Below are 1,153,433 nucleotides of genomic sequence, written 5' to 3' on the forward strand. Positions count from 1 at the left end.
CTTCGCTTCTGGGAGCCATTGTCCCCTTGTTGGCGCCACAACCCTCCAGAGAGGAGTATGTAGTGACCATTTCCTGATGCACTGGGGTCCTGAAAGAAGCCCCCACGAGATGCAAGGGCGAATGGACCACCACCTCAAGAATTTCCTAAACGCTTGCTTGAGGAATATCCTGTGGTTCCATGAGCCTGTGATCTGATTATGAGGTGCCAGATGGATGCAGGAAGACATCATCCCTAACAGGAATTTGATGGACTGGGCTATCGCCACCTTTAGACCTTTCCTAGGATATGTATTGTGAGGAACTCATGGTGACAACCAGCAAGACAGACACAAGTGATCACAGTTCAAGGGTGTTTATTGAACAATGAATGATGTATGCAGGTTGGAAAAATGCCTAATCTATTCCTAAATCTAAGGTGGGAGCAAGCGTTAACCATCAAATGAAAAATAAAGCAGTCCTAGTGACGTTGTGTCAAAATAAAAAGGCCTAAACATATTGCCAATCCTCACAACTAATACAAAAAAAGGGATGTGGGATAGTTCTCAAGAAAGGAAAGAAGTGTTCTCAAATAATATGTCAGGATGCGGTAGCCTGGGTCGACCTTCCCCACATTTTGGACACGGGTGAGATGGGAGCTTGGAGCACAGTACAATCTCGGGCTGCTCCAGCACAAGATGACAGTTTCAATGGCAGTTCTCAGGATCGTCGATGGCCAAGTCTTGTTTCCTTAGAAAGTCTCTTGCCTTCAGGCCTGATGTGCTGAAATAACAAAAACTAAAGTTCCTTTAACAAATGAAAATTCGTTCCAATGTTCACTGGGTGATGGGTTCACCCCTGTGTCCCCCCTCTTTTGGCAGTCAACCCTTCTCAATTGCTTATCACAGTTTCACATAGGGTGACAATTTCCCCCCTAGGTCCCCCTCTTCTGGGCGCTGACCCTTTTTGTATCATATTCCAAAATATACCACAATTTCTTTATCAAACAACATTTGCTGATAGCTTCACCCCTGGTACTCCCTCGGTCGGGTTCGAACCCTGCTTTTCTTTATATTCTTGGGTGATGTCTTTGCCTCTGCATCGCCCTCAGTCGGGCTCGGACCCCTCTTTACTTCAAACATTCTCCTTTACACAGTTTACTGTTTGTGGGATTCACTTCCCTTTCTTTCACAGCGCTTGTAGATCAAAGTCTTTCGATTGTACGGGGATTTAGCTTGACTCTCTGTATGAGCACTTTGACCTATTTTGCTGGCCCTCCTACGGCCTTATGGTACTTGTAGTTTCTCGCATATGGGGCTGGACCAGTGTGTCTTGAATTAGCACCCATGTGGTGTCGTTTTTCCACCTGCAGCTGGTCTCCCCTTCACACTTCTAACAGTTCATTCAAAGTTCATCAGCTTTGGTTCAAAACTTGCCACTTTGCGATTCTCACTCAACACAGCCCGGCTCTTATTGGTTCCCCCCTCAACTCACCGGCTGTGATGAACCGCTCGGTTGTGGCCTCTCTGGAGTCAATATATACTAAGGACTTCGGTATGCCCAGGGTGACTAGTAGCAGACTCGGGCATGAGAAATACAGAACCAAAAAATGGAGGTAGAACTGCTACTGCCAAGGTTTAACACCAATTTATGTCACTGAATGAAGTAAAATATATAATTTGAATTGGGGAACCTGGTGTGTTAGTACTAATGGATTAAATCCCTAAATTCATAACCCATAAAATTGTCCAGAAGGGAAAAAGAAACTCACACACATCAAAGACTGTTGATATACATAGTTTGTATTAAAACAAAAACATCAAAAAGCAATTGTGACAAAAACATCAAAAAGCAATTGTGACAAAAACATATATCAAGCAGAATTCAATGTTTCTAAACACAAATAAATGGTGAAATCAAAATTTCAAATCGTCTTCCATACATAATTTGTTTGAAATGTACGGCATAACCCGTGAGGGAAAGGTACATAATTCACTTGAAATGCAAAACATAACCCATGAATGAAACATGTGGACATCATAAGCGCCAGTAACTTGGCGTTCTAGTGGGCCTGTGGTCATCCGGGTCCTAAAGTGGCTTATCTACAGAAAGAATCTAATCTTGCAGGTGCCAATGTGGCAGGGGTAATGTGGCCAGGATTAGATGTTGAGTTCTAGCCAGCAAACCATGGTTTAAAATTATATAAACAATATATAATCATGAGACCCCAAAGATATAGGTTTATATAGCCCCCTTGCACATAGTACACGTTTTGGCGGTAAAATCATCCAACTTGAGAATACATCAGAGGAATGTGTATTATTATACGAAAACCGCCTTCATCAGGGCAGATAGGTGGCCCCTGTAGCAAGAAAACCAAGAAAGAAAAGAAAAAAGAAGACAAGGAAAAATAAGTATGGAATTCTTATTGGTCAGAAACGTAATCCTTTCTGGACATAATTGGGTTAATTAGTAACAACAAACATATTGTTCAAAAGATACAATGTTATCAAAGTGTCTAAACTTGACTTAGTTAAGTAAGGGGCTGGAAAAAGGGAAAACAAGGGGGGTGGAACTAAATGCACCTATAGATTGGGCGTGGTGGGGGTAGAGAATGCCTAACTCACCACTGTAGCCTTGTAATGAATCTCACTATGGGGCAGGCTCCCCGAACGGGTCCAACCAGTCAACCTGCACGATTGTTGCAGGCCAGGAGAATGTGCGGCACGGTCCAAACGCGGGCAGCTCAGGAACAGCGTGCTCTGAAAGAAAGTTGAAGAGGTTTGTATTTAAGAAAATTCTAGTGAGACTGCCTGCTGCGCACATGAAAAATTGGTGCAAGTTAAACGCAGGGAACATTTTCAATTTGTTTAAAAGTATGCGCCCACCTGGACTGTGTGGGAAGCTGTGGGGGGTTGTCTGGAGTATCCATGCATGATGTACAAATTGAGTAGGCAAACAGCGAGGTACCTGAGCTTTTGCTTGGGTGGCTCCCTGAGTTTAGTGGTAGGAGAAACGTTTGAGAAGTCCGAGCATGTCTTGGCTGATGGCGTCGCCGTAATAGGTGAAACTCTGGTGGCTGGAGGACTAGTACATGGATGTTCCTATACGTACGGGAGACAGTAAAGGAGACAGGACCTTCGTTGAAGGAAATGAAGAGGCTAATGGTGAACGTGTCACCAAGCGCAGGCTGAGAGCATTACCTGGGGAGTTAATGTTGCTCCTGTGTTCTCATGAGCACACGTTTGTGAGTAAAACCGGGCTCCCATGTAGAGTCCCAGACAGACGCGCTGCTGCGGGCTGAGTGAAACCGGGCTCCGGTGTGGAGTACCAATCTGACGTGCTGCTGCAGGCTGAGAGCGTCTGCAAATCTAGCGTCTGTGGATAAGGAGGGTGTGTGCTTCTAGGGCCAATAGAAACGCGCAAAGTGTAATGGCCTGATTGGTTCTCGCCTTAGGAATGCGGAACCGACTCAATGTAACCAGGGAAAGCCTCGGGGGCGGAGTCGACACTTCAAACGACACCAGCCGAACCCGTAGAGAAAGTCAGGGAAGTGAAAAGGGTCGCTGCGTTGCACAAAGATGAGGAAAGTGTGCCATGGGAAGAGCGCCCTGGAAAAGTGAGTCTGCTCCAATGGAGGCGACTGTGTGTGCGGGCGTGAGCCCATCTCAGGTCCGAACGAATGGGTGTGTGGTTGCTATCCAATCAGGGCAGAGCAGGAGCTGTGCTCTAATTGGAAGCAGTGCCACAAGCCCAAAATCGAGTGCTGCATCTGTCAGCCCTGCGTTTGTAGATGACAGGTAAAAAATGCCTAGGGTGCAATGTACAAAGACGTACCAATGTTGAGTTCTGGCTCGCCCATGAGTGTTAAAAAAAAAGTTGAATGGGCTTCTTGCTCTAAGAGAGCCGCGTTTCAGTTGAAATTGCGGTTAGGAAAAGTCTCCTGAATCGAGGTACCTCACATGTGGGCTGAGACACATTTAAAGCAGAATGGAAGCCCACTGACTGACTCTGGAGTCAAGGCAGGTACCACGGGCGTGGGAGCTTTCCCTTACTCGGCACGGCACCATGCAGGATTTGGTATAGTTTATGGAGAATTCCAGAGAGGTTAGCGTCTGGACCATATCCGCTCTATGTTGCGCCCCCTCGGTGTGAGAACGAGACCGGACCAGCCAATCGTCCAGGTAGGGGTGGACTTACACTTCTTTGAGAACTCTGAGGGCATCCTCACTTCTTTCCCGAATATATCCTCTTCCCAGGTGGCCAGGGAAAGGCCGTTGCGGTCAGATCCTAACCCTGGGGATGGATATGCGAGGGAGGATCATCTGGGTGGAGGAGACTTGGGGAGTGGGGATGAGGCACCCTTATGTGATACATTGGTATCCCCCATTTCCCTTTCACCATGAGCCCAATATCCCCAGATGCTTTATAGGCTGCTGTCAATCCCTTCCCTCCTTTTTCTGTAAATCTAACACTAAAACACACCAGTTATATACTGGGATGAGGAAGAGACCAACTAGAAACACATAGCCTCTCTTTATTGATACACATGCATACAAACACCAGTTATGTACTGGGATGCGAAGGAGGCAACTTAAGAGTACTATCGAGCTCCCAAACCAGCAATTAGCGGTCTAGTCTTTACTTGACCAATCAGACTGGCGGGTGGTTTAAAAGCAGGAAGATCGAAGAACACGGAGGCAGCTGTGGAAGCAGCTATCCAGACTGCGGGAGGAGAGCAGACCTCTCAAGGAAGGCGTTATGGCAGACAGAGTGCTCGAGGAACCAGAGAAGTTGCAGAGTGTTTGCAGCGGGAAGTGCGGCGAAAGGAAGCTGGAGGCCGGTGGCAGAGTGCGAGAAAAAGAACCGGCGTGAGCAGGAGAATCTGCCGAGTGAGGCCCGAGCTGCAAGGGATGCATCATTGGTGGGAACGAAGCCACAGAGAGCCGCTGCAAGGATAGCCAGGAGCCTTATTGGAACGCTATGAAAACCAACCAGTGGGTCAGCCTAGAGAAGGGCACCTCCAGCCGACAAGCGAGCATGTAAGACTGATTAGAAAGCTATTGAATGCAGATTTAAATGAAAGTAAGCACTTTGATGAAATCAAGTATCTTGAATGCCAAGTTAAATGAAAGTGAAAGCTTTGATCAAAATAAGTATCTTGAATACCGATTAAAGTGAAAGAAGGACTTTGATGAAAATAACAATTTTTAAGAATGATTTACATGAAAGGAACTTTGAAAGCAAACACGGTTGAATACTGTGATGAATGAAAGTTGTTTTGCAGAATCACACGAGTTAAAGGAACTGTGCAAACATTGGCAAGACCCACAAGGATATCATTGTGAACTGTGCAGATTAAGAGAACAAGCATTGACAAAAGCCATAAAAGGAATTTTGTAAATTGAGAGGAAAAGCATTGGCAATGGCCATGAGAGTAGGTGAAAGTGCAGCAAGCGAATGGTGGCAAAACAAGAAATGGCAAAGCATTATAAGGATGTGGAATGAGAAAGAGCCCAAGCACCCCTGTAGAGATAAGACAGTGGCAAAGTGCATATGAAGGAGCAAGTAAGGTGTGTCGGTTGCTTGACCTGTAATGGATGGACCCTGTGGTCCGACAACTGTGCCTAGACCAAGTACATCCCTTCATGAAAAGCCACTTAAAGCACTATAAAGACACTTGTGATTGACCCTAATAGGAAATCTTGTATGAATTGAAAGTAAGGCATTGAATTCTATGAAATTGGTTAAGAATAACCAAGACAGAAGAGCTGGGAAGGATCTCAAAGAATTGGGTTGTGTTGGAACTGTTGAAAGACTTGGAAGATTGGGGAAGGGAAGCCCTTTTTGCTACTGTGAACTTTTTGAACCTTGGGGAAGGGAAACCTTTTGATCAAGAGCTGGACGAAGCTCTGAACCTTTATTCTCTCCACATATCTATGCACTCTCCTTGCTTTGTATTTCGGGATAACTAGTTCCCTCTACACACTGCAGCTCAATATCTATTAAGTTCTGTGTATGTCTATCCTTTAGATATCTCTATTTCCAGTTCTTTTAAATTCACCTCTTTTTGTTTTAAACTTTTAGTGCAACTGGGAGAGGTTTGCAGAGCCGGACACCTTTTTTTCTCTCCATTTCAAGTGATTTGTTTTTCTCTTTTTCTTTTCACTGTTTCCTTGCATCGCTCTTACATATCTGACCTCAGGTCCTGAGGAAGGCGGTCTTCTTTAGATCAACACGCCGAAACGTATTTCACCATGCCATTTTCTGACTTTTCCAGCGGGTGTGTGTGATGAGCCTGTTCATGGGTAGACCTATAGCAGAACTGTAAGGAAGTGAGGGATAGTGTTCATATATGAACACATCTCTACTAGTTAGAAACCCAAGTTCTACAATTAAAACAATTTAATCACTTTTTTTGATACTGTGGGACATTTTCTTGACTCTTAAAATTGTAGTGGAGTTGAAATATAGTTATTTTACAGCATTTTGTACTGTTGGACATTAATCCAATTTTTTGTGTCATTTAGTGAAATTTCTTGCTCACTGGAAAGCTCCTTGTGTCTTTTACTTTTTTCCTTTTCTGCTTTGTTTGTTGATATCCATTTATTATTGACATTTCTATTTTTATTTAATCCTGATGATTTGTTTCTATTTACATTTTGTAATATGTTTTAAATTGAGTTTGTTTTAAAACAATATTGTTACATGTTTTGTAATATGTTTGTGTGTTTTTTTTATGAAGAATTAATACATGTTTGGCAATAAATGATGAAAAATATTTTTGAGTATTTTGTTAGATCTCATGTTCAGTGTAGTGATTAAACTGGTCAAAATGGTTCAGATAATTGCTTTAATTTTGGGCCTCTGCATATATGTGATGGCAGCTTGAACATATAGAGATTATTTGGGACACTTTCTGGCAATATTGATTAGTACACCCAGAGAGGAGTGATCCTTGTTTTTTCATGTTTTCATTTTTGTGCGTTTTCCGTTCAGACAAAATGTTGGGGGTGCAGGTAATTTATACACCACATCACCCTTTGATCAGCACCTGTGGGGACAAAGTTTGCTGGTTTTCTGAACCTTTATTTGAACACTTATCATTTTGAGGCTCACATGCCTACACATTGTATACAAATAGATGTGAAGGCAAGTATAGGTTTTGGACACAGACAGCCATTTGCTTTGGACTTCCTGACAGACTATCCTTAGCTTTATTTAGGTAGGGAATTCCCACCTAAGCATAGGGCAAATTGGGCCTTTTCCCAACCTTCTTTATTTCAATAAAGGTTTGTAGCCCAAACTTTCAGTGCGTTGTCTGTGTCTCATTCATGATGCCTTCAGACTTCCGATGAAGAAATGCTGCCACTGGGTATGGCACTTGTTGAACAACCTGGGGCTCATTGGAGGCCGAAAGGCAACGCCTTGAACTGGTAATGTAAAACTGAAAAATATGAGGCAATTGTGGTCTCTCCTAAACAAAATCTCTAAAAGATTGATTATGATCCAAGAAGTAGAAGCTCAAGCCTGGACTGATCACTTCACTCATCTGTATAGCAAAAAAATCAGATATCCCTGCGGTGCAAGAAGAGTTAAAAAAACATTTGTGGGACCTAAAATGGGAAAGAGAAGATCTCATAAAAACCATCAGCTCCTTGAACCCATACCAAGCACCTGGGCTGGATGGCCTTTCCAACGCCAATTTAAAATTAGCACCTGAAGAATGGCCCACTTTTTTTTCTCATCTACTCATTCTAATTGAAAAAACTCAAGAAATTCTGCGAAGTTGCACCTTGGCAATCTTGATCCTGATTTACAAAACTGGTGACCGGGAAAACCAGAAAACTATCGACCCATAGCTTTATTAGATCCACTTGGAAAGTTGTTTGCAGGTTTTCTACTGAAAAAACTCAATAAATTGGCAGAGGCAAATGGCAAACATGAAAAAAGACAAACTGGGTTCGTAAACAAAATGGGAACAAACGTTAACCTATTGATGTTGAGCATGATAAAATATGAAGCAACCCTCAAGAAGCAGCAGGTTTATGCTTTTTTCATAGATTTAAAAATGGCATTCGATTCTGTCAATAGATTAAATCTATGGAAGAAACTAACATCTTGGGGCTACCCACAATCCATTCTAAATCCAATTATGCAATTATATTCCAACACTTCCATCCAAGTTAGACTAACCAAGGATGGTGTAGTAACTAAACCAATTACTACTTGGAATGGACTGAAGCCAGGGTGCCCCCTGGCTGCCTGCTTATACAAATTATATACATTTGATTTTGCCAAAGCAATTCAAGAGCCACTCTCGAACCCTCCAAAGATCCACAATGAAACAGTACAAACTTTAATATACGCTGATGACATCATAGTCATGGATAAAACAGTGTCAGGCCTACAAAAGACTCTCGATAAAGTGGCAATCTTTATGAAAAAAAATGAGTTGCACATCAATACCAACAAAACTAAACTAATGATGCTATCAGCTCAAGAAAATAAGATCTGGCCAACCCGGAAATTAAATTTTGAAGGCAAAGAGATTGAAGTAATAAACACAATCAAATATTTAGGTGCCATGATAAATTCATCTCCAACTGAACAAGAATGGAAAGATCATATCGAGAGGAAAGCAACATCTTTAGCCCGCCAAGGTCGCTTTTTTCATTGCAAATATGGGACTAACTCTATAAAATCCACAATTGCACTATACAAACAGAAAGTGGTCCCAATCTTGACTTACGCCGGTGAAACATTGATTAACCAACAATCAATGAAATGGCATATCTACAAGGCCATTTTTTGGAGAAAAACTTTGGCTTCACCCAAAACTTTTCCGATGCCGAGAATTCGATTTGAATTGGCTCTTCAATCACTAGAATCATTAATTGCCTGGAAGCAAAGGGATCTTTTTAGAAAAATTATTAGTCAAGACCGAATTCCATCCTTAGAAATCTTAAAGGAAAAAAACAACGCTTTACATGTGACAGCTCTCCATCATTGGTCCAGCGAAATAAAGAAAAGAATGAAAGACGAAGAAATCACCGAAGACATGCTAATAAACAGACCACAATATGCCAAACAAAAAATTCAGAGAAACGATTGGATAAAAACAAATACAGAACAAACAAAATACAAAAGTTTCCTGAAATGCGCCATCGAAACAAGGGCTCTTCATGAACTTCCAACTTATTTAGCATGCTTCCCAGATCGACTTACTCGCGATCTCTTTTTACGTTTTCGATTAAACATTTTACCGACTCGCAAATATCTAAGCATGATAAAACATCCAAACATAACGTCTTCTGATTGTCAATTCTGCAAGATCGTGAATACTAAAGAAACTATTTTCCATGTAATCATGATATGCCCTGCCTTGATGGAGAAAAGAAACCTGTTAAAAAAATGTTTCAGAATATCACAGAAACAGATGACCACTCAAGAGCGATGGGATCACCTTCTAAAAGGCCACAACAAATATTTAATTTTAACAGTAATTAAATTTTTATACTTCGATCTACAAAGACAATAATTTGCACAAGTCCGAAACACAAACTTCAAGTTTTGCTTTTTCTTTTTTTTTTTTAAACAAAACGAAATGCTAATGAAATGCTATAATGAAAAGTTTGTATCACCAAACATATCATTTAATTAAAAAAAAAAAGTAATGTATTCCTTGGACGACGAACCTTGGGTGAATGGAGATGTGGAAATATGCATCCTCCAGATCCAGCATCGCCAGGAAATCTCCCTCTACTTGTTGGCTGGGCACGTGCTGTAACGTGATCCTCCTGAATTTCTGGGACTTTAAGAATTTGTTGAGATAACGAAGGTCCAGAAGGGGCCTCGACCTGCCTGACCTCTTGCAAACCAGAAAGTATCTGGAGTCTGCAGAGGGACATGTTTGATAGCCCCTTTTCGCAACATGGCCTGAAGTTCCTTGACCAGTTGGGCTCCATGCTGCTCCAGTCTTATCACGGGAGGAATGCAGGGGTACTTGTCTTGGTACTCTAGAGAGTGTCCTTGCTCGATGACGTCGAGCACCAATTTGTCTGTGGGTATGTTGCTCCACATGTTGACAACCTGCGATAGCCGGTCTCCCACTGGGGTGAAGTGGGGGCTTCGTACCTGTGCCTGGTTAGGCTTTCTACTGCGTCTGCATCCTGGTGGTTTGTGGGCGACAACCCTGGGTATTATAATATTATAGTTGTTCATTTATAACACGCTTAATTCCAGGAGTGGTTTCTAAGCACGGGATCGGGATTCAAACCTGTGTTGGGCTGCTTTGTCTTCCTGCCAAGACAAACGCGCTGCCCCCAAGCTATCTTTGCTCCTACTTCCTATGTACCACCCCTATAGGCCTGGGAACGGCCTCTATACACCTATTGTGCAGTGGAGTTAGAAGATTGGCGGCAGGAAGGGCTGAGCACCTTAGCAGTTTGGGAGATCTTACCTTTCTGGGAGTGAAATGTCTGCTTCCTTTGTTGTAGCATGCTGTCTCAGTCTTGATGGTGAGAAGAGATTCATCCACCGCCTTGCCGAAAAGGTTATCCCGTTGAAAGGCAACGTCAACCACCTTGGCTTGGACATCCTGCTTGAAGTTTGTGGGCCTCAGCCAACCTTGACGGTGTTGCCCATCTGCCAGAAACCAGAGTTAGCAATGTCCAGGGCGACCGTGATCGCATGGTCAGATGCCACTTCCCCCTCATGAAAGATGGCTATGGCCTCCGCTTGTTTGTCCTCTGGCAGGAAATCGAGGAAGGGTCCCAAACTTGTACCAGAGTTTTCTGTCGTAGCGAGCAAGGATGGCTAGGGCATTGGCAGCGTTGACTGTAGATACCGCAGTAGTAGTTATGTGCTTTCCAGCCGCATTCAGCTTCTTTCCCTCCTGGTCAGGCGGGACTGAGCAAGAGGATGATGGATTAGATGACCTCTTCCACGCAGCAGCCAGGATTATGTTCTTGATGGAGTGTTCGGCAATGATCTAGAAGATGGTCTTGTGGTCGTTGACGATGAGGCTGCCCGCGACGATGACCGATGCTGTGTTGACAGGGTGTAGTTGGTTGATGGAGTGAACGATCTCCGACCCTCCGAAGATGGGGTGCTAATCGACAAGGAAGTCAGAGCGTGCAACTACTTTGCCTTTTTAGGTATGTTCCCCTTTGAAGCGTCCTCAAAGGATATCAACCTCTTTGCCAGAGGGAGTATGCTCCTTGAGCAAGCTAGCCCTGGCAGAGGCCTGACTGTGCACACACATCGAGCCAGTGGCCTTACCTTCATCCAGCCATGACACTAACCTCAGATGGTGATCTTTCCTCGTCTTAGTGGAGAAAGACTGGCAGGTATGGCATCCCTCCAGATTGTGGTCTGGGTGCAGGCAATAAATACACTTTTGGTGGCGGCCTTCGAGGAAGACATTCTTCAGACCGCATCTTGAGTAGGCCTTGAAGAGGCTCTCCTTCTCGGCCACAGACATGGTGACGTGCACTAGGCCCAAATCTTAGCTCGTGGCCTAACATGACGTAGCGATCCGAAGGAATGTGGAATCGAGACCGGCAATGAATTCCCACTGCCCATGAACTTGCCCCTTTCATCACTGCCTTTATCAACTCCTCATTCCATTCGGGCATTGTTCCCGATAACCTCAAGGACGCTTGGGTCATCCCACTGCTGAAAAAACCCTCACTGGACCCGAGTATCCCCACTAACTATAGGCCGATCACCACAGTCCCTTTCTTATTGAAAATTCTGGACAAGGCATCGTATTTACAGATTCAGAAAAACCTAGATAACAACAACTTGCTTGGCACAAGACAATCTGGCTTCCGTCCCAAACATGGGATGGAAACAGCCCTACTAGATATGAAAACCCAAATTGAGTACCTAAAAGATAACGGCAAATTGGCCCTACTACTACTCCTCGATCTATCGGCAGCTTTTGATCTTGTCAACCATCAAATCCTATGTCGCCACTTGAAATCTCCTGTCCACTTTTCCGCAAAAGCTACCAAATGGATCAGCTCCTTCTTGGACAACAGGCAGATGAGGGTATTCTCACCCATCGCTTCTGCAGAACCTACTCCGGTGCCTTGTGGGGTACCTCAGGGCTCATGCACCTCACCAACGCTCTATAACGTCTTCACTAAACCACTGTTTGATGTACTTGATTATCTGGGTGTCACCTACACTAACTATGCTGATGACACCCAGATACTCATCCCAACCACAGGCGACAACCTAGTGGACACAAAAGCCTTGAATGACATCTATCAAGTCATCCAAGCTTGGATGGCCCAGCATGAGCTCTGTCTTAACGATAAGACAGAGATCCTCATCCTGGGCTCCCAACAATGACTGAACAGACTCGACCCTACCTTCAAAACCTTCAACATTGATGGTAACGCTGTCTCTTCCGATACCAAAACATTAGGAATCTACCTCGATTCCACTCTATCACTTAATAGACAAACTAACGCAGTAGTCTCGACATCCGCCTACACATGTAAGCTTATTACAGCATGTCGTCCCTTCCTCACCACACAGAACTGTACTATCCTGGCCAGGACATTGGTTATGTCCAAATTAGACTATTGCAATGCCTTATATCTTGGGACTAGCCAGCGTAACCTGAACAAACTACAGGTTACGCAAAATAATGCCATTTGAGCTGCCCTCAACATCTCCAGATCCTCACACATCTCCGAGACAAGGAGAAGCTTACACTGGCTATCAGTAACACAAAGAGTTTCTCTGAAATCTCTTACCCTCACACATAAATGTTTGAACAATCAGGTCCCCACCTATCTCTCCTCTCGCTTCTCTCACTACACGCCTACCCGACTACTTAGATCGGCCCAAGCACGCTGTCTGACCATCCCCAGATACAAACTGCAGGAAGCCGGGGAATCAGCTTCCCTGTCCTTGCCTCCAAACTATGGAACTCGATTCCTCTGCCTATTAGATTTGAACATTCTCCTACCCTCTTCAAACAAAGAACCAAATAGCTACCACTGTTGCCTAAATGACCAAACTTACCTCAGGACTCTCTCTCGGCTCCTCAATTGCCTTCGCCTGTATGTATTCTTGCTAATTGTAGATATTGTGCACAGCACACTGTAAACTATGTACAGCTATTCTGCACATTATATTGTATACTATGTATAACTTTATTTTATGTATATGTTGCACTAACTTTCTATTCTAAAATGTAACCAGTACCGTATTATGCTACCTTGTCAAGCTATGCGCCCGGGTGCCCTTGGGCCTGGCTGCGCTATATAAATAAATAAAATACAAAATACAAATACAACCGTGATGGAGTGAATAAAAAATCTGAAGAAATATCAAACATAAGCAATAAATAATCTAGAAAGTCAAAGAGCGAAACTCGAGGAGTCCCAATACGAAAACGTGCAGTAAAAATCTGAAGAAGGCCGCAAGTGGTGGAGCGAAGGAGGACGAATGTCATTGGTTGAGGCATTAGGACCCATAGTGACAGCAATAGGCTATACAAGCGACAATGCATTCTAGTCTCAAAATTGTAGAGGTGTCACACGCACCAGTAGAAGCCTTACATAATTCTACATATTCTTTTATGAAGGCCAGCAAGGACTGGCTAATCTTCAGAGGGAAGGAGACATCATCTGCTACACTGTGTAAAGTAGCTCCAACATTCTCAGTGGCTCTGGGTTGGCCAGCCTGCTGCTCACTGCCACAGGTGGCATGCACCCATCGTTCTTTCCACCATTTTGCACAATGTGGGGAACTGCATGGTGACTAGTCTGCCATTTTATAGTCCCTACACCTGTGTGTCATCACTCATTGTGTCTGTTACCTGCTGTTGCATTCTTCTGGGTATGAACATGCGAGTTCCCCTAGCTGAACTCTCGCTGTACCTGCCGGGAATGCTAGCAGATATCCCGCGCCAACCTCCTTATGGAATACGCTGGTGGCTGGAACAAGGCTCCACTGGTGGGCTCATACACGTTCAGTCCCTTTGTGTTGGAGCTGCCTTGGCATCTTCAAGCATTTGTCATGTTAATAGTGTAGTCTGCAAGGCATTGCTTTGGTAGGAATGTTGGCACATGCTTCAGCCAATGAGTCTTGTTTTGTTTTTGGTTGTACAGGATGTCTGAACAATAAATCGGCTCGATTTCTTTTCCTGGTTTATGAATTATTTTTAATTCTTGTTGCCAGAAACCCAATTTTTGGGAACCTCTTGGTTTGCCATTTATTGTTTTGAAGCCGGATACAATAGTGAAACGTTTCCCATAAATTAGCATGTGCTCCTAACCTACGGCCGCCATACTGCCAGTCTCTCCTGCTCTGGCTAGGAATATGCTGTCCTTGCAATAGACAGGCTGACTGCTGTATGCTACTGCATGTCTCACAGAGTCTATTCTGGGTTTCTACAGAGCTAGTATCACCAAGGAGAGCCAAGCACATGGTACGAGCTTGGCTCTTCCGTGAGGTCAAACCTTTCCATCCATGCCCAGAGTTTCAGATGTTTCAGACAAATCCTGAAATCGTGCCGGGCACGGTCTTCCTTCTCATTTTTCACCCCCCCAGTTCGTCCCCTTTCCTCCCTGGCCTCTATTTATTTTAGTTATTGGTTTCTTATCATGTGCTTAAAACCAATAAGCGGTGATGGTGGTCTTGCTTCCAAGACCAGTGCGTTGCCCCTGTGCTATCCATCAATGAGAGTTCTGGGCCTACAACACGCCCCATACTTTGCTCTGGTACAGACAACTGTTAGAAATAACAATTTAGATTTCTTAAGTACAAAGTCAATAATGAATGTTTTTTTTTTCTCGCAATGACAATTTATCACCATCACTAAGAAACGTTTATGTGATTGAAAAGCCTATGCTATGGTTATGGTGTTAAGGGTCATGATTTACCCTTTGGAGAGATGTTGAACAACACATTAGATACCCTGCAATTGGCGGTGGGCCATTGTCTTGCTCAGTTTGTGTAATGTTGTGGCCCACTGTTATGTGTTCCATCCCGGCCATGACACACGTGTTGTAGTTCATGGTCGCGGTGCAGGGTATTCCTGTTAATGTGTACTAATCAAATAGTCTTGGAGATATTTGAAGCCAGGTGAGAATTTTAAATTTCCACCATAGCCACAAAGAAAAATGTGGCGGTATGTATACTCTTTTTTGAGGTATATGTTATATGCGTACGCTCTAATGTGAGATGCTTAAGTGGCCAACCGACTGCATAAGGGTTGCGTCATGAAAGAGTTTGGCCAACTGACTGAACAAGGGTTGTGCCTAAAAAAAAAAAAAAGAAAAATCTTCTTTTATTGCCGGCAAACGTACATTCTGTATATATATAGTGCGCACTTTTGCATTAGTTACTGTTAAGCATTCACCATTGTTCCTTTAGTAATAGTTTTAAGCTTAAGACCTCCGGTGCTGCCAGGAGCACCTCATCTGTTACATGTAGTTCATCTGTGTGAGATTCTGGTTGTGGTTAGATTCATGAGTGGGCGAGTGATGTGTATTTGGCTGACCTCCCTCCACCCCGAATGAAAGGATGATGTTTGTGTGTATGAACCTGATATGAAAGGGAGATGTCACGCGTGGGTACATCCGGTATGAAAGGGAGATGTTATGTTATGGTTGAATCTGGTATGAAAGGGAGATGTTATATATAGTCTTGTACATTGTCACTGGCCTGGTGTGATTGCCAATAGAATGTGATGTATGATGCAGCCAGGAGAATGTTGAGTGCATCAGTTTATGAATGTTCTGAGTGAGTCAGTTGGGGGCCTGAGCTGGAGTGAGTGGATGGCCGGTGGGTCTTCTCCTTCATGTGTACTGTACTACCTATCCATGTCCTTGTCCTGTCATCCAGACTACTGTAAATACCTGAGAGTAACTGGAACTGTACATATTGTACCATTGTACCAATAAAGCATACCTGGAACAACATCAGTCTCCACAGCTGGTCTGTGTGTCCCTTGTGACTAATAAGAGACTTTATTACAACAACCAACATAGAAGTAGGACTACTGTTTTATTGCAGTCCTATTCGTGTTTATGTCCACCAAAACTGTAGTCCTACTTCTATGTCCATCACTTGCCCCGTTTTTTTATTTTGAAAATCAGTCACCCTATCCCAGCATGCTGCAGCACACCTCATCAAAATACTAATAAAATCTCCAGGAGATGCCCCGTTGATCCCTCCTGGCACACATGTTCAAGGCTGCCTGCATCACCCATTAAGATGTCACAACTAAATAAAAACACTTCACTTGGCAGAGAAATTCACCATCTCTGGAGGCCAGCACACCAATAGACACCACAACATTGCCAGGCTGGCTACAAAAAACCGCAAGGGGGGAACAGTTAATGACTGTGGCAACCACTGTAATCCTAGTCCATAGTCCTCTCTTCCATAGTGATGGGATTCTGGCGCACGGGGACGGGACCAGAGCCTTTTTGCACCACAAAATTAACTTCTCCTTTCAATTTGAAGCATGCAATGGTGCGTCTGCCAAAGCCGACTCCTCCCACCTGCCTCGCCAGTCAGTCCATTGTCTGCTCATTGGCTACTAACCAATTCAGGGGGACAGAGGATGGGCCGTATGGATGAAAGTTGATTATGGACTAGAAGTATAGATGTCGCTACTGTGAGTAACTGTTCCTTGATCCTACATTCCTTCCACTTTCATTCAAACTAATGGGAGATTTCATAACAGGGAAAGCTTCAGGGAGGTGGAGTATGACTGATGATTTGCAGAGAGGTTCTGCAGAACTGCTTGGCCAAAAGCATTGTCTGCTCTGGAGCTAGTATCTAAGCAATATTGGATGCAGAAGGCTGAGTGAGTGGACCATGCGGCAGCCTTGCAGATCACATCCCAGGGAACATTACACTGGAAAGCCATACCATGGCTTTAACTCTGATAGTGTGAGCCTCAGGCCTTTTGGAGGACATGGCAGTAGTTTATACCTGAAACCAGCCACCTGGCTATGGAGGCCTTTGGAGACTGAGTGCTAGGGCGATGTCCTCAGAAGGTAAAATAAGGCATCACATTCCTATTCCCTTTAGTTCTGTGAATATAGATCTTAAGAGCTCTCCAGACATCATGAGAACTATGTCTACAGGAGATTGTGGGTTACGAAAAAAGAGGGAAAGGGAAAATAACCTTAGGAAGAAATGCTGTGTGGATTCTTAGAACCACTTTGTCCTTGTAAAAGATTATGGCTCAGAAGCAGAAAAATGTTTCAAATGGATTGTGTCCTCCCACGTATTCCTCATCTTATGATATTACCATATCTAGCTTCAGCTGCTTTGTAATTTCTATCCAGTAGAGGGTACTGCGCGTCGATGCCTGTCGACTCGATGCCCCCAGAGGCCTCTGTCTCAATGTCAACGTCATTGAATAGTACAAAGCGCACACAGCAACCGTTCGCTTCAGTTTCTCTTTTCTGCGAAAGCTAACCCTTCGGATACGGTGCGCTTCGGTTCCCTACAAGAATCTTCAAGTAAAAATCATTAGAATGGCATCATTATCGGCGTCTTTGACTCCGAGATCAGGGTTTAAGAAGTGCCAGGACTGTGGGGAAAAGATGTACCTTACGGACCCCCATTGGGTGTGTCTGTGGTGCCTCGGTTCGTCTCACGCTACCTTCGACTGTAAGGTCTGCCTATTGATGACTGGGAAAGCCCCAGAAGAACGAAGAGGAAAATTAGCAGAAGCTAGGTCTAAATACCCATCGACTACACCGTCAAAAAGTCTTCAGACAAGTCAAGAAATATTTCTCCTCATCAAAAGAAGACAAAAATATTGAGGTCACGCAGTGGTTCTCACTACTCATCATCTTCACGGCATTCAAAGAAAAGGCACCATAGGTCGCCATCTTCGTCGAGTTCCTCCCCAGAACGGGTTAAATGCCCAACAAGATCAGCCTCCCTATCTGAGTGGGAGAATTTCAGAGTAAAAGTTATGAAAGTATTCGAGAATGTGGCCTTGAACCCCTCGAAGACTTATGAAAGCCATGCCCAGGGCGAAAAACCCGACAAGGAAAAATATGAGGGCAAATACCGTGCGCCCTCGGGCCCGGGAGGTAAGGAAAAATCTCCTTGAGAGCGGTCGAAGGATCCCTCGAGTCGAGACTAATCGTCCTCGAGGAAGAAGTCATTGACGCCATCAGCACCGAAAGACTCTTCGTCAGACCCTAACAAGTCCTCAACGCCGAAAGCATCAAATCCCTTAACATTGACAATGTCGGATGTTTCGGCGCCACCATCAAGGATTACAGAGAAATTATATACACCACTACCAAGAAAGGAGTTTTGAATCGCATTCTTTTATTTATGAGGCAGTAGAACATTCATCTGATGATTCACATACCTTTGGCCTACAATATGGAACTCCTGGGGTCCCTGAACCCTTCATCTCAGAGGAATTGAGGTTGAAAAGGGTACACTTCCCTGCAAAATGCAAATGGACTAGATACGTCCCCAGAATTAGAATTTGAGAGACCCGATACTACTGATCATGTCCAGGGTGGTGGAATACATAGGGTGGAAAAGACCCACACCAGTACATGACCAGGATGATCTTACTGACATCCTAGATAAAGGACCCCAGGAGGATCCTACTCTTCCTTTTCATTTGGCTCTGCAAAGGCGAGTAAATACACATTGGGAGACACCAGAATTAATTCTGGCAGTAAATAAAAAACTGAGATCCAAATACAGGGTGTCCAGTAGTGACCTTAGTTATCTGACGAAGCATCCCACTTCTGAAAGTTTGGTGATACAGGCTACCACCTCCGCCTCAAAACAAAACGCACACCAGACTATTCCTCCAGACAGAAATGACAAGCGTTTCAACGCTTTGGCCAAGTACGTTTTCTTTGAAGGAGTATGGCCCTAAGGTCAGTGAATGCTACATGCACGTTGGCCAGGTTCACTTGCACTATTTGGGAATTTGTAGCAATGTCGGCTGAGCATATCCCTGAAGGGGATGAAAGAGACAGATTTTTAAATCTAGTCAAGGATGGGAAGAACGCGATGTGGAATCCCTCCAACAGGTCTCGACACTGCTGACAATATCAGCAGGCCAATGGCGTCTAGTACAGTAATCTGCAGATTTGCCTGGTTAAAAAAATGCTGGTCTTGCTCCAGATGTGCAATCCAAACTTCTTAACATGCCTTTTAATGGCAAACATTTATTTGTTAGCAACGCTGACAAGTGCCTGGAGAAACTGCAGACCTCCAAAGCAGTAGCAAAGTCCTTGGTGCTGCTATTAGACAGCCACAAAACCACCCCACCAGCACACCTTGGAGGGGTATGTCCTTTCGCTTTTACTCCTCAGTTGGTATTGGGAGAGAACTGTCCAATCAAAGAGGTCAAAAAAGATTCCTGTGTGGTGGACAGGGAAGAGGTACCAAGACCGTCCAGGCAGCGGCTACTTTACCATCAGCCACTGCTCCAGCCGCCTCAAAACCTCTCTGAGGCCTTTGTTCACGAGACCCCAGTAGGAGGCAGACTCTCACTGCATCTGAAAGAATAGTGAGGCATTACTTCACATGCATAGGCATTGGAAACAGTTACCCAGGGAAACTGCCTTCGCTTTCTAAAAAAGCCTACATCATTCACCGGGGAACAGCTCTTTCAAAGTTCCAGATCCGCTCCTTATGCATGAAATCTTGAAGTTGCTATAGAATCAGTACCTGTAGTGGAGAGGAACATGGGTTGGTACGCCACATACTTTCTAATTCCCAATAAGGACGGAGGATTAAGAGACTTGAACAAATTCCTCAGGAAGGACAAGTTCAAGATGGTTACCCTTTCTCAGATCCGTCAGCTTCAGGACTGGATGGTATCATTGGACCTTAAGGATGCTCACTTTCATGTGACAATCCATCACAAGCACAGACAGGTTCACCGTAGTCAGTTCTCATTATTAGTTTCGAGTTCTGCCATTTGGGCTGACCTCCGCCTGAGGGTTTTCACTAAATTGATGGCGGTGGTGACAGCGAGTCTCCGTGGAGAGGGGAGGGGAGATTCAAGTCTACCTATACCTGGTAGATTGGCTGATCAGGGACAGTTCCCCCAAACAGGCCCTGGATGATCTCAGCTACACCTGTCACTCCCTTCACAGACTGGGCTTCTCCCTCAACATCAAGAAGTCCCACATGATACCATCTCAAATGCTATAATTCATTGGAGCAGTAGTCCTAGATGCGACCCTGGGAAATGAGGGCTTAAGACAATCTGCAGATGGTCACCAAATTCCAAAGTGCCTAGCGTCTCCCGGCCTTTGACTTTCTGAGGTTGCTCAGCCTCATGGCATCCTGCATTTGTCTGGTGCCCCAGGCGTGCCTGAGAATGAGATCTCTCCAGTGGGCTCTCAGGACTCAATGGTCTCAATTCTTAGGCAGAATGTCAGCTCTCCTTCAGGTTCAAAGCAGGCCCGCACAGAATCTCCTGTTGCAGGCCTGTGTGGACAACATTCCGAAGGGAGAACATTTCTTTTGGCATCCATGCCCGGAGATAAAGGTAGTAACGGACGCTTCACTCACAGGGTGGGGAGCACAGATCAACGATCTGAAAATCAGTGGTCGTTGGTCCATCAGAATCCAAACAACATATTAACGATTTGGAGCTCAGGGCAATCAGACTAGCACTGAAGGCCTTTCTGCCCTCTGTGCAGTGAAAGAATGTCCGGATAATAACGGATAACACAGTGGCCATGTACTACCTCAACAAGAGAGGAGGTGTAAGGCCCCTACCACTGTGCAGAGAAGCAACACAGCTCTGGTACTGGGCAATTCAAGAAGGAATCTCCCTATCGGCAGTTCACCCAGCCGGAGTGGAGACTACTGCAGTGGCCCCTCTGAGCAGGCAGAGCACAGTCGACCACGAGTGAGAACTAGCTCAGGAAGTCCTTCAATGGATCTTCACCCTTTGGGGAACCCCTAAAGTGGATCTGTTCACGACCAGTGTCAACCGGAAGGGTGAGCTGTACTGCTCAAGGGAATTTCCCATAAGAGGAGTTCTAGGGGACGCGTTCATAGTGGACTGTGAGTTTCCTCCAGTCCCCGTCATTCCTCAAGCCATCAGGAGGTTGAGGTGGTTCAGGATTGGTCCAGGAAGACGTGGTACCTGGACCTGCTGGACATGTCCATCTGCCCTCCAATAAGTCTTCCACAAAGAGAGGACCTTCTCTCTCAAGCTCTCAAGAGAGGATGGTTGGGTTCTCCATCCAGCGGTCAAGACACTCAACCTTCACACATGGTTTCTGAGAGGTTGAGATACAAGGATTAGGACCTCCCGGACAACGTAGTGGAGATTTTGTTTTAGGCCAGAAGGCCAACAACAACATCCTTGAACCGCTGCCATTGGAACACATTTTGCAGCTGGTGCAGGGATAAGAATTAGTATCCTTTTACATGCAGTACACCTTTGTTATCATTCTTATTAAACCTGGCCAATCTTGGGCTCCAGGTTGGTACAATTAAGGGGTATCTAGCAGCACTCTCTATTTTTAAGCGCTCCTCAGAAGAGGTATCTTTCTTCAAGATCCCACTTGTGATTCAATTCTTAAAGGGAATGACCAATACAGTTCCTCCTATCCCATTTCAAGTACCAATTTGGGTTCTCAACTTGTTGTTGACATTTCTGATATGTGCTCCTTTTGAGTCTATCCATTCCTGTCCTTTAAGGTTATTAACTTTAAAGACCATCCTTTAAGTGGCCTTCACATCAGCCCGAAGGATGAGTGAACTTCAGGCCTTGTCCTGCAAGCCTCCTTATACAATCTTCTATAAGGACAAGGTGGTCCTTAAGGTCAAGCCTATGTTCTTACCTAAGATTGTGTCTGAGTTCCATTTAAATCAGAAAATAATGTTACCTTTATGTTATCCTCCTCCTCATTCTGGAAAGGAAGAGAAGAGGTTACACAGGCGTGCAGTGAGTTGCTATATCTCCAGGATGTCTACAATAAGACACGCTGACCAACGTTTTGTAGGCTCCACGGCCACAAGTTCGGTATGGCAAACCTTATCAAGATGGATCATTTTAGGAATATCTGAATGCTACAGATTAGCGGCAAAGGATCCTCCTGAGGGTCTTAGAGCTCATTCGACCAAGGGCATGGCTACCTCCTCTACCTTACAGAGGGGTGTCCCAGTGAAAGATATTTGTGCGGCTGCCACATGGCCATCCATACACACTCTTACCAAACACTATAATTTGGACTCTACCTCAAGGTGGGAAGGTTTATTTTTATTTATTTATTTTTTTTTATTGTTGTATGATTAGTTTACATAAAACCCTATACAACATAAAGTGCATTACAAACAAATAGAAAAATACATTTCATTTTATGAAAATGATATACAAATACAAATATCTATATATATAAAAAAAATTTCAACACATTTATCAGCCTTTAAAATCGTTCCCAGACATAAAATCAAATTCCATACGTATTATATACAGTTTATTTCATATACCGTAGATCATTTCATATACCATAGGTCCACTCTAGTCTCTACTCATTGAATTCCTTATTTTCTGCTTCCAGTTCCTCCTGAATATTAAGTAGGAGTGAATTCAATGCGAGGATTAGGGAGATATTTGCACCCCACATGCAGCGACTCCAGAACAGATTCTTCGACATTTCCCAATCCCCATCAAATCTATCTGTAAAGTAGAGAGATCTTTTATTCCCAAAATGGGTGCATGTCAGGAGAAGGTGCCTAAGTGTTTCTGTCATGTCAGTCACTCCACAAAATCGACATGAGAGATTTTTAGAATTATCCTTCGACCCTTTTTCTGTATGGGTCCAATGGTAAATTCTTTCTAGGGTGGGCATCTGGTTTAGTTTGAAACGCATAAATGTGGTTCTCGCCCTCTGGCAAGGAAATCTTTGAATATATAGAGGAATCGATTCCCTTGCATGCTAAAACTTAGCATACTCCTTGTAGGTAGCATGGGACTCAATATCATTTACTGTGTCTACCCAATCTGACCTAAATAAAGATTTTTGACTAATCCCGGTCGTTGAATCAGATCGTCTAAACAAAGTCCCAGCGATTCCAACAGAGAGAACATTCTATCGCTAAAACTCTTGATAGATAGTACCGTCCCCGTTTTGACTACCTTATTCAACAACTCATATAAGGTGTTTATCGGAGGATCATGTATTTTTCTAAAAGAGGAGAGTTGCCTCCACAAGTATCTGGCTTTAAGTGATATGAGACATAACTCGTGCCGAATAATGGAATTGGGGGCTGCCCTAGAAAGGCCCATTGCTTCCTTCCACAGTTTCCCCTGGATCACATTTAGGTATGAACTCAAGTCCTTTGTACAAATGTCCAAACCGTACAAAAGAACCGGTTCACATTTTGCAAGATAGAAGCGTCTAATAGGCAGAAGCGAAAATTTACAGACCTTTCCACTCAGAAATTTCATCTGATTCTTTAATTTAGCTGTTTTCTCCCCAAGATTCCATTTCCACATCTTTAGGCTTGATTGGTTGGAAAAATTATAACCTAGTTATGGCCTGAACCTGTTCCACCGAGTTATCTCCCATCTTCCAGATACATGGTTTGACAACTCTCTTCCTAGATCGTTTGGGATTTCAAAGCGTTGGGGGAAAGATTATTCGCCAGTGCATATTGGTAAAAAATATCCATCCTTCTGCGAAGGCCTCTCGAGGTACGATCAAAAACGATAAAGTCGTCTGCAAAGGCCATCCACTCGATAGCCAAGCTACCCAACCGGACTAATGGAAGGGCCCTGCCACATGTCCTCCACATCGCTAACGTACAGGTTAGAGAGCGTGGGTGCAAGGGAGCAGCCCTGCTTGACCCCAACCTCAGTATCAACAGCATCGGATAGGGAACCTTCTTGTGATAAACGTACCCTAACGGAGGTATTCCTATGTAAAAGAGCCAAGATTTGGACAATCTTGCATGGAACATTCATAGCTAACAATTTTGTCCACAATCTTGCTCTAATAACCCCATCAAAGGCATTAGAGAGGTCCAGGGAAGCCATGTATACATCTCCCATTTTAGTTTGATGAACTGTATCTCTTAGATGAGCCAAAATCATCCCATTCAGGTCGGTTCCCAAGCCCTCTCTGAAACCAACCTGGAATTTACTATAGCAGGCCTTCCCTCTAATAACCTTGTTAAGGTCCCTCAAAAGCAAAATACCAAAGACTTTGCTCGCTGCATCTAACAGTGCTATAGGCCTGTAGTTCTGTGGATTAAGGACGTCCCCTTTTTTGTGGATAGCAATTATAATGCTCTGCGACCAGGTTTTAGGGATGGAATGCTATTTAAATACATCATCAAATATGGGTTTGAGTAACTTAGCCCACATTTCCGGGGCCGACTTTATAACAAAAGGGGGAATACCATCAGGGCCCGGTGCTCTAGAAGGTTTAAGCTTATTGATGACCCATTTGATATCCTCTATATCCCACAAACACTCACTTACAACCGGAGGGCCTAAGTTCACATCCTGTTCCCTAGAGAGATTAGAGGGTAGAGCAAACTTTGCCTTATAGAAGAAAGTCCACACATCCGCCTGAATGGGGCAGTCTAATTTATCTTTAGCAGGCGTGAGTATGGAGTTGATGGTAGACCAAAATTTAACCTCTCTGCCCTTGCATAGATTATACATCATCAGTTGATGTGTTTCGTGATAGTGATCCATTCTAAGAGACTTGATAAAGTTTTTGTATTTCTGAATTATTTTTTTCTTTCTCAGCCTAAATTCCGCGAAAGGAATAGACGCTTTTTTCAAGACTTTGATTTCCCTATATTTAGTATGCTTGGCTTTTTGAATTCTGGGATCAGCCGCCCGCACCCTCGGTTTCGGCACCCCCAGATCTCTGGCCATACTAATTTAAATAATATTATAGTACGAACCTCCCAACTCAATGTCATCCCCCTTGATACTTTGAAGCTGCACCTTTGACAAATTTTCCAACACCAAGGTATTAAATTTCTTAATTATTTTCTTATTCCAAGTAATCCTTCTCCCATAGTTTCCCACCTCTAAACCCTGCAACATGGGATTGATATAAATACCCTTGTCGGGGATGGAGAGAGAAAAACATAAGGGAACGTGATCACTGAACTCGACCTCCATATGTGACAATTTTCCACAAGCTTGCTTCCAGCCATTAGATACATAAAAGAAATCAATTCTAGAGCTATTACTTCCTCTTTTCCAAGTATGTTTAGGAAGATTCCAATCTAAGGCATGGTATAAAAGACCCAAATCCCAGTTATCTAAATAATTATCCCACCTTATACCTCTTTTTGTAGTGGTACTAAGAAGTCTAGGTAATACCCCTCTTTCATTGAGCACCAAACCATCGGCACAAGCTGAATTAAAATCCCCTCCCAAAATAATGCGATTTCCAAACCCTTTCTCAAACCAATTTCCCAAGATTATATCTAGAGAGTCCTCCACTTCCTCAATGTCTACTTTTAGCGGATTCCAATAGAGGTTCAAGAGGAGTGTCGGCTCTAAATTATTCTCCCTAGAAAGCATAATAGCCAGAAGCCAGTTACTCCTGAATATCACCTCACCTACGAACCCCAAGTTACGATCGATGGCAATAATCAGGCCTCCGCTGGGTCTGCCCAGCTGACCCCTGGTAGCTACTGAAGAAAAAGTATAGAAACCTTCTATGTGCATATCTGAAAGCATCATAGTTTCCTGTAAGAAATAGATACGGGGCGTACATAATTTTCCCTTTTATTCAGAAACGTGTTGAGATTGATTCCCCCACAAGAATTCCAAGAGATCACCTCAATCTCTATATAGTTAGGAACACCCCTTATCTTGTCTAAATGTTTCCAAGGTTTTGAGTGCCGGTTGTAGCCATGACCAATCCTGATTATTATTCAGGAGGCTTGAAATCAGTGCCAACCCTGGGCCCAGATTTTCTAATTTATTATTATCAAGTTGAATAATTTGTTTGTTTTGACTGTTATTCGGTTCCTGATATTCAAGAAAGTTATTGGCCTCTTTCTTATCTGCTAATGAGAGTAGATCATAGCCCAAAGAATTAAGGTTTTTTTCTTGGGCACGCACTATATCTGCTATCATTTCCGAATGAAAACAACTTACCATTCTGTGATTGTTGCAGTTAGGAAGAGATATGGCATCTATATCATCTGTTGTTATAGCTCGTAGCACTGGGATCTTTTTAAACAGATTTAAAAGATGAGTTCTGTTCAAGTTAACCTGTGAGTCTGTTATATTATTGTTAATCCAACCCACTATTTTCCCAGTACAGAGCTTAGTAGGGGCCTGAATCACAGTAGATTGCTTGTTTGTGTGATCTACTCCAGAAGGGATCATAGCATCGCCTTCCGGATCTTGTAGTTTTGGGGGTTGTATATTTTGGGGGTTTCTTCCCATAATATTAGTGGTAGAACCACTATCCCTCCCAAACAATTTGGTCGACCCCTTAACGGGATGGGTAGTATTACTTATAGCTGGCAGTGTTTCTTGGGAAATCTTAGGGAATTTGACTTGTTGTGTGCCTACGGATGTTCTGGCGTGTTTGGTGCTAATTATTGTGCCAAAAGCTGTCATCTTTGTTTGTTTGGTTTGAATGAGCTCAAAGCCACGTTTCAGCAAGTTATTCTTTTCCTTATTAGCGTCTATAATAGTTTCCCCACTAGCCACCAGGCCTTTATTATTCTCGCCCTGAACTGGACTCTCTTCCTTATGAGCATCCTTGGGACCCCCCCTAACTTCCGTCTCTTCCTGGAGCGGGATGTTTCTAATTCCTTTAAGGTTGGCATTTCTACCTTTAATTTTTGTATTGGGCATGTTTTTGCTTTTTTTAAGTGTCCTCCCCTGCTTTTTAGATTTTTTACGCCTACCCACTGGGGATTGGGGCACCTCATTTATATTATAGTCGGAAATATTCACAGGCACTCTTCCATCATTGTTACTCTTTGCCTCCAATTCCAGCTCTTGATTTGATGATTTTTTCTCTCTATGTTTGGTCTTATGTTTGCTTTTTAGCCCTTTTACTGGTGTGGTGTATTGAGGGGATCTTGTATCTTCACTACTGATGTTCAAGGGTTCTATGTCATTAAGAGATACTCTCATATGCATCTGTGCACTGTGGTTATCCAACTCCTGATCTTCGGAGCACCCTTCAGTTGCCATCATTATGACATCTACGAGGGTTGAAGGACTATCGGGAGAAACCATTTTCTTTCCGTAATTATTATTGTTGTCCTCATTATCTCTTTGGTCCTGGGAATCACGTTCCCCTAGCTCTCTCTTAGCTGAAGTAGGGCGGTCTCCTGTGAGCATAACTTCCAACAGAGTGGTCATTTTTGCATCCATGGTAGTTAATCTTATGTCCTGATCCTTTCTAAATGTGTCACATCGACTCTGTTCTTTAATAATATGTTCATTCATGGTCTTACCCTCTACTATTCCCTCCAAAAATGCCAGACGAGACAACAGCTGATTGAAAGCCACTTGTTGCCCTATCATAGAGCCCGCCATAGTCTCTTGAGACTCCCCCAGCGTTTTCAAGGCCAGATTTAGACTAATGTGTAGGTTCGATAGGAGTGGTAACAAATAATCACCTCTCTCCTTCCTACTTAAACCAGATGTTTCTTGTTTATCTTCCTCTACTACATGGTTTTCTCGTAGAAATTGCTGAGGATCCGTTGCTTTGTCTTCCATTTGCACTATAGTTTCCTCCCATTTGTCAGTTTGAGTAGTGGCTATTTTATTGTGTGTAGACGACTTGTCTGTTTCTATGGTCGATTTAACCAGAGATTGTTGGGTACCCACTAGTTGATTCCCAGTTATGTAGTTGTTTTCATCACATGGGTATGAGTTAGAAGGCGCACCCTCTGATAAACTCCTTGCCCCCTTTCCATTATGCGCAGATCTACCTGCTGGTATCTCTAAATCCACAATTTCTTTAAGCAAAACACCCGTAGCATCTGCCATAGTAAAAAAAGAGTCATCTAAATCGCTTTCCCCAATAGGTTGATTGGGGTTATACTTAGGGCGACTAGAAGTCCCTTTAGAATGAACCCCCCCATCATTTAGTTTAAGGGTTTCTAACCTTGGAGAATTTAGGGAAGACTGCACCTTATCCTTATTTTCCTTTCCAAAAATGAATGTAGCTGGCGAAATATGCGAAAATTGCATGAATCCGGATGGGTTTATACCCTTCCAAGGTAACGATTCTAAACCTTCTCCAGCTTGTATTTTACTATTCAAAATCCTCCTCTGAAGGGGGGTAGAAGCGTGATAGCGAACTACCCTTTTAGTACCAATAAAACTTTGTTGGAGGCATTCTTCATCTGTAAGGTCCTGTCTAAATTCTGGTATGTCCCTATGAACCACATTAAATTCGGAATCTGCTAACTCCATATCCCCATTGCTAGGAGCTACGACATCGGACACTACGAGGTCGGTAGAAGAGGAGCCCCTCTGACCCCCTTCAGCACTTAAAATAGAATTTTCTTTAGTCTTACCCACAGCTAAAATAGGGTTAGGCATATTTCCCGTAGAATTTATGTGCGCAGGTGCCTCACTCAGCCTCCCGGAGCCAGGTTGAACCTCTACTATTATAGGTGCTTGGTTCTCAACAGTTTCAAACCCACTTCTAAGTGCGGGCATGTTAGAAGTAAAAGCACAGATACTATGTTACTTACAGAGGGGAGCACAGCTCGCAGCCTCTAGGTATTAATGATAATATCTCCGAAATGGCTATGCGTAAAATCAATGAAAACAATAGCTGGGAACAAAAGATATGCGGTTAAAAGAGTATATAATGCTTGTCAATTACTTTTAATATCAGTGTCACATATATATAATAGCATCACCTTGGGAACGCCCGATGGCTTGAGGAGCAGCCAGAGTCCGTCTCTCCTCCCCAGTGTCCAGGTAAGAGCAACAGTTGACCCCTGTTGATTCTTCTTAGTGAGTAAGACCCAGCCGGACTTCCTGCGCCACCCCGAGCCAAACAGCAGCAAAACAGTCCAGCTAAAGATAGACTGCACCGCCCTTTACTCCGCGGACGGGCTTAACGCCGCAAGGGTGGTTTGGGCTGGTCTATGAGGCTGCACAAAGTCACGTGATTGCCCACGTGATCGCCGGTTGGCTCCGCCTCCTCCCGGAAGCGAGCGTGCCTCAGCAAGAGCCCTCCGTGGCTTGCAGTGCCAAGGATAATGTTTCCCCAGATGAACGTTCTTTCTGGTATAGCAGCTCTCTCCTCCAACAACAGGTGGGAAGGTTTATTTGGAAAGGCAGTGCTACATTCTGTGCACACAGACCTATAAAGGAACTCCTAAATTATCATGAGACTGAAAATTCTGACTCCCTCCTCCAGGAATACATACACTGCTTTGGGAGTTTCTCATAAAATGAGGAATACGTGGGAGGACACAATCCATTCGAAGAACAAGTTACTTAACTATGGTAACGTTCTTTCGACTGGATGTTCCTCCCACGTGTTCCTCATCGCCCCTCCCAACCTGCAGTGCAGTAGAATTTTCCATGTGAATAAAGCCTTCGCTCTTTCAGGAGGAGTAACCGTCGGCTGAGGGATATCCTAAACACGTTAAAAACAGAACTGATGGCAACAGTCGTGGGCTCTTTATACCATCGATGACGACATCGAGTCGACAAGCATCGATACGACGTAGCACCCTGTGCTGGAAAAAGTTTCCGAAGCAGATGAACCCTGATATGGAAATATAAGATGAGCAATACATGGGAGGAACATCCAGTCGAAGGAATGTTACCATGGGTAAGTAACTTGTTCATCTCGCTAACTTTCTAGGCAGATGAAAGGGCAACCTTTCAGGGAGGAAACTATCTCCGTAGGAGCCAATGGCTCAAAGCATTTACAGGACAGGCAGCTAACACAATATTAAGGCCCCATACAGGGTGAGGCCTTTTAACAGACGGGTAAAGCCTTTTCCGTCCTTCCAAGGGTCTATGAATAAATGGGTACAAGGAGGAAACGAGGTGTCTTGTTTGTTGCAGTGTGCACCAATAGTTGCTAAATATGAGCGTCAGGATTCCACAGAGATGCGTGAGGATTCCAAATGGGACGCAAGACAAAACGTCATTGAGTGAGCATTCCAGAAGGTTGAGGCGGTTGTCCAGGAACCACTGATCAATCAGACACATGTTCTCCTGTACTGGGATGGAGTAGGAGCTTTTCTAACCACAGGCAGATATACCCACATGTCCTCAAATCAGCTGCTCAGGAAACAAGCTGCTAAATTCAACAATCAAGGGGTGGGATGGAGAACACTGTTCTGTTGCTGATGAAGAAGGTCCCAATGAACTAGGTTCTTGTTGCAGGCTCCAATGAGGTCAGAAGACTAAAAGCGTGCTGGCCACTGGACCCTGGGAAGTAGAGGAACCAGAGGAAATGCATAGACGGACATTGAGTCCCAAGGGAATTCTGACCAATGTCACAGAGAGGCAAACATAGGATGCTTGCTGTTGCTCAGGGTTGCAAGTAGGTCCACGTGAATCTCAAGATTGGAAATTGCCTAGCTCACACCACAGATTGGCATCGGCCAAGAAAGCATCTGCGTTGGCTGCCTGAAGGGCAATGAAGGATTAGTGTAGACCTTACTTGGCTTAGTAACAAAGGTAAGGAGGGGAACTAGAACCAGCTGGCTTTGAATCGAGCATTTTGTACTCCTGTAGCAGTTCCACCAGAGTGGGAACTCCCAAGAACTTTCCAGGACCATGCATTCTGTCATGCAAGGCATTTGCAGAGTGTGTATGTCATCTTCTGTTTCACTTAAAACATCTTTGCTCTAACGGTCAAGACGTGTATGATCCTGCGGGCTGGATAGAACCAACTCCAGGATAGGAGCAGATGGGTCAGGGGGGCATACTTTAAGGAGCCAGCAGGGACTCAATCAGCTGTGGAGGCTGAAATGGAGCCAGCCGAGGGGCACAAGGAGGATTAAGGCCCACAGATGTGGTAGAAGGTGTTGCAGATACTGGACTGTACGTGGGACTGGAGGTGAAGGCGGAGCTGCAGGAGAAGAAACCTGTTGCATGAGCATCTGGCTAAGGCCCTTGAAGGAATTAATCATGGACTTCAATGTCTTAAGTGCTTGAAATCTGAACAAAAGGAAATGGCCTTCCCGAGCTGCTTGAGACTGACAGGTGGAAATGGATGCTGTAGGGGTCCACATTGCTGTAGCTGGCATAGTGATCACAGTTCAAGGGTGTTTATTCAACACTGAATCTTGTGTGCAGGTGGCAAAAACACCTAATCTAAACCTATGTCTGAGATGGGAGCAAGTGTTGCCATCACATGAAAAATAAGGCAGTCCTAGTGGCGTTGTGTCAAAATAAAAAGGGCCTATACTAAGAAACCTATTGCCAAACCTAACAACTAATACAAAGAGGGGTGTTGGATAGTTATCAAGAAAAGACAAAAGTGTCTCAAATAATGTGTTAGGATGCGGTAGCCTGGGTCTCCCTGCCCCACGTTTTGGACACGTGGTAAGATGGGAGCTTGTAGCACAGTACAGTCTCGGGCTTCTCCAGCACAAGACGACAGTTTAAATGGCAGCTCCCAGGACACACTCTCAAGCTTTCAGCTATCAGGGCCGTTGATGGCCAAGTCTCGTTTCACTTGAAAGTCTCTTGCCTTGGAGGACCAGACGTGTTCAAATAACAAAACAAAAGTTGCTTCAACAAATTAAGTTTGTTTCCAATGTTCGCTGGGTGATGAGTTCACCGCTGGGCGCTGACCCTTCTCAATTGTTTATCAAAGTTTCACGCAGGGTGATGGCTTCACCCCTCGGTCCCCTCTTCTGGGTGCTGACCCTTCTTGTATCATTTTCCACAAATCTTAATGCCTTTTTAAACAGTTCCAAACACACTGTTTCTTGGTACTTTAGACTTTGCCCCTCTCACTGCGGGATTCACTTCCCTTTCTTTCACTTAGTTTGCAGATCAAAGTCTTTCTTTTATTTTTTTACCTTATTTATTCAATGGTTATGTATTCAGCACATATGATTAACAAATACATACATTTGGTGCATAGTGAAATATCAACAACATAAACAGCAGCTGTTTAATTTACTGGGGTGCCACCTCGGTAGCTCCAGTACTTTCGGTTTCTGAGTTCATTGCATTCAAATATAGTCTAAGGGGGTAATTCATAGAAATCAGCACACAAGTGGCGCACGTGGCTGGCGCACAGTGTGCGCGTGCGACTTTCTGCGCCAGCCGTGTGTGCTAAAATCCATTTCCGCGCACAGCGTATTCATGGATTTAAGCATCCAAAACCAGCCGTGACGCAGAATGGCGCAGCGACACTGCAGCAGCGCCAATTATGCCCCCAACCCCTCCCCGTGCGCAATGCACAGCGCACAAATCCCGTACATGGCGCACGGGCCCCCAACCACGAAAACGCCTGTAAAACTCCCCGCGCACCCCTCCGAATACATGTACAACCAGGCGCGGGGAGTTTCACATGCGATTGGCCCTGTGCGAGCGGGCTACGTGTATTACTGGGGTGCACGGGAATTTTCACACGCGATTGGCCCTGTGCGAGTGGGGTACATGTATTACTGGGGTGCGTGGGAAGTTTAACACGCAATTGGCCCTGTGCTAGCGGAGTACGTGTATTACTGGGGTGTGTGGGAAGTTTCACACGCGTTTGGCCCTGTGCAAGGGGGGTACGTGTATTACTGGGGTACGTGGGAAGTTTCACATGCGATTTTGCTTTCAGAGCGGGGTACGTGTATTTTGTGGGTGCGCGTGAAGTTTCACACGCGATTTTGCTGTCAGAGCGGGGTTCGTGTATTTCGTGGGTGCGCGTGATGTTTCACACGCGATTTCACTGTCAGAGCGGGGTATGTGTATCCAGTGTGGTGAGCGGGGAGTCCTACACATGAATTGGCAGTGTGGGTCCTCCCAGGTGTCCCCTCTACCCCCTCCACGGCCCCTGCAGGCAGCCCACACTACAGGGGACTAACCTGCACCCCTGGTCATGTCCTGCAGGCAGCCCGACCACCATGGCCATGCCCTCCAGCCAGGCCACATGTCACGTTGCACTAGAGATCACCAACTCATGTCCCCCAGCAGTGAGGAACACCTGCCAGCAGGAACCCACTCATGTCCCACACATGTCCCCCAGCAGTGAGGGGCACCTGCCAGCAGGCCCCCACTCATGTCCCCCTGCACCCCCAACCCCTAGCATTGAGGGGCACCTGCCAGCAGGCCCCCACTCATGTCCCCTTGCACCCCCACCCCCCAACAGTGAGGGGCACCTACCAGCAGGCCCCCACTCATGTCCCACACATGTCCACCAGCACCCCCACCCCCGACAGTGAGGGGCACCTGCCAGCAGGCCCCCACTCATGTCCCACACAAGTCCCCCAGCACCCCCACCCCCCAGCAGTGAGGGGCACCTGCCAGCAGGCCCCCACTCATGTCCCCCCCTACATGAAATAAAGATGCACAATCATGGCCCACTTCTACACCAAAATACCACAGCACGCCACCCCATTCCTGAGACGCAATGATTTCCCAATCCAACCCACACTGACATGCCTATCTCAAGACACAAACCAAAAGTCAACTATGTACATCAACACATGTCTGTCACACACACACACACACACACACACACACTGGTTGGCATTGATTGTGTAAACCCACATTTTCACATGCATTAACCCAATGAGCGAATCCCACACATGGAACTAAAATATGAAAATGTATTATGTACAAAAATAAAGCAATGAAATGAAAGCATAACAAAATAGGAAACATGAAATGAAAAGCATGTGCAAAAGAAGTGTAAATGAAAAGTATAACCAAACTAAAGAAATCCAAAAGAAAAATAGTCCAAACTCTCCCTCCACCAACGCAAATCCAAAGGAAACGTAAAAAAAAAACACATTGCTCCATGGTGAAATCAAAATAAAAATTTCAAAATAATCCATTGTCCAACTATGTACAATCCATTGTTCAAAAGAAAAATCCTTTAATCTATGTTCAAAATCAAATAAAAAGTTCAAATCAATCCAACGTCCAACTATGTACAATCAAATTTGCACGGGTCCATGAGCCCAACGAAAGAAACGAAACCTATCTAATAACCTACCTAACCAAAAAACTATATACAAAAGTGTGGGGCATGGTCGAAAAGCCCCAAAATGAAAACAAAAAGGAAAGGAAACCTAACACTATAAACTATTTACAATGGCGGCAGGCAAATCCTGCAGCTCACTCAGTGATGTTGTCGGCCAGGGCATCATCGAACTCCATGTCAATTTGCTGGAGGCGGGCCTCTGTCCTGTCCCCGAGGTCTCGCAGGGAGGCACTCATGGCCTGTTCCAACTCCCTGCGAGTCGCCTCGAGGCACTCTACCCGCCTCAACGCCCGACGAATGGAGAACTCCGCCCTGACCATGGTGAGCCGCGCCTCTTCCGCCCGCCGCTGCTCCGCACTTATACGCTGGCCCAACCGCAGCCACACGGAAGAAGCATACATTCCAGGGTCCTCCTGCCCTCTGGCCGATGCCTGCCCCCCCTGATGTTGATGGCCACGAGCCATCATTGCTAACATCTAGAGCCTGCTCCTGCTGCTGCTGTCCATGTGTCCTGTCCGATGATGCCTGCACATCCTCCAGCAGATGGTCTCCAGTTGTGGTGTCCACCCCTGCTAGACCGCCAACTCCCGACTGTGGCAGGGATGGGATCTCCACCAAGCTGGCTGTGTTGGTCAGGCCAGGTCCACAGGGGGCCCTGGTGGAATCTGGGGCAGAAGACAGCAGGGAGAACGACTGGCGCATAGTCTCCACAGAGGAGGAGAGGTCCGCCACAGTGCGCGACACATGTAGGAACCCACCTACCAGGGCCCCTCCCAACAGTGCCACATCGCGGCGCTGCTGTTCGTGATAGCGTGCATTCTCCGCCCAGGAAGAACGCACGTCATCACGAATGTCACGCGTTCGCAATGCGACACCAATCAGGACGGAGCCCAAACGTTCATGGGACCCCTCGTCCGCAGGTAGTGGAGAGGCAGAAGACATGGCACTCTCCCCTACCTGCGGACGGGCCTGGGATAGGGCATCCCTGCTGGTGCATGGTGGTGCAGTCACAGGGTCAAGGACAGGGACATGCATAGGCCCCTCCGCGGTGACCTGTGCTGCCTCCTGACCCAGGCCCTGGACAGCACCACTTGCACCAGTGGTACTACCCCCACCAGGCCCCATGTGCAGCTCACTAGTGGGCTCCTCCTCCTCTCTGGAGACCACCAACCTGGATGTCTCCGTACCGTCTTCCGCCATTGCAAGCCCCTGTGGGGGCTCACCCGACCCTTCCGCCACAGCCGTACCTTGCAGCTGCGGGGTGAGCACTTGTATTAGCTGCCATACACATCGTCCGACCTCCCGGTTCCCATAGGGACGCGGGACGCGTGACGACGTAACACAGAAGAGAGGTCATGTGAACACACATACTGAACGTGATTACCTTAGTAACCACTCAGAAGCTCATCTACCGTTCTCCCAGAGAATGTGGTTTTTCTGGACCAGCTCACACGTTACACAGGCAGAGCACGACAAAAACTTTCATCAGGAGACAATCCAGACGAAAGCATATTACAACGGGCGAGTCCGAACCTTACACTCAAGAGGAACGTAGCATGGTGTATGAATGCACGTATAGCGATGGGTGAAATACACATTATCGTTATTGTTATATTTTTTGTATTTAGAATACAGACAGCTGAAGTGTTGCACGTAGAGAGTTGTTCATTCCAGAGAGGTGCTAGGCACCACAGGAAAATACAAAGGTAATTTGAACACATTTCAGATATGTAGGGGATTTTTTGAATTTGGAAGTAAATGTGCGCAAACATATAATTATATTTACCTAACAAGGGTTCCATGTTGTTGTTTCCCCTCCACAACCCAATCTTCTGCCTTTTACGAATTACCTTTATTGGGTATGTATGCTTTTTATTTACATATTATATATATGTTGATTTATGAACTGAATTATGGTGAACCGTGTTAATGTTTGTTATTCACTCTACAATTGTTGATTTGAATTGTGATTTCGTTCTAATATGAAACCTACACATGGTATGTGTTGAAACATTTTTGATCTATTTGTGTATTATAACAATTGAAGAATCTATATTAAGCAGTGTGGTTAACGCCCTGAAGAAAGAGATTTGCTCTGAAATGCATTGGCATTAAAATAACCATACACAAAACAAAACAAGTCTGCTCCTTGTCCAACACAATACCTAGCTGTTGATGTTCCCGAGATTCAGTATTATATAAATATTTTTTTTGAAAATCCATTTCAAGCTGTTTCAAATACCATCTTGGACATAGTGAAATAAACCTCGATTATGCTTTATATTCAAACACAGATGACCTAATGAAAGAGCACCAAAAGAGCTCCTACGGAGAGCGCCGGACTTAGCTGGATAAGTTCATCCAACTTCTTTTTACAAAGTGGAGAGGCAGATGACATGGCACTCTCCCCTACCTGCGGACGGGCCTGGGATGGGGCATCCCTGCTGGTGCATGGTGGTGCAGTCACAGGGTCAAGGACATGGACATGCATAGGCCCCTCCGCGGTGACCTGTGCTGCCTCCTGACCCTGGCCCTGGACAGCACCACTTGCACCAGTGGTACTACCCCCACCAGGCCCCATGTGCGGCTCACTAGTGGGCTCCTCCTCCTCTGTGGAGACCACCAACCTGGATGTCTCTGTACCGTCTTCCGCCATTGCAAGCCCCTGTGGGGGCTCACCCGGCCCTTCCGCCACAGCCGTAGTGGCAGACGCGGCACCAGCCCCCTCGCTCCCGGATGATGGCAAGTTCTGGGAGGGTGGCTGGGCCTTGCGTCGCCGCCCGGTGGAGGCATCCCCCGCCGCTTGGCTCCACAGTGCCGTCTCCGCCATCTTCTTCCCTTGACGCTGCGTAGAGGGAGACATAGAACACAAGCATCAGGGTACAGTACAATATTCCCCTAGAGAGGAAGCAATAACACATGAGTGGCAGTGTCTAACGTCACTTCCATCCTGTCCCTCCACAGCACATGGGTGAATGCACGCAACACACATGCATAAACAGGCACAGCGCCTGCAATCAACATCAGCATCCATGCACAAGGGCCTCTATTAACCAAAATGTTGCCTTCAAACTCACATGCATCATGGCTCACACTGATCCCATGCACACACATCACTGGAGGGAAGGTCATGCATCATGCCTTGTACACCACAGACACAGTGGATAGACACAGTGCATACAACGGTGACCGCACTGCATGAGTGAATGTACACATCGTCACGGACATGTGTCATGAATCCATGGCGTATCGAAGTCACACACATACTTCACACACACACACATGTGCACCATACGTGTACATGACAGCAGCACCCATCCCTCATACCCCTACCATGTGCAAGAACAGACACTGGCATGCTTTCATGTGTGCATTTGCCATACAGCTCCCCATGTTGCATTATAACTCATGCAGCAACCATGTGGTTCACACATTAATAGTCTCACATGCATGACCATGATGTCCCTGCACACACATATCCATACAGGGCCTATGTCACACATACAGGCAAGTATCAGACTACCAGCACACTGCAACATGCCCTGTCTCTCACACCAATGCTTGGCCACTTACCGCTCAACTCCTGACGGGTCTTCCTCCGAAGGATCTGGGTGTGGAGCGCTGGACATACGCATTTCCAGGACCCTCATCTGGATGTCACTCATGCTGACCCGGCCCCCCTCCGCGAGGCGCCGGGCGTTGTAGAGGGTCCTGGACCTTAAGTCCTCCCAGCGCTTCTTGGCGTGCTTCATGTCGCGGGTTGCCACCCCCTCCACATTGATGGCAACCACTACGTCGTCCCAGATCCTCTCCCATCCTTCCTTGTTGGTGCGTGATGTTCCAAAGAGGGCATCAAAGTGCCCCAGGACATGCTCCACCAGGGCACCAACTTCCTTCACACTGAAGCTGGTGGCCCTCTGCCTCTCTGGCTGGGGGTCGCCAGTGGTCTCAGATGGTCTTTGCCCAGACATGGCGACCCCCGAGGTAGGCGTGGGTGGGCAACTGGGTCCTGGGGCTGGGCTGTGGAGCGATGGTATCCTAGTCGGGAGTCTTCTGTTCCAGCAGGGGCGGACACAGCAACTGGAACCCTGGCTGACATGCAGGCACCAAATAGCAGGGCATGTGGGCAACAAACAGGCAGCAGCAGATGGCAGGTGGTGGCGTGCTCGGGGCTCTGGGGGGCAGTAATTCAGCCTTCTGGACAGGAGCATGGTCTTCCGTGTGTTTTCGTGTGGCCAGCTTGATACGGAGTGATTTGGCACGTGAAAAAATTGCACGTCAGTGTGTAATTCGAGGAAAGGCCCTTAGCGCGTAAGCGCGTCAGCACACGTATGCAGTTTCATTGGACCAAAGGCCCTTAGGGCGTAAGTACGTCTGTGACATGACGCGCAAAGGCGTTTCCCCCTTGACGTGGGCATAGTGGTTCAGGGCGCGTGAAAAAACTGCACGTCCACGTGTGAATGCGTGTAATCCGAGGAAAGGGCCCACGTGTCTGTGACGTGACAGGGCGTTTCCCTCAACACGGGTGCATGTTCATCGTACACATGCAAAAACTGCACGTCCGAGTGTCAGCTCATGTAATTGGAGGAAAGGGCCTTAGCGCGTATGCGTAAGTGACGTTGTACGTGTGGGCCGGTTTAAAAGGTACGTGTAGGACGCCATTTCCTTGTACATGCTTTTCGTGGAGAGCGAGTGGGTGAATTCTGTACTTCTTGTCGGTTCACACGTAATTACTTCACAGCGTTTCAAGTTCATACTCCCGGTTACCTCTGACAGCGTTAATTTTTTTTTGTTGGGCCTGTTTCCTCAAACAGCGTTCACTCCTTCTTTTGTTCTGTCTCCTCAGACAGCGTACAATTCTTCTTTTGGCGGGGGTGTTGCCAACATGCACACATGCGTCTTTTTCACATTCTTTTTCCAGGCAGACGGTGAGTCGCGCATGTATTTACCTACTGTGCTTGCCCAGTGTGTCGTGTACCCCTTCAGAGGTCATTGTAGGCTGCGTGTAACACCCGTACGCTTATTTTTGTGTCTCTGGGTGCCACAGTGTAATGTGGTTTCATTTTCCCACGCACGTGGTCTACGAGGGGTTGCATGCACGCTATTTTTTGTTTTTGGGGTGCCTGTGCATTGCGTGACCTGTCATCTTCCCGCAGGGGTCACAGACATCCTTGCTAGAGCACTAGGGTACGAATTCCATCTAGTACCCTACCCCTTTAACCCCAATTGCCCAAGACAATCATTTACTGCAACTCCCATACGCACAACAACATCAGTGCCATGGTTGGGAGGCGACCAAGCGGTAAGGGAGGCAAAGGTGGCCGACCTCTAAAAGGTGGGTGTGGTGGGCGCGGTAGGGGATGTGGCCAGGATTTGCAGGGTGCCCCTAGACCCCCATGTGTGGAGGACCAATCAGGGACACCCATGCCCCCCCCATGGTTGTGGGAAATGTATACCAGCTCAGCCCTTGTTGGACCAGCCCATTGTGGCACCTGACCCGGCACAGGATGACTCCCAGGCTGACTTCCAGGTCAGCAAGTCTAAGCAACGTGTGGCGGTGCAAGTTGGTGTCACCAGGCCACGTGGATCTGGGGCAGCAATGTCATCTGCTGCCCCAAGTAGGCAGGGTGGGGAGGCTGCAGGGGCAGCTGCAACGCTATCCACCCCAGCTCTGAGTCTCCCAGCCGGGACAGTGTTGGTCCAGGGCCATCAAACCGACGTTGCCCCTGCCAACATCACACTTCAGCCAATGCCTGCACCAAGACCTATGGTCATTGTGCATTCGCACACTCCTGGTACCCAGTCCACTGGCGCTTCTGCCCCTACTGACCAGAGCGGCCTAAGCCACTCAGGATCCCCTCTACCTTTGAAAAAGAGGAAGAAGGGTGCTCTGGCACAACAGGCTGAGACCCCAGACACAGCTACACACTCCGGCACATCAAGGAAGCCTAGATTTAATGATGCCGAACTTGATCCACTTGTGGCCTATGTGTCGGCACATAGCCGCGAAATGGTGGTGACTTCAGGGTGCAAGACCACACCTGGTCAACGTAGGGCACACTGGCAGACCATCGCGGACCGCATAAGTGCCTTTGAATTTGTGAGGCGCACAGCTGAGGATTGCTACAAGCGGTGGAATGACCTGAAACGCAGAGCAAAGAACAAGCTGGCCTCAAATCATGCCGCTACTCTGGTGAATGGCGGTGGGTCTCCACCAGAGGACAACAAACTCACTGAACATGAGTCTGTTGCTGGGACCTTCGTCACAGAGGAACAGATCCAAGGCGTAGGAGACCTACCTGATTACGACGCATTGTCCGTTGAGTGCCCATGCATGTGTGTGTAATCCATATGTATGTTGTTTTGGTGACGGGTTCTGATTGAGTGCCAGGTGAGGGTGTGTACTCCTGAGTGTTATGGGTCACCAATATGCTTCCTCCAATACATTCACATGCCTTGGATTTGTGTATGACAGTATCCCTTCTGCCCACAGTAGCCAATAAGACCAAGGTCAACTGCAGTAATGTCGAACTGTCATCTTGCAACAACATTGTTCAGATTTTTTAAGTGTTCATTCAGGTTGATTGTTTCCACTCTCCCATTTTTGCTACGTATTTTTCAGCCCTAATGCCACATATGTGACATGCTTCGGTCATTGTTTCCAGCCCACATTAGGCCACTATTCTCACCTGGTTATGTGAATGATTAGACCATTCAGGGCGATAGAGTATTGGCCTGCTGAAATTTATTTTAGGGCCTGTTTGCATGTGGAACATGACAGTTGTTTCCTGTCATGTTAAAGTTACCAACCATTGAGGTGTACATCGGCCTGCAATCACTGTATTATTGGACACTGGATGTGTTGCAGTGTGTGGCACATGCATATTTTGCCACACTATTCTGCATTAATCATCTCATCATGTCCATCTCACATGGATGTGAGACAGTAATCATTCACTGACATATCGCTGTAGTTGTCTAATTTACCATGGCTATGCTACATGACATCTGTGTGCTGGCATGTGTCATGTATGTGTATTGGACATGCCACTCACAGCCTGATGTGCTACACAACATGCTGCAAATGTGTTGCTTTTCCATCTTGGTCTCCTCAGTGTCTGCCTTTTTGACTCCCCTTCCAACTCATTGACAGTGCATGCATGGCAGGCTTATAGTCACGTGGGACATGTGTAAACCATGTACAGGATCTCTGTCTTGTCAGGCCTATGTGTGTGCTATGGTGTTCATGCCTGTTTCCATTTGTTGTATTTCATGTTTTTGCAGGAGACAACGCACTTGATGCTGGTGAGGTTCAGGAAATCGTGGAGACCCAGGAGGATTCTCAGCCACGACCAGGTACAAGTGGGGGGCGTGGTGTGGTGGTGGGTGAAAACACTTTGGTACTGCAGACCATACTGTCGAGGGGTGTCTCTGAGTGCAGCTCCCCAGACCTCTATTCAGGTGCTGAGTCGGATGATGAGACTTATGTGCTGTTGCAGGTGAGTGCTTCTGGCAGGGATTTTGTTCTGTCCAACCCACCTGCACCAGGGGTAAAACCCTCTATGGGGATGTCAGTGTTGGTAGGTCCGCCTTTGGCGGTTACGGATGCAGGGTCACACTCCACAGCATCTGATCCTGTTCCTGGGCCAGCAGATCAGAGGGGGAATGCAGTCCTGCAGCCTCAAGCAGTGCCAGCACAGCAAGGTGCAGATCGCCTTGCCCCAAACAGGTGTGGTGCCCGCCAACGCGGTGGCCGTGCGCCACCAGGCAATACTGTAGGGGAAAACTCCATGTACGGTATGGCAACCCAACAGGCAACATCAGTAGAAATGATGGCTCAGGCAATGGAGAGGGTGGCCAATTCCATTATCCCCCCTGAAAGGCAGATGGAGCAACAACAGCAGGCAACAGACTCCATTTGCCAATCAAACAGGGAAGAAATGTTGGCGTCCAACAGGGACCGACGGGCGGCACTGGAGACTCTGTGCAAATCCATATCAATAGAGTCCCAGGGCCACAGTGAAGCCCTGAGGGTAGAACTCCATAATCTTAGGGAGACACTGCTTGAACTTGAGGCTTCCCGAAATGTTAGGGCAGAACAGCAGCTGCAGAATCTCACACGTTCGCTCTCAGCTGAACTGCAGGCAACACATGAGGAGATCCGGGCATCACGCAAGGCCATGCGTGCAGAAATGCAGGCAACCCGTGAGGTGCTGCATGGGGATCTCCGCACTATAATCCTCCAGAATCAGACCTTCCAGACCCGCATGCTTGCTGCCATGGAGGACCATACCAGGGCTTTGCAAGGGCTGCCTCCCATAGTGCCACCACCTCCTGATGCAGCAGCAGAGGGTGAAGAGAGCGACAGCAGTTCTCCCACAATGGCATAGCCGTGCAGGCCATGAGCCCATGGAGGTATTTTTTTTTCGCAACATCCACGCAGGTGGGTTTTGGTGTGCACCCTGTCCTCGAACCTCCTGGGTGGCCTCCCCCTGCCCCCACATGGGCATTTTTGATTTAAATTATTTTTTTTTTACAGTGTGTTGCCTTGTGTGGCTCCCGTGGGCATCCACTGTATTCTGGCTGGGCACATGCAGGCTTGTCCTGAGTTTGGGTTAGATGCTTGGGTTCATGACACACACACCCCTCCTGCTTCCCGTTTCCATGGGCTTGCAAATGGTGTGACCAAGTGACAGTGACTTACACAGTGACATTGGGCTCCCATGAGCTGTGTGGGCAGTCTGTAGTCAATACTGTGTAGACATCCCTAGTGGGTATTGTTGTTGTATTGTACACTGCATGCTGTATTGATATGTGCTTGTGCATCCAGGTCTTCCTCCTAATTTGCAGGTTCCTTCCTCATGTCTTCACAAGGCCGTCTCCTTTGCAGATGGAGTTCATGTTGTATGCAGTACACTGACACATTTGCGTGGCAGCAACACTCCACAGTTGGAAGGGGTCGATGTGCTGGCTTATTCAGGTTGTAAGACTACCACTACTTTCACTTGGTACTGTCATGTTTTTGCAATGTTTCATGGTGTGTTGCTGCATTGTGTTGGCGGTAAGTATTTGGTCATGTGTGCTGTTTGTTATATATTACTGGGAGCATATTGTCTGTGGGCAGTTTCCATTTGGGACAGTGTACTTTGTGACACTTGTGTCAGGTCTTGTGCATTGTTTTGTTTGTTTTCACATTGCATGACATGCCATGGTGTGTTGGGTGGCAGAGCTGGGGGGGGTAACATGGCACTGTTTTCATGTTGTATTTTGCAAGGGGGTAATCAATTTAGCAGCATAGATGTAGGTCTTTTAATGACACAGCATTGGTGGTGTTTCGGTAGGTAGGGATGCACACAATGTAACACTTCCAGGTGACCACTCTCAGGCTGGTAGGGTTGTGACACGTTGACTGTCCCTTATGTCATCATCATTGATTGTCAGCTGGTATGTGCCAGGGCTGTGTGCACTCCACAGGGGTGTGATTTTAGGTGAAGTAATTAGCCACCAGCTGCGTATGGGCTGCCTCACCACATGCCCTTTCCCCTCCCATGCGCAGTGGCCGTGCATGTGGTTGGGGATGTGGGGGCACCACCATGTCCACCGGCAGGCTCCGGCATGTTGCAACGTTGTGCTGGACACATGCTGCCACTATGATCCTGCACACTACTGGGGGAGCGTATAGCAGCTGCCCACCAGAGCGGTCAAGGGAGCACTCCGAATGTGCGCTCCACTATGCCCCGGGTTGCAATATGGGCTGTGTTGTATCTTACCTCGGGTGGTGTGGTGGGGTTCCGAATTGGCGTCATCATGTGGGTGCTCAGAGGGTAGGCACTGTCCCCTGGGGAGGTGGTGATGGGTATCATTAGTGGGGTTGTGACATTACTCAGTATCTGACATGCATGCATGTGCAGTGGCATTTATACTCACCAAGCAGCCATGTATCTCCATGCCGCCCAGCTTCTAGGTCCCGGTTTAGGTTTGACATTCTGTAAATGACACTCTCATGGGTGGACCCTGGATAGTTGGCATATACTGAGGTGATGATTCCCTTGGCATCACATACTACCTGCACGTTGATGGAATGCCAGTGCTTGCGGTTTCTATAGATGTGCTCAGATGCCCTGGGGGGACGTAGAGCCACACGGGTGCAATGAATGGCACCTAGCACTTTGGGGAATTGTGCCACCCCGTAAAAATCCTGGATGGCAGCCTGCCTTTCTGCAGGTGTTCTACACCCCCCCCCCCCCCAACTATAGCACTTGTCCACTGAAATGATCCAGTGGCCAAGAAGTGCAGTACATTAAGCACCTTTTCCAGGGGGCTCAGTGTTTGGGAGCACAGGGTGGGTGATGTGAGGTCATCCTCCCACTCACTCACCAGGTCCAGTATTATGTGAGGTCGAAACCTGTACCTCCCATACACCTGGTCATCAGGCATCCCAAAAAGGCTGGTTCTGGGTGTAAAGATTCTGGGCCAGACTATTCTCCTCCTCCTGCGGTATCCCACGACCACTGCTGCTAGGAACGGTATATTCATCTTGGCGTCTGAGCTTGTTTATTGTTTGCGTGCAATTTTATGCTGCGCGGGTCCACGTACGCCTGCTTCCTGCTGGCGTACATGCTTCCGGATTAGCGCGTCTTTTTTGGCGCACACCTTAACCCCGTTCCATTCCATGAATACGTGTTGTAGGCGCGCGTGTGGCCATTCCGCGCATTTGCCTCCAGTACTTCCTCCGTGACGCCCACATTTTCACGCGTTGTTCCCCATTCCACGTGTTATGCCCCCTGTTACGCCTACTTTTGTTTTCGCTGTGCATGTAGCGCACGCTGTTTGAAGACGTGTGCGCCAGCGTGCACCACGCAGGATTTTAACGCACATCCATGAATTTAAACGCGCACGGACTTCCATGAATCGCTGTGCGCGGGTTTTACTGCGATTTTCGCACTTGCGCTGCGATTCGCACACTTGCGCGGACATTTTCAGCGCACATTAATTCCATGAATTGCCCTGTAAATGGAGCCCAGATATCTTTAGGGCAGGAAGTTGTGGACATAGCATTTCTCTTCACATTCGTTTACGTATGCTAGCTCACGCAGCCAGGCTTCCAAACTCGGAGCATTTTTGGACTTCCAACACTTTAATATACATTTTTTCGCCACTGCACACGCAACATTGAACATTCTCCTCAAAGTTTCTGATACTTTGCCAATATCTCTGAACAGGTATTTAAGTGGAGGGAGTAAAGAAGGTATTTCCACTATCTCTTCTATGGACTCGGCTACTCTACCCCAGAATGTCGGGATAGGGGGGGCATAGCCAGTACATGTGAAAGGCGTCAGCCATGTGGCTTCCGCACTTCAGGCATTCGCCCATGCATCCCGGAGTAACCTTAACCATTCTAGCAGCAGTGTAATGCAATTGGTTTAGCGTTTATGGACACCGACCTGGTGAGTTGACAATATTTACTCCATTTCCCATCCTCTATGGTTAGTCCCACTTGTTTTTCCCACAGTTTCTTGCCAGCATTTTGGATAGGCAGATGTTCTTACACCAATTTATATAACCTAGACACTCTGCATTTCATTTTGATTTTCATTTCAACATTTGATACCAAAGCATTGATATAGCTGTGCGTCTCCGGCTCTATCGGAAAGGATGGCCCCCCTCTTCCGTAAGACGACTCGCATTCGATGATATTGAAATACCCTAGGGCTTCACTACATGCGGTTTGTGATATGAATCTTACCTTTTGGCACACATCACCTATCTTCATTTTCCCTAAGGGGTCCCATGTTCTCTGTAGCGTTTTATCAAGTGTGGGGGGGAAGCCCAGGTATGCCCACAGCGGACTTTCTCTGCTGTAGGGATCCACTAACCCAATTTTCTTAAAAATCCTCGACCAGGCCTCAACTGTTGTTTTCACTGGGTCAAAGGCTCAGCAGTCTTTATATCTGTCACTAAATATAATCGAACAAATCTCAGTTGGGGGCGTTTCATATTTTTCAAGGGGTATATGTACAGCTTTATCTTCATCATTATACCAGTGTCTTGCGAATTGGGCCTGCAAAGTCAGATAATATAGTTCGAAATAGGGTGTCGCTAAGCCACCCTTTTCGTATGGTTCAGAACGTTTTTGCCAGCTTATTCTAGCCACCCCGGTACCCCAGACAAACACGGAAGCCAAGGATTGCAGTTTAGTGAAAAATGCTTGCCCCGGCCACAGAGGGCATTACAGAAAAAGTATAGCAGCCTTGGGGGAACCACCATCTTTAAAAAGCGCCACACGGCCGTATAATGCGATCGGGAGCTTAGCCCACAACTTTAACTTATTGGTCAACTGTTGTAGATAGGGGTCATGATTGTCCAGATAGAGCGAGTGCCAGGCAGCCGATACCATGATGCCCAGATACCTGAAGCACACTGGAGCCCACCTGAACCCTCCAGCAAGTGGAGGCTGGGTGGTGGCTGGCGTAATGGGGAACAGTTCTGATTTAGAATCATTAATTTTATACCCAGAGTATCAGGAGAACACATGGGTATCTTCCATTATTTGGGCCAGGTTCACTTCAGGGTTGCACACATAAAGGAGATTATCGTCTGCGTACAGAGAAATGATCTGTGGGGGCCTTTGGCTTCTTATTCCCCTAAAGCCATGTTTTTGTCTGACCATGGCCGCCATTGATTCAGTTGTGAGGGCAAACAAGAAGGGTGAGAACGGGCAGCCCTGTCTGGTGCCTCTTCCCAAAGCGAATAGTGCCGACATAGTTTGATTAGTTAGGACTCTAGCCTCAGGATTGGAATACAATAGTCGGACAGATAAAAACAAAATATGGGCCCACTCCGAAGCATCGAAGCACCAAGAATAGATATGTCCACGAGACGTAGTCAAATGCCTTTTAAGCATCTAATGCGGCCACCACTGCCCTCGCCTGGGGTCTCACCTGAGTCATAACACGGAACATTTGATGCAAATTCAGAGCTGTGGACCTCAAGGGTATGAAGCCTGACTGGTCAGGATGTTCCAGCTGGGCCATGAATGGGAGAGTCTAATGGCAAGGAGCTTTACGAATATCTTGGCATCTGTATTAATCAAAGATAGTGGTCTATATGAGGACACATCATGGGGAGGTCTATGCCGTTTGAGCAGTACGGTGATAATGGCCTCACGCATGGATTGCGGGAGATCTCCTTGTTCCATAGCTCCCTCCCACACTTTCAACAGTATGGGAGCGAGCTTGTTGCCAAACTTCTCATAAAGTTCATCGCATGCCCATCCGATCCGGGAGCCATACCAGTTGTCAGAGACTTAATTGCTGACTTTAAATCTTCTATTGTCACAGGTTGTTCCAGGTGGGCCGAGCCTCTGGCGGAAGTGTTGGTAGTTTTTATCTCTGTTACGTATTGGGATAGTTCCTCCACCGTGACTGCTTGAATACAGTTTGGAGTAGAAGTCAACAAATGAATCATTTATGCCTTTTTCGCTTGTTTGAATGGAGTTATTAGAGGCCTCTACACTGAGGGGGGCGCTAAAGAGCCGCATCCAAGAAGGACGCACTTCTCTAGTCTCCGTGCAGGACCTGCCGTGAGGGGAGATCGTACACATACCCATCAGGCATAAATCTGCATCGCGACTGCAGGAGACTCATCTAAAGGGTGTTGGCGTCCGGTGGCCCAAGTTTGGCTGCTTGCAGGGCTCTGAAAGTGCTGGGCGACGTCCTCGAGGCTGAGTGGTGTAAACAACCTAGAGGCTCATCCCGGATTCAGAAGCAGTGCACTGGTGGAGGTGGGCGACCTGCAACAAGAGACTCAGCGAGCCTAACTGCAACAGGAACTGGGGAAACTGCTGGCGGCCAGCTGCAGCGGAGCCGGGAGGGTGAAGACACCCCCCTCCCAGGAAGATGGAGCGGCCCCACACCAGCCAAACTGGCAGAGCGTTGAGCAGAGGAACACGGGCGGCAGCCCGGGGGCGTTCTGCGCCACTGAAGAGAGAGTGCGGCTAAGACTAGCGGCAGGGTGGAGAAACCAAGATGGAGCTGGCCATAGGAGGCAACCCTGAGGGAGGAAATCAGGTGCCGTAGTCGGTGGGACGCCTGGGCGGAATACACCAGGAGTGCAGACACAGCGAGGCAATCCCCGCCACTGTGCAGCAGTGTCAGGCACTGGGCGGGACGAGTGCTGGGGAAAGCAGACAGTGCCATCACTGTTGGGCCGGCCGCACATCCTGACTTGGCAACAGCTGAAGCAAAAAGGCTCCGACAGGCGTGGAGACCAACACGGCCCCGGGTGGAGCAGTCCTGTGCAAAGAGTGAAATCGCCTAGCCCGTTGGGACTCCATAAAAAGTAAGGTGAGGCCATCGTACTCTGCGGCAGTGCAACTTGGAAACCGCTGCCTACTCCCAGGTCCTGCCCGAGGGGGTCTTGCAAGGTGGCACAGAGCAGCAGAAGGGGAAGACAGATGCGAGACGGATCCTTCCTCCCTGCCGGTGTGGCGCTCCTTTTGTGTCGTGCTGGAGGGGACTCTGAGGTGCCCTAAATAACTGGGAGAGCAAAGCGAGGCTACCAAACCCATCAGTAGTTTTCCTGGAAAGACAGAGGGTATTGAGGCAGCAGAAAACTCCTTTGGTTTGGCTTGGTGCGGCGAACCCTTCCCCCCTCTCCCCTAGACCAGTAACATCAGAAGAGATTTGTAGTTTGGGAGGGACCCTGTCTCAATGTGAGAAGTGCGAAGTGGTCACCACCTCAATATAAGGCCTGTGCAGTAGAGAATCCAGGGCCCGCCTGGGGAGGTCCCACGGTGAAGCTTGCTGGGAGGAGTGAAAGAAGAGCCCTCCGGGCTACTACAGCAGACTTTGAGAAGCACTGTAGTGTGTAGGGCAGGGAGGTACACGGCTAAAGGAAACAAAAGGCAGTCCCGACTGACTTTCTCAAAAGCAAGGGCTGAACAAGGGACGTAAGAAGATGTTGACGCCTTGGGACAGTGCTGACAAGACACCCTTCATGGGGGTGGAGGAGCCGCCCACCAGCTCCAGTGGAGGGGTGCCACAGTCGGAATTTAGCTCCAGTGGAGGGGTGCCACAGTCGGAACTTGGCCAGGTGCTGGCAGAGATGAGGACGGAATTTTTTTATCCATCCATACGAAGCTAGATGTGATGGCCTACAAGATCGACAGGATGCAAGAGCGCATTAAGAAAGAGAGCGGGAGGATATCCTAAGTTGAGAACCGCGTGGGAACGCTGGAAGACACAGGCGGTGAAGTAATGACGGCAATCCAGGAGCTGCGGAGGGAAGTCAGACAGATCAAGGAAAAGAATGAAAACCTAGAGGCGAGATCACAGAGAAACAACATATGAGTGGTGGGGGTGCCTGAATCGGTCCCGCAACAGAATATGGAGGTCTTTATGGAGAAGTCAATCAAGGAGGTACTAAAGGAACCCCTGCGGTCTAGTCAATTCTGGATAGAAAGATCACATCGGGTGTCACAGACGGTCCCCCAGACCGGGTGAGAGCCCTCGTCCGATCATTGCACGCATAATAAATTACAGTGACCGGCATGCAGTACTTCAAAGGGCCAGGGAACTTGGGGACCTCACGTATGAGAATGCCAGTCTCCTTTTATCCGGACTTCAACCCTGCAGTCCACAAGGCCCACCTCCTCTTCGCGAACGAGGTATGCAGTACACTATGCTATACCCATCCAGACTACGGGTCCGGCATGGGGGCCAGGCTAATTCTTTCACTGACCCGAGTGCAGTACAGGACTCCCTTGAGATGATTCCAAAACAGCCAAATGGCACTTAATGCAAGGGCAGCAGGCTGAGGGCGGTGGATGGCGGAGCCTGTATAAGGTCTACGCACTGCACCGAGTCCACCCCTGGCTGAAAGGGATTAAAGGCTTTTTAAAAAACCATCATCACCCGATGGGTATCGAACATGTAGTTGATGGAAATGTAATGAATCAGTCTGGCGGCGTGTTGAGGTTAAGCTTTGCGATCTCCCCCAGAGGTTCAGGGGGGTGAGAGGTCACTTGAGAGGCAGTCTGGCACCCCCGGCTGTGTCCCATGGTAATTCAGATGTTGTGGGTAATCGGGGTGGGGGGGTGGGCATGTCTCATTGCGAGTTGCGGTTGGGCAGCGTGGGTGGGGCCGGGCTGGTTGGGGAAGGGGTGGTCAGGTGGGTTTTGTGGGGGTAAGTTGGGCATCAGTTGATAAAAATGATTCACGTCTCGCAGGTTTGGTATCCAGCCGAGGTACGGCTTCTATGGGCATGGGGGCAAAACCGGCATACCCGAATGCTATACAAGCACACAAATATGGCCAGTGCGATTAGCTGGAATGTACGGGGACTCAACATGCGAAAGGCCCGCAAAGTAGTTCAGTATTGTGACAACACAGGGCCAAGGTGATCCTACTAAAGGAAACACACCTGGTGGGTAGGGGGAACAAAGGCGTCGCTAGATCCTGGGGTGATTGTAGGCACTACACATCATAGTCATCATATTCAGCAGGAGTGATGACACTAGTGCTCAAGTCACTGGGCTTCCGTACAACGGAGGCAGTTGTGGAACCAAATGGGAGATACGTGATTGTGTCTGCTTGTTGGAGCACCACACTGATCACGTTCACCAATATTTATGGCCCCAAAGTGGATGATCCGTGTTTCTTTGAGTCAGTGATGAATATGTGCCAAAATTTCCTGAACACTTGTTTGGTTTGGACCAAGGACCATAATATTGTGCTTGACCCGCAGAAGGATAGATGTCCGTTGGGGGGGAGGGGGCTCATCCTAAGGCAGTGGAAGTAGTTCTGAAGGGTATGCAGGAACTAGAACAAATCAGCAGCGTTATCGGATATTGTGTTCAAAAGTGAAGTGCACGACCGGATTAAGTCATACTTCCGGGAGAACCTGGGCTCAGTGCCTGAGGTGGGGACTATACGGGAAGCATTTAAAGTTGTGCTTTGGGGTGGGTGCCTGTCCCTAGAGCTGAGGGTATTAAAAACGTTATGCAGACAGCTAAATGAGACAGATGCAGAAATCAAGGTACAAGAGGGGCTAGTGGACGAGGGAGGTGGGGCTGAGTCTATGGCCAATCTAAGGGAAGGGCAAGACCGATTTAACGATTTGGTGGAGCGGGAGGTTAAATACCTGGCATGCCCAGCAATGGCCAGCAGGTATGGGGAGGAAGGTAGGCCGGGCAAACTCCTAGCAGCGATGATTAGACACGAGAAAGGGAGCACAGACATAGCTGAGGCGAGGACGCTGGAGGGGGAGGTGGTGGTAAAACAAGAGGGCATAGCTGACACCATTCGTCGATATTATGAGAATCTGTATGCGTCTAAGGGCTCGCTGCCTATGGAGGAGCTGGAAGGATACAAAAAGGAGGCAGCCCTTCCGGCACTTAGTGAGGAGGCAGTGGAAGCACTGGCTGCTCCCACCACTACAGATGAGGTCCTCCTCGCAATCCATGCCCTGCCCCCTCCAAGGCGCCCGGCACGGATGGGATTACAGCAGAGTTTTATAAGGAGTGGAGGCCCAAGGTGGCGCAGCACATACTTTCTGTGTGGGAAGAAGGCATGAGGGTAGGGCATCTCCCCCCAACAAAGCGTGAAGCAGTAATCACACTCATTTTAAACCAGATAAGGACCCCTTGGAATGTTCTTCATGCCGCCCAATTTCATTGTTGAACCTTGATACAAAAATCTTCACCAAGATCCTGGCAGACTGGCTTCTCCCACACATATTCCATATTATTCATGTAGACCAGTCGAGGTTTATACCAGGAAGATCGACCTCTTCCAAGCTGCGGAGGCCATTTGCGATTTTAGCTCAGATTGATCCAGATGTGCATGCGGGGGGATTTGAGGCATGCGTTCTGGGGCCTTCGCATTGGGACAGGGGACCAGACAAGGCTGCTCGCTCTCACCCCTGCTCTTTGCTGCAGCGATTGAGATACTGGCGGCTAGACTGCAGAAATATCACGGAGCCAGAGAACTGGCTTTGGGTGGAACCAGGAGTTGGTGTTGCTATATGCGGATGACGTGATTCTATATTTTAAAGACCCAGCGACAAACCTGGGCCCACTATCACAAGAAGTAGGAAAATTCGGGGAGGCCTCAGGCCTGAGGTTAAAGAAGGGCAAATCCACTCAGTTTCTGTTGAACGAGGCCATGGTTAGACCACCAAACACTGAGGGATAAGGATGGGAGCAACAGCTGTTGCTTACTTGGGGTTGAGGGTCAGCAGATCTGCCCAGACACTACTGGCAGGCAACCACGTAAAGTACTTACACACCCTGAAGGCGAAAGTGGAGAGGTGGCGTAGGCTCCCACTCTCATTGTTGGGTACAGTAGCGGTAGCCAAGATGGTGGTGATCCCCAAGATGCTGTATATTTTTCAGAACATTCCGAAATGGCCGGGTGTAGGATACTTCGCTGAGGTGAAGGCCCAGCTGACTAAGCTGGCTTGGCATCCACTGAACCCACGTATTAGTTGGGACACATTAACCTTACCGTGGGACAGAGGGGGCGTTTTCATCCCCCATGTGGAATTATACTTCTTGGCGTCCCAGTTGTATTTTGCCTCCAAGTGGGCGCAGGGGGCCACGGCCTTTACCCATGTTTACATAGAAAAATGCTTGGTATGCCTGTTCTCTCTACAGGGGGTCTTGTTCTCCAAGAAGGTGGCAGACAAATGTAAACTCGACCCGGTGGCATGCACGATTCATGCATGGAAATGAGTCGAGGCTGAGGGTTCATGTCCCATTTGACCCAGGCATTCCACTGTGGAATATAGAGAGTCTGGCACCAACGTGCGATGAAGCCATCATTCAGGATTGGCTGAAGGCGGTGATCACCCATATGGGGGACATGTATCCAAATGGGTCCTTTGTCGCCCAGGAACTGTTTACCAAAAGGATTGGGAAGGGCCTCCAACGTAGGTTGCAGTACTTCAGAATGAGAGCGACTTTCATGGAGTGGTCCACCACGTTTCCGGAGATGCCTCTCACCACCCCGCTCTTGAAGCTCATTTTATGTTCGCCGGGTAGCAGAGGGGTGGTCTCTGCACTATACAAATTGATTCAACAAGGCTCCCCTCAGGGGCTCCTGAAATGTAAGCAGAAATGGGAAGAGGATGCAGGGACTCCTTTTACAGATCAACAGTGAGTGAGGCTTTGCGATACCACCCATAGCGGGGCATTTAACACACGGCTACAGTTGATCCAACTAAAGACACTGCACAGAGTGTACATGTCCCCGGCCTGCATTCACCAGTTTGATAACTCTAGGTTGGCTTGCTGTCCGAGATGTAACTGAACAAGCTGACTTTCTGCACATGATATAGGCTTGTCCGAGGCTGAGGTTGTTATGGGAGAAGGTAGTGGAAAGTATGTCTGCAATGTTGGGGCATGCCATTCCTTGTGAACTTTTGTGTTGCATGTTCGGGTGGGCCCCGGGTCTTACCAAACTGTATCAGAAACTACTTACGACTAGCATGATAATCGCTAGGCAGTGTATATTAATGCAATGGACCAGCCCGTCTCCTCCTGGGAAACAGTTGTGGCTAAAAGACCTACTGTGGCATAGTGACACGGACAAAGAATATGGGGGCCTATCAGGTCGTTGAATAGGCCCAGGAACATTGGGGGACCCCTCGTGGCCTGTTTACTGGCTCAAAACTCTGAATCGGATGGATAGGGAGTCTGGACCGAGAGGTGGTCTGGGCTTGGTGTGGCCCCTGGGGCTCAACCTGGCCGCTATTGCAAGGGGGGGTGGGGGAAGCTGGCTGCAGAGACATTGTATCCCCACCCTAACGGAGCGAGGCTTTAAGTGCATAGTGGACTGGGTCAGCCGATTAATGTCCCATGGAATGTTGTATGAAACCTTTTGAATGGCTATTGTACCTCAATTTCAAATTGTATGGTTAATATGTTATGTGACGTGAATCACCAATAAAGTAAAAAAAATAAAAAGTCTGAGTTTTGCTAGATGTATACCTGCCTTATCGCCCTCCCCATATTACCTTGCTCGAGCGGGAGCGGCCATATACAATATCCCCCTGTCCGCCAATGTATGAAAATCACCTAGCAACATTTGTATCTGCGCCAGAGTCTCCTCCTTATGCTCTTTACTGTATGTGTTTCCTAGATCCCTGAGACGATTTTCCAACTTGCCTGGTTCGGATCTGATACTCTTGAGGGACCCAGCTGTGTTGGCCATAATAATGCCCCTAACCCACACCTTGAATGTATCCCAAAGTACTGAGTGGGTACTGACTGAGCCCATATTAATATTGAAAAATTAAGCGATGTTGATTTGTAAGGTCTCGACCGCAACCGGGTCTTTGAGTAGGGAAGAGGGCATTCTCCACCTGAGGGTCCGCCCCGAGCAGTCGAAAATGTCCAGGGTCAAGGAGACTGGAGAGTGATCAGACATAGTACGTGGGAGGATGCTACATTCCTTAGCCATTCTGGACAAGTGTGAGGAGACAATCCAAATATCAATACGGGATTCTGAATCGTGGACGGTGGAATAATAAGTCAATTCATTGCATCGTGGATGCAGGGCCCGCCAGATATCCGTGAGAGAAAGATCTAGCATTATCTGGTGTAGTGCTTGTGCAGCTTTAGAGGGTTCGCGTGGAGCGCATGAGGATCTAAGGTAGTGTCCATGATGGCGTTAAAATCACCCAGCCATATCACCCAGGTGCCATCCAGGGGAAGCAATAGAGCGGCTACTGTGTGATAGAATTCGTGGTCATCCTGATTAGGCCCACATGTGTCGACCAGCATGACCAAGTGGCCGGACATTTCTCCCCATACAATTACATAATGCCCCTGTGGGTCGATGCTGTTTCTTGTGAACCGAAAGACCAATGTGGGATGAATAAGGGTGAGGACCCAACGAGTATTTCATATAATAGCTCAACTGGCCCAATTTTGTGCAAAGGTTTTATTCACCATTTCCAAAGCATGTGTCTCCTACAACGTTAATACCTTGGGACTCTTGATACATATGAATTAATTTACTTGCTTTAGCCTGGTTCTCAAGTCCTCTTACATTCCAAGTCAACAATTTAATATGTACACCCCTGACCCTAGTGTCCTCGGCTGCCATACCCAGTAAACCATATATTTGGGAGTGCTGTGTATGCACCCATTAAATGCATTATAGCTTCCAACATGACCATTGCATTTCCAAATTTAACTTTAACAACAAACACTTCCTCCCCACCCCCAGCCCCCATCTCCCTCACCTCCCTCAACCATGTGTTACCATTGTACGGGGCATTCCCATCACGTTGCCCTGCCCTCTCCCAACAAGATTTACCAAGTCTATCACCCAGCGGTCATGTTAAATCGGCGACCTCCCTTTCCCTCCTGCCACCCACACCATCTGCCCAACTGGATGATGAACCCCATTGTAACTTGTGGAACTTCCCGAGGCACGTTGGCTGCAGCTGCCCTATACAGGCCGCCCACCACATGCTACCGCCCGGGATATTTCGTAATTTCTATACTTGTGCCCATCTGTATCTTCATCTCCCGCAGCAGAACCTGCCAGACAGATCTCAACCCATGTTTTCATTCTCCAGGGTACACTCCTTCGTTCCTGGGTCAGGGATGTCTGTTCAGCTCTGTGTCACAGATTCGGGGAGGCATTGGGATGGAGGACTCCACAGAGCTCATGGCCTCAGTGGGATTTTCAAGAAGTGTGCTCTTCCAGCATGGTGAATCCGGAGTTTCGCCGGGAATATCAGTGCGTATGGTATCCACCTCAGTCTCAACTGTCTCTTCACCAAGTCATATGTCCGTCTCTGCACTTGGATCCCTGCAGCAAAATAGGGGTAGTTATGGATATCGCTTGCCTCGAACCTTAGCGTTCCCTGCTCTCTGGAAAGTCCCAGCATAAGGTCCATGTCCCTGTAGTTTAATAGTCTTGCAATGATAGCACAGAGAGGAGCGCCAGGCCTAGAAAAAGGTGTGAGGGCTCGATGGGTCCTCTCTACCAGGAATTGTCCAGAGAAAGTGGCTGTAAGGAACAGGGACTTGAATAGTGATTCCACAAATGTCTGCATTTGACCTGTGCAGGCTGATTCCGGGATCCCAACTATACGCACATTGTTCCTCCTGGATCTGGAATCCAAGTCATCGCATTTGCCCCTTATCTTGGAGAGTTCTGATTTCAGATGTGTTATATCTTGGTCATGTTGGTTCACTTTTTACTGTGTGACACAGATCCGGGCCTCAGCCTCATTTATTTGTCCACTCTCCTGCTCCAGTTTCGACTTGAGTGACCCCATGGTCGCTACTATGTCATCCAGCTGGACATTTATGGACATGAAGCTGGCCTGCACTGTCAACAGCTGATCTCTGGCGCTATTCGATGGTACGGCTGCGCTTCAGTGTCCAATTGTGGTGCAGGGCTGGTTTCTGGCATTTAAGAGCTCGTGAAAGAGTCCATTGGCCCATTCTTCCTGCCCCCTGCGCCTTTCATCATTTTCGCACTTTCTTAGCAGGAGAAAAATTCTACTCAAGGCGGGTCGATGTACGTTGTTGTGGCCCTTCACGCGGGTGGATGTGTCCTGGGGAAGGGTCATCTTACTATGACACTTGGACTTGTGTTATGGCCTGAGGGTAACTCTCTTGCTGATATAAACGTTAGACGAGACTGGGAAACTCCACCCGCAACACGCCAGTGCAGGGCAGCGGCAGAAGGTGGGACGCGGTTATTTGTGTCTCACCCCCCCTCTGCAAAAGGCCGACATGGCAAGCCGCTACTGCAAAAAAGGAGTGCAACCGTTTATTTCCCCCTCAAATATTGATCCTCAGCCCACCATGATCTCTCCGCAACAACACTATGGGTGCACCTCCATCTGCCAGCAGTGCTCCCAAGGATCTGTTAAGTACGGGCTGTGGATCCAGTGCAGCCGTGGCTTAGGTGTATAAAGGGGGGGAGGGGGCGCCAGGGCCGGCAGCCGCAGGGTCGCTGTCTCACGACATCCCACTTCTCAATGGTGTCGGCCAGGACCGGCTGCATTATAGGACTGATGTGCAGAGCCACGGAGGGGGCCCTAGGAGAGTGCACCTACTGATGTGCACAGTTGTAACATTAGCAGGATTGAGCACGCTGGTGGAGTTATACAGTGACAGCCTGCTGTAGCCCCTTAATCCGAGGCAAATGCACTTCACCGTTCCAACTCAGGTGTTGCCATGGCCTGGCCCTGTGAGGTTCAACAGTCTCTTAGTGCCAATGGCTGGTGTCGTAGACGAACAACAAGCAGGGCCCAGTCCTCCCCGTGTAACCAGATGCACTGAAGCTGTGCCGGCCCACCTTGTCAGAGTGCAGTCTGGATGGGTTTTAATAATAGGAACGCAGAGAAACAGGCCGACAGATGAGACCTTCCTGAATCCCAAGTCACGTCTCTCCAGTCCGATCCACAGTTAGAATACCCACATTCAGGCAGCCCCAGCAACACAGGGGAAGGGCAGTCACGTCCCAGAGGAGGCCGGGAAGAGCAGAGACAACCACAGCCATGTGCACACGTTCCGGAATGGATATATGGGTACCTTTCAGCTTTATCAGATGTTGCCGGCGCTCTGTATCCTCTCCCCTCCGTTCCTCCAAGCCAGCACGCCGGCCGGCACCAAGTTTTTGCAAGCTGTTCCCCAGCTCTTCCTGGCAGAACACCCAAAGCGGATCAAGGACGGCGGGTCACAGTCACAGTGCATATACTGCACCGGCTGCTTCGACAGTGCGACAGCTGGCAAGCCACCTTGGGCAGCCAGTGCCACGATCCTTCAAGCATGGTCACTGAGCAGGTATCATCGCCAGCCGTCCCTGGCACAGCCCGCACATGGTCTGAGCTGCGTATCACTCAGCTCTGCCCCCAGCAGGCCGCACAAGCCACGGCTCAGAGTCTCATATCTCCACACTTGACTGGAGGACGAATACGGGTTACGGTCTCCCATCGCACCGGTCTATGCGCTCCAGGCAATTCCTTCGCCGCAGCTGCATCAGAGGGGCTCAGAGCTCGCCAGGTGCCTCCAGAGCTCCTCCTCTTGGTCCACTAGTGTTTTTAGTCAAGTTTGATAGGCACAGCCAGGATTTATTACTAGCAGGATTTCTCCCAGGCCAGAGCTTAGTGACTAGGCAGCCATTCTTGCTGCTGCTCAACAGCGCCTCCACAAATCAAAGTCTTTCGATTGTACAGAATTTTGCTTGACCCTCAGTATGACCACTTTGACATATTCCACTGGCTCTCCCATGGCCTCCTGGTAACTGTAGTTTCTCTCATATGGGGCTTGACCAGAGTGTCTTTCCTCAGCACCCATATGGTGCCGGTTTCCCCAGCAACTGGTTTCCCCTTTTATACTTGTTACAGTTCAGACATGTTCTGGATGAGTTGCAGAGGGCGGAGAGTAGAAGCAGGCAGATTTAGAAAGAGGCTATTGCAGTAGTGCAGCCTAGAGAGAACCAGAGCTCTGGAGACAGTGATCTTCTGGGGCAAGGAGAGTAAAGTAAGAATACCTCTGAGGAGGTGCAGTTGGTAGTTTGACTTCTTAGAGGAGAAAAGGAGAGTGTGGAGTCGAAGATGACCCAGAGGTTTTTAGCCTTGCAGGTGGGAGCAGGAAGAGGGCCAAGGGACGCCAGCCAGAGAGTGACAGGAAAGGAGAGTGCAGGTGTGCCGATGAGGAGAATCCGTTTTACTGGAATTAAGGCAGAGATCGTTGACGGCACACCACTCCTGACAGACAGTCAGAGATGAGAGAAGGAGAAGAGGTGGCAGAGGGGAGCCTGAAAACTGTGCTCTGACTCCACCTTTTATCCCTGTGGGGAAGGGAAAGGGCCATCAGGTGTGTGCGATTCTGATCAATTGCCTGACCCTTGTATTGGGACATGTCAGGTAAACGGCTCCGGTGTTAGTCCGTTGTCCATTGTGTTGTGCCAAAGTGTTTGTGTTGGAAAAGGGGGGGTGGGAGGGTTTCAGAATGCCCTACGTGAGAAAAGGGGGAAAAGGTGTCAAAGGAAGGGGGCTTCCCTCCAACATCCCCTTCCCGACTAGTTAATCCCTAACCTCCTACCCCTTTTATCCCCTTATCTACCCCTCTCTTTATTTTTTGATGGGTTTTGTCGATTAATATTTAGTTAAACTCAGAAAAAAACCTGGTGGCGAAACAACTGTATACCCCTACAACAGGTGCTGATCATTGCAAAGTCCTTTATCATTTGCACGAGCTGGTCATGCCCATGAAAGAGCAAATGTCATGGATAGCACACAGGAAGTGGCTGGATAAGGTTGCAGCCCTTTGCTTGGGAAGATGCGCCCAAATAATGCCAGCTCTATATCACACTTGTTCTATTTAATATCAGACCAGCCTCCTTAAGCGCCTCACACACCTCCTTTAGGGCCCTGCCATGCAGTGGCAGTTTCTCCGAAGACTAAAATGTCATTGCAATAAGTGAAGCAATACGTGTATGCCAGAACACTTTTCTATTGCTTTTCTGGAATATTTCTGCAGCCGATGACATTCCAGCAAGCCCATGTGACTGGAAAGCATTCTAATGTGCCTGCATGGTGGGTCCATTTCTATTTAGAGGAATCCTTAATTTAGTTCCAACTTAGGAAACAGCTGGGCATCCTTAGGTGCCTTCTTTCTATGGTTTGATTGGTGTGCCGAATGTTAAATATCCAGGTCTCACCGTTTTTATTTTTAGGCACAATCACTGCATGAGAGGCATGGCATAGGGCCAACTACTCGCCCGACCCTTGAGGACACATTCCATCTACTCCATCTACATTTGCAAATGTACTGGGACTCCGATGAAGCCTACCAACTGGTCTCATGGAGTCATCAATATGCAATGTGACCAGCAGTTCCTTGCAGCTTGCCAAGCTCCCGCAATAGTGAGGGGTGTCATCCCATGGTTAAGCGTGCTTGAGCGATGGAACCATTGAATGCAGATGGCTCCATGGCCCTTGCTGTAGCTTGAGCAGGCGCATTGTTTAAAGTTACTTCACTTGGCAACGCATTTACTACACTGGAGACTGCTTGCTATTTATACTTCAGCATGGCTGTGAACTTGCCATGGTTTCTTACAGGTCCATATGGAGAAGATCTTATCCGTCAAGCTCCCGTCATAGGACTTCCAGTTGTTGATGTCCATTGTAATTCTGTTGGTGTTATTGGATCTCTCAGCGACCTTCGACACTGCGGAACCTGGGCACTGCTTCCCATTCTTGCGGCATGCATGTTGATAGGAGGTAGGGGTTCTGGAACGCTCCCAATTCTATCTGGTAGATCGCAATATATTCAGGTTGGTTCACCTGGGTAGTCCCACCCCCATTCTTGGTAGAGTGTGGCATTCCTAAGGGGTCCATTCTTTCGCCGGTTTCCTTTGTATGGAGCTGCTGAGAGATCTAATCGGCAACATTGGAATCTGTACATCAGAAGGCCAACAGTAATCAGTTGTATGTTGCCGTGTGTGAGAAACCTGAAGGTGTCTTAGCCGCTAGTCCCCGGGGCTCTGTCATCCAGGTGGCCAGGACACGGTCATCGCTTTTGGATCCAGTTCCTGGGGGTAAATCAGTGTGGGAGGTTCACCTGGATGAGGTGTCTCCAGGGAGTATAAGTGGGGCACGGGAGGGTGAGACACGGAAATCCCTTCCCAATAACACCTTTTCCCCATCCTACCAGGTAGTATACCTAGAAACTCAACCTCCCCCGCCCCTTACCTGACACTAACACTTTTTCAAAGGCAGCTCACTGAGAGAAAATGGACTAACACCTGAGCTGTATATCTGTCATGTCCCAACACAAGGGTCAGGCAATTACTGATGATTACACACACGTGACTTCCATCACACTTCCCCACACAGATAAAAGACGGAAAGCACGAAAGCACACTATGAGCAAGGCAAAACATACGCAGAAGCAGCAGTACCAAGATGTCAGTTTAATATGAGGAGAAAGACGGCAAGACCAGAAAGGGAGGGAATTGCCCATGGCCTTTTCAAAGGAAGGGAAGAAAACCACTACTTTTCAGAGCCTTCAAGAATAAGGAACAAAAGACCAGGAATTAAAGCTGAAGAAAGGTGCATTGTGTGACGGAGGTGCCCGGGGCTTTCCTGCATCGATAGCTGAGGCGGGGAGGAGCGACTGCTGTCTTTGTACTACTGTCCTTGGCTCCTACAACAAAGCCGCTCCAGTAAAGTCAGCACAGCCAGTGAGTCGGGGAGACAGATAGCAGACCAGTCTGTGTTGGAACCAAGTTTGCAAGCAGCAACATTGTATGAAGAAATCTGCAAAGAACAGTTTGAGAGGAGTATGTGTTGAGCGACGCAAATATAACTGAATATCCGATGAGTGACCAACGCAGAGGCCATATACAGACTGGTCTGGCACCACCTGGGTGCTCATTCGAAGGTCTCCAACTGAGTGCAAAATTGTGAACTGTGAAATCGAAGTCCTGCAACGGGTCAAGCCAAACCCTGTACACATTTGAAAGTCTTTAATAGCTAATACGAACTGTAACTAGTCCTAGCCCGGCTGAGGGGGACTTATAGTGTGAAAGGGATCGGATCCCGACTGAGAGGGTCCGGGGTGAATCATGAGTCACCCAAAAAAGGATATTCTACAAGCATTGGAAAAGAGGATCTGAGCCCGGAAGAGGGGGATCCAAACTAAAGATTGTAGTAGAAAAGGGATCTGATCTCAGCTGAGGGTGATCCAGGGTGAAGAGTGAATCGCCCGACTTGAAGATTTGTAATGGAACTTTTTGTTTGTTTGATACATCAGGCCCTCTGAATCAAGAGACTTGATAACTTAAGAGACCTGGGCATAGAAGGCCCTGATGCTTGTAATTGAGCTGTCCTCATGCTCTAGAAGCCCAAGAGTGTGCTCTGCTCAAGTGACCCGCTTTGCCCCGTGATGAAAACGTGGGGAAGGAAGGCCAATGGCCTGAACATCCTGACTTATCATTTTGTGAACACTTCTTTCTTTTTCATGAACATTTTCCCACACTATTTGTAAATTAGCGGTAAGGATTGGCAATAGTTTGTTTTTAGTATATGCCCTTTTATTTTGACTCCACTCCACTAGTACTGTGTTATTATTTGATGGTAGTAGCTTTCTCCCATTTTTAGATTTAGGTGTAGATAGGCGTTTGTCACACCCTTGATAAAGTTCTATAAACACCATTGAACTGTGGTCACTTTTGTCTGTCTTAGTTTGATACCCTGCCTTCCTTACACATGGTGTCAGTCATGGGATGTGACTCAATTGGAACAAATTGGTGAACCCTAGTCATAGAGCCTCCAACCCCCCTGTTGCCACGAAAGAATCAACAGGCTTCGATATCTGTAGCAGTAGAGAGGCTACTATCCCTCCTGGGAAAAGAGGAATGATTCCCACAGACTTCATTTTGATATCCCCTCCTGGTTGTTATACAAGATTGGCCCCAAAATCTGGCCTGGCAGTTCAGTATTAACGTTCTAGCAGGCGTCATCGATATCGACTTCTGGGGAGACAAAGGTTCTCTTACAGAACCATGGTGAGATCCCATTTGAAGTACACCATGGAGACAAAATTGCCCAAGAGATTCTTGTAAAAGATTTATTTCCCCATTTTAGAGAAAGTTAACCAGTAGAAACTGAGAGGTACCTTAGGCTTTGGGGATGCTGATGAACCATCGAGCACTGAAGCGAAAAAAGCCGTAGAGCCTACCATGTAGCCCGATGTAGCCTTCAACCAGCAAAATGACACAGCCATTGCGGAGGCCTTTTTACAAGCAATTCCCAAAGGAGTGTATGTAGAGAAAATAAGCTCTTCTTCTTAAAGCAAGGATTGCTATATAGAAAAGAAACTTCCACAGAAGGCTGAGTAAAATCCCACCGAAAGATTGTGCTTGACATTGCGCATTCCCATCTGACAGGGGAACACTTAGGACCATCCAAAACCCAGGCTCACATCAGTGGGAAATTTTACTGCCCAGGTATCCATGCTGATATGAAGACCTTTATTCAGACGTGTGAAATATGTCAGAAAACCCGTACTCACATCCCACTGCCTGCACTTTTGTATCCTTTCTCAATCATAGAAGTCCCTTTTTCAAGAATTGGGATGGACATCATTGGACCTTTAGAAACATCTAGACTGGGCAACAAATATGTCCTCGTAATGTTCGACTTCGCGACCAGATACCCTGAGGCATTCCCTATGCGGAACAACACTACTCATCAAATTCTAAAGCACCTACTACCGTATTTTTCCAGGGTTGGCTTTCCTAAGGGAATTGTAACGGATCAGGGCTCAAATTCTATGAACAAGCTCATGGGGGAAGTCAAGGAACTTGTCCATATTCCTACCTTACGAACTTCAGTGTACCATCCCCAAACAGACCCTTTGGTAGAGAGATTCAATAAAATGCTTTAAATGATCCTAAGAAAGTTGGTAAATAAGGATGTGAAGGACTGGTACCATATGATTCCCCTGGGCACTGTTTACAGTGAGAAAACCCCTTCAGGCATCTACTGGGTTCTCTCCTTTTAAGCTACTCTTATGGTAGAGAACCTAGAGATGTACTAGTTATGCTCCAGGCGCCCAGGGTAGATCGAGAAGAGGCACCAATTTCCCTTTCGCAGACGGCTACCAAACTGCAAGAGACTTGTTCGCAATCTAGTTTATGCACATATAGAAAAGGCCCAAATCCAGCAAAAATCTTCCTATGCCACAAAGGTAATCTTAAGATAGTTTTCCGCAGGGACGTCATTTAGGGGTCGCCAGAGGTCACAAATGCGACCTCTGTGGTCTCCCTTGCGACCTCTAAAAAAATATTTTTGTAATACAAGCTCCTGGGCTGTGGCCAGCACCATGTGGCTCTTTACTTCTGGAGTGGCTAGGGTTCTTGTTTCTGGAATTCTATACAATAATTGCTAGATTCATTAAAGGTTGATTTCAGGCACACTTCAGGGGGCGAGTCACTGATTTAGTCTGTTCTTAAACTCCTCAACTCAGCCTTTCATCCTTCTGAAGTCGATAGATGAATACCAACACAGGATGGGTGATATTGGGTGTATATTTTTATATATAAAGCCTTAAGCTTAAGTGCTATATAATAACACATCATTATCATTTGGTAATGGAAGTCTGCTTGCATTCACAGTAATTTGGTGATATGGGCCTATACACACTGATCTTAACGATACATATTGCAATCCATTCCTGTATGAAATGTACATCACATTATAGTGATATCTTAATCATATTTTTCATAGTGTACAATGCTATGTGATGCCACGTCCTGTTTTGTCAACGGGTGAAAGGTCGTGTTCCATCGCTTTCCGCGATATCACTCCGGGGTGGGGTCAAATGACATCACTTCCTGTGATGTCATCAAGGATCGTGTGATAGCACTTCCGCTACCCCTGGCATTTTGGTGAAATGACGTCCCTGGTTTTCCGTAGGACAAAAAGTATTGGCCCTCTTGCCTACCTCGGAAAATAAACTTGTCTCCAAGTAGCATGGGCCATAATACCGGAACGAACAGGTACTTGCACTTATACGGTAGCACAACCTGATAGGAAGCAGAAGGTCCATCTATATCATGTAAATCTCTTAATAGAGTGGACGGAAAATCTGTCTGCCACCAATGCCACAATACTATCCTGTTTGCTGCCAGAAGAGGTAGAAAACGTTTAATTAATTCCTCAAGAGCTATCTAGTCAAAAACAAGATTTGAAAGATTTAATGATCTCATTCCCCGATGTATTCTTGGAGAAACCACGAAGAGGGAAAAGCATCTATCACTACATTAGAACACCTAAATGAAAAGTGGTTCATCTGAAACCATACAGATTCCCGGGAGCCCGCAAGCAGAAAATGGTTGAGGAAGTGAATAAAATGTTAAGGGAGAACATTATCGAACCGTCTTCAAGTCCATGGTCCTCCCCTAGTGTATTGGCCTCCAACCAGACCATTCCTGGACGTTTTGCATAGATTTCCACCAAGTTAATGCTATTTCCAATGCTTATCCCATGCCACGCATGGATGACCGAATTGATAAACTCAAACAAACATAGATTTAACCAAAGGGTGCTGGCAGGTACCAGTGTATGGACCCGATGAGGAAAAGACAGCTTTCTCGACACCCCTCAGACTGTTGTAGTTCAAAGTCCTTCCTTTTGGCTTACACAGGGCTCCAGCCACTTTCTAACGGCTTATGGACCAAATATTACAGCCCTACTCTGATTTCTGTGGTGCCTATATTGACGATATCGTCATTTATTGTAAAACGTGGGAATAACACCTTTTCGCTCATTTTTACCATTATGGGAGCTCTCAGAGAAGCTGGTCTAACTGCCAATCTATCCAAATACAACTGGCTCAATCAGCCGTGAAATACCTCAGCTTTTTTGTAAGGAATAGTAGTGTGCAACCTCAACACGAGAAAGTGAAAGCTCTGTGCCAAAACCTGATCCTAGGTAGCAGATTTCTCAAAAGAATGTGTACTGCAGACAGACGCCTCCCTTACAGGGATAGGAGCAGTCTTATCACAAATTTGCAACAGATTGGAACATCCCATCTTGTTCACAAATCGCAAAACCTTCCACTTGAAAGAAATTACTCTGTGCTGGAATTAGAGGCCCTTGCCATTAAGTGGTCCATTATCCATCTTAGATACTAACTCATAGGAAGAAAGTGCACACTTGGCACTGACCATTCTCCACTGGTTTGGATTAGCCAACAAAAAGACTAACCCTCGAGTCATATAATGGTTCTTAGACCTGCAACCCTACTGTTTCACTGTGGAGCATGGAAGAGGTAAAGACCAAGGAAACGCTGATTTCCTCTCTCGGTTTTCATGTGAAACAGATGCGGCTACATCACATAGGGTAATGGTATGTGAGAAACCTGAAAATGTCTCGCCCACTAGACCCCGGGGATCTGTCATCCTGGTGGTCAGGGCACAGCCACCGCTTTTGGAACCAGTTCCTGGGGGTGTACCCGTGCGCGAGGATCACCTAATGAGTGGGCCTCGGGGAGTGCAAGTGGGACACTGGAGGGTGAGACGCGGTACGCCCTTCCCAATAACAGCTTTTACCCATCCTATCAGGTAGGATACATAGAACCTCAAACCCCCTGCCCCTCCCTTTCACGAATGAACACTTTCACAGACAGTTTAGTGTGAGAGAAAACAGACCAACACCAAAACAAGGGACAGACAGAGTGAGGCCATTACTGATAATTACACAAACCTGACTTCCATCACACTTCCCCACATGCATAAAAGGCGGAGTACGAAAGCACACTGAGCAAGGCAAAACCCATGCGGAAGCGGCAGTTCCGAGATGGCAGTTTAATACGAAGAGAAAGACGGCAAGACAGAAAGGGTGGTAAGGAGGGAATTGCCCTTGGCCTTTTGAAAGGGAGAAAACCACTACTTTTTCAAGCCCTTGAGAATAAGAAACATAAGACCGGGAATTAAAGCTGAAGAAAGGTGCACTGTGTGTCCAAGGTACCCGGGGCTTTCCTGCATCGATAGCCAAGGCAGGGAGGAGCGATTGCCAATGTGGTACTGTCCTTGGCGTCTGCAACAAAGCACACGCCAGTAAAGTCAGCACAGCCAGTGAGTCGGGGAGAATGATAGCAGACCAGTCTGTTTTAGAACCTTGGTTACAAGCAGCAACATTGTATGAAGAAAGGGTGAGAGTATGTGTTGAGTGATGTGAATATTATTGAATATCCAAGGAGTGACTGAATTTTTGAAACCAAGGCAGATGCCATGTACAGAGTGGTCCGTCACTGTGTGGGTGCTCATTCAAAGGTCTCCGTTAGGTATCCAACCGAGAGTGTAAAATTGTGAACTGTGGAATCGAAGTGGTCTTGCAACGGGTCAAGCCAAACCCTGCGCACATTCGAAAGTCTTCGATAGCTTATACGAACTGCAATTGATCCGAGCCTGGCTGAGGGAGACTAATCATGTGAAAGGGATCTGAGCTTGGCTGAGGGTGATCTAAACTAAAGATTGTGGTAGAAAAGGTATCTGATCCCGGCTGAGGGGGATCCAGGGTGAAGAGTGAATTGCCCGACTTGAAGATTTGTAAAGGAACTTTTGTTTTGTTTGATACACCAGTCCCTCTGAATCAAGAGACTTTTGATAAATGAAGAGACTTGGGCATAGAAGGCCCTGATGCTTGTAATTGAACTGTGTCCTCGTGCCGAAAAAGCCCAAGAGTGTGCTATGCTCAAGTGAACTGCCTTGTCCCGTGCTGAAAATGTGGGGAAGGGAGGCCAATGGCGTGAACATGCTGACCTATAATTTTGTGAACACTTCTTTTTCATGAACGTTTCCCACACTATTTGTAAATTAGGGGGAAGGATTGGCAATATTTTTTTCTTGGTATAGCCCTTTTTATTTTGATGAGACTCCACTAGTACTGCGTTATTAGTTGATGGTCGTAGCTTGCTCCCATCTTTAGATTTATATAGGCTTTTATCACACCCTTGATAAAGTTTAATAAACACCCTCGAACTGTGGTCACTTGTGCCTGTCTTACTTTGATACCATGCCTTCCTTGCAAGCATCTTCAGCTGAGGACATAATCCTCGGAAGGAACTCCTGGTGGCGGCCTGTCTTGCCAAAACTATGCAGACATTCAACTCGGCAAGGATTGTTTCTTGTGTTTGGTTCTGATAAGGCTTCCACTCCTTTGTCCCAGGGGCTTTACCCCTTCTGCTGTGATCTCTACTAGATGTTCAGGTATCATACTCCAAACTCTTCCTAAAGTATCACAAGTGGAAAAAGACCCAGTTGGCTCAATACCTAATACACCAATACCTGCAGACATAGAAAATGCTTTTACCCAGCCATGTATTTCTTGCAACAGTTCAGGCCCTCGTACATTCACACAGACTGAGGTTAGCTTGTTCACCCGATACCCGGCTGGTTAGACAACACCATCTCAGTAATGGCCACTTTTCGTTGGGTACCTCTTAATTCTTTTGAAGTTGTCAGATTTAGAAATCATTGGGACTGGACAATCCAAGCTATCTTGCAACTTCTTGATGAGGCCCGGGCTTTGCCAAGAAGGGAGCTGCTCCACATTCAAACATTGCTCAAGCCCAGATCGCGTGGCAGGCTTTCTCGGTGGCCATGTCTCGATGCTGGAATGCTCTCCAATATGTCCCCTTGCTACTGGAATTCCCCCGTCCAGAATATAGCAATCAACCCCTCCTTTTAGAACAGGCAGGTAACAGCCCGCCAGCCCCAGCTCAGGCTGGCTGGAGCAAAGGTAGGATTGAACTCAGGGAAGACGTGTTAATCCTTCATAATTAAACACCCAGAATATAAATGAGATAAGCATTGCTCTACATGAAACAAGAAGGACACGTCATGGTACGTACATTCATTTTTATTGAAATATCTTAAATAAGCTTTATATATTACTAGCAATATTCTTCTTCTTGTATCATTTTTTAAAAAAATGTTTGCTTTCACCAGTGCATTGTATACGTTTTTACATGTTCTTTTTTAAAAGAAATTTTATTTACAACTTTGAGAAGTACAGAAAAAATAGAAGCCATATTGGAAGGGGGAGGGTTGGGGACAAAACCTTAATGTTCTGGTGTGCTTCTTATGTTAACCATGACCGGCCTCAAACAAGATTGGTTTCCACTCTTCCAACAGGAAGCGCTCCTATTTCACACTGGTAATAATGTATTGTGGTGCATTTATCAAGCAGTTTCTTAGCGTAAGCATTTCACTTTGCCATGGTCATCCTTCTAGAGCCCAGAAGATGACAATCTTGCTGTATGTTCATGTGTATAATATTCAGCTGTGCTAGCCTAAATTACCTTAGTATTAACATTATTTCCAAGGTGTGGGTTTTCATTATACAACTAAAGACAAAAGCTCAAATTAAACATTCATCCATTTTCAAGGGCACATGTTACGTTCACTTTAGACGGGACCTGGATTTTCTACATTTAAAATAAAAAGTAAACCAATACATTTAAAAAAATTAAAAAGTGGGTAAGTTGATCAGTCCGAAAAGTGAATCGGCAAGAACAATTCGAAACGAAAGCTCTGTGTCGCTGTCTGACCCAAACCTGATGTGGCCAGGGATTCTACTGCAGCAGCAACTCAAGTTTCTAGTGCATGTCCTCCCGAGAGCTGCTGTTATACATTCAGATCTTTTCCAGAGTGTGTCAAAAGAGTTTCATGTTGCGCTTTTGGGACAATTGTTCTAATGAGCTTACCATTTATATAACATTTTTATAAGATTACTGAAGTGCCCATTTTTACGTTACCCCCACAACTCTGAGTATTCCATACTTTGGACATCCATGATGAATGCCTATGTATCAGGACTGAAAGACACTTGACTGGCATGTGGGGAACGGGATGAATGCGGCCATTAGAGACAATTACTCTACATTATTGCATGCCAGAGAGAAGCACTGACACATATGGGTTCAAGCAGAAGATATTGCATTGTAGGTACTTAAACCACTCCATTTTGTACCCACCAATCTCAGCCAGTTACTCCAAATGACTATGCGTCAATGGGAACACCCAACCGGGCATCATACTTTGGAGTATTTGCTGAAGTCAGATTAACTCTGTTTGCCAAATTGAACTGCCTAACCTAAAGCTGCATTCAATATGTAAAGTGGCAGAATAGAATATGTGGCTGATTGACTTCCACACACAGGAACCTTGTGTCTCCCGTACATAAGCACACTTTCAGTCGTCTAGGGACTTTTCATCATCATCGCATCCAACCTAAGTCCAATCTCAGACAGCCAAGCACTTCCATAGCTGGTATTTACAGGAACACTAATCATACTCCATGTATGCCCATGTCATGTGTTTAGGTGTGCAGAGGTCTCCCTTGTGAGAAAGTAGTGCCCATTGTAATGTGTGTGTTTACAGAGAACTTCACTGTCCCTGCACTAGAACAGGTTTGTGGCACCACACAATCATTGCAGAACACAGTTATTCCTCTACTGTACACAAAATCTAGCCTTGTGACACACTGTTCCACACCTAACATCTCAAGGGTCCTCTTATACTTCACCATGAATACACATTCATGTACCAGGTTTGTGGCACTACATAATCCTTCCTGGGAGAACACAATCATTCCTTTACTGCACCCCAAAGTCTGGTATGGTGATACACTGTTCCATACCTAGCAGTCCAGGTGCCCACAAACACTTCTCCATGAATACATCTCCCTGCAGCAGGTCAGGCTCGTGGCTCCACGCAATCCTTTCTGGGAGTAGAGCACCCAACTGTTCCTCTACTGCACCCCCAAGTCTGATGAGACACTGCTCCACATTTAGATAGTGTAGAGGCCACATGCACATGCCCATGCAGACCCCAAGCCTCTCAACCCCTCCATTAGTGTCAATAAGCAGAAGGGGGCATCCCCACTGGGTCAGTGGAAGCCACCACTGCTAGTTAGGAAGGAATTCAACGTAAATTGAACATGTGATCAGAGTCGGTGCAACTGTAGAAAATCCTGACTTTACCAGTTGGATGAAGATCACTTTGTGGTGAGACAATATTGCGGTGGGTTCAATAACAGAACACCATTCCAGGTGACCAAGAGGAACCTGGTGCATGGCAGCCCATACCTGGCACTAGATAACATGATTTTGTAACATCAGCCTGCCTGCCTCTGAGGAGCGGAATAAATACTTGCAAACAAGCTTTCGTGTGGAATTTGCAGTACTTCAAAGAATCAATTCTAGCTTTAATTTCTAGGAAGTGTAGGTTTTATGGGATTTGGGAACTGAAGCAAGACCTGGAACTACTGCAGGTTACTGCAGCCCTTGTCCTAGAAGATGTTCCTTAGCTGTGTACCAGAGCAGCTTGCATGTCTTCCCCCGGTTTCATCTAGAAGCCGATTCCTGGTGGATTATAGGAATCTGTTGGTGTCACCAGATCCACTAAGGTCTCGTGCGGCGTGCTTGTTCATGGGCTTGTGATGAACTGTGGGTGTCTTTGTGGGTCTGTGTGCGTCATGTTTAGTGCTTAACACCCCACTCAGTGTAGACAAATAATTCCTTTCGTTTTTCACATTGTGGCTTGCTTTATTCTCCAGTGCGCCTAATGAGCTACAAAAATAAAATCTTTCAAACTAGAAAAACAAATTGCTGCAAAGGAAATTCACACAGATTAGAGCTATGAAAACATATGAAGAGATATATTTAGGAGTCTTCTCTCTCCCCCTCACTCTTCCCGATTGCATGCATTCTCCTTCGGTACTTTTGGGAAGGGGCGCATGCACCTTGAGGACCACACCAATATTGTGTGACAGTGCAGTCACAACGGTGATCTTCATTGCTTCCTTTACGCCACACAACGATGCCATCTACACGACGACTGTGTGCCAGGGGTGCCAGATCTGGGGGCCGGTGATCGACCTGGATTCTATTAAAGAAGAAACGTATTTCACAAGCTTTTCCTAGGAAGGAGTCAAATGAATACTTTGCAGAAAAGGAAAGCCTGGCATTATCTTTTCATGGGAGGATAGGCACCAATAGGGATTCTGCCTCAATAAAGACCCCTTGGGCAGAACTGCTTCTCCCTCCATCTCTGCCCTCAGGGGCCAGGGAAGCACTCTACTCACACCAGAATAATTTCTAACAAGGCTGCCACTTCCTTCTGTGCCATTTCATTAAAGCAAAATAAATCTCAAGCATGGGGTAGTCTGTGCGCTGCCTCCTTCTAGGACTGAGCCTCTGGGAGCTTTAGGCTAGGCGCTGCAAGAGTCCTTGTGGCTTTGGAGTCCAGGCTCTTGTCTGTGCAAATCAAGCTCTTTGACTCACAGTTCAGGTTTTGGTACCGGGGTGGGTTGGGGGAGGGCCGATGACATGCAGACATGAAGCTGAAGCTTCCCAGACAGCACCCTGGGCATGTGATGACCTCGTCTTGGTCCAACACTGAGGTGGAGGAGTTGAGGGGAACTGTGCTGGAGTTCTCTGTCCGCTCAAATGCTACTGAATTGGGGATACTGATTTCTGAAAAGCTACAGTCCAGCCCACCGGTGCCCGGCCTTGGATAGGGGAACCCACTCCATTTGTGTGGTTTGCTGACAATGACGTTGTTGTTGTACATCAGTCCGTTTGGAGGAACAACCTCTGGCTGCCAGCGGTTTGTGGCAGAAGTGGTGATAAACGTTCCATTGGTCAATGGCTGCAATGGTCCTTCCAAGAAAACATTCCCTTCCACACTGTCAGGGCTGCTGGAGCAGTCCATAGGCTCCACATCTGCGAGTCCTTTGGGTGTCATTGACTCCTCGGCTGTCCCCAGGGAACTGGAATCTAAGAAGCTGCCCGTTTCAGAATTAATACCATCGTCATCCTGATGCCCACTCCCTGGAGGGAAGCTTGGTCTCCAGTCATTGCCGGGAGTAAATCCAGAATTCACTAGTACATGTGCCTTTCGGGGAAGCTCTGGGGATGCTGGCAGGGAACGGCACCTTCGTGGAAGGATGCTCTGCTGGGAGAAGTCGCACTGCGTTTCCATCATTGGCTCGGGTGTCACTGGGCTGCTGATCTGGTAGGAGGGGGGCTGCGGTAGGTCAAATGTCAGAGAAATGACTGACTTGCTAGGGGTATCAAAGAGTTTAATCCTGCCTCCTTTCAAGTCTTCGCGCTGCGAGAAAGGGTTGAACCGTGCTGGGGTATCCATGTTTACGCCAAGTGTACGGTAAGGATCTCCCATCCGCAGTAGTGCTGGAGACTTGGGGGGGAACATATCGGACTGGCTCCGGGAGAGGCGCTGGTCAGGCTGCAGGTGAGGTGAGCTAAGATCACTTTTCCTCTTCTGGCCAACTGGTGTGCCCTCATTGCTGGCTTCACCTGTTAAATAAAAAAAAATGCATTAAGTTTACAAAGCCTTTTAACAAAGTGTATATCTACATTATAGCAAAGCTGGCCTTATGTGCACAAACATTAAACCCTGACTTAGATCAGTGGTAATGTAACTGTGCTGTAGTCCCTAAGCCCTCAAGTACAGGGTGGATTAGTCACTAGTCCAACAGCACATACTAAAAAGAAGTGAAAGGCTGCAGTCTGTTTTCTATGACTAATAAAAAGCGAAACAAGATTTCTGTGTACCACACAGCGTTCTAATAAAGAACCAGAGGGCCAACATTCCACCAGAAACTGTCATCCCTGGACACCAAGATGGTGGAAAGGAAACAGCCTAGGGCTCCTTATCCACCAGCTTCGCGTCCCATGGCTGCCAACTATTCTATTTCATTTTTGTAAAGCGCTAACCCGCCCGCAGGCCTCAAACTGAATGGCAACCAGCTGTCTTTGTTCATTAAGTATGGAATGTTAGCCATCTAGTTATTTATGAGGACGCTGTGATGTCTCATCACTGAATTTCTGAAACTTAATTACTTACACGCAGGGGGTGGTGGGTCTCCTTTATATGGCTTGTATTGTAGAAAAGATCCTTCATCCCATTTGTTTATGTTCTATGTTCAATGCCGCTTGTGCAGTTGTGTAGAGGAGCCACCAAGTACGATTCACACTCCAACCGCCCATTCTGAAGTACCAGGAACATTCACGCCGAAATATGTGACGTATGATGAGCAAATAAATCAGCAGAGAGCCGCAGAGAGCCGCAGACTGACAGCGCCTATTGAACTACCGACACCTAAGAAAACCTGGACAGTGAGGTACCCAGTGACAAAACCATACCGACAAGTAAGACAGAATGACGATTGTCAGAATGCAATACCAGAAGAAGCTAAGAAGATACTGAAGGAAGACGAATGGTGACATCACAAGAACCCGAACTGACTCACGTATAGAAGATATGACGACCCGAGAATGATGACAAACGAGAAGAAACACCATGGATAAGTGAAATCCTGAGTCTAAAGTGAAATAATTGATGTTAAATGTCGGAAACTTATGCCATGAGCATGATGAAGATAGTCAGCCAGTTTAAACGTGTACATACCGCAGTAATCACAAGAAGCACAGAAAATCGTGAAGCTTGCTTATGCTTAGTAGTAAGATAGATTGCGGCAAGCGCCACCTATACACATCTACCTCAAAAGGAGCACTTTATACAAGTATACTTCCACTATGCACAAGAGCAGAATCAACCAAAGGTTATTAAATGTCAAGAGGAGAGCTTCACAGCAAGCAAATTGAGAATTAAAAGACAGAGAGAAACTCAGACGAAGGCAACCATGCCAAGAAGCCAAGGTCGTATTGGCTGAAATAGACCCACAGTGGATACAATTAATGAGAAGAACAACAGAGTATCCTATTCAGAAAGGTCAAGATAAGCCACAGATGGCTGACAGAATTAAATCAAATACACGAAATTGCATGGAAGATAAAAAGATTTCACAGTGTCGAAATCACATAACCGAGCAAGCAGAAGGGATGAAACTTTCCCACCTACGCATGGACTCTTGCCATGCCCAGACACCTTAACTTTCCCAGACCAAGAAGCACACTCGAGGCCAAAATACAAAGAAATAATTGACACATGACCACTGAAGTGATGATTGATTGTTGCAATAATTGGAGGGAGGCTGGGAGTGCAGACGAGCTACCTGCACATGGCCGGCTATTCTGCACGCTGCTAAGCAAGTGGAAAAGTATGAGTGGGGTTGATGCCAACCCAATCATGGTGGACCATGTAATCTAGGGTCCTATAGTTAGTAGAACCAATGAGAAATCGTACTTTTAGTGATGTCTACAGTAGCCATTTTGAAGGAAGGGCTTAGATGACCCACCCGACATTGTTTATCCAATCCCCTCACTTCGTTACCATATCCAGATGTAGTACCTATATTAAAGTTACCTTCCTAGATCCAATCAAGTTGCATGCTAAGTTTTGAGATATTACACGTCAGTGATGACGAGTCTTCGGTATAAATGTGTTTTTTCTGAAATTAATTGGAGTTGAAGGAAGAAGGAAGATCAATATTCATAAACTCCCCGTTTTTTGTACTTGTCATTAAACAGACTCCCTTTGGCAAACTATCGAGTTGTCAATCATTTTATGCGAGAGTATTAATCTGCATCCCCATCCATCTCGAGGGTGCTGCTACTCATTTTAAAGTGCTGTTTGGGAAACCCCCAGTCCTATGGGCCGGCTGGGGTCCCCACTGCACAGTTGTTATTAACGTTTTCCATTTCAGGAGCAATTAAATTGAGAAAACCACAGGCCAGTCAGTTCCAACACCCAAGTCACTGACTTCACTTCCTGGTTCTCCCGAGGGCACACCTCCCTCCCAGAGGTTTGTACTCACAGGAACTACCGCAGCCCCTAAACAGTTGGCAGAGACAGCACAGGGAGCACACTTACTAGGCGCTCTTAAAGCATATTGAAACCTTTATTTCCTGAATCTGGAACAATGAACACACCTTCACATATGCACATGTGAGAACATTGCGTTATACTAACTTCCTCGCACACATTCTGGAGCATCTGGGAGGGAGATTTTGTCATCAAATGAGGAGGAACTGAATTTCCCCATTCGATTGAATTGGGGTTGTAATTATTTTAGCAGCGAGAAAGTTAATAACAGCAATATTTTTAATTCAGAAATCGGGTGTATCCCACCTAAATCGGGAGAGTTGGCATCTATGTACGAATACATTTTTGTATTCGAATGACCCTCTCTAGGAGAAGTGGGGGGACTGGGTGGGACAGTGCTCTGTGATGGACAGAAGAATGAGGGGCTCTCATTGAATTGCGGTGGGTGCAGGAGTGATGGACATTGGGGCTCAGGAATGTGCTAATTCAGGGAAGGGTGTCTGGGATGGGAGAGTTGCCAAGGAGTGCCTTTGAGGTGGGAGGCGTCCACTGTGAAGATGGCTACTGCAATGCAAGTGAGTGGGGTTGGTGAACCCCTTCCCCTTAATTATTACTGTCGCAAAAGTCGAGGGGGGGGGATATAGGTTGTCAACATATATCTAAATATAGGGGTTCAAGGTGTAAAAATCGCGGCAATAACAGCAGTGAACACAAAATAACTCGGCAAAAAGGCCGTGCTTTTGCCACTGCAATCCATGGCAAGGATGCGGGGGACACCCCCGCAACCCCGGACCCATTATATTATTTAAGGGGAGCGGGGACATCCCCCGCTACCCAGGACCCATTATACCATTTAAGGGGAGAGGGGGACACCCCTGCAACACTTAAATGGTGTAATGGGGTACACCTTAAACGCGGCAAACCACAGCATTTTTGCCGCAATTTTATCACTGCATACCAATCTAGGAGCTTAAGGCCAGCAAAATAACATTGGTTTGATTTAAGAATAAGTCAGGTCTAAAAAGTGACAGTACTGTTGCGCTCTTTTAAATGATAGTTCAGAGAAAGTTCATAGGAACAGATTTATCTGTGTGTGTCAGACACAAGGAGACCCAGTCATTACCACAGATACAAAAAACATTGAAAAACCACACAGCAGACTAGCACTGTGTGTGTGTTTCATTGCCTGATCCACTATCTGGGTCAGACAGACTCTCTCTCATCGCTTTAAAGGTTTTGGCTAAAAGATGGAGTAGCCAAAGTGGGCAAAATATTATTCTTGTGCAGAGGGGGCTTTTGGATTCTTGTAAGGCTGCACGATACTTGGGGTGGTGGTTTCCGTGCTGTAAAGCAGTTCTCCAATGAGGTTTTGCCTTATGTGACAATGTCAGGCAGACCCTGATGGCATGGCCACTCCCATCGCTCCATTCATCACATTACCTTTGGTCCCCCACCAGCCACACACAGTGATACACTACCCCCTCCACCCCCCCCCCCCCAGACAGGTATCCACGCCCATTCTGGGCTCCTTTTCACCTTGCATCAATGAGTAGAGAATATTCCCTATTAAGCTTGCTGTGGAGGTGGTGAGAAGGGTAAAGGCGTGCAGTGGGGGTGTAGGACAGGGGTAAGGTTCAGTGGGTAGGAAGAGGAGTGGGCTGACCTACATCCTCGAAGCTACGGGGACTCGCCTCCTCCTGCCTTAGGGCCACGTTGCTGCATGGGATATTTACCTCAAGGTTTCAGGGGTCGTACTTGCGACTGCAAAGGGATTCACAGTGAGGGGTGTGCATATATATATATATATATATATATATATATATATATATATATATATATATATATATATATATATATATATATATATATAAATATAATCAGGGGTTTATCCTGGATACCTTGCTTGCATATATATATATATATATATATATATATATATATATATATATATATATATATATATATATATATATATATATATATAGTCACACACACAAATACCCCCCACCCCCCCCAAACTCTTCAATGGCTATGATCAAACCAAGACTTCCTACATCATAAGGTAATGCAGCCACTGCCAACCAGCAAGTACACTATGATCTGGCAAGGTTGCCTTAGTAATGGTTCCAAGCTTCAACTGGAACCAGCACGTTTCATTTCCCTTACTGGCAGCCAAACTCTGAAATTCTCTTCCCAAATGCTTCTACATAGACGATCAGCTGAACTTCAGAAAACAGCTTAATCCTAGCAATTCAATTAACACCAGCATGAGACCAGCACCAAAACTTCTGATCCGCCAAGTAATAAATTCTGCCCAATGGAAGCTTTGCCTCCTAAAGCAGGTGAGCACACTACAAACTCAGTCGTAACTCGCTGACAAAGGACTACTGGAGAAAAGACTTACTTGGGCTGGGCACCATGCCATCTTAACCAAACTGTCCCAACACGCTATACATACCTTCAAAGTACCGTAAGGAACTCATGGTGGCAACAGTAAGACAACAGACACAAGCGATCACAGTTCAAGGGTGTTTATTAAAACAATATGCAGGTTGAAAAAACGCCTAAGCTAAACCTAAATCTAAGATAGGAGCAAGTGTCGACGATCAACTGATAAATAAGGCAGTCCTTCTGGCGTCTTTTCGAAATAAAGGACCTATACTAAGAAATATCTATTGCCAATCCTTACAACTAAATACAGAAAGAGTGAGGGATAGCGTTTTCAAAAATAAAAAAAAAGTGTTCTCAAATAATATGTCAGGATAGGCATTAGCCAGGGGTCTCCCTTCCCCATGTTTTGAGCACAGGGTAAGGTAGTAGTCCTGTGCACAGCACAGGCTTGAGCTTTCCCAGCACAAGTTGACAGTTCCTTGGCAAGTATCAGGTTCTTGCTTGGGTCAGTCTCTTTCAACAAAAGTCTCCTGCCTCCAGAGACCTGATGGGTTTCAAAAATAACAAAACAAAAAGTTCCTCTCAAATGTTCGTTGGGTGATGCCTTCACCCCCGTCTCCCCCTCTTCCAGGCACAAAACCACAATGGGTTTCTATCAGTATCAGGACCTTCAAGGCCCTTCTGTATTCCACAAACAGTTCTGTTCCACATTTACGTTGGGTGATGGCTTCACCCATGGGTCCCCATCTTCCAGGCGTAAACCCCTTACGAATTGAATTCAACAAAACAAGTACAAAGTTCCTTTCCAATGAACTTCGGGAGATTACTTTTCACCCCTGGATCTCCCTTGGCTGGGCTTGGATCCTTATGGACAAGGAGAACACTTCCCTTCCCCTGGTCTTGCAGTTCTCCTTGTTTCACAAATCTTTATATCCTTTTAAACAGTATCACCGGCTTCAGCCCTGTATGTCGGCCTCTCTGGCCACCTTTTCAAAACACTTCACTGCGGACACCCTCACTAGGGTTCCCTTCTTCCTACACACTGTTCATAGGGCCTTCAGGCTTCGTCCATTTTAGTCAGCGTGCTGGGTTCTGTCCTTTCAACCTTTATGAAACAGTTCAGTATGGGGCTTTAGACTTTGCCCCTTCTCGTTAGTATCCCTCCACCGGGTTCACTGTTGCCAACTTCATCAATCATGCCTTTCTCAATCACCTGTCAGTCAAAGACTTTCGACGGTACAGAGGATTTTGCAAGACCCCTGTATGACCACTTTGACCGTTTCTTCGCGGCTTTCCCGAAGGCCTTCTGGTGTTAGCAGTTTTCAACAAACACGGGTTGGACCAGAGTCTCTCGAGTAAGCACCCACGTGGTGCCGTATCCCTCTGCAGTTGGTCTCTCCTTTAGCTCTCGCACGGCCTTCTGCTCCTTGTAGTTTCCAAGCAAAAGAAAGGGGCATCAGCCAGAGCCTTTCAAACGGGCACTCTGCAGCTGGTCTTGACGTTTTTGCTTGCGTCTTGTAATTTCACCACTGGGACTCCCTCCGTTGGGCTCGGAACCTTCTTCCAGTTCTTCAAGGTTCTCCCTCTGCTGGGCTTGGACTCCTTTTCAAAAAGTCATAATTTTTAACACAAACAAGGTTTTGGGACTTCTAGTCCCAGAACGCAATTGGGTCGATTTTGCTCCCACTTCGTTGCTCCGCTAAATGGCACTCAGTCTTTGGGAACTCCAGGAGCCAAAAGGAGATATATGTAAGTGGTCCGGGTCTTTCCCTCTGCCCCTCAGAGATCTGGGTTCGCCTGCCTGGCCCAGGGGAGGAGTTTAACTGTTTAACTGTCTGTACCACCAAGCAACCACAGCTGCCCCTGGTGTTGCCTTCTGGAGGGACAGTTTCCTCGTCCACACCGCAATCTCCTCTCTGGCAGTAGGGCCATTGTTTGTGCAGTTTTCGTCTCCTCCTCCAGGCCTCCCAGGGTGTCTCCAGCTCACATGGGTGCTCTCCTGCTCTCGGATACCTTCCAGCATCCCTTACTCGCTCCCAATGCTGTTCCTAGCTGCTGCTTTTATACTCCCAGCTAGAGTTAATTGGAGTCAGGTGTGAATAATTGTCCCTCCCTGCCTGACCTCGTTATCGGGACAACATCGAGACTGCCCATAGGAATCCATTGCCCATTGATTCCTATAGGTAATCCTCATGACTCCCATCTTTTTCATCACAGTCCTTGTGGATTTCAATGGGGGAATGGGATTATGGGAGTTGTAGTGTTGTGGAGAGGTAAAATTCGTTTTGGATTTTAGATGTAATTTGGAGTTGCCCTGTTTTCTCTGTCTTTTCCGTAAGGTAAAGTGATGGGGGGCGGGGGGGAATTAGGATTTTGGTAACATCCCATAAAGACTGCCGAGATATCGGATAGGTATGCATTGGAAAAAATGGAATATCGCATCTCGCCCAAGGGGGCTCCTCTCGCTGTCGCCAAGGACCCCCTGTCCAAGTGATACTCACTCGCGCGTCTGCTCCCAGGGTTGGGATCCAAGAGCGATGGCCCTCCCCAGGCCACCTGAACAAAGGACCCCATGGAATAACCTGGGAGAAACGCCTCAGGTTTCTCACAGTACCCACATGCAACAAGTTAACCAAGGACTACTGGAAAATGGACACACTCGTGCGTTCTGCAGAAGTGAAGTATAAGTGAAAGTAACTGCGGTCCGGCGCTTGATGGCTGATACCCGTACTTGCGGACATAGAGGTACTGGTCTAAACTATCCCCAAAGCCACTTATTAACAGCACTAATAGGGGGTAGCATTAACACTTAATGTGAATGAAAGTTGGTGGGCCCACAGTAAAGTGATGGAGCCCTGCATGCCCTACACCAGTAATATGGCTAATACTAAAGCGCCCAATAACTTGCTACTGTATGTAGAGTAGTATGTGCACACAAAGAAACATACTCCGAATCGACCAGCATTTTCCAATGACAGAACTATGGCACAGGTTGCGGCACGAATTGGAGGGAGCAATGAGTAATCAGATACTGCCCTCTGTACCCTTACAGGGGGTACAGAGCATGTCAATGGTTTTCCAGGGTGGTCCTCTCAATACCAACAACGAAGGGGACGGTGAGGTCTCAGGTGCTGCATGCTCACTGGAGTATATAGACGCAGAGGATCTACTAACTTGCCATAATACTGACAAGATTTCGGATTTCTGGATTCTGGCACCTGTTGTGTCAGAGAAGCTTGCTAAGCGGGTTTGCCTGTCCTCGGGCTCATGTGTATCCCGTAGCTCAGTATGGGGCAGGAGGGAGGAAGTCACCTAAAATATCTGAGCAGTCATCACCAATTCCATTAAAAAAATTACTGCAGAGAATGGACCCCATCACCTAGAGTGGAGTCCTCACCCGCCCACCACCGCCTGGGGGAGTCCTTTGGAGAAGCACATGGGAACTTTGTACAAAACCAGCCTGATCCAATACGAGGGGAACATATTTATAGATGCTTTCTTTTTTCCAGTACTATCAAGGATTTTCATTTCTAGGCACAAAGGTCATGACCTAGTTCAGTGTGAACTAAGGGAAATTCGATCTGGGATCTATACCCCAAAATGAATGTTGTAAAGGAATACATTATGGCAAGTGGCAGATTATTAAACAAGCAGGACAGTGAATACTTATCTGGGCCTACGGGTCCTTGTTGAAGTCACCCAAGTAAAGTTACGGTGGCGGTTATTGATAGAGGATGCCAGAGCAGGTTTTAGACTATCTACCCAATCAGTCCTTTGGACGTAATCAAATATAACTCTCGCACCATCCAGCTCCAAGAACCATATGGGATATTGGTTGACCAGTGTGCTACAGGTTTAATGATCCCTGCTGTTCCTGAGATTGGTATTGCTGAAGTGAAGTTGCATTCAGTGTTTTACCCTAGAACACAACAACAGAGGAAGAAACAGAAATCGAAGAATGTCAAAAACGTTGCAAAACAAGGAGGCAAAGGCTCGCAGAAATTCTGTCGCTCATTAAATTCCATAGTAGACTCTCCAAAGGAGGACAATGAAGATGGGGACTTGGCAATGGCCATTTTAAATGCCAAGATTGAAAAAGTAAAGCCTAAAGGCAGAAAAGAGAAGACTCTCCCTTCAGCACAGACACAGGTGTTGCTAATAGGGAAGCTACCTGCACCCAAGAGTATAAATACAAGTATAAATGTTGGATATTGATTAATTACATTTTTTTAAAACCTCTTCCAGAGGCAGGCTAAAAGAGTCCTATGAATTCTAGTCTTTGCTCCACTCATTCTAATGGAGAAGAGGAGGATATGGATCGCCCATTAAAGCACCACAAGGTTTTAATAGGAGATGCCCATGAGGACCACCGGGCATCCAAGCTTGCTAATGTTCCGAGAGTAGTAACGCGAAGGCGTCTGCCTAGAAGTTCATCACCTTTGTCATCAAGTGCCAGTCGCCCAACAATCCTGCACACAAGACAATGTTTTCTCTCATTGGAGCAAAGGAGGAAGAAATTAATGGGCCACCCATGTCCACCAGCTAAAGATGCCACGAAGGTGCCTCTGCAACAAGATATTAATATGAAGAATCAATTGAAACTTCGAAGGATTGGCAACATGTCTTTCGAGACACCAAGGCCCGGCGTCCAACCTGTTGAGGGCAGTGGGGAATGCTTTGGCCTATGCCCATTTGGAACGTGGGTTTGCTGTAAGAGGTGCCTTTCTCTAAAAAGGCAATACATGTTTACTTTGTTTGGGGAATTGCTCAGGCTAAAATGTCTAACATCTAAGGATCTAGCTCAAGTTGAATGTATTGACCATACAAGAGTATATATGGTGAGACTAGGATTTTAATCTGAGCTGCTAAAGAACATAGTCTACAGTGATGTTTGAGCCTGAAACAGGTAGGCTATTCAATCAAAGACTCTCCGCCTTCCCGGCTTCCAGGTCTACAATAGTCTCTCTGACAAGCAAACATTTGACTATTCCACGTGACCCCTTAGTTATTGTAAAATCAGTAATGTCTGGAGGCCAGGATGGGGTAACAGGACCACTGCACAATCGAACAGTGTCCTATGATTGGGCATTTATCCTTAAATCACTACACGAACAAGGGAATGTAAGACAAGCTAATAAGTGAAATCAACTAACAAATGTGGCATCGTGAATATGCATGGCTTTCAGCATCTTGCTTCTAATTATGATCAGTGGTCAAAGTCTGATTTAATATGTCTAAAAGAGACATGGTTGACCGATATTCCACTGTTGGATGGGTTTGAGATCTGCTGAGAGCCGGCATGTAGGGGTCTGAGAGGGCGGACTTATGGGGGCTGCTATGTGCGGTACTCTTAACTAGTGATATTCTCATGACAAATCTGGACCTACGCAGAAGTCATGTCTTGGGTGTAAAAGTAGAGTGGTGCAATGCTAATCGGTGTGCGCATAGGGCATGCATCATCTTGAATGTTTACCACAATCCCTTGTACACCAATGTGTAGGACTTTTTGGAATTTATTTTGGATACCCTTGGGAAATATGACCTGGAAACAGGTCTTTGTGTAATAATTTTGGGAGATCTTAACAGAAGATATGCCCCATAAGTGTACTTGGTTCAGTTTGGTTGCTCAGTCCACTTTAGATTACATGTTCGTCTGAAGTGAGCTTGGTCCTATGTGTAAAAAGCTTGTACAAATGTAGCTGCGACTCTCGAGTGGGTACCTTCTGCAAGGAAGGCATGGTATCAAACAGTGAGACAGACACAAGAGATCACAGTTTAAAGGGGTTTATTGAACTTCGGTTGGGTTTGAAAAATGCCTATCTAATCCTAAATTTAAAGACGGGAGAAAGCTACGGACATCAAAAAATATAAAAGGTAGTCCTAGTGGAGTCTGTTAAAAAAAAAAAAAAAAAAAAAGGTCTATATTAATAAACCTATTGCCAATCCTCATTTTGAAATACAAATAGTGTGGGAAACAATGTTATGCAGAAGAAAAGTGTTCAAGAAATGATCTGAGGATATGCAAGACGTTGGCTTCCCTTCCCCACATTTTCAGCACGGGACAAGGTGGCAAGCTCGAGCTTAGCACAGTTGCTGTCTCTAGCACGAGAGTCCAGTTCAAAACTTCAACATCATGGCCTTCTGTGCCAAAGTCTCTTTGCCATTCAAAAGTCTCTTAATTCAGAGGGCCTGATGCAACCCGACAAACATGAAAGTTCCTTTCTTCTTAGAATTTCACATGCACAAATTCTCGGGTGATTTTCTGTTCACCCTGGAACTCGTCGCAGGTCCACTTCGATTCACAATTCTTTCACCTTTGCCACCTCTCAGCTGGATACCTTACGGAGACCTTTGATTGAGCACACACGCTGTGCCAGACTACTCTGTCAAAAGTTATCGATCTTGGTTTCAAATTTCAATCACTCATCAGTAGTTCAACTTTACTTGTGTCTGTTATCACATGCATTTCAAACAACGTTCATTCCAGCCCTCGCTATACAATGTTGCTGCTTGCAACCTTGGCTTCAACACATTGATTGATACTTCATTTGTATCGCATTCGTACACAAGTGTTTCAGAGTGCAACGAGGCAAGTTAGTGGAATAAGGGAGAAAACAAAACAACAATGTTACTAGGGCCAGTGACATTGAAAACGTGCAAGTGCAGGGGAGAGGAAGGGGGAAAGTGCATCGGAGAGGGGGAGAAGTGGTAAGTGCTGAGAAAAGGAATAAATAAATAAAAAACATAAAAAAAAATAGTGCAGCCAGCAAATGGCAAGTGCAAGGTTTAAGGCAACAGACAGGGTGTGTTTGATAAGTGCAGAAAAGGGGGGGATGCACGGTTACAGAAACAGACCCCAGTGCAAGGGATTGCCACAAGGCACTGCAGGTGGGTGGCAGGGTGGGCAGGTACCTGGGCCCAAAAGTCAGCGGGTGACCAGATGCACGTTGCTGAGACAGATCAGGAGAGGAGGAGCAAAGGCAGAAGCATAGAGGAAGGTCTTGAGGTGCTTCCAGAACCGGAGATGGTTCTCCTCAAGTTTCTGAGTGGCAGGGAGGCTGTTCCAGAGGTGGGCCCCAGCTGAAGACAGATCTAGCCCCAGCTTGTTTCTTAGAAAAACGACTGACCCTAATCAAGTTTGAGGTGGAGGAGCAAAGAGCTCGGGAGTGAAGGTATTCACGGAGGGACAGCTGAAGGTATTTTGGCCCCAGGCCCCAGAAAGCCATGTGGACAATGCAAAGGGTCTTGAATTTAATCCTTGCAGCCAGTGGAGAGATTTCAGGGCTGGAGAGATACGATCCCAGGGCTTGAGGCGAAGGACAAGTCTCACAGTCCTGTTCTGGATACAAAAGGGCGGACAGTAGAAGCAGGTAGTTTTCAAAAGAGGCTGTTGCAATAATCCAACCTAGAGAGAACCAGGGCTCGAGAGACAGTGAGCTTCTGGGTGAAACAGAGGAAAGACAGAACACCTCTGAGGAGGTGCAGTAGGATGTTTGACTTTTTAGAGACATCAGAGATGTGGGCAGAGAAGGAAAGCGCGGAGTCAAAGATGACCCCGAGGTTCTTAGCCTCGCAGGTGGGGGTAGGAGGAGGGCCAAGGAAGGCAGGCTAGAGAGTGATAGGAAAGGAGGGTGGAGGTGTGCCGATGAGGAGAATCTTTATTTTGCTGCCTTTAGGCAGAGATTGTTGGCGGCACACCAATCCTGAGTGGCAGCTAAGCAATCAAAGATGAGAGAAGGAGAGGAGGTGGCTGAGGGAAGCCTGTAAATGAGTCAAGTGCCATCGGCATAGCACTGGAAATTGGAGCAGAAAATGGCAATGCAGTGGGTGAGAGTTGCCAGGTATTGGTTGAAAAGCCAGGGTGAGAGGTTAGACCCCAGGGGAACACCACAGGTAGAGAGGAAGAGAGATGATAGGAAGGACCCAAGATGGATCTGGGAGGGCCGATCAGAGAGGAAAGAAGTCAGCCAGGACAGAGCCTGATCAGTGATACCCAGGTTGTCACGGAAACGGTTGAGCAGGATGGCATGGTTGACCGTGTCAAAGGCAGAAGAGGGATTGAGTAGGATGAGGACAGAGGGGATGTTAGAATCAAGGTTGGAGAATAGATCTTCACTGATGTGCAGGGGAGCAGTTTCTGTGCTTCTGGCAGCTCTAAATCCAACTAATGGTCGTGGAGACATCCAGCAGAATCAGAGTGAAGGTTAAGCTGCGAGATGGCCAATTGCTATAGGAGTTTGTCCAGAAAAGGAGTGATGGAGATTGGGCAATAGTTAGCCGGGCAAGAACGGTCAGCTGTGGGTTTCTTGACAAGAAGGTGCACAAGCGAGTGCTTCAGAGGGGAGGGGAAGGCTCCAGAGGAAAAGGAGAGGTTGCAGAAATCAGCCAGGGCAGGAGCTAAAGTGTCAATGTGGTCCTTGATGGTTTTGTAAGAACAGGGAAGAACCTGTTTTAACAAGACTTTCATAGATTGGACTTGTCTAGAGACCTTGTCAGGGGAGAAAAGAGGAAATGGCGAGAAAGAGGGTGAAAGGTGGCTGTAGGAGTGACAGAGTTGACAGAAGGAGTGGGGAGAAGAGGGAGAGGGGACGTAAGGGTGGACAGGATATTCTGGGTTTTTGGGGTGAAGTGAACACAGACTGGTCTTGAATCAGTCTCCCCAACACACAGGCTGTGCGGATTTCACCAACGCTGCTTTGTTCTTGGAGCCACGGGCGCGGGAGGGCCCTGGTTACATCCGACACACAATGCAGGATTCTTCAGCCTGGTTTCCTTGTCTTATGCTTTCTATTCTCGAGGTTTCAGGAAAGTAGCGGTTCCTTGTCGAAAAACCTGCTTGTCCCTCCTTGCGGCACCCTTCTGTCTTGCCGTCTTCCTTCTCTCGTTAAACTGCCACCTAGGAACTGCTGTTTCCTCATGTGTCTTGCCTCGCCCAGAGGGTGCTCTGCCTTTTATTCGTGTGGTGAAGCTTAATGGAAGTCAGGTGTGTGTGATGGTCAGTAATTGTCTGTCCTCGATTTACCATAATATTGGGACACGTCAGGTACACGGCTCGGGTGTAGTCCATTTTCTCTCATAGCAGGCTGTCTGTGAGAAAGTGTTTGTGTTGTAAAGGGAGGGGGGTAGGTACATTTCCTAAATATCCTACCAGATAGGATGGGGTAAAGGTGTTAAAGGGAAGGGGATACCGGGCCACACCATCTGGTGTCCAACTCCCACAAGACCCTTCACCCAGGTGATCCTCCTGCACTGGTCCACCCCCAGGAACTGGATCCAAAAGCGATGGATGTGTCCTGGCCACCTGGAAGACGGATCCTCGGGCACTATATGTGTGAGACAGACTTTGTGTGAAACAGGAGATAGAGGGATTACTTGGGTTGTCAGGGGCAGCCAGGATTACAAGCAAAAGCATCTGCATGTGATCACTGGGCCACGATTAGGAGATGACGCCAGGTCAGGATTTCTTAAATTAGCCCTTCCAAACACAAGGTCCCTTGTCAAACATACCACTGATGTGTATGACTACATTGTAGAAAATAATGTTGACATTGTGTGTCCCACGGAAACCTGGCTTTTGGACTCACACGGTCCCATAATACAGCAGGTGACCCCTCCGGGTTAGGTCCTTTTTTTGGTAAGAACTGGGTATTTGGACATGTAAGACTCACCTTGGCATGTATGAGGCCAAGGGGGATTGTGATAGATGTGAAAACCTACACACGAAAAATTATAATAACAGTGTCAATTTTATCCTGTTTTACAGACCCCTTGGTGAAATGCCCCGTTCAATGAAAATATCCATTTGTTATCTCCCTTGCAGAAAACTAATTGTTCTACAATTGTTTTAGGTGACTTAAATTTATGGAAAGGGGACCTGAGAGATAAGAGTTCTATGGACTTGGAACAAACATTAAATAATATGAGTATATTTGTACATAACTCTGATCCCGCACATATAAAGGGCAACATTTTAGATTGGCATGCCAGTGGAACTATCCAATTGACAGATGTGGCCACGACTCCCTGTGTGTGGTTGGATCACTCCTTCCTCACATGTTTTGTAGAACTTCCGGGAAGCCCCCACCCCATCATTAACATGAGGTATCTCGTAAAGTTCTTGGAAGGAACTACCGAACAGTCAAGACGGTTGACTTAGCTCGATGTAGGAGTAATTTGATGTCCAACACTACGGACCAAGACTCTCCTAATTCTTGAGTTCTAACATGTACATTGAATTATTGCTGAATAGGATCGCCCCGATCAAACCTAGAAGCGTTATGGAATGTCCTAACCACTACAAGTGGTTTACCACAGAAGAACAAGTTACTCTCTTACCTGGTAACGTTCTTTCGATGGGATGGTCCGACGACGTATTCCATATCTATGACAGTAATCACCACAGCTGTGCTGCTTCGGAAAATCTTCGGCGTCTGCGTCGATGACGTTGATACGCCGCCCTCGAGGACCTCCTCCGACGGCCGACGTCACTGGATGTTATAAGTAGGACGCACGACACCCGTAGCCTCAGTTGTAGTTTTTTCCCAGAACGTGTGCCACCAGTCTTCTGCCAGTCTGACACACACAGCCTTGCGGAAACGTAAGCTGCAATCGCATAAGAAATTCTGTAGTGGGGAAGGCAGGGAGGGAGCGATATGGAATACGTCGTCGGACCATCCCATCGAAAGAACGTTACCAGGTAAGAGAGTAACTTGTTCTTCGAGGGGATTGGATCCTCCGACGTATTCCATGTCTATGGCAGACTCCCAAAGCAGTACCAATGCAAGGAGGTGGGAAAAGAATTTAGAAAACAGAAATTTAGCATGCCCAATCAAATTGCGGAGTAAAGGACCGCCTTGTCAAAGGCCAGATCCTGCCCCCGGATGGAATCAAGGGATAGTGACGTACAAAAGTATGTACCGAAGCCCAGGTGGCTGCATCACAGATGTTTCGAATAGGAACACCCCTCTGCAAGGCAGTAGAGGCAGCCATACCCCTGGTAGAATGGGCCCTTAAGCCGACCGGTGGGTCCTTACCCGCCAAGCGGTAACGCTCAGAGATAGCCAAAATAATCCAGCAAGACAAAGTCCGATTCGTCACAGCCTGTCCCAAACGCTTTCCAGCATAACCAATGAAGAGTGGATCGTCCACTCTGACCCGGGACATGCTTGAAATATAAAAGCTTAACGCTCTCCTAGGATCAAGCCTAGCCTATGGAACCTCTCCTCTTCCTGACCAGGATGTGGAGGAGGATAAAATGCCGGAAGAACAACCTTCTGGCCTAAATGAAATTCCGATACCACCTTCAGAAGAAAAGAAGGACGAACTCTAAGGACAACCCAGTCCTTATGAAACACAGTGAAGGGTGGCTTAACTGAAAGTGCCTGCAACTCACTCACTCTGCAAGCGGAAGTGACCGCAACTAAAAATACAGTTTTAAGAGTTAACAGTCTCAAAGGGCATGTATGCAAAGGCTCAAACGGAGCACCCATCAGAAACTTGAGAACAAGGTTCAAATCCCAACCGGGCACCTGGAAAGGCGACGGAGGGAACACATTAGTGAGCCCTTTCAGAAACTGACAAATTAAAGGAATTTTAAAATAGGAACACTCTTCAGACGAGCACTTAATTATGGACAGCGCCGACAGGTAACCTTTAATGGTACACACTTGAAGTCCCCTGTTTGTCTGGGCCAAAGAAAGCAAAAAAGACAGCACGATTGGGATTTCACATGCAAAAGGATCCACATTCTTAACCCTGCACCAGTCGCAGAACATTCTCCAACGGCACAGAGACTTTGTTTCGGGCCTTCTGGCAGAAAGCAACACCTCCATCACGTCTTCAGGGAGGTCCCAATCCTTATACCTCAACCTTTCAGAAACCAAGCGTGAAGGTTGAGGGACCCGACCTCTGGATGGAGAACCTGACCCCCTCCCGTGAGAGCAGATCGTCTCGGTAGGGAAGACGATGTGGAGGGCAGATGGACAAGTCAAGAAGGTCCAGGTACCACATCCTCCGGGCCCACGCCGGAGCAATGAGGATCATCCGGGACCCAAACCTCTGTAACCTCCGCAGTACTTGCGGGATGACGGGGACTGGAGGATACGCGTACAGCAGTGGGAATGACCACTCCACCACGAACGCGACTCCTAAGGCTCCGTTTGGAGGAAATTCTCGCGAGCAGAACCTCTCGCACTTCCGGTTGACACTGGAGGCGAAGAGATCCACTTGAGGGGTCCCCCAAAGGGAGAAGATCTCCAGGAGAATCTCCTGAGCCAACTCCCACTCGCAAGAGATCACGCTCTGCCTGCTCAGAGTGTCCGCCGTTTCGTTTTCGTCTCCTGCGAGATGAACTGCTGAGATTGAAACTTCCTGCTGGATAGCCCAGAACTAGAGCTGCATCACCTCCCTGCACAGAGGAAGTGACCCTGCCCCCCCCCCCCTTTTTGTTGAGGTAGTGCATGGCCACCGTGTAGTCCATCAGGATCAGGACATTCTTTCCTCGCACAGTCGGCAGAAAAGCCTTCAGGGCTAGCCTGATGGCCCTCAGCTCCAACAGATTGATATGGATTCTGGACTCCAATGGAGACCAACGACTGCTGACTCAACTCGTTGGCATGAGCTCCCCATCCCGTGAGGGATGCGTCCGTCACGATAGTCGCCTCCGGCCAGGGCAGCCAAAATTGAGCCCCCCTCATCAAATTGCCTTTGTCGGCCCACCACAGAAGGTCCCGGGCGACCGAAGACGGCACCTGAACAGGGTCCGACATCCTTTCGGAGGACTGAGACCACTGGAGCTTGAGTGCCCATTGCAAAGATCGCATCTGCAACCTGGCCTCTGGCACCAGAAGAAAGCACGATGCCATGAGGCCGAGCAGTCTCAAGAACTGGAACGCTGGGAGAGTCTGGGCAAGTTGAAACTTGTGCACCATCTGCTGAATGTGATGAGCCCTCACCTGGGGAGGAAAACACTGCCCCAGGGACGTGTCGAGCACTGCTCCGATGTACTGAAGCCTCTGAGTTGGTGTCAAATGGGACTTTTTTAAGTTGAGGGAGAAGCCCTGCTTGTGGAGGGAGTGGCAGGTGACTGACAGAGGATCCAGGACTTGCTCGGGAGAAGACGCCCTGATCAACCAATCGTCCAGGTAGGGGTAGACGTGAATCCCTCCTTTCCTGAGGTGCGCTGCCACCACTACCATGAGTTTGGTGAAGACCCTCGGGGCGGAGGTCAATCCGAACGGCAGGACCCGAAACTGAAAGTGCGAGTCGCCAACCGAAAACCTCAGGTACTTCTTAAATCTGAGGATGGCTGCCAGAGGCGGGGCTTGGGGAGAGGGCAGTCATTGGCTGGGGGCAGTATGACCCAGAGATCAGTGATTGGTTACTACTAAGAAAGACAGATCACAAACGAAACTGATACTGACTTTTTCTTTACCGAGGATTCCCAGCCTGACGACGGGGAATATTCATGAGCATGTGAATCCATGCCAGACCCCATGCTGGAGAAGGGTCGGCACATGAAAATAAGCGTCCTTGAGGTCGAGAGACACCAATCAGTCCTGAAGTTGAAGGGCCTGGAGGACTTGAGAGAGAGTAACCATCTTGAACTTGTCCTTCCTGAGGAGTTTGTTTAAACCACGCAAGTCCATGATGGGTCTCAATTCCCGGTCTTTCTTGGAAATAAGAAAATAAGGGGAATACCATCCCTTGTTCCTCTCCGCTACAGGCACCAGTTCTATGGCGCCTTTCTCCAGCAGGGATGGAATTTCCTGCGCAAGGAGCGGATCCGGCCTCTTCAAAGAGAGATTCCCCGGTGGATTGTCGTGAGGCCTCTGCCGGAAAGGAAGACAGTAGCCATGGGTTATGATCTCCAGAACCCACACATCTGAAGTAATGGCGTGCCACTCTGCAAGATGCTGCGCCAGCCTTCCCCCAACCGGCAAACCATGGGACATGGCCTCATGACTGAGCTGAAGCGGCTGCGGCGTTGCCTGAGGGCAAAGAGGCAACAGCCCGAGCGGCACTGGCACCTTGAGTACCTTGCTTTCCACCTCTGGCACTCCTACGGTGGACCCTTTGACTGGTAGATCCTCTTGCTTTACCAAAGGATGAGTAATAACGAAAGGAACCTCCCCTCCATTGCTGTCCCCTAGGACGAAAAGGCAGAGTTTGTCGAACTGCAGCACCCAACGACTTCGCTGCAGCTTTTGAGGTGTGCAACCTCTCAAGGCTCTCTTCAGCCTTGCTGCCAAAAAGATGTTCCCGTCAAAAGGCATATTGAGGAGCCGGGCCTGCACATCAGGAGCAAACCCCGACTTCCGCAACCATACACACCTGTGTATCACGGTGCTCGCCGCCATGGACCAGCTGACGCAATCTGCCATGTCCAAACCCGACTGAGCGGCCTCACACATGGCATCCTTGCCATCCTGAAGCATGGCAAGGAAACCATCCCATTCGGCCCCTTCGGGAATATGTTCAGCCGCCAAGGAAACAGTTCCACAGAGTGTGCGTGAAACGAGACAAGGCACATATGGAGTTGGCCGCCTGAAGCGCCATACCCCCTGCAGAAAACACTTTCTTTGCCCAGCCGTCAAAATGCTTGTCGTTCCTATGAGGAGGGATGGTAGGGTACGATGCTTGCTTTGCCAGGGCCGTAGCTGCCTGCACCACCAAACTCTCTGGAGTAGGGTGCTTGGACAAGTAGCAGGGGTAAGTACTGGCTGGGCGGTATTTTCGCGGCAAAGACTTGCTCACTGCCGGGAGACTCTCCGAAGCAGTCCAAGCCGCTGCCACCCTCCCCTGTAGAGCCATATGAAATGGCAGTACTGGGTCAGTTGGTGGACCAATGTCGAGGATATCCGTAAGGTCATCCTGAACAAACTCCCCTGGGGGAGAAGACCATCCTAAGTACTCGGTGACCCTTGACATAAGGCGCCGGTTTGAAGAATCGGCATGAGAGCCAGGCTCAGGCCTACAAAACTCCACCTCTGGAGAGGTGTCCAGCCCACTAGCATCATGCAGGGACTGCCTCAGGTCCTCAAACTGGCTATGGCCCGAGAGAATCTCGTCTGGCACCGTGTCAGGCACCATGCCATCATCAGAGCCCTCATCCACCTCTGAAATAAATTCCAGATGGCGGTAAGAAGGCACAGAACTTGAACCAAAGGCATGCTTGACCTTGGCCAGAGCCATTCTAGGTGGTTCCCCCAAGTCACGGGGTACCCCCGTCGACACAGCCTCGATCGGTGTCGACGACAGTCGCGGCGCCGACAGCATCGGCACAGGCCTCGAAGGCGGAGCCCCGAGCGTGTCCTACGACATCCTGGGCGCTGATGGCGTCAACGACTTCTTCGGAGGCGGAGCCTCGAGAGAGTCCGTCTACGACCTCGGCGCCAAGGCATCGATGTCTTCCTCGAACACTTCACAGGTTCACACGGTCTCGAGAACGTCGAGGACCTGGACCGGGCATGCCGAGAACGATTCCCGAGCGGGACCTTTCCCGCGAATCGTGACGACCACCCGAGCCCGAAGGCGTGCGAGCGGTGTCTCTCGGCTGATCACCATCGACCCCACTCGGAGGCGCGGACGGACCAGTGCCCTGCGATTCGAGAATCGCCTACATTTTCTTCCCGAAGGAAGCCCATTCCTCCGGTGACGCATGCTTGGTGGGGTAAGCGACCCGCCGACGGGGGGAGTCCTCGGATGAGGACGGGGAAGGCGACCGATGACGGCGCTTTCGGGGATTACCTCGAAGAGGCAGAGGAGTGACGAGACCGACTCCGGGACCGAGACCCACTGGACTTCTGACGACAACGACGCGGAGAGGCGCCCCTCGAGTCGTCCGTCGAAAGCCCTGCAGACCTCGACTTCCGGGGCTTGGACACCTTACCTACCGATAACTTCTTCTTGCGCTCCCGCAAGGCTTTTGACGTGAGCGACTGGCAGTCGACACAGTCATCTGTGTCATGGGTCTCCCGAGGCACCAGAGGCAGGCGTCGTGCGAGTCCGTGACTGACATCTTGGACCCACAGTCCCCGCACTTCTTAAAGGCCGGTCGCGGTGTGGAAGACGAGGTAGACATCTTCACGAAGAAATATTTCACAAACACCAAACAGGTTCGAAGAACCGAGAAAACAGAAACTCCAAAGAGTCGAGGCGCACCAAGATTCCCGAAGCGAACGCGGAAAAAACGGAACTGAGGCTACAGACGTCGTGCATCCTACTTATAACATCCAGTGATGTTGGCCGTCGGAGGAGGTCCTTGAGGGTGGCGTATCGACGTCATCGACGCAGGACGCAGACGCCGAGGATTTTCCAAAGCAGCACAGCTGTGGTGATTACTGTCATAGATATGGAATACGTCGGAGGACCCAATCCCCTCAAACCTACCTTGCTTTAACAAAGGAAAAGGCAGGCTGAACATGACTGGCTTAAAGATAACGTACAGAAGAATAGAGAGGATTGGAAACGTAGGGAGAGAGAATACAAACTTAAGATATGGAGGATAAACAAATTTACTATAATGAACAAATTACAAAAGCGGGTAAAGAAATCAAAGAGATTTTTAAAATTGTTCAAGACTTGGGGAAAACCCAATGCCTTTGAATCAGACCATTAATCTGGATAAAGACAAATATATTAGGGTTCAAAAAGCATTCACAGACAAAATCGTATCAGCTTGTGCTAGAATATGTAAGGACCTGGACCAATTAAACTCTCCGGACATTCCTGATAACCTCGGAGGAAAGGTACAAAAAACTGGGTGCAGTAAAAGAGAAGAGCACAGCAGGAACACTGGGTGCAGTAAAAGAGAAGAGCACAGCAGAAACGTGCAGTAAAAGAGAGCACAGCAGGAATGCTGGGTGCAGTGAAAAAAAGAGCACAGCAGGAACGTGAGTGCAGTGAAAAAAAGAGCACAGCGGGAACGCTGGGTGCAGTAAAGGAGAAGAGCACAGCAGGAACGCTGGGTGCAGTAAAGGAGAAGAGCACAGCAGGAATGCTGGGTAGAGTAAAAGAGAAGAGCACAGCAGGAAAAAGGGGTGCAGTAAAGGAGAAGAGCACAGCAGGAACGCTTGGTGCAGTAAAGGAGAAGAGCACAGCAGGAATGCTGGGTAGAGTAAAAGAGAAGAGCACAGCAGGAACGCTGGGCATGGAATGTCATAAGCGGATATGATATTTTGATATGATATTTTATTTGTATTGCGCTCATAAACAAGTGTTTCAGAGCGCAACTAGGCAAGGGTGGGGGACAGGGGAGAACAAAACAACGATCTTTCTATGCCCAGTGACATTGAGAACGTGCAAGTGCATGGGAAACGGAAAGGGAAAAAGTGCAAGGAAGGGTGAGAGTGGAAGTGCGGAGCAGAGGAGAAACAGATAAATAATAATAAATACAAATAAATAGATAATAGAGCAACGGGGTAGTGCAGACAGCAAGTGGCACATGCTGTGTTTACGGCAGCAGAACTGGGTAAGTCTGATAAGTGCATAAAAGGAAGAAAATGGGGGGCTGTATGGGTACAGATACAGTCCCCAGTGCAAGGGGGGGCCGGGAGGCAGTGCAGGAGGGTGGGGGGGTGCGCAGGTACCTGGGCCCAGCGGACAGAGGGTGGCCAGGTGCACAGTGCCAAGAGAGCAGATCGGCAGGGGAAAGGGGGAGCAAAGGCAGATGTAAAGAGGAAGGTCTTGAGGTGCTTCCGGAACCGGAGATAGTTCTCCTCATGTTTTAGAGTGGGAGGGAGGCTGTTCCAGAGGGAGGCCCCAGCCGAAGACAGATCTACCCCTAGCTTGGTTCTTTGAAAAACTTCTGACTCTCAGGGAGGTAGAGGAGCGAAGAGCTCAAGAGGGGAGGTATTTGCGGAGGAATAGCTGAAGTTATTTGGGACCCAGGCCCCAGCAAGCCTTGTGCACAATGCAGAGGGTTTTAAAGGTAATCCTTGCATCCACTGGAGAGATACGATCCCAGGGCTTGAGACCAAAGACAAGTCTTGCAGTTCTGTTCTGAATTAGTTGCAGAGGGCAGAGAGTAGAGGCAGGTACATACAGAAAGAGGCTGTTACAATAGTCCAACCTAGAGAGAACCAGAGCTTGGTAGACAGTGAGCTTCAGGGGAAAGCAGAGGAAAGGCAGAGTACCTCTGAGGAAGTGCAGTAGAAAGTCAGTTTTTATTTTTTTTTAGAGACCTCAGAGATGTGGGCGGAGAAGGAAAATGTGGAGTCAAAGATGACCCCGAGGTTCTTAACATCGCAGGTGGGGATAGGAGGAGGGCCAAGAGAGGCCGGCCAGAGAGAGAGGGGAAAGGATGGAGCTGCAAAAGGGCGGAAGGGATCAGCCTCAAATTGGCCCTACGATGGCACAGGGCCCCCTGTCATCTGAACCCCCAAAACATTTCTGTTTTTGTTATGAATCATAGTTTATGGTGTGTGATAAAGCTTACCGCCTGATCTTTTCCACCTTACCTGGTATCCTTGTTGCGAATATTTAATGCATGTCCAATGCATGAGTGGGATGGATGGGCCTCTATTTACGCCTACCAGCTCATTCTATAGTTTCCCGCACTATGCCACTTTCAAGCTTACGGTAAAGCAAGGAGGGAAACTGCGGAAGTGTTGGTGAGGGTGAACCCCCTTGCAGGACCTAAAGGCAAGACTGGCCAACCCCTGGAAGCTTGCCCCATTCCCCTTGGATTTAGCAGCCTGGCCGGGACCCCACACATGCATTCACTGGAGCAGCTGCAAAGTACATGCTCCCAAGTCATGAGAACGTGTGGTCTGTTAGATGACTAGCCTAATCCCCAACACAATGAAGGAAAATATGGAACACTAAGGCAAATGGACATTTCCACATTTGAAAAAAATAAAACCCCTAATGTTCTTCAGTTGCTAGCGATATAGATAACGCGTGCTGCATATTTACCCTTCGAGACCGTGGCGCGGACCTCCATCTCCTTGCCTAGGTCATCGATTCCGAGGTCCAAGTGTTCACCTTCCGTGTAGTGCTCCAGAATCACTTCTAGGCGCTGGGCAACTTCACAGAAGGAGGCTCTTGCTTTCTGGTCCATCTAGGGAAAAGACATGAACATATTGCTGAACGTGCTGAACCTGAGAGGTGCGAGAGATGGGGTGCAGGCCCCATAACCCCTCTGCTTCCTCTTACAGCCGCTGATGTTGATCAAGCAATCCAGCCTGCCCCTCTGCCCCCCCACGACTACCCCCTGCAGATGGCACTTGCGGGCCCAACACGCATGGCCAAGGTTACTCAGCGGAGGGCCTTCTATATTCACACTGTAATATCGCTCTCAGGATAGACCCAGGGGGGGCCATAGCACTCTGGGCAGTCCACTATTTAGAGTAATTAGCTGGGGGACAGCCTCCAGCACGCACCCCCACCACCAGTCCCCACCCTGAGGCATGAATGAAATTTCTTGAATATGGATGGATGAATGAATGAATCTTAAAAAAGGTAGCAATGTTTATGGAACTCGATACCAGAGCACATGTGGGGTGCGCTGTGGGGGTTGCAGGGGGATAATGAAGAGTGGAGAGAAGAGATGAGTGCACCAGGATGACAGTGAGAAGAAGAGAGCAGGAGAGAGATGGGGAGAGAGCGGGCAAGCAAGTGCCAAAGCCAAACTAACAAGGTGCCTTTCATCAAGTGAGGCAAGACCACCCACTCCCACTGCTCTCTCTGCACCCAAGGATAATCATAGAGTAAGCACTGCAAGTCCCACAATGCAAAGCAAAACCCCAGGGCATCCATCTGACATGGAGCAGTGGAAGAACACTGCGCCTTCTGAATGGTCTCTGAAAGTGAGAATTCACGGCAAGAAGTGCGCATGCTCCAGCAACAGCAGCACTAAGAGACTGACCGACGGTCGCCCTTCTGGGGTGCGTCGGCACTCATGACCATGGATAAAAAGAGGAATCAATGGGCAATAATATACACTGTGCTCTGATCTACACAAGCCCTTTGAGCAGAGATCCATTACCTCCACGCCCACTCTTCCTTGTCCCAGCACTACATGAGGCACATGCATCAGACAGGAACTTTTTCTATTTTGTATAACTCCTCCCCTTAAACCACAGCATCCAGTTTTAATTTTCCTGCCTCCAGCAGGTTGGACTGTTCTCAGCGTGGGGCTCTGGGGAGCTATTGTTGCTGCCCGCCTGGTGGGGCTGTGTGGCAGGGCCTCAGTTCCCTACAGGTGAAGCATGCTCCCGGTTTCCCTGCTGGGCTTGTGCTCCGGTTGAGCTGGAACTGGAGCCTCTCCCGGTTCGTTTGCGTGGCATCAGGGCCAGAGTTCGGGCATCAACGCCCGACGTCCTACAGGGCCCGGGCTCAGTAAAGAGGCTCTGCCTCTGTTTTATTAAGGTGGGGGTTCTGTGAATACCCCGGGAGCTGACCAGAATGTTTACGTTCCCGGGCTTCCTTTTTCTCATCAGAGGATTGCACGAGCAGCTGAACCAGCAGTCTGATGTGCCTTCCGGGGGCGGGTTGGCCACGCCTCCAGGGGGGGAGGGGTTTGTTAGTGTTTCTCCAGATGAGCCTGTAGTGAAACACTGCCATAACGACCTGTTGCCGTTGACTAAGTGTTTGTGCTCCCTCATTGGTGGTTTCTCTCCCGGTCCTGCAGTTAAATATAGTGGATCGACAGTGGTTTTTGCATTCCTATTTTGACTGCGTGTGCTTCTGCCTGCACTACGGGAAAACGCTCTGCTAAACTCGGGCACCTTGCCCTTTCCTCTCCCTCTTCACCTGAGCTTCACAGGAAGAAGAAGAAAATATCTAGGCATTTTTCCCAGTCTAGGGAGGACATTAAGAAGCTGCTTCTTCAGCATCGTGGCCATACGCATGGGCACAAGCGCCGGGATTGGTCGCCTTCATCATCCTCCTCTGCCGCTTCCTGTTCATCATCAGCTGATGCAGAAAGGAAATATCTGGACAGGGATGACGTGGAGGAAGTGCTTGCTCAAGTTTGGGACTGCATGGTTTTTTCGGAGCCCTTGCTACCAGTGGAAGGGGCTGACCCCGATATTCGCCAGTATAAGCATACCCTGAGGATGGGGTTGCCTTTGGTTTCTGATATCCGGGCTAAGATCCTTCGCGAATGGCGTGACCCGGAGAAGACTGCCATGCCCCGGTTTATGGCCAAACTCTACCCGTTGAAAGGGGGTGAGACGTTTTTCTCGGACTCAGTGGCAGTTGATGATATCCTCGCCATTCTGGTCGATTTCTCCTCTATTTAGGCCGAGGCAGCAGCTGTCCGGGACGGTAGGGTGACTTCCAGCCTCAAGAAGATTCATGCTGCGGCACATCTGGCCCTCAGGATGAACATCTACAGCTCCCACATTGCAGAGACTGTGCCGAGTGGTTTCAAGAAGTTGAAGAAGGTTGTGGATGGTGGTCCTGAGTGTGACCTTCTGCTGGCGGAGATACAGCGACAGGTTGAACTTTAGTAGAATCTGGCGTTTGATGGAGTGCGTGGCTCGGCCATAGGTGATGGTGTGTCGGCCAGGAGGCATGTGCATCTGTGGGATTGGAAAACTGAATGTTCTCAGAAGGCTGCTGCCCTTAAACTTCCTTTTGACGGTTCAAAACTTTTTGGTGATTTACTTGAGGAAAAAGTGCATAAGGTGTTTTGTGCTGACAAATTATGACGGAAGTCTACATTGAAGGTCAAGAAATCTTTTGGTGCGGGGAAACAGACAGTCATTCCCTGGTTCCTCCTCCCGCTCCTTTTGTAGAACCAGGGGTTTAGGGGGCATGGTCCTCTGTACTCTTCTCATCCGGGCCCAGCCCAGAAGTCCTGATGGTTTGGACAGGCCGGTGGGCAGACGTCTCTCACTGTTTTTCCCCATATGGGACCGGCGGTGCTCTGATTTGCTCTGGACACCGTTTGGAGGGGTTATCGAGTGAACTTCCTGTCTCCCCGGTCCAGGGTTGCATGTTTCGAACTGCTGTTCCCCGATCGCTGACCAAGAGGTAAACTGCCCTTTCCGAGTTGTTGCTGAAGGCGGCTATCATGCCTGTTGCCTTCCCGCACCGGGGTCTGGGTTTCTACCCACGGGTATTTCTGGACCCCAAACCTTCAGGGAAGTCTCGCCTCATCTTGGACCTCAAGAATCTCCAGGATGCACATTACCATGTGTGTCTCTGCCTCTGCCACATGAAGTTCTGTTTTGCAGTGGGATCCCAGCATTTTCAGTTCTGAGTGCTCCCGTTCTGGTTGTGCTCAGCCCCCAGGGTGTTCACCAAGCTGGTGGCTCCCCTGGTGGCGCATATGCCCCTGAGGGGTATTCAGATTTTCCCATACCTGGACGACTGGTTGGTCAAGGCGGCCCTCCGGCAGACAGTCCCGACTCATCTCCAGCTGGTCTGCCAGGCATGACTGCGGGTTTCTGGTGAAGCCTCATATGAAGCCCACTCAGGATCTGGTTTTCATCGGGGCTCAAATTTGCACCAGGAAGGGGAGGGTTTTTCTGTCTCAGGAGAGGGTCCATTGCCTGCTGTCTGTTCTGGGCAGGGTTCTCAGGAGGCCGTGTGTCACGGCTCGCTTGTTGCTCATGCTTCAGGGACACATGGCGTCTTGCGTTTTTCTGGTTCTGTGGGCTTGTCTTCATCTGTGTCCTCTGGTGTCTTTACCTACTCTCCCACTGACTCCCGGCTTCTCAGGCTTACGAGGCCTTGATCCCATTCCCCACCCATGCCACACTCACGGTTTTTGTTGGTGTTTGTTGGCTTCCTTGGCGTCCCTTGCGGACACCTGCTGACACATCCTGGAGCCGCCTCTGTAGGAGCCGCCCTTTGCCTTGGGGCCCTTCGCCACAGGGGCTGCCGGGCAGAGGGCTGCCCTGCTTCCCGATGGTAAAGGCACAATCTCAGTTGATATTCCAGGGGTTTTCGGGTCCTGTGGTCGAGTCTAGCATTAATGCTCATACACCTTTTAATCTGAAGGTGTATGACAGGCACTGGGGCCACTTCCAGGATTGGTGTGGGCGGTCTGGGATCCCCCTGCATTCGGGTCTGCCCGCTGTTCTCCAGTTCCCCCAGGAGGGTTTTGATAAGGGCCGAGCGATCTCCACGCTTCGCTCCCAATGGGCCTCCATTAAATTCCTTTTGGGGGATCTGATGGCCACCTGGATGGGGAGGTTGCTTCAGGTCGCTCTTCTTCCCGTCCTTGTATTTATAAAGTTCTTCCCCCTTGGGATCTCCCTCTTGTCTTGCGGTTCCTTCAAGGGCCACCTTTTGAGCCCCTTTCTGCAATTGTCATCAAGCACCTTACGCTGAAGGCTGCTTTCCTTATCGCTATCACGTCTGCCCGTAGGATGGGGGAGATTGGGGCTCTATTGTGCCATCCCCCTTTCTTGAGGGTTCTACCAGACTCTCTGGTTTTGCAGTGTGATCCGAATTCCTACTTAAAGTTGTGTCTCGGTTTCACACCTCTCAGGATATGGTTCTCCCTGCATTTTTTTCAGGATCCACAAACGCCAGAAGAGGTGGTTCTGGAATATTTGGCTCGGACTGATAGTCTCTTGGTTACTTTTGGCCCTGGGACGGAAGGTTTCCATTAGCCAGTGGATCCATGCTGTTGTCTCCATGGCCTATGTGGCTTCTGGCCTGCCTGTGCCTGACTGCGCTCAGGGTCGCTCTACCAGGGGTTTGGCTGCTTACTGGGCGGATGCTCGAGGGGTCTCTCTACAGGAGATTTGTAGGGCTGCCACCTGGGCAGATCAGAGCACCTTTGCCAACCACTATCGGTTGAATGTCTCCCGCTCTGGGAATGGTTCCTTCAGGGTTGAGGTTTTGTCGGTTAGGATGCGAGTTTGGAGTTATTAAAAAGGTGCGTTTTTGTTCTGTTCTCTCTCTCATTGGGACCGCTACCCGTTGTGCTATGGTATGCCTCATGAGGTAAGTACTGGGACTAGGAAGAGTGGATGTGAAGGTAATGCTCTGATTACTTACCGGTAATCTTCATTAATCTGAGTCCTACTCCTCCTCGTCACAGTACTGGCAGCCCTCCTCCCCCTCCCTACGGGGAAGGTCCAGGCTCTGGTTTGGAATGTTAAACCGGATGCTGTGGTTTGAGCGGAGGAGTATACAACATAAAAGAAAGAGAAGGTCCTGTGTCAGAGGCAAAGACCTCATGCAAGTACTGTGACGAGGAAGAGCAGGACTAGGACTAAAAGTAATGAAGATTACCGGTAAGTAATCAGAGCAATCGCATGTAAAGTGTTTTTTATACTCCCAGGTATTGGTTTATTGGGCTGCTATGGAGGCCTGTTTGATAATCTGTCAAAATGTGCTGGGGGAGGACACCAACCAAGCTCCCCCCTCTCAAAATGATATTTAAATCCAACATTCCAGGATTGGCCAGTGAAGGGGTCAGGGCAGGGGAAACTTAACTACTTTTCGCCCCCTTAGGCCCTTGCACAGGAGTTGAATTTCCCATATTGCGAGACGTCCGTCTTCTGCACGTGCCCACACAGCGTGTGTAATACTTACATTGCAACAGTGGAAGGCCATGTGCAGGAAGGAGGCTGGGCAGTCTGCTGTCACCATGTTCCTGAAGGTCTGCACATCCAGACCAAAGTCCTGTGGAAACAGAGGCACATTAATCCCAGCATGCACCATATTACGAGAAGCTGGGCACCGAGTGCAAGCATGGAGACACACGGGATACATACACACAGCATTGCTCCGCCACCCTTCTGACATGCCATCTCGCGAGCAGGCATGTGCTGCTGCTTCTGTCCACCACTAGATGGCGCGCGAGGACTAAGATCAGGGTCCTCGCTGTGCGCCATAGGGCAGCCTTAGCTTGCCCCTTTCACCACGCATGACGCTCCGGGTACTGAGGGACAGGGTATTGTACTGACGGGTTAGGACGATGGGAGCCCGGACTCCGGCCATGCGCGTCATAATCCCGCAGAACTAGACTAATCCATCTAGAAGGTTCACAAGTCTGGCAAAGTCAATTGTTTCGGAGAATGTGGCAACACTGCCAAGGATCACGCCCAGAAACCTGCCCCCTTTAACTTAGATCAACAGCATCTGCTTAAGGACCCTCCCCCATTGTGAGGATATTGTTATAGTTAATACATGCCTATAGAGTTATGCCTATAGAGTTTCTGTTTGTGATTAGAATCTGCAATGTAACTATGACAACATCTTCGTGCATCGTTCCAGAATGTTGATGGGACCATACACGAAGATGTTGCTGTAAAGACGCTGGCCTCCTGGGGGCTCCTATGATTAAACCCAAGTTATACATCCCAAGGTATCAGCGTGATGTATTTATAATGAAAGGGAAACACAACAATTGGCGACGAGGAGTTGGTTACGTGGATGGAGCTCCCAGGCGCAGTGATGAGCGATTGAAGTAAACGCTCCGTTATAGTATACGGTTCGTGGATGAAAAGGAAAACGAACAACGCGCTACGAAGGAAAGATATAACCATACAAAATAGGTGAGCAGCGCAGTGAGCGAAGGAAGTTTCGCTATTTATAGACTATAACAGAGCTTACTGTTCGGCATGATACGGCGAGTCCGTGTGAGCAGGGCCAACCGCCGTTGGCGTTAGAGGAAATGACCCTCGTACGTGCTGTGCGTGCCGCCATCTTGGGTGCCACACGGAAAATACGACGGATAAGTGATATTACGTGTCGGGAAGGCAGCAACAGTGTTGTGTAAGTCCTCGCATAAAGGGGAAGTGCGCTGACATCAAAGGGACACAAACCGATGCGCACGGAAGATAATACAAATGTGTTGAGTGATGTAGGCGCATAAATAAATTTTAAAAAATAAATTAAAAAAAATTCACGTGCATTGAGAGTGAAGTGTAAAACATATTGGATACAGTTAAGTGCAATAATAGTACTCAGTTGTCAATGATATGGACATTAAGTACTAGAACAAAAAGAGGAGTGGATAGAAGTTGGACAATATTACATAAGCAATATACAGACACAAGAACTTTCTTTGCTATACGACTAGAGAGTCATGCAGACTCTCATAGCTGCCCCGGTGAAGTTTTTTCCATTACCTGGGAATCCGACATGCCCCTGGGAGCAATGGCAGGATAATTTCCAAGTGTACCTGAGGGCCGTCGGGGGCTCAAAATTCAATGATGATCAAAAAGAGGCTACACTGTTAAATTGTATAAGGGCAGAGGCACTAAGAATTTTCAGGACATTGCCTGAGTTGGAACATGATGAGGAGAGCTGGGGTGAATCTTTGAGTGCAGCTAGGAAATTTGACACAGCGATTGCCAAACTTAATAAACATTTCGGAAATAAAACTAATATTGTATTGGAAAGATACAGATTTTTTACAAGGAAACAAAGTAAAGAAGAAGACATAGACTCCTATTTGGCTGCACTTAGAGGATTGATGGCCACGTGTGCTTTTACAGGCGTGGCAGACGAATATTTGAGAGATCAGGTAGTTTTACACGTGGCAGATCCACGCATTCAACAACGTTTGTGGCAAGCGAAAAACCCTACACTGGAAAAAACTATTGCAATCGCGAGAGCGATGGAACTGGGTGAGAAAAGGTCCAAAGCAAAGTGGAGAACGCAGAGATTAAATCAGTTCAAGATATGGATGACGAAAAACATAGCACTCAGGAAGAAGAATTAATTGCTATGGTCAGGAGGTTGGTCAGGTCAGACACAAATAGTGGACCCAGACAGGAAAGAGGAGGCACGTTAAGACAAAATAACAAGTGTTCAAGTTGTGGATGGTATAAGCATGTGAATGCAGAAAGAGATTGTCCAGCTGTGTCAGCAGAATGTTACAGATGTGGACAGATAGGACATTTTGGAAAAATGTGTCGCACCAGTAGAGGAAGAGGCAGATTCAATAGCCGTTATGGGAGAAATCCTGGTCGATACAATAGAGGCAGAGGTGCGGCAAGGACGAGTATAAAGGCATTGGAGGAAGTTGGTGGTCCAAACAGCTTGTTGGCGATCAATGATCGACTGGAAGACGGAGTTCAAATACTTGCTGTCACACCAACTGAAAAAGGAGCGGGACCTTGAGTTCCCATGGAGATAAATGGCATAACCTTACAAGTTATGGTAGACACTGGGTCTCCATATACGATGGTCGATGTAGAGACATATGTGAATACATTGAACAGAAAGATGGAAGAGCTACAGATGACAAAAATCAATGCAGCAGGTTATGGGAAAACACCCATTAACATTATTGGTTTTGTTTGGGTACATCTAAAATTTGAAGGGAGGAAGACATACTGCAGACTGTATGTGGCTGAAAATGGGTTTTCGATTGTAGGATGGTGGGAGCAGGCATCTTTGAAAATCAGAATTCATCCAGGTGAAAATGTGCCCATATTAGGCATCACTGAGAACAGTTGTGACACTGCAGAAAACTTGGCAAAGGCTTTTCCCAAAGTATTCAATGAAAATATCGGTTTACTTAAGGGATTCGAACATCGTATTATACTCAGAAGAGGGGCAAAGCCAGTGGTACACAAAGTGAGGAATATACCCATTTGTACCAGAGAGGCATTGAAGAATGAATTAGAAAGGTTATGCATGCAGGACATCATTGAACCCATTGAAAGTTCAGAGTGGTTATCCCCAATTGTAATTGTAAAAAAACCAGATGGATGCATCAGGATGTGCGTAGATTTAAGAGACTTGAACGCCAATGTTTGGATAGATCGTCATCCTCTGCCGAACATTGGGGAAATGTTGACCACCATGAAGCCAGCAAGGTATTTTTCGACGTTCGATCTATCGTCAGCGTATCACCAAGTTGTGCTGGAGGAAGAGTCTAGACATTTGACATCTTTTGTAACACCGTTGGGAGCTTTTAGATACAAAAGAATGCCTTTTGGATTGGCTTCAGCAGCTGCTGTGTTCCAAAGGTTAATGCACCATTTATTTGAAGGTTTACAAGGAGTACAGTATTTCCAAGATGACATCTTGGTGTCAGGGATGTCTCAAGAGGATCATGATGCGAAGTTATTAGGGGTACTACAAGTTCTACAACAGAAAGGAATGACTAAAGATTGAAAAGTGCAAAATAAAAAAAAGTGAGGTAACGTAGCTGGGTCACAGAATAAATGCTGATGGAATAATGCCGAAAGAATCATTGGTAGACACCATTCTTAAAATTTCTGATCCAAAGAACAAGGATCAACTCAAGAGTTTCATGGGATTAACAGAATACTACTCTAAGTTCATTGATCATTATTCGGATAGAACTGAGAGAATGAGAAGTTTAATGGGCAAAGGCGTGAAGTTCAATTGGTCTGAAGAATGCAAAAGAGAATTTGAACAAGTCAAAATATTGATCAATAAAGCACCGGCATTAAAGATGTTTGACTCTAATGCCAAGACAAGAATATCAGTTGATGCAAGTAATATAGGACTTGGAGGTGTACTAGAACAAGTACAAGCAGGTGAAATTGTTCCCATTGCTTTTGCTTCGAGGACATTAAGAGGTGCTGAGAGAAACTACTCGACAATAGAAAAGGAAGCTTTAGGTGTCAAGTGGATATTGGAGCATTTCAAAGGTCTGATTTGGGGCATTCCAGTAGATATTATAACAGATCATAAACCGCTTGTTCATGTTTTGAACTCGAAAAACCCTCACATGACATCTCCACGCATAAGAAGATGGACACTGATCATAATGCAATTTAATGTTAACATAAAATATACTCCAGGAAGAAACAATTTGGTAGCAGATTGTTTTTCTCGTTTACCGTGCAAAGGGTCCACGGGTGATGGTGAGGACAAAGAAGAACTTACGGAAGAACAAAACATGGATTGTATCATAGCTCAGGTGCATCCTAGTTTCTCAAAGGAGGAATGGATAGAAGCCAGAGAGTGTGACTCTGAACAAAAAATGTTGAGAAGATCCATTGAGAGTGGTTGGAAATATAATGATGATAATCTAAAGTCTTGGGAAAGATTCAAAGACGAGATGTCTAGTGATAAAATTTGTGTTTATCGGGGGGGATCGCATAATACCTCCGGCAAACTTGAGGAAGAGGATTATGGACATTGCCCATGAAGGCCATGTGGGTAGAATGTTGACAAAGAGGAGAGTAAGGGAAACTTATTGGTGGCCCAACATGTGGAGTGAAATGGAAAATCTGGTCAGAGATTGTACTGCATGTGCAGTGAGTGACGAGAGTAAATCAGTACGTGTAACTCCATTGCAGCCAGTAAACATTCCCAGTACGGTGTGGACAAAATTGGCTATTGATATGGCTGGGCCGTATGAGACATTGGGATTACAAAAAGTTTACTTCATAGTGTTGGTGGATTACACCTCCAAGTGGGTGGAATGTGGTATAGTTGAGAACTCTATATCGGCTATCAAAGTCATGATGTTTTTGGAAGAAATATTTAATAGAGAAGGAGAACCGCAAGAGCTTGTGTCAGATAATGGAGCCCAATTCATGTCTGTGGAAATTCAAAGGTTTTTGAAGGATAGAGCCATTAAACACAGCACTACGGCCTTGTACCATCCAATGGGGAACTGTTTAGTGGAGCGGATGAACCGTTTCATAAAAGGCATTATTCAATTGGCCAATGTGAATGGCCTACCATGGAAAAAGACTCTCAAGGAAGCGCTCAACACGTACAAAGTTACACCACATTCGGTGACTGAGGAAGTTCCATTCACATTGATGAGGGGAAGGATATCCACAAATAGGCTTCAGCCTGCTTGGATGATGAACAAGAGAAATAAAGAGATACATTTAGAAGACATTGTCAATAAAGTAAAGAAAAACAAGAAGAGTATAAAAAATACTATGACATGCAAAAGAATGTTCAGGAGAGTCGGATTGCGAAGGGTGATTGGGTGAGAGAGAGAGCCAAGATGTGTAATGAAAGGAGAGTCAAGATTTCGTCCTCCTCAAAGAGTGATAGAATGTTCTAAGAAATCAGTGATTTTAGAAGACGGCAAGAAATGGTCATGTGATGATGTAGTCTTGGCAAAGGAGGAGGAAGTAATGAGAAATGAAAGGGAACAAAATAGATATGGTGAAACTTTCATAGACAAGACATTCAAGGATAAGTTTGATGTGCCAAGTACACAGGAAACGAAAACACAAGATAATCTATGTGAAGAAAGGAATGACAATGGTCAGCCTATATTAAAACACAGGAAAAGAATGATGAACTTTGAACAAGACTATGTGTATTATTGAGTATTCGAGGTCTGCCAACATGATCCAGGGCTTTGTTGCACATCCGTGCAACATGAAGATCTTGTATCCTTTATATTGTGTAGAAGTTTAAATTAAAAAGAAAATTGTTTGTTATACATTATCACAACCTACCCCTTTGCCACAGATCGCCAGCATCTGCTTAAGGACCTTCCACATTGCCGAGGATTGCCATCAATTGCCCAGAAAACGGCCCTATTGCCACAGATCGCCAGCATCTGCCTAAGGACCTTTCCCATTACCGAGGATTGCCAATAATTGGCCAGAAACCTGCCCCATTGCCACAGATCGCCGGCATCTGCTTAAGAACCTTCCCCATTACCGAGGATTGCCATTAATTGGCCAGACACTTGTCCCATTGCCACAGATCGCCAGCATCTGCTTAAGAACCTTCCCCAATGCTGAGGATTGCCATTAATTGGCCAGACACTTGTCCCATTGCCACAGATCGCCAGCATCTGCTTAAGGACCTTCCCCATTGCCGAGAATTGCCATTAATGGCCCAGAAACCGGCCCCATTTCCACAGATTGCCAGCATCTAAGAACCTTCCCCATTGCAGAGGATTGCCATTAATTGGCCAGACACTTGTCCCATTGCCACAGATCACCAGCATCTGCTTAAGAACCTTCCCCATTGCCGAGGATTGCCATTAATTAGCCAGACACTTGCCCCATTGCCACAGATCGCCAGCATCTGCCCAAGGACCTTCTCCATTGCTGAGGATTGCCATTAATTGGCCAGACACTTGTCCCATTGCCACAGATCGCCAGCATCTGCTTAAGGACCTTCCCCATTGCCGAGAATTGCCATTAATGGCCCAAAACCCTGCCCCATTGCCACAGATCGCCAGCATCTGCTTAAGGACCTTCCCCATTGCAGAGGATTGCCATTAATTGGCCAGACACTTGTCCCATTGCCACAGATCGCCAGCATCTGCTTAAGGACCTTCCCCATTGCCGAGGATTGCCATTAATTGGCCAGCCACTTGTCCCATTGCCACAGATCGCCAGCATCTGCTTAAGGACCTTCCCCATTGCCGAGGATTGCCATTAATTGGCCAGCCACTTGTCCCATTGCCACAGATCACCAGCATCTGCCTAAGGACCTTCCCCATTGCAGAGGATTGCCATTAATTGGCCAGACACTTGTCCCATTGCCACAGATCGCCAGCATCTGCCTAAGGACCTTCCCCATTGCAGAGGATTGCCATTAATTGGCCAGACACTTGTCCCATTGCCACAGATCGCCAGCATCTGCCTAAGGACCTTCCCCATTGCAGAGGATTGCCATTAATTGGCCAGACACTTGTCCCATTGCCACAGATCGCCAGCATCTGCTTAAGGACCTTCCCCATTGCCGAGAATTGAAATTAATGGCCCAAAAACCTGCCCCATTGCCACAGATCGCCAGCATCTGCTTAAGGACCTTCCCCATTGCAGAGGATTGCCATTAATTGGCCAGACACTTGTCCCATTGCCACAGATCGCCAGCATCTGCTTAAGAACCTTCCCCATTGCCGAGGATTGCCATTAATTAGCCAGACACTTGCCCCATTGCCACAGATCGCCAGCATCTGCCCAAGGACCTTCTCCATTGCTGAGGATTGCCATTAATTGGCCAGACACTTGCCCCATTGCCACAGATCGCCAGCATCTGCTTAAGAACCTTCTCCATTGCCGAGGATTGCCATTAATTGGCCAGACACTTGTCCCATTGCCACAGATCGCCAGCATCTGCTTAAGGACCTTCCCCATTGCCGAGAATTGCCATTAATTGGCCAGACACTTGTCCCATTGCCACAGATCGCCAGCATCTGCCTAAGGACCTTCCCCATTGCAGAGGTTTGCCATTAATTGGCCAGACACTTGTCCCATTGCCACAGATTGCCGAGGATTGCCATTAATTGGCCAGACACTTGTCCCATTGCCATAGATCGCCAGCATCTGCCTAAGGACCTTCCCCATTGCAGAGGATTGCCATTAATTGGCCAGACACTTGTCCCATTGCCACTGATCGCCAGCATCTGCTTAAGGACCTTCCCCATTGCAGAGGATTGCCATTAATTGGCCAGACACTTGTCCCATTGCCACAGATCGCCAGCATCTGCTTAAGGACCTTCCCCATTGCCGAGAATTGCCATTAATGGCCCAAAAACCTGCCCCATTGCCACAGATCGCCAGCATCTGCTTAAGGACCTTCCCCATTGCAGAGGATTGCCATTAATTGGCCAGACACTTGTCCCATTGCCACAGATCGCCAGCATCTGCTTAAGGACCTTCCCCATTGCCGAGGATTGCCATTAATTGGCCAGCCACTTGTCCCATTGCCACAGATCGCCAGCATCTGCTTAAGGACCTTCCCCATTGCCGAGGATTGCCATTAATTGGCCAGCCACTTGTCCCATTGCCACAGATCGCCAGCATCTGCCTAAGGACCTTCCCCATTGCAGAGGATTGCCATTAATTGGCCAGACACTTGTCCCATTGCCACAGATCGCCAGCATCTGCCTAAGGACCTTCCCCATTGCAGAGGATTGCCATTAATTGGCCAGACACTTGTCCCATTGCCACAGATCGCCAGCATCTGCTTTAGAACCTTCCTGACCGCTGAGGATCGTCATCAAACGCAAAGGCACCTGCATATTCCAGGCTTTTAAGATGGAGTGGCACAGGCCCCACTACACCACCTTCCATGTATCCCCACATGGTAAGGTTTCCAGGTTGAAAGTATTCAGAAAGGCGAGACACTTTAGTCGATCCCGCTTCCTTCTGCGATACTGGAATAGGTTTAAGAGAAGAAACATTGGCAAGCCCCAGACAGACGGACCCTGCGCTTTCTACCCCATACTAAACTAACTGGTTTCTATACGTTTATTAGTTGGGAGTGTGTTTTATGGGTTTGTGTGGGTTCAACTATCACACTATTAGGGAATCCGGTACACAGTCGAACAGCCAGGCAACCTTATTGCATACTACAACAATAGTGTCAAGAACTGACAAAACACACTCCTTTCTTTCCGTATTAGTCCACACTATTAGACTTACATTGCTTTCTAAAGAAATGTCAACACAATGCCATAGTTGGGAGGTGCATGTGAACACTGTAGACAATCTTACAATGTGGTAATCACTTCAAAAATGTTTTACTGTAACTAAATGTTGAAAAGATTGAAAACGCAACCTAACAGAAACATGGGGCCGGTATATGTTAGCAGAAGACAAGCAGAATCGACGCGTGTCTCCATGGTGCTGGTCCCATAATCATTCCTGTGGTAATCACTCGATGCACTCAGTGGTGAGGAACCGCCAAGGGCGGTGCCTTGGCCTCTGGTGCTTTCTATTCTGCACAGCTGATGGTCACAGGCCCATCCCCACTTCCCGTTGCCATTGCTTACCTTCGGATTGCTTCCATGTCCAGCGCCCTGGAGGACCTCCAGCCTTCATGGGGTGTCCCAGTGCTTCTCCACATGTGTGTCCATGTGAACTCCACTGCCCCCTCCTCCACTTCTCACCACAGACCATCACCTGGCCTTACCCTGGCAAGGGCACAATATGCCTCCAACGTAGCACTCCAGCAAGAAGGCCACGAGCCAGTAAGGAGACTTTAGGAAGAGTGCCAAGTTTCAATTGGAAACACTATTTTCCCATCAACCAAGCCCTAGAACTCTATCCATAAACGTCTGGGCACAGAAGAAAAACCACCTACCCATCAAAAAAGAATGCAAAACCGGTAAAAACCTACTTATTCAATTGACACTAGCATGGCTTCTGAAAAGATAGAACCAATCGCAGTGACCCCCCCCCCAGATGGAACCTTCGCTGTGTACATTCACCAAACAAAATGCCTGCGTGCAATTCCCTCGCCCAGGAATTCGGGTGCCTGCATGCAATGCACTGGCCCAGGTCTTCGGGTGCCTGCATGCAATGCACTGGCCCCAGGATTCGGATCCCTGCCTGCAATGCCCTGGCCTAGGAACTCTGGTTCATGCATGCAATGCACTGGCCGAGAAATTCGGGTGCATGCATGCAATGCACCGCCACTGCAATTGGGGTGCATGCATGCAATGCACTGGCTGAGGAATTCTGGTGCATGCACGCATGCGATGGACTGGCCGAGGAATTAAGGTGCATGCAATGCAATTCGGATGCCTGCATGCAAAGCACTGGCCCCGCAATTCGGGTGCCTGCATGCAATGCACTTGTCCCACAATTCGCATGCAATGCACCGGCCCCGCAATTGGGGTGCATGCATGCAATGCACTGACACCGGAATTCGGGTGCCTACATACAATGAACTGGTTGAGCAATTCCGGTGCCTGCATGCACTGCACTGGCCCTGGAATTCGGATGCCTGCATGCAATGCACAGGCCCTGGAATTCGGGTGCCTGCATGCAATGCACTGGTCAAGGAATTCGGGTGCCTGCATGCAATGCCCTGGCCCCAGGAATTCGGGCGCCTGCATGCAATGCACTGGCCGAGGAATTTGGGCGCCTGCATGCAATGCCCTGGCCCCAGGATTCAGGCGCCTGCATGCAATGCCCTGGCCCCAGGATTCAGGCGCCTGCATGCAATGCCCTGGCCCCAGGATTCGGGCGCCTGCATGCAATGCCCCGGCCCCAGGATTCGGGTGCCTGCATGCAATGCACTGGCTGAGGAATTCGGATGCCTGCATGCAATGCCCTGGCCCCAGGATTCGGATTCCTGCCTGCAATGCCCTGGCCTAGGAACTCTGGTTCATGCATGCAATTCACTGGCCGAGGAATTCGGGGGCATGCATGCAATGCACCGCCCCCACAATTGGGGTGCATGCATGCAATGCACTGGCCGGGGAATTCTGGTGCATGCATGCAATGAACTGGTTGAGCAATTCGGGTGCCTGCATGCACTGCACTGGCCCTGTAATTCGGATGCCTGCATGCAATGCACAGGCCCTGGAATTCGGGTGCCTGCATGCAATGCACTGGTCGAGGAATTAGGGTGCCTGCATGCAATGCCCTGGCCCCAGGATTCGGATTCCTGCCTGCAATGCCCTGGCCTAGGAACTCTGGTTCATGCATGCAATTCACTGGCCGAGGAATTCGGGGGCATGCATGCAATGCACCGCCCCCACAATTGGGGTGCATGCATGCAATGCACTGGCCGGGGAATTCTGGTGCATGCATGCATGCAATGGACTGGCCGAAGAATTAAGGTGCATGCACGCAGGCATGTATGCAATGCAGTGCAATTCGGATGCCTGCATGCAATGCACTGGCCCCGCAATTCGGATGCCTGCATGCAATGCACTGGCCCCGCAATTTGGATGCCTGCATGCAATACACTGGTCCCGCAATTCGGGTGCCTGCATGCAAAGCACTGGCCCCGGAATTCGGGTGCCTGCATGCAATGCACTGGCCCCGCAATTCGTGTGCCTGCATGCAATGCACTGGCCCCGCAATTCGGGTGCCTGCATGCAATGAACTGGTTGAGCAATTCGGGTGCCTGCATGCACTGCACTGGCCCTGGAATTCGGATGCCTGCATGCAATGCACTGGCGCTGGAATTCGGGTGCTTGCATGCAATGCACTGGTCGAGGAATTTGGGTGCCTGCATGCAATGCCCTGGCCCCAGGATTCGGGCGCCTGCATGCAATGCCCTGGCCCCAGGATTCAGGTGCCTGCATGCAATGCACTGGCCGAGGAATTCGGGTGCCTGCATGCAATGCCCTGGCCCCAGGATTCAGGCGCCTGCATGCAATGCCCTGGCCCCAGGATTCAGGCGCCTGCATGCAATGCCCTGGCCCCAGGATTCGGGCGCCTGCATGCACTGCACTGGCCGAGGAATTCGGGCGCCTGCATGCAATGCCCTGGCCCCAGGAATTCGGGCGCCTGCATGCAATGCACTGGCCCAGGTCTTCGGGTGCCTGCATGCAATGCACTGGCCCCAGGATTCGGATTCCTGCCTGCAATGCCCTGGCCTAGGAACTCTGGTTCATGCATGCAATGCACTGGCCGAGGAATTCTGGTGCATGCATGCAATGCACCGGCCCCGCAATTGGGGTGCATGCATGCAATGCACTGGCTGAGGAATTCTGGTGCATGCACGCATGCAATGGACTGGCCGACGAATTAAGGTGCATGCATGGAGGCATGCATGCAATGCAGTGCAATTCGGATGCCTGCATGCAAAGCACTGGCCCCGCAATTCGGATGCCTGCATGCAAAGCACTGGCCCCGCAATTCGGATGCCTGCATGCAAAGCACTGGCCCCACAATTCGGGTGCCTGCATGCAAAGCACTGGCCCCACAATTCGGGTGCCTGCATGCAATGCACCGGCTCCGCAATTGGGGTGCATGCATGCAATGCACTGACCCCAGAATTCGAGTGCCTACATGCAATGAACTGGTTGAGCAATTCGGGTGCCTGCATGCACTGCACTGGCCCTGGAATTCGGATGCCTGCATGCAATGCACTGGCCCTGGAATTCGGGTGCCTGCATGCAATGCACTGGCCGTGGAATTCGGGTGCATGCATGCAATGCCCTGGCCCCAGGATTCGGGTGCCTGCATGTAATGCCCTGGCCCAGGAATTCGGTTTTGTCTATGTGACCCTTTTGAGTGGAATGAAAACTAGGAAGAACTCTGTTAGGAAAGATTTCATTTTATATGGAATTTTCCCTCCAGTTGTGTAACCCCCCCAACTTTCTGCTGCTGTTTAAACACCTTAGTCTGACTTTGCCTTCTGCTGCACTCCTGGGATTTCGCTCACTTTTTATGGGGAAACTGACATGCCCTTAAGACATGGAGACTTTATTTAACTTAGTCCTTTTCCAATGTTGCAACTTTTCTGCAACATGTAACAAGTGTGCAATGTATCTTCCAATACAGCACACCTGGAACGCAAGTCATTTCTAAAGACTCTAGATACTTCCGAAGGATTTTTGTTAGGAGATGTACAGATGTGTCATGACAGGACTGGTGGCAGCTATCGTTTTGCATATTTTTTAACCCTTTCCTGCCAGGTAAACCGGGATTACCGCGTTTGGCACAAATAGGTGGCCTGGCTCCAAAATGGTCATGCCACGAGGTTCTTTGTCCTGTCCTTTGGTCATCTTGCCCCTTCACATTCCCCAGGTCGAGACGACCCAGGGCAGTCCTTATTTGGTCATGCATTTTCCGACAAAACGCCAAGCTTTCGCGGGCTTCTGCATGCCTTGTGTGTGTGTGCCTCCAGGATGTGGCATGGGGTGTCTGTCCCCAATACACATCCCGGGTACCTGAGGATCTGGAGTGCTGTGAATGCCTGGGACCACTGTGGTCCATGATTGGTCCACATATGGTATGACTGTATGTGAGCAGATCTCCAATTGGGTCCTTTTAATTTTGGCGTGAAGGAGACTCTGGATAAGAGGAGGCCCCAAACACCCATGACTTGTCAATCTCTGGAGTTTTCACTGAATGAAGGATAGGCTCCAAGTATCCTGAAACCAAGAAGCCGAGTCGAGGAACCGCTGGTGACCTGCTGGAAGGTTTGGCACCCTGAGCCCGCTGTCGTCCGGTGGGACCCCTCTGCATCTGGTCGTCCTAGAAAGTCTGCGAAGACGGTTCGACCCATTAGAATAGTGGGACCAACTATTCTCGGCCCCTTCAACAAAACCTGCAAGTAAGCCTTCTCTAAGTGTCCCTGGACCAACCAGTGGGCTGACCAGGTTACACAGGACTTTTGCTCTGTCTCTGCCACTGTTTCGAGGAGACCCTCGAAACTTAGTAAACTGCTAGCTCTGTGTCCGCAGCAACCTCACACCGAATTTCGAACACTTGGCATTCTCAGGTCTAAAGTGAGACGAGTGCGCAAGGACTGGAGGCGATGTGGTTACCATGTTGCCCAGCAGCAGCAACAATCTTTGCAGGTGCGCTGCATTTGTGCCCCTCTTGCCCCAGAAGCCTGCTGCAGTGAAACGGGCCTCATCCATCTATCCATCCATCCATCCATCCATCCATCCATCCATAGCGAAGCAATCGCCACTGTCCCTTTTGGGAATCATCACTGTATCTTCGGAACTGAAAGCCGCAGAGCCGTCATATTGCCACATTTGAACCTGCAACCAAAGTGGACTCGACTGGCGAAGTTTGGTCGGAGTGCGCCAGGGGTCGGTGAGTAATTGCATCCCCAACCGGTGGCCCCTAGGGCCTCCATCCATTTTTATGCACGAGTGACCCTTGGGGGTCGCTCTCCTTTCCACTGCTAGTGCGAACTAGTGAACTATTCCTGAACCTTGGAATCACCTCTGCCTTCAAGTGGAGGCCCTCTTCGAATAGTGGGAATCTATTCTTCAACGCCTCACCCACCTTCCTGAGCTGCTCGAGAGCCCTGAAGAGACCCCGTTTTGCCCATTGGAACAACTGCGTGCACCTGCATTACATGTACTATTGAGCATAAGGCTCCTCTCTTCTGAGGGCTTCGGCTGCCTCTTAATTAGGTGTGTGTTTGATGTCGAAGAAGACGAAAGACTATCTGCACTGCCTATTTTCCTTCCCCTCTAGGTTGTGAACATATTTCGTGCCTTTAACCCTTTAGACCCCGATGGTCTGTTCATATCTTGTATTGATTGTGTTGCATTGGTTTGATAGTATTGGTGTGATTCTTCTACTGTGTATTGAGTTACAAAGTCCTTGTAATAAATGGGTTTATATTTTTTATATATACACCTGTCTGGGAGCAATTTGTAAGTGTCCTTGCTCTTTGTGCTCATTGAGGTCCTTCAGTCACGCTCACCCCTCCTGAGACCTAGTCTTGACCGCAGAACCTAGCTACCTTGATTGGTCTGGCTTTTCCATAGGTTACCCTGTTCCAAGAAACTAGGCTGGCCTTCTGAACCTCTGCCCACAGATCAGAGTTCAGAAATCCGTCTTAACACTCTCCATCCTGAAAAGCAACTCAAATGTCCATGCCATTTGAATGTAGTCTTGACCTAAAGGGTTAAATCTCACTTACCCAATTGCCTCCATTTTACGCAGGCCCGTTTCCTGGCCCGGGTGAGGCGGGCAGCTGTATCCGGCAAACACTGCATAAATAAACAAATAATCCGGGTCCATGTATCCTCATAACAATTCAACAGTCAGACTTTTCTATATCAAATCATACACTTGATTCCCATTCAAATAATTTTAAAGTGATTGTTTATTGGGTTCAGGCGTCTCCTTGTCATTGCCCTTTTGGCTTAGGTTGCCTCCAAAACCCCTTCAGCATCTTGTGTTCGTTGTTGGTTTTATATACTGCATCCTATGCCATATTCATGGTCTCTTGGTGTGCCCAGTCCTCCTCATCTGCAACCTAAGAGAGACTGGGGCATACAATTGTCTTGGGCACCAATGAAAATAGCCAGGTTACTGACCCTAGTGACCACCTTACTCCTAGTCCATAGTCCCCTTTCCTCCATACTTATGGGACATCCCTCCGTCCTGTGTGACGGGACCGGAGCACTTTGTAAAAGCATCAACATTTTGCAAAAATGTTAGTCCTTCCTCTCTTTTACGCGGGGTACTGCACGGGCCGTAACCCCTCCCATCTTAGCTCCGCCCCGCGCATGGCCCATCAGTCCTTTTCTATCACCAGGTCAGAGACCTTTAAGTAATAATAGAGGAACCTTATTAGAGGGGACGGCAGGCGGGCGTATGGAGGAAAGGGGACTATGGACTAGGAGTAAGGTGGTCACTAAGGTGAGTAACCTGGTTATACTCCTACGTCCCGTCCCCTTTTCTCCATACTTCTGGGAGATTCCCAAGCACTCCTCACAGGAACTACGGGTGGATGGAAGATCCCTTATTGAAAAAGGTTCTTCAGCACAGCCTGGCCAAACTGAGCATCAGATCTGGAGCACAGGTCTAGACAATGTTTAGAAAAAGCCGATGGGGAGGCCCATGTAGCCGCCTTTGCGATGTCCCCCAGGGGACATATTTCTGAAAGGCAACTGCAGCTGCCTTGCCCCGCACCAGGTGCGAATGAATTCCTTTAGGAGGCTGCAGACCTTGGACAGTGTAAGACTCCGTAATGCAGGCCGCGATCCATCTGGAGATAGTCGCCTTAGAGAAGAGCTCCTAAATTCAGATGTTCTGTCCGGATAGAACTTAAGAAACCTTCTAACACCTAAGCAATGTAGAACCCTTTCCGCTTCTGAAGCTGGGTTTGGAAAGAAGACCGGTAGGGAGATTGACTGATTCAGATGGAAATTAGAGACCACCTTTGGCAGGAAAGAAGGATTCATCCGTAGGACCACCTTATCCTTGTGGAAATCCAAAAAGGGATGCTCCACCGACAGAGCTTGGAGCTCACTCACACGTCTTGCTGAAGTAATGGCAACCAAAAAAGACACCTTCCACGAAAGGTGCTTAAGGTCCACCGTGGCCATACGTTCAAACTGTTCATGGCACAACGCCGTAAGGATCACATTCAGATCCCACGTCGGGTGCGGCTTGCGAACCGGGGGATAAAGACGCATCAAACCCGCCAAGTGCCTCTTAACCACCAGATTTGGCAGTGAATAGAGCACTGGTCCGTGGACAGGTAGACACCTTCCACCGAAAGATAAGTTCTGCATGACAGAACATGAATGCCCAATTCTGCTAGGTGAGACACGAAGGACAGCACAGTGTCAATCGTAGCCACCCTGGGGTCCAGCTGTTTGGCTAAGCACCAGTGACAGAACCAAAGCTACTTGTTCTTATACAGAGACCTCGTTGAGGGCTTCCTGGCTGCCTGAATTATTTGCATGTTATCAGCAGACAGGTTGAGATGCTCTAAAGACCTGAACTCAGGCACCATGCCGCCAAACTGAATGATTGTGGGGAGGGGTGCCACAGCTGTTGATCCCTCTGGTAAAGCAGATCGGGACTCATCGGTAGGCTGATCGGTGCACACACGGACAGATGCTGAAGTTCTGAGAACCAGAACCTGGCCGGCCACCACAGGGCTATGAGCAGAAGAGAACAGTTCACCGTGTTCCTCAGCTGGCAAATCGTCTGATGAATCAGAGGCAGAGGCGGGAACGCATAGGCCCTCATGTTGTGCCAAGGAATTTCGAGAGCATCCCCCAGAGAGGAGGCTCTCAGACCATTTTTTGAGGCATACAGAGGAAGTTTCTTGTTTGCCGATGTTGCGAAGAGGTCCACTTCCGGAGTGCCCCAACACAGGAATATCTTAGAGAGGATCTCCGCTTTCAATTCCCACTCGTAGCGGACCATTGTCCGTCGACTGAGGGCATCCGCCGTGACGTTCAGCTGGCCCAGGATGTGTACTGCTACCAGCCAGACACTGTGACGAACCGCCCACTTCCAAATCTGGATGGACAGGTCCACAAGAGGAAGAGACTTGGTGCCCCCCTGCTTGTTGATGTAAAACATTGACACATTGTCTGTGCGGATACAGACCACCTTGTTGGCAATGACCGGCCTGAACGCCTTGAGAGCTAGCAAAATCGCCAGAAGCTCCAGATGATTTATGTAAAGGAGCTTGTCCTGGGGCGACTAAAGGCCCGAGACCTGAAGAACATCCAACGTCGCACCCCAACCCAGAAGAGAGGAGTCCGTCGTGATAGTTACCATCGGGGCAGGGTCTTGAAACCCTGCCCCCACTGACAGGTTGCTGAGACGCGACCACCACACCAGGTCCGCCCTCATGGAAGCCGGAATCAAAATCATCTTGGTGTCCGGATCCACCGCCTGACACCAAGAGCTCCGAAGAGCCATTTGAGTCTGCCTCATCTTGAGTCGAGCAAGAGGAAAAGCCAATACGCACAAGGCCATGAGGTCCAGAACCCTCTGGAACCACCAGGCCGACATGCTCTCCGACTGCACAAACATCTGACACATGACCAACAGATCCGCCATTCTGTCCCCGGTCAGGTAAACTTTGCAGTCTAGCGTGCTCCAGCGAAAACCCAGGAAGATCGAGTCCTGAGAGACCGTCATGGAAGATTTCCGACAGTTCAACGACAGCCCCAGGTGGAACAGGAGCTGGAGGAGAGACTGAAGATTGCACGTGGCTTTCAGCGGGCAAGGGCTGCGCAACAGCCAATCGTCCAAATAAGGATACACATGGATACCCAGCAGACGAAGATAAGCTGCAATCACTGACATCTTCGTAAAGACACGCGGTGCCCAGCTGAAGCCAAAGGGAAGCACTCGGAACTGGAAATGCTCCTCTCCCACAGAGAAACGCAGGTATCTCCGGTGTGGATTCCAGATCAGAATATGCATGTACGTATCCTGAAGGTTCACCACGCTGAGCCAATCGCCCATCTGTAAAGAGGACTTTATCTGACCAGGCGTGATCATCTTGAATTTCTCTTGGGGTAGGAAAAGATTGAACTGGGAAAGGTCTAGAATGGTGGAAGGCCAGAATGGTTGGATTTGGGCACTGTAAACAGTCGGGAGTAGAAGCCCTCCCCTTGTTTCCCTAGGGGAACAGGTTCCACTGCTCTGAGATCCAGTAACTTCTGGATCTCGGCCCTGAGGGAGGGCGACCCCGACTGCTGGAAAGGAGGATTGATGGGTTGGGTACAGGGAAGGGGTAAGCGGAAGCCCGCCCGAACGACTGACAAGACCCACCGGTCCTCGGTAATAGTCTGCCACGCCTCCCAATGAGACGCAATGCGTCCTCCCACCAGGGTGTTGTGCGAGCACAGAGAACCCCCATTTTGCTGGTTTTTTGGAGGCTGCACCACCGGAACCTGAGGAGGAGGCTGAGTGGGAGAAATATCGACTCCATTGTTGCCTCCAGCAGGAATTTCCTGAAGGGGTATCGACTCTGCAGGATTTTCGGCGCAGAAAACCCCTAAAGCCAGAGGAGGGCCTGGGCTGTGACAACGGCCTCTGTGTCCTAAAAGGTGGTTTCACCAGGAAAGACAAGGACTTGGCGGTCTGGGTGTTATCCTTCATTTTGGTCAGCTCCACATCCGTTGTGGAGTGAAAAAGCTCCTTGCCGTCAAACGGCAGGTCCAAAACCTTATCCTGCACCTCCTTAGAGAACTTGGTGGAGTGCAGCCAAGCCTGACGAGAAGTATCCACTCCGAGCATAAGGCCTCTGCCCGAAGTGTCGACGTGATGAGCCGCCACCTCCAGCAAATCCTGAGCCAGGACCCTGGCATCCGACAAACCCGCCTTGAAGTCCTCAAGCTTTTCAGCGGGGATAAATTCCTCAAACTCCGACGGACCTTTCCAGATTTTCATATTTGCCCCCGCTAACACCAGTTCTGCATTGGCCTGTCGCAATTGCAGAGCCGAGTTATAGAAAAAATCTTCCTCCCAAGGGAGTCAGGAAGCTTATCCTCTTTGCCCAGGACCTGTGTAGTCTTCGTAATGGAGGGTGCCGCAGGTCTGGACTGCAAAGTGGCCGCAGCCACGACTGTGGAGGAGGGGGGGGTGGACATGACGCTAAGGCCCCCTCTTCCAAAGAATGAGGCCTGCAGCGCGCGTCAATTTTCTTATTGAAAAACAGTCCAGAGTGTGGTTTCTCCCATACACTGCAGACTTCGGCCAAACGTCCTTCTGCAAGAACAAGCCGGTACGCTCCGAAGGAGACAAGGTGAACGCCCCCGAAAGCATGCCCTTCTGCGGAGCGGGTGCCTCGGGTACTGGAACATCCAACAGACACATCATGTTCAGCACCCGGTCGTGAAAGGCTCCGAGAGCAGGGCTGGTCTTCGCTGTCCTGATCGCCCTGTACATCATACGATAGATCCAGATCAGGTTGAGTCACATCCGGCACCACAATGGCCTTGTCCACTGGAGACAATGAGGCGGGGGTGGAAGAGTTGGGGGAGGCCCAGCCGGTAAAGGTGGTGCCGGCGGAGGCACCGGCAGCGTAGCTGGGACCGTTGGCGCAGGCGGGCATATCTCCTAAAACACGCCCTTAAAGTAGTCCTTCATGGGGTCGGAAAGCATACGTTTCTGAAACTTGCCAAAAAAGACGTCCTCCGACGATGACTTAGGTGCAACAGGAGGAGGCCTCTCAGGAGAAGGGTAATTCCAAGGGCACAGGGGAGAGGGTTGGCAAGAGGTCCCTTCCCCACTGTTGTCTACATAAATCAAGGGCGCCGATACCGCCGGCAGCGAGACATTGTGCGGTAGAGGCATCCGAGCGTTCCAGTCATAAAATGGATGAAACGGATGTGCACAAGGAAACAGATGTTCACCTGAAAGAGCATCCCCTACACCCAAGGCCCATAGCGTAGTTGTAAGGGTTGTATCCAAAATGGCCGCCGTGGTCTTGGTGGGAACGGCCGCCATTTTGTCGCCACCTGAGGAGAACTGCGACACGTGTGGAAGTGAGGCAGGGGTCCCCACACGTGGGGAAGCTGTCTTCATTTTGACATGCTAATAGCCAAACTAGCCTTCATAGGAAGGACCTCGGCACTGCCGGTAAAGGAGGAATTACGGTTCGAAACCTCACTCCATGCCCCCTCAACAGTTCTGGGGTGGCCGCAAGAGCGGGAACGATGAGGAACACCTTTCACTGCTGGTCGCCTTAGCCTCTAAACGAGAGGCCTCGGACCAGAGTCCGGTAGAAGCCTCTTCACGCCGGGCCTCGAACTTCTGTTCAGTACCAACAAGCCCAATCGAGACCTTGGGGCACACCCCGGTAACCCACGACTCAGTAGAACTAGGTCTACAAACAGCCCCCACAGGAGGGGCCTCGGATTGTGATCCGGTGTCAACAGGCCCCTTACAGAGACCCTCGGAGAAAACTCTGGTACACTTTTTAGGCCTAGACGGCACCTCAGGGAAAGCCCCGGTAACAGAGCCCTTGACGCTCCTCCCAGACCGGGAAGACCCCGGAAAGGAGCCCCCAGCCAGGGCGCCCTAAAAAGTAAAGAGTTTACCAGGCATTTCTTCTTCTCGTCGATGAAGGATTGGAAATGCGTAGGAGGACTGCGCCGAAACACCTCCTCCCACCGCTCTAACCGACGTTGAAGCGCCCAGACCGAAAGTGAATCGCAATAAAAACACGAGTCCCACCGATGGTCAGGACCCAAACACTACCCAAAAAAAAAAAAAAAAAAAAGAGGATGGGGATCCACCCGAGCGAAGCGTCGCCGACAGGAAGAACAATTCAGGAAGTCTAGCTGAAAAGGGATAGACAGACTATCACGCGATCGCAAGCAAGAGCCAGAGAGGAGGAAATTGGCAGAAAAAACCTTCCATAGATACAAGTGCGTCCAGTCTTGAACAAGCGGAGAAAAGGACAGATGGGTGATGCGCGGGGCGGAGCTAAAATGGGTGGGGTTACGGCCGCGTGCAGTACCCGGCATAAAAGAGAGGAAGGACTAAAAAAATGTGCAAAATGTTGATGCTTTTACAAAGTGCTCCGGTCCAGTCACACAGGACGGAGGAATGTCCCATAAGTATGGAGGAAAGGGGACGGGACGTAGGAGTAAGTGGCCGCTGTTACAAATGGCAATTCATTCCTTGTGTGACGGACTGTTTGACTTTGGGTAGGAGTCCCTTAACAGTGTAGTTTGGGAGTGGTGTGTGGGGTGCGGTGTGAGTGGCGCGCGTGATGGGGTTTGTTCGGGGGGATGCATTCCTAGTGTTTTGCCCTGGGCATCAAATGGACTAGAAACTGCCCTGGTCTTAGATCTCCATCTCTTATCACTTTACTCTACTCACACAATCAGCCCTCGCACACGTCAGTGAGCACGTTAACGGACCACATCTCCAGTCCTTTACACACACCCCACAGCACTGATGATCAATGGATTGATCTTGGGATCTCGCACAAGATAAAACACACCAAAGCGTCTCTGCCACTAACCCCTTGGAATCACAAAGACAGTCGGGAAGTGAGCGCTTTCGGCACTCGGTAGCTTTCGGCACCCGGGTAGTGGGCGCTTTTGGCACTGAGGAATTGGGTACTGTTACCCTGCACCTGCCAGCAATTTGCACTGGTGGTGTTGTCTATCCCACCAACAAACCCCTGTTTATTGATGTACCACGTTCAAGGAAGCCACCAATTTAGCAGAGGTGTGCTGTTCAAGAGCACTCTGCACTAACACACACAAGCTAAAGCAGAAGCTTCACTCCCACAAACAGAACAGGCACAGCCCTAACAGCTGCAGGCTTGTCTCATTTACACGGGTCAAGTGCAGTACAAGCACCAGCACCGCACGCTTTGCTCTCACGCATCCCATAAATTCTGCACCCATGGGCGACACATATTGTCGCATCAGGCGGCAGTGGCTCGTGGCGAGGGCTCACTGTGAGGGATGCCCATGGCAGTGCTGTGCAGTCACGGGACTTCTCCCTTCCTCGCGCCTTCGCCTTCCAGAGTGTACCCCCTAACAAGGGACCCAGATCACCTGTGCCCGCTGCCTCGCATCCCATTCATTCTGAGAACAGAGTTGGGAAAATGCAGGCCATTTCGAATACTTTTTGCAGCTCACCAATTGGGAGCTGAATCTTACTTGAACCATGTGAGCTAAAATTAGATTGCTTTGGACAGCAGCCTCCGCTGAGCAATCCAAATGTACCTTGTTTGTCAGTAAGTGTAAGGTTTATTATAATTGGCACAGCTTTCAGATTGTGCTCTAAGAAGGCGGGGGCAGACAGGGATTAATAGCAGCCTCAAAGTAAACAACCAATGAAACTGCCCAACCTACAATATTATTGGGAATTGCAGCACCTTCGGCAGCCATCGTGGGACTGCTCTTTGGCCCTCCACAGCCTCATTCTCATGGGAGTTTTGTATTAATTTTAGGTAACACAGTATTTCAACATATTAAAAAGGGGGGGGGTCTAAATCACAACCCCTCTTCTAATTTGTGAATACATACAATGCAAATACTTCAGAAGCAGAAAGAGGATAACATATCAGAAATATATATTATCCCACATTATTTATAAGCAACTTTGGGCGCGGGCAAAGAACCTGAATGAATGGAAGTCCTGGCAGGAGAGTATACCAGTCAATTGAAAAGGATTGTGTTAAACAAGAAAGAAGAAACCACACCACCTGATAGAGAGAAGAACAAGTTACTCTCTTACCTGGTAACGTTCTTTCGATGGGATGGTCCGATGACATATTCGATATCGATGACAGTAATCACCACAGATGTGCTGCTTCGGAAAATGTTCAGCGTCTGCGTCCTGCGTCGATGACGTCGATACGCTGTCCTCGAGGGCCTCCGTCGAGCCGACGTCACCGGATGTTATAAGTAGGACGCACGCCGCCCGTAGCCTCAGTTGTAGTTTTTCCCCCCAGAACGTGTGGCACCAATGTTCTGCCAGTATGACCACAGAAAGCCTTGCGGAAACGTAAGCTGCAATCGCATAAGATATTCTGTAGCGGGGCAGGTAGGGAGGGAGCGATATAGAATACGTCGTCGGACCATCCCATCGAAAGAACGTTACCAGGTAAGAGAGTAACTTGTTCTTCGAGGGGATTGGGTCCTCCGACGTATTCCAGATCAATGACAGACTCCCAAAGCAGTAAGAACGTATGGAGGAGGGAAAAAGAATTTAGAATATAGAATATAGAAATTTTGAATGCCCAATCAAATTGCAGAGTAAAGGACCGCCTTGCCAAAGGCCAGATCCTGCCCATCGATAGAATCTAGGAAGTAGTGTCATACAAAAGTATGGACCGAAACCCAAGTGGCTGCTTCACAGATGTTATGAATAGGAACGCCCCTCTGCAGGGCAGTAGAGCCAGCCATACCCCTAGTAGAATGGGCCTGTAAGCCAACCGGAGGATCCTTATCCGCCAAGCGGTAACATTCAGAAATTGCCAAGATAATCCATCTAGACAAAGTCTGCTTAGTAACAGCTTGTCCCAAACGCCTTCCAGTGTAACCAATAAAGAGCTGATCGTCCACTCTGACCCGGGACATGCGAGAAATGTAAAACTTAAAGCTCTCCTAGGATCCAACCTATGGAGCCTCTCCTCCTCCTTACCAGGATGTGGAGGAGGATAAAATGCCGGAAGAACAAACTTCTGGCTTAAATGAAATTCTGACACCACCTTCGGAAGAAAGGAAGGACGAACTCTGTCCTTATGAAACACAGTGAAGGGTGGCTTAACTGAAAGTGCCTGCAACTCACTCACTCTGCGAGCGGAAGGGACTGCAAATAAAAACACAGTTTTAAGGGTTAACAGCCTCAAAGGACAAGAATGTAAAGGCTCAAACGGAACACCCATAAGGAATTTCAGAACAAGGTTCAAATCCCAACCAGGCACCTGGAAAGGTGATGGCGGAAACACATTAGTAAGTCCTTTGAGAAACTGAGAAATTAACAGAATTTTGAAATAAGAACACTCCTCAGACAAGAGCTTAAATATAGACAGCGCCACCAGGTAACGTTTAATGGTACCCACTTGCAGGCCCTTGAGGGCCAATGAAAGCAAAAAAGACAGAACCACAGGAATGTCACATGAAAAAGGATCCTCATTCTTAACCCTGCACCAGTCGCAGAACTTTCTCCAACGGCAACGGTACAGGGACTTTGTTGCCGGCCATCTGGCCGAAAGCAACACCTCCATCACGTCTTCAGGGAGGTCCCAATCCTTATACCTCAACCTTTCAGAAGTCAAGCGTGAAGATTGAGGGATCTGACCTCTGGATGGAGAACCTGACCCCCTCCCGTGAGAGCAGATCGTCTCGGTAGGGAAGACGACGTGGAGGGCAGATGGACAAGTCGAGAAGGTCCGGGTACCGCGTCCTCCGGGCCTATGCCGGAGCAACGAGGAACATCCGGGAACCGAACCTCTGTAACCTCTGCAGCACTTGCGGGATGACGGGGACTGGAGGAAATGCGTACAGCAGTGGGAAGGACCACTTCACCGCGAACGCGTCTCCTAATGCTCCTCTTGGAGGAAATTCCTGCGAGCAGAATCTTTCGCACTTCCGGTTGACACTGGAGGCGAAGAGATCCACTTGAGGGATCCCTGAAAGGGCGAAGATCTCCAGGAGAATCTCCTGAGCCAACTCCCACTCGTGAGAGATCACGCTCTGCCTGCTCAGGGCGTCCGCCGTCTCGTTTTCGTCTCCGCCCAGATGCACTGCCGAGATCGAAATTTCCTGCTGGATGGCCCAAAGCCAGAGCTGCATCGCCTCCCTGCACAGAGGAAGTGACCTTGCTGCCCCCCCTTTTTGTTGAGGTAGTGCATGGCCACTGTGTTGTCCGTCAGAATCAGGACAGTCTTGCCTCGTACAGTCGGCAGAAAAGCCTTCCGGGCAAGCCTGACAGCCCTCAGCTCCAACAGATTGATATGGAGTCTGGACTCCGGCGGAGACCAACGACCGCGGACTGTCAACTCGTTGGCATGTGCTCCCCATCCCGTGAGGGATGTGTCCGTCACGATCGCCACCTACGGCCAGGGTAGCCAAAATGGAGCCCCCCTCATCAGATTGCCTTTGACGGCGCACCACAGAAGGTCCTGGGCGACCGAGGGAGGCACCCGAACGTGGTCCGACATCCTGCAGGAGGACTGTGAACACTGCATCTTGGGAGCCATGAGGCCGAGCAACCTCACGAACTCGAACGCTGGGAGACTCTGGGCATGCTGAAACTTGTGCACCATCTGCTGAATGTGATGAGCCATCACATGGGAGGAAAACACTGCTCCAGGGATGTATCGAGCACTGCTCCGATGTACTGGAGCCGCTGAGGTGCCGTCAAGTGGGACTTCTTAAAGTTGAGGGAGAAACCCTGCTTGTGAAGGGAGTGGCAGGTGACGGACAGATGATCCAGGACTTGCTTGCGAGAGTGCGCCCTGATCAACCAATCGTCCAGGTAGGGATAGACGTGAATCCCCCCTTTCCTGAGATACGCTGCCACCACCACCATGAGCTTGGTGAAGACCCTCCGGGCGGAGGTCAATCCGAACAGCAGGACCCGAAACTGAAAGTGCGAGTCGCCAACCGCGAACCTCAGGTACTACTTGTGCTTGGGATGGATCGGCACATGAAAATAAGCGTCCTTGAGGTCTAGAGACACCAACCAGTCCTGAAGTTGAAGGGCCTGGAGGACTTGAGAAAGAGTAACCATCTTGAACTTGTCCTTCCTGAGGAGCTTGTTCAAACCGCGCAAGTCCATGATGGGTCTCAATCCCCAGTCTTTCTTTGAAATAAAAAAATAAGGGGAATACCATCCCTTGTTCCTCTCCGCTACAGGCACCAGTTCTATGGCGCTTTTCTCCTGCAGGGATTGAATTTCCTGTGCAAGGAGCGGATCCGGACTCTTCAAAGAGAGATTCCCTGGTGGATTGTCACGAGGCCTCTGCCGGAAAGGAAGATAGTAGCCGTGGGCCTATGATCTCCAGAACCCACACATCTGAAGTAATGGCACGCCACTCTACAAGATGCTGTGCCAGCCTTCCCCCAACCAGCGAACCATGGGACCTGGCCTCATGACTGAGCTGAAGCGGCTGTGGCAGTGCCTGAGGGCAAAGAGACAACTGCCCGAGCAGCCTTGGCACCTCGAGTACCCCGTTTTCCACCTCTGGCACTCCTACGGTGGCCCCTTTGACTTGCAGCTCCTTTCGATTTACTAAAGGATGAGTAATATTGAAAGGAACCTCCCCTCCACTGCTGTCCCCTAGGACGAAAAGGCAGAGGTTGGCGAACTGCAGCGCTCAACGACTTTGCTGCATCTTTGGAGGTCTGCAACCTCTCAAGGCTCTCGTCAGCCTTGCTGCCAAAAAGATGTTCACCGTCAAACGGCATGTTGAGGAGCCGGGCTTACACATCAGGAGCAAACACGGACTTCCGCAACCACGCAAACCTGCGTATTACGGTGCACGCCACCATGGACCGGCTGACGCAATCAACCATGTCCAGACTCGACTGAACGGATTCACACTTGGCATCCTTGCCATCCTGCATGATAGCAAGAAAACCATCCCGTTCCTCCCCTTCAGGAATATGATCACCCGCTAAGGAGATACAGTTCCATAGAGTGTGCGTAAAACGAGACAAGGCACAAACGGAGTTGGCAGCCTCAAGCGCCATACTCCCAGAAGAAAACACCTTCTTCGCCCAGCCGTCAAAACGTTTGTCATCCCTATCAGGAGGGAAGGTAGGGTACGATGACTGCTTTACGGGGGCCGTAGCCGCCTGCACCACCAAACTCTCCGGAGTAGGGCGAGTGGTCCAGTAGCAGGGGTCGCCACTGGCTGGGCGATATTTCTTCGGCAAGGACTTGCTCACTGCCGAGAGACTCTCCGGAGAAGTTCAAGCAGCAGCCACCCTTCTCTACAAGGCCATATGGAATGGCAGCATGGTCAGTCGGTGGACCTTGGTTGAGGATATCAGTCAGGTCATCCTGCTGAAAATCCCCAGGGGGGGCAGACCACCCCAGGTAATCCGTGACCCTTGACATCAGGCGCCGGTATGAGGACTGGGCATGCGTGCCAGGCTCAGGCCTATCAAACTCCACCTCCGGAGAGGTGTCTAGACCACTGGCGTTGTGCAACGACTGACGCAGGTCCTCAAGTTGGCTATGACCAGGAAGGAGGTCATCAGGAACCTCACCTTCCCCAGACCCCTCATCCACCTCAGAAATATGATCCAGAGGCCGGAGGAGGGTACAGAAAAAGGAACAAAGACATGTTTAGCCTTGGCCAGAACGTTTCTGGGGGGTTCCACCGTGCCATGGGGAACCTCTGACAAAGCCGCCTCGAAAGGCATTGAGGGCGTCGATGGAATCGGCGTCGACGTCGAGCGTGGCGCAGACAGCTTCGACGGCGTCGACACAGGCCTCGAGGGCGGAGCCCCCAGCGTGTCTCTCGACAGCCTGGGTGCCGATGGAGTCGATGACTTCCTCGGAGGCGGAGCCTCGAGAGAGAGTCCGTCGACTACCTCGGCGCTGCAGGCGTCGATGTCTTCTTCGAAGACTTCACAGGTTCACGCGGTCTCGAGGGCGTTGAGGACCGGGACCTGGAACGGGCATGTCTATAGCGACCACCCTTGTCCGACCGGGACCTTGAAGGCGCCCGGTGGTCGCGACGACCGCTCGAGCCCGAAGGCGCTCGAGCAGCGTCTCTAGAACGGTCACGGCCGGCGTCTTTCGACGGCGTGGACGGACCAGAGCCCTGCGATTGAAAAATCGCCAACATCTCATTTCGGAAGGAATCCCATTGCTCAGGAATGGAATGCTTGCTGGGACAAGCAACCCACTGACGGGAGGAGTCCTCAGACGAGGACGGGGAAGGCGACCTGTGATGGCGCTTCCTGGAGTGCCTCAAAGAGGCAGAGGAATGGCGGGACCGACTCCCAGACCGAGAACCCCCGGACTCACGATGATGATGCAGAGAGTCGCCCCTCGAATCATCCGTCGAAAGACCAGTGGAACGCGACTTCCGGGGCTTGGCCACCTTACCGACCGACAGCTTCTTCTAACGTTCCCGCAAGGCCTTTGATGTGAGCGATTGGCAGTCGACACAGTCATCCGTATCGTGGTCCTCCCGAGGCACCAGAGGCAAGCGTTGTGCGTGTCCGTCAGCGACATCTTGGACCCGTACACCCGTCACTTCTTAAAACCGGACCGCGGGGTGGAAGAAGCCGAAGACATCATACAATATCGCAAGGAAGAAACAGGTTCGAAGAACCGAAAGAACAGGATTCAGTATAACTGAGGCGCGCCGAGATCTCCGAAGTGAACACGTTTGCGGAAAAAACAGAACTGAGGCTACGGGTGTCGTGCGTCCTACTTATAACATCCGGTGACGTCGGCTCAACGGAGGCCCTCAAGGACAGCGTATCGACGTCATCAACGCAGACGCCGGAATTTTTCCGAAGCAGCACAGCTATGGTTTTTACTGTCATTGATATGGAATACGTCGGAGGACCCAATCCCCTCGAAATACCAGGTGTTCTGAAAGAAACCAAAATTGTAAAGCACATAGTTTGTGTGTGCAAGTGTAGGTCCTGCATACATTCCTCATGAAGATCAAAGACTAAGCCCATTTTAAGTTTACCAACTTTTACATCCTTACTCAGTAAATGATAGATGGAACCGTAAGAGTCATCTTACAATTTCTGCATCAGGTTTAATATCTTCCATACTACTATACCCTGTATAGATTGCAGACCTTGTTCGCAATGCAGAACAGCAAACGTGATACATTTAGTAATATGGTACATGATTGGTCGTCGTATCAATGCCTCATAATACTCCAGCTCGTTCAATATCCAAGAAGGAAATAGCTCAAGACCATAGCATAGCTTTGGCAAAATCGTGGCGATCTAGTACTTTACTGCCGGTGCGACAGAGAACTTGCCATACTCAATATCGATCTATCTAAGCTGCATAGCAAGTTTAGTTGCTTTTTCCTTCAGGTAGTTCTTATAAAAGGATTTCAGGGGATTAGCAATTATTGGGTATCCTAGATAAACCATGTTTGAATGCGTTTCTAGTTTAGTCAAACCAAGGAACCATTTTGTTTCCATTTTTTTTAAGGTGCCTAGTTTTGTACAACTGGTGGATGAAAGTTTTAGATGGATTTATTTTTCAGTTTGCTGATATCAAAATCAAATGCATCCAATATTTGCAGACCAATAGTGTGATCCATTAAAACAAAACCATCTGCATAGGCTATCTAAGCAATTTTGGGAGCAACAAAGGATGCTTCCAAGAGACATCGCCCCACGTCCGCCTCATACACATGAAATAATGTGGGTGCAAAACTACATCCCTGTCTTAGCCCACTGGCCTTACCAATAGGTCTCGTAAGAAGGCCTTCAGTATTGAGCCTGACCTGCATCTTCGAGTCAGCGTGTAGGTGGATCAAAATACTTAGGAGTCCCCGGGTCATACCAAACGTGTCCAGTTTAAACCATAGCCTTTTGCAGTCTACACAGTGAAGGCCAACAATAAATCCATGGCGGACACATAAATGGGAATGGAGTTTTCTTCCCATGCCAAATTTGCAAACTACACATCAGAAGCCCTCCACTGTCCGTACCCATAGATCGCCTAAAATCAATTTAATGGATATCAAAGATGTTATTCTCAGCACACCAGACTACAATGTGCTCAAATACAACAGATGCAAAAATCTTACAGTCAGCATCCATGATTGCAATTGATCTATAGTTAACAGGGTTACCTCAGTCCTTTTTTATAAATTGGGATTACATATGACAGATCCCAACTTTCCGATGTATTCACGGATATCACAATTTCTGTAAATAGTATATAGAAAATGTTGGACTAGAGGTCTAAGTTTCTTTTAACAGGGCATTTGACAGATGGTTGGGTCCCCTTGCTCTTGAGACTCCAGAAGTCGATAGTAAATGCCCAATTTTGTATTTTCAGAGCTAACTGTCTGATTGGCAATGGGCAGCTACCTTGTAACTGCCCTGGGAGTCTGAAACAAGTTATTCGGTGGATTATGGCCTTTTCGTTTCATGTCAACAATTGTATGTGGTGTATTTTTAGGGATATAATTTAGTATGGACTTTTAGGCTGGTCCGATAGCACAGAGAGGAGAGCACTCGCTTTGACATCTGTGCAGAGCCTGCCGACGCAGGTGCGAATCCCAGCAGGGCCAAACTCAGCCGCTCATCCTTCCGAGGTTGATAAATGAGCGCCAAACACTGTGGGTAATAATAAGCAGTGCTCAGACACCTGAGGGTTTGTAGCGCTATATAAATGCTAAATTATTATCATTATTATTTTTATGTTGAACACCTTTATGGAAATTGTTCTGAAATAAAGCTTTGTTTGTTTGAGTTGATGCTGGCTGGATTTGAACCTGTGACTACAGCTTACAGAAGAAAGTACTCTACTGGCTATCACACTACTATCTGCATGAGTCTCCATCCCAGCGCCAGCTCTTTGGGTCACCTCTGGCCTTATCTCAGAACTAGTGCGTCTGTCCGCCTTTTAACCCACTTCCGATTCTACCATTTGATTAGTCTTTTCATTGTCATACCTCCAACTGTGTTGTACTTTCCTCCTTTCCCATTGTGACCTTCCCCTGTCTGGGTTTTATTTCCATAGGGTTGTTCATAGCATGGATTCTTTTTCAGATGTCTTAATTTTTTCTCTATCTTTTGCTTATGCTCATTATCTCGTATGTTCTCTATTACGCTGTTCCCGCAACCGCCTGTCAGTCTAATTCTGTATTTCTTTCTCCTTTGCACCATATCCTCTTCCTACCAACTCATTGTATGCCGCTTAATCACCCCCTAAGCCCACTCAGCAGCTTGCCAGTCTTGTTCCTACTCTTATTCAGGACAGTGTCCAGGGGGTCTGTAAGACAGATCTCACCAAAGTTGTGTGATAGATTATGGAAGAATTGAAGCCCACGCCTTAATCCTTTGAGGCCTTATTTCCCTTATGTGTACAGCCTGCTCTTACGGCCAGTGGAGACACCCCCGCTCTTACGGCCAGTGGAGACACCCCCGCTCTTATGGCCAGTGGAGACACCCCCGCTCTTATGGCCAGTGGAGACACCCCCGCTCTTATGGCCAGTGGAGACACCCCCGCTCTTATGGCCAGTGGAGACACCCCCGCTCTTATGGCCAGTGGAGACACCCCGCTCTTATGGCCAGTGGGGACACCCCGCTCTTATGGCCAGTGGGGACACCCCGCTCTTATGGCCAGTGGAGACACCCCCGCTCTTCTGGCCAGTGGGGACACCCCGCTCTTATGGCCAGTGGAGACACCCCCGCTCTTCTGGCCAGTGGGGACACCCTGCTCTTATGGCCAGTGGGGACACCCCGCTCTTATGGCCAGTGGAGACACCCTGCTCTTATGGCCAGTGGGGACACCCCGCTCTTATGGCCAGTGGGGACACCCCGCTCTTATGGCCAGTGGAGACAGCTGGAGACACAGTGCTCTCTTGGTCCGTGGAGACACTCTGCTCTCATGGTCCGTGGAGACACCCTGCTCTCATGGTCCGTGGAGACACCCAGCTCTCATGGTCAGTGGAGACGCCCAGCTCTTATGGCCAGTGGAGACACCCAGCTCTTATGGCCAGTGGAGACACCCTGCTCTTATGGCCAGTGGAGACATCATGCTCCTATGGTCCCTGGAGACACCCTGTTCTTATGGCCAGTGGAGACAATCTGTTCTTATGGCCAGTGGAGACACAGTGCTCTCATGGTCAGTGGATAATACACCCTGCTCTTTTGGTCCGTGGAGACACCCTGCTCTCATGGTCCGTGGAGACATACCAGCGAGTGGGCCTTGCCCCAGACAGGAGAAGTTGGTGTACGCACCTTGCAGAGTAGCTCCAGCCTGCAGAAGGGAACGTGCAGACAGTCTCCCATGAGAAGAGTCTCATAGTGCACCTTTATTCCACCAAAATACAACCACTTTTTAATTATATATATATATGTATATATGTCATTGATTCAAATAGATCAAAAGTGCACAACCAAAATGAAGACTTAAAAAAAAAAAAAGAAAAGTATTTTAAATGACAGGATACCATTGCGTGTATAGAAACATGAAGCTCTGGGGACTCAATGCTGGTGGCCCACCTGAATAACCATGAGGAATACCTGCGAAAGGATGCTGGAAGCCAAACACAATCAGGGCTCCTTTATATCTAGGCGCTCTCCCTTGGATACAGTTGTTGCCGGAAGGCTGTCGTTGCAATTGCAATTAACATTAAGTTCTGGAATTGTTCCCTAGAGTTAACCGCACTATTGATTATTCATCTTGGACAAGGATCATCGCCTTTGAAGAAGAGCTCTGCTCGAAACACGTGTCAGGCTGTGGAATGGAATTAAAAATATAACTCAACTGTTTGATGTATTATTTGCAAATTGGCGCAGTTCACTGATCACATTTACCTTGTTTCTTACTGAGGGCTCTTGGTCTAGGTACCCTCAAAAATTTCAAGTTGAACGCTGCCTTTTTTATTCATAACAATTGGTATTAGCGCTGGTCGTTCATAGTGGCTTTCTGGACCACTTTGCTCGACTCCTTTATATTTACACGGCCAGCCCAATCAATGACTCCTCAGGGCTGTTAGTCCCAGCCAATCAATGACAGGACAGCTCATGCCAACTAGGCCCATCTTCATAGCCAATGTCTTCTGTCTTTATTACTAGGAAACCATCATGACCCAAATGGGGTGGGAGACCAGTACATAAGCATCGTACCTCTGTTCGGGGAAGGTAATCCGGATCAGCTGGTATCCTCGCAATCATTTCGCACAGGATGATCCCGTAGGCAAATACATCGGCCTGGTGATTGGAGAATGAATAAGGTTGTGGTCAGTAGGACATGGAAAGCAAAAGAAAAAGAAGGGGTAAAACAGTACAGCCCAATACTTAGCTAACCGTTCTTCACAGAAGCCAAATTAGAAACTCAATTCTTCCATCTCTATTAACTGAGGGGCGAGAACATGAATGCACCTGGGACTGCAATCTTGACAATGAAGCATATACTGCAGGACTAGTCTCACACTGCATCTAGCTTCATCCTACTTGGGAGGTCATCTGCAATTATTCTGTGTATTCCCCTAAGTCTCTGCTCCTCAAACTCTTATTTGGCTCCACTTATGTACATGTTTCAAATGTTTTTAAATGAATTCTGTTAAAAGATCCATATGTAACATTCCCCAACCCCCAAGGGGGTTACATGTGCGTTATGTGGAACGCAGTACATGGCAAGTTACTTTCAGAATTCTTACACATTGAAACCATGGGGGCGGCGACAGGTGGAGAAGTAAATAGAGTGAGAAAGAAGGGGTGAAAGGGTTAAATGGAGCAAGAGTTGGGGGTGAAAAATGGAGGAATAAACAAACCTAGGAGAGGGGGAGAAAAAGGAGTAAGCAGAGCGAGAGAGGGGGCTAAAGGGGAGTAAACAGTGCAAGAGAGATGAGGGACACAGAGGGAGCAAGGGGAGAGAGCAATGGGGCGAGAGCGACAGGAGAAGTGGGGGTTGTAGAGAGCGACCAAGGAGGGAAGAGAGACAAAGGGGGGGGGAAAGAGTAACAGGGGGTTGGGTGGAGATAGAGCAACAGAGGGGGGAGAGCAACAGAGGGGGTAGAATGACAGGGGGTAGCGTGATGGGGGAGCAATGGAGGGGGGGGAGCAACGGAGAGGAGAGCAACAAGGGTGGACAAGCGAGGGGATACAGCGGCAGATGGGGATGCAGAGGGAGTGATGAACAGAGGGTGAGCGAGAACACAGAGGGAACAACAGATGCAGAGAGAGAAATGATAAGTTACTCTTATCACACTTAGTCCTCTTAGTCTTTTGTCCCCTATCCTCCATACTGCATGGGCGTCCCCTTCCAAGGGACTGGAGACGGAAACTTTTTCACCAGAAAAACCTTTCTTCTCCTTTAAATTTAGAGGCTTGTGGGGGTGCGGCCCAGGGAGCATGCGCTGCCCTGACTCTGCCGCCACAACTCAGTCCCCATTGACGCGTGGATAATAGATTTAACATTGCCTAATGACACCAGTATTATTAGGAGGGAGGATGGTGGGACGTATGGAGGAAAGGGGACTAAGGACGAATAGTATGTTAGTCACTACGGTGAGTAACTTATAATTACTCTTACGTCCCTTCCCCTTTCCTCCATACTGCATGGGCGATTACAACTGAATGTAGCCTCAGGGTGGAGAGGAGATCCTCCTTAAGCAAATAGGTTATTGAGAACCGCCTGTCCGAAAGCCACATCAGATCTAGAGCCGGCATCCAAACAGAAATGCTTGCAGAAAGCTGAGTGAGTGGCCCAAGCGGCCACATATCTTATGACTTGCCAAAGGACCTGGCGCTGGAATGTGATGGCCATTGCCTTGGCCCTGACTGCGTGGGTGGCATGTTGGCCGGAAGCGGCTTGTGCTGGCCTTCGTATGCTTCCTTGATGGCCAAGACCATCCAGCGGGATAGGGAGGTCTTGGAGCTCTGATAGCCTGGGCTTGCGCCTCCGAAAGTGTCAAACATGGCGTCCAATTTGCGTAAGCCCTTGGCCCTGTCCCTGTAGAATTTCAGGGCACACCTGACATCCAGGGAGTGCAGCACTCTCTATGCTTCGTCCCTAGGATCGGCAAATAATGTAGGAAGGACTATTTTCTTATTCAAGTGGAGAGCAGACGGCACCGTGGGCAGAAATGCTGGGTGTGTCCGCAGGACTACTTTGTCCCTGTGAAAGTTAGTATATGGTTCCGAGGCGACAAGCGCCTGGATTTCACTGACTCTACGAGCCGAAGTGAGGCCGACTAGTAAGGCCGTCTTGATGGTGACCAGCCTGATGACTGCGGATGCCATTGGCTCAAACGGTTTGTGCGCCAGAGCACCCAAGACAATGTTGAGGTCCCACACGTCTGCAGCCTCTTGACGGGCAGGTAGAGCCTTGCGAGCGCCGTCAAAAGTTTCTTGACGATAGGATTGGAGGAGAAGGTCCCCTCCTCCGAGTTCCTGTAAGCTCTGATGGCTGCGAGGTATGTACGGCAGGTGTCCACCAGCACACCAGAGTGGGCGAGGGGCACCGAGAAGGAGAGCACGTCGTCCAAGGTACATGCCAGGGGGTCGATTTCCCTGGAGTCTGCCCAGTGGCAGAATCTGGTCCATTTACTTATATATTGGGCCATGGTAGCCTTGCACCTTGCGCCCTGTAGGATTTCCAGACTAGCCTGGGAGAGGCTGAGGTGCCGCAGCGTTACCTGCTCAGGTACCACGCTGTGAGGGATAGTTTCTCTGGTGCGGGGTGGATGACCCTGCCCCCCTACTGCGCTAGAAGATGTGTTGGGCCCGTCGTGAGGTGAATCAGAGGCATCTCCGAGAGGCTAAGCAGCTCCGAAAACCATGGCCTGGCCAGCCACAATGGAGCTATCAGAATGATGTTGAGTTGGCGAGACTCCTTGATCTTGCAAATCACTCTGTGAATTAGCTGTGTGGGCGGAAAGGCGTAAGCCATCATTCTGTTCCACTAAAGCCAAAATGAGTCATCTCGCCCAGGGAGGCGGGGCCCTGTCCCTGTCAGGAGGCAACCTGAGGACACTTCTTGTTGTGCCAGGTGACAAAGAGATCCACCTGGGGATGACCCCACCTGTTGAAGATCTCCTGAATAACAAGGTTGTTTAGCTGCCACTCGTAATTGTCCGCTCCCAACCTGCTGAGTCTGTCCGCCTCCAGGTTGGATTCCCCCGGGAGGTGAACTGCAGTGAGGTAGATGTCGTTTTCCAGGGCCCACTCCCACATGCTGATCGCCAGTCTGCACAGAGGAGGGGATCTGGTGCGGCTTGTTGACTTAATACATGCTGGTCGAGTTGTCTGTCTGGATGAGGACAACCTTGCCCCTGAGAAGTGGTAGGAATGCTCTGAGCGCTAGCCAGATGGCGTTCAGCTCTAACCAATTGATGTGGTATTCCTGCTCCTGTCGGGTCCAGGTGCCGTGGACCGAGCGATCGTCCAGGGTGGCTCCCCAGCCCTCAAGTGAGGAGTCTGTGGTGATGGTGGCCAGCGAGGTGGGCAGCCGAAAGGGCTTGCCCCTTCATAGGTTGCAGTCCCTTGACCACCATGTTAGGTCCGGGTGGAGAGATGGAGGAACGTTGATCATCTCGGATTGAGAGCCCCGCTCCTGGTTCCATGAGGCCCCGAAGTGCAGCTGAATCCTCCTCATCCTCAATCTCGTGTGTGGGACGGCTAATAGGACCACTGCCAAGAGAGAGAGGAGATGCTGGTACCACTATGCCGAGGTCACCTCTCTGCTGAGGAAGTGGGTGGGGGCCCTCTTGATGGCTGAGATCTTGTCCTCCGACGGAAATACCTTCTGGGAGCACGTGTCCCAGATGAGGCCCAAGAATGTCAGTCTGCGTGGGCTGCAGCTGCGACTTCTTGAGAATGAGCGAGAATTCCAGATCATGCAGTGTGTTCATAAGGGCCCGGGAAGAGTGGTGAACCGCTTCCGGAGATGTAGCCCTGACAAGCCAGTCGTCGAGGTATGGGTAGATGTGGAGACCCTGCGCTCTGAAGAGGGCAGCCACAGTATTCATGAGCCTGGTAAAGACCCTGGGGGCCGAATTGAGGCCAAAAGGAAGGACCTTGTATTAAAATGATAGCCCGTGATCCTGAACCGTAGGAAAGAACGATGGGGCTGCCAGATCAGGACGTGTAGGTACGCATCCTTCAGATCCAGGGAGCACATCTAGTCTCCCTTGCACAATGTCTCCGCTATAAAAGCTGGCGTAAGCATCTTGAATTTCTGAAGCGGTAAGGAGAGGTTGAGAGTGGAAAGGTCCAGCACAACTCTCAGGCCCGCCTAGTTCTTCTTCTGAATGGCTAAAATCCTGAAGTAAAAGCCCAAGCCTTGCTGGGAGGCTGGGACTTCCTCCACTGCCTGGCTCTCTACGAGCGACCGGATCTCCGCCAGAAGAGTTGCTGTCCCAACCTGAGGGAGTGGAGGCAGGAGAGGCTGGGATAGGTAGGCGGAACCCCATGGTACTACGGAGAGGATCCAGTTGTCCGCGAAAATCTGACGCGAGAAATGTGCATGGAGAGCAAGCCAGCCCTCCACTGGAGACACCTGGACTCGAAGGGGCGCGTCATGTCTTCTTTCCCTCGAAGGCTGTCCTGGAGGAGGGGGACTGGGAAAAGCCCTTACTCCCCCACACCCCCTTTGTTGCTTCTGCCGATTCTGCGACAGCGAGCGGTCCCGCTACCTGGATCTCCGTTCCTGGAAGACACGGAACCCTCCATACGTACGCCTCTTGTTGGAGCGCTGCTGTGACTGGGTGTATGACTTGGGCATGGTCTTTGTCAAAATGGATAAAGACTTGGCCGTTTGTGAGCTGTTTTTCTTCTTGTCCAGCTCTTCGTCCGTGGTGTGGAAGAGCCCCCGCACCCTTCAAATGGTAGATCTAATATGCGTTCCTGGACGTCAGTGTTGAATTTCGTGGCCTGGAGCCAGGCTGTCCTTCTCATGTCCGTGGCGATACAGATGGCACGGCCAGAGGTGTCGATATGGGCCACAGCTGATTCCATGAGGTCATGCGCCAACAGCTTGGCCTCTGCCAGCCCTGCCTTAAAACGTGATTGGCTCTGCATAGGGAGTTCCGGGAGGAAGTCCTCAATTTCCCGCCATAAACTCTGGTTAGTGGCATGCCTGCATGGCCTCAGCGTTGGCCTGACGAAGATGCAGGGATGCGTTGAAATTGAGTTTCTTGCCATACGCTTCCAAAATCTTCTCCTCCTTGCCTAGTAGAGCCACAGAGGAGGAGGCTGAGGACGACTGAGGCTTGGAGTATAGTGATGCCGCAGCGATCACCGAGGAGTGTGGTTGATGATGGGCCGAGAGCAAGAGTGTATCCCCCTCCATCCACCTGTACTTGGCATCCAGGCGTTGATTGACAGGCTGGGTGGAGTGGGGCTTAAGCCAACCCTTCTTGGCCAGGGAGACATCGTCCTGCAAAGGAATCCCTGTTTTGGCAGTGGGGCGTCGTGTGAGGACTTCAGCCAGAATCCCCTCTGCCGGCTGCTCGACCTCACGCTGAGTGAGGCCCAGGTATTCTGCCAGACAAGCAAGACGTTCGTGGAAGGCCCTGGCTGAGGGCGTGTCCGGATCCTCTTCATCGTCCGTGTCCTGTGGATCAGGAGGATCCTGCAGATCAGGAGGATCCTGCGAAGGTGGAGGAGTAGCTGGAACCAGAGGCTGGGAAGCTGGGACCAGTGGCTGCACCGGGGCCGGGGGCGCCGGTGGAGGTGCTTGTGGTGCCGCTAGCATAGTCTGGAGGACTTCCCTGATGGTGTCCTTGAGGATAACCCCCATACGAGGTGACTTCATGAGGCCGAGGAACCTCTCGAAGAACCCCTCTTCACAGTTTGCAGAGGTGGCAGGGGGTACTGACAGGGTAGATGGGAGCTGCTGGAGCCGCTGCATACCCTGCCCATATGGACGCAGTGGGAAGCTGCCCTGCTCATAAGGATAGACTGTAGGCCACGTACCTGGTTGAGGCCAGTCCCACCTTGACACTAGTTCTTCGCCGAATTCCTGGGATGGCGTCAGACGTGTGCCTCTGTCTAGTGCGGCGGCCATCTTGTCGAGCTGACTGCCACGTGCCTGCGACGTGTTGCTCGACTCGCTGGACCCAGCCTCCTCCAAGACTCTTGCATGTGGATCACAAGGCCTACCATGCTCCTCGGGCCTAGACCCAGTAGGTGTGACACCCTCGACCAAGGGGTCGGTAAAGCTGCGTTTAAGCGCCCCCTCAGACGTACTGCAGGTACTAGGGCATAGCCCCTCGGCCATATTGCTGGTACAAGGGCGGAGCCCCTCGGATGACAATCCGGTACGAGAACCTTCGGGTCCCTCAACACTACCACCGGGAGTATCTCAGGATCCCTCTGCCCGAAGTTCGGTAGCTGCAGCAGCCTCGGTGCACATGCTTGTATAAGGACCTGACCGGTCCCTCCCACCCGGGAGAGTCCTTGGGGAGGAGTCTCCTTTGCGGGGTGCGATGGAGAAAAGCAGCCCTACCTTGGGCTTGGCTAGATGTTTCACAAAGTTCTTGAGATCCTCTGGAGGTGACTTCTGGAAGAGCTCCCTCAACTGGCCAGTCTGTTCTTCAGCACTTTCGAGGACAGAGAGCCACACGCTGTACAAGCTTGCCAACTGTGGTCTGGGCCAAGGTAATGCCCGGATGCCAATGTGCCTGGCGCGCGCTACAAATAAATAAAATACAAAACGCAGGCAGAGGGCGTGGGGGACTGAAGTTGGGAAGAGCCTGTTGCAGGATGGACACCTGCTGAACCCTGTGGAAGTCGACATGCACCGGGGAGGAGCGTGACGCCCGAGGACCAAGTACCTGAATGATAAAAAGACAAAAAATGACAAGGAGAAGAAGTATCCGCGCGTGGAATTACATGGCCGAAGCCAAACCTAGGAGCGCTGGGTAATTCGGCACGTTCCAGTTGATGCGGAAAAGGGGACCGAGGTGTGGCGCCGGAGGGCAGAGACAGGGCAGCACATGCTCCCTGGGGCGCACCCCCGCACGCCTCTAAATTTAAAGGTGAAGAAGGTTTTTTTCTGGTGAAAAAGGTTCCGTCTACTGTCCCTTGGAAGGGACGTCCATGCAGTATGGAGGAAAGGGGACAGGGCGTAAGGGTATGACAGATGGAGAGTAAGACGGACACAAAAAGCAAATACAGAAAGACAGGAAGACAGGACATCACAGAGGCAGAAAGTCAGAGGGGGGGAGACCGGTTAGATTGTCTGGAAGAATGAAGGTGGTGTGGGGATTCAGGTACTGTAAGATACTCATGGTATCAAAATTATGACAGACACAAGGGCTACAAGTTTTCAAAACCTTAATTTGAAACTTTGAATGGGTTGGAAAACTCCTATCTAGCCCTATATCTAAGATAGGAGTAATCTCGAACATCAGATAATAAATAAAACAGTCCTAGTTGTGTCATTCAAAAACATACATTTTAAAGTAGAAAACCTAATGCATGCCCTCACTATTACAATAAATGTGCACAGGGATAACCCAAAATGAAAAGATTGTTTCAAAAAGAAAATGTCATAAATGGCTTTCAGAAAATGGTTTAACACTCCCTTGCCCACGTTTGAAGCACTTTTTACATCAAAGACTTGACTGGGCCAAAGGGTTTCACTCACAACTCTGCCTGACCACTTCCATGCACGCTTTCACAACCTCTCATCAATGTCTTTTGGTATTTGTAGTTCTCTTGCTCCTAGCTTTTTGTAGTGTCCCATTACGTTCACTCCTTTGCACTCATATCCTTCTTAATGAGCTTTTATTCAAGACTGCGTTACTTTCTTACTTTGTTTTCCTACAACACAAACTTCAAAGCGATTTTACAGAGTCTTTCGATTATGCGACTTCCTATCGCAGGACCACTTTGTAATGGGCGCAGTAAACTTCATAACACGCCTTCCACTTGTCAGCGTACGCGGTTTCCCCAATAATATAGTTTCACTCGTAGTTGCTATTTCACTTCTTCTGACATCAACCAGACTTTTGTTCAGGTCATTAACTCACCCGATGATGTCTTTCTCGCTTTCGAGTTTGTGCCCTGCATATAGCGTTCATGGCTCCTTGCACAGCATTCCTTTCCTCACCAACTCAGCCATTATCCGTGAGGGGAACAGGGCAACCTTGGGCTTCCAACAGCAGCTTGTTTATCTTTCACACGCCTTTCTCCTTTGAACTCTTACGGCTTTGTAATCAAAAGGAACTCCCGCCTGGCCGCCTCTCGAGTTTCTGCTTTCTCAAACGGCCCCTTGGCCTCTCCCTTTGTGTTGCCTGGTTCACCTCGGTCGTGGAAGAAACGTTCTCTCTGGAACCCAGCCTTGCTCAGTGTGTCTGTGTTCCACCTTTTATACAGACAGGAAGTGCTAATTGAAGTCAGGTGTGATCGATTTCCTAGCCCTGCCTGACTCTGCCTGTCCTCATTAGTGTGACAATATGGTGGATTCCCATGGGAAATCATGTTCTTGTTATTCCAATGGGAAATCTTTATCCTTCTTTCGACTCAGTATTTAGACCAGGAAATGAGAAATAGGGATTGTGGGAGTTGTAGTGTCCGATAGGAATGAGAGGCAAGTCTGTCATATTACTGTCAGGAAGAGAAGGCTGGTGTTCTGCAAAGGCTGTGGGAGAGTAGAGAGATGGATATCAGGAAAGAGGAAGATAATATCGCGTCTCACCCTTGGGCATCCTTTTTCTACCCAAGGATCACCTACTCAGGTGATCCTCCCGCACTTGTCCACCCCCAAGGTCTGGATCAAAGGCGACAGCCGTGCCCTGGCCACCTGCGCCGAGGATCCGAGTGAAGAAAGTGAGAGGTTGTCCTTGGGTTTCTCACAGTACCCACACAGGACTGGGGCAAGTTCCATGGGATTAAGCAAATACAGAATCTATACCCCTTCTCCACCAAGAGAAGTGCCATAATCCTTTGAGACCTTATTTTCCTTATCAAAGGCGATGGCCGTGCCCTGGCCACCTGAGCCGAGGATCCAAGGGAAGAAAATGTGAGGTTGTCCTTGGGTTTCTCACAGTACCCACACAGGACTGAGGATAGTTCCATGGGATTAAGAAAATACAGAATCTATATCCCTTCTCCTCCAAGAGAAGTGCCGTAATCCATTGAGACCTTATTCCCCTTATGCGTGCACCCTACTCTTATGGTCCGTGGAGACATCCTGCTCTTATGGTCCGTGGAGACACCCTGCTCTTACGGTTCATCTGTAGAGACAGCCTGCTCTTACGGTCCGTCCGCAGAGACAGCCTGCTCTTACGGTCCGTCCGCAGAGACAGCCTGCTCTTACGGTCCGTCCGCAGAGACAGCCTGCTCTTACGGTCCATCCACAGAGACAGCCTGCTCTTACGGTCCGTCCGCAGAGACAGCCTGCTCTTACGGTCCGTCCGCAGAGACAGCCTGCTCTCACGGTCCGCGGAGACACCCTGCTCCTATGGTCCGTGGAGACACCCTGCTCTTATGGTCCGTGGAGACACCCTGCTCTTATGGTCCTTGGAGACATGTCAGTGAATAAATTCACAAGATACATTCGGAAATAAAGTGAAACGCATACAATGAGCATTTAGTATTGTGAATACAACATACAAGATCACAGAAAATGCTGAGAAACGTTGCTAAAACAAATATTCAATAACTGTTGAACTACTTGTATAAGGAAAAAGCAGCACATGTCAAAATAACCCTGTGACTGTATGTTGTATATCCAGGTTAGAGATGGCTATTTGTACCTGCCAGGGATATTGCCCATCTGACTGCACTGGCCCGTCTCAGGAATCTAGCGCTCCACTCCTAATGCCTTAGGGCTATATCACACTGTCTCCTCAGCACCCAGCCAGTCCTCCCCTCCAGCTCTCTTAGGGCTATAGCACAGTGTCTCCTCAACACCTGGCTCGTCATCCCCTCCAGCACTCTTAGGGCTATAGTACACTTTCTCCTCAACAACTGGCCAGTCATCCCCTCCAGCTCCCTCAGGGCTATAGCACAGCGTCTCCTCAACACCTGGCCAGTCATCCCCTCCAGCTCTCTTAGGGCTATAGTACACTTTCTCAACACCTGGCTCGTCATCCACTCCAGCACTCTTAAGGCTATAGTACACTTTCTCAACACCTGGCCAGTCAACCCCTCCAGCTCTCTTAGGGCTATAATACACTTTCTCAACACCTGGCTCGTCATCCCCTCCAGCACTCTTAGGGCTATAATACACTTTCTCAACACCTGGCCAGTCATCCCCTCCAGCTCTCTTAGGGCTATAGTACACTTTCTCAACACCTGGCCAGTCAACCCCTCCAGCTCTCTTAGGGCTATAATACACTTTCTCAACACCTGGCTCGTCATCCCCTCCAGCACTCTTAGGGCTATAATACACTTTCTCAACACCTGGCCAGTCATCCCCTCCAGCTCTCTTAGGGCTATAGTACACTTTCTCAACACCTGGCCAGTCAACCCCTCCAGCTCTTTTAGGGCTATAGTACACTTTCTCAACACCTGGCCAGTCATCCCCTCCAGCTCTCTTATGGCTATAATACACTTTCTCAACACCTGGCCAGTCATCCCCTCCAGCTCTCTTAGGGCTATAGTACACTTTCTCAACACCTGGCCAGTCATACCCCCCTCCAGCTCTCTCTGGGCTCATCGGGTCCGGACTCTCTCGTGCTTCTCCGGCCTCTCAGCTCTCCCAGGTCTCTCCGCTCCTCTGGATCATTCCTAATTTCTGTAGATTTATTTTAAGTGCTACGATGTGTCTGATTTCTCTTCACTCCCAAAAGGGATTTTGCATTGGCTTACCCCATGGAACGACTGTTAAGTCTCTCTGATTGCCATGCATGTCATGCATGTTCAAATAGGCAGTTTGGCACACCAGTACGCCGCCTTCATGTAACAACGGGGGTTCAACTGGCCAGATGAGTATTTTGGGGATAGCTGGAAGCCCCAGAACCCAGTACATGGCTCTGCATCTGTAGTTACTTCTCCACCTCACTGACACCTAGGAGCATGGCAGTGAAGAAGTACCAGACCAAGGCAGTGAGAGTTCCACTGCTGTCACTGTTGACACCAATGCAGACACCTGACAGAATGCAAAGGCAGGGACTGGTTTCTCCTTCTCTCCTTATGTGTGTTTCCAATTATGCACTGCAGCAATGTCTTCTTCCCCAGGGAAGTCCAGGGCCGGCCTTATTCTCAAATGAACGAGTATGTTAAGAAGAGGGCAGCATTAATAAAAGGAGCCCAACACATTGGACTTTGTCACATATGCCACCTAGAATTCAGACCCCCAGACAGGAGGACTTGCATTTTGAACAACTGTATTGTCGAAATACCAACACCCATGAGCTCTAGGTTCACCTGCAAATAGTGGGGCGGGCCAAAGCATTATCAGCACCGGTATAGCATCAAAGCCCATGCCTCTAAGCAGTTTGTCTAGGAGTGCAAATAAAGATTAAAAAGGAGAGCCCAGAGTCATATCGGAAGCCAGGCTTTTAGCCGGCGACCTGTATGGAGGAGGCAGGACCGCTTGCTTTCCCTCCATCTGGAATGATTTGGTCAATTGGCGGGGAGCAATTTTTGAAGGTGGCCTAAGTGAGCTTCTGATAGTGCTCCTCCAAGAGAACATCAATGACCCTGTGCAACAGCCGTACAGGACACCAGCCTGGAGGTGGCCTAAGAGCATGCTGCAGGTGTAGCTGGCATAAAGGGTCTGCCCCATGTGTACCAGTTGCTCCTGGTTTTTCTTTGTTGGGATCCTTGCCCTGATTTAATGGTATATGCCTTATCTGGATCTTTGACTGAAACCGCCCCACTTTGTAGGCATTAATTACCTACTCTCCCCAGGACACAGGCATCAAAATCTGCTTCACTGTTTGACTAGCTGAGCCATGTTGGGTGCTTCAGAGAACCCGTTGGACGTGATCTCACTGAAGGTTTCATGAGATTTTGATCAGATAGTCTTAGTTTCTAAGGAGAGGTTATGGTCTACATTCTTTAATGCAGTGGTCTCAGGAGCGGAATCCTGCATAGGAGGCTTGGCCCCCCAGCCCAATTCTACTACAGGCAACAGCAAAGGAGAGAAAACAAAAGCAAGGCATGGAGTGGATTCCACATCCCTCAGGAGGATGCAAGAAGTTTGGTAATAGCACAATTATCTATAAGATAAATAGAGGCTGTACACAGGACTAGGCACATATTAAAGAAGGCCAGACAGAGCCCCAGAACACTGACCAAAAAGGTTACTATTTTAAGAAAGATCCCTCCCTCATGTGAAAACAATACCTTTTCATCGTAGAGCTCCCCCCGCAGGACTTCAGGAGCCATCCAGTACGGTGAACCCACCACCGATAAAGGTTCTTTCTCACTGCCATCACTGAAAAAAAGGAGGCATTACAGCTATAGTCATGAAAACATGGACAAGCGAACCAATCGCCACAGGCTTTGTTAATAGGTAAATTTTACACCATTATATAAAAATATATTTGTATGCCGTTTATTACATAAAGCGCATTTTCAAAAGCAATAATTAAGGCAAGCAGTCTGGTATAGTAACTAAGTAACTAATTGTGCAGTGTTGGGGTCATAGATTTCTTTATGCATCAAATTACAAGAGATTTCCATTAGATTTACATACTTCCCTGCCTGGGTTGCCAGATCTATTTGTAATATTGCAGGACAGTGATCAGAGATTCCCCCAACTCCCCCGACCCCCGGTAGGATCACAAATCCCAAAACCCTCCAAGGCTGCCAGCAATCAGGGCCATTTAACGGAGTCAAACGCCTTCACAGCCTCGAGTGATACCACAGCTACTTCTTGTGTCTATTTGTATGGTCTATTATATGATGCAACCTTTTCAGATTGTTTGTAATGTTCCTGTGTGGGACGTTTCCTGTCTGATCTGCGTGGATGAGTTTACCTATCACGGGCCTCAACAGCAGTGCCATCACTGCAGTGAGGATCTTTCCATCTTGGTTCAGCAAGAATAGGGGTCTATATGACCCACATTCCGTGTCTGGTTTGTTAGGTTTGAGGAGGGGGATGATTATGAACTCCTGCAGCGACCCCTGTAACCAGACATTTTCTATATCTTCATTTAGCATCGCTAGCAGTGGGGGAAGGAAATCCGCTTCGCAGTGGGGGAAGGATATCCGCTCTGTATTCTTTGTAGAATTCACTGGGGAGTCCGTCTGACCCAGGGACCAAGTCTCTAATCACATTCTCAAGTTCCTCAATCGTGACCAGCCCCTCCAACATATCCCTCTCCTCCACACTTAGTCTGGGGACGTTGATCTCCGTGAATGTTTCACGTATAGCTACCATCTTCTCATCCGTAGTTTCCATATAAAGATTCTGATAATACTCCTAAAAACACTTGTTCAACTCCTCCTGGGTTTCCTGAAATCTCCCATCCGTCCCTCGCACGACCCGGATTTGTTGACGTGCATTGTACATTTTAACTAGGTTACTCACCGTAGTGACCACCTTACTTCTAGTCCATAGTCCCCTTTCCTCCATACTTATGGGAGATTACCAAGCACTCCTTACAGGAACTATGGGTGGATGGAAAAAAACCCTTACTGAAACAGGTTCTTCAGCACAGCCTGACCAAACTGATCATCAGATCTTGGGCTCAGGTCTAGACAATAATGCTTACAAAAAACCGATGGGGAGGCCCAAGTAGCCGCCTTTGCGATGGTCTCCCAGGGAACATATTTCTGAAAGGCAACTGTGGCTGCCTTGCCCCGCACCACGTGTGCATGAATAACTTTAGGAGGCGTCAGCCCTTGGATGGTGTAAGACTCCGTAATGCAGGCAGCGATCCATCGGGAGATAGTCACCTTAGAGGCCTGCTTACCTTGTGGATTACCAAAGGTCACGAACAGTTGAGAAGAGCTCCTACATTCGGATGTTCTGTCCAGATAGAAGTTAAGAGCCCTTCTAACATCCAGACAGTGCAGAACCCTTTCCGCCTCTGAAGCGGGGTTCGGAAAAAAGACCGACAGGGAGATCGACTGGTTTAGATGGAAATCAGAAACCACCTTCGGCAAGAAAGCAGGATTTGTCCGTAAGACCACCTTATCCTTATGAAAAGCCAAGAAGGGATGCTCCACCGACAAAGCCTGGAGCTCACTCACTCGCCTTGCTGAAGTGACGGCAACCAAAAAGGACACCTTCCATGACAGTTGCTCAAGGTCCACCATGGCCATTGGTTCGAAAGGTTTATGGCACTACGCCGTCAGGACCACATTTAGATCCCACGCCGGGTGCGGGCTACGAATCGGAGGATAAAGGCGCGTCAAGCCTGCAAAATGTCTCTTAACCACTGGATTAGACAGAAAGTAAGATAGGAAAACCACGAAAGATAAGTTCTACATGACAGAACGTGACACCCGACTCTGCTAAGTAGGATACAAAGGACAGTACCGTGTCAATTGCAGCCCCACTTGGGTCCAGCTGCTTGTTTAAACACCAATGACAGAACCTGAGCTATTTGCTTTTGTACTGGGACCTAGTCGAGGGTTTTCTGGCTGCCTGGATAACGCGCATGTTATCCGCAGACAGGCTAAGATGTTCTAAAGACCTGAACTCAGGCACCATGCCGCCAAGCTGAGCGATTGTGGGGAGGGGTGCCACAGTTGTTGTTCCCCCTGGTCAAGAAGATCGGGGGTCGCCGGTAACCTGTTCGGCGGATACACCGACAGGTGTTGAAGTTCTGAGAACCAAAACCTGGCCGGCCACCAGGGGGCTATGAGTAGAAGAGAAACTGTTGAGGGGGCAAGGAGTGAAAGTTCTTCCTTTACCGGCAGCACCGAGGTCCTTCCTGTGAAGGCTTGTTTGGCTATTGGTATGTCTCAAACACATTCCAGGCCTCATAGTACCGGCACTGCCGAGGTTCCTTATGTTAAGGCTAAAATTAAGATCCCTGATCCATCGAGGCGGACCCCTACTTCACTTCCTCACGTGCTGCAATTCCCCTCAGATGATGGCAAAATGGCGCCTGTTCCCGCCACGACCACAACGGCCATTTTGGGTGCTACCCCTACAACTACGCCATCAGCCTCAGGTGTAGGGGTTGGTTCTGTGGGTGAACATAAAATTCCATGTGCGCATCATTTTCGCCCGGTTTACGACTGGAACGCTTGGATGCCCCTTCCGCACAACATCTCGCTGCCTGTGGGTTCTGCACCCTTGATTTATGCGAATGCATCAGGAGATGGGCCTGTGTGGCAACCCTCTCCTCTGCGTCCCTGGAATTATCCTCCTCATGAGAGGCCTCCTCCGGTAGCTCCAAAACCGTCTCCAGAAAACACCTTTTTTTCGGCAAATTTCAGACGCTCATGCATACTGACCCCATGAGGGAGTATTTCAAGGGTCTTTTTAGGGCGATTTACCCGCCTGTGCCTCCGGCTTCACCCGTTCCCCCGGTGGCTCTGCCGGCGCCGCCCTTGCCTGCGGTACCTCCCCCGACCCTTCCGCCCTTGCCTCCACTGTCCCCTGTGGACAAGGCAGTGCCTGACACGGTTCAGCAGGATCCGGACTTGTCAGATGACGCGCAGGACGATCAAGACAACGAGGACCTGCCCCGCTCTATTAGAGATTTTCATGACCGGGTACGGGACATGATGTGCTTCTTGGATGTTCCGGGGTCCGAGGCAACCGCTCCGCAGGAGGGTGTGCTTTCGGGGGTGTTCACCCTGTCTCCTTTGGAGTGCACCGGCCTATTCTTGCAGAAGGACATTCTGGCCGAGGTCCGTAGGGTCTGGGAAAACCCACACTCTGGACTTTGTCAATAAGAAAATTGACGCACGATACAGGCTGCATTCTCTTGAAGAGGTGGCCCTGTCGTCTTGTCCACCCCCCTCCTCCACGGTGGTGGCTGCGGCTACCTTACAGTCCAGGCCTGCAGCAACCTCTTCTACGACGGCTACTCAGGTTCTGGGGAAGGAGGACAAGCTCCTCAACTCCCTTGGGAGGAGGATTTTCGGTAACTCGGCCTTGCAGCTCCGGCAGGCTAATGCGGAACTGGTGTTAGCAGGGGCGAATATGAAGATGTTGAAAGGTCTGTCGGAGTTCTAGGAGTACATTCCGGTCGAGAAGTTGGAATACTTTAAGCCGGGTTTATCCGATGCCAGAGTCTGGCCCAGGATCTGCTTGAGGCTGCGGCTCACCACGTAGACACTTCAGCTCGGGGCCTCATGCTAGGGGTTGATACCTCCCGACAGGCGTGGCTGCATGCCACCAAATTTTCAAAGGAAGTGCAGGACAAGGTGTTGGACCTTCCTTTTGACGGTAAGGAGCTGTTCCACTCTACAACGGATGTAGAGCTCACCAAAACGAAGGACAGCACCCAGACAGCTAAATCCTTGTCTGTCCTGGTTAAGACCCCTTTTAGAACCCAGAGACAAAGCCGGACCTCCTCGGTTTCAGGGGCTTTCTAGACCGGAAATCCCGCAGAGTGGATACTCCTTCGGGTAATAACTGCCGGAGGCAACAACCGACTCGGTTTTCTCCCAAGTCCTCAGCCTCCTCCTCAGGTTCAGGTGGCAACACCACTGAAAAACCTACAAAATGAGGGTTCTCCGCGCTTGCACGAGACCCCGGTGGGAGGACGCATCGCGTCTCATTGGGAGGCGTGGCAGACCATCACCGAAGACAGATGGGTCTTGTCAGATGCTCGGGCGGGCTTCCGCTTACCCCTACCCCCTAACCCCTATCCCACCCTTCAACCCTCCTTTCCAGCTGCCGGGATCGCCCTCCCTGTATGCCGAGGTGCAGAAGCTTCTGGACCTCAGAGCGGTGGAACCTGTTCCTCTTGGGGAACGAGGGGAGGGCTTCTACTCCCAGCTGTTTACGGTGCCCAAACCCAACCAGGCTGACCTGTGCACCATCCTAGACCTTTCCCAGTTCAATCTTTTCCTACCCCAAGAGAAATTCAAAATGATCATGCCCAGCCAGATACAATCTTCCTTGCAGATGGCCGATTGGCTCAGCGTAGTGGATCTTCAGAATGCGTACATGCATATTCTGATTTGGAATCCACACAGGAGATATCTCCGTTTCTCTTTGGGAGAGGAGCACTTCCAGTTTCGAGTGCGTCCTTTTGGCCTCAGCTCAGCACCGCGTGTCTTCACAAAGATAATGTCGGTGATTGCGGCCCATCTTCGTCTGCAGGGTATCCATGTGTATCCGTATTTGGACGACTGGCTCTTACGCAGTCCTTGCCCGTTGAAAGCCGCGTGCAATCTTCAGTCTCTCCTTCAGCTCCTGTTCCATTTTGGGCTGTCAGTGAACTGGCGGAAATCTTCCATGACGGTCTCACAGGACTTGATTTTCCTGGGCTTTCGCTGGAACACAATTGACTGCAGAGTGTACCTGACCGGGGACAGAATGGTGGATCTGCTAGCCACGTGTCAGATGTTTGCACAGTCGGAGAGCATGTCGGCCTGGTGGTTCCAGAGGCTTCTATGCCTCATGGCCTTGTGCGTGTTGGCTCTTCCTCTTGCTCGTCTCAAGATGAGGCGGACTCAAATGGCTCTTCGGAGTTCTTGGCGTCAGGCTGTGGATCCGGACTCCAAGTTGATAATGATTCCGGCTTCCATGAGATTGGACCTGGAGTGGTGGTCATCTCAGCAACCTGTCGGTGGGTGCGGGGTTTCAGGACCCAGCCCCTACGGTGGCAGTCACGACGGACTCCTCCCTTCTGGGGTGGGGTGCGACGTTAGATCGTCTTCAGGTCTCGGATCTTTGGTCGCCTCAGGACAAGCTCCTTCACATAAATCATCTGGAGCTTCTGGCGATCTTCCTAGCGCTCAGGGTGTTCAGACCGATCATTGCCAACAGGGTGGTCCGTATACGCACGGACAATGTGGTGTCAATGTATTACATCAACAAGCAAGGGGGAACCAAGTCTCCCCCTCTCGTGGACCTGTCCATCCAGATTTGGGAATGGGCAGTTCGTCATGGTGTCTGGCTACTTGCAGTACACATTCTGGGCCAGCTGAATGTCACAGCAGATGCCCTCAGCCGGTGGACAATGGTCAGCTACGAGTGGGAATTGAAGGCGGAGGTCCTCTCATGGATTTTCCTGCGTTGGGGCACGCCGGAAGTGAACCTCTTCGACACGTCAGGCAAAAAAGAAGCTTCCTCAGTATACCTCCAGAGGGGGGCTGGGAGCCTCCTCTCTGGGGGTTGCTCTTGAGATTCCATGGCACAACATGAGGGCTTACGCTTTCCCGCCTCTGGTTCACAGAGCGATTTGCAAATTGAAGAACTCCGTGAACTACTCATAGCCCCGTGGTGGCCGGCCAGATTTTGGTTCTCAGAACTTCAACACCTGTCGGTGTATCCACCGACCAGGTTACCGGTGACCCCCTGATCTTCATCAATGGGAGCAGCAGCTGTGGCACCCCTCCCCACAATCGCTCAGCTTGGCGGCATGGTGCCGGAGTTCAGGTCTATAGAACATCTTAACTTGTCTGAGGATAACATGTGTATTATCCAGGCAGCCAGGAAATCCTCGACTAGGTCCCAGTACAGAAGCAAATGGCTCAGGTTCTGTCATTGGTGTTTAAGCAAGCAGTTGGACCCAAGGGAGGCTACAATTGACCCAGTACTGTCGTTTCTATCCTTCTTAGCAGAGTCGGGTGTCCACGTTCTGTCATGCAGAACTTACCTTTCAGCGGTTTCCACTTACCTTTCTACGGACCAATGCTCTTACTCTCTGTGTAACCCAGTGTTTAAGAGGCATTTTGCAGGCTTGACATGCCTCTATCCTCCAGTTCGTAATCCGCACCCGACGTGGAATCTAAATGTGGTCCTGACAGCGTTGTGCCATAAACCTTTCGAACCAATGGCCACGGTGGATCTCAAGTACCTATCCTGGAAGGTGTCCTTTTTGGTCGCCGTTACATTAGCAAGGCGGGTGAGTGAGCTCCAGGCCTTTCCGGTGGAGCATCCCTTCTTGGTCTTTCACAAGGATAAGGTCATCCTACGGACAAATCCTGCTTTCCTGCCGAAGGTGGTATCTGAGTTCCATCTGAATCAGTCGATCTCCCTGCCATTCTTTTTTCCGAACCCTGCCTCAGAGGCAGAAAGGGTTCTGCATTGTCTCGATGTCAGAAGGGCTCTTAAGTTCTATCTGGACAGAACATCCGAGTTTAGGACTTCTTCTCAACTGTTTGTGACCTTTGGTAACCCACAAGGTAAGCAGGCCTCTAAGGCGACTATTTCTCGGTGGATCGCCGCCTGCATTACGGAGTCTTTCACCGTCCAAGGGCTGAAGCCTCCTAAAGGCATTCATGCACACCTGGTGCGGGGCAAGGCAGCCGTGGTTGCCTTTCAGAAATATGTCCCCTGGGAGACCATGGCTAGGGCAGCTACTTGGGCCTCCCCATCTGCTTTCTGTAAGCATTGTCTAGACATGAGCTCAAGAGCTGATGCTCAGTTTGGTCAGGCTGTGCTGAAGAACCTTTTTCAGTAAGGGGTATTTCCATCCACCCATAGTTCCTGTAAGGAGTGCTTGGGAATCTCCCATAAGTATGGAGGAAAGGGGATGACACGTAGGAGTATAACCAGGTTACTCACCGTAGTGACCACCTTACTCTTAGTCCATAGTCCCCTTTCCTCCATACGCCCGCCCGCCGTCCCCGCTAATAAGGTTCCTCTGTTATTGCTAATAGGTCTAGGACCTGGCGATAGAAAAGGACTGATGGGCGATACCTGCGGCGGAGCGAGGTGGGCGGGGTTACGGCTGCGTGCCGGGCTCCGTGCAAGAAAGAGAGGAAGGACACATTTTTTGGATGCTTTTTACAAAGTGCTCCGGTCCCGTCCCACAGGACGGAGAGATGTCCCATAAGTATGGAGGAAAGGGGACTATGGACTAGGAGTTAGGTGGTCACTACAGTGAGTAACCTGGTTAAAACTAAGTATTACAGAACTGCACCCGCTTTGTCCAAAAGTTTATAATGGAGGAAATATGGGTTCACTTATCCTTTCCGCTCTCCATCTGGTCATCTGCTCCAGCCGGGCAGGTCTTCGAGTCCAACCATACTGTCACATCCTCATGCGTCTCGAAGAAAAGTGCTTTGCTCTTGTGAATGACCTTTAGTTTCACCGGGTACAGCAACATATATTTGAAGCCAGCCTTGCGTAACCTTTTCACCGATATGTTGTTTAGACGCTGCTTCTGCACCAGGAAGGTGTAATCCAGGTACGCCGCGATAGTCGCCGTGGCCCTGCTGTTCGTTCCCCTTTTTCGAAAGTGCTCCAGGATCTTCTCCCTATCCTTATAGTTCAATATCTTGGCGATGATCGGCCGAGGAGGGGCTCCCATTGGTGGCCTCCTGGTCTGAGCCCTATGTGCCCTCCCCACTATGAACCCTTGAGTGAGCGACCCTCCGCCTATCTCCTGCAGCAGCATATTTCCAATATAATTTGTTGGGTCTAAACTTTCCTCTCCTTCCGGGAGCCCCACAATACATATATTATTCCTTTGCGCACGTCCTTCCGTCTCCTCCGACCTACTCTCCAGGTTACGCACTCGTCGTTGCAGCATGGCTACTTCCTTGGCGTTGGTGGCGGAGGCACTCATGTTGTCTTTCACCTCTTCTTCTAGCCCTTCAGTGCGTTCAGCCAGCGCCCTAACATGTTGCCTTAGGAGGTTAACGACCACAATGGCAGCGTTGATCTTAAATTCTAAAGAGGACTTCAATTCTGAGATGGCAACGTTGATCTTGCACTCCCATGACGACTTCAGCTCTACGATTGCTTCCAGGATCTGTTGATCTTTGCGCGTCTGTGTCTTTTCTCCTTCACGCCTTGCTCTGCAGTCTTAGCAGCTTACATTGCTTGAGTTGATTTGGTAAAACTGCCCATTGTCGGCTGTTTCCCTTTGGTTTTGCCCGGTTTAGCTGCCATTCCTGTTTCTATGTATGGCACTGTTATGAGTGACGTCTTCAACAATGCAATCTCACAGGTTCAAGTGTGCTACTGCAGTGCCAAACCGCAATTGTCCTCTGGGGTCTCCCAATCTCTGTACTTAGCAGCCTGGTCCAGAAATAGTGCTTGTGTGGCAGGGTAGCTCCGTGTTTCTGTGAAAGTCTGCTGTTCCACCACAGTCTCTATCTTCATCCTTGCATACTGCCGTCAATTGTGGGGCTGTATCTTTGTTTCTCGCCTGTTCCGACGGTACAGGCAGGCCTCTAGGTTCTTCTTCACTATGAGAGCCAGAAGCGTCTCAAGGAGGTCACCATGGCCCAGGTGTCATGAGGCAATAGCTGTGCGCCACTGGTCTGCCCGCGCCTTGCTGTGTTGCTGGGGTTCACTATCGGCACCGTCTGCACTGCAGTGCCCAGTGTTGCTGTAATATGTTGCAACTTTGCACCCGTGAGCCACCCTTTCTGTCGTAGCGTCTCATCCGCTTCAGTTGTCTGATGTAATTGTAATGACTCCAAATCGGATTTCTTGCCTTATGTCTGTGTGTCAGTCACACGTGTGTCTCAATGTGTGTTACCAAACTTGCTCACTGCTTTTCCAGTAGGAGCGCATTCAGTGGCAAGTAGCTCTCTTGCAGCCAACATCCACAGGTCTGTTGTGTACATTCTGTATTTCAGCCCATGTTGTACACCCTCAAGTGCCTGCGCACCATGAAATACCTTCAAGCCGAGGCCTTGTCAGTAGTTCGTACTGCCTGGGGCCTCGGTTTTATCCTTTACCATGTACTATGCCACAGTATGCAGCAACTTTGTGTCTTATCGTGCTGCAGCCGTTTGACGCTGGCACAACTTATTCCTCCCAGGGGCGCAGGCTGTGCTTACTGGGCTTGGTAACTGTTATTGTACGGAGGGGCTCGTATGACCCAGCTCCTCCTCTAGAGGTCCGCGGGTTCCTTGCTGTCTCGGGACTCAGCTGCCTTTTCGCTTCTTGTAGCTGGCACAATACGGCCCCCCGCATTTTACAGCCTCAAACCTCCACTGTCGTCCCCATTACCTCCGACAGGCAGCGTTAACGCTACGTGTCCCTCCATGTCCTTTTGCGCCGGAGTGTGTCCGGGCCTTCCACCGGGGGGTTGCTTGTCTAGTAGTTGCGGGTACCGGGCTCCCCCATCCTCCAATTGGGGCAGAACACCACTACAGTGGTGTGTGTCCTTCGCTGCAGGGGCGCACTTCGCCGTGCTGTTTAGTGCCATACGGCGGTGCATATATTCATCCGATCAGTGGGATACAGCGTGCCTGCCCTTTCAAGTTGCTACGTTTCACTTCCAGCCAGCTTCATTTGTAACCGTTACCTTTTGGGTTGCGGTCACTGTCCATCGGCTGTATGTTTCGCATACATATTCCTTTCCCTAAAAGGGGACCGCCATCTTATTTGGAACACTGCAGGACCGTACAGCTTTTCTTTGCTCCGTAACTTCTGTTCGCCACATCCGTTATGCCTGAAAATGCAGTCACAACATGCCGCTCATATTCACACAGCAGTGGGTCTGTTGATATATCAGGCACATTATACTGGTAATGTGCGCACTTCAGGATCTTCTAGCATCAGCAGGAGACTCTCTGCAACACGACTTATCCCATGGCTTGTTAAGCCACGCAACCCAAGCAGGAAACAAGTTAGCCATGTTTTTGGGATAAAGACTTTTAATGAAAAATAAAGGGGTGGAAAAATGCCTCTCTGACCCTGCTCTATGGGGAATTTCCCTACCTAAACAAAAACTATGGCTCTGTCTGTGTCAGGATGTCAAAAATAAAACGGTCCTGTGTCCAAAGTTCTATTCCGACTCTCACACTAAAACTTAACTCTAAAGTGAAAAGGAAATTGTCTTTAACATTGAGTGTACCAGAAAGTGTTCATAAAGGAAAAATGACAAACAAAAAGGTTTCTTCAAGGATAAAAGGCCTGGTTCCAAAGGGTGGTTCCCTTCCGCTGGATTCTTCTTTACTCCTTGAGGTTCTCATACACCACAGTTCTTTGGGCTTCTTTTGGCCAAGTGCAACACTTGCACAAGTGTTTCACTCTTCTTTCTTGTATAACACAATCCTTTTCAATTGTCAGATATACTCTCCTGCCAGAACTTTGGCTTCACACACTTGAGATTGCCTTGTGTACTCTCCTGCCAGGACGTTGGCTTCACACACTTGAGATTGCCTGGTGTACTCTCCTGCCAGGACTTTTGATTTACAAACTTGGGATTTTTACCCACTCCCAAAATTCCTTTTATACAGTACTGGATAATGTATCCTCCTGATATATTATCTTCTCTGATCTTTTTTCATATTGGCACTGTGTACATTTAGAAAAGGGTTTGTTTGCGACTTAAGTTACCTTTTTTTCAATATGTCCATTTCTCTTTCTGGGGATGCAATTCTTTTCTTCGGTTATCTTATGTCATCAGCATTGTGCCACAGGAAGAGAAAACCATACCTCATGTCCCATTTGCGAAGTTGTGAGCACACTGAGAAAAATATTTTCCAATTTCCGTTGCATTGAGAAATCATTTGTGCTGAATATTTTTGATCTTTTCCGACGACAGGACTCTACATTTTATGAATTTATGTCATTACTTGCCTAAACTGCTTGTGCCCTAAGAAGCGAGCTATGATAGGTCCTGGAGTTTTGACTTTAATACCTTCATGGCTAACACTATTTGTATTTGCAGTGGTGGGTCAAATTATACCTGACGGCAAGAAGGAATTCATCTGAAAAAGTGGTCCTCAATGAGGTTATGTGCAGCTTTAGCTCTTTCACTTGTGGGTTCGATCCGCAGCTTCCTACAACTTTCAAACTCTTCAGTGAGTCGATCTATAAACCTACAACTTATTGATTTTAGAACCACAATTTTACAATGATTAATTCCTGCAAGCTTCCAAATGTTTTATAATGATATTCAACAGTGAAAGTTGCTGTAATAACAGTTGCATTGTGGTAGAGTATGACTGTACAATTCCGACTGAATCCATACCCTCTCACTGGAGTCCATTATTTAAGGGTCACTGGGAGTCATGCAGTCTCGTAGTTAAGTTATAAGTAAACTGAAATCCATATTAATACTGCAACATTGTTACACGAGTTTCACATCATGAAGAAGAATTGCAGCATTGGTCTGGAGTGTCGCTGAAAGGGGATATGCCTACAACAGATCTCGAGCTATGCAAGATGGAGACAAATCGAGTAGGTGGTCATGTCTGGTGGCATATGGCTGTGTGACTCGTCCTCTAATCTCATAACATTCCAAATCCACTTTAGGGATTGCATCTATCTTCCATGACAAAAATCAGAATTTCAATTTAAACAAGCATTGGCAAAGCCAACAGTATATTATGAACAATGGAGCAAGGTATGCTGGCATAAAGTAAACTCTTAACCGAATGTTTTCATACAGAGCGAAAGAGACATGACCCGAAGGAGTTTGCTTTCTGTTGGATTGCTCATTTTTCTCGCCATCATGTTTAAAGAAAATGCCCTGAAAAAGTTAAAATAAATGTGCATGCGCCTGAGAACATTTTGTTCAATAAAGCAACAGAACATTGTCAGCTGTGACCATTTCAAAGATTCTATTCAATACAGTTTATTGTAGATATTAAAGACAAAAGAAAGGATTAAACAACATTCCAGGGAATACAGCAGGTCACAGAATGTGTACTGAAACATCCATATTTTAATTTTCTAAGACACAAGCACCTCTGACATGTTATCACTATAAGAGCGTAGCCCGGTTCACAAACCCTTATCCTTGCAACTCTGAAACTTAAAGAGAAGTGGATTTTCTGTTTGTGTTCAATGACTTTATTTACTATGCCTTATGGGGAGTATCACTGTGCATAATTTCAGTTACTAGATTTGCATGAGTTTCATTTTACCCAGGATAATGTGAGATGTAGAGTCCTATAGGAACTAACATTGAAAGTTCCATGTACTCTGCCATGCATGTAGTTCATTTTAAACTACACAGAACAAATGCACTGTGAATTTAGGCCTAGACACATTTCCATTGCTAAAGGGGAGTTTGAAACAGTTAAACTGGGGAACTTGAAACCCTGCAGATTTAACTTCCCAGGCCTAATCTTGCTCAGGAATTCACAATAAAAAAAAATGAATATCACACAAAAAAGGCCTTAGGTCAAGTACAGCACAGTTCCGAAGGCCAGCTTTGCAAAAATAGATGGCTGGTAATGGACTCTCAGCTTCAAATGGCTCTCATAATTCATCAAGCTTCAGGCCTCTCATAAAAAACCTATTAACCCAGGTCAAGGGAAAGGTTATTGAATTCTATACACAGAAAGAAGACATCTTGCCCTATACACATTGATAGCATGCAAAAGGAGTATATAGTGGATGCACCGTGCCAGTGCCACCTGCAGGAAGTAGTAAGTAACATGAATAGAAAGTATCATGAGGAAAATATTCAATCAAATTTGAAATCATTGCAGCATCGCCATACAAGCTGAGATCAACACAATATTTGCATTTTGTGGCTAGGAGCAATATCTATCAAATTATGTTACAAAAATATATTGAAACACACCCAGAATAGGACAAAAATGAACAACTTCCTAAATTGTATCACAGCATGATCATTAAATTGTCTAAATGTGTGCACTGCCATCTAGATTATAGTGATACCATTTTTTTTTTAAAGCTAGCATACTTTAATAAAAGAAAATCAAGGCCCAAAAACGAAATTGGCATTTCTTCAAAAGTAGTTGTTTTGACCCCAACCTTTGCTGGATCATGGGACATGGAAAACCACACCACTATCAAGATCGGGAGGAGATAATATATATTTGCTTGGTCATAATATATTTATTATTATTATAGGGAATATGGGGAGATGAACATTGTGGATTTTTTTAAACTAATTTGAGATGAGAAAGCATAGCTGATATTATTTGAAGGACTGCCCCCTTGCAGATTGGCTATCAGCCCAATGAGATAAGGATAACCTATCTGATTTGCGCTGCATATGTAACTTACCTGGATCACCTGATAACATCCTGCCATACCATATTCACAGTAACTAGCGCCTAGATGCCCCAGGGCTTTGTGAACTGCTATAAATGCAACAAAATAAAAAATAGTCTATGTTTGGAAATTGATTTTCCAGATAGCCACCTGAAAAGAGGGTTTGCTGATGGTAGGATCCCAGACTGACTAGGTGCACAGTTGATTCTGCAAAATTAGCAGCCGCATTTTAAACGGTAAAGTAAACCCTAATAAACCCCAAACTGTCCATATAGGTTGACTACAGTAAATCTAGGGAAATAAGGTGGAGGGAGAATCCCGGGGACTGCAATTTGAGAACAGGAACATAAGTGCTGGTATTTAAATACTCTGTTCTCTTCTAGTTACACTGAGCACAGCGAGATTGGATCTCTTTAAGAACCCAACATACTTTGTATTAAGAAATGAAATGTAAAACAGAATGCATTTTGATGCAACTTTAATGCAGAATTGCTTTTGTAAATTTAAGTACTATTCAAAATACAATTAGTGGCTTAAGCTGGTAGAGAGGCATTTGGAGCCAATAATGTCATCACAAAGCATGATTGCATAATAGGATTTTGTGCTTTAATGCAGCCGTGGGAGGTCATAGTTATAGATTAGATGTTTGCACAACAAAAATGAGTATAGGGAATTAATTCCATTCAATAAAAACTGAGAGGAGCATTAAACCTCGGCAGTTCCTTATCTTTGCATGCACAGGCAAACTCATGTTTAATGTGGAAGGACAGGGCGGGTTGTACATGTTACTAGGGAATAGTAGAACTCCAGCTAAAAAAAAACACAAGTTCATTAGAAGCTATGCAGGCATACATAGATTGGAAGTTGATTTGCAAATAGATTAAAAACAGCGCATAGTGAATAAAAAGCTACACACTTAGCTGCATTCGAAGTCACACACAAACTGAAAGACAAAGTAACACTCACATTCTGAGAAGACTACACATTTAGTATTTAGAAGAGTAAAAAAATCTGTGAGTATTTGTGAATTCAAACATGCAGGAGGCAAATTAAGTTGACAATAGTCTACATTAAATGGCCTGTACGTAGCCAATACATTCACTACCTCACACCTGCACAGGGGAGTCGGTTGACTGTAAAAGTACACTAAATGTTAATTGTTGAAGCAACTTTCACTGATACTATACTTGTCTAAATGCACACTGCCTAATCTTGTAGCTGGTGCTTAAGGGTACGGGCTGGCTAAGCTCCACAAAATAGCAACTATACGTATAAACCTGGTGTCCAGAAAATTAACAAGACACACAAGGGAAATACTAAAAAAGCCCAAGCACTCAAGACCTTGCTAGGTTTGTAAAAACTGCTTTGTCCATACCAACACGCAAAGACAATGGTTTTCCAATATAGGCAGACCAGATTGCCAACACACTCACCCACCGGGGTGGAAAACACCACACGTTCCGCTCGAACCTCGAGCTTCTTCAGGCAAGTAGAAACCATTATTGTAAAAGAATTGTAATTCCGTCCATGTGTTTTAAAGGAACTGGTTCGAGTGGCAGGCTCTGCCCAGAATGTCCCGTGGGTCAGGTGATAGCGTGACTCTCTCAGATGCTTAGTTGCATCTCTGTAAAATGACAATCCAATTACACTATGAAGTCTATAGTAAACCAATGTTCGTATCCACTCATTTATGGGTAAACGCCCACCACGGGATTAAGAAGGACTTCACTTGCCACTCTCCCCACAGTAACAATAATATACGCCAAGTACCGGAGGTTATCAGCGCGAGTTCGCTACTATTGCATAAAAGCCATTGTGATCAGGAAACTTTTCTGTCACAACAGCAATACACCCAAATACTGTGATTAGTGCGAAAAGGCGAGAGCAGCAATTTCCGTCAACATAAAAACACAGTCTTAAAGCTGACTGCAGCACAATGTCACCCTGTAGTGCTCAGACGGCCAAATGGCTAACGCAATGGAGATAATACCAGGTTACTCACCCTAGTGACCACCTTGCTCCTAATCCATAGTCCCCTTTCCTCCATACTTATGGGGACATCTCTCCGTCCTGTGGGACGGGACCGGAGCACTTTGTAAAAAGCATCCAAATTTTTCCAAAAATGTGTCCTTCCTCTCTTTTCTTGCGTGGGGCCCGGCACGTGGCCGTAACCCCGCCCACCTTGGCTCTGCCCCGCGCATTGCCCATCAGTCCTTTTCTATCGCCAGGTCAGAGACCTATTAGCAATAACAGAGGAACCTTATTAGAGGGGACGGCGGGCGGGCGTATGGAGGAAAGGGGACTATGGACTAGGAGTAAGGTGGTCACTACGGTGACTAACCTGGTTATACTCCTACGTCCCATCCCCTTTCCTCAATACTTATGGGAGATTCCCAAGCACTCCTAACAGGAACTTCGGGTGGATGGAAACACCCCTTACGGAAACAGGTTCTTCAGCACAGCCTGACCAAACTGAGCATCAGCTCCTGAGCTCATGTCGAAACAATAATGCTTACAAAAAGCAGATGGGGAGGCTCAAGTAGCTGCCCTAGCGATGGACTCCCAGGGGACATATTTCTGAAAAGCAACCGCGGCTGCCTTGCCCCCCACCAGGTGTGCATGAATACCCTTAGGAGGTTTCAGCCCTTGGACGGTGAAAGACTCAGTGATGCAGGCGGCGATCCACCGAGAAATAGTCGCCTTAGACGCCTGCTTACCCTGAGGATTACTGAAGGTCACAAAAACTTGAGAAGAACTCCTAAGCTCGGAAGTCCTGTCCAGGTAGAACTTAAGAGCTCTTCTGATATCAAGGCAGTGCAGAACCCTTTCAGCCTCTGAGGCAGGGTTCGAAAAAAAGACTGGTAGGGAGATCGACTGATTCAGATGGAATTCAGTTACCACCTTCGGTAGAAAGGCCGGGTTTGTCCGCAGGACTACCTAGTCCTTGTGAAAGACCAAGAAAGGATGCTCCACTGACAAGGCCTGGAGCTCACTCACTCTCCTCGCTGACGTAACGGCGACCAGAAAGGACACTTTCCAGGATAAGTAATTGAGGTCCACCGTGGCCATTGGTTCAAAAGGTTTATGGAACAGCGCCGTCAGGACTACATTAAGGTCCCACGGCGGATACGGACTATGAACCGGAGGGTAGAGGTGCGTCAAGCCTGCAAAATGCCTCTTAACCACTGGGTTACTCAGAGAATAAGAACATTGGTCTGTAGAAAGATAAGCGGAAACCGCTGAAAGGTAAGTTCTGCATGACAGAACGTGAACACCCGACTCTGCTAGGGAGGACACGAAGGACAGTACCGTGTCAATCATAGCCACCCTTGGATCCAATTGCTTCTCCAAACACCAATGACAGAACCTTAGCCATTTACTCCTGTATTGGGATCTGGTCGAGGGTTTCCTGGCTGCCTGGATAACACGCATGTTATCCGTAGACAAGTTAAGATGCTCTAAAGACTTGAACTCAGGCACCATGCTGAGTGATTGTGGGGAGGGGTGCCACATCTGCTGTTCCGCCTGATGAAGATCGGGAGTTACTGGTAACCTGATCGGTGGATTCACCGACAGGTGTTGAAGTTCTGAGAACCAAAACCTGGCCGGCCACCACGGGGCTATGAGTAGAATAGAACAGTTCACAGAGTTCTTCAGCTTCCAAATTGCCCGATGGACTAGAGGCAGAGGCGGGAAGGCGTAAGCTCTCATGTTGTGCCATGGAATCTCGAGAGCATCCCCCAGGCTCCCAGCCCCCCTCTGGAGGCATATTGAGGAAGCTTCTTGTTTACCACCGTAGCGAAAAGGTCCACCTCCGGTGTGCCCCAACGCGAGAAAATCCAAGAGAGGACCTCCGCCTTCAACTCCCGCTCGTAGCTGACCACTGTCCGCCGGCTGAAGGCATCCGCTGTGACATTCAGCTGGCCCGGAATGTGTACTGCAAGCAGCCAGACACCATGAAGCACGGCCCACTCCCATATGTGGATAGACAGGTCCACGAGGGGGGGAGACTTCGTTCCCCCTTGCTTGTTGATGTAATACATTGACACCACATTGTCTGTGCGTATGCGGACCACCTTGTTGGCAATGAGTGGTCTAAACGCCTTGAGCGCCAGAAAGGTCGCCAGAAGCTCCAAATGATTTATGTGCAGGAGCTTGTCCCCAGAGGTCCGAGACCTGAAGAAGATCTAACGTCGCACCCCACCCCATAAGGGAGGAGTCCGTCGTGATCGTCACCGTGGGGGCTGGGTCCTGAAACCCCGCACCCACCGACAGGTTGATGAGAGATGACCACCAATCCAGGTCCACTCTCATGGAATCCAGAATCATTATCCACTTGGAATCCGGGTCCACAGCCTGACGCCAGGAACTCCGAAGAGCCATCTGGGTATGTCTCATCTTGAGGCGAGCAAGAGCCAGCACACACGAGGCCATGAGGCCCAGAAGCCTCTGGAACCACCAGGCCGACATGCTCTCCGACTGCACAAACATCTGACACGTGGCTAACAGATCTGCCATTCTGTCCCCGGTCAGGTACACTCTGCAGTCGATCGTGTTCCAGCGAAAATCCAGGAAAATCAGGTCCTGCAAGACCGTCATGGAAGATTTCTGCCAGTTCACCGACAGCCCAAGATGGAACAGGAGCTGAAGGAGAGACTGGAGATTGCCCGCTGCTGCCAGCGGACAAGGGCTGCGTAAGAGCCCGTCGTTCAAATATGGATACACATGGATACCCTGGAGACGAAGATAGGCCGCAATCACCGACATAATCTTCGTGAAGACACGCAGCGCCGAGCTGAGGCCAAAAGGAAGCACTCGAAACTGGAAGTGCTGCTCTCCCAAAGAGAAGCAGAGATATCTCCTGTGTGGGTTCCAAATCAGGATATGCATGTTCGCGTCCTGAAGATCCACAACGCTGAGCCAATCGCCCATCTGCAAGGAGGAGCGTATCTGGCTGGGCGTGATCATCGTGAATTTCTCTTGGGGTAGTAAAAAATTGAACTGGGAAAGGTCTAGGATGGTGCGCAGGCCAGCCTGGTTGGGTTTGGGCACCGTATACAGCCGGAGTAGAAGCCCTCCCCTCGCTCCCCAAGGGGAACGGGTTCCACAGCTCTGAGGTCCAGAAGTTTCAGAACTTCGGCTTTGAGGGAGGGCGAGCCCGACAGCTGAAAAGGAGGGTTGAGGGGTGGGGTAGGGGGTAGAGGTAAGCGGAAGCCCATCCGAGCGACTGACACGACCCATCTGTCTTCTCTGATGGTCTGCCACGCCTCCCAATGAGACGCAATGCGTCCTCCCACCAGGGTCTCGTGCGAGCGTGGAAAACCCTCATTTAGTAGGTTTTTCGGTGGCGGTGCCACCTGAACCTGAGGAGGAGGCTGAAGAACGGGAGAAAAACTACGTCCGTTGTTGCCTACGGCGGTTATTCCCCGCAGGGGTATCCACTGTGTGAGATTTGCGGTCGAGGAAGCCCCTAAAGCCAGAGGAAGGTTGACTTTGTGACAACGGTCTCTGGGTTTTGAAAAGAGCCTTAACCAGGACAGACAATGACTTGGCTGTCTGAGTGCTATTCTTCGTCTTGGTGAGCTCTACATCGGTTGTAGAATGAAAGAGCGCCTTACCATCGAACGGAAGGTCCAACACCTTGTCCTGCACTTCTTTAGAAAATTTTGTGGCATGCAGCTACGCCTGCCGTGAGGTATGAACCCCTAGCATAAGGCCCCGAGCCGAGGTGTCTACGTGATGAGCCGCAGCCTCCAGGAGATCCTGGGCCAAGACCCTGGCGTCGGATAGGCCACCTTTGAAGTCTTCCAGCTTCTCGACCGGGATAAACTCCTCAAACTCCGCCAGACCTTTCCACATCCGCATGTTAGCTCCCGCTAAAATCAATTCAGCGTTGGCTTGCCTGAGCTGCAAGGCCGAGTTGGCGAAGACTTTCCTCCCGAGGAGTCTAGGAGCTTGTCCTCCTTTCCCAGAACCTGAGTAGCCGTCGTGGAAGAGGATGCTGCAGGCCTGGACTGCAAAGTGGCCGCAGCCACCACTGTGGAGGAGGGAGGCGGACAAGACGACAGGGCCACCTCTTCTGAAGAATGCAGCCTGTATCTCGCGTCAATTTTCTTATTGACAAAAGGTCCAGAGTGTGGCTTTTCTCAGACTCTGAGGACCTCGGCCAGAATGTCCTTCTGCAAGAACAGTACGCTCCAAGGGAGACAGGGTGAACGCCCCAGAGAGCACGCCCTCCTGCGGAGCGGGTGCCTCGGGCACCCGGGACATCTAAGAAACTCATCATGTCCAGTACCCGATCATGAAAAGCTCTAATAGAGGGGGAAGGTCCTTGTTGTCCTGATCGCCTTGGGCGTCATCTGACAGGTCAGGATCCTGCTGAGCCTTGTCAGGCACTGCCTTGTCCACCGGGGACAATGGAGGCAAAGGCGGAAGAGTCGGGGAAGGCACCGTAGGCAAGGGAGGCGCCGGTGGAACCACCGGTGGAACCTCCGGAGGAACGGGTGGAGCCGGAGGTGCAGGTGGACATATCTCCCTGAAAAGCCCTTTGAAATATTCCCTCATGGGGTCGGTACGCATAAGCGTTTGAAATTTACTGAAAAAGGCGTCCTCCGGGGACTGTTTCGGAACCTGAGGAGGCCTCTCATGAGGTGGACAAATCCAGGGACGTAACGGAGAAGGGTGCCACATAGGCCCCTCCACCGACTTTTCCACATAAATCAAAGGTGCCGACCCCGCAGGCAACGAAACATTGTGCGGAAGAGGCATCCGGGCGTTCCAATCGTAAACTGGCCGATAAGGATGCGCACAAGGGACTCTATGTTCACCCAAGGGGCCAAGCCCTACACCTGAGGCCGATGGCGTAGTTGTAGGGGTAGCACCTAAAATGGCCACCGTGGTCGTGGAGGGAACGGGCGCCATTTTGTTCTCATCTGAGGGGAACTGCGGAACGTGAGGAAATGAGGCAGAGGTCCCCGTCAATGGATCAGGGGTCTTAACTTTAGCCTTAACATAAGGAACCTCGGCATAGCCGGTACTGTGAGGCCTGGAATGTTTTTGTGACATACCAACCAACCGCCAACTCAGCCTTCGAAGGAAGGACCTCGGCACTGCCGGTAAAAGAAGAACTTTGCTTCTTTGCCCCCTCAACAGGTCTGGTATCACCGCAGGAGCGGGAACGGTGAGAAACAGCTTTCACCGACAAGGCCTTGTCAGGCCTCTCAGAACTGTTGGTAGCTTTAGCCTCTGAACGAGGGACCTCAGACACAGGTCCGGTAACAGCCTTATCTACACGGGCCTCGAACATCCGATCAGTAACGACAAGCCCACCCAAGGCCACGGGGCACACCCCGGTCTTATTTTTGAGGGAAGCCGACAGAGCATCCTCAGAGCGAGCTCCGGTACCGCACGACTCAGTAGAACTGGGTCTACAAACAGCCCCCACAGGAGGGGCCTCTGAGCGTACTCCGGTAGCCACAGGCCCCTTAAGTAGACCCTCGGAGAAAACTCCGGTAGAATTATTAGGCCCAACGGGCACCTCATGGCGAAGCCCGGTGACAGAGCGATCAACGCCCCTCCCGGCCTGAGAGGAACCCGGAAAGGTATCCCCCGGCCGGGGTGCTCTGAAAAGTAAAGAACTTACCAGGTGTTTTTTCTTCTCGTCGATGAACCCCTGAAAATGTGAAGGAGGAGTTCATCGGAACACCTCCTCCCACCGCTCCAACCGACGTTGAAGTGCCCGGACCGAAAGGGAGTTGCAGTAAAAACAGGAGTCCTAACGGTGATCCGGACCCAAACACTCTAAGCAAAGAGGATGGGGATCTGCTCTCGCGAAACGACAGTGACACGATGAACAGTCTAGTTTGAACGACATAGACAAACTTGTAAACGATCGCTAGCGAGAGCCAGAGAGGAAAAAGGGAAGAAACTCTTTCGAGGATGCAAGTGCGTCCAGTTCCGAATGAGCGGAGAAAAGGACTGATGGGCGATGCGTGGGGTGGAGCCAAGGTGGGCGGGGTTATGGCCGCGTGCCGGGCCCCACGCAAGAAAGAGAGGAAGGACACATTTTTGGAAAAATGTGGATGCTTTTTACAAAGTGCTCTGGTCCCGTCCCACAGGACGGAGAGATGTCCCCATAAGTATGGAGGAAAGGGGACGGGACGTAGGAGTACACAGGTAATGTTCATGCTTTACTTGGCAGCTTATAAAAACAATAAATCTGGCAAGATGTAAGGTAGACAATTGAATAAGCTGCTCATTACCAGATAAAATGTCTGGTATCTAGTGTAGTGCAAGGATGCACAAGAAAACAAAACCTGTAAATGCCTAGTTGTAGTGCACGTGCATTAATCATTGAAATAGAATGTTAACCAGATGCGTAGACATGGTATCATTGTTTAAATGTCTAGAACCTGAATAGAAAAGTACATATTGCCTTATTTAAAATAATAGAGTGCAAGTGCTGATTCTATTCAGCGCAAACGCTGTGCAAATAGGCAACATTAGCTATCATGTAGATATTAATCATGAATATACAGCGCAAGTGCACATGTCACTTGATTACATTTACAGTATTGCATACCAGTCCACATAAGACATATAGGTCTCGTAGGTGACTTGATTAAAGTGCAAGTCTTCTGTATGGATGTTGTGCAAATGAGCAGCCACAGTAATAGTACAGATCAAATACATTAAATCCTGAGTGGACAAAGAGTCAGTCTCTGAAACTCATACATTGCAAATGCATATTCCATTCGGGAAAGCTACTGTGCAAACAGATGCTGTGCAAACATGCAAAACTAGAAAACATCTGGACAATCCTAAAATATCTCAAGTGCATGTTCATATATATCGCTCAATAATGCAAGCGACACTTATGTACATATACCACCAAATTGCTAATGTGCATGTGGACTCGCTGCTAGAATCTAAAGTGAGATCAAGTGCAATTTCTCCACTGTGCATCCAGCAACAGTGGCTCTCTCAGAGGGACATAAAAACAATACATTGTTGAAACCTATGCAAAAAACACAATTTCTTCATCAATCTAAAATATTTCACAAGAGTACAAGGGAGAAAAGGCAACAAGAAAGAGAAAGAAATGAAAAGAAATGAATAAAAAACAAAGGGCTAAGGGAATGAGCCAAGTCTATTGGTCTAGTAGAGCAACAAGAGGACCTACTACCCATCATCTCATCAAACGTGGTATGCACAACCGAAATGCTCAGTCTATGGGTCAGTGGCCAACTCATGGGCATAGGATCATGGATTCAATAATACATACATTTCACAATCTATATTCAAACCCTGAGGCTTCAAGATATCAAATTTGCAAATTAATTTAGCCTCTAATTGGCACAACCTTAGTTCTGTATTGCCCAGCCTTTTATGTTGCGGTATATGGGCCAGGCCTAGAAAGGACATTTCTTTAATGTTTCCATTGTGTTTTTTCAAGAAGTGTGCCGTCAGGGGCTATGTCGGATCTCCATTCATTATGGCTCTAGAAGTGTGCCGTCAGGGGCTATGTCGGATCTCCATTCATTATGGCTCTAGAAGTGTGCCGTCAGGGGCTATGTCGGATCTCCATTCATTATGGCTCCATAATGTTGCAAAATCTGCAACTTTAATGGTCCTATATTAGAGCCTACGTAGTGTAAGCCACAACCACATGTGATAACATACACTACAAATTTGGTCAGAATGTTTATATGTACACGTCACTCCATTTGAACTGACATTAAACCCTTAGTAAGGACTTCGGTCCCCTGCCCAATGTTACCCATCGGAAAGCTACCACTGTAAAGAATATTATATCTCCCATTATGGTTGTAGCAGATAATGACACACAGAATATGTTTAAGGTTAATAGTCAAAATGGTGGGTTTAAGAAATGTTTCAGTTGTAAAATGTGTGATTTTATCTCTAAAAAAACGTTTCAGTTCAAATGGAATGACGTGGACATATAAACACAAAATCACATGTCTGTAGATGGTAGCGAGAGTAAGAGAGAAAGTAGGCGAGACAGACAGCCTGCAGACCAGGCTTTCAAAGGATGAGTATGTTTGGGTGGGGATGGTGGTGGCAGGAACCCACTCAGGGAAGATCGGAGCTACTCCACCACCAGACTGAGAGGGTCTGGGATTGGTCAGGATCTTGTAGCCCTCCGGGAGAAGAGAGTCAAAAGCAGTGACAGAGCTGGCCTTGTACCCCGTCTAAGTGAGAGCAAGGACATCGAAGTCAAGGTCTTCACGGAGGTGACAGATGCCAGAGGAGAGTTGAGGTTGGCTAAGTGCAGTTGATTGCCACCTTTCAAAGATTTGCGAGGGGGGAGATGGAAGGATGAGGAGGGAAGAGGGCGGAATTATTATGATTGGTTATTTATAACGCGCTTAATCCTGAAGAGGTTTCTAAGCACGGATCTGGGATTTGAACCGGTGTTGCTTCCAAGACAAGCGCTTTACCACTGAGCTATACTACCCATACTAAGGAGAGGGAGGGAAGTTGAAGAGAGAAGGAAGACACCCGTTAAGAAGACAGAGGTTGGTCGGACAGCCCTGGGCCATGATAGTGCCTTCATGAAAGATATTAATGGTACATTTGGAAGATGCGAAGTGCGCCAAGAGCTTTTCCCATCTGGTGCCGCCAGTAATGGGAGAGGAGGAGAAAGGGGAGAGGACAGACACCATATGGGGGGGGGTCCATATAGGGGTCTCTCCAATGGCTCCCTGTGGCAGCAAGGATCAAGTTCAAGACCCTCTGTATAGTCCACAAGGCTTTCTGGGGCCCTCACTATTTACAACGCTCTCTTCCCAGATACTCTCCTTCTAGAGCCCTCCGCTCGGCCTCCAACCCTGGGTGAGCAGTTTCTCTGAACAGAGATTTGGCGGTATATCTCTATCCTCTGCAGGTGCCTCCCTCTGGAACAGCATGCCTACCTCTCTCCATCTTGAGCTAGACCTCCTCAAGTTCTGGAAACTCCTCAAGACCCTCCTCTTCTCTCTTCCTCTCCCTCTCCCCTGCTAACCTCCTTCTCTTCGTTCGCTTTCCTCCATCCCTCCTTCTCTTCCCAAATCTGCTCCGTTAGCTGACTGGTTACCTGGTGCACCTCCAGAACCTTACATGTCCCAGGTCCCCCCGCCAGTCCTTCACTTGCCTGCGGACTCTGCACTCTTCCTGGGGCTACTGCAATATTCTCCATAATGGGGGCAACCACTCTACACTCAACCCTGGCCCCAAATGGACTGGGTGCACTTGTTCCCCTCCCTCCCTCGCAGGCCCTGTTCTGTTCTACGCACCTAAACGTCCTTGAATGTTCTAGGCCTAGCAAGTCAGTCTGTCTGTCTGTCTGTCAAGTCCTCCCTCTGACTCCCCTCCCTAGCCTGGTCGTGCTTGAAATACTCATGCACAGGTGCACTGGGTGACCAAGCCACCAAGCAAACTGAAATCTTCACCAGACCAGTACTGTTTATTGATCTGGATGTTCCTTTCCCTCTTCTCTTTCTCCCCGCACCATTTGTCTACCACTTCACTAGTAGATAATTCTCTGGCCTAGTATGCTAGTTGTTAGGCCCAAGAATGACAACTGTATTCCCTTGTTCCCTTCCCACCTTGAAGCGCTTTGAAGCACCTCACCTGTATATAAGCGCTCTACAAATAACAATTACAATTACATAGGTTTGAAGAAGGAACGGCAAAACGAATGTCAGTAATAGTCTGTCTAGAGGAGACACTGATGTAAGTGTGCTATGGGCAGGCAAGCGTTGGAAATCAGGAATGCCTTCTTTAGTTTCTTCCGACCAGACTTGGTGAGAGAGGGGGGTTTGAGATGGAGAAGCAGCAAGAAAAGATAGGGGAGACAGAAAGAGTCATGGGTTGAGAGGAGGAGGGGTGGGGAAAAAGCCAGAGGATACCAGTGGAGAGGGTTAAGCATTATGCAACAGTTGAATCACACCTGGCGGCCAAGCAGACAGAGATCTTGGAGTACGTTGGAAACGCCCAGAAATACAGACAAGTTAACATATTGGTAGCACACCTAGAAATTTGATTTAGCCAAGAGCACTAGAAACAGTATAAAAGGGGGGTGGACACACACCCAAGTTCGATATTAGCCAACTATAACAACAGAATGTTTATAGCCCAGCTGCCATCTGCTGCTTCAAGTTATAAGTTAGGTTTCTTTACTCTTGATCCAAAAGCATATACTATGCCATTGTAGTAACTCAAATAATATCACAATACAAAACCTAAAACCTGCAAAAACAATGTTTAGTAAACTCCACTGCACGGCGCCTGGCGCTCAAGATGATCTCATGCGTGCAGTGCCCACAAGGCATGGTCCGTGCAGTGCCCACAAGGCATGCCCTGTGAACAGGCCTGAGCACGGCGACTGGCGTTGAAGATGATCTCATGGGTGCAGTGCCCACAAGGCGTGGCCTGTGAATAGGCCTGAGCAAAGCACCTGGAGCTGAAGATGATCTCATGCGTGCAGTACCCACAAGGCATGGCCTGTGAACAAGCCTGAGCACGGCGCCTGGCGCTGAAGATGATCTCATGCGCGCAGTGCCGACAAGGCATGGCCTGGCCAGAACACGGCGCCTGGAGCTGAAGATGATCTCATGCGTGCAGTGCCCACAAGGCATGGCCTGCCGGAGCACGGCGCTGAAGATTATTTCATGGATGCAGTGCCCACAAGGCATGGCCTGGCTGGAGCAGAGCACTTGGAGCTGCGGATAGCATAAAGGAGACGCCAGCGCCCAGAGCTGGTTCAAGGGATTATAATGGAATATTTTGGGCCGTTACTTGCTCTCTGATCCAGAAGAAGCAGTTGCCTCCCTATTCCAGGGGCCCATAGTGCCAGGTTAGTGTATAGTCCTGCCTTCTTGTGGAGGACTAAAAGGCGATTGCCTTATCTCTCTAAGCCCCCTCATGGATTTTCTACACTGTCGCAGGTTAGTTCGAAGAGGTTAATGTATTTCCTTCCAGCTTCTCTCGTTCCTTCCCTCTTTCTGACCCTCCGATGTCCGTCTCTCCCTCCACCCTCGGTTGATACTCTCTCCTACTCTGCTCGCTCTAGTCTACTACGAGTCTACTACTACTACTCTTCCACTTCACTCAACTACTACACTCCACCCTCCTCCTGCTCTTCAGACACTCTCCTTTCACGCCCTCAATCACCCTCTAACACTTTTCACCAAGCAATGCCTCGCCTCTTCTGCTAAACGAACACCCAGGACTCCGGGGTCCCCGTAACCCCTTGACAAGGTCAGATGGCTCAAGATGCCTTTTCTCATGAAGTAGTGTTCTCACAAGGGGGGTGGCTACATGGCAGCGGTGTAAGGTGAGTTCCTGGAGGGCTCCTGCTGATCCGCAATTGATCCGGGGAAAAAATGCACTAAAAGTTGGCTGAGGGATGCCATTTTGGGGGCTACCGGCGTGTGAATATGGAGAGGATGCAGCGGTCCAGGAACGGAATGTAACCGCATGCGGATCGCTGAAATAGGAGCTGCAGAGGGTAACTGGCGAAAACAAAGGATGACACAAAATGGCGCCCACGGTGGAAACAAAGGACTGTCCTCTGTGTGACCGTGCCGAGACCCTGATTGAAAGTGCTTCGATGCACTGAGCAGGTCTCGCTCGTGGAAGTAAGAGTAGCCCATTAAGAAAGAATAACAGTGTAGCACGGAGGGGCCGGCGAGAAACGTGTATTGGAGGCACGGATCACAATTCTGCCTGGTGGGCGTGGAGACGCGGTCTGCGGGACCGGAACGCAGCCCCGACACCTAGGATTAGGCGGATGCCGGACGAAGGAGCGGATGGGCTCAGATTGTGCACTCTAGACACTGCTGGGAGTGCTACTGCAGCCTGGCGATGGACCCGAGTGCTGGCCTGGAGCGGGCGCAGTGCCAAGAGCATACAGGATGAGAGCAGCGGTCCGAGAGGGGCAGGGCACGTAACCCTAACGCGGACAGGAGCTATATGTTGAGGGAAGCAAGCAAAGAGACGCACGTTGGCGGGTGCTTATAAGGCCCGAACTCACACTGCGGCGGATCATAATTGCAATAGTAACAAGATATTACTGCGGCATCAGACTACACGGAAACCAAGCGTGATACATTATAGCAGCCAAATGGAACTGGCGCACAGCTGCATTAGGCAGGCATCCTTATAACAACTAGAGGAGGATCTCTAGTACATGTAAGCTGGGCCCTGTGTTGCAGTGTGGGGACAAAATAAGAGACGCAAATATGAGGGCAAACTGTTCAACACGCCATAGCAGGCAGGATGACATAGCAGGCAGACTGAGATACCGGCGGTGCATCACAGGGCACAGTGTGGCTGGAAAGTAAAGCAGCGCCACTAAAAGCGAGTGCAGGCCAGCGAAGTGGAAGGGGCAGTGAGAAGACGTTGCTGGCACGAGACAACGTGCCATTGAAATGGATGTCCAACAGAGGGGGACCACAAACTATTCGAACCCAGACCCCTGAGGAAATGAGCACAATATGGCGCACAGAAAGCCAATGACAACAGAATGCAGGGCCGCTGCCACGAGCGCTGCTATGTAGGAGGGCTGGTGGAGCAAGAGCATACTGAGGGTGAGGCCATGCTGCAAGTGAAACTGCAGACCATCCAATATAAGGCGCCCCAACATTCTGGTGAAAATTGGGCAAAGCACACAGGAATGACACCTCACGGGATGGAACGACCCGCCTGGTGAACTGTACTGTTGTGCGCAGGAGCGCGCCAAAGTGCCAGAGGCCAAGCATGTAAGGCTGGTGAGGAGAGTGAGAACCTCAGCACTACCAAGGACGAGCAATTTAGAGGAGAAAAGCGAGCAGAATAATGTCGGTGAGAGGGGATAAAGTGAAGGCCAAACAACCAACGATGGACATATTTGCCAAGACACAGCAGACCCCAACCACCCTGGCACATGCCCCGACGAGCACGCCAGCAGAAGTTGCCCCCCCAAGGGATGACCATGCGATCCTTGCGGCTATCACGGAACTAAAAACCTCATGGGGGATCAGCGATGGCGGACCTGAAAGTGGCAATGGTGGTCTAAAATAGACGCAGTGGGAATAGAGGTCAACCTATTGCAACAGGACATGAGAGTGACATGAGAGCACTCACAGAGAGGACGACTTGTCTCGAAAGTGCTGTGAAATCTAATACAGAAACCAGCGCCAACAATGCTAAGGAGGTCCACATACTAAAACAACAAGTATCCAACTTGGAGAATCGAGCGGAGGAGGCCGAAGGGAGAGCGAGACGTAATAACACACGCGTGGTCGGCGTTTCGTAGGGAGAAGAGGGCTAAGATCCAACGGACTACGTGGAGAACATGATTATACAGAAAATAGGAGCCGGCAAGCTCTCCCAGGGGTTTGCGATTGAACGTGCACTTAGAGCCCTGATGCGAAGGCCGCAGCTCCGCCCCGAGTGATCATAGCGAAAATCCTGAATTACAGGGACCGGGAGAAGATCCTGGCATTTTTTAGGAAAGGAGGAACAATAAAAAGAGCATTGGCGACCATTACAGCATACCCCGACTACACCATGCAGGTGCAGAGACAACGCTACGGATATGTAGTGATAAAAAGGAGACTACGTACAGCCGGATTTAAATATATGCTCCTGTACCCTGCAAAACTCAAGATAAAACATAAGAGAAAACATACTTTTTCAACACCCTGGAAGAAGTGACGAATTGGCTGGACGCCCAGGGCTGCCCGGATGGCGATGAGGAACAAAGGCAAGATGAGCAAGATAAGTGTCACGAAGTAATGCTACGGGTAGTCGTGTAGGGGAGAACTGGGGGGGGAAGGGGGACACTCGATAATAAAAATAATGGGTGCCGCCTTACAGCATTGTATTGATCGCTCAGGATGAGTAAAACTGGACATACTGGACTGGAATATAGACGGCACAGTTAAAAGTTGTCAATGGTGCACCTAATGCGATGGCTAATGCAGGAGGCACAAGAGGGACACGACCTACCCCTAGTAGATAGAGTGAGGAGAAGAGCCACTAGGGCGAAATCACCCCGCTGAGCCCCGAGCGCGGGGAACTGCCATGTAAAGGGCTAGATGCGGGGGTGCCTGAGATCCAGGGATGGAGCTGGGCAACAGTTGGGAGGGTTGGGGAGTAGTAGCGGGGTAGATATTGAGTTGGGGCAAGTTGGGAAGGGGGACGGGGAAGGGGAGAGGGTTGAGTGCGATATTAACAGTTGGGGATCGAGCCTATATGAGCCTACACGCGGAAATAAATATTTTGGACAGAGACTGTGCTTGTAGGAGGGGGAGCGACATTAACAGATAATGGGAGACCTCAGAATTATCTCGTGGAATGTTAGAGAGCTCAATAGCTACTTGAAGAGGAATAAGGTTATGATGCATTTGCACAGACAGAAAATAGACATAGCCTTGATACAAGAGACTCACCTCACGCGAGAAAAGTTAGAGGTGATACAGAAAAAATGAAAAGGGACTGTCGTGGGCGCCACATATTCGGCTTATGCTAGAGGGGTGATTACATGGGTCGCACTGCATGCCCCATTCCAGCTGCTACAATCCACGGTGGAAGCGGACGGGAGGATGGTAATGATAAGAGGGCTGGTGGAAAACAAAGAAATAAGCGTTATCAATACATATGCCCCGAACTAGGACACAGCGGCATTCTTTAGGTGCCTGTATAGTAAAGTTGGCAGGTGTTTGGGGGGGCGGGGGTGGTGATCTGGGAGGAGACTTTAATTGCGCGCTAAACCGAAGAACCGATAGATCAGACAACAAAATAGATAGACCCACTCCAGCGGCTACAGCGTTGCAGTCACCGTTGACGGACCTTGAGTTTGACGACGCGTGGAGAGTGCGTCATATGCAAGAGAGACAATATTCCCATTTCTCAGCCCCACAAAATTTTCATACTAGACTGGATTATATGTTTGTCACACAAGAGCTGATGGAGGAGATAGCACAAACGGAATATAAAGCGAGGGTCCTATCGGACCACTCACCGCTGGTACTGGAATGGCAATACCAACCCCCAAGAGCAAGGATATCGACTTGGCACCTCCGTGCTGAGGCGTCGAAAGACACTATGTTTAGGGAAGGTCTTAGAGACGAAATAGTAAGCTTATTTGAGATCAACACTGGCAGTGTTGAGACAGCTCGCATGTTACGGGAAGCCTTTAAAGTGGTAGTAAGGGGGATAGCCATAGCTAAGCCCAAAGGATTACAAGGAGGGATAGTGATTGAATTACAAGAAGCTGAAAAAGAACTAGAAAAAGTGTTGGAAAGGGGAGGCACCACCAAGTAAGAGAATGAAATGATACTCAGATTACAGCAAAAATGCGTTGGATGTTGGGAGAGATTGTGTAATCGGAACTATAAGAAGTATGTAGAGAGGCAGCATGCTGGAGGGTATAAACCAGGAAGAATGTTGGCATGGCTATATAAAAATGAACACCCTAGAGCCACAATCATAACAATCACGAAGGATGACGGGTGTACGGTGGACACCCAAGAAGGCGTTAATCGAGAGTTCGTAGACTATTATCAAACCCTATATGGCGATAAAGAAGGAAGCGATCGTAGGAAAATAAGTGAAACGTAAGAAGATATAGGCCTGCCACAAATTAGCGCAGAAGAACGGGAAGAGCTAGATTCCCCGATTACCCTAGAAGAACTGGAGGAGGAAGTAGTGCAATTACCCACTAGCAAGACCCCGGGAGCTGATGGACTCCCGAGTGAATTTTACAAAAAGGTATAAAAATGAGGGTCTCCCCCCGCTTTTAGCAATGCTAAATGAGGCATGTGAAAAGGGAAGGCTCCCGGAGACCCTACGAGAGGCAATAATTATACCACTCCCGAAACCCAATAAGCCTGCCAAGGATTGTGGATCATACAGGCCACTTTCAATGCTAAATCAAGATAGCAAAATACTCACTTAGCAAACAGGATGAGGAATGTTATCACTAAATTAATACACCCTGACCAGACCGGGTATGTCCAAAACAGGAACATCACCAACAATCACAGAATCCTCCATCGAGTCATTGAGCATGCGAATGGGGAAGCGGAAGAGATGGCAATTTTATCACTGGTCGCAATAAAAGCCTTTGACTCAGTCAAATGGCCTTGGCTGATTGCTGCCCTGACCAATTATGGGATAGGGCCTGGGTATCTTAAATGGGTTCAATTATTATATAGCGTGCCTCTAGCCAGGGTAAAACCGGAGCAATAGTATCGGAGAGATGGCAATTTAGCAGGGGCACTAGTCAGGGTTGCCTGTGGTCCCCAATGCTATATATCTTCGCTCTAGAGCCCCTGGCGATATACCTAAGGCAACAGTACAATGTGATAGGTATCACCAAAAAGCAGAGCCACATTTAATCACCCTGTATGTAGACGATATACTGTTGTACTTACGATACCCTGAGGAAAACCTCCAATACGTGCTGGAGGTGATGGAGCAATTTGCGTTACTGTTTGGTATAGCAGTGAATCCCAAAAAATCATGCATATTTCCGCTGGGCAGATACAGGGGGATCCAGTTAGAGCAATTACCTGTTTTACAAATACCATGGGAGGTGGACACGTTTAGGTATCTTGGGATAGATATTTACCATACGGTGGAGGCAGAGCACCTGCATAATACTGAGAGGGTGGTCAAGAGCATTGAAAGTAGCATGAAGTTCTGGGCGAAGCTTCCCTTGGCGATGATGGGAGAGGGGCAATGTTGAATTCCATTATCTGGCAAGCCAACTACAATACATAGCAAAATGGCTATCAGAAGACTCAACCTCGGAATCTAGGCTGTTTAGACTAGAATGTGCACCGTTCTTCTTACAAGAAATTATGTGGCTGCCCAGAACAGATATGAAAGAGCGCCCGAAAATGATGTTACTGGGATGGGAAGTATGGCACAGGGTCTGTCAGGTAATGGAGAACTCATCCCTGTGTTCCCCGCAAGTGCCACTAGTAACGCTCGTGGGAAAAGACGGCCAACTAATGAAGATGATCAGGAAGCATTGGGAACCAGTTGGGATAGTAACTGTGGGTGACGTATGGCAAGAGGAGAGGGATTTTGAGATGCTGGTGGAGGAAACGGGGCTACATATGGGACAATACATCACATACCATAGGGTGGTGCGGCGGATCAAAGAAGCATGGTCCGAGATAATATTAGAAGGCCAACCGGACACCGCCTTAGATGTAATATATGACATAGCAGAAGGAGGACATGAGATATCTAGAATATATGAGAGGGTGATTTCCAAAGTGGGGAAAGAACTAGCACAACTAAGACAGGATTGGGAGGAAGAGGTGGGTACCCCTATGACTGATGAGATGTGGGAGAGAGCCCAAGGATACCATAAGAAGGTGTCAAGGAATGCAAGGTTGCAGCAGATACAGCTATATGTCACCCATGGAGCGTATATGACACCCAGAGGATAGCTAAATTTGCAAATGCAGGACAATCATGCCCTAAATGTGACGAGGAGGATGCACATGTTTTGGCCGTGCCCTGAAGTAGCACATAGGCTGGAGGTAAAGGGGGTCAAGTTAATGGTAGAATCTGTGTGGGCGTGCTTGATAGGAGGGTTTCCCAGACAGAGTAAACTTAAGCATGTGAGCAAACTAAAAGACCTGGAATACATACTTGCGAAGCGCAGAGTTGCTATGAGCTGGAAGGCATGCCACGGTCCGAGAGTAGAAGTGTAGTTGAAAGACCTACAGAAATGGGCAGAAGCTGAAACTGCAGTATGGCAAGAGGCAAGCAACTCTGGTGGGGAGGAGGAAGCAGAAACCTCGACAGCTTGGAGACAATTAGTAGCTACGCTATTTGGGCCCACGCACGATTGGTTGAGCGACCGGGACTCAGTAGAGAATACGGGGGAAGGACCCCAACTGCAAGGCGAAGAAATAGAATGTGTAGAAGAATAGGATAGGTGGGTGGGGAGGGGTTGGGAGAGCAGTATATATTCTTGGAGTTATGCAAATCCAGAATGATATAAAATGTACTGCAAGTTTGATTTGTATTGTTGCTTAAAACTAATAAAAATAGTTTTTAAAAAAAGGTAGAGTTCTCATAACTGCACATGCACACATCTACATACAGCACACACTGTGCTGGGCTGCACTACGCATCTCTAGGACTGGCTTTAGGAAGCTGTGGTTTCACATTTAGAGAGCACAACATATTGGCCTGTTTTAAATTTGCAAAGACATGACTATGAAGAGATATGAACTAACCTCCCAATACTACCTGACAATGCAAGTCTCCCTACTCGAGGTTCCTCTCACTTCTGTGCAGTGTCATCAATATCGTACCTGACAATGCAAGTCTCCCTACTCGAGGTTCCTCTCACTTCTGTGCAGTGTCATCAATAGAGACTTTTCAATGGTCATCTGTGTGTTCCCCCCGGTTGTATTGACTACAGTTCATGTTAGCGATTTTATGAGCCTCACAAGCCGCTCTCTTATCCATGAAGTTCATTTTTACTACGCTGTCCCAACATTGATGGACTCCAGACTCAGTTTACCAGCATGCAATGCTTCTTGATGGAAATGCTCCCTCTGCACGCTAGAGGTCTTTGGACTTCATTTCCCAAAGTGCAGCTTTTCTTCAGACCTGCTTTATCATGCTATTACCGTGCCTGGCCGTATTTTTCAGCACAGGGCACAGTGTCAGTAATTGATTGGATGTTGATTAAAACCTAACTACTCTTGGACTGAACACCAAGAAACTTTGCAAATAAATTCAAGGCCAGAAGAAGACTGTTTTAAAAGGATTTCAAACATTTGTTGAACCGGGTAGTCATTTACCAACCAACGTGCCCTTTCAATAAAAACCCCCATCTTTCCCCTAACTTTGAGTCTGGGTATTGCCTCCTGCGTTGTCTTCAAACCTCCAGCGATTAGTGTGACAGGGAAGAACTATACACACAAACATGAAGAGGTCCTTCCTGTAGTGTTAAATCAAGGGCGGTGTCTGTGCTGTAGGCACATATGGCACCTTTGGGTTGGGACGTTCGGGCACAGCACTGTTTATGCCTCCACTTCCTTCTGCAGACCTCATGCAGGCGGGCCTCTCCATACATGGCATTCCCTCTCCTTCCAAGCCTTGGGGATGCCAAGGAAGGGCTGGCAATGCTTTACGTCAAGCACAGCCAAAGCCCAGGCAGGCGCATTTCATCACCTGCTTTGCAACATTGGCACTTTCCCTGCAATGCTTCGAAGCAGGAGGACATATGTCGGTACACTAGAGGTGTTAGCGGCTAATAGCATGAAAGCATGCAAGGGCTGTTTAAGCACCGGGCAAGCTAGGCCAGCGCCTAGGGTTCAGCAGGCGTCTGGGGCTAAGGTGAATGTTAATGCAGCTCCATGAAGCCTGCCCACCCTGAAGCATTTGTGTTGTGCTAGGCTTTAAGGTTCAGTTGCTCGGGACAGCACGAGGGCTGAGAATGTGGAATGGGGGAGGCGGAACTTGGAGAGCTGGGAAAGCTGGGAAAGAAGGGACAGCAAGTTGCTGTGCCGGTTTGCTGGAGAATAATTCTACTCACCGGCTTTGTGTAGTAGTTGATCACTTCAACTTTACTTGCAATGTTTAGGGCTCAGCCTTTGGTTCATAAATGAACCCCCTCAACATTGGAAATATGATAAGAAATGGAAATGTGTAAAGCTTGAGAGACATTGCATGAATGTGTTCCCTGTGGGATGTCTTGACCCACTTTTGCTCTGCCATGCGGCATCACTGTGTTCTGATGATGCCAGAAACATCAAAATGGCCGCAAAACCCTGGTTCACGCCAAAACCTCTGAAAATTGCCCTTTGCAAAACACAAAAAGATGGCTGCCCAATCTACCAGGCATGTTGTCAGTGGTGGAACAGAGATCTCACTCCTGAAATATGTCACTGGGCAATTTTGAAAATGGAGCACAGAGGGAAAAGCAGTGCTCTGCTAAAGGAAATCCAAAAATTTTGCTTCAAATCCTTTTTCTTTGTTGCTGAAACTGCAGAATGTCAGTACAAAACACCCTCAAACATCCAGAATTCTTGCTGGGTGCTACAATTCACTTAGTTCAAGAAATCATTGTGAACTTACAATATCCGGAAAAGCTGAAAGTATCAAAGAAAGATCCAGAGCAAACGTTGCCTGCCTGTGGAATCTGTCAAAATCTAGGTGGAGTACCCTCAGCCGCCTGAATGACAGCTATCAGAAGCCTGCATGATCAACTTTAAAAACTTGTATAAACTGAAATCAAATGTTTGAAATCTAAGTGGCCTGTTCCTGAGAGTAATCTATGTTGTAATTGTTAATCCCATGGTTTACAATCTGAAATAAGTGTTCTAGCTGCTAGTTTGAAATCACAAGTTTGTTTTTAAGCTAAGGAAAAATGAATTAACAGTAAATTTAAGCCTGGCCAAAAGCCACCCAAACTGGAATAACATCTCTCCTTCCAGCTTCTCTCCAGCAGGAAATCACACCCAAGTAATAATTATAGGGTGTGGGAAGAATTTGGGCTACAGAGGCAAAAGGAGACACTGGACATGCGCCAGCTAAAGGAAAGGCTAAGTGTGAAGGGTCGTAAATGGCCTCTGCCCAGGAGAAACAGGGAGGAGACTGCTTCTGAACTGCATGGAGTCAGAAGGAGGCGGAGAAAAACAGCCATCTGTGGCTGAACATTCACAAAGAACATTTTGTTAAAGTACATATAACTTACTATGTAAAACTGTGCAAAATATAGAAATAACAGCATTGCTCATGTAATTTCTGGATGCACGGGTGAAAAGGCGCCAGAACTCTGACATGTTCTGGGAAGAAACTTCGGAAAATGTGATATTACACAAAATGTATTTCTGATAGAAGTTTGAAACTTTATACACAAATGCCCATGTTCAACGCGCACATTTGTACAAATTTGCTTCTAAACTGGACATTGTGTTCCTGATAAAAAGGGCGAAATTTGGTGGAAAGAAGACACAAGATCCTACAGCGATGGGGCTTGGAGGAGTATCTGCTACACAAAATATGTAATCTGTATATATGACTGTTATAGATGTCGCACATGGGGAAATATGTATTGTACCAAAAGTAGATTTTGTGTTCAAGAGGCTAGGGGTGGACTCTAGGCCTCATAAACACACACCATTAAGGCGACACCCTGGTTTTCTCCTCCTATCAAGGAAGAGAGGAGACCTTGACCAATCCCTGTCAAAGGGGCAAGCTTAGGATAAGCCAGCACACACACCCCTTTATCATAAGCATAAACAGAGACAGCTCAGCACTCAAAAGGACAGACAGATTCACCCACTATCCTGATTCTGAAGGAGCACCTTGCTGCAGAACTTTCCATCTTCCTTGCTACAGACTTCAGAAACTTGGCAAAGCAGAGAGGCCCATTACATAGCTGAACCATCCTCAGTTAGGCCTCAATTTCCACAATCAATCCCACCACCCAAGCGGAGCATCATTTACAGCGAGGCTTTGCTGTACTGCTTATCTGCTAAATAATTATCTCCAGAACCAAGAAGGGAGGTTCAATCCCATCCTGTGCCGTGCTGTGACCAAAGCCATTGTAGATCAGATCCAGTCCAGTTGTGGCGTGCGGTGTCCAGAGTGCCTTGACGCTGCCCAAATCCGATGTGCTCAGCAGTTTGTCCTGACCAGAATCCTGACGGTTCAGTTTGAAACATATCTAGTGAGTATCTATAGATAGAACTGTCACTAGCATATATACATTGCTTAGTCCAATGTAGTCCAAGAGGTGGAAACAGGAGAAAAGCAGGAGATCCTGCAGACAGCAGCAGAGCTGGAAATAGGAGAAAAGCAGGAGATCCTGCAGACACCAGCAGAGGTGGAAACAGGAGAAAAGCAGGAGATCCTGCAGACAGCAGCAGAGCTGGAAACAGGAGAAAAGCAGGAGAACCTGCAGACGCTAGCAGAGGTGGAAACAGGAGAAAAGTAGGAGACCCTGCAGACACCAACAGAGCTGGAAATAGGAGAAAAGCAGGTGATCCTGCAGAAGACCCTAGCAGAGGTGGAAATGGGAGAAAAGCAGGAGATCCTGCAGACACCAACAGTGGTGGACACAGGAGAAAAGCAGGAGATCCTGCAGACCAGACAGCAGCAGAGCTGGAAACAGGAGAAAATCAGGAGATCCTGCAGACAGCAGCAGAGCTGGAAACAGGAGAAAATCAGGAGATCCTGCAGACGCTAGCAGAGGTGGAAACAGGAGAAAAGTAGGAGACCCTGCAGAAGACCCTAGCAGAGGTGGAAATGGGAGAAAAGCAGGAGATCCTGCAGACACCAATGGAGGTAGAAACATGAGAAAAGCAGGCGATCTTGCAGACACTAGCAAAGCTGGAAACGGGAGAAAAGCAGGAGATCCTGCAGACACCAGCAGACCTGGAAATGGGAGAAAAACAGGAGATCCTGCAGACGCTAGCAGAGGGGGGGACCAGGAGAAAGGCAGGACACCCTGCAGAGACTAGCAAAGGAGGAAACAGGAGAAAAGCAGGAGACCCTGCAGAGACTAGCAGAGGGAGAAACAGGAGAAAAACAGGAGATCCTGCAGAGACTAGCAGAGGGGAAACGGGTGAAAGGAAAGAGACCCTGCAGAGACTAGCAGAGGTGAAAACAGGAGAAAGGCAGGACACCCTGCAGAGACTAGCAGAGGTGGACACAGGAGAAAAGCAGGAGATCCTGCAGACAGCAGCAGAGCTGGAAACAGGAGAAAAGCAGGAGAACCTGCAGACGCTCGCAAAGGTGGAAACAGGAGAAAAGTAGGAGACCCTGCAGACACCAACAGAGCTGGAAATGGGAGAAAGGCAGGAGATCCTGCAGACACTAGCAGAGCTGGAAACAGGAGAAAAGCAGGAGATACTGCAGAGGACCCTAGCAGAGGTGGAAATGGGAGAAAAGCAGGAGATCCTGCAGACACCAGCAGAGCTGAAAATAGGAGAAAAGCAGGTGATCCTGCAGAAGACCCTAGCAGAGGTGGAAATGGGAGAAAAGCAGGAGATCCTGCAGACACCAACAGTGGTCGACACAGCAGAAAAGCAGGAGATCCTGCAGACACCAATGGAGGTAGAAACTGGAGAAAAACAGGAGATCCGACAGACACTAGCCGAGGTAGAAATAGGAGAAAAGTAGGCGACCCTAAAATACAGATACTAGCAAAGCTGGAAACAGGAAAAAAGCAGGAGATCCTGCAGAAGACACTAGCAGAGGGGGAAACAGGAGAAAGGCAGGAGATCCTGCAGAGACTAGCAGAGGGGGGGGGGCAGGAGAAAGGCAGGAGACCCTGCAGAGACTAGCAGAGGGAGAAACAGTAGAAAAGAAGGAGATCATGCAGACACCAACAGAGCTGGAAATAGGAGAAAAGCAGGTGATCCTGCAGAAGACCCTAGCAGAGGTGGAAATGGGAGAAAAGCAGGAGATCCTGCAGACACCAACAGTGGTGGACACAGGAGAAAAGCAGGAGATCCTGCAGACACCAATGGAGGTAGAAACTGGAGAAAAGCAGGAGATCCGACAGACACTAGCAGAGGTAGAAATAGGAGAAAAGTAGGCGACCCTGCATATACTAGCAAAGCTGCAACAGGAGAAAAGCAGGAGATCCTGCAGACAGCAGCAGAGCTGGAAACAGGAGAAAAGCAGGAGATCCTGCAGACAGCAGCAGAGCTGGACACAGGAGAAAAGCAGGAGAACCTGCAGACGCTAGCAGAGGTGGAAACAGGAGAAAAGTAGGAGACCCTGCAGACACCAACAGAGCTGGAAATAGGAGAAAAGCAGGAGATCCTGCAGACACTAGCAGAGCTGGAAACAGGAGAAAAGCAGGAGATCCTGCAGAAGACCCTAGCAGAGGTGGAAATGGGAGAAAAGCAGGAGATCCTGCAGACACCAACAGTGGTGGACACAGGAGATCCTGCAGACACCAATGGAGGTAGAAACTGGAGAAAAGCAGGAGATCCGACAGACACTAGCAGAGGTAGAAATAGGAGAAAAGTAGGCGACCCTGCAGATACTAGCAAAGCTGGAAACAGGAGAAAAGCAGGAGATCCTGCAGAAGACACTAGCAGAGGGGGAAACAGGAGAAAGGCAGGAGATCCTGGAGAGACTAGCAGAGGGGGGGGACATGAGAAAGGCAGGACACCCTACAGAGACTAGCAGAGCGGGAAACAGGAGAAAAGCAGGAGACCCTGCAGAGACTAGCAGAGGGAGAAACAGGAGAAAAGCAGGAGATCATGCAGACACCAACAGACGTGGAAACAGAAGAAAAGCAGGCGATCTTGCAGACACTAGCCGAGGTAGAAATAGGAGAAACGTAGGGGACCCTGCAGATACTAGCAAAGCTGGAAACAGGAGAAAAGCAGGAGATCCTGCAGAAGACACTAGCAGAGATGGAAACAGGAGAAAAGCAGGAGATTCTGCAGATGCTAGCAAAGGTGGAAAGGGGAGAAAAGTAGGAGACCCTGCAGACACCAGCAGAGCTGGAAATAGAAGAAAAGCAGGAGATCCTGCAGACACCAGCAGAGCTGGAAACAGGAGAAAAGCAGGAGATCCTGCAGACAGCAGCAGAGCTGGAAACAGGAGAAAATCAGGAGATCCTGCAGACGCTAGCAGAGGTGGAAACAGGAGAAAAGTAGGAGACCCTGCAGAAGACCCTAGCAGAGGTGGAAATGGGAGAAAAGCAGGAGATCCTGCAGACACCAATGGAGGTAGAAACAGGAGAAAAGCAGGAGATCCTGCAGACACCAACATAGGTCGAAACATGAGAAAAGCAGGCGATCTTGCAGACACTAGCAAAGCTGGAAACGGGAGAAAAGCAGGAGATCCTGCAGATGACACTAGCAGAGGTGGAAATGGGAGAAAAGCTGGAGATCCTGCAGACACCAGCAGACCTGGAAATGGGAGAAAAACAGGAGATCCTGCAGACGCTAGCAGAGGGGGGGGGCCAGGAGAAAGGCAGGACACCCTGCAGAGACTAGCAAAGGAGGAAACAGGAGAAAAGCAGGAGACCCTGCAGAGACTAGCAGAGGGAGAAACAGGAGAAAAACAGGAGATCCTGCAGAGACTAGCAGAGGGGAAACAGGAGAAAGGCAAGAGACCCTGCAGAGACTAGCAGAGGTGAAAACAGGAGAAAGGCAGGAGATCCTGCAGACAGCAGCAGAGCTGGAAACAGGAGAAAAGCAGGAGAACCTGCAGACGCTCGCAAAGGTGGAAACAGGAGAAAAGTAGGAGACCCTGCAGACAACAACAGAGCTGGAAATGGGAGAAAAGCAGGAGATCCTGCAGACACTAGCAGAGCTGGAAACAGGAGAAAAGCAGGAGATACTGCAGAGGACCCTAGCAGAGGTGGAAATGGGAGAAAAGCAGGAGATCCTGCAGACACCAGCATAGATGAAAATAGGAGAAAAGCAGGTGATCCTGCAGAAGACCCTAGCAGAGGTGGAAATGGGAGAAAAGCAGGAGATCCTGCAGACACCAACAGTGGTGGACACAGCAGAAAAGCAGGAGATCCTGCAGACACCAATGGAGGTAGAAACTGGAGAAAAACAGGAGATCCGACAGACACTAGCCGAGGTAGAAATAGGAGAAAAGTAGGCGACCCTGCAGATACTAGCAAAGCTGGAAACAGGAAAAAAGCAGGAGATCCTGCAGAAGACACTAGCAGAGGGGGAAACAGGAGAAAGGCAGGAGATCCTGCAGAGACTAGCAGAGGGGGGGGGGGACAGGAGAAAGGCAGGAGACCCTGCAGAGACTAGCAGAGGGAGAAACAGGAGAAAAGCAGGAGATCATGCAGACACCAACAGAGGTGGAAACAGGAGAAAAGCAGGTGATCTTGCAGACACTAGCAGAGGTGGAAAGGGGAGAAAAGTAGGAGACCCTGCAGACACCAGCAGAGCTGGAAATAGAAGAAAAGCAGGAGATTCTGCAGACACCAGCAGAGCTGGAAACAGGAGAAAAGCAGGAGATCCTGCAGACAGCCGCAGTGCTGGAAACAGGAGAAAAGCAGGAGATCCTGCAGACAGCAGCAGCGCTGGAAACAGAAGAAAATCAGGAGATCCTGCAGACGCTAGCAGAGGTGGAAACAGGAGAAAAGTAGGAGACCCTGCAGAAGACCCTAGCAGAGATGGAAATGGGAGAAAAGCAGGAGATCCTGCAGACACCAGCAGAGATGGACGCAGGGGAAAAGCAGGAGATCCTGCAGACACCAATGGAGGTAGAAACAGGAGAAAAGCAGGAGATCCGACAGACACTAGCAGAGGTAGAAATAGGAGAAAAGTAGGCGACCCTGCAGATACCAACAGAGGTGGACACAGGAGAAAAGCAGGAGATCCTGCAGACACCAACAGAGCTGGAAACGGGAGAAAAGCAGGAGATCCTGCAGATGACACTAGCAGAGGTGGAAATGGGGGAAAAGCTGGAGATCCTGCAGACACCAGCAGACCTGGAAATGGGAGAAAAACAGGAGACCCTGCAGACGCTAGCAGAGGGGGGGAACAGGAGAAAGGCAGGACACCCTGCAGAGACTAGCAGAGGGGGAAAAAGGAGAAAAGCAGGAGACCCTGCAGAGACTAGCAGAGGGAGAAACAGGAGAAAAACAGGAGATCCTGAGGAGGGGAAACAGGAGAAAGGCAAGAGACCCTGCAGAGACTAGCAGAGGTGGAAACATGAGAAAAGTAGGAGACCCTGCAGGCACTAGCAGAGGTGGAAATGGGAGAAATGCAGGAGATCCTGCAGACACGAACAGAGGTGGACACAGGAGAAAAGGAGGAGATCCAGCAGACACTAGCAGTGGTTGACACAGGAGAAAAGCAGGAGATCCTGCAGAGACTAGCAGAGGTGGACACAGGAGAAAAGCAGGTGATCCTGCGGACACTAGCAGTGGTGGACACAGGAGAAAAGCAGGAGATCCTGCAGACACTAGCAGTGGTGGACACAGGAGAAAAGCAGGTGATCCTGCAGACACCAGCAGGTGTGGACACAGGAGAAAAGCAGGAGATCCTGCAGAGACTTGCGAAGCTTGCCTGTATCCCGGAGAGGAATATGCTGGCCTACCGAAGGGTCGGTCCCTCGATGCTGAAAATCTGGAATTCCCTGATGCAAAGACCGGACACTCCGACCACTCTGGAGGGCCCCCAAGGAACGCACCATGTCCGAGTCCTCCTTCATGCCCTTCAGGGCTTCGTCGACCTTCTCGTCGAAGAGGAGGTCTCCTTCAAAAGGCATATCCAGTACCTTGTACTGCACCTCCGGTCGGAAGTTGGTGCATTTTAGCCATGCCCGTCGTCGGAGAACTACGCCGTTTTTCACCTGCTTAAACCCCGACTCCGCAAGGTCTACTGTGATGTTTATGGCATGATTTGAAGCCTCCTCACCTTCCTTGACCAGCAACATAGCTGCTTTTCGATGTTCATCCGGAAGGTGTTCGAGTATAGGCGCCAACCAATGCCACGTCTCCCTGCCGTATCTAGCAACTATGGCGAGAGAATTGGCCGCCTTCACTGTGGTAGCACCTACTGACAGGACTTTTTTGCCGAAATCATCCCGTCGTCGAGAATCATTTTCTGGTGGGGGGGGGGGGGTCGTACACTTGTGTTGAGCCCTTGCCTTTCTCGCCGCCGCCGATACCACAGAGTCAGGTGTTGGTTGTGAGGAAAGGCACTTGGGAGGGAGTAGAGTCCAGGGCTTTGAATTTTTTCTCTAGGCGACCCTTCATTGCTGGCTCTGAGAAAGGGTGACGCATGGTTTGAAGACCTTCTTTCCACACATGATCCAGGATGGGCACTGAAAACACCGACCTTCTCCGTTTTCCCATGTGGTCGAAAAGAAAACAGTCCTTCTTTTCTTCTTCTTGGGCCAACCCGAATTCCGTGCAAGCCCTGACCATCATGTTGTGAAATGAGCCGATATTGTCTGGGGGAGACGGCTGAGCCGGGCTCCTCGGGGTTTACAATTCTGCATCGGACTCCCAGGTCGGATCCCTGGAGGGGGGAAAGGGAGACCACCGACGAAGCTCTGCTGCCTGATTCCGAATCCAACAGTTCCCCTTCCTCGTGGCGTGGGGCCGAGAGATTTGCTTCCGGAGGCCCTGCCGCGGGGGTTGAAGGTGGTGGGTGGCGAGACAGGCCTGGGTCGTCGATGACCGACCTGGCCGGAGCTGTTCGAGGCAGTCTGTCATCCAGTGTCCTCAGCAGCGTTTGCAGCATGGACAAGACCTCCAATGATAAAATTGATTGCGGATTGAGCAGGGGGGCAGAACCCGGAATGCTCCCCGAGAAAGGTGTGCTAACTTGTAACCCCAGGTCTGCAGCGGCAGCTATCCTTTCACCCTCGTCTCCCGAGGACACCGACAAGGCCTCTTGCTGTATAAGTGTGTCCGGCAAAATTGGGTCGTAGACCTCTGGACGCCAGGCCTCTTGCGGGATATCCGTCGACGAAGCAATAGTCGGCCCCGTCATCGAAGTCGTCGTCGCCTGCAATCCAGGAACGGTTGATGTCAACTGCGTCAGCGGCAAAGAAGTAGCTGACGACTGCCCAACCGTCGACGACGATGGTGGCGGTGGTCGCGCAGACTTATGCGTTGCTCCCGCCTTTTCTGAACTCAACCTGCGTTTCTCTGTCTCTCGACTCACGGTCGATCTATGACGATCACTCGAGGAGGATTTAGATTTTTGTCTTTCCTCGCTGAAGATGAGGATGAAGAGGCCTTCTTCGAAGAAGAGTCCCTGGAATGGCCTACCGACGATTCCTTGTCCACCGGTCGCAATTTCTTTACCGGGGGTTCCGATGACGATGAGCGGTGCGGGGCCCCTGAAGGTTTTGACACTGAGGCCACGCTGCGTGTGGAGCCCACTTCCGTAGGCGGGTATGCCCCCGCTCCGTCGTTCAACCATGCGACAAGTCTGCGACTCCGATCCTTAAGAGTCTTCTGGGAGAAGCCCTTACATATGTCGCACTTGTCAGCCGAGTGATGAGGGTGCAGACAGTAAATGCAGTCCATATGTCCGTCCCCCTCATACACCTTCTTTAGTCCGCACGTAGCGCATGGGCTGAACAGTGCTTTTCCCGACATTAGGAGAAAAACCGCAACAGCACAACCTAACCAAGTAGAAAATACACAAGGTGTTCCCACTTTGGAGACGGTTGAAATCTGAAGGGAGCCTCTGGGGTGGGGCATTTAGACCACTAGATCCTAGTGGGGCGTGCGTGCGCGGCCCAAAATGACGTAGATAGGACACAAAAGTGCCGAACGTTTTCCTACGGGAAAAGGCTTTATAAGCTTACCGAGGGTTCCCAGTCTGTCGACGGGGGATATTCTAAGCATGTTAATCCATGAAAGATCCAATGCTGGAGAAAAGCAGGAGATCCTGCAGAAGAAACTAGCAGAGGTGGAAATGTAAAAGCAGGAGACCCTGCAGACACCAACAGTGGTGGACACAGGAGAAAAGCAGGAGACCCTGCAGAGACTAGCAGAGGTGGACACAGGAGAAAAGCAAGAAATCCAGCAGTCCTAGCAGAGGTGGAAACAGGAGAAAAGCAGGAGACCCTGCAGAGACTAGCAGAGGGGGACACAGGAGAAAAGCAAGAAATCCAGCAGTCCTAGCAGAGGTGGAAACAGGAGAAAAGCAGGAGATCCTGCAGATACTAGCAGAGGTGGACACAGGAGAAAAGCAGGAGACCCTGCAGAGACTAGCAGAGGTGGAAATGAGAGAAAAGCAGGAGACCCTGCAGAGACTAGCAGAGATGGAAACAGGAGAAAAGCAGAAGATCCTGCAGATACTAGCAGAGGTGGACACAGGAGAAAAGCAGCAGACCCTGCAGAGACTAGCAGAGGTGGAAATGGGAGAAAAGCAGGAGACCCTGCAGAGACTAGCAGAGGGGGGAAACAGGAGAAAAGCAGGAGACTGCAGAGACTAGCAGAGGCGGACACAGGAGAAAAGCAAGAAATCCAGCAGTCCTAGCAGAGGTGGAAACAGGAGAAAAGCAGGAGATCCTGCAGATAGTAGCAGAGGTGGACACAGGAGAAAAGCAGGAGACCCTGCAGAGACTAGCTGAGGGGGAAACAGGAGAAAAGCAGGAGACCCTGCAGAGACTAGCGGAGGGGGAAACAGGAGAAAAGGCGAAGACCCTGCAGAGACTAGCAGAAGGAGAAACAGGAGAAAAAGCAGGAGACCCTGCAGAGACTAGCAGAGGGAGAAACAGGAGAAAAACAGGAGACCCTGCAGACACTAGCAGAGGGAGAAACAGGAGAAAAGCAGGAGACTAGCAGAGGAGGAATTGGGAGAAAAGCAGGAGATCCTGCAGACACTAGCCGAGCTGGAAACAGGAGAAAAGCAGGAGATCCTGCAGACACTAGCAGAGGAGGAATTGGGAGAAAAGCAGGAGATCCTGCAGACACTAGCCGAGCTGGAAACAGGAGAAAAGCAGGAGATCCTGCAGACACCAGCAGAGGTGGACACAGGAGAAAAGCAGGAGATCCTGCAGACACTAGCAGAGGAGGAATTGGGAGAAAAGCAGGAGATCCTGCAGACACTAGCAGAGGTGGACACAGGAGAAAAGCAGGAGACCCTGCAGAGACTAGCAGAGGTGGAAATGAGAGAAAAGCAGGAGATCCTGCAGAGACTAGCAGAGGGGGAAACGGGAGAAAAGCAGGAGACTGCAGAGACTAGCAGAGATGGAAAGAGGAGAAAAGCAGAAGATCCTGCAGATACTAGCAGAGGTGGACACAGGAGAAAAGCAGCAGACCCTGCAGAGACTAGCAGAGGTGGAAATGGGAGAAAAGCAGGAGACCCTGCAGAGACTAGCAGAGGGGGAAACAGGAGAAAAGCAGGAGACTGCAGAGACTAGCAGAGGCAGACACAGGAGAAAAGCAAGAAATCCAGCAGTCCTAGCAGAGGTGGACACAGGAGAAAAGCAGGAGACCCTGCAGAGACTAGCTGAGGGGGAAACAGGAGAAAAGCAGGAGACCCTGCAGAGACTAGCAGAGGTGGAAACAGGAGAAAAGCAGGAGATCCTGCAGATACTAGCAGAGGGAGAAACAGGAGAAAAGCAGGAGATCCTGCAGAGACTAGCAGAGGTGGAAACAGGAGAAAAGCAGGAGATCCTGCAGATACTAGCAGAGGTGGAAACAGGAGAAAAGCAGGAGATCCTGCAGATACTAGCAGAGGTGGACACAGGAGAAAAGCAGGAGACCCTGCAGAGACTAGCTGAGGGGGAAACAGGAGAAAAGCAGGAGACCCTGCAGAGACTAGCGGAGGGGGAAACAGGAGAAAAGGCGAAGACCCTGCAGAGACTAGCAGAAGGAGAAACAGGAGAACAGGAGAAAAACAGGAGACCCTGCAGACACTAGCAGAGGGTGAAACAGGAGAAAAGCAGGAGATCCTGCAGAGACTAGCAGAGGAGGAATTGGGATAAAAGCAGGAGATCCTGCAGACACTAGCCGGGCTGGAAACAGGAGAAAAGCAGGAGATCCTGCAGACACTAGCAGAGGAGGAATTGGGAGAAAAGCAGGAGATCCTGCAGACACTAGCCGAGCTGGAAACAGGAGAAAAGCAGGAGATCCTGCAGACACCAGCAGAGGTGGACACAGGAGAAAAGCAGGAGATCCTGCAGACACTAGCAGAGGAGGAATTGGGAGAAAAGCAGGAGATCCTGCAGACACTAGCAGAGGAGGAATTGGGAGAAAAGCAGGAGATCCTGCAGACACTAGCAGAGGAGGAATTGGGAGAAAAACTGGAGATCCTGCAGACACCAGCAGAGCTGGAAACAGGAGAAAAGCAGGAGATCCTGCAGACACTAGCAGAGCTGGAAACAGGAGAAAAGCAGGAGATCCTGCAGACACTAGCAGAGGAGGAATTGGGAGAAAAGCAGGAGATCCTGCAGAAGACACTAGCATTGGTGGAAATGGAGAAAAGCTGGAGATCCTGCAGACACCAGCAGAGCTGGAAACAGGAGAAAAGCAGGAGATCCTGCAGAAGACACTAGCAGAGATGGACACAGGAGAAAAGTAGGAGACCCTGCAGAGACTAGCAGAGGGAGAAACAGGAGAAAAGCAGGAGACCCTGCAGAGATGGAAGCTCTACTCTAGCAGCCATCCAGGGAGGGAACTGCTCTTCCGGGAGAGAAGAGGGGCCGCGAGGGGAATAAACAGGCAGGCGGTGGGCTCCAGCTGAACAAACAATTGATGTTATGAATCAATGTGGCAGACTGGGGCAGAGGGCAATAAAGCGAGGCCAGCTCTGCGCTGAACCCCAATCTCAGCCCATCGAGCAGCTGCATCCGGGAAGCAATCCAGAAAGGGTTATTGGCATCTCTCATCCGCTTCCTTCCAGGCAATAAAGCTGCCCCCCGCTTAATAAGCTCCCTCCCCGAGGAGACAGTTTAACTGGGGCCATAAAACGCAGTGTCCTTTCGCGAGGAGAGCCCGAGGGCGGGAGATGGGCAGAAGTGGAGGAGGGAGGGGTCCATACCAGAGGGGGGCAGTCAATCACAGAGAAAGAGGAAAGAGAGCTTCGAAGAGGGAGAACAATAACGCAGGAACGCCGGGTCACCGTGGGAGCAGTGACTGGGGTCATGGGGGGCCACTCTGGATGTCCTGCATCGAGTGAAGCGAGCGAGTATCCGAGCAGCATCCATCCCCAGGTCCAAACACATTTGACAGCACATTTAGCAGCAGTAATTGGGGAAAAAAGCCATAGCATTTACAGACACCAAGACACAACATTGCAGCAACAGTTGCCCAACCTCCTGAGCTGCCTTTCCAGCATTCTGCTTTAAGATTGAACCGGCCCGCATCTACCCACCGTTCGTCCTGACCTGACACATGGTGTCACTGTAGGATCCGCCCACCATTCGTCCTGACCTGGCATATGGTAGGCTCCTCCCACCATTCGTCCAGACCTGGCATGTGGTAGGCTCCTCCCACCATTCGTCCAGACCTGGCATATGGAGCCACTGTAGGCTCTGCCCACTTTTCGTCCAGACCTGGCATATGGAGTCACTGTATGCTCCGCCCATCATTCGTCCAGACCTGGCATATGGAGTCACTGTAGGCTCTGCCCACTGTTCGTCCAGACCTGGCATATGGAGTCACTGTAGGCTCCGCCCACTGTTCGTCCAGACCTGGCACATGGAGTCACTGTAGGCTCTGCCCACTGTTCATCCTGGCTTGGCATATGGAGTCACTGTAGGCTCCGCCCATCATTCGTCCAGACCTGGCATATGGAGACACTGTAGGCTCCGCCCATCATTCGTCCAGACCTGGCATATGGAGTCACTGTAGGCTCTGCCCACTGTTCATCCTGACCTGGCACATGGAATCACTGTAGGCTCTGCCCACTGTTCATCCTGGCTTGGCATACGGAGCCACTGTAGGCTCCGCCCACTGTTCATCCTGACCTGGCACATGGAGTCACTGTAGGCTCTGCCCACTGTTCATCCTGTCTTGGCATATGGAGTCACTGTAGGCTCCGCCCATCATTCGTCCACACCTGGTATATGGAGTCACTGTAGGCTCCACCCACTGTTCATCCTGGCTTGGCATATGGAGTCACTCTAGGCTCGGCCCACTGTTCCTGACCTGGCACATGGAATCACTGTAGGCTCTGCCCACTGTTCATCCTGGCTTGGCATATGGAGTCACTCTAGGCTCGGCCCACTGTTCCTGACCTGGCACATGGAATCACTGTAGGCTCTGCCCACTGTTCATCCTGGCTTGGCATATGGAGCCACTGTAGGCTCTGCCCACTCTTCGTCCTGACCTGGCATATGGAGCCACTGTAGGCTCTGCCCACTCTTCGTCCTGACCTGGCACATGGAGTCACTGTAGGCTCTGCCCACTGTTCATCCTGTCTTGGCATATGGAGTCACTGTAGGCTCCGCCCATCATTCGTCCACACCTGGCATATGGAGACACTGTAGGCTCCGCCCATCATTCGTCCAGACCTGACATATGGAGTCACTGTAGGCTCTGCCCACTGTTCATCCTGACTTTGGCATATGGAGTCACTGTAGGCTCCGCCCATCATTCGTCCAGACCTGGTATATGGAGTCACTCTAGGCTCGGCCCACTGTTCCTGACCTGGCACATGGAATCACTGTAGGCTCTGCCCACTGTTCATCCTGGCTTAGCACATGGAGCCACTGTAGGCTCCGCCCATCATTCGTCCAGACCTGGCATATGGAGTCACTGTAGGCTCCGCCCATCATTCGTCCAGACCTGGCATATGGAGTCACTGTAGGCTCCGCCCACTCTTCGTCCTGACCTGGCATATGGAGTCACTCTAGGCTCTGCCCACTGTTCATCCTGGCTTGGCATATGGAGCCACTGTAGGCTCCGCCCATCATTCGTCCAGACCTGGCATATGGAGTCACTGTAGGCTCTGCCCACTGTTCGTCCAGACCTGGCATATGGAGTCACTGTAGGCTCTGCCCACTGTTCATCCTGACTTTGGCATATGGAGTCACTGTAGGCTCCGCCCATCATTCGTCCAGACCTGGTATATGGAGTCACTGTAGGCTCCACCCACTGTTCATCCTGGCTTGGCATATGGAGTCACTCTAGGCTCGGCCCACTGTTCCTGACCTGGCACATGGAATCACTGTAGGCTCTGCCCACTGTTCATCCTGGCTTGGCATATGGAGTCACTCTAGGCTCGGCCCACTGTTCCTGACCTGGCACATGGAATCACTGTAGGCTCTGCCCACTGTTCATCCTGGCTTGGCATATGGAGCCACTGTAGGCTCTGCCCACTCTTCGTCCTGACCTGGCATATGGAGCCACTGTAGGCTCTGCCCACTCTTCGTCCTGACCTGGCATATGGCGTCACTGTAGGCTCTGCCCACTGTTCAACCTGGCTTAGCACATGGAGCCACTGTAGGCTCCGCCCATCATTCGTCCAGACCTGGCATATGGAGTCACTGTAGGCTCCGCCCACTGTTCCTGACCTGGCACATGGAATCACTGTAGGCTCTGCCCACTGTTCATCCTGGCTTGGCATATGGAGCCACTGTAGGCTCTGCCCACTCTTCGTCCTGACCTGGCATATGGAGTCACTCTAGGCTCTGCCCACTGTTCATCCTGGCTTGGCATATGGAGTCACTGTAGGCTCGGCCCACTGTTCGTCCAGACCTGGCATATGGAGTCACTGTAGGCTCTGCCCACTGTTCATCCTGGCTTGGCATATGGAGCCACTGTAGGCTCCGCCCATCATTCGTCCAGACCTGGCATATGGCGTCACTGTAGGCTCTGCCCACTGTTCATCCTGGCTTAGCACATGGAGCCACTGTAGGCTCCCCCCATCATTCGTCCAGACCTGGCATAGGGAGTCACTGTAGGCTCCGCCCACTCTTCGTCCTGACCTGGCATATGGAGTCACTCTAGGCTCTGCCCACTGTTCATCCTGGCTTGGCATACGGAGCCACTGTAGGCTCCGCCCATCATTCGTCCAGACCTGGCATATGGAGTCACTGTAGGCTCGGCCCACTGTTCGTCAAGACCTGGCATATGGAGTCACTGTAGGCTCTGCCCACTGTTCATCCTGGCTTGGCATATGGAGTCACTGTAGGCTCCGCCCATCATTCGTCCAGACCTGGCATATGGAGCCACTGTAGGCTCTGCTCACTGTTCATCCTGGCTTGGCATATGGAGTCACTGTAGGCTCCGCCCACTGTTCATCCTGACTTTGGCATATGGAGCCACTGTAGGCTCCGCCCATCATTCGTCCAGACCTGGCATATGGAGTCACTGTAGGCTCCGCCCATCATTCGTCCAGACCTGGCATATGGAGTCACTGTAGGCTCCGCCCACTGTTCATCCTGACTTTGGCATATGGAGCCACTGCCGCAGTTAAGTGGTTTGCCCTGTAAAGTAAGCTGGGGCAGAAGGCCGCTGCATGCCCTGCGCCTGCTAAACCTGACCTGACCGCCCTTCATACAGCCCCTGTCTCATTGCTCCAAGATTTCACTGTAAGGAAGCTGGAGGATCTACTTACCCAGATCCTGCGGCCACCCTTCAGAACAACCTCCCGCGCTTCACCTTTGCTCCAATTCCTCTGACCCATTGTTCAGGAAAAATGTCAAAACACACCTGTTGTACTAATCTCACTGTACTCCATTGAACAACTGTACTTTCTGTAGCTAGCGTCTAGATGTCTGCAGGCTTTGTGCGCTGCTATAAATGCAAAAATAAATATATAAATGCACCCTAGTCTTTCTTGGGGCACAGTAGCGTTAAGACAGGCTTCTAGGTGTGTTCAGAGGTGGCGATTCAGCGTGAGTTGGGCGATGGTGTCCAACGCGTGGTGTGATTCAGTAGTGGCATGAAGAAGCTTGGGACAGGCAGGTGAAGTCTGGGTCGGGTGGCTCACAAGTGGTTCAAGGCAGGAACCAGGGACCATAGATATGCCTATGACTTTGTGGTTGCTGGGAGGCCCTGGCCACCAGTCCAGTATATCCAGGGGCAAAGCCAAGTCCTTTCTCCTGCCCTTCCCAGCCATGAGAGGACTTGTAGGGTTCCGTCATCTCCAGTACCAACAGCTTCCTGGGTACCAGTGGTCTCGGCTGCAGTATGTCCCCCACAGCTCCCCCTGGATGGTTAGCGGAAAAGACTTGACCTTTTCTTGATGCTCTCCGTTTTCACCTCTTTGGAAGAGGATTTTGGAACAGACCAACTCCAACTGAGTTCCAGGTGTCTTCTCCTTGAAGCGCCCAAAGATAAATTAACCAAGGAGAACACCTCCCCTTTATTTAGACTTAAGGCCACAGTGGAATGGATCCCTTCTAGGCTTCCATAAGGGGTCCAAATCTTCTGCCTGGTGACGTTATACCCAGAGTGCTATGTCAGCAAACCCTTTCCTGATCTACTCTACTACAGCCTCCTGCCTCTGAATGCCTGCATCAAACAGTCTTGATGTGAATTCCTTTGGCCTGCAGCACTGGACCTCTCCATGCTCCCCGGGGGCAGTTCCTGTCTTCCTGCAGAGGTAACAGCCCTTTGCCAACAATGGGGCAGGATTGTGCTAGGGGTGGACCCTTATGGCTTGTTTCGTATGCAACTCTGCCATAGGCAGTCAATACAGAGGAACCCCTGACCAGGAAGCTCAAGTAACCAAAGCCCACACGAAATTATTTCAATAGGATTCCAACAATCCCCCACCCTAGTGTCCTGGCATACTGCCCTGACAAAGCCTGGTCTTTGAAGCACTGGTCCCTGCTTGCTCTTGGGGGTGGGGTGGTGCGATTTCCTGTCCTCTGAGAAAGGAGCTCAGCCCTTTCTAAGCGACTTCAAAAGCGACCTCGGGGCTACACGGAAAGGACTGTTTTCAGTGAAACTAATACAATACAAATACTGTGAAGGTGGCAGATAGGAGGCTTCAGGAGAAATCTGGGGACGACGGTGAATGGCTTTTTGCTGAAATGTACACAAGATCAGGTACAGCAAGGCGCATCTGCAGCCATCCATCCATCTGGCATCCATTGATCTCAGTATGGCTTTCCACCGGTGGAAGCTGGAAAAGTGGGGGATACCCCCTGGATTATTAAAACTTCATACAACTCTACCAAACCACCATAATGAGGGTTCGTTTAGATGCAGAAGGCACCTTATCAGCAGAAATTCGAGTAAATAATGGCGTGAGGCAAGGCTGTATACTGGCTTCCACAAGTTCAATTTATATGCATCAGCTGTGAGGGAACAGTTGGAGACCGTAGTGCTTGCACCGCCGAAAATAGGGCACTTGAGACCATCATTTATTTATTTTATTCATTTATGGGATTTACATAACGCCCAAACCCAGGGGTATCACAGCGTTTGTTACAGACAGTAAATGAATCGGTGACAGTGATACAGTAATTGATATTTATCAAAAAGCCAGGTGTGGACTCATTTTTTAAATTTGTTGTAGGATTGTTCATTTCTGATGGAAGATGGTAGGGAGTTCTAAAGGGTGGGAGTGGAAATCACAAAGCTGAAACCCCCTGCCCTTTTACTTTTGTAGTGGGGAGTGACAGGGGAGAGGCCGGCAGTGGATCTTAGGGTGCAACTAGGTATATTCCGAGTGATGCAGTCATTAAGATAAGGTGGAGCTTCTTCGTAGATGCATTTGTGAGCCAGGGTGTTTAAAAGACAATCCAAGCTTTGATGGGCAGCCAGTGGGCATTGCGTCAGGTGGCAGAGATGTGGTCACTACGTTTTAGCCCAAAGACAGCTCATAGGGCTTTGTTCTGTAGAAGCTGCAGTTTGGATAAGGAACAACTTACTTACCTGTTACTGTTGTTCTCCAGCATGGGTCTGGCATGGATTCACATGCTCATGAATATTCCCCGTCGTCAGGCCGGGAATCCTCGGTATAGAAAGAAAATCAGTATCAGTTTCGTTTCTGATCTGTCTTTCTTAGTATTAACCAATCACTGGTCTCTGGGTCATACTGCGCCCAGCCAATGACTGCCCTCTCCCTAAGCCCCGCCTCCGGCAGCCATCCTCAGATTTGGTAGCACGTAAAGTGGCAGTATGACCAAGTGAAGAGCCGCAGAGGGGTAGGCGGGAGGGTTTGCATGTGAATCCATGCCAGACCCATGCTGGAGAACAACAGTTACAGGTAAGTAACTTGTTCCTTCTCCAGCATGGGGTCTGGCATGGATTCACAAGCTCATGAATAAGAGAATACATAGCAGTACACACATGCACAACCACGGGAGGTGGCAACAGGCTCAACATTAAGCAATACAACAACTCAACATTAAACAACTCTTACCTCCTCACCAGGCTCACCTTAGGCGAACAGGTTGCGCAGCACTGCTTGGCCAACCCTGTACTCCTCCCTGGAGTCCCGATCGACGCAGCAGAATCTTGTGAATGTGTGCGTCGACCTCCACGTCGCAGCCCTGCAGATGTCCAGCAGGGGCACACCAGACAGGAACGCCGTGGTAGCAGCGATGGCTCTGGTCGAATGGGCTCTCGGACGGCCGGGCAGCTGTCGGTTTGCCAACCGTTGACAGTGCATAATGCAGCCGGAGAGCCATCTGGAAATGGAAGTCTTCGAGAGAGCCTTCCCTTGATTCACAGTCCCAAAGTTCACAAACAGCTGTGACGTCTTCCGAAAACTCTTCGTGCGGTCCACGTAGAACTTCAGCGCTCTAGCTACATACAGCGGGTGCAAAGTCCTCTCGGCCGGCGACGAAGGCGACGGGAAGAAAACTGGCAACACCAAGGGCTCGTTGAGGTGGATGTCCGACGGCACCTTGGGCATAAAGGATGGGTGTGTCCTCAGCACCACCCTCGTGTCATGAAAAGTCAAGTATGGAGGCTTGCAAGATAGGGCCTGGATCTCTCCCACTCGTCGTGCAGAGGTGATGGCCACGAGGAAAGCTGTCTTCCATGACAGGAACTTCAAAGGCGCCGAATGCATAGGCTCGAATTGGGCCCCCATGAGCTTGGTCAGCACCACATTAAGCTCCCACGCCGGGGCAGGAGCCTTCACGGGCGGGAATGATCGGAATAGTCCCTTCATGAATTCTTTCACCAGGCGATGAGACCACAAGGACGCCCGTCCCGTCGTCGTGGTATATCGGGAGATTACAGCCAGATGTATTTTGATGGAGGCGTGTGCCAGTCCAGCTTTGGCCAGCGACAGTAGATACGGCAGTACTTGAGGGGCCGTAATCCACAGAGGGTTAATCTTCTGTGCACGGCACCAGACAGAGAACCTCTTCCATTTATGTCCGTAGCACTTGAGAGTTGAGGACGCCCTGGCCTTTGCAAGAACCTCTCTGCAGTCGGCCGGGATGTCGTACCCTCCAAACTCTAGTGCTGCAGGAGCCAGGCCTGAAAGTTCAGCGACTCCGGGTTGTGGTGAAGAATGGTGCCTCCTTCTCTGGAGAGGTGGTCTGCGTCCGTCAGCAGCTTGACTGGTGGGGACGTTGACAAGTCCAGAAGGTCCGGGAACCAGATCTGTCTCGGCCACGCCGGTGCGACGAGGATCACCCTGCACCGGGACCGCTTGAGCTGGTTGATGAGCCGGAGCAGCAACGGCAGCGGAATGAACGCATAAAGAAATAGGCCGTCACAGGGGAACGAGAAAGCATCGCCCATGCTCCTCGGCTGGGGGAGCCTACTTGTCGCTGTCGCGAAGAGATCGATTTGGGGTTCGCCCCATCGTCGGAAGAGTCGATCCACTTGATCCTGGCGTAGTTCCCACTCGTGGCACGAGCGCAGCTCCCTGCTGAGTGAGTCGGCGATCGTGTTTTTTATTCCTGCCAGATGAAGAGGCACCAGAAACATCCCTTGGGCGACGGCCCAATGCTACAGATCTTGGGCTTCCTTGGATAGGGCCGGGGACCTGGTTCCGCCCTGCTTCCGGATGTAGAACATCGTGGTGGTGTTGTCGGTGAAGATCCTCACCACCTTGCCCTTGAGGGACGGAAGAAAAGACCTGAGGGCCCAGAAAACCGCGCGGAGCTCCAAGATGTTGATGTGGAGAGATTTCTCCTCCGGGAGCCAAAGGCCTCTCGCGTGAAGATCTCCGGAGTGTGCTCCCCAACCTTCCAGGGAGGCGTCCGTCGTCACCGTCACCTGGTGAGCTGGGGTCTGGAAGTCCGTGCCCGCCGACAGATGGGAGCGGGTACCCCACCACCGGATAACCTGACGGAACTTCTCGTTGAGAGGGATCCTGTCCTCGAAGCTGCCCATCGACTGGATCCAGCGGGCGTCGAGGAACTCCTGTAAGGGTCTCATCCAAAGCCTGCAAAGGCGCACCAGATAAATGCAGGAGGACATCATCCCGAGGAGGGACTTGATAGATCTTACCCTGGCCATGTCCGTGGCCAGCAGACGCTGCACCTTGCCCAGAATGGTCCTGGTCTTTTCCTCCGACGGCGAGGCCAGCCACGCCACTGTGTCGAGCTTGGCTCCCAGAAACAGGGCGACTTGCGACAGAACCAGGTGAGATTTTGGAAAGTTGATGGAGAATCCCAGGTCCGTGAGCAGCTGGACGGTCTTCGCAGTGTGCTCCACGGCGAGCTCCCTTGTCCTTGCTCGGATGAGCCAGTCGTCCAGGTAGGGGTAGACGTGGATCCCCTGTAAGCGCAGCCGCGCCGCCACCGGTGCAAGGCACTTGGTGAACACCCTGGGTGCCGACTTCAATCCGAACGGGAGGGCCTTGAACTGCTAGTGCCGCCCTTGGACCACGAACCTGAGGAACTTTCGGTGTCTTTTTAGAATGGGGATGTGGAAGTAGGCATCCTCCAAGTCCAACGACGACAGGAAATCGCCCTTCTCCAGCTGTCCCAGCACATGCTGGAGGGTGACCATACGGAACTTCTGTGCCTTGATGTACTTGTTCAGTCGTCGTAGGTCCAGGATGGGGCGCCATCCTCCCGTCTTCTTTTTTACGAGGAAGTACCTTGAGTAAACTCCGGAGCCCCGAAGCCTCTTTGGGACGAGCTCGATGGCACCCTTCTTGAGCATCGCCCTTACTTCCAACAGTAGTCAAGGGACGTGATTTTCCTTCCTGGCCAAGGGTGGAACGCAAGGGCACTTCTTCTGAAACTCGAGGGCGTGCTCTTAGGCCAGGGCGTCCAGCACCCAACGGTCGGTGGAGATGGACTCCCACACGCTGACGAATCTCGCCAGCCGGCCTCCCACCGGGGTGCTTTGGCGGGGGCCCGACCCCGCGGTCGGTTTAATCTTGTTTGGAGGCTGCCTTGCATCCTTGACCACCTTGTCGACGACAACGGGCACCACCTGACTTGCCGCGTCTCCTGTAGGCTTCCTGGGACGAAGATCTTGCCGCTTGGCGGTAAGTGGAGGAGCCACTGCCGGATCCCTTGGAGGCACCTTGTCTGCCTCCGGATCTCCGAAAGGACGGCCATCGTTGTTGGAGCACTCCCAGTGCCCACGCAGTCTCTGTGTCTGTCTTGATGGCCTGAAGGGACTCATCAACCGCCTTCCCAAACAGGTTGTTCCCGTCGAAAGGCATGTCCAAAACCTTGGTTTGTACGTCCTGGCGGAAATCCGTGGCCTTGAGCCATCCTCGTCGTCTCAAGCAAACGCCGCTGCCCAACTGACGGAAACCGGTGTCGGCGATGTCCGTTGCCACCGTGATGGCGTGGTCCGAAGCAATCTCCCCCTCCTGTAGGATTTCAAGGGCCTCAGCCCTTTTGGCGTCCGGAAGGAAGTCTAACAGAGGGGCGATTTTGAACCACAACTCCCTGTCGTAGCGGGCTAAGATAGCCAGGGCGTTGGCCGCCTTGATAGTCGTCGCTGCGGATGAGATGATCTGTCGTCCCATCGTGTCCAACTTCCTGCCCTCGCCGTCCGGCGGGGAAGTTGATGTCGAGGCCGATGCCCCCCCAGCTTTCTTCTTTGCTGCCGCCGTGACGACCGAATCCGGGGTAGCGTCGGGGACCCGGTACTTCTTCTCGTACCGGTCCCTCTTTGCCGGCGCCGTGGTAGGGTTCTTGAGGAGGGCGAGCCCCTCATCCCAGATGTCATCAAGAAGCGGTACGGCGAGAACCGTCTTCCTTTCAGCCTCGCGCCGTTGGTAAAGGAACCCTTCTTCTTTTCTTCTGGGCAGAGCTGAAAAAGCTCGGATGCCCTGGAAATCATGGCATGAAAGGATCCAATCTCGTCGGGCGGGGACGCCAGAGGAGGGGTTGACGGGGGACACGTTCCGTCGTCGCCCCCGTCGTCATCTGTACCTGTCGTAGCCGTGTCTGTGCCTGTATCATCCCCGTGGGTAGTAGACCGGGGGGAAGGCAGAGCTGGCCGCAGAGGAGGGAGAGGTGGCGTAGGATACGTCCTCCTCCTCTTATGCGGTGGACTCTCTGAAGGTCCTGGCTCCGGTTCCCCCGTCGGGTCTGGCTCAGGTACCTCCGTCGGGGGAAGGGGCAACCTTGTCCTTATCTCCTAGCATAAGGACTGAATCGCTGACAAAATGGATGCCGAGGTGTCCTGCGGCGCCGGAAACGACAGGCGCGAGGGCTCTTGAGGAGCCTTGTCGGCGACACGTCGCTCTCGTCGTCGCCCTCGTCGGGATCCCTCCCGATGGGCTGGGCCTCTTCCACGACTTCGATGAGCTCTTCTTCAGAGGTCGTGTCCGTATCCATGATGGCCACCAGCCCCTCCCCCACCTTTTCCAATGGGCCTGAAAGACGACTCCCCCCGCCGTGGCAGGGAGACTCTGGGTCCTGAGGGCACCTCCACTGGTGTAGCCTCCACAGGCTGAGCCAGGGCCGCGGCGACATCCTCAATCGAGGTCTTAGCAGGGTGAATTAAGGCCATCGTCACCTTCTGGACACCTGGGGCCTTCACCTTGGGGGGGAGGGGGGTCCGAGCCTCGCTCCCCCTCTGCCGGAATCTTCGAGATCGACCGGGGCCTCTCCAGAAGCTTCGCCGGATTCTCGGACTTCCCCTTACCCGAGCCAGAGCGTTGGCTCGTGGTTGATGGCGCCGGGGAGGATGCGCCCTGCCTGGCAGCCAAGGAGCCCGACCGTTCGGCGCTCCCGGTGCCCGCGGACTCGCGGTGCTTAGCCTTTTGTTGGGCCCCCGTCGCCAGGGCGCCCTCGCAGGACTAAGAAGACCGGTCGGACTTTTTTCTTCTTCTCGCCTGACGGGCTCTTCCCTTCCAGCCAGTTGGCGAGACAGAGGTGGCGATCCTTCATGGTCCGCTCCGACATGTTCCCACAAAACGCACAGTCCTTCTCCTTGTGCGTCTTGTCCTCATGGAGACAGTAGAGGCATAACGAATGCTCATCCTCCTTGAAAACATTCTGAAGCTGGCATCCAGGGCAGGTCCCGAACAGTTTCCCGGGCGTCGAGCTTCCTTTCTCCTGGGCCATGTCCGGGGTAGGCCTCGGAACTTCTGGAATCCTCCAAAAGCGTAACTCGAAGAAATCTTCACCCTTGAGGGGCGTAGAAAACTCCGAAACGGGTCCCCGTTGATCGGATGTAGAACGGTGGAGTTTGAGGCTCTATTTAACCGAAAAATTAGAAAAATCTCCTGAAAAAGCGCGAAAACGCAGCAAAAGCTCGAGAGCTACAGCATGAGGACTCCCAACACTTGAACGTGCGGTAAAAATCTGAGGATGGCTGCCGGAGGCGGGGCTTAGGGAGAGGGCAGTCATTGGCTGGGGGCAGTATGACCCAGAGACCAGTGATTGGTTACTACTAAGAAAGACAGATCAGAAACGAAACTGATACTGATTTTTTTCTATACCGAGGATTCCTGGCCTGACGACGGGGAATATTCATGAGCTTGTGAATCCATGCCAGACCCCATGCTGGAGAAGTTTGAGGCTGATGTGCCCAGGAGGAGCCATTGCAATAGTCCAGTCTGGAAAGGATTAACGCAAGTGATAATCATAAGATGATAGGAATGGTCTACTTAGGGATATGAGTCTGAAAGTGTAAGTTGTGGAGGAAGATAGCGCGTTGATCTGTCTGGACATAGTTCGGCATCCAGATAAACTCTGTGCTTTCACTTGTTTAAGGACTGGGATGGCTGTGTCCTCAATGCAGATGGAAGAGTAGTTGCTGTGAAGTGATTTTAGTCGAGAGTGAGAGCCCACGATGAGGAGCTCCGTTTTGTCATCATGTAGACAGAGGCTATGTGTGGCCATCCAGTTTTGAATGGTGCTGAAGACTGTCGATTGTGGTGGTGTCCTTTGCGTACTGGCCCGTGATGGGGATGAGGACTTGGGTATCATCAGCAACGTTTGCATAAGTTATACCCATTGCGTCTAAGAGGTCAAATAGGGGTGTAGTGTAGGTATTGTACAGTGTGTGAGAGAGGCAGGCACCTTGGGGGACTCCGAGTTGCATAGGGATGGGGTCCACTGCCTCTTCTCCAATGAAGACTCTGGTGGTGCGATCAGAACGGAAAGATTGAATCCAGGAGTTGGCTTCTGGTGAGAAGTGAAAGTTGTGACCAAGTTCAGCACAGTTTGTCGTAGTCAACTAAGTCGAATTCTGCAGACAAATCTAGAAGCAATACAATGCTTAGATTTCCGAGTCACGTATGCTGTTCATCGGGATTTTTAGGTCCAGGAGGACTGTTTGTGTGCTGTGTTTGGGGCGGAAACCCGATTGTCTAGAGCCAAGGAGGTGGTTAAGCTCAAGGAAGGATTGGATTTGTGAGTACGTAACACAATCAATTGTCTTCCAAAGGAAGGGGACTGTGGTAATAGGTCGATAGTTGGTAGGCATAAATGGGTTGAGTGTGGGTTTCTTGAGGAGGGGGGTGATCCACGCCGCTTTGAAGTTTGCTGGAACAAGGTTGGTGGAGAAGGAGGTGCTGATGAAGACTCTGATAATGGGGTAAGAGTGTGGGTGCCTAGTTTAACTAAGTGTGTGGGACAGGTGTCACCTTTACAATTAGAGGGTTTTAGGGTGAGGACGGTGGACAGCACCTGTTCTTGAGATACTTTAAAACTTGTAATGGGAGACCGTCAGGGGAGCCGACAGGTTTGCTGTGGTCGTGATCGCTAGCTCTGGGCAGTTTGGTTGCAAGGGAGTCTTGTTTGCTTTAATCTTGTTAAGGAGAGAGTCAATTTAATGAGTTAGTGCATTTTGAATGACTGCTCACCATTCTTTGTCAGCTTGGGTAGTTGGAACATTCCAGATGGGTGACTCCAGTTCCCCAAGTATCGAGAAAAGCTCTTTGGTATTAGAGCTAGCACTGGAGATGCGTACATTTTAGGAATTTGTTTTGTGCTCCACGACTGTTGCTTAGTAGGTTTTGGAGGCTGTGGCTAAGGCTTTGTCATTGGGAGGGGTTATTTTTGTACAAGTGCTTGAGGGCTCTTTTTGAACAACGTAAGTTAATGAGTTCTTCATCAAACCAAATGTTTGCAGGTTTGTCGTTTTTTTCTTCTTCATTAAGTGGATCATGGGAGTCTAGTGTAAGTTGCAGGCAAGTGTGGTAGAAGCTGGAAATGTCATGTGGACTGGTGTTGGGTTGGTTGCACTTTGAGAGTGAGGCAAGTAGTGTAGGATTGAGGCAATCTAGTGTGAGGTTATGTGTATTTTGAACCGGATGGGCTTGGGAGTGGGCGGCCGTGCAATGAGCAGGTTGGTGATACATAACTCAAAGTTGATGAGGAAGTGATCTGACCAGGGGATTTCTTCGATAGCAGGGATAGTGATGCTGGTGTTGGAGGTGAGAATCCAGCCTAAGATTCGGCCTTTGTTATGTGTGGGCTTAATGACTAGATGGTTGAAGTTCAAATCCTCCAGGGCTGCGGAGAAGGCACAGGCTTTAGGGTTGAACTTGGTTGAGGGCTTCAGAAGTGGGGTGATAAGGAGCGGGATGACTTAAGTTGCAGGGTTGTTGGTCGTTTTGGGGTCCGTGGGTAGCTTCAGGAGCAGTCACTCCTAATCGATGATGGCTGCTCTGGGCGTGGGTCTGATTTGTAAAGAGGCTTTTGCAATAAGTGCAACTCCCCCACCTGTGGCGCCAGGACGGTCGACCCTGAGGTTGGTGTATTCAGGAGGAAGTGCTAGTGCAAAGATTCTGTAATGGCGAATATATCCAATTGGTGATCTAGTGGTAGGTCATGGATATCTATAGCGTGTGCTCCTTATGGAGCGGGCATGAACGAGGGCACATGTCAGGGTTTTATGTTGTTTAGGAGTAGACAGGGAGCTCTCCAAAGGGCACGAGGGAGATGTGGTGTTTGATGAAGGTGGATGTGTGATCAGCAATGCCTGATGTTCATAGGTATTACATAGTGGTGAGGGTTCAGGAGTGTTAGGTTACTATGGCCGATGTGGGACCCGACAGGTTGTGAGGAGCAAGGCAACGGTGCCAGTGCCTATTAAGTCTGAGGGTGACTAGAGAGGGTACTGTGACGGGGAGTAAGTGACCATTGACGTGAGAGGTTATGGTTCGAAGTCGTGTGGAGCGTGCGAGACCTACGCAGGCTTTGGTAGAGGAAGTGTCACGACTGTGAGAAGTGGTTGAGAAAGCCTCCTGGTGATGCCTGGGCTGTTAAGTATTCTTCAAGGAATTCCTGAGCGTTGTGTGAGAGTGGGCAGATGTGATGCTGGTGTAGTGCTATTGGTTTTATTTGCTTAGAGTTATGGTGTGTCTCTCAGGTCTAACTGAGACAGGTTGGCGGCAAGAGTAGTTAGTGTAGGATAGACTGTTTCCAAGTATGTGTGTTGAGTCATCTCGTGAAAAGTTATGGGGGCTGATTTAGAGGTTTAGTGATGGAACAGCAGAGCAGTGCTAGGCGGGCACTTTCGTGAAGGAGGGCTGGGTAGGCACTCTAGTAAAGGTGGTTGGGCCGGCACTCTGGGAAAGGTGGTTGGGCAGGTGCAACGTGGAAAGTGGGCTGGGTAGGCCCTCTGGAGAAGGTGGGCTGGGCGGGTATTTTCATGGAGGTGGGCTGGGCGGGTGCAGCGGGGAAAGTGGGCTGTGCAGGCTTTTTCGTAGAGGTGAGCTAGGCTGGAATTCTGGTGAAGGTCGGCTGACCAGGTGCAACAGCAGGTGCAGCAGGGAAACTGGGCTGGGCAGGCAATTTTTCGTGGCGGTGAGCTGGGCTAGCACTCTGGTGGAGTTGGGCTTGGCCGGTGCAACAGGGAAAATGGGCTGGGCGGGTTTAGCGGGGAAAGTGGGCTGTGCAGGCATTTTTGTAGAGGTGAGCTGGGCTGGCACTCTGGTGGAGTTGGGCTTGGCGGGTGAAACGGGCAAAGTGGGCTGGGTGGGCGTTAGGGGTTGGAATGGCAAGGAGCAACAGAAGCCGCTGGCGAGAAGGCTTGGAGGAAGAGGGAGGGGGTCGGTAGGTCTGAAGAGAACAGGCAATATGCGCTCTTCTTACCTTGCTGATCGTTTCTCAAGTTGATGATTGCATGTGGGGGCCCGGAGAGTGATGTCCTGACTGTCCATGCCTGACAGGCCACACAGGGGAGGTCTCAGGCCTTACCAGTTGACCTTTGCAGGGGGGCAGTGTCGCTAGCCGGTTCCCATTGGTCCTGGGAATATGCTCAGGAAAGGGCTAATTGGTATCCATAGGAGGCGGGCTATGGACCTGCAACACAACAGCAGGGCAACTTGCAGAAAAGACAGCGGCCATTTTAACAGGGCCAAATTCAAGTGAGGTCAAATTCGAATCTTGATAGATTTCACCGGTGGTCTGCATAACATTAAGAGGCAATTTCTTCAAATTTAGAACATCTGGGTCACCTATGCAGACGATTTTGTGCATGTAGATACCACGGCTGTGAGGCTACAGTGACTATTGACAGCATTTGATGGATATGCGACAGAGAATAATTTGAAGGTAAACGCATAAAAAAAACAAGATTTTGACAGCCCAAAAGAAAGGAACCATTGGAAAAGGGAGGTGGCATTTGGGCGTTTCTAGATTGGCGCAAGTACAAGAGATGATTTATCTTGGGCTCTCTCAAGTCTATCGAGGCCGGTGCACTTGATCAATTACCTCTTAGAAAAGGGACACAAAATCATAAACCAAATGAAGCACATTAAAAAGAAGTTCTGTAAATACACACACTCACACCATTGGTAACTTACTTTATTACTGTAGTAATTCCCAAAATAACCTATGGCGTAGAGAGTATCCAAGTTGGATACTTTCCATTTTGTTGAAAGTGGAAGGAAGGATTTGGCGTCAGGTAATGGGAATATCCACGACAGTACCCAGGTCAGCTTTGTTATACGTGCTGGGTATCTGCGGTGTAAGGGACATGATGAGATGGAAGTGGCTGGCCATGTATTACAAAACACTGTGCACCCATACGTGGATTGGAATAGAATACTCTTGTATAATAAGACGCAAACAATAAATGAGTTGAGGGAGACCTGCAGGGAACTGCTACTGGAGTTGGGAGGAAATGTGGAAACACTGAAATCTAACCCAACGGGCATTTAGTGCCAACTAATGAAGTATGAATGCTCTTGTATAATAAATGAATTTCTTCACCAAAAAAGTATGAGGCACTTAAAACATGAGCACAATATTGCAGGATTCTTGACAGCCCATTTGAGGCTTTTTCCTTGTCCTACCACAGGGGTGATTTCACTAGAATAATTTGTTTAAAACAAGGGAAATCTTGAAGTGGTATAGAATGATTGAGGATGAGAAGGCTTTTTGCCGATATTGTAATAACGAAGAAGCAATAGAGACTTTGGAACTCATCTATTGACCAAAATTGGGCAACAATCGGCAGAAGTGATTTTCTAAATTCCATGAAAGAACAAAACATGAACACGGACGATCTGTGGAAGTGGTGTATAAGTGGAGAGAATGTGGCCCTGTCAATTGCTTTAGTGGGGTTTGTTCAGAATTTGAAGTTAGATGAAATTGAACAATTAATTGTATGGTAATTCTTTTAAATTATCGGAACTTCTTTCCAATGTTGTGTATTGTCCTGGATTTGTGTTTTAGTAAGAAACAAATAACTTACCTGTAACTGTTCTCCAGCATGGGGCTGGTATGGATTCACATGCTCATGAATATTCCCCGTTGTCAGGCTGGGAATCCTCGGTAAATGAAAAAACAGTTTCACTTTCACTTACAAACTGTCTTTCTCCTACAAACCAATCACTAAGCTCTGGGTCATACTGGCCAGGCAATGACTGCTCTCTTCTTAAGCCCCTCCTCTGGCAGCCATCTTCAGATTTGGTAGCACGTAAAGTGGCAGTATGACCAAGAAGAGGGGCAGGAGGGAGGGTTTGCATGTGAAACCATGCCAGACCCATGAGAACAACAGTTACAGGTAAGTAACTTGTTCCTTCTCCAGCATGCGGTCTGGCATTGATTCACACGATCATGAATAAAGAATATACAGAAGTACAACATACACAAACACAGGGAATGGCAAGGCTCAACTGAAGCAAATACTCTTACCTCCGGAACAGGCACACCTTCAAGCGAACTGGTTGTGTAGCACTGCTTGGCCGACCCTGCACTCCTCTTTGGAATCCCTGTCGACGCAGCAGAATCTCGTAAAAGTGTGAGATGTCCAGCAGGGGCACACCAGACAAGAACGCCATTGTCGCAGCGATTGCTCTGGTAGAATGGGCGCTTGGACGGCCGGGCAGCGGTCGGTTTGCCAACCAGTGACAATGAGTGATGCAGCCGGAGAGCCGCCTGGAGATGGAAGCCTTGGACAAGTTCTTCCCATGGTTCACAGGACCAAAGTTCACAAAAAGTTGAGACGTCTTCCGGAAATACTTCGAGCGAGCCACGTAGAACTTCAGGTCACGCACCAGATCCAGCGAGTGCAAAGTCCTTTCAGCCGGCGACGAAGGTGTTGGAAAAAAAAACAGTCAACACCAAAGGCTCATTGAGATGGAATTCCAACGGAACCTTTGGCATAAAGGAGGGGTGCGTCTGCAGCACTACCCTTGTGTTGTGGAAAGTAAGATAAGGCTGCTTGCAAAACAGGGTCTGGATCTCACTTACTCTCCTGGCAGAGGTGATGGCCCTGAGAAAAGCATTCTTCCATGAAAGGTACTTGAGTGGAGCTTGATGCATAGGCTCGAATGGGACCCCTATGAGCCTCGTCAAAAACCATGTTGAGTTCCCATGCCGGGGTGGGCGACTTCACCGGCGGAAACGATCAAACAGTCCTTTGAGGAACTCCTTGACTAGACGGTGTGAAGGCTGAGAAGACCCGGGTACCAAAATTGCCTCGGCCACGCCGGGGCGACGAGGATCATCTTGCACCACCACTGCTTGAGTCGATTGATAGCTCACAGTAGGAGGGGCAGTGGAGGGAACATGTACAGGAACAGGCCTTCCCACGGGAAGGAGAATGTGTACCCCATGCTGTTCGGCTGGTGGTACCTGCTGGCGAACCTCTGGCATTTGGAGTTAGTCGCCATGGCAAACAGGTCGACCTGGGGCCTGCCCCACCCGAGGAAGAGACTGTCCACCTGATCCTGCCAAGGTTCCCACTTGTGGAAGGAGCGAAGTTCCCTGCTGAGGGAGTCAGCGATGGTGTTCTTGACTCCCGCCAGGTGAAAAGGAATGAGGAACATATTTTGGGCGATGGCCCAGTGCCACAAGTCCTGTGCCTCCCTGGAGAGCACTGGGAATCTGCTGCCCCCTTGCTTCCTGATGTAGAACATCATGGTGGTATTGTCCGTGAAGACCCTCACCATCTTGCCCTTGAGGGATGGAAGGAACGACTTGAGGGCCCAGAACTCCTCTCACAGTTCCAGGACATTGACGTGGCGATCTTTCTCCTCCGGTAGCCACAGGCCTCTGGCGAGTAGACATCCGGTGTGTGCTCCCCAGCCCTCCAGGGAAGCGTTCCAGCTGACAGTCTCCTGGTATGGGGGGCTTTGGAAATCCACGCCTCCCGAGATGTTTGAGAGCAAGCCCCAACATCTTACCGCTCAACGGAACTCCTCTTCGAGAACAATCATGTCTATGAAACTTAAAGTCACCTGGATCCTCCGAACATCCAGGAATTCCTCAAGGGGTCGCATCGGCAACCTGCAGAGCCTGATCAGGTAGAGACAGCGACTTGATGGCCCTCATCGTTGCGGTCTTCAGTGCTAACAGCTGTTGCACCTTGCCAAGGATGGATGCTATACTGTCTTCCGTGGGAGCTGCCAGGCAGGAGACAGTGGTGAGCCTGGACCCCAGAACAGCATGTTCTCCGATGGAATCAAGCAGCAAGCAGGAATTTGGATACTTTATTGAGAACCCCAGTTCCGTCAGCTGCCGTACGGTCCTTGCCGTGTGTTCGACGGCGATCTCCCTTGACTTGGCACGGATGAGCCACTAGTCGAGGTATGGGTACACATGTACACATGTAACCCTTGTAGTAGCAGATGGGCCGCCACCGGTGCCAGGCACTTCGTAAATACCCTGGTCGCCGACTTCAGTGCGAAGGGAAGGGCCTTGAACTGGTAGTGCTTTCCCTGTACGACAAAGCATAGGAACTTTCAATGTTTCTCGTGAATGGGGACATGGAAGGAAGTGTCCTCCAGGTCCAGCAACGACAGGAAGTAGCACGTGCTGCAACATGACCATCCTGAATTTTTGCGACTTGATGTACTGGTTAAGTCGTCGCAGGTCGAGTATAGGCCTCCAGCACCCGGTCTTCTTTTTTACTAAGAAGTATCTGGAGTGGACTCCGGAGCCCTGGAGTGGACTCCGGAGCCCCGGAGTCGCTTCGGGACCAGCTCTATCGCCCCTTCTCTCAACATGGCCATACTTCCTGTCGAAGCTGAGGGAAGTGCTGCTCCTGCCGAGCCACCTGGGTTATCCGTGGACACTTCCGCTGGAATTCTAAAGTGTGTCGGTTGTTGTGCCCGTTTTAACACAGGAAAGACATGTGTGCCTTGGGAAATGTGATAGATTGACACAGGGGAATGATGCAGAGGGTTTCTGGGTAAAAGCCCTTAACGGAATTCTGTTATTACGTTGGACTAAAATTAGCAGCTGCAGTGTAATGTGTGCACAATTCATGTACAAGAAACGAACACACTTGCTACAGTATAATATAAAAGTTTCATTTTGTGATCCATACTATGCAATAAAAAATGCCCTCCAAAGAATGCTCAGGAGGCCAGAATGAGGGTGTGCATAGGGCACAAACTGTAGAAATAGAAAGGGGGATGCACATCTAGTAATGCTGAAAAAATAAGAGCAGCGGAAAGAGGACTAAGCCAGCAATGCAAACATGTTCTACTTGCCAATTCTAAGGTTTCCGCCTTGGCTTTGGAGTCAATCAATTACCGCCTTTCACTTGTGTTCATGCAAAGGTTAGTAGAAACACCCTGGAGTAAACAACCAAAGCCACATAAGGCATTAATAGTCGAGTCTCACAGTGTGCACGAGTAAGAAATCGTGTGCCTTGTGTATGTGGACTTTTTCATGCCTGGCTAATAGTGTGCAACTTCAAATGTTCAACCCCTGTTGACAAGTGTAGCTCGGAGGGGGTGGGGTCATCTACAGTTCAACCTCTTCCAAGCTGTAGTCTCTTCCCTCGACCTATAGAATTAAGGTCACGCTATTGACCCTCCCCCTTACCTCCTCCGCCCCCCCCCCCCCCATGCCCTGAAACCTCCAACCAGACGTATGGCATAGATTGACGCTAATAAAGCTACATGTAATGCAAGCACACATTCTCCTCTGATTCACCATTGCGGGTCTTCTGCATGCTTGTGATGGTGTATGTCGCCCCCCAAATGTAGCAAAGTATACGCCATCTTAACACTGCGCCAATCGGAATCCTTTTCAGAGCCTGCCCGCCCTTCCAGAATAAAACAGAAGCAAAGTATTCTAGTAGCCGCACCAGTTACCTGTAATCTGGAATCTTCTCTGCCAGTCCAAAATCACCAACAACTGCAGTGTAGCCGTTCTCCTCACACTTCACCAGACAGTTCTGCAGAGGAAGAAAGCAAACAGGCCACAATTCAGTCACTAAGATCTACTCACGGTTCCTGACCACGAGCTGGTCACCAGAGCGACCGCTACTCTGGACATGTGTAGGGAAAAGGCAGGACTAGGAGTATGCAGGAAGATGAACCTTACTTCATGTGGGATGGTCAGGTGACAGCGGGGTGGGGGGCACAATACATTGATATGGCGGTTCGAGATCTGTTGAGTTGCAGGGACTATGAGAGTTGGGAGGGCAACTAGAGTAATAGGGGCAGAGCTGCAGAGATGCACCCATGAGGACAGGAGACGCTGGGGAGTGGTGAAAGAGCAGGAGGGCTGGCAATGAGGGCAAAAAGATGCATGCAGGACGTGTGAGGAGTAGGATCAGAGGGTAGCCATACCTACATGACGAGCATGCTTAAGGAAGTTGCTCTGCCTACCTTGGAGGTGAGATCTCGGTGGAAGACGCCTTTGGAGTGCAAATATCTTAAGCCCTTGGCAATATCCAACGCCAGCTTGATGCGCACAGACCAGGAGAGCGGCTCCGCACTGTCCAAAAGCTGCTCCAGGTTCCCTCCATTGATGTACTGTGAAAAGAAACAGTGTGAGAGGGGGCCTCTCAGGCGCACCATGCCTTGCCCTCCAACATAGATGTGTATGGATGAAGGGTAGTGTGGCATCAAGGGCCCTCAATGCGGCCCATTACCAGACTGGTCCCCTATCTGGTACCGCTGAGCTCAGGGGCAGGGGTGGGGGTTAGTAATAATGAGATTCCTAAAGGTGACGACCCCCCAGCCTTCCCTACTCCTAGGTCTGCTCCGCCGTCACGATCTGAACCTTCTAGGGAGCGGACCATAGAGAGGTGAGGGTACACCACATATGACCCGTCAGCTTGGTTATGTGCCCCTCTGAGCACATGTGCCTCTAAGGACATTCAGGATTGAGAGGGCCCGAATGCCAGTACTTAGGCGTGGAATTCTAAGGATTGCATGTGGACAGTCAGGAATGGAATGACCTGCATTGTGAGAGGACGCGTATGCCAGTACTTGGGAGTGGAATTCTAAGGATTGCACGTGGACTGTCGGGATTGGAATGACCTGCATTGTGAGGGGACGCGTATGCGAGCTCTTAGGCGTGGAATTCTAAGCATTGCATGGGGACTGTCAGGATTGGAATGACCTGCATTGTGAGAGGACACTTATGCCAGTACTTGGGCGTGGAATTCTAAGGATTGCATGTGGACAGTCAGGATTGGAATGATCTGCATTGTGAGAGGACACTTATGCCAGTACTTGGGAGTGGAATTCTAAGGATTGCACGTGGACTGTCGGGATTGGAATGACCTGCATTGCGAGAGGACGCTTATGCCAGTACTTGGGAGTGGAATTCTAAGGATTGCACGTGGACTGTCGGGATTGGAATGACCTGCATTGTGAGGGGACGCGTATGCGAGCTCTTAGGCGTGGAATTCTAAGCCCCTCTGGTTATGTGCCCCTCTGAGCACATGTGCCTCTAAGGACAGTCAGGATTGAGAGGGCCCGAATGCCAGTACTTAGGCGTGGAATTCTAAGGATTGCATGTGGACAGTCAGGATTGGAATGACCTGCATTGTGAGAGGACGCGTATGCCAGTACTTGGGAGTGGAATTCTAAGGATTGCACGTGGACTGTCAGGATTGGAATGACCTGCATTGTGAGAGGACACTTATGCCAGTACTTGGGAGTGGAATTCTAAGGATTGCACGTGGACTGTCGGGATTGGAATGACCTGCATTGTGAGGGGACGCGTATGCGAGCTCTTAGGCGTGGAATTCTAAGCATTGCATGGGGACTGTCAGGATTGGAATGACCTGCATTGTGAGAGGACACTTATGCCAGTACTTGGGCGTGGAATTCTAAGGATTGCATGTGGACAGTCAGGATTGGAATGACCTGCATTGTGAGAGGACACTTATGCCAGTACTTGGGCGTGGAATTCTAGGGATTGCACGTGGACTGTCGGGATTGGAATGACCTGCATTGTGAGAGGACGCTTATGCCAGTACTTGGGCGTGGAATTCTAAGGATTGCATGTGGACCGTCGGAATTGGAATGACACTTATGCCAGCACTTAGGCGTGGAATTCTAGGGATTGCACGTGGACTGTCAGGATTGGAATTACCTGCATTGTGTGAGGACGCTTATGCCAGTACTTGGGCGTGGAATTCTAGGGATTGCACGTGGACTGTCGGGATTGGAATGACCTGCATTGTGAGAGGACGCTTATGCCAGTACTTGGGCGTGGAATTCTAGGGATTGCATGTGGACTGTCGGGATTGGAATGACCTGCATTGTGAGAGGACGCTTATGCCAGTACTTGGGCGTGGAATTCTAGGGATTGCATGTGGACTGTCGGGATTGGAATGACCTGCATTGTGAGAGGACGCTTATGCCAGTACTTGGGCGTGGAATTCTAGGGATTGCATGTGGACTGTCGGGATTGGAATGACCTGCATTGTGAGAGGACGCTTATGCCAGTACTTGGGCGTGGAATTCTAGGGATTGCATGTGGACTGTCGGGATTGGAATGACCTGCATTGTGAGAGGACACTTATGCCAGTATTTGGGCATGGAATTCTAGGGATTGCATGTGGACTGTCGGAATTGGAATGACCTGCATTGTGAGAGGACGCTTATGCCAGTACTTGGGCGTGGAATTCTAGGGATTGCATGTGGACTGTCAGGATTGGAATGACCTGCATTGTGAGAGGACGCTTATGCCAGTACTTGGGCGTGGAATTCTAGGGATTGCATGTGGACTGTCAGGATTGGAATGACCTGTATTGTGAGAGGATGCTTATGCCAGTACTTATGGGTGTGGAATTCTAAGGATTGCACGTGGACTGTCAGGATTGGAATGACCTGTATTGTGAGAGGACACTTATGCCAGTACTTATGCGTGGAATTCTAGGGATTGCATGTGGATTGTTGGGATTAGAATGACCTGCATTGTGAGAGGACGCGTATGCTAGCACTCATGGAATTGAATGAGTGCATGGAACGAACTGGAGCACATAGAATTGTGTGACGTACATAGTATGGTTTGGAATGCAGGGAACGTTTGAAGAGCATATAACCCATTATATCACACCACACGCTTACTCTCTTCTTTACACCACCACTCAATTAGAACACAGAGATACTATGACACCATTCGGTATGACTGTTCTCATACCAACATCCGCCGCTCACTCCCCATTATTCTAAGTAAACACTGCTGGTTACACCCCCCAGCCAGGCGTTCTCCTCAGGCCACACTCGGTCTGGATAAATCCTGCCAGAGCGAACACATACTACTGATCTCTCAACCACCACACCTACCGCTAAAAGCAACTATTACACGAATACCACACCAGCTGCACACATACCCGGTGCTCACATGCACCTTTGACTCTCTACTCTCTCTATTGACCTGAACTTCGGTTCCCAAGGACGTTCAACCTACCAGCGCCTTCAGACCATACCAATGGTATATAAGGCGCTATATAAATGCAAAATAACATAACATAACTTATGCATGGAATTCTAAGGATTGCATGTGGACTGTCAGGATTGGAATGACCTGCATTGCGAGAGGACGCTTATGCCAGTACTTATGCGTGGAATTCTAAGGATTGCCAGGATTGGAATGACCTGCATTGTGAGGGGACGCGTATGCGAGCTCTTAGGCGTGGAATTCTAAGGATTGCATGGGGACTGTCAGGATTGGAATGACCTGCATTGTGAGAGGACGCGTATGCAAGCTCTTAGGCGTGGAATTCTAAGGATTGCATGTGGACTGTCAGGATTGGAATGACCTGCATTGCGAGAGGACGCTTATGCCAGTACTTATGCGTGGAATTCTAAGGATTGCCGGGATTGGAATGACCTGCATTGTGAGAGGACACTTATGCCAGTACTTGGGCGTGGAATTCTAAGGATTGCATGTGGACTCTCGGGATCGGAATGACCTGCATTGTGAGAGGACGCTTATGCATGTACTTAGGAGTGGAATTCTAAGGATTGCATGTGGACTGTCAGGATTGGAATGACCTGCATTGTGAGAGGACGCTTATGCCAGTACTTGGGCGTGGAATTCTAAGGATTGCACGTGGACTGTCAGGATTGGAATGACCTGCATTGCGAGAGGACGCTTATGCCAGTATTTAGGAGTGGAATTCTAAGGATTGCATGTGGACTCTCGGGATTGGAATGACCTGCATTGCGAGAGGACGCTTATGCCAGTACTTAGTAGTGGAATTCTAAGGATTGCATGTAGAGTGTCGGGATTGGAATGACCTGCATTGCGAGAGGATGCTTATGCCAGTACTTAGGAGTGGAATTCTAAGGATTGCACGTGGACTGTCCGGATTGGAATGACCTGCATTGCGAGAGGACGCTTATGCCAGTACTTAGGTGTGGAATTCTAAGGATTGCACGTGGACTGTCGGGATTGGAATGACCTGCATTGTGATGCCAGTACTTAGGTGTGGAATTCTAAGTATTGCACGTGGACTGTCCGGATTGGAATGACCTGCATTGCGAGAGGACGCTTATGCCAGTACTTAGGTGTGGAATTCGAAGGATTGCACGTGGACTGTCGGGATTGGAATGACCTGCATTGCGATGCCAGTACTTAGGCGTGGAATTCTAAGGATTGCATGTGGACTGTCGGGATTGGAATGACCTGCATTGCGATGCCAGTACTTAGGCGTGGAATTCTAAGGATTGCACGTGGACTGTCAGGATTGTAATGACCTGCATTGGGAGAGGACGGTTATGCCAGTACTTAGGTGTGGAATTCTAAGGATTGCATGGGGACTGTCGGGATTGGCATGACCTGCATTGTGAGAGGACGCTTATGCCAGTACTTGGGCGTGGAATTCTAAGGATTGCATGTGGACTGTCGGGATTAGAATGACCTGCATTGCGAGAGGACGCTTATGCCAGTACTTGGGTGTGGAATTCTAAGGATTGCACGTGGACTGTCGGGATTGGAATGACCTGCATTGTGAGAGGACGCTTATGCCAGTACTTAGGGGTGGAATTCTAAGGATTGCACGTGGACTCTCGGGATTGGAATGACCTGCATTGGGAGAGGACGCTCATGCCAGTACTTGGGCGTGGAATTCTAAGGATTGCACGTGGACTGTCGGGATTGGAATGACCTGCATTGCGATGCCAGTACTTAGGCGTGGAATTCTAAGGATTGCATGTGGACTGTCGGGATTGGAATAACCTGCATTGCGATGCCAGTACTTAGGCGTGGAATTCTAAGGATTGCACGTGGACTGTCAGGATTGGAATGACCTGCATTGCGAGAGGACACTTATGCCAGTACTTAGGTGTGGAATTCTAAGGATTGCACGTGGACTGTCGGGATTGGAATGACCTGCATTGCGAGAGGACACTTATGCCAGTACTTAGGTGTGGAATTCTAAGGATTGCACGTGGACTGTCCGGATTGGAATGACCTGCATTGCGAGAGGACACTTATGCCAGTACTTAGGTGTGGAATTCTAAGGATTGGACGTGGACTGTCCGGATTGGAATGACCTGCATTGCGATGCCATTACTTAGGAGTGGAATTCTAAGGATTGCATGTGGACAGTCGGGATTGGAATGACCTGCATTGCGAGAGGACGCTTATGCCAGTACTTGGGCGTGGAATTCTAAGGATTGCACGTGGACTGTCAGGATTGGAATGACCTGCATTGCGAGAGGACACTTATGCCAGTACTTAGGTGTGGAATTCTAAGGATTGCACATGGACTGTCCGGATTGGAATGACCTGCATTGCGAGAGGACACTTATGCCAGTACTTAGGTGTGGAATTCTAAGGATTGCACGTGGACTGTCCGGATTGGAATGACCTGCATTGCGATGCCATTACTTAGGAGTGGAATTCTAAGGATTGCATGTGGACAGTCGGGATTGGAATGACCTGCATTGCGAGAGGACGCTTATGCCAGCACTTGGGAGTGGAATTCTAAGGATTGCATGTGGACTGTCGGGATTGGAATAACCTGCATTGCGAGAGGACACTTATGCGAGCTCTTAGGCGTGGAATTCTAAGGATTGCATGTGGACAGTCGGGATTGGAATGACCTGCATTGCGAGAGGACGCTTATGCCAGCACTTGGGTGTGGAATTCTAAGGATTGCACGTGGACTGTCGGGATTGGAATGACCTGCATTGCGATGCCAGTACTTAAGCGTGGAATTCTAAGGATTGCATGTGGACTGTCGGGATTGGAATAACCTGCATTGCGAGAGGACACTTATGCGAGCTCTTAGGCGTGGAATTCTAAGGATTGCATGGGGACTGTCAGGATTGGAATAACCTGCATTGTGAGAGGACACTTATGCCAGTACTTAGGCGTGGAATTCTAAGGATTGCATGTGGACAGTCGGGATTGGAATGACCTGCATTGCGATGCCAGTACTTAGGCGTGGAATTCTAAGGATTGCATGTGGACAGTCGGGATTGGAATGACCTGCATTGCGAGAGGACGCTTATGCCAGTACTTGGGAGTGGAATTCTAAGGATTGCACGTGGGAAGCAGAGTGTCAAACGAAACATGCATTCCTCTAAGGAAACACTGACGAAGCACGGCAGAGCAGAGCAGCAGGAGAGTGATGGCAGCCTGGGAGAGCCAGACCACCCATAAACACATCCCAGCCACATGCAGAGGCCTGCGATGGCAGTGTCCCAATACCAGCTGCCAGCCAACAGCGACTCACCTCTGTCAGAGCGTGCAGTTGGCCTTGGTGGACACAGACCCCCATGAACCTGCAAAGATACAAACAGCAAAATGCTCAAAATATCGCAAATCCAACACATGCAAAACCCAGCCAAAATACTATGGGGGCCCACCGTTTCACAGCTATATGTGGGGGGTCAGAGCCCCCTTGTCAATCACCTCAACAATCAGGCAAACAGGTGTACAGCAATGGCCATTTAGCAGCTAAGGAAAACCCCTCGTGGCATTGTCAGAATGAAACTCCCTTTAAACACATGGGGCCAGACCGTATCCACAAGTCCCCACTACACCCCCAGACAAGCATCCCCCGCCCTCCCATTGTATCGCAAAGCTCCCTCTGGAGCCATTTTAGAATCGCAGGCTCTTCTGACGCTCTCGCTTCCAGATTAGAATGAGAAATCTGCAGTCTGTCCAGCAGCGCCTGCAAGTTCGCTGGAACCACAGAGTGGCCTCCAAGCCCAGCGCCATCTTTAAGTGGGCCACTGCCTGCTGTCTCCTCAGAGTCTGCCTCGGAAGCAGACCCCCTAAGAGACACCTTTTTTTATTTTTGCATCCCCTCTCGGAGAGCCAATTCTAACACAAGGCAGTAATGCCAGTCTCCTAAGAATGTGTCAATCAGGGCAGTTTCTAAACAATGGCAAACAGCTAAAACTTGCCCGCACCCTCCCAACATATGCATGTTTCTCTCCATTCCCCCCATCCGCTGGGCAGGTCTAATGGTCACAACTTGTCCAAGGCTGGCTGTCCCAGGAAAATGTAAGGCATTTAGGGCGTGAAAATGGGCCGTAAGGGGACACTGCAGGCCAAAGCAGGCTTCTGTCCTTTGCCCGCCGGCGCAGGTCAATTAGCTGGAGCAGCCGCTGGTCTCTATCTGAAAAGAGCGCTGGCACAAAGGTTAAGATACCCGGGGGACTCGGGCTTGAAACCTGCATTAAATAATAATGCCCACATTAAAGACTCCTTCAAGGTGCATAGTTTCCAACCACACTTATGCCACCCGCGTCTCTCGAGTGGTCTCTGAGCAGTAACACCTAGGAAGAGGGATGCAGGGGTCAACAGCGGGGGTGGCACAGAAGGAAACGAATGAGTTGTTTTCTACCTGATGCAGGGGATTGATTCACACCTGGCTCTGCAATGGCCCCAACCCCACCTTCAGCCCCGACAATCCACCCGCCTGCCCCTCGAAACAAATCTACAGCCAAGGCAGGGACACCCTCTTCAACTGTGTCCCTCATACAGGAAGGATAGCTGTGACGAACTGGATTCTGCTCTGCAGGAGAACAAGGATGAGTAGAGGCTAAAATGCCCACCCAGCTCTAACAATGCTACAAGCAAAGAGCCAACACAATCATAAAGGCAGAGCAGGCCCAGGGAAGAAATAAACCTCCTTTGCCTTTCGTGCTAGCGTGGAGCGAGGGAAGGCTATGCTCCTAAGAGGGATGTGAATCTGCAAAATAACTGAAGACACAAACACTACACAAAATCCACCTCTGAGGAAAGAACAGAGAATAAGCACAGGCAGCACAATGCAGCACTCTAGGTAATGAGAAGTGAAAATGACAATCTTCTTGTAAAAGGAGATGTATTATTATTTTGCATTAATGCTTATGGCTAATTCAAGCCTTTTGCATACAAAGTTTAAAAGTGCAATTTGATACAATTGTAAATACAGACATTTCTTCAACATCATAAATTGGACAAAAAAACTAAAGATAACATTCAATTCATCCTTAAATAAAAACATAATAAAATGACACTTTCAAATTCACACCCCAGGAGAAAAAAGATAGACTATAGGCAGCCCTCCAGATAAACTGCATATAGGGCCATTTTACGCATGTAATTATGGCCATTGCGGAGCATTTAATGTTCTTCTGCGTACCACTTACGCTTGATTTATTTTCATTAAAAAGCCTACTTTCCTCCACTAGATGGCAATAGAGTGCAAAGGGTGTCTTGGATCTGCACCAGCAAACATTTCTTTTATCAGTGGCAGAGCCTTTCATGTGCATGATAGTTAAAGTGAGCAACACAAAGCGCCCGCTTAATTATGTGTTTATATTAACACATCATTAAATGGGCGCTTTATATCTCTATGATGTCTGCTAGATTGACACGCAAAAAAAATAAAGTTGCTCTAAGTCACTAATCAAATGTTTTCAACATCATGAATAACAATGAGCTGGAGTTTTGATGCAAAGAATCTCCATATCTGACTTTATTATACAACATTTTATATTACATGTCTTGAATCACTGAAAGTACTGTGGGGTTAACTAGATCTTTCAGGTTGACATTATCTTGCATTCAGGGACTTATAGTTTACCATTCAGGACGTGAACATTAAAGCCACAATGATATTCTTTTGGTTTAACGCGTAGCTGTAAGGATTTACATGTTGTCATGTGGCGTTATTATGCAATTTGTGTTTTTTTGTAAGTAAACTCTATAAGACATCATTACTGTTGGCCTTGAAATCCAAACTATTTGTACCAAGTAAACCTTGGAAGCTATGTGGTCAAATATTGCAGAGTGGATTAAAATCCCTGCTTCACAGTTCAGGCAAGGTTTGTGATCCTGGTCCCGTCCCATACTCCCCGCTTGCCTACCCGCCCCATCTGTCTGGCCACCCCACTCCCTCCTTTTTGGATGCAGGCAGAGTACCAGTAGTTCCTTTTGTTCCACTTCCACCACTCTTTAATCCCCTTGATGTGATTAGCGATTACGGGCTAAATTGGCTGTGATGCGTCTCATGCCAGAGATGCAGATGCTTGACTATCTTGGAAGAAACCTATCAATCAATCAAGGGAATGTACAGGCGAGTTATTAATACTCGAGGAGTTCATGTGAATTTATATTAAAGAAGCAGCAAGGAGTAAGCCACGAGACATATACACTTTGGGCCTAATTCACAGAAACTATTTATTATGGCAACACCGCATTGGAAAACGCTCAATGAATTAGGCCCTTTGTCATATGCATTATATAAATGGTCACTACTATTAATGGTATAGTTCAAACAGTGGAAAAGGGGTCAGTCAGGCTTTTTTGAGTGGTAACAAGTTGGCAATAAATCACTTGTTATAGACATTTCTGTTTTGCTAAAAGGTACATTGGCAAAATAAGTTGCCCGGGATCACACAGGATGCAGTCTGCAAATTATGTACGTGTCTGCATTTCTTCCAAACTGTAATTGCCAGAATCATGTTTTTGGTTTTGTACACAATGTGGGGATCCACATTAATTTCCTGCAGCAGACAGCAGGGAAGGTAGCTTAGCCGGTTGTGACTGTTGCTGAGATTATGTGTGCAAGTTCCTGTAAGAAATCATATGCTAACACTTGCTTACTCACACTCCCTCTGCAAACAATACATTAGTCTCTATCTATAGTAGTTCTTAACATAGTTTCTAGGGTCCAGAATTTTGAAAATGAAGCTGTGTATGTAGGCCATACTTGCAAGTTATTTTATGGCAGAATATTTTCCAAAAGTGTAATAAAATGGTAAAAGGCAAACCAGACAACTTTGATCTACAACTCTTTTGGTCTACTGGTCCGATTTTACGGGTCTGATTTTACATATGCATTGGGTGTATGTTGGATACATTTTACTCTCTTGCAGAGGAGAAAACTCATTTTTACTCTCTTGAAATTGCATTTACTCTCTAATTTGAAAAATCATGCGTAAAATACTCCCACCTCAAAATCTTATCTGGAGCACTGACTATAGATAAATACATCAAGGGTGTAAGGGAAGTGAAAACGGCAATATTCTTGTAAAAGGATATGTTTCTTGAAGATAAGAAGGGATGTAGTGACCTAGCCAGTCTTTAGGGCCCAAACTGGATCAGGGGGCATTTACGAAACAATAGTACCTTCTTAGGTTGCTTGGCGGTTTGACAGCCTCGAACCAGGCTTTGGGGCGCTATCCCAGCAGTTCGAACCAGTTTTGGCTGGGTCAGCAGAGTTGTTCCAGACGGGGCGCAGGTGTTGAGTCAGGGTCAAGCTGAAGCTTGTGTGGTTTGAACAAGTGCGGATCGTCGGTGGCAGCAGCTAAATGGTTTATGTCCTTCCTTGGGCCAAGGATGGCAAGAGTGGCTAAGGATAACCACCAAGCACAGCAGGTGCTCCTGGACTCTGGTGTTCCGTAGGGCTCATGTTTGTCCCCGCTTATGCTCGACCCCGCTTTTATTTAATATTTACTCAAGACCATTATGTAATCTCCTGGATGACCTTGGTGTGCAATTTGCAAATTATGCGGATGACATCCAGATCATACTGGAGTTGTCAGGATTGTACGCAAAGAATCTGGCAAGGGTAAATGAGGTCCTTGGTCAGTGCCATCTTAACCACTTTTTGGTCCCTGGGCATGGACATCTTTTGGGCCCCCCCGCCACCAAACCAAAGGAATTAAGTGATCAAGAATATCTGGTCGCACACCTACCCGCTGTTCCTGAAGTTAAAATGTTCTAAAGACTTGAACTCAGGCACCATGCCGCCAAGCTGAGCGATTGTGGAGATGGGTGCCACATCTGCTGTTCCCCTTGATGAAGAAGATCTGGGGTTACTGGTAACCTGATCTGCGGAAACACCGACAGGTGTTGAAGTTCTGAGAACCAAAACTGGCCGGCCACCACGGGGCCATGAGCAGAAGGGAACAGTTCACAGAGTTCTTCCGCTTCCCAATTGCTCGATGAACTAGAGGCAGAGGCGGGAAGGCGTAAACTCTCATGTTGTGCCATGGAATCTCGAGAGCATCCCCCAGAGAGGAGGCTCTCAGCCCCCCTCTGGAGGCATACCGAGGAAGCTTCTTGTTTACCACCGCAGCGAAGAGGTCCATCTCCGGTGTGCCCCAACGCAAGAAAGTCCATGAGAGGACCTCCGCCTTCAACTCCCACTCGTAGCTGACCAGTGTCCGCCGGCTGAGGGCATCCGCTGTGACATTCAGCTGGCCCGGGATGTGCACCGCAAGCAACCAGATGCCATGAAGCATGGCCCACTCCTATATCTGGATGGACAGATCAACCAAAGGGCCCACCCGGCTCGCCGGCCCCGTGCTGCTCATGGCGCTGCCGGAGCTGCACGTTGCAGGGGGGGAAGGCCCAGCATCAGGATGCGTCCCTACGCGTCGCGGCCACAACCGCATGGCCAACACCACCCCCCTCCACCACCAGGGGAACGGGGCCAACACCACCGCCCTCCACCACCAGGGGATCGGGAAGAGCGACACACTGGGATGGCAACCCTTAAGAGAGGTGGGACCATGTCCCAGGAACCAATGAGAAGGGGGTTAACCCAACCCCTCAGTGATTGGTGGGGGCTTGATACCTCCAGCTGTGATAAAAGAGCGCCCAGGGAGACTAATGGGTTGTTCTCATTACACAGGACACGGGGAGGAGAGAGGAGAGTGAACCAGAGTGGTGGGCCTATCCGGACAGCGGCTCGAGATAGGACCAAGCCAGGCCTAACGCCGTTGTACTACAGGAGGACAAGACACCGGTGAAGCTAACCGGGAGGACTTAATAGTTATTCTTTCAGCATCTGCTGCCTTAAACCAGAATAAATATTGTTTTAGCACTTGCCTGTCTCCGACTATAATTCCACCCTTCACAGTAACCCAGAATAGAGAGAACTCACATTAGCTGTCTCACAGAATGCAAAAGTGCTCAAGCATGGATAGAGGAGACCAATTGGAAGGAAGGAGAAAGCTACACATACAATAGCATGGATAGTGGATGCAGATTAGAAGCTACCAGGAAGGTCTCTGTATCCAGACAGACTGAGATAAGAGGTGGGACATGGTTTTCAAATAGCGTTGCCATTAGATATCAAAGGCACAAGTGCTGTGGTATGCAATATATCAGTGCTCACTATTATAGTAGAAGCAACACTATAGCCAGTGAGGCTTTTATGAAGATCATACCCTGCAAAGGAAATGTCTCTGAAGGACTGACAATTTTGAAAGGTTTGGGGACTGGCAATTTTGAGAGGTTAGGCAATACAAGATTAAATGAGATGCCAAGCATCCCACATTGGTTACGGAGTGGATGTGTGCCAACTCTGCAATTTCTGCATTTTAACACTTTTTCCAGTTCTTATCATGAACCAAAATCAATCTCATTTTGTAAATCTGACTTGGAAAGTACACAAATCACATTACCAAACATGACCATTTATAAAAACAAAATATTATAGAAGCGTGTTACGCAAAATGGGAATGATTCTAGCTTTATTCTCTCCTTCATCAAGTGAAGTATATAAGTACCAGCATACCAATCGATGTGATTTAACAGATTAAATCTGGGTTTTTCTTTCGTATTTTAAAGCTTTAAATACTAACAAAACAATGGCTTGTGACGTCGTCATATATAAACGTACATAAAAACCTTTGACTTTTACAAAAAAGCAAACTGTTTTTTGTGTCAAGCGAGCAGAACTTAAAATATGCTTGCCCGAGGCCTGCAACATCTGGTCTGCTCTCTTCTGTCTACCACCCCTTCCAGTCAAATGGCCTACATAAGAAGAAAGATCAAGTAATGGGCTAAACAATGACACTGCATACAAGAAGGCAAACCTCACATAAGACAGCGCAGTAATGTAAAAGATATTAGATGATTTGACCAGGATCATTTTATCGCCTGCTGACAAAGCCAGGATACAAGCATGAATGCTTTTGTTCCACAGTCTTGAATCTGGATACTTATTCACCTCTTGGACTAACAGTTTATGCTCATCGTTGGAGGTGATTTCCTAGGTTTTACATCACCCCATCGGAACAAACCAATTTCTAGACCTTCACCATATAGACGGTATGCTCATTTTTTTTAGCAACCCCTATCTGGTGCAGGTACATTGCTGATAATAGCACCTGTTGTGCCATAAATACGAAGTACATATGCAGGTAGGTTTATAAACTTCAAACATAGGAAAGGCTCAGCGAGCTTTGCTGGAATGTGCTATTCTAATCTTCCATATGAACACATCAATGCAATGAGTGCTTGACACACTGAGCTAACTTCTAAACGATTATGGCACTCAATCAATATGCATTTTAACTTTAGCTATTGCACATGATCAACAGAATTCCCACAGGAAGGAAAGAATACCACAGAGTTGTGCCGTTAGGAACACACAAACTATGTATACCACAGAAGCCATTACATGAAGAATTGATCAAGGCAGAATGTACTTGTCAAAACAGACAGGCAATGGGCTTAGAACTTTAGCAGCATGCCATAAAATATCCTGACATGTGCTATTTAGGTCTGGTGAACAAAGGAATCGTACTTCTTTAGATCAGGCAACCTTGTGCCCTCCCATACAAACATCTCTGTCTTTGGTGTCATAGAGACATGGATGGCCAGGAACTCACTGGCTCCAAGCAACAGAAACATTGAGATCTTGATTCTTGGTACAGGTGCCAAGTTGAAAAAAATGGACCCTCAATATAATGGCTTCATGGTTGGGGGCAATATGATTTGGGCCTCATATTATGTAAAATTTTTGGGGGTCTTTTTTGATTACCAATTGGCTTTTAAGAAGCATGTTTCACATTTAAGCTCTTCCTGTGTGTACATGACGCACTTACTTTGGCAGATTCGCCCATACCTTTCAGAAAAGAATAGAGCCTTGATCGCAGCAGCAACAATTAACACAAAGCTAGACTACTGCAATAGCCTATTGGTGGGGACTACCCAGAGTAATATTGGAAGATTTCAAGTATTCAAGCAAGCATTGTTGCCTGCGCGTCGTGGAGAAGGTTGCGGCTCTCGTTGGGAGTGCTTGTGTGCCTCCCACATTAATTTTTGGGCTGCCCGTTCACGCAGGGGGTGACATTCTGTTGCTGGGTAACCGGATTTGAGGTGTTTTTGAACATTTTCTCTGCAATTTCGTGGTGAGGAGAGGGCTGAGGCCCAGGGAATTCTTTTTTTTCTTCTTTTCCTTTCCCCCATCCAGCTCAATCTTTGGAAGCTTTGGCCTGTGCGCTGGGGAGGATATGCCTGGCTGTTTGGACACAAGTAGAGGGGCAATCACTAAGGTAAGCCCCAGGGTGGAGTGTTGGCTACATTTTGCGCGCTCAATTTTATTCGGTGCATTCTGCCTGGAGGGGGGCCATTGTGAGTTGCAACCCCAGTTTCCATGTGGGGTGCTTGTTGCGCTCACCACTATGGGTGACCAGGACGATGGTGCAGGAGTCCTGGCGCCGGCAGGACCAGCAACCCCAGTGGATGCGCATGCGCCAAGAGAGCAACGGGCGCTTACACTGATGCCTGAATTTGATGTTTGAGGCCCCGTCGAGCCTTGGACCAAGGTGGAGGCTCTGGATAGACCATCTGGACATGTACTTCTGAGCCACGGGTGAGGCATACAAAGATAGCAAAGTGGCCACGCTCCTGTACTCGGCAGGCCCAGCAGTGCACACAATCTTTCAATCATTGCAGCCAGTGAATGCATCATACGCAGCAACCAAGAACGCGTTGTGCAAGAACTTCATGCCATTGGCCAACGCGGACTATGAGCGTTCCATCATGTGTAGCGCCAGACAAAAAGAGGAGTCTCTGGACACGTTCTATGGCTGTCTGTGCCAGATGCCGATGTCGTGTGCCTGGCAGAACGCACAGACCATGATCAGAAACCAGCTTATTCAGGGCTGTTCATCTGGCAAGTTGGGAAGGCAGGTGCTGAGGGAACCAGGACTCACACTGCCCTGCATACTGCAACTGGGCCGGTCCCATGAGGTGTCCGAGGTGAGAGCGTCGAAAATGGACGTGGCCATTTGGCCAATGAAGACGGAGGTGGTGTGTGCCGAGGCCAAAGACGGTGAGGTGCCCGACGACAGAGTGGTGGCCAGCGTGACAGAGGAGGCAGGCCGCTGGAGTCATGTCCCAAGTGCGGTTATGATCTCCCGTACCCGGTGGAATGCCCTGCGCACAGGAAGGCGTGTTGACGCTGTGGGACATTCAATCACTATGCCCGGATGTGCAGGGCACCAGTAGCAGTGGTGGTGCCGAGGGGGCTGGTACAGGAAGTTTTTTCTGGAGACAACTGCACCCGCCCAATGTCTCTCGGGTAGATCAAGGGGAAGATGGCCTGACTCAGGAAGTGGAGGAAGGAGGAGGAAAATATCTTCATCTCCAGTGTCAGTGCACTGCGTGCCACCACCAGAAGACAACCACAGTGCCTGCTACAGGTCAACGGTACCTGTATTGGCATATAAGGGGCCATCAGTGAACGTGATGGCAAGAGTGCATTACCATGCCATGCTGGTGCCACACACGTTGCAGAAGCAGAGGGCGTGGATATTCACGTTTGGCAGTGAGCAGCCCATTACATAGGAGTGTTTGTGGTGAAAATCGAACATGGAGGAACACCCAGCAAAGCTCGATTCTACCTGACCAGTGTTAGCAGCAATACTCTGAGCTGTGCAGCGGCTGAAGCATTGGTCATCGTAAGCTTTGCATATGTGGTGTACATGGAGGGCTACAGAGACTTCTCACAAAATACAGCCAGCTATCTGAGGGGATAGGCTGCATGACTGGTGAACCTGTGAGGCTGCATATTGAGGAGTCCATACAGCCAATTGCACTCGAGCACTGCAAAGTCCCATTCCATCTGATGAACCTGGTGGATAAAGAACTAGATAATCTGGTGGTGCTGGACATCATAGAAAACGTGTTTGGACCTTACCTGTGGGTGTTGCCTATAGTCATTGCCCGTAAGCCGAAGCAGCCTAACATCAGTGAGGACATGTGTTAATATGAGGCTCCCGAACAAAGCCTTCAAGCGAGAGAGACCTCAGGCCTACGACCGACATCGCAGCACTTCAAGGGGCTTGGTTCTTTTCGGAACTTGACCTGCCTGTTGGATATCATTAGGAGGCTGAGATACATCACCACTTTTACCACACACCGGGGCCTGTACCGGTACAAACGCATAAGCGTTGGTGTGTCATCAGCGGCAGAAGTGTTCCAGAACATCATCCGACGGGTGGATCTGGACGGTGTTCTCAATATCAGCAATGATATTCTGGTGTTTGCGAAGACGGAGGCTGAACACATGGGACGGTTGGTAAAGACTCTGGAGCGGCTGCAAGCGCTGGGGCTGACTTTGCACAAAGAGAAATGCAAATTCCTGAAGGGAACAATTCAGTTTTTCTGATTCATCTTCAAGGAGGGGGGTGTGTCCCCTGACCCCCGGAAGGTCAAGGACATTGTGGAGGCAAGGCCCCCAGAGAACGTAACCGAAGCTTCATGGCTGTGGCCATTTCATCCAGAACCTAGCCTCTAGATCAGAGCCCCTGAGAAGCCTCACCAGGAAAGATGCGACGTGGAAGTGGGGCCTGCTAGAGCAAGCTGCTTTTGAGGATGTGAAAGGGACGATAATGGCAGAAGACACCTGGCGTTTTTCGATCCGTCATCTGAGGTAGTGCTTGACGCCAGCCTGTTTGGTCTGGGTGTGGTTCTTACCCAAACAGACGCACAAGAAGAGATCAGATCGTTCAGGCTATGAGAGCAGGGCACTGTCTGAAACATAGCAGCACCATTCACAGATCGAGCAAGAGGCCCTGGCGGTCTTGTGGGTGTGTCAGCACTTTCAACTGTACGTGCTCGGCCGGCGACAGTGGTAACTGACCACAAGCCTCTGCTGCCGATCATGGCCGGCTCTTCATCAAAGACCCCAACCTGGATTGAACGGTGGATGCTAGCACTCCTGGAGTATGGGGTCTCGCTGGTGTATCAACCCGGCAACAATAACGCACGGGTTATCTGTCGAGGCAACCAAAAGGCGGGGTAAAAGAACGTGAAGACATCAGTGTTGAGGAGGCCGACATGCATGTGCAGATAATTGTGGAATCGGCAACCCTGAACTCCGTGCCGCTCCAAGTGCTCGAAAAGGCAGCGGCAGAGGATGAGTGCTTCCGGATACTCAAGGAGGCCTTTCAGCAGGGGTCTTGGAAGTCGGTGGTGGACATCCTGGCACAAAGGACCCAAGAGGCACGGCTGGCGCTAGAACAGTTGTGGAGGGTGAAGGAAGAGCTGACATTTTTCGAGTCAAGGCTCCTACTCTGGGAGACCGCATCGTGGTGCTGATGTGAAAGAGCCCGCAAGTCATCGTGCCGGCGCACCAGGGTCATCAAAGGACAGTGAAAATGAAAGCAAGATTATGCCAGAAAGTGTGGTTCCCTGACTTTGACAAACGGGTGGAAGAGTTTGTGTCAGGCCTGTGTGTAGTGTCAGACGGCTTCCCCCGGCACAGAGAGCCCCTCATTGGAACGATGCCCCGTGTAACAAGGCCCTGGGAAAATGTGCATGCAGACTTTGGGTTCACCGGCAGAGACACTCACTTCCTTGTGGTGGTGGACGAGGGGTCACAGGACCCCGAATTCATTGAGTCAGTGTCGTTTGACAAGGTGGCAGTTGCCCTGGAAAAGATCTTTGCCACGCATGGGTCGCCTCAGACCTTATGCTCTGATAATGGACCGTCATTCCAAGGCGACAGCTTCGCTCAGTTGATGGAAGAGTATGGCATACAACACAGAAAGATTACACCAGTCTGGCCCTGTGCAAACGGCAAGGCCGAGCCATTCATGCGGACCCTCAACAAGATATTCTGGATTGTTCATGGAGAGGCCCAATGCCTACAACAAGCGCTGTACCAGTTTCTGAGGGAGTACAGGGCTACCCCTCATGCTTTGACTAGAGTGGCACCAGCGGAAGTAATGTTTCGACAGTGTCTGAGGGGGTTAATACCGGAAGTGAGAGAACGAGAGCCAGCAGGGATTGATGACGCTCATGTGGAGCGATAAAGGAGACAGAGGACAGAAGGAGAGAACGTCAGGAGAGGACTCCGACCCCATCAGCTGATCCCTGATTAAGTGTTAATGAAGAACCGGCACCCGCAAGGCAAACTGTCCCTAACAGCCTAGTCCCATGGACGTGGTAGCTGTGCGTGGCTCTATGGTGACTCAGTCGGCTGGAACTGCCATTGTCATACCGAAATACCAGTTTCTTTAAGAAGGTGGGGGGAGACCAGGCCGGAGGCAACACTGCAAAGTGACTGTGACGAGGTTCTGGACGAGGGCGGTGGATTGGCCCATTCGCCGAGTCCCCTGGGTTAAGGGGACGCTGGTGAAGAGGGTTTGATCCAAGTGGCTGGCAGGAGGCATCCCCAGAGGGCAGGGAGGGGGAAGCCTGCCCATCTCAGTGACTATCTGTTGGACCCCTGAATTGGTGTGCCTGGTCCTTGAGCTGCAGATAGACTTATGGGCCTGGGAGGGACGTAAATAAAGGGGTGTTGTTAAGGTTGCAGTGAAATGTTGAAACTTATATGTGTGCCTCCTATTGTATTTGTTTGTTATGAAAAAGGAGGAGTGTGGTGGCTGTACCTTTAAAGGCACACACGCAGTGGAGTGAAGCAACTCTGCTGCGTGTCCACGTAATAAACGAGGTGTGCCACGGATCGCCAGTGCAACCGTGGAGCTTGCACAGCAAACACTTTCACGTGTGTTCCATATGCTGGGGGGGCTCACGGGGCCAGAGGGGCACACCGGCGCCTATCTACAGTGGCGTCTGGAGGGGAGACACTTCATGCACACGTGCAAGGCCAATCTAATGTGAGTGAATAGTCCTGTGCCTGCGGTGTGGAACTCCCAGAAGTATGGAGGAAGGGAGATGGGATGAAGGAATACTTGCAAAGCCATGAGGCGTTATGCTTGTGAACATTACACTGCAGTTCTCAAGAGCTCTCTGGGCCCAAGCACATGTAGCGTGTCACAAGCTCTATTGCCATGAGTAAGGATTATTAGTTTTGTCAAACTTGCAACTTCCTCAAATGTTGATTTGCAACGGGTTTCCTTCCATATATATGAAATGTCTCGTCCGAATCCACCCATTTAGCTGGACTGACTTTGGGTGATTGGCTTTCTCTGTTGGGGTGAATTCTCTGCTACCCCCCTTGATGTGACCCACGTTTTATAGCCCCTTTTATTTGGGGCACGGGCTGGTTATTTTTCTCGACATCACAATTCAAGTCAAACTGTGGTAGGCGCAGGTGCATAATTTGGAAACAGGGGCGGAATTGCGCACATCAGGAACGTTGTGTGATCTGAGGCAAATCGTCATCTATTTGTATCTCAGTCCCGTACCTGTCGATAGTGCATCAAACAGCGCCCACCTTAAGAAGCGCTTTATAAACACCCAACAGCTTGGCAAAGGCACCCGGGTTTGGCTTAGCTATAGGCACTGCAGAGAGGGTCCCTGAGGAGTGAGGCAATGAGTGGCAGTGAGGAGTGAGGGTTAAGAGTGCACGAGGCAAAGAAGGGGGGTGATGAGTGGGGATTAGTGAGGAAAAGACGGGAGCTTTCAAGGTGCTGGCTTCCGATGTACAGCGATTAAGAAAACCACTACAATTTCTTCAAAGCAGTTCAGGAGATGTAGAAAGACCCATGTCAACAACTGGATCCAGTCGAAAGGATATGGAAACAGTCCACTGGAATCTAGGTCCAAGCGAGGTCTATGCCTCCGCTCAGGAAAGCATTAGGAGGAGCAGAGCACTTGCATAGAGAAAGGGAAGGCGTGGCAAGGGTGCATGCCCAATATGCAGTGAGGGTGCCGGCCATGGCACTGAAATGAACGCTAATCAAAGCGCCTGGTCATCCTATTACCCACCGTGCGGATTCCAACCAACGTTCTGCACAAGGGAGAGACCGAATGGAAGTAGCTACTGGCGCTTCATGTGTTACTTCATTGGCTTTTCTATGTACATAGTAGCCTGTACCTCGAGTATTGGCTTGGAGGTGGCGTGATTTCTAGGTTATGTTACCTTGCATTTGTATAGCGACTCCGGCCAGAGTTTACGGCTTGGAAGCACTTTGCCTGTCAGAAAGGCAAAGGAGGCGTGTGATAGAGCATTCAGTAGTGGTGGGGGGGGCGCCAAGAGGAGAAAGCCGGAGAAGAGGTGTCCTCTGCACAAGGGGGTTACGTCTGGAAATGACTCACTGCATGGTGAACCTGGGCATGTTGAAGATATACCCAAGAAATAACAGATGGCAAAGGCCTCAGACTTACTTCCCTAGGCCCCCAACAACATATGGGAGTGGTTCTACATCAGAAGTCGAATTTTCCAACTTTGCAAAAGCTCCCTGAAAAGTGAGCAAAAAATCCCTCGCATTTCCGGTTCCCTCATTTATGTCATGGTTCTCACAACCCTTGGCTTGTGCACAAAGTGCTTATGAGCAGACTTTGCGCCTTTCACGGTGTCATGGTAAGGCATGTAGAAAAACCCTGCCTGAAGCCCCTCTAGTTATTTCCCTGTGCCCCAAGTGGCCACAAAGGGCCAGATTCTATAGATGGGAAAGCTGGAAGTAAGATATGGGCACATTTAACTGACCACAGCTTTCTTGGGAGCAGAAACCCAGTCCGGCTTCCCTGAAGGTTCCCGAGTCCTGGGACCTATAAGGCAATGATTATATTTGGGTGTGAGGCAGGAATCTTCTTAATAATAATAATAATAATTTGGCATTTATATAGCGCTACGAACCCTCAGGTATCTGAGCGCTGCTTATTATTACCCACGGTTTGTGGTGCTCATTTATCGACCTCGGAAGGATGAAAGGCCGAGTTTGGCACTGCCAGGATTCGAACCTGCGTCAGCAGGCTCTGCCTGGATGTCAAAGCGCTGTGCCACTTGACCAGCTAGTCAAGGCTGGGTCCTTATGGGAGTTTGACTAGCCTTACATTGGACTGCAGTTACTGTGAGGAATTCAACCATCCACACAGTGGGTATTTTCTTGCCTGGGATTTTTGCAATTTTTAATGAAATTGAATAATGGTCCATCAATCTTTGGAAAATGTGTGAGGCTCATTCGCACATAATTTCCTATGCTCACAGCATGACATACACAGACAGTGTACTCTGGGGGGACATAGCTTACAGTCCTTTTGTTTACCTCTGTTGCTGGTGGCAGCTTGGCATACTAATCAGAGTTTAATTCAAACAGGCCAACACGGGGCCTGCCTGCAGAGGCTAACAAAGGAGACAGGAAACCCCCAACTCCCTTTCATATGCACTTTGCCAGCCTGATGCCGGATCCTGCATTCAGTATCGACAGGGACATGTCATGTCTGGGGTAGCATGTTTACTGTAGTCATCCCTGGAGGGGGACCCTATTCAGAAGGTACAAGTATGTGGATTGACAGAGACAAATTCTGTTCTCGCCGCAGCTTTAAGGGAGACCTGCCGATTTAATCAGGAACCACAGAGAGCTCATTAACTAGAGACCCCCTTTGATCCACAACACACAGGAATATGGGTGGGACTTAGTAATACATATTTTCACCACTTTACCTTTTCTGATGCAAAGCACTCTGCTTATGAACTCATGCCTACAGGAGATTGTTGGCGAGGACCCAGGATGGATTCATTAAGGCAGACTTAGCCTACACCAATCCCTCTGGACCATTTGGCTTTAAAAGAGGGCTGAGCTCCTCTTTTGGGCAGATCATCTGAAGACTTTGCAGGGAGTAACAAGAAGAACTCTGCATGGGACCCTGGTTGAAGGTCAGTCTGCCTTACATCTTCCGACAGTGAAGGAAGGCCAAGACCTTCAAAGAGGGACGCAAGAGCCTCCTCCCCCAAACATCTCCCAGGGAACAGAGGGAGACACTGAATCTAGTGGACCCTCCATCAGCTCCAAAACCGGTACCTAGTCAGCACCCAGCATGCCCTGCTAGGCTCTGCAGCAAGCTTCCTAGGTGGGAAGTGCCAGAAGGTCTGTGAACCCTAAACCTAAGACAAGGCAGCTGCCTGCAACACCCTCCTCAGCTTTGGGTCGTCCGCCTTCAAGGACGACACAAGCCCATTGAAGAAGCTAGGAGGAGTGCATTGATAAGCATCTACTGACATCCGTCTTATAGGACATTTTAGTGCAAGTCGAGCCCCTCAAGCTGCAACCGACAGCACCGCTGACTGTTACGTGGCAGTCGCTAAAGCTGTATGACACTCCGCAATCAGTGCTTCAGAACCGCTGCCTAGCACAGACAATTACTGACCCTGTTCCGCCATGTAGGCTAGCTTGCAGCCGTACGTACAGTCGCACTTGCCGAACTGCCTGCTGCCGATACCCGCAGCTGTCTCCAGTCTTGAACTGTGTCGCAGAAGCTGCAAACCGCCCTGAAACCGACTCTACACTGTCAAGCACCAAGTCCATCTACAAACACAAGGTGCATTGTGGTTCTGTACCCATGGTCCTTCTCTGAAGGCGCCTAGTGAGACGTACGACCCATTGCTCCCTTTGTGTTGAAACCAAGTATCCTTGAACTATTGTGATCAATTACTATACCGACAACCCTTCTTTCAGTGTCAAGAGTGCATCCCTTTTCCTTCTTGAAACAGTCTGCCTTCTACAGGGTGGGTTGTATTTCGCAGTGTACTAGAACTGTCTGTTGTGATAATAATAAAGTAGATATTTGTATACAACCTTGACTGGACGGGCTCTTTTATAATTGACTTAGGTTTCTGATCTGTTCGGATTCCTTCTGGTGTACTTGAGGTGTGGGTCTGAGTGATGTTTAAGAAACAGATGTTCATCCCTGGACCACTGGTGCCCCAGAGGTTGATTCATCAAAGTTACTGTTATTAGAGCGCATCATGCAAATGTTGGGTCAAAACAGGGGTGTATGGTCTAGTTAACCGATTAGATTTCCAGGTCTAGGATTCCCTCAAAAAGAATGCGCAAAAGCCGAGCCCATAGTTTTAGATGGAGTTTAAGAACCTTATTAGAGAGGCCATCAGGGCCAGGGGGCTCAGGAGTTTTTACTTTGCACAATAATGAGCTCAATGTCGTTCTCATTGAAGTCCAATTGATGTCCCCTAGATTGACGTCACTAAAAGCCTCTCTACAGACTTCAGAAAAGTGGGCCACCCAGCCTAGCTCACTTATGGGATTAATTAAGGCACATGAAGCAGGGATGGCCACACCATTCATTGCCTGCCAGAATGCACAAAGGTTTCTTTTACTCTCAATGAAATGTAACATCCTGGCCGAATCCTTCAACCCCATCTCATACTTATGTAATCGCAGCCAGCGCTTATATGCAACCTTCAAGGATTTCCGGTCTTGGCAAGCGAGTGTCCACCCCCACTCCATTTCTGAGTGACCTCCTTAGGACCCGTTTTGTCTGTTGGACAGCTTGATCAAGTAATGGTTCCTGATCAGCTGTACCCTGCGCTTGGGGCGTGGCATTTCAGCGTATATTCTAGCCACTACATCTTGGTATTGGGTCATAAGGAGCTGCGACTCAAGCTCCCCCTGCTAGTGTGGAATAAAACCTCTGCATATTCTTAACATTCCAAGCACTTCTGTTCTTCCCACCAGCGACATTCAGAGCCGGGCTATAAGAGCCTGCAGGAGTTACCCGCCTTTCCACACTAGGGGATTATGATCACTCAGATCAGAGCGAGTTCTTCCCACCAGTGACATTCAGAGCCGGGCTATAAGAGCCGCAGGAGATACCCGCCTTTCCACACTAGGGGATTACGATCACTCAGATCAGAGCGAGTTCTTCCCACCAGTGACATTCAGAGCCGGGCTATAAGAGCCTGCAGGAGTTACCCGCCTTTCCACACTAGGGGATTATGATCACTCAGATCAGAGCGAGTTCTTCCCACCAGTGACATTCAGAGCCGGGCTATAAGAGCCGCAGGAGATACCCGCCTTTCCACACTAGGGGATTATGATCACTCAGATCAGAGTGAGTTCTTCCCACCAGTGACATTCAGAGCCGGGCTATAAGAGCCCGCAGGAGATACCCGACTTTCCACACTAGGGGATTATGATCACTCCGATCAGAGTGAGTTCTTCCCACCAGTGACATTCAGAGCCGGGTTATAAGAGCCTGCAGGAGTTACCCGACTTTCCACACTAGGGGATTATGATCACTCAGATCAGAGTGAGTTCTTCCCACCAGTGACATTCAGAGCCGGGCTATAAGAGCCCGCAGGAGTTACCCGACTTTCCACACTAGGGGATTATGATCACTCCGATCAGAGTGAGTTCTTCCCACCAGTGACATTCAGAGCCGGGCTATAAGAGCCGCAGGAGTTACCCGACTTTCCACACTAGGGGATTATGATCACTCAGATCAGAGCGAGTTCTTCCCACCAGTGACATTCAGAGCCGGGCTATAAGAGCCCGCAGGAGATACCTGCCTTTCCCCACTAGGGGATTATGATGACTCAGATCAGAGTGAGTTCTTCCCACCAGTGACATTCAGGGCCGGGCTATAAGAGCCGCAGGAGAACACCCCCCTTTCGACACTTGGGGATTATGATCACTCAGAGCAGAGTGAGTTCTTCCCACCAGTGACATTCAGAGCCGGGCTATAAGAGTCTGCAGGAGTTACCCGACTTTCCACACTAGGGGATTATGATCGCTCAGATCAGAGTGAGTTCTTCCCACCAGTGACATTCAGAGCCGCGCTATAAGAGCCCGCAGGAGTTACCCGACTTTCCACACTAGGGGATTATGATCACTCAGATCAGAGGGAGTTCTTCCCACTAGTGACATTCAGAGCCGGGCTATAAGAGCCGCAGGAGATACCCGCCTTTCCCCACTAGGAGATTATGATCACTCAGATCAGAGCGAGTTCTTCCCACCAGTGACATTCAGAGCCGGGCTATAAGAGCCTGCAGGAGTTACCCGACTTTCCACACTAGGGGATTATGATCACTCAGATCAGAGTGAGTTCTTCCCACCAGTGACATTCAGAGCCGGGCTATAAGAGCCCGCAGGAGTTACCCGACTTTCCACACTAGGGGATTATGATCACTCCGATCAGAGTGAGTTCTTCCCACCAGTGACATTCAGAGCCGGGCTATAAGAGCCGCAGGAGTTACCCGAATTTCCACACTAGGGGATTATGATCACTCAGATCAGAGCGAGTTCTTCCCACCAGTGACATTCAGAGCCGGGCTATAAGAGCCCGCAGGAGATACCCGACTTTCCCCACTAGGGGATTATGATCACTCAGATCAGAGTGAGTTCTTCCCACCAGTGACATTCAGAGCCGGGCTATAAGAGCCCGCAGGAGATACCTGCCTTTCCCCACTAGGGGATTATGATGACTCAGATCAGAGTGAGTTCTTCCCACCAGTGACATTCAGGGCCGGGCTATAAGAGCCGCAGGAGAACACCCCCCTTTCGACACTTGGGGATTATGATCACTCAGAGCAGAGTGAGTTCTTCCCACCAGTGACATTCAGAGCCGGGCTATAAGAGTCTGCAGGAGTTACCCGACTTTCCACACTAGGGGATTATGATCGCTCAGATCAGAGTGAGTTCTTCCCACCAGTGACATTCAGAGCCGCGCTATAAGAGCCCGCAGGAGTTACCCGACTTTCCACACTAGGGGATTATGATCACTCAGATCAGAGGGAGTTCTTCCCACCAGTGACATTCAGAGCCGGGCTATAAGAGCCGCAGGAGATACCCGCCTTTCCCCACTAGGAGATTATGATCACTCAGATCAGAGCGAGTTCTTCCCACCAGTGACATTCAGAGCCGGGCTATAAGAGCCTGCAGGAGTTACCCGACTTTCCACACTAGGGGATTATGATCACTCAGATCAGAGTGAGTTCTTCCCACCAGTGACATTCAGAGCCGGGCTATAAGAGCCCGCAGGAGTTACCCGACTTTCCACACTAGGGGATTATGATCACTCCGATCAGAGTGAGTTCTTCCCACCAGTGACATTCAGAGCCGGGCTATAAGAGCCGCAGGAGTTACCCGACTTTCCACACTAGGGGATTATGATCACTCAGATCAGAGCGAGTTCTTCCCACCAGTGACATTCAGAGCCGGGCTATAAGAGCCCGCAGGAGATACCCGACTTTCCCCACTAGGGGATTATGATCACTCAGATCAGAGTGAGTTCTTCCCACCAGTGACATTCAGAGCCGGGCTATAAGAGCCCGCAGGAGATACCTGCCTTTCCCCACTAGGGGATTATGATGACTCAGATCAGAGTGAGTTCTTCCCACCAGTGACATTCAGGGCCGGGCTATAAGAGCCGCAGGAGAACACCCCCCTTTCGACACTAGGGGATTATGATCACTCAGAGCAGAGTGAGTTCTTCCCACCAGTGACATTCAGAGCCGGGCTATAAGAGCCTGCAGGAGTTACCCGACTTTCCACACTAGGGGATTATGATCGCTCAGATCAGAGTGAGTTCTTCCCACCAGTGACATTCAGAGCCGCGCTATAAGAGCCCGCAGGAGTTACCCGACTTTCCACACTAGGGGATTATGATCACTCAGATCAGAGGGAGTTCTTCCCACCAGTGACATTCAGAGCCGGGCTATAAGAGCCGCAGGAGATACCCGCCTTTCCCCACTAGGAGATTATGATCACTCAGATCAGAGCGAGTTCTTCCCACCAGTGACATTCAGAGCCGGGCTATAAGAGCCCGCAGGAGTTACCCGACTTTCCACACTAGGGGATTATGATCACTCAGATTAGAGTGAGTTCTTCCCACCAGTGACATTCAGAGCCGGGCTATAAGAGCCTGCAGGAGATACCTGCCTTTCCCCACTAGGGGATTATGATCACTCAGATCAGAGTGAGCAACTCATAAAGGATACATTTTGCAAGAGGTCAGCCGGGACAATAAAATAGCCTATTGTGCTCCTGGCTGTTCCCCAGTGTCAGGTATAGATAGGCGGGACGTCTCCCGTGACATTGTCATTCAACCTGCACAAGCCCCCAAGTATCCACAAGCGCCATCCATGCTACACCTCGAGCGTTCCAAGGCGGTGTTTTGCGTGTTACTTTCCCGTAATTCAGGTCGAGTTATACAAGATGCGTTTAAGTCCCCCCAGACAATAAAGAAATTAGAGTTCCTTTTATCCTGCCAAGAGTATATAGTCACTTCGATGGAGTCAAAAAAGGCTTCCTGTTGCATTGCTCTCGAGTGCCAGTACACATTAAGGACTAGGGAGCAACCCCTACCCGGATGGAGAGAACTGCCCCATTCCAATTCCACAGCTTGAACAAAGGAACTAGGCATTGCTAAATTGGACGCTGAGATTTTCAGATCATTACGAATCCTAAAAAGCAGGCCAGAGCCCGGTCTCCCTTTCTCTCCTCTATAGACGGGAATAAGCAAACCTTCATAGCCGTCAACTGAGCAAGGAGTTCTCAGCCTTGGGTCCTGAATGCAAAACCTATCCGCCTCAAATATAACTGATCCTGAGGAGGCAAAGAATGGGCAAAGCCCAGGGAGTGCCAAGACACACACATTAGTCTGCGAAGAGAGTCCCCGTGTAGCACAGGAGCCAGTTACACTTTACATGCATTTAAGCAAGTAGCCACCCAACTCCAGTCAGAGCCATTAGTTGATTCTGCATCTTCAAATAAATGATTAAGAACCAATCTGCGCCAGTCCCTGTCAGTTGGGCATTTTCCTGTTAACATTGGGGACGGGGTAGAATTACTCACCATACTTAGGGGAACGTTACACTTTGGTAGATTTACAGATGAATTGGGTGTAAACTGACATCAAATTCAAACCCTCCCCAAAAAGGAGTGAATGAGTAGCACTTGGGTAGATTCTAGTTAACGTGCATTTAGGTTGGGAAATTAACTCCTTGATCCCAGGCGAGCAGGACATTAGCAACATGTTTCTACAGCTTAAGACATTAAAGGGCGTTCTCTCGCTCTGCCTCTCAGCCCCACTCCCACGCTCAGCCCCACTCGCCCAATAACCCTCTCGCCCCTACTCCCCCCCCCCCCCCTTCTCGGCCCCTCTTCTTCATTCTCGCTCTCGTCCGTCACTCTGCCCTGAGGCAAATGGCTCTTTCCTCTCATTGAGAGGTGCCATTCCTCCGTTGATTAAGCAGTGTTATGTCTCTTGGCCAGAGTGATGAATATTTGGGTGCTTTTTGTTGGGAGAGTGATGATTCATCCTTTGAAAGGACTGGTCACCTCTGTAAGTTGAGTTTAAAAATGATTTAAATGTATTTTTCTTGACCAAACCCTAGACTTGTGCTTCTGGGCCAAGTGTCCCAAATGATGTAATTAGTTCCCTATTGGTCAGACTATTGCGTCTTCGACAAGGTGTCATGTTGAGCATGACCATGTAGAAGCCCTAGCAAGAAAGCACAGATGGCAAAGCCCTTCTGCTTAATTCGATGGGACTACCATCAATGTTTGGCAAGGAGTGCATGTCAGAAGTCTCAAGTTGCCATTTTGTTTTTGCACCATCTCCCTGAAATGCTAGCTAAAACAACTAATTTATTTGCGGGGTTTCCTCAATGTCATGGATACCAAATGTGGGCGTGTGCTTCTGGGAAGGGTGCTTAAGGACCCAAGCCATGCTATGGCCTCCACGTTGGACAGACGCTTCAGTTTCCCACAGTGTCATGGTCGGTTATGGTAGCTTGCATTTGTATAGAGCCTCCTGCCATAGTTTATGGTTTTGAAGCGCTTTGCTTGTCAGAGAGGCAAAGGAGGAGTATGATGGAACAAATCAGTCGTAGGGGAAGCAAAGTATGGAAGATGGGTGGGATGAGAGCGAGGGATAGATGAGATGCTCAGGGAGGCATGAGAAGGAAAAGGTGGAGGAGCTCTGTGTACATTCGACTGAATGTATTGTGGGACTCAACTGTATTCTATGGGGCGCACGTAGCGCCAAGAGTAGAGATAGCTGGAGAGGAGGTGACCTCTGTGCAAGGGGGTCTGTCTGGAAGTTACTGACTGCATGGTGAGCCTGGGCATGTTTCTATTATCTGTCAATACCAAAACCAATATTGGGGTTGCGCCACCATTACACTCGAAGGAGAGTTATTGCCCTGTGATGTACTGCACACAGGCGCCATAACAGCTGCAGCACAAACTCTTGCAGCTGTGATGCGCTGGGCGTGGGGGCCGTGAACAGCAGCTGCAGATTAAGGTACCATCTGTGAGGGGACTGGGATCTCTGGTGCACATGGCAGGCCATGGCAGAAGTGTGCACAGGTGAAGTAAGCGCTGGACCCCCAAGTCAGCAAAGCAGGGGATTTACCATCACTATAGCGCCCTAGAGAGGGTCAGCCATTCACTGTGGGAACATCCATACAGCAGGCGTGGGTACTGCCCTGCACAGGCTGGGCTCCCGGGCTCCAGCAGGGAACGGCATAACATGTCCACAGATGTACACAGGTCCAGTAAACCCTGGACCCCCAGGTCAGCAAAGCAGGGGATAGTGCCCCAGAGAGGGTCAGCCATTCACTGTGGGGACATCCATACAGCAGGCATGGGTACTGCCCTGCACAGGTTGGGCACCAGCAGGGAACGGCATAACATGTACACAGATGTACACAGGTCCAGTAAACCCTGGACCCCCAGGTCAGCAAAGCAGGGGATAGTGCCCCAGAGAGGGTCAGCCATTCACTGTGGGGACATCCATACAGCAGGCATGGGTACTGCCCTGCACAGGTTGGGCACCAGCAGGGAACGGCATAACATGTACACAGATGTACACAGGTCCAGTAAGCGCTGGACCTCCAAGTCAGCAAAGCAGGGGATAGCACCCTAGAGAGGTTCAGCCATTCACTGTGGGGACGTCCATACAGCAGGCGTGGGTACTGCCCTGCACAGGCTGGGCTCTGGGCTCCAGCGGGGAACAGCATAACATGTCCACAGATTTACACAGGTCCAGTAAGCGCTGGACCTCCAGGTCAGCAAAGCAGGGGATAGCGCCCCAGAGAGGGTCAGCCATTCACTGTGGGGACGTCCATACAACAGGCATGGGTACTGCCCTGCACAGGCTGGGCTCTGGGCTCCAGCGGGGAACAGCATAACATGTCCACAGATGTACACAGGTCCAGTAAACGGTGGACCCCCAGGTCAGCAAAGCAGGGTATTCACCATCTATATAGCACCCTAGAGAGGTTCAGCCGTTCACTGTGATGACATCCATACAGCAGGCGTGGGTACTGCCCTGCACAGGCTGGGCTCCCGGGCTCCAGCAGGGAACCGCATAACATGTCCACAGATGTACACAGGTCCAGTAAGCGCTGGACCTCCAGGTCAGCAAAGCAGGGGATAGCGCCCTAGAGAGGGTCAGCCATTCACTGTGGGGACGTCCATACAGCAGGCATGGGTACTGCCCTGCACAGGCTGGGCTCTGGGCTCCAGCGGGGAACAGCATAACATGTCCACAGATTTACACAGGTCCAGTAAGCGCTGGACCTCCAGGTCAACAAAGCAGGGGATAGCGCCCCAGAGAGGGTCAGCCATTCACTGTGATGACATCCATACAACAGGCCTGGGTACTGCCCTGCACAGGCTGGGCTCTGGGCTCCAGCGGGGAACAGCATAACATGTCCACAGATTTGCACAGGTCCAGTAAGCGCTGGACCCCAGGTCAGCAAAGCAGGGCATTCACCATCTCTATAGCGCCCCAGAGAGGTTCAGCCATTCACTGTGATGACATCCATACAGCAGGCGTGGGTACTGCCCTGCACAGGCGGGGCTCCCGGGCTCCACCAGGGAACGGCATAGCATGTCAGATTTGCACAGGTTAAAACCGCGAAACAACAAAATAATAACAACCTGCCTCCTCCCTCATTACCAGGTTACCAACCTGGTATTTAAAGACACTCCACGTATAATTTAGTGTGGGCAGAACATGAGAAGAATAAACACATGCCAGAGTTGCAGATAACAACATGTGGGGTCTCGGAGGCCCAAGAGAGGCAGCGGCCAGCATTACTGTGAAGATGTTGAAGGGGTGGGGGTGCGGGGTAGTGGGCATAAGTACAGCCAAACCCCGAGAGGGGATACCACTGAGGGCGAGGCATGAAAGGACACCAAAGCAGCGCCAAGAAGGAAACGCCATAACCCCTGCATTTGTCCATATGCCTTTCCTGCCAACTAGTCATTTGCGCAAGTTCTTTCGCTGCGCATTGATTCCTTCCGGACAAGAATTGGCGTGACACAGTATTTTCAAATGGCAAACTTGGCCGCAGTTTTATTTCCATAACAGAATTCATTGTACACATTTGTGAACTTCAGTCTGCAAGGGTGGCGCTTGCTCCGTGTCGGATCTCACCTGCTTCCCCCTATACATTTGTATAGTTTCCATCGTAGGCCCCCAACTCCCCCGACCCTTTGTACCTGAGCCTATCCTGCCCATGCAGGTGCAGTTTCTTTTTTGGGGGGAAGCTGAGCCTTAGTTTGTTACCACCAGTCGCCCCCGCCCTTAGGCCCCCAAGAGGCGCTGGTCCGGAAGAGCGACTAACCATTCCGGTTTCCTTCTGGCTCATCCGGAGTCTATCATTTGTGCTTGGTCGCTCAAACACTGCCACGCCACTAGGGGGGTTCCTGTCCACCGTGGCTCCCCTTCTCCCCGTTTCCTTATCACAACTCCAGCAACTTGGTACAAATGTTCCAGAAAAAGAGCTCCATCCCCATTGCAGATAGGTGCACCCCATCCTTCAAGAAGTATTCAGAGGTTTTTTCGTTGATCAGGCCATTCCTGATTTGATGGAAGCCTCTGCTTCTGCAGAATTTTGCCACGGCCCCATTTAGTTTTCGCCTCGATTTTTAAACTGCTGAATGGTTCTCGGCCCCTCTCCATTCAGCCCTGGGAATTACCTCTGACCATACGATCTCCGTTTCGCCAAACTGTGCCGAGATCTCCTGCAATGAGCTTGTGATGTCCATCAACAAAAACCCCTTCCCAGGCTGGTCAGGTCGTTCCCTCCCAAGTGTATCACCAGCACCTCAGGCTTCTGCTGCCTACCCAGCAATTTCCCCAACAGCCCTTTTAGCTGTGCCCACTTCATCCCTGGCACCCCGTGCCACTCGATCCTGAACTCGCCGGCTGTCAGCTCCTCCTGCCGCCGAGTCCAGCTCGCCTTGGCCCTTGAGATGAACGAGTGCCCCACTACCCACACGGTGCGCTTCCTCCTTCCTTGTACTGCTGGGAAATGGCAAGTGGAGGGAACGGCATGGTTAACTCACATCTTTTCCGGCCTGATGTATCTTCTGTAGCACCCTGAAGACCATCTCCCCAACCTCATGATGTCTTCCACCCCAAATCCCCCGGCTGCTGCAGAGGTGGCGGCCCCTATTCGAAATGAGTGTGTCCCAAACCGTCCCTCCATCAAACCTATCTTTGCCAGGCCCTGGCCCATCACTTTCTTAAACTGGAAATGGCTTAGTGCGGACCCGTCCCTGTGCAAGAGCCACGGTGCCTCTGCCCCTGATGGCTGCCTCTGCTGGAGGAAGTTGGCCACCGCCGCCACTGGGCATACTCTGTTTGGGTGGCCTGCAGTGTTAATGTCGCCCCTTTCCCTTTCTGGTCAGTCTTTGACCTTCTCAAATAGATGACCACCGGGGAGCTGTTCACTTGAACGTCCCTTAACTGTAAAAACCCTCTCCCCATGCCATCTTTATTCTCTGGCACCCGCTCGCTGACCCTGAGAGCCCCAAAGAGTGCCACCGTAAAGGCCGCCGTGAACAGTACCATCTCGGCCTCGCCGTTACATACCGTGTCCAGACATTTAATTAACCCATGTGGTTTTAAAATATCAATTGGCCGTCTCTCATCTGGTTTTGTTACTGTTTGCTTTGCCTAGCCTCTCATGGCCAGCGTGACGTAATGTTCCTTGGTGGGGTCCTTCTCCCCTTTAAGCTTGGCGTAATGCGCTATGGCCACCAATTGGTACAATACCCATGCCCGGGTCTACCCAGTCTTCCAGCACCAGCCCACAAAGGCCCGTACCGGGTTCTCCCCCTGAACTCTTGGCAGCACCTCTTCTCGAAATTGCGTAAAACGTTCCCAACACGCCCTGTACCTCTTAGCTGTACCTGACGCCAGTGCTATCTCTACCAAGGTGCTCAGATCACCCCAATCATACCCCATCACTGATCCTTGAACGGGGCCATTTCCTTCCTTGCTTCGGGGCAGCTTTCCCGGAACCTGTCCCACTGTAAACGAGACAGAGAATCAGCGGCCGTATTTTTTGTACCGGGAATGTGCCGTGCCCTGACTTCCATGTTCAAACTTAAGACTTTTGGTGAGTTCCCCGAGTAGCCTTAGCACCCTCAGATTGCTAGATGACCCTGTGTAGATAATCTGGACCACAGCCAAATTGTCCGACCATAAGGCAACTTTTTTGTTCTCTAGGTGTTCCCCCCACAACTTGAATGCCACCACTATGGGGAATAGCTTCAACAGCGTAATGTCCTTTGTGATACCTTCCCTGTGCCACTCCAGTGGCCATGTCTTGCCGCACCACCTGTCCCCCAGGATTGCACCAAAACCCAGGGACCCAGAGGAATCGGTAAAGAGTTTGAGCCTCTGACTGCTAGCCCAGTCTGCCCTCCAGATGGCCACCCCGTTGGACTCTGTTAGGAAGGTGTCCCACATCCTGAGATCCACCTTCACCTCAGTTCCCAACCGGACGTGCTGAGAGGCGTGTGGCAGACCTACTGTTTTCAGTTCCACCCTTCTGGCAAACGCCTTGCGCAATGGTATTACTCTCCCCGCAAAATTGAGGTTTCCCGCCAGCGACTGTAACTCCCGCAGGGTTGCCTTGCTTTTTCCCAACATGCCTCGTATCATGCCCTGTAATTTCTGTACCTTGTCCTGCGGGAGCCTACACTCGCCCTTTATTGAATCAATCTCAATCCCCAGGAATGTCAATGTAGTGGCTGGACCCAGGTCTTCCCTGGCACCAAAGGCACCCCCAACTGTCCCATCACCCCCTGAAATTCCTCCATCAGGGCCCTGCATTCCCCCGTCCACCTTCTACCAATGAAGAGGAAATCATCCAGGTAATGCAAAATTCCTGCTTCCGTCGTTTTTTGCCTTACTGTAAATTCCAAGAAGGTGCTGAACGCCTCAAAATAAGCGCATGAAATAGCGCAGCCCAATGGCAGACACCTATCGTAATAGTAGTCGTTGCCCATCTTGAAACCCAGCAAATGGTAACTGTCTTTGTGGATTGGTAACAATCGAAATGCTGACTCTATGTCTGCTTTCCCCAACAGAGCCCCCTCCCCAGCTGCTTTCACCATTTGCACTGCATCCTCCAGTGAGGCGTACCGCACCCTGCACCATTCTTCTGGTATGCCATCATTCACTGACTGACCCTCGGGGAAGGACAGATGGTGGATCAGGCGGAACTGGCCCTCTTCCTTCTTTGGTACCAACCCTAGTGGTGATACCACCAAGTTGTCCATGGGTGGAGCAGGGAATGGGCCTGCCACTCTTCCTAGACTCACTTCCTTTTCCACCTTCCTCTGCACCACCTCTGGTTTCTCCAATGCTGACCGTAGGTTGGCCGTCTCTTCCCCCCCCCCCCCGGCTACCTGCCCCAGAAATCTGAAAACCCCACCTGAACCCTTGCCACAACAACTTTGCATCCACCTTATTGCGATATATATTCAGAAAAGGAGTCATGGCAAGGAGGTTAACCGGCGTGGGTAAGTTCTATTTAATCACACTTTTGTCATTTACAGTTTCCCCCAAATTGCCTTGCTTAGCCGGTACTTCAATCACTACTTGCTTTCTCTTTTGGTTTGCTACTGTCTTTGTGTTTGGCCTCGCCTGGGGTGGATCTGCGAGGACCAGCGCTGCCTCCCCTTTGGTGCTTGTACCTGCTTGTTTTACCATATGAACAGTACCCTTCTGCAAACCTCCAGCAGTTCTCTTGCTCCCCCTGATGTGGTTCCTTCCCCAGCTACGTCCACCGTTCTGGTTGCAGAAGTGCTGGGTGGACTCACATGGTTCCCTGGAGCCTCAGCAGCTGTAGGAGCCGTTAAGGCCACATCCTCCTGCGCCCTCCCTTTCTGTCGCGGTCTCTTGGTGCTGCCGGCCTGTTCTTTGCTTGCCTTGGCCTTCGTCATCAATGTCCTCTTTCTTTTCTTCACTTGCACCTCTTCCTCGTCGTCTCCCATGCTGTGAATCTCTGCTTCCACCACAGTTGCCTCACTGACGCTGTCCTGAAACATGAGTGGTGAGTTATCTATCACCTGGCTGTGTCCAAGCTGTTCCTGGCCTCGTTGTGCCACCATTGTCGTCATCCAGTCTGGCTCATGAGTAGATGCTGCCACCCTGGCCATCTCCAAAAATGCTGCTAGATCCATCACTCGTGGAGACGCTGCTGGGCCAACTGCCCGTTCCTTTCCACCTTTGGGACACCTGCTGCTGTTCCCCGTGGCTCACTGGCTACTCTTTGCCCCTTGGTGTCCTTCCGCTGATTGCCTGCACGCCCCCGGCCTTATCGTGCACTTTGCGCCTCTACCTGCTCTTTCGGAAAGCCGGCTCTGTTCCTACGTGTCTCGGCGTCCAGCAAGTAGTGAGCGGTATGCTGGTGCCCGCTGCTCCCTCCTCCTGCTACTGCCTCTGTGGCCCGGCGTGCAGCGAGCTGATGCGCGGCCTGATCTCTGTGAGCCCGCTTCTGGCACCCGGCACCTTCGAGGGAGGGGGCCGCAGTTACTCTTATCAGCTCCAAGTGCGTGCGGTGCGAGCCCAGGCTGTCCTGCGTGGCCGCCCGCTCGGTGCGTCCGTCTACTTCGGGCGGGACCTTGGCAGCAGACAAGTGCGCTGGCACTTTCAGTCTGGGTTCCCCCACCGCCCCGCCTGCTGCTGTCCCCTCGGGCGGCCTGGGCCTCTGTTCGGGGCTACGGCTCCACGACCGTACCTGCCCTCCCTTCTTTGCTGGCGTTCCCCTTCAGTTGGCTTCCGGGTAGCCTTCGGGATGCTTCTGGTCACGTGACGCGGCTCCCGGCACCCGATGCCTTGTTGCCGGAGCTCGTTGCTCGCGCTGGTCCTCCGATGGTGTGCCCTGCTCCCGACGCGCTCTGCCCAAGTTGATCGTACTCCGTCCAGCGAGGACCCTCCACCGCAATCACGAAAACCTCACGACGTCCTGCAAACGAAATTCTTCCTTCCTACGGCGAGTCAGCAGGGTCCTACTGCCAGAGCGAGATGTTTCTGCAGTCGGACCCTGCTGCTTATAAAGCGGCGTGCCCCTTTCCTTTCCTTTGTTTTGCCCTTCGCAGGCTTCAGGGTGTTTTGGCGCCATTCCACCCCCACATCCTCCCCTTTCCCAGGGGGGGGGGGGAAGATGTCCTGAGGACTCTGCAGCGGTTAAAGTGCTGCCTCCTTCATTTTCTTCGGGTCTTTCCTGTCATCAGCGGCAGCAAATGAGGAGCCATGCGGTATCCTCAAGGGACATCGAACCAGCGCCAAGAAGGAAACACCAGCAAATGAAGAGCCATGAGGTATCCCGAAGGGACCTTCAGGATACCTTACACCAATTTCCATTTGTCTGTTTCACCAGAGAGATGGAAATTGGCGGATTTAAGAATAAAAGGTCTCTTATTTGGCCTCGAGGACTACAAGAGCATTAATTTATTTGGCTACTATTGCTGAATATACGATCAGGAGATGTGGAGCACCGCATATGATGGATGGCCGCATACAGATCCGGCCGCAAACCAAGCAAGCTAAGGCGAGGCATAGCTTCCAGACACGCCATCAACTCATGCCTGCCATTCAACTATCCTTTGTGCGAATGAGACACTGAGTTTATCATGAGAGGAGTTTGGGCCTAGCACATTAAGACCTTTGCGCCACCTCACATACCTTTGGCCAGTATGAGCCAACCCATCAAAGCACATGAGGATAGATGAGAAGAATCAAAACAGGTGGATTTACAAAGCTTAACCTGTCATTGCCCTTAGAAGCAGGGGACCTTGACAGAGATGTTAGCCCTTTTCTGACATCACTACAGTGAATATCATTTTTAGGTGGCATCACACATTGTTGATTGGTTGGAGGTTGCCTTAAATTTCTAGAAGCAAATAGGGGAAGAGTAGGGTGCTAGGGCTACACTCAACTACATGCTTGCTAATATTGGGAACTGCATACTGCTTGACAGAGGAGACTACATGTACATACATGCTAAATAAGAAGAGTGTGGGGCATTCTTGGCATGTTTCTATTTAGGAGCATATAAAAGAACTATATATTGCAAGTGTAGCAATACAACTATGCAGTGAAGAGATTGATAACATCAAATGTTAATCATGCAAACAAGGGCCTTAGACCCACAACACTATTGCTGTCCAAAGAAAGCCTGCCAGGTGCGCCTGGACTACACCCACAACATTATTGCTGTCCAACAATAAGCCTGCCAGATGCTCCAGAGCCAGACCCACAACAGTAGTGCTGTCCAACAGTAAGCCTGCCAGGTGCTCCAGAGCTAGACCCACAACGGTATTGCTGTCCAACAGTAAGCCTGCCACGTGCTCCAGAGCTATGTTTATGTTTAGCATTTATATAGCGCACCATGTACCCTAAGGCTTAAGGGCGCTTAAAAACGACAACACACAAACAATACAGAAAACTGCAAAGATGGGACCAAATCCAAGACAGGCTCATATTCAATAATCATGCACGGATCATCAGGCCTACAGGAGAGAGAATTTATGTAAAAAGTGCGGTTTTCAGCCCCTTTTTAAAAATGTCCACGGACGAAGTGGTCCTCGATGTGGCTGCAAGCGCGTTCCATTTAGGGAGAGCTGCCGAGCTGAAAGCTGAGTCTCTGGATTTTTTAGTTTTCAAGCGTGGCAGAGCCAAAGTATTTGTTTCATCCGATCGAAGAGATCAGATTTTATTTTATACTGAGACTAGTTCTTTCAAGTAAAGTGGCATAACTCCATGTATGCATTTGTGCGTGATAAGGAGAAGCCTGAACACAATCCTAGCCTACACCGGTAGCCAGTGTAGGCTGCGCCGAGCTTCCAACACATGGTCTCTTCTAGGTAGACGTTTCACAACCCTGACTGCGCCATTCTGAATGACCTGAAGCCGATGAACATCCGATAGTGGCAACCCTACCAGTAGACTACAACAATAGTCAATCTTGGAGCTAATTATGGCTCTTGCCAGGGTTTCGGCATTGGATTCCGATATAAAAGGTCTAAGGCAGCGAAACAATTTGAGAAAATATGAAGCCAATGAGACCAGATTATTTACTTGTGCATTCATATTCAGATTTTTAGCGAGGAAAATGCCGAGTGTTTTCACCTTACTCATGATTTATAGCTGGGTCCTAGCTTATCTAATTTGGCCTCTGAACCGGTGAGTAAGAGCTCCGTTTCGGAACTATTGATGGCTAGGCCATTCACTACCATCCAATCCTGAATTCTTTTGTATATTTCATTAATTCTTAATTCGTCTTCCGCATGGGATCCAGAAATGGGGATGACACGCTGAGTGTCATCCGCATAATTTGCAAATGTGATCCCCTCTTCCTCAAGCATCTGGAAAAAGGGAATCATGAAAATATTATAAAAACACGGCGACACGCAGGCTCCTTGAGGGACCCGATACCTAAGAACGGTCGGTTCTGCTTCGGCAATGTCGCTGGCCACTCTGTTTTGTCTATTCTTCAAAAAGGAGATGACCCAATTTGTTGCTTCATCCGAGAAATTGGCATACTTCTTTAGCCTGGTGGACAGTATGGTATGGTCCACCAGGTCAAAGGCAGCCGACAAATCTAAAATCATGAGGAGACCCAGAAGCTAGACCCAGAAGAGTATTGCTGTCCAACAGTAAGCCTGACAGGTGTTTAGGGGGGAGTGGTTTCTCTTTAACTAAGTGCAGAGACCCAACTATCTCCTGAACTTTAGGTCTAGTAAAGCTCAGCGCAGCCCCCGGTGGGCACTTCAACTGCCGTTGTGCTGTAGGCCAGATTCTGGTAATCAGGATATGATGAAAAGCATGACAAAGGGTGGAAGGGAGGTGTAGCATAACATTTCTGTACCATGGGAGAAAATGTGAATAACTGTTTGCACCATATTGCAGAATATATGTTTGTTGTTCGAGAATTAACACGTTGCTCGTTTTGTTTTAGTTTCAGCGTGCCTCGCATACCTCCGACGCTCCACCTGTGTTCTAAAACAAACACGTTAGGTATGTTGTTTCATCAGTTTGCATCCCAGACCTCTGGAACTCCACCGGACCATCTAAACAAGTGCACATGTCTTTAGATGGGGCCTGATATTGAACGCACTTGTTCTACTCAAACAGCTGATAAATACTGGTATTCCTCAATATATATTTTGGAACAAAGTTCAATAAAAGTTCACAATCCAAAGGAAAATTAGAACAAGGCCGCCATCTTAGTCAGTCCTGTTCGGGGAGAGAATTCAGAAGTATTATGGTGGACTAGCTTTGAAAGCAGTAATACAATCAACCATCAGAAGAAATGTGCTTTTAAAATCAAATCTTGGTGAAATAATCCTCCACACGCTGGTAAGGTTTATGGCGTGTTTACTGTGATAAGGCTGGATCACATGAACGCCCCACCAGTCTGGTCACAGGCTCTTTCTAACTGACCTGGAGCTCTGCCCACATTCTCATTCTACATTGTACCTTCTGTATTCCATATATGCCTTCCATATAAGCAGAATGCTACAGTCACCCAGAATCTGCAAATGGGTAGCCAGTTTATAAGATTACAAATGGGAAATTGAATATCTACTAGGGATTAAGAATAAGGCAGCGGACTGTTTATCCAGACTAACCAATGTAGTGGAAGATGACAATGATGAGGACAAGGATGAACAAATCCTGCGTATAGATCAAGCAGTGGTGACACAGAATGAATGGCGTGAAGCCATGTTGGTAGACTCGTTCTCATTGATGTCGAAGAAAGATTGGAGTGTGGTATGAAGGGCTCTGAAATTAGGAAAGGGATCATACCTGATCCCATTAGGAATGTTTTGATGAACGTTTGAAGAGAGATTACATAATTTAGCGGGGTGATAAAATACTTCCTACAACAGGAGTACAGAGAATGATTCTCGAAGTTGCACATGAAGGTCACCAGGGAATGGCCGAAACAAAGCAATTGGTTAGGCAAGATTATTGGTGGCCAGGAAGGGACTTGCAAATAGAAAGAATCATGAGCAAATGTGCCATATGTGAGGGTACCGCCAAAGGATGCGTCACCAGAATAGAGCTGTCTATTCCATCTGTCCCTTGGGAACGAGTAGACCTGGACATAATAGGAACAGTGAGGTATCAAGGGATAAGTAGATAAGGTATTGTTTTGGTTGACATGCTCGTGGGTTCAAAATGTGTGTGCCAGGTATGTAATCAAATTATTTGATAGAGGTTTTAAGAGGGAGAGATATCCCACCTCCATCATAACTGATAATGGAGTACAATTTGTAGCAGATGAAATGAAAGAATATCTGAAGATGAATGAGATTGCACCAAAGACCAGTGCCATTTATCACCCAGAAACCACTGGGATAGTTGAAAGATTTAATAGTGTAATCAAGGACAGTATAAGAGTTGCCATTTCAGAAGGAGGTTATTGGAAAAAGGCTGCAGAGGATACTGTAGTAGTGTATACATTCACCCCTTATGTGACAAGGGGTATATCTCCATTCAAAATGTTAAGGGGAAGGAAACCCAACACAAGGGTTTGCCCAAGGTGGTTGGGTAGAACATGTCAGAAAAATATTGATATGGATACTGTCCAAGAGAGAATAAGTAATAGACAAATGAGCAACAAATCCAATTTTGACATATGGAAGGAGACCAAACAATGCATAGTTAAGGAAGGAGATTGGGTGCGTATAAAATGTCCCAACAATAGGGTAGAAGGAGGTTTGAAGTGGTCAGAACCCATGAGGATAATTAAGAGATTACATAGTGCTATGAAAGTGTCAGATGGGCGAGTGTGGAACGTTAATAGAGTGTGCAGATTCATAAGGTAGTCTAGAGAATTGCAGTGGAGAGGAGAAGTGAATGATCGAGTCATGACCAAGAGAAATTGTAAGATTCATAAAAGGGAACCTCCCATTAGAAGGGAACTTTCCATTAGGAACTGTGGGAGACCATCCATTTCAAAAGATTATGTTGAATAATCCTGCTGTAAACTGGTGTAGGTTTACTTTACATTCAAATCTCATGCTTACATGTTCATGTCTTATTTTCAGATTTCACTTTTGGTGCAGTAAATCTCATGCTTACATGTTCATGTCTTATTTTCAGATTTCACTTTTGCTGCAGTAAATCTCATGCTTACATGTTCATGTCTTATTTTCAGATTTCACTTTTGCTGCGGTAGATCTCATGCTTACATGTTCATGTCTTATTTTCAGATTTCACTTTTGGTGCGGTAGATCTCATGCTTACATGTTCATGTCTTATTTTCAGATTTCACTTTCGGTGCAGTAAATCTCATGCTTACATGTTCATGTCTTATTTTCAGATTTCACTTTTGCTGCAGTAAATCTCATGCTTACATGTTCACGTCTTATTTTCAGATTTCACTTTCGGTGCAGTAAATCTCATGCTTACATGTTCACGTCTTATTTTCAGATTTCACTTTTGCTGCAGTAAATCTCATGCTTACATGTTCATGTCTTATTTTCAGATTTCACTTTTGGTGTAGTAATGCTGCATTATATTTTCCAAATTAGTTTACATTCATCCTCTGATAATTTTCAATTGCTGCATTTACTTCAATTGTTACTTTAAGTTTCTTAGAGAATGTGTACGACTAAGATGTTTTGGGTTACTCGTTATACATGGTCCCCTCAAGTCATCCAGATCTTGTAACCTATATAATTGTGTTGCTTTATGGAGAAAAGGGAGATGTGTAGCATTCTGCGTATGTGTAAGGCATGTATGGAATATAAAAGGTACAATGGAAGACGAGAATGTGTGTAGAGCTTCAGGTCACTTAGGTCAGTTAGAAGGAGCCTGTGACCAGACGGGTGGGTCGTTCATATGATCCAGCCTTATCACAATAAACAAGTCATAAACCTTACCAGTGTGTGGAGGATCATTTCAATGACACTTCATCTAGTCCTTTTGTTGTGAGAATCTCTCAAGGGTTTATTGTCAGATCTATAGTAAACCTTACGCCCCAAAGAAAAGGGCAACATTTCTCTATTGCCCATTTGATAGCTAGTAATTCTTTCTCCATCGTGGAGTAATTCTTCTCTGCAGTTCTCAAAACCCTAGAAGCGAATGCAATCGTGTATTCCTCTCGCTCAAGCTTTTGTGATAAAAGTGCACCCAACCCATGGTTGCTGGCATCATGGTAATTATTGTGCTTCTTCTAGGGTCAAAATGTGTTAATGTGGGAGTCTTTGTCAAAGCTCATTTAATATCTTGGAATTCCTCCTCACACTGTTCACTACAATGGAATCTCACACCTTTCTTGACCAGGTTTCTCATGTGTAAGGATTTACTTGCTAATCCTGGCACAAATTTGCAATAGTATTCTGACCGCCTAGGAATGATACTATTTCCTCTTCGTCAGATGGACTGGAAAATATATTAACTAAATCAGCTTTAGGTTCAACACCACTTTCAGATATAGTGTGTCCCAAATATTAGATCGAGGTTTTACGAAATTTACATTGGTCTTTGATCAAAGTTAAGCCTGCTTCCATAAAAATACTCAATACTTCCCTCAATCTCTCATGTTCTTCATGATCCTTTCCATATACTAATACAGCATAATGGAAGCACAAGGTAATACATATGCATTGGAAAACTGCAGCAGCTGAAATTAGACCAAACGGCATGCATTTGCATTGGAACAAACCTTCTGGCGTAATAAACGCTGTTACATTCTTCGAAGACAGGTGAAGCACAATCTGGCTATAAGCAGATGTTAAACCTAAAGTGCTCATAACTTCAGTTCCCTTAATGGTGCCTAACATTTCAGTAATATTGGGTAAGGGATGTCTGTCCTGTATAACACATCGATTTACAGACCTTAAGTTAATACAAAACCTGAGTTTACCATTGGGCTTACGTACCACAACTAAAGGGGAGAACCATTCAGCTGCTTCTATTCTTTCATTAACATCATGATTTCCCATGGCCAACAGTAGTTCTTTTACTGCATCCCTGATGGCTAATGGCACACCTCTAAGTTTTTGTACACCTGGAATGGATTCTGGTTGAATTTTAATTTTGTGCATAAAACCTTTGAGACTGCCTAATTAATCTCGAAATACAGCATGATGTGAAAATCCATTACTACCATCTATGGCATAAACAGTTTCCACAGCATTGGGATCTAGCTTTATCTTAAACCTTCTTTGATGTGACCAACTTAGTAATGGATTGCTCCCTTTTTTAGAGACATATACTTTGCCTTTAGCCGACACGTCCTTGAATTTCAAAATGGCCCAGAACCATCCTTCTAAATCAATTCTCTTTCCTCCTATTGGTAAGGTGTATGGCTTGTTTATTGTGATAAGGTTGGATCACATGAACGCCCCACCGGTCTTGTCTCAGGCTCCTAAGTGACCTGGAGCTCTGCCCACATTCTCATTCTACAGTGTATCTTCTATATTCCATACATCCATTCCACATTAGCAGAATGCTACACTTGGTCAATTGGTTGCGCACTAAAACATCAAAAAGATGCCCTTACCACTTGCAGCAATCACCACGGACGAGTGGAGCACTGTGACCCACCAGTACTGCTGTGCCGGGGTAGCCATGGCACTAGTAGAGCAGACCTTTATCATCACCCTTTCTACCTTACACCAGCCACATAGGGGCCAACACCCAGGAAGGTGTGCCCACGCCACAATAGAGTCCACTCTGTACAGCCTTAGGCCATTTAAGCTCGCAGGATTACAACACCAGTATTTTCCCTATGGCAACACAGGCTTAATGTGCCAGAGCTCAACTCACTTAAAAACGTACTAGCACACAGAACAGGGACTTACAAGAGGGGCATGGATAGACGCATACTACAAACCCAGAAGACATCCGACACAGGAGCCAGAGTGGAGGGAAGCAGACCCATCACCACGCGTGGAGTCAACAAAACCCCAGGCAGAACATCCACACAATTAAATGAGGTGGACATCTGTAGATGAAATTATATACAGTGGAGCGAACCAAAGAGACTGGCACAACCAGAAAAGGCCAATCGAGGGTTAAAGAGAGCCAGACTCCTAGGCCATGCCAACCAAAGGTCTCAGAAATTGGAAAGGGCGAGGAGGGCAGTGGAAACATTAAGACTGCACGGCTGGGTTCATGTTCTGAGTGGGCCTCGCATATGGCCTGTGGCCGTGGACCCCATGCCCGTTACCTGAGGATGTTGGGGTGCGAGAGGCGGTTCATGAGCTGCACCTCCCGCAGCATGTTGGCGCGGTTACTCATCAGCTTGTTCATCTTCAGCACCATAATCTGCCCAGACTGCCGGTGCCGCACCTGCGGGGTCAGAAGGAGAGAGAGAAGGGTGAGCCAAGAACACCCTTATATCACACCTGAGCAATACACATCAGAGCACTTTACTCGTTATGCTTTCTATTGCGCCCACATGGCACTTCACAGGCACTTCACAGCGCAAATGGCAATCCAAGAGAGACTGTTCTAAGTGCAGCAAACCTTAGCGGATGATAGTGGTCAAGGGGCTGGATTCAATGTGTAGGCAGGCACAGGGCTTCCCAAGAGCTGCAGAACTAGAGTTCTATAGATGGCCACAGCTTAATACGTGCCCTAAAGACACGATAGCAACTAGAATGAAAACTCCTGCCAGCAAGCACAGGAGCCAGGTGGGAGGACTGGGGTATTCCACCATAAAGAGTGGCGCTTAGAGACAGGGTGTTGGGCAGGAGAGTAGAATCTTGAACGATTGAGACATGCATCACCACAGCAGCCCTTGGGATGGAGACACCCCAAACCTGAAAGAGGATGCTATGGGAAAGGAGCGTGCATGGGCCTGCAGCCACCTGGACTTGGCGTGAAGAGTTGCTGCAGTTCGCAAGAAACGATCATATGGCCCATTTTAGACATTTCAATAGCAATATGCCTACACGTGCAAGAATGGAAGTCTATTATGAAGGTATAGTGGAGCCTTGAGCAAGTCGATTGGTAAACCAGTGCATTCCGAGAACACACACAGGGGCAACATACCAACAAGGAAGAGGACGGATCTGAGGTGCGGCCGGCAGAGGCCATGCCTTCTAGTCAAGTTTACCTGAAGTCTTCGCCACTTGTGGAAATGTCTGAAGTAGCGGGGGTTGGCAGAAGCCATGCAAACCTTTGCAGCGAGCAGATAACAATGGCAAGACACCAGCGCACCGAGCATTTTAAGGACTGCTGCATGGCTGCTCTGGGTATGTTAAGGTTAAGACACCAGCGCACTGAGCATCTTAAGGACAGCTGCATGGCTGCTCTGGGTATCTTAAGGTTAAGACACCAGCGCACTGAGCATCTTAAGGACAGCTGCATGGCTGCTCTGGGTATCTTAAGGTTAAGACACCAGCGCACTGAGCATCTTAAGGACAGCTGCATGGCTGCTCTGGGTATCTTAAGGTTAAGACACCAGCGCACTGAGCATCTTAAGGACAGCTGCATCGCTGCTCTGGGTATCTTAAGGTTAAGACACCAGCGCACTGAGCATCTTAAGGACAGCTGCATCGCTGCTCTGGGTATCTTAAGGTTATGACACCAGCGCACCGAGCATCTTATGTACTTCTGCTCACTGCTGCATACTTGCATTGAGCATCTTATGGCAACATCGCAGCAAGAATATTAAGGGCCCGATTCATGGAATATTTTTCTCGGTCAAAGTGCTTTGCCCTGCTGAAAAGTAACTTTGCATTGCCGACACAAACTCTGATTCATGGAACTGTCCCAAGTGTTTTTTTTTGCAGTTCAAAGCCAGTGCAAAGTCATTTTGTACTGCAAAAATGACTATGCACTGACTTTGCATGGCAAAAATACACTTTGCACAGATCCATGAATCAGAGTTTGTGTTGGCAGTGCAAAGTTACTTTTCAGCAGTGCAAAGTCACTTTGAACCATGCAAAAATTACATGAATCGGGCCACAAGTACTTATGCTCACTGCTGCATCGTTGCTCTGGGTATCTTAAGGTTATGACTCCAGCGCACCAACCATAGCAAGTGCTTCTGCTCACTGCTGCATCGTTGCTCTGGGTAATTTAGCGCACCAAGTATTTTATGTGCTTCTGCATCGGTGCTCTGAGTAACTTACAGATATGACAACAGCGCACCAAGCATATGATGTACTGCTGCATAGTTGCTCTGGGTAACTTACAGATATGACAACAGCGCACCAAGCATATGAAGTACTGCTGCATAGTTGCTCTGAGTAACTTACAGATATGACAACAGCGCACCAAGCATATGAAGTACTGCTGCATAGTTGCTCTGGGTAACTTACAGATATGACAACAGCGCACCAAGCATATGAAGTACTGCTGCATAGTTGCTCTGGGTAACTTACAGATATGACAACAGTACACCAAGCATATGAAGTACTGCTGAATAGTTGCTCTGATTAACTTACAGATATGACAACAGCGCACCAAGCATATGAAGTACTGCTGCATAGTTGCTCTGAGTAACTTACAGATATGACAACAGCGCACCAAGCATATGAAGTACTGCTGCATAGTTGCTCTGAGTAACTTACAGATATGACAACAGCGCACCAAGCATATGAAGTACTGCTGCATAGTTGCTCTGAGTAACTTACAGATATGACAACAGCGCACCAAGCATATGAAGTACTGCTGCATAGTTGCTCTGAGTAACTTACAGATATGACAACAGCGCACCAAGCATATGAAGTACTGCTGCATAGTTGCTCTGAGTAACTTACAGATATGACAACAGCGCACCAAGCATATGAAGTACTGCTGCATAGTTGCTCTGAGTAACTTACAGATATGACAACAGCGCACCAAGCATATGAAGTACTGCTGCATAAGTTGCTCTGAGTAACTTACAGATATGACAACAGCGCACCAAGCATATGAAGTACTGCTGCATAGTTGCTCTGAGTAACTTACAGATATGACAACAGCGCACCAAGCATATGAAGTACTGCTGCATAGTTGCTTTGGGTATCCTAAAGGTTACAAAGAGACCCTTTCAATCAAATTCAAGAAACCTGGGGTTGCAATTCCCAATAAACATGGGATTTATAAAGCACAGAACTCGCTGGGAAGTGGGGTTCACGGGTAGCAGTGCAGCCGAGATGAGGAGGGGGAACGTGCCGAATAAGGCCGCTAGGAACATGAATGGACCCACCCAACCAGACAGGTGAGTGTATCCTGCCGGAAACCGATGCTGGTCTTCAGAGGGCCAGACACACGCCTCATTCAGCAGTAGAGGTGTCTCCTGCCTGAAACAGATGCTGGTCTTCAGAGGGCCAGACACACGCCTCATTCAGCAGTAGAGGTGTCTCCTGCCTGAAACCGATGCTGGTCTTCAGAGGGCCAGACACACGCCTCATTCAGCAGTAGAGGTGTCTCCTGCCTGAAACCGATGCTGGTCCTGCCTGAAACCAATGCTGGTCTTCAGATGGCCAGACACACGCCTCATTCAGCAGTAGAGGTGTCTCCTGCCTGAAACAGATGCTGGTCTTCAGAGGGCCAGACACACGCCTCATTCAGCAGTAGAGGTGTCTCCTGCCTGAAACCGATGCTGGTCTTCAGAGGGCCAGACACACGCCTCATTCAGCAGTAGAGGTGTCTCCTGCCTGAAACCGATGCTGGTCCTGCCTGAAACCAATGCTGGTCTTCAGATGGCCAGACACACGCCTCATTCAGCAGTAGAGGTGTCTCCTGCCTGAAACAGATGCTGGTCTTCAGAGGGCCAGACACACGCCTCATTCAGCAGGAGACACCTCTACCTTTCAGAGGTGTCTCCTGCCTGAAACCGATGCTGGTCTTCAGATGGCCAGACACACACCTCATTCAGCAGTAGAGGTGTCTCCTGCCTGAAACAGATGCTGGTCTTCAGAGGGCAGTAGAGGTGTCTCCTGCCTGAAACAGATGCTGGTCTTCAGAGGGCCAGACACACGCCTCATTCAGCAGTAGAGGGGGAATCCACTATAACAGGACCCGAAGGCCCTGTAAGTCTATGAACGCATGGGCTCCTTAACAGTTTTTAAGGGAGCTCCGTTTTGTTGGTAGCACCACGGATAGCGATAGAGCCCATCGGGCAAATGAGGCCCCAGCTCAGGCGGATTGTAGAGCCACATCAGTGGAGGCAGACACTGGGGTTCGTGTGCACCAAGAACGTACAAAGATACATCGCCGATAGATTACGCTGCAGTTCACGGGAAAAGTCCCCAGCACACTACTGCGCGGCAAACCGGTCCTACGAAACAGCAGACGGCCATGATTTCCGAAACACATTGTAATGTAGTTGCTTCTATAACCCTAACCTTAGCCCTTTGGGTCAAAGTGCTATATAAATAAACACATCGTTATCCTCATGACATCATTATAACAAAAATGCCACCAATGATTATTCTCAAAAGTATATTTTGATGACCTTATTTCTTCAATCAGTTTTACATTTGTCCTCGTTATCTCTAGGAAGAGTTCCAAGCACTAAGAGCAGCCATTGCCATCAGCCTACACCAGGACAATATAAGCCAGCACTCTCCGAGCCAAGAGTGCCAGCTTTGCAAAGGTATCTCTGGAAGACGTAACGCCTCCTTCAAGGGCGCATAAACAGTGGAATGGAAAATGCTCTCAAGTCCTAGGGGGCTGGCTTAGTCCCCTACCTGCTGCCAATGCAGCTAGCAATATCCTTGCTGCTCCTCGCCGGTGCCAAGGCAGCAGCCACCAACCAGGACTATTGGCTATGTGGAACCATATATTGAGACCACCCTTAACATGGGTGGAGGTTCCCCCCTCCCCCAATTAAGGCACCACACAATAAATCATGCATCTATTTCAAGCGAGCCTCATCTATGATTCCTATAGATCCCTCCCACTGTGCCAACAATGAAACAAGAACCAGGCCGGGGGAAAAGAAAGAATGTATATTTAACTGATGGGCTCCATGAATATTTGCACTAAATGATACACACGCCACCTTCTCTGTGGCACAAAACATCAATACAAATATTCACTTTGGGGATGTTCCTTTTAAATTTCGCTTTTGTCCGTTACGCAGAATACTGTGCAGTGCCCTTATGGACCGCTACAGACAATTAAGACTACAGGTGGCAATACAAGTTTTACCTTTGGTACAAGCCTGTACTACTATGTCAGAGTGGTAGCAGTAGCAGAGCAGCCAGGCTTATCTCAAGAGTATATGAGCAGTAGCAGAGATTACACAAAGGGACCACAATTACTGTGACTCAACGAAACACTGACTCAAGGTTTCAGGTAAAAAATATAAGTACATTTATTTTTAAACCATCAGTTATAAACACAACACCTCTATTAAACATTAAACAAAACCACACTTTAAATATACTACAACTAACCAATTCACTTTGTACAGTAAGTTTCAAGGTATGTACCCTGTGTTTGAATGAACCGGTGTTATGAACAAAACTCGATACCGCGGATACGGTTGCGATCACTTTTTGACAGTTCGGTCTACTAAATAAACGCGTATCCGTGACATGAAATTCTACCGGGGCAAAAACACACTTAGCACGAGATACCCAGAGGGAGATGGAGGCAAAAATCAGAGGCAATATTTAGGTTAGGCAGACAGTATCGAGAAACACTCAGAAACAGGAGTTCAAAAGTCAAAGGGTTGGAGCCAGGTGTAGATGACACGGGAGGCCTGTGCCGAAGATCACACTGTTAGACAGTTCACAATACCGTATAGCCCAAGAGTACTTGAATATTGTCAATGCTCAGAAGCAAAAGTTATAAGAAGGAGGGAAGACAAGGACGAGCCTTGAGGATGAAGAAAAGGGATTCACCCAGTTTCCTCGAGTAGAACACAGTATCTTATTCCCACGATGCAGCTGGTGCCCTGGCAGTTGTTCCTGTTGGTTTCCCGCAGACCCACGATTCCTGGAGCTTCGTTGTGAAGGAGGACGTCTGAAGGGGCTCTGCACCACACAGGGCTGAAGCCGGCAGCAGCAACAACGAAAAGGTGTGCTCCTTAAAAACAGAAGAGGCTCAGCAGGTGGCTATCCGGACCACTACAGCAGTGTACAGCGATTTCGACCACAGCGGAGATCTCTGGCTGAAGAAGGTGAACTGGTTATCCCCACCAGGCTCAAGGGAAGAAGACTCCGGACTGGATCTCCTCTTAGTCGTTGAAGGGAAGATAGCTCAGGACTGCAGCAGGGCTTCACCGGGACGGGGTAGTTGCAGCAGCCGTCGTTCTTTCCGCTTCTCTTCGGTTCCTTGTAGTTCCAAAGGCGACTGACTTCTAGCCCAAGAGACCTGCCTTTTATGCGCAAAACCCCCATTCACACAGTCTGGCTGTCAATCACGCAGCAGGGGGGTTGTCCAGCCGGGACAACCACCTCAGCCAATCATGGCAAAGTACGACTTGCGTTTCCTAGGATACCCTGTGCGGGGGGGGGGACTACACCCCTTCCCCACATTCAGTCTACCTAAACACCCAGGCGCCAAGAGAAGGGCTTCTCTGCAGAAGCCAGCCAAAAGACGGTGAACAAAGAAGGCGAACCTAGTTTGCAGCGCAAAGTAAAACACAAGAAGGACTTTAACAAAAAGAAATGGCTAATAAACCCAACCGGAGCCAAAAGAAAGACGAATTGGTCAAGCAGGTTTATGTTCGAGGATAATATAATAGCAAAGAACAGTACCACGTTTATCTAATATATTCGCGGTAGAAAAGTCAGGGTAGATACCACTGCCACCAGCGAAGTCTGAATTTTAAAAGAGCAAAACAATGCTCAGGGAGGTACAGACAGAAAAGGGGTACCGATTAGCCCTTTCCAGTACTCCATGTAAGATGGGGTGTACAGGGTCTGTGGTAAAAATGACTATGTAAAGTAAATGCCAACTTTACCTTTCTCTGGGTGTCAGTAGTCAGCCCCAGCGAAATGGAGTCAGAGGGAAGTCCAAAAGACAACCCTGGGTTACTACACTGAGGGTGCGGTATAACCCATACAAGTACAGGGGCACCTGGAGTGGTGTGCTCCAGTGCCCAAGATCACACAATGAGTAAAAACACATTGGCCAAAACACATGTAAGAGTGGAAAAAGAGGTACACTCTTACCAGGTGGAAAACAAACTCCAGAAATCCAGCAAAGCTGCTGGGGGACTCACTAGGTGAGGGAAATTAGCCCTAGAAGGAGAATTCTCCCTAACATTGTCCATGGAAGGCAGGGTAAAAAACAGTTCCACTCTTGTCAGAAAAACTGCTTTTATATCAAAATTAAATAATCCCTTGCAACATTACTAGATCATGAGCATGAACGTTCCTTGATCAGGTTTAGATTCTCACGTGCAGCACTTGGAATGCTGAATTCCCTGGGCACTTGAACATGCAGGCAGTTTGGAAATCACACAGACTTGAGAATACGTTGGTTTGAAAGGACCCCCCTTCCTACTTCACCCCAAAGCAATATAAAATCTTTCTGCGATCAGGGTCCCTTTCTCACGCTCAGGAAAGAGTGCGCATTTTCCAAAGGAGAATCATACTCGGTTTCACTTGGCAACACAGCTGAACCCAATACCACAAGCCCAGGCTTCAGTTCCATTCAGCACACCTCTGCTTAAAGGTCAGTTCTGGGGAGTGGGGACAGGAATTTCATTTTTGAACAAGGACACCCCTTTCCTTTAGGGAAGTCTGGGGTTGATAAGAAAAACAGGTGTACCGAATTACTTTAAAGGACTATAACTGAATTACCGTTAGGAAAACGGGCAGAGGTCTTGGGGGGCAGAGGTCTGGAACTCCCCCCGAACCGCCCCACGCCACTGTGGTCCAGGATTAGTATTAGCTGCCAGGTAGGTGATCATTGCAGGATCACAAGGGCGCTACAAGCAGATGCATGGTCGCTAATCTCTCTCCCACGTCCCCCATCAACTATTCTGCTTTCCTCCCACACACCCAAGTCTCTGGCTTAGACCCCAGAAGCCTGGGGGCCCTCCAGCGGCACAGGCAGGGCTCCAAACTGCACACAAAGACTCAAAGGCCAGGCGCAGAGCCATGGACCGACCACAGAGGCTGAACTATGCAAACATGCAGGTGCCAAACCATGACATGCACCTTTCAAGTGGCATTGCCCGGGCATCGGGACTCGGGTGCGTATGCAGGTTGCGAGCAGAGAGAAGATCCGCCAGGGGGCCGCTTGCAGCACAGGGACTTCCTTCCCTAGATTCCGCCCCATTCTGGGGCTTGTGGCGGCTGCACAGCTGAGTGACTGGGTCCCTGGGATGCAGGTTTGGGTCGGCATGAGTCGCGACCCTCATCGCTACAGGAATCTCCTCCAGCTGTGGTGTGAGGTAGGACTGAGGGGAGGGCACACACAGAAAGGCAAGGAGGAACATTTCAGAAGCAGGTCTGTTAGGGCCTCGGCAGTGGGGATCGCATTAGTCAAAACACCGCGACCTGAGGGCATCGGTTGGAACTTATTGCACCTTCAACAGTCGTGGAAGAGTGAGCAAAGGCATGTCAAAGAGCTTGCAATGCACAAAGGCAGTGAGGAGACTAGTCAGGGTAGAGGTGAAGTCTACACAGAGGCTGCACACGCGGGCAGTGAGGCTGGAGGAGACTAGTCAGGGTAGAAGTGACCAGTGAAGTCTACACAGAGGCTGCACACACGGGCAGTGAGGCTGGAGGAAACTAGTCAGGGTAGAAGTGACATGTGAAGACTACACAGAGGTTGCACGTGCACAAAGGCAGTGAGGCCGGAGGAGACTAGTCAGGGTAGAAGTGACCAGTGAAGTCTACACAGAGGCTGCACGTGCACAAAGGCAGTGAGGCTGGAGGAGACTAGTCAGGGTAGAGGTGAAGTCTACACAGAGGCTGCACAAACAGCAGGGAGGCTGGAGGAGACTAGTCAGGGTAGAGGTGAAGTCTACACAGAGGCTGCACAAACAGCAGGGAGGCTGGAGGAGACTAGTCAGGGTAGAGGTGAAGTCTACACAGAGGCTGCACAAACAGCAGGGAGGCTGGAGGAGACTAGTCAGGGTAGAAGTGACCAGTGAAGTCTACACAGAAGCTGCACCTGCACAAAGGCAGTGAGGCTGGAGGCGACTAGTCAGGGTAGAGGTGAAGTCTACACAGAGGCTGCACAAACAGCAGGGAGGCTGGAGGAGACTAGTCAGGGTAGAGGTGAAGTCTACACAGAGGCTGCACAAACAGCAGGGAGACTAGTCAGGGTAGAAGTGACCAGTGAAGTCTACACAGAGGCTGCACGTGCACAAAGGCAGTGAGGCTGGAGGAGACTAGTCAGGGTAGAAGTGACCAGTGAAGTCTACACAGAGGCTGCACGTGCACAAAGGCAGTGAGGCTGGAGGAGACTAGTCAGGGTAGAGGTGAAGTCTACACAGAGGCTGCACAAACAGCAGGGAGGCTGGAGGAGACTAGTCAGGGTAGAAGTGACCAGTGAAGTCTACACAGAGGCTGCACGTGCACAAAGGCAGTGAGGCTGGAGGAGACTAGTCAGGGTAGAAGTGACCAGTGAAGTCTACATAGCGGCTGCACACACGGGCAGTGAGGCTGGAGGAGACTAGTCAGGGTAGAAGTGAAGTCTACACAGAGGCTGCACGTGCACAAAGGCAGTGAGGCTGGAGGAGACTAGTCAGGGTAGAAGTGACCAGTGAAGTCTACACAGAGGCTGCACGTGCACAAAGGCAGTGAGGCTGGAGGAGACTAGTCAGGGTAGAAGTGAAGTCTACACAGAGGCTGCACGTGCACAAAGGCAGTGAGGCTGGAGGAGACTAGTCAGGGTAGAAGTGACCAGTGAAGTCTACACAGAGGCTTCACGTGCACAAAGGCAGTGAGGCTGGAGGAGACTAGTCAGGGTAGAAGTGAAGTCTACACAGAGGCTGCACGTGCACAAAGGCAGTGAGGCTGGAGGAGACTAGTCAGGGTAGAAGTGACCAGTGAAGTCTACACAGAGGCTGCACGTGCACAAAGGCAGAGAGGCTGGAGGAGACTAGTCAGGGTAGAAGTGACCAGTGAAGCCTACACAGAGGCTGCACGTGCACAAAGGCAGTGAGGCTGGAGGAGACTAGTCAGGGTAGAGGTGAAGTCTACACAGAGGCTGCACGTGCACAAAGGCAGTGAGGCTGGAGGAGACTAGTCAGGGTAGAAGTGACCAGTGAAGTCTACACAGAGGCTGCACGTGCACAAAGGCAGTGAGGCTGGAGGAGACTAGTCAGGGTAGAGGTGAAGTCTACACAGAGGCTGCACGTGCACAAAGGCAGTGAGGCTGGAGGAGACTAGTCAGGGTAGAAGTGACCAGTGAAGTCTACACAGAGGCTGCACGTGCACAAAGGCAGTGAGGCTGGAGGAGACTAGTCAGGGTAGAAGTGACCAGTGAAGTCTACACAGAGGCTGCACGTGCACAAAGGCAGTGAGGCTGGAGGAGACTAGTCAGGGTAGAAGTGACCAGTGAAGTCTACACAGAGGCTGCACGTGCACAAAGGCAGTGAGGCTGGAGGAGACTAGTCAGGGTAGAGGTGACCAGTGAAGTCTACACAGAGGCTGCACGTGCACAAAGGCAGTGAGGCTGGAGGAGACTACTCAGGGTAGAAGTGACATGTGAAGTCTACACAGAGGCTGCACATGCACAAAGGGCAGTGAGGCTGGAGGAGACTAGTCAGGGTAGAGGTGAAGTCTACACAGAGGCTGCACATACGGGCAGTGAGGCTGGAGGAGACTAGTCAGGGTAGAGGTGAAGTCTACACAGAGGCTGCACATACGGGCAGTGAGGCTGGAGGAGACTAATCAGGGTAGAAGTGAAGTCTACACAGAGGCTGCACATGCACAAAGGGCAGTGAGGCTGGAGGAGACTAGTCAGGGTAGAGGTGAAGTCTACACAGAGGCTGCACATACGGGCAGTGAGGCTGGAGGAGACTAGTCAGGGTAGAGGTGAAGTCTACACAGAGGCTGCACATGCACAAAGGGCAGTGAGGCTGGAGGAGACTAGTCAGGGTAGAGGTGAAGTCTACATAGCGGCTGCACACACGGGCAGTGAGGCTGGAGGAGACTAGTCAGGGTAGAGGTGACCAGTCAAGTCTATACAGAGGCTGCACATGCACAAAGGCAGGGAGGCTGGAGGAGACTAGTCAGGGTAGAGGTGAAGTCTACACAGAGGCTGCACACACGGGCAGTGAGGCTGGAGGAGACTAGTCAGGGTAGAGGTGACCAGTGAAGTCTACACAGAGGCTGCACACACGGGCAGTGAGGCTGGAGGAGACTAGTCAGGGTAGAGGTGAAGTCTACACAGAGGCTGCACAAACAGCAGGGAGGCTGGAGGAGACTAGTCAGGGTAGAAGTGACCAGTGAAGTCTACACAGAGGCTGCACATGCGGGCAGTGAGGCTGGAGGAGACTAGTCAGGGTAGAAGTGACCAGTGAAGTCTACACAGAGGCTGCACGTGCACAAAGGCAGTGAGGCTGGAGGAGACTAGTCAGGGTAGAAGTGACCAGTGAAGTCTACACAGAGGCTGCACGTGCACAAAGGCAGTGAGGCTGGAGGAGACTAGTCAGGGTAGAAGTGACCAGTGAAGTCTACACAGAGGCTGCACGTGCACAAAGGCAGTGAGGCTGGAGGAGACTAGTCAGGGTAGAGGTGACCAGTGAAGTCTACACAGAGGCTGCACGTGCACAAAGGCAGTGAGGCTGGAGGAGACTAGTCAGGGTAGAGGTGACCAGTGAAGTCTACACAGAGGCTGCACGTGCACAAAGGGCAGTGAGGCTGGAGGAGACTAGTCAGGGTAGAAGTGAAGTCTACACAGAGGCTGCACATGCACAAAGGGCAGTGAGGCTGGAGGAGACTAGTCAGGGTAGAGGTGAAGTCTACACAGAGGCTGCACAAACAGCAGGGAGGCTGGAGGAGACTAGTCAGGGTAGAGGTGAAGTCTACACAGAGGCTGCACAAACAGCAGGGAGGCTGGAGGAGACTAGTCAGGGTAGAGGTGACCAGTGAAGTCTACACAGAGGCTGCACACACGGGCAGTGAGGCTGGAGGAGACTAGTCAGGGTAGAGGTGAAGTCTACACAGAGGCTGCACAAACAGCAGGGAGGCTGGAGGAGACTAGTCAGGGTAGAAGTGACCAGTGAAGTCTACACAGAGGCTGCACATGCGGGCAGTGAGGCTGGAGGAAACTAGTCAGGGTAGAGGTGAAGTCTACACAGAGGCTGCACATGCACAAAGGCAGTGAGGCTGGAGGAGACTAGTCAGGGTAGACGTGACCAGTGAAGTCTACACAGAGGCTGCACGTGCACAAAGGCAGTGAGGCTGGAGGAGACTAGTGAGGGTAGAAGTGACCAGTGAAGTCTACACAGAGGCTGCACGTGCACAAAGGCAGTGAGGCTGGAGGAGACTAGTCAGGGTAGAAGTGACCAGTGAAGTCTACACAGAGGCTGCACGTGCACAAAAGGCAGCGAGGCTGGAGGAGACTAGTCAGGGTAGAAGTGACATGTGAAGTCTACACAGAGGCTGCACGTGCACAAAGGCAGTGAGGCTGGAGGAGACTAGTCAGGGTAGAAGTGAAATCTACACAGAGGCTGCACATGCGGGCAGTGAGGCTGGAGTAGACTACTCAGGGTAGAAGTAAAGTCTACACAGAGGCTGCACATGCACAAAGGGCAGTGAGGCTGGAGGAGACTAGTGAGGGTAGAAGTGAAGTCTACACAGAGGCTGCACATGCACAAAGGGGAGTGAGGCTGGAGGAGACTAGTCAGGGTAGAGGTGAAGTCTACATAGCGGCTGCACACACGGGCAGTGAGGCTGGAGGAGACTTGTCAGGGTAGAGGTGACCAGTGAAGTCTATACAGAGGCTGCACATGCACAAAGGCAGGGAGGCTGGAGGAGACTAGTCAGGGTAGAGGTGAAGTCTACACAGAGGCTGCACAAACAGCAGGGAGGCTGGAGGAGACTAGTCAGGGTAGAGGTGACCAGTGAAGTCTACACAGAGGCTGCACGTGCACAAAGGCAGTGAGGCTGGAGGAGACTAGTCAGGGTAGAAGTGACCAGTGAAGTCTACACAGAGGCTGCACATGCACAAAAGGCAGCGAGGCTGGAGGAGACTAGTCAGGGTAGAAGTGACCAGTGAAGTCTACACAGAGGCTGCACGTTCACAAAGGCAGTGAGGCTGGAGGAGACTAGTCAGGGTAGAAGTGACCAGTGAAGTCTACACAGAGGCTGCACGTGCACAAAGGCAGTGAGGCTGGAGGAGACTAGTCAGGGTAGAAGTGAAGTCTACACAGAGGCTGCACATGCGGGCAGTGAGGCTGGAGTAGACTACTCAGGGTAGAAGTAAAGTCTACACAGAGGCTGCACATGCAGAAAGGGCAGTGAGGCTGGAGGAGACTAGTGAGGGTAGAAGTGAAGTCTACACAGAGGCTGCACACGCGGGCAGTGAGGCTGGAGGAGACTAGTCAGGGTAGAGGTGAAGTCTACACAGAGGCTGCACATGCGGGCAGTGAGGCTGGAGAAGACTAGTCAGGGTAGAGGTGAAGTCTACACAGAGGCTGCACATGCGGGCAGTGAGGCTGGAAGAGACTAGTCAGGGTAGAGGTGAAATCTACACAGAGGCTGCACATGCGGGCAGTGAGGCTGGAGGAGACTAGTCAGGGTAGAAGTGAAGTCTATACAGAGGCTGCACGTGCACAAAGGGCAGTGAGGCTGGAGGAGACTAGTCAGGGTAGAGGTGAAGTCTACACAGAGGCTGCACGTGCACAAAGGGCAGTGAGGCTGGAGGAGACTAGTCAGGGTAGAGGTGAAGTCTACACAGAGGCTGCACATACGGGCAGTGAGGCTGGAGGAGACTAGTCAGGGTAGAGATGAAGTCTACACAGAGGCTGCACAAACAGCAGGGAGGCTGGAGGAGACTAGTCAGGGTAGAGGTGAAGTCTACACAGAGGCTGCACATGCACAAACAGCAGGGAGGCTGGAGGAGACTAGTCAGGGTAGATGTGAAGTCTACACAGAGGCTGCACGTGCACAAAGGGCAGTGAGGCTGGAGGAGACTAGTCAGGGTAGAGGTGAAGTCTACACAGAGGCTGCATGTGCACAAAGGCAGTGAGGCTGGAGGAGACTAGTCAGGGTAGAAGTGACCAGTGAAGTCTACACAGAGGCTGCACGTGCACAAAGGCAGTGAGGCTGGAGGAGACTAGTCAGGGTAGAAGTGACCAGTGAAGTCTACACAGAGGCTGCACGTGCACAAAGGCAGTGAGGCTGGAGGAGACTAGTCAGGGTAGAAGTGAAGTCTACACAGAGGCTGCACGTGCACAAAGGCAGTGAGGCTGGAGGAGACTAGTCAGGGTAGAAGTGACCAGTAAAGTCTACACAGAGGCTGCACGTGCACAAATGCAGTGAGGCTGGAGGAGACTAGTCAGGGTAGAAGTGAAGTCTACACAGAGGCTGCACATGCACAAAGGCAGTGAGGCTGGAGGAGACTAGTCAGGGTAGAGGTGAAGTCTACACAGAGGCTGCACAAACAGCAGGGAGGCTGGAGGAGACTAGTCAGGGTAGAGGTGAAGTCTACACAGAGGCTGCACATGCACAAACAGCAGGGAGGCTGGAGGAGACTAGTCAGGGTAGAGGTGAAGTCTACACAGAGGCTGCACGTGCACAAAGGGCAGTGAGGCTGGAAGAGACTAGTCAGGGTAGAGGTGAAGTCTACACAGAGGCTGCACATACGGGCAGTGAGGCTGGAGGAGACTAGTCAGGGTAGAGATGAAGTCTACACAGAGGCTGCACAAACAGCAGGGAGGCTGGAGGAGACTAGTCAGGGTAGAGGTGAAGTCTACACAGAGGCTGCACGTGCACAAAGGCAGTGAGGCTGGAGGAGACTAGTCAGGGTAGAAGTGACCAGTGAAGTCTACACAGAGGCTGCACGTGCACAAAGGCAGTGAGGCTGGAGGAGACTAGTCAGGGTAGAAGTGACCAGTGAAGTCTACACAGAGGCTGCACGTGCACAAAGGCAGTGAGGCTGGAGGGGACTAGTCAGGGTAGAAGTGAAGTCTACACAGAGGCTGCACGTGCACAAAGGCAGTGAGGCTGGAGGAGACTAGTCAGGGTAGAAGTGACCAGTGAAGTCTACACAGAGGCTGCACGTGCACAAAGGCAGTGAGGCTGAGGAGACTAGTCAGAGTAGAAGTGACCAGTGAAGTCTACATAGCGGCTGCACACACGGGCAGTGAGGCTGGAGGAGACTAGTCAGGGTAGAAGTGAAGTCTACACAGAGGCTGCACGTGCACAAAGGCAGTGAGGCTGGAGGAGATTAGTCAGGGTAGAAGTGACCAGTGAAGTCTACACAGAGGCTGCACGTGCACAAAGGCAGTGAGGCTGGAGGAGACTAGTCAGGGTAGAAGTGACCAGTGAAGTCTACACAGAGGCTGCACGTGCACAAAGGCAGTGAGGCTGGAGGAGACTAGTCAGGGTAGAAGTGACCAGTGAAGTCTACACAGAGGCTGCACGTGCACAAAGGCAGTGAGGCTGGAGGAGACTAGTCAGGGTAGAAGTGACCAGTGAAGTCTACACAGAGGCTGCACACACGGGCAGTGAGGCTGGAGGAGACTAGTCAGGATAGAAGTGAAGTCTACACAGAGGCTGCACGTGCACAAAGGGCAGCGAGGCTGGAGGAGACTAGTCAGGGTAGAAGTGACATGTGAAGTCTACATAGAGGCTGCACATACGGGCAGTGAGGCTGGAGGAGACTAGTCAGGGTAGAAGTGACCAGTGAAGTCTACACAGAGGCTGCACGTGCACAAAGGCAGTGAGGCTGGAGGAGACTAGTCAGGGTAGAAGTGACCAGTGAAATTTACACAGAGGCTGCACGTGCACAAAGGCAGTGAGGCTGGAGGAGACTAGTCAGGGTAGAAGTGACCAGTGAAGTCTACACAGAGGCTGCACACACGGGCAGTGAGGCTGGAGGAGACTAGTCAGGGTAGAAGTGAAGTCTACACAGAGGCTGCACGTGCACAAAGGGCAGTGAGGCTGGAGGAGACTAGTCAGGGTAGAAGTGACATGTGAAGTCTACATAGAGGCTGCACATACGGGCAGTGAGGCTGGAGGAGACTAGTCAGGGTAGAAGTGAAGTCTACACAGAGGCTGCACATGCACAAAGGGCAGCGAGGCTGGAGGAGACTAGTCAGGGTAGAAGTGACCAGTGAAGTCTACACAGAGGCTGCACATGTACAAAGGCAGTGAGGCTGGAGGAGACTAGTCAGGGTAGAAGTGACCAGTGAAGTCTACACAGAGGCTGCACATGCACAAAGGGCAGCGAGGCTGGAGGAGACTAGTCAGGGTAGAAGTGACCAGTGAAATCTACATAGAGGCTGCACATACGGGCAGTGAGGCTGGAGGAGACTAGTCAGGGTAGAAGTGACATGTGAAGTCTACATAGAGGCATCTTAGATAATAGTGTGGGAAATATTGGAGATCGACCAAATAATGTGGCCATTCAGAGGGAAATTGGACCATAAGAATCAACATGGTTGATCAACGAATTGTCTCCGATATCCATACGTCAATCTCGATAAGAGAAAGAAGACAGAGCAAAAAAATGCACTAGCGTTCAAGTGGTAGCTAATAAAGAAATAAAGTGCAGTGTTAGAATGGAGGAGGAAATAATATCCTTTGGCACTCACAAGTGGATAGTACCATCAAAAAAAGCAAAGAGAAAGGCAGCCCAACGTGCGCGTAGGTTGACCAATAAAGGAGGGAACCATACGTGTGGCTATTAACTAAAAGGAATTTAAAACAGACAGCACACATGGATATATCCGAGACAAATAACAAAAGTGTTGCTAATAGGTCGGATATTGAGGACACTATGGAAGTATCTACTGCTTCTGTTACTCTGGGCTCACCTGAAGGGGCAACGGTGGTTGAGAGGAATGGCCCTAAAGGTCTGCCAATAGCAGGAGCTACGAGGAGGGCTTGGGGACATACAGGTTGTGGTATAAATTATGTGGTAAAAACGAATTCATTTTGACCATCAACAAGTTTCTTAATTTTGCGATTATTTGAAGATCGCACAATAAATAAGAGTACGCTACTAACTTTATTTGACCACATACCTGTATTGAGAATCTTAAAAAGCTTGCAAATGATTTGGTTACAGATACAGTAAATAGGTAAATACAGTTACAATATGAATAGCGAAAATGTACAGGAGCCATTTAGTAAATTACATTAAAGATGCAAGTTGTGGAATATACCGTAACAGTTTACAATTTACAGTACATAGGTAAATATAGTTACAGTATGAATGGCAGAATGTACAGGAACAATTTACCAGGAAATAGAAAACAATTTACAAATATGCGTGCATGTGTGGGTGTACTTGGTGGAAGTGAGAATGTACAATGAGGAAGTTCGATGGACAGGATTAGTAATCGCTGGCGTGTAGCCAGAGTTTGACATTGGTCGTGAAAGATGGGAGGGAGGATGCTGCTCTTAAGGAATCGGGTACTGAGTTCCAAAGTTTTGCTGCCATGGTTGGAAAGCTAGATCCTCCTGTTTTTTTTAGTCTGTAGTTTGGGACCCTGATACTATTGGATTGTGCTTTTCTAAAAGGTCGATCTGATGTTTGGTGGTGAATCTCTCCATCAGGGATGTGGGTGCCTTGTTAGTGAGGCATTTGTATGTCAAGTTTAGTGTTTTGAGCTTGATTCTGTCTTTGATGGCTAACCAATTGATGGAACGTCTGTCATTCGAGATATGCTGACCTTAAGGGATGCCTAAGGCAGTTCTTACAGCATTGGTGTGGGGGGTTTGCGATTTTTTTGTATTGTGATTACTTGTGCTCAGATAGAGTGCATTACATTAATCCAATTTCGATACAATTAGCGCCCGTGCAATTGTGATGCAACCGTCAGTAGTCAAGAATGGTTTACAAGTGTGGATCAGTTTGCACGTGTAACTAGTTGCTGAGGCTGTAGCGTTAACTTGCTTATTAAGGGTGAGTGCTGAATCCACGTAGAAACCCAAGGTTTTTACTTCCTTAGCGACTTTGATCATGTTGTTGTCTATGGTGATGGAATTATACTAGTGAGGGAGTTTCCTCAGTTTTTTATTGGAGGCTATGATTAGTAGTTCAGTCTTATGATCTTTAAGACATAGGCCGTGTGTGGCCATTCAGGTTTGTACGATTTGGTAGATTTTGTTGATCAGTTCTACATCTTTAACATAGTCACCCTGAATAGGGATGAGAATCTGGGTGTCATCTGCATAGTTAGTGTATGAGACACCCAGATTGTCAAGTATGTCAAAGAGGGGCTTTGTAAAGATGTTGTACAAAGTGGGGGAGACACATGACCCCTGCAGTACTCCACAGATGAAAGGTACAGGCTCAGCTGAAGAGGTTGGGTAGAAGACTAATAGTTATGTGGTCTAGAAAAGAGTTCATCTAAGTGGTAGCCTCATTTGAGAAGGTTTGGATTAGAGCGAACGCCCCCTCGCTATTGAAATGGGGTTATCATCTTGACCAGAAAGGAAAGTTGATAAATGGGGTGAATGAATATTGATAAATCCACGTAAGCCCAGAATAAAGGTCAGACAAAGTTACAGATAAAAACTGACCAAGTGGCAAAGTCACAGTGGGATTGGTCATTGTCTTTACTCTGGATTCCTGCAAATAATTCCTAATAAAGATGTGTTACTAGATGGAATTCAAGGGGCCATATACACTCATTTATAGAAAAAGGCAGCAATCGGATATGGTTGCTGAATAAAGTGCATTGTGATGGGTTCCAATTACGATAACCCAGCAGGAGGAGGGGATAAAGGTTGCCCCCCCTTTGGTGGGCTATTGAGGTCAAAGTGAAAGATAAATGCCCCTATGTATACCTTCAATAACAGAGAAACTGAAAATAGTAACGCCTGGGAGAAATGTATCTTAGAGAAATGTAAGGCAAGTGATGAGCCTGGGATACTAGGAGAGGGCAAGCTTTACATAGTTATTACGTACGAGGACATTTGGTTTCTAATTAGGAAACTGAAGAGGTCCCGTGTGCCTGGACCAGATAGTTTATGTAATTTGTTGACTCGGGCCAACACAGAGTTATGGGCCTGTATTTTGAAAACATTATTTGATAGAGTAATAACTACGGGCCAATTACCTACATCTTGGACTTTGTCTTATCTTATACCGGTGTATAAACACTGGCGAAGAGACAGTCCTGGTAACTATCGTCTCTTATCCCTTCTAGGCGGGTCAGGGAAGATATTTGCTGGCTGTGTCTTAAGGGACATTGAAAAATTGATTGATAAAGAGAAGATCCTGAGTAAGTTTCAGGCAGGATTCCAAAGGGGTTTGTCATGTTTAAATAATATCTGTGCTGTTAGTAGTCTAATACATGTGTTGCCCTTCGACATACTCTGCATAGATTTTGTTAGCGCTTTTGACATCATAAATCAAGGAAAGTTATGGACAAAGTTTAGGAAGATGGGTATGCCAGAAAGTGTCCTTTATGCATGCCAAATACTACATGAGGAGACCAGGGCCCAGGTGAGGCTGAACAGTTGGGGTGACATGACTGCTCCTGTGGGCATTGAGAGAGGGGTGTGTCCTGTTGTCGATCTTGTGGTGGATTTGGATGAACATTGTACTGGCGATGATACCTGTGCCCCCAAGCTGGGCAGATGATTTAACTATTTTTGATAATACATATGTCTGTTTAAGAAGAAGTCTAAGGAAAATGAAGGTGTATGTGAAGGCAAATGATTTAAAAAAAACTTAAAAGGATGAGTTTTGGAAAAATAAGTTGCCAAAAGAAATATGGTAGTGTTTGGACAAAGAATTGAAAATGTGGAATCCTACAAATACTTGGGTTATGAAATTCATATAAAACAAAATGAACAGTTACTATTGGGACATCGGGCTAAAGCGAGATCATTGATGCTAAAGTTAAAGAGCTTTGTATCTAGTAATCTGGGATATAATCTAATAGGTGTTGTAACTTTATATATATCGCCAAATGTTGGCTGCAGTAGTTTACTCCGCAATGGAATGTTCATTCCTAAATTTGGATAACTGGCAGATGGCCTGGAGGGGTTGATATGATGAAAAATTCTGGGCCTATATTTGGCCACCCCCAGGCAGGCAATATATATATAGAACTTGGCATGACATCATTAAGTACAAGTGAAAAGGGGTGTATTAGAGAAACGGTATAAAAACAGGTCGGAATTTAAGTTTAGAAATGATTATTTTGAAGAAATTGCATGGTCTCCAAACTGGGAAATCGGCTTAGGGGTTCTTGGAGCATCCGTAAAGAAGCATTCCATTGCACGTGACTTGGCTCGCAACCACGACTACATAGGTGAAATTAAATCGCTTTGTGATCATTGCAAATTATGCCTCAGCTACATGTGCCCACAAAAATATATTTACCAATTTCCAGATCCAAGATTTTGCAGAGTATGTGTGATGATTCAACCAGTAAGTCTCCTGTTTTAGTAAATACAGAGATTTGGTTGGGAATTGAAAAAGAAAAGAACATGCCAATTATGTAAGGTTATAAGTGAAATGGAAACTATAAGGCATGAGAAAGTATTATTATAGATTTTATAAACACTTTGATGACGGCTTTGAAGAGATATTAAAATAATTGTTTTGGTTAAATTGAATGGGAGGGTGTAGCCTTACACGGGCAATTGCTTTGATTCAAATGTGGTTTGCTTTTGAAAAAGATTCTGGATAGGGAATGACATGAAGAAGGGATTTTAAGGTTTAATGAAATGTCATCTATGGTAAGATTATATGTGTTAAATGTATTGGTAAGTTATGAATTTTGGAATTAATAAAGTTGTGAAAGTTCAATGAACTAAAACCACAAACATGTATTTTTTAAATTGCTAAAAATCACAAATCTGAATTGTACTTTGCATGTGAACTACGAGTGCACACTTCTTAGCATCATTCGCCATTCTCGGTCATCACGCAAGTTATCTGGCTGTAGGTACAAGCTCAGTGGTCACATACTGCAAGGGTGCAGAAGTAGACGTGGGATACAAAGGGTGGTATGTTTGTGGGTATACACTTTTATTTAAATGAAAGTTAGGAAAAAAAAACATCAGTCTTTCTTAGGCTATTTCAACATTCTTAATGAGGTCTGGTTTTGCCAGAGGATATAACCTTCGTTCCGTAGGTCTTCTCTTGACTTTTGCTAATGGATATCTCACTCTCCCCCTGGTCTTCTCTTCCAGTTGTGTGGGTCCCAGACCCCTTTCTCAAGTTGATAATGTCTCACTCCGGCCCGGGTCAATAGCCTGCCAGGCACTATTTTGCATATGGTTTTCTTTGGTTTCTTCAACATATGGGTCCCAGGCCCTTCTTTCTGGTTTTCAATATCTCTTAACCAAGGCCGGTTCACTATCCCGTTAGGCACTGTTTCCCATATAATGTTCTCTGGGATTCTTCCAAGTACTGTAACGAGAAAGATGATTCTTGCACTCCGACTTTTCTCATAACTGGTTTTGCCACGTGTCAGGAATCAGGGGTTGAGGTGCAGGAGAAGACGTGTATTGCCTAGATAGGGGAAAACACTACAATTCACGGCAGGCATGGGGAATGGGTGTAGTTTTCTGAAGCGCGCCGGTAACCAGCTGCAGGCACTTGGCATTAGGAGAATGTGCTCTTAACGGCTGCCCGCCCATGCTCAGGGGCTGCTGATTGATGTTGGAGAGCACGGGCCGCGGCAGCAGCAGCGGAGCAGCAAAGCGAGAGGCGGAGGGGGGCAATTCGAGGCAGCTGAAGGACTATCGCTGACCATGTGTGGCGGCATTCGCATCTCCCGAGCCGCGGTGGTGAAAGCTGGCTAATGTGTGATCCGCTCTCTTCTGTCAGGTCTGGGGCAGCCGCAGGAGGCGCCCGGACTCTCAGTTAAGTGTTTATGTGTGTTCTGTGTCCTCCTGGTCAGCGGCGGTGACATGTATTGAGCAACGCCTCAACTCGTTGTTGTCTGGGCGTTATGAGGAAACTTCCAGACCATTAGTTAAGTGTGCTTTCTTGAAGTGTGCCCTCTTAAGAGTATATTTTGTGCTACTTGCTACTATGAACCATATGTTTGGATGCTACGGTCTGAAGTACGGCATGGATATGATTGCTAACCAGAAACGACCAAAAGTCTGCTAAGTCTGCATTCCTCAGTCACATTGTTTTCTCCACAAGGGGAAAGCGTTGTTCTATGTACAGGGGTTTGTGTCAACCCATAACTGGGGCAAGTTGTTGTCTCAGTGTCATTGCTTGCTATATGTTTGATGTAGCTTTAAGTCATGCTTTGTAAGTCATGGTCACTAACAGTCGAAAGGTCAAGTATACTGCTCCATGTGTTTTGTGAAACTTATGTAATGTCCTACTAGTTGATGAAGGGAGAGTCGGGTTAGGTTTCCAGGGTATTACAGTATCAAGTCAGGAATTGTATGTGATTTTGCTTTTTATGTCTAGTTGTCTACCCTTCCTTACCTTTATTAGTCCATCCCTTTTCCCCAACTCCTTCTTCCCCCCATTGGCTGCCACGTGGCTACCTGTACTTCAAAAATCCAGGCGCCCGTGCCAACCACGGTGGGAGGGTCGATCCATTCGGCTTCTGTGGTTCGGGAGAGGGGATTGATATCCTCCTCCCTTAGTTCTATTGTGACACCACAGGATTTCTCTTTTTCCCATACTTGGTTCAACTCTGCCCCTCGGGGTCTCAAGAGGGTGTGTGCTCTGCCTCCTGCTTCGTGGAGTAATTCCCAGTTTATTAACAGTTCTCTTTAGGGTGGTTCCCTCAACCCCAGGGGCATGCTCCTTATCCCTGATCCGCAGATTGCTCCTCTCTCCGGCTCCCAGCTTCTCCAGGCTTATCACACCTCTGTAATTCATGTGGCAGTTCCCCAGCACGGGGTCCCTCACAGGCACAGCGTTTCCTCTTTCCGCTCTCTAGCTCACTAGAGATACCCGTTTCTCCCACTGTGGTCCTTGTTTCTCAGCAGCGTACTCCGCAGGGACACGTCTGCAGTCTGACCAGCGTCCAGGTCTCCTTTACTCTCCGTTCTCTGAACGGCAGCTCCCTACAGGTTGCGATCCCTCCAGGGAGGATCAGACAACAAGAGCAGTCCTTCCTCTATTTCTATCTTTGGCCGGCTCGTGTGTGGTTGAGAGGAATATGTTCGTGTTGGTTCTACGACGGGTTCTTCAATCCTCTTCTTATTCTTCCTCCTCCTCCTCATGTCAGTAACCATAGCTTTCCTTGCTCTTCCTCGTCACAGTATGGTTTTTCTCATACTCCTATACAGGTCTACTCTGCATAAATCAACTATGAGTAGAAAGAGGAGTTAAAGAGGATGGGTGTGTTTTGGCCCAACAGTGTGGGGGGATGTGTTTTTGGAGTTAGAGTGGTAGTTGTTATAACCCATTCTCCCTTGACAGTCATCCCATCCTCCACAGAGGGGTTCCCTCCCATGGGATTCTCCCGCTGAGTATCACCCCCAAGGGGATTATTTTACTTCAAACTTAAAAAAATAGGGAGTTAAATAGAGGGTTACGATGATGGGGGGGCAAGAAGATTAGGTGGGCGGAGGTAGGTATGTGAGAGACGAGGGGTGGGTCAAGGTGGGTTGGGATGGTGGTGAATGGATCATTTGGAGTGTGAGGGTTTAAGCCAGTTGATTTTGTAATGTGTCTGGAGGGCGCTGGGGGTTTAGGTGTACAGGGTGAGAAGTGGAGAGAAAGGGGGTGTAAAGTGGGAGAGGGGAGAAGGGAGAGGGGAATGTATTGGGGTAGCGGAGGGAGTAGCGGAGGGAGAGGCAGGGAGGTTGGGCTGAAGCAGAAGTGGTGAGCAGTGGAGGGTCGAGGTAGAGGACCAGTCACGTTTTCTGCATTTTGTGGGTTTTGGTGTCATAGGGGTGTGGGAGAGGGTTGGGGTTGTGAAGTCAGAGGGGGAGGGAGACGAGGCTACCGTTCTAGCAAGGGTGAGAAGCTACTTTCAGAGAAAGGAAGGGATATGAAGGGGTGTTTGTTGGCGGGGGGTCAAGTATGGGTTAAGGGGGAGGAGAGGGTGGCATGGAAGTTGGTAGAGGGTTGTGAGTTCCCCAAGGGGCTAAGGGGGAGGGAGAGGGTGGCATGGGAGAACGGATGAGTGGGAGGGGGAGTTTCTCAGAGGGACCAAGGGTGGTGTGGAAGTGGAGGTGGATTCGCACTGTTTGGAGTGCCAGAGGGCTCCCCTGGCTTGGCAGTTCGATAATGGGCGTGGTGTATGGGCGGGGGGTATCAGGATGTTCTCAATAGATGTCAGAGGGAGAGTGGAAGTCGATGTGTTAGGGTGGGATGGGGAATGGGGGATGAGCGCTAGAGGAGGCAGGTGTTTGGCACGCCAGATTGCTCCTCTACTATAAGAGTTGGACGAGGGATGATGGGAGCAGAGTGGGAGGGCGGCGTCCGGATGTATTGATGTACGGAAGGAGGGGTCATGGTTTGTGATCAGGTGTGGGATAAAGGGGGGCGTTGTGAAGTTGGGTGCTAGAGCGCAGGCCATGCGCCACAAGGGGTGAGCCATGGGGGATGGAGAGAATGGTGCAGGGAGGCTAGGGATCAGGGCGGGTCGGAGAGGGGGTATATGATGAGCTGGGATCTCCATCCCGGGGGGAGGTCAAGGGCAGCACCTAGAGATTGATGCACTAGTAACAGTAGATGTAGTGGCCCTAGATGTGTCTAGATTCTGAACACCAGGGCAGTGGCAGAGGGCCAAAGAGTGTAACAGTAGGATGGAAGTCTAGATGCAGTAGCGGCATCTAAAACATAGACAAGTAAATCGCAGTACTATCTCAGATGGCACGTTCTAGTTGTGAATCGAACCAGCAAGAACTCTAATTGTGCAGCGCAGGCAAGTAAATCACAGTGCCAAATCAGGGGGCACTTTTCAAGATGTGAATCAATGTAGCTTACTAGATGTGAATCAATCTAACAAGAAAAATTCCTAAGAGTGTGGGACAGGCAAATAAATCACAGTACCATCCCATCACAGCGGACACCTTCTAGATTTGAATCAATGTAACAATACAAATTCTAAGTGGGCGGTACAGGCAGGTAAATCACAGTACTATCAGAGTGGGCACCCTCTAGATGTGAATCAATATAACAATAACAATTACTAGGTGTGCGGCACAAATAAATCACAGTATTATCTCAGTGGGCACTTTCTAGGTGAGAATCAATGTAAAATTGAAGAGTGCAATGGTCAAACAACAAAAAATAGCCTAAAACCAATATGGAAATCGAAATCAACAAGTGTCACGTGATCGTCATTTTTTCAAAATAGTAATCACAAGGTGTCATGTAACATTCAGAATAGTCGACTATCAGAATACAAGAGTGTACAAGAATGAATAATGTAAACAGCGAAAGATAGAAACTGCGGAAAACAATGATAAAATAATCAGCCCAAACTAAAATGGCGACCGCAACATGACGAATGTAACGTGATCGCAAACTTCACAATCACGTGACAAGCATCTACGTCAATAAAACAAAACCAACTTAGGAGCGAGTACGAACGAGGAAGACAGAACAAGAAGGCGGAACAGGCACATGAGAAGCACGGAGATCACGGAAATCAACTTAAAAACGGTAAGACAGAGGGCCATGTGTGTCTTAAGATTATAAGACTATGTATTCATGCAAATCAGATGGTAGACATTTTGGACAGAGAAGGTCACACTTCAAATAGTAAAAGTAAGGCATTTTCCATGTTCCCCATTTAGAAATTCATTACAAACATTTGAAAGCAACGATAAAAATACAACAAATGGAAACCTGCAAAACGGACGTTTTCGAAAGAAAGTAAAATAAGGTAAAACTATGTGTGAATTCAACCATTAACATCAAAAAATGTAATTGTGGATACCAAAGATATAGGAAACTTTTCAACAGTAAACTAGTGCTATGCAACTAGTGACGCAGGGATTTTTTTCTTACAGGCAATTCCAGGCAATTTCATAACAAGAAAATGCATCTAGCAGTCATAGTGATTTCCAATCTAAAGAAGAACAATATCAAAACAACTTTTTGATAAGGACATACGGTCAACATAAAGATAACGAAACCCGAACAGACCAATTGGGGAAAGAAATAAACATACAAAGATCCTCCCAAGTATCAACTAAATAAAGATCCTCCTGAAGAACCGTCAGATATAAAGACGGGGAAACACGTGTCGAGGACAATAGAGGACAACAAGGACACAACCAAATCGTGAGGACCACAAAGGACAACAGGGACACAACCAAATTATAAGGACACAACCTAATCAAGGATATTTAGGCAACTTATAAATTCTAAAGAGGAGATTTAGGATACAACAAACCCAAACAAAAGGGTAAAAATGGACATCAGAAGTGGACATTAAGGACACAATGACAACTGAAACTTTCAAGATCCTAAAGAGAGTATTTAGGTTATAATCAATTTAGACCAAAGTGGAAATTAACTGCAAGACATTTTTATTGCAGTGAACAATAATATGAATGTTTAATAAAGGCGCCATACCAAACAATACAGTATTTTTGTATTATTTAGAGAATCAATTTAACTTTCTAGATGTAAATCAAGCGAACAAGAAAAAATTTCTAAGTGTGCAGGACATGCAAATAAATTACAGGACTGTCTCAGTGGGCACTTTTTAGATGTGAATCGGTGCAGCAAGAACAGTTTCTACGTGTGTGGCACACGCAAATAAATTACATTATTACCACAGTGTGCACTTTCTAGGTGTGAATTAATGCAACAAGAACAATTTTCTAAGTGTGCAGCACAAATACATCACAGTATTACCTCAGTGGGCACTTTCTTGATGCGAATTATTGTAGCAACAATAGATGTGATTCAAGTCAATATGAACAGCTCCCTTACGTGTGATGCAGGCTAACATTTACAGTCCTAGGATAGTTTGCAACGTAGCAGTGCTGCCATGGTAGAGTGATTGTTCTACTCCCAACCCAGCCACACCTACCTTAGCTGTAGCTGCTGGTTGACGGATGGCCAGTGGCTTCTCCTGCGGACACCTGCAGAAATGATATGGAGCTGCCTAAGTAGGAGCCGCCCTTTGCTTCAGGGCCTTTAGCCGCAGGGGCTGCACAGGCAGAGGGCTGCCCTGGGAAGGTCAGTTAAGACCATCAATTGAGTCAATCGGGGGACGTGGTGGGCTGGGAGGCAGGAGGAAGGAGGAGTGATGCGGAAACTGGGATCGGGACGGGAGAAACGAGGATGCCTGAACGGGGCTGGGGGCTCAAACAAGTAACAAAAAGCAATTAAACAAGGCCCAGGAGGGTCCTTAAATGGATGCATTCAACCGGGTCACCAGAGCTAAAAGCGGTGAGCAGAGTCGGCCTGTAGGCCAAGGACAATGTTGAATCAGGCGACTGGGGAGGGCTGAGAGGATGGAGAATGGAGGAGGGATGGTAAAGAAAGAGCAGGCCTCTGGGAGGAGTGACCGTAAGCCACCCGGGGAGAAGCACTAAAACAGACCCTATACTGCAACCCCTCACCCATTATTAAACTAGTGCAGAAGAAGCAAAAATTTGATTTATTCTTCAGGTAGATCTGCGGAGCGTGCCTGCTGCGGAAACTGGAATCTCCAGGATGCAAAAACACCCATTATTATTACTGCTCACTCGTAATTAACAATAAAAGGCAGAGCCAACAAAGAGGAAATATTGCAAGAATGAGCTTTCATTGTGTTACATACAAGTGCATTGTCTATAGCATAATAACGCACGTTAGATAGCCATAAAGATGTTTTATAATAATTAATGTTCTGAAACCCCTGGCAACATTCAGTGACAGCGCCTGTGGTCATGATGCAACAATAACCAGGAAACGGTGAAGACATGGCAAGAAGGACAAGTTACTTCTTACCTGGTAACGTTCTTTCGATGGGATGTTCCTCCGACGTATTCCTTATCTTGATAGATCATCTCTAGCTTGCTGGCCTCGGAATGTTTTTTTCAGTAGAGGGCGCTGCGCGTCGATGTCCCTGGAGCCGATGTCCCTCGACAGCCTCCGTTCGGCGCCGACGTCATCATGCGTATAAATAGACTCGCGCAGCGTCCGTTGCTCAGTTCCGTTTTGACGTTAACAGTAGTTTTACATGAATTGGTTAGTGACACAGAAGGAGCGTAAGCTGTAACCACAAGGGAAGTTTTACTGAGGGGATGGATGGGAGGGGCGATAAGGAATAGGTCGGAGGAACATCCCATCGAAAGAACATTACCAGGTAAGAAGTAACTTGTTCTTCGAAAGGGATTGTGTCCTCCGACGTATTCCTTATCTTGATAGACTCCCACTGCAGTGGTGTGTAACTGGAGGTGGGAGTAAAATTGCCATGTTTCCCTTCAAGAGTGAACAGAGTGCAACACAGCTTTGCCAAATCTAGTCTCTTGGCTAGAGGAGGAATCCAGGTTGTAAAATGTTGTGAAGGTATGTGCAGACGACCATGTGGCAGCCGCACATATGTCTCGAATCGGTACCCCTCTTTGGAGGGCCGAAGAGGCTGCGATACCCCTGGTTGAATGAGTCCTAAGATTTTGAGGAGGCTCTTTCCCTGCCAGTGTGTAACATTCCAGAATGGCTAAAATAATCCATCTGGAAATGGTCTGTTTTGTTATCGGTAATCCCAATTTGTGCCCCGAGTAACCTACGAACAGTTGGTCTGCTTGCCTAATCCTAGCAAGTCTGCTGATGTAAAAGCTCAAAGCCCGCTTTGGGTCCAGCCTATGCAGCCTTTCTTCCTCTTTCCCCGGATGGGGAGGGGGATAAAATGAAGGCAAGGTAATCTGAGTGATGTGGAATTCAGAAACCACCTTTGGGAGAAAATTAGGCTTCACTTGTAGGACAACTTTATCTTTATGAAAAATTGTATGAGGGGGTTTACAAGATAGAGCCTGTAATTCGCTCACCCTCCTAGCAGATGTCAATGCCACTAATAAGACAGTTTTAAGGGTGAGAAACCTTAGTGAACAAGAGTGGAGTGGTTCAAAAGGAGTACCCATCAGGAAATGTAAGACTAAATTTAAGTCCCATAAGGCAACTTGGAATGGTCTTGGAGGATAGACATTGGTTAATCCCTTCAGAAATTGTATTACTAAGGGTAACTTGAAATACAATGGTTCCTCTGCAGTGCGATTGAAGATCGATAGCGCTGCGAGATAGCCCTTGATAGTGCCATCCTGAAGGCCCGAATTTGCCAAATAGAGTAGAAAAGATAACACTGTTGGTGTACCACATGAAAAGGGGTCGAAATTCTTTTCTCTACACCAGCTGCAAAATGTGTTCCAACGGCAGCGGTATAAAGTCTTTGTTGCTGGCCTTCTTGCCGAAAGCAACACCTCCATGACGTCATCTGGGAGGTCCCAATCCTTGTATCTTAACCTTTCAGATACCAAGCGTGAAGGTTGAGGGTTCTGATGTCTGGATGGAGAACCTGACCTCCCTTCTGCGAGAAAAGATTCTCCTTGAGTGGAAGACGAATTGGAGGGCAGATGGACATGTCCAGAAGGTCTGGGTACCACGTTCTCCTGTCCCAGTCCGGGGCAATTAGGATCATGGTTTTCCAGAACCTTCTCAACCTCCTGATCATTTGAGGAATGACAGGGACTGGAGGAAACGCGTATAGAAGTGGAAACTCCCAGTCCACTACGAACGCGTCCCCTAGAGCTCCTCACGGGGGAAATTCCCTTGAACAAAACTGATCGCACTTCCTGTTGATGCTGGTGGCGAACAGATCCACTTGAGGGGTTCCCCAAAGGATGAAGATCTGTTGAAGGACTTCCTGAGCTAGTTCCCACTCGTGGGAGACTGTACTCTGCCTGCTTAGAGCGTCCGCTGTCAAGTTTTTCTCTCCGGCTAAGTGAACTGCCGATAGAGAGATTCCTTCTTGGATTGCCCAAAACCAGAGCTGCATCGCCTCTCTGCACAGATGCAGTGATCCTACGCCTCCTCTTTTGTTGAGGTAGTGCATGGACACTGTGTTGTCCGTCATTATCAGGACATTTTTCCCCTGTACAGATGGCAGAAAAGCCTTCAGCGCTAGTCTGATTGGTCTCAGCTCTAAGAGGTGGATATGTAGTCTGGACTCCGATGGAGACCAACGACCGCTGACGGTCAAGTCGTTGGTATGGGCTCCCCACCCCGTGAGTGAGGCATCTGTGACTACTGTTATCTCCAGCCATGGTTGCCAAAACAGTTTTCCTTTCAAGACGTTCTCCTGGCAGGCCCAACTCTGAAGGTCTCAAGACACATTGTCCGGAACCTGAAGGAGGTCTGTCATTCTCCCTGAGAATTGCGATCACCGAGTTCTCAGTGCCCACTGAAGAGATCTCATTCTCAGGCGAGCCTCTGGCACAAGGGAGATGCAGGATGCCATGAGGCCTAGCAACCTCAAAAAGTAAAAAGCTGGGAGATGTTGGGCATTTTGAAACTTGGTGACCATCTGCAGAATATCTTGAGCCCTCACCTCTGGTAGCGAGGCTTTTCCCAGGGAAGTGTCCAGAACCGCTCCAATGAACTGGACTCTCTGTGATGGTATCATCTGTGACTTCTTTAAATTGAGGGAAAAGCCCAGTTTGTGAAGGAAGTGGCAGACATAATCTAGCTGGATCTGAGCTTGTTCCAGAGATACAGCTCTGATCAGCCAATCGTCCAGGTAGAGGTAGACGTGAATCCCTTCCCTCCTTAGACTTGCAGCCACTACCGACATTAGCTTGGTGAAGACCCTCGGGGCGGAGGTCAGCCCAAATGGCAGAATTCGAAATTGACAATGAGAGCCGCCAATTGCGAACCTCCGGTATTTCCTGTGTTTGAGATGGATTGGCACATGTAAATAAGCATCCTGAAGGTCCAGAGATACCAGCCAGTCCTGGAGCTGGAGGGCCTGAAGGATCTGGGAAAGAGTTACCATCTTGAACCTGTCCTTCCTGAGGAACTTGTTCAATTCTCGTAAGTCCAAGATAGGTCTCAGTCCTCTGACCTTCTTCGGTATTTGGAAGTAGGGGTCGGGTGGGGTGTGGGGGGGGGTTACCAGCCCTTGTTCCTCTCCGCTACAGGTACCGGTTCTATCGCACCTTTCTCCAGCAGGTCTATAATTTCCTGCAAAAGGAGCGGATCTGGAACTTTCCGAGGGCTGTTCCCCGGTGGATGACTGAGGAATGCGTAGAAAAGGCAGGCAGTAACCTTGGGCAACTGTCTCCAATGCCCAAGCATCTGACGTAATAGCCTGCCATTCCGTCAGATGTTGAGTTAGCCTGCCCCCTACTGGTGTCTTGTGAGGAGAGTCCTCAGAGTGATTTAGAGGCAGCTGATGCAGGTGCTGAGGGTAAAGAGGTACCTGCTGCTGCGGCTTTTGTATTTCTACCCATTCCACCTCGGGTGAATCTTTTTTTACCTCTTTGAACCGACTGCCCTCTGCCTTTTCTGAATGCGGAATAAAAGCGAAAGGACTTACCTCTCCATGAGGTGCCTGAGGGGCCGATATGGCATTTGGCGGATTGCAGCACCAAGGGATTTTGCTGCTGCTTTGGATGTCTAACTTTTCTAGGCTGTCATCCACCTTCTTACCAAACAAAGAAGAGCCGTCAAAGGGCATATTTAAAAGTCTGGCTTGTACATCTGGAGCAAACCGACTTTCGCAACCACGCAAATCTGCGGTTTGTAGTACTTGCCGCCATGGCCCTACTGATGCTGTCTGCAGAATCAATGCCAGTTTGAAGGGATTTGCACATTGCTTCTTTACCATCCTTAATGATGTTTAGAAATGCTTCCCTTTCTTCTCCCCCCCCAGCCGCTGATGAAGCACACTCCCAAAGTGTATGGCTGAACCTTGCGAGCGTACAAGTAGCGTTAATAGATTTCAACACCATGCTACATGCAGAAAAAACTTTCTTAGCCATAGAGTCGTATCTTTTGTCATCCCTGTCCTGTGGAGCAGTAGGGTATGCCGATCTACTGCCTGATGAAGTTGCTGCTTGGACAACCAGACTCTGGAGTTGGATGTTTAGACAAAAATTCAGGGTCAGTAGTAGATACCCTATATTTGGCTGATAACTTCTTGTTAACTGCCGGGATAACCACAGGAGTTTCCCAGTTAGCCAATATTTTTCTTTGTAATGCAGCGTGAAATGGAACCACAGGATCCTCCTGTGGGCCTTCAACTAAGATGTCTGTAAGGTCATCCTGTTGGAATGCAGGTGAAGGTGTAGACCAACCTATGAATTCTTGAATTCTTGCTATTAAAATTCTGTAAGGTGTCACAGCATGTTCCCCTGGGTCTGGTTTGGCAAATTCTATTTCTGGGGAAGTATCTAACCCACTTGCCTCATGTAAGGATTCTCTAAGGTCCTTCAACCTAATTTCCACAGAGGTAAATTCCTCTGGTTCTGGTGTTGCAGATCTCTGCAACCCAAAGGGTCTTTCTTGATCTCTTCCCGTTCTTCATAGATTGAAGACAAAGGTCTGTCATAATTGGTTGGGAAAATGTCGACGTCGTCGACGTGGGCGTTAAAGGCTTCGAAAACACCGAAAAAGGCGTTGAGAAGATTGGAAGTGGCCTCCAAGAACTCAAGAGGATCGGGATCCTACTTGAGGTTGTCGATAACCTCGAAGTCATGTTAGAGGCTCTGGGTATGACCACTGGCTGTGAGGTAGTGACGGCCGTGGGTTTGCTCTTTTTCGGCGTCGAAGACTGCGTCGATTCGATCGACCTATGCGTCGATGGCACAGTGCCTTTTCTCGAGGGTTTGTGACGCTCTCGAGTAGTTTCTTTCGCCGGGTAAAACGACTTGCATAGTTTAGATTTTTCGGGTCTTTCACCCAAGGTATCACCCTCAGCTGTCTTCGAGGGGGTCGAGGCTGCTTTCTCGAAGACGCTAAGCATCCTTTTATGGAATTCCTCCCACTCAGCCTGAGAGCTATGTTTTGTGGGGCATGTGTCTCTTTCCGGAGAAACAGAAGAAGACGAGGAAGGGGATCTTCAAAGTCTCTTACTTGAATGCTTGGATTTCGAAGAGTGGTGGGAACTGCTTCGCGACCTAAACCGAGAAGGTTTCCTGTGTCGGCGAAGAGACGAATGTCTCGACTCTGCCGAGGAAACTTGAAGGTGTTTTAACCGTCTTACCTCTGTCAAGCTTCCCCTACGCTCCTTCAAGGCTTTTGCCATCATGGACATGCAGTCCTCGCACTCCCAACATTGGTTCTCCGATCCCAGGCACCACAAACAGATCCTGTGAGGATCTGTCAACGACATTTTCTTTCCACAGTCTCGACATTTTTTGAAGCCGGACCGTGGAGTCGTCGGTTCGGATGAGGAAGCCATCGAGTAAGAATTGGTTTATTCTCGAGAAATAATGAAGAATATATTCTCTGACTAACGAACTGAGCAACGCGATTCCGAGGCCCACGAAGCGCGGAAAAACAGAACTGAGCAACGGACGCTGCGCAAGTCTATTTATACGCATGATGACGTCGGCGCCGATACGGAGGCTGTCGAGGGACATCGGCTCGAGGGCCATCGACGCGCAGCGCCCTCTACTGAAAAAAGAATTCCGAGGCCAGCAAGCTGGAGATGATCTATCAAGATAAGGAATACGTCGGAGGACACAATCCCTTCGAAAGAGAACATTGTCACGGCCACAGCGCATACTTGCAGTATAGCACACCACTGGTGAGGCTGTTCTTGATTAGCAAGTATTTATTACTCCGGACGCATAAGTGAATTGAGGTTACATGATTTGGCCAGAATCACACACTTTGGTTAAGTGGTGATGTCAAGACTTGAGGCACTTAATCGCATATCTTCCCAGCACAGACAGGAGCCAAGGGAGACTACACCAGTATCTTCTCTGGGTTTCACTGCTGTATTATGAAGACTACAATGCATTCTACGGTCACCTGCGTCCCCAACCGCCCAATACTGGGACTTCTACAATAGTGACAGTCAATTATCCATTCACAGCTGTGTCTACAGTCATCGATTACTAATCCCTTCCTGCTGGCAATAGACATCAAAAGATGCTTTTGGCAAGCCACTGCCATCTTGCTTCCTTGTGAGTCCCGTATTGCTGGCTGGGCACAGCTGTTCATGTGCCATCCAAGTACCTGCTGGCTGGACAGCCACTTGGTGACAGCAATGCTCAGGAGCAGTACTGTCCTGAAAGCGTCCTTCATCCAGGCAATGCAGCGTCCTAGTGCTATTACTGGGCTGTGGGTTCAAACTGGCCGTGTCCGCTCCCGGGGGCGCACCTCGTGCAGTTAGGACCAGGGCATGCGGGAGAAATCCATAGAGTTGGCGCAGAGGTAACCCCATTCATTACACGGCACAGGAGCCGATATCCTAGTATCGCCCCCCCGACTTGCACTTCTAGCCCCCAGCTAGCTCACTATTACAATGTGTGTGAAGTTTGCAAACGTACCCCAAAACCCATTCCCATACTCCACGTCAGCCCTTTGGCCTTGATGGGGGTGACATTGTATGCAATTCGCCTCGCGTGAACTGGTCAGACAAGCTTTCAGTAGCATAGAACTACATGATAAAGACCCCCCTCCTCCACATTCTCCACCTATGTGAGGATTGTGGCTCATCAGCAGCCCCCATGCACCTGAGCCCGGAAGCAGGATGGCTGCTGATCGACACGTGACCAGTACTGTAACGTACGATAGAGACCATTTTGAAAGCACCAAGACTCCATTTTAGATGGGCAGACTAAACCCCAAGCGAAAAAAGCCTGCACGCGAAAGCTGTAGCTGTGCCTCTACCCACCGCGCACAGGGAGCTATCCACATCTCCCGCGCCTCCACCTCATGGCAGATCCGCTAAAGGCCCGTTCTCACAAGCAACCAGACACGAACAAGTATCAGAACAAACACTATAATTTACCTTTCGCAGTACATCAATGTCCCGCCAGTGACCTGACTTGTGGCTTGAGTTTGGAAAACAACAAGTACAATCCCAATCGAACAGGCCTCGACCCGGCATTTAACCCCTAACATTTAAAATATATGGTGGCAATAACTTCTGAATCCCTGCCCACATTCCCCAAATGAAGTGTTAACCGCATACCGAAGCCCAACGATTCACAGGGTGGTTTGTGAACTATAACATGGTTTTGGAAAGAGGCAAAAGCTCATAACGTCAATAAAGCAAGGATGACCCCCGCCCACTGCAAGATAACATGTGCCTTAAAGACTTAATGAAAGGGCATGATGGAGCCCACCCAATGCTAACAAATGACTGTTGCTAATGTACAAAGGAAGGCGGAAAAGCATTACTAAGAATATTTGTATATAATACAGTGAAACACATTTAAGTTGTTATAACCGAGAATGCAAATGCACAATTATATATGAACGTATTGCTCCTATGCTCCTGAGTACACAACCCAACCTAATGCTACCTCACGTTGTTATTCATTTGTCGCCTTATGAATTACCAGTTTGTGTTCAAATAATGTTATGTAATGCTTGTGCCACTGCCAGACCCTCATAACTATGTATGAAGAAGTAAATTAATTTATAAACAGTAGAAATGTGTAATCATCCTAATCCTACAAACTTTACTAACGGTTCCCTTGTATGATATATTGTGCAGCCGAGGCACAGAGAATCGCGCAGAGCCACAAGGCCATCTCCCTCTCCTCCCGCCAAGGCCCGCCAGCACTTGCTGGTGCTCGAACAGCACAGCCTCACCTACCCTCATTCTGCTGGACCCGCTTCAAGTATTCACCTCCCCCATGTCCGAGGCCGCCATAGTCGGCCAAATGAATTATATTTACAACCTGGTTCCAAAACCCACCGCCTTGAGGGGCCAGAAGTGTGCCCTCATTGATCCAGTAGTACTCCAGTTCACCCCAAGTTAACGGACCTTGGAGATAGGTATTCAATCCTGTACTAACATATCATAAAGTAATTCCTCACCACATCTAACACAATAGAATGACAAGGCAGCTCACCTCGTGCCCTCTGACAAAGACACCCAGACTTGCGACACCTGGTCAATAGGTCAAATCTAATCGTGTTATGATGTATTGGTGAAGTTTCACATTGCATATTGTTTCTCCTGTCTCCTAAATATTCCTAGAATAACATATTGTAGGGTTTGCAGGACAACAGGAGTCGTTTAAGGAATGAGTGTTTGTGCGTGTGGCCACAAGGGCAACGTGTTAGCGCAGTCACCAATCATCGACACAGACCGTGCCTGGCATGGCAGCTCCACCCCGACGAGCCCAGCTGACCCATCCACCCCACGTTGGCACCACGCGGATGACCACCAATCCTGGAGCGGCTTATCATTGTACAACCTACAGTTTAGCCGACGCCACCCAATCCCCGAGACAATGTGCCCCCTATAGCTTACAGGATTTATGATGTGGTTTTGTAATAAATATGACTGTCTTTGCCATTGTCAGACAGAGCACTCTTGGAGCTTGCAGAGTTCTTTGCATGCCCTATTTTGATCACCCGCACTTGGTCTTGGTCTCATTCCCTCCTGGGGTGTGTCCTTATTGCCTCTCATTGTGGGGAGGGTACTGCCTTCTGGGGACGCTTGCTTTCAGGTGTGTGACCTGCGGATTATATTTGCAATCCCCAGACAGCTCAGCTGACTAATGAATTTGCTGCAGAGATGCTCCTATCTGCCCCTAGCCCCAAATGATTGAACACTGGACCAACCAGAATGTTAATTTAGCCCTGTCCATAAATACTACAGAAATGGTATTTCAAGCTATAGGACGATAGTTCAGAAAGAGGAAGCACTGCAAGAGTAGTTGCCTAGGGTCAGCTTGGAAAACAAGCCGCTAAGCATTACAGGCAGCGTAGGGAAGAGATGTGCATCGCAGGCAGCGTAGGGAAGAGAAGCGTAGCTGCACCAAGAAGGGGAATGAGTTACCTACAGACAAGCAGCTTAAACATAGCAGGCAGTGTAGGGAAGACATGAGCATTGCAGGCAGTGTAGGGAAGAGACGTGTAGCAGGTAGAAGGGGCATGTGTTACCTACAGGCAAGCAGCTTAAAGGGGTAGTTCGGTCAGAAATGTGATTGGCTCAATGGAACAGGCATGTATGTTAGAGCATACATCGATCGAACATAAAAAAAATTCCAATGTAACTTAAACAAGTTCTTCTCACCAACACATGCGAAAATGACATGCAGGTACTGCCATTGTGTGCTAATCTTATGCGTTCATCCATTGCCTTAAGTTCAAGTACCCATGCAGCACTAATTGAAATCACTCGCCCCCAACGCTGACATCACTAGACACAATGAGCACCACAAATTTTAAATGATGTTAGAGGGCAGCATAGCCAAACGTACCGTGTCATCACTAAAGTCATAACGTTATCTAACGCAGAACCAGGAACATAAACAGAAACATCCACAACAGATGCAAAACAATACAAACTGTTTATTTCAAAGGAAACAGGAATATTCGGGATCGTAACAAGTACTTTTAGTTTTCACATAATGCTGAAAAGAGGTAATTAAGTTCACGAAAACATGGATAACTTTTTCCAATAGTGGTTACAGCGAGTGAACATTGCATGGTTCTCATTTTTTGTATAACTGTGAACAGTGATCCTATAATGCCATTTCCGTTCATCGATCGATTAATCAGTCTTTGCATTCTTCACAGAAATTTACTATCTTCCATCACAGATTTCTCATGGAGGAACATGGCGTCCCTTTACAGAGAAGAAAGGAGTAGTTTACATTTCTTTTTTTTAAAAACTTTATTTATTGATAGTGGTACACGTCGCCTCATCAACACAACATTCCATACATTTCAGTAACTTAGTTGTCAAGTACAGAAACACAGTAAGAAATAATGTTTACATAGCCGGTTCATTTCCAGGCCCTGTCGGGCTTATACCAGTTGATTCCAATTCGCCACAGATATACTCTGAACGGAGCCAAATGTCTTTAGGTTTACTTGTCCTCGGGAGTGATAACACATACTGTTCCTCACACTCATTGACATACGGCAGTTCTTTGAGAAAATGATTAATGCGTGGCATGTGTGCACTCTTCCATTTCTTTAATATACATTTTTTAGCCACTATGCATGCAACTTTAAATAGTCTTCTAGTAACTTCTGAGCTCTTCCCAATGTCCCTGAATAGGTATCTTGGGGGTGTTAGGTCTGCTGGTACATGTGTCATTTCTACTAGAATGGTTGCCGATTCTCCCCAGAATCTGTTTATGGGTGGGCAACTCCAGTACATGTGGAATGAATCAGCATGGTCGCTCCCGCATTTCTGGCAGCTGTCAGGGCCATTCCGTGTGAATTTAGCGATTTTCCCAGGTGTGTAGTGGGATTTATTTAATACCTTAAATTGGATCAGGCGGAGGCCTGCATTGATGGATACCTTCTTGGTTAGTTCACAGTGTCTTTCCCATGCCTTGTCCGATATGGTGGTTCCCAGGTCAGCTTCCCAGGAGGCTTTAATCTTGTTTACCGTCTGCATGTTTGCCTGCACAACCGCGTAGAGCCCCGAGACACTGACTCCCGCCTGGGTGGATAAAGCCAGGAGGCATGGGTGTGGAGGAGGCTTGTCTGGGAATATAGGCCATCTAGCCTTAAAGGCCATTCGCACCCTGTGATATTGTAGTATTTTCAACTGGTCCCTCCCCATCCCAACCTTGAATTCCTCGAGTGTTATGAATTTACCATTGGGGAAGATGTCTTTAATTTTGAATTCTCCCTCTGGGTCCCATGTTTTCTGGACTTCAGGGTGGTAAGTTGGTGCGATACCAGGGAAGTTCCAGGAGGGGGCTTCCGAGTAATAAGGAGTCTCTAATTGGAGCCTACGATAGATCTTAGACGATGCATGCACTGTTGTGCTGACTGGGTCGAATGGGCAGTCATCTTTATGCTTAACTTTAAATATGATGGAGCGTAAGTCGGTTGGGCGTGCTGCGGGTTTCTCTATACAGATGGGAGGTGAGGTGTTCAGGTCATCATACCATGATCTGGCAAACTGGGCCTGTGCAACCAGGTAATATAATTCAAAGTCCGGGGCTGCTATGCCCCCTTTGTTATATGGCTCCACCATTTTTTCCCCATTTCATTCTGGCCGCCCCCCCCCGCGCCACACAAACTCTACAGCTAGGGATCGGAGGGTTGTGAAAAACTGTCCACCAGGCCATCTCAGGATGTTAGTAAAGACATGATAGCTTCGGTAGAATTACCATTTTTCATATGGCCACTCGACCAATTAGTGAGATAGGGAGTTTTTCCCACAAGCGTAGTTTGGTGGATATAGTACTCAATAGGTGTTCATGATTGTCGGAGTAAAGGGAGGCTTTTTCCCCGGACACGATCATTCCCAGATATCTAATTTTAGTGGGGGACCATTGCAGGCCATGTGTGTTGTTCGGGCACTGCGTAGCAGGGGTCAGGGGAAAGATCTCAGATTTAGATCTGTTGGTCTTATAACCCGAGTATTCGGCAAACTGGTGTATGGTTTCCATCGCCGGACCTAGATGTATGTCGGGTTCCCGGAGATACAGTAAAGTGTCATCCGCATATAAGGATATCGATTGGGTTAGGCCAGCCATCCTTATGCCCCTCTGTCCCTGAAGTTCCCCGATAGCTGATGCGACTGGTTCCATTGTGAGGGCGAATAGTATGGGGGAAAATGGGCATCCCTGTTGCGTGCCCCTATCCAACCTAAACCAGTCGGACAGTGTGCGGTTAGTCAGCACTCTAGCTCTGAGGTCAGAGTACAGTAGCCCGACACATCTCAGGAAGTACGGGCCAATCCCAAATTTCTCAAGCACTGTGAACAAGTACATCCATGACACTGAATCAAATGCTTTTTCAGCGTCGAGTGATACAGCTACCGCCTGGGCTTCCGGTTTTATCTGGGCCATGATTCCAAACAGTCTCCAGAGGTTTAGAGCCGTAGACCTGGTGGGAATGAAGCCACAATGATCTGGGTGTACCAATGTGGGCATATGTAGTATGAGTCTCGTGGCCAGGACTTTAGCAAAGGTTTTGGCATTGCAATTTATCAGGGACAGGGGTCGGTAAGGTGACATTTCGTTGGGTGGTCGCCTAGGTTTCAAGAGCACTGTTATTATAGCCTCTCTCATTGATGGTGGAAGGGTTCATAGTTCTATAGCTTCCTCCCACACCGACAGCAGCACCGGGGCCAGTTCCTCGTTTAGTTCCTTGTACAATTCTGCTCCTAATCCGTCTGAGCCCGGTGCTTTGACGGTGGCCAATGACTTGATTGCCTCTGTGATCTCATCAGTAGTTAAGGGTTGGTCAAGTGCGTGTTTGTATTCTATGGGTAGCGTCGGGAGAGTGATATTGTCGAGGTACTCTCTTACATCATTGGCTGATTTCGAATCATGATTGGAGTATAGTTCTGAATAAAACCGGGTAAACTCTCTATTTATCCCCTCTCCGCTAGTGACCACTGTGCCGTCCCATGTTAGTATGCTGGAGATTGGTGTGTGCTGTCTCTCAGCTTTTAACAGGTTGGCTAAGGTACGACCTGCTCTATTCCCTTCGCCATATCTGCGTACTCTAAACGGAGTTGACATGTAGAACAGTTCCCTAGTTGCTAGTTTATTGAATTCCAGTAGGCTGCTGTTGATGTCTGAGAGGGTTTTGTCTTCATGTGTAGTTGTGTATCGCGCTTCCAGTTCTCCCAGGAATATCTCTTTCTCTGCCAGTTCTACCCTGACTGACTTCAACATACCCGTGGACTTACGAGATCAGTATACCCCTCACCCATACCTTAAAGGTTTCCCAGAGGGTTGAGTTCTTGTCCACTGAGCCCCTGTTGGTATCGAGGAAGTGTCCACCTCTATAAGCAGTGCGTCGGCCACTGCTGGGTCTTTGAGAATGTCTGGTGGCATCCTCCATCTTCTAGTCGGCGGTTTTACGTTTTCTAGCGTCATTTCCATTGTGATGGGGGAGTGGACCGACAGGGTGCGGGGAAGTATCTCACAGTTATCGATCTGGTGCATGAGTGATGTGGAGACCAGCCAGTTATCTATTCTAGACTCAGTGTCGTGCACCGAAGAGTAAAATGTGGATTGTCTTTTATGTGGATGTAACGACCTCCAGGCATCAACCATTGTCAATTGTGATAGGATTTGTTGTAACATTGCTGCAGTCTTGGAGGGAGTCCGGTGTTTGGTAGTGGAACGGTCTAGCATGATATCCAGGATTGTGTTGAAGTCGCCTCCCCATAGGATCTGTTCACACCCCGTGTAGCCTATTTCATGTACCACGTCTATGTAAAACTCAGGGTCATCCAAATTCGGGCCATAGGTATTTACTAACACCATCTCCCTCCCCGCAACGCTACCCCATACTATGACATAGCGACCCCAAGTGTCTATTTTGCTTGTATCAAATCAAAAGCCTACAGAAGGATGAATCAGAGTGAGAACACCTCTTGCTTGTGTGGAATATTTAGTGTAATATCTATGTTGCCCCCAGTTCTTCAAGAATTCTGTGTTTACCTTTCGGAGTGCATGAGTTTCTTGCAGCATTATCACCTGAGGATGATGCCTAGTGACGTAGGCTCCCACCTTGCTCGATTTAGTTTGGTTGTTCAACCCTCGAACAATCCATGTAAGAAGTTTTAGCTTGGGCCCCTGGTTCATCGCTCTAGTGTGGGCCATGACTGTGTGTCATTACCGTGCTCCTTGTCCCAGTATTTCTTGGAAGCAGGTCATGTACAGCGGCCCGACCATCAATTTTAACTTGCAGGACCCCTCCAACTGGGTCCCTGAACAGTATCCCCCCAACTAGAGTCCCGTGCAACTCAACATAGCGAAGTCTCATATGGCAATTTGACCCCCCACCCGCATCATCTCCCCCAATATGATGATGCTGCCCGATAACTCTCGGAACTTTCCCCAAGGGCATTCCCCAACACTGTTGGAGCTTTCCTGAGGGCAGCCTGCTGCAGCCATCCAGCTTACCCTATCGGGGGCTCACGGCTCAAAGCTACCATAAATCCGTGTCCAGGCCGTTCCATGACAGTGTTCCTGTCTTCCTGTGAGGGGGATTAGATAGTTTACTCCGGTCAGTCTGCTGCGTCTCACCTCTCCTCTCCGGGCAGTAGTCCGGCGTTTTGATCGATTGCCCTGTCTCTAGGAGGCAACGGGATAGAAGCTTCCACATCGGTCATGGCTTCCGTGGGGTTTTCAAAAAAGTGGGCTCTACCACCATGTTGGATTCTGATCTTCGTAGGGAAGATGAGGGCATAAGGTACATTGCGCATCCGCAGTTGCTTTTTCACTGATTCGTAGGATCGTCGCTGCGCCTGTACACCAGCAGAGAAATCTGGGTATATATGAATTCTGTTATGTTCAAAATGTAGAGTGCCTTTCTCTCTGGACAGTCTGAGTATAGCATCCCTGTCCCTGTAGTTGAGGAGACGTGCTATTATGGTGCGAGGTGGTGCCCCTGGTTTCGGCCACGGAGCCAGAGTGCGGTGGGCCCTCTCCACAAGGAAATGTTCCGAAAAGGATTCTGCTCCCAGGATATCCTTCAAAAGGTTTTTCACTTGTCGCTCCATGTCGCCCTTGCCAAAAGTTTCCGCAACTCCAACAATCCGGATGTTATTCCTTCGAGATCTCGATTTTAAATCTTCACACTTGCTTTGGGTTTTGCGTAGTCCTGTTTGGAGTTGGGCTATGTCACGGCCATGTTGTGAAATTGTGTCCGCGTTCGTGCTAATTCTATTCTCCGCTTCTGTAATACGCGCGCTCTCCTTCTCCACTCTAGCTTTCAGGGATCCAATCGTTGCCACTATGTCATCCAGTTTGACATTGACTGCCATAAAACCGTTCTGTACCAGTGTTGCTAGGCGCTCCAAGGGGTCTTCTCCCTGTCTGTCGGGTGCCTGTTGCAACTCGTCGGCCGCCCTGCATGGTTGGGCGCTGGCGAAGGAGTCCATTGGGCTGGTCTTTTTCCCTCCTGTGCCCTTCCTCTCGGTGCGGCCCATGTGTCGTAGTGTATGGCCTTAGAGTGGACTGTGCTCTCCCACATATTAAAATCAGCCTCGTATTGTTCCGTGGAAAGGGAGCGGATAGTGTGAAAGCGCTTCCTCCTCTACACCACATACTTGCACCACGTATTTGCACCCTTGCTTTGTTTCTACTATTGGAGCGGAGACCTCTGCCAGCCGGGTCCCCACAGTCTGATCAGGATGGTTGTCTCAATGCGGTTCTTAGCGGGGCTCCCCTGCACCACCCCGGGGGTGAATGGAGTTTAGCCCAGTCCCTGCAGTTCAGAATGTCCTTAGGGCATGGATGGCCACACCACGCAACAGCAGGGCTTGCTATTGCCCACTTAATGTTGTTTCATCATCTGCCGAGGGGTGCAGCCCTTGGCGCCCCCTTCGTAGTGCCAACGCGGGCCCACAATGGTCACTCAGGGGCATTCCCAGTGATCCCCCCCCCCATGTTTCGTATGTTGTACACCCAGGGCCTTGTGATTGTCCTGTCATTGTTTCAGCCCCGGCCCATGGCGAACAGTGAGGAGCGTCCTCCATGGTCACCCAGTCGGGTACAGTTCCCACCTTGGTGTTTATTGCTGTGGCGGGGGTGGTTCCTTCCACATCTCGCCCCACTTACTTGTTGTGAGGCACAGGCGTATGCCCCTCCGCGTGTCTCCGCTTCGCTCCCGAGTGTTTCCGTCGGAGCGCCTCCGCGGGGAAGCATGGCCCGGTCCTCCGGCGGCGGTTGCAGCTTCCCATGTCGCGCGCCAGCCAGAGCCGTACACAGCTTCACCGGCGGGATCGTCAGATTCCGCTTCTTCCCCTCTCTGCTTAATCAGCTTCGGTCTCTCATGTTGTCCTCCAGCGGCGGCACCACACACCAGTCTGGGGGGCTAGCGCCCTACGGTTCCTCCCGGGGCTCTGCGATACTGCGTTCACCGCAATGCCCCGCCCCCACTGCGGCCTGTTCTTCCCCACCACACCTCCGGCACACAGTGCATGTCCTGCTGAACTGCGGGGCGGCTACGCCGATTCCTCGCGGCCGCCAAGGCTCTTCAGGCAGGATATCACAGCAATCCCACCACTTACACGGCCAGCTTTTTCAGGGTTTGTCTGGGAGACCTTCCGACACAGGAATCTTCCTTCATTCAGAATCTAGAACAGCGTTGGAAGGATATATTTAAACAGCATTTTCGTTCGAGCCGGACTTTCAGGCAGCCATACTTGATGCGCGCAACAGCGCCCCCCAGTAGTTTACATTTCAAACGCAACACTTTCAAACTTGCACGATTTCAGAACCTATAGGCTGCCATGTTGCTCCTTATTACTGCAAATGCAAAAGGACAGATTGGTGTCTGGCAATCGTCCCAGATATTGGTCATCACAGATGCATTGTTGATTGTTGTCCAATTGCGGTGAAAGAAGCCGCTGACTAGTAACCTGTACCCATGACAGGAGCACATCGGTATAATATAAATACGGAAAAATCGAGAATGCTAAAATATATTCCAGTACCCAATTTATAATTGTATATAAACAGTACATATTTATGTTAACTATCAATTTAAGTTACAGTTAACAAGTACAATGTCTATTTGCGTCAAATCAAACTGAACATTCATCCGTTACAACGTAAATCATGTAGCATACAGCACACTTGGCATCCTCACTTGGCATAATATTTAAACCTGTGCTTACAATGTGTCTTGTGTATCCATTCTCCCTTTGTGACAGATGACGAACCGCTTCAAAAGACAGATCTCAGTAATAGAAACTTAACATTCCTACGTAAGATTTCAATATAGTGAATCTTATCACTTCTTTATGCATAATGAAAAAGACACTCCACGCTGCGCCTGTCTCACAGCCCCTACTTGCAGTCACTTGTTTACAAGGAAAGCAGCTGGATGTTATGCATAATGAAAGACAGTCCACACTGCGCTGGTGTCATAGCCCCTGCATGCAGTCATTCTTTTGAAAGAGACAGTCCACACTGCGCCTGTGTCATCGCCCCTGCTTGCAGTCACTCGTTTACAAGGAAAGCAGCTGGATGTTATGCGTAATGAAAGACACTCCACGTTGCGCCTGTCTCACAGCCCCTGCTTGCAGTCACTCTTTTGAAAGAGACAGTCCACACTGCACCTGTGTAATAGCCCCTGCTTGCAGTCACTCTTTTGAAAGACAGTCCACACTGCACCTGTGTAATCGCCCCTGCTTGCAGTCACTCTTTTGAAAGACAGTCCACACTGCACCTATGTAACAGCCCCTGCTTGCAGTCACTTATTTAATAGGAAAGCAGCTGGATTATGCATAATGGGATTACATGTCAAAGAAGCCACCGCCGTGCAAATAGAACAGGCAGCTTTCAGCAGTTTATGCACATTTGCGCAGTGCTTCCTTGAATGCAAGTAATAATGAGACAATTGGAAGCAAGAGGGGGGAGATGAAGTCGAGCCCGTTTCTTGTCCTGGGCGGAGGGGTAGAGGCCTGGGGCGCAGAGCTAAATGGGCCAGGAGGAGGGTGCAGGAAGGGGCCCTCCCAGAAAGCTGCCTCTGAGCTAGCAGGAGAACAGATTAAGCAGCCTGCTGTGCCGGTCTCCTCCAAGATGTTCTGCCCTCTACCAACTTGTGGATGACTCACACCCTGTTCCTCTCATTCTCTGTGTTGACACCCTTTCAAGTGGGGCAATTTATAAGTGATGGCTCATTTAACAAGCCATTGTTTTTACATAGATGCTCTTAGCATTTCAGTGTTAAGAAATGAACATGGGGCATTTTTATTCACCAGACCAGCAAAAGTATCAGCTGACCAAATCTATGCAAAAGAGAATTTAAGTGCCACACAGAAAACGTTTTCAATTATTTACAGGTCTCTTTCTTTGACGCCCCAAAACGTTTTTTTGGTTTAATGTAACTTTTTAGTTACATATGGCTCATCTCTGGGAAGGTTAACTGTCATTTTATTGCTTACGTATTCTAGTGCCTGCTTTGGGACATGGACTAAAATTCATCCACTCGGCATCAACGATCTTTTGATTGTCTAAACAAGTCAGCCACTGCCCAGCGCGCACACCACATGGCAACTCAATGTCTCTTGGCATTTTGATTAGGAAATAGAGTTCATTGTGTGTCACCATGCAGACAGTAGTCCACGGCAAATCAATGCAGTGATGTGTGCAGCAATGTTTTGTGCGCTGCACAAGCCACCACCACCCTGTCGGTTAATGGCGTTTATGTGCCGCTCCTGTATGTAACAGCACATATGCCGGTTTTTGTCTGATGTGTCCAAAGTCCATACAATAGCATCTTGGAACGTTTTGTGTATGTGGCTCTGACGAGCGTGCCACACTGTGCCCATTCTTAAGCACAAAGAAATCAAAGCGGTTGCCTCAAATTGTACACCCACTAGGCCAAGCGCCCTTTCACTAGCTGCAGGCCAGCACTAATAAGATATGCTAATGCCAGCTCTAGGAGATAAAGCAAGGGCCTGCTAGATTTGGCAGAAATATCCCCTTAGGACTGCCTAAAAGTGAGGAGGTAGTGGCTGAGGAACTGTGGACCTTTTACCATGCATTAGAAGCCGGTTTTGTTTAAAACGCTTCATTGTCTTATTAATGGTATGGCTAATGTTTGTGTAGCCTTTCTGTACATTGATTTTTGGGCGTCTCTTGTACGGTATCAGGCCTATAAATATCATTCCCAAAAGAGGTTTCTGTATTGGGGTTGGGCATGCTCACAGTGAGACTCAGGCGCTCCTCATCTAAAATTCTTCAGAAGCAAGAAGAAAAAGAGCCCATTTACCCCATTGGAGTGGCTGATGCTGCAGCCATGTTAAACTCTCATCCAAAAACGTAAGCAGTTCGAATGAGTATGTATGGTTCATGGTTACAAGCATGCGAGTGTTGTGAACATCAAACCATGTGTCTGTTATACATGTAGATATTCACACACACAGTCCTTTCATCACAGACTTGTTGATCAAATGTAGAGATCGCTGATCACTGTTCTAGTCCTGAAATGCTCTGTGTTTTGATGCAAAGAATACAGGAATCCTCATTGGTGCCATGTGTCCCCTGTCCCACTCTCATAGCGGTCTTTTGAAAGAGAACAATAAGGGTGTACCAAACTGTCCATCTTGGAATGATAACCCTCCATCAGAAGATAATGTATATGGTTAAATCTAGTATTGTCCTTTGTGAAGTACAAGTGAGGTGGTGCACACAGAACACCTGCAACACAGGGCCGGTGGGCCCTCAGACCCAGACAGGCTCATCACACCGCAGTGTGCCAGTATGGACCGTTTCAAACTGCATTCAGGCAAGGCCTTCCCTAAGAGCAGGTGACAGAAAAAACATTTATTTGGACAGCAACAGCTGTTTTAACATTAGATTTCTTCTACAAAAAAAGTACTTGCATTAGAATGTAATGAAACCAGCTTCATTCATATAGCAATCATTTAATGATATTAAGAAGGGCTTTTTGTGACCAGACACAGCAGTGTAGTTTGGGAGTGACAAATGCCAGTCGGGGGTGGGGCGTGGAGGGCTGGTTGGAGGAGGGCGATGTAATGGGCACCAAGTTGGCTAGAATCTGCCTTGGATGCAATTGTGCTGATAAAAGCTACTGAATGCACGCAGTGACAGCATACCAATAACTTGACTGATTGCAGCCCAGCCTGAGGCACAGCTGGGTTACACCCCTCCACGGGGATACCCCCCCCCCGACCCCCGCCTTTCTGTGGCCGCCTAGGGAGGGCTGTGTAGAGTGGGGGAGGCGGGGGGGTTGTCCAGTACCCTGAGCTCGAAGCTCAGTATGTCTCACACGCAGCAGGGCTGGTTCTGCGAGTCTGCGTGCTGCCACCCTGCCCTGGTGAGGGTGTGGGGGGAGGTTCCCGGGGGCGGCAGCAGGGCTGGCACCTCCAGCCCACGGTGGCACACAGGCCTCCCTCCCTCTCTCTCCCGCTCTCGGAATTCTCGCTCCTTGCCTTTTTAGTCCAAGTGCAGGCACGGTGTCCTGGCTGTACCTTGGGCGGCTCCCAGCTCAGCCTGGCCCGCTCCCAGGCACACACCCCAGTGCTGTGTGTTTACGCAGCAGTGGAGCGAGAGAAGGGGGCGGGGAGGGCAGAGTCCTGCCACAAACAGCCATACTCGTCTCAGCGCAACCGGGGCTGGGCTAGGGGAATCCATAATGCTGGGGGAGCATGGGTGCTGCTATTGCGTTGAAATGTCACAAAGGGACAATTTGAAATGTGACATTTCGGTCCGGCTTTTAGTGGCATAGACCCGCTCACAGCAACTGCAAGACGCGGGAAAAGCGAGAACTGGGGCTCGGGTGGGTCTCTGAATAACCTAATGAGCATCCAATGGTACCACCACGAGTTCCTCGCACCTTGGCATCACAGCTCATGAGATGCTCCAGTCCTACTGAAGGTGGTGTGCACAAGGGAGGCGACCACCAGACGTGGGGGGACAATGGGGGCACTGATGGATCAACGTCCTCACACTGGCAAGGTGCAGCCCTTCTACTTCCCCACGCGATGCCTTGTGGGCACCAAAGCAATGCCCCATGTGTACCAATGGACATGATGTACCCCCCGATGAAGCTTTAGTGGGGTGGATGCAGGCACGAGGCGAACACTTGAGACCAACCTCTAGGAGGGGGGAGGCGCATAGAACAGTTGACATTTGAAGACATTCGGATTAGTTAGGAATCAGAGCTACAGTCAAACAACCCAAAAAGGTAAGCTAGCTCCCAGAGTTGGAAGTGGGTGTGCAGCCGATCTGTGGGGGATGATGGTGAGTAATCTCCCTCGGAAAAGCGCTGGGGTGAAGGAAGCCCTGAACTGAAACAATCTAGGCATTTGGGGTGTCTGATAGCCGGTGGACCTGTGTGGCCAAAGTCCCACGCAGCTCCCACCCTAACGAAAGACCTACTGCTCTGCAGGAGTAACAGGGATGAGTAGTGAACGTAACTCCAGCGCAGCCCCACACTAGTGAAAGACCTACTGCCCTGCCGCGCAGCCCCACGCTAACGAAGACCTACTGCCCTGCAGGAGTAAGAGTGATGAGCAGTGACCACAACTACCACACAGCCCCACCCTGGCGAAAGACCTACTGCTCTGCAGGAGTAACAGGGATGAGCAGTGACCAAAACTCCTGCGCAGCCGCACCCTAGCGAAAGACCTACTGCCCTGTCGCGCAGCCCCGCGCTAACGAAAGACCTACTGCTCTGCAGGAGTACAGGGATGAGTAGTGAACGTAACTCCGGCGCAGCCCCACACTAGTGAAAGACCCACTCCCTGCAGGAGTACAGGGATGAGTAGTGAACAACTCCAGCGCAGCCCCACCCTAGTAAAAGACCCACTCCCTGCAGGAGTATAGGGATGAGTAGTGAACAACTCCAGCACAGCCCCACCCTAGTAAAAGACCCATTCCCTGCAGGAGTACAGGGATGAGTAGTGAACACAACTCCCACACAGCCCCCCACACTAGCGAAAGATCTACTGCCCTGCGGGAGTACACAGACGAGTAGTGAACACAACTCCCGCGCAGCCCCACACTAGCGAAAGATCTACTGCCCTGCAGGAGTACACAGACGAGTAGTGAACACAACTCCCGCGCAGCCCCACACTAGCGAAAGATCTACTGCCCTGTGGGAGTACAGGGACGAGTAGTGAACACAACTCCCGCGCAGCCCCACGCTAGTGTGCTCCGAGAACCCCAACCAGCCCATAGAGTCGGGGCTTGCTCAGAAGCACTTTAAGACAAGATAGCAGCACCCGCGAGATAGATGGGGGCACAGATATATACTTCAACACCAATCAATAAGGACAACTCAACGGTTTGACAAAGGGAGTCCGTTTAATGACAAGTACAAAAAACTGGGAGTTTCATGAATATCAGCGGATGCGTGATCTTCCTTCTCGCTTCACAACTTTTCATAAAAATCATAACTTTTATACTGAAAACTCGTCATCATTGACGTGTAACACTCAAAAGTTGACATGCAATTCTATTGGTTCAGAAAAGGTAACTTTAATATAGGTACTATATCTGTATATGGTAACGGAGTGAGAGGATTGGGTAAACACTGTCAGGTGGGCATCTAAGCCCTTCCATCAAAAATGGCTACTGCAGACGTCACTAAAAGTATGACGTTCTATTGGTTCTACTAACTATATGACCCTAGATTCTTTGGTCCATTGTGATTGGGTTGGCACCGACCCCATCCATACTTTTCCACTTTGCTTAGCAGCAGGCAGAATGGTCGGCCAGGTGATTACAATCAATCACTTTAGTAGCCATGTATCAATTATTTCACTGTGGTTGGCCTCGAGACTGCATCTTCTGTCTGGAAAAGTTCTGATATCTTCGCCTGGCCAAGTGCCATGCGTAGGTGTGAACTCACTTCTTCTTGCTCGGCTGCTCACGAGAATCAGACCCGTGAATTTGCCTCTTTTCCACATAATTTGTGTATTTGATGATCGTTTCACCCACCACCTGTCTTCGTCTTCTTATCTTAACCTTTCAGAAGCAGGATATTCTGTTCTTAGTTTCAATTAAATGTAACTACTTTTCGTCTCTTCCACTGATACGACCTTGGCTTTCCTGGCACGAGTTGCCTCTGCTGAGTTTCGTTTCAGCAGTTTTTTCTCGATTTTACTAAATATGAAGCTTTTTCTCGTGTGGCCTTTAGTAACCTGGGTTGATTCTGTTTCTTGTACAAAGTGGAAATACACTTATATAATGTGCTTCGTTTGAGGTAGATGATGTATAGTGGCGCTTGCCACACTATCTTTCTACTAAGCATAGCAAGCCGCACAATTTTCTTAGCTTTCTTGCTGTTCAAAGCATATGTACAGGTGTAAACTGTTCGAAAATCTGCATCTTGCTTACAGATTAAGCTTCTTACATTTGACATCGTCCTTTCACTTTAGGTTCACAATATCCTTGTTCATGGCGTTTCGTCTCTTTGCGTCATTCTCTGGTCGTCATTTCTTCTATATGTGAGTCAGTCCGGGTTCTCATGACGTCACCATTCGTCTTCCATTAAGACCTTTTTGGTTTCTTCAGGGACTGTACTTAGACCATCTTCATTTCGTTTCATTTGTTGATAGGGTTTACTCAATGGACACCTTACTGTCCATGGTTTCCTTGGTACTGGTACTTCAATAGGCATTGTTCTTCTGATGGGTACTGGACAGAGCCCCACTGCGGCTCTCTGCTGGTTTATTTGCTCATCATACGTCACATTTTTCGGTGTGAACGTTCCTGGTACTTCAAAATAGACAGTTGGAGTGCGGGCTGTATTTGGGGCCTCCTTTACCCTAGCAACAGACCTACTGCCCTGTGGGAGTACAGGGGTGAGCAGTGAGTAGTAAACACAACTACGCCTGAACCAGCAGTGATCCCAAACAAAGGAGAAACCAGCACAGGCTGATGGGTATACTCTCGTTAGCCTCTTAGGGCAGTGCAGACTGAGGACTGGCTATACTCAGGAGAGGTGCGACAGAGCACAGAAGCAAAACAAAAGTACTGTGGTACCAAAATAAATGAAGGCTCTATACAAAAAAATAGATCTTTAAAGGATAACACAGAGAAATCAAACATTAGAATAAAGGGGTGCTCTGGTTTGGTAGTAGGGGGTGCTCAGGCAATAATTCCATCAGCAATTACAAAGTAATTGAAGTCCTAAGGGTGGTAGATGTGATGCTGGAAATGCATTGGAGGGACAGGGCCTCCAGGTCCCTGTCCTGTACTCCTTTTTCATGTGTGTTCTGTGTTTTCTGCACAGGAGTCCACGTGGTACTCCTGGCAGTGCAGCTCTTCCTCTTTTTGGTTGTGGTGAACAGAGACCCTTGGGATACCATTATGGCACACATGGGTGGGGGTACAACCCTGTACGCCTAGTGTATGTGTATGGGCACCTGTGTGTGGCCCACAGAGCAGGGTATGGGCTGGTGGTAGCTCCATGCTGAATTTTGGGATACCCAGGCCCTGCTATAGTAATCAGTGGATTCCTGATAGGAGGCAAGATGGCCCGTGTGGCCCCTTGGTTTCCATTACCCGTTACCTTGTTTTCCCAAAGTCCTGGGAAGCCCTGACTCTGTCCCTTCCCCTGACTGCCTGTTGGGTGGAAGAACCATATATGGTATTGTGGGGGAAGTCCAGGCCAGACTGGCTGGAGCCTTCCCAATGACTGTATGTTGTGGGCACACCCTTGGGGTGGGAGCTGGGCGAGTGTGAGGCCAATATGCACTTCATGTTATGGGTGTCTGGTATCTGTGTGTGCGACACAAAGAATGAGACAGCCCTGCCCAAAACTGACATGAATGCAGTGTGGTGTGCTGAAAGGCTCGGTGCTTGCCCCAATCCACATTCCTTGTTATGGGTGTCTGGATGGAATTGGATGGCCTGAATGCACCGTGACCCAGATTGGCTGCCTGCCTGCATGAATGACCGTCTGAATGATTGGCTGCCTGAGCTTGGCTCAACAATGTGAATGAGTGACAGAACAGTGTATCTGGGGACCTCTCACTTACCAGTATTGTTCCAAAGCTGAAGTTCGAAGCTACTTATCCTTGAAGCCCGCTGGAAGAAGACGAATTGCTGCGGCTTTCCTTCGCCAATCTGAAAGCTGCTGTGTCTGTCAAGGACTGATCCAAGAGAGGACCTGTTTAGAAGACCACTCCCCGAGCTACGAGGGAACATTGTGCAGAAGCTGATCTTCATCAAGACGCCCTGGAAGTCAGTCCCAAACAGCTTTCGACCGGAGACGGGATCTGCCGAGAAACGCTGAAATAAAAAACCAGGATGTCGAGGCCTTTGACGACCATTACCATTTGGCGAGGTTCAGAGGACCGCTGTAACATAGTCGACCGGAGCCGCAAGGCTTCATTGCCTAAGAACATTTTAAAGAAGGACTCTTGCCATCACTATCGACCGCTTTGTCCTGGCGGAGAAAGTCATTGTCGTCGACGACCAAGGAGAATCTGCCGGTGGGTTTCCCGCCAACCAAAGTCCACAAAGACGCTGACGAAGATCCAAAAGCCAGCCGTGGTTGAGTCCCCAGCATCGACGCCAACGCGGACGACCCGGCACTGTTAAACGGGAAATCGTATTGCGTCTCCTTCCTTGTATATATTGGTCTAAGCCCAGTCGTTCTGCGAAGAAAACCGCATTGCAAAGTTCTGATTTCGATCGACTTTGCCACCATATTGGGATCATCCGCCATTTTGATTTCTGTTCAAATGTAACTCTGTTTTAAAATGGTGGACAGTGTTTCCCGCTTGTAACCGAGCCTTCCTGAACCTTGCACTATAGTTAATGTTTAGGCTGTCCGTTGGCCGAATGTTTAGGCTGAGTAAAGAGACCTTGTCCCATGCCTGACTTGCAGTCTAAGGATTGTCTGCACCAATTAGTCTGATCCACGGACATACATCAAACACAATGTTAAGCAAACATCGAACTTGGACATTGGCTGAACTGCATTGTGAGGGACATGTGCTAAGGCTTACTGCTAAATCTGAGAATACAGTGTTGCCATTGTGACTTATTTGTATGTAAACTAAATGTAATCCGTGTGCATATTGTCGAACCAGCCATAAATGAACTCGGCACAGACGTCGACGAGCAGCACGATGGTCGAAGCTGCTCCCCCGACAACAGTGTTCACATTTCTTCGTAGGGATCTCGACGACCATGGCTCCTGCTTTAAAGGGAGTGCACCCACGAAGGACCAGTCGACGAACCATCAAAATAACTCTGCTAAACTCAGGTACATTGGGGTAGTAGAACATTTTAGCAGGAAACAAGACTAGCTTAAAAATTAATGGACTGGGCTTGCTAAAACTCTTTATTTACAGGTTGCCCAGGTGGGGGATCCTCGCACAGAACTGAGTCTTAGTAGCAAGAGAAGTATTCTGTCATTAACCTATCTTGTCTTCCTTCCAATGTCCGATGCTGATACACATTACTGTTCGATTTGCATGCCATTTAAACTGTCAGCAGTTGGTGCATTTAAAACAAATCAAGAGTGAACTGTGGTACCACATAGACATTGTATATATTTACTATATCAGATTTGCCAGAGTACAAAGTGTGTTATTGATTGTGCATATATCTTGAATCTTATTTATATAAAGAACTGTGTTATCACATAACAGTGTGTGGACATTCCTTTGTGGGGGTTTGGGGACTACACTGTGCTTAAGAACCAGCCAGCATCCCCTCCTGAGAGCTAAGCCTTGATTGCTCATCCATTGCTACAAACAATAGAACATCTTGGCTGGGGTGCTCTGTGCTTCTACACTGCCATATAGAGGGCAGGAGTACAGATAACCCCCCTCCAGTCTTTACAGTATGTGTGTTAGGCAGAATCCTGGTGGAAGTACAATTTCACCTTTGGTACAAGCCTGTACTACACAGAGTGGTAGCAGTAGCGGAGCAGCCAGACATATCTCAAGAGCAAATGGGCAGTAGTAGACATTACACAAAGGACTACAATTACTGTGACTCAAGCAAACACTGACTCAAGGTTTTTGGTTAAAAAGTAAAAGTACATTTATTTTAAACCATCTGTTCACAAAACACTTCACTTCTATTAAATTAAAAGCACATTTCAAATACACTACACACAACCAATGCCCCCTGTGCAGCACAATTCAAGGTAAGTACCTTTGGATTTGACAGACCGGTGTTGTGAAACAAAGACGTTACTGGGGATTATTACGCAATCACTTTTTGACAGTAATGATAGTTCGGTCTTACGAAAGGGAAGCGTACCCGCGAGCAGAAATGTTACCGTAGTCAAACACACTTAGTACATGAATTAACACAAGAGATTAGGGGATACAAATCATAGGCAATACTTTTGTCAAGGCAGATAGAATCAAGAGACACTTTCTAAAACGTAGATAAAAGTCAATAGGCCTGCGACTGCGTCAATGGGACAGGGGTCCTGTTGTCGAGGATCACAAGCAGCTCTACAGATAAGGGGTGTATCTTGGCTTTATACACATGTAATTAAAGCCATTACGGAGCATTTAATTTTCTTCTGCGTACCGTTTACGCTGTATTCTTTTTCTTTAAAAGGCATTCTTTCCTCCACTAGATGGCAGTAGAGGCCAATAATCTCCATATCTGAGTGTATTACACAACCTGTTTTATTAAATCACTGAAAGTACAGTGGGATTAACTAGATTTTCTGGGACTTCTAGTTTACCATTCAGGCTTAACATGTTGATGTAAGGATTTACATGTTGCCATGTGGTGTTATTATGCAATTTGTGTTTTTGGAAGTAAACTCTTTAAGACATCATTACTGTAGGCCTTGAAATCCAAACTATTTGTACTGAGTAACAATTGGAAGGTATGTGGTCAAATTTGCAGAGTGGATTAAAATCCCTGCTTCACTGTTCAGCCAAGGTTTGTGATCCTGGTCCCCTGTACCCATACTCCACCCTGGCTCCCACCCCATCTGTCCGGCCATCCTACTCCCTCCTTTTTGGATGCAACCAGAGGACCACTAGTTCCTTTTTTCCATTTCCACCACTGATGTGATTAGCGGTCATGGGCTGAATTTGCCGTGATGCGTGTTATGTCCGAGGTGCAGATTCTTGGCTATCTAGAAGGAAACCTATCAGGCAATCAAGACGGCTCTCCTAGGATGGAAGTAGAAGACAGGGAAAGGTACAGACAAGTATTTAATACTCAAGGAGTTCATGTGAAGTTATATTAAACAAGCAGCAAGGAGTAAGCCAAGAGACAAACTTTGTCATGTGCATTATATAAATGGTCACTACTATTAATGCTACAGGTCAAACAGTGGAACAGAGGCCAGTCAGGCTTTTTTAGTACTAACTAGTTGGAAATAAATCACTTGTAGTAGCAATTTCTATTTTTGCTAAAAAGGCACAGTGGCAAAAGTATTTGTCCAGGATCAGACACTTTAGTGTTGAAGTAGGGCTTTGGGACCAGTCTTCAATTTATGCACTTGCCTGCATTTCTTCCTAACTGTAATTGCCAGAATTATGTTTTTTGGCTTTGTACACAAACAATAAACCAGTAAAACTATAAATATGTCGACCATAATGCAATTCAGCTTGCATGCACTTTTTGGTTATTTGAAGTGATATTGCTAACTAGCGTCTGGCGATCCACATTAATTTCCTGCAGCAGATAGCGGGAAAGGTAGATTAGTAGTCTGTAACTTTTGTTAAGATTATGTGTGCAAGTTCCTGTAAATAAACCATATGCCAACAATTGCTTATTAACACTCCCTCTGCAGGCAATACATCAGTCTCAATCTATAGTAGTTCTTAACAGAGTTTCTAGCCTCTAGAATTTTGAAAATGAAGCTGTATAAGTACCAGGTACTTTTAAGTTATTTTATGGCAGAATATTTTCCACAAGTGTAATAAAATGGTTACAGCCAAGCCAGACAACTTTGATCTACAACTGTTTTGGGCTACGTGTCTGATTTTACGTATGCATTGGGTGTATGTTGGATACATTTTACTCTCTTACAGAGGAGAAAAATAATCTTTACTCTCTTGAAATTGCATTTACGCTCGAATTTGAAAAATCATGCGTAAAATACTCCCACTTCAAAATCTTATCTGGAGCACTAATCACAAGGTTAGAACAGTTCACGATTCGAGATTGCCAGGAGTACTTGGCTATTGTCAAAAGGGAAGCAAAAGTTATAAGAGGGAAGGAAGATAAGGACAAGCCTTTGGTGAGGAGAAAAGGGATTCAACCTAGTTCCTCGAAGTCAGACACAGTACCTTATTCGTATGAAGAAGAGCTGGTGCCACAGCAGCTGTTCCTGGTAGTTACTGCAGACTCACGGTTCCTGAAGCTTCAGTCGGGGGGACAAGGAGGACGACGTCTGGAGCGATCTATACCACCCAGAGATAAAGCCAGCAGCAGCAAAAGCAACAGTGAATAAAAGGTGCGCTCCTTTAAAACAGGCGAGGCTCTTCAGGTGGCTATCCAGACCACTACAGCGGTGTGCAGCGATTTCGACCAAGAAGAGGATCCTCTGCCTGTGGAAGGTGAGCTGGTTGATCCTACCAGGCTCAAGGGAAGACGACTCCGGACTGGATCTTCTCTTGTCGTTGAAAGGTAAATAGCTCAGGACTGCAGCAGAGCTTCACCGGGACAGGGTAGTTGCAGCAGCCGTCTTCTCCACTTCTCTTCGGTTTCTTGCAGTTCCAGTGGCAACTATGACTTCCAGCTCAAGAGACCTACCTTTTATGCCAAAATCCCCCATTCACACAGCCTGGCTGTCAATCACTCAGCAGGGGGGTTGTCCGGCCCGGACAACCACCTCAGCCAATCAATACAAAGTGCGACAAGGAGACCCTGTGCATGGGGTGACTACACCCCTCCCACACATTCAGCCCAACTAGACACCCAGATGCCAAAGGAGAGCTTCTGGACAGAAGCCCGCCAAAGGTCGGCGAAAAAGGAGGCAAACCTGGTTTGCCACGCAAAGTAAAACACAAGAAGGACTTTAACAAAAAGAAATGGCGATAAAACCCAACCAGAGCCGAAATAAAAAGTATTTGGTGAAGCAGGTTTAAGTTCAAGGCTAATATAATAGCCTAAAACAGTACCACGTTTATATGTATAATCGCAGTAGAAAAGTTAGAGTAGATACCACTGCCAACATCCAAGTCTTAGTGTTAAGAGAGCAGAATAAAGCTCAGAAAGGCACAGACAAAATGCAATAGGAATTAACCCCTTCCAGTACTCCATGTAAGATGGGGTGTACTGGGTCTGTAGTTTGAAGTGACTATATAAAGTTAATGGCAACTTTACCTGTTTCTGGGGGACTTTAGTCAGTCCCAGAAAAATGGAGTCAGTGGGAAGTCTCAAAGACGAGCCTGTGTCACTGCACTGAAGGTGCTGTGTAACACACACAAAAAGGGGCTCATGGAGTGGTGTAGCTCCAGAGACCAAGATCACACAAACCGTAGAAATACACAAGGCAAAACACATGTAAGAGTGGGAAAAAGGCTCACACTCTTAACAGGTGGAAACAATAAACCCCAGAAATCCAGCAAGGCTGCTGAGGGACTCACTAGGTGAGGGAAAATAGCCCTAGAAGGAGAATTCTCCCTAACACCAGGCAGGGGATTACAAGGCCCCAATGCAGATTATTGTGGGCTACAGGTACAGAGCCACTTCAATCTCTTGTCTGAGTCTCAACTGCGTCACACCAGGCTTCAGGGCGCTTTACTGCAGTCAAGATAGTGTCGAGAGTGTAGCAGGCCTTGCTAATTTGTAAAAATCCCACTAGACCTGCAGGGCGTTTTCCTTAGTTTACATACTTGACCCAAGAGAAATCCACTTGCCCATGGTAATGGGTGACAAAATATTTACCAGTGATTTCTGTAAAATGGAGCAGGGCACCATAAGCACACATCAGATTTGGTGCAATGGGTTCCATGTGATATTTTCGCTGCAAAAATATTGCGATGCAAAAATATCGCCATATTTTTGCGGCGAAAATAACACATGGACCCTGCGGGGGACACCCCGCAACCCCCGCATCATTTGTTTATGTGCGGGGGACACCCCCGCACCTAATATTTTCGCCATAAAAAATATCGCCTATGGCCGTTCCCGATGACCATATGTTCGGCGATATTTTTGCTGGCGAAAATATTACCCGATACCGTGCAATGCTGCTACCCAAAAGGCCAGTCATGCACAGTGAATATTTTATTTGCTACCTACTGCAAACAAAGTTGGCTTGCAGTAAATGTCAAGTAAAAGTTTCAAACATCACAATACTAGTCAGCACGGTTAAGCACCATGCACATGGTACTCGCCCTTCATAAACTCTACTCGCCAATGTGAGTGGGCTAGTAGATTCTGCATGCCCTGTGTAGGGTCATGCTTCCAGTGGCGAGCTGGGATCGAGACGATTTGAGGTGAACGTCTCCCCCGCCACTCCCCCCATGGATTGAGTCAGTGTTCTAGACAGGTTGAATCAATGATTTCCAGCTTGTAGGGTCGAGATGATCGGTCTGCTGGTTCAAGTCTGTGGTTAAGATGCCACGAGCCAGCTTCTCCGACAGAGCCGATCCACAGCCGTGTCAAGGCACGACAATTAGCTTCAAAGGGTTGAAGGCTCATCCTAATGCAGCCAGGGATATAGTGCCCTGTTCACAAGCCTGCAACTAGGGATATAGTGCCCAGATCACCATCTCGCTCTTCGATGTATTACACCCCTATTGGGTTCACAGACTTCTTCTGCTACAGATCCCCTCTTCTGCTACTATAGTCACTCCCTCTCTCTACTTCTCGGACTTCCTTCCTGTGGGTCTGGGGTCACTTTCTTTTGCTCTCAAGGGACTCTTCTCACAGGAACCCACTCTACTTCTGGGGTCCCAATGGGTTACCTCTTCCTCACAGCAGCATAGCTCTCTTCAGGAGTTCCATGAGGCTTCTCTCCCTTTTACTGGAGCAAATCCTGCTATTCGGTGTTCTTTGGCTTCCTCAGCTACCAGCAAAGACGTAGTTTGTGTTTCTTAGCCTCCGCTAAAAGCCCTCGCCATTCTCCCACTGGCCGAGGCAAATGTTTGAGGTGATTGGAGAATTACCTTCTGTGGTGTGTCAGTCAGAAGAAGGATGCGGATACGCTGAGGGCATTTCAAAGACGGGTTTATTAAAGAGTAAGGCCTAACTTTCCCTATTCATATGGGGTGTTCCCTACCTAATCAAACTAACTAATGTGCTCGTCAGTGGTCTGTGAATGTCCCAAAGAATCAGTCCACAGTACAAAAACGAACCGTAACCGACCCTACCACCATTCTAACAAATTCTATTCTCCTGGGGTTTGCTTCTTGAAATGCTCTTCTTGGTTCTCCTTAATAGGTGATTTTTAAATAGTGTTTCGTGACTTCCTTAACCAGTTTGTGTAACTCAAGATTTTATATTATACTTTCGTTCTCTCTCAAATAGTGGTTTCTTTGACCTTGGACAAAGACTTTGATTTGTATTAATGGGCTTTGCGCAACGTTGGTTCCCAGTTTGGGATTTGCATTCCGGGTGATTATAGTTCACTTGTTTTCTAGATAGTCCTACTCGTCTTGTACAAACTCTAGAGGTTTCTTTGTATCTGAACTCATTGCATTCTCTTTCATTTAGGTTCCATGCTTTCCTTCTCCAATAAAGGGGCACTCCTCCGCCCCCTCTTCCCAGGGTTGAGATATCCAGACTCCTATTCTCCCCCTTCAGGTTTTTTTGTCTTCTTCTTAATTCAAAGTATTCCTTCTGTTCATAGGATTCTCCTTCTAGGTTGTAGTCTGTCTTTTGATATACATACAACTCTGCCATTCTCCACAGGCTTTGGTCTCTTAGTTTTAGTTTCGCTCTAAATATTTATTGTATTCAGGTTCCTCTCCTCATCATTCCACTGTCTTAATTTCCATGTTATACTCTTGTTGATTCGACTGGCACTAGTAGGAGCAGTCCCGTATTACCTGGCTGCTTCCCGGATTCCAGTTCTCCCAGTTACCTTGGATTCTCCGGGACATCTCCAGGACCTTCATTCACTATGGGTTCATTCTGTTCTTTGGTTTCTTGGCTTCTCCACTGACTCTGGTGTCCCGCGTTCCATGCTCACCTTTTGGACGCCTTGGTCATCCGGATGATGTGGTTCTAACCACCTAGTGGTTTCGACATTGTTTTGTGGACTACTGGTCCACGACAAAGTCACTGTGGTCATGCCATCACCATCAGTTTCTCGCTCTCTCCTTCTCAAAGGACGCTGCGTGTCCAGCGTTTTGCTATCGGCTCCAGATCAGTTTCCAAACTCCTCCTCTCTCAGCTGTTAAGTGCCCTGTTCCCTGGCTGATGTTTGCGTCTCTTCCTCCGCTTGTTATAGCATCTCTCCCTCCATTTCAGTCTCCTCATCCCAATTAAATGGGTATTTCTGCTTAGTGATATGATCTCTTTCTTGCTGACGATACCATATGTTAGCTCTCTTTTCATACAAGCCTCTGTATTGTATATTCTTTTGTAGGTCGGATAGTGCCACTTCAGGGTATCCTTGAGGGAGTTCCGCACAAAAATGGGAGCCCTTGTCCCCAGAGGGGGAGTCTCTCCCAGTGAGGTCCCATATGTCTCGCCACCTGGGGAGGCTATTGAGGAGCAGGCTCATCTCCCTAGCCTCACAATGGGAGACTCCCCCATGGGGAGAAGGACATAATTTCCCTCAATTCATCTCACTTTCAATTGCAAGCCAGGGACGGCCTGTCTTTAAAAGGCTTTCCACCATCTTGGATTTCTTTGAGATGGCTTCCAAGTGCTGGAGCTGGTGCTTGTAGCCAATTGTCTCCTGCACAAAAGTTAGTTTACACCTGAGCAAAAATCATTTTTCCTTTAGGGAGGGGAAGAAGTATTTCTCTTTTTAAATGCTTCATGGGAGGGAGAAAACAATTCACTACATGTGCTGCTGCTGGAGGTGAGAGGCGGCATCATTGAGGTTTATGTCTACGAGGATCTGTACCGGTTGACTATGCAGTCTATGAATAGCTAGTGTTTCCGCGTAGCCTATTTTACCTGAACGAGACTCGGAATCCACTTGGGGTACTGGATCTCTAAACCTGAAACATCTTGGGAGACATAGACCTTAATACCCTGTTTCTCTCCGCCTTTGTAGCTTCTAAATAGTTGCTTTCTCAGGGGCTTTGGAAATAGTTCAGGACTGGTCCTGTGAGTCCTACTCTCAGGCGGACCGGGAACTGGATGCAATGTTTGGACTGTGACTGTTACACTTTGAACAACCCAGAACCACAAGCGAGTGCTACTGTTCCATGAAAAATTTCAGAAGCCTCATCAGGATGATCGACTTGACATGGTTGTCCTGTGTAGAGCCAGACCAGACAGTTTAATACACACGAGTCGGTGTCATGAATTAGTCACTATTCACCAGGCTGGTGACAAAAGACATCAATTGCTTGTTGCTGTATTACTGAAATCCAAGTAGCCACCATGTTAAAACCATACATTGCTTCTATTCAGTTTTTAAGAACTGCCACCAAGCTTCGAGAGCAACAAAGTAGAGTTTCTAACCAGTTAAAAAGACAAGCCTGACTGGCCACCAGGGGGCGCACGGATGAAATCCGACTCCGTGTGAGCTCTGACACCCATGGTCCCTGAGGCGACTTGAGCCCCCACCTCACGACCCCCCCACCAGACGAAAAGTGCTGAAAAGTTGTATGAGGAACCCCCCCCCCCACCCAGCGCCTAGAAGCAAACGCGGTTGAAATCGGGCCGGGGAAAGTGGAGATATCACCGTGTGCGAAACGGAGCCCTGAGGCGGCCTGCTAGCGAAAGTGAAACCTCGCCTTGGCATTACGGCAACCCGGCCGCAGACTCCACGAGACAGCAAAGGGCCCCTCTGCTCCTCTCCTCTGGCCCTGCAATCTCGGCCCGAGTGTGAGTGGAGGCACGGGCGGGACTAGGAGAGCCTGCGTCGGGACGTCCGGGCCCTGCTCCCCTTACGATCCAAAGGAGCCTGCAGGGACACCCAGGTGAGAAGCCTTCCCCTGCGGTGGCGAAGCGGAGGAACCCGCAAGTGATTCCCACCACCCGCTCCTTGGAGGCAGGGCTCCCGACGTGCGGGGCTCCCCAGTCCCTCCCTTCCATCCCGCAAGAGATTCCGGACTGCGGCTTCCCCCGCCCGCTGCCGGTGGGCGAGGCACTCGGCGGGGAATTTCGAGCTACAGCCTCCTCTGCCCGCTGCCTGTGGTCCCTCCCTTTGCACACAGCTGTGCGGCTGCCTCCCCCGCCCGCAATTAAGGAAGGTAGTGCCCAGCGGGCTTCCTTCATCCGCGACACGCGCACAAAGCGCCAAATCTCCAGCCCCGCTGCTCGGGGCCTACCTTGCGGGAGGGTCGCTCCCCCCCCAGACACAGAGTTTGTTGTAAGAGGAGCACCCAGCCGCCACTGTACCCCAGGATCACTGCACCGCCATATGCCCCATCAGAGGTGCGCCCTAGGCACCCACATAAAGAAAATGTCTCCTGCCGGGCACCGACAGTGGCCCCGAAGCTCGGGCTGCATTGTGAGGGTCTGGGAGGGTTACTGGCACCCTACCCAGCCACCTTGTTGCCCGAAGCGGCTATCCTGGACCTGACCCCCACGCCCACCAACCCCCAGACCCAGGTGCCACATACTGGCCAATGCTGACACCTGGCTAGCCAGTGAATTGAATTCAGACCCTGTGGGCGTCCGCAGAGGTGACGCCCGAGAGTACACTCTCCCACTGGCACTGTAGACTGTCCGCCTACCACCCTGCCTACCTGGCATTGAACTGCGCATCGGTGACATCGTATGAGCATCTACGGAACTTACTTGCTCTAGAGAGGGTAAGGCCCCCGATCCAGGGGCGTGTGCCTCCTCTCACTCGGCTCTCTGATCATTAAACAGGAAGACCTACGACCCTCACCTGACATTCTGCCCTGAACCCCAAAACCCATTAGAGCCCCTATTGAGTGTCCGCTCTGAGCGCCCCCACACTTGAGTCTCCAGCCTCAGGCTAACCAAGAGGGTCCGCAGCCTTGGGACACGCACAACCCAGCCTCGCAAAGACCAACTCAGCCTCGATGTGCCCAACTGGCTACCCCTCGGCTCTTCTGAATCTTTATTGAAGACCGCACTGACCCCACGTTGAGCCGAGTCTCCAGCAGAGCACTTGCGTTTGCCCTCTTCCTACAGCTCCACGCGACTCTGCAGAGGGTAGAGCCCCCGATCTAGGGGCGTGTGCCTCCTCTGGCCTTGGGACCGTTTTTATGAACGTGCGACACAGACTTGCCAGATTTGCCTACACTCCACCCTCCCCGAGTGCTTGTCACACTCCCACCATGTTGCTGGAGGCCTCGGACGCTGGTGCCGCTGCTACTAAGGGGGACATCGCCACATTGTTGAGTGAGATAAAAAACATGGGCTCCAACCTCGGTTGCAAAATCGATAAAATCACCCAGAGAATGGACAGCTTTGAGGAAAGACTGGAGGGTGTTGAAAACAACCAGGCTTCGATTGACTCTCTTGAGACCCAAATAGACATGAGAATACGAAACATTGAGAAAAAGGAGGAGGAGATGCGCCTCAAAATGATTTAGAAAATAGGGAAAGAAAGAATAACCTTCGCATTTTTGGAATCCCGGAACGTGAAGGTGAAACCGAGAAGGACCTCAAAGATACAATCCACGATATCATAAAAATCCTAACGGCCGACGAAGAAATTGATGAACCCAAAACTGAAAGGATACACAGGGCTGGTGGTCCTCGCTTGGTTCTGGCCAAATTCCATCGATACCAGTACAGAACCAGGATTCTGGAGAAGGCCAGATCCGAAGGGCCCGCTCACGATGGGAGGGGCCCAAATTACGATTTTCCAGGACCTATCCTTGCTCACGCTAGCGCTAAGACGCCTCTGCAGCCCTCTGACAAAATGGCTCATGGACCAGGGCACAAGATACAGATGGGGATACCCGTTCTCGCTCACCTTTGAGCATGGGAGTAGGAAAATCGTCCTTCGATCAGAGGAAGACATTAGGGAATGCATTGCCAACCTTCTGGGCACAGGCCCGAAAGACAATGAAAATGACGACAACGAGCGCGGTGGATTGCAACGGGAACACCAGGGCCCTAGGCGCAAGAGAGTGAAAGGATCCAGAAAATACAGGCGCCCCAACAACACACCTGATAATGGAAAATGAGGACGTGCCTCCTGGTTGCTACGACTGGAAGCACTGGTACCTAGGGATGAAACACAGGACACTGAATCTAAGGAGACTGGATCTTTGGAGATCAAGTGCCCTGGGGACGACAGATGATGAGCACCTTTCTGATGCAAGAGGAGGCACAAACTCATGCGGGATGACCCTGGGAGCACACGTAATTTTTTTTTGTATGATTATTGTTGTAATATACGATGTGGGGGGGGGGGGTGAAGTGGGATAGGGGCTCACCCTTATGTTGAGATGGAATACTTGACAGGGACCGTGAGGTAACTGTACCCGTTGATGGTCCGACAATGGACGGAACACTGCCACCAAGTCCGTTCTAAACGCCGTCGAAAGCTGCCAATGCAGCACCCTCGGTTTCTGGGCTTTCTTGAGCCTCAGCAACTCGAGGGAAAGGGTTTTTGGTATAATGATAGCATCATTTGAATTTGTTTGCAACACCAACGTTGATGTGGGACTTGAGGACCGAACAGCTGTCTGGTCGCCAGTAGTGAAACGCATTACAGAGGTACCCGAAGATGGCATCTCCTGATAACCAAAAAAAGAGAGATTTACTCAGAGTAGCGTCCATCAATGTGAAAGGGCTGAATTCCCCAACTAAGAGGTCGTTAGTGCTAAGGGAATTCCGCAGATCCAACATGGACATAATGCTCATTCAAGAGACTAAGTTCGCCAAAGGGGAAGAAAGAAGCATCGTCGCAAAGCGGGGAGGACTGGAGTTCTGGGGCTCGGGCTCGTTGAGAAAGGGAGGAGTTGGTATCTTGCTCAAGCAGGGCATCCAATTTGAGGTGGAAAAGACATGGTCTGATGTGGCAGGACGGACCCTCCTGATCACAGGGAAAACAGCCAGAGTGAAAGTGACTATCGCCACAGTATATGCACCTAACACTGGACAGACTGCATTCCTCCAGAAAGTGATCCCAAAAATAATGTTGGAGGCCACGGGGCACGTCATTCTGGGGGGTGATTTCAACCAATGGGCTGATCCAGATATCGATTCGAAACCGGGAAACCGAGAAACAAGAGATCAGACTAAAGGGGGACGAACCGACCTTGCCGAGATATGGATCTGTACAACATGAACGATATATGGAGAATTATGGATCCCGGTGCAGCTGGATACACCTTTTATTCGAATCCCCACTACACGTTTACACGCATTGACTATATCTACCTAACAAATGACCTCATAACCACTGCACAACACTCGGACATCATTCCGATAACATGGTCGGACCATGACATGGTTTTGGCAGACATTTCCTGGGCTGATCTACCCATCGTGGGAGGGAAGTGGCGATGCAATGAGACCCTTTGGAAAGACCCTGTCTTCAAGAAGAATATGGAGACCGAGATCGAAAAAAGTACTTTAAATAAACAACAATGAGGAGGTTTACAAACATGTAGTCTGGGAGGATGGGAAGGCCACATGGCGAGGGGTCTTAATACGGGAAGCGTCTGCTAAGAAGAGAGATCGGAGGATCATAGTGCAAAGGCTAAGGGCTGAAATAGGTCAATTAGAGGGGGAGATGAGAAAAGAACCTAAAGTGGACCCTGGAAAAGTAAAAAACAGCTCAGCTAAAAAGGTAAGAACTGCGGCTCTTAGAACACATCCAAATGGTGCACAAACTGCAGTTCCTAAAACAGAAATTTTATGAGAAAGGAGATAAAGCCGACGCTTTACTGGCGGCTAGACTTAGGGAGCAAAGAGCTGACCGTAGGGTAAACAAAATCATTGAGGATGCCGTCCCCCCTCCCCATACCCCCTGTAATATCCCAGAATCCTTTGCCAATTTTTATGAGACGCTTTACACCTCTGAAATAACCCCCGACCAACCGGACCAATCAGCCTACCTATCAACAATCACTGTGCCCACAATAACGAACGCAGAAACTGAGTTTCTGGACTCCTCAATTACTGAACAGGAAGTTCATGAGGCGATTAAACGGCTAACACTAGGTAAGTCCCAGGGAGAAGATGGCTACACTGCTGGTTTCTATAAGACGTTTGCCAATCAACTAGCCCCTTTCCTCTTGGATCTATTTAACGAAATACTAGAGACAGGACAGGCCCCAGACTCCTTTAAAAAAGCTTTGATAACGGTGATTCCCAAAGAAGGTAAGGACCCCAAAAATTGTGGATCTTATCGTCCGATCTCCCTTATCAACCGTGATGCAAAAATGTATTACAGGGTACTACCTGCTAGATTAGAAACGCTAATGCCCAGTCTGGTTCATCCGGACCAAGTTGGGTTTACTCGGGAGACAGGGGGCTGACTCCATGCGCAAAACATTGCACCTCATCCATGTGGCCCGGGATCTCCCCGGGGACCCGTCCTGTTGTCAATCGATGCGGAAAAGGCCTTTGATAGAGTGGAGTGGGAATTTTTGGGTGCTGTCCTGCAGAAGGTTGGAATAGGTCCTAAAACTAGGAGGGGTATACAGGCAATATATACATCTCCCACAGCTTCGATAGCCGTGAACGGAGAATATTCCCGTTGGTTTGAATTGCAACGAGGGACTACACAAGGGTGCCCCTTCTCTGCAATCCTTTTTGCCCTTTCACTGGAACCCCTTGCACAAAGGATAAGAGCCGACCCCGTGATAGAAGAGATCCGATTAGGCCAGACAGAATATAAAATAGCACTCTACGCGGATGACATTCTCCTCCACATAACCAATCCCGCATACTCCATTCCCCGTGCCCTTAGACTAATGGACGAATATGGTCAATTCTCCGGCTTTAAAGTAAATAAGGCTAAATCCATCCTATTCCCCCTTCAGGGAACCACGACAGAAAACGATCTCAAGTTTCTCCCACTAGGCCTTAAGCTGGAACACCTCACGTTACAGTACCTGGGCATACAGACTACTAGAACCCTGAATGACTTATTCAAAGCCAACTTTCCTCAGCTCCTCCAGCGGTTCACTGCAGACCTTAGGAAATGGGGTAAACTTACGATCTCCTGGCTTGGCCGCATTAATGCAGTTAAGATGACGTGCCTCCCCCGCTTCCTGTACCCCTTCCAAATGCTGCCAATCGAAATACCTAAAGGGTTCTTTAGTGAAGCCAAAAAAATCATGATGAGATTCATATGGCAGGGAAAGAAACCAAGAATTGCATACACCACGCTGATACTGCCTAAGGACAGGGGAGGGGTTGGGCTCCCGGACTTGAGATCATATTACATTGCTTCCTAGTTACGAGTCATGATCCCCCACCTCAGAGAGCATCATGACCTTCAATGGGTCCAAATGGATAACCACTACTTTGCCCCGGCCACAGTTTCAGAATGGCTGTGGACCCCGCACAAAAGGGTACTACCGAAAATCAAAGGCCACCCTATATTGAGCACGATATGGAGTGTATGGCGTGCAAACAAGGAGATGCGCAAGATCACCACCTGGCCATCTCCGCTCAGCCATCTATGGTCCCCCGGCATAAACAATCACATACCAGATGTGGGCAGATACCAATCCTGGTACGAGGCGGGCCTGAAGAGAGTGGGCCAGCTCCAGAGAAAGGACTCCTATATCACTCTACCGGAATTGATGGAAGCATTGGGCATAGGCACCCTTTCCACATTCCAGTACATCCAACTGAAAGGGGTCCTGACGAAGGCAGAATGGAAGGACAAACTGAACAGAGACTTGACCCCATTCGAGAAGATATTGGACTCTAGAGTGCAGAGGAAAGGTCTCATATCAATAATGTATCAGGAACTAATAGCAGCGGGAGACGGATCTACGGAGCCCTTGAGGTCCAGGTGGGAAAAGGACTTTGGGGAAGAAATATGCCCTGAGCAATGGGAATTAATGTGCAGAGCTGCCTCCAGAACATCATTATCTTGTCAGTATAAATTACATGCCATCAAACTCCTGCACAGGTGGCAATATGACCCCCTCAGACTATCCAAAATGTCTCAGACAATGAGCCCGACATGCTGGAGGAAATGTGGCCAAACGGCTAATTACTGGCACATGTGGTGGGATTGCCCGCGCATCAAAGTATTCTGGAACGAAGTCCTGGGGTGGATCAAGGAAATCGATGGCATTCAAAGAGACGCTGACCCCTACATGGTGCTTTTTGCCTTAGAAAGGGACACAGACGACTGGACCAGAGTGAAAGGCGTAGCCCCCCACCTACTCCTTGCCGCCAGGGCCCTTCTGGCGATTAAATGGAAATCCGGAGAGGTGCCTGTAAAGGATGAATGGATTGCTCTAGCCACGAATATCTACGTGATGGAAACCATAACGGCCGCCCTACACGGAAGAGCTGCCCAATGTGAAACTCTATGGATGGACTTTTAAAGTCAACACTTAACAACGGATGATGAGTCCTAATGGAAAACCAATGCCCAGGCGACAGTAACTGAATAAATCTTGAAACAAGTGATCACTGCGCGACCAGACTTCGGAGTATTGATTATTGCCCTATCAACGTTTTCTGCGCTTCCGTAACGATCAATGGATTGGAGCTAAATCAAGGGAGCGGGGTGAGGGGGGAGGGGGACAGTTTTTCTTTTGAGTTTCTTGAAATGCACCTCACCTGAGAACTGAGATAATTGTTTAACACTGTGAGCTAACATTGAGACTTTCGTTTTTCTTTATGTGATTGAAGGTTATGAATGGAGCATCACTTGACACGTGCCTTGGTTTTTTGTCTCGTTTCTTTTTTGTTTATGATGAAACCAATAAAAACAAATAAAAAAAAAAAGACAAGCCTGACAAAGATCACACAAATGTGGTCATTACCATCCGATATAATTGCTTAATGTTGACCTGAAGCTCTTCACAAAGGTTTTGACGAACAGACTGGAAAAGTGTATGGGGGAAGATCATTCATCGGACACAGTCTGGATTTATGTGGCAGAGATTTGGTTATGATAACGTTAGGACACATCTCAATGTTTTTGGGGGCTTATCAGGGAGTGCTACCATGGGTACTGCAATGGTCTTTTTGGATGCTGAGAAAGCTTGTGACAGGGTGATCTGGGATTTTGTGGAGCGCACAATGAGGGAGATGGGGTTTGGAGATTTGTTTGGGGTCGAGAAGTTGTTTGCATGACAGGGCAAAGGCTAAGGTTTGGTTGAATGAGTCCTCTAGAGGGACATTTTCTGATGAGGGGTACAAGGCAGAGTTGTCTACTTTCTCCGTTTTTATTCAATATTGCGTTGGAGCCACTTGCGGCTTGCATTAGACAGGAGGTTGATATACGTAGAATATGTGTGGAGAATCATGATTTTAAAGTTTTGTCCTAACGTGGACGACATGGTTGTGATTTTATAAAACCCATGGGAGGGCAGCGTTTTATTGAAGAGGATTTTTGAAGAGGTTGGATACTTGTCTGGACAGAAGATAAACTGGGACAAAACTGAGGTCTTCCCTTTGTCTCCATTGTGTCGTCAGGATTGTTTAGAGTCCTGAGATTGTAAGTGGTTGGATCAACAGGTGAGATACCTATGAATTTATATTTTGAGTAATCTGAATAAGATTGTGGGTTACAATGTGGACACGCTCGTTGAGGTTATCTCAAAGGATGCAAGGAAATTGGAGGGATTACAGTTAGGTGTTTGGGCTAAATTAAATGCTATAAAGATGACACTTCACCTGGAAGTGCGATGTATTAAGCAGTCGCTTCCGTTGAGATTCACAAAGAGGAACTTGCAGAAGGTGGACAAGATTTTCCAGGGGTTTGTGTGGGGTTGCGGGAAGCGACCCCCAATTCCTCAGTTTGTATTGGTGCATAGCATTGTTGAGGGTGGGTTTGGTTATCCTGATCTGGTGAAATATCAAAAGGGACTCATGCTAAATAAGCAACTTATTATTTTATGCCAGGTGGGAGCATGGTGCCGGGCTGGGTGTTGATGGAGAAGAGAGGTTGTGCCTCCATATTCTTTAGACAACTTGTATTCTTTGAAGAAGAGGCTGTCTGTGTGCAATAGCTTGTCCTCTATTGAGGCTACTCGTGCTGTACTTGTTGCCTGGTTTGAGGACAATGGGCAAAATTTGTAGTTGAATTATGAGGTTTCACTGTGGCACAATCCAGTATTACAGATTGACGATAGATCTTTGAATTGGCAGAGTTGGATCTTGAAGGGGTGGGGGGTGATATTTGCTGAGTTTTGCTGTATTGCGACTCAGATTCCACTTGGGGAAAAGGAAACGGGACCGGTATGGAGCACTTAAGAGATTGCTGATGCATAGGTTGGGGCCGCTGCAATCCCCATTTGAGAACAGGACGGGACTTGGATGTATTCAACTCTGTGGCAACACGTATAGACTAGTGCTTAAGAACAGTATCTGGTGCACCAATCTCGCTTTCAAATAACTTTAATTATTTCCCTGTCCCCAGCATCTACCCCCACTCCCTGTACTACTCTGCACCCACCCCCCGGGTCTCTTCTGAAACCGATCCCCAGACACTCTTTGCTATGCCTTGGCTTCATTTTTCTCTGGTCCTCAGTGTGAGATGGAAAGATTTTCCATGCTTTTCTCAGCACTTTGAAGTGTGATTTTGCATTTGTGAGGAAGAATGAATGGAGTGTGGTGATAGGCATACCTCTACATGGTGCCACGGAGATCAACATATTAATATGCTGTCCAAAGTTGTGTGTGTGCATTTATATAGATCATGCATTACTCACCGTAATAGCATTTCTGATGATTGTATCTGCTTAAATTCACATGCTGTGCATATAGTCCGACAACTAGTGGAAATCGAAGAGTATTGCATCTTTCGAAGATCGAAAGGCGACAGCGACATGGGCGTGATTTACACCATCCCTAATGTGACGTGTAGTGTACTGCAACAGGTTATATTGCACAGAATATTCCAGCCAGGGACTCCTTCCACGACAAAGAATGTGGCACACAATAAAGTGCTTTTTATTTTTAATAAACCACAGGTTCTTGTATTTGAGTAGGCCTCCAACCAATCACACACCCAACCTCCACAACCACTCTGTGTCACAATGGACCAGGAATCAGACCGGTGTGTATCAATAAGATATTTATTATTTATTTAATGAAAAATGAAAGCAAACAATTTTACAGCCACTAATGTTGTGGTACACAATTGCACTAATCTGTACAAAACCATTTGGTTAGGATATACAGTTGCACTTCTCAATCTTTAATCGCAGCACAGAAAAAGGAACAAGCAATTTTAGAAATAGATAGCATCAATGGTTTAGCACTCCCCCCTGCACTGGCCCCCTCCCCACATTAGGTAACTTGATTCCTTTGAATGGAAGGCAGTGGCAAGGAGTAGAGATAGAAAGAGAAAATAGGATTTTGAATAAAGTCCACCACCCCTAGATGGGAAGTCAGCAAAGAAAGTGAAAATCTGTTTTTGAAGCAAAACGGCAGAATCTGATTTTGATTTTTCTCACACGGCTATGGACAGAATAAAAGGAAATGTGTATTGCTACACTTGAGGAGATAGGGAAACTTCGAGACTACAATTCAGCACACCAGAGCAACGCAGGAATAAAGTAGGAAAATCAGTTTTGGGGAAGAAAGCAAATGCAAAAGGAAAAATACAAAAAGGCAAGTGGAAATTCGTTTTACACTGGCTTTACAATGGCAGGCAGACAGGAAAGGGGTATAGCTCAGAATAAGAAAATCTGTTTTCATTTACACAGCCCGAGACACATGACAGATAGACTTGTAGGCAAAAGGGAATGCTCTCAATGGGGTTACGGTTTGGGATTTCAATGGGACAGATGCAAATAGGAATTCATGTGGTAATGCACACGATACACAGGTAAATTCGTTTTTCAGTTACAATGAGACTAATTCTTTTGAAGCAATACTTAAATTACTATAATTATTAAAGAAAGGCACACCTAACAACAGGGTTAATTTCGAATTTTAACCAACCCGTACTGTGAATTTCAAAGGGGAATTAATTGATTTACTTGAGAAAATGCTACAGATTTACACAGATACTGAGATTTTTTTAATCAAAGGAATACGCTAACATATACAGGCTAATACAGATTTTCTATGTGAAGGTGAATGAATTACACTGGCAATTTGCGACTTTCAATGGGATTTTCAAGGGGGTTTTCTGTGAGTTAGAATGGGTTTCAATTGGTGCAATAATGCAAAAGGAAGGGTTTATGCAATTTAGGGCTGGGTTTTTTGCTACTTACAAAGTAAGCCTTGGTTTGGGATTCTGGAAAGTCAGCTGGATGCCAGGACCATCTGGACAGCTAGGCTTGGTCTGGTCACTGCACTCTCTTTGGTATGGTTTACCTAGGCAAGGGGTCTAGTCACTGCTCTCTACTTGGTATGGTTCAGCTAGCTCCTCTCCGTCCTTCTCCTGTCTCCCCAGATTTCTTTGTGTGTCCCTTGACTTCGTACAGTCCCCCTTATATAGCACACATTACACCACACACTTTACAATCTAGGGGGAGTGTTCTATAATGACCCATACCCCTCGGATAGGACAGTTTATCATTCCTCTCTCCACCCCCTGGCATGACTGGTCCAAGGGAAGAGAGCACCATCTGTCTATTGGCATTTGATTGCCCTTCTTTGTTCTCTAGGCCACTTGACAAAAACCCAGTTATGTCTTATAAGTTAATATTTATACTAGCCACCGCCATAAGAAACAGATAGACGGTTTACGTTAGTCATAGGGAATTAGGTAGGCCGATCGCCAACTCTGTACAAGGTAGTATGGCTCTTTGGCGCATTTTTTGTCCTTTTCACAAAATACACAACAGTTAGGAATTTGCAAATGATCCAGCATGTTCATTATTTCAATCTCCATCTTTCCACCAACTGCCATACTTGTCACATCTTCCGAACAGCCAGAAACCCAGCCTTAACTGGCCATTTCAGTCCCCAAAGTCCAAGAAACATGCACTATAGCTCTTAACCACCTGAAAATTACCTAAAACATCATAAAAATGAAATTATTTCTTATTCTAATTGTTACAATAAAGCCTAAAAATGTACTCAGTCCTTTAATGTCAATGTGGAGCATCTGTCTCCCTTTTGTGGGAGGGGCGCAGTATCCCCCACAGCCAGTGAACTGAGAATTTTACTACCCCCTTTGAAGTTGTCAGTTTGTCCTTGGGAGTGCGTGCAGGAGGAACTCACACCTTACAGTCAAGTTTTTAGCCACAGCGACTTTCCTTGAAATCTCAAGCCCCTGCCTTTAAGTCTGGCAGATCAGGGAATTTTAAAGCCCTCAGAGCGTCACATGTAAATGCAGGCTGATTCACTTGTAGGTGCAACTTTCAGTGGGAGGCTGGGCTGTCACTTCAGAAGTTTGCTGCTTGAGCACACAAATCTTTTTTCCAGTATCGTGAGCCTCCTCCCAGGTGATTGAAGTCTTGTGGGTGAAACATAATGTACCTTGCTTAATCAATCCCCCCCACAGCATATTTCACTGAAATTTGTGTGCGAGCAAAATCCTTTCACATTGGCTTTTTAAAGTCATTTCTTTATTATTTTTTTACATGTGTGCACACCGTTTGCTTAGAATGTTTAAACTGCTGTTTTGCAGGCCACAGTCCTCTAATTTCTCCTTTTGGAGTAATTTGGCATTTACTGTTGGTCCACTGATGAGGGGTAGGCACCCTTCCACAGGGTTCTTTGATTTGACACGGAATAAAAGAAAAAGCCAAGCCGTTTTTCATTTGCAAGGTTTTGAAGGGCTGATGTTCAAATGAAAGGGAAAACCAAGCTGTTTCTGGTTGGATTGTTGAAATTCTTGCCCCTTATGTTAAATCAAAAGTAAAGGCAGGCCATTTGGATAACTTCTTGTTACTCAGATGAAATAATAAGCAAAGCAGGGCCGTTTTGGTGCAATGTTTAGATGGGATAAAAGTAGAGCAGAGCCGAGCCGTTTTTGGGGTTGCAGTGTCCATATGTTTGCCACTCATGTGACAGGGAAAGCAAAGCATGTTTTTCATGGCAGTGTTTAAATGCGGTTTCAGGTAGATGGGATTTCTGTTTCAGGGCCTTAAATGCACCCAAAATCACCCATGCATTGAGGTCCCTCTGGTTGTGTATTTTCTGCCGTGAGGGAGCCTTACAGTCAGCATGAACGAGTACAGAAGAGAGAAGGTGTAAGAGGTCTATGTTCCTTCTACTCCACGAGGGGAAGAAGGGTGGGCGCATGTGAATCTAAGTAGATACAATCATCAGAAATGCTATTACAATGCTTGTGAATCTGCTTAGAATCACATGCTGTGCATAGACTAGCGAGCAGTACCCAGAGATGGTGGTGGGAAGGAACAGTATCAAAGAGATGTCTTAGCACTGCTTGTTGCACCTGAGAATCAGACCTAGAGTGTGTATCAAGTCAGTAGTGCTGTGTAAAGGTGTGTACAGAACTCTAGGTTGCCGCTTTGCAAATGTAATCAAGAGGAACGTTTGCAATGAATGCTATGGTAGCCCCTGTGCCCCGACGAGAGAGGATGCCCTTGTGCTCTGTAGCTGCCGAAATGATAGCATCAAGGCTTTTGTGGATTTTCGGCAGTTGAATCGAAGGTCTCGACACACCAGACAGTGGCGTCGGCAACTCCACCGAGGCCTTAGATGCTGATCGCCCTTGGACGGTGCGTTTATGACTGTTTTTTTGGGTGAACCCCCTTTCCAGAGGAAAGCACAGTCACATGCCGCCATGCAGTTGCATGGAGGGCACTGATCCACGAGGTTCGGAGGCGCCACCGAAGTTTGACAGCCCTGTTGCTGTTGTGTGCTTCATCGATGACTACATCGAAGAGGCCTTAGGGGTTGTGTGCTTTTGTATTTGTGGTGCGTGGGTCCCCTTGTTGCCAGGGTGTGAACTCCCCATAACAAAGCTTGTGGCCTGTTTGTCGGGAACAGGCATTTGGGAGCCTGAAAACTCAGCTGAAAGGTCGATGGCTTCCAATTCGGAGACATGGCTGCCGATGGATTCCTCGTCGTCCGAAGCGACTGCGCCTACGGGGGAATGGCTTTCAGCCTGCATAGCATAGGCCACCCACTATTTAATCCACCTGTCTTTCAACGTTTTCGGTAAAAAATAGTGTACAGGACGTGCACAAGCGCTCGTTGTGGTTTCAAGGAAGACACAGATGGCAACGGTGATGGGAGTCCTTACAAGGAAACTTCCCGTTACACAACAGGCAAAATGTAAAGGGTGTCCTCTCCATAGCAGAGGTTAACGGCAGCCAGACCAAGAAGAAAAGAGGGGGAAAAGGAAATCAATTCTTAGCTTAGAATAAACCTAGGGCCCCACTCTCCCTACTGTAAAGGCCTGGCCGGAGGGCCGAGGCCATGCGGTTGACAGTCGCCAAGCAGTTGAGGATGTCTTCAATGGCAGTAAGCACACGAGGCAGTCGTCGAGAAGAATAGTCGACTGACTAGGTAGGCGGAAAAAAACAATCTGAGGGACCTCCACGCGTGAGGGATTTTGGGTACACTACACGTCATGTAAGGATAGTGTTACAGTCACACCCATGTCTACGTCCCCTTTCGATCTTCGAAAGAAAGATACAATACTCCGCAATTTCCACTAGATGTCCGACTATATACACAGCATGTGATTCCAAGCAGATTGACAAGCATCAGAAATATATATACACAAACACACACAATTACATATACCATCTACTAAACTATGCAATGACCTTGCAGACCACTTCAAAAACAAAATCACCACCATCCAACAAACCATACAAAGCAGACCACGCGGTCTGACTACGACCCCCACCTACACTCAGGAGGAACACCAGAACAAACTACAAAGCTTTCCAGGAATATCAGTGGAGACATTTGTCAAACTGGTGAATGAAAGCAATAACTCAGGGTCTGCAGAAGACCCTTGCCCCGCCAGACATATACAAATTGATTCTTAAACAAGGAGCGCCCATTGAATATCACAGGAACGTCCTCAAACTTTCAATCGCAACAGAAAAAGTGCCACAAGCCTTCAAATCTGCATACATCAGGCCACTACTCAAAGATACAGCGGGAACTGTAGAGGACCTTTTCAACTACAGACCCATCTCCAACATCCCGTACACAGCCAAGCTGCTCGAAAAGCACATACAAAACGACCCCCAAGAATTCATAGAAGAGCACAGCCTAGTAGACCAGGCACAAGTTGGCTTCAGACCATTGAGAAGAACGGAATCAGCCCTCCTCTCAATTTGAGACGACCTAAACATGAACGCAGACTGACAACAGCTCTGCCTTGATACTCTTAGACCCATCAGCAGCATTCGACACAGTTAATCGCAACACGATCATAACGAGATTAGAAGAACTTGGAATAACAGACTCCCTACTATGGAGCAAATCTTTCCTAACAAACAGAATGGAAACCGTGTGGATGAAACCCTTCAAATCCAGCCCGAGAGATTCCACCTGTGGAGTACCACAAGGATCATCCTTCTCCCCTCTACTATTCAACATCTACCTATATCTACTTGTCAGAATCATCAAAAGTCACGGCCTCACCTGCTACAACTACGCCGACGATACACAAATTATCTTCAAAATACAAGACAACCTGGTAATAAACTCAACGCTAGAAAACTGCCTCTGCAATGTATTCATCTGGATGAACTCCAACTGCCTCAAAATCAACCCAGGCAAAACAGAAATAATGATCGTCGCAAACAATTGAAGAGAAAACCACTTTATCCCTTGGCCAAGGGAACTCGGGACAATACCAGCACCCTGCCCGATTGTAAAAAAACCTGGGGGTTCTTGGACAATAATCTGACGCTAGAGCCGCAAGTAAACACTTCAAGAAAGGCTTCTTCCTCATGCGAGCGGCAAAGAGGATCCTACCGTCCTATCATTCGCCAATAAAACAACCACCACCATCATCACCCTCGTCATGTCCAGAGAAGACTATGCCAACAGCCTATATTAGGTATGCCTTTACGACTTAAAAAAAAAACTCCAACGCATACAAAATGCAGCAGCCAGACTGCTTCTGAAACTACCCCGAAGAGAAAACACCACGCCAGCACTGAAAACACTACATTGGTTACGAATAAAATTCAAAGCAATGTGCATCACGCATAGAGCAGTAGACAACTAAGGCGCCGAGATCCTGAGAGAAAAACTGCGTCTACATCAACCAACAAGAACGCTCAGATCAAGCATGGACATCTGCCTGGAACCGAAACCCTCCAACAAAAAGAAAACTTGGGAGGGTCTTCCTTCTCTCACCAAGCGCCGAAAACATTGAACGACCTTCCAAAGTGCATACGTAACACAAGAAACACTTACAATTCAGGAAATTACTAAAAACGTGGCTTTTCATGTCATAACTAGAAAGACAGGCCACAGGGGCACAGCATGGGCTGTAGCTCAACTCAGCCCAGCCCAGCCCAGCACGGGCTGCATCTCAGGGCAGCTGAGCCCAGCTGAGCCCAGCCCAGCTAGGCTGCAGCGCAGCTCAGGCGGAGCATGGGATGCAATGCAGCTCAGGCCCACCTCAGCACAAGCTGTAGGGCAGCTCAGGCCCAGCCCAGCCCAGCAAGGGCTTGCAGGGCAGCTCAGCCCAACCCAGCACAGCACGGGCTGCAGGCCATCTCGGACCAGCTCAGCACAGGCTGCAGGCCCATCTCGGCCCAGCTCAGCACAGCACAGGCTGCAGGCCCATCTCAGCCCAGCTCAGCACAGGCTGCAGGCCCATCTCAGCCCAGCTCAGCACGGGCTGCAGGCCCATCTCAGCCCAGCTCAGCATGGGCTGCAGGCCCGTCTCAGCCCAGCTCAGCATGGGCTACAGGGCAGCTCAGGCCCAGCCCAGCATGGGCTTCCGGGCAGCTCAGGCCCAGCCCAGCATGGGCTTCCGGGCAACTCAGGCCCAGCCCAGCATGGGCTTCCGGGCAACTCAGGCCCAGCCCAGCATGGGCTTCCGGGCAGCTCAGGCCCAGCCCAGCATGGGCTGTAGCTCAGGGCAGCTTAGCCCAGCTGAGCCCAGCTGAGCCCAGCCCAGCACTGGCTGTAGCTCAGGGCAGCTTAGCCCAGCTGAACCCAGCCCAGCACAGGCTGTAGCTCAGGGCAGCTGAGCCCAGCCCAGCACAGGCTGTAGCTCAGGGCAGCTGAGCCCAGCATGGGCTGCAGGGCAGCTCAGGCCGAGCACGGGCTGCAGTGCAGCTCAGGCCCAGTCCAGCACAGGCTGCAGGGCAGCTCAAGCCCAGCTCAGCACAGGCTGCTGGGCAGCTCAGGCCCAGCCCAGCAAGGGCTTGCAGGGCAGCTCAGGCCAAGCCCAGCACGGATTGCAGCCCCATCTCAGCCCAGCTCTGCACGGGCTGCAGGCCCGTCTCAGCCCAGCTCCACATGGGCTGCGGGCCCGCTCAGCCCAGCTCAGCGCGGGCTGCAAGCCTGTCTCAACCCAGCTCAGCATGGGCTGCAAACCGTCTCAGCCCAGCACAGCACGGGCTGCAGGCCCGCTCAGCCCAGCCCAGCCTGGGCTGCAGGGCAGCTCAGCCGTGCTTTGGAACTTTTAGCTCTTACCACCTCTCCTGGGGTATTCAGGCCTGAGTGAGCTAGTGGCTTTCTCTGCCTTTCTTCTCTTGGTTTCTTCACCCCTTCCTGGGGTATGCTCTCACATAGCCCAGCTGGGCGTGTGGTTTTCTCAGTCTTCCTTTTCTCTGTTTTCTCTCCCCTTCTTGGGGCATTTTGTCTCACAGCCCTGTGTGGGCTTGTGGCTTTTTCGGCTTGTTCACCTCCTCGCTGGGTATATAGATTCTTGGCTCAGTGCAGGCTTTGCTCCTACCTCTGCTCGCTCCTGGTATGAGGTCTCTTCCATTCGGGCTTTGGTGTATCTGGAACGCACAGGTCTGCATCTTAGACCTGGCGACAGTCTGCGCAGCCTTGTTTCTCTTGGCGGTTTCTCCATTTCAGGATGGGTGGGCTCTTGACGTAGCTTCAGTGAGATGTCACACTGCTGCTCCTGCTTTGGCTTTGCTTCTTCCCGCTTCTGCCATCCCGGGCTCTCTGGGATCTCCATATAACACAAAGCAGCTGTCTTCCACGGTCTTCCAAACTCTCTGCCGTCCACATTAAAGATGTGGTTCTTCGTTCTGCCCCTTCCTGTGTGGGAGGGATTACCATCTATGTGCAGTCGCACAGGCTGGTGTTTTTCACAATCCAGTTGACTCTCTTGTGCTGCAGGTGTCCAGGTGCATTTTAGTTCCCATCCTGGAAGGAAAGGGAAGATGTCAAATGTTCTGATCTTCACAAGAAAGCAGAAACAAATGCGGTCAGAAACCAAGCTATCCACTTTAGAGGGGGCCTGAATAGGATAACACTGTTCAACTCCCATGTAACCAACAAACTGAGAATTTAGAAGTAAATCGAAGTGGGATGGAATCCTTACTTGGACGTTCCTTGTCCACAGAGGGAAGGCTGGGGGTGGAGGCAATCAGCTCCAGTGGGGTCCTGCTTGCCCAGTCACCTAGGGGGGATATTCCGTGGCAAGCTCACCTCTCTAGCTCCAAAGGCACAATGTCCACGAGAAATTTTCATCAAATGTTTCCCACTGCTTTCTTCCAGGAGTGTTCACTGCCAAAGCAAGCTTGGTGTGGCTGACCCTAACTAGCAGGCTGCAAAGCTTGCGGCTGCCATGCTGCAGAGTTCCACACAGCACCCTCTGGGGTTTAATCACAGCCCAAACAAATTTAATTGAAAGGAAAAAATAACTGGAAAAATAACCTGACGGCCTTCAAAAACATTCACAATGAAAATGGGCCTAGTAATGCAGACTCTGTGTTTCTGAAAGTAACACAAGGAAGAGTTGTGATATAATGGAAAGGATATGTGAACGGGCAAGCATTGGAAATCAAAAGCCCCATCTCATTACAAAGGGAAAGGACGAACTGAAAAGCAGCCTTTACTTCGCATTTGCAAGAGAAAATTCAAAGGCCCCTTCTACATGAAAAGAAGGTTTTCAAACCCTGAAAATAAAATGGCTGGGCATGTGCGTTTTGCAGTGTTAAATCAAGAAATTAGAACAAAGTTCCCCTGCTAAAATAAAGATAACAGGAAAAAGACTGCATGTATGGGGGAAAGAGGAAATATTTAAAATATATGAAACGCTTTGCATGAAAAATACCAGCAACAATTGAAAAGGCTACTTTTTTCCATGTGTCACATGTAAATCTCATTTAGGCCTGGGACAGACCCCGTTGCTTGTTGTTGGGCAGATTTTTCAAGGCCCACCTGGCTCCTTATCTGGAAGGGGAATGTCTGTGAAGCTAATGTACACTCCATTTACAACAGGGCCATATCAACACAGTTTGAACCCTGGATGGGGAAAAATACTTAGGAATATAAGGTTTTGAGATCAAAATTGTTGTCCACCTCAAATAACAGAATAAATTGCCAGATGTCAGCATGACCTCATGGCCTCACAGGGCAGAGGTGAAGTGCCTGCTGCATGATAAGGATCTCCTCAGCCCATCAACTTTCAAAGAACCAAGAGGCTAATGGCTTTTATCCTGGCCTTTGTGGGCTACATTGACCCATTGAACAAAATTTCTCCAAAACCAGGATGCGCTTCAGCAGAAACAGCAAAATGGTTGCCTTTGCTCCTGGGAGCACCATGGCCTCAAAACTGTTTGTTGCAGCAACAAAGAGATGCCTGCACCATCTTGCCAGGCACATATTGGTCAGGATGGAACAAGGGGGCACACTGAGTGAGCTTGCCAGTGTGTGCTTACATATACAAATGGAATAAAGTGAAAAAGTAGCGTTGCCTTGCTGCCAGCCCATAATCCTCATTAAAAAGGAAACTTTTTCGCCTTTAAAATAATGTTTCTGACGCTATTAATTAGGCCCCAACCATGCCCATTCATATCCCCATTGTGCGTCAGCAAAATCAAGCATGACCCCTGAATGACAGGCTCTGTTAAGCAAATCTGAAAAAAAAGGCCCAAGAAACTTCACTTTCTGCCGTGCACATTCATTTTCTTTACAAAGTATCAAAGCTCAGTAGTTCAAAGAAACTCCAGCCACCTGAGCCATGTCAATTTCAAGGCATCTGTGCTTCAAACAAACCTCCTGCATACAAGAAATAACTATAGCTGCAAGACAGTGTGGAATCCAGAGGGAGATGCAAAACCGAATTTAAAACGAAATACCAGCTTTTCACCACACATGTAAAATGGGCTTGGCAAACTCAAGGAGAGAAAGGCCCATTTTAAAAGTCAACTCAACTGTTAAATGAAACCCTGCCCTTATCTAGCAATGCAAAGGGGATTGTGATGTGAAAATTCAAGGAAGGAAATGGTTCTATTTAACAGATTTTCTTACAATTTAGAGCCAAAATAAATACAATTAATGCAAACTTCAGTGGTTGCTGGGGGGATGTCAGCTCAAAATTAAATAGGTTTCTGCTGAGAGGATGACAGAAACAAAAGGGCCTCTCAGTAGATACTAACACCTCTGTGATAATTACTACGTTGGACAGAATCTAGTCTATGCTGAACCCGCTGACAATGGAATTTTCAGGACAAGGATACGTGAAAATAAAGTCACACGTCTTTGTGATTTCTACAGGAGACGTCAGAGGAGATCTCCACGACGGCCCTGCCCTTCAGGGGGGTAGCTTGGAAGCTATTCCCAAGTATGGGGGACAAAGGACTGCCATTTGTTTCCAAAGATTATTTATAAATAAAAATGTAAAGACTTTTATCTCTGCAGCAGGACTTTGTAAAAATGCAAACATTTTGCAGCTGAAAAGTGATTTTGTGGTTTATATTTTGAGACATTGTAGAATTCATTGACCCCTTGGGAATATAAATGGTAAAGAATCAGTGATTACAAGGAAGGTATCCATGATGCCATTGCAAATTTTCATATTTACATCCCTTATGATGATCCACACATATGTATAAAGTTATGGAATTTTAGGCCGAACATTTCACACTGAAAAACGTGAAAAACTGGTAGAAGGGCGAAACAATGTCTCACAAATTGGAGGATTGGACTGCTGTGTGCTGCATAAAATATGAAACCTGTTTAGGTAATTTGTTTAGATGTTTCCACTGTATAAGTGTGCCATGTAGGGCAAAACTGGATTTTAGTTAAAGTAATTGTGTGAGGTTTTGGACATTGTAAAACTCACATCATAAATCTGACATCATTCTCTTCAAATCCAACCAGCTGAGAGCGAGCCGGAGACTAGCACCCCTGACCAATCCAGTAGTTTAGAAGCGGGCTTAGCTAAACCTGCCCAGCCATATAATTTGATGATGTCACTATGCATTATAAATAAGAGTCACTGACAAGCCTCCAGACACACACTCTTCCTGAAGTTCCTGCGCTGCGTTCTTGATCTGCTCCATCTAGATTCCAGACCCCACTGCAAAATCCAAGAATAGCTAATTCCTACTCTAGCAAGATTATTGATCCAGAAAAATCCACTAAAATCCCAAATAACCAAAGGGGAAAGCTGTGGTACCTTTTGCATCCTGAAATCAAACTGGCTTGCTGCCCACTAACTGCATGCCCGCTGCAATCCTACCATCCTGCTGACCTTTAGTATCCAGTGACCAGAATTGCCATTCTGCTGTCCTTGCCATCCAGTGACCAGAATTACCATCAGGTGACCAGAATGGCCCAGCTGTTTTCCTTTGCCAGGCGCGCAGCCGTTTGGTGACCAGAAGTAAAAGTGGACTGCGAGTATAATCCCTACCCCATAGAAACCCATAACCTATCTTGTCTTGCCTTTGCCCTTATCCAACACTCTAAGCCATCCTAGCCTTATTCTGATAACTGGTAAAACTGTTAGAATTATCTGTGCACCCTGCCCGTGACTTCCTAAAGTGCTATCGCCATCTCTTTTCAATTTTGTCTTGTGTAATCTTAAGCCATTAGTCTATTTAGAGTGACTGGACTGGTTTCCGCTAGGGTTGGGCGCTGGGGTGACAGAGTTGAAATCGCGAATCAACCTTGGATCTTACTGTGTCCATCTTTGGTGGTCTAGTCTGAATACTCTAGTTTAGAGTAAAACTGTTCTTGTCACAACTGATTTCCTTTCCTATTTCACGGCTTCATTTTGCTCAAAGTGCACCTTTTTATATCTTGCATAACTCATCCAGTTTCATAGCTAGAGACCTATTTTCAACTCTAGAATGTCCCTGTGATATATATCTATCCCTCAACCCACAAACTCCAAATCAGAGTATTTCCCCGTTTTTATTATAAACCGTTTGGGTAATTTAAAGCAGGAATTGAAAAGAAATGCAACTTTTACACAAGTCATTTGGCTGCAATCTGTTATAAATTTCCACTCATTTTCGAATTGTATGCCTTTGCTGATCCATTGCCTTGTGATTGCCAGTGATATAACCTACATGCAATACCTTTATTGTGATAAAACATATGTATATTATAATTTAACCACACATTAGTCCATTATTTGCCATTTCCGATTGCTATTTTAGACCTTTAAGGGTTTAAAGTCGTGTATTCTCTCTTCTGCCTATTATTCCTGATTACCTGCTGCTTCTTTCTATCCACTCAGAATTCGATTATTTGTGGGTTGAGGGAACATTGCAGGGGGAAACCTTAACTTGGGTGCCATCTTTCCTAAATCAAAAAGTGCTCCTATTCCATTGTGCTATATATATATGTTCTTGGGGAAGGTTAACCAAATGCATTGCTCACTATTCTTTTGCATTCTTTGTAATTATCACCCCATTGGTGATTGCTGCCCCATATTAAAAATGGTAGGATTTCTTTTGAATTTTAAAATAAATAAATAAATATTGCATTTCACCAACCAGCCTGGTCCATTGTGACCCGGGGTATTTGAAAAGGGGGTGTGATGCGAGTTGTGTACCATCTCAAATTGAATCTGCATAAAATAAGGAGAAAAGCATCTCAGTTGTGCGCTACATACTTGTGACAAACCCCAGGACAAACCTCAGCCACCTTGATTGTAATTTGAAGCCCGTTGGGAGTTTTGCCCTCTGAAACGGTGAGTTAGAGCTTTCTCTTTGCCCAAACGGTTTATTGGTGAGCTGCCCTAGGGATTTGAGGGGGTCTTATTCCTCTTTTGAGCGCATCCTCCACCGCTTTGCCAAACAAAGTGTTGGGTTCAATGGGCATGTTTAGGAGGGTTGACTGGGTTTCTAGTTTGAAGCCTGATTGGCATAGCCATGCATGACATTTAAACAGTGTGACTTCTGCCACGATTCTCCCTGCATTGTCCGCTGCATCCAAGTTGTTTTTGAGGATGCAGTTGGCTACTTGTTTCCCCTCTGCGATGGGGAGTGTGAGTTGTGTTTTGAGGGGCTCTGAGACAGTCCATCTGTTGAGCGATTTCATCCCACTTGTGACAATTATAACTGGCTAATAATGTAGTGTTATTAGCTATCCTTGTTTGGTAGGCTGCCGAGGAAGCTACCTTCCTGCCCAGGGTGTAGATTTGTTTACTCTCATCGTCAGAAGGGGCTTTGTCAGAGGCTAGAGGGATTCCCACCGTCTTTCTAAACAGTTGGGCTTTAACTGCCTCATAATGTTTAAGGGGTCTGGTCTGAACATCTTCTCTATGCGCGGGTTGTCTGCCCGTGTTAAATTGGGTGTAAGCAAAGAGGGTTGGATGAGTCTCTATACAAAATTGTAACAGGAAAATCAGCAACCCAATTTATCCCATATCACCAAGGATGTTCTCCACAAAGTCTTTGTTGACTTGGGCTTCTTGTGTTTGTCTATTTTGAAGTGCTCTGCCTCCTTTAGGAGTTGGTCATTATATTATAACTTGTTATCTACCGGGGAGTCAGCCACTGGTGAGTCGGCGTGATCTGGGGACTGGATGACATATACGTCCTCATCGTCATCATCATAATAATATTGTTCCAGGTCCACTGTGTCCCCTTCGTTCCCTGGGTCTGCGTATGGGCCAGGGTCTTGTGTGCCTTGAGTATTATGGCAAGAAGTATCTTGCCCTCGGTCCTAATGCGAGGTGGTAGCCTGCATGGTGTCCAGGCGGCTCTTTTGTGACGGACTGAATAACTGCTGCCCCGCTCTGTGGGGTTCCCTGAACATTTGAGAGGACTTCGGGTGGTCAAAGAAATTAATGAAAGAGGACATCCTCCTCATAACTTTATCAAATTGCTCTGTGGTCCACTTTGAGGAGCTTGGTCCTACAGGTGGGAGCAAGAGTAGAAGTAGCAGGTGTATGTAAAATCAGATTATTTCGCATTATAATGTTGACCGTACACATTGAACCTCGCCATCGCAGTTGCCATAAAGCCATCTGTGCTGCTTTGCTCTCATTTCGGAGTTTTCATTCTGAACGCGGTGAGAACTCACAAAGTCACCGCTTTGGAAGTTTCCCTAAACCATGCCCCTGCACAAGAATGTTGAAACCACTGAGCACATTGTTTCTCTGCAACGGAGAGCCTTGAAGCACTGGCACGAACGTAGCTAATCTGTAAATTAGGTCCCATCTTCCCTGACTCTCTTGTTTTCCACAGCTAACATATATATTCTCTTACTGAGACTAGAAAATGAACCTCCCCCTGCTCTTCCTACTGTGTAGGGCTGAGGCCCGGTGGGGCCTTCAGAGGCCGTAGACAAAGGATCGTTGAGACAGATGTTGCTGTCGTCGACGGTTGAAACTTGTCCTTGAAGCCATCATCAAAGATCTTGAAGTAAACGGACATCGAAAAGACAGAAAGAAATACTAGAATTAAACATTTTTCCTAAATAATGGCATCAGCCGAGAAGGAACTCTGCGATATGCGTCCGATTATGATTGCTGAAAAAAACAATCTGAAGGACATTGAAGCGTGAAGGGACACGGGTACAGTAAACGTCACACTAGGGATAGTATTACTGGCACGTCTGGTCGACATCGCTTTGAGTGTCGGAAACAAAACTGCAGTACTCCACAGGTACCTCTAGATGTCGGCCTATGCATAGCATGTGATCTAAGTAGACTTCAGAAGTCTCATAAATATATATCATGGCATGTATTGGTAATTTATAAACTTTTGCCATGTGGGTACATTTTGGCTCAAATTGTACATGAAAAAAATAATGTGAATACCAAAAGGGTGCTGTAATATTTCTGTTCTAGACTCCTGAACCAATCCTTATAGAGGGGCTGGACTTGTAGGGTGGAGAGAAATGTAAAGGTCCATTCCTAGTTGCAAGATCATAAGTAGGCACTGCCTAATGGTCGCTTTCAATGGGATGGGCTTAGAGAGAACGGTATTGCACTTTGGAAGAGGGGACAGCTGACAAAATTCACCAAAGGAGATCTGCTGAAATTTCATCTGGGTGGAAATATTGGAAGAGGACTGGAGATTTCTACTGCTGGGGGAGACTAGAATACAGAGACTGTAAGACGTCCTTGGAGCCATTGAGAGAGAACTGCTGTGGAATCCCACTGACCAGAATCCTGTTTCTCCCTAAGAGCAAAGCCCTGTTCAGTCTCCATGAGTGCCAAGCCCAGAGATTTCCTAACGTAAGTAGATTGTGCAACAAAATGTCAGTGTGGGGAATTATTTAATTTACCCATTCCCTTTCATTAGTGGGATCCCTTCAATTAGTGGGTGGGGGGAAATTTTGTAGACCCTTAGCAGGTGAGACTGTATATTAATTTAACTCCCAGGGGGGAGCTTGGACGAATTCAGAACTTTCACCCACTCTCCTAACGAGAAGATACAAGATAGTTATTTAAAGTAATTGGGGTGCTTTGGTTTTTCTGTTCAGCCCCGACTTCTTTAATGAAAAGGGGCGTCTTTCTAAAATGACATTTCCAACTGAACCCCTCTCAAAACTTGTTTTAAACAAAAGATATACTTGCCACCAAAACGAAATAGATAATTTTCACCTCCCCAAACCTTGCCTTTCAACCCAAAAGATAGTTGTCCAAAAAACATGCTTTTAAATAAAAAGGTATTCTCATCTACAAATAGAATTCCCCATTGCCACCACTCTTTCAACATTGTATTTAATAAAGGAGTGCCTTGGCCCCACAAACGAAAATTCTAAACTGTCCAACTTTGTACTATTCAGTAGACACATCATGGGTGGAATGTTAGAGGTGTAATGGAAGCTAGTTATTGGGCAGGGTTCCACCAGGGACAGTTGAAGGGACTTGCAGGATGGGAGCCAACTAAAACAGATATCAACCCACCGCTCTCCAGTTTCCCTCTTTATACTTAACTTTAACTTAATAAAAGAAGAACAAGTTACTTACCACTGGTAACGTTCTTTCTACTGGATGTTCCTCCCACATATTCCTCATCTTTGATATACGTATATCAACAGCTTTGCTGCTTCGGAAAAAACATTTTCACACCAGATGGCGCTGTGCTCAATGTCGTGGCGTCGATGTCCCTCGAGGGCTGCCGTTGTGCGTCAGTGTCATCAGCAGTACTAATAGCTTGAGCCGTGCCCGTTGGCTTAAGTTCTGTTTTTTAATTCCCATCAATCGAGAAATTGACCAGGCATACACCAAGACCGCAAGCTCTCAGAAAGCACAGTCTGAAAAACATGCAAATTGTACAATGGGGTAGGATTGGGAGGGGCGAGGAATACATGGGAGGAACATCCAGTCGAAATAATGTTACCACGGGTAAGTAACTTTCTTCGAATTGATTGTGTCCTCCCACGTTTTCCTCATCTTTAATAGACTCCCAAAGCCGTGATAATTCGGAGGAGGGAGTACTAATTTAGTCATGAACCGTATGAAGAACGGCCTTTGCAAAAGGACCTCCTTGAGACGAGGTTGAGTCTAAACAGTAATGCTTTACGAATGTGTGCATAGACGACCAGGTGGCTGCTGCACAGATATCATGTACCAGGACAACCCTTTGGAGAGCCTCAGAGGTTGCCATGCCCCTAGTGGAATTAGCTCTTAGCCCATCTGGAGGTTCTTTACCTGCCAGTCTAACATTCTCCAATTGCTAAAATTATCCATCTGGATATAGTCTGTTTGGTTAGTGCCAGGCCCAATTTGTGGTTGGCAGGCCCAATGAAGAGTTGATCATCTTGTCAAAATGTGTAATTCTTGAACTATAAAAGCTTAGAGCCCTTTTTGGGTCTAGCCTGTGAAGCCTTTCTTCCTCCTTAGCTGCATGAGGGAGAGGATAAAAGTTTGGTAGTGTTACCTTATGCGACAAAGGGAAGTCAGACTGCCTTAGGCAGGAGTGATTGGTTGGCTCGGAGATGGAAAACGGTGTAAGGAGGCTTACAAGAAAGAGCCTGTAACTAACTCATCCTGCAGGCTGATGTTAAAGCCACTAGTAGGACTGCCTTTAATGTAAGGAGCCTTAGAGGACATGAATGTAATGGCTCGAATGGAATGCATGTGAGAAATTGTAATACCAAATTTAAATTCCACACAGGCACATGAAATGGGACTGGAGGGTACAAGTTAGTGAGACCCTTTAGAAATTGCACAATCAAGGGTATCTTGAAATAAGAAACCTCTTCAGATGAGTGCTTAAAAATGGATAGCGCAGCCACGTATACTTTAATCGTTCTAATCTGGAGCCCCAGATTGGCTAAATGCAACAGGAAAGAAAGCTCCATAGGTGTGCCACATATATTGACCCACATTCTTATCCTTGCACCGATTACTGATCTTCCAACGACATCGGTACAAGGATTTGGTTGCTGGCCTTCTGGCCGAAAGCAAAATCTCCATTACGTTGTCCCGGAGGACCCAATCCTTATATCGCAGCCTCTCAGAAACCATGAGTGAAGGCCGAGTTTGTTGACCTCTAGATGGAGAACCCAAATTCCCTCTTGCGAGAGAAGATCCTCTCTTTGTGGAAGACGTATTGGAGGGCAGATGGACATGTCCAGAACGTCTGGTGTACCACGTACTACTGGCCCAATCCAGAGCAATTGGGTTCATGGATTTCCCGAGGTTTCTCAACCTCCTGATCATGTGAGGAATGACGGGGACTGGAGGAAACACGTACAGAAGCAGAAATTCCCAGTCCACTACGAACGCATCCCCTAGAGTTCCTCTTGGATGAAATTTTCCCTTGAGCAATACTGTTCGTACGTCCGATTGACTTCGGTCGCGCACATATCCACTTGAGGGGTTCCCCAAAGGGTGAGGATCTCTTGAAGGACTTCCTGAGCTAGTTCCCACTCGTGGGAGACTGCTCTGCCTGCTCAGAGCATCTGTTGCTGTGTTCTGCTCTCCAGCTAGGTGAACTGCTGATAGAGATTCCTTCTTGTATCGGCCAGAACCAGAGCTGCATTGCCACACTGCACGGTGTTAGTGACCGTACACCACCTCTCTTCTTAAGGTAGTACATGGCCACTGGGTTGTCCGTCATTATCAGGGCATTCTTTCCCTGTACAGAGGGTAGGAAGGCCTTCAGCGCTAGTCTGATTGCCCTCAGCTCCAAAAGGTTGATGTGTATTTTGGACTCTGATGGAGACCAACGACTGCTGATTGTCAGTTAGTTGGTGTGAGTTAGTTGGTGTGGGCTCCCCACCCAGTGAGTGAGGCATCCGTCACAACCGCCATCTCCGGCCATGGTTGCCAAAAAGATTCTCCCTTGAGAATATTGTCCTTGCAAGCCCATCATAAAAAGGTCCTGAGCAACTCTGCTCGGAACTTGAAGTAGATCTGACATATTCCTGGAGAATTGGGACCACTGAGACTTGAGGGCCCATTGAAGGGATCACATTCTCAATCAGGCTTCTGGCACCAGACAAATGCAGGATGCCATTAGGCCGAGCGACCACATAAAATCAAAAGCCGGCAGATGCTGGGCATTCTGGAACTTTATTACCATCTGCAGAATGTGCTGAGCTCTCACCTCGGGAGACCATTCCCCAGGGAAGTATCCAGGACTGCTCCGATGAATTGGAGTCTTTGGAATGGTATCATATGGGACTTCCTGTAATTGATGAAGAAGCTCAGTCTGTGTAGCGAGTGGCAGGTGATTCTGAGATGTTCCTGGGCCTGTTCGGGTGAAAGAGCCCTGATCAATCATCCAGGTAGGGATAGACGTGAATCCCCTCTCTCCTGAGACTCGCTGCCACTACCGCCATCAGTTTGGTCAAAACCCTCGGGGCAGAGGTCAGCCCGAATGGCAGAACTCGAAACTGCTAAGGAGAACCGCCAACCTCAGGTACTTTCTGTGCTTGAGATGGATTGGCACATGAAAGTAAGCATCCTGAAGGTCCAGAGATACCAACCAGTCTTGGAGTTGGAGAGTCTGAAAGATCTGAGAATGGGTTACCATATTGTCCTTCCTGCGGAACTTGTTCAAGTTTAAGTCCAAGATGGGTCTCAATCCTCCGTCCTTTTTGGGAATCAGAAAATAAGGGGAATACCAACCCTTGTTCCTTTCCGCTACAGGTACATTTTCTATTACACCTTTCTCTAGCAGGGTTAAAATTTCCTGCACAAGAAGCGGATCTGGAATTTTGGCAGAGTTGTATCCCGGTGGATGATCTTAAGGCCTTTTTTTAAAAGGAAGGCAGTCACCCTGGGCTACTGCTAAGCATCTGAAGTAATGCCCCATCATTTGTTCAGATGCGCAGAGATTCGCCCTCCCACCGGGGTCCTGTGGGTCAAGGCCTCAGAGTGGTTTAGAAGTGGCTGAGAGTAAAGAGGCCGCTGCTGGGGCTGATTTAGCACCCCTTCCTCATCCACCACAAGGGAATCTTTTTTGTCCCCTTTGTCCAGCCTGTCCTCTTCCCTTTCCAAATGAGGTATAGAAATGAAAAGGACGACCCCTTCTGGAAGATGAGCCTAAAGAGGGTTGAGGTTGAAGTATGGAGGCGCTGAGTGATTTAGCCGCCGCCTTGGAGGTCTGCAGCTTCTCCAGACTCTCATCCGCCTTGCTGCCGAACAACCTCAAGCCGTCAATGGGCATATCGAGTAGTCTGGCCTGCCCATCCAGTTCAAAGTCAGACTTTCTCAACCACGCAAACCTGCGTAGTATGCAAGAAGCCATGGACCCGCTGATACTGTCAGCAGTATCCAATCCTGACTGGAGACACTCTCCATTTGCCTCCTTTCCATCCTTCAATATAGCAAGGAAGCCGTCTCTTTCCTCGCCTTCCGGAATGTGCTCAGCCGCCATGCTAACAAAGTCCCACAGGGTGCAAGTACATCTTGAAAGGGTACAAGTAACATCAGCAGACTTCAAGGCCATACTGCCCGATGTGAAGATTTTACGAGCCCAGGCATCAACCCTCTTGTCTCTATCCGGAGGAATAGAGGGATAAGCAGACTGCCTAGTCGATGTGGCTGCCTGAAGCACCACGCTTTCAGGTGTAGAGCGCTTGGTCAAATAGTCCAGATCTATACTAGAAGACCTCTATTTTCTGGCAAAGTTCCTGTTTACAGCAGGTCCAGATTCTGAAGTTTCCCAGTTTGCCATGACCCTTCTCTAAAGGGCTGCATGAAAAGGTAATACTGGGTCCTTCTGAGGGCCTTGATTCAGGATATCAGTCATATCTTCTTGTTCATTGGTGGGATAATACCTGCTCCAGCCCATGTACTCAATAACCCTATTTATGAGGTTCCTGTATGCAGAATCTGCATGCACAGCTGCATCAGGCCTGCCAAATTCCATCTGTGCCGAAGTGTCTATACCACTAGCCGATAGCAGGCAATCAAAGATCCGTTATCCTGGATTCCTGATTAATAAGCTCCTCAGGAACATTTTGCGTGTTATAACGCAAACCAAAGGAAGGAGAATCCTCTTCAGAGGCTTGCTCTAACTCATAAATTGAGGTCGTAGACTTTAAATAGGTGTAGGTTTATAAACCTTTTTTCCGGAAAGGGCAGAAGCCTCGAAATGGTCGAAGTGACCGTCAATGGCCTTGACTCTGGCTTCTACAATGGTGTCGACGAAGGTTTTGACAATGGCGCCGTTTTGCTCAGCATTGCCTTCAACTTATGCATCGACAGGCTCGACTCTGATGGAGTTTATACATTTGCCGAATGTGTCTACGATTTTCTCTTCTGAGGTATCGGAGAAGGACTACATTCTCAAGACGATACCCTTGACGATTTCTCGCCGGACCGAGAGCAAATCGCCGGTTTGTCACTCGGCTTTGCCATGGTATGCTTTGACCTCCTTAAGTCGTCTGAAGGAGCGACCGGGGCATGGGCTTTGCGTGATTCCTTCGAGGGGGTCAAGGCCGCATTCTCGAATATACCTAACATTTCATTCTTTAAAGCATCCGATATTCTGGGGGAATCAGATTTGGTTGGGCACCTGATAACCTCGGTCGAAGAATCAGAAGAAACAGAGGGAGACCTATGGCGTTTCCTCTTCGGCGAAGGAGACGAAGATTGTTGCGACCGACTCCTCAACCGAGACTTTGACTTTTTGCAAGTCAGTGTCAGATCACTTACGGCACACGCCCTAGAAGTGGCTGACATTATCCTAACTCTCAACCTCGACTTCATGGCGATCACCGAAACTTGGCTCCACGCAGCCTCTGGCGCTCTACTCTCCCTTGTCATCCCTCCAGGTTACAAATTTATCAGACACGATCGTAACTCTAACTAGTCCAAAGGTGGTGGCATTGCCATTATCCACAAAAATGCTCTAAATTTCCACCTCTCCTCTGTGCATCACTTTTCCTCTATGGAAGCACTGACTGCCAAACTAGCCATCACCCCTAACCACTCCATCACCTTCCATCTACTTTACCGGCCACCTGGGCCGCTATCCACCTTTGCTGAGGATCTCTCTAACATCATCACTCATAACACCAAAACCAAATCCCAAGCCTCGATATTAGGGGACTTTAACCTTGGCCTCACTGATCCCAATGACACTGCTGCCACTACCATTGATAATATGCTTATGAATGCAGGATTCATACATCTTTATCAACCAACCTACTCACGCCAAGGGCAGAACCCTTGACTGGCTAGCCTCCCACAATTGTCCCATCCATATCATCTCTAACCAACAGTATGCTTGGACCGACCACAATTTAATTGCGTTTAACATTCAGTCCAAACCTGCCATCCCCTCTCCCATCATTGCACCAGGTACTGCCACTCGCAATAAACGTGACATTACCTGCGACAGACTCCTCCCCCTCCTCCTTCCTGCTCTCAATGTCCAGGCTAGTTCATGCTCCGACCCCACGGCTATGGTCGACACCTTCAACCTCGCTATGCAAAAAGCCTTAGACATTATCGCCCCACTGAGAAAACCCAAACCTCCAGCTCACTTGAACTCTTGGTTCACTCCCCAGCTCAGAAACCTGCGCAAAGAAAAACGAATTGCGGAATGACACTGGAAAAGCAACCAGTCCGCAGCCAACAAATCGTGTCTCTTCCTGGCCACCCTCAACTACAAGGAAGCCATATTCCAGGCAAAAAGACACCTACAATAAACGTATCGAGCAAGCCAAATCTAACACCAAAAAATTGTTTAGAATTCTAAAAGAACTTGAAACTCCTGTCACTGCACCAGATACTTGCATCAAAGATAGCACTTGGTGCACCAAAATCCAAGAGGCTCTCCTTGGCAAGATTGCCTCTCTCCAAATCAAAATCAACAACAAACAAACGAGCCTACAATCCAACTGACAACCCAACGCTATCCCCACCTTAAACCACTCCATCCCTGGTTCTCTGACTCCTTTTAGCTTCTATCCACTTTCCATTTCCGAAGTAGAAAAGATCATCGCCAGCCTTAAACCGTCCAATTGCCAAGGTGACCTCTGCCCGGCGCCCATTATTAAGGAAGCAGCTCACGACCTAGCGCCATCACTTCGTTCATCAACTCTTCCTTTAGCTCGGGGATTGTACCAGACAATCTAAAGGATGCATGGGTCATCCCCCTATTGAAAAAACCTACCCTGGACGCTAGCATACCCACAAATTACAGGCCAATCACCACAGTCCCGTTTTTACTAAAAGTCCTCGACCGTGCAGCACATCTACAAATCCAAGATTACCTTGAATCTAACAAACTTTTGGGATTTAGGCAATCTGGGTTTCGGCCACGTCACGGCACCGAAACTTCCCTCATAGATTTAAAAACACAGATTGAAGATCTAAATGACAAAGGCAAACTTACTCTCTTACTCCTCTTGGACCTCTCGGCGACTTTTGATCTCGTCAATCACGAAATTCTTTGCCACCACCTTAAATCAGCTGCACACTTCTCCGATAAAGCTACAACCTGGATTCGCTCTTTCTTAGACAATAGATCAATGCGCTTGTTCTCCCCACTAGCAGCTGCCCCACCTTCACCTGTCTCCTGTGGCGTACCACAAGGATCTTGTGTGTCACCCACGTTGTATAATGTGTTCACCAAAACCCTTTTCGATATTTTGGACTATCTGGGTGTCACTTACACCAACTACGCCGACGACACCCAGATACTAATCCCCATCTCAGGCGACTACTCTGCTGACTCCCTCGCTATCAATGTCATCTACCAGGTCATCCAAGCGTGGATGGCACAACACGGACTCTGCCTTAATGATGAAAAGACAGAGCTCCTTATCCTTGGTTCACCACAAACACTCTCCAAACTCGACCCTGCGTTTAAGTCCTTCACCATCGATGGGAATACTATCCCAACCACCAAGGACACAGAAACCTTAGGGATTTACATTGACTCGACTCTATCCCTGACCAGACAAACTAACTCAGTCTCTTCCGCAGCAGCATATACCTGCAAGCTTATTACAACCTGTCACACTTTTCTCTCTGCAACCAACTGTGTTACCCTGGCGAGGACCCTTGTATTATCGAAGATTGATTACTGCAATGCACTGTACCTAGGCACCAATCGTTGCAACCTAAACAAGCTACAAACTGTCCAAAACAATGCAATTAGAGCTGCCCTCAACATTCCCAGGCGCCAACACATATCGGACACTAGACGCAACATTCACTGGCTCTCCATCCCACACCGAATCTCCCTGAAAACCATGGCTCTTACCCACAAATGCCTTCATAACCAAGCTCCTTCTTACCTGGCCAACCGATTTGCCCTCCATAACTCCATTAGACCCCGCAGTATGGCTCATTCAAACTGCCTTGTCGTTCCACGTTTCAATCTCCAAAGATCAGGTGGAGCCAGCTTCCCTATTATGGCAGCTAAATTATGGAACACGCTTCCCAACGAGCTTAGAGCAGAACCCTCCTTCTTGAGATTCAAACACCTCACTAAAACTTGGCTTGCCGCCCAAGATATCTAGCTCCAGGTTCTTTGCTCAATTTGTACATAGCCGTACCCTTGTATATACAATCTGCTTGTCCTATCATTGCTATTTTTATACCTGTATATTTTGTATTATTCCCTGTAAACTCTTGTAATTACTGCTCTGTCTGTTTTTCTTATGCTGTAACCAAGTAATGCCCGGTAGTCCCTGGGCCTGGTGCGCTATACAAATAAATAAAATACAAATACTTATGTCTGACTTACTTGATAAAAGAGGTCACTTCAAACTTCCCCAACACAGGCCTTTAAGTGAAAGGGGGTCTGAAAAACAAAATTCATAATCATCCCCATTTTTACTGTCCAACTTTCCTCATGAGATGGCAGCCAGTACGATCACGGGACATTTAAGGAAAGAGGATAACCTAAGCCAATACTAGAGAAGGCAAAGGAGACCAGTAAATAGAAAAGCCCAACTAGAACCCAAAATGGGTAAACACAAAATGCACTTGATACACACTATGAAATACTCGAGATCGAGTGTGCAAATTAATAGAATGCTGAAGAAAAACTGGCAAATTACTAGCCTGGACCCACAACTAGCCAAACTGTTCCTTAAGGCATCTAAAATGGCCACAGAAGAGGCAGACACCTAAGAGACAATCTAGTGAAATCTGAGGGACCAGAAAAAAACAGGACAAACACAAATGAGCAAACCTGGTACATTCCCATGTCTTCACTGTAGCCAATGTAACAATGTTCAATAGGGTGACAACATCAGACACCCATGTACAGGACAGAAAGTCGCTACATGCAACTCCAAACATGGCATCCATGGCTTAATTTGCCCATGTTGAAAATTCTACATGGACCAAACCATCAGTGAAATAAAAAAAGAATAACTGAGCATACGTCTTATATCAGAAATAACAACCAAAAGTCACCAGTGGCTAGACATTTTGCCACAATGAGACCTACTGAGATAAGATATGTAGTGTTCGATTTGTTCCAACCCCTGCAAGAGGAGGTCATCCTAGCACTCTATTGGCCAAGAAAGAATGTGTTGGATACATAAATTGGATTTCATGGATCCCATGGGGTTGAACCGAGAATTTTCTTTCGTTCCATTTTCATAAACTATGAGAATCTCTGAAATTGGTAGTTGCATGTACAGAATTCACGAGTATATTACTTGTGCAAAACACCACGCAGACATAATGACAGTGAAAGTATGGGAATCTCTGAAACGTGTATGAAGGTTAGCTTCATGTACGGAACCTACGATTACATCACTTGTGCAGAACACTATGCAGGCACAATGACGGAATATATATTTTGAAGATAAACATAGAATTGTATGAGATGGCGTGGAGACTAAAGGAAGGAACACAGATGAAGATATGTAACACAGAATTCTACTATTGCAGACAATATCTGTAATTACAACAGAATTCCATACTGGTGTGTTATAAATAACAACATTGCTCATCTATGCAGTCAACGTAGTGGGATCTCGATGGAACATTGAATTTGGACACAAGATTGATGATGCAGTTGACTTGTAACACAGTAAGAAAGAGTTATGAATTGCCATGCAAATGAGCCGACTGAGAGCTCCTGGCTGATCGTTTAGAAGATTGATCCAAGAGATCCAGTAACACGAACATCTAGACACATGGTATGAATGGGGGGTTCAAAGGGGAATCCCTTATTAGCCATCGAGACCATGGCTAGTTGTACAGATTGACAGTGACCGACTTACAAAGGGAAATATTGCCACATAATGCCTTGATATCATAAAAGACATAAGCGCGAGCGCCGTGCCAAAGGTCAATATTTACATTGCCAGAATGACGTCATGATGTAGTATTTTGAGCAGCTCGCGAGATGCGAGGATGCTGGAAATGGGACCGCGTCCCCCAAAAGCCTTGCATTTAACAAGGTAAGCTCCTTAATAATCATATTTTTCAAACTGGAGCCCAAGCTTTCATTGAATGAATATCACGTGATCCGTGATTGTTACATCCTGATCTCTTTTATATTAATGTGGACACGGGTCATATTCTATTCTGAATGGAGGCAGACTAGCACCTATTACTGAACGCCAACCCTTTACAAATCTGAGTAGTTGGAGAGTAAAGCATGTCTATTGACAGCCTCTATTATTTGACTGGAGAGGTGGCACTTGCAGATAAGGCGCCTCTTCTCAGCAGTCTTCAATGTACTGACAGAAGGCAAGCGCATGCCAGCCTACATACATTTAAGGTATGCCACAAAAGATACAGATACTGTGTTGACAACTTTACTGATATTTTCTATCGCTTACGAGATCATAGCTACTCGCTATTTATTTTACAGCATTAGAGTCTGGACACTTGACTTCCTCAACATTTGCCGCTACTTGGCCTAATTAATATTAGGGTATTGTAATCAAGCTACTTTCATCCAAGAACACATTCTCACTATATATGTATGACTCGGGCAACTCATATTAACAGATAACTCATCTGTGGTCATTTTTGATAGGTACAAGCTGCATTCCCTACTTAGTTCTGTGGATTTAATGACTTGGACATATAATAAGGAACCACAAAAACTACTTTTAATACGGAAGTCAACCAGGTGATTAAACAACTTGTCCTCAATGAGGAGTGTGTGCTATTGAATTGAATGTTGCTAACTGAAATATTTATTTATTTTGCATTTTTAAAGCGCTCACACAGCCTGGGGGCATCGAGGCGCTGTTACAGGAATATGTCTCGTAGTTGCGTATTTATGATCCGCTTAAACCCAGAGGTTTCTAAGCGCAGACCCGGGGATCAAACCTGTGTTGCTTCGTGTTTTGTTTCCAAGGCATGCACGTTGCCGCTGAGCTATCCTCCCGGGACAACATGGTTTTACAACAGGTTTATTATGTACTTACTCTCCAGATAGATCACACGTAGAAATTCACCAACAATATTTGTTCCAGAAGAGCGCAGCCGGAAATGCATAGAGCTCATTATTTTAACTTGTTTTGATTCAAAATGTATGCATATTGTAACAGTTGTGTTTCTGTAAATTTAATGTTGACAAAGTAGAACATTACGAAGAATTGATGCATTATCAGATATATACCAGTAAGAATAATATATCTACAAAACTAAATCTTGACTGACTAGTTCAGCTAGGAAGGTGTGCAGGGGAGGGGAAGTGTCCACTACCTAAGGACACTTAATATAGTAATGTTCCTGATTAAAGCAGCAGGCCTCCCTTGAAGCTGCGGTGAGATCAGACATGCAGACTCAGTCAAACCACATACTCCTACCTGCTTATTTATTTATTTATTTATTGGGATATAGTTTAGATTATAAACTTTACACAAAACAAAAAATAAACATCATATTAATGAAACATAATCCAATCTCATAGTATAAAAATAAAACATTAAAAAAAAGCAAACGAAGAGAAAAAAAAAGTAAAAATATGAAATAGAAGTAAAAAACGATCATCTTCATAAAAACGGATATACACCACACCGATTATCTATAGAATAACTATTATGATACAATTATTCGATCAATACAGTTGCTTAAAGTATTATATCCAGTCTAACTTCAATCCTCAGCCAGATAGTATACAAAGCTGTCAACAGACGCATACTGTTGGAATTAATGCAGTGATTCCAGAAAAGGTCATCCTTGATATACTCATTGTGAACATAACAACCCAGAAGGGGATTAAATGTACTAGCCATCTCGGGGCATTCAGTCAAGAGATGCTTTGCCGTTTCCAACTGATCTTGAACTTTGCATAGGCGGCATAGTCGCAATGTAACAGCCATCTTAGCTTTTCTTCCCGTAACCATCATCTTAGGGAGTTGCTCCAATCTAAGTAACAGGATAAACCATCTAAGTCTAACTGATGGACAATTATTCAGATATCTCTCTGGTTTCTTGAAATCATAGAGTCTATGTTGGACAAATTTATAGCTACTCAGACTCCTCAGATGTTCAAAATTCTCAGTCCAATCCCAGAGGTCTATGCATGTACAAAGAGCCCTTTGAGCTTTTTCTGAGTAACCCCCCTTCTTATTTTGCCACCCAATTTCAAGGTACAATTTGGTCATCTGAGCAATAGTTGTAATGCTCAAATTCTCCCTGGCCATTTCTTGATGGACTGCTGTTAGTAAGCCATTACTAGTGTCACGAGACATTTTTAGATATAATGATGCACGCTTCTTCAGTACTAGCGCCTTAAGAGAGATCAAGCTCAATTCTAGTCTTATTATGGCCATTGGTATACAGGGGGCTAGGCCAAGAATACTGCGCCAAAATTTCCCTTCAATTGTGAAGCAAGGCTGTGTTACAGCTCCCCTAATCTACAATCTATATGTGTATGATATTCCCGAAGCAATAGCTGCCGTAAACAACTGCCCTCCTAAAATTGGCAAAGCCTTCTGCCCTGTCTTAGCGTATGCTGACGATCTGGTGATCTTCGACTATACCATTAGTGGAATACGCAGATCTGCGGCGGCAGTCTGGGAGTATGCTGAGGTGAATGGCCTAGTATTAATCTAGGGAAAACAAAGGTTATGAGATATACTAAAAAGAGAGTATCCCGTGTATCACTTAAGGTAGGTTTGGTGAATATAACCTATGTTCCTCAATATCGGTACTTGGGTATAGATTTCGAAATCACTGGCGATTATGTGGCCTGTAAACAAGTGCGTACAATTAGAGCAGCGCAATTGACTGCCTTGTTCTATAAGTTTACTGTAAAGCAGAGTGGTTTTACGCTGTGGGGCATTCGGCAGCTGTACATACAGGCCTTTTCCCCGGCCATAATATATGGTCAGGAAGCCTTACTGGAGATGGATCTAGGTTGGTTACAGGTGACCCCTATTTTGTGTGATATTAGCAGTAGTGTGACCTCCTTGATCTAATTTCAGTTTTACTGTATTATTTTGATGTAGAAGTCTTAGGTAAGTCTTACCTTCTGAATGTGGTCTCCCTTCGGGGGCGACTACTGTAAACACGCAGTCACAGACATGACATTTCCCTATCAATCGAAACTGAAAGTGGAAGCTGGCATCAGGTTAGCACAGTGCATATGAAAGGATGTTGTGGGTTTCCCGTCTCCTTTGTTAGGCTCTGCAGCCAGGCGCCATGTGGACCTGTTTGAATTAAACTCTGATTAGTATGTGAATGCTGCCACTAGCTACAGGGAACAACAAACTGACAGGATGGATCCATGGAGCATTTGTTAGTTTCCTCGTCAGAGTTCTGTGCGGTCTCTCCACCGCAAACCCCTGGGTGAGTGCCTCACCCTCCATTTCTTGGAGTAGCATGGTCTCAATGTAGTCGGTGGGGGTTAGATCCTTCTTCTCCTTCAGTGAGCCCCACAATGCGTATATTATCCCTTCGTGCCCTTCCTTCTGCTTCCTCTGCTCTGTTTTCCAGGTTACTCACTTGCAGTCGCAATATGTGGATCTCCGAGGCATGTGACGTGCAGGCGGCTGTGTTTGAGTTTGCTTCCTTCTGCAGTTCGCCTGTTCGTTCCGCTATTTTCTTCGCGTCTCGTCTCAGTAGATTGACATCCTCTTGTAGCGCTCCTATTTTAAGGTCCAATGATGCTTTGATTTCACCCATAGCTGCCTCCAGTTTAGTTTCCCATGCAATTTTCAGGTCCCCATTCGCATCCAGGATTTGCTGACCATTTTGCGCTGGTGCTCCATCCATGTGCGGGTTCTTGTCCTTGTTTCTGGCTCCATCAGATGATTGAGGTGTTCTTGCGAATTCATCCATTGTCGGTGGTTTCCGTTTTGTTTTGGGTAACTTGGTCGCCATCCTACCACCTCCCAGTGTCTGCTCACCGTTTTTGGGGTTAGTCTTGCGGGCCCTCTTTCCAGTCTATGCCCGTTTGGTGCTCGGGTCTATTGGAGGGTACCCCCCAGGACCTGCCGGATGCAGTATGCGTATCCTAGTATTAGCGCAGCGACAGATGCTCTGCTGTGGGTGTATTGACCAAGGATCTGCAGTCTCTAGCTGTGCCTCCCAGGCATGTTTTTGGCCTTTGCCCTTCCTTAATCAGGGTCCCACAGGCCTCCCACGCTCGATCCTCCGTTCCGTGGACGATTGCTTCAGTTTTCTCACAGTATTTCACCAGATGACTGTAGGATCAGCAGGAACTCAATGGAGCTCACGTCCTCCTACATGGCTCCTTAGCCTCGCCCCCCGGTGCAACAGTGTTCATGGGAATAATCCTATTCCGTCCTGCTGACATACATTGCCACCCTCACATGTTCCTGGGGTAGTAGGCTGCATCAGGAGGTGCCACAGCGCGTATCTGTCCCCAAATATAGGAGGACTTCAGCATTCTCCACACTCAGGCGGGGTTCCTGCCCTTATCTGCCACTATGAACCACCTCTCGCTGCCAGGGGGCCCCTCAGTGCTCAATCCGCACATACCAGACAGTGAGAGACAGCTGGCAGTGTCGTTTTCAAAACGTCCTCACATCAACATGGGGTGCCCCCATAAACAGGGCTTCCCCGTTCCTTCTCGTGTCTCACTCCATGCAGCCAACGTTATTTTCTTTGTTAGACTGGGCACCCCCCAGGTTGTGCTCCCGTACTGGGCAGTGTCTCTCATGCAGTATGTGCTCACAACGCTCCTTCTAGCCCTCTTGCTCCTGTTATTTAGGGCAACCAGTATATAATGCAGGCACATTGCCTCCTTTGGATCAGGCCACCTCTCCGCACCATACGTTTATTGTTGAATAGTCATACCAACAGCATTGGCACTCTGTCTCACAGCAAGTTGAACCTGATGCTGCCGCCCTATTTGGGATACGTTCCTCCGATACAAATGTATCGCCAGTGGCGCAATTGCAATGTCAGTTGCTGAGGCGTAGAGTGCCCTGTGGCCGGTCCGCCCGCTCCGACACACAATGCCTGCGTCACAATGTTGCACAGTTCGGGCCTGGCCCCATCGGCACGTCCGCCGTATCACCGCTGCAGCTCGCTCCTGAGACTGTACAGGAGCTCACACTGCTGCCCATGCAGCAGATGTCAGTGCTGGCCGTGTTCCTTGCTCGATTCAATCAGGATGTCAGGAGCAGTCCGATGCTCTTAACAAACTCAGCCGATTCTTAACTTCTTTCCGGTCACCTCCACTGTAATTTCAGGAATCTCTGTGATCCGCCCGAGCCTGTCGTTTCCTTTGGTCACCAGGCAGCCGCCATCTTCCCCACCGCCGCAGTGGATTCTTCAGAGCCTTCTTTGATTCCTAACAATGCGGCCACGCCATTCTGCAGTGCCACAATGTGTCCTCCTGTGCTCTGAGCCTTTACACGCACGTTCTTCAATTCTGAACCAATTATTTCCATTTTCACGCAGTTTCTGTTAGGATAATGTGCGGATCTGCAGGAGCCCCAGTGAAGACCAGTCTGCCTACATGGCTCCTTAGCCACCTCACCACCCCCCCGCATTTGTTAGTTATTAGGCTGGCCATGGCAGGGGGATGGTTTGGCCCTCCCCTTCTGGAGAAGCATCGTGTACTCCTCCTGTCATATCTCAACTAAATAGGACGGGGGGCGGAGGCTGCAGCTGTGTCCACCCAGAGTGCACGGGTCTATGTAGTCTACGAGACATACCGAAACCGTATTACGCATGATCAAGCACATACCGAAACCACTGTATTACGCATGATCCGACACATACCAAAACCATATTACGCATTATCCGACACATACCGAAACCACCATGTTACGCATGATCCGACACATACCGAAACTGTATTCGCATGATCCGACACATACCGAAACTGTATTCGCATGATCCGACACATACCAAAACCATATTACGGATGATCCGACACATACCGAAACTGTATTCGCATGATCCGACACATACTGAAACCATATTTCGCATATTTGTTTATTTTATTTGTATAGCGCTCCAGACCCAGGGGTATATGGGTGCTCAAGGATATGGTTACAGGACACAGGTTTGAACAATTGTGCAGAATTTATACAATTTACAAAATACAGTTATTGCAGATAACAATTAGACAATATAAGTCGTTATAATATGTACACAGGTATGATACAGAAGTTGTTGGTTTTTATTCAGTAGCCAGGTGATAACCTGGGTTCTGAATGGTTGAAAGGTTTAAATGGATTTGATGTCCAGTGGAAGTGTATTCCAGAGTTGGGCAGCTAGAACCGGGAAACCAGCATGATCCGACACATTCTGACACTGTATTACGCATAATTCGACATACTGAAACCGTATTACGCATGATCCGACACATTCTGAAACCGTATTACGCATGATCCGACACATACCCAAACCGTATTACGCATGATCCGACACATACCCAAACCGTATTACGCATGATCTGACACATACCCAAACCGTATTACGCATGATCCGACACATACACAAACCGTATTACGCATGATCCGACACATACCCAAACCGTATTACACTTGATATAAAGAAAATCTGAAGTTCCCAAAAAAGCTAATCATTTTTGCCCATGTCAAGCAATAGCATTGTGGGATGACGATTCTTTGTGACAGAGAAGGCACACATTGGAGTAGTTAAGTGGAACTTTGCAGGCGCCAGCAGAGGCAAGCATGCCCAATAGCTCGTATCCACACTTGTTCCCACGCACTGGCCCAGGCGGTGTCCAATCCACTGAAGTGCGTCAGACGCCGTTTACAACTAATAAAGGGCTTCTTATTCAAAAGTCCTATTTAAATCAGGATAGGTTTCTTTAAGGACTCCCTGAGCGCCATGCCCAGTGCCACCACTCGGGTGGCCCTCATGGCAGCAGCAAAAGGTTATGCAAGTGTATGTCACATGACGTGCTACTAGCCAGGCATAAGACATGTGTCATCTGGCACGAACGCCAGGTGACAAAAGACCATTGTTGCCCATCCAGAGCAAATAGCTAGTGGAGAAGGCAAATGCTGTGGCCTGAGGGAGATGGCCCTGCAATACACAGATCTATACAGAGGCCCAGGCAGTCCCAGAGATGAGCAGTTTACAATGCAATATGGATTAGTCTATATGGAGGAGCTGCCTGCAGATGGAGACGGAGAGCCGAGGGGTCTACAGGGAGATGCCAGCATATTCCTAGGGAAGGTCAGAGAGAGGAGGGTCATACTGGGACAAGGTGGAAGGAGCGGAAGGCTAGAGGGATTATACGCAGGAGTCAGAGTGGGGTACGCTTTTATAAAGGGTCACCGGGCAGCAGGCGGCCTGGTGGGAAAGGGGACATCTTGTGATGGGAAAGTTGACTATTCTGTGAAATGGAGCAAGTGATTAGAGAGGGAGGCCATGAGTGGTCAAGGCGATGGAGTAACAGCGACACTAAGTGTTTTAGTAGCATAGTAGGTGGGGCGTAAGGGGAGATCAACCGGATAAACATCACAAAGATCACTCTGGCAGTGGCGGGGATGAAATGATGGTGCTTCAGCTCGCTGGTGAAAAAGCTCCTCCCCCACCCCCCAGGTGAAATGCGGGGTACCTCAGGAATCCACAATGTCCCCTATATTTATACCTCCGACCTTGGATGAACATGTTAAACCAATCAGGGATCAGACACCCTTTTTTTTTTTGTAAATGTCTTTTGTATCTCTGCAGACGATACCCGGCATGTGGCTGACCTAAAGTAAGATTTTAACCTATCACGCACAATTTGAAATGGTCTTTGCATTATAGAAAAAACGGATGGATCAACACTTTGCACAGATTAACCAGACAAGAGAGCGAATGTAATGAAAACCCCAATATCTGGCCCCCACAAAGCTGGCATGAGTTTTGGCAATTACCCCACAAAGTCATGGGTGAAACCCCGAGGTCTTATTCTAGAAAAGCAGAACTGGATGCTTTTTTTCTCTCATCAGGAAGTTGAGGCCTACATTACCCCACCTGAGTCTCGCACATCCAGTACTGGTATCCGCACCGGTCGACTTTAATAATACTATTTACCAGGGACTTCCTACATCAGCAATTCAATGGTCGCAGAGAGTTCAGACAGTGAAGAAACACCATCACATCTCCCTATATTGGCCACCAACACACAAAGGCATTGAATTGAACCCCCCCTCCCCCTCTCTCTCGGTCTCCAGCAAAGTGATAGCATACAGAGCTGCGAGCCCACTGCGATTAAGGCAGGACAGAGGAAGAATCGCCCTAGAACGAGTCGCTGGGTGCGATGCATGGCAGCTTTCCTTTCTAGGATAATGGCAATCATCTTCCAAGGGTGGAGCCCCAATCTCAAGAGGAGGAAGGATGCGAAGCTGGGAGCTAGGTAGCAGAGGGGGGGGGGGGGGGGCTCGAATGTCCCTCTGTGCTTTGGTCTGGCCATTCAAGCAGTGGTGGAAATGGGCGAAATGTGGTGGGGGATCGCACAACACAAGGACTGGGGTGGGGGAGGAGTTGTCCGAGGGGGCGTGGTCTAGAGGGGGCGGGGCAAGTAGTGGACATCCAGCAATGCTGGAATACTTAAACAAAACAACAAAAAAAAAACAAAGCGCATGCGACGGAGCATTGCCTTTTACCGCGGCTTTGGCACTGGCGTGTAATGCACAATGCTCGCTACATGTATGTATCTCTCTCTCTCTCTCTTTTGTTTGGTGGTCTTCAAGTTCCTCCTTGTAACAGAAAAAGAAACTTCATTGGTGCTGGCTTCCACACAAATGTAACTAATACAGGGTCACAAACTGAACCTTCAAAATTAATGAGGCCCTGCACATAAAGTGGGGTGTTCTTTTTTCTTTGGGCATTCATTGTCCCCAGAGGGGTGCCATCCCCAGTGGGAACCCGTTTAGCCTGCCCCCTAGAGAGGGTGTTGCGTAGCAGGCTCAGCGCCCTAGTGCCAAAGGGGGTGGCTCACCCTTGAGGGGAAGGGACAAATTATTTTGTTTTGTCACACCTTCGACTCAAAGCCGGGCATACCTTCATGAAAAGTAAAGATGACACTGCCAAACTCAATTCTTCTAAAAATGTCAGCACAGTGCACATCATAGCAGCAATTACAGTTTCCCTATTCCATTCGCAGAAGCAACTATTGCTCTGGTAAGCTTTCAATCCACAGCCATCTCCCGTTAGCATACCAGGGGGTGGGCAGAACTACTCATCTCCCAAACATCCACAGACAGTAAAGTCCGACATTGCCATCATCACTTAGTTCTCCAGAGACTCATCGATTTTGTTTAAACTGGCTTCCAAACATTGGCATCTCTTACATTTGGATCCAGACTTTGCATCATATATAGCTGAGAAGCCCAAATTCACTTTCACTAGAGCCAACACTCTTCGGAACAGATTAAGCCCTTCCTCGTTTGATCCTCCCAATGCTAAGTCTTCTTCTGTTTGGTTGAAACAACCGGTGGGTTTTTTCAAATGAGGCAATTGCAATTTGTGCCAATGTGCCTACCAGAATGACCATGAATTTGTTGATAACATTTGGACCAAAATAATAATCAAGGATTTCCTAATTTGCAAAAGTAAATTTGTGGTCTATGCTCCAATATGTGTTTGCAACAATCCATACATAGGGAGCACCATTAGACAGCTACGAGTCCACATTAGGGAACATCTTTCCAGTCTGAACAAAACAGACTCAAACTTACCTCTGGCGATTCATTGGCAAACAGAACATAAAACTGATTCTATTTATAGGTCTGACCAAAGCCGAAAGTAAACGCGGTGGCAACCTCCTGTTGAAACTGAGAAAACTTGAATCTAAGCTCATTTGCCTTTTATGATGTACTACCATTGGCCTGAATACAGACCGTGAAATGCATGTGTTTCTATGAATATAATGATATTGTTTCCCTCTTCCAACATGATTGTATACCAGTATCAATGATTTGTTATATATTAGCAATGTGCTATTTACCCTGATCAGAAGAAACATTTTGCCATGTGTTCACTCAGAGCTTCTTATCAGACCTTATATTCAGATAATTGTAACAGTTTTCATTCTATTTCTCCTTACAATTTTTTCTTGCCCAGTAAAAGATTTGCTCAATATGAGCACTATACTACTTTGATACGAAATTTTAACTTTGCAAATTGTGCAGTCGGAGCACCTCTTCTCGCCTTATATTTAGTTAAGCATGATAGTTGATTTCTCTTTTGCATCCTATTCTTTCGCTGACATTCACTTGCACAGGTATTTTCTATTATATCAGATTGTACTTTTACAATGATGTATTTCCTTAGGAACCCTGGCTTGTACCACATTATTAATACAGTTATCACACGCATTTCACACATCCTTTCTCTTACCACTTGTTTATTTACAAACACGTGCCGCGCGTTGCGTTGAACGCATGACGTCATCCACACAGCGTGCGCGCAAAGTCACTCGCGCAACATACGTGTGACATCACAACGCCGTGACGGAGCGTTTTACTTAGCGCATCCAACACCATCTACCTTGTTAGACTTGGCTCTCCTTTCACTTGTAGATGGGATTGGGGCCCTATACTTTGTTCCTTAGAAGCTACGTTCCACAGGCAAACTGACTTCACCATATTCATTACGACAAATACAGAACCCCTAGATCATTTGTAGATACTCTTCTGATGCCTTTTCATTGGCAGCTATTTGACTCGTTGATTCTTTCCACATATACCATCACGGTTATTTGAAACAAGTTCTAGGGTAAGTCACTTGGCATTTAGACAACCAGGATGCAAACATTAACATTTATTATAACCATAACGCCATCTGTATTTCCCGAGGTGGTACCCTGTATGTGCTACATAGGCCATATCACTTCAGAAGCCAATGCGCTTACTACATGCGTGCACTTTGACATCCGGCCGCTGATTACCTTTTGATTTGGACACGATTCTAACTTCATCCAGACGGAACTTCCTAACACTTGCTTCGGTGGCCATATGCACATTTCACCAATTCTTCTCTCCAATTGCTAGCGGTCACATACCCAGTGTTTTAGCGCTCACCATCACACAGGTGTACACACTTCTATAGGTGCACTGGCACTGGTCCTAAGCATGATCCATTCCCTCCTCTCTTAGGCTTTCCCTGCCCATGAGCTGTTCCCACTTGTGCAATTTGGTGCCTTCCTCCCCGCCTCACCCTTGTTTTGTTTACCTCTTTTTGACACCCACTTCGGTTATGTTGAGAATTGTCTTATGAGAACATGGCACTTATTATTTTTGTATCCTTTTCCCCATTCCTTCTCATAATCCATGCCATCCAATTAACACTGAATCATGGTATGCAATTAACTTTATTTTCTATGTGGCTTTATACTGTGACTATACTATGAATCACCTCTCAATGACTCTTTTGAACATTTTCAATCTATTTTGTGTTAACATTTTTATGTTAATTTTTTCATATGGATTTGACTACTGTACAGCCTTGATCACGACCTGGAGGGTCGAAACACGTGTCGGCTGTTCCTGTTCCAATACGTTTTGGATTAATACAAGCATAAAGACTGTTATATCACTAAACTTGATGTGGAATCTTTTCAAGCTAATATTGACCAACGACAATTACAATTCCTAGGATCTGCGCGTTGGACTTAACTTCGATTTCACTATTCCCCTTACCAATGTGTATACATGGGTCTGGCAAGCCTCACCAGTAGGGAACTCTGTCACGCCACTACTACCTAAAACGTGAAAGCAGGTGTCTTCAGTCAGAACAGGCACGTTTTGCGTTCCAATTATCCATGTTTTCACCTGCATTCGCAAATCTGGCAAAGCCTCTGCACAAAGCTTCACAGCATACCGATTGAGAAACGTCACATGTCGCTGTACATAAGGCTCTCTAAATACCAGTATGCCCCATGACAGGATTGTATTCCTCGGTAAGGGATCTCTAAACCCCTGTATATCTCGGCACATGATCCCTAAATCCCGGTATGCAAGGCACAAGATTTCTAAATCCCTGTATGCCTCGGCATGGGATCTCTGAATCCCTGTATACCCAGACACAAGATCTCTGGATCCTTGTATGCCCAGACACGAGATCTCAATCACTATGCTTAGGCAGGGGATTTCTGAATCCTTGTATGTCCATGAGTGGGATCTCTAAATCTCTTCATGCCCTGGCGCGGGGTCTCTGAATCCCTCAGAAAATGTGTAGGGCTAAACCGCACACATTTTCCTATGCTCACTGCAAAAAAAAACACAGATCTGTGTACTCTAGGGGGACACAGCCTACAGGAGCAGTCCTCCCTACCACATTTAGTTGGAATGCAACAGCCAGGTGTACATGAAAGCATCAAAAGGAGGAGGGCAAAGCCTTCCTCCTGCCACGGCCACCCTAATTACATATCAAAGGCTCCATGGATCCACCCTGCCCATTGTCAGTCTGCTGATGGCAGCACATACTGATGAGTTAACTGAAGCAGGCCTACAAGAGGCCTGGTCGCCGAGCTGACAAAAGAGGACAGGAAACCCAACAGCTTTTTGATATGCATCTGTGTCAACCTGAAGTCTGCTCCCACACCTAAGTATGAAGAGCAATGAATGTCATGTCTGGGACAACTGTTTACAGTAGGCAACCCCTGCAGGGGGACCTACTTTCAAAGAGAAGAAGTATGTGATTTGATGGAGACAGAAAGTCTGTTCTCGCGGTAACTTCAAGGAAGACCTGCACTTTGATCAGGAGCCACAGAGAGCTTAATTAACCAGAGAGACCCTTTGATCCTCAACAGACAGAAATATGAGTGGGACTTAGTAGTACATATTTTCACCCCTTTACCTTTCCTGTTGCAAAGCACCCTTCCTTTGACTTGGTGGATCACCAGCTCCTTCAGGAGGCACTGGCTAAAATCGCAAGTTGTTCTCCCAAGGCGCTGGCCTGGTTGTCATCCTTTCTGAAATATTGGAGGGCTAAAGTACATTGGGGTGATCATTTCTCTAAGGCCGCTCCCATTTTATATGGAGTCCCACAGGGAGCTAGCCTGTCACCTTTACTGTTCAATCTATATTTGAGAAGCCTCTGAACTCCTGGAACACATCGGCGTATTCTTCACGAATTACGCTGATGACACGCAGCTCATTTTCGAACTCAAGGGCGATTACCGACAAATTACAGAGGTATATCAGGTTATAAATCATTGGATGCAACATCATTGGATGTGCTTAAACAATAACAAAACCGAATTGATGATCTTCGGAACGCGACAGGCCAGATCAAAGTTGGGGATGGAATATAAGACCTTTATCATCAAAGAGGCCATCATCCCGGTGATGCCGCATGTCAAAACTCTCGGGATGATGGTGGAAGCTTCGGTGGGATCGGAGGTACAGGTAAGCTACCCGCAGAAAAACAACGCCTACTATTTGCACCTCTTGAGAGCGATAAGACCCTTCATTAAGGAAGTTAACTCCGCGACAATTGCTAGAGCTATCATTTTGTCGCGTCTTGACTACGGCAATGCTTTACTGCTGGGAGCTACAAAGAGGGAAATCCAAAAGTGCCAAGTCATGGAAAATTATGCAGTTCACATAGTTAAGAATATTAAAAACAGAGAACATGTATAAATAGGGAGAAGAGCACTCCATTGGTTAAGAGTGGAGGACAGAGTTAACTTTAAGGCCATGACAATAATCCATACATGCCTATACAGAGAGGCCCTGAGCTATTTTAAAAAACATTTCTCCTTTTATACACCCGGAAGATGCTTAAGATCAGCCGACAGGGGCACCTTGAATATACCCTGTGGCAAGCGTGCACTCGGGCAAGGTAAATCCTTCCCGGTGAAAGCAGTAAACTACTGGAACAAAATGCTGATGGTATTACGGCAAGAAGTGAACTACCAGAGGTTCAGGAAACTGCTTAAAACCTTCTTGTTCCAATGAGTAGAGCAGACTTCTCTCCAGTATCCAACCTTAGTTCGGAGAAGAGAACTATGTGTATTTGATCTTTCTTGGTTCCCGCGCCCTGATGCATGCAGGCTTTCGGGGCATTACAATCAGGTACATAACATAACTCTGGTTATGACCTTACACAGAAGATTGTTGGTGGGGACCCATGATTGGTTCATAGACTGCAGAAATCACTGCTGCCCATTTGGCTTTAAAAGAGGGGTGAACCCCTCTCTCCAAGATCATCTTAAGACTTCACCAGAAGCAGGAAAGAAGAACTCATTTGGACCCTGGCTGAAAGTACAGTCTGCCTTAGAGCTTCCGCCATTGAAGGAAGGCCATGTTTTCCAAGAGGGAAGCAAGATCCCTACCCTAAACATCTCCCAGGGAAAAGCAGGAGATACTGAATCCAGAGGACCCTTACAGCAACCCCAGAACTGGTTCCCAGGCAGCACACAGAGTGCCCTGCTAAGCTCTGCAAGCAAGTTTCCTAGTAGGGAAGTGCCAGAGAGCCGCTGAACTGAAAGGAGAAGGGCATTGCCTGCAACACTCTCCTCAGCTTTGGGCCGTCCGTCTTAAAGTATGACACGAGCTCAAAGAAGCTAGGAGGAGTGCCCCAAAAAGCATCAACCAGCGTCCACTTAAGAACATTTGAGGCAGTCGAGCCCCTCGAGCTGCAACTGACTGCACTCTGACAGTTGTCACGCCACAGTCGCTCACACCATTCGAGACGCCTTGACCAGTGCTTCAGACCCACCAACCAGCGCTGACAACGAATCCTGCCCCCGAGCTGCCATGTAGGCCAGCCAGCAGCCATCCGTCCAGCCTCGCTCCCTAAACTGCCTGCCGCAAGTGTTTCGCGTGTTCATTGTACTCTGGAGCCTTGCTGGAAGGACGTGATTTTGCTTCCCCCTTGCTGGAGGCGTTGCTGTGCTGTGCCTTTAAGAGGGCAGACTATTTAAACTACTGGCTGGGCAAAGTGAGGCGCAAGTGTTTGCATGTTCTGCGGTGGACTCGGAGGATGCCGTTTTTATTTTACAAGCAGTACGTGTTTTGCAACCTTTTCGCGCTACTCGTTCAATTACAATTTACTACGACAACACGAGGAGTGCTTGGTTGCTTAAGGGAATTAATGGAGTGAATGTTGGCAACTGTAGCCTGTGAGCTCCAACGTTCTTTGCTCTGTTTGAACAATTAAGATGGAAGAAAAAGACTTTATTTGGAGATAGTGTGCTCCGCAGAACGCCATTACAAGAGCCCTCTAACGACCTGTTGTAGTGACTGTTGGCAATTATAGCCTTTGAGCTGCACCACTATTCTTATCTGAATAATAAACTGTGCCTGACTGGGATATCTCTTGTGTATAGCAACTTCTGTGGTGGTACAAACTGTAAACTGTAAATTAGAGGGCCAAAGTTTAATTTAGGAGCTTGGTCTAAATTGGGGCGCTTCTTTGTATAATTTAAGGAGTGGTGTTTACCGAATGGCTTTTGAGGTGGACTGTGAGGAACCGACAGCTGATTTGCTGGTGGTTGAACCCGCATGCACACTAAGAAATCCCCAAGTGTCTACAGTGTCGCCTATGAATTCTCCCCCAACTCCTTTCAAATTTCAAGGACTACACCCTCTCCTCCTCATCAATAAAGCGAAAGATAAATGGCTGCCTTCCGTTAGGCCACAATAGTAGCCTGACTGATGAGGATGTCTTGGAAGGGGCTAGGGTAATACATCTGAGTGGTGTAGCTATTTCAGGCCCCGGCTTGATCACTTCAACAGTGCGAAAGCCCCAGGAAATGCCGTTTACCAGCCTGGATGTCAGCAGAAATTTGGGAAATCTCTCTTTTGGTATGAGTGAAGTCCCGCAAATGAGCCAGATTTTCTTATCAAGCAATGTGGCTTAGGGGGACTTAGCCAAGGTGTCGGTAAAGAATGCTCACCAAGCTGCAGATTCTTCGGACAATATAGAGGCGTCCTTTCTACCTTTGGATCCCATTAATCCTCCCCAATCAGTGCTTGTGGCATTTAACTTTGTCCTGACCTCTATGGTAAAGGTTTTTGAATTACTGACGGGAGAGGTTCATGTGCAGTCTGGTATTCTATTGGAACTCACAAAGGAAGTGGGGGTGTGCGAATCGACCCTGATCGGGATGCAGACAGCTCTGAACACGGTTTTTCTAGAGAACCTCACTGGCATTAAGAGGAATGTTTGTGCGCAAACCCTAACCTTTGATACTTTACGGGGGGATGCAGCCTCGCTGAACCAGCAAATCTTGGGAATAAATGTTAAAATACAGAATATGATTGATACAGTGACTACCTTGAAGCCTGGGGAGTTCTGCACCCCCCAGGAGGCACTACCAGATGACCTGAATGATTCTTCTCCGTCTCTTTCAACAATGGAAGAGTTTATCAGGCTCGCTCAAATTCCACCTGAATTATATCTACCCAGCGTTGGATTGAATTTGGTGGCTGTCGCCTGTGAGAAGGGAGAGTTGAAGGTAGTGTGGACACAGGCCCCAGAAGGCCTTGTTGACAATGCAGAGGTTCTTGAGCTTAACCCTTGCAGCCACTGGGAGCCAGTGAAGGGATTTCCAGGCAAGAGAGACACGATCCCTGGTCTTGAGGCCAAGGACAAGTCTTGCGGTCCTGTTATGGATGAGTTGGAGAGGGCGGAGAGTAGAAGCACACAGATTTAAGAAGAGGCTGTTGCAGTAGTCAAGCCTAGAGAACCAGAGCTCTGGAGGCAGTGAGCTTCTGGGGAAAGGAAAGGAACAATACCTCTGAGGAGGTGCAGTTTGTAGTTTGACTTCTTAGAGAAGTCAGAGATGTGTGGAGATAAGGAAAGCGTGGAGTCGTAGATGACCCAAAGGTTCTTACCCTCACAAGTGGGAGCAGGAAGAGGGCCAAAGGAGGCCGGCCAGAGAGTGACAGGAAAGTAAGGTGCAGGAGTGCCGATGAGGAGGATCTCTGTCTTACTGGCATTAAGGCAGAGGTCACTGGCATCACACCACTCCAGGATTGCAGACAGTCAGAGATGAGAAAGTAAGAAGGTGGCAGAAGGGAGCCTGAAAACAAGTTGCGTGTCATCCGCATAGCACTGAAAGTTGGAGCAGAGAGCAGCAATGCGGTGAGCAAGGTGCACCAGGCATTGGTTGAAGAACCAGGGAGAGAGGTTGGACCCCTGGGGAACACCACAAGTAGAGAGATACAGGAAAGGAATGACTCAAGTTGGACCTGGGAGGGTCAATCAGAGAGAAAAGAGGTCAGCCAGGCCAGGGTCTGGTCAGTGATACCCAGGTTATCACGGAGTCGGTTGAGCAGGATGGCATGGTTGACCGTATCAAAAGGCAGAAAAGATCGAGTAGGATGAGGACAGAGGGGAGATTAGAATCAATGTTAGAGCGCAAGTCATCATGGATGTTCAGGCGAGCAGTTTCCGTGCTTCTGGCAGCTCTGAAGCCAGACTGATGGTCTTGGAGGCAACCAACAGAGTAATGGTGGAGATTAAGCTGGGAGATGGCCAGCTTTTCCAGGAGTTTGCCCAGGAAAGGAGTTGTAGAGATTGGGCGCTGGTTAGCCTGGCAGGAGTAGTCGGCTGTGGGTTGAGAAGAGGGTGCTTCGGGGGAGAGGCTTCAGTGGCGAAGGAGTGGTTGCAGAAGTTGGCCAGGAGCAAGGGTGTCAATATGGTCTGTGATTGTTTTGGACTAACGGGGAAGAACCTTTTTTGACAAGACTTGCATAGATCAGACTTGTCTAGTAATCTTGTCAGGGGAAAACAGAGGAAAGGAAGAAAAAGGGAGAGGAGAGGCGGCTGCAGGGGGGCCGTAGGTGGCGGAGATGCTGGAAGAGGAGAGGAGGAAGAGAGGGTGGACAAGATATCATGGGTTTTAGAGATTAAATGAGAAGCAAGGGCTGTGCTGAGGGCCTGAGAAGGGACAGGAGAAGTGGAGACTGCAGCAGGATTGGCCAGCTCCTTGAAGATTTTAAATAGTTCGGTTGAGCAGGCTTGGATGTGAGATCTCTTCATAGTGTGGACAGAGAGCCGGTATTGCCTTTGAAGCAGGCGGCAGGCCAGTTTGTCCAAGGATGCACAAGAAGCCCGCCATTTCCTCTCAGCCACCCTACACTTGCGTTTAAGGGTGATGGGGTCAGAGTCGTACCAAGAGCTGCACTTGATTTTGGGCTTCAAGCAGATCCTCATTACAGGTGCAAGAACATCAAGAGTATCAGAGATAGAAGAGTGGAGCATGGAAAGAGCAGTGTCAGGATGGGAGTCAGCAAGAGGTGGACGAGGGGGAGACAAGGTGGCAGCGAAAGCCTCAACTGACACATGCTTCATGAGCCGGATGACCGAGAAGGTAGGTGGCAGTTCTGTAATTGGCTTGGCCTGAGGGGTAGAGATTAGGTTCCTATGGAAGCCGCCAGCATCTGCTCCGGATGATGGTAGATATGCCCTAGATTTCTATGGAAGCTGCCAGCATCTGTGTTGGATGATGGCAGATATGCATTACATTTCAAGGGCATCCACTAACATCTGCTTCTGATAGTGGTATATTTGCCTTAGATTCCTATGGCAGCCGCCAATATCTGATCTGATGTTGGCAGATATGCATTCCAACCCTGTTGCCTCTCCCAGCATCTGCTTGGGAGAGGCAACAGTCCATATGCATTATATTCCTATGGACTCTGCCAGCATCTACTTCGGATGATGGTGGATATGCATTGGATTCCTGTGGAAGCTGCCAGCATCCGCTTTGGATGATGGCGGATATGTATTAGATTCCTATAGAAGCCACCAGCATCTGCTTCCGATGATGGCGGATATGTATTAGATTCCTATGGACTCGGCCAGCATCTCCTTCGGATGATAGTGGATATGCATTAGATTCCTATGGATGTGGAAGATGCACACTATATTCCTTTGGAATTCACCAGCTTTTAGCAACTGATTCCATAAGAATTCATGTAAATACCTCCTGCTATGCACATACATAGCAGGAGGCATTTACGACTGCACTGCGAAGTTCAAAGAAAGCACAGAAGAACAAGTTACTCTCTTAGCTGGTAGCGTTCTTTCGATGGGATGGTCCGACGACGTATTCCATATCTATGAGAGTAATCACCACAGTTGTGCTGCTTCGGAAAATTTTCGGCGTCTGCGCCCTGCGTCGATGATGTCGATACGCTGTCCTCGAGGGCCTCCGTCGAGCAGACGTTACCGGATGTTAAAAGTAGGACGCACGACGCCTGTAGCCTCAGTTGTAGTTTTTTCCCCCAGAACTTGTGGAACCAAACTACTGCCAGTATGACCACAGAAAGCCTTGCGGAAACGTAAGCTGCAATCGCATAAGAAATTCTGTAGCGGGGCAGGTAGGGAGGGAGCGATATGGAATACGTCGTCGGACCAGCCCATCGAAAGAGCGTTACCAGGTAAGAGAGTAACTTGTTCTTCGAGGGGATTGGGTCCTCCGACATATTCCATATCTATGACAGACTCCCAAAGTATGGAGGAGGGAAAAGAAATTTAGAATATAGAAATTTAGAATGTCCAATCAAATTGCAGAGTAAAGGACCGCCTTGCCAATGGCCAGATTCTGCCCATGGATGGAATCTAGGGTGTAGTGTCGTACAAAAGTATGGACCCAAGCCCAAGTGGCTGCTCCACAGATGTTTCGAATAGGAATGCCACTCTGCAGGGCAGTAGAGGCAGCCATACCCCTAGTAGAATAGGACCGTAAGCCAACCGGAGGGTCCTTACACACCAAGCGGTAACTTTCAGAAATTTCCAAGATAATCCATCTAGACAAAATCTGCTTAGTAACAGCTTGTCCCAAACGCCTTCCATCGTAACCTATAAAGAGCTGATCGTCCACTCCGACCCGGGACATGCGTGAAATGTAGAAACTTAAAGCTCTCCTAGGGTCCAACCTATGGAAACTCTCCTCTTCCTTACCAGGATGCGGAGGAGGATAAAATGCCGGAAGAATGACCTTCTGGCTCAAATGAAATTCCGAGACAACTTTCGGAAGAAAGGAAGGATGAACTGTAAGGACAACCCTGTCCTTATGAAACACAGTGAAGGGTGGCTTAAGTGAAAGTGCATGCAACTCACTCACTCTGCGAGCCGAAGTGACCGCAACTAAAAATACAGTTTTAAGGGTTAACAGTCGCAGAAGACAAGAATGTAAAGGCTCAAATGGAGCCCCCATTAGGAGTTTTAGAACAAGGTTCAAATCCCAACCAGACACCTGGAAAGGTGATGGCGGAAACACATTAGTGAGCCCTTTGAGAAACTGAGAAATGAAAGTAATTTTGAAATAAGAACACTCCTCCGACGAGCGCTTAAATATGGACAGCGCCGCCAGGTAACCTTTAATGGTACCCACTTGCAGGCCCTTGTGGGCTAACGAAAGCAAAAAAGACAGAACCACAGGAATGTCACATGAAAAAGGATCCACATTCTTAACCCTGCACCAGTCTCAGAACTTTCTCCAACGGCAACGGTACAGGGACTTGGTTGCAGGCCGTCTGGCCGAAGGCAACACCTCCATCACGTCTTCAGGGAGGTCCCAATCCTTACACCTCAACCTTTCAGAAGCCAAGCATGAAGGTTGAGGGATCTGACCTCTGGATGGAGAATCTGACCCCCCTCCCGTGAGAGCAGATCGTCTTGGTAGGGAAGACGACGTGGCGTCGAGAAGGTCCGGGTACCACGTTCTCTGGGCCCATGCCGGAGCAATGAGGATCATCCGGGAACCAAACCTCCATAACCTCCGCAGCAATTGAGAGATGACGGGGACTAGAGGAAACACGTACAGCAGTGGGAAGGACCACTCCACCACAAACGTGTCTCCTAAGGCTCCTCTTGGAGGAAATTCCTGCGAGCAGAACCTTTTGCACTTCCGGTTGACACTGGAGGCAAAGAGATCCACTTGATGGGTCCCCCTAAAGGGCGAAGATCTCCAGGAGAATCTCCTGAGCCAGCTCCCACTCGTGAGAGATCGCGCTCTGCCTGCTCAGAGCATCCGCCGTCTCGTTTCCGTCTCCGGCCAGATGAACCGCCAAGATCGAAATTTCCTGCTGGATGGCCCAGAACCAGAGCTGCATCGCCTCCTTGCACAGACGAAGTGACCCTGCCCCTCCCACCCCCTTTTTGTTGAGGTAGTGCATGGCCACTGTGTTGTCCGTCAGAATCAGGACATTCTTTCCTCGCACAGTCGGCAAAAAAGCCTTCAGGGCGAGCCTCACGGCCCTCAGCTCCAACAGATTGATATGGAGTCTGGACTCCGACGGAGACCAACGACCACTGACTGTCAACTCGTTGGCATGAGCTCCCCATCCCGTGAGGGATGCGTCCAGCACGATCGTCACCTCCGGCCAGGGTAGCCAAAATGGAGCCCCCCGCATCAGATTGCCATCAACGGCCCACCACAGAAGGTCCTGGGCGACCAAGGGCAGCACGTGAACGGGTCCGACATCCTGCCGGAGGCCTGTGACCACTGCATCTTGAGAGCCAATTGCAGAGATCTCATCAGCAACCTGGCCTCTGGCACCAGAAGAATGCAGGATGCCATGAGGCCGAGCAACCTCAAGAGCTCGAACGCCAAGAGACTCTGGGCATGCTGAAACTTGTGCACCATCTGCTGAATATGATGAGCCCTCACCTGGGGAGGAAAACACTGCCCCAGGGACGTGTCAAGCACTGCTCCGATGTACTGGAGCCGCTGAGTTGATGTCAAGTCGGACTTCTTTAAGTTGAGGGAGAAGCCCAGCTTGTGAAGGGAGTGGCAAGTGATGGACAGATGATCCAGGACTTGCTCGGGAGAGCGCGCCTGATCAACCATTCGTCCAGGAAGGGGTAGACGTGAATCCCCCCTTTCCTGAGATACACTGCCACCACCACCATGAGCTTGGTGAAGACCGTCGGGTGGAGGTCAATCCGAACGGCAGGACCCGAAACTGAAAGTGAGAGTCGCCCACCGTGAACCTCAGGTACTTCTTGGGATGGATCGGCACATGAAAGTAAGCGTCCTTGAGGTCGAGAGACACCAACAAGTCCTGAAGTTGAAGGGCCTGGAGGACTTGAGAAAGAGTAACCATCTTGAACTTGTTCTTCCCGAGGGGCATGTTGAAACCGTGCAAGTCCATGATGGGTCTCAATCCCCAGTCTTTCTTCGAAATCAAAAAATAAGGGGAATACCAGCCCTTGTTCCTCTCCGCTACAGGCACCAGTTCTATGGCACCTTTCTCCAGCAGGGATTGTATTTCCTGCGCAAGGAGGGGATTCCGACTCTTCAAAGAAAGATTCCCTGGTGGATTGTCGTGAGGCCTCTGCCGGAAAGGAAGACAGTAGCCGTGGGCTATGATCTCCAGAACACACACATCTGAAGTAATGGCACGCCACTCTACAAGATGCTGCACCAGCCTTCCCCCAACCGGCGAACCATGGGACCTGGCCTCATGACTGAGCTGAAGCGGCTGGGGCAGTGCCTGAGGGCAAAGAGACAACTGCCCGAGCGGCTTTGGCACCTCGAGTACCCCGTTTTCCACCTCTGGTACTCCTACGGTGGCCCCTTTGACTTGCAGCTCCTCTCGATTTACAAAAGGATGAGTACTATCAAAAGGAACCTCCCCTCCATTGCTGTCCCCTAGGACAAAATGGCAGAGGTTGGCGAACTGCAGCGCTCAACGACTTTGCTGCAGCTTTGGAGGTCTGAAACCTCTCAAGGCTCTCGTCAGCCTTGCTGCCAAAAAGATGTTCACCATCAAAGGGCATGTTGAGGAGCCGGGCTTCCGGAGCAAAACCCGATTTCCACAACTACACAAACCTGCGTATTACAGTGCTCGCCGCCATGGACCGGCTGCCATGTCCAGACCCGACTGAACGGACTCACACATGGCATCCTTGCCATCCTGCACAATAGCAAGAAAACTATCCTGTTCCTCCCCTTCAGGAATATGTTCAGCCGCTAACGAAATACAATTCCACAGAGTGTGCGTGAAACGTGACAAGGAACACACAGAGTTGGCTGCCTGTAAAGCCATACCCCCTGAAGAAAACACTTTCTTCGTCCAGCTATCAAAATGCTTGTCGTCCCCATCAGGAGGGATGGTAGGGTACGACGCGTGCTTCGCTGGGGCCGTATCATCCTGCACCAACAAACTCTCCGGAGTGGGGTGCGTGGTCAAGTAGCAAGAGTTGCTACTGGCTGGGCAGTATTTTCACAGCAAAGACTTGCTCACTCCCGGGGGCCTCTCCGGAGCAGTCCAAGCTGCTGCCACCCTTCTCTGCAAGGCCATATGGAATGGCAGTACCGGGTCAGTTGGGGACCTTGGTCGAGGATATCCGTCAGGTCATCCTGCAGAAAATCCACTGGTGGCGCCGACCACCCAAGTATTCGATGACATTCAACATAAAGCGCTGGTACGAGGACTCGGCATGGGTGCCAGGCTCAGGCCTCGGAACTCCACCTCCGGAGAGGTGTCCAGACCACTGGCGTCGTGCAACGACTGACGCAGGTCTTCAATCTGGCTATGACCAGACAAAATCTAGTCAGGTGCCTCCTCAGGAACCATACCTTCCTCAGACCCTTCATCCACCTCAGAAATATAATCCAGAGGCTGGAATGAGGGCACAGAAAAAGGACATTCTTAGCCTTGGCCAGAGCCTTTCTAGGGGGTTCCACGTGCCACGGGGTACCTCTGACAAAACAGCATCGAAAGCTGTCGAGGGCGTCGATGGAATCGGCTTCGACAGTCCTCGAGACCGGAGCCCCGAGCATGTTCTTCGACAGCCTGAGCGCCGATGGCGTCAACAGCTTCCTGGGAGGCGGAGCCTCGAGAGAGTCCCTTGACGACCTCGGCGCCGAAGGCATCAATGTCTTCTTCGAAGACCTCACAGGCTCAGACGGTCTCGAGGGTGTCGAGGACCGGGACCTGGAACGGGCATGTCTAGAGCGACCATCCTTGTCCGACCGTGACCTCAAAAGGTGCCCAGTGATCGCGACGACCGCTCGAGCCCAAAGGCGTGCGAGTGGCGTCTCTAGCACAGTCCCGGCTGGCGTCTTGCGATGGCATGGACAGACCCGAGCCCTGCGACTGAAAAATCACCAACATCTCCTGGCGAAATGAATCCCATTCCGCAGGAGTGGAATGCTTGTTGGGACAAGCAACTCGCCGACGGGTGGAGTCCTCGGACGAGGACAGGGAAGGTGACCGATGCCAGCGCTTCCGTGAGTGCCTAGAAGAGGCAGAGGAATGGCGGGACCTACTCCTGGACGAGACCCCCCTGGACTTATGCCGACTATGCGGAGAGTCGCCCCTCGAATGGTCAGTCGAAAGCCCAATGGATCTCGACTTCTGGAGCTTGGCCACCTTATCTACAGAAAGCTTCTTCTTACGCTCCCTCAAGGCCTTCGATGTAAGCGACTGGCAGTCTACACAGTCATCCGTGTCGTGGTCCTCCCCGAGGCACCAGAGACAGGCGTCGTGCAAATCCGTCAACGGCATCCTGGACCCGCAGTCCCGACACTTCTTAAAACCCGGCTGCGGGGTGGAAGAAGACGAAGACATCATGGAAATATGCACAACTAACAGGTTCGAAGAACCCAAAGAACAGAAGAACCGAGGCATGCCGAGATCTCCGAAGCGAACAAGTTCGCGGAAAAAACGGAACTGAGGCTACGGGTGTCGTGTGTCCTACTTATAACATCCGGTGACGTCGGCTCGACGGAGGCCCTCGAGGACAGCGTATCAACGTCATCAACGCAGGAGCCGAAAATTTTCCAAAGCAGCACAGCTGTGCTGATTACTGCCATAGATCTGGAATACGTCGGAGGACCCAATCTCCTCGAAACTATGTTTCTGCCTTTGTTCTTTATGGTTCAATCAAAATTGCATGGGGGGGGGAACGCTAACATGCCAGGGTTAGGGAAAGCAGTCATCTCTTTGCAGTCAGCAGATGGGAGAAGAGAACCCCTTTCCAACCAATGATCCAGCGTAAGAGGTCGCCCTCTGTAAAATCTGCGGAACTCATTTTGGATGATCAGGTTTGAAACCAAGTTGCACCCACGTATCTGCTCATTGGCTTATTTATGCAGATACCCTGTCTCCCTCGGCAGGTTTCAATGAGGATTGCGAGAATTCATCAGCCAAGCTGATCCTAGCTATTTGTATAGTGTTAGTAGTTTTCGATCCTCCTTTCCTTCAAAGACTGACAACTTTTAGACAAGACAGTATTGGTGCTGACAGAGAGCCAATCAGTCTGTGATAAATAGACGTCTTTGAGAAATCTGTCTCAGACAAATGACTTTCAAGGACGCCAGGATACTGAGCTTTTGGTTGCAATCACGGATTGTAATGTGTCAGTGTGCAGCGGTCCCAAGGACCAAGCTCAGAAAGATGGCGACTTACACAGAGAAAATGAGCCAGATACTAGAACTGGAGCGGGGGAAGCAGAAAAGGAAGCAAGTAGAACATGAGGCCCAAATAGCAAGAGAATAGATTACTAAACCCGGCAGGTCTCACCTTAGCAGGTCTGAGCCCCGGGCCACTTAAATACTATACTGGCAGGAACCTTCTTCTCTCCCCCCCCCCCCCCAGTGGGGTCAGGATTGTACGTGTAGGGAACCGATGCCACTCGACGCATCACTCGGCTGCGCACTGAATTATGCATGCGGGAGCTGCCGACAGCCATCTTCTGTTTCAGGCTGGGGTGGCCCTCTGACACACCGGTGGCGAGGACTGCCCGTCATCACGTTGCTCTGTGGAAGGTGCTGCTTACTGCTCCTTCAGTACTACACCTAGCATACCTGCCTACATTTGAAAATCAAAAATCCTGTGATTCAAGCCCCGCCCATAGCCACACAAGACTCTGCCTAATTGTGCAAGGCTCCGCCCACATGTCAAAAAGGTAAACTCAGTGATTGGAGCTGCCATAAAAACATGTTTGCGGTATTAGAAACCCTATTTCTATTATAATCTATGCACCACACAGCTGCTTCTACAAAAGAAAGTTATTTGACTATGTTGCACTAAATTCTTAAAGTTCCTTAAGCTATATTGATTGCGTCATCGGCTATGTGCACAGAAATGCACCAAATGAAACTGTGCCCTCAAAAAAAAAAAAAAAAGAACACACACACACACACACACACACACTTTGCTATCCAAAGCATATCTACCTATTGTAAAGGTCCAGCCGTAGTTGGTTACATTTTTGGAAACACTGACTGCTGAGGCAAAAATAGAAGCTTCAAAAGGCATGCCTGGATTCCTGCATCTTAATTGTGTCTCCCTGAAGTGAATTAAATGTGTATATTAGTTAGGCACGTTAAAAGACACCTTTTTTTATTTTTTTTAATGGTATGCGCCGATGTGGTTCAAGCTGGATAGATTAGTTAACTGTTAACTGCATGCGGTCACGTCTCAGTCTCTTTGCTGTGTCCCTCCCACCGGCCCCCCCTCTCCAGGAGCCATGATCTGGCCAGAGCACAGACTCCATTCTGCAGTGTAAAGATCAGAAGGTCCACCTTTCACTTCGGAGGCATCAGGTTCATTCGTGTAAAAGGGATCTAGGGAATAAAGGAACGCCCAACTTCTCACAGTCTGTCCAGGTAAAACGAAATGAACGTTTTACTAACGTCCAGATTACTAACCACCCGTCATCTTCATTACTCCTAGTCCTACACTCCCTCGTCCCAGCTCTTCCACATGAAGTTTCTCCACCTTCTTGAGACTCTACTTATTTGCTCCACCCTTGATTTCTTGCCGGGTCACCCCTTATAGAGAGGGTACTCAACCAGTAAACTCCTAGTCACGGCACCAGCGGTGAAAGTGATCCAGTCCTAAGGCGAAAGGTTTTCCGAAGGGACTGGTACGGGGAAGAGGAGGAGTAATGAGATTGCTGGTATGCAACTAGGCATTAGCTCCAAGTCCCACTATCTTGCCTCAGTCCCCATTTGGAGGACAATGAACCCCGAATAAGGCCAGAGACAAGGAAATCCTGCACACCAAGTGAACTTTAAACTACCCAGGGCGGTAGCTGATGCGAAGCGTAGGCAAGGCTCAGTCCTATTACCCAGGGAGATGCAGTCAGCGGAAGGCCTCATGGCTGCCTGGCCGATCTCCTTCATTGAGGTATCCAGAGGGTCTCCACCAAAGCAGCAGCCAGGCCTGGGCAGAAGAGAGCGCCCCACTGACAGGCATGGGTCCACATCTGGCACCCCAAGAGTTCTGTGACGAGGTGAAACTATACCAGGCGCCGCTCGCTGGGGAGAGGCTGGAAGCTAGCGCCTCGAGCCGTTGGTCAAGGAGTTCTCTAGCCTCCGTCCCCGAGTGACCAACAGTCCAGGACCAGCACGTTGTCCGTCCTTGCAGTAGCAGTATGCCCGTGGATCTAGAGAGCCAAGAACCCGAATGTTCAGATAATGGGCTCTCGCTCCACTAAGCTGGAAGCCCTCACCATCCCCAGCTTAGAGCTGTCACCCATCATGCTCACGACCTTTCCACCCCTGCAACAATCATGGGACTCACCCGTCTACTTCCAAGGAGCGTGCATGCGGGCAGCAGCAGAGGAGCTCTGGGTCGGAGGAATGACCCCCTCTTGGGCAAGATCGTCTACCATCAGGGCATGGGTGTCAGGATCCGTCTGGAGAGGAGATACACATCTACATAGACTCTCCAGCGGGCGATTCCCCCAGCCACCCAGTGTGGAACAGCAGGGCAGCTCTCCAGAGGTCTTTCTCTATACTGGCCGCACAGTACAGAATGCCATGCATGATCACAGAGTACCAGCAGCCATGATGCGTGCGGTTCAGATCATGCACGCCAATGCCCACTACTCGCCCCCTCAGAGCTGCCTGTAATCCAGACCTTCAAAGGGATCCCCACAAGCTGCCCGGTACTCAATACTCATGCCGTGTGAGCAGCTCACAGATGGAACTAAGACGGATGGAGCGGAAACCTCATCATGCCTCTGAGCAACCCACAAACAGCTGGAGCTCTGAAGGGACCCACAGACCCAACTCTTTCCTCAACACCAAACCACTGTTAGAAGGGCACCTCTGCACAATGGGCAGACTGAACCGCTACCAGAAGACGCTTCCAGGGAACAAAAGCCCACCGGCCCCCTGCTCAGCCACTCCCATCCCAAAGGCAAACAGCTCATTCTAGACAGGGCCTACCACTGAGACCTGATCTAAAGCCCGCCAGGCCCCCTGCTCAGCCTCACTCACCTCAAAGGCAAACAGCTCATTCTAGACAGGGCCTACCACTGAGACGTGATCTAAAGCCCACCAGGCCCCCTGCTCAGCCTCACTCACCCTAAAGGCAAGCAGCCCGGGCTACATAGGGCCCCCCACTGAGACCTGATCTAAATACCACCAGGCCCCGGCTCAGCCACACTCACCTCAAAGGCAAAAAGCCTGGGCTACACAGGGCCTCCCACTGAGACCTGACCTAAAGCCCACCAGGTCCCCTGCTCAGCCTCACTCACCTCAAAGGCAAACGTCCCGGACTAAACAGGGCCTCCCAATGAGACCTGATCTAAAGCCCACAGGGCCTCCTGCTCAGCCATCCTCATCCCAAAGGCAAACAGCCCGGGCTACACAGGGCCTGCCAATGAGACCGGACCTAAAGCCCACCAGGTCCCCTGCTCAGCCTCACTCACCTCAAAGGCAAACGTCCCGGACTAAACAGGGCCTCCCAATGAGACCTGATCTAAAGCCCACAGGGCCTCCTGCTCAGCCATCCTCATCCCAAAGGCAAACAGCCCGGGCTACACAGGGCCTGCCAATGAGACCGGACCTAAAGCCCACCGGCCCCCTGCTCAGCCTCACTCACCTCAAAGGAAAACAGCCCGGGCTACACAGGGCCTCTCAATGAGACTGGACCTAAAGCCCAGCGGGCCCCCTGCTCAGCCTCACTCACTCACCTCAAAGGCAAACAGCCCGGGCTACATAGGGCCCCCCACTGAGACCTGATCTAAATACCACCAGGCCCCTGGCTCAGCCACACTCACCTCAAAGGCAAACAGCCTGGGCTACACAGGGCCTCCCACTGAGACGGGACCTAAAGCCCACAAGGCCCCCTGCTCAGCCTCACTCACTCACCTCAAAGGCAAACAACCCGGGCTACATAGGGCCTCCCAATGAGACCTGATCTAAAGCCCACCGGGCCCCCTGCTCAGCCTCACTCACCTCAAAGGCAAACAGCCCGGGCTACACAGGGCTTCCCAATGAGACCTGATCTACCGACCACCAGGCCCCCTGCTCAGCCTCACTCACCTCAAAGGCAAACAGCCCGGGCTACACAGGGCCTCCCAATGAGACCTGATCTAAAGCCTACCAGGCCCCCTGCTCAGCCTCACTCACCTCAAAGGCAAACAGCCTGGGCTACACAGAGCCCCCCACTGAGACCTGATCTAAAGCCTACCAGGCCCCCTGCTCAGCCTCACTCACCTCAAAGGCAAATGGCCCGTTCTAGACAGAGCCTCCCACTGAGACCTGATCTACCGACCACCAGGCCCCCTGCTCAGCCTCACTCACTTCGAAGGCAAACTGCCCGGGCTACACAGGGCCTGCCACTGAGATCTCATCTACCGACCGCCAGGCCCCCTGCTCAGCCTCACACCCACCTCAAAGGCAAACAGCCGGGGCTACACAGGGCCCCCCCACTGAGACCTGATCTAAAGCCCACCGGGCCCCCTGCTCAGCCTCACTCGCCTCAAAGGCAAATGGCCCGTTCTAGACAGAGCCTCCCACTGAGACCTGATCTACCGACCACCAGGCCCCCTGCTCAGCCTCACTCACCTCAAAGGCAAACAGCCCGGGCTACATAGGGCCCCCCACTGAGACCTGATCTAAATACCACCAGGCCCCGGCTCAGCCACACTCACCTCAATGGCAAACAGCCTGGGCTATACAGGGCCTGCCACTGAGACCTGATCTACCGACCGCCAGGCCCCCTGCTCAGCCTCACTCACCTCAAAGGCAAACAGCCTGGGCTAAACAGCCCCCCCCACTGAGACCTGATCTAAAGCCCACCGGCCCCCTGCTCAGCCTCACTCACCTCAAAGGCAAACAGCCGGGGCTACACAGGGCCTGCCACTGAGACCTGATCTACCGACCGCCAGGCCCCCTGCTCAGCCTCACCCACCTCAAAGGCAAACAGCCTGGGCTAAACAGGCCCCCCCCCACTGAGACCTGACCTAAAGCCCACCGGGCCCCCTGCTCAGCCTCACTCACCTCAAAGGCAAACAGCTGGGGCTACACAGGGCCCCCCACTGAGACCTGATCTAAAGCCCACCGGGCCCCCTGCTCAGCCTCACTCACCTCAAAGGCAAACGGCCCGGGCTACACAGGTCCTGCCAATGAGATTGGACCTAAAGCCCACCGGGCCCCCTGCTCAGCCTCACTCACCTCAAAGGCAAACAGCCCGGGCTACACAGGGCCACCCACTGAGACCTGATCTGAAGGCCACCGGGCCCCCTGCTCAGCCTCACTCGCCTCAAAGGCAAATGGCCCTTTCTAGACAGAGCCTCCCACTGAGACCTGATCTACCGACCACCAGGCCCCCTGCTCAGCCTCACTCACCTCAAAGGCAAACAGCCCGGGCTACATAGGGCTCCCCACTGAGACCTGATCTAAATACCACCAGGCCCCGGCTCAGCCACACTCACCTCAATGGCAAACAGCCTGGGCTATACAGGGCCTGCCACTGAGACCTGATCTACCGACCGCCAGGCCCCCTGCTCAGCCTCACTCACCTCAAAGGCAAACAGCCTGGGCTAAACAGCCCCCCCCCCCACTGAGACCTGATCTAAAGCCCACCGGGCCCCCTGCTCAGCCTCACTCACCTCAAAGGCAAACAGCCGGGGCTACACAGGGCCTCCCACTGAGACCTGACCTAAAGCCCACCGGTCTCCCTGTTCAGCCTCACTCACCTCAAAGGCAATGGCCCGGGCTACAAAGGGCCCCCCACTGAGACCTGATCTAAAGCCCACCGGGCCCCCTGCTCAGCCTCACTCACCACAAAGGCAAACGGCCCATTGTAGACAGGGCCTTCCACGGACAGTGGAGGAAATGGAAAAATATGGTGGGGATCCCCCTCCAAGGGCTGGGCTGGGGGGAAGAGTTAGGGGGTGGGGGTAGTGTCTGAGGAGGCAGGGTTTAGAGGGGGCAGAGCTTGCAGTTGACCTCTGATCAAAGGACATTCCCAAAATAATAGTTTCAAACGGCACAATTCCTTTCATGCTGCTTCTTTTACAAACTATGCATCAATTCTACTTTGAACTACTTCCATGGCACTGGTGCACCCAAAATATGATATCATTACCACATGAAAACCGCTTGGGCCCCCATCACCTGATGAGGTGTGAAGGCAAGCAGCAAGTGCTGGGGTAGGGCTTGCAATCGGGATTAAGGACAGAGCCACACAATTTCTTTTTTAGTGTTTGCACAGCACTACTGTGTACTTTCATTTACATTCTTTACATAATATACTTCAGTCTTCAAACCCAAAAACCTGGCAGACGTGATGTGTTGCTCAGATATAATTTATTGGTCAAAATAGACTACATTTTAAATACTCAGTGTCCACACTGTACATTGTCTTTTGGGGCAACAGCACAAATATTGCACTAGCCAGCATGAAGATGCTGTGGTTACCTCTGACCAAACTGCAGCAATAGTTTACAGCAGAGACCAAACTCTTTTTTCCATTGTCATCCTGTGTGTTCTCCCGTGCCAGGCAAGCTGTGTGGGGGGATGCAAACAGCGGAGGGCAAGAAACCACAACAGAAAACAAAAGACAGACGAGGGCCAGCTCGAAGGAAGCCAACAAAAACAAATAAATAAGGATTTGGTACTGAATCTTTCAACAAGACCTATCTCTGAGGATGAGAGGAAGTTACTCAATAAAGGACTGTCCTTTGCACCAGTTAGAAAGCTTAATGATATTGACATACATATAGACCTGTTTAAATTCATACGCAAATTAAGGTTAAAGAAATTCTTTGCGACCAAAGCACCTGGGAATCACCAAGTTAAAGAAATATTGACACCTATTAGTGAGCTAACAATACAGGACATAGAAGACACCTTCACACTAAGATCCTTGATTGAAGATGAGAATTTTGAGATGCATAATTTACTTTATGAATTAAGAATCAAACCAGATCTCCCAAGTACCAAAGAATTGAAGACGAAATCAAAATTTAACCCACAATTGTCATCTGATATTATCATTGATACATTCCATAGAGTGGTTACACAAGACCTATACAATCTATCCGAACGTATGGATCATGACCACAGTCAAATGCAACTTGACCAAGACAACCTAACTAAGGGGGAAAGAAAAGCCCTCAAGACCCTATCCAAGGATACATCAATAGTTGTAAAGGAGGCTGATAAAGGAGGTAATATCGTGATAATGGATAGAGATGACTATTTACGCATGGCTGCCAATAATTTATCAACACCTGGATGCTACAGAAAATTGAATTTAACAGATCGTCAAGTAATTCTTAGCCAAATTGAGCAATCAATAATGAGTTGGCAAAGAAAGGGCCTCATCACAGATGAAGAACGTTCCTATTTTATCACGCCAACAATGTACTTCCTACCGAAGATTCATAAATATTACCAAAATATACCTGAGGGCCGCCCAATATTAAGCGGTATCGGTTGGGTCTCAGAAAATGTATCTGAATACCTGGATGGAATTTTGAAACCACGTGCTACCCTAGTTAAATCCTATTTACGGGACTCCTCCAGCCTTATTCGTATACTCCAAACATTTGTGTGGCAGGATTCCTTTATACTGGCCACTCTGGACGTCAAGGTGCTTTACACGTCTATAGAACACAAATGGGCAATAGCCTCTATTGATCAAACCTTCAAAGAAGATTCCGCACCCTATTACCTTCAAATTGAAATGCTGAACGAAATGCTGCAGTTACCTTTGGATTCAAACCTATTTATCTTAAATAACTGTCTATCAACAACTAAAAGGAGTGGCATGGCGACCAAATATGCTCCATCACTAGTTTACATTTTTATGGGGGATGTTGGAAGAACACACAGTGTATCCGGACCCAGCATTCCAGGACAAAGTCCAACTTTGGATAAGATACATAGACTATATCTTTTTGCTTTGGGAAGGATCTGACATCAAACTTCAAGTATTTATAGAAAGACTGAATCATAACAAATTTGAGATACAATTCACAGGAGAAAACCATGCTACATTAATACACTTCCTAGATCTCACTATCCATATACGGGATGGTCATATTGAAACTTGGACCTTTCGTAAGCCAACCGAAGTGAACTCAATTTTAAACGCGGACAGTTGTCATCAACACACCACCATTCATAACATTCCCTTCAGTGAATATATCCGAGCAAGGCGCAACTGCAAAGATGACCACAAATTTATACAAGAATGTAAATTCCTGAGGAACTGCTTTAAACAAAGAGGTTATCCTAACAAATGTCTGCAAAAAGCATTTGAGAAAACCAAAAACCTACAAGAGGAGACATTAACCCCTAAGAATTCATCAGAAGAAAAAGAGATGAAACTTATGTTCATAACTCAATTCAATAAAGACCACTAACTAATTAGAAGAACTTTACAAAAACATTGGTATTTGTTAAAGTTGGATGAACATCTGTGCAAATTAATTGATGATAGACCAACAATTATTTTCAAGAAAGCTAACACCCTCAAAACAATTATCTGTCCATCCTTGTTACCGTATCCAGCGAAAGACCGAGAAGCCATCTGGCTCACCAATACAGAACCAGGTTTTAGGAAATGTGGTTTCTGCACGATGTGCAAATTTGCGGGTGATAAAATCAAAAAACTAGAGGGTAAAAATGGAACAGTCTTCATGATTAAACATGTGATTAACTGCAGAACAAAGTATGTTGTCTATGCTTTCAGATGCACCTGTACAAAACTTTATATAGGTAGCACAAAAAGAGAACTCAGGATAAAAATGCGTGAGCATCGGGCTAAAATTGGCAGTCAAGACCTGACCCTGCCTCTAGCAGCGCATTGGCAAAAGAATCAGATGGATGATAAAGCTAACATCCAGTTTATTGATCTACAACATATCACAATGACCAAAAGGGGTGGAGACAGAGTCCAAGCACTACGTCAGGCAGAAGCGAGATTGATTTGCTTTTTCAATACAACTGTGCTCGGTTTAAATTTGGACACTGAAATGCCATCATTTTTATAGTAATAAAGACACAAAGAATCCTATCAATGTATTAGACTAGTGCCATACCTGGTATATTACTTTAGATGTATGCATTTACAGGATATAGGTATAGTGTCAATGATGTATTAATTATTTGGTATTCGTTTCATGTGACTTAATAATTTTTGAAGCACACTATTGTGAACCCTAGTTGTTATATCTGGTATATTTCCCTATAACACTCCCTAAAAGGTTTTTGATGAGACACATTACGTTAATTACATGATACTATGTGAATGTTTTTGCTTACTGATTTGATGTCCACTGACAGGACTGGTAAAATTATACATATGAGATGAGTAGGTATACAACTTTAACCAACTTTTTTGGTGCGGTCGAGTTGCCATGACAACCGATACGACTTATTTCACGAAAATAAATTACAAACTTGGTTTTTGTAATCTGTTAACCCAAACCACATTCTAGGCAACAGTTTGTCGCAGGTAGACCTGCAACCAACTAATATTAGCTCCAAGTAATCCGCGTGCTAGTTGCTTAGCAACCAGGCCCGGCGGAACATTTGACGCGTCACCATGGGAACTAAATAAATAGTCCCAAGATGGCACCCGCCCTTTCAATACGAAGCCAACACGAGAGACTGCAGGTTTCCTTTGAAGTAAGTGTTGTAACACGTTCTTGCGCATCACGCTTTACTTTAGTCACATATTTACATAGAAGTCATACTAACGGAGTGATACAAGGTTATAAGATTCAAAATACTATCGTAACAAGAGGAAGCATCAGACGCGGGACTTTGGATATTATAGATGTCATCTCATATTAGACTTGGATGACACGTAGACTTTTGCTTAATGTTTCTGTTAAATGAGTGGGATACGCGCCTAAAGCTCTTACATACATGATTTTAATTAATATGCGAATTACCACAGTGGCATTTGAGTATTGCTTCTAAATTTAAATTAATGTGGACTACTCTTTTGGGACTAAAATAATTCTCTTGTATCTATCTTGGCATCAGATCATATGTAAAAGGGATTTAACCCAATACACACAACTAACAAAAGAGGAGTCAATGACCCCCGGAGTTGGTAAGTCATGATGCCTAAAAGCTATGGCTCTAATTGTATATTTAGGTGTGATACAAACCGTGACTAATTTAATATCCGTTTCTTGTCTCTGTATGTACATTCCCTTCTCTCCCTCACCCTTCCCTACAATTTAAATTGTATGACATGTTTTATTTACCTTATGGTTAATTATCTTCATGTTATTCATTATGCTTTATTTGTTGCGATGCCAAATTTTCTCTCTCACTTTGTTTATGATGTCGTTTGATTAAATAAGAATATGGTGGAATTTATTTTTGACATTTGTATGATGTTATACCTGATTTTGTTCAACGGTCTTGTTGATTTGGCATTGGACACATGGATTTACCCTTATTTCTGTATTATTATTACTTTTGATTATTTTACACAATAATAGCATGAATATACAAATACTAAGCCCAGCCCTGATTCCTGATTCCTGAAAGGCCAGTAAGGGCTGACACACGTGTCATCAATAAAGGGCGAATTTGAGGATTGGATGAGAATAATAAAACATTTTGTTCAACCGGAATGGGCGCAATGTCCTGGATTTCTTTGTGTGCGTTTGCATACTTGTACTAAAGCTGTGTGGTCTGCTACACGGCGACCCTGAAGTAGCCATTTTTAAACATACTTTTCTGGAATTAAGTCAACCAGGGGCGGCCCATTGCGGTGCACAAACAAATTGCTAACTCTTTCAATGCCTAGTGAGTTTCTAAGGGGTGCGAGTGTATTGTTCATCTGACTGAACGCACGTTCACATTCTGCAGTGGATAAGGCTATGGTGTCCAGTGTTATCATAAGTGGAAGCATTTCCTCTGGCACACGCTTTCCTCCATTTTCCTTATATTCCCAAAAGCCACTCACTATTTCTCTAGCTGGTAGCTGAAACCTTTTGCAAAGTGCCTGCACCTCATCTTCCCCATACAATATATCATAATCATGTGGCTAGTACCGAAGGTAAACGACTTGGCATGCCGATATCAATTTTTGAAACTCTGAAGGCATTGCTTCCCCTGAGGTGCCTGGAACACACAAGGAGTTTGTAGTTAGGAGTCTATTTTGCATGGTATTTGCCAGACTTCCGAAAAATTTCTGTCTATTGATTTCGACATCAACTTTTCTCCCCTCCATGCAAAGTAACCCCTTGAAACATTAGGAGTGTTGGCATATTCTGTGGCAAGTTTGGTGAATTCTGCTTACCTGCCTCCTGCCAGCACCTAAAAAAAATTTAATTTGGCAGAAAATTTAAATATGGGCCCCTGGGAGAGTGACAAAGTTTGCTTGCAATTTTAGAGACAGCTCAGACAGTTCACAGCGCATCCCTCATCAGGCCCAGGTAGTTTGCACAGCAGTCAGCCTTTCCAGTAGTCCTCTATATGTTGCCCTTTCAGGACCTCCACGGTTTGCGTCTACAGCTGCTGACTGGAAGTGAACTGCAAGAGCTGGAGAGAGGTCTCGAAGACCTTTTACAGCACGGCAACTAGATGCCAGTCATCCATTATCAAGAACCCTAGCTATTGCATGGGAAATCAGTGGCAAGTGATCCGCACACGTGTGCAATTCACTTTGATTTATGGGTGAGCCGTGGTAAAGAGCATAAAGAGCATCCAGAAAAGTCTTAGTGGTTTGTGCCACATACTTCTTTTAAGGCACCCCCACAGCCAGCTCTTGCAGCAATGCCAGAGACTTAGACCTGGATAGCGATCGGGCTTCCTCAGTTGTGCTGCAACCCCTAACACATGTCCCATCATTGCAGATGCATCATCGGCAGTGAATGAGACTAGTATTTTTTGAATGAACTCTTGTGGGAAATACTTTAGGAGGCAAGACTGTAGTCCTCTTGTGATGGCTTCAGCATTTGTTTTTTCCAATTCCAGCAACTCCCAAAAATGGATGTGGGTTTACCTCCAAATGCTGTTCTAATACAAACTGGTAGCACTGAGAGGTGACTCACAGTTGTGCATTCGTCGATCAGAATGGCAAAGGTCAGTTCTTCCTCAACAATGTACTTGGTAAGTTTCATTTTTATTTAATTGCCAAGGAAGTCACATATATCTGCACAACTTATCCTGGTCTGCAAAACTCTACCCATTGATAGCTCATTTGAAATCTGCAAATCCACAAGAACAGGCATATCCATGAATCGCTGGTCTTGTTTAGTTAACATATATGCAGTCTGGAAAATGCGATTGGCTACTTCCTCTTGGAATGCATTTTGTTTCTATATGTTTTTTTCAACCTCTCCATCTCTTGCAGGTAGAATAATTGTTTCTGCTTCCTGGTGGCTATGGCTATGTTTGAGCTCATACATCTTCTCTTGAGGGGCAGTTTGCTGGTCTTTTTTTGTTGTGGAGGCCGTGCAAACAAGGGACTGAATCCATTCCTTGAATACTGTTATTACTCCAGTGTGTTATAAACCATGGTGGCTAACTTTAGCACACATACTGCATCCCAGCTTTCCCTTCTTAATTACAAGCCACTAATTCTGGGCCTTAAAATATGCAGCTTGCTCTTCTGTCCAGCCAATTGGGAGCTTGGATTCAAGTTCAAAGGTACAGGTGGCAATGGTACCATCACTGCCTCTGGAGGAATCATCCTCCCCACCATAGGGGAGGACAGTGACAATGGGGTTCTTCACTGTCTTCAAATAGCTTTGAATCTGTCAAAGGAGCTTGACGGGCAGCAGCTAGGCCAAGACAGAAATTATTGTTGGACGCCGATCCTGAAGCTGCATTTTCTGATGCACAATTTGACACTTTGCGTTTCCGTTTAGGGAAAAATGCAAAGAGAGATGGTTGCTTTTGCATCCCTGTGGGGTACTTAGTATGGCTTTCCAGGCTCTAAGGCTGCTCCACCCTACTGTACGGTTCTGGCCCCCTAACTGCACTGTCTATACATCACAGAACTGTTGGACCTGATGAACGGGACAAAGTATAGAAATATTTTACTACATCTACTGCAGTACTGCATGTTTCACTTCTGGACGACAGGAGAGGGCATGCAAGTACACACCACACATCACAATTTCAAATGCCAAATAAATATGCTTATCAACAGTGAAGCCCCGGCCCCGTTTAATGTCTGTCCTGCCATGAATCTGTGGGTCAGCCAGGCGAGCCAACATAGTCCAAAATTTCAGGTGGGTGGGGGGGGGGGGCTAGAGAACAATAAGCTCAGTGGCGTTTCATCACTGTTGAGCGCCACAGAGAGGAAAGGAAGGCACAGATAAGGATTATTTTGACTCTCGTAAGAAATAGCCTTTAGGCAAGTACTGCTCATCACAAAACTCAACAAACTTTTTTTAAATTGTTGTTTTATATAGTACTGGTCATCATCTTTTTTAATGTTCTTGGTGTCGTTTTGCCATAATGTGTGCATGGGTTTAATACATGGAAGGGAGCACTAATGCATGTGCCCTCCGGACTCTGGCCACACCACAACTCCAGGGGGAACCGAAGGCAAAATGTTTCCCTGGCACCCTGATCCACCAGAGTGTGGTTGTGCCTGCGTGGCAGAGAGGGGGTCAGGCTTATGATTTGAGTACTTTGCATAACATACACTGTCCATATCTCATGTGCTGTGAGCACCTGGGTATTTGATGACAATACCTGCGAAGACCGAAAACAAGTTCTCTATGCATACATCTAAATTGATTACTGAAAGTTTTGCAGAAGTTAATAAAAACGGAACTACTCAATAGTGCTACTTTTATTGCATCCAGGTGAACTGCTTGGCTAACATTATTCGCATTGTCAGAACTTATAACATCCAACAATCAGTGGTAGAAGTGTATCAAAAGAAATAGTGGAACTATGTTCCCTACTGGCCTGCACCACTAGCCACAAACCCCATCACCAACCCCGCCCCTCCCACGCACAATACAAACCCCAAAACACATGTGCCTGCTGTTTAGGGAAATATTCAGTGCAGTGCACAGTGTGCAAGTTTGAACTTCTTCCTACACTTTTATTTTAAAACGAAACCATTCCAGAGCAGTTTCTTTTTAAAATCAAAGCATAGGAACAGCAAAACTGAATTAAAAGAAGTAGAGGAGCACTGCTCCCTCCCTATTCGACCACTGCCAGCAACCCTTAACTGATGCACTCCGCATGTTTTAAAACAACGTTATTGTACTCGCATCATGCAACGCCACTGGCAAATTGGCATAGGTGCACCCTTGCCCTAGTACACCCTCTCCAAAAGAAAGAATAACTGTGGGCAGCTTTATATCAACATAAACCTCCACAAAAAATGCCTATTATACATACCGAAGGCGGTTTTTTAGGTTTATCTTATGAATGCGCTGGATGAGAGCAATTTCTTAACTACACTAGATAAATAGAAATAAATTAGCCAGTAATTGCCTGTACATGTTTGCCGTAAAGTTAAGCAGTACGTTTTGTTCTATTACGGTGTTAAGAGGAAGTACACATCTCTGAACTGTGCGAGCACTGTGCACAAAGAGTAATCTGCTCTGTGTGCAGTGCACTTACACAGGGCAGATTAGATCACCAAGCCCCCACCTTTGCGGGCCCGGCTGTGTAATCTGTGTGGGTTCAGGGCAGGCATGAGGCATCTGCCCCAGGCCTCGTGTGGCACAAAGTGCAGCACGATAAAGGGCCTGGGGGGTTAGGCGCAGGGTGGGGGGAACCCAGACGGCGCGAATAAGAACGGGAGGGGCAGCCAGGCGGCGCCCCCACCCGCAGCGTAGCCTAGGCGACCCAGGATCTTAGGGTAAAGGTGTGAGAATTAGCAGCATGGGGGCAGGAGGAAGTCCTGCCCCCAGCTAGCAACAATGGGCCAAGGGGGAATAAATACCCCAGAAGAAGAAGGAGAGCCACATTCAGGTAGGGAGCTCACCTAACACGGGTAGGCTCCCAGGGCCTGGATCAAGGGGAGAGAAGAACGTTTTGCCTCTGCGGGCTTTTCGTGTTTTTTCCCCGTTTCTTCCCACAGCTGAGAGGATTGCAGCGACGTAGAGAGTAACGGTCGGAGGGTCTGGAAGTAGGAGCGGCGGGCGTTTCGGGTCTTTTCTCTTGCGTTGCCCACTACAGCGGAGAGGACTGCAGCGACGTCTGCAGCAACGGGCGGAGGGTCTGGAAGGTGGGAGTTGCAAGCGGCACCAACGGAGCAGCCCGTACGAGGACCAAAGAAGGCAGGACCTAGGAGCCCGAGGAAGACTGCAGAGAGCGGCTGCACACGGACCTCGCACATCGGAGAAAGCGGGTCCCGAGCACGACACCAGGGAATGAGCGGGGCTGCAAACGCAGAGCCTTCTTAACACTGCAAGCAGCGCGTCAGTCTCATAAGCAGGAGCCCGAGGAAGTCTGCAGCGAGCAGCTGCATACGGGCCTCGCACATCGGAGAAGGCGGGTCCCAAGCACGACACCAGGGAATGAGCGGGGCTGCAAACGCAGAGCCTTCTTAACACTGCAAGCAGCGCGTCAGTCTTATAAGCCAAAGGGCATAGGTTCGAGCCTCGGAGAGGGCGCAAGGATTAAATTGGGCGCAAAGATTTAATTTTTCACTGACACGGCTCAGCACAAGCAAAAGACAGGAGGCGGGGCTCAGGGAGGACACACACGGCTAACAGTGAAAGGGGAAGGTCGCAGGCGCCGTGGCGCAATCAGTTCATTCCCGTGGCCGCTAAGGGGAAGGGTTGCGGTTTGAACCCAGCAATGGTCTGTGATTCGGTGAAATAACCGAAAACATAACACTTGAATACAGAGGCAACATTTTTGCATAAGAGTGCTGCAGATTTGGCACTCACGGTTTTTAGCGGCAACATACTGAGTTGCGGTGGGAGAGCTCAGTTGCAACAGCCCTCAGAAGAGCTGAGCTCGTGGCGCACCGGTACTGAGTCTAATTACAGATCAGAAGATTGCGAGTTCAAATCACCTGCTCGTGGAAAAAGTTTTGACAACGAGATTCAAGAGCCTAGTGTGAAGCAATGGCTGAAGCAAGGGCAAAAAGAGCGCAGGAATTTAGCGCATGGGCAAAAAAGGCAGAAAAGGAATATGGAGCACAATGGGTACTGGAGCTAATGCAGAAAGAGGAGAAGGCAAGGGCAATGTCGCCTTTGCTACTGGAGGAGTCCAGCAGCAGTGAAGATGAGGCAATAATACCGCAAGGCCAGAAAAGGGCAAGGGAAGTAGCAGAGGGAACACAGGAACAGCCGGAGGAGCCCAAGAAGAAGCAAAAGAAGACCAACAAAAAAGGTAAAGAAAAGATTGATAACAACATTGGGGAAAAAATTGTCAAAATGTTAAAAGAATGCATCACGGTTCAGGGTAAGTCGCCCAGAGCTCAAGAGGGTAAAGAGAAAAAGCGAAAAACCACAGGTCTGAGCAAACAGCAGTAACATCCGAAGAGGAGGAGAGTAGCGAGGATGAGGAAAGAGCATTTAAAGGCTTGGGTGAGATGGAAGGGGGTGATACGAAAGGATAGGCAGAAGAACAGGGCAGATGGGGCAGGAGGTGGTCAGGGAGCTGATGGTTTAGGCACGACAGGCAGCGAGGTACCCACCACGCAGGGGGATGGGCAAAGGGGACTACCAGGTGCTACCCCTCAAGGGGCAAACACCGGCATACCGGTGGCACCGACCGGGCTCACGAGCATAACAGTACAGTAGCCTGCCACAGTAATGACGAAATATGGCAGGGCCACGGTTGGGAAGGACGTACAGGGACGTTCAATGAAGGCCCAAGCATGGTACATTAACGAGAAAGTGAAGGAGAAGATATGGAGGAAAGAATTCATAGATATCTTTTCATTGCTAGATGTACAGAAGAGAGGCCAAAATGTAGCACTAGAAGACATAAAAGAGGATGAGAAGGGATTACTGAAGAGGGCACCGGTAATTGGACAGCGGCTTTCCAAATTATGTCCACCATTATCCTGCAGAAATATCCAGAGGATGAGCCGTCACTGGTAACATACCAGCAGAGGGTGTTAAAGGTCTACAAAGCATTTGGGGGGGAGGCATGGAAAGAATATGACCATGAATTTAGAAAAGAAATGGATTGCTTCCCAGACATAGGTTGGGACGAAGAGAATTTCGACCTATACATATTCAATGTGCTAAAAGAAAAATGGGACGCTAGGGAACAGAGCAGCTTGGGGGGCTTTCAAAGGAAGCAATATTGGCAGTACGATTCCAGAAGCGATTATAGATATGGGAACAGAAGATACGAGAGCAATTATGACAAGTCGAGAGAGCAGAGTTTTCGGAGCAGGCAATACAACACACAGAGAAGTTGGCAGAACAATATATTGCCAACAGCACAAGGGGGGGGGGGGAGAAGTGCCAATGGATCAACTAGGACAGAGGCAGCACAATGCAGAAACTTTGAAAACGGGGTACCATGCAGCTAGGGCAAAAAATGCAAGTTTAGCCACAGGTGCGAGAATTGTAAGGGCGAACACAGTACAGCAAAATGTACCAGAACATCAGCTAGCACACACAGGGCTCTGGAGAAACGGAATTGAAAAAAGCATGGAAAAGGGGGCCACACCCGTTAAAAATGAAAAAATGGAAAAGTAGCTAAGGGTATTCCCAGACAATGAAATCGCAGAGACAATCAGAAGAGGCTTCCAGGAGGGCTTCAAGATACCTTTTGAGGGTCAGGGGTCCCAGGATATCCCAAAAAACTTGAAATCTGCCTTAGAAAACAGGGTGTTGGTGGGCCGAAAGATCAGGAAAGAGGTAGAACTGGGAAGGATAGGGGGACCATACAGGTCTCCTCCATTTGAAGTATATATATGCTCACCATTGGTCTGGTCCCAAAGAAGGAACCGGGCGAGTTCAGGCTAATACATCACTTATCATACCCCCCTGGGGCATCGGTAAACGATGGCATAGCACAAGAAGCAGCATCAGTGACATATGCAGATTTTCAGGATGCAGTGCAGGTGGTCAGGAAAGCGGGGAGAGGGGCATGGATGGCGAAGGTAGATATAAAATCAGCTTTTCGCTTGCTATCAGTCAACGGAGATTCCCAAAGGTGGCTATGCATGCACTGGGAGGGTGAATATTACATTGATAAATGCCTGCCAATGGGTTGTGCTATCTCATGTGCATACTTTGAGAAAGTGAGTTCGTTCTTGCAATGGTCACTCACAAAAGAGATAGAGGAGGCACAAGTGGTCCACTACTTAGACGATTTTCTATTCGTGGGGCCACAGGGTTCCGAGTTATGTGGGGCAACTTTAAATACATTCATGTCATTAATGGAGGAGTGGGGTTTTCCGCTGGCAGAAGAAAAAACAATGGGCCCTACGCAGAGAATACAATTTCTGGGTATAGAAATAGATTCACGAAAGGGAGTGTGCAGGATCCCAGAGGAAAAAGTAACAGACCTCTTGAGAAGCCTAAGAAGCCTAAGGGGGAAAAAACAAGGCCAAGGTTAAGGAACTACAAAAGCATTCAAAGGAGCGGTAATCTGGCGCTCACCACTGAACGAAGAAAGCAATAGGGTACCATTTACAGATGCAGCCGGGGGTTTTGGTTTTGGGGCGATCCTGGGCACAAACTGGTGTGCAGAGGAATGGCCAAATGCATGGCGGGAGGCATCTTGGACGAGTAATATCACATTATTGGAGCTGAACCCTATCTGGGTAGCTCTATGTGCTTGGGAGGCAGAGCTGAATAGCAAGGAACTGAATGTGTGGTCAGACAATATGGCGGTAGTGCATGTGGTAAACAATGGAAGCGCATCATGCCCGCTAGTATTGGAATGGATGAGGGCAATTAAACTGGAATGTCTGAATAATAATGTGGCACTAAAGGCGAGGCATATCGCCGGGGAACCAAATGTGGTCGCGGACGCCTTGTCTCGTTTCCAGTGGGGCAAATTTCGGGAGCTATGGCCGGACGCAAACAGGAAAAAAAACGCCCACGCCGCTAAAGGCGAAAGAATGGTCAGCTACCAGGTTGACTCAGAATAGGAGGTACAAGGCCAGGTGATAGAAAGATTGGCCAGGAACGCCATAATATACAAGACTGGTAAGCAATACAAGAAAAATGTAAATAATGTGTTAAAAGAAACTGGTTTACAAAATGTGGGGGAGATCACAATCTCCAAAATGTGTACATTCCTGGAGAAAGCATTTGCGCAAGGGAAAAGAAAAAGCTGGGCGGCAGCTCATTTGGCCGCCGTCGCATACAGCTAAGGTGGCAGGGGTGACAGACCCAACTTGCAGCCCTCGAATAAAATATGCAATGAAGGGCTCGGCAAAATTGGAAGGAAAGAAGCCGGATGGGAGGAGACCCCTTAATTTTTGCAAAATGATAAAACTCTTGCAGCTGTTAGAGAGCACGTGCAGCGATAGTTACGAGAAAGCTGTTCAGGGCAGCATTTGCGCTAGCGTATTACGGGGCGTTCAGGATTGGGGAACTAGTAGCACGCAACACGGTGGTAGGGGACGGCTTGGCAAGGGGAGACATCAGTGTGGGGTCCAAGGGCACGTCAATTCTACTTAGGAAATCAAAAACAGACCAAATGGGAAAAGGTAGAACAATAGATCTGAATTGTATTAAGGATAGGGGGCACTGCCCCAGGTGCATAACACAAGAATTCATCAAAGTACGGCCCTACGTAGAGGGCCAGCTGCTAATCCATAGGGACGGCAGGGCTCTCAGCAGATACCAATTCCAGGCAGTGCTAAAGAAAACCATAGCCACAGCAGGATGGGATGCGGCGGAATTTGGGACCCATTCCTTTAGAATAGGGGCAGCCACATCAGCATGGGCAGGAGGTTTGGGGGAGAAGGGAGTGAAAAGAAATCGGTGGGGGGGGGGTGGAGGTCTCAATGCTTTAAAAGATATGTAAGAGAACATTTGATATGATTTCTTTCCTATCCAACCCCACGCAGATACGAGCCCATACAAGTCGGCATGGATAGTCGGCCATTCATTCGTATCCCGGGCAGGCAGGTGGATCAAAGATTTCAGAGAGGGTCTACATTTCAAAAAGACAATAACTTCCTGGTGGGGCCTTCCTGGGATGCATTGGGAGGACGTCCACGACCGGTTGTCAGATTTGATCGGTTTCAGGGATCCACCCGAATACCTGGTAATCCACCTGGGCGGGAATGATCTAGTCAAAACAAATAAAGGGGAACTGCTGCGCAACATGTGTGAGTCCCTAACGGCGATGGCGCATTGCTGGTGGAAAACAGACATTTTCATGTTGGAGATTATCACACACAGAATTTGGTATGGCGCGCACAGGAGGCATGCAATCGAGGTGGCAAGGAAAAAGCTCAACAAAGCTGTAGAAAAGTACTGCAAAAGCATGGGGCTACAGTTCATAAAGCATGGGTTGTCGCAGAACAATCCCGACCTTTTCCACCGGGATGGGATACATTTATCCAACAAAGGGATGGGAATTTTTACGGATAACATTTTTAGAGCTTTAGCGGAACGAGGTTGTAAGTAGGGACGCTTTTTGGGGGGGTCCTGAGCGGCCAAAGCTTCACCCACACAGGTGTGGCGGCACATGTCCAGGATCGGATGCCCAGGGGAAAAAAGACCAGCCAAGATGTGGGAGGGGCATCTGCACATCCGGGACACGATGGGCCCAAAAGCGAGTGGTGTCATTTATTACTTGTCATGGTATTATTGGTACTATTGTTTTGTAGAAAATAAAATAAGCCTACGGCCATAATTTTTCCAACAACAACAAACTGTCTGTTTTATTACTGCTGTTTCTTGGGGACCAGGTTTAGGGGATCTGAGCGAAGGGGAACCCACACTACTCAGCCTATGCACCAGGCCTTGTGTGGCACAAAGTGCAGCACGATAAAGGGCCTGGGGGGTTAGGCGCAGGGTGGGGGGAACCCAGATGGCGCGAATAAGAACGGGAGGGGCAGCCAGGCGGCGCCCCCACCCGCAGCGTAGCCTAGGCGACCCAGGATCTTAGGGGAAAGGTGTGAGAATTAGCAGCATGGGGGCAGGAGGAAGTCCTGCCCCCAGCTAGCAACAATGGGCCAAGGGGGAATAAATACCCCAGAAGAAGAAGGAGAGCCACATTCAGGTAGGGAGCTAACCTAACACGGGTAGGCTCCCAGGGCCTGGATCAAGAGGAGAGAAGAACGTTTTTGCCACCCAACCCACCCAGCAAATGGGCAAGGGGAAAAGAACATGGAACAGGAACACCGAGTACTTCCTACGGTACACGGTCACAGAATGTCGTAGGCGGCGGCACATGTCCAGGATCGGATGCCCTGGGGGAAAAAAGACCAGCCAAGATGTGGGAGGGGCATCTGCACATCCGGGACACGATGGGCCCAAAAGCGAGTGGTGTCATTTATTACTTGTCATGGTATTATTGGTACTATTGTTTTGTAGAAAATAAAATAAGCCTACGGCCATAATTTTTCCAACAACAACAAACTGTCTGTTTTATTACTGCTGTTTCTTGGGGACCAGGTTTAGGGGATCTGAGCAAAGGGGAACCCACACTACTCAGCCTAATAGAAAGTGCTTACCACTTACCAGTAGTGACGGCGTCTGCGAGGTCGGCGCTCCAGAATCCAGACAATGGCAGCTCCAGCAGCAGGCGGATGACGACGTGGCGGCACCAGCTCCTCAGATGGCATGGGCCAAATACAGGCCAGCCATCCTTAAGAAGGCCTCCTGTCCTGGTGTCCTGTTGTGTATATGTAGGGGGTGCGGAGCCAGACGAGCGCTCAGCACTCATGGCGGCAAAGAGCAGCTCCGCCCTCCTACTCCATGCCGTTGCAGGTGCTTTTTTTTTCTTCTCTCTCAAAGTAACCCAGCGCAGAGCATGAGTCTGGTGTTTGGGTTGGCTGACTCTGGTCGGATCCTGAGATCCGGCTTCACATCTGGTGCAGGATCCCAGATCCGGCGAGAACCGGCCCAATCACCAGCGCTGCCCACTTAGTCCTGATCTAAAGCCCATGAGGCCCCCCTGCTCAGTCTCACTCAACTCAAAGGCAAATGGCCCGTTCTATACAGGGCCTCTCACTGAGATATCATCTAAAGCACTCAGGGCCTCTCTGCTCAGCCTCACTGACCTCAAAGGCAAATGGCCCGTTCTATACAGGTCCTCTCACTGAGACCTGATCTAAAGCCCACCGGGCCCCCTGCTCAGCCTACTCACCTCAAAGGCAAATAGCCCGGGCTACACAGGGCCTCCCACTGAGATATCATCTAAAGCACTCAGGGCCTCTCTGCTCAGCCTCACTGACCTCAAAGGCAAATGGCCCGTTCTATACAGGGCCTCTCACCGAGACCTGATCTAAAGCCCACCGGGCCCCCTGCTCAGCCTACTCACCTCAAAGGCAAATAGCCCGGGCTACACAGGGCCTCCCACTGAGATATCATCTAAAGCACTCAGGGCCTCTCTGCTCAGCCTCACTTACCTCAAAGGCAAATGGCCCGTTCTATACAGGGCCTCTCACTGAGACCTGATCTAAAGCCCACCGGGCCCCCTGCTCAGCCTCACTCACCTCGAAGGCAAATGGCCCGTTCTATACAGGTCCTCTCACTGAGACCTGATCTAAAGCCCACCGGGCCCCCTGCTCAGCCTACTCACCTCAAAGGCAAGCAGCCCGGGCTACACAGGGCCTCCCACTGAGATATCATCTAAAGCACTCAGGTCCTCTCTGCTCAGCCTCACTGACCTCAAAGGCAAATGGCCCGTTCTATACAGGGCCTCTCACTGAGACCTGATCTAAAGCCCACCGGGCCCCCTGCTCAGCCTACTCACCTCAAAGGCAAATAGCCCGGGCTACACAGGGCCTCCCACTGAGATATCATCTAAAGCACTCAGGGCCTCTCTGCTCAGCCTCACTGACCTCAAAGGCAAATGGCCCGTTCTATACAGGGCCTCTCACTGAGACCTGATCTAAAGCCCACCGGGCCCCCTGCTCAGCCTACTCACCTCAAAGGCAAATAGCCCGGGCTACACAGGGCCTCCCACTGAGATATCATCTAAAGCACTCAGGGCCTCTCTGCTCAGTCTCTCTCACCTCAAAGGCAAACCGCCCACACTACACTAGGCAGTGATTAATGATGTTAATGGGTAAATGGCAGTGACCATTACGGAGACCGTTTTTTGTTCTTTCAATTCTATAAAGGTTTTAATATGCTACAATTGCTGATGGTTTTAGAGATTGGGGGCACAGCTTACCAAACCTGCTGCAAGCAATGTGTAACAATGACCCGGTGATGCACTTTAATTCACCTTGTGTCTTAGAGAGATTATTTTTCGTAGCTTCTTATTGAATTGCCTGCTGGAATGTGTATTCTTCAATTCAGGTTGAGGAAAATAAAAAAGGGACAATCATGGGAGGTCCTTTTCCATGTCTCGAGGAGTGTTAAATGTGGTGGTAAAAGCATTTACAACCACTTTTTACACTGCACAGGATTTTGTATAATTTGGCAGGCAACGTTTGAGAGCAGAGCGGACTTAAAATGTTTGTGCACTTTCGGATCCGCCCACCAAATCTGATTGGTTTTCCACCAGCATATATATTTATGCTGCTGGAAAACTAACAGATTCCTGTGGAATCCATCTGACTTCTACACCTGCTAAAAGGAGCCAGACCCCAAAAGGAATCAATTGCAGGTGGCTCTCACAATCTTTAATTGGAGGTAGCAATTACACTTTTTTTTAGACAGAGTGGAGAAGTGAAGAATAAAGGTGATTTTAACTGCGTTTTACCGTTTACTTTTTTTAAAAGTGCAAACAGAAATGTTACTTTCTGTGGGTACAAAATAAAACGACTCAATACAGTTTTTGATCAACATGTTTGTACCATCGTCTATACCCTGTCAGATTGGGTCATCGTATGACTTGGAAACATTTGAAGCCATCTGTATAAACTATAATTTTAGTCTTCAAACCAAAACTTGAATACATATGTATACCAACTAGAGCGAGGAAATTACCTGTTCTAAGTACCTATATTTCACTCTAGACTCGAATTACGGCTTCACCTTTTAACCAAAGAGTGAACTGTGCATCACACCTTACCTGCCAGAATGAGGTGCCCTTGAGAAATGTTTCAGCTCCCAGGGTACACTATTCCAAACGAAGCCTCACTCAAGATTGAATTGACTAGTTTTGCTCCATATTTAACAATTATCATTCATATTAACTATGGCAATTAACAGATGTGGTTTCCAAACGTGTATGTCGCCCTGAGGACACGGGTTACATTTACAAATGCTGTTGCAAGATGCCTCCCTCTCCAGCATAGTGTTGGTATTTTATTTTTATTGTGCGTTATAGTTCATAAACTGGACTTTTCACACATTACATACTGTCACATATCTTCATGCACACACTTAACACAAAAATAAAACCATTCTATTCCAACACATTTTAAATATCTAAAGCCACTTATTTAAAATCCTAACTTGAGAGGTCCTCATCCGAAGCACGAACACTAGTTGCAATGTTCTCCTTCCGAAGGGAACTCAATGCTGGGCAAGATGTACATAAATGTCTTAAGGACTCGTCCTCCTTCTTAGAGCAATACAGACATAATCTCGTGCTCCTTGGAACCTTCCACCTAATCCCCACCACCTCACGGTTGGATACCCATTAACTTCAGTCTCAAAATTTTAAAATCGAAAATCTCTTGAGGGGTGTTTCCTTAGAAATGGAGCCAACACGATAAATATTTTTACTGACCAATTAAAATGGGTCATTAAAACAACGATAAACTAAAAGATCTGGCCTAGACTGGATCCATACAGGTCTACACAACTTCAGTTTCATCATGTTGAGATAACTACAAAACTCCTCAGTTGAAGACTCTATGTTTACAAGCAGCTCTGTACAAAATTGAACCCAATTATCAAAGGCCCTTCAAGTCCCCTTACCTATCATTGAATTCAAATACCCAAAGAAAGAGCAGGTGGAGGAGAAATTATGTTGACATAGGTTAGAAAAGGCCCCCAGTCGATAAATGTCTGTAGTGGTAGTTGACCCAGTTCATACAAGATACCCACCAATGGGACCGACTTAAGGAGGTACTACACCTTCCAAACATTATTGCCTCCAGCTTTGCCCAAGGGGAACCATCATAGCATTGAGCCCCAAAAATCAACCGGGGGAGAACTTGGTACATTAATGGAAGTGCTGAGAATCTACCAAACTTAAAACCAAATTGGGTCAGTTGACAAGCCGCCACCAAAATGTTTACTTTTAGATCTCAGTTGCCTAGCAAGAAGGCCAATACAAAACTATTTAGACCTGTCCCTGGCAAATGTCCAGACAATCAACCCAGTTTTGGAGCTCTTTCAGAAGTATTTTTGCAACAATTTTGTAAGAAGCATCCAATAACGAAAGAGGGGAGAATCTGTGTCCTCCCTTAAAGATCAATACAATTAGGGCTGCACCCCACGACCATGGAAACTCCCGATTTAACAAGATACTTTCAATCAAATGGGACAATAGATGAGATCATAATGTGGCATCGGATTTTTTGGTTATCCTAATTGGTTATAACGAGCTTAATTCCATGGGGTTTCTAAGCACGGAACCAGGGATCGAACGCTGTGTTGCTGGCACCGTCTTGCTTCCAAGGCAAGCACGTTGCCCGGAGCCAAGTTGGTTACACCATCTGGACCCGGGGCATTTGATTTTTTTACTAATCTTAATTAGATAGACAATGTCATCCACGCTCCAAGAAAGTACTTCACCAACACGTCTTCTGGAAGGGCTTGCTGGTGCTATTTCCCACAATGCAACCCAACATCTATTCCGCATCATTGATCCCCAATACATAGTTATGTCCCCTAAGCAACGCTTTACAATTATTTTTCAAGATTGCATTTTCTTGGTTCCCACACCAATATTTCCACTTATGCATAGCTTTAATTTGGGCACACAACTGTCTTTTACGCAGCCGCACCAGCATCAAAGGCATGGTTGTACCCTAATCATTTTGGCCTTTTGACCAACTCTTTTGCAGGCAACACTTCCCCAAGGGCTGATCGGATACTTGGGCCAAAACCACTTGGAGAATGTATACCCTTATCATTCATCTGGAGTAAACCAGAAATCCGATAATCAAGGCCAAAGATTTTCTACGTCCACATCACAGCATGACTTTGTGGGTTAATCTCAAGATTTATAACAGAATCTGTGGCAACAGTATGTCCGAAGAATTGGCAGTTCACAGATCACCATGCAATGGTCACTTAAGTCCGTCTGCATTATCTCCAGGTTTGCGCCCCCCTGGATTAAGTCAGCAGACAAAAAAAAAATCCAAGGTGGAGCACCAAGAGCTGTTGTGTCAAGTAAATCGAGGGGGCATATCGCCTGTGACATTGCCGTTTAATAGTAACAAATCCCAAGACTTGAGCTCCTGTCTAACCAAGAAACCCTGTTCTCGAACTCCACTAGACATTTTTTTGCCCATTTGGAGATTGGTACCAGCAACCTTCCAAGCACTCCGAATTGAAATCTCCCAGAATAATTATGGAAGCACCTTCCTCTGGGATTTCACCCAGAAGAAGGAAAGAAAGAGCCAGACAACGCTTCTTCCATACGCGTGTTCTCTGGATTAAGATAAATATTAACCAATATACACCTCTGGGTCACAATAAAGCCCTGATCTGTCCACTCTCGAAGGACTGCAAGCACATCCCTTCTACTGGATTAAATTTCACGCACTCTAAAGTCTACATTACACTTAATTGCCATTAGGATTCCCCCGTACGGAAGTCCCCTAGTTCCTCGTTGGGCTTTACTGAACACCACATCAAACCCATCTGTGGGGTATCCATTAAGAGGTTTTCCTGTAAGCACACAATGTTGTATAATGCGAACAAATCTTGATTCTCCAAAATGACTGCAAAACCTCTAGAGTTCCCAGATGCAATCACGACCTTCAACTTTCACTCTTCCCCAATCTTTTCTTTTTCCACCCTTATGAAAAGAGTTTGCAATTGGGACCCATTAATAAGTAACATGTCTATACTCTCTCAAAACACCTTACCCCTGGGGATTATACGACTCAATCAACAAGTCCTTCTCCCCTCTCCCTTGAGTCAATTGAGTTTGAAGTAACAGGAGTCCCCAATTCTGTCACCTCCAAAACCAGAGAGGAACACTCCTCTTTCTGCTAGAATTGCTTTCTTAATAATTTGTGACCACAAGTGGACTTCAACAATGTCAAGAGAGTCATCCTGTACATATTCAACACGTTTAATGTCCTCAGTTGTTACCAACCGAAGGCTTGGAATTTCAAAGAATAGTGAAAGCATGTAATGTCCATTTAAGGGTATACTATGTGAGCTTTCCAACAGCCGACTCAAAAATAGACAATTTACATCATTTTCCAACTTATTTACTGCACTGGCCACGGTTTTTGACTTGACCCCCCTTGTGCATTTTGCATTCCCCACCTTTAAAATGCACCTGCAGTTGATTTCCCTCTGGGAGTTTCTTACCTTTTGCTAAACCAGATCTCTTCTCTATTGTACGGAATCAAGGAAAAACCTTTTGTGATGTTACCGCCATCTCCTTTTCCACTTTCACTGGCGCTTTGATGACCTTGGGTCTCCAAAATATTGCATAAAGTTTCTGCTCATTACACGGTTCTTGCACACCCCTACTGTTGGTATTTGCCACCAAGAAAGGGATTACCTTGTTCCCCTTCAAAGTGTTCAGGTTTGACTCCCTCATAACACAGCATTTCCCAATACCCGACACTGTTACAGAGTCCACTGTGTGTTGATTGTCTTGTGACCAATGGCAGTTTCATCAATTATTTAATCACCTCCGTAAATACCTCCCCTCTCGAGCCCTTCGCTCCTCTACTTCAAACTCCCTCAGGGTTAGTCGTTTTGCAAAAAAACGAGCTGGGGGTAGATCTTGTCTTCGGCTGGTGCCTCCCTTTGGAACAGCCTCCCGGCCACCTTGAAACTTGAGGAAAAACATCTTTGGTTCCGGAAACTTCTCAAGACCTTCCTCTTTGCCTCTGCCTTTGCCCCCCTTCACCCCTGTTGATCTGTTTCCTCTCATGGCATTGTGCACCTGGCCACCCTCTGTTCTTTCGGGCCCAGGTATCTGCTCACCCTGCCACCCTCCTGCACTGCCTCCAGGCCACCATCTGCACTAGAGTTCTGTATCTGTACCCATTCAGTCCCCCCTCCCACGTTTCTTCTGCACTTATCAGATTTACCTTTCTGACTAACTTTCACCAGCCACTTGCTGGCTGCACTACCATGGTTTAAAGCCCTTATTTATTATTTATTATATTTAATATTTATTTATGTTTCCTCTCCCCTGCTTCAAACTTTCCACTCCCCCCAACCCCTGCACTTCTCCCCCATTTTCCTTTCCCATGCACTTACGCTTTCTTAAATGTCACTGGTCCTTGGAAGATCGCTGTTTTCTGTTTTTTCTTTGTTCCCTTCCCTTTCTGCCTGGTCGCGCTCTGAAACACTTGTGTACGAGCGCGATATAAATAAAATATCATTTCATTTCATTTCACTGCACAAGAATGGACAGATATATTATTTGGATCAAAAGAGGGACACTCTTCAACAGCTACACTCCAGTGATGGGCACTTGTTTCCCTCCACTGCAGGGGCCCTTGAAAGGGAGATTAAACACTGCCACACCTGGCCCCCTGTGTTAGTTTTACTTCCACCTTCTAAGCACTAATTCCATGTGAGTAGAAGCCGAACCATTATCAATCTGCAGCCTTAGTTGCTTTAAGAATTTCCATGAACCCCTATTTTTCGGTTTACTTGGCATCTTGCAATTTTTTGACTTCTTTAGGTTTACACCCTTCTCAACTTTCAGGTTTGCTCTTTTTACTGGGGGTTGCTGCTCTCTATGGCTACTACTCAAAATGTTCTAAGCCACCTCACCCTCCAAGCCCAAAACAGATACAGAAGGGAAGAAATCTTCAGGACACAAGGCTCTGTGACAATCTGCCCAAGTGAACCCTTGTCTCCGGTTCTTTTTGATTCGGGGCAAGACTCTCACAAAACACCTAGTGACACTAACGCTTCCAAGACGTTCACCTGTGATCCCTCTTACCTCTCGCAATTCAAAATGAAGAGAGTCATACTCCCTATCCATGGAGTCTAGTAACCAAGCAAGAACTGGGAATGACAGTTCCGCCCCTACATTTAGATCCAACCCGTGCCAAGCTAGATTCTCTCCCTTTGCGGGTAAATTAGCAGCAAGGGACCCATCACATTCAACCTCTACGGCCTCGGCCACATCAGAGTTGTCGAAAAGTAGCAAACCAACCAGTTTCCTCCCCCATCCCTCAACCAGGGCATAACTTTAACATAGGGGAGCAAAATGCATCAGATTTCCCTGAGGGTTGAAATTCGCGCTGGGTGAAGCAGAATTTCGTTATGAACCTGAGGATTCGAAGGAGACTCGGGAATCCATTGATTCGAATTAAAGTCTAAAGAGAGTCTAATGAGTTTCTCCATCTCATGGGAAATAACATGGGCCAGCATTGATGCATCAGACACCAAAACCACTCCCGGCCCATTATCCCCAAAAACCATGTCTTGGATGTTTTCCTCTATTCTTGTTAACGCTTGGTCAAGTTTGCCAGTAAATACCATAAAGGAGTTTGCCGATTCATGAGTAGAAACAATTGAGGAACTTGGGAGAGCCACGTCCTCATGAACTTACGCTACAATCACCACTCCAAACGGAGTCCACGTGCCAGAAGGCACCCCATCAGATTCAAGTGACGAGTCCACAAGGTCAACTGAGCAAGAGGGATATTGTAGCTTGGGAATGGGTGAGTCATTATTCCCTTCTTGCATTTCCTAAGTAGAAATGTAATTTGGTATTTTGGAAGTAGAGGCTCCAGCAAGCAGAGGCGAGTGCACATTAAGCACAGGCTTAATGGGTTCCACCACGGCCCCATACTTCTTATAGTGGCCACCATCATTCAGTAAGACCAAAATGCACCAAGATGCAGAAAAACAAGGCTAGGCTTCCTCCTAGCCCTCAACAAAGCACACCAGGAGAGCACAGCACCACCCTGACCCCACTCTTGATTATAGACGGCTCAGAAAGAAAAAGGTTCAAACAAAGATCCCGCCTCCTTACAGGAGAAACTGCAGCCGCGGCTCAAAGGGTAACACCCCACAGGCACCGGGCCCGCAATAAGTCTGTGAGAAGATGACAAACAGTTGTTCAAGTGTCCAAGTTTTGCAACAAGTAGCAGGAGCGCGGGCAATCAAAGATAGAAGGAGTTGCTAGCTGGAGAGATTTAAAAAAATTTCAAGACAGAGTGGATAGCAAACTGACCAACACCTCCTGCCGAGACTGCAGTCACCTCTGCACAGCTCCGCAAAGCAGCACTCCTCCACGCCCCATTACATGCTGCAGTATTTTGGATGGGTCCGTCTTTCACAACAAGCTTCCCGGACCCGAAGACCCTCCTCCGTGGCCTGCTGAAAGCAGCCACAGTGTTCAGGGGCATATTGTCGGAGCGCGCTGAAGCGGAGATGGAACATGGCCTGGGGCCTTCAATTCTCAGTCCTCGCAGAGGATGGGAGGGGAACCATCATCCTGAATTCTCTCCAGTCAGGCCATGAAGACATGGGTGTGAGGGGAGAAACAGAAAGTGGAGAGCAGATGGGAAGATTTAGGTTTCGAAATTGCCCGTCTTCTGTTGTGCTCTAGGTTTGTAGTAATAAAGTCGCCTGGGAACATTTTTTACCAGGTAGCCGACTTTTTCCTGCACCCATAAAAACTTTGCCCACATATTCAAGGAAGAGTATTATTTACTATTATATACTCTATTTGTAGAATATTTGGTCAAAGTGATTGATTTCCTATGATTTCCTTCCTAACTGAATGTTCCTCCAAAACCATTCTGGGCCCCTTCTCCTCCCCTACTTCCTCCTCCACATGTGGCGTCCCCCAAGGCTCCATTCCTTCGCCCTGGCTCTTTAATACATACCTCTCCCTACTGGCTCGGCTAATTTTCTCTTTCTCCCCCAACTTCCAGTGCTACGTCGACGACACACAACTCTTCCTCAAACTTCCCACTGACGCCCTTGCAGCCTCCATCCCCGACTGCCTCTCTGCCATCCAGGCCTGGTGCACTGCTAATGACTTCTGCCTCAATCCCAGAAAAACAGAGATTCTCCCCCTTTGGTCCCCTGCACCTTACTTCTTCCCTGCACTTCGACCTTCCTGCATGGGATCCCTTTCTGCCCCCACCCCCACTGAAGCTAGGAATCTCAGTCATCTTCGACTCCTCCCTTTACTTCATCCCTCATACTCAGGACATTGTCAAGAAGTCCCACTTTCAGCTCTTCCATCTCAAATGAACTGTACACTTCCTCACCTTCCCCCAGAGACAAAGGGCCTCATTACACGGTAGGCAGTAAGGGTTTACCGGTACCGGTATTTTACCGGTACCAGTAAATCCTTACCGCCTTACTACGAGGTCCCTTTGCGGGTTGGGGTATTTAACCCCTGCTTTTTGCAGGCGTTAAAAACCATCCCGCAAAGGGACCCAGGGAGCTAAATTACGGTATCGCAATTTGCAGTGCCGTAATTAGCGCCTTCCCCATTCCCATTATGCCCTATGGTGCAAAAATGGGAATGGGGAAGGGCAATGGTGGAAGGGGGATTTACCGCCCCGCCAACCTTGGAATGGGGCGGTAATTCCCCTTTCCACCAAGGCGGTGCCGGTATAGCACCATGGTTCTCCGCCTACCGTGTAATGAGGCCCAAAATGTTACCCGTGCTCTGGTTCTCTCCAGGCTAGACTACTGCAATAGCCCCCTCCTTAATTTTCCTTCGTCCCCTCTACGATCCCTCCAGTTTACCCAGAATAGGGCAGCAAGACTTCTCCTTGGCCTCCAGCCCATTGACCGCATTTCTCCTGCCCAACAAAGCCTTCACTGACTCCCCGTCCCAGCACGGATTAAACTGAAATCCCTTTGTATCATCCACAAGGTTCTCCGGGGCCACGGACGCCTCCATCTTCAACGCTTCCTGACCAAATACACCCCTTCTAGACTCCTGTGTTCCTCTGGAACCGTCTCTCTGCGTGTTAAGCGGTTTGCAAAACGGAGGGCTGGGGGCCATTCACTTTCCTCGGCGGGCTCCCTCCTGTGGAATAGCCTGCCTCTCCCCTCTGCATCTTGAGCATGACCTAGGTTCCTAAAAAAGCCTCAAGACCTCCCATTCTTTTTATTCTCATTATTTGTTGTACTATTAATTCAATTATTTATCATTGTTGTAAATAACTGGTTACCTTCCCCTGTCCCCACCCTGTTGCCCTGTGGGCACTTTGAAACAGTTTTTGCTAATTGTATCAGCGCCTAACAAATGAACAATAAATAAATAAATAAATGAGTGCTAATTTGGGGAACATCACCCCCTGGCAATCATTTCCTAGGTGACTATCACTGAATAACTTTTTCCTAGGTCAGTTTATGATTTACTCGAATACTTTAAGAAGTTAAAAAGGGGCTACACCACTATGGACAGACATTCAAGGTATACTCTATCATGCAACTACACTAAGGCTAAGTGTAACTAATTGACAAATACACTAACATTTTTCAGTAAATCTGCAAGGTGAGATTCTAGGGAATGTGCCACTGCATAGGGTCAGGAATTGAGAGGAGAATCTTTGTCTTCTTTTTTCAACCTCTCTGGAGGGAAGGCGCTTCGATACAAAGGCCAACTCTGCATCAACAAGGATTAGCTCAATTGCTCTGGGGGCGGAGCTTCAATCGCCCTCCAGGGATAACCTATCCAAGTGCTTTTTCAAGACACTGCTGCGGCAGAATGTATAGCTACTGTAGGGGATTTAGGGGCACATAAGTAATGTGTATAATGAACGAAGTACTGCAGTGAATCTAATCTGCATGGAAGAAAAGAAAATACCCACGGCCAATACCCAGTGGGGGCTGCGACGAATCAACTTCCAAGCACCAGTGGTCCGGGACGAATATCGGTTTCTAAACCATCGATCTGACTCACACAGCTAGTACACCAGAAAGGAACCCAACAGGTTGAAACACAACAAAATTATAAACCTCCATGTTCAATTTTGGTTACGTAGATGGAAGGCAGGCTTCGCAGGGTCGTGGATCGTTGAGGAGTTGCAACACAGCGAAAATACAATAACCAAATGATATAAAGGGGCTGTCCAGTCAAGGTTGTATAAAAATGTCTACTTTATTATTATTCAACAGGCAGTTCTAGCACTCTACAAAATACAATCCACCCTGTAAAGGAATGCATAGGACAGACAGTATGAAGCAGGAAAAGGGATGCACTCTGTATACAGACAAGAGGGCAGTCAGTAAAGTAACTAATTTCAATAGATCAAGGATACCCGGTTTCAGCACAAAGGCAGCAATGGGTCATAAAATGTCTCTAGGGGCCTTCGGACAAGTACCAGGGGGGACCGAACCACAATGTACCTTGTGCTTGTAGATGTTCCTGGTGCTCGACAGTGTAGATTGTGTTTCAGGGCACTTTGCAGCTCCTGTGATAGAGTTCAAGACGGGGGACAGATGCGGTTATCAGGAGGCATGCAGTTTGGCGAGTGAGGCTGGACAGATGGCTGCAGGCTGGCCTGCACAGAGTTTTGGGGTCAGGATTCGAATCAGTGCTGGTTGGTGGGTCTGAAGCACTGGATGAGGCGTCTCGGATGGCGTGAGCAATGCAGCATGACAAGAGTCAGCAGCGCAGTCGGTTGCAGCTCAAGGGGCTCGACTACCTCAAAAATGTCCTTTAAGGTGGACGCTGGTTGATGCTCGTCGGTGCACTCCTCCTAGCTTCTTTGCTGGGCTCGTGTCCTTTAAGGCAGACGGCCCAAAGCTGAGAGAGTTGCAGGCAACGGCCTTGTCCTTGATTTGGTTCAGAGACTTTCTGGCACTTCCCACCTAGGAAACTTCCTTGCAGAGCCTAGCAGGGCATGCTGTGTGCTTCCCTTTTGGAGTTCCTGGCCTTCCTTCACTGGTGGAAGATGTAAGGCAGACTGTACCTTCAGCCAGGGTCCCAATGAGTTCTTCTTGCTACTCTTTGTGAAGTCTTCAGATGGAATCTATGTGATCACTGTGCCGTTATAATGTTGACAATTAAATTGCAGACTCCCATTATGGCACAGCCATCACATAGATCACTGTGCCCTGCATCCCCATAACCGCCTCCCCCCGACCCACTCACCTTTTCAGCAGCACACCATGAAATGTGCCGCCGTCTCTCCTCTGACCCTGCAGGGTGAGTTCTCGCCCACTAACGTGGGTCTCAACGGGTGTTGCAGGGTCCTTTCTTTAAAAAAAAACAAACGTCTCTTTATTATCCTCCGCTGCCACCTAATTGAAGCAGGAGACACCCCTGGAACTTCGACTACACTGACAAAGGGGAGCGATGGACACCCCCACAACCCCAGCTCCCATTAGCCGGTGTAGTGAGGGTCTGCATTTTATTACCGCGCAAAGGGTGACATTTTAGTATTATTCCTTCAGATTATCTGCCAAAAGAAGGACTCAACCATCTTTTGAAAGTCAAATGGCCCCATTGATTGGTGTAGGCTAAGCGTACTTTTGTGAACCAATCCTGGGTCCCTACCAACAATCTTCTGTTATGCGTGAAGTTATAACCAGAGTGCTTTGCAACAGGAAAGGTAAAGGGGGTGAACCATGTACTAAGTCCAACCCATCTTCCTGTCTGTTGTGGATCAAAGGGTCTCTCTGGTTAATTGAGCTCTCTGTGGTTCTGCCTTTAATAAGGCAGGTCTCCCTTGAAGTTGTGGCGAGAACAGACTTTCTGTCTCCATCAAATCACATACTCCGCTGAATGGGGTGCCCCTGCGGGGGTTGCCTACTGTAAACATGTATCAGACATGACACTTCACTGCCCTTGATGCGGGAGCTGGTTTAAGGTTGACACAGTGCATATCATAGGTGTTGGGATTTCCTGTCTTTTGTTAGCCTCTGCTGGCCCCATGTCGGTCTGTTTGAAGAATACTCTATCAGTATTCTAATTATATTTAATTGCTGCCACCATTCTGCCGGGCCAACAAAGTGTAGGGCGGGTCCATGGAGCCTTTGTTATTAAATTAGGCTGGCCATGGCAGGGGGAAGGTTTTGCCCTCCCCCTTTTTAGATGTCTATGTACTCCTGGGTGTCACATTCCAACAAAATGTGACAGGTAGGACTGCACATGTAGGCTGTGTCCACCCAGAGTGGACAGGTCTATGTGTATATCGTTCGGTGAGCATAGGAGAATGTGTGCAGGTTAGCCCCAGACATTTTTGAGAGGCTGACCTACTCTCATTCAATTTCATATAACAGTTTTTTTAAAGGCTGAGGGGGGCGCACACCCACCATGCGGATGATCTAATTCCTCAAGTGGGCTCACCAGGAAGGGACGCTCGTTCTACAGGTCGCCTGACGACACCCAGACAATAACACAAAGTGTATTTGCAATTTGGAGCGAGTATTTTAAATTGCTCCATAATAATGCAAATGTTGCATTTGCAAAGAATCTAAACACGTTTAAATTCTCTGCATATACAAAGACTGGTGGTGTCCCTTGTGCCCTATGCAGCACTTGACATGGGTGAAGGCCAGAGAATAACATCCCTGTGTCAGCACACAGATAAAGCTCTGTGGAAGGCATTAGGGAGACCACGGGTGACGTCGCAAAGAAAATACTATACAAATATGGCCGCCTTGTAAAAGGAAGGCAGGGCTCTGTACGGAGCACGTCTTCGATTTCCAAGGCGGGCAGAGCAGAAGGAGCGGCAGCAACAGTGCTGCAATGAGGAAAGTGGGGATGGGGAGATTGAAAGGAAAAGGGCAACAGGGGGGGGGGGGGAGATGGCTGATGGGCAAACGAGCCATCAGGCGGCTTTGAACGCAGACTTAATTGGCAGGATCAGCCCATGTTCCTAGCCTCCTGATTTGTTGGCTCCCCCTCGCATGGTGCTAACAAGTGTTATGTGCCTAGAGTGGCTAACATTGGTGACGCCAGTGGAATTTATTTTGTTATTTTGGCATGGCATATCCAACAAGCGGATGTTCTTAGGGGATACTGGCATATATTGATGTAGCCTACATGGAAATGTAATGGCTTAGCCAGGGGGAACAGGATTTTTTTTTTATTTTTTATACTGGCATACCTAGTGGAGATGGTATCATGAAAATGCACTGGGGAATGCTCCCGCACACCTCTCCCTGTTGGTGATTTGCATATATTGGATTCTTCCATTAGTTACCCTACTCTGCGCATTCTGGTGCTTGTCCACTTACATTTATAATATTAAACAGGAATGTAAAATGACATGTGCTATCAATGACAGGACTTAAGAACACGATTTGAGAGTTCTGTTTCAGCATATGTTTTACTTAACAATAGTATGAATTAAGCAATTAGGTGAGAAAAGTGATCAGTGATATATTATATCCATCGGACACCTACGTAACAGAGTACAAAACAGAGTGGCGAATACCGGGAGAGAACAATGAGGCGAGCCATGATATGATATGTCCTTTATAAACGCGCCTATACACAAGAGTTTCAAGGCGCAACGAGGCAAGGGAGGGGGAACAGAGGGAAGACAGAGACAACGATCTTACTAGGCCAGGTGACATTGAGATCGAACAAGTGCAGGGGAAGGGGGATAGGGGAAAAGTGCAGGGGAGAGGGGGCAGTGCAGTACATGGGATTAACAGTAAAACATAAATAGAATAAATACAAGCAATGAGTAAAAAGTGCAGACATCAGGTGTCAAGTTCTGGTAGGGCAATGTAGGGATACAGAATACAGTCTCAAGTGCGGGGGTTGCCAGGAAGGCAATGCAGGGGTGCAAATGGCGGGGGGGACCTGGGACAGAGATCAGGGGGTGGCCAGGTGACCAGTGCAGTTTCAATTTCAGCCAGGAGTTCAGCAGGGGAAGAGAAAGAGAGAAAGCAGAAGCAAAGAGGAAGGTTTTGAGGTGCTTCCGAAACTGGAGATGGTTCTCAAGTTTTAGGGAGGCAGGGAGGTTGTTCCAGAGGGAGGCCCCAGTCGGGGAAAGATCTTAAACCAACACGTTGCTTGGAGAAGCGACTGAACCTCAGGGAGTTGGAGGCAGATGAGCGAAGAGCTCTAGAAGGAAGATATATATGAAGAGAGAGTTGAAGGTATTGAGGCCCCAGGCCCCACAAGGCCTCGTGGACAGTGCAAAGGGTCTTGAACTAAATATTTTCAGCCAATGAAGAGATTTCATGGCTGGAGAGATATGATCCCAGGGCTTGTGGCCAAGGACAAGTCTTGCAGTCCTGTTCTGGATGCATTGTAGAGGGTGGAGAGTAGTAGCAGGAAGATTTAGAAAGAGGCTGTTGCAGTAGTCCAGCCTAGAGAGAACAAGAGCTCTTGCTTCTGGGGAAAGGAGAGGAAAGGAATAGTGCATATGATATGATATGGCATTTGTAACGCGCCTATACACAAGTGTTTCAAGGCGCATCTGAGGAGGTGCAGCTGGTAGTGTGACTTCTTAGAGACGTCGATGTGAGGAGAGAAGGAGAGTGTGGAGTTGAAGATGACCCAGAGGTTTTTAGCCTCACAGGTGGGAGCAGCAAGAGGGCCAAGAGAGGCCAGTCAGAGTGACAGGAAAGGACGGAGCAGGTGTGCCAATGAGGAGAATCTCGGTCTTACTGGCATTAAGGCAGAGATTATTGGCGGCACACCATTCCTGGATAGCCAACAGTCGGGGATGAGAGAAGGAGGAAGTAGCAGAAAGGAGCCTGAAAATGAGTTGAGTGCCATCCGCGTAGCACTGAAAGTTGGGGAAGAGAGCGGCAATGCTATGGGCAATAAGTTCTAGGTATTGGTTGAACAGCCAGGGAAAGAGATTAGACCCCTGGAGAACACCACAGGTAGAGATAGAGATAGTGGAGAGAAAGGACCCAAGTTGGAACTGGGAGGGTCGATCGGAGAGGAAAGAGGTGAGCCAGGCCAGGGACTGATCGGTGATACCCAGGTTATCACGGAGACGGTTGAGCAGGATGACATGGCTGACCATGTCCAAAACAGACAAGAGATCAAGTAGGATGAGGACACAGGAGGAGTTGGAGTCGAGGTTGGAGAGCAGGTCTTCACAGATGTCCACCATGGGTGGGAGGACAATTAATAGGCTTGATCCCCCCCCACCCTTTGGCTATTTACACAAACCGGGAGATCAACAAAGATCTGTGGGGAACCTGTATGATTATGTATGTATTTCAACTTATATAGCGTCGGCAGCACGCAGGCATCAGGGCGCTTTAACAAACAACACAGAATATGCTAAGGTAATGCTTCCCTATTCATTGTATGTTCTTAATCTCCAAGTTGCCGCTAAGGAATGAGACGCTGATCACCTAAACAGGTGGGTCTTCAGATTTTTTCTGAAGATCAAGTGGTTGTCTTCAGATCTAAGCTCAAGCGGGAGTCTATTCCACTGCTGTGCTGCAATTACTGCAAATGATCTGCCCAAACCTGTCTTTAACTTATATTTTGGCACTGTAAGCAAGCCTTTACCCACCGAGCGCAACTGTCTCTGTGGGATGTAAGCTTCAAATTGATTTTTCAGATAAATGGGGGCTTTTCCAAACAGGCACTTGTGTGCAAGTGTCATGGCTTTAAACTTCGTCCTCTCTTCTACTCTAAGCCAATGCAGCGATCTTCTAGCCAAAGTTACATGATCACTACTCCTTAGTTTCTTCACAATCCTCACTGCATCATTTTTTTATAACTTGGCATCTGGCCACATATTTTGATGTAGCAGCTATTAACAGGGCATTGCCGTAATCCAACCTCGACAGAACAATAGCCCTTGCAATTGTTGCTGTGCTGGTTTCGTTTAGATAAGGTCTGATGGCCCTAGTGAGGCGCAGGTGATATGCTGTATTTTTATGCAGATAATTCACCTGCACTTCTGAGTTGACAGAGGAATTGACCATCATCCCCAACGTTTTAACCTGGTTGGATACTTGTATTTTAGCTTCATTTATAAGGAAGGTCTCAATCATTCCCTAGCTTGGCTATTGTTCGACTGGACCCAAATAAAATAAGTTCAATCTTTGTGTCATTGAGACACATCCAATTTTGCTGCATCCATTCATTGATTTTACTGTACACTTTAGCTATCTTCTCGCTGCTATCCTTGAAATATGTTCCCTCTATTTCTATGATCAGCTGCGTGTCATCCGCATAGTTGGTGAAAAACACACCAGCCAATATGTCCAATTCTGGCAGGGGATAAGTGGTGCAATTTATGAACATTTTTTGTGAAATGTTGGGCAAAAAACCATACAATTTACAGGTAATTCTCTAACACACAGAAAATTCCGATAGATGCCTTGTGCGCAGATGCAACAGCACTGTGCCAGCAATGCCACTGTAAAACACATGCTGATGTCACTGTAAACAATATGCCATAATTGTAATTTTAAACCATTTTCTGTGATACAGGGGCACTCAATAGATCAGAGAGATGTACATGCAAGCCAGGTATGGTCCATTGGTAGTGAACCAGAAGGGCCTGTATGAGTCCTGCAGGGAGAGGCAGTGCTACTATGAGCTGTTCTCTGATCCTGCCTCCTTCATACAGGGCAGACAATTCGCCACCCCTTATGAATAAGTTACCCGTCACCACAACCATATTCCCTTTGCTCAAAATGTTAATATAACGATTCATATATTGTCTGGATGAGTGGTTATGTGATTTGTGCATGTTTCAAGTCATCGCTAAAAGAACTGAATGTTATTCTAGCCCTGTGATTTACACTTTTTTTTTAATATAACTTTATCACATTGTTTCCACGTGTTCAGTTTTGCTACTTTGCCTATTATTTTGAAACAAAAACATTTATGGGTAGTCAACAAGTGGGCTTTGGTTTACTTTCCTTGGCTGAAATCTGTGACCTGGCGTGTTGTCACAGTTTATTGTATGGTCAGGGAGGCTCCTTCCCCTACAATGAATGTGGCGCACAACAAATCACAATTTGTTTTTAGTTGGTTCACTATAGTGAGGCCTCCAAGTCATCTAGCACACAACCTCAACAAACATCCCGTGCCACAATGGACTAGGAACCAGGCTGATGTGTATTAAGATATGTATTTAAAAGATGTACTCAAGCAAACTAAAGCCAACAGATTACAGCAGCCACCAATGTTGTGGCATCACAAAGACAAAATATCCTTTTTAGTAAATTACAACCACAGAGCTGACACCAGACTAGGCGGTTACAACAGCTACCTTTCATGTGCCACCCCTCCCCCCACCCAATGCAAACAGAACAGTTCAAAGCACACCAGGAAAATTAATGCAAATAGACAAGAAAGTGATACTTTTGTCCCAGCAACCCTCACCCTTCAAACATGAATTTGACTTGATTTCTTTGAATGGAAGGCAGCGGTAGAGAATTTAGAGCACAAGGGAAAAATCGGATTTCGGAATTGTGGGTCACAAAACCAATAGGGAAGATAGGAATGCAATGGGGCAAATTCCTTTTGCTACACCTGATAATAATAAACAGGGCTTTAGGATTAAGGTCAGAACAGAATAGGAAAATCTGTTTTCAGTTGCCTAACACAGTTTTAATAGGAAAGCATGGGAAGAAATGGGATATTTGCAGGACAGGCAGGGCTTTGGGGAATATTAGTCAGCACACAATGGAAAAAATCGGTTTTGGGTTGGGATTACAGATGCAATGGGAAAAGGAAATGCAAATGGAAATTCGTTTTGCTGAACACAATTGAACCACAGGGACAAATGCATTTTGCAGATCACAATGGGATTCATTCTTTTGGGCAACTCTTTATGACTATACTGGCTCACAATACACTAGGAAAAGATGGCTGTTTTCAAATGTCAACTGCACTGATCCTGTGAAATTAAATGGGGAAATTGATTTACTTTGATAAATATGCTAAGGATCTCCACGAGCCAACAGGGGATTTTTCAATGGGGAAATATCTAAGGCATTGCTGTAAGAATACAGGGCTTACACAATCTATGGCTTGGGGTATTTCTACTTACAGGAGAGGCAAGGATTGGACATCGGAAAGCGGCAGAGCACCACTGCTGGGAGAGCCAAAGGGGATCAGTCAAAGGCCTCCTCTCCCGGATCCAAGGGTCCCAATCAGTCTCTATGTCTCCTGGCTACACTGCAAGCTAGGTCTCTCTCTGCTGGGATGCTCACGCCAGATTTTGACAGCAGGTCACCTCATGGGATTTGTGGCAAGAGTCCTGCCCTGAGGCAAGTTGGCTTAGTTATAGGGCAGATGACATCACTAATATGGCATTCTCACAAAAGGGATTGGCTAGCCCCCAATGGCCCCATCCCCCTGTGTGCTGATAGGACAAGGGAATAGAGTAGTGTTTTGGGACACCAGGGGAGGAGAGCACATCAACTCCCTTCGATAGGTGGGCTTGGTCATGTTTTTTAACTCAATATCTCACCACATGACAAGTGCCCTTCATTCATTTTAACATCTTGACATATATTCATATATTTTTGACAACTACATTTGACAGCAAATAACATAAAACTAGTCAGAAGTCTGTAGGTGATTCCTGTGCTAAGATACAGTTGTTCTCCATTTACTCTGGAATCATATCATTGAAAAACATGGCCTTTTTCGGGCGTCATAGGAATTGTGAAAATTTGATAAAACATTCCAATCATGTGCCTGGAATTCACAAGGAGGGCCACATCACATTTTGATGAATAACTTTAGTTGTGTTAATCCCGACAAAATCGTGTTGGCATGGTTAGAAGGAGTTTACTGCAATCTTTCCAAAAATCCTACAATGACTGCGGTGCGATTAATATTGTCAATTTTAGACGATAAAATACATTTCTCCCATTGTAGTCAATTTTCAATCTCACTCCTCATCTGGCTAGGGCCCAACCCTCCTGGAGCACATGCCGTCAGCAGAGGATCTGTGTTTAGATTAGCCTATCCACTCCAAGGGCTAATAACTAAGCTAATACATTATTTTTAGACTTGTGATCTGGGATCACAAAAGACCTGAGAACAGACCCACTCTTATCTGGTCCACATCAGGTTTCCCCATCTTAAAAGTAATTATGTCCTCGTATTTTTATGGAAGGACCCTAGAATGCAGTTTCACATCTTGAAGAAATGGCAAGCAGCACGCCTTTCAAACTCAGCCTCAAATTGCTTTTTAACTGGTATTTCACTTTTAAATAAACTCTCAGAAGGCACACAGTTTCAGCATACATAAGTGTCACTAAAAAGTTATGGCTTGCATAAATAAGATGCTGGGCACTGCCATTTCTTAGAATGTCAATGCAGCTCTTCGTATGTTTTTTTAACACGTTGAGCCCACGTGTTTTGCTTCCTTCGTGCAAGGCAGTTTGCATCTTTTATCATGTGGAAGTTTTTAGGCCCAATATCTCTCCTTATTACTTTGGTGCCATAGGCCTTATGTCGGACATCATCTTTGTACAGACAGGACTGGGAATTTGGTGAACCGTCACAAATTACTCTGGCCTCTTTACTTCTCGCATCAGGGACCATTTCACCCCCACAGTGTTAGCAATTTGCATCAATTGGGGATATGCTAAACTAGCAGTGCATTTATCAAAACAATATATGCTGAAAACTGTATAACACAACTATTGAAATACTCCTCAGATTGCTTTTGCACATGCAGCCCTGAAAAAATAAAAGCACCCTTCGGGATATCCTGGATTTAAATGCACCATCAAACCAAAGTCAAAAGAGGATTCCATCCATTTCTTCCAGGCACCAAGTTACAGCGGGACAAAGAGTAAGTTTGAGGCATTTTGCAATACTACACGCAAATGATGAAAATACATTTTGCAAAGAATCAGTCTGATCCAAAAATAAAGTAGGAATGCAAATGCAAATGCTGTTGCAGAGGAATCCTTCAAAGTAACTCATTATTTGATGGCAAACAAATGTACTTTTACTGATGGTTCAATTGTGAAGGGCGCAGTGACTGCCGTCCCGTGGCTGAGTGTTGAGAGATTCTAAAAACTGACCTGAATATATGTCTGTCTGTCTGTCCCTGGCAGGTGTGCAGTTGGGTGCAAACACTATAGCAAGGAGGGCATCAGCCAACGGGACTGCCAACCTCTGTCAATCTGCCTTTTTCTGGCATGAACTTCCTGAAAACAGAACTTTGCTCCCGTCTGGCAGCATCTGAGAGCTGCTGCTGTTTCAAGGCACAACACTTTACTGAGTGTAGTGTCCGGCCTCCGATTAAATGTTCCCGCCTGATTACCATCATTTGGATGTATATTTAGGAGACCGCTAATAATAAAAAAAATGAAATTAAAATATTTTTGAACTGTTAATATCATGATTAATGCATGTGTTATTCTTTTTTCACATAAATTGGTACACATTCTCGTACTCATGGACATCACCACCCAGGCTATTGGCCACAGACAACACGTAGCTCTTGTTAGCATAAAGGTTGGAGACCCCTGCTAAACCACCTGCCCCCCATTAAGCCATGCCCCCTTCCAATAATTACACACACCACTTAAAGCACTGTTTCTCCCTCATAGGCACCGAGTGCATGGGGGGGGGCGGAAGAGGGTCAGTGGAGTCCCGTCGCCAGGCTGAGGGCACAGGCTTGGTGAAATGCTTGTATGGAAATTGCCAAATGAGACCCCCACCCCCTCCACAGAAGGCTGCAAAGACAGCTCGGCTGGTCAGGCGAGTAAAGCCTATGGCTCATTTCCGAGTCCTGCTCTGTACAGACGAGCATGGCTTCGCTCGGCTAGCAGGCAAGACAGCTCAGCTGGTCAGGCGAGTAAAGCCTATGGCTCATTTCCGAGTCCTGCTCTGTACAGACGAGCATGGCTTCGCTCGGCTAGCAGGCAAGACAGCTCAGCTGGTCAGGCGAGTAAAGCCTATGGCTCATTTCCTAGTCCTGCTCTGTACAGACGAGCATGGCTTCGCTCGGCTAGCAGGCAAGACAGCTCAGCTGGTCAGGCGAGTAACGCATGGCTTCGCTCGGCTAGCAGGCATGCTAGGCTGCAAAGACAGCTTGGCTGGTCAGGCGAGTAAGGCCTATGGCTCATTTCCGAGTCCTGCTCTGTACAGACGAGCATGGCTTCGCTCGGCTAGCAGGCAAGACAGCTCGGCTGGTCAGGCGAGTAAAGCCTATGGCTCATTTCCTAGTCCTGCTCTGTACAGACGAGCATGGCTTCGCTCGGCTAGCAGGCAAGACAGCTGGGCTGGTCAGGCGAGTAACGCATGGCTTCGCTCGGCTAGCAGGCATGCTAGGCTGCAAAGACAGCTCGGCTGGTCAGGCGAGTAAGGCCTATGGCTCATTTCCGAGTCCTGCTCTGGATAGATGAGCGCATGCTAGGCTGCAAAGACAGCTCGGCTGGTCAGGCGAGTAAGGCCTATGGCTCATTTCCGAGTCCTGCTCTGGATAGATGAGCGCATGCTAGGCTGCAAAGACAGCTCGGCTGGTCAGGCGAGTAAAGCCTATGGCTCATTTCCGAGTCCTGCTGTGTACAGACGAGCATGGCTTCGCTCGGCTAGCAGGCAAGACAGCTCTGCTGGTCAGGCGAGTAACGCATGGCTTCGCTCGGCTAGCAGGCATGCGAGGCTGCAAAGACAGCTCGGCTGGTCAGGCGAGTAAAGCCTATGTATGGCTCATTTCCAAGTCCTGCTCGGGATAGATGAGCATGGCTTCGCTCGGCTAGCAGGCATGCTGCCAGTCACACGCCACCCTTGTTCAGCTGTGCGGGCAGCTGGGGCCACAGAGCCCCTCCCTGCTCACTGTGAACAGTGCCTTCCAGAGACTAAACCCACAGTGCCGTGCGCACATCCATTAAACGCTCGCACTGTCGCACAGGTGCCGGGGCCTAGACGCCAATGCCAAGGTTTGCTTTGAAGGATAGGCAACTACGCATGGAATGCAGGGAGCCGCCACACTTGCATTTCAGGGCAGGCAGGGAGCAAAAACCGTCCGTGCAGGTAAATGAACCCCCTGGGAATCTCAACGGGTGGCAGGTCTAACCGCAGGCCACCGATAGGCGGCGCCCGCGCACAACCAGAGAACCAGAGGGGCATCTTAACGGATGTCGGTCACCCCACTGAATGGCACTCCTTGGTTCTGGCTATTAGGTGGCGCTAGGCCAGAGCTTTTGCTTTAGTGTACAGCTAGGGAGAGATGGCATATGCGGAGGGACTCACAGCTTGTAGGGCTTTTGGTTATTTGGCCACCCATTGACTGCCCATGGCCATGCTAATCCCTATGGCCAGTCCCTGCCAGGAATGGACAGGTTCTGCCCCTCCCCACCCAGAGCGCCTCCTCATGGGATCTCTTTCAGCTCGCTTTAATGAAGCCCTACCATCAGACTTTGCTCCAGTGCTTTAAATGGAGGAAAAGAAGAGCAGGTACTCACCCCACTAGGCTTTAAGTGGGCTGGGGCTCAACCTGAAAGGGTCTTAATATCACTCTAACGGCAGAGCGCGGCTGAGGCTCACTGACTCATATTTCAATTAATCTTCTCCATTGTCTCCCTTTCTATGTGCGTCGATTCCTATATGCCTCACTCCCCACCGTCCCACTGCAGCTATGTTGTGTCACCCTCTTTCACTCCGTGTGGAGTTTGGCCTTGTGAGACTGCTCTGCTGAACATCTCGGTGTGTTCAAACACAATATGGTTTACTGTCAAGTCATTTCCTCAGATTGGACCATGTTAGCCTAATGCAAAACTCTCTCAAAGACGCTCGTCAGTGACAGACTGATTTGGATCAGTATTGTTATGTATAAAACATGGCAGGCTTCGAGAGCTCTGGATGTATGTAGGCAATGCACAATGAGATGTAACTGCTTGCCAAGGATCACACACGTTGGTTAAGCAGTGCATCCGGGATTCTTTCACACCAGCAGATGCTTGACCAGGATCACACACGTTGGTTAAGCAGTGCATCTTGGATTCTTTCACACCAGCAGATACTTGCCAAGGATCACACATTTTGGTTAAGCAGTGCATCTTGGATTCTTTCACACCAGCAGATACTTGCCAAGGATCACACACTTTGGTTAAGCAGTGCATCCTGGATTCTTTCACACCAGCAGATGCTTGACCAGGATCAAACACTTTGGTTAAGCAGTGCATCTTGGATTCTTTCACACCAGCAGATGCTTGACCAGGATCACACGCGTTGGTTAAGCAGTGCGCATCTTGGATTCTTTCACACCAGCAGATGCTTGACCAGGATCACACACTTTGGTTAAGCAGTGCACCTTGGATTCTTTCACACCAGCAGATGCTTGACCAGGATCACACGCGTTGGTTAAGCAGTGCACCTTGGATTCTTTCACACCAGCAGATACTTGACCAGGATCACACGCTTTGGTTAAGCAGTGCACCTTGGATTCTTTCACACCAGCAGATACTTGCCAAGGATCACACATTTTGGTTAAGCAGTGCATCTTGGATTCTTTCACACCAGCAGATACTTGCCAAGGATCACACATTTTGGTTAAGCAGTGCATCTTGGATTCTTTCACACCAGCAGATACTTGCCAAGGATCACACACTTTGGTTAAGCAGTGCATCTTGGATTCTTTCACACCAGCAGATACTTGCCAAGGATCACACATGTTGGTTAAGCAGTGCATCTTGGATTCTTTCACACCAGCAGATACTTGCCAAGGATCACACACTTTGGTTAAGCAGTGCATCTTGGATTCTTTCACACCAGCAGATACTTGCCAAGGATCACACATTTTGGTTAAGCAGTGCATCTTGGATTCTTTCACACCAGCAGATACTTGCCAAGGATCACACATTTTGGTTAAGCAGTGCATCTTGGATTCTTTCACACCAGCAGATACTTGCCAAGGATCACACACTTTGGTTAAGCAGTGCATCTTGGATTCTTTCACACCAGCAGATACTTGCCAAGGATCACACATTTTGGTTAAGCAGTGCATCTTGGATTCTTTCACACCAGCAGATACTTGCCAAGGATCACACATTTTGGTTAAGCAGTGCATCTTGGATTCTTTCACACCAGCAGATACTTGCCAAGGATCACACATTTTGGTTAAGCAGTGCATCTTGAATTCTTTCACACCAGCAGATACTTGCCAAGGATCACACACGTTGGTTAAGCAGTGCATCTTGGATTCTTTCACACCAGCAGATGATGAAGCCCTAAAGAAGGCTGTAGCCTGGAGCTGTGTTATTGCCCGCGTTAATGGTCCGTTAATAAAGTCTTTGGTGAGTAACTGGGGCTGTGTGCAAGTTTACAGTCCAAAATGTTCTAACAGAGGAGTATGTTAATAAAGCCATTTCACTGGCTTTCCAAAGCAATCCGTGCTCAGTCTGAAACTCTAAAGGGACCCCCTGCTTACCAGGGCAGCCCACTTGGTGAGGCGCTGATCCGCGCCTAGTGTACGGCCAGCACAGGAGCTGGGCAATGCGGGGTGTGGGGGGGGGGGCTTAGGGGGCGCAGGTGGCCTCGTGTTCCCAGCAAAGGCTGCAGGAGCCTAGTCATTCATTTTGATAAAGTGTAATGAAATGCTTTCATGGTCACCTCGCCACGTAGTTGAGTCCCAGTACTGTCTTCCAGGCTTTGAGAAGAGCAGGTACTCAAATGCGCAAAAATAAAAGGGGGAGGAACTGAGGGCCAGGTAGGACCCGCACATTTAAAGCACTCAACTGAGAGCGAATACTAATTATTAAAGTAGTAAAGCCGCTACGGGTGTAATAGACATGTGTTACCAGGCCTGCCTTGAGCCGCTCCATACGCAGTATGCATGTCCTTCACACAACACGCAATGGCAAAGCCAACCGTTCTGGCAGGAATCCAAGTATAAGGCATTTGCCAGGCACTGCTATTATACTCGCACCCGTTTGCAGCTGCTGCCACCAATGGCCAGTTAATAGCACTAAGGCAGTGCCTGGCAAGTGCCTTCCCCATGCCTGCACAAAAGCCCAAACTGTTGGCATTGGCAATGCTGACTTTATAGCGCTTGGTAGGATGAAGGGCTGACTGAACCTGCAGGGAGTGCAGCCTATAACAGACATAGGGTGACCAGATTACAAGACAAAAAACAAACAGGACCCCAAGAACATAAAAGAAGGATTAACCCAGTCACCCCCACGCCTGCCTACACTCCTACCCAGCCCACTGATCCCACAGCACCCCCAGCACTGCTCCTTCATGTCAATTGTGCGGTTTGTACTGTGGCTAGCAGTAGTTTAAGAAAGGAGCGTTTGCTCGGATTCATAGGACAGGCCTTGCAGCCTATAACAGACATAGGGTGACCAGATTACAAGACAAAAAACAAACAGGACCCCAAGAACATAAAAGAAGGATTAACCCAGTCACCCCCACGCCTGCCTACACTCCTACCCAGCCCACTGATCCCACAGCACCCCCAGCACTGCTCCTTCATGTCAATTGTGCGGTTTGTACTGTGGCTAGCAGTAGTTTAAGAAAGGAGCGTTTGCTCGGATTCATAGGACAGGCCTTGCAGCCTATAACAGACATAGGGTGACCAGATTACAAGACAAAAAACAAACAGGACCCCAAGAACATAAAAGAAGGATTAACCCAGTCACCCCCACGCCTGCCTACACTCCTACCCAGCCCACTGATCCCACAGCACCCCCAGCACTGCTCCTTCATGTCAATTGTGCGGTTTGTACTCTGGCTAGCAGTAGTTTAAGAAAGGAGCGTTTGCTCGGATTCATAGGACAGGCCTTGCTATCCGTTTCCCCGCCCATCTCTGTGGCACAGTCAGGCCATGCATTTAGCTGCTACCTGAACAATTGTGGGTTCGAGCCCATCCAGCATTGGCAAAATTGCACTAATGGTATGAGGTTTATACAAGTTTAGAATTGTTGCCGAGTAAGTTCTCCTACCCTTCCCCAAAACAGGGACATATTTAAGTAAAAAAACTAATCTCGAGGGAGGGGAGGTTGGTGGGGCTGGGGGTTGAGAGGCAGCAGAGTGCCCAATTCGTGGACTATCCAGCCAAAACCCGACCGTCCAACACGTAAGGGTGAGACAGGATACTCAGGATCATCAGGAAACCAGGTTTCCCACAAGGGACTTGGGGAAGTGGCCCCCTCGTAAAGGCTGTGGGTTAGGTCACGTGTTGGGCGGTGCAAGCCAATGCACTACTGCCTGCAGAGAGCAAAAACACTAGGCGTGTCCGGGAAGGAAGCTACCATTGCATGTTCTAGATGAGATGGGGGAAGGATACCTTCATTGCAGGTTCTAGATGGGTTCGGGAAGGACGCCCTCATTGCAGGTTCTAGATGAGATGGGAGAAGGATACCTTCATTGCAGGTTCTAGATGGGTTCGGGAAGGACGCCCTCATTGCAGGTTCTAGATGAGATGGGGGAAGGATACCTTCATTGCAGGTTCTAGATGGGTTCGGGAAGGACGCCCTCATTGCAGGTTCTAGATGGGTTCGGGAAGGACACCCTCGTTGCAGGTTCTAGATAGGTTCGGGAAGGATGCCCTTGTTGCAGGTTCTAGATGGGTTCGGGAAGGACGCCCTCGTTGCAGGTTCTAGATGGGTTCGGGAAGGACGCCCTCGTTGCAGGTTCTAGATGGGTTCGGGAAGGACGCCCTCGTTGCAGGTTCTAGATGGGTTCGGGAAGGACGCCCTCGTTGCAGGTTCTAGATGGGTTCGGGAAGGACGCCCTCGTTGCAGGTTCTAGATGGGTTCGGGAAGGACGCCCTCATTGCAGGTTCTAGATGTGTTCGGGAAGGACGCCCTCGTTGCAGGTTCTAGATGGGTTTGGGAAGGACGCCCTCATTGCAGGTTCAGGAAGGACGCCCTCATTGCAGGCTCTAGATGGGTTCAGGAAGGACGCCCTCATTGCAGGCTCTAGATGGGTTCGGGAAGGACGCCCTCGTTGCAGGTTCTAGATGGGTTCGGGAAGGACGCCCTCGTTGCAGGTTCTAGATGGGTTCAGGAAGGACGCCCTCATTGCAGGTTCGGGAAGGACGCCCTCATTGCAGGCTCTAGATGGGTTCAGGAAGGACGCCCTCATTGCAGGCTCTAGATGGGTCCGGGAAGGACGCCCTCGTTGCAGGCTCTAGATGGGTCCGGGAAGGACACCCGCATTGCAGGTTCTAGATGGGTTCGGGAAGGACCCCCTCGTTGCAGGTTCTAGATGGGTTCGGGAAGGACGCCCGCATTACAGGTTCTAGATGGGTTTGGGAAGGACACCCTCGTTGCAGGATCTAGATAGGTTCAGGAAGGACACATTGCATGTTCTAGATGGGTTAGGGATGGACATACGTTGCAGGTTCTAGAGGTGTCCGGGAAGGATGCCATGTGTCCAAGAAGGACGCCCTCGTTGCAGGTTCTAGATGTGTCCAGGAAGGTAGCTCTCATTGTAGGTTGTAGATGTGTCTGAGAAGGACGCTGTAATTGCAGGTTCTAGATGATCAATATTCCTTTTATTGTTGATGTTAGGAAAGATTTCCATTAATGGGAAATTTCCTCCAGTTGAGAATCCCCCAACTTTTTGCTGTCGTCTGACCATCTTAGCCTGACTTTTGCCTGTGGAGCCCAGCCCTGGGAAATACCTTATTTGGTCATGCAGACCCCTGCGCAAACCAAAGCTTTCACAGGCTTCTGTTTGCCTTGTGTGTGCGCGCCCAGGATGTGGGCTGGAGTTGTCTAGTTACAATACACATCCTGGGTGCCAGCATGTTTCGTGTGCTGGGATAACTGGGAGCACCCTGTCATTCCAGGTCGATCTTCTGAGTTCACACCGAAATTAGTAAAGGAGCCACGTATCCTGAATCAACTAAGCAGATCTGAGGAACCGCTAGTGACCCTGCTATTGTTCCATTGGACCCCCTGTCTCTTATCAAACCTAGAAGGCCTGCAAGGGCGTTTCGACCCACTGGAATAGTGGAACCAACTATTGTCAGCACCTCTTGCTTAACCTGTAAGCAAGCCTTTTCGGAAGTGTTCCTGGAGCGTCCAGTCAACTGACCAGCTCATACGGGACCTTGGCCCTATAACCGCTGCCTCAAGTTTCGACTTGAGCCTTTGGAGACTCAAAGCTCTAGGTATAAGGCACTCTCCCACCGAGTATCATAAACCTACCATTCCTAGGACTGGAATTATGAGAGTATGCCGACTGCGAGCACATGCAGTCACCGTGTTGGCCTACTGTGGTGACAAACTTTGTGGGTGTCTTGTTGATGTGCGCCCCTGTTCCCCCAGACTGCATTGGAACTGGCCTGATCCCTTCACCGGGGGGGGGGGTGGGGGGTGTGGGAGTGGAGAAATCGCCACTGTCCCGCTACAGAATCGATTCCGGAATGCAGCCCCTGAAAGCCGCAGAGCCGCACATCTGGAGGATTTGAACCTGCGACCGATCTGGACTGGACAGGTGAAGTTTGGTCCAGAGTGCACCAAGGGTCGATAAGTACTTGCATCCACTTACTGGTGGCCCCAGGAGCATTCATAGACTTTTATGTACGAGTTTCCCCTGTGGGACACTCTTCTTTATTGAGGTAGCCTGCTCTACCAAGCTATTCGCAATTCTTAGATCTTGTTCTGCCCTCTTGGGGAGACCCTCCTTGAATAGTGGGAACTTATTCTTCACTGCCTCACCCACCTTCCTAAAGTCGCTACAGCCCCTTGTAGAGTCCCGTTTTGAACTTAACCGCACGACTGTGTACGCCAGCACCAAATTTAGATTTGAGCTCAAGGCTCCACTCATCTTTGGGACTGGATTGCTAGGGTTCCAATTGTGAAGGACGTCATACAAAATATTCGGACTGTGTGACCACTTTCTTTGCAGGCTGTGGATCTGTACTGTGTAATATCCATTAGGCCATTGGTTACCGCATATGTTTCATAGTTAGTGTTGTGTTGGTTTTATTAATACTGCAGAATATTTACTTTGTGTTTGATTTAAAAGGCCTTTAATAAATGTATATGTATTTTAAAAATATACACCTGACAGAGTCATTTGTGATGTCATTTGCGGTGTGTGCTCATTGTGGGTTTTCGATCACCCTCACCTGTCCCGAGACCTACTCTTGACCGCCGTCAATGCTACCTTGATCGGCCAGCTCAGAAAGGCTTTCCTGAACTGGCAACACACTATTTCGGTGAAAATCTCCCCAGTCCAATGTCAACGTGCCTGGGAGTGGAACACTTTTCACTTGAATAGGGTACTGCCACAGACGCCAGGCTAGCACCGGAGAGCCTTTCAAAAGCTCCCATGAGCTGGCGTAGTGGTGGTGCCCTATTGGAGGGAAAAGCTAAACTTTCCTGTGCTGGTGATTTGGCGGCACTGGCACGGTAATTAATCTCAACAGTTCAAGAATACTTGTCGTAGAATGCCACTAGGGGCCTTCGGAGAAGGGCCAGAGGGACAGAACAACAATGTACCTTGTGCTTGTAGCAGTTCTTGGTGCTCAACAGCATCAACAGTCCGTTTCAGGGCACTTTGCAGCTTCTACGATAGAGTTCAAGATGGGAGACAGCTGCGGGTATCAGGCGGCAGGCAGTTCAGCGAGCGAGGCAGGACAGATGGCTGCAGGCTGGCCTACATAGCAGCTTGGGGTCAGGAATCGTTGCTTAATGCAGGTTGGCAGGTCAGAAGCACTGGTCGAGTCATCTCAGATTACTTTAGTGACTGCAGAGTGACAACAGTCAGTGGTGCAGTCGGGAGGCTCCACTGGCTCTAAAATTTCCTTTAAGGCAATGGCTGGTTGATGCTGGTTGATGCACTCCTCCTAGCTTCTTCACTGGGCTTGTGTCGTCCTTTAAGACTGATGGCCCAAAGCCGAGGAGAGTGTTGCAGGCAATGGTGTTGTCCTTGGTTTGTTTCAGAGACTCTCTGGCACGTCCAACCTAGGAAGTTTACTTGCACAGCCTAGCAGAGCACGCTGTGTGTTGGCTGGGTACCGGTTCTGGAGCTGCTGGAGGGTCCTCTGGATTCAGCTCCCTCTGTTCCCTGGGAGATGTTTTTGGGAGGCATCTTCCTTCCCTCTTGGAAATCCTGGCATTCCAGATCTGGCGGAAGCTGTAAGGCAGACTGTACCTTCAGCCAGGGTTCTTCTTGTTAATCCTTGCAAAGTCTTCAGATCTGCCCAAAAGAGGGGCCCAGTCACCTTTTAAAGCCAAATGGGCCACAGTGATTGGTGTAGGCTAAGCCTACCTTAATGAACCAATCCTGGGTCCCCACCAACCATCTCCTGTAGGCCTGGGTCATAACCAGAGTGTTTTGCAAGGGGTGAAAACATGTAATGCTAAGTCCCCACCCATCTTCCTGTCTGTTGTGGATCAAAGGGTCTCTCTGGTTAATTGAGCCCTCTGTGGTTCCTGATTAAAACGTCAGGTCTACCTTGAAGCTGCAGTGAGAACAGACGGCCTCCATCAATCCACATACTCGTACCTTCTGAATGGGGTTCCCCTGCAGGGATGACTACTGTAAACAGTTGTCCCTGACATGATAGTTCACTGTCCTTGTTACGAAGAGGCGGGAGCTGGTTTCAGGTTGACATAGATGCATATCAAAGGTTGTTGGAGATTTCCCTTCTCCTTTGTTAGTCCTGCAGCAAGTCCCCACATGGGCATGTTTGAAATATATTCTATTAGTCTGTTAATTGCTGACACCATCTGCAGAAGGTACACAAACGGGCAGGACGGATCCATGGATCCTTTGATAACTAATTAGGCTGGCCATGGCAGGAGGAAGGTTTTGCCCTCCCCTTCTGAAATGTCTTGATGTACTCTTGGCTGTCATAGCCCAACTAAATGTGACCGGGAGGACTGCACCTGTAGGCTGTGCCCACTCAGAAGACACAGGTCTATGTGTAGGCCGTGAAGTGAGCATAGGAAAATGTATGTGTTAATCCCCACACATTTTCGGGATGCTCATATACCATCACTCAATTGCTTTACAAATTTAAAAAAACCCAGTCGAGTGCACACTCTCAGTGCGGATGGTCTAATTCCACAGTTATGATTTCGGGAGGGGGGTGAGAGAGTGTGAAGGACAAAATAAGTGGTGCAGGAGCATGCACATAGAAGGGGTAGTGGGAGGAGAAGGTTTATAAATTACGAAAACAGAGAAGAGACTAAAACTAAAGAGAAAGGCGCAGAGAAATGGTATGGCTTGTGGTTGGAGGAGTATTCTCAGGCTGGCCTTGCTGCTGCTTTGGTTATTTCTGATATTATGGAAATGCAGCTCCTCTTTCACCTTCTCCTTCCCAGGGCGCTGGGACCAGAGGGCTGTTCATTACTTTATTACTTAATACATACATTAGTAATTGGAAATTTGTATGGAGCCCCATACAAATGTTTCCAGGTGTCACAAGACAAGAAGGCGCTAGGAGGGGAGACATGGGAATCACAAAAGTAGAACAACAAAAACGGTTATATTGGCCTTGTGACAATCCTACCGTGCAAGTGAATAACAAGGAGGTAAGTGCAAGGGGTGGGGGGGTGGAGGGAGAAATGCAGGAGTGGGGTGCCCGTAGGGGCGGGCAAGCGCCGAGTGGGCCAACGTGGCAATTGCCAAGGGAAGAGGGGGGAAGGGATGATGAGTGCGGTTGGCAGGGAGGAGCAGGTTGGGCTAGTCCGAGAAAGGTAGCCAGAGGGCAAGTGGCGGCAAGGGATGATGGGGGGGACTGGTAGGGGGTGGTCTGGCCCCTGTATGACTAAGAGGCGACCAGGCTGCAGCAGCAGCAGCAGAGGAATATTGATATTGATATTTTATTTTTAATCGCCCTCATACACATGTGTTTCAGAGCACGACAAGGCAAGGGAGGGAAGCAAGGGAGAACAAAACAACGATCTTATTAGGCCCAGTGGCATTGAGAAAGCGCAAGTGCATGAGAGATGGGAACAGCACAAGTGCATGGAGGGGGGTGGAAAGTGCGGCGCGTTAGCACAGGAGGGGTGGAGAGAAGGAAGAGGAAAGAATGAAAGTCTTGAGAAGTTTCCGGAATTTAAGAAGATCTGGCTCAAGTCTGAGGGTGGAGGGAGGCCATTCCAGAGGGAAGAGTCCACAGAGGAAAGGGATCTACCACCCATTCCCTGCTTGGAGTAACATTTGACCTGCAGAGAGCCAAAGGACTCTGGTCGGGAGGTATTTAGGGAGGAAAAGGTGGCTGTAGAGAGGTCCCAGGTCCCAGGCCCCAGACAACCTTGTGGATGATGCAAAGGGTCTTGAATTTGATCCTTGTGGTCACCAGGAGCCAGTGGAGAGATTTAAGGGCTGGAGAGATGTTGCCCCTGGGCTTGAGGCCAAGGATAAGTCTTGCAGTCCTATTCTTGATTAGTTGAAGGGGGAGAAGCAAGGAAAGAGGCAGGTTCAGGAAGAGGGTGTTGCAGTAGTCAAGCCTATAGAGAAACAGGGCTCTGGAGCCATTAAGCTTCTGGGGGAAGGAGAGGAAAGGCAGAATGCCACTGAGGAGGTGCAGCTGAAAGTTGTACTTCTTGGCAAGGTCCGTGATGTGAGGGTGGGGGCAGGGGGGAAGAGAGGGAAAGAGTAAGAAAGAGGGAGGCAGAGGAAGGGAGGTCAAAGCTGATCATGATCACAAGGTTTTTTGCCTCGCTAGTGGGTGAGGGGACTCAGAGTCAGACCAGAGAGAGGAGGGAAAACAAGGAGCCGGCATCCCAATGAGATGGATCTCGGTCTTACTGGCATTAAGGGAGAGATCATTGGCAGAGCACCATGCCTGGATAGCAGTCAGGCAGTCAATTACTGGCCCTACAGTCGCCACTGGAAGAAGAGTTTGGTTGTTGTACGATCATATCATTTACAGCTTCTTTTTAGTTCATTTAGGGATACATCGCAAAAATATGTACTTAAAAACACACAGACATTGAGCTTTTAGGATTGGAGCCCATGGCATAACGCGCAGTCTCACTTCCTTTGGGTGCGATGCGGGAGGAGGGCACAGTGTCTCATCACCTCCAGGCAAGGTGAATAGTGGGTGCATGGTAGCATCCCGACCTGAGATCTACATCATCTCTGCTGACACATCACTGGCGGAACATAAGGCTGGGAAATTGGGTAACAGGAGGATTTAGCAGTAGTAGGACACATTTCATGGCCTGGTTGTGTGGACTGTACCATTTTGACCAGCATAGTCAAGGTATCCAGCTCCGCTCCAGCATTGGATCGCTTAAGGGGGACGAGTTGAATCCACCGGTTGAGATGGAGCCTTGATACCGGAAGCACAGCTCCCTCTCAACAGATTGATCTTCACAAGGGCACAGCGCCAGCTGCTTCAGGGTTCAGGGCAGGAGCGGATCCGCAGGCTACTCCCATCGGGAGGCACCCACCCATGCCCCAATTACCGTGTAAAGCCTAATCCGCTAACCCTATTAGAAGCACGCCATTTTCCCAATAATTCCTCTCTTTCATGGAGTCTGGCACAGAGCCAGCTTTCGGGGACCTTACCAGAAAGTCCCTTTAATACTGAGAGCAACGTTAGAATAAAAACTGCATTCACCTCGCAAGATCTAGCACATGAGAATGGATCACCGCTTTCTCTTTAATGGAGCAATTCCAAGTAAAGCCACAGATTAAATCAGGACACTCCTAATCGTATTAAGGGAAGAGTCACAAAGCCAAACGTCTGACACAGGCAGTTCAGGCACACACGAGCCCCTGCAAACACTAGCCATGAAAAGGAGGAGGTGGTAGCATAGGGAGAGTGGCCCACGTCTCCAGGTACTCACCTGCCCCCGGAAACACCTGCCATGGAAAGGAAGAGGTGGTGGCATAGGGAGAGTGGCCACGTCTCCAGGCACTCACCTGCCCCCGGAAACACCTGCCATGGAAAGGATGAGTTGGTGGCATAGGGAGAGTGGCAGGCACCCAGGCACTCACCTGCTCCCGGAAACACTAGCCATGGAAAGGAAGAGGTGGCGGCATAGGGAGAGTGCCAAGTCTCCAGGCACTCGCCTGCTCCCAGAAACGCTAGCCATCGAAAGGAAGAGGTGGTGGCATAAGGAGAGTGGCGGGCTCCCCAGGCACTCGCCTACTCCCAGAAACGCTAGCCATGGAAATGATGAGGTGGTGGCATAGGGAGAGTGGCCCAGGTCTCCAGGCACTCGCCTGCCCCTGTAAAAAACAACCCTGGAAAGGAGGGGCTGATGGCACAGGGAGAGTGGCGGCCTTCCCAGGCACTTAACTACCCCCAGAAACACCAGCCATGGAAAGGAGGAGGTGGTGGCATAGGGAGAGGGACCCATCTCTTCAGGCTCTCACCTGCACCAGGAAACACCAGCCTTGGAAAGGAGGAGGTGGTGGCATAGGGAGGGTGGCCTACTACTGCAGGCACTCGCCTACCCAGGGAAACACTAGCAATAGAAAGGAGGAGGTGGTGGTCAGCCCTGTTTCTTAGCCCAGGCAGAGAGGGCCAGTGCCCGGGGCGCTGAGCTAAAAAACTCAAGAGGGAGGCGCAGTAAGGGGCCCACCCAGAAACCTGCATCCGAGCTTGCCGGGCAAATGATTAAGCAGCCTGCTGTGCCGTGGATGCTCCTCTGCGATAATTGGCTGACTGCTCTCTGACGACTTGGAGGACTGTGATGCGTTGGAATATACAAACAAAGGAATGTATATTCCAAATACGGAGTGTGAGATGCTATGGAGTAACATCCTGTGCCCCTCATTCTTTGTTTTGACAGCCTTTCAAGTGGGGCAATTTATAGGTGATGGCTCATTTAACAACCCATTGTTTTTACACAGTATGTGCTTAACATTTCAGTGTTAAGAACTGAACATGGGGCATTTTTATTCACGAGGCCAGCACAAGTATCAGTTAGCTGACCAAATCTATGCATTATTAAAAGAGTATTAAAATGCCACACAGAACATTTGTAAACAATTTTCTTTATTTTCAGGTCTCCATTTGACACACCAAAACGTTTTTTTTTGTATATTACTTTTTAGTTCCATATGGCACATCCCTGGGAAGGTTAACTGTAATTTTCTTGCTCAAGTATTCTAGTGGCTGCTTTGGGAAATGGACTAAATGCATGCACTTAGCATCAAAGGTCTTTCCATTTTCCAAACAAGCAAGCAAAGGCAGTAGCGCCCACACCAGATGGCAAATCAATGCCACTTGGCACCTTGATTAGGAAAGTAAAGTTCATTGTGTGTCACCGTACAGACAGTAGTCCATGGCAAATCAATGCAGTGATGTGTGCAGCAATGTTTTGTGCGCTGCACGAGCCACCACCGTGTTGGTTAATAGCGGCTATGTGGCACTCCGTATGCAACAGCACATATGCTTGTGTTTGTCTGATGTGTCTAATGTTCACACAATGTTATGTTAACAATACTAGTAAAGCGCACGGTCTCCCAAGGGCATCATGGCGCTAAGAGGGGGAGAGAATGATGAATCAGAGAGCCGAAACCTAGAAAAGATGAGTCTTTATAGCTTTCCTAAAAGCTAGGGAATTAGGGATTTTCCCGATAGCAGGCGGGAGATGGTTCCATAAAGTAGCCGCAGCAGTAGAAAAAGCCTGGCCACCAACCTGAACCCATTTGAAGGTCGGACCACCACGCTGGAGCAGTTGCCCCCTTCCTCCATTGTATCCGGAGCCCCTTGCCATAAGGTAGGCCTTTGGGGAATTCTGAGCCCACGTGCTGCGAACGGCAGCCCCCTCGAAGAGTGAGCCGAGAGCTCACTGGAGCTGACTAAATCAGTGCAATGAATGCACTGCCCTACCCATCTGGGCAAAATTGGCATATTCGCCGCAATTTGTAGGCATCTGCCTACTACCAGCACACCTGCACAGGAGGAAGCTGTTTCCAAGATGGCTGACGGCTTCCCCGGTGCCTTTGCCTGACTTGCCTGCCTGGCCCAAGCGCCCCTCGCTCCCGATTGGTGCACAACGCTCTCTTATCACCCAATCCCTCGCCGGTAGGCGATCGCCGGTCCCACCCACCCGTACACCAAGGACTGCTTCCTGTCCTACTCCTGTCCACATGCCTGTCCCTGCCACCTGCCAGCCACTCTGCCCGGCGACGACGCTTCTGCCAGCCTAAGGTACTGCTATCTACTGACAGTCAATACAATAACGCTCTCCCAGGCACTCTAACTCTACCCGAGCGCCGCCTACCCCAGGCAACCACTGCTACCTGCCACCTAATGCCCAGTGAGACACACGCTCATGTTTTTTTCTCAGAAGGCCTCACCTGTAAAACTGTGATGCCAACATCGGCACTCCAAATGGACCACTAATGAAATCCTATTTGATTATATAGCCTTTGATACATTGTAAACTTGCATACTAATTTCGGTGCCATACTTACATTGCAAACTGGCTACCTCCCTCATCCTGTCCTGTCTGCTTCATTATGCCTCAACAATAGACATACTACTGTCCTCGCATATTACACCATTGTATGTTAGCTAATTGCATTATTCTGAACGTAGATGCTGCCGCACTGCTTTTTACCTTAAGTGTTCTACCCGAATCTAGGTGTTGCCCCACTGTATTCTAGCCATATGTATTACTCTGAACTTAGATGTTGCCTCTTGGCATTCTAGTATAAGTGTTCTACCTGAACCTAGGTGTTGCCCCACTGTATTCTAGCTATATGTATTACTCTGAATGTAGGTGTTGCCCCATTACATTTTAGCCATATGTATTACTTGAACCTAGATGTTGCCCCCAGGAATTCTAGCTTAAGTGTTCTACCTGAATCTAAGTATTGCCCCACGGCATTTTAAATTCTTTTACTAATTTATGATTGTCAAACATAGATACTCCTTACTATCATGGCCCTTGCATCTGCTGCCACATACCCACCTAAAGATAGAAACATGAGACTAAGGGCTAGACTGTCCCATCTACATGAACCATCATTTTACCGCACATTTAGGGGCTATACTAACCTAACGAACCCTATGAACAAACGCTCACTACACCCCAAGCCCGCTCCTACACCCCCAGACACCCCATCCTCCAAGCGGCGAACATTTACCTCACCTAAAAAGATGCAACCCCCCATCACCTTACCAACTAGATCCCTCTCGCTAACTGGATCCCTCATCAATGCTAGATCTATGGTAGCCCACGCCACCAAGATCTCAGATACCCTAACTAATGAGAACCTAGACCTATTATTCAATATGGAAACCTGGCTCCATGAGGCTGCTGGCCCTGCTAAGCTAACCTACCTAGCAGACTAGTCACTACTACGCCATTTCAGTCCTGTGAACTTCTCACTGCTAAACTCCAACTTTCATGCAACTGTACCCTCACCATCTATGTGATCTACAGACCACATGGACCACTAGGAACTTTCGAGGATGATTTAACTAGCATCCTGACTAACAATACAAAAGATCACGCGCAAACCTTACTACAAGGAGACCTCAACCTTGGCTTTTTTAACTGCAATGACAAACATGCCACATCTATTGCCACACTACTGCTTGATTTCGGATTAACGCAAGAAGTCACTAGCCCCACACACTCTAAAGGCAGTACTCTAGATTGGGTTGCTGACTTGAATTGCAACATCAGCATCACCAGTATAACTCCTCAAATTTGAACAGACCACCACTTAATCTCATTCTCTGCCTCACTTGACCTCACACACCCCCAAACCCATAATTATGGCCCTGCCTCTCCCCACCAGAAGTAAAAAAGACATCACAGCTGAACTCCTTCCACACCTCCTCCCTACCCTCAACAATATAGACAATATCACAGACTCAACCTTACTTGTGGAAACCTATACCAGCACTATGACTAAGGCACTAGATCTGATCTCCCCCACCAAAATCCGTAAAGGCAAACAACTATCTCATTTGAATAACTCACACCTCAACTGAAAGACCTTAGAATTCAAAAAAGAAAATTGCAATCAATCTGGCGACATTCGCCTACTGAGGAGAACAAAATTAAGTTAGCTACCCATGCTAAACAGTACAAAAAGGAAATTATTAGTACTAAAAAGAATACCTATAACCATAGAAAAGCCAAAGCCAAATCTGACACCAAGGAACTATTCTCTATCTTCCGGGAAATGGAATCACCCATTCCGCAAATTGATAATACCCCTAAAAATAAGCTCTGGTGCACTAATATTCAAAATGCCCTTGCAGGAAAAATTAGCTCTCTTCAAACCAAAATTGCAACGAAAAAAGCTGCATTGCTACTGCCAGTGGAGCCCACTCCCTTGGCACAGCCCTCCATAAACCAGCCTAATAACACTCCCTCCTCACCCTTTAAGCTTCAAACAAATATCTATACTAGAGACAGAAAAAATTATACTCTCTCTAAAGCCCTCAAACTGTAAAGGAGATAACTGCCCCGTCCAAATTATAAAAGATGCTTCGAGAGACCTAGCTCCCTTCATCTCCAAACTGATTAACGCCTCCTTTAAGACTAACTTAGTGCCTAACAACCTCCAACAGTCGTGGGTCCTACCTTTGCTAAAAAAACAAACCCTCGACCCCTCCATCCCGACTAACTTCAGACCCATCACCACTGTCCCATTCCTACTTAAAATTAATCGACAGGGTAGCTTACCTGCAAATTCAGGACTACCTTGAAACTAACAACCTTCTAGGCTCACGAAAATCCAGATTCCGCCCCTTCACGGCACTGAAACAGCCTTGATTGACCTTAAGACTCAAATTGACGAGTTGAAGGATAATGGAAAATCAGCTATGCTACTCCTCCTTGACCTCTCCGCAGCATTCGACCTGGTAGATCACGCAGTATTATGCAATCACCTCGGCTCCGCTGCCCACTTTTCAAGTGATGCCATAATCTGGGTACAATCCTTCCTTGCTAACCGGACAATGATAGTGGTCTCCCCCCTAGCAGCTGCCGATCCCATACAAGCCTCCTGCGGTGTCCCCCAGGGATCATGTGTGTCTCCCACTATGTACAACATCTTTATCAAACCCTTGTTTGACAAGTTGGACAGTCTGGGCGTCATATACACTAACTATGCAGATGACACTCCGATCCTCATCCCACTTTCGGGTAACTTCCTGGAAGACTCAGCTTTGGTAAACAAGATATGTCTCCTCATTCAGGCTTGGATGGCATCCCATGGCCTCTGCCTGAATGACGACAAAACGGAGATCCTGATCCTCGGCAAAGAGACAGCAATCAAAAAACTTGACCCGAATTACGCCTCGTTTAAATTTGACAACAATGTAATTAAAGTGATGCCTGCAGTCAAAACCCTGGGGGTTTATCTGGACTTAGCACTCACTTTTAAAAAACAAATTAATTCCCTAGCCTCCTCCACAGCCTATACTTGTAAACTGATCCAAGCATGTAGACCACTCCCAACAGAGGCTAGCTGTATCACCTTAGCTAATGCACTTATCATATCCAGATTGGACTACTGCAACGCACTATATGCGGGATCTAACAAGTATATCCTCAAACTCCAAACACTCCAAAACATCGCTCTTAGAGTAGCCTTAAACATTCCTAATAGAGCCCATGTCTCCACCTCCAGAAGGAACATCCACTGGCAAAAAATTAAAGACAGCATAACCCTCAAAATCCTTTCGCTCACATCCGAAGGCCTCAACAATATAGCTCCTCCCTACCTATCTAATAGAATTAACAAGAGAATCTCAAACCGCCCCAATAGAATGACCAACGCTTATACCCTGATGGTGCCTAGATACAAAAAGATCACAGCCGGAGGTACTAGCTTTCCAGTCATAGCAGCCCAAACATGGAATAAACTCCCCTTAGAGCTTAGAAAAGACCAACCTTATTTTAGCTTCAGGCGTAAGGTTCTCTCATGGATACGTTCGAATGACATCCAACACAACCACCTTCTCCCATTTGAACTACTCGTCTTGTGAGTTACCCCCTGACTATGCACGCTGCTAAACCTGACACCCCACAGGGACTCCCTTTCTACTACTGCTATTATTCAGGAATCTCACTGGATCTTTCTGGGACTACAACACTGGTTGTTTGCTACCTAGTACTCTATGCTTCTGACACTTAGCATTAATTGTATAAGCATATTCAGACTGTAACCTTGTTGAACTGTCCCACTGCATATTCTGTTTTCCATTGTAACTAAGTACTCAAGTATCCTTGTAATGTTTGCGCCCAGTTACCTGCGGGTTTGGTTCTGGGCTATATCAAATAAACAAACAAACAAACCAACCGCGATTTGACAAAATGGAGCGCAAGTTATGACTGGGCAGATAGCGGGTGAACTTAGCTTGGAGGTATTCATCGCCCTGATCGTGGAGGGCACGATGGACTATACACAGAGCTTTGAAAGAGACCCGCTGGGCAACCGGGAGCCAATGAAGGGCTCGAAGCACAGGAGAGATATGTATCCCGTAGGGTGTGCCAGTAGCGACACAGGCAGCTAGATTCAGTAAGCGTTGCAGCCGCCGAATCAGACCCTTGGGTTGAGCCAGGTACAGGGAGTTTGAGTAGTAGCCGAGATAACACCATGGCAGCCACCACTGGAGGACGAAGTGGGGCAGGAATCCTAGGTAACGCCTTCCTTAAGATCTTAAACGAACTGGAAGTGACCGGCTTGACATACCGCAGTGACTTGGTTGTCCATAGAGTGTCGCAGACAAGGTAACACCCAAGTTTTAAACCTTGTCGACCGACACAGGAAGAGAGCCCAGGGACGACTGCCAGAACGAGGACACCCAGAGATTGGGGTCAGGAGAGTGACCAACCACCATCACCTCAGTTTTGACACCATTCAATTTGAGCCAGTTGAAGTTCATCCACTCTCCCACGGCCGTCAGACACTCCCGTAAGCACGACGACACCTCGGCAGGAACGAGATATAACTGGATAAGAATTTGGGTGTCGTCAGTGAAAGAGTAGCATCTGACGCCAAAGGAGCGGAACAAACGAGAGCATACAGGAACGTTTTGTATATGTGGCTCTAACGAGTATGCTGTACTGTGCCACAGTTAAACGCATAAAACAATCAAAGAAGTTGTCTCAAATTGTACATCCACTAGGCCAAACGCCCTTTCTACGTTGCCATACACCATGATTTTCACTAGCTGCAGGCCAGCACTAATGAGAGATGCTAAGGCCAGCTCCGTTAGATAAAGCATGGGCCTGCTAGTTTTTGCAAAAATAACCCCATAGGCCTATGGAATGTTGAGGAGGTAGCGGCTCGGGAACTGTGGGCCCTATACCATGCATCAGAAGCTCATTTTGTTTAAAACGATTCATCAGTTTACTATGGTCAGGCTAAAGTTTGAAAGAGGTACAATCATTTCTGTGTAGCCTTTCTGTGCATCATTTATTAGGTCTCTCTTGTGTGGTATCATGCTCTGTCTGTAAATATAATTCCCTAAAGAATTTTCTGTATTGGGGTTGGGCATGCCCTCGCTGGGACCCAGCCCTTCCTTCCCCAAAAATTCTTCAGAAAGGGGCGCTGTTGAGCAGCCGACAAGATGTCCGCCTAGCCATGGAGCTCCGAGACCCACTGTTTTGCATCGGCGGACAACGGCGGAATCCGCACATCTCCTACCCAGACAATCGCTCCAAACACTTCCCCTAGCCTTGGTGCACACACTGTGTAAAATCCGTGGCCTGGGACTCGACCGCGGCTGAGATACTGCCGATTGCACCGGCCTACCCTGGGCAGATATTGGGCCTGCCCCCTGATACCTCGAGGGGCGAGGCGCTGTGGCGTTTGGGTGCCCGCCGCCGGGCCGAGGGCTGAGATCTACTTGGGGGGCCCCCTGGCTTGCCGCCGCTGCAGACGGAGACCGCGCTGACGCCCTGGAACGGCGCCGGGTACCTCCATTGGTTTGCCGCTGCCGGGACCGCCGACCGTGGGCGGAGGAGGTGTGTGCATTGGGGCAGTCCAACACTGCTAGCCATCCGTTGCTACTTCGGAGCTCCTGCGGGCCCGACCCATCGCTGAGGCGGCTGCGGCTGGCTCCCGTCTGCCCCCTGCGCCCCGTCATCACCTGTTGTCCCCCCTCTGGGTGCGCCCACGACCGATCTTCTGGGGTGCTGTCCGCGGCCCGCCGCTCCCTTGGCAGCGTTTGCCATTCACTGAGCCTGCGGCCCGCGGCTTTGATTTCCCCTGGGCCCTAGTGCCGTCAGGACTGCGAGGATCGTCACTACTGCACGGAGTCTCCCCCAGCCCTTCATCACTTGCGCGTTGGGAGCTCCACTTCACAATCCAGGCGAGACACTGCTGTGCTCCGCGCGGCTTCCCCTTAAGCCGTGAAACCCCCTCAATCCACCTGTAGGTCACATGCAGCCAGGAGGCTGCAATAACTCTGTAAATCAAGAGGGGAGAGGGCACCCTTCCCTATTAGTGCCTACAACTGGTAGCGGGGGCTGCACTACAGGAGGACCCCACACCCACCCCATTCATTGCTCTTACACAAGTGTGCCCCAACACCACCGAACACAGTCCTGGCTGCTTTGGAGCCCGTCACACCTTTCTCCAGCTATCTCCGCCGACTATACCTGCGGCGACTGCGGTGTTCCTGTTAACTGCCATACTGCTACCCTCTGGCCTACCCCGCTCCACTGCGCACACGCCACCACTGGCCACCGCTGCGCGGGCCATCGTCTGCGTGTTGTGGCAATCTACACGCCAAAACTACTGCCGCCCCCACTACTGCACTCCCGAACTGAGTTTGGTACCAATCGGCCCATCTGAGGCAGCAATGTCGAACAGAGCACGTGGAGCGAATAAGGTGGGCGCCATGGACAAATTCACCAAAGCAGCGCCCAGGTCTGACCAGGCGTCGTCCTCCATGGGGCAGGAAGACGGCGATGCCCTGCCGGATCCTCAGCCTGACTTAACTGCAATGATGGAGTCTATGGCCAAAAACTTTGCAGCCTTCCATGAAAAGCTAGACAACATCAATGCAAACGTAGCCTCCCTTAGAGCCAAACTGGACCACCACGGTGCAAAAATCATAGAGGCGGAGCAAAGAATAGGAACCAACGAGGATAATGTTCACACCCTACAGGGCACCGTCGCAGAGCTCGTCCGAGATATGAAACAGGTCAAAGCCAAGTGTGATGACCTCGAATCGAGGTCATGAAGAAATAATATACGCATAGTAGGGGTTCCCGAAACTGCTCTAAAAGGGCGCATGGAACTAGCGGTCGAACAACTCCTTAAAAACCTACTTGGCGACCCAGAGCTATCGCCTTTCTTCACTGTGGAAAGAGCACATCGCTCCCTGGCACCCCGACCCAAACCTGGCGACTTTCCCAGACCCATAATTGCAAAACTGCTGAGCTACAAGGACAGAGACCATATACTCCGCTTGGCCAGAGAGAAAGGGGAACTCAGGCTAGACTCACAAACAATTAGAATTTTCCCTGACTTTTCTGTGGGAGTGCAGATGGAGCGTCGTCAGTTTGTATGAGTCAAAAAGATGCTGAGAGAGAGGAAAATAGAGTATGCAATGCTCTTCCCGGCTCGCCTAAAATGTACCCATCGTAACAAGATATACTTTTTTACTGTCCCAGGCGAAGCAGTTAAATTCAATGAGGCGCAAATCCCGCTGGCTGACCAAATAGAGGAACCTATGAATGATGACTGAAACCCAGGTCTTCATGGCCTTGCTATGCACTTTGTTAGTCATGCCTCTTCCAATTGGTCCTGAACCTCTTCATCTCGATCTACTAGTTACACACCATACCTCTCCAACGATGGCTTGGCTCTCATGACCTAAGCACATACTTGCCTTCCTTGTAACCCTATGTTTCATCAGCCGTGTAAAATATTTATGATGTATCATCATGACATGTGTTAACAATTGTGGGTCGTCGGCAGCGGTAGCCCCCACTGCAGTTGCAATGCCTTTTGAGGCGGAATGTTTAAAGTTGTGCCCCTGTTGGGCTGTTGGTCAAGCGTTGCCAAATTGGAAATGGCACGCGGTTGGTTGTATTGGGGGTGGGTGGCATCACACTGCTGATCTCTTTCGGGCGGTGAGGGTGGGAGGCGGGAAAGTTGTGGGAAGTTTTAAGAAAACCGGCACAAAGGTAATGACTAGGTTTGAAACGAGGCACAATAACGTCACAGTTGCACACCTCCTGGTGAACAGACACGGACCCTTAAGCTCTTACAGCTGGGATGTCCCATAAATTGTCACCATGGCTATTAACATGGAAGTCCCATAGGATTACAGCATATGCACAAAGACTGGATTAAGGTACTCCTGTTGCAGGAGACACACGCCCAGAAACCCCTATCATCCAATCTCGCACAGTCCTGGGGCCCCAATAGATTTTACACCCAATTCTCCACTCAATCGAGAGGGGTCCTAACACTCATTCACAAATCGGTGAAATTTAAACTCCATGCATCCCACATTGACACAGAGGGCAGGTATGTCATCCTTCATTGCACCATGCCTACTCATGAACTCATATGGCCCTAACACCGATTCCCCCGAATTTATAGAGGCTGTGGCTGCCATCATCATGACATATGTGGAAGTTCCTATTATATGGGGTGGAGATATGAATCTCATTCTCAATAACGACATGGACAGGACAACCTTGACCCGTAGGTCACACGACTCCTTAAACATATGAATTCCTTGAACTTACATGATGTGTGGAGAACGCTTCATCCCCAGGACCGAGATTACACCTTCCATTCCACAGTGCATGATAGCTCTTCCCGAATAGAAATGTTCTTGCTGTCAGGGTGCCAAATGGGTAGGGTATCAGATGTTAAGATACTCCCCCACACAATCTCAGATCACTCCCCCGTGTTGCTGCAGATCCAACTAGGTGACACTCTACCCGCCCGATCAGCCTAGCGTTTTAAGTCGGAGGCCTTATCTGACATCGTCTTCAAAGCTGAGATATTATCAGACAAACACCTTTTTCGAAAATAACAATATGCAAGACACATCTGAGGGTACCCACTGGGAAGCATTTAAAGTCTACATCAGATGGATGTGTATCTCGCGGGAGGCCGGGGTTCTTAAAGCCATTAGGCAGGCCCTACACTGCTCCGAAACGAAACTCAAAATTCTTGAACAACATGCCTCCGCCCCATCCCCGGCCATCCTTGCTAAAATCAGAACAGAACTAGAAATGTTTGAATCCCACGCCCTGAGCGAGGTGCGCTATTTTGCTCGCCCAGTGGCCGCCCGACGGTATGGCGAGGGCGACAGACCAGGCCGAACCCTGGCTAAACTGGTACGTGCAGAGGGTGGCAGATCCCGAATAGATAGTATTTTAGACGAACAGGGAAAACGACATTGGTCCGACCAGGCCATAATGGACATCTTTGCTGGCTTCTACGGCAGGCTCTATGGCCCCCAACCAGAACACAACGCAGAAGATCTAGACGATATGCTGGAACGCATCCCCATGACCCTTATCTCCCAAAGTACCAGGGAGCAACTCGATATCCCGTTCACCCTGGAGGAGATAGTCCAGGTGATCTCTGACCTTCCAAGGAATAAGGCTCCTGGTCCCGATGGGCTCACGTCTGAGTTCTACCGTGAACACGTCGCCATCCTAGAATCCATATTGCACGGGGTCTGGACCGAATCCCTTCGACTGGCCTCTCTCACCCCCTCCTTAAGGGAAGCCCTGATCCCCGTTCTCCCCAAACCAGGGAAACCCCCAGACGAATGTGGATCCTACAGGCCCCTATCACTTATCAACATGGCCAAGAACATTTTTGCCAAAATAATTGCAGTAGGTTTCTCCCATTCATGCCCCATCTGGTCCATGCAGACCAAAGCGGATTTGTCCCTGGCCGCTCCACTGCTCTTAACATCCGCCGATTATTCAATATAATGTCCAGGATTGACCCAAAGGCGGACGCAGTGGCGGTCACACTAGACGCCCAAAAGGCATTTGACATGGTCTCCTGGAAATACCTATGGGCTGTATTGGACAAAATGGGTATAGGCCCGAACATGCTTTCCTATATAAAATTGTTATACGCTAACCCAAGGGCCAAAGTGCTTGTGAACTCTATCGTCTCCCCCCCCTTTGTATTACACAGAGGCACCCGCCAGGGATGTCCGTTCTCCCCCATCGTCTTCGCGGTCGCCATCGAACCCATGGCAGATCACGTTAGGGACAGACATACTGGCAAGGGTATCCGCCTACAGGGCACGCCGGAAATGATCTCACTATATGCCGATGACGTGCTCCTATATATCAGGGGCCCCTCCACACATCTCGACCCGATTATCCGTCGCCCTCTGGAACACTGCCCCTGGGAGGAAGAAAAGGCATGGTGCAGAGAGTGGCACATCCCCGGCCTCGGGAACACTGCCCCAAGCCAACTTGGTGCCCAGGGTGAAACATCAGAATGCGCCGCGTGCCGACTGGCGCACGTCATTCCCAAACTACACCTATGTGTCATGCGACAAAACCCCTCCTCAATATGAATAAATGATTGCTATAATGAATCTGGTTTCATTACATTGTAATGCAAGTACTTTATAGAAGAATTCTAATGTGGAAACACAGCTGTTGCTGTCCAAGTAAATGGTTTTTACTGTCACCTGCTCTTAGGAAGGCCTTGCCTGAATACAGTTTCAAACTGTCCATAATGGCACACTGTGGTGGGACCAGCCTACCGGGGACTGAGGGCTCTCTGACCACTGGTCCTGTGTTGCACGTGTTCTGTTTGTACCGCCCCACTTGTTTTTCGCAAGGGGCAATACTAGACTAATCATATGAATTATTTTCTGATGGAAGGTTTTCTTTCCAAGATGGATAGTCTGGTGCATTCTTATTGTACTCATTCAAAATACCTCTGAGAGTGGGAAAGAGGGCAAATAGCACAAATGATGGTTTCTGGATGCTTTGTATTTAAGCAGAGAGCATTTCAGGACTAGAACAGTGATCAGAGATCTCTATATTGGATAAACAAGTCTATGCCCCTGGGAGGAAGAAGAGATATGGTGCAGAGAGTGGCACATCCCCGGCCTCGGGAACACTGCCCCTGGGAGGAAAAAGGGGCATGATGCAGAGAGTGGTACCTCCCCAGCCCTCAAGAACTCTGCCCCGGGGAGGAAGAAGAGGCATGGTGCAGAGAGTGGCACATCCCGTCCCTCGGGATCACTGCCCCTGGGAGGAAGAAGAGGCATGGTGCATAGAGTGGCACATCCCCGCCCTCGGGAACACTGCCCCTGGGAGGAAGAATAGGTGTGGTGCAGAGAGTGGCACGTCCCCCGCCCTCTGGAACACTACCCCTGGGAGGAAGAAGAGGTATGGTGCAGAGTGGCACGTCCCCCGCCCTCAGGAACACTACCCCTGGGAGGAAGAAGAGGTATGGTGCAGAGTGGCACGTCCCCCGCCCTCAGGAACACCGCCCCTGGGAGGAAGAAGAGGTATGGTGCAGAGAGTGGCACGTCCCCCGCCCTCAGGAACACCGCCCCTGGGAGGAAGAAGAGGTATGGTGCAGAGAGTGGCACGTCCCTCGCCCTCAGGAACACTGCCCCTGGGAGGAAGAAGAGGTATGGTGCAGAGAGTGGCACGTCCCCCGCCCTCAGGAACACTGCCCCAGGGAGGAAGAAGAGATATGGTGTAGAGAGTGGCAACATCCCCCTCCCTCATGAACACTCCCCCGGGGAGGAAGAAGAGGTATGGTGCAGAGAGTGGCACACCCCCAGCCCTCAGGAATACTGCCCTGGGAGGAAGAAGAGGTATGGTGCAGAGTGTGGCACACCCCCAGCCCTCGGGAACACTGCCCCTGGGACAAAGAAGAGGTATGGTGCAGAGAGTGGCACATCCCCCGCCCTCGGGAACACTGCCCCCTGGGAGGAAAAAGAGGTATGGTAAAGAGACTGGCACACCCCCAGCACTCAGGAACACTGCCCCAGGGAGGAAGGACTGGGATACAGAATGTTGGACAGGTGCCTCCTGGGAGGAAGAAGAGGCATGGTGCAGAGAGTGGCACGTCCCCCGCCCTCAGGAACACTGCCCCTGGGAGGAAGAAGAGGCATGGTGCAGCGAGTGGCACATACCCCGCCCCAGGGAACACTGCCCGCACTCTCCTTACCGGTTCCTCGCCATGCTGCCCGTTGAACACTGGCCATTGGGCTGTCCAGAGTGTGGCCTGCTTTCTAGGGGTCCGTGGGATTCAACAGAGGTGGATTTGCCCAGAAATACCTGGACACCATATACTCTGCTCAACGGGTAGGAAAGAGGGGATGAGTGCAACGAGCAAAGACAGGACCCCACCTGATAGCGCGCCCTTACAGTGATGCATGGGTAGAGAGGACCTCAAAGCTAGGCGGATGAACACATCACCCATGGAAGGAACTATCCCCACGGCTGCCCAGCCCGCAAGCACTGAAGAGATTTACTAAAGACGTACCGCGGTCAAAAATCCAAACTGTAACCATCAGAAGAAGCAGGCCCACGAGCAGACACTCGTGCTAGGACTATGAGACTGCCGTCCAAAACCCAAACCCCTGTCACCACCATCACAGCACCAGACAGACAATGAAAGGTGCTCTGCAATGACTACGGCACTGGCCTTCGAAAACCCACACCCCTGTTATCCCATCACAGCACTACCCAAGCAATGAAAGGTGCTCTGCAGCGACTATATAGGACTGGCCTTCGAAAACCCACACCCCTGTGATCCCATCACAGCACTACTACCCAAGCAATGAAAGGTGCTCTGCAATGACTACGGGACTGGCCTTCGAAAACCCACACCCCTGTGATCCTATCACAGCACCACCCAGGCAATGAAAGGTGCTCTGCAGGGACTATATAGGACTGGCCTTCGAAAACTCACACTCCTGTGATCCCATCACAGCACTACCCGAGCAATGAAAGGTGCTCTGCAGGGACTATATATAGGACTGGCCTTCGAAAACCCACACCCCTGTGATCCCATCACAGCACTACCCAAGCAATGAAAGGTACTCTGCAGAGACTATGGTGTTGCCCAACGAAACCCTACACACCCGTGATGCAATTAAAGCACTTCAACACTGGAATGGTATGCTGGTGAGGGAGTAATTCTTTTCCATGATTGGCGCAAGAGAGCAAGCCCACATTAAAGGGATGGTCTAGTAAAAATTTTTATTTAAAAAATAGATAGGCTTTTGAAGCGACCGCAAACATAAATACAACGTTATTGTGTTGGAAAACGCTGCGGTTTTAAAACCGCAGCGTTTTCCAACAGAGCCCGAAAGCCCCAAATGAAAAAGCAGATTCAGGCAGACAACGCGGCGTTGCGGAAAACAACCGCGTTGTGTCTGCCTGAATCTGCTTTTCCAAATGGAAAAGCAGATTTAGGCGGACAACGCAGCATTTAGCATTTCCCATTTGGGGCTCTCGGGCTCCCTATGGGGAGCCCGAGAGCCCCAAATGGGAAATCAGCTGCAGGTAGAAACACTACGCGGCATGTAAACATAACCGTGTGTGTTTCTGCCTGCTGTGGCTTTCACTTTGGGTCTCCGGTGCTCCCCTGGGAGCACCGGAGACCCAAAGTGATAGCCACAGCAGGCAGAAACACACGCGGTTGTGTTGGAAAACGCTGCGGTTTTAAAACCGCAGCGTTTTCCAACACAATAACGTTGTATTTATGTTTGCGGTCGCTTCAAAAGCGACCGCAAACATAAATACAACGTTTTTAAAGCTGCGGTTTTATTTCTAAGTTTTCCGGGCTCCTCCAGCCCGGAAAACTTAGAAAAAAAAACGCAGCTAGTGCTTATTTTTTGTAAAAAAAATAAATAGCACTTACCGAGATTCAGCTGCAGCTTTCCTGCACTGGTCTCCGGTCCGTGTCCTCCGAGTCCCGGCACTAATGAAGGGAAAGCCACCCAGCGGTAGACTTTGTTTACTACAGCTGGCTGGCTTTTCCTTCATTAGTGCCGCAAAAGCAAAAGCCAGCACAGGAGGGCCTCCATTTCCCAAAATGGCGGCGCCCCTGTGCTTGCTTTTTCGAATTTTGAGCTTGAATAGCTCAAAATTTTACATAGGAAGTTTTAAAACGGAGGATGCTAGTATTTTTTTTTTAATGTGGCCTATCTATTTTTTAAATACAAATTTTTACTAGACCATCCCTTTAACCAGAGGAGGTTTGGAGAGGCACTCCTATTTTACAGCACATCTGTTAGGGAGAATTCTCTTATAAGGCTAATTTCCCAAACCTAGTGAGTCCCCCAGCAGCTTTCCTGGATTTTTGGGGTTTGTTTTTTCTCCTGCTAAGAGTGAGACTCTTTTTCTCCCACTCTTAGGCATGATTTGAGGTATGTCTTTGACTTATTGTGTGCTTATGGGCTATGGCGTTTTTTTACTCCATAGGGTATAATGTTTTTATGTATGTGTTACACAGCACCCTCAGTGCAGTAACACAGGGGTGTCATAGTGACCCCCAAACATAAGACTCCATACCCTGGGACTGACTACTGTCTCCCAGGGCATGTAAAGTCACCATTGGCTTTACTAGTCCAAAATTGTGAACAGAAACAGCACAAACCATCATATTGTGGAAGTACTGGAAGGGGTTAATTCGATTGTCCCTGGGTCTGTTTCTAAGGGGGCACTGTCCAGGCCCCCCTTGTCGAGTTTCAGGCTGGTGGCAGTGGTTACCACGCAAAATATTCCACCGGAATATTTCCCATGGGATTTTCCCATTGATTTTAAACGCACCACTTTTTGGTGCAATGTTAAAGATACTGCCGGTTTATTTATTGAATATAAAATCACTGGTTGGGTCTTTTCGCCAGAACTCTTTTCTAAAATGGCGTTTGTGTCCGTCTCTGTAACTCCAACCAAGGTCGGGTCCTTTGTTCCACTTTTTGGCGGCCTTCTCCCCAGAAGCCCTCCAACTGGTGCCACTCTGTCTGGGTTCCACAGGATGTGTGGGTGGGGGAATTGGCACCCTGGACTGCGTTGCCTTAGCAACTCAAGTCGCACTCTGTTCTGATTGGCCCAGTGGTGAGCCGCCCGGCTCACCACTTAGCATGTATGAGTGACAACTAGGCTGTTGAATGGGTGTTTTTCTGCATAAAAGCAGGGCTTTTGGGACTGGAACTTCAGAAGTCGCCACAGGACCTAAGAAATCCGAAGAGGGGAGAAGCTGAGCCATCTGCAACGACAACACCACCGGTGGAGCCCTGCTGCAACGACCTCACCACTTTCCCGACGACAAGAAAAAGATCTTCTGCTGAAAGAGTCTTCTTCCTTTGAGCTGGTGGGATCAACCAGTTTGCCGTTCGCCTTCTAGGATGTCTCTTGGTCGAATCGCCAGTGCCAAGCACCCCGGCGGCTGGATAGCCAAGCTTCACCACTGTGACCGCGAATAACAGGAACGCACCTTTTTCACCGAACAAACTCCGCGGCTGGTCACTTCCGTGGGCAGTGCAACGACTCCAAGTTTCCTCCTCAACGAGATCTTCTCTTCCCCTGGTCGAAACCACGAACTGCACCCGCTGCCAGGAACAACTGCCTCCGCTGGAGCTTCCTCAACTTTAAAGGTACTGTGTTCCACCTGGCCTCCCTTTCTACGGTTTGCTAAAGGTGACCCTTAAATCCTTGGCTTTCCAACTGGGTTGGCCCCCAGACCTTCTAACTTTACCTTCTGAATCAACCCTACCTCTTTTGAACATTTTTACAAAGACTTGAATGCATTTCTAAATTGTGTGATCTTGGGCACATTTCACATTGCTCCATTTAAAGTGGGCCTGGCCTATGAACTTTGGCTCTAAAGTAGACTCTGCCTTCACTAACTTGTTTTGGTTTTAGAAAAGTGTTGGGAACTGTTTTATTTTCATGACCTGCCTTTTTCTCTCCCTTTAACTTAATTATTGGAGTGCCATCTAAGTTACGCGCTCGCATCTGTTTTTACAAATAGTGGTGTTTTGACTTAGACTTGTCTAATAATTCTTAAGGAAGGTGTTTATACTTTTCTGATTGTGTTTGAACTTGATTTGATTTATAGTGCTAGTTTATTTCCTTAAGTGTGTGTTAAATAAATATATACTTTTGATACCAAGCTCTGGACAGTGTTTGCTTGCTCTACTGTGTTTTTAACCCTATTGTGTATCCTCTGTATACTGCCCTACTCTTCTTGAGAGAAGTCTGACTGCTCAGCCACAGCTACCAGGTAAATCTGGTTGGTGCAGACAGCTACCAATTGGGGTTACTGCTTACTCCTGTAGTCTTAATCTTCTTGCAGTGGTCCCCAAGGGAACTGCACAGGATTCTGCCTAACAACGAGCTTTCAGAAAAAGGGGTTAAAAGCCATTAAATGCACAATAGGTTCAGCCAAGTTACAGTAGAAATCCAAAGATGCCAGGAGAGTTACAACACACCAGGACACCAACAGTACACCAGAAACAGTTACAACGCGCCAGGTCACAAACAGTACACCAGGAACAGTTACAACACGCCAGGACACCAACAGTACCCAGGAACAGTTACAACACGTCAGGACACCAACAGTACACCAGGAACAGTTACAACACGCCAGGACACCAACAGTACACCAGGAACAGTTACAACACGCCAGGACACCAACAGTGGTACCCCAAGAACAGTTACAACACGCCAGGACACCAACAGTACACCAGGAACAGTTACAAGATATGTTCTTGTCACACAATATAGGGCAGCATTACCAATGAAAAGGTTTCACGATATACGTCAACATTGCTCCATAGCACAAGTGTTCTTACTGAAGTGCCACAATAGGTCTGCCTTCCAGGAGGCACGTGCGTACGCCCACATGCCATTGCTTGCGCTTTTTACTCCACCCTGCAGCCTCCATCTACCTTTGGATACCACGTGCACCAGGAAGCAGAAGCATAGGGAGCCTCAAGCTTTCATTCACCCAGCCGCCCTCCTTCCAGACAGACTGACGAATCAACTTCCAGGGCACCAGTGGTCCAGGGATGAATATCGATTTCTAAACCATCGATCTGCCCCACACCTCTAGTATACCAGACGGCATCCAAACAGATTGGAAACACAAGCCAATTATAAACCTCTGTGTCCAATTTTGGTAACGTGGACGGAATGGCAGGCTTATCTCCATAAGGTCGTGGATCGTTGGTTAGTTGCAACACAGTGAAAATACAATTATTACCCAATGCTAAAAGGAACTGTCCAGTTGTATACAAATATCTACTTTTATTATTCTTCAATAGATAGTTCTAGCACATTACAAAATACAACCCACCCTGTAAAGGAATGCAGCGGACTGACAGTTCAAGAAGGAAAATGGATGCACTCTGGATACTGATAGGAGGGTAGTCAGTATAGTAATTAATCTCAATAGTTCAAGGATACTTGGTTTTAACACAATGGGAGCAATGGGTCATAGGTCACTAGGGGTCTTCGGAGAAGGACCAGGGGGACAGAACCACAATGCACCTAGTGCTTGTAGAAGGTCTTGGTGCTCGACAGTGTGAAGCAGAGTTCAAGACAGGAGACAGCTGCGAGTATCAGGCGGCAGGCAGTTCGGCAAGTGAGGCTGGACGGACGGTTGCAGGCTGGCCACACACCCACTCGGGGTCAGGAATAATTGTCTCAGTGGTGGTTGGTGGGTCTGAAGCACTGGTCGAGGCGTCTCGGGCAGCATGAACAACTGCGGCGTGACAACAGTCAGCAGTGCAGTCGGTTACAGCTCAAATTGTTTTTTTTAAGGTGGACGCTGGTTGATGCTTGCCGGTGCACTCCTCCTTGCTTCTTCACTGGGCTTGTGTCGTCATTTAAGACGGATGGCCCAAAGCGGAGGAGAGTGTTGCAGGCAACGCCCTGGTCCTTGGTTTGGTTCAGAGACTCTCTAGCACTTAGCACCTAGAAAGCTTGTTTGCAGAGCCTAGCAGGGCACGCTGTGTGCTGGCTGGGTACTGGTTCTGGAGCTGCTGGCTGGGTCCTCTGGATTCAGTATCTCCCTCGGTTTCCTGGGAGATGATGCTTAGGGGAGGGATGTTTCTTCCCTCTTTGGTAATCCTGGCCTTCCTTAACTGGCGAAAGCAGTAAGGCAGACGGTACCATCAGCCATGGTCCAAATTAGTCCTCGTTACTCCTTGCAAAGTCTTCAGAGGATCTGCCAAAAGAGGAGCTCAACCCTCTTTTAAAGCCAAATGGGCCCCAATGATGGGTGAAGGCTAAGCGTACCTTAATGAACCAATCCTGGGTCCCCACCAACAGTCTTCTGTTATGCGTGAGGTCATAACCAGAGTGCTTTGCAACAGGAAAAGTAAAGGGTGAATACATGTACCACCATTATGTCCGTTTTGTGGATCAAAGGGTCTCTCTAGTTAATTGAGCTCTATGTGGTTCCTGATTAAAGGCAGGTCTCCCTTAAAGTGGTGGTGAGAACATACTTTCTCTCTCTGTCAAATCACACACTCCTACCCTGTGAATGGGGTCCCCCTGCAGGGGTTGGCAACTGTAAACACATGTAGCAGACATGACACTTCACTGCCCTTGATACCGAGGGGTGGGAGCTGGCTTCAGGTTGACACAGTGCATATCATAGGGGTTGGGGTTTCCTGTCTTTTGTTAGCTTCTGCAGCCAGGCCCCTTGAGGGTCTGTTTGAAGTATACTTCAAGAATTCCCTCACACGGTTTAGTTGGAAGAAAAGGTTTAATCAGGATTCAAGGTTAAACCCACTGGTTACATCGGGGTACGGGAAAGAACTGAAACCTAAAGTGCATCATTTCCCTAAGCATTCCTATTTTACATTCCATGTCCTACTGCATACAATTCCAGGTTCCATATTCCAACAACATGACTGAAAGTATATATACAATGACACTAAGTAATGAGAGATCAAATACAGTGTAATGCGAATCTAAAGTGCTACTCCAATTAAATACTACAATACTCTATTAGTATGCTAATTATTTTAATTGCTGCTACCATTTTGCAGGTTCATCCAAGGATAGGGCAGATCCATGGACTCGTTATTTAATTAGGCTGGCCATGGGAAGGAAAAAGTTTTGCCCTCCCCCTTTTGAGATGCCTTGATGTACTCCTGGGTGTCACATTTCAACTAAATGTTAAATTAATGTGAGGTCTGCGCCTGTAGCATGTGTCCACCCAGAGTACAGAGTTCTGTGAATGTCGTGCGGTGAGCATAGGAAAATGTGTGGAGATAAAAACCACACATTTTCCAGGGGTTGACCTACCCTCATTCAATTTCATATAAAATTTCAAAACAGTCCAGGTGAGCGCACACCCACCGTGCGGAAGGTCGAATTCCTCCCACAGACACCCATCTCTGGCACATGGTCTCACTTCTTCAGCCCGCTGCCCATTACTCCTGGGTGAGAAATGCCATCAGCGCGGGTGTTGAACTGTAGGGATCTACACATCATCTGTTTCTGGGCTTCCCTCATGTTTCAGATTGTCCCTTGTTAAAGAGCACAGCGTTTGCCTCACATCGAACGAACGCCAAGTCGCCCCTGCGCAAAGCACACAGAAGCCAGTCTGGAAGCGGTCGAGACCCCAAACGAGGATTTGAAGGGATACCATGATTGGTCACGCATTCTGTCCTCTTGACCGGTTTATAAAAGCTCTAGTAATAATTCAGAAAGCAGTCAATATCAATAGCTATTCAGCGTGCCCTGAACATTTTCATAGGCAGAGAGGAGGTCAATGACTGCTTTCATCGTCAGAATGTTCAGGATGCAGACACGGAAACAACAATGCAATTGGCAGGCACCGTTTCTTTCTGCTACATCCTATGTAGCTCACGGGAGAGCCAGCTAAATATGGCCATAAGCTTCCAGTTGCCTACATGCCCACAGTGCCCTTGCACCCCAAGGTCTGCATTACCCTGGGAAATCCTGGACTGGGGAGTGCAGGTGGCAGTGTTTAGTTTAGGGAGTCCTATGGGTCACAGACTTTATATCCTGCCCTCAGCCCATGTTACCTTCATGCTGCGCCTGTGGGAGATCGAAGTCTGCGGCTTGGTAAGAGGTTAGAAAGCACCCAGAACTCTAAGGTGCTGAATTAGTAATAAGAGACGTCAAGGCGCCTGAGCTGCTCTGTGTTGCCAGGGAGACGCCTTCCATCCGCAGAAGCCCCATTGAATTATGCAGAACCAAGTCTAAGGGGGTAAAACAGCCTTCACATCAGGAAAACGTCTTCTCTTGTAACCCCTAATTGAGTCGCTGACCCAATTACCACGAGCAACAGCAATTCAAAGGGCCGGCCCTAGGCGGCCAAAGGGTTGCACTGCCCCACTTTATCTGCATAGTGACCTCATATGCATTACAGAAAATGATATCACAGAAGGAGTCTTCCATATACAACGGTGTCATGGGAAGTTACATTAAACACACACTGGCATGAGTAAGGCAGGGGAGAAATCAACTGAGCCCTCCAGTTTATGAATTGTCACTATTAATATTTACCTAGGAGGAAATATCAGTTTTTTAAAAATTGTTTTTAAATCTTTAATTTTTTTATCAGCAGTGTGAGCTGAATACCTTAAACTTAATTTTGGCAGATAAGGCATAGTGGATAAAAGGATTTGCCCGGGAGCGCACACTTTCGTTAAGTGGGGAAAGCCGGGATTTGAGACCAGTTTGCAATTCAGGAACCTGAAAACATCTCTTCCCAGATGTAATTGGTAGAAATATTGTTTAATAAGGTATTTTTGAAACGTTTGCTTGAAGACACCATCTGACTGTGGAAGGCACTGCAGAAACATGGAGATTGTATTTTGCTAAGGGAAGTTAGCGGCTGTCTTTGCAGGCGTTTCCCAATTGCTTTTACTTTTATGGTGTATAGATTTGGCCAAACTAGCAATATGCTTATAGTTCAGAAGCTACACAAGGATTATTTTGGCTGTCAAAAGAAATAACCTCCACGCAGGTTCCAAGGGTGCCATGTCAGCGCAGGGACTGGCCCTCGGCCAGACAGGTCAGGTTGCATTTACTGCAGGATTGCCTTATTGCCCAGTAACCTGGGCGGTGTTACAGCAGGGAATAAGCACCTTTTCAGGTCTTCAAATGGAAATTAACAGGGCCCAAATCCTTTAAAAAGTAAATAAATAAATAAGTAAATCAATCAATAAAAGTGGAGGCATGGGGGCTCAATAATATATTCATAGGCCCCGAGCACATGGGGTCAGAGTGCGTAGTTGCAGCTTTTCTCCTTTCCATGCTCATCTAAATCACTTGTTCTGGCAGGGTTTCGTTCTCCTCTCCTGCTGGGTTCAGGCCTGATGACATGTTGGCATGCTTCTTGAAAAACTTAGCAAGTGCTGCTCACTTCAAAATGGGAAGGGAGCCTCATTAATGGCCCACATAATCTTTGATTGGAGGAGGTGGGCGGGTGGGAGAAATCTGCATTACGGGTGCGGTAGTAGCAAGGGGCCCTGTTGCAGAATGTTGCAAAGACAACTGAGCAGGTAAGGTGACTGCTGCGGTTTCGATCTTCCTGTAAATCATATGGCTGCTTTCCAATTCCCGCTACAAAATGTGCTGTAAGATGGGTTGGTCCAACTTGGGATGGATACAGCTCCCTCGCGTCACTGTGGGACTCTCTGCCCCGGAGCAAAAATCAAAAGCTACCATCCATTAATATGTGCACAGCAGGTGAACTTGTCTTAAAGTGAAATTTACATATTTATTTCAATTGACCTTTCCCTTTCTTCTAAAGTGAAAAAGACAAATGAGTTTTGGCTTAAAAAAAATAATACTAATCAAGCAGGAAAAAGAATCAGAGAGAAACCAATAACTATGCTGGCAAAATATAAAAAGGAGCCTACCTTTTAAACCCAACAATTTCTAACGAACGGTTCCAGGGAAAACAGAGTCCAAACAGGAGACGTCTGCTTTAATGACACTTAGCTCGTCTTGTGGGTAAGTGTCTGCACTGGAAACACAATAACCTGGGGTGAAATCCTAGGTAGCCGAGCACTTGAGCAAGCTTTTTTGAATGCTGTCCTGTGAGAAACCTGAAGGTGTCTCACCCGCTAGTCCCCGGGGATCTGTCATCTAGGTGGCAAGGACACAGCCATCGCTTTAGGAACCAGTTCCTGGGGGTGGACCAGTGTGGGAGGAACACCTGGATGAGGGGTCTTCAGGGAGTGGAAGTGGGACACCGAAGGGTGAGACGCGGTATCCCCTTCCTTGTAACACCTTTTCCCCATCCTACCAGGTAGGATACCTAGAAACTCAACCCCACCCTTTCCCGACACAAACACTTGCTCACAGACAGTTCACTATGAACGACCACGGACTAACACCAGAGCCGAATGCCTGACATGTCCCATCACCATGGTCAGTCAAAGTCATGCAATTACGGATTACACACACCACTTCCATCACACTTCCCTACACGGATAAAAGGCGGAGTACGAAAGCACACTCTGAGCGAGGCAAAATACACGAGGAGTCTGCGGTTCCAAGATGTCAGTTTTATACAAGGAGAAAGACGGTGAGACCAGAGGGTTAAGGGGGGGATGCACCCTTGACCTATAAAGACCGTTACTTTCGTGAACCTTGGAAAGTAAGAAACCGAAGACCAGAAACAAAGGCTGATCAAACCTACACATTGTGTCAGAGGTACCCGGGGCTCTCCCGTGTCGATAACCAAGGTGGGGAGGAGAGATTGCCGCTGTGGTACTGGCCTTGGCTCCTACAACAAAGCGGCATCTGAAAAGAAAGCACAGCCGGTGAATCGAAGAGACCAATACCAAACCAGCTTGTGTTTTGAACCAAGGTTGCAAGCTGCAACATTGTACAAAGAGAACAGTGTGTGAAGCGTTTGGGATAAGCGACACAAATACAATTGTCAGCCAAAATAAATAACAGAACTTTCGGAAAGCAAGAAAAGATACCATACGCAGAGTGGTCCGGCACCACGTGGGTGCTAATCCGAAAGTCTCTATTAGATATCCAACTGATGCTGAGTAGGATAGAGATCGTAGTGGTCCTGCAAAGGGTTATGCTAAATCCTGTGCACATTCGAAAGTCTTTAATACTTTTAAGTAAATGCAAATTGGTCCGAGCCCGGCTGAGGGGGATCCACAAGGTCCTGAACTGGGAAAATGGAACTGTAATCTCGTGCTGCAGAAGTGTTTGCTTTGCTCGAGTGACCCACTTTGCTCTATGCTGAAAATGTGGGTAAGGGAGGCCAACGGCCCGAACCCCCTGACATTTTGTGAACACTACTTTCCTTTTCATGAACATTACCTCACACTATTTTGTAACTTAGTGGTAAGGCTTGGAAATCGTTATTTTTAGTATAGGCCCTTTTATTTAGACTGGACTACACTAGGACTGCATTATTATTATTTGATGGTGGTAGCTTGTTCCCATCTGTAGATTTAGGATTAGATAGGCGTTTAACACACCCTTGCAGAAGGGCAATAAACACCCTTGAACTGTGGTCACTTGTCTGTCTTACTATTGCCACCATGCGTTCCTTACAGGCCTCAAGAGAATCCCTGAAAAAAGTGGGGGACACTGTCCACTCACACGGACCCTCGGCTTGTGCTCTGAAAATCAGCATGGGCCAGAAGCAGAGAAAATAATCCCCTACAGTCTTCTGGACTGCAATCTCTCTTGCCATATTCAGGGCAAACAGTCATGACTCACTTGCCCTCTCATCCTTTCCCCTCTCACCGCACCTCAGGCTTCAACAATACTCTGTTTTATAAAGATACATTGAAAAGTACCCACACAAACATATAAAGCCTTTTAGAAATATGCTAGGCAAAGTGTTTAAAATTGTAGCATTATGTATTCCCCACATTCAATGGAACACTACCAATACCAGAATGCATTTCAGCAGAAGTCAAACAAATGGCCTGTGGATTTTAAAAATGTACTTTCAAGACTTAAAAAGACAGATAAAGGGTAATGTGTGAAAAGGTGACCTCATTGTGTTTTAATGTTTGACAAAGGCCTGTAATGCAAGTAGAATATTACATTCTACCTCAAATAAACGCTTTTTGGTACATATGAATTAACATGTGAAAATAAGCAGATAGTTTTAAAATATTGTGTGTGATATGTTTAATTGTACTGAAGGAGGACACAGATGTTAGGCAACTAAATGGTGCTTTGTGTGTGCTTTCAAAATAAAGATGTCCCTTTGTAGTTCTTAACCCGGAAACGTTAAGAACGTCTTGTCCAAAACGATGGGTTCTTAAATAAGCCATCACTAGTAAATCACTCCCACTTTAAATGCTCTGGTCTTGAGAAAGACAATGATCAGCAGTGCTTACTCGGCCTGCAGCGACTAGTGGTCCGTGCGAGGGGGTATTTGTCTCGAGAGCATTGCAGCAGGAGGTTGGCAAGTTGCTGCGAGCCTCGTACATGCCAGCCCTCGTCGGCCGGACATTAGCAGCTAAGAAAACGAGGAAAACCAAATGGGCGAGCACTAGGCGCAGGGGAGAAGTTCATGGCCAAGAAGGGAAATATTAACAAGGGCATTTTGCAGACACTTTGGAGGAGATACAAGTTAGAAAAAAACAAGCACACTAATTCAGAAAAAAAAACTGCTTGCTTGCGTTCTCAGCTAGGTTCAAGTCGGATCACAGTGCACTCCTAGTCACAGAAAATGAAAAGCATGCGCCCGCTCACTCACAACTTAGAGCAAGTGAATGCTACCTTACAGCAAGGATGCCCTGCGCTCCCATTCATAGAAAAGAGAAAGCGTGCACTCGCTCACTCACAGCGAAGAGCAAGTGAATGCTCCCTTACAGCAAGGATGCCCTGCGCTCCCATTTAGAGAAGAGAGAAATCTTACACAGTCACTCACAGCGAAGAGCAAGTGAATGTTCCCTTACAGCAAGGATGCCCTGCGCTCCCATTCATAGAAAAGAGAAAGCGTGCGCACGCTCACTCACAGCGAAGAGCAAGCAAATGCTCCCTTACAGCAAGGACGCCGTGCGCTCCCATTCATAGAAAAGAGAAAGCGTGCGCACGCTCACTCACAGCAAAGAGCAAGTGAATGCTCCCTTACAGCAAGGACGCCTTGCACTCCGCACTCCCATTCATAGAAAAGAGAAAGCGTGCACTCGCTCACTCACAGCGAAGAGCAAGTGAATGCTCCCTTACAGCAAGGATGCCCTGCGCTCCCATTCATAGAAAAGAGAAAGCGTGCGCACGCTCACTCACTCACAGCGAAGAGCAAGTGAATGCTCCCTTACAGCAAGGACGCCCTGCGCTCCCATTCATAGAAAAGAGAAAGCGTGCACTCGCTCACTCACAGCGAAGAGCAAGTGAATGCTCCCTTACAGCAAGGATGCCCTGCACTCCCATTTAGAGAAGAGAGAAAGCTTACACAGTCACTCACAGCGAAGAGCAAGTGAATGTTCCCTTACAGCAAGGATGCCCTGCGCTCCCATTCATAGAAAAGAGAAAGCGTGCACTCGCTCACTCACAGCGAAGAGCAAGTGAATGCTCCCTTACAGCAAGGATGCCCTGCGCTCCCATTCATAGAAAAGAGAAAGCGTGCACTCGCTCACTCACAGCGAAGAGCAAGTGAATGCTACCTTACAGCAAGGATGCCCTGCGCTCCCATTCATAGAAAAGAGAAAGCGTGCACTCGCTCACTCACAGCGAAGAGCAAGTGAATGCTCCCTTACAGCAAGGATGCCCTGCACTCCCATTTAGAGAAGAGAGAAAGCTTACACAGTCACTCACAGCGAAGAGCAAGTGAATGTTCCCTTACAGCAAGGATGCCCTGCGCTCCCATTCATAGAAAAGAGAAAGCGTGCACTCGCTCACTCACAGCGAAGAGCAAGTGAATGCTCCCTTACAGCAAGGATGCCCTGCGCTCCCATTCATAGAAAAGAGAAAGCGTGCGCACGCTCACACACAGCGAAGAGCAAGTGAATGCTCCCTTACAGCAAGGATGCCCTGCGCTCCCATTCATAGAAAAGAGAAAGCGTGCGCACGCTCACACACAGCGAAGAGCAAGTGAATGCTCCCTTACAGCAAGGATGCCCTGCGCTCCCATTCATAGAAAAGAGAAAGCGTCGCACGCTCACTCACTCACAGCGACGAGCAAGTGAATGCTCCCTTACAGCAAGGACGCCCTGCGCTCCCATTCATAGAAAAGAGAAAGCGTGCGCACGCTCACTCACTCACTCACAGCGAAGAGCAAGCAATGCTCTTACAGCAATGATGGGCTGCCCATTGCACATTGGTGAGGCCCTCGAGAGTTGTGCGGGGGCGTCCTCCAGTTTAGGTGGGGTGGCTTGCTTACGTGCACGGTGTTCTTCTGGTTTACCACACACTGATGGGTATCCAGATACTGGCGAGGGGAGGGGTGTGTGCCAGTTCCAATGACAAGCATCAAGAAAAGTAAAACAAAAAACTTTTAAGGTTAAGTCGCTCTAAAAACGTGGTAAAGTTTAACAACTGGTAACTCAAGCACACTAAGCAGAACTAAGCAGATAAAGTATAACATTTCATATCTAGGAATGCCTACATTTTATTAACCTAACAAAAAATATCTGGTTACATTTGTTAGAGCAAAGATCGAATCTATGATATCCACAATGCAAAGGATTCTTGGAAAATATGGTGTATTCGGAGTAGTAAAAAACTACATTGCCAAGGCTTTACCTAATGGAAGCAATACTGGGATAAGAGTGGAATGAGGCGGAGGCCGTAGAAGTGGAGGCTGCAGAGGCGGTGGAGGCTGCAGAGGCTGGAGGTTAGAGGCGGATGCTGTGGAGGCCGCCTTACGGAGCAAAGCCCAGATTTGACCGCATTGAGTTCCAGATTAATATGGAGTTCCCCGCTCCTATATGGGATACATTACTCACCGTAATCGTATTTCTGATGCTTGTATCTGCTTGAATTCACATGCTGTGCATAGGCCAACATCTAGTGGAAGCTGCAGAGTATTACAGTTTGTTTTTCGAAACTCGAAAATGGGCGTCGACACAGGGCGTGCCAGTAATACTATCCCTAGTGTGACGTCCACTGTACCCAAGATCCCTCACGCGTCTCGGATCCTCAGATTGTATTTTTTCTGACATGAGGTGGCATGAGGAGTAGCGCGAGTACAGATCATCCAAGCAGATAGATAGAAAGGTAAGACTGCAAGCAACCATGCGCCTTCTCTCAGAGGGGAGGAAGGGTGGGTCGCATGTGAATCTAAGCAGATACAAGCATCAGAAATACGATTACGGTGAGTAATGTATCCCTTCTGAGGCTTGTGGAATCTGCTTAGATCACATGCTGTGCATAGATTAGCGAGCAGTACCTGAAGAAGGAGGTGGGATGTGAGAAGGGTCATGAGCAAATAATTGTCTTAGAACCGCTTGTCCCACTTGTGTATCTGCCTTGGAATGGGTGTCAATGCAGTAATGCTGAGTAAAAGTGTGAATAGAGCTCCAGGTAGCTGCTTTGCAAATGGTGTCAAGGGGTACATTTGCAATGAAAGCCAGAGTGGCCCCAATGCCTCTAGTAGAGTGGGCTCTTGGCGTGAAAGGCAGAGTTCCTTCAGAGAGTGAGTAACACAGCTGGATACAGTTAATAATCCACTTTGAGATGGCACCTTTAGAGACGCGATCCCCCTCTCTGCCTGTAGCTACGGAGACAAACAGTTGATCTGTTTTTCTTAGCGGTCTGGTCTTATTTACATAGTAGAGGACCGCCCTACGCACATCTAGGGTGTGTAGTTTCACCTCAGCTGAGCTTTGAGGGTCCTGGAAGAAAGCCGGAAGCTCGATGGACTGGTTTACATGGAATTCTGATATAAAATTAGGTGAGAACCTAGGGTGTGTGCGTAAAACCAGTTTGTCTTTATGGACAGTAAAGAAGGGATCCTGCACTGACAGAGCCTGAATTTCACTGACCCTTCTTATAGAAGTAATAGCTACTAAGAAGGCCGTTTTATAAGTCAGGTGTTTGAGACTGCTTTTATGCATGGGCTCGAAAGGGGGGTCCCATGAGCTTGGCTAGCACCACATTAAGGTCCCACCCTGGTGGTGGGTTTGAAATAGGAGGGTGAAGTCTCTTTACTCCTTCCATGATGGCTTTAACTACTGGTACTTTCCACCACAAGACCTTGCTATGGGAAGTGGTGTATGCCGACAGGGCTGCCAGGTGTACTTTCAGTGGGTTAAAACCAATCCTGCATCTAGCAGGTGGAGCATGTATGTAACAATAGTGGAAGGAGTGCAATCAACAGGGTTGATTTGTCTACTCTGGCACCAGATAAACCTCTTCCACTTGTCAAAGCAACAGTGCCTTGTGTTTGGTTTCCTAGATTCCTTTAGGATGTCTATACACCTCTGTGGTAAATTGAGATGTCCAAACTCTATGACCTCAGGAGCCATGCTGCCAGGTTCATTGAGTTGGGTTGCTGGTGCACTGTTTGACCTTGGTGCTGGGACAGTAGGTTGTACCAGGCTGGAAGTTTGATGGGCTCGCACACCGCCATCCTGCGTAGGTGTGGGAACCACGGTTGTCTTGCCCACATGGGAGCAACTAGGACGAGCGTCATCGACTCTCTGTTCATCTTGTTCACCACTTTCCTGATGAGAGGAGTTGGTGGAAAAGCGTACGCAAACATCCCTGACCAGTTCATACACAGGGCGTTCCCCTGGGAGTCTGGTTGGGGGAACCTGGAATCAAATCCTGGGCATTGTCTGTTTTCGCTTGTGGCGAATAAGTCTATAGTGGGGAAACCCCACTGAGAGAAGATATCTTCTACGACCTCTCTGTGTAGAACCCATTCGTGTTCCTCTGGGAGGGAGTCTCTGCTCAGAGCATCCGCTAGGGAATTGAGCTCCCCTGGAACATGTTGTGATGACAGGAAGATGTTCCGTCTGAGTGCCCATATCCAGATTTTCTGGGCAAGCTTGGACAGATTTGGTGAACGAGTCCCTCCTTGCTTGTTCAGGTAGAACATGGCTGTTGTGCTGTCCGTCCGGATTTGCACTGACAGGTTTAGTAGGTGGGGCTCAAACGCTTGAAGCGCTCTGAATACTGCCAGAAGCTCTAGCAGGTTGATGTGGTACTTGGCCACTGAGGGAGACCAGAGACCCTGAGCTGTGTGGTGGAGATGGTGAGCTCCCCACCCCGTCAGACATGCATCGGTAGTGACTACTGCCTGTACTTCGGGATCGTAAAAGGGTTTCCCCTGTGCGAGATTCTCTCTTGTCCACCAGTGAAGGCTTTGTACTAGTGTTGGCGAAACGACCACTAGATCGTCCCACTGACCACTTGCCTGAGACCACTGTTTCGCCAACCATTCCTGCATGGGACGCATGCGCAGGCACGCATGGGGGACCAGGTAAATACGTGACGCCATCATGCCCAGTAAACGCATTGCTTTGCGTACCGTTATTTGGTGACCGGACTGATAATGCGGAATTTGCAGTAGTATATTCCGAATTCTTTCCTCTGAAGGAAATGTCAACCCCTCTTGAGTATCTAGGATTGCTCCTAGGAACTGTTTGGAGGTGCTTGGCACCAGGCTTGACTTTTTCTCGTTGATTGAGAAGCCTAACTCGTGGAGGAGGTTGATAGTCCTTTGAATGTTTGTCCTGCAAATTACTGGGGTTTCCCCCGTTATGAGCCAGTCGTCCAGATAAGGGTACACCGGGATTGCCTCCCTGCGTAGGTGTGCAGCCGCCACCGCCAGTACCTTGGTGAATACCCTTGGTGCCAAAGCTATCCCGAAGGGCAGTACCTTGAATTGGTAGTGCCGACTGTCCACCTTGAACCGCAAGTACCTTCTGTGCGCTGGGAACATGGACATATGAAAATAAGCATCTTTCATATCCAAGGTTGCCATGTAATTCCCCTTTTTTAGGAGGGGGATTACCTCTTGTAGCGTAGTCATATGAAACTTTTGGGGCTTGACATACTTGTTGGCAGGCCGTAAGTCCAATACTGGGCGCATTGTCAAATCTTTCTTTGGCACAAGGAAGTAAGTTGAATAAATACCCGTGTTTACCTGGTGTCCCGGGACGAGTTCTATCGCGTCCTTTTCTAGCAGAATGGCGATCTACTCAAGGAGAATCTTCTGATGTTCTAAAGAGTGTACTCTTTGTCGTGGAGGATGGTTCCGGGGACGCTGCAGTAGTTCTATACAGTACCCTGTGGATACTGTTGACAGCACCCATCTGTCTGATGTGATCCCTTCCCAAGCCTGGGTGAAGTTGGAAATGCGTCCCCCCTACTGCGGTTGCGTGAGAAGGGACCCTGAACTGAGCGTCACTGCTTTGGTGGAGGCGTGTCGCTTCCCTTGCTGGGGCTGCCTCTGCCTTTACCTCGACCTCTCCTATTACCCCTGCCGTAACCCTGGGTAGACTGTTGGCTGTTCCACTGTATACCCTGCCCCTGGGAATAGTTAGATCCTCTCTGGGAATTTTGGCCGCGTGGGCGACGAAAATAACTATTCCCTCTCTGGTTAGGGGGTTTATTGGTTAACTGGCAAAGGACTTGAGTGTCCCGTATTCGTCCTTGGCATTCTTCAGTGCGTCTTCGACCGCCTTACCAAACAGCAGATCGACTTCCACCGGTTTGTCCAACAATGATGCCTGGGTTTCTGCCTTAAAACCAGACTGCCGTAACCACGCATGTCTCTTGATAACAGTGCCTTCTGCTATCAATCTGCCTGCGTTGTCCGCGGCATCAAAGGTTGCTTTCAAAATGCAACCAGACACGGCTCTACCCTCTGCGGAAATCCGAGCTAACTGGCCCTTTAAAGGTTCCGGAGCAGAGGCTATGAGTGCCGCGACTTCTTCCCACTGATGGCAGTTGTAGCTGGCCAACAGGGTGGTGGAGTTTGCAATCCTTGCTTGATAGGCGGACGTTGAGGCTACTTTCCTGCCGAAACCATATCGTTTTTTGCTCTCCTTGTCGGGAGGAGCTTCGGACGATGACAAGGGTGTTCCAGCCCTCTTACGAGTGTTAGTGACAACTAGGGAGTCTGGCTTCAGATGTCCTCTTATATAGAGAGGGTCAGACTGGGCTGCCCTGAAAAGTTTTTCAAACCTGGGATTGACTGCTCTGGTGAGGTTCGGGTTCACCAGGGACGGGTCTATTCTTCGCTGAATGGACTTAAGGATAGGGATGGTCTGGGCAACAAGCCTCCTTTCTCCCACTAACTCCTCTGCAAAGTCCCTCTCCTCCTGGACACCGTGGGTGTCAATATGGAAATGTTCTGCTGCACGTGCGAGAACCTCGTTTAGGAGGGGTTGGTTATCGACAGGGGAGTCGGTAACCGGGGCTTCGTTTTCTACCGGGGAATCTACTCTGTAGGTTTCAGGGTCTTCCTCTTCCTCTTCTTGGTCCTCATCATCCCCATAGTAGCCCGTCCCGGTTTGCTCTACTACCATGCCAAATTGTAGGTCCTCACCAAAGGAAGCCTCTCCTTGATACAGTGAGTATGGTCGTCAGTATGGTTGTACCTCGAAGGGGTCTGTAGACCTCATCGGTGTTTCAAACCGGGGCTTCTTACTCGGGGGGATAGGATCATTAGAGCCTGAGGGTGTCGCCCCTTGTGGATCATACGAAAGGAAATGGTCTGGATTTTTATCGGAAAAATCAGCCAAAGAAGACATCCTTCACATGACCCTATCTATGTCTTCACTCGACCATTTTTTGGAACTGGGAATGACTCTCTCAGCAAGTCTCTGGGATTTATCTTGAGTAGATTTGCTGGTTTTAGACATATCAGCAGACTTGGTCTTGTCTGTCTGTTTAGGGGGAGTGGTGTGTTTCACAGGTGTGGAAGAGTGCAAAGGCTGCTTCTTCTGCTGTTTTCCCCCCTTCCCGTGAGTGGAAACATGTTTTCCCTGTCCTTTTGTGGCTCCGGAGGTTTTCGATGCCTGGCATCGAGGATCGGGGGTAGGGTCCCTATCTTTCGAGCGTGGGGCCTCGCTGATTTTGTCTGCGGGCTCCAACTCCTGGAGCGCGGCCTGGGGGTGGAAGTCGTCTTCGTCCTCCGACGATCGAACTTCTGTTAGCCTAGGGAGCGAGGCACTCTTGGCAAGATTGGATGATTGCCTGAAGTCATGCGGCGATCTCGATCAAGAACGCCCAGAGGACAGCGAATCGGACCGTTCCGTTTGTGCCTCTTTCCGAGAACTCGACGTCGTCGAGTCTCGGTTGGACTTCGTGTGTTTAGTGTGTGTGGTGTGTGAAGCGCTTGTGTCGCCGGGGGTCTTCCCCATAGCCGCCCTGCCGGACGACCTTCTGAGGTCGGGGACTTGCGCTCGGCTGTCTTTCAACGCCGTAATGCCCTCGCCGTCCGAAGGTACGGCGTCGCTGAAGACGCCCTCCGCTGCCATGGCCACCTGCCTGGCGTGGTGGGCCCAACGCCTCATCGAACGGTCCTTAAGTGTCTTAGGTTTAAACCTACTACACGCTCTGCAGTTCGCTTCGGGGTGGTCCCTCGGCAAGCAGAGATTGCACGTGGCGTGCCTGTCGACCCAAGGGTATTTGAGATTGCACTTGGGGCAGAATTGAAAAGGGGTACCCTCCATACGCACCTTGAGGCAGCGGGCTGTTAAGTGTAGCAAAAGTATAAGGTGTACCTATATACCAAGAGTGCAGAGTATGTACAACCCCCCCACTCTCCCTACTTGCAGGGCCGGGGCCAGAGGCCTTCCAAGGCCCGGGCCGAGGCCAGAGGCCTTCCGAGGCCCGGGCCGAGGCCAGAGGCCTTCCGAGGCCCAAATCCGTCGTGCAGCAGCCGACGGTCGATTTCTTCTCCAGCCGGCGTCGAGTGTCGAAGTTCGACGTTGGGATGGGGAAGGATGTAAATAAATTAATATTTTAGCAAAAGTATGGCTAAGGCCAGGGGACTCCACAAAATGCTTCCAACCAGTATGGCGGAAAAAAACAATCTGAGGATCCTAGACGCGTGAGAGATCTTGGGTACAGTGGACGTCACACTAGGGATAGTATTACTGGCACGCCCTGTGTCGACGCCCATTTTCGAGTTTCGAAAAACAAACTGTAATACTCCGCAGCTTCCACTAGATGTCGGCTATGCACAGCATGTGATCTAAGCAGATTCCACAAGCCTCAGAAATATATATATATATAGAAACGTTCTGTCTCCCCTAAAGACTCATTATTCGCAGATATAAATAGACTGCTGTAAAAAGGAAACCTTCCTTAACCACTGCAGTATCAAGACCTATTGTATGTAATTATAATGTACTAATACTGTATCCCAGGAAAGCCAAACTGAAACTATGGGACGCTGACTGGATATCTACGTGTATTGTAATAATCGTGAATACCAGGACGTTTTGCTGGATCTCAGAAAATAAGGCTGTATGCCGTTACATTTAAAAAGATTCCCAAATAGGACTTCATGCGTCCGAGGATGAATTGAATATTAACCAGGGAAATCCGAAATTGAAGGCGTAAAGCAGCGGAATGGAGATTCTGAAAAGAGTCTCAATCAGTAGAGACTCTTGGACACCTTGTGCCAGCGAATTGTATTGCGAGAGCAGAGAGTCATTCTTTGAAGGAAGCCTCATCCAGTGGAGACTATATGACGAGGCTATCCTATGGAGGAGGATGTTTATGGGATTCTCAACCTCTATGATTTTGGCTACTTTGAGACTTCTGAAACATCTGGATTTTTTGAGTAATTATGTTGTAGTAAGGAGTGTGAGGAATTTGATCATCCACAAGGTGGGTGTGCGCTCACCTGCTTTTTTAAAAAAATGTTTAATTAATTGAGTAGATCAACCTCAGGAAAATGGCACAGATTAGCCCCACACATGTTTCGATGCTCACCACATGACGTACTCCTAGACCAGTTTACTCTGGGTAGAAAAAGCCTACAGGCGTAGTCACCCCGTCAAATTTAGTTGGGATCTGACAGGTGGGGTAGATGATGCATCTCAGGAGGGGGCGGGGGGACCTCGGGGTCATCTTCGACTCCACACTCTCCTTCTCTCCTCACATTTCCGATGTCTCTAAGAAGTCACACTACCAGCTGCACCTCCTCAGAGGTATTCTTCCTTTCCTCTCCTTCCCCCAGAAGCTCACGGTCTCCAGAGCCCTGGTTCTCTCTAAGCTGGACTACTGTAACAGCCTCTATCTAAATCTTCCTGCCTCTACTCTCCGCCCTCTGCAACTCATCCAGAACAGGACTGAGAGACTTATCCTTGGCCTCAAGCCCAGGGACCGTATCTCTCCAAGGCTGAAATCTCTACACTGGCTCCCAGTGGCTGCGAGGATCAAGTTCAAAACCCTCTTCATTGTACACAAGGCCTTCTGGGGCCTGGGGCCAAAATACCTTCAACTCTCTCTTCCTAGATATCTTCCTTCTCGAGCTCTTCGCTCATCCGCCTCCAACTCCCTCAGGGTCAGCCGCGTCTCCAAGCAACGATTTGGGGGTAGATCTCTCTCCGCGGCAGGGGCCTCCCTCTGGAACAGCCTTCCTGCCTCCCTGAAACTTGAGGAGAACCATCTCCGGTTCCGGAAGCACCTCAAAACCTTCCTCTTTGCTTCTGCTTTCTCTCCCCCTCTCCCCTGCTAAATTCTACACTGAAATTGCACTGAATCTGCAACTGGGCCACTCTCACCGACCTCGGTCCTGGGCCCAGCCACTCTCCACTTGCACTGCCTCCCTGGCATCACATCCCCTGCACTGCGGGACTGTCTCTGTATCCCTACAGCGCCCCCTTCCCAGCACTTATTCTGCACTTACCTTGCACTTGCCACCAGCTGGCCCTTATTTATCTTGTTATTCATTACTCCTGTACTGCACTTTTCCCTTCCCCTCCACCCATACACTTGCGCGATCTGAATGACACCAGGCCTAGTAGGATCGGGGTCTGTCTTCCCTTTCCCCCCCCCCCCTGCCTCGTTGCGCTTTGAAACACTTGTGTATAGGCGCGTTACAAATACCATTTCATATCATGGCCAGCCTAATTAACTAACAAAGGCTACATCGACCCGCGTTGTCCTTTGATTGGGTCCTGTAGGTGGTGGCAGCAATTCAAATACTAATCGGAACATAATTCAAACAGGCCTACATGGGGGCTGGCTACAGAAGCTAACAAAGGAAACAGGACACCCCCAATAACCTTTCATATGCAACTGTGTCAACCTAGTGCCAGCTCCTCAGTACCGATTGACGGTGAAATGTCATGTCTGGGACTGTAGATTTACAGTAGTCATCCTTGCAGACTACCCCATTCAGAAGGTACGAGCATGTAGTTTGAGGGAGCCAGAAAGTCTGGTCTCGCTGCAGCTTCATGGGAGATCTTCCACTTTAATCAGGACCCACAGAGAGCTACATTAACCAGAGGGACCCTTTGATCCACAACAGACAGGAAGATGGGTGGGACTTAGTTTTCACCCCTTTACCTTTTCTGTTGCAAAGTGCTCTGGTGCTGACCTCAAGCATACAGGAGATTGTTGGTGGGGACCCTGAATTGGTCCATTAATTTAGGCTTTGCCTACACCAATCCCTGTGGTCCATTTGGCTTTAAAAGAAGGCTATGCCCCTCTTTTGGCAGTTCATCCAAAGACTTTGCAAGAAGAACTCATCATAGGACCCTGGCTGAAGGTACAGTCTGTCTTAGATCATCCGCCAGAGAAGGTAGGCCAGGACCTCCAAGAGGGAAGCAAGATTCCTCCCCTAAACATCTCCCAGGGACGGAGAGATATCAAATCTAGAGGACCCTCCAGCAGCTCCAGAACTGGTATCCAGCCAGCACGCAGCGTGTCCAAAGAAGCTAGGGGAAATGCATCGACAAGCATCTACCGACATCCACTTTAAAACGACAAGCCAGACCAGTCCCTCGAGCGACAGACTGCAATGCTGACTGTTGATACGCCAGTCACTTCAAGACTTCTAAATAGACTCGACCAGTGCTTCAGAACCGCCAACCAGCACTGAGACAAAGACTCCCGAGTCGACATGCAGGCATCTGTCCAGCCTCACTCGCCGAACTGGTTGCTGCCTGATACCCACAGCTTTGTCCGTCTTGAACTGACGCAGAAGCCGCCAAGCATCCTGAAATCTACTCAGCCCTGTTGAGCACTAAGAACACCTACAGGTACAAGGTACATTGTGGTTCTGTCCCTCTAGTAACATTTTACAGCCACATGCTCCATTACTGCTGTAGCCAAGTAACCTTGAACTACTGCGATTAATTACTATACCGACTACCCTCCTGTCAGTATCCAGAGTGCATCCCTTTTCCTTCTTTGAAACTGTCCTCTGCATTTCTTTACAGGGTGGGTTGTATTCCGTCGTGTGCTAGAACTGTCTGTTGTGATAATAAAGTAGATATTTTTATACAACCCTGACTGGACAGTCCCTTTTATTGTTGGGTAATAACTGTATTTTCACTACGTTGTAACTAACCAACGATCCACGACTTTGCGGTTATAAGCCTGCCGGTCCGTCCACATGACCAATAACGGACCAGGAGATTTATAATTTGCTTGTGTTTCAAATCTGTTCGAATGCCTTCTGGTGTGCTAGAGGTGTGGGGCTGATTGATGGTTTAGAAACCGAAATTCATTTCAAGTTATGATATGACATTTTATTAATATTGCATCTATATACAAGTGTTTCAAGACACGACTTATATTATGATATTTAAATTTTTGATTCATCACAAGGAGGTTGTATGTATTAAAAGGTCAGGAAAGGTTGAAGTATTATATGAGATGTTAAGGGGGCTAATAAGCGTTCTGTTATTTCATCTAGTGGCTGTATATACATCGGAGGATGAATGGTTGTATGAAAGGGTTCATTAAGGCCTATTGTAATGTGGAGGCTCTCTTTTAGTGTATGGTTTTTATTTATGCTTACATTTATATGCCATGTAGTTGTGAAAGATTGTTTTTCAACAATATCTACGAATATAAACATTCTTTAAAAAAAGAGACAGGAGGGGTCTTAGTAGCTTCTCTGGATAAATGTGAGCCATGAAGCTGCCACGTCAGGGGTTCTGCATGCCCAATGTGTGCCCAGGTTGTCTGGTGCTCACCGCCGAGACTTGGGTAGATCCGTCCAATGTTCCCCAGAACACTGATGCGGCTGCCAGCTGTGCCACATTTCATGCAGAGTGCTTCAAAATACAGCATTTCCCCCAAATGTCCTTCCATTTCTGGAAGCCTCCCTGCTGCCTTCACTATTGCCCCTCATTTGCATGGACACAGTAACATTCCAGTCCTGCCAACTGAGGCACTGACGGGGTGCATGTCCACATGCTTAATGCCATATATAAAAGAGGTATAACATGTGGTGGGACCTCTTCGGGGTCACTCTGGGGTACTGAGGAGAGAAATCAAGACTGGGCTGCAGAAAGCATTGGGGTTCAAAGTCTGGAAATACACTAGAGAACTAGTGCACGGCAAGAAGTGCTATTCAATACGGAGTGAAAGAAAGCGCCAAGTCCTGCGCTGAGAAGCGGCATGTTGAGAGGAACCCCCTCAGCTCAGCCGCCATGGAAGACTGCCCATTGCCACCCAAGGCAGCCTGCCCGCAAACTGAACGGGGGTGGCATGCCAACATACCAGTTAAATACAAAAGGCCACGAATAACCAGAGTAGATTACATTTTACCGGGCTGATTTGCGGAGCGCTTAGGGTTATGGAAGTCTAGTTTAGATCCCATTCACCGATGTAAAAAGCCAAGCCTTCGACATTCTAGTTTGAACCTGTGCTGTTTGGTGGGTCATGCTTGAGGGACAAGGATAGGCCAGTTCTGGTTTGTTTCTGGCTACGAGCAGACTTGGACGGCTGGGCTGGACGGGAGATGGTGCACAGCTCCTCTGAAGCAGCAGCCCTGTGAACTCTTAACTAGAGGCTCCTGGAACAGGGAGGAACTGCAAGGTGCCAAGGCCTAGTGCGTGCCTGACCTAGTGAGGGCACCTTAACTAGAGGCTCTTACCACTGGAGAACCTGAGACAGGGACGAAGTGCAAGGTGCCAAGGCCTAGTGCGTGCCTGACCTAGTGAGGGCACCTTAACTAGGGGCTCTTACCATTGCAGAACATGGAACAGGGACGAACTGCAAGGTGCCAAGGCCTAGTGCGTGCCTGACCTAGTGAGGGCACCTTAACTAGAGGCTCTTATCATTGCAGAACCTGAGACAGGGACGAACTGCAAGGTGGCAAGGCCTAGTGCGTGCCTGACCTAGTTAGGGCACCTTAACTAGAGGCTCTTCCCATTGGAGAACCTGAGACATGGACGAACTGCAAGGTGCGAAGGCCTAGTGCGTGCCTGACCTAGTGAGGGCACCTTAACTAGAGGCTCTTACCACTGGAGAACCTGAGACAGGGACGAAGTGCAAGGTGCCAAGGCCTAGTGCGTGCCTGACCTAGTGAGGGCACCTTAACTAGGGGCTCTTACCATTGCATAACCTGAGACAGTGAGGAACTGCAAGGTGCCAAGGCCTAGTGCGTGCCTGACCTAGTGAGGGCACCTTAACTAGAGGCTCTTACCATTGCAGAACCTGAGACAGGGACGAACTGCAAGGTGCCAAGGCCTAGTGCGTGCCTGACCTAGTGAGGGCACCTTAACTAGAGGCTCTTACCATTGCAGAACCGGAGACAGGGACGAACTGCAAGGTGCCAAGGCCTAGTGCGTGCCTGACCTAGTGAGGGCACCTTAACTAGAGGCTCTTACCATTGCAGAACCTGAGACAGGGAGGAACTGCAAGGTGCCAAGGCCTAGTGCGTGCCTGACCTAGTGAGGGCACCTTAACTAGAGGCTCTTACCATTGCAGAACCTGAGACAGGGAGGAACTGCAAGGTGCCAAGGCCTAGTGCGTGCCTGACCTAGTGAGGGCACCTTAACTAGAGGCTCTTACCATTGCAGAACCTGAGACAGGGAGGAACTGCAAGGTGCCAAGGCCTAGTGAGTGATTGACCTAGTGAGGGCACGTTAACTAGAGGCCCTTACCATTGCAGAACCTGAGACAGGGAGGAACTGCAAGGTGCCAAGGCCTAGTGCGTGCCTGACCTAGTGAGGGCACCTTAACTAGGGGCTCTTACCATTGCAGAACATGGAACAGGGACGAACTGCAAGGTGCCAAGGCCTAATGCGTGCCTGACCTAGTGAGGGCACCTTAACTAGGGACTCTTACCATTGCAGAACATGGAACAGGGACGAACTGCAAGGTGCCAAGGCCTAATGCGTGCCTGACCTAGTGAGGGCACCTTAACTAGAGGCTCTTACCATTGGAGAACCTGGAACAGGGACGAACTGCAAGGTGCCAAGGCCTAGTGCGTGCCTGACCTAGTGAGGGCACCTTAACTAGAGGCCCTTACCATTGGCGAACCTGGAACAGGGAGGAACTGCAAGGTGCCAAGGCCTAGTGCGTGCCTGACCTAGTGAGGGCACCTTAACTAGAGGCTCTTACCATTGGAGAACCTGAGACAGGGACGAACTGCAAGGTGCCAAGGCCTAGTGCGTGCCTGACCTAGTGAGGGCACCTAGAGGCTCTTACCATTGCTGAACCTGAGACAGGGACGAACTGCAAGGTGCCAAGGCCTAGTGCGTGCCTAACCTAGTGAGGGCACCTTAACTACAGGCTCTTACCATTGCAGAACCTGGAACAGGGAGGAACTGCAAGGTGCCAAGGCCTAGTGCGTGCCTGACCTAGTGAGGGCACCTTAATTAAAGGCTCTTACCATTGCAGAATCTGAGACAGGGAGGAACTGCAAGGTGCCAAGGCCTAGTGCGTGCCTGAGCTAGTGAGGGCACCTTAACTAGAGGCTCTTACCATTGCTGAACCTGAGACAGGGACGAACTGCAAGGTGCCAAGGCCTAGTGCGTGCCTGACCTAGTGAGGGCACCTTAACTACAGGCTCTTACCATTGCAGAACCTGGAACAGGGAGGAACTGCAAGGTGCCAAGGCCTAGTGCGTGCCTGACCTAGTGAGGGCACCTTAACTAGAGGCTCTTACCATTGAAGAACCTGAGACAGGGACGAACTGCAAGGTGGCAAGGCCTAGTGCGTGTATATGACCTAGTGAGGGCACCTTAACTAGAGGCTCTTACCATTGCGGAACCTGAGACAGGGACGAACTGCAAGGTGACAAGGCCTAGTGCCTGCCTGACCTAGTGAGGGCACCTTAACTAGAGGCTCTTACCATTGGAGAACATGAGACAGGGACATACTGCAAGGTGGCATGGCCATATATGCACCTGCCCACTACCCGCTTCCCTTGCATCTTTGGTATAAATCCAGGACACGCGTCCAGTGAGTACCAACAAACACGAAAACACAATGCAGGAGTAGGTATTTGAACACCATGATAGGTGCACCTGCTGGGCCGCACCTCTACGTTTCCTAAGTTGCAGCCTTCTAGGATTAGGGCTGGAGGAGAACCCCATCTTTCACTGCCATAGGACTGATTCTAATCCCTTCAGTAGAAGCCATCAATGCCTGCCCCGCTTGGCCAGGTCTGGAGGCAGCTCTTGATGGCCCAAGGCTACCAGGATCTGAAAGGCCGGTGATGCAACACCACTGCAAAGCCTGAGGCGAGGGCTGCATAGGAGGGCTGATTGTACATCCACATACGCATGGAAGTACTATTTGGCCAACAAGTCTTGGGATGGACCCCTAGATTGCCCTGCAGGTATCACCATCTCTTTCCATCTCCATGACACGTGAGGTGCTGCCTGGTCATTCACTGGTCACACCTGTAAAGGTAACTACTGCAAAATAAAGCTGCTGTGGCCTTTCCTAGCTATTGTGAGGAGCACATGGGGTACTGCTCAGAGGTGGGAAGGAGAGACTAGTAGGTCGAGTTATGGGCGCCACCGCCTCAGCGACTAAGTGTGTAGTTATGGCCAAGGCCCATGCGTCGAAAGGTTGCAAGAAGTGGACCTATGGTAATTACCTTGCATTGCAAGTTTTACATGGGGACCTGTGGGAATGACCTTGATTTGCAAGTGCTACAAGGGGTCCTGTGGGAATGACCTTGCATTGCAAGTGCAAGAAGGGGACAGTAATTACCTGGCATTGCAAGTGCAAGAGGCAGACCTGTGGGCATTACCTTGCATTGCAAGTGCAAGAGGGGGATGTGACGAATCAACTTCCAGCACACCAGTGGTCCAGGGCTGAATTTCGGTTTCTAAACCATCTATCAGCCCACACCTCTAGTACACCAGAGGGGATCCAAAACAGATTGTAAACACAAGCAAATTATAAACCTCCCTGTCCAATTTTGGTAACGTGGACGGAAAGGTAGGCTGTGGGTATCAGGCGGCAGGCAGTTCGGCGAGCGAGGCTGGATGGACGGCTGCAGGCTGGCCTACATGGCGGCTCCGAGTCAGGAATCATCTAAGGGCTGGATGGCAGGTCTGAAGCACTGGTCGAGGACTCTCCGACAACGTTGGCGACTGCGGCGTGACAACAGTAGCAGTGCAGTAGGTTGCAGCTCGATGGGCTCGAAAGGCTTGCAAATGTCCTTTAAAGTGGACGCTGGTTGATGCTCGTCGATGCACTCCTCCTAGCTTCTTCACTGGACTCGTGTCTTCCTTTAAGGTGGACGGCCAAGAGCTGAGGAGAGTGTCGCAAGTAGCTGCCTTGTCCTTGGTTTGATTCAGTGACTCTGGCACTTCCCACCTAGGAAGCTTGCTTGCAGAGCCTAGGAGGGCAAGCGGTGTGCTGGCTGGGTACCGGTTCTGGAGCTGCTGGCCGGGTCCTCTGGATTCAGTATCTCCCTCTGTTCCCTGTGAGATGTTTAGGGGAGGGAATCTTGCTTCCCTGTTGGAAATCCTGGCCTTTCTTTACTGGCGGATGCTGTAAGGCAGACTGTACCTTCAGCCAGGGTCTAAATGAGTTATTCTTGTTACTTCTTGCAAATTCTTCAGTTGATCTGCCAAAAGAGGGGCTCAACCCCCTTTTAAAGCCAAATGGGCCCTGGTGATTGGTGTAGGCTAAGCCTACCTTAATTAATCAATCCTGGGTCCCCACCAACAATCTTGCAAAAGAAAAGGTATAGGGGTGTAAACATGTACTACTAAGTCCCACCCATCTTCCTGTTTGTTGTGGATCAAAGGGTCTATCTCATTAATTGAGCTCTCTGTGGGTCCTGAATAAAGCGGCAAGTCTACCCTGAAGTTGTCGCGAGAACAGACTTTGTCTCCATCAAAACACATACGCCTACCTACTGAATGGGGTCCCACGGGGGGGATGGGAGGGGGGAATGCCTCAAACACATGTACCAGACATGACAGTTCACTGTCATTGATACTAAGCAGCGGGAGCTAGCTTCAGGTTGACAGATGCATATCAAAGTGTTTGGTGTTTTCTATCATTTGTTAGCCCTGTGACCAGGCCTCTCATGAGCCTCCTTAAATGAACTCTCATCAGTATGCGTCACTGCCACCAACAGAGCCAACAGAGGATAGGGTGGATCCATGGAGCCTTTGTTATTTAATTAGGCTGCCCTCCCCCTTTTGAGATGCATTGATGTACCCCCCGGGTATCACAGTCCAACCAAATGTGACAGGGAGGACTGCGCCTGTAGGCTATGTCCACCCAGAGTACATAAGTCTGTGTGTATGTCATGCGGTGAGCATAGGAAAATGTGTGTAGATTAGTCCCAACATTTTCCAGAGTTTGATCTACCGTTATTCAATTTCATATAAAAGCCCAGGTGAGCCCACACCCAAAATGCGGATGGTTGAATTCCTTACAGGGTACCTGGGGGAATTACCTTGCATCCTCCCTGGTCTCATGTCCTTTCCTTCGGTGGGCGTCTGTCTGCCTCTCCGCCGCAAAGCTCACAGTAGCCTCTTACGGTCACTTCCCAACAGTGCCCAGTGTGTAGCTGGAGCCAAAAAGGTAATGAGAAGGGGGGGCAGCACATGTGGGACCTACGCAAGACTCCTGTAACAGAGACCTCAGACTTCCAAGGAGGCGTCAGGCGCCACTTAAGGAACACTAGGGTTAACAGCTGTCCAAGTGCCACCCTAACAGTTTGGCTCGGGGTGAAAGCTCATGGCTAATATAGCAACGTCAGAGTGCAATGTAACGCCTTCGGGAGGCTCACAGCAGCGATTACCAGTAACAACTGTACCAAAAAGGTTTAATGGGCAAACGAGTGCCAGGGCTGCTTTTTTGGAAGGAGTTAACTTACTGGTCATCTATGTTTTACTATCCAGCTACAGAAACTATGCTGAGCTGGTGTCAGACTGCACCCGCTGAAGGCAATCTGGCTTCCCTAGTTTCTTCATCCTTCTGCTTGCTTTTTCTCAGGCCCCAGGCTTCCCTCAAGGTCTTACACGCGGGGTGCCAGTGCGTGTACATCCCCGGGCCCCCACGGCTGCTGGATGCTTTGTGTCATGACCGTGCATTTCTCTTTGGATACACCAGGTAACTCTGCTGGGAACCTCTGGAAGATAAAGCATCACAATATCCAATGACAGTGTGCACATCACATCTACTATTTGAGGTGCCCTCTGCTGCTGCCCCTGCTGACCCCAGAGCCCACCCCTTCTGGGGCAATGCTGCAGGGCCTCCCAAAGCGAGGCAGGGTAACTGCTGGTACCATCCGGCAGGCCCAGGAGAGGGGCCGCTCCTACCCCTCCCCCAAGACTGGCCCCTCTCTTCCAATTGCACAGAGACATGCAGTCTCTCTCACTACAAAGCAAGGGAAGGATGAGGTGTGAGGTGGTCAGTCAAAATATCGAAAAAGAAATCTCGACTTTAAGGTCGAAAAAAAGATGGAAAAACAAAAAGTTGAATTTCTCTTTTTTTAATTATCTATTTCTTTTGGGGTCCGGGATTTAAAAAAAATGGTAAAAAAAATAAAAAATTTTAAAAAAGGGGGGCTGAGGGGGGAACCCCCCCATTTCGAATAAAAAACGTCATTAAAAAAAATTAGACTTTTTTTTCGGCCTTTTTCTTTCGAGATATTTTTTTCGCGATTTATTTTTTCGAGTTATGACCATAAACCGAGGTGTGAACAATCACCTCACCTTCCACAAAACAGGGTGGTAAGCACCCAGAGGAAACCAGCAGTCAGGCAGGGAGAGCACAATGACCTGCACCCCCCCATGGGCCAGACAGTCGGCTACAGCCGGCCTGGGTTTGGGCCTCAGCCCCCACAACCACACTTCAAAGACAGGCTGCCCTTGTCTTCTAAAAAGAGCTGCACAGCTCACAGAAAATACAAACTATTTGTGGACCCTGAACCGGGACCGGGACCCAAACAGTCAGGATACCCTCCCACCCTACAAAAGAAGGGAGAAGAACAAAGGAAGAGAAAAACAGGACACTGTACGGTGACCACAACAAGTCGTGGGACAAGAAGACGGCACGGGCCAGAGGGGCTTACCTCAGGACCCGGTGCCAAAAAGTATGATACCATATGGATGTGCGATTATAGTTATTGTTTCCATAAACATATCTGTAACAATAAAATCCTATGGCCTTTTATTGCCAACACTTGCAAACTGTGTGGTCTAACTTTACTCCAGGGAGGGTAGCGTCGGCTATGGAACTTGCATGCATATGGGTCCAGCAGTTATCTTCCCCTCCACTTTAATTAGGGCCTGGGGTTCAGAGAGTCTGGTGTCGTTTGCCCACCCGAGGACTACTCCCTATGGAGATTTTCAGCCAATATATGTCCCCCACACTGAGAACACATCCTCCTAGCATGTCTTTACAGTCGTTCTAACAAGCAGTAACACACTTTGTGCTGCATAGGGCCCGCTGCAAGCAGCCATAGTGTGTATAGCTTCATTGCAGCTTTCAATGTACCCCTGGCATAGCACACGTGCCTTTAGCCTCCTCCTGGCATCCGTCCGCTTTGGCTATTAGATGGGCATTTGCCAGGCACTGTTATCACATAACCATGTACTCCCGCATCTTGGCCTGGTTCCAGCATTATCACAGTACCTGGCAAATGTCTTCCACGCCTCCAGAGGAGTCAACACTGTTGGTTTGCCAATGCTCTTCATTTGAAAGCCTGCTGCTGTGGCTGGATAGTGGGAACATTGAACTAATCACAATGGCATTCCCCGCTATTAAAGCAAGCTGCCCAGGATGTGTGCCACTCGGAGTGGAGCAAAGGAGCGGAGAACACAGCACACTAGAGACTAGAGAGACCATTCGGAACATGTGCTATTCAGGGCAGACGATAACGCGCTGCTCGGAAGATGTAACCCTTGGCACAGAGACATCAGCAGGTGGGCCGGGGGAGGGTGGGCTGGTTCATGGCACCTCATGTCCCTACCCTGTGTTGGCATGAGAAGCATGGCAAAGCAAAAAGACTGCAGGTGCCAGGCACGAAAAGATGATCTTCTCAAAGGATATAAATAGACCTTGCGAAGAGCTGGCACAGTGACCAAGTGCAGAATGATTCCTGGAGAATGAGGCTGCTGCAGGCTATGTCACCACGCGCAGGGGGGTTCCGCGGATGCAAAGAGGGTCAGGAGCTGTGGACAGCAGGGACTACTGTACTGATAGCCCTCCTTCACACATGCCTGCCCGAGGTCCTCCGCCACCACGAGCGCAATACACATTCAGTGAAGTTAGGGAAAGAAACGCAGGGGGGGTTCCACGGATGCAAAGAGGGACAGGAGCTGTGGACAGCAGGGACTACTGTACTGATAGCCCCCCTTTCACACATGCCGGCCCAAGGTCCTCCGCCACCACGAACGCAATGCACATTCAGTGAAGTTAGGGAAAGAAACGCAGGGGAGGTTCCACGGATGCAAAGAGGGGCAGGAGCTGTGGACAGCAAAGACTACTGTACTGATAGCCCCCTTTTCACACATGGAAAGGTCTTGAGTGGCGCGCCGGGACTGGAGCCATTTTATCAGGAAGACCATATTGCCTCAGTGTGAATCGGATAGCCTAGCCATGCACGCCGCCACGTCCACTCAGGTGCTCCCCCAGCTGCTCCCAGTCAGTGCTTTTCCAGCCACCTAGGCCTTATCTTACTGATACCTAGTGTAAAAGGAAGATGTGGGTGGGGGTGTTAATGGAGACAAGGGGACCATGGACTAGGAGCCCCTCCGTCCTTCAAACTATCGGGAGAGTAAAAAGCAAAGAACACTCGGCAGGGGGTCGTAGGCATAAACCAACCACACAAAAAGGTTATGCAGCATTGCCTGCCTCAACTTGGCATCAGCCGGAGAACTAGAGTCCAAGCAGCAGTGTTTCCAACAAGCAGGCGAGGCCCAGGCCGCAGCCCTGGCTGGTGCTTCCAGTGAAGTGAATGGAGGCCCAGGAGACAATCTGCCAGGCTATGGTAGACTTGGAACTCAGCCGACCACTTGAAGGCTCCACGTAAAGGTCCTAGAGCCTCTCTGAAGACAGAAATGCTCAATTTGAGCGCTCTACCAACATCCAAACTGTGGACCTTCTAAGGAAGCTCTTGCTTGGAAAATCTCCCCGTTGATATGGAAACCTAGACACAACCTTGGTCAGTGCTACAGATAGGGGGCATACCAATAACTTTTACTCCCTAAAAATATGTAAATGCTCCCAAAATATAAAAGTAGAGAGTAGAAGTACTCCCAACAAAAAATAGGAAACAGACAAAAAAAAACACTCGGCTCCATTGATATGTTTGGAACAATAGGGCACATAGTATCATAGGAAGAAACTACAATTATTGCTGCCTGATTGGAAGAAGTAAACATGTATTTTTTGATACATATGAATGACTAGGTGCAAAAGAATTATTACCAACAAAATTCTGTTTTCTAACATTTTTACCCGCTTATAAAATACTCAAATTGGGAACTGGGCTTACATTTGTACACCGCAAAAAATGATTTTACTCCCAACTTTAAAAAATAGGGTGTGTAATACTCCCACTTCTAAATCTTGTCTGGAGCACCGACCTTGGTTATAAAGGAAGGGCATGTGTGGAGCACCATCTTATCCCTATGGAATATAGTGAAAGACAACGAGCTCAAAAGGCGAAACGCATCAACAACATTCTCTCCATAGGCAACGTACCCGGAAGACCAACCCCACACACCAGAGGATTTCAGAACCACGGTCTACACCAGGGGTATCCAACTTTACATTGGCCAAAGCTACTTGTGGGCAATATCGGGGGTGGGAGATATTCATAAACATCAGAACTTGAGCTCATTTATTTTAATGGCATATGCTTTCACAATAAGTTCCAAAACCTCTTTATTGCATTCTTTCTTATTAGAGGCGGTCTCATAAAAAGACGTTCACATGTAGGAAAAGGATTGGGACATTCAATGTGAAGGCTGACGCTGCATGCCATCCACCAGTGCTCTGTAGACTGGTGTGCAACTTGATTCAGCAACTCGGATGGAGTCACGCAGATGCTCACGATCAGGCGGGTTTGAAATTTCGATTTGAGGAAGTTCATATCTGAAAATGCAGATTCACAGAGATAGGTGGACCCAAACCGAGAAGTCACTTTTAATGCTGCTGTGCAAAGGTTACTGTACTCCCTGTAATCAACAAGGCTCCAGAAATTGGTGTGAGATTGTCAGCCTGCAAAGGGACATTCAGTTGAAAAGGAGACAATCTCCATTTTCCATAGCAAAAGTGTTCAGAGTAAACAGCTCACTCATTTGTTCTATAAGTTCACAAATATGGACTTCCATGAAGGGGTTTGTGATGAACATCACACATGGTTAAATCCTTTCGAAATCCCTGAACCGGTACCTGAACTCTTCCTTAAACCTGCTCAGGAGACAGCTGTATTTGTCAATGTTCAGGAGTTCAGGACTAGCTGTATTCCCTGTCAGCATTTGGATTACAGAAGGAAAATTATGCATTTTCCTTTTCACCACTTGTTCACTGAAAAGATTAAGTTTGGACTTAAATGTCTTTTCTGCGCTTATGTCAGCAATGGTTTTACTGTTCACAGTTCAGTGTATTTAATTCCTAGGTAACATGCCGAATCATGTAGCCAAAAAAATGCTACATAATTGACTGATGTTCTTGACCCCATGAAAAAAGTGAAAGAAAGCGACGTTGTATTTTCCACCGGCTAAGCTACGCAAAATGCTGGTGTGGGCCAGTTTTTGAGATGAACGTGGGCCAGTTTTGGGGGTTACTGGCTAGTATTTTTGGCCAGTGTTTCAGGAAATGTGCTCTTTAAAATGCACAATGAACATCACATTTTATTTAAAAATAAAATACCCCCTTGGGTACTTTAAACACCAGTGTCACAAATGGAATGCCATTTGCAACTGTGGGCCACGCTTTGATTGGCGCCGGAGACAATAGTATGGGCCAGTCTGACACCAAAGAGCAGGAGCAACATTTCTTAAGTGTGGCACGCTTAAACGGTTACCAAATGGCCTCCATACTAGCTCATGGTTGTGTCAGCTGATACACGTGGTTTAGAGGCTTCCTAGGCCGGTCAGTGCTGCAATAAGGCATTTAATTAATAAGCGACTCCCAGGGCCACAGTGGATGCTTTAGTGATCCCAAAAACATAGTCTGTCCCCATACCAGGAGACCAGCTGTCTCCACGATGGCACCTTGCTTGAGGCAACATGACATGAATTACTTAGCGTAAAAGCATTTCTGATGATTGTATCTGCTTAGATTCACATGCTGTGCATATAGTCCGACGTCTAGTAGTAACCGTAGAGTATTGCATCTGTTATTTCGAGAATCGAAAGGGGGCGTTGACATAGGCGTGCCTGGAACACTATCCCCAACGTCACGTGTAGTGTAACCAAAATCCCTCACGTGTTGAGTTCCCTCCGATTGTATTTTTTGGGCCGTGAGTGACCCTTAAGACTATTGTGAGTGAGTACATAGAGAGAAGTAGTAGTAAGATGTCTATGTTCCTTCCATCCGAGCGTAGAGGAAGGGCGGGCGATTGTGAATCTCGGCAGATACAACCATCAGACATGCTTTTATGGTAAGTAATGCATGTCTTCTGATGCTTGTTAATCTGCTTAGAATCACATGCTGTGCATAGACTAGCGAGCAGTACCCGGAGTTGGAGGTGGGTTGTGAGAAGGAACAGTAGTGAAAAGATGTCTTAATACTGCTTGAACCACCTGAGAATTAGATCTAGAATGAGTGTCTAGGCAATAGTGTTTTGTAAAGGTGTGTACAGAACTCCAGGTTGCCGCTTTGCAAATGGACTCGAGGGGAACATTTGCAATGAATGCTATGGAAGCCCATGTGCCCCGACTAGAGTATGCTCTAGGCTTGAAGGGCAGATCTTTCTTGGCAAGAGTGTAGCAGAGTGTTATGCAATTGACAATCCACCTTGATATGGCCGATTTAGAAACGGGATCCCTTTCTCTACCAGCTGCCACTGAAACAAAAAAACAGTCTGTCTTCCTTAGTGGTTTAGTTCTTTCCAGATAATACATGACTACCCTGTGCACAATTGTGTGTGTAGGCTTCTCTCCGCCGCGTTAGTGGGGTTCTGGAAGAAAGTTGGTAGTTCTATAGACTGGTTCACATGGAACTTGGAAATAAATTTGGGTGCAAATCGAGGGTGAGTGCGCAGAACCACCTTATCTCTGAACTGTAACAAAAGGGTCTAGAACTGAACGGGCCTGTAGTTCACTGAGTGATTTCTACTAGGAAGGCGTTCTTGTAGGTAAGAGCTTTGAGACTTGCTTTATGCATAGGGTCGATGGTAGACCCCATATATCTAGTCAAAACCACATTTAGGTCCTATCTGGGTGCCGGGTTAGAAATGGGGGGATGAATCCTTTTAACCCCTTCCATGAAAGCCTTAATAACTGGTATCTTCCATCACAACACCTTTTGTTGGGACGTAGTGTAGGCTGAGAGTGCAGCTAAGTGAACCTTCAGGGAATTAAAAACCAGGCCTGAATCTAGTAGGTGAGTCAGGTACAACACAATATGGTTAGGTGAGCAGTCAATGGGGTTGATGCTCGTGGAATTGCACTAGATGACAAAACGCTTCCATTTACTGGAGTAGCAATATCGGGTGTTAGGTTTTCTCGCCTCCCTAAGTATGTCCATGCATCTGAGGAAGTTGGAGGTGCCCGAATTCTATGACCTCAGGAGCCAGGCCGCTAAGTTCAGCGTTCGCTGGCATGTGTGAAGTGTTTCCCCTTGTCCTGAGATAACATGTTGTATGGGTAAGGCAGTTTCATTGGAGGAGAGAGAGAGAGACATCTCCATCAGATGAAAGAACCAGAGCTGGCTGGCCCACATTAGGGCCACCAGTATTATGGTGACTGGTACCTGGTGAATTTTGTGCACAATCTTGTTGAGTAGGGGAGACCGGGGGGGGGGGGGGGGGGGGAATATCATAAGCATAAACAAATTTTCCCGACCATGTTATCCAGACACCGTTCCCCTTGGATCGGCTCCGGGGGTACCTGGAGGCGTAATCTTGGAATTATGCGTTCTCCAGCGTTGCAAACAAGTCGATCTCTGGGAAGCCCCATTCTGCAAAAACGTTGGATGACGTCTTCGTGTAGTCGCCATTCGTACTCTAAGGGCAGTGAGAAGTCTCTGCTGAGCACGTCCGCCAGAAGATTGAGTTTCCCTGGAAACGTGTTGGGACAACAGGAACATCTTGTGTTTGAGAGCCCATTTCCAAATGTTCTGGGACAGTTTGGACAGCCTTGGAGAGTGAGTTCAGGTAGTACATGGCCGTGGTGCTGTTGCGAGGATCAGGACCGTCTTCGCCTGTAACTGTCTGAAAGGCTTTCAGTGCTTTGAATACGGCTAACGGCTCCAACAGCTTTATGTGGTTGGACCCTACCGCTGGGACCAAATGCTGTGCGGTCTGCTGAAGCAGTTGAGACCCCCCCCCGCCCAGTGAGAGATGCGTGCGTTGTGAGAGTGGCTTCTACTTAGGGGGTGGTCAAGGATTTTCCCTTCAAGAGGTTTTCCCTCAACCACCACTGCAGAGGGAGAACGAGGGCTGCCAAGACAACCACTAGATCGTCCCATTGTCCGCTGGCCTGACACCACTGGCTGATGAGCCACTCTTGCATGGGAGGTATGCGCAAACGTGCGTGAGGAATCAAGAAAAATGCAGGACTCCATCATTCCTAACAGTCGCATGGCCTTGCGTACCGTCATCCCCCGACTGGCTACATACTGAGGGATCTGAAACAGCATGTTTTGCGCCCTCTCAATGGAGGGGAAGATGAGGACGTATTCTGTCGGAATTAGAGCTCCCAGAAACTGATTGATTTGACCGAGGTCTAGGCTTTTGGTGCTGGCGACCTTACTCTTGAACTGCCCGGACTCATGCCGCTGTCGCAGTTGCGGGGAGGGATGCCGATGATGGGAATCGGCGGGTACCGCCAAACTATCCGACGTACCCATTGGTGCTTTGGAGCGTTTCGACTGAAGCGCCAAAACAGAACCAGGGATTGTGTGCTTTGTGTGGGTATCGGGTGCATCCCAGTCGCCGGGTTGTACATTTCCCATAGCAGGACTCTCCTTGTGCCTATCGGGGCTGGGGACGGACGTCACGGAGTTAGAACGCTCCGATATATGGTCAATGGCATCCGAAGTGGAGCATTGGTCATCGCTAATATCCTCGTCACACTCGGCGGCTGTGGCGGCGGGGGAGCTACTCTCGGCCCACAACATCTCGTAGGCCGCCCACCACTTTACTCAACGCTCCTTGACAGTTTGAGGACGTAGGAGCTTACAGGCCATACAGGACGCCTCATTGTGATCAAGGGGAAGACACTTATTGCACCGACGGTGCTCGTCTTTCCATGGGAATCTTCCCTTACAGGAAGGGCAAAATCTAAATGGTGTCCTGTCCATAGCTCAGGAATATAACAGCGACGACAAAACCAAAAGAGACAAAGAGGGGAAAAGGAAAGACATTCTTGAAAAGAATAGGACCACCCAAAACCCCACTCTCCCTACTGTATAGGCTGGCCAGAGGGCCCAGCCACGAGGTCGACAGCACTGACCGGAGCACCAGCCGTCGAAGCTCTGCGTGCGGTCTTCGGTGGTGGTACAGGAATCAACCGTCGAGAATACGATGCTAATAATACGACCGGAGGTCGAAAAATATTATAACGCAAGAGCTCCGCATAAGGCAACCAGCTAGCTGGGCGGAAAAAAAAAATAATCAGAGGGACCTTGACGCGTGAGGTATTTTGGGTACACTACACGTCACGTTAGGGATAGTGTTACAGGCACGCCCATGTCGACGTCCCCCTTCGATTCTCGTAAAACAAAATGCAATACTCTGCGGTTACCACTAGATGTGGGGCTCTATGTACAGCATGTGATTCTAAGCAGATTAACAAGCATCAAATACATAGTTACACCAGCACAGTTCATACGGGCTCGCTCGAGTACACCCAATCGGTTTAAAGTCTTAAGAGGAAGTATTCTTTGCCTGCTAAAAGTTTAGAAGTCATTTGATTGCCATGCCCATAAATTCTCCAACTGACGGTTTTGGGAGATCACAGGAACATATTGGCTGAACTAGAAAACAATGAAAATGCAATTTTCCCTCTTGACTTCCATCTGGATATCGCCAAAAGCAAAAATTGCCTTTCATCTCGCCATACCTTCCACTCAGCAGCACCACATTACACAGTACTATAAACGCTTCCCCATAAAGATAGCCAGGCTAGGACTGGCCTATAGAGCAATAAGCCCATGGCCGAACCACAAACACAAAATGTTTGTGTGTGCCAGTTTTTTGGGTCAAAGAGGGCCACTTGGTTGCCGAATTTGTTTGTTTATTATTTATAATGCGCATCATACCCAAGGGTACCAGGGCACAGCAATTACATGTATATGCAAAGCTTGATTACACACAAGTAATAAATTATATACAGAGAGGACATATGCACAAAGACATGATGTGCAGCAGGCACACATATGGACACAGGGATATATATACAAATTAGAGTCTAGAAGAGCGTTAATAGCATGCTATTGTTGTTGTTGTAGTAGTAGGCAAAGGTTAGGAGTGCTGCTGGTTGTTGGATGTGAGCCATATGATGGTGTTAGTTCTAAACTTGTGATACATTTGGTCTATTCTTAGGATAGGGGGTAGGGTGTTCCATAATTTGGACGCTTTCACCGGGAAGCGGTTACCTCCAATTGTAGATCGTTTGAAGCTAGGTATGACAAGAGGATACTTATTGATGAGTCTTACTGGTCTAGTGGACGTTTGCTTGTGAAATCTCTCAACCAGGTAAATGGGTGCGGCATTGTTGAGCGATTTGTGGGTCAGCGATAGAGTTTTTAGGGTGATCTTATCGTGGGTTGGGAGCCAGTTATTCTGTCGGCTAGTCCCGGATATATGGTCTCTTCTGGAGATGCCTAGGGCTGCTCGAAGGGCATTGTTTTGTAGGATTTGGATTCTTTTAATAATGGCTTTGGAGGATCCTAGGTAGAGGGCATTACAGTAATCCAGGCGAGAAAGGATAAGGGCTCTGGCTAGGGTGATGCAACTGCTTTCAGAGAGGAATGGCTTGCCAGTGCGTATCAGTTTGCACGTGTAGGCTGTGGAGGAGGCTAAGGAGTTGACCTGTTTAGTGAATGATAAGTGAGAGTCAAGGTAGAAGCCAAGTGTTTTTACCACGTGCTCTACTTTTATGGTGTTACCATCAATTATAAATGATGTATAGTTGGGACCTAGTTTTTTTAGGTTAGGATGGGTGCCCATCATGATGATGATGATGATTATTTCGGTTTTATCATCATTCAGGCATAGACCGTGTGTGGCCATCCATGCCTGGATGATGATATACACTCTATTCACCAAGGCCAAATCATCTTCATAATCCCCAGAAAGCGGGCGGAGGATCTGGGTACCATCTGCATAATTAGTGTAGGTGATACCGAGATGGTCCAAATTGTCTAAGAAGGGCTTAGTGAAGATGTTGTAGAGTGTAGGCGAGACACATGATTCCTGGGGCACCCCGCAGGTGATAGGTATGGGGTCTGCAGCAGCTAGTGGCGAGAAGACCCTCATTGTTCTACCATTTAAAAAGGATCTAATCCAGGTAACGGCTTCCTCAGAGAAGTGTGCTGCAGTATTTAGATGGTTACAGAGGATGGTGTGGTCTACAAGATCGAAGGCGGCTGAGAGGTCCAGGAGGAGGAGTAATGCTGATTTCCCCTGACTTTGGGTGTATGCTACTTTATCCAGGATTTTTAGAAGAAAGGGCACAATAGTGATGGGTCTATAATTAGTGGGTGTGGATGGGTCGAGGGTAGGTTTTTTTAAGAGTGGGAGTACCCAAGATTGTTTAAGGTTAGTAGGAATGGTGCCCGTCGTGAAGGAGGCATTAATGTGTTTGGTAATGAATGGGGATAGATCACGGGAAGCATCCTTGATAAGCTGCGCAGGGCACAGGTCTCCCTGACAATTCGAAGGTTTGAGGGACAGAATAGTTCTTTCCACTTCGAGGATGGAAACCTTGGTGAAGTTGAATCACGTGGATTCGTCTCTGCTGGCCTCATCATTGGTACTGGGGGCGAGGGGATCATTTAGGCCAATTCTTTTAAATGAAAATTTTATTTTGTAGAGTGTCTATTTTATTGGCTAGGGCGAATTGGATATCCTCACACCATTTTTTATCTTTCGTGCAGGTGTTGGGTGGTGCTATTGGAGTCTCTATTTCTTTGAGGATAGTGAACAGTTCCTTTATATTAGATTTGGCATTAGATATGCGTGTGTCGAAGGATGTTCGTTTTGCTTGGCAGATTTCTTTCTTGTATAGGGAGGAAGTTTTGGTCAGTTTCAGTTTATTGGCTTCAAAGGGATGTTTGAGCCAGGTAGCCTCGCAGTTTCTTTTCTGTTGTCTTACATTTTTTAAGAGAGGTGTATACCAATTGTTTAGGTGCATTATCTGCTTACTAGGTCTTCGTTTTGCAGGTGCAATCTGATCCAAGGAGGTGGTCATAATTTTATTAAATTCTTCAACCAGTTTCTCAGGGTCATTATTGCCATGGAGAGAATTGAGAGTAGGAAGTAGCATCGGGATGAGTCTATCCACGGTAATGCTCTTTTTATTTCTTGTGAGTGTGGGTGGTGCCCTGGCGGCCGTAGTCAGTGGAGGTTTATTGATGGAGAGCAGGAAGGACACGAGGTGATGGTCTGTCCAGGCTAATGGAGAGATGGATAGGATGTTGGCCTGGCAGTTGTGGTCTGCAACCCAGCCAAGAATTCTACCCTTCTCATGGGTGGCAGTGTTGCTTCTTTGAGTGAATCCAAGTTCTGATAGGGTGTTAGCTGTGGTTGTGGCAAGCAGGTCTGCTTGGTCATTAAAGCCCATATTCAGGTCTCCAAGAAGGAGTACTTGTGATGATCTTTTAAGGTTGTTAGATAGGATAGAGGTAATGTCATCCACAAAGGATCCAGGGGGGCCTGGTGGGCGGTATATCAAATGGATGTTTAGTGTTTGGGCATTATTTAAAGGGACTTTGACTGATAGTACTTTGCACGACTGGAGGTCAATCTGGGTAACAGGTCTCATGGAGAGACAGCATTTGTAGATAAAGGCAATACCTCCTCCTCTAGCGTTAGGTCTGTCCTGTCTCAGGATAGAGTACCCCTCAGGGACTCTATACGATTGAAAATGAGCCCAGGACGAAACAGAGACATTAAGCATGATAGCTAAATGCCTCCGTTTCGTCCTGGGCACCTTTCTGCAGAGTGGCTGCCGACCTGCCCGCCCCTCCTCTGACAGCACAAACAGCTGTGCACATGTGAAAGGAGGGTCCGGAGTAGCTCGGCACGAGAAGAAATATATCATAATCAACATCCACCTCCCCTGAGCCAACCCAACTCACCTTGTGCGTATATTCAGTCAGTAAGTCAGCCTCTGTCTTCATAAAATCCAAGCATAAAGGGAAACCACTGTGGCCAACGGGGGCACATCTTTCAGCAAGGAACTTGCTCTGGCCAATCACAGGACTCATTCGATGTGCTTTAGAGATTTGCAGCGCTGTGATTGGTCAGAGCACTTGTTGCAACATTTTTCTTTTTTTTCTGAAAGTCTAACACAAGCGACTTCAAAGGCTCAGGCGAGCTACTGGTTGCGCACGATCGACCGTTTGGCGACCCCTGGTCTAGACCCTTGCAATTTCAGACCTTGAATAATAGAACTCACTCCTCACTAGCATCCAGGCTACACGCCTGGCTCCCCTCTAGCTATTCAACATGATGCTGCACACCTCATAACGGGAACGAAGAAATCCGATTACATCTCCCCCTTCCTAAAAGAAATATACTGGCGAGCCATCCCAGCCAGTATAATAGTAAATATTCACGAATGAGGTAACCCACATGATTAATTTTAGGAAGCCTTGAAGTTGGCAGATAGTCAATCCATCTAAAGAAAATATATAAAGAACCTTGCACTAAACACATGGAAACAACAAAGAGGTTGGTGTTTAGCTAGGTTTACATGGTACTTGGAACTTAGTCCAGTACTGCCAGAAATCAGTTTTTAATGGGAGTCTTTGGTAATGTTTGTCGTTCACAATTTTCAAAAGAGTTTTGGGAAATCATCAACAGAACATACATTTACCACAATCTTTCTTTGCCCTGATGAAAACCCCGGGGATCATATGATAATGCCTAGGATAGACATCTCTCACTTTAGGGGCCAAAACAAAATGCGTCAATGTCAATTTTTGTGTGATTTGGTCATTCTCACAACGAGCCATTGTTCGGTACTGAATTAATTACTAAAAAACATCTCAGTTATGCCTGAATATACAGAAGGGTGTCACGTGTGAGTGACAGTTTAAGTGGAAACTTGTATCAGAACTAGTCCTTTCTCTCGCTTTTGAGCAGTGTTGTGGTATATGGCACTCATCCGTGTTTACTAACCTCTCAGTGGGACATTTGGCCTCATTACAAGTCTGGTGGTCTGGAAATAAGGGTTCCAGTAGTAACGTGCCGGCACCCTTTCTGGACCGCAAGACTACGAGAATGTCTGCAGGGGTCGGTGTTCACAGCAGTTATGAGTTCAGCGGCAACCCGTCGGTAGCACCTGTGGGTTTCCGCTGACCTCGTAAGGAGCCCATAGTCTTTGTTATAACAATACATTGGGACGTCCATGAGAGTCGACAAAGGGACGTCTCCTTTGGCATGTTTTTTGTGCAATATGATCTGCATTTTCATAAAAGGTCATGATGAAATATTAAACTTGTTTTTAACAGATTTCTGGTTGGTTATAGTGGATTGTTTAACCATTGCTAGTGAGCATTGCCTAAAAATATTTAAATATGTGGAAACGGAAGGGGTAGCCTGTATCCTTTGTTGTTTTCGGAGTATATGGTCTCTTCTCCGTATGATACAGATCCCCTGATAAAGAAAAAGGTGGGAAGTACCCATAGTATATTCTATGTTATTTAATGTAGACCGGCTGCAGGCTTCAGGACTTCCAGCTCGGGCTACATCATTATACAACTAACATCCCATATCAGGGATCAACTTAAAATACAGAGGTGGGGACCAGACGCTAACAATGCTGGACTTATGCAGTCAAGAGCAGTCTGGGTGCCAAGACTGACTGAAAGGTGCTTGTGGACTTACCCAAGTTCCCAATCGATAGAACCAATATGGTAGATTGCAGGATAGTTCGGAGACGGCACCAAATTACAGGACAGATTCTTCTAAAGCCGATGGCTTTGTCAAAACTTGCAGAAAACCTTTAACATGCAGGTAAATAACCTGCTGACTGTCACTCTAAGGTTGTCAGGCATACTGCTGGAAGTGGCAAACCAAATACAGAGAAAGACCAAAAGAGCTGCCAGCGTGAGATCTACCAACACCTGCAAGATCTTCATCGAATTTCAACCCTTGTAACAGTGCCAACTCAGTTCAAAAGAAATTAAAGGGAGGTTGCAAGAAGATGCCCAAAGGTGGCCAAGCTGGGAACAGAACCAGGCACCATCCTCTGAACTGAGCTATTGTTATACTGTGTGCAACAGCCACCACATTACTTGCTTTCAATGCAGGCCATTATCCTACCACACCCAAGTGGTTAACTCAAACTAAGCCAGTTAAAACCCTGGTGACTACAATCTTTAATGAATGCAACCACACACCCAAGCACTTACCACCAAAGCAAAACTAGAGATTCTTATTGGTTTGAATGAAGAGAGATTGAGAGGAAGACAATCCTGCTGAAGGCCTGAACAGGACAAAGACCAATAGGACTTGGGATATGATGGCAGCACCATCAAGGCGGCACGCCCCAACAGCTACACACACGCCTCACATGGTCTCAAGATGTGCTGCTCTTTCTTCAGCATTTTTGCTTCTGTTGTGAGTCTCAGGCCATTTAATAATTCTAGAATGTAGTTCCATGCACTCACTAACATCCATCCAAAACACGTGTTCTCATGTCACCCTCCCTGAGCACCTCCTGACATCAATCTCCTGATTTTAACATTGAAACAGGCCTAGTCATTCACATTGGGCAAAGAAGGTGTCAAGTCGATGAGTGAGAGTTTCAGGATTATCCAGAGGTTGTAATGCATGGATTATTTACAGTTACTATTCATTTTTACTCTCCCTTTTCACATATCGTCCATGTCCAGAAAATGCCATATACAAAAGTCATCTTGCTAGGTGTATAGAAGACAGCTCACCCACGACTTCCTTCATCCAGGTTTCGATTCCTTAAACCTAAACCATTGGTTGTAGACCGAGGCACGCAAATGGACGGGGAGAAAGACTATGGCAAGGAGGCGTAGGCCAGTCAAGTAATTGACAAATCATTCCTCTGGCTGATCTTCCTCCTCGCAGGCCATACAATGCAAGGACATACCAAAGCGATGTTAAGTCTTCCGCTGACACCACTTTGATTATCGACATTTTCTGAAATGTGGCATCGGACCAGTCTGTTTACTCCCAGGTTCTTTTTTTTTTGCTAGCCCCCTTCAATTTTAATATGAATTGCTAAGAACTATGCATCTCCGCTTTGTTCCACAGGAGCCACCAAAAGGATCATAGCAAATATCTAGATGGCACGGACTGACAGCACGGCAGCCATCTTGAATCCAGATCCATATTCACTCAAACTATTCACCTTCACTCTAGCTGCATTCCATAATAGCCTGACTAGCCAATCAGTGATCATCTAACAAGGGAAGGTAGGATATTAATAGTGTTGCCCCAACCATTATAATTCAATTTATTGTGCTTACTTTTTGTTTAACTGGAAAAACGGGGAGGGAAGGAAGACCCTCAAACGAACCCCCCCCCCCACTACCTCAATATGCTCTCCGAACCCCATTCCACCCCACATCAATATTGTGTAAGCACACCTCACCATCTACATTTTGTGGGGGAAAATTCCAGCAAATCAATTCTAATTGAACTGGTTTGATGAATAGCCTACCTCCGCAAGGGCCTTGGCTCCTCTCTGCTGCCATTCCCCATGAGAGTGCACACCTTTTTACCCCCCATTCACTCACTGTGCTAAAGACAACGTAGAAGATACCATGGGACACAGCCCTCCGTCGTATGAACTAAATTCCTAATTGAACATACCCTGCGCTTCACCTTCCCGTGCCAACCCTTTTATGAACTCCTTACCCATGTATTTTCCCCTTTAAAAAAAAAAAGAAACTCGCCAGCTGCAGACTGACAAGACAGACTGAAAGTTAAATACAAGTAAGGGCAGTCACTTGTCAGTCGATGTCACAAAAACATATCAATAGTGCACAGTGCCTTTTTGTTGCAGCACCTGCGCTGGGGTGTCCCCCAAAGTTCATCTCCACCTCCCTGCTGTGCCGCGGGTAACTACCACTGGTACACATGCTGTAGTGCTCCTGGGATTCATAGGGCTTTGGAAGACCTCATTTCCTCTGTGGTAATGCTTTCATTGCAGAGGGCTTTAGGAGCCCTTATTTCCTCTGTGGTAATGCTTTCATTGTAGAGGGCTTTGGGAGCCCTCATTTCCTCTGTGGTAATGCTTTCATTGTAGAGGGCTTTGGGACCCTCATTTCCTCCGTGGTAATGCTTTCATTGTAGAGGGCTTTGGGAGCCCTCATTTCCTCTGCGGTAATGCTTTCATTGTAGAGGGCTTTGGGAGCCCTCATTTCCTCTACTTTCATTGTAGAGGGCTTTGGGAGCCCTCATTTCCTCTGTGGTAATGCTTTCATTGCAGAGGGCTTTAGGAGCCCTTATTTCCTCTGTGGTAATGCTTTCATTGTAGAGGGCTTTGGGAGTGTTAGGGAGAATTCTCTGTTAAGGCTAATTTGCCAAACCTAGTGAGACCCCCAGCAGCTTTGCTGGATTTTTGGGCTTTATTTTTTTCTCCTGCTAAGAGTGAGACTCTTTTTCTCCCACTCTTGGGCATGATTTGAGAATGTCCTTTGACTATGAATGTGTTTTATGGGCTATGGGGTCTTTTACTCCATAGGGCTTCATGTGTTTTTGGTATGTGTGTTACACAGCACCCTCAGTGCAGTAACACAGGGGTGTCATAGTGACCCCCAAACAAACAGACTCCAAACCCTGGGACTGACTACTGTCTCCCAGTGCATGTAAAGTCACCATTGGCTTTACTAGTCTCAAATTGTGAACAGAACCAGTACAAACCATCATTTTGTGGAAATACTGGAAGGGGTAATTCGATTGCCCCTGGGTCTGTTTTCCAAGGAGGCACTGTCCAGTCCCCCCTTGTCGAGTTTCTGGCTGGTGGCAGTGGATACCACGCGATGGAATTTTCCCATTGATTTTAAACGCATCACTTTTTGGTGCAATGTTAAAGATACCGCCGGGTTATTTATTTAATATTAATTCCCGGTTGGGTCTTTTTGCCAGTTTTTAAAATGGCGTTTGTGTTCACCTCTGAAACCCTAACCCAAGCCGAGCCCTTTGTTCTACTTTTTTGGCGGGCTTCTGCACAGAAGCCCTCCAAATGGTGTCACTCTGTCTGGGGTCTACAGGATGTGTGGGACGGGGATTAGGCACCCTGGACTGAGTTGCCTTGGCAACTCAAGTCGCACTCTTGTGTGATTGGCCCAGTGGTGAGCTGCCCGGCTCACCACTTAGCATGTTTGAGTGAGAGCTAGGCTGTTGAATGGGGGTTTTTCTGCATAAAAGCAGGGCTTTGGGGACTGAAACTTGAGAAGTCGCCACAGGATCTAAAGAATCCGAAGAGGGGAGAAGCTGAGCCATCTAAGACGACACCACCGGTGGAGCCCTGCTGTACGAACTCACCACTTCCCTGACGACAGAGGAGATCTTCTTCCAGGAGAGTCTTCTTCCCTTTGAGCTGGTGGGACCAACCAGTTCGCCTTTTTCGCCTTCCAGGACGCCTCGTGGTCGAATCGCCCGTGCCCAGCACCCCGGCAGCCGGATAGCCACGCTTCACCACTGACCGCGAATAAAAGGGTTGTACCTTTTAATCGGGAACTCCGCGGCTGGTTTCTTCCCTGGCAGTGCAACGACCTCCAGCTTTCTTCCTCGTCGACATCTCTTCCTCTGGGCGAAGCCACGACTTGCACCTGCTGCCAGGAACATTGGCCCCCGCTGGAGCTTTCTCACCATTTCAGGTACTGTGTCCCGCCTGGCCGCCCTTGCAACCGACTGTCCAAGGTGTCCCGTAAATCCTTGACTTTCCAACTGGGTTGGCCCCCAAACCTTCTGACCTTATCTTTCTGAACTGATCCAACCTCTTGTGACATTTTCTGCAAAGACTTTGAGTGCATTTCCACTGTGTGATCTTGGGCAGATTCAGCCTTGCTTTCTCTAAGAGTGGGCCTGGCCTATTAACTTTGGCTCTACAGTAGACCCTGCCTTTCCTGCCTTGCTGGGGGTTCGTAAAAGTGTTGGTACTGTGTTATTTCCATACTCTGCCTTTTCTCTTCCTTTTTAACAAATTATTGGAGTGCCATCTATACCAAAGCTCTGGTCAGTGTTTGCTTGTTCTACTGTATTTTTAGCCCTATTGTGTATACCCTATATACTGCCTAACTCTTCCTGAGAGAAGTCTGACTGCTCAGCCACAGTTACACCAGGTAAATCTGGGTGGTGCAGACTGCTACCAATTGGGTTTACTGCTTACTCCGGTTGTCTTAAACTTTTTCCAGTGGTCCCAAAGGGAACTGCACAGGTTTCTGCCTAACAGGGAGCCCTTATTTCCTCTGTAGTATACAGAGCTTTGGGAGCCCTTTATTTTCCCGCGTGGCGGTGGTTTCAAACTTATGGGGCTTGATGAGCCCTTTCCCCAGTGGTGGCACTGGCAGGACCTTGTTACCAGAGCATAGGGTGCTCTCCATTTATTTCATTACTTTTCCTCCATGGTGGTGGTGGTGGTTTCAAATTTAATAGGGCTCTGGCAGCCCTGAATGTGTCTTTTGGGCTTATGTGCCCATGCGTTCACTGCTGAAAACCTCAAGGGTTAAATTTCCTCTGTGGCTGTGCTTTTATTTATTTCCTGCTTCTGGGCCGTAGGGGCCTTTCGTTTTTATCTGTGGCAGTGTGTACACATTGTTCTAGGGATGGGAGCTCTCGATTTACTTTCCTCCATGGCGGTGCAAGCCTTTGTTGGGCTATGCCCAGGTCTGCCCACCCGGGCAGAGTCAGCGTTCCCCAGTGCTCATCCGTATTGAGCCACGGCCCCTTAGGACGCAGCGGCCAGGGCTCCGGCCAAGTGCTGCTCTCTCCTGCTCTCCTCGTCTGGCCCCGGGGAGAGTGGGTAATGCACAGCCCCCCCCCAGCAAAGCTGTCGTGTTCTGGTGCCGCCAGGGTCTTTTATTCATCGCCCGCCCCGACTGACTACGGGGTGGGTAGGCTTTTTCCAGTACGGCCATGCTCTTCATCCGGGCCAGAGTGTGCATGCGACCTGGACGCTGCCCAGATTGGCCCCCGGGGGGCCTTTAGCCACCAGGCCACGCTCTAGTTCGGGTCGTAGCGGCCCAGTCTGGGGTGTTATTTTCACCTGAGCCGCACTGCACATGCGGTCCAGGACATTCTCTTCCTTCTTCTGGCCCACCTCAGATTGGCCACCGGCTGGGCCACTGCCTCCCAAGCCACGCTTAGGAACCACTCCGCACATGCAGCCCCGGGCGCAGGAATTTTCAGTCACCCAGGCCACTCCACACAAGCGGTCTGGGCTGTTCTTTCATGGCAGGCTGCAGCTCACAGACGCAGCCTGGCTCTGCACGGTCAGAGGGCCCTGGGGGGGCTGCTCGAGGCAGCACCCCTGAGGCAGCGTTCTTTCTGTGTTCTATCTTGCTTTCTCCATAACGTTCCACAGGTAAGGCTGTTGTTGTGGGTAGGGCAGACCTGTGTGAGAAACCAAAAGGTGGTGGTGGTGTTCCTCCTCCTCCTCCTTCTCTCCCCCCTCCCTCCCAGGGCCCCCCTGCACAGCAAACTGAGTCAGGGAGCAACAGCAACCGCTGTGGTACTGTCCTTGCCTCCAAGATCAAATCAGCATTAGAGAGATCAACACAGCCGGTGAGCTGGGGAGACCGATGCAAGACCGGTCTGTGTTGAAGTCAAGGTTGCATGCGGTATAAGGAGCGCACGAACAAACGAAGATAGATAGCGTGTGTGATGAAAGATGCAAGAAAAGCTTAATTGCTGATGGACGTTTGAACATTTACGGAGAAAGATGCAATACCAGTGACAGAGTGCTCAGACACCACATGGGTGCTTAATCGAAGGTCTCTGAAATGTATCCCACCAAGAAGTGGCGTAAGAAAAGTAGAAGATTGATAAGAACATTGTGTGAAGTGAATCGAAGTGGTCCTGGGACGGTTTAAGCAAAACCCATCGCCCTTTCGAAGGTCTTCGATTTTTGATAACAAGCGGAAAACGTAGAAAGTAAGATTACATGGTCTGAGCCAAAACGAGGGAGACCAAATGTGACTATTGTGCTGAAGGGATCCGAGCCTGAATGAGGAAGACCAATTGTAAATGTTGTGGTAAAAAGGGGTCCAAGCCTGAAGGAGGGAGACCCATGATGAACCCTGGAAGTGAGAAATTCCTGATAAGAAAGGATCTTTGATGCTTGTTTGTTACAAAAGGCCCTCTGCAGTAAGAGACAGGAAAGGAGGCTTTGGCAGAAGGCCCCGAGACCTATGCTTTGAACGGTATCCTCGTGGCAGAGAAGGCAGAGTGTGTGCACAGTTTGAACGTGCCGCCTTTCCCCGTGCTGAAAACGTGGGGAAGGGAAGTCAACTGCTCAACTATCCTGACATATTTCTTGATCAGATTTCTTTTTGCATATATTGTTGTCCCACAATAGAGTTGGCAATAGGTTTATTAGTATAGGCCCTTTTATTTTGACAGAGACTCGACCAGGACTGTGTTATTATTTGATGGTCGTAGCTTGCTCCTGTCCTTAAATTTAAGTGTAGATAGGCGTTCAACCAACCCATTGAAGTTCAATAAAACACGCTTGAACTGTAATAACTTGTGTCTGTTTTCGCTGTTTAATACCATGCCTTCCCTACGGGTTTTCAGGGCAGGCCCAGAGTAGTTGCAACTCTTCCCATGCCTCTATCCGATTGGCTAAGACCGCTGTTGGTAGCCAAATCAGGTGGAGGCGTGGTAGTGGCTTGAAGCACTGCACTTCATCTGAAGTAACAGAGCAGCCAGGTGGAGAGGAGCTGCAGCAGCAGCTGCCTGCCACCGGGAGGGGGGAAAGAGTACCCAGGTTTGTCCGTACCCTGGGCCCTAATCCCTATAAGTTGACCCTCCCTCCAAATCCTTTCCTCTCAGTTTCTATGCTCTCAGTGCAAATATTGTGAAAAAAACATCCTTGGGACAGGATCGAGCAACGTCGCCCACAGTTTCTCAATCACATTACACTACAACACTGATGCGGCTTGCCATATGTGGGTAGACACACTCAACTCGGCGCTGGCACTATAACCTGCCATTTCAGGAGAAATGGCAGGTTATAGTAGTCCAAATTGCCTTTTCAGGCTCCAGACATTGTAAGCCCTCAGCCAAGAGTTTCAGTTACTGATTCTTATAAAATTTCTCAGGATTACAAGCACCTACGCAAACCAGTTAAGGGTAAATCTGCTCTCCTAGCCTGGAACTGGCAGCAGCACCATGGATGCTGCCAGGCCATGCTGTGTGGCATCGTGGGGAGGGACGGCCCTTCCCATCAGCCGATGGTCCGCTTAGTTGACTGGTGCACCCACCTGAGTGCAGACTGTGAAACCAGAAGCTGACTCACCCACTAGTCCCCAGAGATTGGTCATCCAGGTGGCCAGGACACAGCCATCGCTTTTGGATCCAGTTCCTGGGGGTGGACCACTGTGGGGGGGAGGGGGGATCACCTGGGTGAGGGGTCTCCGGAGAGTGGGACATGGGACAGTGAGACACAGTATATCCTTCCTTATAACACCATTACCCCATCCTACCCGGGAAGGATATTTAAGAACAAACACTTTCTCACTGACAGCCCGCTCTAAGGGAAAACAGACTAACACCTGAGCCGTGTACCGGACGTGTCCCAATACAACGGTCAGGCAATTACTGATCATCACAAACACACCTGACTTCCATTACACTTCCCCACGTGGATGAAAGGCGGAGCATGAGAGCACACTCTGAGCAAGGCAAAGCACACAAGGAAACAGCAGCTTGTGGGATGTTTTACCCACGCATCCAAGCCCTACAACAGAATTGTGCATTACTGGCAGCGGAAACATCATAATGGCCGCCGGAAAGCATGCTGCTTGCCAGAAATCATCCAAAAATGCACAGGGAAAACATGAAAAATAGGTTGCCATCCATTTTTGCCTCTGTCAATGTTAATACAGGAGACCATTGCCGGACCCTATCCTTTGGCTGCACACAGAGCAAAACCAGTGCAAAGGAATATGGTGCTGTTCAAAATCCGTTTTAATTGATGTCAAAAATTGCTAAAATCATGGGCACGAAATCACCAAACAAAAAATCCAACTTCTGGTTGGGTGTTCTACATTACTCTACTGCAGAATCCACATCAATACAATCTTAGCAAGGATCATATGCCATCAAGTAAAATCCCCTTTTTGAAATGTATTAATTCAAGAAAGCTGCCAAAAATGGGTGCAATACCAGTGTTTGCCACTGACCGGCACTGGTGATCTAAACTCTGACAGGAGACCTGTATTTCAGGACCTGAAAAGGAACCTGAGTTAGCTGGGACTTCAAAGCCTTGCTTGTCCCCAGGAAGTCTTCACACCTCTGAACTCCACACAAGAAGGCGGGAAATCACAAGTTTCTGTTAATCAAATGGAGAGTGGCACCCTGGTCTGCTGACCTCAGTCAAGACAATAGACTCTTTCAGTTAAACAGAATATGCTAATTTGGGTGTGCCTGAACAAGTGCTCTGTGGGAAGGCAAGACATCTGATCTCTCTGAGTCAGAACCAAGTTCCTGGAGGCGGGGACAAACAAATGGGTGTACTGAAGGGGAGGCAAATGTATATTTTATTAAATTGCTTATAAAATATTGTATCAAGCTGACAGAAATGTACAATTTGGGGATTCTTAATATGAAAAATGCACCCACAATTTGAGACTAAGCTCCACTCCGTACGATGTTCTGAGACCAAACCCCATAATTATTAATATTGCAGACACTGGGATTACACTAGAGAATTCAAAACTTACTGTGATGTGCCCAGAGACGGTGGGTACCTCCGTGGAAGATTTGATGAAAAACCAATATGGCGAAACCCACTAAAAGCGCAAAATGTTGTCGTTTCTGAACCCAAGCTCGTAGAAACATGTGCCTTGAACTGAACTGTACCTTAAGCAATCTATGATGTGTACATGTAATTTCAACAACTTGTGTATCTGGGAAATATGTGTTTTGGGTAAAATTGATTTCCTATAAGAAACCAAAGGGGAGTGTTCTTTCCTTAAAGCTATAAAAATATGATACCTGATGACACAGGATGACTCACAACTCCAATCTCCAGACAGGGCACAGAAAATCCTCTAACCTATCAGGATCTTCAGAGGGTTGGGCATAGAAAGTCAGCCTTCCCACCCATTTGCAAAAGACATAAAAAGAACCACTGAAACCCAGATGGGGACTGCTCTTTCCACTTTCTGGCGCAGCACTTTGACGGACCAGACAATATCCAGAAGGACCATAGGATCCAGAAATTAGACTCCAGATAGACTCCAGAACCAAAAGCTGAATCCTTCTCAGCAGGCCTAAGAATCCAGCAACCTAACCAAACTATTCAACAGCCAGGCGAGCTGTTTGATTCTGGCTAGACCCCTGTGCCAGAACCAGACCAGACCGCTGTGCAGTGCTGATAGCAGACCCAGACCAGACCGCTGTGCAGTGCCGATAGCAGACCCAGACCCTGCAGCCCAATCCTGAACAAATCAGTGACTAAGTCGCATTCCAGTCCAAAATTAGGAGTGAGTATCCACCCAGAACTGTACAGAACCAATCTCTTAGTCTAAAGTGGTCCTATCCCATCCACTTGAACCTGTCCAGAACTGCATAGAAATCGTGTCCATTCTGTGATTTTAAAGCTGCGAAAGTGTCATCTGTCATTCTGAAATCTTGACTTAATTTCTGAAAATCTACCTCCACAAAAACGTCAGTATCTTTTGAACCGTATGTCCTAGAAGCGAGAATTAACTGTCATTTTAAAGCTAAGGACCTGAGCTTTGCAACCCCTTATGGTTTTTCCGTAATCGCGATCGGCACACTCGGAAAATGTGTCGGGAATTGTAATTTGACTCAATTTCACCACTTGTAAAAATAGCTGCTTCTTGCTTTCCACTGCTGAAATTCGTTTTCACTCTGATAATCATTCCTGAATCATTGCTAGTGCTGACCTTAACTAATTCAAAGTCACCTACCCTGAATCTCCTATAGGGAATTAAAATCTTTAGCATATTTTTCACTTCACTGCAACCACATTTAAAAGTATTTGGCCTGTGTTTTAAAATCATCCCTGTTTCTCTAATCTTGCTGGGGGGGGGAACGGGAACTGAACTGCTTTTGATTGTATTCCTGAAAACCTGTGTGCCCTCATTTCCATCTCTTCATATTGCACATGGGGGAGTGAGTTGTTGCAAGGCAAAAAGTGATCAGATTATCTCTTGTTGAAACCATGGCTACTATCTATCGGCCACCTGGTCAGATCTCCTCCTTCCTCTCTGAGTGGGTGGACCACTCCTCCTATTTTTGTGCTGCATTCTTCCATCATTGTTTTTCCGTGAAACCATAAAAGTATTCTCTGATAGCTTATCCTTTCTATACCAACTCCTAAGTAATTAAAGAATTGTGCTACTATAATATTATCCATTGTTGATCACTGTCATATTCATAAGAGTGCTATCAAATATTAATTTATTCATAAAAGTGTGATATATATATTGTTTAATTTTTTTAATAAATCTTTTAATTTGCAAAACAAACCTACTTCTCGGCTCAGTGAGGCCAGGGGATTCAAAGAGAGGGGCGGTATATAAGGGTTCATCATCCAGATTTATGAACTTGTCATAAAAATATATAATTAAGGGCTTCCATTGGGCATCCCAGACTAGGCATTGACTTAGTTGGAGTGCTGAATTGAAGTCACTTACAAGTTCCAAGATAGCAGTTTAACAAGAGGAGAAATATGGCGAAACAGAAGGGGGTGGGGGGGTGGGGGGAGTCAACAGAAGGGCCTCACAAGGAGTGAAGTTCCCATGACCTTTTCAACAAGGAACTGTTACTTTCCCGAGACCGAGAGAAAGCGTAAGACCAGGAAACCAGGCAAAAGAATCCTGCATTGTGGGTCAGAGGTAGCCAGGGCCCTCCCACGTCAGTATTCAAGGCGAGGAGAATCTCCAACCACTGTGGTACTGTCCTTAGCTCCAAGAACAAAGCCGCTTCAGTGAAAGCAACACAGCCGGTGAGTTGAGGAGACCGATACAAGACCGGTCTGTGTTGAAGCCAAGGTTGCAAGCAGGACTTTGTATGGCAAGTGCTGGAAAGAACATTGTTAAAACACGTGTGATAAGAGACTTGAATTAAGTTAAACTGCTGAGGAGTGATTGAAATTTTAAGCAAACTACAATACCTTTGACAGAGTGGTCCGGCACAACGTGGGTGCTCAATCGAAGGTCTGTGTAAGGTAGCTAGCTAAGAAGTGACAAAAGTAGGGGGCGTGGACAGGCGGCAACTAAGATGGCAGCATACGTGAGGAGCTACCCTGATAAGAGTGATATCTTCGTTATTGTGGACATTCTTCAATAATCATTTTTCGCCCAGAAATCATTGTGGAACATTAGAAAAGCAACAATATTTAATTTGAAGGCTTTTCTTTGCTGAAACTTTAAATAATTTGCCTACCGAACAGCTGAAGCTCTGTCTGACCGAGCGTCTGCTGCCGGCATCCAGCGGGACCTACCACAGCAATTCTTCCTATGGACCCGGCAGTTGGCATGTACCTGCTTACATAAGGAGAGAGCTACTTCTTCAACTCTCCAATGCGGGTAAGAACTTCTGCTTGACGGCGTATTCTTTTCTGTCTGACACCATTTTCTTCTCTGAAGTAACTTTCCCAGGACGCGAACGGGCTCATACCTGAAAAGCCTGTCACTCTCTCCTAAACTGCAACCTTTCATCTGAGAATAAGGAAGATCAACTTTTACATCAGAGTACTTCCTTACCCCCCCTTGATGCGCCTTCCTTTCTTTTTACATTGCTGCCTCATACCCAGTTTACCGGTGTGACTGATCACGTTACACCACGGCTTCCTGATTCAGTGAGGAGGCCTACTCAGTGCTGACACCCGGTGCCCTAAAAGCTCATTGCAGGCCTTCCATTTAACTTAACTTCTCGCTCACTGTCACTATACCTTGCTTTTCAATCACAGTATTTGACTCGCAAACTTCAAACATTCAAGAAGAAACAAAAGGTTTCAAATATGAAATAAGCAGATTGGATGACGCTGAAGAATGAACATCTTTTGTGGAGGACAGGATGGAAGGTCTAGCTAAACATGCAGCAGAAAATGCTCTAGTCAGAGCTTGATGTTACTGAATTAGAGGGCAGAAATCGTAGAGCCAATCTGTGCTTCTACGGAATAACGGAAAAATTAGAATTGGATGACCCCATCAATGGATTCCCTCCACTATTGGCATCACCTTCACACCACCATTAGAACTACAACGTGCTCATAGAATCAGGACTTGGTACGCCTCCAACAATTCTACAATGAGACAGTGAATTGCTGGTTTCCTCATGCATCAACAAGCATGCCAATTAGCAGCCAAGAAAAACTCTCCTATCCTAGGGAGAGAAAATCTGTATATCTCCTGATTTCTCCAAGTTCACACAATCCAAAAGGAAAGGATTTCTAGACATGAGACCCCTCCTGAAGAACCTTGGCATCAGATATGGTTTACTTGAACCTGCTAAAATAATTATTGCAATTCCAGATGGCTTGACCAAGGAATACACTGATTCAATGACTTTTTCAACTTACTTCAATCACTCCAATCGACTCCGATTGATACCTCTTCTTTCTCAGACTCCACAACCCACCCTGCTAAGCCTGACCATCATTCACAACATTCACAACATCCCATCTATAAGAGAGCTAAGAACAAACAAAATAATTTCAGTTCCACACAAAGCAGATTCAAATTGATCCTCCTCTCAGCCCAAATTGTTCCAGAGACAAATCCATCAAAACTGGAGAACTTCTAGTTCCCCTACAAACCCAAATCTTAATTTTCCAATGCTATGTTCCACTCTGATGATTTAATATGAACATACTATTCATGCAAATAATTATCTTAGTATGCTATTATTTATATATTACTTATTACCAATTCTTTCCATTGTCCTATTTCTCTCACATTCTTGATCTCGTTTATGATCTCCTGTGGGTCAGCTTGTATCTCTTGTGCGATACCCATCTTTTTGCTCTTGTAACTCCCATGATTCCCTCTATTCCCTCCAATGACTCCCCTCTATTCAGGATTCTCAAACTTAGGTGGTGCTTAAATGTGACAGAGTACACAAATTATTGCTTCGTGAAACCTTGGCCTTTCCCCTCTACTCCGGATTCACCAACTTTGGCTACTATCTATCGGCCACCTGGTCAGATCTCCTCCTTCCTCTCTGAGTGGGTGGACCACTCCTCCTCACTCCTGGCCACAACCACTCAACTCCTCCTTCTTGGGGACTTCAACATCCACCTGGATGCCTCCTGTCCTCCCTCTGTAATCTTTCGCGACCTCTGTGACTCTCTCTCACTCACTATTATCCCGTCTGCCCCGACTCACTCTGCAGGGCACACTCTGGATGTTCTGCTCTCCTCAGACCTTCCCCTCTCCACTCCTCTCTCCTGGAGTGATCACTGTCTCCTCTCCTCCCACATCACCCTCCCTACCCCTCAGGTCAAGCCACTTCCATCACTGCCACCCACCTTCTCAGTCATCCGACCCATGAAGCGCGTGTCAGCTGAGGCTTTCGCCGCCACCTTCTCACCCACCCATCCCCCTTTGGCTGACTCTCACCCTGACACAGCCCTCTCCACGCTCCACTCTGCTATATCTCATACTCTTGATATCCTTGCCCCAGTCATGAGAATCGGCCTGAAGCCCAAAGCCAAGTGCAACTCCTAGTACGACTCAGACCTCATCACCCTAAAACGCAAGTGCAGGGTGGCTGAGAGGAAATGGCGTGCTTCATATACATCATCTGACAAACTGGCCTGCCGCCTGCTCCAGAGGCAATACCGGCTCTCTGTCCTAATTAAGAAGAGAGCTTGAATCCAAGCCTGCATCTCTGCGGCATCCAACAACTTGGCTGCAGCTGAACTCCTTAAAATCTGCAAGGAACTGGCCAATCCCGCTGCAGTCTCTACCTCTCCTGTCCCTTCCCAGGCCCTCTGCACGGCACTGGCCTCTCACTTCATCTCTAAAACCAAGGACATCCTGCCCTCACTTTCCTCCAATCCCCACCCCCCTCTACTCCCTGCTCTACCTATGGCCTTTATGCAGCCTCCTCTCCTCCTTCCTTCTCTGCCTTTCCCCTGTTCTCCGCAGATGAGGTTTCTGGACAAGTCTGATCTATGAAAGTCTCGTCAAAACAGGTTCACCCCTGTTCCTCCAAAACCATAAAGGACCACCTTGACTCGCTGGCTCCAGCCCCGGCTGATTTCTGCAATCACTCTTTCGCATCTGGAGTCTTCCCATCCGCCCTTAAGCACTCCCTTGTGCACCCCCTTCTTAAGAAACCCTCTCCCGACCCCTCCTGCCCGGCAAACTATCGCCCCATCTCTATCAATCCCTTCCTGGGCAAGCTCCTGGAGAAACTGGCCATCTCCCAGCTTAATCTCCACACTGAATCTGTTGGCTGTCTTCATGACCATCAGTCTGGCTTCAGAGCTGCCAGAAGCACGGAAACTGCTCTCCTGAACATCCGTGAAGACCTGCTCTACATCTGTGACCCTAATCCCCCCTGCGTCCTCATCCTGCTTGATCTCTCCTCTGCCTTTGATACTGTCAACCATATCATCCTGCTCAACCGTCCTGGGTATCACTGGTCAGGATCTGGCGTGGCTGACCTCTTTCCTCTCCAACCGACCCCCCCAGGTTCAACTTGGTTCCTTCCTCTCTGCTATCTTTTTCTCTACCTGTGGTGTCCCCCAGGGGTCTAGCCTCTCCCCCTGGCTGTTCAATCAATACCTGGCACTCCTGTCCCACTGCATAGCTGCTCTCTGCCCAAACTGTCAGTTCTACGTGGATGACACTCCGCTCATCTTCAGACTACCCTCGGCCTCCTCCTCTACCTCCGTCATCTCTGACTGTTTGTCTGCCATCCAGGAGTGGTGTGCCGCCAATGACCAGTGCCTTAATGCCAGTAAGACTGAGATTCTACTCATCGGCACACCTGCTCCCTCCTTTCCTGTATATCTCTGGCCGGCCTCTCTTGGCCCCCTTCCTGCAAGGCTAAAAATCTCAGGGTTATCTTCGACTCTACACTCTCCTTCTCTCCACACATCTCTGACATCTCTAAGAAGTCACACTACCAGCTGCACCTCCACAGAGGTATTCTTCCTTTCCTCTCATTCCCCCAGAAGCTCACTGTCTCCAGAGCTCTGGTTCTCTCCATGCTGGACTACTGCAACAGCCCCTTTCTAAATCTGCCTGGTTCTACTCTCCGACCACTTCAACTTATCCAGAACAGAACTGCGAGACTTGTCCTGGGCCTCAAGCCCAGGGATCGTATCTCTCCAGGACTGAAATCTCTGCACTGGCTCCCAGTGGCTGCGAGGATTAAGTACAAAACCATCTGCATCGTCCAGAAGGCCTTCTGGGGTCTGGGGCCTCAATACCTTCAACTCCCTCTTCCTAAATACCTTCCTTCTCAAGCTCCTCGCTCATCTGCCTCCAATTCCCTCAGGGTCAGTCGCTTCTCCAACCAACGAGTTGGTGGTAGATCTCTCTCTTCGGCAGGGGCCTACCTCTGGAACAGCCTCCCTGCCTCCCTAAAACTTGAGGAGAACCATCTTCGGTTCCGTAAACACCGCAAAACCTTTCTCTTCGCGTCCGCATTTTCTCCTCCTCTCCCTTGCTGACTTTCTTGCTGACACGGTAACGGCACTGGTTACCGGACCACCCTCTGACCCAGGCCCACTCCCACTCCCTCGCCAGTCGCACTCCTGCACTGCCTTCCTGGCAACCCCCGCACTTGGTGACTGTTTCTGTATCCCTACAGTCCCCCTTCCTGCACTTACCCTTTCACTTGCCACCTGCTGGCCGTACCTTTATTTACTGCTGTTTATTTATTGCTCTTATCCCTTGCACTGCACTGTCCTCATCCCCATCCCCCGCACTTCTTCCCCTTCCCATGCACTTGCGCGATCTGAATGTCATCTGGCCTAGTAGGATCGTTGTCTGTCTCCCCTTGTTCCCCCCCTCCCTTGCCTCGGCGCGCCTTGAAACACTTCTGTATAGGCACGTAATAATGCCATATCATATCATGATTACAACTGGCCACCTTGAAACAGGAGAGCCATCTCCGGTTCCGGAAGCACCTCAAGACCTTCCTCTTCGCTTCCGCCTTTGCCCCTCTTCTCGCCTGCTGACCCGTTTCCGGTCTTGGCACTGTGCACCTGGATACCCTCTATCCTTCGGGCCCAGGTACCTGCTCACCCTGCCTCCCACCTGCATTGCCTCCGGGCCTCCCATTACACTGGGTTCTGTATCTGTACCCATACAGTCCCCCACTCTTCTTTTGCACTTATCAGATATACCCTATCTGACTAATCTTGCACTTGGCCACTTGCTGGCTGCAGTACCACCTTTTCATTGACTGTATTTATTTATTTATTTAACTTATTCTTTATTCTTTTCTCTCCTCTGTTCTGCACTTTCCTCTTCTCCCTCTTCCATGCACTTTCCCCCTTTTTCCCTTCTCCATGCACTTGTGTGTTCTTAACCATTTGACCTTCCAATTTACTGGGCCTAGTAAGATCGCGGTTTTTATTTTTTGTTCTCCCTTGTTCCCCTCCCTTTGCTTGGTCGCGCTCTGAAAATATCCTTACCTTCCACGTATTTATGTATTCCTTCCGCTCCACATTAATCCTCACAATTATTGCCTTTTCATGTCGTTTCCTTTCCTTGTGTCTTCGTTCCCATCCGCGAATATTCTACCCTATGTTCCAACATAATCGTAATCCATGGTTGTTAACTCATCTACCAAATACAACCATAAATAATGACATTTTTGTCATTAGTCTACATACTTGCATCTCTTTTTATGCTGTACAGTGGACGGTTAATCTGCATTTATATAATTCATGGCTAATACGATTGTAAATTGGAAGGTCAAATGGTTAACCCATCCTATTAAGCATCACAAAGTAATTTCTCAACTTACTAAATTGAAAGTAGAAACTGCTTGCCTTCAAGAAACACATTTTACTCGTATTGCGAAAATGATAAGATTAAAGCATCTTGGACGTACCATACCTTCGTCTCAAATGCGGTAGAAAAAAAAAAGGAGGTGTCTCAATTAAGTGTTTGACTTTCTCCTTAGTCAACGAAGAAAAAGATTTAGAAGGTCGTTGGATCATTATTGATGTGATTATTAACAATATATCAGTAAGTGTGGTTAATGTCTATGGCCCTAATGCACCTGACCCCCTCTTCTGGTCTAATTTTAAACTGAAAATCTTTGGTCGACCTATTGTATGTAGTGACTTTAGTCAAATTGTGGACTTCACTCTAGACCGAAAATCAACATCCAATTTTGTCAATTCCAAGTCCCGCAAAAACGTTCTCAATAAGGTAGATAATCTTATTTAGTTGACCCTTGGCGCTTTGGTCACCCGGATTTTACTTTTTTCTCTCCCCCCTCATCAATCAGTCTCTAGATTGGATTAATTAGTTATTAACCCTTCACTAAACGCATCCGCAATTATTTCTGAAATTGGCTCTATAACGATCTCAGACCACACTTCTGTTATTACCACCCTAGAATGGATAGTGGTACCCAAATGTTCCCCAAGATGGATATTCAATTCTTTTCTCCTAAAGGATAGCTCCTTCACTGAGAGAACAAACTCTTTCATTGCAGAGTTTTTCCTCCACAATCATCCAGAGCATACCTCTATCCAGAACAAGTGGGATGCTTTCAAAGCCACTCTTCGTGGGTTTATTATTACATTTCTTGCATCCAAAAAGCAGCAATAGGAATCCATACATAACTAACTGTTAGCAGCCACCCGCAATCTGGAAAAATCTTATTATAGAAACCCAGACACTACTATAGCTAAAACTCTCATGAGTAAACGCATTGAATATGAATAACTATGTACTGATAAAGCGGCTAACTCTATACACTGTTCCAAAAGTAAATTTTATAGTGGTTCCACTAAAGCAGGGAAAATTCTAGCCTCCTACCTAAAAAACAAAAAACAGAAATCTCTCATTACATTGATATATTCTCCTAATGGCACACGATTAACAAACCAAAATGATATTAATAAGGCCTTTCTAGAATTCTATTCAAATCTATATTCAGATGATCCCACTATCAAGATGTTGGCAATCCAATCCTTCTTTGCTCAGAATAAGAAAAACTCTATAGACCCTGTCGATCTATCTTCCCTTGATAAGTCTATATTATCAGAAATCAAACAAGCTATATTAGAACTCAAACCCGAAAAAGCCCCCGATCACAAGGAATCCTCCATAGATTTAAAAAAAAAAAAAAGTTTTGATTCCATTTTTCCCAAACTACTAGAATTATATACACGCTTTGCAGAAATCGGCCACAGTAATGGCTCCATCGGCAAGGTGCTTCCCATTATTTCCCATACCCGATAAAGGTCCCTCACTTGTCAAAAACTATAGATCAGCAGACTCCAAAATCTTCACCAAAATCTTATCTAAACGTCTAGAAGCCTTTCTTCCTAAACTCATTCATATTGATCAATCCTGTTTGATCAAAGATGAATATGCTTCTTCAAACACTGGACTATTTTTTAATGTCCCGTCCTATTCTCAGAAATCCAATGACTCCCTAGCCCTTCTTGCACTAGATTCAGAAAAAGCCTTTGATCGTGTTTCATGGAGCTTTATGTTACAATCCTTAAATTGGCATGGTTTCACTCCATTTTTCACTAACCTTATCCAAATATTATACTCTACTCCTTCCCCTCGAATTCTCATTAATAACTCTTTGTCCCAAATAAAGAGAGGCAATCATCAATGTTGTCCGCTTTCACCATTATTATTTAATCCAGCTGTGGAAACCCTCTGACAGAATATAAGTATAATATCAAAGGCATTCTGGATAAAAATTTAGAAATGAAAATCTCTGCGGATGATATTTTCCGATCCCCCACTACCATCCGACACCTAATCTCCACCATAAATGACTTCTCGCGTGTTTCTGGTTTCAAACTTCATTTTGACAAATCCGAAATGATGTGCATCACCAACGCTTGTACATTAAGCAACACTCCACTGTTTGGTATGTCATGGCAACCCACTCATATTAAATATCTTTGACTTTATATCGCTGAAGATGTCCATACTAGGGTTAATCTTAATCACATCATAGAGAAAGCATCCAATCTGGTCTCCAGATTGTCACCTCTTTTCTTATCATGATGTGAACGTCATGACTCCATAAAAATGATGATCAGCCCAACTATATTTTATTTTTGGACAATGATACCCGTAATTATACCTTCTCATTTTTAAAAAAAAAAAACTCACCTCCCTACTTACTAAATTTCTAATGAACCAAAAACCACCCAGAATTGCCATCAATAAACAGACTTCCTAAACATGCAGGAGGAATAAACTTCCCCAATATTTTATTGTATCATAAAGTCTTTATATTAAAGCAAATGGCAATATTTAACCATTACAAAAATGATCTTGATGGGGCCCACACTTGGATCAAGCTTGATGCCAATATTATTGCCCCTCTTTCCCTCTCTTTATTGCTAACAGCACCCTTGTGGCCTAAGATCACTTAACACCCATCCCTACACTTCTTTAGATCTATATGGGATAAACTTCCTGCAAATTCTTTTTCCCCCCTCACTGAGTTAGGAGATATATTCTTTTGGTTCAACAGGTCCTTCCCTAATAACATTACTAATTCTAACATATTCAATAGATGGTACATCACTGGTATCAGATTTATTAAACATTTAATTCATAATACTATAGAAATTCCTTTTGTGCAGCTATGCCACCATTACAACGTCCTTCAATCTGATTTCCAATTTCACCAATCTCTTATCTCATTACCCACTAACTCAAAAATGTGCATTACCTCTCTTAACATTCCTACTCTCTAAATCATCCAAATTATATTCCTTCCTTAATGATGCTCAGACGACCAACATGCATAATTCCACTACCATTAGACAACGTGAACTAGACTCGAAGGTCCAACCTTCTCCAGATATGTGGACCGATATTTGGAACCTATAGCATTCATCATCGGTTGCAGCTAACCTGACTCAAACACATTTTTTTATCTTACACCATGCATTTCTCTTCCCAGCAAGAATTACAAAAGTTGCAATAATTTGTCCAATAATTGTTGGTCATGTGATACACCTAATGCGGATTTCTTTCATTTAATATATGACTGTAAATTTGTAGCTGCTTTTTGGTCTAAAATTTGGCTAGGTCTTCAAAAGATTTTTCTCTGTCAAGTCCAATGTCACTTTGCAATCTCATGATTGGTCCCATTGTAATCCCCTATCTCCAATCTTTTTATAAGCACTGCATTCCACAATATTATCTCCAATTGGAAAGATTCTCCCAAATTGTCATTCACTATGTGGTGGAAGTCTATCTTTTCTATTCATCCTGTAGAACAATGCCATGCTTTCTCATTCAATTGATTGCATAATTTCGATAAGAAGTGGAATATGTTCACCCAATACCTTAATGGAACTGATAAATGATACTCTAATATGCATTAAAGATATGGATTTTTAAAGCAATTAATTGTTCCCACTATAACCTTCCCTCTTGTTCCGCCTCATGTCGGTCAACCCTATCTGTCCACATTCTCTTTCACAACATTAATTCTTTATTAATAAGTTATCGATATTTACATTTTTTTTCTCAATGTTAAAATGGTCTATTATTCACAAATGCTTTCGCCATGGCATATTTTCATTGTTTAATAAACTTGCTTAATAAAAATTATTAAACAAGAGAAGTTATAAAAGTAGGTAAAGTTGGTCTGAACCCTGCAGAGGGAGATCAATTGAGAGAGAACTAATAAATGTGAATGAAAGTGGTCCTGCAATAGGTCAAGTCAAATTCTGCGCAGTCGAAAGTCTTCGATTTCGATTAAGTAGATAAAAGTTTGGAAAAGTACATGAGTTCGGTCTGAAAACGACAGAGGGAGATCAAGTGAAAGCGTTGTGTTAAAGTGGGTCTGAGTCCGGCAGAGGGGGCCTGGGGTGAGTCGAGAATCCCAAGGAGAAAGAACCTTTTGAATGTTTGTCGCATCAGGCCCTCTGAAGTAAGAGACTTTGGCACAGAAGGTCCTAATACCGAGATCTGAACTGAATCCTCGTGCTAGAGAAGCCAGAGAGTGTGCCGCCTTGTCCCGTGCTGAAAACGTGGAGAAGGGAAGCCAATGGCTTGAATATCCTGACATATCATTTCTTGTACACTTTTCTTTTTGCATAACATTGTTTCCCACACTACTTGTATTTAGAAGTAAGGATTGGCAATAGGTTTATTAGTATAGGCCCTTTTATTTCGACAGACTCGACTAGGACTGCTTTATTACTGGATGTATTCGTTCATTTATAGAGCACACCTAACCCGTAGGTATCTGGGCGCATTACTTAAGGTTACACATTGAGTTATAATGTGATGGCCGTAGCTTGCTCCCATCTTTAGATTTAGGATTAGAAAGGCGTTTTTCAAACCCCATTGAAGTTCAATGAACACCTTTGAACTGTGGTCACTTTTGTATGTCTTACTATTTGATACCATGTCTTCCTTACAAGACCCAGAGCCAAGCTCAAGGAAGCATCAACATGTTGCTACTCATTTCCCTCTTTGTTTCAGTTTGTGATCTATGGCCACAGCATGAGGTCTGTAGCAGGATGGATATTTAGGTGCGTATGTTTATAGCCCCGATTGATATGAATATGGGATTTCCGAGTTCAGACTCGCGTCTCTTTCGCAGCTGGACCACATGCACTAAGCGTTACTCCCAGCCAAGGGATCCATGTCTGGGACAGACATGTACACGTGGCCCTGGTGTGTCTCGTCTCAGACAAGCCTCGGTTTAGGGAGTCTGGTCTGTGGCACTGGCCTGGCCTCTTGTCTGACAGGGTAGAGGGGGGCAATCTCACAAGTGCTCTACTTGGTACCCCTTGCCATGATTTTGTGGTGCACAGTGCTTTGTGACCAATTAATTTAGCCATCCTAGAAAAGCGCTGCGGAATGTCTTTTTATCCATGATAGTATGCCTCGCCTTGGGCACAAAATAGTGGAACCTAAGCCCAGGTCGAATCAAAACATTTTGCAGCACATTTAGTAGCAGGAATTGTAAAAACCCATAGGACCAACTTGCTCGGCTGTCTTTGGTGCATTTTACTTTAGGATCCCCTGCTTCTGCCATGCCTGCAAACAGACTGACTACTTCCCTCCCTTTACCCACCCCCCCATCCCCAAACATGCCTAGTGTTAATGTTGCATTTATTTGCTGCACTTCCCCTTGACCGCAGTTGCAACAATTTACCTTGTTGACATGTGGGTGGGGCATGTGGGCGTGACATTGTGCAATTGGGTGAAGTTTTATGAGACTATGGGAGGGGCATTTCATTTTCAAATGTAGGCAGCTATGCCCTTTGCTGGGAGGCAGACCAAGGTCATTTATGCAAAGAGACCCCTCAAGGTAGTGTGAGCTCTATGAACTCAGTCGCAGTAATTCTCCATGCAAAGTGAATCAAGAAGCAAATTCTAGATTAATTAAATGATGCATGTGCGTGTGCATGTGTGCACAACATATACACAAAAACAGTGGTGCCATTTTGCCCTCAAGTAAATCAGACTTGAAAGAACTCCTGTCACAGCGCCTTGGGCTCTTTGGTGTTCAGGAAGGAAAGCGGTTACTATTAGCCCAAATCAATTGGCAGGTCAATTCACAATGAAAAGAATGTTAAGTGCGACCCCATTCGGAAGTGAATACTAATAGAAGTTCCAACCTACTTATGACCTACTGGTCTTATTAGGACACCGCACAAGGCATACAATGCGCCACCATACTGATGCAGCAAGTCTTCGCAGAGTAATAGCTCAGCCACAGAAAGTACACAACTAACCTCAAGACGCACGCACAGGTACAGTAGAATAATCACCACAGGCAATGAGCTGAAACAAGACTGAGGACCCCTCCATCCCCCAGACCCAGAGGGTCCACAAACACTACTCTCGCAGACCGCTTTCAGTAGAGTCAGCATTCTACCAAGCCCTCTGAAAGCAGTCTGCTTCCCTGCACAATCCATTCTTCAATGAACTCCCAGAAGACGCAGTACTAGAGAATGCTAGAGAATAGCTACATACAGAAACTGCTGAAGCCTCACATACAATTTTGCAGCTGTTCAAACTGTTATATATGTCCTGCATTTCATAGACATCTGAAGGCATAAAATAAGCAGTGTCCCATAGCAATTTGCTTTGCAATTCTGTAGGTTTGCTAATCAAAATGGGCCCTTGTGTAGCAAAGGTAGCTATTTAAGTTGTCCTCTTCAATGAAACTACGGATTGCTCTGCATTCCTCTCTTGCCCTCAGTGCTCTCTTCACCCTCTTTTCTCTTTTCACTTCAAATGCTAAATAGAGAGCAAGTGCAATGGTAATCATCCCCCTCCACGCTTAGGTGCCAAAGGCATGTGTGGGAGCGCTAGGCAAGAACTTATTTGTATTTTTTTTAAATAATTGCAAACCAGAAGTAATCCGGATGATACTTTCATTAAGCTTTCTATATCCTGTCTGGCAAAGCCCACTATGTGTCAACTTTATATTTTTTTAAAAGACTAATGTAATTCCATTCCTAAAATGTGTTACATAATGCATAATTACAGTATTGAAACTGTAAAACACTGCATCATCTCCATGTGTTACAGTAAAGTTTAGGTTTATCTAAATTTCATAATGTCAACTATATTTAATTTTGTTGGAGAAGATGCATCATATTGACGAGTGAACTCTTTTGAAAATGAACATGATCACAGGATCAAAATTCTTTTGATGGTAAAGCCAGTTCTGCAACCTGCAGGTTGCATACATCTTGCAGCTGGTGGCTCAACCCAACAAACCCATACTCATAGCCATTTTACATTATCACCCTGTTGCATTATACCAGGTATCCTTAAAGTGAGATGACCACAAACTACAATATTCCACCTAGTGTGCCCAGTTCTCTACCTGCTACGCAATCTCCTCTGCTTAGTCTTTCTTTCCTCTTACATAATTAATCAATACACAAAGCAAACTGGATACTTCCGCAAAGTAGTGATCCACAGTTCCATCCAGTGTGTACATCTACAGATCTACTGCAATACCAGACGCTGCCGTTAGCCTCCAGAGCTCGCTTTACTTTGTGACTATGGTTGTATTATATAGATTACAACCTGCAGGAGACAGCTGGCCACACTGCTTTCAGAGCCTTTTTTATCATAGCTATTTATTTGTGTCCATTCATGCAGCTCGCCCTTTACATTTTACAGACACTCATCTATGGCTCACAGAAGTCTTTTCGCCCACTTGCATAGTTGAGTAGATTTTATGAAGGACGAGTAGTATTTACAAGAGATACTTGAAACTTTCATTTAACATTTAGTTTGCAATAAATGTCCAATAAAAGTGTTACTGTGCATGGCTTGCAGCAGTGTGCAAAACGTAAAGTGGGTATGTAGTGACATGCACCATTTTACAGAAACCGCATTCTTAATTTGTTGTCCTCCGTTGCTATGGGTCGAGTGCATTTCCCTTAGGTTGAATAGGTAAACTGTTAACCGACCTGCAGGTCTAGCTGATGTTTAAAGAATTTGCAAGGCCTGAAACCTCTCAATGTCTTATTTCAGCGGTACACACAACTGCTGCATTGTTGCCAATTTCATTCCTTGGGTACAAATAACCTCTGGTGACATTAACATTATTAGAACAAAATTGCTAATAAAATGGGTCCGTTTGCTAATCAAAAAGTGTTTAATTAGCAAACTCAGCTAATCAAATTTTTAAATCTAATTCATGCCTTGCATTCTCTGTATTAGGGTGAATATTGTGACCAATCAAAACAGAAAAGTCCATTATTTGGTTAAAAGGTTTTCTTAATGAATCACTCTAAGACATGTTTTTTAAATTTATTGGTTAACATAAACCTTTAAATATTAATTACATTGCAACATGACTTAACTTAATCACATTATCATGAGGGAATTCATTTTCCATGAGGCAGAGTTCTTAAAGAGCATTTTTAGAGAGTTCCTTCTCAATTGTTTCTAAGAGGAATGTTAAGGCATAAATCTGTTTTTTAATGGATTCATTAAAACATTCATACCACCAGTCCTCTGAACTTAGTGATTGTCTACTATACAGTACAGGTCCCAAGATTTTTGTCCTTTGGGATGTGAAGGTATTGCAGAACAAGATTAAGTGTTCAATATTCTCCTCATGATTGCCACAGAATCTACATTTTGAGCTCAACTTTGCATACTTAGGCCATCGCATGATCACTTCTTTGGTCTTAAACTGGTTTAGCCTATATTTCATCAGTAGGTTTCTTTTTTGTTTATTGGGGAAAGATTCCAGATATTTATACAGAGTATTATATGCCTTTCCTTCTTCTCTCCTTTCTCTCCTTTCTTAACAGCATCTGGATTATTAATCAACGTGTTAAGACATGTTCAACATTTAAATTGTGGACATCAGGTGGTTCCCATAATGCGCTTTTATGCAAATCGCCAGTATTGGGTGCTATAGAGGGATACAGTGTTGCGCAACCTGCCCAGGGGCCACACATGTTGGCACTGACTCCTCCTTCCCAAGATCCTGCCCCTCCTAGGAAGTGACAGTTCCCCCAATAAATGTTTTCCATTCCCAGCACTGGGAAAAATGTACTATACATGGAGTGTCAAAAGATGACACAAGAAACAGACTTAAAAACTTAATGAAGATCACAACGGCTCAAGCAAGGGCAGCTAAACACTGTACAAAACACAAAGTGTACCTCACAGAAACACATTTACACAAAGAATAGCATCCCCACTCCCGAGCTAGGCTGATGCCTGCAAGAACACATCCAGCTATAGCAGCCACAATGCTTAAAATCACAGGGTTTAACAACCCTTCTAGGCTTGGCTACAATGGCCCCAGGGTTATGCCGCCATACAGAGATTCGACCTTCCAGAAATGAGAAGTCAGAGGGGGTGAATTTCTCAGTAATCCATTCGTGGGCACTAGTGTAAAGGCATTCCACGAATGCCGAGTTGAAAAACGTACTCTTTCCGGCCACATCATTCAAAGGCCTGTTCTCAAAAATGTACAACACCCTCCTCACATCTCAGAGCATGGCATATTGACATGGCGTGGACACTTCAACCGAGTGAGTGACAGGAAACTAACTTATAATGCGCATCTAGGTAGTACCAAAGCCCAGTTATGCTGAGCATATATCGTAAAGGTGACACAGGACTATGTTGGAGAGGGTATGATGGAGCAGGCGCCTATTTGAGCACTTGGTGGGCTTATCGAAAACGAATATTGGGATGCAGTTGTGAGGAAATAAGACCATCCGCACAGGGAGTGTGCGCTCGCCTGGGCTTTTTTGAAATGTTGTAAGAAATTGAATTATGTGAGATGAACCTCAGACAATGTGTGGGGCTAATCCGCACACATTTTGTTATGCTCATCACACAACACATACTCAAGTGTATTGTGGGGGGGGGACACAGCCTACAGGTGCAGCCATCCCCGTCACATTTAGCTGGAATATGACAACCAGGAGTACATGAAAGCATCTCAGGAAGGGAGAAGGCAACAGCTACCTCCTGCTATGGCCAGCCTACCTAAATATGAAAGGCGCCATGGATCAGCCCTGCCCATTGTAGTTCTGTGTGGTTGCAGCGCATACTGATGAGTTAATTGAAGCAGGCCTGCGGAAGGCCTGATCGCAGAACTGACAAAAGGGGAAAGGAAACCAACACCTTGTTGATATGCAATGTGTCAACCTGAAGATAGCTCCCACCCCTCTGTATGAAGGACAGTGAACGGCATGTCTGAGACAACTGTTTACAGTAGGAAACCCCTGCAGGGGGGACTCCCTTTAAGAGGGAAGAAGTAAGTTTGTGATTTGATGGAGACAGAAAGTCTGTTCTCGCCACAAACTGTAAGAGAGTCTCCTGCGCGTTAAACAGGAGCCAGGGAGAGTTCAATTAACCAGAGAGAGACTTTGATCCACAACGGACAGGAAGATGGGTGGGACTAAGTAGTACATGTCACCCCCTTAACGTTCCTGTTGAAAAGCACTATAACGCATAACAGAAGATTGTTCATAACATGAATGCCCGACTCTGCAAGTAGAGAGACGAAGGACAGCACAGTGTCAATTGTAGCCACCCTGGGGTCCAACTGTTTGGCTAAGCACCAGTGAAAGAACCAAAGGCACTTGCGCTTATACTGCGACCTCGTTGAGGGCTTCCTGGCTGCCTGAATTATGCACATGTTGTCAGCAGACAGGTTGAGATGTTCTAAAGATATGAACTTGGGTACCATGCCGCTAAGCTGAACAATTGTAGGGAAGGGTGCCACAGCTGTCGATCTCTCTGGTGAAGCAGATTGTGAACTAGAGGAAGCCTGATCGGTGCACACACCGACAGATGTTGAAGCTCTGAAAACCAGAACCTGGCCGGCCACCACAGAGCTATGAGCAGAAGAGAACAATTCACTGTGTTCTTCAGCTTGCAAATCGTCAGATGAACGAGAGGCAGAGGCGGGAAAGCATAGGCCCTCATGTTGTGCCATGGGATCTCGAGAGTATCTCCCAGAGAGGAAGTTCCCAGCCAGTTTCTGGAGGCATACAGAGGAAGTTTCTTGTTTGTCGATGTTGCGAAGAGGTCCACTTACGGAGTGCCCCAACACAGGAATATCTGCAAGAGGACCTCTGCTTTCAATTCCCACTCGTAGCTGACCACTGTGAGTCGGCTGAGGGCATCTGCCGTGACGTTCAGCTGGCCCGGGATGTGTACTGTCACCAGCCAGATATTAAAACTGCATGATCTTGGTCCTGTGTCCAGAATCCTAACCTAACCCTCACACACTAAACTCCATATAACGTGAAAGGGAAAATATATTTCAACTGTTCACCAGCAGCTCCTTTCCAAAGTTCCAACATAAAAGAACCACAAACAAAGGTCTACCAGTTAAAGGGGGTTCTTCCCGTCCCCTTGAATTTTTCTTAACTTTTACATTACCATTCTCAACAATCTCAAAGGGGATGACTCTTCCCCTGAGTTTCCTCCACTTTACACAGCTCGGCAACTCAAAATATATGCAATTTCTCTCTTGACCGCCTTTGGGCTATAACACAGTTTTCCGGACCCATATCGGATTTTCAGGATACCCCTTAGTCTGCATGAGATAAAATTGCATACAATGATTCTAAATGCATGCCAATTTTTGCTCATTAAGATTTCCTGAAAATATGCCAGGTTCGCAGCCCTTGAGGCCTGGTGTTGGATCAAAGTTAAAGTAAGATACCATTTACATGATGAAGAAAGCAACTTTTTAAATGAAAAGGACAAGAAAAAGACCTTATTAAAAAAAAATAACCAATACCCTCTTAGAATAATAACATGAGACGAAAACAAATTATTGCAATAAAATAATGTGCAATAATATCAAAATAGTTATGTTAAAGTGAAAAAAAGCGTTTAAGGCTTTGTGAAATGCAGAATGTCGTCGCCTAGAAATGGAGGAGTGGCTGGAAAGGTGGGTTCAGTAGACTACAGCGCCTGCGTAGCTCCAGGCTTCTGGGCGGACAAGACCCACCAGAGATTTGCAGAACTTCACTGAAATAAATTCAGCAGGCGTGAGCAGGGGGCTAATGACGAAGTGTGATGCGGCAGAATCACTCTAGATCCCGGAGCCATGTACTCTTAGAGGAGATGGGGAGTGAAAGGAGGGAGGTCAACCAGGGGAGCACACGAGCCTAGTCTTGTACTCTCCCATTTCCTGGGGGTGTGCGCGCGGCGACACTTCTACCCCTTTCCTCATCATATGCATACCAACGTGCCACACGTTGACAGTTGGCATATGAAAGTTATACTTCTCCCTCAGCAGTTGGTGTGTTGGGTTCTTCTTCCGTGAATAATAACGTTTAATTTCCTTCAAATCCGTGACACTTTTTTTCCGTCCAACCTTTGTCGCCAATAAATGCTGTAACGGTGAGTGTCCAATATAAAGATGAGTGACCACTGATGGTGCAACAATAAAAAAGACCCCAACACGCCGCGTGCCGAGGGAGAAGTACAACGGTCATGTTCCAACTATCAACTTGTGGAAAGCTGGTATACGTACAACGACGCAAGGGCTAGACGCGCCATCGCGCGCACACCAGGAAATGGGAGAACACTTCTACTGCAGTATGAAAATACAATGAGGGAAGTGATAGTAGCAAAAGCAAGAAGGAGAGAGAGAAGAGGTTCGAGATTACAATTCAGAGGAGAATCCAAAGCAGTACAGAAAGGTTGGGGTGCGCTTCAGTGGGGTTACGTGCCAAGGATACTAGGGACAGGACGTCCAATGAGAAAGTCCATCAGGCGGTGGATGCCATAGAGTGGGGGTTCCTCAATGTACTGCTGCATCAAGACCCAACCAACATCCCCAGAGGTTCCATCATGGGTGACAGGACTGAGCCCCGCAGCACCCATCGGCACCAACTGACTGCAACCTTTTAAGGAGAAAGAGAACCAATCCCACGAGGCAGGAAGGACCTCCTGGCTCACCGGTCCCTTTTCCACCCAGAATACACATCGCTCGTCTCGGTGATACAGCGTGCACAGTACGGCGATCCATAGTCCCAAAGATTAGGGAAGTGCATTAGCTGCACCTTTTTTTAAAGTGGTAAAACCGGACTGTTTTTAATGAAACAAGTCTGGAAAAATGCCTTGTCGGAAGGAAGTATTTATTAAAGGAAGCCAAAAGAACCGGCTTCATTAAATAAGCTGGCAGAGACGCCTTATATTTGTCAGCTTTCAAAGTCGAGAGTGGATTCAGTAGAATCAAGCGTCAAGCGTCAGAATCCGAAACTTCAGCAGTGTCCGGCTGAAACAGAAATCGCAATGTTTATAGTGGGAAGATTTTAGCTCAGAGATTAATCTTTGAATGAATGTAATACTGGAGACCAGTCTCTAAGCGCAGAACCGGGATTTGAACCTGTATTGGTCTGCGTTGCCCCTGCGCTATCCTCTCGACCCAGGTAATAAGGGTTGTCATGATTTACCGGCTCATTAGGAAACGATAAAAGATGAATACAATATTAAATGGAAGAATTCCTTCGGACGGTCTGCAGTGTTCGTCATTTGAAATGCACGAACAAGGCAGCCAAAAAGCTTGAAGTTGTCATAGCTCAGACAGTGAAACCAGAGCTCAAAATCCGCAGTAGCCACTGGCTCGTGAGAATGGAGTCTTGGAGAGTAAGAAATGGTGTACTGTGCGTATTTGTAGAATTGACATTATTGCACCGAGCACCCACGTTTTTTTATTTATTTTTTACAAGGGGAGCAGGAGACATCCCCGCAACCAGTCCCCATACATAATGCACCACAATCTCACAAGTGGCTTTTCCCGGCGACATTATGTATGGGGACATTATTACCCGATACCGTTTTGGACTGCCTGGGAGCTTTATTTATTTTATTTATTGTCACTTGTCAGGTGCACATGCAATTAGCAAAGCTGTTTCAAAGCGCTCACAGGGCGACAGGGTGAGGACAGGGGAGGTAGACAATGAATTACAGCAGGACAAATAATTGAATTATAGTACAAACAAATAATGAGACTAAAGGGAAGGGGAGACAGACCTACTATGCCTGGTGAGTGTTCAGAACGTGCAAGTGCAGAGGCGGAGAGGGATGAGGGATGAGGTGCGTTGGTGCTCATGGAGAAGTGCTCAGGGTAAGGGCTAGTAGGAGAAGAGGGTAAGTGCAACCACCCATGGCTAGTGTGAGTCAAGTGCAACAGCAGGACAGCGGCTGGGATGAGTGATGTGGAGGGTCAAGACCCTGAGGACACATAAGGGCCCTGCACATCAGACTTGTCTCGCTGCTGTAAGATTAGCAGGGAAGAGAGAAGGAGAAGGACGAGCTAAGAAGAAAGGTATTGAGGCTTTTCCGGAACTTAAGGAGGTCTTGCTTAAGACGCAAGGGGAGAGGGAGGCTGTTCCACAGTAGGGAGCCAGCTGAGGAGAGTGATCACCCATCAGCTTTCTGTTTAGCCACGCGCTTCACACGCAGAGGATTGGTGCAAGAGGAACAGAGGGGCCTAGAAGGGATGCATTTGTTTAGGAGGCGTTGAAGATAGAGTGGTACCCGGCCCCAGATAGCCTTGTGGATGGGAATTTAATCTGTGCCAAGACCGGAAGCCAGTGAAGGCTTTGAAGGGCAGGAGAGATGCAGTTCCTGGGCTTGAGGCCAAGGATTGGTCTCGCTACCCTAGTGTGGGTTAGCGGGAGTGTGGGGGGGGGTCGCAGGGTGGAGGAAGGAAGATAGAGGAGGAGGCTATTGCAGTAGTCTAGCCAGGAGAGAACCAGAGCACAGGTAACATTGAGTCTCTGGGGGAAGGTGATGAATGGTAGAGTCCCTTTGAGAAGGAAGAGCTGAAAGTAGGACTTCATGACAATTTTCTGAATATGAGGAATGAAGGAAAGGAAGGAGTCAAAGAGGACTCCGAGATTCCTAGCTTCAGTGGAGAGGGCTGCGGAGGCCCATGGAGGAAGGCCAGAGTGCAGGGAAGAAGTATGGTGCAGGGAACCCAATAGGGAGAATCTCTGTTTTGCTGGCATTGAGGCAGAGGTCATTAGCAGTGCACCAGGCCTGGATGGCAGATTGGCAGTCAGGGATGAAAGAGGGTGCAAGGTCATCAGTGGGAAGTTTGAAGAAAAGTTGTGTATCGTCAGCGTAGCACTGGAGGTTGGGGGAGAAGGAGGAAATGAGTCATGCCAGCAGAGAAACATGTATGTTAAAAGAGCCAGGGAAAAGAAATGGAGCCCTGGGGCACTCCACAGGTGGTGGGGGAGGAAGGGCAGGAGAAAAGGCCCAGAATTGTTTTGGAGGAACCGTCAGTTAGGAAGGAAGTAAGCCAGTCCAGTGCCCGCTCCGAGATGCCAAGGCTGTCATGGAGCCTTTTTATGAGGATGGAATGGTTCACTGTGTCAAATGTAGATGAGAAATCAAGAAGGATGAGGACAGCAGGGGAGTTGGAGTGAAGTGATGCAAGTAGTTCTTCATGGGTGTTCAGAAGAGCAGGTTCTGTGCCTCTGGATGTTCAGAATCCAGACTGGTGGTCATGCAGGCCACCAAGAAGTTCGGTATGAACGTTGAGTTTGGGGGGGGGGGGGGGGGAAATCAACTTCGAGTAGTTTTCCCCATGAAAAGGGTGATGGAAATGGGGCAGTAGTTGGCTGGGCAGGAAGGGTCTGCAGAAGGTTCTTTTAAGGAGGGGGCTCATAAGGGAGTGCTTGAGGGAGGATGTAAAAGAACCAGTAGCAAAGGAGTGGTTGCAGACATCAGCCAGAGCAGGGGCGCGAGAGGCGATATATTCCTCGAATGTTCTGGATGAGCAAGGGGCAACCTGTTTGGACGAGACCATCATGGAGTTTACAACTCTGTTGACTTCGTCAGAGGATACAGGAGAGCAGGGGGGGGGGGCAAAGGTGGGGGTGGGGAGAGTGCGTGACAAGGCTGTTCAGTATGTTCTAGGTTTTTGAAGTGAAGTGAGAGGAGAGTGCATTACAGAGGGCCTGGGAAGGAGTAGGGGCAGAAGATGCTGTGGATGGATTGGCAAATTCCTTGCAGATTTTGAAGAGTTCAGCTATGTTGTTGGACGCATTGGACACTCGTGCTTGAATGTGAGCACTTGTTTTGGCACGGATGGAGCGTCTGTAGTGTCTCAGGCCAGTTTGTCAGAGGGTGATTGTGGACTGTGCCCCTTTCGTTCAGCACCCCTGCACGTTTTTGGTCTGCAATATCGGAGTCCTACCCGGTGTTACTCTTGGAGGCAGGTTTCAGGCGGATCCTCATGACTGGGGCAAGGATGTCAAGGGTGTTGGTGATGGACAGATAGAGGTCGCTGAGGGAAGAATCAGCAGAAACGTCTGTGTTGGGCGGGCAAGGGGGAATGAAGGTGGAAGAGAAGACAGCAGCTGACACTCATTTCATCGGACGGATGTTCTTGAATGAGGTTGGCAGAGCTCTATGAGGAGTTGTCACAGGGCCATAGGGACACAAACTATAACAGAAGCGTGGCAGTAGGGTGACAGTCTGGAAACAACACCTTCAGCGCCACTGAAAACAGCAAAGAGCCAAGGAATATCTTACAAGTCAGAAATAGCACAGCCCCCCCCGCCCCCAGGGTAAACACAGCAAGAGGGGTCCGCCCCACAGATTACCGGCCAGTCTAAGCCAGCCCACGGTGTCCATCAGCGTTCTCTGTGAGACACTCTGCTCTTCTTTCACCCATCCCCTGCAATAAGGTATGGGCTACCTAGGAATACTGTAATTAGTGACGCAGACAGAATACCTGACCCCTCCCCTGTAAATGTCATCCCTGAAACTGCTCCGGAACCATCGCAAACTCACACAACCTCCAGGCCAGGACAAAATTCGACCTTACGTCGCATAAATGGAAATAAACCTAAAACAGAGACAACCATAACAGTCCCATTGGTCTTAGATCCAGAGATCCAGACACACAGAAAATCCCACTACTAGATGAACTCCCTTCAGTACAGTTAACAAAGCCTCTTGAGATAAAAAAAGACCTTCTGAACACCAGATCCATGAACAACCACGCCCAAAGCATCCATGATTATATCATACAGGATGATCTAGACAGATTATGTCTAACTGAGACTTGGCTGCAGGAACCCATCGGCCTAACCATCGACATCGCAGTTCCCCAAGGATACACCATTCACTATAAAAACAGAGAAATAGGCAAGGGTGATGGAGTGGCTATAATAGCCAAGGGAGATCTTAACCTATTCCCCCTCATCTATCAATTGCAATGGATGTGAAACTCTTCTCAAAATGACCCCAACTAAAAATAGTTGTATTTACATCATTGCAATCTACAGACCCCCACTTCCCCCCCACACCACCCCCATCACTGGCCTCTGACTTTAATGATGAATTGACACAGCTGCTAAATAACCTAAAAGGGCCCAATACAGGGACAGTACTCCTAGGCGACTTAAATAGAGTGGAACATCAAAGACAATATGAATTGACTTTCTTGTGAATAACTCGGAACCTACATCGAATAAGGGAAACCAACTTGATTGGATAGTTTCCAATAATGTGAAAACTACTATGCTAGGAACAAATCCAGGCATATGGTCTGATCACCATACAATCAAACTGGTACTGATACCCAAAGAAAATGACAGGAACACGAACAATGTACCTAACAAAGTTTGTGGAAGGAACTTTAATAAGATCACGCTCCTTATTCTGGCATAAGGCTTTGAAAATATAATTAATACGACAGTAGATGAGGACCGATAAAATCGTGGCAACATTTAATAACCAATTCCAAAAGCTTATCGACCAACATCCTCCCATCAAAAGTAAGCAGGTCAGACTCAACTCTAATCAGAATTGGTTTAATGCTGAAACCTGCACACTTAAAAAGGGAAAAAAAAGGGAATATGAGAGAAAGTGGCAAAAAAAATCCCACAGACAACAACAAAGAGAACTGGAAAGAACTGGATAGACTATATAGAGAAAAACTGACGGAAGCAAAGAGAAACTATTACAATGAACAAATCACTGCTGCTTCTATCTCGACTGGCAAGTTGTTTCAGATTCTGAAATCTGTAGAAAAACCTCCAACACTGTCCCCTCCATTTCTGCCATCACAGGAAGACCGTGAAAAGGTCTAAACAGCCTTTTACAATAAAAATCAAAAAGCTTGCACAGTCATAAAATCCTGCAAGGTGGACGTCCAACCACACCAACTCCCGGATTACTTAGAGCAACCGTCTCCCCCCCACCCCCAAGGGAGTAGTACATTCAAGTTCTCCCCAATTTCCCTTGACGACATGAACTCTGTAATTTCTACCATCAGATGTACGGGCTGCTCTGAAAATATATTACCTCCCAGGTTTATTCTGGACAATGCTGGGACTTTTGCTCCTCATCTTCGTAGAATGGTGAATGCCTCATTTAGAGACAACAAGCTCCCTACTGCATTAAAACAGTTACTGTTACACCTATAGTCAAAAAGTCAGGATTAGATCAACATGACCCTTCCAATCTCCGCCCAATAACGAACTGTAACTTTCGCCTAGAAATCTTGGACAAAGTTGCTACTACCCAATTCCAAGATTATGTCGATAGGAACGGCCTCCTACAAAAACAACAATCTGGCCTTAGAGGAGCACATGGTACGGAGATGGCCCTGCTTGACCTTCTGACTAAAATGCTTAGTGTGCTGACTCAGCTTCTGTACTATTGCCACGCAAAGAGTCTTGTGTTGAGAGAGCTGTCGGAAGTGGCCCGTTAGTCCGTACGTGCATTAAGGCTCTTGGAGGTGCGGCTTGACGGCTTTGCATACGCTAGGTTCTTTCCTCTAACCGGAAAATCCCTCGAGGGAGCAACTAGCGTTACGGTGTTCGGTGCTATAGTGCTGCGGCTGGGTGGATGCGTGGATGTGAGCGGCTACGAGTGGCCTGCTGACCCTCTTTTGCTGACGCCTTATCGGGGGCTAGGGGTGCCATTCTTTCCTGCAGCTGCCGACTCTGTGTTACCTGTGGATATATCCTGCGGGCATTGTCACGGTAAAGTTTTTTACTAAAAGTCTACATTACCAGGAAGTTGCTGACTCCGTGCTGCCCCGGATATATATCTTGAAGGCACTTTGTCATGGCACAGTTCTATATTTAAAAGCCTGCACTACCCGGTATTTACTCTACAGCACGTTGAACTCTACTCTACTATCTGTGGCTCTCTGTGACCTATGAGTAGGTCTCTAGTGGCAGTTTGTGCCTTATAGGGCTCCTGACTATAAGCCTCACCCTCAGTGTTATTATTTCTCTGCTGGTGGCTGTGCCCCATGTTATAATCTGCTGTCTCAGTGCCTAATGTTTGGATCTGGTCTATGTAATAGGCTGTATATGGCCTGATACTTTACGGTTTACTGTCTGGTGACTGCTGATCTTCTGATCTTTGAACCAGTCGGCTGCTCCTAGGGATTGTAGAGCTATTCATATCACCCATATAATCTGGTGACTGTGGATCTCTGAACCAGACTTAACCCTTTTGTGTAACCTGAGCTATTGTGATCCTGATTCATCTTTTTCCTACCTACTGGTGTGATATATTACTATCATGAAATTACGAAGCAAACTTAAAGGTGGGAAAAAGATGTGGAGATGGCTGAAACAAGCACTCAGACAGTGATTAATAAGGACAAGAAGATCACGGATTTCTTCTGTGACCAAATAGCAGTTGCACAGATTCATTCAGATCCTGCGGAGGCAACTGCATCCGTGTGTGATGTGGCATGTACTTCGCTGGAATTGGATAACAATAATTCATTAGTGAATCTTTGCTATAGCCTGGAAGGCCAAATTACAGAGCATGAAAGGCGGAAAGATCCCTGCTCTATACAGATAAAGCCTGCTGCTGCCCCTACCATCTTGGTAACTGAAGGCTCTGTAATGTATACACCTCCCGTTACTACCAATGACAGACTTTCCTGTTCTCCTAAACTTACAGGATTAGTGGACAGTCTGGCTGAATTTGGAACCCAAGAAAATGTCTCACTGGTAGCAAATTCTGAATGTATGAAATGCAATGTTGAAGCTAAACTTAAGGACTTGGAGACTCATAATACTACCTCTAGTTTTGCTTTGAAAATTCTTTTACGATTATGTTATACTATTTTCTCTCAGGTTAGAAATAACTCAGATGCCCTGAAAGACTTGGCAAAGTCTATACCTAGTTCTGTGTTGTCGGGTAAGAACATGGCGGAAACTTTGCCAGTGAATGAGGTTATACCTGTACCTGTAATTGAAAATCTGGAATCCACATTAGTTGAAATTATTGCGGGTAGTGACTGAGAGTTCGGAAGGGTGCCATTTGTCTAAGAGAGAAAGGAGAAGGAGGCTTAATATGGCAAAAAAAACAGATAAGCCTATTTAAGTATCTGCAAGTGCCCTTGAACAAATCACAGAAGGGACAACATCTAAGACTAAAAGGGGCAGAAAGCGAGCTGCAAGGAAAGCCAAAAAACGTGCTATAAATAATGGGAATCTTACCTCTTGGCTTATTGATTCCAAGAAGCCCAAAGCTACTGCCCCTAATTTGCCTGATAAACTGCCTACAGTGGGGTCAGTTAGTATACCGGATGATAGCACATCTGATATGACTGACTCTACAGATGATAGTTCTGATGAAAGTCTGGATGAATCTGTTGTGTACAATGTGATTAATAAAAAATCTAAAGTTACATTCTCTGAGATGGTTAACAAACGTCCTCAGGAAGTATCTGATATAACTAGGAAATTACCATCCGTTTCATCTTTTTCACACACAGTCGATATACCTACCTAATAAACAATTTTCTATAATAGGTAGCACTAAGAAAACAAAAAAAAGCGATCAATAGAGGTAAATGTCTTGAGATCATCCATACACAACTTCCCGTAAGAATACTTAAACGTGGGGATTTCAAGTTTGTGGAGCAATGCCAGGGGCTGCTGACTCGTGTACACGGCTACTCCGAAGCGGTTGTCAATCTTATGAGGGAACATAAAAATGAGCTTAAAGAATGTGGATACTTGTTGGATGTTAGTGAAGAGAGGTCTGATAATATATCCATTAAGCCAAGTCAGAAATGTACAAACAATTCTAAGCAATTCAATGGCCAAGTGATTGATAATGATATGCTTAAATCACATTGGGAATGGCTATGTACCTTTTTGCCTATGGGTCAAAATAGAAATTGAGACAATACCCCTCTTATTTCTTGGAATACGAGAGGTCATGGTCATCTTTTCTCAGAATTGGGCTCTTTTGATCTCATATCCAATTCGCACATTGTTTTATTACAGGAAACTTGGTTAATGCAAGAAGCAGTGTTTGATGGCTTCACGGCATATTATAACCTTGCAAGAAAAGGAGATAAGGGTAGGCCTTTTGGGGGATTGCTTACACTGATATCTAATCAACTGTCTGCCTCCAAATGTGTATTGGTCCCTGCTAACCCCAATGTATGGATTGTTGAGCTGTACATGAAGTATGGGGTACGTATGCTTTTGATTAATATCTATGACCCTCCGGGCAATGCATTTACTGACACCATTCAACAGAGTATATATGAATGTATTCTTGATAAATGCTTGCCCGATGGGCTGACCAATATAGTTCTTGGTGGTGATCTGAACTCAAACATCCTGTGCTATAACCTGGGAGATATGACTAAGGCAGAAAAATGGTCTACTTTCATTGAGGAGATGGAGTTAGTAGTGCTGAATGGAAGTTGTTATGATAAAAAAAACACTATTTCGACTTGGTCTAATGGATGTCAATCCTCCATGCTTGATTTTATATGTATGAGTGATAAGCTTTTTGACAACATCACCGGTTTTCATATTATGGCAAATTAATTTAGTGATCATTCCCTTGTACAATGTACGGCTGGATGGGGGAATAGGAGTGTTGCAGTTGATCAAACCAAAGGGATTAACATCTCTAACCATGGTAATAGGATATGTTGGTCAGACACTAATCTTGCTAAAGCAAAGAAATGGTGCCTTGACATTAATCTTGACCATCTTCTTTATCGCACAGCTGATGACATATGTACATGGTTATCTGAACATCTACTCCATATTATGCCCACTGGTGAAAAGCTTGGTCCTTTTAAAGATAACCCTGACCGAATTAGAGCCTACGATAGGGTAATTAGAGACATGAAAAGGGAGAAGCGTAGAAAGCTCTGTCTGTGTGATATTAGTATCTATGATCCCATACTCATCTGCAATGAGAAGAGAAAGATCAAAAACAAATATTGGAATGAGTTAAGAATATACGTGTCCTCGATGAATAACATTAACTGGCAATATATGGTCCGTCTACTTATGAATGGAAACACTAGGACCTTTTGGGCTAGTTTCAGATCCCTGGGTAAAAATGTGACTTCTGACCAGGCTATTCCCATTAACAGTTATACATGGGCTAAGTTTCTTTCCAACAAATTCAAGGGAGATGCAATTACTTTGGCCAAAAGACCCATTGATACTCTTTCTATGGTAAGGGAAGATATCCTTGTGGTAATTAAGGGACTCGAAACATCCAGAGCACCTGGGCCTGACGGCCTCTGTAATGTTATTATTAAGGACAACCCAGAGGTCTGGGCCGATATTTTGGGGATCATTTTTCAGAAAGTTATTGACACTGGTGTTATGCCTATCTCTTGGAAGTTGTCTCATATCATTCTTGTGTTCAAGTCCGGCTCTCGGAGTTCTCCTGAGAATTATAGACTTCTTGCTCTTACCGATGTGTCTAGTAAAGTTTTTTGTACGATAGTTCTATGTGAAATAATGAAATGGATTGACAGAGACGGTGTTCTTGATAAGGCCTAAACTGGCTTCCGTAAAGGTTGTTCTACTCGGGACAATATTTTTATAGTTAATACGCTCATTGAACAGGCTAAGGGTAAAAATAGACTACCGCTTTTTGTTGATTTTTCTTCAGCTTTTGATTCTGTTGAGAGGGCAAGACTGTGGTCTAAACTTGAGTTGCTTGGTATGCCATTTCATTTGTTATATGTCTGTAAAAATGATATATGATGATAGTAAGGCCAGGATCCGTATTGATAATGAAGGCTCTATGTCTGAACCAGTTGTGATCACAAAAGGGGTCAGACAGGGCTGCACCTTAGCACCCACTCTCTATAATCTATTTAAGGCGGATTTTGGCAGAATATTTAAAGCCAAGATGAATGTCTTCCCCAGGATGGGCTCCCATAAAATTGGCTGGATATGTTATGCCGATGATATCGTCATCTTTGATAACACTTATAGTGGCATTTGCAATAGTGCAAGTGCTGTTTGTGATTATGCTGATGCAAATGGGCTCACTATTAATCTGGGTAAAACACAGTTCATGGCTGTAGGTCGGAATAGCTGCAATAAGCAGATGATTCCCTGCTCTTTGGGTGTGATTAGGAAAGTTAACTCTTACAAATATATGGGCTATGAGCTCTGTATGGATAGAGGGACTCTTAATAAGCTGGTTCAACAGAATAAAAGAGCCAAAGTTATGGCCACTCTTATTGCTGTTATGTCCTTTTCTAAAAAGACAGCTGGATACAGCTTGCTGGTTATCATCAATATATATATAAACAAAAACTTGTGGCTATGTTTCTATATGCATTAGAGACCTCTTTTTCGGACTGGTCAGATTGGGCTAATATCACTGAAGGAATCATATGGCGCAGACTACTGGGTCTGAATAACTATACACCTATACAGGCAGTTCGTTTGGAAGTAGGGCTCATTTCTTTGGCCACTCAAATTAAACATAATAGGGCCAAATTGTATATAAAAATTAAATTCGCACGGCCTGGTACTCTTCTCTATATCGTAAAGGAAGGCTTGGGGGAGGGCATAATGGAGGCTCTTCATAAATTCAAAGGTCTTAATCTGAAAATGTTTGAAAAAATTTGTTGGAAATCTAGATGGGAACATGGTGAAGGTGCGGTGTTAAAATCCCTAAAAGATGTTATTGAGAAGTGGGATTGGGTATCTAGCCATGAGAAGGTTTCTGCTATGAGATCTCTGCATACCTTCGCACTGATGCCCTTCAGCTTCAAAGAACCTCAAAGATACCTCCTCCTCATGCCATCACAGGTAAATCGTAGAATCTTCATGGACATTAGACTTAATCGCCTTGATGTCCTGGGGGTTCGTGGATCATGGAGAGGCCTACCGAAGGATCAAAGGATTTGTAGACTCTGTGCTATGATTGATAGGGTGGAAACTATTAGACATGTCCTAACCTGCTGCTATTCGATGAGTTCTATCTATAACAAATATTTTGCCAAATTAGATAGGGAAATTATTGAGAGTGAAAACTTTTGGTTGCGCTGTCTTTCTGGCAGGAGTAATTATCTGATCATTGCCATCACTCAGATATGGAAAGTGGCCAAAGAACGTTTATGTAAATTTGAAGATGATTTCGAATTGCTTATGAGCTTAGAGAATGTTGATGGCTAATCTTCTATATTTGTATTTGCTGTGCAATTTGTCTAACCTTTTTCTCTTTTTCCCTATGTATCTAATAGTCAATTTTAAGTGCTGTTAAATTAATATGCTTGTTTTATTTCTTTTATATGTATATTTGTATAAAGTTCTTTTGAACTGTAACACAATAAAAAAAAAAATAAAAAAAAAAAATTTAAAAAAAAATGCTTTGTATCCTGGACGAGGGAAAAGCAGGGATGCTGATAGTATTAGACTTCTCAGCAGCATTTGATTTGCTTGACCATCAAAAAACTCCACGAGGCTCTAGGCAAATCAGGTAATTGTTCTTGAGGAGCTATAGACTGGGTAACATCCTTCCGTAAAGATCGGAGCTCCAAGATCCACTGGGGTGATCATTTCTCCATACACAGACTTATAAATTGTGGCGTACCCCATGGTGCCAGCTAATCACCCCTTTTGTTTAATCTCTATCTGCAGTGTCTATGAACCAATTAAACAAATTAGGGGTCTTTTTTACATATTTTGCCGACGATACACAACTAGTCATCAAACTGACCGGCTGTCATACCACTGACAATAATAAGCTTGCTTGCATCTACAGCTCCATTGAAGCCTGGATGATGACAAACTGGCTTTGCCTCAAAGGAAGCAAGACTGAGCTCACCCCAGGCAAGAGCTAACCTAGACACAGATTACACCACCTTTAAGATCAAGGGGTCTTGACAAGGTCAAAACATTAAGTGTCTACCTGCAAGCATCTTTGGGAGCTGATGCCCACGTACCATATCTGAAAAACAATTGCCGATACCACCAAAAGCTGCTCAGTCGCATCAGGCCAGTACTGAGTAAACAAAACAGCACCATTATAGCCAGAGCCACAATCTTATCTAGACTGGACTACGGGAATGCATTGCTGATGGGGGCTAATAAAAATGCATCAAACAATGTCAGATCATACAGAACAATGCGGTGAGGACAATTACCAGCAAAAAAGGGTGGGACATACCAGAGAGGACAGAAAGTCCCTTCATTGGTTAGCCCTGGAAACCGCATCACCATTAAAGCAATGACCATTGTCCATCACTGTATATTTGGATCCGCCCCCGTCTACCTACAAAACCAAGTAACCACATACGAAACTTGCAACACCTTAAGATCCAAGGCGCAAGGATTCATGAAAGCAACTCACTCCAAAAATGCCAATGGACTTGGGCGAGCCTTCCCTACCAAAGCGACATCCAAGTGGAATGAGGTCCCAAACAGCCTAAGGCTAGAATATATATATTTATAGAAATAAATAAACAAAGCCGTCCGGGAGGAGTGAGCAAAGAAAGTAGCTGACCTGGAGTTGAACCAATTTTCTGTGAGTGCAAGTATGTCCAGGTCAGTGTCTTGATGGCTGAGCGCGAGTTGAGGGTTGACGATTGCTGCCTTTGAAGGTTTTTTGAGTCTGAGTGTCGGGGCGTGGGGCATCCGTCTGGAGAGGTGGAGTAGAGGGGTGTGAGGGGGAGAAGCAGGGGAAGGAAGGAAGTGTAAGAGAGAAGGCAGGATCCAGTCAAATAGAAGGAGGTTGGCCCGAGGGCCTTGAACCAGGACTGTGCCCGTCTTGTAAACATTGATACAGCAGCGAGATGAGAGGAAGCCCGCAAGGAGGACTTCCAACTTGGTCCATTAATGGAAGTTGTAGAGTAAGGTGAGAGAGTGTCAGTGATGTGAGAGGTCCAAAGGTTGGTAGATGGATCGGAAAAGAGGATATCAGTGAAGATTTGTCTTGAGGATGCACCGAGATAGGTGTCTGCAATTGAGAAGCTTGGGTTAGCAGCAAGGATGTCTTTTGATGCTTTTTCCAACCAGATTTAGTGGGAGAGGGAGGATAGGTGATGGTGTAGCAGTTGGAGAAGATAGGTGAGATGGAGAGTGCCATCTCGGAACGAGGGAGGAAGAGAGGCAGAGAGAAAGTGAGAGGTGAGGTGAGGGAGAGTATGATGCAATGCACAGTTCTGAACCTGAACCACTTGGCACAGTAGGCCAAATGGGTATTAGGTGTAAAATCAAACAAGTAGGATGGAGGCACAGCTAAGAACGAAATTCACACAAACAGACAGTTCCAATACAGGATGGAGGCACAGCTTTCAACTTAAAATGTTTACCCTTGGTGAAACTGCAGTGAGTTTTATGCCAGTGTTTTTCCAGTGGTGGCTAGTGACATTTCATTTATTAGAGGGGCGTAAAGATTTCCAAAAAATGTGTGCTAATGACCAAACCTAGTGATAAATGAATCAAGGGGAGAGAGAGAGCCTCCCCAAAAGAGTTTTTTTCAAATAATGGGTTAAAATTGTTAAATAAAATGTAGTAAAAAGTCACAGTTTGCAAATGCTTTTGTATGGTAACTTGTGAAAACATCTCATGGATGCAAGACACCACCAGTGCACAGGAGCATGCATTTTCCAGATGCCTTTTCCCATAATATTTACCAATATAAAAAACATGTTCATTCTGGCTGTGCCCATGTATGTCAATTCTGGTTGAACGAATATATGCCAGTATTTGCATACAAGAACATACTCAGGTTTTATTTCGCATAATGCCAGTAATACTACTGCCAAAGCTGACTCCCAATATATGCCAGTATCCCCACTTAAGACCATACACCTGCAAGCATTGCCAGTAAAAATGCCATGCCAAAGTAAGAAAATGTGTCCCTACTGGCTAGACCAACGTAGGCCAGTATGGCTACGCAATAACACTTATCATGCTTACTGTATCATCAGTGTCTAGTAAAAATGGCATCAATAGTAAAAAAACAAATCAAGGCGGGATGCCCAATGAAGGTAATCTAGCCAGGTAACAAACTTTACGTTTGCTTAGAACACGACACAGACAGAAACTAAGTCCAAAACAACTTACAGTTAAACATGACATAGTAAAAAAAAGAAAAAAAAAAAAGAGTTGTCTGTATAAGAACATTATGGGCAGGGCTCTGGTTGAGGGAAAAATGCAGGTGAACACCGTCTGACCACTTTTTTCATAGGGTGTACACCGTCCTCCCTCTATGGTTTTATGGTTTCAAATAAGAAACTATTTTTATACAGTGCTGAGAGCCACTTGTTAAAGAACTGTGTCCAGGATTTGCACCCAGCTCAATCGGCTGAGAAACAAGAAATGTAGCTTCAAAACTACGAGAATCTCTAAAAAGATGGTCGTATAACCCTTGCATTGACTCTTTGGTGTACGGGGTACATTTTAAGACAAAGGTGCGCACCCCTTCTATTTAGCAAGCAATGTTTTAAGGAAACAGGTTATCTTGGCAAATGCTTATTGTGCTGTGCATTTCCTCGAGTTGGGAAAGCCACCCTAAAATGAAATGCACACATTTCTTTCAATTGACGTTCACTGCAGTGATGTCACACCCCATCGCATAAGTCAGAGTCCCCCCACTTTTGAGAACTCAAGCCCGAAGTATGGGCCATGGCCAGACCCTTTCCACTGCTCGACTGATGGGAGGGGGGACCATTACCTGATGGTAAGCTCAGTACCTAGAAGGCTCAGGGATGGGGACAAAAAGAGAACCCTAGACCACAGTAAAACACATTTACATAATCAGGACAAAAATGACAACACATGAATAGTGGCTCCAAGTCACCACACCTATAGCTCATAGTTACTGATAATACACATGCAACCATATGCTTCAGCCAGTACAGGGAATAGGCAAAGACTTACAGTACCAAACCAGTGCAGTCTCATTGCACCCCTTGAGACGCATTGGTACAATGTAACTACGAAAAGGGTCGAAATGCAATTCTACAGCAGGAGCGCAGGATTATAATACAAATAAATCTGCAGTATATCCCAGGTACATGCTACAATTCTAGTCTTTTGTAGAACATTTCAGGGACCCGAGTGGTCTTGGGTGCATTTACAGGCCCTAACAGAAATCCCTGTCACCTGAAAAACTACAGTAAATATTGCCACCAAAAACGGCTGTGCTTTATTCCCTGGCCAGAATTTGAACCCTGCATGGAAAAACGGCTCTGTGTTTGCTGCATTTCATCCGTCATCTGCATTTTCATCTATTTCATCCGCACCACAAAATGTTATGCATTTCATTGAACAATGGCCCTGCGTTTGCCATATTTCATCTATATCACCAAAAGTTATGCATTTCATTGAACAATGGCCCTGCGTTTGCCATACTTCATCTGTATCACCAAAAGTTATGCATTTCATCAAAAGAATGGCCTTGTCTGACTAATTCACAGGAGGGGCAAAGATTTCATCAAAATGCAACCCAACGTTGTTTTCCCTTTCATGTATACCGCGGCGCTCAAAACATTGCAAATAGAAGAAACGGCTTGTTTTTTCCTTGTCCTTGGCACTTAAGAGGTTCAGGAAAGCCAGCTGCATCTCAGGACACTCTGGAAAGATAGGGCAGGGGTATGGTCACTCCACTCTCAAAAATGGCCTCCTGCTCTCCACCACAGGACCCAGTCAGCTTTGAGGCCTTCCTAGAAATAGACAGTTCCATCCAGATCCACTCTCAGCAATTTCCTCTGGTGTCTCCTTACAGCTATCAGATGGTACGTTTCAGCAGCCTTCCCGATGGTCTGTCTCTTCTCTGTCCTCCTGTCTTTCTCCTTTTTCTGTCTCCCCCGGTCCTAGTGCAGTCCCCCTTATATAGCAGCAATGACAACCCCAATTTTACAATCTTAGGGTAGTACCCTGCAATAATCCCTGCTGTAATAATCCCTGCCACTAGGATTGGACAGTTTCCCTTCTCTCTCTCCACCAAAACCCAGCCTCCAAGTCAGGATTGGTTTAGGGTTCTGGAGCAACATGTCTATTGTTATTTGTCATCATCCTTTCTTCTCCTTTCAACTTTTTGGCAAAAACTAGTTCTTTATCACAACTTCATAACTTTCTAGCAACTGCCAGACTAAAAATATTTTCCGATATAGCTAATCATGGAGAAGTAGATAAACTGACCACCAAATCCGTATGATGTAGCACGGGCATGTGTCCCCTTTCTGCCGTTTCCATAAAAAGCACAACAGTTATGAATATATAAGTTATTGAGCAGACCCCCAATTTAATTTTCCACCCGCTCACCAACCCTCACATTTGAAACATGTTCAGATTAGCCAGAAAACTAAATTAACTGCCATTACAGTTCCCAGAGTCACAGGTAGATGCGTTTTATACCCCAAAGTCGCCTGGAAATAATAAAAAAATAATTAAAAAAAAAAAGTACAAAAATGAAAATCAATCCACATTATGGTTGCTGGGGAAAAGGCCTAAATGATAGTCCTTTTAACTTAATTGGGAATCCTTCAGAGCGACAAATGGAAATGTATGCTTCCGGCCATCACTGGGTCAAGTCTGTACCTTCATCGGTCTCCTTTGTGTTGGAAGCTTGCTCTTTGAAGTGGGTGCCTCAATTTTCACACATATTAGTCATGCTCCAGCCAAGGGTGACTTTCCTTGATGTCCCTGTTTTCAGAGCCAGCCGGTCTGGAGAACACTGAATTTCGATGCCTTTAGTGGGACTTTTCTATTGCGGGTGGTCATTAGATGGGAGATGTGACATCCAGGCTGGGAGTGGGAGTTTTCCTTTGTGAAGTTTGCCCACAGCCAGAAACAGGGTCTGCATTGGGCTGACATTTACCATGAAGACAAAGTGGCTCTTCAAATGTCACTAGAGCTTTGTAGGTTAAACATAATATACATTGTCAACCCACACACGTTTTGATTTACTGGCATTTTTCTGTGAGCAGTGATATGTTTGCCACTTTTGCTTTTTAAAGCCATTTTTATTTGTACACACATGTGCAGGCTGTTTTTGTTTTCAATGTTTAAAAATCCTGTTTTCCATGTGACAGGGATCTTTGATTACTCCTTTTGTAAATTAAAGCGCTGCTTGTCAATTGGTAATGACAGGTAGGCCCCTTTGCACATGACTAACTTTACTTGAAAAACAAAAACAAATGCCAGGCCATTTTTGTTTGCGTTTAAAATATTGCTTTTTATGTTAAAGGGACTTCTTTTTGGGGCCTTTAAATGCACCCCACATTAATATGGAAATGGCATAAGCATAACATGCATACACCCAGACTTCTACATGAGCTGCCCATGAGTCTGCCCTCCCCTGCACTTAAGGGTGGTCAAGGTAGACATTTTGCATTTGATTTTAAATTTATACAGCGCCTTTGTCAAGGTGCTGTACAAAAAGAACAAGGCTGGTACAACAAATCAGGTCAAGATAAAAAACAATTCACTAACAGTTAGGGAGGTGATCCAGAAGAAAGGTGGTGAGCTTTTAGGCGGCAGAAAAATATGTGATGGATAGGGATGCACGGATATCTGGTGGGTCAGCATTCCAAGACTTGGGGGCAAGCAGAGAAAAAGAGCAAAAACGTGAAGGCGCACAGGAGGGCTTAGGGGTGGTGAAAACAAGGTGTTGCGAGCGAAGAGAGCATGAAGGAGAATAGGGTGAGGGAAGAGAAGCAAGATATAGAGGAACAAGGTCATGGTAGCACTTGAAAAGTATACAAAGAAAACCAAAGAGGCGACAAGAGTCATAAGGAGGGAGAGAGGTAAGAGAAGACCTAGATCGAAGATCGAGAACAAAGTAGAAAAAGTCGAGTACCGCAATTAAGTACAGAACGAAGGAGAGTGAGATGTGAGGAGAGAAGACTAAAGAGTAAAGCAGGGCAGTAATCAAGTTGGGGAAAAATAGAGCAAGTAATAGGTTTAGCAGCATGGAAGGAAAGCTAGAGGCAAATATTACATGCATAAAAGAAAAGAAAGCAACAGGTGCAGGCAGTCAGAGATGTATGTGAGGCAAAGGATAGTGATGGGTCAAAAATAAGATGAAAAAGGTAGTGGGGAGAGCAAATACCAGGAGGTTGCAGGGTGTCGGGGGGGGGGGGGGGGGGGAGGATGTTGAGGTCGTACAAACAGGGGGGAAATAGAAAACATCTCTGTTTTTGAAGGACTGATATGAAGAAAGTCAGAGTACATCCAAGACTGCACAGCAAAAAGGCAGGAAGAGAGAGGGATAAAGAGAATCAGGAAATAAGGTGAAAAAGGGTTGTGATAATCTGCATAGAAATGAGAGGAAAGATTGAAACATTGAGAGTAATAAAGTAAAGCACCCAGCACTGAACCTGAGGGACACTGTATTGGAGATGCTGGGGAGGGGAGGTGTATCCGGCCCAGGATACGGAGAAGGAACTGTTGGAAAATAAGATTGAAACCACTGAACGATAGACGCAGACAGACCTAATGAGGAAAAGTAAAGTGGGGTGGTCGACCGTATTAAAAGCTGCCGGTAGGTGAAGAAGGATGAGAATAGACTTTAGTGTGACGTGCAGAGAGAAGAAAATTTGTGGCATGGAGGAGAGCAGTTGCAGTTGAGTGGGCAGGGCGGAAACCAGATTGGGTCAGGGCAGGGAGAGAATACAGATTAAGATGGAGAAGACAGCCCTTTGAGAAGTTTTGTGAGGAAGTGAAGAAGTGAGTTATGGCGATAGAGATAAGGGGTTAAAAGAAGGCTTTTTTAGGATAGGAATAATTAAGGCATGCTTGAAGGGGGAAGGAAAGGGGCAGAGGAGAGTGACAGGTTGAAATAAATACATTAGAAAGGGTATAATCAGGGATTAAATATCAGGAATGAGGGCAAGGGTGAAGAGGAGAGGCAGTGGGGGTGAGCACGGGAGAGTAACAAAGCTGTATCTGAGTCCGTTTGAGAGGAGAACAAGAGAGGAGGAACAGGAGGAGTTAGATGAGTTGATGCAAGTGGAGGTATAGGTTGATGTACAGGAGCGAGTGAGGAGCGCAGGGTAGAGACCTTAGAAACAACAAAGTTAGAAAAGTCAGAGGAGAAAGGGAAGATGAGATGGAATAATTAGAAGCAGCAGAGCATCTTGTTAGCATCGCCCAGAAATAGGCGATGATAGAGCAGGCAAATCAATTGTCAAGAGCCACAACCATACACCAAGAGTTTATAAGGCAGTATCGCAACATAGGTTTGCCGTCCCAGGGAGGACCAGCTGTACACGGGAGAAATCAATCATCCCAGTCAAATTACTGATTTTACCAAAGCTCCAGATGAGACTTTGAAGTGGAAGTATTTCAATCACAGCGATTCACATATTCTGGAGTGCTGCAGGGAGGACATGTGAAGAAAGTGTGAGGGGGGGAAAGGGTGGCGTTCCAAGTGATTGATAGGCAGGAGCAGCTGTGACAAAGCTGAAACTATGGAGATTTCCACTGTAAAGTCAGTACACAGGACCCTGCAGAACATTAGATATGCCATAGCTCTTGTAGAGCAACCACTCAATGCTCACACCAGACAAATACAACCCACTAGGGAAAAAACCCAGAACACCTCTAGCAAGAAGAACAAGGTTTAATCTCACAAAAATACAGGCACACGCCAGCAATGGACTCTGCTGCCACAGAGTGCTCTAATAAAAGCAGCATAAGCGATGGGTTTTAAGATAACATAACGTCATAAGTGACATACATTACATAGGTTACAAATTCATGGAGCTGGTTGGTATGGCCCTTTACACATATAGCCTGCTCCATACGGGATGCCAAGTGATTGGTCCCAGCATTGTCTGTCCATCTTTTCCACGTGGGAATCTTCCTCTTCTGTCATTGGGTACAAAGAATCCAATTGGCAATTTAGTTGCACAATTCAATATTTTCATAGCTCTACAGGGCACCAAGGTACCAAGGACATGAGCAAGGCAGATACTTTCAAGGTCGTGATAACTTCTTCAGAACTACATGAACCCCCGCTCCAATCCCTGACATGTAGGCGTCTCCACAACTTTCCCACCCGCAGGCCTAAATTTGTTACCTTCTCCCTTAGCACCCCGCAGAACAAATCACATGGAACAATGGTGGGGGCAGCCGGTCACCGCTCTCCGATCATTCTGATCGATTGGCCACTTATCAGTTTTATGGCCAGGGGTCTTGGGCTGGTCAGTGCACTCAAATGCTTGTGTTCTGGGTCCGGGGCTTCGCTCGCAGCGATAACTTAAAGAGCTGGACTGCCGAAGGCCTAAAGCCCTCGACCCCCACCCCCTTCTCGTGGGATAGCTTTTCAAAGATCAATTCCGGCCCTCTCTTGGTTTGCAGGGCACATTCCTTCTGGGTTACATGCACTAATGTTAACACACCATAAAGAACAGTGTGTCTCCAGGGAATTAACCTTCTGCAGAGCAAGAGTCGCACGCACACCCTGATAACCCTCAGGACGAGATTAAGCGTACTGGCATAGCTATGGCACTAGGACACAATTTCAAAATAGCACCTGACCTCTCAAAATGGAGTCTCACTACAAGTGTGATATTAATACCAGAATTCACTATGTTTCTACTACAATCCAGCTTCTACAGGTGACCCCTCTCCCCCTCCATTCTCCCCGCCCCTGCTTCCCAATACTCTTAACAAAAAGACTGGAAGGTCCAGGTTTCAGGCCTTCAAGTGGACCAGTACCGGCATTGCAGCATATGGAGCAGTAGCAGGAGCATCTACTACTCCTCTTGCCAAGTAGCTTTTATGCAATGCTTGCCCTTTCTTTGTCCGTACGCTAGTGCAATCAGGTTTCAAATCGAGACACAGGACCTCCACAGTAAAGGCGACATCTAGTGTTTTCATTTTGATCATTTCAGAGAAACTACCTTCACTTTCGAGTTCCAACACATACAGCCTCTTCCTCACTCATTAGACCTATACCCCATGACTGCATGTCTCAGAATGCAGCTCAGGATAGTAAACCGCAGCTTTCCATTCAATGAAGAGGGCCTCCCTCTGGAACAGCATCCCCGCCACTCTAAAACTTGAGGATAACCATCTCCAGTTACGGAAGCACCTCTTTGCTTCTGCCTTCGCCCACCCCCCCCCTCTCCCCTGCTGATCTACTCTCTCTTGGCACCGTGCACCTGGCAACCCTCTGTCCTCTGGGCCCAGGTACCTGCTCAACCTGTCACCCCCTACACTGCCTCATGGCCACCCCTTGTACTGGGGACTGTATCTGTACCCATACAGTCCCCCCCAACCCCACCCCCCCCATTTTCTTCTTTTTCTGCACTTAGCAGACTTACCCAGCATGCTGCCTTAAACATAGCACTTGCCACTTGCTGGCTGCACTACTACTGTTTATTGCCTCTATTATCTATTTATTTACTATTAATCTGTTCTCTGCTCTGCACTTTTCACTCTCTCCCTTCCATGCACGTTTTCCCCTTTCCCATACACTTGCGCGTTCTCAATGTCACTATACCTAGTAAGATTGTTTTTGTTCTACCCTGTTCCCCTCCCTTACCTTGTCGCGCTCTGAAACACTTGTGTACGAGCGCAATATGAATAAATTATCATATCATATGTGGCGGGAAAGCTGCTGAATGCTCACCCAGGCAAAGCAGGAAGGAAATGGCCAACCTCTTCAGAGGGCGATGGTTGCTTCTTCCTCCCGATTTCCCACCAGGTCACAAGGATGGTTCATAGACACACTTAACAACCAATGTAAAGAAGGCCACCTTCTGCTGGCATCTTATCTGGAGCACTGAATGCGCCCCATCTCTCACCCATCATGCATTACACCTCCCTGTATGGCCACAATCGGAGATTTGCAAGTGGCTTAATGAATGATCATACATGGTTTACAAGCGTTTTATCTTCTGAAGTAGATGCAAACTCTAACTTTACCCCAATTGCCTGGGCCGTAAATTGGCGTTTAACAAAGCAGTCAGCATTGCCCAAGTTCCAAATGGAGAAAGAACTACAGAGACGTATGCAGTGATGAGATGATATGATAGGTTATTTATAACGCGCTTAATACCAAGAGGTTTCTAAGTGCGGACACGGGGATCGAACCTCTGTTGCTTTGTCGTCTTGCTTCCAAGGCGAGCATGTTACGCCTGAGCTATCCTCCCGTGACCATAGTAACCCAGGTCTATAAAGAGCTCAAATCCTATTGGATTACACCTGCCTGCAAGCTCACAATCTGCCATTAAAAAGCGGTAAAATTGGAATGGGCGTTGGCCAAGTGACCATGGCTTCGATAGTGGACATGTCCACAAGCCCCTAACCCGATATGAATCTGGCAAGCCCTGGGAATGGAGTATGCAGAAGACGGAGGTGCAGGGATGGTGGACCAACACCTGCAGCCATGTTAACCGCTGAGCTTTATGCGGTCTATGCAGGAGACGGGGATGGTGGACCAACATCTGCCCCCATGTTAACCACTGAGCTTTATGCTGTCTATGCAGAAGACGGGATGGTGGACCAACACCTGCCCTCATGTTAACCACTGAGCTTTATGCTGTCTATGCAGAAGACGGGATGGTGGACAAACACCTGCCCCCATGTTAACCGATGAGCTTTATGCTGTCTATGCAGAAGACGGGATGGTGGACCAACACCTGCCCCCATGTTAACCGCTGAGCTTTATGCGGTCTATGCAGAAGTCGGGATGGTGGACCAACATCTGCTCCCATGTTAACCGCCGAGCTATATGCGGTCTATGCAGAAGACGGGGATGGTGGACCAACACCCGCCCCCATGTTCACCACTGAGCATTAATCAAGTCTATGGTAAAAGGACGAGCCTACTCATCCTTGGCACCACTTAAAGGGTTAAATGTTAAGAGGCTAGTGCTGATCCTCTCTGACCAGAGTAATAATACTCTATTATTGATGTCATCCGAAACTGTCTTAAGTATTAATGTACTTACTTACAGTTAAGAACAATACAGTGGATTTCAAACTTGACAATCAAGGGCCAGCAAATAGCAGGGGCGAGGAGGATAAAGAGGAGAATTTAAATGTATGTAATGGACATTTGTCTGGCGCCTGCACACACGTGTTTCCAGGATTGGCAATGTACTTGTCTGGCTCGTGATTTGAACCGCTAGTTCGATAATACAAAGATCCTCAAGGTTGAATTCCCTTTGGCTGCCTGGATGGTGCATCATTTCATCATGGAGGGCAGGGTTCACGGAGCACGCTGCACCGACGGCCAAAGAGATTACCTTACCGCCTGAAGGAAACCCTTTACTAATTCAGCAAGAGCTGGAGTCCTTGACATGGGCACCACCCCCAGGTACGGCCACAGAGACTGCCAGAACGTCCTCATGTGTGAGGTCAGGCAGCAGGGTGGCCCTCGGGCAAAGGCTTTACCCCCCCCCCTCCCTCTTCTATCCAGGAGCCATGGCATCAAACAAAGGACCAGGACAGATTTGCCCCAAAGATCTGCAAAAGGCCACTGGCCAAGAAATGATCATGAGCCAACCCGCTGTGGCCTTCTTGCAAGATTGCCCCAGGAGGCGAGGAAAGCAATGTGAAGGTTTGAAACCACATACGTCTATGCCACTCTGAATACCCAGCACCAGCCCTACAGATAAGGGCTGCATCGGACACTTTTACTACCTAAAAATTGGCAAATGCTCCCAAAAAATAAAAACATGGAGTAAAAATACTCCCAGAAAAAGACATGTAGAATCTTGCGGCCGCACTCCTCCATGGTTGCGTATACCCCAGTAGTGCACGTAGTGCCCCAAGTGCCTGATTGGAAGCAGTAAACATGTGCCCTCTAATGACTCCTCCACGTAGTGCCCCAAGTGCCTGATTGGAAGCAGTAAACACGTGTCCTCTAATGACTCCTCCATGGTTGCGTGTCTCCAGTAGTGCACGAAGTGCCCCAAGTGCCTGATTGGAAGCAGTAAACACGTGTCCTCTAATGACTCCTCCACGTAGTGCCCCAAGTGCCTGATTGGAAGCAGTAAACACGTGTCCTCTAATGACTCCTCCATGGTTGCGTGTCTCCAGTAGTGCACGTAGTGCCCCAAGTGCCTGATTGGAAGCAGTAAACACATGTCCTGTAATGACTCCTCCATGGTGGCGTTTGCTCCAGTAGTGCAGGTAGTGCCCCAAGTGCCTGATTGGAAGCAGTAAACACGTGTCCTCTAATGACTCCTCCATGGTGGCGTTTGCTCCAGTAGTGCCCCAAGTGCCTGATTGGAAGCAGTAAACACGTTGTAAGAAGATTCAATTCAACACTACAGCTAAGTCAATGCCTAGTCTGGGATACTGAATGGAAACCCTTATTGATATATCTTTATGTCCAGTTCATGAGTTCTGGGTGACTACCCCTATATAACACCCCTCTCTTAGAATCCCCCTCACCCCACTGAGCCAAGAAGTAGTTCTGTTTTGCAAGTTTAAAAGGTTTATTTGAGAAATAAGACAAAATATAGATACCACGCTTTTATAATAAATTAATAATCGATATCGCCCTTATAAATATAATGTTAATCAACAATGGGTAATCTGACACTAGCACACTTCTTTATAATCAATGAGGAGTTAGTATAGGATGGATCAAGTAGCAAAAATACTTTTATGATTTCAAGGGAAAAGCAATGAGGAATAAAATGCAGTACAGAAATACTTGAGATGATTTTAGCAAAAGATAATATTATCACTTTTTCTCTGGCAATTCACCCCCCCTCCCCTATGCAATGTAGGACATGGAAGTAGATGGAAAGAGGAGCACACAGTTCTCAGGAATGCAATCAAATACAATACGAAATTCAGTTCCCCCCCAGCAAGCTTAGAGAAAACCAGTATGAGTTTTAAAACACAGGCCCAAGTGCTTTGAATGTGGGGCAATGAAGTGAGAAATATGCTGAAAATGCTTTTAATTCCCTTTAGGAGGTTCAGGGTGAGTGAGAGATACTTGGGATGAGTTCAGGCTCACTTTAGCAATGATTCAGAGATGGTGATTAAGAGGCAAACAAATTTTTAGCAAGGAAAGAAATGACTGCTGATGGTTACACGTGGCTGGATTTTTAACCAAATCGCAAATCGCGCTAAAATTTGCGAGTGCGTGAATCGTGATTACGGAAAAAGTAGCAAGTCAGTTCTAGGTCCGTTGGAAAGCTGAGATTCTAAGCTTTCAGAGGAAAGTTATATTACGTTCCTATCCCAAACGGTTCCAGAGATACGGACGATTAAATAAAGGTAGTTTTTCGGATTTAAAGTAAACTCAAAATGACAGGTGACAGCTTGAAGCTTCAGAATTGACAGGTGACAGTTGTGCAGCTTTACAAATGACAGATGACACGATTTCTAGGTGGCTGTTCTACTTAGTTAAAATAATCTAATCCGAACTATTTTAACCTAAGAGATTGGCTCTGCACAGTTCTGCTAGGTACTCACAATATAAATTTGAAATAGGCCTCGCCACGGATCTGGTCAGGTTTTGGACTGGACTCCGGTTCTGGTCTCGGCACTTCACAGTGATCTGGGTCAGCTCTCTGGTTCTGCTCACAGCGGTCTGGGTCACTCTGGATCTCTGGTCTGGTCTGTCCGGATACAGCGGTCTCTGCACGGCTCCTGGATCTCTGCACTGGTCCTGGCAAAAGTTCTTGGCAAGGGATTCAAGCAGCTCGCCCGGCTGTGAGTAGCTTGCAATGATTTGAGGCCTGCTGCAGAGAACTCAGCTTGTGGTTTTAGGCCTCTGATTTAAGTTCTAAAGTATAAGTTCTAGGTTCTGGAGTATGTAGCTGGAGTCAGTCTGGACCTGGTATCTTCTGGATGTTGTGTGGTCCGGCAAAACGCTCCGCAGCAACTGGATTTGAATCTCTCTACCTGTCCCAGCAGTCTCTTTTTATGTGTTTTGAAAATGGGTCTGTGCCTGGGCCTAGCTAAGCCTGCCCCTCTCTACTTGTCATTGGCCCAATTCTCCCCTCTCCCATGATTGGGGGAAGGAAATGTGAGTCAGAGTGATGCTGTAGGTTTTATGGGTCAGAGGATCCTCCCCTGGTCAGTTTGCCCACAAATCTATATTTGATTCAAATACATCCTTCCCAGATATACAATTTGTTGAAATTACATGTGCACATTATATATTCCTTATGGTCCAAGCTTGTCCGCCTCTGATCTTCCTGGGGGCTTGCATTAAAAAATGACAACATTTTGCGCCTTTTAACTGGTTTTGCAATATCGGACATTTACCCAAATTTACACACATGTGCGCAAGGAGTATGGACATTAATTGATGAAGTGTCAGATTTTTAACATGCAGACATTTGGAGTGAGACCCTATTTTCCGCTAGCAACCCCCCAGAATACACCACAGGGTCCTAACGCATCTCAAAATGTTCACAGAAAAATCACAAAAATAATGATATTACTTATATAATTCTGACAAGTCTGCACTTTGAGTTATCCATCTTTTTAAAATTATGCCCTGGTCAAAAAGGGGTGTGGCTTCCCACATCACAGGGTGAAATAACTGGTTTATCCACTTCCCCCAAGCTCAGCTGCTAGCAGAGGCACTGCCCCTCCCAGTTTCCCCTAAGAGGAAGCCACTTTACGGCCCCCCAAAATAACATTTGCCTGAGTCCAGGACAGGCCTTTGTTCAACTCCCTGTAGTCCCCAGCTGCTCCACCCCTAATCTAATCAACAGGGCCATGTGACCTCAGGATGCAGTCAGGCCTGGCAGCCAGGCCTGGGAGCACAGCTGTTGATCCAGTATCAACTCTTGTCGGGGGTAGTTGTCAGGCAGAATTCAGTTTCATTAAGCCAGGTTTCAGCTAAATGTCACTTTTTGATACCAGTTTTCTACTTTCAAATCAAACTGACAATTTTTACATATACATTAAATAATTACTTCCTTCAAGTCATTTCAGAATATAGTTTTACACTGTATCCACCTCTTATAGCAAGTCTTTCCTTGGTCTGGTTTTGTTTCATTTGTTCAGTTTTACACAAAAGTCTGGTGGTTTTAAAACGCCGGTTTTCTGATAGTGGTGAGTACTGGTAATGCAACCATATTTGGGATTATGAAAATGAATTCCCCACAAGAAGGTTGTATCTTTGGAGTGGTCTCGTGCCAACTGTGCAGTTCTCCTATTCTGGCGTGAATGTGGGCGGCGATAGCTCATCCCCACATCCACCCAGTCTATTGATTTAGTTTGTTCTGGGATAGAATAATGGGCGGCGACAGCTCATCCCCACATCTACCCAGTCTATTGATTCAATATGGGTCAAAACCCATGACAACGTGTCCTCTAATGACTCCTCCATGGTGGAGTTTGCTCCAGTAGTGCACGTAGTGCCCCAAGTGCCTGATTGGAAGCAGTAAACACGTGTCCTGTAATGACTCCTCCATGGTTGCGTGTCTCCAGTAGTACAGGTAGTGCCCCAAGGGCCTGACTGGAAGCAGTAAACACGTGTCCTCTAATGACTCCTCCGTGGTGGCGTTTGTTCCAGTAGTGCAGGTAGTGCCCCAAGTGCCTGATTGGAAGCAGTAAACACGTGTCCTCTAATGACTCCTCCGTGGTGGCGTTTGCTCCAGTAGTGCACGTAGTGCCCCAAGTGCCTGACTGGAAGCAGTAAACACGTGTCCTCTAATCTGCATGAATAACTAGGTGCAAACAAATACTTCAGTTTTTCAGTTCAAACCTATTTTTTTACTTGTTTATAAAATACTCCCATTGGGAATTGGATTTACATTTTTACTCCCTAAAACATCATTTTATTCCCAACTTTAAGAAATGGGGAGTTAACTACTACCACCTCCAAATCTTATCTGGAGCACTGCCCGGCCCCTCAGAAGACACCTTTTCACAGATAAGACGGCTTTTTCAAGTGAATTCCAGAACTTTGACATTGTGGAACAGGTTTTTGTTCTTTATGAGTTGTGCCAAAGTGTCAGATAAGCTACATGTGTGGCATGGGCAAGCTCGCAAAAGGTTTTGAGGCAAGCTTCAACATTTGCACTCACCACTAGCCATTGGCGAGCGATACTCGACTTGTCGGAGAAATGGTGTGCTGTGTGCATGTGGTGAAGGGAGCGAGAGACTTTTTATGCCTGGCTCGTCGCTTGCAACTCACAATTCCAACCCCTGTTCTGAGGGGTCTACACTGCATGGAGAGGTTAGCACTCGGGAGTTGCTCCCCTCCGAGGAGCTACACGACTTATATAGGAAGTGCTGCTTGTTTGAGCCCCCACCTTCTAGGGCCAGGATGCAAGCTGGTTGCTTTAGATGAATGGTCCCCCACATAAGAACCGGGAACTAATCATGCAACGTCGGACATACACAGAGGAGGAGTGGAGATTGGGATATTTGGACTAAATTGCCACCTGTGCTTGCAGGAACGCCACCGCCGATCCTACATCCTACTGAAAGGGATACGCAACGTGGAAGTAGCAACATGGACTGGGAGGCTGGGAGAGAAAGAGACCGTTCTAGTGAGCGGTGGGGCAAAGCAGAAGTAGCCATAAAGACATTCTCCTAATTGCCAGTGTGGAGTCACTTCCTTCAGTATAATCAGTGCCCATACCTGGCAAGGTTGGGAGCGCTAAGAACCAGAATTAAGAACAGCTTGATCTAGGCGGCCTCTCTTCTGGGCTCTCGCCCATCCCAGGCAGAGCTCTGCCGCATCTCCTCCGTACCCTTGCACATGGGCAGATCCAGCAGATGAGTGGGAGCAGCAGTCAGGATGCACGGGCCTGGGAGAGAACTTGGCTTCCTGGAATCATTTGCATTCACAGTCTCTGTGCATCTGCCTACGTCGCCCACTACAAGACCCATTTTGTAATTCGTCTGCTTTACTGCAGCCTTTAAGCTAAAGAAACACTGACTGTCAGGTTATACACACATAGCTAGGAAAACTCAGACAGCTTGGTATCAGCTATCCATCCTGCGGAAAGTCAAACCCTTCCTCCCTCCGGAGAGCTTTAGATCCACCGTTCAAGCATTGATCCTATCCCACCTAAATGGAGACAATGCACTCCTCAAAGGCCTCCAGTCAGTATCCCTTGTGCCCCCTAGAAGTGTCCTACACGTGGCCGCATACCTCACCCAAGGTCTACGCAGATACCACCACATCACCTCTGCCTTCATCGACCTTCACTGGCTCCCACGGCATGCACAAAATCACCTTCAATCACGCATCATCTATAAAGGCCGTAGCCCTCAAGTCAACCCGCTATCTCGTGGAGAAACTCAGCATCTCCAGCGGACAGCGCACCACCAGAAACCAGGACACGTGCAGACTTGAAATCCGCCGCTGCAAAAAGGAAAGAACCAGAAAAAAAGTGTCAAGAATCAGAAGGCAATGTAACCTCCTCCCAGTCAGCCACAGACTTGCCCCCATGCTCCTACAAATCAAAAAATAATTAAAGACCCAACTCTTCAATGAGTCTTTCCTCCTCAACACCTAGGCCATCAAACTGTGCCTTAAGCCACCAGACGCGCTAGACGCCGCCAGCCCCATTCCTCCCCGCTACCCGGTACAGCTGTACCCCTCCTCTGTGCCCTTCTAGATCATACCCCCGCTGTATACCTGTTCTGTCGTGATCTCTGAAAAACGTGGCGTTATGCAGCTCTATTGTTGTATCCCTGTGTAAAGGGTTCTGTTGCTTCTCATAGCTAGGTCCGCGCTCAATCAATACTATAATAATCTCAGAAGCCCAAGGACTGCGCAAAATAAAATTACACAAAGTACCCCATTTTGGGGCAGGCAAAATCCCTCATCCCAATACCAGCGGGCTGGCTGGTTTGGTGCAGTTACAGGATTTTGGGGTACAGCAAGTGCGCTGTGCACAGTGTTGAGAACTACCAGCCACCCCAATAAACTCCAGGTATCCCCAACAACCAGGTGCATGAGGGAATGCCTAGTGGGGTGGGTCTCCTCTAGCAAAAGAGATAGGACCATGTTAGGAGGGTTGTTTCCTTGTCTGGCTTATCTTGCTCAATACACATACCCGGATGTATAAGAAAGAAGGTCTTTTCTCCATGATTGAAGGCAATGCCCAAAACACGGAGGATCGATTTTTTAAATTGTCAACAGCTGAGTGAGTGCGTTGTGGGCTTTAACCAATTTCCCAACCCCAATAATCCCTATAAATGCAATGGGTCTGGGACAGTAATTTGAACCAGGCCTCCTGACTCCTAGATGCAGATGCTACAAGCATAGCGATCGAAGTGGAGCCTGGCACCAAGAGCCAATATGCACCACCCTACGACTAGCCCACTGAAGCTGGAACCTCAATGGAGAAAGCCCAGGAGATCTGTTGTCTCCACCGAGAGGTCAGCAGAGAAAACGTCAAAGCCATAATGGGAATTAGTGGGTAGCCCCACCCCCCCCTTACCCAGAAACCCTGAAATTGCTCCCGCTGGCCACATGCACCAGACTTCAAATGGAGGTCAGCCTCAGAACACAAGTGAGAATCAGAAGCACAAAACACAAGTGGAATGGTGTGAGGAATTCCGCATGGTGGGTGTTCCCTCACCCAAGCTTTTTTAAATTTTAAATGATGGTAGATCAACCTCTGGAAAATGTTTTGTGCTAATCCAGACACATTTTCCTATGTTCACCGCACAACAACATGAACATAGGCACATGTACTCTGGACAGACACAGCCTACAGGCGCCATCTCTGTGTCATATTTAGTTGGAATATGACAGCCAAGAGTAAATCAAGCATCTCAGAAGGGGGAAGGCAAAACCTTCCTCCTGCCAAGGCCAGCCCAATTAACTAAAAAAGGCTCCATCAACCTGCCCTTTCCTTTGTTAGCTGCTGATGGCAGCCTCGCATACTAATCAGAGCTAATTCAAACAGGCCCACGGAGGCCTGGTCGCACGACTAACTAAGGACAGGAAACTCCAAACAACCTTTGATATGCACTGTGTCAACCTGAAGCCAGATACCATCTATCAGTATCAAGGGAAGTGGCCTGTCATATCTGGAACTATGTATTTACAGTAGTCACCCCTGCAGAGGAACCCCATTCAGAAGGTACGAGTATGTGGTTTGGCGGACACTAAAAGCCTGGTCCCACCGTAGCTTCAAGAGAGACCTGCCACTTTAATCAGGAACCACAGAGAGCTCAATTAACCAGAGAGACCCCTTTGATCCACAACAGACAGGAAGAAGTGTGGGACTTCGTATTACAGGTTTTCACCCCTTTACCATTTCTGTTGCCTTGCACTCTGTTTATGACCTCACGCATACAGGAGATGGTTGGTGGGGACCCAGGATTGGTTCATTAAAATAGGCTTTGCCTACACCAATCACTGGGGCCTATTTGGCTTTAAAAGAGGGTTGAGCCCCTCTTTTGGCAGATCTGAAGACGTCGCAAGGAGTAACAAGAAGAACTAATTTAGACAATGGCTGAAGGTACAGTCTGCCTTACAGCTTCCACCAGTGAGGGAAGGCCAGGATTTCCAAAGAGGGAAGCACAATCCCTCCCCTTAACATCTCCCAAGAAAAGGAGGGAGATACTGAATCTAGAAGACCCTCCAGCATTTCCAGAACCGCTACCCAGCCAGGACACAGCGTGCCCTGCTAGGTCCTGCAAGCAAGCTTCCTAGGTGGGAAGTGCCAGAGAGCTCTCTGAACCAAACCAAGAACAAGGTTGTTTCCTGCAACACTCCTCAGCATTGGGCCGTCCATCTTAAAGGACGGCACAAGCCCAGTGAAGAAGCTAGGAGTGCAGCGACAAGCATCAACCAGTGTCTGCCTTAAAGGACATTTTCGAGCCAGTCGAGCCGCAAACGATTCCACTGCTGACTTATCACGCCACAATCTCTAACGTCATCCAAGACACCTTGACCAGTGCTTCAGACCCACCAACCAGCACTGAGACAAGGATTCCGGACCCTGAGCTGCTGTGTAGTCCAGCCTGCAGCGGAGGTTGGCTTCTTATCGCCGGCACTTTAGGGGGTTTGCACAGAGCCTTCGGTGAGGGGGCAGGTCTCATTACTCTTTGGGCTGTGGGTGGGTTCCGGAGCTCTGAAGACAACCTAGGCAGGTTCAGCATAATCACCCATTTTGCAAACAGCACCACGAGGCAGACGCAATGCTTCCCATTCCATGGCCAGTAATGTGCACCATTGTCCAGAGCATCACAAATCCAGCGAAAGCTGGCTACCAAGCGCCTGATGCACTAGCCAGTAGTGGGAGGTTTACATCACGCCACCACCGCAGAGCATGCACTGCCGCGTGGTGAATGGCTACAACACCTGGGAGATGTCACACACAGCCCTGCCAGGAACAAAGCACTCAAGGCTGGGGGCAGCGTGGGGACCGGGGTGCGCCAGGAAGAAGGCAAGGAGACGCTAATATACCCCCGAGACAGCTGTATCCCATAAGAGGAGAGGGAACAGTGAACCCCTCACATTCGCTCTTTGCAATACTGGCACAAGCCACGCTCTTGAGCAGAAAAGAAACCTACCTCCCCACCCAAAGATTAAAGCTAAAATGGCCAACCCACATGGGCAGGATACACAATCTTAGGAGTAGAAGTGTGTACACCCTGTAGTTAACGCTTATATATTTACTTGTACTTATTTTGTGTTTGGTGATTGGCCCTGCTTATCACCGCCTTTTTGCTCGTCTGACTATAGAACCTGAATATGTTTGTAAATTATGTTTCTTCCTTATACTGTATATTACCCTGTATGTTATGCTCATGTCAATCTGTCATGTAACCTAAGTGATGCGCCCGGATGCTCCAGGGACAGGTGCGCTATATAAATAAATAAAATTGAAATACAGAAGGGCGGGGAGAATGTCAGAACAGGGCGATGATACGCTGGGGGCAGGGAAGGCCAAAAGCGCCTGGAGATAAAAGAGTAGAGCACAGCAGGAATGCTTGCAGGACAGTAAGAAGAGCACAGTAGGAATGATGGGCACAGTAAATAAGAAGAGCACAGCAGGGACGGTGGGCAGGGCAATGTTCCCAAAATAAAGGTAAATTAATACCATATAAAATAACGGCACAGCAGGAACGCTGGGCACAGTAATTAAGAAGAGCACAGTAGGAACGCTAGGCACAGTGAATAAGAAGAGCACAGTAGGAAAGCTGGGCACAGTGAATAAGAAGAGCACGGTAGGAACGCTGGGCACAGTGAATAAGAAGAAGAGCACCGTAGGAACGCTGGGCACAGTGAATAAGAAGAGCACGGTAGGAACGCTGGGCACAGTGAATAAGAAGAGCACAGTAGGAACACTGGGCACAGCACAGTAGGAACACTGGGCACAGTGAATAAGAAGAGCACTGTAGGAAATCTGGGCCTGGCATAAAAGAAGAGCACAGCAGGGACGCTGGGCAGGGCAATGTTCCCAAAATAAAGGTAAATTAATACCATATAAAATAACGGCACAGCAGGAACGCTGGGCACAGTAATTAAGAAGAGCACAGTAGGAACGCTGGGCACAGTGAATAAGAAGAGCACAGTAGGAAAGCTGGGCACAGTGAATAAGAAGAGCACAGTAGGAATGCCGGACACAGTAATTAAGAAGAGCACAGTAGGAAAGCTGGGCACAGTAATTGAGAAGAGCACAGTAGGAAAGCTGGGCACAGTAATTGAGAAGAGTACAGTAGGAAAGCTGGGCACAGTGAATAAGAAGAGCACAGTAGGAACGCTGGGCACAGTGAATAAGAAGAGCACAGCAGGAAAGCTGGCCACAGTGAATAAGAAGAGCACAGTAGGAAAGCTGGGCACAGTGAATAAGAAGAGCACAGTAGGAAAGCTGGGCACAGTGAATAAGAAGAGCACAGTAGGAACACTGGGCACAGCACAGTAGGAACACTGGGCACAGTGAATAAGAAGTGCACTGTAGGAAATCTGGGCCTGGCATAAAAGAAGAGCACAGCAGGGACGCTGGGCAGGGCAATGTTCCCAAAATAAAGGTAAATTAATACCATATAAAATAACGGCACAGCAGTAACGCTGGGCACAGTAATTAAGAAGAGCACAGTAGGAACGCTGGGCACAGTGAATAAGAAGAGCACAGTAGGAAAGCTGGGCACAGTGAATAAGAAGAGCACAGTAGGAATGCCGGACACAGTAATTAAGAAGAGCACAGTAGGAAAGCTGGGCACAGTAATTGAGAAGAGCACAGTAGGAAAGCTGGGCACAGTAATTGAGAAGAGTACAGTAGGAAAGCTGGGCACAGTGAATAAGAAGAGCACAGTAGGAACGCTGGGCACAGTGAATAAGAAGAGCACAGCAGGAAAGCTGGCCACAGTGAATAAGAAGAGCACAGTAGGAACGCTGGGCACAGTGAATAAGAAGAGCACAGTAGGAAAGCTGGGCACAGTGAATAAGAAGAGCACAGTAGGAATGCCGGACACAGTAATTAAGAAGAGCACAGTAGGAAAGCTGGGCACAGTAATTGAGAAGAGCACAGTAGGAAAGCTGGGCACAGTAATTGAGAAGAGTACAGTAGGAAAGCTGGGCACAGTGAATAAGAAGAGCACAGTAGGAACGCTGGGCACAGTGAATAAGAAGAGCACAGCAGGAAAGCTGGCCACAGTGAATAAGAAGAGCACAGTAGGAAAGCTGGGCACAGTGAATAAGAAGAGCACAGTAGGAAAGCTGGGCACAGTGAATAAGAAGAGCACAGTAGGAACACTGGGCACAGCACAGTAGGAACACTGGGCACAGTGAATAAGAAGTGCACTGTAGGAAATCTGGGCCTGGCATAAAAGAAGAGCACAGCAGGGACGCTGGGCAGGGCAATGTTCCCAAAATAAAGGTAAATTAATACCATAAAAATTAACTGCACAGCAGAAACACCGAGTACAGCAAATAAGAAGAGCACAGCAGGAACGCTGGGCATGGGTTGTTGCAACCTGCTGAAAGGGCGGAACGGACCAGCCTTGAGTTGGCCCTACGATGGACCAGGGCCCCAGCTCACCTGATCCCTTGTCCCACAAAACAATTCTCTATCATGTATCATGATTTATAACCGTGACGATTATTTACAATGTATGTCAGGACAGGGGTTGGATGATGTTCCTACAGCTACACATACCTGTTCATGAGGTTTTTCTTCCTGCACTATGCCACTACCAGACTTATTACATCACGCCACCACCGCAGAGCACGCACTGCTGCGTGATCACTAGCAAAAGCAGCAGCCCCTGGCTACAACACCTGGGAGATGCCACACACAGCCCTGCCAGGAAATAAGCACTCAAGGCCGTCAGTGGAGAACAATATCCCAAACAGAGCGAGATGCCCCCCAAGGAGGCACCGCAGGGCACAGTCTCCACCCGTGCAGGCCGCGCTTCCCGCTCAAATGACTCAACAGCGTAAAGTGTGTATCTATGGATCCCTCATGCTCCTGGGGGCACGCACAGAAGCAGGACTCCATTTAAACTCTGCACCACCCAGGGACATAGGCTTCGAGTTCTGAAGCCTCCCCACCCCCACCTCACAGATTATTCCATGTTTCATTCAATACTGGAGGGTAAAGCCGGGTGAGGGGCTCCTAATACACGTATATGCTTAGAGAGAGGGGCTTTTCTAGGGTGTACACGATCATCCGAATAACTTGTAGACGTCCCCCATAAGGTAAAGAAGATTTGCCCACGATGGCACACTGCACTGACCGACTGCCAAGTTTCAGCCCACGTCTCCCGATAGCGAAGTCTCTCCGGGTTTACACCCATCTGTGTTGCTCAACGCCACAGTGTGTTCAGTTCACTAGAGCAGACAATACACATGTACTCTTCATGTAACACTAGCATGATTCAATCTCAAGCCAAGCCTAGAGCAGACATTACACACTAACTCCTCATGTAACACTAGCATGATTCAATCTCAAGCCAAGCCAGCAAGAGCAGGAAAGGAAAGTGCACCTACAAAAGAGTTGGTCAGCCTAGTAAACAAGGCAGCCCTTTCTTCTCCGGAAGGCTGTCAAGTGCAGGAATGAGGAGGGGTGCCAGGGAGATGAACTAAGAGACGCCTCCGCACAGGCTTTCAGTGGCAAACACCTGCAGGGTGCAGAGAAACGACCTTGGGACTGATCCTCCTCCGCGCAACCACTTCCTAATCGATTGGATACTTAAGACAGCAAAACGAATAAAGGTTAATTTCATGTAGTAGTACAGCATGGAAAGTCCACTGCGAGCCGGACACATGAAGCACATTTCATTCAAAGTCTGTCCAGAGCGCGTGCAATCACACATTATTAATCTGGCATCCTGTGTCCTCAATATCCATGTGTAATCCCACAGAGCAGGGTGTCATAGCATTCCAGGCCGAGAATGCTAGGTCACCCTGCTAGATTGATGGCACAGGATGCTAGATTAATCATGTGTGATCGCGATCGATTCGTGGCACGCGCATTGGACAGACTTTGAATGGAATGTGCACCGGCATGGTGCACTTAGCCAGCAGCCAGTGCACACGTGTCCTCTCAATACGCCCCTTCCGTGTTGACTTTTCAAGGCCCTACATGCTCGGTACTACGCACACTACCATCCATTTGCGGGAGGTTTTTACATGGAATCCAAATGTCTTGTGCAGATAACGATGAATTTCCGTTCCCAACCCCAATTGCTTCCATGAGATTCAGCTTTGAGGTAAATGAGCGCAAAGCTCATCCCCAGCCAAGCAGTGCTCGGTGTTGCATGGTCCACTGCTGTCTGCATCCATGTGAAAGACTTCCGCCCACCTCCTCATTCTGTACATGTCCTGTAGGGACCAGCATTGAAGCACCCTGGGTGGGCAAGCAGTGCTAGTTATTGCATGGTCCACTGCTTTCTGCATCCATGTGAAAGACTTCCTCTCACCTCCTGGATGTCATTCTGTACATGTCCTGTAGGGGCCAGCATTGAAGCGCCCTGGGTGCGCAAGCAGTGCTCGGTGTTGCATGGTCCACTGCTGTCTGCATCCATGTGAAAAACTTCCTCCCACCTCCTCATTCTGTACATGTCCTGTAGGGGCCAGCATTGAAGCACCCTGGGTGGGCAAGCAGTGCTCGGTGTTGCATGGTCCACTGCTTTCTGCATCCATGTGAAAGACTTCCTCTCACCTCCTGGATCTCATTCTGTACATGTCCTGTAGGGGCCAGCATTGACGCGCCCTGGGTGCGCAAGCAGTGCTCGGTGTTGCATGGTCCACTGCTTTCTGCATCCATGTGAAAGACTTCCTCTCACCTCCTGGATCTCATTCTGTACATGTCCTGTAGGGGCCAGCATTGAAGCGCCCTGGGTGCGCAAGCAGTGCTCGGTGTTGCATGGTCCACTGCTTTCTGCATCATGTGAAAGACTTCCTCCCACCTTATGGATCTCATTCTGTACATGTCCTGTAGGGGCCAGCATTGAAGCACCCTGGGTGGGCAAGCAGTGCTCGGTGTTGCATGGTCCACTGCTTTCTGCATCCATGTGAAAGACTTCCTCCCACCTCCTCATTCTGTACATGTCCTGTAGGGACCAGCATTGAAGCGCCCTGGGTGCGCAAGCAGTGCTCGGTGTTGCATGGTCCACTGCTTTCTGCATCCATGTGAAAGACTTCCTCCCACCTCCTCATTCTGTACATGTCCTGTAGGGGCCAGCATTGAAGCGCCCTGGGTGCGCAAGCAGTGCTCGGTGTTGCATGGTCCACTGCTTTCTGCATCCATGTGAAAGACTTCCTCTCACCTCCTGGATCTCATTCTGTACATGTCCTGTAGGGGCCAGCATTGAAGCACCCTGGGTGGGCAAGCAGTGCTCGGTGTTGCATGGTCCATGCTTTCTGCATCATGTGAAAGACTTCCTCTCACCTCCTGGATGTCATTCTGTACATGTCCTGTAGGGGCCAGCATTGAAGCACCCTGGGTGCGCAAGCAGTGCTCGGTGTTGCATGGTCCACTGCTTTCTGCATCATGTGAAAGACTTCCTCTCACCTCCTGGATCTCATACTGTACATGTCCTGTAGGGGCCAGCATTGAAGCGCCCTGGGTGCGCAAGCAGTGCTCGGTGTTGCATGGTCCACTGCTTTCTGCATCATGTGAAAGACTTCCTCTCACCTCCTGGATGTCATTCTGTACATGTCCTGTAGGGGCCAGCATTGAAGCGCCCTGGGTGTGCAAGCAGTGCTCGGTGTTGCATGGTCCACTGCTTTCTGCATCCATGTGAAAGACTTCCTCCCACCTCCTCATTCTATACATGTCCTGTAGGGGCCAGCATTGAAGCACCCTGGGTGGGCAAGCAGTGCTCAGTGTTGCATGGTCCACTGCTTTCTGCATCCATGTGAAAGACTTCCTCCCACCTCCTGGATGTCATTCTGTACATGTCCTGTAGGGGCCAGCATTGAAGCACCCTGGGTGGGCAAGCAGTGCTCAGTGTTGCATGGTCCACTGCTTTCTGCATCCATATGAAAGACTTCCTGTCACCTCCTGGATGTCATTCTGTACATGTCCTGTAGGGGCCAGCATTGAAGCACCCTGGGTGGGCAAGCAGTGGTGCTGGAGAAGGGGTGGAGAGCAGGAGAGAGGCAATGCCCTAGGACTGTTGTGCGCCACTGAACCCCTTGTGGCTACGTTCACCCTATCCTAAGTTTTCATTGCTGCTGCATTCGTACATCGAGAGCAGAGGTCTTCAATCAGTGGGGCGTGCCCCCCTTGGGAGGCGCGGCCACAGCATGGGGGGGGGGGGTGCACGATGCCGGGCAGAAAAAAGGGAAATTCATATATTTATTTTTTTTCTTCTGCTCTGAACGTGTGCAATGGGGAGCCACTGGCTCCCATGCACATGCTCAGCCAGTGCAATGTGGTGGGGGCGTTGCCATGAAACAGGAAATAAACACAGCCTGGACGCGCGCTTCCCTGCATTTGGATCACAAGTCCAGGCTGCGTTGTGGTGTCTCGTGTTGCCGTGTCTGTCCTGTCTTGCTTCCCGTCCTGCCTAGTAAGTGCTTCCAGTCCTGCCTGGTAAGTGCTTCCCCTGCGCCCCCAAATTAGGGACCATGAGGGAGATGAGGCGAGCGGGGGACCGAAACTGCTGTTTGCTGGTGTCCGGTGCTGAATTTCTAACACGGCTCCCCCGCAGCAGATTGCTGGAGCCCAGCAATCTTCCGCGGGGGAGCCACATTAGAAATACAGCACCAGTCCCCCCTGCACCCTTCTCCCTCTGCACCCCCCACATTAGAGGAAATGAGGATGGAAGGCGAGCGCGGGGACCAAAATTGCTGTTTGCCAGTGTCCGGTGCTGTACTTCCAACGCAGCTCCCCCGCGTCAGATTGCTGAAGCCCAGCAATCTGCCATGGGGGAGCCACGTTAGAAATACATCACCGGTCCCCCACTTTCCATAAATATTTGTATTCCTTATCCAGCAGGCTCTTTTTTAAATATTGATTCTGTATCAATGCCTCTTTTTGTCGCAACTACTTGCAGAGGCACCTGCTCTAAAGCCTGCTTGGAGGTCAGATAGGGCATTGCTTTCTAATATCCACTATTCTAACCTCATCAAAAGTATTTTGGCCTATATTTTGATGCTGACATTTATTAATGAGATTGGGCGATAATTGTGGGGGTCACTGCGATTTCCCTTCTTGTGGATCGGTACAATCACTGCAGTAGTGGTTTTGTGTTACCGGGTTTGTGTTTACCTGCTGTTATTCCTTTGAACACTTTTAAAAGAATGTGAACCCATATATTTACTGTATGAGTGAACACGTTAAGAATGTACTGGGTATAAACCTGGGGCTCTATTGCTTCTCCGAAGAGTTACTACCTGTTCTACCACTTTGCCTGTTACACTTACACACATCTGGCATGTCCATTTTAAACTAAGGTTAGCAGAATTGTTGGCTGGATAATCATATAGATTACTGAAGCATGTTTTCCACAAAGCTTGTGCAATACGTACTTCTAAAGGTGCATGGGTTTTAGCTGTCCCAGAGGGCACTACTTTCAAAAACGCTCAAGGATCTTTTTTGTTTATCGCTGCTGCTAGCAATGTCCCACATTAGGGCGATTTCTGGACAGCGCTGCACTGAGTGGTCAGCCGGAGAAGTTATGCTTGGTTTGTGTGGTAGTCTGATAAAAAAAGATTCACGCTTCAAGGCAAACTAGTGAATGCAAGTTTAAGCACCACTTTCGAGTTTGGAAATGACTTCTTTTCGGTAGTGTGCTCAGCATGTTCAAAGCCTGCATTTAACAGTGATGCCTCCCCACCTCTGCTCTAACACCTTCCATCCCCACCCAGACTCCTCCACCCTGCTGCTGCAGAACGAGCACCAGAAGACCTTCGCCTTCGCGTACTTAGACGGGACTTTCCAGCCCTTCATCCGATCTTTGTATTTCCCTGGTAGGTGTCATTGCCGTTTCAGAGTAGGTGGGAAGGGCATATTGGGGACAGGGGTGTTGTAAAGATAGTACATTTTATTAAGATGCACCCCACAAGAGCCAGTCTGTATGTGCAGAAATGGGAGCTGACCATGATGCTTTGCTGTTTCACACAGAGATCAGGTGGCTATCCAGGGGAAAGGTTTTAAATCGCATTTATGAACTCAGCAACGAAGTGAGACACTTTCTCCTAGATTTAGACCAGACGAAAGCAGACCCTCTGTGTGATTCACGCTAGCTTGTACTGTTGGCTTACCATGGCGACATCTTCGAAAATCTAAATTTTCTTAACCTCTCCCTGCAAGTCACAGAAACCACATCATTTGCCATGAATGCAACAATATCGGCATTCAAGAAGCTGGAGCTTTGGAGGAGGAGGGCTGATATTGGCATTACCAATGCGTTCCCATTGTTAGAAGATGCTCTTGAGGAGACGGAGTATGAGCTTTCATGTGTTTCTGAACTAATTGGAAACCATTTAAATGCTCTCAGAACCAGTCTCAAAAAGTACTTTCCCCGAGGACAATTGCCACCTGAATGACTGGCTGGTTCTGCCTTTCCTAACAGACATAGGAGCCCATCTCCCAATACACCTCCAGGAGGAACTAATGGAGCTCCAAAGTGACCGCCTCTAGAGAGCCAATTCAGAAAATTGTCTTTGGGTGGATTTTGGCAACATGTGTCTGCAGAGTTTCCAACTTTATCAAAATGTGCAGTCAATGTACTGTTAGCTTTCAGCACCTCAGACCTCTGCGAGATGGTTTCCCTGCACTTGCAGCCCTAAAGACAAAATATCGGTCGCAGCTGGAGGTGGGAGAAAGCCTGCGGTTGGCCATTGCAAAAATAGAACCCAATATTGACAGGCTGGCTGGTGAAAGGCAGGCCCACCCTTCACACTAGTTCTCCAGTATGCCACGGTCCAACTTGCAAGTGACAGCATTGACAGTACGTTGCTGTGCTTGAGGAAAAAAATGGTTACAGCACTTGCATGGCAAATGTTACTGCAGGACAGCAATATTGACTGCTTACGTTTGTGCGAAATAAATATCCAACACTATTTTTAGTCGAGTCCTCTGTATTATAGCAAAATAATCTGAATGCTTTGTTCACAAATATTTGTTCTCTAATCTGATTTGAATCATTGCAATCATTGAAACAATTTGGTGATTGGCACCCACTCCTGCATTAGGGGCACCATTCTACTCCAGTGCACGATAACCGTTCGCAACCGAGTACAATTTTGGAGTCCATGTGTATAGGGGGTGCCTGGGCAAGAGACATTTTTCTTAGGGGGGCTCGGGTCAAAAAGTTTGAAGACCACAGATCTAGAGTATGGCAAACTGCAATTGCCATTGCACGTGATCAAAAGGTGCTTGTACTGTGTACTCACTCATACACGATAGTTAAGTATATTCTGTATTCTACTTTATAGTACATCAATAAATAAAATTAGACCACAATGTAACGTTATGCACAGCATATTGTATTCCCATAGCTCCCTGACGAACATGTTTGGGCCTGGCCAGACACACAAAAGCTCCGCCACAGAGGGTGCAGCAAACCGTAAGAATTCATGGGTGTAGCCCCGGCGCAACCCGCAAATACTTTAATACTTGGGGCACCCCAGAGTTGCACGGTTGGGCAGCAGGCGAGTTGCACATTGAGCTGTACACATCACTGTACGTGTGTACATATTTGTTTTAATATCACGGAGCACCAGCCCAGCACTCGGCAGAATTGGGGTGCACCAGGATTCAGCCAAGGGGGGATACCACAGTGTAGGAACTAATACTTGGAGCATTTAGGTTTGGTTTGTGTCACTTGGAAGACTTCTCTCGATTGAACTATCCAGCCCACCATGGCACTGGATGGAATGTTCAAGGAATAAAGTGTAAAAGGAAAACAAAGCTCACCTGCCCGCCGAGGACCCTTTGATCCCGCATAGACATATTTTATCGTATTTTAGCATGACGAGACAAAAACTTGCTCCTCTCACGTAAAAATACTGTCCAGATTAACAAATCTGGACAACATAAATCAACTTTCAAAAACCAAGATTTTCAATGCACCAGCCAGGCTACACACTACTCCCAGACCAACGAGACACAAATACACTAAACATCCACCACAAAATTCCCACGATGGTACGACTGGGCAGCCACTCAACAAGCGTCACACCAGAACGAACACGATGCCCAAGTGCTCAACAAGGAACACCACAACACAAACCAAATCGCAAGAACCCAATTGCATTGGACTAGCATGTCAAAGGGGCACAGCCCTTCCAGCACCACCATCACCACAGGAAACACACGTGGAGCGAACAACCAAGAAGAAACAAATTCTACAGGAAAATACAAATGACAGCCAGTCAAAAGCTTTGGACTAGTAGAAACCACAAACCTTAACCTGAAGAGCAAACCACAGAGTGAAACAAACATTACAGCATCCCCAATAAGACAACACAAAACCGCCAAACAAAAAGGAATACATACCCAACATGGAGCAAAATAAACCTATCAACCTAGGACCACATGTCATACAGGCTAAACACTCCAGCATCACCACCTTTGGAAAACCAGAGAGCCACCATATGGTAAAGTCTCCCCAGGAAGGACCAAAGGAACAAACAAACCAACAAAAATGCTCCAATAAAACGAATACATAAACACCTCTCTGCTGGCACACCACTTGAGCATGGTCCATTAAAATTAAAACGAAATCAGCCTATATTCTTTGAAACATGAGTCGAACCCAGAAACGTACAAACCTGTACCCTTTCTCAAAAAAGTTCTCCATTACCAAGACCAATGAGAAATCCAAGCACATGAAATTATCTTTGCTTGCTAACAATGTGCAAAGAACAAAACCTACAAATAATCTCATGTTGTACCCACCCTTACTCAACACATGCTCACCAACTCGCCCACACAAATGACTAAACAAATCACTCAGTGCACAAAAGTATTGTCACAACTCTACATCTCTCTAGTCAACTTGCAAACCAGTCCACTGGCCTAAGAACGCTGTTACTCCCCAGACAGTGAAGGTCTCCCAAACAAAAAGCCACTGGTGTACACATCACAATCCCCCTAGAAAACAGAACTGCAGACGACAGTAGCTCCTCGCTCTACACGCACCAACCGTGAAGCGCAACACCATGTCAATTTCCTCTACTCTGTTGACATCCCCACTCTTTTACATTTCAGAGATCATCAAAATGCCAGTGGTATGTGGTACAAACCGCACTTACATAATTCATCTTAAGCTTCGACCAGCACTCTACAGGCCACACAACCAAATGTGTGACTTCTTAGAGCCCCTCCCTTGACTCCTCATCCTGCTTAAAGCACTATTTCTGGCTGAGCTCCTGCAGTGGGGCAGCTTAGTCTACAATATTGAGGTGTGGGGTAGTTTTGTATATTTTTCCTTAACAAGCAAGGTTGTGTACTCAACTAAAAAAGGAGAGCAGGGTGATTTTGGAAGCAGCACTTTGATCATGTTTGTTTGTTTGTTTGTTTTATTTTCTTATATAGCGCACTGAATCCTAAGGTAGCTAGGCGCATAACTTGAGTTGGTTACATACATGGTATAAATACAAATTACAAGTTACAGGAATGAGATAATATAGACTAAAGGTATTACAGAAAGATTGCAGTATATAGTTACAGTTTTGGAAGTAGAGACAGTTGCAAGACAATGTAGTAGAGATACAAGAAAATATATTCGCAATAATATACAAGTATTTACAAGCAGATGGTAGTCAGAGTTAAGTACAAAACAATGCAATAAAGATACATAAAGGATATTCACACTAATACACAGATATTTTGAAACCATAGCTGTATTCTAGGACTGTTAGCTATAACGCCTCTCCTTCACAGGAGGTATCGTACATAACGACATCGTGTCATGCCTCTTGTGCAAAATTCTGCTACTTCTCCAAGATGCCACCCGACAGCCCTATATCCTTCTAACGAACATTATTATTATGAGTTCCTCTTAATCTACTGATTGACGTACATGAGCGACCTCAAAGCTATTCAGCCTGAAGCGTGCACTATGTGAAATGATCATTACATACACATTGCAACAGTGTGCTATGTTCAACCAGGCAGGACTGCTTTTCCGAGTACACACGCCAAAAATCGCATCTATGCGACCGCAATATTGTCACCTAAGGAAATGAAGGCACAGTGATGTTACATGATTTGGCCAGACTCTCATAATTCAGCGAGTGGAAAAGCTGGCCTAAGGATCTGCGTGATCCTTCCGTCACGGAAAGGTCAGTGATGGAAACGTTTGCAGGGAAATGTATGCACCAAAGGTGCGTATATTTCCCATGCAAACAATATTATTATTTTTTAAATGGTTTGTGCGCAGCGGGGGTGTCCCCTCCAACCCCCGCTCACTATACTGTATAGTATGGTGAGCGGGGTGTTGCGGGGGGAAACCCCTGCAGCCTTTTTTTTTTTTAAACTTACCTTCAATGCCCACTACCACCAAAGGTTCAAACTTTTGGTGTTCGAAACTTTGGTGGTAGCATTTCTTCAGACTTTTTGTACGGTCTGACCTTTTTTTCAGTCCCGATTGTACAATTCCTGCCTTTTAGCCGAGACTGCTTGGGTCTGCAGTTTCCAATGCAGGCAGTAAGTTACATCTCCTCCCATCTTCTTTCACATCAGCATGAAATGATTTCTGCAGTCTTTCAAAAGAAACACTCATACTATGTGTTCAATAAAGCTTGCTCGCAAAAGTACCAAAGCACATGGTCTCCTATCCTATCTCGCTCACCAAGTCTGGAAGGAAGAAGTTCAAGGAGGACATCCTCGTTTCCAACCCAGGCCTCCCTATCGCCGATACCTACACCAGTGCTTCCTCCAGGCATACTCTCACTGACATCCTCTTTTTCGTTCCCTCACCAGACCTATGGACCCCTCATATGGTCTTGGCTCTCTCCTAGCTCTTCCTCTCCCATTAATGGTGGCACTCATTGGGAGGCCCGCTTGGCCGGCTCCCACTCCTCCAAGACCATCATTAAAGTCTATTTGAATGGCACCGTCTTGGTCCAGACCCCTGAGCCCAATCTCCTCCTTTTCAATAGTCGTCTCTCACGTCTTACTAACTTCCTTCCTTCTCCTGCTTCTCCTCCTAGCTCCTCTGCCACCTCCTTCTACCTCCTCTCTGGCTACTATGCCACTTCATACTACCACCTCTGCCCACTCTCGGGCTCCTCCGCCTCCTCCGCTGGGTGTACCTCAAGCTTGTCCCCCACCCCTCAAGTCTTTCAAATGTTCCAACTTGCTCCATGTCGCTTGTGATGCTGGAAATGCATCGGAGGGACAGGGCCTCTGTATCCTTGTCCTTTACTGCTTTTTATCGTGTGTTCTGTCTTGTTTGCCGCGCAGGAGTTCATGTGGGACTCCTGGCGGTGCAGCCCTCTCTTTTGGTTTGGTGAACAGACACATGGGATACCCTTATGGCACCCTTGGGTTGGGGTACAACCCTGTGCCTCTAGTGTATGCTTTGGGCACCTGTGTGTGACCTGCAGAGCAGGGTACGGGCTGGTGGCAGCTTCGTGCTGAAATAAGGGGTGCCCTGAGCGTCCTCCATTTTGGGATGCCCAGGCCATGTCATTGGAATCGGTAGATTCCGGATGGAGACAAAATGGCCCACATGGCCTCTTGCCTTCCATCACCTGTTACCTTGATCTTCCCGAAGTCCCGGGAAGCCCTGACTCTGTCCCTTCCCTCCGACTGGCTGTTGGGTGGAAGTTGCATATATGGTAGTGTGGGGAAGTGCCGACCAGACTGGCTGGAGCCTTCTCAGTGACCGTATGTTGTGGGTACGCCTGTGGGTGGGAGCCTGGTGAATGGAATGTGTGACGAATACGCATTCTATGTTGTGGGTGTCTAGTATCGGGTGGTTGACACAATGCCCGAGACAGCCCTGCCTGAAACCGGTATGAATGCAGTATGGAGCCGAATGGCTCGGTACTTGTCCCAATACACATAACTTGTTGTGGGTATCTGGAGAGAAGTGAATGGCCTGAATGCACCATGTGGCTGATTGGCTGCCTGCCTGCATGAATGAATGCCCTTAGTCGTGATTGGATGCTTTAGTGTGACCCAGCGGAATGAATGGGAAATCAACTGCTAGGAATCGTGTTCAGAAGCTGAAGTCCACTATGACGAGTAACTGGAGTAACTGAAGCTTAATCTTGAAGCCCGGCTGGACGAGAAGAATTGCTGTTACTCTCCTTCGCAATCTGAAAGCTGCTGTGCCTCAAGAACTGACCGAAAGAGGACCTGGTAAGGCGCCCTCTTCCCGAGCTACGAGGGACCATCGTGCACAGCTGATCTTTGCCCAAGCTCCCTGGTAGACAGACCTCAGACAGGCTGCGAACCCGATACGGGGACTGCTGCGGAACTCAAAGGAGAAGCTCCCGGACTGTTGTCCGCCACTGCCGACGACTGCCATCGCAAACTGGAGCCACCATGCTCCCATTTTGCCTAAGAACTGCCTCTCATCCGCATTGTCGTTGCTGTATCCTGCTGGAGAAGGCCTGACTGTCGAAGCATGGTGGAGCATCCACCGGTGGGTTTCCCGTCATCCAAAGACCACAGAGACGCCAACGACTCGACGCCCTTGCTGGGCCACAGTTCTTCAAACTCTTCGCAGTCCAGAACTATCAACACTGAGGTGCCCCGCACGCCTCTTCCTGGCAAGAAGTTTACGTTTCCCCGTCAACGAGGACCGCTAGGAACGACGCTGCCACTTCACCGTCGTAACTCGACCTGTTCTCCGTCGGACGTTCGACGACCCGCGACTCCTGCCTGAAAGGGAGGACACTCAAGAAGGGCCGTCGATTCCCCGATGAGGAACGCTCCAACGCCAGGTACTTTGCAGGTTGCAGAACTATTGGAAAGTCTAGTGGGAACAATATATGGACTGGGCTTGTGATATATCTTTATTCTACAGGTTGCCCAGGTTGGGGGATTGGTGGGGGATCTCCACACAGAACTGTGTCTCGGTAGCAGGGCCAGTATTCTGCCAATTGTTCAACCAGCTTGCTTTCCTTCCTCTTTCTACTGCTGGCTTCCTCTGCATATGGTCATTCTGACCATATGCACTTTAATGAGATCTGATAACGTTAGAGGTACCACTTTAGAACTGTATACATTTACCATTGTTGATTTCTGAGTACAAAGTGAGTTATCGTGATAGTGTACGTGACCTTGAATATTAATTATATAAAGACTGTTTTAACCGATATAGTGTGTGGACATTCCTTTGTGGGTGCTTGGGGACTACACTGTACTTAAGAACCAGCTCGCATCACCTCCCGAGAAGCTAGGCCTTGATTGCTCGATCACATCTGCCAATAATAGAGAATCTTGGCAGGGGTTTTCTCTGCCTCTCCTCTACCATAATAGAGAGCGGGAGTACAGATCCCGCCTCCGGTCTTTACATCGCTCCTCTAAACTCTCGCTCTACTGTCAAAAACTCCTCCGACATCTGTCACCTCTTCGAAGAACTTGACCTGGATGTCCTTGCTCTCACGGAGACACGGTACACGGCCAGCTCTGTCACAAGTTTTGCACTTCTGTGTCTGTCCCTCTCCTCTCCCCTCCTCTCCTCTCCCCTCCTCTCCCCTCCTCTCCCCTCCTCTCCCCTCCTCTCCCCTCCTCTCCCCTCCCCTCCCCTCCCCTCCCCTCCCCTCCTCTCCTCTCCCCTCCTCTCCTCTCCCCTCCTCTCCTCTCCCCTCACTCCTCCCCTCACTCCTCCCCTCACTCCTCCCCTCCCTCCCACCCCCCCTCCTGGCCTCTCTCTGACTGTGGCCACCATCTACAGGCCAGCTGGCCAGGTTGCCCTCTTCCCCTCAGAATGGGCTGACCTATCCTCTTCTTTACTTGCCTCTATCTCTCAACTTCTCCTCCTCAGACCTCAACATCCACCTTGATTTTCTAATCCCTCCTCTGGGCTCTTCTGCAACCTCTGCAACACTCTCCTTCTTTCCATTCTACCCTCTGGTCTGACACACACTGCCGGTCACACCCTGGATGTTATCTGTACTACAGACAATTGCCCTCTCTAAGCCTCTCACCACTCCTCTCTTGGACGGACCACTTTCTGCTCTTCTCTCACCCAAAACACTCGGTCCCTCAGGCTAAGCCTACTTTAGCACTGCCAGCTACGGTCATTCGGCCCATGAAGCATGTGTCAGTGAATGCCTTTGCCGCTACTTTCTCTGCTCCTCCTACGCCTGCCTCACACTCTGACACAGCCCTCTCTAACCTTCTTTCCATCTCCAACACTGTGGACGTCCTTGCCCCCATCATGAGAACCCATCTGAAGCCTACATCCAAGAGCAACACCTGGTATGACTGTGACCTTGCCGCCCTGAAACGCAAGTGCTGGGTGGCTGAGGGGGAAGTGGAGGGGTTCGGACACATCTTCTGACAAAATGTCTGGCCGCCTGCTCCAAAGGCAAAGACTCTCTGTCCTGTCCAAGAAGAGTCCACATCCAAGCCCACGTCTCTGCAACCTCTAACACGGCCAAACTCCTTAAAATCTGCAAGGAGCTGGCCAATCCGTCTGCAGTTTCTACCTCTCCAGTGTCCTCCCATGCTCTCTGTACGGCTCTGGCTTCTCACTTCACTACTAAAACTCAGACCATCCTGTTCCCCCCCCTCTCCCTCTCCTGGCCCCCCGCTGGCCCACTCTCCCCCTCTTCCTCCTCTCTCCAACAACACCTGGCGATGTTTCTAGACAAGTCAGTTCTATGAAATCCAAACCGGTGCTTCCTGCTCCTCCAAAACCAGGAAGGACCACACTGACACCCTTGCTCCAGCCTTGGCCGATTTCTGCAGTAATTCTTTCGCCACTGAATCCTTCCCCTGCCTCAAGCACTCCCTTGTGCACCCCTTTCTTAAAAAGCCTTCTGCCGATCCTACCTGTCCGGTAAACTATCGCTGATCTTTATCACTCCTTTCCTGGGCAAACTCTTGGAAAGCTGGACATCTCCCAGCTTAATCTCCACACTGAATCTGTTGGTTAGCTCCATGACCCTCAGTCTGGCTTCAGAGCAGCCAGCACAGAAACTGCTCTCCTGAACACCTGTGAAGATCTGCTCACTAATCAACTCTCACCTTCCTTCTGTCCTCATCCTCCTTGACCTTTCCTCTGCCTTTGACACAGTGAATCATGCCATTCAGATCAAACGACGCCGTGAGAACCTGGGCATCACGAATCAGGCCCTGGAGTGGTTGACCTCATTCCTCCCGGACCGACCCTTCCAGGTCCAACTTGAATCCTTTCTCTCCACCACCTCTCTCTCTCCACATGTGGTGTTCTCCAGGGCTGTATCCGCTCACCCTGGCTCTTCAATGTCTTCTTGGCCCCTCTGGCCCACCTGATCTCTACCTTCTGCCCTAACTTTCAGTTTTCTGCTGAGGGCACTCAGCTCTCTTTCAGGGTCCCCTAGCCTCCTCTTCTCTCTCGCTCATTTGTGACTGTTTATCCGCTATTCAGGATTGGTGCGCCTCCAATGATCTCTGCCTTAATGCCAGTAAAACAGAGATCCTTCTCATTTGGACCCCTGTTCCTGCTTTACCGCTCTCACTCTGGCTGCCCTCCTTGGGCCCTCTTCCTTCACTTTCCTGTGAGGCTAAAAACCTTGGTGTCATCTTCGGCTCCACTCTCTCCTCACATCACGGACCTTACCAAAAAGGCCCACTACCAGCTGCACCTCCTTAGAGGTATACTTCCTTTTCTCGCTTTTCCCTGGGAGCTCACTGTCTCCAGAGACCTGGTTCTCTCTAGGCTGGACTACTGCACCATACTCTTTCACTATGTGCCTTCCTCTACTCTCTGCCCGCTGCAACTAATCCAGAACAGAACTGCAAGACTTGTCCGTGCCCTCATGTGCAGGGACCGTTTATCTCCAACCCCGAAATCTCGCCACTGGGTCCCGATGGCTGCAAGGATCAAGTTCAAGACCCTCTGATTCGCCCACGAAGCTTTCTGTGGCCAGAACGTGCACTACATCCAACTTTCTCTACCAAAATACCTTCCTTCTCTGGCCCTTTTCTCAGCTACCTCAAACTCTGAGGGTCAGATGCTTCTCCTCTGCAGGTGCCTCCCACTGAAATGGGTTCTCTGCCCCTCTCAAACCTGAGCCGGACCACTTGAAGTTCTGGGAGCAGCTCAAGACCTTCCCTTTCTCCTCTGCTTTCTCTCTCTCCCTCTCCCCTGCGCCGATTGGTTGCTTGGCTACCCTCAGAGTCTCACTGGGTACCAAGCTCTTCCATGATCAGTCTCCCCTGCACTGCCTCCGGGCCTACCGTGCACTCAGGGGCTGTAACTGTAGCCACTACAGCCCCCTTCCTCCTTGCACTTACCCAGAGCCGCACTGCCCTGGAGGCACTCACTCAGAGCATTGCTGCCCTGGTTGCACTTCCGCTTCCCACTCCCTGGTACTTCCCCCTGCACTTTACCTCGTTGCCTTTACACAATCTGAATGACACAAGGCCTAGTAAGATCGTTGTCTTATCATCCCTCTTCCTTCCCTCCCTTGTCGCGCCTAGAAATGTAAAGGCGCGTTATAAATGACATATCATATTAACAACATAGATACCTTTTTGATAGAAACATGTAAGGGAAAATAATATGACCCCCTGAAAGGGAAAAAAAGAAAATAGAGAGTATATATCTGGAAAACGAATACAAGGCAAGAAAGCAAAATATGAAGGCTAAACACAAATGTGTTCTCCACAGAGCAAGCTTAAATGCCAAAAAAAAAAAAAAAAAAGTCAACGTCAAGCAAACTGCACCTTATTACCATGAGTACCATTTCTTCATCTCACGTTGCGATTGCTTAGTGTGTGGTGTTTACAATCACATGCAACTGAATAGAACTTTAATATTCAAGAACACGAGGACAAGATAGCTCAGTGGTTTGTGTGCCTGATGCAGAGATGGAATGGAATCTAGACAGGGCAGACATGGCGCTTCATCCCTAGAGGTTAACAAGTCGATTAGCGTTACTTAAAAGTAATCAAAATCCCCACCAATAACATACAGAGATGAACAGGAACGTGGGTCGGTTTACAATGTGCAGAAACCTTACATTTATTCTCCATCTGCTGGATCCCCCTGTGAAAATAAGGACTCCAGCCAGACAAGACTCCAACGGGAGTTTATTGTTTAAGATCAGCGTGACAGCAGGCACCTAACCGAGCGGCAGCTCCAACTGAACTGAGACTCCTGCACCAGTCAGGCATATCAAATCAAAACATTCCTAGAACCCCATGACTCATAGTAGAGTTGCTCTGTACGAAATACACACCATACAGTACTCTCGTGAACCAACATACAAGGATATGTGAATACATAATAGTGCTATGCACTTTGCCCATCACAACACCCCCCCCCCCACATCCCCGCCCCCGCCCATGCTCCAGGTGACAGCCTCCTGCAGGGGCATGGAACGGGCAGTAGCTGTAGGGTCTTAATGGGATTAGGATTTGCCAACCAGCAATAAGGGAATGCAGTATATGTAGTGGGTTCTTCAGCGGCATACCAGTCTACGAGCAAGTAACTACCACGTCATCCAACGGCCCTCCTCAATGTGTGCCAATCTCCGACACCTCTGCAGAAGCAGGAGCTGCTGTTTTATCCGATGGAAGAGGTCCTGCCGGCCCCACTTCATTACGTGTGCGCCCTTTTGCTCATTTACACGGCAGCCATGGCCCCCTTTGGTGTCACGATCTAAGTGCAGAGGTCAGCGTTTGCAGGGTGGGGCAGGCCTGCAGTCCGATGGATCTATAGACGGCACTCCATGCCAATATAGTTCCAATCGTAGTTTGCATTCTGGGGCATTTAGTTTAGCTCTACCTATTGGTTGGGCCTACGACTCAAATGTAAAGCGTTATTTGCTAGAATGCAGTACACGCCAGCTGCTTCCCCACCAGTGCAAGCATACTAGAGTATATGGCAAACAAACAGAGCCACAGGCAGCAAACAGTGCAAAGAATGAAGACACATCTGTACAACGTGCGTGCTCAGGTCTGAGGGCAGAGCACAATTAAAAGGATGGCGACTGCAAAAGCTTGATGTGTGCTTTTATTTGTATAGGTTCTATATGCGACAATCTCTCCATAGCGCTTAGAGAACTAAAGCAGAGATAACTATGTCCCATGTCAGGTGTGAGTGATGCACCCTGCGGTGTGTTTCTCTTTGCATTATGGTACTAGTAGTTTTGCTTTTCTATTATAAACTTGGAGCTGCAAGAAAAGGAGAGAGGGCCGGAAGCCCTACTGACATGCAACACTGGACCAACCAACTTAAGGTGGCTGTATCCGTTGTCATCATTTTTTTTTTTAAAAGTCACTTTTTTACTTTTATTTTTCAAATGCCTGCAGCATGTGTTGCATCATACAAATAAAACGTCAAGTTTTGAAAATGCATGTTTCTTGCAAGTGACAACCAGACAGCTTTGTTAAGTTAATAAAAAGTATTTGGTTGAACTTTTCTTTGACACGTTGTAGCATTTAAGGTTCATTGAAGTGCGCAGGGACCAGACTGGAGGCAGGAATACATAAAAGGAAGTTGGCGTTATTAGTTACAGGGTAAAGCTATGAAGAGGGAGTAGGAGCTACCAGGATATGCATCTTTCTTCATGTAATCTCCCATCCTGAATCCCTAGCTGCTATCCACGGAACCCTGAAACCCCACAGGGTTCCATGCTACCTCATCCCACTCCACTGCCTGCATCAGTGCACTTGATGCAGAGCAGCTACATCCCAACACCAGACACTACACACATTTAGAGATGTGGTGCTGCGACCCATTGTGGGGACTTTAAAATGTGTAAGGCCCAGCACAACATTAGCACGTTCCACGAAGGTTAGGAATTCCTGGAGATGGACGCACGCCCATGACCCATTGCCCGTGGCTCAGAACCACAGACAGGCTCAAGGAACACCAGAGATGCAGTCGGGATGTCAGCAGGAGCACCCCATACAACCACCCCCATGGCCCCCTGACCACGCTCGAGCTCCACTCAAGCAGCCTAGAGTCACAAAGAAAAGGCCGCCCATTGCTCGCACAATACACGACAACCTCAACTGAACCGAAAGAACTCGCGAATTCCTTAAACTAAGAGCAGTTACTGCGCTGAACCACCTGTTGCCCCAGTACCACCAACACGCAATGGCCGGGGTAGGGAACTAAGCAAGCTGCTGGGGGCAGGATAAGAAAGGACGGGCCGGACAGCCCCATGGCAGGACGGGAGGCGGAAAGGCCCACATTAGCTGGATATTTATAGGATGCAAAAACCCTCAATCCGATTAACGGCTGCTAAAGCAGGTAGGTGAGCACCAGCCCTGCCCGATTATAGCATCTTAATGACTGACTTGCAGCTCACCCAGGCAGGATGCCATCTGTGTAAGGAACACAGCAGCAAAGGTTGCCACACATACATCAGACCTGCAAGTGCCATCTAGCGTGACACTCACTCATTGTTATGCACTTCATCCCAGCCAGCAAGACAAAATGGCACACAAGCATAGATGTCAACATTCTGTAACAGAAAGCGGGAGAATTGAATTTCCCTATTGGATTGCATTGGAGTTAGAATAATTCAGGAGTCTCCGGCCTAAATCGGGGGGGTGTTGCCATGTAGGCATAAGAGGTGCCAGAGCAGAGCAATATTATACCTAGATGAGCAGCTCACCCTCAAAGTATATTCTGGTCATCAGCAATCTTTCCTTCGGCACAATATCCTACTCTTCAATCTTGCAATCTCTCTGCTCATTTCCCCTGCCCGAGCACTCCGGAAACCAGCTGCTGTCTGCTGTCCAGCACATTAGGTACAGCTGTGGCATCAGCATACCTCTGGCCAAGCTCCCTCATGCGTCACTCAAAAACAGCAGCGCCATAGCGTCCGATACAGCCTACACTGCTAGACTCATTGCCTTGAGCAAGCAGTTCCTCTCACCAAACAACTGTCTCAATCAAGCTCTTATCCTCCCAAAAACGGGATTACTACAACGTCTTAGTAATGGGTGCCTCGGCGGTTAATGTGTCATTACTTCAGATACTTCAAAATAAAGCCCTACATGCTGCCCTGGGCCTAAACGCATCCTGACCACATTGCAGCAGTCAGACGTGCCTATCAAAGCTTGTGTGGACATCGAAACTTTAACCATAGCGCACAGATTCCTCTACAACGGAGCCCCCCCCCCCACCTCAACAACAGTATTACTCAAAACATCCCAGTGCTCCGCCATCTTGCTGATCACAGCCCTGCGTGAGGAACAAAAAAGCCGGTGGTGTCAGCTTCTGTGTCACAGCACCCACTCTCTGGAAATCTTTGCCTGGACACATCAGAACCGAACAATCCTATAACACATTTAAAAAACTCACACAAACTTGGTTGTTGGATAAATATGAGTAACATTTGATTCATGTAATGTAACCAATGACTTCTATAACTTACCTTTCTGCCTTACTGTACCAAATGTTGCAATACCCTTGGGTCTGGGGATTACAAAAATGTCAAAATTGATAAATACAAATCCATTACATGCATGAAACCCTGCGGCTCTGACACTTCTCCAGTGCTACCAGAAACTCCCCACTGCTCAGCCTTCATAGTCTTGACAATTACATGCCCGGAGCATGACCACGGGAGGCGGTTCCATTTAATGAGCTGCCCAGGTTCTGCGAAGAGCACATTTCTGCAGGCCCTATGCCCAATGACTGGTCGCAGGATGATCCACTAGACTCTGGCTCAGGCTCGGTCACCTGACAGAGAATGGGCCCTTACTGGGTGGTCCTTCGCAGGATGTTTCCCTCATTTGATGAGGTCCAGAGAATGGTCTCCTTCAGCCACTGTAGCAAAGACTTGGCTGATCGTGAGCCGATTGAGGGGCAGAGGGCAAGGTACTCACCACCCTAGCCCTGAACTGCCAGTTGCCGCCCATCTAGTGTGACACTTATGCATTTGAATGTTCTGTGTCGCATTCCAGCAAGCCAAGGAAAATGGAAGAGGTGTCAGAACCGGGGTGCAAGGCGTGGATGTAATGTCATGCTCGAGCCGCCTGCTCTTCACCAGTAACCTTTTCTTCTCCGAGGTGCCCTTTGCAGTCCTTATCTGCATTCTTGGGACCCCACTTCCAGGTCTACTGCCACAAGCCCAGAAAACCAGCAGCTTTCTGCCACAGTCTGTTTGGGTAGTTGACACAAGGAAGCTATTGGCAAATCCCCTTCAAGTGTCACTCAAAATGTCACACACAAAAACATGAAAATGTCACACAAGCCATTTGCAAGCATGTATATATGACACACATAGGCAAACCAAAAACCTGGCAGCTGCCAGCTCTGCATACCAAGGACTAGCATATGGCGTAATACTACAATAGAATCACTGAATGCCATCAGGGCACTGTGATGGCACACACAAACAGCTCCCAGCAGGGCACCGTATTACAAGAGACACATAGCCTGCCATCAGGGCACACTGTTATCAAACACAAAGATCACCGTTGGAGCAGGAGCACCGCCGCGATCACCGTTGGAGCAGGAGCTCCGGTGGGCTGCAGGAGCAGCTTCGCGCCTCCATCCCGCACCAGCAGCGCGAGGTAAGCCTGCTGGCTACTTCCCCGACCGCAGCGCGATCGATTTGATTTCCACTTGAATTTTGATTATTCTTAGCACCTACAGCGCGGTTATCACCTACACCACTAGTCCCCAGGCTAGTGTACCATTTTTACCTAAAACACACTCTAATGTGCCCGAAAGTACAATCCCACCATCAGCCCACACGCGGCCTGACCCGCTCCAAGATGGCGGCTCCTTGCTTCAGATCGGCAGCCACAGCCTGAAGCTGCACTGCCTACCGTCGCCCCATTGGCTGAGGCTCCCTTCTTGGCCACCAACCCACGACCGGAGGCGTGAGCCGGCCCACCTCCAGGAAGGCCCGCTACAGCAAGGCCAGTGCCTGTCCAAGCCTGCTGGCCGCCGCGATCACCGTTGAAGCAGGAGCTCCGGTGGGCTGCAGGAGCAGCTTCGCGCATCCATCCCGCACCAGCAGCGCGAGGTAAGCCTGCTGGCTACTTCCCCGACCGCAGCGCGATCGATTTGATTTCCACTTGAATTTTGATTATTCTTAGCGCCTACAGCGCGGTAATCACCTACACCACTAGTCCCCAGGCTAGTGTACCATTTTTACCTAAAACACAAGCTAATGTGCCCGAGAGTACAATCCCACCATCAGCCCACACGCGGCCTGACCCGCTCCAAGATGGCGGCTCCTTGCTTCAGATCGGCAGCCACAGCCTGGAGCTGCACTGCCTACCGTCGCCCCATTGGCTGAGACTCCCTTCTTGGCCACCAACCCACGACCGGAGGCGTGAGCCGGCCCACCTCCAGGAGGGCCCGCTACAGCAAGGCCAGTGCCTGTCCAAGCCTGTCCTGGCCTTCCAAGCCTTCCGCCAGAACCACTGCCCAAGTAAGGCCCTACTCCTGGTGACGCCGGCAGGCGGATACGCCGGCCCTCACAAAGGCCACACTAAGGCCTGTTGGGTGCCTGTTTGGAGCCATAGGAACCAGGGCCAGGAACTCTGCCCCTACCGCTCTAGGTAAGCTAACGCTGCCACCTGACACTTGTTCCTGTGTCTGTTTATGCCTAAATCTGCCGTCTGCAATACCCTATGCCCACCTATTCTAGGTAACTCTTGGCCTTCACTACTGCATCACTGCCAGCTACCATTGTCTCCAGCATCATGTGTGTCTGTGACACCCCAGGAAACCCCTGATAATAGTAACCAAATGCATAACCCGTGTGCAGGACTGTTAGGTAATACCCCACTGCATGATTGCCAAATTAGGTGATAGGTGATACCCTACTGCATTACTGCCAATTGTGTTGTTTGAATCTAGGTGATACTCCACTGCATCATTGCCTATTGTGTTACTTTGAACCTAGGTGATACCCCACTGCATTATTGCCAAATTGTGTCATTTGAATCTAGGTGATACCCCACTGCATTACTGCCAATTGTGTTATTTGAATCTAGGTGATACTCCACTGCATCATTGCCTATTGTGTTACTTGAACCTAGGTGATACCCCACTGCATTATTGCCAAATTGTGTCATTTGAATCTAGGTGATACCCCACTGCATTACTGCCAATTGTGTTATTTGAATCTAGGTGATACCCCACTGCATTACTGCCAATTGTGTTATTTGAATCTAGGTGATACTCCACTGCATCATTGCCTATTGTGTTACTTTGAACCTAGGTGATACCCCACTGCAATACTGCCAATAGCGTTATTTGAATCTAGGTGATACCACACCGTATACTCGCTGGCTACCACTATTCCTGCACATGCTCTGATTACATAGCCACCATGTCCTCCCGGAGACTACTGAGCTCCTACCGCAACCCTAAGCTCACCCCCTGACCACAAACTGAATCTAGGCATTACTACCCTATCTGTATATTGCACCTTTACTGCCTTGCCTGAATTGAATGACACGTATTTGTATTGCTTCTCGCCCCTGCCCACCCCATCTCCCAAATAGCACCTACTTTGCTACTACCACCCCCACACAACGCCAGCGCAGTACTGTAGAAAATGCTAACCATTTTACTCATCTTCTGTGCAATGGCCACGCCCGCATCCCCAGACACTCCCATCCAGGAGACTGATTCAGGAGCCCCCCCTCCCCAGCCAGGCTCCAATCTCACCTACAACTCCTACACAACTAGGTACTATCCTGACCCTTCCTACCCAAGATATTATTGCAAGTCAGGACCCAAAACCCTTGCCTCCCACCCCTGCCCTACCACCGAAAGAAACAAACTTCGCGCCAGACTCTCTAAACTTTATGAGCCGCCCCGAAGATCCCTGTCTGACTCCAAATGCGGAGCTAAAAGGTCCACCAAAGGCACCACTATACCCACAACCAAGTCCAAACTTATCACTCATACAAACATCTCGGTAAAAACGAATGTACATTCCTACAAAGGAGCTCTGCTCAATACCAGATCATTGGTCGCACATGCCCTCGATATAGCAGACCTAATTATCAAAGATAAATTAGACTTTATTGCCCTAACCGAAACGTGGCTCCACAATGCAGCAGGCCCATCTCTAATGCTGGCCATCCCAGACGGCTACACTATATCTAGGCAGGACCGGGTAGGTAACCGGGGCGGTGGCATCGCCATCATATCCAAAGCAAGCCTAGCTCTCAGACTAGCCCCGACTCAAACTCTGCAGTCGTGTGAATCCCTCACTGCCAAACTCCCCATAAATCACACCCAATCCCTCACTATCCACCTGATTTACAGACCACCAGGTCCACTTGGAACATTCGAGGAAGATCTACACAACCTAATCTCTAACAATGCAAAAACCACCTCACAACTACTGCTACTAGGGGACCTTAACCTAGGGTTCAACGACCCAGCAGATTTACATGCATCTACCATAGCCAATACAATATCTTCACTCGGACTCTCTCAAAAAGTCAACCTACCCACCCACCTGAAGGGTAGAACCCTAGACTGGGTTGCTGATGCTAATTGCTCAGCGGTCATCACCGCCACCACACCACTACCCTGGACCGACCACTCGTTGGTCTCTTTTAACCTACTGACCGCTAGATCAACTACCACAACCGTGTCATTGGCACCACCCTGCCTCACAAGAAACAAGAAAAATATCTCAATAGAAAAAATCATCCCAGCTATCCTTCCAACCTTAAACGCATTACCAGACAATCTAGATCCCAACACATTAGTTCACAAATATAATAAAATCATGCCATCTACCATGGACAAAATTGCCCCACTCAAACTTCGCACCAGCAAGCCAAAAACCCATTTAAACAAATGGTATACACCCGAACTCAAAGCCCTCTGCCTAAAAAAGCGCAAATGTGAAGCTGATTGGAAATTATGCCCCTCCAGTGAAAGGAAAGCCATCCTTGATACGATTTCTCGTCATTACAAAGCTGAAATCTGCTTAGCTAAACGGAATTCCTATAACATCCGCATTGCCAACTCCAATTCAAGCATGAAGGAGCTCTTTTCCATACTGAAGGAACTTGAGTCACCCATTGCTACACCCGACACCTGCACTAAGAACCAGACCTGGTGCACAGACATCCAACAAGCACTAGCAAATAAAATAAACACCCTACAAAACAAAATTCAACTAAAAAAAGACTCCCTAAACCTCACGAACCCTCCCATATCTCCGCCCATTGCCTCACCAAGTACACACATCAACTCATTCACCTTTTCTAAAACCACCACCCTGGAGGTTGAGAAAATCATCCTTTCCCTTAAACCATCAAACTGTAAAGGCGATATCTGCCCCGCGCACATAATAAAGGACGCAGCCAGAGACCTGTCGCCCTTTATCTCTAAACTCATAAACGCCTCTTTCTCCTCAGGCAGCATCCCCGCCAACTTAAAACAATCCTGGGTGCTCCCCCTCCTCAAAAAACAGACGCTTGATCCCCTCATCCCCACTAACTACCGACCCATCACCACGGTACCCTTCCTACTGAAAATCTTGGACAAAGTTGCCTACGTCCAGATTCAAAAATACCTAGAACTGCACAAGCTACTAGGCCCCAGACAATCAGGTTTCCGCCCATTTCACGGCACGGAAACAGCCCTTATCGATCTAAAAACCCAAATTGATGATCTTAGGGACAAGGACAAGACAGCACTTCTCCTCTTACTCGACCTCTCCGCGGCCTTCGACCTCGTCGACCACAAGGTCCTCTGCAAACACCTTGACTCAGCTGCTCACTTCTCCCCAGAAGCTATCAAATGGATCGAGTCCTTTCTGAGCGAGAGAACCATGAGAGTCTTCTCCCCTTCAGCAGCAGCAGACCCCTCTCCTATTACTTGTGGAGTCCCGCAGGGCTCATGCGTCTCCCCCACACTATATAACATCTTCACCAAACCCCTGTTCGACGATCTGGACCATCTGGGTGTCACCTACACTAACTATGCTGATGACACTCAGATTCTCCTCCCACTTTCAGAGGATCACAGTAAGGACAGAGAGTTGGTGAATAGGGTATATCTCATCATTCAGGCATTGATGGCATCGCATGGTCTATGCCTGAATGATGACAAGACAGAGCTCATCATCCTAGGTTCCCCCGCTAATATCAACAAACTAGGCCTTGAATATGCCGAATTCAACATAGATGGCAATCTCATTAGAGTATCCAGGGAAGTAAAAACCCTCGGCTTTTATCTAGATGCCACTATGTCATTCACCAAACAGGTCAACTCACTAGCATCTACCACTGCGTACACCTGCAAATTAATAAGGGCAGGCAGACCATTCCTATCCAATGACAGTTGCTTGATCCTGGCAAGAGCACTCATACTATCTAGGCTCGATTATTGTAATGCCCTCTATAGTGGCGCTAACAAAGCCATTATCCACAGGCTTCAAATCCTTCAAAATAATGCCTTGAGAGCTGCCCTCGGCATTAATAAGAGAGATCATATCTCTACCACCAGACGCCAACAGAAATGGCTCTCCACAGACAACAAAATCAAACTAAAGTTGGCCTCCCTAACCCATAAAGCCCTCAACAATGCCGCCCCCAGCTACCTGATGAACAAGGTAAAGAGAAAGTCCTCCATCCGACAAACAAGAACTATCAATTCCAACCGCCTGATAATTCCCAGATTCAAACTCTCCACCATTGGTGGGAACAGTTTCCCGGTGAAAGCTGCCATGCTCTGGAATTCGCTGCCACACAACCTAAGAGCTGACCAACCATACTTACACTTTAGAAAACACCTCATCAGTCACCTTAACTCCAATAACCCTTGCATGTAGCTGCACTCTTCTATACCTAGGCATAGATAGTGATACCTTGCTCGCGACCTCGCCCTCGCCTCTAACAGCCCTTACAGCACACATCTGTACACTTTCCTCCTGTATAGATATTGACCTTTTATGTATGAAGATTTGTATACATTTCCATACCTCGTATTCCTGTAATCCTGAATATTTTTTCTCATGAGTACCCGCCTCTAACAGCCCTGTACATATTTGTATATTTGTATATTTACCCCTGCATAGATAGTGACTTTGTATGTATGAAGTTTTGTACTTTTCCTATTCTGTAATTCTGGTTATCTCTATCACTACCTCAATGTGTATATTTCTGCAACATTGTAAGCTTCGAATTATCTTCTGCCTGTGCCCTGTTGCCCCTGGGTAAGGTGCGCCATACAAATAAATAAACAAACAAACAAACAAACAAGCTCCCAGTAGGGCACCGTATTACAAGAGACACATAGCATACCAACAGGACACACTGTAATCAAAACACACAAGAGTCCAAATATTGTGCAGTTTTACAAAAGAAGCATAGCATACTATCAGGGCACATGCTGAGTACACACCAAGGCCTCGAAATAGGAAGAAGCATTACAAGAGAACCAGAGCATGCTATGAGGGAACAGTGTTAGCACACACAATGGCCTTGAAAAGGGAGCAGCATTACAAGTGACATATAGCACGCTATCAAGACAAAGTGTTAGCAAACACACAAGTGCCAACAGGGTGCAGTATTATTACAAAAGATACATAGCATGCTATTGGAGCGCGGTGTCAGCACTCACAGAGAACTACTAAGACACAGCATTACAATACAGTCACAGCCTGCCATCTCAGAACAGTGTTAGGGGGCATATTAAAATAAATACATAGTATGCAATCAGGGCACAGTGTTAACAAACGCACAGAGTCCTAACAGGTTGAAATGATTGGTCATGTATAATGTACTAAACACCCAGAGGTTTCTAAGCGCAGACCCGCGGATCGAACCTGTGCTGCTCCCTGTCTTCTTGTTTCCAAGTCGGCCACGTTACCCCTGAGCTATCCTCCTGAGCCTTTGCACCCTTAATTGGTATTTAACTATAGAAAATGAAAGGTGCTTCTCCAAGACAGACTGTACAAAAGTGCAGATAGATGACTGGCGCCACCCAGTTTGTGGGTGGGTGCTTTAAATCTTGTATTTGTATAGCGCCTTCTGCCAGTTCATGGCGTAGAAGCGCTTTTCACTGTCAGTGTGGCAAAGGGTCTTTCTTGTACACCCGAGTTGAGACGGGGTGGGGGGAGTTGGACTTATTGCTTTTGTTTCATATTATACAATGCACTGCTTAATCCTAATAAAGAGGCAAAGGCGGAGTATGATAGAACCTTCAGTGGTGGCAGGGAGGAGCAGGGTCGTCGGGTAGATAGTTGGGATGGGGGTGAGGGATTGATGAGAGTACAGGAAGGCATGGATTAGGTTTCCAAGTCTACTCTTCTGGTTTTTCGTTTTTTGCATGTTTAGGGGGTTGCTACCTGCTGCCTTATGAATGCTCCAAAGGCGCTTGAAAATTAGACATTTAAGCAAAACATAATGAAATCTCAACATGACTAACCAGCTAATGACTAACCAACTGGTATAAAAAGATAGATACACAAACATGACAATTGTGAATGCATTCAGGGTTGTCCAACTCCAGGCCTCGAGGGACTGAATCCCGACATCCCTCATTAATATTCATGATTAAACATGTGCATACCTTTAGACTCACTGTATACAGAGTTTTCTCATTAATATTTGGCGATATCCTAGCCTGAAAACCAGTCAGTAAATGTGGACAGTGGAAGACCGATATAAAACGTGCCTTCAGTAATGGCAATATTTTCAGATGTTGGGATCAAAATAGGGGGCGATAGAACACCATACGTCTCTCATGCCCCCTTATGGTGGAGAAGGCAGTTCTTTATGATGATCTCAAAGCCCTTCATTCTTAAAACACCACACATTTCTATCAGTAGGGAATTACAGTGACTGTTAGCCAGTAAGGTGGCCAGGGAAAGGTACAGGTTTTGAGAGCTTAAGAGTGCCAAAGGATGAGTAGCATGAGAGATACGCAGCCCGGGGAACATGCCAAGAACCGATCTTAACACCAGAGGATGTCATCCTGCATACAGGTGGGACAGAATGGTGGAAGTAGTAGAGTGGACAGGTAGCAATGAGCGGAGTGAGGAGGGGCCGTAAAGAGGCTGCGGCAGTAACCCATCATCTGGGGGACCCAGGTGGACAGGTAGCAATGAGCGGAGTGAGGAGGGGCCCAAAAGAGGCTGAGGCAGTAACCCATCATCTGGGGGACCCAGGTGGACAGGTAGCAATGAGCGGAGTGAAAGGGGGGGCCCTAAAGAGGCTGAAGCAGTAACCCATCATCTGGGGGACCCAGGTGGACAGGTAGCAATGAGGGCGCCGTAAAGAGGCTGCTGCAGTCACCCATCATCTGGGGGACCCAGGTGGACAGGAAGCAATGAGCGGAGTGAAGGAGGGGCCCTAAAGAGGCTGAGGCAGTAACCCATCATCTGGGGGACCCAGGTGGACAGGTAGCAATGAGCGGAGTGAGGAGGGGCCCAAAAGAGGCTGAGGCAGTAACCCATCATCTGGGGGACCCAGGTGGACAGGTAGCAATGAGCGGAGTGAGGAGGGGCCGTAAAGAGGCTGAGGCAGTCACCCATCATCTGGGGGACCCAGGTGGACAGGTAGCAATGAGCGGAGTGAGGAGGGGCAGTAAAGAGGCTGAGGCAGTCACCCATCATCTGGGGGACCCAGGTGGACAGGTAGCAATGAGCGGAGTGAGGAGGGGCCGTAAAGAGGCTGAGGCAGTCACCCATCATCTGGGGGACCCAGGTGGACAGGTAGCAATGAGCGGAGTGAGGAGGGGCCGTAAAGAGGCTGAGGCAGTCACCCATCATCTGGGGGACCCAGGAAGACCGGTAGCAATAAGCGGAGTGAAGGAGGGGCCGTAAAGAGGCTGAGGCAGTAACCCATCATCTGGGGGACCCAGGTGGACAGGTAGCAATGAGGGGGCCGTAAAGAGGCTGCGGCAGTCACCCATCATCTGGGGGACCCAGGTGGACAGGTAGCAATGAGCGGAGTGAAAGGGGGGGGCCCTAAAGAGGCTGAAGCAGTAACCCATCATCTGGGGGACCCAGGTGGACAGGTAGCAATGAGCGGAGTGAAGGAGGGGCCGTAAAGAGGCTGCTGCAGTCACCCATCATCTGGGGGACCCAGGTGGACAGGTAGCAATGAGGGGGCCGTAAAGAGGCTGCGGCAGTCACCCATCATCTGGGGGACCCAGGTGGACAGGTAGCAATGAGCGGAGTGAAAGGGGGGGCCCTAAAGAGGCTGAAGCAGTAACCCATCATCTGGGGGACCCAGGTGGACAGGTAGCAATGAGCGGAGTGAAGGAGGGGCTGTAAAGAGGCTGCGGCAGTCACCCATCATCTGGGGGACCCAGGTGGACAGGTAGCAATGAGCGGAGTGAAAGGGGGGGCCCTAAAGAGGCTGAAGCAGTAACCCATCATCTGGGGGACCCAGGTGGACAGGTAGCAATGAGCGGAGTGAGGAGGGGCCGTAAAGAGGCTGCGGCAGTCACCCATCATCTGGGGGACACAGGTGGACAGGTAGCAATGAGCGGAGTGAAGGAGGGGCCCTAAAGAGGCTGCGGCAGTCACCCATCATCTGGGGGACCCAGGTGGACAGGTAGCAATGAGCGGAGTGAAGGAGGGGCCCTAAAGAGGCTGCTGCAGTCACCCATCATCTGGGGGACCCAGGAAGACCGGTAGCAATGAGCGGAGTGAGGAGGGGCCGTAAAGAGGCTGAGGCAGTAACCCATCATCTGGGGGACCCAGGTGGACAGGTAGCAATGAGGGGGCCGTAAAGAGGCTGCGGCAGTCACCCATCATCTGGGGGACCCAGGTGGACAGGTAGCAATGAGCGGAGTGAAAGGGGGGGCCCTAAAGAGGCTGAAGCAGTAACCCATCATCTGGGGGACCCAGGTGGACAGGTAGCAATGAGCGGAGTGAAGGAGGGGCTGTAAAGAGGCTGCGGCAGTCACCCATCATCTGGGGGACCCAGGTGGACAGGTAGCAATGAGCGGAGTGAAAGGGGGGGCCCTAAAGAGGCTGAAGCAGTAACCCATCATCTGGGGGACCCAGGAAGACCGGTAGCAATGAGCGGAGTGAGGAGGGGCCGTAAAGAGGCTGAGGCAGTAACCCATCATCTGGGGGACCCAGGTGGACAGGTAGCAATGAGGGGGCCGTAAAGAGGCTGCGGCAGTCACCCATCATCTGGGGGACACAGGTGGACAGGTAGCAATGAGCGGAGTGAAGGAGGGGCCCTAAAGAGGCTGCGGCAGTCACCCATCATCTGGGGGACCCAGGTGGACAGGTAGCAATGAGGGGGCCGTAAAGAGGCTGCGGCAGTCACCCATCATCTGGGGGACACAGGTGGACAGGTAGCAATGAGCGGAGTGAAGGAGGGGCCCTAAAGAGGCTGCGGCAGTCACCCATCATCTGGGGGACCCAGGTGGACAGGTAGCAATGAGCGGAGTGAGGAGGGGCTGTAAAGAGGCTGAGGCAGTAACCCATCATCTGGGGGACACAGGTGGACACGTGGCAATGAGCAGAGTGAAGGAGGGGCCGTAAAGAGGCTGCTGCAGTCACCCATCATCTGGGGGACCCAGGTGGACAGGAAGCAATGAGGGGGCCGTAAAGAGGCTGCGGCAGTCACCCATCATCTGGGGGACCCAGGTGGACAGGTAGCAATGAGGGGGCCGTAAAGAGGCTGCGGCAGTAAATCAGCTGGAGACCCAGGTGGACAGGTAGCAATGAGCGGAGTGAAGGAGGGGCTGTAAAGAGGCTGAGGCAGTCACCCATCATCTGGGGGACCCAGGTGGACAGGTAGCAATGAGCGGAGTGAAAGGGGGGGCCCTAAAGAGGCTGAAGCAGTAACCCATCATCTGGGGGACACAGGTGGACACGTGGCAATGAGCAGAGTGAAGGAGGGGCCGTAAAGAGGCTGCTGCAGTCACCCATCATCTGGGGGACCCAGGTGGACAGGAAGCAATGAGGGGGCCGTAAAGAGGCTGCGGCAGTCACCCATCATCTGGGGGACCCAGGTGGACAGGTAGCAATGAGCGGAGTGAAAGGGGGGGCCCTAAAGAGGCTGAAGCAGTAACCCATCATCTGGGGGACCCAGGTGGACAGGTAGCAATGAGGGCGCCGTAAAGAGGCTGCTGCAGTCACCCATCATCTGGGGGACCCAGGTGGACAGGAAGCAATGAGGGGGCCGTAAAGAGGCTGCGGCAGTCACCCATCATCTGGGGGACCCAGGTGGACAGGTAGCAATGAGCGGAGTGAAAGGGGGGGCCCTAAAGAGGCTGAAGCAGTAACCCATCATCTGGGGGACCCAGGTGGACAGGTAGCAATGAGGGCGCCGTAAAGAGGCTGCTGCAGTCACCCATCATCTGGGGGACCCAGGTGGACAGGTAGCAATGAGCGGAGTGAAGGAGGGGCCCTAAAGAGGCTGAGGCAGTAACCCATCATCTGGGGGACCCAGGTGGACAGGTAGCAATGAGCGGAGTGAAGGAGGGGCCCTAAAGAGGCTGAGGCAGTAACCCATCATCTGGGGGACCCAAGAAGACGGGTAGCAATGAGCGGAGTGAAGGAGGGGCCCTAAAGAGGCTGCTGCAGTCACCCATCATCTGGGGGATCCAGGTGGACAGGTAGCAATGAGCGGAGTGAAGGAGGGGCCCTAAAGAGGCTGCTGCAGTCACCCATCATCTGGGGGACCCAGGTGGACAGGAAGCAATGAGCGGAGTGAAGGAGGGGCCGTAAAGAGGCTGCTGCAGTCACCCATCATCTGGGGGACCCAGGTGGACAGGAAGCAATGAGCGGAGTGAAGGAGGGGCCCTAAATAGGCTGCGGCAGTCACCCATCATCTGGGGGACCCAGGTGGACAGGTAGCAATGAGCGGAGTGAAGGAGGGGCCCTAAAGAGACTGAGGCAGTCACCCATCATCTGGGGGACCCAGGTGGACAGGAAGCAATGAGCGGAGTGAGGAGGGGCCCAAAAGAGGCTGAGGCAGTCACCCATCATCCGGGGGACCCAGGTGGACAGGTAGCAATGAGCGGAGTGAGGAGGGGCCCAAAAGAGGCTGCGGCAGTAACCCATCATCTGGGGGACCCAGGTGGACAGGTAGCAATGAGCGGAGTGAAGGAGGGGCCCTAAAGAGACTGAGGCAGTCACCCATCATCTGGGGGATCCAGGTGGACAGGTAGCAATGAGCGGAGTGAAGGAGGCGGCCGTAAAGAGGCTGCAGCAGTAACCCATCATCTGGGGGACCCAGGTGGACAGGTAGCAATGAGCGGAGTGAAAGGGGGGGCCCTAAAGAGGCTGAAGCAGTAACCCATCATCTGGGGGACCCAGGTGGACAGGTAGCAATGAGGGCGCCGTAAAGAGGCTGCTGCAGTCACCCATCATCTGGGGGACCCAGGTGGACAGGAAGCAATGAGCGGAGTGAAGGAGGGGCCCTAAAGAGGCTGAGGCAGTAACCCATCATCTGGGGGACCCAGGTGGACAGGTAGCAATGAGCGGAGTGAGGAGGGGCCCAAAAGAGGCTGAGGCAGTAACCCATCATCTGGGGGACCCAGGTGGACAGGTAGCAATGAGCGGAGTGAGGAGGGGCCCAAAAGAGGCTGCAGCAGTAACCCATCATCTGGGGGACCGAGGTGGTCAGAAGCATTTTGTTAAAGTATGAGATCAGATGTTCATGAGGATAAGCCGGGCGGCCAGGGCAGTGAAGCAATAGGAGTTCTGAAGATTCAGGTTGCGGTCAAACTAAACACCCAAATGGTGAGCCTTGGAAGTTCGGGTAACTAAAGAGTGCAGCACGAGAGGCCTTAAATAAAGTGACAGAGTTTCAGAGGAGAGGAGCATCATCAAGTGAGAACTGGCATATAGGCGGTTTGCGATAAGAGAGGACAGCTCTGGGGTGGAAGATTTGAGGGTAACTGTCAAATAGATGACAGATGCGAGAAGCAAAGGCAGAGAGGAGTCGGCTATCATTAAAAGACATGCATTCCTTACATTATTACATCGCTCAGGCTCACTATACACAGCCAGCCACAATGCCAGACAGACCAGGCTGCTACCCATCAGCTGGTTCCTGTCCCTCCTCGCTGCCCATGCCTCATCATCACCAGAAGAAACATGTCCCTGGACATCAGGAAGGGCGAGCACACCCACACTGGTGTACACTAGCAGTTCAGCGTAGCTTATGCCATCATACCGAGATCAAACAACAGATCTATGTAAGAACATGTGAACTTGGCTAGGTCCTGCCATTAGGAGAAGTGCAGCTGTTACAGCACTTTGACCACATCCTGTGAGGTCAACGGCTCCGCCAGAGCTACAGATTCCAACGGCTCTTTGCATGCAAACCCCAAGACGTGTAGACTTGAGGTGGCCAGCAAATGTTCATAAGTAGCTAATAGCTTGCATCTGGGCAGCAATCTCCGGACAGAGCCAGAGCAAAGGACGGCTTTAAGGCCAGACCAGGAAATTCAAATGCCAACAATATCAAGGACTACTGTAGAAAAGGTGTAATTTAAACCTCCTATCCGCCCCTTCGCTCTTCATACCCACCGCCATCTGTGTACTATTGAAGTCTTCTGTAAAAGGATCTTCCTAAAAGGTGGGTTCTCTGCTCCAAGCACTGCTACCCTGTAAGCAAGCACTAGATCGCAGCATCCATTCTCCCAGCTTTACGATTACATGGACCCACTGAAGCAAAGGTGCACTGGCATGGGTCTTCCCATGCCATCTTGATGCACCATTCGTAGCTGGCATAAACACGAGTTCACCAAGTGACTCGCCTGTAGCTTTTGACGCTGTCCGGGCCATCGTACCGTGCTCCATCGGCTCGCAAGAAGGGTACTGTATTATTGAACGAGGCATCCCCGCAGATGCCATCATGGATGCATACTGTGACGAGGCATCCCAGCAGATGCCATCATGGATGCATACTGGGACGAAGCAGACCCGCAGATGCCTTCATGGATGCATACTGGGGCGAGGCATCCCCGCAGATGCCATCATGGATGCATACTCGGATGAGGCATCCCAGCAGATGCCATCATGGATGCATACTGGGGCGAGGCATCCCAGCAGATGCCATCATGGATGCATACTGGGACGAAGCAGACCCGCAGATGCCTTCATGGATGCATACTGGGGCGAGGCATCCCAGCAGATGCCATCATGGATGCATACTGGGGCGAGGCATCCCCGCAGATGCCATCATGGATGCATACTGGGGCGAGGCATCCCCGCAGATGCCATCATGGATGCATACTGTGACGAGGCATCCCCGCAGATGCCATCATGGATGCATACTGGGGCGAGGCATCCCAGCAGATGCCATCATGGATGCATACTGTGACGAGGCATCCCAGCAGATGCCATCATGGATGCATACTGTGACGAGGCATCCCAGCAGATGCCATCATGGATGCATACTGTGACGAGGCATCCCAGCAGATGCCATCATGGATGCATACTGGGACGAAGCAGACCCGCAGATGCCTTCATGGATGCATACTGGGGCGAGGCATCCCAGCAGATGCCATCATGGATGCATACTGTGACGAGGCATCCCAGCAGATGCCATCATGGATGCATACTGGGGCGAGGCATCCCCGCAGATGCCATCATGGATGCATACTGTGACGAGGCATCCCCGCAGATGCCATCATGGATGCATACTCGGATGAGGCATCCCAGCAGATGCCATCATGGATGCATACTGGGACGAAGCAGACCCGCAGATGCCTTCATGGATGCATACTGTGACGAGGCATCCCAGCAGATGCCATCATGGATGCATACTGGGGCGAGGCATCCCCGCAGATGCCATCATGGATGCATACTGTGACGAGGCATCCCCGCAGATGCCATCATGGATGCATACTCGGATGAGGCATCCCAGCAGATGCCTTCATGGATGCATACTGTGACGAGGCATCCCAGCAGATGCCATCATGGATGCATACTGGGACGAAGCAGACCCGCAGATGCCTTCATGGATGCATACTGGGGCGAGGCATCCCAGCAGATGCCATTATGGATGCATACTCGGTTATGCTACGTCGTTTCTAGCTGAATGCCTTAACATTAGTCCCATGTAGAGACCACATTTAAAACCAGTATTCCGAAGCCACCACCCCTCCTTCAAGGGAGACCAATTAATATGGAAGATTTATGTTAAGGGGACTGGGCTGCAGATGAGGGAAGATCGATGGGTGCAGCCATTAAACCTTTGAGCACCCCTGGACTAACACATACACCCTTGAAAAGAATTCACAATGTGCCACAAGATGTTCATATGTCCACATTTTGGGTGGGCTGGGGGTGGGGGTTAGGGTGGGGGGGGGGGTTAAAATTCAGTAAATCATTCCAGGACACACATTTTTTGACCCAGCACTTTAGGCTCCGGGGCGAGGCATAGACACTCGAAAGGAAGGAGCTTTTCAGCTAGACCCACGGGCAGAGATGTAGACAGGGTAGGGCCAGAAGAGAAGGCCCACCCAAAATGTGTAAATGCCCACTCAGCAGCGCTGTGTGGACATTTACTGATATTTTTGTCAGTTGGGTGGGCCCAACTACATTAGCTTCAGGTCCCATTTGCTAGACAATCCTGGCTACGCCCCTGCTCACGCGTGAAAAGTGCATAAAAGTCAGGCCTCGAGAAGATGAAGCCATCTTCATGGAAGTAGCTATAAGCTGGTTTAATACAACCGCTTCAACCAATAAACAGAAGAACGTATTTAAAGAAACCAGTCTCAGCCTCACAAGATCTTGCCTGGATCAGCCGCAGAGAATCCAAACCTAGGTCGTGAGAGCCACACCCATGAACCTGCAGCTCCTGGTTTTTCTAGTTCACAGACACACTACCAATGGGCAGAGTCCCACCCACCGTGGACCCCTCACAAGATCTTGCCTGGATCAGCCGCAGAGGATCCAAACCTGGGTCACGAGAGCCACAACCATGAACCTGCAGCTCCTACTTATTCTAGCTCACAGACACACTACCAATGGGAAGAGTCCCAAACCCCCACGTGGACCCCCCATACACTGCAGTGGTTTCCACAACAACCTGAACATCATTCCTCCTCATTGTTCTAGGAACAAATACCAAGTGTCATTTTATACAGACCCTAGTTCGCCTCTCCCCTGTCACCCTGTATAAAAATCTCTGCTCTAGTGACAGCCCCACACTGCAGTTTCCTGGTAAACAGGGTTGCCATTGTTACCTTGTAACATGAACAAAGTCCTACTTTCATAATCATTACTATGCTGACATGGCTGCAAGCAGCTGACAGGCAACTCACATAGGTAATCAGTTCTAGAAACAGATAGTGGCCCAAGGCCAGGTTCAGTTGCCAGCGCTCCTGACAAGATCTTCCGTCACGGAGGTAAGTATTTTAACTTCTTTTATTGCGTAGACCCCACAGGCAGCTCCCTCCTCCAGAGTCTCAGATAACTGACCACCGTGGAATGTTGACTCCTAAACCGGCATCAACATTCCACTGGGGCTCTTGCACATTACAACATATCCTCTTCCCTTACATAACAAAAATATTAACTACGTAAACAAAAAAACATCATAATGCACATAACAGGAATAGAACAATGAAACACAACGGTAGCACATCAAACCTAACAGAATGTGTTGCAATGATGCAGGATCATAATCAAAACATTGCATCTTGAAATACACAAATTTGGACATTTAACAAATGTAGTCTCTAAATCTTATGGGGGGGCCCACAACACCTGGGCAGGCGGCTCCCTTCTTGCCCCACATACCGTTGCTGAGCAGGAACATTCCGGCACTCCCCATTCGCAGCTGAACAAGAAGGGCCTGGAACGACCACTTCGTGTTCGCACCTAACCGCTTGTGAATCCACAGGATCATAATCCAGCACTGTTTCCTGGGACTCCAGATTACACTCTGCATCAGAACCTACAGCACACTTGCAGCCATCCACCACCACCCGTCTCTTACTCCACACAGAGCCATCCTCCAATTGTACATGAGCCTTCCCAACCTTAACAACTTTCCTCGAGGGTAAAAACGTACTGTTGCCTTTGTTAACCCTCCTGGGATTTTTTATATGCACATCATCCCCAGGCTTAACAGTCAATTCCTTCCTGAATTTCTGGGAAGAGACCATAGCTTCCTGGCGCGCCAAAATACTGCGATGTATATCCTGCAATTGCACATGACATGGCCCACCACCCCCCATAGCCAAAGTTCTCAAAATTGTACCTGCCTTCCTGCCCCTCATGAGCTCAAATGGAGAGCTCCCCGTAAGCACATTAGGGGTTCTCAGATATGCAGCCAGGTACTGTGTCAACTTCCTGCCAATCCAACCCGTTGGCCAGAGCCAATTGTATGGCCGACTTAATTGTACCATTGGTCCTCTCAACCAATCCATTTGCAGATGGATTGTATAAAGCCGTCCAACAATGGGAAATGGCATGCTGGTCCAAGAATTCTCTCATAGCTCTGGATGTGAACTGCACACCATTATCTGTAGCTAGACAGGCAGGTAATCCTTCACGATCAAATACTTTCCTCAAGAAATCAATAACAGAATCGGTATTGACACTGGTACAAGCCGCCACTTCAATCCACCTAGACGTATAGTCCACCAAAACCAAAAGATATCTACAGTCAGGCTGTAAGCATTCAAAAGGACCCATGATGTCCAAAGCCAATTTGGTCCATACTTGCTCCGGAACCTCTACGGGATGTACTGGTTGGGGATGCAGAACCTTACTTTTATCACTGACAGCACACGCCTGACAGTCTTTCACCGCCTGTTCTACATCCTTGTCCATGGACGGCCACCAGTACTCTTCCCCAAGTCTCCTCTTGGTCAAAGATCGACCCAAATGACCAACATGCGCCAATTACACCATTCAACCTCTTAGACTTACAGGAGGAATTAATCTAAGGCCTCTGGACACACCCCAGAGACCCTCAGCTAATTCATGCAAAACTTGGGCATAGCCTTTCCCTTCAGGTTTGTCTTTAACTGTATGCCAACCTTTGACCAAACCTTCCCTAATCCATTTCAATTCAACATCAGCCTCAGACTCCACATCCCACAACGACTTCTCCACAGCAGAGGCCACATAAGCAACCTGACATCCTTGCAAGTCCTCCTCTTTCACCAACCCTGCCCGACTGTCCGCCTCCCTCACAGGCAAACGGGATAAACAATCCGCCACCACATTAAATTTCTCTGGAAAATATTGCAAAGAGAAATTGTAATCCTGTAACTCTACTGACCACCTCGCAATCCTCAGGGATACTGCCATGACACCTTTAATCGAAAATACTTGCACCAACGGCTTATGTCAGGGGTCCGTCCTGACAATATACGGTATACCCCACAAAAATGTCCTGAAATGTTTTGAGGCCCACAAAACGGCCAAAGTCTCTCTCTCAATTACCGAGTACCTAGTTTCCACATCTCTCAATGTCCTCGAGGCAAAAGCCACTGGCATCCATTCACCATCTACCCATTGTTCTAGCACCGCACCCAAACCCACCTCACTCGCATCCACAGTGAGAACAGTCTTGTTTTTTTGGATCAAATGACTTCAGGCATGGAGCATTTTCCACATCCCTCTTAACACTCTCAAATTCTGCGCCACACTCCTCAGACTACACAAATCGGACAGACTTCCTCATAGCAGAATTGGGCACAAATTTAACATAGTACTCTGCAAGGCCCAGGAAAGCCCTCAGCTGATCTTTGTTGACCGTAGCTGGTGTGTCACTCAATACCTGTACCAGCTCCTTCTTGGGACTCACACCTTGTGAATTAAGAGTATGACCTAAATAGGTAACCTCCTCCACACCTACTTAACACGGTTAATTTCACCGTCAGCCCTCTCTCTTTAAGAATCTGCATGACCTTCCTAACCCTCACATCATGTTCATCCCTGCTCTTGCCCCACACCAGGATGCTGTCTTGAAAATAACTTACTCCCAAACACCCCTCCAAACATCTGTTACATCAACCGCTGGAACACGGCAGAAGCCGAAGCAAGGCCAAATGGCATGCGACAAAATCAGTATGCCCCAAAAGGAGTCACAAATGAAGTCAGAGGCCTAGATTCAATATGCAGGTCAATTTGATGATACGCCGTCGACAGATCAAAAGGTGGAGAAATACTTGGCCTCCCCCAATGTCAACAACAACTCATTAATGTTCGGCAAAGGATGCCGATCCACCCATATGCTGGAATTCAGTCCCCGGAGGTCCACGCACATTCAGATGCTCCCATCACCCTTCTTGACCAAGACCACCGGAAACAACCATTCTGATGACTCGATGGGCTCAATTATTCCCGCCATCTGCAATTTGGTCAATTCTGCTTTCAAGGCCTCCCTCGCTGCTACCGGCACGCCCCTCACTTTGTGTATCTTGGGAACTGCACCCCTCTTCAAGACAATGTGATGGGTAAAGCCTCTGAGCTTACCTAGGGTGTCCGAAAATACCTCGGGAAACTCGCTCATGAGCATTGTTGGGGTAACCATATCGCTCTGCCCCACTCCCTCCCCAACACTGAGAACCAGCACTTCCTCACCAGGATGAATCTGCATTCTTAAAGCTGCCTGCTCATCCCAACACACTAGTGCCCTTTGAAGCCACATACAGTTTACCAGAAGTTTGCCTCCCATTGAAGGAGAAGTTGGACCAACTATACCCCCAGTAGATCAATAGGACTCTGCGCATAAGCAAATGGTTTGATGTCCGGGGCCAACAAATTTGAAACTTACCCAACACTTCCTGATATATTTCAGGAGCCACCAGAGTGTAAGGTGACCCTGAATCCACCAACATATCCACAGGGTGTTGATCCACCAATACCGACACCCAGGGACCCTTCCGCCCACTTCCCTCCACCTGCAATATCACACTCTGACCAGATCCACCTCCTGATGCACCTTCTGGTAACATAGCGAAATCGTCTGTAACCACATTGGCCACCATCTGCCCCTTACACATACGTGCAAAGTGGCCCAGACGCTTACATTTCCTACATTCAACATTGCAAGCCGGACACGACTTAGAATCAGCAGCATGACTGGACCAGCCACAATTTTTGCACCCATCCTTGCTCTTGGACCCCTTACTCCCTTGACCAACCACCAAACCTTTCTTGTTCCTTGGCATTACAGCATGAACCATTTCCCTAGACACATCCCTCTCAGTAACAATTTGCACACTTGTCTTAGAAGCTTCAATTGCTCTGGCAATCTCTAAGACCTTATCTAATGATGGATCACTTTCAATCCACAACCTTTCTTTGATTTTCTGGTTGGATGTCTTCATCATAATTTTGTCTCCGATATGTTCATCCCCATCGCCAGGAAACCCACACGTGGTCATGAGTGCACGTGATGCCGTAACATAAGTATCTATGCTCTCCGTGGAACCTTGCGCCCTAGAAAAGAATTTATATCGCTCTAAAACCACATTAACCCTTTTACCAAAACGCACTTGCAATTTCCTTAAAGCAGTCTCGTAAGCACTTCTAATCATCTCTCCCTCACCGCCCCCTTGAACCATTACATTCTCTCCAGGTAAGTGACGAAAAACCCTCAATCCCTCAGTACCAATACAATTGAGCAATGCAGCCTCCTTTTCGTCATCATTGAACTTTGCACCCCCGGCAGCCCTCAGATACACTTTGAAAGCATCCACCCACTGCTCCCAAGGGGCAGCAGTAGGTTCACCAGGGTTTGGCAAAAAGGCAGGTGGAGGCCTGGCAGCCGTGTGCAACATGTCAAACGAAAATGCCCTGGTCACCAGGCCCGGAACCAGTATTTGCACACTCCTCCTTGAGGCACAAAGATCCTTTTTCTCAAGCACTGCGCAAACTTCTCCACCGACTGTCACCTTGTATATGTGCACCCACACATTGAATGCAGTACTTCCAACCAGAAAGTTGGCTATGGGTGAGTCACATACAATCACTGATACGATGTGTATCCTAGCAATCCAAGGTCATGCGCGATCAAAACTATCCAAGTAACGCACCTTCACCACACCTACCGGTAACTTTTAGCAGCTCCAAGTCTCAACCTCAATGCCGTCGGCTTGTTGAAAATGCACAGCCTGCCAAAATGTGATGTGCAACCAGCAGCACTGCAAGCTTGTTCTGCCCACACACGCGGGCTAAGCTTCCTACCTTATGCAGCCATTGGAGAAACCAGGTCAGTCTACAAAGTTCATCTTTCCACAAACAACTACACTGTACTGCCCTTGCAAAGCCATACAACATAAAACCCACCTGGGGAGAAAAATCCCTCAAACGTAGCGCGAGGGGACAACATGCACTTTACTCCTCTGCCACACATTTTAATTAGTCAACAAACCTCAGCGCTCCTAAGGTCCATCTTGGAGAACCGCGTTCAATCCAGAGGCACAATAAAGACATCAACAATATAGGTACAGTGTGCAGATCTGGGCAGCCAGACCTACGGTCAAAACGTAGACCTCAATGCCACCATTTCCTGGGGGAACCCCATACTGTGTCAACGGGGAGAGCAGAGGACGTCTCCAGTTCTGTATTTACTCCTGAAACAGAATGTATCATGATTGAATTCCACATGAGAAGGTGTGAAAGCCTTTACTGTTTACATTTTAAAATAATAAAATGATGCGCCATTTCTATTTCTGAACGTGTAGGTCTGCTAATCAGAACCCCCCTTTCATAATTCACAATTACAGTAAGCATGTGCCTTTGCTGAGAGTCTCCTAGCATCCCCAGAACCTGCCCTGCTGAGGCTCCAGGACAGGTTCAAAGGTCACATGAGCATTCCTGGCAGCTATTGAACACCAAGTTTTAACAGCAGAGGTGTCTTTTTAATCATGTACACTTCTGATACAAAACATTAAAACTGTGTGCTGGAAGCACGTTAAACAAGCCATGCCTAGTTATGGCATGGTGGCTACTGAGGTCATGCAAGTAGACAGCGACAGCATTTTAATGCAGTATTGTTCTCAAATTGGTGAGCACTGCTCCAACCATGCCGATCACTAGACAGACATTGGAAGGGGGTTAAGTTAGAGTAGACAGATGAGAGGGATAGCTCCAGAGAGCGTTTCCACTATCTTGGATTCTGGTACAGTTCCCTACATTTCCTGCTCCCCATCCCAGGTTCAGTCGACAAAGCACTCTGGCGATGATGTCAGAAAGCAAAGATACTGCAGCCTGAATTGATTTACTTGGCACCAATCTCCTGTATAGATCACCTTTCAGAAGACGAGGAACCCTGCAACTAGTTGATTCATCTCTGGACTCTCAAAAGAAGCATTCACTGGAACTCAGTTGGAAAAAGAAAGCCAACTATCGGGGACCAGAAAAGGCATCTTTTCAATCTGACTTGAGCTGCTGGGAGCCATTGAATCGGACCATCTTGAGCTCTGAATCCATACACAGAGAGCCCAGTCTCTAAACAGACTACTTGATCAACGCGACTAGACCGTCTTGAAGCTGGGTCAATGAGGTGCCTAGAAGCCTGGCCCGACATTGCTGAGCACCCAAGACAAAGTGATGTAAGGTATGTGAAGAGGATCCGCCTCTCTGGTCCCCCTATTCTCGGTCACCCTAACTGTCAGGATTCAAACACTAGCAGAAAAGGTGATGCTAGGAGGACGTTGGCAGCACTCAGAAGACTGATGGGTTAAAATGATCACCAGCAATCAGTTCCCACACCGTCTAATGATACAATTACCACATATTAGCAACGTACATGTCGCGTCCATGCCCCTCGACCTAGGTCTTAGGTTATCTAGTTTTCTACCTATACTACACAAACATGTTAGCCGGCTGCTGTGTCATGGCATGTTAGTACCTAGTAAACGTTTATTTAGTGGTGGCTGCATTAGAAGCATGTAAGGAATAAACAATTATATATAAAACATATGTTTTGAAACATACTGCAGTATGTGCCCGAGCATGGTGGTGGTTCCAAACTGGTTTTATTTTGGGAGGTCCAGGCAGAGACATACAGCGGTGCTACGGTAGCAGGGCTGAGCATTGAGATGGGTTCCAGTCTGGTTTTATTTTGGGAGGTGGAGGCAGAGGAATACAGGGGTGCTACGGTAGCGGGGCTGAGCATAGTGGTGGGTTCCAGTCTGGTTTCATTTTGGGAGGTCCAGGTAGAGGGACACAGGGTTGCTACGGTAGCGGGACGAGCATTGTGATGGGTTCCGGTCTGGTTTCATTTTGGGAGGTCCAGACAGAGACATATAGGGGGTAGTACAGTAGTGGGCAGAGTATTGTGATGGGTTCCGGTCTGGGAGGTCCAGGCAGAGAAGTACAGGGTTGCTACAGTAGCGGGCAGAGCATTGTGATGGGTTCCAGTCTGGTTTCATTTTGGGAGGTCCAGGCAGAGACATACAGCGGTGCTACGGTAGTGGGACGAGCATTGTGATGGGTTCCGGTCTGGTTTCATTTTGGGAGGTCCAGGCAGAGACGTACAGGGGTGCTACGGTAGAGGGGCTGCGCATTGTGATGGGTTCCAGTCTGGTTTCATTTCGGGAGATCCAGGCAGCTACGGTGGCGGGGAGGCCAGCATGTCTCATGGGGGCAGCCTTAATATAGGCGTATGAAGTGGGCACAGGGACACGGAGCGGCAAAGCAAACACACCTGATTTTTATATGTGCAGACCATACCTCTTCCAGCATTTAACAGGTCAGATGCAATGTGAATGCATATGTTTTACACCTTGGCTGCCAACGTTCAGTCGCTAGTTTATCTGCAAATAGCATTTCCACAAAAGTCCAAAAGGACATTACCAGTGAACTAGAGCAAACATCAAACGGAAAGAGCACGGACAGAAGCAGCAAGGAATCTGCAAGGACTCCATGGGTTTGCTCCGATTCTGCTCTGCATCACAGCTGTAGACCCAAAAAAGGGCTGAAGCAGGACCAGAAAAATAAACAAGACCCCACACACCGCCAATTCCCTTTGAACTACGCCCTCCGCTCAGACTCCACCTGCAGTGGAGGGTGCGTGTAGCCTTCCTTCTCTTCACAGAGCTCCCAGCCATGGGACTCTAGCGTGTTAAGTATGTCACATGGTATAAGTTGCCTACAGAAGAGCTGCACTTAAACACTGGTTGTCCCGGATGCCTCAGGCTGGATGTGGTTAGGTCTGCTGGAATAGAGGGTTATTCTGCTACTTCCTGAACATGGGGTATCTAGTTCCTACTCAAAATCAACCCTAACAATTTGGGACCCGCCATGGCTTACCAAACCAACAGGCTCCAACATTTGGACCCCACCGCAGAACAGACGCAAGATTGAGCAAATGTGAAAAAACGCGCCTCCGCAACACCCCTTTCACATTTTGAAACGTCAATTGTTTATATTCCAATTACTAATGGTTCCTGGAAATGAGGTATTCGTCCACATGTGGTAGCTTCACACTGTTTAGCTGGGCTCCCCTGGATGTTCTATAAACGAGTGCCAAAGAGAAGAACCTTTACAGAAGATGCTTCGCAGGCGCTGCATCGCAAGATGGGAGTTAGTGTAATGATAAAAGGACTGGACCATTAACAGAAGATTTGACAGGTGTCCCTGTTCAACCTGAGCTACATCCCTATGGTGCTAACTTGAAGTTGCACCTAATGCGATATCCATCGTAGAACTCGAAACATCTCAATGCAATTATTCAATGTTAAAACAGCAAATCTTGTGCGTTTATTGAAAGTGCGATAAGAGCCTGCCAAAACGGGTTTCAACTGTTAATGGCCTTCTTCAGGGCAATGTGGCTCATGTCGGACGACTTCCATATGCTTAGAGATAGCATTTACAACCAAACCTAACCTGATGTGTCTTAGTTGAATTTGAAAAACATCAATGCAGAAATATATCGAGTAGATACCACAGATTCTTACATGACATTTCATAACCAATATGTACAGGTGGATTAAGATCTGTATTCCTAATGGAACAAGGCTGTGTTCTGCGTGTGTAGGGAGTTTAATTAGAAAGATGCTTCGCAGGCGTTTCATCTCAAAGCAGGAGTTAGTGTAGTGAGCTTTGCAGACATTCCATCACAAGTTGGGAGTTCGTATAATGATAAAGGGCCGACTGTCTTTACAGATGATGGTTTCCGGCGTTCAATGACAAGATGGGAGTTGACGTAACGATGAAGAGTGCCCCAGTATCGGGAGGGCTGTGAGAGCTCATGCATACACAAAGCATGCAGGCCGCCTCGCAAAGCGATCATCATAAACTATATTTATACACAACACACCAAGCCATCCTAGCCGTGCCCTCTGGTTCCCCCTCGGAGAAGACCTGCTCCTTACCTTCTAGGATAAGAAGACCACCACGTGCCCACTTGACAGTGCCAGGAATCCCTCTGCTGCAGACCCAGAGCATTCAAGTTACTGTCTGAGGCAGTGCTGCAAGTGCATCCCAAACAGCTCTATATTCCCTCAAGCCAAGGATACAAAACTTGACACATCTTCCCTACCCGAGGTTCTCTGAGGAAATTCAGGGCTAGAAATGGTAGATGGCACCAGATAAACTAAAGCTACGGTCGTTCCAGAAGAGAAAAACCCAGAGTGAAGTGAACAAAAGCCATCTCTCTCACAGACTCCATTCCCACACGCACCTCCAAATGTCCCATCACTCACACCATCATGCTTGGTCCAAGAGATTGTGCCAAGACTTCAGGACACAGCAACGCTATACACCTCAGGCTCGGTAGACCAGAAGTATCAGCCGGAGAACGATGAGCCTCACATTAAAGATATGCCCCTTTTAATCCAGGTGACCAGCTTTATGTAGGTAGAGCATGGAATGACCAGAATGCTAAACATGTCAATTTCTAATTACACAGACCTACGGATGCAGACGTTGCCATGAGAAAAATCAGCCTGCCTGGGCTCACCACAAGCCCTTTAAAAACATCTTCTCTTGGCCATGAGGCAGGACTAAAGTGGAAGCCAGAGTGCAGCAACCCCCCTATTCTGTAGCACATCCTTATAATCAATGCCACTCACTATTCCCCTCAGCAAGTTACTTCCCACTAAGACTAGAGATGGGTCGCATCGTGGAATAATGACCCACCCCCAAAGTTAAGGCCTGGGATCCTCCATCACCCTTCCCAAAGTCTAGCGGTCTACAAGCACATAGTGGTAATAACAATTTAACTTTTACAGTAGGGTTAATGTAGCAAAAATCCTTGGCAACATAAGTAAAAGGACAAACGTGTTAGTAAGTGATATACAGTAGTGTTGGTTATCTTTATAGAAGTATTTTAAGGCTGGTTGTAAGGGGCTGATTTGAACATGTGCGGCCATTATGTTTGAAATGAAACCATCGCTATACAACCGTAGTAAAATGTTCTAGCTTTTACTTCAGTGTGCAAGGCTCAAACTGGCCAAGAAGGAAATTCCTGAAGAGCATGCCAAGCTAGCTAGTTTAGTTGATTTACTTATATAGCGCGCCTGGCTAGGGTGGGCCCTTTTCTTTGGTCACCGCAGGCCGGATTTTAACTAAGTGGGCCAATTTGATGACCATTTACAACCCATTTTATCAACAACAAAAAAAAATCTTCCCTTGGGATGTTACTCAAACAGTCTGTCACAAAAGAAAAGCATTGCCATGTGCAGCAGTGGGACACTTTTGCATTGCTGCCAAAGCCAACTATGTCCCAATACCACAATGTTGGTGAGTTAAATTGGCAGATGAAAAAAATCAGAGGGGTGTGTCCTGCGAAAAAAAAGACGGCATTGAATCTTGTAAGCAAAGAAACACGTTCTGCATATGAGGTCAGAGAAATGCAGTCAATAAGAGTAGCTTTTGGCTGGATTATAGTTGATTCAGAAGAATAGGCGAATAATGACTCCCACATGCTGATGAGAACAAACAGCAAACACATACATGAAGGTTTATAAACAAATCATATATTGCTTTCAAATATTCAATCAACAATTGAAAATTATTGAACATCTTTTCTATTTGGAAAAAATATAGTATACAACTTTTCATCAATAAATATGGTTGTTGACAATTCAATAGCTTCAGAAGTCCTGCTGTCATTGGCGAAGGAGGGATTAAAGGCACTTACAGTGGCATGTTCTTGCTTGAAAAATGACAGTAAATAATAAGACCTCGCTTTAAGATATGTATTTCTATCCAGAGGGGTAGCAAGAACGCCCGCACTTCAAATGCCCACCGGGCTTACCTTGAAGACTTCGGAGAAGAATCCGGAGCCAATTTTCTCACAGTAGAAGTCGTCGATGCGGGCAAGGGTCGACACGGCACTCCGCAGGGCCCTGTACGACGAAGGCCGCAGGCGACCATATCCATGCCCAGAAGGGATCAACCCTGGTCCTGCGGCTCCACCGGTTGGCTCTCCTTCAGGGTCATCCAGTCTGTCCACACGGAGAGCCAACCCTGTCCGTTTCTCCGGGGCCTTATCCAACTCCATTTCAATAAAGCCAAGTAACTCCACTGCCTATTACATCCTCTGTCGTGCCAGCTCTACTCCTTCCACCGTTGGCATCTTGCCACATACAGAGATCCGCTTAGAGCAATCCCTTTCACCAAAACAGGTAATCCGGGGAGAGGAACCTGCAGGCCCTACCTTGTGCTTGGGAAAGATCAGACCACCTGGTCTTCCACACTAGGACGCGTGCTTACAGATAGTACGAGAGTCATGGGACCACCAGTCCCCGAGCTCACATCGCCTGGTCTGCTGAGATGGGCCAAGCTCAACAAGCGGCGGGAAGGCCAGGGCCCGACTGGGCTCATGGCTCGGCCCAGGGAACGACAGGCGCAGGCTCTTAGGGGAGGAGTGAAAATGAGGACTTTGTTGGCAACTTAAAGCTTAGGTGCTGCAGGGCCACCGGCTGCAAGTAGGGAGTTAAAGTACTGCGAGGGCAGCCAGGCCGCTCCAGACCTTCAGCGTGGATATGTGGCCCAGATCCAACATAAAGGGGTGCCTCTATCTCTGCAGAGGTGGTGGGGGGGGTAATTCCCTGAAGGAGGAGGGGGCTTCCTTAGATGTTGCTCTGGGTTGTTGGATGGCAGGGAAATTCCTCAGAGGAGGGAAGGCATCTTCTAGCAATTTTTTTTGGGGGGGTGCCTCTGCGGGATGAGCAGTGGGGGCCTTTCAGAGATGGTGTTCGACTTTAAGGGTAGAACAGTTCTTTGGAAAGGGGGTGGTTCTTAGAGGGGGTAGGGGGGCCTGTTTCTGGAGAGCTTATTTCTCAGGGGCAGCTTTCAGGATTAGGAGGCAGTTCTGGGGATGGGTGGCAGCTCCCATGTGGGGGGGGGGGTGGGGGTGTAGCCCAGAGAGTAGGGCAGGTCTGCTCGAGGCATAGGAGGGGGGTGGGGGGTGCCCCACAGCGAGCAGGGCCCGAGGTGTGGGGGCAGCTGTCAGGGGGTGGGGCAGTTCTCTTGCGGGAGTCCCCTCTCGGGGGACTGAGCAGTAATGAGAGCTAGTTGTCAGGCAGTACGGCGGTGGCAGGCCTGGCAGTCCCTCTGCGATCACCCTGCTTCCTCCGGGACCAGAGACTCGGCTCCCGCCGCGACGGCGCCCTCCTGTCCCCGTGGGCGACCTCTCTGCGACTGGCGGCCCGTCTCCCGGGCCGAGGCCTCGCGCTCGGCTCTAGAATGCGCAGCTCCGGTGGAAAGCACAGCGCGCCGTCCGCCCCCTCCGCCTGTCACTGCGGACTGAGGAGGCCCGGCCGAGTGGGCGGAGCCGCATCGTGGGGGCGTGGCCAGCGGAAGTGCGGGGTGGGGGCTCGCGTACAGGGGCGGGGACGAATTAGGCACGCGTGCATTCGAACGCAAGCGTCTGCGTGCAGGAGGAAGGAGGCGCGAGTTAATGCGTGGGGGCGGGGAAGCAGGAGGAGCGGCATCAGACTCCGCCTATCACTGCATTTTGATGAAAAAGAAGGCAGGACCAAAGCCCGTCGAGGGGCGTGGCGTTAGGGAAGGGGGCGGAAGTTGTTTTGAAAGAAGGGTGGGGCTTAAAGGGACAGCACTCGCCTGTTTGTTTACTTTCCGGAAAGTGGCTTGTGTGAGGGGGAGTCGGGCTGCAGGGCTCCCTGTAGCGCCTGTACTTTATCCTGCAAGGACTAGGGGTACTAGGCAAAGAGTGTAAGGCCTTGGTGGCAGCCCCTGACACAAGCAGGGCCACAGGCACCTTGAGCAGGGATGTTATAAAAAGAAAAGTATCAAATGAATTCTGTTTACCCCACCTCCACCCTGGTAGAGTAGGTCAGGGGGGACCCACTTCAGGTTTTCGGAGGGGATGTGGGTGGCTGGGGTGGTGGTGGTGTACAGGCACCTGAAAAAAGTCCCATTTAAAATACACGTTTCTGCAGCCAATAACAATGCATTTGCCACCCCGCTGATCCGTACCCTGTACCTGCAGACAACACACGGCGTGACAGGTGGACAAGATAATGATCACTCACCCACACAGCGGCCACTCCAAACATCAAGGCCAGGATTGGGAACCGACCACCACACACATTTCTGCGTCCCGGTCTAAGGGGCCCGCCTACCACTGCCCGTGCGGCGTCTGGGGTGCCGTACTGCGGCCAAAAAGCTACATCACATCCTGACCTGAGCCCCGAACATTTTGGGTCACAATAATGCCACAGATACCGCAAGGCTGTGAAAAGAAGACACACCTGTTCTGGCGGCCCCTGCATCTTGTAATAACGTAGGAAACAGGTAAGTGGAAGTCAGCTTTATTCTTCAACCCGAACACCGTAAACATCCATCCCCTCCCAGCTCCTTCCTTTCAAAACCAACCGCCGCCCCGAGCGTGGAACTCATGAACATTCCACGCGCCTGGAACCTTTGACAAAGGCTCGCGGAAGCGCGAGCAACTACTACACATCTCCTTACACGGATCACGCCCAGTGAGTCTGCTAGTGGGAGTGCCGGGCCTCACGGGCAGGCAGAGTGGGGGGCTGGGGGACCCGCAGCGCCTCCTGGTGGGGTGTGTTTGGTAACCCTTCGCTGGGATATTACTGCCCCTGCACACCTGGGCACTCCCACCACCCAGTTCTACACCCAGCTCAGGACCATAACGGACAGCCTTGCCACATTACCTACTACAGCAAAGGTTCAACGGCGGGCCCTGGATATCGCCCACACACTGTGGTGCCCATTTGCACACCACGTGGGCGCGGGAGATTAACGCCCCGGACATACTCCTTACCACCAACGGAGTCTGACACAAACTGCCTAAAGTAAGAACTAGGCAGGTAACACTGTTGGAGGTGACGGTCAGGCCCACAAGCCCGGCCTACAAGAGGTCCCTAACATCAAGAAGGCCCAGAGTAAGCTCAACGCCACCAGGCCCAGTGATCACCACAGCACCAAAGCACTGCCTTAAGAACAGAACGAGTAGCACACTCCTCGTCAGCCTGCCCCCAGCATGGCCAACGCAAAAATGCAGGCAAATATGGAACAAATCGCCCGCAATGGCCAAGCACAGTCATCCACACGCCCTCTCCCGACACCATCGGCTGAACAGGTAGATGTGTCGGCCGTGAACCAGACGCTACCAGCACAAAATAATCAGCACAGACAACCTGAGAGCGAAGATCAATGCACTTACGTGCATATTAAACATATCGGCGATTCAGCTAGACAAGATGTGCGGGCGGATGGCGGAAGCTGAGCAGTAAGGGACCTCACTAATGGGATAAAAACAAGGCTGATCAGTAATTATTGCAAGGACCATACCATCAATATCCTATGCTTACAAGAGACACACCTGGCCCAGGAGGCACCTATCCTACTTATGCCAGGCTGGGGTATCCACAGATACGTCTCCTCATACACAACCCACTCCAGGGGGTCTCTACGTACATTCACAACTCCCTAGACTACAGACTTCATGAACAAATAAGCAACAAGGAGGGGAGATGTGTGGTATTGGCTGGGGAGACCCTTGGGCTAAAACTATTATTGATAAACGTATGTGCACCAAATATAGATCTGCCCAAATTTTCACGCATGCGCTAAACACATCTATAAATTCCCGGGATACAGCATCACTTGGGTACTGAGTTTTCAACATGGCCCTTACTCTGGAACTGGATAGAGCTTCCAATGCACAATTATCCCAGCCTCGAGTTGCATTGGCATGGCCCATTATAGCACATCAACATGACCTGCACGACGTGTGGTGTGAAACTCATACAGACAAGCGGGAATACACACACTTCTCGGGTGTCCATGGCAGCTCATCTAGGATAGACTACATAATGGCCTCCTCCACCCTGACGAGAAGTGTAACAGAGTCCTCTATATTGCCTTGCACCCTTTTGGACCACTCCCCGGATTGTGTGTGCATGAGCAGTCCACCGAGCCCCCCTAAACAACCACGATGGAGGTTCAGAGCCACAGCTCTAGAAGACGTGGCGTTCCGAGCTGAAATAGCCCAAGATATTCAGACATACTTCATCACAAATATAAACTCTGGACCCAACCCAGGGGTGATATGGGAGACTTTCAAGGCATACGTGAGAGATTTCTGTACTTCTAAGGAAGGGGGAGTATTGAAAGCTCTTAGAGGCTCCATGCAGAGTCTGGAAGACAAGATTGAAGCCCTATAGGTGCAACAGGGAGTGCGGGACACCAACGAATTAAGGACATTCCTCAAAGCCCTAACAGAAGAAATACTGTCAATCGCAATGAAGGCAGAAAGGTTCACTGGGGACCCGATAGCCGCAACAAAATATGGGGAAGGGACCCGACCGAGCAGGACTCTTGCCAGGGCAATAAAGCAGGAATGGCAGTTAACTCCCATCATGGCCGTGGCTGTTGAAAATCAGTATGGCAGCCTCAAAAAAGACCTGCATTCTATTAACGCAACCTTCAGGGGATACTATGAGAAATTATACACTTCTCAAACCAGGGCGGAACACAACACCATGCTGCAATACCTAGATGAGGTCGCACTAGGTTGGTTAGACCCGGAAAGAGGGGGTGAATTGAATAAACCGTTCACAGAAGAGGAAATCAGAAAAGTTATTCTCTCCCCCCCCGAATGGCAAGACCCCAGGTAATGATGGTATCACTGCAGAATTCTACAAAGCATACGTAGACCTGCTTCTCCCCAACTTGAAACGTATGTACGATAATGCCTTGGTGACAGGTATCCTCCCCGAATCTACGAGATCAGGCCCGATTACTGTATTACTTAAATCAGATAAAGACCCCCAGAAATGTACCTCATACCACCCCCTGTCCCTGATTAATATTGACAATAAGATCATCGCGAAAATCCTAACAGAAAGACTACTACTACATATCCCAGCACTGGTTCTCCCGGATCAAGCAGGGTTCGTACCGGGCCGATCCATGCAACACAATTTGAGGAGAGTATTTGAACTAATGCACAACGTTGACCCCGGCATCCCTATAGTAATAGCAGCACTAGACGCTGAGAAAGCGTTTGACTCAGTGGAATGGCCATTTCTATTCGAGATACCCGGACGCCCCAGCCTGGGTCTACAATTCATACAATGGGCTTAGCTGTTATATACAGCCCCCATGGCGGCAGTATACACTGATGGGATGACGTCAGAACTTATATATCCATCCAGGGGTACAAGGCAGGGCTGCCCATTCTCCCCATACTTTTCGGCCTGGTGATGGAACCATTGGCATGCCACATTAGAGACCTAGACACCATCTCGTTATATGCGGATGACATCTTATTATATGTCAAACACCCTAAAGAGAATCCCCCCTGACGCGGGAGGTCACCAGGTTTGGCGATCTCTCGAGGCTCAAAATCAAGGTGACCAAGTACGAGATACTGCCTCTGACCACGGCAATGTGCTAAGTGGATATCGGCCTAAACCTCCGTTGGTGCCACTCTGGGATGCGATATTTGGGTGTGTTAATGTCCACTAACGCGTGAGACCTCTATACTCATAACTATGTTAAAGTTCTTAAGGCATTAGAATTAAAAGTAGAGTCCTGGATACATCTACCATATACCAAGTGACTCACATCGCCTTAGCGAAAATGCTCCTTTCTACCCAAGCTATTGTACGTGTTTAACAATGTTCCCGTCTGGCTTCCGGGTGGCTTTTGGAATCGGGTCAGAAGCATGATGATTAGACTGGCGTGGGTGGGCAAACATTCGAGAATTCCCTACAATACCCTCACCTTGCCATACGAACCTTGCCTAGAATACCCTAACAGCCCAGATGCAATACATAGCAGGTTTGGGAACAAACCACCATAGACTGTCCTCACTCTAAGATAGCCAGGGAAGCTGCACACCCAGATGATATAAGGGGAATGCTGTCGGGCATGCAACCCCGGATCCTGAGGAGAGAAGTACAACCCAGGGCCGTGACGTGCTTGGGAATGTTTGTGGTCACATGGTGACCAAGTTGTTTGTTATGTTGCTTTCCATAAGAAAATACAGTAAAGAAAGTAAAAAAAAAAAGAAACTGGTAATCTTTACAATGCTGCGATTGGAGGGGAAACATTTTGCTAACATTCAATATAAGAGCGCCTGGAGACTGCACTTGGGTGGTATCAGTGTGCAGTAAAAATCAACATGCCATAAGAGCAATTAAGGAATAGAATTTTTTTAGCCCTATAGAAAATGAAACCAATGATAATTAATATCCTTACTAAATACAAAAAGTGGCTAATAACACATAGGGCCTCATTACGACTGTGTCGGTCCGGTAACAACGGTGCCGGTAAGACTACCGGCACCGTTGTTATCGGACCAGCACAGTACGACTCTGCGGACGGGTGGCGTCCCGCCCACCAGGGCTAGATATGGTGGGCGGAACGGCACCCACCTGCAGAGTATCACGGAACCACCGGCACCGTTATTCCATAGTCCAGAATATGCTGTAAGTCAGAAGTTGATGTGGGTGCAACATAATATAAGGCTCTAATGTACTTAGTAAACCCAAGTAGATTCAGGGACAGTGTTGAAAACGAAACCCTCAGCCCACTCCAATCCTTGGTTCACCACAAGCCTCAAAACCCTAAGCGCCACTAAAAGAGCGTCAGAGTGTGCTTGGAAAAAACACCTTCCGCCACAAACAAGCTCCACTTCAACGCCCTAGCCTCGAAATACAAAGAAGCCACCATCCAAGCAAAGAACAACTCAAATAATCTGAGAATCGAAACCGCTCACTCTGGCACTAGTGAGCTCTTCTACATACTTTGGGAGCTCGATTCACCTGCCCCAAAACCTGACCACTGCATCAAGGATCAGCCCTGGTGCACGAACATCCAAATGCCCTGTCAGACAAAATCACCCTACTCCAAAACAAAAACCAAAGCCAAAAAAACTAAACTCGCCCTAGACACCCAACCACCAGACTTATCCCTCTGTGACCAACTTCCACTCCCAGATTTGAATTCACCCCTGTTTCCATCGCTGAAGCGATCAAAATCACCAGGGGATTAAAGCCCTCCAGATGCCAAGGTGACATCTGCCCCGCCACTCTCATTAAAGACTGCGTCAATTAGCTTGCCCCATTGATTACAACCTTGCTTAACAACTCTTTGTCCTAAAGTAAAGTGCCAGAAAACCTGAAACAAGTATGGGTACTACCACTGCACAAAAACCCCACACTGGACCCTAATGTTCCCACTAACTACTGGCCTATCACAACGGTACCCTTCCTTCTGGAAATACTCGACAGAGTAGCCTACTTACAGATCCAAACATTCCTAGAATCCAACAATCTTCTAGGCCTCCATCAGTCAGGCTTCCACCCAGGCCACGGAACAGAAACAGCACTTCTAGACCTCAAGCTTCAAATGGACCAAATAAAAGACAAAGGGGACCTAGCTATCTCCTTCTACTAGACCTCTCGGCAGCGTTCAACCTAGTGAACCATAATATACTCTGTCAACACCTCGCACTAGCTGCTCACTTCTCAACCAAAGCCATAACATGGATTGAATCTTTCCTCTCCAACCGCACACTGAGAGTTTTCTCCACCCCGGCAGCAGCTGCACCACCCCAGTCTCCTGCAGAGTACCCCAAGTCTCGCCAACTCTGTACAATGTGTTCACCAAGCCACTATTCAACCTCTTAGTCAAATTGGGAGTCACGTATACCAACTACGCGGATGACACCCAAATACTCGTACCCATCACCGGAATCTATGATACCAACTTAAACCTGGATGGGAAACATGAACTTTGTCTGAATGATGAAAAAATGGAACTACTCATCATCGGTAATCAATCCAAGCTAAATAATCTATCCCTGCCCTACAAATCCTTCACCATTGACAGCAATATTACCAATGTAGCAAAGGAGGTAAAAACCCATGAAGTCTACCTTGACTCGTCACTCTCCCTAACAAGGCAAGTAAATGCCATAGCCTCAGCAGCGGCTTACACGCCCAAACTGATCAGAGCTGGCAGACCCTTCCTAACCATAGACAACTGTATCACACTTGCCAGAGCACTTATCCTGTCAAGGATCAATTACTGCAACTCCCTCTTTACGGGATCCAACACCGAAACATAAACAAACTACAAATAGTTCAAAACAACGCTATCAGAGCCGCTCTCAACATCCCTAAACATGTACACCTCTCCTCAGCCAGACGTAACATCCATTGACTTGAACTAACTTGTCCTGAAGACCGTTCAGTATTTTTACAGCAGCGCTGTCCCACTACCCTACAGCCACTGGTTCCAGCCATCCACACCGAACCAGAAACACGAAATTGTGTGTCGACAATGTTAAATGTATTACCATTTAAAACAATACATGAAATACACACGGTTTGTCACTCTGCCTACTTACTCACAAAAATGCAGGTCTAAATGTGCTTATTAATGCACATCTTCAGCGCCACGGCGCAGTTTGTAAAAATGTTTTGTTCCCTGTTAGTTTAAATTAAAAAACACCCTTTGTTTGCCATTCCTGCATCTTTAGGTGTGTTTTTTGTGTCTACTGAGCTAGCAGTTATCTACCTCCTCTGCAAACATGTTGACCCTATGTCACGCCTGTCAGTTAGGGTAGCTTTGACTCACTTTCTTTCTCTTACTGTTCAATCTTTTCTTGACACAACCTGCTTTTAATTTCTTTCCCTAATTTACCAGTTATTTGCATTCCTTTCTTGTCTTTGTAGCTTTGATTCATGAGTCAAGGTTGCTACCACATGCTTGGCCTCGTCTCCCCCACTTTGTCATTCACCCGGGAGGGTTGCTGGCGTCCTTGAAACACAATGCAGGCTTCTTCTTGTCTGGGATTTGGCTTTCTCTGCATCTCCATCACAGTTTCCCAGAGACACCAACCTCCTGCAGGGAACTTCAGGGTTTTCCTACCCCTCGCTCTGGTCACTCTATCGGTCGTCCTGTTCCAGTGGGTTTGCCTTTGCCCCAGCAGATCTGCTACTTCTCGTGTCTTACCTTTTCAAACAAAATGTCTTTACTTTTTATATTTTGGACTCCATGTCCCACAATGCATCACTCCTCTTTTGCTCCTTTTTCGCCAGCTCCCCTTAAAAGCATTCTGGCAATTTTAGGAGCAGCAGAGTTTTCTATTGGGAGGAATTTGAGGTCAGGGTCTCGCTACCTGCCCCTCAAAGGCCTGGGCCTCGGTATTTAACCATGGGGAGGAACTCTGGCTTGGATGCTGCCAGGTAGCCCCAGCTAAGCCTGCTTTCGCTTCCTGGAGTCACAGCTCCTTCGACACACTGTAGCCTCCCCTGTACTCACAGACTCAGTGCTCAGGCAGTCTTTCTCTCTCCAGGCTCTCCATTCTTTCTCCAGCTGCTGTTCCTTCCTCCCAGCCTCTGTGCACCCTCAAGCATCCCCAGCTCACTCAGAGTGTGCCCGTGTGCTCTGCCTTTTATACTGACTGGGAGGCTATACAGGTTTCAGGTAGGAATGATTGTAAAGGGAGGCCTGACTTTGCTTGGCCTCATTATCGGGACAAAATGGTGACTGTCCATAGGAATAACTGGTGCATTGGTTCCTATGGGCAATCTTCATAGCTCCCTTTTTCCTCTTCTTGTTCTTGTTCAAAAATGGGGTTGGGGAGTTGTAGTTTTTCTTAGGGTTTAAGGGAATATGAAATAAGTTTTCGTTAGGGTGAAGGGGGCCAATGTATTGTGGGTGAATGGGTTTTGGGCGATAATATCCCATAATGACTGAGGGGATGTCGAGTAGGGATGTATTGGAACGTGGGGGGGGTACCATGTTTCGCCCCACGGCGTTCCTCCCACAGTCTCCAAGGTTTCCTCTCCCAGGTGATCCTCCCTTGCTACTCTGCCCCCAGGGTTGGGATCCAAGAGCAATGGTCCTCCCCAGGCCACCTGAGTCAGGGATCCCCGGGAATAGCATGGGAGAAACGCTTTAGGTTTCTCACACTACTCTAGTAGAGCATTACAATTTGCTGCTAGGCACATCCATCGACCACCTAGCACCCTTCAAAGCCAAGAAAGCCAAAAACATTGCTCACCTCAACTCATGGTTCACTCCCAACATCCGCTTCGTCAGAGTCTCCAAAAGAGCAGCCAAAGCCACCTGGCATAAAGAGCACACCTTAGCCAACAAAGCTCGCCTCTCCACCACCTCACTCTACTACAAACAATCCATCCTAACATGCAAAGCTGCAACCTACAATGAGAAAACTTCCAAAGCCACATCCAGCTCCCGCAAACTCTTCTCTATCCTCAAGTAATTAGAGACCCCTAAACCCCTTCTCCATCCTTAAAGACAATGTCCGGTGCAACAGCATCTTAGACACTCAACTACAAGAACAAATAAAACTTACCATCAACCACCCACCCATCGCTCACCCGGCATCCCTCCCTTTCACTTACAACCCGTTAACACAACCAGCCTGGCCAACAACATGAAAGGCCTTAAGCCCTACAGATCTAACAAGGATATCTGCCCAGCCTCTGTCGTCAAGAAATGCGCAGAGCCTATAATCCTGCTCATTGCTGCCATTATGAACACCTCTTTTGTCTCATGTACTGCCCCAGTCTAGCTCAAACAATCTCAGATATTCCTGCTGTTAAAAATAAAACACCTTTGAACCAGCTACCCCCACCAACTACTGCCCTATCACCACAGTTCCCTTCCTTCTCAAAATCATGGACAGTGTCGCCTATCTGCAGATCCAATCCTTCCTGGAACTTCACCATATCCTATGATCCCTACAGTCAGGTTTCTGCCCCAAACATGGTACAGAAACGATGCTCATAGACCTCAAAAACAAGCTGGACGCAGCCAGTTACCAGGGCTCCGTATCACTCCTCCTACTGCTCGATCTTTCTGCCACATTTGACCTTGTGGACCATGAGATCCTATACCAAGCACTGTCCGCTTCCAACCATTTCTCGCTGGATGCAATCAAATGGATTTCCTCCTTTCTGGTCAACAGATCATCCTGAGTTCTCGCAGGGGATGCCACTGCTACCTCATCACCTACCTTTTGTGGTGTCCCTCAAGGCTCATGTGTATCACCCACACTTTACAACGTGTAGACCAAACCCCTATTCGACCAGCTAGATGTCCTCGGTATCTCATGCACAAACTATGCTGATGACACACACATCCTTATACCCCTCCCAGGAGATTAACCCACAGACTCATGCCGCATCAATACCATTTACAAAACCATCCAATCCTGGATGGCCGCACACAGCCATGTGTCAAGGGCGCCGTCCCATTGAATTTTTGTACCTGATTTGGTGTGGTGATCCATTGCAACGTATCCAGATGTGTTGCTTTGGCGATTCAGGGAATCGGCTTGACAAAATCCCCAGGGATCTGGTACCTAGGTTTTCCAACCCAACTCTCCACACCACGTAAGACCTCCCCTGTATTTTCGTGGTGCAAGGACAGTGCAAGCACTGACAGGTGAGGCACCGATAGGAATGCTGGTCCAATGGCAGGATGACAAGGAACTCCAGACGATGACAGCCAAGGTAATGAAATGGCGCAGTCAGATGCTGTTCAATGCCAAGGAGGGGAAGTTCGTGGCCATGCAGGAAGAAGGATAAGGCAAGAAGACAGGTAGATGACACAGGCTGGCAGAAGAGAGGCAAGGAGGCAGATTCATGACTAGAGCAAGGCAGCAGGCAAGGGAACAGCAAGACGAGAGGCAAGGAGTCAGCACATAAAGCAGAGACAGCTGGAAGAAGGTGGAGGCCAGAAACCAGGACAAAGAACAGCAGGAACCTAGGAAGACGCGCTGTGAAGCTGTACCCCCAGGCTTAAATAAGCCCACGGTATGAAAGCAAGGCTTTCTTGAGATTGGTTGGCAGATTCTGGCAACCAGCACCATTGACGCCATACCGCGCATTTGCGAATTGAGGGAGTCAGGCCCGACCCATGCGTGATACGTCAGTAATGGTGGTACCGATGGTGATGCTGCCCCTGGTGCTGGGATGAGGCATCCGTCGGCAGGAGGACCAACGCCAGCTTGGGTACAGGCACCAGGACACAGGATGGTAACAGTTAAGTGGGAGCCTGGGCGAGGGGCAAGGCGGCACAAGGCATGGGTTGTGACACTATGCTTCAACGATAACAAAACTGAGCTCCTCATCACAGGCCCACCAGCATGCTTATCCAAACTGCACGATGCCTACAAAACCTTCACCATAGACGATCACAAGATACCAGTAGCATCTTCTGTCAAATCCCTCAGCGTTTACCTGGATTACACACTCACCATGACGCACCATGTCAACCACATTGATTCCTCCTCAGGGTACGCAACCAAACTCATCAATGCTAGCAAGCCATTCCTCTCTTCTCAGAATCGCCTCAAAATTGCCCGAGCCCTCATTGGGTCCAAAATTGACTACTGCAACTCCCTACTCTGTGGAACATTAGAAATAAACCTGCACAAACTCCAAACTATCCAAAACCATGCTCTCCAAGCTGCACTCGACATAGACAGACATGCCCACATATTGGAGGCCAGAAAGACTGTTTACTGGCTCCCAGTTAAGAACAGAATTAAATTCAAGATGCTCTTAATCACCTACAAATGCAACACCAAAGCGGCACCTCATTACCTCACTGACTCTATCAACAAACTCTCATCATCCAGACTGATCAGATGTGCCTACAGACACCGTCTGATCACTCCATGTTTCAACAGGAAAAGAGCAGGAGGGGCAAGTTCTTTAGCCCGTGCACCAGCACTTTTGAATGAGCTCCCACCACATCTGCCAAATGAACCTTTGTATCATGCCTTCAGGAAACACCTCAAAACCTTCCTCTTCAACTAAGTCTTGAACCTCTCCCATGTGCCCCTTACCTCTTCCCTCCTCTGTAGCCAGAGCCTAAATGCCTGTGGGCTTTGTGTGCTCCTACAAATGTATAAAATAAATAAATAAAATCCCTTTTTGGGCTCTTATATTAAATATGTTATATGCTAAAGTCACACGAGAAACTAGAATTCCTATGTCTAGGAGGAAATCCATCCTCATTGCAGTTCAAAGGGATCTCGAGAGGAACCATTGAACTACTGCCTATTGGCTATGGTGGAGTCTTCTTGCAACATATTTTGCAATAACTGGAAGACTTATGGTCTTGGGTCCATGAGAAACAATTACTACATAAACAGCAAACAGGCCTCCTTAGGGGCATGGGCACCATTCACAACATATGATCTCTCCAGTATTTGATACGCACCACTATCACTGCACATGGCTTCGTCTTTACCTTGTCTTCATTGAATATTCAGGAGCTTTTGACTGTGTTGACCTTTGCAGACTGTGGAACACACTGGGAAAGTGGGAGCTTGACTCTTCCATATTAAATCTTATAAAGCAAATGAACCAGTGCATGTCAGTCACCGTAAGGTTTAAGCATTCAGGCTCGTTATCAGCCCCTACTGACACTAATCACGGCCTGAAGCAGGCGTGCATTTTAGCGCCCCTTCTATATTACGTCTATGTCGCAGATATGCATGATGCTTTAAAGAACTCCAACAATTCCCCTCCTCGCATTGACAGTCAACACATTGCTCGTCTGTCCAATGTGGATCGTACCATCATTATGGATACGACTCCCATAGGGGTTCAGATTTCTTTACACAATTATTCCAAAGTCAATTATCTAAAAAGGTTTCACATGCAAACTAAGATTTTGATTATTGGTAATACCAGGAATAAGACATGTGTGTGGAAAATAGACTGAGCCCCCATTAAAGTTGTTGAAAGCTAGGTATTTCTCTAAGTCCCAGCCCGAGCAACAAGTTTTGAAGAAATTTAGAGCAATTAAAAGTGTTACCGCCACAAAAGGAGGATTCTCATTTCAAGGGTTGCTCAAAATGTCCAAAGCTATTCCTGGAATTTTGTATGGTATTGAAAGTTACTCCGAGGAGCAAATTGGCTGGTTAAAAAAAGTGGAAGGGAAACTCCGGCAATCAGTGCTTGATTTACAGCGCTTCTTATAGATGGAGGCAATCAGATGTGAACTTGGTTTAACTTCATTGTTCACATTTTGGAAGATTGCACGAAGCAACATATAAAAATTGTGACATACTCTGGCAATGATAATTCAGTATTAAGCCTCTTCGTTAATATGATCAGAAGAGATCATAAGACGAATAGCACTCTATTTGAAGTTGTTCATTTTTGTGAGACGATTTATAAACACATACATTGGGCTGTGAAGGAGCCAATTAACTATGGAATTGCTAGACAAGAAATAGTGAAAAAGCCTTACAATGGGATCATATTAACAATTTAGAGTATCTAACTACTATACAGTGATTATGCTAGGCACGGTTTCCCTTATCTTATCCCTTTGAAATAAATTGTAAAATGTAAAGATCAACAATTATGAAGATTTCTTATGCTGTTACGATTTAACATACTACCGTCACTGGTAAGCATGGGGTCATGGAAAACAAGCATAGGCAAAGCCAACAGTTTGGACTTCTGTGTGAGCATGGCAAAGGCACTTTCCAGGCACCGCCGTAGTGGTATTAACTACCTACTCTGTGGAACATCAGAAAAAAAACCTGCACAAACTCCAAACTATCCAAAGCCATGCTCTCCGAGCTGCACTCAACATAGGCCCCTTTCCAAAAGTTACCTCGGCATCAGCCTCAGCTTGCAACAATAAGGAGAAGAGACACCGGACTGATGGATAGAAACAAGCTTCTTGAATTAGCTAGCAAATAAACAGCGTACACAGAAATGATCAGTGGAGAAGCGGGAAAGTACAGGAGGACGGCAGTCAGCACTCGGCGCTCTCAAGAGACAGCTCTTAGAGCGCTGGTTATATACCATATCAAATGCAATCACTAATATATTGTAGCATTTGCACAACGGTGGGAGGTACTTGGCATGAATTTTCAGACATTAGGCAATAACAGTCAATATCTCACTTGTGACGCTCACAAGACAGACAACATTAAACATGAGGGGGGGGAGCATAATGGGGTCCGTAAAAGAGGAGCAGTATCTAAGAGCTAGATCTATCCCCTATCAAAAAGAAGTGTCTTAAGTTGTTTCTTGAACCTAGTTATTGAGTCACATGCTCGTAGTTCCATGGGCAATGAGTTGGGCTTTCAGCGCTTTTGGGGTCCTAGCCACAGACCCATCGGCTTGAAGCAGCACGGGAACAGGCCTGCCAGCAATGTATGCTACACCTTGTGATGCAGGTAACACTTCCAATACTATGTACTTGACATGTAAGCAGAAACAGAATGGACCTTGCTTTACTCCTCCTGATGTTAGCACAGTGGAGCTGTGCAGTGGTATGAGAATAACTGGTCTCAGTCCTGTTTCACAATTTCTTATCGATATCCATTTTCTGTAATTTGACCCAGAGGCTTCCTATCACCACAGGGTCAAAAGCAGAGGAGAAATCAAGAAAGGCAACTGTGGGGAGGTCAGGCATGCATCCTCCCTGCACCATACACAGCCTACACATGTAAGCTGATTAGAACGGGAAAACCCTTTCTCTCGGATGGTAATTGCATTTTCCTAGCAAGAGCCTTGATTTTCTGTAAGCTCGACTATTGCAATGCATTATACATTGGTGCCAACAAATCTATCACCCAAAAAATCCAGATCCTTCAAAACAATACCCTTAGAGCGGCACTAGGCATGTCTCATATCTCAGTAATAAGGCGCCAAAACAACTGGCTCTCTACTCAACAAGATCCACTTAAAAATAGCCTCCATGACAAATAAGACACTGAACAATGCCGCCCCCAGTTACCTCACAAACAGAGTTGAAAGAAGAACTTCCACTAGACCCACAAGACTCCCCAATACTAACTGCATCATTATTCCAAGATTTAGGCTATCCAAGGTTGGTGGTAACAGCTTCCAGGTCAAAGCTGCCCAACCATGGAACTCCTTACCAAACCATATTAGGGAAGGTCAATCCTATCCAAAGTTCAGACTCAGCTGCATTAACTGGCTCAAGTCGAACGACAGCTAACTGATTAATCGTACACGCCCTCCAGCCGGTACCTCAGTCTGGCACTACCACTGTATATTTTTGTATATTTGCTAATATTTGAACATGTTATATCTTTTGTACCTTGCTATGCCTATACCATGTACTACAATGTAATTACTGTTCCCATATTCTTTGCATAACCATGTAACCTGTTAATTAAGCCTCGCATTATCTGTACTGTTTGCGCCCTGATACCCCTGGGTCTGGTGCGCACCACATAAATGAATAAACTAAACTAAACTAAACCATATTTACAATTCCATTTGACCTAATGCAGTCACGCAGTTCCATGAGTGTAATGTGGCTGAAGAAATTACAATCTATGGGCCTCATTCTAAGAGTGGCGGTCCAGAACCACATGCCAGTAATTCTAACACAGATTTGTTGGTCACACCAGCGAAACCGTGCCGGTAACAGCAGCACCGCAGAGCGGGCGGAAACCAGGCCCAGGTGTGCAGGAACAGGCCACAGGTGCACCTAATCAACCCAGCTGCACACAATGAGCCCAATGACTGCAGAAAAGAACCACAAACACAGCAACACAGCCATGCTGCCACTTGTAGCAGCAGCCATGGACATGAAGGTGCTTCATGCCGGAGTGAAACTACATGCGCAGGAGGTTGATGACTGGCAACAGGCCAACAGGCAGTGGCGGAGGAGGAGAACAGACATGGTTAGGAACAATGGGCAGCAAGCCGTGCCACCAAGACAAGCACCCATTTCTCGCACAGGGGCCACACCCTGTTACCTGACAGACAGTCAAATGCATACACTGTACCGCCTGAACAGGGAGATCCTCCTCTCAATGTCGACCTCATCCATAGCGCTATCAGTATCCGCACTGCCATGCCCCCACTGTTGAAGGTGGTGTCCGTACTGCATTTCCTGGCTACAGGCACATTGCAGCACACAGTCGGTGAGTAAAATGAAATATCACAGACTGTATTTTCCAAAGTGCTGGTGCAGGTGCTGGATGCCGTCCTCTGTCATGCGTGACAGCACATTGCCCTGCCAATGACGCAAGCACAGGTGACTGCCACCAAGATCAGGTTCCATGCCCTTGCCAGCATGCCCAATGCGCTTGGTGCACTTGACTGTGCACACATAGAGCTGGTGACAGGCTATGCCACAGAGAAGGTGAACCACAACAAGAAGATGTACCACTCCCTGAATGTGCAGGTAGTATGTGATGCAGATTTGCAGGTTCGGGACATGACTCAATGGTCCTGCGTAACAGCACGCTGCCCGCCTACATGTTGCATTATGTTGGATAGCGTACCTGGCTTTTGGGAGAGTTAGAACATCTAAATGAACCACATTGCATGTCAAGTGAATGGGGGGATGTACACTGTCAGTAGAGCATGCCACACAAGCACCATGCAAATGCAGTGACACAACCGCATGCAGGAGTGTGTGCCCACAACAGGCATGTACCACATGACTGCGTTGAGGGACACACATAGCACAAACTTGGCATGGATGGACAAGACCATGTAATGCACTAGAGGTACCACAATGCATCACTCCCATGACACAAAGCAAAGCAGGAATGCGCCATGACGCACCCACAACCACCAACTCCACCTCGGTGTACACATCCCACACACATCCCGGACAGCAGGGCCTGTCACCGGGACATGCAAGTGCACAGACACAGATGCATGTGTCACACATCCACATGCACCATTAATGCACTGCATTGTCCCAGCACTGATATGACCTTCACTGTTTCCCTTTCCATGCAAGTGACTCTGGATAACTATTACTCCCATGGCTGATGACCCCAGTCAGGCCTCCACAGCACCACCATGACACTGCTTTCACCCATGCACACATATGTACGAGGACAACAATTGAGCAGACCTTTGGCCTGTTGAAGGCACGCTTCCGTTGCCTGCACTGCTCAGGAGGGGTATTGAAGTATAGTCCTGTGAAAGTAGGCAAGATAGTCCTGGGCTGTGCCATGTTGCACAACATGTGCAGTAGTCACAACATACCTCTGCCCCAGACATGGACATGCCCCCAGCAGATGATGGAGATGAGAGTGAAGAGGGTGCACCTGAGAAAACATGCGACGACACCGTGACAGGACTGAAATTGACGATAAGAAGCTAGTTCTGAGCACATGGTACCTGCACGTGCACAAGGGCACACACTGCCTGTGAAATGGTGTAGTAATTAAAACACATGAGCACAAACTGAATGTCCAGTCATGATTTGTAATGCAACACCATGTGTATTAAATGTGAAATACAAACATTGAACATGTGGCCCACCAACCTCTATCCCACCCCAACCCAAATCCCCATCCTCCCCACACAAACTCCCACCAACCCACACACCCCCTAAACCCTCAACCCCCAACCTCACACACAACCCCCCCATCCCAGTCCCTGGCCGGTATTACAGCGAAGGCACACCATCACATCCCCTAGGCTGTCAGTGTTATTGTTCCTGTCAAGACCCTGCTCACTTTCTTGGCTTCTTAATGACAGCTTTGCCCCCCCTTAGGTGGGCCCGACAGGCACGGGGATCTAGGCCTTGGGCTGCTCTGCTGTGAGATTGACGGCGGGGTGCTGACAGAGGGTGTGCGGGTGCTATCAATGTCACGTTGTACCAAGGCTGCCAGCAGGGAAAGTGTACTGACTCGGCCATGGCCGAAATGGCCTCATTACCTTCATGTACCCTTTGAGCAATCTGCACCCTTGCACAAGTTGCTCATCCCAGGGTGCGTGCACTGTGCCGCTCGGTGGCCTGCATGCTTTCACATATCAACTGTGCCTCCACATGCAGCACAGAGGCCTGCTCCTCTTGGTGCTACTGCACCAGGCCTGCCATGCGTTTATGGCATTCCTCCATGCGCGGTAGACGGCTGTCCATGTCCCTGATGCTGGAGAAGGGCGGGCGTGGTGGACTGGGCATGTCAGACGGGCTGATGTTGGTATGGGTGTGCTCGGATGTGCCCTCCGCCGAGTCCCCGGCATCCCGTGCAGCATTCTCATCGCTGACACATGCATGTATATTGGAGGATGGTGTGGACAGGGGACTGGCCGTCCTGTTGGCATCATCCTTGTGGTAGCTGGAGCAGTGGCAATGGCTGGAGGCTGGGCCGCCTCAGTAGCAACTTGAGCAGTGGCAATGGCTGGAGGCTGGGCCGCCTCAGTAGCACCTTGAGCAGTGGCAATGGCTGGAGGTTGGCCCACCAGTGTAGCAGCTTGAGCAGTGGAAATGGCTGGAGGCTGGGCCGCCTCAGTACCAGCTTGAGCAGTGTCAATGGCTGGAGGCTGGGCCGCCTCAGTAGCAGCTTGAGCAGTGGCAATGGCTGGAGGCTGGGCCGCCAGTGTAGCAGCTTGAGCAGTGGCAATGGCTGGAGGCTGGGCCACCTCAGTAGCAGCTTGAGCAGTGGCAATGGCTGGAGGCTGGACCGCCAGTGTAGCAGCTTGAGTGGTGGCAATGGCTGCAGGCTTGGCCGCCTCAGTAGCAACTTGAGCAGTGGCAATGGCTGGAGGCTGGGCTACCTCAGTAGCAGCTTGAGCAGAGGCAATGGCTGGAGGCTGGGCCGCCAGTGTAGCAGCTTGCACAGTAGCAATGGCTGGAGGCTGGGCCGCCTCAGTAGCAGCTTGAGCGGTGGCCATGGTTGGAGGGTGGGCCGCCTCAGTAGCAGCTTGAGCAGTGGCAATGGCTGGAGGCTGGGCATCCAGTGTAGCAGCTTGAGCGGTGGCAATGGCTGCAGGCTGGGCCGCCTCAGTAGCAGCTTGAGCAGTGGCAATGGCTGGAGGCTGGGCCGCCAGTGTAGCAGCTTGAGCAGTGGCAATGGCTGGAGGCTGGGCCGCCAGTGTAGCAGCTTGAGCAATGGCAATGGCTGGAGGCTGGGCCGCCAGTGTAGCAGCTTGAGCAGTGGCAATGGCTGGAGGCTGGGCCGCCTCAGTAGCAGCTTGAGCAGTGGCAATGGCTGGAGGCTGGGCTGCCAGTGTAGCAGCTTGAGCGGTGGTAATGGCTGCAGGCTGGGCCGCCTCAGTAGCAACTTGAGCAGTGGCAATGGCTGGAGGCTGGGCCGCCTCAGTAGCAGCTTGAGCAGTGGCAATGGCTGGAGGCTGGGCCGCCAGTGTAGCAGCTTGCGCAGTAGCAATGGCTGGAGGCTGGGCCGCCTCAGTAGCAGCTTGAGCGGTGGCAATGGCTGCAGGCTGGGCCGCCTCAGTAGCGGCTTGCAGCAGGAGTAAGGTCTTGGACAGGCGGCCTACTCACTGGGTCTGTGCCCTGCGTGTGCGGTGCTGCTGTGTCCTTGCTCCCGGTTCTGCATGCTGGAGTCCTGCTATGTTTCGTACCCCTCGATTGGCTTGGCCCAGCTCCATCTCAGTACGATGATGTGCCTGAGGGTGGAAGAAAGGCATGATGTTATTTGTTTATTTATTTGCATTTGTATAGCGCAATTACAGCCCAGGGGCATCGAAGCGCTGTTACATGTAGTTTGTAAGAAATTTTGATTAAGTGGATACAGGTGACCGACGCGGTCTCTTGGGTACAGGTGCAATAAAGGTAGGTGACTTCATACATGACAGGTCACAGGTGAGCCAACAATCAATATTACAGAAGAAACAACAGAGCATATAAGAGTTAGACAGGCAGTTAGACAAAGAGCAGTGCAATTGGTTTTGATTGCTTTGCGGAATGCTTGGTGGGACTCGATCATTCTTAGGTGAGAAGGAAGAGCGTTCCAGTGTGAGGCGGCCATCGTGGGGAAGCTAGAGCCCCCAGCGCGGACTTTCAGCGTCTTGGGAATGATGGTCACGTTAGAATAACCCTTTCTGAGAGGTCTTGTGGATGTGTGTTTAACAATTCTTTGGGCAAGGAAGGGTGGTGCCGGATCATGAAGGCATTTATGGGTAAGGGAGTGTGTCTTAAAGACGATTCGCTCTTTGACTGGGAGCCAGTGAGCCTGCCTCCTCACCTCAGAGATGTGGTCTTTCCTCGATGTGCCTGTGGCAGCCCTAAGGGCGTTTGTCGGAATTGAAACAATATTATGCCTCCTATCATAACAATTGTATGTGTATTGGCCTACGCCAAGTTGTCTAAACATCATATGCGAACAAACTCCACGGCAAGGTCTTGACCTTAGAGAAAGTAATGTAAGTCGCCATCTTGGATTAAGCCGCCATTTTAGGTTCTCTTGTAATATGGAAGTCACCCTGAACATCAAAATGGAGGCCGAATGACATTCTGAGTAAGATTCTGGCCGTTGTGACCTCCGTACACATGAATAATTAATATGCCTGCAGGCCACTTGTCGGGGTCGCGAACTGAGACCTTATCCTACCGTTGACCTACATGTAAATGTAAAACTATATCAGTGAAACTAATCGAAATGCATATATTACAGGATTGACCTGGCAAGGAACCCATAGGCCTGTCTCACAGAATGGTTAACCCGCGAGAGGGTTGGCCAAGGGCTGGACAAATCGTATAAAGAGCCCGAGTATTCCAATGTGCGGTCTCTCACTAACACATCGAACCCTCGTTGAAGTTTGTTATGTTACTCTGAGAGCCGAATAGCTATCCGTTTGTCAATTGACTTGGTAACTGTTGTAGCTTTTAAATAAAGCACTTGTATGTTTCTTTGTAACCTGTGTTGGTGTGTTTCTTTTTGGGCTTCCCGGCCTCATATTATTTCTCTGTTTTCACAGTTGGCGCCCGAACAGGGACCCTCAAGATTGATGCCGGATCATTGAAGAATTGACGCAGACTATCGAACCGGGATCGGACGGTGTGATACTGCGGGCCCGACTGAACGAGACGCGATACCTCGGCAGCGCTGCACGATCCGATCCTTGGACGATAGTCGTGTGGTCTGACACGGCATCTTGACGAGGGTCCATTTTTGAGGCGGGCAGATTTGTCGAAACCACCAAACACAAGGTAAAATTTGTTAGGTAAGTTCTTTGGTAAACCGTACGGTCCTCCTTAGGTTTGGTCAGGTGTAGTCGTGACCCGACTCTTAATTTAACCCTGACAATTTGAATTTGGCGTATTGTATCTGCAGACACAATTATTAACCAGGTAACACCAATTTTTTGTGAAATGCCTGGGAAATTGTCTAGCTGCTTTAGGGCTTTATTCCGCAGCGATCGACAATCATTGGAATTTAGCCGCCCGGCACCACAGGAGGGGTCGCCGGCGTGTACTATGTACTGTAAGTATGGCATTGGAAGTATAGTATTTAATGATATTTGGCACAGACAAACCAGACATTCCTCCGAATTTCAGTGGCCATTCAATGGTAGTTTCAAGATCCCCCGTATTGAATACCTAGAATCGGTCTTGCTAAAAAAGAAGGCCAGACCTGCAGCATTTGATGTTTTGCAGAATTGGAAAAAAGAAGCGTTGCAGCAGCTTAAAAGTAGGGATGAACATGCACGCCGTCATAAAACAAATGCCGAAAAGGCGTTATTATATGATAAAGAAAAACATTCAGAGTCAGTCAAAAATATGGATAGGCTTTCTCACTCGGTATCCAGAAAATCTACCCCTCTAAAGATTTCCATGTTTCAGAAGAATTTATTGAAAAGGTGTTAAACGAATGCAGGCCTGGTGCCTCTGCGCCACCTCCGTGTGATCCTCTCCCTGGTCCTCTGCCCATTCCTGTTGTTATTCCTGCTGTTATTCCTGTTCCCCCTGTACAACCTATTGTTCCTATTCCTCTAGTTGTTGTTCCTCCGCCTATCCTACCACCCCTTCCTCTTACACCATAGTTGCACCTCCATTGAATTTGCCCGCACCTCCGCTCTCGAGTGGTTCTGTACTGACTAAAGTTGATCAGGGTGCGGGGTCAAAGATTGTCACTCGAAATACTGTTTCTACAGAAAAGAAACGGGAATTATTTGCATGGGCTAAACGCTGTATGGAGAAAGGCGATCAAGCTGACGTTTCTTCCACATTATCCAATATGGGCAATTTTCCAGAGAAACATTTTCTTATCGAAGGTTTGGGGACTCATTTGTGTGTAATGTGGCGTAGATTACATAATAGGGATCTCCCACAAGGGTTAAGGGATCTGAATACTTTAGCGCTTTCGAGGGACACAGAGGAGAAAGTACATGGTCATGTTGAGAGATTGTTTGAGTATAGGAGGGACTTTGAAAGATTACGGGATGAGGATTGTGACGACGACAGTATGTATGTACAGAAACAGTTCCTTCCGTGTCGTAGCTCGGCATCTGAAGAAGCACGAATCTGTACCAAAGATGCGATTCGATGGATCTCGGATTCATCGGCATCGCCAGATGAAGTATATGACACTTATAGTCAGTATACAGTAGAAATGCAGAGGAAAGTGATTCAGGTAATGGTACAGTACCTGCAGGATGAATGTGTAAGGAAGAAGGTTAGTTGTCCTATAGAGTTATTGGGTATTTGTAAAAGGGCTTTTTCGCCCGACACTTCTTCGACTGCCCTAGTGCTCGACCTGGCTCTGTTGCTCAGTAAGCGGTCAGAGTTACCTATATCTCAGCTGCCAATGAGAGAGGTTCCTCCGACATTTGTCCCAAAGGTTGAGATTCCCGCTAACGCTGGGACTGGTGCACCCGCTGTGGACATCCCTGCACATTATGTATCGCAATTTGTTCACGTCCCGTTTTCGCGACAGGAAGTGAACACTATTAGACAATCAATTCCTGATATTAGGAAAAACCCGACAGGATTCTACAAAGAGATAGAGTCCGTTTTGCAGTCCTTGTGTTCACCTTAAGTGATATTGACTTGCTATTCCCTGTACTCCTGCCCGTAGATTTATGGAAGCAGGTTCGAACAATAGACGATGTGCCAGGGTCGGGAGATACGTGGGCTAACATGACTAGGTTTGATGGGGAAAGACCAGCTGGTGAGAAACCACCTCAGGTAATACTTACTTTGCCTGATAGAATTATCGGCAAATTGAAAACCATAATTCCTGAGAAGAGAATTATTTGGGACAAGCTTACGGCCTGTGTTCAAGGAAAAACTGAAGGTGCCACTGAATTCTTTAATAGATTCGAACAGGTATTCTCTGACTTCAGTGGACAGGACTTGGGCACAGAATCTGGGAAAAGGTTGTTTGTGGACAAATTTGTACGTGGATTTTTGCCCGACATCCAGTTACAGATTATGTCCTCTGAGAGCGCTTGGCAGGCGAAATCCCAATCTGAAGTTTTGCACATGGCTCAGTATTATGAGAACCGTGTTAATAATGAAAAAGAGAAAATAGAGAAGAGGAAAGCGGATTTGAAGACTAAGGTATTGTTACAACAAATTGTTAGAAATCCCAGAGGAGGTAATTCACAGACCAGAGGTCAGTATGTTCCAAAGGGGAACGTTCCCTTGGGTCCTGTGAATGTTAATCAATGTGCCTATTGCCGCCAGGAAGGTCATTGGCGTGCACAGTGCCCCGTCCTTCGACAAAGGTCAAACAATGCATTTGGGGGTATGGGTAGACGACCTAGAGGTCGCCCCGGAGTGGGGGGCCCTGATAGAGGTCAGTTCTCGCAAGATCCTCCGCAACCTTTTTCACGGGAAAATCAAACTTCGAGTGTGGACACGAGAAATATATTTGATCACCCTTCTGCTGCCTACCTTTCTGAAGAACTTCCTTCCGACGACATTTTATTTCGTTAGGATTGCCCGAAGCAGGGTTTGGAACCTTCACCTATTCCCGTTAATCAGAAAGGTCCCTACATTGAATTGTTAGTGGGGAATAGTAAACATCAGTTTTTGATAGACACTGGAGCACAGAGGTGCTCCATTGATCATTCCCGGGTTCCAAACATTCCACTGTCAGGGCAAACAAATGTTTCTGTAGGGTTTTCTGGCATACCAATCGCTTGCCCGGTTTCTTCGCCGGTGCCTGTTTCTTTGGGTCCCTTCATGGACCATTGTCCCTTCCTCCTGACTTCAAACTGTGGAGAGAATTTGCTGGGGTTAAATTTGTTGAAGAAACTGAATGCAGTAATTCATTGTTCCTCTGACGGAGTGCGACTGACGGTTTCACCACAGCAACTTCCCAGTTCTCAGTTTTTGACTCGACCATTGCCATTGAGTTTAACGTTGTTTCGGAATGTTTGTGGGTGGTTGACGACAATGGTGTCGGGGTGCTACAGATTGAACCCGTTAAAATAGTTTTGAAACATGGAGTTAAACTACCACGCATTCCGCAATATAAAATATCAGTTGAGGGTGAGCGTGCTTTGAAGTGCATTGTCTCCGATTTTGTGCATCGAGGAGTGATTGAAGAGATTGCAGGTAGCTTATGTAACAGCCCGATTTTACCTGTATACAAGAAAGGCGACAATGCAATCCCATATCGTTTCATAATTGATCTACGTGCGATTAACAAAGTTGTCGCCCCACAATTTCCAATTGTGCCTGATGTGACAACGATACTAACGATGATCCCTACTACAGCTACGCACTTTAGTGTTGTGGATCTGAAGAATGCTTTCTTCAGTATTCCTATACACAAGGAGAGTAGATATTTGTTTGCATTCACCTTGGGGGGACGTTCGTTTACATTAACTCGTGCGCCTCAAGGGTATACTGAAAGTCCAAGCATTTATAGTAGGGCTTTGAAAGAGCAGTTTGATACCCTTGAATTGCCACCAACTTGTACACTGCTTCAATATGTCGATGATTTGCTTTTAGCTGCAGATTCTGAAAGTGCTTGTAAAGAAGGCACTGTATTGTTGCTTATTCATCTGGCTGAAAAACGGTCATAAAGCTTTGCTAAAAAAAATTCAATATTGTTGTCAGGAGGTCGCCTATTTAGGCTATCTCCTGTCAAAGGAGGGGAGAAGATTGACACCTGAAAGAATAAAACACATTTCTGGCATGTCTGTCCCAAATACACTGAAGGAAGTCAGAGCCTTAACAGGTATGGCTTCTTACTGTAGGCTGTGGATCCCGAACTTCTCACTAGTAATAAAACCGATGTTGGCTTTGACAAAGAAGGGCATTTCTTCGCCGCTGCCATGTAAATCGGAACATCAACGATCATTTGAGCTTCTCAAAACTGCGTTATGCTCTGCACCGGTTCTGGGTACTCCAAATTATGACAAGGCCTTTGTGTTGTTTGTGCATGAATGTGATGGATGTGCTTTGGCTGTGTTAACACAGGAACACGGAGGGAAGAATAGACCGTGCGGCTACTACTCTTCTGCCCTTGACCCTGTCGCATGCGCTTTGCCAAGATGTTTACGAGCTGTCGCTGCTGCTGCCGCGTCTGTAAAACAGAGTGAGGGAATGGTCCTAGGCCATGATTTAATCCTGATGGTACCTCACTCTGTAGATGTCCTATTGAATAAAACCCAAACGCAACACCTCACCTCTGCACAGCTGACAAGGTATGAATTAATTCTGTTTGCCCCTCACATTCAAATTAAGAGGTGTTGTGTTCTTAATCCGGCTGAACTCCTACCTTTCCCGCAAAATACTGTTTGCGGTGACGAAGAATCACATGACTGCCTGTATACTACTGAACAGGAAACGAAGGGCAGGATAGACCTAATAGATACTCCTTTGGGCAATGCCGAAGGGGAGCTGTTTTTTGATGGCTCCTGCTTCAAACTCCCAGATGGTACATCTACAGCTGCCTATGCAGTTACTACATTGAGTACGGTTGTTGAAACTAAGAGAATTCCGCATAACTCCGCGCAGGCCGCAGAGATTATAGCGTTGACCCGAGCTTGCGAACTCTCCGAAGGGCTTACAGTAAACATATATACTGATAGCCAGTACGCCTTCGGGGTGGCTCACAACTTCGGGAGGCTCTGGTCAGAAAGAGGGTTCCTAACCTCACATGGGACCAAGATTTAGCATGGTCCCCTGATAGTGCAATTGCTCTCGGCACTCTCACTCCCTAGGCTGTTAGCGATCATGAAATGTGCAGCACATCGGAAGGTCATAGATGATGTGGGAAAAGGGAACGCTTTTGCTGACCAGATAGCCAGGCAAACGGCCACAGACCTTAGCGCAGACATGTATGCTCTAAGGGAAACAAAAGATGCCTATGTAATGGATGAGGGTATTGGGTCTGGGCGAGAAATTGAACTGATGCCACAATAGAAGAATCTAAAAGGTGGGCCGAAGGGATGGGTAAACTAGATGACGATGGGTGTTGGGTGGATACATCTGAAGGGAAATGGTTGCTCCCTGATTCATATGTGCTGGCAATGGTTACGATGGCACACGGTCCTACGCATGTGTGTGCTCAGCAGATCACGAAAATGTTAGAGCAAGTTTGGGTGAATGATAAAATTTTGAAGATTGCACAGCGCCATGTTCAAAATTGTATGATTTGCTTACAGCACAATGTTGGGAAAGGAACAATAACTCCAAGGGGTAGTTTTGGGCCTCCTTCTGTTCCCTTCGAGGTCATCCACTTTGATTTTATTGAGATGGAACGGTGTAACAATCTGAAATATGTCCTTGTGATCATTTGTGCTTTTAGTAAATGAGTTGAGGCTTTCCCCGTTAAGGATGCTACTGCCATGACCACTGCAAAGACTATGGTAAAGGAATTCTTTCCACGATTTGGGCTACCTAGGGTAATTTGGTCGGACAACGGTCCCCATTTGTTTGCAGCAGTAATTTTGCAGATATGCACAGCGTCACACATTGAAAAACGATTTCACTCGGCTAGACATCCTCAAAGTGCTGGGTTGGTAGAGAGACATAACGGTATCCTAAAGAACAAGCTCGCCAAAACATGTGCCGGCACCAAACTGAAATGGCCAGATGCCTTACCTATTGTATTGTTAGCCATGCGTACCACACCTCAAACTAAGACTGGGCTCTCTCCTTTTGAGGTAGTGATGGGGAGACCTGCTAACATTTGGGGCCTTCCGAAGCCCAAAACTCTGAGGGAGGTCGAAAATGTATTGCTTGTAGACTACTGTAACCAGTTGACTAAAAATCTGTATCTCATTTATCATCAGGTCCAGTCAGCTTTACCTGTATGGTTTACGGGCCCGGGCACAATATTCAGCCTGGCAGTTGGGTCCTGGTGAAGGCCTACGAAAGGTCTTCCTGCCTCGCACCTCGCTGGCGGGGACCCTATCAGGTGCTCCCAGCATAGACGAAAGTACCATAATAACACTTTAATGATAATAATGAATTCAACGCATGCCATTTTTAATAAGAGTAATTGCTGGATTTGCACCCATTTACCGCAACATGGGAACAAGGGGCTAGGATGGTATATTCACCCTTTACCTCTAACAACGGCTTGTTATGCCTCTCTTAGAGCACTATTCTTTGGCCGGTGGAATGACAGCATCTCGGGGAACTTTGATGGAACTAATTTAAATGATTTTGAGAAACGCAAATTGACTCCCCTGGGATGCTCGCTTTTTGCAAATAGAAGTAAACCTAATGTTGCTTCTATTAGGCCATCTGATAAACTATCTCTTCCTTTTCAAACTCTAATTTCCTTTAAAATGGCTCCGATAGGCAATAAGGACGCTGTGCCTCCTTCCTACTCTATTAACCATAGCCCCGATTCAGTCCCCTTTTGTGTACAAAGAAATGGCACTCGGTCAATGGGAGACTTTGAAGGTTGTGTGAACATTGTAAATTTGACCAGGGAGAACAGGCCTCTGTATGTAGGGGGGCCTGTCTATTTCGTTTGTGGTAGTACAGCATTTCCCTGGTTGCCCAAGGATTGGCAGGGAACCTGTTATTTAGGAATCCTGTTACCTGGGGTATTTATAGCTAGTACATTGGAAATTTCTAAGGCTCGCCCACGGCGGGACGAGAACAGAGATACCCCTGGGCAAGTATTGGGAGATATAGCAAAATCAGTTGTGCCATTTTGGGGACAGATAGCAAATTCTGAAAATATTAGGGGGCTAGCAAGGGTACTGGAGAGAACCATCAACCCGACCACGGATGTACTCTACAATATGACACTAGAACAGAATTTAATAAGATTGGTAGCACTCCAAAACCGGATGGCATTAGATGTCATCCTGGCAGAACGTGGTGGAGTATGTAAATTAGTGGGGTCCGCTTGCTGTGTTTTCGTACCAGATTCCTCACCGACAATTTTCAAAGCAATACAGAACTTGCACATCCTTAGTTCAGAAGTGCATGTTCCTGTGGGAGATTGGAGTATTAGTGCCTGGTTCTGGGATTCTCTACGATCCTGGGGTTGGAAGGCGCTTTCTGTTATACTGGTTATTTTGGGAATCCTGCTATTCCTTTGTTGCTGTTTCCAATGTCTACCTAGTATATGTGCAATGCTAGGGGGATGTTGTGCTCAGGCAATGAGCACAATAGGGCACAAAATGTATGCCCCAGATACAGCATCTAAAGAGCTTGTGTTACAAGAGGTTCTGATGAACGACCTAATGGCTATAGATATTACAGATAATGATTCAGGATGTATGGACGACAATGCATGGAGTTATTTACAAAGATATTAGAAATTATATTAGCACTTGGCATAGGCCGAAAGGAGGGTTTGTCGGAATTGAAACAATATTATGCCTCCTATCATAACAATTGTATGTGTATTGGCCTACGCCAAGTTGTCTAAACATCATATGCGAACAAACTCCACGGCAAGGTCTTGACCTTAGAGAAAGTAATGTAAGTCGCCATCTTGGATTAAGCCGCCATTTTAGGTTCTCTTGTAATATGGAAGTCACCCTGAACATCAAAATGGAGGCCGAATGACATTCTGAGTAAGATTCTGGCCGTTGTGAACTCCGTACACATGAATAATTAATATGCCTGCAGGCCACTTGTCGGGGTCGCGAACTGAGACCTTGTCCTACCATTGACTTACATGTAAATGTACAACTATATCAGTGAAACTAATCGAAATGCATATATTACAGGATTGACCTGGCAAGGAACCCATAGGCCTGTCTCACAGAATGGTTAACCCGCGAGAGGGTTGGCCAAGGGCTGGACAAATCATATAAAGAGCCTGAGTATTCCAATGTGCGGTCTCTCACTAACACATCGAACCCTCGTTGAAGTTCGTTATGTTACTCTGAGAGCCGAATAGCTATCCGTTTGTCAATTGACTTGGTAACTGTTGTAGCTTTTAAATAAAGCACTTGTATGTTTCTTTGTAACCTGTGTTGGTGTGTTTCGTTTTGGGCTTCCCGGCCTCATAATATTTCTCTGTTTTCACACGTTGTTTTGCACCAGTTGGAGCTTAGACAGGTTTTTGCATGAGGTCCGTACGAGAGGGGAATTGCAGTAATCAAGCCTTGATCCAATAATTGCCCTAGTGATGGTAAGGCAATTCTGGCGGGATAAGAAGGGTCTGGCTGCGTTAAGAACTCTGGAGTAGTAGGCCGATGAGGAGTCAATGGCGTTGACCTGCCTGTACATAGTCAGATCCGAGTCTAGGTAGACTCCAAGCGTCTTGACATTATTGATACCTTGATGGGAATGTTGTCGTTGGTGAAGGACAAGTACTGCTGATCCGGATTGCCCAAGGTAATGGGGGCGCCAATTAAGAGGATTTCAGTTTTCTCACTATTAAGGCACAGCCAATTACCCGCCATCCAGGACTCGATCGTGCAGTATATGGTGGATATGGTCGTTATACACCTCTGTGACATTCCATTGCCTTGCTAGATGCATTTAGGGCATTGTGTGGCATGGTGTGGATGGTTCATGCAGTGGGACATTGCACAGTGCATCTTTGCATGTATTGCAGGGCGCGAGCATCAAGGAGGTGGATGTTGGATCATGCAACACGGCTGACTTCTGTCGTGGTGACGTTGCATTTGCAGGGGACAGTGCCATGCCGTTGGGAACTGGGATGTGAAGGGGGGGTCCAGTAGTTGGGGGATGAAAAAAGGGGCCAGGCACATGTTGTTGTGGCCCATAGGGTCATGCTGAGTGGTGCATGTGGGGCTGGTGGTAAAATTGCCAGGGATGTGGATGGTTCACATCCAGGCCACTGCAGGGAAGGGGGGGCGTGTGCAGGGGCTGATGAGGGGTGCCATTGTTTGATTGTTGTGAATGGACTGCCACGGCTAACACACATGCTGTACTTAGAACCAGACAGCCTCCTTGCTTGTGGGTCTGGGGGGCATGCAATTTTATTTCACATGACAGGGAGCGTGTGCAGTGATCACAGGGGTTTCCAGTCGCAGTTCCTAGTCCAAGGGCCAGTGTCAATGCTCTCAACGGTGCCATGGGTGCATTCCAGTGTGTGGGTGTGTGACAATAGGGTGAGGGTGGCCTACTGCTATTGCTGGGGTGGAATCAGTGGAGACATTGGCCCTAGGGGGTGGGCGTGGTGTGGTTGTCTGACTCTGGGGAGGTGGCGCTGTGTGGTTGCCCTGTTGCCATTGAATGTCATGTGCTGGGGTGAGCTGTGTGGGATGTTTCACTGTTGATGGGTGGATGTGTGGGGGAGGGGCCCTTGAGTGCTGTCCACGGTGTGGCTGTGTTACAGTGCGCAGTTGTCACAGTGAAGTGGCTTTTTGTGTGGCGTGGATTAGGCAGGCATGGACCACAGGGCCCGTTGCTTGATTGGCACGGGATCAGACATGTATGGGAGGGGATGGTGAGCCGGTGCAGGATGGGTGTTGGTAAGTGGGCAGTGTGACATTGGCAAATCAATGTTGGTGAGGTACAGTGGTTATGGTAGGGTAGGGCAGGTGGGGAGGTATGTGTCGGGGTGACCGGTCAATTGAGTTGTGCCCAGTGTCCCAACACAGATGGGGTGTGCTGTTGATGACTTTGTAGGATGACATTCCACTTGGGCATGTGGGTCTGGGAGCTGTCAGCCGATGGGTCTGTCAGGGGGGCTTTGGTGCTTGCATGCCTGTGAGTGTGAGATGGGTGCACAATGCACGTGGTACGGGCATGTCGGGGCGGGGGGTTTTGTGTATGGGTTTGTGTACATGGCATCAATGACTGGGTCCAATGGTCATATGCGTGTGTTGCTGATTTTGGTCTCTGTTCATGTGTCCTTGGGCAACATCCATATGACGTTATTCAATGTATCGGTTTGGTGTGGTCTTCAGCAATGCCGTGGGTCTGGAGGACTTGTGTGGTGTTATGCATTTCCATGGGACGCATTACAAGCCTGGTGGTCCTGGAATGAGGGTGAAGGTGGCAATGTACCGCCACACTTTCTGATCACCAGACTACCAGTATGCCTTCCAGGGACCCTTGCTCCTGGCAGGTCTGTTCTTCCGGGGGCAACTGCAGGGATTGTTTTCACAGTAGCACCGGCAACATTGCTGTCAGAGCTGGTGCGTCTGTGTCCCCATGCCCATTGGGTCCTAAGTGACTCCACGGGTATGGGCACCTCCATTTTCCGCTGCATGACATCCCGGGCCACAGGGACTTGTGATGTCCCGGTGGCATCCTGATTTCAGGCACCGAAACAGAGATACGTATTAGGCAACAACACGGCGGTTTCAATGGTGGGTTACCGCCTATCACCTGTGTTTGTTGTGTCGTACCACATTCTACTCACCAGGTGTTCCTGCTTTGGCCTCTGCTTCTCCAATTCCTTCAATTCGCTCCATGTGCTAGCATGCTGCTCCACTTGTCCTCCCATCAGTCATATCGGAGACGAGGTTCAGGCATATCGGAGATGAGGTTCCCCCACCAGTGACCATGCATTGCCTGCAATAGGCCGACAGTACATTTCTGACCCTCAGGCGGAGGTCGTCCCTCCACTTGTGGCAGTTGTGGTCTGTGCGGGTGTTGTTCCCACAGCTGAGACCTTTCGGGCTACTTTCTCACACATTGCGTTCTTGCGGATTTGGGTGCTAAATCGGTGGTCCATTGCGAACAGCTCCCCTTCATGTTTTACAATTTTGTTGGTGAGGATTGTCATATCTGCCTCTGTGAAGCGTGACTTGTGCTGCCGTCTCTCAGGGATTCGTGATGCCATGGACTGGCGCTGTCAGTAGGTCTTGATGTCTGGTGGAATTTGCCAATTTTAAGTAGATTGTGTTTTCCAAAATGGCTGCCGCTGAGTTTCCTGTTCCACTGATGACATTTTCCCCGATCCCGCTGTTTCTGTATCCGCTGTTTCCGTGGCCGCTGTTTCTGGTGCCGCTGGGTCCGGGATGGACATGCTAGAAACAGAACCACTGGCCCTGTTGCTTTCTGTGTGTCTAATTTCTGGGCCATTTGACGTGATTCCGTGGTGCTGGTTGCAACATTTCAAGCATGGTGAAATGCGTGCGGCCAATAGGTTGTACTTTGACAGTGGTTCTGCCGTAACGGGTGATGGATTTGGTGCCACCTGTACCACAGAATCACTGGGGTTTTACTGGCGTGCTTGTAATGAGGCCCCTATATCTATTAGGTTAACTGGCCCACAGGAAGATCCCAGTGGGAACTTTTGGTGTACAATGGAACAATAATTCAATAAGGTCAAGAGGACAGAGAGATGCCCTTAGTCACACAAAAAAGAAAAAATTACTTTAAATAGTGTTACAGCCTCACTACGCATCCACACATGAAGGAAACGGACAGCGATGGCTTGCTTCTAACTCCTTTATTCGTCATCTCCATACTGCCCTCTCCCTCCCTTGGCCCCTCCTCTTCCCCTCCTCCACTGGTTTCCCGTTCCTGTCCCAGTCTCGTTCCTCTTAAGGGGAATGCATTGTTTCCACTCGTAACACCATCCCCATACTTATCAGGTAAGTTTGTGCCCTACATCTGCTCGATGAGACGGGGGGCTCTTCGTATGGTTCGCTGGGGGCAGCTGCCGGTTCACAGGTCTTGCCCTCTGATGCTCTAGGCAGGAGGTTCTCAGCATCTTCTCTTTGGGTTTCTCTTTCTTCTTCTTCTTCCATCATGCAGGTGCCCTCATCGGAGTCCTCTTGGAACAGCTTGTGGAAAAAGGAGGCATTTCGGGTGATTTCCCTGTGCTCTCCCATAGCTGTGACCATCGGCCCTTTGACATTGGTGACAAGCAGCGGCTCGGGGACGTATCTCGCATCTGTTTTCCTTTGTTGCTTCTGCCTAATGAGTACAAATTCTCCAATTGGGGGATGTGGTTCTACTGCTTTCCTTTTCTAGTCCTCCCTCTCTTTGGCTTACCTCCTTTTCTCTGCTTCTCATTTCCGGATCTCTGCATCTTCTACTGGGGTGTAGTCCTCGAGCTGTGGTAGCTGAGTCCTTGGCTTGTACTTGATCATGAGTTTGCTGGGTGTCGTACCAGTTGTTTCGTGCAGCGTGTTCCGGTAGCTTCTCAGCATTTGGAGATGGCCTGGGGCATCGACATTAGGTCTGCGGCTGCCTTCTGGCTTGTCCTTTTGATTATGGCCATAAATCGATCCACCATACCGTTGGCTTGAGGCCAAATTGGTGTAATCCTTTGGTGGTGGAACCCTAGGTGGGTGGCGAATTTCCAAAGGTCTTGGTGCTGGAATGGTGGGCCATTGTCTGTCTTGACCGTGTCGGGGACCCCCATTCACTAAATAGTTAATCTATTACTTTCACCACCTGGTGGAACTCCGTAGACTGGAAGTGCTTTGCTAGGGGAAAGTGGGAGTATTCGTCAATGGCCACTAGTAGATAACCCCCTTCTTCTAAGGGTCCATAGAAGTCCAGCACTACACTTTGCCAGGGCCCTTCCAGTAAGGGTACTGTCTGTAGCGGGCACGGGGGCTGTTTGCTGCCATTACTTGGCATGGCGCACAGTGCCTTAGCATGTCCTCAACTATCGCGCACATATACGGGAACCACACTTGGTTTTGTGATATCTTTTTTGTGTTGGCGAATCCCCTGTGTCCTTCGTGTGTTATGATTACCAGGGCTTTCCTTAGGCTTGTGGGGGCCACCAGGCGTTTTCCTCGCAAGAGTGACCCGTCTCGAAGTGTTCCGTGGTCAGGTGACACCTGTTGGCTTTTGTCAGCTGGATTGCCGCTTGGATGGTGGGGTCTGTCTTGCTCCTGTCTGCAAAGAGGGTGTTTGTGATGGCGGGGTAGGGCATTGAGGGACAGATAAGCGATGTATACCTCTGCTTCATGTTCCCTGACTTTCTCTGCTGGGCCTCTGGGGTGTCGTGACAGGTAGTCTGCTGAGTTGACCTCGCCACCGGGTTCATGGACAATGGTATAGTCGTACTCTTGTAACCTGAGGCCCCATCATTCTATGCACGGGGGCATCTTTGTCTTGGGGTTCTCAAACAGGGAGAGGAGTGCCTGGTGGTCTGTGATGAGGACGAATGTCGGACCTATGATGAAGTGGTGGAATTTTTCGCACGCCCAGACTGCGCCAAGGCTTTCGCGTTCCACCTGGGAGTATGTTTGTTCAATGGTGGAAAACGCTCTGCTAGCGTAAGCGACCACCTTGGTGTCGGTTTTATTGGTAGGATCTGTCTGGGCGAGTATGGCCCCTAACCCCACAGGGCTGGCGTCAACAGTGACTTTGGTGTCCCAGTTGGGGTTGAAATAGGCCAACTGGTGGTTGCTGGACAACTCTTGCTTGATGGTGTAGAAGGCCTGCTGGCAGTGTTTGTCCCAGTTGAAGGGAACGTCCTTTTTAAATAGTTGTCGGAGTGGGTTGGTGAGCATCGCATAGTGCAGCAGATAGCGGGTGCTGTATCCTGCCATTCCCAGGAAGGAACGTAGTTCAGCCACATCGCTTGGGGCCTCTAGGTTTACAATGGTGCTGATCTTGTTAGGGTAAGCTCTGATGCCTTGGTCTGAGAATATGGGGCCGAAGAAGCATAGGCTCTGTTTATTGATGGTGCATTTCGGTCCGTTGAGGGTGAGGCCGGCTTCATTTAGGATGTTGCATACTGTCGATGTTTACAGTAGGGGTCCCCGGTTCTTGGTCACTCCGCTCCCCCTCCTCCTCACCTGAAGCCTCGGAGTCCACCGGGCGCACCAATTTCTTCTTCCACAGAGCGTTTTCTTTGGTTAGTAGGTATGGTCTGCCTCAGAAGGAAGCCACCCTGACCGTAAGTCAGAGAGGTCTGTGGGGGCCCGTCTTCCGGAACAAACAATTTGGGTAAAAAGCCTGACGGCACAAAAAAACCCTCCCTGGGCAATGGTTGAAAAGGGTTCCAGAGGCTGTCTGCTTTCTGTGTAGATGGTAGGGCCAGGTCTCCCAAGGACTCGTATTAACTAAGAGGTGGCGATGTTAAGAGAGATAGCGGTCCCAAAAAAGGAAACTGGAGACTGAGAGGAGTGACTGTAGAAAAGCAAAGAATACACTAAGAAAGAGAAAAAATATGGCTAAAGCCGAGAACCACAACAAAAGAACTAAGGAAGTAAAGAAGAGCAAGAAAGGAAGGAAAGAAAGCCAAAAAAATCTAAGTAATGGCTAACAAGGGAAAGGTAGTATGTAGGGAAAGGAGGAGGGGAGGAACGAAAATAGGGAGGCACAAGGAAGCCCTCCGGAAGGAAAGCAAAGGCCAGGGAAGATCCAACGGAGCGAGGAAAACTCTGGCAGCGTTTCACCCGAAGCCTGACGTGAATGGGTTGCAACGCAAAGGCTTCCGGGTTCGGCGGACGGAAAAGGCTTCTCGTGGCCGTACGGCTGCAGAGAGCTAGACCGTCACGCATATTAACGTGAGGAACATGTTGGGGAGATCAATGGCCGGCCAAGCGCCACTTGCTCCACACACGCCAGTTCCTTTGGCCTGTGACAGTATTCCCCTTCTACTCCTTCCACCCCCGGGTTTACCTGGGTGGGCACGATGAAACCTCTGGGTTAAGAGAGGAGCGTGGACATACGACTCTGGTTCCCAGGAGTCCTCTGAACGGGTATAGCCCTTCCAAGCTACCAGGTATTCCAGGCGACCTCGCTCGTCTAAACCTAGAATCCCGAATGCGGGATACTTCATATTCTTCTGGGATGGAAGCGGGACAGGTAGGTAGAATGTGTTTTTTGTTTATCAGTGTGTTTGGGTCTACAGAACGGAGGAGGGAAGAATGAAAAACAGGATGTATCTGACTCAAAGTCTTTGGGAGTCTAAGTCGAAATGCCACTGGATTGATCTTTTGCATGATTCTAAAGGGCCTAAGATAACGGGGAGACAGATTAGTAGGGTGAAGCCAGCGAGGTAAATACTTGTTGGATAGCCAGACCCGGTCTCCCTCTTTCCACTGGGGCCAGGGCAGGTGATGGTGACCAGCCTGAACCTTATACTTCTCCTTGGCCGCAGTCAAACTGAGCTGGGCGGTTTTATAGGCAGTGGCTATTTCTGTCAGAGTAGACTCAATGGAGGGTAAGTTGGAGGGGGAACGGAACACCGGAAGGATCCCCCGAGGATGTATACCATAAGTGCAAAAAAAAGGGCTGAGGTTAGTTGCAGAGTGTACTGTGTTGTTATAAGGGAATTCTGCGGTGGGCAAGAGGGATACCCAGTTGTCTTGATGACGATTGATTTAACATCTAAGGTATTGCTCAAGAGTAGCGTTGAGCCGTTCGGTCTGGCCGTTGGTTTGGGGATGGAATCCAGATGACAAAGCACTCTCTATACCCAATCGCTGACACAAGGCCGCCCAAAACCGGGATGTAAACTGGCTACCTCTGTCAGTAATAATCTTGTCAGGAAGGCCATGTAGACAAAAAATATCCTTGAGAAAGACATCGGCCATCTCAGAAGCAGAAGGGAACCCCGACAGCGGGGAAAAATTAGCTAATTTGGAAAAGGAATCCACCATAACCATTAGACAAGTAAAACCTTGGGATAAGGGTAAATCACCAATGAAGTCCTTCGAGATCTGGGACCAAGGACGGGTAGGTATTTTTGGTTGTTGCAATAGGCCTAAAGGTTTGCTAGTGAGAGTCTTGTTCTTGGCACATACCGGGCAGGATTTACAATACTTCTTCACATCAGTTAGTAGGGTAGGCCAAAAGAAAGAACAAGAGACCAACTCCAAGGTACCTCTTTGTCCCTGGTGGCCGGCTGTGGCATGGTCATGACACCACCCTAAAATCTTCAACTGAAGAGCTCGTGTGGGAACGAACAGCCTCTGTTTAACCAACAACAAGCCTCCTGACCATTGAAGATGACGATGTTTGTTCCGAGGTACTTCCGATTCCATTTCAGGAGTTGTGGCAGTTCTAACTTCCTGTAGGAAAGTAGAGACAGTTCCCACAATTCTGTTGCGTGGAAAGAGATATTCTGTGAGGGGGATAGATCGCACTTTAGGAGTGTCTCGTCGAGATAAAGCATCTGCTTGGCCATTTTGAGTGCCCGGAATGTACGTGATGGTGAAGTCGTACTGACTGAAAAAGTGCGCCCATCGTGCCTGTCTGGAATTTACACATTCCATACCCCTCAGGATCTTCAGGTTCTTGTGATCCGTGCGTAGAGTGAATGGATGAGCGCTACCTTGTAATAAGTGTCTCCATTCTTCGCAGGTGATTTTAAGAGCAAGCAACTCCTTCTCAATCAGGGAGTAGTTCTTTTGACTCGCAGGCAGAGTCTTAGAGAGATAAGCTACAGGATGTTCTTTACCTTCTCTTTCTTGAAGTAGAACTACCCCCAGTGCTTCAGCGGAGGCATCAGCTTCGACCACAAATGGTTTGGATTGGTCTGGTTGACACAAAATGGGAGCAGAGCAGAACATCTTCTTCAAGTGAACGAAGGCATGGTTCTACCAAGGCAACATCTACCCGTGTTGAGGTAGATCCAGGATAGTCTTATTACTGAATACCTCTTGGAACTCAGAGAGTTCTGATGGGATACAACAAACATCACAAGTATTCGATTGCTCCGGCGAGAGGATTCTTACAGTTTCTTGAAGTTGGTGGGGCAGACAATGCTTCTTGCAATGCACAGACTCAAAGGCCATGGTGTTTCTGGCCCAATCGATTACTGGGTTGTGCTTCCTCAACCAGGGAATACCCAAAATCACAGGGAAGTGGGCTGCTCGAATGAGATCGAACCTCAAAAACTCTGAGTTCTGCAGAACCCTTACGGCCAATTGTTCTGTGGTATGGGTAATGGGTCCGGAGGACAGGGGGGAGCCATCAACACCCTCCACCTTTTGGGCATCTTCGCGTTGCACCAGTGTGAGTCCTTGTTTGCCTGCCCATAAGGTGTCCATGAAGACCCCTGCTGCTCCGCAGTCGATGAGGGCCAGAGTTGTGAGTTGTTTTAGCTGTGTCTGCAACTGAATCGACACCACCATTAGACAAGAGTCCATAGTTTCAGATTGAGGGGCCATGGTCAAGGTGACATAGGGACTAGGGGTTAGATCTCGAAAACTCGTCCCCTTCAGGTCCGAGGTCTGTCGTTTCCTGCCCGTCGAGGAGGGACTTCCGGACAGTTGCGGCGCAGATGGGTATTAGCTCCACAGTACATACAGAGTCCTGTATCACAACATCGCTTCCTCTCTTCAGGAGTCAACAGAGCTGTGCTGACCCAATCTGCATGGGTTCTTCCTTGTTTACGGCTGGAGGCTGAGGTGAGAGAAGGGGAGGTGTAGGAGTCTGAGTGGCTTTAGTCCGGTATTTCCGCCTTTCGGCTCGTCGTTTACTCAAACGATACTCTATCTGGAGTACGATGGACATCAGATCCGTAAGGGTGGTTGGGCGGCTATGCGAGCCAATTCATCTTTTAACTCTTCTTTCAGGCCGCGACGGAAGATCGTGTACTGTGCTTGTTCAGGCCACCCTGCATCAGTGGCAAGGCGTTTAAAGGTGGAGATATAAGTGCGTAAATTGTTGCTCCCCTGTTGAACATCAAGAAGCTCTTCTGCTGCCACATGAGTGATTTCTGGTTGTTCGAATGTTTGCTTAAGCAAGGTCAAAAAGGCCCTGTCGTCCTGGAGCACTGGATTATTATTGGTCACTAGCAGAGTAGCCCAAGCCAGAGCATTTCCCGTCATGTTTGAGATCATGAATCCCAACTTAGTATGACCACTGGCATACGTGTGAGGACGAAAGGCAAAATATATTGCGCACGCTTCCAGAAACTCTTTCAGTCGTTTGGGAGTTCCGTCGTACTTGCCCGAAGATAAAGCCATGGGGGGAAGATCTGTCTCTCAGCCTCTCGAGCGGATACCATTCGTCTTAAAGCCGCATTTTCTGCCTTGTTGTTCTGTAGTTCCACTTTCATCCCTTGAACTTCTGTTACCAGCTCCTGGAACTGTTCTGGGGAAGCCATGGGTTCTATTCAGCGTTGCAATCTGTTAATGTTTACAGTAGGGGGCCCCTGTTCTTGGTCACTCCGCTCCCCCTCCTCCTCACCTGAAGTCTCGGAGTCCACCGGGCGCACCAATTTCGTCTTCCACACAGCCTTTTTTTGGTAAGTAGGTATGGTCTGCCTTGGAAGGAAGCCACCCTGACTGTAAGTCAGAGAGGTCAGGGGGTGCCCCTCTTCCGGAACAAACAATTTTGGGAAAAAGCCTGACGGCACAAAAAAACCCTCTCTGGGCAATGGTTGAAAAGGGTTCCAGAGGCTGTCTGCTTTCCGTGTAGATGGTAGGGCCAGTTCTCCCAAGGACTCGTATTAACTAAGAGGTGGCGATGTTAAAAAGAGAGATAGCGGTCCCAAAAAAGGAAACTGGAGACTGAGAGGAGTGACTGTAGAAAAGCAAAGAATACATTAAGAAAGAGAAAAAATATGGCTAAAGCGGAGAACCACAACAAAAGAACTAAGGAAGTAAAGAAGAGCAAGAAAGGAAGGAAAGAAAGCCAAAATTGCTATGTCACAAGTTTCTCCCCTTCTCACCTGTTTCTGTTGTGTACTTGCAACCTTCTGGGATTTCGTCTTCTTTACGGTCCGGGAATTGTATAACCCGAACGCCGATCTTCGGCGTCCAGCGTGAGAGTAGCGGTTCAGTTTCCAGGAGCGTTCCAAAAGTCCAGGGTAATTCCAGGAAGTAAATAAGGTACGCTCGGAGGCACGGAGGACCGTGACTCGAGCGCGGATGGTTTTCCAGGAGATTGGGGAGGAAAGGGAACAGGAGGGAATTCAAGGGACTGGGAACAAGGAATCAAGCAAGAGCCCCGATCGAACTCCGGCTAAGCACGTCCGACTACAGGTAGCGGTAGCGTTGAGACGCGCAGAGCCGCGGGGCGTGTCTCTTTTGTAGGATGAGCAGCGTGGAACGCATAGACTGATCCGGAGCATTCTGTTCCTGGCGGCCATGTTGGAAGGATAACTGCATGCAATCCCCTGCGAGTCAGGGACCAGGAGGTCCAGAAACACGTAGACGGCGGTTAATGGCAGTATGCCTCCTCTGGAAACCAGCTCCTCCGGGTATGCCCGGATGGATCAGATGAAATCGTCGAACCAAACTGGGAGCATTCATGTTTGACACGGGTTCCCAGGTACGCTCACTGGAAGGGTACCCTTTCCACTCAACCAGATATTGTAGTTGACCACGTCGATATCTTGAGTCACAAATCCTGAAAACCTTGTATTCCAGTTGATCATTTACAATAACAGGGGTAGATCTAGGAGCTGTTTGGGATGACTGAATGTATGGTTTTAACAGAGAAGTGTGAAAGACTGGATGGATTCTTTTCCAAGATTCAGGTAACCGAAGTTGAAAGGCCACTTGGTTGATGATTTCTTGTATGGAAAAGGGACCGTAGTATCTAGGAGCCAGTTTATTGGGACGCAGGTGTCGAGGAAGGAGCTTCGAGGATAACCAAACCTTATCTCCTACTGAATAGGAAGGTCCAGGTCTTCTTTTAGAGTCAGCATAACGTTTGACATCTTCTCAGGCCAGTTCTAGGTATACCTTAACCTCCTTATGTACTGTTATGAGGTTTTCGATCCAGGAGTCTACTGCAGGTACTGGAGTAGGATGTGGGAGTACGGAGGGTAGGACAGATGGATGGAATCCTTGGCTACAGAAGAAGGGACTGGTCTTGATAGCTGAATGATCTGCATTGTTATAGGCAAATTCAGCCATAGGTATTAGGAGTGACTAATCGTCCTGAACTTTGATGGTGAAACATCGTAGATATTGTTCGAGAGTCTGGTTCACACGCTCCGTGGCTCCATTGGTTTGTGGATGGTAGCAAGAGGATAAGGCACGTTGGATTCCCAGAATACGGCATACTTGCTTCCAAAACTGAGATATGTACTGAGGTCTTCGGTCTAAAATGATCTTGGAAGGCAACCCATGAAGTCGGAATATGTGTTCCAGGAAAATTCCGGCAAGGTCTGATGAGGAAGGTAGTTTGGATAAGGGTGTAAAATGAACCATATGAGTAAAAAAATCAACAGTGACCATGATTGTTGTGTAGCCTCTAGAGGGTGGTAATTCCACGATAAAATCAGTGGCGATGAATTCCCAGGGTCTTGTTGGTATTGCTGGTTGGAGTAGGAGTCCGGCTGGCTTCTTATTATCGTGTTTGTTCTGATTGCAAACTGCGCATATTTGGACATGGATCCTAATATCATCCTTCATCTTGGGCCACCAAAACTGTCTTTGTACTAGATGGAGAGTGTTGGTTATCCCACGATGTCCCGAATGTAAGGTATCATGGCATAGACTTGTGATCCTTTGTCTCAGTCCAGGAGTGGGAATGACTAAGCGATTATCTTTGAATAGATACCCGTCCTTAGCTGTGAGATTCCATCTGTTATTTCTCTTGTGCTCCTTCCAGAGGTCCGAAAGTCGTGTTTGGCCTTGGATATTCTCCAGGAGGGTGAGTGCTTGGGCAACAAAGATCGTGTGAGGAAACATCTTTGGAAAGGTCCGATCCTTAGAGTTTTCATAGCCAGGACGTCTGGAAAGGGCATCAGCAATTATGTTTTGTGATCCAGGGACATGATGGATGTGGAACTGGTACTGGGCAAAGAAGAAGGCCCAACGGGCCTGACGACTGTTCCTACACTCCAAAGATTGTAGAACATGAACATTTTGATGGTCCGTATGGACCTGGACTGGATACCTAGCTCCCAGGAGTAGATGTCGCCATTCTGTGAAGGCTTGGCGGATGGCTAGCAGTTCCTTTTCCAAGACGGAATAATGAGTCTCACTGGGTGTCAGGGTTTGTGAAAGATAAGCAATGGGGTGCTCCAATTTGTCCTCAAATTCCTGTTTTAGTACTGCTCCTATGGTGTAATTGGATGCATCCGTCTCCAATAGGAATGGCCGGTTAATATCGGGTTGAGCCAGGATGGGGGCTTGAGTAAACTCTGTCTTTAATCGTTGGAATGCCTTGTCTTGATCTGAGACCAGAGAAATGGAGCATCTTTCTTCAAGAGAGCAATGATCAGTTGAACAATTTCAGAGGACGGTATGAACTTTCGGTAAAAATTGGCAAGTCCCAGGAAAGATTGAATCTGTTTCACAGATGTGGGAGCCGGCCAAAATAGTATGGCCTTTACCTTTGAAGGATCCATTCCAATTCCTTCTGGACTAAGGACAAATCCTGGGTAATGAACAGAAGTGATGTGAAACAAGCATTTCTCAGGTTTAGCTAGGAGTTTGTGTTCACGTAATCGTTGTAAGACTGCCTTAACATGCTCTTCATGCCTTAGAAGGTCCTTGGAGTAGATCAAGATGTCATCCAGATAGATGATAACGAAGAGGAACAGCATGTCCGAGAACACCCTATCCATGAAACGTTGAAAAACTGCTGGGGCATTAGCAAGTCCAAAGGGCATGACCAGATATTCAAAATGGCCAAAGGGAGTTCTAAAGGCTGTTTTCCATTCGTCACCTTCCTTTATACGAATGAGATGGTAAGCACCCCTTAGGTCTAATTTTGTGAAGATTACTGCACCTCTGACTGCCTCCAGGATATCCGAGATGAGGGGTAGAGCATAACGGTCCTTGAGAGTGCACTGATTTAGACCATGGTAGTCCAGACATGGTCTTGAGTTCTTTGGTATCTTTCTTTGGAACGAAGAACAATGAAGCACCCGCTGGAGATTTGGACGGGTGTATGGTGCCATTTTCCAGGTTACTATCCAGGTATTCTCAGAGAGCCTTCTTTTCAGGGCCAGATTATATAAACATTCTGCCGAAAGGAATAACAGCTGTGGGTTCGGTATCGATGGCACAATCCTCTGGCCTGTGAGGAGGGAGAGCTTGGACTATCGCGGTTGAAAAAACATCAGAAAAGGCTTGGTAGGCCCTGGGAATCTGGATGATGTTAGAAACGGTGACTGGACTTTGTTGATTCTCTTGAAAGTCTCTAGAAGGTTTTGGTAAGGTATCCAGGGATAGGTAGTGAGCCATACAATATTCAGATCCAAGAAATAGTGAGCCGGCTGCCCAGTTGATGTAAGGATTGTGCCTCTGCAGCCAGGGCATTCCAAGAACCATCAGATAATGGGCTGATTTAATGAGGTCAAATTTTATTCTCTCTGGATGGTGATTAATAGAAAGTAGAATCTCTTTAGTCTGAAGGGTAATGGGTCCTGAGGAAAGAGGCCTTCCATCAATTGCCTCTACTGGTTGCATTGTAACTCGGCTTTCATGTGGAATGGTATGAGCAGTGACACAATCTTGATCTAGAAATACGCCCATAGCTCCGCAGTCAACTAATGCCAGGATGGGGTAGGATTCTGTCTTGGAAGGCGATAGTAGGGCCTGAAGAACCACAAGGTTATTTTGTCCAGGAGAGTTCAAGGATGGAATTGATGTGGAGCAAACATCTCTCTCCCGACACTGTGCTCCATCCAGGATCGGGAGCTGGCATTTCCCGAATGCCGTGGAGGAGCAATGGGACATTCTCTCACAAGATGTTTATCGGAGGCGCAATACATGCATAGACCAGTATGGATTCATCGCATCCTTTCCTGAGGGGTAATGGGTCCACGAAAGGCTCCTAGTTGCATAGGTTCTGGGTACGGAGTAGAAGGAACAGCAGACTCTGCTCTAGGGGCATGTTCCGTGATGGTCTTTTGGAAACTTGCCTTAGACTTCCTTTTCTCTGCTCTTCTTTCTTGGATTCGGAAATCTGTAAGGATAGATCCATAAGAGCCTGGAAGGAGCATGGGCGGGCCGCCCTAGCGGGCTCATCTTTTATTTCTTCGTTCAGCCCCTTTCGGAAGAGTGTAAAACTAGCTTCTGGAGACCAGTCTGCTTCTTTCACAAGTTGTTTGAAACGAGTAACAGAGGTGAGCATATCCTGGGACCCTTGTTGAAACTCGAGTAGTCTCTCTTGAGCACTATACACCTGCTCTGGGCAATCAAACATTTCCTTAAGGGCTCTCACAAAGCCATCATAGTCATCCAGTAGAGCGTTGCTTGTATTGACTAGGGGGGTTGCCCAAGTCAATGCATTTCCAGTAAGGTGTGAGATCATAAAACACACCTTTGCTCTAGGAGTGGAGAAGTAGTAGGGCTTGAAAGTGAAGTGTACTAAACACGAATCAAGGAAGGCGCGGAGAGTCTTGGAAGAACCGTCATACTTGTCCACTATTCCACCCAATATTACATTTTCTTTGGTTGCGGAATGAAGTGATAGAACTAGCTGCTTTAATGCTGCGTTCTCTGCCTTGAGGTTCTGTACCTCCGTTGTTAATTCCTGCATGCCTCGCATGAGGTCTTGAACGGCGGCTTCCATCTCTGAATCTGTATAGTTTTTAAGGCATCTCAATCTGTCACAAGTTTCTCCCCTTCTCACCTGTTTCTGTTGTGTACTTGCGACCTTCTGGGATTTCGTCTTCTTTACGGTCCGGGATTTGTATAGACCCGAATGCCGATCCTCGGCGTCCAGCGTGAGAGTAGCGGTTCAGTTTCCAGGAGCGTTCCAAAAGTCCAGGGTAATTCCAGGAAGTAAATAAGGTACGCTCGGAGGCACGGAGGACCGTGACTCGAGCGCAGAAGGTTTTCCAGGAGATTGGGGAGGAAAGGGAACAGGAGGGAATTCAAGGGACTGGGAACAAGGAATAAAGCGAGAGCCCTGATCGAACTCTGGCTAAGCACGTTCGACTACAGGTAGCGGTAGCGTTGAGATACACAGAGCTGCATGGGCATGTCTCTTTTGTAGGATGAGCAGCATGGAACGCATAGACTGATCAGGAGCATTCTGTTCCTGGCGGCCATGTTGGAAGGATAACTGCATGCAATCCCCTGCGAGTCAGGGACCAGGAGGTCCAGAAAGGACATAGATGGCGGTTCATGACACGGTAAGTAATGGCTAACAAGGGAAAGGTGGTATGTAGGGAAAGGAGGAGGGGAGGAACGAAAATAGGGAGGCACAAGGAAGCCCCCCGGAAGGAAAGCAAAGGCGCAGTGAAGATACAACGGAGCGAGGAAAACTCTGGCAGCGTTTCACCCAAAGCCTGACGTGAATGGGTTGCAACGCGCCAGCTTCCGGGTTCGGCGGACGGAAAAGGCTTCTCGCGGCCGTACGGCTGCAGAGAGCTAGACCGTCACGCATACTAATGTGAGGAACGTGTTGGGGAGATCAATGGCCGCCCAAGCGCCACTTGCTACACACACGCCAGTTCCTTTGGCGTATGACGAATACCTGCGCAAAGGCGTTGTCGTGCTGTTCTTGAGTGACACCAAACAGCAAGATGTCATCACTGTAGTTGAAGGTATTCATGACGCGGGCGATCAACCTGTTTCTTGGAATATCTCGGCTGCCGATGATATTCCGAAATTGAGCCGTTTGTAACGGAACAAACCTTTTGTGTGTCATGAAGGTAGTTATGGGCCTGGAGGCCCAGATCGATGACTAGCTGGTGGTACCCTAGGTTCAGATTGAGCTTGGAGAACCAGTTGGCCTGGTTGAGTCTTACCGGCATGTCCTCAATGTTTGGTCCTGGGTCTCTCTCCCTCTGGATTGCGGTGTTGGCAATCCACACATCTACACACATGCATAGGCGTCCATCAGATTTGGGTACCTCTACTAAGGGGGACACTCATGGAGTGAGTCCGTCGACTCTCACGATGATGTTGTTTTCGAGGAGTTGTAGTTCGTGTATCACCTGTGCTTGCAAATGGAATCCAATTCTTCGAGGGTGTTGTGGCACTGGTCTTATTGCCAGGTCGATGTGGAGTTTGATGACTGTGTTTCTCAGCATTCCCTGACCCTTGAATAGTTCCGGGAATGTAGCCTTCAATTCATCAATGTCCACCTCCTGTGGCGAGATTGTATACAGGGCCTGGGCTTCAGGTGGGAGGGCTTGTACTATCTCGGAATGGTCATATTGTATGTTGATGAGGGCCAGGGCAGTAGTCGCCTTGTAGCTGAGAAGACATCTCCCCATTACAGGGCTGTGTATGACATGGACCATGGTGGGTTCACAACGACCTCTGTGTACCAGGTCACAGAAAAATTGTCCTTTCGATTGGAATGGGGCTGTTGCTCCCCACTGGAAGATATGAGCCTGAGACGGCAGTAGGGGATAGACGTCCGCCACGGTGCAGTATGTTGTTTCATTCATGACGTTCACGGTGGTCCTTGTATCAATCAGGAAAGGGGTGTGTGTTTCCCCCATTTGAACTGTCACTTGTGGTGCAGCACTGTCAGATGAGGTGTCATAAATCAGTCTGACGTATTCTCTGCTGTACCTGTCGTACCCGTAGTACGGCTCTATCATTGACGGGTCTTCTTCGGGTGGAGGGTTTTCGTACGGGTCACCTGTGGTGTATTCTTGTGAACCTCTTTGGTCTTCTACTTGGTCTGGTTGCGCGTGGAAGAGGTACTCGGGTATCTCATGAGATCTTCCAGGCGGGTCAACATGGAAGTTTTCTATGGCCCTTATGACCCCTGGATTAGTAGGGTATGCTGTCACGTTTCTCGCTTGATCGTTTCTCCCGCTGTCCCTCTTTGGGTATGGGCGCGGGTTGGGTTTTCTCGGTGGGTCGTATCTCCTGTTGGGAGCTGGTTGAGGAGGTGTGGGGGTAGCAGTGGTGTTTTCTCACTGCACATGATTTGAAAGTGGTTCTCCTGGCCACACCTCATGCACATTTGTCCAATCGCTGGGCATAGGACCTTGTGGGGAAATTACAAGCCACACCTGTTGCATTGTCATTCTGGTGGGGTCGGACGGTTGGTGTTCCACATCTGTTGACGGGGTGCTATGTTGGGGAATCCGTTTTGCCCTTGTCGGGCGGTGGCAATTGCGGCCATCATGTTTGTTTTTTGGGGATTTTCAATGTTGGCTGCTTGGACATCGACTCTTTCACATACCCTTGCGAGGTCTGCTATCTCCTGCTGGCGAAGTGGCTTCTTTAGCAGGTGTTTCCTGAATTGCGAGGATATGCACCCCTCAATTACTCTCAGCCTAATGGCTTCATCGTCAACGGTCCAGGAGTTGCAGCAGCCGTCCTCTTCCAGCTTTTCTTCAGTTCTTTCGTCCCAGTGGTCGACTCTGTTTCCAGTCCAAGAGACTCGCCTTTTAAACCGTTCTCTCCCTTTCATTCCAGCCTAGCTGTCCCTCACCCAGCAGGGTGGCTGTCCTTGACTGACAGTCAGCCAGCCAATCATGCAAGAATGCATTTGTGTCTCCTAGGCGACTAAGCACAGGGCGTTTTGGGCACCTCCCTCACTTCCTGCCCACCCCAGACACTCAGACGCCAGAGGCGGTCTTCAGTCCTGAAGCCCGCCAAAGGCACAAGAACAAAGGGGCCAAACCTGGTTTGGCGCGCAGAGACAAACTCTAGAAGGACCTTTACAAAAAGAAACGGCAAAAAAAGAAGACCAGGACCTATTTAAATAAACGGGTTTAAGGCGCCATCTTGAAAAACATGGCTCCCTTGACTTTTAGCTACCAGTGTTCGCGGTCGGGAAAAATCATGGTAGTTCATTGGAAAATCACTGCCAACAGCCTTTTAAATAGAAAAGGGTAGCATTTAACTGCTACATGAGTATTTATACACGGAGGATACTATGTCCCCTCCAGCACTCCATTGTAAGATGGTGTGTGCTGGGTCTAGGAATGTGGAAAGACTAGTAAAGTCAATTTCACTTTACATTCTCTGGGAAACAGTAGTTTATCCCAGAGAAGGTATTTAAACCTTTGGGAAGCCTAAAAGACATCCCTGTGTCACTGCACTGAGGGCGCTGTGTAACACACATGAAGAGATGATGCCTATGGAGTTATCTAAAACTCCATAATCAAAGAACACAAAAGTAAAACACACATCAAAATACATGATAGAGTGGCAAAAAAGGCTCACACTCTTTCCAGGTAAAAAAAAAACAAGTCCTCAAAATCCAATAAAGTTGCTGGGGGTCTCTAAGGTGAAGGGAATTAGCACATTTATGAGAATTCTCCCTAACACATTCATCATCCAGGCTTTATGCAGAATGATAATACTCTATTTCAAAATAAAGGCTAATAGGACAGGACCCCCAGGTTTCAGAGTCATTCCAGCAGTGCTCCAGGAGATAAGGAAGGATTTTGACAGATTTCAAAGGGTTAACATAATTTGGAGCCAGTGCAGGCCAAGGGTCATCCAGTCACCTCTTATTGGTGGTCGTGGAGTTTCTTTGCTTTTTTCATGGCATCTTCATCTCACTTTGGATCTTTCCATGGGTGGGGGCTGAATTCCTCCTTAAGGCTTCAAGGGAGGATTCTACTGCCGTTGATCCAGCGATTGACATCAGTAGCTATTTTGTACAGGATGGCTTCTTGTATGATCTAAAACACTCAAGCCATTAAAAGAACCCCTTTTACTGTTTTCATTTCCTTTTGAACACAACCTGTGTTCCGGGTCATCTTCATGCTCTTCAAATTCCTCAAATTTTCTTGATCACAACATAGTCCCATTTTGGTCATGAACTGATCACTCTGAAGGTTTATCCTAACCCTACTGAAGGGGTTCGTCAAAGGCTCCGTTTTTCCTTATAAACAGAATCAGACTTGATGCTCCACAGTGGCACTTTGGGTCTTGATTTGTTCCTTATATCAGAGAGTTTTGATGATTTTGAAGGTAGACACTGGAAGTGTTCCTTCACCAAGATCGGTACTCACTCAACCACCTGTTGGTCTTGTTAAACGAATGTCCATGATTTTAGAATTGACAGGCTCCGGGATATTAAGAAGAATCATGTTATTTTTATCCTGCAGTGGATCCTTAATTGAACGTACCGCCCATATATTTATACCTTTCATTGATTTACATAGCGTTACTTCATTTTAAGCTGCCAAGGGAGGCATGCCACCATTCCCTTATACCCTCACAGTCAATCTGAAAAGTGCACTTAACTGGAAATCCTATCTCTTTCTTCAACTCCTCTCTCCACTTCTCATTCGTTATCTTCTTTCTCTACTCTCGCACGTACAAATCCCACAGCTGCTCTGATGATACTGTGCCATCGCTTCTTATTCCTCATTTTTTACCCTCCTTAATCCTTTAGCCAACTTCCTTATGTAGTAACTACTTATCCTCGGCTGTTTGTCCTTATTAAAAATGCTACAGTCAAACCTATTCTGAAATAAACACATCTCAACTCTTCTATCCCATCTAATTTATGGCCTATTTCCCTTCTCCCTTTTTTGTCAAAAATCTTAGAACAAATTGTCTACTGTTAGGTCTATTCCTATTTAAATCATCATGCTCTACTTTCCCGTCTACAATCTGGTTTACGTCCCTTCCACTCGACTGAAACAACCCTGCTTTCTGTAGCGAATCCTATTCTATCTGCCCTCTACACTAAGCACTCTTGGCTTCTCATTCGGCTTGATCTATCCGCTGCCTTTGATACTGTTGATCACAATATCCTTTCATCTATACTTATTTCTCTCTGTATCTCTACGTTCACAAGTGGTTCTTCTCTTATTTTGCTAATTGCACTTACTCGGTTTCCTGGGCCATTCAATCACCCTCTCCCTTTTCTCTGCAGTTTGCGATTCCCCAAGGTTCTGTCTTCGATCCTCTCCTCTTTTCTTTTTACCGAATTCCAATCACTGCTATTATTTCTTCCCATAATTTCTTTATGCAAATGACACTCAAGCTTTCTTTTTCTTTTCATTTTTTTCTGAGTCTCTGCATTTGAAACTTTCTGCAGTAAGGTGTGCTGTGGCATGGTAGAATGCTTTTAAGGAAGCAAAGTGTGCGGCTGGGCATTCCCCATTCATGTGCAAGACTACACGGGCCTGCACTGCACTCCGTAACACCTGCAGCAGGATTAAGGGTATGATTCTGTGAAGAGTGGAGATTTGGAGGCAGACTGTTTAGTTATTCTTGGCTATGTGTTACCGGAAGAATAGGTTGCTGTTGATGGTGAAGACTTGTGTTTTGCTGAATCTGTGAGATGCAGAGCAAATCTTTCTAGGCGCATATCGTGGAACAATTGTTGGACGAGTTGCTGTTTAGCGCGGGGACCAATGCGGATGAATTCGGTCTTGGAGGGGTTAAGTTTAATGTAGGCAGTGTGACGAATGACAAGATCCAGTAACATTTCCCCCGGGGGGATCCTTTCCCTGTGAGGCTAGGCTGGTGAGCCTGCTATGCAATACCCTCTCTAGGGGTAGAGTTAAGTGGAACTGCATCGGGAAGGACTCCCCCTTTGTGGACAAGGGCTCCTGTTCCGATTAGGAATTCCATAACCAACTCACCTAGAGCCCATCATTAATAACACCTACGAGAAGAAAACATGAAGAACAAGCCAATATTTGTTATTTTCATGTAGAACCCTGGAGTCAACCTGAAAAGACATGGATATTATTTTTATTTTTTATTTTTTTTATTCAAAAGAATTTTACAAAAAGAACCGAAGCAGTAAATTGCACGATAACTAGCCAGGGTGGGTGTCATTTTCATCGTGTGTTCCAATATTTTCACGGTTGCCAGGAGACAGGTTATTCTGTCTCCGCTGATCAGTCTATTCCACCAGGTATCGTCGTCCCACCCTCGATCGTCCACTATTAGATGATTCAAGTAAGCCCCTCTCAGGTTCTGGTTTTTCTGGCATGACAGAAGCAAATGTCTGATGGATTCGGTTTTATTTTCACATAAGCGACAGGCGCTCGTATCAGATAAACCTCTGATCTTGCGAATTTCGTTTGTGGCCGCCAAGTTCATCCTTATCCTTAGAAGAGCATTCCGAGCCCCCCTATTGGGGAATTTTTGCAGGTACTTCATTGGCTCATTGAGCTTACGGAATGTTGGAGGCAAGTGCTGGAGAAGTTTGTTGTTTGAAGCGGACTCCTGGGTTTGAATCCAGTCAAGCTCTTTCAATTTTTTGAACACTCTAGTTGGATGTGAGGTGAGGTCGGCTTCCGAGCAAACGACTGAGTTGAGTAAAGCCGAGTTTCCTTCTTTCCATACTACCAGCATTTGCACCTTGCCAGAATTTAACTCCTTGTTTAGGAGACCAGAAATATCATCACTCCCATCCATGATGCATTTTCGGTACAGCCTCAGGGAACTAATGTCAACGATTGTCTTTAGAGACACTAGGCTCAGTTCTCTCCGGATAGCAGCTATGGACGTTGATTTTGGAAGGGACAAGACCCCTTTCCAGAACACACTTTCAAGTTTTTGCCAGATTTTACTTGGAATCAGAGGCATGGCTTCGGCTCCGTAAGTGATGGAGGGGATGACTTTCTTTCTGTAGAATTCGATCACAGGGATACAAGAGAATTTACCGAATTTTGTGTCAATCGCCTTACCTTGAGATGTCAACTTCTTTATTCTAAATTGAAGGTTGGCCTGCATTGAACTTTCGTGTTTGGTGCTGTCCATCAGGACTCCAAGGTATTTGTATACTGTGACTTTCTCAATCACATATTCTTCCAGATACCATTTAAAGTTTTCTGCGTTTTTTTTCTGGCCGGACTCCAGGGACATGATTTTAGTTTTTTCTTTGTTTATTTTTAGGTTGTTCTCAGACATGTAACGCAGGAGGTTTCATATTTGCCTCTGGAGGCCAATCTGGGTCTGGTCGAGTAGGATGAGGTCATCAGCATACAATAGGTGGCTTATTTTTGCTGTGGCCAGGGAATGGCGGAAAAGTCCTTGACGGATCTTCTGAGATGCCATAATCACCAATATAGGCAAGAAACAGTGCTGGAGCTAGGGGGCAACCTTGTTTCACCCCTCGACCTGTCTGGATTTCAGATGACAAGTAGCCCAATTGTGACAATTGGACCCTGACGGTGGTTTCTGAGTGGAGAGCCTTGATTGGTTGCAGAATCTCCTGGGGGCACCCCCAGCCTTTGAGTTTGTACCTGAGGCGCTGCCTGTCAACCAAGTCAAAGGCTTGGGAGAGGTCGACAAAGGCCACAAAGCTCCTTGGTTTGCCCTCCAAGACCTTGCTTTTCAGTACGCTAATGGTAAGTATGTTTGCCGCTGTTCCCACATTTCTTTTAAAGCCCGTTTGGAACCTGTCATTGCAGGGGGCCGACTTTGACCAGGCATCAAATCTTTTCAAAAGAAGGCTCCCGTAGACTTTCCCAATGCAGTCCAAGAGGGCTATAGGGCGGTAATTTAGTGGATCGGTGATGTCGCCTTTCTTGTAAATTGGAACGATAACCGCCCTCGTCCACGATGGAGGGAGCGATTTCTGGGCGACACACTGCGCGATGATAGACTGGATAAATGGTGCCCATTCGTCTGCATTTTTTTTCAAGTCTATGTTTGAGATTCCATCCAGACCCGTTGCTCTGGAGTTCTTCAGCTTTTTAATTTGATCTCTGATTTCCGCCAGGTCGTCCAATTTCAGCCAGTTTTCATTTTTCGATTTCGAATCAGGCAAGCCTGTGGTGAGTGGAGCTTGAAAGAGGGACGAGAAGTGACTGATCCATTTTGCTTCCGCCGTGGCGTTGATGGTCGTGTTGTTTAGAGAAGGTGTTGAAGTTTTTAGCAGAGACCAGAAATCTTTTGCTTTGTTTCCGCAGATTGCTTTTAGCTTGGATTCAGCATCCTGCTGGTACAAGTTGTGGCAATGGTTTTTTGCCCAGTTTTTGTAGGCCTTTATTTCTGACTTTAGTTGGTCTTGATTTTGTGGAAGGGTCCCAAGCATCCGTTTCAGCCTGCGCAGTTCGCGTCTCTTTGCTACCAGTGTTGCATCAAAGGAATGTCTCGGAACAGTAAGTGATGGGGCCGACGTTTTTGATTTGGCCCTGTATTGTAGTAGAAGAGGTACGTAGTCCAAAGAATCTTTTCCGCCAGAACGTAACCCCAACGCATATTTTGCAGACAGATCTAAGACTGATTTCGTTGTCAGATTCAAGCGATTGCCTCGTGAATTTGAGTCAACCCCTACCACATACGGTGCCGGTGGATTAAAATGGGATTGCAGAGACATGGTGAGCTGGTTATGATCGCTCGCTTTGGTTTTGCGAACCTCGAAGTCTTTTACCTTTGAAAGAAGGTAGCGCGAGGCAAAAATTTAGTCAATAGTGGCGTGGTGAGCACCTTGCTCCCAAGTGGGAGGACGGTCAGCGTTGGGGAAAACTGAGTCCAAATTTTCCATTTTTCTTGATGCCATCAGTGTTGACCACAGGCTCCCTCTTTTTGCGGCGGGATTCGAAGAAGAAGATTTGCCCAACTTTGTGCGGTGGTCTGAGCAGTGGGCGTTCAGGTCGCCGCAAATGATGATCGAAGGGACCTGGTTGGAAGCTTGGATTTCATCTACTAGATTTTCCATCGTCGCTAAGTATGACTGTTGGTTTATGGCTTCTGGATTCCAGTAGGTGTTAATAATTGCGGTTTGAGAGGGCCCGCAATTTGGTTGATCCGCCCAGTCAAGTAATACTGCCAGAATTGAAAGGTTGGAAAGGAGAGTGGCCTTGATCTTCAGACCCCTCCCCTGCCGGTAGGCGATGAGAAGGCCCGATGTCGGGCGGCCCATTAATCCTTTATTTGCTGGTGCCAAAATGACGTTGTAGCCGTCCATAGTAGGCGATTTCTCGAGCCATGTCTCTTGTAGGCAGATGATATCAAAAGCAGCCAGGTTTGCGTCGCCCGGCGTTGTTAGGTGCAAATGACCACGGGTGTTCCAAGAGCAGAGACGAAGGGGGGGTGGAGTTGGGTCGGCGGTCGAAGTGGCCGAAAGCCCTCTTGGCCGACCTACGCATTGCTATTTTTTCTTGAGTGTGAGAGCCTTTGGGAGCCAGGCCCACAAACTCTGAAGTTTGTCTTTTACCTGGTTGATGCAGTCCGAAAGGTCTTTGTTAGCTAAACAGTGGGCGGCGTTGCTCGGAACAGTGGAAGTATAGTTGTCACCTTTGCGACTTTCGTTTTAGCCGAGTAAGGCCCCCTGTAGTCAAAGGTTTTCTTTAAACCCTGCGGGGCAGATTTTCGGTTTGAGATCGCGTTGATGGAAGCTGAGGGCTTCTGGTTGTGGCTTTCAGTGTGGATATGTGGTACTGAGATGAAGAAAACCACTGGAGCAGTACAGAGTATAAGCAGGACACAGAAGAAGGACTTTGACGCTATGCTAGGGAAGTCTCACGGCAGCATCATAAATCTGTGAGGAGGAGATCTGGAAAAGAGAGATGCCTGGCAGATCCAAATCAGCTATAAGGGCAGAGCTGAAGGAGAAAGAGACACACAGCATCAGGTGCTGAGAAGAGGCTGGCGTGCAAGTCCGGGCATTTTACCCTCAGGAAAATCTAAAGTACGAGAGGCTAAAGAACTAACACAGTGTTCAAAGAGTGACCGAGTGAGAAGTGGCAGAGTGGCCTGAGCTCGGTAGACTTCAGAGTCCCTAAACAATGCTAAGACCACTTACCTGACAGCGCAGCGGAGATTGCCAAAATAAGTGGAAAGGTAGAGCGGAGAAGCTAACCTGATAATCACTGGAGACCGTACCGTTACAAACCGTAAGGCCCAGGGACTCGATGCCTGAGACAGAAAGATAATGGGGAGAGCAGGGGACCGGGGGGGGGGGGGAAGGTCCGCAAATAACAAATGGAACAGTCATACTCATCCCAGTAAGAACCAAGTGTTGGAGAAAGGTGGGAATCATTACTGGAACACTCATACTCATCCAAGTAAGGACAAAGTGTCATGCCTTTCCCATGGAAGGTATGGAACCGCTGGAGGTTCCATTAGTTTGCCAGCACATTCTCATCACGTTGTGAATTAGCGCTCTAATTTATTCTAAGATGGCCGCTGCCACTATATCCTGTTTCAAGTGGATTAAACTGGCACGTTGCAACCTTCGACACTTTGTCGGTGGGACGCTCATTTTCGCTTTCATCCTAGGAGCTAACGCTCCCTTTCCTTGTATCCTCTTTGTCATACTTTGACATAACTTCACGGTTCTCTCTCCCGCCATGAATTCTGCCTTCGCTCTCTCTCTCTGACTCCCGTTTGTTCTCCTGATCGTTTGGGCTCTCTCTCTTTCTCTGTTACTGGGCTCACCTGTCCGGGTCTCGCCCCGGTGTCCCTCACCCATCATTTCTCTCTCTCTGTTTCCCTGTCACTGGGCTCTAGGTCCCGGGTCTCGCCCCGGCATCCCTAGCCCATCAGTTCCCTCTCTCTGGTTATTGGATTTCTCTGTTACATTGTTTACCTCTATACTTACCGTTCTTTACCAATTGCTCTGGCCTCTGTCCGGGACCCTTCATTGTTTTGAAGTCTGTTGGTTTCCAACGAGAATCCTTCAGCATTCAAATCTATTCCAGATCCTGCTAGCTTTGTAGAAACATTTGTGTATCGACACATCATCTCGGCTGCAGTTCTCAGCTGGCCACTGGATTTCCACTTCCTTCGACCTCCAGGATACTCACGGGTTTCTTTCAGCCAGGAGGATTTTTCCCTGTTAGTTAAGGGGCACGCTGCATGGAATCCTCGTTGCCGGGTGTTTCCCAAAACCTGACAACGTGGCCTCCAGACGAGAGAGCCCTTATTTACATGAGAAGAAGAAAGACAAGAAAGGAGAAGAAAAGAAGAAGGTCAGAAGGAGAAAGAAGACAGAGACGCAAGACAGCTCAACAGTAGACCAAGGTGAGGAGGAAGAGAGGGTGGAAGCGTGAGAGTCTGACACCAAGTGTTGGAGAAGAGTGAAAGTCATTACTGGAACAGTCATACTCGTCCCAGTAAGAACCAAGTGGTGGAGAAGAATGAGGATCATTACGGGAACACTCATACTCGTCCCAGTAAAGACCAAATAGTGAAAAAGGGTGAGGATTATCGGGCTTCCCAGAGTCGTCTGAAAACACACATGGTGCCTTTCTATGAGAAAAGAGTCATTTTCAGCACCCTGCTTTTCATAAGTACATACATGGGATTTTGCTATGCATATTATAAAACCTCTCCTGGAAGTTACATGATATAAAGATTCGGCATAAATACACCTATGTACACTTAAAATGTAAATTAAATAATGTACCCTTTTGAGGCCCCATCTTTACAGTTTGATCTTATTTCATTTCTTTTAATGCATTTTATATTCTGTGAAGGAAACACATTGCAACTCCCCTCCCCCCGTTCCATATGACGTCAAAGGCAGGGTATAATAGGGTCAAGGAATTCCCCTTCAGTCTCAGCTCTGGGATTGGTATTTTACTTTTTTTTTAAAGTTTTTCTTCATCCTTAGTATTCCTTATTTCTTCTTCTTTTGTTATCCATTGATTCATTTTCTTTCTGATTGGTCCTGAGTTTCCTTTTAGTGAAGGAACCAACCACAAATGCTCTGGGATAAATGGCAAATCGAGAAGTGACCAAAAGGGCGGACAGAAAGGCAGGTTTAGTCGACTAATAATGACGCATATAGGCTTATGTTTTTGAGATTCTTCCTACCCTCTATTCATTATTAATAATTTAGAAACATGTCCATACACCTCTCATTCAGTCAATATAACATTTGTTACTTAACTGTTTAATCACATTTTATCAATTTTTTCTTTTTGTACATCCATCTTTGTCTACTCTGAATTCTCCTCCATGGTAGTTTCATCTGGTTCCACAACTTGCCATAAAGGGGTGACAGCTTTTCAGTTGCTATGAACCCATTTTTCCTCATTTTGGGATATGAATTTTGTTGATGACAGGAGAGACCTTATCTATAGTTCCAAAGGATTGGCTACAAGAAGGCAAACATTTCTTCTCCATAGAGTGGTTTGTCTACACCATATTCCCTTGTTGTGGTTTTGAAGTCTTAATACATCATCATCCCTTCAGCAGACTTCTCAAGGTTGCATTGGGCATAAGCACACCTAATATGCAAATTAAACTATCTGTTTTTTTAAGCCCCTTCTTTCCATTTTTTAAATTTCATATCTTTTAATCTTTTTATCTTATATGGCGCAAACTCTTAAAACTGGTACCTTTGTTAAAAAATCATTTCTTTTATCTTGTCTAGGGACACAGTTACTCTTTTTGATATTGTTTGCTTAAGATCTTGTACTAAATGTATTTATTTAATTGTTGATGAGTAAAGTGGCAACCACAATACAAGATATTTACCTTTCTGTAGATAAGTATTTAATGCACAACATTTATATAAGGTTTATATATGTAAGTACTTCTACTTTGCAGGCAATCCTTCATTGTGTGCTGATGTGTAGATGATCTGAAGCTTGATACGGCCCTCTCACTCCCTCCAAGATTAGAGCCAGGCTTCTCTGACAGCTTTACCACTCTGAGAGTATGCACCAACCTGTGCAAACCCTGTGCACCTACTACTGGTTGGTCTTCCTGAACCCCTCTTCAGAAAAACCTTCTAACACCCTAGTCGGTGGCTGTCCGGGACTGCTTAGCTCCCTCGTGCGCTTTGCCCAGAGTCACAAAGCTGGTTCTGTCCCACCCTCCACTGAGAAATGTCACCAGCCTCCACTGGTTTTGTGGGGAACTCGAAGGCTTGATGATTGCAGGCCTTGACACAATAAGCAACATTTAGTTTGATAGGTTTAGTAGCATAGTCTGATCTGTTACTTTAGCCAGAGGGATATTTAGTTATTAGGTTGTTATTAAAGATTCTTTTGCAACCAAGGCTTTCTTATCAGAAAATAAAAATGAAAGGGACATATTGGAGTTTGTTAGGATTCAACCTAAAGAGTTTATCCAGCTAGCAGCAAAGAACAAGACAATGATAGGAAAGGGAAAGGTGATTAATAAAGGAGACAGTGACTAAAGCATATAATGCACAATTAAAAACACAAGTTCACAAAACCTCATTAGGTATTGTGACAAAATAAATAGTGCATTTCAGGAATACAGGGATGAGTAGCGGCTAAACTGCCTGCACAGCCCATACTACCAGTAAACCAATATCTATCCCTGTAAAGAAAGATTGGAAATGCACGGTACGGTTGAATAACACTCTACATAGATAAGCAGGACTTTTCAAGCACTCAATAGGCACACTGACAGTGCTCAAGAAGCTGCCTTGCAAGAAGAAGTTAGAGAAAGGGGACTAAAATCTCACAGTGGTCCCAAAGGAGTACCAGGGGGACAGGGCCTCTTCACAGTAACTTATTTCCTGGTATTGTTTGCTCGAAGGTGTCGAGCCAGGCTTCTGTGCGCTTTCTGGCATCAAGACGGGGTGATTTGCACTGGTCCAGTGGCGAGTCAGCATCGAAATGGGGAACTGTGGGGATGAAGTCAGTGCTGTAGATGGTGTAAGTAGATAGATTCTAACAGGTCTGAGTCACCGGTTGGGTTTGGTTGGGTGGAAACGATGCTTCTGCTGAGTAAGTCAGCGAGAGACACAATGGCTTTCAGCAGGTCGTGTTGACTGGTGAGTAGGGTCAAGTCAAGGTTCTGTTGAGTCAATGCACTGCTCAGGAAGCTGCATGTCGGATGCTTCCACAGTAAGATCTTCACTTGAGACATCATCAAGACAGCTCAAAGAAGCAGATAAGCTGCCCAAAATTCATGGAGTTCCAAAAGCGCATCATGGGTACTGTGCCGAGAGTCAATGTGAGCAGGGGTAAGGGTATACAAGGCCCCTGTGTTTGGCCTGTTCCAGCTGACCCCTGCCTTTTCCACCTTAGCCTTTATATCTAGACAGGACATTATAAAATGCGTTCAAGGAATAAAAGCGTCGTCATCTTTTTCGCATCCTTATTCTGCCAATCTAATAAAAGATATATATATGTTTTGGCAGATGCCTTTAATGTCACCGTCGATGCCTGATAACAAAGAGGCATTGTCCCACGCCAGTTGATGGAAGGCTTAGTTATTCCACTTTAGACACCTAGATTTCTGCTAACTTTGGACCTATCTCCAATCTTCCTTTCGTTGGTAAAATGTTAAAAAATGAGGCCACAGCCCAACCACCAGCATATCTTGAGAAAGAACTTCTTTTTGTGGAGAACCAATCCGGTTTCTGCTCAGGCAGGACTACTGAAACGACTACTCTGTTTATTCGGGAAAAATGTCAACTTGGTGATGCAGGAAGGCCGACAGACCTAATTTTATTGGATCTATCTGCTGAATTTGATGCTGTCGATCAGGGTTTCTTGACAGATCACCTCGTCTTGAAGGACCGAAGTCAGAGGGTGAAGATGGGCAATTCTATCTCCGTTTGCCAGCAGTGATCCACAGGGGGGAATTATTATCCCCTCTCTTGTTCAATATTTATAGGCGCTCATTAGGTAGTGGAGTCCTTCGGCTCTGAGTGTCAGATCCATGCTGATGACACACAAATCTTGGTCGATCTTCACTGGGACTCGGAAAATGCTTTACGGTGAGGATTGTATTGGGGTAGTCCAACGCTGGATACAAGACAACTGCTTAAGCCTAAATGGAGAAAAGACAGAGTTATGTGTGTTAACTGGATGTTTTTGCAACCCATCTTTTCCATTGTAAATGTCCAGCATCACTCCACCCTGGGCCGAAAGTAGAGGACTCAGAAACCTAAGTGTCCCATTTGACAGCTTTCTCTCCTTTTCAGCTCAGGTGGAAGCTGTGGTAAAGACGACTCATTTTCATCTGTACAATTTAAGCGGATGCAGTCATCTAGTTGATGAGAAAAATTGTAAAACTTTAGTGCAGGCAGTTGTACGTTCCAGAATTCAATAGTGTTTGTCGTTCTTTTTGGGAAGTCCCAAGAATGTTTAAACAAGCTCCACATGGTTCCAAACAGAGCAGTTAGGGTGATCTTACTGTACAGGAAGCTCAACCATGTTCCTTTAGTTCATGACACACTAGGCTGGATGCCGATTGAGGATCCAATTCATGCAAGAACCATGTTCCAAATTTGCTAAATCCTACATCGGTCTGCTCCAACTCATCTGAAAATCTCTCATTGATTTTTCTGTCCCAAAGTGGACCCATGGGTCTACTTCCCTGAATCTGTTCCTTGTGGGTACATTTCAGAGATCGCGCTTGGGAGGGGGTGGGAGGTACGGCCCTGAGAGTGATGCGATGTCGCTAGTGGGTTGCCCTTATCCATTAGAGCCTGTCCTTCTGAGAAGTTCAAGTATTGTGTACAACAGCATTTGTGTGCTTCTGGGCCAAGCCGGTCCTGCGCCGGTCCCTCGGACTACATAAACACCCAGAAGACCTGGGCATTCACTTCTTAGCAATCAAGGTGGGAGGTACAGTGCTAGTCACTGCAGGGGTTAAAACTGCTTTTACTCTTAGAAGAACTAACTTGCTGTTTGCCCGCCTGATGCCTTTTATGTGAATGAAGCAACGAATGACTGCTCTATAATAATTGCTTACCTTGTAGCCACAGAAACTGCAATTCTAACAGGAACTGCAGTGCCTAGCTGATAGCTTTGCTGACACTTTGACCTGTTTAGAAAAAAAAAACCTTCTGTGCAAGCCTCTAAGTGCTAAATTCAGTCCAAGCACTGTTAGCTAATAGACGCTGCCACACAATTTACCTGGAGTCCCTGCTAGCGCGAGTCCTTTGAGAGCTTCTGAAACTCAGGCCAAACGCCCTGCTGACTCTGGGGCTCCGAGTTGTATAGTTACTCAAGCAAACACCAGCTGCGTCGCAGCGTGTGTTAACCTGCTCTTTAATACAGCTCACGTGAATAGAATGCTGTTATGGCCTCTGCAAATGGCTGAAAGACTTATTGGGACTTCAACTCCCAGAAGCACCAACTTCTTAAAGGAACGTTAGGCGCTTCAGCGCCGGCGCTTCTGGGCCAAGCCAGTCTTGCGCCATCCTCGCCGACCACGGCGTCCGGTGCACACCACGCTGCCCAGGAACCGCAGCTAATTAAAAGCAACCATGGGGCAATTATCCTTCGTCATAGCTGCCACCATCATGCATAACTACCAAAACACAAAGCTTGCCAAAGCAGCTTGTGACTCAATCCTCGAAAGAATCAGCCCTGACACAAGAACTACTACTACAGAAACACTTGCAATTGAGAGATGTGAAAAAAGGCTGTCACAGAACCTTAACAATAAGAAAGAGCCCTCCCAACCTCCTCCAGATCTAAAGATCTGCCACCTTAATACCCATTGCCGCAACAAACACGCCATCAGTGTTCATGATAAGATATCTGCGGAAAATATCGATATCATGGGTATCACCGAGACCTGGCTAAAAGAGCCCGTCGGTCCCACTTGCGACCTAGCGGTCCCTGAGGGCTATACTATACACTATACCAACAGAGAATCAGGACAAGGGGGAGGGCGTAATTGCCAAGGACACCATCCAACTTTTCCCGACTAAAATACAATGTACTGGTACAGAAATCCTCCACCTTAAACACCTCCAAACCAATAATAGTAGTCTAAACTTAATTGTTGTCTACAGACCACCCACCACCATGCCCAATTTCAATGAAGAAATAACACACCAACTCAATATGATCAAAGGACCCAACACTGCCACTGTACTCCTAGGAGATCTCAACAGGTGGCGGGGAGACCCTAAAGACAGAGAGGCCATTAAACTGGAGAAACTCTTGAATAACATTGACTATCAAGTGATGAACACCGATCCTACCATGGACAATGGTCATCTACTGGACTGGGTCGTTACCAACAACCTCATATCCCAAGACTATAAAACTGACCCATGCATCTGGTCGGACCGCTATAGTGTGACCTTCCATATCTCCCCCCCACCCAAAAACCCAAATTTCCCAATCTCCATATTAAAAAATAATTGCTGCATTATAAAAATATCAGCAAAGAGCATCTGAGGCAATGTCTAGATGCATGTGAAACAGAGGGAAATAACGAAGACTCATGCGGGGCCACCCTATCCAACCTACTGAGACATCTTCAGGCCCTAGTAGACCTAGAAGCTCCACTCCAAACTAAAACCTCTAGACCTAAAGAAAAAAAACAAGAGTGGTTCACAGAGGAACTCCTCGAACCGAAAAAACACAAAAGAAAAAGGGAAAACGGATGGAGAAAAAAACCCACAGAGGACAATAAAACACTCTGGAAAACCAGTGAGAAAACCTATAAAGAAATGATAATTAAGGCAAAGAAAAACTACTATGACAAACAGATTTCAGCGGCAGCTAATTCCACCAGCAAACTCTTCAATATTTTGAAATCTATTGATAAACCCCACCTTCTCGCCCACCCAAGAAGAATGTGACGCAACCCAGATAGCATTTTTTAACTAAATCGATAAGGCCAGGGATATTATAGCCAAATCCCAAGCAGCCACCAAGTCACCCACTCAAGACGTACCAGAGGAACGTACCCACCAGACGACCCAATTTAGGTTCAAGCCCATTACTGCCAACGACATGATAAAAGCTCTGGCATCCATGAAACACACCACTTGCGCCGAAAACATACTCCCGGCCAATATCATCTTAGACCATCCTGACATCTTTGCACCAGCCTTAACCATCTTTCCACAATCAAATCGTGCCTAAAAGTTTAAAAAGGATAACAGTCACTCCCTTTGTTAAAAAACCTAACCTAGACCAAAGGGTCCCAAACAATCTAAGGCCCATAACCAACTGTAACTTTATACGAAAAATCATGGACAAGATTGCCACCACACAGCTCCAAGAACACGTAGAAAGCAAAGAACTCCTCCACCACCAACAGTCTGGCTTTCGACCAGCGCATAGCACAGAAACAGCTATGCTGGATCTACAGACTAAGATGCTCAACATCATTGATCAGAGGAAAGCCGGCTTGCTCGTAATCTCGGACCTGAGTGCTGCCTTCGACCTATTAGATCACAACTTACTTAAAACAGCTCTAAAAAAACAGCAAACTACTCAGATGAAGCAATAAACTGGATCATGTCTTTTCTACAAAACAGAACATCTAGAGTTCACTGGGGAAATCTATTCTCAATAGAAAAAGAAATCACATGTGGAGTCCCACAAGGCGCCAGCATGTCCCCCCTCCTGTTTAACCTATACCTTAGCTTTCTCTGTATTGTCCACGATAACATCAACACATTCTTTACCAATTACGCTGATGACACTCAGCTGGTTGTTGAACTAAGTGGAGACCATCAAAAGGACAATAAAAAAATAAGCCTAGTTTATAAAGCGGTAGAGCAATGGATGGACCAAAATTGGATGTGCCTAAACGGCAACAAAACAGAGCTCATGGTCTATGGTTCCAATCTAGTTAGATCTAAGCTCCATCCGGCATACAACACCTTCACCATCAAGAATACCCAAATTAAGGTCCTAAACAAGGTCAAAACCTTGGGGATGATGCTAGAAGCATCCCTGGGATCAGATGCCCAAACCTTCTACGTTAAAAAAACGTGCTCTTACCACCTCAGCTTACTGAAAGCCATAAAACCCTACCTATCTGAAGAAAACAGCGCCACGGTCGCAAGAGCTACCATCTTATCTCGCCTAGACTATGGCAACCCCTTAATACTAGGATTTAACAAAAATTGCTACCACAGCTACCAAGTCCTGCAAAACGATGCAGTGAGAATCATTAAGCAAAAAACTAGGAATCAGCACATCAACGAAGCCAACTTCACTGGCTAAAAATTGAAGAGAGAGTCCAATTTAAGTCCCTCACCCTCACACATAGATGTATTTTTGGTAAAGCTCCTGCATATCTGAAAACTAAAATCATTCCATACAAGCCCGCCAGAGAGCTAAAATCAGCCGAACAAGGACTGATTGTGGCAGCTCCTTTCAGACTCAAAAACGGGGCGGGTAAATCCTTCCCTATAACTGTAGCAGACCTTTGGAACAACCTCCGTGGCCAGATAAGGATGGAAGCCAACTACCAACGCTTTCGTAAACAACTGAAAACCCACATGTTTAAGTAGTATACATAACACAACCTGACCAGTTAAATATGCAGCTCGAACGTCTTGTGCTACGTGTATTTTGTTTGTCATCTGTCTTTCGTGTTCTTGTCTCTGCGCGCCGAAGCTCGAGAGCTACTGGCGCAATACAAATAAATAAAATAAAATAAAATCAGATAAATAAATTGTGCGTATTTCGAATACCTTGAACTAATTCAACTCTGGATTATCAATATGGGTCAATATGAAGTATTGTTGATTTGTATATGTATAATTTGTTTTCGGTGTATAATTGTGCTTTCTCTTATTGTGTAGCACCTTGAAACTGATCTTCGGTAATGTTGTGCTTTAATAAATTATTTTTTACTACTATTGCCATTACACATATATGGGCAAGTGATATTTTAATAGAACACAGCCACAGAGCTTCCAGTTTCGGCATTAATATAATTCTCTCAAAAGATATTGTTTAGTAGAGGAACAGAAACAAAGTCACAGTCACTACAACATGAGAGACACAAGACATATGGCAAAAGTGACTCCACGAAGCCGTGAGAGACCAGGACAAGGGAAGGGGGCTACGCCACTAGGAGGCCCTGCAACAGTAAATGTCACAACCTAATCAAAGTGTCTGGCTCACCACTCCACAGTCCAGTGCAGCCCTCCTGTCTGCTATGGCTCTGGGCACAGACGACAGAGCCCCACCCAACAAGCCACAAGGCTCCCCCCAGCAAAAGAGCATTACCACCAAAGACCTGGAGAGAGGCAGTCCTCCATCCAGAAGAACTCTCCACAAACCACCATGCTACCATCCAGGCCAACAACAGGCACCCTGTTCGGTCATAGCCTGCAGGAGCATAGACGTCGGGCCCCACCCAGCCCACAAGGGCACACGGCCCAGCAGGTCCTTAGCTCCACGCCGGTTTGATGTCTCCACACTAGCAACAACACCACAGCCGCCTACGGCCATCACGGAAGAAGGCTCTTTCTCCACTTGCTTGTGGAGATCTCCCTTGGATCCTTCAGATTCTCTCCCCAATACCAGTGACTTCACCAGGGTGTAAACTCAAGGTCACCTGTACAATGGTTCTTGCTGAACACCTCAGGAACTTGGTGTTATTCAACTTTAAGACAAGCCCCTGCAAAAGAAAGTGCAACTTCCAATGGGATACGATCTGCTAGATGGAAGATCCGACTGTGAACCTGGGAAGCGAACATCCCTAACAGTTAGTCCAGAAACATATGAAGACCGGCACCACAAGACAAGCACTAGTCACTCCAGTCCCTAACTCACTGGTGAGCACTTAGTTCCCGCTTCTTCCTGATGTGGGCACAAATCCGCTGAGAACCCTACAAACGGGAATAGAGGAATGCATAGGAGAATAGAAACTAAGGTAGGTTTGCTGGGAGAATCAGCGTGTTAATCCACAACAGATACCATGATCCTAATTTCCAGGGCACCAAGCACCTGGCATGACTACAACTGGTGGAGTTTTCACCCTTTCGGGCAATTATATTATAAAACATACTTAAACCGTCTTCCCTTTTCTTTACGCCCCTTTCATTTTCCCTCTCATGTGTTTGTTATTGCATTCATAACAGAGATACCCTTTTATACAAACCCCATCTACAGATGAACTTTAACCAAGTTCCTAATCACACTTCCCCTGGGCTCCAACTCCTTCATTCTACACCTCGCACTTACCCAAGACACTTTTCATTTCATTTATTTCAATAACATTGGCAGCTGCTGTCTGCCCTCAATGTCCAGTCCCCACTTGTCAGTCATGTAATAAATATAATGACCCCCCCAAAGTAAAGTACCTTCCTATATGCCAACCACTTGCCCTGCTCTCAGTGGCTGCCACAGGTTGCAGAAGTGGCCTTTTAGGGGCATTGTTGCATGTTGTACTACGGTTGTTTCCTTTGTGGTGGTGCCTATGCTTATTGAGGCAATGGAAGCCATATTCTGTCCCCGGTGGTGGTGGTGCACTTATTTGGGTTCGTACAGCCCAGTTATTTGTGGCAATGTTTATTTAATGGGGTTTTGAAAGCCCTGATTTTTCCTCTGTGGAGCCATTTATTGAATGGTTTTGGAAGCCCTGATCTTTCCTCCGTGGAGGCAGTTATGTTCCTTTTCTTCCCCGCCTCTTTCATGGGTCAAGTGGGTGTGTCCTTTGTAGTGCTCTGCCCAGGTCCCATCTACCTAGGCGCAGCCTGCAAGGAACCACCAGAGGCTGCGCGGAGTCACAGACTTATAGTACGCAATGACCAGGGATCCAGGTAAATCCTGCTCCGTGCCCCCTCTCCATGTGTGCCCAGGGAGGGCGCAGACCTCACAAGCCCCCTGGCAGTACTGATGCTCTGGACCCTTTTTTGTTTTCAATCTTCACAGCCTTCTCAGTCTTCTTGTGCAGTTGTTGTGACCGCTCCATGCCAGTATTGAGTGATTGTCCTGGGCCATGTGGAGGCTCGGGTGAAGGTGGTGGCAGAGCTAGACAGGGTGGGGTTGAAGATGAAGAACCGTGACAGCACCAGCGGCTTGGGTGGTGTCGCTGGTGCTGTCGGCCACTTTGGGGAACTTGTGAGGAATCGGTAGGAGAAAAATGTCTTCAGTCCTACAGACCAACAGCGCATCAGGTACTAGGCACTTCACACTCGAAGCAAACAAACCCTGGTATGATCTACACAAAAATTTGAGAAAAAAGTACTTCCATGTGAAGCAGTTTTTAAAGACCAGGATCGGTTCTCTCTGCAGTTGGAGCTGACCCCCATACAGATGAATGCACTTAAGACTGACTCACGGGTTGTATGTTATCGATACAGAGGATCTTGGATGCAACAGGTCAGGGTGCAATGTAGGTGGGTGGTTTTGTGCATCCTGTATGCATTCCTTAGGTCAAAGATGTATCCATGCTAGTATCCTGCTGACTGGTGTGTGTCTACATGCTGTACATATGGGTGGACTGGGGGAGAAAGGTGAGGGGGATGCACGTCTATGTGGGAATTGCATTGTAGTCTAAGGCGGGTGGTTATAGGAGACTGGTGGGGTTATGTGATTCTGTGTGAACATTGTTTGGGAGTAAGTTACTGATGCCTATGATGATTCACGAGACATCCAACACATGGTTGATGATGGCCATGCAACTTTGAGCCGTGGCAAAAACACAGATGCCTCAATGATGTTCAACATGAGATGCTGGAGGAAAACAACATGGTAGTTGCGGTAAATGCAAATCATGGCATAGTAGACATCACTAATAGTCAATGTAATGCTCAATGCTCTAGTCTTGGAGGTGCAGAGAGAAGGATGAAAACTGTTTATCCAGCAGCAAGGAGATAGCCACCGTCTCCCATGTGGCAGACGGTGCACATGAGTGGTCATGAGGCTTCCACTGCCATTGACAATTCTCCTACCAAAGACACATCTACCCAAATTAGAAGCTGGAAGAAATCAGTTGAAGCGCTGTGCACATTTGGCTGGCCTTCAAAACCCACTTGGGCTGGAATACCTATGCACCTACAAGCCAGGTGCACAGCGTTATTGTAGCTGCTTGGTGACAAAAACCTTTGAGAGCAATGGCCCACCCGTAGGAGACGAGTGTAGCAAAAACTATTGAGAGCAATGGTTCACCTGGGGATGTCAGGTGAGATGGTAGTCCCATTCTGCAAGTTCTACCTTGAGACTGATAACAGAAATTTGTCATCGAGGAGTGCTGAAAGCGGAGTCACCAAGGTTTTAGCTGTGGGACCCCAGTGAGCAGCTGAAGATGGGTCTTTGTCCTGGACCTTTCGCTGTTCTTTGACATTGATTGGAGGTGCTGTTTTCACACACCGGCTGGCATGGACCCAGGAGTTATGGCCTCTACAGTTTACTGCAGTGTGGCTTGTCAGTAGGATCTGGAAAGGACCTTTCCAGTGAAGATGCAGGAAGGATTTTTGCGGATGCACTTTCAAGACCACCCAGTCTTGTATCTCTTAGCAATCTCTTCTGGTGTTTCCTTGAAGCTGTCAGATGTAAGTTACAGCAGCACTCTTTATATGGTAAATTTCAGCAGCGCTGTCCCTTCCCCCTAGTGCAGTCCCCCTTATATAGCAGCGATGACACCACCAATTTCACAATCTTGGAGAAGTACCCTGCCAGAGTTCTCGCAACTAGGATTGGACAGTTACCCTTCTCTCTCCTCCCCACTCCGGCTGCTCTCTATGGATTGGTTTTAGAGTCTGGAGCAGATGTATGGCAGCTTAATTTACAAGCTCCATGTGTTCTCATGTCAGATATTTGGCAAAAACTAGTTATATGGCAAAACTTCATACATTTACTAATAACTTCCATAATATACATATTTTCTGATTCAGCTAATTATGGCGAAGTAAATAAGACGACAACCAGGTCAGCACCATGTTGGATGACCATGTGGCCATTTTCTCCTGTTTACGTAAAAGCATAACTGTTATGAATATGCAATTTATTACCCATATTCCTAATTTCAACCTTCACCAGTTCATCAACTCTTACATTCAGGAAATTTTCAGATCAGCCAGGAACGTAATTTAACTGGCCATTGCAGTTCCCTAACTCGTAGATGAATACATTTTATATCTGCGAAATTGCCTGGAAATTACCTAAAAAATGGTACATAAATGAAGATAATCCACCTTATGGTTGCTGGTAAAAGGGCCATAAATGATAATAGTCTTTTTAAATTAATAGTAAATCTTCATGTGGGACAAATGGCAATTCTCCTGCCTTCTGCCATATGGTCTCACTGGGCTTCCCTGTAACCAGAGTTTTTTCTTTAGAAGTCTCTTTGAAGTGGGTTACCTGTTTGAGGTTGGAGTTTCAGGCTCCCTTAATTGAATTGTCTTCACAGCTCCCCTCATCACACCTGCTGTCTACATTGTGGTCATGCACCAGTCAAGAGAAATGGTCCTGCAGAGACACTCATTCTAAAGAACACTTGGCTTTCCACACCTTCCAGAGCAAGCCACATTTTATTGCAGTTGTAAAGATTATGATGCCAGCCTTCCAGTGTTGAAGTTCCTTGTGACATGTTTCCAACAGCCAGCAAAAGGGTTTGCCTCTGGCCTACAGAACTTTTCCCATGGAAAACAAAGTGGCTATTTAAATGTCACTGGTATTTTGTATGCAAAACATAACATACATTACTTTTTGTCAACACACACCATGGCCTCATTATAGGTTTGCCGGTCCAGAAACAATGGTGCCAGTAATCCTACTGCCACAGTTGTTTCTGACCGGCAAACTACAAGTCTGCCTGCAGGAACCACTGTGCCCAACAGAGCTGACCCTGCCGGGTGCTGTGGTCATGGTAGGCAGACTTGTCACAGGATCACCGGCACTGTTAACAGATTTACGAAATTGCCAGCGCCTGACTTCCCGGCCATTGGAATAGCCCAGTGGCACCAGGAAGTCAGCCGCGGGTAATTCATTCTGAGTCCGGCGGCAACGTGCTGGTAGCACTGGCAGGGTTACGGCCAGACTCAGAATGAGACCCCATGTCTTCTTCCCTGACATTTTTTCCTGTTAGCAGTGGTACCATTTTCACATTTAAACTGCAAATGCACATGTCTAGCCGTTTTTATGACAGTGTTTACAAATCCTGTTTTTCATGTGAAAGGGACCTTTGATTTTTCTTCTTGCTTTGTTAATTAAAATGCTGCTTTTCAATGGGTAATGACAGGTAGGCTTTTTTCGCATGGTCCTACAGTTTTCATTTGCAATCACAGATGCAAAGCGTTGTGTCAGTATTGAGAAATCCTGCTTTTCATGTGAAAGGGATTTCAGTTTGGGGCCTTTGAATGCACCCCACAGTCTCCCGTCAGGAAGCTGGGGCATGGTATTTCAGGGGGTCGCGGCAGAACTTCTTGGATTTGCTGGAAGTGAGAACTGATAAGGAGCATTAGTCTTTTGCAATATGACACAACAAGATCATCATTCATTTATAGGTCACAGAGTTCAGGGGAAGGTTGCAGAGTAACTGACATTCTCATGGGCCTCCCCATGACTATCTGGTGGGGGTCGAGGCAGTGTACTCTATACACAGATTTTCTAAGGTCCATGAGGACAAGAGTGAGGGCATCAGCCCATTTTAAGTCGGTTTCATGGCAGACCTTGGCAAGGCAGAGCTTCACATCGAATATTCAGCGTACCCCTGCCGATTGTGGGTGAAAACTATAATGGAAGGGCCGAAGAATCCCCAAGACACTGCAGATATGTTGTACAATCTGTCCAGTGGAATGGGTGCCTCTGTCAGAATTTATGGAAACTGGAAGGCCAAAATATGGGATGAACTCTTTGAGCAGTTTCTTGGCCACTGTAATTGAATCAGCATATTTACTGGGTTAGTCCATCCAGAAAATGTCTCAGTGATGACCAGGACCTATTCAAAGGAGGCACACTTCGGTATGTTAATGAAGTCTATTTTGAGAATCACAAAGGGGCCATAAGGTACTTCATGTGCCCCTGGAGTAGCTTTCACAGGCTTTCCAGGGTTGAACGTGAGACATGTTGGACAGTGAGCACAGTATTTCTGAGCAATGGAGGGAAACCTAGTTGCAAATCAATATCTCTGGTCATCTTCCCCTTGCTTGAATGGGACACAGAGTGAGCAACATGTGCAAGATACAGTAATAGATCTAGTGGGGCCACTAACCGGTCCATAGTATCCCACCATAGGCAATTGAGCAACAAACACATTAGTGATTTTCCCAGCCCTGTTTCTTGGCCTGGGGGGTTGCCTCTTGGAGGTCCCCAGTACAGAAAGAGATAGTAGGGGATCTTCAAATGAGAGGAGAAACAGCAGCACATAATCAGGAGCCTGAGGGCCATGGAGGGTCGCTTTTTTCGCATGGCAGTCAGCCAATACATTACCCTCCGAGGTGCTGTCAGAAAGTCGAGTGTGGGCTTTGTATTTCACAATTGCCACCTCGGTGGCTAGCAAAATCCCATTAAGCAGGGCTTCCACATAGGGCGCACTGAGAATGGGAGTACCTTGTGCACTGAGGTAGCCCTTCTGTTTTCAGAGGGTCCCGTAGTGGTGTGAGATACTAAAAGCGTAACGTGAATTAGTGTATATAGTGGCTGTGCATTGTGTGGCGATTGTGCAAGCCAGTGTGAGGGCAATGAGTTCAGCAACTTGTGCTGATTGTACTGATGGGAGCTGAAAAGCTTTTAATACTTCAAAGGAGGTGCAAACAGCAAAGCATGCCTGGATACTACCTGTTTAATCTCTAAGACAAGAACCGTCAACAACGAGAATGAGATCTGGATTGGGGAGGGGAATATCCTTGAGGTCAGTTCTTGGTGATGATACAACGTCTACCGCTGCAAGGTAGTCTGCGGTGCCCATCATTAGGTGTGGGTAGGAAGGAGGCAGGATTGAATGGGGCGCATCTGATGAGAGTGATGTTGGTGGCAGAGAGGAGCAGTCGTTCATATTTGGTGAGATGTGCCACAGATAGGTGTTGGGTTTTACCCCTGAGGAGGAGTGCTAATACAGAGTGTGATACTGCTACATTTATGTGTTGTGCTATGGCAATGTCCGTTTTTGCAAGGAGAAGGGCAGCAGCAGCTACTGCAGTGAGACATTTGGGAAACATGGAAGCAACAGGGTCTAACTGTGAGCTAAAAAAGGCTGCAGGGCGTTGTAGGGCCCCATGCATCTGTGTGAATATGCCTAAGGCAAACCCCTCTTTGTCATCACAGAACAGGGTGAATGATTTAAAGTAGTGAGGAAGGGCGAGGGCGGGAGCAATGGAGAGTGCAGTCTTGATCTTGGAGAAGGCTGTGGAAGCGTCGGGAGGCCATGTGAGTGTGTCCAGGGGCGACAAAAATTGCTCATTCCAAAAAAGGAGCGTAGCTGCCTTGTAGTGGCGGGCATGGGACATTGTAAGATGCAGGACACACGAGATGTGAACAGGAACCTAGCACCATGGGAAATGTTGTGTCCTAGGTAACAGACAATTGGAAGGTAGAGCTGCAATATTGCCTTTTTCACTTTGTGACACTTTTCTTCTAGGGTCATGAGAAGCACTTTGGGGTCTGCAAGGGAGATCTGAAAGGAAGGTGATGCTAACAGTAGGCCATCCATGTACCGGATCATAGTGGAGCCCCCTGGGAAGGCAACATCCTGGAGGTCTTCCTGCAGAATCTGGGAAAAGAGAGGTGGGGAGTCAATAAAGCCCATTGGAAGGGACCTGTGGGTGAGCTGACTTCCCTTGTAAGTGAATGCAAAGATATATAGATACTGAGAGTCATGGTGTATGGGACAGAGGAGATGTCGGGGGCAAGCTCAATGCAAGTGAAAAATTGGGTGTTGGGTGGGGTACAGGTGTAGGGAAGGCATGGTATCAAACAGTAAGACAGATAAAGTGATCACAGTTCAAGGGTGTTTATTAAACTACAATTGGGTATGAAAAACGCCTATCCAATCCTAAATCCAAAGATGGGAGCAAGCTACAACCATCAAATAATAATAACACAGTCTTAGTCGAGTCTGTCAAAATAAAACGGCCTATACTAATAAACCTGTTGCCAATCCTTCTAAATACAAATAGTGTGGGAAACAATCTTATGCAAAAGAAAAGTGTTCAAGAAATGATATGTCAGGATATTCAAGCCATTGGCTTCCCTTCTCCACGTTTTCAGCACGGGACAAGGCGGCACACTCAAGCTTAGCACACTCTCTGGCTTCTCTAGCACGAGGAATCAGTTCAAAACCTCAACATCAGGGGCTTCTGTGCCAAAGTCTCTTTGCCATTCAAAGTCTCTTATTTCAGAGGGCATGATGCAACACGACAAACATTGAAGTTCCTTTCTTCTTAGGATTTCACATATACAACTTCTCAGTGGATTTACTGTTCACCCCCAGGTTCCTCTCTACCGGGCTCAGACCCACTTTAACACAAAACCTTCATTTGATCTCCCGCCGCCGGGCATGGACTAAATTTATTTACTTTTCCAAACTTTCTCTACTTCATCAAAATCAAAGACTTTCGACTGTGTGTGGGATTTAGCTTGACTTCGATTCACAATTACTCATTCTCTTCTTGATATAACCTTTTCCTCACTTTCACTATTGCGACTTCTCCGCTGGATACCTTACAGAGACCTTCGATTGAGCATCCATGCGGTGCCAGACCACTCTGTCAAAGGTATTGTATCTTGCTTTTAAATTTCAATCACTCATCAGCAGTTCAACTTTACTTGTGTCTCTTATAACACACGTTTTTAACAATATTCATTCCAGCGCTCGCCCTACAATGTTGCTACTTGCATACTTGGCTTCAACACAGACCGGTCTTGTATCAGTCTCCCCAAATCACTGACTGTGTCGATTTAACTGACGCTGCTTTATTCTTGGAGCCAAGGACAGTACTGTGAGAAATCTGAAGGTGTCTCAACCACTAGTCCCGGGAGATCTATCATCCAGTTGCCAGGATATGAACATCGCTATTGGATCCAGTTCCTGGGGGTGGATCAGTGGGGAAGGAGCACCTGGAGGAGGGTCTTCTGGGAGTGGAAGCGGTACACCAAAGGTTGAGACGCAGTACCCCCTTCCTTGTAACACCTTTTCCCACCCTACCCTGTAGGATATTTAGAATCTCTCTCCCCACCCCCCTTTTCCGACTCCAACACTTTCTTACAACGTGACAGACAATGGACTAACACCAGAATCGTTTTCCTGACATGTCCCAACACAAGGGTCAGGCAGAGTCAGGCAATTGACAATAACCACAGACACCTGACGGCCCTTGACCTTCCCCACAGGGATAAAAGGCAGAGCACAAGAGCACACTATGAGCAAGGTCAACGGCATCAGGAAACAGCTATTCCAGGACGGCAGTTCAAGTGGGGAAGAAAGGCAGCGAAAGCTAAAAGAACGACAAGGAATGAAGTGCCCTTGCCCTTTTCAATGCAGACCCGCAAATCCTCCGGAAAAGGAAACATAACACCGGGATTTAAAGCTGCTGTGTGGAGTAACAGATGTCAACGGTGCACAGTGGCCTCCTGAATTGAAAGCACAGGTGAGGAAGCACACTGGCTACCGTGGTGCCATCCTTGACTCCAGAAGCAAGACAAGCCAACGGGCTCAGCAGAGCCAGTTAGTCGGAGAAAGCTGATAGCAAACTGAACTGTGTTGAGCCCAAGTTTGCAATCGGCAACATTATGTGAACACAAGGAACTTGTGAACAAAGAACTTGTGTGTATTTGACCTTTTGGGAAAGCCCACAGAAGGGTCAGCTGCGGAGTGGTCAGGCACCGCAGGAGTGCTCATTCGAAGGACTCTGGCTGCCCCTTTTTTGTGTTGAAACTAATAGTACCAGAAGGCACTAAGAGAGGGTGGGGTGAGGTGTCAGAGTGGTCCTACAAGGGTCATGGCAAATCCCTTGTACAATTGAAAGTCTCTGACCCATTGCCAAGAGAAAGCTAGGGGAAGGGAAACACTGCTTTCCAATGAGATTGGGAACATTGCGAACTAAGGCAAGTAAGAATCCGACGGAGGGATGCCGGAAGAAAGCTAGGGGAAGTTCACCCTGCTTTCTGATGAGATTACTAAATCATGAACTGCATTAGAAAAGTAAATTGAACCCGACAGAGGGATGCCAATGGAAAAGCTAAGAGAAGGAAATCCTGCATCATGATGAAACAAAGTGAACTGTGAAATTGGAAAATGTGAACCCGGCTGAGGGATGCCTGCGAATCGGGGTGAAGCATAAAACACCAGAAAACATTGTGTTGTTATTAAGAGTGAAAGGCCATAGTGAACCCGACAAAGACAGGCCCACATTGCAAGAAGGATCAGTGCCCGGTGGAGGGAGATCCAAGGGGCGAAGAGCAATCACCCAATGTGCAAGATCACCAAAGGAATTTTTTTTTAATCTTTATTTACACAACATCTATTACAAATCACAGGAAAATCAACATATAACAAATAAAGCATTACAATTAACAGAAGAAAATCACCACATTTTACACAGCCCTATGTACAGAGCGAGATATATTACACTAAACTCCCAACAAATCAAATACATCTCCCAACTACCCCCGACCCAACAGCCCAATGCCAAGTTAAAATAGCCGCAAAAATCTACCCCATATTTTCTCAAACAAACCCAATTTGCCAAATCTCCTAAACACCACTCTCTCCATATTTGCCAAATAATGCATCTCAGACAACCACGTCTCAATATTCAATGTCAAAGCATTCTTCCAGTTCCTCAAGATGTTTTATTTACCAGCCATCGCCCCTCTGAATAACCACTTCTTCTCACTCTGACTGAGATCATCCAAAGACTCATCACTCCCCAATATGACCACACTAAAGTCCAAGACAGGTAGACCAACAATCACTTCATCACACACCCATCCAATCTCACCCCAGAACAATCTCACCAGCCTACAATCCCATAACAGATTTTCCAGTGTACCGATCTCACATGAACATCTCCAACATTCTGCACTCGCCAACATCCCTCTTTTACACATTCTCTCAAGTGTTCAATAAATTCGATTAAGGATTTTTATCTGCCTTGATCTCTCTTTGAGTCCCAGTGAGCACAACTTTACATTCATACACATGTTTTGCCACAAATCCTCCGTGACAACCAAAGTGAGTCTTCTGCCCCGCTCCTCCCTTAAAGAATCATTTCCTTGAAAGCAAGACACAAACACTTTATACAGGCGACTGGCCAGTCCCCACCCAATCCCACCGTATTCCTTGCAAACAGATTCAATGCAATTCTCTTCTCCAAATCCACAACACCAATCGCACGTTTAAGCTTCACAAAATCAGAAGCCCTGAAGTTTTCAATTATAAACCGTTGCTGCAATTCCCTCGCGTTCATCCAACGACCATTTGTAAACAGATCAGAAACCCACCGCACCCCACCCAGAAACCAATCTGCCCAAAAGACCATCTTGCCATCGATTTTGATAGCAGGATTCAGCCACACCGAAGCACCGGGCTCCCTCAAAGCATCCACATCCAAATACTGACACAAACCCTTCCAGGCACTCCTCATGCTATCCATCAATAAATCACTTCCACAACCTTGTCTTGAGGCCAAAGTCAACACAGCTCTCGAAGTGGCCCATTGAAACTAGTTTCCGCCTCCACCCAAACATCCTGCAATTCTTCCACAAAAGGAACCAAAAATTCGGAAAAGTAAGCCAGGTGATATGCCCTGAAATTTGGCACCCCAAGACCACCTCTATGTAACGGCAACTGTAATTTCCACAATTTCAAGCTCGGGGGCTTCCTATCCCACAAGAACTCCTGCAGCATCCTGTCCACATCTCTCCAAAATGTCGTAGGGAACATCAAAGGGACTATACTTAAAACATAATTAATCCTTGGGGCAGATATCATCTTTATGGCATTCACCTTTCCCCACAAAGAAGGATTCAAAAGACTCCACCTCCTAAGATCCATCCGCAAACCACTACATATGTCCCGTACATTTTCCTTAACCATGTCACCAATCTCCGGAATTAGCCAAACTCCCAAGTACAGCAATTTATCCGGACACCACCTGAAGCCCAAGTCCATCACAAATTTCCTATCAACCGAATGTGTCAAAGGCATAATCTCTGATTTCATCCAATTAATTTTGTATCCAGAACAAAGATGGAACTCTGCCATAACGTCCATCAGTGCCGGTACAGATTTCTTAAGGTCATTAAGGACTAAGAGTATGTCATCCGCAAACAGCCAAATCTTCTGCGCTATCCCCCAGCACGAATGACCAACCACATCATCAGCCTTCCTGATAAACTCGGCCTATGGTTTGAGAGCCAACACAAACAAAAGAGGAGACAGACGGCACCCCTGCCTGGTTCCTCTCTCCAATCTAATCCTCCCCGACCTCATACTATTGGTGACAACCTCTGCAGTCGGCTCGCTATATAACAGCCTGATCCAGGAAATAAACCTCATACCAAAACTCATCTTGTGCAACACTGCGTAGAGGAAGTCCCAATTCACCCTATCAAATGCTTTCTCCGCATCCAAAGATAAAACAGCACTATCCTCTTCCTGACCACTTGCTTTCGATACAATATTCAAAATCTTCCTAATGTTACTGGAGGTTTTCCTACCCTTCACAAAACCAGATTGTTCCACCGGTATCACAGACGAAAGCAGACGCTCCAACCTGCAAGGCAGCATTTTCGCTTAAATCTTATTATCAACATTAACAAGACTAATAGGCCTATAACTTGAAGGCAGAGTCTTGTTTCTCCCTCCTTTCAAGAAGACAGATAAAAGAGCATGCCTAGTAGTCTCAGGAAGCAATCCGGTGCTCAACGACTCCACATACATATCCAGCATTAATTGGAGAGCCGAATCTGGTAGCACCTTATAAAACTCAGCCGGAAACCCATCCATCACAGGGGCCTTCCCAGCATTCAGCTTACCAATCACCTCCCTAACCTCATCCAATGAAAAATCCTCCTCCAACAACTCCGAATCATTCTCATTAATCCTAGACAGGCCTACCTTTCCCAAAAATTCTGCACCTACACCTGACACCTCCGATTCATTCCTGTAAAGTCTTGCATAAATGTCTTCAAAAATTTTGTTTATCTCACCCGGATGATAACTTATACTGCCATCTTGAGTCCAAATCGAAGGAATAGACCGCTCAGACTCCTGCTTCCTCAGTCTATAAGCCAACCACCTGTCACATTTTTCAACTTTCTCAAAATAGGCGCATTTCAAATTAAAGTTATTCCGATCATTACGTTCTTCAATGAGCGTATTCAACTCTCTCCTCACCCTTTTAAGTTCGCCCACTGCTTCTCCACAAACGGGATCCCCCATCACTTTCCTCGACAATTCGGTGAGTTTAGACTCCAACCGTGCTTCTCTATCCACGCTTACCTTCCTTAGCCCACTCGATACACCGATTAAGTGGCCCCGCATCGTACATTTCAAAGCCTCCCAAACAACACTGGGACGCACCTCGCCATCATGATTACACTCCACAAAACAATCCACTTCCTTCCTCAGGGCCTCCAACACATCATCCTTCTGCAGCAATGAAACATTGTATGTAGATTCAAGGCATATCTCAGTCGTAACTGCAAAACCACATGTGCATGATCAGTTAAAAGAATGTTACCAATCTCACATGCTTCACAACACTCCATCATCCGAACAGAAGTCAAAAACATATCTATCCTAGAATAAACTGAATGTGCACCCGAGTAAAAACTGTACTCTCGATTCAAGGGATGCTCCAGCCTCCAACAATCTTGCAAGTTATGTTCCAACAGCAAATCCGCCAAGGCCAAATGTTGCCGGTCCACACCACCTCTCGAACGACTCCCACTCCTATCCACTCATCCAAAACAATATTAAAATCACCACCCAACACAATGTTCTTGGATCCCAAATCCTGCAACATTTGCGCCACCTTTCTGAAGAAGGATCCGTTATCTACCGAGGACGCATAAATGTTACACAAGGACACCTCAAAGCCCTGCACATCAAGCAGCAGAGCAATTATCCTCCCCTCCTTGTCAGACACTTCTCTCAGAACCCTGACCGGAACGTTTTTCCTGAACAAAACCACCACACCCCTCGATTTTGTATTAAATGAGGCGCCATAGACCCGCCCCACCCAACCTTTCTTCAATTTCTCAATTTCATTTTTAGCCAAATGAGTCTTCTGCAGGAGACACACATTACCCTTGAGCACATCCAAGGATTGCAAGACCTTCATTCTCTTCTTGGCATTATTCAATCCGTTAACATTCCAAGTCACCAACCTCAACTCTTCACCCACCATGGTCACCTTATGATTTTCCCACCTAACAACCAAAGCCACCGCAAACAACTGATGAGAACAAGGCAAAATACACACACCCACACCCAGAGTACCCAAACCCCCCCGCTGAAACAGATGCAGTCTGCTAGCAACAACCACAAACCCAAGTAATAATACACAAAACACATACTAAAGCCCCTAAATCCCAACCCCCTCCCCATCAAACATGAACCCAAGCTCCACCATTCGAGCACAATCCCCATCACTCTCCACCCAGCCACACCCCCATTGCTATAAAACACCACAAATTATACAGTTGAACCTCTCCTCACTCCGCCCATACAGCCCAATAAAATGTATAGTCAATTCCAATACAAAATACCCAAACATAAATATTCCAACTTTTCAGCACAACATAAGAACAACTCCACCACATCACCCATCAGCTCCCATTCCCCCAAACACCGTACATCGGACGATAAAGGACACCTACATCTGGATCACTAAAAGATCCTCAGTTGTAATGAATATACACCTAACCATCACACATGAAAATCCAATAAACAGCTCTCCTCCACCCACACACCAGAGACAACCCCAAACATTAGCTGACCTTAATGAATACTGACAGATCATCAAGAACCCATCAAAACTATTAATCCACCCTGGATGCACACGTCTCCCAGCCACACCCAAAAACCAGAACTTGCAAAATTGAAATAGCAAAGGCAATGCAAGAGACACATGAAAACCACATGCCCAAACCCACACAAGTGAAACAATTAGAATAATAAAACCCTCCATTGTCACAAAAAACCAACATTTCAGCCACATATTACTGGTCTGTCGCCATGGTTGTTGAGGCATGTTCCATCTATACAAACAAGTAGGCCATCCCGGAGGCACCCAGATGCCCCTGAGCCAAAGCGGAACATCAGTAACAGGGAAACAAAGCGTGCACCAGGACAGCCGGCTCCCATATGCGGAAAGTCCTCGAGCCGGGTACAAGGCAATCCCAAAAACGGCAAAAATCCCAAATGGAGACCTTCCACAGAACACAAAATTCCAAACAAGGGCTGGGCAATGGAGCTAACAGCACCTCCACAAATTGATCATGCCAAGCCATAGTTCCATCAGTCTTTCCTCGTCCAGCATGTCCTTGAAACACCCGGTGGCAGACCAGATAAAGCTGAAGCGGAGACGCATCGATGAACAAGTAATTTCAATGATCAAATGAGCATCACGAGTTACGCCTGCCACCACTCTCATGCCCTGCAATCAATGCACTACTCCGAATCAGCAGAACAGGGCTGACAAAAGGTGGAATCTCCATCAACCCCTTGGCCCCGTGTTGCCTCCACACTGACATGCGCCGACTTGCTTATGAACTTGATGGCTTTCGACACCGTCTCTATTCCTTTAGGATGCATGTAGCATGGCATGGGAATCGCTGACCCAAGCGATAATATGGAAGAATTTTCAACACCATTCGTGCTTGGGCTAACCGAACAGGAGTTCCGAGCTAGGCAGGTATACGGGAATATTAGTGCGTCTTGTACATAGACCCGCAAACGAACAGTAGCCGGCTGTTCGTCACTATTTAAATAATAAACAGCACCAACTAGACACAGCTGACTGCAGATAACATTTTGTATTGTCTCTAAAGCATACACTGTGGCGGACAGTCGGCTTTTGAAGCCAGGGATAGGCTGGAGGAAGAGCATCAGGCGGGTCATAGAGGTAATGCGGGAGAAATACGGGTGACCACCCTAGTGCGTAACACCATAAAAAACACCACCAAAGCACTTACTCTCTGATGATCCTTCCCCTCCTGGGCCCAGCACCACCGCGCACCTCCCCGATCACCTTTTGTCAAGCGAGCAAGGAAAACCGAAGCGTGTCCGGAACACCACAATCATCCGCCGTCGTAACTCGAATTGGAGCGCAGCAATACAAAGATCCATCAAACGTCACACGCAGCGTGCATCGTGTCACGTGATTATGTTGTTTAGCAGGGTCCTTTTCTTGAATAGGCACCAGCAAGAGTCTGTGGGCGAGCTGATGAGCAGCTAGAGATGCACGAGCAGAATAAGGTCCTTTATTTTAAAAACGAAACGATCAACTGTATTAAGCATGAGGCGCCATATTGTCAAAACCAAAACAAATTAAAAACACCAAAATTAAGCACTAAAGTCACACTAAATGTCCCTGTTCAGCAGTGGCTCCAACTAACCTACCGCCTCCTTGTGGTCTGAAGTGGAGTTATCTCCACCAGGCAGGGCAAGTGTCAATACATTGTTCCTATTAAGAAAAGCCTTCACCCCAGCAATCTTAGCCATCTCTTTAGCCTCCTTAAATGATTTCCGTATGGCCAGAGACTCTTTGGGGAAGTCAGGATAGAGGAAAATCTGTTTCCCTTTATAGTAGGCTTTACCCTTCATCCTTGCCAATCTGAGCACTTCCTCCTTGATCCTAGTGTAAGTGAAGGAAATGAGTATCTGTCTGGATTTAGGCCCATCCTTTCTGCCAAACCTATAAGCATTATCCAGATCTCCCAGTACAGCCTGATCATAGTGAAAGGAAGTTTTTAAAATGTCCAAGACCAGCTTCAGCAAATCCTCTGAGACATCCTCCTCAACACAAACCAGCCTCAGGTTCCTGGCTCTGATTTTCAAATCCAGCTCAAGATTTTTGTCTTTTCCTTTCTGAACCTCATCCTTCAGACTATTATAAGCTCTGAAACTACCAGCCATTTCAGAGGAAATGGATGCAGACCCACTTTCCAAGGCTGACACCCGGCAATCCAACTGTGACACCTTCAAGGAAACATCCTCCATAGTGGACTTGACATCACTCACATCCTGAACAACTTTCCCAAGATCCTGGGCCATCTTCAGCAGCAAGGAATATATATCCTGTGTGCTAGGTGTCTCCTCCATTCCTGAAACAGATTTTGGTTTCTTAGGCACTGGGTTTTCAGCTGAATCAATTTTCTTTTTAGAGTTCATAATCACCAGCAATCATTGTTTGTTTGTTGTTTGTGATCCAGCAGGCCTTCTAAGGCAAGAGACTTTGTAGAAAAGAGACTTGGTCCTTGAAGGTCCTGGTATCGTTGAATGGAATTGGGAACTTCGTGATGGAGAGGCCCAGGGGTGTGCTGTGCTCAGGAGTCCCATCTTGTCCCGTGCTTAAAACATGGGGAAGGGAGACCCTAGCCATACCATCCGGACTTATCATTTTGTGAACACTTCTTTCTTTTCTGGTGAACATTACCCCACACTATTTTATAACTTAGCGGTAAGGGTTGGCAATAGTGTTTTTTTAATATAGGCCTTTTTTATTTGACAAGACGCCACTAGGACTGCTTTATTATTATTTGATGGTCATAGCTTGCTTCCATCTTAAATTTAGGTTTTGATTGGGTGTTTTTTTGCACCCATTTATACAGTTTAATAAAAACCCTTGGACTGTGATCACATGTGGCTGTCTTTACTGTTGCCATCATGAGTTCCTTACAGTACCACAGCGTCTGGCATTTATCCCCACCTTGATTATTGACGCAACAGGGCCCCGGGTATCTCTGACACACAATGCAGGATTATTCAGCTTGGTTTCCTGGTGTTACGCTTTCTATCCCTCTGGTTTCTGGAAAGCAACGGTTCCCTGTCGAGGTCAAGGGAACTTCCCTCCTGCAATCCCCTTCTGTTTTGCCTTCTTTCTTCTCTTCTCTTGTTCAGCTGGTGTCCACAAAGCTGCTGTTTCCTTGTTTGCTTTGCCTCACTCAGAATGTTCTCTTGTGCTCTGACTTTATTTGTGTGGGGAAGCTTAATGGAAGTCAGGTGTGTGTGATGGTCAGTAACTGCCTGACCTTGCCTGACCATTGTATTGGGTCACTTCAGGTATACTGCTTGGGTGTTAGTCTGTTTTCTTTCATAGCGGGCTGTCCGTGTGAAAGAGTTCATGTTGTAAAAGGGGGTGGTAGAGTTCCTAAATCAGACCTTACAGGATTTTGTGGCATGAAATGGCAAATTTTACGGCATGAAATGGCAAATTTTGTGGCACAACCCTTTATTTATTGCAGCATTTTTGCAGGACATTTTGTATTAACTGGAGGGTGTAAGATTGCCACATTGCAGGAAATAGGCAGAGTGCAAGGCTACAAGAGAGCCAGGGTATCATTATTATGTATCTTTTGTAGTAATTTAATAGGAAGAGTCCCAGATGTCTCTGGCTTGGCAGAACAGTGTTTGATTTGGCTACCTTTTTTTTTAATGTGCATGCCTATTCAATAGTATTAACTAAATTGATCATTATCAGTTGTAATGCTGAAAATATTCCCTTTCTATGTTCTCCAATCCCCCAAACACCCACACACCTCTCTCCCAACGCACATCTCACCAACTCCCCAACACAACTTGCATTCCTGAACCTCTCACTCTGTCCTACAAATACTCACGTGCTATGTCACACTGTCAAGTCACAATCTGCACTGCCCAGCCCCTGCCACACAACAAATCATACTCCCAACTCACACCTTCCACTCTACAATTCCTCCCACAATACACAGTCCTTCATTCTTTTGTGCTGCTTCTGCATCTTGCATCCTTTCTCCCATTCTATCGCACTTTTCCCTTGTCCTTTTTCCCAATCTGCAGCTCACTGCCTCTTTCCGGCCAACTGCTGCCTCTCTGTTTCCTGGCTCACTGACCACACGCTCCCTCTACTTTCTGTACCTCTGCTCGCTCTCAAATTTCTGGCCCACCGCATCACTGCTTCCTCTGCTCTCTTGTGCACTGCTTCCTCCTCTGACCCACTGCTCTCCGTCTGCTTTCTTGCCTATCACTTCACATCTCACCCATCACTCTCCCTCTCTCTCCTCCTTTCCCTCATAGTGTAACCATTTTGATTTTTTTTTTTAATGTAGATTTTGACCCAGATCCTCAAAAAATGGGGCATTTGAAAAAAGAATGGAGGATATGCTATTTTTAGACAACCCATTTTTGGAAATCAGCAGGTCACCTTATTCTCAAAGGTGACCAGTGCATTTCCACAGGCTTGAGCTGTAGCGCAAATTGTGCACTGGCCAGCTGCCTTGAATGGTGTTCTGGGTTGTTTGACCGAAGTGTAATTATTTGCAGCGGAATTGACCGTAGTCAATTTGCAGCGACCGCGACCGTAGTCGCTGCTGCTTCCCCTGCAACCCTGTGGTGCCAGATCCGTCCCTCTAACGCGGGTCGGATCCGACTCTGCAGGGTCCCTTTTTCGCTATTTTCTTTTTTTTCCGTCCCTGCCTCCAATTTTGAGGAAAAAGGGGAAAACACTTCTGCAACCACCCTAGACCAAAAATACTAGACATGGGGAGCGGGTGACACCCCTGCAACACATGTTTGGTAATTATAAAAATCAATTTTGATGACAAAAATCGATCGAATAGTACTGGACAAAATAGGTCAAATTGTACCATTCGATCGATTTTTGTCATCAAAATGGGTAGTACCTTGAATAGAATCGCTCTTTCGACAGTGTTCTGCAAGCTCCCAGCGCCTTTTACCGGGACAGGCCCTTCAGGGGCCTGCCACTGTAAAATGCAACCCAAAAATGCATTTTTATCCTGTTTGAAGAACAGAAATGCAAGCAACATAGCAGCGGTTCATACCTTAAAAGAAAGGCATGACAGTGTCAGGAAAGACCTGTCGTGCAGTGGCAGTCGCACATCCCGTGAGCGTAGGCTTGCCTACAATTTCTGCAGATTTAAAAGTGCATCTTGCTTGGAAATGAGGGATGCACTTTTAAATTGGCAGAAACGCCACTTTATTTGATCAAGGAGGTGAAAAAGGCCATCTAAATGGGCGCGCATATAAAATGTGCCCATTCATGTGTCCATTGTGGATTGGGCTGCACTTGTTTTGGGCGCAACTGATGAGATGTGTTAGCGCATTTCATTTCTTGCGTAAAAAAAGTTAAGAACCTGGCACCCTGAGTATTTTATTTTTTTAAACAGTAATGTTTTCAGATTACTTTTTTTTACATTCATTATTTTTTTACAGATGCTGTTTTTGCACAAAACGGCCGTTTTCGCAGAATTTTGCGGGATCGCAAAATCGCTATAAGATGGAGGGTCCGCTAAATATCCTACTTGGTAGGATGGGGTAAAGGTGTTACGGGGAAGGGGATACCGCGTCTCATTATCCCGTATTCCACTACCACTCCCCGAAGACCCCGCACTCAGGTGATCCAAAGCGATGGCTGTGTCCTGGCCACCTGAATGACAGATCCCCAGGGACTAGTGAGTTAGACACCTTCTGGTTTCCCACACAGGACAGAATGGTCAGAGGGTCCGGGACCACCGGATGTAAGGGTATTACTGCTTTATTATGATTGGACTTCACAGAAAGCTAGCCCTTTTTCATCAATATGCCATCTCAAACAACCTAAAAATTAATGTTAAAAAATCCAAGGTTGTTATCTTTTCGATCAAAAGAAGTCCGAAATCTTTCTTGTGGAAGGTGGGTGAGCAGCTCCTGGAAAGGGTTTTGCCTATGAGATATTTAGGTTAAAACTTGACAAACAATCAGTCCAGGGGGGCTTGGAAAGCCCTCTTGAAGGCAGGATTTATTCTTCTCCTGACTAAAATGAAGAGAGTCTATTTTCAACAATGCGTTATTCCTTTGTGCCTTTGATTAGGTTCTATCTACAGAAGGTTGAACCGGCAATCCTTTATGAGCTGGACATTGTGCCCTTTGAGATGGGGGTCTGCCTTCACATAAACCAGCTCTGGAAAAAAAAATGGTAGGTCTGAACAATTCTGTGCCGAACTCGGTGTTGAGGCACGAGTTGGACCTTACTTCTCTGGCAGCAAGAGCCTTGTGGAAGAAGTTGCTGGAATATGCCACATTTTTTTAATCCACCAAACAATTCCCTTTACCAATGTCTGGGTGATTTGTCAACCCTACAATCAGCATCTACGTTGAATGACTTCAAAGCCACTATGTGCAGGATCGTGCTCCAGATAGGTTCATCAGTAAACGAACTGAAGGTTACTCCATAGGTGGCTAAAAGGAAACTGTTTGTAGCTGACTGGGCTGAAACCCTGGATTTGCTGGGAAATGTTTCTCTCTACACGGAATATGCAAATTTCAGGAGAAAGAAGTCAATCCCTTGACGTACATTTCTTTGTCCGAAAATATGTGGTGTCTATTTACGCTTCCGTTTGAATCAATGTCCTACTCTTGAATGGAGGAGCAATTGGGATGGCTCAGTAAGTAATACCAAATTTAGGTTTTGCATGGACAAATCGGAGGAAACACTGAGGCATATTGTTCTGTACTGTGCAGCATTTGGGGAGGCGAGGCTGCAGTATTTGGGCTCAGTGATCTTGTCTGAGAGGTTCTGGGTTAGGCTGATGTGGGTAAATATGGTGAAACTGAGTTTGGCTTTGTTTTCTTTTTTTATGTGCATTCTCAGGTAAGTAGATCATTTTAGTTACATGTAGATAGTATAATTTGTGTTTTAAATTAATTGAAGTAATGCAACATTATTATTCAAGTGAAAATGTTATATTTAGTATTTGATTCTAATGATTTTGTTGTGAAAGGCTTATTTTATTTTTGTAAGCTAAAACACAAATAAATAAAATTAAAAAGAATAAGGACGCACAAATCGTGAGCAAAATGGAATTTTCCTGTTACTGTTTTCTCAATTGGGAGCACCAGAGTATTGCAAGGGCTAGTGGTGTGGTAGAGGATGCCCTGATCAATGAGGATAGAGATGACAGGCTTGAAACCTTCCTCTGCCTGAGGGGATATTCTGTACTGGGGCACCCACGGGAGATGGGCATCTGGACTGAGAGTGATGTGAACAGGTCTAGCAGAGAGAATGAGTCCTACCTCATTAGCATGTGCTGCCAAGAGCGCCACTGGCACTGAGTCAATAAGGTGTTGTGCCTGTGTAGCTCGTGTGGGTGTGAGGAGTGAAGAAGGTTCTGTAGGAGGCTCTGGGTGAGTGGGTTACTGGAGGAGAAACAAACATTCAGCTTGCCTAGATTGTGGATCCTCTAGAAAACTACCATCAGGAGAACAATAAATGGTACAATGCATCTTGCATTGCAGATCAATACCCAACAGATTTGCAGGTGATCACAGGCTCAGCAGAAATGTATGATGTTCAGTGATGGGACCAATGCAAACAGACAATTCAATTGATACCGTGGTGGAATAGTGGTGCCAGATATCCCAACAGCATTGACAATTTGCTTTGAACCATCCTCATTTGGAAATTAAGCCACTCACAGCGTGGAGTGCCTGGCATCAGTGTCGATCAAACAATTCACCCTTCTCCCTTGAATGTCACATTTGAGATAGGGACCAGACCGGTCATGTCGGAGCAAAGCAGCAGACAGCACAGCAGGGTCCCCTTGGTAATGTCATTGGGCCTCATTCCGAGTTCAGAGGTAACCACGCCGATATTTACGGCATGGCTGCCTCCGAACTCGTCCAAACTCCGGCCTGGTGAATGGAGTAATTACATGTCCATTCTGAGGTCGGAGGGACCGGTAATTTCCCATTCACCAGGGCCATTCCCCATTCCCATTTGATCCCCCATAGCCCCCATAGGGCTCAAATGGGAAGGGGGAAGGCGGCAATAACGGTACCGTAAATTACGGTACCGTTATTGACCCCGGATTCCCTTTGCGGGTCCCGTCCTTAACGGCTGCTAAAAGCAGGCGATAAGGAAGGACCTGCAAAGGGAACTCGTAGTAGGGCCGTAAGGGTTTAACGGCACTGGTCTCGTTACCGGTGACCGTTAACCTTTACCGCCCTACTCGGAATGAGGCCATTTGTGGACCATAGGAGATATGCATGTTCTGGTATGGTGGAGAAGGATGAGGTGGTGGGATGGGGGTTGTGGTGTTGGTTTAGAGGAGGTGGTAGGACGGGGGTTGTGGTGTTGGTTTAGGGTAGCAATTAGAACTGTTAGGAGTAATGAAATCATTGCATGGAGCAGTGGGACCATATTGGCGTGGTCTGGCACGTTTGCTAGAAAATTGCTGGGGGAGATGGCCTGTCTGCCTACAATATCTGCATAAAGATTTCCCTTGCTGGGTTTGCTGGACAGGCAAAAATAGGTGTGCAAAAGTCTGTGGTGGTTGGTGGCCCTGGTGAAAAGGAATCAGCGGATTCTGTTGTGCATATGGCTGGCATGAGTTGACCAGGCATCCAAGGCACCCAGAGGCAATATTTTGTTGTGCATGCTGTATTTGAAAAGCCATGAGGCTGGTTGCCCCATCTTGCTACTGGCGTTTGATTTTGTCAAAGAAATGTTGAGCTGCTTACAGTGCTTTTTCAATAGATTCAGCTTGCCACCCAATCGGAACATTCTGAATATTGTTTGAAATTTCTGGAAGGAGACCATTCACAAAATGAGAAACCAATGCAGGTTTCGCTTGTTCCCAGCATTCGCAATACCGGAGCATTTAGTGAAACAGTCAGTCAATCTAGATAGGTAGTGTGAGAAACCAGGAGGTGTCTCACCCACTAGTCCCCAGGGATCTGTCATCCAGCAGGTGGCCAGGACACAGCCATCACTATTGGATCCAGTTTCCGAGGGCGGACCAGTGTGGGAGGATCACCTTGGTGAGGGGTCTTCAGGGAGTGGGAGTGGGATGCCAGATGGCGAGATGTGGTATCCTCTTCCCTGTAACACCTTTACCCCATCCTATCAGATAGGATATGCAGGAACTCTAACCCCCCCAGCCCTCTTTTGTATGCAAACACTTTCACACGGACAGCCTGCTCTGGGAGAAAACAGACCAACACCCTAGCAGTATACCTGATGTGTGCCAATACAATGGTCAGGTGAGGTCAGGCAATTACTGACCATCACTCACACCTGACTTCCATTAAGCTTCCCCACACAGATAAAAGGCGGAGCATAAAAGCACACGCTGAGCGAGGGAAAGCACACAAGGAAACAGCAAGTAGGGAAATTCCCTCATCTTTCTGACAAGAGGCCTTGAGATTAGAAAGCGTAAGACCAGGAAAACAGGCTGATGAATCCTGCATTGTGTGTCGGAGATGTCTGGGGCCCTTGCGCGCCACTAATCAAGGTGGGGAGAAGCAGCAGCTGCTGTGATACTGGCCTTGGCTCCAAGAACAAAGCAGCATCAGTGAAATCAACACAGGCGGTGAGTTGGGGTGACCAATACAAGACTGGTCTGTGTTGAAGCCAAGGTTGCAAGAGCACTGGAACGAACATTGTTAAAACACGTGTGAGAGAAGGCGCAAGTTAAAGTTGAACTGCTGATGAGTGTTTGAACTTTGAAAAGACTTTGATACGATGCCTTTGACAGAGTGGGCCGGCACAGCGTGTGTGCTCAATCGAAGGTCTCTGTAAGGTATCCAGGTGAAAAGTGGCAGGAGTAAAAAATAAAGGGTTACATTAAGAAGGTAACAAAGAATTGTGAATCAAAGTGGTCCTGCAACGGGTCAAGCAAAATCCAATGCACAATCGAAAGTCTTTGATTTTAATATAGTACAGAAAGTTTGGAAAATGAGGAGATTTGGTTCAAGCCGGTGGAGGGAGACCAATTGAAGGTTTTGTGTTAAAGTGGGTCTGAGCCCGGTGGAGGGGGATCCAGGGTGAACAGTAAATCACCAGAGAAGTTGTGCATATGAGAATCCTGTGGATTAAGGAACTTTGAATGTTTGTTTGTCGCATCAGGCCCTCTGAAATAAGAGACTTTGGATGGCAGAAAGACTTTGGCACAGAAGGTGCTGAGACTGAGATTTTGAACTGCAACTGCATCCTCATGCTAGAAAAGCCAGAGGGCCTTATCACGAGTTGGGCGGTAACTCCGGCGCTATTACAGCCGGCGCTATTAGCCCTACCGCCAAACCCCCCGGTGCTATTAGCGCCGGATCACGGGTTTGGTGGAACGGTTAGTGCCCATTCCCCATTGTGCCCATTCGGGAATTCCTCATTCCCCATTGGGCCCAATGGGGAAAATTCGGGCAATTACCTCTGGCGGATTTCCCGCCGACGGTAATAGCACCAAAAATCGGCATGATCTGGCGGACCCTTAAATGTAGCGGTAATAGCACTACCGCCGCATTTAAGGGTTACCGCCAGACTCCTGATGAGGCCCAGAGTACATGCTAAGCTTGAGTGTGCCACCTTGTCCCGTGCTGAAAACGTGGGAAAGGGAAGCTAACTTTTAGGACATTAGGGTGCAATATAGTAGTGGTGGCTTGACACGTCGTGATGCAATTTAGGCTTTCTGACAATATACCCCTCAAGAGTACAAAAGGACAGATTGAGATTAGTATTGCCCAAAATATGGTACACTCTGGTACTCCAACAGCTGGCTGCAAGAAAAATTAACCAGATATTAACATGTGGGTTAAGGCAATGGACTCTCCAAAGCAAGATACTGAACTGATACCCACAAACAAGAAAATCAGACTGGGACTGAATAGTTCCAAGTTAGATTGGTGAGCACCCTGAAAACAAGGAAAGGAACTATTACCAGGAGTACAGAAATAGCGAGAAAGTAATAAATGAATAGTCTTGTGCTTACCAAATGAGTGACCTGGATAGTTGCTGCAGAAGCGTTAGCAACGGAGTGGTAGTCCAGGAAACACAATGTTTTGTTTTCCTATACCCGCCGGCACGAGGACGCCTAAAGAGTTAATTGATATGGGCGCCGTTGCGCTGGTGTCCTTTGATCCCGCACTGATGCGCCAATGTCCTTTGGTCCTTGCACCAATGTGCGACAGTCCTGAATGTTCAAAAGTGTCTTTGACAGTTCCAGAAAGAAGATATGACACAGGTACGACTTGTGAATGATTTAATTGCAGTCCGTGGACGTTCCGGGTTTGGTATGAGCAGGTAAGACTTGAAGGATTAGACGAATGCAGTCCGTGGCCGTTCCGGGTCTGGTATGAGCTGGTAAGACTTGAGAGATTAGACGAATGCAGTCCGTGGCCGTTCCGGGTCGGGTATGAGCAGGTAAGACTTGAGGGATTAGCCGAATGCAGTCCGTGGCCGTTCCGAGTCGGGTATGAGCAGGTAAGACTTGAAAGATTAGGCAAATACAGTCCGTGGCCGTTCCAGGTCGGGGATAAGCAGGTAAGACTTGAGGGATTAGCCGAATGCAGTCTGTGGCCGTTCTGGGTCGGGTATGAGCAGGTAAGACTTGAGGGATTAGCCGAATGCAGTCCATGGCCGTTCCGGGTCAGGTATGAGCAGGTAGGACTTGAGAGCAATGACAAGAAGGAAGCAAGAAATGTCACAAGGCGGGCCGTGGATTCAAGAAGGCAAGAAGACAAGGTGCAAGGTACGTAGCTTAGAAAAAAGACAAATTCAGAAGCGCCGCTTTGCGCAGGGGCGCGGCTTAAGTACTGGTCACCTGACCGTATGCACAGGACGGCACCGTAGGCCTGAGTAGGCGCGAATACCATGGCTGCCAGCATTTCCATGGCAACCCATAGTGTTCTGTAACAGGACACGCAAGAAACAATGTAGCAGACCGCCTCGATTTGGAACCAAAAACGTTTGCTCCCCTGGGGTTACTAGAATGTTTGTTATTATGTGAGCTCCTCCTATGTTTATCCAACGAGGCATACAATGGAACCCTGACAGTTTCCTCCCCCAAAGATGCCTCCCCGGAACGAGCAGCCAGGAACTCAGACAAGAAACGAGGAGCATGTACATTAGACCCAGGTTCCCATGTTTGCTCCTCCAGACCATAACCTTCTCAATCAATAAGGAAATGATGGACCCCACGTATCAACTTAGTATCAAGAATGGCATTGACCACGTACTCCTCCACTCCCTCCACTATCACTGGTGCTGGACAAGAGGAAAGGCGGGTACCTGCGGGACATGGCCTCAGTAGTGAAACGTGAAAGACTGGATGTATCTTCCATTGGGAAGGTAAATCTAAGCGGACCACCAAAGGATTGATCACTTCCTTAATGGGGAAAGGTCCCACAAAATGAGGTATCAAACATCTACGACCAGGAAAATGGAGGTTCTTGGAAGATAACCAGACCAACATTCTAGATTGATAATTGGGAGCAGGTCTCCGGTGTTTGTTAGCATAGAGTTTAGCTTGCTGTTGAGCGGCCTCCAAATGATCAAAGACCGTTTCCCTAAGGAGATGAAGTCTTGAAGGCAAGCCTGAGCTGCTGGATTTTCAGTGGTAGGTATTAGATCTTCAGGAATTGACTTAGGATGGAGACCGTAAAGAGCAAAGAAAGGAGAAGTACCGGTAGACGAATGTACTGAATTATTGTATGCATATTCTGCCGCAACCAAAACATTTAACCATGACTCTTGATGCTGAGTAATCAAACAACGGGCCTCATCACGAGTCTGGCAGTAACCCTTAAATGCGGCAGTAGCGCTATCTGCCAGATCATGGCCTTGGTGGATTTCCCCCAGCTCTGAGCTGGGGGGAAATCTGCAGCAAATTTGCTGATTTTCGGCGCTATTACCGCCAGCGGGAAATCCGCCGGCGATAATAGCGCAAATTTTCCCCATTGGGCCCAATGGGGAATGAAGAATTCCCGAATGGGCCCAATGGGGAATGGGCACTAACCGTTCTGCCAAACCCGTGATCGGGCGCTAATAGCGCCGGGGGTTTGGCGGTGGGGCTAATAGCGCCGGCGGTAATAGCGCCGGTGTTACTGTCCAACTTGTGATGAGGCCCAACGTAAGAATTGTTCCATAGTGACATTTGCCCTTTCGGTTTGCCCATCCGTTTCAGGATGATAGCCCGTAGAATAACGTGCATCTATACCCAAGGCAGTGACCAGATGGCGCCAGAAACGGGAGGTAAACTGTGAGCCATGATCGGTAATGATGATCTCAGGCAGCCCAAAACAACGGAACACATTCTGCAAGAACATTTCTGCTAGAACCGGAGCAGAAGGTATACCCTGGCATGGTACAAACAAGGCCATCTTGGAAAAGTAGTCAACGACCACCCATATGGTATCACAACCTCGGACATGAGGTAATTCGACCACAAAGTCCATTGAGATCATTAGCCAGGGTTTCTTAGGAACAGGGATAGGCTGAATCAATCCCATAGGTTTAGACACAGTACCTTTGCACTGAGCACAAATAGCGCACCCTTTGATGTAGTCCGAAACATCTTTAACCATCGTAGGCCAGAACGCCCAATGTTTTAACAATTCAAGCGTCTTGTGTCTCCCTGGATGTGCAGCCATTAAGGCATCATGACACCACTGAAGGGCCAAGACACGGGTTTCTGAGGTAGGGAGATACAACCGTTCTTGTACATAAGGCATGGAATTGACGATTTCTATGTCATGATCATGGAGTTCAGGAGGATTCGTCGCCATCCAGGATGTAATCATTCCCTTCAAAGAAGAATCTACGGTACAAGAACAAATGACAAACAATGGTTGTAACACAGTGCTTTCCCGGTACGGCATCTGACCACCTTCGTTCAATCTTGATAAAGCATCTGCCCTAGAATGCATCTTGCCGGGACAGTACATGATCTGGAAGTTATACATGGAAAATAATTCATGCCACCTTGCGTGGCGAGCGGTGGTGCAACGTACAGATTTAAGAGCAAGAAGATTACGATGATCAGTAAAAAACTGTACGGGTGTAATAGTACCCAATAGATGGTGTCTCCATACCAGGAATGCATCGCGTATTGCCAGAAGTTCACGTTCAGTGATGGTGTAATTCATCTCATACTTAGTAAGTCTCCTGGAATGGTAAGCCACAGGGTGTAGAAGACCAGAGTCTTCACACCTTTAGGACAGAACCGCTCCCACAGCTAGATCTGAGGCATCAGCCTCAACAATAAACAGACTTTTTTGATCTGGATGTTGTAGGACCGGGGCAGAGGTGAACGTGGACTTCAATGTTTCAAAGGCTTTCTGGGCTTGATTAGACCATACAAAGCGGTTTTTCGAACTGGTTAATGCAGTCAAGGGATCTGCGATGGCTGAAAATGAGTGTATGAAGCGCCTGTAGAAGTTTGCAAACCCTAAAAAGGCCAGTCCAAGATCGCTTTAACCTTATTTCTGCTCATCTTAACCCCCTCACTGGTGATATCGTAGCCTAAGAATACCACCTGGTCAGCGTGAAAGACACATTTTTCCAATTTGGCATAGAGGTTGTTTTCACGCAATCTCTGCAAAATGGTGGAAACATGTTGGACGTGTTCCTTATAGGTAGAAGAATAAATGAGAATGTCGTCGAGATAGACAACCATGAACTGATTCAGCAAGTCCTTGAACACATCGTGATCAAATACTGGAAGATGGCTGGGGCATTACAAAGACCGAATGGCATAACCAAGTACTCGAATAGACCATACTTAGTTTTGAATGCTGTTTTCCATTTGTCGCCTTCTCTAATTCTCACCAGATTATAAGCCCCCCTTTGGTCAAGTTTGGTAAAAAACTTGGAAGAACCTAGTTCATCCAACAGAACATATATATCAGGGGATATCAGGGGAATCGGATACTGATTCCATACTGTCACTGCATTCAATTCTCTATAATCGATACAGGGGCGTAAGTCTCCCTCTTTCTTAGGTACAAAGAAAAGCGGTGACCTGGAGGGGCGGATGAACCCCGTCCAGAGTGCTTGATCCAAATACTCCTTTAAGACCACGTCATCCTTTTGTGTAAGCGAATAGATTCTTCTGGAAGGAATACGGGCATCAGCCAGTAATTCTATCAGGCAATCATAAGGGCGATGCAGAGGTCGTTTTTCCGCCGCCTTCTTATCAAACACGTCCTTAAAAGAATCATATTCATGTGGAAGGAGCACTGTAGTAATAGCCCCAATCGTTAAGGCTGAATCTAGGAGCCTGGAACTAGGATTTCCAAATTCAACTGTATCTGCATGACAAGACTCCTGACATTGGTCCGAGGTAAACTCGACTGAACGTGACATCCAGTCGATGGAAGGGTTGTGTTTCATTAACCATGGCAACCCCAAAATCAGCTTAAGTTGAGGAGCTGAAATAACATCAAAACGGATGATCTCTGAATGACCGTCACCAATGGATAACACAAGATCAATGGTTTGTTCTGTCACCAAACCAGAAATCAGCGACGTACCATCCACTGCATTAACTAATTCTGGTGTTTTCTTGGGAATCTATGGAATGGAATGATCACATACAAATTGTGCATCCACATAAATTCCAGTTGCACCTGAACCAATCATAGGTTCCACAGACCAGGTTGTCTCAGGAGTAGAAGACAAAGTAGTTAAGACTGAAAAAGGAACCGAGGATCTGGGGTCCATGACCACTTGACTCGACAAAGGGAACCCGTCTATTGTCGAGCTTTGGCGTTTCCCGCCTTCTTAGCTTTCTTAGGACAAAGTTTCTGAAAATGATCCGATGACCCATAATAGAAGCATAAATGGTTGACCCTTCGAAGCTCCCTTTCTGAAGGAGTGAGCGGACCTCGAATTGCACCAATTTGCATCGGTTCGGAGACTGAGACAGGAGTCACTGGTGTAGGAACGGTTAGGGTGGTTCTTTGTTCCCCCTTTTGTTCAGCCTTACGGACATCGATTTGCAACACAAGGTCAACCAGTTCTGGGAAACCACTAGGAACCACCGGTACTGTTGCCAAAATATCCTTTAAGCCTTCCGAAAGACCTTTGTAAAACAAAGCAGATTTCTTTTCATTGGGCCAATCTGTTTCTGCAACCAACTGGTTAAATTTAGCCAAATATTCCAAAAAGGATTTGTCTTTCTGTTGTAAAGAAAGCAATTCCAGGTCCGTTGCCTGTGACTTGTATCTGGTATCAAACACACGGGTCATAGCTGTAATAAGAGCCTCACAATCATATAGTAACAGGCTACTCTGTTCCAGCAGGGGACTGGCCCACACTGCAGCAGTACCCCCAAGGTTAGACAGAACAAATGCTGTGTTACGCTCATCTGGCTCCCACAGGGGCGTCGATCGGACCCGACAGCTGCAACCTCCTCCAACGTGAAGCGTAGTGCAGAGATGACAGACTGGACTGGACCGCCTAACCTCATCTGCTTGACCAGTAGAAGTATTCTCCTGCAAGTGGAGAAAGGCATTTAGCCACCTGTGGATTCTAGTAATGGCACCCCACTGTTCTCCCCACTAATCACCACCGATTCACTTTCAGTAAGCTCACCTTATGTTTGTAAATGATGAGCTCTCCATCCTGCGTGGAATGCAGGGGCACGTAGATACCAGTTACTTCACTGGTTTGAAGGCGTTGGAAGAGTTCCGGATGAATATTGACTCCGAGGTTCCAGCCGAGAACCCGTAAGTATAAAGTTCAAATTGTTCAATATGTCCGATTTTCACTCTTGTACATTCCTTTCTTGTGTTGCAGCTGGGTCCAAGGGAAGATTGTCTTGTGGCAGCTGATGGTGTTCAGGTAAGAGTCTGTATTACCCAAAACTGTCCGGCAAAAGATGTGTGTGTATTAAATTGCTGGTTTCTCTCTCCTTACAGGTGCAGCATAAGAAGTTGCGGTTTGTTACAGAATAATGCCTCCGGTTGTTAATCAGGTAAGTCTATGGTGGAGAGGTTGTATTTGTTGGCTTTTTCGGCTCACCTTATGTTTCTTTTGTCCCCTAGATGGTGGAATTCGGTGGAGAAAATGATGGAGGCTGCGCCGGATCGAAAAATGCTGTGAGGACTGGTGAGTATGGCGCGGCGCTGCAGCTGGCGATGCGACGCATGTAGAATAATGTCCTTTTCAAGTTCAAAGACGTGATGGATCCGGAATTCAGGTAAGGATTGAAACAATATATGTTTTTTAACCTTTCCTTCTTCTTTCTTCTATTGCTAGGAGCTCTGGATTCGAGACGGGCGTGGCTGAAGACTGGATGCTGACTGCAGGCACGGTGAGCGTTACGCTGCTGGATGCAGAATAACGCGAAGCATGTGCTGCTGTTCGGGCGTGGTTTAAATAGCCTCCAAAGTAGTTCCAGGTAAGAAGTCCCTAGAACCACACCCGAGTAAAAAATAGTCCCTGTAGTAAAATAGTCCCATCCAGGCCTCACGTTGGCTTGGATTCATTTGCAGCATGGTCTGCATGAGGTAAGTAAAGACTATGAGCCTGGCGCCTATGGCGCCAGGACTGATTTCTATTATGAGCCTGGCGCCTAAGGCGCCAGGATTGAACCCAGACAGCCCTCAGCCGGGGCTGCTGGGGTTTTATTAAATATCTGGATGCCTGCTCCCGGGGCTGATGGGCTTGATCCGGATGCCCGGGGGTAGGCATCATGACAGCACTCCCCCCCAAGGCCCCTCCTAAAGTTACTCTTCCCCTTGGTGCTGGTTTGTCTGGGAAGTTCCGATGGAATTTCTTCACCAACCGAGGTGCATGAACGTGGTCACTAGGCTCCCATGACCTTTCTTGTGGTCCGTAACCCTTCCAGTCGATTAAATAAAAAAGTCTTGATTTAACCCTCTTAGAGTCCAGAATATTCTTTACCTCGAATTCAGGTTCTCCCTCTATTAGGATGGGGTCAGGTGGTTTGGTTAATCTTGTCCCAGGCTGAACTGGTTTTAGAAGTGAAACATGAAAGACAGGATGAATCCGCATACTAGAGGGTAATTCCAATTTGACAGCCAGCGGGTTGATAATGGCCTTAATGGTGTAAGGTCCCAAATATCTAGGATTGAAAGTTCGAGTTCCCTTTAGAGGTATGTGTTTTGTAGCCAGCCAAACTTGATCTCCAATCTGGTATTGTGGAGTTTCACTTCTATGTCGATCAGCATTTTTCTTGTATTTCTCCTTTGCTTATTTTAAGTGTTCTATTGCTTCCTTAAAGGCTTGTGTAATAGTAGAGTGCAGATGAGTCACTGCAGGGATTACTAAGTGTTGAGGCGAATCGAGTTCTGAGGTTCGAGGATGATATCCATATATGGTATAAAAGGGGCTTTGTCCGGTTCCTGAATGTACGGAGTTATTGTATGCGTATTCGTAAATCCATAAAATATCTTTCCAATTGCTTTCGGTTTGGTGTAGCATACAACGTAGGTATTGTTCAAGAGTCTGGTTGGTCCTCTCCGTCTGACCATCAGTTTGGGGGTGGTGACTGGTTGATAGCCTTACATCGATTTGTGCCAATTGACAGCATTTCTTCCAAAATTGCGAAATGAATTGACTACCTCGGTTAGAGACCAAGCCGGAAGGAAATCCATGGATTCGAACAATGTTTTCGAGAAATTCCTTGGCCAAAATCGAAGCGGAAGGTAATCCTTTTAAAGGAATAAAGTGGGCCATTTTGGAAAAAAGATCCACAATAACTAGAATGGTGTTAAATCCATTACACGGAGGTAGATCTGTAATGAAGTCTAAAGACAAGGTGTGCCATGGTGTAGGTGGAATATCCAAAGGTTGTAAAAGGCCAGCTGTTTTTTTTCTTCTGACTTTTGTTTTGGGCGCAGATACCACAAGACATCACAAATGACTTTACGTTCTTTCACCAGGTGGGCCACCAGAATTGTCATTTAATTTTAGCTTCAGTTTTTGCGATACTTGGGTGTCGTTCCAAAAGGGTGTCATGATAATTGGAGATGACTAGTTCTTGTAGTTCCTTCTGTGGTAGAAATAGACGTCCTTGATAGTAAGGCAGGTCATTGATGACTGAATAATCTTGGCCTTTCTTTACCCAGTCCTGCAGGGCTGCTGGATCGAAAAGTTGTTGGATTTTTAAGTGAATGTCTTCTACAGTCTGTAGAGTAGTTATGCCAAGAATTCTTTGTTCTGAAATTATAGGCACCGGTTCCGGGTTCGAATATACTTCTCCCATTCCTATTCAGGATAGGGCATCTGCCTTGCCATTTTTACAACCTGGTCGATAAGTGATCACGAAATCGAATTCGGCAAAGAATAATGCCCACCGAAGTTGACGTGATGATTGGGCCTTGGCTGTTTTCAAATACTGCAGATTCCTGTGATCGGTGATTACAGTGATGGTATGCCTGGCACCGAGAAGATAATGCCGCCAAGCCTTGAAGGCGGACTTGATGGCTAATAACTCTTTATCAGTAACCACATAGTTTAATTTGGGTGCTGAGAACTTTCTTGACCAGAATGCTACTGGATGAAGTTGACCGGTTTCGGGATCCTTCTGGGACAGGACAGCTCCCATGGCTAAACTGGATGCATCGGTTTCAACTATGTATGGAAGCTCAGGGCATGGATGCTTTAAGACAGGTGCAGACGTGAATCTCGATTTTAGCTCTTGGAAGGCTCTTTCAGCCTCTTCAGTCCACAAAAAACGTTTGTTTTTTCGCAAAAGTAGTGTGATGGGGTGTACAATATGTGAGAATTCAGGAATAAATCTGCGATAGAAATGAGGAAATCCAAGCATGCTTTTTACCCCTTTAACTGAACTGGGTGATGCCCACTTGAGGATTGCGTCCACCTTTCGAGAGTCCATTCGAACTCCTTTTGGAGTCAGGATAAATCCCAGGAACTCAACTTCTGTAGAATGAAAAACACATTTCTCCAATTTTGCGTATAACTTGTGCTGGTGTAGTTTCTCAAGGACTGCACGAACATGCTTCACATGGTCTGATTCTGAGGAGGAGTACACTGGAATATCGTCTACGTATACGACAACACAGATGTGAATGAGTTCACGAAGGACATCGTTCATAAAAAACTGGAAAGCTGTTGGTGCATTGCACAACCCGAAGGGCATCACCTGATATTCGAATAATCCGTACTTGGTGCGAAAGGCAGTCTTCCATTCATCACCTTTTTTTACACGTACCAGATGATATGCACCTCGGAGGTCTAACTTAGTGTAGATACAAGCATCCTTTACTTGGTCTAGTAATTCGGGGATCAGAGGCAAAGGGTATTGTTTTTTTACCGTAATCTGATTTAATGCGTGGTAGTCTATGCACGTTCTAAGGTCACCTTCCTTTTTAGGCACGAAGAATAGAGCTGAGGATGCAGGAGATTTGGATGGACGAATGAAGCCATTAGCAAGGTATTGGTCCAGATATTGTCGTAAGTGAAGATTTTCGGGTTCCGTAAGGGCGTAGATTCTACTGCATGGAGGTTGTGCACCGGGTACTAGGTCGATTTGACAATCGTATGATCTGTGAGGTGGTAAGGTATTTGCCTGTTCTTTTTGAAAAACATCTTGAAATTCTTGATATTCCTGAGGTAACTGCACAACTGGATTAGTAACGGTGGCCAGGCTTTTGTTCAAGGTTTTTTCCGGGTAACAGGTGTGTGCACAATCTGGGAAGGTCACTCTCTTCTCTCGCCAATCAATACAAGGATTATGTGTTTCCAAACATGGCATACCCAGAATTATTTGGAATTGCGGGGCCTTGATTAAATCAAACACAATAGTTTCTCAATGCCCATCTTGACCCAACAGTGTCAGCTCAGTAGTGGAATGAGTTACAGGCCCAGAGGCAATTTCAGTTCCATCGACTGTGGTGATGACATCCGAAGCGGTCTTTTTGCAAAGGGGTAGATTCATCCTTGAGGCCAATTCGTGGTCCATGTAGTTTCCTACGGCCCCGCTATCAATGTATGCCCTTACTACGTGCATACGTGAGGGCTGCCTTGGATCAATTAGGACCATTGGTATAATAAGGTGGGAGATCTGAGTGTCCTTCTTTAAGCTCGGCAAGCGGACCTCTACGCTTGTCGGGCGTGGTCGTTTCCCGAATCAGGCTCTATTTGACTTTTGTCAGCAACTCCTACTACTTTCTTGGGTGGATTTATAGGGCAATCCCGTAGAAAAAGTCCTGCCGTTCCACAGTACAGACACAATTGCATCTGCCGTCTCTTTTCTCTTTCCTTTTGAGTTAAGGGTCCTTTGGGGGTAACATTGGGTTCAACCCATACCCGACTCTCGAACTTAGCTCGATCAGCCTTTCTATTCTGAAGTCTGTGGTCTAACTGGACCACTAAGTCTATATATTCTGCGCAATCCTGAGGTGGGTTCATAACTTGACTCAAAACATCTTTGAGTTCTCCCCGAAGCCCACGATGAAATAATGTAATTCAATTCTCCTCAGGCCATCCGGTTTCCACCACCAACCTATTGAAGGTTGCGATATAGGTTAGCAGATCCTGATTACCCTGTCGTAGGGATAAAAGTTTGTTATCCAGGGACTGTCCCTGTGAATGTCTGCCGAACAGTCTTTCCATGCTTCTTTGAAAACCCTGAAAATTCCGAAGAAGAGGGTCACCCTGGTTGACTAGTGGAATTGACCAGTCAGCTGCGCTGCCACTAAGATATGATAGTACAAAGGCTACTTTGGCTTGGTCATTTGTAACAGCTCCAGGTCTGTCTGCATAAAAAGTGTAAGCAGCATTGATTCATAAACACTGCAAACCTTTTTGGGTCCCTAGCAAAGTGTTCGGGTGGAGCCAAAGGAATAGCCCCTGGTAGGATTAATTGCACAGGATTGCTCGAAGAAACAGGAGCTGGGTTTCCCCCGAGTCCAGGTAGGGGTGTTTGCCCAGCTTGATTTTGCAGCAGTTGTCTAGCAAGATCATCTGTGCGTTCCTTTGACACAATCAGTTCTCTCCTGAGGGCATTAGTCTCTTGGCGCGCAGAGTGCACTTCCGCCCTAGGTTCCCCTAATAATTGGGCTAGTTGGTCTGTTTCGGAGGTTTCCATAACGCCCAGGTGGGGATTTGTAGATAGGCTTTGGGTTCTGTTACGCTCATCTGGCTCCCACAGGGGCGTCTATCGGACCCGGACAGCTGCGACCTCCTCCAACGTGAAGCGCAGTGCAGAGATGACAGACTGGACTGGACCGCCTAACCTCGTCTGCTTGACCTGTAGAAGCATTCTCCTGCAAGTGGAGAAAGGGATTTAACCACCTGTGGATTCTAGTAATGGCACCCCACTGTTCTCTCCACTAATCACCACCGATTCACTTTCAGTAAGCTCACCTTATGTTTGTAAATGATGAGCTCTCCATCCTGCATGGAATGCAGGGGCACGTAGATACCAGTTACTTCACTGGTTTGAAGGCGTTGGAAGAGTTCCGGATGAATATTGACTCCGAGGTTCCAGCCGAGAACCCGCAAGTATAAAGTTCAAAGAGTTCAATATGTCCGATGTTCACTCTTGTACATTCCTTTCTTGTGTTGCAGCTGGATCCAAGGTAAGATTGTCTTGTGGCAGCTGATGGTGTTCAGGTAAGAGTCTGTATTACCCAACACTGTCCGGCAAAAGATGCGTGTGTTTAAATTGCTGGTTTCTCTCTCCTTACAGGTGCGGCGTAAGAAGTTGCGGTTTGTTACAGAATAATGCCTCCGGTTGTTAATCAGGTAAGTCTATGGTGGAGAGGTTGTATTTGTTGGCTTTTTCGGCTCACCTTACATTTTTTTTGTCCTGTAGACGGTGGAATTCGCCGGAGAAAATGATGGAGGCTGCGCCGGATCGAAAAATGCTGTGAGGACTGGTGGGTATGGCGCGGCGCTGCAGCTGGTGATGCGACGCATGTAGAATAATGTCCTTTTCAAGTTCGAAGACGTGATGGATCCGGAATTCAGGTAAGGATTGAAACAATATATGTTTTCTAACCTTTCCTTCTTCTTTCTTCTATTGCCAGCATCTCTGGATTCGAGACGGGCGTGGCTGAAGACTGGATGCTGACTGCAGGCACGGTGAGCGTTACGCTGCTGGATGCAGAATAACGCGAAACATGTACTGCTGTTCGGGCGTGGTTTAAATAGCCTCCAAAGTAGTTCCAGGTAAGAAGTCCCTAGAACCACACCCGAGTAAAAAATAGTCCCTGTAGTAAAATAGTCCCATCCAGGCCTCATGTTGCCTTGGATTCATTTGCAGCATGGTCTGCATGAGGTAAGTAAAGACTAGGAGCCTGGCGCCTCTGGCGCCAGGACTGATTTCTATTATGAGCCTGGTGCATAAGGCGCCAGGACTGAACCCAGACAGCCCCCAGCCGGGGCTGCTGGGGTTTTATTAAATATCTGGATGCCTGCTCCCGGAGCTGATGGGCTTGATCCGGATGCCCGGGGGTAGGCATCATGACATGCTGCCTTAGTAGTAGCATCAGGGAAAGATGCAGGCCTACACAATAAATGTAAACAGCACTGATTAATGAATGTTCGAAAGGTCTTAGGATCCCCATGGAACCTTTCTGGAGGGGCTAATGGAAATTGTATTGCTGTGTAGACTGGGCTTGACTCAGTTCTTGATTGAGCCCTTCCTGAAGTTGAATCCACTCTGGTACTAGATGCTCCAGCCCCTGACTGCAGACTAGCATGTAATTCGTTAATACGACATTGAGTTGCATCATGTGCGGCTGTCATGTCAGCCCTAAGGTCTTCTACCACTTTTGATAGAGCCACCAAATGGTCAACGGCCTCTTCCATTTTGTAAAGGCTTCTGAATATGTTAGGACACAAGGGCGCAATATAGTAGTGCTGGCTTGACATGTTGTGATGCAATTTAGGCTTTCTGACAATATACCCCTCAAGAGTACGAAAGGACAGATTGAGGTGAGTATTGCCTGAAATATGGTACACCCTGGTACTCCAACAGCTGGCTGCAAGAACAATTATAACACATATGTAACAGAAGGCTAGGTGATTACAAAAGTTATTCCTAACGCTGAGTCCCTAGCACAAAGTTAAATGACCCTACATGTAAAAAATCTCGTATCCGATGTGGAATGACCCTGGTAAGTGCTGCTGAGCCGACTACAAGGGATGTTGAGATCCTGACCCTATCCTCTCTAAGACACTTTCCTAATATCTACAAGTGCACGCAAGACATGGAGGTCGGTGTTTTGTTTTTAATCTTTCCGCCCCCACAGAAAAATTAACCAGATATTAACATGTGGGTTAAAGCAATGGACTCTCCAAAGCAAGATACTGAACTGATACTCACAAACAAGAAAATCAGACTGGGACTGAATAGTTCCAAGTTAGATTGGTGAGTACCCTGAAAACAAGGAAAGGAACTATTACCAGGAGTACAGAAATACCAAGAAAGTAATAAACGAATAGTCTTGTGCTTACCAAATGAGTGACCTGGATAGCTGCTGCAGAAGCGTTAGAAATGGAGTGGTAGTCCGGGAAACACAATGTTTTGTTTTCCTATACCCGCCGGCACGAGGACGCCTAAAGAGTTAATTGATCCGGGCGACGTTGCGCTGGTGTCCTTTGATCCTGCGCTGATGCGCCAATGTCCTTTGGTCCTTGCGCCGATGCGCGATAGTCCTGAATGTTCAAAAGTGTCTTTGACAGTTCCAGAAAGAAGATATGACACAGGTAAAACTTGTGAATGAATTAATTGCAGTCCGTGGACGTTCCAGGTTTGAAATGAGCAGGTAAGACTTGAAGGATTAGACGAATGCAGTCCGGGGCCGTTCCAGGTCGGGTATGAGCAGGTAAGACTTGAGGGATTAGCCGAATGCAGTCTGTGGCCTTTCTGGGTCGGGTATGAACAGGTAAGACTTGAGAGATTAGACGAATGCAGTCCGTGGCCGTTCCCGGTCGGGTATGAGCAGGTAAGACTTGAGAGCAATGACAAGGAGGAAGCAAGGAATGTCACAAGGCAGGCCGGGGATTCAAGAAGGCAAGAAGACAAGGTGCAAGGTACATAGCTTAGAAAATAGACAAATTCAGAAGCACCACCGTGCGCGGGGGCGCGGCTTAGATACGCACAGGACAGCGCCGGAGGCCTGAGTGTCTATGCGAATACCATGGCTGCCAGCGTTTCCATGGCAACCCATAGCGTTCTGTAAAAGGACGCGCAAGAAACAATGTAGCACGGTTCTGAGGCTCAGCAGACCGCCTCGATTTGGAACCAAAAGCGTTTGCTCCCCTGGGGTTACTAGAATGTTTGTTATTGCATGAGCTCCTCCTATGTTTATCCAACAAGGCATACAATGGAACCCTGACACTAACGGCTCATGACATATCATTTCTTGAACACTTTTCCTTGGTATAACATTGTTTCCCAGACCCTATGTATTTAGACGTAATGATAGGCAATAGATTTATTAGCATAGGCCCTTTTATTTTGACAAGACACCACTAGGACTGCGTTATCATTTGATAGTTGTAGCATGCTCCCTTCTTTAGCTTTAGGATTAGACAGGCGTTTTTCAAACCCAATTGAAGTTCAATAAACACCCTTGAACTGTGATCACTTGTGGCTGTCTTCACTGTTGGATACCATGCCTCCCTTACAGAAGTCAGGGGGAGATTCAGACTGGTTTTGCTTGCAACCAGCGATCTTTGATCAGTCAGATCTGACCTGGTATTTTTCCTTGATGATGGCAGTAAGAGCGGTAATATTAACAGTAATAGTCTCACCTTTCACCAGTGTGTCAGACCATTGTAGTTTTCCATAATTTGTTTGTATAGAGTGTCTTGGGGAACAGCTCATAGGAGCTGTTTAAGGTCCCCCAATGGTGGGATCATAACAGGCAATCACTGTGTTCAAATGTTCCATGAAGGCAGTGGGGTGTCAGGCAACGTGGGGAACGTTGTGCCATATGGCATAAGTCCGTGGAGATCCAGGGAGTGTGAATTCTCATAGGTTCAGCCTCGGCATTGGCCTGAGGGTAGGTGCGCCTATGCATAAGGGTGGTGGCAGGAGTGGTGGATGATGTGTCATCCATAGAGTGCAATGCCGGGGGTGTAGACATGGGGGCATGTGACAATTGGAGTTCTGGTCCAGTTAGTTCTTGCCATGCTTTGTAGAGTGGCGAGCCTGGGTCTGATTCCACAAAAGATTTTTGTAAATAGTCAGTGGTCCACCTATATTCCAAGCTGTTACTGCGGTTATGTTGGGCAGGAGAAATGGGGTGGAGGAAGCGAGAGGTTTGGCTCTGGCATTAGAATGTAAAAAGTGAGGTGACTATAGGGGCGCAGGGACTGGTGCGGCAGCTAGGGAAGGTTTCTTGGGGGTGGGTGTGGGTGGCTGGTGTGGTCTGGCAGTTTGCTGTTGCATGGGTGGTGGTGGGCACATTTGATGAGGAGTAGGTGTGTGCAGGCCCTCAGGAAAGGCGAATATAGTGTTAGTTGGTCTAACAGTGCACAAGTGGCGCTGTAGGTGCTTCTGAAAGGGCACCTCTAATGGTGTCTGCAGAAACACGTGGGTAGAGGCCTGTTTTGCAAGTGTGTTTACTGTTTGACTAGCCAGCCTTGGAGGGACGCTTGTACTGCTCTCATTCTTTCTCTAGCTTAGCCTGCAAGTTCCTCACTGATCTAGTCTGACTGTCCCGCAATCTGTAGACATTTCGTACCAGGCAAAATAAGCCGACCAATGACCATCAGACACCTTACACTTTCTATGTTACAAAGCCTCGCACAAGACAAGGATATCCACATGAAATGAGCCCTCAAGTGGCACTGAAATTCCTTTGGAACCTAAGTCAGAAACTTCCACTCTTTCAAATATTTACAGGTGAATTACCTTACGTTGAAAACATGAAGAAGGCATTAGTCCCTGCTGCAGGTGTAAGTGTTGTTTTGGATAGCCCAGTGCCCATGGCTAAGTTTAGAAATCAAAAGAGCGGGGAGAAACAAAGGGAGGTCGGCCCACAGGTACTGCCGATCAAGTGGGGAGGTGCAAACAACCCCCCGGCAATTGGTATTTACTGTTGGTGACAGCGTAAGCAAGGATTGATAGAGTTTGTTGAATATAAATATAAAGTAAGACACAAGATGGGCAAATGGAACCGCGCCAGGTGTAGCTCAGCAGTAACATTTGGCACTTAAATCCCAAATGGCCAAGATCCATCAGCTTCGTCTCTTTAGTAGAAACAAGAACACAGGTATGGACCGCAAGGCTCTGAGTGTTGTCATAGGTAAAGTAATGAAGGGCGGTCCATCACAAAAAGGGTGTTATGGTAAAATTATTTTTTTCCTTGCCAATCAAGGCCTGCCCCCGAGCATGGAAGCAAAGCATGTAGTTATGTCTGTACACTAAGTTGTCTGTAGCCTGGGCAGGGCTCTAGTGAATAGTAGCCAAAAAGAATAATCTTGTCAACACCCACAATAAATGAAGAAATAAACACAAAGTCAATTCATCAAGCAAAAATCACAATGATAAGTAACCCAGGGGAATAAGGCAATTCCCTAAACACGGCAGGCCCACAGGGAGCAACTTAAACACGTCTGGCATAGGTTTAGGATATGTGTGGTAACAGCGTACCACAGCGATCCTCTGATTGAGTGGCAAAGTCAAAATAGCCCAGCGGTGGAGGATTAACACAAGGCGACTCAATCAGCACCGAACATAGAAGAACAGTCCCAGGAAGGCACACTAATCTTACAGCGCTCTCACGCTGAGAAAGAACTCTAAATAAACAACAAGGGGCAAATGCATCGGAACCTGCGACCAATACCGGGGGCCAATCGACAACACACCTGTACCCCCACCCAGGTCACAAATTATGGTTATGTGGCGGAACACATGTCGCACTAGTTTGTAAACCATAAATAAACGGTGACATCACACAGGGCCCGTAGGCCTAATCACAAGAAAAATGCAATGGGGATCAAAACCTCCTCTTCAACCAGTGTGAGAAGTACAATGAACAGTAACCCAAACTGTTAGGCCTAACCTGACAAAATAAGAATCAAAACATCCAATGCAACAATGCGACACAAAACTTAAAAGTAGTAGAAACAGAAGTAGTTGTACACAGAACATGACCGACAGTAATGGCATGTACACAATAGACACATGTTTTCTGCGAGAAAGGACCTTGAAAAAAGATCTACACAAGGCCAGAGCTTGTCTTTATCATTGTTTCATGTTCGGCGAGAACATTTGCAACAACATTCGCTCAGTTATGAGCTGTGACAGCCAGCCAGCCCTTTTCTGCGTCTTCATGGAGCTGCTCTGATATAGGGAAGAGGGGGGGAGTTGTGGGCACCCGTGTGGCACCCTGTCAGTGATCCTGGAACCTGCTCTACTAAACAATGGGAAATCAAACTGTTTTTTCTTTTCTGCCAAGATCGCTCAACACAGATTTGTTACCCTAATGGTCTCTGAGCGATGGCCACAAAATAACTACACAGAGGATAGCCTGTGGCACCTATCCAATAGGCACTCAATTTGCGTAATTTGAGTTATACATCTCTATACTGGAACCAGCAAACAGTGCCTGTGCAGAAGCTAGACAGACATAACAAATGCGATGAATACGACAAACAAAAACAAAAAATCTCTGCAGCGTAACTTTCTACGTAGAAACAGATGAATGCAAAACATCCCAGGAGGTGCAGGGAGACAGCGAATACCCGACATGGCAAATCACAGTTTAGTCAAAATATAGTGCACTGTTGTGGAAAAACAAAGTGACCGAACATATGCAGAAGTTGTATTTACCGATCAGCCCTCTGGGAATATGTTCACATCCATGGGCTGTGCTAGAGATTCTCTGTGGACCTCTCGAACCACACAGCATATTTGGCAAACTTCACCATCAACAGGTGTGCCACACTTATAAAAGCGACTTCCGATGGGGAGGCCTTTGTTTTATTTGGACATGCGATTGTGGTCGAGGGCAGTCCACAGCAAAATGCCTGCGCAGTTAGGCCAGAGATCATGGCATCATTTTGTGGTAGCCAAGATATGGCCCCTTCCCAAAGGCCCCCTTGGCATCAACCTCAGCTTGCAGCAAATAAGAAGATTAGACACAGACTGATGGTAAAACAAACTTCTTGTATTAGAGAGTAAATACACATCATACAGAGTGGGCATCTGATAAGCAGGAAAATACAGCAGGACAAATGTCCAGGCAGTCAGCACACAGAGTTCTGAGGGGCCTTCCCTTAGAGCACAGGTTATATATGTAAGGAAGGCATGGTATCAGCAGTAAGACAGACACAAGTGACCACAGTTCAAGGGTGTTTATTGAACTTCAAAAAGGGTTTGAAATTGCCTATTTAATCCTAAATCTAAAGATGGGAGCAAGCTACGACCATCAAATAATAATAACGCAGTCCTAGTGGTGTCTTGCCAAAACAAAAGGGCTTATACTAAAAAATCTATTGCCAATCCTTACCTCTAAATAGAAATAGTGTGGGAAACAATGTTATGTAAAAGAAAGAAGTGTTCAAGAAATAAAACCTCAGGATATTCAGGCCGTTGGCCTCCCTTCCACCCATTTTCAGCACGGGACACTCAAGTTTAGCACAGTCTCTGGATTCTCTAGCATGAGTGTACAGTTCAAACATTAGCATTCAGGGCCTTCATGCCTAAGTCTCTTTGCCTTTCAAGGTCTCTTCTTTCAGAGGGCCTGATGCGACAAACAATACGTTCTTTTCCTCTTAGGATTTCACCAATACTCAATTTCTCAGGCAATTCACTATTCACCTCAGATATACCTCAGCCGACCTCAGATCCTCTTTAACACAATAATCGTAGGATTTTCATGCATCCAATTTCTCAGGTTATTCGCGGTTCACCCTGGATCCCCCTCAGCCGGGCTCAGATCCGTTTCAACACAATGTTAACACAATGCTCAATCAGTCTCCCTCTGCTGGGCTTGGACCAATTTAATTCACTCTAATACAAACTTGCTATAACCAAAAAGCTTTCAATTGATCTCCCTCGTTCGGACTCGGACTAACTTTATGTACTTTGTCATCAACTTTCTTGCAATATCAACATCAAAGACTTTCGATTGTGCACAGGGTTTTGCTTGACCTGCCGCAGGACCACTTCGATGGACAGTTCTTTGCCACTCTTTCACCTTTGTCAACTTTCAGTTGGATACCATACAGAGACCTTCAAACCTTGGCTTCAACACAGACAGGCCTCCCCAACTCACCGGCTGTGTTAATTTCACTGGTGCTGCTTTGTTGTAGGAGTCAAGGACAGAACCACGGCAGCAGGTGATTCTCCCCGCCATGATTATCGATGCGGGAGGGCCACTGGTACCTCCGACCGACAATACAGGATTCTTTAGCCTGGTTGCCTGGTCTTATGCTTTCTATTCTTGAGGTTTCGTGAAAGTAACAGTTCCTTGTCGAAAAGGTCAAGGGCACTTCCCTCCTTGTGATCCCCTTCTGTTTTGACGTAATTCTCCTCGTTTTACACTGCCGTCTTGGAACTGCTGTTTCCTTGTGTGCATTGCCTTTGTCAGAGAGTGCTCTCGTGCTACGCTTTTTATCCGTGTGGGGAAGTGTAATGGAAGTCAGGTGTGTGTGATGGTCAGTAATTGCCTGACCCTACCTGACCATTTTATCGGGACATGCCCGGTATACGGCTCGGGTGTTAGTACATTTTATCTCATAGCGAGCTGCCCGTGAGAAAGTGTTTGTGTTGTGAAAGGGGGTGGGGGGTTGAGTTCCAAAATATCCTACCTGGTAGGATGGGATAAAAGTGTTACAGGGAACGGGACACCGTGTCTCACCATCCAGTGTCCCACTCCTACTCCCTGAGGAATCCTCACCCAGGTGATCCTCCTGCACTGGTCCATCTCCAGGAACTGGATCCAAAAGCGATGGCTGTGTCCTGGCCACCTGGATGACGGATCCCAGGGGACTAGTGGGTGAGGCACCTTCAGGTTTTTCACATATAGCATATCCTAAGCAATCACTAGTACAGTCTAGCAGCTTCACAATCTGGGGTGTTACTTGTAATGACAATGCAGACATTTGGCAATAACTGCCAGCATCTTACTTGTGACGAAGCCGTGCGGGTACATTGTGTTGGAACATGGATAAGCGGCATTCACAGAAACACTGTTGTTATCTGCCATATATGGTGTTCATGCTATACTTGTAGAGAGCAAATGGAAGAGAAAGTCGGACGTGTCCCTTTGCCTTGTTACCAGTTCTTGGTCTAATCTGGCAGGCAGGGTTTGGGCATGTCAGAGGAGGTGAGTGCAGAGGGCGGCAGAGGGATGCCTCAGGCAAAAGGAGCATCTGAGGCCTAAATGTATGTGAGCATAATGTATCTTACCATAGCATAGCATATAATAGCATAACAATCCTGCCACATCACAACTGAGCACATATTGAAGACCGAACTATATGAAACTTTAACTTTGAAAGAAGACCAATATACTTTGAATGCCGAACTATCTGAAAACTTAACATTGAGGCAAACAAACCTATTGAATATCGAATTCATTTATAGTTTGGCTTTGAAGCAAACAAGTTTACAATTCAAATGGAATATAATTGAGCAATATAAAACCATTTTTGAACCCTGAACAACGAGTTACAGTTAACCTGAAAGTTGAACATGAAGTGTAATGACTGAGTGCAGTGTGGCAAAGCTACAGCTTGACAAGGGGCGTGTCATACATGGTGGCAGAACCAGGAGACGATCAAGGAGATGCCAGAGGACTATAAGAGTACACCCTAAACCCAAGAGGCCAATAACAGGAGTCAAGTGAAGGTGACTTGGTGCACAGGAGCCAGTGCCAAGAAACCTGTGAGTGCGTTAAGGAACTGAGGGATCCCGTTTGCCGACCTGTGAGGGGTGGACCCTGCGGTCTGATAACTGCACCTAGACCACAGAGCCCTAAATGGTAAAAACTGAACGACACCACGAAGGAAGGCTAAACAATGAAGTGTAATGACTGAGTGCAGTGTGGCTTATATGACGTCCACGAAGCAAGCCCAATAAACTCTCTTTAACACTTTTGAAAAGACTGAAGCAAGTGAAGTCTTGGGGAAGGGAACCCCGAAGCTTGAGGTATTACACTTGTTCTCTTTGGAACAAAGTCCAGAGACCCTTTATTTGGATTGTGCAACTTAAAGCTTGGGGAAGGGAACACCAAGGATTGGTTTTGATCTATATCACCTTGAACTAGAGAAGGTAAAACTTTGAGAATGTTACTGGAATTTTCATATGTTTGTGGAGAACTTTTATATTATTGGGGAAGGGGAGCTGAAAGAAAGCTGTGAGCTGGAAGAAGCTCAGAACTTTACGTTGAACAATGTTCCTACACATTTATTGGCTCTAGCTGTGAGGGCAATGATAGGTTTTGGACACATACGGCCTATTAACTTGAACTCTTTGACGCAGACTTTCCTTGGTTTTGTTCAGGTAGGGAAATCCCACCCTTGCATAGGGCAGGTGAGGCCTTCAACCATCCTGATATTTGAGTTAGTAAATATCTTGTGTTTGAATTTGAAGTCTGTTGTCTGTGTCTTTCATGATGCCCTCACACAGAGCTCTTGACTACAGTGGACAGGTGGAGCACAGCGTTGTTTTCCATTTGGGTAACGCAAATTGCACCATCTTTGCTGCACGACGTAGGACAGAACTTGTTATAATAGATTCCAAGCAGGGGGGCTTATCCCCTTCACAGGCAGGCCCCAACACTGAACCCCTTCTCTTTAGAGATTTGTTATCCAATAAACTGGGAAGGTTTGTTAATACATAATAATACATACACTGCATTGAATAAGGCTCAGTCCTCCATCAAAAGCGTGTTTCTGATACAAGTTTTTGTGAGGGCTGGGCGTGGCAGGGTTCTCTCTTCTGGTCACTTCGAGAGTGGCCATAATAGGTCCCAAGGCAGTGGTGCAACCGGATGTTTGGACTCCCATCTCCAGGATGCCTTGTTCCCCAATAGTGGTTGGGAAGGACACACTTGTTACTGGAGAAACAATAGACAGACAAACTAGCTATTTACACTATTTCCAGCACGCAGGTATTTCTTTCAATTCTGCTGGAGTGATCACCTTTGAGAGCCTGCCCTTCCGCTTATCCTCAGTTTCCTTGGTGCTAAATGGAGTTGATGAGACTAGTAGTGGCTTTTCTCATAATGAAAGGGATGCACTCGATTATCCAACTAAATAATATGATCTCTATGGTTACCAGTCAATTGGTCGACACCATTTGGTCGAAAGCCAAATGGTCGAATTATTTTTTTTATTTTTTTACCCCTTTTTTTTTTTTTTGGGGGGGTCCCCCCCAACCCCCTTTTTTTTCTTTTTTTATTTCTTTCCCCACACGAAAACCCACAAAAAAAATATACAAATAAAAAAAAAAAAAATTCGACCATTTGGCATTCGACCAAATGGTGTCGACCAAATTGCAGTCGACCAAATTGCAGTGGACCAATTGACAGGACACCGATCTCTATGCCTCAGGAGCCAGTAACGTGGCACTAACAAGTACGGATGACAAACGATTTTCCTCTAGAGCAGAGGTCTGCAACCTTTGACTCTCCAGATGTTTTGGGCTAGAACTCCCATCGGTCCTAGCCAGTATAGTCACTTGTGAGGGGTCATAGGAGTTGTAGTCCAAAACATCTGGAGAGCCATAGGTTGCAGACCCCTGCTCTAGGGTATATGGTTAATTATCAACTGACAGAAGTAATTTGTCTGCATGGTTCACAATATCAGGAAGGACATTTGAGAAGCTCTCCTCGAACACCATATATCTCAGAGCAGGCTGGTCAGGCTGGCAGGATGCCTGGCCTCCACTAGTCACACTATATTTACAAGATCTTTGTACTAAAGGGCCCTTCAAGATTGAAGATTTGCCATCTCTACAGGGTCTTGACTTATAATGACAGAGTGTCTTGTCTTTAAACTTGGAGATCAGAACAGAGATTCATTGGTAGCTAGACCAAATGGATGGATGGATTGTCTGCTACCAGTCTCGTCTCTGGGCCAGCTCGCCCAGAAGAGGAGCGCTCTGTGATGGGATCGCCATGGTAGCAAGTGGGCCTCTAAAGAGCATCTCAATTGTTTGGGGCTCTTAGTGTGCTCCTTTGCAATCTGAGTTCTCAGCAGACATGGTGCATGCGCATAATCTGTGTCTGCTCCCTAATGTATCAGGCAGCGTGTGGGACAAGCTTAAGACTCTTGTCGGAGTCAGTAAAGGACGGTTGACACTACTGCAAAGTGGTCGCCGGAGAACCTCCAGTGTTTTCCAATGTAGTGGAGGGCTGGAACCTTACAGACCTCGGCAACTAACTGTTGGTCTGAATGTCTCAGCATCCTTGCTATGAAGATGGGGACCATTCCAGATGGATTTATGTGCATCCAGCCTCAATGCACACCTGCCCCAGTTCTACAGCTGGCAGCCGAACACCTTCACCGTGGCCTTGGATGCATTTCTCCAGCCGTGGGGACATCGGGTGGAGAATGCCTTCCCCCTTTGATATTATAAAGAGAGCACTAGAAAAAGGGAGCAGGTAAGGCATGCGCCTGTTGTGGGTGTTGTTGCATTAGACGTCACAAGCATGCTCCTTTGTTGAGGGTTCCTCACCCAATGGTGCTGCATAGCTCTCCGATGTTAACAAATGTTTTAGGGCTCACTGGGCAGTTCTGACATAACAGAGGGGGCTGTAGCCATTATGAAGGACTCCTGGGCCCCTTCTACCTCCACAAGTTATGAGGTCAGCTGGGCCGTATGAAACAATTGGTGTTTGGAATTGGGTCCCCAATCCGGTTCCAGCAGCCCCGTTTTGGTACTGGGATTTCTGTCATATCTTTTGTACAGCAATTATTTCCAAACTCTAAGCATTTACAGATCTGCCAGATGATTGGTGGAAGGCAGTCCAACTGGTGATCATCCTCTGGTTTTCTTTTTCTTTTTTATGGTTTATTACAAACCTTTAAAATATGATTTCATCGAGTCACAACAGTAGATAAACATGCTAAGAATACAACATTTCCTTCCTCATAACTTTAGACTCAAAATATATTAAAAAACAACAAAAGCTTTTTCATTTTTCCTTTTTCTTGTTTGCAGGAGTGATTTCGAGAGCGGAGAGAGAGAAAAAACAGAAAGGGAGCAATCAAACCACTGATTTCTAGCTGGAAGCGACATGGGCTGGCAACTGTGTGGCGCTACTTTAAATATTTTCAAGGGTGTTCCAGACTGATGTGAGCTATCAAGCACACTTTCAGCTCCATATATGAGCGCAGGGACTGCTTTTTGTTTGTAAAAAGCAAGGACTGTCAAAAGTGAGTATCGACCATATTTTTGGTGCAGGATTTATGCTTGGTTTGCTAGTTGATGGCATTTTGTTTTTACACTTGCAACCCATGGGGCGTCGTTCACATTTGAGTTGATTAACATCCCCAAATATCTGATGGTCGAAGTTACTTGTAGGGGTGTTTTTTTAAGATGCCAGCAAAATCTACATGGGCGTCCTTTGTTTTTCCCTCTTAGGTTTTCAAGCACTAGGATGTGCGATTTAGCAATGTTTATGTTGAGTCTGTTGGTCTGGACATATATTTCCAAAGCGTTTAGTTGTCTTTCTAATCCTATAGGAGTTACATCTAGCAGAATTAGGTCAACTGCATAGAGTAAACGGCTTATATGACGTCCATTTATTCTGGGAGGAAACGCAAGTGCACTATCAATCATCCAGGCAATGTCAGACAAAAACAGGTTAAAAAAGATGGAAGCCAGAGGACACCCTTGTTTTACTCCACAGCAAGTAGATATTGCTGTAGATAATTACCCAGCTCGATCCAGTCGAATTCTGATGTTTGTATTCATGTGGAGTTCTCTTATTGCCAGAAGTAAGCTTAGAGGGCAGTTCCAGCTGGCTAGTTTAGACCATATAATCTCACAGTCCATACTATTGAACGCGTGGGCAAAGTCAATAAACGCAAGATAAATCCTTCCGCCAGTTCGTATCGTTTCCATTTTCAGGATATTCACAATCAGAAGGTTCAAACTGCAGCCAACCCCTTTTACAAAACCAGTTTGTTTTATGTCAATATGGTCACTCAGAAGGCTCCATTCAGTTAGTTGGTGTTGCAGAATTGTCACATAGATTTTTCCTAGCACATCGAGAATTGCAATTGGACGATAGTTCTTAGGGTTGGCTCTGTTCCCCTTTTTAAATACAGGGACAATAATTGCACTTCTCCACGATGTCGGGGTGGCGCACGAAGCAGCAATCTTATTGAATAACAAATAACATAGGCCAGTCCACTCTTCCGGATTAAGTTTTAGGGTACAGTTGGTCAGCCTGTCAGGTCCAGGGGCTCGAGAAGTACACAATTTTTTGATGATGTTCAGGATGTTAGTTTCCTCAAATTTGAGATCCCAAGAGGTCAAGTGAGGAAACGTTGGTTCTTTTGCGTTACCCTTTTTACTATACAGCGGACTGTAATGGGTAATCCAATCATTTTCCGACACCATGTTTGACTGAGTGGCATGTTGAGAAGCCTCAAGTTGATTGATAATGCTCCAAAACTCTCTAGGATTTTTATTTGCGAGTTTTGATAACATGGTTTCGGCATCTCGCTGGTTCATGATTGTCTTATGTGACTTTAGCCATTTTTTTACGTCTGGGTTAGGTGTTTCTTCTCAGTGTTTGATTCAGAATTGTTTCGTTTTAGGGCTGTCCGAATTTGCATTCTCATTTTCCGCTTTTGTTTCAGCACCTCCAAATTGAATGTGTGTTTAGGTGCGAATCCTATCATGCAAAGACCTTGTTTTTTTCTTGAAATTGAGTCAGGAGATGGCTGTATTTCAGTACTTCATCTTCTCTCTCGTAAGCCAATCTGACGGATTTAACCTTGTTGTCATATAGTTTTAGTCTTATCCTACTTGAGTCAGTTGAAATAGTGTGCTTCCAGTAGTCATGAGACTATGGGCCTCATTACATGGACGTCGGTAACGGTTAACGGTCACCGTTAATGGTAACGGTGACCGTTAACCCTTACCGCCGTACTACAAGGTCCCTTTGCGGGTTGGGGAATATAACGCCTGTTTTTTAGAGGCATTAAAACCGAACCCGCAAAGGGACCTTGGCGCTAATTACGGCACCGCAAATTTGTGGTACCATAATTAGCACCTTCCCCATTCCCATTATGCCATATGGGGCAAAAATGGGAATGGGGAAGGGCAATGGTGGAAGGGGGAATTACCACCCCACCAACCTTGGAGTAGGGCGGAAATTCCCCTTTCCGCCAAGGCGGTGCCGGTAATTTACCAGCATGGACCAAGGTGCTAATAGCGCCATGGTCCACCGCCTACCGTGTAATGAGGCCCTATGAAGCCAAATTGGAAAGGCACAATTTTACCATATTGTGGTCACTTTCAGGTTTTTCTAAGACTTGTAGGGTTAAAACCCATCGGTGTAGGCCTTTAGAGTTGAAATAGTAATCAAGGATTGATTTGTGATTATTTCCCCTCCAGGTTGCTTTGGCTGGTACATCTCCTGTGGTATTGCCATTTAACATATGCATGTTTCTGGCCTCCATTTCAGCGCACCATTGTGCTGCCACATTCAAGGAATCTACGTTGCTGTTTGAAGGTGGTGTATTTTCTACTATGCAGTTGATGTTCAAATCGCCACTGATTAGAAGGTTTTCTGGGTGTGTTTGTTCATTTATCTCATCAATTAGCTGAGTTATTGAGTCAATAAAGCACGATGGTTTGACAGCTTTATGCTGCCAGTATACATTGATGACATAAATAAATTATTTCCTGCCCTTATGTTTGTCTTCTTTCTTCATGATAGTCATCTGGATGTAGGGAGACACATTTCTGGTTTCCATGATTTTATAACCCAGGCCTTTCCGGATTAGTGTTAAAAGCCCGGCCATGGGTCTCCCCCTGTCCTTAATAATTGCTGGATTAAAAGAAATGTCATAAGCATCTGAGATAGGAAGTTCAGTTATCCATGTTTCCTGAACACATGTTACGTCTAAACCTTCCAGCCAGTTATGCTGCATCAAATGTTTGAGCCCTCGGGTATTCCAGGAAGCACAATTGATGGTTGATTTAGTAGATGGATCCTGGCATTCATCTTGATTCTGCCTCGTTAGGGCTGAGGCAATCCAGTTCCAATTCCTTGGGTCTTCATCAGCCGAGCATGGTGCAGTACTTTTATTAGGTTCTGCACTTTGTCTTGTGATATTACAAGCGAACGTGATTTTAATTTGTTCACCTGGTTGCATTTCTTTGGCAGTCTCATTGGTCGCAGTTAAGAATGTTTTTGTTAAACTGGTTGATTCTGTGCTTCTTACAGTCTCCTCTTTGTTTTTGCTCAATTCAATATTTCGGTCCTCATTGTTACTGGCCAACTTATTCCATGTTAACTCAAAAGGGCCTGAAGGGCCTACATTTGCCATTATTATCACAGATTCTATCAGTCTTGAATTCGAACATGTCAAAGCCCAGTGAAATCAACACTGAGGCTGCATCCTTTGTGTCATTATTGGCTGAGTCAATTTGATCGTTATAATAGGTCCGCTTGGCTTCCATGATTGTTTCTTTGTATACTTTTGCATGTGCTTTCCAGGTGGCTCTATTTTTCGAGTTTTGATCTTTAAGCCAAGCACGCTCTGCGCATCGTTTGGTGGCCTTTAATATAGTCAACTGTGGTGTAAACCATATTTGTTGGCGCGTGGATTTCCTCGTAGTTTTAGGTTTCATAGGGCCCACATCATCCAGTAAGATAGCCATTTGGGTATTATATTCTCCACAAGTAGATCCGGATGGTCTGAATCACTCGCAGTATGCATAAGAGAGGTCAAGCATTCAGTTAGCTTATCTGTGGTTAGTGCCTTATAGTTCCTATGCATAATTTTGCGCAGGGGTTCATGTTTGTGTTTATGTACCGGTGGGAGCAGTATTTGACTTGAGATCAGAAAATGATCAGACCATGTACATGGTACGGTGGTAATTTTTGATAAGGCAATGTTATAGCTCGCCATCCAGTCCAGGATGTTGCCCTTAACATGTGTAGGGTTATTGTTGTGCACCAGAATGTTATTTTTCATGAGCATCTTTTCCAACTCCTTGGCTTTTTTATCTTTAATATTACCTTTCCACAAATTTAGGTCTCCGACTAATATAATGGCCGAGTTTGTGCTTTGGATAATATTAAGCACATTGATAAGTTGTTCATTAAAATTGTGTGTAGCTCCTGGTGGTCTGTATACGGTTATACGCTTCTGCGTAAAGCTCGCCTTGTCCCCCGTTCTCAAGGACGAGCTTTCTGAAAACCCGAGTGCCTGTTCTTTGGGCGACGCAGACACTCCTTAACGAAGTGCCCATTTAGGCCGCAGTAAAAACAAGCATTGTCGGTTCTCCTACTCTCCCGTTCATCATGAGTGATGGGGCTACGTATCCCCCTATTTTCATGGGTTAACTAGAAGGTTCTGCCGTACCGGGGGACTGATTGTTAGAAAGGCCGATTTCTGCCCGAAGCTCGGTTCTCCGTGCATCCACTTGGAGTGTTAGATCAACCAGAGCAGAGAAGGCAGCTGGGAGGGACGGCACAACCGAGAGGGCATCCTTCATATCATTACACAAGCCTCGATAGAAAACTACCGACTTTTTATTTTTGGGCCAAACTGTTTCTGCGGATAACTGGTTAAACACAGACCAGGGATTGTTCACGGCAAAGCGGATGCTTAATCCCGTTCACCGGCGGGGGTTTCTCTGCCGTCCTTTCCAGAGACCTTGTTGGAACAGGGACACTTGATATGTGCCTGTACACCCTTGCTACCCATGTTACAAACCGTCCGTCAATGGATCGTACAACATCCCCATGCATTATCAGAATGGGTCCCAGTATGGCAGGACGGGCTGCCGTTCGTACAGGGGAAGTTACTCTTGCCCACAACTGACACACGCATCCAAGCACTAGAGTGGTCCCACAATGCCATCATCAACGGTCACCAAGGACAACAACGCACTTTGGATCTGCTGAAACGTTGGTGTTGGTGGCTGTCGATGAGACGTGACGTGGAGGATTATGTGAACACCTGTTCAGTGTGCGCGCAGTGTAAGTCAAGCAGGGGTCGCACGCTCAGACTGCTCCAACCCCTACCTATACCCCCAAGACCCTGGCACACGGTCTCAATGACCTTATCACCGACCTACCTCGTATACAAAGGTTTGATACAATCTGGGTGGTGGTGGATTCTTATACCAAAATGGCTTGTTTTGTACCTTGTAAAGGAATCCCTTCCGCTCCATCCCTGGCCTGGTTGTTCTTTAGGCTCGTGTTTTGTCTGTTTGGTCTGCCTTAGGTCATTGTGTCAGACCGTGGTTCTCAATTCACGACCTGTTTTTGGAAGGCCCTCACTAAACCTCTGGGTATTGACGCCCACTTCTCTTCAGCCTATCACCCTGAAAGCGATGGACAGACGGAGAGGGTAAATCAGGTGTTAGAACAATACCTCTGTTGTTTGTCCCTGCAGTTCCAGTATACCTGGATTGATTCGCTCCACCTTGCTGAATTCGCTTACAATAATGCACTACATTCCTCCACTGGCTTTTCCCCGTTATATGCCCTCTATGGCCAGCAACCACGCACTCTGCCCTTTCCTGACTTCACGCCTACCAATACCCCTGCCGTTAATGATTGTGCCCGCGATCTCACCATGATTCATGCCCAAACCCTGGTCCATCTCCGGGAAGCACAATCATCCATGATGCGGCAGATAAGAAAAGAGTGGATGCCCCAGTATATCAAGTGGGTGATCGGGTTTGGTTGTCCTCTCGGCATTTACACGTCCCTGGCTGCCGAAAGTTGCTCCCACGCTTTGTTGGTCCTTACCGGGTGTCTAAAGTCCTGAATCCAGTCGTTTATCGCCTGGACGTCCCTTCCTCTTGGCGGTTACACCCCGTGTTCCACACCTCCTTACTCAAGCCGTGCCCTGGCCCTACCCGCCTTGTCTCCCCTCCTGCTCCCGTCTCTGTGGTTTCCCCTGATGAGTTAGTGCTATTCTGGGGTCCCGTCTGTTTAGGGGGACTTCACAGTATCTGGTGGACTGGGTGGGTTACGGTCCTGAGGATCGGTCATGGGTCCCCTCTTCTGATATTCATGCCCCGAAATTGGTTGCTCGGTTTGACCGGGAACACCCTTCCAGCCCACGGGGTCGTGGGCCTTTAGGGGGGGGGCTCTGTCACTTCCCCGGTCACACATCGCACTACCACCATGTCCCCAAGTAATTCCCGACGGCGGTTGGACTACACTCATATTGGCATAGAAAACGACTCAAGAGAAACTCCTTTCTGACACGAGCCCCTTACCGCCAGTGGCGGTTACCATGGAGACTTTCAACGCCACTTCATGGTCTTCGGATTGGTTTTTTGGCCCGGTCGCGTTAAGCGACACGTGATCAGGGAGTGACAGGCTCGATTGGTTACATGAGACGAGGAGCAGGCATCATGTGATCAGGAAGGAGGCATCGACCCGCTCACGTGACATGGAGCGTAACACGTGACATGCTCACATGACTTTTCTGCCTTTCAAAAGGTTCGAGCAAACGGTCACACTTCGCTTCACAGCTGCTTACGGCAAGTTTTGTAGAGCGTTTTTCCTGCTTTTGTTCCTTGGAATCCTTGATCACGGACTGCCTTCACAGACCTGTTCTGCTTCTCCTCGGTACCTTTGCTTTGGCGATCTTTCCTGGATCCAAATACGAACTTGGTTTTTTCCCTCAGATTTGCTTCTGGATCATCCATTGTTATTGTCGTGACCGGCCGGTTTTCTGACCACGGACTTCATCTTGGACTGATTACGGATTTCCCATCACAGTACTTTGCTCACGTTTCTTGGCAAAATCAGGTGTTTCTTTCCATCAAGAGTGCCACATTACCATCTGCTGCCTACCACCGTCGACCATAATAGAATCCTGCCCAGTACTTCACCCAGGGTATCTGACCACTGCCATTGGGGTACGAAAGATTGTGACTTGTCCTTGTAACCATTCACTGTCTTTTCTTGCTTTCTCTAACCTAGTTGCTTGCCTTACAGTGGTCAGGGGGTTCACTTCCGGCGTTCCTGGTTCCAGGCTGACAGTACTCCACACCTGTGGCCCCAAAGATTGTACGGGCAGTTATATTCTATACTTGTCCGTGTGGTACTTGGGGACGGAGGTTTCATCATCTACACGACCATCAAGTCTGGACACATTTAGATCAGATGGTAACTGGTTGTTGTTTTTCTCCTTAGTACGAGCTAGATTTATGTGTGTCAGATCGAGTAGGAGCTTGTTTACAATTCCAATTGATTTTCTCCTTTCCGATTGTTCAACATGCTGAATTGAGTCTGTTTTTAAAAACGTATTAGTTGAATTTCGGTTAAAAAACCTATCTGAGGCAGGATCAGGGTCAGCAGAGAAGTACGCCGCGGAGACAGGTTCTTAGGCGTAGATTTCACCATTCTCCTGTTCATTGATCACAGTCACACTGAAGTCGGCCATGAGATCCGGGGGGGCGGTGTTCGTGGCATCCCCTCCCCATACACGACCTCCGACTCCACGATGGCGCCACAGTCCGCACTCAATGATCCAAACACCTTGTCATCACCATCCGTCAGCGCAGAACCCGCCGCACTGGACTCTGCCCCCTGAATAACAGAAGGCATGGAAGGAGCTGAGCAGGGCCCCCCACGGAATCCACAGCGCCATCCGAGGTCCATGCCGAGGGTGGCACAAGTCCACCCACACTCCTGGTAAATTGATCGTTTTCTGTGTTGTGTTCATGTATTTCAAGTTCCTTTTTGCTCGGCGAGCAAATATCACCTATGTGTTGGGTCACCAGGCCCCCTAAGCATGTTATCAGACATGGGACGGAAAACTCATATGCCACTACGTTCCCACCCGACATCCCAGGGTGTGGAGATATTAAGTTCACATATGAAGACTCTCCTGCTATTTCGCTCAGGCAGGGTCGATTTGTCGACCCCCCGTTGGCAGCAGAATCTTCTGTGGAATTGACCAAGAAGTTTGTGGCAGCTATCGTCTTAGTTAACTTCTCCCCACCTTCATATTCACTTATTTGTCATGGGCAGAGACAAGGGCAGTGAGGTTGTATGTTTTTCAATAAGGTGCCTGGTGCTCGGTGTAACGTTCACTTCCCCAACAGAATTCGAGGCACTCAGGAGACATTCAGTATTTCTGCCAATAGAAGTCACAGATAAGACAAGAATGTCACTCACTTGTTGCTCAGATTGTGAGCTTTCAGGTTCCGAGAATGTGATTCCTCTGGGCATCTGTAAAAGTGTGAGCGGTTGATGGGGTTGGTAAGGTGGCTTTCCTTTGTTCCGACTCGGAATACATCGGTGGCCCTCCATGTTTTTTAGGCTCCACGAGCTCCGAAGACTCCAAAGACTCAGCTGACACTGCGGCCGCTCCGCGGTGAGTCTGGGTCTTTAGCTGATTGTAGCTGTAGTAACTCTGCCTCCAGTAAGTGAAATGAAAGAGGTACTGCACATTCCACACTCCACTCAAAAGACGCAGCTGACTCCAGTTTGGTTTTCAGCCTTCTAAAAGCCATGTGGTTCACATGTCCCTTGGAGTCTCCCTTTTCCACATTATGGGATGTCAATGGCAATTTATGTCTCATGAAAAATTCAGGGGATAACACAGGTGTATTTGTAATGTGGTTGTAATTAACTGTATTTACTGTAATATAATTATCTGTTTATGAAATACTGGAGAAGGCAAGGAAATAACCAAAAGGACTCACCAAAGATTTTTCTCTCTCGTTCTCATCTTGTTCACAGAGTGATTCAGGGGGATTCGTTGTATGTAAGGAATCTCCCTGAGTTCCCTCCCCCACTCCCCAAGGCAGAAAAAGCCCAGAAGGGAAGAGGGACTCCAGGGAAACCCTCTGGGGAATAAAACCCTGCGTCATCGTCCAGCAGACCGCTGGCGTCAGATGGTTATGTGCAGCGGCTTGATCTTGCAGGATTATTTGAACAGTGGAGTCTAATCGAGGAGGTAAGAAAGAAAAGGTAAGTGGTTTGAATGCAAAGATGAGATAGAAAAGAAGGTTGAATGTAAGGTTATAAAATGACCCTTAAAGAGGACTGAGGTACATTACAGCATGGTTTGCAGAGAAGAGGTGATCTGGAATGATTCCCTATTAAGTGAAGGGTTCGTTATGACAGTGAAAGAGGCGGAGTTGTGATTTATGTGAGGTCGGCAGGAGTTATACCTGTTAGAGGGAACATATAAGGCCAATGACTCTATCTTCCGTACCCGAATTTCAGGGTCATGAAGACTGGAACGTCTACATGATGAAGACCTGAACGGAGCCTGTGTGTGTGTGTGTGTGTGTGTTTGCAGTTTGGATCGAGCCGCAACTGGGGGGGGGGACCTGGACTTCTTCGTAGTATCTAGGGACATCTGAGGACCGGAAATGGGGGTTAAGAGGATTGTTTAGGTATCGAAGATGGTAGAAATAGTAAGAAGAAACCTAGGTTCAAAATTATGAAACGCTGATAGTAAGGAGTAGCAACGCGTCCATGCATTGTAGCCAGACTCTGATATGGTGTGTGCTGTAAGAGGGGCGGAGCCTGCCTATCATTCGATGTCCAACAAACTAGACCGATGCTGTCAGATACTGCTGTCATCTTGGAAGGAATAATGGATGACACATGTCTACGAGACCAACGATGGCAAAGGGACCAGCGCTTTCTGAGTGGCGTGACAGTATGCCCACTCCAAATGGCTGGGGCACCAGGCTTCCCAGGATGGCTCCGATAGAAGCGACGTAGTAGACCCGGGGCATGAACAGCCGAGGCGGGTTTCCATGAGCGTTCTGCCTGCTAATAACCATGCCAATCAGCAGGTATTGGAGCCAACCCCGGTAAAAACGGGAGTCGCAAATTCCTGCCACCTCATATTCAGGATGAGTGTTCCGATGCCTAGCGAAACAGTCCCTCATATCCTTCTTGAGTTGGGAGACGTGGAAGACCGGGTGAATCCAAGACCAGGAAGAAGGAAGCTTAACACGAGAGGCAGTTGTTCCAAGACATTGCAAGATAGGGAAAGGAACTAAATACTTAGGAGACAATTTGAAGGCAGTAGATGTAGGGGCAGAAATCGAGATGCCAACCATACCTAGTCACCGGTTATTAGCTGTGGAGCTGGAGTACGGCATCTATCTGCAAATTGTTTGACACGTTCTTGAGCGGCCAAAAGGGAGGCTCTAGCAGATCGATGCCCTGCTTGAATGTCCAGGAGTAGGCTGTCCACGTCTGGGAACCGTGAAGGTGAGGTAATACCCACAGGGAAACAAATAGGGTGGTGTCCATACGTGCAAAAGAAAGGACTGGAGCTTAGGGCGGTATGGTGAAAGTTATTGTAGGCAAAATCTGCCAATGGTAGTAAAGAGCACCAATTGTCTTGAGATGCTGAGATGTAACAGCGTAAGTACCCTTTCAGTGCCTGATTGAGGCGTTCTGCCTGGCCATTGGTTTGAGGATGAAATTCAGAACTCAGAGCCCTGGAGATGTTCAGACTCTTACAGACTTGACGCCAATATCGTGAAGTATACTGTGGCTCATGGTCCGAGACAATAGTATCTGGGAGACCATGAAGTGTGAATATCCGTGAAGAACAAGTTACTTCTTACCTTGTAACGTTCTTTCGACGGGATGTTCCTCCGACGTATTCCTCATCTTAGATATATCCTTCCAGCTCTGCTGGCCTCGGAAAATTTTTTCTGTAGAGGGCGCTGCGCGTCGACGTCCCTCGAGTCGATGTCCCTCGACAGCCGCCGTATCGACGCTCGACGTCATCCTGCCCATAAAGGCCGCGCGCAGCGTCCGTTGCTCAGTTCCGTTTTGTAGCCCACAGTATTACTGTTTGGACTAGACTAATCACCCTGAAGGAGCGTAAGCTGCAACAACAAGGGAAGTAAAACTGCGGGGATGGATGGGAGGGTCGATGAGGAATACGTCGGAGGAACATCCCGTCGAAAGAACGTTACAAGGTAAGAAGTAACTTGTTCTTCGAAGGGATTGTGTCCTCCGACGTATTCCTCATCTTAGATAGGCTCCCATAGCAGTATTCTATATTCGGAGGAGGGAGTACTGACTTCACGCTGTCTTCTATTGGTGAATAGAATGCAGTACAGCCCTTCCAAACCTAGTCTCTTGACTAGAGGAGGAATCCAGATTGTAAAAACGTGTAAAGGTATGGACAGACGACCATGTAGCGGCCGCACATATGTCTTTAATCGGCACGCCTCTTTTGAGGGCCGATGAAGCTGCAATACCTCTGGTCGAATGAGCCCTAAGGTTTTGAGGGGGCTCTTTCCCTGCCAGTTTATAACATTCCAGAATGGCTAGAATGATCCATCTGGAAATGGTCTGCTTAGTTATTGGTAACCCCAGCTTGTGACCTGCGTAGCCTACAAACAGCTGGTCTGCCTGTCTTATCCTGGCTAGTCTACTAATGTAAAAACTTAAAACCCTCCTAGGGTCTAGTCTGTGTAACCTCTCTTCCTCTTTCCCCGGGTGAGGAGGAGGATAGAAAGATGGTAGGATAATCTTCTGAGAGATATGGAATTCAGAGACTACTTTTGGGAGGAAATTAGGCTTCACTTGCAGGACAACTTTGTCTTTGTGAAAGATTGTATGAGGGGGTTTACAAGAAAGAGCTTGTAATTCGCTCACCCTTCTAGCAGATGTAAGTGCTATTAATAAAACAGTCTTAAGGGTAAGGAATCTTAACGAACAAGAATGGAGAGGTTCGAAAGGTGTCCCCATCAGGAAAGTTAATACTAAGTTTAAATCCCATAGGGGAACTTGGAATGGTCTTGGGGGATAAACATTGGTTAACCCCTTTAGAAACTGTATTACCAAGGGTAATTTGAAATAGGATGGTTCCTCCGCAGTACGCTTAAAGATAGATAGCGCTGCGAGATAGCCCTTAATGGTGCCAACTTGAAGGCCTGAATTTGCCAAATATAGTAGGAAGGACAAAACCATTGGTGTACCACATGAAAATGGGTCGATATTCTGTTCTCTACACCAGCTGCAAAATCTGTTCCAACGGCAGCGGTATAAAGACTTTGTTGCTGGCCTCCTTGCCGAAAGCAACACCTCCATAACATCATCAGGGAGGTCCCAATCCTTGTACCTCAGCCGTTCAGAAGCCAAGCGTGAAGGTTGAGGGTTTTGATGTCTGGATGGAGAACCTGACCTCCCTTCTGTGAGAGTAGGTTCTCTCTGAGAGGAAGTCGAAATGGAGGGCAGATGGACAAGTCTAGAAGGTCTGGGTACCACGTTCTCCTGGCCCAATCCGGGGCAATTAGGATCATGGTTCGCCGGAATCTTCTCAACCTCCTGATCATTTGAGGAATGACAGGGACCGGTGGGAACGCGTACAGAAGCGGAAACTCCCAGTCCACTATGAACGCGTCTCCCAGAGCTCCTCTCGGAGGAAATTCCCTTGAGCAGAACAGGTCGCATTTCCTGTTTAGGCTGGTGGCGAACAGATCTACCTGAGGGGTTCCCCAAAGGGCGAAGATCTCTTGAAGGACTTCCTGAGCTAGCTCCCACTCGTGAGAGACTGTGTTCTGCCTGCTCAGAGCGTCCGCTGTCAAGTTCTTCTCTCCGGCTAGGTGAACTGCCGATAGAGAGATTCCTTCTTGGATTGCCCAAAACCAGAGCTGCATCGCCTCTCTGCACAGGGGTAGTGATCCTACGCCTCCTCTTTTGTTGAGGTAATGCATGGCCACCGTGTTGTCCGTCATTATCAGGACGTTCTTCCCTTGTACAACTGGCAGGAAAGCCTTCAACGCAAGTTTGATGGCTCTCAGCTCTAACAGGTTGATGTGTAGTCTGGACTCCGATGGAGACCAACGACCGCTGATGGTCAAGTCGTTGGCGTGGGCTCCCCACCCCGTGAGTGAGGCATCCGTGACTACTGTTATCTCCGGCCAGGGTTGCCAAAACTGTTCTCCTTTCAGAATGTTCTCCTGACAGGCCCACCACTGAAGGTCTCGAGCCACCCTGCCGGGAACCTGAAGAAGATCTGTCATTCTCCCTGAGAATTGTGACCACTGAGTCCTCAGTGCCCACTGGAGGGATCTCATTCTCAGGCGAGCCTCTGGCACAAGGAAAATGCAGGATGCCATGAGGCCTAGCAACCTCAAAAAGTCGAAAGCTGGGAGACGTTGGGCAAGTTGGAACTTGGTAACCATCTGTAGAATATCTTGAGCCCTCACCTCTGGTGGCGAGGCTTTTCCCAGGGAAGTATCCAGGATCTCTCCTATGAACTGGAGTCTCTGCGATGGTATCATTTGAGACTTCTTTAAATTGAGGGAGAAGCCCAGCTTGTGAAGGGAGTAGCATACGTGATTTAGCTGGATCTGAGCTTGCTCCGGAGAAACAGCCCTGATCAGCCAATCGTCCAGGTAGGGGTAGACGTGAATCCCTTCCCTCCTTAGAATTGCCGCCACTACCGACATTAACTTGGTGAAGACCCTCGGGGCGGAGGTCAGCCCAAAAGGCAGTACTCGAAATTGATAGTGAGAGTTGCCAATTGCGAACCTCAGGTATTTCCTGTGTTTGAGATGGATAGGCACATGGAAATAAGCGTCCTGAAGGTCCAGAGATACCAACCAGTCCTGAAACTGAAGGGCCTGGAGGATCTGAGAAAGAGTGACCATCTTGAATTTGTCTTTCCTGAGGAATTTGTTCAATTCTCGCAAGTCCAAGATGGGTCTCAGTCCTCCGTCTTTCTTTGGAACGAGAAAGTAAGGGGAGTACCAGCCCTTGTTCCTCTCCGCTACAGGTACCGGTTCTATGGCACCTTTCTCTAGCAGGTCTATAATTTCCTGCAAGAGGAGCGGATCTGGAGCTTTCTGAGAGCTGATCCCCGGTGGATGACTCTGAGGTATACGTAGGAAAGGTAGGCAGTAACCTTGGGCAACTGTTTCCAATGCCCAAGCATCTGACGTGATAGCCTGCCATTCCGCCAGATGTTGAGTCAACCTGCTTCCTACAGGTGTCCTGTGAGGAACGTCCTCAGAGTGGTTTTGGGGCGGCTGATGCAGATGCAGATGGTAAAGAGGCACCTGCTGTTGCTGCGGCTTTAGAATATCTACCCCGTCCACCTCGGGTAGTTCTTCTTTGACCCCTTTGAGCCGGTCGTCCTCTACCTCTTCCGAATGAGGAGTAGAAGCGAAAGGACTTGCCCCTCGCAGAGGTTCCTGTGGGACGAAAAGGAGTCTGACGGATTGCAGCTCCTAGGGATTTTGCTGCTGCTTTTGAAGTTTGCAGTTTCTCTAAACTGTCATCCGCCTTTTTCCCGAACAAAGAAGAGCCATCAAATGGCATGTTCAAGAGCCTGGCTTGCACATCTGGGGCAAAACCTGACTTTCTCAACCAAGCGAACCGCCTGGTTGATGTACTTGCCGCCATTGCTCTGCTGATACTGTCAGCCGAATCAATGCCCGTCTGGAGGGATTCGCACATAGCGTCTTTACCGTCCTGTATAATATTCAGGAACGCATCCCTTTCTTCTCCCTCCGGGATGCAGTCAGCCGCTGTAGAAGCACACTCCCAAAGTGTATGGCTGAACCTAGCAAGGGTGCAAGTAGCATTAACAGACTTTAACGCCATGCTACATGCTGAAAAGACTTTCTTAGCCATAGCATCATATTTTTTATCGTCCCTGTCCTGTGGGACAGTAGGATAAGCCGTCTTGACGTCGGTAGAGGATGCTGCTTGTACCACCAGACTTTCTGGGGATGGATGTTTAGACAAGAACTCTGGGTCTGTGGAAGATACTCTGTACTTTGCAGACAGTTTTTTATTTACTGCTGGTATTACATCTGGGGTTTCCCAGTTTGTCATGATCTTTCTCTGAAGAGCTTTATGAAAGGGCACCACTGGATCCTCTTGTGGGCCTTTGTCAAGAATATCCGTGAGGTCATCTTGCTGGAAAGATTGTGAAGGTGTAGACCACCCCATGAACTCTGTAATTCTGGCCATTAAGGCTCTGTAGGGGGTTTCAGCATGCTCCCCCGGGTCTGGTTTAGCAAAATCCACCTCAGGGGAAGTGTCTAAACCACTTGCCTCATGTAAAGAATCATGAAGATCCTTTAATCTGCGATCTTCAGAGGAAAATTCCTCTCTAACTGGGGTTACAGGTCCCTGTAACTCATCTTGTTCTGACAAATCACCCTCTTCTAAAATTGAGGATATAGTTCTCAATTGTTCTGAATTAATAAAGGGAGTAAATCCCATTTCCAAGGCAGAGGGTGCTGAACTTGTCATTATTGGCCTCGAAAACGTCGATGTCGTCGACGCTGACGTCGAAGGCTTCGAGCGTGGCGTCGAAAACAGAGGTGGAGGCCTCGAGGACCTCGACAGAATTGGAATTTTACTCGACAATATCGACGCCATCGACGCCATCGACGTCGAGGGCCTGGGAATCGTCACTGGATGTGTGGTCATCGTGACTTTTCTCGGCGTCGACGCCGGTGTCGAGGCCGGCGTCGAGTCGACAGACCTGTGTGTCGAAGGTCCCTTCGACAACGGCGTCGAAGACCTCGACGTCGACGGAACCTTCGTCGACGGCGTCGACAGAACCTTCGAGGAAGGTTTGGAGGTCATGGTCCTACTCGAGGGTTCGAGACGCGCTCGAGAGGTTTCTTTCGCCGGGTACTGCGACTCGCGGCGTTTTTGACCTTCGGGTCTTTCGACCAGAGCATCGCTCTCGGCAGTCTTCGAGGGGGTCGAGGCCGCTTTCTCGAAGACGCTCATCATGTTTTTTCTGAATTCCTCCCATTCAGCCCGGGAACTATGTTTCGTGGGGCAAGGGATTCTTTTTGGCGAAACAGAGGAAGAGGAAGACGGAGAAGGGGATCTTCGACGTCTCCTCTTCGAGTGTTTCGATCTCGAGGAGTGATGAGACCCACTCCGAGACCTGGAGCGTGAATGGTGACGAGGAGACGAATGTCTCGACTTCGTCGAAGAAGAAGAAGCTTTAAAAGTCTTACCTTTCTCCAGCTTCCCCCTACGCTCCTTCAGGGCCATAGCTGTCATGGACATACAGTCCTCGCACTCCGAACAATGGTGTTCGGCTCCCAAGCACCACAGACAATTTCTGTGAGGATCGGTCAACGACATCTTTTTCCCACAATCTCGACATTTTTTGAAGCCGGATCGTGGGTTGTCGGTTCCGACGAGGAAGCCATCGAGTACGATTCGAATAACTTGAAGTAAATATTACTAAGAACTGAGCAACGGTATTCCGAGGCACCGAGTAGCGCGGAAAAACGGAACTGAGCAACGGACGCTGCGCGCGGCCTTTATGGACAGGATGACGTCGAGCGTCGATACGGCGGCTGTCGAGGGACATCGACTCGAGGGACGTCGACGCGCAGCGCCCTCTACAGAAAAAATTTTCCGAGGCCAGCAGAGCTGGAAGGATATATCTAAGATGAGGAATACGTCGGAGGACACAATCCCTTCGAAATAAAGATTCTAGCAATCTGAGCTGCAGTGGGAACCTGGGGAAGGGGAATGAAATTGGCCATCTTTGTGAAGTAGTCCACTGCTACCATGATAACTGTACAGCCTTCGGATACAGGCAGTTCCACAACAAAATCCGTTGAAATCATCTGCCAAGGACGGACTGGGATAGGCATTGTAGAGAGGACACCCAACGGGCCGAGCGCAGAGATTAGGTTTGCAAACATATGGAACAGGCTGAGACATAATCCTGGATGTCACGTACCATCTCAGGCCACCAAAAATGACGTTGAATTCCTTGGTGTTTGCAATACCCCTATGTCCGGCCATTAGTGAATCATGGCAGAGTTGCAGAACTGATTTCCTTAAATCCTCAGAAGGAATGAACAGTTGTTTACCAAGGTAGGCGCACCTTTGGGAGCGGACAAGCTCCCAGGTATCCTATCCTGTTGGATCAAGTTGCAGGAGTCGTGAGGTTGTTTCCGACACCAATTGGAGAAAAGTTGTAAACACGTGTAGGAACCGGGCTCGGGGAAAAGAGGTTTGGACCAAAAAGGTGTAGAAAAGGTGTTGTCTTTTCTTGACAATGTATCAGCTTTGAGATTAACTTGACCGGGAATAAAAGTGAAGACAATCTCATAAGGGGAGAAGAAATGGGCCCAACGGGCCTGTCTGCTGTTCCGGGTCTGTGCATACTGTAATGCGCAAAGATTGCTGTGGTCTGTCTGAACTTCGATAGCATGCCTGGCTCCCAATAGCAGGTGTCTCCATTCCTCGAAGGCTCGTTTGATAGCAAGTAATTCCTTCTCAAGGACGGTGTATTTAATCTCGAAGGGTGAGAGCGTCTTTGACATATAGGCCACTGGACATTCTATACCTTGATCATTCTCTTGGAGAAGAAGTGCCCCTAAGGCTTGATGCGATGCATCTGACTCCACAATGAATCTTTTTGTCTGATCTGGGGTGAGTAGGATTGGTCCGGAAATAAAGCGCCTTTTGGGCTTCATCAGACCAATGGAATCTCACTTCTTTCTTGAGGAGAGCAGTCATAGGCAGTATCTCTTCTGAATAGTTGGGGATGAAAGGGCGATACAAATTGGTGAATCCTAAAAACCTCTGTAGTTCTTTCACACAAACTGGAGGAGTCCATTCGGTGATTGCAGAGACTTTTCTCGGGTCCACGGATATACCCTGGACTGATAATATGTACCCCAGGTATGCCACCTTTCCCTTGTGAAACTCACATTTCTCCAGTTTACAGTAGAGATGGTTGTCAGACAATCTTTGAAGTACTTCTTTGACATGCCGAATATGGTTGGTTGGGGAAGAAGAGAAAACCAGAAGATCGTCCAAATAGACAATGGCTGTGTGAAGAAGGATGACAGAAAAAATGTGATCCATGAAGCGCTGGAAGACGGCGGGGTCATTGGACAGACCAAAGGGCATTATTCTATATTCGTAATACCCGAAAGGAGTACGGAAGGCCATCTTCTATTCATCTCCAGCTCGGATGCGGATAAGATGGTAAGCTCCTCAGAGATACAGTTTTCTGAAGATGGTAGCCCCTTTTACCACCTCGAGGATGTCTGGGATCAAGGGCATTGGATAACGGTCCGGAATCTTGATCTTATTCAGACTGCGATAATCTATGCATGGTCGGAGTTCCGTTGTGTCCTTCTTTGGGATGAAGAACAACGATGCCCCTGCTGGGGATGTGGATTCCGTTATGAGACCATTAGGCAGGTTCTTTTGGAGATACTCCTTAATGACTTATTTTTCTTGGGAGGATAAAACATACATGCGCCCAAAGGGAATAGGGGAGTCAGGGACTAATTCTAAGGAGCAATCATCCCTCCGTTGTGGAGGTAATTCGGCATACTCATCATTTGAGAATATTGTATGAAAAGATTGATAAGCATGTGGGATGTCTTGGATATTATTAAGCACAGCTGCCTCTTTGATTTATTCTCCTGACATGAGGTCGCAGAATGAAATCCTAGGGCTCTGCTAGAGAGACAGTTTGCGAGACAATGTTCCGAGCCCAGAAATAGGTTTCCGGCCGTCCAATTGATATATATATTATGGGCTCTGAGCCAAGATAGTCCTAGTATCAAGGGATAATGTGCGGTTCGGATGACATCGAATATGATTGTCTCTTTATGGGATGAGATGTTCATCTGAAGCGGCTGTGTTTGTTCTTTAATTGGACCCGAAACCAACGGGCTACCATTAACTGACTCAACAGGGATAGCTATAGGTTTTACCGAACAGGTATACCCTTTTTTGTAGTCCAGTTAGTATCAATAAAATTGTCAGCGTCCCCGCTATCAATCAAAGCGGGAACTAATACTGGTTCAGAAGATCCCCACAATAGAGTGACTTGCATGATGACCATCTGGAGTTCTGGAGTCTCAGTTACTTGTGAGGACAGATCTAAGGGTGAGGAACCTTTCACTGATTCCCTATCCGTGGTCCCCCAAATGGTAGGGTGCAAGCGTTTCCCTGTCTTCTAGTAGGTGCGATAGGGCAATTTTGTACTGCATGGTCCTTTGCCCCACAATACACGCATAACCCTTGTATGCGACGTCTGTTTCGCTCTTCAGGGGTCAACCGACCTCGTGCCACCCCTATCTGCATCGGCTCTTCAGTCTGGGCTTTAGTTGAAATTAGAGTGTAGTCCGCAGCATATCGCGTATTCCTTGGTCTGCGTCATTCTCTATGTCTTTCCTGCAAACGGTAAACCATTTGCATAACCAGGCACTCTGGAAACCTCGTCTTTTAACTCCTCATTCAATCCTCGCCGAAACAATGTGATCAGGGCATCATCTGCCCAGGACGTGCCGCTGCTAGCTGCTTAATTATTGTGATATAGGTCAGTAAATCCTGGGATCCTTGTCTGAAGTCTAAAAGTTGTTCTTGGGCTGATACAGTGATCTCTTGTCTGCCAAACATGGTTCTAAGGCTATTCAAAAAAGCAGGGTAAGAATCCAAAAGAGAATTGTTCATAGTGACTAATGGCGTGCCCATGTTAAGGCAGGTCTGGTTAAATGGGATATCATATGCCCTACCTTGTCTCGATCATTATGAAAAAAGGCGGTCTTAAATGAAAATTGGACCGTACAAGCCTCTATAAATGCCTTTAGCTTATGAGGGTTTCCATCATATAAACCCCCCTGGTATGGGTACAGGGGGTAATTCAGAGCAATTGGGAGCTTTTCCTACATGTTGTCGCAATCTGGCATTCTCCTGCTTTAGAGACTGGGCCTCTGCAGTGAAAGATTGGACAGCCATTAGCAACTGTTGCTGTTGCGCCAGATCTATGTCGAGAGTGGTTGGCCTAATCTGAGTGGTGAATGCCTTTGGCATCTTCGTAGCCTCTCCAGTCTCCCTATTTCTTTTTTGGGCGTTGCTAACTGTAATTAACTGTATTTACTGTAATATAATTCTCTGTTTATGAAATACTGGAGAAGGCAAGCAAATAACCAAAAGGACTCACCAAAGATGTTTCTCTCTCGTTCTCGTCTTGTTCACGGAGTGATTCAGGGGGATGAGTTGTATGTAAGGAATCTCCCTGAGTTCCCTCCCCCACTCCCCAAGGCGGAAAAAGCCCAGAAGGGAAGAGGGACTCCAGGGAAACCCTCTGGGGAATAAAACCCTGCGTCATCGTCCGGCAGACCGCTGGCGTCAGATGGTTATGTGCAGCGGCTTCATCTTGCAGGATTAATTGAACAGCGGAGTCTAATCGAGGAGGTAAGAAAGAAAAGGTAAGTGGGTTGGATGCAAAGATGAGATAGAAAAGAAGGTTGTATGTAAGGTTATAAAATGACCCTTAAAGAGGACTGAGGTACATTACAGCATGGTTTGCAGAGAAGAGGTGATCTGGAATGATTCCCTATTAAGAGAAGGGTTCGTTATGACAGTGAAAGAGGCGGAGTTGTGATTTATATGGGGTCGGCAGGAGTTATACCTGATAGAGGGAACCTACGTAGTTGTAGAGGAGTTCCGAGTACGGCTTTGAAGATCGGAGGCCAGCGATAATTACCCAACTCAGCCGCAACTGTACAAACAAAACGACTGGCGAGTGAAATCACAGCCGCAAATGTAAACTCACGTATAAGGCCAATGACTCTATCTTCCGTACCCGACTTTCAGGGTCGTGAAGACTGGGACGTCCGCACGATGAAGCCCTGAACGGAGCCTGCGTGCGTGTGTGTGCGTGTGTGCGTGTGTGTGTTTGTTTGCAGTTTGGATCGAGCCGCAACCGGGGGAGGAACCTGGACTTCGTGGTAGTATCTGGGGAAATCTGAGGACCGGAAATGGGGGTTAGGAGGATTGTTTAGGTATCGAAGATGGTAGAAATAGTAAGAAGAAACCTAGGTTCAGAATTACGAAGCGCTGATAGTAAGGAGTAGCAACGGGTCCTCGTGTTGTAGCCAGACTCTGATATGCTGTGTGCTGTAAGAGGGCCGGAGCCTGCCTATCATTCGAGGTCCAACAAACTAGACCGATGCCGTCAGATACTGCTGTCCTCTTGGAAGGAATATGGATGACACATGTCTACGAGACCAACGATGCCAGAGGGACCAGTGCTATCTGAGGGGCGTGACAGCGATCCCCTAACTCCTTCCTCTAGAAAAGACATACACCTTTAGTAGTCTATCCACTGGCTATAACATAGCAGTGCTTCCAGCCACCTGATGCCTGCTTCTAGCTGCCTATCTGGTTGCCTGTATCATAGCAATGCTTCCAGCTGCCTGCTTCTAGCCACCTATCTAGCCAGCTGTATTCTAGCAGTGCTTCCAGCTGTCTATATGGCCGGTTGAATCATATCAGTGCTTCCAGCTGCTGCTATCCAGCCCTCTGTATCATAGTAGTGCTGCCAGCCACCTGCCTCCAGCCACCTATCCGGCCAGCTGTATCATAGCATTGCTTCCAGACTTCTGCTGCCTGCTTCTGGCCACCTACCCAGCCATTGTATCATAGCAGTGCTTCCAGCCACCTGATGCCTGCTTCTAGCTGCCTATCTGGTTGCCTGTATCATAGCAATGCTTCCAGCTGCCTGCTTCTAGCCACCTATCTAGCCAGCTGTATTCTAGCAGTGCTTCCAGCTGTCTATATGGCCGGTTGAATCATATCAGTGCTTCCAGCTGCTGCTATCCAGCCCTCTGTATCATAGTAGTGCTGCCAGCCACCTGCCTCCAGCCACCTATCCGGCCAGCTGTATAATAGCATTGCTTCCAGACTTCTGCTGCCTGCTTCTGGCCACCTACCCAGCCATTGTATCATAGCAGTGCTTCTCGCAGCCGGATGCCTGCTTAAGCCGCCTAGGCGGCCAGCTGCATCAAAGCAGTGCTTCCAGCAGCCTCTGATGCCTGCTTCTAGCCGCATATCCGGCTGGCTGTATCATAATAGTGATTCCAGCAGCCTGATACCTGCTTCTAGTCACCTCTCCGACTGGCTGTGTCATAGCAGTGCTTTCAGCAGCCTGATGCCTGCTTCTAACCGCTTATCTGTCTGGCTGAATCATAGCAGTGCTCTCAGCAGCCTGATGCCTGCTTCTAGCCGCCTATCCCGCTGCTTGTATCACAGTAGTGCTTTCAGCAGCCTGATGCCTGCTTCTATTCGCCTATCCAGCATTCTGTATCATAACAGTGCTTCCAGCAGTCTGGTGGCTGCTTCTAGTCCCCTGGCTGTGTCATAGCAGTGCTTCCAGCAGCCTGAAGCCTGCTTCTAGATGTCTTTCTTGCTGGCTGTATCATAGCAGTGCTTCCAGTAGCATGATGCCTGCTTCTAGATGCCAATCCAGCTGGCTGTATCATAGCAGTGCTTCCAGCAGCCTGATGCCTGCTCCTATACGGCTGGCTGTATCATAGCAGTGCTCCCAGCAGCCTGGTGCCTGCTTCTAGCCGCCTATCCCGCTGCGTGTATCATAGTAGTGCTTTCAGCAGCCTGATGCCTGCTTATAGCCCCCTGGCTGTGCCATAGCAGTGCTTCCAGCAGCCTGAAGCCTGCTTCTAGACGTCTTTCTTGCTGGCTGTATCATAGCAGTGTTTCCAGTAGCCTGATGCCAATCTGACTGGCTGTATCATAGCAGTGCTTCCAGCAGCCTGATGCCTGCTTCTAGATGCCTATACGGCTGGCTGTATCATAGCAGTGGTTCCAGCAGTCTGATGCTTGCTTCTAGCCGCCTATCTTGCTGGCTGTGTCATAGCAGTGCTTCCAGCAGCCTGATGTCTGCTTCTAGCCGCCTATCTGGCTGGCTGTATCATAGCAGTGCTTCCTGCAGCCTGATGCTTGCTTCTAGCCATCTATCCAGCCGGCTGTGTCACAGCAGTGCTCCCAGCAGCCTGATGCCTGTTTCTAGCTGCATATCCGGCCGTCTGTGTCATAGCAGTGCTTCCAGCAGCCTGATGCCTGCTTCTAGCTGCCTATCCGGCTGGCTGTATCATAGCAGTCCTTCCAGCAGCCTGATGCTTGCTTCTAGACGCCTATCCCACTGGCTGTATCATAGCAGTGCTTACAGCAGCCTAATACCTGCTTATAGCCACCTGGCTGTATCATAGCAGTGCTTCCAACAGCCTGATGCCTGCTTCTAGACGCCAATCCGGCTGGCTGTGTCATAGCAGTGTTTCCAGCAGGATGATGCCTGCTTCTAGATGCCTATCTGGCTGGCTGTATCATAGTAGTGCTTCCTGCAGCCTGATGCTTGCTTCTAGTCGCCTCTCCGACTGGCTGTGTCATAGCAGTGCTTTCAGCAGCCTGATGCCTGCTTCTAACCGCCTATTCGTCTGGCTTTATCATAGCAGTGCTCCCAGCAGCCTGGTGCCTGCTTATAGCCGCCTATCCAGGATTCTGTATCATAACAGTGCTTCCAGCAGCCTGGTGGCTGCTTCTAGCCCCCTGGCTGCGTCATAGCAGTGCTTCCAGCAGCCTGAAGCCTGCTTCTAGACGTCTTTCTTGCTGGTTGTATCATAGCAGTGCTTCCAGTAGCCTGATGCTTGCTTCTAGATGCCAATCCGACTGGCTGTATCATAGCAGTGCTTTCAGCAGTCTGATGCTTGCCTCTAGCCGCCTATCTTGCTGGCTGTGTCATAGCATTGCTTCCAGCAGCCTGATGCTTGCTTCTAGCCGTCTATCCGGCCGGCTGTGTCATAGCGGTGCTCACAGCAGCCTGATGTCTGCTTCTAGCCGCCTATCTGGCTGGCTGTATCATAGCAGTGCTTCCTGCAACCTGATGCTTGCTTCTAGCCATCTATCCAGCCGGCTGTGTCACAGCAGTGCTCACAGCAGCCTGATGCCTGCTTCTAGCCGCCTATCTGGCTGGCTGTATCATAGCAGTGCTTCCTGCAACCTGATGCTTGCTTCTAGCCATCTATCCAGCCGGCTGTGTCACAGCAGTGCTCACAGCAGCCTGATGCCTGCTTCTAGCCGCCTATCCGGCCGTCTGTGTCATAGCAGTGCTTCCAGCAGCCTGATGCTTGCTTCTAGCTGCCTATCCGGCTGGCTGTATCATAGCAGTCCTTCCAGCAGCCTGATGCTTGCTTCTAGACGCCTATCCCTCTGGCTGTATCATAGCAGTGCTTACAGCAGCCTAATACCTGCTTCTAGCCACCTGGCTGTATCATTGCAGTGCTTCCAACAGCGTGATGCTTGCTTCTAGACACCAATCCGGCTGGCTGTGTCATAGCAGTACTTCCAGTATCCTGATGCCTGCTTCTAGACACCAATCCGGCTGGCTGTGTGATAGTAGTGTTTCCAGCAGGATGATGCCTGCTTCTAGACGCCTATCTGGCTGGCTGTGTCACAGCAGTGCTCCCAGCAGCCTGATGCCTACTTCGTGGCCCCTTATCCGGCTGGCTGTATCATAGCAGTGCTTCCAGCAGCCTGATGCTTGCTTCTAGACGCCTACCCCTCTGGCTGTATCATAGCAGTGCTTACAGCAGCCTAATGCCTGATTCTAGCCACCTGGCTGTATCATAGCAGTGCTTCCAGCAGCCTGATGTCTGCTTCTACACGCCAATCCGGCTGGCTGTGTCATAATAGTGCTTCCAGCATCCCGATTCCTGCTTCTAGATGCTAATCCGGCTGGCTGTGTCATAGCAGTGCTCCCAGCAGCCTGATGCCTGCTTCTAGCCGCCTATCCGTGCTCCCAGCAGCCTGATGCCTGCTTCTAGCAGCCTATCTGGCCGGCTGTGACATAGCAGTGCTTCCAGCAGCTGGATGCCTGCTTCTAGCCGGTCGGCTGTGTCATAACAGTGCTTCCAGCAGCCTGATGCCTGCTTCGTGCTCCCGGCAGCCTGATGCTTGCTTCTAGCCACCTATCCGGCCGGCTGTGTCATAGCAGTGCGGTCCTTTGCCTGCCTGATCCATGAGTGGTGCACATGGCAGGTGCTTTGTTCCAGTGCCCGCATGACCTCTGGGCGCTGCATTTTCGGCTGTGTCATAGCAGTGTTCCCAGCAGCTGTATGCCTGCTTCTAGCTGCCTATCCGAGCTCCCAGCGGCCTGATGCTTGCTTCTAGCCACCTATCCGGCCGGCTGTGTCATAGCAGTGCGGTCCTTTGCCTGCCTGATCCATGAGTGGTGCACATGGCAGGTGCTTTGTTCCAGTGCCCGCGTGACCTCTGGGCGCTGCATTTTTGGCTGTGTCATAGCAGTGTTCCCAGCAGCTGGATGCCTGCTTCTAGCCGCCTATCTGAGCTCCCAGCAGCCTGGTGCTTGCTTCTAGCCGCCTAATCCGGCCAGCTGTGTCATAGCAGTGCGGTCTGTTGCCTGCATGATCCATGAGCGGGCACATGCCAGGTGCTTTGTTCCAGTGCCCGCGTGACCTCTGGGCCCTGCATTTTTGGCTGTGTCATAGCAGTGTTCCCAGCAGCTGGATGCCTGCTTCTAGCCGCCTATCTGAGCTCCCAGCAGCCTGGTGCTTGCTTCTAGCCGCCTAATCCAGCCAGCTGTGTCATAGCAGTGCGGTCTGTTGCCTGCATGATCCATGAGCGGGCACATGCCAGGTGCTTTGTTCCAGTGCCCGCGTGACCTCTGGGCGCTGCATTTTTGGCTGTGTCATAGCAGTGTTCCCAGCAGCTGGATGCCTGCTTCTAGCCGCCTATCTGAGCTCCCAGCAGCCTGGTTGTAGAGATATATCGCGAGAGCCCCGCTCTCGCGAGATCTCGCTCGCGCCATCAGCTCCGCCCCCGCGCGCTACGCGCGCATTACGGGACGAGCTGAGGACGCGGACAGCAGCGTCTTCCCGGCTCCTCCGAGCACGGGACATATTTAAGGATTTTTGCTACACGTTTGAGCCATAGCATCCAAACCCCTGTTGGCCACGTTGGCCCATTAAATCCTGGACACTATCCATGCACTATCTGATCCAGAGGTATTGGAAATAAGTCCTGGTGAAATCCCTGCCTGGCTCCTGTCTTTCCTCAGGCACTAATTTACTACATAAATTGGCGACGAGGATCACCACAAGAAACCGCGCAGAAACATGCAGGGAGCCACACCGCCACCACCCTTTCTACAGACACCAGGTAGGCCTGCCATTCCTTGGCCACAATGGCAGCCCCTGTTCACGACGTACGTGGAGGCAATGTGTGGATCAGGATTTTCAGCAGTGAGACGCAGGGCCATGTTACTTAACGCCTTAGGGGTAGAAGGGCAAAGAATATTCGAGGGCCTTACCCCGATACCAGTAGATGACGACAATGATGATGTGTTCAAGGAGGCCGTTAGAAGAATCATTAAGAGGTTTGCCAGCAAAGAGAACACTGTACTCCATAGAATAAGGTTTTACACTCGAAAACAAGAGCAGTCCGAACCCGTCGATGACTACGTCACGAAATTAAGGGAACTAGCAGCCCTGTGTAACTTCGGCACCAATGCGGAAAACCGCATATGTGACATGCTAGTCGTCCATACCAACAGTCGCAAGGTCCAAGATAAGTTCATCCTCGAAAAAGAGCTACCGTTAGAAAAAGCCGTAGAAATTGCCAGAGCGGTAGAGGAAACCGCGGGGAGAAGGAAAGAGTTTACAGGGGCCCAAGTCCCCACTGAAATACAAGCAGTTGGATTCCGTCCAAGAAAGGAAAAGTTTGCACCAGACACGAGAGAGTCAAGAAACAGCAAGAGAGAACCCCTCAAGTGTCATAGGTGCTCCAGCACCAAACACCTGGCATTTGACAGAGAGTGCCCAGCCAGAGACAAGGAGTGTTCAGTCTGCAAACGCATAGGACACTTCTCGATAGTATGTCGATGGAGGAACAAGAAAGTCACAAGCCTCACCACAGAACACACAAAGGAAAGGGAATCCTCGTCAGATGAGGAGGGGAGACCCACAGTCATAATGGTGAACAGCACCCGAGCCAGGAGAGAGAAGCCTCACTGCGTGATCAAAATCGATGGAAGAGAGACACGGGTCATGGCAGATTCCGGGTCGGACCTCACCATCCTACCCCTCCAGACATATAAAGACATAGTGGGTAAAGAGAAAGTGGAAGTGCTCACCACACGACACAAGCCCACGGTGTTTGGGGGGGCCTCAGTCGAACTCTTAGGGTATATCAACGGCAAAGTCGAATTCAAAGGAAGAGAAACCATCACCAGAGTCTACTTCAGCCATGAAGGGCCTGCAGTGTTGGGCTGGGATGATCAAGACAAGTTAAAAATCAGACTGGATCCCAGCACAGAAGATCAAGTCCTATCAGTCCATACGAGGAACGAATCTGTGGTCAAGAGCGATTACCCAACACTTTTCTCGGAGGAGCCGGGGCACATTAAAAGTTTCATTCACAAGATCGTGCTCAAAAGAAATGCCGTCCCTGTCAAGCACCGGGTGAGACCAGTACCGGCCACAGCAAGGGACACCCTTAGACAACAGCTAGACAAAATGAAGATGGAAGGAGTGATAGAAGAAATTGAAGCGTCCGAATGGCTGAGCCCAGTCGTCCTGATAAAGAAACCCCAGTCACAGGAATTAAGGGTGTGTATAGACCTGCGCAGCCTAAACTTAGAAGTTATCACGGACAACTACCCGCTCCCAAGCATAAACAAACTCATATTATTAATGAAAGAGGCCAAAATATTCTCAAAACTTGACATGAGAAATGCATATCATCAGATACAGCTCCACGAAGAATCGAAACCCCTTACAGCATTTATCACGCCATTTGGCACATTTCAATTCACTAAAATGCCTTTCGGGTTGTCGTCAGCCGCGTCGGCCTTTCAGCGCATGATGGACGTCCTACTAAGGAAAGTCAAAAATGTAGTATATTTTCAGGATGACATATTGGTTTATGCAAAGGACAAGCAGACGCACAATACCACCCTCAAAGTGGTTCTCAACAAACTACAAGATGCAGGAGTGCGTTTACGTCACGAGAAATGCTCATTCGGAGTAAAAGAAGTTGAATATCTGGGGTACAAAATTTCAGAAAAGGGGATCAGCCCGAAAGAAAATCTTATGCAGGCCATCACCAAAGCTCCTGAACCTGCCACCAAAGAAGAGGTGAGGTCTTTTCTGGGATTGGCTGAGTACTACGCGAAATTTATACCAAAGTTTTCAGAAACCACGTCACCCCTACGCGATCTACTTAAAAAGGGGACAGAATTTTCGTGGAGAGAACCTCAGAAGAGGGCGATGGACACCATAAAGCAACACATCATGAAAGCTCCATGTCTGCAACCCTTTAACCCAGAGTGGGATACGGTCATTACCACTGACGCCAGTGCGTACGGATTAGGAGCAGTGCTAACGCAGAGGAGAGGTGACACCGAACATGTGGTGGCCTTTGCGTCGAAGGCACTATCAGAGGCGGAACAGAACTACTCTACGATTGAAAAAGAAATGCTAGCATGCGCATGGGCAGTCGAACATTTCAGAACATATGTGTGGGGCACAAAGTTCAAGCTGGTGACAGATCACAAGCCGCTCATCCACATGCTCAGCCCGGGAGGCACCAAAACGTCCACGCCCAGTCTAGCTCGCATTGCAGCAAAACTACAGGAATACACATTCGAAATCCATCACATCTCAGTATGGAAAAACTCGCAAGCCGACAGCATGTCGAGACTGCCAGAGAACAAGGAAAGGGCTACCACATTCCTACACGGAGAATGCATAGTCGCATCCATATCAGACATAAGGGCCCCAGACTACCTGGAACTCAGTGAGAGACACTGGGAAGAAGAAGACGGGAAGGACCCAATCATGGCCAAGATACGCAATTGGATCAAATAAGGCTGGCCCAATGAGAAAATGCTGCCGGAGGGCATGAGAGCATATTGGAAGGTGCAAGATGAGTTGTCGGAAACTGAGGGAATAATCATGAAAATGGATCAGATCATCCCCCCCACAGGAATGAGGCGCACCATACTCTGCAGGGCCCACGCGGGGCACCTAGGGAACACGATGACTCGCCGCAGGGTGAGAGAAGCTTACTGGTGGCCGTCTATGGACCAGGAAATACGCGCCATGATAGAGCGCTGCCATGAATGCCTAAACAGTGACAAAAGACTGAAAGTTCGACAGGCGCCTCTTATTCCCACGGAGATACCAGAAGCAGTATGGTCCAAAGTGGGCATTGACTTCATAGGGCCCCTGGAGGCAATGGAAACGGAACACAAATATGGCATAGTGCTGGTCGACTACTTATCCAAGTGGGTCGAAGCCGAGTTTGTCCCGAACATAACCACAGAGATGGTCATAGAGGTACTCACTGAAATTTTCCAAAGGGAAGGCCTCCCCAAAGAAGTAGTCACAGACAATGGTGTGCAACTAGTTTCCAAAGATATGGAAGCATTTTTAAGAAAGAACCACATCAAACAAAAGAAAGCGGCCTTGTATCACCCCCAAGCAAATGGACTGGTGGAGAGGGCGAACAGGTTCATAAAAGGGGCCATCCAACTGGCAACAGCGTCAGGAATGAACCCCCTCAAAACTGCCAAAGAAGCCATAGCGGCTCACAGGCTCACGCCAAATGGAATTACTCAAATATCCCCGTTCAAAATGTTGAGAGGGAGGAGTGCGGCATCCACCCTCATTCCACCATGGCTGGCGAAAGTAAGGGAAGATGAAGCAGTTGACATGACTGAAGTAGTATGGCGCATGGAGAGAAACAAGACACGCATGAAATCGTGGAGTGATGAAAGAAGAAGGACGAGGCAAGCGCCCAACATAAAAGAAGGGGACTGGGTCAAAATCAAACTGCCAAGAAAGGACCAAGCCACGGGATCCCGTTATAGTCGGCCCATAAAAGTAACTCACAAAGGAACCAATCACGTCCGCACGGAAGACGGGCGCTCGTGGAACTTTGAAAGGGTAGCACTATACCAGCGAAGGCAAGAAGAAGCGAGGACCCAAGAGGCACCCCACTTACAAACCGAAAGAGATAACTGGAGAAACGAGGAACGAGAAACAGAAGGAAGCGATGGAGAAAGAGATGAAACCGAAACGGAACGGGAAGAACCATGTGAAAGTCCAGAACCAGAGCAGCAGAGACCATGCCCTGTAACCAGTGAGAGGCCCCGAAGGGAGCACAGAAGACCGGTGAGATACAATGACTATGTGGTACAGTGAACCCGTTCTGTTTTTGGAAAAAGGGAGGTGTGTAGAGATATCGCGAGAGCCCCGCTCTCGCGAGATCTCGCTCGCGCCATCAGCTCCGCCCCCGCGCGCTACGCGCGCATTACGGGACGAGCTGAGGACGCGGACAGCAGCGTCTTCCCGGCTCCTCCGAGCACGGGACATATTTAAGGATTTTTGCTACACTTTTGAGCCATAGCATCCAAACCCCTGTTGGCCACGTTGGCCCATTAAATCCTGGACACTATCCATGCACTATCTGATCCAGAGGTATTGGAAATAAAGTCCTGGTGAAATCCCTGCCTGGCTCCTGTCTTTCCTCAGGCACTAATTTACTACACTGGTGCTTGCTTCTAGCCACCTATCCGGCCGGCTGTGTCTTAGCAGTGCGGTCTGTTGCCTGCATGATCCATGAGCGGGCACATGGCAGGTGCTTTGTTCCAGTGCCCGCGTGACCTCTGGACCCTGCATTTCCGGCTGTCAGGTGATGCAGCAGGCCCCATTATGTGCCACTGGGTCTTATCTGACCTTCAGCTCCCGACGGCCATTGTCCCCTGCTCGGCCTACCCCTTTGTGCCGCCGCAGCTCGTGATAAATCTCCCCGTTATCTGCGAGGGGTGGCAGCGGGAGGCTGTCAGCTCCACCATCGCCACGTCCTTCCCTCTCCTGCAGGAAGAAAGGCCTCCGCGAGCCCCAGAGCGCGCATGCGCGACCACTGACGGCGCCTGACCCTTAGCGGCCACCAGTGGGCATGACACCTGGGAGCTCTGGCCAATGAGAATGCCGGGGGGCGTGGCCGGCGCGTGTAGACGCACAGAGCACGTGCATAAGCAGAGCACGAGGCGAAGAAGCAAGCAAGGGGAATGCGCCTTACCCAGCCTCATGGCACCTGGGTAACCCTGAACTGTTGGCATTGCTTCACCAAGCCAACTCTGCCCCACGTGACTTGCAGGAGAGTTCCAGAATCCATAGCGCTCAACATGTTGTGTCCCCTAGGCAGGTGAAAACAGCCAATTTTCTTTTTGGAGGGTGACAGCCCATCCAAGCATATGGGCGGGTAAGGGTTTTAGCGGGTAAGTGAAGTGATACAGCGGGTAAGTGAAGTGATTACATGGAGGTTGACACTGGCCTCCTGTAAATTGGGAGGTATGAGAATGTTAAGTGTGGTTGGCAAAAGAAATTAGGCAAAGGACCAGTTTTGCCAACAATTACATTTACCAATAAGGGAAGGCGAAGAGTGTTAAGATGCACCTTCAACCATGCCGCTCCACAGTTTCACATAGCTCTCAACCATTTGTGCTGCAAAGGTGGGTGAAATCACCCGATTTTGTTTTTGGCGGGTGAGACGCCCATTGGAATGAATGGGCGTGCAGGAGGCTTGGCGGGTGATACAGCCCTTTACAAGGCGGGTGACACCTGCCAAAATCGTGTTAGTTGAGAGCTATGGTTTCAGTCTCCAGGGCGGGTGAAAACAGAGGATTTTGGTTTTAGCGAGCGGGGGCCCAATTAAGTCTATGGACGTTTAAGGTGCTGGCAGGGGGAGTGGAACTACATGGCGGGTGATACCCACCAAAAGCATTTGAGATTAGAAGTAAGCTTGAACCAAGTGTAATATCTCCTTCACTGTGTCTGTGCTTCTTGCAGGGCCTTCCTCTTCAAAGCGCAATGATAAGCCGCAGAGGAGGGCATAAAGGAAAAAGCACACAGAGCGTAGTGACAATGAAATAAAAGGTAGAGGGAAACCTTTCCACCATCTGGACTCCTCTAGTGATGGCAGCTACAGGGCCTTCTCCCTTTAAAACTGGAGGCATTAAAAGTTAGAAATTATGGACTGTTCTGTCTTATCTCTTGCAGATTCCAAGTTTGATTCACAGTAAAGAAAGGATAAAAGCTGTATCACATTGTGGACTTTGCAAATATATGCCCTAAGAAAAAGCAGTTTTATATCTACATTCTGCCAACATGAGGTGATCAAAAGACATCTTCTGTAGGCTAATTCATAAGTAGTGTACTAAACAGACTGTGATCATTAAATGTTAAATGTTAAAGGTATTTGTACCGCGCACCGTCACCAACAGAGTTGGTCCCCAGGCGCTCTGGCGGATCTGCAAACGAGAAGGTGGGATGGGTTAGTAGGTGAAGCGGGAGTAGAATAGTCTGAGGAGTGATGTTCTGTTGGCAGCTTCAACTCGGTATACACCGGGTGCTAAGCTTTGGTGTGTGTGTCGGATCGAGGTCAGTCCTCGTGTGCTGTTGGTGCGGCTTATGTGTTGTTGCAGTGTTGTGAAGTGCGTGCGGGTTGTTGTGCGAGAGATGTTTGTGTGAGATTTTTGAGTGAGATAAGTCTGCAGAAATGCTGAGTTTTTTGTTAGTGGGTTATATGAAGTTCAACATGCTAACAATCAGAACTCTTAACGAGTGTGTCGCTCGCTAATCCTCCCAATCTCATCGTGACGGGCGAAGGGGTTACGCCTGGCAGGGTTTTAGGTTTGTGTGAGGCGCTCCCTCTGCTGTTCTAATGTGCTCTGTACGTGTTCTAATTCTGATGGAGAGATTAATGTGGGTTGGGTGTCTATTCACCTCCTTGGGTGTTGGAGCAGGTGTTGTGTTCTCCTCTTACAGACTTTGTATCTGAATGTGTCTGCTGGTAGTTTGGATATGGTACGGCCGGGAGGCTGTGGATGAGTCATTTTTAAGGGCTTTCGTCTCGGTCTGTCTATGAGATCTGTCTATGGTGACTTTCTTTTAGTGGCTATTTTCCTTAATATCTTATGGTCTGTCGTGGGGTCTGTTCTTTGGGTTCTGTGTATGTGCATTTTGGGAGTGACCGAGGTTGGTATCTTTATTCATCGTTGTTTAGCGGGATGGGCATTTGTTATGCGTCGCTGTTGTAGTTACGCTGTGAAGAGCCATGATTTGAGGAGTTTCCTGAATGCTAGGTGGTTTGTTGTGTTCCATATATTCTTAGGTAGGTCATTCCAGGTGTTCGGTGCCTGGTGAGAGAAAGAGGATCCTCCGAGTTTTCTTCTGTTATAGGGTTTTGGTTCCAGGCAGATGTCAGTGCTTGATCTCAGTGTTCTTGTCGTTTGATGTAGGCGTAGTTTATCGCTTAGGAATTCTGCGCCTTGTTTGTGTATTGCTCTGTGCGTGATGCACATGGACTTGAACTTTGTTCGCTGTTTTAGTGGTAGCCAGTGTAGTATTTTTAGCGCGGGTGTGATGTGTTCTGTTCTGGGTAGCTTGAGGAGGAGTCTGGCTGCCGCATTTTGTTTGCGTTGTAGTTTTTTTAGAAGTCGTTCGGGCATGCCCCGGTATAGGCTATTGGTGTAATCTACTCTGGACATCATCAAAGCGATGATGTTAAGTGTTTTGTTGGCGAAGGACAGGAACGGTGGGATCTTTTTTGATGCTCACAGGAGGAAGAAACATTTCTTGATTACCGAGTTTACTTGTGGCTCTAGAGTGAGATTGTTATCCATCAGGACCCCTAGGTTTTTTACAGTTGATGATGGCTCTGGTGTGGTGCCGAGCTCTCTTGGCCAGGGGATGTAGCTGATGTCTCCTCCCTTTTTTGAGATAATCATTATCTCTGTTTTGCCTGGGTTGATTTTGAGGTGGTTGAGGTTCATCCAGTTGAATATATCACGAAGGCAATTCTGTAGTGTGGTGTTTTCTTCTCGGTTGTCTACATAAACACGCAGAACAGTTCCTGAACAAACTACCAATGCATGGATTCAGCACATAGGTTAACAGTGAGAATCCACTTCACCCAGATCTTTATTTGTAGAGCCCCAGAGACTCGTAGGACACTGACTTTATCTCCACGCAGAACACCCGATGAATCTCCTGCACCCACAGAGTGGAGAGAAACATGTTGTGTGTGGTAGAGTAACAATAATAATGTGAAGATATTTTGTCAATTTAGAAGAACCATATAAAACGTTACAGAATATATAAGCGTGGTCATTTTGGTATAAAAAAGCAGATAAGAGAGAAACTTTTGAAATAATATTACAATGCAATGTTTTATTAATCTATAAGAAGATACACAGTCTAGTATACTAGAAGTAGGGAGCTAATGTTGATTTAAGAATTTGAATGTATAGTAAACTGTAATGAAAATAGATGAATACGCGCCTGTTGTGAGATGGATATAGCACAGTTAACAAATATTTGCGCTTCCAACAACCTCTTGAAGAAGTGCACCGAGGTATTATTTACCACACACTTAACATAATATTTCTAGGTGAACCCAATTTGGGCAGCCAAGAAAGACCGATTTAGATATGATTTCCTCCGGGTCACATAGAATGGTCAAACCGAAGGGACCAGTTTTCTGGTTGCACAGTTTATGATTCTGTTAACTTTGCGTAGTCGCCTGGCAAGTGTTAAACTAGTAGTCTGCACATGGTTCCAGCATCTAGCTTTTCTGTGTTGGGGGCATGGGGCTTAATCCCAAAGCCCAAGTTGTGATTGAGCTGCAAGTGATATCAGAGGTACGACTAATCTGCACAACATAGATCAGGGCAGGCATAAAGTGTGCGCCGCATGCGCGAGCTGTGCCAGGAGTTAGACTTGACATACACATGTTTTCTGGTTCTCTCTCCTATCTGACCCAAAGGTAAGGAGTGCTATCCCTGCTGTAGTGACAATGCATGCCTGTAGCTCATGAATGCTGCAGGTTCATAGTGTGGTACTCAACATTACAATTGCAAAACCCACTTGTGTGGCTCAAACTGAAAAGACTCGAGACATATCCCTGCACCTCCTAGAACAGAATGACTTCAGTCTTCCAAATATTTAGGAAAAACTGCACTTAAAAATCCAGGCTCTCAAAGGAAGAGGAGAGCTGGGTGGTTAAGATGGAAGAAGTAACCCACTCAGAAAAGATTGAGGTGACCCCACTGCCACCACGATGTGCCAGGAGAGTCCAAGTGGATGTTAAAGTCACCCAAGAGGAGCAGGTTGGAGGAGGTTGAAAGTAAGGAGTAAAAGAAATCAGCCCATTCAGAGAGGAACAAGGAGATAGCACCTGGAGACTGGTAAATGGTTGCAATGGTCAGAGTGGAAGAGGGAGAGATGACCAGCTTCGGTGCCAAAGAGAGACCTAATCTGAGGGCCATGCATGCAGCACCTGTGCAGAAGATCGGGCAGAAAACAGGACGACTGGGGGTGGCTAAGCCTGCCAATGGTAAAGGGAGCAAGATCGATTTTTTACATGAAACAGGACGTATTGAGCCCAACGGAAGAGGTTGGGATGAGGATGAATGGATGTGGGAGTGATTCCCAATCAAGTCTTACACTTCGCATTGATCCTGGTTTAATCTATCAATAGAACCTGCAAACTCCTTGGCCCTCAATCCAGCAAGATAGCGGGGATGCTGCGGGGTGTAAACAAGACCAACCAGAGTTGTAAGAGGAGAACGATGAAGAGAAAGATGTGTGGGAGTTTAGGAGGCATGTGCTGTGTTTTCATAAGAAGAGGAAGAAATAGCAAGAGCAGTTAGATATTGGAAGTGGAGGAGACGGTCACAAGGTGGAAGGAGCATGAGAGAGAGTAAACAAGGCCATTACAAGGGTGTAAGAGGTGGAACCAAATATACCAGGAGAAAGTGGTGGGAGAGTGGGTGAACTTGGAAAGTTGTAGGAATCCAGGGACTTAGCATCAGGTGGTACATGCAGGCCCAACAGGTTATAGGCAGGCAGGCAGTAGAGGCAAGAGGAGGAACACGCTGATGGCAAAGAGGTGAGAGGGAGATTAGCACACAGACGTGATGGGGGAGGGCATGGCCAGAAAATGTGAAATCTTGAGACACCCAATGTGGCGGCCAGGTCGCACAGGAGCCCGTCAACCCAACCCGAGTGTGCACCCTCTCCACAAGAAACTGTGAGAGTCCCTTCAAGTGGCACAGGACAATAATTGTTTGGATTTCACTAACTAGCGATCAGGAACATCTTTCAAACCTCACTGACAAGATCCAAGAATGGACTACAATGGCGGAGACCCCAATCCCAAAGAGAGAGACAGAATTGGGGAGGGACCCCAGGGGGAGGAGGGGTGCTAATGAACCTCTGAGAGACTTACATTCATCCATACCATGTGATGTTTTTAGCCCCAACCTGTACACCAATCCCCAAAGAAACCTTTGTTGTACTTTTATTTTGAGTCTGCTGTCTGGTGATATCTCATGGCCGTTCAGACATGTCCAGAAGTCACTTTTTACAGTCCAGCTGGAATTCTACCGGTGTTGCAGGGAATTGTAAAGATTATGGTTAATCCATGGAGGCATTTAGTTAAGCCTTAGAACGCAGGTCCGAAGGCTCTAGTACAACACTCTTCAGAGGTCAATCTTCAGAGGTCCACGTTCTTCCTTTTCAAATTCAGTCCCAGATGGCTGATCCTTGTGACAATAGTAAGGTTAAGCCATTCTCTGAAACTTGACAAGCATCACACCTGTTTTGCTAGAGCATACAAGTGCCACGTGGAGTGGTGTGTGCTACCTTCACTGAAGCTGCGCTACACCGGAGCCCATTTAGGTAACTGGCTGTGGAATCTCTGCCTACTATGAGGGCCAGGAAGCAAGTCAGCATGTAAAGTAGGGCAGCACTGTATGTGCCTGCTGATCTGTGTCACTTATATGTGACTCTAACCGACATGCATATCACACATAAGGATGGTATAAGGGGGTTTGAAGGGGGTGGTGTCTGATTCTGGTAGTAAGAGGAGCAGATCTTGCTCGTCACTTATGTTACCCGAAATATAGAGAAATTGAAAAAAAATAAGTTTTAAAGGTTTCTTTAGAATTGTATTCCAAAATAAAGTGTCAGGAACTTTGTCAGCCGGAACTAAGGTTGCCATGGTGATAAGGGTGGCCCATGGAAAAGTGATGGGTAATGCTCCCAAAGAGTCTGCCCCTAAAGTGAGGAAAAGGTCAATGGGGTTTCCAAACAAATAACTCCAAAGGAGTAGGGAACTCCCCTGTTGAGGCAAAAGATATCCTTGTTGATAAGTCCCCTCGCTCTATACATTGCAAAGCTTCCATCTGTCACTTCCTCTCTTACTTCCCAGCTGGTAACCTTCGCTTCCTCCTCCAAGTTGGTACCCTTCTCTCTCTCTGTTTGCACAGACCATTTCTTCTCCTCGCTCTAACTCTTTCTGAGTTTATGTTTGTTCCACTGTCTCCTCTGCTTCCCAGATGGCACCCCTTGTTTTCCCCTCCAGGCTGGTCCCCTTCTCATCTAGCAACTCTTCCCCTAAGAATCCAATATTTCTATACTTTTGAACTCTTCTCCACCCTTACCTCTCACCAGAGCTTTCTCCTTCAGAACTCTGCTATTGCACTCTCTCTGGTTTCCAAGGGTCTCTTGGCTTCTTCCCTCCATCTCTCCCAGGACTGACAATCTTCTACTGCTACGTATTCTCACATTGGGTCTCCCAGGAACTCCTTTCTGCCGGCAAGCTCTTCTCCGGGCTGACAAGCTCTGAGTGGAAGAGCTGGGGTTTAAAGAATGATTTCTCCTCCCTTTGGGTGGGCTCCAGGGTCAAGGACTTCAACTGTGTAATGTGGAATGTGCTGCTCTCTGATTAGGTTATGTGCTTGCTGTCAGGTAGTCTTTCAGGGGGCTGGCCTAAAGGGATAACAAAATATTCTGGGAGGGCCTAAATTAGCAAGGGTAATCCAGGCGGTGTGGAACATTGGGTCACTGTGCTTAGAGAGGCACAGCTTCACCTCCCAGCTGAGGCCCAATAAGGCTGAAAACACGTGTCTGGGGTTGCTGTTGGCACTCCTGTTCAGAGGAGAATTGCCTAGCATTTGGGTGCTGGACTGCCCAAGTGGGTGGGGCCAGACTGATGTGCAAATCGGTATTTCTCCTCTATGAAAGGTACAGTGAGCTAACACATGGTTGTAGACTCCCCTGAGTGGGCACCTTTCCACAGCACAGGTTATTTGGCTGTGTTCGTTCTCAGTACAGGGGATCCCAGACAGCTTTGTGTATCTAAGAGTTGCCATTCTTAGCCGTATTTTGGATTTTTGATTGGCCTGGACTGCATGTTTGTTTGCTTTCATCCCCTCCTTTGAGGCTGCCTGCTCTTCTCTGTTTCCCCCTGTGAGGCTAGTGTGTGTTTTATTTGAAGCATGGATCATCTGTAAGCTTGGGTAAAGAATTGATACTTTTAGTCTCTTTACCGGGTGTGCACGTTGCAGAATTTGAAATGCATTGGAGGGACAGGACTTCCTTGTTCTTGTCCTCTACCTCCTTATTCTGTAGGGTATGCTTATTTCCTTCACAGGAGTCCATTTTGGACACCTGGCAGTGCAGCTTTACATTTTGCTTTTGGTAAAGATCACCCATGGGATACCCTTAGGGCGCTCATGGGTAGGGGTACATCCATGTACCCCTAGTGTATATTTTGGGGCACCTGTGTGTTGCCCACAGAGAAGGGTATGGGCTGGTAGCAGCCACATGCTGATGTGATGGTGGACCAGAGTGGCCTCCATTTTTGGGATATCCAGGCCTTGACATTGGAATCAATGGATTCCTATACAAAGGCAAAATTGCATCTGGTGGCCTCTTGGTTTCCTTTGCCTTACCCCTTTGTTTCTCAAAGTCCTGAGAAGCCCTAGTTCTGTTCCCTTCCCTGAATGGTTGTTGGCTCTGGTGCTGCCTCGTGCCAGACTGCCTGCAGCCTTCGCAGAGGCTGCTTGTTGAGGGTACACCCTTGGACTGGAGTCTACCTTAATGGAGTGAGTAATCAACATGCATTCAGTGTTGTGGGTGCCTGGTTTGGTTGTGTAACCCAATGCCAGGGCAAGTCCTGACTGAACCTGGAATGAATGCACTGTGTTGCACTGAAAGGCTGGGGAGTAGCCCACAATCCGCAGTCTGTGTTGTCGGTGTCTGTTTTCTGGTGAATAGCCTGAATGCCTCTGAGCCTGATTTGGCGCTGCCTGCATGAATGCACTTGTGTGTGATTGGCTGGATGAGCCTGGCTCAAGCCAAGTGAATGGGGAGTGTTTAGTATAACAGAGGGCCTTAAACTTAACTCCTGGTTAAGGCGACCCCTTCCCGAGTTACGAGGGAACATAGTTCAACTGCGGCTCTTCACCCAAAGTGTCCTGGAAGCCAGTCCTCTGTTTCTGGCATCCAGAGAAGGGACCTTCATGGGTCCAGAAGAGGAGTGCTTGAACCACTTGAAGCCAAGAAATGAATCTGTGTCATCCAGGGTCCAGAGGAGTGTTCATGACCGCTGGGAGCCAGGTTGCTGAGTATTGGCCAGAAGAGGGGATAGCATGGTATAGTGATGCTTGACACCCGGAGCTGTGAAAGTTCCAAATCTCTTAAGAATCCTTTAAGGCGCAGAGAAGGCAAGTGTTGCTGCCTGCAATGGAGTATAGCTATGCCATTATCCAATGCTTTTTAATAACTGTCAACAGTTGGTGCATTCTGAATTGAATCTAACGTATATTGTGGTACCACATAGATGTGTATATATTCATCATTATTATGATAGTGTTGCTGCCTGAGTACAAAGTGTGTTCTTTATTGATATACATATTTACTTGAACCTTATTTTATATAGAAGAACTGTGTTATCACCTAACATAATGTGTGGTGTGAGAAACTAGAAGGTGTCTCAACCGCAAGTCTCCAGGGATCTGTCATCCAGGTGGCCAGGACACGCCTATTGCTTTTGGATCCAGTTCCCGGGGGTGGACCAGTGCGGGAGGATCACGTGGGTGAGAGGTCTTCGGGGAGTGGGAGTGGGACACCGGATGGTGAGACGCGATATCCCCTTCCCTGTAACACCTTTACCCCATCCTACCTGGTAGGATATTTAGGAACTCTACCCCCCCTTTTAAAGCACAAACCATTTCTCAATGACAGCCAGCTCTAAGGGAAAACAGACTAACACCTGAGTCGTGTACCTGATATGTCCCAATACTATGGTCAGGCAATTGTCGACAATCACTCACACCTGACTCCCATTACACTTCCCCACACAAATAAAAGGCGGAGCATGAGAGCACACTCTGAGCGAGGCAAAGCACACAAGGAAACAACAATTCCTAGATAGCAGAAAGACGGCGAAACAGAAGGGAGTCACAAGGAGGGAAGTTCCCTTGACCTTTTCGAGAAGGAGCAGTTACTTTCACGAAACCTTGAGAACAGAAAGTGTAAGACCAGGAAACCAGGCTGAAGAATCCTGCATTTTGTGTCAGAGGTACCCGGGGCCCTCCAGCATCAATAATCAAGGCAGGAAGAAGCACCAGTTGCCGTGGTACTGTCCTTGACTCCAAGAACAAAGCAGTGTCAGTGAAAACAACACAGCCAGTGAGTTGGGGAGACTGATACAAGACCGGTCTGTGTTGAAGTCAAGGTTTCAAGCAGCAACATTGTATGGCGAGCGCTGGAACAAATGCGTGTGATAAGAGACGCAAATGAAGTTAAATTGCTGATGAGTGATTGAACTTTAAAGCAAGCTACCATACCTTTGACAGAGTGATCCGGCACCACGTGGGTGCTCAATCAAAGGTTTCTGTAAGTTAGCCAGCTGAGAAGTAATAACAGTAGATAAATGTGGTCCGAGCCTGGCATAGGGAGATCAATTGAAAAATAATTAATACATGTGAATTGAAGTGCTCTTGCGACGGATCTATTCACATCCTGCGCACAGTCAAAAGTCTTCGATTTCGATGAATTAGAGAAATTTGGAAAAGTACATGGATAGGGTCCGAGCCCAACAGAATTGAATTGAAAACTTTGTGTTAAAGTGGGTCTGAGCCCGGTGGAGGGGGGCCCGAGGTGAATCGAAAATCACCCAAGAAGTAGTACATGAGAATCCTGAGGAGAAAATAACTTTTGAATGTTTGTTTGTCGCATCAGGCCCGCTGAAGTAAGAGACTTTGAATGGCAAAGAGACTTTGACTTAGAAGGTCCTGATACTGAGATCTGAACTGAATCCTCGTGCTAGAGAAGACAGACACTGGGCTAAGCTCTAGTGTGCCACCTTGTGAACCCCAAAATTCCAGAAGCTTAGTCATAAAGCCTTAGATCCCTCTATCGCCACAAAAGAATCCATAGGCTTTGATATCTGTAGCAGCAGAGAAGCTACTATCCCTGCAGGCAAAAGAGGAATGATTCCCACAGACTTACTGCCTCATCACGAGTTTGGCGGTAACCATTAAATGCAATGCTAATTCTATTACTGCCGCATATAAGGGCCCGCCAAATCACAGGCTTGGTGGATTTACCCCCTGAGCTGGGGACAAATCTGCTTAAATTTTGTGCATTTCCAACACTATTACCACCGGCGGTAATAGCACCGAACATTCCCCATTGGGCCCAATGGGGAATAGGGAATTTCCGAATGGGCCCAATGGGGAATGGGGATTTACCGTTCAGCCAAACCCGTGATCTGGCACTAATAGCGCCATGGGGTTTGGTGGTAACGCTGCGGGGTTACCGCCCAACTCGTGATGAGGCCTGTCTTGATAACCCCTCCTGGATGTTATATAAGATTGGCTCCAAACTATGGCCTGGCTTGGAAGTTTGTGCTGGATGTCCTAGCGGGCGTCATAGATTCCAACTTCCGGGGAGACATAAAGGTTCTCCTACAGAACCATGGCGAAATTTCATTTGAAGTACATTGCAGGGACAGAATTGCACATGGAATTCTTGAAAGGGCTCAATTTCCCCGTTTTAGAGAGAGTGAACCAGAAGATACTGAGAGGGGTACCTTAGGCTTTGGGGGAAGCTCATAAACCATCCATCACGGAGCCAAAAAGGGAAGAGGCACCTACCATCCGTCCGGACCCAGCCTTGGCCCAGCGAAATGATCCAGCACTTGCAGAGGATTTCTTACAGGTGTTTCCTGAAGGTGAAGGATTAGAGAAGGGAAGTCCTTTTTTCTTCCTAAGACAAGAATTACTGCACAGGAAGAAAACCTCCACAGAAGGCCTAAGTAAAACTCAGTTAGTAATCCATAAAAACTATTAGAAGATCGTGCTATAAATTGCACATTCTCATTTGACAGGGGGCACTTAGGACAATCTAAGACCCAGGCACGCATCAGTGGGAGAGTTTTACTGGCCAGGTATTCATGCTGATATAAAGAACTTCATTCAGAAATGTGAAATATGTCAGAAAACCAGTATGTATATTCCCATACCTGCCCCTCTGAACCCTTTACCAATAATAGAAGTCCCTTTCTTCCAGATTGGGATGGATATCATTGGACCGTTGGAAACCTCTAGACTGGGGAAGTATGTCCTAGTGATAGTTGATTACGCCACCTGATACTGTAAGGAACTCATGGTGGCAACAGTAAAGACAGACACGAATGATCACAGTTCACGGGTGTTTATTAAACTGTATAAATGGGTGAGAGAGACAAATGCCTAATCTAAACCTAAATCTTAGATGGGAGCAAGCCTCGACCATCAAATGAAAATAAGGCAGTCCTTGTGGCGTGTGTCAAAATAAACAGGGCCTATACTAAGAAACCTACAGCCAAACCTTACAACTAATAAAAAAAGGGTGTGGGATGGTTTTCAAGCAAAGAAAGAAGTGTTCTTAAATAATATGGCAGAATGCAGTAGCTTGGATCTCCCTTCCTCACGTTTTGAACATGGGGTAAGATGGGATCTTGGAGCACAGTACACACCCAAGCCTTCCCCAGCACAAGTCGACAGTTGCGTTCCAGTTTATCAGGAGCCTCAATGGCCATGTTTCTTTTCTCTTGAAAGTCTCTTGCCTTCGAGGGCCTGATGTAAATAACAAACAAATGTTCCTTCAAGAAAATTGAAAGTTTGTTTGGTGGTTTCACTTTGGGTGAGGATTTTTCACCCCTCGGTCCTCCTCCTCCGGATGTTGACTCCTCTTTACTTTCATCTCCCTTCTCTGGGTTCACTATGGCTTTTCCTTCGCTCATAAATCTAAATGTCTTTTTAAACAGCTTTAATGGACATCCCTCGGCCGGGTTCACTCTTGTTAACGCACTGTTTCCTGGGACTTTAGACTTGCCCCCTTCTCTTCAGCATCCCTCGGCCGGGTTCACACTTGCCGAGGTCACCTTTACATTCCCTTTCAATGTTTGCAGTATTCACTTCCCTTGCTTTCTTTATAGTTTGTAGATCAAAGTCTTTCGACTGTACAGGGATTTTGCTTGACATCCTGTATGACCATTTTGATCTATCTTGGCGGTTCTCCTACAGCCTTTTGTTTTCAGTAGTTTTACTCAGATGGGGATCGACCAGAGTTTCTTGGAGCAGCACCCACGTGGTGCCAGTCCCCTTCTGCAGCTGGTCTCCCCTTTGCAATTTCATAGTTCTTTGAACTTTCTCACTTTGCCACTTTGTGACTTTCATTCACCGCAGCTCAGTTCGTATCGGCTCTCCCCTCGACTCACTGATTGTGATGAACCGCTTGGCTTTCCTTTTTACTGGAGTCAAGGCCGGTACCACGGAAACAGGATTCTCCCTCGCTCTGGATGATCGACGTCGCTACTCTCCGTGTACCATTGATATCTGCTGCAGTACACTTGGGCTATTGTCCTTGGTCTTACTTCCCCTCAGCTGAGGGTTCGCAGGGTTTTGTCGAAAAAGGGCAAGATTGTATCTCTCCTCGTCAACCTCTTGATATTTGCCACCTTTCTGTTTCTCTTGAACTGCTGGACCTGGATAGCTGTATCGTTGTGCGGTCTGCCTTGCTCGTACTGTGCTCTCTTGCTCCTCCTTTTATTTCTGTGGGAAAGGGAAAGGGCCGTCAGGTGTGTGTGATTCTGATCAATTGCCTGACTTTGCCTGACCCTTGTATTGGGACATGTCTGGTAAACAGTTCTGGTATTAGTCCGTTCTCTAGTGTGTCGTACAAAAGGGTTTGTGTCGGAAAAGAAGGGGGGCAGTGGTTTTGAATGACCTTCGTGGTAGGATGGGGAAAAGGTATTGAAAGAAGGGGGATACCGCGTCTCACCCATCAGTGTTCAACTCCCACTCCCTGAAGACCCCCATCCAGGTGATCCTCCCTTACTGGTCCATCCCCAGGAACCGGATCCAATAGTGATGGCTGTGTCCTGGCCACCTGGAGGACAGATCCCCGGGGACTAGCTAGGGAGACAATTCAGGTTTCTCACAATAGCCAGAGACATTACCCATGCGGAACAACAAAACCCAACAGATTTTAAAACCTCTATTGACATATTTTTCCAGGGTTTGTTTTCCCAAGGAAATTCGAATGGATCAGAGATCCAATTTTATGAACAAACTCATGGGTGAAGTCAAAGCATTGCTCCCTATTGCAACCTTAAGAGCCTTAGTTTACCACCCCCAAACGGACAGATTGGTAGAAAGATTTAATAAAACAAGTAAGATGATCCTAAGAAAGTTGGTAGACAAGGACGCAAGGATTGGGATCGCATGATTCCCTGGGCCTTCTTTGTAGTAAGGAAGACCCTGCAGGCGTCCACTGGATTCTCTCCTTTTAAACGACTTTATGGTAGAGAACCAAGAGAAGTCCTAGACATGGTCTGGGAGACCTGGGAAGAATGAGAAGAGGCACCTATTCCTCTCTCACAAACAGAGACCAGATTGCGAGAGCATATGAAACTTGTTCAAAATCTAGTCTATACCCACATGGAAAAAGTCCAAGCACAACAAAAGTCCACCTATGACAAAAAGGTAAAGTTAAGGTCTTTTTGATTAGGAAAAAAGGTATTAGTCCTCTTAACGAACTTTGAAAAGAAAACGGTCTCAAAGTGGCATGGGCCATATGAAATATTAGAGTGAACAGGGACCTGTACTTATAAAATAGCCCAACTTGACAGGAAACAAACGACCCACCTCTATGTCAAGTACTCACCCAATCGCCCCTCTGACCTAACGAACCAGATCCTTCAGACTAGGTACTGGAAGATATACCTGGGCCCGTCCTCAGTCGGAAGTAAAGAACAGAACAGGGGGTAAATCAAACGAAAGAGCGGGAGAACCACACCGCTTGTAATCCGGGCTGAAAGAGAAAACACAGATGGTTAGAACCAAAGAGCAAGTGTAGTACACAGCAAAATAGTTTATTGGAATAGGCACATACGCTGAGTAAGCCTGATAATACTATGGCCCTGGACCCTGAGCTTCTTTGTTGTTTAGACTTAGGTGACACTTCTGGGGTCAGACCACCTTAAAAGATGAAAGACAGGAAAAGGGATATCCCCACAGTACAATACCTTACCAAGTTCGCGTGAGAGGCAGTGCAAAGGAAGTCCAATCGGTCAACCATAAGGAGGGAAGTTAATATGGACGCTAACCCGGAAGGAACGAGGGCCACGCTAGGATCAGGCTGGTGCACATATCCGTAATCAGCAGAACATCCTGTTCGCGTGCACAAGAAGATGCGAGCCGGTTGGGACTTCTTAGCAAGAGATGGTGGTAGGAGGAAGACGAGGCAACCGTAACTCACTGGAGCAGAGAGTAATGGAAGCAGGTAGGTATCGGTAGGAGTGGTATCCGCACCTGTGTTTGAGAGTCTGTTAGGGAGAATTCTCCAGAATGGCTAATTTGCCTTACCTACTGAGTCCCTCAGCAGCTTTGCTGGATTTCTAGAATGTTTTTGTTTTTTTAACCTGGTAAGAGTGTGAGCCTTTTTTCCCACTCTTACATGTGTTTTGCTGTGTGTATATCTACTTTTTGTGTGTTCTTGGGCACTGGAGCCTCACCTACACCATGGCACCATATTATTTTTGTGTGTTACACAGCACCTTCAGTGCAGTGACACAGGGTTGTCTTTTTGACTTCCCACTGACTCCATTCTCTGGGGTTGACTACTGTCCCCCAGAAAAGATAAAGTTGCCATTGACTTTATTTAGTCACTTTAACCACAGACCCAGCTCACCCCATCTTACATGGAGTATTGGAAAGGGTTAATTCTTATCCCTTTTTGTCTGTGTTTCTTGGAGCATTGTTGCGCTCCCTTTACACTAAGACTTGGCTGGTGGCAGTGGTATCTACCCTATTTTTTTATACTGCGGTTATCATAAATAACCATTGTATTGTTTTAGGCTATTATATTAGCCTCAAACATAAACCTGCTTGTACCATATGTTTTATTACGGTTCCGGCTGGGTTTATTCGCCATTTCTTTTTGTAAAAGTCTTTCTCGTGTTTTACTCTGTGCGCCAAACCAGGTTTGGTCCCTTTGTTCACCGTCTTTTCGCAGGCTTCTGCACTGAAGCCCTCCTTAAGGCGCCTGAAAGTCTGGGTAGGCAGGATGTGAGGGAGGGGTTTTAGGACCCCTGCCATGGGTTCCCTTGGTAACCCAAGTCGCACTCCTGTTTGATTGGCTGGGTGACTTTCCTTGCCAGGACAGCCACCCTGTTGTGTGATTGACAGCCAGGCTGTGTGAATGGGGGAAAACTGCATAAAAAGCAGGTCTCTGGGACTGGAAGAGCAGAGTCACCACTGGAACGAAAGAACATACGAGGAGCTGATGGAAGAGAGCCCCTACAACGACTGAACAGCCCGATGAAGCCGGTGCTGCAGGCCCGAATCCCCAGAATCCGACAACAGAGAAGATCCTCCAGGAAACTTCTTCCCCTGAGCTGGTGGGACCAACCAGTTTGCCAAACTGCAAGCCAGGACCCCTCCTCTGGTCGAATTCGCTGTACAGAGCTAGAGTGGCCGGATAGCCAGGAAGGTCGGACCCTGTTGGGTTTTAAGGAGCGCACCTGTTATTTGTTGCTTTGCTCTGCTGCTGGTTTCTTCCCTGGGTAGTGCAGGACCCTCCAGTCTTCCTACTTCTGATCAGTCCAACAGTCGCTTCAGGAACCGTGAGCCTCCACGAACTACCAGGAACGTCTGCCTCAGCTACAGCTCCCTCTCCGTTTTAAGGTATTGTGCAAATCCAGTTGTTCGTTTGTCCAGCCGCGGTGAAAGTGTTTGAAATCTTTCTCCAATCCGAGGGCTTGTTCTTCTCTTCTCTTTGAACTAACTTTTCTACCAACCAACCTCATCCAGAATCCGTGGCACAAACTTTACCGTGAACTACACTGAACTGTATTATCTTGAGCAAAAGACTTTTGAACCATTGGCTTTGACCCTAAGCTTTTCTAACTGATTTTATCCTTGTAGTCCCTCTTGTTCAATTGCCCTGAGTACTTACCTGTTGGTGTGATTCAATTTATGTTAACCTCTGTCTTTCCCTCCCTTTTAAATTGCTGGAGTGCCATTTGGCTCCCACTTCATTTTGTGAGCTTAACTTGTCTGGAATTTAAGGGGTGTGGTGTATTAAGAGTGTGATTTTTAAGTTGCTTTTAATAGTGTAATGTTATCCAACTGAAGAGTGAAATAAATGTATATTCTTTTACTTGAAAACCTTGAGTCAGTGTTTGCCTGAATCATAGTAATTGCTGTCCTTTGTGTAACTATTTGATACTGCTCACTTACCCTTGAGATAAGTCTGGCTGCTCAGCCACTGCTATCACTTTAACTGTGTAGTACAGGCTTGTACCAAAGGTGAAATTGTACTGTCACTTGTAGTCATAATTGTGTGTGGTGTTCCCAAAGGGTCCTGCATATAATTCTGCCTAACAGAGTATTCGCAGTCAAGTAGGACCCAGAGGAAAAGTAGACGGAGGAACGGTCAGAGACAAGTTGCAGATAGTTCTGAGCAAGGTAACAGACGTCCTTAAAGCAAGCAATCCAAGGTCAGGCAGAGTTCAGGTAACGTGTGGGCAGTAACAAACCAGAATCGTCAAGCAAAGAGGAATTGAATAGAAGATAACCGCAGTCTGATTTTTCACAAACAAACAAGCGTGGAACGTACTTGAGTTTAATCAGAAGCAAAGTGCCGAAAAGGAATGCAGGTTTTATAGAAACAACACTAGCCACCAATGGGTAACGATCCACATGACAGGCACATGACCATTGAGCATGTAACGTTACCTGCAACGCAACGTATTCAGGGAGTGTGTTGCGATGAGCGTTTCCATAGCAGCAACCAACCTCGAAAGAATGGCGAAGTCGCATACCGATGAGGACGAAATGCCTGTTGCTTCCTCATCTTTCATGGATGTCCGTTGGTAGTTGATTCACTGCCTTTCTGGGATGTGACACTATATCATGTATATCTTTTAAAACAATGGAAGGAAAATTCAGAGGGTATCGATCATTTTGAACTCATTCCCCAAGAGCTGTCTAGTCAAGAACAAGAAGACTTAAAGATTTAGTCACACCATTCCCCGATGTATCCTGTGAGAAATCAGGAAGAGTGCAAGGCACTCATCATTATATCAGAACTCCAAAGTAGGAACATAATAACAACAGGATTTTTGGTGTGCTGAAATCCTGTTGTATTTTGTTCCTCCTCAGATGTTACCGCAATTGTGAAGCAATCGAGCCAAACTACTATCTGGCAACCTTCTTGCCTTCCATAATTGGATATTTTGAACCCTCAAATCAAGCCTCAGATGAAGAGCTAGCAAAAGCTCGAAACACGTGTCAGGCTGTTTTACCACCTAAAATAAATTCCAGACTACAATTTAAATTTCGCGCTTTATTTGGTGCAGTGTGACTGGGACTCTTTGGTTTAACTGTGTCCCTACAGTGGTAGTATATTGACAGTATGCCCAGAACCCCCAGACACCCGCAGCCCTGTGCCATTCTATTTCTGTTTTGTAGAAGCGCTGTGGACATTAGACTTACTCTGCCAACTGTTGTCTCTAAAACCAAGAGAGATCTCAGAGCGTTCTTATGGTTAATTGGATATTGCCGTAGGTTTATCCCTAATTTATCAGACAGAATAGCTAGGTTGACAGACTAATTAAAGAACGGCAAACCCCAGAATATTTATTGGACTGATGAGGATGATGTAGGTTACAACAACTTAAAACAAACCCTGTGCCAAAACCCGATCCTAAAGGTAGTAGATTTTTCAAAAGAGTTTGTATTACAATCTGACGCCTCTTTTACAGGGTTAGGAGCAGTTTTGTCACAAGCGTGTAATGGATTAGAACACACTATCTCACTAGTCCAAAACTCTTCCCACATGACAAGAACTACTCTGTGTTGGAATTAGAGGCCCTTGCCATCAAATGGGCCATCACCCATCTGCGATACTATCTCTTAGGACTGAAGTTCACACTTGTCACCGATCATTCTCCTTTAGTAAGCCAACAAAAGGACTCTAACCCTCAAGTCATGCGATGGTTCCTAGACCTGCAACCCTACTGTTTCACTGTGGAGCACCGAAAAGGTAAAGACCAGGAGAACGTCGATTTCCTTTCTCGGTTTCCAAGTGAAACAGATGCGTCTACATCGCACAGGGGAAGAGCATGTGAGAAACCAGAAGGTGTCTCACCCACTAGTCCCCGGGGATCTGTCATCTGGGTGGCCAGGACATGGCCATCACTTTTTTATCCAGTTCATGGGGCTGAACCAATGTGGGAGGATCACCTGGGTGAAGGGTCTATGAGGAGTGGGACACCAGAAGAAGAGATGCAGTATCTCCTTCCCTGTAACACCTTTAGCCCATCCTACCAGGTAGGATATTTTGGAACTCTACCCCTCCTTTCACAACACAAACACTTTCTCACTGACAGCCCGCTCTAAGGGAAAACACACTAACACTGAGCCGTGTATCTGACACGTCCCAATACTATGGTCAGGCAAGGTAAGGCAGTTATTGACAATCACTCACACCTGACTTCCATTACCCCACACGGATAAAAGGCAGAGCATGAGAGCACACTCTGGGCAAGGCAAAGCACACAAGGAAACAGCAACTCCAAGATGGCAGTTTAACGAGAGGAGAAACCCGGCGAAACAGAAGGGAGTTGCAAGGAGGGAAATTCCCTTGACCTTTTTGACAAGGAACCGTTACTTTCACGAAATCTCGAGAGCAGAAAGCGTAAGACCAGGAAACCAGGCTGAAGAATCCTGCATTGTGTGTCAGAGGTACCAAGGGCCCTCCCGCGTCAATCAAGGCCAGACCAAACACCAGCTGCCGTGGTACTGTCCTTGGCTCCAAGAACAAAGCAGTGTCAGTGAAATCAACACAGTCGATGAGTTGGGGAGACCGATATCCGACCGGTCTGTGTTGAAGTCAAGGTTGAAAGCAGCAACATTGTAGGGGGAGCGCTGGAATGAACATTGTTAAAACGGGTGTGATAAGAGACCTACATGAATTTAAACTGCTGATGAGTGATTGAACATTAAAGCAAGCTACAATACCTTTGATGGAGTGGTCCGGCACCACGTGGGTGCTCAATCGAAGGTCTCTATAAGGTATCCAGCTGAGAAGTATAAACAGTAGATAAATCTGGCCCGAGCCCTACGGAGGGCGATCAATTGAAAGATAACAAATAAATGTGAATTGAAGGGGTCCTGCAACGGGTCAAGTCAAACTCCACACACAATCGAAAGTCTTTGATTTTGATGAAGTAGAGAAAGTTTGGAAAAGTACATGGATTTGGTCTGAGCCCAACAGAGGGAGATCAATTGAAATCTTTGTGTTAAAGTGGGTGTGAGCCCAGCGGAGGGGGGCCACAGGTGAATCGAAAATTACCCAAGAACTTATACATGAGAATCTTGACGAGAAAAGAAGTTTTGGATGTTTGTCGCATCAGACCCGCTGAAGTACGAGACTGTAAATGGCAAAGAGACTTTGACATCGAAGGCGCTAGAGAAGCCAAAGGCTGTGCTAAGCTCGAGTGTGCCAACTTGTACCGTGCTGAAAACGTGGGGAAGGGAGGTCAATGGCTTGAATATCCTGACATATAATTTCTTGAAGACTTTTCTTTTGCATAACATTGTTTCCCACACTATTTGTATTTAAAAGTAAGGATTGGCAATAGGTTTATTAGTAAATGCCCTTTTATTTTGACAAGACACCACTAGGACTGCGTTTTTATTATTTGATGGTCGTAGCTTGCTCCCATCTTTAGATTTAGGATTAGATAGGTATTTTCCAAACCCAGTTGAAGTTCAATAAACACCCTTGAACTGTGATCACTTGTGTCTGCCTTACTGTTTTATACCATGCCTTCCTTACAGTGGACATTCCTTTGTTGGTGTTTGGGGAGTCACTATACTTAAGAGCCAGCCTACCATATGGACATATAGAAAACCTTGGCTGCTGTGCTCCGTGCTTCTACCCTAACTGTACAGGGGGCAGAAATACAGCTCCCCTCCGGTCTTTACATGCAATGCTTACCGAAGCGTGAGAACCGTGTTGATTCATTATAGTCTTATGTGGAAGAGTCGCGTTGTTGTCTTCTGAAAGTCCGATGAAGAACTGGATACATTGGGCCTCATTACAAGTCTGGCGGTCCGGAAAAAAGGGTGCCGGTAGAAACTTACCGGCACCCTTTCCGAACCGCCAGACTTTGAAAATGCTGTTAGGGGCCACGGATCCCCCAGCAGGTCTGACCTGCTGGGAATCCTGGCCCCTACTGGCATTGTCTTCACGGAAGCACTGGCACAGTTGACAATAGTGCTTCTGTGTTCCCATTCCCGAGGAGTCTTATGGGACTCCACGGGGATGGGGACTTACAGTTTCCGCCACCTGACAACCTGGGCCGCTGCGACTTGTAATATCTCGGTGGCACCAGAATATCAGGTGGCAGAAACAGCATTACGAGGTTGGCGGCAACCTGCCAGTAGAACCGCTGACTTCATAATGAGGCCCCTTGTATTTATGCAAACCTCATAGGACACACAAATCTTTGTTTTTATTTTCCTCGGCTGTGTCACCAGAGAAAACAAAGTCACAAACTCAATATTTAGGTTGACGCATTGATTTTAGTTCTTTGACTTGACGTGGGCAAGTGTAAATACGTCTGCACCCGATTGGGCCTGGTTGGGGGAGGTTTCGTGCTCTCCCCAGCCCATAGAGAGGATTCTGCCTGGTATTGCCAGCCTCTAAGGGCATTGGGGTTGCCCAGTGGAAGCTCCAGCAGCCCTAATGTGGCAAGCACTGTAGCAAATCAAGGGTATTCCTCCCTTCTCCCCAAGGGGGAGCCTCCCCCTTTGAGGCAAGGGAGGTGAGCCCGCTCCGCAAGACCCTCCCTAAGGGTCTGGGCAAGTGGGACCTCACTGGGAGAGACTCCCCCTTAGGGGACAAGGCATCCTGTTCCTCTGAAGAACTCCCTAAGCCACACATCATAGTAGCAAATATGGGACTATCACATATGAAGAACATTATATGATCCAGAGACTTGGCTGAAGACAAAACTAAAATACCCCAACACGCCCAAGGAAGAAAGATCTGTCTCTTTAAGAAGAGGCGTACATTTAACTGAGGCGAGTAGGTAGAGTCCTGAGTATCAGAGAGAAATACTGCAGGCCCAGCCTTTCTGAATATAGAGAAGCCAGGGAGAAGGGTATCCTTATCCCAGTGGTGAGGTGACCACAACAACATTGTAGTGGGCCGTACGCCCGTCGAACAACAGCAAAACACCCCAGCTGGGAGTCAATGAGACAATCTACGGCCTGCGTCCAGTCCCAGTTACAACGAGAGGGAGGAGCGAGTGTGTGACACAGACAACAAATAGAAGCACAAGACCTGGAGAAGAGAAAGAGAACCTGAGCGAGTGCCAAGCCCGATAGCGTTCCCCTGCAGATACAGAGGTAATGGGGATAGCGGGAAACAGGGAGGCCGCCGGAGCCAGAGTAACTCATTGCAGTGAAATTGATAAGATACTAAATGTAAAGCCATTTAAATGGAACTGTGTTATTGTGGTAAAGAGAATAACAAATACACCTGAAAGAGAAGGCATTAGGAACTGGGCACAAACACCCTGGGAAGAGGGGAACACAACCCATTGTTCAACAAATAAGGAGTGAAGGAAACCAGAGAGAGAAGTCTATAAATATGAATGGGAAGTGAAATCAAGTGAACCAGATAAGAGGAGAGAGAATCTAACTGAGCAACCCCAGGAGAGATGAAAGGTCATGCGCCTACAAAAGATACCCAACCTCAGAAGGCCTGGGTTACAAGAGTCAGAAAGGCCTAAACGCCTGGATCAAAGCATAAGAAAGAGTGATACCAAGTCCCGTGGAACAACTGTCCCTAAAGGAGGGGAAACATCCAAGTACATTGTAAAAGAGCTACAAGATCTCGTCCAGAAGGCGGCAAGAGACTATCTGAAGATATCTTAATGAAGAGAACTTTTGACTAAAGAAGAAACTTTGCCATAAGAGAATACCCAGAGAGGGCAGATATTCTCCCATTATAATTTAAGTTAGTTAAAATAGTGGTAGAATCCGTTAGAACTAGTTTTGGACTATGGGCATAGTCATTGGGACTTCCTGACGACTGCCGAGCACCTTGAGGTATTCATATAGGCAGGGTTAAGCCTCTAGCAATAGGGAAAGATAGACATTATCTTTATTATTGTAATAAACACCAGTAATAATGTCCTTCAAGTGTCCGCCTCCTTCTTCCGAACCGCCACAGCACCCACCCTCAGGAAGGATGCCTTGTCGGAGGGATCATGGCGATGCTTGGTGATGGATGGAGGGCAGATAATGAAAAGTGGAAATAAATCCCATTCGCAATACTGACCATTTACTGGTTAGGCCTTTTCTAGTACATTGTTGCATGGTACAAAACCTTTTGAACCGATGGTTGTGTGCTGGACTTCAACGTTTCCAACACATGGTTGTGTGATGGACTAGAGATGTGCTCAAATGTACTCTTGAAGTGTGGAGACTTCTATATACATAGATATTGCATGCAAGCACAAATTATGAAAGTAGGTTATGTGAACGCTTTTGTCTAACATGCAGTATTCAGGAAAAGCAAGTGCTTTGTTTGGAAACATTTTTACCTACACCTCGCCAACTTTGCACTTCGAGGGCTGTAACATCAATGTTTAAATTTACTGTTTCAGGTTTCAAGGTTACAACACGCAGAGGTCGCAGATGGAGTAAACCGTCTGGTCCCCCAGCATTTCCCGCCCCCCATGCGGTGGTATAGCCCCATCAAATCCTTGCCAATATGAAACCGAAACCTAAACCGAAACCTTCCCCAGAGACCAGCTGATTTTATCCTTAAGGATGCAATGCAACACATAGGCCACTAGATGGTGCAGTGCAATAACTGCTCTCTTTTTTTGATTTTTTGTTTTATTGGTTTATTTCAAACCTTTAACAAACATCTTTCCATACAACCACATCTTATTTAAAAAGAAAGAAGCACAATTAAATAAATCAATAGAATTCATCACAAAGGAGTGAGAGAAAGAAAGAAATGGGAAAGGAAAAGGAATAAAGAAAAGCCACAAAGGAAATCCAGGACAAGCCTACACATCATGCAAATTCATTAACAGTGAGATAAATGTGGTGACAAAGAATCTATTTCCTTTCCGCTTGACACTCCGCAGAACCTCCAAACACCACAATCACTTCAGCATTCACAATAAGCTTCACAGGGAGTAGGGCTTTACCCTCACATTTAACCAGAGTATGTTGAAAATCATTTTCTCAATCTAATCCATAATCTTATTATCTTTTTCATGAATCATTCCCTCCAGAAATGTAATCACAGCAAAGGCTAGAGGTAAATGATCACCCAACATGAATCTCTGCCACCATATGTCCTGAGACAGTGTCGGGGCCAATGCCATTTTGTGCCCCATAACCTGAATACGCTGATCAGTTAAGCCAATGCAGGAGATTAGCAGATGTTTTAATGACTCAATTTCACTCAGAAGCTTACAGAATCTGCACGTAATTTCCAGGCTAAACCCTTGTCTTTGAGTCAATAAAACCTCTTTTGTCGGATATGAATTTAGACCTGATCACTGGGTAGGGAACTTTTTAAAGATATCTAGGTACCTACCTAGGGATTTGCATTCAAATGCATATTCCTTCATTAATGCTGACCTATTCCTCTTAACTTGAGTGAATATCCAGTCCTGTCTACTCAATTTCTTCCTCACCGAGACAGGGCTGGATATCAAGGCTTCAACTGATGAATCCAAATCCAACAAAATGTTCACACACTTTGTCTTCCACAATTTTAAATGGTCATCACCTAGGAGCAAGACATTAAGATACTCAATTTGCAGGGCTGTGTGGAAAATTAGACTTTTGCGAAATAAGAGACAAGCAGAGTATAACAAGGGCAGGCCTAACTTTATGCATGCCACCTGCAAGCTTCTCGGAAGACCACGATTTGCTTCCAAAAGGCACCTTCCAGTGTCTCCCATATTTACCATGTCAGATAGAATAGGAATCACCTTCTGATTATAAAAGGTGATTAAAGGGAGCATAGAGAATTTTCCAAACCTTTTGTGCAGAATCATGCCTTGGGGGCTGAGGTTTTTAGTCTTTAGCCTTGAATTCTTTGCCCATGGAGTTTCAGCAATGCTTTGGTTAATGCACACTGCCAAATAAGTGATAGAGTCTACACTTTCCAGAGGGTCGTTGTTCTGGTACTATTTTTGAACTCTTCATTTTCTCCCACCTATCTTGGCATTAAAAGTCAGGATTTTGTTTTTTTTTAACATTGACTCTTAATCCGTTTAGTGCCAGATAGACATATAGAGCATACAGACGTCTCTGTAGCCCAATTGGTGTTTTATCACTTAGGAGGAGATCATCCGCCTAAATAATCCACAGAATCGGTCAACCATTGATTTTTGGGGGAAAACCATGTACCCCCTTTTTGTAGTTCTCCAAAGTCAGAGATATACAGGTTGAAGAGAATCGGAGCAAGGGCACACCCCTGCTTCAGACCCCTGGCAACCCTGATTGCCTCTGACAAGAGCTTCTGTTGGTTCAGGTGAAACTGTATCTTTGTATCTTGATATAACCCCTCCATCGGTTCCACCAAATTCTCTGGGCAGCTCCATTCCTTCAATTTGGGCCACAGTCAACCCAGATCCACACTATCAAATTCTTGCTCCAAGTCAATTGAGGCAATGTATAGTTTAGTTTTCCCCTCGATTGCCTGGAGCTTTAGTCGGTTTACCAGGAATGAAATCAGGCTAGTTCCTATATGCTTTACAAAGCACTCTCCCTCTTCACTCTTCATTTCCCTGCACAGAACCTGCGTCCCTCTCGTGCAGCCCTCATCTGCCTGCTTTCACCCGCATGAACAACGCTGCGCTGGGGTAAGCCCAAGTATTCATTTTTCCTAATGTGCACGGCACGCTGAGCATTCTGCAATGTGCATCGCATTTCTTTCTATCTGGTGGCCGCTGCCCGAGGATTACAACTACATCATTCCACGTGTGGTTGCAAAGCCATTCCTTTGTTTGTCACTGAAATGCCTTATCGTGTCGGCCCTTTGAAGATGGCCGCACTCCCTGCTATTATGTGATCATCCTTGGCCATCCCGCCCAAACAACTAAGGCCCACAACGAAGGCCCCTGTCTGCTCCCTGTCCGCTAACAGGATGCTCCAAGGCGAGATGCTGTCCCCCCTGCTCTATGCCTTAATGTGCCTTTCCCAACTTGCCCGTCTGCATCTCTGTATCGCAGCTGCCCTACAACATGGGGCCAGGCTCCATGAATGCGCCCATCTGATTGACTTTATTGCATCTCTGTGTCACAGCCGCCTTGCAATACAGGGTTAGGCTCCATGAAGGTGCCCATCTGATTGACTTTATTGCATCTCTGTGTCACAGCCGCCCTGCACCACAGGTGCCAGGCTCCATGAATGTGCCCATCTGATTGACAGAAGTGTTAGCAGGTGAAAAAAGGAAACAGAGAGGGGTGGGGGACGTTAGTAACAGAAAAAGAATGAGAAAGAAAGAAAGGAGGTGGTTTTCCAAAGAACAGGGGAAAAATAGGGTTGAATAAAAGGGAGAGGTTGAAAGGAAATCAGAAAGACTTCATGAAAAAAATGAAAAAGAGAGGATGCTAAAGAACAAAACAGAAAGTAATGATTGAGAAAAAAAGATCAGGGGAGGAAAAGGCCCATGGGAAAAAGCAAACAATAAATTAAAACAAAGGCCAAGGGAAATATAAAATAATGAAGAACGAGGGCTAAAGGCAGAAAGAAAAGTAGGAAAATCCATTTGAGCTGAGTCACACACTCCACAGCGCCCATAGTAGCCATCGCTGGAAGTTCACCTCCAGTTCTGCAAGGTATTGTGGGTATGCAAATTATCCCAAATGCAAACCTTTTCTCCTGGAAATTGTCTTTGTCTAAGAGGGCAGTGCTATTTTATATATAACAACCCAAGTCAGATTGGAGAAAAGGTTTGCATTTGGGCTAATTTGAGTCCAGCTAGATGCAGCCACATACCTTCCACCTGACCCAAGATGCAGCAGTACCCATGGGAGTCCAACTCTCCACCTGACCCAAGAAGCAGCAGTTCACATGGGAGTCCAGCTCTCCACCTGACTAGATGCAGCAGGTCACCTGGGAGTCCAGCTCTCCATCTGACCCAAGACGCAGCAGGTCACCTGGGAGTCCAGCTCTCCATCTGACCCAAGACGCAGCAGTTCACATGGGAGTCCAGCTATCCACCTGACTAGACACAGCAGGTCACCTGGGAGTCCAGCTCTCCACCTGACTAGACACAGCAGGTCACCTGGGAGTCCAGCTCTCCCCCTGACCTAAGATGCAGCTGTTCACATGGGAGTCCAGCTATCCACCTGACTAGACACAGCAGGTCACCTGGGAGTCCAGCTCTCCCCCTGACTAGACACAGCAGGTCACCTGGGAGTCCAGCTCTCCACCTGACTAGACACAGCAGGTCACCTGGGAGTCCAGCTCTCCCCCTGACCTAAGATGCAGCTGTTCACATGGGAGTCCAGCTATCCACCTGACTAGACACAGCAGGTCACCTGGGAGTCCAGCTCTCCCCCTGACCTAAGATGCAGCAGTTCACATGGGAGTCCAGCTATCCACCTGACTAGACACAGCAGGTCACCTGGGAGTCCAGCTCTCCACCTGACTAGACACAGCAGGTCACCTGGGAGTCCAGCTCTCCCCCTGAACTAAGATGCAGCAGTTCACATGGGAGTCCAGCTATCCACCTGACTAGACACAGCAGGTCACCTGGGAGTCCAGCTCTCCCCCTGACCTTAGATGCAGCAGTTCACATGGGAGTCCAGCTATCCACCTGACTAGACACAGCAGGTCACATGGGAGTCCAGCTCTCCACCTGACCTAAGACGCACCAGTTCACATGGGAGTCCAGCTATCCACCTGACTAGACACAGCAGGTCACCTGGGAGTCCAACTCCCCACATGACCCAATATGCAGCAGTTCACATGGGAGTCCAGCTATCCACCTGACTAGACACAGCAGGTACCCTGGTAGTCCAGCTCTCCACCTGACCTAAGACGCACCAGTTCACCTGGGAGTCCAGCTATCCACCTGACTAGACACAGCAGGTCACCTGGGAGTCCAGCTCTCCCCCTGACCTAAGACGCAGCAGTTCACATGGGAGTCTAGCTATCCACCTGACTAGACACAGCAGGTCACCTGGGAGTCCAACTCCCCACATGACCCAAGATGCAGCAGTTCACATGGGAGTCCAGCTATCCACCTGACTAGACACAGCAGGTCGCCTGGGAGTCCAGCTCTCCACCTGACCTAAGACGCACCAGTTCACATGGGAGTCCAGCTATCCACCTGACTAGACAGAGCAGGTCACCTGGGAGTCCAGCTCTCCCCCTGACCTAAGATGCACCAGTTCACATGGGAGTCCAGCTATCCACCTGACTAGACACAGCAGGTCACCTGGGGGTTCAGCTCTCCACCTGACCTAAGACGCACCAGTTCACATGGGAGTCCAGCTATCCACCTGACTAGACACAGCAGGTCACCTGGGAGTCCAGCTCTCCCCCTGACCTAAGACGCACCAGTTCACATGGGAGTCCAGCTATCCACCTGACTAGACACAGCAGGTCGCCTGGGGGTCCAACTCTCCACATGACCCAAGATGCAGCAGGTCACCTGGGAGTCCAGCTCTCCACCTGACTAGACACAGCAGTCCACCTGGGATTCCAGCTCTCCCTCTGACCCAAGATCCAGCAAGTCACCTGGGAGTCCAGCTATACACCTGACCCAAGATGCAGCAGGTCACCTTGGAGTCCAGCTCTCCACCTGACCTAAGACGCAGCAGTTCACATGGGAGTCCAGCTATCCACCTGATTAGACACAGCAGGTCGCCTCGGAGTCCAGCTCTCCCCCTGACCTAAGACGCAGCAGTTCACATGGGAGTCCAGCTATCCACTTGACTAGACCCAGCAGGTCACCTAGGAGTCCAGCTCTCCCCCTGACCTAAGATGCAGCAGTTCACATGGGAGTCCAGCTATCCACCTGACTAGACCCAGCAGGTCACCTAGGAGTCCAGCTCTCCCCCTGGCCTAAGATGCAGCAGTTCAAATGGGAGTCCAGCTATCCACCTGACTAGACACAGCAGGTCACCTGGGAGTCCAGCTCTCCACCTGATCCAAGACGCAGCAATTCACATGGGAGTCCAGCTATCCACCTGACTAGACACAGCAGGCCACCTAGGAGTCCAGCTCTCCACCTGACCTAAGACGCAGCAATTCACATGGGAGTCCAGCTATCCACCTGACTAGACACAGCAGCTCACCTGGGAGTCCGGCTATCCACCTGACTAGACACAACAGGTCACCTGGGAGTCCAACTCCCCACATGACCCAAGATGCAGCAGTTCACATGGGAGTCCAGCTATCCACTTGACTAGACACAGCAGGTCACCTAGGAGTCCAGCTCTCCACCTGACCCAAGACGCAGCAGTTCACATGGGAGTCAAGCTATCCACCTGACTAGACAAAGCAGCTCACCTGGGAGTCCAGCTCTCCACCTGACTAGACACAGCAGGTCACCTGGGAGTCCAGCTATCCACCTGACTAGACACAGCAGGTCACCTGGGAGTCCAGCTCTCCACCTGACCCAAGACGCAGCAGTTCACATGGGAGTCCAGCTATCCACCTGACTAGACACAGCAGGTCACCTGGGAGTTCAGCTCTCCACCTGAATAGACACAGCAGGTCACCTGGGAGTCCAGCTCTCCACCTGACTAGACACAGCAGGTCACCTGGGAGTCCAGCTCTCCACCTGACCCAATATGCAGCAGTTCACATGGGAGTCCAGCTATCCACCTGTCTAGACACAGCAGGTCACCTGGGAGTCCAACTCCCCACATGACCCAAGATGCAGCAGTTCACATGGGAGTCCAGCTATCCACCTGACTAGACACAGCAGCTCACCTGGGAGTCCAACTCCCCACATGACCCACGATGCAGCAGTTCACATGGGAGTCCAGCTATCCACCTGACTAGACACAGCAGGTCACCTGGGAGTCCAGCTCTCCACCTGACCCAATATGCAGCAGTTCACATGGGAGTCCAGCTATCCACCTGACTAGACACAGCAGGTCACCTGGGAGTCCAGCTCTCCACCTGACCCAAGACGCAGCAATTCACATGGGAGTCCAGCTATCCACCTGACTAGACACAGCAGCTCACCTGGGAGTCCAGCTCTCCACCTGACCCAAGACGCAGCAGTTCACATGGGAGTCCAGCTATCCACCTGACTAGACACAGCAGGTCACCTGGGAGTCCAGCTATCCACCTGACCTAAGACGCAGCGGTTCACATGGGAGTCCAGCTATCCACCTGACTAGACACAGCAGGTCACCTGGGAGTCCAGCTATCCACCTGACTAGACACAGCAGGTCACCTGGGAGTCCAGCTCTCCACCTGACCCAAGACGCAGCAATTCACATGGGAGTCCAGCTATCCACCTGACTAGACACAGCAGCTCACCTGGGAGTCCAGCTCTCCACCTGACCCAAGACGCAGCAATTCACATGGGAGTCCAGCTATCCACCTGACTAGACACAGCAGCTCAACTGGGAGTCCAGCTCTCCACCTGACTAGACACAGCAGGTCACCTGGGAGTCCAGCTCTCCACCTGACCCAAGACGCAGCAGTTCACATGGGAGTCCAGCTATCCACCTGACTAGACACAGCAGGTCACCTGGGAGCCCAGCTCTCCACCTGACTAGACACAGCAGGTCACCTGGGAGTCCAGCTCTCCACCTGACCCAAGACGCAGCAGTTCACATGGGAGTCCAGCTATCCACCTGACTAGACACAGCAGGTCACCTGGGAGTCCAACTCCCCACATGACCCAAGATGCAGCAGTTCACATGGGAGTCCAGCTATCCACCTGACTAGACACAGCAGCTCACCTGGGAGTCCAACTCCCCACATGACCCAAGATGCAGCAGTTCACATGGGAGTCCAGCTATCCACCTGACTAGACACAGCAGGTCGCCTGGGAGTCCAGCTCTCCCCCTGACCTAAGACGCAGCAGTTCACATGGGAGTCCAGCTATCCACTTGACTAGACCCAGCAGGTCACCTAGGAGTCCAGCTCTCCAACTGACCTAAGACGCAGCAGTTCACATGGGAGTCCAGCTATCCACCTGACTAGACACAGCAGGTCACCTGGGAGTCCAGCTATCCACCTGACTAGACACAGCAGGTCATTTGAGAGTCCAGCTATCCACCTGACTAGACACAGCAGGTCATCTGAGAGTCCAGCTCTCCCCCTGACTAGACACAGCAGGTCACCTGGGAGTCCAGCTCTCCACCTGACCTAAGACGCAGCAGTTCACATGGGAGTCCAGCTATCCACCTGACTAGACACAGCAGGTCACCTGGGAGTCCAGCTTTCCACCTGATCCAAGACGCAGCAGTTCACATGGGAGTCCAGCTATCCACCTGACTAGACACAGCAGCTCACCTGGGAGTACAGCTATCCACCTGACTAGACACAGCAGGTCACCTGGGAGTCCAACTCCCCACATGACCCAAGATGCAGCAGTTCACATGGGAGTCCAGCTATCCACCTGACTAGACACAGCAGCTCACCTGGGAGTCCAACTCCCCACATGACCCAAGATGCAGCAGTTCACATGGGAGTCCAGCTATCCACCTGACTAGACACAGCAGGTCACCTGGGAGTCCAGCTCTTCACCTGACCCAATATGCAGCAGTTCACATGGGAGTCCAGCTATCCACCTGACTAGACACAGCAGGTCACCTGGGAGTCCAGCTCTCCACCTGACCCAAGACGCAGCAATTCACATGGGAGTCCAGCTATCCACCTGACTAGACACAGCAGCTCACCTGGGAGTCCAGCTCTCCACCTGACCCAAGACGCAGCAATTCACATGGGAGTCCAGCTATCTACCTGACTAGACACAGCAGGTCACCTGGGAGTTCAGCTCTCCACCTGACTAGACACAGCAGGTCACCTGGGAGTCCAGCTCTCCACCTGACTAGACACAGCAGCTCACCTGGGAGTCCAGCTCTCCACCTGACTAGACACAGCAAGTCACCTGGGAGTCCAGCTCTCCACCTGACTAGACACAGCAGGTCACCTGGGAGTCCAGCTCTCCACCTGACCCAAGACGCAGCAGTTCACATGGGAGTCCAGCTATCCAACTGACTAGACACAGCAGCGCACCTGGGAGTCCAACTCCCCACATGACCCAAGATGCAGCAGTTCACATGGGAGTCCAGCTATCCACCTGACTAGACACAGCAGGTCACCTGGGAGTCCAGCTCTCCACCTGACCTAAGACGCAGCAGTTCACATGGGAGTCCAGCTATCCACCTGACTAGACACAGCAGGTCACCTGGGAGTCCAGCTATCCACCTGACTAGACACAGCAGGTCACCTGGGAGTCCAGCTCTCCACCTGACCCAAGACGCAGCAATTCACATGGGAGTCCAGCTATCCACCTGACTAGACACAGCAGCTCACCTGGGAGTCCAGCTCTCCACCTGACCCAAAACGCAGCAATTCACATGGGAGTCCAGCTATCCACCTGACTAGACAGAGCAGCTCACCTGGGAGTCCAGCTCTCCACCTGACTAGACACAGCAGGTCAACTGGGAGTCCAACTCTCCACCTGACTAGACACAGCAGGTCACCTGGGAGTCCAGCTCTCCACCTGACCCAAGACGCAGCAGTTCACATGGGAGTCCAGCTATCCACCTGACTAGACACAGCAGGTCACCTGGGAGTCCAGCTCTCCACCTGACTAGACACAGCAGGTCACCTGGGAGTCCAGCTCTCCACCTGACTGGACACAGCAGGTCACCTGGGAGTCCAGCTCTCCACCTGACCCAAGACGCAGCAGTTCACATGGGAGTCCAGCTATCCACCTGACTAGACACAGCAGCTCACCTGGGAGTCCAGCTCCCCACATGACCCAAGATGCAGCAGTTCACATGGGAGTCCAGCTATCCACCTGACTAGACACAGCAGCTCACCTGGGAGTCCAACTCCCCACATGACCCAAGATGCAGCAGTTCACATGGGAGTCCAGCTATCCACCTGACTAGACACAGCAGGTCACCTGGGAGTCCAGCTGTCCACCTGACCCAAGACGCAGCAATTCACATGGGAGTCCAGCTATCCACCTGACTAGACACAGCAGGTCACCTGGGAGTCCAGCTCTCCACCTGACCTACGACGCAGCAATTCACATGGGAGTCCAGCTATCCACCTGTCTAGACACAGCAGCTCACCTGGGAGTCCGGCTATCCACCTGACTAGACACAACAGGTCACCAGGGAGTCCAACTACTCCCCACATGACCCAAGATGCAGCAGTTCACATGGGAGTCAAGCTATCCACCTGACTAGACACAGCAGCTCACCTGGGAGTCCAGCTCTCCACCTGACTAGACACAGCAGGTCACCTGGGAGTCCAGCTATCCACCTGACTAGACACAGCAGGTCACCTGGGAGTCCAGCTCTCCACCTGACCCAAGACGCAGCAGTTCACATGGGAGTCCAGCTATCCACCTGACTAGACACAGCAGGTCACCTGGGAGTTCAGCTCTCCACCTGACTAGACACAGCAGGTCACCTGGGAGTCCAGCTCTCCACCTGACTAGACACAGCAGGTCACCTGGGAGTCCAGCTCTCCACCTGACCCAAGACGCAGCAGTTCACATGGGAGTCCAGCTATCCACCTGACTAGACACAGCAGGTCACCTGGGAGTCCAACTCCCCACATGACCCAAGATGCAGCAGTTCACATGGGAGTCCAGCTATCCACCTGACTAGACACAGCAGCTCACCTGGGAGTCCAACTCCCCACATGACCCAAGATGCAGCAGTTCACATGGGAGTCCAGCTATCCACCTGACTAGACACAGCAGGTCACCTGGGAGTCCAGCTCTCCACCTGACCCAATATGCAGCAGTTCACATGGGAGTCCAGCTATCCACCTGACTAGACACAGCAGGTCACCTGGGAGTCCAGCTCTCCACCTGACCCAAGACGCAGCAATTCACATGGGAGTCCAGCTATCCACCTGACTAGACACAGCAGCTCACCTGGGAGTCCAGCTCTCCACCTGACCCAAGACGCAGCAATTCACATGGGAGTCCAGCTATCTACCTGACTAGACACAGCAGGTCACCTGGGAGTTCAGCTCTCCACCTGACTAGACACAGCAGGTCACCTGGGAGTCCAGCTCTCCACCTGACTAGACACAGCAAGTCACCTGGGAGTCCAGCTCTCCACCTGACTAGACACAGCAGGTCACCTGGGAGTCCAGCTCTCCACCTGACCCAAGATGCAGCAGTTCACATGGGAGTCCAGCTATCCACTTGACTAGACACAGCAGGTCACCTGGGAGTCCAGCTCTCCACCTGACTAGACACAGCAGGTCACCTGGGAGTCCAGCTCTCCACCTGACTAGACACAGCAGGTCACCTGGGAGTCCAGCTCTCCACCTGACCCAAGACGCAGCAGTTCACATGGGAGTCCAGCTATCCACCTGACTAGACACAGCAGGTCACCTGGGAGTCCAACTCCCCACATGACCCAAGACGCAGCAGTTCACATGGGAGTCCAGCTATCCACCTGACTAGACACAGCAGCTCACCTGGGAGTCCAACTCCCCACATGACCCAAGATGCAGCAGTTCACATGGGAGTCCAGCTATCCACCTGACTAGACACAGCAGGTCACCTGGGAGTCCAGCTCTCCACCTGACTAGACACAGCAGGTCACCTGGGAGTCCAGCTATCCACCTGACTAGACACAGCAGGTCACCTGGGAGTCCAGCTCTCCACCTGACCCAAGACGCAGCAGTTCACATGGGAGTCCAGCTATCCACCTGACTAGACACAGCAGGTCACCTGGGAGTTCAGCTCTCCACCTGAATAGACACAGCAGGTCACCTGGGAGTCCAGCTCTCCACCTGACTAGACACAGCAGGTCACCTGGGAGTCCAGCTCTCCACCTGACCCAATATGCAGCAGTTCACATGGGAGTCCAGCTATCCACCTGTCTAGACACAGCAGGTCACCTGGGAGTCCAACTCCCCACATGACCCAAGATGCAGCAGTTCACATGGGAGTCCAGCTATCCACCTGACTAGACACAGCAGCTCACCTGGGAGTCCAACTCCCCACATGACCCACGATGCAGCAGTTCACATGGGAGTCCAGCTATCCACCTGACTAGACACAGCAGGTCACCTGGGAGTCCAGCTCTCCACCTGACCCAATATGCAGCAGTTCACATGGGAGTCCAGCTATCCACCTGACTAGACACAGCAGGTCACCTGGGAGTCCAGCTCTCCACCTGACCCAAGACGCAGCAATTCACATGGGAGTCCAGCTATTCACCTGACTAGACACAGCAGCTCACCTGGGAGTCCAGCTCTCCACCTGACCCAAGACGCAGCAGTTCACATGGGAGTCCAGCTATCCACCTGACTAGACACAGCAGGTCACCTGGGAGTCCAGCTATCCACCTGACCTAAGACGCAGCGGTTCACATGGGAGTCCAGCTATCCACCTGACTAGACACAGCAGGTCACCTGGGAGTCCAGCTATCCACCTGACTAGACACAGCAGGTCACCTGGGAGTCCAGCTCTCCACCTGACCCAAGACGCAGCAATTCACATGGGAGTCCAGCTATCCACCTGACTAGACACAGCAGCTCACCTGGGAGTCCAGCTCTCCACCTGACCCAAGACGCAGCAATTCACATGGGAGTCCAGCTATCCACCTGACTAGACACAGCAGCTCAACTGGGAGTCCAGCTCTCCACCTGACTAGACACAGCAGGTCACCTGGGAGTCCAGCTCTCCACCTGACCCAAGACGCAGCAGTTCACATGGGAGTCCAGCTATCCACCTGACTAGACACAGCAGGTCACCTGGGAGCCCAGCTCTCCACCTGACTAGACACAGCAGGTCACCTGGGAGTCCAGCTCTCCACCTGACCCAAGACGCAGCAGTTCACATGGGAGTCCAGCTATCCACCTGACTAGACACAGCAGGTCACCTGGGAGTCCAACTCCCCACATGACCCAAGATGCAGCAGTTCACATGGGAGTCCAGTTATCCACCTGACTAGACACAGCAGGTCGCCTGGGAGTCCAGCTCTCCCCATGACCTAAGACGCAGCAGTTCACATGGGAGTCCAGCTATCCACTTGACTAGACCCAGCAGGTCACCTAGGAGTCCAGCTCTCCAACTGACCTAAGACGCAGCAGTTCACATGGGAGTCCAGCTATCCACCTGACTAGACACAGCAGGTCACCTGGGAGTCCAGCTATCCACCTGACTAGACACAGCAGGTCATTTGAGAGTCCAGCTATCCACCTGACTAGACACAGCAGGTCATCTGAGAGTCCAGCTCTCCCCCTGACTAGACACAGCAGGTCACCTGGGAGTCCAGCTCTCCACCTGACCTAAGACGCAGCAGTTCACATGGGAGTCCAGCTATCCACCTGACTAGACACAGCAGGTCACCTGGGAGTCCAGCTTTCCACCTGACCCAAGACGCAGCAGTTCACATGGGAGTCCAGCTATCCACCTGACTAGACACAGCAGCTCACCTGGGAGTCCAGCTATCCACCTGACTAGACACAGCAGGTCACCTGGGAGTCCAACTCCCCACATGACCCAAGATGCAGCAGTTCACATGGGAGTCCAGCTATCCACCTGACTAGACACAGCAGCTCACCTGGGAGTCCAACTCCCCACATGACCCAAGATGCAGCAGTTCACATGGGAGTCCAGCTATCCACCTGACTAGACACAGCAGGTCACCTGGGAGTCCAGCTCTTCACCTGACCCAATATGCAGCAGTTCACATGGGAGTCCAGCTATCCACCTGACTAGACACAGCAGGTCACCTGGGAGTCCAGCTCTCCACCTGACCCAAGACGCAGCAATTCACATGGGAGTCCAGCTATCCACCTGACTAGACACAGCAGCTCACCTGGGAGTCCAGCTCTCCACCTGACCCAAGACGCAGCAATTCACATGGGAGTCCAGCTATCTACCTGACTAGACACAGCAGGTCACCTGGGAGTTCAGCTCTCCACCTGACTAGACACAGCAGGTCACCTGGGAGTCCAGCTCTCCACCTGACTAGACACAGCAGCTCACCTGGGAGTCCAGCTCTCCACCTGACTAGACACAGCAAGTCACCTGGGAGTCCAGCTCTCCACCTGACTAGACACAGCAGGTCACCTGGGAGTCCAGCTCTCCACCTGACCCAAGACGCAGCAGTTCACATGGGAGTCCAGCTATCCAACTGACTAGACACAGCAGCGCACCTGGGAGTCCAACTCCCCACATGACCCAAGATGCAGCAGTTCACATGGGAGTCCAGCTATCCACCTGACTAGACACAGCAGGTCACCTGGGAGTCCAGCTCTCCACCTGACCTAAGACGCAGCAGTTCACATGGGAGTCCAGCTATCCACCTGACTAGACACAGCAGGTCACTTGGGAGTCCAGCTATCCACCTGACTAGACACAGCAGGTCACCTGGGAGTCCAGCTCTCCACCTGACCCAAGACGCAGCAATTCACATGGGAGTCCAGCTATCCACCTGACTAGACACAGCAGCTCACCTGGGAGTCCAGCTCTCCACCTGACCCAAAACGCAGCAATTCACATGGGAGTCCAGCTATCCACCTGACTAGACAGAGCAGCTCACCTGGGAGTCCAGCTCTCCACCTGACTAGACACAGCAGGTCAACTGGGAGTCCAACTCTCCACCTGACTAGACACAGCAGGTCACCTGGGAGTCCAGCTCTCCACCTGACCCAAGACGCAGCAGTTCACATGGGAGTCCAGCTATCCACCTGACTAGACACAGCAGGTCACCTGGGAGTCCAGCTCTCCACCTGACTAGACACAGCAGGTCACCTGGGAGTCCAGCTCTCCACCTGACTGGACACAGCAGGTCACCTGGGAGTCCAGCTCTCCACCTGACCCAAGACGCAGCAGTTCACATGGGAGTCCAGCTATCCACCTGACTAGACACAGCAGCTCACCTGGGAGTCCAACTCCCCACATGACCCAAGATGCAGCAGTTCACATGGGAGTCCAGCTATCCACCTGACTAGACACAGCAGCTCACCTGGGAGTCCAACTCCCCACATGACCCAAGATGCAGCAGTTCACATGGGAGTCCAGCTATCCACCTGACTAGACACAGCAGGTCACCTGGGAGTCCAGCTGTCCACCTGACCCAAGACGCAGCAATTCACATGGGAGTCCAGCTATCCACCTGACTAGACACAGCAGGTCACCTGGGAGTCCAGCTCTCCACCTGACCTAAGACGCAGCAATTCACATGGGAGTCCAGCTATCCACCTGTCTAGACACAGCAGCTCACCTGGGAGTCCGGCTATCCACCTGACTAGACACAACAGGTCACCAGGGAGTCCAACTACTCCCCACATGACCCAAGATGCAGCAGTTCACATGGGAGTCAAGCTATCCACCTGACTAGACACAGCAGCTCACCTGGGAGTCCAGCTCTCCACCTGACTAGACACAGCAGGTCACCTGGGAGTCCAGCTATCCACCTGACTAGACACAGCAGGTCACCTGGGAGTCCAGCTCTCCACCTGACCCAAGACGCAGCAGTTCACATGGGAGTCCAGCTATCCACCTGACTAGACACAGCAGGTCACCTGGGAGTTCAGCTCTCCACCTGACTAGACACAGCAGGTCACCTGGGAGTCCAGCTCTCCACCTGACTAGACACAGCAGGTCACCTGGGAGTCCAGCTCTCCACCTGACCCAAGACGCAGCAGTTCACATGGGAGTCCAGCTATCCACCTGACTAGACACAGCAGGTCACCTGGGAGTCCAACTCCCCACATGACCCAAGATGCAGCAGTTCACATGGGAGTCCAGCTATCCACCTGACTAGACACAGCAGCTCACCTGGGAGTCCAACTCCCCACATGACCCAAGATGCAGCAGTTCACATGGGAGTCCAGCTATCCACCTGACTAGACACAGCAGGTCACCTGGGAGTCCAGCTCTCCACCTGACCCAATATGCAGCAGTTCACATGGGAGTCCAGCTATCCACCTGACTAGACACAGCAGGTCACCTGGGAGTCCAGCTCTCCACCTGACCCAAGACGCAGCAATTCACATGGGAGTCCAGCTATCCACCTGACTAGACACAGCAGCTCACCTGGGAGTCCAGCTCTCCACCTGACCCAAGACGCAGCAATTCACATGGGAGTCCAGCTATCTACCTGACTAGACACAGCAGGTCACCTGGGAGTTCAGCTCTCCACCTGACTAGACACAGCAGGTCACCTGGGAGTCCAGCTCTCCACCTGACTAGACACAGCAAGTCACCTGGGAGTCCAGCTCTCCACCTGACTAGACACAGCAGGTCACCTGGGAGTCCAGCTCTCCACCTGACCCAAGATGCAGCAGTTCACATGGGAGTCCAGCTATCCACTTGACTAGACACAGCAGGTCACCTGGGAGTCCAGCTCTCCACCTGACTAGACACAGCAGGTCACCTGGGAGTCCAGCTCTCCACCTGACCCAAGACGCAGCAGTTCACATGGGAGTCCAGCTATCCACCTGACTAGACACAGCAGGTCACCTGGGAGTCCAACTCCCCACATGACCCAAGACGCAGCAGTTCACATGGGAGTCCAGCTATCCACCTGACTAGACACAGCAGCTCACCTGGGAGTCCAACTCCCCACATGACCCAAGATGCAGCAGTTCACATGGGAGTCCAGCTATCCACCTGACTAGACACAGCAGGTCACCTGGGAGTCCAGCTCTCCACCTGACCTAAGACGCAGCAGTTCACATGGGAGTCCAGCTATCCACCTGACTAGACACAGCAGGTCACCTGGGAGTCCAGCTATCCACCTGACTAGACACAGCAGGTCACCTGGGAGTCCAGCTCTCCACCTGAACCAAGACGTAGCAATTCACATGGGAGTCCAGCTATCCACCTGACTAGACACAGCAGCTCACCTGGGAGTCCAGCTCTCCACCTGACCCAAGACGCAGCAATTCACATGGGAGTCCAGCTATCCACCTGACTAGACACAGCAGGTCACCTGGGAGTCCAGCTCTCCACCTGACTAGACACAGCAGGTCAACTGGGAGTCCAGCTCTCCACCTGACTAGACACAGCAGCTCACCTGGGAGTCCAGCTATCCACCTGACTAGACACAGCAGGTCACATGGGAGTCCAGCTATCTACCTGACTAGACACAGCAGGTCACCTGGGAGTTCAGCTCTCCACCTGACTAGACACAGCAGGTCACCTGGGAGTCCAGCTCTCCACCTGACTAGACACAGCAAGTCACCTGGGAGTCCAGCTCTCCACCTGACTAGACACAGCAGGTCACCTGGGAGTCCAGCTCTCCACCTGACCCAAGACGCAGCAGTTCACATGGGAGTCCAGCTATCCACCTGACTAGACACAGCAGGTCACCTGGGAGTCCAACTCCCCACATGACCCAAGATGCAGCAGTTCACATGGGAGTCCAGCTATCCACCTGACTAGACACAGCAGCGCACCTGGGAGTCCAACTCCCCACATGACCCAAGATGCAGCAGTTCACATGGGAGTCCAGCTATCCACCTGACTAGACACAGCAGGTCACCTGGGAGTCCAGCTCTCCACCTGACCTAAGACGCAGCAGTTCACATGGGAGTCCAGCTATCCACCTGACTAGACACAGCAGGTCACCTGGGAGTCCAGCTATCCACCTGACTAGACACAGCAGGTCACCTGGGAGTCCAGCTCTCCACCTGACCCAAGACGCAGCAATTCACATGGGAGTCCAGCTATCCACCTGACTAGACACAGCAGCTCACCTGGGAGTCCAGCTCTCCACCTGACTAGACACAGCAGGTCAACTGGGAGTCCAGCTCTCCACCTGACTAGACACAGCAGGTCACCTGGGAGTCCAGCTCTCCACCTGACCCAAGACGCAGCAATTCACATGGGAGTCCAGCTATCCACCTGATTAGACACAGCAGCTCACCTGGGAGTCCAGCTATCCACCTGACTAGACACAGCAGCTCACCTGGGAGTCCAGCTCTCCACCTGACCCAAGACGCAGCAATTCACATGGGAGTCCAGCTATCTACCTGACTAGACACAGCAGGTCACCTGGGAGTTCAGCTCTCCACCTGACTAGACACAGCAGGTCACCTGGGAGTCCAGCTCTCCACCTGACTAGACACAGCAGCTCACCTGGGAGTCCAGCTCTCCACCTGACTAGACACAGCAAGTCACCTGGGAGTCCAGCTCTCCACCTGACTAGACACAGCAGGTCACCTGGGAGTCCAGCTCTCCACCTGACCCAAGACGCAGCAGTTCACATGGGAGTCCAGCTATCCACCTGACTAGACACAGCAGCTCACCTGGGAGTCCAACTCCCCACATGACCCAAGATGCAGCAGTTCACATGGGAGTCCAGCTATCCACCTGACTAGACACAGCAGGTCACCTGGGAGTCCAGCTCTCCACCTGACCTAAGACGCAGCAGTTCACATGGGACTCCAGCTATCCACCTGACTAGACACAGCAGGTCACCTGGGAGTCCAGCTATCCACCTGACTAGACACAGCAGGTCACCTGGGAGTCCAGCTCTCCACCTGACCCAAGACGCAGCAATTCACATGGGAGTCCAGCTATCCACCTGACTAGACACAGCAGCTCACCTGGGAGTCCAGCTCTCCACCTGACCCAAGACGCAGCAATTCACATGGGAGTCCAGCTATCCACCTGACTAGACACAGCAGCTCACCTGGGAGTCCAGCTCTCCACCTGACTAGACACAGCAGGTCAACTGGGAGTCCAGCTCTCCACCTGACTAGACACAGCAGGTCACCTGGGAGTCCAGCTCTCCACCTGACCCAAGACGCAGCAGTTCACATGGGAGTCCAGCTATCCACCTGACTAGACACAGCAGGTCACCTGGGAGTCCAGCTCTCCACCTGACTAGACACAGCAGGTCACCTGGGAGTCCAGCTCTCCACCTGACTAGACACAGCAGCTCAACTGGGAGTCCAGCTATCCACCTGACTAGACACAGCAGCTCACCTGGGAGTCCAGCTCTCCACCTGACCCAAGACGCAGCAGTTCACATGGGAGTCCAGCTATCCACCTGACTAGACACAGCAGGTCACCTGGGAGTCCAACTCCCCACATGACCCAAGATGCAGCAGTTCACATGGGAGTCCAGCTATCCACCTGACTAGACACAGCAGCTCACCTGGGAGTCCAACTCCCCACATGACCCAAGATGCAGCAGTTCACATGGGAGTCCAGCTATCCACCTGACTAGACACAGCAGGTCACCCGGGAGTCCAGCTCTCCACCTGACCTAAGACGCAGCAGTTCACATGGGAGTCCAGCTATCCACCTGACTAGACACACCAGGTCACCTGGGAGTCCAGCTATCCACCTGACTAGACACAGCAGGTCATCTGAGAGTCCAGCTATCCACCTGACTAGACACAGCAGGTCATCTGAGAGTCCAGCTTTCCCCCTGACTAGACACAGCAGGTCACCTGGGAGTCCAGCTCTCCACCTGACCTAAGACGCAGCAGTTCACATGGGAGTCCAGCTATCCACCTGACTAGACACAGCAGGTCACCTGGGAGTCCAGCTTTCCACCTGACCCAAGACGCAGCAGTTCACATGGGAGTCCAGCTATCCACCTGACTAGACACAGCAGCTCACCTGGGAGTCCAGCTATCCACCTGACTAGACACAGCAGGTCACCTGGGAGTCCAGCTCTCCACCTGACCTAAGACGCAGCAGGTCACCTGGGAGTCCAGCTCTCCACCTGACCTAAGACGCAGCAGTTCACATGGGAGTCCAGCTATCCACTTGACTAGACACAGCAGGTCACCTGGGAGTCCAGCTTTCCACATGACCCAAGACGCAGCAGTTCACATGGGAGTCCAGCTATCCACCTGACTAGACACAGCAGCTCACCTGGGAGTCCAGCTATCCACCTGACTAGACACAGCAGCTCACCTGGGAGTCCAGCTATCCACCTGACTAGACACAGCAGGTCACATGGGAGTCCAGCTATCTACCTGACTAGATACAGCAGGTCACCTGGGAGTTCAGCTCTCCACCTGACTAGACACAGCAGGTCACCTGGGAGTCCAGCTCTCCACCTGACTAGACACAGCAGTTCACATGGGAGTCCAGCTATCCACCTGACTAGACACAGCAGGTCACCTGGGAGTCCAACTCCCCACATGACCCAAGATGCAGCAGTTCACATGGGAGTCCAGCTATCCACCTGACTAGACACAGCAGCGCACCTGGGAGTCCAACTCCCCACATGACCCAAGATGCAGCAGTTCACATGGGAGTCCAGCTATCCACCTGACTAGACACAGCAGGTCACCTGGGAGTCCAGCTCTCCACCTGACCCAAGACGCAGCAGTTCACATGGGAGTCCAGCTATCCACCTGACTAGACACAGCAGGTCACCTGGGAGTCCAGCTCTCCACCTGACCCAAGATGCAGCAGTTCACATGGGAGTCCAGCTATCCACCTGACTAGACACAGCAGGTCACCTGGGAGTCCAGCTCTCCACCTGACCTAAGACGCAGCAGTTCACATGGGACTCCAGCTATCCACCTGACTAGACACAGCAGGTCACCTGGGAGTCCAGCTATCCACCTGACTAGACACAGCAGGTCACCTGGGAGTCCAGCTCTCCACCTGACCCAAGACGCAGCAATTCACATGGGAGTCCAGCTATCCACCTGACTAGACACAGCAGCTCACCTGGGAGTCCAGCTCTCCACCTGACCCAAGACGCAGCAATTCACATGGGAGTCCAGCTATCCACCTGACTAGACACATCAGCTCACCTGGGAGTCCAGCTCTCCACCTGACTAGACACAGCAGGTCAACTGGGAGTCCAGCTCTCCACCTGACTAGACACAGCAGGTCACCTGGGAGTCCAGCTCTCCACCTGACCCAAGACGCAGCAGTTCACATGGGAGTCCAGCTATCCACCTGACTAGACACAGCAGGTCACCTGGGAGTCCAGCTCTCCACCTGACTAGACACAGCAGGTCACCTGGGAGTCCAGCTCTCCACCTGACTAGACACAGCAGCTCAACTGGGAGTCCAGCTATCCACCTGACTAGACACAGCAGCTCACCTGGGAGTCCAGCTCTCCACCTGACCCAAGACGCAGCAGTTCACATGGGAGTCCAGCTATCCACCTGACTAGACACAGCAGGTCACCTGGGAGTCCAACTCCCCACATGACCCAAGATGCAGCAGTTCACATGGGAGTCCAGCTATCCACCTGACTAGACACAGCAGCTCACCTGGGAGTCCAACTCCCCACATGACCCAAGATGCAGCAGTTCACATGGGAGTCCAGCTATCCACCTGACTAGACACAGCAGGTCACCCGGGAGTCCAGCTCTCCACCTGACCTAAGACGCAGCAGTTCACATGGGAGTCCAGCTATCCACCTGACTAGACACAGCAGGTCACCTGGGAGTCCAGCTATCCACCTGACTAGACACAGCAGGTCATCTGAGAGTCCAGCTATCCACCTGACTAGACACAGCAGGTCATCTGAGAGTCCAGCTTTCCCCCTGACTAGACACAGCAGGTCACCTGGGAGTCCAGCTCTCCACCTGACCTAAGACGCAGCAGTTCACATGGGAGTCCAGCTATCCACCTGACTAGACACAGCAGGTCACCTGGGAGTCCAGCTTTCCACCTGACCCAAGACGCAGCAGTTCACATGGGAGTCCAGCTATCCACCTGACTAGACACAGCAGCTCACCTGGGAGTCCAGCTATCCACCTGACTAGACACAGCAGGTCACCTGGGAGTCCAGCTCTCCACCTGACCTAAGACGCAGCAGGTCACCTGGGAGTCCAGCTCTCCACCTGACCTAAGACGCAGCAGTTCACATGGGAGTCCAGCTATCCACTTGACTAGACACAGCAGGTCACCTGGGAGTCCAGCTTTCCACATGACCCAAGACGCAGCAGTTCACATGGGAGTCCAGCTATCCACCTGACTAGACACAGCAGCTCACCTGGGAGTCCAGCTATCCACCTGACTAGACACAGCAGCTCACCTGGGAGTCCAGCTATCCACCTGACTAGACACAGCAGGTCACATGGGAGTCCAGCTATCTACCTGACTAGATACAGCAGGTCACCTGGGAGTTCAGCTCTCCACCTGACTAGACACAGCAGGTCACCTGGGAGTCCAGCTCTCCACCTGACTAGACACAGCAGTTCACATGGGAGTCCAGCTATCCACCTGACTAGACACAGCAGGTCACCTGGGAGTCCAACTCCCCACATGACCCAAGATGCAGCAGTTCACATGGGAGTCCAGCTATCCACCTGACTAGACACAGCAGCGCACCTGGGAGTCCAACTCCCCACATGACCCAAGATGCAGCAGTTCACATGGAAGTCCAGCTATCCACCTGACTAGACACAGCAGGTCACCTGGGAGTCCAGCTCTCCACCTGACCCAAGACGCAGCAATTCACATGGGAGTCCAGCTATCCACCTGACTAGACACAGCAGCTCACCTGGGAGTCCAGCTCTCCACCTGACTAGCCACAGCAGGTCAACTGGGAGTCCAGCTCTCCACCTGACTAGACACAGCAGGTCACCTGGGAGTCCAGCTATCCACCTGACTAGACACAGCAGGTCACCTGGGAGTCCAGCTCTCCACCTGACCCAAGACGCAGCAATTCACATGGGAGTCCAGCTATCCACCTGACTAGACACAGCAGCTCACCTGGGAGTCCAGCTCTCCACCTGACTAGACACAGCAGGTCAACTGGGAGTCCAGCTCTCCACCTGACTAGACACAGCAGGTCACCTGGGAGTCCAGCTCTCCACCTGACCCAAGATGCAGCAGTTCACATGGGAGTCCAGCTATCCACCTGAATAGACACAGCAGGTCACCTGGGAGTCCAGCTTTCCACCTGACCCAAGACGCAGCAGTTCACATGGGAGTCCAGCTATCCACCTGACTAGACACAGCAGCTCACCTGGGAGTCCAGCAATCCACCTGACTAGACACAGCAGCTCACCTGGGAGTCCAGCTATCCACCTGACTAGACACAGCAGGTCACATGGGAGTCCAGTTATCTACCTGACTAGACACAGCAGGTCACCTGGGAGTTCAGCTCTCCACCTGACTAGACACAGCAGGTCACCTGGGAGTCCAGCTCTCCACCTGACTAGACACAGCAGCTCACCTGGGAGTCCAGCTCTCCACCTGACTAGACACAGCAAGTCACCTGGGAGTCCAGCTCTCCACCTGACTAGACACAGCAGGTCACCTGGGAGTCCAGCTCTCCACCTGACCCAAGACGCAGCAGTTCACATGGGAGTCCAGCTATCCACCTGACTAGACACAGCAGGTCACCTGGGAGTCCAGCTCTCCACCTGACTAGACACAGCAGGTCACCTGGGAGTCCAGCTCTCCACCTGACCCAAGACGCAGCAGTTCACATGGGAGTCCAGCTATCCACCTGACTAGACACAGCAGGTCACCTGGGAGTCCAACTCCCCACATGACCCAAGATGCAGCAGTTCACATGGGAGTCCAGCTATCCACCTGACTAGACACAGCAGGTCACATGGGAGTCCAGCTATCTACCTGACTAGACACAGCAGGTCACCTGGGAGTTCAGCTCTCCACCTGACTAGACACAGCAGGTCACCTGGGAGTCCAGCTCTCCACCTGACTAGACACAGCAGCTCACCTGGGAGTCCAGCTCTCCACCTGACTAGACACAGCAAGTCACCTGGGAGTCCAGCTCTCCACCTGACTAGACACAGCAGGTCACCTGGGAGTCCAGCTCTCCACCTGACCCAAGACGCAGCAGTTCACATGGGAGTCCAGCTATCCACCTGACTAGACACAGCAGGTCACCTGGGAGTCCAGCTCTCCACCTGACTAGACACAGCAGGTCACCTGGGAGTCCAGCTCTCCACCTGACCCAAGACGCAGCAGTTCACATGGGAGTCCAGCTATCCACCTGACTAGACACAGCAGGTCACCTGGGAGTCCAACTCCCCACATGACCCAAGATGCAGCAGTTCACATGGGAGTCCAGCTATCCACCTGACTAGACACAGCAGCTCACCTGGGAGTCCAACTCCCCACATGACCCAAGATGCAGCAGTTCACATGGGAGTCCAGCTATCCACCTGACTAGACACAGCAGGTCACCTGGGAGTCCAGCTCTCCACCTGACCTAAGACGCAGCAGTTCACATGGGAGTCCAGCTATCCACCTGACTAGACACAGCAGGTCACCTGGGAGTCCAGCTATCCACCTGACTAGACACAGCAGGTCACCTGGGAGTCCAGCTCTCCACCTGACCCAAGACGCAGCAATTCACATGGGAGTCCAGCTATCCACCTGACTAGACACAGCAGCTCACCTGGGAGTCCAGCTCTCCACCTGACTAGACACAGCAGGTCACCTGGGAGTCCAGCTCTCCACCTGAATAGACACAGCAGGTCACCTGGGAGTCCAGCTCTCCACATGACCCAAGATGCAGCAGGTCACCTGGGAGTCCAGCCCTCCACCTGACTAGACACAGCAGTCCACCTGGGATTCCAGCTCTCCCTCTGACCCAAGATCCAGCAGGTCACCTGGGAGTCCAGCTCTCCACCTGACTAGACACAGCAGGTCACCTGGTAGTCCAGCTCTCCACCTGACTAGACACAGCAGGTCACCTGGGAGTCCAGCTCTCCACCTGACCCAAGACGCAGCAGTTCACATGGGAGTCCAGCTATCCACCTGACTAGACACAGCAGGTCACCTGGGAGTCCAACTCCCCACATGACCCAAGATGCAGCAGTTCACATGGGAGTCCAGCTATCCACCTGACTAGACACAGCAGGTCACCTGGGAGTCCAGCTCTCCACCTGACCTAAGACGCAGCAGTTCACATGGGAGTCCAGCTATCCACCTGACTAGACACAGCAGCACACCTGGGAGTCCAGCTCTCCACCTGACTAGACACAGCAGGTCACCTGGGAGTCCAGCTCTCCACCTGACCCAAGACGCAGCAGTTCACATGGGAGTCCAGCTATCCACCTGACTAGGCACAGCAGGTCACCTGGGAGTCCAGCTCTCCCCCTGACCTATGACGCACCAGTTCACATGGTAGTCCAGCTATCCACCTGACTAGACACAGCAGGTCACCTGGGAGTCCAGCTCTCCACCTGACCTAAGACGCACCAGTTCACATGGGAGTCCAGCTATCCACCTGACTAGACAGAGCAGGTCACCTGGGAGTCCAGCTCTCCCCCTGACCTAAGACGCACCAGTTCACATGGGAGTCCAGCTATCCACCTGACTAGACACAGCAGGTCACCTGGGAGTTCAGCTCTCCACCTGACCTAAGACGCACCAGTTCACATGGGAGTCCAGCTATCCACCTGACTAGACACAGCAGGTCACCTGGGAGTCCAGCTCTCCCCCTGACCTAAGACGCACCAGTTCACATGGGAGTCCAGCTATCCACCTGACTAGACAAAGCAGGTCGCCTGGGAGTCCAACTCTCCACATGACCCAAGATGCAGCAGGTCACCTAGGAGTCCAGCCCTCCACCTGACTAGACACAGCAGTCCACCTGGGATTCCAGCTCTCCCTCTGACCCAAGATCCAGCAGGTCACCTGGGAGTCCAGCTCTCCACCTGACTAGACACAGCAGGTCACCTAGGAGTCCAGCTCTCCACCTGACCTAAGACGCAGCAATTCACATGGGAGTCCCGCTATCCACCTGACTAGACACAGCAGCTCACCTGGGAGTCCGGCTATCCACCTGACTAGACACAACAGGTCACCTGGGAGTCCAACTCCCCACATGACCCAAGATGAAGCAGTTCACATGGGAGTCCAGCTATCCACTTGACTAGACACAGCAGGTCACCTAGGAGTCCAGCTCTCCACCTGACCCAAGACGCAGCAGTTCACATGGGAGTCAAGCTATCCACCTGACTAGACACAGCAGCTCACCTGGGAGTCCAGCTCTCCACCTGACTAGACACAGCAGGTCACCTGGGAGTCCAGCTATCCACCTGACTAGACACAGCAGGTCACCTGGGAGTCCAGCTCTCCACCTGACCCAAGACGCAGCAGTTCACATGGGAGTCCAGCTATCCACCTGACTAGACACAGCAGTTCACATGGGAGTCCAGCTATCCACCTGACTAGACACAGCAGCTCACCTGGGAGTCCAACTCCCCACATGACCCAAGATGCAGCAGTTCACATGGGAGTCCAGCTATCCACCTGACAAGACACAGCAGGTCACCTGGGAGTCCAGCTCTCCACCTGACCCAATATGCAGCAGTTCACATGGGAGTCCAGCTATCCACCTGACTAGACACAGCAGGTCACCTGGGAGTCCAGCTCTCCACCTGACCTAAGACGCAGCAGTTCACATGGGAGTCCAGCTATCCACCTGACTAGACACAGCAGGTCACCTTGGAGTCCAGCTATCCACCTGACTAGACACAGCAGGTCATCTGAGAGTCCAGCTATCCACCTGACTAGACACAGCAGGTCATCTGAGAGTCCAGCTATCCACCTGACTAGACACAGCAGGTCATCTGAGAGTCCAGCTCTCCCCCTGACTAGACACAGCAGGTCACCTGGGAGTCCAGCTCTCCACCTGACCTAAGACACAGGAGTTCACATGGGAGTCCAGCTATCCACCTGACTAGACACAGCAGGTCACCTGGGAGTCCAGCTTTCCACCTGACCCAAGACGCAGCAGTTCACATGGGAGTCCAGCTATCCACCTGACTAGACACAGCAGCTCACCTGGGAGTCCAGCTATCCACCTGACTAGACACATTAGGTCACCTGGGAGTCCAGCTCTCCACCTGACCTAAGACGCAGCAGTTCACATGGGAGTCCAGCTATCCACCTGACTAGACACAGCAGGTCACCTGGGAGTCCAGCTCTCCACCTGACTAGACACAGCAGGTCACCTGGGAGTCCAGCTCTCCACCTGACTAGACACAGCAGGTCACCTGGGAGTCCAGCTCTCCCCCTGACTAGACACAGCAGTTCACATGGGAGTCCAGCTGTCCACCTGACTAGACACAGCAGGTCACCTGGGAGTCCAGCTCTCCCCCTGACCTAAGACGCACCAGTTCACATGGGAGTCCAGCTATCCACCTGACTAGACACAGTAGGTCACCTGGGAGTCCAGCTCTCCCCCTGACCTAGGATGCACCAGTTCACATGGGAGTCCAGCTATCCACCTGACTAGACACAGCAGCTCACCTGGGAGTCCAGCTCTCCACCTGACCCAAGACGCAGCAGGTCACCTGGGAGTCCAGCTCTCCACCTGACCTAAGACGCACCAGTTCACATGGGAGTCCAGCTCTCCACCTGACTAGACACAGCAGGTCACCTGGGAGTCCAGCTCTCCACCTGACCTAAGATGCACTAGTTCACATGGGAGTCCAGCTATCCACCTGACTAGACACAGCAGCTCACCTGGGAGTCCAGCTATCCACCTGACTAGACACAGCAGGTCACCTGTGAGTTCAGCTCTCCATCTGACCTAAGATGCACCATTTCACATGGGAGTCCAGCTATCCACCTGACTAGACACAGCAGCTCACCTGGGAGTCCAGCTATCCACCTGACTAGACACAGCAGGTCACCTGGGAGTTCAGCTCTCCACCTGACCTAAGACGCACCAGTTCACATGGGAGTCCAGCTATCCACTTGACTAGACACAGCAGTCCACCTGGGAGTCCAGCTCTCCCCCTGACCTAAGACGCACCAGTTCACATGGGAGTCCAGCTATCCACCTGACTAGACACAGCAGGTCACCTGGGAGTTCAGCTCTCCACCTGACCTAAGACGCACCAGTTCACATGGGGGTCCAGCTATCCACCTGACTAGACACAGCAGGTCACCTGGGAGTCCAGCTCTCCCTCTGACCTAAGACGCATCAGTTCACATGGGAGTCCAGCTATCCACCTGACTAGACACAGCAGGTCGCCTGGGAGTCCAACTCTCCACATGACCCAAGATGCAGCAGGTCACCTGGGAGTCCAGCTATTCACCTGACCCTGGACACAGCAGGTTATCTTGGAGCAATGCAGCCTACAGCCACACTCCATGTGTCAGAGAGGTAGAGCATGAAAAGAATTCAACGTTTTCACACACATACAAAAGTGAACAACGCATCCCTGGAAATACGAAGAATAATGGTCTGATTGTATGAGAAGGACTGAAGACCGGAGTAATAACAGCGAGGTATGGGGTATTCCCTCTCACAATAGACTATTGTTTTGTAAATTATGATAATCTTATGTATTTTAATGTTATTTTATTTCAGTTTTAGTCAGTCCTGCGCTGGCCCTACCTAAAGGGTCACAGAGCGCCTTACAAGGTTCCAAAGTTCATAATGTGGGAGGTGAAGAAAAAGTTACAACCTTTTTGAGTACAGGATAGGAATAGAGAATTGAGAAAGAGGTATGTTTTGAGTCTTTTTCAGAAAGTGTTGATGGTGGATACAGCGTAGATGTGGAGTAGAAAGGTGTTACACGCCATGGGTGCCCACTGGGTACATTCTTGTTTTTGTTTGCATGTTAGTTTGCAGAGTAGAACGTGGGAGATGTTGACTGGCTTGCCTGGTGTTTGTGTGGGTGATGGGTGTCGGTTTGCTGTGGAGGTAGGATGGGGTTTTGAGGTGGGTGGCTTGGTATTAAATGCAGAGCCATTGGAAAGCAATTATCTGGGGTGTGGGGAGACATGCGAGTGTTTGCATGGGTGCAGGGTGAGTCTTGCAGCTGTTCTCTGTATGGCTTGTCGGTGGGTGAGGGTGCTTTTAGGGAATCCGCTGAGGAGAGCCTTCCCGTAGTCCAGCTTGGATAGAACTAGTGCTTGGACTGCAGTGAGGAAGTCATCAGGAGGAAGGATGTGCCTAGTCTTCCCCGGGATGTGTAGTTGTAGGCTGCAGGCTTTGGAGACAGCAGCTATCTGGTGTGTGCAGTGAAGGTGGGAGTCTATGGTGAAGCCAAGGAATTGGACAGGTGTAGAGAGGGATATGTGTGGGTTGTCCGTGGCAAGTCCTTTGATCCAGGGGGTGAGTTTGGCTTTGTGTCTTGGGGGGATATGAGGATGTATTCCAATTCCATTTCGGTAGGGTTGAGCTTGAGGAAGTGGCTTTCCATCCAGGTGGTGATGGTGGAGAGACAGCTTTTGAGAACGTGGAGTTGTGAAGGGGATGAGATTTGGAAGTATATTTGCATGTCGTCTGCAGATTGGTGGAAATGAACATTGTGTTTGCTAAGGATCCGTCCAAACAATTCTACATATAGGCTGAAGAGGAGGGGGACAATAAGAAAACATGTGGCTCCCTGTACTTTAAAAATAAATTGTATTTTGTTTATTAAGTTTTCATAAAACATAATAATGCAACAATGAGAACAGTGGAGCATCCACTGAACTACATGTTCATAAAAGAGCAGAGCACAGAAGCCATCATCATGTACAGCCGTGACGCCACCAAAGAGGCTGATCAAAATGCTCCGCCAGGGTCGAGTCCGAGCTTGTCAACAAGCATTGAATGTACGGTCCACACACGTCCGGAGGACGGGCATGCAGAGACATAGTGTGTATAATGGACACTTTTAGATCTTAGCAATAGGCCACGTCCTTCCTCAAGGTGGAAGTCCTTCCACCAAGCCATGGCCGCTCTCCGATGAGCCAGCACCAAGAGGAGTCCTGCCAATCCACGCATATGCATGGGCAATGCTCTGGTACATATCATGAACCCCACCATCGGGTCTCTCACCACCCGTTCCCCGACAATCAGGGAAATGTTATCGAGAACCTTCACCAAAAACTCTGCGATTTCTGTGCATCTCCATGCTAGATGCGTAAAATCAGCCAGACTGGTTTTACAGAGTGTACATTCGTCCGGTGTTTCCGGGTGTTATTTATGCAGTTTGGCTCGGGTGTGATAGGTTTGATGTAGGAAATTGAAATGGACCAATTTGAATGTACATATGTTTTTAGTTGGAAGCAGTATGTATCTCCAGTCCTCTTCACAGATCTCCTCGCACAGACTGTTCTCCCCTCTCTGTCTGGGAGCATCAATATCCCATAGGATATCTGACAGCAAGGGATTTTATAGTTGGGAAACTAAACAGCCTTCACCCTGGGCCTGAATAATTCCATGCAGCAAGAAACATGTGGCCGGGGGATCAGGGAAAGTGGCGAACCTTCCCCTAATTTTATTCCTTATCCAGGAGTACATAAACATATCCAGGAACGCGGTACCCCTTCTCTCCTTAAGCTGATCCATGGACATAAATGTCCCACGGAGATACAAATCACTGACAGTGTCCACCCTGCGCCTTGGTGTCCCATTGTAGGTCTGCTCGCTCGCTTGAGATCCCCATTCCCACCACGTGTCTGGCTGGTATTAATGGCGTGTATACTTGATCACCGTCCTCTGTAGGTTTGGAGCTGCCAGAGCCCTCTCGACCAGCATGTGAGGCCTAATAAGATCTATGGCATACCAAAATGACAAATAGCTTGCCTACCCAAGCCAAGAATATCATTTCCCCTCCCACAGGGACCCTACAATGATACCCCTCAGACACGTGAAGAAAATCACCAGTAGGTACATACGGATGTTCATAAATTAACACAAGAATCTTGGTAGTATGACCATTTTTATCACAGAGATCCGACCCATCAAAGAGAGTGGAAGTCCAGTTCACCTCTGCATTTGATTTTTAAGGGAATTAACAGGCCTATCATATTTTTCTAGAAAGAGAATGTCCAGGTCCCACAAAACCTCTATACCCAGATATCTGGTGTTTTCCCCTTCCCAGCAAAGGTCAAACTGATCAGTAACGGCCCTGGTGCTCTCCGTAAGTGGGAAGTCAACCGATTTACTGCAGTTGAATTGCAGACCTGAGAAGTCCCACAATGTAATCATTAGTCGCATTACAGGCATCAAGTTGTCGGCGGGGTTGTTCAGATCCAAAAACACATCACCAGCATAGAGTAAAATGATCAACCTGTGGGGCTCAAGCTGTATGATATGATATGATATGGCATTTATAATGTGCCTATGCACAAGTGTTTCAAGGCACGACGAGGCAAGGGAGGGCGCACAGAGGGAAGACAGAGACAATGATCTTACTAGGCCAGGTGTCATTGAGATCGCGCAAGTGCAGGGCAAGGGGGAGCGGAAAAGTGCGGGGGAGGGGACAGTGCAGTACATGGGATCGACAATAAAAAATATAAGTAGAATAAATAACAACAATAAATAAAAGTGTGGCCAGTTGGTGGCAAGTGCAAGGGAAGTGCAGATATCAGGTGTCAAGTGCTGGTAGGGGACTGTAGGGATACAGAAAATAGTCCCAGTGCAGGTGTGCAACTGGCAGGGGAGGGGACCTGGGCCCAAGATCAGAGGGTGGCCAGGAACCAGTGCAGTTTCAGTTTCAGCCAGGAGTTCAGCAGGGGAGCAGAGGAGAGAAGGCAGAAGCAAAGAGGAAGGTTTTGAAGTGCTTCTGGAACCGAAGGTAGTTCTCCTCAAGTTTCAGGGAGGCAGGGAGGCTGTTCCAGAGGGAAGCCCCGGCCGAAGAAAGAGATCTACCACCAACTCGTTGCTTGGAGAAGTAACTGACCCTGAGGGAGTTGCAGGTTGATGAGCTTAGAGCTCGAGAAGGAAGATATTTAGGAAGAGAGAGTTGAAGGTATTGAGGCCAAGGCCCCAGAAGGCCTTGTGGACAATGCAGTTGGTTTTGAACTTAATCCTCGCAGCCAATGGGAGCCAGTGCAGAGATTTCACTCCTGGAGAGATAACATCCCTGGGCTTGAGGCCACGGACAGGTCTCGCAGTCCTGTTCTGGATGAGTTACAGAGGGTGGAGAGTAGAAGCAGGAAGATTTAGAAAGAGGCTATTGCAGTAGTCCAGCCTAGAGAGAACCAGAGTTCTGGAGACAGTGAGCTTCTGGGGGAAGGAGAGGAAAGGGAGAATACCTCTGAGGGAGTGCAGCTGGTAGTGTGACTTCTTAGAGACATCAGAGATGTGAAGAGAGAAGGAGAGTGTAGAGTCGAAGATGACCCCAAGGTTTTTAGCCTCACAGGTGGGAGCAGGAAGAGGGCCCAGAGAGGCCAGCCAGAGAGTGACAGGAAAGGAGGGAGTGGGTGTGCCGATGAGGAGAATCTCAGTCTTACTGGCATTGAGGCAGAGATCATTAGCAGCACACCACTCCTGGATTGCAGACAGATAGTCGGAGATGAGAGAAGGAGAAGAGGTGTCTGAAGGTAGCCTAAAAATTCGCTGCATGTCATCCGCATAGCACTGAAAGTTGGGGTAGAGAGCAGCAATGCGGTGGACAAGAAGTGCCGGGTATTGGTTGAACAGCCAGGGAGAAAGGTTAGGTCCCTGGGGGAAACCGCAGAAAGAGAAAAAGATGTCAGAGAGGAAGGACCCCAGTTGGACCGGGGAGGGTCGATCAGAGAGGAAAGAGGTCAGCCATGCCAGAGCCTGACCAGTGATACCCAGGTTATCACGGAGACGGTTGAGCAGGATGGCATGGTTGACAGTATCAAAGGCAGAAGAGAGATCAAGCAAAATGAGAACACATGGAGTGTTAGAGTCAAGGTTGGAGAGCAGGTCTTCACAGATGTTAAGGAGAGCAGCTTCCGTGCTTCTGGCAGCTCTGAAGCCAGACTGATGGTCAGGAAGACAACCAACAGATTCAGTGTGCAGATTAAGCTGGGAGATGACCAGCTTTTCCAGGAGTTTGCCCAGGACAGGAGTGATGGAGATTGGGTGATAGCCAAGCACGACGGGTCGGCAGAGGGTTTCTTAAGAAGAGGGTGCACAAGGGAGTGCTTCAGGGGGGCACGGAAGTCTCCAGTGGCAAAGGAGTGGTTGCAGAAGTCAGACAGAGCAGGAGCCAGGGAGTCAATGTGGTCTTTGATGGTTTTGGAGGACCAGGGATGAACCTGTTTTGACGAGACATTCATAGATCAGACCTGTCTAGAAACCTTGTCTGGGGAGAACAGGGGAAAGTCAGAGAAGGGGAGAGGAGGCCGAAGAAGAAGCAGAGGAAGAGCAGGGTGTAGAGGGGGGGAGAGAGAGAGGACAGGATGTACTGAGTTTTACGGATGAAACGAGAAGGCAGAGCTGTGCAGAGGGACTGGGAGGGGACAGGAGAGGTAGAGACTGCAGCAGGATTGGCCAGTTCCTTACAGATTTTAAAGAGTTTGGCTGAGTTGTTATATGCTGCAGAGACGCAGGCTTGGATGTGAGCTCTCTTTTTGGTGCAAATGCCCCTATACTTTTATGCAAGTTCTCCTCTAGAACTGTGGTCACCAGGGGTTCCATTGCCAACGCAAAAAGCAACGGGCAGCCCTGTCTGGTCCCTCTTTCCATCTATACTGCTCCAGACAGATGACCACCCACAGAGATCCTAGCGGAGGAAGAGGTGTAGAGGAGTTTCACCAGCTTGATATACCCAGCCCCCAGTCCTAGTTTACTCAACACAGATAAGAGGAAAGGCCATCCACTGAATCAAAAGCCTTCCCGGCATCTAATAACACGGCTACTGCTTGTGATTGTGGGTCCAGTGCTGCGAAAATCCTAAAAAATCATCTTAACCCATAGGAGGTATTCCTTCCCAGCACAAAAGCAGACTGATCTGCCAACACTAGATGGCATCCATGGGAGTAGCCGATTGGCCAACACTGTGGGAAATATTTTGTTCTGGGGTTTTGCCTTTTTTATGCAACAGTGTGATTGTCGCTTCTTTGAGGGTTTGGGGGAAGGATCCACGTTCGAAATACTCTGTTTATACCTAGAGGAGAAGTGGGGCCTGTTTCAACTAGGAGTAGCATTTGTCTCGGAATCCTCGTATTCTCCAGTGCATCAACTTGGCTTTGTTTTCTGAACCGGTCTTCATGCCCCTGTTCGCATGGTTTGACGATTACCCGGCAGACTCTTTGCTACAGAGCTACTCAACCCTGCCTTTACCACTTTGGCTTGTTTTTTCTGGTTGACCTTTGATAACATTGACCCTGGAGCACTTGTGCTACAGAAAATATTGGAGGAGTGTGCTGAATTTCCATTTAACGATGTTTTGCATTTCTCCTCCGTGTAATTGGGTACCCCTGCTTCACATATAAGGACTGACGGCAGGTAGAGGACTTAAACTTAGTGACCTCTAGACTCATTCCTGCGGTTTGCAAGATCTAGACATCGCAGGGGGGTGATCCCTGGAACAGGACTCTACAAAGAAGGCAGAGGGCCTCATTCCGAGTCAGGCGGTAAGGGTTAACGGTCACCGGTAACGAGACCGGTGCCGTTAAACCCTTACCGCCCTATTCCGAGTTCCCTTTGCGGGTTGGAACTTAACACCTGCTTTTTGCAGGCGTTAAAAAACCAACCCGCAAAGGGACCTTGGAGCTAATTACGGCACCGTAATTTACAGTGCCGTAATTAGCACCTTCCCCATTTCCATTGAGCCCTATGGGGCAAAAATGGGAATGGGGAAGGGCCCATGGTGAATGGGGAATTACCGACCCCGCCAACCTTGGAATGCGGCGGTAATTCCGCCATTCACCATGGCGGAGTTGGAAAAATACCGGCGTCAACCAAGGCGCTAATAGCACCTTGGTTAAAGCCAGGGTCGGAATGAGGCCCAAAGAAGGAGAATACAATGGCTATTGCTTCTTGGAAAGAAGTGCCATGAAGACCCAAACACTCATATGACTGAACCACCACCAAAAGAATTACCAGGATGGTGCCCTGAGGTTTGAGATGGTTGATGCCCAGGCACTGACGTTTGGTTTACTTGTTTTAATATCCAAGGAGAAGCCGTCCTATGTCATGCCATAAGGACTCATAAAACCCATGGGCCTCATTACGACCCTGGCGGTCCGGAAATAACGGTGGCGGTAAACCCGCCGCCACCGTTGTTTCCGGACCGCCTGATCCCGACACCTGCAGGCGGGAGGTGATGTTCCCGCCAGGTCTGACCTGGCGGGTTTAACACCGCCCGCCTGCAAGCGGACGAGGAAACACCGGCAGCATTACGAGATGCTGCCGGTGTTTCCATGATCCCGAATGGGAATGGGGATTTACACTATTCCGCCTCCGTGATTCCCGGAAAACCGGGGTTGTAATGCCCCGGTAATTCCGGGAATCACGGAGGCGGAATGGTAATACGAGTCCGGCGGTAACCAGGCGGTTTTACCGCCGCGGTTACCGCCGGACTCGTAATGAGGCCCCATGTTCCCACCACTCCCTTGTAGGTGAAACATCTGCAAGTACTGGCGTGCACATGTTCTTCTGTGTGTGGTGTTGGACCCAACTTTTAACACCATCACCGGTAGATCCTTTAATGCGTGTCCACCCTGTGTGAAGCATCACTCCAATGCTGTATCTATATTTGTTCATCCTGTCATGCACATTTTTAAACTCTTTGTGAGAAAAGCAATATTCACCTTGCTTTCCAATGATGTGTTTTTCAACATCTCACTCCAATATCTCTTCTAAAATAACATTGGCAATTTTAGGGAATTACTGGAGCTCACCTTAAGATGACGTGTGCCTCACTTTTCAAAACATAACATTCAATAGTTACATGTGAAAAGCATTTGTCTTCTTTCAATGCAACTCTTAATTAGACATGTGGGCTGTTTTCCAACTGCTGGATGTTCTCCCTGCATCCAGGAGCTTTCTGGTCTTTTAGATTAGACAGCAAATCCACGCCTGTATTCATTGCATACTGTTCCTTCAGCCAATGAGGTTTACAATGCTATTTTTTTTTAGAATGAATTGCCCTGTGGGTTTTTCTTTACCAGTCATTTCACTTTGCACCATCTGATGAAGAAGTCTATAGAAGTCTGCGGGGCTTTGAAAGCTAATGCATTGTTCCATGGCAGAGGGGGCACCATCTGATGAAGAAGTCTGCGGGGCTTTGAAAGCTAATGCATTGTTCCATGGCAGAGGGTGCACCATCTGATGAAGAAGTCTGCGGGGCTTTGAAAGCTAATGCATTGTTCCATGGCAGAGGGTGCACCATCTGATGAAGAAGTCTGCGGGGCTTTGAAAGCTAATGCATTGTTCCATGGCAGAGGGTGCACCATCGGATGAAGAAGTCTGCGGGGCTTTGAAAGCTAATGCGTTGTTCCATGGCAGAGGGTGCACCATCTGTTGAAGAAGTCTGCGGGGCTTTTACAGCTAATGCGTTGTTCCATGGCAGAGGGTGCACCATCTGATGAAGAAGTCTGCGGGGCTTTGAAAGCTAATGCGTTGTTCCATGGCAGAGGGTGCACCATCTGATGAAGAAGTCTGCGGGGCTTTGAAAGCTAATGCGTTGCTCCATGGCAGAGGGTGCACCATCTGATGAAGAGGTCTGCGGGGCTTTGAAAGCTAATGCGTTGTTCCATGGCAGGGGGTGCACCATCTGATGAAGAAGTCTGCGGGGCTTTGAAAGCTAATGCGTTGTTCCATGGCAGAGGGTGCACCATCGGATGAAGAAGTCTGCGGGGCTTTGAAAGCTAATGCGTTGTTCCATGGCAGAGGGTGCACCATCGGATGAAGAAGTCTGCGGGGCTTTGAAAGCTAATGCGTTGTTCCATGGCAGAGGGTGCACCATCTGATGAAGAAGTCTGCGGGGCTTTGAAAGCTAATGCGTTGTTCCATGGCAGAGGGTATAGTGCACCATCTGATGAAGAAGTCTGCGGGGCTTTGAAAGCTAATGCGTTGTTCCATGGCAGAGGGTATAGTGCACCATCTGATGAAGAAGTCTGCGGGGCTTTGAAAGCTAATGCGTTGTTCCATGGCAGAGGGTGCACCATCTGATGAAGAAGTCTGCGGGGCTTTGAAAGCGAATGCGTTGTTCCATGGCAGAGGGTGCACCATCTGATGTAGAAGTCTGCGGGGCTTTGAAAGCTAATGCGTTGTTCCATGGCAGAGGGTGCACCATCTGATGAAGAAGTCTGCGGGGCTTTGAAAGCTAATGCGTTGTTCCATGGCAGAGGGTGGACCATCTGATGAAGAAGTCTGCGGGGCTTTGAAAGCTAATGCGTTGTTCCATGGCAGAGGGTGGACCATCTGATGAAGAAGTCTGCGGGGCTTTGAAAGCTAATGCATTGTTCCATGGCAGAGTGTGCACCATCTGATGAAGAAGTCTGCGGGGCTTTTACAGCTAATGCGTTGTTCCATGGCAGAGGGTGCACCATCTGATGTAGAAGTCTGCGGGGCTTTGAAAGCTAATGCGTTGCTCCATGGCAGAGGGTGCACCATCTGATGAAGAAGTCTGCGGGGCTTTGAAAGCTAATGCATTGTTCCATGGCAGAGGGTGCACCATCTGATGAAGAAGTCTGCGGGGCTTTGAAAGCTAATGCGTTGCTCCATGGCAGGGGGTGCACCATCTGATGAAGAGGTCTGCGGGGCTTTGAAAGCTAATGCGTTGTTCCATGGCAGGGGGTGCACCATCTGATGAAGAGGTCTGCGGGGCTTTGAAAGCTAATGCATTGTTCCATGGCAGAGAGTGCACCATCTGATGAAGAAGTCTGCGGGGCTTTGAAAGCTAATGCGTTGCTCCATGGCAGAGGGTGCACCATCTGATGAAGAGGTCTGCGGGGCTTTGAAAGCTAATGCGTTGCTCCATGGCAGGGGGTGCACCATCTGATGAAGAGGTCTGCGGGGCTTTGAAAGCTAATGCGTTGTTCCATGGCAGAGGGTGCACCATCTGATGTAGAAGTCTGCGGGGCTTTGAAAGCTAATGCGTTGCTCCATGGCAGAGGGTGCACCATCTGATGGAGAAGTCTGCGGGGCTTTGAAAGCTAATGCATTGTTCCATGGCAGAAGGTGCACCATCTGATGAAGAAGTCTCCGGGGCTTTGAAAGCCAATGCATTGTTCCATGGAAGAGGGTATAGTGCACCATCTGATGAAGAAGCTTGCGGGGATTTGAAAGCGAATGCATTGTTCCATCTCTGCACAGTATCTTCAATTATTCTCAAAATGGTCTCAGAACCCATAATACATGCTTTAAAACGGTTTCATTGAAAGGTCTGCAATTTCTTTGTGCACTTCGGCAGATTGACCAATTACCCATACATTTGTAGGTGTATGTAGGGGTAGAGGAGTGGGTGGATGGGGTGGTTGTTGGAAGGGTGGGGCCGTGGGTTAGGTAGGGATAGGAGTCTTTCAAAACACATAGTACCCGAACATGCGTCTTGGGTGATTTTAAAAGTGGACTATAATAGCGACGTTTTCTTTGCACTTAAAACTAGAATTTAAAAAAAGTACGTAAATTAAGTTAAAGAAAAATATGGCAAAAATCCAGCTTCTTGTTGTGGTTTTTGCCGAGTGCGCTGGTGGCCTGACGTGTGTGCATGCTCATGGAGTCATGGTAGGGCTGTTGCAAGCGATAATGCACTGTGTGGGGTGTTTCTTATAGATCACTGCTCCCTGATCTTAAGAAGGAAGTCTTGCTGTGTGACCCGGAAGCCGCGCTCCCCTAGTCACGCAGCTCCCCTCATTCTGCATTTAAGGGCGCGAGGCGGGAGGATCATGTTCAGGGGGACTCTGCACCCGTGCATTGGGGGGCCACTGAGAGTTCTTCAGGAGTGCTGATTGAGTCGTCTAATGAGAATCAGCTGGAGACATGGCGGCCCAGACAGGCAATTTAACAAGAATTCACGCCTCGAAGAACTGCCACCCTCCAAATGTCAGAGTGGTGAATCAGAAGCACTGTGGACAACATGCAATGGCGCATGAGAGAACATGGCGGCGTCTGGAGCAATATGAAGGTCATGAAACGGTCTTAAAAAGCATATAGCATTATGGCATGCTTCATGAATCACACAAGCCATCACCAGCACAGCAGAGCACCTATCTCCTCTCCAAACACCAGCTAGCAATTCTCTGCATCGCATCAGCAAAGAGCCGGTGGCAGGGATACAGCACATGTAGACTCTAGGGGCTCAGTGTGTTCCAGGAGATAAAGACCCCAAAACAGAACCAGTGCAGCGAGCAATCTCTCAATGAGGGCTCCAGAAATGTCAAAATCTAAAACAGACTGGAATCAAAAATATCTTCTTTTAGCAAATTTAAAAGACATTTTCTTGGCAGGTCGTTCAGTTTCTCTCCCTTGTTCTGCGGGAATGTTGACTCTAGGACGCCATCTTTGATTCATACATTGTGAAGGGGATGTCGCCCACTTTCCTCTTTGTATAGTGGCTACTTTGCCACTCATCGGTGCAAGCCTAGTTGTGTAGCAATGCGATGCTGTTGCTTTCCCTTTCATTCCTATTGCAATAGCTGGTAGCTTGGCCCACCTTACTGGGAAACCCCCACTCCCCGTCACCCACCAAACACAGCCATGAATCTTGGTGTCAATTTCTGGTCAACCCTCCCCTTCTTGCTTCAGGTCAACACTAGGAACCTGTGACCACACCTTCCAAGGGGTCTCCTGTCTCCCCTGGAATTTAGTTCAAACACATCACCGGTCTGTTCCCAGTTCGACCAGTTTATCTGCGCGCAATGGTACTTCCATGAAAGGCCAAATTCCACTGCTGCTCACCCAGAATCCTGCACCAGAATGAACTTATTAATATCAGAGATGATGAACCTGCCGCGCTGCGCCCCGGCTTTCCCTGCCAACGGACCCTAGTCTCATCCAGGGACCAGTCTAGGACATGGAGCCCCAAATGATGGAACTATGCAGCCCGGATGCCAGCTGGTGACTTTCTCTCTTGGAGGGGTTAATATATCCCACAGATCTCAGTAGGTGACCAAGCCCGTACTAAAGCAGGGGGGCTTGAGGAGGAAGGAGTCCCCCGCCACACATTTATGCGGGTATTAGATTAATAAGGGCGCTTTTTCAAGCAAACCTTTGGTGAAAGATTGGGTTGAAAGCTAGACAAGTAAGAGTCCGTTTTGGGATGGGGACGGGGGCGGGGGGAGGGGTAATACATGAACAAATCCGGTGCCTGCGGGGGCACCAGCAGCACACAGGAGAATCTCCCAACACTTTTTCCTGATGCCTGTGCCCACAGTAAATGCATTCTGCGAGCATTCTGCTAGTGTAAGAGGACATGTGCATGCGGGCTTTGCCCATTAGAAATACATCTCCATGCTGACAGAAGTATGTGCCAGTGTGCCCACATTAACACCACATCCATGCGTGCTTTGCCTCTATGGCCAGTAGTGCCATTGCAAGCAAACATCTTCATGCTGACAGCAGCAATATCTGCCAACACACTCTAACAATATCTAACAACACACTCATGTTAGCTGTACCTCTATAGCCGGCAATGCAATTGCAAGTGAACATCTCCATGCTGTCTGTCCCCATATGTGCCAGTGTGCCCACATTAACAACACATTCATGTTAGCTTCCCATCTATAGCCAGTAATACCATTACAAGTAAACATCTCTGTGCTGGCTGCCCCAGTATCTACCAGTGCGACCACATTAACAACACATTCATGTTAGCTTCCCCTCTATAGCAAGTAATGCCAGCAAGTAAACATATCCATGCTGACCGCCCCAGTATGTGCCAGTGTGCCCCCGTTAACAACTGTTTCATAACTGCCTTGCCTCTATATCCAGTAATGCCACCAGGAAATCTCCTAAATTCCCAATAGGCCAATACACCCTGGCCAATCTCTAGAGTTCTCTGTAGGTTAGTCCACCCCGGGCCAGGGTGCAGAGGCCTACCGGAAAATCTCTAGAGTTCTCTGTAGGTTAGTCCACCCCGGGCCAGGGTGGAAAGGCCTACTGGGAAATCTCTAGAGTTCTTTTTAGGTTAGTCCACTCCGGGCCAGGGTGCAGAGGCCTACCGGGAAATCTCTAGAGTTCTCTGTAGGTTAGTCCACCCCAGGCCAGGGTGCAGAGGCCTACTAGGAAATCTCTAGAGTTCTCTGTAGGTCAGTCCACCCCTGGCCAGGGTGCAGAGGCCTACCAGGAAATCTCTAGAGTTCTCTGTAGGTTAGTCCACCCCTGGCCAGGGTGCAGAGGCCTACCAGGAAATCTCTAGAGTTCTCTGTAGGTTAGTCCACCCCTGGCCAGGGTGCAGAGGCCTACAGGAAATCTCTTAGAGTTCTCTGTGGGTTAGTCCACCCCGGGCCAGGGTGCAGAGGCCTACCAGGAAATTTCTAGAGTTCTCTATAAGTCCCAGGCCAGGATGCGGAGGACTACTAGGAAATCTCTAGAGTTCTCTGTAAGACAGTCCACCCCGGGCCAGGGTGCAGAGGCCTACCGGAAAATCTCTAGAGTTCTCTGTAGGTTAGTCCACCCCGGGCCAGGGTGGAAAGGCCTACTGGGAAATCTCTAGAGTTCTTTTTAGGTTAGTCCACTCCGGGCCAGGGTGCAGAGGCCTACTGGGAAATCTCTAGAGTTCTCTGTAGGTTAGTCCACCCCAGGCCAGGGTGCAGAGGCCTACTAGGAAATCTCTAGAGTTCTCTGTAGGTCAGTCCACCCCTGGCCAGGGTGCAGAGGCCTACCAGGAAATCTCTAGAGTTCTCTGTAGGTTAGTCCACCCCTGGCCAGGGTGCAGAGGCCTACAGGAAATCTCTTAGAGTTCTCTGTGGGTTAGTCCACCCCGGGCCAGGGTGCAGAGGCCTACCAGGAAATTTCTAGAGTTCTCTATAAGTCCCAGGCCAGGATGCGGAGGACTACTAGGAAATCTCTAGAGTTCTCTGTAAGACAGTCCACCCCGGGCCAGGGTGCAGAGGCCTACCAGGAAATCTCTAGAGTTCTTTGTAGGTTAGCTCACCATGGGCCAGGGTGCGGAGGACTACCAGGAAATCTCCAGAGTTCTCTGTAGGTTAGTCGACCCCGGGCCAGGGTGCACAGGCCTACCAGGAAATCTCGAGAGCTCTCTGTAGGTTAGTCCATCCCTACCCAGGGTGCAGAGGAGTGCCGGGAAATCTCTAGAGTTCTCTGCAGGTTAGTCCATCCCGGGCAGGGTGCAGAGGCCTACCGGGAAATCTCTAGAGTTGTCTGTAGATTAGCCCACACTAGGCCAGGGTGCAGAGGCCTACCGGGAAATCTCCAGAGTTCTCTGTAGGTTAGTCCACCCCGGGTCAGGGTGCAGAGGCCTGCCAGTAAAATCTGCAGAGTTCTCTGTAAGCCAGTGGCACCCCCAAGACAATTTTCATAGGGGTGGCCTACCAGGAAATCTCTAGAGTTCTCTGTAGGTTAGCCCACCATGGGCCAGGGTGCGGAGGACTACCAGGAAATCTCCAGAGTTCTCTGTAGGTTAGCCCACCCCGGGCCAGGGTGCACAGGCCTACCAGGAAATCTCTAGAGTTCTCTGTAGGTTAGTCCACGCCTAGCCAGGGTGCAGAGGCGTGCCGGGAAATCTCTACAGTTCTCTGCAGGTTAGTCCATCCCGGGCAGGGTGCAGAGGCCTACCAGGAAATCTCTAGAGTTCTCTGTAGGTTAGCCCACCCCGGCCAGGGTCCGGAGGACTACCGGGAAATCTCCAGAGTTCTCTGTAGGTTAGTCCACCCCGGGCCAGGGTGCAGAGGCCTACCGGGAAATCTCTAGAGTTCTCTGTAGGTTAGCCCTCCCGGGCCAGGGTGCAGAGGACTACCGGGAAATCTGTAGAGTTCTCTATAGGTTAGTCCACCCCAGGCCAGGGTGCAGAGGCCTACCGGGAAATCTCTAAAGTTCTCTGTAGGTTAATCCCCCCCTGGCCAGGGTGTAGAGCCCTATCAGGAAATCTCTAGAGTTCTCTGTAGGTTAGTCCACCCCGGGCCCGGGTGCAGAGGCCTGCCGGGAAATCTCTACAGTTCTCTGTAGGTAGTCCACCCCGGGCCAGGGTGCAGAGGCCTAGCGGGAAATCTCCAGAGTCCTCTGTAGGTTAGTCCACCCCGGGCCAAGGGGCAGAGGCCTACCGGGAAATCTCTAGAGTTCTCTGTAGGTTAGTCCACCCCGGGCCATGGTGCAGAGGCCTACCAGGAAATCTCTAAAGTTCTCTGTAGGTTAGTCCACCCCGGGCCAGGGTGCAGAAGCCTAGCGGAAATCTCCAGAGTTCTCTGTAGGTTAGTCCACCCCAGGCCAGGGTGCAGAGGCCTACCGGGAAATCTCCAGAGTTCTCTGTAGGTTAGTCCACCCCGGGCCAGGGTGCAGAGGCCTGCCGGGAAATCTGCAGAGTTCTCTGTAAGCCAGTGGCGCCCCCAAGACATTTTTCATAGGGGTGGCATGATAAGGCCACAGGAAATCTTGGGGTGGCACACGGGGTGCCACACAGGAACGGATCCAGTCTCAACATTTTGGTGGGCTGGATGGCAGTTTTGAAAACTGTTAGTGAGATGGGACATTAAACCTATTGCGCTACTGAACCCTCCTCATCCTAACGCTCCCTTCCCAAGCCCAGGAGGCTGAGTAGATATCACGCCTTCCTTTGGCCCATTAGATCCATCTTTCACCCCAACTCACCAGAGGCGTAGCCAATATTCTGTAACAAGTGGGGCCTGGAGCTAATGTGGTAGGGCTCACACCTAGAAGAGCCCGCAGAAGGAAGAGCACTTGTTCTGCCTCCAGCCAAATGCACAGGAGTGACAGAGAGTAGTGCGGGAGGGCGAACCAATCAAGGGGGTTTGTCCCCTTGAGAAAAAGTTTTAAATAATGGGTTAAAATAGTGCATTTTACAGTACACTTTGACTTTGCCCGATATATGCCAGGACTCTGCAAGTGTAAAAAAGCATTTTCATATTGATTGTGCTCACACATGTCCACTCTGATGCACCTATATATACCACTATTCCCACATAGGAAAATACTCATGTTTGCTGTGTCCATAATGCCAGTAAGGATACAATAACAAAGCATGTTCATGCCGGCTCTGCCAATACATGCCAGTATCCCCATGTAAGAACATACTCCTGTTGGCTTTGCCTTAATGCCAGTGAAAAAAAGCCATGCCGCAGTAAGTAATCCTATCCTTGCTGGCTACACAAATCCCCCACTCCCCATATAAGAACTCTCATCATTTTGTATTTGCTCCCTACCGGCAGTAAAACATGTCATGCCACACGAATAAAACATAGCCTTGCAGGCAGCACGGATGCCCCCACCCCATTCTAAGAATACTTATGTTGCCTTTGGCCTTAACACCAGTAATAAAATGCAATGCCACAGAAAAAAATATGCTCTTGCTGGCTAGTCAGTAAGATAGCTCAGCGGGTTGAGCGCATGCTTTTGTAATCTGAGTGTGATTCGCAGGTTCAAATCCAGGCAAGGCCAACTCTGCCTTTCATACTTCAAAGGGACCTCCGTGATCTCTACCCTGTGCTACGGACCTTGTACTATTATGTTGATTTTGCGCCTTGTTACCTCTCTCTTACTCTGTACTTTAGTGTCTTCCCTGCTCACCAAGTTGTACCAGTGCCGTGATTCTTAGGCGTTTGGCCGATGTCAACAAATGCAATAAATAAATAAAGCTCATTAAATGAGTGCAAACTTCGGCTGGGTGATACATTTGATGTAAATGTGTTCCCTGTACATTGCTTTGGCGAAAGCGCTATTTAAATAGCATATCATCACACACACATCCCCCCCATATAAGAACACTTCTGTTGCACGCATCATGTTATATTCCCCCATGTAAGTATATGTATGTTGCCTTTGACCTTAAACACCAGTAAAATAAAGACCCAAGTCAAAATAAGGAATCATGCGCTCCCCATGTAAGAACACTCATCATGTTTCCTTTGGTCTTAATGTGAGGACAACATTCCATACCACACTAAGACCCAGCCAGTCCAGCCACTCTGTAGTATTCCGCCCCAGCCCACCCCCACTCCAACCCCACCATCACATAAAAACACTCAAGTTGGCTTTCCTTTGCCCAAAAACGGCAGTAAAACATGCCATGCTCTTGTCAAAATATGTTCATGCTCCAAAGCCCCTCCCCAGATACACAGAGATATGGAGACATTCAGACACATGCACCCACACAGCTGATCTGTCATTCACACGAGCACCCAGAACATTTAGACTGTGCGCTCATTAACACGTGCAGTCACACCCTTCACACAGTCACACTGCATTCATTCATAGGTGTGCACTTGCAGACACCGCCTAGCATACAAACATACAACCACTTACACACTCCCTCGCATGCATGCACGCACACATTCATACATACATGCATACATAGAAACAATCCCTCCATGCACACAAATATACTTTTTTTTAGTGAATGGTAATTATTGAAAGCATGAGCCATGCAAAAGCTGAGCCAGCAGTTAAGCCTTTAGCTGCAACATGGGGGTGGAGGGAGTCCTACTGATGGGCTGGCAGGCTTTTTTCCTCAGCCTCTACCCTTCACTTCAATGCATGTTTTCTCACCTCGGAGAGCAGTGTATTTTTTTAAGTAAATACACCGCTCTCCGAGGTGAGAAATGAGACAGGTTCTTGCCGACTGGGCCCGGGCTGGCCATAAGAGCAGTGATGCCTGCTGATAGTGATAGCGCCAGAACTGGCAGATCCTATTCTAAGCTTCTAAATGTGATTTGAAAACTGCACGGCTGTAGTCTAGTGTTTGTTTATGACATCAGAACTGGCCGATGGCATGGCTCTCCTCGAATCTTGATATCACATGTAATCCTTAAAATGTGAAAATTCACGGACACATGGGAGAAGCTTGCAGCCCCCACGGGTCCTTCATGTAGTGTTTGGATCCGAATTTTCACTGCTCTGTATTCTAAGGGCCTAATTCACGGAAGCGTTTTATAATAGGAAACCCCCATTGGAAAACGCTGTGTGAAGGATATAATAACCCAGCTCAGGTACTCATTTTATGGACATTGCAGCGTGCTTGGCCGGCCCTGTTGGGATTTAAACCAATGGCTGCAGGTTGCAATCGGATCTCTGAGGCGAGTTGGCTGAACACGTTTAGGGGAGCCATAGGGGACCTCTTGCCCCCCTCCTCTGGAGTTTCTGAGCAATGTTTTATTTTTAAACATCTTTTTTATTAAGGTCTCATCAGTTACAACATCACTCAAATGCATTTCATGGTAAATTTACAGAAATAGCATCATCACATGTTAAGCAGTTCATCGTTCACATATCTGTTTCGCTGTCCGTAAGCATGTCACATAGATATGTCCTGAAAAGGCCCCAGATGTCCTTCGGTCGGCTCGCATGGGTTGGGTAAGCACATATTGTTCCTCACACTCATTGATGTATGTTAGTTCTCGCAAGAAAGTAGCTTTTCCATACTTGCAATATACATTTCTTGGCAACAGTACAGGATACATTAAACAGTCTTCTGACTTTTTCCGAGCATTTACCGATGTCCCCGAACAGATATTTTTGGGGAGACAAATGCGGAGGAATCTGTGTGACATCAGCGAACATGGCGGCCACCTGTTCCCAAAACCGTGCCACTTCCGGGCATTTCCAATACATGTGATAGGATCCCGCTTGCAGAATCCCACATTTGGGACAATTGCCTGAATCGTCTGGTGTGAATTTAGCAACCTTTGCAGGCGTGTAGTGTAACCTATTGAGAATCTTGAATTGTATCTGGCGTAGTCCCGCATTGAGGGATACCTTTTTCGTGAGTGCGCAATATCTGCCCCATTTGTCGTCAGGTATTTGCATTTCCATATCTGTTTCCCATTTCTCTTTCACCCGGTTGGCCGTGGGGGTGTGGATCTGTATTACCTTATACAATTTGGAGATACCCAGCCCGTCCTGTGTTGTACCCAGTTGTGTGCAAGGGTGAGAGGTGGGTTCGTCAGAAAATGACGGCCAGCATGCTTGATATGCAGATCTCATTCTATAGTACTGTAATATACGGAGTGGGCCTCCTCCCACGCCTCTTGTGAATACATCAAGGGTTGCGAACTTCCCCTCTATATACATATCTCCCACTTTCATCTCTCTATCCGGGTCCCAGGCCTCCTGTATACTAGTATCAAATGTAGGGGGGATGTTTGGATAATTCCAAAGGGGAGTCTCGGGGTTATATGGCATTTCTATATTCAGTCTTTTAAATATCGCCCCCCAGGCCCTAACAGTGCATCTCACAGGGTCAAATTCACAAGCATCTCTGTGTCTCGTATCATAAATGACTGATCTGATATCTGTGGGTGCAGTGGTGTACTCCTCTATCCAGGTGTGTGGTGAATTATCTACCTCGTCATACCAGTACCTTGCGAACTGAGCCTGCGCCACTATGCAGTAGAGCTCAAAATCTGGTGCCGCTATCCCCCCTGTTTCATATGGTTCTGTCATCTTTTCCCAGCTGATCCTGGCCACCCCCCCGTTCCAGAGAAACAACACCGCCATGGACCTAAGCCTGGAAAAGAATTCCTTTCCCGGCCATATGGGGATATTTACAAACAGGTGTAGCAGTTTCGGGAGTACTATCATTTTAAGGATTGAGATTCTGCCGTGCAATGAAATTGGAAGGTGTCTCCAGACCTGTAGTTTGGTATTGATTGTTTGCAGTGCCAGTTCATGATTGTCCATATAAAGGGTTTGCTTATTACCTGAAACCAACACCCCCAAGTATCTAATGTTTCCGTCTGCCCACTTGAGGCCGCATGTCAGAGCGGGGCTTTCCGTGGAAGGGGTGAGTGGAAATACTTCTGACTTGGAGTTGTTTATCGTGTAGCCGGAATACTGTGCAAATTCGTTAATGTCTGCCATGATGGGGTCAATGTCTATTTCCGGTTCGCGGACATAAAGCAGTGTGTCGTCCGGGTACAGTGATATTATTTGGGTGGCTCGTTTCAGTGTTATACCCCTGTTGTTATGTCGCAACCGAACTGCAGCTGCCATGGGTTCTATTGTTAAAGCGAAAAGAATGGGGGAGAAGGGACATCCCTGTCTGGTACCTCTGTCCAGCTCGAACAGCCCAGACATGGTTCTATTTGTACATACTTTCACCCCAGGGGTGGTATATAGCAGTTTGACATACTTGATAAAGTGGTGGCCCACTCCAAACGCTTCAAGCACCAAGAAGAGGTATTCCCAGGAGACTGAGTCAAACGCTTTTTCGGCGTCAAGAGACACCGCCACAGCTTGTTTGTTTGGGTTAATTTGTGCCATTATGCCGAATGACCTATGCAGGTTTAAGGCAGTGGACCTTCGGGGAATAAACCCACTTTGGTCTGCATGTACCAGCATGGGTGTAAAAGGTAGCATGCGGTTCGCTAGCACCTTCGCAAATATATTAGCATCCACATTTATCAGGGATAAGGGTCTATACGATGGCATATCTTGTGGCGGGCTTCTCGGTTTAGGCAATACCATAATTATAGCCTCTCGCATTGTGGGGGGCAGTATTAGCTTACCCAGGGCCTCCTCCCATAGTTCCAACATCACCGGGACCAGCTCCTCCCAAAACTCTTTATAAAATTCAGCGCTCAGTCCATCTGAGCCCGGCGCTTTGCCAGATGTGAGCTCCTTGATTGCCTCAGGAAGCTCTTTTGCTGTAACGGGCTGCTCTAGTATCAATTTGCTCTCCTCTGGGAGCTTGGTGAGGTCTAGCGCCGCGAGGTAGTGTCTAATCTCAGCAGGGGATTTCCTATCTCTGTTCGTATAGAGATTTTTGTAATATTTAACAAATTTGTCATTGATTCCTTGTTCGTTCGTCATTATTTCATTCTGCGCCGTTTGGATCGCGGCAATCGGATTTGCTTGTTTCTCTTGTTTGACCAAGTTGGCCAACATTTTCCCTGCTTTATTACCCTCACCATATCTGCGCGCCCGGGTCGGGGCTGCCATGTATTGTATTTCCCACTTTGCTAGCTTTTCGAAATCTCTAAGGAGTTTATGTATTTTGGCCAGTGTGTCCCCGCTATGTGTGTGGCTATACGTTTCTTCCAGTTCGTTCAATTCCCTCTCCACCCCCCCCAGTTCCGTGCGTATGCCCTCAATAGACCAGTGGTTTTGGACATCAAGGCCCCTCTCGCCCAGACTTTAAATGCTTCCCATACTGTTAATATCTAGGCTACCGACCCAACATTGTCTGTAAAGAAGTTAGCGATTTCTTCATGCAGGGTTTCGACAACATTTGGGTCACTAAGTATACCTCTAGGCATCCTCCATCTTCTCGCCGGTCTAGGGGCCTCTTTCAGTATAATCTCCAGTATGACCTGGGAGTGGTCCGATAGCGTTCGGGGGAGGATATCACAATTGTGCAGCGCTGGTGCCATGTCTGAGGACACGAACCAATAATCTATACGTGGCTCACTGTCATGCACAGAGGAGTAGAATGTATATCGTTTGCTGGTTGGATGGAGTCCCCTCCAGGCATCAATCAGGGACAATTGCAAAAGGATCTGTTTCAAGGTCAATGCTACTCTGGGAGGTGGCCTGTTCCCTTTGGAAGATATATCCATGGCCTGGTCTATCGCTACATTGAAGTCTCCCCCCCATATAACAGTGGTTGCATCATGATTAGCAAGGATCTCAAGCATTTGCAAGTAAAAATCAGGATCGTCTAAGTTGGGGCCATATCTTCCCATTGGGTCCGCTAAGTGGCCCTTTGCAATAAAGCCCAGTGAGTGTGTATGAGGGTGCACACGCCTCTGGTCTGTGAGGAGTAATTGGTATAGTATCGCAGTTTACCCCATTTAGCCAGTAAGTTCTCATTAACCAATGTCTGTGCGTGCGTTTCTTGCACCATCAGTATGTGTGGCCCATGCCTGATGACATAGTTGCCTACCTTCCTGGCTTTCATTGGATTGTTTAGGCCTCGGACATTCCATGACATTAGTCTTATTTTTAACCCATCACCCATTTTCCATGCAAACATATCGTAGATTATTGCATCGACCATGGTTATGCAATTTATTAACATCTGAGTGGCATCGGCACCTGCGAGACCATGTTTCAGTTAACATACAACTTTCAAACGCACTTGCTATTCCCCCAGACTTAAACTCGTCTAGGTGGTTGCAATTGCTCAAAACATCCCCACCCTCTCCGCCCCTCCCTCCACCCACATCATCTGCCCCAACTTGACGATGAACCCTTACAACAGTTAGGAACATTCCTGAGGGTACTACGTTGCATCACGAGGCTACCCGACCGGCTCACGGCCCACTTCTCAGTACTTGGAGCCCTCATGGGGGCCAAGCAGTTCAAAGAATGATACTTGCATGTGTTGTGTTCCGTAGCTGGGTTTCAGTCTGCATCTGCAGGAGGGTGTCTCCTGTTCTGGTCTGGTCCGTGACCTTTAGGAGGCAACGGAATGGTGGCGTCCACATAGGCCTGGGCTGCAGCCGGTGTCTCGATTCTCGGGCCGGATCGTTCTGATCAGGCAGCCATTTTCGAATGTGCGCAACAGCGCCCCCCCTGAGCAATGTTTTTAAAAGCAACATGTGCATGTGTCAAGAGGAAACCCTCAAAAGCTGTGCTGTTCATATACAAATCTATGGTCTACATCATATACATGTGTCATTTTTCCGTGTCCACTGTTGTAAAATAGTCAATTGACTTTGTTCATGCAACATATTAATATAGTACAGGCTCCTTTAATATATCTATATATTGCCTGTACAAAAATCCACTTACTCCTCGTCTATTGCTACCCCTAGGGAATAGGCTGGGAGCAGCATAGTGGAAAATGCATGCCCGCTGTGTGTCATATAGGCAGTGTAAGTGGCGGAGGTATGAAAATCCAGGCTGTTGGATACGTGTGGGCATTATTCTTTATAAAGCCAGACTACACATTGCTATTCCTTTGAAGCAGTTAGTGGTAGCATTGAAGTTAGGGACACGGAGCTCATTACGCTATACTTGCAGGTAGTGAGGTGGTTTGTATAGTTTTCTATCCAGCCACAAAACCCCCGCCAATCGCTTCTGTGAAGCCTTTGCTTCTCTGCAAACTTCCACTATGTTACTGTTTGGCACAGCTCATCTACAATCGCAGTAATACATACCATGTTCCGACGGCTGTTTAGGGTTATTTTAAAAAATGCCAATTTGAAAACCCGTTTGTAATCTTGTTCGGAGAGAGTATTCTATCAAACTCCAGTGCCCTGTGCACTGCCGGCACCTGGAAGGAACACAGCCTGAGCCAGCACGAGCCAAAGCAGAAATGCGAGCCCTTAGGCTGTGTTTATTTCCGAGTCGGCCCACTGGCACTGAGCATGTGCGATCATCAATGGGGGGCAGGTCCTCCTTGGCTCTCTGACTCTCCAGTCCAGTCCATCGCGGCCTGGGCCCGTGGCAAGAAAAAAGCAACAAAAAAAGTGTTTTTATAAGGGCGGCGGCACTGCTGTAAGCCAGTCCGCCCCGGGCCAGGGTGAAGAGGCCTACCAGGAAATCTCCTAAATTCCCTATAGGCCAATACACCCTGGCCAGGGTGCAGAGGCCTATCGGGAAATCTCTAGAGTTCTCTGTAGGTTAGTCCACCCCTGGCCAGGGTGCAGAGGCCTACCGGAAAATATCCAGAGTTCTCTGTAGGCCAGTACACCCAGTGCCCATTGTGTAGAGCCCTACCGGGAGATCTTCAGAGTTTTCTGTAGGCCAGTCCACCCCTTGCTAGTGTGTAGAGGCCTACTGGGAAATCTCCAGACTTCTCTGTAGGCCAGTTCACCACGGGCCAGGGTGCAGAGGCCTATTGAGAGATCTCCAGAGTTCCCTATATGCCAGTCCACCTCGGGCCAGGGTGCACAGGCATTCTGGGAAATCTCCTAAGTTCCCCATAGGCAAATACACCCTGGCCAGGGTGTAGAGGCCTACTGGGAAATCTCTATAGCTCTCTGTAGGCTAGCCCAACCCTGGCCACGGTGCAGAGGCCTATCGGGTAATCTGCAGAGTTCTCTGTAGGCTAGTCCACCCCTTGCCAGGGTGCAGAGACGTGCCGGGAAATCTCCTAAATTCCCTATAGGCCAATACATCCTGGCCAGGGTGCAGAGGCCTACCGGGAAATCTCCAGAGTTCTCTGTAGGTTAGTCCACCCCCAGGCCAGGGTGCAGAGGCCTACTGGGAAATCTCCAGAGTTCTCTATAAACCTGTCCACCCCGGGCCAGGGTTCAGAGGCCTACAACGAAATCTCCAGAGTTCTATGTAAACCAGTCCACCCCTCACCTGGGTGCAAAGGCCTATCGGGTAATCTCCAATGTTCTCTGTTGGCCAGTCCACCCAGGGCCCATTGTGAAGAGGCCTAACTGGAGATCTCCAGAGTTCTCTGTAGGCCAGTCCACCAAGGGCTCATTGTGTAGAGTCCTACCGGAGATCTCCAGAGTTCTCTGTAAGCCAGTCCACGCCTGGCCGGTGTGTAGAGGCCTACTGGGAAATCTCCAAAGTTCCCTGTAGGCCAGTCCACCTAGGGCCCATTGTGTAGAGGCCTACTCGAAAATCTAAATTCAGTATAGGCCAATCCACCCTCGCCAGGGTGCATACGGCCTACCGGGAAATCTCCAGAGTTCCCTGTAAGCCAGTCCACCCCTGGGTAGGCTGATGTACAATGGCTGCATGCACAGCTCTTTCAGTGATGTACCTCAAAGGTGTCCCTCAGCTCCACCCAGACCTCTGGACACATGTCTTTAATAAATGAATAATTTATATGAACCTAGTGACCCCTACCAGCGCACCAAAGAAAAATAATACATACGTAGCATGAAACAGTTGAACATTTTTAAATACAATTAATTTATTTGTGTAACATGTCCGTTAACAGTAAAACATGTATAACTGAGAACCACGAAGCAGAGGTCCTTTGCTGAGCTAACTTATTGACAGAACGCCCTTGTTAGGGCCTGGAGGCCCTGGAAATAAAGACGCACACCGAGGAGGATCTTAAGTACGTCTTCTTTATTTAAACACCAACAGGATACTGATTCAACCCCTCTCGAACTCCTCCCCCCTCCCATGTCATAGCCCACGTGACCGTGGTCACGAAGGCCTGTCTCTATCTTAAAGAGACATGAACCCTCTAACAACACCCACAGACAAATGTCCTTGCTTCCATTCAGCATTCTTCAACCAGGCGCAGTGGCTTCCTGACGGTTCGTTATGGGAGGACACTGGGGCCAGCACTTGGACCCGTCTCAGAACCGTCGGCTCTCTCTGCCAAGTGTCGAGACAAGGACCAAGGAGGAACCCACAGGTCATCCCTGGATTCACAAGGCTCCGGGTCCAGATCGGGAGGTGGAGGATTTTCAACCTCTTCTTTAACAACATGTTTAAACTACAAACTGTTCCGTATTATCTCTTTCTCAGAATTTGCGGCAGTCAGAATCGTTCCTTCGACGGCGGTGACCTGTAGGAGTGTCGGGGCAAACCGGGAGTTGGTCTTTCTGACGATGGCTTTCTGGACCAGCAAATCATCCCCTACATGGAATTCTTTTGGTCGGGCTCATCTCCTTTCATCGGTCTCCACTCGAGCCCTTCCTTTCCGCTCAGTGTCTCTCCTTATAACTTCCTTATCCGCTTCTGGCTGGCTCGCCAGGTGTCTTACAATGCGGGTGCGAACCTGATACTTCATCATCCGCTCCAAAGACAGAGTGCTTGGTGGGGGTCAGCACCTTCAATGCTGGCACTCTGCAGGGTCTTTTTGATTGAGGCCATGAACCTCTCGGACATACCATTGGCCTGCGGCCAGCGTGGTGTGATTTTCTGATGAGTAAAACAGATGTGCTTTGTGAAGGCCACAAACTCATGGCCACTGAATGGTGGGCTGTTGTCCGACTTGATGGTGTCTGGGATTCCCCACTCGCTTATGACCTCATCGAAAATCGCTGCCACCTGGGAAAACGCTGTGGATGTTGACTTCTTTACAATTAGAAATCTCGAGTGCTCATCAATGAAGAGTAATAGATATTCTCCAGATTCCAGGGGGCCATAGAAGTCCACTGCAAACTTCTCCAAGGGGTGTTCCGGGATCTGTGTTGGTTGGAGTGGGACCGGAGCCTCAGCCCTGGCCGTACATTGGCACGCTATGCAGTTTCTCACCCACGGGTCTACCATAGCATCCAAGAACGGGATCCACACATGACACCGGAGTTGCCTTTTGGTGTTGTCCGCACCACGGTGGCCCTCATGGGCAGTCTTGATAACTTCGGACCAGAGGGTCACCGGGATGACAAGTCTGCACTCTCTTAGGAGAATTGTTTTGTCCTTTACAGCCAGTTCTGCATGCACCTTGGCTAATCATCTCTGCATGCCCCTGATGGGTCAGCACGGCACGGCAGTAGTCCTTCCATCTATTGTTCTCTGTGAGGCTAATCGCCAGGGCCATGGAGGGGTCCGTGGCTGAGGCTGAAGCGACGGTCTCGAGCGAGACAGCGGGGGGGGCGTACGTTTGATGGCACGTAACTGATGTATTCTGTGTCAACGGGTCTCGGCATGGGCTTGCCCGTAGGTTGTCTTGACAGATAGTCAGCCGGGTTATTCTCACCACCAGGTCAATGAATGATTTTGAAGTCGGTTTCCTGGAGCCTGATGCCCCATCACTCAATTCTGGGGGGCATCTTGGTCCTGGGATTCCCAAAGAGTGACAACAGAGCCTGGTGGTCCGTGATGAGCGTGAACCTCTTCCCTATCACAAAGTTGTGGAAGTGTTCACACACCCATATAGCTGCCAGACTCTCTTTCTCGGCCTGCGAGTAGGCAGACTCAGGTGGGGCCAGTGCCCTGCTGGCATAGGCCACGATGTGTCTCGGGTGGGTGTCAATCCCATTTGTCTGTGCCAATATGGCTGACAGCCCAACTGGACTTGCATCTAAAACGATTTCGGTGTGCCAGTCTGGATCAAAGAAGGCAAGCCTCCTGGCTTCAGCCAGGGCCTGTTTGATGGTGTCAAATGTCCCTTGGCATTCAGCTGACCATGCAAATGGGACGTCCTTCTGTAGCAGATGCCTTAGTGGCTCTGTGATGGTGGCGTAATGTAGGATATATCTGGCACAGTAGCCTGCCATCACCAGAAATGATCTCAGGTCGGCTGCCTGGCCTGGATCTTGAAGGTTAAATATGGTGGAGACTTTGTTGAGGTCGGGTGTCATGCCTTCAGCAGAGAAAATATGTCCAAAGAACCTCAGTTTGGTTTTGCTGAATCGGCACTTATCAATATTGAGGGTAAGCCCCGCTCCTTCGACAGCAGCGCAGGTTGCGCGCAAGGCAGTGTCATGCTCGTCACATGACTTTCCAAACACAAGGATATCGTCGCTGTAGTTGAGCGCCCCCTGCACCGGCCTGATGACTTGTCTGATGGCCTTGTGGAAGATCTCGGTCGCCGACGAGATGCCAAAGTTTAGGCGTTTGAAGTGCAAGAGACCGCCATGGGTATCAATGGTGGTAATGCCCCTTGATTCAGGATGAAGCTCCAACTGATGATACCCCTGGTTGAGATCAAGCTTGGAGAAGAGAACAGCGTTGTTAATTTGGACAATCATGTCCTCTACCCGTGGTCCGGGTGATGCTCTCTCTGGATGGCGGTGTTGGCCATCCTCATGTCCATGCAGAGTCTCAGGCGACCCCCTTCCTTTGGCACAATCACCAATGGTGAGACCCATGGGGTCGGACCTGTGGCCGGCTCGATGATGCCGTCCCCCAGGAGCTGATTGAGCTCGTTTGACACGGCAGCCTGTAGATGAAAAACCAACTCTCCTCAGGTGTTGTGGGACAGGCCGGACTGATAAATCTAAATCTATGTGCAATTTGACAGGGGGCCCTTTCATCTTGCCTGGTCCTTTGCAAAGGAGTGGGAATTCGTTCACAATTATGTTTTTCGTGATGGCATTCACAGGTGACTGACTGTTCCACATGTTGCATACGGTTCCATGTCACCACAAAAATCTCGCCATGCAAAAATATCGCCAAAAAATGGCCGTTTTTTGTGGTGACATTATTGCATGGAACATGCCGAGGAGATCCCCGCATCCCCCAAATTATTTTTTTTCATTTGTTTATTTTTTTTCATTTTTTTTTTTTGCCCCTGTCCCCATATATATGGTCACCCATATAATATCGCTGCAACCTTTTCCCGTCGATATTATTTACGGCGACCATATATATGGGGATAATATTACCTGATACCGTTGCATACTTGATCTTTTGCTTCATTTGTAGGGGCAGTCCAAAGACTGGTGTCGCCTTCTTGTACGTGAATGTCAATGAGGCTCAAACAGGACGCTGTCCGATAGCTCAGAAGGCACCTTCCCTGGGTCGGGCTTCGGATCATATGGATGATTGTTGTCGTGGATCGAACATGGTGGATGAGCCGGCGCCTGAAGAATCCGATGGATTGTAGTGGAATGTTGGCTCCCCACTGGAAGATCTTGGATATTGTTTGGGCCAACATCGGCTTGTCGAGGATCTGGTGATGGTGAAATTCCTTCTCCCCCATAATATTTACAGTGGCCTCTGAGTCGACCAGAAAACAGAATTGTTTCCCACACATCTCTACTGGTATTCTGGGTGCTTCTCTGGCTTCTCTCTCGTCCATGATGAGGTTCACATATTCGTCTTGGGTATACTGGTCATACTAGTCACTCTCATGCTTCATCGCGTGGGGTGTTATCATGTAATACCCTTGGCATGGTGGTCCATCATATTCATCTCGAATCCGTGGATTCGGGTCATGTGCCTCAAGTTCTTGTGTCTCGTCATCAGGATAGTGGTCCTCCACAACTCTCACATACCGTCTCGGGCCTTGCTGGTATGGGTGCATCTGGTATGCCTGGTTCTGCTGGGTCCGGTTGTACGTCCTGTACTGTGCCGAAGATGGCATGTGCAGTGTGGGGAAGGGCCTGCCCTCTCTGCAGGCTGACTGGAAGTGGCCTTCTCTACCACAGTTTCCGCATCTCTGGATGAGTGCAGGGCATGCCCCTGAGTGGGGGAAAGCCATCCCACAGCGGTAACACTGCTGCATCCATGGAGTCATCAGGTATCCGCCTCCAGTGCTCTTGTTCCCTGCTCTTGCGTTGCTTGTCTGGATCGCCGCTATCAGCTCACCTTTATCTTGCTATGGCGTGGTGTTACCCGACATCTGGGTTGCCTGAATATCAACTCTCTCGAAAATCCTGGCCATTTCGCTGACCTCGTCAATGGTGAGTGGTTTCTTGAGGAGTTGTCTCTTGAGCATCTGTGATACGCACCCTTCAATCACCCGCAGGCGAATGGCTTCATCCAACGAGAAGGCGTGGAACTGGCAATGAGCCCCTTTTATCCTCAGGCGAGTGATAAATTCGTCAACTGTCTCCTCGCTTCTCTGGGTACATTAATTGAACATGTACCGTTCATAGTCTCTGTTGGGCTCAATTACAAGTCTTTTGTTGAGGGCTGTGATCAGTGCTGCAAAATCGGGTTGTTCCGCCACGGGGATAGTTTTGATGAATGACTTGACTTCGCTGCCAGCTATATTGAGGAACATGCTGCGTAGCTTCTGAGAGTTTTCCTCACCTGCCACCGCAATGAAGTTATTGAAGTCTTCTAGCCACTCCACCCATCGTGGGCCTTTGTCCACTTGCGGAGTCATGGAAAAGGGGGGTGGCATGCATCATGCGGTGGCTGTGGATCTCGCGGTAGTGTCCTGTGTGGCTTGAGGTTGCGGTGCAGGGCCAGGCGGCGAGCTCATGATTGCAAGCGGGACGATCAGCTGGCTGTGCCTCTTGTAGTGTTAGCAGTCTGGAGGCTGTGGGTGGCAGCACTGCCCCTCGGTGGCACCAAGCGGGAGGCATGTGGTCAGCATACAGGAAATGCATGGGGTGGGGTAGTTGCAGTTCTCAGGGGTGCGTGCTCACTTCCACCAAGCTGTTCTGGTATGCCCCCCAGGAGGCCTGCTGGTGGAAACTACTTCCAATATCAAGTTTCTTGTGTTCTGAAACGTTTATTTAAAAAAATAAATATGTATGATTTTTTTCTTGTGGAGGGAGGGGCTGGCTGGGTCTCTCCCTCCTGCCACTCACCCACACATCCCAGGTGCCTCTGGGATGTGTGGGTGAGTGGCAGGCTCTGCTGGATGGATGTGGGGTGAGGGGCCACCCACCTGGAGATTCACGTGTTCCAACACGTGGAAAATGTTCCCAGCCGCTGGCAGACTGCCAAGTGAGGAAATGGAGATGGCGGTCTTCACTTTCTCCGCCTCTCCGTGTCACTGAGGGGGCAGCTTGCACCAAGGGAGGAGGGGCAGCCTGGGACCGTGTCCTGCCGTGTCGCGGGATCGCAGGACTGGGGCAGCGAGGACCGCTTCAGATGCAGCTCATGAACAGCCGACTGTAGCAGGATGCAGCGCAGCTGGATATCTCGCGCTCAGGAACAAGGAGGTCCTCTGTGGGCAATGGATACGGCCTCGTTGCCAGTTGTTAGGGCCTGAAGGCCCTGGAAATAAGGACGCACACAGAGGAGGATCTTAAGTACGTCTTCTTTATTTAAACATCAACAGGATACTGATTCAACCCCTCTTAACCTCCTCCCTCTTCCCACCTCATGGCCCACGTGACCGTGGCCAGGTGGGCCTGTCTCTATCTTAAAGAGACATGAGCCCTCTAACAGCCCTCTTTTGGCGTGACCCTTTCAGTAAGGCCTGTTGGCCGCAGCCAGCCGGGAGCAAGGACCTAAAACCTTTCAGTGATGTATGTTTGCTTGAATAAACTGCCTTCCTAACCACTAATAAATGCAGTGCTTTGGTGACTGTATATGCGATGCACCCACCACCCGTATATTGTGGGGCCGGTTTGCCCAGGAAGTGAACATTGCATTCACAAATAGCCTCCTGTGTCCTGCACGTGATATGTGGGACAAAGCAACACAGCAGCTTATTGGAGGGTTAACTTAGAACACATGGCCACTGAAAGTGGATCTGCGCGTGCGCCGAACGCGCTGCAGTGAAACAGCCAGAGCTCAAAGGGCGGCCCGCCCCCCCCACAGGTTGCTGCAGTGGTAGCATGCATCCACATGATGCTCCCTTAATGCACATATCTAATGATGTCCATGACTGACAGTCACACATAAGGAAGGAAAGCATCTGTGCTGTTTGCTCAAATATCATACTGCTGGCAGGGCAAGGCCTCTGGCAGCCTGCCATCTGCGGAAACTAAGAATAAGGCTCTGTGCAGAACAAAAAGCTCACATCTGTGGCATGGGAGGCACCCCTGCGCTTGAGCCCCGTGACCACAACACACAGTAGCCGCTGAGGCCACAATTATTTTGTATTTGTTTATTCTCACAGCGCATGATGGCCCCGTCAGACTGCACGCGCTGTTGGAATAAATAAATAATACATTCTGGTGCCAACTCCCCCAACCCCGCCCCAAAATAACCAGCCTCCAGCACCGAAACACAGGATCATCAGGAACCGACCGTAGGTTTGCTGCAGAAGAAATGAGGTAGCGCTGCAGAACCATGAAAAGAGGCGCTTATAGGACAGCAAATTGAGGGGCAGGTCAAAGGGGCGAGCGATCTTACTCCCCATGAAGTGAACCCTGTATAATGTGGACCCTGGAGGCCCAAAATGGACTTACTGCCTCCGATTGAGCCCTCAAAGCAGAGGTCTAGACAGGGTAGGGCCTGAGCGGGTAAGGCCCAGGTTGCAGGTGAGGGATTGGGGCCTGCCCGGCTGCTGCAAGAGGGAAAGGACCTCCAGTAGGCATTCAGGTTGGACGGTCGTGTAGACCCCCAGACAGCCATTGCCGATCCTCATGAGGGAACTTTCTTCTCCAGCTCTATGTATTTAGCAAACACGCCATCAACTAGAGATGTCCCATAGTGCAAGCCACTTCAGAGGCCTGGGCACAAGTGGAAGGGGGGGAAGGACCACCACAGCAAGCGGAAGAAGGAAGGGACAGCAGTGGTGTGCTTGCTCCCTCCTTGCACAGAGCATCCCTTTCTGGATGAAATTGAATGGGGTAATGGCAAAGAGAAGGAATGCCGGCCAATGGGAAGAGAGAAAGTCCATGCTGCCAAGGGATCCCAGGATCTCAACATGTAGCTAGGGAGAAGAGCCCAGACAGGAGTCAAACAGATCAACCTCAGGGGCACCATACCTGCTATAGACCCTGAGGGAGTACACTACCGTGGAAGGAAAAACCCTACTCTGCTCTAGCACCTTGAAGCGTCTCTTGTGCTAGATGGGATCACCAATAAAAATCTCAGACCAAATAACCAGACAGACTCTAAGAATATGGCAAAGTACTACTTAAGTCTCAATTTAATAAAGCAGGGCAAACTGGCAGACATCGGACTGATGCTTGCACGCTCACGCACAAACTTGATTACACAGAGGTTTTATACCCCAATATGCGTCATCTATGATGTCATCCTACGTGTCATCCTACGTGGCAAACTGTAAACCTATTCGAACTAAATACGTATAATACTGATTATAGTGGACAAAATGGCAGAGGATTGGTCTATGCAACATTGTATAGCAGGTTACCCCATAGACCCACTGATTGGTTGGCATTCCCACCCAACCTTGGACTTTTGGCTCGGTTAGCAGCACGTAAGCAAAACGAAACCCAGGTGCTTGAGTCGCGTCAGATTACTCCCCACTTTCCCAATTACTCCACCATCTCTCATCTCCCTAGCACTTGCACGATCTGAATGGCACAAGGACTAGTAAGATCGTTTGTCTTGTTCCCCCTGTTGCTCCCCTTCCTTATTTTGTCACGCCTAGAAATACTTGTGTACAGGCACGTTATAAATGACTTATCATATCATATCTTCAGTCTGCCCATGAGCCAAAGTTTCACATCGTTAGTTGAGCTTGTAGCTTGCTCTTTGTTCAGGGGCATTCAGGGGAGTGTAAGCACATCACTATCTTCAACCACAGCTTAATGAATAGCCCTTGTTTTCGACTTCTGAATCACATGTGAAGAGACCATTAATGTGTCCATTTTGCCCTCTTATTTACTGCTATTTGATTCCATTATGCACAGTGTCATTGCTTCTCTTCGCCGCTGGAAACCTGCTCGATCCATCTTGTAGGAGCCTTATCCATTGTAAATGTTTTCTTCTTCTTTAATCTAAGAGAAATATGTCTCATGTCCATGGCTTATCTATCTGCCTGCCTTTGTACTTTGCAGCTATTCTTTAAAAATAGCATCCTTGATCCCAGGCCAACATAGACTCATGTTCGTTTTGCACAAAAAGCTGTTTTGCAGCATCTCCTGGCTCTGCAACCCTGGCCTGTCTCTGAGGTAGCTGGATTGAGTCTTAGCACAAACCGGTGTCCATTTTCCAGTTATGGCCATCCTAGCCACGTTACATATTCCTCCATAGCAAGCTTCTATATGTCTTATCTACCTTACATATTTACACTTTTTGGTCAGCAAGTTACTTTATCTTCTCTTGCATACATGATTATTTTTTTTATTTCGTAATTGTTTCTCTTGTCACTTGTCACTTCAGTTACATTGACACTCTTAAGTATTTTCATATCATTTCAATATGTCATTGCACATCTTCTTCATGGCTTTCCCCCCAAGCTACTCGCTTATCTCCCACAACAGATGTTCCAAAGGTGGTTGAGTAGTGATCCTCTATAAACCTAATTTCTCCATCTCACTCACCGAAACCCAGCCATGCAATGCTAACTGTGAATCCCTTCTAGTAAAAATGTCTACTGTCAACACTCACTCACAGTTTCCTACCCCTATACAGACACCCCGGATATGACAGACATTTTGCCAACAATCTCTGTGACTCGCTAGCTACCATTCTTGTAAACCAACGAAGACTCACACTACTGGGGGACTTCAATATCTGGTTTGATGTGCCAAACAACTCCATGACCCAACCCCTTGTCGACAGTCTAGAGGTACTCAACCTCTGCCGACATACCACAGGTCCAACCCACTCTGGAGGCCACACCCTTGATGCAATCTTCAGCTCCTATAACCTTGTCTCTGTATCTAGTCCCAAACCACTCATCTGGATAGACCACTCTGTCATCCCTTTCTCTGTCCACACTCGACCCCTCCACCCAAGGCTCACCCTGCCCTCACACATGATCCCAAATGCTGGAACTAGGTCAAGGTACTCCCAGATCTAGCTAAATCCCTACTACACAGTCTCCCAGCACCCTCAACCTCAGATAGACCATTAACCATCAAATCCTTAGACTCCTGGCTTAATGAATCTCTACTTCCTCTTACCTCCTCACGCACCGTAGCCTCTCGCAAACGACTGTCCCCCAAATAGTTCACGCCCCACCTGAAAACCTTCAAAAGCCAAAATAACTCTCTTGAGTGCAGATGGTGAACATCAAAAAACCCTCTCAACAGATCTATGTTCGCCCGCCACCACCGTAATTACAAATCCGAGATCTGAAAGGCCAAAAAGGCCTATTAAAATACACAAATCCTGTACTGTCGCAACAGCAGCAAAGAGCTCCACAGGAACATCTCTGAATTTGTGAAACCCTCCTGCACCTGTTAATATCAAACTTTCTACCCTCACCCCCTACCCCACACCTGCCACCCCTGACTTTACTGCTCCAACCGCCTCAATGTCATCTTTCGACTCCTTCAACCCCATCTCGAGAGACGAGTTCCTTGATCTACTATCTGGCAGCAGCCCCATCGGATCCCCCTTGACCTCTGTCCGGCCTCACTTCTGAAAGAAATGTTCTCCTCCACATGTGCAGGAGAACAAGCAATGTCCATACTATATAACTCCATCTTCTCTGAAACCTTTCCCAAGGCTTTTAAAATAGCACATGTCAAACCTCTTCTGAAAAAGGCATCCCTCGATCCCCTTGAGCCTAAGAATGACAGGCCAATTTCCAACACCCGATTCTTGGTGAAACACATTGACCCCGCTGCGTACTCTCAGCTTAACCGTTTCATAGAATCCAAAAACCTACTCGACCCCGCTCAATCAGGCTCCAGGCGGCACCATGGAACTTTAACCACTCTGATCGCGATCTGGGATGATCTCAAAGACTAGGCAGAATCGGAGGGCTGTGCAGCGCTGGTACTCCTTGATTTGTCAGCCACCTTTGACACCGTTAACCATTCTATCCTCCTTAACTGACTCCACTCCCTAGGAATCAGAGGCTCTGCACTCAAATGGATTGCCTCATTCCTCAACAATAGGAAACAAATCATTTGCCTCTCCCCTTTTCTCTTGACCGCTTGCACTGTAAACACTGAAGTACCACAAGGCGCATGCCTCTCTGCTCTCCTTTTCAACCTCTATCTGACCACTCTACCAGGGATGGTCCACACGCACAACCTCACCTGCTACAACTACGCTGACGATACTCAAATTATCCTGAGAATTCCCAAAACAAGCTTCGACCCACGACCCGACTGTAAAGACTGGAGGAGGGGTCTGTACTTCCGCTCTCTATATGGCAGAGGAGAGGCACAGAGGACCCCAGCCAAGATTCTCTATTATTGGTACATGGTCGAGCAATCAAGGCCTAGCTTCTCAGGAGGTGATGCAGGCTGGTTCTTAAGTACAGTGTAGTCCCCAAGCACCCACAAAGGAATGTCCACACACTGTATTAGTTAAAACACAGCCTTTATATAATTAATATTCAAGGTTATGTACAATATCACAATAACTCACTTTGTACTCGGTTATCTATAATGGCAAATATACAGTTCTACATGGTACCACAGTTACTATTAGATATCTTTAAAGTGCATCAACTGTACGGTTAAATGTAACACAAATCAGTTCGTAAAGGAAACCAACAATAGATATAAGAGGAAAACAGTTGGTTAGAACAATTGGCAGAATATTGGCCCCGATACCTAGACACAGTTCTGTGTGGAGATCCCCACACCTGGGCAACCTGTAGAATGAAGAGATATCACAAGCCCAGTCCATATATTGTTCACAAGAGCCTTTCCACTAGTTCTGCAACCCCAAAGTACCTGGCGTTGTAGCGTTCCTCGTCGGGGAATCAACAGCCCTTCTTGAGTGCCCTCCCTTTAAGGCAGGAGTCACGGGTCGTGGAACGTCTGGCGGAGAACAGGATGAGCTACGACGGTGAAGTGGCAACTTCTTCCCTAGCGTTGCTCGTCGATGGGGAAGCGCAAAAGTCCTGCAAGGAAGAGGCGTGCGGGGCACCTCGATGTCGATAGATCTGGACCGCAAAAAGTTTGAAGAACCGTGGCCCACCAAGGGCGTCGAGCTGTCATCGTCTCTGTGGTCTTTGGGTGGCGGGAAACCCCACCGGCGATACTCCTGAGCGCGTCGACGTTCTAGCCTTCTCCAGCGGGATAAAGTGGGCGACGATGCAGACGAGAGCGTCCTTGGATCAAGAGTTCTTAGGCAAACGAGAGAACGGCGGCTCCGGTTGGTGACGGCGGTCGTCGACGGTGGCGTACCACAGTCCAGGCGCTTCTCCTCGGGTCGGCAGCCTGTCGTAGGTCTGTCTACCAGGGAGCTTTGGCAAAGATCAGCAGGTGCACGATGGTCCCTCGTAGCTCGGGAAGAGGGCGCCTTACCAGGTGCTCTCTGGGTCAGTCTTTGGAGACACAGCAGCTTTCAGATCGATGAAGGAGAGCAACAGCAATTCTTCTCTTCCAGCAGGGCTTCAAGGTCAAGTGTCAGTTTCACTCCAGTTACTCTTCGTAGTTTGGACTTCAGCTCTGAACACTTCTGAACACGATTCCTAGCAGTGAGAGGTCCCCAGATATACTGTTGATCTCCCATTCATTCCGCTGGGTCACACTTGAGCATCCAATCACTATGAAGGGCATTCAGCAGTCTGTCAGCCAATCAGGCGCATGGTGCATTCAGGCCATTCTTCTCCATCCAGACACTCACAACACAGAATGATTTGTACCACACCATTCAACACTACTCACTGCATTCATACCAGTTTCGGGCAGTGCTGTCTCAGTCATTGTGTCAAACAACAGATACCAGACATCCACAACAAGAAGTTCATAAACGTCACACACTCCATTCACCCAGGTCGCACCCACAGGTGTAACCACAACATGCGGTCGTTGGGAAGGCTCCAGCCAGTCTGGTCGGCACTTCCCCACACTACCATACATGGAACTTCTACCCAACAGCCCGTCAGGGGGAAGGTACAGGGTCAGGGCTTCCCGGGACTTCGGGAAGATCAAGGTAACAGGCAATGGAAGGCAAGAGGCCACCGGGGCCATCTTGTCCCCATCAGGAATCTACCGATTCCAATGACAGGGCCTGGGCTTCCCAAAATGGAGGACGCTCAGGGCACCAGTCAAATCAGCACAGAGCTGCCACCAGCCCATTCCCTGCTCTGTGGGCCACCCACTGGTGCCCAAAAACATACACTAGGGGCACAGGGTTGTACCCCCACCCATGGGTGCCATAAGGGTATCCCATGGGTCTGTTCACCAAACCAAAAGAGAGAGCTGCACCGCCAGGAGTCCCACATGAACTCCTGTGCGGAGAACACGACAGAACACATGATAAAAAGCAGTAAAGGACAAGAATATGGAGGCCCTGTCCCTCCGATGCATTTCCAGCATCACAACGACCTTGAAGCATGCCTCAGAGATATTGATCGATGTATGACAAGAAACCATCTCCTTCTGATCCCAGATAAAACTGAGATAATGATGGGCAGCAACACAGCCCTTCTCCCACCACCACTCCCATGGGCCACCTCCCTTGGGACCCCCCTCCTACCTCGAAATAGTCAAAAACCTTGGCTGCACTATGGACTTGGGCTTAACCCTCTCCCATCAGATCAATAATGTTTCAAAATCCTGCCACTACCACCTCAAGCTCCTAAAACGCATTTTCCCTTACCTCACCTATCCCAACAAACCCGACGCTATTACGTCCATTGTTATGTCGAGACTGGACTATGCCAACTCCTTATATCTAGGTATTCCGGCATACCAACTTAACAAACTCGAAGGAGCCCAAAACGCTGCAGCCAGACTCCTTCTTCCACTAGGACACAGGGATCACATCTCACCCGCTCTCCACACCCTTCACTTGCTCCGTGTTGGACGAAGGGCCACTTTCAAAATCCTATGCATTATCCACTGAGCTGTGCACAAGACCGGCCCAACATACCTTCGAGAGAATATTACAACCTATCAGCCATCACGCACCCTAAGGTCAAGCACTGCCCTCTTACTAGTGATTCCAGCCTGCAATTCAACCAGGATTGGAGGGTCCGCCTACTGAACATTGGCTCCAACTCTATGGAACTCACTCCCTCCTCACATTCGACACACCCAAGACTTCATGGCCTTCTGTAAAGCTCTAAAAACCTGGCTTTTTCCGTAAACCAAGATTACAACTGTCTAGGGCTGCCAAAAACCCCACCAAAACTCCAGGATCATGAGATCAATGACATTAAATTGGAAAGTAATTACAGCCGGCCAAGAAGTGTTCCTAGGGATATCGAGGGAAGGAACCACAGAAACCGACCAATTAAACATCAAGGTGGAATTAGGAACTATGAGGCCACAGTTGGCAGCCTGTGTCCTGCAGGCTCTAGGATATGCATCTGCTGACTCTCTGCTTCCCGATATTACTACACAGGCCTAACGGCCTCTCATGCCATCAAGTTGATCATACCCATTCACTGGGTTCACATGAAAAAACAATGACACCATCTGTTCCTACTAGATCCAGAAAAAACATCGCACCAGACAAAATCCTACCCCTGCTCCTCCCAACCATCAATGCCTTGCCCTTTGATTCTGACCCATACAACAACACCATGGCCATAGCCATGGACACCATCGCCTCACTGAAAAACTGTAAAAGTAAACAACAATCCTACCTTAATACTTGGTTCACTCCCCATCTAAAAGAACTGAGATGGACAAAAGGAAGCTTGAAACTGTATGGCAACACTCCCCTACAGCTGAAAATAAACTTAAACTCAAACTGTGCGCTACGAATTATAAGAAAGCAATCATCCAAGCTAAAAAAGAATTTTGCGAGAACTCGTATCCCCCATATCACCACCTGATAACGTACCCAAAGACAAGCAATGGTGTTCCAATATACAAATTGCCCTTGCAAATAAAGTAAAAACACTACAATCAAAAATTGCTATAAAAAAAGCCTCGCTCCCTCTTAGTGAAATTCCCAGCACGCCCACGCTCAAACCTAGCCTAACACCCTTCAAATTCTCTAAAGTTTCCACTCATGAAAATGAAAAAAACATTGGCTCACTAAAACCATCCAATTGCAAAGGCGATTACTGCCCGGCCCAGATAATCAAGGATGCCGCCAGAGACCTAGCCCCCTTTGTCACTAAACTCATCAATGCCTCCTTCTCATCGAGCACCGTCCCAAGTAGCTTAAAAGAGTCCTGGATTCTGCCCCTGCTTAAAAAACAAACCTTAGACCCTTCCATCCCCACCAACTATAGGCCCATCACTACTGTCCCTTTCCTCCTGAAGATAATTGACAGAGTGGCCTATCTCCAAATCCAAAAATACCCAGAGACCAACCAACTCCTCGGCACAGCTATGCTACTCCTCCTTGATCTGTCGGCGCCTTTTGACCTAGTGGACCACGCAGTACTTCTCAAACACCTAGCGTCAGCCGCCCACTTCTCAAGTGAAGCTATAGCCTGGATCCAGTCCTTTCTCGACAAAAGAAGCATGCGAGTCTTCTCCACCTTAGACTCTACAGACCCTATCCAGTCAACATGTGGAGCCCCACAGGGCTCTTGTGTCTCGCCAACGATGTATAATATCTTTACTAAACCTCTATTCGACAAATTGGACAGACTGGGTGTCACCTACACAAATTATGCAGACGACACCCACATCCTCATCCCCCTTTTGGGCAATTCCACTACGGATACGGCTTTATTAAACAAAATGTACACCCTCATTCAGGCATGGATGGCAACCCATAGCCTCTGCCTGAATGACGAAAAAACAGAGATCCTCATTCTAGGCTCGTCCAACAAACTAAAAAAACTCGATTCCAACTACAGCTCCTTCAATATCGATGGCAATATAATCCGCGTCGCCAAAGAGGTGAAAACCCTAGGTTTCTATTTGGACTCCACTTTGTCCCTAAGGAAACAAGTGAACTCCCTGGCCTCATCCACAGCCTATACCGGTAAACTTATAAAAGCATGCTGACCCTTCCTCTCACCAGCTAGCTGCATCATCCTAGCCAATGCACCAATCCTCTCAAAACTGGATTAATGCAATGCACTTTATGCAGGCACAAATAAATACATCATCAATAAACTTCAAACCCTACAAAACAACGCGCTCAGAACGGCCCTGAACCTCCCAGCTAGAGAGCACATCACGAATGTGTGGAGAAAATACAACTGGCTAAATATTTGCGATAGGATCACCTTCAAAATTGTCACACTAACATTCAAATGTCTGAACAATGCAGCCACCCCATACCTTAGGAATAGAATAATAAGAAAAACCACTGCACGACCAACCAGAACAGCCAACTCTTTCTGCCTCCAAACCCCTAGATTCCTACTAAAAAAAACAGGAGGCAATAGCTTTCATGTGCAAGCAGCCCAGTACTGGAACGCCCTACCAGTTGAACTAAGAAGGGACCAGCCCTACAACAGCTTCAGGCACCATACCCGCACATGGCTTCGACGCAACGACCTCTGAAACCAGTGACCCTGAGCAATGTGATCTGATGACACACGTACCCCTCCACTCTTACATGTAAAATGTACATAATTGATTTACTGTATATAATTTGTTACCTTTCCACCCTTACATGTAAAGAATGTACATAATGTAATTACTGTATACAATCTATGTTACCAACAACCTGTAATGTGCAACCTGTAACCAAGTTCTAAGCCTTCTTGTTATTCTGTGCGCCCAGCTACCCAAGGGTTTTCTGGCGCCCTATAAATAAACACACAAACAAACAAACAAACAAAACTCCCTACCTTGCCCAACTACATTCCTAAAATACAAACCAACTCAAGGCGCTAAAACACCCGAGCCCTACAATGCCCCTGCCCAGCCTGTCCTTTAGCACCACTGCCTTGATAGGACTATGTTGTTGAGAGATGTAACCTGTCCTATAGCCAGTATCTGGCGAAGACCTACCATGTAACCCACCATAAACCACAACCAGGGACCCATAAAATGGGCCCAGACACATAGTGCTGACCTTAAGAATAATTACCCTCTGACCGTGCAAATCATAACTTACTCCGGTCAAACCAGATAATCTACCTCAGAATACCGCTACCGCGAAACATGAGGATGATCACTGCCAGCTCATCCAGACCCAGAAAGTAATCAGGAACAGTGGGATCCTAAGAGTAAACCATCCACCAAGACTCTCAGCTCTCCTACCTCTATGCTCACGCTCCACTTTACACCAACAAACAATAGAGAGCAGCTATACCCCTCGATCAATTTCGGCTTAGCTGCAAACATACGAACAATCCTCCATTAACACCTCAACAACCTGTTAGAACGCAGCCATACCCCATGAAAGAAATCGGCCTAGCTGCACACATATGCGTCCTATACAGGCCTAATACCGCCAGAATGCAGTCTCGGAAACCAACCACCTGACTATACACATTCAACTGATCCCTCACTCCCACTGCACCTAATGTTAGGATGCAGCTACCATCAGGCAAATTACACTGGCTGCTCACATATTGAGTGCACCCAAGCACTGTATTCTACCCTACTCTCTCAAATGACCTGGACTACGGTCCCCAAGGGAGTTCAACCCACAAGCGCTTTGAGATCATACCAATGATATATAGGGCGCTATATAAATGCCAAATAACAATAACATCACTCTGCCTTCATCAGATTTCACTCAGCGCTCCATGATGTCCAATGGTGCGTGCTGACGTCCTTCCACAAAATATCCTTCCACCATCTTAGTGCGCGGATACATTCAATACGGTTATCTATCTGCATATCGTCTTTCGTACAACACATGGAGTCCCATATAGGGCTCTTCTCCTACCAGTGTGTGGACCAGGACTACATCTTCCAATATGGCCAAAAGCTCCCCCTCATTCGAGGATATTCTTCTGATTTCCCACTCAATTGCCCATGAACTAAGATGGGACTCAAGGTTGTACCCCACCCCACTCGACTGGCTTCTTTTGTGGGTGTCAGAGGATGTAGGCTCCAGGAAAAAGCCCTGGGACAGGAGAGACACCTTGAGCCATCAAGACATGCTCTCCCTGATGCAGGTCGGCACTCTGATCTTCTTGGAGCAGTCCATTGAAGCAGAGTCCCAGTGAACCAGTAAGTGCATCGCCAGTGGGTGCAGAAGGTGTCTGAACTGCAGAGACTGAAGCTGCAACATCCCTCGGACCGTCAGCCATTGGTGAGCTCTGGCCAAAACCACTTTGTGCAGGCCCGAGAGTCTGGTTTGCAGTTATAAAGCCCTATGTGCGGGTGGGAGCCTCTCCATTCCTGATGTCAGAGAGACCCCCAATGAACACTATCCCATGGGGGTGGGGGGACTAACAAATATTTCTTTAGATTAGTACCTTGAAAAACCTTTCTAGTAGTCATGGCCCTCCATGCAAGAGATGAAGAAGGTGCATGGATGAGCCGATCCTCGATGTAAGCACGGATGCGTACAACACCCTGAGACCCTGTGGGGGACAAAGAAAAAAAAGAACCTGGTGTGAAAAACCACGCAGGAATCCTTTCAACCAAAAAAGAAAAAAACAATGTAGTTAAGGACCCCGCATATTGTGCCTCATTCTCTGCTTCTAATATTCCTATGCAGGACTATTCCTTCTTTGAATGCCTGGTCTGCAGGCTGGCTATCTCTACTGGCCTTTCTCTCACTGTGGCCACTATCTATAGGCCGCCCAGCCAGGTCGCCCCCTTCCTTTCTGAGTGGATGGACCTTTCCTCCTCCTTGTCTCTACCTCTCAACTTCTCCTCCTCTGAGACCTTAACATCGACCTAGATGCTACCTCGCCCTTCTTCAGGACTCTTTGGCAACCTCTTCGACTTTCTCTCTCTCTCTCTCTCTCTCTCTCTCTCTCTCTCTCTCTATTCTTCCCTCTGGCCCAACTCACTTTGCAGGGCACACCCTGGATGTTCTGATCTCCTCAGACCTCCCCCTCTTCACCCTCACACCACTCCTCCTGGAGTATCACTTTCTCCTTTCCTCCCACCTCTCTCTCTCTCTACCCCTCAGGCCAAGCCGCCTCCAGCACTTCCACCACCTACCTTCTCAGTCATCCAACCCATTAAGCGTGTGTCAGTTGAGGCTTTCGCCACTACTTTCTCTCTGCCTTTTGCACCTTTGGCTGACTCACACCCTGACACAGCCCTATCTAACTTTCATCTTTCTATCACTAACACTCTTGATGTACTTGCCCCTGTCATGAGGATCCGCTTGAAGCCCAAATCCAAGTGCAACTCTTGGTACGACTTTGACCTTGTCACCCTCAAACGCAAGTGCAGGGTGGCTGAGGGGAAGCGGAGGGCATCAGGTGCACCCTCTGACAAACTGGCCTGCCGTCTGCTCCAAAGGCAATACAGACTCTCTGTCCTCACCAAGCAGGGAGCCCACCTCCAAGCCTGTGTCAGGAATAAGGGGTGTTTGAGGCCTAAAGTGGGCCAAGGAGAACATTTGCAGGCTAAAACGGCCCAACGACTCAATTTCCCATGAGGACATGGGGGTTTGTGGACGGGCGCATGCGCATGCTCGCGCATACTATTTAAATCCCTCCTCGGCCCGTGCTGCTTGTTGGTGATTGATGGCGTGGCAGGCACATGCTGGAGGGGAGCAGGTGACGGAGGTCTGAATCCGGGCCGCAGTGGTGAGGAGCTGGCAGGACACAGTTGGCTGGCCTGATCTTTGGGTTCAGTGAAGCCTTATCCCTCACGGGGAATGAAGCAAAACGGATGGTGGTGTGACCGCTCAACGCAGAATTCAGCATTGCCTAGGGTGGTGCCGACGGGCCCCTCCAGGCCTCAGTTAAATGCTCATTCGGAACAAGAGAGGGTGTATGTGTAGCCCGGAAAAGACTGTCTGTATTTTTGGGTGTACAAGCCTCATGTTGGGAAGCCACATGTGCTAGTTACCGGCACGCCAAGACACAGGGCCTCATTACACGGTAGGCGGTAAGGGTTTACTGGTACCGGTAAGGGCACCGGTACCGGTAAACCCTTACCGCCTTACTACGAGGTACCTTTGCGGGACCCGACCTTAACGGAAGGTTTTACCAGCCGTTAAGGAACGGGCCTGCAAAGGGACCTTGGTGCTAATTACGGTACCGCAATTTGCGGTACCGTAATTAGCGCCTTCTCCATTCCCATTGAGCCCTATGGGGTCGCAAATGGGAATGGGGAAGTACCTTGGCGAATGGGGAATGACCACCCCCGCTCACCTTGGAGTAGGGTTGTAATTCCGCCATCCACCAAGGCGGACACGGTAAAATACCGGCGGCAACAATGGCGCTAATAGCGCCATGGTTACTGCCTACCGTGCAATGAGGCCCACAGTGTCTTATTGCAGCCACATGCATTTTTCGCTGCAGTTATCTCGCAAACTTCATCTATGCACGCGTGCATGCCGCGGAAGCCGAACCTTTTCAGGTTTTCTGTGTGTGAACTGGGAGTGAGGGACGCTACATATTGTTCGTGGCTTCTTGCTCTTGTCAAATCTCTTACCACAGAGGAATATTTGTAATTTTATTTTTAAATTTGTTTATTGGCATTTTTCAGTGATATCAGTTACATGACATTCAAAAGTGCCGTGCACATATATGATCGCAATGCATTTTAACTTAACATTAAACATTATCATAAACAACAACAACTGTCTCCATGTTCTGTTCTTACAGTTCCGTGTCTCTTGTCTCGGGAGTGGGTGGGGGGGTTAGACAGACGGTTTAAAGGGGGCAGAGGGGTGTCCTCAGAGGGCCAGATTTATCTCCAGTGTCCTCACCTGGGTTGCCCTTTTTTATCCTGCGGGTATGCTTAGCCTGGGGCCTTTAGTTCATGGGGGCTTATCATCAGAGGGGTAGAACGTATGTCTGGTGAGTTCTCTCCATGCCTCGAGCGCCCTGCTGGATTCATCAGTGGATCTGGCGACGCAATCCTCCCAAGCTTTGGTCTCAGCTAACACCCACCTCTCCGTTTCACTGTGCCATATTTTGTATTGTGGTCCCGCTGGTTTTTTCCAGGACATGGCAATGGTTCTTTTGGCCAGTATGCATGCCAAGTCCATGAGTCGTACTGTGTGCTTAAGCTTGGCCAATCTGGGGTAAGTTCCTAATAGGCACTCCTCTGGTGTCCATTTGTATTTGGTCATGCCTGCCTTCTCGCACGTCTGTTTTACTTTGCCCCACAGTGACCTTGTTTTGGGGCATTCCCACAGCATATGTATCAGGTCGGCCTCTTCCCCCATGCACCAGGTGCAGTTCGGCTGAATTTGCTTGTTAAATTTGCCTATTCGGTGTGGGGTCAGGTAAATTTGGTGCAGTACGTTCAGCTGTATCTGTCTGAATCTGTGGTTTCTTGAGACTTCTTTGGGAAATCTGAGCGCTCTGCTCCACTCCCCCTCTGTCATTTCTCTGCATATGTCCCTTTCCCATTTGTTTTTCATTTCCATGCTCCGGGTGTTGGGTATGTCACTCAAATGGCCATATATTTGGGATATTGGTCTGCTGCCCTCCCCCAGGTTATATAGCATCATTAAGAATGTGTCCGAGTCCGGTTCTTGAGGCCACGTATCCCATTTGCGTCGTGCAGTGGTGCAAACCCTTTGATACCATAGGAACTGGCCTGTGTGGATGCCGTCTATTTCTTGTAGTGAGGCAAACTCTTTGAAGGTGCCCTCTTCGTAGAGGTCTCCACAGGTGTAGACCCCTTCTCTTTCCCATAATCTAATTTGTTTCAGGTCTGTGGCTGTTTTGCAAAGGTCTGCGAGCAGTGGTACTTCTGGTGCATAGGTGTTCCGTGAGTGGGTGAGCATCTTCATTCTGTGCCGTATCTTTTTCCCCAGGGCTAGGGGGGGCGGTACATTTCCCAATAGTTGTGAGGGTGTCTAGACCAGTTCTTTCAGTTGGTACGGAAGGATCATTGCTTGCAGCAGGGGCGTTTCAGATGTGGGCTCATTGGCTAGCCATTTTGTCACAAAGCTTAGCTGGGCTGCGAGGTAATATTTTTCCAGATTCGGAAGTTGGATTCCTCCCTGGCTGTGTGGTAGGGCTAACGATGACAGCGCTAGTCTGTGTCTGTTTTTCCCCCATAGGAACTCTTTTATTAACGTCTCAAGCAGTCAAAAGAAGGGTTTTTTAATATAGCAATGCACATTCTGGAACCCGTACAAGAACCTTGGTAGTACAATCATCGTGACTATCGAGGCCCGTCCCATCATTGACAGGGGGAGTTTCGCCCAGAAGTTCATTGATTTACGCAGAGCTGGGAGTGCTGCTTTTATGTTGTGCTCGTGCATCAGTGCAGGGGTGTGCATTATTTGGATTCCGAGATATCGGAACAAGGTGGTCTGCCATCTTATCCCCACTGCCGGGAGTGCCTCCATGTCCTCATGTCTCAGGGCCGCTAGGGGGAAGAGGCAGGATTTTGGCTTGCTGAATTGGATTCCTGAGACCCTGGAGTAATTATCCAAAACATCCAGCATGGTGGGCACATTGTGTTGTGGGTTCCTAACGTATATGAGTACATCATCTGCATAAAGTGAGATGACGTGATCTATTCCTCCCAGCCTTATACCGGCATCGAAAAATTGCTTTCTGAAGTAAATGGCTATGGGCTCCAGTCCCAGTATGTACAACATTGGGTCAGTGGGCAGCCCTGCCTGGTCCCTCTTTGTATGCCCCATTTCTCTGACACGTGTTTCCCAGATTTTACCCTTGCTCTCGGCTTAGCGTATAGTATTGTGATCCATCTAATAAACCCCGGTCCAAAGCCAAATTCCTTGAGTACAGCCACTAGCCACTCCCAATATATGGAGTTGAACGCCTTTATGGCATCCAGGGGTAGTAGTGCGTACGAGTCCCTGTCTTTGTCAGTTTGCGCTATAATGTGTTGGAGCCTACGCAAGTTCATGGATGTATTGCGGCCCGGTACAAAGCCGCACTGGTCAGTGTGTATTATGTCTCCTATAATTCTGGACAGCCGCTTAGCTAATATTGTGGTTAAGATTTTCACATCATAATTAAGCATCGCTAGTGGGCGGTAGGAGGCACACCGGTACGCCCGTTTATTGGGCTTGAGGATCGGGACCACCAGTGTTTCTCTCATGCTCTCAGGTAGTATCCCCCTCTCGTATGCTTCCTGGTATACCTCATGTAACAGCGGCGTCAGGGAGGGCTCATAAGCTTTATAAAATTCTGAGGGCAATCCGTCTGTGCCAGGTGCCTTGCGCGTGGCCAGGGACCTAATGGCCTCCGTTAGGTCTTTGGGTGTGATGTCTGTTTCTAGTGTGTTGGACTGTTCCGGGGACATCTTGGGGAGCCCTATCTCGTCCAGTGTGTCCATTATCTGTTTTTGGGAAACCTGTTCTTTGTGGGAGTATAGGTGCTTGTAGAAGCATTTAAAGGTGTTATTCATGTCCTGCTGTATGTAATGCGTGTTCCCCTCTTCGTCCCACAGTGTAGTGGTGGAGTGTCTGGGATGTTCCTTTTGGCAGAGCCAGGCCAGTAGCCTGACCGGTCTGTCCGCCTCTACATGTGCTCTGTTTGTTTTGGCAGTGTAGTCAAACTTTTCTAGCCTGCTCCAAGCGGTTGCATTCTTCTCCCTGAGTTTCTGGAGTTCAATTTCTCCCTGCTGAGTGCCTGTGGGGGTGGCCTCCAGCCTTTCAATCTCCTTCTTCACCTGGTCTAATTCTTTCCTGAGTATTTTCCTGATTCCCCTGGCCTTTGAAATGGTTTCCCCCCATGTCACTGTTTTTAGAGCGTCCCATTCTGTACTTCGGAGTTCCGCGCTGCCCGTGTTAACTTCTATGTAGTTGTCTATAGATTCTTGTAATCCCTCTCTAAAGGCTGGGTCCGTCAGGGCATCTACAGGCATTTTCCACATGGGGATCGGGGGTCTTGGGCCATTGTGGTTCCATGTCACTAAAAGTGGGGAGTGGTCAGAGATGGTTCTCCCTATGCACTGTGCCTCTTCCACTTGGGGTAAGTGTTCCCTGCCTATAAGGATGTAGTCTAATCTTGTGTGTAGATTATGCGGGGACGAGTAGTATGAGTAGCCTCTCGTTGCTGGATGTGTTTCTCGCCATACATCTGCCAGATCCAGCCTGTCTATCATTGCGGTCAGTGCTGTTGTTGCTGCTGGTGGGCCTTTCGAATGGGGTATGGACCTGTCCAGTGTTGGATCGTGTACACAATTGAGGTCTCCCCCCCAGATGAACAGGCCGCTTCTGTGTTGCGTAATTCTGGGATACAGTGAGTTCAAGTGGGCTGGTATGTTGTTGTTGGGGAAGTAGGAGTTCATGATGCATAATTCCGTCTGTTCAATGTGCCCCCATAACATTCCGAATCTGCCTTCTGGGTCTATCTCTGATTTGACCAGGCGGAATGGGAGCTGTGGGTGTATCCTGGTGTAAACTCCTCTTGCATATTTGGAATAAGTGGTGCCAAATCCCTGTCCCCCCCAGTGAGTTTGGAGTTTAGTCACAGAGTCTGCCGTGCAGTGGGTCTCCTGTAGCAGTGCTATCATCACCCTTTTTCTGTATAGGTAGGTCTTAATTCTGTTTCTGCGAAGGTATGTTCTCAGACCCTTCACATTCCATGTCATTATTTTAATTGCTGTTGAGGTCATGGTGGTTCAAAAGAGATATTACGTTTGTCCTGCATCCCCTTCTGCCTCATTTGTGATCGCGGCTCTGGTGTTGAAGCCCCTTCCTGTACGTGGGTTGGAGCCCAGTCCCCCCGCCTTCCATTCGATTCCCCCTCTGCCCCCTTGTCCATCTGGAGACTTACCAACAATAGTAACGTTCATTCTAGTGAATGAGAACAACAAACTGTGCAACTTTGAACTGCCCCCAGCAGTTGCTTCGAACTTGCAGCGCTCAGGGGCTCCCGTGACTTTTGGGCCTTTCTAGGCCTCCCGGTGCGGGTTGTGTGTTGGTGGTCGGCCTCCACGTTTCCTGAAGGGGTGTGCCGACGTCATCGGCGCTCGTGTGTGCCGGTGCGCTCCTGCCCGATGTTGCTTTCATATTACTGTGGTTCTTGGTGTGGTGCTGCGGTTTTTCTTGCATTGTGCGAGCATCAGTCGTTTCCTGTTGCTTTTGATTGTTCAGCGGCCTGTGATCTCCTTCATTGCCCCTTCTTTGTCATCTGTGAGGTTGTTGTGCTCAAGCCACATATTCGCCGCCGCGGGAGTTTCTAGGAAGATGGCTTTTCCTTTGTATATTACCTTGAGGCGCGACGGGTACATTAGCATGTACTTGAGGTTGAGTTCTCGTAGTCTTGCTTTCACCGGGATGAATGAGTTCCTTGCCCTTTGCACTATGGGAGTGTAGTCCGGATACATGACTATCTTAGCATCCTGTCTCTTGATTTCCCCTCCTTCTCTCGAGAATCGCATTATTGTCTCTCTGTCGCTGAAATTTAGGACTTTTGCGATCATTAGGTGCAGTGTGAGCTCGGGGAGGTCTTTTTTGCAGAGATCTGTGGGCTCGTTCTATCGAGAATCCCTGGGTCAGGTTGCTGGCCCCAATTTCCTGTTGTAGCATTGTCTCAATAAATTCTGTTGGGTCCGGGCCCTCCATTCCCTCCGGGGCCCCCAGGATTCGAATGTTGTTGCGGCGGGCTCTCCCTTCCGCATCCTCCGAACTCGCCTCTAGCCGTGCTACCTTCAGTTCCAGTTCCTGGACCTTAGATTTGAGATCCGTCATGCTTTCTACATTGTCGTGTAGGGCAGCCTCCGCTGTGGTCACTTTCTCGGTGAGATTGCGGGCATCCTGCCTTATCAACTGCATGTCCGATTTTACTTCATCTATTCTAGTTTCAATAGAGGTGCGTAAAGCTGCTATGGCCTGCAGTACTTGCGCGTTCGTAGGTTCTTCTTCCTGGGTCGGGAGCTCCTCTGCAGTCCTTGCTTCCTGCTGTTGTTTGGGTCTAACCGTCGTGTAGGAGTCCATTGTTGCAGTTTTCGCTTTGCCCTTGGGAGGTGACATCTCCTGTCTCTGGGCATTCAGTTCGCTACCTCGTCCACTGGCTGCGATTTCGACAGCTATCGCTTCAGGATCAGGTGGTCATTGTGTTATTGGCCGCTGTAGTGTGTGGCTTCTCCACACTATTGTGAGTGCCCAGAGCAGTGTTATTCTGGATTGGCGGCAGCCGCAATTGCTTTCTGTAGCTGGATAGTCGTGGCTTCAGCCCCTTGCTGTCTCAGCCTTTGCTACTGTGGGCCTGGGGTGCGCTAACCTTTTGGGCCCAGAGCCCTCGGAAGAGGTTTGATTTTCTCAGTGTCTTGCCCCCTACGGTGCCGCTTTCCTTCCGTTCCCAGGTGGTAGGTATGGTGCCTGTGCCTTCCTACTTCCAGGCCGTCGCAGCGCTAGTGTTGCTGGGCCGTCCGTTGGATGGTGGCCATGTTCTTGGGTTTAGGGCGCGGGCTGACGGAGTTCATGCAACATACGGGTTAATCCTTGTGTGGGGCCTACCTTCTGCCCGTATGCTGCTGCGTTGTTGCAGCGCCCCCCCCCCGGGCTCTCCGGATTACGCCCGGGCCCCTCCGTTCCGTCGCTCTACTGGCCTCCTTGTTTCCTAGCATGATGCGGCCGCACCCAAGCTCACCGTTCTGTGTTGGGCTGCAGTCCTCTTCAGTCTCCGCCCATACCTCCTGTGGTCCCTGGAGGTCGATCTGCCTCTTCTGCAGGTCCGTCGGGCCTGTCGTCCCGGCGGGTTTTTTCTTCCAGCACGCTCCGGGCGTTTGCAGCACCGGATCTCCCTATACGCCTCGTCAGCAGGGGTCCCGCTGGGCGGTGTCCGTTCCTCTCGGCCGCTCGCCGCTGACGCCTTCTTCCGCCTCTGGGCTTCGCGCCCACCGAAACCGTCTCTGGTTCGGCCCGTGTGGCAGGGTCACAGGATGTGTCCTACGGTGGTCGTTGGTGCTTCTCAGGGAGCCCTTGTTGGGTGAGTTTGAGGGTAGCCGCCCGCGCTCCCTTCCCCCTGCACGCTGCCTGCTCCGCATCGCTGTGGTCTACAGCGGAGCCTCTGGCGCCACCATCTTGCGGGTTGGGGTGCTCCACTTTGCTTTCTCCAACCGCCTGTTCTGGTAGTCCGATTTTTCATGAAAACAGCACCGACGCCACGCCCCCTGAAGAATATTTGTAATGCTTGCTACTGATTCAAGATGCATCCAATGGAAATAACCTCTGCCAGGTGGTAGGCAAAGGGTGTCATTACAATTTGGGGTGCTAATACCACATGCAAATGTATAGGTTATGTTTCATGTTGTGTGCTAAAGCTGTTATCAGGAGGTTATCGTGTTAACACATCATGTGCTAATGTTAGTCGCTGGTTTAGGAATGAGAGGTGTGTGACACAGGTTTTCCAGTGGCAATATCCTAATTAACAAGGGTGTTGGCCTATGCTATTATTAGGTGCAGGTGGTTTCTTCAAGTTACAAGATTGTGTGTGTTATACTGGCATGATGTTCCCTGTTATTCCCCCATACCTATCCAATTCAAGAACCCTAAACCTCTATCCGGTTACCCTAAACACCCCCTACCTATCCACAACGTTTACCTAACCCTCTTTGCCCCATTGGCTGCCTCGAGGTTACCTGTGGTACTAAACATTCAGGAGCCTGTGCCAACCAAGGTGGGAGGGGTCAACTACATTTAGGTTCCGAAGCTAGGAAGGAGTTGTGTGATACTTCAGGGGTGTGACAGAATCACCAACCCTCAAATCGGGATAATTAAGCAACCCAAGCCAAATGGAGTCCCCTCCACCCTTAACAGAGGTGTTAAAGGCACTACAAGATATACAGGCAGAATTGATTCAGTCTCGGCAGGAGAACAATACGTTGAAGATGCAGGTTAGTGGTTTAATAGCTCAAGGTATTCCACTTCAGGGGGATGCGGTGGCAGCATCCACTTCAGGAGCAGTTAGTCGAGCAAGTACAGTAGTAGTACAACAACACTTAGGGGTTCCACTGGCAGCACCAGAGAGATTTGTTGGTGATGCCAGGACAATGTAAGCTACACTTCTTGTGCAAACCTACGGCTTTTGAATCTATTCAAGTCCGGACAGCATTTGTCATTTCTTACTTCACAGGGGATGCTGAAGCCTGGGCAATTCCACTAGTGCAGAAGGATGATCCTATATTATATGATTGGGCAGGCTTTTCGGTGGAATTTGCTTGCCTATTTGACCTCTGCAATGTGTCCTTGGCCTAAGATAAAGAGTTATTAGTCCTTAGACAAGGTACCAAGGATTTGGTGACTTATGTTACACAATTTAATCGCCTGGTGGTAGAGACCACTTGGCCAGAACCGAAACAAGCGGTTTTGTTTTTATCAAGGATTGAAGGATGAGTTGAAGGACGCGATAGCTCATGTGGAACAGCAACCAGGGTCGTGTAGTGCTTTGATTGATTTGGCTCTGCGGTTGGATCACAGATTGAGTGAGTGTAAAGGGGAAAGGAGGAGGACTGATGGAATGCCATTTGTGCATCTCGACAGGAGTAGGGAGGCAGGGGGACGTTCAGGAGGGGAGCAAGGGGAGCCCATGCAAATTGGGAGTATACGAGGACCCTTGTCAACAGAAGAGAAGGGAAAATAGAGAACTAATAACTTGTGCCTCTATTGTGGGAAGTCAGGGCACTACATTCGGAACTGTCCTAATAACCCAGCACGAACCAGAGAGAAGAAAAATGTAGAGGCTGGCAAAAGAGGGGGCTCGGTAAGGGGGGGAACGACTACACCGAGCCTTAAGGAGGCAGAGTTCCCGTTGGCAGTGGTAAACACAATGCAGGTCAATGCCCCTCATATCTATCTTCTGGTGACTTTGATTTTTGCCAATAGTAAGGACATGGTATCGGCAATGGTGGATTCTGGGGCTGCTGGGAATTTCATTGATATTGCATTGGTGACAAAGTTAGGACTTCCTACCCGAATCAAGAAGGAGAGTGAGTTGGTACAGGCAGTTGATGGGTCATGTTTGACATCTTGTCCCAAAACTACTCAGACATAGGCGATTACTATGTGGTGTGGGGAGGGTCATGAGGAGACAATTACCTTTGATTTGATTGCAGCTCCCCGATTCGGGGTGTTCTTGGGAATGCCATGGCTAGTGACACACAACACGAGTATTGATTGGAAAGAGAGAACATTGACATTTGGGAACGAGCAGTGTGGATCCCATTTAACTGGCATTGGGGTCCCACACATTTCTTGGTGGAAGGTGTCAATCATCAAGCTAAGATTGGAGCAGTGGTCACCACCTTGCCGGAGGAATATCAAGAGTTTGCTGGTGTATTTGACAAGGGAGGTACGTGTCAGTTACCGCCTCATAGATCATTTGACTGCGTGATTGAGCTGGAGACCAATGCTAGGTTACATTATAGCCAGGTGTATGCGTTATCAGAGAAGGAGACTGAACACTAACGGAAATATTTAAATGAGATGCTGGCATGTGGGTTTATGCGACACTCACTCCAAGTCACCTATTTCGTCTCCATTGTCTGTTGTGCCTAAGAAGAAGGGCACCTTAAGGACTTGCATTGACTATAGGGCCTTAAATAAGGTAATGATCAAGAACTGGTTTCCCCTACCATTGATTCCGGTGTTGTTAAATCAAGTCAAGGTGGCCAATATTTACACTAAACTGGATGTAAGAGGGGTTTATCACCTCATTAGGGTGAAGGAAGGTGACGAGTGGAAGACGGCTTTCTGTACTAAGTTTGGTTTATTTGAGTATCTGGTGATGCCTTTTGGTTTGTGCAATGCGTCTGCAGCTTTTCAGCACTTTATGCAGGAGGTGTTACGAGAGTATTTGGATTTGTTTGTAATTGTATATATTGATCATATTTTGATTTTCTCAGAGTCTGTGGAACAGCATTTGCACCACGTTAAGGCCGTTTTGACCAGGTTACAGGACTATCATTTGTTTGCAAAGCTGGACAAATGTGAGTTTCATACTACCAGAGTAGAATTCCTGGGATTTATTTTGACGCCCTCTGGAGTAGTGATAGCTGACAGGAAAATGCAGGCAGTCACCAAATGGCCATCTCCTCAGTGTATGAAGGACATCCAGTCATTTCTGGGGTTTGCACATTTTTATCGGAGATTCATAAACAATTCTTCAGCCATTACTACATCCATTACCAGACTGTTAAGAAAGGCAACCAAGTTTCATTTGGATCAGGAGGCTGAGGAAGCATTTGGGAGGTTAAAGGCTGCTTTCACGAAAGCAACGATTTTATGTCATCCTGATTTGGAAAAGCAGTTTCAGGTGGCGACAGATGCCATCAATTTGGCTAAGGGGCTATTTTGTCACAGTCTGATGGGGAGGGCATTTTACATCCGGTGGCTTATTTCTCCCGCAAATTGACAGGTTGTGAGCAAAACTATGCTATTATGGATAAAGAGCTCCTGGCAATAAGGGAGGCTTTCCTTGAATGGCGTCATTACTTAATGGTAGCTCGACATCCTGCACTAGTTATCACAGATCACAAGAATTTGCACTGCTTGATATCAGCAAGAACTTTGAGATCCCGGCAGTTACGATGTTCAAAATTCTTTGAAGAATTTGACTTTGTGGTCACGTATTGGCCGGGTAGGAGTAACGGAAAAGAAGATGCTCCGTCCAGGCAGGAGAATATGATAGGGCAGTGTCAAGTGGAACAATGTATCATTCCGGTGGAGAAGGGGGTGCAGTGACTTAGGAGGTGCATGGGGAGGTACTTAAGAGTTTTCCTAAGAAGAAATAGACGAAATGGGTGAAGAAGGGCAGTGCCAGACACATTCGGGGGGATTACCCTATCAGGAAGGGAAGTTGTTTCTCTCCACCGAGACTATGAGGAAGAAGTCCTTGTTTTGGTGCCATCATTCTCCCATGGCAGGTCATGCCGGGGTCGGGAAGATGCAGGATATGGTGCAGTGGTATTTCTGGTGGGAAGGATGGGCCACAGATGTACAGGAGTATGTAGCTGGGTGCGATACCTGTGTGCGATCTAAGGCAGACCATTTGAGGAAAGCAGGGTTGTTGCAACCATTACCCATGCCCAAGGAACCCTGGCCGTGTTTGTCTATGGACTTTGTTACTGAGTTGCCCCAAGATGGAGACTTTGATACAATTCTGGTGGTGGTGGATTATCTGACAAAACAGGTTCATTTTGTCCCTTGTGAAGGTGTTCCAAGTGCAGGCACACTGGCGGAATGTTTTTGCAACATGTAGTGAGGTTGCATGGGTTACCGAAAACTATAGTATCTGATTGGAGTTCTCAGTTTACCTCTGAGTTTTTGGTGTGCTTTCTGCAAGTTGCTTGTAATCTCCTGTGCTCTCTCCACCAGTTACCATCCCCAGACGGATGGCCAGTCGGAAAGGGTTAATCAGACTATGGAGAAATATCTCAGGTGGGTCCTGACAGAGGGTAAATCTTCATGGGTCCGGTCTTTATGGCTGGCAGAATTTTGTTATAACAACGCCAAACATGATTCCCTGGGAATGTCCCCTCATTTCTGCTTGTACAGACAAAATTGTCAAATGTTGGCTGAGGTGGTTCCTGAGTTCAACAAGATTCCAGCAGTGACTGAACACACGCAGGAGCTTCTTGCAATACGGGAGAATGCACACCAAAATTTGGACAGAGCTAAGGTGACTATAAGAGGCAGGCTGACAGAAAGAGATGATCCAGTCCCAAGTATGTGATGGGGGATCGGGTGTGGTTATCCACTCAGAACATCAAGCTGTTTGGGTCTAGAAAATGTTTGCCCTGCTTCATTGGGCCTTTCTTAGATTGTGAGATGTGTGTCAGACACTGCAGTGTGTTTGTGTCTGCCCTCGCACATGAGGATCCACCCTGTTTTTCACGTTTCTCTGGTTAAACCCGCAGCTCCTGGTGTGGTGACACAGAAGGCTCTGAGTGTGATACAGGATGGTCAAGAAGAATTTGAAGTGCAGCACATTTTGGACTCCAAGTGGCGTGGCAAGAAACAGTATTTAATTTCATGGGTTGGTTGTGGTCCTGAGGATGATTCCTGAGATCCTTCGGAGGCAGTGCATGCAGGCTGTCTGGTAAGACTCTTTCACTGGTCATATCTGGGTACGCCAGGTCCTAGGAAGGGCCCTAGAGGAGGGGGTAATGTCAGGAATAAGGGGTATTTGAGGCCTAAAATGGGCCAAAGACTGCATTTGCGTGCTATAACGGCCCGAGTTCTCCATTTCTCATTTTGTGTTGACTGGCGCATGCGCATGCTCGCGCATTCTATTTAAACCCCTCCGTGGCCTGGGCTGCTTGTTAGTGATTAATGGCGTGGCAGTGGAGTGTGACTGCGTAATAAACCGCGACAAAGGTTCAAACTTGTATCTCAATTAACTGAAAAATAGACAGCAACTTAAAACCTTCATTTACTACCATACACTGTTCTGACATCTGTTTAACACTTTATACTTAAAAATCAAAAATGCTTTGGAAATATGCTGCCTTTCTGGCTTCTAATTCTGCAACTTTGTTTCCGTGAGAAATCAGGTTGGTTCTTAGAGTATGTGCTGCGCATTTCACGACTGCGATAGTCAATGGGAGCCTTAGTGCCTGGTGTGCCATCTGCGCAGAGGATTCCCCTACTTTTGCAGCGTAACAAAGCTTTGTGTACAGTTGAGGTCAAATTGGTGGAGTCAGAGTACACTGTTACTTCATCATCCTTGTATCTTTGAAGTACGGAGATGAGCGCCACTAGTTCTGCAGTCTGTGCTGAGCAATGCAAAGGCAATCTCACACTTCTTACTACCTAAAGGTCACACTCATGGTCCAGCTTTACTACCACTGATCCAGTATGCCTTTCACCAGTCGTTTGGTCCATTTTGTAAGAAAGAGAATTCCCTCCCCCCCGAGAGCATTTTCTCTAACATGGGGAATGTCAACATAGAACTCAGTATACGTTGTGCAGTCATGTACAAAATCCTCCTCCCCTACTGGTTCTGCTATGAATGTTTCTGGGTTCACTCTTCTGCATCCAACAGTTTTGATCGCAGGGTTTGAAATAATGACCTTGCATCCTGATGCTCTTTGTGTAATCAGTGAACTTTTAGGTTTCTCTAAAATAGCAAATAAAGCGTGCTCTGAAATAATGTTACTTAACACTGCATTAGGGTACTCAAAGCCTTTTCAATAGCAAATGCAGCAACAAATAAAGGTTGTTTGAAAGGCTAATGCCCTTTTATTATTGAGTCAAAAGTCCCACTATAGTAAGCAAGTGATTTGTGTCCATGTCCTAATGATTCTTTCTGTGTGAGGATTGCTGTCATGGCTTCTCCATTTGAATGGGAAAATATGTAACATTCTTCATGATAATCTGAAATTACTAGCACTGGGGCTCTACTGATTGCCTTTCTTAATTCTTCAAATCCTTCAGCCATTATATCCGTCCATATTATCTTACTTTTGTCTACCTGTGCTCCTTTAAGTCCTTTTAAAAGTGGTTGAATGTATGGGCTGTAATCGAAAACCCAGCGCCCTACACTAGCTACATAGGCCTAGAAACTGTTGCATTTCTCTCACAGTTTTAGGTTCTGAAGTCTTCATAATTGCTTCTGCTTTTTCCGGTGTCACTTTTCTCCCTTCTTGAGGGATTAGCCGTCCTATATACAGGACCTCTCCTGACAGTATTGTAGATTTTCCTTGTCTACCTTAAATACCTTTTCTGCTAGTCAGGGGCACCTTCAAGGGGTGGCCCAGGGGCCCATAGCCACCCTTATAAAAATGCTGCCCCCCCCAGTGGCCACCCTGTGAAAAAAGTAAAAAAAATACTTTTTTTCACACTGAACTGTGCATGGACAGTAATAATATGCCCAGTTCAGTGTGAAAAAAAAGTATTTTTTGTGTGCTTTTTTCTTGCCGCAGGCTCAGCCCGCAATGGACTGGACTGGAGAGTCAGAGAGCAATGGTGGCCCTGCCCCCTATTGATGATCGCAGATGCTCAGTGCCAGCCGATCGACCCGGAAATAAGCACAGCCTGAGCGTGTGCATTTCTGCTTTGGCTCGTGCTGGCTCAGGCTGTGTTCCACCCAAACGCCTGCAGTGCACAGGGCACTGGATTTTGCATGAATACTCTCTCTGAGCAAGATTGCGAACTGGTTTTCAAATCAGGATTTTTTTTACATAACCCTAAACAGCCGTCGGCACATGGTATGTATTACTGCGATTGTAGATGAGCTGTGCCAAACAGTAACATAGTGGAAGTTTGCAGAGAAGCAAAGGCTTCATAACAGCGATTGGCGGGGGTTTTGTGGATGGATAGAAAACTATACGAACCACCTTACGACCTGCAGGTATAGTATAATGAGCTTCTCCATGTCCCTAACTTCAATGCTACCACTGCCTGCTTCAAAGGAATAGCAATGTGTAGTTTGGCTTTATAAAGAACAATGCCCACATGTATCCAGCAGCCTGGATTTTCATACCTCCGCCACTTACACTGCCTATATAATGCACAGTGGGTGTGCGTTATCCCCTATGCCGCTCCCAGCCTATTCCGTAGGGGTAGCAATAGACGAGGAGTGAGTGGATTTTTGTACAGGCGATATATAGATATATTAAAGGAGCCTGTACGGCTACAAGTCTATATAAATATGTTGCATGAACAAAGTCAATTGACTATTTTACAACAGTGGAGACGGAAAAATGACACGTGTATATGATGTAGACCATAGATTTCCTCTTGACACGTGCACATGTTGCTTTTAAAAACATTGCTCAGAAACTCCAGAGGATGGGGGCAAGAGGTCCCCTATGGCTCCCGTAAACGTGTTCAGCCAACTCGCCTCGGAGATCCGATTGCAACCTGCAGCCATTGGTTTAAATCCCAACAGGGCCGGCCTAGAACGCTCCAATGTCCATAAAATGAGTACCTGAGCTGGGTTATTATATATCCTTCACAGAGCGTTTTCCAATGGGGGTTTCCTATTATAAAACACTTCTGTGAATTAGGCCTTTAGAATACAGAGCGGGTGAAATTTGGAGCCACACACTACATAAAGGACCAATGGGGGCTGCAAGCTTCTCCCATGTGTCCATGAGTGTTCACACTTTAAGGATTACATGTGATATGAAGATTCGAGGAGAGCCATGCCATCGGCCAGTTCTGATGTCATAAACAAACCCTACACTACAGCCGTACAGTTTTCAAATCACATATAGAAGCTTAGAATAGGATCTGCCAATTCCGGCGCTATCACTAGCAGAAGGATTCACTGCTCTTATGGCCAGCCCGGGCCCAGCCGGCAAGAACCTGTCTCATTTCTCACCTCAGAGAGCGGTGTATTTACTTAAACAAATACACTGCTCTCCGAGGTGAGAAAACAGGCATTGATGTGAACGGTAGAGGCTGAGGACAAAAGCCTGCCATGGGGATATCAGTAGACCCTCCCATCCCCATGCTGCACCTAAAGGCTTAACTGCGGGCTCAGCTTTTACATGGCTCATGCTTTCAATAATTACCATTAACAAAAAAAAAGTATATTTGTGTGCATGCAGGGATTGTATGTATGAATGTGTGCGTGCATGCATGCGAGGGAGTGTGTAAATGGCTGTATGTTTGTATGCTAGGCGCCGGGCGGTGTCTGCAAGTGCACACCTATGAATGAATGCAGTGTGACTGTGTGAATGGTGTGACTGCACGTGTTAATGAGCGCACAGTCTAAATGTTCTGGGTGCTCGTGTGAATGACAGATCAGCTGTGTGGGAGCATGTGTCTGAATGTCTCCATATCTCTGTGTATCTGGGGAGGGGCTTTGGAGCATGAACATATTTTGACAAGAGCATGGCATGTTTTACTGCCGTTTTTGGGCAAAGGAAAGCCAACTTGAGTGTTTTTATGTGATGGTGGGGTTGGAGTGGGGGTGGGGTGGGGCGGAATACTACAGAGTGGCTGGACTGGCTGGGTCTTAGTGTGGTATGGAATGTTGTCCTCGCATTAAGGTCAAAGGCAACATGATGAGTGTTCTTGCATGGGGAGCGCATGATTCCTTATTTTGACTTGGGTCTTTATTTTACTAGTGTGTAAGGTGAAAGGCAACATACATATCCTTACATGGGAGAATATAACATGGTGCATGGAACAGAAGTGTTCTTATTTTTTATTTTATTTTTTATTTGTGTGAACTGAATTTACAGTTTTTACAAAAGATTGTGTTTCTTCGTTGACTTATTAATGATTCTTCATTTAGTTTATTTAGATAAAGTTCCAAGGGATGAGTCCTTAAGTGTTCCTATATGGGGGGTGGGGGGAGTTGTGTGATGATATGCTATTTATATAGCGCTTTCGCCAAAGCGATGTACAGGGAACACATTTTCATCAAATGTATCACCCAGCCAAAGTTTGCACTCATTCAATGAGCTTTATTTATTTATTGCATTTGTTGACATCGGCCAAACGCCTAAGAATCACGGCACTGGTACAACTTGGTGAGCAGGGAAGACACTACAGTACAGAGTAAGAGAGAGGTAACAAGGCGCAAAATCAACATAATAGTACGAGGTCCGTGGAGGAGGGTAGATATCACGGTGGTCACTTTGAAGTATGAAAGGCCGAGTTGGCCTTGCCCGGATTTGAAACTGCGAATCACACTTGGTTTACAAAAGCATGTGCCCAACCCGCTGAGCTATCTTACCGGCTAGCCAGCAAGAGCAGGGTTTCTTTCTGTGACATTGCAGTTTATTACTGGTGTTAAGACCAAAGGCAACGTAAGTATTCTTACATTGGGGTGAGGGCATTCGTGCTGCCTGAAAGGCTATGTTTATTTTACTGTGGCATGACATATTTTACTGCCGTTAGGGAGCAAATACAAAATGATTACAACATGATGAGTGTTCTTTTGTGTGGGGTGGGAGATTTGTGTAGCCAGCAAGGATATATTGCTTACTGTGGCATGGCCTTTTTTCACTGGCATTAAGGCAAAGCCAACAGGAGTATGTTCTTACATGGGGATAGTGGCATGTATTGGCAGCGCCAGCATAAACATGCTTTGTTATTGTATGGTTACTGGCATTATGGACACAGCAAACATGAGTATTTTCCTATGTGGGAATAGTGGTATATATAGGTGCACCAGAATGGACATGTGTGAGCATAATCAATATGAAAATGTTTTTTTACACTTGCAGAGTACTGGCATATAGCGGACAAAGGCATTATGAAAATGTGTTTGAAAATGCTCCTGTGCATTGTTGGTGGCTGTTAGGGAGAATTCTCATTTATGGCTAATTTCCCTCACCTAGTGAGACCCCCAGCAGCTTTTCTGGACTTCTGTAGTTTATTCTTTTCCACTTGGTAAGTGTGAGAGATTTTCCCCCACTCTTACCTGTGTTTTGCTATGTGTTTCTACCTGTTTTTGTGATTGTGGACTCTGAAGTACACCACTTCAGTAGCCCCCTTCTTTTTGTGTGTCACACAGCACCTTCAGTGCCGTGGCACAGGGTTGTCTTTGAGACTTCCCTCGACTCCATTTCTGAGGCGACTACCGTCCCCAGAAAAGGATAAAGTTACCATTAACTTTACTTAGTCAATCTACCACAGATCCAGTACACCCCATCTTCCATGGAGTACTGGAAAGGGTTAATTCGTATCCCTTTGTATCTGTACCTCCTAGAGCATTGTTTCTCTCTTTTAACATTTAGACTTGGCTGGTGGCAGTGGTATCTACCCTAACTTTTCTACCGCGATTATATTAGATAAACGTGGTACTGCTCTTGGCTATTATATTAGCCTCCTCGAACATTAACCCGCTTGACCAAATCATCTTTCTTTTGGCTCCGGTTGGGTTTATTTGCATTTTCTTTTTGTTCAAGTCCTTCTTGTGTTTTACTTTACGCGGCGAACTAGGTTCGCCTTCTTTGTTCACTGTCTTTTGGCGGGCTTCTGCTCAGAAGCCCTCCTCAAGGCGCCTGGGTGTCTAGGTGGGCTGAATGTGAGGGAGGTGTATTGTCACCCACCTGCACAGGGTATCCTAGGAAACCCAAGTCGCACTTTGTCATGATTAGCCAGGGTAGTTGTCCGGGCTGGACAACCCCCCTGCTGGGTGATTGATAACCAGGCTGTGTGAATGGGGTTTTTTCGTATAAAAGGCAGGTCTCTTGGGCTAGAAGTCAGAGAGTCACCACTGGAACTACAAGGAACCGAAGAGAAGCAGAGAGAACGATGGCTGCTGCAACTACCCCATCCCGGTGAAGCCCTGCTGCAGTCCTGAGCTATCTTCCCGTCAATGACTTAGAGAAGATCCAATCCGGAGTCTCCTTCCCTTGAGCTTGGTGGGGACAACCAGGTCATCTTCTACAGCCAGAGGAATCTCTTCCTTGGTCGAAATCGCAGCACGCTGCTGTAGTGGTCCAGATAGCAATCTGAAAAGCCTCTCCTGTTTTTAAGGAGCACACCTTTTATTCTTCGTCTCTGCTGCCAGCTTCATTCCTGTGTGGTGCATACCCCCTTCAGACGTCCTCCTTCACAACGAAGCTCCAGGAATCGTGGGTCTGCGGGAAACCAACATGGACAACTGCCAGGGCACCACCTGCACCACTGGAATAAGGTACTGTGTTCTGCTTGAGGAAACTGGGTGAATCCCTTTTCTTCATCTCCAAGGCTTTCCCTTGTCTTCCCTCCTTCTTATAACTTTTGCTTCCGAACATTGACAATATCGAAGTACTTTTTGGCTACGTTGAATCGTGAACTGTCTAACTGTGTGATCTTCGGCAACAGGCCCCGGCGTCTTTCGACCCTGCCTCCGGCCCTTTGACTTTTGAACTCCTGTCTCTGAGTGTTTTTTGATTCTGCTTGCCTAACCAAAATAATGCCTGTGATTTTTGCCTCCAGCTCCCTCTGGGTATCTCAGGTGCTAAGTGTGTATTGACCCGGTAGCATTTCATGTCACGGATATGCGTTTATTTAGTAGACCGAACTGTCAAAAAGTGATTGCAATTGTATTCGCGGTAACGTGTTTTGTCCGTAACACCGGTTCATTCAAACACAGGGTACTTACCTTGAGACTTACTGTACAAAGTGAATTGGTTAGTGTTAGTATATTTAACGTGTGGGGTTTTATTTAAGTTTAATAGAAGTGTTGTGTTTCTAACGAATGGTTTAAAAATAAATGTACTTATATTTTTCTACCTGAAACCTTGAGTCAGTGTTTGCTTGAGTCACAGTAATTGTGGTCCCTTTGTGTAATCTCTGCTACTGCTCATATACTCTTGAGATAAGCCTGGCTGCTCCGCCACTGCTACCACTCTGACATAGTAGTACAGGCTTGTACCAAAGGTAAAACTTGTATTGCCACCTGTAGTCTTAATTGTGTGTAGTGGTCCCTAAGGGCACTTGCCAGGATTCTGCCTAACACCGGTGTACAGCGGTGAGGATTTGAGGCCTAAATGAGTAATGGTGTCATTGAGAGAGGTGGCGTGATTGTCATTAGGGTCATTGAGTCCCAGGTTGAAATCCCCCATGATGATTGTGATGGGGCTTCCCGTGCCTCGGGCCGCCCTGTACTAGCATCAAAGCATACGCACACAATGAAACTCGTACACGCACGTCTGATCGTTCCAGGGTCCCGGCGGCAACTGCCTCATGGGCCGTCTTTATTTGTTACCTGCATGCGCGGCCACAACGAGGCTAGCACATGCGCACATGCATTACGGACGTAACAATGATGATCTGTGATCTAGGTTTAGTGTTTGTAGTGAGTAGGAGAGAGATATCCTCTTCAAAGGTGGAAAGGGACCTGGGGGTATGTATATAATGTGTAGGGGGATGGTTTGGGTGTTAGATAATGGGAGTTTGATGGATAGGAGTTTGGCTGAGGTTAGGGTTGTGTTGGTTACTTCTCTGATGTTTTGGATGGATTTAGCAGTAATTGCTACACCTCCTCCTATTCCGTTTTTTCTGTCAGGCCGGATAATGTTGTAGTTATCCGAGATGGCTAGAGCTAATGTGGGACCAGCTGCTAAGTGGAGCCACGTCTCAGTGATAGCGATAAAGTCGAGGTGGATGGCAGAGATAATGTTGGCAACATCAGTGGCATGGGCTACCAATGAGCAGGCATTGATGAGAGCACCCTTAATGGAGGTGGATGAAAGGTTGACATTTGTGGGTGGTGGAGTGTAGGGTGTTATGGGATTATGACTGGGTGAGGGGTCGCTGTGCGCAGTTTGCTGCGCAAGGTTCTTAGTCTGGTTGGTGAGCATTCTAGCAAGTTTTTGGTCAAGGCTAGTACGGTGGCTAAGTCTTGCATTTCTAATCTTAATCGGTGGGGCTGCATTCAGGAAGGTGGTAGTAGGTAGAAGGAGGCGAGAGCCTAGTCTTGTGTTTCTGAGAGGTGTAGGACAGAGTGTGAAGGGTGTAGGTGCTCGAGCGAATCTGTTTATCCAGTCCACTGGGGATAGTGAGTCTGGGTAAAGTGGCGTAGTTGTGTTGGTACAGTTCTGAGGTGAGATGTTGTGGAGCAAAGGGAAGAGCGTTGCCATGGTCAATGTGGCACCTCTAAGTGTGGTCATCATGGGAGGTTTGGCTCTGGGTGGTAATGGCAGTGGGTGGCAGCAAAGGTTTAGCGTGTTGAAAGGCAATGTATGCAGTCAATTAAAGTTTGCAATAAAAGTAAACATAGGCACCTACTCAGGCCTCAATAGGCAGAGGGCGGTGTGAACACTAAATGAACTTTGCAATAAAAGTAAACATAGGCACTTACTCAGGCCGCAGAAGGCAGAGGGTAATGTGAACACTAAATGAACTTTGCAATAAATGTAAACATAGGCACTTACTCAGGCCGCAGAAGGCAGAGGGCAATGTGAACACTTAAATGAACTTTGCAATAAATGTAAACATGGGCACCTGCAAGGCAAAGAGTGCTCGCAATGAGAGGTATACAGGCACCGCTAGGGCCTCAGTGGGTAAAGGCATCGGACAGTATGAGCAGTCAGTAAATGCACGCAATAAGTGTATGTTAAAGTATCGCTAGGGCCGCAGTAGGCGTGGCACAGTATGGCAAAGTAAACACTTACAGACAGGGCAAAGTGAAGCACAGGTCTGTTAGAGCAGTCAATAAATGCACGCAATAGAAATGAACATAGGCACCTGCTGGGGCCGCGATGGGCAAAGGCAAGGGACAATGTGAGCATTTAAAGGATATTTGCAGTAGCGGTGGAAGGTAGTGAACAATGTGCTTTCACATACTGGGAGAGATCATTGGGCACATGTGGTTGTCTGTATCATCTGGGACTCTCTGCAAAGTCTCATCGAGTCCCGTAAGTTAAACAGGAGTGCAGGCATGTATATATGGACAGAGTAAAATGCGATAGTATATCTATTCCTCAGAAAGGTGGACAGCAGTACCACAGTCGTGATCATTAGCGTCAGAGCAAAGGGTTTGGGATGGTTATGTGAGAAGAAGCTCACCCACGGGATGAAGATTCTTCCGGCAAAAGTCCAATGGTTCAGATAGATGCGGCATGGGAGTAGGGCATAGAGTCCTTGCCTGGTGCCGTGGCGCTAGGTCAGCTTGGTCAGTAGTAGGCCTTCTTTCTAAGGCCTTACTTCGTAGGCCGGCTGATAGCCTACCGGCTATTGGTCTGGGTCAAAAACAAACTTGCAAGCCAATCAGGGCTTGGCAGGGACAGGCACAGGCAGATGCTCAGTGATCAGGCAAGGCATGGAGACAATGCGGCGGCGGGCATCTTAGGACGGGTTCCCTTGTGTTGCATTGCACATGAGATTAGTAGCTGTATCTCGGTGTTAATACAATCAGAGAATCGAGGTGAAATATCGATTTTCGGCCGGTGAGCTCCAAATTATGCAGCGGTTTGGCACCAATTAGAGGGGCTTCAGGCACAATTCTCAATATGCCTTGGCCTTACCTCCGTTGCATGGCGTCTCTCGGGCGTGGGGTCCTGCTCCTGCAGCCCACGCGACTATGCTCAGGACCTCCTGCTCCGGCATGTAGGAAGAATGGTGGATAGTGAAGGTGCAGGTCAGCTTGGTCAGTAGTAGGCCTTCTTTCTAAGCACTAGACTGTCTTGCAGATGCCAACTGCAACCTTTCACTGGCTGACATCATTCCTTGTGCTTGGACTGACCATCACCTTATCACCTTCTCTCTACCCAGAACCATACCCATAACCACACCACCCTCCAGGACACCACAAATAATCTCCAAAAACAATCGCAACATCACTATAGAGAACCTTAGACCACTTCTCATGCCTATCACTAAAGCTAACCTTCCCACTCGGAATGACAACCCGTCAGCCCTTGTAGACCTATACAACAACACTCTGTAACCAGCTCTCAACCAGATAGCTCCACTTAAACAACGAAAAGCCAAACCCATTGCCCACTCCAACAAATGGTTGTCAGCAGAACTAAAGGCTCTCCGTAACACCAAAAGAATTGCAGAAACCAGCTGGAGAAAAGCCCAATCTCTCTCCACTAAAGACAAATTTGTCTCAGCTGCCTCCACCTACAAATCTGCCATCTTAAACGCTAAAAAAGAGATTTATAACACGAGAATACACAATGCCAAATCTGGTACTAAAGAATTATTCTCTATATTAAGGGAACTCGAATCACCACTGCCATCTACAGAGGACTGCACCAAGGACAAGGTCTGGTGCAATAATATCCAGCTTGCCCTCGCCAACAAAATTGCCCTCCTACAAGCAAAGATAGAAGCCAAAAAAGCTAACCTTGCCGCCAAAGATAACCTCAATGGTAAAAAAGACTATATCATCCCCAACTGCCCCGCCTTCCACTTCTCACCAGTCACAGAGGAGGAAGTAGTCAAGATAATCGCCAGCCTCAAACCATCCAACTGCAAAGGCGACTTATGCCCCGCCTCCGTCATCAAAGATGGAGCTAAAGATCTAGCCCCTCTCATCACCTCATTGATCAACTCTTCTTTCAAAAACTCAGTGGTCCCCAACAACCTCAAAGAAGCGTGGGTCCTCCGCCTTCTCAAAAAACCCAACCTAGACCCCAACATCCCCACGAATTATAGACCCATCACCACGGTCCCTTTTCTCCTCAAAATCTTAGACAGAGTAGCCTACCTCCAAATACAACAACATTTGGTAGACAACAACCTCCTAGGCTTGCGACAATCCAGCTTTTGACCCAGGCATGGGACCGAAACTGCCCTCCTGGATCTAGAAATACAAATTGATGATGCCAAAGACAAGGGCAATCTGGCCATTCTGTTCCTGTTGGACCTGTCCGCTGTCTTCGATCTGGTTGACCACCAGATCCTCACACAACACCTCTCCTCGGCTGCCGCATTCTCACAGAATGCCACCAATTGGATTCAGTCATTTCTGTCTGACAGGTCGACTAGGGTCTTCGCCCCCTCCGCGGCTGCTGACCCTATCCCAATCCAATGTGGAGTTCCTCAAGGCTCCTGCATTTCACCCATGCTTTACAACATCTTCACTAAGCTCCTCTTTGACCGTCTTGACAAACTGGGTGTCAGCTAAACTAATTACGCAGATGACACCCAGGTCCTCATCACTCTCACTGGTTGCTATGAAGAAGATGTTGCAAAGCTTAATGAAATCTACCTCGAAATCCAAGCCTGGATGGCCACACACTGTCTTTGCCTCAATGACGATAAGACGGAACTGCTTATCGTAGGATCCCAGGCCCGCCTCAATAAATTGGACTCCAGGTACCAATCTTTTACCATTCATGGCAACATCATAAAAGTCTCCAAAGAGGTCAAAACACTAGATGTATACCTCGACTCCACCCTGTAGCTAAAAAACAAATAAACACCACCATTTCAACCACCACCTACACTAATAAACTGATCAATGCCTGTAGGCCTTTTCTTTCCCCCTCCAGTTGCCTCACCCTATCTAGAGTGCTGATATTGTCTAAATTAGACTACTGTAACACACTCTACCTAGGCACCACTACAAAAAATCTGAACAGACTCCAGATTCTTTAAAATAATGCCTTAAGATGTGCCCTTAACCTCCCGCGTAAGGCTCACATATCTACGGCCAGCAAAGAAGTCCACTGGCTCCCTATCCGGGACAGAATTAATCTAAGAACCCTTGTCATCACACGTAAGTGCCTGTCACTCACTGCCCCACGCTACCTATCGGACAAATTTGCTAGACACTGCTCCAATAGACCCACCAGAACTCCCTACCTGCACCAACTAAAGGTTCCCTACTACAACCTAAAAACAGCAGGAGGCTCCAGCTTCCCAGTTCTCGTAGCTCAATGCTGGAATTCTCTGCCTCTTGCAATCAGATCGGAAGCTTCTTTCTGTCCATTCAGAGCCATGGTGAAATCCTGGCTCTCAGCCTAAACACCTTGCCATTTACTTACACACATTCCAGGCCTCCTCTGTCCACCATCTAGAACTGTATGTCCTATTTAAATCTTGAACCGGACCACCATGTAACTCGGTCCTCACTTTCTGTTGTAATTATTTCATGCCACTTTCTGTACCATTCCCTTTTACCTTTGAATGTATGTACCCTTTTTTTATTCCTGTGTTCGCGTAACGATATGTAACTATGCTGTGCACATGATTATGCGCCCAGCTACCTGAGGGTTTGGACACGCTCTATAAATAAACAAACTAAACTAAACTAAACTAGAGTGATTACACTTAGAGTGCTGCCGTTGCTTGGGTTCAACTAACCACAAGGCTAACACCACTAATTCTATTTAACTAAGAAATCATGTCAAATATGGAAAGCTACACTGAAGAGAGTCTTTTAGTCTATACTGCTGAGGTTCTGAGAACCATGTGTAGGGATAAGAATATCTCTGGTAAAGGAAAGAAATCTGAACTGGTTGCAAAGTTAATGGGAAAAAGTCTGGAGAGTGGGTCAGAAGGACCTACCACTCCAGCAAATGTGGATTTTGATGTTTATGATTCTGAGAGTGTTCATTGTGAAGAAGTAGATGGGTCCTTGCTAGGAAGCCCTGCAACTGCCTTGCCTGCTCAGAATGCGCAACCTCTGTCAACAGGGACCCCCACAGGTCCTACACTTACTCTTTAGTTTATTGCACTTGAGAAAATGAGACTTGAATTGGAAGTGAAACGTATTGATGCACAATCTGCCATGAAATATCAAGAGTTAAGGCTCAGAGTGTACTGTAAAATGCCCTATTTTAACCCATTATTTAAAACCTTTTCTCAAGGGGACTCACTACTCTCGGTCACTCCTATGCCTTCGGCTGGGGGCAGAACAAGTGCCCCTCCTTCTGTGGGCTCTTCTTAATGTGGGCCCTACTACATTAGCTCCAGACCCCACTTGTTACAGAACCATGGCTACGCCTCTGGTGAGATGGGGTGAACGATGGATCTAATGGGCCAAAGGAAGGCGAGATATCTACTCAGCCTCATGGGCTTGGCGGAGGAGGGTGTTAAGAAGAGGGGGGTTCAGTAGGGCAATAGGTTTAATGTCCTGTCTCGCTAACAGTTTTCAAAACGGCCATCCAACCCTGCCAAAATTTTGAGACTGGATCAGCCCCTGTGTGCCACCCTGTGTGCCACCCCATGTTTTCCTGTGGCCTCATCAGGCCACCCCTATGAAAGAAATCTGGGGGCGCCACTGCTGCTAGTATGGTCAGGAGTCGAAATGAGTCTTCTCTGCACCTTACTTCTGTCTCACTACACACTAATATGTCATCCACGTACTGAATTATTGCACACTTAATCTGTACATTGCCCGAGTCCATTTGGAGGATCCTGTTAAAAATGGAGGTGGTTCTATAGTACCCCTGAGGTAAACAAGTATGTTTCAGGCAGATATTTCTATATGAAAATGAGGTCAAATCTTGTGAGTCCTTATGAAGGGGAATTGAGAAGAATGCATTTTTAAATCTATAACTGTAAAATACTTGGACTTAGATGGGAAGTTTTATAATATTGTAACAGGATCTGGAATTTAAAAAACTCTGCTTCAACAATATTGTTTATGGGATGGAGATCCTGAATAAATCTCCACGACCCCCCAGTTGATTTCTTCCTGGGTACACAGCCCTGTTACATGGGGACTCAGATGGCACCAATATTCTCTGCTTCATTAAAGCGGAAACAGTCTCAAATATACCTTCATCCATTTCTCTGGACATGGGATATTGCTGTACTCATGGCAAGATTGCTTCTGGCTTAAGTTTGATTTTAACTGCCCCTACTCCTTTCAATAGACCCACGTTATATGAACTGTTAGTCCATAACGTATTTGGCACTTTCTCCAAATCTTCCTGGAAAGAATATGGTTTCTTTTTCACCATTGCAGTTCTCTGCAGTATTTCGCTATTCTCCACTTTAATCCAATACATGAGAGTTATGAAAAATACTTATTCATCATCTGTATAATCCCTAAAAAGCTCCTCGTCTGTCAACCTATATTCTTCACTGAGGGCTATCACTGCTCTCCATCCTCTTCCCTCATCATCTGTTCCATGAACAACCACCCTTTCTTCTCTGACCACTGCTGCTTCTAACTCTAATGGGATAACCTGCCCTTCTTCATCATCCATAGGTATTTCTGGTCTAAACAAAAACTCTTCAGGTAGTCTCAATATTTTACCTAACAACTTGGGTAACCAACATAATAAAACAGTCACTCCATACAAAAACACTTCTGGATCCAAAGGGACTCCTCATAATGCCTGCTGTCCTGTAAAGGCTGATATAAACTATTTCTCATTCATGTAAAGTATCCCTGTAGTGGAACACACTATTCCTTTGTCAGTAAAAGATATCATCATATTATGTTTTGTCATCAAGTCACACTCTAATAGGTTAACTGGTGTTTGTCGAGAATATAAAAATGGCCTAGACACGTCGTGATCTCCTATAGAGATTGGTAATTCGTCTGTAAAAGGAAATAATCTTATTGCCCCAGAGAATCCCTGCACATTTATGGCAATGCCTGACATGGGTATTTTCCCTCATGGACACAGGAACGAGTTGCTCCAGTGTCTACAAGGCACGAAAAGGTCTTGCTGTCATGATCACTGCTTCCAAGGAGCTAGGACCAGCCCAACGTCCTTGGAAGCAGGCCCCTAACCATCATCCTAGGCACCAGCCGGTCCCCACTGGGACCTTTTGGACCTTGTCCTGGCGCCGGTGGCACCAGGCTCATCAAAGTCCCTGGTCCCGGCACTGGAAGCGCCGGGCTCATAATTTTTATGAAGATGTTTGGGTGGACTTACCTACAGCAGACCATGCTGCTTACTTACCAGCCACATAGGAATCCTCTGTGAGCCGGGACTAATTTCTTACCTGGGTGGGGCAAGCTCCACTCCCTGGATACAACACTGGAACTCTTCTGGAACAGGAACTCTTTTCTTACCTAGGCGAGGCCGTGGAGGAAGACGCCTCATCACTCCAAGGCTATTTAAACCACACCCGATTGATGAAACGTGCTTCGCGTTATTCTGCATCTGCAGCAGAACGCTCACCGTGTCTGTTCCAGTTTTCTTCTTTCCGATCCTGAACCTGCAAGAACAAACGCTTACCATTCCTGTATCCAGCCTTCAGTAGCACCTGCAAAGACAAGAAACAACAGGTTAGCACGGCAACCTTCACGCGCAGCGCTTCCCTCACCTGATCCATCGGCAGCTACCATCTCTTCACGCTGCTCCTCCGCCTGTGAAGACAAAAGCATAGTTATTCCTGTGGGGAATTACTTACCGGCACTCCGCGAATTCCGGTTTTCTTCAACGCTGCAATCCTGCACCTGAAAGACAAAAGAAGAGACATTAGACAGGTATTTTACTTACGCGCCATCGCGCCCGCCACAATAGGGCGCCTGCAAATACTCCGGCGTTTTCCAGCGTCTCTTCAGCACCCGAACTCACAGCTGCAAGGGAAAAGAGACAGTTAGAGAGCTTTTGAAAAGCAGGCAACTGGCATTTACTTACGCATTTCCAAGCGCTTCATTCCAAGGCTCTGGCTCGAACTTCGGCTCTCTTCACACCATCTTCTACCTCAAAAGCCCTGCAAGACAAATAGAAAAAGCATTATACAGAGCCCTGTTCCATATTAACGTGCCCACGCACCTAAAGACTGTAAGGACTTAAAAGGTGTCCGGAAACTCACCGTTCGTGCAGTTAACGACGGTAGCAATCCTCTGATGTCAAGAGGCCTACGTTTCACCCAGTGAAGGAACTGGCAACGGCACCCTGCACCAGACGCAGATGGAGAGTCCAGCATTCACCTATCTAAGGTGAGCACGTTGACCTTGGGGCTCCACGGAAAAGTGAGGAAGGGAAAGAGAGAGAAATACCTGACAACCCCAGATCATTAACCCCATATTCTTTCACCTGCAGATATCTCACTCTTCGAGTTAGACACACAGTGCGAAGAGGCTCTGCCCCGGAAGCCAATCGAGTCCTGCACTTCACTTTTCGAGTCACATACACCATCCTGCCAAGACCGGTGCCTCCGTGGGAATCAGGTGAGCGTTACAGAACGCGAAGCCCACCGCAAAACTCCTACCCAGGCGCAATGGAAACCTCGGATACTGATCAATTGGCCCAGTTGCTTGGGGAACTAAGAGCAGAAGTACATGCAGCTCGTCAGGAAACAAACGCTCTAAGAAGAGAGCTGATTATATCCAAGGAGCGAACAGAGGACCTCGCTAGGCAATTGCTACAAACGCAGGCAGGACAAACACCTTTGCCCGCTCCAGGAGGAAATTATCCTTCAGCATCCTCCTCAAATCCAGTGCAAATCAATCTACCCGGTAATGTGCCCTTGGCTCCGCCCGAACGCTTTTCTGGTGACCCAAAGAGATTTGCAGTGTTCATTAACCAGTGCCGCCTACACTTCTTATGTAGACCAGCTGCCTTCCCAACAGATCAGGCCAAGGTGGCTTTTGTGCTTTCTTATCTCAGTGGCAGTGCCGCAGATTGGTCGATCCCTTTAGTCACTCAGGATGATCCGGTTCTTCATGATTTCCAGGCCTTCCAGTCCAGCATGGAGAAACTGTTCGCAAGACATGCACAAGGGCAGGCCTTGGACAATGAACTTCTTTCGTTACGACAGGGTAATCAAGACCTCTTGACTTACATTGCCTCGTTCAACAGACTTACAGTGGAAACTCAATGGCCTGAGGATAAAAGAATAACGCTTTTCTACAGAGGCCTGCGTGGAGAGCTCAAGGATGTGTTAGCTCAAGTTGTGAATCCTCCACAAGAATGCTCAGACTATATTGACTTAGTTGTTCAATTGGACCACAGATTACAGAACAGGAAGGCTGATCGTTCCAAATTTGATACCCGAGTGTTTTCTAAACCGCAGACCTCTACTAGGGGAGCTGATACCGTGGAACCCATGCAAATAGGGGGCATGAAAGGACCTTTAACCCAAAAAGAGCGAGAAAGGAGAAGACAGCTGCATATATGCCTCTATTGCGGAAACTCGGGGCACTTCCTTCGAGACTGTCCAGTGAAACCAGCTAAGAAGGCTGTAGGAGCCGCAGATACCTGTACCACAAATTCTGAGCAGGGAAACGACCTAGCCCAACAAGTGTAGAGGTCCTCTTGCCGAGCGTTAAAATCTGTTCCGTGACCTCGCATTTCGTGGTGCCTATGGTCCTCATTAGCCCTGAACGTCCGGATTGTTTGCATGCAATTGAAGCTTACATCGACAGCGGAGCAATCGGTAATTATGTGGACCGTGAAATGGTATCAAGGATGAATCTACCTCTTGTCCCTAAGGCAGTAAAAGACGTCATTACTACAGTGGATGGCACGGAGATAGCCTCCGGACCAGTAACTCACGCCACCCAAGAAGTGACGTTAGTAAGCCAAGATGGACACAGGGAGAAAATCGTGTTCGATGTGATCAAGGCCCCTCAGTTCCAGATCATTCTGGGAATTCCTTGGTTAGAGAAGCACAATTATCAGATCGATTGGCGAGCAAAGACGGTTCAGTTTCCAGAATGTATCTCCACTTGTTATCCTCGGCCTGATGTTTCACTGGCAGCAATCTCTTCTGAGGTTCCCAAACTACCTCCCGAATACCAGGAATTCCAAGACGTCTTTCGGAAGGACCAAGCTAACACCCTGCCTCCTCATAGGTCTTACGACTGTCAAATAGATCTGATACCCGGATCAACTCCTCCTTGCAGTAGGATTTATGCCCTCACCGAGCCAGAGAATCTTCACCTCAGACAATATCTGGACCAGTACCTAGCTAACGGGTTTATCCGTCCTTCAAAATCTCCAGCTTCCTCAGCTTTGTTCTTCGTTCCAAAAAAGGAAGGAGACCTTAGGACTTGTATAGATTACTGCGCCCTGAATCAAATCACCGTTAAAAACAGATACCCGTTACCTTTAATCCCTGAACTCCTGGACCAAGTCAAAGACGCATGTATATATACAAAGTTGGATCTCAGAGGAGCCTACCACTTGGTACGAATAAAAGAGGGCGATGAATGGAAGACGGCCTTCCGCACCAAGTATGGGCTGTTTGAATATCAAGTTATGCCCTTTGGACTATGCAACGCTCCTGCCGCCTTCCAGTATTTTATGAATGATGTCCTTAGAGAACTCATAGATGTGTGTGTTGTTGTCTACATTGATGACATCCTCGTCTATTCATCATCTGAAGAGGAACATCAGAAACACGTTAAAGAGGTCCTCGAGAGATTACGTCAACATAACCTTTTTGCTAAGCTTGAAAAATGCGTTTTCAACGTAACTGAAGTTGAGTTCCTGGGATTCATGTTGTCACCTAACGGAGTCCATATGGATTCAAAGAAAGTCGATGCAATCATCAAGTGGCCTTCACCAACCTCTGTAAAAGGAGTTCAAAGCATGTTAGGCTTTGCTAACTTTTACCGCAGGTTCATTCCTGAATTCTCTCGAATAGTCCAGCCCATCACCGCTCTGTTAAAGAAAAACAAACGTTTTGAGTGGTCTACCGAGGCGGAACAAGCTTTTCAGGACTTAAAAGCTAAATTCATCTCTGCACCTGTTCTAAAACATCCTCGCCCAGAACTCCCCTACATCATAGAAACAGATGCTTCTAGTCTTGCTACGGGGGCAGTTTTATCACAAAGAGATCCGGTCACACACCAATTACATCCTGTAGCCTTTTGGTCCCGCAAATTCTCGGCTCCCGAGATCAACTATTCAATTACAGACAAGGAACTTTTAACTATCAGATCGGCCTTTAAAGCCTGGCGGCATTATCTTTTGGGAGCCAGACACACAGTCACCGTAATGACAGATCACCGCAACTTACAATATCTGAAGACGGCCAAAGCTCAGTCTTCCAGGCAGCCCGCTGGGCTCTGTTTTTGGCTGAGTTTGACTTTATAATTACTTATCGACCAGGCAGTAAAAACGGAAAAGCAGATGCCCTCTCCCGGATGGGAATAGATGAACACTTGACCAATCCTGAACCAATACCCATAATCCCAGAACAAAGGATATTGGGCTTGGTCAGCGCTCAATCCCTTGAAGACATCGAGACTACAGTCAAATCACTCCTAACTCCGGCAGAATTACAGGACTGGCAATTCAAGGGGAAGGATTTCTCAGTGGATCAAGACCTACCATATTTCCGAGGACGATTGTACTTGCCCTGTGAGAAAATACAAAAACAGGTAATCTCCTCTTATCACGACTCATTAATGGAGGGTCACCCTGGCATTACCAAAACCATGGAAAAGGTCAAAAGACATTTCTGGTGGCCATCATGGAAGAAGGATATTAGAGACTTTGTAATCTCCTGCGGTGTGTGTGCTCAGAATAAAAGTCAGAAGGAGAAACCTGCCGGCCTCTTACACCCACTGGACATCCCTCCCTGTCCATGGCATACCCTGTCCATGGATTTCATCACAGACTTACCTCCATGCTCAGGGTATAATACCATTTTAGTAGTCGTGGATCTATTCTCCAAGATGGCTCACTTCATTCCCCTGAAGGGCCTACCTTCAGCTTCAGTGTTAGCCCGAGAATTCTTAGAAAACATTGTTCGGTTACACGGTTTTCCCTCGGTTTTGGTCTCCGATAGGGGAAGTCAATTCATCTCCCACTTTTGGCGAAGTTGCTGTCGCTTAGCCCAAATTGATGTGAGACTTTCAACCAGTTACCATCCCCAAACTGACGGACAAACAGAGAGGACAAATCAAACTCTGGAGCAATATTTACGTTGCATGCTCCAACAAACTGAAAACCCTTGGAAGGATATCCTTTGGATCGCTGAATACGCTTATAACAATTCGATCCATTCTGGAACCGGGAAGACTCCCTTCTTCCTATTATATGGAAACCATCCTAGGACCTCTAACCTGGATCCTCCCCAAGAATTCGAAACTCCTGCTGTGGATCACTTGCACTCGGTGATCACTCGTGCTTTTAAAGAAGCCACTGCCCATCTGCAAAGAGCTAAAGCTCTATACAAGAAAGGAGCGGATCAACACCGTAAAGAGGCCCCTCACTACGCAGTGGGAGATCAGGTCTCGTTATCCACTAAGCACCTGCCTCTAAAAGGACCCCGCACCTTCATCCCGAGATACCTAGGACCCTATCTCATCTCTGCCATAATTAATCCAGTGGCTGTCAAATTGGAATTGCCTTCGCATATGAAAATACATCCAGTATTCCATGTCTCCCTACTAAAACCAGTACAACCAGAAACCCGATTGACCGAACTCCCAGAACCTATTCTAGTGGATGGAGAACTTGAGTTTGAAGTAAAGAACATCCTAGACTCCAAATTCTCCAAATCTAAATCATATTACCTGGTGGATTGGAAAGGATACGGCCCTCAGGAAAGGTCTTGGGAACCCTCAGAACATGTCCACGCACCTCGTCTGGTCAAGAAATTCCATCTGAATCACCCCGACAAGCCAAAACCCCCGGAGAAGACACGCTTGGGAGGGGCCTTGAGGGGGGGTGCTGTCATGATCACTGCTTCCAAGGAGCTAGGACCAGCCCAACGTCCTTGGAAGCAGGCCCCTAACCTTCATCCTAGGCACCAGCCGGTCCCAACTGGGACCTTTTGGACCTTGTCCTGGCGCCGGTGGCACCAGGCTCATCAAAGTCCCTGGTCCCGGCACTGGAAGCGCCGGGCTCATAATTTGTATGAAGATGTTTGGGTGGACTTACCTGCAGCAGACCATGCTGCTTACTTTCCAGCCACATAGGAATCCTCTGTGAGCCGGGACTAATTTCTTACCTGGGTAGGGCAAGCTCCACTCCCTGGATACAACACTGGAACTCTTCTGGAACAGGAACTCTTTTCTTACCTAGGCGAGGCCATGGAGGAAGACGCCTCATCACTCCAAGGCTATTTAAACCACACCCGATTGATGAAACGTGCTTCGCGTTATTCTGCATCTGCAGCAGAACGCTCACCGTGTCTGTTCCAGTTTTCTTCTTTCCGATCCTGAACCTGCAAGAACAAACGCTTACCATTCCTGTATCCAGCCTTCAGTAGCACCTGCAAAGACAAGAAACAACAGGTTAGCACGGCAACCTTCACGCGCAGCGCTTCCCTCACCTGATCCATCGGCAGCTACCATCTCTTCACGCTGCTCCTCCGCCTGTGAAGACAAAAGCATAGTTATTCCTGTGGGGAATTACTTACCGGCACTCCGCGAATTCCGGTTTTCTTCAACGCTGCAATCCTGCACCTGAAAGACAAAAGAAGAGACATTAGACAGGTATTTTACTTACGCGCCATCGCGCCCGCCACAATAGGGCGCCTGCAAATACTCCGGCGTTTTCCAGCGTCTCTTCAGCACCCGAACTCACAGCTGCAAGGGAAAAGAGACAGTTAGAGAGCTTTTGAAAAGCAGGCAACTGGCATTTACTTACGCATTTCCAATCGCTTCATTCCAAGGCTCTGGCTCGAACTTCGGCTCTCTTCACACCATCTTCTACCTCAAGAGCCCTGCAAGACAAATAGAAAAAGCATTATACAGAGCCCTGTTCCATATTAACGTGCCCACACACCTAAAGACTGTAAGGACTTAAAAGGTGTCCAGAAACTCACCGTTCGTGCAGTTAACGACGGTAGCAATCCTCTGATGTCAAGAGGCCTACGTTTCACCCAGTGAAGGAACTGGCAACGGCACCCTGCACCAGACACAGATGGAGAGTCCAGCATTCACCTATCTAAGGTGAGCACGTTGACCTTTGGGCTCCACGGAAAAGTGAGGAAGGGAAAGAGAGAGAGATACCCGACAACCCCAGATCATTAACCCCATATTCTTTCACCTGCAGATATCTCACTCTTCGAGTTAGACACACGGTGCGAAGAGGCTCTGCCCCGGAAGCCAATCGAGTCCTGCACTTCACTTTTCGAGTCACAGACACCATCCTGCCAAGACCGGCGCCTCCGTGGGAATCAGGTGAGCGTTACACTTGCCTCCTATTGATACCTTGTCACTTGGTTCTTCTTGGGGATCCGGTGTCACTGATAGTACTGAACACATCAGGTCACTCTGTGGGCTATCCTATTGTGGATATAAATTCATCCCTGTACCTCTGAAAATATTTCTTCCTAACACGGTCTCACTCCCTAGTCTAGCTGTGGATATTTGCGGGACTCCTGCTTTCGTATTCCATTGTGGTACCATGGTCTGTTGTGCCTGCGCTTGCTGGGTCTGTATCTGTTGTGTCTGCATGGGCATTTGATGTGGTTGCCCTTGTGGCGGTTGCATTTGTAATAGAGCTTTCTGTGTTTGCTGTGGTTGAGACGCACGGGTCTGATTCTGCGTGTGATCTTGGGCATAATACTCCTGTGGTTCTGCATTGTATTGTGGAACATAGCCCATCCCCTTCTTGGAGTTTGCCAATGTAGCTGCATACCCCCTCTACTTTTTCATGTTCTGGCTATTTGTCCCATCCTTCCACAATTCCAACATTGTTGCGGCTGTCCGCCATTAAATCCTTCTCCTCCCTGAGGGTTTTGAAATCCACATCGTCCTTCCCTAGGTCCATGCCCTCTCCCTCTTGGCCAAAAAGCTTACCCACTCTGATCCATAGGGTACACTACATTGGTTTGCTGCACTGGTCACATATCTTGTGTCGCCACACCTTTACCACTCGTCAATACCACTCCCTCTATGGCTAGTTTTGACAATTCTTTCTGAACTAAATTCACTTCCTCATGCTTCGTACTTTTTTCTTATACTTCTTCAGTAAGTATCAGCAATGATGCATGATAGTCAATTGTATTGCTGCCCATGGCTTCGCTTCCATCCATATCTGTTTCTTTATCTGCCGTTGCACTGGCTTGGCCAGTCCCTGGCATAAAATGTGGTAAAATAATGCCACTGTTTTATCCCACGTTTTTCTCGTCTCAAGACGGCATCGCTCTTGAATATCTTGATTAAAGGCAATAGGATCTTCATCCTCACCCATTTTCCTAGTCATAATCGTAATCATCCACTTTTCCTTCTTGTGGCCCAATGTTACTGGCCATGTCTATATAGTCCTCTGTGGGGACAGCTGTCTTTCCCCTCTCACTGTCCCAGCCAGGTGCCACAGACCACCACTGTGTTTTCCCTTGTGTAGGCCACGCCCCTTCTTCCGGGCGCACTACCAGCCTGGGCGAACTGGGGTTGCTGCCAACCTGTGCCACCCCGGATCTTGATGGGGCCATCCCCCTCTGCTCCACTGCATGCGGGAGCTCACTGGAGAGATGGTTCCGCCCCCTTCCTTTGTTCTCAATCCTCCAACAGATTTTTTTTTCTTTTAGGTCTCGGGCCCAGGTGGTGATGGGCCCGCCTCCTATGGGGGCCACCTATGCTTTTTGGCGGCCTCTCCTTTTCCCACCTTCCTCCATTGCCCGCTCCTCGGATCAGGCTCACCTTCACAGTGTGGGTTTCCTGGTGTTGCGGCCACGCCCACTTCCAGCGCAGCGCATCAGCCGCAGATACGCCTCTCATGCACCGCGGCCATTTCAAAACTGCAGCGCACACGACCGGGGGGCTGTGTGTATGTGTGTGTGGGCACACGCACCGACCCGGCCACACAAGTACCCCCAATGATGGGAGCCGCGGCCGGGTCGGCGCGCACCCAAACTCCACTCAATCTGTTTTCCGTGCGGCCATCCATGGGGCACCAGGCGGCCTGTCGAAACTCACACAGGGCCTTCGGCCACCCCCAGAGCTCCTCATCCTCAGCGGCTGACGCCGCGTCCATACCACGGGCCCCTGGGCTGTCCACACTTACACGCGGCCGATGCCGCCGTTCACACACGTCCACGTGGTGGGCCCAAGGCACGTTGCGCCGAACCCGTATGGTGCAAGAAGACACAGGAGTCAGCTTTGGATCGACTGTCATTTATTTACTTGGTCACATGGTTACCCCATATGACCAGGACACCAAACCTGGAAGATACCATGTCCCCCAGAAAGGGTGACATGCAACAGTGAGGAGCACTGGAGTGTGATGTAGAACACCACCTCTTACTCCTGTGCTGATCTTCTCTCTCGCTGGAACAGGGTCGGGCCTGTGAGCTCTTCTGTGGGTAGGCCTGTCTCACGCCAATCCTGGAAGCTTTCGTTCAATATGGATGCCTGCCCACACCATCCATGGCTCTCTGAAGTGCACCTGCAAAGCAGGGCCTCTTAGGCAGGCCAGTTATAGAACCACCACCGTGCATTTTCGAAGTGCTTTTTCCAAGTGCTGTTTGCTGCATCTGACCGCGGCACTAATTTGCCTGCATCAGAAGACGCCTGTGGAAGGAGATTTCCACTGAGGCTCCTCCCCCTTACCCAGAAGGCCTTTCTCTACCCACACGCGCGCATGCATTTTCGAAGTGCCTTTTCCAAGCGCTGTTGGCGGGATCGGGGCCCATGGCGCCGCGTGGTGCAGTCCTTGTGTTGACCAGCACCGAGACAGGCACAGTATCTAACCCAGGTGCAGTGCTTCTGCTAGCCTCTGTTGATATATGTTTCGTGGCTGTAAATTATATCACTGCTTGATTTATGTGTGTTCAATACGGACGGTAACTTGTAATTTTCGTACTCACGGATGAGTACCTACCTTCATGTTGGATTAGTAGTTGCAAAGGATTTCATTACCTAGACTTGACCCTGAACTCATTAGTGGCTGAGTAGCCCCTCATAACTCCCAAAGCACTCTTGATCTGCAAGCGACACTGACACGGCTCCATAACCATGCCCCTGCCTAGTCGCCATTGCAGTTTTGAGCGGGAGTGCTGCCGGCCGGGCACCTATGTTCGCTTGTATTTAAGACTTGGTGCTGTGCCTGTGTAGAGTGTGTGTTTGGCCTGTGTAAAGTTATCAAGCACCACCCCAACGAAACATCAGAGAAGGTTGTGTGAGACAGATGACCTGATAAATTTCCCTAATGTTCAGTCGCTAACCGAATTGAGGAGGAAACTGGGGCAAATGAAATTATAGCTGAATTAAATGCCTCATTGGGCTGCGGTGGGTCTGAGCTGCTTGAAACGGTTATCCTGCACCCTGTTGAGGATGCAGAAGCGATTCAAACTATTGCCCCCGTGAATGTACCGGCAAATAGCCTAGATCAACTGGCTCCTCTTTCAGACTTGTCTAATTCTGCCCTACAGGACCACTCTTCTTTGGAGGTGCATACTGAAGTTATTAATACTTTGCCACCTGAAAAGGCACTTGTTACTGCAATGATACATGGGCTCTCCAGGATGATATAGATAACTGTCTTGAATCTAGTCAAAATATTGGTCTGTCTATTGTTGCCCGCGAAGTTGAATATATGGGAGACACTATGGACTTTTCCTCTAATTTAATTTAATATTTAATGTGATTAAGTTTATATAATAAACTTTACACATACTATACAAATACAACACAAAATAATATCAAAATATTCATAACGTCATAAAATCAAATGCAATTAAAATCATGGCAATCATCAGAGAAAATAAAGAGCAATAAAATAAATTAAAATCGGACAATCACAAATCTACCATCCCCAATTAATCTTTGGTATGTAGATCAATAACCTCTCAGGGCTTTCAGCCGAGGGGTTGGCCATAGGATGTTACTTTCTATTCAATTTCTTGGGGAATAAAACATCTAAAAGTATACAACAATATGGGGTATATTTACAATTATTCTCCCCAACAGACCCCACCGTCTATTGAGCATCTAGCATATCTCACATGATATCAATTTCTTATATCATTGAGCCTAACTTGGCTTCGAGCTATAGCCATATATTATAAAGGGCAGTTAACAAACGCATACTTTTAGTATTAGTGCAGTAGTGCCAAAAGGACAATTCCCCAATCGCTTCCCGATCATGTACATACATACCAATGTAATACTGAATTGTACTGGCCATAGTGTGACATTCGGTCAGGAGATGTTTGGCTGTCTCCAATATTTCTGGTTCTATACATAGACGACAAACTCGTTGTTTGACAGGGATCTTCTCTCTGCTCCCCCTGACCATCATAGTTGGGAGCTGCTCCATTCTAAATAAAAGAATGAAGCGCCTGAGCCTTTTAGATGGACATAGGTTCAGGTAAGCCTGTGGCTTCTTAAAGGAATACCGTCTGGACTGCACAAAATGATATTTTGTTAACGTATTGAGGTGGGCATAGTTCTCCAACCAATCCCATAACTCAACACGTTTCCCAAGAGCATTCTGTACTTCCTCTGAGTAACTAACTCCTCTACAAGTCCAGCCTATTTCCGCCAGACATTTTATCGTAGAACCATGCAAAGGAGAGGTGCTGTGCTTTTTGAGTAATTCCTGATGGACTGCTATTAAGAGTGTTTTTTTGTTCCACTTATCATCTTCCGATAGAACCCTGCCCTCTTTTTCAAGACTACAGCTTTTAGGGAAGGGCAATCCTAGCTCTAGCCTTATGAGGACCATGGGTACGCAACAGGTAAACCAAGGATCCGTCGCCAACATGTCCCTGCAATGACTTGAAGCCATTTCAAATCCAAATGCAGAAGGGCTTCAAGGCCATATGACATCATAGGGATAAACACGTGTATATATAGTTGACGCGTGCCCCATAGTCTAAAACCACCCTGCTTACTGGTAAAGCTAGAGACCAGCAGAGACACTTGCGCTGCTCTAATGGTGCGCGTCCGGTTGCATGTAACATAGTCACCGCTGGGCTCGAAATCAATTCCCAGATAGAGATATTGAGGAGAATATAAGATATTCACTTTGCCTACCATAAGGCTGACTCGAGATGCTCTTTTACCAGTATATCTCAAGACCTTGGTCTTCTCCAAATTAATAGTAAGACCATTGCCCTCAGCATATTCCCATAATGCCATGGCAGATTGTCGTAGCCCACTGATGGTATTATCAAAAATGACCAAGTCATCTGCGTATGCTAATACAGAACAGGATGCCTCACCAATTTTTGGGGGACAGTTTTTAACTGCAGCTATTGCCACTGGTATATCATACACATATAGATTGTATACAAGTGGAGCAGTGACACATCCCTGCAATACCCCCCTGTTCCGCTGGACCCTTTGTGTCATATGCCCTTCCTGGTCCAATTTCAGTCTGACTGAGGTATTTTGATGTAGTAGTCTGAGATAATACAAAAGCCCACTGGAACAACCCATGGCTTTCAGTTTTAACCATAATCGACCTCTGGGAATCGAGTCGAACGCAGCTTTAAAATCTACGTACAATGCATATAACGAGGGCTGCCCCCTATTACGCGCCCTAGTACGTAGGATGTCCATCACCATGAGATTACGGGTGGTGGAATAACCCTTTCGGAATCCACTTTTCCTCTACCCCATCGGTCCCTAATTTTGATCCCCATATCTTTTTTGATGAAGGAGTATATGTATCACATGGCAATGTTAATCCTTTAGACGGTAATGGAGAGATGCCAGAATGTCCTAAATCTACCATGGCTGTGTATGAATTTAAGAATAATATGACAGAATGTCTGTTAGATAATGTTGCTAAGAGCATGCACGATATAAGCACAAATAGTACGACATCAAATGATTTGTTCTGGCCATTTGAAAATCTCTTAACCACCCTGGTACCTAAATGTGAGTGTTTAGAAAACAAATTGGATGTTTAATCCGTACTCTTATGTAAGAGCATCAATCGTAGTGGGAAAATTGTTATGAGACCAAGGCTCTAATACACGGAATCTGTGGTCCGTAATAATCTCATGCTGAAAGATACTCCAAACCCAGCTGCCTTGCCAATAACTACTAGTGACAACGGTGGAAGTGTGGAGAAATGTGAACCTGTAAAACGGAAAACTAAAGTCACCTTTCCAGCATTTATGTACGCTTAACGGTCTAAAGTGCGTACACATGCCTGTGTAGCCAGCGATAAAATTGCATTGAATGATGTGATAGAATGGACCTGTCTCTAAAAAGCTCATTGTGCAGACAGCTGTCCTTGTGGCAGCAGAGCAAGAAATATTGACTCCTTTGGGAAGATCGAGACCTGAAGCCTGTGATATGCTGAGTGGCAGGTCCGGTGATATGAGTGTGAACGAGGGCGGGGAGCTGGATGTATTCCTCAGGGTTGTACATTTACACACTTAGCCGGGCCAAAGACACAAGCAAAGCTTACTGCTATATGGTTATCTTCAATAGTTACACTTATTATACCTGTTCCAGTAATTTCTGCATCTGCGAATGATGAAATGTTTCAGGCATTACAACTACAACCTGTGTCAACTACTGCTAAACTGCCACCGCTTAATAGAGCAGCAGTATTATCCATTTTTCATATTGTTGCAGCGTTGAGAGTTATAACATCCGATGACATAAAGATAGTCGACCAGGTTGAACATACAAGTGTATACATATCAACTGTCTGGAAAACACTGGATTACATATTGAAATATGAGGATGAATTGAACAGGGTGGGATATTCATGCCGAATTGTGCAAATGCCCTCAACGAAACATCGACCCAGCACCCCCCCCACACACATCCCGAGACCTGTAACTAATATGCCTTGTGTTGTTGTATGAACTAATTATAAGACCATGGAACTGAACTGGGAGGTGGGAGTGCAATCAACAATCGACTGGGAGGTCCCAATAAGGCCAGTGATGGTAATAGGTCGCAGGGTGCGAGTACTACTTTGGGAATTGTTGCGAATACTGATACAGATAGGGTAGACGACGGATATTGGCAATGGCTCCCTGCCGTCTTTAGGCATCATTTTACCCCGTTGTCTTGATGATGTTGATTTGGTATATTCTTGGACCACTCAAGGCTTTGTCCATCATTTAAGCGAGGATGGGTTAGTGTTCAGGCTGGAAAACATTTCAACCATTGCCCTCCAAGAAACAGTGATGGTTGATATTGTTCACTTAACACTACTCAGCAGTTAGCGACCAACGGTCCGAGAGGATGCGCACAGGGTGGACTATTGATTTCAGTAAGGCAACCATGGTCTATCATTGACCTTAAAGGTTTGGCATCTATGGTACATGCAGTTAAGATTTCATATATGCAGCTGTCCCTAATATTAGTAAATATTTATGATCCCCCAAATTGTGTCACTACTAATGCTAATGTAGGGACAGTGTTGTGTTTTTACGAGCTCTATGCGCACAGTATGTCGATATGGCTTATGGGTGACTTCAATGCGCAAATAGATGAATGTACTATTGACCAGTGAACTAATACCATCTCTGCACCTGTTAGACAGTCTATGTCCAATCGTCAAGGTAAGCCATGGGTATTGCCCTGGTGCTGCCCATGTAACCTGTACACGTGTTGGTGGGGGCAGGGCCTCGACTATAGATTATGTATTCGTCAATTTGTGGGGGACTATCCCTGATTCGGGACATGGCTATTGTCCCACATAATGAAAGCAATCACCTTATTTTATTTATGTGTATTTGTAAAGCGCATGAGCAGCCCGCAGGCATCGAGGCGCTGTTGCAAAGATTGTATTTAACTTAGTTACGCAGAAATAATGAGCTCTTGGTTACACTGAGCTTAAGAAACAATGTTGCATTAGTTACAAGTGGAGAAATTAGTACAGGGGAATGCACGAGCTTGTGGTTATAGAGTGCATCAGTCAGTTCCTATATGTGTTCTCTTTACACCTCCAAAGGTACAAATCGAACCTTGTACATATGATTTAAATGGAAATATTCATGTAAATGGGAGCGAAAATCGTATACATTGGAATGCATCAAATTTGGCCAAGGCGAATCAGGCTGTCAGAAGATTAGTGCCTGTATTTATGCAGCAATGTGCTGCGATAAGAGATAATAAGGCACCTGACATAATTCCAGCCTTTTCATGGATGATGATGAATACAAGGAAAAACATTAGTGAACCAATAAGGTGTTTCATAAACGCCGCATTGGTGACAGTGAGATTGCCGAGGCTAAAAAACTGTTGCGTTCCATGATTGCTGAAGTCATCTACCCCTCGATAAGGCACCAAGGGATTGTGTGAAATTAATTCATACATTAAACAAATAAAACAGTCTTATCGAACGTGGTTGAAAAAGCATAAAAGTAAAAGGGAGGGAGAGTGGTGCCAAGTGATTGCCAACCTCGCTTTCTGAAGCAACACCACGGCGATATGGAATGTGAGTAGAACTGCAAAAAAAAGAGATTTTCCAATGAACTGCATATCAGAATCTGTCTGGGCCATGCATATTGAATCTACATTGGGCTCTATGGTTTAATAAGTTGACGCAGTTAGTTTGCCCTCTAATATTTGGGTATGCAAGGCTTCCATATTAGATGTTATTATCATCATTGAGAGCTTGAATAACTCGTGGCCGGCCAGCCCTGGGGGTCTGTGCAACAACTTCCTCAAACAGTCCCCCTAAATCTGGGCTCATTCTTTGTATAATTTGTTTGTACAAATTGGACTTAGTGGTAAACTTCCAGAAACCTGCAGGCCGATTCATGGAAATACAGTCAAAAGTATCGCACGCGGCTGGCGCAGAGTGTTCTCGTGCGAATGTCTGCGCCAGCCGCGTGCGATAAAATCCATTTCAGCGCACATCGTATTCATGGATTAATCCTCCAAAACAAGCCGTGGCGCAGAGTATCGCAGCGACCCTGCAGCAGCGCCAGTTACGCCCCCAAGAATGCCCTCGCGCAAGGAAAAGCCATCAAGATCGCAAAACCATCGCAAAGGGCTGCGCCAACCCTGTACCAGTGCGAGAAGTAACACACGCGACCTAGGGGAGCATGTGCGTATAATTCAGGGGTGCACGAGAAGTCCCACACGCGATTGGCCTGGGCGCGTGTATTTCAGGGGCTCGCGGGTGCTTCCACACGCGATCGGGCCTGGGGGAGCGTGTGCGTGTAATTCAGGGGTGCGCGAGAAGTTCCACACGCGATTGGCCTGGGCGCGTGTATTTCAGGGGCTCGCGGGTGGTTTCACACGCGATTGGCCTGGGCGCGTGTATTTCAGGGGTGCGCGAGAAGTTCCACACGCGATTGGCCTGGGCGCGTGTATTACAGGGGCTCGCGGGTGGTTTAACACGCGATCTGGCCTGGGCGCGTGTATTTCAGGGGTGCGCGGGAAGTTCCACATGCGATTGGCCTGGGCGCGTGTATTTCAGGGGCTCGCGGGTGGTTTCACACGCGATCTGGCCTGGGGGAGCGTGTGCGTGTATTTCAGGTGTGCGCGAGAAGTTCCACACGCGATTGGGCTGCGTGCATGGATTTCAGGGGTGCGCGAGAAGTATCACACGCGTTTGGGCTGTGTGCGTGTATTCCAGGGGTGGGCGAGAAGTTTTACACACGATTTGCCTGGGCGCGTGTATTTCAGGGGTGCGCGAGAAGTTTTACACGCGTTAGGGCTGGGTGCGTGTATTCCAGGGGTGTGCGAGAAGTTTTACACGCGTCAGGGCTGGGTGCGTGTATTCCAGGGGTGCACGAGAAGTCTTACACGCGTTAGGGCTGGGTGCGTGTATTTCAGGGGTGCGCGAGAAGTCTTACACGCGTTAGGGCTGGGTGCGTGTATTCCAGGGGTGCGCGAGAAGTATTACACGCAATTTGGCTGGTCGCGTGTATTTCAGCTGTGCGCAAGAAGTTTTACACGCGTTAGGGCTGGGTGCGTGTATTCCAGGGGTGCGCGAGAAGTTTTACACGCGTCAGGGCTGGGTGCGTGTATTCCAGGGGTGCGCGAGAAGTTTTACACGCGTCAGGGCGGGGTGCGCGAGAAGTTTTACACGCGTTAGGGCTGGGTGCGTGTATTCCAGGTAGGGCTGTACCGAACTTCGGCTTCGAGTCCCTATTCTGCCGAAGTTCGGCTGAAATACAGCTATCCGGCTTCGGCAGAATAGTTTCTGTTTAGGGACTCGAAGCCGAAGTCCACTTTCTATGATTAGCTGCCCTCTCCCTGTTTGGGAGATGACAGCCAATCATAGAATGTTTGACAGTGTTCAGGCTGCAGAAGCCAAACAAGCTGTTTGCCTATTGGCTTCTGCAGTCTGACCACAGCCTAACGTGTTGAAATAGGAAGCGAGGGAAGGGAACAGTTCTTCCCGTCCCTCACTTCCTATGCCAGCACCCGGACCCAATCACCAGGTAAGTGACGCCCCCCCCCCATACCCCCTCATCACGGTGAGGCCGCGGGGCCTCAGGGAACCCCCACGGCCTCACCGCAATAATGTTTTGTTTGTCGGGCCACCGGTGCAAAGCCGGTGGCCCGACGTTTATTTTGCATTGAGGGGCCGCTCCTACAGGAGCGGCCCCCCCAGACTCATGAGGCCGCCGGGGCACTTTGCCGACCCCGGCGGCCTCGGTGCCCCCCATCCCCCTCACCACGGTGAGGCCGCGGGGCCTCAGGGAACCCCCGCGGCCTCACCGCAATAATGTTTTGTTTGTCGGGCCACCGGTGCAAAGCCGGTGGCCCGACGTTTATTTTGCATTGGGGGGCCGCTCCTACAGGAGCGGCCCCCCCAGACTCATGAGGCCGCCGGGGCACTTTGCCGACCCCGGCGGCCTCGGTGCCCCCCACCCCCCTCACCACGGTGAGGCCGCGGGGCCTCAGGGAACCCCCGCGGCCTCACCGCAATAATGTTCTGTTTGTCGGGCCACCGGTGCAAAGCCGGTGGCCCGACGTTTATTTTGCATTGGGGGACCGCTCCTACAGGAGCGGCCCCCCCAGACTCATGAGGCCGCCGGGGCACTTTGCCGACCCCGGCGGCCTCGGTGCCCCCCACCCCCCTCACCACGGTGAGGCCGCGGGGCCTCAGGGAACCCCCGCGGCCTCACCGCAATAATGTTCTGTTTGTCGGGCCACCGGTGCAAAGCCGGTGGCCCGACGTTTATTTTGCATTGGGGGGCCGCTCCTACAGGAGCGGCCCCCCCAGACTCATGAGGCCGCCGGGGCACTTTGCCGACCCCGGCGGCCTCGGTGCCCCCCACCCCCCTCACCACGGTGAGGCCGCGGGGCCTCAGGGAACCCCCGCGGCCTCACCGCAATAATGTTTTGTTTGTCGGGCCACCGGTGCAAAGCCGGTGGCCCGACGTTTATTTTGCATTGGGGGGCCGCTCCTACAGGAGCGGCCCCCCCAGACTCATGAGGCCGCCGGGGCACTTTGCCGACCCCGGCGGCCTCGGTGCCCCCCACCCCCCTCACCACGGTGAGGCCGCGGGGCCTCAGGGAACCCCCGCGGCCTCACCGCAATAATGTTCTGTTTGTCGGGCCACCGGTGCAAAGCCGGTGGCCCGACGTTTATTTTGCATTGGGGGGCCGCTCCTACAGGAGCGGCCCCCCCAGACTCATGAGGCCGCCGGGGCACTTTGCCGACCCCGGCGGCCTCCGGCCCCCATCCCCCTCACCACGGTGAGGCCGCGGGGCCTCAGGGAACCCCCGCGGCCTCACCGCAATAATGTTGTTTGTCGGGCCACCGGGCCAAAGCCGGTGGCCCGAGATTGTATTGCATAGGGGGGGCCTAAAAAAAAACAAACTATTCGGCTCACTATTCGGCTCCGGCCGAATAGTTGACAAACTATTCGGTATCCGGCCGAATACTAAATATGCTATTCGGTACAGCCCTAATTCCAGGGGTGCGCGAGAAGTTTTACACGCGTCAGGGCTGGGTGCGTGTATTCCAGGGGTGCGCGAGAAGTTTTACACGCATCAGGGCTGGGTGCGTGTACCTCAGGGGTGCGCAAGAAGTTTTACACGCGTTAGGGCTGGGTGCGTGTATTTCAGGGGTGCGCGAGAAATTCTACACGCGTTAGGGCTGGGTGCGTGTATTTCAGGGGTGCGCGAGAAGTTTTACACGTGTCAGGGCTGGGTACGTGTATTCCAGGAGTCTGCGAGAAGTTTTACACGCGTCAGGGCTGGGTGCGTGTATTCCAGGGGTGCGCGAGAAGTTTTACACGCGTCAGGGCTGGGTGCGTGTATCTCAGGGGTGCGCGAGAAGTTTTACACGCGTTAGGGCTGGGTGCGTGTATTTCAGGGGTGCGCGAGAAATTCTACACGCATTAGGGCTGGGTGCGTGTATTTCAGGGGTGTGCAAGAAGTTTTACACGCGTCAGGGCTGGGTGCGTGTATTCCAGGGGTGCGCGAGAAGTTTTACACGCGTCAGGGCTGGGTGCGTGTATCTCAGGGGTGCGCGAGAAGTTTTACACGCATCAGGGCTGGGTGCGTGTATTTCAGGGGTGCGCGAGAAATTCTACATGCGTTAGGGCTGGGTGCGTGTATTTCAGGGGTGCGCGAGAAGTTTTACACGCGTCAGGGCTGGGTGCGTGTATTTCAGGGGTGCGCGAGAAGTATTACACACGATTTGCCTGGTCGCGTGTATTTCAGGGGTGCGCGCGAAGTATTACACGCGTTAGGGCTGGGTGCGTGTATTACAGGGGTGCGCGAGAAGTTTCACACGCGTTAGGGCTGGGTGCGTGTATTTCAGGGGTGCGCGAGAAATACTACACGTGAATGGGCTGGGTGCGTGTATTTCAGGGGAGCGCGAGAAGTATAACACGCGATTTGCCTGGGCGCGTGTATTTCAGGGGTGCGCGAGAAGTTTCACACGCGTTAGGGCTGGGTGCGTGTATCTCAGGGCTGCGCGAGAAGTATTACACGCGTTAGGGCTGGGTGCGTGTATTTCAGGGGTGCGCGAGAAGTGTCACACATGATTTGGCAGTACGGGTCCCCCCTGGTGTACCCTGTACACCCTCCACGGCCTCTGCAGGCAGCCCACACCACAGGGGAGTACCCTGCACCCGTTGCCATGTCCGGCAGGCAGCCCATACACCATGGCCATGTCCCCCTGCACCCCCACCCCCCAGCAGTGTGGGGCACCTGCCAGCAGGCCCCCACTCATGTCCACCAGCACCCCCACCCCCCAGCAGTGCGGGGCACCTGCCAGCAGGCCCCCACTCATGTTTCACTCATGTCCCCCTGCACCCCTACCCCCCAGCAGTGTGGGGCACCTGCCAGCAGGCCCCCACTCATGTCCCAACCATGTGCCCCTTCCCCCAGCACATGACGATCCTCAATCATGTCCCTTATGGCCAGCCCACCCAGCACAAAGACCCCACCAAGTATTACAACCACCCTCATAGTAAAGGCAACTACATGATCCAACCCCAATGGCAAGTATGTCAATGAACACATGGCCGTCACCCACACACAATGGCTGCAAGTGAATGTGAAAACCCATATCTTGACATGCATGAAACCAATGAGAGAACACCACACATTGAAGTATGACTGTAAAAATGTATTAAACACAAATGAAAGCAATGCAAATCAAAAAAACAACTATGGGAATAAAAAAAGAAAAGCTGGATGGCCGTGAAATAATTCAGAACCAGCAATCAAAATCCAAAGAAATCCAAAACTAATGTTGTCCAAAGTCACAGGCCTACAAATCAAATGCAACTATAAAAAGAAATGGAAAACCATTCCTCCATGGTGATGAAAAATGAGAAAATGAAGAATCCAATGTAGAACTATACACAACAATCCAGTGTCCATGAGCACAACTGAGGAAAGGAAACCTAACAAAAACTACCTAATAAAAAGATATATAAAAAAACGTGGTGCATTGTCCAAGCGCAACCAAAAGAAATAAAAAAAAAAAGGAAACTTAACACTAAAGAACTATTTACAAGGGCAGCGGGCAAGTCCTGCGGCTCACTCCGTGATGTTGTGGGCCAGGGCATCCTCGAACTCCATGTCGACGTCCTGGAGCCGGGACTCTGTCCTGGCCCCGAGGTCTCGCAGGGACGACGCCATGCCCACCTCCAACTCCCTGCGAGATGCCTCGAGGCACTCAGCCCGCCTCAACGCCCGACGCATGGCGAACTCCGCCCTGACCATGGTGAGCCGCGCCTCTTCCGCCCGCTGCCACTCCGCATCTATGCGCTGGCCCAACCGCTGCCACACGGAAGACACATCCTGTCCTGGGTCCCCCTGCCTCCGGCCAATGCCTGCCCCTCCGATGACGAAGGCCCCGAGCCATCATGGCTCCCACTTTCCTGCTGCTGCTGCTGCTGCTGCTGTGCCTGTGCCCTGCCTCCTGCTGCCTGCACATCCTCCATCTGCTGGGGTGCAGTTGCTGGGGTGTCCTACGACTCCCGACTGTGGCAGGGATGGGATCCCCACCGAGCTGGCTGCGTTGGTCGGGGCAGGTCCACAGGGGGCCCTGGTGGCATCTGGGCCGGAAGATGGCATGGAGCACGACTGGCGCATAGTCTCCACAGAGGGGGAGAGGGTCGCCAGAGTGTCCGCCTGGGATGGGGCATCCCTGCTGGTGCATGGTGGTGCAGTCACAGTGACAGGGACAGTGACATGCACAGGCACCTCCACGGCGACCTGTGCTGCCTCCTGCCCCTGGCCCTGGACTGCACCACTTGCACCAGCAGGGATGCCCCCACAAGGCCCCATGCACGCTAAGGGCCTTTCCTCAAATTACACGCAGACGTGCAAGATTTTCACGTGCCAAATCACTCCGTATCAAGCTGGCCACGCGTAAGCACACGGAAGATCACGCTCCTGCCCAGAAGGCCAAATGACTGCCCCCAGAGCCCCGAGCACGCTCCCACCTGCCATCTGCTGCTGCCTGACTGACTGCCTGCTGCCCACGTGCCCTGCCATTTGCTGCCTGCACATCAGCCAGGGGTGCAGTTGCTGTGACCATCCCTGCTGGAACCAAAGACTCCCGACTGGAGTACCATCTTGCTCCACAGCCCAGCCCCTGGACCCACTTGCCCACCCACTCCTGCCTCTGGGGTTGCCATGTCGGGCACCACACCATCTGGCAGCACTGGCAACCCCCAGCCAAAGAGGCAGAGGGGCACCAGCTTCAGTGCCACCGAAGTTGGTGTCCTGGTGGAGAATGTCCTGGGGCATTATGATGCCCTCTTCGGTGAACGACGCGCCGGCAAGGAAGGACGGACCAGGATCTGGACGGACATCGTGACTGCCATCAATGAGGAGGGGGTGGCAGTCCGCGACTACGAGCATGTCAGGAAGCGCTGGGATGACTTCAGGTCCAGGACCCTCAACAAGGCCCGGCGCCTCGTGAAGCCAGCGGATGGTAAGGGGCGCCGGGGCCACCTGTCGGAACATCAGATGGGGGTCCTGGAACGTGTATCCCCAGCGCTCCACGGCCAGGTCCTTGAGTGGCAGACCCGTCTGGAGTCGAGCGGTAAGTGTACATGCATGCTGATAGTGAGCTGTGCGTTTGGTGGGGTGCCTGTAGTGTACAGGTTGCACATGTGTGTTTCGAGGGACATGTATGGATGTGTATGTACAGGGCCATGGGGCTAACACATGCGAGTCCTCTCTTGTGTGAGACACATGGATGGTGCATGTGTGTGTATCTGACAAGGGTGCGACAGTGATGCAACATGGATGCTTGGGACACTGATATGTAGAAGACTGATAGCCCGATGTGACATGGGTGCAAATCTGTGCACTGCGACAGTTGGTGGAGGTGTACACATGCATGTAGGTGTGGTGGCGTGAGTGCATGTCTAGTGCACTTCCTGTGTTTCATGTGATGTGTGGCTCACCTTTGGCTGCGCATGCTGTTGTATGTGTATGGATGGTGCTGGCTGTTGTGACATGGCTGTGGAATAGCACATGTGTGTGAGTTGAAATGTCATGTGTGTTGGGGATTGTGATGCCATGTCTGAAGTTTGACAATGCCACTCATGTACAACTGTCATGTGTGTATGAGTCCATTGTACAGTGCCCTGATGCCTGTGTTTTATTTCTCCCTGTCCGCAGCGGCAACTGATGAAGAGGGCGGAGAAGGTGCAGTGGAGCACAGCGGCAGGGATCCCACCGCCAGCCGGAGACGCAAGGCCCGGCTCCCCTCCCGGGTTGTGATCTCGTCAGGGAGTGAGGAGTCCGGTGCCGCGTCCCAGGCCGCAGCTGCCGAGGGGAGGTCCAAGAGACGGAGGTCGGAGTTGGACTCCTCGGCAGCAGAAGGGGCAGCTGAGACCCCACAGGGCCCGACGGAGGAAGATGGCACGGAGTCATCCAGGTTGGTGGGGGTTTGGTGGAGGAGGAGGCCGTGCAAGGGACAGAGACGGGGTCTGGAGGTGGGGATTCCACTGGTGCTAGTGGTGCAGTGCAGGACCAGGGACAGGAGGCAGCACAGGCTGCCGCGGAGGTGCCTGTGTGCAATCCTGTCCCTGATCCTGTCACTGCATCATCTTGCACCAGCAGGGGTGCCTACGTCCAGACCCGTTTGCAGAGAGGGGATAGCCGCACAACAACTGGACTTCCTCTTCCTGCAGACGTGGCTATCCGGGACCGGGTTGAGCCTGTCCTGAGTGTGCTGGCGATGCGTCAAGGGGCCATGCTAGGTGACCTGCGGACTTTTCATGAAGAGACTGCAGGTCATCTGGAATGGCTTGTTGACCGCGTCAGCCGACTGGGACGGGTCTCGCAGGCCGGATTCCTCCGTCTATTAGGACTTGCTACGACCCCCTCCTCACCTGAACCCCCTATGCGCCAGTCGTCCTCCCTGCCATCTTCCGACCCATGTGTCATCAGGGTGCCCTGTGGAGCTGCCCCTGACAGTGCGGCCAGGCTGGTGGAGGACACATCCCTGCCGCAGTCGGGAGTCGGACTTCCAGCAGGGGTGGCCACCTCGACAACTGCACCCCAGCCGGAGGAGGATGTGCAGGCAGCAGGAGGCAGGGCACAGGCACAGCAGCAGCAGCAGCAAGAAGGTGGGAGCCATGATGGCTTGGGGCCTTGGTCATCGGAGGGGCAGGCATCGGCCGGAGGATGTGTCTTCCGTGTGGCAGCGGTTGGGCCAGCGCATAGATCCGGAGCGGCAGTGGGCGGAAGAGGCGCGGCTCACCATGGTCAGGGCGGAGTTCGCCATGCGTCGGGCGTTGAGGCGGGCTGAGTGCCTCGAGGCATCTCGCAGGGAGTTGGAGGTGGACATGGCGTTATCCCTGCAAGACCTCGGGGCCAGGACAGAGTCCCGCCTCCAGGACGTCGACATGGAGTTCGAGGATGCCCTGGCCCGCAACATCCCAGAGTGAGCCGCTGGACTTGCCCGCTGCCCTTGTAGATAGTTCTTTAGTGTTAAGTTTCCTTTTGTCTTTTATTTTTTCTTTGGTTGCGCTTGGACTATGCACCACGTTTTTGTATATAGTTATTTATTAGGTAGTTTTAGTTAGGTTTCATTTCATCTGATGGGCTCATGGACCCTGGTTTGTTCATATGTACATGGTTCACCTTTGGATTCCTTCCGTTTGTTTCTTTTATTTCACCATGGAGCAATGGTTTTTTCTTCTTTCTTCCCCTTTGGATTTCATTTGTTAGACGTGGACTTTGCACCCATTATGATTTGGATTCATTTGGACTCTAGCCATTTTCTATTATTTGATTTGGACATGCAGCTTTATTTTTATTATATGCATGATTTTCTAATATTGTTTTATTCACTTCTTTTTGCCTTTCATACATTTGGAAATCTTACTTCAATGTGTGGTGATCTTTCATTGGTTTCAGGCATTTCACCATGTGGGTTTTCACATTCACTGGCACCCATTGTGTGTGTGTGATGAACATGTGTTGCTGTCCATACTTGACATTTGGGTTGTATCATGTTATGGCCATTTCAATGTGGGGTGGATTTAATACTCGGTTGGTCATTACGGCAGGGGTGGGGTGCCGTGGAATTTGGGTGGCCATAGGGACATGATTGGGTGACGTGATGATGTGTTGGGGGGGGCATGAGTGAAACATGAGTGGGGGCCTGCTGGCAGGTGCCCCACACTGCTAGGGGGTGGGGGTGCAGGGGGACATGAGTGAAACATGAGTGGGGGCCTGCTGGCAGGTGCCCCGCACTGCTGGGGGGTGGGGGTGCAAGGGGACATGTGTGGGGGCCTGCTGGCAGGTGCCCCACACTGCTGGGGGTTGGGGGTGCAGGGGGACATGAGTGGGGGCCTGCTGGCAGGTGCCCCGCACTGCTGGGGGGTGGGGGTGCAAGGGGACATGTGTGGGGGCCTGCTGGCAGGTGCCCCACACTGCTGGGGGGTGGGGGTGCAAGGGGACATGTGGCTTGGCTGGGGGCCATGCCCATGGTGGATGGGCTGCCTGCGGGACATGACCAGGGGTGCAGGGTAGTCCCCTGTGGTGTGGGCTGCCTGAAGGGGCCATGGAGGGGGTGGAGGGGACATCTGGGAGGACCCACATTGCCAAACGCGTGTGGATACACCCGCGCTCCCCTGGAATACACGCACCCCGCTCCCCCAGGCCCCATCGCGTGTGTAACCACCCGCAGGCCCCTGGAATACACGCACCCCGCTCCCCCAGGCCCCATCGTGTGTGAGACCACCCGCAGGCCCCTGGAATACACGCACCCCGCTCCCCCAGGCCCCATTGCGTGTGGAACCACCCGCAGGCCCCTGTAATACCGCACCCCGCTCCCCCAGGCACAATCGCGTGTGGAACTTCTCGCGCACCCCTGAGATACACGCACCCAGCCAAAACGCGTGTGAAACTTCTTGCGCACCCCTGAAATACACGCACCCAGCCCTCACGCGTGTGAAACTTCTCGCGCACCCCTGAAATACACGCACCCAGCCCTCACGCGTGTAAAACTTCTCACGCACCCCTGAAATACACGCACCCAGCCAAAACGCGTGTAAAACTTCTCGCGGCACCCCTGAAATACACGCACCCAGCCCTCACGCGTGTAATACTTCTCGCGCACCCCTGAAATACACGCACCCAGCCAAAACGCGTGTAAAACTTCTCGCGCACCACGGAAATACACGCACCCAGCCCTCACACGTGTAAATCTTCTCGCGCACCCCTGAAATACACGCACCCAGCCAAAACGTGTGTAAAACTTCTCGCGCACCACGGAAATACATGCACCCAGCCCTCACACGTGTAAATCTTCTCGCGCACCCCTGAAATACACGCACCCAGCCAAAATGCGTGTATAACTTCGCGCGCACACCTGAAATGCACGCACACGCTCCCCCAGGCACAATCGCTGAGCTGTGTATATGGTATTTTTTAAGCGCACATTTTGGCGCACATGTATTGGGACGTTACTGCCTGCTTTCTGTGGCGTACGGGTATGGGCCTGTGCGCGTCTTTGGCCGTGCGCTGTTTTACCTGATTCGATTCCATGAATGCCTGTTGTAGGCGAGCGTCTGGGCGTTCCGCGCACTTGCCTCCTGGACCTCCCCTGTGACGCCCACATTTTCATGAGTTGTTCCCCATTCCGCGTGTCACGCCCCGTTTTCCGCCTACTTTTGGGATGTGCGCCGCGCTATGTGCGAATTCGCTGTGGCTTTATCGCACAGCGTTAGATGACCTGTGCGCGCACTTTTTTAGCGCACATCCCACATTTTGCTCGTGCCCGTGCTTCCATGAATGGATGTGCGCTGTTTTCTGTGCGATGTTCTGCGATTTTTTCTGTGGCACAGCGAATCGCATGTTTTCGCACGCGTGCCCCGGTTTTTCCGCGCACATTATTTCCATGAATCGGCCTGCTGGTGTCTGAGGTATATCCTACCAGTATAAGGTGTCTGGACTTTACCAGCAAACTATCGAATTCTAGCGATGCTAGACATCGCAGCAAATATTTTTGCCAGGGTGCTACTGGCTGAATGAAACACCTGGATTACGCATATAACACCTTGGCGCAAATCAGACGGGCTTTAGATCCAAATCCAATATGACCCATAACCTGCTTATATTATGATATGATATGATATGATATGGTATTTGTAACGCGCCTATACACAAGTGTTTCAAGGCGCGACGAGGCAGGGACGGAGGGAAACAAGGGGAAGACAGACAAACGATCCTACTAGGCCAGGTGTCATTCAGATCGCGCAAGTAAGAGGTAAGGGGAAAAGGAGAAAGTGCAAGAGGAGGAGGTGGGGGGGGAAGTGCAATACAAGGTAAGTAGCGTAATAAAATAATAAAATAATAAATAATAAATAAAAGGGCCAGCTGGTGGCAAGTGCGAGGTAAGTGCAGAGCAAGTGCTGGGAAGGGGGCTGTAGGGATGCAGTGACAGTCCCACAGTGCAGGGGGAGCCAGGGAGGCAGTGCAAGTGGAGAGTGGCTGGGCCCTGGACCGAGGTCGCTAAGAGTGGCCAAGATGCAGGTTTAGTGCAGAGTTCAGTGGGGAGTTAAGCAGGTTTAGCAGGGGAGAGGGAGAGAGAAGGCAGAAGCGAAGAGGAAGGTTTTGAGGTGCTTCCGGAACCGGAGATGGTTCTCCTCAAGTTTCAGGGAGGCAGGAAGGCTGTTCCAGAGGGAGGCCCCTGTTGCGGAGAGAGATCTACCCCCAGCTCGTTGCTTCGAGAAGCGGCTGACCATGAGGGAGTTGGAGACGGATGAGCGAAGGGCTCGTGAAGGAAGATATTTAGGAAGAGAGAGTTGAAGGTATTTAGGCCCCAGGCCCCAGAAGGCCTTGTGGACAATGCAAAGGGTTTTGAACTTAATCCTCGCAGCCACTGGGAGGCAGTGAAGAGATTTCAGTCCTGGAGAGATACGGTCCCTGGGCTTGAGGCCAAGGACAAGTCTCGCAGTTCTGTTCTGGATAAGTTGCAGAGGGCGGAGAGTGGAGGCAGGCAGATTAAGATAGAGGCTGTTACAGTAGTCCAGCCTTGAGAGAACCAGGGCTCGGGAGACAGTGAGCTTCTGGGGGAAGGAGAGGAAGGGAAGAATACCTCTGAGGAGGTGCAGCTGGTAGTGTGACTTCTTAGAGACGTCAGATATATGAGGAGAGAAGGAGAGTGTGGAGTCGAAGATGACCCCGAGGTTTTTAGCCTTGCAGGTAGGGGCAGGAAGGGGGCCAAGGGAGGCCGGCCAGAGAGCTGCAGGGAAGGAGGGAGTGGGTGTGCCGATGAGTAGAATCTCAGTCTTACTGGCATTAAGGCAGAGGTCATTGGCGGCACACCATTCCTGGATAGCAGACAGACAGTCGGAGATGAGGGAAGGAGAGGAGGAGGCCGAGGGTAGCTTGAAAATGAGCTGGGTATTGTCCGCATAGCACTGGAAGTGGGGGCAGAGAGCGGCGATGCGGTGGGCAAGGAGTGCCAGATACTGGTTGAAAAGCCAGGGAGAGAGGTTGGATCCCTGGGGGACACCACAGGTGGAGAAAAAGATGTCCGAGAGGAAGGAGCCCATTTGGACCTGGGAGGGTCGACCGGAAAGGAAAGAGGTCAGCCATGCCAGAGCCTGACCAGTGATACCCAGGTTATCACGGAGACGGTTGAGCAGGATGGCATGGTTGACAGTGTCAAAGGCAGAGGAGAGATCGAGCAGAATGAGAACACAGGGAGTGTTGGAATCGAGGTTCAGGAGCAGGTCCTCATGGATGTTCAGGAGAGCAGTTTCCGTGCTTCTGGCCGCTCTGAAGCCGGATTGATGGTCATGAAGATTACCAACATATTCAGCATGGAGGTTAAGCTGGGAGATGGCCAGTTTCTCCAGGAGCTTGCCCAGGAAGGGAGTGATGGAGATTGGGCGATAGTTGGCCGGGCAGGAGGGGTCGGAAGAGGGTTTCTTGAGGAGGGGATGCACAAGGGAGTGCTTGAGGGGGGATGGGAAGACTCCAGAGGCAAATGAGTGGTTGCAAAAGTCAGTCAGGGCAGGAGCCAGGGAGTCGATGTGGTCCTTGATGGTTTTCGAGGAACAGGGGTGAACCTGTTTAGAAGAGGCTTTCATAGATCGGACTTGTCTGGAAACCTCATCAGCAGAAAAAGGTGGAAAAGCAGAGAAGGAGGGCGGAGGGGCGGCTGCAAGAGAGCAAGAGGAAGAGCCGAGAAGAGAGGGAGGGAGGAGAGAGGAGGAGAGCGAGGACAGGATGTCCTGAGTTTTTGAGATGAAGTGCGAGGCCAGTGCAGTGCAGAGGGCCTGGGAGGGGACAGGAGAGGTAGAGACTGCAGCAGGGTTGGCCAGCTCCTTGCAGATTTTAAAGAGTTCGGCCGAGTTGTTAGATGCCTCAGAGATGCGGGCTTGGATAAGGGCTCTCTTCTTGGTGAGAACGGAGAGCCGGTATTGCCTTTGGAGCAGGCGGCAGGCCAGTTTGTCAGAGGATGAACATGAAGCACGCCATTTCCTCTCTGCCACCCTGCACTTGCGTTTTAGGGTGACGAGATCCGAGTCATACCAAGAGTTACATTTGGCTTTGGGCTTCAGGCGGATTCTCATGACGGGGGCAAGGATATCGAGAGTATCAGATATAGAGGAATAGAGCATGGAGAGGGCTGTGTCAGGGTGGGAGTCAGCCGAGGGGGGAGAAGGGGGCGAGAAGGTAGCAGCGAAAGCCTCAACTGACACGCGCTTCATAGGTCGGATGACCGAGAAGGTGGGTGGCAGTGAAGAGGGTGGCTTTGCCTGTGGGTTAGGGAGGGAGAGGTGGGAGGATAGGAGAAAGTGATCGCTCCAGGAGAGAAGAGTGGAGAGAGGGAGGGAGAGGGGAAGGTCAGAAGAGATCAGAGCATCAAGAGTGTGCCCTGCAGAGTGAGTAGGCCCAGACGGGAGAATAGAGAGTGAGAGAGAGTTGCAGAGTTCGCGAAAGAGACCAGTGGGGGGACAGGAGGCATCGAGGTGGATGTTGAAGTCACAGAGAAAGAGGAGTTGGGTGGTTGAGGACAGGAGTGAGGAGGAGAGGTCAGCCCACTCAGAGAGGAAGGAGGAAATTTGACCAGGTGGCCGATAGATAGTAGCCACGGTAAGGAGAGAGAGTCGGCAGACAAGACATTCAAAAGAGGAGTAGGTCTGCGTAGGAGTGACAGTGGCAGGAATCCACTCAGGGAAGATAAGGGCAACACCACCACCTGAACGGTTGGGCCTGGGCATGGAGAGGATCTTGTAGCCGTCAGGTAGGAGTGTGTCGAAGCTGGTGGCAGAGCTGGCAGTGAACCAAGTCTCAGTGAGACCGAGGACGTCGAGGTCCAGTTCCTCAAGAAGGCGACAGATATCAGAGGAGTGCTTGATGGCAGAGCGAGAATTTAGAGTGGCAATGTGGAGAAGGTTGCCACCCTTGAAAAACTTCCGGGGAGGGGTACAGATCAGAGGTACGCCCTGCGGAGGTGTTGGAGAAGGAGTTGAAGAGGGAGCAAGAGAAGGGGCAGGGAGGGAGGGGAGAGGCAAGGTAGCCGAGGACAGAGGAGGGGGGACAGCGGGAGCGGAGAGGAAGTTGATGAGGCATGGGAAGCGTCTATCAAAGAGGTGTAGGTTGGCCTGAGGGCCTTGGACCAAGACGGTCCCGTTAGCATAGACATTAATGATGGCTTTAGAGGAGTGGAAAGGGGCCAAGAGGACATCCCAACGGGTGCCACCATTAATGGGAGAGGTGGAGAAAGGAGAGAGCACAGCGACCATGTGAAGGGTCCAAAGTTCAGGTGAAGGCACGAAAAAGAGAATGTCAGTGAGGGTTTCCTTTGAGCAGGCGCTCGTGTAGGTGTCAGCGATAGGGAGGCCTGGGTTGGAGACCAGGATGTCCTTTTTAAACTTTTTCCTACCGGATTTAGTGAGGAGAGCAGGATAGTCAATGGAGAAGCAGTTAGAGTAGATAGGCGAGATAGAGAGCACCACCTTCTAGAGAGTAGAAGGGGAGGCGGACGACACGAGTATGCAGACAGGAAGTGAGTGGAGGGCACTAGTTTAACACAGTGCAGAGCAAACAGTAATGCGTAGTAGGTCAGGGCCACCTAAGTTTGAGAATCCTGCGAGGGGAGAAAAAGCACCCTAGTTTAACACAATGCAGAGCAAACAGTAATGCGTAGTAGGTCAGGGCCACCTAAGTTTGAGAATCCTGCGAGGGGAGAAAAGCACCCTAGTTTAACACAATGCAGAGCAAACAGTAATGCGTAGTAGGTCAGGGCCACCTAAGTTTGAGAATCCTGCGAGGGGAGAAAAGCACCCTAGTTTAACACAATGCAGAGCAAACAGTAATGCGTAGTAGGTCAGGGCCACTTAAGTTTGAGAATCCTGCGAGGGGAGAAAAGCACCCTAGTTTAACACAATGCAGAGCAAACAGTAATGCGTAGTAGGTCAGGGCCACCTAAGTTTGAGAATCCTGCGAGGGGAGAAAAGCACCCTAGTTTAACACAATGCAGAGCAAACAGTAATGCGTAGTAGGTCAGGGCCACCTAAGTTTGAGAATCCTGCGAGGGGAGAAAAGCACCCTAGTTTAACACAATGCAGAGCAAACAGTAATGCGTAGTAGGTCAGGGCCACCTAAGTTTGAGAATCCTGCGAGGGGAGAAAAGCACCCTAGTTTAACACAATGCAGAGCAAACAGTAATGCGTAGTAGGTCAGGGCCACCTAAGTTTGAGAATCCTGCGAGGGGAGAAAAACACCCTAGTTTCCCAAACAATTAGAGTAGGGGGGCGAGGCATCATGCGGATGAGGTGAGCAAGGTGAGGAGGGGTTGGCCGGAGAGCGGAGGAACTGGCGCCTGGCGTCCCCTGCGGACACCTGCAGACACACAGGGAGCCGCACTGTAGGAGTCGCCCTTGGCCTGGGGCCCTTAGCCGCGGGGGCTGCCGGGCAGAGGGCTGCCCAGGAGGGGGAGGTTATAGGCAAAGGGAGGGGGGGGTGGGCGGGCAGGGAGGCGGGGAGGGAGGGGGAAGACCAGGAAGTGGGAGGGGGGAGTAGGAGCAGGCCAAACACCGCGCTAGGAGCGCGAGGCAAAAAAAACAATTCAACTTTTCTATTAGTATCACCAGGGGAATATGCGCGGCAAAGGAGAGAATCAAAGGTCTATTAGAATATAGAGATTTTAGCGCCGCTTTTGATTCTGTTATTCGGAATAAGCTGTGGGAAAAAAGGGTTAAAGTGGAATACACTGTTACGTCTTTTAAACATATGGATGCTCCTCCATAGTGAGAGCTCGGCGCGGGTCCGTTTAGATGGTAAGGGTAAGCTATCCGCACCAATCCAGGGGTGAAACAAGGCGACGCTGTTTAATCTTTATGTGGCTGATATGCGGAGCGCCTTTGGGAACTTACAAGTGGGCTCTAAAACTGTAAGTTGGCTGGCATATGCAGATGGGCTGCTACTGCCGGACCATACACCAGAGGGTCTTCACATTAGGATTAATGCTCTAGGGGTGCATGCTATCAAACAACGCTCTGAAAGCGAAACCATGATGTTTTCTGGTAGACAAAAGGTGCCAACTGGGTTCATTTGGACCCTTGAGGCAACCCAATTTGAGTGTGTAAATGCCCACAAATATCTTGGTGTATGTGGGGATGCAAATTTGAATTGGCGAAAGCATTGGACTGAAACGATACATTATTTATTTTATTTTCTTTAATTTGTTTTGGCTACGCAGTAACCTTTAGAAAAATAGAAAGCGATAAATGCCATAAGCGTGTTTATTGGAATAAAATGGAGGATTTTCCATTCATACGATTTTGTCTCGATATATGGCTAAAATCACACTGACTCTGCATTATGGCATTGAAGTATGGGACCATAACTATCTTTCTGACTTGAGAACACAAATCCTATCTAAATTGCTTAGGATGCCACAAAACCTAGCAGTTCAATACCTTTATTTGGAATTTGAAATGAAAGGAATAGAAGCAGATTTCATTAAAAAAAAGAATAGTTACAATACCACTATTTTAGTAAGCTATCTATAGGCCTTTCTATGTATTGAACGTTGTTATATATGGGAATTATTGGTGAAATGGTAACTATATACAACAAGTGGTGGGTGGGATGTGAGAATAGATCTATCCTAATGTATAGCTGTGGGTTCAAAGGATGGTTAGATGTGAAAGTTAAACATTACAACTGTGAGCAAACCTTAGTGGCCCTTTCCTTCACTGGAGAATGGAACGCAGAACTAGGCCATGGTATATTATTATGGCCTATCCAAGCTCTCAGATTATTAGGCGATATCTTCTATTAAAGTGTAATATTTGTGATGCCTTGGAGATGAAAGGGGAACGGATGGGCTTAGTGAGTGCTGACCGTATGTGCCGCCTGGGTGTCAGCCAATCTTCTATTAGGACACATGCTTTAAAGTCTTACAATAATCAAGGCGATATTGATCTAGTGTCAGCAATATGGTTTAATTGTATGGAAGGCAACGACCTTTCTTTTATGTTTTATATGGTACAAATTGATTGGAAATGTAACTTGTTTTTAGATAATTTATCGGGTGCTCTATTTTAATGTTACAGCAATGTACCCTGATGTTTGAACTGCTACAGGTGGCGGGACTATGCTATTTAATAATGGCGAGTTGTATTGCTCTCGGAATAGAATGTGATTAAATGTGTCATTGTTGTTTTAATGTCTGTTTTTGCTTGACTTTTTATTCATATGCTTCTATATTGTTGTGAGAAGACAAAGCAGTAAGGCTGTGAGTATATTAAATAAAAAAAATAAATAAATAACCACCATATGCTGTGTGACCAGGCCAGCCGCAGGTCGGCAGTACTGCTTCAAAGATCCTTCCCGGGGACAAGCAGAAGAAAGAAAATACAAAAATACCCCTAGGCAGTCATCTGTCCGCGGACAGAATACACAGGAGGTGTGCTGGGTGAGTGCTGCCTTTGCTGCCTCCCCATGGCAGGGGAGGAGGCAAGGGCCACCCTTACCCAACAGCGGTTTTTGCTTTGTTAAAAACCGAAGGGATTGTCTTTCTATGGAGGAGGGTGCGAATGACTCCAAGTAATGGGAGTACCTGCAAGTAACCTTAACATTACACGTATAGAGCTATGTGCAGCACTAAAGTGGGATGGATGCAACGTTTCAATGATTCAGAACCAATGGAATTGCCCTGGGCACCCCTCCAAACCATTGTTTTTTTAGATCGGCCATGATATCACCATAGGCCTAGTAAGATCGTTGTCCTGTCCTCCCTCTGTTTCCCTCCCTTGTCCTGTCTAGCCTAGAACCACTTGTGTACAGGTGCCTTATAAATGACAGATCATATCATATCATAGTTGCCAACATGACCCATTGCAATCCAGCCTGTTTTTTGCTTTGTATTCTGGGACTTGTAGTCTGAGTTTTATAATGGGAACAGTGGAACTACCAACGCCAGAATACAAAGGGAAAAAAAACATAACTGGATAAGCACCTATGAAAACTATGTATCACAGGGGAAAACTGTACTCAACTCAGTCGTGCTCCCATCCTTTTTGTTGTATAAAGAGAGGTACAGAGCATACGAACAAAAGCAGCAAAAATAATGGCCTTCAGCGAGGCAATGATAGGATAAGTTATTTATAATGCACGTGGACCCGGGGATTGAGCCTGTGTTTCTCTGTGTTGTCTTGCTTCTAAGGCGAGTGCGTTGCCCATGAGCTATCCTCCCAAGACCAATCAAATGGATTTTGTACGTTGAGGACTGGGACGAGAATGAGAGAGAAGGTAATGGCCCAATTACTTACTAGTAAAGTCCCAGTCTTCCGGGTGCTACAAACACGAGGCCGGCCTCCCCAGGCAGTCTCCAAACTACACTTCCCAAAACACACTGGGAGAAAGATTTTCATTTCCTCCAGTCCCTTCTCCCTGTCTGCGTTTTTCCTTTTTGCCATCACAGGACCCTAAAAGAAACTCCCTTCCTTCCCACGGCCTGTTCAATACTAAGGTGGCCTGGCCCTGGGTGGGGTGGGGTAGGGTGGGAAGAGAAGGGACGGACGGGAAGGGTAGGGTAGAGTGGGAAGGGAGTGGAAAGGAAGGGAAGGGTAGTGTGGGCAGGGAAGGGTAGTGTTAGGGAGACTTCTCAGAAATGTGCTTATTCCCTTCACCTTAGAGACCCCCAGCAACTTTGTTGGATTTTAAGGACTTGATTTTTTTACCTGGAGAGAGTGTGAGCCTTTTTTCCCACTCTTTCATGTATTTTGATGTGTGTTTTACTTTTGTGTTCTTTGATTATGGGGTTTTAGATAACTCCATAGGTATCATCTTTTCATGTGTGTCACACAGCACCCTCAGTGCAGTGACACAGGGATGTCTTTTAGACGTCCCAAAGGTTTAAATACCTTCTCTGGGATAAACTACTGTTTCCCAGAGAATGTAGAGTGAAATTGAGTTTACTAGTCTTTCCAAATTCCTAGACCCAGCACACACCATCTTACAATGGAGTGCTGGAGGGGTTACATAGTATCCCCTGTGTCTAAACACTCATATAGCAGTCAAATACTACCCTTTCCTATTGAAAAGGCTGGTGGCAGTGGTTTTACAACTAACTACCATGATTTTTCCCGACCGCGAACACTGGTAGCTAAAAATCACGGGAGCCATGTTTTTCAAGATGGCGCCTTAAGCCCCTTTGTTTAAACGGGGCCTGGTCTTCTTTTTGCCATTTCTTTTTGGAAAGGTCCTTCTAGTGTTTGTCTCTGCATGCCAAACCAGGTTTGGTCCCTTTGTTCGTGTGCCTTTGGCGGGCTTCAGGACTGAAGTCCGCCCTTGGCGACTGAGTGTCTGCGGTGGGAAGGAAGTGAGGGAGGTGCTCGAATCTCCCTGTGCTTCGTCTCCTAGGAGACCCAAATGCACTCTGGCTTGATTGGCTGGCTGACTGTCCGGCAAGGACAGCCTCCCTGCTGGGTGAGTGACAGCTAGGCTGGAATGAAAGGGAGAAAACTGTTTAAACAGAGAGTCTCATGGACTGGAAGGCAGAGTCGACCACTGTAACGAAAGAACCGAAGACGAGCTGGAAGAGGACATCTGATGCAACTCCTGGACCGTTGGTTTGTCCGGTGAAGCCCTTCTGCAGGTCGAATTACCAAAGTCCATTCGACAGAGAAGCTCCTTCAAGGACGGCTTCTTCCTTTGAGTTGGTGGGACCAATCAACTCATAAGACACCTGGATACCATCCTCAAGGCTGGTTAGGTTTAACCAGGCAGAGGGACACCAGTTTGTGTTCTTGAATCTACAGCTACTGGAACTGAAGTGAAGACATTTTGTTTGCTTCCTTCAACGATCCCTTGCAGTGCAGGAGTCCCCCGATGTCCTCCCTCTTGTCCCTACAACAGAGGCTCATGGAACAGCGAGATCTGCAGGAACTGCCAGGAACCACAACTTCAACAACATTTGTTTTCTTCATACAAAGGTACTGTGCCAACCTGATTGAGAGAACGCCACTCTCGAGGAGAAAGTTTGTGAAACTTTCCCAACTTGATGACCTAATTAGCTTGTGACCCCACAAATGATTCTTTTTCACCTAAACTACTTCTGAGAACTTTTTCAAAGACTTTACTGTTTGACACCAGAACTGCTCTTTCCTTTCCAGAACACTAGCCCATTGACTTTGGCCTGCCCTATTGACTTGAATTGAACTATTCTGGTGAACTGAAACTATTTACACTGCCTAGAAAGTATATATGATCTATTCTACTTACTTTTGTCCTTTTTGCTCACTGCTAAGTAACTGAACTGCCAATTTGCTCCTTTTTCAGGGGAGCTCAAACTGTCTCAAAAACGTAGAGTTTTGCATTGGCGTTTATTGGTCTATAATATTAAGTTGTCTTCTTGCAGTGAAATGTTTTATAAATGATTGTGTAAATAAAAGAAACCTTGAGAGTAAGTGTCTACTTGAACCACTGTGATTGTAAGACCTCTGTGTAACATCTTGTACTGCTCACATTCGCTCTTGAGATAAGCCTGGCTGCTCAGCTCCCTACCAAAAACTGTGTGGTACAGACTTATACCAAAGGTTGGTTTTGCTTACACCTATAGTCGTAATTGTGTGTGGTGGTCCCAGAGGGTACTGTATGCAATTCTGCCTAACAGGTAGCGTAGGGTGGGAAGGGACGGGCAGGGCATGAAGGGAACAGTTATCATGTGTGGAGGAGGACTAGGACTCGGTGCAATGAAGATGATTGGCAGGTAATTTGGCCATTAATCCACAGTGTGTCTTCCTCATTAGAGTTCTTACTGACATGAGTATGTAAAAAGCTTTGCCCATGCCTGGATATGCTGTAGGGAAGTACCACCAAACACTGCCTACGATGCAGCTGACCCCCGCTGGGGATCCATGAGTGGACCTTCCTTGAATCGAGGAGGCCATTGTTACCCCAATGCTGGCAAAAGCACTGGATGCTTTGAGTCTGATCCACTTGCTCATAGTTGTGGGGGGCGGCGGTGTGGTTTAGAAGAGCCCTCACCACATCTACGCAGAGAGAGGGCCTGTACTATGGCTCTCCTGTGTACCCTGAGGATAGGAGAGGGAATCTAAGTGATTTGCCTGCGGCTGAAACTACAGCGGGCAACACATGAGAAATGTGCCAACTACCAAACGTTCGCACCTTTCTCATGCGAACACCCACACACACAACACACCCATAACACCCTCCCACCCACACCCTCAGCACACCCTCCCACCCACACGACCAACATAAACAAACCCCACTTACCTTGTCTTCACACTGGGTTCCCGCAGCGCCAGTTCACTTTCACTTTCGTGATCGGGAACCGGCGCCGCAGGGGCCTTTTCTTTTTTTTTTTATGGAAGGCTGCGGGGGTGTCACCCGCATCACCCGCTCACTATACCATGAAGTATAGTGAGCGGGGCAATGCGGAGGACACCCCCGCAGCCCCCGTTTTTTTACAGTGCTACCATCAAAGGTCCGAACCTTTGGTGTTCGAACCTTTGGTGGTAGCATTTTTAGAACTTTTGGTCATTGTGACGCTTTTTTTCCGGTAAAATCTTCCTATACCTAGGAGAGGAGTGGACGGTAAGCGGATGTGCGAGCGCACCTCGCAATTTTATTTATTTATCACACGCCAAAGCCTAGGCATCAGGGCGCACATTAACACCAAGGATATATCACAATAAGACATGGATCAGGACAGAGGAATGCCACCAGTCTCCCAGATCTGTCTCCCCGAAGTTACAGCTGCCAAGAATGGCAGCTTAGGGGAGCGCAACTTCAGGCTGAAACAGGGCACGCGGCAAGCCTCTCCAGATGTTTGGACTATGACTCCCATGATCCCTCACCTTTGGCTGTGCTGGCTGGAGCTGCTGGAAGCTGCAGTCCAAATCCCCTGGGGCACGTGACGTTGCAGACCCTCGCCAGGAGACACAGCCAGATAGTTCTGCATGGAACCAATGCATAAGGAAAGGTGCGTGATCTGTGCACAGGCAGGGACTTGCGCGGGCAGATGCGATAATTGCCTGTTTTTTGCGCTATGCAATAATGTAGCTGGTTTGCCGCGGGGAGGGGAAACAGCTCCCGGACACATTAAGCCGTCAGTGCTTTGTACTAGGCCAAGCACCAGGGCCTTTCCACAATTTTCATTGAAATGGGCCACCAAACCTTGGGGGAACAGTTGGGCTATCACTCGGACAAAGGAAGTGTAATAGCTTTTTAAGCGGTCATTTGGGGTTTCAGCTCCCTGCTGGCTGCCTTTCTTTATTATGCTTTGCAGAGGCCCATCAACCTGTCCTTTGATGAGCTGCCACTCTCTGCCTTCCATTGTTTTATCTGGCGGTTTGCCACATGATTAAGCAATACACCAGTGTGCACGTATACACCAAGGAAGCACCAGTCACTTGAAATGTGTGCTTGCTGGCCAAAGACACTTACCTCAGACAGGTGTTTGCTGTGGGGCAGTGCATATGCTGGGAGATGGAGGAAGTTTGAACAGGGGCTCCAGTTATGCCCCCTGGATGAAAACGCCAGGGACATCCCACAATGGCGTTTGCATCAGGACACGCCTCCATTTTAAGCTGCATGGAAGGGCTGTCTCGGCTGTGGACGACATACTTTACTCAGGCAGGCCCTGGGGTGCTGCAGGGCTTTGCCATGAGGTCATCGCTCCAGCTGGATAACGGTTTCGCCTGCAGCCCTGCAGCAAGGCAGGGATCGGAGCCAGCAGGCAGGCAGGCAGTCCAGGCAGGCTGCAGTGATCGCAGGGCTGGCAGCAGGCCTGGCACCACGCGGGCCAGGGGGATGCAGCAAGCAGAGAGCTCAGTCAGCACAGAGGGCCGGCAGGTGCTCTTTATCACGTCCATGTGCGGTTATTAAGCAGCGGTATCCTTGCCATTGTATCCAGGGGTCAAGGCCTAAACATCTAAGTGGGGCGACTCTTCAACAAACGCAATGGGATGTGACGCACCATTTAATGTTTTCAAAAACACTATTAGAAGAAAATATCCTCTCTTGGTTCTGTTTGTGCGTTGATTCGTCCTGTGCAGTGTGGGTGGTTATGGAAAGCCAACTCAATGAAATGTGCATATTTCACCTTGATATGCTCATTTTGGGTGACATCATACCCCAAACACTTTAATTTTTGGGACTTGACCCCTGGTATTAAGCCGTCGAGGAGCTCCTGGAAAAGCGTCTGCTTGGTGCAGCTCCATGCCCAAAAGTAGCGCCCTCCATACTGTCTGCGCATGTGCTGTCGCTCACGTGGCCCTCCACGTGACGCAAGGCGTCAGCAGCGCGTGCTGGGCCACCACGTGCCTCCTTTTCTTTGCAGACAGACTGTGTCGCTGTGAGATCCAGTTCATAGTCCTTTTGAACTCTCTTTTCTTGTCTGACCGCGCTGGTGGGTTCTCTCAGCGGCAAGGCAGAGACTGTTGGAGACCTGTTCCGGATCACCGGGCAGGCCCGATGCTCATGTCGGGGTCACCCGACGGGGTTCCTCAGGGCGGCGATCACGCCGCGAATTCGTGGGTGGGGGTCACCCCTCCCGCTCCGGATCACCGGAGCTACACACGTGGCTGAGGGCGCCCAGCGCACAGCGGCCCCGGCTCTGGGGGCACCTAGGCCAGGGTTGTGCCACTAGCCATGATCACATGGCCGAGGGATCACCCTGGAACGGCATTGCCCAGCAGGGGCGCTGTCCTCGAGCTGCGCCCCGTCCTTGGGCCCAGCACATGCGGTGTGGCACCCGTATGGTGATAACACAAACACATGCCGGAGTCGTAGATGGTCTGACTGACGAGCCGGAAGCAGCTCGTACATTTTATTAACTTGGTTACATGGGGAACCATGTGACCACACCAGACACACTGGGATACAGGGGCGTTGCTAGGGGGGGTAAGGGGGCTATAGCCCCTGATCTTTTGGTTGTAAACTCCGGACAGAATCTCAGGAGCTACAGCCAAAAGGCTAGCTAGCCCCCAGTCCCAACATTTCCGACATCAGCGTAGCCCCGGGTCTTTTCCAGACCTAGCAACTGCCCTGCTGGGAGATACCATGCCCCCTTACAGGGGTGCCATGCAACAGAGACCACATTGTCGTGGGTTTTCGACGGTCTCTGACACTTCATTAAATTGTCCCGAGTCTTCATCCTGTCTGGTGTCCACTTCCACTCAGCATCAATGTACCTCTGCTGAAAGGCGGAGTCTTCATGCTGCTCAGTGTGCCTCTGCTGAAAGGCGGAGTCTTCATCTGTTGGTGTGCCTCTGCTGAAAGGCAGTGGGCCTCATTATGAATGTGGCGGAAAGGCAACAACGGCGCTGGTAGCGCTACCGGCACTGTTGTTGCCTTTTTGTTGCTTTTCCGCCACATTCGTAATGAGGCCCAGAGCCTTTATTTTGCATCAGTGTGCATATGCTGAAAGGAACAGCCTTCATGCTGCTCAGTGTGCCTCTGCTGAAAGGCGGAGTCTTCATCTGTTGGTGTGCCTCTGCTGAAAGGTGGAGTTTTCATCTTGCGTCAGTGTGCTTCTGCTGAAAGGTAGAGTCTTCATCTGTCAGTGTGCCTCCGCTGAAAGGTAGAGTCTTCATCTGTCAGTGTGCCTCCACTGAAAGGTGGAGTCTTCATCTTGAGTCAGTGTGACTCCGCTGAAAGGTAGAGTCTTCATCTGTCAGTGGGCCTCCACTGAAAGGGGGAGTCTTCAACTTGCGTCAGTGTGCCTCTGCTGAAAGGCAGTGTTTTTATTTCACGTCAGTGTTCTTCTGATGAAAGGTAGAGTCTTCATCTGTCAGTGTGCCTCTGCTGAAAGGTGGAGGCAGCCGCAGACATGTCCTGGTCGTGACCGAGGAATTATGCAGCCCTTTCTACATTCCATACCTTTACATCGTCTGTGACCACATGGTTGGATCCTACACGTATTATTCTTTGGGAGGCCCTGCATTATTTTAACAAGGCGTGGGGGACGAATGGTTACTCATCAACCTTTACCCAGTCGCCTACTGGCTTATCCCTCATGTCTCTCCGTCATAACGAGGCGTCCTTTTTTCTGGGCATTTTCCTTGCTCTTCACACAATCTCGTCTACTGAGATTAACTTGTCTTCTATGATATCTGCGGTGCTGGTCATTGAGCCGGCTCTCGCCGGATCCGAGATCCGGCACCAGATGTGTAGCCGGATCTCGGGATCTGGCCAGAGTCAGCCGCACAAGCCCATGAACCACGCTGGAAAAAAGAAAAAAAAAAAAAATGAAAAAGAAAAGCACTCGCGACGGCTGCATTGCCTTTTAGCGCGGCTTTGGCACTACAAATGCACAATGCTCGCTACATGTACAACTGAAAGGAATCAATTGTACATGTAGCGAGCCTTGTTCATTACACACCAGTGCCAAAGCCGGTGGTAAAAAGCAATGCAGCCGCCGCGGGCACTTTAAAAAAAAAAGTTTTCCAGCATTGCTGGATGCAAAAAAAAGTTATGAACCAAATAAATGCCCCAATTCACAGAATCGATTTATAGTGACAAAACCCCTGTGGGAAACGGTCTCTGAATTAGGCCCAAAGATTCATTTGATCGGATGTCCACTACCAGCCCTGCCCCGTCTAGACCACGCCCCTCTGGCACCCCCCCCCCACACTCCTCCCCCACCCCGGCCCTTGTGAGATGCCTCACCACATATTTTCCATTTCCACCACTGGATATCTGGTAACCAGGGTGGAACAATTACAGACAAAATGTAGAAACCTCCTCCTGTCAGAGGAGGATCCCGGGCGCACTCCAATCGGGTCAATACAACTCTTCCTAATATTCACAAATTCAGAAAGGCAAATAAATTAATATATAACATTAATCACGCATATTCTTTTCCAAACATATTTGTATTTTTGTATATTCCTTAAAAATAGAATTATTCATAAACATAAATTGGACATATAATTTACAATTTTGCTTCTCAAATCAGAGCAAAAACTATTATACCTATTATATTAAAAATTATTTTTTGTAATAACACACTTATTTCCTCTTTTGCCTGAAATGTATACAATTGTGACATATATACATCTTAAGTCCTTCCTATAAAAACTATGAAGTGCAAATGAAGAATTTCTCAATCATCTAACCCATAGCGTTTCCCAGACTGTATTCAACTCTGTTCCTCTGCATGTTACGGGAATTTCATCCCTTCTTCAGGAGATTCTGGTCTGCTTCCCTAATAAATAATGAAACTTGTATCAATTTGTGGTTCTTAATTAAATTTGTTCTCCCTGACACAAAAAATTCTATATTGAATTAAAAAAAACAGCAGTCCCTGACCTGTTTCAATTCCTGGTCAGTGAATCTTCTCACTCCCCAATGTTTGTCAATATTCCTTAAGATATCCAATTCCTACAACCACGGATGTTACCTTTCATGTATATTTGCTCATAGACCTGAATCTAATATCTATATATATGCATACCCAACTTCTTGCTTTCCTCCTTGAAGGCTATTGCAAGGAATAAAGAGTAAGACTCTGATAATATCTGAAGCTACCATCTTCTCCACCTCCTGTACGACTATCTCTCTTCTGCGCTCAGGAATTCTGAAGGGTTTCAGCTTGACAACTTTGCCTGGCGGTGTACGAATGTAATGAAAACCCCGCTTCACTCTCCCAGGCTCATGACTGAAAATGTCAGGAAATAGTTCCAGTAGGTCTTGGTGGTCTTGCTTTTGATTCAGTGGAAGACTTGGGAGTAAGAGGTTGTTCTCTTCTGGTTCTTCCATTTGAAGGCTACGCCATTACCACAGTAATGGATAGTGCCAGGCCCTCCTTCCATTCTAGTAACAGGTTAAAATGATATAATTGGGTCTTAACATGTCTGTCCGGGTGAGAGACCCCGTAATTACGACAACCTGTCTGTTCTAGGACCTCATAGGGTCCATGCCACCGGGACAGAATCTTCTTTTCAGAAGTTGGTAATTAAACAAAAGCTTTCCGCCCCACAGAAAAAGATCAAAGGGTGGCGTTTGTTTTATCATGAAGGGATTTTTGTTGTTCTTGGGCTTTGGACAAATGGGAGTGGACTATAGATCTTAAAGTTGCCATGTGCTCTTTCAGATGTTGGGCAGTCTGAGACATGGGTAGTAAAACATATTCTCTTTCCTCCCACATCTCCCTCAACATGTCTAGTACATCCCGTGGCTCCCTTCCATATAAAAGTTTGAAAGGCGAGAAGCCTAGGGAGGATTAGGGGCCTTCCGGATGGCAAAAAGGGCCCAAGGTATCAAAACATGCCAATTCCTCCCCTCCGCTTCTGCCAATATCCTAAGAATACTCTTCAGGGTTTTGTTAAAATGCTCGACAAATCCATCAGTCTGTGGATGGTATACTGAGGTTTGAGTGTTTTAATTTGTAAGATTTGCTTAACCTCTGCCATTAATTTACTCATAAAGGTGGTCCCTTGATACATGAGGATCTATTTAGGGAAACCAACTCTAAAGGAAAAAAGGTATCAAATATTTAGTATCTGCTGGTAGGTGTTGTTTTATAGAGGGAAGCCCTCGGGATATCGGGTGGTGTAATTTAAAATTACCAAGATGTACTGATTCCCTAACTTAGATGCTTTAAGAGGTCCCACTGTATCCATGCCAATATTGGAGAAGAAGGGTATATCAATAATGGGTAAATGCTGCGGTGGGGCCGGGGAGGGTATATGCGTACTAATCTTCTGACACAAGGCACAGGTAAGGACAAGATTTATGACATCAGGGGAAACAGTGAGACAAAAAAATATGTTTATCGCCTCCCCTTGCGTATTAGCCATTCCTAAATGGCCACCTGTTAGATGGGAATGGGTGATTTCTAAGACCATTCTTTTATGACTTTTGGGGACCATAATCTGAGATCTAGGCATGCCCTCTTAACTGGTATCTCCTCTGTAGAGCAGACCTTGCCTGATAAAGAAGAAAGGTCACTCCTTCTTTTTCCCCTCTTCCTCTAAGATGTTATGCAGGAAGACTTTGGCTAACATACGATCGTTGTGTTGGGAAAACGCTAAGTCTGGGTTGATCTCAGTTTGCTCATCCCTAGGTTTTAAGTGTAATACCTTGGTGGAACTGGAGGGTCTTCATCTGCCTTCCCAAAGCTGTTATCTCCCCTTTCTGTCTTGTCCATCTTGGTTACTTCTACCAGTTTAGGTAATACGGCCATCTCTAAAATCCCCTGTGCCAATTTCTCTCTCATCTTGATGTGATATGATTTTTTACCATTATTCTGTATTAGAATGTTCTTGTCACTCCTGAAGTCGGGGTCGATTACCCCAGCCATGACATCCAGGCCGAACCACCAGGCCAGTCCAAATATGGAAGCCAACCTTATATAGGTTACTGGTGGTGGCACTAGGACTAGATCATTAGATATTAATAACAGGTCTCCTGGTTGCAACACCTCTTCACAGCTACTGGCCAAATCAAAGCCAATTGATTCTTTAGTGGCTACAGGTGGGTTGGAGGCTCGCTGACTAAGTTTCTCAAATTTAAGGTTTCCCCAGTTTGTATTAACTGAGCTGGATCCCATTTCTGACACCATTTGTCAGGAATCTGGAGTAGGACATGGACACAGGGGCAATTTGATGGTTGCTATAGACTCATTAAAGAAAAAAGAGGGTTGGACAAAGACCTATCTCGCCCTATCACTGCAAGGAGATTCCCTGCCTCGACAAAACTAAAGGGTTGTCAGTGTCAGAAAGTCTAAAAGTAAAGAGTGCTCCATGGGGAAACTGACATGACAAAACCTGCAAGTAAGCCTTCTCAGAAGTGTCCCTGGGCCAACCAGTGGGCTGACCAGCTTACGCAAGACCTTTGCTTTGTTCCACCGCCTGTTTTGAGGAGGCCCTCGAAACCTGGTATACTGCTAGCTCTGTGTCCACGGCACCCTCACAACGAATTTCGTATGCTTGGCGTTCCCAGGTCTGAAGTGAGACGAGTGTGCCAGGACCGGAGTAAACGCGGTTGCTGTGTTACCCAGCCGCGGCAACGATCTTTGCAGGTGCGCTGCATTTGTGACCCTCTTGCCCCTGGAGCCTGCTGCAGTGAAACTGGTCTGATCCATCCATCAGGAGCGGAGAAATCACTACTATCCCGTTTGGGAATCATCGCTGTATCTTCGGAACTGAAATCTGCAGAGACGTCCTTTTTGTCGCATTCGAACCTGCAAACACATTGGACTCGACTGACGAAGTTTGGGCCAGAGTGCGCCTGGGGCCGGTGAGTAATCATAACCGTAACTGGTGGCTCCTAGTGCCTCCATCCATTTCTACGCATGAGTGGCCCCTGGGGGCCCCTCTCCTTTGCACTGCTAGTGTGAACAAGCAAATTATTCCCGAACCTTGGAATTGCCTCTGCCTTCAAGTGGAGGCCCTCCTCAAATAGTGGGAATCTATTCTTCATCGCCTCACCCACCTTTCTGAGCTGCTAGACACCCCTGAAGAAACCATGTTTTGCCCATTGGATCAACCGCGTGCGCCTGCACTGCATGTGCTATTGAGCATAAGGCTCCTCTCTTCTTAAGGTTTGGCCTGCCTCTTAGTTAGGTATGTGTTTGATGTTGAAGGGGACTAAAGACTATCGGCACGGCCTATTTTCCTTCCCCTCTAGATTGTGAACATAATTTGTGCCTTTAACCCTTTAGACCCCAATGGTCTTGTATATATCTTGTATTGATTGTGTTGTGTTGGTTTGATAGTATTGCTGTTATTCATTTACTGTGTGTTGAGTTTCAAAGGCCTTGTAATAAATGTTGATATTTTTAATATATACACCTGTCTGGGAGTAATTTGTAAGTGTCCTTGCTCTGTGTGCTCATTGAGGTCTTTTAGTCACCCTAACCCCTCCTGAGACTTAGTCTTGACCGCAGACCATAGCTACCTTGATTGGTCATGCTTGTCCAGAGGTTACCCTGTTCCAAGAAACTAGGCTGGCCTTCTGAACATCTGCCCACCAGGTCAGAGTATAGAAATCTGTCTTAACAATGAGCACCTATGGATGTGGCTCTCCACCCCTTCCACTCATCGTCACAACTCCGACATGGTTTGGAGTGGCGATTTCCTGCTAGCCACTACTTCTTCACATTATATAATGATGTTTACTAAGTTGTAAAATTCCTTGTTGTACTTGTTAGTCTTTCCCTCTCCCACAAATGGTAAGAGAAATTGGGTTATTACCCTTGTTAATAAACATCTTCATTGTAAGGTCATCTCCACTCACTCAGATGATGTGGGAAGATGGGTTTTGGTTAAACTTCTCATCGATTCTATTGAATGCTCCATATTAAATGTATATGGTCCTACCAATGCTGATCACGTTTGCTGGACTCAACTAAGAAACTATATCTTTAATTCTAGTCTTAATAATCTCATTGTGTGTGGTGACTGTAATGAAGTCTTAAACCCCCTTCTTGACAAAATATCCAATGTACGTTTCAAGATAACTAAGTCCCATCAGCAGTTTGCTAATTTTGTTTCCGAATTAAGCTTGATTGATACTTGCCACATAGCCCATCCCTCTGATTTGGATTATACGTTCTACTCTCCACCTCATAATTCCTTTTCAAAAATTGATTACATTTTTATATCCAAATACATGACCATTCGCTTGCTGGATGTCAAAATAGAACCCATTACCCTGTCTGATCACGCTCCTGTTCACGTTCAACTTTCTAACCTATACAATAATAACCAACCTAACAGATGGCGATTGATTCCTACACTCCTGAAAGATGATTGCTTCACTAAATGTATTCAGCAGCAGCATTCTTATTTGTTCTCTGAGAACCTTAATACTGATAGATCCGTAGACAATCACTGTTATTGTTATAAAGCGGTATTAAGGGGACATATTATATCATATACTGCTAATAAAAGGAGAAAACCTAAACAAGAAACAAATGATATCATGAAATCAACTAAATCTTTAGAAAATGAATACCTATGTTCCAACTCTATCTATACTCTACAAAAAATTACTAAACTAAGAATACAATATAATAATTTGGCTACGCAATACTCATGTACCAGCCTCCTAAAGTACAAATAAAAAATGGATCAGTTCTCAAATAAAACCAGCAAGTCACTTGCATCTTACCTTAAATTGAAAAGAAATAACGCTAAGATTACTGTCCTTAAAGACCATAATGGCACTAGAAATAGAACCTTTAACGATAAAGACATTTTTTAATTATTCTCAAATTTTTATCAAAAAGTATACTCTTCGGCTTTTACAACCAATAATACTCATGCATCAGATTTCTCAAAACGTATACATCATAACTCATACGTTAGTACCAATCTGCAGACACTGAATGCCCCCATGTCGGCAAGTGAAATATATAAAGCAATTAGAGATCTCACTAAAGGGAAAGCTCCCGGTCCTGATGGTCTTTCAATTGATTTATTTGTCCACTTTAAAGACCTGCTAGTACTTAAGCTTAATGATTTGTATTCCTCCTTTATTTCTAATGGGAAAGCCAAAGGGTCCTTTACAGAAGCTATGCTTATTGTCTTCCCTAAACCCAATAAAGATGCTGAATTAGTCCAAAATTCTAGACCAATATCCTTGATTAATACTGATTGCAAATTTTTTGCCAAAATGTTCGCAAATAGATTAATTCCCTTTCTCCCAAATCTTATCAAGAATGATCAGGTAGGCTATGTTAGAGGATGACTGTCTTCATCTAATATCAGACTGTTTACTAACATTCTTATTATCATGCAGAAATCCACTAACCCATATGCTGCCATTGCACATGATGCCGAAAAGGCTTTTGATAGGGTTGAATGGAATTATATGTTTGAAGCTTTAAAGTGGCATAGTATTCCTGCTCCTTTTATAACTTTTATCAAAGTACTGTACTCTAATCCCAAAAAATCTGTTTTCATTAATGATTACATGTCCTCCCCTTTCTCTCTTCATAGAGGAAACCGGCAAGGATGTCCCCTCTCTCCCCTACTTTTTATTTTGGCATTAGGACCCTTTCTACAATACAATGGATGCGTGCCTACGCAGATTACTCCATACTGTTAAACAATTTTCTTCGGCATCAGGATACAAACTTAATACAGATAAGTCAGAGATACTACAATTTAACATACACTGTACCAAAAAACATATTTCAGGCTCAGGAATGAAGTGGTGCCCAGCAGGTATTAAATATCTGGATATCCATATAACATCTTCTATTGAAAGTATAACTAAACAAAACACGGCCTATCTCCTAAGTAAAGTTAAGGAACCTACTAATTTGTGGTTCCCCCTGTTTTTATCCTGGTGTGGCAGACTTAAATCAATTACAATGATTTCTACAATTATACTTTATTTTTTATATATTCTTCCTATTCACTTTCCTGCTTCATTTTCTAAATCATTAGACTCCTGTATCCTCAAATTCCTCGGGAAAAAGAGACGCAGAATCTTGCTAAAAAAGCTCAAAAAGCTTAGAATTGAAGTAGGTGTAGGGTTTCCTGACTTTAGGAAATACCATATGGCCTTTGTTTTGAGACAGACTCAATTGTGGCTCTTCCCTGCCAATCCCTTTTTGCCTAATTGGTCTCTTATAGAGGGAGCGATGGTTTCACCCCATTCTCTTGTAGATTGCCCCTACATCATAGACAATAAGAGATACTTTAATAGTTCAAGCATTAATGTCTCTATCATGTATCTAAGGTCCTATTTAATTCCATTAATTACAAAAAAATCTCAGTTTACCGTACAATATATATGGTTGAACCCCCTGATTAAGACTAATAAGAGAATTCTATGTTGGAAATCATGGCTCTCTCGTGGCATTAAATATGTTGGGCTGCTATTTATTCAAGGAACACCTCGTACCTTTGATGAAATAACGGCTAAATACAATGTTCCAAGGTCACTTGTACAGCAATATGTAGGTTTGATTAATGCTATAATGGACAATTTAGCTTTATTGATATGTAATGTGGAGCACCATGCTGAGTAAGCTAGACACCTGTCCAATCCAATGTTCACAGCCACCAAGTTCTATAAAATATGTTTATCTAATCCAACAGTTGCTCATCCATGGAAATGCCTAATTGCTTGGAAACTAGAATGTTCACTTAATGACTCTTTAACAGTATGGTCTTTTGTATAGAAAAATATATCAAAAATTATTATTTCAGTGAGCTTACTTCAAACTTTGTACTTTTTTCACCATAGAGCATTTATCACCCCACTTACTCTTTTCAAAAGCAGATTATCACAAAATGACAATTGCTGGAGTTGTTTATGCATTCAAGGTTCCTTTAAATATATATTCTTCAAATGTGTTTTTGTTATAAAAAAAATGGGGAATGGTGTGGAAGACTATCATACGTATTTTTCATATACGACAAGGTTTATGATTTTCCTTCCTTCTCCATGGAAGTACCATAGTTCAACCTAAGATGCTTACAAATAATTGTTACCTGTTTGACCTCTTAATTGTAATCGCTATCCAAACAATTACATCCAATTGGAAAGACTTCAAACATTTACATTGCAACATATGGTGGAACTCAGTTTGTAACATACATAGAATGGAAAAATGCAATGCTATGACTCCACTATTACTATTCAAGCATGTGTCAAAGTGGCAGTCATTTGTAGAATACTTACAAAATGCTTCTGCTAGTTGATAGGAAAATCTTATAACATATTTCTATTCTAGTTGCTGGATAGCAGTATTCCCCCTATCCTCTTGTGTATGTTTGTCCTGTGCATCTGTGTTTGTGTAAAGTTCATATTATTTGATGCATATATCTATTAGTTTATTTTTAAACTAAATTTTTATGCTTTAGAAGATATCACAAATGTGATGACAAAGAAGACTCTCATAATATTAATCCATGCTTGGATGCATGGTTCTTCTGTGATAACTATATACTTATTACTCGTTCAAACCTTTATTGTATAAGACTTGTATATCTACCCGATGTTCATAAAAATATTTAAACAAAAAATAAAAAAGGACAAGTGCTGTGTACTAATCTAAAAGAAAGCGAATAGCCTAAAGAAATCATAAGCAAAGCTTTCAAAAGTGCATCGAACAGTAACTGAGAGGCACTATTAGAATACTGCAATAAAAAAGACATTGTGCTTGTAAGTACTTATAATCAATTGTCTCATCGAATTAAGAGAATAATAAACAAAAATTGGCATATTTTGTCCAAGTCTACACAACCGATTCAGCGTCCGAGATGTGCCTACAAAAGGAGTAATAACCTCAAAGAGTTGTTGATAAGAAATGATATATGAATGGACAACAAGGCAAGCAACCTTAACAGAAAAATGGGGCATCCTAGTGGGCCACAGTCCTTGTGGTAACTGTAGATGTTGTCTACAAACGAGAATGTCTACTTAAGAGAAGTAAGATGCTGTACTTGGTGTATTGAGCAGTTAGTCTCAATGTCAATAGCTAGAAACAAGATATGATAAAGGGATTATTGTTAACCCCACACTTGTCTTTGCTTGCATAATTATACCGAATGTTACATAAAATAAGTGACACATCCCAGCTTCCAATTAAAATCGGTAATGTTTTGAACGAGATGATATCATTTGAGCTGTTCATGACATGTGTCATACCGTTCCAATATGTCCGCCTTGTTCTGCAATTTGTGCCGGGTACAAGAGCTACGCTTTCAATTATAATTGGCAAAGTCCTGTTATTCAAGACATATTTTGAGTCACTCGCAATATGAGTGATACCATTCCAAGATGTCCGCTTTTGTCTGTAATGAGTGCCGTATTCTAATTGGTATGTTTTCTCTACAAGCACGAAAATAGACCAAGCCGGATTCAAGAGGGTAATTTTTCAATTATAATTGCAAAGTCCTGTTATACAAGATGTATTTTGAATCACTGGCAGTATGAGTGATACCGTTCTAAGATGTCCACTTTTGACTGCAATGAGTGCTGTATTCAAATTGGTACCTTTCTCTACAGGTACGTTAATAGACCAAGCAACCTATTTTCATGTGAGATTAGAGCCCGTTCCCAAGGGGAGTGGCTATCCGGACGTCTGCAGCGAACAATACAACTGACAGAAACCTATAGATCCTGTATGGCTACTCAAACCCGCTTTTGGGTTGAAATCTTCACGTACAGCTATTGAGAGAGGCCATCGTTAGTGCCTTGAAACTGCTCACTATAAAGAGTGACCTTATAGTATACACTGTGTATTCTTTTCACTCTTTTAGAACAGAGGACCATTTGATCCACACATTTACTAAAAGGCTACTGTTGCCGACTATTGACGGCTATTAAGAAGTTCGGCCACACTCCTTTCCAGAAGGCCCAAGCAGCAGCGCTGGGCTACCGGTCCTTCACAGCCACCATCAGCCCCAAAATACATGACCATTCGCTTGCTGGATGTCAAAATAGAACCCATTACCCTGTCTGATCACGCTCCTGTTCACGTTCAACTTTCTAACCTATACAATAATAACCAACGTAACAGATGGCGATTGATTCCTACACTCCTGGGGCTGCAGCAGCCCCAAAACCATCAGCTGCAGCAGCCTCATCATCAGCAGCCCCACCACCATCACCACCTCCGCCATCACCACCCACCGCTTGAAGTGGTACACCAGCGGTGCCTGTGGCTGCTGCCATCCCCCCACCTGTGATCAGTGGCCCCACCACTGGCCAGTGTGGCAGACAACCCCAGCCCCAAGAGCCACCTCTACTAGGACTGACCAGGCCCCAGTCCGGGGACTCAGTGCTGCTGTCCATCCTGTGCCCACACCACCACAGGCACTACAGCCACCAGGCCATCGTGGCAGGGCCCGTGTAACCACCACCGATGAGGAGGAAGTTGATGATACGTCCTAGCCATTGGCATGTTGCAGCCAATGGGTGGGACAGCCCCACCACACAGCCCTCCACCCCTGCCTCTGCCTAGTCTGAGGTCAATAGACGCATGCCTGCATGCCATTGAAGAGCAGCAGTCCAAACTGTCCGTTATTGCACACCAGCAGCTGGAGGAAACGCCCCTGATGCGTGAGTACATGCAGTGGTTCAGCTGCAGGATGGCCAGTTCTCTCAGTCATGCCAAAGCCGCCCTGGTTACACTTGCACAAAGAGTGTTGGAGAACAGTGACACCTCATCCACCACTGCTGAGGCTATCAACCACACAATTCAGTTGTCCCTGCAACATATGCACGGCCAGGGGTCTGACCCCTCACCCTCCGTCACCACTACAGCGGGCTCCCAGCCGGGAACTCTACGGTGGTGCTCTCAGCGACTCCTGTCTGCGAAGGAGCTTTCAAAGAGCCCCATGCACATGAGGCGACACAAGTGACTCTAAACACTGGCAGGGTGAGTCACTGGGTGTTTTTGGGCAGGGGGAGGGTGGGTGTGTTGGGAGGGTAGGGGAAGGGTAGGTGCCAGTTGCATGGGGAATCTGTTCTGGTGTAGTGCATGTGTGAAGTCACGTTTGATATAAACACATTTTCACTTGAAGCACTGATAGGACATTCCTTATTTTCACACACATGTTTATTGTGATGGTGAAGGATATCAAAAAAGGTGCAAGGGGTGTGCAAAGTGGAGTGTGGACTGAGAAAAAGTTGCCAAGCAGTTCTTGCAAGGTCATGCGCCCTTCCATGACCTCCATGCACTCGGTGCACATGTGCATGGTCTCAGCTGGTGCAGCAGCATCCTCCTCTGGGGAGGATTGTCCAGATGTGAGGGTAGGGGCATGTTGGACCTGATGCAGATGTTATGCAACATTCCACAGGCCAGGACTATCTGTCCCACCTTGTCTGGCCTGCACCTTAGTGAACCCCAGACCAGTGTAGGAATCCGAAATGCGCCTTCCAGAGGCCAAAGGTCCGCTCTATGGTCACCCTGGTCCTGACATGGCCCTGTCATATGCCTCTTCCTGTGGTGTCTGGGGATTCTGAAGAGGGTTCATCAGCCATGAAAGCAGTGGGTATCTAGAGTCACCTGCAAGGGGTAAGGACAAAGGTGTGCCTTACAATGCTCCGCAGTAGTATTTCCTGTCACGACGACATCTCAATGGTCAGTCTGTGCATGCGTGCATGTACATTTCTCATTGCGCCACACTGTTTCACATTAACATTCACAGTCCAGTCCTTGCATGCGGATTGCTCAGGGGGTGTGGTGTCCAGTTTGACATGGTAATACTAGCGCACAGCTCACGGCCAACAGTATCTGACTGAGAGTGCGACATGCAATGTGGGGGGAGGTGTGATCTGGGCCTGCGCATTGCTCCCATTCATGGTACGTGATGGGAGCAGGTGGTCTGTGTGTTATTTCTGGCGAACGGAGTGCATGCCAGGTCTGATGGCAGGGTACTGTCCCTCAGTAGTTTGGCAGTGCCTCATCCATGTATGGGGGTGTCATTGGGTGCCTCATCTTACGGCCATGCCATGGGCAACATTGTTGTTCGTGGGCTCAGCACCTAGGCTTAGCCTAATCCCAGAGTTTACACCAAGTGTGTGTGAGCCTGGGCAGCTATTATGTGCGTGTCATTGGATATGCACAGGTAATTGTGCATCACTGCACTGTGTTGTTTCCTGTGAATATATGTCAACCTTGGTCTTTGTTTTTGTTGCTTTAAGTCCTCTTCAGGCTCATCCCCGGGCTCTTGGGGGTGCCCATGGACATACATTTGATGCCCCTAATGGGCATGCCAACCAATTCACTGTCATTGCATGTTGGGGGGAGGTTACATTCCAGTACCTGTAGTGTATTGGTTGTGGTTATCCTGTTGGGGTGGAAATTGCTTGGTCATTGTCTGATGCATCTTCAGTCATGTGCTACTCCTGTGTGTTGTGGCCTGTCATTTGAGGGGGGTGCACAGGCAGGTCCTGCATGTACAGGGCCCACTCTGGACATTCATTTGTGTCATTGTTGCTCCCCCCTTTTGCCTGTCCCTCATGCTGCAAGGTAGGTGGGATTTTACATGTACTCACCCAACATGCAGATCCTTTGTCCTCTGTGACGCTCCATGTATGACGGCTGCATGCTGTTCTGCAGGACCATTGCGTCATGGGTTGATTCTGGGAACCAGGCACAGCAGTGGGTGATCGCCATCGCAGCTGACCTGGACATTCATGGAGTAGAATTGCTTCCGGTTTCTGTAGACCTCCTTTGAGGCGTGGGGGCACCAGCTCGACATGCGTGCAGTCCAATGCTGCCAATACATTGGGAATACCTGCAATTGCATAAAAGCAGGTCTTGGTGGCCTTCAGCTCTGCCTGGGTGGTAGGGAGGGCAATGTGCTGGCCCACATGGTGCAGGAGTGCCTTCAGTACCTGCACCAGCACTCTGGAGAAAGCAGGCTGCGAGATGCCATGCAGCTGGCTCACAGAGTGCTGGAACGTTCCAGTGGCCAAGAAGTGCAGCACCGACACCAGCTTTAGCAGCAGTGGTATGGCTGTCCTGATGCCGATCCTGCTCCCAATGTCCTCCCGGATGCGGTTGAGGAGTCTGAGTGTTGTCTCTCTGTTGAGGCAGCATAGGGTGAGTATTTCCCTGTCTGTGAGGGCCCCTTGCACAGGGGATGACTGTACACCTTGCGTGGTGTCTCCTCCTCACCACCTGCAGCCCCATCCTCCTCCTCCTCCTTCACTACATGGCCTCCTATTGCCTCTGCTAGTACTCCAGCCCCTGCAGCTGTACGTTGGCCTGGAGCAGCTCGAGGTCCATGTACGCAGCAATGTTTGGCCACATGGTTGTGTTGGGAAGTGTTTTTGTGGAATGTGTGGCCTTTTTGTTCTTTTCCTGTGTGCATTAGGAACACCTGGGTGGATTGGGTGCACCTGTGACCTGTTCACCATCACCTGTGTCCATTTACTGGCTACTCAGGGTGTATGTATCTCTGCCTGTGATTTTCTGGTATTACTGTCAGAAATTGCCAATATTACCAGCAAATCTGGACTCGTAGTATGCCGATAATACCAGGGCTGGAGTCTGGACCATCCAGTATTCCGTTGCCAGTATTACCGGTGATGGTAATGCCAGATGTTCCTGTCTCCGGCAACGGTATTATCGGCAACAGCGTTTCTGCCAACTTGTACTTGGCCGGAATGATAAAGGTGCAGGTAAACGGAATTACTGGCACTTTTACTGTATACCGGCAATCTCGTAATGAGCCCCATTGTCTACAATGTATCTATTTGGTCTGGGAGAGAAAGAGAGGGAGGGAGAGGAGAAGAAAAAGAGGCAAATAGTGTCAGACAGAGAGTGTCACATGGGAGCTGTTTTTAGGAGGCCACTGGAGGAGGAATTGTGGCGAATAGCAGTTGGCCTGTGAAGGCCAGAACTCCATGGTATGTATAAAAGGTCTTTAAATGCTTCCTTTTTCATAAATTACTGAGACCCAGATGGGGAGAGTGCCACATCAGAGACTCTGTGATGGATCTTTCTGGATCCAGCCCAGCCCATCCGAAACTTTGCTATGGATCTACTGCTAGCCAATGGGCATTAACACTGACACCTGGACCTTGCAGAAGGCTTTATATCTGACCACTGGAGCAAAGGGATCACCCACATCCACTGCACTAATGATGATTCTCATGCTAACCCTGACAATGTGATGTCATGGAGGGCCTCACAGCCTGACCACCACATCCACAGCCAGGAGATCCCTCACACCCACTGCCCTGATGATGATTCCCACGCTAACCATGACACTGTGATGGCATGGTGGAGGGTCTCACAGCCTGACCACCACATCCACAGCAAGGAGATCCCTCACACCCACTGCCCTGATGATGATTCCCACTCTAACCATGACACTGTGATGGCATGGTGGAGGGTCTCACAGCCTGACCACCACATCCACAGCAAGGAGATCCCTCACACCCACTGCCCTGATGATGACAATTCCCACGCTAACACTGACACTGTGATGTCATGGAGGGCCTCATTGACTGACTGCCACAGCCAGGAGATCTGTCACACCTACCTTCTGTGAGGGCACTCCTTTATTCAAATAAATAAATGTGTTACTCCGTATTCATGTATCCCCACCACCACCCCCCCCCAGCCTCCCTAAACCCGAGAGCTGGCCATGACTGTGTGACACCCACTGGGTGAGGGAAGCATAGGGACCCATGCCCTGCCTTTATCAGAGGTCAAATTAGACCTTAGGGCCGGGATGCAACATTGGACAGGTTGATCAACCAAAGAAGAGCATGTCCAAGACTAGGACTAAGCGCTTTACTGTGCCCGCCTCAATGCACGGCAGAATGCAGGGTCATATGAACATTATATTCAGGAGCATATATTCATTTATCATTTCAGAATACATGTTACTTTGTAACAGAAAGAAAGACATTCTGGTGACAGGTACAGATCTTGTAGTCTATTATTGTTCAACATTTCAGTGCATTGATCTATTTATTGGTGTTTTGCACAGCAAAGCGAACTTTGTAACAAAAAGGGAAGCAACACAATTCCGCAGATGCATCAGATTTTGTGGACTTGCATATTTATTTTTATTTCACTCACATGATCTCTTGTGAATCTAGCATGTGCCGAAAGGGAACTGGTCTTTGCTGCTCCCAGCATGTTCGCACCAGCTCCTAAACAGTGAGCGCTAATACATCTGGACTAAGCCCCCACAAGAGCAGGCACTAATACAACCTGAAGGTCTCTAATCTGTCGAATCATAGCCCTCAAATTGTGACTGATGCAGGAAGCTGTGGACACATCTCTCCTGGGCGTTATTGCTCATATTATTGGAGATGGGAGCATGTGAAGATGGGGGCCGCTTTATCATCTTCCAGCTCGATGGGGGTTGCTGGAGTTAGGAAATGGCAGGGAGGTAGGGATCTTGTCTCCTAGAGGCTTTGCAGACCAGGCAGCTTGGCGCTCCTCCTGTCATTGGTCTATTTACGGAAGCTTAGTCGATGTCTGAATTCTGCAATTCTGGAAAGAGGTGCTTTACGGGAGCTTAGTCGATGTCTGAATGCTGCAAGCCAGGAAAGAGGTGCTTTACGGGAGCTTAGTCGATGTCCCGGTATTAATATGCATCTGAATGCTGCAATCCAGGAAAGAGGTGCTTTACGGGAGCTTAGTCAATGTCTGAATGCTGCAATCCAGGAAAGAGGTGATTTGGGGGAGCTTAGTCGATGTCCCGGTTTTAAGATGCATCTGAATGCTGCAAGCCAGGAAAGAGGTGCTTTATGGGAGCTTAGTCAATATCCCGGTACTAAGATGCGCTTGAACTCCACAAGCCAGGAAAGAGGTGCTTTCTGGAGCTTAGTCGATGTCTGAATTCTGCAATTCTGGAAAGAGGTGCTTTACGGGAGCTTAGTCTATGTCTGAATGCTGCAATCCTGGAAAGATGTGCTTTACAGGGCTTAGTCGATGTCTGAATGCTGCAATCCAGGAAAGAGGTGCTTTACAGGAGCTTAGTCGATGTCCCGGTATTAAGATGCATCTGAATGCTGCAATCCAGGAAAGAGGTGCTTTACGGGAGCTTAGTCGATGTCCCGGTATTAAGATGCGCCTGAATGCTGAAAGCCAGGAAAGAGGTGCTCTTCAGGAGCTTAGCCGATGTCCCGGTATTAAAATGCATTTGAATGCTGCAAGCCAGGAAAGAGGTGTTTTTCGGGAGCATAGCCGATGTCCCAGTATTAATATGCGCCTGAATACTGCAAACCAGGAAAGAGGTGCTTTTCGGGAGATTAGCCGATGTCCCGCTATAAAGATGCGCTTGAATGCTGCAAGCCAGGAAAGAGGTGCTTTGAAGGAGCTTAGCCGATGTCTCCGTATTAAGATGCGCCTGAATGCTGCAAGCCAGGAAAGAGGTGCTTTACGGGAGCTTAGCCGATGTCCCGGTATTAAGATGGGCCTGAATGCTGCAAGCCAGGAAAGAGGCGATTTACAGGAGCTTAGAAGATGTCCTGGGATTAAGATTCGCCTGAATACTGCAAGCCAGGAAAGAGGTGCTTTAAGGGAGCTTAGCCGATGTCTCAGTATTAAGATGTGCCTGAATACTGCAAGCCAGGAAAGAGGTGCTTTACGGGAGCTTAGCCGATGTCTCGGTATTAAGATGCACCTGAACGCTGCAAGCCAAGAAAGAGGTGCTTTATGGGAGCTTAGCCGATTTCCCAGTATTTAGATTCACCTGAACGCTGTAAGGCAGGAAAGAGGTGCTTTACGGGAGCTTAGCTGATGGCCCGGTATTAAGATTCGCCTGAACGCTGCAAGCCAGGAAAGAGGTGCTTTACGGAGCTTAGCCGATGTCCCGGTATTAAGATTCGCCTGAATGCTGCAAGCCAGGAAAGAGGTGCTTTACGGTAGCTTAACCAATGTCTTGGTATTAAGATGTGCCTGAATGCTGCAAGCCAGGAAAGGGGCGCTCTACGGGAGCTTAGTCGATGTCCCGGTATTAATATGCATCTGAATGCTGCAAGCCAGGAAAGAGGCGCTTTACGGGAGCTCAGCCGATGTCCCGGTATTAAGATGCATCTGAATGCTGCAAGGCAGGAAAGAGGTGCTTTACGGGAGCTCAGTCGATGTCCCGGTATTAAGATGCGCCTGAACGCTGCAAGCCAGCAAAGAGGTGCTTTACGGGAGTTTAGTGGATGTCCCCGTGTTAAGATGCGCCTGAACGCCACCAGCCAGGAAAGAGAGACAGAAGTTGGGCCAGAGACTCATTGCGAGAGCTCACTGACATCTCAGTACTGTGGAGTGCATGCTCCGGGTCAGGAAAGTGGCATGTTCTGAGAGCTCTGTGAATGCCTCCATACTTGATATCAAGGAGCACCAGACTTTAGTCTAGAGGTACACTGAGAGAGATATATGGAGGCCTCTGTGCTGGGATACACGTGCACATATTGTGAGTCAGGAAAGAAGTGCTTTGCAGGAGCTCTAGGAAGGTTATGTTACATGCTGCTAGTACGAGTTGTAGTCACGGATAACGGTGCATCGGGAAAGCTATATGAATGCCTCTGTGCTGGGATACAAGTGCACATATTAAGGGCTAGGAATGAAGTGCTTTGCAGGAGCTCTAGGAAGGTCATGCTACATGCTGCTAGTACAAGATGCACGCAAGGATAGAGGTACACTGTGAGAGCTATATGGATGCTTCTGTGCTGGGATAAAAGTGCACATATTATGGGCTAGGAATGAAGTGCTTTTCTGGAGCTCTATGAATGTTATGTTACATGCTGCTAGTACAAGTTGTACTCAAGGATAGAGGTACACTGTGAGAGCTATATGGACGTCTCTATGCTGGGATACAAGTGCACATATTATGGGTTAGGAAAGAAGTGCTTTGCAAGAGCTCTAGGTGTCAGACCATGCTGCAAAGCTGCCTTTGGCCTACCCCTAGTGGGCGACCATGCATCAGTCTTAGACAAACTCCTGGGGGGTGGATCACTATGCCCCCCCTTCCTATTATATCTCAGGGCCTTTGTGCACTGTGTTACTCCTATCTTACACCTATCTTATTCCTACGGACACATTAACATAAAATACAAAGAACACACATGAATCGATTCAACAATAGAAACACGTTTATTCATACATAACAATGCATGATGCAAGCACTACTATAATGCAAACTCAAATGTGCACTTGTTATGCTTTTGGTGCAAATCTACCATGCAGTGAAATAACTGTAAGCCTTACAGGCTTCTAATGCAAGCAATACAATTCCTCTCCATTCCACACCATACTTCACACTCTCTCTCTCAGACAAACCCTGTCTGATTACCCCCTCTATCATGTCAGACAAAGCTCTGTGTGATTCTGTTCTAATTCCCCATGCACGTGTCTTTTTCAGCAATACTCCCCTTTCCAGCTCTGTGTCTCTCCTCACCCGCTAACCTCTGCAACCAGTCAGTCAGTGTCAGGGCCAGGCCTCTCTCTCAAGATCTGGTCACTTGAACTGCCTCAATGCCTCTGCCAAGCTCTCGAATCTCTGCTCCCATCAGAATGCTTCCCCAAGCTTACTCGATCTCAGCTCAATCTTTCGGAACGCAGCTCCCTCCAAAACTCCATCTCCAACAACTAGAAACTCCCCAAAACCTCACCTCTCATTATACTGTTCAATGACGTACACATATCCATGGTTACATTAAGCATTCCCTCGTTTCTCTGTGTGTCAGCATTTCTAAATCCGAGCCTTGCCTAAATGTCTGTGTTGTATGTACCTTACTTTGCAATCACTGTGTGTTCTTTGTCAATGTGACATTTCTACATATCTATACCATGCTATCGGTGCTTCTGTCTGCCTGCAATACACCATTTTACCATCTATTCATATTTCTCCATTCATTCCCTTTATCCACCTGCATGCAAAGCTCTCCCTCTCTCCATGGTGCTGCCCCCACCTTTTCTCTGTCTGCAAAGCACAGCCAGCCATGCTGATACGGCCAGCATCCCTCTACACTCGGACAAAGGTTGTGTTATCTCTGCCTGCCAAGCAACTGTTTACGAATACTTGTACACTAACTCATAACAATCTCTCTGCACTCGGCGGAACAAACAGCTTCTGTGTGTCTCCATTCAGAATAGCTTTATAATGCCATAGGCCTTATGCTTTCTCTAGTGCTTATTCTCTCACTCACAAACCCAAGCGCTATCTATAATGCAAACTTCATGCATATTCTAAGTGCACACTCAATGCGTGTCTCTCTACAATGCATACATAATACATAACATATCTCTACATGTGTCTCTAAATATAACATATCTCTACATGGCACTTCAAATATAGCAGGCCTCATTCTATAAGCAAATTGCAACTGCATACAAAGGGGCAGAATAATGATGTCACTACTAATCAGTACTAATCAGAATGAATGATGGATAACTGGATCCCTAAATGGGTAATGATGGGTAATGATTCCATAACTATAAGTAATGATTCCTTAATGATAACAAACCAGGTTTCTCCATGCTATCAGGTTCTACATAGGAAGGTCATGTTACATGCTGCTAGTACATGATGTACTCAAGGATAGAGGTGCATCGGGAGAGCTATATGGATGCCCCTGTGCTGGGATACAAGTGCACATATTATGGGCAAGGACTGAAAGGTCCTGAGCTGCAGACTTTACTTGCAGAAGGTGGACCCTCTAGGGCAGACTTCAGCAAAGGTCAAAAAGAGTGTCCCTCGCTAGAAGGTCTTCGCAAACAGACAGCTTCCCAGCTGGAAAGGCAAGGGCCAGAGAAGAATAGGCTTTACTGGGAGGAGGGCCTCCTCTACAGTGAACCTACTGAGTCTACCCCAGGACACTACTGAAGTCGTCTAGTGCCCCAGCAGGTGAGACAGAAGTTCTTACAGTTAGTCCATGAGATTCCTCTAGCTGGCCCCTTGTTTTTCAAGAGGACCAACGAGAGGCTATTTCTGTATTTCTACTGGCCCAAGATGGGGGCTGGTGTAGAAAAGTTATATAAGAGCTGCCACACTTGTCAGACTTCTGGCATGAGTGGAGCCAAGAATGTGGCACCTTTAGTGCCCCTCCCTGTGGTGGGAGTGCCTTTTGAGAGAGTGCGGGTTGACATATTTGGTTCCCGAGACCCTCCAACTTCTTCAGCCAACCAATTTATATTGGTTGTGGTAGACCATGCTACCGGGTATCCTGAAGCAATACCTATGATAACTGTTACTATTCAGGCAGTGGCTAAAGGCCTCCTTGGTATCTTTACCAGGGTAGGTTTTCCTAAGGAGGTCATCTCTGACAGGGGGTTGAATGTTATGCCCCACTACATGCAGACCATGTGGAAAAACTGTGGAATGACCTACAAGTTCTCAACAGCCTACCATCTCCAAACCAGATATCCTAGAGCACACTGAGAAACTGAACCTAAAGGGAAACACTGCCTGCAGGAAATAAGTCAGAAATCCTAGAGCACACTGAGAAACTGAACCTAAACACAAACACTGTATGCTGGAACTTGAAGTATGTGTGCCTTCAGCACACTGAGAACGTGAACCGAAGGAGAAACACTGCATGCTGGAACTTGAAGTCATAGATCCTAGAGCACACTGAGAAACTGAACCTAAAGGGAAACACTGCATTCTGGAACACGAATTTGGAGCTGCAGATAATTCTGGCCACCCCAACAACAAACCTGTAGCCTGGTGGTGTGGGAAAAGTGGCCGTAATGGAATTATGCCACTTTTTCCCTTCCCTCACCGCCAAACTTGTAATGAGGCCCATCTTGAAACAGGCATTAGTTGCAGACTCCGGGAACATCTGACTCTGGAATTGGGGTCCTGGGCCTAGTTTAGCAAGGCAGTTCGTGTAAGGCGCAAGGACAGTCTGGAAGAAGACCTTTGAGAAGTTCAATGTGTGCAGGAGGTCCAGGAGTCTTTGCCTACACTAAGACTGCTGAGACCACGACATTCTCAGGGGGTCTGGGCAGTGGACCTGATGGCTGTTCAGTGTCACACAGGGCTACTGTATGCCTCTCCACTCTGCTGTTGCTCCAGAAAGAAGTTCTGAAGATCTGAGATTCGGCAGCACAGCTCATTCTGGAAGCTTCCGTTTGGCATTGGAGATCCTGTCCTCCCCTGATTCTGGATCTAGCAGGTTATCTGGAGTTTCTACTTCCAGACCATCCTCATCATACCTAGGATTCTGGGAAGTGGGAAATCTAAGAAAACCATTTTGGGGGGAGGGGCTGGAAATTGAGAGGCAGAAACTCTGCATACAGTGACTCTCCGGTGATATAGCTAGAGCAGTCCAGAATGACAACAGGCCCACCGCTCTTCAAAATGATGACAGATACTGCAAGAACTTCCGGAGTTGGGGGTTCAGAAAGATATTCTGGCTTTGGAATGCAGTGTGCCTGATCTTCTTCAGCTTCTGCCAGAGGGATTCGACTTGTGGTTGGCGGTCTCTACTCTTCAGGCCCAGTGGGCAGTAATCAGATCTTTCATGGAGTCTTTGGGGGACGCAAGGGGTGTGAATCTGGGTTCCGATCTTCTAAAAGGTTTCTTCTCTATAGGCCAATGGCAGTAGATGGTCGCTTCCCTTTGACCTTCCATTGGTCCTGAAGTGCTTCCAGACCACTCCCTTTGAGCATAGTGCGAGCCTTCCATTGAAATCCTTGACTCTAATCCTTGACTCTTAAGAGGATTTTCTTGGTCGCCATCACGTCTGTCAGAAGACTGGTTAAAATTGGGGCATTAGTGTGCAAGGTTCCATATCTGATTATTCAAGAAGGCGCTTTATTTCTCCCATGTGACCCAGCCTTCCTTCCCAAAGTAATCTCCAAGTTTCATCTGTCCCAGGAAGTTGCATGGGATCTGATGAAGTTGTAAGGGAGCTGATGAAGTTGCATGGGATCTGATGATAGTACATGGGATCTAATGAAGCTGCATGGGATCTGAAGAAGTTGCATGGGAGCTGATGAAGTTGCATGGGATCTGATGATGGTGCATGGGATCTGATGAAGTTGCATGGGATCTGATGAGTTTGCATGGGATCTGATGATGCTGCATGGGATCTGATGAAGTTGCATGGGATCTGATGAAGTTGCATGGGAGCTGATGAAGTTGCATGGGATCTGATGAAGTTGCAAGGGATCTGATGATGGTGCATGGGATCTGATGATGGTGCATGGGATGTAATGAAGTTGCATGGGATCTGATGAAGTTGCATGGAATCTGATGATGGTGCATGGGATGTAATGAAGTTGCATGGGATCTGATGAAGTTGCATGGGATCTGATGATGGTGCATGGGATCTGATGAAGTTGCATGGGATCTGATGAAGTTGCATGGGAGCTGATGAAGTTACATGGGATCTGATGATGGTGCATGGGATCTGATGAAGTTGCATGGGATCTGATGGTGCATGGGATCTGATGGCACATGGGATCTGATGAAGTTGCATGGGATCTGATGAAGTTGCATGGGATCTGATGATGGTGCATGGGATCTGATGAAGTTGCATGGGATCTGATGATGGTCCCGTGCACCTTGAAAGATCAGGGTCTGTTAGAAGGTCGGACAGCGTATCGTGGCCTTTGGGGGATCAATCCTAGGCAGGAAGGCTTTGGTACAGACTATAATCAGATGGATTAGAGACTCCATCCCCATGTCTTATTCCTGGGCGGGGACTCCTTTGCCAGCCAAGATTCAGGGAAGGTCGACTGTGGCTGACCATGGCGATGGTGGCCTCTTGGGTTGAAGCACAGGGGGTATCCATCCGGGGCGTTTGCTGGGGGGCTACATGAGCCCACCTGAACACGTTTATTAGGCTCTGTTGATTGTGGCTTTGTGGTACTGAGTGCGGGATTGCATTGAGCGCACTGCTTGATGCCGACTCAAGAATCTGGATTTGAGTGGTGGGCAGGACATCTACACATCTGTGTGTTTTCCTTTGGCCCATCCATTCTCAAGTCGGTATTAGCAACTAGTAATCTTCATTACTCCTAGTCCTGCTCTTCCTTGTCACAGTACTTGCGTCCCTACCACTCTCCCGTCCTGCATGGATGGAATTGGCCCAAGGCGTGGTCATTGTTGCATGTCAACCCCTCCTGGGAGCATGATAGCTCCCAGAATGTTGTAAGGGGTCACGTGGCTGAGCCACGTGACCAACACAATAAAAGCTGCGAGCCGCTTCCGGCTCACCAGTCACTCCCATCGAGGCTGCAGCGTCGTTCTTGGTGCACCATGCTGGTGCTGCGCTGTAGGCCCTGGGCCCAAGGATGGGGCCCAGCTTGAGGACGGTGCCCCTGCCAGGCAACGCCGTCCGGTCGGTGCCCCTGCCGGGCAACGCCGTACTTGTGTGTCTCCCCCAGCCATGTGAGGCGGGCTGGGGTGGCGACCCCGGCCTGGGTGCCACCAGAGCCGGGGCCGCGGAGAGCCGGGTGCCCCCGGCCACGTGTGGAGCTCTGGTGGTCCGGAGTGGGTGGGCTGAACCCCCACCCTTGAGTCTGCGACAGATACTGCAAGAACTTCCAGAGTTGGGGGTTCAGAAAGATATTCTGGCTTTGGAATGCAGTGTGCCTGATCTTCTTCAGCTTCTGCCAGAGGGATTCGAATTGTGGTTGGCGGTCTCTACTCTTCAGGCCCAGTGGGCAGTAATCAGATCTTTCATGGAGTCTTTGGGGGACGCAAGGGGTGTGCATCTGGGTTCCGATCTTCTGAAAGGTTTCTTCTCTATAGGCCAATGGCAGTAGATGGTCGCTTCCCTTTGACCTTCCATTGGTCCTGAAGTGCTTCCAGACCACTCCCTTTGAGCATAGTGCGAGCCTTCCATTGAAATCCTTGACTCTAATCCTTGACTCTTAAGAGGATTTTCTTGGTCGCCATCACGTCTGTCAGAAGACTGGTTAAAATTGGGGCATTAGTGTGCAAGGTTCCATATCTGATTATTCAAGAGGGCGCTTTATTTCTCCCATGTGACCCAGCCTTCCTTCCCAAAGTAATCTCCAAGTTTCATCTGTCCCAGGAAGTTGCATGGGATCTGATGAAGTTGTAAGGGAGCTGATGAAGTTGCATGGGATCTGATGATGGTACATGGGATCTAATGAAGCTGCATGGGATCTGATGAAGTTGCATGGGAGCTGATGAAGTTGTATGGGATCTGATGATGGTGCATGGGATCTGATGAAGTTGCATGGGATCTGATGAGTTTGCATGGGATCTGATGATGCTGCATGGGATCTGATGAAGTTGCATGGGATCTGATGAAGTTGCATGGGAGCTGATGAAGTTGCATGGGATCTGATGAAGTTGCAAGGGAGCTGATGAAGTTGCATGGGATCTGATGATGGTGCATGGGATGTAATGAAGTTGCATGGGATCTGATGAAGTTGCATGGGATCTGATGATGGTGCATGGGATCTGATGAAGTTGCATGGGATCTGATGAAGTTGCATGGGAGCTGATGAAGTTACATGGGATCTGATGATGGTGCATGGGATCTGATGAAGTTGCATGGGATCTGATGGTGCATGGGATCTGATGGCACATGGGATCTGATGAAGTTGCATGGGATCTGATGAAGTTGCATGGGATCTGATGATGGTGCATGGGATCTGATGAAGTTGCATGGGATCTGATGATGGTCCCGTGCACCTTGAAAGATCAGGGTCTGTTAGAAGGTCGGACAGCGTATCGTGGCCTTTGGGGGATCAATCCTAGGCAGGAAGGCTTTGGTACAGACTATAATCAGATGGATTAGAGACTCCATCCCCATGTCTTATTCCTGGGCGGGGACTCCTTTGCCAGCCAAGATTCAGGGAAGGTCGACTGTGGCTGACCATGGCGATGGTGGCCTCTTGGGTTGAAGCACAGGGGGTATCCATCCGGGGCGTTTGCTGGGGGGCTACATGAGCCCACCTGAACACGTTTATTAGGCTCTGTTGATTGTGGCTTTGTGGTACTGAGTGCGGGATTGCATTGAGCGCACTGCTTGATGCCGACTCAAGAATCTGGATTTGAGTGGTGGGCAGGACATCTACACATCTGTGTGTTTTCCTTTGGCCCATCCATTCTCAAGTCGGTATTAGCAACTAGTAATCTTCATTACTCCTAGTCCTGCTCTTCCTTGTCACAGTACTTGCGTCCCTACCACTCTCCCGTCCTGCATGGATGGAATTGGCCCAAGGCGTGGTCATTGTTGCATGTCAACCCCTCCTGGGAGCATGATAGCTCCCAGAATGTTGTAAGGGGTCACGTGGCTGAGCCACGTGACCAACACAATAAAAGCTGCGAGCCGCTTCCGGCTCACCAGTCACTCCCATCGAGGCTGCAGCGTCGTTCTTGGTGCACCATGCTGGTGCTGCGCTGTAGGCCCTGGGCCCAAGGATGGGGCCCAGCTTGAGGACGGTGCCCCTGCCAGGCAACGCCGTCCGGACGGTGCCCCTGCCGGGCAACGCCGTACTTGTGTGTCTCCCCCAGCCATGTGAGGCGGGCTGGGGTGGCGACCCCGGCCTGGGTGCCACCAGAGCCGGGGCCGCGGAGAGCCGGGTGCCCCCGGCCACGTGTGGAGCTCTGGTGGTCCGGAGTGGGTGGGCTGAACCCCCACCCTTGAGTCTGCGGCATGCGCGCCGCACCAGAGTGTGTCCAGTCGGGTGTTCCCCGACCTGAGTATGGGGCTGCCCGGTGACCCGGAGCAGCCCCCAACAATGGCGACGAGGATCGCCCGGACCCGCGGGTGTCTAGCGGGCGCCCGGTCGACCATCTGGGCATGAAGGTGCTGGGGGTGGCCCAGGGCTCCGGGTATGTCAACACGGGCCGCCTGGGGCCCCCGGCGTGGAAAGTGCGGTGTCGGCCGCACGGACGTGGCAGCAGGGTCCGCTGCCTGAGGAGGAGCTGCTGAACAGCTGAGGCGGCCACGAGCGGCATTGGCCGCGGCGCAGCCAGGAGGGGCTGTCTAACAGCTGCGGCGGCCCCTGGGGGGGTGTATCTGGCTCCCCCGAGAACGAACATGCGGGTGGCTGCGCCAAAATGAGGAGGCGCTGCCCCTTTCCCCCGCACCCGCCATGGGAGGGAGGAGCGGCGAGGTGCGCCAGAAGAGGGGACGCTGCCCCTCCCCCACCGGCGAGATGCGAAGGGATGAGCGGCAAACATCGCTGCAAGAAAAGGATGATGCGGGCCCAACTCCAACTGAGCCCGCAATGGACGTAAGGATGGGGTGGCTGCCCATGTGTGGAGGGGGGTCGGCGGCGTCGGCCGCGTGAGCGCTACCTCTCTCCCATTCGAGGGAGACCTGTCGGGTGCGGAGTCGGCCGTGATGGGGGGGAGGTGAGCCCCAGCCGCGCAAGATGGAGCGGTGTGTGGGCGGCCCCCCCGCCCTGCCCTGCCCTGCGGCCGCGGTGCGTGAAGGCGGCATCCGTGGGGAGGGGGAATGCTCTGCGGCCTTAGCCGCAACAAAACGAAATGAGGAGGTGAGCTGCCTGCCCCTCCCCCACGCGCGCTGTGCTGGAGCCACGGTGCCCGGGCTGGACTGGAGGAGTGGACAAGTACCAGCACAGCGGAAGTGGAGAATGCCCCAAACATGGTGGGGCCACCAAACAGCTTACGCGGCCCGATGGGAGGTGGGCCCAACAACAACTGGGCCCGTGCGGAAAATAAAATATTTCGCACTGGAGCTGTGCCGGCCTCGTGACTGGCTGCCCCTCCCCCACTGAGACATGGAAGAGCAGGTCGCCGCCCGCGGTGGTGGAGGGGAGGTGCATGCCTCCAGAGGTAAAGAGCGGCGAATGCCGTGTGAGGATGGAGATCCGCAGGGGTGAATGGAAAAATAAAAACTGTGATGCCGGCCAACATTCATCTGGCCCTTGCAGCAGCATGGGAAATGAGGGCAGCGGGCATGGAGGAGGGTTGCAGCTCTCATGAGTGCTTGTGCGCCCTGGGCTGGGATGAACAGCAACTTAAGGGCACTGGCCTGCCATCCGGCCACCAGCCCGGCATTCGGTCAGGATACGACGATGAGTCCGGGCACCCGCCGGAAGGTTGTTCCACAGCACCCCGCCAAGAAGAGCTGCGGGAGATATGAGTGGCCAAACATAATGCCAGCAGCCCCCATGTGAAGGCGGAGGTGCGTAAAATGGCCTGTTGTCCGTCATCGGTGCCCTGCTGCGGGTTTGCCCCATACAAGTGGACCTAGACCGATGTAGACCCTGAGCCTCCCCAGGTGCGGCTTTGCCGGTCCTCGTGACTGCGTTGTGACTGTCCTAAACGAACTCTGGTGAGGATGCGAGGTGGTTTCCGGCGAATCCACAAGCGTGGAATGATGGACGTCACCATTGACATCCCTGTGAAGACCGGGGGCCCGCAGACATGGACTTGTCTTAAGTAGCCCAGTATCTGGGCAATGTGATGTTGGGCATACCTGCGCATGCACAATGATGCGTGTGGTGCCAGTGGCTAGCACTGGTGTTTTGTGTGATAAGTTAGCACCACTCACCCAGGTTAATAAAGGGTGTATTAGTAGAGTGGTCCTCGGAGTAGTAGTATGCAGTGCGATATATGTTGTTTTTTGTTGTTATTAAAAAATGGAGTGGTGTTGCATGTCAACCCCTCCTGGGAGCATGGTAGCTCCCAGGATGTTGTAAGGGGTCACGTGGCTGAGCCACGTGACCAACACAATAAAAGCAGCAATCCGCTTTCAGCTCGCTGTTGTATCTGGCCGTGAGGGCCCACGCACACATGCAGACACGGACCACACAAGAATACGCGGGACGCGATGCTGCTTGCTCCGCGTCCCGGCGGGAACTGCCGCACGGGCGCACTTTATTAAACCTGCGCATGCGCGGGACCGTAACGAGGCCCGCGCATGCGCACCAACACAACTGGGACACCACATCCCTTTTTAACTTTAACCAAAACAAACGTAAACAGTTAAACATGCCACCCCCTGCACGCCCGGTATCCGGGGCGGCCATGTGACCAATTGAGTCTCACCTTGCCTCCTTCAGTTCACTCACGTGAGTCCAGGACATAGTCCTTGAGATGCCCGGGCAATCGCCGTTCACGGCGGGTAGGGTACCTTGGTGAGGCTGGAGGCGGAGGAGTAGCGTCATGTTCCGGCCTCAGTGTTTCCCTGCCCTGCCCTCTCTTCGGATCTCCTGGCGGGCCCGCCTGCCCGCTCTCCAGATCTTCCGGCGGACCAGCTTGCCCTGCGCTTTCCTCTACTGGTCCATTCTCTGCCGGTCTTTCAATGCGTTTGAAGAACGACCGGTTGCGCGTGACTGTCCCTCGGTCGCAGGCTGCCGTCACCATGGTGCCCTTGACGTGCGTTACCTTCCACGGGCGCGGCTCGAAGGGCAAAGACAACTTCCCCTCGGGGTGCCTGTTCCGGACCAACACTGCGTCACCCACTCACACCTCCTTTTCTCGCAGACCCCTCCTTTCACTTTCTTTATCATTGCGCCTGGCCCGTTCGTCCCGGACACCATCATCGTCTATTACTCCGGGCAGCCGGCCATCCTCCTCTGGCAACATTCCCCTTGGGCATCGCCCAAATAGTGCCTCGGCTGGGGCCACTTTCGTGGACTGGTGGGGCGTCATTCGGTATTCCCTCAGAAACTCCACGAGCTTCCTCTCCAGGTCTTCACCACCGCAGGTGGAGATCCTCAGGACCTTGTTGAGAGTCCTCATCATTCTCTCAGCCTCCCCGTTGGCCCGTGACCAGAGCGGGGACACCCTGCGATGCCGGATCCCCCTTTCACGGAGGTAAGTCGCGAATTGGCTGCCGGTGAACGGTGGCCCATTGTCCGAGCACAGGAGGTCTGGGAATCCATGGGCGGCAAACATTTTGTCTAGTGCCTTCGTTGTAAACTCTGTCGCCGTCGAGTGCACCACCTCCACCTCGGGATACCTGGACCATTGGTCCACAGCCACCAGAAAGTACATTCCCCGACCAGTCGAGCCAAAATCCACATGGACAGTTTCCCACGGACGGCAACTACGCTCCATCGACCTTATCGGCGGAGCTCTGTCACCCGGGGCCGCCGCTTGACATGTGATGCACCTCCTTACGAAACTCTCCACTCGCCCCTCCAGGTCTGGGAACCATACTTTGTTTCTCAGCCGAGCCTTCATTTTGACAATCCCTTGATGTCCGATGTGGGCAAGTTCGAGGATCCTTGACCGCAGTGCCCGCGGGATTACAATTTGCCGCCCTCGCAGTATGAGTCCATCGTCCGCGACTGAGAGTTCGTCCTTGACCTTCCAGAGCGCTCGGAGGTCATTCTGAGCCTCCGCTTGCCGGCGGGAGTTGTCCTGCAGCACTTCCCTCCACTCGCCGCTTCTCACGGCATTCTTGACAATGGTGAACACTTTGTCCTTGGAGCATTCCGTTGCCATCTCCAGCCTTGATATTGCCATCGGAAGGGACCCTTCCACCACCTGACACAACAGCCCGTGGCACTCATTCGCTCCGATGTCGGTAACAGCGCTCTCCTTGTTGGGATGGCGCGACAGGTAGTCGGCCGGGTTGTTCGTGCCTGGTCGGTATATGAGTTTCACCCCGTACTCCATCAGGGCTAGCATCCACCTCTCGATCCTGGGGGGAGGCTTGGAAGATCCCCCTGCGAGAATGGGCAGGAGTGGCTTGTGGTCCGTCACCACCACTACAGGTTTGCCCAGTATGTACAACCGGAAGTGGCGACAGCCCCACAGGATGGCTAGCGCTTCCCGTTCAATCTGTGATCTCATTTCCGTGTCCGAAAAGGCCTTACTCGCATATGCGATGGGGCGCATGTCTCCACGTGCGTCAGGTTGCATTAGCACAGCCCCCACTCCCACCGGACTAGCGTCAACCACCACCTCTGACTCCACTTTGGGGTTGAAGTAGGCCATGGTGTCCCCATCCGATAGGGCATTCTTCAGAGTCTGGAATGCCTCCTGCTCATTGGCCCCCCATTTCCACTCGGCGTCGTTCCTCGTTAGCACTCTGAGTGGTTCTGCCAGCGACGCTAGCCCCTTGATGAAGCGCCCGCAATAAGTTACCATCCCCAGGAAACTCCTCACTTCCGTGGGTGACTGGGGGGCGGGGGCTTCCTTGATGTCCTTCACTTTGGCTGGGTCTGGCGACACACCAGCTGCGTGGAAAATGAACCCGAAGAAGCCAATACGGTCCTTGAAGAACTCACATTATTGCCGATGAAGGGTGAGCCCCAAATTCTTCAACCTCAGGAACGTGTCCTCCAACCTCTTCATGTGTTCCCGTTCAGAGTCCGCGAAGACTAAAATGTTGTCGCTCATGTTCAGCACCCCTTTAAGGCCAGCCAACGCTCCTCTAATGGTGTTCTGGAAAACTTCTGCGGCTGATGAGATGCCGAAGCGCAGCCGTTTGAACTGGAAGAGGCCGTCATGCGTCGTAAACGTCGTTATGAACCTAGAGTCCGGGTGTAGTTCGAGCTGGTGGTAGCCCGCTCGTAGGTCTAACTTCGAGAACACTCTCGCCCCCTGAAGCTCTCCGATGATGTCATCCAGAGTGGGTGTAAGGTGCCTCTCCCTCTTAATCGCAGCGTTTGGGAGGCGCATGTCCACGCAGATTCTCACTGCCCCTGGTTGCTTTGGCTTGGGGGCCACCACTATCGGGGACACCCAGGGCGTTGGCCCCTCCACTCTCTCAATAATGTCCATCTCCACAAGCGATCGGAGTTCCTCCTCCACCTTTTCCCGCAGGTGAAACGGGATCCTGCGGTGCTTGAGGGCCGTCGGTCTGATGGACTCGTCGATGTGCAGGCGCACGGGCGGTGCTTTGAGTTTCCCAATGCCTTCGAAGATGCTCGAGAACCTGTCCAGCAGTGTCTCAATGTCTATCTGGTATACACCATATGCAAAGTGAACCAGGTTAAGGGCCTCCGACGCCGCGCAGCTGAGAAGTGAGTGAGGGCTCACGTCCGTGACAAAAAATTTGGCCTTGATGCTACTGTCCCCTTTCGACACAGGTGACACGAACACACCCTTGAGTGGTAGCGGGGTGTCTCCTCCAAAAGTAAATATCTTTGCCGTGGACATGTCCAATGGCGGCGGGCCTGGAAGTTTCTGGTAGTCCTCCTCTGCCAGCACACACACCGAAGCACCTGTATCTATTAGTATCTGGGTCGGCACACCCAATATGTCCACCACGCACCTGGGCTGCCTCCTCCTTTTATTCCCCGAGGCAATGTTAGAGATGAAGAAAACCTCTTCTTCGTCCTCTTCCTCTTCTTCCTCTTCCTCCGCGAGCAGTAGTTTCCGTATCTCCTGTTCGAGGGCGGCAATGCTGCACTGCCTTCTGAATCCGCCGCCTCTCACTCTCGCGGGGCCTCTCTGTGTGGGTACAGGGGCCGGTGTACGGCACATTCGAGCATAGTGTCCCAGACCATTGCATCGCCCGCACGATCTCGTCTTGGCGGGGCACTCCTCCACGTGAGGCAAGTCATATCCGCAGTCCGGACAAATCGACCCAGGCGTGGACAGATGCCTGGTCTCCGATGTCTTCGGGGTCCACTTCTCTTTCAGCTTCGTTCTCTTGGACACGGCAAAGGCCTCCTCCCTCGCATTTGGCCTGACCGCTGCGTCCATGCTCGCACCTCTGGATTCCGCTAGCTCGTACGTCCTCCCACTGTCAAGTATCTGCTGCAGTGACCATCCTGGCTCCCTCAGTACTTGACATCGCAATTTGCCCGAACTGCAGCCCTGGAGCACCTGGTTCCTTATCATCAGCTCGTCGTTGTCCCAGCGGCACGTGCTGGCTACCAATCTCAGTCTGGCGCAGAATTGATCGAGAGATTCTTCCTCCCTTTGCCTCTCTCTGCAGAATAGGAACCTTTCGTAGTCGACATTTGACTGTGGGATGAAATGGTTTTCCAGCGCGGTCTTGACCGTGTCATACGTGACCACCGGTAGGGCAAATGATTCATAGATTCGCATAATGTCCAGGCCAGCTGAATACAGAAGGGTCGCCCTTTTTGCGTCGTCATTCGAAGTCCCCGTCGCAGTAAAGTACATTTCCAACTTCTTGACCCATAGGAGCCACCTGGGACCCAGCTTGGACGGGGGCCCTGACATGTCGAACTCCTGCATGGGCAGCAGCGATCCCTGTTGTGTCCTTACCACACTTGTTGCCACTTCTGCTTCATCCTCACTGCTTGTCATCTTCACAGGTCGCACAGGCACCTCTCGGTGTGATAGAGGCCGCTAACCTGGCTGATGCGCTCTTCAGCACACCTTCGCTGTGTCCCGTCACTGGTCTCGTGTCCGGTGATTTTTTTTTTTTTTTTTTCAGATCGTCCCCAGGTTGCCAGGAACAATGAAGAGTTCCAAAAATTTTCCTCGTGGCAGCGCACGAGCACCTGTGCAGGCCGCTACTGCCTCGAAGCGACAATTGTTATCGCTCGATCTGCGTCTTGTCCTCTCGTGCCGGTGACGTGTGTCACACGCCCATGTCCGTGGGGCGAGCGCTGTGGCGCCGATCCCGCCTCGTCGCCAGTTGTTGTATCTGGCCGTGAGGGCCCACGCACACATGCAGACACGGACCACACAAGAATATGCGGGATGCGATGTTGCTTGTTCCGCGTCCCGGCGGGAACTGCCGCACGGGCGCACTTTATTAAACCTGCGCATGCGCGGGATCGTAACGAGGCCCGCGCATGCGCACCAACACAACTGGGACACCACACTCGCCAGTCACTCCCATCGAGGCTCCAGCGTTGTTCTTGGTGCACCATGCTGGTGCTGCACTGCAGGCGCTGGGCCCAAGGACGGGGCCCAGCTTGAGGACGGTGCCCCTGCCGGACAACGCCATCTGGACGGTGCCCCTGCCGGGCAACACCGTCCTTGTGTGTCTCCCCCAGCCATGTGAGGCATGCTGGGGTGGCGACCCCGGCCTGGGTGCCACCAGAGCCGGGGCTGCAGTGAGCCGGGTGCCCCCGGCCACGTGTGGAGCTTCGGTGGTCCGGATCGGGTGGGCTGAACCTCCACCCTTGAGTCTGCGGCATACGCGCCGCACCTGAGTGTGTCCAGTCGGGTGTTTCCCGACCTGAGTATGGGGCTGCCCGGTGACCCGGAGCAGCCTCCAACAGTCATTAACTATGACATGCTGTGATACTGAGAGTGTAGTACTCCTGTGGGGGCGGGGCATACAGAAAAACCCTAGTAGAAGTTGATGTAGGGTTCCTTAAAGTGAGGCCCGTAATCGCGCAAGTACTGTGACGAGGAGGAGCAGGAATAAGGGTAATGAAGATGTCCAGTAAATAAAGCAAGCAATTCAGGGCCACACTTGTAGCAGTGCTTTCTCTGAGAGTTTGTGTGGCTGCTGTGACTGTATTCTCCACCTCCAAATTCTGTTGCCAAGCACCAGCACGAGTCCTTGTTGATTTGATATGATATGATTTGCTATGATATGGTAGGTTATTTATAACGCGCTTAATACCCAGAGTTTTCTAAGCGCGGATATGCTGCCTTTTCTCATTTTTATCGCACCAAATATGTTGCACTTATATTTCGGAACGGTGTAAAACAGTACCGTTCCGGCACGTTCCGGGTTTTACACACACCCTTATATTTCTGCTCTGAAAAACTGCTAAATTCGCAAAAACGGATCCGTGCTGCTACTATCAGCCTCCGAAACCCTGCCACCGAGAATTCTTCAGTCCTGTTTGGGCCTATGTCACCTTTGAACCCGGCCTGTGGCACAGGCAGCTCTGGGACCGTGTAAGGGGAACCCCCGCAGAGCGGGCCTGCCAGTCCTGTGTATACCTGTCCTTTTCCTCTGGAGTGTTTGGGCCTGTGTCGCCTCTAAAGCCCCTTGCGAGGAACCCGGCCTGTGGCAGAGGCAGCTCTGGGACCCCTGTAAGGGGACCCCCCCTGCAGAGTTGGCCTGTCAGTACTGTGTATGACTCCCTTTCCTATGGAGTGTTTGGGCCTGTGGCAGAGGCAGCTCTGGGACCGTGTAAGGGGACCCCCTGCAGAGTTGGCCTGTCAGTACTGCGTATGACTGTCCCTTTCCTCTGGAGTGTTTGGGCCTGTGGCAGAGGCAGCTCTGGGACCCCTGTAAGGGGACCCCCTGCAGAGTTGGCCTGTCAGTACTGCGTATGACTGTCCCTTTCCTCTGGAGTGTTTGGGCCTGTGGCAGAGGCAGCTCTGGGACCGTGTAAGGGGACCCCCTGCAGAGTTGGCCTGTCAGTACTGCGTATGACTGTCCCTTTCCTCTGGAGTGTTTGGGCCTGTGGCAGAGGCAGCTCTGGGACCCCTGTAAGGGGACCCCCTGCAGAGTTGGCCTGTCAGTACTGCGTATGACTGTCCCTTTCCTCTGGAGTGTTTGGGCCTGTGGCAGAGGCAGCTCTGGGACCGTGTAAGGGGACCCCCTGCAGAGCTGGCCTGTCAGTACTGCGTATGTCTGTCCTTTTCCTCTGGGCGGGGGCTGCTGCGGCTCTCGCTACCCCCTGCTCTGCACCCATCTTCTGCTTTGTGGTTTTGATGCACGGGTGAAATGCGGCGCCTTGTCACAGTCCATCTTTTTGGGCTCATTGTCGGGGTGCCGCGTGACACCCTCCCCCTCCCTATCTGCTCGCCCCCGCTTCCTCCCCCAGCAGCAGTACATCTTCCTGTGGAAGACTTGAAAAGTCACATCTGGGCTGGAGAGCAAGATAACAGCACGGAGGGGGCGTTTTATTGCCAGTAAAAATACAGGCTGGCATCGCCCGCCCTCGCTCTCCCTCCCCCTCCCTCCCTCTCTCCTCCCTCTCTCTCTCTCTCTCCCTCCCGCCCTCTCTCTCCCTCTCCCTCCCTCCCTCTCTCTCTCTCTCTCCCTCTCCTCTCTCTCTCTCTCTCTCTCCCTCTCCCGCTCTTTCTCTCTCTCTCTCCTCCCTCTCTCTCTCCTCCCCTCTCTCGCTCTCTTGTTCTTTCTCTCTCTCTCATCCCCCTCTGTCACTCTCTCTCCCTCTCTCGCTTTCTCTCTCTCTCTCCTCCCCCTCTCTCACTCTCTCACGCTCTCTCTCCCTCTCTCGCTTTCTCTCTCTCTCCTCCCCCTCTCTCACTCTCTCACGCTCTCTCCCTCTCCTCCCTCTCTCTCTCCCTCGCTCTCTCTCTCTCCCTCTCTTGCTCTTTCTCTCTCTCTCTCCTCCCCCTCTCTCGCTCTCTTGTTCTTTCTCTCTCTCTCCCCCCCTCTCTCACGCTCTCTCTCCCTCTCTCGCTTTCTCTCTCTCTCTCCTCCCCCTCTCTCACTCTCTCACGCTCTCTCTCCCTCTCTCGCTTTCTCTCTCTCTCTCCTCCCCCTCTCTCACTCTCTCACGCTCTCTCTCCCTCTCTCGCTTTCTCTCTCTCTCTCCTCCCCCTCTCTCGCTCTCTCTCCCTCTCTCGTTCTTTCTCTCTCGTTCTTTCTCTCTCTCTCCCCCTCTCTCTCTCACCCTCTCTCCCGCTCTCTCTCGCTCTTTCTCTCTCTCTCCTCCCCCTCTCTCACTCTCTCGTTCTTTCTCTCTCTCTCTCCTCCCCCCCTCTCTCTCACTCTCTCTCCTGCTCTCTCTCTCCCTCTCACTCTTTCTCTCTCTCTCCTCCCCCTCTCTCTCTCACTCTCTCCCACGCTCTCTCTCCCTCTCTTTCGCTCTTTCTCTCTTTCACTCTCTCTCCCGCTCTCTCTCTCCCTCTCTCTCTCTCCCTCTCTCCTCCCCTCTCGCTCTCTCTCCCTCTCTCGTTCTTTCTCTCTCTCTCTCCTCCCCCTCTCTCTCTCACTCTCTCTCCCGCTCTCTCTCTCCCTCTCGCTCTTTCTCTCTCTCTCTCCTCCCCCTCTCTCTCTCACTCTCTCCCACGCTCTCTCTCCCTCTCTCGCTCTTTCTCTCTCTCACCTCTCTCTCCCGCTCTCTCTCTCCCTCTCTCGCTCTTTCTCTCTCCTCCCCCTCTCTCTCCCTCTCTCGCTCTTTCTCTCTCCTCCCCCTCTCTCACTCTCTCGTTCTTTCTCTCTCTCTCTCTCCTCCCCCCCTCTCTCTCACTCTCTCTCCTGCTCTCTCTCTCCCTCTCACTCTTTCTCTCTCTCTCCTCCCCTCTCTCTCTCACTCTCTCCCACGCTCTCTCTCCCTCTCTTTCGCTCTTTCTCTTTCACTCTCTCTCCCGCTCTCTCTCTCCCTCTCTCTCTCCCTCTCTCCTCCCCCTCTCGCTCTCTCTCCCTCTCTCGTTCTTTCTCTCTCTCTCTCCTCCCCCTCTCTCTCTCACTCTCTCTCCCGCTCTCTCTCTCCCTCTTTCTCTCTCTCTCCTCCCCCTCTCTCTCTCACTCTCTCCCACGCCTCTCTCCCTCTCTCGGTCTCTTTCTCTCTCTCACTCTCTCTCCCTCTCTCTTCTCTCCCTCTCTCGCTCTTTCTCTCTCCTCCCCCTCTCTCTCCCTCTCTCGCTCTTTCTCTCACTCTCTCTCCCGCTCTCTCTCGTTCTTTCTCCCTCCCTCTCTCTCTTTCCCTCTCTCTCTCCTCCCTCTCTCTAACTCACCCTCCCTCTCTATCTCCCTCTCTCTCTCCTCCACATCTCGCTCTCTCTCACTCTCTCTCACGCTATCCCCCCCTCTCTACTCACCCTCTCTCTCACTCTCTCTCATGCTGAGGCACGAGCTAGCACTGGATGCAGGGCGCTGCCACCCCAAGTGTTCAAATGGCTTCTCACCCAAGTATATGCATGCACACATGCACACACGCGCACGCGTGCACTCCCAGCAAGTCATACACCAACAGCAAAAACAAGCATTGGCAAAGCCAACCGTTTGGGCTTTTTGATAACCCTTTTTGCAAGCCATGGCCAGGCATATAAGACGATAACAGCTGGCACATGGTGGGAGCACCTGGGCATGATAGCAATACCCGTAGGCAAACCAAAAGTATTGGTTTTATCAATACTTGTTTTTAGCAGGACTCAAGTGTAAGGCCCAAATATAAATCAACGGGCCGAAGGCAGACTTGGTGAAGACATTTGAATTACTTCAGTAGCGCACGTACAAATAGAATTAAGGGATTACAGCTCAGCAGACTGCTTAGAAATAGCACTGGCGCTAGCTTCTTCACAGAGCTAGCTCAAGGAGATCCCAGAGTAATGTGATCTGGGTGGGGAGGGACAGGTAGTGGGTGGGGAGGGACAGGGACGGACAGGTAGTGGGAGGGACAGGTAGTGGGTGGGGAGGGACAGGTAGTGGGTGGGGAGGGACAGGGACAGACAGGTAGTGGGAGGGACAGGTAGTGGGTGGGGAGGGGCAGGTAGTGGGTGGGGCGGGACAGGTGGTGGGTGGGGATGGACAGGTAGTGGGTGGGGTGGGGCGGGACAGGTGGCTGGGTGGGGAGGGACAGGTAGTGGGTGGGGAGGGACAGGGACGGACAGGTAGTGGGAGGGAGGGACAGGTAGTGGGTGGGGAGGGACAGGGACAGACAGGTATTGGGAGGGAGGGACAGGTAGTGGGTGGGGAGGGACAGGGACGGACAGGTAGTGGGAGGGAGGGACAGGTAGTGGGTGGGGAGGGGCAGGTAGTGGGTAGGGAGGGACAGGTAGTGGGTGGGGAGGGACAGGGACAGACAGGTAGTGGCTGGGGCGGGGCAGGTAGTGGGTGGGGCGGGACAGGTGGTGGGTGGGGAGGGACAGGTGGTGGGAGGGAGGGTCAGGTGATGGGTGGGGAGGGACAGATAGTGGGTAGGGCGGGACAGGTAGTGGGTGGGGAGGCGCAGGTAGTGGGTAGGGAGGGACAGGTAGTGGGTGGGGAGGGACAGGGACAGACATGTAGTGAGTGGGGCGGGGCAGGTAGAGGGTGGGGCGGGACAGGTGGTGGGTGGGGAGGGACAGGTGGTGGGAGGGAGGGTCAGGTGATGGGTGGGGCGGTACACGTTGTGGGTGGGGCAGGACAGGTAGTGGGTGGGGAGGGACAGGTAGTGGGTGGGGAGGGACAGATAGTGGGTAGGGCGGGACAGGTAGTGGGTGGGGAAGGACAGGTAGTGGGTGGGGAGGGACAGGGACGGACAGGTAGTGGGAGGGAGGGACAGGTAGTGGGTGGGGCAGGTAGTGGGTGGGGAGGGGCAGGTAGTGTTAGGCGGAAACCTGTGCAGTTCCCTCTGGGACCACTGCAAAAGATTTAGGACTACAGGTGTTTGGCAGTAAACCCACTTGGTAGCAGTCTGTACCACACAGAGTCACTTGGTAGCTGAGCAGTCAGACTTCCCTCAAGAAGAGTTAGGCAGTATGTGGAGTATACAAAATAGGGCAATTTACACAGTAGAACAAGCAAACACGGAACAGAGCTTGGGTGTAAAGATATATAGTTATTTATTTATAAAAACACATCTATGAAAAACACACTGGCACTAATACGGCAAACAACTTCAATCACAATTACTATAAGTAAATCAATCCCCCTAACAATAGTCCGACAAGTCTAGGTTCAATGGCACCACTTATTTGCAGACAGAGGTGAATGCTTTAACCTAGATGGCACTCTAATATTCGTTAGAACGGGAGAGAAAAGGCAGGGAGAAACCAACTCGGTACCAACACTTTTACGAAGCAAATGCAAGGCAAGTAAGGCAGGGTCTACTGTAGATCACAAAGTTCAGAGGCCAGGCCCACTCGGAGAGAGGCAAGGCGATATGTCCCAAAAAGTATCACAGTGGAAATGCACTTCGAGTCTTTGTAGCAAATTGTCACAGAAAGGTTGGACCAGTTTAGAACAAAAAGTTAAGGGTGACTGAAAGCCTGCAATGAGCACACAAAGCAAGGACACTTACAAACTACTCCAAACAGGTGTTATATTAAAAATATATACACATTTATTCCAAGGCCTTTGCAACAATGACCGTAGCGAGAAATCACAATAAAACTCTAGTAAACCAACACATACCAAACCAATACAATATATATATAAATAGAAACGAGTCTAAAGCGTTAGATGCACGAAATGTGTAGTCCACCTAGAAGGGGGGGAAAACAGGCAGTGCGAAATAATGATTAGACCCAGTCCCCCTTCAGAGGCACCTAACTAAAAGGAAGTCCAAGCCCTATGAAGAGTGGAGCCTTGTGCTCAAAAGTACCTGCACACGCTGGTGCCAACGGGCAAAAAGGGGAGTCTCTTCGAGGGAATCAGGCAGTTCAGTTTGGTGCACAAATGAAGAAGAACAGAGTTCCGTGACTCAAGCGCAGCCTCCACTGTGGGCAGAAGCGGAGCGCGAGTACGGAAAGGCGTGCTGTTTGACACAGCGGGGAAAAGCTATGGGCTCCTGCATGAGGCCGACCAGTTCCTAGCTATGCTACTCACCGGTCCCCGATGCAAGCAGACCCAGGCTTCCCCGCGTCAGTTTCAGTGCTGGCAGGTTCAGGGGAGCAGGGGACGTCTCGTCTTCGTGTAGATTCTGCAGCAGCAGAGTTGAGTTAAAGATGTCCCAAACGAAGTGAACCCGCACAGTTTGTTACAACAGCAGGGCAACGGAGCGGCCGTGTGTATCTCAGCCAAATGTACACTACTCACTTCAGACCTGGGAATGCCAAGTGTACGAATCGTGTGAGAGTGAAAAGGACTCGATATACAACACAACCTGGCGGCGGTTACAGAGCAAGACTCCTGTGTAGGCTGATCAGTCTGCTGGATGGCCCAGAGACACTTCCGAAGCCTTACGTGCAGGAGATGGTGAAGATGCCGAGAATAGCTGTCCCCGCTATTCCAAGGGTCGAAGTACCAGTACAGGCCTTCTGGTTCGATCAGAGGTAGAAAGGGCTTCACAAGGCGACAGCAGTGCAGAGGAGCAGTCCTTCAGCGGGTCACCAGCGATTCCTCGGTTCAGCCTCGTGGTTGCAGGATACTTGGCTCCTGTATTCCTTTGTTCGTGATAACTCAGGAGATCGACATGGTAGTGGCGTTTCCAGCCCCCTCTTATCCACGGTTCCCTTTGCGCCAAAACGGAGGGGACCCAATGGGAGATCCGCTCATAAAACACTCACACCATACGTGGACCTATCACGGACCACGGTGGTCCCAGGCATTCACACCACACTAGACTCTCTGGCACCCAGGATGTGTATTGGGACCAGACATCCCAGCCCACATCCTGGAGGCACACTCAAGGCCTGTAGAAGCCCATGAAAGCATCTGTGTTTCGCGGGAAAGTACATGCCCAAATAAGGAAGGCCCCGGGTCGGCTCGACCTGGGGAAGGTGAAGGGGGCAAGACGGGACAAAGGAGCCTCGTGGTCTGGCCATTTTGGGAGCCAGGCCACCATTTTGGGCTAAGCGCGAGAAACGCGCTTAAAACGCCAAAAGGAGCTCAAAAACACAAGAAACGATCGCTGCCACCATTCCCGTCCGTGATTCACTTGCACTGACCAGTTACAATCCAAAAAGAGTATCTAGGGCCTGTAGAAGACTAGAGACCCAAGAGAGCAGTAACTTAGCTTACAGTGCCCTCTTGTGTCATGTTGCACGAAAGCTGCAACATGATAAAGAAACTACGGAAAACAGCGTTTCCCGGTACTAACTGTCTTAAGGGCATGTCAGTTTCCCCGTAAGAATGGAGCGAAAGCCCAGAGGAGTGCGGCAGAAGGCTGCACTTCTCTGGCAAAGTCTAGATCATGGTGAAAACAACAGCAAAAAGTTTAGGGGTTGCCACATGGAAGGAAAATTACCCACAATTAAATCTTTCCTAACACTCGCCCCTCCCAGACTATGGACAGGGGGAACTAATACACCCCTGGATGAGTCTCTTGTTCAGGTCGGTTAAACATTCTGGACAACCCATCAGCATTGCTATGTTGGACACCTGGCCTATGCTCAATAGTGAAGTCGGAGCCTTGTAGACTTATGGACCACCTAAGCAACTTTGGATTCTCTCCCTTCATGTTCATTAGCCACTTTAAGGGCTTATGGTCAGTTTGCACAGTGAAGTGGGTCCCATAGAGGTAGGGCCTCAGCTTCCGTAGGGCCCACACAACAGAGAAACATTCTTTCTCCACTGTCGACCATCTGAGCTCTCTGTCCTTAAGCTGGCGACTAATAAAACCAATAGGGTGTTCCTTCCCCTTCTCATCTACTTGCGATAGTACAGCTCCTATCCCAGTGTCAGAGGCGTCCGTCTGCACAATAAAAGGTCTTTGGTAATCAGGGGCCCTGAGGACAGGGGCCTGGCACAAGGAGTCTTTTAAGCCGTTGAAGGCCTTCTCACACTCGTCGGTCCAAGGTACCTTCTTGGGTTTCTTCGGAGTGGTGAGGGCAGTCAGAGGGGCAGCTATGGTGCCATAGTCTGCCACAAAGTTGCGGTAATACCCCGTGAGTCCTAAGAAGGCTCTCACTTGGGTCTGTGTAGTGGGTTAGGCCAGTCTTGTACTGCTTGTACTTTACTGGGAAGAGGCTGTATCCTCCCTCCACCTACTTCATGTCCAAGGTAAACCACTGAGCCTTGTCCAATCTGGCATTTACTAGCCTTTATGGTCAAGTGTGCTTTCTGAAGAGCCTGGAGCACAATCCCGAGGTGTTTCACATGGTCTTCCCAGGTGGCACTGAAAACTGCTATATCGTCCAGATATGCAAGACAGAATTCGTCCAACCCATTCAACACATGATTCACAAGCCTCTGGAAAGTGGCAGGTGCATTTTTCAACCCGAACGGCATTACCCTGAATTGGTAAAAGCCGTCTGGAGTAGAAAACGCTGTCGTCTCCTTGGCATGTTCTGCTAAAGCTATTTGCCAATAGCCAGCAGTGAGATCAAACGTGCTGAGGTACTTGGAGGCACCCAAAGTATCCACCAGCTCATCTGTTCGAGGCAAGGGGTGTGCATCTGTCTTGGTGACAGCATTCAGAGCCCTGTAATCCACGCAGAACCTCAATTCAGAAGTGCCTGCCTTTGGAACCAAAACCACAGGGCTGGACCAAGGACTACTAGAGGGTTCAATCACCCCAAGGTCTAACATCTTGTTGACCTCGGTCTTAATATAAGACCGTACTTTGTCTGACATCCTGTATTCCCTACTTTTGGTACGTAAACTGTCTCCTGTGTCTATGTTATGTTTGCACCAAGGTGTCAAACCAGGCGACTGTGAAAACAGGGGGGAAAACTGCCTAAGCAAACTTTTCACCTCAGCCTGCTGATCAGAAGTCAGGTGAGGGGCCACTCGGACACCCTCAAAGGAGCTATCTGAAGGACCGCTTTGGAACAGGTCGGGGAGAGGTTCAGACTCCTCTTCCTCAACATCTGAAGCCAGTAGCACTGCTGTGATTTCGACTCTTGGGACGAAAGCCTTCAGCCTATTTACGTGAAACACTTTTGGAGCCTGTACAGGGCTTCCAAGGTCCACTAAATAGTTAACCTCACCCAGTGGCTCAACCACTGTGTAAGGGCCTGACCATTTGTCCTGTAAAGCTCGAGGCCTTATAGGATTCTTGATCAGGACTTGCTGACCAGGTGTAAAGTTGATGAGGGAAGCTTTCTGGTCGTACCAATGTTTCACCAGCGCTTGTCCTGCCTTCAATTTATCACTAGCCAAGCCCATCAGAAGTACCACCCGTTTTCTGAGCCCCAGCACATAATCTACTACATTGGTAGTAACAGGGGGAGTGGGCATCTCCCATCCCTCTTTGACTATGGCTAAGGGTCCCCGTATAGGATGACCGAACAGAAGTTCGAAGGGGCTGAAGCCAACACCCTCCTGTGGTACCTCTCGGTAGGCAAACAGTAAGCATGGTAAAAGAAGATCCCATTTTCTTCTCTGAGGTTCTTCCAGAGCCCCAATCATGCTCTTTAATGTTCTGTTGAAACGTTCCACCAGACCAATGGTCTGGGGGTGGTATGCAGAAGAGAACTTGTAGGTGACCCCACATTCTTTCCACATAGCCTGCATATACTTCGACATAAAGTTGCTGCCACAATCCGACACAACTTCTTTAGGGAAGCCAACCCTAGTAAATATGCCAAGTAACGCTTTTGCAACTGACTTGGCAGTTACAGCTTTCAATGGGATGGCCTCAGGATATCTGGTTGCATGGTCGACCAGCACCAGGATAAACCTATTGCCTGAGGATGTTTGCGGGTCAAGGGGACCAACGATGTCGATCCCTACCCTTTCGAATGGTATTCCCACAACTGGGAGTGGTACCAATGGAGCTTGGATTGTCGAGCCAACCTTACCAGATAACTGGCAGGAGGCACAACTCCTGCAGTGACTTTCTACTTGCACCCCCATCTTGGGACAGTAGAAGTGCATGGATAACCTTTGCTTGGTCCTCTTAATACCAAGGTGACCAGCAAGGGGCACTTCATGCGCCAACTGCAGGAGAAAGGGTCTAACAGCAAGGGGAACCACCAACCTCCTATGGTCTCCTTCTGTAGACTCTGTGGGCTCACTATATAGTCCACCTTCCCAATAAATCCGATGCGTCCCAGGAGGTTCACCCTCAAGCTGGGAGCAGGGCTGTCTCCTTAGGCCTTCCAGAGATGGGCACTCACGTTGGCCTTTACGGAATTCTTCCCTGTCAGGACCACCTTCTACTAACAAGTCTTTTAGTTCAGGATGATCGTTGGGGTCAAATACCTCAGGCATCGCCACCTCCTCGTCAGGCCCGGGCGATAGACCAACTTCCTCCACCGCAGTGGTAGGCGAGCTCGGGGGAATATTATCTTTCCCTCGTCTTGACTTGTTTACTCCTTTCGCCTTGGGTTTCCCCTTCGGCTGGGGCGGCGTATTGGTCTTGGCCAATGCTGCCCGTGCTTGACACCGTGTGTAGGGTCTGTCGGCAGTGTCTCCTACGAGCCCTAAAGCTCTGAGATCATTGCCTAACAAGACCTTTCCTGGGACGTTTCTCTGAATGCTCACTGGAATCCTGACTGCTGTACCATTTAAAGTAAGATTTACAGGTATTACTGGAAACATGCGAGGTGGGCCGTCAGCCAACTTAGTGGGCATCAGAGTAGCTCTGGCAACTTCCTCTGAGTCTACCAAGGTAGAATCCACTACAGTTCGACTGCACCCACTATCCCTAACAGCTGGAGTATCTACTCCATTGATCAGCACACTGTCTTTAAAGTAGTGCTTGGTATTATCCGGAATCCTAGCATAAGCCTCTGCGACTTTAGGCTCCCAGGAACCCAGGGAAACTAAAACTACCTCAGCTTCTATCCCACTGGGGAATGAGTCTGAGAAGGATGCTCCTGTAATCTCTTCTTCCTCGTAGGAGGAGAAGGCCAGATTAGCAGAGTGGTCCCCCAAAGGTTTAACCTTGCACCGGGGATCCCCCTTCACGTGGTCAGTTGCTCCACAAGCAAAACAAGATCCATTGGGTCTGTTTACATAGGGAGGCTTATTGTAACCAGAGTTCTGTTTTGGAGGCTGACCTCCACTTCCCTGTGAGTTCTCTTGTGTCTTACCCTTATTTTTCTTTTTGTGGCCCTTTTGAGAAGATTTATCAGATTCTCCACCCTCCTTATCTTTGGACTTTTTCCCTTCCTCCTGCTTACCAGGATGAGTTTTGTCCTTATGGGACACTCGATGTGACACCCATAAGTCTGCTGCAATGGCCAGCTTCTTAGGATCTATCTCCTTCGAATCGGCCAAATGCTGCTTAAGCTCCGGGGAAGAAGATGCAAAAATGTGTTCCAGCATGACAAGATTTATCATGCCTTCAAAGGTAGAAACCTTATAACCTTCGACCCAGCCAGTCAAGTTTTTTAAGGATTCGGTTACATAAGATACCCAAGTACCACCTTCTTTTTTCTTGTACTCTCGGAATCGTTTTAAATATTGGGCAGGAGTCTTTCCAAACTTTAAAATGAGAGTTTGCTTTAACATTGCGAAATCAGCTCGCTCAGCCTTCGACATTTCCATAATGGCACTACAGCTAGAATGGGGCAGTCTGCTGAGTAACCAGGCAATCTTATCAGCATTGTCAACTTGTTGAACTTCACATGCATACTCAAACGTATTCAGCCAGTCCATAATGTCATTCCTTTCCTCGTACACACTGAGCAGATCTTTCGGAAACCGTGGATGAGAGGAGGCCCCAGACCCATGTCCAGGACCCTTGGACCCATTTGCAACCTGAAGCTTGCCCAGTTCCAACTGGTGATCCCTGTCTTTCTGTTTTTCTGCCTGTTCGATTTGTAGTTTGGCTATGCTGAACTCAAGCTCCTTCTGCCTAAACCGCAGCTCTTGCTTCTTGAATTCAAGCATAGCCTCTCCATCAGCACTGGCAGAGGAAACATTAGACATCTCATCCTCCTTTTCCTCGTGATTGCGGTGGATCAGTGCAGCGGCAGAACCGTCGGTTCTACCAGTGAGAGCAGCCCCACCTCCTTCCGCACTGTCCTCAGAAGTTATAGCGTCAAGCTGCGCTTCTTGCCACGCCACGATTCCTTGGATCATATCCAATTTGGTGCCTTGAGAGGAAATACCTCTCTCCGCACACATCTTTTTCAATGTTTCTGATTTGGAAGCATTTAAAGTTAACAGGGTATTTGTTTCCATACTGTTAGATAGGACTATGACCTTTTTAAAGTTATACTAAAACAATTCACTACGTGTCCTGGTAGGAATAACTTGAAATGCCTTCGTTCGTGCGCAACACTGGATACCTTCAGTCGTATCCCACCGCTGTACACCAATTTGTTAAGACGGATTTATGAACTCTGTCCTGGCGGCGCAGAAGTTCAGAAGGCCAACCTAATTACTTGGAACAGGGTAACCTCTGGACAAGCCAGATCAATCAGGGTAGCGATCGCGGCGGTCAAGACTAGGTCTCAAGAGGGGTGAGGGTGACTGAAAGCCCGCAATGAGCACACAAAGCAAGGACACTTACAAACTACTCCAAACAGGTGTTATATTAAAAATATATACACATTTATTCCAAGGCCTTTGCAACAATGACCGTAGCGAGTAATCACAATAAAACTCTAGTAAACCAACACATACCAAACAATACAATATATATACAAATACAAACGAGTCTAAAGCGTTAGATGCACGAAATGTGTAGTCCACCTAGAAGGGGAGGAAAACAGGCAGTGCGAAATAATGATTAGACCCAGTCCACCTTCAGAGGCACCTAACTAAAAGGAAGTCCAAGCCCTACGAAGAGTGGAGCCTTGTGCTCAAAAGTACCTGCACATGCTGGTGCCAACGGGCAAAAAGGGGAGTCTCTTCGAGGGAATCAGGCAATTCAGTTTGGTGCACAAATGAAGAAGAACAGAGTTCCGCGACTCAAGCGCAGCCTCCACTGTGGGCAGAAGCAGAGCGCGAGTACGGAAAGGCGTGCTGTTTGACACAGCGGGGAAAAGCTATGGGCTACTGCAGGAGGGCGACCAGTTCCTAGCTATGCTACTCACCGGTCCCCGATGCAAGCAGACCCAGGCTTCTCCTTGTCAGTTTCAGTGCTGGCAGGTTCAGGGGAGCAGGGGACGTATCGTCGTCGTGTAGATTCTGCAGCAGCAGAGTTGAGTTAAAGATGTCGCAAACGAAGTGAACCCGCACAGTTTGTTACCACAGCAGGGCAACGTAGCGGCCGTGTGTATCTCAGCCAAATGTACACTACTCACTTCAGACCTGGGAATGCCAAGTGTACGAATCGTGTGAGAGTGACAAGGACTCGATATACAACACAACTTGGCAGCGGTTACAGAGCAAGACTCCTGTGTAGGCTTGTCAGTCTTCTGGATGGCCCAGAGACACTTCCGAAGCCTTACGTGCAGGAGATGGTGAAGATGCCGAGAATAGCTGTCCCCGCTATTCCAAGGGTCTAAGTACCAGTACAGGCCTTCTGGTTCGATCAGAGGTAGAAAGGGTTTCACAAGGCGACAGCAGTGCAGAGGAGCAGTCCTTCAGCGGGTCACCAGCGATTCCTCGGTTCAGCCTCGTGGTTGCAGGATACTTGGCTCCTGTATTCCTTTGTTCGTGAGAACTCAGGAGATCGACATGGTAGTGGCGTTTCCAGCCCCCTCTTATCCACGGTTCCCTTCGCGCCAAAACGGAGGAGACCCAATGGGAGATCCGCTCATAAAACACTCACACCATACGTGGACCTATCATGGACCACGGTGGTCCCAGGCATTCACACCACACTAGACTCTCTGGCACCCAGGATGTGTATTGGGACCAGACATCCCAGCCCACATCCTGGAGGCACACACAAGGCCTGTAGAAGCCCGCGAAAGCATCTGTGTTTTGCGGGAAAGTACATGCCCTAATAAGGAAGGCCCGGGGTCGGCTCGACCTGGGGAAGGTGAAGGGGGCAAGACGGTCAGTGGACAGGACAAAGGAGCCTCGTGGTCTGGCCATTTTGGGAGCCAGGCCACCATTTTGGGCTAAGCGCGAGAAACGCGCTTAAAGCGTCAAAAGGAGCTCAAAAACACAAGAAACGATCGCTGCCACCATTCCCGTCCGTGATTCACTTGCACCGATCAGTTACAATCCAAAAAGAGTATCTAGGGCCTGTAGAAGACTAGAGACCCAAGAGAGCAGTAACTTAGCTTACAGTGCCCTCTTGTGTCATGTTGCACGAAAGCTGCAACATGATAAAGAAACTACGGAAAACAGCGTTTCCCGGTACTGACTGTCTTAAGGGCATGTCAGTTTCCCCGTAAGAATAGAGCGAAAGCCCAGAGGAGTGCGGCAGAAGGCTGCACTTCTCTGGCAAAGTCTAGATCATGGTGAAAACAACAGCAACAACTTTAGGGGTTGCCACATGGAAGAAAAATTACCCACAATTAAATCTTTCCTAACACCACTTTTGGCGGGCTTCTGTACAGAGACCCTCCAAAGTGGTGCCTTTCTGTCTGGGTTACCACAGGGGTGTGGGAGGGGGTTTAGGCACCCTGGACCGAGTTGCCTTGCCAACTCCGGTCGCACTCTAGTGTGATTGGCCCAAGTGGTGAGCCACCCCGCTCACCACTTAGCGTGTTTTGATTGACAGCTAGGCTGAATGAATGGGGGTTTTCTGCATAAAAGCAGGGCTTTTGGGACTGGATCTTCAGAAGTCGCCAAAGGTCTTAAGAATCCGACAAGGGTAAAGCTGAGCCGATCTGCAACGACGACACCTCCGGTGGAGCCCTGCGGAACCGACTCACCACTTCCCGACGACAGAGGAGATCTACCTGCCTGAGAGTCTCTTCCCCTGACTGGTGGGAACAACCAATCCCCTTTGCTTTTTCTTCGCTCCAGGACGCAGTGGTCGAATTGCCCGTGCAGAGCACCTCGGAAACCGGATAGCCACTACCCCTGTACCGTGCCCAAAGGGTGGTGCCTTATGACGGAGCACTCCGCGGCTGGTCTCTCCCCTGGTGGTGCACTGGACTTCACTTTCCTTCGACGACGAGATCCTCTCTACTCTTGGCAAAGACCCGACGTGCATCCACCACCAGGAACAACTGCCCCCGCCGGAGCTGTCTCTCCACAAACGAGGTACCATGTCCGCCTGGCTTCCTTGTCTGCCGGATAGAGTGAGGTGTCTTAAGCCTCGCCTTTCCATTGGGTCGCCTCCAAGCTTTCTTTAACGTGTTGTTCTGAACTGGTCCAATCTTTCCATAACAATTTGCGATAAAGACTCGAAGCGCATTTCCACTGAGACACTTTTGGGACATATCGCCTTGCCTCTCTCCGAGTGGGCCTGGCCTCTGAACTGTGTGATCTGCAGTAGACCCTGCCTTACTTGCCTTGAATTTGTCCGTAAAGTATTGGTACCGAGTTGATTTCATAACCTGCCTTACTTTTCTCTCCCGACCTAACGAATACTAGAGTGCCATCTAGGTTAATGCATACACCTCTGTCTGCAAATAAGTGATGCCGGTGAACCTAGACTTGTCGAACTATTGTTAGGGGGATTGATCTTTTTCTTCGTATAGTAATTGTGATTGAAATCGTTTGCCGTATTGAGTGCCAGAGTGTTTTCGATAATGTGTTCTTATAAATAAATAACTATATTTCTTTACACCGAAGCCTTGTTCCGTGTTTGCTTGTTCTACTGTGTAGATTGCCCTATATTGTATACTCCACATACTGCCTAACTCTTCTTGAGGGAAGTCTGACTGCTCAGCCACAGCTACCAAGTGAATCTGTGTGGTACAGACTGCTACCAAGTGGGTTTACTGCCAAACACCTGTAGTCCTAAATCTTTTGCAGTGGTCCCAGAGGGAACTGCACAGGTTTCCGCCTAACACTGGTGTACAGCGGTGGGATTTGTATCGAGTATACAGTTTAGAGTGCTTTTCGACACTTTAGGATAACTAACCACAAAGCTTAGCACTAAAAAGCAACTTTCAAAAACATGTCTATTATGGAAGCTTACAATCGAGAATCCTTGTCAGGTGAAAATACTGAGAGTTTACGAGCTCTCTGTAGGCAAGAGAATCTTTCTGTAAGAGGCAAGAAGTTAGAACTGATAGCGAGATTGCTGGAAAACCAAAGTCTGGGTACTGGTTCAGAGGAACCAACTTCTCCAGCAGATGTAGATAACGGTGATGGTGTAGATCTAAATCGTAATTCTGACGATAGTGATGAAGAGGCTGAAGAGGAAGGAGAGGCTAACGAAACTGTCTCCCCTGCTCCTCTACCTGCCTTACCAGCTGTACCTACGGGGCCCATACCCGGTCCCACATGTAACCCTGCTTATTTTGAACTTGAAAAAATGAAGCTCGAATTAGAGTACAAACGGTTTTTAGCCCAATCTGAAAGAAACCAAGAGCTAGAGTTCAGAAGGATGAATGCCCAGGCTGAGCAGAAGCAAGCTGAGTTAAGGCTCAGGGAAATAGAACTTAATCACGAGTTAGAGATGAAAAAGTTGTCTGTGGAAAATGCTTCTCTCTCCTCTGATTCCTCTAGGAGCTCCAGTCCCAAAAGACCCCGGATGCCAAAGGAATTAGTGGGTATGTATGAACCGAGATTGGATGTATTGGATTGGTTAAAACTGTTTGAGTACAATCATGGGCTCCAGGACATCACCGGGAATGATTTACTTCCCTGGTTGTTCTCTAGGCTCCCCCCTGTTGCGACTGATGTGGTAATGGAGTTGGGGGAGGCGGATAAGACGAATTACGAAAGTGTGAAACTAGCTTTGATAGCTAGATTCGGGACGACCCCTTCCCAGTATCATAAGAGGTTTAGAACCCTCAAAAAGCATGACGGTACCCCTTGGGCTACCTGGGTGAGTGAAGGGTTGAAAAACTTAGAGGGATGGATTAAGGGTTACAAAGTGAACACTTACGAAGGTATGAAGAATCTTTTTATGTTGGAGTCGATTTATGATGCCTCTTCTCCCGAGCTCAGACAGCACTTGGCTGATTCGAAGGAATTGGATTCCCGGAGGCTGGCTAAGGCTGCTGACTTATGGGTTGCCAACAGGGCTACTCATAAGGATTCTGGGGCAACTCAGAAAAAGGATGAGGGAAAACAGCCTAAAAAAGACTCAAAAGAGAATTCGAATAACTCAAATTCCAAAGAGGGCCCCAAACAAAACCAGAAGGGTAAGCCACCAGGAAAACCGCAGCAGAATAGTGTGTCTTCTGGTGCCAAACCGGAAGGAGGCCAGAACAAGCCACCATTCCAAAAAGCATTCGGTAAATGCTTTGTTTGTGGCTCGACTGACCACGTGAAAGGAGATCCCAGATGTAAGGGGAAACCTTCAGGGGTCCAGCTTGTCTCCTTAGCCTTCGCTCCAGAGGAGGAAGTCCAAATGGTAAGTGGAAACTTTCTACTGCTAGCTGATGAACCCATTGGAGTCTCAGCCAGCGTTTCTTTAGTATCTCTGGGGTTGTGGGAACAACAGAATTTAGATGTCTATAATTCTATCCCCGATAATACTAAAGAGTATTATAAGGACAGTGTCCAGGTGAATGGTCAGGAGACTCCTGCCATTAGGGACACTGGGGCCAGCATAACTGTGGTGGATAAATCGTTTTTTCAGGCTGAGGATGTTGCTAAGGCACCCAAACGCCTCACCAAGTTAGCTGGAGGGCCTGTGCAGATGCTTGCCCAATTACCAGTTCTCATCCAGTGTAACGACATGACTGTGAAGATACCTGTCAGCATACAGAGTGAGGTACCAGGACGCGTACTGTTGGGTAATGATTTGAAAACTCTCTGAGTTGTATCGCATACTCCCAGACCTCCTAGTAAACGGTTACAGGAGCTAACCAGACCTGCAAGAGAGAGGACCATGCGCGGTACTCTCCAGGAGATGATGAAGAAAGAAATGACTCCTGCTCCACTGGAATTGTCGGCCGCTGTCTCGAAGAAACCAGGAGCGAAAGGGAAACCTAAGACTTCTACCCCGAAACCAGCAGCCAGCATTCCAGTGCAGCCAACAAGGACTTCCCCGCGGTTGTCCAAAGTTACACCCATAACTCCACCTCCAGCTGAGGCTGAGAGGGAGGTACAACCCTGTGTGGTAGAATTAGACTCTGAGGAAGAGCTAATGGAAGGCCAGGAACTCATTGGAGATCTGGATCCTGTTGACCATCCTGAGCTGCAGTCTTTACTGGCAGAAGGTGGACCCAGTAGGGCAGACTTCAGTAAGGGACAGAGAGAATGTCCAACTCTGGAAGGTCTTCGCCACCAGGCCGAAGCTCAGGCTGAAGGGCAAGAGCCTGGGAAATACAGGTTGCACTGGGAAGATGGCCTCTTCTACAGTGAACCGACCGAGTCTGCACCTGGAGACTACAAGCGGCTTGTAGTACCCCAAGAGAACAGACCACAGTTCTTGCAGTTAGCCCATGAGATTCCTTTGGCTGGTCACTTGAGTTTCAAGAAGACCAAGGAAAGGCTATCTCTCTACTTCTATTGGCCAAAGATGGGGGCCGAAGTAGAAAAACACTGCAGGAGCTGCCACACCTGCCAGACCTCTGGTAAGGTTGGCTCCAAGAATGTGGCACCTTTAGTGCCTCTCCCAGTTATGGGAGTCCCGTTTGAGAGAGTAGGGATTGACATTGTTGGTCCCCTTGATCCTCCAACCTCCTCAGGCAACAGGTTTATACTTGTTGTAGTAGACCATGCTACTAGGTATCCCGAGGCAATTCCTATGAGGACTGTTACAGCTCCGGCTGTGGCTAAGGCCCTCCTTGGTATTTCTACCAGGGTCGGGTTTCCTAAGGAAGTAATCTCTGACAGGGGGTCAAACTTTATGTCCCACTACATGAAAGCCATGTGGAAAACCTGTGGCGTTACTTACAAGTTCTCAACAGCTTACCACCCACAAACCAATGGGTTGGTAGAACGGTTCAACCGAACCATGAAGAGCATGATAGGTGCTTTAGAGGAACCCCTTAAGCGTAAGTGGGACCTTCTACTGCCATGCCTTCTCTTTGCTTATAGAGAAGTCCCTCCAGAGGGAGTAGGTTATTCTCCCTTCGAACTTCTCTATGGTCATCCCGTCAGAGGTCCATTGGCCCTGATTAAGGAGGGGTTGGAGAGCGCTCCTTCCCCCAAGCTAGTCAGAGTGACTGACTATGTGATAGGTCTCCGGAGGAGAATGTCGCACATGATGACAGAAGCAAGCGATAACTTGAAAGCTGGACAAGCATTGGTCAAGCACTGGCACGATCAAAAGGCTAACATGGTTGAGTTAGCTCAAGACCAGCTCGTTCTCGTTATGATCCCAACAAGGCAGAGGGCCTTGCAAGACAAATGGATGGGACCCTTCAGAGTTGTGGGTAAACTCGGAGAGGTCAACTATCTGGTGGACTTGGGCAATCCCAAGGAGGCTCCGACAGTCTTCCACACCAACCGACTCAAAGTGTATGTCTCACGACCTGATGTAGGAGAGTTGCTTCTAGCATCATCCGAGGAAGAAGAAGAGAGTGAAGCTCTTCCGGATCTCCTCAGAGGCTTACCTTTGAACGAAAAAATTGAAGGAGTAAATCTCTCTTCCAATCTGACACCCGAGCAACAAGAAGAGTGCAAATCCATGTTGAATCAGTTTGCCTCTCTGTTCTCGCTTTCACCAGGCTTGACCCCTTGGGGCCAGCATGACATACTCACTGGTGACTGTCTGCCAGTCAAAAGCAGAGGATACCACATGTCAGAAAACGTACGAACCCACATCAAAGGTGAGGTCAGCAAGATGCTTGATCTCGGGGTAGTAGAGCCCTCTACTAGTCCATGGTCTAGCCCAGTTGTGTTAGTACCAAATGCCGGCTCTAAAGAGCTTAGATTCCGCATGGATTATAGAGCTCTTAATGCAGTCACCAAGACTGATGCCCACCCTTTGCCAAGAACAGATGAGTTGGTGGTTAAACTTGACGCCCCCAAGTTCCTCAGCACATTTGACTTGACGTCAGGCTATTGGCAAATAGCCCTGACAGACCATGCCAAGGAGAAAACTGCATTTTCTACCCCTGTTGGCTTATACCAGTTTAAGGTAATACCTTTCGGATTGAAGAATGCACCTGCTACGTTTCAACGGATGGTAAATCAGGTTCTGAACGGGATGGAGGACTTCTGCATGGCATACTTGGATGACATAGCAGTGTTCAGCAATTCCTGGGAAGAACATGTAACCCACCTGAGAGATGTTTTGCAGGCTCTTGGACGAGCCAATCTGACCATAAAGGCGAGTAAATGCCACATTGGACAGAGTAAGGTAGTCTATCTTGGACATGAGGTAGGAGGTGGAGAAATAAGGCCTTTGCTCAGTAAGATTGAAGCTGTGCAAAATTGGACAACACCTACTACTCAAACCCAAGTGAGCGCCTTCCAAGGCCTCATTGGGTATTACAGGAATTTCATCGAGAACTATGGGACCATAGCTTCTCCACTGAATGTCATCTCCTCGCCCAAATTTCCTAAAAAGGTTAGATGGAACGATGAGTGCAATCAGGCTTTTGAAAACCTGAAAAAGGCTATTTGCCAAGCCCCAGTACTCAGAGCTCCTGATTACCGCCAACACTTCATTGTGCAGACAGATGCTTCAAATGTAGGAATAGGTGCCGTACTCAGTCAACTGGATGGGAAAGGTAGGGAGCACCCCGTTTGCTTCATCAGCCGCAAGCTGAAGGATCCTGAAACAAGGTGGGCAACAATCGAAAGAGAGTGCTTTGCTATCGTGTGGGCTCTGAAGAAGTTTAGGCCGTACTTGTATGGTTCTACTTTTGTCATTCAGACTGACCACCAACCCTTGAGATGGTTAATGCAAATGAAAGGGGACAACCCGAAACTATTGAGATGGTCGATCTGCCTGCAAGGGTTTGATTTCACCATTGAGCACAGGTCAGGGTGTCACCACCAAAATGCTGATGGTCTCTCTAGGATGTATGTCATCGACTAGAGGTATGAGATGCATCCAGGAGTGGATTAAATCCTCCTGTCCCTTAGTCTGGGGGGGGCGAGTGTTAGGGAGAATTCTCTGTTTAGGCTGAATTTCCTAACCTAGTGAGTCCCCAGCAGCTTTGCTGGATTTCTGGAGTTTGTTTTTTCCATCCTGGCAAGAGTGAGACTCTTTTTCTCCCACTCTTGGACATGAATGTGTGTAATTCCTTTGAATGTCAATGTGTTCTATGGGCTATGGGGTCTTTTACTCCATAGGGTCTCATATGTTTTGCTATGTGTGTTACAACGCACCCTCCGTGCCGTAGCACTGGGGCGTCCTAGCGGACCTCCATCATAGACTCCATACCCGGGGACTGACTACTGTCTCCCCGGGCATGTAAAGTCACCATTGGCTTTACTAGACCTAAATTTGCTAACAGAACTAGTACACACCATCTTATTGTGGACGTACTAGTAGGGGTAATTCGAATACTCCTAGGTCTGTTATTCGAGGGGGCACTGTCCCGTCCCCCCTCGTCGAGTTTTGGCTGGTGGCAGTGGAAACTACTTGTTATATTCGACCCCGAATATAACCCTATGGGATTCTTCCCATTGTTGGAGATTAATACTTTTTCTCTCGTTAATCTCTAACATACCACCGATTTACTTATCTTAAATAAGTCTATCGGATGGTATTTTCTGCCAGAACTCGGTTTTTAAAATGGCGTCTGTGTTCGTCTCTGTGACTCCTAAACCAAAGGTTGAGCCCTTTGTTCCACTTTTGGCGGGCTTCTGTACAGAGACCCTCCAAAGTGGTGCATTTCTGTCTGGGTTACCACAGGGGTGTGTGAGGGGGTTTAGACACCCTGGACCGAGTTGCCTTGCCAACTCCAGTCGCACTCTAGTGTGATTGGCCCAAGTGGTGAGCCACCCCGCTCACCACTTAGCGTGTTTTGATTGACAGCTAGGCTGAATGAATGGGGGTTTTCTGCATAAAAGCAGGGCTTTTGGGACTGGATCTTCAGAAGTCACCACAGGACCTAAGAATCCGACGAGGGTAAAGCTGAGCCGACCTGCAACGACGACACCTCCGGTGGAGCCCCGCGGAACCGACTCACCACTTCCCGACGACAGAGGAGATCTCCCTGCCGGAGAGTCTCTTCCCCTGACTGGTGGGAACAACCAGTCCCCTTTGCTTTTTCTTCGCTCCAGGACGCAGTGGTCGAATTGCCCGTGCAGAGCACCTCGGCAACCGGATAGCCACTACCCCTGTACCGCAACCAAAAGGTGGTGCCTTGTGACGGAGCACTCCACGGCTGGTCTCTTCCCTGGTGGTGCACCGGACTTCACTTTCCTTCGACGACGAGATCATCTCTACTCTTGGCAAAGACCCGACGTGCATCCACCACCAGGAACAACTCCCCCCGCCGGAGTTGTCTCTCCACAAACGAGGAACCGTGTCCGCCTGGCTTCCCTGTCTGCCGGATAGAGTGAGGTGTTTTAAGCCTTGCCTTTCCATTGGGGCGCCTCCAAGCTTTCTTTAACGTGTTGTTCTGAACTGGTCCAATCTTTCCATAACAATTTGCGATAAAGACTCGAAGCGCATTTCCACTGAGACACTTTTGGGACATATCGCCTCTGAACTGTGTGATCTGCAGTAGACCCTGCCTTACTTGCCTTGAATTTGTCCGTAAAGTATTGGTAGCAAGTTGATTTCATAACCTGCCTTATTTTTCCTCTCCCGACCTAACGAATACTAGAGTGCCATCTAGTTTAAAGCATACACCTCTGTCTGCAAATAAGTGATGCCGGTGAACCTAGACTTGTCGAACTATTGTTAGGGGGATTGATCTTTTTCTTCGTATAGTAATTGTGATTGAAATCGTTTGCCGTATTGAGTGCCAGAGTGTTTTCGATAATGTGTTCTTATAAATAAATAACTATATTTCTTTACACCGAAGCCTTGTTCCGTGTTTGCTTGTTCTACTGTGTAGATTGCCCTATATTGTATACTCCACATACTGCCTAACTCTTCTCGAGGGAAGTCTGACTGCTCAGCCACAGCTACCAAGTGAATTTGTGTGGTACAGACTGCTACCAAGTGGGTTTACTGCCAAACACCTGTAGTCCTAAATCTTTTGCAGTGGTCCCAGAGGGAACTGCACAGGTTTCCGCCTAACAAAGACACCTCACGATACACGCTAACCGTCACAAGGGAAGCCAGGCGGACACGTGGATGCAAGTCGGGGCTTTGCCAAGAGATGAGATGGTCTCGTCGTCGAAGGAAAGTTGAAGATCGTTGCACCACCAGGGAAGAGACCAGCCGCGGAGTGCTCTGTCACAAGGCACCACCTTTTGGTCGCGGTACGGGCTAGTGGCTATCCGGTTGCTGGGGTGCTCAGCACGGTCAATTCGACCACTACGCCCTGGAAGCGAAGAAAAAGCAAAGGGACTGGTTGTTCCCACCAGTCAGGGGAAGAAGACTCTCCAGCCGGGAGATCTCCTCTGTCGTTGGGAAGTGGTGAGTCGGTTCAGCAGGGCTCCACCAGAGGTGTCATCGTTGCAGGTCGGCTCAGCTTTACCCTCGTCGGATTCTTAGGTCCTGTGGCGACTTCTGAAGATCCAGTCCCAAAAGCCCTGCATTTATGCAGAAAACCCCCATTCATTCAGCCTAGCTGTCAATCAAAACACGCTAAGTGGTGAGCGGGGTGGCTCACCACTTGGGCCAATCACACGAGAGTGCGACTTGAGTTGGCAAGGCAACTCAGTCCAGGGTGCCTAAACCCCCTCACACACCCCCTGTGGTACCCAGACAGAATGGCACCACTTTGGAGGGCTTCTGTGTAGAAGCCTGCCAAAAGTGGAACAAAGGGCTCAACCTTTGGTTCGGAGTTACAGAGGTGAACACAGACGCCATTTTAAAAACCGAGTTCTGGCAGAAAATACCAACCGGTAGATTTATTTAAGACAAATAAACCGGCGGTATGTTAGAGACTGACGGGAAAAAGTATAAGCCTCCAACAATGGGAAGAATCCCATAGGAATATATTCGGGGTTGAATATAAAAAGTAGTTTCCACTGCCACCAGCCAAAACTCGACGAGGGGGGACGGGACAGTGCCCCCTCGAACAACAGACCCAGGGGTTATGGAATTACCCCTACCAGTACGTCCACAATAGGATGGTTTGTACTAGTTCTGTTAGTAAATTTAGGTCTAGTAAAGCCAATGGTGACTTTACATGCCCTGGGAGACAGTAGTCAGTCCCAGGGTATGGAGTCTATGGTGGGATCCTCTAGGACACCCCAGTGTTACGGCACGGAGGGTGCGGTGTAACACACATAGCAAAACACATGAGGCCCTATGGAGTAAAAGACCCCATAGCCCATGGAACACATTGACATTCAAAGAAATCACCCACATTCCCGTCCAAGAGTGGGAGAAAAGAGTCTCACTCTTGGCAGGATGGAAAAAAACAAACTCCAGAAATCCAGCAAAACTGCTGGGGGACTCACTAGGTTAGGAAATTCAGCCTAAACAGAGAATTCTCCCTAACAGGTGGGGCAGGTATTGGGTGGGGAGGGGCAAGCAGTGGGTGGGGAGGGGCAGGTAGTGGGTAGGGCGGGACAGGTAGTGGGTGGGGAGGGACAGGTCGTGGGTGGGGCGGGGCCGGTAGTGGGTGGGGTGGGACAGGTGGTGGGTGGGGCAGGACAGGTAGTGGGTGGGGAGAGGCAGGTAGTGGGTAGGGCGGGACATGGAGTGGGTGGGGCGGGACAGGTAGTGGGTGAGGAGGGGCAGGTAGTGGGTGGGGCAGGACAGGTAGTGCGTGGGGAGGGGCAGGTAGTGGGTGGGGTGGGACAGGTGGTGGGTGGGGCAGGACAGGTGGTGGGTGGGGAGGGGCTGGTAGTGGGTAGGGCGGGAGGTAGTGGGTGGGGTGGGGAAGGTAGTGGGTAGGGCGGGACAGGTAGTGTGTGGGGAGGGACATGTAGTGGGTGGGGCGGGGCAGGTGGTGGGTGGGGTGGTACAGGTAGTGGGTTGGGCGGGGCAGGTAGTGAGAGGGAGGGTCAGGTGGTGGGTGGGGCGGGCAGGTAGTGGGTGGGGCGGGACAGGTGGTTGGTGGGGCGGGACAGGTAGTGCGTGGGGAGGGACAGGTAGTGGGTGGGGAGGGACAGGGACGAACAGGTAGTGGGTGGGGCAGGTATTGGGTGGGGAGGGACAGGTAGTGGGTGGGGCGGGATCGGTTGTGCGTGGGCCGGGGCAGGCAGTGGGTGGGGAGGGACAGGTAGTGGGTGGGGCGGGACCGGTTGTTTGTGGGGAGGGGCAGGTAGTGGGTGGGGTGGGGCAGGCAGTGGGTAGGGCGGGACAGGTAGTGGCTGGGGCGGGACAGGTAGTGGGTGGGGCGGGGCAGGTAGTGGGAGGGAGGGTCAGGTGATGGGTGGGGCGGGGCAGGTAGTGGGTGGGGCGGAACAGGTCGTGGGTGGGGTGGGGCAGGTAGTGGGTGGGGCAGGGAAGGTAGTGGGTGGGGCAGGACAGGTGGTGGGTGGGGTGGGTCAGTTGATGGGTGGGGTGGGGCAGGTAGGGGATGGGGCGGGGTAAGTAGTGGGTGGGGTGGGGGGGCAGGTAGTGGGTGGGGCGGGTTAAGTAGTGGGTGGGGTGGGGAGGGGCAGGTAGTGGGTGGGGTGGGGCAGGTGGTGGGTGGGGATAGGCATGTGGTGGGTGCGGTGGTGCAGGTGGTGGGTGGGGTGGGGCAGGTAGTGGGAGGGAGGGACTGGTAGTGGGTGGGGTGGGGAAGGTAGTGGGTGGGGCAGGGCAGGTAGTGGGAGGGAGGGTCAGGTGATGGGTGGGGCGGGGCAGGTAGTGGGTGGGGTGGGACAGGTGGTGGGTGGGGCAGGACAGGTAGTGGGTGGGGAGGGGCAGGTAGTGGGTGGGGCGGGACATGTGGTGGGTGGGGAGGTGCAGGTAGTGTGTGGGGCAGGGCAAGTAGTGGGTGGGGCGGGACAGGTGGTGGGTGGGGCAGGACAGGTAGTTGGAGGGAGGGACTGGTAGTGGGTGGGGTGGGTCAGGTAGTGGGTGGGGCAGGGCAGGTATTGGGAGGGTCAGGTGATGGGTGGGGCAGGGAAGGTAGTGGGTGGGGAGGGGCAGGTAGTGGGTGGGGCAGGACAGGTAGTGGGTGGGAGGGGCAGGTAGTGGGTGGGGCAGGGCAGGTAGTGGGTGGGGCGTGACTGGTTGTATGTGGGGAGGGGCAGGTAGTGGGTGGGGTGGGGCAGGCAGTGGCTAGAGCGGGACAGGTAGTGGGTGGGGCAGGACAGGTAGTGGGTGGGGCGGGGCAGGTAGTGCGAGGGAGTTTCAGGTGATGGGTGGGGCAGGGCAGGTAGTGGGTGGGGCGGGACAGGTGGTGAGTGGGGCGGGGCAGGTAGTGGGTGGGGCATGGCAGGTAGTGGAAGGGGCGGGGCAGGTAGTTGGTGGGGCGGGACAAGTGGTGGGTGGGGCAGGTAGTGGGTGGGTGGGGCAGGTAGGGGATGGGGCGGGGTAAGTAGTGGGTGGGGTGGGGGGGCAGGTAGTGGGTGGGGCGGGTTAAGTAGTGGGTGGGGTGGGACAGGTAGTGGATGGGGCGGGGCAGGTGGTGGGTGGGGCAGGACAGGTAGTGGGTGGGGCGGGGTAGGTAGTGGGAGGGAGGGTCAGGTGATGAGTGGGGCGGGGCAGGTAGTAGGTGGGGCGGGACAGATGGTGGGTGGGGCAGGTAGTGGGTGGGTGGGGCAGGTAGGGGATGGGGCGGGGCAGTTGGTGGGTAGGGCGGGACAGGTAATGGGTGGGGAGGGACAGGTAGTGGGTGGGGCGGGGCCGGTAGTGGGTAGGGAGGGGCATGTAGTGGGTGGGGTGGGACAGGTGGTGGGTGGGGCAGGACAGGTAGTGGGTGGGGAGGGGCAGGTAGTGGGTAGGGCAGGACAGGTAGTGGGTGAGGTGGGGAAGGTAGTGGGTAGGGCGGGACAGGTAGTGGGTGGAGTGGGGAAGGTAGTGGGTAGGGCGGGACAGGTAGTGTGTGGGGAGGGACAGGTAGTGGGTGGGGCAGGGCAGGTAGTGAGAGGGAGGGTCAGGTGATGGTGGGGCGGGACAGGTAGTGGGTGGGGCGGGACAGGTGGTTGGTGGGGTGGAACAGGTAGTGCGTGGGGAGGGACAGGGATGGACAGGTAGTGGGTGGGGCAGGTATTGGGTGGGGAGGGGCAGGTAGTGGGTGGGGCGGGACAGGTTGTGGGTGGGGAGGGGCAGATAGTGGGTGGGTGGGACAGGTAGTGGGTGGGGAAGGACAGGTAGTGGGTGGGGTGGGACCGGTTGTGCGTGGGGCGGGGCAGGCAGTGGGTGGGGAGGGACAGGTAGTGGGTGGGGCGGAACCGGTTGTGTGTGGGGAGGGGCAGGTAGTGGGTGGGGAGGGCAGGCAGTGGGTAGGGCGGGACAGGTAGTGGCTGGGGCAGGACAGGTAGTGGGTGGGGCGGGGCAGGTAGTGGGAGGGAGGGTCAGGTGATGGGTGGGGCGGGGCAGGTAGTGGGTGGGGCGGGACAGGTCGTGGGTGGGGTGGGGCAGGTAGTGGGTGGGGCAGGGCAGGTAGTGGGTGGGGCAGGACAGGTGGTGGATGGGGTGGGTCAGGTGATGGGTGGGGCGGGGCAGGTAGTGGGTGGGGCGGGACAGGTGGTGGGTGGGGCAGGTAGTGGGTGGGTGGGGCAGGTAGGGGATGGGGCGGGGTAAGTAGTGGGTGGGAGGCAGGTAGTGGGTGGGGCGGGTTAAGTAGTGGGTGGGGTGGGACAGGTAGTGGGTGGGGCAGGTAGTGGGTGGGGCAGGACAGGTAGTGGGTGGGGAGGGGCAGGGAGTGGGTGGGGCAAGGCAGGTAGTGGGTGGGGCGTGACCGGTTGTATGTGGGGAGGGGCAGGTAGTGGGTGGGGTGGGGCAGGCAGTGGCTAGAGCGGGACAGGTAGTGGGTGGGGCAGGACAGGTAGTGGCTGGGGCGGGGCAGGTAGTGGGAGGGAGTTTCAGGTGATGGGTGGGGCGGGGCAGGTAGTGGGTGGGGTGGGACAGGTGGTGGGTGGGGCGGGGCAGGTAGTGGGTGGGGCAGGACAGGTGGTGGGTGGGGTGGGTCAGGTGATGGGTGGGGCGGGGCAGGTAGTGGGTGGGGCGGGACAGGTGGTGGGTGGGGCAGGTAGTGGGTGGGTGGGGCAGGTAGGGGATGGGGCGGGGTAAGTAGTGGGTGGGAGGCAGGTAGTGGGTGGGGCGGGTTAAGTAGTGGGTGGGGTGGGACAGGTAGTGGGTGGGGCAGGTAGTGGGTGGGGCAGGACAGGTAGTGGGTGGGGAGGGGCAGGGAGTGGGTGGGGCAAGGCAGGTAGTGGGTGGGGCGTGACCGGTTGTATGTGGGGAGGGGCAGGTAGTGGGTGGGGTGGGGCAGGCAGTGGCTAGAGCGGGACAGGTAGTGGGTGGGGCAGGACAGGTAGTGGCTGGGGCGGGGCAGGTATTGGGAGGGAGTTTCAGGTGATGGGTGGGGCGGGGCAGGTAGTGGGTGGGGTGGGACAGGTGGTGGGTGGGGCGGGGCAGGTAGTGGGTGGGGCATGGCAGGTAGTGGGTGGGGCGGGGCAGGTAGTTGGTGGGGCGGGACAGGTGGTGGGTGGGGCAGGTAGTGGGTGGGTGGGGCAGGTAGGGGGTGGGGCCGGTTAAGTAGTGGGTGGGGTGGGACAGGTAGTGGGTGGGGCAGGGCAGGTGGTGGGTGGGGCAGGACAGGTAGTGGGTGGAGCGGGGTAGGTAGTGGGTGGGGCAGGGTAGGTAGTGGGAGGGAGGGTCAGGTGATGAGTGGGGCGGGACAGATGGTGGGTGGGGCAGGTAGTGGGTGGGTGGAGCTGGTAGGGGATGGGGCGGGGTAAGTAGTGGATGGGGTGGGGGGGCAGGTAGTGGGTGGGGCGGGTTAAGTAGTGGGTGGGGTGGGACGGGCAGGTAGTGGGTGGGGTGGGGTAGGTGGTGGGTGTGGTGGTGCAGGTAGTGGGCAGGGAGGGGCAGGTAGTGAGTGGGGCGGGACAGGTGTTGGGTGGGGTGAGGCAGGTAGTGGGAGGGAGGGACTGGTAGTGGGTGGGGTGGGGCAGGTAGTGGGTGCGGCGGGGCATGTAGTGGTAGGGAGGGTCAGGTGATGGGTGGAGTGGGGCAGGTCGTGGGTGGGGCGGGACAGGTAGTGGGTGGGGAGGGGCAGGTAGTGGGTGGGGCGGCACAGGTAGTGGGTGGGGCAGGGCAGGTAGTGGGTGGGGCAGGACAGGTGGTTGGTGGGGCAGGACAGGTAGTGGGTGGGGCGGGGCAGGTAGTGGAAGGGAGGGTCAGGTGATGGGTGGGGTGGGGCAGATAGTGGGAGGGAGGGACTGGTAGTGGGTGGGGTGGGGCAGGTAGTGGGTGGGGCGGGGCAGGTAGTGGGAGGGAGGGTCAGGTGATGGGTGGGGCAGGGCAGGTAGTGGGTGGGGAGGGGCAGGTAGTGGGTGGGGCAAGACAGGTAGTGGGTGGGGAGGGGCAGGTAGTGGGTGGAGCATGGCAGGTAGTGGGTGATGCGGGACAGGTGGTGGGTGGGGCAGGACAGGTAGTGGGAGGGAGGGTCAGGTGATGGGTGGGGCGGGGCAGCTAGTGGGTGGGGCGGGGTAGGTAGTGGGAGGAAGGGTCAGGTGATGAGTGGGGCGGGGCAAGTAGTGGGTGGGGCGGGACAGGTGGTGGGTGGGGCAGGTAGTGGGTGGGTGGGGAAGGTAGGGGATGGGGCGGGGCAGGTGGTGGGTGGGTGGGGAAGGTAGGGGATGGGGCGGGGCAGGTGGTGGGTGGGGAGGGGCATGTGGTGGGTGCGGTGGTGCAGGTAGTGGGTGGGGAGGGGCAGGTAGTGGGTGGGGTGGGACAGGTGGTGGGTGGGGCAGGACAGGTAGTGGGTGGGGAGGGGCAGGTAGTGGGTGGGGAGGGACAGGTAGTGGGTGGGGCGGGACAGGTAGTGGGTGGGGAGGGGCACCAGGTAGGGGGTAGGGTGGGACAGGTAGTGTGTGGGGAGGGACAGGTAGTGGGTGAGGCGGGGCAGGTGGTGGGTGAGGAGGGACAGGTGGTGGGTGGGGCGGGACAGGTAGTGGGTGGGGTGGGCAGGTAGTGGGAGTGGCAGGACAGGTAGTGGGTGGGGCGGGGCTGGTAGTGAGAGGGAGGGACAGGTGATGGGTGGGGTGGGGCAGGTAGTGGGTGGGGCGGGACAGGTGGTGGGTGGGGCGGGACAGGTAGTGCGTGGGGAGGGACAGGTAGTGGGTGGGGCAGGTAGTGGGTGGGTGGGGCAGGTAGGGGATGGGGCGGGGTAAGTAGTGGGTGGGGTGGGGGGGCAGGTAGTGGGTGGGGCGGGTTAAGTAGTGGGTGGGGTGGGCAGGGGCAGGTGGTGGGTGGGGTGGGGCAGGTAGGGGGTGGGGAGGGCCAGGTGGTGGGTGGGAATATGCATGGAGATTACCATGATCATGGGCAGTCCATAGGTGGATAAATAACCACGTAACTCCCACAATCACGTGCCCCTACTCACATTTCTTCTACCTACTAGCTGCACTTCAATTAAATAGATTTGGCTTATAGTGGAATCTAGGTGCCACCTAATAGCCAAAACTAACCAAGGATGGCAGTTCTGTTTCTGAGGCAGGGTGGAGAATGGATGAATGAAAGAAGCATGTGTTTAAGCTTTGAAAAATACACTTTTAAAAGAAGATGGGCAGCCAGTCCTGGCGGGGATGGGCAGCCAGTACTGGCGGGGATGGGCAGCCAGTCCTTGCTGGGATGGGAAGCCAGTCCTGGCTGGGATGGGCAGCCAGTGCTGGCGGGGATGAGCAGCCAGTCCTGGCGGGGATGGGCAGCCAGTCCTGGCGGGGATGAGCAGCCAGTCCTGGCGGGGATGGGCAGCCAGTCTTAGGGGGGCTGGGCAGCCAGTCCTGGCGGGGATGGGCAGCCAGTCCTGGCTGGGATGGGCAGCCAGTCCTGGCTGGGATGGGAAGCCAGTCCTGGCTGGGATGGGCAGCCAGTGCTGGCGGGGATGAGCAGCCAGTCCTGGCGGGGATGGGCAGCCAGTCCTGGCGGGGATGAGCAGCCAGTCCTGGCGGGGATGGGCAGCCAGTCCTGGGGGGCCTGGGCAGCCAGTCCTGGCGGGGATGGGCAGCCTGACGGGTGGGGCTTATTTGCTGATATTTTACCAGATGGAGACATTGCTGTGGATAATGCACCCACGTGATTTGGTGCATTGGGCCCATTGTGGTGTGAATCCATCAAGGTGCATGTCATTCCCCTACCCTTGGCGAGAGCTTTCCCGATGCGTGAAATGCCTCCAGTGCAGTCCACTTTGCGGTATTTCTGTAGTGTTGCTGAGGAATGACCTAAGTGGCTCCAGGTAGAGACTGAAGGTCACTGGTTACCCATCTGCACTGGCTGGTATCTGTCGGAGAGGGAGAGGCAAGCCGGCCGAGGCTCTGTCCACGAGGGGCTTGCAAGCTCATGTGGTCACCCTTGTCACATGCGGCAGAGGTGACCAGGATGGACCAAGGGGCAGCAGCCGCCTGTGACGTGTATGGTGCCACTTCCCAGCTCATCCAGTTAACGCAGCTGCACAAGTCCTGCTATGGCGTTACTGGAAGTTACTGGACTTTCATAACAACACAATCTAGGAAGCAAAGGTACAGCCAAGTAGAAAACAGAGAACATTACTGTGAAGGACCGTAGGGGGGGGGGTATGTACTTCTGCTCTCTATATGGCAGAGGAGAGGCACAGAGGACCCCAGCCAAGATTCTCTATTGTTGGTAGCAATGGACGAGCAATCAAGGCCTAGCTTCTCAGGAGGTGATGCAGGCTGGTTCTTAAGTACAGTGTAGTCCCCAAGCCCCCACAAAGGAATGTCCACACACTGTATTGGTTAAAACACAGTCTTTATATAATTAATATTCAAGGTTATATACAATATCACGATAACAGACTTTGTACTCGGTTATCTATAATGGAAAATATACAGTTCTACGTGGTACCACAATTACTATTAGATCTCTTTAAAGTGCATCAACTGTACGGTCAAATGGCACACAAATCAGTTTGTAACGGAAACCAACAATAAATATAAGAGGAAAGCAGTTGGTTAGAACAATTGGCAAAATACTGGCCCGATACCTAGACACAGTTCTGTGTGGAGATCCCCCCACCTGGGCAACCTGTAGAATAAAGATATATCACAAGCCCAGTCCATATATTGTTCACAAAAGACTTTCCAATAGTTCTGCAACCCCAAAGTACCTGGCGTTGAGCGTTCCTCGTCGGGGAATCAATGGCCCTTCTTGAGTGCCCTGCCTTTAAGGCAGGAGTCACGGGTCATCAAACGTCCGATGGAGAACAGGGTGAACTATGGCGGGGAAGTGGCAGCTTCTTTCCTAGCGGTGCTCGTCGACGGGGAAGCGTAAACGTCCTGCAAGGAAAAGGCGTGCGTGGCACCTCAATGTCAATAGTTCTGGACCGCTAAGAGTTTGAAGAACTGTGGCCCAGCAAGGGCGTCAAGTCATCGGCGTCTCTGTGTTCTTTGAGTGGCAGGAAACCCACCGGCAGATGCTCCTCGGCGCGTCAACGACCTGGCCTTCTCCAGCGGGATAAGACGGGCGATGATGCAGATGAGAGCGTCCTTGGATCAAATGTTCTTAGGCAACAGGAGCACTGCATTTCCGGTCGGCGACGGTGGTCGTCGACAGTGGCGGACAACAGTCCGGGCGCTTCTCTTTGGCATTCCATTTGTCATTTGTCTACCACAGAGCTTTGGCAAAGATCAGCTGGTACACGATGGTCCCTCATAGCTCGGGAAGAGGGCGCCTTACCAGGTGCTCTCTGGGTCAGTCCTTGGAGACACAGCAGCTTTCAGATCGATGAAGGAGAGCAACAGCAATTCTTCTCTTCCAGCAGGACTTCAAGGTCAAGAGTCAGTTTCACTCCAGCTACTCTGCGTAGTTTGGACTTCAGCTCTGAACACTTCTGAACACAATTCCTAGCAGTGCGAGGTTCTCAGATATATTGTTGATCTCCCATTCATTCTGCTTGGTCACACACGAGCATCCAATCACTACCAAGGGCATTCAGCAGTCTGTCAGCCAATCAGGCGCATGGTGCATTCAGGCCATTCTTCTCCATCCAGACACTCACAACACAGAATGATTTGTACCACACCATTCAACACTATACACTGCATTCATACCAGTTTCTGGCAGGGCTGTCTCAGTCATTGTGTCAAACACCAGAAACCAGACATCCACAACAAGAAGTGCATAAGCGTCACACACTCCATTCATCCAGGTCCCACCCACAGGTGTACCCACAACACACGGTCGTTGGGAAGGCTCCAGCCAGTCTGGTCGGCACTTCCCCACACTACCATATATGGAACTTCCACCCAATAGCCAGTCAGGGGGAAGGGACAGAGTCAGGGCTTCCAGGACTTCGGGAAGATCAAGGTAACAAGCGATGGAAGGCAAGAGGCCACGGGTGTCATCTTGTCTCCATCAGGAATCTACTGATTCCAATGACAGGGCCTGAGCATCCTAAAATGGAGGACGCTCAGGGCACCAGTCAATTCAGCACAGAGCTGCCACCAGCCCATACCCTGCACTGTGGGCCACACACAGGTGCCCAAAAACATACACTAGGGGCACAGGGTTGTACCCCCACCCATGGGTGCCATAAGGGTATCCCATGGGCCTGTTCACCAAAACCAAGAGAGAGAGCTGCACCGCCAGGAGTTCCACATGAACTCCTGCGCGGAAAACACGATAAAAAGCAGTAAAGGACAAGGATACGGAGGCCCTGGCCCTCCGATGCATTTCCAGCATCACAGTCGCCCCCCCCCAGACTTAGGTTAGGGTGCCTAATCTCCCACGAGATAGATACCCTCATCCAGACGGTCAACATACCTTCTGGAAAGGCCATCTGCATTATCGTGACTCTTCCCTGGTCTGTGCTCTATGGTGAAGTCTAGCCCTTGCAGGCTAATGGACCACCTGAGCAGTTTCGGGTTCTCACCCTTCATCTGCATAAGCCACTTCAGGGGCTTATGATCTGTTTGGACCTTGAAGGTACACCCGGTAAGGTAGGGCCTAAAACGCCTAAGGCTCCAAACTATACTAAAACACTCCTTCTCCACAGTAGCCCACCTAAGTTCTCTACCCTTAAGTTGTCTACTGATGAATATGATCGGATGTTCTCTTCCTTTGTCATCTAACTGGGACAAGACAGCTCCAATTCCGGTCGGTGTCGCAGACGTCAGTTTGGACGATAAAGGGCTTGCTGTAATCAGGCGCACACAACACGGGTGCCCTACACAGACTTTCTTTCAAGCCATCAAAGGCCCTCTGACAGTCTTCAGTCCAATGAACCTTCCTAGGCTGTTTGGGCGAAGTCAGAGCTGTCAGTGATGCTGCTATTTTTCCATAGTCTGCCATGAAATAGGGATAATACCAAGTGAGGCCCAAAAAGGCGCTCACCCTGGGTTTGAGTAGTGGCAGTCTCCCAGTCATGTACATCCTGCACTTTACTGGGGAGAGGTTGGATTTGACCCCCTCCTACCTCATGACCAAGATACGTGACTTTCCAATGCGCTATCTGGCACTTGGTGGCCTTGATAGTGAGGTTAACCCTTTTCAAGGCCTGCCACACCTTATCCAGATGTGTCAAATACTCTTCCCAAATTGGAACTGTAGACGGCAATGTCGTCTAAGTAGACCACACAAAAGACCTCCAGCCCACTGAGCACATGGTTGACCAATCTCTGGAAGGTGGGGGCATTCTTCAACCCAAAAGGCATGACCCTAAACTGGTAGAGTCCCACAGGTGTTGAGAACGCTGTCTTTTCCTTGGCATGGTCGCTCAGAGTTATTTGCCAATAGCCTGAGGTAAGGTCAAAGGTGCTCACAAATATGGAAGCACCTATGATGTCCACGAGCTCCTCAGCCCTGGGCAATGGATGCACGTCAGTTTTGGTGACGGCATTGACTACTCGGTAGTCCACACAGAACCTCCAATCCTTGGTACCTGCCTGGGAACTTGCCTTGGGGACAAGGACCACTGGAGTGGACCAGGGACTGGTTGAGGGTTCAATAACACCCAGATCCAACATCTTGGCGACCTCAGCCTGGATGTGGTTCTTAACGGTATCTGACATACGGTAGCACCTGCTTTTGACAGGCACACTGTCACCAGTGTCAATTACGTGCCTACACCACGGTGTAAGGCCTGATGCCAGTGAAAACAGAGAGGCATACTGCCGGAGCAAATCCCTGCAGGCCCTCTGCTGCTCTGTCATCAGATCTGGAGAGAGATGCACTCTCTCAACTGAGCCATCCTGAGGGTTGCTATGCAGCAAATCAGGAAGGGGCTCACTCTCCTCCTCTTCTTGCTCTGAAGCTAGCAAGAGACATGAGACTTCTGCTCGCCTGTGGAAAGGCTTGAGCCTGTTAACATGGAATACCTGAGGGGCTACCCCAGGGACTCCCATGTCAACCAGATAATTGACTTCGCCCATCTTGGAGATGATCCTGAAGGGTCCAGTCCACTTTCTGCCAATGCTCTAGGCTTGGTAGGCTCCATCACAAGGATTTTCTGTCCTTGAGTCCAATCCACTTACGAGGCTTTACGGTCATGCCAGTATTTATTCAGTTCCTGGTTGGTCTTGAGATTTGTTGTTGCCTGACCCATCATCTGTGTCATCCTCCGTGTGAGGCCTAACACATAGTCCTCCACTTGCTTGGCGGGACCGGGAGGGGTGGCTTCCAAACCTTGTCTGATCAAGGCAAGGGGCCCCATCACGGGATGTCCAAAGAGTAACTCAAAGGGGCTGAAACCAACACCCTCTTGAGGTACCTCTCTGTAATCAAACAGCAGACATGGCAGGAGGAGATCCCATTTCCTCCTTAGGGGCTCTTCCAAAGCGTCTAGCATGCCTTTGAGAGTTTTATTAAACCTCTCAACCAGACCATTGGTCTGGGGATGGTAAGAGGTGGAGAACTTGTAGGTTACCCCGCACTCTTTCCACATGGTTTTCATGTAACTAGACATGACGTTGGATCCTCTGTCAGAGACAACCTCCTTAGGGAATCCAACACGGGTAAAAATGCCCAGTAGAGCCCTGGCAACCACCTTGGCAGGTACAGTCAGAAGGGTATTAGCCTCAGGGTACCTGGTGGCATGATCAACCAAGACCAGGATGAAACGATGTCCACCTGAAGTGGGAGTGTCAAGGGGACCGACAATGTTGATGCCCACCCTCTCAAATGGTGTGCCAACCACTGGCAATGGCTGCAGTCGGGCAATGACACTGCCTCCAGTCTTGCCAGATAACTGACAAGTTGGGCAGGTCCTGCAGTAGGACTCCACTTCTACTCCCATGTGGGGCCAGTAGAAATGGGCAGGGAGCCTCTGCGTAGTCTACTTGGTACCAAGATGACCAGCTAAGGGCACCTCATGCGCCAACTGCAGCAGGAAGGGCCTGTAAACCTGGGGTACTACCAACCTCTTGAGGGCACCAGGTTCAGGCTTAGTGGGCTCACTAACAAGGAGCTCACCCTCCCAATAGATTCGGAATGTCTTAGGCACTTCTCCTTGTGCCTGGGACAGGGCCTGCTTCCTCAGACCCTCGAGAGAGTGGCACTCTCTCTGTCCCTCACAGACGTCCGCCCGGGAGGGTCCCCCTTCAGCTAACAAGCATTGAAGGTCAGGGTGGTCCTCCTAGTTGAGAATCTCTCCCACAGGAGAGTCTTCTGCCTCTTCTCCCGCAGGAGTTGAGACGGGGTTTCCCACTGGATCTAGCCCGTCCGGAGCATGGATCCCTATGGGTGCTGTCAGAACAGCAGGAAGAGTAGGAGTCCCCTCCACAGAGGTGGTCTTCTTACTCTTCCGTTTCCTTCACGCCTTTGGTTTCCCCGTTGGCGAGGGTACTGGGCTCGTAGCCGGACCCTGTGTGACCTGCGATCGGGTGACCGCCACAGCAGCCATGGGTAGACCATCCGTGATCATTGTTTTGTATTGTATTGTTTATTTATTTATAGAGCGCACCGGGCCGTTAGGCAACCGGGTGCTTGTGAAAATGTTAAATTACAGTTGCATAAATATCTTACATTTCTTATGTTACAGTTACAGGTTATTGTTGCATGAATCTTGCATTTCTTATGTTACAGTTGCAGGCATATCTTACAAGTTTACATACAGGATATTAGGAAATATTTACAGTTATCCGTGGCATAAAAGGGAATTAGAGGAAGGCATGGGGAAGGGGAGAGGTGTTTAGGAAGCCGGTCGTTCAGAGGAGAGTTGTCAGCAGTCATTGGTTTGTAGCCAGAGTTTAACATTGGTTTTGAACATGTGAAAGGAGGGAATGGCTCTAAGTGGATCCAGAATAGAGTTTCATAGATTTGCAGCCAATACTGGGAAGATTGAACCTCCTGTTCTTTTCAGAATGAAATTTGGGATTCTGATACCATTAGATTGGGCCTTTCTAATGGAGCGTTCAGATGTGTACCTCGTAAATTTCTCAGTGAGGTATGCGGGTGCTTTGGTATTAAGACAGTTGTGTGTAATGTTCAAGGTTTTAAGTTTGATACGGTTATTGATAGACAGCCAGTTAGCAGTTCTTCTTTGGACAGATATATGTTGTCCTTTGGGAATGCCTAGTGCTGTTCTGAGGGCGTTGTTTTGCAAGGTTTGGAGTTTGTGGGTGTTGTGTTTGCTGGCACCTAGATAAAGTGCGTTGCAATGGTCTAGTTTAGATAAAGGATAAGGGCTTGTGCAATGGTGATACAGCTGTCCGTAGACAGAAATGGTTTACATGCGTAAACTAGCTTGCAAGTGTAACTGGTTGCTGAAGCTGTGGCATTCACTTGCTTGTTAAGGTTGAAAGCTGAGTCTAAGTAGAATTCTAGCGTTTTGACTTCCTTGCCCACATTGATTTTGATACCATCAATAGTGATGGATTTGTATAGGTGGGAGAGTTTGTTTAATTTGCTGGTGGATCCAATGATTAAAAGCTCGGTTTTATCGTCGTTATGACATAATCCGTGTTTGGCCATCCAAGTTTGAATGATTTGGTAGATTTTGTTTATGAGGATGGTGTCTTTGTCATAATCTCCTTGGATTGGGATGAGGATCTGGGTGTCATCAGCATAATTAGTATATGAGACACCCAGTTTGTCCAAGATATCAAAGAGGGGCTTTGTAAAAATATTATACAAAGTAAGGGAGACGCATGACCCCTGAGGAACATCACAGGTGATGGGAACTGGGTCAGCGGCTGGGATAGGCAAGAAGACTCTTATGGTTCTATTATCCAGGAATGAATTTATCCATGCCGTGGTCTTGGTGGAGGAGTTGGCAGCCGATTTAAGATGGTTACACAGTACTTTATGATCTACCAAGTCGAATGCGGCTGATGGATCTAGGAGTAGAAGAATGGATGTGTCTCCTTTGTCTTTGCGCTCATCTAGTTGGTTTTGTGAGATCAAGGAGGGTCGTCTCGGTTCCATGTCTCTGTCTGGATCCAGATTGTCTAGTGCCCAGTACGTTATTAATTTCCAGGTAGGATTTGATCTGTAGATAGTCAGCTTTATCTAAGATTTTAAGGAGGAACGGAGCTGTCGTTATGGGTCTGTAATTAGTTGGGATATTAGGGTCTAGGTTAGGTTTTTTTAGGAGGGGTAAAATCCAGGCATCTTTGAGGTTGGTGGGCACAGAGCATGATTTGAAGGGGGTGTTGATGAAGGAGGTGACGAAAGGGGCAAGTTCATGCGCAGCTTCTTTGATAATAGGGGCTGGACATGTGTCGCCAAGACAGTGAGAGGGTTTAAGAGATGTAATGATATTCTTGGCTTCTACAATGGAGACAGCTCTATAGTTATATTGGTTGTGAGGTTTAGTTTGGTTGACGGAGAGTTCCTGTAGGATGGCTTCTTGAGTGGAGAGCGCAATGTTGTGGAGGGAGGATCTTTTGGCAGAGATTTTGTCTTGTAACAGTGATTTTATTACATGAGGCATTTTGAATGTTGGTGCACCATATTTTATCTTTGGTGCATGATTTATGGGTGTGATAGGGGATTCTAATTCTCTAAGGATGGTGAAGATTTCCCTAGTGTTAGAATTAGCTTTTTTAATTCTGTCATTGAAGGTCTCTTTTTTTGCCTGAATGATTTGTTTCTTGTAACTATTGGTGAGGGTAGTGAGGAGATTTTTATTATGAAGGGAGTTTTTTTTTTCAAGGGCTTCTGCTTGTCTTTTCTCTTTGCTCAAGGATTTTAGGCTTGGAGTGAACCAAGTGTTAAGATGGGCGTGAGGTTTGGATTTACTTAGTTTAAGTGGCGCAATGACGTCTATAGCTGAGTTGATAGTATTATTATACATGTCAACCAGATCATTAGGATTGGTGATAAGATTAGAGTGATTAGTGATGGGCTGAATCAGAGGGATGAGATTTGTGACTGTTATGTTTTTTCAACAACGTGTAAGGGCAGGGTGTGTCAGAAGTTTGGTTGTTTTAGATTGAGGTAAGTCTGAGATGGTCAACAGGATCAGATGATGATCAGTCCATATGCATCGTTCAATTGTCGTTATGATGGAGGTGCAGTTAATATCTGTCACCCAGTCCAGAGTGCAGCCTTTGACATGTGTATGGCCGTTGTTTCGGATGGTGAGGCCTGCTTCCAATATTGTGTTGGGTAGGATTGAGGCATTAGAGTCTTTAGGGTCATTATATCCTAGGTTGAAGTCACCAAGTAAAATTATTTGTGTCCCCGGTTTAGCATTGGTGTTAAGAAGGGTGGTTATGTCTTCTTCAAAAGAACCTAGTGGGCCTGGAGGTCTATAGATAAGGTGCACAGTGATAGTGCGTAAGGCGGAGATACCTAATTTGAGGGAGAGTAGTTCTGCTGAGGGCATAGACATATGATCTACTTCTTTGATAGTGAGGTCGGCTCTGCAGATAAAGGCTATGCCGTCTCCTTTGGAAGTTTCTCTGTTCTTTCTAAAGATGGTGAAGTTAGGAGGAACCCCAACTCGATCAAATTGTTACCTAACAAAATGTTTACAGGCACGTTGTCCTGAACCAGGACCGGAAGCTTTGCTGTCTTTTCTCCAATCATGAATGTGACTAAGGCTACAGGCGATAATTTGGCCAACTAACCTGGTGGTTCTCAGAGGAGCACCTACATAGTCCTCTGGCTTGAGCAGGGTCCTGTCCACCACTGTCATGCTTGCCCCAGTGTCTCTCAAACCAGTAGAAGGCTGGCCATTCAGGAGGACACTTCTCAAAAACCTACCAGTGTTTTGTGGGATAGTCGCCAGTACTTTTGCGTAGTGGTCCCAGGCTCCAAGGGACACTAAGGAAATCTTTACCAGAGCACTGAACGTGATCCCGGTAGAGGAGGGGAGGACAGTGGCCTCCACCTCAGGTACGGAGTAGGGAAAGATCAGGCTGGCAGCCTGGACTCCAAGTGCCTTACCCTTACACTTGGGGTCACCCCTTCGGTGGTCCAGAGCCCCACAATCCCAACAAATGTTAGGAGTGCGGGGTACGGTACTGGAGCCAATGGGACCCTGCTTTGCAGCAGGTGGACCACTACTCTTACTCCCACCCACAACAGACTTATCCCCACTAGGGTTTTGGGTCAAAGGAGAGGAAGGTTTTGGTTTACCCAACTGTGACTGCTTCTGGGACTCCTCAGCCTTCTGAGAGGTCCCCTTTACTTTGTCCTTGTCCTTCCCACTGGAGTCCTTAGGTCACCCAGTGGGAGACCCACTTGTCAGCCAACCTAGCCAGCTTAAAGGGCTCCACAATGTTCTGGTTAGCAACATACTGACAATAGTTCTGCAACCCCAAAGTACCTGGCGTTGTAGCGTTCCTCATCGGGGAATTGACGGCCCTTCTTGAGTGCCCTGCCTTTAAGGCAGGAGTCACGGGTCGTCGAACATCCAACGGAGAACAGGGTGAACTACGGCTGGGAAGTGGCAGCTTCTTTCCTAGCGGTGCTCGTCGACGGGGAAGCGTAAACGTCCTGCAAGGAAGAGGCGTGCGTGGCACCTCAATGTCGATAGTTCTGGACCGCAAAGAGTTTGAAGGACTGTGGGCCAGCAAGGGCGTCGAGTAGTCGGCGTCTCTGTGTTCTTTGGGTGGCGAGAAACCCACCGGCGGATGCTCCTCGGTGCGTCGACGGCCGGGCCTTCTCCAGCGGGTAAGACTGGTGATGATGCAGATGAGAGTGTCCTTGGATCAAATTTTCTTAGGCAACGGGAGCACTGCGGCTGAGTCGGCGACGGCGGTCGTCGACAGTGGCGGAAAAGAGTACGGACGCTTCGCTTTGGGATTCTACAGCAGTTCCCATCTCCGGTCGGCAGCCTGTCGTAGGTCTATCTACCAGGGAGCTTTGGCAAAGATCAGCTGGTGCACGATGGTCCCTCGTAGCTTGGGAAGAGGGCGCCTTACCAGGTCCTCTCTGGGTCAGTCCTTGGAGACACAGCAGCTTTCAGATTGATGAAGGAGAGCAACAGCAATTCTTCTCTTCCAGCAGGGCATCAAGGTCAAGCGTCAGTTTCACTCCAGTTACTCTTCGTAGTTTGGACTTCAGCTCTGAACTTCTGAACACGATTCCTAGCAGTGAGAGGTCCCCAGATATACTGTTGATCTCCCATATATTCCGCTGGGTCACACTCGAGCATCCAATCACTATGAAGGGCATTCAGCAGTCTGTCAGCCAATCAGGCGCATGGTGCATTCAGGCCATTCTTCTCCATCCAGACACTCACAACACAGAATATGGATTCGGACAAGTACCACGCCTTTCAACACTACACACTGCATTCATACCAATTACGGGCAGGGCTGTCTCAGTCATTTTGTCAAACACCAGAAACCAGACATCCACAGCAAGAAGTGCATATTCGTCACACACTCCCTTCACCCAGGTCCCACCCACAGGTGTACCCACAACATACAGTTGTTGGGAAGGCTCCAGCTAGTCTGGTCGGCACTTCCCCACACTAACATATATGGGACTTCCACCCAACAGCCAGTCAGGGGGAAGGGACAGAGTCAGGGCTTCCCGGGACGTCTGGAAGATCAAGGTAACAGGGGATGGAAGGCAAGATGCCACGGGGGCCATCTTGTCTCCATCAGGAATCTACCGATTCCAATGACAGGTCCCAAAATGGAGGACGCTCAGGGCACCAGTCAATTCAGCACGGAGCTGCCACCAGCCCGTACCCTGCTCTGGGGCACTATGGGCACAGGGTTGTACCCCCACCCATGGGTGCCATAAGGGTATCCCATGGGCCTCTTCACCAAAACCAAGAGAGAGAGCTGCACCGCCAGGAGTCCCACATGAACTCCTGCGTGGAAAACACGACAGAACACACGATAAAAAGCAGTAAAGGACAAGGATACAGATGCCTGTCCCTCCAATGCATTTCCAGCATCACAATTACTACTTGTTTTCTAATTTACTTGTGCAGTAGAATCTAGAGCGTTCCAAGTGCCGAAAAGGATTACCAAATAAATGATCTCAGGCCCAAATAACCAGACAGACTCAGGGAATATGGTACAATACCACTTTATTGTCAGTTCAATAAAGAAGGAAAACCCGGAGGGCATAACAAATTGTAGCTCACACACTCTCATCGCATTCCAATTACACAAAAGGCTTTATACCTCGATGTACGCCACCTATGACGTCACCCTACGTGGCAAACAGTAAAGCCTATCAGCCGGAGGGATTGGCTAAGGGAACATGCATGCCTATAGTTCATATATCATCATTGGCTTCCCCTATTCTGGTAGGCTCGCCTTGAACAACCTCTAAATACATCTAATACAGATAATAATGCAATACCAGCAGCGGATAGACTTCTGCAACTATGTAAGGTGCACCATTAATTATTCCCTCATGATTGGTTGGCCCTCACTTCCAACCTTGGACATTTGGCTCATCAGCAGCACGTAAGCAACGAAACCCAGGTGCAGTGGAACAATGTCAGAAAACTGCCTTTCTTAGCTAATTAGCCTGTTATTTCTCATCAGTTAGGCCCTGAGACAAGTCTTCTTCTTTGTAGTTCACCTCGCTGGCTGTTCACTTCCTCAGAACGCTAAAGGGAGTGAGGGTACATTGCTATCTTCATCTTATCAATAGCCATTGTTTGCTGGTCTTGCACCACGTTTGAGAAGACCATGATTTTGCCCATTCTGTCCTTCTATTTAATGCTATTTAATAAAATTATATTGGGTGCTATTACCCCTCTTGGCCTCTGGAGACTTGATCACTCTGACCTGCATATGCTTTCTGCTTCTTTGAATGTTGAATACTTTCGTGCCTTGCAGTTTTCTCACTGTGGCATTCTTGATCCTGAGCCAAGCAAATACGCTTTGTTCTTGCACGAAGCTGTATTCCAGCAGCTGTCAGCTCTGCAGCCCTGGTCTCTCTCTCACAGGCTTCTTGCTTACTATTATACAATGCCGGCGTCCATTTTCTCAACATGGCTGATTTACTCACATTATATTTCCTACTTTAGCAAGCTTCTACATTGTCTTATCTACCTTGCATATCAGCATATATACATCGAGTACATCTCTTGTCACTTATCTTCTTAGAGTATATATGGTTTTCTTCATATTAGCATATATGTTTACTTTATTGCTTCGGTTACATTTTCATTCTTTGATCATCGATACATCAGATTGAGTGCTTCTATGCATCCTTTCTTGCTGTGACGTCACTTCTCTTCAGTCCAATTTTACTTACAGTTCTTCTATATCCAGTGGTGTCTGCAAGCCTATGTCTTCCGCATCAGTTTGAGGTTACATTCGATTCGGTTGTCTGAGTGCATAACATCTCTCAAACCTTCGAGGTGGGATTGGGATGATACCAGGTGTCATGCACAGTGCTCTCTTGCTGTTCTTCCAGTATGATGGAGGTGAGGGGGTGGGCTCTATAGATGATGTGTACATCCTCCTCTCTATGCATTCCCCCCTCTGGTCGAGCCCTCGACCACCTCCACAATTTTCTTCACCTTCTCTTCGCACTGTGGTTTCTTCTAGATCCATATCTTTGTCACCCCCCTCAGGTCACCTGCATTCTTTATATATTCATCCACAGCTCAGGTCATAGGGCAACACTTCCCAGTCAGTTGACTGAACACCCAACGTTCCACGTAGTTCTAATGGTGAATTTCTGTTAGTGAAGTACTTCTCACAGTGAGTTTTGCTGTGTGTTTGAGTAGAACTTCCCTCATAGACCCCTGTGTTAGGGCAGGGGGTGAACCGGGCCCCCAGACACAGGCTACATCTCAGGGCCAAAGCATTACTTCCCACAGGCAGCGATTTGGTATGCCAATTTTAGAAAACAGATTTGGGAGTGTGATTAGAGGCCTGAGTTCTATGATCGCTTCTGCACTGCCTGTAGTTGTGAGTAAACCTCCCCCTGATCTGTCTGCTGTGAAGGCATCGTGAAGCAAGACACAGACAACAGATTCAAAGTTCAAACAAAAATGGTTTATTAACTAAAATGGCAGGATGGCTGAAGGCCTCATTTGCCCCATGCTAAGGTGGGATATCCCTACCTAAGGAAACTAAGGAATGTCTGAGGGCCTCATCAAGAGTTGGGCGGTAGCCTTTAAATCCAGTGGCAACGGTATTAGTGCCATCAATACCACTCCGCCGGATCACAACTGTAATCCAGCCGGTGCTATTCCAGCTGGTGCTACTACAGCCGGCTGTAATAGCACTGGCTGTAATAGCGCTGACAACACACAGTGCTATCACTGACCTATCATAAGTACAGTATCAGCGATAATAGCGGTGGAAAACGGTGCTAATAGCGCTGGAAATACCCCCAGCCGCCTGCTGGAGGTAAATTAACCCAGGTGAGAGTAACAAAGCCACAGGTGCAAACAATGCACAAAAAAGGACTACAAAAGACCCACCCAGGCTTCAAACACACTTCCCAAACACCATGATGCCATTTGGAGCAGGGGGCTTTGACATGGATTTCTACATGCTGCGCCTGGAGCTACAGAGACTTGACAACCAGCACAGGGCACTGGGAGCACAGGGGAGAGGGGGAGAGGAGGAGAAGGAGGAGGAAGAGGAAAAGGAGGAGGAGAAGACCAGCCCCAGCAAGGCGTGCAGCCATCCTCACGTTAAGACTATCACTCTGGGCCCTGACTGATGGCCAGTTGGTAGCAGAGTACAGGCTGGACAGAGCTACCATCACACTGTTGCTGGGCACAATTCAAGGGGACATTGGTAGCAGGATTGCGATCAGCACCGCTGTGCCACCACTCGTCAAGCTGGTTTCAGTCCTGCAATATCTTGGTACGGGCCAGCTTTCAGCACCCAGTAGCTATGATGAATGGCATGGACCAGTCCACATTTAGTGCAGTCCTGGGCCAGGTGCTGGGTGCACTGCTGCGCATGTGAACCAACATGTGGCATTGCTCACCACCCAGGCACAGATGAATGAACTGAAGGCACAGTTCTATGCGATTGCACACGTGCCCAATGTGATCGCAGCCCTAGACTGCACACTTGTTGCAGTGGTTGCACCCCGGGACCATGAGGCAGCATACCGGAATCGGAAACATTTCCATTCATTGAATGTCCAGATGGCCTGTAGCTCAGACCTACCCATCAGCCACTGCTGCGCACGCTACACTGTATCTATCCACGACTCCATGGTGCTGTGCAACAGCACACTGCTGTCCTACATGGAGAGGCACAGAGGACAACGCACATGGATAGTGGGTGAGTACAAACCCTGCCAGAAATGCATGCCAAAGTACAACAAATGTAGTGGGGGCATAGCCACAGGAAGCCTTGCATGCCACCAGGAGGCACCGCCAGCACCATCACAGCACCAGTACCATGAATGTGGGGCACACAAGGTCACCTGCACACGGTCACCACACCTGCACCCACACAAGGTGGTGGCCACACCCTGCTCAAAACACCATAGCACATGAGACCACGACAACCATAATGCACCTTGTCTGTGCAGCAGTACACCCGTACACCCAAGAGCTACTCCACTCAGGGCAGCACACATGAATGCAAAGTGAGGGGAATCCACTCCCCATCCCCTAAACCCCTGTATATGATCATGAGCAAACCCCAACATGAACATCCCTGAGAGAGTGACCCATGACTGCACATTCACATGCATGAGCACCAAAACGAAAACTGGGGCCAAGTTGGTAAATCTCCACCAATCACTGAGACTGCCACATCCAAATACAAATGACCACTCGCCCTGAACACACAGTCATGGCGATAGCCTCATCCTGAGGGTCTGGATGCACCACTGTGCCAAGCACACCCAGGCAGCTTTGCAGGTGGAAAGTGGGCTACAAGGGTCTTGGTTCCCATTGCAGAGCAAACCCATGGAACAGGACTACACCATATTCCAAGTAGAAGTGGTTACATGACAGTGCTAGATGAGCAGGAGTGGCACACACAAACACATTCACAAAGTGCGCCTTCAGTCATCCCATGTGCAGTCAACTGTCAGCCGCCACAGGGCAGCCCACTCAACCACACAGGGTGCATGTACAGATCAGATGATGCATGGCATGAAACATGATGCATGTATACCAATCAGCCAATCACATTGCATGTCCCTGTTGCACACCAGGAGGACCACAGTGCATGGTGTATTGATACATAGTCATTGCACACCCATTGAAGGGAGGTAGGCCTCATGTACTCATTTCTTCCCATGCAGGTGACTCAAGACACCCGCAGCTCACCTGGCTGATGTCCCCTGTGCAGAATCCCCAAACACTGGAAGAGCAAGCATACAACCATGCCCACAGTAGTACACACATCTGTATAGAACGGTCATTTGGACTATTGAAGGTACGATTCAGGTGCCTGGACCTTACTGGAGGGGTACAAATGTATGCGCCCGAAAAAGTTGGAAAGATTGTCCTCACTTGTGCTATGATGCACAACATCTGCCGAAGGAATGTGCCCCTACCCCCTGACGGAGACGGGCAACCCCCAGGGGATGAGAGTGATGATGAGCATGTGGGCGGGGCCGGGGCTCTTGCACAAAGGGATGGGGTAAGGGAGGGGAGGTTCGCCAGACAGGCGTTGATCAACAGTTTCTTTTAACATGGTGAATGCGCACATACCACAACCAGCACTGGTAAAATAAAGAACACTTGTACACAATCATGAACGTCTTTGCATTATGCCAGGTTTGAACGGGCTTTAATGATTGTGGAACTAACCCCCTTCCTCCACAAACTCTTCAGTATACATACCCCCCTAACCCCAACAACTCCCCAGCACACATACCCCCATGCCCGCACCAACTCCCCAGCACACAAAACCCCCCTCCCGCCACCAACACCCCAGCACGCATACCCCCCTCCACCCACACAGTGCCAATGGGTCCATGTGCCCAGTCCTCAGGCCAACAGTGCATTGTTCAACTACCGGGGACGTGGACGCTTCCCACGTGCACCAGCATCAGGAGAGCTTTGTTGTAAATGACGCAGTGACCTCCGCCTGGGTGACCCCTGTAGAGATCCCTCTGTGGGGGTGGTGGCGGTGAATGGCACTGATGCAGCCAACTGCAGCTGCTGGCAGATAAGATTGTTCGACTCACGCATCAGTTCTGCATGTGCAGATTGCCCCTCGCACAATTCGTGGACTCGCTGGCCAAACCTAGTGAGGGCCGCAGTACATGCCTCCACGACCTTATGTGTGCATACATTGTCACGCACCATGGACTTGGCCGCCCTCCTAATAGCACTGCTGATGGCCCTTATGTGGCAGTTGTGTGCGCTGGCCATGCCCTCGATTCTCATCTGGCGTGCCTCTAGCACATCCAGGCGTGCCATGATGGCGCGGGCAGGACTTTTTCCTGTGTCCCGGGTGGGGCTGCTGTGCCTGGCAGTGAGGCACAGTGTTGTGAGGCTCCTGTGTCGGGCAGGGCTATGCGGTGTTGTGAGGATGCTGTCGCTGGAGCTGCTGGGCTTTCTGGTGGGGCTGCCGTGGATGGAGGGGCTGCCATCAGATGACCCATATGACTGTATGTCCTCACCTGCCACCAGTGTGCGGGTGCGGCGGCGGTGGCATGCATGGACCTGTGAACTGTGGCTGTGTGTCTCCACATGGACTGGAGTCCCTTCGGGAGTGACCATTTGCTGCACAGGACTGTGTATTAGTGTCAGGGTAGATCCAGCCTACTGCTCTTCACCGGATGACGCTCCCTCCTCTGGGGTGGTTGCACTCGTGGCCACTTCCACATCCTGGTAAGGCCCGGTGGCTTGGGATGGGCTTGGTGAAGCGGGCCTGGTGGCTTGGGTGTGCTGAGGTGGTGATGCCCTGGTGGCTTGGGTGCGCTGAGGTGGTGATGCCATGGTGGCTTGGAAGCAGCGAGGTGGTGAGGCCCTGGTGGCTTGGGTGCGCCGAGGTGGTGTGACACTGCTGTGTGGGGTGGGTCCTCCGCCTTGGCATGTCCTGACAGGCCCTTCACGCTGTGGTGGTGCTTGTGGAGGCACGGCTGGCACACATTGGGATGGGCCTGCTTCTTCGTCATCCACGTTGGCTTCGGATGATGCCTGCGTGCCTGTAGGGAAGATAGGGTATGGCATGAGGACGGAGCCCCTCAATAATTTGTTCATGTATTTCAGTACTTACACATTGGGGTGGGGGAGGGGTGTACAGGGCAGTTTCACTCATGCTTGGGTCTGGCCTGTTTGGATTTTGCAATGGGTTGGTATTACTGGGGACACAGCTTGGAATTGTTGGCCTAGCCATTTCATTCATATGATGCACATGCACAGCTGGCATGCTGCAGTCAGTGAGGGGGGGCTGGTACTACACACGCCAACCTGGCAATTGGATGATGCTGTGCCCCCGCCATGGATGTGTGTAGCATGGTGCTTGCATGTGTCCATTGGCTGCCCTACCCATGACTCTGTCTCACAATGGTCGCCTAGGTGCACTGGCACATGGGTGCTGTCGTGGGTGACTGTGGTCGCTCCCACGCACTGCACCCACTCACAGTACCCAGCTATCAGGTATTCACACTGGGGATGGAGTGGTGGCCTCTTCACAATGCAATTGTAAGCGAATGACTCACCTCGAGCCTCCTGGGTGCAGGTGCCTGCCTCCGCTCCTCCCACTCCCTCGATGGAGGCCATGTCGATGAGGGTGGTGCACTGCTCTTCCCGTGGTGCCAGCTCCGGTGGTAGTGGTGGTGGACCTCCCCCGGTCGCCATTCTCTCATTCCTGTGCTGTGCTAGGAGGCCCCGGACATGGACCCGCATGCCATTAAATCTCTTGCGGCTGTCCTCGCGATCCATGTGGACACGGTCCGCCGCATTACCCTTCTCACTGATGTCTGCCCAGATCCGGTTCGCCGCTGTGACCCTGTCTTCTTCTGTTGGGGTCCAAATAATTCATCCTGGTGGGAAATCACCTCCTCCACCAGTATTGTCAGTTCACAGTCTGAGAACTTGAGCTTGCGCAGCCTATCCAGGGCAGACTTGCCCCTCACACGTTCCAGGGACATTTTCAGGTATTTATTTAAGTGGATGGCATCCAGGAGCTCCAATTTTAGGTGGATTGTGATTTCAAAAATGGCCGCCATTTTTTTTCCATTCCGGCGGTGACTCATTTCCCACAGAGCTATTAGCGCTTGCCGCCAACCCTAACGCAATGTTCGCTGGGTTTTTGGATTTCCAGCCACTATTACTGCCGAACAGTATTAGTATTAATGCCCAGGCCGTGTGCGCGTGCCTGCCGACTCGTGATGGGGCGCTGTTTGCGCCACAACTCCTGGCGTTAACACAAATACCGCTCAACGGTATATGTGCCTGGATACCGCCCAGGAGGCCCTGAGTCAATAAAGTCCAACTTAAAAGTATGTCTGTGTTCAAATCCTGTACTAGCCCTCACAACTAACACTAAACAATGTGTAGGGATGTCAACAATAAACTAAGAGGGGTGCTGGGGAGAAGCCAAGCAAAATGGCTGATTAGTCGAGAGCTCCGTTACGTGGCACGAATCACCGTGCATATCACAACATAATTGGTGTTGTTGCCACCTTAGCAGCTCGTGGTATATTGCCTGTGGGAGGCTGCCAGACCGGACGGCAGTTAGATTCTTTTGTAAACCTTGGACCGACTGGATTGATTGGCTTGCAAGTTGTGACCCTCATTGCGGGCGAGCTTGGCCTGAGGACTTACATTTCAATATTCCATCTGCAGCGGTATGACTCCTGAGGCGGTGCTGCCTGATGCACTCTGATGTGCGTGGAGAAGATGCGAAGCCCGGTGGGGGCGTCGGCCAGTGTTGCCACAGTAGTGACTTCACACCTAGCCAATGACTTAGCGGGTCCCTGATGCGAGATGACTAGGGACCTATGCTGCTCCACCTCTCCTTGCGGAACATGCACGTCGGGAGTCCTGTTACCCCCTTTTATCTGTCGGGTGCTGATGGCGGTGCTGTGGGTGGTCTAAGCTTGCTGCGGCGCCGTGATTGCACTGGGCGCCCTCCCCATATAACAGCGGAGGGGAGGCGCTCCGGTCTTAAATGTGTCTAAAGGGCGCACTTGCCTGTTGCGAGCATACTAGCGATCCCGAGCGGCTCATCAGCGGGCACCTCATAGGAAACCCCACGGCTTGGTAATACTGATGTTGGGCTCACTCATTTATTTTAATATCCGCAGAACTGTTTAATCTGTGCTCAGCCCTGGGCCCACAATATGAAGGAAAAGGAGTAATTGTGATCTAAGATGTGCAATTTATAAGCAAATACCTTATGAGGCACATGCACAATGCAGTGCAAGCATGTGTTTTCAAAGGCCCAAGCTGGAATTCAGGAACTGCAATAACTAGCTGCATTGTCTTTCTGCTGGTATATTCAGCCTGCTGCAAGTCATGACCAGGGGTGCAGTCGGGGGAAAGAAGGCTGGTGCTATGGATAAATACTCAAAATCAACCCCCCAAAGACAGGTAGATGCGATATCTCTGAGTGTACGTGCCCGTGAGCAAGCGGGGAGCAACCTCCCCTCCGAATTACAACAAATGCTAGAAACCATGATGAAGGGGTTTGCTGCTGTGGACAAGAAGCTGGACGATATCACAATCAACGTCACCACCATCAGAGTGCAACTTGCTAAGGAGGTCCTATGGATAAATAAAGCGGAGAAACAGATCGGGCCACGGAGGATACAGTACACGACTTGCAATCGACTGTGATTGCCCTGGTATAGGATATGAGGTATGTCAAGGCCAAATGCAATGACCTCGAATCCCGCTCCCGGAGGAACAATGTCAGAATAGTCGGAGTTCTGGTGCGTGCCCTTACTGGAAACATGGAACAAGCGGTGGTGCAGTTGCTTAAACGGCCATTAGGGGAGCCACAGCTATCGCCTTTTTTTGCAGTCGAAAGAGCTATAGGGCCCTGACCCAAAAGCCAAAGCCGGGTGATTTTCTAAGACCGATACCAGCCAAGATATTGAGCTACCGTGACAGAGACTTGCTACTGAAGCTGGTGAGAGATAAGAAAGAGCTACGAATGGGATCTCAGGTGAGCCGGATCTTCCCCGAGTTTTCTGTGTCAGTACAACAGGAGCGTTGTCAATTCTTGGGAGTCAAAAAGATGCTGAGGTAGCGCAATGTTCAATATGCAATGCTGTTTCCGGCTCGACTGCAATTTCAGGGCAAACTATATTTTTTCACAGTCCCGGAAGAGGTGGTAAAGTTCATGAAGGCAAAAATACTGCTTCAGCGCCCGCTTGCCAAGTCACAGGAGGGATTGCCTAAGACATGAGCCCATCATAACTTGTTGCCCCTAAGGGAAGGCAGTCCTTAACTATACGTTGATGGCATTGAGTTTACAAGTTATTACTATTGTGCTGGATGTATCCTGTTAGTAACCTGAAATGAGTGCCCAGAGTGGCGACGGAATGCCCCCGTTGCAATAGCACTTAGGTTGTTTCTGTTGGGAATCAGCCTGGAAGTTACGGGGGCACAGTTGTGTGTTTGTGATTGTTAGGCAGAATCCTGTGCAGTTCCCTTAGGGAGCACTACAGAAGATTAGGACTACAGGTATGAGCAATAACTCCCCTTGGGTATCAGTCTGCACCACAAAGATTTAGTTGGTAGCTGTGGCTAAGCAGTCAGACTTATCTCAAGAGGGAGATGAGCAGTATTCAGGGTTTACACAATAGGTAGTACAGTACTATGGAACAAGGAAACACTGACCAAAGCTTTGTATTAAAATATATTTATATTATATACTTCTAGTAAAACACATTTATCACAGTCATTAAGCAAGTTAAAATAAGTCAACGAAAAATATACACACTCCCTAGTTAAATTGTAGAAAAAGTGAACCAGAGTGAAACCTGAGCAAAACGGCACAGTAAAACCCACACACAAGGGATAATCTAGCAATTTCTCACATGGGAGGGAAAGTACAAGTTATACAGAAATATTTTCTTACACACCCTAGCAACACTTCCCATAAGTTTGTGAACCCGTTTAAGCAAGACAGTGCATCAGTATAGAATATACTTAAATGAAAACTGAGCAAAATGGCACTTCACAAGGTTTAGAAAGGGGAAGAAAAAGGGGGTTATAAGAAGTAGGTGCACCAACACAGTTCTAATTGAGAAGCAATCTAAAGAAGGCAGTTCTAGCAAATGTAGCCAGAGTCAAAAGGCCTGTGCCAGAGTCAGTGGTACAGGGCAAGGGCCCAGGAGCAAAATGTTCTTGTAGCTGCAGTCAAGTCTTTGGTTAATGATTTTGAAAAGGTTGTTGCAGAAGATGAAAGACAATGTTAAGAGAGAGGGACGGCCAACCCAACAGGTAGGTAAAGGATTGAAAACACCTTTAGTTCTACCGCGAAGAAAGGGCGGCCTGGCGGAACAATGCACCTTTAACTGAAGAAGTGGCTCCTGCGGTGGTGGTTGCTCCTGGTAGTTCCTGCAGTTCGGGGGATCCAGCAGTGGAAGAGAGGCTGTCGTTGTGGAGGAAGGTCTGAGTTACTGCACTACCCAGGGATGAAACCAGCCACGGTGCTGCCAAACGAAAAAAGGGTACACTCCTTTAAATCGCGTTCCAGGTCGATGGCTGATTTGTGGTCACTTTGGCGGGAGACCCTGCAGCCTATCAGGTTAGAGTGCGACATGAGTTGCTGGGGCAACTCTGTCCAGGGGTCCTACTCCCCCTTCCATACAGTGGACCCACGCTAGACTCAGTGGCGCCGAAAGGAGGGCTTCTTGGCATAAGGCCGCCAAAAAGAACGAACAAAGGATCCGCGACCTGGGTTAAGAGTTTAGAGAAAGACACAAGAAAGAATTTATATTGAAGTTCTGGCAAATAAAACCCACCGGAGTAAAGTTAATAAAAGAATAGACCGGCGGTATGTGAGAGGCTGCCAGAAAAAGTGGTAGCCTCGAACAATGGGAAAATCCCATAGAGAAATATTTGCGGTTGAATATTTTCGGTAGTAACCACTGCCACCAGCCAGAAACTTTGAGAGAGGGACTGTATGGTACCCTCTCGAAAATGAACATAAGGGAAACACTATTAACCCTTCCCAGTACTCCCATAGTAAGATGGTTTGTACTGGTTTAGTTCACAAGAGATGACTAGTAAAGTCAATTGGGACTTTACATGCCCTGGGAGACAGTAGTCAGTCCCAGGGTATGGAGTCTATATTGGGGGGTCGCTACGACACCCCTGTGTCACTGCACGGAGGGTGCTGTGTAACACAAGTGAGTAAAGATGGTTCCTATGAGGGTGAGATAACCCCATAGGCATTAAACACAAAAATGCCTAGAACACACATAGCAAAACATGTCTAAGAGTGGGAAAAAGGGTCACACTCTTAGCAGGTGAAGAAAATAAACCCTTCAAACCAAGCAAAACTGCTGGGGGACTCCATAGGTAAGGGAAATTAGCCATAGAATGAGAATTCTCCCTAACACTCGCCCCCCCCCCCCCACACCCAGACTAAGGGACAGGAGGAACTAATCCACTCCTGGATGAGTCTCTTACCTCTAGTCGGTTAAAAACATCCTAGAGAGACCATCAGCATTTTGGTGGTGACATCCTGATCTGTGCTCAATGGTAAAATCAAACCCTTGGAGGCAGATTGACCATTTTAGCAGTTTTGGGTTTTCCCCTTTCATTTGCATCAACCATCTCAAGGGTTGGTGGTCTGTTTGAATGATGAAAGTAGATCCATACAAGTATGGTCTAAACTTCTTCAAGGACCACACAATGGCAAAACATTCTCTCTCAATAGTTGCCCACCTTGTTTCAGGTTCCTTAAGTTTCCTACGGATGAAGCAAATGGGGTGCTCCCTACCTTTCTCATCCAGTTGACTGAGGACTCCACCTATACCTATATTAGAAGCATCTGTTTGCACTTTGAAGGGTTGGTGTTAGTCAGGAGCTCTGAGAACTGGAGCTGGACAAAGGGCTGTCTTCAGGCTTTCAAAGGCTTGATTGCACTCTTCATTCCATTTGACCTTTTTAGGGAATTTTGGAGAAGAGATTACATTCAGAGGAGAAGCTATAGATCCATAGTTCTCAATGAAATTCCTGTAGTACCCAGTAAGGCCTAGGAAGGCTCTCACCTGGGTTTGAGTAGAAGGGGTTGTCCAATTTTGCACAGCTTCAATCTTGCCGAGAAAAGGCCTTTTTTCACCTCCTCCTACCTCATGTCCAAGGTAGACCACTTTACTCTGACCAATTTGACATTTGCTTGCCTTTATGGTCAGATGGGCCTGTTCAAGAGCCTGCAAAACATATCCAAGGTGGTCAACATGTTCCTTCCAAGTAGGGCTGAACACTGTAATGTCATCCAAGTATGCCATGCAGAAGTCCTCCATCCCATTCAGAACCTGATTAACCATCCTTTGGAATGTAGCAGGTGCATTCTTTAGTCCAGAAGGCATAACCTTAAACTGGTATAAGCCTACTGGGGTGGAGAATGCAGTTTTCTCCTTGGCATGGTCAGTCAGGGCTATTTGCCAATAGCCTGACGTGAGATCAAATGTGCTGAGGAACTTGGCTAAGCCAAGTCTATCCACCAGCTCATCTGTCCTTGGCAAAGGATGGGCATCAGTCTTAGTGCCTGCATTTAGAGCTCTATAGTCCACACAGAATCCTAACTCCTTGGATCCTGCCTTTGGTACTAACACAACTGGGCTAGACCATGGACTAGTAGAGGGTTCTATTACCCCAAGATCAAGCATCTTGTTGACATCTCCTTTTATGTGGGTTCTGACATTTTCTGACATCCTGTAACCCCTGCATTTGACAGGCAAACAGTAACCAGTATTGATATCATGCTGGCCCCAAGGGGTCAAGCATGGTGCTAGAGAGAACAGAGGGGAAAATTGATTTAACAAAACTTTGCATTCCTCCTGTTGTTCAGGTGTCAGATTAGAAGAGAGATTTACTCCTTATACTTTCTCGTCTAAAGGTTTGCCTCTGAGGAGGTCAGGTAGAGGTTCACTCTCCTCTTCCTCTTGAGCTGAAGCTAGAAGCAAAGCTCCCAGTTCTGGTCTTGAGACATAAGCTTTTAGACGGTTGGTGTCAAAGACTCTAGGAGCCTCCTTAGGATTGCCTAAGTCCACCAGATAGTTCACCTCTCCAAGTTTTCCCACAACCTTGAAGGGTCCCAACCATTTGTCCTGCAAGGCCCTCTTCGTTGTAGGTACCATAACAAGAACTAGCTGGTCTTGAGCGAACTCAACCATGTTGGCCTTCTGGTCATGCCAATGCTTCACCAGAGCCTGACCTGCTTTCAAGTCATCACTTGCTTCAGCCATCATGTGTGACATTCTCCTACGGAGTCCTATCACATAGTCAGTCACTCTGACTGGCTTGGGGGAAGGAGCACTCTCCAACCCCTCCTTGATCAGGGCCAATGGACCTCTGACCGGATGGCCATAGAGAAGTTCGAAGGGACTGTAACCCACTAACTCCTGGGGGACTTCTCTATATGCAAATAGAAGGCATGGCAGTAGGAGATCCCACTTTTTCTTCAGGGGATCCTCTAAAGCTCCTATCATGCTCTTCATGGTTCTGTTGAACCTTTCTACCAACCCATTTGTCTGAGGGTGGTAGGCTGTTGAGAACTTGTAGGTAACTCCACAGTTTTTCCACATGGCCTGCATGTAGTGGGACATACAATTTGAGCCCCTGTCGGATATTACCTCCTTAGGAAACCCAACCCTGGTAAAAAATACCAAGGAGGGCCTTAGCTACAGCTTGAGCTGTAACAGTCCTCATAGGAATTGCTTCAGGGTATCTAGTAGCATGGTCTACTACAACAAGTATAAACCTGTTGCCTAAAGATGTTGGAGGATCAAGGGGACCAACAATGTCGATTCCGACCCTCTCAAATGGTACTCCCACCACAGGGAGAGGCACTAAAGGTGGCACATTCTTGGAGCCACTTTTACCAGTGGCAACTCTTACAATACATATCTACCTCAGCCCCCATTTTAGGCAATAAAAGTAGAGAGAGCGCCTTTCCTTGGTCTTCTTGAAACTCAAGTGACCAGCCAAAGGTATCTCATGGGCTAGTTGCAAGAATTGGAGTCAATTTTCTTGAGGCACTACAAGTCTTTTGTAGTCCCCAGGGATTGACTCTGTCGGTTCACTATAGAAGAGGCCATCTTCCCAGTGTAACCTGTACTTCCCAGGCTCTTGCCCTTCAAGCTGAGAAGCTGCCTTGTGGCAAAGACCTTCCAGAGTTGGACATTCTCTTTGCCCTCTACTGAAGTCTGCCCTGTTGGGGCCACCTTCTGCCAGTAACGACTGCAGCTCAGGATGGTCCACAGGGTGGTACCTCCCTCTCAGTCTCAGCTGGAGGAGGAATCACAGGCGTGATTTTTGACAACCTAGGAGATTTCCTGGTTAGGAGCACTGGAGTGCTGGCTGCTGGTTTCTTCTTGGAAGTCTTGGGTTTCCCCTTTGCTTCTGGTTGCTTTGAAATAGCAGTTAGTAATTCCAGTGGAGTAGGAGTGATTTCTTTGTCTATCATCTCCTCAGGAGAGCCTCTCAAGGTCCTCTCCCTTGCAGGTCTGGTGAGCTCCTGCAATCTTTTGCTGGGAGGTCTGGGAGTACTAGACACTACCCCCAGTTCCTTAAGGTCATTCCCTAAAAGAACCCTTCTAGGCACTTTAGATTGCACACTAACAGGTATCCTCACAATCATTTCATTACACTGGATGAGAGCTGGTAATTGTGGAAGCATCTGCACAGGCCCTCCAGCTAACTTGATGAGGTGTTTGGGTGCCTTAGCAACATCCTCCACCCTGAAACAAGATTCATCCACCACAGTTATGCTGACCCCAGTGTCTCTAATGGCAGGAGTCTCCTGACCATTGACTAGGACACTGTCTTTATAATACTCTTTAGTATTAGGAGGGATAGAATGATACACATCTAAATTCTGTTGTTCCCACAACCCTAGGGATACTAAAGATACACTAGCTGAGACTCGGATGGGGTCTTCAGCTAGTAACTGAACGTTTCCACTGGCCATTTGTACTTCCTCCTCTGGAGCAAAGGCTAAGGAGACAGTGTGTACCCCTGAACGTTTACCCTTACATCTGGGATCCCCTTTCACATGATCAGTAGAGCCACAAACATAACATTTCCCAAATGGCTTTATGAATGGTGGCTTGTTCTGACCCCCTTCTGGTCTGGGACCATTAGGTACACTAGCCTGATTAGGTTTCCCTTGGGGCTTACCCTTAGGATTTTGTTTGGGGGCCTCTTTGGAATTGGAATTTTGTGAATTCTCTTTGTTGTTTTTCTTAGGATGCTTTCCCTCATCCTTTTTCTGAGTGACCCCTGAATCCTTGTGAGTTGCCCTGTTGGCAACCCACAAGTCAGCAGCCTTAGCCAGCTTCTTAGAATCTGGTTCTTTTGAATCAGCCAAGTGCTGTCTGAGCTCAGGAGAGCAGGCATCATAGATAGACTCCAACATTACAAGATTTCGCATTCCTTCATAAGTGTTAACTCTGTAACCCTTAATTCATCCCTCTAAGTTAATCCCTTCAAACATTCATTCACCCAAGGAGCCCAAGGGGTACTAACATGCTTTTTGAGGGCCCTAAACCTCTTAAGGTACTGAGAAGGTGTCTTCCCAAATCTAGCTATTAAAGCCAGCTTTACACATTCATAATCCATCCTATCCACCTCCCCCAACTCCATTACCACATCAGATGCAACCGGGGGGAGACTAGAGAATAACCAAGGGATCAACTGATTCCCTGTGATATCCTGGAGCCCATGATTATATTCAAACATAACTAGCTAATCTAATACATCCAACTTCGGTTCATACATACCCACAATCTCTTTAGGCAACCGGGGTCTTTTTGGACTGGAATATCTAGAGGATTCGGGGAGAGAGCATTTTCCAAAGACAATTTCTTCATCTCAAGCTCATGGTTGAGCTCTAATTCTTTGAGCCTTAGTTCTTGATGTCTCTGTTCAGTTTGGGCACTAATTCTTCTGAATTCTAACTCAAGTCTCATTTTTTCTAGAGTGATAAATTCAGGACTTAATGTGGGACCTGATAAGGGTCCAGTAGCCACAGGCTGAGGCCTTTGAACAGGCAGAGGGCCAGAGGGGGTGACATTGTTATCATCCTCTTCCTCATCTGCTTCAACGATAACATCATCAACATTATTCTCCTCAATATTTGCTACATTTGCTGGAAGGGTAGGCACTACAGCCCTACTCTCCGGTCTTTGGTGTTCTAACAATCTTTCAATCATTTTTGATTTCCTGCCTTTGACAGGAAGACTTTTCTGTCTGCACAGATCCTTTAAATAATCAGCAGTATTTACAAGTAGGGTCTCCTGGCTATAAGTTTCCATCTTTGCCTTTTTTGTTTGAAAATTAACCTTTTTGTGATTGTTAGCCTTGTGGTTAATTGAACCAAGGTACTAGCAGCACTCTAAAATGTAAATCCAATACTTTTATCCTCACCGCTGTACACCAGTGTTAGGCAGAATCCTGTGCAGTTACCTTAGGGAGCACTACAGAAGATTAGGACTACAGGTATGAGCAATACATCCCCTTGGGTATCAGTCTGCACCACAAAGATTTAGTTGGTAGCTGTGGCTGAGCAGTCAGACTTATCTCAAGAGGGAGATGAGCAGTATTCATGGTTTACACAATAGGCCCTGCAGCACTATGGTACAAGGAAACACTGACCAAAGCTTGTATTAAAAAGAATATATAGATTTATTTTATACACTTCTAGTTCAACACATAAATCACAGTTAATAAAGCAAGTTAAAATCAGTCAAGAAAAATATACACAACTCCCTAGTCAATTGTAGACAAGTTTGCGGTAGAGTGAAAACTGAGCAAAACGGCACAATGAAAACCAACTACAAATGGCACTCTAGCAATTTAGCACAAGGGAGGGAAAGCACAAGTTATACCGAAATATCTTTATACACCCCCTGGCAACACTTCCCTGAAGTTTCGTGAAGAAGTTAGGCAAGGCAGTACTTTGGCAAAAAGGTACCTAAATGAAACCCAGCAAAATGGCACTTCACAAGTTAAAACAGTGGGAAGGAAGAGGTGTTTAGAAGATTCAGGTGCATCAACACATTTCTAGTTGAGAATCAATCTAGTGAGAGCAGATCTAACAAATCAGCCAGAGTCAAATAGGCCTGAGCCAGAGTCCATGGTACAGGACCAAGAGCTTAGGAGCAAAAATGTTCTTGTAGCTGCAGTCAAGTCTTTGGTTAACGAAGTTTGAAAAGGTAGATGCAAGGCGAAAGACAATGTTAGACGAAAGGGCGGCCAACCCAACAGGTAGGTAAAGGATTTAAAACACCTTTAGGGCTACTACACAGAAAGGGAGGCCTGGCGGAACAAAGTACCTTTAACTGAAGAAGTGGCTCCTGTGGTGGCGGTTGTTCCTGGTAGTTCCTGCAGTTTGGGGGATCCAGCAGTGGAAGAGAGGCTCTCGTCGTGGAGGAAGGTCTGAGTTACTGCACTACCCAGGGATGAAACCAGCCGCGGTGCTGCCAAACGAAAAAAAGGTACGCTCCTTTAAATCGCGGTCCGGGTGGATGGATGTCTGGCTATCCGGCCTCCAAGTGCTAGGCACTGGCGATTCGACCAAGGCAGGTCCGAGGAAGTGATTGACAAACTGGTTGGTCCCACCAGCTCATGGGAAGAAGGCTCTTGCAGATGAAGATCTCCTCTCGTCTTGTGGAAGAAAAGTGGTAAGGAGCCGCAGCAGGGCTTCACCGGTGGTGCAGTTGCTGAAGATGTCCTTGGCTTCTCTCCCCTTCGGTTCCGTAGTTCCAGTGGCAACGCTTGCTCTTCCAGTCCTCAGGACCCAGCTTTTATGCAAAAAGACCCACATTCATACAGCCTAGCTGTCACTCACACAGTGAAGTGGTCACTTTGGCGGGAGACTCTCCAGCCTATCAGGTTAGAGTGCGAGATGAGTTGCTGCAGCAACTCTGTCCAGGGGTCCTACTCCCCCTCCGACACAGTGGACCCACCCCAGACTCAGTGGCACCGAAAGGAGGGCTTCTTGGCAGAAGCCTGCCAAAAGGACGAACAAAGGATCCCCGACCTGGGTTAAGAGTTTAGAGAAAGACACGAGAAAGAATTTATATTGAAGTTCTGGCAAATAAAACCCACCGGAGTAAAGTTAATAAAAGAATAGACCGGCAGTATGTAAGAGGCTGTCAGAAAAAGTGGTAGCCTCGAACAATGGGAAAATCCCATAGAGAAATATTTGCGGTTGCATATTTTCGGTAGTAACCACTGCCACCAGCCAGAAACCTTTGAGAGAGGGACTGTATGGTACCCTCTCGAAAATGAACATAAGGGAAACACTATTAACCCTTCCCAGTACTCCCATAGTAAGATGGTTTGTCCTGGTTTAGTTCATAAGAGATGACTAGTAAAGTCAATGGGAACTTTACATGACATGGGAGACAGTAGTCAGTCCCAGGGTATGGAGTCTATGTTGGGGGGTCGCTACGACACCTCTGTGTCACTGCACGGAGGGTGCTGTGTAACACAAGTGAGTAAAGATGGTTCCTATGAGGGTGAGATAACCCTATAGGCATTAAACACAAAAAATAGCCTAGAACACACATAGCAAAATATGTCTAAGAGTGGGAAAAAGGGTCACACTCTTAGCAGGCGAAGAAAATAAACCCTTCAAATCCAGCAATGCTGCTGGGGGACTCTATAGGTAAGGGAAATTTTCCATAGAATGAGAATTCTCCCTAACAGTGATGAATGGAAGGGCAGGGTTTACACTGCTGGTTGGGGCAGGCAGTGAGGGTGGGTGGGGAGGAAGCGGGGTGTGGAGGGTGCAAGTTCAGAAAGGCTTGGTGGCGTATAATATGCGTGCAATGTAGTACTCCGCACAGAGACGTTTGGGTTCCGTAACCAATGAATGCATGTCGGTCGTTGGGATGACGCAGGGCTTGATCCAGATTACATTATTGAGCGGAATGTCCGCGGCCCGGCTAACTGCGTTAAATCTCAGAAACTCATAGCTCAGGCTAATAGCTTGGGTGCCAATATACTATTCTTGCAAGAAACTCATGTGGTGGACTCAGTCACCCAACAGGGTGGCCAGTCTTGGGGTGGGCAGCGGTATTACACATCGTACTCCACCACGGTGTGGGAGTCATGATATTAATTCTTAAAACACTTCCAGTCATGTGTCAGGATCTGGTTATGGATGAAAGAGGCAGGTACGTGTTGGTACATGGATTGCTTTGCAAGCGAGAAGTGGTCTTGTTAAACTTTTTTTTATTTTATTTTTTATTATTAGTTATGAAAAACCTTTAAAAAGAAACGAATCGAAAAAAGAAGAAAAAACAAAAAAATGCACACGTTACAAAATAATTACATCACTTAAGACAAATGCAACATCATGAATGTCGAATACAGCACCCAAATTATGTAATAAGAGAAGAAAACTCAACAGTTCGCACTACACACTGGATTTAGTAAGTTCTTCTTCAATTGTTTTAAGAAGCAATGTCAGAGCATAGGTTAGTTTTCTGTCTGTTTCTCTGAAGCATTCTTCCCACCATCCTTCAATTGTCCGGTGAGCTTTTTCTGCAACAATTGTTTCAAACAGTATCTTTCTTATTGCTTTAAAAGCATTGCAGCTAAGGATTAAGTGCTTTAAGTTTTCTTCATGATGATTGCAAAACCTACACTTTGGATCCAGCTTTTCATATTTGGGCCATCGCATGATCACCTATTTTGTTTTGAATTGATTCAGTCTGAATTTCATTAGAAGTATTCTTTTCTGTTTGTTTGGACATTTTTCCAGATATTTTTTACAAGGACTTATATGCTTTGCCTTCCAGTGGAACATTTTTCATTAACAAATATTTTGCTCTGCTCATATCAGTATTTATCCAGTCATGTTCCCACAATTTCTTCTTAACTGCACATGGATTTTCCATCAGAGTAGTCTTATCACTGCTTATATCCGCCAAGATTTGGTAACATTGTTTTGCCCATGCAGAAAAAACTGAATTTGATTGTTTCTTCTCTTGCTCGTGGAGAATTTTCATTTTCAGAGTACCATTGGGTAAGAGTATTTTGCGAAAAATAGCCAAAGTGTTCCAAATGACCTTCGCATTAATAGATATTAGTCCCAATTCATATCGTACAACTGCTGCTGGCATACCCTTCCCCACTTTTAAGATTCTGGACCAGAAAATATTTTCGAGTTTATCCCACATGGTAGCTGGACATCCAAAGGCAGTTTCTGCACCAAATATTAAAGATGGCACGGCTTTTTGCTTATAAAAATTGATTATGGGTACCAAAGAAAATGTACCCTATTTTTTATCAAGTGCTGCTCCTTGGGCGCTTAGCTGGCGACACTTGGATTTTGTTTTTTCTATCCAGATGTGGTCGTTTATACTTGAGTTCAGCCAGAGGCCCAAGTATTTTAGCTGATTCACATGTTGCAGGGGCACACCTTCCAAGTGCCATTTAAATTTTTTTGCATTTGCTGCACGTTTTCTAAGATCTTGTAAAGTAAGAACAGCTGATTTACTTGGGTTTATATACAACCCGTTCTCTTTTACATACTGCACTAATGCTTGTATTTTGCATTGCAGCCCAATTGGTGTAAGATCCATCAGTATCAGATCGTCAGCGTAGAGAATCCAATTCAGGGTAGCATCATCTATTTTGGGAGCAAAAACCTGAATTTTCTCAAAGACCTCACCAATATCAGAAATAAATGCATTAAAAATTATAGCTGCCAAAGGGCACCCTTGCTTGACTCCACAACAAGTGGGAATAGATTTTGAAAGAGTGCCATTTGCATCCAACCGAATATTAATTTCTGTATTTGTATGTAAGTCTTTGATAGCAGCGAGAAGGCTCTCAGGGCAATTCCAGTTTTTTTTAATTTTGTCCATAACTTTTCCCTATCAATACTATCAAAAACATGGGACAGATCAACCGAAGCAAGATAGACTTTTGAGCCTTTCCGTATTGCCTCCATTTTCAGAAGGTTAATTAAGATAAGATTTAAGGAACATCCCAAGCCCTTCACAAATCCGCTTTGTCTAGCATCTAGATGATTTGTTAAAGCTAGCCAGTCCTTTAGTTTATGCTGGAGTTGGGTTGCATATATTTTGCCTATAACATCTAGTAAGGCAATTGGACGATAGTCTGTTTGATTTAATCTGTTGCCTTTCTTAAATATAGGACAACGATGGCCTTCTTCCAAGAAGTAGGTGTGCTTGCTTCTGCTGCAACTTTGTCAAAAAGAATTTTACAAAACTCTGTCCACATTTCTGGGTTCGCTTTGAGCATCGCATTTGTAATGCCATCTGGGCCTGGGGCACGGGAGTTGGAAAGTTTTTTAATATTTATCAAGATGTCTTCCTGATCGAAATGTAAATCCCACTGTCGTAAGAATGACATAGATGGGTTGATGGTATTACCCTTTTTTGCAAATAGCGTGGAGAAATGCTCAATCAATTTTTTTTCGGTCACCATATTTTTTTGTGGCGCCTGCTGCACACAGCATTCGTTCTTAATTACTGTCCAGAAGTCTGACGAATTCTTCTCTTTCAGACATTTCAACATTCTTTCTGCATCATGTTGTTCCGTTAAGGATCGATGTGCTATGATCCAATTCTTATACCTTTGCCTGATATTTTTCTTCAACTCTAAATGCTCTGTTTTCAGGAGATTTTTAATTTGTTGTAGAGCCTTGCACATTTCCCTCTTTCTGCCGGCAATTTCTGGGTTATAAGCATGTTTTCGCTTATTACTCTGGGTGTTATTCGGTTTATTTCTGATCTTGTATTGTTCCAGCAACGACGTATAATCAACACCCAAGCGATCGATATGATTTTCATATTCCTTTTTTATTTCGCTCACCTGTTTAGCGTTATGTTGTGGTTCCATATCGGGGAAATAGTTTGCTTAAACATCTTAAAGCAAGCTATGACCATATTATGGTCACTGACTTGCATTTTATGTACTTGGAGATCAATGATGTTTACGTTTTCTGATGCAAAGATATAGTCCTATACGGATCTTTGGATATTCCTTTGCCAGGTGGATTTCGCTGGTATATCTCGCTCTACATTTCCATTTAACCTAACAAGGTTTCGTAAGGATAATTCTTCCAACCATTTTCCAGCTAGGTTTTGTTTCGCTGGTGGCTCATTTTTACTTAGCTCTATACAGTTCATGTTAAGATCTCCACAAACAATGATGCATGCAGAGTTGTCAGCAATCAATAATTCATCAATCACATCAATGACTTGATCAACAAAAGAAACTGTTCCAGCTTCACTTTGATGCCAGTAGAGGTTTAGGATAAAAAGGGGTATTGATTTGTTTTCTATACCTTCATTCCTTATGATGGTAGCAACTTGGATGTACGGAGATACATTCTTAGACTCATGCAATCTGTAGCCAGCTGTTTTTTTAATAAGTATAAGCATACCAGCACTTGGTCTACCTTTTTTCCTTTTAATAGCCGGATTGATTGCAATTTCAAAATTTTCTGTTATAGGGCACGTCACCATCCAAGTTTCTTGTTAACAGATCACATCGATCTCATTTGACCACTTTCCATTGGTGTTAAACACATGCATAAATCCTCTTGTATTCCAGGAACTGAACACAAGCTGTTCTTCTTTTGAGTTCTTTGGACATTAGCTTTCAATGTTATTCGCCAAGGCAGCCGCTAGCCAATTGCACTCAGTGTTATTCAATTGCTTCTTCTCTTCTTTATTTACATTGGACGGCTGCTGGGAGTTTTTTGCTGGAATTCTGATTTGTTCAGCTTGCTTCAGTTCTTGAGTGTCAGTTTGTTCTTGACACAACATATCTTTTTCATTTATTCTCCCACTTTGCTGTAGATTTTTTACTGTGATTCTAATTTGCTCAGCTTCTTTCAATTCTTGTGTATCCCGATGTTCTTGGCGAGACAAATTAAATTGCTTGTAATCTAATTGCCATTGCTCTTCTGGCATTGTTTGTGTTTTGGCCTGATTATTCTTCTGCAATGGGTTTGACAAAGTTTTTTTGATAAGTGATTCACCATTTTCATCACTCTCCATTTTTGATATATCCACTTCCACAATATCAAATCCGCAAGGTAGCAAGGCTGTTGCTCCCTGCAACAGGGTTTCACATACTACTCTCGAGTTGACATATAAGTGTACCGTATTCAGCCCAATATCGTCCTTAAATACTACCGCCTGGATGTCACTGGATTCAATTGTTCGAAGTATGGGCACATGATGGAACAGACTCAGCACATTTTTTCGATTCATTATTAGGCCATCATGAATATTGAGAATTCTTTCCAGGCTTAAGCAATATTTTGCTTTTTCTTTTAACACTGTGTTTTTATGAGCATTTTGCTTATCATTAGTGCTTTATGTTTTCGCAGTGTTCTCTCTCTCCTTATGCTGATTCATGTTCTGTGTGGCTTTCACATTCACAATTTTTTTTCCCACAAAGTAGATTTCCCTGATCAGAAGTCCTTTTATCCATTGTAGCAGTACCAGTGGGACCAGATGCCCCACTAGTAAGTTATTACCTTGCTCCTTCATCTTTAGTATAGCTTTTTGTCTTTTATCATCCAATGTCTGAAAGGAGCTCCCTATGTTGTCATACTTGGCATTAAAAGCCATTTTTGGTTGATTGACCAATTCACAAACCGTCCTATGACTGGAGCACATGCTTTTATTATTTGCTCCTCGTGATCTGCCATATTCTGGTTTGCCGTGGTTTCTATCTCCTCATTTCCCTGCTCGATTCCCTTTAGTGTATCATCGTGCTCCTCTTCGTATGTTGATAGATTCATAAGGGTCTCAATGTCTAGATCACCCGGCATCTTATCTGGTTCATTCTCAGTATTGGATGTACTTGGTGCTTTTGTTTCTTCATTAGTGTTTTTAGTAGAGCTTCCTTTTTGATTTCCCTTTTCTCTAGTTAGGTCCGCTTGATTTTCTCTCAAGCCACAACCATTTGTAGAGACATTTACTGTAACAGTCTTGAGGTTCCTTAGAAACGCTCTTGCACCATTTGTTATTTTTCCTTTTGTTAGATTTTTTGTTTTCTTCAATTGAGGCACTCCTTTGGTATTTTGCTTCTTTCTGTCTTTTGCAAATATATCAAACATTCCTTTTGGTTCTTGAGTATTGATTTAATCCGAGGTTTCAATTTCGATTACGGTTTCATTCGCCACAGTTATTATATTGTCTGCTCTTTGCTCTTCCCTACATTGAACTTCCTTTATGACTTTATCTGTAATCGTTTTTGGGGACGTTACCTTTTCATTTTGACTTTCTTGCAGCTCTATTATTTCATCTAATTTTGGGGCATCCATGCATTTAACATTTGTGTTTTCACTCAGATTAATTGCGTCAGCAATTTCATCTATTACTAAAGACTTCCCAGTTCCGGCCGACTCCAGTTTTTTTTTCCTGTAGGCCATCAACTAGAATCAATCTTGCTTCTCTGGGAGCCACGAAGGACTCAACCGACAACGGGAAACACACTTGCCGTTCATCCTCTTTGTTGTTTTCAAGATGTATGTTTATCTTTCCTTTCTCCTTCACTCGTAACAATTGATCTTTCTCTTTCTCTACCATCCTTTTATTACTAGGATTATTTTCTGGTTTGTTTTTTTCTTTGTCAGCATTGGTCTTGTAACGGTCTATCTTGTGACCATTTGTCGCGCTCTCTTGCATAACTTCTACTTGAGGATTTTTTAGAAGTTTTAACGCTTCGTGTGCAACTTCTGCTAACAATCTTTTATCTTCACTTGAGTTTCTATTGGTATCCAACAGCATTTTTATGAAATTATCATGTTGGGTTTTGTCTTGTCTCATGTTTCTATGAGTTGTTCGTTATTCCTGTTCCATATTGGATACTTTGGTGTTAAGCAGTGCTGTCAATGTTGTCAGATCCTTAATATTTCCGTCCATCTGTTCATATAATTTCAGGTATCGAGATATGTTCATAGAGGACATGATTACTGCCTGTAAATCCAATGATTTCCCATCACCCACATCATCTTTGGTTTTCCGTTTGACGGTTTTCTTTTTCCGTTGTGTACGCCTTATTTTAGGGAAGGGTCGCTCCATTAAGGACGAATCTTCAGTATAGGAATTAGAAAGATCAGATGAGCCAGAAGTGCTACTTTGTTCTACATCTGCTGCTATCCGGGTCCCATTGAGCTCTTTATCTTTGAACAGCTGCTTGTTTATCGAAGATGTCAATCTTAGGGGTGAGTGCAGAGTGAAAACCTGTCGTTGACTCTTAGCCTGTGAACATATTACTTCTTCCACGCGGCTATTTCCAGATCTTTTCCTTTTGCGAGCAGGGCTGTGTATGATTTTATTTTCATTATCTTGCAGGAGGCCATTCACTTCTTCAATCCGTCTATGGTCGTATATTGCCTCCTGTAAGGTCACCTTCCCAAAGCTGTTACTTAATCTTGGAAAATCTTTCTGATAGTTCAGGGACCGATTATTGAAATCCAAGTTCATTTTGGTTAAATCTTTTAGCAATTTGTCTGCTACAATCAAAGAATTCCTTCGTTCGTTTACATTGTTTGAATTGTTGTTGCTGAAATTCATCTCTTCCATTACAGTATCGCCACCTAGCATGCGTTGATTGTCCTTTCCCATGAGTGACTTACTTGTCACAGTTAGGGTTTTCGCTTGGCAGGTAGATTTAGGAGCTTCCGCGCACTTCTCATCATATTGATCTAATTCTTTTCCCTTTTCTACTATGCTGTCCGTATTTGGGCATTTACAAATCTCTTGATCACAGCATTGCTCCTGTTCAGATGGATCATTGGTAATAATACCATTTTTCCGCTGCACCGCCTTTTCGGCCAGGACACATAATTGTGGAATGGCGGCTGGCCGAGCACAGTTTTCCATTGTTATTTTACATTCAAAGGGGAATTCGGAACAAGAAAAATATTTACATCCATGCGTTCCGATTTTTGCAGAGCTACCTCCAGGGGACCTAACGGGGGGTCCTAATGCATGGTATACCTTTCCACTACTTTCGTTACTTTAGTTTCCAAAATAAAACAGTCCATATCTTGGTCAATGTCATTTTCGATCGCCGGCATGCTTGGCGTTTGTACAGACGTATTGTCTTGCTCACTCATGCACTCTGCAACAGTTACTTCCCCTATTTTATGTAAACTTGTGCGTGTTACCCCCACAGTAGCTTTCATCATTTCTGTTCCACTTTCACTTTCGCTACAGGCATCATTGTTCTGCAATTCATTCACACATTGTTTGTTTGTTATTGAAGACTTAAAAGACTTTGAGCAAACAGTGATTGTGTTTATGCTTACTTGAGTTGGTGGAATGTTTTTCATTGTCGCACTCTTTGACGAAGCAACACAGGACAGGGCTCCAATATGCCCACGAGACCGTGTCTCCACACCTTCTCTTAATTTCATCGATAAGCACGCGGTTATAACGATATGTATTGGGGTGAACACAGCAGAGCAGGATGCTGCCGCGGCTCCTGCAACACCAAAGACCCTCAAGACTCAGTGACGACTCCGCGCCGCTCAGCGGGTTTGCTGGGTATTTGAGTCTATAGCACCGCCTCCTTGTAGCGAGCTTGAAAACAGACTCGGTCCAAAGAAAGAAAACACAGCACACAGCGTCCTGGGCAAGACACTCAAGACTCAGTGCCAACTCCGGTCTCTAAAATTACTGCCCCTTTTAAATGCTAGCATGGGTGGTTCTGGAAAAAGAGTATTCAACTGAGGGTCTGTTTTGATAAAGTCCCAGTTTTTATGGATTATCCGCTTTATTTGAAAGCTTTGACTAGAATATCTTAGTGTATGTATTAAGTTGTTTTTGATATTCTTTGGTTTCTGTGTCAAAAGTTCTTCGCGACTTTGTGTTTCTGTTCTCCGTATCGCATTTTCCACTAGGTCTTCAGGGAATCCTCTTTCAATAAATCTGTTTTTTAGGATCCATGTAACAAAAAACTTCCGAGACCGTGAAGCGAATCAATGCAAGGGTGCCTAAACTTAAGTTTCTCTCCAAATCCTTCTCCTCACCGTTCTCAAACGGGGCTGTTCGGACTGTTGCTACTTCTCCAGCTTAAATGTACCGGCTCCAATCGAAATGTTAAACTTTTTTGTCCCCAACATAGAAGATCCAGATTTCTACACACATTTGATAAATCTCCTGCAGGGATTCCCGAGAGCGGCCCTCATATGGGGAGGTGATTTTAACACCATTATGGATTTGGCGGTGGACAGGTCCACTTCTGGTCCACGGGCACTGATGAAGGCAGCCCAGGTTCTTTGGTCTGGGGTGCAGGATCTGAATATTGTGGATGTCTGTCGACTCTGTCAGAGAACTGATCGTGGATTCACTTATTACTCTGCGGTAAATAATATAAACTCTCATATAGATATGTGGTTTTTCTCTGATGATCTCCTCCCTAAGGTGTCTGATTGTGCAATGTATTCAAGAACATTCTCGGATCACTCCCCATTGATTTTGGTTGTAACTTGGTCTACAGATGGTAGCCCTACACTCCCATGGCGTGTCAAACCTGAGGCACTACGGGACCTTGCCTTCATGCAGGGATTACGAGAGGGTATCGATGTTTATTTATCACAAAATGTGGGGTCAGTTACATCGCCGGCGGTGTTATGGCAGGTGTTCAATGTTTATGTGCGGAGGAGGCAAGGTCGACCGATCTAAAGAGCTCCAAGATAGTTACGCGGACAATCGCACTTCTGCTGTGTTCTCTGAGTCTAAGGCTGAGTTAGATACATTTCGAGACCTTGCTCAAAGAGAGCTACGATTCTTGGATAAGCCTGGGATGGCACGTCGATACAGGGAAGCGGAGAGACTAGGACGTTTCCTCACCCAGTTAATGCGAAGGGAGGCGGGAAGAGGCCCTATTACTTATGTACACACTGCTGATGGAACCAGGGTCTGCTCGGAAAGGGATATAAGCAAGGTTCCTTCTATGAAACTCTGTACTGCCCCTAATTTGAGGCATCTGATGCGGAAATTAGGGAATACCTTAGTAGCACGATTCCCACTTCTTTGTTATCTGCAGAGGAATCAGTGGCCCTTGAGGTTCCCCTGACTAGTGAGGAGGTAGAACTAGCACTCAAGGAACTGCCCTCGGGCAAAGCCCCTGGCCCAGATCGGCTGGTTGCAGAGTTCTACAAGGAGTTCCAGGATATCCCGGTCCCGCATTTACTTCGGATGTGGGCAGAGGCCTTGGATGCAGAAATCCTCCCAGGAAAAGTACATGAAGCCAAGATCATGGTTATGTTGAAGCCAGGCAAAGAGGCTGGCACGTGTGCATCATATAGTCCCCTGTCGCTAATCAACGTTGATGGCAAAATATTCGCTAAAATTATAGCAAATCGCCTGCAACCTCTGATGCCTTACCTCATTCCTAACAATCACTCAGGGTTTATTCCCAGAAGGGCCACAGCAATAAATCTCTGTTGATTTTGCAACGTGATGGCGCGGGTGCCCTCAGACTGTGATGCGGTAGCCATTTCCTTAATACGTTGATACGGTGCATTGGCCTCATCTATTTGCAGTTCTGCAAAATGCTGGGTTTGGACCCAGTTTCATATCATGGGTCTGCCTGTTGTCGTCCGAGAGTTCTCACCAATGGGAGGGTATCGCTGCCCATAGAATTGTGTGACGGCACCCAGAAAGGCTGTCCTTTGTCACCTCTTTTGTAGGCACTAGTAATAGATTCCCTAGCTTACTTGGTATGGACTTGGCATGCTAAGAGTGGGCTACGATTCTCCTCTACATCAAAGACCCGGCGAAAGAAGCAGGTGCGATCCTCCACACGGTGGAGCATTTTGGTAGATACTCGGGGCTTTGCCTTAACAGGGATAAATCTGAGATTTTTCCATTGGCTCGGTTTGGACAGAGGCAGTGAAAAGGACATGGGCTACGTGTGGTGACAGATTTCTTTAGATACCTAGACATTATGGTCAATACATCGGCGAAGGAGACAATAGCCTTAAATTATACGGCATACATGCAACAGCTGGGGCCTAAGATGCAACGCTAGAGCAAGATTGCAATGTTGTTGCTGGGGTGCCCCATGATAGTTAAAATGCTGATACTTCCAAAGCTTTTATACTTGTTTAATAATATTCTGATTTGGCCGGGTAGGGATTTTTTTCGAGAGCTGCATTCAATGTGCACCTCTTTCGTGTGGGGTAATAGAGGGGTCAGCATGTGTTGGAAGGCCATGACCAGGCCCTGGGAGGAAGGAGGCCTCAGATCTCCTCATTTTGAGCTTTATTATTTGGCGGCACAAGCACTCTTTGCCTCCGACTGTGAAGATCACCACTACCCCCAGCCACACGTAGCACTGGAAAGGGCGACGGCAGGTGCAGTCGAGCTGCGCACTTTAATGTACAGTTCTGCTTATGTATCTCGGGGACCTCTAGATCCACTGGTTGCTGCATGTCTGGCATGGAGGAAACTGTGGCGTATGTGAGGCTTAGAGTATCCTTATGATAGTGGGGCTCCTTTAGGAGTCATACAGGGATGACTCCAACGTTCAATCGTTCCATATCTACTAGCTGGAGGGCTGCTGGCGTTGTCACTATGGGATGCATGTATGCGCATGGTAAGTGTATAGCTTGGGAAGAATGTATAAACTCCGTACATGATTCCCTCATACAGAGACCACACTACTGGCGGATCAGAACTGTGTTTAGGTTGAGGTGGCCGGAGTATCCATGTGAACCTGAGATAAACCCGGCAGAATCATAGATGCACAGCGCTACGAGCGGGTACCAGTGTTGCATGACTGACTGCTGAGTACACTGTCACATAGGGGCCCAGGTGTGAGAAAGAAATGGGAGCAGGATTTAGGTACTGAATTTACAGACGAACAGTGGGCTGCAATATGTGGGTTAACTAAGGAAATTTCATATAACTCTAAATTCCTCCTGATTCAATACATGGTCCTGAATAGACTACATTACTCCCCTGCGAGGATTGAGCAGTTTGTGGGCAACAGCTTGGGCAGGTGCCCCAGGTGTACGGACGAGGGGGCCAATCAATTGCATATGTTCAATGCCTGCCCCGGCTGCGAAACCTACTGGGACAGGGTTTGCAATACACTGCTGGAAGTGACAGGCCACCCCATCCCTTTTTCTCGAGTTTCTATAATGTTGGGAATCAGAGTCAATGGCGGAGGAGAGGCACAGGTTTCTTAATCTTGAACTCTTATTGGCTAAGAGGCGGATTGTGTTCAGCTGGAAGCAGCCTGGTGCCCCCTCGGTGCAAGTCTGGCTCAGTGACCTTACATGGGCAAACGATATGGAAGAGCTGTATGGAAAGTTGGCAGACCCAAGGATATCCGGTCTGTCTTTCACCGTTATCTCTCTGATCGGCCAATCTCTGAGTATTCTACATACACCTGATGTATAACATCATTACTGTGCAATGGATTGCTCTATGGTTGTTCATGATAAAGCACTGCTATGTTTATTTTTCATGTTGTCACCACGCTAATGAAAATAAAGTTTGGAAAAAAAGTGTAGTATTTGCTAATCCCTCTGTGGCAAAAGACATGCAACCCCCCGCCCTAATTTGCATATATATTGACAACCACACAACTTTATTATCCCCATTCCATTGGAAACCTAGATATGCCGGAGTGAAAGGTAATGTGGGCCTAGATGATCCCCTCTCTGTTTTAGGACTTAAGACACAAAACAAGATGATTCATACATGCTTCCTCTGGCTTTCACTGCTTCTGTCTTCTTGCTCCCCGGAGACATCCAAGATACAGTCCACCATGATTTGTTTGAAGAGAAATTGAAAGGCTCTGAGTTATCCTCTTAACCTACCTCTCATCTGCCTTTGAGTTACCATTTGTCCCTCACCTCTAACATGCCTCTGTCCCTCACATTCTCCACCTCCACTCTAACACTTTTTCCATTATAGTCACATCCCTAACGTAGCTGTCCATAGCACCTATATGCTCTTATAAATGTCTAATGTTGATTGTGCTTAAGCTATTTAACTCCACCCACCTATTGACCCCGGTGACTTGTCCATTTACTCCCCATCTCAACTTGGTAATAAAGTTACTGGAACTCACCCCAGTGTAAATAGCTCACTGATTCCCATCAATTCCGATATCTTACCTATTGCACTTCTTTTGCAAAACAAAAGAGCATTTGTCACCCCTGTACATGTGTGATATGTGATATGTCCTTTATAAGGTGCCTATACACAAAGGTTTCGAGGCGCTACAAGACAAGGGAGGGAAGACAGAGGGAGGACAAGACAAATGATCTTACTAGGCCATGTGTCATTCAGATCGTGCAAGTGAAACAGTGCAGAGTGGAGGGGGAAGTGCCGGGGATAGGGAAGGGGGAAGTGCAGCCAGGGCAGCGCGGCTCTGTGTAAGTGCCAGGAGGCAGAGGACTGTAGAGGTTACAGTTACAGCCCCTAAGTGCGCTGCAGGCCCAGAGGCAGTGCAGTGGAGACTGATCATGGAGGAGCCTGGTACCCAGTGGGACTCTGAGGGTAGCCAAGCAACCATTTGGCCCAGCAAACAGGTAGGTCAGCAGGGGGGGGGGAGAGAGAAAGCAGAGGAGAAAATGAAGGTCTTGAGCTGCTTCAGAAACATCAGGTGGTCCGGGTGAAGTTTGAGAGTGGCAGGGAAGGCCATTCCAGAGGGAGGCACCTGTGAAGGAGAGACAACTACCCCCCTCTGTCTGCCTAGATAAGCGTCTGACCCTTAGAGAGTTGGAGGTAGCTGAGTGAAGGGCTCGGGAAGGAAGGTATTTTGGAAGAGAGAGTTGGATGTAATGCAGGCTCTGGCCCCAGAAAGCCTTGTGGACGATGCAGAGGGGTTCGAACTTGATCCTTGCACCCACCTGGAGCTAGTGTAGAGATTTCAGCCCGGAGAGATACAGTCCCTGGTCTTGAGGCCAAGGATAAGTCTCACAGTCCTGGTCTGTATTTGTTGAAGAGGGCGGAGAGTATAGGAAGGCAGATTGAGAAAGAGGCTTTTGCAGTAGTCCAGCCTAGAGAGAACCAGGGCGCACCACTCCTGAATCACAGATAGATAGTCAGGAATGAGCTAGAAAGGACAGGAGGGTGAGGGGAGCCTGAAAGAGAGCTGAGTGTCATCTGCATAACACTGAAAGTTAGAGGAGAAGGTAGAGATCAGGTGGGCCAAAAGGGCCAAGTAGACATTGAAGAGCCAGGGTGAGAGGGTAGAGCCCTGGGGAACACCACATGTGGAGAGAGAGGTGGTGGAGAGGAAGGACCCAAGTGGAACCTGGGAGGGTCGATCCACTAGGAAGGAGGTCAACCACTCCAGTGCCTGATCCGTGATGCCCAGGTTCTCGTGGAGTCGATTGATCACGATGGCGTAATTGACTGTGTCAAAATCAGAGTAAAGGTCAAGACAAATGAGGACAGAAGGAATCCTGGAGTCAAGATTAGCGAGCAGATCATCACGGGTATTCAAGAGAGCAGTTTGCGTGGCTCTGGCTGCTTTGAAGCCAGGGAGATGGTCATGAAGACAACCAACAGATTTGGTTTGGAGATTATGCTGGGAGATGGTCAAATTTTCGGGATAGTACAATTACGGCGACTAAATAATTTCGCCCAGTACTAGAACTGAACCTTTGCGCAGTTCAAAAATCCTGAGCTCCCCATTACTATGACTAGGTTAGAGCGGGGTTTGCAGCGGTGTCCCCCACTCTCCTTAGTCTGGGTGTAATGGGGACCGGGTTTGTCCCCCGCTTCCATTAGATGGAAGTGGGGGGAAAATTTAAATATAGAAAAGTGAGAAGAAAACGGACTCTGTGGTGCATGTTTGGACCCACGTTCGTGGGTGAGAGCTGACGCTGCAGGGATACGGGATAGACGGCGGCACACTTCTAATGTGTGCCACTGGCAAGATAAGTGGGAAGAGGGGGAGGCGGGTAGGGGGATGCCAGCCACAGTGATCAATGTGATCACAGCACCGCGCCATAATGGAAGTCGGCAAAATGAAAGTCGACATTACGGGCTGCACAGTGATCACATAGATCAAGATTTTCCAGGAGTTTGCCTAGGAAAGGCGTGATAGAGGTTGGGCAATAGTTTGCTGGGCAGGTCGGATCGGCACAAGGATTTTTAACTGTGTAGCCACCCCATATATACTATAGCTCAGCGCAGAAGAAGGCTTATGCCTTCTTCTCCCCAGTTATAAAAGGAAAGGAATCCAAAGAAGTGCAGGGTGATGAGGAGTCGCAGATAAAGTGATATAAAGAGTATATTGCTGTGGCATATGGCTGCTGACAGGCAACATGGTGGCAGTTGCTGGGAGCGCTCCAGAGGCTAGAGTCCAGGGCTTTAAGTGGGCTTTAAGTGGGCCGGGGCTAGCTCATGTGCGAGAGTTTCAGGCTTAAGGAAAAAATGGTTATTCTCGATGATGATGCCGCTGGTACCTGCGAGGCATCCCTTTATCAAGAGATGCCCATGGGCCGGTGCCACCATTATAGAAGAGAAGGTGAGGCCGTTGGAAGCCAAGGATGATTTTTTCTAAAGCTAATTTGCAGGAGCTTCAAGCTTTAGGAAAAATAGCCTCAGCTTCCAGTGGCCTCACCTTTTCAGCCTTAATGGCATTGCTGCCCCTTGTCAGCCATCCCCTTTGCTAAGAGATGCAGCAATCAAAAGGAATGCTTGACGAGGGGCAGCCCCACCATTAAGGCTGAAAGCAAGTGGCTGCTGTCCCCCGCCAGGCATCCTTTTAGGTAATAGATCTAGAGATCAGCACCCTCTCCCCTATAGGGGAGAGGGTGCTGATCTTTACAAAGGGCTGCCTGGCAGGGGTGCCTGAGATGGAAGTGTAATACAAATCATTGGTACGCAGTATCACTAGTTCTTGTAATTTTTACAAAGCGTACCTTTATTTCAAAGGCTCAAGAAACACGTCCTGGACGCTCCTGAGCCAGATATAGAATCATATCAGGCCAGACATTGAAGCATTGCCAGTTTCCCAAGTCCCAGCTGTGCAGACACACACACACAGCATCCGGGGCTCTGCAGGTCCTTTAGGTGCTCAGGTTACAAACACATTTGTTTTATAAGTGGCAGAGCCTTTCATATGCATGATGGAACATTTCCAAATCAAAGACCCTGCAAAGCACCCGTTACCTTGCAAATCGGAGATAGTTAAAGTGAACAACACAAGGCACCCATTTAAAGATTTGTTTATATCCATGATGACTAGTATCTTGACCTGCAAAAAATAGAGTTGCTTTTTTGTTACTAATCAAATGTTTTCAACATCATGAATAACGAGCTGCAAGTTTGTGTAAAAAAATCTGCATATCTATCTTTGTTTATTACACAACTTTTTTTATTACATGTCTTAAATCACTGAAAGTACAGTGGGGGTTTACTGGATTGTTCAGGTTGGCATTATCTTGCATTCTGGGACTTATAGTTTACCATTCAGGATGTGAAAATTAAAGCCACATTTGTATTCTTTTTGCTTAACATGTTGCTATAACGATTTGCATGCTGTCATGTGGATTTATTATTCAATTCGTTTTTTGTAAGTAAACTCAATAAGACATTATTACTGTAGATCTTGAAATCCAACTATTTGAGGCAAAGTTTTTGATCCTTTTCACCCCAGCCACTTCCTGTCCCCCACCCCCACTTGACACTACTACCCCCAGTTATGGTCATTGGGCCGGCTCTCGCCGGATCGAGATCCGGCACCAGATGTGTAGCCGGATCTCGGGATCCGGCCAGAGTCAGCCACCACAAACCCCAAACCCATGCTCTGCGCTGGGTTACATGGGAAAAAAATGTGGGATAAAAAAACACCTGCGATGGCAGAGTGCTCATGACGGCAATGAGCTGCTGAGCTGCTGCGCCCCCCTACAGGACTTTGATCCAGGTCACAGCTGCAGGACAAGCAAACTGTAACTTCCTCTGGTGACCCCGTATGAGGGGTCACCAGTGGAAGTTACAGTCCTCGGCTACGACCCGGTTTATTTATTTCTTTATGTAATGTTTGTCGGATCCAAGGACCCCGATTATTTATTTATTCATGCAAGGTTTGTCGGATGCTTTTATCCGACAAACCTTGCATAAATAAATAAATATACAGGTATCGACAAACATTGCATGAATAAATAAATAGCCCTATTAACATTGGAACAATGACACACGATGCAGCCACCCAACTGCTCTCAGAGGGGAGCTGCAGGAGCTGTGCGGCTGCGATTCAAGTAAAATAAAACGTAGCTTCTGGCGAACAGAAATCACCCCGTTTGAATAGTACCCAATGGGGAGGTTGTTTTATAAAATGGGATGCAAATTGTGTATTTTAATTCATATTTACTCAGCAACACTGGTCAGAACTATTATCCGCACAGTGAAGTAACTCAGTGGTTTAAAGTGGAATTCATATATAAATAAATTGTGCTGTTTTAAACTATTATTTTGGACATTTCCTTTGATCGGAGGTCAACTGCCAGCTCTGCCCCCCAACCCCGCCTCCTCAGGCACCACTCCCCCAAATTCTGCTCCCACCCGGACCTTGAGGGATCCCCCACCACATTTTTTCCATTTCCACCACTGACTACCCCTGCAATCCCGCCAATATATCCCACCAGTCCACTATTGCCTTTTTGGATGCAGCCAGAGTACCACTGGTTCCTTTTTTCCACTTCCACCCCTGCCCCACTACCCCCCACTTGACACTACCACCCCTGCAATCCCGCCCATCTATCCCCCCACGTTCTAAATAATGTTTTTATTGAAATCATAAAGTATGATAGTCATCCTATGTTTGAAGAGTTTACATCGCTGTAGTTACCTTTTCCACGTGTCACTTAACATTCCGTTATTAATTTGGTCACTTAGCAGGCGGAACCCAGCACTTGGGGGGCTGTGATAGCAGGCTGTAACCACAATTTTTGAAGGTCTCTAATGGACATTTGAGACCAATATACACAGTAAAAGGAAAACCTACCACGTGCCTCACCACGAGCCCTAGGAGCGGCTGCAGGATGATGACGCACTTACAACGTGACACGCCACGAGCCCTAGGAGCGGCTGCAGGATGATGACGCACTTACAACGTGACACGCCACGAGCCCTAGGAGCGGCTGCAGGATGATGACGCACTTACAACGTGACACGCCACGAGCCCTAGGAGCGGCTGCAGGATGATGACGCACTTACAACGTGACACGCCACGAGCCCTAGGAGCGGCTGCAGGATGATGACGCACTTACAACGTGACACACCACGAGCCCTAGAAGGGGCTACCACGTGACTCGCCACGAATTTCCAATGCCGTTGTCATATTGAGGGACCTCTAGCAGTAGACTGTGGGACTGCACCCTTGAATTTCCAATGTTGGAGTCTGCTTAGAGGGACCTCTAGTAGCAGACTCTGGTACTGCACCCTTGAATTTCCAATGTTGGAGTCTGCTTAGAGGGACCTCTAGTAGCAGACTCTGGTACTGCACCCTTGAATTTCCAATGCTGGAGTCTGCTTGAGGGACCTCTCGTAGCAGACTCTGGTACTGCACCCATGAATTTCCAATGCTGGAGTCCGCTTCCAGGGACCTCTAGTAGCAGACTCTGGGACTGCACCCATGAATTTCCAATGCTGGAGTCCGCTTCCAGGGACCCCTCGCAGCAGACTCTGGGACTGCACCCTTGAATTTCCAATGCTGGAGCATGCTTAGAGGGACCTCTAGCAGCAGAGCCTGGTACTGCACCCTTGAATTTCCAATGCTGGAGTCTGCTTCCAGGGACCTCTAGTAGCAGACTCTGGGACTGCACCCATGAATTTCCAATGCTGGAGTCTGCCTCAAGGGACCTCTAGCTGCAGACTCTGGGACTGCACCCATGAATTTCCAATGCTGGAGTCTGCCTCAAGGGACCTCTAGCTGCAGACTCTGGGACTGCACCCATGAATTTCCAATGCTGGAGTCTGCTTCCAGGGACCTCTCGCAGCAGACTCTGGGACTGCACCCATGAATTTCCAATGCTGGAGTCTGCCTCAAGGGACCTCTAGCTGCAGACTCTGGGACTGCACCCATGAATTTCCAATGCTGGAGTCTGCTTCCAGGGACCCCTCGCAGCAGACTCTGGGACTGCACCCTTGAATTTCCAATGCTGGAGTCTGCCTCAAGGGACCTCTAGCTGCAGACTCTGGGACTGCACCCTTGAATTTCCAATGCTGGAGTCTGTTTCCAGGGACCTCTAGCAGCAGACTCTGGGACTGCACCCTTGAATTTCCAATGCTGGAGTCTGCTTAGAGGGACCTCTAGTAGCAGACTCTGGGACTGCACCCTTGAATTTCCAATGCTGGAGTCTGTTTCCAGGGACCTCTAGCAGCAGACTCTGGGACTGCACCCTTGAATTTCCAATGCTGGAGTCTGTTTCCAGGGACCTCTAGCAGCAGACTCTGGGACTGCACCCTTGAATTTCCAATGCTGGAGTCTGCTTAGAGGGACCTCTAGTAGCAGACTCTGGGACTGCACCCTTGAATTTCCAATGCTGGAGTCTGCTTGAGGGACCTCTAGTAGCAGACTCTGGTACTGCACCCTTGAATTTCCAATGCTGGAGTCTGCTTGAGGGACCTCTAGTAGCAGACTCTGGTACTGCACCCTTGAATTTCCAATGCTGGAGTCTGTTTCCAGGGACCTCTAGCAGCAGACTCTGGGACTGCACCCTTGAATTTCCAATGCTGGAGTCTGTTTCCAGGGACCTCTAGCAGCAGACTCTGGGACTGCACCCTTGAATTTCCAATGCTGGAGTCTGTTTCCAGGGACCTCTAGCAGCAGACTCTGGGACTGCACCCTTGAATTTCCAATGCTGGAGTCTGCTTCAGGGTCCTCTCGCTGCAGACTCTGGGACTGCACCCTTGAATTTCCAATGCTGGAGTCTGCTTCAGGGTCCTCTCGCTGCAGACTCTGGGACTGCACTCTTGAATTTTGTAGTGTCCTCATTTATATTGCATAGCATTTCTACTACGTAGTGTAGATGGGACTGAGCACGTGAAGACTGCACGAGAGTGAGAGCGAGGTGACGGGAAAAGATTCCAAGGTGGAACCCGGAGAGAAAAGCAGTTGGAGAGGCAAAGGAAGAAAGACACGTTACAGCTCATGTCCCCTATCATATAAGCATTATACTAGTTAATTGTCACTGTGTAGAATAACAATTGTATGAAAATAACCATACATAACTCCTCCCAATTGTAGTTCCCTTTACTTCAAATTTACAATGCTGGGGTCCACTTCCAGGGACCTCTTTTAGCAAGCTAGTAGCATTATTTTAAAATAAGGGGATAAGCCAAGGATGAAAATGTGATTCTAATCAAAAGAGACTATATTAAAATGGCTAAGCAGCATCTTACTACACTAGGCTGCTACCTCAAATTATCCAGTAACCCATTTCACCAGATCACTATGGAAGCAAACACACTTATTGCTAAACCGCACAGCAGGGGAATGCTAACGGGTAAAGAAAACATCTTTCTCACCAATTTATGCCAACAATTACATGTTTACTGAATGTCCATACAGAATACAATGCTCTTCCACCATTAAGGCCTATTGTCCGTATCATGAGTTGGATAACAGAATTGCTCTACATGTATTGATGAATTCATACACCCAGAAGTAACTAAACTGAAACCTTACATGAAACACCAGGCCTATTTTGCACCAACTAGAACAATTGACATGGTATAATACATACATTCAGATGCAACCCTGGACATCAATTGGACATGGTCCCACAGCTGAAGCCTTGACTATTTCTTCAGGAACAAGCTACAAAGATCAAACACTACGGCCCTCATTAGGACCCTGGCGGTAAGGGGTTTACGCTAGCGTTAGCTGCGCCGACCCCTTACCGCCAATTCCGAGTTCCCAGAGCGCCATGGTCATTTTTCCGCCCGCTTTTTGCGGGCGTAAAAATCCATGGCGCTATGGCACCTTGGTGTTAATTACGCCACCGTAATTTACGGTGGCGTAATTAACTCCTTCCCCACTCCCATTATACCCTATGGGGCCGAAATGGGAATGGGGAAGGGTAAATGGGTCAATGGGGACTTACCGCCCCGCCGACCTCGGAATGGGGCGGTAAGTCCACCATCCGCCATGGCGTAAACGGACTTTCCGCCATGGCGGAAAAGTCCGTCGATGGCGGAAAAAATCCGCCAGGGTCCTAATGAGGGCCTACGTGTTGATTAAAGAGATGCTCAATATCACTCTGAAAAATAAACATCTTTATTTTTGATAAGGAGTATTGTCAAAATATATCGACTGTTGCCATGGACACATGCTTCTTACCTTCCATGGCAAATCTTTTTATGTGATTCTTTGAAATCACATGTGTATTATCATTGGATACATTCTTAAAAAATATTATGCAGTTGAACAGATATATATCAATGATATTTTGGCCATATGGAATGACATAGAGAAAGAGTTGGAGGGAGTTTCACAGTATATAAATAGCAACAGCTTCGGAAAAAAACTCACAGGGCATCATGATAGCACTCACATTCCATTTTTGGAGCTGGAGATCTATATAAAAGACAACAAACTCAACACTAAGGCCTTTTGCGAGGGAACTAAGCTCAGCTCTACCCTATACGCTACTAGCTGCCATCTGATCAAATATTGTAAACATCCCAACAGGGAAATGTATTAGACCTCATTTAGGGCAAACCCGTCTGTACCCGTCCGGGCCGTGGATGGACCCTGGGCTCTGACAGCTCTCTCCCAGTCTCTGTTCAATGTGATTCTGCTCTCTGCGGCTCCTGAGAGAAACCTGCAGCAAATGTACGTCTGTCTCTTAAAGAAACTGAAAACTCCTAGATCTGTGGCTGGAGGCACGTACCGCCAGCGCGTGAGTCTGACAAGAGTCCAGTCACGCCCAGGCACGCCCGGGTACCATCCGGTGCTCGTAACCTTGCAATTTCATGGAACCTATCATCAGCATATGGTGCACAAAACCGTGTCTTGCTCCAGCTGACGGCCACTCGGCTTGTAAAAGAAAAATGCCTGCAACAACAACTTTGCCTTCCAGGCAGCGCACAGGACCTCATACCCGTCAGCAACAGCGGTTGCAAGTAGGCTTAATGGAGGAAAACCTGAGTGAGTGCACCGCCCCTGTTTGTGTCACCCGTGAGGAGGTGAGTCCTTCCATATTAAATGTTTCTAAACTACATGTCTCCTTAGGTCAACAAATGGTTATAGCAAGAGGTACAGACAACCATCAAGACATTAGTGATGCTGAAATAATTGAGGAGGTTAACACCACCATTGTCAATGTACCTTGTACCTCTTCGTTGAAAAATGATATTGATACCTGTAGTTCAAAGCCTGTGTACTTTCCACACCCCTTCTCACCAACAGTACCATATGACCTGTGTGTATCACACACGAGGGAAACAAATGGGATTCAAAAATTACACTGTGGAGCTCAAACATCTTCTGACAACAATGCTTCGCTATTACCTAAAGACTCTACCGTGAATCTATTACAGGGATCCCTTATTGAGTCTCAAACAACACAAGATGGTTGCGACCCTACATACAATTCCAAGAATGTAAAATCTAATCAAGCAAGTCCTCATCCCGTTCCTCTGGTAAGCACGCATTCAATAGTGCACCCAAAGGCCAAAAAAGGAAAGGAACGAGTGTTGTGGTTTCATACACATACCGTCTTAGGAGTTCCAACTTTGCAGTCGGCAACCACTTCAGCGAACAGACGACAACGACATGTTACAACACCAGCAAATGGGGTGCACAAGACCAATACTCGTTCCAGTGCCACAAACAAAAAAACGCTTGCCGTCAAATTCTCGGAGTGTAATGAGTGGGATGAGTACATGGTAGCCAACACAGGTCCATCAACAGCCATTCTGACCAACTCTGTGTAAATGTCAGAAACATACAACAACCAAAATGATTGTAGAGTGCGTCTAACATCAATAATGAAGCATCCATTGACGTAAAATGCTCTTGACTCAACAAATGTGGGGATAGAACCCTCAACTCCCAATGGTGTTACGGCAAGTAGTAACTACAACTTCCACTCTGCAACAGAGAAGCCGCCTAACTCTCTGAAATAGAGTGCGAAAAAGGCACTGGCATTGGGAGTACATATGTCAGTGTCACAACGGTCATCAACTCACAATTGCTCAACAATAAGTGAGTTAAGTTCCTCTTATGATGCGAGTGAGTCGCAATCTCACTTTATCAATGATCACATCCAAAATAAGACTCAACTGTCAGTAGCCGCAGGCATTCAGATTCATAGCAATGTAATGGCAGCATTGTCCATTTCGCTTGTGCCATACCTAATAATATACAAAACAGTTAATGATAATATCAAAGATCATGTCACACTACTCACCATGATGCACACAAAACTCTGATACTTAGAGATGTTTACCAATAAAGTCCAAGCAAGACTTGACCACGAGGCGGAAACCTCTGCAAATTGGCAAGCCTGTTTGTGCGACTTGGCCAGTGGTAGAGGAGGTCCCAGACATGGCCTGCACCCCAGCCCCCCATTTTGAGGTACCAGGAACATACTCGCCAAGGTATGTGACGTATGAGGAACAAATTAACCAACAGAGAGCTGCACTAGGACTCTGCCCAGTTCCCATCAGAAGAGCAATACCTGTTAGTGCCTATAACCAGACAACCTTCGGCAGCACGGTACCCGCTTAGACAGCCGTACCAGCAGCTGACACGAAATGAAGATTACCTACAGACTGTCCACGAAGAGACCCAAAGATCCTTAATGGAAGGCAAGTGGTGACGACATGAGGGCCCGGACAGACACACAGATGAATGAAAACGACAACCAAAAGATGACACACCAGGATGAACAGCTATGAATATAGATGTAATGGATTTAGAAGAAGAGGTGATGTTGAAATGTAGGGAAACGTAGCTGTAAAACAAGATGGACGTATTCAACCAGCTAACGCTTGTAAATAGGCTTGGAACGCAAGAAGCTAAGAAAACAGTACACCTTGCTATGCTTAGTAGAAGAATAGAGCGGCAAGCGCCAACTGTATATCTACCTCAATAAAGCACACTATACAAGTACGACTCAATTTTACATAAAGCAGAATTAAGCCCAGGCTGCAAGGGGTCAAACAGGCCGAGATTCATATTCCAGCTAAAGCCAGAAGGGAAGAGCGGAATCGAAACTCAGTAAGAAGCAGCTCATGCCTGGGAATTCGAGGTCAACCTAAGGAAGGGAGGAGAGCGGCAACTTCGAAGAATTGAAACTTCAGAGCATAGCAGCCTGCCCCGTGAAGGTCGAGATAGGGAGGCCCAGACAGGTGGCGAGGCTAAGGAAGAATCAAATACACGAAAAGAGGGAAAATGTAGCAGATTCACAGTGAACTGACACGTGACCAGCCAGGCGCGAAGATGTACCAACGTCTGATGTCACCCAGAACCCGAGGATGCCATAACTTTTCCTGATAAGGAGCTACAGTTTTGAGGCCATCCTTAGCCAACTAATTGACACATAGCCCTAATGTACTGATTGATGGAAGAAAAGGAGGGTGAATCTTGGGGCACTAGGCACCTGGGTGTCCATTCTGCATGCTGCTAATTAAAGTGGAGATTTATGTCTAGGGGTATAACCTACCGAATCACAATGGATCAAATAATCTAGGGTCCTATAGCTAGTAGAACCAATGAGACGTTGTACTTGTAGTGACGTCTATCACAAGTGATGTAGAAGGATGGGCGTAGACACCCACCCAATAAGAGTTATCCAATCCTCACGCTCTGTTACCATATACAGCTATAGCACCTATACTTACGTTATCTTTCCTGACCAATAGAATTGCATGACAATCTGTGAGTGTTACACGTCAATTGAAGACAAATTTGTACTATAACTATTGCTGTTTGAATGAAGTTCGGGGGAGTTGAAGCGAAACGGGCGATCGCATCAGTGCCGATTTCCATTGTTTCCCCCGTTTTTTGTACCTGTCATTAAATGGACTTCCCTTTGCCAAACTACTGAGTTGTCCTTATTAATTTGTGTTGGAGTAAGAGAATCCTGCACCCCATCCTTCTCAAGGTGCAGCTATCTCGTCTTAAAGTACTTGAGGGTGAGCTCTGATCCCATGGGCCCGTCAGAGGTCGCTGCGCCCTCCTGTACACTTGGTAGCAGAGGATGGTTTTGACCATCAACTATTGACTATCGGTTATTGATAAGACACCTATTGACCATCGACATGAAGTAACTCTAGGTCTTCGGCAATATCACGAGTCCTTCGCCATTTTGGCTGAGTAGACTGTGACACTTCCCGGGGACAATGATAGTATAAACGTGTCCTAAAAAACTGCAATGGGTTTGAAGGCACCCGTTTTAAAAAACAGAAACCCTTCCATTCCTATGGGCAGTGAACAGACGAAAGACCAAAAAAGGCAGTAACGGAGGCGGTGATCCCGAGGATCCAGAGAGTAACCATGCGATCGGTGAGTGAAACTAATAATTCAATGCTTTGGCAAAAGTATTATAGGCATTAGAACAAGTAAGGGAAAAGGTAACGGAGGGAGGCAGAAAATAAAAAATAGTCAGAAGTAGAGAAGACGGTATATATATATAAGGGGATAATGACTCGGGTATAATTGAGAAATCAGAGGTTACTGGGATAGACACCCGAGAGAAAAAAAGAGGGTGCCGGGATAGACAACCGAGTGAAAACAGAGGGTAACGGGATAGACACCCGAGAGAAAACAGAGGGTATTGGGATAGACACCCGAGAGAAAACAGGTTACCGGGATAGTCACCTGAGAGAAGAGAGAGGATACCAAAGAGGACAACTGAGATAAAAGTGCGAGGATTCGCCTTGTTCCTGCGCTTTAATATAGCGGTCAGAAGAAACATGAACTTATAGTCCCACATAATAGGGAACAAATAGGCTACTACGATGATTAAAGACGTCATAAAAGGAATTCGTTTAAACTCCATGTCGGTGTATTGATTAGAAGGCAGAGATATTTGTGTCCAGCTGGTGTCTGTCCAGTCTGTCAAGTGTCTGTCATACGTGTTCTGTTATATGTCACATGTAAAGAACTTTGCATCATTGATTGTTTGAAACTAAGTTTGGGTTTTACGCGATTCTGTAATTGAGAGGGAATCGCACATGGATTGATGTTCTTGAGTAAATTGATGATATAACATTTTGGTGGGAAAGATTGGATTGAAGCTTGCAGTATTTGGTGCTCGCTCATATTGTTTGGAGTGTTGAAACTGCATGGAAATATTGATAGAAACAGAATTTAAGCATGTAAGATATTACTCCACTGGCTCACTTATGTAAGCAGTTGCCTAAACATGCACCAAAGCTTAAGAAATACAGTACCGAGTGGGTTAAGGGTACCGCCCACAAGATGTTTATGCCGTGGCCACAGAACGGGTCCTTATCTAAAGCCGTCTTACAACATATGACGAATTATCTACATGCCACATATACAGGTAAAAAACTAGAGAAACGCCTCGCTGTTCTAGAACTTTGGAAAATGTTCGAACAGCGGAAGGAGGAGGAACTACCTGCTGACTGGATATTAAACGTATGAACGGATGGGGGTGAGACGCCTACCACGCCACCAGCCCCGCCTGAACTAGAAACCAAAGGAAGTAAACCAAAGGGACTATATCCATTGCGAGAGCTTAAGGCGGCCACAGGGTACAGCAACCCCGCATATGAGTCGCCTATGTACATTAGTGACGACAAGACAGGGAAGGATCAGAGAAGAATCTCAACTCCGCAGTCCCGAAGGACAAGGAGAGATGCGATGATGAAAGTAAGGATCAGGCACAGATTAGTGCACCTCTAAATAAAGAGAAATGGAAAGGAAGTGAAGACAGAACTGATGAGATAGCATTCGCAAAAGACAAATGGATGGGAGGACAGATATTGTTGAAACTCGATGGAAAAGGAAGTGATGACGTGAGACCGTGAGAGAAGTCTGATGAGACACAAAGAAGGGAGAAAGAAAAGGATAAGGAAATAAGGGACCAGCGAATAAAAAAGAAAGATAGGCTGAGGCGAGAACAGCTATATCGCGAAGAGCAAGGAAAACAGCTCAGTTGCAAACAGTGCGCAGCCTGTGATCAGTACAGACAGAACCTGAAAAGATTGGAAGAAGAGCAAAGAGTATGTGAAAAGAGAATAATGAGACGGGAAGATGAGGAAGTTAGAAGGGCAAATGAATGTAGAAATGAAAAGAGAAGGGAAGAAGATAAGACTAGAGAAGAAGCAAGGAAGCGCAAGGAAGTCGATGACGATATTGAACGTAAGCGTAGACAGAGGGCACGTGATCTCGAATATTTGGAGCGGGAAGTTAAAAAACCCAATCCTGTTGTAGAATGGGAAGAAATTGAAGAATTCTTTCTTGCGTATGACTCAATACCAGGCACGAGTGGGACAAATGTTGAAGATGACTTCGACACCAGAAGCATCGGGGAAGCGATCGATAAAATATACGATGAAATGGGGCTGGAACCAAATTCCCACGGGGGAAGGGAAGATGAGCGCTTGGAAATCACTCAGCTATATGACACAGAGGATGTCACCCGAAGTAGTGGGAGCAGGAGACTGTCCCTGGACAGGCTAGAAATTAGTAAGAACAACAAAGACACAAGGAGTTGCGCGAATTGGGAACAATCAGTGTCCGACTCCAGAGAGAAGACAGAGGACGAGACAAATGAAGAAGGGAGATGGCACGAAAAGCGCCTCCCAAGGGACAAAGGGGAATGATGGTCAGACACCAGCGAGTCCGCACCTAGGACATCAGAGTCTGCTGCGCAGCCTGACCGGCATGAAGGAACACCCCACGGTCAGAGGGGGGTGTCAGCACCCGCCTATGTAGACAGATTGAGGACATTGCTAGGTAGATGGGGATGCAGGAATGTTACCCCGGCGATAGACAGGAGAGCCATGGGGAAAGAGAAGGAAGACTCCGCATTTCAATTCCCGTTGCTAGAAAAGCGGGGAGTAAGACAACAATATATGCCATGGCCACACATGGATCGAGAGAACCTGAAAAACAAGCTTCCAATGCTGACATCGGGAGCTGGGAAGTGGATACACGAGTTAGAAAAAATTACAGGGGGTGTCACGTTAGCTATAGGGGACATTAAGGGCCTCCTAATCGCCATACTTGGTGAGAGAGCAGACGATGTGTGGAAACGGGCAGGGTACCCTGGTGTAACCATAATTAACACTACCCATGACGGAGCACCATTTAATAATTGTAGAGCAGCAGGGAGCTATAATGAGCTATAATGACTCGACAAATGAAGGAATCAGAATATCTGTTGATTTATATTCAGAATTTCAAAGACGCGTGGGTGCTCGAAACGCATGAATCTTGGAAGAAATCTATCCCTGTATTCTACCATATATTGTGCCAAGGGTTGCCAGAACCGGCACAGAAACAACTCAAGAAACTGGTAGGGGTAGAAGCTAAACCTTGGGCCGAAATACAGTTGACTATTGCACATTACTGTAGATTGTTGCAAGAAAAGAATCGAAAAAAGGAGGCAACTCGTAAGGGTGAGGAAGCGAAGCTGGTGCAAAAGAAACTGTCAAAGTATGCTCTCGAAGGAGCCATGCTGACCAGCCCAGCGGAACAGAACATGCAACGGGTGACTAACCCGCCACAGAATGACCAGGGTAACATGGGATTTTACCCGAGGGGAAGGGGATTTAGAGGAAGAGATGGCAAAGTAATCAGGGAGGTTTCCAGAGTAATCAAGGAGGCTTTCAAAATGTGCAGATTGCCAGTCCAGATAGGTCAAATGGACAGATAGCCCGACCACCTCCAGTATGTTGGCTGTGTGGTATGACAGGGCATATGGCGCAACCTTGCAGAAGCCAATGAGCATGGCAAAATGGCCAAGGAATAGGAGAAGGCACTGTGAATCGGCCTCCCATCCCAAAACAGAGCGGTGCACAGACTCACACAGTGCAGCTGCAGGCACCAGGCTTGCAGCAAGGTGCACAGCAAGGGGTTCAACACCCGAACATGGGGAACCTGCCACAAGGGTAATCTCAACAGGCACCACCGCAAATGTCTCAGGGCACAAACTCCGGAAGGGGAGGCAACCCTGGAAATGGAGAAAATCCACAAGTATACAGTGGACCGAATTTATATATGTACTAGGATAGCTCACTGGGATCCCTGATGTGCTCTATCCTATCAGTGACACCAGACACTAACAGGGAACCTAGGGTGAATGTTGTCATAGGGGGGAAAGAATATTCCTTCTTAGTTGACACAGGTGCAACACGCTCATGCATACGAGAAAGCACGTTTTCCTTGTCCGGCAAGGCCATAGATACTCAGAGTTTTACAGGAGCTCATAGTCGAGTTCCCATTATGGACAATCTCCCAGTCTCTGTAGGAGAATGTGAGATGAATGTACACTTGTTATATTCACGTCAGACCCCAGTGAACATTTTGGGTCGAGACTTAATGACAGCATTGAATATGAATATCTCGTTCACGGAGGAGTGCATAGTATGCTCCACTCCAGGAATGCATTATTCAAACGTGTGCGAAATGATCAGAGCATACTCCGGACGCATAGCCATGAGAGCTATACCATTAGAACCAGAAGTCTTCGCATATGGCAGGCGTGTGCTTATGGCAGGATTGCCAGGCCTCACAGATAAACCTATGAGAACCCCTGATGAGTTCCTATTCAGACCAAGAATACCTATGCATGAAGAAGAGGGACAAGTATTTCCCTTAACGATACTAACCGCAGCAGTGAGAGGGAAAGTAGCATTAGTGGAAGGATACGATGATGAAGGCAGACAATGGTGCGCGATTATTGCCATTGAAGAAGGGTATCGAGTGGCTGACGTCACCGATGACGATCTGTTCCAAGAACACCCTGACTTAGAAGAGACGAGGGTGGAAGTAAGTCTCATATTCTGGGTCAAAATGATCACACGAGAAGTGCCACCGAGAATGATGTTGGCGCTGGTCCGTCCTTCATACTTTGATGATGACATGGCCCAAGTGCCTGTCTCAGTATGGACTACAGGACCTTATGACGTAGGCCTCCTGAAGGGGGTAGGAGAAGTGAAAATTAAACTAAAACCAGGAGCAATTTTACTAAGAGCGCGACAACATCCCATGTCCAGAGAAGCAGAAGAAGGGATCGCAAAGACAGTTTCCGCCATGATTGGTCAGGGCATCCTAGTGACGTCAGAATCACCCTGTAATACAGTGATTTACCCCATCAAGAAATCAAAAGAAGGGTCTTGGCATTTAATCCAAGATGTAAGAGAATTAAACAATATTGTTTAAAGATTAGTAAGGCAGGCACTCTGTTACCAGTCATTAGCTTCTCCTCCAAACGCACGTTTTCATGACTCCATCAATCTTCAGGGAGGCTGAGTTTCTTTGTTTGTTCAGGCGTGTCTTCATTTCTTTTACAAGTGTGGTAAGTTAATTAGCTCTGAGGATTCTGGTACTTGTATTTTTCACACTTGATTTTACTGGCAGGTGACTGGAAACATCTCCCTCCATAGCACAAATCTTCGCCTTGATGGGGGGAGGTGAAAAGCCATGGTTGTGGCTCTCCAATGTAAGGCATGATGGCCCTGCTGCTGCTGCCTTTGCCCGGGACTACTGGAAAAATGTTTAAAGATTAGTAAGGCAGGTGCTCTGTTACCAGTCATTAGCTTTTCTTCCAAAAGCATGTTTTCATGACTCCATCAATCTTCAGGGAGGCCGAGTTTCTTTGTTTTTTCAGGCGTGTCTTCATTTCTTTTTCAGGTGTGGCAAGTTAATTAGCTCTGAGGATTCTGGTACTTGTATTTTTCGCACTTGATTTTACTGGCAGGTGACTGGAAACAAGTCCTTCCATTGCACAAATCTTCCCCTTGATGGGGGAGGGGGAAAGAGAGATGCACAAGGAAACCATGCAGCAGACACGGAGGCCAAGCGTATGGCGTCTAAAAGTGAGACGATCATGGTAGTAGAAGTGGCACGCACCCATGAACGTATGATGGTAGCACGAGCCACACCAGAGGCCTATAGCAATATGGGGCAAACTCAACTGATGGAGCTCCAAGGGGAGGCACCTCAGGACGAAAAGAACCCATGGAAGCATTGAGGGTATTCTTTAAACCCCTCTGACGGATTGTGGCAGCAAGACAGCACTGGTAAACCAGTAATGCCTGTGGCCCTACTAAAGATAGCATTGGAGCAATTGCAATCCCCATTTCACATGACAAAAGAAAATCTAGCTGCAACGCTCACAGAAGACTGGTTTATACCGAATTTAGCTGAGCATGTTGCATACTTTATGGTGAACTGCATAATTTGCCAGCAATTCACCGCTGGGCACACATTAAACATAATGAGAGGAATCATCCCCCAGCCAAATGGGCCTTTTCAGCACTTGCATATCGATTATGTCGAATTGATTCAAGTGTGTAACGGGTACAGGTACTTAATTGTAGTGGTGTGTCCATTCTCTAGATGGATAGAAGCAGGTCCCTGTGCACACCCAGACTCAAGCTGTGCTGGCAAATTCCTGGTGAGGGAAGTGTTCTCTAGATGGGGGGTGTGCAAGGTAATGAGGTCAGACAACAGGGCTCATTTTGTTAACGCAGTCTTTGAGCAGATCGGCTTGCTGCTTGGTATAAAGCACAAGTTCTCGTCGGCGTATCATCCGGAAGGTAATGGTATCTGTGAGATGCTCAACGGCTTGTTAAAGGAAAGGATAGCCAAATTGAAGCTTACTCTAAAGAGGGATGGTTGCACTGCCTTCCACTGACATTGTATGCTCTTCGGAACCAACCAGGCTCCGACCATCATCTTACGCCGCACAAGATAGTTACAGGAAGGAGAATGAACACCCCCCTTACCCCTAGAAACAGAGCTAGATGTGAAGCCCAGCCAACCCGAGAGGACGTAGGAACCGAGCTTCAGGAGTACCTGAACTGTATGACATCCAGCCTTACTGTAATTTCAGACCAGCTACAGCGTCGACGAAACGGGTGCAGTGCAGCACAAAACACAGCAGGAGATGGTGAAACAGACACAGTTCAAGGTCTATGTACGCCACTTATCTTTCCTAGTGATGCCGTGTTGGTAAGAAACCACACGAGAAAAAGGGGGGACGAGCCAAGATTTAATGGCCCCTTCATCGTAGAGGACTACACTCCTTCAGCTGTCAAACTGCAAGGCAGGAGAGCATGGATCTTTCTGAATGACATTAAACCCTTTATCGGAGAGATCCCTCTAGCTGCATCCCACTGTGAAGAGTCCACAGACAACGGGGAAGAACCTCAGCACGTGCAGATAAGATCCATGATGATGAAGAAGAACACATGAGCAGCAAAAGCCAAGACAAAATAACTCCTTTGTAAGTTGTGGCTTAAAAACTGGACATTTCTGCCAAACAAAAGGGGAATAAGGACATAATACGGACACTCTGTGCATCATAGTTGCAGGGTGAAGAAGAGAATTGTGCATCTAAGCCACAACACATTGAAAATACGAACTTTTGAACCAAGCCACACTTAAGCATTGTTGGAAAACAAGACTGTGATAGATGTGAGCAAGGACTTTTCTTTTAAGAGCTTAACACAGTGTCCTGAAGCAACCAACACCAAGACTTTGTTTTGCAGCACTTATGGTATCCCCCAGCAGAAATATCACAAGTGATGTGCTGTCCTGCTTCCACTTAGTACTAGAGACATATCCGTCACTTGTACGGAGAGTCACCAGTGTCACAGACTTTATTCAAGATCCTGCCAACAAGAAAGTAAAAAATACACTTTTCTTTCGTATCATAGAGGAATGCCCAGCACTCATCGGGAGAACCACTGACACGCTTACATACATTAGAGATCCAAGAAACACTGAACATTTGCACCAGCTGTGGGCTAAACTCAGCTACCTGGTCGCAATCCACGTAGCAGGAAAGTGCAAAAACTGTTCACGCCAAGGGAAGGGCCTGTGATCCAGAACCCAGCAAAATAGGACAAATGTCCCTTTCACCTGAGGACAGCCGGCTGGCGCATAACGTTTTGTTTCGCCTAGTCACTAACTTTCCAGAAATTGTGGGGTGACCTACCGAGGTTGACGTCATTACCTTCATCAGAGATCCAGCTAATGTCGCGCACATGGGAACGCTCCTCCATGGTATCACGCTCCAAGTGGACCTGTCCATCTTTCAAAGAGAGTATTTGAGGAGATTCCAGTGAAACCTTCTGCCGTGGGACAGATTGAGGAGGCAGAGTCAAAGCTCTTCATCCTTCCGTCGTGGGACAGATCGAGGAGGCAGAGTCAAAGCACTTCATCTTTCCGCCGAGGGACAGATCGAGGGAACAGAGACGAGAACTTCACAGTTTATCTTATTTTTATTTTTATTTTGATTTTGACTGATTGCTATTTTTCCATTCCTGCGCATTGAACAGTGTCCAGCATGTCCTCAGGACTGAAGCAGGTCATGGGGGTGGACTGGGAACTTACCTATTTTGAATATGCATAATGAATGTGACTTACCAAAGGTGTTAGTCTAATCTTTTTCCATAGTCTAGCAAGGGAACTGTATCCCATAACCAGAGACAACCGCCACCCGCAAGAGGGGGGACCCCTGCGAAGCACCAGACACTTTATGAAACAAAACTTTCTGAGAAACAATAACGGAGTAAGTGAAAGAATTAAACACTGACAAGTGATATGATTGAAATGGGGGCCCAGAACAGTAACCTGGTCCTGCCACAACCAGAGGGGCGCCCCTGCTTCCCTGGAAGGAAATGCTGCCAACTTTCCTACCGCTCGATTATGTGTATATGCATAGTGATTATCATTGTCTTTCTGTTATTAGCAATCAGAACTGCATTCTTTATTGGTGCACAAAGCATCCCAATTTCAGTGCACCCACTGGATAATGTGCGCATGAGTCCCACTAAAGCACCTAGACCCTATATAGTTATTCCAGTCCCAAGAAAATCCGATGGTAAAGCGAACAAACTAAAATTGAATATAATTAGCAGTGATCCATACACACTTTAGGTAACGAATGAAGAGAAAAGCTGGAGACAGTGTCAGCACGGAATGAATGAAAACGTAGCACTAACTACTACACACACTCACAAACTGAATGCACACAAACCAGGGCAAGTGTCAATGGCTACAGAACCTCGAACGAAGACAACAGAAAGTACGAGACTGCCTACCGAACAACCAGTCCCAGAAAATAGTGGAAGAGATTGAGAAGAATCAAGTGAAAGACCAATTAAAGAAGATATAGCAAAAGTCATCAAGAAGACAGAAGCGGCTATGAAGAATTCACTGCAAAGACACAAATGTTGATAGATCATTTATTCCCGTTTATAGCTAGAGTGAAGAAACTACATGAGGAACTGAAAAATAGAACCGCAAAGACTGTAGTGACAAGCACACCAGTTCCAACACAAGGAACAAGCACCAGGCCCATGATGCGGCCCTATATTGGGCTGATGTCAGACAGATTGTGGTTAAAGGCACTCTACGAAAGAACACAAGAGGAGAGGAAGAGTAACTCAACACCTCCTCCTATCACATCGATGCAGATAATGAAAACCGCTTCACTGACCAGAATGCCTGACAGACCCCCAGCAAGGAAAAGCCACACAGACGCGTTTAGAGATGTAGTTATAGCTAACTACAGAAAGACACTAAGAATCAAGGGAAGCCCACATGAAGATAACAATGAACTAAACGATTACCTGGACAGCACATCTAGGAAACAACATTTGGTACCAACACATGAAGGAGGTCGGAAGACGAAATTCAGAAGGAGAATGCTTCGTCTGTGCACTTCTACCTTACAGCATGGGAAAATCCAAGATCTTTGTGGCTGTAGAAATTGATGTCCCTACAGCACACTGTTTGTCACACGTAGCAATGTGCAACACCAGAGGACAATTTATTAGGTAGAGATGCCTCATTGATATGGGAAACTGAAACAGAGTATCCCGATGAAGACGGTTACGTCCAGGATATCAAAACACGAAACAGAGCCCATACTAAGATTCACGTGATCAGGTACGAGAAGCCTGAAGTTAAAGTATCAGGAACAAGATGGGAAATAAACCCGAGGCTGAACGTCCAAGAAAAGACTGCAGAAGAGGCTCAAATTTGGAAAAACAGAGGCCAAATGCAGATTTGGGGGACAGTGGTTTCCCCAAATGGATGGGAAGAAAGAGTAGTGAGCTGCCGAGCTTGGATGGTCCTGGGAGCCTGCCAAGAAGCAATAGAGAATTCACAGAGGTTATAGAAACCTCTATGGCCAAAATTGGTAAAGCTGCTGACATGGGTCGAAGACAGAGAAGGACCCTTGCAGATAGTGCCACTGGAAAGCCCGCAATTGTGCTTCAGGAACAATGGCACAAGGAAGATGGGAGAGAATCAAAACTGCAGACGAATCTTTGAAGCTCCAGGAATGACTCACGGAAACCGCAGTAATTATGGATCGTTACTGGGCTTGTGGATCCAAGGCATATATAAGACTACCGTAAAACTGGGGAGGCATATGCACAATAGTGAACGTCCACGTTCCTGCACTAGTGATCCCGAAGAGTGACCTTAATATTGACAGTTTCCCGAAGGCAGATGCTCACCTAAGGAAGAGGAGGTCTGTGGAGCTGGTATCCCGAATGAAAAGAGAGAATTACTTTTCTGCCAAATAAGAAGAAGCATTTCATGCAATCCCGTATGAACACAGGCTTTTCAGCCTCACCTCATCAGTGTTCACAACAATCTTCATGCCAAGAATCCAAGTTGGAGTAAATACCAAGTGGTTGCAGATAACCAGGTGGGAGTTATTGCTGACCATCAACACTACCATAAAAGGATTCAACGCGATCAAAGAAGAACTAAGAGCAATCCGATTGATGACCCTCCAGAACAGATATGTACTTGACATGATCACCGCAATGGATGGAGGTGTTTGCGCAAAAATAGGAGAATCATGTTGCACATTTATATCTTCACATGACGAAGAAAATGGAACCCTAACAGAAGCCATAAGCATGCTGACTAACCTACAGCACCAGATGATCAATGAGACCGACAAAGTGGATGATGACAGCTAGTTTGGAACACTTTTCTCATGGGTCCCACAATGGATGGCTGACATATTCAGGTTTCTGGGAGCTTTGCTATTGATGATACTACTAGGATTCTGTGTTATCAAGATAATCACCACACAATGCCAGACAATTGTGAAGAAAGCCATTGGGATGAAGATCATGGTCGATGTCGAACCAGGATGGAACCCCAGAGACCTGACTGATGAAGAAATAAGAGACTTTGTGAAGGCCAGTGAATTTGCGCCAGAAGGAACAAAGTTTGTGTATCCCAGAAAACTAAGAAAGTATGAAGGGAAATGGATCTATTGCAGCCCAAATGGACAATGCCAGCTGATGACCTGGAACAAAGATGAACATGTAAAAACAGCAGGAAGTTTGAAAGGTGTGATAAAAATATGGACTCCAAAGAAACACACCTTCACACCATCATGTACAAACCCAGACGACAATGAACAGGATACAGGAGAACCAAGAAAGACAGATCCAAATCAAGAAGCAGAAGTGGTTGATGAACCGACCAGAGGGGGGAGTGTAGAGGAGGTCCCAGACAGGGCCTGCACCCCAGCCCCCCGTTTTGAGGTACCAGGAACATACTCGCCAAGGTATGTGACATATGAGGAACAAAGTAACCAACAGAGAGCTGCACTAGGACTCTGCCCAGTGCCCATTAGAAGGGCAATACCTGTTGAAGTGCCTATAACCAGACAACTTTGGGCAGCACAGTACCCGCTTAGACAGCCGTACCAGCAGCTGACACGAAATGAAGATTACCTACAGACTGTCCACAAAGAGACCCAAAGAGCCTTAATGGAAAGCAAGTGGTGACAACACGAGGGCCCAGACAGACTCACGGATGAACGAAAATGACAACCAAAAGATGACACGCAAGGACGAACAGCTATGAATATAGATGTAATGGACTTAGAAGAAGAGGCAATGTTGAAACGTAGGGAAACGTAGCTGTAAAACAAGATGGAAGTTTTCAACCAGCTAACGCTTGTAAATAGGCTTGGGACGCAAGAAGCTAAGAAAACAGTACAGCTTGCTATGCTTAGTAGAAGAATAGAGCGGTAATCGCCAACTGTATATCTACCTCAATAAAGCACACTATGCAAGTGCGACTCCATTTTACATAAAGCAGAATTAAGCCAAGGCTGCAAGGGGTCAAACAGGCCGAGATTCATATTCCAGCTAAAGCCAGAAGGGAAGAGCGGAATTGAAGCTCAGTAAGAAGCAGCTCATTGCTGGGAATTCGAGGCCAACCTAAGGAAGGGAGGAGTGCGGCAACTTCGAAGAACCAAAACTTCAGAGCATAGCAGCCTGCCCCGTGAAGGTCGAGATAGGGATGCCCAGACAGGTGGCGAGGCTAAGGAAGAATCAAATACACAAAAAGAGGGAAAATATAGCAGATTTACCTGGCTGGTCACGGTAAACTGACACGTGACCAGCCAGGCACAAAGAGGTACCAACGTCTGATGTCACCCAGAACCCGAGGATGCCATAACTTTTCCTGATAAGAAGCTACAGTTTCGAGGCCATCCTTAGCCAACTAATTGACACATAGCTCTAAAGTACTGATTGATAGAAGAAAGGCAGGGTGAATCTTGGGCACCTGGGTGTCCATTCTGCATGCTGCTAATTAAAGTGGAGATTTATGTCTAGGAGTGTAACCTACCCAATCACAATGGACCAAATAATCTAGGGTCCTATAGCTAGTAGAACCAATGAGATGTCGTACTTGTAGTGATGTCTATCACAAGTGATGTACAGGGAAGGGCGTAGACGCCCACCCGATAAGAGTTATCCAATCCTCACGCTCTGTTACCATATACAGATATAGCACCTATACTTAAGTTATCTTTCCCGACCAATAGAATTGCATGACAAACTTTGAGTGTTAGACGTCAATTGATGATGAATTTGTACTATAACTATTGCTGTTTGAATGAAGTTTGGGGGAGTTGAAGCGAGACGGGCGATAGCATCAATGTTGATTTCCATTGTTTCCCCGTTTTTTGTACTTGTCATTAAACGGACTTCCCTTTGCCAAACTACTGAGTTGTCCTTATTAATTTGTGTTGGAGTAAGAGAATCCCGCACCCCATCCTTCTCAAGGTGCAGCCATCTCGTCTTAAAGTACTCGAGGGTGAGCTCTGATCCCATGGGCCCATCAGAGGGCGCTCTGCTCCCCTGTTCCCCTCACTGAAAAAGCCATTGTGATGGCGGCACTAATGGATTCCACAAAATGAATCAGAAAACAACGGAGTGGAGTAAGAACAGCAAAGCCGCTAAATACGAACACAGGCAAGGAGCTAGTTATTGATGTGGAAAGTTTGAATCCCGGAGATATTTCACTTGAACGGACATCCCCTCATGTAACACAACGAGAGCCGACAGTTAAACAAAAGCTACCATGGAAGTCTGACATGGACCCCTCCTCTATGAGTGAGGCAAGCTGGGCTGATGCACCCAACATCATGAGGACCCTTCAAATCAGAAAAAAAGCCTTCTGCTAGCCTGAAGGGTGTTAGATAGTGGCACAAGGCTGGTTGCCCCAAATTGTAATCCAAGTAATACAACCTTTAACATCAGTCGACAATGTGAGCCCATTCAACAGGATGATGAAGTGTTTTCGATATCGCTGTCAGCCTTTAAAAAGAAATCTAAGAATGTTAAAAGTGGTGCTAAGCCTAAATCAATTGGCTTGCGTGCATTTCTCAGAAATCTGTCAACAATGCCTGCACGCACGAATGTCGACGAATGCGATCAACAGATAAGACAGAAATGCAGATTCAAGAAGCTTGAGATGTGTACGAGTGACGCCACTCAAATTCCGACACATGCAAACAGCATAACAATGGGTGATCAGCAAGAAATGGTTAAAACTAGACACTTCACTGAGTCCACTAATCTAGATGACATTTTTTTAATAGATGACCTGTCACAATATCTAGAGGAAACCAACGATTTGGAGGACTTAACATCAATACTCTGTCGTTTGGGGTTGAAAGCCCGAGTTAAAAATGTTTGAGGGAGAAAAGACTGAAGGTTATTTTTTCTAAATAACCTTTGGTCTTTTCTCCCCACAACATTTCTGATTCGGCCAAATCCCTGCCCACACCCCCAAAACACCCCCAGCCCCCTACTTACCTTGCCTCCGACTTGCTGGTCCATGCGACGCCTGAACTCTTTCACTTCCGTGATCGGGAACCGCGCTGCACGGTCCTTTCCTTGACAAAAACATTCGGGGCTGTTGGACAGCTGTGGTATACACCCCCGCAATGCCCGCTCACAGTATAGTGAGTGGTGGTTGCGGGGACACCCTTGCAGCCCTCTGAGCCCTTTGTTTCTGGGTGGGGGTGACTGTGGGGGACACCCCCATAACCCCTGCTCACAGTATACTTGCTCAATCTCTTAGCGCCAGGTTGCCTTCTGGTGTCAGTTGGCTGTACCTTGGTACTAAAATGGATAACATAACATAACATAACTTATTCCCTGTCATGCCCCTTCCTTCCCCTTCCCTATATTCTGTTTCACTTGAAGCAGTCCCTGGGATGGCATAAGCACCATGCCAGCCACTAATATGGCATGTCTGCTGCATTAGAAACATCATGGCAAGGAGAGAGCCAATATAGGCCACAAACTAAAAACGGACAGCAATAGGTTTCCAAAATTTATTAATAATAATAATACAATAATGTAGTGATTAATCCAGTGCTTCCTGCAGACAGTCTACTTCTAAGTGCTTTGATAATCTTTGATGCAACCCATTTATTGTACCTGCTTTATGGACTAAGAAGGATGACAGGGTGAAGGATTACAGGTTCTACTTTTTTCGTGCATGTTTCTTAATATTTCATATATAATAATAATAGTGACCATGTGTTTGCATATCACAATGCACAGGTCCCTTGGCTCACTCATGGCAGATTATTGCATGATGCCTGCATTAGACCATCACAGCCTGACCTAACACCTTGTGAAGCCAATCTCTGTATTGCCACTTACTGTGAGGTCAATGCATGCTCACAATTGCAATTTGAGGGGCTACCCCACACCTTTAGACTTCTGCCTTAGTTCCTTATAGATGAGTTGTTAACCTTTCAGGGAGAGTTGTTTTGTTTAAGGAGACGATAAGACCCGAGGTGGTGGGCCGACTTTGTAGGTAACATTCTGCTGCCCAGGTTATGGGGACAAGCGCAGCTAATGGTGTCTTTTTTTATTTTTAAAGTAAATAAACGTACCTTTCGTGTGCGTCCTGGTGACGGCAGTGCTGCTATTCGTGAAGTCCATTTTTATACTGATGACTGTGATGTCATCAACGTGAAAACAGACTTCACAGATAGGAGCACGGAGCAGTGCCAGGCCGTGCAAGTTAGACACGTTTATTTCCTGTTTTTTTCAAAAAGACACCATTAGCATCTGTGAAGCAAACTACAGGAGTGCTAACTGGTGAAGGGGGAGCAGGGAAGGGGCGCTGGCTTCCCAGGAACCTCAAAACACATGCTAGTACCATGCAGTACAGCCTGCGTTCCGAGACACCTGATTGGCCAGCGCCCCCATCCAGGGTGCTAATTGAATTGATCTAATTCTACCTTTCTTCCTCTCCACTCAAGGCTGCTGATTGTGTAGTATTTGCTAATCCCTCTGTGGCAAAGACATGCAACCCCCCTGCCCTAATGTGCATATATATTGACAAGCACACAACTTTATTATCCCCATTGCATTTTTAACCTAGATATGCCAGAGTGAAAGGTAATGTGGGCCTAGATCAGTGGTCTTCAAACTTTATATGCCAAGGCCCCCCTGAGCAAAAAAGAAATTGCTTGGGACCCCTCTCCCCCGTCCCTCTGTGTTGGTGTTATTTGTTTTTCTTAGAGATTGCTGCCGAATGCGTGGTGCCATCATTTTGAACGGATATGTTGTTGGGGAGACATTCCAAGACAGCAGGACAATCACTTTCAATCCAAACATAGAAACCGTGCAAGTAAACACAACATTCTCAAGTAGGGCTTTTATTTTCTCAAAACACATTCCTATTAGTATATTCAGCAGAAGGCAATTTGATTTTACAGAGCAAGTACTAATGGGAAGGGTGGGCCTGTCTCTCTGCAGAAAGTGAGTCAATGTGTGGCTTTATTTTTGAGACCGCCACTCTCAGCGAAGGACTGTCATATGATAAGGTTGAAATGCACTGACGCCTCTAATTTGAAAAAGAGGCAATGCCCTGGCGCCTTCCCTGTCCACTACTGCTGCAGGAGAAATGAGGACCATGGGGTCTTTGTTCTATTCACTTGTACGGAGTCCCCACAGTCCTCATTTCTCCCCCGCTTAGAGTAGAACCAGTCTGTGGCACACAGCTTGTAATGCAAAGCGCACATTTTAAGTGCCAGGACAAAAAACAGATTACTGAAGACATTGCTAAGGTAAATGAGTTCTGACTGGCAACATAGCAGCAGGTGCTCCCTCTTCGTCCTCCCAAGGCTCAGTGAAGGCCCCTCATATAAAAAAGTTGAAATGCCTTGGCACCTTCCTTGGCCACTGCTGCTGCAGGAGAACTGAGGAGCATGGGGTATTTGTTCTATTCACTTGTACAGAGTCACCCCAGTCCTCATTTCTGCCCCGCTTAGAGTGGAACCAGTATGCGGCGCACAGCTTGTAATGCAAAGCGCAAATTGTAAGCACCAGGACAAAAAACAGAGAACTGAATACATCGCTGAGGTAAATGAATACTGACTGGCAACATGGGGGCAGTTGCTCCCCCACCCCCAAGACTCCGTGGGGCTGATTCATGGAATTATTTGCGCAGAAAAACAGTGATTTGTGTGCCATTCTGCCCGCAAATCCCTGTTTAACAAATGGGGATTTGAGGGCAGAATGCCACACAAATCCCTGTTTTTCAGGGCAAATAATTCTATGAATCAGCCCCAGTGGAGGCTCCGCTCATGGGAAAAGTTTGAAATGCCCCGGCGCCTCTAATTTAAAATGGTTGAAATGCACTGGTCCCTTCCCGGGTCACTGCTGTTCTAGTTCATCCTGGGTAACTGAATTCAGTGTTTCCACATGCACCAGTGGCCTTACCAATGGTCCTGAGCTTGGACTCAGCAGCTAATCCTTTGCATGTGCTTTTTTCAGTTCCCTGTGGGACCTCAGAGTCCTCTGGGAACAGTAAACCAGTATATATCAGATCAGGTGTTTTTGTTTCTTTAGATCATTATTGGTGTGGGATCTAGGGATCAGTGCATCATTCAGTAATTATTAAATTTTAATTTTAATTTATTTCACTGTTTTGGCTGGGTAATACCTCAACCTTTCAACAATTTATACATAAGGTTTAATTAAGAATCATTTCGGTCGGCCACCAGGGGGCGCGCGGATGCAGACCTTGTCCGCGTGAGCTCCCGTCGCATGGTCCCCTAAATCGGTTTGAGCCCCCCTTTCTAGGGACCCCCCCGGACTCAGAGTTGGCACAGAGGTGTTGGAAGGTCCCCCCCACAACTCAGCGAAATCCCGTCAAAAATCGGACAAGAATTCCGGGAGAAAGAGGCTTGGGCGCTTCGCGCCGAAAACGAAACCAATCTTGCCCGGAGCGGGCACCACGTGGCGGTGCCCAGAGGCATCGACAATCTTCGCGTGCTCCAACCCGCGGTGAGGAGGCAGCACTCGGACACCCATGCACCCCACCTTCACAGGAACGACCCACTGGTGGGGTCCGTGATCTCCAGCACCCAGTCGAGCCCTGCGCTGTGAACACTGCCAAGGAACGCATGGCGCTGAGCATGTTCGCCTCCCTCCCCCAGCTACAAGGCGGAAGGCGGCCCTCCTCACGACGCAGCTGCGGCGGACCCCGCCGAGACACCAAGTAAGTAAGTGCACTTACTGGCACTCCCTGCCTGCCCCCGCCTGACTCCACACTTGCAAGCCGCCCCCCCACGAGGAACGAACCGGCCCAACGCTGTGGGTTGATGCCCCACACGGAAACCTTGTTGCGCCCGACTCCACCGGAACCCCCAACCACACAGTCCTCCACAGGCGGGGCCCCGCTCTCCCAGGCCTACGGGTGGCAGTCACACCGCAGGGCACCCCCGGCCTTCCTGCACCGCACGTGGTGGAAGGACCGTAGCCCCCAGAGCACCCGGACAACATCAGGGAACACGGCCTCAAAGATTGAACACAATCTATCGCTCCTGTTAGAACTCCACCACCCCGGACCCCGTGGAAAGCTTTCTCCACACATCCAAAGCCAAAGAATATAGGCGCTGGCTGCGGAGTCACAGAGAGAGGGACCCAGGAAGAAAAGCGGGACAAGCCCAAACAGCTCACCCACCACCAAGTGCCCCCTGGGAGGTCGGAAGGAGGGCGGGTTGCCGAGGATCCCCCGTAAGGTCCACACGGCCCCGTCGGTACTATCCAAGCACTGCGGGGCCCGCAAGAAATGGGTGACCCCGAGACACACATGCTGCACAGACCTACTGAATGTTGCGACTTCAAGGCACGGTAGAAGAGGAGTAGAACCCTCAATGCTTCACATTGCGAGCACTTTCTAGACTCAACTCTCCCTAAACATACTGGAGAACTGCCTCGTTACACACCGCTGGGGGAATGGCCCCCTGACTCATCATTGTCCTCCCGGACACACCAACGATACCAAGAGAGACACAGGGGCGTGTGCCTCCTCAGTGGTGTTCACAGTCCTAACGAGCGAACCCACCCAAAAGTCTAGGACAGATTCTCACAAACGCATGAACCCCCGACAGAAGCTCGCCATCTACGCCTACAACGCAAATCCCGATCCCAGCAGCGACCTGAAGATGACGTCCCCGATAAACCCGACCCCGGACGGGGACACAGCGGCAACGAAAGGCGACATTGCAGGCTTGCTCGCAGAGATCAGGAACATAGGTGCCAACATTGGCGGAAAAATTGATAAACTTACACAGCGGATTGATAACATCGAGGACAGGGTCGAAGGGATAGAAAATAATCAGGCCTCAATTGATACCCTTGAAACCCAACTGTCTTTAAGGATAAGCGAGCTGGAGAAAAAGGAACAAGAGTGTAAGTTGAAGATGGATGATTTGGAGAATCGAGAAAGAAGAAATAACCTACGCTTTTTCGGCATCCCAGAAAAAGAGGGGGAAACCGAAGAAGACCTGAAAACGACCATACATGGGGCCTCATTACGACCCTGGCGGTAAGGGGTTTACGCCAGCGTTAGCTGCGCCGACCCCTTACCGCCAATTACGAGGTCCCTTAGCGCCATGGAGGTTTTAACACCCGCTTTTAGCGGGTGTTAAAATCCATGGCGCTAAGGGACCATGGAGTTAATTACGCCACCGTAATTTACGGTGGCGTAATTAACGCCTTCCCCACTCCCATTATGCCCTATGGGGCAAAAATGGGAATGGGGAAGGGTAAATGGGGATTGGGGACTTACCGCCCCGCCAAGGTCGGAATGGGGCGGTAAGTCCGCCAACCACCATGGCGTAAACGTAGTTTACGCCATGGTGGTAAAGTCACGGCCCAGGCGGTAACTTACCGCCTGGGTCGTAATGAGGCCCATGATATCATAAAGCTCCTCGTTGCTGACGATAACATTGATGAACCCAAAACGGAACGCATCCACAGGGCGGGAGGACCACCCGGCGGACCCCGATCCGTCCTCGCCCGATTCCATCATTACCAGGACAGATCGAGGGTGCTAGAAAAGGCGAGGAACGGAGGCACCATCACCCTGAGCGGGGCACAAATAACGATCTATCAGGACCTCTCCTCCTTAACTCTCGCAATGAGGAAAATGTGCAAACCACTCACCACATGGCTTAAATCTCGAGACATAAAATACAGATGGGGATATCCCTTCTCCCTCTCCTTCGATCACGAAGGATCGAGAATCAGACTGAACTCGGAGAGAGAAATTAAGGACTGCATCTTTGACCTATTAGGTCACCAATCTCAAGAAGGATCGACTGACCATGCACCCCGCGAAGACAGGGAATGGCGAATACAAGGCCCGAAGAGGAGGAAAGTTAAAGGCTCGAGAAAATACCGTAGAGGAAATGGCTCACCAGAAGGATTGAGTTGATCTCATCTCCTCGTAGCCCTACTCAGCTAATTTACATGCCGGAAAATAAGACTGAAGGACGTCTCATATGTAGGGTGTCTCGATCCCACCTGCGCACAGCTAACTTGTACACCTGGAGGGGGGGTTCCAGGGGGCTCTAAAGTTTATATTGATGTATACACTGCAAGGGGACTGTGAAGTAACGGTCTCCACTGGTGGTTCGGTTATGAGCCAGTGCTTCCAACTCGGCTCAATCGAACGCCACCGAACACATGGGGGGAGGGGGAGGGAGGGAAGGGGAAGGGGAATGGAAGCTGATTTTGCCACAGCGATTTGGATGAATAGCGTACACGGGGAGATGGGTTTGTGGTCTCCCGGTCACCATGGGGAAACAATGGGAAGACCAGCGCGTCCTTATGACCTGAGACACCACCGTCGTGATGACGGCTGAGGCATGCTCCGGGGGCACCATGAGGGTGGGCACATTGAATGTGAAAGGCCTGAACTCACCTACGAAAAGGTCCCTTGTCTATAGAGAGTTCCAGAGATCGAAACTTGATATCCTTCTCCTACAGGAGACTAAATACTTGAGAGGTGAAGAAAGAACAATCTTAGGGAAGCGAACGGGGCTGGAGTTCTGGGGATCGGGCCCACTGCGCAAAGTTGGGGTGGGGATCCTGATCAGGAAAGGAATAAACCTAGTGGTCACGAAGGTTTGGGCGGACGTAGAGGGCCGAGCGCTACTTGTCACAGGTACCATAGGCAAGCTGGCTATCACGGTGGCCACGATTTACTCCCCAAATGTAAGTCAGATCCGATACCTCTCCAAAACAATACCCAAAATCATGCTAGAAGCGACCGGCCATGTGATACTAGGTGGGAACTTCAACATTTGGGCGGACCCCGATATGGATTGGCACCCCGGTAATCCCCAAACGAGGGACAAACCCACTGGGGACTACACCCAATTTAATAGGATGATGGAATTGTATGGCCTGATGGATGTGTGGCGCAGTATGCACCCCACAGATAAGCGGTACACCTTCTTTTCAGCCCCACACAACACACACACCCGCATTGATTACCTCTTCTCCTCGAGAGATCTATGTGATACAGCCTCCTGTTCAGATATCACTGCAATCTCATGGTCAGACCACAACATGGTACGAGCCGATTTGGTGTGGAGCTCCCTCCCAATAGGGAGGGGTAGATGGCGGTGTAATGAATCGCTTTGGAAAGATGCAGTTTTTAAACAAGAAATGCAAACCGCAATTGAGGACTACTTCCAACTGAACGATAATGGCGAGGTCTCCAAACAGGTTGTCTGGGAAGCGGCCAAAGCCACGTGGAGAGGGGTCTTAATGAGAGAAGGGGCCAGTAAAAAAAGGGAGAGAGCTCTGATTGAAAACAGGCTCCGCAAGGAAATTACCCAACTAGAAACGGGAACAACCAAAAGTGGGGTTGCTGACTCTGAACAAATCTTAGAAGCCAGGAAAAAAAGGGAGGAACTCCGTCTCTTAGAACATGACCTAATAGCCCGTAAACTTTTCCTCTTGAAGCAGAAGTTTTACGAGAAAGGGGACAAAGCGGACGCACTATTGGCAGCCAGACTACGGGCCCAGCAAGCCGACAGAAGGGTTCACGAACTAATTGACTCAGAAAACACCCCGGAAGGGGCCCAAACCACCATCCCTGAAAAATTTGCCGATTTCTTAGAAGCTTTGTATACCCTCGACGGAGATCCCGACACACCAGGCATCCAAACATATTTAAACGACATTGACATGCCCGAAATTACAGCCACAGAGGCGGAATCCCTTGACAGCCCTATTACGACTGTGGAGATCCATGAAGCCATGAAGAGACTTACACCAGGTAAATCCCCAGGGGAGGACGGGTATTCAGCAGGATTTTATAAAACATTCGAAACACAACTCACTCCCTTCCTCACCGATCTCTTCAATCAGATCTTAGAGACGGGGAAACCCCCGACTCATTCACGAAGGCGATCATTGTGGTTATCCCAAAGGAGGGGAGAGACCCTACGAGATGTAGCTCATATCGCCCAATTTCCCTACTAAACTTGGATGCGAAAATTTATGCCAGGGTTTTAGCCGCTAGGATCGAATCGTTCCTCCCCCGTCTCATCCACGCTGACCAAGTAGGATTCATATTAGGCCGTCAAGGTGCAGACACAATGCCCAAAACCCTCCACCTGATACACACCTCTCATAGTCTCCACACCAACCCTGCACTGCTTTCTATTGACGCCGAAAAGGCGTTCGATAGGGTAGAATGGGACTTCCTAATGAAGGTCCTTCAGAAAATAGGACTAGGCCCCAACTTGAGAAAAGGTATACAAGCGATTTATTCAGCTCCTTCGGCATCGGTCCATGTGAATGGAGAATACTCTAGGTGGTTCCGATTAACGCGTGGTACCAGGCAGGGATGCCCCCTCTCAGCTATTTTGTTCGCCCTATCGCTAGAACCAGTGGCATGCAAAATCAGAAAGGACCTTGGTGTAGAGGGCATACGTTTGGGAGGCGTAGAGTACAAGTTGGCGCTATATGCAGACGACATATTACTACACGTAGTCAACCCAGAGACCTCCATCCCTCAAGCCATCTTTCTACTCGAGGAATATGGCCGCCTGTCAGGGTTCAAGATTAACCGTGCTAAGTCTGTCCTCTTCCCTCTGCAAGGTGACCCAACTACGAATGTATAAAGATATTCCTCCCTGGGGCTAACGATCGAACACCACACATTACAATACCTAGGAATACGAATCACCAAAAATATTGACTCTCTCTACGAAGCAAACTTTCCCCAGCTTCTAACGAAACACCGATCAGATCTCGCCAGGTGGGATAAACTCACGATTTCGTGGCTAGGCAGGCTCAATGCGATAAAAATGACTTGCCTCCCGAGGTTCCTATACCCATTCCAGATGCTCCCAATCCGGATCCCACAGCAGTACTTCGTAGAGGTCAAGAGGGAAATTCTGAAATTTCTCTGGCAGGGAAAGAAGCCCCGGATAGCTTACACCATCCTCACACTGCCCAAAGATAAGGGAGGGGTAGGACTACCTGACCTGAGAAAATACCATGCAGCAGCCCAGCTCCGTCTCCTTGTCCCCCACTTGCGCACACCACAATGGGTAGCAATGGACAACCACTATCTAGCGCCTGCAACACTTGGGGAGCGGATGTGGGCCCCACGGAAATGGGTGATGAGAAGAACGAGAGACCACCCACTATTTGTAGCTCTGTGGGATATCTGGAGAGAGGGAGTAGATATGATACGCATTACAACGTGACCGTCCCCACTGAGCCACTTATGGTCACCAGGTATCAACAACCATATCCCCAACGTAGAAAGATTCCAAACCTGGTACGAGGCGGGACTTGAGCGGGTAGGCCAACTTGTACGCACTGACTCCTTCATTACCCTGCCAGCCCTAACGGAGACCTTAAACATAGGAACTCTTTCCGCTTTCCACTACATCCAAATTAAAGGAGTCCTGACGAGAGAGGTGTGGAAGGATAAATTGAGCAGAGATCTCACCCCATTTGAAAAAATGCTAGACTCCAAAACCGATAGGAAGGGATTGATCTCTATAATGTATAAGTTGCTGTTGGAGGGCGGTACTGGGTCGACACACACTCTCCGAACACGATGGGAAAACGACATGGGGATTGAAATTGTAGACGAAATGTGGGACAAAATGTGCACCATGGCCACACGCACTTCAATATCAAACCAATACAAACTACGCTCCATCAAACTCCTCCACCGTTGGCAATACGACCCACATAGACTGTCAAAGATGTACCAATCATCACCCCCCCACTGCTGGCGCGAATGTGGTCAAACAGCTGATTATTGGCACATGTGGTGGGACTGCCCTAAGGTCCAGATTTTCTGGGATGAGGTCCTTGGCTGGATAAGGCACACGGATGGGATCCAGAGAACTCTGACCCCGCAACTAGTGTTATTTAGCCTTGAGGCGGAGGACGGAGAATGGACGAAGGTCCAGGGAATAGTCCCCCACCTATTGCTTGCGGCAAGGGCACTAATAGCGACCAAATGGAAATCATTGCTGACTCCGAACAAGAAAGAATGGATTAATGTCGCCCTAAATCTCTGCACAATGGAAAAGATAACTGCATCACTCCATGGTAGAGCATCACAATGTGAACTGTTATGGTCCGACTTTCTGAATGCATACACGTCCACGGCAGAACCAACCCAGTCCGAAGATAGATCTCTGCCCTGAAGAGGGCCGGATCGGACCACCCCCCCTTTTCAGGGCCTATCCTCCCATCACTTTGCCATACATCTCTCCCCACCCCGCTAGACGCAACCACCTCAGGCACACAACTACACCCCCCTCATGGACGCGCCCATAATTGAACTCCATTGACCTAACCCTGACCCACAACCTATAACTTGACCACGATGCCAAAAATCTCCAAATGACCAGTCTTCCATTTTAGGGGGGAGGGGGGAGGGAGTACCAATTCTAAATTTGTTGGGGGAAAAGGGAGGACATAGTTGTTTACACTGTTGGTCTCTCCATGTTCTTCTGATTATGTATGCTCTTTAGTTGTACTTTTCAACCAACAGGAGGAACTTGACCTGAACAGGTACTCGTTGTTATTCTAAATGATATTCCCACTCTGTACTTCCTTGTTCATGTGAATGTTTAATTTGAAAACTCAATAAAAACAAATTAAAAAAAAAAAAAAAAAAAAAGAATCATTTCAAGTTCATTTCAAGTTCATAAAATTAACAATTTGCATACAATGAATCATTTCCTAATTTATAAAATTAGTCATAATTTTATGACATACATATAAAATTTTAAAAAGAAAAAAAATGATACTGAACTATTAAAAGAAATAATAAAATGATATTCGATTAACATACTCTGATTGAATAATAAACATAAAGCTTGTGACTCATTTTTTTTATGCCGATGAATTGTGGTTATCTTCAGATATATCATTGGATAAGTTCCATTCTCGAAGATAATTTACTATGGCATATCTTAACGCTTTTAAGTCTGTGTGGAACAGAACTTCCCATAAGGTTTGTTGCGTCAACAACCTGTAGTCTCGGAAGAAGTGCTTGAAGTATTTGATTCTCTTTGTTAATAAATCAGGACAATTTACCATTAGATGTTCAAGGTTTCTCTATCTAGATTACAAAGCGACATCTTGCATTCTGATCAGGTTTTTCATACCATTTCCACAAGATTTCTCTTCTTGACCACAAGTTTAATCTAAAGCGCATGAAATCTGCACGATGCTGGGGACTGGGTGTTTTCATTAAATAATATGCTGTTATTTCAAATGTTTTCCTTAGGAAAGGATTCTCCTAAAACTTTTTGTGGAGCTGACATTGCTCCCTGGTCTTTATCCAGTCATGCTCCCACAGTTCTTTTTTTGCTTTGTGTGGGTTAGATCTTAATAACTCCATTGAAATGTCTGCATTATGCAGAACTCTCTGCACTTCAGATTTCCATGTTTTTACAAATATGTAATTTGAGGTTTGCAAAATATCAGATAACAACATCAAAAGTACATTTTTACTATGTGTCACTGTACATTTTCGGTACAGTGAATATAGTTGCCATTGGTAAATTGCTGTCATGCGCCCCTTCTATGTGAGAGTATGGGACGATGGTGACGCAGCCGCCATAGAATTACTCCATTACGTAATGCCGTAACGCTTTCAGCGGTCTAGTGTTTCTTTCCATCATGGCCGCTGCCGGCATTTACAGTGGTTTCCAGCCGGCGGCAGGTGCGTTGCAACTGTGTTACTTTCCACTTTGTTGCCAGCGCTCTATATCAAGTTTCCCTTGGCTCCACTGAGCCCCTCTTTCCTTTGGCTCCCAGCCCTACTCCTCAGGTACTGCCTCTTTTTTCTCCTTCCCTCTCTGGCTCTCCGGCTCTCATCCGCTGCTATCCCTCTCTAGCGTTTTTCTCGCTTCGCCGGCTCCCACCCTGCCCGTTGTCTCTGGGCTTCCTTACCAGCTCGCATCCTACTTTCACTACTTTCGTTTACACTGGGACTCTGCAATCTTGTTTCCTTACTACGCCTTATCTTCTGTGCATATGGTGTTGTGAAGACCTATCATTCACTTACCTGCACACCTAGAGTATCATTGCGTCGATCACTGGAAAACAATTTGTTTTTTTTTGCCCATGCAGCCTTTTCCCCTTTCCGGTGGCTGCGGAACCGGGGCCTCTGGTTTCCGGATATTTCCGGTAACCATTATGGTGTCGTTCCGCGACCGGCCATACCTGCATAAAAAGAAATCCACTGTAAGAGAAAGGAAGAAGAAGAAGTCACCCAAGACTGAATCCTCAGGTGGGTGAGGAAGAATGTGAGAGGTGAGAATCGGAGATTGAGGTTGACTTATCTGACAGCTTGCAACGCCCTATATCTCCTGCAATGGCTACAGCAGAACAGGTCCAAGAGCTGGTGGCGGTAGTTCAGTCCCTTAATATGGAGGTACAGAATTTAAATCAGGAGATGCAGAATATCAAAGCAGAGAATACTGTGCTCCGACAGTTAGTGACTAACCGAGAGCCTCGCAGTACAGACCTTCCTCCAATGCCACTGTCGTCAGGAAAGTACGACGGATCATCAAAGCATCTCAAGGAGTTTATTGAAGCCTGTCATATACAATTTGCCTTTCGTCCAACAACCTTTTCCACCAATCTTAGCAAGGTTGGCTTCTTGGTTTCCAACTTGAAGGGGAACGCTCTGGCTTGGGCGAGTCCTTTGGTTACGGCTGATGACCCTGTTTTACGGGATTGGAGAGCATTCCTTGAAAAATTTAAACAAGCTTTTGAAAGGCCAGAAATCAAGTATATGGCCTCGGAAGAATTGTTAGAGGTCCATCAAGGGCAGATGGATCTCTTGTCTTACATTACCAAGTTCAAACAATTAGCCACAGAGGATAATTGGCAGGAACAAGACCAATTTACTATCTTCCGAAGAGGACTTAAGGAGGAGTTGAAAGATGAACTCGCGAGAATCCCACGCCCGGCTTCATTCGCTGAATTGTTGTCAGTTACTCTATAAATTGAGCATCGCATAAACGAACGAAAGCAAGAGAAGAAGAAGGGAAGATGGACCTTTTGTCTTCCCAGTTCTTCACCCACTACTCCAGTATCCTCTGGTCTCTCTAAAGAAGAACCCATGCAGATCGGCACCATGAGATCTCCCCTTACTCCGGAAAAAAGAAAGAGACGCAGAGACGCAGGTCTCTGTATGTACTGTGGGTCTGCTTCTCATTTGCTTTGCAATTGTCCCGATGTCCCATCCAGACGTTCCGGAAACGCTGTGCCTCGAACCTAGGTGGGACCACTGTTCGAGTGGTTACTGACGGTCCCTATGTTACTCTGTCAATTGCTACTTCTCGCCTGATTGAACACGCGCGCCTTATGGTGGTTTCCCTACATCTTTCCTGGGGGAAGAAGTCGGTGGACACACTGGCACTCATTGATTGCGGCGCCGCCGGAAACTTTATGGACACCTTATGGGCCAGCAAGATCGGGATCCAGCGAGTGCAGAATAAAAAGGATCTCAGGGTAGAAGGAGTCGATGGAACTCCTCTCTGTTCTGGACCCATCACCCATTTCACCGAGAACATCCAGGTTACTATCCAACACCACAAAGAAGAGATTTCTTTTGACATCATTAGGGCGGCTCATTTTCCCATCATTTTGGGCATATCTTGGCTCCGTCGTCATTATCCAACTATTGATTGGTCCACCAATACCCTCAGTTTTCTCTCTTCCTACTGCAGTCAGTCTTGCTTGGCATCACAGCGGTATCAGACTGCCGTTTTGCAATCTTTAGAGTCCCACACTCGGACCATACATTCAGTACCACACCAATTTTCTGAATATGCCCAAGTCTTTGTTGAGAAGGAGGAGCATGATTTACCTCCTCACCGCCCTGAAGACTGTTCGAGTGATCTCGACCCAGAGGCCCTCGTACCGTTCAGCAGGACGTTTTCCTTGTCTCTTAAGGAGAAATCGGTTCTTCGCCAGTATCTGGATGCCAATCTTAAGAATGGATTGATTCAGCATTCCAAATCACCTGCTGGGGCTTCTCTATTCTTTAGCTCAAAAAGGGATTCAGATGAACTCAGATCCTGCATTGATTATCGCGGACTCAACAAGGTCACCATCAGGGACAGATATCCCATGACCCTCATTTCGGACATTCTTGAGGCAGTCAAAGGAGCTGTGATCTTTACCAAGTTGGATCTCCAGAACGCATATCATCTCCTGCGCATCCATGAAGGAGATGAATGGAAGACCGCCTTTAGAACACCTTACGGTCTTTACGAATATAATGTAAGGCCCTTTGGATTGGTCAATGCGCCTGCTGTGTTCCAACGGTTTATGGGCCGCACTTTCTCTGATTTATTATTTCACTCAGTCATCATTTACTTGGATGATATCTTAGTCTTCTCTAAGTCTGCCCAAGAGCATTCCACTCACCTGCATGAAGTACTCAGACGTCTTCAAGAAAATCACCTCTTGGTCAAACCCAGTAAATGCATGTTCCAAGTATCCTCTGTTCCCTATTTGGGATTCATCCTCTCCAGAGACGGTATTCAGATGGACCCTAAGAAAATATCTGCGATCTCGGACTGGCAATCCCCTTCCTCGGTAAAGGAAGTTCAGAGATTCTTGGGATTCGCCAACTTCTACCGTTAATTCATCAAGAACCTTTCCTCTACGGTTGTTCCCATCACTTCTCTTCTTAAGAAAGACCAACTACCATTTAAGTGGTCGTCAGAAGCTGAAGAGGCCTTTCGAATCTTAAAGGAGAGATTCAGTTCAGCCCCCGTTTTGAAGCAACCAGATCAAACTAAGAAGTTTATTGTTGAAGCCGATGCTTCGGCCAATGCAGTGGGAGCGGTTCTTCTACAAGAGCATGAAGGTATCGAACACCCTGTGGCATATCTCTCTAAGACCCTAACCACCAGTCAAAAGAATTATTCAGTAATTGAACGAGAACTTCTGGCCATCAGGTTAGCTTGTGAAGACTGGAGACATCTCCTACAGGGAGGAGTAGGCCCCTTCACCATAAGGACGGACCACAGGAATCTAAAATCCTTGCAGAACATGGAGTGTACTAATTCCCGGCAAGCTAGGTGGGCTCACTTCTTTGCCCAGTACGACTTCGAGATCACCTACTTCCTGGGCTGCCAGAATGTAGTAGCCAATGCGCTATGCTGCCGGTGGACCATCGAGGATTCCTCGCCCCAGCTCAAGGAAAGAATCTTTCCGGTCAAGGTGTTCATTTCAGCCACTGTGACCTTCCTCTCCCAAATAAAGACAGCCACTGCTCTCTTGCCTCTTCCAGACTTCACATCACCTAAATTCAAAGTCGATATGAAGGATAGTCTGTGCTTTGTCAACAAAACGCTATATGTACCTCTACATGATCTACGCCTCACAATTTTGTCGTGGTGTCATGACCATAGTACGGCCGGTCATTCAGGCATAAAAAATACTGAAGACCTAGTCAGGAGATCATATTTTGGGGCAGAAATATATTCTGATGTCAGGAGGCATGTCCAATCCTGTGTCCAATGCGCTCGTAGTAAACATTGCTACCTAAGACCCATAGGACTTCTGGAACAGATTCCGTTACCTACTGCTCCATGGGAGCAAATCTCCACGGATTTCATAGTGGAACTTCCGGTCTCCCGAGGTCAGACCTGCATAATGGTTACGGTGGATTTGCTTACTAAATTGGCTCACTTTTCTCCATTCCCAGGTTTGCCTTTGGCATCAGAAATGGCAGAGGTCTTCATCCTTGATATTTTTTGTCTACATGGATTGCCTACGAAGATTATTTCGGATAGAGGGAGTCAATTCACCTCCAAATTCTGGAAGGCCTTATGTCACCGGTTGGGTATGGACCGTGCTCTCTCTTCAGGATTCCACCCGCAAACCAACATACAGAGACACTCAATGGTACACTAGAGCAATTTCTATGGTGCTATGTCAACAACACTCAGGAAAACTGGTATGATTTACTGCCCACTGCTGAATTTGCATACAATAACTCTAAACATTCTGCCACCGAACTTAGTCCCTTCTTCTGTACCTATGGTCAACATCCTAAGGGTATACTGCCAATGCCTTCCTCCAATACTGTTTGTCCCACTATTGATGCCCGATTACAGCAAATTCATGAGGCTCACAGAATCGGTGAAAGGGCTCTCGTAGAGGCCCGTTCTTGTAACAAGAGATTGGCGGATCGGAAAAGAACAGATGTTCCGTCTTTTGGTCCACGTTCCAGGGTCTGGTTGTCTCCCAAATTTCTGCCTAGGTGGATCCGTCCTTCCAAATTGTCTCCTCGATTCATAGGTCCTTACACTGTGGTATCTCGAATCAACCCGGTGACATTTCGTCTTCGCCTGCCCAAGAACATGAGTAAGATACATCCTGTTTTTCACTATTCATTGCTGAGTACTGCCTCAAAGGACATCCCCACTACCCCTGTAAAACGGCGTAAAGAGGATAAGGCTACACAAGAAGAAGAGTACGAAGTAGCAGGTATTAAAGACTCACGTTACCACAGAGGGAGATTGGAATTTCTTATATCCTGGAAAGGTTATTCATCTTCAGAGGATTCTTGGGAACCCAGTTCCAATGTTCGGGCTCCTCGTTTAGTGAGGAGGTTTTACCTGGCCCATCCGGGTAAGCTGGGTTTCTCCTGCACTGGAGGGGGGCATACTGTCATGCGCCCCTTCCATGTGAGAGTATGGGACCGATGGTGACGCAGCCGCCATAGAATTACTCCATTACGTTAGACCGTAACGCTTTCAGCGGTCTAGTGTTTCTTTCCATCATGTCCGCGACCGGCATTTACAGTGGTTTCCAGCCGGCGGCAAGCGCGTTGCAACTGTGTTACTTTCCACTTTGTTGCCAGCGCCCTGTATCAAGTTTCCCTTGGCTCCGCTGAGCCCCTCTTTCCTTCGGCTCTCGGCCCTACTCCTCTGGTACTGCCTCTTTTTTCTCCTTCCCTCTCTGGCTCTCCGGCTCTCCGGCTCTCATCCGCTGCTATCCCTTTCTGGCGTTTTTCTCGCTTCGCCGGCTCCCGCCTTGCCCGTTCTCTCTGGGCTTCCTTACCAGCTCGCATCCTACTTTCCCTCTTTCCATTACACTGGGACTCTGCAATCTTGTTTCCTTACTACGCCTTATCCTCTGCGCATACGGTGTTGTGAAGACCTATCATTCACATCGACCACTTACCTGCACACCTGGAGTATCATTGCGTCGATCACTGGAAAACAATTTGGGGTTTTTTGCCTGTGCGGCTTTTTCCCCTTTCCAGCGGCTGCAGATCCGGGGCCTCTGGTTTCCGGATATTTCCGGTAACCATTGTGGCGTTGTTCCATAGCCGGCCATACCTGCATAAAAAGAAATCCACTGTAAGAGAAAGGAAGAAGAAGAATCACCCAAGACTGAATCCTCAGGTGAGGAAGAGTGTGAGAGGTCAGAATCGGAGATTGAGGTTGACTTATCTGACGTAAAGCGATATTAAACCCAACTCATGTCTTATTACAGCGATGGATTCTGACCTGGGTAGATGTAACACTTTTTTCCAATAAACACCCTCAATCTGGACCCAGTATGAGTAAGAATTTCTTTTTGTTTCTGCTCCACATAATATCACTGGTGTAGCGTTTTCTTTATAGTATATTATAATAGGTTCAATTGAGAATTTGCAATATTTGCATTAATAATTCTCGTTTGAGAAATTGCTGGGCGTAATTCATTTATTATGTTATCATTATAAGGCTTATTGAACGGATGATGGTTTTATCGGTATTTATGGAAATGTTATTATTCTTAGCATAGATATCAAGAGCTTTTAGCCTTGTTCTTAATCCTCGCTGGGTTTTGGATATTAAAACCATGTCATCTGCATATAGTAGCCATTTTACTACTATTCCATTTAATTTGGGAGAATCAGTTGTCAAGTCAGCAAAGCAAATGTTCATGTCTGATATAAAGAAATGGAAGAGAGCTGAAGCAAGTAAACATCCTTGCTTCAGCCCTCGTGTCCTCTGGATAGGCTCTGATAGTAAACCATCTTGACTTAAACGTATTTGTATGCTGGTACCAATATGGAATTCCAATAACCACTTCAGAATGTGCCGTGGGCCGTTCTGAGCTAGAAATGTTCTAATCAATATTTCTCTTTATATTGAGTCAAACGCGGTACGAGAATCTATGTATGCTACATACATTGGTTGATTTTTTGGCTTTTCTTTTGCTATGATCATGTTCAATGTGAATAGATTTATTGCTGTGCCTAATCCTGGTATAAAACCTGTTTGCAATGGGTCTCTCAGATTTGTTGTCGTTAACCAATGATTGAATTGACTCAAGACCAAACGTGCAAAAATCTTGCCAGAGCAATCTAATAGGGCTATTGGTCGATATGATTTCAGGCTGGCCCTTTCTCCCTTTTTGCAAGTTGGGAGAATAAAAGATATTTTCCATGATTCAGGAATTTTTCCAATACACATTATATGATTGTGTATTAGATGGAGGATTGAGGCCCAGAGGTCGGGATTTTTTTTCATCATGCCATTATGTAGGACATCTGGCCCTGGTGCCCTTGAATGGCTGATCTTCCTAATACAATTCAATATGTCATCATGTGCAAAAGGAAATACATGATGGAGTTTAATTAATTAAAATTCAATTCACAATTAGGGAGGGGTGTCTGATATACAGCATCGTAATAATCTCTCCACACCTTCTCTGGAATTGCATTTATCTACACCAAATCTTCGTAATCTGTGCTGTGCGTTATTCAACAATGTCCACACAACCCTGCCGAGGTTTTCGTTGCCATTTGAATCAACATATGTTCCCCATCTCTCTGATATTGGATTCTTTTTCGTCCTTACAGCCAATTCTTATATCTAGTATTCAAAGGTTTCATTTGATGTACCTTTTCTATCATAGATAGATTTTTAAGATTTTGTATATTTTGCCTCAATAGTGCTTTTCATTCTTTCAGATCTGAGTCAAAAGCCTAGAGATGTTAATGGCCATACTGTCTATCAAATGCCCTTACCTGTTGTAAGAGGATTCAATTCAACACTACAGCTAAGTCAATGCCTAGTCTGGGATTCTGAATGGAAACCCTTATTAATATATCTTTATGTCCAGTTCATGCGTTCTGGATGACTACCCCTATATAACACCCCTCTCTTAGAATCCCCCTGACCCCACTGAGCCAAGAAGTAGGTTTGTTTTGCAAATTTAAAAGATTTATTTGAAAAAATTAAACAATGTATAGATATATCACACTTTGATAATAAATTAATGATTGGATATCACACTTAATCTGATATGATAAAGATTAACAACGGAGAATCTGGCACTAGCACACTTGTGAATAGGAACAGAAGAATAAGGTGGTAGAGAATGCTTTATATAAGTTCAGATGGATGTAATGTGGAATGAAAATGCAATACAGAAAATACTCAATATGATTTCAACAAAACAATGTAATCACTTTTCTCTGGCAATCCCCTTCCCCCTTTATGCAATGCAAGGAAATGGAAGGAAAGCACACAGTTCTCAGAAATGCAATCAAATGTAATTCAGTTCACCCCAGCAAGCTTACACTACAGAAGTTGGAAACACAGGCCCAAAATGCTTTTATATGTGCTGGCAATGAAGTGAAAAATATGCTAAAATGCTTTTAATTCCCTCTAGGAGGTTCAGGGTGAGTGACATATACTTGGGATGAGTTCAGGCTCACTTTAGCAAGGATCTAGGAGTAACTAGCAGGTTAAACGAATTTCTGGCAAATGGAAGGCAAGCAGCAGCAGATTTTTACACGTGAAGAAATTTGCATATCGCGGTAAAATTTGCGGGTGCGCCGGGTGCGCTTACAGAGGAAATACAAGGTCTATCACTATCGTTTTGGGGTCCTAGAACAGCCTAGGATCTCAGCTTCCAGATGAAAGTTACTGCAAGTCTCTAGCACAAACGGTCACGGAGATATGAGTGATTAAATAAAGGTCGTTTTTCAGATTTGAAAATTTAAAGTTCAAAAAGACAAGTGACAGCTAGCAACTAGAAAATGACAAGTGACAGCTTTACAAATGACAGGTGACAGTTAGGAGGCAGTTCTACTTAGATTAAAATACCTTGAACTATATTATTTTAACTAAGAGATTGGTTCTGCAGTTCTGCTAGCTACTCACACTATATTCTTGAATTAGAATGGGCCTCGCCACGGATCTGGTCAGGTTTTTAGACTGGACTCTGGTCTCTGCACTTCACAGTGATCTGGGTCAGCTCTACTCTGCTTGTCTGGTCTGGGTCAGCTCTGCTCTGCCTCTGGTTCTGGATATTGATAGATTTGAAGTCTGGATCTCTGGATGTGGTATGGTCCGGCAGAGCGCGTTGCAGCAAATGGAATTGAAGGTCCCTATCTGTCCTGCCTGTCTGCTTTTATGTGTTTTGAAAATGGGTGGAGAGGCTAGCTTCCTAGGCCCTACCCCTCTCCCCTTGTCATTGGCCACTTCATCCGCTTCCACTTGATTGGGGGAATGAAATGAAGTGTCATCATGATGACGTCTGTTTATGGTACAGAGAACCCACCCCTGTCAACTTTACACACAATCTATATTTGCTCAAAAAGACATATTTGCACAGGTACACATTTGTTTAAAATTACATGCACCCATCACATATCACAGGAGGTATACCCTTGTCCAAATCTGCTCTTCCTGGGAGCTTGCATTCAGAAATGGCACATATTTCACTTTTTAACTGATTTTGCAATATCGGACATTAACCCAAATTTACACACATGTGCGCAAGGAGTATGGACATTAGTTGATGAAGTGTCAGATTTTTCACATGCACACATTTTGAGTAATATCCTCTTTTCCGCTAAAACCCCCCTGAACATACCACCGGGTCCTAACACGTCTTAAAATGTGGGCAGAAAAATCACAAGAATTATGGTGTCATTTAAATAATTTTCACAAGTCCGTACTATGAGTTATTCATCTTTTTAGAGTTATGTTCTGGCCCCAAAGGGGTGTGGTTTCCCCCCAGCACAAGGTTGAATTTCTGGTTTTTCCAGTTCTGCCAAACCAGCTTGCTCTCACAGGCAGTGCTCCTCCCCTGTCCTTCCAGGAGGAAGCTCCATTTACGACTCCCGCCAATAAAACATTTGCCTGAGTCAGGACATGGCTTTGTTCAGAGCTCCTGTATTCTGTGGGGGCTCCCCTTAATTCAATTATCAGAGAGATGGCATATCCTTAGTGTGGCCAGCAAAAGGCAGATAGGCCTGGGAACACAGCTGTGACTCAAGTTTCACTCCTGATGGGGGTAGTTGCCAGGCAGAATTCAGTTCCTTAAGCCAGGTTTCAGATAAAATGTCACTTTTTGTTACCCAGTTTAAGTCAAGACAATGTTTACATATGCAGCTAGAATGCTGATTCTAAGTTTAAAACTATGACATTTAAACAATTGCAACCTATGTGACACTCAAAGTAGGTCACTCATTTCTTTTAAACATTTAGATTTTTAGTGTCTTTCAGTCCAAATTAACTTAAACTGCTGAAATCCACAGCTCAGCCAGTCTTGTTATAAACCTTCAAGTCACTTCAGAATATAACTTTACATTGGATCCACCTCTCAGTAAGTCTTTCTTTGGCTTGCCTTGGGTTCATTTATTCAGTTTTACACAAAAAAAGTAAAATCTGGTGTTGTTTTAAAACGCCGGCTTTCTGATAGTGGTGAGTTCTGGTACTGCACCCCTTTTTGGGATTTAAGAAAATGAATTCCCAACAGTTATGGGTTTGCTTTTGGCAATCAGCATTGCCATTCCCAATGGTTTCAGACTACTGTGTGGGTAGTCCAATGGTGGTTTTAGGCAGTGTCCTTCTGTGCCCATAACATCGGCAAAAATGAGTGGCAGCCTATTCTTCATGCATTTCCCTGTGCATTTTCTGGGAAGCTCTGGCCATCATGATGTTTTCCATGTCAGTACTGCACAGTTTTGAGGTAGGGCTCGGATGCATGGGTAAATACATCCCACAAGCCCCCCTCTTGCGATGGCCATTCGGTTTCACTGATGGGACTCGCAAGACCTGGGATGTTTCCTCATCTTCTTCCAATAGATGGCACAGTTCAGCATCTTTTCCTCCATCCGGTACTGATCGATCGGTTCTCCTCGCCGGTCCAGATGGGAATATTGGGCGGTACTCTGGGCCCGTCGCGTCTCTGCTCCCGGTCTCCGGATCGTCCTCCTTGTCCCGTCTCCAGGTTTTCTTTCTCCTAGGACGACAAAGGAAGAGCGGCAATACCTATTCATGGACATTTCTTCCCCACCATTGATATAGTGGGGTGGCATATAAATTTCATCATAACGAAACATTACATTCTTATTTTGAAAAAAACAACAGTATAACTAAGAGACAGTTTCATGCAAATCACAATATTTTAGAGACTAGATGTGGTATGTTTTATGGTTGGAACTGAATTAGTTTGAGACAGTACCCGCTAGGATTCCAGAGGATTCCTCCAGTTGTTGCAGAGTGTGCCTGGGATGGCAACATTTCAACTGGTTTATGTGGACCCACTTGTCTTCCCCCGCTGCCAAAGGACCTTTGGGGATGTGGATTTTGTAGGCCACAGGGGAGATCTTGTCGATGATCTCAAATGGTCCCTTCCATGTAGGCAAACATTTCCGCTGTTTTGCCTGGTTTCTTTGGAAGTTGTATAGATAGACCCGGTCCCCCACCTGATATTCCTTCCTGGAAGTCTTCAGGTCATAGTGGGTCTTCATGCTATCAGCTGATCTTTCTAGATTCCGCTGAGCATAAGCAAAAGCATGTTGGAGGTGTTTCCTTAAATTCTCCACATACTCATGAGTTGTGGAGGCATTTATCAGTGTCTGCTCTTGGGTCCTGTAGAGCAAATGCTGAGGAAGCACCATCTTGCGCCCAGTCATCAACTCAAATGGTGACATTTTGGTTGCAGATGAAGGGGTAGATCTGATGGCCATTAGGACCAGAGGTAATCGGATATCCCAACTTGGCCCAGAATCTGCCACAAACTTCTTTAATATGCTCACAATGGTTCGGTTATATCTCTCTACTGCCCCAGAAGAAGCTGGCCGGTAAGCAATATGTAACTTCCTTTTGACCCCCAGTATCTCCCACATCTTTGTCATTACTTCACTGGTGAAGTGGCTACCTCTGTCTGACTCAATCCTTTGAGGTAGACCAAAACGGGAAAAGATGTGGTTAATCATGAAGGCAGCTGCCGTTTCCGCCTTGCAGTTTGGGGCTGGGAGACATTCCACCCACTTGGTAAACAAGCATGTCACAGTCAACATGTACTTATTCCCCCTAGCAGAGCGAATCACGGGGCCTACAAAGTTGATTTGTAAATCTGACCATGGCAGTGTCATCCCCCTCTTTTGGAGAGGCGCACGGTGCGTGAGGGATGATGGCTGAAATTGTGCACACACAAGACACCCCTTCAAGTATTGGTCGAGGTCCTGCCCCATGTGTGGCCAGTATGCAACCTCTCTTAAGATTTCCAATGTTGTGTAAAACCCCCTATGACCGGCGGTGGCCGCATCATGGGCGTGACTTAACATCAGGCTTCGGAATGAGATAGGAACCACCCACTGATCGTGGCCAGCTTTGGATTTCCTTACCAACAAACCGTCTTGGATTCGGAACATTTTTGGATATTTCATCAACACTCTTAGGTCCTCTTTCCCAATATAATCGGTATACGTCAGGGGAAAGTTCTCAGGGTCCTCAAGGTGTTGGTAAAACTTACCAATAATTGGATCCCCCTTCTGAGCGGTAATCAAATCAGCATCAGGGGTCTCCTTACTCCATTGTGCAATTGAAAGGTCGTTGTGAGCATTTGTCTGAGACCTAGTGATAGCAGTGACCTGGATTTCCCCCAACTGGGACTCAATCTCAATTAAATCCCCTTGGATGGCCCCGGTTTTGGCCAGCTGATCAGCTAAGTCATTTCCAGTTTTGTCTGGTCCCTCTACTTTGGAATGACCCTTGATCTTTTTCCAATAGATGGTCATCTCATTCGAGGTGACCAGATCATCAATGTTTTGGATCAACTTCCCATGTTTCAAGGGTTTGTTATTAGCACATAACATGCCTCTGGTTTTCCAATTAACCAGGTGCTCCACGAACCCTTTCTGTACATAATCCGAATCTGTGATTATGACCAGTTCGCGAAGTTGATGCTGGACAGCAGTGAGGATGGCCTGATGCACAGCCATCAATTCTGCCACCTGACTACTTCGGGGACCAATTTTGTATCCAGCGGAGGGTTCTGGGGACTCATTCACCAATGCATTCCCTACGCCAGCCACCAGTTCTTTTTCCCCGTTGTTGTCAACATGGTAAGAGCATCCATCCACATAGACAGTGGGCATTCCCTCACACTTGTCCTCTTACAAAACTTTGTGTGGGGAATTAAGGTATGCCTCCATGTTGTCCTTGATTTTTAGACTTTCGTCCTCGAGACAGTTTTCTCGGGCACAATCATGCAAGTCAGCCAGAACTTGCGCGAGGGGACTCTTCTTGTTTTGGCCATATCTGACCTTCACAGGAAAGCCTTGCATTGACAGAATCCAGGAAGTAATTTGGGAATTACTCACATTTCCGGCCCGGATTCTGTCACTTTGGAGATATTGCAGAGGCTGGTGTGGAGTCTCCACTATGATGTGTTCCCCATGGATAAACGGGCGGTAATTCTTCAATGCCCACACCGTTGCCAGGAGCGCCTTCTCACAATCGTTGAATTTTTCCTCCACAGAGGATAAAGTTTTGCTCGCATAGGAGATTACTTTATTGACCTTGTCATGCTTTTGGTATAATACTGCCGTCAAGCACGTATTAGAGAACCCCGTCTCTAGGAAGAACTCCTTGTTTCTGACAGGGTAAGCTAGGCAGGGCGCTTGTGAGAGGCTTCTTTTGAGTTGTTTTACTGCCTCGGCTTGTTCTGGACCCCATTCCCACTTGACCCCCCCCTTCAGGAGATGAATCAGGGGTCTGGTGATCTCTGCGTAGCCCTCAATGAACTTTCTGCTGTAATTAGTCAGTCCAAGGAGGCTCCTTAGTTCCCGCAGAGTTGTGGGGTCTTTCAGTTTCTGAAGTGCTTCCACTTTCTTTTCCTGGGGACAGAGACCCTAAGGAGTAATCTCATGCCCCAAGAAATTAACACGGGTTCTACACCACTGTGCTTTCTGAAAGGAATGTTTTGTTCCGGCGGCCCTCAACTGCGTCAGAACATAACGGATCTCCACTATGTGTTCCTCCACAGATGAACTTTTGATGAGGACATCATCTACATAAGCCAGGTTACCCCTCGCACCCAGGTCGGGCATGGCCTTATGTAGGAAAATATTGAACTCATTACCGGAGTTGAGGTATCCGAAGGGAGTCCGGGTCCATGTATACTGCTGGCCCCCAAAGGTAAAAGCCAGTTTGTATTGGTCCTCCCTACTGACAGGCACAGTCCAGTATCCATTGGTCAGGTCTATTGCAGTGAATACCTGTGACCCCTGGATCTGGGCCAGCCCTTGGTCAATGTAGGGCAGAGGCCATCGGGAAGTATGGACCTGTTTGTTGAGCTCCCTGAGGTCGGCGCAGAGTCTCCACTGGCCGTTTGGCTTCAATATTCCCAGCACCGGATTATTGAAGGTGCTGTGGACTGGACGGATTATTCCCCGGGACTCAAGGTTCTTAATTATTTCAGTAAGGGACTCCATGGATGCGAGAGGCAAACGATATTGCTTCACAAACACAGGAGTCATGCCAGGGTCCGTGGGGATTGTTGTTGTGTGGATGTCAGTGCAACCACAGTCATATGAGTCTACCGCAAAGAGATCTTGGAAATCCAAGAAAACTTGTTTCAACTTTTGCTTCTGTTCCAGAGTCACACAGGCGTCAGCTAGGTTGACTCTCTCTTCCACCATCTGCCTGAAGCCTGGAAAGACTTCTAGTTTGGCTATCTCCGCGGCCTCCTCCAGCTGGGTGGAAAAGTCCCTGGTCAGAGTGCTGATTTGGACCGGAGGCTTCAGGTGGGACAGGCAGCCCTCATGGACCTGAAAAATCACCTCATCCCTCCTGAAGTCACAAGTCACATCTTCCCTACCATAAGGGCAAGAAGTGTACACCAGGAAGTTCCCCCCATGCCGGGTAAAAATCCTGTCTGGTGTTGTATTGTCATCACTGTCACTGTCAAAACAGTCCTTGGGGATTGGCCCTAACAGTTCATTACCTAAATCTATGGAAAAATGTCGGTCATCAACCGCCATTCCAATAATGGTGCCTGCGGCTAGAGTAATACTCTTTAAGTCGCTGTTATCCACCTCTATTGGAATGGTGTCATGTTCTATGTTGACTAATGGAGTTGGGTATACCCCCAACCCTTGATTTTGGAGTGAAGCATTTAGATGTATGTAAGCATCAGGGTTTTTCAACTCTTGTCCCCTTTTAACTTTCACTTCCAGGGAGAATTGTCGGGTCCTTTCTGGGATGGTGACTTCCTCTTTAATCTGAATTTCAACTGCATAAGGTAGCAATTGAGCTGACCTCAATGCTTTTTCTGGATCATCAAAGCCCATGGGATTATCCGCTAATCGGGACCAAGCTTTGAAGTTTATTAGGTCCAAACTAATGGCAAAGCGATTGAGAATGTCACTGCCTAAGTAAAAGGCGGCAGGGACGTCTCGCACGACCCAACAATTGTGGACTATGCTCTTGTTGCCAATGGAGATTTTGAGCATACACCTGCTTGGCAGGAGATGTTTGGAATTAGGTGCTTCCAGGTCCATTTCCCATTTGTCTATCAGTTTGAATGTGGGAGTGGCTGGATCTTTTGGGAGTTGGCGGAACATGGCTTCGCTGATGAAGCTCTTACCGTTATTCACACACACTCGAGCGAGAACAGAGTCCTTCCCATCATTTAACTGAACAGGGATGAACAACTGCTCTCCAATTTGCTGAATATCAGCCAGGCTCTGAGCTGATTTCACATCTTTCTGGACTATAGGAGTGGGAGTTTCTGATTGTTGATTAGTATAGAATCTCAGAGTGTTTCCTTCCAGCGTGGAGTACCACTTTAGACTGGAAGGAAGGTTGATCTTCAGAAATAGAGAGGACCCTCCATCACCAGTCTGTTGTCCTACTGCTATTACTGTCACGTCTGGAATTTGGCTATTCTGGAAGTGAAATTCTACTTGGTCAGGTTTTTGTTCAACCATGTGGCAGGTGCCGTTTAAACTAACATGGTTGACACTCTGTTTTAATTTTATTGGTCGGCTAGTCTGGGTCCAGAGGACCTTGTTTACACAATCTATTAGGGTTGACAACCTTCTCAGGAGGTCATTCCCCAGTAAACAAGGGGTGCCCTCTGGAGTCACAACTATGACTGGGTGTTTCAACTTGTGTCGCCCAATTTTAATGTCCAAGTCTGCAGTCCCCTCAACGGGAATTTCCTTCCCGTCAAAGTTCTGCAGTTGTCCAGGAAGAGAGGTGAGAGGAATTTGGTAATTCTCTCCCCTTCCTGCATTCAGTTCATCAAAGGCCTTTCTGGACAGAAGGGTAGCTTGAGATCCCGTGTCCACCAGCGCTGAAATTGTACCCTGTCCCTGTACTTGTACCGGGGCATAATATCTTCCCTCCTTCTCCTCAAGGGGGCACAGATGATGCACCTTTTTGGACAAATGGTGGGCTAACTTTCTGGTTCTAGCGAAGAAATTTGGGGAGAATTCTGTGGAGAGCCTTGGGAATCTGAAAGAAAAATTTGGCAACTGGAGATCAGAGCCATTGTGGGTTCCCCTGGCTCCGGTTCTGGGCCGCCCCCCCCTTTTTGGAGGCAGTCACCAGGATGGGTTTGAACCAGGGGATTTTCTTGCTGTTGGTTCTGGGATGAGATGGTGGGTGGCGGTAGCTCAGTCTCCACATCTCCCCAGTCTCGATTTGCATCCCTAGGGACCCATTTTTCTTTGGGAGGAGTTCCTCCCTCTCTGAAGGAGAAGATCCTTTTCCCAGGATCCTCTGAGGATCCCTCTCCCTCAAATTGGAAGATCTGTACCTCCTCCTCAAACTGAGTCTGTTTGGGTCTTTTGTTTCTCCTACCCCCCTCTGCTCCTTAGGAGGCAGACTTTCAGGGGCAAGAGATTTTGTTTCCAGTTCCTGGGTTTCCAGGGGCTGTTTACAAGTGAGGAAGGAAGCTTCCTCCAAGGCTTTACACCCCCCTTCCCTTTGTGCCTCCTCCCTGAGAACCAGTGAGTTATCGGGGTGCTGCCCCCGTCATGGTTCTGGAGCACCAGGTCCAGAGTTGGGTGCATTCTGCGCCGGCATGCCGATCTGAGGGTTCTGCTGAGCCCTCAGTATGTGACCCAGATCCCGCGCCATGTTTTGAACCTGGCGCTCTAACTGGGAAACCCGCTCAGGCTGATACGGGGCCCTGTTTTCTCCCCTGGGCTGATCCCGGGAAGGGTAGCTATCCCTTCTTTGGTAGTACCCCTGGTTGGGAAGATTTGGATACCCCTCCACCCTTGGCCTCCCCTCTCCCGGATTCAGTTGTCTGGGCTCAGGGAATTGGGGAAAGAAGGATGGATCGTTTTGGGGCTGAAAGTTGGGTGGATACCTGGGGAAAAAGTTCTGCCCAGGATTTGGAGAATTTCTGCCCTCCTGTGGGAAGTTAGGAGGGAAGTTCCCTGGGTTAGGTGCTTGGCTGGATCCCCCCCCTTGGGCTGGAGGAGTCCACACATAACCCAGGATGGGTCGATTTCCCTTGTAACGGGGACTTACATAATCAGGAGAGCGAGGGACCCCATTTGTGGGGCTGCCTCCCTGGCTCCCTGTCTGTGACTGGCCCGAGGACCTTCTGGGCATAGCATTATTAGGTGCAGGTAGGTTTTTAGGCCCTCCCATCTCCAACTCTAAAACGAGGGTGACCTTTACCTCTGCCACCTTGGCAGCAGCAGGGGTGCTGTTGGTTTTGGGATTTTTCTGGGTATTGCTTTTATTCTCTATGGGCTTCAGCACCTCATAGATCCGGGTCGCCTGTTCAATGACCCAGCCTAAAGATCTTTTCTCGTGAAAATCCCTCACGAGCTGAGTCATTATGTATTTGGGCAAGGCATGGAAAAACGTATTAATACATTCTCTGCTGTCTGTGCGCACCCTTCTTGTGGTCTGTGCAAAAGCACGCTTTAACTCCTGCACAAATTCTTGTGGGGCCTGATCCTCCCCACATTGTAAATTGTAGGCTGCCTTGCGAGCCTCTTGGGGATTTCTGTGAACAGAAAAATGTTTCAAGATGGCCGCCTTATAGGTGGACCATCTTAAATGATTTTGGTCCTCCAGCCCCGCAAAGAAACTGGAGTATTCCGGGGAGAAGGTCCACTTTACATATTGAATACAGCTTTGGCTGTCTTTCAAATGGAAAGTCTCCATCATTTGCTCAAACAACTCTAAGTGCTCCCAAACAGAATACTTGGCATTCTTATGATACGGCGTGATGACGCTCCTGATTGCCTTAATCTGCTTTAAGGGGTCCTTAAGCAAGGCCCTTTTTGTCTTATTGGCCCTTTTGGTACGGGTAACCCTGGTCCATTCATTTTCTGACTCAGAGGCACTGCTCCCAGAGGTTCCCGTCTGTTCTTCCAGGTTTTCCCGGATTCTGCAAGCCTGGGAATGGCTGGCAGAATGTGGGGACCTGGTCTCCTGTGTCCTGTACCGCTCAGAGGAGTCTTCAGATCCCTCCTTGCTGCCAGAATTTGATGGGTACCCCCCCCACTGACCTAACTGGGCAGAGGTTTTCAGGATGCCCTTAATGGGCCTACTCACCTGGGGTTCCCCATCAAATTGCACTGTGCTTGGGTGCCCATATCCGGATGCCCGCCCCTCCATTCCTGGGTGGTACTGGCCTATGAGCCCCATGCTTCTGGCTGGATAGTAATCTGCCATCCCTGTGGCCCTGTGCTCATGTGCGCCAGGGGACATGGGGGTGGCAGAGTCCAGGGACTGAGAGAAACAAAGGCCTCTGGTACTAGGGCTCCTGGGGTTATGCTCAGGAGTTTCTCTTTCCCAGCGAACCTCATCTCTATCCGCCCCTGCTCCCTGTTGCAATGCAAGAGCCTGCGCCTTCAGTTCCTCAGTTAAGGCCTTACTAGACTCTATCAGTCTCTCCTGCATCGCTACCTGTTGTTGGAGTCTATCATTGTGCTGGCAGAGAGCCTCATTCTCTCTCTGCGTTTCCTGATTGGTCCTGGAGCACTGGGCCAGTCTTTGCTGCAGGAGGGTTACCTCCTGAGCTGTGTCCCTATTGGCCTGCTCCTGTCTTGCCAGAGCATCATCCACCTTCCTGGTGTGCTCTAACAAGTTCTGGTGTTCTTTTTGGAGGTCACCCAGTCCCTGGAGGGCCAGGTGATTTTCTTCCATTTTCCTTTTTAAGTGGCAGACTTCCTGGCCTAAGGTATCCCTTTCCTGACTAAGAGCCTGCATCTGTGCCGCCAGGTCGTCCCTTTGCCTTTGGAAGGCACCAGCTTTCTGGCGCTCCTGGTCAAATTCTGCCTTGGTATCCAGGTCTTTCAAAATCAGTTTATTGCTCTCTGCCTTCGCCCTATCTAGGTGGCTTTGCAGGGTGACTACCTGCTCAGCACATGCCCTATTGAAGTCTAACTGTTGCTCCAGCTTTTTCTGGCTCTGCAGTAGGGAGTCCAAACCTTCTTGGTACTCCTTCTGCAAGGCCAGAAATCTGGTATCCTGGTCAGCCTTTTCCTGTTGCAGGATGTCCATATCCCTCTTTATTTTAATGATGTGCTGTCTACTCTCATTTTCTGACTCCTGGCTCCCCTGCAGCCTCTGCTCAGAAGAGACCAGGTCAGATTGGACCTTCTCTAACGCCATCTGTCGCTTATTCGCCAGATCTTGGCTTTCAGTACATTTATCCTGCATGTCTCCCATATATAGGTACAGGTATGTCGCTATCCTAACCATCTTGTCTTGTTCATCCTTAGCTTTAGGAGCCATGTATAGTTCAATCAGGGCCACATGTAGGGGACCCTGATCTCCCCATATATCTGACCCTGTTTCAGCGACCTGTTGCGTGATGGCCTTCAACCAGACCATGCGGTCCTGGTGAGTCCACTCACCTCTCACAAATAACTTATGTAATAAGTGCTCTCTGGCTATTTTCATATCTACCAAGGTCGTCATTCTAGAGATTGGTCTCTGTCCTGACTTACAGAAATTAGTATTTTATTTTTGCAAAACAGACCTTTTTCTTAGAGCGTTCCTTTGAGGAGTGCTTTACAGCGTAACACAGCGTGTGCTCCGACCGGATATGTGTATCTGGTCAGCTGGCACGCTGTATTAATCTGCACAAGTGATAGATCTAATCCAAACGTCCGGCACGAGCCCCCAATTTGTAAGAGGATTCAATTCAACACTACAGCTAAGTCAATGCCTAGTCTGGGATACTGAATGGAAACCCTTATTAATATATCTTTATGTCCAGTTCATGCGTTCTGGATGACTACCCCTATATAACACCCCTCTCTTAGAATCCCCCTGACCCCACTGAGCCAAGAAGTAGGTTTGTTTTGCAAATTTAAAAGATCTATTTGAAAAAATTAAACAATGTATAGATATATCACACTTTGATAATAAATTAATGATTGGATATCACACTTAATCTGATATGATAAAGATTAACAACGGAGAATCTGGCACTAGCACACTTGTGAATAGGAACAGAAGAAGAAGGTGGTAGAGAATGCTTTATATAAGTTCAGATGGATGTAATGGTGAATGAAATTGCAATACAGAAAATACTCAATATGATTTCAACAAAACAATGTAATCACTTTTCCCTGGCAATCCCCTTCCCCCTTTATGCAATGCAAGGAAATGGAAGGAAAGCACACAGTTCTCAGAAATGCAATCAAATGTAATTCAGTTCACCCCAGCAAGCTTACACTACAGAAGTTGGAAACACAGGCCCAAAATGCTTTTATATGTGCTGGCAATGAAGTGAAAAATATGCTAAAATGCTTTTAATTCCCTCTAGGAGGTTCAGGGTGAGTGAAATATACTTGGGATGAGTTCAGGCTCACTTTAGCAAGGATCTAGGAGTAACTAGCAGGTTAAACGAATTTCTGGCAAATGGAAGGCAAGCAGCAGCAGATTTTTACACGTGAAGACATTTGCAAATCGCGGTAAAATTCGCGGGCGCGCCGGGCGCGATTACAGAGGAAATACAAGGACGATCACTATCGTTTTGGGGTCCTAGGACAGCCTAGGATCTCAGCTTCCAGATGAAAGTTACTGCAAGTCTCTAGCACAAACGGTCACGGAGATATGAGCGATTAAATAAAGGTCGTTTTTCAGATTTGAAAATTTAAAGTTCAAAAAGACAAGTGACAGCTAGCAACTAGAAAATGACAGGTGACAGCTTTGCAAATGACAGGTGACAGTTAGGAGGCAGTTCTACTTAGATTAAAATAGCTTGAACTATATTATTTTAACTAAGAGATTGGTTCTGCACAGTTCTGCTAGGTACTCACACTATATTCTTGAATTAGAATGGGCCTCGCCACGGATCTGGTCAGGTTTTTAGACTGGACTCTGGTCTCTGCACTTCACAGTGATCTGGGTCAGCTCTACTCTGTTGGTCTGGTCTGGGTCAGCTCTGCTCTGCCTCTGGTTCTGGATATTGATAGATTTGAAGTCTGGATCTCTGGATGTGGTATGGTCTGGCAGAGCGCGTTGCAGCAAATGGAATTGAAGGTCCCTATCTGTTCTGCCTGTCTGCTTTTATGTGTTTTGAAAATGGGTGGAGAGGCTAGCTTCCTAGGCCCTACCCCTCTCCCCTTGTCATTGGCCACTTCATCCGCTTCCACTTGATTGGGGGAATGAAATGAAGTGTCATCATGATGACGTCTGTTTATGGTACAGAGAACCCACCCCTGTCAACTTTACACACAATCTATATTTGCTCAAAAAGACATATTTGCACAGGTACACATTTGTTTAAAATTACATGCACCCATCACATATCACAGGAGGTATACCCTTGTCCAAATCTGCTCTTCCTGGGAGCTTGCATTCAGAAATGGCACATATTTCACTTTTTAACTGATTTTGCAATATCGGACATTAACCCAAATTTACACACATGTGCGCAAGGAGTATGGACATTAGTTGATGAAGTGTCAGATTTTTCACATGCACACATTTTGAGTAATATCCTCTTTTCCGCTAAAACCCCCCTGAACATACCACCGGGTCCTAACATGTCTTAAAATGTGGGCAGAAAAATCACAAGAATTATGGTGTCATTTAAATAATTTTCACAAGTCCGTACTATGAGTTATTCATCTTTTTAGAGTTATGTTCTGGCCCCAAAGGGGTGTGGTTTCCCCCCAGCACAAGGTTGAATTTCTGGTTTTTCCAGTTCTGCCAAGCCAGCTTGCTCTCACAGGCAGTGCTCCTCCCCTGTCCTTCCAGGAGGAAGCTCCATTTACGACTCCCGCCAATAAAACATTTGCCTGAGTCAGGACAGGGCTTTGTTCAGAGCTCCTGTATTCTGTGGGGCTCCCCTTAATTCAATTATCAGAGAGATGGCATATCCTTAGTGTGGCCAGCAAAAGGCAGATAGGCCTGGGAACACAGCTGTGACTCAAGTTTCACTCCTGATGGGGGTAGTTGCCAGGCAAAATTCAGTTCCTTAAGCCAGGTTTCAGATAAAATGTCACTTTTTGTTACCCAGTTTAAGTCAAGACAATGTTTACATATGCAGCTAGAATGCTGATTCTAAGTTTAAAACTATGACATTTAAACAATTGCAACCTATGTGACACTCAAAGTAGGTCACTCATTTCTTTTAAACATTTAGATTTTTAGTGTCTTTCAGTCCAAATTAACTTAAACTGCTGAAATCCACAGCTCAGCCAGTCTTGTTATAAACCTTCAAGTCACTTCAGAATATAACTTTACATTGGATCCACCTCTCAGTAAGTCTTTCTTTGGCTTGCCTTGGGTTCATTTATTCAGTTTTACACAAAAAAGTAAAATCTGGTGTTGTTTTAAAACGCCGGCTTTCTGATAGTGGTGAGTACTGGTACTGCACCCCTTTTTGGGATTTAAGAAAATGAATTCCCAACAGTTATGGGTTTGCTTTTGGCAATCAGCATTGCCATTCCCAATGGTTTCAGACTACTGTGTGGGTAGTCCAATGGTGGTTTTAGGCAGTGTCCTTCTGTGCCCATAACATCGGCAAAAATGAGTGGCAGCCTATTCTTCATGCATTTCCCTGTGCATTTTCTGGGAAGCTCTGGCCATCATGATGTTTTCCATGTCAGTACTGCACAGTTTTGAGGTAGGGCTCGGATGCATGGGTAAATACATCCCACACTGTACATATTTTTGCATAATCGCTACGTAAGATTTACTTTCACAGTGATTTCGATCTTGGTAAGCATTTACTAAAGATTGTTCATAATGCTTTAATTTCTTATCCGTCCAACTCAGATGGCTTCGGGCATTGTTTACCATATTAGGCTCAAATCTATTTATGATCTTCGTGGCATACAAAAGTGGCCATGCCCATGTAAGACATCATTGATTATGGTCACTTCAAGAGGTTTCTTTAATTGTCCACGTTTATGCAATACCATGCAAAGGGTACAGATTGTCATGGGCCAAGTACCGCCCTCAAACCATTTATAATGTGTAACTAACACAAGAACTACCAACCAATTCCTTCCACAGGAATGTTGCTGTTATTATGCACAATAATATATAGGCATGGCATTGCTAATTTCATTAAGTTTTATTTTCTCGTTCATATAGTCATAACTAGCAACTACCCCCCTCTGTCTGCTTGACCCTTAGAGATTGAAGGTAGCTGAGCTACGGGCTCTGGAATGAAGGTATTTTGGAAGAGAGAGTTGGGTGTAATGCAGGCCCTGGCCCCTGAAAGCCTTGTGGACGATGCAGAGGGTTTTGAACTTGATCCTTGCAGACACTGAGAGCCAGTGTACAGATTTCATTGCTGGAGAGATACGGTCCCTGGGATTGAGGCCAAGGGTAAGTCTAGCAGTTCTGTCCTGGATTAGTTGAAGAATGGCACAGAGTAGAGGAAGGCAGATTGAGAAACAGGATTTTGCAGTAGTCCAGCCTAGAGAGATCCAGGGCGCACCACTCCTGAATCGCAGATAGTCAGGAATGACTGAGAAAGGAGAGGAGGCTGAGGGGAGCCGGAAAGAGAGCTGAGTGTCATCTGCATAACACTGAAAGTTAGAGTAGAAGGTAGAGATCAGGTGTGTCAAAAGGGCCAAGTAGACATTGAAGAGCCAGGGTGAGAAGGTAGAGCACTGGGGAACAACCCTTGTGGAAAGAGAGGTGGTGGAGAGGAAGTACCCAAGTGGGGTCTGGGAGGGTCGTTCCACTAAGAAGGAGGTCAACAACCCCAGGGCCTGATCCATGATGCCCAGGTTCTCGTGGAGTCAATTGATCAGGATGGCATGGTTGACCGTGTCAAAATCAGAGTAAAGGTCAAGGAGAATGAGGAGAGAAGGAATCCTGGAGTCAAGATTAGAGAGCAGATCATCACAGGTATTCAAGAGAGCAGTTTGCATGCCTATGGCTGCTCTGAAGCCAGACTGATGGTCATGGAGATGACCAACAGATTTGGTATGGAGATTAAGCTGGGAGATGGGCAGATTTTCAGGATAGTTCAATTACGGCATTTATAAATTTTGCTCATTACTAGAACTGAACCTTTGCACAGTTCAAAATCCTGAGCCCCCCCATTACTATGGGCCTCATTACGACCCTGGCGCTAATGGGTTAACGGCGCGGCGCCGTTAACCCATTAGCGCCTTACTACGAGGTCCCTTTGCGGGACCCGACCTGAACGGCGGGTCTAGACCAGCCGTTAAAGATGGGAATGGGGAAGGGCCAATGTGCAATGGGGAATTACCGCCCCGCCAACCTAGGAATGGGGTGGTAATTCCCCATTGAACATTGGCGGACTCGTTACGATACCAGCACCAACCATGGTGCTAATAGCGCCATGGTTTAGAGCCAGTATCGTAATGAGGGCCTATGACTAGGAGGAACGGGGGTTGCAGCGGTGTCCCCCGCTCTCCTTAGTCAGGGTGTAATGGGGGCCGGGGGTTGTGGGGGTTTACTCCGCTACCATTAGATCAAAATGGGGGACAATTAAAAAAGTAAAGTGAGAAAAAAACGGACTCTGTGGCATCAGTTTGGACGCACGTTAGTGGGTGAGAACTGACGCTGCAGGCATACGGGATAGACGGCGGTACACTTCTAATGTGTGCCATTGCCAAGATAAGTGGGAAGAGGGGGAGGTGGGTAGGGGGATGCCGGCCACAGTGATCTTTGTGATCACAGCGCCGCGGCATAATGGGAGTCAGCAAAATGAAAGTCGACATTACCGGCGGCACAGTGATCACATAGATCCAGATTTTCCAGGAGTCTGCCTAGGAAAGGAGTGATAGAGATCGGGCAATAGATTGCCGGGCAGATAGGATCAGCAGAAGGCTTTTTAACTGTGTATCCACCCCATATATAGTATAGCTCTGTGCAGAAGAGGGCTTATGCCTTCTTCTCCGCAGTTATTAAAGGAAAGGAATCCAAAGAAGTGCAGGGTGATGAGGAGTCACAGATAAAGTGATATAAAGAGTATATTGCTGTGGTATATGTCTGCTGACAGGCAACATGGTGGCAGTTGCTGGGAGTCCCCCCCAGATGCTCAAGGCCAGGGGTTTGATAATGATGGCGCTGGCACCTGCCCCTTTATTCAAGAGATGTCCATGGGCCGGTGCCACCATTATAGAAGAAAAGGTGAGGCCGTTTGGAAGCCCAGGATGTTTTTTTTCTAAAGCCTGAAGCTCATGCTCATTTGTGGAAGCTTCAAGCTTTAGGAAAAATAGCCTCAGCTTCCAGTGGCCTCACCTTTTCAGCCTTAATGGGGTTGCTGCCCCTTGTCAGGCATCCACTTAGCTAAGAGATGCAGCAATCAAAAGGAATGCTTGACAAGGGGCAGCCCCACCATTAAGGCTGAAAGCACGTGGCTGCTGTCCCCCGCCAGGCATCCTTTTAGGTAATAGATGAAGAGATCAGCACTCTTCCCCCAATGGGGGAGAGGATGATGATCTCTACAAAGGGTTGCCTGGCAGGGGTTCCTGTAGCCAGAGATGGAAGTGTAATACAAATCATTGGTACACTGCACCACTAGATCTTTTAATTTTTATAGAGCGTACTTTTATTTCAAAGGCTCAAGAAACACGTCCTGGACGCTCGGGAGCCAGATATAGAATTGTCTCAGGCCAGACATTGAAGCACTGCCAGTTTCCAAGTCCCAGATGTGCAGACACACACACACAGCATCCCAGACTCTGCAGGTTGTTTAGTTGCTCAGGTTGCAAACACATTTGCTTTATCAGTGGCAGAGCCTTTCATATGCATGATGGAGCATTTCCAACTCAAAGACCTGGGAAAGCACCAGTTACCTTGCAAATCAGTGATAGTTAAAGTGAGCAACACAAGGCACCCATTTAAAGATTTGTTTATATCCATGAGGACTAGTATCTTGAACTGCAAAAAAAAAAGCTGCTTTATTGTCACTAATCAAATGTTTTAAACATCATGAACAACAACGAGCTGCAAGTTTGGGTCAAAGAATCTGCATATCTATCTTTATTTACACAACTTCTTTTATTACATGTCTTAAATCACTGAAAGTACAGTGGGGTTAACTAGATTTTTCAGGTTGGCATTATCTTGCATTCTGGTACTTAGAGTTTACCATTCAGGATGTGAAAATGAAAGCCACAATTGTATTATTTTTGCTTTACATGTTGATATAAGGATTTGCATGCCGTCATGTGGCTTTATTATATATTTTTTTGTAAGTAAACTCTATAAGACATTATTACTGTAAATCTTGATATCCAACTATTTGAGGCAAGGTTTGTGATCCTGGTCCCCCCCAATAACTCATTGCCCCCACCCACACTTGACACTACCACCCCTGCAATCCCATCCACCTATCCCACCATTCCACTATTGCCTATTTGGATGCAGCCAGAGTACCACTGGTTCCTTTTTCCACTATTACCCAAGCCCCCCAACCCCCACACTTGACTCTACCACCCCTGAAATCCCATCCACCTATCCCACCATTCCACTATTGCCTATTTGGATGCAGCCAGAGTACCACTGGTTCCTTTTTCCACTATTACCCAAGCCTCCCCAACCCCCACACTTGACTCTACCACCCCTGCAATCCCATCCATCTATCCCACCAGTCCACTATTGTCTTATTGGATGCAGCCAGAGCACCACTGGTTCCTTTTTTCCACTTGCACCCTGCCTTCCCCAGTGCATTCGTGCTGTTTCTCTGCTGCTTCTTCAGGGTCAAGAAAGACAATAAAAAAACACGTGCATCACATGTGTTTTCTAGATCCCTGGAAATGGTGTAATAGTCTTAAATAAAGCAGCTCACTGTCGAGATGTGCAAGGCGTCACACTCTGAAATAAGACACAGACACGGAGCCTTCATTCAACACATCCTTTAATCTCCACACGATACCCAGAAGTGGTTACCCCACGTCATATCCCGTCCCTCCCCTTCCTGCTGCCCCGTGTTCCTTCACACGTGACTAGGGAGTCATGTGACGACATCACACCCCCCCGATACTAAACATTAAGTTCGTTATCAGGGCATCTCCTCAATGAGACGCGGTGGTCGACGTCGAGATCTCTGAGGTCTCCAGTTATTTCTTTCGCTCGATTCCTGAGGTAGCCAACGGGGCTCATCAGTGTCGGAATCTTCTTGGTCTCCTTCATAGGGTGCATCCCGCATCAGAGTGTCCCTTGGCATGTGATGTTCGACTAGGGGTATGATCCCTGGCATTTTCTTGAAGTGAGAGCTGTTTCTTGTCACCGTGTGCGTTGTTCCCTCAGCCGTGATGAGAGAGCCTTTCCTCTGTGTGATGGTGAGGGGCTCTTCATTGAACGATGCCATGTTTTTGCGATGTTGTGGCTGTCTCGCAACGACGATGTCTCCCGGCTCCAAACTATTCTCCTCGGCCCTCCTTTTCTTATCTGCCATGATTTTCATATTCATTTTCTGGGACGCGTCTTGTTGTCTCATTTCAGTGTCTCCTTTGTACCGTTCTTCCTCCAGTTCTATGTGCGGTAGTCTAGTTCGCACATTTCTACCAAACATGACTTCTGACGGTGACTTGCCAGTGGTACTGTGTGGGGTATTGCGGTAGTCTCTCATTAACTTGCACAGTAATTTTTCCAGTGGTTCTCCAGTCAGGCGAGCTATCTGCGTGGTGCGTTTAATACTTCCCATGAATCGTTCAACTGTGCCGTTCGCTTGAGGCCACAATGGTGTTACTTTTCTGTGGTGGAAACCCATGTATTCTGCGAAGGTTTTGAAATCTTGTCCGGTGAATGGGGGTCCATTATCTGATTTCACTACTTTTGGAATTCCGTATATGGCAAACATTCTGTCCAATGCGGGGATAGTGTGATATGCTGCTGTTGACGGTACAATTTGTGCATCTGGGAATCTCGAATATTCATCGATGGCCACAAAGACATATTCACCCCCTTCCAGAGGACCATAGTGATCGATGGCAATTTCTTCCCAGGTTCCGTTTGGCAATTCAGTCATTCTGAGCGGTTCAGGTCTAGTTTGAGGGTTAAGAACCACACACGTGGGACAGTTTTTGAGTAGTTCTTCCACTTGTGTGTCCATTTGGGGAAACCATACCCTTTGTCGCAACATCCTTTTTGTGGACATTATTCCCCGGTGTCCTTCATGTGCAAGCTCAAGGACCCTTTTTCTTAATGACCGAGGAATCACTAGTTTTGTCCCTTTCAGTAAGAGTCCTTCTGTTTCCGCAAGTTCTTCCTTTACTGTGAGCAGACAGGTGATGTCTTGCTTGGTTTCTTCTTCTGCACCTTCTTTGAGTTGCTTTGCCTGTTTCCAGTGCCCTGTCTCAAGACATCTCATAATGACCTGCATTGAAGGGTCCGAGTTGGTTTCTCTGGCTATTTGTTCCATGTCCAAACCTTGTGGTGTACTTTCTTGGACCACATACATGATGTATTGATCTGCAATGGATGGATCGGAGTAGCAGTCTTGACTGGGATGACGCAAAAGGAAGTCTGCAGGATTTTGTTCTTTTCCTGGTCGATGAATGATGTTGAATTGATAGTCTTGTAGCCTTAAAGCCCATCGAGCTATTCTGGGAGGCATCTTGGCCTGAGCATTTCCATAGATGAATAATAGTGCCTGGTGGTCGGTGACTATAGTGAAAGGTTTCCCATATAGGAAAAGATGAAAATGCTCGCATGCCCACACGACCGCCAAACCTTCCCTCTCCGCTTGTGAATACGCTTGTTCAGTTTTTGAGAGGCTGCGACTGGCATAGGATACTATGTGTATGGCCTGGCCATCTTTGTGATCTAGTTGAGTTAGAATGGCTCCTAGGCCAACTGGACTAGCATCCACTATTAATTCTATGTGTTTCTGTGGGTCAAAGTATGCCATGTTTTTGGCATCAGCGATGCGATTCTTGATGATTTGGAACGCCTGTTGGCATTCATCCGTCCATCAGAAATCGGCGTTAAGTTTGGTGAGGGCTCTCAAGGGTGCACTGACGGATGCAAAGTCCTTAATGTATCTCGTGCAATAGCTTGCCAGACCTAGAAACGATCGCAGATCGGTGACGGAGATCGGTGGTGTTGTGTTTGTGAGTGCTCTGACCTTCTCAGGATCCGGTGTCATTCCATTTTTGGAGAAGATGTGGCCGAAGAATCGCAGGGTTGGTTTTCTAAATTCACATTTGTCCTTGTTCAAGGTGAGGTGTGCTTCCTCCAGTGCCATGCACACACGCATAAGGGTGTCATCGTGCTGTTCTTGATTTTGTCCAAATACTAGGATGTCATCACGATAGTTTAAGCAATTCGGTACGTGTTTTATTATGTTATGAATTTCCGACTGAAATATTTCTGCCGCTGAAGAAACTCCAAAACTGAGCCGCTTGTATCTGTAGAGGCCCAGGTGAGTAGCAAAAGTGGTGATGTATCTGGACCTTTTGTGAAGTTCTAGTTGATGGTACCCCTTATTGAGGTCCAGTTTTGAAAACACTGTGGCTCCATTGAGTAGATGCACCATGTCCGTTATCCTAGGAGATTGGTGACGTTCTCTCAAAATTGCTTCATTAGGTCTTCGCATGCCTACGCAAATGCGAATGTCAGCGGAGTCTCTTTTCGGGACTGGTACAATGGGGGATACCCAAGGAGTGGGGCCTTCAGCAGGTTCAATTATGTCCGCTTCTAAGAGTTTCATTAATTCGGTTTCCACTTGTTTTTGTATATTGATGGGAATGCCGCGGTAGTGCTGCGCTACCGGAGGAATGTTGTTGTCTATATGTAGTTCAATTTGTCTGTCCTACAATTTTCCGAGTCCTCTGAACAGTGCAGGGAAAATTTTGTCAATGTTGGCAGTGGGGTCCAGGTGTTTGTGCATCATGAGTCTATATAGAACATGAATTAGACCCATGTCGACCGCAGATTTGTAGCTGAGAATACATCCACTGTCAGTGGCAGCTTCAAGAATATGCATGGGTATTTCCTTCACGTGATCTTTGTATCGACATGATGCCGTGAAGAAGCCTTTACATGGTAGCGGCGTCTTGGAGCCATATGGAAAAATGAGTGCTCTAGCTGGTTGCAAACGTGGGGCATTTGGCATGTTGTTGTACACGTCCTCACTCACCACGTTTACTGTGGCTCCTGTGTCCACCAGAAATTCGGCAGCCACTTGGTTGACATTGATGATGAGAGTAGGGCTATTTTCTTTTGCTGTGGGGTTTCCAAGTGCATATAGGTAACCTTTTGTCCGTGGTTCTCCTCTATGTGGATTTGATTCCTTCTTGGGTTTGTTCTCTGAGGAGGTGCTAGAGATGCTGTCAGAATGTGATTGTTCTACCAGACACCTGACATATCTCCGGGGACGTCTTCTCCGTCCGGAGGATGAAGATTTGTTGTCACGCCATTCATGTGTGGTCTTTGATTGTCTTCTATCTGACGTTTCTTCTCGTTGTCGGCGGCGTGTTGCGTCATTATAGTAGTGTGACTCACGATTGGGACTCATACGCCTCAATTCTCTTTCTGGTGTGGAGCGTCTATTTCTTCCACTTCCTCGCACTTTGCTGCGATAGATGAAACACACAGCCTTGTAATGATTTTCTCCCCGCAGGCAGAACAAATTTGACCCATGGCAGGGCAGGTGCCTTCATGAGGATATTCATGTCCACAGCGATAACAAAATGGATCTGTGTTTCCTCTGGTGGTGCTTTCAAGTTTGTGTAGATTTTCATGCTTCCCGTGAATGATGGTGATGCCATCAAGACCTTCCACCTGTGCTGTTAGCGCCGCCTCGGATCGAGCCAGGCAAAGAATCTCTTCCAGGTTTCGAGGCTTTTGTAGAAGTCGTTTTCTGAAATCACTGCTTTCACACCCTACAATTATCTGTGAGCGAAGGGCTTCCTCATTAGAGTAGTTGTTAAAATCGCAGTGTTTCATCTTTATTCTTAATCTCATCACAAATGCATCCATTGTTTCACCCTTTAGTTGTTTAGTGGTGTGAAAAATGTGACGCTCATAGTCCACGTTTGTGTGTGGCGTGAAGTAATTGGTTAGGGTTGTCTTTAATTTGGTGTAAGTGTCTATGTCATCTTTAGGAATTTCATCTAGAATGTCCCTCACATTTGATCCTATGGCATGGGTGAGCAAGCTGTGCTTCCTTTCATCTTCCAAAGGCCCTACCGCCTTGAGACACACTTCGAAATCCCTCACCCACTTTTTCCACCTTGGTCCCAGTGTGCTGGTGTCGCTCAGGTCAAAATTGGGGGGCAGTTGTGATATCAGGCCGTCCGTCATGCTTGTGCGTGTTGTTTTGGCGGGAGTTACTTGAACTGTAAGCGATTCCTCAGACGAGTCATCAAGCATGACAGACGATGTATAACTGCGCACTCACTAAGTGTAGTGGATGACAGATTACTACGTTACACTTGAAAACCTGAAAATGGTGGATGTTCTGTGTGACGTGAAGGTGTTTGTACAGGGAGCCGATGTGCTTGATTCGATCGTACCTGTGTGAGCGTGGGGAGCCGATGCGCTCCACCCACTGATGTCACTACCTTTTGGCGGGAAAACGCTGTGAGGAGCCGACACGCTCCACTCACACGCTTCAGCGCGAGGAGCCGATGCGCTCCACTCACGGGCCAAATCCCTTTCACGGAAGGGAGATGTCGCGGGGAGCCGATGCGCTCCACCCACGAAATTCCTGCATGCCGTTGGTGAGGGAAACGCTGTGAGGAGCCGACCCGCTCCACTCACGCGCTTCTGTGTGAGGAGCCGACGCGCTTCACTCACGGATGAAATTTGCCACTCAGGAGCGGTCGCAAGGAGCCGATGCGCTCCACTTGCGCAAACACACGTGACAATTGCAGGGAGCCGCCGCGCTCCACCCGCTGATCTACCCATCGCCGTTGACGGATGCTTGCGAGACCTCGCTCGGACTTCTGGGGAGAGTCTCAGCCGGCGGGGAGTATATTCACTCCCACCCGCCGTGCGCCGTGCTCTGCCGTGTGTTTTCTGCGTGAGTTCCTCGTCGCCAGTGTCGAGATGTGCAAGGCGTCATACTCTGAAATAAGACACAGACACGGAGCCTTCATTCAACACATCCTTTAATCTCCACACGATACCCAGAAGTGGTTACCCCACGTCATATCCCGTCCCTCCCCTTCCTGCTGCCCCGTGTTCCTTCACACGTGACTAGGGAGTCATGTGACGACATCACACTCACCAAACCCTGGCTATATCTCAGCATGCGGGGTTTACTCAGATATATTAATAATAAAGTCTGGAGCCCTGTTCTGTGTTCCCTGCTGTGAGATCCTGAAATACAGAGTAAGAGAGTCAGGCTCCCCTATGAAGAGGATGCCAGGAGGCTGACCAATCACTGGAGCCTATGTCGAGTCTTCCCACAATCCATAGCAAAAAAACTGCATAATTACCATCTGTTTCTCAAACATAGAAGCGTTATTTTCATAGAATTAAATTAAAGACCTCGTGCTTTCATATACTAAGATGTTCTCATTCGTTTTTTTATTGAAATCCTAAAATTGTAAATCGTCCTATTTTTTCAAGGTAGCTTTCGCTGTGACCAACCTTTCCTAATCACACTTATGCACAATTGTATAAAAGACATTTGCGTTAGAGCCGCTGCTTCACGGCACTTTGTGTAGCCGTGATATTCGGCTATAAACCCAATTTTTAGAGGTCTCGGATCCAACACTTTCAGTAAAAAGAAAGGTTAGATTAATTCTTGACGTCGCAGTTACGCGTGGAGATGATGCTCCTACCACGTGACACTCCGCTAGCCCTAGAAAGGGCTTCATGGCACACCAGTGCGAACCCGTGACGCTGCTACCACGTGACACTCCACGAGCACTTTCTGAAGACGATGCTCCTACCACGTGACACTGCGCGAGCCCTAGAAAGGGCTCCATGGCACACCAGTGCGAACCCGTGACCCTGCTACCACGTGACACTCCACAAGCACTTTTGAAGACGATGCTCCTACCACGTGACACTGCGCGAGCCCTAGGAGGGGCTGCATGGCACACCAGTGCGAATACGGATTTGGAGAGATGGCCGAGGTGGATGATGGGGTCTCCAAAGGTGTGTTTGGAGTTAGCGAATGTGGTGTCGAAGAAGAGAGGATTGCGCGGCGAGATCAAAGCTTTGGGTCAGGCGTATGTGGCAGGAAAGGAAGGATGCAAGGTGTTTACGGATGGTTCGAAGGATCCTGTGTCTGGGAGAGTGGGTATGGTGTATTATCTGGAAAGCACTGGGGAGTATAAAGTGGAACGATTGACGAATAATGTGTCAATTTGTACGGCTGAGTTGGTGGCGATTGCATTGGCGATTGATAGGGTGTGCGAGTTGGGGTTAGAGAAGGTGGTGATATTTTCAGATTCATTGAGTGGGTTGCAGGCGATTGTGGCGGGGGATGGTGATAGGAAGGACGTCATTATGGACATCAGGAGGAAGATTGATCGGTGCGTGCATGGGGGAATGGATTTGGAGTTGGCGTGGCTCCCCAGTCACAGTGGCCTTTTGGGTAATGAGTTAGTGGATCTGGCGGCGGGTGAGGGTATGAGAAGGTGAACGGTTGATGTGAGATTACCTTTGAGTGTGGATGAGGTGAAGGCGGTGGTGGTGAGACGGGTCATGGATGAGTGGCAGGAGAGGTGGGTGAGTGGGGTGAAGGGCAGGTGGATGTTTGGTGTTTGTGGGAAAGTGTCAGTGAAGGTGGATGCAGGGAGTCTGGAATGGAGGAGGGGGAGGAGGTGATGCTGAATCGGTTGAGGATAGGGCATACGCAAGGGATTGTGCGGTGTGTGGTGTGCCTGAGACTGTGGGACATTTTCTGCTTAGGTGTGAGAGACATGTTGAGGAGAGAGAATTGATGAGGGTTCGATTGTCTGCGCTGGGTGTGGCTGAGCTGAGTGGGAAGATTTTGCTGGGAGGTGACGGGGAGAGTTGTGAGTTTATGTAAGCTAAGTATTGATTGGTGGGTCTGGTGCACATCATCCTTTAGGATGGGGAAGCGCCTGCGTGGGTCCGCCCATGCATCCGATAATTAAGAAGAAGAAGAAGAACACCAGTGCGAACACGTGACGCTGCTACCACGTGACACTCCACAAGCACTTTCTGAAGATGACGCTCTGATAGAAGTAAACTAAAGACGTCTTATAAAAGGATGTTCTAAATCATTTTTTTGTTTAAACCATAAAACGTCCTATGTTTCCCAGGTTGCAACTGTTGTAGCCAACCTTTCTTGGTTGCATAAGTCTGGATTAGTGGAGACCGAAGGGTCAGAGCCGGCTGTTCCCAGCACTTCAGAGGCTGTGATAGCCGGCGGTAAACACCATTTTTGTAGTTCTATGGTTCGCTACAGAGGCCAATGAACTTAGTAAAAGGAAAGATCCGTGAATCACTTGCCGTGTTGTGATGCACGTGCACACGGGAAGTTGACTCGCCCACCTATCACGTGACACTGCACGAGCCATAGGAGGGGCTTCCACATGACATTCCTCAAGCTCTAGGTGGGGCTTCAGTTCGCAACAGTGCAGAAAGTTTTGATAATGAGTTTGCATGGTGTTGTGTAATATTTGGAAAAAAAAAAATAGAACCACCACCTGGAGACCAAAACGGTTACAGAAGAGCCAAAGCTGGAGGATCCAGCTTCCTCTTTCTAGCGCCAAAGAATTGGAATGCCCTACCTGCATCTCTCAGAAATGCAACATCCCATGCAGCCTTCCTCAAGGCTCTTAAAACAAAGCTATTGAACTAAATACCCTGCTTTTGACTACCTCCAACTTATTCCATTGTAACCTCGGAATCTTTAAGTTGACAGCTGCCTCTTCTGTTTTCTCCTGCATGTAGCGCGTCAAATCTGTAAATTCGGTATATTCTACACTGTTTCTGTTATTTCCTTGTCATTCTCATGATTGTCCAGTTAAAGTACCTAATACAAAAGGATAGAATGCCAAAGGGTCGACTCAATTTGACCTAAAACCAAAGGGTCGAATTTTTATTTTTAAATATATTTTTTTTGGGTTTCCGTTTTTTGAAAGAAAAATGGTTTTACCCCAAAAAAGGGGTTTTGGGGGGGACCCCCCAAAAAAATTATATGACTTTTGTGGTCACAGTTTGTCTCACTATGTGAGAGAGAGGTTATGCCCAGACGTGGGTCCCTTGCTCGCTGCACCATAGGGAACCAGGCTGCACCTCACTGAGGAGGTCCAACAAGGCCGAAACATGTCTGGGGTTGCTTGGTTTTCTGTGCAGAGGGGACCTGGCCTAGCAGTTCGGGCTGGGCTGCTACCATTGGTGGCGGCAGCTGACTGATTTGCACATGGCTGGACCCCTTTTGCAATGGCGCAGACGGGCTAAAAAACGGTGGTATGGAAGGTTGCCCAGAGCAATTGCCAGTGGTTCAGATTCATTCGAAACCTTCCACCCATCACTTTTGTGGTCACATCTTCTGTTTTCTCCTGCATGTAGCGCGTCAAATCTGTAAATTCGGTATATTCTGCACTTTTTCTGTTATTTCCTTGTCATTCTCATGGTTGTCCAGTTAAAGTACCTAATACAAAAGGATAGAATGCCAAAGGGTCGACTCAATTTGACCTAAAACCAAAGGGTTGAATTTTTATTTTTAAATATATTTTTTTGGGGTTTCCATTTTTGAAAAAAAATGGTGTTATCCCCAAAAAGGGGTTTTGGGGGGACCCCCCCAAAAAAATTATAAACAAAAAAAACGATCCTTTGGTTTTAGGTCCTTTTGATTCAACGCTTTTGGCATTCGATCCTATGCATTCGAAACTTTCACCTATAACCATTCTCATGTACATAAGCAAGCCCTAATATAACAGTGCCACGATGACCCAGGGCCACCTTCTGCGCTTTATACATGTAAAAATAAATAAATAAAATCCTGATTGACTTACAGGGACCTCTAGTAGCAGCCTCTGGTACTGCATCCTTGATTTTCCAATGTCGGTGTCTAATTGAGACCACTTATAGAGGACTCTGGCCCTGCACACTTGATTTTCCATGGCCAGAGTCTGATTAAGGTTCCTCTAGTAGCAGACTCTGGGACTACACCCTTGAATTTCCAATGCCTGAACTGATTGAAGGACCTCTAGAAGCAGACTCGGGAATTGCACCCAGAATTTCCATTGCTGGATTCTAATTCCAGGTACCTCTAGTAGCAGACTATGGTATTACACTGTTGAATTTACAATGCTGGAGTCTGCTTGAGGGACCTCTAGCAGCAGCCTGTGGTACTGCACCCGTGAATTTCTAATGCTGGAGTGAGCTTCGAGGGACCTCTAGCAGCAGACTCTGGTACTGTACCTTTAAATTTCCAGTGCTGGAGTCAGCTTCCAGGGACCTCTAGCAGCAGGCTCTGGAGCTAAGCCCTTGAATTTCCAATTCCGAAGTCTGATTGTGGGATCTATAATTGCAGACTCTGAGATTGCACCATTGAATTTCCAATGCTGGGGTCCACTTCCATGGACATCTATTAGCAGACTAGAAGCACTATTTTAAAATAAGGGGATAAGCCAGGGAGCAAAATGTGATTCTAAACAAAATAGACTATATTAAATGGCTAAGCAGCATTTTAATAAACCCATTTCGCCAGATCATCATGGAAGCAAACACACTTATTGCTAAACGGTACAGCATGGGAATACTAACAGGTAAAGAAAACATCTTTCTCACCAATAACTGCCCTATGTGGGATGTTTTTACCCATGCATCCGAGCCCTACCTCAAAAACTGTGCAGTCCTGGCATTGAAAACAACATGATGGCCAGAGCTTCCCAGAAAATGCCCAGGGAAATGCATGAAGAATAGGCTGCCACCCATTTTGCCGATGTTATGGGCACAGAAGGGCACTGCCTAAAACCACCATTGGACTACCCACACAGTAGCCTGAAACCATTGGGAATGGCAATGCTGATTGCCAAAAGCAACCTAGAATTGTGGGGAATTAATTTTCTTAAATCCCAAAAATGGGTGCATTACCAGTACTCACCACTATCAGAAAGCTGGCGTTTTAAAACAACACCAGACTTTTTTTTTTTTTGTGTAAAACTGAATAAATGAACCCAAAGCAGGCCAAAGAAAGACTTACTGAGAGGTGGATACAATGTAAAGTTATATTCTGAAGTGACTTGAAGGTTTATAACAAGACTGGCTAAGCTGTGGATTTCAGCAGTTTAAGTAAATTTGGACTGGAAGACACGAAAAATCTAAATGTTTAAAAGAAATGAGTGACCTATTTTTGAGTGTCACATAGGTTGCAATTGTTTAAATGTCATAGTTTTAAACTTAGAATCAGCATTCTAGCTGCATATGTAAAAATTGTTAGTTTTATTTGAATGCAGAAAACTGGGTAACTAAAAGTGACATTAGCTGGGGCCTGGCTTAAGGAACTGGATTCTGCTTGACAACTTCCCCCCAATTGGAGTGAAACTGGATCCACGGCAGTTCCCAGGCCTAGCTGCCTTTTGCTGTTCCCACCAAAAGGGATATGACACTTCTCTGATTGAATTACCTGGGCTCTGCAGGAAATTGAACAAAGCCCTGTCCTGACTCAGGCAAATGTTTTATTGGCGGGAGTCGTAAATGTAGCTTCCTCCTGGAAGGAAAGGGGAGGAGCACTGCCTGTGAGAGCAAGCTGGCTTGGCAGAACTGGAAAAACCAGAAATTCAACCTTGTACTGGGGGGAAACCACACCTCTTTGGGGCCAGAACATAACTCTAAAAAGATGGATCATTCATAGAGCGGACATGTGAAAATTTTATAAATGATACCATAATTCTTGTGATTTTTCTGCCCACATTTTAAGAGGTTTTTAGAACCGGTGGTATGATCTGGGGGCAAGCTAGCAGTTAAGAGGGTATTACTTAAAATGTATGCATGTTAAAAATCTGACACTTCATCAATTAATGTCCATACTCCTTGCGCACATGTGTGTAAATTTGGGTTAATGTCCGAAATTGCAAAATCAGTTAAAAAGTGCAAATTTTGCCATTTCTGAATGCAAGCCCCCAGGAAGAGCAGATTTGGACAGGGTATACCTCCTGTGATATGTGATGGGTGCATGTAATTTTAAACAAATGTGTACCTGTGCAAATATGTCTTTTTGATCAAATATAGATTGTGTGCAACTTGACAGGGGAGTGTCCTCTCTGCAAGCCATTAAATGACATCATTCTGACACACAATCCTGCTCTCCAGTGAGAACGCAAAGAATTCTTCAACCTATCAGAACTCTGAAGGGGTTGGGCCTAGAAAGCTTAGCCTCTCCAACCCACTTTCAAAACACATAAAAGCAGACAGTCAGGACAGATAGGGACATTCAATTCCATTTGCTGCAACGCGCTCTGCCGGACCACACAACATCCAGAAGATACTAGATTCCACACTTAGACTTTAAAACTCCAAAGAACTTGATTCAGAACTCAAAGCAAGGGCCTAAACCCACAAACTGAGAACTCTTCTCAGTGGGCCTCAGCATCCAGCAAACCTAACAGCGATAGCAGCATCCAAGAGCCGTGCAGATCAGCGCTGGGTCCAGAGAAAGCTGTGCAGAAAGATCCAGAAGCAGTGCTGTACCCAGAGAAAGCAGAGCAGTATCTAGAACCAGAGGCAGAGCAGAGCTGACCCAGACCGCTGTTCGCAGAACCAGAGAGCTGACCCAGACGCTGTGCGCAGAGACCGTCCGTGGTGAGTGAAGAAAACCTGACCAGATCCGTGGCGAGGCCCATTCTATTTGTAAATATATTGTGAGTACCTAGCAGAACTGTGCAGAACCAATCTCTTAGTTAAAATAATATAATTCAATCTATTTTAATCTAACCAGAACTGTCTCCTAGAAGTTGTACCTTGTCATTTTGCAAAACTGTCACTTGTCACTTTGAATTTTAACATTCCAAATCCGAAAAACTACCTTTATTTAATCACTCATATCTCCGTGACCGTTTGTCTTAGAGGCTTGCAGTAACTTTCCTCTGAAAGCTGGGAATCTTGGCTTTCCAACGAACCTAGAACCGCATTCCCTATACACTTGCCACAATCGCGAAAAACGCATTTGCAAATTTGCAAATTTCTCCACGTGTGAAAACAGCAGCTTCCTTGCTTTCATTTGCCAAAAATTCGTTTAACCTGCCAATCATTCCTAGAACATTGCTAAAGTAAGCCTGAACTAATTTAAACCAACTAATCCTCAACCTGAACCTCCAGAGGGAATTAAAATCAGTTTAGCACATTTTCACTTCATTGCCAGCACATATAAAAGCATTTTGGGCCTGTGTTTTAAACTTCTGTAGTCTAAGCTGCTGGGGTGAACTGAATTACATTTGATTGCATTTCTGAGAACTGTGTGCTTTCCTTCCATTTCCTTGCATTGCATCAAGGGGGGAGTGCCTTGCCAGAGAAAAGTGATTACATTGTTTTGTTGAAATCATATTGAGTATTTTCTGTATTGCATCTCATTCAACATTGCATCCATCTGAACTTATATAAAGCATTCTCTACCACCTTATTCTTCTGTTCCTATTCACAAGTGTGCTAGTGCCAGACTATCCATTATTGATTACTGATCAGATTAAGTGTGATATCCAATTATTAATTTATTATAAAGTGTGATATATATCTATATTGTTTAAATTCTCAAATAAACCTTTTAAACTTGCAAAACAGAACTACTTCTTGGCTCAGTGGGGTCAGGGGGATTCCAAGAGAGGGGTGTTATATAGGGATAGTCATCCAGAACGCATGAACTGGACATAAAGATATATCAATAAGGGTTTCCATTCAGTATCCCAGACTAGGCATTGACTTAGCTGTAGTGTTGAATTGAATCCTCTTACAAATTGGGGGCTCGGGCCGGACGTTTGGGTTAGATCTATCACTTGTGCAGATTAATACAGTGTGCCAGCTGACCAGATACACATATCCGGTCGGATTACCACGCTGTGTTACGCTGTAAAGCACTCCTCAAAGGAACGCTCTAAGGAAAAGGTCTGTTTTGCAAAAATAAAATACAAACTTCTGTAAGTCAGGACAGAGACCAATCTCTAGAATGACGACCTTAGTAGACATGAAAATAGCCAGAGAGCACTTCTTACATAAGTTATTTGTGAGAGGTGATGGACTCACCAGGACCGCATGGTCTGGTTGCAGGCCATCACGCAACAGGTCACGGAAACAGGGTCAGATATATGGAGAGATCAGGGTCCCTTACATGTGGCCCTGAGTGAACTATACATGGCTCCTAAAGCTAAGGATGAACAAGACAAGATGGTTAGGATAGCGGCGTACCTGTACCTATATATGGGAGACATGCAGGATAAATGTACTGAAAGCCAAGATCTGGCGAATAAGCGACAGATGGCGTTAGAGAAGGTCCAATCTGACCTGGTCTCTTCTGAGCAGAGGCTGCAGGGGAGCCAGGAGTCAGAAAATGAGAGTAGACAGCACATCATTAAAATAAAGAAGGATATGGACATCCTGCAACAGGAAAAGGCTGACCAGGATACCAGATTTCTGGCCTTGCAGAAGGAGTACCAAGAAGGTTTGGACTCCCTACTGCAGAGCCAGAAAAAGCTGGAGCAACAGTTAGACTTCAATAGGGTATGTACTGAGCAGGTAGTCACCCTGCAAAGCCACCTAGATAGGGAGAAGGCAGAGAGCAATAAACTGATTCTGAAAGACCTGGATACCCAGGCAGAGTTTGATCAGGAGCGCCAGAAAGCTGGTGCCTTCCAAAGGCAAAGGGACGACCTGACGGTACAGATGCAGACTCTTAGTCAGGAAAGGGACACCTTAGGCCAGAAAGTCTGCCACTTAAAAAGAAAAATGGAAGAAAATCACCTGGCCCACCAGGGACTGGGTGACCTCCAAAAAGAACACCAGAACTTGTTAGAGCATACCAGGAGGGTGGAGGATGCTCTAGCAAGAAAGGAGCAGGCCAATAGGGACACAGCTCAGGAGGTAACCCTCCTGCAGCAAAGACTGGCCCAGTGCTCCAGGACCAATCAGGAGGCACAGAGAGAGAATGAGGCTCTCTGCCAGCACAATGATAGACTCCAACAACAGGTAGTGATGCAGGAGAGACTGATAGAGTCTAGTAAGGCCTTAACTGAGGAACTGAAGGCGCAGGCTCTTGCATTGCAACAGGGAGCAGGGGCGGATAGAGACCAGGTTCGCTGGGAAAGGGAAACTCCTGAGCATAACCTCAGGAGCCCTAGTACCAGAGGCCTTTATCTCTCTCAGTCCCTGGACTCTGCCACCCCCATGTCCCCTGGCGCACATGAGCACCGGGCCACAGGGATGGCAGATTACTATCCAGCCAGAAGCATGGGGCTCCTAGGCCAGTACCTCCCAGGAATGGATGGGCGGGCATCCGGGTATGGGCACCCAAGCACAGTGCAATTTAGTGGGGAACCCCAGGAGAGTAGGCCCATTAAGGGCATCCTGAAAACTTCTGCCCAGTTAGGTCAGTGGGGGGTGTACCCATCAAATCCTGGCAGCAAGGCGGAATCTGAAGACTCCTCTGAACGGCGCAGGACACAGGAGACCAGGTCCCCACATTCTGCCAGCCATTCCCAGGCTTGCAGATTCCGGGAAAACCTGGAAGATCAGAAGGGAACCTCTGGGAGCAGTGCCTCTGAGTCAGAAGATGAATGGACCAGGGTTACCCGGACCAAAAGGGCCAATAAGACAAAAAGGGCATTGCTTAAGGACCCCTTAAAGCAGATTAAGGCAATCAGGAGCGTCATCACGCCTTATCATAAGAACGCCAAGTATTCTGTTTGGGAGCACTTAGAGTTGTTTGAGCAAATGATGGAGACTTTCCATTTGAAGGACAGCCAAAGCTGTATTCAATATGTAAAGTGGACCTTCTCCCCGGAATACTCCAGTTTCTTTGTGGGGCTGGAGGACCAAAATCATTTAAGATGGTCCACCTATAAGGCGGCCATCTTGAAACATTTTTCTACTCATAGAAATCCTCAAGAGGCTCGCAAGGCAGTCTACAATTTACAATGTGGGGAGGATCAGGCCCCACAAGAATTTGTGCAGGAGTTAAAGCGTGCTTTTGCACAGACCACAAGAAGGGTGCGCACGGATAGCAGAGAATTTATTAATACATTTTTCCATGCCTTGCCCAAATACATAATGACCCAGCTCGTGAGGGATTTTCACGAGAAAAGATCTTTAGACTGGGTCATTGAACAGGCGACCCGGATCTATGAGGTGCAGAAGCCAATCGAAAATAAAAATAATGCGCCCAAAAACCCCAAAGCCAACAACACCCCTGCTGCTGCCAAGGTGGCAGAGGTAAAGGTCTCCCCCGTTTTAGATTTGGAGATGGGGGGGCCTAAAAACCTACCTGCACCTAATAATGCTATGCCCAGAAGGTCCTCGGGCCAGTCACAGACAGGGAGCCAGGGAGGCAGCCCCACAAATGGGGTCCCTCGCTCTCCTGATTATGTAAGCCCCCGTTACAAGGGAAACAGACCCATCCTGGGTTATGTTTGGACTCCTCCAGCCCAAGGGGGGGGGATCCAGCCAAGCACCTAACCCAGAGAACTTCCCTCCCAACTTCTCACAGGAGGGCAGAAACTCACCAAACCCTGGGCAGAACTTCTTCCCCAGGTATCCACCAACTTCCAGCCCCAAAATCCTCCACCCTTCTTTCCCCAATTCCCTGAGCCCAGACAACCGAATCCGGGAGAGGGGTGGCCAAGGGTGGAGGGGTATCCAAATCTTCCCAACCAGGGGTACTACCAAAGAAGGGATAGCTACCCTTCCCGGGATCAGCCCAGGGGAGAAAACAGGGCCCCGTATCAGCCTGAGCGGGTTTCCCAGTTAGAGCACCAGGTTCAAAACATGGCGCGGGATATGGGTCACATACTGAGGGCTCAGCAGAACCCTCAGATCGGCATGCCGGCGCAGAATGCACCCAACTCTGGACCTGGTGCTCCAGAACAATGACGGGGGCAGCACCCCGATAACACACCGGTTCCCAGGGAGGAGGCACAAAGGGAAGGGGGGTGTAAAGCCTTGGAGGAAGCTTCCTTCCTCACTTGTAAACAGCCCCTGGAAACCCAGGAACCAGAAACAAAATCTCTTGCCCCTGAAAGTCTGCCTCCTAAGGAGCAGAGGGGGGGGGGGTAGGAGAAACAAAAGACCCAAACAGACTCAGTTTGAGGAGGAGGTACAGATCTTCCAATTTGAGGGAGAGGGATCCTCAGAGGATCCTGGGAAAAGGATCTTCTCCTTCAGAGAGGGGAGAACTCCTCCCAAAGAAAAATGGGTCCCTAGGGATGCAAATCCAGACTGGGGAGATGTGGAGACTGAGCTACCGCCACCCACCATCTCATCCCAGAACCAACAGCAAGAAAATCCCCTGGTTCAAACCCATCCTGGTGACTGCCTCCAAAAAGGGGGGGGCGGCCCAGAACCGGAGCCAGGCAACCCACAATGGCTCTGATCTCCAGTTGCCAACTTTTTCTTTCAGATTCCCAAGGTTCTCCACAGAATTCTGCCCAAATCTCTTCGCTAGCGATGTCCAAAACCAGAAAGTTAGCCCACCAGTTGTCCAAAAATGTGCATTATCTGTGCCCCCTTGAGGAGAAGGAGGGAAGATACTATGCCCCGGTACAAGTACAGGGGCAGGGTACAATTTTGGCACTGGTGGACACTGGATCTCAAGCTACCCTTCTGTCCAAAAGGGCCTTTGATTAACTAAACGCAGGAAGGGGGGAGAATTACCGAATTCCTCTCACCTCTCTTCCCGGACAACTGCAGAACTTTGACGGGAAGGAAATTCCCATTGAGGGGACTGCAGACTTGGACATTAAAATTGGGCGACACAAGTTGAAACACCCGGTCATAGTAGTGACTCCAGAGGGCACCCCTTGTTTACTAGGGAATGACCTCCTGAGAAGGTTGTCACCCCTGATAGATTGTGTAAACAAGGTCCTCTGGACCCAGACTAGCCGACCCATAAAATTAAAACAGAGTGTCAACCATGTTAGTTTAAATGGCACCTGCCACATGGTTGAACAAAAATCTGACCAAGTAGAATTTCACTTCCAGAACAACCAAATTCCAGACGTGACAGTAATAGCAGTAGGACAACAGACTGGTGATGGGGGGTCCTCTCTATTTCTGAAAATCAACCTTCCTTCCAGTTTAAGGTGGTATTCCACACTGGAAGGAAACACCCTGAAATTCATTACTAATTCACAATCAGAAACTCCCACTCCTATAGTCCAGAAAGATGTGAAATCAGCTCAGAGCCTGGCTGAGATTCAGCAAATTGGAGAGCAGTTGTTCATCCCTGTTCAGTTAAATGATGGGAAGGACTCTGTTCTCGCTCGAGTGTGTGTGAACAACGGTAAGAGCTTCATCAGCGAAGCCATGTTCCGCCAACTCCCAAAAGATCCAGCCATTCCCACCTTCAAACTGATAGACAAATGGGAAATGGACCTGGAAGCACCTAATTCCAAACATCTCCTGCCAAGCAGGTGTATGCTCAAAATCTCCATTGGCAACAAGAGCATAGTCCATAATTGTTGGGTCGTGCGAGACGTCCCTGCCGCCTTTTACTTAGGCAGTGACATTCTCAATCGCTTTGCCATTAGTTTGGACCTAATAAACTTCAAAGCTTGGTCCCGATTAGCGGATAATCCCATGGGCTTTGATGATCCAGAAAAAGCATTTAGGTCAGCTCAATTGCTACCTTATGCAGTTGAAATTCAGATCAAAGAGGAGGTCACCATCCCAGAAAGGACCCGACAATTCTCCCTGGAAGTGAAAGCTAAAAGAGGACAATATTTGCAAAACCCTGATGCGTACATACATCTAAATGCTTCTCTCCAACAGCAAGGGTTAGGGGTAAACCCAACACCATTAGTCAACATAGAACATGACACCATTCTAATAGAGGTGGATAACAGCGACTTAAAGTGTATTACTCTAGCCGCAGGCACCATTATTGGAATGGCAGTTAATGACCAACATTTTTCCATCGATTTAGGAAATGAACTGTTAGGACCAATCCCCAAGGACTGTTTTGACAGTGACAGTGATGACAATACAACACCAGACAGGATTTTTACCCGGCATGGGGGGAACTTCCTGGTGTACACTTCTTGCCCTTATGGTAAGGAAGATGTGACTTGTGACTTCAGGAGGGATGAGGTAATTTTCCAGGTCCATGAGGGCTGCCTTTCCCACCTGAAGCCTCCGGTCCAAATCAGCACTCTGACCAGGGACTTCTCCACCCAGCTGGAGGAGGCCGCGCAGATAGCCAAACCAGAAGTCTTTCCAGGCTTCAGGCAGATGGTGGAAGAGAGAGTCAACCTAGCTGATGCCTGTGTGACTCTGGAACAAAAGCAAAAGTTGAAACAAGTTTTCTTGGATTTCCAAGATCTCTTTGCGGTAGACTCATATGACTGTGGTCGCACTGACATCCACACAACAACAATCCCCACGGACCCTGGCATGACTCCTGTGTTTGTGAAGCAATATCGCTTGCCTCTCGCATCAATGGAGTCCCTTACTGAAATAATTAAGAACCTTGAGTCCCGGGGAATGATCCATCCAGTCCACAGCACCTTCAATAATCCGGTGCTGGGAATATTGAAGCCAAACGGCCAGTGGAGACTCTGCGCCGACCTCAGGGAGCTCAACAAACGGGTCCATACTTCCCGATGGCCTCTTCCTTACATTGACCAAGAGCTGGCCCAGATCCAGGGGTCACAGGTATTCACTGCAATAGACCTGACCAATGGATACTGGACTGTGCCTGTCAGTAGGGAGGACCAATACAAGCTGGCTTTTACCTTTGGGGGCCAGCAGTACACATGGACCTGGACTCCCTTCGGATACCTCAACTCCGGCAATGAATTCAACATTTTCCTACACAAGGCCATGCCCGATCTGGGTGCGAGGGGTAACCTGGCTTATGTAGATGATGTCCTCATCAAAAGTTCATCTGTGGAGGAACACATAGCGGAGATCCATTATGTTCTGACACAGTTGAGGGCCGCCGGAGCAAAACTTTCCTTTCAGAAAGCACAGTGGTGTAGAACCCGTGTTAATTTCTTGGGGCATGAGAATACTCCTCAGGGCCTCTGTCCCCAGGAAAAGAAAGTGGAAGCACTTCAGAAACTGAAAGACCCCACAACTCTGCGGGAACTAAGGAGCCTCCTTGGACTGACTAATTACAGCAGAAAGTTCATTGAGGGCTACGCAGAGATCACCAGACCCCTGATTTATCTCCTGAAGGGGGGGGGTCAAGTGGGAATGGGGTCCAGAACAAGCCGAGGCAGTAAAACAACTCAAAAGAAGCCTCTCAAAAGCGCCTTGCCTAGCTTACCCTGTCAGAAACAAGGAGTTCTTCCTGGAGACGGGGTTCTCTAATACATGCTTGACGGCAGTATTATACCAAAAGCATGACAAGGTCAATAAAGTAATCTCCTATGCGAGCAAAACTTTATCCTCTGTGGAGGAAAACTTCAACGATTGTGAGAAGGCACTCCTGGCAACGGTGTGGGCATTGAAGAATTACCGCCCGTTTATCCAGGGGGAACACATCATAGTGGAGACTCCACACCAGCCTCTGCAATATCTCCAAAGTGATAGAATCCGGGCCGGAAATGTGAGTAATTCCCGAATTACTTCCTGGATTCTGTCAATGCAAGGCTTTCCTGTGGAGGTCAGATATGGCCAAAACAAGAAGAGTCCCCTCGCGCAAGGTCTGGCTGACTTGCATGATTGTGCCAGAGAAAACTGTCTCGAGGACGAAAGTCTAAAAATCCAGGACAACATGGAGGCATACCTCAATTCCCCACACAAAGTCTTTGAAGAGGACAAGTGTGAGGGAATGCCCACTGTTTATGTGGATGGATGCTCTTATCATGTTGACAACAACGGGGAGAAAGAACTGGTGGCCGGCGTATGGAATGCATGTGTGAATGAGTCCCCAGAACCCTCCGCTGGATACAAAATTGGTCCCCAAAGTAGTCAGGTGGCAGAATTGATGGCTGTGCATCAGGCCATCCTCACTGCTGTCCAGCATCAATTCCACGAACTGGTCATAATCACAGATTCAGATTATGTACGGAACGGGTTCGTGGAGCACCTGGTTAATTGGAAAACCAGGGGCATGTTATGTGCTAACAACAAACCCTTGAAACATGGGAAGTTGATCCAAAACATTGATGATCTGGTCACCTCGAAGGGAATGACCATCTATTGGAAGAAGATCAAGGGTCATTCCAAAGTAGAGGGACCAGACAAAACTGGAAATGACTTAGCTGATCAGCTGGCCAAAACCGGGGCCATCCAAGGGGATCTAATTGAGATTGAGTCCCTGTTGGGGGAAATCCAGGTCACTGCTATCACTAGGTCCCAGACAAATGCTCACAACGACCTTTCAACTGCACAATGGAGTAAGGAGACCCCTGATGCTGATTTGATTACCGCTCAGAAGGGGGATCCAATTATTGGTAAGTTTTACCAACACCTTGAGGACCCTGAGAACTTTCCCCTGACGGATACCGATTATATTGGGAAAGAGGACCTAAGAGTGTTGATGAAATGTCCAAAAATGTTCCGGATCCAAGACGGTTTGCTGGTAAGGAAATCCAAAGCTGGCCACGATCAGTGGGTGGTTCCTACCTCATTCCGAAGCCTGATGTTAAGTCACGCCCATGATGCGGCCACCGCCGGTCATAGGGGGTTTCACACAAGACTGGAAATCTTAAGAGAGGTTGCATACTGGCCACACATGGGGCAGGACCATGACCAATACTTGAAGGGGTGTCTTGTGTGTGCGCAATTTCAGCCGACGTCCCTCACACACCGCACGCCTCTCCAAAAGCGGGGGATGACACTGCCATGGTCAGATTTGCAAATCGACTTTGTAGGCCCCGTGATTCGCTCTGCTAGGGGGAATAAGTACATGTTGACTGTGACATGCTTGTTTACCAAGTGGGTGGAATGTCTCCCAGCCCCAAATTGCAAGGCAGAAACCGCAGCTGCCCTGATGATTAACCACATCTTTTCCCGTTTTGGTCTACCTCAAAGGAATGAGTCAGACAGGGGTAGCCACTTCAACAGTGAAGTAATGACAAAGATGTGGGAGATACTGGGGGTCAAAAGGAAGTTGCATATTGCTTACCGGCCAGCTTCTTCTGGGGCAGTAGAGAGATATAACCGAATCATTGTGAGCATATTAAAGAAGTTTGTGGCAGATTCTGGGCCAAGTTGGGATATCCGATTACCTCTGGTCCTAATGGCCATCAGATCTACCCCCTCATCTACAACCAAAATGTCACCATTCGAGTTGATGACTGGGCGCAAGATGGTGCTTCCTCAGCATTTGCTCTACAGGACCCAAGAGCAGACACTAATAAATGCCTCCACAACTCATGAGTATGTGGAGAATTTAAGGAAACACCTTCAACATGCTTTTGCCCATGCTCAGCGGAATCTGGAAAGATCAGCTGATAGCATGAAGACCCACTATGACCTGAAAACTTCCAGGAAGGAATATCAGGTGGGGGCAGGGTCTATTTATACAACTTCCAAAGAAACCAGGCAAAACAGCGAAAATTCTTGCCTACATGGAAGGGACCCTTTGCGATTATAGACAAAATCTCCCCTGTGGCCTACAAGATCCGCATCCCCAAAGGCGGTTTGGCAGAAGGGGAAGACAAGTGGGTACATATAAATCAGCTGAAGTGTTGCCATCCCAGGCACACTCTGCAACAACTGGAGGAATCCTCTGGAATCCTAGAGGGTACTGTCTCAGATTAATTCAGTTCTAACTTAAAATATCCTACAAATCGCCTATCAAATTCTGAGTTTCTCAATGTGGGTGTTTTCGTTTTTGAATGCAAAAAGAAATGTGCATGTTCATATGTTTTGACTATAAATTTATATGCCACCCCACTATATCAATGGTGGGGGAGAAATGTCCATGAATAGGTATTGCCGCTCTTCCTTTGTCGTCCTAGGAGAAAAAAAACCTGGAGACGGGCCAAGGAGGACGATCCGGAGACCGGGAGCAGAGACGCAAGGGGCCCAGTGTACTGCCCAATACTCCCATCAGGACCGGCGAGGAGAACCGATCGATCCGACCGGATGGAGGAAAAGATGCTGAACTGTGCCATCTATTGGAAGAAGATGAGGAAACATCCCAGGTCTTGCGAGTCCCATCAGTGAAACAGAATGGCCATCGCAAGAGGGGGGCTTGTGGGATGTTTTTACCCATGCATCCGAGCCCTACCTCAAAAACTGTGCAGTACTGGCATTGAAAACAACATGATTGCCAGAGCTTCCCAGAAAATGCCCAGGGAAATGCATGAAGAATAGGCTGCCACCCATTTTGCCGATGTTATGAGCACAGAAGGGCACTGCCTAAAACCACCATTGGACTACCCACACAGTAGCCTGAAACCATTGGGAATGGCAATGCTGATTGCCAAAAGCAACCTAGAATTGTGGGGAATTCATTTTCTTAAATCCCAAAAATGGGTGCATTACCAGTACTCACCACCATCAGAAAGCTGGCGTTTTAAAACAACACCAGACTTTTTTTGTGTAAAACTGAATAAATGAACCCAAAGCAGGCCAAAGAAAGACTTACTGAGAGGTGGATACAATGTAAAGTTATATTCTGAAGTGACTTGAAGGTTTATAACAAGACTGGCTGAGCTGTGGATTTCAGCAGTTTAAGTAAATTTGGACTGAAAGACACTAAAAATCTAAATGTTTAAAAGAAATGAGTGACCTATTTTTGAGTGTCACATAGGTTGCAATTGTTTAAATGTCATAGTTTTAAACTTAGAATCAGCATTCTAGCTGCATATGTAAAAATTGTTAGTTTTATTTGAATGCAGAAAACTGGGTAACTAAAAGTGACATTAGCTGGGGCCTGGCTTAAGGAACTGGATTCTGCTTGACAACTTCCCCCCAATTGGAGTGAAACTGGATCCACAGCAGTTCCCAGGCCTAGCTGCCTTTTGCTGTTCCCACGAAAAGGGATATTACACTTCTCTGATTGAATTACCTGGGCTCTGCAGGAAATTGAACAAAGCCCTGTCCTGACTCAGGCAAATGTTTTATTGGTGGGAGTCGTAAATGTAGCTTCCTCCTGGAAGGAAAGGGGAGGAGCACTGCCTGTGAGAGCAAGCTGGCTTGGCAGAACTGGAAAAACCAGAAATTCAACCTTGTGCTGGCGGGAAACCACACCCCTTTGGGGCCAGAACATAACTCTAAAAAGATGGATCATTCATAGAGCGGACATGTGAAAATTTTATAAATGATACCATAATTCTTGTGATTTTTCTGCCCACATTTTAAGAGGTTTTTAGAACCGGTGGTATGATCTGGGGGCAAGCTAGCAGTTAAGAGGGTATTACTTAAAATGTATGCATGTTAAAAATCTGACACTTCATCAATTAATGTCCATACTCCTTGCGCACATGTGTGTAAATTTGGGTTAATGTCCGAAATTGCAAAATCAGTTAAAAAGTGCAAATGTTGCCATTTCTGAATGCAAGCCCCCAGGAAGAGCAGATTTGGACAGGGTATACCTCCTGTGATATGTGATGGGTGCATGTAATTTTAAACAAATGTGTACCTGTGCAAATATGTCTTTTTGATCAAATATAGATTGTGTGCTACTTGACAGGGGAGTGTCCACTCTGCAAGCCATTAAATGACATCATTCTGACACACAATCCTGCTCTCCAGTGAGAACGCAAAGAATTCTTCAACCTATCAGAACTCTGAAGGGGTTGGGCCTAGAAAGCTTAGCCTCTCCACCCACTTTCAAAACACATAAAAGCAGACAGTCAGGACAGATAGGGACATTCAATTCCATTTGCTGCAACGCGCTCTGCCGGACCACACAACATCCAGAAGATACTAGATTCCACAAAGAACTTGATTCAGAACTCAAAGCAAGGGCCTAAACCCACAAACTGAGAACTCTTCTCAGTGGGCTTCAGCATCCAGCAAACCTAACAGCGATAGCAGCATCCAAGAGCCGTGCAGATCAGCGCTGGGTCCAGAGAAAGCTGTGCAGAAAGATCCAGAAGCAGTGCTGTACCCAGAGAAAGCAGAGCAGTATTCAGAACCAGAGGCAGAGCAGAGCTTACCCAGACCGCGGTTCGCAGAACCAGAGAGCTGACCCAGACGCTGTGCGCAGAGACCGTCCGTGGCGAGTGAAGAAAACCTGACCAGATCCGTGGCGAGGCCCATTCTATTTCTAAATATATTGTGAGTACCTAGCAGAACTGTGCAGAACCAATCTCTTAGTTTAGTTAAAATAATATAATTCAATCTATTTTATTCTAACCAGAACTGTCTCCTAGAAGTTGTACCTTGTCATTTTGCAAAACTGTCACTTGTCACTTTGAATTTTAACATTCCAAATCCGAAAAACTACCTTTATTTAATCGCTCATATCTCCGTGACCGTTTGTCTTAGAGACTTACAGTAACTTTCCTCTGAAAGCTGGGAATCTTGGCTTTTCAACGAACCTAGAACCGCCTTCCTAACCCCTATACTCTTGCCGCAATCGCGAAAAACACACTCGCGAATTTGCCGCGATTTGCAAATTTCTCCACGTGTGAAAACAGCAGCTTCCTTGCTTTCATTTGCCAAAAATTCGTTTAACCTGCCAATCATTCCTAGAACATTGCTAAAGTAAGCCTGAACTAATTTAAACCAACTAATCCTCAACCTGAACCTCCAGAGGGAATTAAAATCAGTTTAGCACATTTTCACTTCATTGCCAGCACATATAAAAGCATTTTGGGCCTGTGTTTTAAACTTCTGTAGTCTAAGCTGCTGGGGTGAACTGAATTACATTTGATTGCATTTCTGAGAACTGTGTGCTTTCCTTCCATTTCCTTGCATTGCATCAAGGGGGGGAGTGCCTTGCCAGAGAAAAGTGATTACATTGTTTTGTTGAAATCATATTGAGTATTTTCTGTATTGCATTTCATTCAACATTGCATCCATCTGAACTTATATAAAGCATTCTCTACCACCTTATTCTTCTGTTCCTATTCACAAGTGTGCTAGTGCCAGACTATCCATTATTGATTACTGATCAGATTAAGTGTGATATCCAATTATTAATTTATTATAAAGTGTGATATATATATATATTGTTTAAATTCTCAAATAAACCCTTTAAACTTGCAAAACAGAACTACTTCTTGGCTCAGTGGGGTCAGGGGGATTCCAAGAGAGGGGTGTTATATAGGGGTAGTCATCCAGAACGCATGAACTGGACATAAAGATATATCAATAAGGGTTTCCATTCAGTATCCCAGACTAGGCATTGACTTAGCTGTAGTGTTGAATTGAATCCTCTTACACCTATTATGCCAAAAATGTAATTGTTACTGAATGTCCATACAGAATACAATGCTCTTCCACCATTAAGGCTGATTGTCAGTATCATGAGTTGGATAACAGAATTGCTCAACATTTATTGATGAATGCATACACCCAGAAGTAATCAAACTGAAAACTTACATGAGACATCAGGCCTATTTTGCACCAACTAGAACAATCGACATGGTATAATACATACATTCTTGTTACTTTTGATGTAACAACACTGGAAACCAATGGGACATGATCCCACAGCTGAATCCTTGACTATTTCTTCAAGAACAAATCAGCTACAAAGATCAAACACAATGGGCCTCATTCTGATCCTGGCGGCAGGGGGTTAATGGCACCGGTAAGGATGCTGGTGCAGCTAACCCCCTACCGCCGCATTCCGAGGTCCTTTAGCAGGTCCCACTAAGGCTGACTGGGAGTCACTAAGGGACCAGGGAGCTAATAACAGGCCCGCTATTTGCGTGCCTGTAATTAGCTCATTTCACATTCCCATTGAGCCCTATGGGGGCTCGAATGGGAATGGGGAATGGTTTTCAGAATGGGGACTTACCGGGTCCTCCAAGGTTGGAATGACCTGGTATGTCCCCATTCTGACTACCCGGACCCGAGTTTGGAGGCAGCCATGGCGCTAATAGCACCATGGCTACCTCCAAACCTGGAATGACCCCCTAAGAGATGCTCAATTTCACTCTGAAAAATAAATCTGTAGTTTTGATAAGGAGTATTGCCAACAAATATTGGCTGTTTCCAAGGACGCATGCTTCTTATTTTCCCAGGCAAATCGTTTTATGTGATTCTTTGAAATCATATGTGTATTATCATTGGATACATTCTTTAAAAATATAATGCAGTTGAACAGATATATATCAATTATATTTTGGCCATATGGAATGACATAGACAAAGAGTTGGGGTGATTTTCACAATATATAAATAGTAACATCTTCGGAATAAAACTCACAGGGCCTCATGATAGCACTCACATTCCATTTTTGTTGCTAGAGATCTATATAAAAGACAACAAACTCAGCACTCAACAAGGGAACTAAGCTCAGCTCAACCCTATATGCTACTAGCTGCCATCAGATAATGGGGGTAATTCATGGAATCAAGCACAGAAGTGTCGCACGCTGCTGGCGCACAGAGGGAGCGCATGCCAGCTTGTGCCAGCCATGTGCGCCAAAACCCATTTTGACACACAGCATATTCATGGATTCTTACATCCATAACCAGCCGTGGCGCAGCGACCCTAAAGCAGCGCCTGTTTTGCCCCAACCCCGACCCGTGCGCCAAAAACATCCGCACAAATCCCCTAAATGGCGCAAAGGCCAGTGCACCAGCATACTGCCCCCCAACAACAAAAACGTGCTAAAAACGCCACTCAGCCCTCACGCGACAACTCAATCGCGTGTAAAACTATTTGCGCACCTCTCAGAATACACTACCCCGCTCGCGCTAGGCCAATCGCATGTAAAACTCCCCACGCACCCCTCAGAAAATGCAAACCCCGCTTGCGCCAGGCCAATCATGTGTAAAACTCCCCGTGCACCCCTCTGAATACGCGTACCCCACTGGTGCCAGGCCAAACGCGTGTAAAACTCCCCACGCCCCCCTTGGAATATGCGTACCCCGCTCGTGCCAGGCCAATCGGATGTAAAACTCCCCACGCACCCTTCGGAATACGCGCACCACGCTTGCGCCAGTCCAATCACGTGTAAAACTTCTGGCGAACCCCTCGGAATACGTGTACCCCACTCGCGCCAGGCCAGTCGTGTGAAAAACTCCCTGCGCAACCCTCGAAATATGCGTACCCCGCTCGCGCTAGGCAAAATGCATGGAATAAGTCCCCCCTGTGGTGTGGGCTGGCTGTGGGGCATGGCCAGGGGTGATGGGCTGCCTGTGGGGCATGGAGAGGGTGGATGAGCTGCCTGCGGGGCATGGTCAGGGTGGATGGGCTGTCTGTGGGGCATGTCTAGGGTTGTAGCAGGCCCTGACTCATGTCCCCCCACCCACTCCATTGATGGGCACCTGCCAGCAGGCCCCGACTCATGCCTCCCACACCCCCCCCACAATGACGGGCACCTGCCAGCAGGCCCAGACTCATAACCCCCCACCCCCATTGATGGGCACCTGCCAGCAGGCCCCGACTCATGTCCCCCCGCCCCCATTGACGGCAACCTGCCAGCAGGCCCGACACATGTCCCCCCACCCGATTGATGGGCACCTGCCTGCATGCCCTGACTTATGTCCCCCCCCACCCCTATTGACGGGCACCTGCCAGCAGGCCCCGACTCATGTCCCCCCCAAACACCACGTCATAAATATACAGACCCATGGTCCTAATACCAACCCATATCCCACCCCTCCCAAGCCCCCAGTACAAACACCCAACGATCCACTGCACCCACTCCCTAGTAAATTACCCATTCCATGAGAGTCTGAAAAGAACCAACATGCCTATCAACAAATGTCCTACAGAGCCACACAGTGGCAACACATGACTGAGCCAATGCGCATGGAGACATGCACAAAATAAATCATAGTAGACCACACCAAGAATGAAGAATTATGAAATGTATTAATAACAAAACCAAATGACAAAATGAAAACCACACATGCAAATGGAGAAATAATGATTGCAATATGAAAAAGAAAGTAAAATCCAAGGAAAAATAAAAATCCAAAACATAAAAAAAGGAAAGTGGTCCATCCCCAAAGTCCATAGAAACAAATCTTAAGTTGAAAAGCATAAAAAAAACATTACTCCATGTGAAGATTTATAAAAGAAAGCATGTACATGTCCGGAAATATTGTAAATGAAAGTCTGAAGGGTCCATTATCCCAAAATAAAAGGAAACCTACAAAAAAAAACAATCAAAAATACAACTATATACAAAAAGTGGAGCAAAGTCCACGGACTCCAAATCATAATAAAAACTAAATGAAACCTAAACCTAAATAACTATATACAAAGGCGGCGGCTAGTCCGACGGCTCACTTTTTGATGTCCCGGGCCAGGGCATCATCGAACTCCATGTTGATGTTCCGCAGGCGGGCCTCTTCCCTGGCCTCAAGGTCTCGCAGGGATGCAGTCATGGCCTCCTCCAACTCCCTGTGAGTTGCCTCGAGGCACTCAGCCCGTCTCAAAGCCCAGTGCATGGAGTTCTCCGCCCTGACCATTGTGAGCCGTGCCCTCTCTGCCCGCTGCCTCTCTGCATCTATTTACTGGCCCAACCGCTGCCACAAGGAAGACACTCCCAATCCTGGGTCCTCCTGCCCGCCGGCCGATGCCTGCCCCCGGGATGTTGATGGCCCCGAGCCATGATCGCTCTCACGCTAAGCCTTCCGCTGCCTCCAATGCAACTGCCTCTGGCACCACAAAGGCCTCCAGGCTGATGGAATCCTCTGGTGCCACTGTGCACGTGCCCTGCTTGATGATGCCTGCACGTCATCCATCTGCTGGGGTCCATTTGTTGGGGTGGCCACCCCTGCTGGACCTCCGACTCCCGACTGTGGCAGGGATGCATCCTCCACCAGCCTGGCCGCTGGCTCAGGGGCAACTCCACAGGGGGCCCAGGTGACATTTGGGTGGGAAGATGGCACGAAGGACAACTGGCACATAGGGGGTTCAGTTGAGGAGGGGGTCGCAAGAAGATCCAGTACACGGAGGAACCCAGTGACGACGACCTATCCTAGTAGTGCGACGCAGCCAAACAGGTACTCGAAATTACGTGCATTGTCCTCACGAGAACCTTGCAAGTCATCCCGAATACCACGTTGGTGCAGCACCACACTAGCTAGGAGAGGCTCAATCCGGTCACGGATTTCCATGTGCGAAGGGAAAGGAAGGCCAGTTGTTGTTTGCGCATCCCCTCCCTGAAAATGGGTCTGGATGGAGGCATCCCTGCTGATGAGGGATGATGCAGTAACAGGATCGGGGACAGGATTACACACAGGCACCTCTGCGGCGGCCTGTGCTGCCTCCTGTCCCTGCCCCTGGACTGCACCAGTAGCACCAGTGGAATCCCCCCTTCCAGGCCCCGTGCGTGGGGCTTCCACCGCCTCCTCCTCAACCAAACCCCCCACCAACCTGGTTGACTCTGTGCCATCTTCCTCCAGGCCCCCGTGGGGGCTCAGCTGCCCCTTCTGCTGCCGAGGATTCCACCTCCAAACTCTGCCTCTTGGACCTTTCCTCGGAAGCTGCGGCCATGGACGTAGCACCAGACTCCTCACTCCGGGAAGATATCAGTACCTGGCAGGGGAGCTGGGCCTTGCGTCTCCGGCTAGCGGGATCCCTGCCGCTGTGCTCCACAGCACTGTCTCCGCCCTCTTCATCAGTCAATACTGCAGACAGGGAGAGATAGAACAAAGGCATCAGGGCACTGTACAATGGTCTGATACACACATGACAGTTGCACATGAGTGGCAGTGTCATACTTCACAGATGGCATCACACTCCCCAACACTCATATCATTTGAACCCACACACATGCACAAATAAACTGGTATCGTGCAACAGACATCAGCATCGATACACACGTAACTGCATGAACAACCAAAGGTTGGCATAACGTCACAAGCAACATGGGGAGTGCCGATCACATGCACTCAGCCACCAGACAGACATGAATCTGTACATCTCCAACACCTGTCACAGTGCAATCATCGGCAACTAAGTCACATCTGCCAATCAGGTACCCACATGTCCGGGTCATATGCATCCATGGCGTATCACAGTCACACACATGTCAAACACACACATGTACGCCATGCACGTACATGAAGGTGGAACCAGCATCCATGTGTCACACTCCAACCATGGCATAGCACATACACAGAAATGCAAACATGTGTGCATCTCCACATGCAGTTGGACATCATGCATTGGAACACATACATCATTGATGTGCATCACACATGACTGCACTCACTTGCAGCACGGGCATGTCCAAGAACACACACACACATCCATACATGGGCCATGTCAGACATATGACCAAGCTGCACACTCCTACCACACCTCAACATGCACTGTGTGAGGTGTTACTGGGGTAGCCCAGACACTCACTGCTCGACTCCAGATGGGTCTGCCTCTCCAGGACCTGGTGGTGAAGCACTGGGTCAATGCGTTCCAGGACCCTCATCTGTTCGATGGAAAGTTGGACCCCCTTCCTGAGGGTCCTGGATCTGTAGTCATCCTATCGGTGCTGGACATGTTTTAATTCGTGGGTTGCCACCCCCTCCGCATTGATGGCCAACCACGATGTCCGTCCAGGTCCTCTTCCATCTATCTTTGTCGGCGCACAGAAGTCTGAAGAGGGCATCATAATGCCCCAGGACTTACTCCACCAGGATGCCAACTTCTCTGGCTGAGAAGCTGACAGCCCTCTGCCTCTCTGGCTGGGAGTTGCCAGTGGTCTCCGATGGTGTTTGCCCCAACATGGCAACCCCCGAGGCAGGTGTGGGTGGGCAACTGGGGCTGGGTTGTGGAGCGATGGAACACCAGTCGGGAGTCTTCTGTTCCAGCAGGGGTGGTCGCAGCAACTGGACCCCTGCTGTAAAGACCGGAGGGGGGTCTGTACTTCTGCTCTCTATTTGGTAGAGGAGAGGCACAGAGGACGCCTGCCAAGATTCTCTATTGTGGTAGCAATGGACAAGCAATCAAGGCCTAGATTCTCAGGAGGTGATGCAGGCTGCTTCTTAAGTACAGTGTAGTCCCCAAGCACCCACAAAGGAATGTCCACACACTGTATCGGTTAAAACACAGTCTTTATATAATTAATATTCGAGGTGATGTACACTATCACGATAGCTCACTTTGTACTCAGAAATCAACAATGGTAAATATATACAGTTCTAAAGTGGTACCACTAACGTTATCAGATCTCATTAAAGTGCATACGGTCAGAACGACAAACAGATCAAAATAAAGAGGAAACCAGCAGTAGAGAGAGGAAGGAAAGCAAGATGGTTGAGCAATTGGCAGAATACTGGTCACTACCATTAAACACAGTTCTGTGTGGAGATCCCCCCACCTGGTCAACCTGTAGAAGAAAGATACTAGCCCAGTCCATATCTTGTTCACACTAAACTTCCCAATAGTTCTGCAACCCCAAAGTACCTGGCATTGTAGCGTTCCTCGTCGGGGAACAGGTCGAGCTACGACGGTGAAGTGGCTGCGTCGTTCCTAGCGGTGCTTGTTGACGGGGAAGCATAAACGTCCTGCAAGGAAGAGGCGTGCGGGGCACCTCGGTGTCGATAGTTCTGGACCGCAAAGAGTTTGAAGAACTGTGGCCCAGCAAAGGCATCGAGTCATTGGCGTCGCTGTGGTCTCTGGGTGGCGGGAAACCCACCGGAGGATGCTCCTTGGCACGGTCGACGGTCAGGCCTTCTCCAGCAGAATACAGCGGCGAAGATGCAGACGAGAGCGTCCTTGGATCCAATGAAGTTCTTGGGCAAACAGGAGCACGGCGGCTCCAGTCAGCGACGGCGGTCGTCGACAGTGGCGGACAACAGTCCGGGCGCTTCTCCTTGGAGTTCCGCAGCAGTCCCCGCATCGGGTCGGCAGCCTGTCGAAGGTCTGTCTACCAGGGAGCTTTGGCAAAGATCAGGTGGCGCACGATGGTCCCTCGTAGCTCGGGAATAGGGCGCCTTACCAGGTCCTCTCTGGGTCAGTCCTTGGAGGCACAGCAGCTTTCAGATTGTGAATGAGAGTAACAGCAATTCTTCTCGTCCAGCAGGGTTTCAAGTTAAAGCTTCAGTTACTCCAGTTACTCGTCGTAGTGGACTTCTGCTTCTGAACACTATTCCTAGCCGTGAGAGGTCCCCAGATATACTGTTGATCTCCGATTCATTCCGCTGGGTCACAGTCAAGCATCCAATCACGACTAAGGGCATTTATGCCATTCATGCAGGCAGGCAGCCTATCAGGCACATAGTGCATTCAGGCCATTCACTTCCCTCCAGACACTCACAACAAGTTATGTGTATTGGGACAAGTACCGAGCCATTCAACACTCCATACTGCATTCATACAGGTTTCGGGCAGGGCTGTCTCAGTCATTGTGTCAAACACCAGATACTAGACACCCACAACATAGAATGCGTATTCGTCACACACTCCATTCACCCAGGTCCCACCCACAGGCGTACCCACAACATACGGTCGTTGAGAAGGCTCCAGCCAGTCTGGTCGGCACTTCGCCACACTACCATATATGGAACTTCCACCCAACAGCCAGACACGGGGAAAGGGACAGAGGCAGGGCTTCCCAGGACTTCGGGAAGATCAAGGTAACAGGTGATGGAAGGCAAGAGGCCATGGGGGCCATTTTGTCTCCATCAGGAATCTACCGATTCCAATGACAGGGCCTGGGCATCCCAAAATGGAGGACGCTCAGGGCAACAGTCATTTCAGCAAGGAGCTGCCACCAGCCCGTACCCTGCTCTGTGGGTCACATACAGGTGCCCAAAAACATACACTAGGGGCACAGGGTTGTACCCCTACCCATGGGTGCCATAAGGGTATCCCATGGGTCTGTTCACCAAACCAAAAGAGAGAGCTGCACCGCCAGGAGTCCCACATGAACTCCTGCGTGGAAAACACGACAGAACACATGATAAAAAGTAGTAAAGGACAAGGATACGGAGGCCCCGTCCCTCCGATGCATTTCCAGCATGACACCTGCAGATGGCTGATATGCAGGCACCAAATAGCAGGGCACATGGCCAGCAGGCATGCAGGCAGCAGCAGATGGCACGTGGGAGGCAGTTCGGAGCTCGGCGCTCTGGGGGCAGAAAAATGGCCTTCTGGGCAGGAGCGTGGTCTTCCGTGTGTTGTTGCGTGGCCAACTTGATGCAGAGTGAATCCACACGTGAAAAATACAGCACGTCAGCATGTACTTCGAGGAAAGGGCCTTAGAGCGTAAGCGCATAAGTGATGTGACGTGCACAGGTGTTTCCCTCGGCACAGGTGCATAGTGAATCCACACGTGCAAAAACAGCTTGTCCGCGTGTGAATGAGTGTAATTCGAGGAAAGGGCCTAAGCGTGTAAGTGACGTGAAGCGCGGGGGCGTTTCCCTCGCACGGGTTAATGGTGAGTGCAGGCCAGCAGTTTGTTGTACGTGCTTTTTGTGGAGACCGACGCATCTGTTTACTCTTCTGGATTCACACGCGATTACTTTACAGTGTTTGAAGTTCATACCTCTTCTTTTGGCGTGGTGTTGCCTACGCGCACAAGCGCGTGTTTTTTTCTTTTTCTTTTCCATGCAAGGCAGACGGTGAGTCGCGCAAGCTATTTTTCCCACTGTGGTTCCCCCTGTGCATCACGTACCGTTTTTGAGGTCACAGTAGCCCGCGTGTTCCATGTGTATGTGTTTTTTGTGTCCCTGAGTGCCACATGCCACAATGTACTGCGGGAGGTTTATTCCATGCACGTGGGCTACCGGTGTCCCATGCACATTTTTCTTTAATAATTTGTTAGTATTTTCATTATTTTTTTCATTTTTTTTTTTTTCCTCTTCATTTTTTTTAATTTTTATTAGGGGTGCCTGAGCGTTGCTTGGCCCGTCATTTTTCCCCAGGGGTCTTAGACAGCCTTGATGGAGCACAGAGGTACTTATTCATCCAGTACCCTGCCCCCTTCAACCCAATTGCCCAGGACAATTGTTGAGTGCACCTCCCATCAGCTATTTACTATCTGTGCCATGGTTGGGAGGTGACCAAAGGGTAATGGCAGCAAAGTTGGGCATCCTCCCATGGGTGTGCGTGATCGGGCACGTGGGCGTGGAGACCAGGAGGGACAGGGAGTTCAGGGTGGCTACGGAGGGGGAAGAGGCAGGGGTGCCCCACTGGGGCAGGATGCCCAGCCACGTGCTGGTGCAGCCATGGCACCACCCCTGTGGCTCCTGGAGATGCAGCTGTTGCATCACAACCTGGTGCCATATGACCCAACAGCAACTTTCATCTGCTGTCACGGGCCCACCGGTGGTGGTAGCTGCAGGTGCAGCTGTGGGGACCACCACCCAGGCTCGGGGTTGGGCAGCGCATGTTGCGTTTAGTGATGTGGACTCCCAAGACGATTTCCATCTTGTCAGGAGGTGCGGGTCACGTGTGTCTAGTGTAGCTGTGACCGGGGCACACGTATCTGGGGCAGTTATGACATCTGCTGCCCCAAGCAGCCATGTGGTGGTAACTGCATGGGCAGATGCAGCCAACACCACCCCGGCAGTGAGTCAGACCCAAGCCAGACCTTCTGTCCTCATTCCAACACCCACTCCCTTGGTCCAGTCCACCAGCACCACTGCCCCCACTGATCAGGGCCACATTGGCCACTCAGGGTCAGTACCACTGCCCAAAAGGAGGAAGCGTGCTCTTGCGCAAGAGGATGGGACCCCAGACATGGCTTCGGCCTCCGGCACGTCGAGGAAGAAGCCTTTCGGCAAGCAGGAACTGGACTTCCTTGTGGACTACGTGTCAGCACACAAACCCAATATGCTTGTGGGCCCACAGTGCCATACAAGGCCTGCCCAGCGTTGGGTCCACTGGCAGCATATTGCGGATAGTGTGACAGCCATGGGATTCCAGGCGCGCACGGCTCAGGACTGCTACAAGCGTTGGAATGACCTCCGACGGTGTGCAAAACAAAAGCGTTCCTCCAATTATGCCATGTCTCAGGAGATCGCTGCAGAGTTCATCCCGGCAGAACAAATCCGTGGAGTGGGCAAGAGGATGGATTATGATGCATCGTCCGGTGAGTATTGAGGCGTGTTACTCAATGACATGTGTGTTTGGCGTGTGTGACCCTCCCAGCTACAACTTGGGTCCTTCCTTTCATCAATCTCCCTCTCTACCTGTGGTGTTCACCAGGGGTCTGACCTCTCGGCCTGGCTTTTCAAATATTACCTGGCAGCTCTCGCCTACTGCATTTCCATTTTCTGCCACAACCTTCAGTGCTGTGCTGATGACACTCAACTCATTGTCAGGCTGCCCTCGGCCACCATCCTCTCCCTCCCTCATTTATGATTTCCTAATTGCCATCTGAAATTGGTGTACTGCCAATGATCTCTGTCTAAATGCCAGCAAGACTGACATCCTCCTCATCGGTACACCTTCACCATCCTTTCCACTCACTCTCTGGTCGGCCTCCCTTGGCCCTCCTCCTACCCCCACCTGCCTCGGGGTCACCTATGACTCCACAAATGCTTTCTCCACACACATTTCTGACGTCTCTTGATATTTTAACTTCTTGCTTCACCTCCTCAGGGGTACTGTGCCTTTCCTCTCGTTCACCTACAAGCTCACTGTCTCTCAAGCTCTGGTTGTCTCAAGGTTGGACTACTGTGACAGCCTCTTTCAAAATTCTACCTGCCTCCACACTCCGCCCTCTACCAATAATCCAGTACAGGACTGCAAGACTTGCCCTTGGCCTCAAGCACTGGGATCCTATATCTCCAGCTCTGAAATCCCTTCATTGACTACCAGTGGATGCAAGGATTACATTTTATACCGTCTGCATTGGGCACAAGGATTTCTGGGGCAAGGGTCCAAAATACCTTCAAATATCCCTCTGCCAATACCTCCCCTCTCGAGTCCTTTGCTCCTCTACCTCACACTCCCTCTGGGCCAGTCGTTTATCCAAGAAACAAACTGGGGCAGATCTGTGTCTACGGCTGGGACCTCCCTTTGGAACAGGCTACCTGCCATGTTCAAACTTGGGGAGAAACATCTCTGCTTCCGGAAACACCTCATGACCTTCCTATTTGCTCCTTCATTAGCCCCTCTTCTCCCCAGCTGAATTGTTTTCTCTCTTGACACTGTGCACCTGGACACCCTCTGTCTTTCGGGCCCAGGTACCTGCTCACCCTGCATCCCTGCTGCACTGCCTCCAGGCCTCCCATTGCAATGGGTCCTGTACGTGTACCCATAGAGTCTCCCACTCTGCTTCTGCACTTTCTTAGATTTGCCTTATCCAAATGATCTTGCACTTGCCACTTGCTGGCTGCACTATCACCTTTTGAATGCCTATTCTATCATAAGACTTCATTTTCATACTTTAGTCTCCTCTGTTCGGCACTTTCCACTTCTCCCCCTTCCAGGGACTTTCCCCCCCTTTTCCCTTCTCCATGCACTTGCGTGTTCTCAATGTCACTGTGCCCAGTAAGATCGTTGTTTTCATTTTCTTTTCTCCCTTGTTCCCCTCCCTTTGGTTGGTTGCGCTCTGAGCCACTTGTGTACGAGGGCAATCTTGATGAGATGTCCTATCATGTCATATACATCCTTTGTCCTTGGTGCAGTGTGTCTCACTCTGACTGTGCTGATGGCAGTGGCTCCCCGTGCACATGTGTGCACAATCATGCTCCATGTGCATAACATGTATGCCCCTAGGTGTCCTTGACCGCCTGCTCATTGTAGTATGTCTCCAGGATGATCCAAGTGTCATGTCATTTGGACAGCCATTTCATGCTCACTGTGGGTCTGTCTGTCATCACGCACGAGTTTAGGGTGTCCACATCTGTGTCGTGCACATGGCTCCCCCTGTTACAGGCCCCCTGCCTCTGTTCAAATGGTGTAGTGTCTTCTGCATGCATGGGGGTACTGCTGACGGTTCCTCATCTGTCCTGCATCATGTTCACTTTTCATCGGCTGTAGTGACATTTGACTGATGAGATGCAATAGACGCAAGCCCACACTGTCTGCCAATGCATAGTTATGTGGTGAACCTTTCATTGTCATGCAGTGCCTGCCTGCTATTCCCCAGAGGGTGGGGGTTTCACGGCAGCCATCATGTGCATGCCATTTGCACATGATGGCTGCAATTGCCCATATACTGCCGTCATGTTTGGAGATTGACATCACTTCGTACGTGTTGATGTTGGAAGTTGAGGGGGTACACATGCACCGCACCGCGTGTTAGGCAGAATCCTGTGCAGTTCCCTTAGGGAGCACTACACCAGATTAAGACTACAGGTATGAGCAATAAATCCCCTTGGGTATCAGTCCGTACCACAAAGATTTAGTTGGTAGCTGTAGCTGAGCAGTCAGACTTATCTCAAGAGGGAGGTGAGCAGTATTCAGAGTTTACACAATAGGCCTACAATAATATGGCACAAGGAAACACTGACCAAAGCTTTGTATTAAAATATATTTATATTATATACTTCTAGTAAAACACATTTATCACAGTCATTAAGCAAGTTAAAATAAGTCAACGAAAAATATACACACTCCCTAGTTAAATTGTAGACCAAGTGAACCAGAGTGAAAACTGAGCAAAACGGCACAGTAAAAACCACACACAAGGGATACTCTAGCAATTTCTCACAAGGGAGGGAAAGCACAAGTTATACAGAAATATCTTCTTACACACGCTAGCAACACTTCCCATATGTTTGTGAATCAATTTAAGCAAGACAGTGCATCAATATAGAATATACTTAAATGAAAACTGAGGAGCAAGAGAAAGGGGAACAAAAAAGGGGTTATAAGAAGTAGGTGCACCAACACAGTTCTCATTGAGAAGCAATCTAAAGAAGGCAGTTCTAACAAATGTAGCCAGAGGCAAAAGGCCTGTGCCAGAGTCAGTGGTACAGGGCAAGGACCCAGGAGCAAAATGTTCTTGTAGCTGCAGTCAAGTCTTTGGTTAACGATTTTGAAAAGGTGGATGCAGAAGGTGAAAGACAATGTTAAGAGAGAGGGGCGGCCAAGCCAACAGGTAGGTAAAGGATTTAAAACACCTTTAGTTGTACCGCGAAGAAAGGGCGGCCTGGAGGAACAATCTACCTTTGAAATGAAGAAGTGGCTCCTGCGGTGGCGGTTGTTCCTGGTAGTTCCTGCAGTTCGGGGGATCCAGCAGCGGAAGAGAGGCTCTCGTCATGGAGGAAGGTTCCAGTTACTGCACTACCCAGGGATGAAACCAGCTGTGGTGCTGCCTGACGAATAAAAGGTACGCTCCTTTAAATCACGGTCCAGGTGGACTGGTGCCTGGCAATCCAGCCTCTGAATACAGGGTACTGGCGATTCGACCAAGGCAGGTCCAGGAAGGCGATTGGCAAACTGGTTGGCCCCACCAGCTCAAAAGAAGAAGGCTCTTGCAGATGAAGATCTTCTCTCGTCATGTGGAGAAAAATGGTGAGACGCTGCAGCAGGGCTTCATCGGTGGTTCAGTCATTGCAGATGTCTTTGGCTACTCTCCTCTTCGGCTTCTTAGTTCCGGTGGCGACGTCTTGCTCTTCCATTCCTCAGGACCCTGCTTTTATGCAAAAAGAGCCCCATTCATACAGCCTAGCTGTCACTCACAAAGTGGAGTGGTCATCCTTGGTGGTAGACCCTCTGGCCTATCAGGATAGAGTGTGGCATGGCTTGCTGAGGCAACCCTGTCCAGGGGTCCTACTCCCCCTCCCATGCAATGGGCCCACCCCAGATTCAGTGGCGCCGAAAGGAGGGCTTCATGGCAGAAGCCCGCCAAAAGGACGAACAAAGGATCCCCGACCTGGGTTAGGAGTTTAGAGAAAGACACGAGAAAGAATTTATATTAAAGTTCTGGCAAATAAAACCTACCGGAGTAAAGTTAATATAAAAATAAACTGGCGGTATGTTAGAGGCTGTCAGAAAAAGTGGTAGCCTCGAACAATGGGAAAATCCCATAGGAAATATTTGCGGTAGAATATTTACGGTAGTAACCACTGCCACCAGCCAGAAACATTAGAGAGAGGGACTGTACGGTATCCTCTCGAAAATGAACATAAGGGAAAAACTATTAACCCTTCCCAGTACCTCCATAGTAAGATGGTGTGTACTGGTTTAGTTCATAGAAATTGACTAGTAAAGTCAATGGGGACTTTACATGCCCTGGGAGACAGTAGTCAGTCCCAGGGTATGGAGTCTATGTTTGGGGTCGCTACAAAACCCCTGTGTCACTGCACGGAGGGTGCTGTGTAACACATGTGAATAAAGATGGTTCCTATGGAGGTGAGAGAAACCCCATAGACATTAAACACAAAAATAGCCTAGAACACACATAGCAAAAATGTCTAAGAGTGGGAAAAAGAGTCCAACTCTTAGTAGGAGAAAAGAAATAAACCCTTCAAATCCAGCAAAGCTGCTAGGGGACTCTATAGGTAAGGGAAATTAGCCATAGAATGAGCATTCTCCCTAACACTCGCCCCCCCCTCCCAGACTAAGGGACAGGAGGATCTAATCCACTCCTGGATGAGTCTCTTACCTCTAGTTGGTTATAAGCATCCTAGAGAGACCATCAGAATTCTGGTGGTGAAATCCTGACCTGTGCTCAGCTCAATGGTAAAATCAAACCCTTGGAGGCAGATTGACCATTTTAGCAGTTTTGGGTTTTCCCCTTTCATTTGCATCAACCATCTCAAGGGTTGGTGGTCTGTTTGAATGATGAAAGTAGACCCATACAAGTATGGTCTAAACTTCTTCAAAGCCCACACAATGGCAAAACATTCTCTCTCAATAGTTGCCCACCTTGTTTCAGGTTCCTTCAGTTTCCTACTGATGAAGCAAATGGGGTGCTCTCTACCTTTCTCATCCAGTTGACTGAGTACTGCACCTATACCTATATTGGAAGCATCTGTTCGTACAATGAAGGGTTGGTGGTAGTCAGGAGCTCTGAGAACTGGAGCTTGACAAAGGGCTTTCTTCAGGCTATCAAAGGCCTGATTGCACTCTTCATTCCATTTGATATTGTTAGGGAACTTAGGAGAGAAGAGATGACATTCAGTAGAGAAGCTATGGACCCATAGTTCTCAATGACATTCCTGTAGTACCCAGTGAGGCCTAGGAAGGCTATCACCTGGGTTTGAGTAGAAGGGGTTGTCCAATTTTGCACAGCTTCAATCTTGCTGAGCAAAGGCCTTATTTCACCACCTCCTACCTCATGCCCAAGGTAGACCACTTTACCCTGACCAATTTGGCATTTACTTGCCTTTATGGTCAGATGGGCCTGTTCAAGAGCCTGCAAAACATCCCAGGTGCTCAACATGTTCTTTCCAAGTAGGGCTAAACACTGCAATGTCATCCAAGTATGCCATGCATAAGTCCTCCATCCCATTCAGAACCTGGTTAACCATCCTTTGGAACGTAGCAGGTGCATTCTTTAATCCAAAAGGCATAACCTTAAACTGGTATAAGCCAACTGGGGTGGAGAATGCAGTTTTCTCCTTGGCATGGTCAGTCAGGGCTATTTGCCAATAGCCTGACGTGAGGTAAATGGTGCTGAGGAACTTGGCTGAACCAAGTCTATCCACCAGCTCATCTGTCCTTGGCAAAGGATGGGCATCAGTCTTAGTGACTGCATTTAGGGCTCTATAGTCCACACAGAATCTCAACTCCTTGGATCCTGCCTTTGGTACTAACACAACTGAGCTAGACCATGGACTAGTAGAGTCCATGAGATCTAGCATCTTGTTGACCTCTCCTTTGATGTGGGTTCTTACATTTTCTGACATCCTGTAACCCCTGATTTTGACAGGTAAACAGTCACCAGTATGGATATCATTCTGGCCCCAAGGGGTCAAGCCTGGTGCTAGAGAAAATAGAGGGGCAAATTGATTTAACAAAACCTTGCACTCCTCCTGTTGCTCAGGTGTCAGATTAGAAGAGAGATTAACTCCTTCTATTTTCTCATCTAAAGGTTTGCCTCTGAGGAGGTCAGGTAGAGGTTCACTCTCCTCCTCCTCTTGAGCTGAAGCTAGAAGCAAAGCTCCCAGTTCTGGTCTCGAGACATAAGCTTTTAGACGGTTGGTGTGAAAGACTCTAGGAGCCTCCTTAGGATTGCCTAAATACACCAGATAGTTCACCTCTCCAAGTTTTCCCACAACCTTGAAGGGTCCCATCCACTTGTCCTGCAAGGCCCTCTGCCTTGTTGGTACCATAACAAGGACTAGCTGGTCTTGAGCAAACTCAACCATGTTAGCCTTCTGGTCATGCCAATGCTAAACCAGAGCCTGACCTGCTTTCAGGTTATCACTTGCCTCAGCCATCATGTGTGAGATTCTCCTCCCGAGACCTATCACATAGTCAGTTACTCTGACTGCTGTGGGGGAAGGAGCACTCTCCATCCAACCCCTCCTTGATCAGGGCCAATGGAACTCTGACCGGATGGCCATAGAGAAGTTCAAAGGGACTGTAACCCACTCCCTCCTGAGGGACTTCTCTATATGCAAAGAGAAGGCATGGCAGTAGAAGATCCCACTTTTTCTTAAGGGGTTCTTCTAAAGCTCCTATCATTCTCTTCATGGTTCTGTTGAACCTTTCTACCAATCCATTTGTCTGAGGGTGGTAGGCTGTTGAGAACTTGTAGGTAACTCCACAGTTTTTCCACATGGCCTTCATGTAGTGGGACATAAAATTTGACCCCCTGTCGGATAGTACCTCCTTAGGAAACCCAACCCTGGTAAAAATACCAAGGAGGGCCTTAGCCACAGCCTGAGCTGTAACAGTCCTCATAGGAATTGCTTTAGGGTACCTAGTAGCATGGTCTACTACAACAAGTATAAACCTGTTGCCTGAAGAAGTTGGATGATCAAGGGGACCAACAATGTCGATTCCTACCCTCTCAAATGGTACTCCCACCACAGGGAGAGGCACTAAAGGTGCCACGTTCTTGGAGCCACTTTTACCAGACGTTTGGCAAGTGTGGCAAATCTTGCAATACATGTCTACCTCAGCCCCCACTTTAGGCCAATCAAAGTAGAGAGAGAGCCTTTCCTTGGTCTTCTTGAAACTCAAGTGACCAGCCAAAGGTATCTCATGGGCTAGTTGCAAGAATTGGAGTCTGTTCTCTTGTAGTCTCCAGGGATTGACTCTGTTGGTTCACTATAGAAGAGGCCCAGTGTAACCTATACTTCCCAGGCTCTTGCCCTTCAAGCTGAGAATTGCGTGGTGGCGAAGACCTTCCAGAGTTGGACATTCTCTTTGTCCCCTACTGAAGTCTGCCCTGTTGGAGCCACCTTCTGCCAGTAAAGACTGCAGCTCAGGATGGTCCACAGGGTCAAGTTCTCCAATGAGTTCCTTGCCTCCTACTAGATCTGAATCTTCAGGCTCTAGTTCAACCACACAGGGTTGTACCTCACTCTCAGCCTCAGCTGGGGGAGGAATCACAGGTGTGATTTTTGACAACCGAGGAGATTTCCTGGTTGGCATCACTGGAGTGCTTTCTGCTGGTTTCTTCTTTGAAGTCTTGGGTTTCCCCTTTGCTTCTGGTTGCTTGGAAATAGCAGTTAGTAACTCCAGTGGAGTAGGAGTGATTTCTTTTTCCATCATCTCCTCAGGAGAGCCCCTAAAGGACCTCTCCCTTGCAGGTCTGGTAAGCTCCTGTAATCTCTTACTAGGAGGTCTAGGAGTACTTGACACTACTCCCAGGTCTTTCAGATCATTGCCCAACAGCACCCTTCCTGGTACTTCAGAATGTACACTCACAGGTATTCAGACAGTCATTTCATTGCACTGGATGAGAGCTGGTAATTGGGGAAGCATCTGCACGGGCTCTCCAGCTAACTTGGTGAGGCATTTGGGTGACTTAGCAACATCCTCCACCTTGAAAAAAGATTTTTCCACCACAGTTATGCTGGCCCCAGTGTCTCTAATGGCAGGAGTCTCCTGACCATTGACTAGGACACTGCCTTTATAATACTCTTTAGTATTAGGAGGGATAGAATGATACACATCTAAATTCTGTTGTTCCCACAACCCTAGGGATACTAAAGATACACTAGCTGAGACTCCAATGGGGTCTTCAGCTGGTAGTTGAAAGTTTCGACTGGCCATATGTACTTCCTCCTCTGGAGCGAAGGCTAAGGAGACAGTGTGGATCCCTGAAGGTTTACCCTTACATCTGGGATCCCCTTTCACATGATCAGTAGAGCCACAAACATAACATTTTCCAAATTTCTTTATTAATGGTGGCTTGTTCTGACCGCCTTCTGGTCTGGGACCAGAAGGTGCACTAGCCTGATTAGGTTTCCCTTGTGGCTTACCCTTAGAATTTTGTTTGGGGCCCTCTTTGGAATTGGAATTATTTGAATTCTCTTTGTTGTCTTTCTTAGACTGCTTTCCCTCATCCTTTTTCGGAGTTACCCCTGAGTCCTTGTAAATAGCCCTGTTGGCATCCCACAAGTCAGCAGCCTTAGCTAGTTTCTTAGAATCTAGTTCTTTTGAATCAGCCAAGTGCTGTCTGAGCTCAGGAGAGCAGGCATCATAGATAGACTCCATCATTACAAGATTTCTCATTCGTTCATAAGTGTTAACTCTGTAACCCTTAATCCATCCCTCTAAACTCTTCAAACACTCATTCACCCAAGTAGCCCAATGGGTACTATCATGAATTTTGAGGGTCCTAAACCTCTTAAGGTACTGGGAAGGAGTCTTCCCAAATCTAGCTATCAAAGCTAGCTTTACACATTCATAATCCATCCTATCCACCTCCCCCAACTCCATTACCACATCAGATGCAACAGGGGGGAGCCTAGAGAATAGCCAGGGGATCAACTGATTCCCTGTGATATCCTGGAGCCCATGATTATATTCAAACATAGCTAGCCAATCTAATACATTCAACTTAGGTTCATACATACCCACAATCTCTTTAGGCATCCGGGGTCTTTTTGGACTGGAAGATCTAGAGGATTCGGGGAGAGAAGCATTTTCCAAAGACACTTTCTTCATCTCAAGCTCATGATTGAGCTCCATTTCTTTTAGCCTTAGTTATTGATCTCTCTGTTCAGTGTGGGCACTTATTTGTTTGAATTCTAGTTCAAGTCTCATTTTGTCTAGTGAGATAAATTCAGGACTTAATGTGGGACCTGGTAAAGGTCCAGTAGCCACAGGTTGAGGCCTTTGAGCAGGTAGAGGACCAGAGGGGGTAACAATTGTTATCCTCCTCTTCCTCATCTATTTCTACAAAAGCATTTTCAACATTATCCTCTTCACTGTTTGCTACATTTGCTGGGGTAGTGGGCATTACAGCACCACTATCCAGACTTTGTTTCTCTAACAGTCTATCAATCATTTCTAATTTCTTGCCTTTGACAGGAAGACCTTTCTGTCTACACAGATCCCTTAAATAATCAGCAGTATTAATAAGGAGGGTCTCCTGGCTGTAACTTTCCATATTTTTGACTTTGTTTTAAAATAAACTTTTTGTGATAGTTAGCCTTGTGGTTATTTGAACCAAGGTACTAGCAGAACTCTAAAATGTAAATCCAATACTTTTATCCTCACCGCTGTACACCAGTCTTGGGCAGAATCCTGTGCAGTTCCCTACAGAAGATTAGGACTACAGGTGAGAGCAATAAATCCCCTTTGGTATCAGTCCGTACCACAAAGATTTAGTTGGTAGCTGTGGCTGAGCAGTCAGACTTATCTCAAGAGGGAGATGAGCAGTATTCAGGGTTTACACAATAGGCCTACAGTACTATGGCACAAGGAAACACTGACCAAAGCTTTGTATTAAAATGTAGATATATATTTATTTTATATACTTCTAGTAAAACACATTTATCACAGTCATCAAGCAAGTTAAAATAAGTCAACGAAAAATATACACACTCCCTAGTTAAATTGTAGAAAAAGTGAACCAGAGTGAAAACTGAGCAAAACGGCACAGTAAAACCCACACACAAGGGATAATCTAGCAATTTCTCACATGGGAGGGAAAGCACAAGTTATACAGAAATATTTTCTTACACACCCTAGCAACACTTCCCATAAGTTTGTGAACCCGTTTAAGCAAGACAGTGCATCAGTATAGAATATACTTAAATGAAAACTGAGCAAAATGGCACTTCACAAGGTTTAGAAAGGGGAAGAAAAAGGGGGTTATAAGAAGTAGGTGCACCAACACAGTTCTAATTGAGAAGCAATCTAAAGAAGGCAGTTCTAGCAAATGTAGCCAGAGTCAAAAGGCCTGTGCCAGAGTCAGTGGTACAGGGCAAGGGCCCAGGAGCAAAGTGTTCTTGTAGCTGCAGTCAAGTCTTTGGTTAATGATTTTGAAAAGGTTGTTGCAGAAGATGAAAGACAATGTTAAGAGAGAGGGACGGCCAACCCAACAGGTAGGTAAAGGATTGAAAACACCTTTAGTTCCACCGCGAAGAAAGGGCGGCCTGGCGGAACAATGCACCTTTAAAATGAAGAAGTGGCTCCTGCGGTGGTGGTTGTTCCTGGTAGTTCCTGCAGTTCGGGGGATCCAGCAGAGGAAGAGAGGCTCTCGTCGTGGAAAAAGTTTTGAGTTACTGCACTACCCAGGAATGATACCAGCCGCGGTGCTGCCCAATGAATAAAAGGTACGCTCCTTTAAATCACAGTCCAGGCGGACTGGTGCCTGGCTATTCGGCCTCCGAGTACAGGGTACTTGCGATTCGACCAAGGCAGGTCCAGCAAGGCGATTGGCAAACTGGTTGGCCCCACCAGCTCAAGGGAAGAAGGCTCTTGCAGATGAAGATCTTCTCTCGTCGTGTGGAGAAAAGTGGTGAGACGCTGCAGCAGGGCTTCACCGGTGGTTCAGTCATTGCAGATGTCTTTGGCTTCTCTACTCTTTGGCCTATTAGTTCCAGTGGCTACGTCTTGCTCTTCCAGCCCTCAGGACCCTGCTTTTATGCAAAAAGATCCCCATTCAAACATCCTAGCTGTCACTCACAGAGTGGAGTGGTCATCCTTGGTGGGAGACCCTCCAGCCTATCAGGATATAGTGTGACATGGGTTGCTGAGGCAACCCTATCCAGGGGTCCTACTCCCCCCCCCCCCACACAATGGACCCACCCCAGACTCAGAAGCCTGCCAAAAGGACGAACAAAGGATCCCCGACCTGGGTTAGGAGTTTAGAGAAAGACACGAGAAAGAATTTATATTAAAGTTCTGGCAAATAAAACATACCGGAGTAAAGTTAATATAAACGTAAACCGGCGGTATGTTAGAGGCTGTCAGAAAAAGTGGTAGCCTCGAACAATGGGAATTCCCATAGGGAAATATTTGCGGTCGAATATTTACGGTAGTAACTATTGCCACCAGCCAGAAACTTTAGAGAGAGCGACTGTACGGTATACTCTCGAAAATGAACATAAGGGAAAAACTATTAACCCTTCCCAATACCTTCATAGTAAGATGGTTTGGACTGGTTTAGTTAATAAAAATTGACTAGTAAAGTCAATGGGGACTTTACATGCCCTGGGAGACAGTAGTCAGTCCCAGGGTATGGAGTCTATGTTTGGGGGTCGCTACGACACCCCTGTGTCACTGCACGGAGGGTACTGCACGGAGGGTACTGTGTAACACATGTGAATAACGATGGTTCCTATGGAGGTGAGAGAAACCCCATAGACATTAAACACAAAAATAGCCTAGAACACAAATAGCAATAATGTCTAAGAGTGAGAAAAAGAGTCTCACTCTTAGCAGGAGAAAAGAAACAAACCCTTCAAATCCAGCAAAGCTGCTGGGGGACTCTATAGGTAAGGGAAATTTGCCATAGAATGAAAATTCTCCCTAACACCGCACACACCCACTCCTGTGCCAAGTTCATCCCTTCAACATGCCAACACAATTCTGCTGTGTTCATAGTGACCTGCCATGTATGTACCCATGTCCCTCCTTTCACTATATAGAAACACACTAGTGTAGGTGACTCTTGTGACACATGTACTCTGCATAGCCGAGTGCTGCACGTGAACATGCATGTCACATGTGCCATGGTGTGTTTGGTTTGATTGCCAGCTGTGGCTTTTTGTGTGTTTCCCCATGCTTATGCTACGTGCCATCTCTTTGTTGCCATCTCTCATTTCTGCCTTGGATATGTGCCTGCTAGAGTTTGTGTGTGATGCAGGTGATGCGCAACATGCAATACATGTGTTGGCTTCACATTTTGCACAAATCCTTTTCTGCTTTTGGGATACCTTTGCATTGCAATGCCACTAGATGCATGTTGGGGTTTGAGTTGCGTGTGACATGTCTGTTTCATGTGTTGGCTGTCAATGTTGTAATCTGTATGTGTGTGGTATGTGCTACTGACATGCGTGTTCATGTTTCTTTTGTTTATGTTGCAGGTGATGACGCACTGGAGGCAGAGGATGAAGATGTCATCCCAGACACAGTGGTCAATTCACATCACCAACCAGGCACCAGTGGTGGTCGTGGGGTGGCAGCCCACAAGAACCTACCGGTGCTCCAGGCCATGGTGTCCAGAGCTGACTCTGAGTTAGGCTCTGATGGATCCTCTGACCACTATGTTGAGCCGGATCTGCATAATGATGTGTTGTTGCTGGTAAGTGATCCTGCATTGGATGATTTTCTGTCCATGACACCTGCCGTGGGGGGCCAGGCGGGGTTGGAATGTCCGCATGTGGTGGTTACGATAGCAGGGTCACACCAGTTGGCCATGTTCCTAGGGCATCAGGTCGACGAAGAGATGCAGTCTTGAAGCCGCGGGCGGCACCAACCCAGCAAGGACCACGGGTCCTTGGGCCCGGCAGGTGTAGTGTCCGGCAACGCGGTGGCCGTGCGCCTCTGGGGTCAACTGAGTGGGAGCAGGTCATTATTGCCATAGCACAGCAACAGGGGAGAGCAGTTGAGATGATGGAAATGTGGCCAGTTCCATCCTCCCCCCTGAAAGGCAGGTGGTTCTCCAGCAGCAGGCTACGTGGTCCATGTGCCGCTCACTCAGGCTGGGCATGGGACCTCTGACAGGGTGGCCGGGCTGAAATGGTGGCTCTGCATCAATCACTTGCTGCTCAGGCAGAGGCACACCATGAGGCCCTGAGGGTGGAAGACCGATCCCTCCGATCTACTCTGGGTGCGCTCATGATGGACGAGAGTAGGCGGGCAGAAGACAGGATGGAGCGGCTTGAAAGAACCATCTCAGCTGAACTCCATGCAAGCCGGGAGGTGCTCCATTTGTCATGCGAGGCCATGCAGGCAGAACTCTGTCTTACTTGTGAGTCCTTGCAGGAGAAAGCACGTGTGACACGTGAGGTAATGCATGCAGACCTACGTGTCATTGCGTTACAGGACATGGCTTACCAGATCGGCATGCTTGCTGCCGCTGAGGGGCAAGCCGCGGTTAGGCGTGGTCAGGCAACTGTGCCACGTCCCCCTTCTGATTTCCATCCAGAAGACAACGACAACCTATCTCCCACATAGGACGGGCTGTGCAGGCGCTGAGCCCATTGAGTTTTTCTTTTAATCTCAACATCTACACATGTAGGTTTTGAGGTGCACCCTGTACCTCCCCACTCCTGGGTGCCCCTCTGACCCCCCGGGTCGTATGTGGCCATTTTTGATTTTTAAAAAAAACAAAAAAATTGTCTATTATGCATTCATGTGACAGTGTGGTGCTTTGTGGCATTTGAAGGCATTTGAAGGCATCCACTGTGTGTTCCAGCAGGGCCCATTCAGGCTTGTCTCGTGTATGTGTTTTGCTTGGGGTCCTGACACATATGCTACTCCTGATTCCCCTTTCCATGGGCTCACAAGGATGGGTCGGTGTGACAGCATCTTACACATGGGCATTGAGCTTCCGTCATATCTGTGGCAGGCCTGCAGTCCTACTTGTGTGTACACCCCGAGTGGGTATTCTACACTTTATTTTGGTGAGTATTCTGTTGACTGTGCATTTCATCATGTTGCTTGTGATTTTTTTATGACTTGACTGTCTATGTACATGCACTTCCTGCTGTAGGCGGTACCATGCATCCTTTGGCTGTGTAAAACAAACTGATGGTGGGAGGGGTCAGTGTGCTGACAATGTTGCATTGGGACACTTGACCTACAGTGATTTTGATATGCCACATCAACACTGCATGCTGAGTTATCCTTGTGACCACGTGTTTTATCGACCCCCAATTCCTTGCTTCCCCTGCTTTGGGCATCTTGCAGCCCTGCCTGGTGTTTGTTGTGCCATTTGAAATATAGCTGCATGGCTTTTGACTTGACTGTCCAGTTTGTGCCCTGGCCCTGCTCCCCCCTCCCATTGATTGCACTTGGCCCTTGAGACAATCTGGGCAACCAGGAGGCTGGAGCCAGCCACAACTACCAAAGGCCCACAACGGAGGCCCTGTCTACCCCTGTCCACCACGGTAGCCACACTTCTGGGTCCCTTGATTGTCTCCCTGTCTCCCCTGCCCCCGCCTGTCTCCACCTGCCCCCACCAGTCTGCCCCTGTCTCCACCTGCGCCCGCCAGTCTCCGCCAGCCCCTGCTAGTCTCCCCCTGTCTCCCGCCAGTCTCCCTCTGTCTCCCCCTTCACCATCACACTCCCTCCCCTTCTGCACCCTCTTCTTTCCAGCTGCCCCCTGTGTGTGCTTTCTTTCCCCTCTCCCCCTTCCTGCCTTCACACCTTGGCCCCCTCCTCCCTTCTCTCCTCCCTCTCCCTCTCCACCCCTCCTCCTTGTCCTCTGTCTGTCTTTTTCCAGCACTACCCCAATTGCCGTCAGGCATGGTGATACGTAGCCGCTTGTTCTATGCAGACTCTTCCGCCTATGCCTCCATCCATCCACCCCCCACCTTCACCTTTTTGAGTTTTATTTTGGCCCTTACTTTTATCATCAGTCCCTCCACCACTGATTACAGCTCGTCTGTTCCCCCTTTCCCTTCTGCGTTTCTTCTCCCCCTCCCCAGTACTATCTTGATTATTCATTGATCTTCCATTGTTTGACATTTGTTTTGTTACTCTCCTCACCTCTTCCCTCCTCTTCCCTCACCCCCTCCTTATGTGACTCTTGCACTGCAACTCTTGGCGTCAGGCATAGCAATGTTGATGCTAGTTTTGTTTTTCCACATTCCCTCCCTAGACTCTCCCTTATTGTTACGAGCACTTGTACTATCTACTTTGATTGTTATTTTTCACATTCCGGACTGTTTGAAGGACTTGTAGGAATGTACTGTTATTCTCCCTTGTTCCCTCCCTCCTTGAGGCGCTTTGATGCACTTTGTGTGTAGGCCGTATACGGATTTGCAATCAATCAATGAGTGATTGCTCACTGTCTGCCATTGTCGATGTGGGATACTCTGTACATGATATGTTCTGCTGGTCAATGGCTGATCCTATGTTGGGTTTGATTTTGAGGTGTCAGGGGATTGGTGTGGTTTAACACACAGGGGGGTCCTTGAGGGCAATGTTCACATGTCCTGTGTACAGGACATTGAGGCTCACTTCATTTCACATGCATGTATTCAATGCATGTCCCTACTGACACAAACACTTAGCCAACGCACCCCCACACCAACGACGAAGACACCATGCTCACACGTGCACCCAGATTGCCTTCTCAGGCAGGCTGTGTCCCTACAATCCATGTTCACTTTCAATTCATTGATCGTGTACATGCTTCACAGGGTACTTTGGTTCATTATACTTATTTTTCATGATGCTCAAGGGGTTTCCCAACTCAATGCACACTAACTATGCTGTCTGGTGAGCAGAGTGTTGCAGGGGACAAACACGCAGCACACAGTGTTTGCAATGCCAATTTGCTATTGTCCAAGGTGCATGGCAACAGGTATTCTGACTTTTGTTGCTTGTACCACCGACGGCATGCATTAGTGGCACCGTTTTCAGGGCGTGAGATTTTGGTCAGTCATTTCTACAGATTCCATGTGAGGTGTGATTGTTTGGTGCCTATTTACATTTCTCACGTGGCACTTCATGACGATTGTGTCATGTGTTGTGCATTTGGTTTGATGTTTTGCCGTTGCATACCATGGCATGGTCTGGCAGGCGGGGGTCATGGTGGTTGGGAGGGTTTGGGTGGCATACCAGTACTTTCATGCCCTGTTTTGCAGGGGGGTGGGTGGGATATGCACCTTGCTTGTGTTCCTTTTGGTCACACAGGATTGGTTGTGTTTAAGTAGCTAGGGATGCACACAATGTGGCACTTCATGGACACATTCTCAGGATGGTAAGGTTGTGACAGTTAACTGTACCTTTCTTCGTTTTCGATTATCACCTGGTATGTTCCAGGCCTGTGTGCACTCCGCAGGGTTTGTAGTTTAGGTGAAAAATGTGGCCACAAGCTGGGCCCGGGCTGCCTCGCCATTTGCCCTTTCCCCTCCCATGCGTAGCGCCTGTGAGTGTAGTTGGGGATGTGGGGGCACCACCATGTCCACCGGTACACCCCGCCGTGTTGCAACATTGTGCAGGACACATGCTGCCACAATGATCCTGCACTCTATTGTGGGTGCATATAGTAGCTGTCTGCCAGAGCAGTCAAGGGAGCGGATGCGTGACTTCAGCACTCCGAGTGTGCGCTCCACCATGGTCCTGGTTGCAATATGGGCTGCGTTGTATCTTACCTGGGGTGGTGTGGTGGGGTTCCGTATTGGTGTCATCATGTAGGTGCTCAGAGGGTAGGCACTGTCCCCTGGTAAGGTGATAATGGTTGTCATTAGTTGGGCTTGTGTATTTGTCTGTGTGTGACATGCATGCATGTGCACAGGCATGTGTACTCACCTATGAGCCATGTGTTGCCATGCTTCCCAGCTTCCAGGGCCCTGCTCAGGGATGTCATTCTGTATATGAAACTGTCATGGGTGGAACCTGGATAGTTTGCATAGACAGAGGTGATGATTCCCTTGGCATTGCATACAACCTGCATGTTGATGGAATGCCAGTGCTTGCGGTCGATGTTTTCAGTGGCCCTAGGTGGACGTAGGGCCACATGGGTGCAATCTATGGCACTGAGCACTTTGGGGAAGTGTGACACCCTGTAAAAGTCCTGGACAATGGCCTGCCTTTCTGCGGGTGTTCTGGGCATGTATATGTGACTGTGGACTAAGGGGCGCGCAGTGATGATTGCCAACACCTGGTGTAGGCAAGGTGACTGTGTGGGCTGTGAGACACCCCCACTATGGCATTTGTCCGCTGACATGACCCAGTGGCCATAAAATGCAGGACATTGACCACCTTCTCCAAGGGGCTCAATACTTGGGAGCACAGGGTGGGTGATGTGAGTTCATCCTCCCACTCAGTGACCAGGTCTAGGATGATATGAGATGGAAACCTATACCTGCTATAGACCTCGTCAGCAAGCATCCCAAAAAGGCTGGTCACGGGCAACTAAATGCGGGGCCTGGCTATTCTCCTCCTCCTGCGGTGTCCCACGATCACAGCTGAGAGGAATGGGACATTTATCGTAGCGATATATGCTTCCACCTACTTTCGTGTTGCGGACATATTTGTACGTGTGCATATTTTTTGACATGCACGGGTTTTCCCTATTCGATTCCATGAATACATGTTGTTCACTGGCGTGTGGGTGTTACATGTGTTTTCCAGTGGTACTTCCCACGTTACGCCTACATTTTCACGCGTTTTTTCCCATTCCCTGTGTTCCGCCCCCTTTTTAGGTGTGCGTGCGATAAGTTGTGCGCTTTCCCCGTTCCTGTCGCACACGTGTTTGGAAAGTCGCAGTGCCGTGTAAGGTAAGCGTGGATTTGTCATACTTCCCGGGAAAAACACGTGCAGGGCTTCCATGTCTAATGTTGATTGTCCTTAAGCTATTTAACTCCACCCACCTATTGACCCCGGTGACTGTCCCATTTACTCCCCATCTCAACTTGGTCATAAAGTCACTGGAACTCACCCAATTGTAAATAGCTCACAGATTACCATCGATTCTGATATCTTACCTATTGTACTTCTATTGCAAACAAAGGAGCATTGCTCGCCCACGTACATATGTGATATGTCCTTTATAACGTGCCTATACACAAGAGTTTCAAGGCGCGACAAGACAAGGGAGAAAAGACCAAGGGAGGACAAGACAAACGATCTTCCTAGGCCTTGTGTCATTCAGATTGTGCAAGTGCGACAGCGCAAAGTGCAGGGGGAAGGAGGCGGGGGAAGTGCCAGGGAGAGGGAAGGGGGAAGTGCAATCAGGGCAGCATTAGTCTGAGTAAGTGCAGCCAGGGCAACGTGGCTCGGGGTAAGTGCCAGGAGGCAGGTGACTGTAGAGGTTATAGTTACAGCCCCTAAGTGCACGGTAGGCCCATAGACAATGCAGTGGAGACTGATCATGGAGGAGCCTGGTACCCAGTGGGACTCTGAGGGTAGCCAAGCAACCCCAGCCCAGCAAACAGGTAGGTCAGCAGGGGAGGGAGAGAGAGAAAGCAGAGGAGAAAATGAAGGTCTTGAGCTGCTTCAGAAACTTCAGGTGGTCCAGCTGAAGTTTGAGAGGGGCAGGGAAGGCCATTCCAGAGGGAGGCACCTGTCAAGGAGAGACAACTACACCCCTATGTCTGCCTGGAGATGCGTCTGACCCTTAGAGAGTTGGAGGTAGCTGAGCGAAGGGCTCGGGAAGGAAGGTATTTTGGAAGAGAGAGTTGGATGTAATGCAGGCTCTAGCCCCAGAAAGCCTTGTGGACGATGCAGAGGTTTTTGAACTTGATGCTTGCAGCCACCGGGAGCCAGTGTAGATAGTTCAATGCTGGATAGATACAGTCTCTGGGATTGAGGCCAAGGATACGTCTTGCAGTCCTGTTCTGGATTAGTTGAAGAGGGTGGAGAGTAGAGAAAGGCAGATTGAGAAAGAGGATTTTGCAGTAGTCCAGCCCAGAGAGAACCAGGGCGCACCACTCCTGAATCGCAGATAGATAGTCAGGAATGATCGAGAAAGGAGAGTAGGATGAGGGGAGCCTGAAAGAGAGATGAGTGTCATCCGCATAACACTGAAAGTTAGAGGAGAAGGTACAGATCAGGTGTGCCAAAAGGGCCAAGTAGACATTGAAGGGTGAGAGGGTAGAGCCCTGGGGAACACCACATGTGGAGAGAGAGAGGTGGTGGAGAGGAAGAACCCAAGTGGGGCCTGGGAAGGTCGGTCCAGAAGGAAGGAGGTCAACCACTCCAGGGCATGATCCGTGATGCCCAGGTTCTCGTGGAGTCAATTGATCAGGATGACGTGATTGACTGTTTCAGAATCAGAGTAAAGGTCAAGGAGATTGAGGACAGAAGGAATCCTGGAGTCAAGATTAGAGAGGAGATCATCACGGGTATTCGGGAGAGCAGTTTGCGTGCATCTGGCTGCTTTAAAGCCAGACAGATGGTCATGAAGACAACCAACAGATTTGGTGTGGAGATTAAGCTGAGAAATGGGCAGATTTTTGGGATAGTACAATTACGGCGACTAAAAAATGTCACCCAGTACTAGAACTGAACCTTTGCGCAGTTCAAAAATCCTGAGCCCCCCATTACTGTGACTTGTGGGAACGGAGGTTGTAGTGGTGACCCCCACACCCCTTAGCTGGGTTGTAATGGGGGTTGGGGTTGTGGGAGTTTCCCCCGCTTCCATTAGATCGAAATGGGGGACAATTAAAAAAAGAAAAGTGAGAAAAAAACGGACTCTGTGGCACCAGTTTGGACCCACGTTAGTTGGTGAGAACTGATGCTGCAGGGATACGGGATAGACATCGGCACACTTATAATGTGTGCTGCTGGCAAGATAAGTGGGAAGAGGGCGAAGCGGGAAGGGGGATGATGGCCACAGTGATATATGTGATCACAGCGCCTCGCCATAATGGGAGTCGTCAAAATGAAAGTCGACATTACGGGTGGCACAGTGCTCACATAGTTCCAGATTTTCCAGGAGTTTGCCTTGGAAAGGAGTGATAGAGGCTCGAGGCCAGGGCTTTATGTGGGCCGGGGAGAGCTTGTGTGCAAGAGCTTCAGGCTTATGAAAAAAATGTGTTTTCTCGATGATTATGGCGCTGGTACCTACGAGGCATCCCTTAATTCAAGAGATGGCTATGGGCCGGTGCCACCAATGTAGAAAAAAAGGTGAGGCCGTTGGAAGCCAGGGATGTTTTTTTTCTAAAGCCTGAAGCTCCTGCTCGTTTGCGGGAACTTCAAACTTTAGGAAAAATAGCCTCAGCTTCCAGTGGCCTCACCTTTTCGGCCTTAATGGGGTTGCTGCCCCTTGTCAGAAATCCCCTTAGCTAAGAGATGCAGCGTTCAAAAGGAATGCTTGACGGGGGGCAGCACCACCATTAAGGCTGAAAGCACGTGGCTGCTGTCCCCCGCCAGACATCCTTTTAGGTAATAGATGCAGAGATCAGCACTCTCTCCTCCGTGGGGGAGAGGGTGTTGATCTCTACAAAGAGCTGCCTGGAGGGGGTTCCAGTAGCCAGAGATGGAAGTGTAATACAGATCATATGTACGCCGTACCAGTAGTTCTTTTTTTTTAAGTTAACTGATTTTTATTGAAAGTTAAGAATAATTAAGTAGACATTTTAGCAAGTTGTATGAAAAGTGAAATACATCATAGTAAATATGGTAATTGATGATGCTGTAGTTAACTACCTACAATATTAAATCTAATAAACCTAATAAAAATATGAAGTAAAACCATAGCATGGTTTGGGACAAACAGGGGAGGACAGACACGACACGGTAAGGGAAGAGTAGGGAGAGGGAAGAGCAATAAATGCAATGAAAGGAGCATTTTATGTTAGGTAATCATTAAAGGCATTCCATTGGTTATGAAACCAAGGTAGTGTTATTGTTGATAAGGCATACATCTTTTCAATTCTGTGAAAAGAGCAAGCAGAGTTCCACCATGAATCATAAGTTAATTTTCGAGTATTTTTCCAATTAGATGGAAGGCAACATATACCAGAAAATTAAATAAATCAGAGGAAGTAATTTTTGACATATAGGGATTTGCTACAGCTCCAATCATGACATTACATAATGTGAGAGGTTCCTGAAACGAAAACACTTTTTGAAAGCATTTCCATATATGAGTCCAAAATGTAAAAAGATAATTACAGCTAAGATTGAATGAATGAAGTCTGCAGGAGAAGATTGGCAGGACCAGCAGGCACTTTGACTGGAGTTCGACATTTTGGCAACCCTTTATGGTGTAAGATAAGCTCTATGTAGTATGAAATAGTGCGATTGAGTGAGATTTGCAGCAACGGAAGTGGAAAAGCATTGCAGCCATATCTTAGTCCACATTTCTTCAGTGATTTGTAAGTGCCAATTAGATTCCCACAGGGTATAAAGTTTAGCAGTAGTATCCGTGGGCTGATTGAGACTGGAATAGAATTTGGATGCTTTAGTGGAGTGAGAGTACAAAATTAGTTCTAAATATGTTTCGCGAAACTGGAATAGGTTTTAAAATATGATTCATTTAATTTGAAGCGAGTACAGAGGTCTTGGAAAGGTATAGGAGCATTATTCTTAAATAAATGTGAGCCTAGGAAAATTCTGGCTAAGTACCATTTATGTAGGATGCCAAGTTTGGGTTTATGAAAAAAAGCTTTATTGAACCACAAGAAGGCACCGGAGATATCCAGGCCATGAGGATGTTTTGAGAAAGTGAATAAAGGACAAATGAGTAATGAGTTTTCATTCCAAATGAATCCATGAGGGGGTGTTAATAAATTGGGGTTCAGAAGTTAAACATAAGGTAATTTATCGTAATATAAAGGATTTCTGGTATTTAAGAAAGTCTGGAAAATTCACTCCCCCGGAAGGTTTACTGGATTTCAAATTATTGAGAGCAATTTTGGCAGATTTATCTGTCCACAGGAATTGAACTAAAATGTGTCTATTTTTTTAAAGAAAGAAATTCGGTGTAGTACTGGTATCATAGAGAGAGAATAGAGAATAATGGGCCCAAGAGTCATTTTAATAGAGTCTAGTCTGCCCCACCAAGAGAGGATCAAAGGAGACCAGTGATTAATGGATGAGTTAATGTTATCAATAATCATATTCTTGGTTAGGTTTAGGGGCGACTTGAGGTTATTAGCAATAGGGATCCCTAGGTACTTAACAGATGAAGTACACCATTTCATTCCAAAGAGAGGTGTTTTTGCTAATGTACATGAATTTGTAAGGGGCAAGATTTCAGATTAGTCATAGTTCAATTTATAGCCAGAGACACAAGCAAATTGATCTATGGTAGACATAAGTGCTGGGAGGGAAGAGTTGGGATCTGATAAGTAAAGTAGAATATCGTCTGCATAAGCAGAGAACTTAAAAGTAAAATCTTTAATCATGATACCTTTAATGCTATCATTGATGGTAATACTTTGGAGTAAAGGTTCTAAAGCTAAAACTAAAAGGAGTGTGGACAGTGGACAGCCCTGTCTAGTACCTCGTGAGATGAGATAAGCTTTAGTGAAGGTGTTATTAATGAAAATCCGGGCTGAGAGAGATGAATATAGAAGTGACACTAATTTGATAAAGGTAGAGCTGAACCTGTACCATAAGAGAGATTGAAAAAGAAAAGTGCAAGAGACTCTATCAAAAGCTTTTTCAGCATCTAGAGCAAGGAGGAAAAGAGGATCAGTGGAATCTTGCACATGTATAAGAGTATTGAAAAGAATTTGTGTATTGGATGAGGCAAGCCTTCCTTTAATGAAGTCTGTTTGATTAACGTTAAATAGTTTATGCATAATACCGTCCAGACGGCAGGCAATTATTTTGGCTAGGATTTTGAAATCTGAATTAATTAGCGAGATGGGACGGTAATTTTTAACCAAAGAGGGGTCTTTGTCCGGTTTGGGAAATAAAATAAAAAGTGCTTCTCCAAAAGATCCTGTGCTTGAGCTTGAGGCAAGAAAATGATTGTAGAGTTCGAGAAGTTTAGGAGATAGTAGGGATGAAAAGAAACAATACAAATCTATTGGAAAACCATCTGGTCCAGGGGCTTTACCGATTTTAAGATCTAAAATAGCTTTATGTATTTCTTGCAACAAAATCGGGTTATCAAGGAATGAAAGATCTATTGGATGTTCGTTGATCTTTTTATTAGAGCTGAGGTTGCGAATTAGAAACTGTGATATTTTGGTTGGTTAACTACTGACGTTATGACATTTTTTTCCTTTTTCCTTTTTAGATAAGCGGCTAATAATTTACCCGATTTATTGGATCCGCCATAAAATTTCGCTTTGGATCTTAATAAAGAGGAGCAGGCTTTATTTGTGCTGTATTTCTTGAATTCTATGCTTTTTGCAAGAAGGGATTTGAAGGAGTCCTCTGTGGGATTATTGAAGTACGCCTGTCCTAATGACTTGATGGAGCAAATAAGG

General features: G+C 48.4%; 1 protein-coding gene across 1 annotated transcript; it reads right to left on the reverse strand.

Annotated features, from left to right (window-relative positions):
* Positions 1 to 68,507: 68,507 nt before the first annotated feature.
* Positions 68,508 to 614,666, reverse strand: LOC138511178 (dual specificity testis-specific protein kinase 1-like). Its single transcript, XM_069626684.1, has 10 exons — positions 613,160 to 614,666; positions 261,195 to 261,316; positions 223,035 to 223,083; positions 216,715 to 216,861; positions 216,196 to 216,278; positions 147,232 to 147,322; positions 135,112 to 135,195; positions 102,309 to 102,398; positions 96,723 to 96,867; positions 68,508 to 72,985 (listed from the first exon to the last, which is right to left on the reverse strand). The coding sequence occupies exons 1-10, from the start codon at positions 613,403 to 613,405 to the stop codon at positions 71,850 to 71,852; spliced, it is 2,193 nt and encodes a 730-aa protein (XP_069482785.1). The 5' UTR covers positions 613,406 to 614,666; the 3' UTR covers positions 68,508 to 71,849.
* Between the last annotated feature and the right edge of the window lie 538,767 nt (positions 614,667 to 1,153,433).

Source organism: Ambystoma mexicanum, chromosome 6p (genome assembly GCF_040938575.1).
Source record: "Ambystoma mexicanum isolate Mex_15411 chromosome 6p, UKY_AmexF1_1, whole genome shotgun sequence".
NCBI classification, from domain to species: Eukaryota; Metazoa; Chordata; class Amphibia; order Caudata; family Ambystomatidae; genus Ambystoma; species Ambystoma mexicanum.

What these genes read in the sequence shown, in the direction of transcription:
- LOC138511178 (XM_069626684.1), bottom strand. Translation starts at nt 613,405, where the DNA reads ATGGAGTTGGATAAGGCCCCGGAGAAACGGACAGGGTTGGCTCTCCGT. An exon ending in TCTTCTCCGAAGTCTTCAAG is followed by an intron (nt 261,317 to 613,159) that starts GTAAGCCCGGTG and finishes CTGACCCCGCAG; the next exon opens with GTGCGGCACCGGCAGTCTGG. An exon ending in GAGAAGATTCCAGATTACAG is followed by an intron (nt 147,323 to 216,195) that starts GTAACTGGTGCG and finishes CCTTTTTTTCAG; the next exon opens with TGATGGCAGTGAGAAAGAAC.